The sequence below is a fragment of the Equus quagga genome, chromosome 9 (assembly GCF_021613505.1).
Source record: "Equus quagga isolate Etosha38 chromosome 9, UCLA_HA_Equagga_1.0, whole genome shotgun sequence".
In the NCBI taxonomy this organism is placed as follows: domain Eukaryota; kingdom Metazoa; phylum Chordata; class Mammalia; order Perissodactyla; family Equidae; genus Equus; species Equus quagga.
The window spans coordinates 22,357,097-23,453,919 of record NC_060275.1 but is presented as its reverse complement, the minus strand read 5'-3'; the positions used below and the strand labels follow the sequence as shown (position 1 = coordinate 23,453,919).

The window sequence follows — 1,096,823 nt, the reverse complement described above, 5'->3', positions numbered from 1 at the left end:
TGGATCTCTATCATACTGCTTACTATTCTCTTTACTAAATCAGAAGTCATGATTTCCAATAGCCTATTATAAACAGTGGGAATTCCATCTCACAAATATTAATGAGCATCTTGTATGTGCAAGACAAGGGGATTTAGAGATAAATACAACACAGACCTTGTTTTGAGCACTTTATAGTCAGGTTAATACCGATGCATACAAATAAGAGATTCCAGTAGAGGGATCAAAGCAGAGAGGGAGGTGAGTTTGGTATCTGAGGACTTGGTCTTCCCAAAGAGCACAGACAGGCTTTCTGGGGAAGATGATCCCTGAACTGAATCCTAAAGAAAGGAGACTTAGCCACTTGAAGGGAAGAGTAGGAAACCTCTAAACAGAGGAAACTATGTGAATAAAGACATGAGGGGTGAAGAGGTCACTGGAAGGTACTCATCAGAGATTTGGTATTACTAGTGGGTAAGTAAGAGTCAGCTAGGATTAGTTAGGAACCTCTCATTGGAAGACATCAAATGCCAACTTAAGGAACTTGAATTTTACAGGGAAGGAAGATGCAATTTCTGGCCTTTCTAGAAAGCAGCTACTTTTATCCTTAACCTCTATACTCTTAACCCATCATAGGTAAGAATAAATTCTTGAATATTCCCAAGGAGGAGGCAATTTCTAAAACTTGCAAAGTCAGATATGTAAAAATCAAACTCTCCTTTGTGTCACCATCTGTGCTGAAATGCATCCACATTTCATAAAACTTCATTATATCAAATTCTATCATCAGGCAGTTGTCCTTGTTTTCTCTGAACATGAATTCCTGAGAGTCTAGAAAGGCCCATGGATTCCAGCTAGTGTTTGAAGCATGCATCTCAAACTGAGAGTCAATGCAACGTATTTCAATAAAAAATAAATCCAGACACACACAGATTGAGACATATTACTTGAAAATGTAAATAAATATAAAGGTATGTTTTTCTGTTTTCTGACAGGAAGGAATATTTGATTCATATGTTTAATATGCTTTGCTTCTTTTGCAGGGGTATAAACTCAGCGAATGAAATTCATCATGTAGGGGAATTTCAGAAACAAGTTTCTTAGAAATAGGAATTACAGATCAGAGGGTGAAAGGCAAAGAAACTTAATAGGATTTATCCAGCAGGTAAATTTAGCTGTGCTGATAACTCTGTGTATGTTTAGGGATTTGGAGGAGTGTCGGAGCTGGGACTAACCAGTAGAGATCTTGATCTTATTTCAGCATAGCATCTCATTTGCTGGGTGGCATAGCAAACCACTCACTCCATTTGTAATCGACATTACATTTTATTAAGCATGTTCAGGTTTGGCTGCGGTGCTGAATTGGTCTGGGCCAGGCAGCTCCATTTGATGAAGTCTGGTGTTAACAAGGCTAAAATTCTTTGCTTGGCACCTACAAGAGCCAGCTTTTGCTGATGCTGTATTCTCATTTTCAGGGCATCCTGATTTTAAACATTCCTCTCTATTGTTCCCCCCAAAAAAACGTTGCTCTAGAATTCCTAATATATTATATGCCATAGAGTTCTGATTACAGTCATCCCTTGGCATCCTCAGGGGATTGGTTCTAGGACACACCCCAATGCTCCCCACGCCCGCGGATACCAAAATCTGCAGATGCTCAAGTCCCTTATGTAAAACGGCACAGTATTCACATATTTCCATATGCTTATCTCCATAGAAAAATACACTGAACAATCATTGAAATTAACATGGACCTTTCTACTCTAGGGATAAGCAACCTTGTCCTTAGATAGTGAATATTTTAGGTTTGCATGTCCTGCAGTCTTGGTGACAAGTACTCAACTCTGCTTTTGTAACATGAAAGCATCCAGACAATACGTAAAGGAATGGGCATGGCTCTGTTTTAATAAAATCTTATTTATGGGCCCTCAAATTTGTATTTGATATAATTTTTTACATGTTACAAAATCTTCTTTTGATTTTGTTCCAACCATTTAAAAATGCAAAAACCATTCTTAGCTCATGGGCTGCGCTAAAGCAGGCGGTGGACAAGATTTTGGCTGTAATTTGCTGACCTGAATTTACACTGTCAAATAGTTGGCTTTCTTTCTCATGTTCTTTTGGTCTGGTTTTAGAATTGTCTCCTTTGACAGCAATTTAGGAATGTTTGTTGCTAAAGTGATTAGAATAAATGTCAGTAAAATGTAAGTATGTTTAATCTGCAGAGTTATATTTTGTTTTTAATCCTCACTTTTAGTTATGCCACTAGAAAACCTCCAATGACTCTCTCCCGACAATCACATCTAGTATCAACCCCTGGAAACTTCTGCTGGTTTCAGCTTACAGTATGCTTCTCCCAGGCATGTGCTTTTCCCCTTGTAGCTGGAACAGAATTCCCTCCCTGCCATCTTTCCCTTGAATAATTCTTAGGAGACTTCAAGGCTCCATTCAGTTTTCACACCTCTTTGAAATCTTCACAGTCATTCCCTAGCATACTGACAGGTACAACATATAGTTTAATACCTAATTACTTATATATTGCCACATATACTTTTCAGTTCACTAAGGTAAGATTGATCCTTCATTAATATGTTGGCTAATTCTTCAGTCTCCCTTTGATAAAAGTCTGTGTGTCTTAGCATACACTGGTGTGTAATGTATCCCGATTGGCTGAAATAGAGGTTGTCCTATTCCAAAACTTCCAACTAAATCTTCTTGTTAGATCCTTGTGTGGGGTGTCTTTTATTAGGCTTTTTGAAGAACTGTGGAAAATAACGTGGTATAGTGGAAAGACAATAAATGTTTCAGTTATTCAAACCTATATTAGAATTCTAGCTCTAACAGTTACTGTGTGACTTTAGCAATGTTAAACAAAATCTTTAAATCTGAATTTTCTTGTCTGTAAAATAATGATAGTGATTTGTACCTTGCAAATCCATAGAATAAGTAAAGCTAAATTATATGACATATTATATAGTATATAATAGGCACTCATAAATGATAGCCATTATTAGTTTACTTCAATATGTTGTGTGATAGTGTGGAAATATGAAGAATATAAGTGATCATATATGTGATTTGGAGAAAAAATTTAGAATTAAGTGAATCATGTATTAGAGTAGAGGAAGAAACAGAAATAGGCAGCTTTGGGATTTTTTTTTTTTTATATCACTATATGCTTTTTCCCTGTGAAATTTCATTCTTACTTGGGCTTTCAGCCATATTTTCGTGTGCTGATGACTCTCAAATTTACGAGATTACTCAGAATTTCATTCCAGATTGATATATCCAAATAGTTATTCAATTTCCCGTCAGACATCTCAAAATCAACCTAGTAAAATTTGCACTCGTCTTCCTTCCAAACCCCTTCCTTCTCTGGTGTCTTTAGTTCGGTCAGATGATGCCACCATGCATTCAACTGTACAGTCCAGAAGCCTGGGGATCTTTCTTGCCTCCTCCATCTTGCTCATATCTCCTCACCCAAAATACCCAATTATGCCACAAAACTTCCTCTACAGGAAATCCTCAGGAAAACCCTCATTCCTGAAAAATCCAAAATACCCAATTAATTTGAATTTCCAGTCATTTTACCTCTTCAATATCTTTCTCATCTTCATTTGTTGTCATCACCTATATCTACTGATGTCAATTTATTGTCCCTACAAAGTCCACATTGGTTTGGATTTTATTTTTTAATTTTTAAAAAAAATCTGGCCATGTCACTCTATTTAAAATGCTTCACTAAAGTTTAATGGCTTTTAGGACAGAGTCTAAATTCCTCAGTTTGGCCTAAAAGGCCCTATGTGATTGAGCCCCTGCTGCTTCCCTCACCAGCCTCCTCTTATCTCATGATCTTCCTTGATCTCTTGGTCCTAGGCACACTGGTTTTATTTTATTTCTTGAATGGACAACATTTCTCTCAGCTCTAAAGCCTTGTCCAATTGTGTTACTTTGGTATTGAGTGCCAGCACTTTCTTAAATGTGTTTGATCTTGAAAAACTTCCTTTCCCTTAGAAAATATACCTCCTAAGTGTATGTCATCACCTTAAACACTTTGCTTATTCAATCTCTTGTATAGCACTGGGCTGGAGTGGATAATAAGCCAATGACTGACCACTTCTGTTGTTGAGAAACTAAAAATCATTCTGCAGGTAGCATAGTATATTGTTTTGGGGTATTTCCCACTGAGTACCTCCATGTTTGTCATTCATTCTGTTTCTATTGCTGTATATACAAAGAGTATAAAACAAGTGGGTCCTTGTCTGTCAAGCATGTTGAGTGATAAGAAGCTGGTCTTCTTTCCTCTCTACTTCTAGTCTTACACACAGGATGGACTCTGTGTCAGCCATCACATCTCTAGGAAGCCTCCTCTGGGAAATATCAGTAATAAGAATGTTTTATTTGCATGCTTTTTTGTTGTTTTGTTTTCACATAATACATCTCATGGGATGATTCCAACAAAATCAGGATGTATATAAGGCAAGTGGTTTTATTAGTAGTATTATTTCATTTAGAAACATGTGACGACACCATAAGGTATCCTCATAGAGTTGGCATCTAGTAGACACCAAACTGGGAACCAAGTAGCCTGAGAGCTGGTCTAACACTTTTCCTCTCTTATCACGTGAACTCCTCTTTCTTTCCTCTCTGTTGCCCAACAAACCATGAGTTTCCATAATTAAATCAGTGAATGATGTGGTCACATCCAGGTGGAGGAGAGACTGAGTATCAGCTGAGAGCAAACAAAAAATACACATTGGCTCCTACACTGATGACTTTATATCCAACCCTGGGAAGCCTACTTCATCATCACATTGCTTCCAGAGCACATGAAATCATCATCCTAATTAGGACAGAAATGTTGGGAAGTGTGTTGGTGTTTGTGCCAGGAGGTTAAGCTCAGAGCAGATGGATTCCAGACTGTTCCAGAATAGATTATCAGTACCAACACTTTCCAAATTGGTTTCCCTTGCTTCTCTGCCAGCCTTTTGCAATCAGACTGTAAAGTTTTAACAACCCTTGCTCCTGCCACTGACTGCCAAAGTTTCTGTTTATGAAATAAATTGCCTATATGTTTAAGAAATATTACTTAATCTTATTATTAAAAATAAAATGATTACTCTCAATTGGTCAGGAGGATAATCTGTGCTAGAATATGAGTTACAAACATTATAGATCTCTTTTGAAGGTGACCTAATAAATGTGTGGTCTTCAGTCAGAATTCTGGGTACACTTTCCATAACTGATAGGTGTCATTCTTCAAAGATCTCTAAAGAAGGAGATTGCTTAAGGTCCAGCAGCTTCCTGCTTTTCTGAGAGTAAAGAAAGGGACACCCAGTAACCAAATCTTTTCAGTTGCACCTAAAACTAGTGAGAAGTTACTTCTGACAACTTTGGCAGTTACGCCAGCAATTTATCTAAGATAACGCATTTTGACATCTACCTTGAGGATAATACCTCAGCCCTGCATTCCTTACAGAACCTGAAGTTGTGTCTCACTTTTTCTTTTTCTTTAAATATGTCAGGAAAAAAAAACATGAAAGAGGAAAATTGGCAAACATTTTCCCTGTCAATAATGAAAACAAGACCATAAAGACAGCTCCATGGTGAATAAAAGTCTTGAATATAAAGCATGCTATATCTGAAAAGTCTCAAATTTCAACAGCATGATGACATAAGTGTCTCTATAATGTATCCTCAGCTGATGGTATCAAGGGAACATAAGACATTTGACAAAATAGCAACATAAAAATGAACATTGGAGTATGTCATCTATAGTGGCAACTAAGAGAATACTATTTATGGGTGAAAACCTCTCCCTCCCTTCTTTTGCTCCATCTCTAACTCAGCATTGAATTAAAATGAAAGAAAGGAAAGTAATTTTCTCCCCTTTCAGCAGAAAAATGCCATGGAAATGTCAGAGTTCTTTCCATGTGATCACATCTCTCTTAAAAGTCGATAGCTGCAAATCACTGAAACACTAACTACATTGGAAAATATTAATTACTAGTGAAAGTATCATTTTCAAGAAATGTGAGCTGGCTCTGAAGCTTTGAAAAGTTGATCCTGAATGGAGTGTAACCTGGAGCCACTGAAATTCTATGCAGGATCCTTAGGTTTTGATGGATTTATGTCAGTGATTGACAGATTTATGTAACTCTCTCTTTCTGTCCTGCCCTCAGCTGACATCCTTTGAGGCCTCCATTCATTCCCAAGCTTCCCTGCCATTTAAGCATACTCGTCATTCTCTTTTCAAGGTTCAAAGTGATGGGAATGCCTCCTTTGGAAAATGACATTCACAGATAAGACATGGAAAGAATGGGCCAACTTGAGAAGCTGTTAAGTCTGTTCCCTGGCTATAGGCAGAACTGACTTCATGGCATGCAAATCAATATCTATTCACACTTGAAAGATCCCTGTGTCAGGTCTGGATCTTTTTGTATAACCCAGAATCATATTATGTTAATTTTGTTATCAGAAGGTCTCTTTTCATTGATGATCCCCAAATGCAACATATGCCAATTCATTTTCTGTGTGTAATAAGACGGTGAATGGGGCATTTTTAATTATCAAGGAAGTTTGAGGACCATCAGAGATGAGTTCCCTTAGATGATTATTAAGGAAACCCCTGCTAAGAGCCCATAAACATTCCTGAAAGGTAGCAAAAGTGATCAGGGCAGGGGATGGGAATGCGATGGGAAGAAGCTTAGAACTGGATGTAAGATTCCGTTTGTTTAAGTAAAAAAAAATACATATATATATGTATATATACCATGATATATTTTTCAAAACTAAGAAGCTGACACTGGTGCATTGCTAATAACTAAATTCCAGAGTTTATTTGGATTTCGGGTTTTTCCTCTTTCTGTTTAGAATTCAAACTACAGTACCACTTGCATTTAGTTCTCACATCTTCCAGTCTCCACTGGTCTACGGCAGTTTCTCATTCTTTCCTTGTGTTTGTCAGGTGTAAGTTCTCAGTTTTATTTAGACTAGACTTTTGCATTTTAGTACCTGAAAGTGAATCATAGTTCCTTACCTAAATAAGATTGTTCTTATAATTGAAAATGACCAGAAAGCCAGGGATGGCACATATGTCATGAAGGGGAAATTGAAGAAGACGTGACAGAGAATGTTAGAAGGCAGTGTTTGCAGAAAAATAAAGCCTTTTCTTGCATGTACACCCATTGGGCTCGGCCCACTTGGTAAACCAATTACATCCATGTTAGGAAGGGAAAAGAAATGATGGCCATCCCAAGTACCAAAAGACAAGCCTTTAGTATCTATTACAGCCAGATACTATGGGACATTCAGAAACAGGCCAGCCCTCAAAGAATTTATAATCTAGTAGAGGATATAAAACGCATATCCATCTAAACCAAAATACAAACAGGTAAATGCTAAGGCAGTTTGGAAAAAAGTGTTATTTGCCCTTGAAAGGGAGGAAAGAATATAGGAAGTTAAAGAGGATGAAAAAGTACTCTAGATGGAAGTTTCCTGGAGGCGAGGGGAAGGGTGGTATTTGATTCTAAGCATGGGAACAATAAAGCCTTGGGCTCATTCATAGAGGTGGGAAGGGTGCTGCAGAATAAGAACCATAAAGGTTATTTGCAAGAGAGACCAGGAAAGTAAATTGATTAGAGGTTGATTAAGGGCTCTAAATACCTGGCTGGGCTAATGACTTTTTCAATAGCCAGTAGGTTGGCCTCAACAGAATTAGAGTAGGTCAGTATCATGGTCAGAGTTATGCCTTAGGATGGTGAGTCTGGCAGGGGGGTGTAGTGTGACTTGGAGAGACAGATAAGAGGCTAGAGAGGAGACATTAAGAGGGACCCCAAAAATGGAGAATAGTGAAGTTGAAGGTGATCATTCTTAATAATTCATTTTCTCATTAATTGAGGACATAACATTATTTGTAGAAAGTGGGAATGGAGGCTACTGAGTATATGTTTAGAATAAAGGATATGAGGAATGAGACAGGGGCTTAGTCAATCAGAAGTTAAACATAAAGACCACTGAACCACATTGAGAATCCATTTGAGGTAAAGATGTAACATTTTAAGAGACCCAATCAGAGTAGTTTTTGTGACACTTGTGACACTCCGGTGACACTTGGCTCACTCTCCCCTCTGTACATTTGAGAGCACTTTTCGTACCCTCTTCTTCCCCTAATCCAGTTTGGGAGGGGAAGGGAGTGGGTTGCTTGTTTGTTTTTTATTGTCTTATCTTTGCTTTCTAATCATGCTCTGATTTTTTAAATGACTAGTGAGAAATATGAGTTGTTTTTTTCCTAAAAAGGACAAAAAAATAACAAGCATAAGTAGTGCTACAATTTGTCAGTGAAGCATGAAAGGAAGCTTATTTTGCTTACTGTTTGAGGCAGTTTACAATCCTAGGTTTTAATGGACTTGATTTTGAAAAGCTGACTGCCAGATCAAGCAACTTTTCATTCATCTGATCACTTTCTATATAGCCTAAGGCCTGGCTCAAAGGTATGACAAAATACCTAATATGAGAAATTTAATTTTATGACAGCAAATCCATGCAGGTTATTGGACAAGGAATTATAGGGAAATAATTCCAATAATTATATTAAATATAAAACTGTGCAAATATTTTACATTACAGATCCCTTAGCCATTAAAGTAGTAGGCTTGCTGTTATTATAAGTTTGTAAGCAAATATCATCACTGATTCTTATTAGAAGGGAAATTCCCCATCACTGCTACCATTCCTGAGAATAGAAAAATTATTCATAGAATCATGAAAACCGTGATGAAAGAAACTTTACAAATCACCGAGTCCAGCCTCTTGGCAAATCACTTTTTTTGAACCATAGTCACAGCCTTCATTATTACATATGAAGTGATGCAATAAACAACTTGTTTTGTATAACCCCTTCCGTGGTTGAAGGCTATATAGTAACATCCTCATTATATTTAATCAAAAAATTCCCCCCACTAACTTCAACCCATGGGTCCCAAGCTTTCTTTTGGATATGTACAAATAAATTTAATAATCACTCCTAAATCTCCTCATTAAATATTATAAAAGAACTTTTATTCACTTACTACATCATCTTTGCAAACTAAACAACAACATTTCCTTCAACCATTTCTCAAACAATACAGCTTTATTATTCTCAGTATCCTTGTCATCTTCCTTGGAACAATCTTTAATTTCTCAGGTTCCGTATAAGAGTTCAATGCTCAGAAATGACATATTTCTCCAGCTGTGTTCTCATATCTTTTATTCTCTAGGTTGTGTTATATTAATCCCAGCTGTTGTTGTAGCTTCTTTTCAGAGGCCCCTTCACACTTTTAATTCAGACAGAACTTTTGGTCAACAAATTCCCTAGATAGCCTTCAATTCAATTGCTGTCAAGATAAGATTCTCTTGTTTATATTTATCCGATTGATTTTTTTGACTCTAAAACTAAGCCTTTACATTTATCTCTGCTACATTTCATCTTTTTGTCCATTGTTTTAATCTATCAAGAGATACTCTTGACAAGTTTGTTTTGCTGAAATATATTGTACAATTTGTTTGGAATGGATACTCAAACAAAACATCTCATACTAGATATGCTAGAGATTATCCCAGTTTTTTTTTTTTTTTGCCATCTATTAATTTGACCATTTTCTTTATAAACATATTGAACTTGAACGCAACCAAGAACAGAACTCAGTACCACTCTACTCCTTCTGGATCTTTTTTTTTTTTTTTGCAATGGCAGCATTTGGAGCTCACATTGTTTGAAATGTTGCCCCTTGAGTATGAGTGATCCTATTTATCAATATCCTTTAGATGCAGTTGTTCAACTTATTATAAAAACAACTAACTGTACTTTCATTTCACCAATATTAGACTATAAAATAAGACATTATCAGAGACTTTTCAAAAATAAAAATCATGTTCAGATTTCCCTGATCTACTCTCTTCTATAAATTCTTATCCTTACTATGAATAGGGAATCTATGTCATGAAAGCCAGAAATGACACATGGATCAATTTTCTCGGTGTAAAATCTATACCTGCTGTCACATGCTTTTTTCTGATAACTTTCGTTTTTGGAAAGACAAATACCTATCAGCAAGAACCAGTATAGCCCCCCGTCACAAGTTAATGCCTAGGTCTCGATTATTAAAATTCTTACCTACTATGCTAGAAGGAAAGATGCCAGAAGCTAGAATGCTTGGATTAAGTGGTTACTTCTCATTGGAATTGTAGAAGTAACTGAAAGGGCCAAGAAGCACCCCCTCCCCTTAATATATGTGAAGAAAGCGAGATCTCCATTGGTTTTCAGGTTTGCCAGTCAGTTAAACGGCTAAGGCAGGTAGAGAACTATCTCCCACTTCCTGGTCTGGTGTTCTTTTGGAAAAACCCTGGATTTGGATATTGAATTTTGTCTGGTTCTTGTCTAATTTTGGACAAATCCTTTACCTCTCAAGCACTAACTCTCCTTATCTGAGAAGTGAGGAGTTTGGATAGTTATGAACAAAGCTTCCAAATCTGGCTTTCTATTTCATTCTGGGAGGGAAAAGAGGGAAGCTACAGTAACTGCAGAGTTCGACTTCTTGCAATTCTTGGTATTGCTGCAGAGGGTAGCTTATAATTAGGGGCTCTGAGACTCTGGTTCAGTAACTACCAAATGATGATGATGTCTTGACTATATTTAAATTAACCTATCTTCCAGGGGTTCAGTAATAAAACTGCTGCTTAGTGAAATCTCTCCATAGGCCTATTTGAAGGTTACATATAGTAAGTACATAAGCAGCACAATTCTTTGGTGAGGAGAATTTCTTCTCAAAACTTTTGTTCCTGAGGTGATTTGGCTTTCATTTTCATTTTAGATTCTTTTTTTATCAGAACATTTTGAATTACTCTTTAGCTATAATAAAGTTGAGTTACATTAGGGTCATAGTAAATTTTTTTCTAGCCCCTCTTTGCAATGTTTTCCCTCTGTCCTAAGTAGATAATTTGGGAAAAAAATAAATAGCTATATTATGTGACCTAAGTATGTACAAAATGAATGAACCATCATTTTCTGTACTATCTTCAGGCACTACATGGGAAATGTTTTAGTTAAGAGCTATAAACAAGAATGGAATTTACATTGGCCTCTGCATTTATACTGAAGACCAATTACTTATTTTAAGTTTCAAAGCATAATTTTCTAGCAAGGGTGACTTTCCCAGAACTATTGCTTCTCTTTCCTGGCTCTTTGCACGCAAGTGTTGGTCAGATGAAGACTGGGTGAAGGGGTAGTGAAACAACCACTCTGCATGGCCAACCTTCAGGATTGTTGTCTCTGTGGATGAAATTTATGGAGCATAGCTTGTGGCTACTGAAGCTAGTTTCTCACTTACACTGTCGACATTAACTACTGCTGCCTTTTTTGTTTAACTTTGGTTAATATGTTTAGACACTGCTGGGATTCCAAATGCTGAAAATCCAGCAAACTGAATTAATCGATTTTCCTCTAACAGGATTGTTCTGTTGAAACGGATATTGCCACACCATACTGTGAGATGCTTAATACACACTGCTGAAATAACTGCACTGGTGATGAACTTGAGTTTGAAAGGGCATTAGACCTCTGTTTCTGAAGGCTGCCAAAGGAGGAAGGCGGTGGCAGAGTTTGGGTCTCAGGAGGGCTCATTAGATGAAAATTAAGTGAGGAAGTCCTGCCTCTCTCCCCTCCCTTCTTCCCCTTGCTCTGCGCCTCAATCCTTTCTGCCCAAAGTTTACAACCTCACCCGGATGCACTTTCTGTGCTTCAGGGTTTGGCCACAGGCAGAGCAATTGAGTGATTGCAAAGAGGAGTGCATGTTGGCCTGAAGAATATCGTACTGACCATCTGATCAGCTTGGAGGGAGAAAGGACACTTGCCATTGCACACCAACTTCTGTTTATTTGGTCCCTCGCTACTCCTTGGCAATTTATTTCCATCTGGACATAATTCAAAGTGGGAACTTGGATGTTTACGGAGCTCTTTGCTTTCGACCAGGGTCGTCTTGGAGTTGATAATTATGATACTCAGGGTTTTCTCACACCTTTCTTTTGAGAAAGTACTCATGCTTCGTGTTCTGTATCTAGAATTTCTTGTATTACCATAAAGGTGAAAAACAGCTCATCTAGAACGATACTCAATTCCAAGTATTAGAAGTTACCTTCCAAATTCTGTTATTCTTGGTTAATAATAAAAATCTGTTTGCCACCCCGAGCACACTCACAGAAGAAAGAGATTAAAAGTAGATTAGGCAGCAAAAAAGAAAGAGGTCAGAAACTAGGCACAAATGGGATGTAAAATTTGTCTGTAAATACAAATACTCTATAATCAAGGATTCAGAAATACACTTTTCATTTTACTTTCTACCACCTTTTTGAATTATTCCTCATTTTCTCCTACTAAAAACAAAACGATCTCGACAGGAATGCACAAGATCCTGATAACAGTTGTTCTATTTCAACATAAATACTCAGCAGCTGAGAGGAATAGATTTTTCTAGAATAGTGAGTGATTCTAAAACTTGAATGTGTATCAAGAGCATCTGAAGGGCCTGTTTAAACACAGATTTCTGTGCTCCACCCCCAAATTTTTCAGTAAGTCTGAGTGGGTCCTGAGAATTTGCATTTCCAACAAGATGCTAGGGATTCGCATGCTACTGATGCAGAGTCCACTGTGAGAAGACTATTCTTTGTTAATAGACCTATCCATACAGCTGGCACTGGGCCAGTGGTCCATTCGGAGGACTCGAAGCGGTCCCTTTCTTTCCATCACTGTCCCTTATTATACACACTTCCTCCACAACCACACTTTGATTAGGTGACAAAAAGTGATCAGACCAGGAATATTTGTTCATGATTACTCTCCCTTCTATGTATCCAGTATCCTTAATGACAGATCTATGTTTTAAATTAACAAAGGACATGTACAGAAAATAAATTCAGCAACAAAACATAGGGACTCCAATTCATCTAACGTGCCCCAAATACTTGTTTCCACTTCTCTCATCTTCTATCCCAGGGCTCTGCGAACTACAACCTGAAGGCTGGCCATTTGCTTTTGTAAATAAAATTTTATTGGCAAACAGCCACTCTTTTGCATTTATTTAGTGCCTGTGGCTGCTATGGCAGAGTTGAGTAGTTACAACTGAAAGAGAAAATGAAAACTTTGTTGCGTGATACTGGAGTTGTGGGTGAGGAAAAAAATACTAAAAACAGTAGAATATTTTCACCACCTGTTTCCTTAGGTTCCTAGAGATAACTCCGACTAGGAGGGAATAATCAGCAGAACTTATCTTTCCCTTTAAAATCACATCATTCTTTCATCATAACAAAAAGAGCATTAGGAAGTGAACAATGAAAGCAGATGCATTCTCTTTCAAAGATGCGCAGCTGGGAGAGGCTGGAGCTTGGCATTTGCATTATCAGGAGATCTTCCTTCCTAATTGTTTTGTTTCTGAGGGGTAGAAGAGAGAGGCACAGGATTATAATTGTCCCTTTATTGCTTTCTTTATTTTGTTCTTCCAACAAGCAGCAGACAACCGTGTTCTCTTATGTGGTTTAATCTCATTACACAGTTTCTCTGTGACTGAAGCCTTAAGCTAACAGTTCATAACGGGATTACATAGATTGGTTTATTTTCCACAATTTTCTGAACAAGGTTATTCAAGGATACTTCCTTGGGTAGTATTCTTTCCTCTTATGGGCTATTTTCTTTCTCTACATTCAGGTCTTCCCATTTCAATTTTTGCCTCACATTCTTTTCCTTTGCCTCTAACCTGCAGTTTAAGAGATTTTCTATAAGAAAAGACAGTGCTGGCTCTCTGTCTCTCTTAGGCGAGATTGCTTTAAAGCTTATCATAATGTCAGCAAGGATTTGAGCATTAATCAGCAATGCACATGTGTGTATTGAATACACTTGGAAAGAGGTTTATGACAAGAAAGCCAAACAAGGTTTCTTTTGAATCTGTTGCTTTTCTCAGAAATAGTAGGTTATACAAGAGCAAATAATAATTTCTTATGTAATGAAAGGAACTTAACATAGACAGTAAATCACACAGATGAGATTCCGTCAATAAAGCATGTTTTTCCAAATGCACTCCATTAACCAAGTTCATCCTCATAAATTGAAACAAAAGTTAATCACAGGCTTGCATCCTGTAATTAAAATTCCATATATAAATTAATTCAAATAAAAATATCCAAATATAAATTAATTTTTCTCTTCTGCTTTTGCACTCCCCCTGAGAGTGTAACACAGCATCTCTTCTTGTTACACAGTTTAGTTTAGAGCAGAAAGACTCACCTTTCAGTCTTGGTTCTGAAAAATGGCTAGTGCCTCAGCAGCTTATAAAGGAGGTTGTGGAAGTTTAGTTCTGAGAAAAAATATCCTAGTATTGGTTGGGAGTTCATTTTTCTCACTGAAACTGAAGTGGGGTTTGTTATTGTGTATTCGCTGAGGCTCCTCTTCTTTTGCTGGAACAATCTTATGAGTAGATTCAAGAATCAGAAGCCAGTGGTTTCAGTGGTATTACAATCACATCTATTGCTTTGGTGACCAAAGTACATGTTTACACTTGCCTGAGAATCATAGAATATTAAAGCTGGAAGCAACATTAATATTATTAATGGTATTATAGGACAGGACCTTGGGAAACTGACTTCAATTAATCAATAAACCTATATCTGTTGAACTTCTATATAATTATGACTGTGCTGAGAGGCAAAGGAGTATAGGTGGCCTTCACCTTCTTATAAAGGGGACAGGACACTCAAAGGCTTAAGACATAACTAGGCAGACAGAGAGATGCATGTGAAGCGACAATTGGTTTATGGGGAGACTAAGTATTATGTGAGCTCAGAGAAGGGAGAACTATGAGCTATGGCATCTTTTTGAATGACGTAAAACTTGAGAAATCTTCTCAATTATTTAGATTCTGGGAAAGAAGCAGATATATTAATTCATTTATTCATCCATTCAAGAACCATGGAGTACCCTCTATGTGTCTTCCCATATCCTCTGCCTTTCCTTCTGTTACAATAGAATATATTCCCTGCTACTAATTAAGGCCAATCTTCAGCTTAGAAGCTATAATCCTAAACTCTCTTGCCTTCTCCATTGACATCACTCTTGTAATTCCCACTCCCTCTTTCCTGTTTCATTAATTTCTCTCTGTCTACTCCATCAACATACCAGAATGCTTCCATGTCCTCCATTTTAAAAGAAACAAACAAAGCCAACAAACTCATGATTCTACATCCCACCACAGACATTGCCCCAATACGAGCTCCTCTTTACATCAAAGCATCTTGAAGGAGCTGTGTCCCCACAATCTCCATTTTTTCATTTCCCATTCACTCTCAGCCTCTCCCATCAGAGTTTCACCTCCACTACTCCATCAAAGTGGCCCTTCTCAGGGTCATCAATGACCTTTACATGCTCAATCACAATGTCAGTTCTCATTGCCCATCTTGCATCACATCCCAGAATCCTTTAACACAGGTGATCACATTCTTCTTGGAAAACTTTCTTTACTGCCTCGCTCCCGTCTCTCTCATTTCCTGAACCTTTCCTGTTGTATCTTCTTTACTAGTTTCTTTCCCTATGCCTAACTCCTAAATAGTTGATATAAACAGAGCTTGCTCTGAACCCTCTTCTCTCAGTATATGTATTCGCTCTATGTGATCTTGATTGGTTTCATGGTATTAAATGTATTCAGAAGCTGATGACAACCAAGACGTTTCCCTCTAGCCCTGCCCTTTTCCTGGCAGTCCTGAAGTTACCCAACTGTCTACTTGACATCTCCACATGGATGCTTAATAAACATCCAAATCTTTGTCTGGAACACAGTTCTTGATTTCTGATCACAATCTGTTCACCCTCCAGGTGTCACACAGTTGGAAAGCCAAAAACTTTACTTCCCTCTTGATTTCTGTCTTCCCACATTCAATTTATAAGCAAATTTTCCCAGCTCTACCTCCAAAATATATATCCAATCTGTCCACTTTCTCCATTTTCATGCTACTTCCCTGGTCTAAGCTATTAACTTTTCTCTTGGAATACGACAATAGCCACGTCAATTCTTCTTCTTTTTGTTCACTCTGTCTACTCCCAATCTTTTCCCTGTTCAACAACCAGAGTGATCTTTATAAAACCTAAATCAGATTATGCCCCTCTTAAAAACATTTGGTCCCTCTCCACTGTGTCTGAAAGCTAAAGTCCTCACTGAAGTCTACAAGGTCTTACAGGATCTGGCGCCCACCTTGCACCTCCAAACAAATACTAGCCATTTATTTCTCAGTCCATCCATGTCACATTGGCCTCTTTCCCGCTCCTCAGACATGCCAAGTTGTTTTACATTTCAAGGTCTTTGTCTTGTTGGGACAGATTTTTATATGCTTTCTTACCTTTAGGTTCCCATTTTATATCTTACCTCCTCAGAGAAGTCTTCCCTGACTTTGTACATTATCTTAAGTAGAGCCCCAATTATTTTTTTATTACACCATAATTTGTGTCCTTCATAACATTTTCACAGTGTGCAATTAATTTGTGATTTTATTTGACTATTTGGCCATCTTCTTCCTCCATAATCAACGTCCACAAGGGTAAGGACGTGGTCTGTTTTGGTCACTGCTGTATTTGGAGCATCTAGAATAGTTTCTGGAATGAGGTGGGTGGTCAGTTAATACCAGGGATGATTAAGATGCCTGTACAGTGCCAGTGATGTCGGGAGTTCTAGGGAGATGGGGAGACATCCACACTGCCTTCAAGTTGCTGACGATCAGTCAAAGGATTTACTTATTCTCCTTGGACTTCAGATTTCTTAAATGCAAAATGAGCAGAGTGGGATAGTAATGTGTTGTATATAAAAACAGGAAGCAATCTAAATTATTTTGCTGCATAAAGTCAGCGCTGTTCACTTGCGCTTCTCAAATTTAGCCCTGCAGAGAACAACCTCTTTATTTCTGTAAAGAAAAAACACAGTTCAGGGACAGGCCCAGAGGCGCAGCAGTTAAATTTGTGTGCTCTGCATTGGCTTCCCAGGGTTTGTGGACTTGGATCCCAGGTGAGGACCTACACACAGCTTACCAAGCCATGCTGTGGCGGCATCCAGCATATAAAATAGAGGAAGATGGGCACAGATGTTAGCTCAGGGCCAATCTTCCTCAGAAAAAAGAGGAGGATTGGCAGTGGATATTAGTTCAGGGCTAATCTTCCTCAAAAAAAAAAAAAAAAAAAAAAGACCATTCCACTGACTAATTGTTGAGAGTGAAAGGGGGTGGTCTTCTTAGGCTTTTGTACTTTTCTGGCCTTTGAGCTGGAGTTCGGAAGTGTACCTGATCATTAAGTGGATTGACACCATCCACTTGCTCTCTCTCCTTTCTCTCTGACCAGTGACACTCAAGTGTCTTGGGTCAGTCCCCCCTGCTTCTCTCTGCATTCCAGCAGACTCCCTGGTGCCCTATACATTCATAGTTCCTCTGACCTTCTCTTTTTCTTTCAGGAAACTTTGGCATTCTGTGTAATTCGATGCCTCTGCCATGTAAGATATTTGATGTGCTTACGTAACTTTCTGAGAAAGAGTATTTACCTTTAACCTTTCCAATTCTCATTCTCTATCTCCACGTTTGAGATTGTATCAACTATGGAAAATGTTTACATCTTTCCTTTTGCTGTGAATTCTTCCTAAATTAGAGCATTTCAATTAGGGTGACCCGGGAGACTGTTTTTTTTTGGTTCTAAAGAAAAAATCTTCAGAAATCTTTGCTCTGTGCTTATAAAAAATTTAGCATACTTGGAAACTTTCTTTTATTCCGAAATTCCACACACAATTGTGATCATTATTAGGAAAATATTATGCAAACCAGTGCAAGGGGACACCATCTACTTCCTCTTGCACTATAAGCACAGTGTTCTTTTAAATATGTCACTGCTTTACTGGCCATAGTCTGACATATAGTATTTGTTTTTCAATAAACTAGGCAGCCATGCCTGTTATAAACTGGTTTTCATCTGTGGGGAGCCACTTCACGTAGTCATTTAGTACCAGCAATTTTGTTAATACCATGGGCTTGTAGGCCAGTTATAGCTGGTGAATGTGCCTTTCTCCCAAGTGATAAACACTCCCTCCCTCTACCCCCCAATTTACCAAAATGAAGCTTTAGCGTTCTGGGAGAACAGAGGTGTACAGAGGAAGAAAGGGTCCTAGCAGTTTTAAAGGTAGCAAAATGAAGAGAGAGATAATCCTGTTATTAATGGAATCCAGTCTTTCTTTGGTAGAGCTACCCTGGGCTGTGGCCTCTTTGCCTCAGATTCAGTCGCTCCATCGTGCTGTGGCCCTAAGGCTGCAGGTTTTGTTGACGTTAACCTAGGGTGGGCATCTGAGAGAACTGGATGCCATGTGCCTATTGTGTGTCAACGCCAACATATGGGCAATATTTAACCACCCAAATCCTGGGTAAGGATTTCTTCCACTCTCTGAAGCCATTCTTTTTTAATTGTGTCTCCAAACAAATATATTTAAATTGGTGAAGCAGTGATGATATTACTACGAGAAAGGAGATCTAAAAGAAAAGTTTCCAATAATTCTGTTGTTTCAAGAACTGGAAGACGTCCTTCAAGTTCTTGCAAGTATCTTGCAGGAGAGCAGTGCATAATCCACCAGTGAGTCTATCAGTGTGTTATGCTCCATGTTTTCTTCTAACTTCGTCCTTGGCATGATGCCCTTCCTATTTGTTGTAGAGTTCTTCTTTAAAAATGGAAAAAACACCCACTCACCCACCCTTGAATCTTTTGTCTTTGCCAAACAGATTTATGAAATTGCTGTTATCAAAAAGATTTGTTTTTTTTATCTGAGTAAACTGTCATTAAATCCATATGGAAATGTGGACATTACTAAATCTTTGTCAGTCTATGCCCAGATACTGGAATGCGAGACTCACCAATGATGTGAGAGGAGATCACATATGAAATAGTTCCAATTTAACAATTAAGAGAGGATATGTGAATGAAGTCTATACAGGAATAAAAACAATATGCTTATCCAAATACAATCTTAGAAGCCTCATCAGTTAAGACTGAATGGAGACATCTATTGTGTGTTTGGACAGTCCAGGGGTTAATTCGTCAAGAGGCTTATATACTGTGATAGGGAAAGGCTGTGAGTTCTGGGGATCAGATTCCTTAGGGCTTGCATAATATAGGTGTGAGGGATTAGGAGGCAAAGTGTCAGTCTTTTCACTTTATTCCGGACTATGGTCATGCAGTCTTAGGCAAATGACTTTGTGTTACTGAGCCTTAACGTCCCCATTTGTAAATGAGAATAGCAATAGTGCCAATATGAAGTTTAATTAAGATAGTGCTGATAAAATTATAAAGCACAGTGCCTGGCATGTAATAAGACACGATGGATGCCGTAATGTCAGAAAATGAATGAAATTGAGTACAATGCTGCTTAGCTGAAACCAACTAAAGCTGACATTTATGAGCTTCTGAGCAGACAGTTTGGTATAAATCCCTGAGGACAGTTACTATTTTCCCCACTTTGTTAATTTTTAGAGTATCTTGAGAGAGAAGCAGCAAGCAGCTAAGACTTGGACCAGAAGATGGTGGCACTGCAACGAGTGATGCTTAAGTATTATCCTCTGATTCCAGTGAACTGACTACCACGTACACGGCAAGCCACCTACACATGACTTTAAAAGGCTGTTTAGTTAGTGTTCCAAGTGACCTCTGAGCAATGCCTTCTTACCAGTATTCTAGAAACACGTACCTGGAGGAAGTGCCTGAAGTCTAGAAGTTTTGCCGGTTTGGGTGCTGTGTCCTTAGTATGCTATTTCTAGCTGTTCATTTTTGATTGATCCTCCCTAGTGTTGCACCCTGGGAAAGAGGCCCCTCACACCAAGCTCCCCCGTCTCCTGACACCTCTCAGGTATCTTAGGCCATTAGCTTTTTTGAAGGCCTATTTTCTACACAAGCTTTGCCCTGAAGGGAGGGGTGAGAGAGAGAACACATTATATTTGTTCTAATAAAATGCTTTAAAAATAAATTCATTGGGGGCACTGTTTTCTAACTGTCATTTATTGTTGCTAATGTGTGGTTGTTATTTAATTGTATGTTTATATTAAACATTCCTCATGCCAAAGTGATAGCCACAGGCTTGACTAATAAAGAGAGAGAGAAAGAAAGAACAACATAAAAGCATTAGGAGGAGAATGCATGAATAAATGGAAATCAAACTGGTTATTTGAACAAGAGGTCTCCAAAATGGATAGTTTCCAGAAAAAGGCATCACCTTGCACAGCCCATGGTTCTTTTTTGGCCCTCAACCAATAGATACTCTAATAGGGTATTGTTCTTTTCTTCCCCTGCTTTACTAACTGAAGCAATCCTAAGTGAGAAAAATTAAAATGCTAGCCTTATTTTGAGGCCAGCCCTTTTCCTCATGTCAAGATTGGGTGTCTGGCTAGTTTCCTCAGAGCAGGAAGACTTCCCAGGGGCTTGGTATGTGGGGCTTGTCTGTGCTATGGCTTCCAGTCTCAGGCTGTGTTTTACTAACTTTGTCACCATTTGTCTGAAAGAGAGGTATATTGGGTGAATTGTTTTTCAACTCAATGCAAATTAGTTTATGCTTTGAAATTTGCTGATCTTCTCACCTCAATTGGGAAAATGTCTGACTATATTGATTGGCCAAATGAAGAACTCAATGAGGTCAAGTGCATTTTAGGTGCTTCTTAAATTGTCCTCAATAATCTCCTTTTTAGAAAGCTGAGTCTTGTGGCAATTGTGTTAAGATAGAGGAAACATCCTCAGTCAGGTTCTCTCTACCTCTAGGGTCACTGGCTACAATCTAAAGCCTTTGCATATATAATTTCCCCTAGAAGAATCTCCCATGCCAACTCCACCAGGTAACTCCCATTCATCTTTCCAGTGTCAATATCAGCGCCATTCCTCCTGAAACGTCTTTCCCAAATTCCCAGTGTATGCTGCTGGTATTTACTACACCTGTCGGAGTGTTTACTGCACTTCTCTTTAGGAAAACTTACAGTAGTCCCCCCTTATCCGCCGTTTCAGTCACCCAAAGTCTGGAAACAGATGATCCTCCTTCTGACATATCATCAGAAGGTCAATAGTAGCCTAACGTTGTCACAATGCCTACACCATTCACATCACTTCATCTCATCATGTATGCATTTTATCATCTTACATCATCACAAGTAGAAGATTAAATATAGTACAATAAGATATTTTGAGGGAGAGAAAGAGAGACCACATTCACCTAACATTTTTTAAAGTACATTGGTATAATTGTTATATTTTATTGTTAGTCCTAATTCCTAATTCATTTCTACTTCCCCGACTACAGTGTAAACTCCAAGAAAATAGGGACTGGATTAATTTTTGCTCATGCTCTGTCCTCAGTAGTTAGCACAATGCTTGCCACATGGTAAGCAATTAACAGGTGTGTAGAATGAATGAAACTAAAGTTCTACAAGTGTGAAGCCTACTGGGTTTTGTACTGAAGATTGACTTACACAGGGACGAAATGAGGAGCCAGAGTGAAGCTGGACCCAATGGAATGAATGTCAACACAGTGGCTGCCAGCGAAATATCTCTTTTGCTGTTTAGGGAGCACCTCTTCACTGCTTCAAAGCTGAAATTCCTTTTCCACTCAGGGAGCTTTCAATAATCTTAAAGTAAACTAAAATTGAACCTATTAGTCATTTTATTATGGCTTCTCCCTCCTTCTGTTATCCTTCTTAATAAATACATCCTGCCTTCTCAGAGTGTAAATTTTCACATTCTGATTGTGAGCATGCCTGTGGTTTCACGCTCCTGTTTGTTCTTCTCTTCTGCTAATGATCCTTATAACTGTTTTGTGCTTATTTTTATAGATTGCCCAATCTTCTTTACTAGGTTGTTTATATTTCTAAAATCATCTGCTTGATTGCACTTCTCCTTGCATTCCTGCTAAACTTAATGGTCTCTGCTGCCCTTTCATTTCTTAATTTTAACTGAGATGAATTTCAATTTCACTTTCAGGAACCATTTCTGAACTGTGGAGTTTTCTTTATTTCTGACCAGGATCTTCCTCGGGGACAATTTTAATTTTTCTAGTAATTAGAAATCAGTCATCTGCCAGTATACTGCCATTTCTGCCAGTAAAAATAAATGAAAGAGCATTATGGATGGTAGGACTTAAAATTCCATTTGTTCCAAATTTTGTGTATCTGTCTAAACACACATTTGAGAGCTCACTGCATTTGGGGCTCATCAGTAGCATCCATTCAATCTCTTTATCCTAAATCTAGAAACATCTCTCTACCAGTCCTTGAAGGAGTAAGCAACACCAGTGAGCAGGATGGTTGAATGTGGCAGTAGGAGGTGGGCTGGCACTTAAGATGCCCAAGTTCTTTTCTTTTCCTTCTGCAGAAAAGCCAGTGCTGTCTGTGGCAGGACCAGGGCTGGGAATAAGGAATTGTCATCTTGACCCTGCTGCTAATCAGCTGTGTGCCCTTAGTCAAGTCAGTTTCCCTTTATGCACCTTAATTTGTCCATCTGTAAAATGATGGGGCTATATTAACTTAATTCAAAGCTCCCACATGTGCTAAAGATCTAAGAAAATTGATGACTTGTGATCTTTTAGCAAAGGAATGAATCTTGATTCATTTGCAACAATATTCCATGGTTTCACTGTCAAATTCTAGTTTCTGAAAAAGATAAAACCTGTCTTAGAAAGCTCCACCCCAGAGTTCAGCTTTCTTCCCACATGACCCCAGCGAATGGAACAGCCCCTGACTGTCCTCTCACCACACCGTAACTCACAGCAATAGGATTCCACATATGTTAGAAGGTACAATCACAGAACAATACGGCACTAGGTGATATCAAACCAGGAAGAGGATGAAGAGAAGAGAGAGCTTTGACGCTAGCACAGCTCCTCACTTCCAAAAGGAACTAACTGTGAAAATAGAGACTGAGCCACAGAGAGAGCGTAGAACAACCCCACCCACGTCAGCTGGTTGGAGCTGAGACCCTTCGCCAGGCACGGCATGCATGAAGATGAAATTGCGGTATAAGGGGGATTTCTTTGTTTGGCGAAGTCACTCTCCTAGCATTAAACATCTCATTAAGTGTCTTCCTTAATTTTAGTGATGTCCAGAAGCTTTCAGAGATAATCTGAGCAGTCAGTGAACTGATGTGTCTGCCAGGGCGTGAATAGCATAGATTGTTCAGTGTTTGCCCTGGGTCTATCAGCAGCAATAAATTTTAATCGGTTAGGCACTTTTCAAGCAAGCCACTGTTTGCCAAACACTATTTTTGGCAGGCATCTGTAACAAAGCCTAATGCATTATGCATATTATTTCCACAGTATTTCATTGTATTAGCACATGTAGTATTTGTATGGTATTTTTGTAAATTCATTACCAAAGTATTATCATATTAATGACTGGTTTAAAAAGTATTAGAAAAAATATTAATATTCATAGAGTATACATCATATGGTGGGGAAATGGGAATCATCTATTATCATTTGAATTTCAGAAAAATATTAGCATGTGTATGGGAAAAATAACTTAGACAAGTACACAGCAAACATGAAAAAAAATAAAACTTTGAATTACTTTGATGGTTCCTTGAAGACTAAATGTTCAATTTCAGAATTGTAATGACAATCATTATTACAGATTAAAATTATAGTGAGGGATTAGTTTTATTCAACAGCATAATTTAGCAGTGGAGAACTGGAAAATTTATTTCACTTCTCTATGTCTTATTTCTTTGATACCCTGATCTACTAAATGATGCTTTCTCTCTTCTCCTCCTCTCCTGTTTCCATCTTTCCCTGAAGTACAGAAGGCATTAGGCCTTTGGACATTGTTTAACTCTTTCCTTGCTATATGCTTAGAATGGGAAAAAGATACACCAAGGTAAAATTATCTTTCTTGACTAGAAGCTACTCCAGTAATTCAACTCTCTGAGGAAGTGTAGGATTCAGCTCTATTAAATGGCTCTTGTCATCCCTCTGACTATTCTTATAACATGGCGCCATGGAAATTAGTAATAAATTATTTTCTCTACCTTACTGGAGATTGTATTTTTTCCAGTGGTTTCTAACACCTTGATTTGTCTTGTTCCTCTAAATTTGACAAATAATGTCTGGAGCATTCTTCCCTTTAGAAACTATTTTCCAACACAATAGTTTCTCACTGTCAGAAAATGTTAGGGCTATTCTTCTTTTCACAGGTCTAGATTCAGATAACACCTCTCTTCAGGAAGCTCAAAAATCTCTGCAAGTATTGCTATCCATTGTTTCACAACAGCCCTTTGATGTAGGGCAATTTGTTCTCTCTGCTATTAAAAACAGGAAAAAATTATCTTCCAACATAGCACTATGCGGGGCAACAAGCAACTTAAAGAAGGCTCCATTTACCCTCTGGAAACATAAACCCAAAGGTGTCATATTTGAATAGACAGAAAGATAAACCGCACCCACTCTACAACATAGTATAAAATTACTACGTGGTTTAAATTGGAAGAAAAATTAATTCTTTTTAATAAGACTTAATAGATTTATAAAGGTAATTACACTTTTTTAAAAATACAATTGAATTATCCACATTTCTGTAGACTGTAAGAGTTGAATCTTCATTCCATTCCATTCACAGCTGTTTAGCCAGTACAAATTTTTCTTCAAAATTTCTACATAGATCCTCCTTCCTGACTCATGTTCCATTCTGCCTACAAAAAAGTCAATGAGACCTTGACATCGCTGCTTCCATGTTTCATGTGCTAATTCTTAACTAGAATTAAGCTCCCTCTGGGCAAAGATCAGTGCTTTCTTATGCTGCTTTCCCCAGAGCTCAAAGTAATACACTAGGTATATATGGCACTTACCAAACACTTCTTGCTCATTTTGTTCTCAATTTTTGTGCTTGAAATGAAAAAATCCTGAATTTTAATAAAATTCTTAAGAGCTTTCGTCAAACTATTTTCCTTTGAGGAAAAAAGAAGTTAGATTATTCAGTCAGAAACTGAAGATGGTAAATCCCTCAAATTAGTTGTTTTATAAACATCTGAAGGAAACTTCAAGGTAAAGAGAAAAGAAGAATGTTTTATAGATAGATGAACAGCTTCTTAAAAAGGGGAAAGAAATCAATGTCTCCAGACCATTTGACACAGTCTCGCTGCCATGTAGTAATTTGAGAAGGGATGCCTAAGATAAAAAAGTTCATACAGGAAGATATTCTACCTGCCAAATTTTCAAGTTGTTGACCTCATTATCACAAGCACCCTGAGATGCTTAACAGCTGATCATCTAAAGGAAATTTTTGTAGTTTTGAGTTAGAAAAGACCACATTTACATTTTCCCTATATTTTTATTCTCAGAGACTGAGAGAAGGAGGGTACAAGAAATTATGGATTATTAGAGTTTGGGGTAATTCATCATCCTTAGCAATGCTCATTAAAACAAGCCTATATGGTATTTGTTCTAAAATTTTCCTTTTCTTCCTGAAACTATAATTTTTTAAATCCTAGTCACCAGCTAATTGTGCTTCCAGGCCTTCAGTCTTCCTGTGGAGGAATGTACACTCTTTAGTAGCTGATTCATGGTTTGGAGATATAAGAAAACAGGAGTAGAAGAAGCAGGCCATGGCTGTGGCCCCTATACCAAGCTTTTCTCTCCTTGCAAAGTTTAAACTAAATCAAAGCATTTGGTAATTGTTGACCTACCCTCTATCCCACCAAGAAGAAGGTAGAGACCACGAGTGCCAGGAATAAGGGGATAGAAGGGGACTGCATCCTCCCTGTCAGGATGCATCCATTGTCCCTTTCACCTCTAGGAATGACCAAAGTCTCTATCTTGTTTTTCCTAACAAAGATAGTTTACATATCTTCCAACTTTTAGCTCTTTCTCTGATAAAAAGAGAAAATAATGCAGAAGAGATTTATAGTGAAGAAAATATTTTACCTGTTTTTTTCCTAAAAATATATGCTTTTTCGACCATACCAAAGGAAAGAGGAGAAGACAAGCGTCTGTGTGAAGAAATAAATCATGACATAGTGTAATGTGTGTTTTCCAGGAAGTCATTTCCTCAAGGATATATTAGGATCATAATTGGTGTTCATTTGGGCTGTGTGCTAAGGGGAAATGTCTGTTACTCACCTAAGCGTGAGTATTCCTGGACCCCTTGTGCTGCGTCACTATCAATTCCCTGGGCTTATATGTACAGCTAGAGGCAATGAACTGGTTAAGTGGCCATGTCCTTTGAAAATTAGGATAAATATGAGTAGAATTTGGTTGGGAGAGTTGCTTGACAGACTGATCTGAAAACCATACTCATTAGCGTTGACCCAATATATGGCAGATTTACATAGGCAGTGGCATCTCCTTTGAATACCATTTTATCCTTATTTAGAAAAAAACGAAAAAACAAAAAGATGTGTTTGTCCTGCTGTTGTTGTTTGTTCAGTTGCTTTTGTAAGAAGACAATTTGCCAACTGAGTTTGCACTTGCACTGGGTTTTCTTGAGACATTGTATTTGAATTTTGCTTTCTGGTGTGTACAAATGAGACCTGGGTGGATCAGATTTTGACTTAGATTCAAGTGGGCACTGGTGTGATGAAAAAGAGAGGGCTTTAAATCTGAGTAGTTCATTGCAGCCAAGAAGACTGGAAAATGCAAATGGGCAAGACTTCTGTGAAAGAAATCACAGTAACTCTCAGACTAGAAAGAATGTGAATGTTCTGGGCTCATTAAATTGTATTCTTCCATTCATAGAAACTACCCAACTGTTTGTTCTGCTTTCATGACAAATTTTTGCTTCCATGATATTTGTATTACACCCAGAAGAGTACAGTAAAATTTCTTAATTATCTCTCAAAAATGGCCTGAGATAATTGGATATCATCACTAGATTTGAAAATTTAAAAAGCTGTGCATGAAATGGGAGAATCTTGGAGTAAAATGTTGTCCTCAAGGGATAAGATTTTTACCTCACTCCATTTTAAAGAAGGTGAAAGGAAAATCCCAGGTGCATCATGGGCATCACAAGAAATAAAAACAGAAGCATCCTGACATGTTTTGATTCTTATCTTCTACCCTAAGTATACCTCTACCAGGGGCTGTCCTAGATCCACAGCAGACAGAGCAGACTGTTCAGTGAGGTCCTGACAGAGAGTGAGCTCTAACAAGGAAAATTTACCTAAATTTATCATTTTGGACTCAACTGAAATAGCAGTACTATTTTAAAATATATGAGACCTGACTATAATGGACCTTCCCTTTTTATCTTAATTAGTCAAGAGCTGCTTCTTCCACATGAATGTTATTTCTCAAAGTATTTCCCTTTGAAAGCTAGATGCTTACACTTTCAGAATTGTTTTCGGATTTATGTAAGCTACATAAAAGAAAGGTAAAGCATTATTTGAGAGCCATGTTTTTGCTTTAGTTTACAAGAAATTGTGGAAAGGAGCAAGGGGTTTGGATTCAGACGGTGCTGAGTTTGATCTGTCACACACTAGCTTGTCTAACCTTGGGCAAGTGACTAACCTCTCTGAGCCTCAGTTTCCTAATTGGGCACATAGTAACCCAGCAGGCACTGTTTTATCCCCATAGTACAATCATAAATGAGCATTGTAATCTGTAATGAAATTTTCAGTTTAATTTCTGTGTTTTATATATGCTAACTTTTTAAAAATGTCATTCCACATGTAGTCAAAAATAGCAACTCCCAATATTGACCTTCTCAAGATGACAGACAGTAGAGAGTTTGTCATCCATCATAAGGCCAGACACTGTTTTCTCCTTTATCTCTCTGCCTGTTGGGGATGTCAGGCCTTGGTCCTCATTATTCCAGGCTTATATCCTTCAACTGTCCCTTTTCAGCCTTTTGCATCTAGGCTAACACTTTGTGTGTGTGTTCGGTATTCTTTCTGCCTGCCTAGTTTGTAGCCTAATTACTTTTGTTCACAACTACAGTGCTGAGGAAGTGTGTCGTCCTTCATTCTCCTGTGTGCAATTTCTCTGCCAGGAGCCTGGGTGCATCTTGTGGCTGTGTTGTTAGTCCTGTTTTGCCATCTAGTGATAACTAAGGCTCATTGGCGTGGCTGATCGAACATTTTGTGGCAAGTCCAGGTTTCACAGGCAGATCTGAAGCAGGAAAGCACGTTGCACTGAAACCCTTTAGGTAAATCTGGAACCCAATGCCAGCTGAGCCCCTCCCACTCCGGTCCTATCCTTAATACCTGCCTTGGCCCCTGTGGAAACACCATTGCTCTAGTTCAGTTCACTCTGGTTCTAAACTTTCATTGGGGACAAATGAAACACTAAGAATATAAACATGAATTAAACGCTGTCCTGTCTTCAAGGAGTTCTCAGTTTAGGAGGGGAGATGCTTCTTGATAAGACTTTGTGGTAGTTTTCAAAGTAGTTTCAGTGGACACTGGTCAAACCCTTGCTGTGTTCAAGGGATTTGCTATGGACTGACCGGGAAGATGGAGAATGTGGTGTGTGTTAGGAAAGGGGAAACAGGGCAAAAATAGACTTGTAAACAACTAATAAATACAGGAAAAAATGGAGTAAGAATTAACTAGAGATATGATAAAGAGAGAATTAATTCTGTTGTAAAAAATTTCTGGAAATGTTTATGGAAGAAAAGGCATTAGGGCTGAATTTTGAATTATGACTAGGAATGAGATGTGCAGAGAGAAGAGAAAAGACTTTCCAGCTTAAGTGACATGCGTGAGTAAAAGTTTAAAGGGAAGAACTTCTGTGGTGTTACTTATAGATAGATGGATTAGTGGTGTGCTGGGACCGGCTCCTATCACCTCACAAGACTCAAATCCCTTCTGATGTGGCGTGCAGAGACATCACATTTGTAGCTTGAAAACAGATTCAGTGGAGTATTTACACCACAGATATTGGGAAACACTGCGAATCAGGGTTTTTTCCCTCCAGAGAACCAGTTGTTAAATATTTAACACCATCGCCTTGGCTAGAGTGACATTTTCCTCAAAGAAGCTCTCAGATAAGACTGGTATTTCTGCCATTTATCACAGGAGAACACTCTGGCTCAGTTAAGTTAAATGACTTGCCCAGTGTCACACAGGTGAGTGTAGAGGCACACCTAGAACCCACGTAAATAACATTCTTCTATAGGAATTTAGTGCCAATGGGCTTTGCGATTCTCAGTATGGACCACTATGTACAGACGACGGAGAGGGAGGACATTGGGTTCTAAAATTGTTAATGGCTGTGCCTAAATCTGGTTGTCCCAGTGTCCTTCACATCCCTACACTTGAGACAGGATTGTGTGCCCAACTTCTTCTGTCTATTTCTGGCTTTCACTAGAGTTGAAGGAGAAGGGATAAGAAAGGTGAGGGAGTAAACTGGGAAATTAACAACCTTAAGGACAAAAATGAGGAAATTTTAAGAGAAAAAAATCTGTGAAGATTAACTCCAAAACTCTACAATAAACGAAACACCTTGAGATTAGGAGACCTTCGACATCCAGTTTTTCCAAACTCTAACTTTCAGCATCTGAAAAGGAGTGGGCCTGTAGGTACTTGCACTTGAAGCATGAGCTTTCTAATTCTGGATCATTCCTGAGTGTCTCATATGCTAGAAATGGCCTTTTAATTAAAAAAAAAAATCTTACAGAAGACAAACTAATGGATTTGGTGTCTATTTGTTTGATCTGGAGAAACAACCACGCTTCCTTTGGGCCAGCATCTTTCTGTATAGATAAGGGATGCTGGCACTTTGGCCCACAAAGGGCTGTCATAGAAATTCTGGCAGAGAGGGAGGAATTCGTGGAGACCTTGCTTCCTGTTTGGTTTATTTTTTCTTTTCTTATCATTCTGTTCCTTTTCTTTTTGTTGTTGTTTTGTTTTGTTTTACACGATATGAAGAACAAGACATTAGTGACAAAGCAGAGCCACTGGAGAGGGAGGGATGGACCAACAGACTTCTTCAGTGCTTGAAGTTGCCAAAATAGAAATTTTTCAACTGATAGATGTAAATGATCAGGGGAACTCCATTCTGTCTCCTTGAAAATTTATAACTTTTTTCTCTGTTTTGACTGTTTCTAGTAATGTCGAAATTTGGATCACAGCTTAGGAAACAATGGGGCAGTGTGTAGGGTGGGGGAATGAATTCTTAACAGCACCCCCAAAGGAAGACATGATCACGAGGTTGGGTTTTAAGTCCACAGTGGGTAGTTTTTACCTGGAAGTGACACAACTCTCCCAGGCACTTAGGAAAGTGCACTGGCTTCTTCGGAGCTTCATCTTCCATGCAGCTTCTGGAAAACAGTAGCTGGTCTGGGGTGGACAGTTGAATGCACATGAATATCTGGTCATACATCACAAGAGGAGAATATTGATTAATAAGGCCCCACTGACCCCATAAGTCTTTAGCCCTATAAATTTGTCTGTGGGAATTCAATAAAGCTGATGGAGTAACCTATCACTGAAAGATTCCTGATGATAAGGGAGAAGAGAGAAAAGACAATTAAATGTAACAGTCATAAGTGGCTAAGAACTAAAACTCTGGAGTACAGCAGACCATGCTTTGATGCCGTTTCTGTCATTCTCTGTGCAATCTTAAGTAAAAGAGCCCACTGAGCTTTATGCACGTGTGCAATATTGAGGTATTAATTGATGTGAGGACTAAGCAAAAAAAGAAGTTACCATATGTAAAGAATCCAACACAGTTCTTGGTTCCTAGAGAATAGTTAGTAAATGTCAGTAGTTAAGGTTCTAGAATTACTCTTATGGTAATAAGAAACAGGATCATCACCACCATGAGCTCCCCTGCCTCTCCCAGTTTTCTGTCTAGACTTCTCTCTCTCTCTTTCTCTTGCCTTCTGTTCCCTTGGCCCTTTGTTCTGTTGCCTTGTCCCAGCCACCATGTGGCTTACAGTTTAATTAAAGACAAGCAATAAACACATACTCATATATGACAATGCCAGACTGAAAGTATCATTGAGCAGTAAAATATCATGGCTTTGTTTTGTATGAATAAAATAAGAGAGATCTCCAGTGCATTCAAGAAATAAGAAATCTGTTTTTTTATTTTTAATTTAAAAATACAAGAAGTATAAAGAATAATACAACAATCACTTATATTCCTACCACCCTGAATTAACAAGCATGTTGCTTTCAGTATTCTTTTTTTTTGATGAGGAAGATTGGCCCTGAGCTAACATCTGTTGCCACTCTTCCTCTTTTTGCTTGAGGAAGACTGTAACTGAGCTAACGTCTCTGCCAATCTTCCTCTATTTTGCATGCGGGACACCACCATAGGATGGCTTGATGAGCGGTGTGTAGGTCCACATCCAGGATCGGAAACTGTGAACCCGAGTTGCTGAAGCAGAGCATGTGAACTTAACCACTAAGCCACTGGACTGGCCCCTCAGTATTTTTTTTTTTAATGAAAATAAAGAGGTAGAGAAAAAGCTAATATCCTTGTGGAGGATCACTACCTCTCATCTTATCCCTCCTCTTGACCCCAGATAAACACTATCATTGCTTATCATAAATTTTATATATGTAACATAAGTTATGTGTTTGGAGTCTATTTACTCCTTTTATCTATCGTGTAATATTGCATCATATCATGTAATACATTTTGTCATCCACTCCCTAAATGATGAAGCAAAGACATTCACTTATTCGTTTCAATAGCATTCAACAAGTGCTGATGGAGTGTGCATCCTATTCCAGACCTTAGATGGTGCAAAATGCAAAGAGGAGGCCAACTCAGTAATTGACCTTAAGGATCAAGGATGACAAGATACAGGTAAATGCTACCACTATTATACAAGGTGGAAAGATCGAAAAGACGTGGAAGAATTAGCTTGACTTCAGAGATTTGGAAGAAAACTCTGACACAATAGGCAAGCACTGTTTTAAGAAATGTGGTATCATAGGTGCTCTTGATGGCACAGAGGGTACACTTGTATGGAAAGATCACAGATATCCACAACTCTGCCTGAAAAAGTGGTTAAGAAGTCAGACTCTGAGTATAAAGAAGTTCTAGGAATAATTTACCCATATTTTTGTTTATATTTTCGTTTTCATATGTGACCTGAGTGATGTGATAAAGAACTTGTGTTGAACCAAGTCTAAAAGAGCTCACTCAGTGAGTATAAAATAAAATTCTATGTGATAAAAAAGAATCATGCCATGGGTTAATTATCTTCCCAAGTGGTATGTAAAATATCAGAGCACCTTAAATCAATGTTTTAAATTTAATTAAATAGAGCAATAATTACTACACTATCTGATAAATACTGTAATTAAAGTATGCACAAAGGACTGCGGTAGAGTAGAGCTCCTGGGAGTTCAAGCAGGTTTGCCAGAAGAGAGAACATAAGATCTAGGGAGTTGAAGCATGGGTATGAGTTTTCAGGGAAAAGAGAATATTCTAAATAGTGGTAGAAATTTTGCCTTTCTGACTGTTTATTTGTTTAACTTCTTTCCCTGTTTCTGCTGGTCCTTTACCTCGATGCTATTGGGACGTGGGTGCAGATGATAACCTTATTCCTCTCAGCCTAAGACGGAAGATATTCAACCAGGTAGCTTTGCCCGTCTTTTATTGCCCAGGAGAATTCAGGGAGCAGCAACTTTTCAATTTCTTGCATCTTAATCCATCTTTTAAGGTTTAGAGTTCCAAGCCTTTGCACTCTTTCTCTTTAGGTGATAAAATCTAACCTGCATTCTTAAAGGGATGCATTTATGCCACCAGTTTCCCTAGCTGAATTCTACAGGACTCCTCCTGCTGCATGAATTATTCTTTCATTTTATCAGAGGCTAAAGGAACACCCTTATCTGTAAACCTTGAAATTAGTACCAGGTTGCACCATTAAAGGATCAAATTCTCCACATAGTGTCAATAGAACAGTCCATATTAAATCTTGCCACTGAAACCCATGATAGGTGTGGTGACCTGGAGTGTAGACAGTGTGGTTAGGGAGAAAATATCTAATCTCAAGAGAAATACTAAAGCACTACAGGGTGGGGAGGGGGAGTGACTAATCTAACTACTTCATTTGGTGATGATTGGAGCCAATATGAAACCATCACCATGGAATAGGAAAATGGCAGTGCGGGATCAGGCAGGAAACGCTCACCTCCACCCCATCTTACTGTGCTAGGGCTGCCGTAACAAAAGGCCACAGACTGGATGGCTCACACAAGAGAAATTTATTTTCTCACAGTTCTGGAGGCTGGAAGTCCAAGATTAAGATGCCAGCGGTTTTGGTTTCTTTTGAGGCCTCTCTCCTTGATCTTGCAGATGGCCACCTTCTCGCTGTGTCCTCACATGCTCTTTCTTCTGTGCACACAAAACCCTGGTGTCTCTCTGTGTCCAAATTTCACCTTTTTATGGACACAGGGCAGATTGAATTAGGGCCCACCTAGCAGCCCATTTTGACTTAGTACCTGTTTAAAGATGTTATCTCCAAATATAGTCATATTCTGAAGTACTAGGACATATAAATGTTCAACATATAAATTTAGGGGAACACAATTCAGCCCATAACACACCTCCTCTTCTCTTCAGGGTTAAATTGTAAACCTGAAGTGTGAGAGACCCCAAGCTTTATACTCCAGGCATGAAAGTTTCTGCAATAACTTGAAAATGCTTCATGTTGCTTCAAGACTAAGGACCCTCTTCCAGCAAAGGAGTCTGTTCCACCCTCTTCACTCAATTGCTTTTATTGTTTATCTGCGGCTGCTGTAAATATGAACCACATGGCCCTCAATCCTCCCTGCATTCCTACAAAAGTAAATGGGTCCCTGCTGAGTGTGGAGCTGGAGTGCTCCTAAAGGTGAATGTGCCGTACTGGGTTGTGGAATCTGCACCTTCTCACGTTAACCCATTAATCACTTTCACCTCTCAACAACCCCCTTGCCTTTATTTATATTTTTTTTAATGGGAAAGAGGAAGAACCTGGACCCAGAACAGTAAATTAAAGTTCATTCAAGCACAGTTGCTGTTGATGAAATATACAGTTCTGCTTCATTGAAATGAGGCACAAGGGGCTTGTTAAGCCTACTTGTCATGGGTGAACACTGAGTCAGGAAGTCTTAAGAGGAAGTGAAACCTATCTTATTTAATGCTTTGACAAATTAATAATTGGGCTGTAGCATTTCTTACCCTCATTGTAGACGGCAGGATATAAGTGGAATCTTTGATACAAAAAAGATTGTCTCTTTTCTTGTGACCTTGGACAAATGGACAAATTGTTTCTGCAACTTAATTCAGTGTCTTCTCTGAGCCATGGAAGGAATGATATTGTTTCGCTTTGCCTGTTATTAAAACCTTCAAAATAGAAAAATGTCCATTTTTATGTAAGGCAATGTAAAAAATAGCCTATAAAATCTACATTTATATACAAATTAAGTAATGATTTTTCTAAAAACATAGGCACTGTATTTAAAAAGAAAAGCCAGAAAATTTTTCTCCAATGAGAACATAATAAAATTATCTAAATTCTATTTTGAAGGAAAATTAAATAGTTTATTAAAAACAAAGAAACAAATAAAACACAAATTTCTTCAAGAGGTTTCAGTGATGTACTTCTAGTTGGTTCCTTAAATGCCAATATAAATAGCTATTTTCCTGAAATTCTTTGGATAAATAGACTTTTTAAAAGACTAAACAGACTTATTCCCCTGCCTCTCCCCTTCATTAAATATATGTATATGTAAAATATGATACATTGACACATGATATATATTTCTACATACTATATATACCATATATAGTATTTCAGTATCTATTATGTACTATAATACGTGTTATGTATTATGTAGTGCTTATTATGCATTGTGTATTGTATATTACGCATGCACATAGTAAAATATAGTGTTTGAAGTTAGTACAACTAATTACTAGATAAAGTGAGATAAAGATAAAGTGAACTATTAAGTCAATATCAAGCTACCCGATTCTTTACTTTAGACGTTTGAAACGGGGTACATTTCTCATATGCAGGTTGGAAGAACTGATTGCAAAAATGCCACGTGGTTGGCCTAGGTTCTGATCTTGAGTTGTGTCTTGGCCTGGTAACTTCGGGAGAATGATTTTCTTTGTATCCAAAGTTTCTCACTTGCAAAGTAGGATCAATATGTCCTATCTCCGTACATGTTTAGAGGGATGTCATTCGGGCTTTCTTTGTAGAGCAGTACATTAGATACCCAGGAGAGAGGAGGTGGAGCGAGACCACGCCGTGGTGAGCAGCTTCATATATTCTATTATTCTAACAATGCAATTTCATCTCCCAAGGGTATCCAACATGTGGCCTCCACTTAGGACAGATAGTTCCGTGCATTTCATTTCCTTTCTTTCAGATGTATCTGTGACTTTACTTACCTTGTTTTTTTTTGTTGTTATTGTTCATAAATTCCTCTTTCTTCCCTCTCATTTACTTAAATTATTTTCAAACTTAAGCTTTTACTCAAGAACCACCTCCTCCATGAGACTTCTTCAGACTATCCTAAAACAAAGTCATCTCTCAATTTAAACATCCTACAGCACTGTTGTCCCTACCATACAGTTGGGCATTTACATGTTTACTAATGTATTACAGATATGACATAGCCACAGCTACTGGATGGGTACAAATGATGTCATGGCAAAATTCCATTTATCTTATCTTATTTCATTTTATATATCTGAGGTTTATGTTTCTGGGGGCATGCAGCTCCCACCTGTATACCTAAAGAATCCTAAGACATTGGTGTCTGCAATTCCTCAAAAAGGACCTCATAGACCTTTAGAAACAAGGTCCCTCATGTTCTCGTGGTACCACTTCCTCTTGGGCATCCTAAGGCCATTGGAGGGAAGCATCTCATCACTACCTGCCACGGTGTGCACTATGACCTCTCTTCACCTTGTGAGACTAAAATTCAGAGAAGATACTGTCGCTGCTTCATGGTCATCCCCTAGTCACTCAAAGACCTGACTATTGAAAGTCCCTCTCCCATACATTGCAGCATATATTGTCCCCATTGACAGCACTGCCTCTGTCTTGAGTCTTCTGCTATCCTTTGTCAGGCAAATAAAACAACTTCCATGTACATGGAAAGAGAAGTGGAGGGAGTTTTCAGTGCTACACTCTAACTTGAGCCAACAAGGAGACTTATCACAATCCTCGGCTCGAGGCACATGCTCAGTAGAATCTTTTTGATAAGAACATAGTACCAATAAGGCCAGGGCCTTCACTTTGACACACATATAGTCCGTTTTGTTCTTCATCTTTTCTTTTATTCCTGTTCTTAGTTATAAGCACCATCATTTACGCAAGGGTTTCCTAAGAAGATTGTGTTAGAGAGTGTCATTTGAAGTAAAGATCCACCCTTACTGCCAGAAAAAAACAAATCCGAACGTATATCCCCATGCATGGTGGGGCTGAAATGCCCTCTTCACTTCTCTCAGACAGCACGCTGTCATGTTGTGACTCTCTTCTGGGGAGATATTTAGAAACTCTTTATTCTACGCCCATCATATTTATAGAAGGTGAAATGTGGTCACATCAAAGTTTGTTTTTTTTCCTTATGTACTGATGGAGAAACTGCAATGTAGGAGAATAAAGTGGGCGACCCAGTATTGTGCAGCAAGATCAAGTCCATGCTGAGACAAAAACCGAGCTGTTCTCGGAGACCAGTGCTTGATTCACTGCGCCACACTCTCTCTGATGTTCCCCACCGTGTGTGCGAAGTGAGTGCCAAGTGCAGTTTCCCAGTCTGCACGAATGCTCCAATTGGCTGCATCTCTTCTCCTCTTGGCTTCTTTTTGTCCAAGGATTGCCTGTGGAAATGATGCTGCAGGGCTTCGCCACATGGCAGTGGCTATATTTCAGTGTTAGCTGGAAGCACTTCCTGGGATTCTAAACTAGAAAGAATTTTCTGAAGGCCCCCTAGCTGAGGGCCAAGGTTTCCTCAGTGCTGGTGATCACTGTATTATATTAATAGTGGAGATTTTATTTTAACCGGCAGGGCGCCAGCATTGCTCATGGATGCCTGCAATGTGCCTGAAGTGATATTCAGTTCTCTTTCACTGCAGTCTGCCTGGCTTGCTTCAAACAGATCGGATTCACTTAGGGCCAAGTTTCAGTATGTTAAAGACAGCTGGATAGCTGTAAATGCCACTGATAAACCAAGAGGTACATGTCCTAATCCCATCTTGGCTAGAGAGACTGCATTGTAATTCTGTGTTTATACATCTATTTCTGCATGGGATAGTGACTAACTCATGGATGGGAACTGTGTCTTTTTCTTCTTTTTCCTTAGTGCTAAACATTTTTCCAGGCTCATAAATACTGTGTCTGAGAAACTGGATTATGCTAGCTATAATCTCTTGCATGTCATTTAACTTCTCTAGGTCTCAACTGTTACAGTATAAAATGATGAAAGAACTGATTTATCCTTCCATAATTCTGCACTTTTGTTCTCTTTAACTGAGATGGGTCTAGTTTTGGTTCTCAGCCAATAAAGAGACAAACATATTCCTCTCTCTTAGTTGTCTTAGAAGGAAGAGCACCCACTCACTGTGTATTTCCTATGTTCAGAATATGATTAGCTTGATTTTGAGTTATCTGTTGCAAAGAAAAATAAAGCTGACTATTTTTTAGTGTCACAAAACAAAATTATGGGTGAGATGGGCACACCAATTATTGTTTTACCAGTCAGCTGTGCCTCCCCTCTCATAGGTAGAAAAGGTGATAAGGTTCATCCTCAGAGTTTTCATTCAAGTTGTAATTAATTCTCAAAAGGGCATCAGTTCATAAAAAGTCATTGGCTTATTTTTTTTGAATAGATGATCAAATAACCACACTCTTGTACAAATGCCTTCCATCTTTGCGTAAAACCTTTTATCTAAATAACCCTGAGCACATTATAGACCCTATTCACCATGTCTGATTCAGAAGCATAAGTGATCACACCTGGAGACTAAATACTTTCACTTTGTCTCAGTGACCCAGGACTTGGAAGTGATTCTCTCCTCACTTCCAGTTCTACACGGTCATGGTTACAAAATGCTGATTCTTAATTAATCTGAGAAGCGTGATGAGGTTAAAGGGTTGCCTCTCCTCATTTCAGTTCTATATACCTTCAAGTCAGTGGAATCTATACAATGAGAAGTAACTGTGGCAGAGTTTTGTTTTATTTTGTTTGTGTTTTTCTGTATAGTAATTGGGAATGGAAAGGGTAAAAAACAGTTGCCAGGATCATCCACTCTGGACAAGACTAATTATTGCCTCAAAGTATATTTCTGTTGTATTTGAACATCCAAGTGAAGTTTATAGACTTGAAAATGACGATCCTAGAAATTGTTTTTACCAGACACCTTTGATCGTGGTGGAGGTTAAATCAGCATTAATTATTCAATGTAATTCATTAATCGCCCTTCCAAAATAGGTGGATGTCTGCTTGCTAATTGAAAAATTACCTTGATAATTATCTAAAAACTAAAAGAAAGCTCTCTGAAATGATGATGCTTTAGCCCATGGCAATCATCTGCTCTTGATGAATGTCCTGACATTTTACCATTTGCCAGAATCCACCTTCTCTCTACCTTCGATCTACATTTTTCTACCATTAGGATAGAAAGGTAAAGCAGGAACAAGTGAAATTAATAGTGTTTAGACCGCAGCCAGATACTAGATTTGTCAATGACATAACTACAAATTAGTGAATTAGTGTTCAAGGTTTAGAAATAAACCTCTCACTTGCGGAGTGAATGATAACCTAAAATACCATAATGTTATCCTCCAGGACCTACATAAGGAAAAGAAATGGGACCAAGCAACCTAAAAACATTATTGCCTGGAGGAAGCTGCTGATTACTTCCCTCGATCAGGCCTACAAAACATTCCCTCCAGGGACTCTATGCTGAATCTCTTAGCCCAGTGGTGACAAAGCTCACTTGCATTCTCTAATGCACCACTTTTTATTTACGTTTATGCAATGCTTCACTGACTTAAGCTATTTAAATTTTTAATCTAAAAAGTCATCCTGGTAAGAACTCATATAGTCAGGAACCAAACGAACCAGGCCAAAACAACTACAACTGTTGAACATGTGCAGACGCCTTGAGCTTTGGAATGCATTAAGTAATTTAGCTTACCAATTATGTTTCACTTATGCTTTTATTAAAGGTCCACAGATGCTTTTGAATTACTGAACCCAATACATTTCTTGTTTTAGAATAAATTTTTGAAAGTTAAATTATAGTTAAAAAATAAAAGTAGCATGGGAAAGGATACTCTAAGCTTTGCAACAATACACCTTTATCCCAACCAGCATAAGTATTCATAATAGATGCATACTGAGGAATATCAATGTACAGGTTATGAAAATCACAAGGAAAATTTACTGTGTATTTTCTTTTTTTTTTTTTTTGAGGAAGATTAGCCCTGAGCTAACCGCTGCCAATCCTCCTCTTTTTGCTGAGGAAGCCTGACCCTTAGCTCACATCCATGCCTATCTTCCTCTATATGTGGGATGCCTGCCACAGCATGGCGTGTCAAGCAGTGCCATGTCCGCACCCAGGATCCGAACCGGTGAACCCCAGGCTGCCGAAGCGGAATGTGCACACTTAACTGCTGTGCCACCAGGCCGGCCCCTTCTTGTGTATTTTGTAGTCTGTCATTTCCATTTTATAGATTAAACCACTGAAATGCACAAATCAAGTGACTTTCCTGAGTGTAACTATTTTAGGTTGTATTAGAACGTGAAAGTGATCCAGAAGTTCTCACCTTCTAAGTCTTGGTTAGCAGTCAATGGCAGAAAAAACTAGGATGTGGTTCTCTAGAGTGCCCCTTCAGTGTTCTTTTTACTGTATCACACCACACTACACTTTTATTTGACTGGAAAACATATTAATAGGTTTGCGTTTAAAAGTAGAAGTGAAGAAAGGTCTTCCAATTATTTTGCCCCATCTCTTCCCACTATTGCTGAGTTAATCTATATTGGCCTGATAACAAAAGGGAATTTCAGAAACATGTTGCTTTCATGTACATGCTTCTCCCCGACTCCCTCTTTTCCTTTTTCTACAACTAAATGTTGTGGAAGAGAGAATCTATGAAAAGACTGAGTAATAAGCAACTCAAGTCCAAATTACCAGGACAGGAAGATAAGCAGAAACACCACCTACAGTCGTGTGTGGCAAGACAACGTTTTGGTCAACGACAGACCACATATACGACAGTGGTCCTGTGAGATCAATACCATATGGCCTTGTTGTATAGTAGGCTATACCATCTAGGTTTGTGAAACTACACTCTATGATGTTCGCACAATGACAAAACTGCCTAACAATGCATTTCTCAGAATGTATCCCCATTGTTAAGTGATGCATGACTGTAATTGCCTGCTCCTGGGAAGCAACTAGACCGGTATTGACTATCAAATCACCCATGTGCCTGTGTTGTTCACAGTGCCTTGGAGTCAAACTAAAAGAGACTGAAATGAAACTGAGGATCATCCCTGAGGTCAAGGTGGCAGATGTGTGACTGTAATCACGCTTTAAAGGAAAAAAAGATCAGTATTGTCTGTAGATCTTTCTTAACCATCAAATTTCAGATTTGTGTTTGTGTAGCTTGGCGTTCACTGAAGCTGAGGGAATAAGGTTCTCTTTCTTGACTGTCAGGCAAACATTATTTTCACCACTTTGTTTGCACATGTGAGCATCACGTTGCCTTGGGCTCCCCTTCCCCAGCAATATGAACAAGACTCTAGCTGGAGCCTGATACCCTTCCTCCCCAGCCCATCCCCACCATGCCAGCACTTCTGGACCCAAGAATGCATCCCAGCCATGTTGTCAGGATTACCCTCCAGTGATACTCCCTGTATGACAAGGGCTTCTGCGAAACAGCATAAACTGACACATAAGTTTAGCTCTGCTCCCTCAGTGCTAACATGACAGAATGGAATACATGTAGGATAACCCCAAGAGCAGCAAAAAGGAGAATGATGAGGACAGCAGATAGGAGAGGACGTCAAAGTTTTGGAAGCTGAAAAGTGGCTGGATGAAGGGGAACTGAATTAGAAGTCTACTAGAGAGCAAATAACTACAACTTCATGCTAAACATGCCAGAGTAGGTCTCAGAAGCCCAGGAAGACTCAGGAACTGGGACAGCTGGTGACTTTGATGATGGAAGTGCAGAAGAAGACAGAAAACAAGTAGAATGAAGGGAATGGGAACATTAGACATTAGACCTACAGACCCTCCTTGATCCTACAGAGCTGAGTAATTAGATTTCTCCAACTCCAGCAAAAGAGAGAATGCCCATTTTCTAAGGAGACTAAACCATAAGGATCAGGGTTTAGGACCCCCAGAAATAGAAGAGAGTGGTGATGAGAAATTGTATGAAAATAAGGAGTTCAGTGAAAGATCTGCAAACTGAGAGATGCCACAACCCTCTCCGTGCTTTAGGGTCTTCTGATGCTGGAAGGCAGAGTGTTTCCCCAATCCCTCCACAAAGGATTGGAATTCCTGTCTGAAACTTGTCTACCCAAAGGAAAAGACGCATAGGTGCCGACCTCAGGGAGTTATCAACCAAACAGCTAGAGGAAAGCCTGCAATTGACAAGCTCCACTGTGCACTCGGGATTTTAAGAGCATATTTTTAAAAAAATTTTTTCACTTTTAAGTAGATATGGATGTCTAAAGATCACCAAATACTTGTAAAATCTTCCAAAATAAAGTAGAGAAAGCAAAACCAGCAAATAGAAAAGAATCCAAAAGAAACAGAAACCATACAGGAAACAGAATAAATCTTTAAACAAGCAGAAAAACTTTTTAAAAAATTTATAAATTTATCAAATAAGTGAGAAAACATTCAAAGAACAAGAAAAAGTGCTCAGAAATTAAACCCTGGTATTCCTGATAGAAGGAATGGAAAATACAACAGAAGGATTGGAGGATAATGGTGAGGAAATTCCTCACAAATCGATAAGAAGACAAAAAAGGTGAAAAGTAGGAGCAAAAAACTATATATTAGAAGAACAGTGTAAAACAGTGATTCTCTAACTTTATTTGCATCAGAATCATCTGGTAGTCTTGTTAAAACACAGATCGCTGGGTTCCACCCTTAGAGTTTCTGATTCAGAAGGTCTGGGGTACAACCTGAGAATGTGCATGTCCAACAGGTGCCCAGCTGATGCAGATGCTGCTGGTCTGTGGACTACATTTGAGAACCACTGTTCTGGGAGATCTGATGTCTGAATAGCAGCAGTTCCTGACACAGAATTCCAGAATGCAGAGAGGGAGGAAATGATGACAGAAATAATTCAAGAAGAACATGAATTTCCCATTTGAAAGGGCACATTGAGTGCCCAGCACAATAAATGGAAAAGATTCATCCCAAGGGACATATGTTGACATTTCAGAACTTTAGGGATAAATACTTCAGGGATAAACACACCTAGAAAGAAAAAAAAAAAAAATGTTCGCATACAAAGAATAAGTAAGGAATCAGTGTGAACTTCTCAATAGCAACAGTGATAAAACAAAGACGATGAAGAGGTGTGTTCAGTGTGTTAGGAGAAATGATTTCCACAGTAAAATTCTATGTGGAGTCAAATTTCACATAAGTGTAAGTTCTTTTCTAACATTAAGATCTCGAATATTTTACCTTCTATGCACTCATTCTCAGGAAGCTAGATGAGAATGTGCTTCTACCAAAAAGGGAAAGAATCAATAAAGAGGAATCCCCAGGATCCAGAGAGGATCCTCTGCAGGAATGAGGCAAAGGGAATTCTCAGGAGGATGCTAAACAGGGAGATTCCAGATGACAGCTGAGTGGCAGGCTGCTGAGATTGGAGTGGGACAGTAGTGGCACCTCAGTTTAGAGGACCCTAATGTATTCCCCTTCATTGGAAAAAAAAGGTTGCAGTTCAGTAGGAGAGTTTGGGGTATTAATTGTTGATAATTACTTAGAAAATTATGCAAATAAAAAATTACATTAACCCTAGCTAAAATAAAAATATGTACTAGACAGGATATTTGCATACTATGTGATTCTACAATGAACATAGTCATATTAACGTATTAATGAATAATATATTTTTTTAATTGTGCTGCATGTATATTGGGAAAAAGTAAGAGAAAAAGTATGTTTTGGACGTGGTGAGCCAGTATTCAAAACAACTACAACTACATTCTCAATTTCCATGGTGGAAAGTCATTAAACAGTATTTAAAATGGAAAAATAAAGAAATAAGAATATTATTTAGAAATAAGAGAAGAATCAATAAGAGTTGAGTGTGGTCATTCCTGAAAGATATAATTTTTATCTGAATAGGGCTGTGCAGGAGATGGTTGTTTTATCATTAGGGGCTGGAAGTTTAATTTGACATTTACTGTGAACATGTAATGCTGTGCTGTTAATAAAAATTCTTAAAGGAAAGAAATAAAGGAAACTTAATCTTGGGCACGGACAACCCAGAGAAGACTGAATTATTTTGGGAGGAAGGAGTGAGAGGATGAGAAATCTGGACTCCTTCTAGAAGTGCCATGAGCTTCAGAAGACTAAGTCTGGAGTGCCAGTCTAGATAGCTATAGACTTGAGCCTTCCATGTAAGAGATGGAGTCTATTTGCTACAGTTCTTTTGAATTCAAGCAAATCTGGGGAGAAGATATATTTTAAAATCATGTATCTGCTTCATAAATCAGTTTAGTAGTCCAGATGTTTCAAAGCAAAAATCCTAGCAACACCAGCTCCATGCTATTATTGTGGCTATATGATGTGGCCATTAGTTTAATTGAACTAGGGTCATGGATGATTCCATACAGGTACAGCCCCCATTAGGGTGCTATGCAAATGCCCTCCCTCCATCACTGAAGGCAGAACAGGCTCTCAGATGCTGCCCCTCCATCGTCTCCTCATTAAATTCCTGACCTTTAGAAGTAAGGCAGGTCAATAGATGGTTTTATTGGCCCTGTAGGGACATGACTGTAGAACATGAGACTTCTCTTTATGGACCTCTTGGTAATTGACTGTGCTTGTAAAGTTATGAGATAAGCCATCTAGTGGTTGGAACTTCCTGTCCCATTTCCAACTTCCAGCAAGCTAAAGACAGAGCCATTAACATTTAGATTGCTACGTGGTTTTGGCATGCGAAGGCCTCGTGTTTCTAACATCATCAAAAGCTGAGGGCTGATGGGCTAAAATGTTTGATTTTGTTCCACAATTTATTTACTGTAACAGGCACAGTTCTGAGTATGGCTCACTACGATAGGAAGAGCTGTGCCATGCCTTGGAAAAGCTATTTGTTGATGAAACACTAATTGTAAAATAGTTACCTCAGAGAACCCAAATGTAATTACATTAAGTTTAATTACATATCATTAATTATATAAAATATTTAAGTTGTTATGTTGAATTGTGCTGCACTAGTTGCTGTACATTTTGCTGGTGTGTGCAGCAGATGTGCTTGAAGAGTTTGGATGTCATCCAGAAGTTAGTGAATTGTAACTGTTTAAATAATCGGAGCTGATTTATGCCATCTATGGAAGAACAATAGCTACCTATTTTCAGTGATGCAGCAATATCTAGCGTAGGGCTCAAGGAGCTTACGCCTCGGTGATATTTTGGTCATTATAGCTTACTACAAGCTTTAAGTTTAATCAACCAAATATCAGGAAGTCAAAAGCCTAATTTCCCATGTAAATTAACAGCAGCTGAACAAGCATTTCTTGTTTACATTGGGAGAGACCCATTCATTTCCCTGCTATGAAACTGACACTTTATTTAGTGAGGATGCCTGAATTATCAAAGGAATCTAAGGTTAAATAGTATGCCTTGTTCCTCAGACGCTCACTTACTCAAATCAATTCACCATTCATTTGAAAATGTTTATATACTTCACTTATATCCAATTCTCTAACTTGATTGAAAGCATGGAAGTTCCCATATAAGGAGAATGGGGAACAGCCATAGGGGCTAACAATAGATTTTGCTTTTCCAGTATGTGACTAGTAGTTATCAGACCTGATACTAACTGCGATGGTTGATCTTCAGTTTTGGTAAACAAACAGCAGTACTAGAATTTGCTCTCTTAAGGGGTTTGCTTTCATATTTACATCCATTTGGAGTACAGCCAAGCAGAGAAGCAGTCATTTAAATTGAAATGCTGCAGAAAGGAAAAATATTTATGGCTTGTATTTCTCCCAAATATTTAATGCAATTCAAAATTTAATTTTCTTTTTTGTCAATGCAGATACTATTATAGTTAATGGTACCTTTGTTCAACTCGACGCATTTGATTTCAACAAAATTTCACAAAGTCTAGAAAAAGAAAATAACTTGTTAGTACTTGGCCAGCCGTAAATCAGGACATGTCACATTCACCATATTTGGAGAGGATCTATTCTACAGAAGTTCATTTTAAAGATGATCTATGCTTCTAATTTGAAGAGCTAACATGTAAAAGAAAGTAATTTTTGGAAAAAAACCAGTATTTTGATGGAAAATCGTTAAAATTGTATTTCAGATAGTTGTGTATATTATGTATAGGTATGGGTTTGATTGTGTGATGGATCGCCTAATAAGAAAATAATTTAATTCTAGATAAATGATGTTGACAATGCCAGAAGGTGTAATCTATGTATCAAAATTTGGGTGATAAAGAGAGAGATTACAGTCACAAAGTAGAGTATAGAATAGAGCAGATATCTATCCACACAAAAGATAGACCTGAATGAAGAGAGGAACCTTGAGAAAGCTTGTGTTCAGGAAGATCTGAAGAGCTCAGATTTAGTCAGCTCCAGCCTACCAGCCTTGCCAGGGCTGAAGGTGACTTGGTGGTAGTAGGAGTTGGTTCTCCTCAACTCCCACCCCTTAGTGGAGTTCCTGCCCAGTATGCCTGCTACAATGGCATCCATGCAGCCTCAGCATAAATACACCAGGTGATTCATGAAACCATCGTTATTCTTGATAGATGTTGTCTTACCTGTTTCGAACTGAAACTTGCCATCTGACCACAGTGCCAGTTCAGTTTTATTTCCTAAAGCTCTGTTGTAAGTTAGGTCTCCTGTAAGCCTATTCCTGGCTCAGCCCTGGCAGGAGACTTTAGGGCCTCTTTGTCTGCAAGAGCAACAGGGGTGTCAGAGCTCATCTTAGAATTGCCCTTCTTTCCTATGACAGTTTCAGGAAATAAGAACAATTTATCCCTGACAGCTTTAGAAACACTATCTACTAATTTATGCACTACTTCTCCTTGGATAATTGGGATCCAGACATGTTCTGCATAACAGCCTCTGGCTTTGGGAGGGCCAGGCTTACCAACTGCTACCCCTGGAATAGGAAGAGCCAGAGGGTGAGCAGACTGTGTCTTTTCAAAAAAAAAAAAAGTCAAAAAGAAATTAGGGGTGGTAAGGAGGTTGGAAGACAAAGGAGGGAGCGTTTGATAGGTCATCTGTCAGTAGGTCCTGATAGAGGCTGGTAGGAGAACAATGGAGAACCACTTCAAAGTGAACAATGCCACACTGAGTACGTGCCAGTTTAATCGAACAAAAAGAAGACATGTCAGCTATTAAACACGTTCATTAAGGGGTGTCTTTTTAACCCCTCAGTTTTTCCCACTATTTATCATTCCTGAACCAGTGGAAAAAATGAATGAGTCTATCAAAGCAGGAGGGAGGTGTAAGGTGCCAACGTTCTGGAAAATTGAGCAGGAGTATTTGCATTAATTAAATATTTATTATTGGAATAGAGGTTTTGTAGAGAATGGAAAACAAGTACAATTCTTGATGGTTTCAGATAATCTCACCTGTTTGAAAACTGCAGCCTGTAGGTCCCCACTCTCATTTTCATTTTCCATTATTTCAAAATAAAGCAGGATCAATGCTTAGTTTGAAGTTTGGGAGAATTAAAAAATGAGAAGATTTCAGATTTTAAGCTATGAGTCATGGACATGATTCAAAGAAAAAAAAGGGGGCATTTTCACTTCTACATTTTGCGATAACTGGAAAAGAAAAAAGAGGCAAAAGAAAACTTAATTAAATGCTGTTCATTCACAAATGATCTCTCATCTCGAAAGTGTCCGCTGTGCTAGTCTATGCTCTGAATTTAGAGATGAAAGAATAAATATCAAAATGTAATCGGAGCATCAGACTCTAAAAATTTCTGTGAATTTACAACAGTGAGCTACTTAGCCTCAAATTCTATCTTTGGCGATGGAGCAGAATATGCCTTTTCCTTTGTGAATTCTCGAAAGATGGAAGATTTAGTTAAAACTGATATTTCCAATCTCTGATCAATTTTCTGGAATTTCCGACTTAGAAGCTTATGTTTCTGTAAGTGAGGAACAGTTCATCTTTCTGCCATCGGTTGGTTGGGTTTGAATAAGATGCAGAGCTACGACAAATTATTTTTTGCTCAACTCTTCTCTCTTCAACTAGATGTAAGTGCCTTGTGATCATGATCCATATCTCATCTCTCATTTGCTATCCTCCAAACTGAGGAATGCATGGTACATATATTGGTTTGTTTGTTTATTCATTCATTCATTTATTTGGAAATATTTATTGAGTTCCTACTGTAACAGGCATGGTTCTTGATGCTGGTCATTCAGAAAACAAAACAGATAAAACTCCCACCTCCATGGGCTTATTATTCTAGTAGGGGTGACAGATAATACATAGCAAATAAACCCAGAAAATAATGTAGGTGTTGAAAGTGCTTTGAAGAAAAACTAAGTCTAATAAGGTAGTAGAGAGTAATCAGTATGCTCTTTATGTGTGGTGGTTGGGGAAGGTCTCTCTGAGGAAATAAAAACTTAGGAGACAATTAAACAGGATGAAGGAACTACTGATGCATATGTCGAGGGGAGGGGTGTTTCTGCAGAAGTAAGAGCAAGCCCTGAGGCTCTGAGGGAACTGGCTGTGGTGTGTCCTTCAAACATTAAGGAACCAGTGTTCTGGAGTGAAGTGATGAAACTGAGGGAGGTAGTAGGGGCTTACGTCCTGGAAAAGACCTTAGATTTGTTGGTTGACAAGATGACACAACCCTTTTTATCCAGTAGCATCTTTTAAATCTTAGAACCTGGTTTAGGGCTGATTTGAAGTGAAGTATGTCTCCAAGTAAAAGATCTCAGCCCTTCACTCTTACTAATATCAATGTAACCCATTCAGAGCCCAAACTATTCTAGTGCCATAGTATATAGCAAGTATGAAGATGGAGTTCCAGAAACAGGTGACCAATGTCCCCTCTGGAAATGAAGACTGACTTAAGTGACCGAGTCCTAAGAGAAATCAGATGTATCTCAAGGAAATACTTTTGCCTCTATTATGTTCAAATTATTTAAGTATAGAGTTTAAGGAAAATCATTGGAGGAAAATCGTTAATTATCCATTGTTAGCTCTCTTTCCTATGGATATTTGTGATATTTGAATATTACACCAAATTTATGTATATATAATTCTAAAAGCTAGCAGGCTGTAGACTATCGAGCTCTCTGTTAACAGTACACTAAAGTGCAACTATGATATTTTGACTCTCTATGTTAAAATACCGTCATTATTACTGAGAAATATTTTGTGTTTTCATCCAAAGCTTCCCCAGCAGGGTTTCTGACATCATATATATACAGATTTTTTTTCCCTCCTGTTGTCAATGGAAACAGTGATTACATATCACAACAGAGCTTATATTTATCATTAGCTTAGTGACCCCTGCTGGGAGGCTTAAGATAATCATCCTTAAATTCAAAGTTGTAGTTTCAGCAAAATAGATGCTTAGATCTCAAACATGAGTTCTTCATAATCCAAGACAATTGACCTTACAGATCAATCACCATTCCTATCATTGAAAGCTGATCAGTCATTAGGAAGGAATAGCCCTTGTCACACAACTGAGACAGTGATCAATTCTAGAAGTGACACTTGGGATCAGCACATTCTTCCTGGTTGTCTGTCTGTTGCCTCACGTTGTTAGTTCTGTTTTAGTTATTTGCCAAGTGGCACTTCTTGATCTCTTTCCAATATGCCTTAAGAAAAAGAAATCAAAAGGCACAGATGATGTCGATTTCCATCAGAATCTTTTTTTCCATCACAATAGCATTATTCAGTATCATATGCCAACCTTCTTACCATCACATTTGCAGAACTAAACTCTTGAAAAGAGGGTAAACACCCCACAGAGCAGAAGCCTTATAGTATTATTTTCATGAATATTTAAAGAGCCAGATGCACTTTTGTTAAAGTATAAGCTTTTATTCACATAGATCCGTGCAAACTTTTCGATTCTCCCCATCTCCATCCCAGACCATGTTGTCATAACAAATCAGTTTAGCTAAACCAATATGAATACTGCCCACCATCCTATGTTAGTCCCTGTGTAAAACAGGAAAATAGTAATACTTCAGTTATGTTTATGCTTCAGGATAACAAAGGATTAATACAAAATATTGATAATAGAAGGTCTTCGACTTGTTAAAACTGACCTAAGCATGTTTAATAATAACATTTAAAATGAATATTTATTTAAAATAGTTCTATTAAAAGTGATATGTATGTGTATATGCTTTAATTTATAAGCTACTCACTATAAGATGTCAATAGGCAAAGTCTCAATTAACTGGAAACCAACTCTGAATCTTTCTACTAACTCTACAGTAAGTGGTTTTTCTCTGTGTACTCCAATTTTTATGGGAAATAGATACAGGAGGAGATATGGAACAAGACGATATAAGCACAAAATCATTTGATGTCTCTCCCTTTTTTCCTTATTTCCTTCTTCCCTTTCTTTCTCCCTTCCTTTCTTCCTTCTTTCCTTCCTTTATTCCTTCTTTCCCTTTTTACTTTTTTGCCCTAGCTCTGAAGAAGATCTTAGATTCCATAACAATTCCACTTAATTTAGTGTATCCTGTGTCTACATACATTATAAAATCTTGCTACTTGGAGTGAGCAATGTGCAGAGATCCTTGTGTCCTCTGAGTGGATAATGTCTTTTATTTTTGAAATTCTTCTCTGTGTTGGAAGGGGGTAGTGATGTTTGTTGTATAATAAATGTCCCTCCCATTTTTAAACTAAACTCCATACTTTATTTGGATTCTACCAGTTTTTCATTAATATCTTCTCTCTGTTCAAAAATTGAATCTAGAATGTCACACTGCATTTAGTTGTCATGTCTCCCTAGTCTTCTCTGGTCAGTAATAGTTTCTCAGTCTTTTCTTGTTCTTCATGTCCTTGACAGTTTTGAGGAGTACTAATCAGGGATTTTGTAGAATGCCCTGTAATTTGAAATTGCCTGATGTTTATTTAATGTTTGGACCAATGTTATGTTTTATGAGGAAGAATACCACAGAGATGAAGTGTCTTTCCTGTAACTTCACAACGGGAGATGTATGAATCCATATGACTTGTCACTGGTGCTGTTACCCTTCAGCACTTGGATGAGGTAGTATTTGCCAAGTTTCTTCACTGTTAAGTTCCTAGTTTTCTCTTTCCATACTCTGTTCTTTGGAATTAAGTCACTAAGTCTAGCTCATTCTCAAAGGATGGAGGAGGTAGGGCCCATTTTGAAACATGGGATATACAACCTGATGAGATAGAAAGGAATGGATGGATAAAAGCTATGGCTAGGTTTGGATCGCACTGCTAATCTGTCACTGAAGACTCAAGACATGGAAGCAGACACATTGTCCGCTTGAAAACAGGTAGATCAAAATGGGGCAAACCCTTCTACCTTAGGGTTGTTAATATTATTTGCAGCAGGTGGTGCCTCTACTAGGTGCTGGGAAGTAGTGTGTTCCAGGTTCCGCAGCTGAGGACTGAGCTCAGGTGCAATGGCTAGGCTGTCTGGGCATCTCTTCTGTGGTCTTTCGCGCTCAAGGAGGCTAAAATGGGCTCTTTCACTTTGCTACGACTGCTCTCCTCAGCGTGCAAGCCTTGCTGTGTCACACTTGCTGATGTAACATTGGCCAAAGCAAGTCGCATGACCAAGTCCAGCATCATTATAGGAGGCACCATACAAGAGACTGAATACCCAGAGGTGTGATTCACTAGGAAGGCTTCACTTCATAAACTACACATTTACACAGCAAATAACCAGCTAAGTTGAGAGTAGAACCCAAATCAATCCTCTCTTTGTACCATCTCCACTGTACCATGTTGAAACTGAGAAAAGTATTTGGTTCTTCTACTATTTACTAAAGAGGAAATCCAACTCATACTTTAGATTTTCAGCAACAAACATTGACACAGAATGAACTCCCTATTTAACCTTTTAGATAATTAGCAAATTCAGTGAACCATATTCTTTCCTGGACATTTTACTATTTTAAGGTATTGCAGAAATAAAAGCGGACTGCAATAGGAATCAATCAGCCTGAGTACCATATCCAGCATTGACTATGTAGGTGGGTAACCTTCAGCAAATGATTTACCCTTTCTTAGCCTTAGTTTAATTATCTGTAAAATGAAGATGTTCAATGGCCTTTAAAGATTATTCAAGTCTAGAAAGTCTTGTGATATATTCTTTATTTTTAATTCATATCTTTTCCTTCATCAACTCTTATTGTTTAGCAGAACAAACTAGATACATAAGTCGAGTTAGAGCCAAGAACAGAATGGTTAGCAGAGGTAGTCTAGATTAGTGTCAACAGCAGGAGGCATTCATAGAGCAGAAATGGATTCAAATCCTGACTCTATCACCTTCAAACTTTGAGGTCCCAGGGTTAACCACTCTGAATTTGTAAATGGTAATAGTAATAGTTCCCTCACAGTTTTGAGAGGATTAAATTGTCAGATAAAGTACACAGTATGGCACACATCATATGGTAAGTGCTCAATAAATAGGGTCCACCACTATTTTTAGGATAACTACTTGATAATAATAGTAAATCAGCACGTACTTTCTCCCAAAACATGTTAAATTATACGCTCTACTAATCAATATGTACATGTAAATGATTTATACCTAAAGTGTCTGACTTTTACCTGAGAAAGTTTTACAGATCAGACCTAGCTCCTAGGAGATAGATTTGTGGGGATTTTTCAGTCCATTTTATAGACGACTAAACTGAGGCTGAGTCTTTTCTATGATAAATCTTGGTTGTCTGGTGGGCATCCAGAGACAGAATCAAGTCAGACCCTATCGCAACCATAGGCCTATCCCAAGACCACTGTTAGATCCAGTGGCAGGTTGGATCTTTCTTTTCTTTCTCTTGGGTTTGTTTTCTTTTAGGAGCTAGTAGAGTTTAATTCACACAGCTCAGGACGTCGAGCCTGAACTATTTTACTCACTGGATGATCTTTTCCTAAAGGTTGATATCCTTCTGCCTTGAATTAAAGTCATTTTTGGCTTATAAATTTTATCTTCTTCACTAGATTGTACACGCCTTGAGGATAGAGGAAGCATTTGTGATGTCTTTGTTTTTCCCGAAGCACTTAATACAGAAATGTGAATATAATACTTCCTCTAATAGTTTTTTAATGTAGCCCAAGGATCTCTGAGAAACAGTGAAATTTAAAGCAAGTAAATTCAGCCAATGTTCTGTGATAGGCATGACATAATGAACTTAATTTATGGGATGGGCTTTAATTCTTGTCTACTAACACTAAGGTTTTAAATTTCTGTCCTTGAGTGAATTCTTTAATCACAAATATTGCCCATCCTTTCATCCAGGTAGCGTATATCACATCACTAGAGCTAATTCATTCAAGCTAAGACTATCTTTGCCCCATAATTATGGGAAAGTAAGTGTTCATGCATTAAATAGTAAGAAGAAAAGACTTTAATGCCTGTTCTGAGGCAAGAGTCTTCACAGGCCACAATAATAAAAATTACTGTAGCAGACGCTGCATTACATTATTCTGCCATCCCTGGTTCTGCCACGGCTCCTATTATTATTATTATTATTATTATTATTATTATTATTTTGGTTTAACTTATAAAAACATCCATCCTTCCTAATTCTGACAAAATGAACTCATATCTCACTGGTAAAGCAGGCGAAAATGCCTTTATTTGTCAATAAAACCGTTGGTAATGTATTGTAAGACTTGAGGGCAGGACGAAATGTCTATGACAGTTTGTGTCTCTCTCTCTCTCTCACACATTTGCTTTCTGACAAAATGGAAAAGAAAAAAAATGCCTTCCTGAGGAAACTGCCTCCCTCTGTTGTTTTGATTTTCCACATGAAAGGATTCTATTTAAGCACAGAAGGGTCTAAGAAGGCTGGCTTCTCGTTGAGCAAGTATATTAATACTTTTCCTCCTACAACTTGTATCCTGATCAACTGCAATTATTTCAGTAGCCAGAATGCCCCAGGATTCTGAAAACAAATGAATCAAGTGCTTTTTAAAGTCAAGGTTAAGGCTAAATACAGAACAAACAAAAGGAAGGTATTTATTGAATGCATTACTTTCCCATGTAAGTGCGTATAAACTACACACAAGTATGAAGAGTAACAATAGTGGAAACACCGTGTCACACCTTGAATGGACCAAGTGCTCCTGATTATACCGATCAGCATTTGCCCTTTAGATTGACGTCAGAAACTCTACCCTCCCTCCCCAAGCCCCCAACTTGCCCTGAGCTGCTGGAATCTGTGTGACAGGCAGGCAAGATTAACATTAAGAAACACACAAAAGGCAGAAAACAAATAGCACTGCTGCCATCTTATTGGATGGTGCCCTCCTGGGATGAATTATAATCATTTCTCCAGCTTAGAAATCAGCCTCGTGGTCTTCAGAGTAGTACTGAAGCTCCCAAGTCCAGTGGGTTTTGTCCCTGCTATTGTTTATAAGAGTTCATTCATTTTGCCATTAATTTTAATAGAGATATAAGGTTTGCTTTTTTGTCATTGGTTTTAAATTTTGGAGAAAGTAAAGCAGAACAATGAAAAAGAACAAACTCTGGCTCCTAAGATTTATTTGCAGGTCAGCAGTGTTAAATATCTTTCCACTCAATGTGTAAGAAGCTTAAAAAAACAAATTATTGTCCTTTTAAAAAAAATGTGCTCAAGCATTAATGTGAAAGGATGTTAGGAGAGAATCATTATCATCTCTGTGTGTTTACAAAGAACACACATGAATATATACACACATAGTCAGAAAAGGGGTTCTTTAAGAATTCCATGCCACGAAAGATTTAATTAACCTTTTCACTAGGAAACCAATTCTGCTCACTGCCTTCATTATCCCTTCTTTCTGTTTCCACCCCATGGCTCTCACACTTTATTCCTTTGCTCTTCTTTTATTCCCCCTATCCTTTTGGCCCATTCTTTCATCAATGAATCTATTGTTAAGTCTGCCAGCTGGTGTTGGAATCACTTATTTCTCTCCATTTCCGACGGCAACAATCTTACTTCCAGACTTTAGTTTCTGCCATTACCTGCTTTACTGCATCCTCTATTCCTTCTCAATTTTTAATTGAAAAAGCTGTATTGACCCAAGTGTATAAGGTCAGTTGAAAAGTTTGACAGTCTACAGGAATCAAGCTTTGAAATATTATTTTTCCCACAGGGCATAGCAATTTGTCTTAAAGTAATTTTATTTATGGAAATAAAACCAATGGAAACCGCTACAAGAAACATTTATTGAATGGTGATATGAAAGAATTTATAATTATAATCATCTGAATTTTATTATTATATTTTTGTTTTGAGTTTTAGATGTTAGAATAGGTTCAGGAACCTTAGGAAGTATGCCTTTCTGCAAGGACTGAGGAAGATATTTAAATCACATGCAAATTGGCATTACGTTTTTGACAGTGTGCTCATTCTCAAGCTAAGTTTTAGAAGTTATCTTTTTTATTGATGATTTACAGCTGTTTTCCCACTGCATTTCCTCCTATCCATTGTTTAAAGAAAGTGAGCGCGTGTATTTATATAGCCCCCATGCTTGTAATGCCTAGACATGTTGGTTGCTAAGTAACAGGATACTATGAGGGAAGCAGCGTCCATAGTATGTATCTGATCTAGCAGAAATGCAGATACCTCCCCAGGAGAGAAATTCTCTGCATTTCCTTGCATTTTTGCTGAACCAAACAGAATTATTATTGCATGACAAAGTACCACTTAGCCTTGTGGAACTTCCTGGCAGTTTCAGTTTAATCATTGCTGTAAAGAATCCATAAGTCTTGCTTGGTAATTTCTACAAGATTGTATGTTGGGTTTACTTCCCTGAATCAAAACTTTGTTGTCCAGGATCCTGTTCCCTTTGGCTCCTTCTAGGTCATTAAAGTTCATCTCGCCAGTGACTTGAACTGAGATGTTAGTTTCCGATGTCTTGCATTCTAATAGACTTTTTTAAAAAAAGTTTATATCTTGTATAAACAATACTGTAGCTGGAATATGAAGTCAAATAATCAGGAAAATTGTTCAGAATTCCACCAGTGTAAAAAATGGGGAAAAAACCCTACTCTTCAAAAACCTTAATTAAAACAAATGGATTATGTACAAGTATTAGGCATCATGAAAGGGTCAGAGGGGTGTAGATTCATTCTTGAAACATTTCATGAATGCCCACTATGTGCTTGGCTACTGAGCACTGATGTTACAGAAAATGAGACAGCACCCTGGCCTCACAATGCATGTGGGGAGAGATATACACAGATAATTTCATAGTGGGAAACCTCGAAGTAGAGTATGAGTAGAGTGTTTTGGGAAGCCAGAGGAGGAAGCAACCAAGTAGGCCTGGGGGGATCAAGATGCTTAAAGATTCTTTGTCTTGAAGGATGAGGGGTTTCCCAGGGAGAGAAGGTGAGGGACCTTCCCTGGGCTTCCCAGTTGACTCTCACTCATCTATCAACACAAATCACTGTTACGTAGGGAAGCCGTCCCTGATTTCTCTTTCCAGATGGGATTCCTTCATCATATCTTCTCTCAGCTCCTCACTCCTTTCCTTCAGAGGTTTTACCTCAGTTTCTAATTATATATTGAGCAATAGTAGCATTATTTAATACTTTAACAGAGATTACTACCTTTCTCTGTCGTTAGACTCTTAGCTCCATCAAGGAAGGGGCATAACAGTTGTAGTCACATTATCCCCAGGAAACAACACAGTGCCTTGCACATAGTGAGACCTTAATGTCAAATGAATGAGTGAGTGGACTTGCAAATCATGTCTTTAGGTAGCTGCCTTCCCTGCTTTCATGGTATGGGTGGCTAAGCTCATACTCTATGTATTTGATATTCCTAAAAGGAAAAAAAAATGTGCCTTAGTACACCACCCTTCCTAAATCTACCACCTACATTCTATCATAAGTCTAAATCTACCATATCTATTCTATAGCTTTAGCCTTTTGCCTAGTATTTCTATCTATCTATCTCTCTCTCTATCTCTCTATCTCTCTATCTATCTAACATGAGAGACACTACTTTAGATGAATTCTGTGGATAGTTAAAATATAGAAAAAAATTACTGGTTAGTTCTTACATTGACCCAACAACAGTGCTACACTGCCTGAAATCCCCCTAGTCTATTAATAAATTACTATAGGGGCTGGGGGTGGGGATTGACATTTACTAAGTACTTACTTTATGTCAGACTTTATATTGTCCCCTCAATTTATACTATCATATTTAATTTCTACCACAACAATATGATTTAGATGTTCTGTTATCCCCATTTGACAAAGAAGCATACTGAGGTCTAGACAAGTTAAATGGCATTTCCTAAACTCACAGTAAGCAAGTGGCAGGAATCAATGTCAACTCCAGGTCACTTTGACCCTAAAGCTGCTTTCTTTCCACTATCTCCAGTCCTCTTCCCATCAGCCTTTACTATCTGAATCCTGAGAATTGATTTATATATGTCAACAATTTTCAGAATACAGATTCGCTAGTTCATTTCCATGCCATCAGGGAGTTAATGTGTCGATTGCAAACACAAACATATTTTGAGAATACCCGTCTATTTGATTGATACTAGTGAAATTTCTTATTCTCAATAGGGATAACATTTTGGCAAAATGTTTCAGAAGTGGAAAAATTCTTATTTGTTTATTTATTGGTTGTGGGAGAAACTTCTTTGTTGCCTCTTTGAAACAGGGGGACTTTCTGATCGGTCCCTTTTGTTAGCATATATTAAATATTAAGGAGTCACTGCTAATTCTGACTCCATTTGGGACTGTCACAGAGGGCTCCACAGTGAAAACACCATTGGGTTGAACTGAAATTATCTTCTTTTCAATCTGCTTGTTAAGCAATGTGAGTAGCAGACAATGTGAGGAGACTTTGTGTTCCACTCAACAGAAAGTAGAGTTAAATGCCCCTTTTTTTGTAGCTTCTAACAGGAAAATTTAACTTTCACAGCTTCTAAATAAGGTCCTTCTCCTTCTGAAAAAGTGCTATAATTATGGTCCTTTAAATATTTCAAACCTAATTTTGTCTCACTTAAGTCTAGGGGGTTAATAAATGTTTTAATATGGTTTATGCTGGAAGCTTTGAGACTCTGGTAACTTAATTTGCACTAAAAGCACTTAACTTTGTGAAAGCCACACCAAACTTGCCATTACTAACTGCGCAAATAGAGTAATTTGCTAATGGGATTCCATTTGTGGCGGTTTATGGACTGCCTAACTTTACCCAATTTGCTCACCAAAGCACTTCCAAATATGAGCCAGTCAATGTGAAACCCTGAGTAGATTTTAATTCAATAGAAGGACACATTACGCACTTAGATATAAATAAATAGGAACATCATATCAAAGTGATGTTCACTGTATAGACCAGCTACTGCTGCCACAAGAGTGAGCAGAGCAGCAACAACAACAAAAACCCTGCTGTGATGAAACATATAATCTAGTGGGAGAAACAAGGATCAATAAAGGATTTGGAGGCAAATGCATTCCAGGCTTAAGAATAAGACAATGGGATAGGAGGAATCCTGCTATATTCAAGGAACATGAAGAAGGGCAGTGGGCCGGGAGAACCAAGAGCAAGAGGGAATGCTGTAAGAGCTGAGGCTGGAAAGGTAAGTAGGAGCTACATCATGCAGGGCAGTGCAGGGAATTGCTTTGTTCTGAATATTTGTGTCCCCCCAAAATTCATATGTTGAAACTCTAATGCTCAATATAATGATATTAAGAGGTGAAGTCTTTGGGAGGTGCTTACATCATGGGTGTTGAGCCCTCATTAATGGGATTAGTGCTTTTATAGAGAGACCCCTCAGAGCTCCATAGGCCCTTTCCACCATGTGAGAAGACAGTGAGAAGTCAGCAGTCTACAACCTAGAAGACAGTCCTCACCAGAACTCGACTGTGTTGGCACTCTGATCTCAGATTTCCAGCCTCCTGGACTGTAGGAAACAAATTTCTGTTGTTTATAAGCCACCCAATCTGTTGTATTTTGTTATAGCAACCTGAATGGACTAAGACAGAATTTATGCATTTATTTTTTCAATAAACACAAAGCATCTGCTATGAGGTGCTATTCTGGGGATTTGCAAGGAAACAAAACTGATGAATTCCTGAGAAGACAGATAATTAACAATTAAACTTGTAAATATAGACTATGTCAGGTGGTAAGTGCTAGGAAGACATCTATAACAGGTGAGGGGGATAGAGAGTGACTGGATAGAAGAGGTAGTAGTTTATAGAGAACAGTTGGGAGGATAAGGTGGCCTTTGAGTAGAGATCTAAGGAAAGTAGGCCATATTAAGGGTTTTGATCTTTCTTCCTAAGAGCAAGTGCTAAATCATTGAAGGGTTTTAAGTATAGAGGTGGCATGCTCAGACACCGTTCTGAAAGGAGCAACCTCACTGTAGGGCACAAAAAAGATGAGACTCGGAAAGAGTAGACGCAGGTGACCAGTGAGGGAATTATTGCAGTTTCCTAGAAGGAGATGATAGTGGTGCAGACTATGTAGGTTTAGGGGATGTGGCTGAATGTGGATAAATTTCATCATTGGAGCTGGCTCTTAATTCCATGTAGTTCTAAGTGACAAGGCTATTTTTGAAACGAGTGCTGAACTAGGAGTAAGAAGAAGTGATTTTAAATTTTCATCTGTTTCACCTTGAGCTACGTTTCTGTTTTATACCTTCTCTGTAAAAGGAGGTAATGCTGCCTGGATTTTCTCCTCTTAAGTTTTGTAAAGAACAGATATGTAAGAAAGACTTAAAATATGTAAAGTGCCACATCATATAAGGAGTAAGCAGTTGTTGTTGTTCTACAGTGGATAGATCGAACACTATAAATACTGTTTTTCCAGACTAGAGAATATACAGCTTTTTATTCTTCTGAGTTTCCAGAGTGAACACAGAGGTGACATAAAGAAACCCACCATATAAATTATTTGCATTGCAATTTAGATAGTAGATGCAAAAACTTAATATTAATTGACATAGTAATTGAACTTAACTGACAACATATCTACACTGCAACGATTTCTAAACCATGGCCTATGTCCAAATCTGTGTTTAGATATCGAGCTGAGTCTTCATATGCATTCCCAGATCTCAGGTTGCTGAGCCTGTCCATGACCGTCCAAAAGCTCCCTTTTGAGAGTCTCAAAAACACCTCTGTGACAAGAAGGGGAGGAAGGTGCATCTCCAGCTGTCAAAGCCACTCTACTTTAAGATCCCAGTAGCATCCTTTTGCAGAATCCATGGTTCAGAACATCTCCTTACTCTGAGTCAGGAACGAGCAAGAGTCTTTGTCTTACGTATATTTATGGTTGGAAAATTCACACAGCCCCTGGGGGATGAAACAACCAATGGAGTTCTTGTATACAGATTATGTAAATGTATTTGAATAAAATTAGACCGCTATCCTATCTTAGATGTTAGGAATCTCTAATTTCCAACTTGATATGAAACATTTATAGTTCTCGTCTATACCATGTTGTTTTGCTTCTAACCGGGGTTGTGTTGTGTTGTGTTCTGTTGTGTTGATTTTTAAAGACTCTCAAAAAACCAAAGAAACACTTCATTTATTTGCTTTGTCAAAAGATGTTCTTCTAATTCACTCGGCCCATTTTTGAAAATAAACATTTTGGACAGATTGGTTTATTAGCTTTGCGATGAGGTTATATTCCATGGATATCTGACCTTTGTTAATCATTGTGTGGCCAAATGAAATAAAGCGCAGGCATTGAAGCAGTGAATAAGATTTGGGGTTAGTGAGTTTGATGGAATCACAACCAGTAATTTTTAAAATGTGACTGAATTCTTCCCACAATTAAAATCTTTCATTATGCTACTTCAAAGCTAATTTCTTTCTTGTTTTTCTGAATAGTTGCTTCCATTAATCTCATTCTAGGTAATGATGGTAATGATACAATTATATGTAATCATTGCCTGAATTCAATATGCAGCACATCAGTCCCTTTGTGTGGTGATTGTACGGCTCTCTACAGTCTTTTTGGATTTGGAAAGTTTCCATCATGTCAAGCCAAGATCAGATTCAGAAGTCTGACATTTTGCATAACATCAGTCAAGATGGGTATTCCAACTGTCCCTTGTAGTGATGGGGCAAACTCCTCTATCTGACTGGTGCCAATTGAAGCTAAGGGTGAAGGCAGGAGGCAAGCTAAGCAGGGCTTGCTGTTTACATAGTTACCAAAGCACTTAAAATATTCAGGAAAAAAAATTAAGAACAAGAACTTTGAAGAAGTTCTTCAAGTGTGCAGGTGGCTAATCTGGTTAAACTACTAATGACACAAATCATAATCTAAGTGAATTTATTATGTTTTGTGCAGAGTGAATATTTATTTCAAAAATTTTTAATCTATTTTCCTAACATTTACAGCTGATGTTACTACCAGTTATCAATCAGCGTTAACCTGTTCCTTGGAGTACTGACAGATAGATGTGTGCTTCTGATTCTTTTTTTTTAATGCTATGTAGATGCAATTTTGCTTATGTTCTGAAGACGTTTTGTTCCAACACTTACTTATTCAATTTAGATCAATTAAGACAATACTGTTTGTATGTTCTGACACAATGGAATGGAGCAGGTCCATATCGTCTAAGAAGGAAATAAAGAAATATACAGGCAGCTGTAAAATACTACAGGAAAGAGGAGAAACAGATTATCCCATGGTTAAATTTTTTACCTTGCCTTTCTTTTTCTTCTCTCTCGCTCTCAGGATAAATATCAGGACTTTCTTGACCTCCAGTGAATATTTGCAATTCATAATTTTACCCTGATTTATGAATTTAATTTACCGATAATTCTTTAAGGGACAGTGTCGATACAAGTGTGGTATGGGTTACAGTGGGTGAGATGACAGTCACTTTAACCCCCAATCTGAAATGAGCCTTCTTCATCCCCTTTAGTCACTCTAAATAGATCTTTTCTCTAGTTCTGAAACAAAACTTTTGCTCTGTTGATATCAGCTAGCTAATTAATATCTATTTGTTTTAAAGGTATATCAGATTTCCAAAATCGAAAACACTTGATTTTCCCTCTCAAATATAATGATCCTGACTCTGACTCACACCTGTAAACAGACACCACTCTCTGCTAGTGGTTCAAATAAACAAACAATTAGAACTCCCCTGCTTCCTTTCTTTTTCTCAATCTCCCCATCCCAGCCATTGGCAAGACCTAGAAGCTCAACATCCACCACAAACTACACCTGTTCCCACCTCTAATCTCTGTCACCACATTCTCCACACCATAGACATCTCTCCCCTGGACCACTAAAGTATCCCGTAATTGGCATCTTTGACTCCATCTGTCCCTTATAATCTATTCACACTAATCTTTAAAACATAGTTTATATTGTGCCTTTACCTGCTGTAAGCTTGGAAAAAACCCAAACACCTTCAGCTGTCTTTTAAAGTTCAAGATAATCTACCCCATCTTACTCCTCTAGCCCATCCTGTTCGACTCTCCCCATTATTTACTATTGTCCAGCCACAGCATCCTTTTTTGGAAATCCTTTTCTGAACATCTCAAAGTTGTTTTTGCCTAGGGCCTTTCACTGTCTGTTCCCTCTGTGGGCTTTATCCTAGATCCTCAGAGAGAAGCCTGATCCCAAGTCACCTTCTATCATACCACCTTATGTTAATTTTCTGCCTTCTTTGATATTTTTCATATTGTTTGATTGATTTATGTATTTTTCATATTGTTTGATTGATTTATGTATTGTCTTTCTTTTTCCACTAGAATGTAAGGCCCTTGAAAACAGGGACCTGATCTCTCATGTTTATTGCTTATGACCAGTCTATAGTGATATGCCTGGCACACAGAATGAACCCAATAATTGCAGAATAAACGGATGGACAAATGAAGCACTAGGCTCTTAGGGGAAAAGTTAATGCTGCATGTATTGGATGATGTAAGTTGGAGAAATAGTAGACCAAAATGAAACTTCCTCTCCAAGGGAATCATTAGCCTAGTCTGAAAGAGAAGACAGGAAACTACTGGAATAATAGTGTTTGCCTTATCTACTTGCCCACTGCCTCCCTCTCTTCTTTTCTCTATCCTTCATTTCTTAAATATTTGTTGTTTAGGCACTATTTTCAAATCATGATTAAGTAAGGTGGAATAAATTCCAGGGTAAATTGGAGAAGGTCCCTGCACTCACTCTTGCAAAGCCCTCCTCCTTCCATGGAAAGATAAGACATGTGCATCCATAGCTGCTAAAACCACAGAATAACTCATTATAATAGAAAGCTGCTGATATGGGAGTGGACACAATCCAAACCTTCTCCTTAAGGGCTGACTGAGAGTGCCCGTATCAGCAACAACACTGGAGAAAATCCTGCCTTAATCTGAAGGGAGATAAGTCAGTCCCCTGTGACCCACACCCAGGATGTCTTTGCTCTCAGTACTGTCAATATCCTGCAATTTAGCTACTCCTCACATCTTAGGAATTTTATTCCTGAGACTTCCTCTGGCCTCTTACACTTCCTTCGGAACGGGATGACATTCGGTGCTAATCTCTTTATTTCCTTTATTCCTAATGGTCAGGCTGCACTCATTCCTGTTAGATTTTTCATCCAACTGCCTACATCTATCTCATTGTGGTGAAACATAACAGAATTTTCACGTAACTTCCAGAATCTCTTCTACACTGGCTTCTGTTCCAATAGTATTCTACACTGCTACTTATACTGCTTACAACACATCAAGTCTGAGCTTTAAAAAGATTTTTCTATTTTAGGGTACTGCTCAGTTCTTTTTTTATGAAGGAAATAAAATCGTAGCTGACTGTGTTTGGATATTCCAGGTGAGATATTGTGAGATGATAGAAAAAACATATATATAAAATACATGTTAAAAATATATATATATAATGAGATAATATAAAAAATGTAAATATTTATGTATATATATTTATAGGTCTCTGCCTCTGGTTTGTGGCATAGACCTCCTAAATCCCTTGGAATTTCCTGGGAGACAGGAGCATCTTTCGTTTTAATGAGGTCACTCTTGGTGGGCTCCAATGAGGGTTGATCCCAGAAAGACCAAGCCATGATTAGAAGCTTGGAATTTTCAGCCCCACCCTCATTCTCCAGAGAGGGGAGAGGGGCTGGAAATGGAGTTAATGATCAATCATGCCCACATGATGAAGCCTCCATAAAAATTTCAAAATTATAGGGTTCAGAGAGCTTCCAGAGCTGGTAAACACATGGAGATGCTGGGAGAGTGGCACACTCAGAGAGAGCATGGAACTCTGTGCCCCTTTCCATGTTCCTTGCTCTATGCACCTCTTCCATCTAGATGTCCCTGAGTTATATCATTTTATTATAAACTGGTAATCTAGTAAGTAAATTGTTTCCCTGAGTTCTATGAGCCACTCTAGCAAATTAATTGAGCCTGAGGAGGGGGTCATGGGGACCTCTGGTTTATAGCCCATCAGTCAGAGCACAGGTGACCTGGACTTGTGATTAGACTCTCTGAAGTGGGAGAAGGGGCAGTATTGTGGGACTGAGCCCTTAACCTGTAGGATCTGATGCTCTGTCCAGGTAGATAGCGTCAAAATTGAGTTAAACTCTAGGACACCCAGCTGGTATCATAGAGAATTGATGGTGTGGAAAAAACCTCCCCACTCTGGTGACCAGAAATGTCAGAAGTGAAGTGTTCTGTGTGAGAAGTAAAGATACATAGGAGGAGAGAGTTTTCCCAAACAGATGTTCAGGATGGAGGTAGTGTTATCTCTACTTTGTCAGCTCATATTTCCAAAAACCAGTGTCAAAACCCAGAAACACCTAATTAAGATCCCAGAGGAGAATCCATAAGATCTAGAGCCCCACTAGATCAGCAAATTATTGCCACAGAGCAACTTTTCCTATTTCCTGTAAACTGTGCAAGAGTTTCTAGAGTAGAACGAAGAAGCTCAGCGTGATCTTCTTCGCACATCATTCTAAGAATGTCATGAGTCTGTCTGAGGTGGATTTAGGAAGACTGAAGATAAATCAACCACCATTCAAGGCTGAGGTCCTAGCACTAATCGTCCTCACTGAGAACTTTCCTTGATCATATTTTTGCCAATCTTCCAGTTCTTCTGTATAATTTCCCACTGAGAACATGAGAATTTGGGATAATCTGTGGAATCTGACTCGATGACATTCTTTGTATATCCAGAACATGGGACATCATGCCCCTCTGTGTAATTTTCTTCCAAAATTCTTTTCAGTGGTGGTTTTACTCATCAGCTTGACCATCATATTTTTTCACTCTTCTTAGCCATAGACTGTAATTAATCTAGATTGGGACCCTTGTCTCTTTACCCTCAACCCAGCAACTTTTGCTCTTTAAATGAATCTACTGCTCAAACCTGTTCTAAAAATTGATTCTAAAAATGACTTCAATTTAGTCAGTTTTGCTCAAGCAATATGGAAATAGCTTGAATTTCTCTTTCAGGATATTAGCTAAATATTATTAAAGTATGTGGATATGTTTTTGAATAAATTTAGGTAACATATGTACATACAAATTAGGAATGTATCTTAAGACTATTCTCAATACTATGGACCATTAAAACAAATAAAAAACAAAACGAAACAACATAGTTCTAAAATTCAAAGCCAAATATTGTTCATTAAGTGTTTCATGGGAATTGTCAGTGACACCTAGAATCTAAATGGCTTTAAAAATCAAATGTCTACCGGCATTATGAATGGGATGCAGAGGTCCAGTGTTGAAAAATGCAGCTTTTCAAGCGAACACCGGCAATGCAGAATAACAATGGATCATTGCACTCAAAGAAAAATGGCAAACAAAAAATCCAGAAAACAATGCTTTTATTTTCTTGACTCTTCGACTATTCCTTTTTCTCAGTTTTTCTTCTTTGTAAGTGTGTTTGACTCAAGGTTGTGTCATGATCTGCTGAAATCTGAAGAAGCCATGGGTCTAAATTGCCCACCATTTCCTTGAATGCACTGTCAGATGTGGCCATCCATGGGACCTTTGTTTAATAAACAAGTTTTTGAAAATGTTCAGTGATTTGTTTATTTATCTTGGTATATTGGATGATTAACAATAAATATTTCCCTTAGGTCCAATATAGTTCCAATATTTCTTAAAGAAATATTTACTGAAAAGAGTAGAAGTGGTATAAGTACAGCTGTTGCCTGCTCGGCCCTGGGCCAGGTGACTTAGGAACATCATTGCAATCTTCCCAATGGCTCTGGAAAGCAAATAGTAATATCCTCATTGTATAGATGAGAAAATGGAAGCTTAGAGTGATTGCAATTTGCTAGAGGGTAATGTTAGAATTTGACTTACCTAGGTCTGTGTGACTCTAAAGCCAAAATCCTTTCCAAGACCAACCTTAGGCTGTTTCAGTCATTCTATCTAAAGAATGCTGCAAATAATAGTAGCTCTTTTGTATAGTTATTAAAAAATAAGGAATATTTAACATTCCCATTGCTAAGCTTCTACACTAAGCAAGAGTAACTTATTAATCTCTCCAATAAATCCTAAGTACAGAAAAGATTAAGGCTCTGTGCATTTATTTTGATTAAAATAATTTATGTAAATTTTAATTCAAATTAGGCTCAGCCTTAGGCACCTAGAATATTAATTCAGAAACTAGTCTTATCAGTCCAGATTCAAATGCACAGCCAAGGACACTGAAACAAACACTTTATCTTTATTAGCCATCAATTGGCGAGCATTTATCGAGTACCTTCTAAGCATTGGGGAGGAACCTGACCCTCAAAGAAATTGCCATCTGTTGAGGCAAGGTGACTAAATCACTTGAAGCAATTTGAAAAATAAGCAAGGTAGTTCATAAATAAGTGTTAATTTGCTATAAAAATTCAAGGAAACAGAAGGTTACTGAAAACACCGGGATTCACTGAAAATTTCATGGAAGACATTCTATTTGTGGTAGCCTTCAAAAAATGTGGAGATGCTTTGGATAAATAGAGAAACAGGAAGGAAGTCATACAGAATAGCGAGTACAAAGATTTGGATTGTGAAGTAGGGAAGGCGGGTGGATAAATTGATGTATCAGATTCCAGAGAATGCTTGTAGTGTGTGTTGTTTGTCTGTTCTGCTGTAAACCGAGTAAGGCTAGGGACCTGGGCCTCTTCCTCACCTCATGTCTCAAGCACAGTAGCTGGCATGTCATAGGGACTTAAAAAATACAGTGCATCTCTTCACTATGAGAGGAAGGCAGAGAGTCTGAATTTGGTGTAGTAGGAAAATATAAACTATAAAATATAGAAACAATAGTTTGGGAGCTGTCTTGGTGGTATAGTGGTTAAGTTTGCATGCTCTGCTTCAGTGGCCTGGGGTTCATGGGTTTGGATCTCAGGCACAGACCAATACACTATTTATCAAGCCATGCTGTGGTGGTGTCCCACATACGAAACAGAGGAAAGTTCGCATAAGTGTTAGCTCAGGGGGGCATCTTCCTCACCAAAAACAAAAACCAAAAAAAAAACACCTATCTGATTTCAGTTGGTACATACTTACTCATTTTATTCGTATCACATTGATAAAAATATTCTGTTAATTTGGGGTAAAAGTTCATTCAGTCACTTATGTATACACGATAGTGGAGTTGAGGATACAGTGACTGGATAGTTTATTTTGCTTCAGACTTTATTGTATGCCATTGTTTCTGAATCAGGTTAATTATTGGTTTTCATTCACACTCCTGAGCACACTTCTACAAAAGTGAAGTCAAGTCTATGTTGACTGGAAGAAGATAAAAAGCCCTGAGTGGAAAGTAAATTAAAGATAAATGTGACATATCTATTCAGTCAGTCAGCCATTGTGGTAGCCAGTCTCTAAGATGGCCCCCAATGATCCCTGCCTGCTGGTGTTCACACCCTTGTGTAATTCTTTTCTGTTGAGTATGAGCTAGATTTTATAGCTGACTCCTAATGAATAGAATAAAGCAGAAATGATAGTATGTGACTTGGAGATTAGGTCATAAAAATCATTACGGTCTCTCTTTTTTAATCTCTGGATTGACTCTGTGGGACTCCAACTACCATGTTGTGAGCTGTCCTACGGAGAGGCTCATATGGCTGTCAGGGAACTGAGGCTTCCTGCCAATAAGCATGTGAGTGAGCCTGGAAAAAGATCTTCTAGCCCAGTCAAGCCTTTGGATGACTGGAGGCCCAACTGACACCTTCACTGTAGCCTCCTGAGCCAGAAATACTGGGCTAAGTCATGATCAGGTTCCTGACGCTCATAGACTATGTGAGACAATAAATGTTTGCCACTTCAAGTGGGTCAATATATCTGAGAACACTAAGTGAAAGGCATTGAAGGCTGTGGGGATATAAAGATAAAACTTGGTTCCTGCCCTTAAGCACTTAACAGTTGAGCGCAGAAAAAAACACTTATGTAGAAACACCTACCATATGAAGCAGCAGGAAGAGGATTGAGAGAGCAGTAAAGTCTTCATGGCAGAGGTGACATTTGAGTTGGGTTTTGAAGAATGAGCGTACTTTACACATATGAAAACGTTGAAGATATCTTGCATAAACTGTTGTATTTTGCAATGAGATTGACAAAATTGCAGAAATGGCGCAGTTGCAAAATCAAATTAATAATAATAATTATAAGAACAATACCAAAGTACATTTCTCTTTATTTTAACAGTATTTCCACGTGTAATAATTCATTTGATACCCACAAGAACCAAGTGCGATGGGAAGAGTTGTCATTATTGTACCCATTTTATCAGTAGGGAAGCTAAGGCTCTAAGAGACTCAGTGTTATGTCCCAGGTAACACAGGTAGTAAGTGGCAGGGATAAAGCTTGGGTATTTTGAAAACAAATACAACATATAAATCAATGTATACAATGAAATAACTTCAATTAATAAAGAACAGTGCTAGAAAGAACCAGAGGGAAGTGATACCATTTCTATAGAAGTTTTGAAAAAAAGAGATGTCTTGTGTGAATGGTGCATTAGTCAGAAATGCTGGCCGTCATCTCCCAAGAGGCTTCTCAGGGAGGTGAGTTTGCTAGTGTCAGAAATTAGAGGTTCAGTTTTGTAAGCTCTCAAACCTAACTTACCTAGCACACAAGCAGGTTTATCTCTCAAGGGAATATTTGTATTAGCAAAGGGCACAGACAGATTTATTAATGTGTAATGAGAAAGTCATTACCAGGCACCTTAGAATATTCTGTTGGCATAGCTAGCACTGTTATTCCCTGTAGGCAGCCGTTCAAGGGAAGCCCCATTATAAGAAAAAGGTTGATGATGCCCGTAGACTCAGGATAAAGAGAGCTGAGTAGACGAACTTAAGAGGTGTTCCTTGGCTTGGAGTGGGGGTGGCAAGATTGAGACACTCTTTCCTATTTTTAGAGATCACCTTGCCAGGAAATCCTGGTCATGATTCACTCACCTCCCCAGAGAAATTTACTTCTATAACTCTCTGTACCAGTTTCCTAGGGCTGGTCTAACACAGTACCAATAATGAGTGGTTTAAAAAAGAGAGATGTATTGTCTTACAATTCTGGAAGTTAGAAATATGAAATAAAGGTGTCAGCAAGGCCATGCTCCCACTGAAGGCTCTAGGGAAGAATCCTTTCTTGCTTCTTTTCGATTCTGGTGCCTCCCAGTAATCTTTGGCATTCCTTGGTTTGTGGCTGCATCATTCCAATCTCTGACTGCATGGTCACAGAACCTTCTTCCTTCTGTGTGTTTCTTCTCTTCTTTGTATAAGGACACCAGGCATTGGATTCAGGGCCCTCTCTAATCCAGTATGACCCCATCATAATTCGATTATATCCTCGAAGACCTCATTTCCAAATAAGTTTACATTCACAGGTACCAGAGATTAGAGGATTTAAACAAATCCTTAATCCATGACACCTTTTTTCCTCTTGCTTCCACTATTGGCCCACCTCACTCCCACCCTATCCAGGATAGACTCTTTCTGCACTCAAGTGTTATTTTGGCCTGAGAGACTTTCTACCTTGTTAAGGTGTTTTTCCTTATAACTCACCTCAACTTTTATGTCTGTTACTTTAGAGAGAAGAAGAGTAGGATGGATTGGAACATTCTGCCCTAAGTAACTTGGTTTTTATTTATTTTTTATTCCAAATGCCAAATCTTTCCTGTGTTCTTAAACCCACAGATTAAAAATCCCTGAAATTGCTGCTGTATCAAGACTCCGCTGTTAGTGATGGGAGCTTGTGGGGATGGGTAACAGTATGGGAAGCAATGCCAGTGCCAAGGGGGAGCTTGAGAGGAGGACTTCAGCCCTTCCTTCAAGCCATCCAAACAAAAAACAATAACAATATTCTTTCACAGGGTAATGCCATTTTAGTTTTCAATCATATGTCAAATGTGAGCAAGAGCATCTTTACCACATATTTTATTTTTTCTGTACAATAGAAGTTGCTGCAAATAAAACTTCAAGGGAAGCTCCCTAGCTTCGCATTCTAACCAGAATGGTGCCTCCTAAACCCCTGCCTTAGGGAAGATCTAGAACGCCTTCTGTTGCTAAATAGCTGCATTCTGAGCTGATTTCCAGCTCACAATTTAGAGGCCATTTTCACTTACCCATTTCTAAATTCACAGTGGGAGAGTGCCTGTAGTTATACCAGAAGCATTTTCAGGTGAAGAAATCAGATTTTAGCAAGTGTAAAATAATAAAATTATAAAATCAGAGGCCAAAAATGATAAGTATGTTTTTAGAAAAAACAATTGTTAGGTAGAAATGCACAAAATGCACCCTTTTTGAAAGAGCCTGTCTGGCCTAGAAGCCAGAAGACTTCGGCACTCCTGTTGGTTGTGACCTTACGTAAGCGGCTTGTCCTCTCTCTTGCCAATCTTCCTTTCTGTACAAAGTCTCTATATTCCTTTGCTAGGGCTGGTGTAACAAAGTACCACAGACTAGGGACTCAGATAACAGACTTATTTTATCACAATTGTGGAGACCGTAAGTCCTAGATCAAGGTGTCGGTAAGGTTAGTTTCTTCTGAGGCCTATCCTTGGATTATAAATATCAGTCTTCTTCTTGTGTCTTCAGATGGTCTTTCTTGTGTGTGTGTCTGTGTCCTGATTCCCTCTTCTTGTAAGGACACCAGTCGTATTGGACTAGAGTTCACCCTAATGATCTCATTTTAACTTAAGTACCTCTTTAAAAACCCTATCTCCAAATACAGTCACGTTAAGGTACTGGGGGCTAGGACTTCAACATATGATTTTGGGGGGGGGAACTATTCAGATTTTAACAGCAGGGTATCAATCAGGATGGATGGTGTGTGGTGAGGGTCAGATTTCTTACTATTACAGAGAGAAGTTGCAGAGAAGCAAGGAGGTAAGGCCTGAAAGAGCCCTGTGGTATTCTATTAGCATCAGAGATGTCAGTATGAACTTTTGAATAGTTTCACATAGATAAAGATAGATTCAGAAATAATTATATACATGTGTGTGTACGTGAGTCATTGTACATAAATTTATGTCCTAGCTCTGCCCATTGGGAATGACTAAAAGCAATGACATACCAGCATCAGCAAGCACATCCAGCACCTTGATCTTTGCTTTCTAAATACCGTTGTCTAATAAAAGGAACCAGAGCTCCTTGGAGAAATACCTGATTTTCAGGCTGATGCAGGGAAAGTGCAAGATCTGCTAGAACCTGAAGCATCTGGTAGTGCCAGAAAGCAAGGAAGTGCTCACAAAATAAACTGATGTCAAAGGCACACTGGAGACAACATGAAAGAGCTCCCAACTGCCAGAGCTAGAACAATTTCAAAATAAGTAGTGCGGTATTGGATTACAACCTCAATTAGATAAGCAACCCAAAGTATAAAATAAAGTATGTGTAAGTTCATACTGATATAAATAAACAATTAAATAAATTAAAAAATGGCAGAGAAGGCACACATCTTTCTGATAGAAGGATTCCAAATAGTATAAGTGTGGGCTGGACTTAGTCACCTTCACCCAAACAATAGAGTATGGAAAAGGGAAAGTTAGTAACCTCACAGGGAAAAACCTGGCAGCCATTGGATTAAGTGAGTGATCAAGGCTAACATCACCAGTAATAGGTCCTGTTAACAGCATGTATCCCTGAGATGATGTGGTGAACAGGGAAATTAACCTCTGTGGTATTCTTCCCCAAACCCACATCCCCAGTCTAATTATGAGAAGAATGTCGGACAAGCCCAAATGGAGGGACATGATACAAAATACCTGAACAGTAAGTACTTCTCAAACCTGTCGAGGACATGAAAAAGAAAGCCTGAGAAACTATCACAGACCAGTGGAGACTAAGGAGGCATGACGACTAAATGCAATGCGGGATCCTGGATTGGGTCCTGAAGTAGAAAAAAGACATTCGTGTAAAAACTGTTGAAATCCAAACTAAATCTGGAATTTACTAGTGGGGAAAAAAAAGGCGAAAGGAAAGAATTGGATCAGATGTCTCAGCCCCTTCTCACTATAGGATTACTTATGTTCTAGAAGCGAGGTTAACTGGGGACGTGTCTTAGAGGAGGTGTTGAAATTAAGAGCTTAGTGCTATTTTTTCTATTTCTAAAATGACTCTTTCTACATATTTTCTTTCCATTCTTAAAAAGAAAGGGAGTTGCAGAAGGCTTTGCTGCAGAGAGAGGACTCTCGATACCAGGTGGCCACACAGAACGAGAATGGTGGGAGGCAGAGCTGAGTAAAGGATGGTGCCCAGCAGTGGCTCTCAGGGGAACCACATTCTAGTCCTGACTGCCTATAGGCATGAGACCTTGGACAAGTCACACATCTATGCCTCAATTTCTTTGCCTGTAAACTTAAGAATTAGATTAGTAAATATCTAAATTTCCAAATGTAACGTTATATAATTCTACTAGCTCTCTGTATGTACAAGTGACAGAAGTCTGAGGAATAATGTAATTTCTGGGGCAGGTGAATGATGCTCTTTCTCACGCCACAGTGACACCTGCTGGGGGAATCAAAGGTTCTCCCCTTGGGTTGGGTACCTTGGAAAATCAGATCTTGTGTGAGAGAAAACCGTGTAGACTGGTTTGGACATCTGCTGTAAACTTGGATAAAGCAGGTTGAGAGGAATGACTTTTGCTGATCTCTTTCTTGCCTCCCCTTCTTCTTCCAGGCATTACCCATCATAGTTCTGACACTGCCCAAAATTAACTATGACATCCTAAGCAAATTACTTAACCTCTATGAGCCTCTATTTCTTCAGTTATAAAGTGGGGATTAGAAATAACTACTTTGCATTGCTTTATGAGAAGGCATTGAGCAAATTCCATTCCAAGCTTGCAATTTGTATGTAATTCTTTATTTAGATGGATAATGTTTGGACTTTTCTGGCCTCCTGATACTCATCAAGTGTTAAACGACAGTAGTCTGTTCATGTCAGATGGTAGGGAGGGCCAAGGAGCAGAATCTTGGCTGCTCATGTCTTTGAAAAAAATATGAATTATATCAAGAAGGTAGATTTAATTTTTCCTAATATTAACTTAAAAGATTTGGGGAGGTAGTTTTAAAGTAGTAGTTTGCTGCATATGATTTATGGCATTTTCATAAATCAGCAATGTGAAAGTCACTGGCAGTTTTTCTCCTGGGGGACCTGAGTGGCAGGGGAGAAACACAGTTGTGGGGACAGCCAGCATTCGATGGGAGCATGTTCAACCTGTGTGGATTTGTGTTAAATGGGTTTTCAAAACAGGTTCTTCTCCAGTAGAGGCTTTAGGTTGAGACGTGTTCCTATTTTCTTGCAAGGTAGATTTTCAATGATAAGCTGCTCAATTCTTTGCTCTGTGCATCTACCCTCCTCACTGTGGCCATGGACAGGGAGGGAGCAGCTGTAAGGTGCCCCTGGGCCTGGGCTTCTGGCAGAACAACTGATCCCAGGAAAGCTCTGGCCCTGTTTACATATTTTGCAAAGGGATTGAAAATGGGATTATTTTCCCCAAACTCAGGAGTCAGAAAGCATTCCCTAGAAACACTTAACTGAATACGCATCTCCATATAATATTAGGTTTTGCATACTGTATTTTAATAGTTTGAAGTTCTTTTATTTACTTTTTCTTGTGATACTTGCCAGATCATTTGATCCTCACCAGGCATTATTATTGTGCTCTTACACGGGAGGAAATTGAGGCACAGACAGTTTAGTTTGCCCAACTTAGCGACAGAGACAAGAACCCTCCAGGGTCCTTCAGTCCCTAGGTAGATAACTCATCCTGTACCTCTGGAGTGACCGCATCATTTTCAGAAAGGAAATGGGAAACCATTATTACTGGCATAGTCATATAACTATGGTGGCTCATATAGTAACCTTCCTGGCTGTGTGTGTGTGTGTGTGTGTATGTGTGTGTATCTTTGTATCTGTGGCCTTTTACTCAGAAATTTTCATACCTAAGTTCATAAGTTGGCATTTAAATGTTCTTGATGGTAAGGATCTTAAAATATATATATATATATTTCTAAGAAGAAATATTCTGAGTTTACCAAATATTTATACTAAGGTCAAAGTACCATGGACTAGAGTAATCAAGAACCTCCATTCTATCTACAGAATAAAACCTAAACTCCTTGGACTTCCAATACTCTTCTTGAGCTGGTACAAACCGTCTTTCTAATGTTACCTTACTTATCATATCCCCTATGCCTAAGAAGTAACTCTCAAACCTGACTGTGCAGCAGATTCGTGGCCCAACCCCACAGTTATAGAATTAGAAACCTACAGAATTTAAATTTTTAACCAGCTCCCTAACTATTTCTGATGCAGTACACCCATGAGTCGACACTGCTGACCCTGCCAGTCCATGTGATCTGCTTTACTCTAATATGGCCTTTGTTTTCAGGCCCTCATAACCTGATACTCTCATTGTGCCTGATCTTATTCCTAAAATACTACTTTTATTTCAAGACTCAGGTCAAATGCTCCATCATTCATGAAGCTTTTGCTATTTCTTTCCACTGTGATTAATTCTTCCTACTTCAGCCTCTTCAAATACATTTGTGTGCTTCTATTTCACTCTAGTTGCTCATCTGTGTATCCTTCCGTCAAGAGAGAAGATATGTCCCAAAAGCCATACCAGGCATGTGGTTCTCAGTGAGTGCTGAAGCTAACTGTATGCGTAGCTTCAGAATAGAGACTGAAGGTATTTTATTCTGGAGATGGAACAAGACTAATCAGATCTTTCTGTTTCACCTTTGGTATCAGAGTTTGGGGTTAGCTATTATGGATCCCATTTAGCTCTGTTACTTTGCTCCAGATGTCCTGTTAAGCTTGAGCCACCACCTGACAGCCTAGTTTTTGGTTAAAGAGGAGAAGTGAAGGAAGAGGAATAGATCACATTTATTAAGGAATTCTCCAGGCAATTGCCTTGTTTAGATGAACGGTGGAACAGAAAGCTTTCAAAATCCTGCATAATCCCACTTCTTCGTCCTTTATTAGATATATGTATATAATTTTAAGGATGCTTCACACTTTGAAAACTATACTCATTAAATTCTAACAATTATTTTAAATTATATGTGTAAATATACATTAGTGTGTGCATTTATCAAGAAATAGAATTTTTTGTTTTTTGTTTGTTTGAAGTTTTCATCCAAAAGTACCTTCACACTGCCACCAATATCTGCATTCAACATCCAGAATAATGGTTTTGAGTACAGGGTTTAAAAGTATTTAGATAGAAGTGCATTGTTAAATAGAGAAATTGCAAATGCCATACTACTAACCATAAAATTTAATATGAAATATAATCATTGATCCAAGAGATTCCATTGAAGAACAGCTGTTTAAGCCTTCTGGAAGACATTTTTGGAAGTATGACTGAGAATCTATTCTGGATGTAACAGGCACCTTCTTATATTTTCTTATAGTTTTCTTCAGTATCTCTAAAGGGTATCATCTGCTCTCGGTTTTGTCTTTAATTTGAATTTACACTCTTACAATAAGTTCATCCACCTTACTCAGCACTGTGAAATTGAATCTAATTTTGGAATAAAGGTACATATCAAATTCTAGGCACCACTCATGAAGTTTAAGAAGGCCTCAGTTGAATTGGGTGTCTTGTCTTCTGCCACTTCTACTGTCAAGAAATGATTCCTTTAATCCAATTAAATCCTTCAGGAAGTAATTTAGAAACTAAGGGCAAGGGTCAGTTGAGAAGTAGGAGGCATCCTTGAGCAGCACCGAGCCCTGAATGACTCTAACTGCACCCCTAGTGTTCACATGTATTCTTCCCCAAACACAAAACAAGACAGTGTTTTTCTTAAGATAGAATTTTAGCAAAACTCTCTTTAAATCCCAAGGCCAAATAGATATTTGACAAACTCCTACTCTAGGGAATGAATACATTTGCTTACTCTCTAAAGCCAACCAAATGACGCAAAGTCCTTCAGCCTAGTTACTACAGTCAGCTTTTGAACAATCTGAAATGCTCTCTGTATTCAAAAGATCCAGCATTTTTACTTCTTTGGAATTGTTTTCTATGATTCTCTTTCATCCCTTAACTTTGGAAAGAATATTAATTTATTTCTACCTCTTTAAAGAATTTATCTGCATCAGTGCTGACCTATTGCAAGAAATAATACCTAATTGCTTTCAGGGAGGAGGAATTCGTCAGATTTTTCCCTCTTCTTTTTTTCTGATTCAATGAGAGTCCCAACTCTCTCTCTCTGAGCACCTTGATTATCAAATGATGGTCTACAGAACTGATCCTTTTTTCCAACCCCATTAGCAACTCTTGGCTCCATGTTGTTCTACTGTGCTCCTCAGGGTTCTTGAAAATATAGAGTATCAACTATGTGAAAAATGAGGGTCTTATAAAGGAAGCCATCTGGAGAATAGGAACTATCGTGGCTTGACCATCTTTAGGATGGGACCAAATCATGTGGAGTTAGTTATATGTGCTTGAATAAATGAATTAACAAATAACTGAGTGAATGTATGTGTTCTTCCCCATGGATTAACTTTAAAGGGAGAATAAATTCACAGAATTACAATACAGTATGAGTGAAATCTTCCATGCATATCTAGAATGAGGAGATGTCCTCTTCAGAACTCACTAAGGAGGGCCAGGTGTGAGATTTATAGGCTAAGTTTACAGCTGTGTGCCTCAGAGCTCTTAGAGCACAAGCCAACTGGAGCAATCCCTTGAGACTCTGCCCCTCAACCATTGTGCAGCCATCAGGCTAGAGGTGGCTTCATGCTGGGGTATCATGTTTAGAAATCCCTTGTGGCCATGGATTTTGCCACGGCACTTGAGGGGGCGGTTGGTTCAGTAATTTTCCCTGAGACAGCTGAGGAGACCATATCTAGATCCTACTGTCTCCCCATCCAAAGTTTGACTGTGATTGCAACAGCGATGACAAGTCAGATGCTATCACTATAATTATCCAAGCGACTTTAGGAGGAAGAGCCGTAAAATAATTGTTACTCATCTTCAGATGTTTTTGATCATTCATGAATCTGCTAATCAGAATGTCAGTGGTTTAGGGAAAATGACAAATGAAATGTAACCTTTTTGTTGGTGAATTCCCCAAACCTGTGATCAGACTCAATGACAGAGATAGTTGCATTTGGCAGTGTCCAAGAGATAAGAAAGAGAGGCATCTTGAGGTTTGAGATGGTAGAAAAGTTTGTATGTTTTAAACCTTTGCTACTTGGTATCATGATTCAATTAGGATACTATTTTTTTTTTCCTCTGATTTGCAAGTCAGCAGACATGAACTCTAGTCCCATATACCCAATTCTGTCCTTTCTTTTTCACAACAGGTTTATTGAGATATAATTCCTATGCCATACAATTCACCCATTTGATACATACAATTCAATGGTTTTTAGTATATTCATAGAGTTGTGTTAATTCTGTCCATTGAAGTGTCTATATCACTCCAGATAAATCTGTGAGTCTGAGTTTCTTCATGTGTAAATTGAGTGGAGCAATATATTTTTCAGTCTTCCTTTGAGTGACAAGTCTACAATTTGAAGACTTATAGTAATCTATTTATGTAAAAAGAACATATGTGATCAAATATAGTGAATGTTTTATAAGTTACCATTTTGGAAAATGTCCTCCATCTTTCTCTCTGACTTTCTTTCTCTCTCTCTCTCTCTCTCTCTCTCTCACACACACACACACACACACACACACACACAGAATATTCTTCCCCTCGTGATCTCCAACTCAAATTCCCCTGTGGTTCCACACCCGGTTTGTCTCACTTTCTTTACTTTCTACCTGAAGTTTTCCCTCACAGGCCCATTTTATGAATGTCTGCTGTATTTTTTCTATCATGTACAAAAATTATCTCATAGATATGGGCTGTCTAATATAGTTTTATAGGTATATATTTTTCTTTGAACAAGACTATAAACTGGATTCTATCCCACTCATCACTTGCCAGTCACACTCAATGAAATTTGTTGAATCTCTTTTATACAATTACCTAGAAACATATTTGGTATCTTAAAACTTACATGAGTTCTTCCTGTGCCAATGGCCAGAGTCAGCTTACAAAGGCTCAAATGTTTTGAAAATGGAAGCATTTTAGGAATTTCCAGGGCAGAGAGTAATTGTGATCACAGCTGTGTACCTTAAAGTACAGGCAATATTACCCCAAGTAGCACATGATATTGATTGACTAGCGTTACAAGTGCACAATTGCATATTGCGCCAATGCAAGTTAATAATTAAACCTGTACAAAGCTCTGTGTAACAAACATATTGTCATGGTAAATTTCATTGGCCATGGTGAGTTTTATCTATGATTGCCTCTGATCAATGACTAATATTGTTTGGGAGATTCTCTAGTTAAGCGACACATGGTGACTTCTGATAAGGACTTATCTAATGTAATAGCTTGTGAAAATCCATTTTTCAATACAATCAGGCACATCTATGTTGTAATAAAAAATCTTTCCAAGTGTTTTCACCTTGACTAGGCTAATATAGTTCAAAATTTCCTTTTCATTTTCTTGTGTAACAGGGTCTAGTGCTTCTTATTGATGTCCCAGTGACAGTAGCCTTGATACTTGAAATGTTACCTATCCTGAAAGAGTGTAGCAATAACAACTTAGAAAATGGTTCTGTTTTCATTAACCGCGTTAAAAGTCTGTAGTCTGGAACTTCTTTCTCTGCAAGCTCTGTAGGACAACTCTCAGCATATGGAAATACACACATAAATTGTGGGAATTTCCTTGCTCCTTACCCAAGAGACAATATAATACAAATGTAGATGCTGTAGTGAGCCATCGTAATATCATGTGTGATAAGCACATATTCCTCCTTCAAACCAGGTTATATGTTTTCTCTTAAGAGAAAGATGAAACTGATCCTCATAAAATGTTTCTGAAACTAATGCCTTTTACACTCTCAATTTCCATATGTTGAAACAGTGCCCCTTCTGAACGTTTGCTGTTCACGTTCCTAGTCCTCATATACCGTGAGGCTCAGAATTATGATATAATCCTTATTATTTTGGGATCTTTATTGTCTCTTCCTGATCTCTACCTTTCCAGCTCAATCCATCATCCTTTCTTTGATGTTCCTGCTGTGCTGTTATACATACCCTAACCTATACTTAGTTGTTCGCTAACCTCTTCATCTCTCTTCCAAATCGACTAAGCATTTACAGTACAGCCCATGTTCATCTTTATCATCCCGACTCTCACTTTCATCATGACCATCGAAAAACTAGCCTCAAGATCAAGTAACTTGATCTTTGCAAGTCCAATGACTATTTTCTTTATACCCTTGAGTATGGTTCCTTTACATTCCAGTTTTTCTGGGTCAGTCCTGTTTATGCTTGTTGTCATGAGATGATCATTAATAATACCCTCTTTAATTCCCAAACGTCATTTTCTTCTGTCATATTTCTGAATATTGACCTTCTTATCATTTCTAAGTATTAGCATCCCTCTATTTTTTCCAAAATTTTGGTGTATTTCCTTTCCAATCAGAGTAGACCTGGTATGGCCCACTTTAGCCCCTTCTTGCTTCCATCCTAAAATCCTTGCTCCTTTGGCCTTGTGGGTACATTTACACTGCAAATTGTCATCTTTCAGTCAAACCAACTGTCTGCTTTCTAGGGTCTGTATCCTGCCTTCCAGAGATATTCAGCTATTGATCTGGATTTTGCTATTACAAATTCATGGTCTCCATTTTTCTTGGGATTCCATGATACTAGACCATGTATTTACATGATATTGGTCATTTTCCGCTCCCATTTCCATAACAGCTATTATAAAATTTCAAAGGGGCTGTCTCCCTATTTTGTAGTGAAAACTGATGTTCTTGGTAAACTATTTCATCCAACTATCTCCATACATAAGCACTTCTATACTTCATCACCCAATTTCACTACCTTTTCTCCAGGATTGTAAGAAGAGCTTTTCTTTCTCTAATTCAAGGCAAATTGCTCTCACTATGCCCTTCTCCAGTTTTCTGCAGTGTTCCATCAATTATTCAATTTTTTCTTAATCTTTTCAATTTTTAATATCTCATTCTCTACAGGCTCCTTCCCCACAGACTTTGTATGTGTCACTCCCACTTAAAACCAAAACAAAAGCTCCTCTTGGCTCCGGCCTCTTCTTTATTTACTGGCTCTCTTTCTTCCTTCTTAGACAGAAAAGTCCACCCTTCTTCATCCCTTATAACTGAGTGCCTCTATCACCCCACTGATTCTATTCTAGAAAATATCATTAATGATCTTCCAATTGTCAAATATGATGCTTTCTTCACAGACCTCATCTTACAGGCTAATTAATGACATTTTGCAATATTGGCCGTCCATTTTAATTTCCAATATGAAAATGGCATTTTTTTTCTGCCTCTTCATTCTCCTTGAAACTCTACACAAAGTTATCAAGGCAAAACCAGGTTTGAGCATCGAGGAGAATAAGTAAATGATACAGGGTTGCAGGGTGGCTGACAACAACGTATCTGGAAGTGTGGCTTAGATTTTATAGGTTTCAACATCTTGTTTTCACACTGCTTCCTCTAATGTCTTTTTGTGTCAGGTCAATATGTTACCTTAAAATTATTACAAAGCCTTCTTTTTGGAAAATGTGCTCAGATGACATGACTTGTCTTAAAACTAAAATGAAATAAAATCAAATGGAAAAAACCTAAATAGATAAAAGAATGAGCCAACATGTTTCTCTGACTGTTTCTCATGTTTAGATTGTGGACAGAGATGGAAACTTACTACACAGAATCCAGGAATCTGTGATTGCATTCAGGGCAGCTGATAGTCTCTCCCATTTTCTACTTCTCAGTGTAAACTTGGGATCAAGGAGGTATACGGGAAATAGTTGATCTATATTTTTATACTGGGTCTAAGACTAAGTAGTGGGATGCCATTCATTGTTTCTTGTCATTTAAGAGTCCCCTTATAATGCTAACATTCTATGGTTCTATAAAAGTAGGTCATTATAAGAGCATTATAGGTACAGTGTGATACCATTTTGAGTCTCTGTCAATGCACACAGAAAATTGTCAACACTTGTACATGATGAAACTCAAATGTAATAATTATTTGTCATCTAACATTGAAGGAAAATATTTAATTTTTATATAATGCAGTTTATTATCTCTGTGCCCTTGTAACATGGATGGCCCATTTAATTTTTAAAAATGGTGACAGCTGGTAATTTTTTTATTTACAAATTGGGGTCCTGACTTAATAAATAAATATTTGAGGCTTTCAAAAGCAGTCAACAGCAATTTGTCTGCACACAGTAATTTTTTAAAGAAAATTATATAGAATCTGTTTCCAATCATATTTAACTTTCATGAGAGATGTTCTCTTTGTATTTTGAAAGTTCAAGTTTTATTAAATGAAGATAGTGATTGAAGGCTTCTACTCAAGAGCCTGAGCTGGTTGGAAGCACTGTGGTGATAAATCCCACATTGAGAGTGAAATAAATGATATGCCCTCTTGACATACAAATCACACATCAGCTATCAGCCATCAATTCAGGATTACAATGGTATTAAATAGACTGGCCTTCATCTTTCATTTGTCACACACTTAAGTTCTTTCTCATTCTGTGGATTCAGAATGCCCCTATGTACATGGCTTCCTGGTTTCACTGCTGCCTTTTCAACTTTGTATCTACTGATGTAGGAGACTTCTAGGATTTGTTTTCAATCTTTCTCCCTTAGCCTCCCTCATGTCTTTTCTTTGAGCTGGAGGATAGCTTGCAGCCTGGCCATTTATGTTCTGGCTCTGATTTATGACTAATCATGCCTCTAGTACCCTTTATGCATCTTAATATGAAGCTTTGGGGTATTTGGTTCCCAGTTGGTGAAATTATCCTGGGCATGGTGTCCACAGCTGTGTCACTGGCATCATCTCTTACAATTCCCTTAAGGAATTATAATATGCGAAGTGTGACTATAAAGTAACAAGGCTGGTTTTCATACACCAACATAAATACTTGTCTCATTACTTTCTAAGCACATTTTATATCAGCCCCTCTCTTAGGGATGGGAGCGGACAATTATTAATTGCTCAGATGAAGGTGGCTATCCTAATATAAATTTTGATCCCTGAAAATTTCTGGTTTTTCAGACCAGTTAATTAAAGGTGACAGCAACCTCAAAATGAATTTCTGGGAAAATGAAGGAAGGAGGCTGGATGGCTAAAAGATTGTTAGGAATTCTGATGCTTTTTAAATATAGTATTTGAGATTTTGTATTTGACAGGAAGCTAACATGGGTAGAAAGAAATGTTGCTGCTTGTGTGAAATTGCTTACTAGTAAACTTCTTTCCATCACCAGGCACAACAGTCCATTTGATGCACATGCTGGTAGTCTTCACACAGAAACAATGGGTTCCTGACAACTGTTTCTCTCTTAAGTAGGTAATTGGTCTAAAAGAGAAAATTGGAGCCTGGAAGAAGCACAGGTTTTCTCTGAAATGTGTCCCATAGAAAGCAAACTTACTGGGGACCTAAAAACGCAGATGTTGGTCTGACATTTATCATACTGAGTTGTGTATTGGTGCACAGACCACTTAGCTGAGTGTCCTGCTTAGACCATGTCCTCACACAAAAAAGATGCTCAAAAACTTTTGTTGAATGATAAATGAATTAATAATTGATTTATTAAGTATGTATCAAAAGGTTTGACATTTAGGTTTTGAAGTTTAATCTTCCTTTCCTTACTAGACTAAAATGACTTTACGTTCAAATGAATCATGGTAGCAAAAAGCCTAGGGAAACTGGGTAACATATGGATAGGAAGGATGCCCTATCATCCTTAAATTTTAGGATGCTGAAACATTCCAGAGACGTCTTGATTAGGCCATGAAGGAAATCCATTCTGATCCCAGCACCTGATAAGCCTGTGTCACTCAAAAATATGTAGAGATTATAAAGTGAGGTTGACATCTAAACAAGAACAATAAAAACCCACATTGGGAATAATTCCTTCTATCTTAGAAAAGTTACTGGAATTTTGAACTCTAGGCAACAAAGGTCTCGGTCAGATAATCCAGTGCATGCAAAGGCTTCTGGATCAGTCGCAGCTGTCCTTAGAAAACAGCCCTGGACTCATGATTGTCATGTAGTTTTCCTCACAAGAAGAGTTCTACAGACCAAGGTTTGAGAATTATAGTTATAAAAACCTAGAGCATGATGATAATATTTTAGGATTTTGTGAAATATTTTGCAAGTGTAATTAGGTTTCTGTCATTTCTTGGTGGCTATTTGTGAACATTGTTTTCTCGGACATTTTGTGTTTCTGAGAGGCTATTTCTGAATCCTGTTCATTTCTCTTCTATCATCAAGTTCCAGTCTAATCTTGACCTTGAAGCAGGACATTTATTACCAAGAACAATTCAGGATCCTACCAGTTCAGTTCAAGCAGTGCCCAAAAATGCTTTGCACTTTTGTATGTACAGCTTTATTTATTTGTTTATTCATCCCTTCTCCATCCACCAGCAAACAAGCATCACACCAGTACTACCATACACACTGGGGAGGCAGAGATGGAAAATGGTAGGCATTGTCCTTAGGGAGCTCAGATTCTAATACATTACTCACAGTAAACAAATACAAAAATATGGTGGGAAAAGTGTTATGAGAAGAGTGAGAATCTTGAGCACACATCTTTCCCAACTTGGAGTGAGGACAGGTGATCAGAGAAGGTCTCCGGGAGAGAGAATGTCTGAGCTGACTAGGAGAGTTAAGTAGGAGAGAAATGATGTGGTGGAGGGAGGGGAAACTGAGGCAGTGAAGCGCTCTTTAAGCCACATGAACAGCATGTGGAAAGGCATGAAAGGGTGAGAAAGCCATGGCTTCAGTAAACTGGATATGGGAGGGGAAGGAATTTCTTTCACTGTGACCCAGGAGAGGAATAACGAAAAGAAAGGAGAGAAAGAAATGATGTTATAATACTTACTACTTTCTCCCCATTTCTACTCTGACATGTAATTTTTAAACCTATTATCTAGATAATTTATTATTCTTACTGCTTATTCCCCTAATTGCCATTGCTTGGATAGAGAGACAACAGCCCCGCATTTTGCTGCTAGTTTTGACAATTTCTTGGTGAATGATACTAAGTAAAGTTTGTAATATCTGGGCCTCTTTTACATCTTCTTATCTCACTAAGTTTCTTCTGAATCGGCAAAAATCTCTCTCATACCTTTTTCATATAAAATTTCTGTAGCTTCAAGATATTTGAAAAACTTTAACCCAGAACCCTGGTGGACAGGGTCATATCCAATAGCAGAGGCCAAAGTCTACAGACATCAACACTCGTTTGCATAGACAACCTGCAGGACAGTTGGGGAAAATGTCAACAAGAAGACGCCATAACCGTCTCCTCCGAAATGTTTGAGTCTTGGAAATGAGCAGTCCCACCCACGGTCACGGTCACCATGTCTGAGTAGGTAGGTAGCTCAGCCTTAGAAGGTCAAGAATTTGTTCCTTGGCTCACCTGAGACCCAATCAGCAATTTTTTAAAGATAAAAAGACTGAGAGGAAACAATAGTATAAGTGAGACGGCAAATTTGATTTAGTATTTTTAGTCAGAAGCTATGTTGTGACAAAATTGTGGCAAAGCTAGAGAGTAATTGAGCTCTCATTTAAGCTGGAGGAAAAGGATCCTGGGTTAAAAGGGTCAGCTCAAGAAACCGTGGCCTGGGAGACTTTCTGGCAGAATCAAAATCTGCATAGCTTAGTATAAAGAATGATCCACTTGTCCACTGTTACTTTAGTCTTAGGAATTCAAGCGCTGAACAAACACACATTACTGAGATTCATTTTGGATCCAGACTGTTTCTGGCAATCTGCTCTGCTCTTTCTCTGCCCACCCCTACTGTCCCACAGCAACTCCTGCAAGGTGTTTTTTTGTTGTTAAACATGAAGGGGGCACCTGGATTGCAAGATATTTATAATTACTCCACTTTACAGGTGATAAAATTCATGTCCAGGCAGTTTAAATGACTAGTCCAAGGTCGCATATCCTGGGACTACTGAAGTGTTAGTAACTTACATAATCATTATTTGAAATCTATTCCATTCCAAGGTCATGCTCTAATGTATCATGCTATTCATTGTCCAGAAAGACTGATTGTCTAATTCCCAAATCATCATCTGGTTAAAACTTTTAAAAATTATATTAGAAATTAGAATGGATTAGGAAAACAGAGCAATGCCAAGGAGGGGGCATATGTAAGACACAAGAGCATGCCGCAGGGTCCAGCTCTGAGTCTGGAGAGCACAGAAAGACCAAGAGACCCATCCCGGGCAGCAGGGAGATCTTCTGGGACAGGAATGAAACCGACTTGCATGGGCTTTCACTGTGTGCCAGGCACAGTCGCCTCCATCATCTCCTTCCGTTTAATTCCAGTGGTGAGGATGGTGTACCATCTTTGAATCTTTCAACACTAGATGTTTTTACAAAATGTATGCCATGGTAACTTTATTTTGAAAGTTCATCTCAATTAGTCAAATATGTTCCCAAAATTAATACAACCATTAAGTAACTGGAAGAATCCTTATGTAGCAAAGTTGTTATAAAGTGAATTAAAGAATGGATTCCAAATCCATTAGGAAAATGGGAAGATTATGTGAATTTGACTATTCACAGGAAGGAAACTGTATGAATGAATAATGCATAGAAAGAAGCCTTTACAATTCAGTGAATAAACAAATTAATAAGATTTTTAATAGGAGTGAGATACATTCTTTACCATTGAAATAACAGACTTAAAGAGGAATAATACATTTGTGCTCTTGAGAATGTGGTGGAAGAGGCATTCTCAGACACTGTGGGTAAACTCGGCACTGGCCAAGATTCTGGAAATCAATTTGGTGATTTTATCAAAGGCCTTAAAAATGTTTGTTATTCTCCCCCTTGATCCAGTATTTCTCATTGGAATCTATTTTAAGGAAATAATTAGAGATGTGGGCAAAAATATATATAAAAAGATGCATATTGCAGCTGCATTTTTAACAATAGTGAAAGATTGGAAATAGCCTACATTGCCATCCATGTGGAAGTGGCTGATTAAAGTATGTTATAATCATAGCATGGAATATTATGCAGCCATTGAACTATCTTCAAGAATTTTATTGTATATGAGAATATACTAGAGATGTAGTGTTAAGGAGACAAAATGTAAGATAAAAAACAAAGTGTACACTGTGAACTTGTGTGTGTATGCACTCATGAGTGTCAGAGAGAGATACATGCACTAAAACATGCAGGGAACACACCAAAATATTAATTCTAGTCTCCCTGGTGGGTGAGATTGTGATTTTAATTTTCTTCTTCATACTTTAGTGTATTTTCCAAATTTTCTACAATAAGCAAGTGCAGTCAAGTGTTGCTTGATGACAGGATATGCTCTGAGAAATGTGTCCTTAGGCAATTTAGTCATTATGCGGACATCAGAGCGTGTTCTCACACAAGCTAGATAGTATAACCTACTACACACCTAAGCTCTATGGTACTAATCTTATGGGACCACCGTCATATATGCGGTCCATTGTTGATCGAAATGTGTTATGCAGCACGTGACTGTATTTCTTTTAGCATATGGAAAAAGAGAGGCTACTTTGATTTAACTAACCTTTAGATGTAATTGCATTATATTCCCTGATGCACCTTCCCTGTTCCACCTCTGACATCCACATCTAGGGTAGAAGGAGAGGAGGGAGGATTTTGTTGGGAATAAAGGCTTACAGAAGAGAGAGGCTGGTCTCTAGGAGAGTTTATGTGATTGACTAGGAAATAATCTTTGGTATCTAACAGAATAACTTTATTCTGCCAGTGAGTACACGAAAGCCAAAGACTTGATTGTATACCAGATAGAAAACCATCCTGCCTAAAATAAGTCCTTCCCATCCCTGGGCAAATCATTCTGTACTGTGACCTTATATTAATTTATATAACATAGCAATCACTGTTATATTATGACTATTTATTTGTTGTTGGCTGTTTCCTTCTTTAGACTATTAAGAAACATAAGGACAAATGCCTTGTCTGTCTTTCTCACTGCTGTATGCTCAATATTGAGAAAATGACACATAGAAGGCCTTCGAGAAACCTTTGTTGAATGATAGATGAAATATTTAATTCATTACAAACCTGCCATAGGATTTAACCTCTTGTCTTTGAACTTTAACTTTGACTCACCAAGGTTGTTGGTATACTCTCAGACTTTGAGTTGACTGCAGATTTAGATGTTGGGGAAGGAAATGATGGCTCTAAGAATCACAGTACCGCTGATTTTGCTGCTTTTATGTAGGAGATGTTGGAGGTGCCACTGTCCCACCACATTCTGACCCAGAAGACAGACATGGGAAAAGATGCCATCTTTGAGGTCCCTTGTGGCAATGGCATAGCATGTGTTCCAATCACTACTAGTTGTCAATATCAAGTTGAGGAAATCGCTGACTTTTCTATATGTCTGACAAGCATAAGCATATTCTACAAATTAGATTTTACTGCACCAGCCAGTCTCTCACAGATCTAAGAGATTTATTAAAGCATCAAAATCAAATAAACTACTTTCCCACCTCCTTAATTTTAAAAATGACCCTGTTAGGTAACACGATTAAGCAGACTGTTATATATGTGTAATATAATATTTTTATCTTATTGCTATTCTACTTACTATCCTTAGCAACCATTTGTAAAATACTCGCTATGATGTTGGCACTGTATTAAATAATTTACATATGTTGCCTTCTCAGCCTTTATCATAACTCCATGAAGTGTTTATCATCTCATTTTACACATGAGAAAAGTGAGTCTATTACAACATACGTGATTCATCTCAAAGAAAATATTCTTCTATCCATATTCCATGTAAGAATCCTGAAATACTAAGTATTCTAAGCATTCCCCAAATACTTAGAGCTGGAACTAGGACCAACAGTCCATAGAAAGTAAGTCATACCGAGAAACTTGATTTTCTGAAACATTCATGCTGGCACTCTTAATTTTCATAATCCGGCATTACGTTGTTACCAGTGCTGCCTTTCATCCACATGTGATTTGATATCCTAATTGGTGTGCTTTAAACCTATAGGCGAACTGCTCTGCAAAGGCAGAGAGGAGATCTGTGAAGACAGTTTTGTTTAGAGGGCTCACAGGGCGAGGAGTTGCTGCGTTTATGAGAGCTCCACAACAGTGTCCCTACCTTTCCTGTCATCCATTGAAATGTATTTCTCACTGCTGTTCTTGAGTTGGCCTCTCATTCTTTACACGTGTCCTCTAAGGGAAACAGAGCTCGCTCCATTCTCTTTTTGACTTCTGAATTAATTTTCCTGATTGGTAGAGAGAGGCCATTTGGGACATGAAACCACTTTAGTGCCTAGCTGGGAAATTTCTGACGGCTCTGTCAATGGAGAGTGCCGAGGGACTTGCGGAAGTTGATGCCCAATTCAGCTTCTCTACGTCAGATCTTCCCTTTTGTGTACCTTGTCTTGAATTTATTGTATTCAGATACCATTACAAACTAGGCAATGGAAAAAGGACAATGTTTAACTTCTGCTTACATGGGCTCACAATGCTGGCTGTACAAAACAAGACGCGAAGACTCAGACCAGAATCAAGGAGTTCAACAAAACCGTGAAAATGAGTGACCTGTTCAAAACTGAACTTCCATTTCTACAAGAAAGACAGAACAGAGGGGAGAGAACAAAAAAAAACTTCAAGCAAAAATGACAAAGCTTCAAGACACCACTCTGGGCACCTGGGCACCCCTTGGGATCTTGGGTACTTAATAGCCTGTAAACATTTTGAAGTACAGTCTGCAGCATGAGGAAGACATGAAATACTCCCCAGAGCAGCCCCCAATGCACTTGATGGATCTTTTAGTTTCAGCTTCCTGCAGGAAAGTGTTTAATTGCATCTATGATTGAGATGATCATTTTTATTACATTCAGCCCACCTCTAAGAGGTGGCCCCTCCTTGGGCAAGTTTTGAATTTCAGGTCATTTGTCATCTCCTAGCCATTACCAATGGTATTGTTACCGTCATCATCATTATCATCAGAATGGAAGTGTTAAGACTGTAATTGCATGTGGCATTGTGCTAAGTGCAATATAAGCAGGCACTTGGTTCTTGCTGGCCAGATGTTCATAATCAAAACACACTCTATGTCAGGGCAGGCCAAACTTATAAGTTTATGGAGAAAGGAAGATGAGAACACTGAGTAAGAGAGCAGGTATTATGAGGATTTAACTACCTGGACTCTGTTTTAAGACTACAAACTATCATCTGGGGATGTTTAGTCTATTTAAGTACTACTTCTAAACTACGGCTATGTTCCTGGCACAGTGTAAGTACTTTATATGTGTCATATTTAATCCTGGCAACAGACTTACGTAATAAATGCCATGATTATTCCCAACTCATTTACCAGACAGAAATACTGAGGACACAATACTGTTTGTCTGACCTCAGGGTCCACAGCAACATAGCATTTAAACCCTTTAGGATCTGCTGCAATGTTACATAAGAAACATACCTTTGTGACAGATGTTGATTGCATTGCATTATTATTTGAAAACTTTAGTGAGCATGATATTTATAACTATATAAAATCCAGCTGAATAGACAAAGAAAGAGAGCAAGCAAGAATGAATGCAGTTAATTTAGTGTAGCAAGTTTTTTAAATTAGCTCTATAACATTTTTTAAAATATTACAATGTTATAAAGAAAGTTCAGAAATGGAAGAGCGTTGTGTACAGAACTGGATGGGATGTGCTATATTGAAAAAAGGAATGATACTATCTGGAGGGTGGGTGAGCAAGTTGAGTGTTCCCGGTAATTTGGATAAACATCTCATACATTGGAATTCTCATTATTTATAGGTACACTCATCTTTAATTCTAAGACTGCATGACTATTTATTAGTTCTGGTTATTGCATTAAAAGAATTCAATGGTTACATTTCAATATAAGGATTCTTTCCAAGTTGATGCTATGTGTATTGATAATTTTATTCTCTCCTCACCACCTCCCCACCACCACCACCACTTTCTCCTCTCTCGCTCTCACACTTGCTTTTTTGTGGGGGAGTGGTGAGGAATCACACCATTTAACCCCTTCTCCCTTCAGCTTCAATTTCCATTTTTTAAGAATAAGGATTATTTTTAGCATCAGATTCTCTGATTCTTCACTTTGTTAGGGAATTTAAACATGTGAATGGGTGTGAGAAATCATTACCATTATAGGAAATTCTCACTATTGTGGAATAATCTTGTATGGAGGCTCACTTTGGAGGGCCATTGAGGGTCCCCACGGTCCTCTACCCTTGATTAAAACAGCCCTTCTAAATTTGAATTGCCTTAGGACAAAATGTTAGCTATGTTTAGGTTTCTTGCCCAATCACACAGAGTCTAAATGTATAACCCACTACCCCCACCACACTAGCCCCTGATGTTCTGTAGTGATCCTTCTTGAGAGAGCTGCTTTTTCTGGATTTGAAGGCTGTAAATGCAGTAGATGAAGCTCTGGCTTAGGAATCAGGTGATCTAGGTTCTCCTTCTATCCCTGGCACTAAGCAGGTGCATGACCTGAAGCATGTAAGTTACTTTTCAGTGCCTTGGTTTCCTCATCTGCAGAAAGAAGGGGTGGCATAGACATCTCCAAGTCCTGTCTCGCAGCACTGTGACTCTATGATCCCTGCTCAGGACTAGGGAGCAGATGCAGGGCTGGGGTCTTCAGCTGCTCTCAGTTCACTGTTCACTAATTCACCCCCTCTGCAGGGGCCCTTGCTAGGTCCTGGCTTGCTTGCCCCATGCCCACAGGCTGTGTCTGCCTGCTGCAAAGCACAGAGATCCCATGGGGCCCCTCTTTTCCTTCCTTATTTGCATATGAAACAAGCAATCTGTCATGTTGGCAATCAACTGCACCTATGAACCCCAGGCTTCCTTGGACATCACCATTCTGAGGCTGTTCTCTTGCTCACCTGGCATGCTGTGATGGACAGTGAGGGGAAGGAGAGCACTTCTGACCTCACTGGTGGGCATCAAGGAAGCTCTTGAAGACATAATGGGATACGACGGTGGCAGCTGCTTATTGAAACCTCTGTAGTCTCACATGTGGCTTTATGATTGAGGGTCAGAGTCTTGTGCTTGGCAAACTCTTTTGTGTGATGGATGGTTAAGAAAAATAACTATGATGTCCAATTAAGAACACCACACAATTACCATGTCCATAGTGATGACATGGCTGTCAGGAAGAGGCTTCACCAGCAAGAGGAGTGAAGATAGCATTTTGTTTTGGGCTGTCATGGGAAAACTATCACCATCTTCTGTATGATTCCATAACCCTTATAAAGACCATGTCCTAACTCCCCATTGCCCTCCTTATATGTGCACGTGATGTTACTTATCCTTTGTTTTCTGAGCATTCTACTATTTCAGTCACAGATGACCATTTTTCTATCTTGAAACTTTCAAAAAAAGTTGCTAACCTTGAAGCTTTCTGATCGTTTTTTAAAGAAGTCTCTAAGGTTTCTAAAACAGGACAGAGAATGGACTCATAGATGGGAATCTAAATGTGATAACACAAGTGGCCAAGAACCAGAGTATTATCCTCTTTCCCCCTGCAGTGTGATCTGCCTTTTCATCTGTATCAAACAAACTGTAAGAAGGAGCTGACTTCATGGATGAATCCTCTCTCTGGTGAGAACTGACCGCAAGAGGGCCCCAGGGAACAGAAGTCAATGGAGCTTCTGTAGACTGTCCAAGAGTTGTCTAGATTTGCAAACAGGATGAGCAAGCCTAGTCCACAAACTTTGGTGCAGAAGGCCCATAAAACTAAATAAAAATGTTTTATATTCAGTCATTAAACTGTATGTCATAAAACCTTTGAAACAGCACACATTATAAATCAGGAGCTCAGGTTTATAGGGTACCTTTCATTTAATAGATGCTATTATGACATTTGAGGCGTGGGTGGCTCCTTACCTCTTTCTGATTTAAATTAAGAGAATTTCCACACCTTGTTTATTCCAGAAAGGAAAGGTCCATCTACTTTTGGGCTTCTACAACCTCCAGCCCAGCGACCAGCCATGATGCTTCTCATGGTGGCTACAGATCCTAACATTCGAATGCTCAGAAACCACAAAGCAGTGAAACTTCGCCCACAGAGAGCAGGTGGTCCCCAGGGGAGTAATCTGAGAGACTCAAAACTACATTTGTGTGTAATGGGCACCAACATACTACATGTCTCCAGGGGCCTTTAACCCATAAAACTGCCTATTTTAGAGTTTCACTGGTGCTGTTCTTCAATGGATAAAATACCTAAAAAGACACTTATTTACTGTCTTTTCAGAAACATGACTTGATTTAAATGGGTGCTAAATGGAATAAGCCATACACGAAAGTACATTCTGTATGACTCCATTTATATCAAATTCAAAAACAGGCAGAACTTTTAAGGCCATTGAATTGCACTCTTAAAAATGGTTAAAATGGTAGTGTTTATGTTTATTTTACCACAAAACCATAAAAAATAGAAAACAAAATCAGCAGCACGACTTAATCTAATGAGTTACAAGTCGCGAGAGCGGCTGCTGTTGGAGTACCAGTGACTGGAAGGATGCAGGAGGGGAGCTCGGGGATGCTGGTAAGTTTCTGATTCTCATCTGAGTGCAGGGTACACAGGTGGCTCACTTTGTGAGGATTCATTGAGCTGTATGCTAGGACTGGTGTCCTTTTCTAGATCTGTGTATTGCTTCAATAAAACATTTATGAAAAGAAAAATGCTCCATAAGTCTTAGTTGATTTGATTTAATTTGACTGGGGCGTTGGTCACAAGTATGAAAATTAACTCTATTCTTTGGTTGCCCCAGGGATCTGGGCAGAGATAATTGAATAAAATTATGTCACGGAATAATATTTCTATTATTTCTTTCTTGCAAAAATTGAATTAGGTTTAAGGAAGACAGGGCAAGATTTTGTCAGCATTTAAACCACAATGCTGCTACTCTCTGAAGCTGGTTTACTTCTTTGAAGCTATAAAGGTGCCTTGCAGCTGCAGCAATCAACCCAGTGTTAGTCTAACGGGCAGCTGTGGGTTACATGGCACATATATTGTTTCTCCTAAAAGTTCTGCCTCTGTGTAATGTTGTGGGATAGTGAGTTTCCTGTTATCGAGCAGTGGCCAGGGAACCATCTGGAAGGAATGATCTGCAGAGTGCCTGTATTGTGGGGAGGTTGAAAAAAATAACCTATGATGATCCTTTTAATTTCAAGATTCTACTTCTATCATTCCTCTATGCGTTTGTAAATGAGTTCTTAAAGGGACTTACTAAATATGCATCCTTATCTCTGTGTTAGCTTCTTGTTCAGTAGTTTTGTGAAAGGAAGTCACAGAGGTTACAGAATAATACCATTGCTCTTAGAACACTGGTGTAGTTTTCTAATGCTGCCGTAACAAATTACCACAAATCGGGTGGCTTAAAACAGCATAGATTTATTCTTTCACACTTGTAGAGGCCAGAAGTCCAAAGTCAACATGTCACCAGGCCCACTGTCCCTCTGAAACCTATAGAGGAGAATCATCCTTGCCTCTTCCTGCTGCCAGCGGCTCCTGGCAATCCTTCGCATTCCTTGGCTTATAGCTGCATTGCTCCAATCTCTACCATCGTCTTCACATGGCCTTCTTCCTCATATATCTGTGTCTCTCCGTGTCCTCTCTTCTTTTCATAAGGACACCAGTCATTGGATTTAGGGCCCAACTGACACCCACAATGATTTCACCTTGAGATCCTTAATTACAATCGCAAAGAACTCATTTCCAAATAAGGTCGCAGTCTGAGGTTCCAAGAGGGTATACATTTTGGTGAGGACACTATTCAACCCACTACAGACACCTGTAAAGGGAAAAGAAACAATCAACCTTAAGAAACAGCTAGGGCCTGCAATAGATGCAAAGTCAGTGGTTAAGAGAACGAAGTTTTGTGACAGTTCTCAAGAAGTGTAGGGGCTCAGAGAGGAAGATTATACACTCATCCATTTGTGCAGCAAATTGTTATTGAGCCCCTGAGAGGTAGCAGGCACTCTACCAGGCACTGAGTGTTGAATGGTGAATGTGAAGAAACAGAAGAATCCTCGTGGCATTTATGGTCCAGTGGGGGAGATCAATATTAACCTACAAAATACAAAAATCTAGTACTGCAAATTGTTGAGGAAACAATCGACCATACCGTGAGAGAGAATCATGTTGAGGGGAGGTCTGGCCTTTCCTTTGATGGGTCTGTCAGGAAAGTTTTTTCAGAGGAAATGATATTTAAACTGAAACTAAAAGATAAGTAGGAAATAGCCGGGTGCAAATTTGGGAAGATCATTTCAGGTAAATAGAGTAGTGAGTTCAAAGGGCAGAAAGGAGGCCACTGTGGCTGTGACATGACGATCAAAGCATAGGTTGAAGTGCAGGGTGCCAGACACCCAATCATGCATGAATGGTGGTTCACATTCAGGAGTTAGGGGTCCCTGCAACAGGACTCCCCAAAAAGGTTTAAGCAGAGGAATGGCAAGCTCTGAATTTCACGTTAAGTTGATCTCACTCGTTGATGTGTGGAGAAGAAATAAGGACAGAAAAGCAACACTGCAGGCTGAACACAATAAGGTGACAGACGGTGAGATCAGAGACCTTGTTATCCAGGAGACATTCCACATACATTCCTACTGCCACAGGTGATCAGGAGGAATCCTAGTGGATTACTTCCCAGGCTGAAACACAAGCTTGACTCTTAGAGATTTGTCCATCTCCATCATCCATACAGAATTAACCTTTAATAAAGAGGAAATGAAAATAATTTTTGAGTGGATCTTACCTAAAATTAACAAAGGGGATTTTTACCACACATTTCTGCTCATTTGCCACTAAATTCTTGAAATTATCTTCCAGTTTGGGAGATAGGTCCAGAATTTGATTTATGCAGATGGCCATGCCCTGTGACAACTTTAGTGCTACATATCAGAAAGCTTGTGGCACACTCCTCTTAAATCTCAATTGAGGTAGCCTTTGCCAACAACCTTTGTTTTCCATCTGTGGAGGGCCTGGATTTCAGGTGAAAAGAAGATAAGATTAAGATGAGATGAGAGGTAAGGAAAGATGTCTCCTAACCATGAAATTCATATGACCATTTAACTTTTTATTAGAAATCATGTAGGTACAACTCTATTTAGGTTACTAAACATGCATGGGTCTTTCCCACAGGATTCTCTAACACGCAACTTCTTGCTGCTCCCTGTGTAACTGGCTGGGAGAAGGCTAGCATCTGACTAGAGCAGATGAGTTCATTTTCCTGGCAGACAACCACCTTATAGAGGAACCACATGGTCCTCACAGCAGAAGTCCTCTCATCTGAAGGATAACTAACGTTATGTACTCATATTTCATTCCAGCCTGAGCTCCTCCAGCCCCCACAAAAAGACATATAATCCTTACAGATTATGTGAAAAGAATCTGGGCACCAGAGGTGGGCTCGGGCAGAGATGGCCTTGGCAGAAGGCCCCAGCACCACTGCCCCATCTGCATAGTATTATCCACACGAGTAGGCTGCCTCCATCGAAATCAACAGGACCGTATGGCAATGTTCGAATCTGAAATTATTTCAAATGGATTCCTGTGTAGTTACAACTCTGTACTTGCAATCTTTGTGATTTCAATTTGGAAAGTCGTTCAAGTGAATAATTTAATGTTGGGCTGCTCCTTCTGTTTTCCCATCAAGCTCACAAAATTCTAAACATACTGTTATTATGAGCAAACTTTGCACTTAACAGGACAGTAGGGGGTTACAGTTCTGTTTGCTCCAAGTATAAAAGATCAGGTCGGATTTGACTTTATCAGGTTGGCCCTGAGTTTATGAAGACAAGTTCCAGTTGTGTGAAGCCAACTTTTAATTCTCAGATGATGTCTTACCTACCTAGAGAGAGAAAAGCTAGGCTATTTGGGAATAGACAACTGACCATTGTCCTAAGGCAAGGTGAGGACAACTTGGCTAAGAAAAAATATCACCATTATTAAAGTCACAATGATCCTCCTCATTCACACCTTTTAACTTCTGATTCTTCTTCACTTGTATGTTGGTCTCCTAGCCATGGAATTACTTCAAATCACTTTTTAGAATTAGGCAAAGTACATTTTGCGTTCATTGTTAGCAAATTTGTGCATGTACCTGACTTAAAGAGCTCTAGAGTTCTGCAAGGCTTGTTATAAAAACATCATTTCCTTGCCACCCAACCTCAGCTCTCCCTCTTCCCTGAAGTAACCACATGGAATGCCTCTGGCTGATTCTTACAGAATTTTCCATATCTCTAAATAACATGCTTATGTTGATCCTTTTTGACGTTCCCATTTTAAGCATTTCCTACTGATTTCTTACTGTGAGAAGTAGAGTTGACTTTCTTTCATACCTCTTTATCCATTCACCTCTACCATGTATGTGCCCTGTCCTCATCCTCAGGCTCCCAAGAAAGTTATATCTTAATTTTATTGGGATCAATATTCAGTGTTTACAATATTGAATCAAAGTATACTACGGTTACTTTTGCTTTCCAGTACAATCCCCCCACTGAATTAATAATTGTCTTTTGTATAGTTTTGTTTCCTTTTCTTAGTTTTATGTATTTCTCTCTTCATTACAAGCCTAAATCTCCTCCCAGTTGTTCAGACGTATCTGCCAACAGCTTCTTCCTGAGGCAGTCTCACTCAGCGACTCTTGACCTGCTGCAGTCAGAAATGGTTGACTGCTACACAATGAGCATTGCTGTGACGCAGGGCCCTTTTCACCACTGTTCTGAGAATTCCCTCCTCTTCCCCTCTGAATTGCGGCACCAATTTCCAGACGCTCATGTCTTCTTTATTCTCTGCCTTTTGGTGGATTCTATCTTCCAGTAGCTTCCTAAGAAAGGATTCATGGGGATGGGGTGGATAGAATAGAAACTTAGCATGTCAGAAAATGTTTTTATTCTACCCTCTTACTTTATTAGTACAATCATGCATTGCTTAACAATGGGGACACATTCTGAGAATTGTGTCATCAGGTGATTTCATCATTATGTGAACATCATAGAGTGTACTGAAGGGGAACAAAATTTACCACCCCAAAATGTGTCCTTTTAGTGTAAGGGTTATTTTTGGCTAATTATTTTTTAAAAATTAAAAATTCAGAAAGTTTTTCTTATTACCTCCCCCTTAACTTCTTAAAAGAATTCAGATAAAAAAACCTGTCTCAAGAAGCCAGCTATCACCTTAGCATAACATGAACTAGGTAATGCTATGAAAATGAAAAGGTAACAGGGAGGAGCCTAGAAAAGCCTGTTTGTTGGGCTTCTCTGTGTGTTCTTCTGTTTCTGTGTGACTAAACAAACAGTTGTTTTCCAAATGTTTGCTCCTTTTCACCTACCTGTGAATTCTTTTCCTTCCTTTTGAAGTCCCTGACTCTCCCCACCTCTAACAGCTCCTTTTATCTTCAGTGGAAGATGCTATTTAAGGTGTGGGCTTAGGCCATTGTGGTGAGTTATTCAGTATTCTTCGGTTTCTCTCATGTATACATGTTATTAAACTTCTGTTTGTTTTTCTCCTGTTAATCTGTCTCATGTCAATTTAATTCTTAGACCAGCCAGAAGAACCTGGAAGGAAAATTTCTTCCTCCTTTATAATACTTACACAAACCTGGATGGGATAGCCTACTGCACACCTAGGCTATATGGTACTAATCTTATGAGATCACCATTGTATATGTGGTCCATCATTGATCAAAATGTTGTTATGCAGGGGCTGGCCCCATGGCCAAGTGGTTAAGTTCGCATGCTCCGCTGCAGGCGGCCCAGTGTTTCATTGGTTCAAATCCTGGGCGTGGACATGGCACTGTTCATCAAACCACGCTGAGGCAGCGTCCCACATGCCACAACTAGAAGGACCCACAACGAAGAATATACAACTATGTACTGGGGGGCTTTGGGGAGAAAAAGGAAAAAAATAAAATCTTAAAAAAAAAAAAAAACAATGTTGTTATGCAGTGCACAATAGTAGTTTGGTTGGTTATAGAATTCCTATTAAGGAAATATTTTCTTACAGAATTTGAGGGTATAGCTCTATTGTCTTTTAATTTCCAGGATTGATTTTGAAAAATCTGATGCATTGCGAGACCTGATCCTATTAGGTTCTCTCTCTCTCTTTATCTATCTTTTTGTAAAATTATAGGACGTTCTCTTTGTCTGAAGTGATTTGAACTCTCATGATATTCCTTGCTATGAATATTTGTCATGGAGTGGATGTGGGTCTATTTAATCAAGATTTGTGTGCCCTTCAATTCTGGGAGATTTTCTTGAATTATTCCATTGATAACGTCTTCTCTTCTATTATCTCTGTAAACTGTTTCCAGGACTCCTTTTATTCAGAGATTGGAGTTTTGAAACTGATCCCCTAATTTTGTTTCCCTATCGCATTTTACATTTTTGTCTCTTTGCTCTAATTTCTAGACTATATTTTTAAATTCAAATGAAATCTTTCTATTGTCAATAAATAATTTAAAAAATCCAAGATGCAGCCATGATGAATGAGACACAGATTTCAACACAAATACAATTCAGAAGATCTACCAATGATTGTGCCATTGTGAGTAGCACAAAATCTGTCTGTTGTTACCATGAGCGGGATAAGTATTGTAGGTCAGAGAGTAGGTGAACACTGAGGCATTGTAGAACCTCAACAATAGCCTGGGATGTAAAGGAAGAAAGCTTAGAAAGGGGCAGGCATGACTTTAGCAGTCCTTCAGACCAAATTACCATCCCCAAAGGGAGATGAAGACCGTACTTACAACACTCTGTTGGAGTTCTGGAGGGTAAGTCTTGGCCATGGAAGGTCCTTACAGCTGGCATATTTGAAGTCAGACAAGGCCTCATGGCTTGGAGTGGTCTGTCTGACTGGGGAGCCATGCTCGTAAGGCCTTGTTTGGATTTTAGGGGCCCAGCCAAGTAAGCTAATGTTAAGGAAGGGCTTTATGTGCCAGAGTAAGGAATTTTAGCATAAATCAAGAAAGCAATACTAGGAACCTGAATCATGCCAATGAGACAAATCCTAGAAGTGAGGGCATGAATGGTCCTAAGCCTCACCCACATGAACCTTTATTTGTTGATTTATGGCAACGTGGCTAATTCCAGACCCACCAGATTGTGAGTCAGAGCTGTTTAACCTGCCTGGTCACCATTGTCTCTGTACCAGGCAGGCTTGATTCTACGAGCTGAAAATCTTCAAACCCACGGCTGGGTGAGCTGGGAAGAGGCAGAGAGGGACAATTCTGAGTATTTCAGATCTCCAGTGACTACCCATTACTTTCTCCACCCAATAGCAACTTCATTTTCTCTTTAACTGACCCTGTTATCTTGTTTTTTTGTAGGTTTTCCTGTCATACCCTGTTTTTAATCTGATCTCACTGGCCAGGTTTAGTTCACCCACACTTCATTTTTTTTTTTTCTTACTTCACAAACTGCCTAAGTTTTCTATGGTAGCCCAAAACTCTACTGCTCTCCTCACCTTGAAATTGGAACTTAAATTGATCCGGAAATCTCCCCAAGACTTGCCAAGAGAATGACATGATCAGTACGTCCTGTTTACCCCTATCCTTTAACAATCATTTGTCTAGTTGTTAAACATTGTCTCCCTTTTTCCACAGTAGCCCAAAGTCTTCTTGAAGTGAAGCCTACCTTGTCTTTTTGATGCCACTCAAACACCTCCTGCATGCAGAATCAGAATCGGTGCACCAGCACAGTGAGCACCCCCGCTTCCATCTTGACCTTTCTACAAAGTTTCCCTCCTTGGGTGGGAGTCTCAACCTTCCTTCAGTCTTATCTGCTATGGAAGACTGATTTCAGGAAGGAACCTGAGTGAAAACCTAAATAAAGCTGTTCCCCCTTCCAGAAATGTTTGCAGTTGAAACCTCATTTTGATGGTCACATGAAAGGCTTTGTCCCCAAAGAAAGGAATAGCCAAGTGCAAACTAAAAGAAGGATTTTGATTTCCAGGGGTCCTTCCCAATCTCTTTCAAAGGATTCCCTGTAGGCATCTGCCGACCAGGCCACATCAACAGCAGCGCCGTGTGTAGCCTGTGACTGATTAATCAAGAAATACCTGCCAATCAGCAGCCACACTTCTTCTGAGGCTGAGGCACCTTTTGCAGGAGGAAATAAACGCTAGGCTCAGACTCAAGGTTCCTGACCAAGGAGGGCTCAGAAAGGCAGCCTCTGCCAGGGTCTGAGCAAAGCTGAGAGCCTAGGTGATGCACACCTCACTTGTCACTGTGCGTGGCACTGCCTCTTGAAGTCTCTGCTCTATTTTTGGAAGCAGACATGATCAAGCATTAACTCCATTTCCAACCTCTCTCCCCTCTCTGGAGAATGAGGGATGGGGCTGAAAATTCCTAGCTTCTAATCATGACTTGGTCTTTCTGGTGACAAGCCCCAGTCCAGGACCCCACTAAGAGTCATCTCATTAGAACAAAAGATAGTACTACCACCCAGGAAATTGCAAGCATTTTAGGAGCCCTGTGTCAGGAACCAGGGAACAGGATCAAAGACCAAATACAAGAACAAAAGATGCTCCTAGCATTCTTATCACTTAAAAAATTACAAGGGTTGTAGGAGCTCTGCACCAGGAACCAGGGGCAGAGACTAATATATGTATATTTTTTCCATTATCTCAAAATGGGGGAGGATGGTTTTATCTCTCTAGGAGTGAGGACTTACGTGTTAAATGAAGTGGATAGTTTTGACTAAGGTGGCATATTTGATGTATATTACAGAGACAGACACAAGAGACTGGGTAAGGCAACAGAGATAGGATATGTAAATTGGAAATGAAATGCATACCAGTTTCTCAGCTTTAATCCTTCCTTTCCTCAGTAGAGATAAGTCCACACATGGTTCACTATTGTTTGGCTCAAATGTACACAGTTGAGTCAAGCACTAGAAGGTCTTCATGTACCACCCCACTTCTATACGCTCTTGTAGTAACACTTTTATCCTTTCTGAAATCTTTTGACATGCGTTATCTCATTTAATCAGGCGGAACAGGTGAGTTTCTAATATTATTCCCATTTCAAAGATAAGTAAATGGAATGGCAGAGAAATAAAGTAACTTGCTCAAGGTCACACTGAGAGTGAGTCATCAAATTTTGACCCATGTTGATCATGATAAATGATCAACTATTGAACACTTACTAGAGACAGTGCAATATGTTAAACACTTTATTAAAAAAGTTCCCAACAGCTCTAGCAGATCGGTAGCAACACTTATTCTTTTTTTTTTTTTCTTTTGGTAAAGAAGATTGTCCCTGGGCTAGCATCCATTGCCAGTCTTTCTCTGTCTTTGCTTGAGGAAAATTAGTCCTGAGCTAACATCTTTGCCAGTCTTCCTCTGTTTTGTATGTGAGGTGCCTCCACAGTGTGGCTGATGAGTGCAGTAGGTCCATGCCCAGGATCAGAACCCATGAACCCAGGCCACCTAAGCAGTGTGTGTGGACTGCTCGGCCACAGGGCCGGCCCCTAACATTTATTCTTACATAAGAGAAAAGAGAGGATAAGTAACTTGCTAGGGTCACACAGCTGGTAAGTGGCAGAGACTGGGTTTAAACCTAAATGCTTGCCTCTAGAGTCTGTGATCTTAACCACTAGCCAGTACTTTGTCTCTGTAATCCAGCAATTTTCCTTCTCCTGATGTCTAGTGATTCTTGCATAGTATGATCAATTTTCTATTGAATCCCATCTCTCTCTTTCACAGTACCTTCATTTTAGTTGATTTCTCTATTTGTAGCATCATCTCACATCTTCTCTGCTAATCCATCTACGTCACTTCTTTCATATCTCATCTCCCATGTGCCTCACTTGCCTGGTCTCCCAGTACACTGGATTCTTCAGCATTATTTGTGTAAATCTCTCCTCTTTTTCTAGTTATTTTGGAAGTATTTTAAAGCATAAACAATTTTTTAAATTTTATATTATATTTTAATTTTTTGCACTGGAACTCAGATCTCCCAACTCTAAATGTAATCTTTTTATCAAAAGCACAGTCGCCAGAGTCAGGAAGACTCAAGTTCAAGTGCTGCCTCTGTCACTTACTGGCTGGATGGCAAAAGCCAAGTTATGTGGCTTCTCTGAACCACAGTTTACTCCTCTATAAAATAGAGATAATGGTAGCAGCTAAACTATAGATCAAATGTGAGGAATATTTTAAATAATGTATAATAGATATTTAACATAGAGTAGCAGATTAAAAACTCAACAATAGAAGCTGCTATTTATGTTATTACTATTATTAACCATAATTATGAAAGGAAAACTGCCAGCTGTCGGAAACACCCCACACTTGAAGTTTCTCTTGCTGAGGAAATCCCTGGTTATTTCCTAAGAGTCTAATAAGTAGGAATTATCTCCCACTCAAGATGAAAAACATATTCATCTATTTTGATAGAAGCCACTCTTAGATATGATGTTATCTAGCAATAATAGATTTCACCATCAAGAGAAAATTGTAAGAAATGGAAATCCACGATGATTAGCGATGGAAATTAAAAATTTGTTTTCCCTACCTGTGTACAAGTAATATCTCCCAGAGTTTTACTGTCAGTGGATGGTCAAAATAGTGCTATTTTTCTGAAAATAACTGTGGCTGACCAATATTTTTTAATATGGTCAACAGGAACATCTCTTATTTGTCTGAAACTGCTCTGGGCTAATAAATGATTGGGATAAGACTTAGCAACGTGACAACCAGTTCTGACGTGAGGCTGACAGTGTAATGAATAACAGAGTTTCAGGATCCTGCAACTTTGATTGCTTTTCCTCCTCCTATTTGCTTTGTTCATCTCAGAGAAGAAAATGATCCACATTCGTAATATCACCTAATCCGGCTGTTGGACATTAAACATTTATTTTAAACATTAAAACAGCTGAGCTTGCAATTTTATGACCCGCAGATACTTTTATTTATTTATTTTTAAATTTTAATTTCTTTATGTTGAAATTGCCAAATCCATCGAATTGAAAGAAAATGGGATCTGGAAGCTGTGACTTTTCATGAAGTATAACCAAATACAGCTGGTCAGGAGAGCGTGAAAGGGGAATTTTGCTGGTGGTGCTGGTTGGAATGGCAGGGCTGAAATGTACACATTTCTTATTGAATGCTTTATGGCTTGGTTATGTTTGGATTATGGTTTTTAAAATATCTTTGGGTTTTGAAAACCCATAACAATGTATTCATAACCCACGGCCCATCAGTTTTACTGTGGCTTTCATTTTAGTGAGAAAGAGTGGTTTTGCATTTGCAATGAATTAGCTGTTGATTTTCCCAACTCTCTCATTTCATTAGAGTGATGCAATTTATTCACCTAATGGTAAACATTTTTTTCCAATTCCTAGGCAGTACTTGGCTCAAACTAGAGGGGTTTCATGGTTAGAGAGTTGGTGTGTAGCCCTCAACCAATAAGGCTTTTGTATTGATGAGGACATGGTTCCTGGGATTTGTAAAGGCCTTTCTTGTGTAATTATGACCATGTGCCCTGCCTCTTTCTTTGTCTTTCTTAATCAATAAAATAGAGAACTATTATGAAGAGACCATAAGCTACTGAAAAAACATTCAGCAGTTGTTGCTGATATAAATTATTTGGTACTTGTGGCCTTAGAAATGAAGTTCTTTAATTACCAGAGGCTACTAAAGTTCAGTGACACTTGGAAGATATTTCACCATTGTGTCGATTAAAGATTTCTCTGTATAGTGTTACTGCTTATGTGCTCCATTTCTTAGGACAAGATAGTTTGCCTTCCTTTTCCCAAGATTGTTATACAAGAAAATATAAGGATCATTGTATTTTAATGCATCTTCTAGACTGTTGAGAGGCAATGAAAAGAGACAAGAGCACTCTATATGAAAGATGATTTCGTCAACATTTTGTTGAGATAAATGCATGGTGAATGGGAGCACACTGTGGTATATTGGCAGGCAGGTCATCCGAGTCTCTGGATATAGAGAATTATAACGCTGTGTTTCTGTCATGTCATTTCGTTTGTACTCACATGAGCAATTGCATGAATGCGCAAGCTAACGTATCAGTTATGAGAGGGCCCAAATGAGGACCTACGGATGGATGAGTCTCAATAGCCAATAGCTGACAGGGCTGAGAGTCCTGAAGGATGATTTCATTGACTTGTTGCGTCTTTCATGCAAACAAGGATTCGACAGCTGTCAAAAGGGCAGATTGGTCTCTAGAACCTCCAGGGATCTATGTAAATAGTGTGTATTTGGAGATGTGATTACAAATATTAATGGGCTCTGAGAACCACAAATCAGAAAGCATGTGCTTCTGAGACCTCACTACCCATAGGGTCAAATTCAGGAAAATTGGATTTTCAACAATTGCATTTATTTAGTTTTTTTTTTAACCTAAGTATAGTTTCTATTTTGAATAAAACTATTATAATGGGAAAAAGAAAGCTTTAGCCAAACAGGCAATTGATTTATAGGACTTGATTTAGGACTGTTTTGTTGTTTTTATTTATTTGCTCACTTTGTGATCATGCCGAAGTCTTTAAGGAAGCCCTAACTAATTATCACTGCCTTGCTATTTCTGTCTCTTTGAACACACAGAAAGAGGAACTGCCCCCACCTTTCCTGAGTTACATATTCAGATTTTAACATACGAAATTTTTCCTTGTATGGTCAAAATTTTGGACTATGCTAAAGTCAGTAAGAAATATTTACTACTCTCAGAGAGAGAAGGATTGAATGAAGAACGGTGACCCACACTGGATGGGATCTTTGGGAAGCATGTGGACATTCCTGGTTAAAAAGCTAATCCATGGAATCACTTTTCCTAATAGTAGAGCCACAGAATGTTAGACCTGGCAGGGACCAGGAAATCATTTTGTCCAAGCTCTTCACTTTTCAGAGGAGGCAAGTGATATATAGAGGAAAGAAGAGGATTAATTGCCCAAGGCCATGCAGGCAGGATGGGAACATCAGGAAGAGAATTTAAGTTTCTTGGCTTTCAATGTTTTATAAACGCCTTGAAGGATTGACTTAAAGGCTGAGTGGAATCCACTTATTTCAAAGAATACTTAACAAAACTTTTGCGAGACCAAGTAATCTTTGGCAGTTTGCTTTAATGAACTTTTTTTTTTTTTATGAACATTACACATGATTCTTATACAGAAGGGTATAGGGCAGTGGTTCTCAGCTGGAGATGACTTTGCCCCTCCCCACTGGGGGGCATTGGTAATGCCTGAAGACATTTTTGATTGTCATAACTGGCAGGGGAAGGAAAAGAATACTGGCATCTAGTGAGTAGAGACCAGGGATGCTGCTAAACTTCCTCAATGCCCAGGGCAGCCCGACAACAAACAATTGTCCAGTTCTCCAGCCCCAAATGTCAATGGTGCCAGTGATGAGAAATCATGCTCCAGAGGCATGCCCTTTGAGGAATGCCACAGCATCCTTTGTTCTTCTCTTTTCCTTTTTACTCATCAATCTACCATAGCTCCAAGAAGAAATCCAACAAAAACTGGGCTGCTATGGACCCAAATACGTACATGGCACTATGATTGATATTTGCAAACAACTCTTGAGAAGTATGTGAACTATTGGAGATTTTTGTAAGTACTGGGTTCCAAACGCAGTACACTTGTATATCAATTTTTACATAATTAACAAGTGACACAGCTCAGCAGCAATCAATCAGAGCTGATGCTGGCTATACGCACGCAGTATGGCCCTGCCAGCTACACTTGTGGAATTTGGACCTTCTTAAGCAGATGAACACACATATGTGGGTAGAGTCCAGAAAGACCAAGTGAAAGCTAGAAGGGTTAAGAGACGGCTGTTTGGGAGGATTTGGGAGTCACTTTCTCTTGTTCAGATGAACTCTCACAGTTTTTTGAGGCAAATCAGATAATGCCACCACTCTTCACATCTCAGGAATTAGGCATTTTCAGACCTCATTAGCTTTTTAGAGCAGTCTGCTTAATCTTTATCCCCTGTTGCAAACAAACCACGAGACTGGCACTACTACCCAACAAAAGAATAAAATTTGTCCATCTATCATTAAGATAATTGCTATTGATTAGTCTCCTTGTAATTTTGTGCTTTTTGTTTTCAGATGTTGGTTATAAATCACACCCACAACAGGCACCAAGCCTGTGTTTGTGTCTATTATGTGGTCCTGATAAGGCTGGGCAGCGCTTTTCACCTTCCTGATGCAAGTTATTGTGATTGATTGGAGCATTTGCTTGTCCTATCCTAGACACTGTGTAATTAATGTTTCATTATGTTAATACATGCAAATGTGAGAGTGTGTGTTTGATTGGGAGGTGAGAGAACAAAAAGGATTAAAGAGTTCACTCCAAAGTACAAATTAATTTATCGCATTGCTATCTGGCCTCTGAAGGGAGCAGGCTTCAAAATGAAAGAAAAAAATGCACAAAAAGAAAGAGCTGTTGCATGTCTGTGTCTTTCAGAGGTGGTATACAGTTAACAATTACAAAAAGGATATTCAGTCATACGCCAGAAGACTTGTCCATGCTTATTTCAGCAGTGTCCCTCTATAGTAAAAGAGTTTAGGATGAAGAAGCCACAGATTATTTCCTCTTTACATACACAAGTATTTATACATATACAGAGTACATTAGAACCGTACTGAAACATGAAGGCAATATAGTGATCTTTATATGCAATCAATGGTTGACTTCATGACATTATTTGATGTGTAGGAAGAAGGGAATTTTACCCTTAAACCAAGCATCCACAGATCTATCACAATGAGTTGCTTATTATTGCAAGTTTCTTCCTGATCTTCACAGCGATAATTTTGATTATTTACTAGTATATCATTATATTTGTGTTCTGTGATATACTAAGTTGTTTTAGCGAATCATATCTTAATGGGTGTAAGTTATTGAATCTTCCCCTCCACCAGGTGATGAATAGATTTTAAAAGTGGGCAGCCTAAGAAAAAAGGGTTTAGAATGTAATACAGATCAGCCAGGGAGGGAAAGCTGGCTGGCATTTCGAGAAGAGAACTCTAATGCCAGTAGGAAAGCACTGGATGCCCAGTGGGTGGTGAGTCGGGAAGGACTATGAAAGAGAAGATTAAAGACTGCCAAAATATACACAATTCTTTCCTATCCAGGATTTATTTATTGGAAGTATTACAGGGGCATCATTATAAGATATTCTCAACTATTAGTGTGTGACATAATTTTGTTTAGTTTTGCTTTCATTTCCGATGGTTACTTTGGAGTAGGGGGCCAGGTGGGAATCTGTGGCCACATCCATTTCTTTTCATGTTGTTTATGGCTACTTTCCTGCTACAGTGGTAGAGTGTTGAGTAGTTGCTCCACGAAGCCAAAAATATTTACTATCAGGCCCTTTACAGAAAAATAATTGCAGACTCCTGAGATAGAGAAATAAATCTGACAGTCAGAAATGGAGTTTGGAGTCAAAGATACTTCAAATTCAAGCTCATCCACTGGGCAAAACATAAACAGACTTCGGTCTCACTTTTCTCCCTAAAATCAAGATCATAATAATTTCATCAGGTAGTTGAAAATTAAATCATGTAGTGGGTTTAAGTATTGGTCCCCTTGTTCTTCCCTCCTAAAAATGAAAAGTTTCAAAAATATGATTAGTGTTTATATTATCTAGCAGTTATTTGTACACTGTCCTGGTGTGGTCAATTGAATATTCATTAATACCACGTAAATTTTAGAAAAGTGTCATATATGAATTAATGCAACCAAAAGTACCAAGTCAATCTTCTGTAAATTTCCCCTGCTTTTAGCTATGGCCATGCTAAACTGTTAGTTGCTTTTATCAGCATTGACTGGAAAGCTTTTCTGAATGTATTTATCTGTGTCAAAGCGTTGAACCCACCACTAGTAAGCAAAAGGGCATTGAGTTGTGAGTCATTGAATATGAGGAAGCAGGGTTTTCCCCTGTGATCCCGATTCCCATGCCTCATTCTGCCATTATTCTTCATGGTCAAAGCCAGTGGAGTTAATAGTGTCTAAGTGGCTGCAGTCCTTTCTACCATGATTCATGTGTCATTTTTCACAGTCACTTTGCAGACTGACAGGAGGTGTAATACTTTTTGGTTCACAGTCCCCTTCACTCAGACACATCACATTCTTTAAACACTTGGTTTCAATTTATTTACAGCTACATGCAAGTATGATGAGCCTGCAGCCATCCATTTCTGGTTACTACCAGGAAGTATTTGAATAAATATTAGCCATTTATCCACACCCAAAAAAGGTTTCCATTAATGAGTAACCAATATTTAGGTGAGAATGAGGCAATAATTCTCTTTAAATACAAATTTAACTAAAAATCCAGAAGCATGACAGTATATTATAGGTCAGAAATAGAAACATTTCAATGTAATTAATTCTGAATGCTTCTAGTGCCTGACAAGATTTCTCACTATTAGATAAAAATAAACTAGTTTCAAAAAAGAGTGCAAGTATGAACATCTGTATCATCTTTACAACAGTGATAGGTCGGAGGCCACACATCCCAGGTTGCCTAAAACAATTCTAGTTTATACATGTTGTCCTGGCATAATTATAAATTGAGTCTCCTTTTAGTCTCAAAAATAGCTGATTTGTATAAAAAGTTATGTGATTATCCTAGCAATCACTCTAGGGATTTAGCTTGAAATTAGCTATGAGCAAAATGTACAGTGTCATAATTAGTTTGTCCTTGTATTATATACAATTTTTGTTAAATTTTACTTTATTTTACATTAATGGTAGAAATGATTGGCGTCCTGATGTTCAACAGCAATTTCATCTAAAAGCTACTTTTAAAACCTTTCCCAACTGTGTCACTGACCTTATATCTTAGAGACACCCAGGTAAGCATCTATGAATGCCTTTAATCTGCAGAGTCTGGTTATGAGCGTCTTAGGGTCCTGCTTGCTCATAAATGAGAGACTACAGTTGAGGCCCGTAGCTAGTGAACCAAAGTTTGGACCTAGTGTAAACTAATTACTAAGGAAGCTCCAAATGTTCACTCTTTCCTTTATCCCACTTCAGTGCGTTGAGCTGGTTAAAGACAGCAAGATAGTCTCTTTCCCTGAGACTAACACCACTCAACACTTTTATCATCTATTATATGTTCATCACTGGTAAACGCAAACAGGGAAAGCGATTTAAACAAAATTTTAGACAAAATTCTTGACTTTTAAAAGTAGTACATCAGGTGCTAATATATGTGGTAGACCAATACAAATTATCTGGGCTAACCCAAAATTTGGGAGGTTTGATACTTATAAATTCTTATGATTAAATGCCTTGGTTCATCATAGATTCGGTTATGTAGGATGAATCCAGACTTCTTTTTTTTTGTGATTCAGGGACAGCCCCAAGGAGGAAGTAAAGTGGACAAAGTTCTTTTGGTTTGTCTTGCTCTTCCGGCATCTGGGGACCTCCTTTTTCACATCCCCCATCCATGGTCTGTAGGCAGGCAAGCTGGTGCTCTGTATCTTGCTGGAAGTACAGAGTAACTGCATTCATGTGGGCCCTTCCTAGGCAATCCCAGACCCTCTCTTGCCAGTGCTCACTCTGTTAACCCTGGGCTCATCTTTCCACGGGCTGACTGGCGACAAAATCTGTAGTCTGATAAGCCATTTTATACCAAGTTATTTTGAATATCATAGAATCATTGACTTTGTCCCTCTTCCTAGATTACATATTTACATGACCAAGAGGTTTCAGTGTCCGAACCCTGCTTGATGGATTTTCTGGAACCACAGTAACTAAGGGGGAATCTGTATTAAACATTTCAATTTTTATTGTATATTTTTGTCTATTCCACCTCTGAGCTGGTTTAGTCCCACTTGGCTATGTATGCTACTTTTTATATAGTGTGAGAAAAACAAAGGGCATATCTAAGAAGCAGAAAGGTGATATAGAATGAGACCTAGACTAGAATTAAGATCAATCTTGATTTTCTGGCTAGATCCTCTACTGAACTATGTGACCTTGGTCAAGACAGTAAATTCTCTAAGCCTTTTTCCCTATCTGCAAAAGAAAGTTAACAATCTCTTCTTGACAAACAGGATCAAATGAGGCTACCATGTAAACTCTAAGTAAGTTACAGAAATATAAGAAAAAATAAATAGAGAAAGAGATAACACAATGTTTGTAAGCTACAATGGAATCTTAATGTAATTCTGACCCAGGATTTAAGGTGGTGAATAATGTCCCCACCCACGGACCAGCCCATGTGGGAAAGAATGGCTCTGACTGTCTGGAAGTGACTTTGATCCCTATCAGTTATTTTCGTGTCTGTATTATTCATTCCCCTGGCTATACAATAACAAAGGCATATTTTCATGCTGCTTTTTAACTGGAGATAAAAAGAATTAGACAGGAGAGAGAAGATTTCATTTATTTGATTACGTTAAAAGATAGAAGCAAGTTTGGCTAAGAGGATTTAAAATTTATACTAATGATGGTTTGTAAAATTACAGTCCTGGTACATAGCTTACAAATCAAAATGTTCTATAACAAAAAGTAATCCCCTTTTTATGTTTTGGTGACATCTATTAAGTCCCTGGATTTTCTGATCTTGAGGTAATGTAAAGTTCAAAAAGCCAAAGCCATTAGGAGAGAACCCCATAAGTGGGGCAGAATTAGAAAGAAAGCAAATGTATTTGCCAAGGATCATGGGTTATGGGGGAAAAGCTGTGTCCACTTGATAAATTGTAGGGGAGCCCCGCTTTGAGATGGAGACCTGTGTACTCCACTCGGTGAACTCAGGACATTTTCTGCTCTTGGTTTTGCTTTTCATCTGAGAATTGTGTATAAATTTAATCTAAATGTTTTATGATAACACTTGGACCTCTCAATGGTATTACAGTGTCTATCATTCAAGGGAATCTGCTGTTTATTATTTAGATAAATTTTTGGCTTTTACTGTTCCTAAATGATGGCACAGAAGATCATTTCTTTGCTTTGACTCTTAGCAATTTTTTTTTTAAATTAGAGACAGTGTGAAAAGAACTTGTTAAAGGTCAAATAAGATAAATACATGAAAAACACTGGAAAGAAGCTTACACAGGAAGGGTGAAAAGTAGTTAAACAATCTCAGGAATCCGTAAGTCACCAACAGTGATACAATTCCTGAGCCCTTCAGGTCCGCGAGTTACCCAGAAGTCTTTTATTTATTTATTTTTGAGCCCCTCTATTGAGGTATGATTGATATACAAAAAGCTGTATGTATTTGACATACACAGCTTGATGAGTTTTGAGATAAATATACGCCTGTGAAACCATCGCCACCATCAAGGCCATAAGCATGTCCATCGCCTTCAAGTGTTTCCTCTCTCTCTATTTTTAACATTTTTTAATGTTTTCGTCAAAAACACTTGACATGAGATCTATCCTCTTAGCAAACTTTTAAGTATACAATGTATATTAAATATTCTTTAATATTAAATATTATTAACCTTTGGCATTAGACTGTACAGTAGATCTCTAGAATTTACTCATCATGTGTAAATGAAATTTTGCAGGCTTTTTAAAGCCACTGAAAAACTCTACCGGGTGCTACAGCGGTGTGGGCTAGACTGTGCTGGCTTAGTCGCACCAAGAAAACAAAAGGAACAGCTTTTCCCTTCACTGTGAATATTTATTCATGTGAGATGAAAAAAGCTAACAAGACTGTTTTCCCTTTCTCCGGGGCTTTTTAGTAAATGATGATATGATAATAGCCTGTGTTTTATATATTGTCAGCAATTAGAAGAATACATTTTCCACAGAATTCCCTGACTGCTCTGCCTGCTAAGCCTCGGGAATAGGTACAGCAGACAGCAGAGACTTTAAACAGGACAAAGAGGGTCCAGAGGCAGCAAGGAGAGGGACAAGAAAGGAGAGGATGGAATAAATGGTTTATGGCCCTGAACTAGAGGACTGTTGGGAGGAAGAAGGTACCTGGGGAGCTACATAAGCATTCAATAGAGGTTTAATAATACTTGTGAATGAATGAATGAATAACTATATTGAAAAAGTTCCCCTATGTGCCCAGCCTATAGACCAAATATTCTTGGTAAAGCTCTTGTAAATGGTAAATCCATTATCAAGAGGTATGCAGTATTAAGGGAAGTGAGTTTAGCCCAAGGTGGCAGCTCCAAGCTTTAATCCCCCTCTCTGGGAATCAGCAGTATCATCTTCTTAAAACAGGAGTCAAAGACTACAGCCCTGAGAGAGGGCCAGATTTGGCCCCTTGCCTGTTTTTTAAATAATGATTTATACATATTTAAATGGTTACCTTTTAAATCATCATATAAGTATCTATACAATATCCTCAATGTTGCCTCTTGGCCTACAAATCTGAAAAATATTTACTCTCTGGCCCTTAACAGAAAAAATGGCCAGCTTTCCTCAGAGTATGCCAGGATATGTCATAAATATGGATATGGATAATTTTTGGTTTTAATGACAGTAATATTGATTTATTTCCATCATTCACAGCCAAGCTAGGAAAATTAAATCTAATTTCTTTTTCACTCATGTTATGATTTTCTTTCACCAATTTAGCTAATTTTCCTAAATTCTTCACTTTTTTGTCTTTGTAAGTTTATTTATTCAATAAATATGTATTAAATACTTCTGTGATAGACAAAGACTATAAGGGTTACATAAGATAGCGAGACAAACACGATTTAGTTGTGCTCTGTTGGAGTTTGCAATATAATAAGGAAGAAATTCTCATAAATACATGTGAGAGAAAGAATAGAGCCACAAGAGAGGCAGAATAAAGAGCTATCACTTCTAAGAGCTGAGGCTGTCACTGCTGCTCAGTAAGACTTTCTATCTCTGCACAGGCCTGTGTCTATCTTTTCCATTTTGTAAAATGAGAACCTGATGAGAATTAATGTTTATTATTTAATTGGCTTAAGATTTATAACAAATTCTAAGATATTATTGGAAGTCACACCATGTTGGAAATCAAGTGAACCGACTGTCACTTGGAATGTAATGAATATAGCTCCTAGAGGAGTCTGTGCTTATGCTTTGTTTGGTGTCTGTAGCAGGACTTGACCAGCAAAGGATTTATGAAAGATTCAGTCTAGAGAATATTCACGATTCCATCCAATAGTGGCTTTCTAGGCACTGAGGTATCAGCTTGATTTTATACATTTGAATAACGCATTTTTAAAAATATAGATCTAGTGGGGTCAGTCATTCCTTGGCCCACTCCCGTTCAACTCTGAACTACCAAGCAAGCAAGAGTGCCTTCAACACCAGCTCCATACTGCTAGTATGGTGGGTCTGAGGATGCTAGGGAAGGCTCTAATTAGAATATTTCTGAGAATTACAAGTAACTTATCCATGCAATAAGTGCTTTTTAGGGGAGAAACACCTATGTGTTTCTTTATCTTTTAGTTTCCTTTAGGTGAGGGAAACATAAATAGTTCCTTCATCCTTAAAGTTCACAGAGATCATGCATATGTTGCATGTTTCATGTTCAGGAGTCCCTTTATGGTTCTGACCCTCTATAGGGACTTCACCCTTGTTCTCCAAGTCATCTCCCATTGAAGCTAAATCACCATTTAATAAAACCAGTTGTTTGAGAGGATCCTTTAATACATGCTACCCTTCTGAGTGGCTTAAAGCTCACTGGTTCTCACATCCAAGTTGATGCTTCTCCTATCCTTGTGAATTTGCCTTTTTGATGTCATTCATAGACTAAACAGGAAAATATCACCTTTCTGCTGAGACAAGATACAGTAAATATCATGACAAAATGAATGACAGCATTTTAATGAAAACCACTGTTTGACCTCTGTTTTGAGAAAATTAGACTCGTTATAACACAAATGTTTTATCAATATGGGTCCCCACATCACAATTTATACCATAACGTCAGCCATGACGTTTGCTGAATTTTTAAGGCTTTCCCTGGACCTGTCAGAGCTTTATGGAATTAATCCTTCATATTTGTAACAGCAGTTTCCACAAGATGAACACCTCATTTCTCATTAATCATAATAAAGCAGCCAGTGCTTTGTTGGCAGAGTGACACCTGCAGTCTTTCATCTTCAAGAGGAAATATTAGACTCTCTCTCTATTTTATGGATAATGAGGTGTGTTTTTGGTCACTCGGCACCTTCAGTAACTGCATCTCTTTGCGGTCTTGTATAAGTCTGTGATAAACTGATTGCAGGGTGATTATAGCAAATCTCTTCATGTAACAAATTCACTCCTAAATTTGAGGCTAATTTCTTTGTAAGTAGCAAAGTTAATAGGTGTGAACCCATAGACTTTTATAATATAAGAGCTGAAGACAGCTAGAAGTTATCTAATCCAATTCCTTGTTTTATTGATGAGTACAGTGATTCCCAGTGGTGTAGCCCAACTCGGAGGGCTAGTGAGTGACAGAATTAGACAAAGAACTCAGGTCTCCTCACTCCTTGAGCTGAGAGCTTTCTTTTGCAGCAGGGAGTAAGCCTTTTTTGCATATAAATTATATAAATTGCTCTATTGATCTGTTGGAGTCCTCTGGAACTCTTCATTTTTGAACAACCACATCTAATTCCTCACAACCCCATTGGCTCCACCTTTAAAGTGGATCCCAAATCTGACCATTTCTCACCACTTCTGCTGTTACACTTTAGTCTAAGCTGCGTCATTTCCCACCTGGACAATGGAAGTCGCCTCCCAACTGGTTTCTCTGCTTCTTCCAATGACTACTATTCTCAACACAGCAACCAGGATGATCCTTTTAAAAAAGAGTTTCTCAGCCTCAGCACCACTGATGGTTTGGACTGGATAATTCTCTCTTGTGAAGGGCTGTCCTATGTGTAGCAGCATCTCTAGCTTCTTCCCACTAAATGCCAGTAGCACCTTTCCCAGTTGTGACAACCAAAAATGTCTCCAGACATTGCCAAATATTTCCTGGGGAGCAAAATATTTTCCTGTCAAGAACTGCTGCTTTAAATACAGATTGGACCTTTTCACTCTCCTGATCAAAACTCCACTAAGTTTCCATCTTGTCAGAGTTAAAGCCAAGTTCTTTTGCTTGCTTACAAGGTCCTGCACACCTCCCTGTGACCTCTCCATCTTTGCTCCTTGAACTCTCCTTCTCCTTCAATCTGACCCAGCCACGTGGGCCTCTCTGCTATTTCTGAGAAAGACTAGTCACACTCCTACCTCAGGGCCTTAGCACTTGCTTTTTGCTCTCCCTGAAGAGTTCTTCCCCTAGATATCTGCTCTATGCCTCTTATGGGCTGAATGTTTGAGTCCACTCAAAATTCATACGTTGAAACCCTAACCCTGGATGTGTATTTAGAGGTGGAACCTTTGAGAGGTGATTGAGTTCAGATGGGGTCATGATGGTGGGGCCCCTGTGATGGGATTAGAGTCCTTACATGAAGAGGAAGTGAAACCAGAGTGAATAATTTCTTGCATGGAACTGAATGCAAACTTTAACAGTGGCTATCACGAGTTGAGCAGGATTATGGGAAATTATTATACTATTTGGTTTTATGTCCATATTTTCTTATTTGCATACAATAAATAAAAGTAACTTGATTAGTAATAAGCTTCTAAAAGTTGATTGGTCCCTGCACAATTAACAGCATCTCCAGTGCTTGTCTGCTCTTCACTGCCATCCAGATGGAGGTATTCCTATGCACTGGGTACTCATTAACTGGTACTTTTATAACTTTTCTCAGTGTTCCAGGTGACAGTTGTAAATTCATAAAAACCATCCATCCCCCTCCTTTGAGAAAAACTGATAAAAAACACAAGAGAGGAGAAAGCCAGCTTACATTTTACCAAAATGAGAGGAGGGTAAATGTTCAAACCCAGGACAGATTAAGCCTTACATCAAAGTTTCTCTTTTAAGTGTTAATTTTGCATGAGGCCCAGGGAATGATAACCTAGATGTCAGACTGTGTTACCTGTTGAGCTGAAAAAAAATCCCATTACAATTTGCTCAGTATCACACAGCAAAATCAAGCTGTGTTTCAGAGATTTAGCTCTTGAAGCAGCAAAGCGATGAGGAAGCTACTCCCCCACTCTACCTTAGCCCTTATCATTTTTCTTTACCATCGGATTTAGCCAGAGGACACTCACACAGTTGCCTGGGGCGCACACTTCTTGCCCTGTACAAACCTCAGATCTCAGCAAAGCATCCTGTGCTTTGTGGAAGATGGCACGTGCTCAGAATGTCTGATGTGGAGCCTCAGTGTGGGCTCACTAAGAGATTTCTGCTGGGGCAGTTGCTTCTTGAACTCCACATCTTGTATTTATATTTCGGAATTTCGCTCCCTGTCTTTTAAAGGGGAGAGAAAAAGAAGAATCACTGTGTCAAGAACAAATCGGGTTCAGCGACCTTTCTCCGTGGCTGTTTGGTGATGTTGGACTAGGTCAGCAAATGTCCCGACACCAAAATCGCTTTTCCTGATTCAATCATGGTAGCTTTCCAAGAGTTCACTCTTCTCTATAGATATGTGAGAACTGAGTGGAGTAGTATGAATTCAAGTACGATTGGCTTTCTTTTGCCATGGTCTCAAGGAAGTAATTTCATGGCAGATAAGGTGCCAAATAAAATACAGGATGCCTAGTTAAATTTGAATTTTGGGTGAACAACAAATAACGTTTTAGTATAAGTAGGTTCTGTGCAATATTTATTTAATATAAATATTTAGGACATATTTATACTAAAGCTTTATTTGTCATTGATCTGAAATTCAAATATAACTGATGTTTTAATTTTTATTTGCTAAATCTGGTAACTCTCATAGGGGAGGAACTTGAACTGTCCTTCGAATTTTTTCATTTAAATTTTCATCCATAGCTTCCTTATATTTTAACGATACAATAAATTCCCATAGTAAAATGCACCCATGTTTCTTCCTAGTAAGTCTTCCTGTGCATTATGTAAATTCAGGGATAAATTCCACAAAACCTAATTCGTCTCTGATTTCCATTTGGTAGTAATAAAAACTTGTCTTGGGGTTGAATGGCTTCAAAATCCGCTAGTCTCCAGCAACAGCTGGGATGCACACAATCTTTTTAAGATCTGGCCACATCTTCTGACAATTATTTTTACTATGTTTCTTATCAGAATAGGAAAAAAGCACAGATATTATATTAAACAGAAACCCAGTGATCACTGGTTCTGGTGTTTTGGTGAAATGCACTTTCTCACTCTGGGCTGGCTGAAGTTCATTTCCTTCATTAATATGACGAACATGTAGTACACCCCCTGGCTATAGCAGAGTGAGTGCTGTTATGGATTCCCCCATCTAAAGGCTAAACTTGACTGACCAGCAGTTTAGCAAGGCAAGTGTCTAGAGTTCCAATATTCAAAGTGCTATAATTATACCGTGGAGCTAAAATATAATGAAAGAAATGCAATCTGATAAAGAATACTGTATTTACCCAAAGTTCTTTGGTGAGAGGATTGTAGCTATTGTAGCTGAGCAAAAGTAATCTTTTGGCAGCTCTTGTATAAGGAACCATGAGTATTCCAAGGAGCATTCTACATGTCCAATCGACTGTGCAATTTTAATTTTGCTGAATGGAGTGTGGCCATTTGGGATCCAAAGAGAGTCCTGGTTACAAGAGAGGAAAGATGAGGAATGACCAACAATAGCCCTCTTTCTTGGTCCTTTTCTCACATTTTTTCAGCCTTCCAAAGAGAAATGTACAACAAGTATTAATAAAATATGTGTTGAAACGTGTTTGAGTATTTGCCTTCCTGGATCATCCTCATAATTTCATCTCCCTACTTCAAAGAATAATTGAACCAAATAGCACAAATTCCTCAAATATGGACAATTATAGCAAGACAGTCCAAAGAACTCAAGGACCCCCATGCTGTAGTCCAGGCCCACCAGATGTTTTCGAGAAGGCATTCTCAAGCTTTAGTGAATGTCAGAATTCCATGGAAGGCTTCTTAAAGCACAGATTGTGGGCCTCTGCCTCCAGAGCTATCATTTGGGTAGGTCTGGGTTGGGACCTGAGATTGTACATTTCTAACAAGTTCCCATGTGGTGTTGCTGCTGCTACTCTGGGGACTGTAGTTGGAGAGCCACTGTTTCAGAATTTATATCATGGTCTCCTAAACCCAGCAAAGTTCACATATAGTTAGGGGTTCTGTTAATTCATGGTTTTCAGTTTTGCTTTTTAAATCCCCCACTCCATCACATAGCCTCACAAATATTATAAGTTCTTGCCAGGGCTGAAAGCCAGACTTAGAATAGCACATGTAATTGATGTTTGATGAATTGAAAATGGATAATATTCTATCACCCATAGAATAATTTTAATTTCTTTCAATGAAGATGTCTTTATTTATCATAACACAAGCAAAACAGATGCAGTAGACTATATTTCTAAGAAAAGATAATGATAGCAGAGTTTTCTGGGTTGATTACAAGAATTCAAGTATCATCATAATCTCCGAGCAAACCAAAGTGAAAGATTTTGTAATTTGCAAGAGATAAAATTATACACAGCAAGTTCTGTGGGGATTTGTATGACATTTTCTAATCTTAAAATCTTTTTAGGAGCTTCTTTTTACTTCCATGCTACTTTTCATAAATTTCATTTTTAGCTTGTATTGCTTTAACCAGAAGCATTCACATTTTGGACTTGTAAAGGAATTTCTGACTCCATGGGGAATTATTTTTCAGGCTTAACAATGTTTGATATTGTAGATAAAATGTCATACCTTAAAAAACCCATTCCAAGTTAGTCTGCCTCTGTGTCTGAATGGTCTTTTAAATTAACAAGAATATGATAAGGCGAGCAAGCACAAAGGGACTTAAGCTTGCAGAAACATTTTTCCTATTTGATCATTTTGGTGAGAGTCTAAAATACATTAAGGTTTGTTTCTATCTCTAAATATTCAACTAATATAAACAGAATATCTCTAGCAGTATTACCCCTAATGCTTATTTATGTCTGATAAAACTAAAGCAAATGGATGTTAACAATTCTTCTTTTGAGTCACTTTGAGGGCTTCAAGAGTGGGTCCTCATTTATATTTTCATTAAGGAAACATTGAAGGTTTGGCTATGTTGGTATCTGCTTATAAACTACCATCTTTCAGAAGAAGAAAAAGAAAAAAAGGAATGGTGTTGAATGACGATATGACACGGATTGCTTTTCCTCAGAACGACACAGATAAGAAAATATACAATTAGTTAAATTCATATATGGCTCTATGCCTAAGTCCTAGCCAAAGATTAGAAATCTTCCCAAGCCAGCATTTGAAGGGAGAGGGGACAGGAGACCCACTCATTCTCATCAACTCTGGTATCAGATTCAGTTGTACAAGTTTCTTCACGGATGGAATTTGGGTTGTCTTAAGTATATTTCTCCAAAATATAATTGCTTTACATAATTTTACATCAGGCCTAATGGATTGATTCTTTTATGAAGCAAGGCTTGGAAATGTGACTGTTGGAGTGTTCAACAGAATGACCACCAGCATCTTAAAAATGAAGCCAAACAGAAACAAATCAGAAACTTCTCCAGTTGGCTTCCTTCCAGGTCAAATTCACACCATCGTCATTCTAAAGTAAAATTGTCCATCCTCTGTAAAATTGTAAAGTAGGTAGTTTTATTTTGACTCTTTAGAAGCATTCTTCTATCCCTTTCTGATGATTTCTTGGGAGATCCATAGCCTCATCAAACTCTGACTGCCCAAACTCCAGCCGCAACTTTTTGAGCTGCAAGCTCCAAAAGTTATTTCTACTTCTTTGTCTTCTTCAATTTCATCATCTCTCTATCTTCCTCTCCTCATACATTAAATCAGTGTAGTTGATTTCAGATTGATTCTTGGATGAAACAATTTGATAAAATTATTTCATTTTAAGAAAAGATGCTGGTAGGCAAAATCCCTCCAAGGAACCCTAGTATTGTACGAGAAGAGGGAGGAAGGTAACCCAAATCGAAGTCAGTGTAATATATTAGTGGGACTTTTCCTAAGCCTGTGTGAAATCCTTCCTAAGGGAGTGAAGGCAGCTGATGCCTAACATGGGCTGAAGCTTTCAAAAGGAGACCGTGGGAGACGTATCTATTATTTTTCAATACATTCTGCTTGCTTGGGTCCATTACTAAAACTAAGTAAGCAATACAAGTTACTTAAAGTACTGAGGTACCTTTATTCCAGAGCCATATATTCAAAATGTAATTGTTGTAAGAAGTACAAAAGCTCAAATTGCCAGTGAACTGCAAGGGTAATTGTATTGAAGAAAAGTTAATCTTTATTTAACTTTCCTAAATCATGTACTCACAGCACTGAAAACTGTCATAACCTCCTTGTTTCAGATTAAGTGGATTATTTATTTGTGATAATGGGCACATATGCTCATTAGCATGCTGTCGTAAACAGCTGCGTTCAATGTATTATGTGTTCTGTGACATAAATAAGGTGTTCAACATGAGGTTGTTGTTTAAAATATAGGCCCCAGGAAGAACAAAAAAGCAATAAGTGCTTTTTAATATAGTTGCCTGGTCTTGAACTCTAAATTTATTTCTACCTTATTAATGCTATGGAAATTGCAGGTATTACTCTAGTGAAATATCTTGACATTCAAGGACATTAGAACTTCTTTCTGCTTTCTCCTCCTTGGTGTGTCTCAAGCTAGGTGTTCACTAGCTTGTATTGCTTTTCTTATAAAGGGGGATATCTTGTGGACGTGGGGGAGGCATTTAAAGTAAAATAGTCTGCATCTCTGTAAGCTTAGAACAGGGTTCGTTTGATGGATGTTTTCAACCCATCTTAGTTCTGAAAGTTTCCAAACTGGATGTAGAGTTTAGAGATTGCCTATTTCAATGACCTCATTTTACAGATGAAGGAACCGAGGTTCTGAGGACTTAAAAGACTTTTTGAGTCACAGATCTTTAGGTAATAAAACTAGGACCAAGGGCTAAATATCCAGACTCCCAATTTGACATACTTTCCGCTAGCTGAACAGGCAGGAATTATATTGGCTACACTATGGATCTGTGGGGAGGAGTAGCTTATTAGACAATGAGGGGGCCGGGCTGTGTCCTTTGAGATTTTGACCAATATTATTTATGGTAGACTTAAATGGGCACTGTTATTTTACAATTTATATTCATTTTAGCAAAGTTCCAGCTGCTTTCTTTTGGTGAATGGCCTAGTCGGATGAAATGAGTGTATGTCAGTGAATGATGCAGTTCACCGGGCAAGGTTGAACACAAAGGGTAAAGTAACAGACCTCAAGTAGAAGGTGTGGAAAAATTGTATGTGTGGGAGCGTGGCAGATAACACCATGGAGAGACAATGAGAAGCTATTCAGCTTTATCTTCACTGGACAGCGCAGCATACGAAGCTAGGAATAATTCCATCCATTGGAGCTAGTATGGGTCCATCCTTTATGAGAGTTTTGATTATAAACAATTTAAATGCCTCCTTTTTAAATGAAAGAAAACTGGAAAGTTTTTGCAAAGTATAGCAAAAATTGTTCCCGTTAGAAAAATTAAGGAAGCTAATGAAGTTGGGGTTTGTTATCCTGAGAAAAATGAAGGATGAAACATAATTTAGGTCACATTTTTAAAGAAGTTAAATGCTGCTTCAAAGGAATAAAGGACTCTTGCAAAGAAATATCCATCTCCTCTGCATTTTCACACAAGGCGATTCAGGAGAAAATGGGATTAAATGGAAGCAAGAAAATTCAGTTAAACTCTGAGAATGATTAAATACTGAAAACAAGATACCAAGGGACATTGTAGAATCTTTAGCCTCAGAGATCATTAAAAATGAAATTAAAAGTAATTTAACTTGAATGATTTAGGTATACACCTGTCTGAGCAAAGAGTGAGCCCAATGACCTCCTGAGACCTTGTCAAAGTCTGAATCAACAACCAAGCGTTCTTCCAAATGCTATTCTGCCAGCTCCGAAAAGAATATGCTTTAACTAATTATACTTGTCCCACCCCCTCAGGATTCTTAAGTGACTTTCTCTTCTTCCTGTTGATTTCTCATGTTTGTTTATGTGGAAAAAAAAATCCAACTATAATATTTACTTAGATTTCCTGGCTCATGAGCAACATTTGGATGGAAATTAAGACCCAGCAGGGATTTGTGATTTTCTGTAGTAGTTTATTGACTTGCTTCTGCAAGTGGGATTTCTTACCTATTTTACCACCTGAGCTTTGTTTTAAATAATTTTTTCCACTCTGTTCAGAGTTGGGTTATTTTTGTTAATGAAACACCACATCTGAGCAGACTTTTCAAAATTTAATGGATGCTATAATCAGAATGCAGAGATAGAAATAGTCCCCTAAATCTTAGCTTCCCCACTGATAACCACTGCTACTTTAAGATATCTAGTTGGGCCCAGCCTGGTGGCACAGCAGTTAAGTGTGCATGTTCTGCTTTTCGGCAGCCTGGGGTTCACCAGTTCGGATCCTGGGTGCGGACATGGCACCACTTGGCAAGTCCTGCTGTGGTAAGCATCCCACATATAAAGTAGAGGAAGATGGGCATGGATGTTAGCTCAGGGCCAGTCTTCCTCAGCAAAAAGAGGAGGATTGGTGGCAGATGTTAGCTCAGGGCTAATCTTCCTCAAAAAAAAAAAAAATCTAGTTTTATTTGGAAAATATTAGTATTTTTTCTGTCTAAAGTTTCAAGTACTGACTGATATGTGATGATGGCCATGCCTAGAATTGTATGAATTCTTAATTTTTCATATTAATGCTTTTTGGGCCAGTTTTATTAATTGTGGTTACCTCTATTGATCACTTTTTCACTTCTTTAACTCAATATTCTTGATTTTAAGTTTCATTTTTTCCTGGACATTTCTCAAAGCCTCTAACTTTTTTGAAAAAGTTTTGTAAAGAAAAAGCAGAGGATTTAAGCTAGAGATCTATTTGAATAAGCAAACCTATTTCCCGGTTCTGTCTTGTTCCAGGTTTCCAGATTAAGGCTTTCACATCACTGCACTTCCTATCTGAACCTTCTGATGCCATCACAATGCGGGGAGGAAATGTCCTCCTGAACTGCTCTGCAGAGTCTGACCGAGGCGTCCCAGTTATCAAGTGGAAGAAAGATGGCATCCACCTAGCCTTGGGAATGGACGAAAGGAAGCAGCAACTTCCAAATGGGTCTCTCTCGATACAAAACATACTTCACTCCAGGCACCACAAACCAGATGAGGGACTTTACCAATGTGAGGCATCTTTAGGAGATTCTGGGTCAATTATTAGTCGGACAGCAAGAGTAGCAGTAGCAGGTAAGCAGATTCTTCCTTCGCTTCCTCCTCTTTCGCCATCTCTTCTTATTCCTTTTTTGAGATAAGAAAATAATCTTCGCAGAGACAATGTACGTTTTTAAGATAAAGGAAAAATGTAAAAAAAGATATATGCTTATTCCTTTATGGTCTTGACTGACTTTTATCCTAAAATTAGCTTGGCACACAAGAAGGATCTCAACAATTAATAGAGCATTATGAGAGTTTTTGAAATAAAGCCTGGCTTAAGTTGATCCACTGCTTATGTCTAAGGGAGGACTTTTCACTAGTATAAAAATAATTTCCTAATTCATTCATTTTATAGCATCAGTAATGCTGAAACTTTGAAGAGTTAATTTTTTTTTTTACCTTCAGAGCCATGAATTTTATTTTACTTTTAATGACTTAACCTGCAACATATACATCTCCAAATGAGAAATTAAAATTGCTATTCTGGGGTCAGCTGGTAGCATAGTGGTTAAGTTCATGCACTCTACTTCAGTGGTCCAGGTTTCTCAGGTTTGGATCCCAGGCGTGGACCTAGTGCTGCTTATCAGGCCGTGCTGTGGCAGCACCTTACATGAAATAGAGGAAGATTGTCACAGATGTTAGCTCAGGGCCCATATTCCTCACACACAAAAAAAGAAATTAAAAATTCTATTAGTGCTTACAAATATCTGAATGCTTAGTAATATTTTGACTCAATAACTGAGTAATAAGATGAACAGTTTTTCTTTTCATTGGATATTTTAAATTGGTACAGACCAAAAAAAATAATATTGAATCTTCTAGATGGATTTTGTCCATTGATTTTGATATTTCTGCCCCACTTGTTTTGGTTAAAGGACAGCTTGTAATTATTTATTTTCACCCCTACAGTATTAGACCTGTAGGGAAAAGAATAAAATTTTTACTCATTTCTATAATGATTTGGCTAAAAGTTGATTTTTTTTTTTAAATTTTTAAGTGAGACACAAAGCAAGGCAAAGGGATCCAATCTGAAATAAATGTAGGCCTTTAAATGGATAAACAGTTTTGAAGGACTGCTTTAAAACTTCATGTTTAATTCTCAGCAAAAAAATGGAACCATTATTTCCCAGGTCCCATTTAAATTATATCCTGAAAAACTGATCAGAATGAGGACTCATTTTCAGCAATGACATATTCTAGGACAATAAGGCAGGGCCACCACTCCCCACACACTCTTCTAGTGAAGGTGTAACAAAGCTGAAATCTGAAAGAGGTGATTTTCTCAGGTGATGATATAAAAAATTAGATTTCACAGATATGCAATGAGCCCATAAATCCGGCTTTATGCCACTCTTTTGTGGCTTCTTTTCCCCGCCAAGAACCCTCTTTCATATTCAGTTAAACCAGGTTGGTCCTGAGCAATGGATCCTGGCAGGCAGGATCACTTAATGACACGGTGGCCAACCACTCTGGTTTAACCTGGACTGACCTGGTTTTAGCACTTCAAAGTACCATGTCCTGAGAACCCCTCAGTCCCAGGTGAAACTAGGATGGTTGGTCAATCTATTTAGTGGTACCCCCACCTGCTTTGGCAATGACAGACTGAAACTTGGATGCAGAAAGTCTCCTTTACTCAGGAGACACGTGAGATGGCATCCTGATCACGAAAACCAAGGCTATCAACCACCTGGGACCTTTGAGTGATGAGTGTCTGAAATTTGATTGATGAGCAGAAAGTGTAGAGATGACTGAGAGGCTATGTTAATTATGATTGATTAAAAAGAACAAGTGGAACAAGTGCTGAGGATTAAGGTAAAAGCTGCTTTCCCAGAATGCTCCAAATGAAGTGGAAAGGGTGCAATTTGATTTTCCCTCTTTTGAGAATTTTGAGACTTTCAGATCCGACCCATCAGTCACCCACAAGACTAAGGTAGCTCTGCCGAATTGAATGCTGGCATTTCAATGCCCTGTTCCAAAGGCAGATGCACATACGCTGTTAATGAAAATGGCCTGATGTTGTGGTTTCAGTTTCCTGCAAACCAGATTCACTTTTACATGTTCTGTTTCAATGGCAAAATGAAGAACGATTCCTTCCCTGTGAGATATTAAAATAAAGTGGCTTCGACTTTCGTATTCTATATAAGGACAGGCTGGCAGATTCAGTCACTGAGTTACAATCTAATATTAGATTGTATCATTTCAAGGCAATAAGCCTGTTCACAGCATTTTAAACACTTACCCTGCTGTTTGGCAACACAGCATACATCAATGTTATATCTGCTGAGGTTAAGATTGCCAAACCGCCGGAATGCACAAGGGGCATATATCTTCCTCGTAATAAAGACCATGGGCCTGATTTAATCCCATTTTTAAAGCATTAGCAGTCAATAAACCAGTCACTACTAAAAGGTAACAGTCAGCTTTGCTTGGGTGAAAAAAACATCTGTTCTGTACCCTCAGGTGCTATGTAGAGCCCATTTAATATAATACTCCTCTTCCATTTTGGCTTTCTCAAAGCGTCTTTTGATAAAAAGAAATATGACAAATGAAACCCGCCTTTAATCAATCAGCACATTTTATGCAATGATTTTGCTATGCGCTGTTCATCCTATTTTCTAGGAACTTTTCGAGTGCTCTTTAAACTCGGAGTACACACTTAGCTGAAGAGGGAGGGAGGATAGGAAAGATATACAAAGGGCTATGATCCCGTAGAACATCTTGTGAAAACTCTGGATGTAACGAGCTACCGACTCTTGGTATTTCTGGTAATTGTGAGGTTTGTCAATAAGGAGCACCCGGGCTATGAAGTTTTCATTTGAAAACAATCTGGCTGGTACTGGCTGAAACTTGAGAATTTCTTCTGTATTCAATTAGCTCTAATCTAAAACAGTGCAGTATTTCGCGGCTGTGGATACCTCTGTTTAACCCTCAAGACTGAGAACAGCTTGAAGAGAGAAACAGTAAGATTTTATCTATAAAGTTTCTCCTATCACCCTCCCCTCTCTGTACCTAGCAAAGCGTCTGGCATGTTGGGTAGTTTTTCAGTAGACGTTGGTTTTACTGACAAAGATGTAGGGCTTTATGCCATAAGCGGAGAGTTTTCAGTCAATATCATCAGCTTCCTCCTCCTCTCCCTCTTCCTCCACTTCTCTTCTTTTTTGTTGGACTTCATGATATTAAACTTACTTATATGTGTGCCTATATAAATATACTCTTGATGGACTGAGTTAGCATAATTTGATTTCTATTTCAATAGTCTAGAAATTAGTTAATAACAGTATTGAGGACTTTGGAATCAGAAGATGGACTGAATTGGAATATCCATATGCTACTATAAAAAAAAGGCACCTGTCAGTTCCTCATTCCTCCATAACTCATAACTTCAAGATGAGCTTGCATCTGGCCAAGCACATCTTCCCTACTCCAGATGTTGCCAGCTATCTGAGCCTCTGGATTCTTTTCTCTGAAACTGACATCATAACAACTTACCTCCAAAGGCTGTGGTGGCTTTTAAGTAACTTTTAAAATGTAAAGCCCTAGTGCAGGGTAGATTCTTATTCAATGGAAGTAGTAGTATAAATAGACCTAATAATGGTTATTATGTTATTACAATTATTATTAAGAAATAACAACTTTCAATATTCTCTCGTGATGGTGCAAAGCATTTTTTAGGGGGGGAGTGGGTGTGACACAGGCAACAAATCCTGAGCCATAAATATTGTCACCTTAGATCAGATACGTGCCTTTGCAATCTAGTAACACAAACTGGCAGGCCTGAATTGAATTTTTAAAAAGTTGAATCTATGCAATTTGTTGGTAAATAGTGCCAAAATCCATTTGATTACAAGACTCATTTTTCACCAGTTGATCTACTATTATGTCAATGGAGCCAATATGATTTGTACTGTCCGGAACAGGAGTTCTAGATCAAGCAACTGCTGCTATCATTTCGGAAAAAACTGCTGGGCATTCTTCTCAACCGAATCTCCTTAACATCTTTTTAACTGAAAAAGATCATGGAAGCTGGATTCACAGGAATTAGTTGGTCTAGACTGGGAGTTTAACATAAGACTCTTTCCTTTAGGAAAAAAAAAAAATCAATGCCAATGTGTAACAAATCCAGATCATTACAGAACTCCTCTGAATAATAGTGGAAGTACCATCTTATTCATTTTCCCTGATACCACCACCACCACACCTTCACTATCCAGCACACCCACCCACCACACACTACTTGCCCACCCACTTTCCCTGCAGAGGAGCAAGTTTGGAAGCTGAGTGCTACCTCTCCTTGCATTCACACTCTTGGGGACGGAGTGGGATCAGCACATCCCTGCTCAGGTGCGCTGCAGGGTATATCATAGTGCATTCGTATGCAGCTAGATTCTTCTTTTGTTACTTTTTAAGCATTTACATCTTGAATATTAAAACCATCAACTTGGTTTTTGTAACATTTTGTTCTTTGCTCAGTTTATATTGATATGCATTTTTCTCATAGTGCTCAAAAAAGCTCTGTGATATAGATACCCAAATTGACAGAGAACAAGCTAAAAGAAGGTAATGATTTTCAACAGGCAGAGACTGGAACTCAGGTCGTCTGACTTTGGTGCACACTTATTCACTTCTCCATCTAAGGACTAGATTTAAGGACACTGTGAATAGTTTCCCACCCAATCAGTCATTTATTTTTAATTAATGAAACTCTCCAAAATATAAACTAGTGGAAAATAATAATAATAATAATTAAAGTTGATTTTATTTGTCAATTTAATCCCTTGAAAGTATCAACTTCTTGTGGAAAAACACTATGATTTGGATGGTTTCTTCTAAGATGAGAAGATTTTGCTGTCATAGCTATTATTTTGCTATTATACATTAAATAATGACACATGATAAATCTCTCCTGAAATACAGAGAACACATAATTCTAAAAATAAGCTTACAAGTAGTCTTTCTAGGGGCAAGATTTTGGTTGTCTTTTAATCTTTGTAAGTGGTTTTACAAGTTTCCATCTTTTTGTCCTGTCTCTTGAAACTCAAGAAAATAAAAGGGCAACTAAATTGCATTTACTTGAGTTGTTATTTCATTCAGGAGCATATTTTTTTCTTCCCTATTACAATAGATGTTTCAAGATGCAAATTGTCGCACTCTGCTTTTAAATAACACAGGCATTATAATTAAAATTCCCCTGTGTTTAAAAAAAATAATTAGTTACTTGAGGAGTTGTTTCAATGAATTCCCTTCCAGAATGCTTCCCATTTAAATGAGTTATGAAATAATTAGCGAAAGCATATTATGGTGAGAGAAGCTGGAATCGCCTCAGCAGAATGCAGCATTTTGTGAAATGATAACCTGACCTTTATGTTTTTACTTAAAAGGAAACAGAAAGAGGAGCTTGTCTTAGGAGAAGGGAGAATAAACTGTTTTGCCTCAGGTCTCTCAAATGTTATATAAAGGAAACAGCAAGAAAAATGTTGCTATTCCTTTTCTCTACGGGAACAAAATATAAGAATCTTGCCTAGAAGGTCAAGTTCATCCAGTGAAGCAGTTTGGAAAATGTATCCCAGGGCCTTTGAATACTTTCAAAATTCTATTTGGGGAGGGTTCAGCTACAGAGCAGAGCTTTCATTTTAAACCAATGGGGATATTGTTTATTTTCAAATGGTAAGCGGGAAAGTAAATTTTTCTAACTCCATAATTTTTAATGGTCTTAATTATCTCCATTTAGCTAAATGTTCCCATTGTTTTGTGGTTAAAACATGAGAGAGAAAGAAAATATAGGGAAGATATGTGGTGTTATAAGTAATTGTTATATGTGTGCTAATCTTATAATTTTATTGCCAAATAAAACTGGGATAATCACCAATATTGCCCCAATGCCTACTTACCCGCACACTCCCACACCCTCAACTTAAATAATTGCATTTTAAAGAGTAGATTTTTAGTTGCCTCCTTCCTAAGTCAATTAACTCTGCAATAAAATTAAAATAGAATATCTTCCTGAAAAATATGCAGAGTGGAAAGACATCTTCTACATTATGAAAATTACAAAAGAGAACTTGACAGGGCTTTTTATAGTAGAAACATCAACAAAATAACTTTAAAAAAATTTTCCAACCTTTCATTTCCTTTTCTTTGTTATGAATTCTAATTCATGTGACAATGGAAGTAGCTAATTATTCATTCTAAAAATCAGTATCTTAAGAGGACTGTTCTTTTATTCAACCCTTAAGCTAGCTACAGTGTCACTTTTGCTGGTACTGGAATAAAAATGAAAATAACTCAGTGATAGTAACCCAAAACTCTTGAATTCTAGAAGATGCATTTGGAATACAAAAGCTTGATTTTTTAAATAAATGTCAGGCTAACAAAGACGTAAATCAGAGTAAGTGGATAGATCAGGTGGCATAACTGTAAATCTCTGATGAAATTATGACTAACAATATATTTGATAAAACCTTTTTACTTTTATGAACCAATTGCTGGTACTGATATTTTTTCTATTATTTTTTTATGTCCACGGTATGATTTATTATTTAAATTTAATATTATATAAAGACCTCTGAATTAAACTATTTATATTAGATACAAAGTTTTTCTACAAAATAAGGAACATTCAAACTTAGGGGATGTTCTAGAAACTAAGTTAGTTAGAAGAAATCGTGGAAAATCTCAGTGTCTATAGTCCCTAAATCATCTAAACCTTTTCCTGTCAGGATTAGTATATATAGGTGAAAGTACTGAATACCCTTAGAGGCACCTGCTCCAACTGGATCATATAGAGATATGGGGCTGTGATATTGTGATTTATAGTAAGAAATATATATTTGGTCTTCATCTCATTTCTGGCTCTGAGCTCCTAAAATCCATAGAATTTCCTAAGCCTTGAGAGAGAAAAGGGGGTCTTTTGTTATGTTAATGAGGTGACATCTGGATCTCACCTAAGGATGGGGCCCCAGTTGCTAGGAGAAGCAACCCTGTGATAGAGGTTTAGAACTTTCATTTCCACTCTCTGACTTCTGGGGATGGGAGAGGGGCTGGAGGTTGAATCCATTGCCAATGGTCAATGATTTCATCAATCACATGTATGCAATGAAGCCTGCACAAAAATCCAAAAAGGACAGAGTTTTGAGAGCTTCCAGGTTGGTGAATACCTGGAGTTGCTGGGAGAGTGGTGCCCTCAGAGAGGGCATGGAAGCTCCGAGCCCTTTCCCCATATCTTGCCCTATGCATCTCTTCCATCTGGCTGTTCCTGAGTTACATCCTTTTATAATAAACTAGTGATCTAGTAAGTAAAATGTTTCTTTGAGTTCTGTGAGCCATTCTAGTGAAATAATTGAACCTGAGGAGGGGGTCATGAGAACCTCTGATTTATATTCAGTCAGTCAGAAGTATAGGTTACAACCTCGACTTGCAATTGGTGTCTGAAGTCCAAGGTGAGGATTGATGGAACCTCCAATCTGTAGCCAGTTGGTCAGAAGCATGGATAACAATCTGGGCTTGCAACTGGTGTCTGAAGTGGGGAATGGGGATGCAATCGTGTTGGACTGAACCCTTAACCTGTGGAATCTGATGCTATCTCCAGGTAGGGTGTCAGAATTGAGTTGAATTGTAAGGACACCTAGTTGGGGTCCAGATAATTGTTGGTGGCATGGGAAGCTCCCTCATGCACACACTGGAATTGGGTCAAGGTACCCAAAATAAGAGATTTAATTTCCAGAGGGAGGTGAAGCCCCGGGGTAGTATGCCTAATTCAGAATCTAATGGACTTGGGTTAGAGTAATTGTATGTAAATAGTTTGATAAGTATCAGTACAGGTAGGGGATGTGTGTATAAGAGAATCTGTATTCTACTGTCTGCATATTTCCCATTAAATATTGAAACAATTGGATTTACACTATCTATATTCTAACCTAGGTCACCCAGAAATATTTAGACAGAAATACAGAGCATGCACACACACACACACGCTCACATTTCTTCTCATTTAGATGACTCTTCCTATCTAAGCCTCTGTCTTAAATCTATTGATGAACAGCATAGTCATAAAACCTACTGTTTGATTTATAAATCCTCTACTTTTGTTGTTCTATTATGCACATTGTTAAAAATTGTATTTTACCAAAAGAAAAAAAAATTCAGTTTCATTGTAACCATGAAGCTTTCTTACCCTTAAAAGGGGCTGCTCATGAAGTTTCATTTGCTGAGGTTTTACCTGAAGCATGTCACCAACTAGAAGTCTATTTAAGAAAGCGTGTTAAAGATTAATAAAGCCTATATAATTTCAACATTAAGTTTCAGTGCTGGTTGATTTTATTGGATTGGATTTTTGTGGCCCCTCTTGCAAGGAAAATTCATCTCCAAAGGCTGGAACATGACATAAAAAATAATTAGTATTTCTTTCATACAAGCACTGCTTGCGGGGGCATCCTTTGGCTCCCACAGGGCACTGGACACTTCCTGAGCTAACATTGTGTCTATTTCTCTAAGGGTGTTTCCAATTAAGTCTCAGAGCATAGGAGGGGCCTAGGTTTGGAGGATGTAGTTGCAGATAAAATAAATGTCACTTTTAACTCTCCCCACCCCCAAACAAATACACCTTGCATATATCTGGGATTTTTTTTGTTTGTTTTTTATTAAGAAATAGTTCACATACCATAAAATTCACCTTTTGAAAGTATATAATTTACTCATTATGAGTATATTCATGAAGTTGTACAACCGTCACCACTTTCTAACTCTGGAACGTTTCGTCACTCCCATTCTCCCTCCCCTCCTGTTCTGGCAACAACTAACCTGCCTTCTGCCTTTATTGTTTGTTTTTAACATAAACTAGATTATCTGATTACCCTGTCAATATGCTACAGCTTATTTTTTTCCCTTAATGCTATAGCTTGGACTTTTTAAAATATCTGTTCATGCAGATCAGTCTCATATTTTTAATTCCTGCATAGTATTTTACGGGTTATCATTCATATGTTGACAGATACTTGGTTTGTTTCTATTGTTTCACTTTTGTTCATATTACCTTAATGTATATTCTTGCATTTAGTGGATACTCTTTTGGCACATCTTTGACAAGTTTCTCTAAAATACATAGCTAGCAACGTAATTGCTGAGTCAAAGGGTATCCTCATTTTAATAGATATTTGTAGATCAAGAACATTTTGTTAGCCTGGACCTAAACGTCAGAGGTCAGCATTTGTTTTACTGCCATTGGCCAAGCAAATAGAGCTGACTTCTCCTTGACTTGTAAACATCATTAAAGTCTATTACTTAGTCCGATAAGACTAATGATGACTTGACACTTAACGAACAGCCACAGGTGTTTGTCTCACTTTAAAAGAACAGAGACTCTTATATACAGCAACCTAGAGGAAAACATCTCATCTGTGTCCTAGGATCCTCCTGTATTGCTATATGTCTCTACTGCTTTCCCTGAAAGGAGGCTTCTAGTAGGTACCACTTCATGGGATGACTTGGGATTGAGGTTACCCTTAGGTTCAAACCAGAATTTCCCAGGCTCTATATGTACTGTCAAAATGGCATTTGCTCATATTGGCACACTATAAAAGAATGGGAACTCTTTCTGGTGGCCTAAAGATCCTTTAGGGTCTGGTCCCTGCCTGCGCCTCTTGCCCCATATATAACCCCATCCACATGTATCCCTTCAGTTTTTATAGCAGTGTCCTAAATGTGAATATTTTGGTACTCATGGCTTTGCATACTTTATTCTGTATATTTTACTTTCTTATCCATTCATGCCATCTCTTGAATTTTTTCTTCTTTTACAAGACTCAGTTCATGCAGCCAATCATTAAGAATCTTTACCTGGCTCCTTAGGCTAGGAGAGCATCCATCCTCTTTGTGCTCACAGTAACCTGTGCTTCCTCCTGTTATAGCATGGAATATACTACACTATATCACACACACACACAGACACAACACAACTCCTCCTCTGGTCAATAACTTCATGAAGATACAGATCATGTTATATCTTCTTAGCTCCCATAGGCAGACAAACTCTGGTTAGTTGTATGGCATAGTATGGTGGTTAAGACCATGGACTTCAGAGCCAGACAGACAGGACTTTGGATCCTATCTCCAGCCGTTTACTAGTTCTGTAAACTCAGGCTAAGTATGGAAATGTTCTGGGCCTATTTTCCCATCTATGAAATGAGCCTATTTTATATGGTTACTGTGAAGATAATCAAGTAATGCTTAGCAGAGGGCCTGGGACTTACAAAGGGCTCAGTAAATGAGGTTTTATGGACAACAGAGAATTGGGGTACTATTGAAGATTCCCTAAATACTCTAAAGAAAATGGGAAGAGAAAAGCCCCAGGAAGAAGCCCAATTTGCACCCAGCCCCATGGCTGAGTGGTTGTAGTTCCATGTGCTCTGCTTCGCCAGCCAGAGTTTGTGGGTTCAGATCCTGGGTACAGACCTACTCCACTCACCAGCAGTGCTGTGGTGGTGTCGCACATACGAAAAGATAGAGGAGGATTGACACAGATGTTAGCTCAGGGCTAACCAGCAAAAAGAAAAAAGAAGCCCTCTTTTTCTTATGTGGAAACGTGTCTTCATGTCCTGCATGCTTTATAACTATTTGGCCTGTTTTCCATCCAGAGTCTTGTCTTTCTCCTTTCAGATGGCCGGTGTAAACATGTGAGTTTATACGTGCTCTTAGCATCAATAGTGTGGGATCAATACCCCTTCCTGAAGTAATCAGGGTAATAAAATAATGACTGTGCTGAAAGTACTTGGATAATATTCGGCATTTTGATTTTGTTCTTTGAGGATATTGAAACACTACATCTCTTAATTCTCACTTAGCAAAAGTCTGAAGCAAAGTTTGTCGTGACTTTGAAGAACAGACCAGCAAACCCTGGAACTCTTCCTTCTCCCTCTGGGAAGGCATGCGAACTGCAAATGGCCAGTTACCCCAGTTAGCCTTTAACATATCATGAAAGTAAATGGTCATTAAAGATATAGAAATATTACTGGGCTTAAGAGATTCATGTTAATGATGTGACTTGGATTAATAGCTATGTTTTCATAAAAATCCTGATTATTTATCACTGACTTAGAAAATTATTTCCCATTTTATGCTTGTTGTCTACTTGTGTTAAGAAATGCGTGCCGTCATCCTGTTTTACCAGAGGGCGTAAGTTTGTCTTCTCCAACTCTAAGCTATCTTTTCTAAGCCTTTTCTCCCCCCTGAATTTGTATAATTACCTACAGCAGAAAAGTTTCTCTTTGAAAAAGGCGTTTTGAAAGGCTCTTAGAAAATATTTTAATAATCAGCATTATTTATGTTGCCTGTGTAGCTATGTAAATAAATTTCACCCGTTTCTCCACCAGACTCTTACAACTTAGCGTGACTTCAGAGAATGTGAATCAGATTACAAGATAATACTACCTCAGTAAGCATTCCAGTGCTTTGGAAAAGAAATGTTGAGTACAAATCTGAGAATGTGCGTGTTCAGCCCAGTAAAAATAAAAAGGATGTTTATAAATGAAATGGCACTACAAATGGCACCACACTTTGGAGGAGGAAAGCAATTTAGTGAAGTGAAAGATGTTAAATGTTTTAATTTTCTTCTATGCCAGTAAAATCTTGTAAAACAAGGTGACATATTAAATTTTCTATACTGCGGTGGCTCCAAGAGCCTGTCAACATTTTCATTATAAACTCTATTTTCTGAGCTTTATAACTGAGCTTTAAGAATTCACTCTGGCCTGACATTTGGAGTGCAAGGTCTTACCTGGGGAACATGTGTTTCACATGCTTTAAAAATTATGAGTTTATCCATTTCTCACTTTATAATGAGTAACCTTTTCAGACTTTTTCACTTGGCTGCTGTGCCTCAGAAATTGGAGGCAGAAGGCTTACGTGTGGTAGGTCACCAAGGGGAAAAAAACCTACAAATGTGCTCAACACAGGTCAGGGCTGCCGATTTTCATTACGAAGACCCACGATCATACTAATCATTCAGCCCATCATGTAGAAAACAGAAAGAGCTCTACAACACTGCCCTCAACATTTTAGACTAAACTGTGTGCTACCCAAGGAGAAGACTACGGCAAATCTCTGCAGAGAAGACTCTGATTGATTGGAGAATTCTTAATCCCCAGTCTGTTTATTTCAACATTTGTGTTATTTCGTGGATGGCGTAAGACCTTTTCCTAAAGCCTTACCACATTCATTCTAATCTTATTGTTTTGCTGTTAAGTCTTCTTTGTGGTTGAGTGTTTTTTTTTCTTTTCTATTATATTTAGCACTCAGTAGGTTTTCAGTCAACTTTTAATAATACAGACACCCTTTTTACACTTTGGAATGTCTGCAGATAAATCCTCTAAAGAATTAGTTTCTGGAAAGCAATTAGAAAAGAGTGAGGGAAGAAAGAACAAGGAAGCAACAGAAGAGGAAAATACATGTCATCCTTTGGTATCAGGCTTTGAAATACCTAGATGACTGACTACTTAGTATGGCTTCCCTAAAAGAACAAACGTGGGCTATCTAGAAAAAAGTGCAGTGCCCTTGGGACCAGCCTGGTGGTGTAGTGGTTAAGTTCATGCTCTGCTTCGGAGGCCAAGGATTCACAGGTTCAGATCCCCAACACGGATCTAGCACTGCTTGTCAAGCCATGCTGTGGTGGCATCCCACATAAAATAGAAGAAGATTGGCACAGGCGTTAGCTCAAGACCAATCTTCCTCACACAAACACACACAAAAAAGTGGGGTGCCTTCAATTAAAGGTGTGGTACCAAGTCTTCAGTTCTTGGTTGTTTCAGGGGAATTCTAGGAAATCACCTCTTCCTGGTATGTATTCAGCATTATTTCACACCCACCTAATTGCATTATAATTTTATACGGCTGTCAAATTCATGTTAAAATATGAGAGGCACCCAGTATATAATCCCAACACTTGTTTCCATTGTGTGAGGACCAACTTTGAGCCAGTTTCCTAAAAATATTTATATTCCTCACAACCACCCTGCATGCAATGTCCCTCATGAGGGGACAGAGGGACAAACAGTTTAGGTAATTTGCTCTACAGCCAAAGAATATCCAAGGCAGGTTCAGAACCCAAATCTTTCAGACCCCGACACCATGTTTTTTTCTCTAAGCCATCAGGCCTTTCTTTATGGGAACAAAAACATTTGTTTCTGTTTGCACTTTTCTATCAGAACCATGCTATGCCACCCTATAAGTGGCTTACATTTTTCAATGAAAAATGTTAGGATATGAAGGCTAGACCTCCAAATTTAAAAGAAAAAAAAAAGGGCAAAACAACGTGAAGTATTTTAAGTTTAAACCAGGAATCTGATTTCCTTTTCCATTTCTCTCTTGCCTCATCATCCTCTCTGTCTTCTCTCTTCCTATTAGTCCAGTTGCAGTGAATAGAACTGTATCCATTGAGTCATCCAAGACGGGAATCTGAGCAATGTTATTTCTTTCTCTCTCTCACCCGCAACATTCTAGTCAAATAACAAGCCATGTCTAGTCTCTAAGAAACATGTTTTCTCTTAAATAGAGTTATTTTCAAGAGCACTTTTAAGTTTACAGCAAAATTGAGCAGAAGCTACAGAGAGTTCCTGTATACCCCCTTTCCCCACACACACATAGCCTCCCCCACTGTTAACATCTCACATCAGAGCAGTACATTTGTTGCAATTGATGAGTCTACACTAACACATCATTATTACCCAAAATCCATAGTTTACCTTAAAGTTCACTTTTGGTGTTGCATGTTCTGTGGGTTTTGATGAATGCATAGTGAAATGTATAGCCCCTGGCAACCACTAATCTTTTTTTCTTTCTTTTTTTGAGGAAGGTTAGCCCTGAGCTAACATCTGCTGCCAATCCTCTTTTTGCTGAGGAAGACTGGCCCTGAGCTAACATCCGTGCCCATCTTCCTCTGCTTTATATGTAGGATGCCTGCCATGGCATGGTTTGCCAAATGGTGCCACGTCCGCACCCAGGATCTGAATCTGGCGAACCCCAGGCCACTGAAGCGGAATGTGCGAGCTTAACTGCTGTGCCACCCGGCCGGCCCCACTACTAATCTATTTTATTGTCTCCTTACTTTTGCTTTTTCCAGAATGTTATATAGTTGGAATCATACAATATGTATTCTTTTCAGATTGGCTTCTTTCACTTAATAATAAGCATCTAAGCTTCCTTCAGGTCTTTTCATGGCTTAATAGCTCATTTCTTGTTAACACTGAAAGATATTCCATTGTCTGGATGTACCAATGTTCATTTATCCGTTCACCTACTGAAGGGCATCTTGATTGCTCCCCAGAATTTGGCAATCATGAATGAAGCTGCTATAAACATCCGCATGCAGGTTTTTGTGTGAACATAAGTTTTCAGTTCATTTGGCTAAATACCAAAGAATGTGATTGCTAGACTGTAGAGTAAAGGGATGTTTAGTTTTGTAAGAAACTGCCAAACTGTCTTCCCAAGTGATTGTGCTATTATGCATTCCCACCAGTAAAGAATGTGAGTCTCTGTTGCTTTACATCCTCTCAAGCATTTGGTGTTATCAGTGTTCTGGATTTTGGTTGTTCTAATAGGAGTGTAGTGATATCTCATTTTGATTTGCATATCCCTAATGACATATGATGCGGAGCATCTTTTCATGTGCTTATTTTCCATCTGTATGTCTTCTTTGGTGAGGTGTCTGTTCAATTCTTCTGCCTATTTTTCAATCGAATTGTTCATTTTCTTATTATTGAATTCTAAGAGTACTTTGTATATTTGGGATCACATTCCTTTATCAGATATGTCTTTTGCAAATGTTTTCTCTCAGTCCATGGTCTATCTTATTCTCTTGACAGTGCCTTTCACAGAGCAGAAATTTTTGACTTTAACGTAGTCCTACTTATCAATTATTACTTTCATGGATTATGCCTTTGGGATTGTATCTAAAAAGTCATCAAAGATCATTTAGATTCTCTCCTATGCTACCTTCTAGGAGTTTTATAATTTTGTATTTGACATTTAGGTCTATGACCTATTCTGAGTTAATTTTTCGAAGGCTGTAAGGTGTGTGTAGACTTTTTTTTTCATGTAGATGTCCAGCTGTTCCAACGCCATTTGTTGAAAAGACTGTATTTTCTCCATAATTTTGCCTTTCCTCCTTTGTCAAAGATCAGTTGATTATATCTACAACTCTTTTTTCTTGTTGCATTTATTTCTTTCCAGGTCTACTGGCACCATCCAAACAGAAGCTGCCATCATCTCTTGACTGCTTTTACCACAAAATCTATTAATTATCTTGCAATCTATTCACACACAGAGACCATTGTTGTCTTTTAAAAATATTTGAACATGTTCAATGGTTTCTCATTGTTTTTAGGATCAAATCTAAACTCTTTAACCACCCGAAAGCCCTGCCTAAACTGGCTTCTTCCTTCCATCCCTTTTACTCCTTTCCCTTTCCTTCCTGCATAGCCAGCTTCACTTCATCAGTTTCTTCATGATGCTCTGGCCACAATAATCTTTTTCACTTCCTTGAGCATGCCATGCCTCCTCCTACATCAAGACTTGGAAAATAGAGTAACCTCATCGAGACCCTTATCCCAGTTCCCCTCAGTTAAGCTCACTCCTGTTGATTCTTCAGAGCTCTGTTTAAATGTCACTTTTTTTGAGATAGCTTTGGGTTGGGGAGTCTCAGTGGTAGCTGCTATCACAGCACCCTGCCTTAAATGCCCTTCATAACAATTATAATTTTATGATGATTTCTTTAGCACTTCCCTCCGCCACTAAAAGGGAAGCTTCTTGAGTGCAGGGGGAACCATGTCTGTGGTCTTCCCTGATGTATTCACAGTGGGCTCAGTATTAGTATGTCCTAGTGTCCTACTGGGGCTGAGGGCAGTAGCTGAGCTGGAATCACGAGTAAGCAGTGGGAATAGAACTACAGGGCAGGGGAGCTCGGGGTCAAGCCCCTGATTGCTGGGGCCCTGGACTTATCTGTTTACCTGAGAGTCAAGTAATCCAATCATGAGTCAAACAACTTTAGTTACCAGTGTACAGCAGCAACCTAGAGAGAGGGGATTTGGACAGTCACAGGACCTTGCATTTGGAGAAGATAAAAGTCTGCCTGTAGTAGTCAAGTCTTTTTATAATGATCTTAAACCCAGAGCATTAAAGGATTCAAAGTTCACCTTCCTTCCAGATTCTTCAAGGCCCAGAGGCCCATCCTTCAAGGTCCAGAGAACATTTTGTTTCCTGCAGACAGTACCTGACGTGCCCAGGAGGATAGGACAGTCACTGCTCTCAGCCTCTCCTCCCATCGGGTTTCTATGGAGGAAAACTGTGGCTTCTATCTTTCCTATTTTTAAGGAATAACCTGCTTTCCCTTTCAGAAAGCAGTTTTCTCATGCTTCCCAGTTTACTTGCAAGCCTTAGTGGGCCTGATTTATTGTGTCATCTGGGGAGACCTGAGACCTTGGGTGGCCCAGTGTCAGAGCTGGTGCAGGAGCTCGGATCTTGCATGCCAACTGTGAAGCAGGCATGAGGTGGGGACCGTATGTTTTTTAAAATGCAGTAAAGAAAAATTCTCCTTCACATAAAACAAATTCAATATGTAAAATAAATGAATACATTGATAATTATTTTTTAGTGCTATTCAATTTAGAAAATTAATTATTTATTCAGATTAAATAGGAATATGACCAAGCCCCTTGTTAGCTGACATTGCTGATTTCTCTAGCCATTTCTCCCTTAGATAGCCAAAGGCTCCTTTCAGATGTTGCGTGTAGTCTCATTTTTCTACCCTATGCTCCGGGAGCGGACAGAGAAGCTGGAAACTTCCTCCACATAGAAACACAAGTGAGTCAGTGTCCAGAACCCAAAGACACTTTGGAGCATTACGCTCTCACTAATATGGGAATGTAGACAGAGACGCTGCAGCAGACAAGTCCCTAAGGAAGTATTCTCTGTGCTCTTTTACCTATTTGAGGGAGGTGGGAATTTCTTCAATGTCAAAAGCCTCCTATAATGTTGAACTCTTCTGTCTCCCCTTCTACCTCTTCTCACCCCTCCCATATTTTAATTAGCTCCTAAGAGCAGTGTTTCTCAGACTTGGTGTGAATTAGAATCTTCTGGAGGAACTTGGTAAAAATACCGAGTCCAGACCTTGTCCTACTTCAGTGAGACTGTTTTCTTTATTAGCTCTCTGGATGATTCTGATATATACTGAAGTATAATATGTATATGGTTTCGAGTTTATGCAAAATAGCATCAGGCTTTGTTACTCTATGATACCCCCCTTTTATTTTATAATATAATTACTGACTCTGTGAGACCTTGCTTTTACTTACTATAGTTGAATCCTTCTGGATTATTAGAAGCTATTATCTATCAGATCCTCTTTATTAAAAGAATTATAATGACACTTAGGTAAAAGGTAATTTTATCAATTCACACTGAACATTTCTTGCTTTAGGAACTTCACGTTAATAGTTATTCTTTCAAGAATATTCCATTGTACCATGATTAAAAATAGTCAGTAAACCATGGATATCAGGAGAATAATAGCAAGAGGTTTATAAGTGTGCATTGTGGGGCACCAGCAATTTATTTTTGAGAGAGCCTGATTAAATGCATCTCTGTGGACTGCCATAGTTTATGGCAGAAATGATGTGATGATTTGTGTTAGAGATTTAATAAGTTTGGAGTTGAAAATTTATTCTGCTTTCACTTCCTTCCCTTTGGCTGATAGTTAATGTCTAAAGTACTTCATCAGAGAAACTACCATGAGAGGTCCTAATAAGAATAGTATAATGTGAAGGGTACAAGTATGTCTCTAGGGTCGATGCCACAGCTGGCTGTATTTTCTTTTTAAAGAGATAACAGCCCAGATTAGATAAAATCCTTCAAGGGGGTTTCAGTCCAGTAGAGCATATGATCCATCACAGTGTTCTTGTTTTTTTGTCTTTTTGAGTATTTGTTTTTTCTCAAAGACTCAATGGAAGCTGAAACTCCCCAAGGAATGGTTTAGCATCTTATCTCTAATTTCTTGCCTCTAAAGCCTAAGTCATCGTAATACAGTACACATCTATCTCTGTCTTGCTTCTCCTGGAGATTTCCTCCTTCAAAACACATCCAAGGGTATGCAAATATTTTCATTGCCAAGAAAATGAACTTTGCGAATCAGTCAGTTGCCTGATATTCAGAGTGCTATGGACATAACTGGAAGGGGCATTGACTGGCTATCGATATGATGTTATGATATCTCAAGTCTTTTATGCTTTTGCTGGGGATAGCATCCTCATCACATCCTTCAGGGACTTCTGGAAAGCATAATAGCAACTGGGAAGAACTGTGCAAAAGGAAATTATAATTTCAGTGGAAGAACCTGGCTTTAAGATCATTAGGTCCCAGAAAACTATAACTTCTATTTTAAAGTTTATGCTTTCAGTTAGTTACACATCTGAAACTAGGATCCCGGCCTTTCAACTTCTAATATTAAAGAGTTTTCTCCTTACCTGATGAAGATATTACATCAATTTTGTGATCTGAGCATCAGTTAAGTTGGTAGCCAAAGGGAAGGGGGTCATCCTTGTATTTTATACCTTCAACCACAAGTTCCATTTCAAGATGATTTATATACCAAACATGCGTATTTGTATCCCCACCACTCTTCAGGTACTGATAGGAAGTTTACAAGACTGGTTCAAAGCACAACCCAAAACTAATAAAGAAGAAAAGGTGGGGGTCTATGTAGACAACAGGTTGCAACAATTTGTAGAAAACAGAAATCAGATGCAGGAGGAGAGAGCTGGAACAAGACTAAGGAGGCTGCAGGCACCCGAATTTCTCTGATGATTATCTCAGTGGTTAAATGTACTGATTTGTAATTATCAAATTGATGTAGGATCTGGAAAACTGTTCTGGAATAAGAACCTCACATGTTTGTAGTACTCAGGCACATTAGGTGAGCTGTGAGCAGTGATTCTCAGAGTTTGGTCCTTGATCAGCTGCATAAACATCACCTGGGAAATCGTTAGAAATACAAGCTATGGATCCAACCTCAGACCTACTGACAGAGGCTCTGGGGGTGAGGCCTATTGAGCTGTGTTTTAACAAGCCCTCCAGATGATTCTGATGTCCACTCAAATGTCAACCCACTGGTCTAGCTATGCCTGGATGGATTCCAACTGAGGATGGTATTCATCTGCCTGCAGAATCTTGAAGATGCTTGAATACCAAGGAAAACCCCAGGTAGGAGGGAGGGGAAAAAAGGGGTGGGGGGAGATATTAATGAAACATCCAACTGATTGTCTCTATAGCTATTTTCTTCCCTATCCATTTATACAGAATATCTAACAAATAGTCACTACTTCTTAAGTCAAAAATGAAGGATCTTCTCTAAAAACCTGAGTGGACTCTTTGGGGAGATCTACATCAGCAAAGAATTCATTTTCTGGCATTGAGAGGTTCCCAGCACGATAGGGAGCTCCTCATTCACTCACACTAAAGCAATTTGCCTCTGACTCTCTCCCTCACCTACAGAGAGACCCAGGTAAATATTTCTATTGGTTTACACTTCAATATAAATTTACAACAAAGGATCACTGGGCATTTTAAAAATTCTTGCAACTTGACAAAGAAAGGCAAAGGTAAACATCAGAAAAATAAAATAACTCCAAGATAATATAAGTGAACAAGGAGAATTTTTAAATAACTATTAAGGAATCATAAGAGAGGAAGACATTTCCTCTACCCGCTCTGGGCTTTTCTGGCTGGACAATGAATTAAATTCACATGAGGCAGAATAACAGGAGAAAATTAAACAAAGCTTTCTAACATGTATACATGGGAGAGGCTCAGGCAAACTGAGCAACTCAGCCAAATGGCCGAGGCTGCCTGTTTAAGTATCTTCAGCTACAGACAAGGAGGATTTTTGGGGTAGTGGTTTGGGTCTTCAAAGTGGGGGAAGGCAACCCACATGGAAATGAAAAAGCAAATGTTTGGTAAATAGAACTTTGATAAGAGTGGGCTCAGCAAGGATCCTCCCAGTCTACCGGAACCCAAAGTTATCTGTGGTGATGGCCTGTCTTGGGGACAGGGCTTTACTTTAAATGTCTTTTAGGCAGTTAGGGGGAAAAGGTTGCATGTTCTTGGGGAGTCTGAGTCTTTATTGTCTTCAGCTCGAAATAGTCCACATACCACAGTGGCGCATCTTGGAGCAGCCTGCCCTCAACCCCATCAGAATACTCTTAGAGAAACTTGAGAGAACAATGTATTTATAAACCAATAACAGTAACTCCAAAAAAGAAACAAAAAAAGCTCTTAAAATTTTTAAAAATGTTTAATAGAAATTTTAAAAAATCAATAGTAGATAGAAAAGAGGGAATCTCTAAGATTTGTTCTGTTTAAAAAAGAGCTAAAAAGGAAGAAATGATAAGATCAAGAGTGCTAGTAACTGGATAATAGGAATACCAGAAGAGAGAACAGATAAAATGGAGGGGGACGACACTTAAAAATATCTAAAATTATTTCCCTGATATGTCTTCTAATTGAAAAGGCCTGTCAAGTGCTGAGCTAGATGAAAGAAAAAGGCTTACGCTGAATCTGTGTCACGATTTAAGAAAGTGAAGGATAAATAACAGTTTCCAGAGAGAAAGACACACACATATACACAAAACAACCCGAACAGGTCACCACATGCCTCAGCAAACTGGATGCAAAAAGACAATAAAGCAATGTTTCTTATTTCTTTGAGAATTTTTTTTCCAACCTAGAATTCTTTAAGCATCCAGACTATTGATCACGTGTAAGGATAAAATACATTTTTGAGTACCTAAGGGCTCAGAAATTGTATATCTCATACCTTTCCTAGGAAGTTACTTGTTGCAACCAAGGAGCCAAGGAAAGTTATTGAACTAGCAACAGGGCTGGGACTAGGGTAAGGGCTAAGATGTGTCATACAAGTTCAGGCTCAGATTCGTTTTTTTTTTTAATGTTAATTCATTATTTTTTATCTGTTTTCTACATAGGATTCAACAGATTCTACAGATTCAATAGATAGATACAAAGAAAGAAAGAATCCAAGAACCTAGCTCAATTCTTTTTCATTCTAATAACTTAGCTTGACATTCTTTCGGACTTTAAAATTTTAAAATTAATAAAATTCGTGGTCATCTTGTAAAATAAATTATTAATTCAGATTGTTTGTTAGACAACATCTTTCCAAATATATGGTCTATAGAGAAAAAAATGAAGAAAGAAGTAACAGGTGATAGGAAGTTTGGGACCCACCAAACTATGCTATCTGATCTTGATGAAGGCAAGTAATTATAGAGAATTGAACTTTATAGTTAATATTTATTGAATACGTGTTTCGCGTATGTATCATAACAACCACCATGAGGGTGCGCCTCTCTTCAAGGAGTTCACATTGTAGCGGGGGGATGGAAAGAGTGTCTTTAACATTGTATTTATGCAGAGGCCCCCAATTTCATAGCCCACCATTCATTTGTCCTCCAGGCTCCATTACTACTCATTTTCTCAAAATGGCATGGGAATTTTATTTCATTGGCCTGTTATGAAGTTTAATATACAGAGGTCTTTGAGAAGAGGTCTTTGTTTCTACTTGAAATGCAGTTTTCTTTTTTAGTCTTTAAGGCATTAAATTTTATGGATATTCATTTTTTTTACAAAGCCCTCATCAATTTGAGAGTGATGTTATGCCCATCTATTTGTATGTGAAAGGAGTAAAGAAAGCTTACATTACTTTGTTCTTAAAATACTACCAGCCCATCTTTAAAGAGCTGCTTAGTTGAAGAGAATGACTTTTTTCATTAATAATTGAATATACAACGAGATACTTCAGCAATAAGAAACAATGTGTGAGTTTTTGAAAGAAAATAATTTCTGAATGATGAAAAGGACCATTTTCCCATAAAGACAGTCAAGGTAAAATGCAATTGAGTGGAAGTAGGAAAGTAAAATACCTCTTCAGTTAATGCATTTCCAGAACTGAGCACAAAGGTGCTTCCTAAACAAAAGGACCTTTACAAATGAGGGTGCACTTGAGAAAGAATCTTTTCAAAGGACTCCTATTTCGTTCAACAGCCTCCTTCAAATGCCACACATTTTAAAGGCTTGGAAAGTAAGGATAGGACACTCTCTCTAGAACACCAGGGCAGTGGAGGGCATTTAGCTTTATTGTCAAAGCTTTGCTAACACAGGTTGCTTTATAGCATCTGCTTTGAACTAACCTTTCATGATTCTGAGAGAGGAATTTACAGTATTTAGAAGTCAGAAGAGGAAATCTGAGCTTCTATTTCTCGTTTGCCCCTTTCCTTCGGTCTCCTCTATTTCTGATATCAGCTTACCCCAAAACTGCTTCTGACACTGGCCACTCTAGTGCCTCAAGTCTATTCCTAAGCCCTTTGCTTTGATCCTAACTTCTGGAACTACACCCTCCCCCTTTTTAGCCCAAGCACTTCTATTTAGTTCCAAATATACTCAGCCCTGGATTCTTGGCCTTCCTTCATGTGTGTTCTCCCTGCTGCTTCCTGGCTTGTTGACTTCCTGAGCTGACCTCTCATGAATGTGACTCTCCGGATATGGACCACTAGCTCTCCCCTGCCATAGCTTTGTTCAAGCCTCCTTTGCTCCTCTCTAAGTTATTGTATAAGAGAGACAATCATTTGCAAAGTCTTGTTTTTAGCCCCAATAAGCTCTTAAGAGAGAGTAAATTTCAAAACAGTTTAGGGAAATTTATTCCCCATTATGTTCCTCCTATAAACATTTTAATTTTAAGACCTGACACTCTACCTAGAAGAATTAGGTGACAGACTTGCCTAGGAAGGTAAATCATCACTATTTTATTATATTACGTAGCACTGATGAAAGGCTTAAATGTCTTTGGACAGATGGTGCCCCGTGAGATTCAAGGAAGCTGAAAACAAGAGACCATACTGATTCCCACTGTTCAGATGTTTCTAAAAACATGTTGCATGTCATAATGAAAAACAGACCCACACCACACAGATACTTTCAGAGAGTAAGCATATCTTTAGACTCTATTTTACATTTAAGTGAAGAATGAACATTTATGCAGGAAATTCAATTTATATAGGCTGTCAATTTGAATAAGTTGGACATCCTTACTTGTTCCTCCACAACTTCTCTAGAAAGTGGTTTTAACATCTCTTTAAACTCTTAGAGTAGCGTAAGCATATGTTTATCCAGAACCCAAAATAATTTATTTTCACTGTGCTTCTACTAAGAAAAATCAAAGTACATAAAAATGTTATTACTTCTCACAGGGCAATGCAGTTTTAGTCTCGGTATCTGCAGGCATACATGATAAAAATTATTGCTATTAATGTGACTTGAGGCCTGACAAGACCCTATAATTCTTTCTGAATCATTATGAAAATTAAGTTATGTGCATTGTAGTGTTGTGCATTTTATTGTATTGTCTGTAAAAGGCACTGTAGTGTTCAAAAGATGTTCTTGATACAAATCTTACTCTCAGGCATTTGGTAAACAGTCAACCAGAGTCTTCATGCTCGACTCCTCAACATACAGGACTTCATTAAAATTCCTTCAAGGTTCTATTTCACTTGGCCTTACAGGGCAATACCCAGTCTTTGAAAGTGACTTGGTAGCAGGCTATGGCCAAGACGTGGCAAACATTTATATCCTGGCTGGAGGAAATAGCAGACTAGGCTTTGGCTGGTTCAGAGAGATCGCAGAGAAACTTTCTAAGTACAGTTAATGTGCTGTCTTTTGCAGAAACTCCAAATACCTTCTGAGTTGGGCAGAATCTATTCTAATCAGCCAAGGATTTTTTGTGTGTCCTCGAGGCTTTTCATGGTGGGGGAAAAACATGGAGGGGGTGAGCAAGTAGAGGAAAAAAATAAAGGAAAGGAGGAGGCAGTGAGCAGGATAGGCTATTTTTAGAGTCAAAGACCACTGATAGGGAGCTTTGTTTTTTAAAAAGTTTGCAGTAAACCAGGAACTGCTATTACAAACTCATATGAAATCTCCTTCTGTTGTGAAGCTTAATAAATACAGACATATTTTGAAAGCTCTTGAAATTGGAAACCAGCTGCTCCATGGCTACTTGGTACTTTAATTAATTTGTAAACATTCAGCAGAACACAGGTCCTCGTTCTTCTTATGATCTATGTAGTAGGTTATGCTGCACTGCATTAAACTGCAACAGATTGTAGTGGTTTGATATTTTGAAATCCTTGGAGCGGTAAACTCCTTACTTTCTAAAAAGAAAATCAGAAACTTGATGAAAGGTAGAATGGTACTTTTTGGCTTGCGGTATGGTGCATTTTGCTCTTGGACATACATGTAATAAGGGAGCACTAAGATGAGAGGGCAAAGAAAAGGGAGGTTACATGACTTACTCAATATCACACAGCTAACTTATTGGGCAAAATCAGAATGTGAACCCAAGTCAGTCTCATTTCAAGGTGCATCCTTATAACCATAATAGGCTCTATGCAGAGATTTCAGTAACTTTACCTAAATACCTAAAGTTAACCCCACTTTTAAAATACTCCTATTGGAGGCCGACCCAGTGGCCTAGCTGTTAAGTTCACATGCTCTGCTGTTGTGGCCCAGGGTTTGCCAGTTAAGATCTTGGGCATGGACCTATGCACTGCTCATCAAGCCATGCTGTTGCAGGCACCCCACATATAAAATAGAGGAAGATGGGCACAGATGTTAGCTCAGGGTCAATCTTCCTCAGCAAAAAGAGGAGGATTGGCGAAATACTCCTATGGAACCCAACTGACACTTGCTGATCAACATTTAAGAAGGCATTTCAAATGCTCTGATGCCCAAGTGCTAGGAAAGCTATTACAAGGAGTACAGCATCATAGTCAATTCCTAACAATGGGAAGGAAAAAAAAATGCTCCAAGTTATTGATGTAACTTAATTCCTAGTATTTTTTTATTTCTATCAATAATTGTAATATAATAATATATAATTATTATTAGAGTCAAAGACCACTGATATGAAGTTATAATATTATAATAATATAATAATGCCTATCATAATTGACTCTATTATAGATAACCAGTGGCTAGGTTAGCTGATTATAAGATTAGAATTATAGTAAGATATGGAAATTCTGAATTCTAATTGTTCGTCAGATACATAACTTTCTTTTTCTGCTTGACTGGGAGCTCTTTGAGGGCAAGGATAGTGTTTTTCATTTTGAATCATTAACGGCTATCAAAATTCGAAGACAGTAATTGTCAATGAACATTTTGTTGAATTAGCTTAAAGAATATTTCTGGATTCTACTTTTATTATGATATATGCTAATAGTATTCATTTTCCTGTAGTGTTCAGTGAATTAATAATATTAGTGTTGCAGAGTTCCTGATGAGAAAATATATCCATAGGTTCTACTCAATATATACCTTCAGCAAAATTTGTTATGAAAGTCTAAGTGTTCCCTACCTAATTCTGTGATTCAAATGCCCACAGAATCAAGTGCAAAATGGCATGTGATGTTTTAAATGGGTCCTTAAACAAAAATGCGTTCCAACATCTTGATTTTTTGTACAGTCTTTCAGGACAATGATGAAGAAAAGATAGTGTTCTATTTTTTTGATGAGAAATACTAGGAAGTGCTCTACAAAATGACATCCCCAGTGGTGTATGAGCAGTGTCTTATTTTTAGACTATATCCTTTATTCCCTGACTCAAGTTGTCATTCTTAGGCTATATAGGTGGATATGAAAATGATAATATGTTTGGTATATAGACTGCTGTCCTTCTTAGTTGAAATGGTGCTGATGGTGTGGTTAGATGTATATGTAAATGTTTGAAAAGATCTTTGTGTGATAGCATTTTCAACTCCAAACAGATGTTGCAGACTTTCACAGATGAATGACTACTCATAAATAGCAAAACACACATATCACATTGTATTCCAAAGTACATTTTGTTCCTGAGAGACTTCAAGCAGAATAGATTTGAGTAAAAGCACGGGAGTGTTCTTTTCCTAATGTATCAGTTAGCTTTTGCCGCATAGCAAACCATCTCAGTGCTCAGTGGCATCAAACAATAACTATTTATTTAATTCATGAGTTACTGGATCAGCTAGTGGTTCTTCTGGTCTGGGCCAGCTAGGCTGGTGTCACTTGTGCTCTTCAATCAGCCGGTGTATTGGCGTGGGTGGCTTGTTTGTGATGGCCTTGGCTGGCAAGATGGGGACTTTTCTCCAGATGGTCTCATCCTCAAACAGGCAAACTTAAGGTTGTTCATATGGAGGTCCCATGGAGATCTCAGGGTTCCAAGAGGGAGAATCTATGAGTACAAGGTCTGTCTCTTAAGTGCTAGGCTGGAACTCACAATGCTTCTGCCACATTCTATTGGTCAAAACCCATCACAAAACCAGCCAAGATTCAAGGAATAGAAAAATACACTCCTCTTTGGTGAGGAGGAAGAGACTGTGACCATTTTTACAATGTACCACAGCTAATATTGCAATTCTCACATCATCCTCCTTAAGAAGTAGTGTCTTTTAATAATAATCATAACCACAATACTAATAACAGCTAACACATATGTGTGCCAGACACTGTGTTAAATGCTTTATTTATATGGATTAACTCAATTAATGTTCTCAATAACAATACAAGGTAAATACTATGTTTCTCCCCACTTTATAGATAAGGAAACTTCATCACAGAGGGCTTAACTATTTTACAAGATGTAAAAGTTCTCCAATATAAGATTTCCCTGGTAAAATAAGTTTGAGAAATGCAAGATTAAACAATGAGGAAGAGTCTGTCTATCTATTTGTCTGTCTATCCATCTATCATCCAACTACCTGTCCACCCATCCCATGGGACTTCTCAAAGTTTTGTAATAATGTGCAGTGTGAATCTTACAGAAGGGATAGTTTTAAGCCTCATTTTCCAAACTTGGAACCTAGGAACTCTTCTCCTTATGGAGTATCTCTTATCATCTTACAAAACAGTGGCATTCTGTGGAATTGGTTTGGAAAATGATATATACTCCAGCTCCAAACTGGAAACCCAATCACTCTGATTTTACAACTGTAGCTCTGTCACTGAGAATATAAAGACATTTGCAAAATATTTTATTTTTTCCCTTCACTTTGCTTATTTGTACAAAAAACATGGATCCTATAGACATGTAAAAAGCCAGTTATATCTCTGATCCACCTCAAGGTTTTTGGTCCAAGTTTATTTGTATTCCAATGTTCGATTCCTTCCTCCTCCTCGTCCTCCTCCTTCTTTCAAACCAACCCTCTCTTCGTTTTGTGTCGATGTCCCCCTGAGCAGTAACACACTGTTAACTGTGCTGACAGTTGGCAAATGGAACTATAGCATGGCAAAACGATAGTGAGTGAAAATTATACCTGTGTCAAATTGCTTCTGAATCATTTACTTCCAGACAGTCAAATTAGAAAGATCTCCCTTCTCCAGCCCCCAGCCATATGGATGAGGCAGTAGCTTGGGGAAGTTATCTCTAGCTCTTTAGTGTTCCTTCTATTTAACATTGCTATTGACAGAGAAACAGCCTTGAGGAGGGGGCTGGCTTCTGGAATCAAGATTAGGCTCTATGTGGGAATTTAAACCTCCAGGTAAAGGAGGTAAGATCTTAGCATGCAAAGCTTCATTTAAACAAAAATGTGCATGTGTGTATTTATATATACAATTTGCTTTGGAGACTCAATGCACTTATGCAACCCACATACTCATTGGCCTCTCGAGGAGTTTGTGAAAGAATAAGTAATGACCTAATATTAACTGAGTAAATGTCAGCATTTTGTTTAATCCCCAAAACAACCCAATGAAATAGATATTTTTATACTAATTTTTATAGAGGAAGACTAGGAGACTGAGAAAGGTAAAATAAATGTCATAGTCACACACGGAGTAAGAGGGAGATGAGATTTGGACCTGAATCTGTTTAACCCAAAGACTTAGAACTTAGGGAGTGGGTAGGATAATAAAGAGACACACAGTGTGTTCATCATGCACAGTGCTAACTACATAAGTAAATATGTCTGTGATGGAGTGGCTAGGGTCCCAGCTGACATGAACTGAGCTGTCGACCTAGGTGTCCCTCCTTATTTTCGAATACGTTTGCGTGCACTGCTTTTCTGGGCAAGGAAGCTTTTGTTGGGAGGGATGGCATATGGGTGAACAGAGGAGGTTTGTTGCTCAGAGGAATGGAGAGGGTCCTTGAACTTGAATCCATTGAGATCCAACTATCCAGAAATTAAACAAAAACTTTTTAAAAGACTGGGCACATGACCAGAAGGAACTCTTAGAAAACTCTGAAAGCTAGGAAATCTGTTGTGAGACAACCTCAGCTGAGCCTAACCCTCAGAGAAAAAGCTTAAAACTCTTAATTCAGAGGAAAATGCTAATCTCTCTTTAGTTCAGCCTCGAGGTGAGATTGAGTTGGAAATTCAGAAGATTGTGAATAAAATTTGAACTCAGCAGCAGCCCTGGCTGGGTGCAGTCAGGGCAGCCAGAGGCATATGGGTAGCCCAGGCAGGCTCTGGAGACTCCCAGAAATAACTGAGAAGTTGCCTGAGGACATGTTGTAAGGCACTTGGACCCCTATATAAGGCATGGGGGCTACTCATATACTCATATATACCAGTTGCACTGTGGAATTGTGCCCATGGGCAGGTTAGGTCATATTGTTGTTAAACACTGATACACACACACATACATGTCTGTATCACTTTCCTGTTTTGTGTCACCACTAAACCCAACACTGTGATGATTATTATTTTTAGCTTTCCATCTATCCTATTTGAGCTCAGAGACATTCATCCCCTCTGTCTCACTGTTTCTGTTTGGTACATTATTGGCATTCAGCACATGTTCAGCAAATTAATGTATGAATGAGTAGAATAGAACTATTTGTATTTATATATATTTATGCACATCAATTGGCAAGAGCTGTATATGTCTAAGCAGTTGCCTATAAAAGTAGAATTTTAAAGCCTGTTAATATTTTTCTTTATCTCCATAGACTCGGATAATCCCTTAATAGCCTAAGGACATACAATTCTGTCTCTCAAGATGATGGAGTCATATCAGAAATTAATCTAAGGCCACTACCTCTCCACCCCATGTAAATCAGCAGCTTTTCTTACAGACTTGGGAGGAAATATTCTTTTTCAGTTTTTGGTTATTCCAAGGGAGGAGGATAAACACAAGAAGCTGATGCGCTAGCTGATGAACCTAATGAAGGAGTGTTGGGTTTATTTCCCCAAGAGCCAGAGTTTATTAATTCAGACTGATGTCCCCCAGCAGCATAATTACACACATCCTCCTAAATTATTTCTTGTTTCCAAAATGTTCATCTTTCACACACAGATCCAGAGCTTTATACTGTGTACCAATATCTCTGTTCTGGTTTTTTAAGTGTTGGAGAAATGAGGAAAGACACTTTAGTTTCTTTAGATTTACTCAGCATTTCTATAAACAACAAACAGTTATGAAGTCCTAGTTCACTGATGAGGAGAACACCTGAGTGTGGCCAGGTTCAAGGGTGATAACAAGTGTTATTATAACATCTCTCTGGGAGGTCATTGTGGTTCTTCAAGAAGTACAGACAAGAGAAACTAAAATGATCAACTGGGGACAGACGGAATGATTAGGACTCAGATCTACAAAGCAGCACACATTAGGAGACAGGAAGATAGCAACTGAACCTTTATCAAAACCATGAATAATGATAACACAAATCACTTATATATGAATATGCTTTAAAGCTAATCAAAGTAGCAATGACACCCACTTCTCTTCCTGCATTATAGAAGAGACTAAGCTTCACTTCCTCACACGGTGAGATATTGGAGAGAACTCCTCCCAATCAAATCAAAGTAGTTAATTGGATTGCTGAAAGCCCAAGTTGCACTGGGCCACATGTTTACCAGGTAATAGGGCCACAAGCAAAGGCCGCGCAGATGCTTCTTACTCTCTGTTTATAGAACAGGTCTATAAATCCCCACATAAATAACTGAGTATCCTAAACCAAGTTCTTCCTGAGCTTAGGGGAGAGGAAGCAGAGGTTCAAGGTTTAGGTTTGGGATGGGACTGAGCGCAGCTACTGAGGTCTCCAGCAACTCTTTGCCATTCCTATTTGGCATTTTTATAAAGGATTTGAAAGGACCCTGGTGAAGACAGTGCTACCATATTGCACAACTCCAGGTGGCACAATTCATATTTCAGACTATGTGAATGACATGTAGGCATACCCTGCATGGTCATACATAGCTGCTTTGGTTGAAGAGGAGGAGTGAGCAATTGTCACCCCCAATACTTCCAAAATATAACAACTTAACAACAATAATGATAATTAAATTTATTCATATCTCACTGTGAGTCAGCGCCTATTAAGTACTTTATAGTCTTTGTCTCATTTAGTGCATACGACTTTAGAAATTAGTACTTATTATTTCTGTTTAACGTACGAAGAAACTGAGACTCATGGAGGTTCATAACTTGAAGGAGATCACATCATTTGTAAGTGACAGATGGACCATGATTTAAGTCCAGGCCATCCACGCCCCAAATCTGTGCTCTTCTTCATGGAAAAAAACTCAGTCACTTAGAAAATACCTTCATATAAATTAACTCATCTAATCCTTACAACAACTTAACTGGATCAGAAGGATCAGAGATTTATAAGCAAGAAAGATGAGACTCAGAGAAGTTTGGTTAACTCCCCCAAGGTCACATAGCTATAAGTTCTTTAGCCAGAACCAGAAAATGTTTTTTAAAAACTTAAAGTCTGGTGTTTTTTTCAGTTGCCCATATTTCTTTTTTATGACAATAGATGGAATGCACAAACTTTATTTTTTTTATCACCATGGGTTTTCCAAATCTAGCCTATGCTACTAAATGAATGTGTAATTTTAAGCAAATTCCTTAACTTCTCTGAGCCTCTTCTTCTTCGTTTCTAAAATAAGTATAATAATGTGTAGCTGCCTCACAGAGTTATTGCAAGATTTATATTGAAACGTAAGCACACATGTCTAGCCAAATGCCCAACATATTTTAGGTACTCAATGTATAATCTCTTGCTTTCCTCCTATCTCTTTCAACTCAGATGAGGTAGTTTCAGCACAAATAAAGCAAAATGCAACTTATATAACCAAGTAAGATGTATTATCTTAACAACTGTCACCAAAATTAATCTTAGGGAGGGAACTTTATTTGTCAAAATATCTTAATAAGCATTTGTGAAAGGTGTGACTCCAAGGGCATAGAGATCAGCAAAAACACTCAGCTATAATAAGAGAAGGTTAGATTTTTCTGGATAAGAAATTATAGGAATTTATGTTTTGTGCTCAGAAAGGGAGGAGAGAAGAGAAGGCAGGGAGGAGAGAGAAGAATTGTAGAGCTAGGGTGAGGTAAGGACACATGAGCTGAGAAGCCAGGGAACGGTCTCTCGTGGAAGGCTACAGGACATGTTTAAAATGAGAAGCCCATTGTCCAGTTTAAAATTGTTTACATTCATGTGGTTTAAACTCTACCAAAAAATTAAACTTCAGGAAAATCTTCATACTCATGAATACGTTTTATGTCCCATCTGGATTACCATGAGGAAGAACAGAAATGCAAGGTTGGAAATAGATGAGACGCAAAGAATATAAGCCACCTTGGCATTCTCAGAAATCTGGGAACATTGAGAATCCAAGACGATTTTGGGGTGATCTGGAAAGACAGGCAGTCTCAGGGGGCATGTGGTTTACACAGTTTGTTGACAGTCCACTTAAAGTCAGTGGAACAAGAGATGGTTCCAATTTCTGCATGATTTAGATACATTTGGAGAGGACAAACTGAAGATATTAAGATGCAGCTTATTAAGGAGTTTTAGGTATATTTAAAACATATCTTTAAGCTGTTGACATTGACATAAAGGGAGGTAATGAAGAATTTATTTCTGAATCTCCTTTAGTTATTTGTTTTTTAATAGACTTTATTTTTTAAGGCAGCTTTAGCTTCACCACAAAATTGAGGAGGGAGTTCCCATATACCCCCAATCTACCCTCCCACACACACACAGCTTCCCCTGCTATCAACATCCTCCCCCAGAGTGATACCTTTATTTCAATAGATGAATCTACGTTGACACATCATTATCACCCAAAGTCAAGTTTACATTAGGGTTCACTCTTGGTAAATCTCCTTCATTTTTCATCTACAAATTTCTATCACATCACTGGGTCCACTGAGCCACCTTCCCTTTTAGCACGATAAGATGCCCTGTCTCTGCTATGTCTGGCTAGGTTGTTGACAACCAAGTGTCAAATACAGCCGTTTCCCAGACAGGTGACCTGACTCACTTGTGATATTAATACATTCATTCGTAGTACACATTTTTTTCAAAGAGAAAGCCGTTATATAGATACAAACATACATATACTTGATTGTTTTAAAATAATGGCAGCAATATCCAAAGCACAGCTATTAGTTTAGTATTGGATGAGAGAAAGAGGATGCTGGAGGCTTTCGAGGATGGAGAAACATTATTACAACTTTGTCCTCGGGATCTGGCTTTTCATTAAATATCAGCCTGAAATACATCAATTCCATCATATTCTTCTTTTTTGCCCCTGGACTGGTTTTTACAAGATCCATAATAATCTTATAACCCTTGGTATTTTTACTGACTCTATTGCAAAACAGGTGTTTATCCTCTTTGCAAAATGCTGTTTTAACATAGGTGCAGATTTAGGAGTTTAATGTGATTTTGTGTTTTCCTATTGTGAGTGAGGAATATCCAATTACACACCTCTTTTCTCAATCTTCCCCGGGAATGTATGGGAAATATTTCATTCACTGGTGGTTCCTTCAGTCCAGGCCACTGAGACCCATCCCAATCCCCTTTCACGTGTTAATTCTGACTGATGCCACATTAAATGGTTCGGGGCCTTGGCTCTGCTGTTGCTATGACCACTAATGCTTTGTGTTGCTAAAATCCACATTTAACTTCAGTTCTGCTGCAGTCATCTACCAGTTATTCCCTAGGAAGCTTCCCTTTATGTATGGGGATTTCGGAAGCTTAGATGCCTGGTGAGAACTGGTAGAAACACACACACACACACACACCCCCCCACGCGCACGCACGCACGCGCGCACACACACATTAGGAAGGTCAGTTTTTAGGCACTGTCCACCTGAATGTATTGCTGTGCCTAAAAGATCTTTTTTTCTGGAATTTTAATTGGATTATTAGTTTGATGTTGATTTTATCTCTTCATGGTCAACTTTGGCCAAATGGTGTGGTTTGACATTTACCTAAACCACTGGGAAGCACTTCATAGTTAACATTGTAGCTCTGACTGACAGACTCAATCAAGAAGACTTAGCATTTTTTGCACACCCAAAAATGTCTGCAAAGCTTAGATTGAACTATAACATTGGTCAAGAATAACAAAATACAAAATAGAAAACAATTTAATAAATATATCATTATTAAACACAAAATGAAAATTTTGTAAATTATATCACATTAAAAAATAATGACACTTTATATTATTAATTAAACGAGAAAAAAGAAAACCAACATGGTCAGAGAAAGGCCTAAACTAAAGGTCTCTATTTTGGAAGAGACAAGAAAGAACACTGTTTTAAAATCCATAAATCCAAAGGAATATTACCAAAGGAGTGTCTACTGCCACCTGCTGGTGGCAGGCAAAGAGGTCACCCTATTGCATGGATATCTTGCTGTAATTGTGCTGTGAAAATTCTTATAATAATTCTGCTGGTTAAATGAGGGTGTGCTTAAATTTGCCCCCTGTTGTTTTTACTTAACTCCCCTTTATTTTCATTGCTAGTTCCCTGTATTCTTCTTTGTTTCCTCTCATTTTCTAAAATTTTTTTAGCTGGTCTGACCCATGAGATTTTCGAGCTTCTCAATTGACTCACTGACTACTTAGAGCGCTTCTTTTAAGCTTTGGCATGATGATCTTGACTAAAAATGTTCCACTTCTTTCAACTCTAGGTTAGTGTGTACAAAAGCTTATGCCTGGGTAATCCTGGTTTCTAGTAAATGCCACATATTAAGCAATCAGTAATTGTATTTCTGTTGGTATTATTGACCAATTACCTCATATCCCTCTGGTGTGGGGACAGCAGGATCTAGAAGGAGCTGCCAAAAGGGAGAGCTGGGAATTTGAGGGCACCCTTGGAACATTCAAAGTTTGGCATTTTGATAAAAATAATAATTATTAGTAAACATGATTATGATTGTGGTTACCACTTTCTTAATCTTGCCAAGGAGGACCCTAAAATGCAGTTATACAAAACAAATCAGAGCTACCACAGATTATCATCATTTCATAAGAAAAAGGACTTTTTAACGATTGAAAAAGTAAAAGGAATATATTCTCAAAAAAGAAAATTCACTTCAACTAAAATAAAACAATTTGAATAGATTTAGTTTACCAAAAGTCACCAAATTTTCTTAAGACACCAGGAGCTGGTGAAAACGTCCCCAGGGACCCACTTCTAAAGGCAATAGGAGAAATAACAGGTGCAGAGGTTGTAAATCGAAAGGTCTAAAGTAGGAAGGGGATCAAAACCAGCCTGCCGATCCCCTGCTATGAAACTGCTATGTGAATGGATGCCGAGGCGGATGGATGGTACCGAGAGAGGCAACTGATTCAGCATCTGAAGTGGAAGGTACCTAGGTGACTATAAAGACAAAACAGCAGGAGACTCTAATCCCAACTGGCAGCACAGTGATTAGTACAGACGAGGCAACATAAAAATAGTTTATAAATTAAAAAATGTGAAAAATCATAGAATTCAGAGTGTGGTCTTCATTTGGGGAAAAAAAAAAAAAGGCATATGTTGCTTAAAAAAGATGTTGACCTCCACCCTCCCCACAACAGATAAGCGTATACCATACAGATGTACTTGCAAACTGGCAAATTGTCACATCTGCAGTTTTTGGCAGGTTTTATGAATAAAAATGATGACCTATGAATAATGTGACATAAGATTATTCCCACATTTTATCAATATTATTTAAATAATAGCTTTTTTTCTTTCCCCATCAGTTTTGATAGTGTGGGGTATGTGATAAAAATACCAGATCAGGTTTCATGAGTCATATTCATTAGCGCTTTGGGTTAACTACAGGGTGAGCTAATTAATTTTAAAGAAAGCTGTCATGAAGTGATTCAAAAGAAAATGCCTGTGCTCGACAGCATTGCTTTGGTTACAAGGAAAAATTTGGGAAAATAACTTTTTCTATAGAAATTAATGTTGGAAAATGAAACCACTTTATTATGGGGAGTTGCTGATAAATGACTAAAATCTCTAAGAAAAACTAATGTTTTCATTTAGGTTGCAGATAAATTGATTTTCATACATTAAATTCTGTAGCTAGTGGCATTCTGGTATTTTTTTTTACATTAGAAAAGAAGTAAACAATTTTAGCACTTCCAGCACAATCACAATCTTATTAAATATATAAGAAAAAAATCAATATGGTAAATTACAACAAGAGAACGTTTCTTTATAGTTTTTCATTATTTTTATCTAAGATCTGAATAGACAAATTTTCTTTTGAAAAGATATTTGCTTCAATCCTAGCTCGCTCTCTTATATAATTTACATCAATCACGCTTTCAATTATCTTTATCTTATCAACAAAAGACATTTGGTACATCTGAGGAAAGAAAAAACTGAATGCCAACCAAAATTCTAAATTAATCCATTCTGAGGGTTCTTTTTGAAATCTTAATTTATGTTTTGTATTTTGAGAAATAAGCAAACTCAAAACTCTTTTGAACAGCAACTTTTAAGAATTTATTGTTAGTAAATTGGATTAGAACTCGGAATCAGCAAGATCTGTGTGGTGTGAGAAGAAAAATAATCTGATTACCATAAGTAGAAGGCTTGTTGAGTTAGAAGATCACTCAGTATTTTAGAGATTGAATGAAAATAATTGCATTCAGTTTAGAGCATTTTTTCTTTTCTGTATGTAGGATTACAAAATGGAATGTTTATAACTCACCTCAGTTACCGTTTCCAATATTATTTTTATCATATATTTATGTGTATGTATTTCATTTAAATTTTTCATAAGATTTCTCTTCTCTTGGAAAATTATTTTCCCTTCTCAATGATCAATGTGTATACAACACATAAAAAGATATATACACTTATTTCTATAAATTGAGGTTGACAAGTTAATTGTTTTTTTAGGCAAGAGAGAAGACAAGTACCTTTAGTGCAACTAATAATTTGCTTTATTAATGTTTATCTTCAAGGAGAGCATAAGGGTTACACCAGAAAGGCGGAAATTCACATATTGTGCTCACCTAAGGTCTTAAATCCCAGGGAAGAGAGAAAGTGGTAGCAAAGTATCACCCAAGTGCAATTCTTTCATCTTAAAAAATAATGATTTAGGTGGATGGTCAAAACCTGGGTCAAACCCAAGATCATGTTTATTTTCAAAGCTTAAGGGCATGCATTTCCAGAAAACTCAGAGACTTAATGGTGCCTGAGAGTTTCCACTTAATTAAAGTGAATGCAGGTAAGCAGGGTCTGGGTCTGAGTTGTCTTGCACTGCATATCTGCTACTCTGGTGCTCGAAGGCAAAGCTCCATTAAAATTCAACAGATCTTAAGAACTGCTGAACACTGTTGGGCTGAGAGTTCCATACCGTATCAGGTCAGGAACTTCAACCTCTGAGTAAAGACAGACCAGAATTCTGTGGGTCTTAGCAATGATCGTCACAAATCAGCAGGCAGAAAGGCTAGCTCCCGAAGTTACACAGCATGGAGGGTCTTCCCTGAGCTGCTCCCCTGGATCTTTGCAGAGAAAAGAAACATCTAACTTATGAAACCCCAACAAAGACAATACATGGGCTTAAGATGTATGTGCTGAAAGAAAATAATGTAAGCTACCTTGGTTCTCTGTGATAAAGTTTAACTCAATGACCTCTAAACATCTTTCCCTATAAAATGTCACGTGATTCCAGGATAGTCTTGCTTCTTAACCTTAAAGTTTTCTAGTGCAATTAGACACTGATGTCGAATCTTTGTGGCCGTTGTCCTTCAGCAGAGATTGAGTTGTACAGGGGAGAAAAAAGTTTTCATTGACCCTCTTAGAGTCTCTGGCTGGGTCTGAAAATTAAATTGACAAAAACAGATTAAAAGGAGAAAAACATACAAATTTTATTAAATTTTTCCATGTAAATGGGAGCCTTCACAAGAGAGAGAAAACCCACAGAAGTGACCAGAGCAGGAAGCATTTATACCTGTTAGACAAAAACAGTAAATTTGTGAAGAATTGACAAGACAAAGGGGTTTGGGCTAGAGGCAGTAAATGGAGAAGACGTAGCTGGGAAGATAAGGCTTAGTCCAACAAGGTTTGTTTGTACAGGTTTCTTGGTCCCAAATTCCCCATCTCTGGTGATAAGAATGTGATAAGAAATTATTGTCTGCAAATCTTTTACCTGATAATTGTGGTAGAGAGAAAAAGGCTTTTTTAAAGGGGTAGAAATATAAAAGCATTTAGTGCCTATAAGCACCTCCTTTATGTAAATGAAAAGTGGTGTTATAAGTTAATGAGTTACTAAAGATGAATGATCAATAGTAATGATAGAGTTGCATTTAATTGCAGGGAATAATACTATATATATCATTTGCATTTCAAACTTGAGGAAACTGAGCTTGGAGATTTTTGACAAAATTGAACTTCACAAGTTGAATTTCTATAGATGATGTTAATAATGTACAGAGAGGATTTTCCCATAATCTGTCATATAAAAGCAATGGTTTTCTGTGACCAGCGAATTCCGGGTGCTATTGAACAGGTACTGGCAAACCAAAGAGGCCTCTTGCAGATCCCATTTGAGAACTGGATCCAAAACGATTTATTGTAGAGCAAGGAGACAGATTTAATATGGATACTGAGTCAAAGATAGGAGTAGATATCTGGCATAGATTGTATATAGAATCTTACTAATTCTATGAGAATGTTTGTTGTGTATTTATGAAATAAATTAACACTGTTTTCTTTTAAAGACATGTAAATCATGGAACAATTATTGAAAAATTCTAATAAGAAGCAGGTCAACAACTGCTATGAAAACCTCATTGAAATATAATGTATTAGAGTAAATGAAGGCCAAGAGGATGACAGTTAGTGGGGAAGGCAGGCAATGTATGATGTATAATGGCCAGGCTCTGTGCAAGGTCAGTCCCATCTGGTCACCAAATCTCAGGAACCAGGGATCAGAGCAGATTTGATAGCATCACAGGCCATGGATTAAGGGATATACTTTATAGGGGTCAGTAAGAGGAAAAGAAGGCACAGCATGATGGTTAAGTTTATGTGTCAGCTTTACTAAGCCATGGGGTGCCTAGCTATTTAGCCAAATATTATTCTGGGTTCATCTGTGAGGATGTTTCTGGATGAGATTAACATTTGAATCAGTATACTGAGTAAAGCCGATTGCTCGCCCCAACATGGGTAGGCCTAATCCAATCAATTGAAGACCTGAATAGAGCAAAAGAGTTGAGTAGGAGGAAACTCTGTCTGCTTGCAGGGACATTGGTCTTTTCTGGCCTTCCAACTCAGACCGAAATATTGGCTCCTATTGGGTCTCCAGCCTGCCAGCTTTTGGAGTGCAACTACGCCTCAGCTTCCCTGGGTCTCCAGCTTGCTGACTGCAGATCTTGGTACTTCTCAGTCTCCATTATTACATGAGCCCATTCCCTATAATGGGAATTGTTCCCATGAGAACAATTCCCTATTCATATATATATATATATATATATTTTTTTTTTTTCTGTTTCTCTGTATAACCCTAATATATATGGGTTACCCATTCTTTCATTTTCCTGGAGGTATGCCACAGTAAGAGCATCAAGGATTTGAATTTCAGTGCAGGAATCCTGCCTGCCACATCTCTCCCAGCCCCATGAGGATGAGGCAAGTAAGAGGGCAACCTTATCAGTGAAGGGACAAACAAACTGCTTGGTGCCAGCCACTTTGGATTGGCATCAGACCTGATATCTGGGATGCTAGAAGCCTAGCTCTCGGGGACCTTGTGCCCCATGGGAAATTGCCATCCCCTCTGCTATGGAGAGGAAGCCACAGACAGCTGTGTTTAGATGGAGCCTTTCTCCTGAGAGAAGGTGACCTCTGGTCCCAGCCACCTTATGTCATCCAGAGTAAGTATCAGGGTCTCTTTGGTGCTGTCTTGATCCTTGCATCACACAACTTGCATGACTGGACTAGACTTGATGATCTTCAATGAATGACACCATGAAAAATGCAGCCTTACTAGGAAGGTGCTACATACAAGAAAATGTCAGGATAGAAAGTAAGGATTAGTAAATAATAGTAGGTTAAAAACACATTCTTGAGTATTTGCTCCAGACTTCTAAGATCATTCTAAATTTTATAGTTTATAGAAAATTTGTGTTGAAAAGTAGTTGGAAATATAAATTTATTAGAATTCAAAGGCTTTGGAATACCACGGAGCCTTTCTTAGACTTAATATGATGGACAGTGGGAAGTACAGACTTTTCAGCAAGTAATAAAATGAAAATAGGGTTATATTAGAAAGAGTAATTGACTCTGCATGATCCCTTGGAGTGAGCAGAACACAGGCAAGAAGATTAGTTGGGATGCTGTTAGAGTGATCCATCAAGTGATTAGGGCCCTGGAATGAGGTGGTGACAGGGTTAATAAAAATGAAGGGATATTGCCGAGAGTTGCTTCAAAGGATGGGTCAAGAAAATGTGGTGACTCATTGAAAATGGATGATAAAGGAGAGGAGTCAAAGATAACTTCAAAATTGCAAGACTAGGCAACTAGAAAAAATATGGTTTCAGTTATGGACATCACATAGGGGTTATCTGTTGTGGGCTAAAGAAGATGAGTGACCTGGTGGTGAGAGAGTGACATCCAAATAAAACTAAATACACTCATGCATTGCTTAACAACGGGGATGCGTTCTGAGAAATGCTTCGTTAGGCAATTTCATCATCGTACAAACACCGTAGAGTCTACTTCCACAAACCTAGATGGTATAGCCTACTACATGCCTAGGATCTATGGTATTAATCTTATGGGACGATCGGGTATATACAATCTGTCATTGACTGAAACGTTGTTATGCAGTGCATGACTGTACAGGCTTAATGATCATACTTAAACATGGGACTGGTTACTATTTGTCTAAGACTGCGTGGAAAGCTACATAATTGCTATAGACTGAACTCTCTACCCCCAAAATACATGTATTAAAGCTCTAACCTCCATTATGATTATATTTCTGGATAGGGCCTATAAGGAGGTGACAATGGTTAAATGAGGTCATAAGGATCCATCCCTAATCTAAAAGGGCTAGTGTCCTTATAAGAAGAGGAAGAGACACCAGAGCTCTCCCTTCTCCTCTATGTGAGAACACAGTGAAAAGGCAGCCATCTGTAAACCAGGAAGAGAGCTCCCACCAGACATTGGATCACCTGGCACTTGACCGTGGACTTTCAAGCTTCCAGAACTATGAGAAAATAAGTTTTTATTAAGCCACTCAGTCTATGGTATTTTGTTATGGAAGCCTGAGTTGACTAATACAGTTATTTTCATGCTTAGAAAATAAAATAATTGTTTTCTTCTGCCTAATTAATTATTAAGGCACAAAACAAGGAGGCAAACATCAGAAAAGTAAAAGTATAATAAAGATTTATTATTAGATAATTATATTATATCTCTGAGAATATATGAAGACACATAATGCAAAAATATCTTGGAAAAGACATTGACAACTTCAGCTCGATTTGCCTTAGAAATTTTTAGCTTCAGAATCGTAGAGTTATAGAGCTAACCCCAAACCACCAGTGTTGATACATTTACAAGACAGAACTGCTTTATTAGAGTACTAAAAGCAAAAAGAGAGAACCAACTAATTATGGAATAATAATAATAATAGCAACTAATAGTTATTGAGTATTTGCATTTTGCCAGGTGTTTTCTGAGCCCCTCATGTATACTCATATAAATGATCTCATAGAACCCTATTAGGTAGACATTATTAATCTCATTTTAAAGATGAGGAAACTGAGGCAGAGTGAGAATCAATAACTTGTTCACAATCACACAGCTGTAAAGGAAATGAGAAGCAGTGAATGAGAAGACTCAATGGCAACTCATAAATCCCCAAAATAGTCATTCCTGTGGGGGAAAAATATTACTAAATTTTTATGAGCTTTGGTTGAAAAGTTGTACTGAACCAAATGATCTTGGAGAAGAAAAAGGCTTAAAGCCCAGCCCAGCCTCACTCTCTACTCAATGAAAACAATTTCTCTGGCAGGTCCTCCAGGTGCAGAAAGGAGGCAGTAAACCCCCTTATTCACAGTTTCGCTATCCACTCTTTCAGTTACCCGAGGTCAACCACAGTACGAAAATACAAATTAAATGGAAAATTCCAGAAATAAACAATTCATAAGTTTTAGATTGCTAACTATTCTAAATAGTGTGATGAAATATTATGCCATCCTGCTCTGTCCTGCCCAGGATGTGAAGCATCCCTTTGTCCAGAATATCCACGCCGTATGGGCTACCCTGTTACTCACTTAGTAGCTGTCTCAGTTATCAGATCATTGTCTCAGTAGGAGGTTCATTATGGGGTTAGGTGCTATCCACAGTTTCAGGCATCCACTGGGGACCCTGGAATGTATCCTCCTCGATTAAGGAGGGTCTACTATATTCACAGCAAGAGAGTGACTCCCTGCTTCCCAAAGAAGCCCTGTCCAAGTTGGCAGTGTCCAATGTTTTGGAATTCCTCAGTACACTGAGCTCAGATCTCTGTCTGTAGCCTATGTCCTTTTGTTTTCCTGTTTCAAAGCTAACATTTCTCAAACTCCTGCTGTGTTTCCTTCTGGATAACTGAGTATTTTATAGCATTTTCCTCTTCAATCACGCCACTGGGTGTTACCATTTCCATTTTACAGATGGAGAAGGTGAGGCTGAGAAAGTTTAAACAACACAACGAAGGCAGTTTATAACTCAAAGTGTTTGGGTTAACCACATGCAATATGGTGGCCAATGCAGGACCCATTTCATCTTAACTGTCCTTCCCTGAATTCTCTAGTTTAGCGACACTAAAGTTGTTACCTAAAGTTGGAAATAATATTCCAGATGTTGCATTACATTGGATCCTTATCTCCTTGGCTCCAAATACTGTATTTTTATAATCATCACTTTAAAGATGACCTTAATTGTTAAAAAATAAACTTTTTATATTAGAAAAGCAATATGTGCTTATTATGTAGTGCTGTTAGAATGCAAAAAGCAGTAATAATATGAATTATCTAGTATTCCTGATCAATCTTTTTTGTATTAATATATCTCTTGATTTATTTTGCATGAATATTTCTTTATTTTTAAATAGCTGTATTTACACTACATTGATTTTGTGAGTTCTGCATTTCTTCATTATTATTGATAACATCAGCCTTTTATAGACACTCATAAACTCTTTGTGAGCATCATTTCAATGACTGTATGACATTTCACTTTTAGCCATCTTCACTTTCAATCCTAGTATTCATCTTTATAAAACAATCCTAAGTTAATTATAAATGATTTTGTGATTAGAATCTTGCTAAATATTTTATTTTTTTCCTCTATATTTTAAATTACTTTTTAAGGAGAAATTTCAGAAGTGAGATTTCTGGCTTAAAAAGTTTTCTCTTTCTCTCTCCACATAAACACACACACACAAATATATATGTGTATATATACGCACATTGATCTTTTAATGTGGTAAGTCTCTTATCAAAAGGATTTTTAATAATTTATTCCCCTAGATGAAATTTATGGAAATGACTTTTTGAAACCACATTCTTTCAAACATCTAGCGTTGCCATATAGGCTCTAGTTTTTTTTAAATCAATATTTTTATACTGTTCAACTTGGTTCTTGATTTTATGATCAGCTAAAACTGCTAATATTTTTAAGAGTTTGATATATTCCTTTCTATACTTATGTGTTATTTTTTAGAAAAATCTGCTGCAATGTATTACTTCATCTTCCTGAAACATGCTATGTAATTTCATTACCCTATGCCTTGTTTGTGTTATTCCAAGTGCCTGAAAACTCTGATAGCCCTAAAAAAAAATCTTATTATTAAAGCCTTTTTCAAACAGCCCTAGCTCTCTGAAGCCTTCTTTCACATAGCGAGGTAGAACTTGTCAGTCTTTGCTTTTTGTCCTCATTGTTTCAACCATTGCAGACTTTTTCACCTTGTGTTAAAGCTACTTATGTTCATGTCTAGACTAGAGGCTCCTTAAGGACTGAACCACAAGTTTCGGTTGTGAGCACCCAAGTCCATTCGAAACCAAAGTATTATGGCACATAGTAGACGCTTTATACAAATGTGTTGAATAAATGAATAAAATTTTCATTTCCTTGAAGCCCAGCTCTTCAGAAACTAGTTCTGTCCAGTGGAGGGTATCATGGAAATATTGACAGCCATTCAGCAGATCTGATAGAATAATCAAACCTCCTCGAATTACCATCATAAATCTCACCTGGAATGTTTCAGTGTCTTTATCCCAAAATAGGATTGAGTGGAAAATAGGGCACCTGGGGAGAGGAAGAAGAGCATCGGGTTAAAGCCACTTTGTGACATGCTTTGCATACTAAATGGGTTGCTTTGCTATTGATGGTTTTTAAATGCCATGCCCAAGTATGAAATGCTGCTGCATGTCATTGTTTCCAAGAGGCAATGAGGATACTTTCCTGACTCAGTCCAATTTTATACAGCTGGAGGAAACAGGGTACTTAGAGTACTTTAGTGATGCTGATATGAGAAAAAGAAAAAGAAGAGAAGGAAGAAGGAATGTGTCAAATAGACAGCATTTTGACAGTAAGAACCATGCATAAAAAGAGTAAATTGTAAATGCCATTCATAATTTTATGGTGTTTATAGAGTTTATGGATGTGAATGGCTGCTCTGAGATACTAAAATATATAAAACTGAATGAGATAAGGAAACTAAAATAGGTTGGAAAAGAAAGATCATTAGACCAATGATCTACGCAGCATTTTGGTTAGCTAGCATCTGAGATTCTGTTATTTTACCAGCTTACGATAAAACTCTATATTTTCCCGCTCTTAGTGTACTAACCACATACCATGCTGTCAGAACATTCAGAGCACAGAAAATGAACAACACAGCTGATTTTAAAGGGTAATGGACGCCAAAGCAAACTGATGTAATAAAAGATCGTCACCTCTGTAGCAGAGGCTGTTTTGAGAACAAATACAAAAGGATAAGTAGAGATTTGAATCATTCTATCAATTATGTCTAGGATTTACATCATTTAATTGGTCACATTATTCTAAGATGTATCATGCAGAGAATTAGAGGCTTGTGACTTACACCTACCATGTTAGGAAAGTAAGCATTTAAGTGTACATTACAATATGGTAGGGATTACAAAAGAAATAGGAGATTTAATTCTTACCCCGGAGAGTTTACAATCTTTATAAAGAAATATCTTTTAGGTAGATAGCCCCTCAATTAATGTAGTACAATCAAGCACTGTATTTTATAATTCAAAATTTATAGAAGAAGCCTCATTATGAATTTTAGTATCAAAATCAAAGAAAGGAAATAAAAAATTGAGAATAGAGCTAACAAGTGTACTCCTCACAAATCAGTTTGCCTCTTTTGATCCCAAAATATGCATCCCACTGATAAAACCCAGTAGTGTCATTTCCCCATTTTTCAGGAAAAAAAATAAATTAATGGATGTCATTTTCTCAATTTTAAAATTTGCATCTAAAGTTTTTCTTAAAGTTTTGGTATCTGTGACTTCCTATCTAAATTAGAATCAAATGTAAGATATTACATGAGTTACCCCAAAATTATATGTCAGATTTTGTTTATTATATTTGTTTCTCATGATGTCTGCAAAGAACATAATGACGCATAGGATCTTGTACTTAAACAAGCTTAAAAGGGACCACATTAGTGTGCAGTTAACCTAAGATGACCATGTGCCTTTTTATTTTGAGGAAGATAAAAGACCTGTTTCTTATTCTTTTGTAATCCAGCTGCCAATTATTAATAAGGTACCTTGTCTCATCCAGTATGTTTCTGAGTAAATCTGATTTTCCTTTTTTAGAAGAAGATTAACTTGTGAGCTTTCGTATTACCTTGCCAATGTGGGAGGGATCATGATTATTGGGTAAAGCTTTTCCTGCTGTGCATGTAGAAATATTTGCTTCCTTTTACGCCACTTGAGATTCCATTGTGAAAGGATACTTAGATACAGCGATTTCTCTCATGCATCTGATATTTGGAAGGGTTAACAAGCAGACTAAAAGGCTAAATACTTATGATTGTAGCTCCCAAGCTCCAAGGATATTTAAGCTAGAATTACCTTAATGAGTGATGACAATAATGATCCTTTTCCACAGAAATAAAAAACAGATTTAAATGTCTTTGCCTAATATACAGGCATGCATGAATACAGACACCTACATACACTTTCCTGACATTGCATTTTTAGAAAATTTAAACACAGAATCTTTTGCTTTAAGTAGGAAGACTCTAAGTAAGAAGTATAAAATGTTTTCAATATTTTGTAAGCAAGCCACACATTCATTTTTTTTTTCACAAAAATTCTAAAGCCCATGAGTTATTCCAAAGTTATACTGACTTCTACAGTACAATTTAGCCCATTCAGATGGGCTACAAAGTCTAATAAGAGAAGTAAAGCAATGACATGATATGCCCAACCTTGGGCTGACCGGAGATTCAGGTCTCCCAACGCAGCATTAAGTTCAGTTGGGATCAGTAGCCACACTGGGAGAGTCAGCACATGTGGAAGGAGAAAATCCACTGTGAGCACCTTAGCTAAAGCACAGACCAGTGAATAACTGCTGCTGTTTAGGTCTAGAACCAGAGATGCTAGCAATTGGAAGTTATGGGTTCAGACTAGATAACTAGAAAACTTAAGAGCCTGGAAACTCCATGGCAAAATCTCATTGTTGGTAAAAAAAAAAAAAAAAAACCCTACTCTCTGCCTTCTCTGTGCTGGCATCTGAAAAGCTGAACTTGTAGAAAAATCACAAAACTTGGGACTTGTATCTCAAGGCAACACCGAGAGGAGCAATTGAACTTTGTTTCCCTGGTGAATTTGCTCTCTCATTCTGTGACACTATTTCGTAGTTTCTTCTCTCTTCTCTAAGCTCTAACACTATTCATTCTTTCCTCATTCTATCTGCTGTATTCACTTCTTAGTTGTCAAGAAAAAGAAAGCAATCATAAAAGAATGCTCTCATTCTCTCAACATCAAACCTATCAACTTATCTGCACCCATGCCAGTGTGTTCTATTTCCCTCTTGTTCCTGAGTGACCCCTCCTGGCTTCTAACAACCCATCCGTACATGCTCTACCTCGCTTCCCTTCTTACCAACTAAGGTGCATTCCTCTCTGTCTGCCTCCTGCCTCATTGCTGTCAGTATATGTTAGATCATTCTTATCAGCATAAAAACATGTGATAGCTTCCATTAAAAACAAAATCTCTTGGCAGCATATCCCCCTCCAGATATTGTCCCATATCTGTACTTCTCTTTATAGAAAATATTTTTGAGTTTCCCTTAGTATTGTCTTCATTCTCTCATTGTCTCCCTTCTTCATCACTTCTTTTGACATTAATCCCCTTCCATGAGGCTTTTCTTCCATCCCTCCTTTGAGATCAATTTCTTGAAAGTCATCAATGACCTACATCTTGCCAAATCCAAAGGTCAGTTTCTGTCCTCATTTTTTTCAACTTCTCATAACCTTTGACTCAGTTGATTGTTCTTTCTTTATTGGAATGCTTCTAAATATTTATTTATTTATGAATCTGTTGGCTTGTTTATTTCCTTTTAACATCACTAGAATATACAAGCAAGCATTGTATTATAGAACTCTTGTTCTTCTTGTTGTATCTCTGGTATTGGGGATGGTTGTATCCCCAATGTCTAGAACAGCACTTGGCGTATAGTAGGTGATCAGAAGTCATTTACTGAATTATTTCAGCAGTCACATATTTGAATAACAGGCACGTGAAGTCGTAAACACAGAGTTTGTAAATTAGACTAAGATTTTTGGGAGTCAGAGACTTCTTACTGCTACTCTTTCCAGCACCAGAAGAGTCTCTTAGTTTAAATTGATTGTCGAGCTTTGGAGTCTCTTTGTTTCCATTTGAATTGAATCTATCCAATATATTCACTGAACTACACAGCTTATCATAAACTCTCTCCAGTTGACTCAGGATAAATGAGCAAATTCACAGAAGCCATTAATCTGGGTTAGCATTTGATGAAAACACAAGACTAAATCTCAGCTGCTTTGGTAAAACTATGGCCCCAAAATGGTAAGTCCAATATTCTCAGGCAGCACCTCTGGGATGCAGCAGCCCCTCTCCATGCTGAGATAAGTGCCAACAAGGAGTAGAATGTGCAGAATATCTAATTACTGTGCCCATGCCCTGCCATCCCCAGCTCACTCCCAAGGCCTCTATCCAGCTATTGACCTAAATAATCCACCTAGGTCTAGGCCACAGCCGGGAAGTCCGTTTATAGCTTAGAGTAAACTGATAGCTGAGCTGGAGTCATTTTTCTTATTTTTAATTCTTTTCTCCTCCAGAACATAAGTAAGCCAGCATACCAGAAATACATGAAAATCGTAAGTCCTCCTAAATTCCAACCCTGCTTCTTTCCCCTGAACAAAAAGGAAACAAAGCATTGAGAGACTGAATATTTTCAATATGTATTCAAATGAATGCTGCATTCGGAGCTGTCAGAGGCTCTCTGAGGTCAGGACTGTGGCGTATTTGAGATCCTCAAATTTTAGTGAAGTTATTTGGCAGTCCAGCCACATGGCACTCTTTTTTCTGCAGATAAAAATGCTGGCCTTTAGGATGAAGGCTGTGAAATGGGTGGTGGAGATCTGGGGTAGGATTTCTTATGTTGTTTTGTTTGAAGAATCATCCACAAGGATTTTGACTAAGATACACGTTTATAGATGTTTGACTGAGTATAGGATTTGTTCTATCATTAGTGAACCATCTAGGCCATGGCAAGAAGATTATTGGGATGTTTAAGCAGTGGGATTTTTTCAAAGAAAACGAGTCAAAACAGGAAAAACTGAACTCAAATAATTAGAACTTGTAATCATTTATTTTTTCAGTTCTTCTCTCTTTTTGTTTTTAATTACTTTGAACCAACATTTGTTAAAAACCTATAGACTCTGCTAAATTCTAGGTGAACATATAAGAGAATACAATAGTCTTTACTCTTAGAGTGTTTGTTTCACGTATTGAAAGACATATTAAGAATAAATACATTGTTAAGCCATGTATTTATAGTGTGACCTTGCTCAGATAGAGTTTGTCCGATTTCCTCCACTTTCTGGGCAGTTATCATTGAAAAGCAAACACTTTCTAAGATTGCAGAATCCTTTGAAAGTCAAATATTCTGTCTTGAGGCTACCTACTGTTTACTTATGAAGGTGGGCTATGCAGTGTACTCACACATTTCACGAGGACTTTTTTAAACAAGAGTTAAATAAAAAGAAGCTTTTATTAATTATATTAACCAGAAAATTCTAGGATCAGAATCATGGTTTTGATTATACTTCCTGACTGCAAGATTTTCTTATGTAGTATCTGTGTTCACTGAGAATGGCCCCAACAGCTAGGATAACACTCTGTAGGTACTTTCAGGGGGTCCTGCACAGGGGTGAATAAAGGGGCACCTGAGTGAAAGGGGTAACTTACAATTTTTATACCCAGGGAATAGAATGTATGACAGAGCAACAGGAATGTAGTACTATTAAGGTATAATGCCTGTAGGTTGTTTGTTCAATGTGTACTACCCAGAAAGTGAATGAGAAATTTGGAGCAAAATGGAATAAGGAGCCATTCCTGCTAAAACTGAAAATGGAGGTAAGAAAAAGCAGTGAGATTATTCACCAACAGTGGCTACTTGGTAGCTTTCCATCTAAAAAGATCCCTCTGGTTGACTTGATTTATTCTTAAGGAGATTTTGACACTCTGAAAAGTGGGTCACTTCTTCATCTTGATGAGAAATACCATAGTTTTCAATAAAAGGGAAAGTGACAAAGTCGTTTCTCAACTTTGTTCCAGTAGACTGTCTAAAAGAACCAGAAAGTTATTTTGTTTCTTTTACTTCCCTCATGTCTTGTGAGCAATGACAGATTTATTTTGAAATTGTGAAGGAAGAAAAACAGAGCTTAAAAAACATGAAGTGGTCTGTTTCTGCCCATTCATGGGCTATATCTTGCAAGGGCTGTCTAAACTGTGGACTCCAGCTGTACATCATGAGATGCTGGCAGGATCCATTGGTGTGAAGTTGTGGGAAATGTTCTTTTGCTTGCTTTAAAGCTATATTCGTGGCTAGTCTCCTGTGTGTGGTTGTACTTCAAAATCATTAGTCTTGAAGAAAAAAAATTAAAGAATTTTTCTAATGCTTGAGCATTGAAAGATGAAAGAAGAGAAAATAAAAGCTGAGTCTTTTAGAGCTGCTGAAATTTTAAACATGACAAAACCCTTCATCTCAGCAATGAGCAATGGAAGACAAAATATTAGAGGACTTGTCTATGGCACCCAGCTAGTCAGTGACTGAGTCGTTCCCTGGTCTCTTGACTTTAAGACCAGTCATATCTCCCTTCTGTTATACTGAAGGTCTGGCCACTGAAAACCAAAGACAAGCAAGATGGAGTATTAAGAACAGGAAATCTAACTTGAAGCTATGTTTCCCCGTTTACCTCTTACAAAGATGGTTCTTTAAAGTTAAGATTTTTGAATAATCAATTTCTTGTGATAAATTTCTATTAGAAGATTCTCAGGATTAATTACTGTCTGGAAAGGGAGCCTGGTACAATAATGAGAATAGATACAGACTATCCTACGATCAGATATTTACTTTAACTTTCCAGCTGGGAGATATTTGTCAACTTATTCCATCTCTTCGCTTCTTCCTTTTAAAAATAGACATGACTCCACCTAACAAATAAGGTTCTCATAAAAATTCAATTAGAATATGTATGTAATAGGTCAGTGCCTACTAAAGGAAAGCTGCTGTATTATTGTTCTTATTAATACTAAAATTAAGCAACTAATGTTCCTCCTAAATTTAATATTTTATATGAGCCTGCAACCGATGTGTGGAAATTGAGAGGAACAGCTTCAGGCTTGTTTCCCTTTTTTTGTTTTATATATATTTTTATATTTATGTTTTGTTTTATATTTTTTATATTTATATTAATTTTATAAAGTTATAATGTATAATTTATACATTATAATGCATAGTTATAATTTACTATATATAATCTACAATGGAAACAACCTATTCCTTTTTTTTAAGTTGTTGATAATAAGTGAAAACAGTATAATATTCCAAAGAGCTGTCTTTGCTCCTGAAATTTCTGATGAAGTTTCAGCACCTAAATTCCAGGCCCGTGGGAAATAAGATCACAATTGTTTTGGTTTGCTTTTAAAAGTCAGCTTTTGTTTAAAGAGAATTGTGAACAAGCCCCAAACTGTCTTACTGTCCCATGTGCCTATGAGTAAAAATCAATGTTACTTTTATGAATTTCCATGCATATCCTAGGTAAAAGTTGTACCACACTCACATCCTGCGAGTTTGACGTAAGGATGGTTAAAAATGCAAGCCCAGCAGCCAGAATCCTGAAAGTTGTGGTGAGTTATAGTTTGGAAGGTTTTTCCCTAACCCCCCCACCTAAAAAAAGGGTAATATTGTCATAGAAAATCCAAAAGCTGAAAAAAAGTTTCAAATCACTCTTTCACAAGTTGTCCTCAAATTTTACTTTTTGATTTTAAAGAGCACTTGAATAATAAAATGTGTTGGTCTAGCCCTTGTTTTTCCCTTGTGACTACACACAAAACATTTACTAAAGATACTATTTTAAGCTACCATTTCAAAGATTTTGCCACTAGTTTGTAGATGATTTGTATTCAGTAGCACAACACAATAGCAAACAATATTTTTCCCATTCATCCTGGCATGGAGCATCTATTTGTCTGCCAAAAGGACTGAAATGCCATTTATCATGTAAGAATGGTGTCAGGAAGGTGTTACAACAGCAGTAAGGGCAAAGAGATCAGATTAGGCGTCCACGTGTCTACATGAGGAAAACAGGTCCTACTTTTCTCCGAAAGAGAAAATTTAGCTTTTCTCTGTTGCTAGGTGACTCTCGTACCTGGAACAGCCTCCTACTTCCCGTCCAATAACACACTTCATTCTTCATATATTCAGCATCCTCAAATCCAAACTCATGCCAGCATCTCTTCCAAGTGATTTCAGTTGTGCGACTGGTTTTTCTCATCTTCGATATCCGTGTTTGCATGTATCCTTCTTCATATTTCCAATATACAGACTAAGAAAAGCCAGAAAAGTAGAAAACAAATTTAGCATGTTCGTTGTAAAAAATGCTCAACCTTACATCTCTGAGAAATGTGAAAAAGGATACTAAGAGTTTTCTGTGTACAAATCAGAGTTGTGTCTTCATAAAACATACCAGAATTTTAAGTTAAGAAGTGCCAGTCTTGGCAAGTGCTGCTCATTGTGGGAAGGCATATAATTTTATTTTAGGGACTGGCCACAGCTTGAAACATTTTTTAATCTTATCTTTGGTGAGTGGGGAGGGAACCTTCAGAATTTGTGGTGTTTTTAAAATTCTTTTGATAAGGGTAAGTCTTCTTCTTTTGAAAGAATCTTCTTCAAAAATAGTCTATTGCGTATGTGCAGTGATCATGTTGGGCAATGTGGTTTTCAATTTAAAAAAAAATTGGTAATTCTTCCATATAAAGAATTTAAGCTTCTTTTGTGGTTAATCACTTATTTGAATGGCAACATAACTGAGCTCTCATCTTTTCTAGATGATGGTTTTTGAAAAAGCCAGAATTAGTTTGGATATAGGAAATGCATCATAGATTTAAAAAAATCTCTCTCTCTCTCTTTTTCTCTATCCAGATATAGATATATCTTTATCAGCCAGGGCCTGGAGGGAGGAGCTACTCAACCTCAGACTGAGAAGACCTCTTGAGTTTATGTAGTGACTACAAAAGCATTACTTGCCTGGGTAGCCCATAGTTTCTTGAATAGATTTGCCTGCAACAAAGATAGCGATACTAAATGCAAATATGCTTCTCTACCCATCAGTACTAATTCTACTACTTGAGGTCATGGAAAGTATATCTATTTCCTAATTTATACAGTAGCTCTTCAACTAATTGTAAGCAAGATCAGGCACTCCCATTTTAGTCATTTCTTGTCTAGAAAATATCCCTAGTTCTTTCAGTCTTTCTTTATGTGGCTTGGTTTAAAATCTGCACATTCTCTTTGCTCCCCTCTGAATTTACCCCTGAAGTTTTTGTTGTTTGTTTGTTTGATTTCTTTTGAGGAAGATTAGCCCTGAGCTAAGATCCACCACCAATCCTCCTCTTTTTGCTGAGGAAGACTGGCCCTGAGATAACATCTGTTCTCATCTTCCTCTATTTTCTATGTGAGATGCCTGCCACAGCATGGCTTGATAAGTAGTAGATAGGTCTTGTGCCCAGGATCTGAACCAGCGAACCCCAGGCCACCAATGCTGAACTTGTGTACTTAACCACTGCACCAGCGGACTGGCCCCACTGCTGAGGTTTTTCAGGAAGTGTAGTGAATGTTTAGACTCAACACAAGTTCCTGTAGGCTTGGCTCCCTGGGCCTGTGACCTGTGTAATCTTGCAGGACTCTCACGCGCTTAGAAAGACCCCTTGCTAAGTTTAATGCTCTGCCGTCGCTGACTTGAAATTTGTAATAGTTTTGGAGCAGCGCCCTCATGTTTCCATTTTGCACCAGGTCACACGAATTATATAGTCAGTCCTGTGTTCCAGCTATGGTATGATCAAGTTGTAGAAAAAATTCATTTCCCATGCTTTCTGTAACTAATGTAACCTGAACATTTGTCATCTATATTTTAGCAGCCACCTCACTCCCCAGTTCATGTTCGGTTTACAACCCAATGCAACTCAGGTCTCATTCTACTACATACCCATGTCTTCTTCATGCTGGATTTTTGAAATTGTTGGAAACAAATACAAGATGCTGTGTTGATTCCTGTTGATCATAATCTTTAAAGATTTGGTCTATGTTTCCAAACTATTGAGATCTTATTAGATTCTGATTGTGTCATCCAACATTTTTGTTGTCCCTTTTCATTGCATGCCACCAAAAGAACTAATAATCCAGTTGTACAAAAAGATGACAAATATCATAGTGGGAAGCATTTAAAGAAACATGAGGAATAACAGTTTCCACAAATGTGGTCCAATTGCTAGAGTTGGTTTAAAGGTATTTAAGATCTCCAGTTTCAGTATGAAGGGCGTGATCTTTCTTCTTCTCGCCTGAAGATACTTTGATAGTCCTCACTGTCATGGAGAATTGGGATGTAACACTACTACAGATGTAATGAGCACTTTTGCGGAAGGAAGACCTGTTCCTGAAACTATATTGCATTTAAAACTCATCTCAGAGGAGTCGTAATTATGCAACATAAATATTGAAACTCTAGTATTTTCTGTCTACCTTGGCAATGAAGTCCATTTGGCTTGGAGCCTCCCAGTGGCCTGTTCCTTCAGTTAGTGCTCTAGTATTGTGTGAGAGAAGTTATCCTCAAGTGACGAAGGTACATGAGATATATAAATCCATAATTACTTATAATAAGTAATTTCTGAATTAAACATTTATTTGCTTTTATACAAAGTTCACTATGAAAAGTTTTAAGAAAGGTAAAATTGTCCAAGCTTGACGATATTCATTTTTATCTCAGCCATCTTTATGGTTAGGTGATAAAGCATAGATTAGTTTTCTCATCTAAGGAATAAAATGATTAGATTGAATTAAATACTAGTCTGATTAGCTGTGGTCTGATTAAGCAGATTTTTAAAAATATTTGGATAATTTAGCTATTTCCTAATACAATCTGAGTAATCATTTACTCAGAAAATACAGGAGTGAGCTCCTTGCAAGTCAAGAAACATAACTTTACACTTGGGCCAACGTTTTTTTCCCCACATAAAGCTGTGTGCATTAGTCTGTTACTCAGTGTGTTTTCTGAATTTTCTCATTTTGCAGGAACAGATTCAAGAGTGAACTTACAGTAAGATCACTGCTCTGGTAGGAACACCCTGGTTCTAGTTGCAGTGCAGGAATAAGCTGATGAGAGACTTTAGATCTATTATTTACCCATCATCTCTAAAGTGAAGGAGGTATCATGCCTGTCACTGAGTCTCTCTAATCTCCATCGCTGTAGACATCTGTAAATTTGTGATATGCCTCTGGAGGGACGCAACAGTATAAATGATTTATATTATTTTTTTGCTTGGTAAGTCGAAAGGCTAAGCTCAGTAGTAAAAAGACAATTCTCCTATTAGTTCCATAGTTTGAGGGACCATGCTACTCAGATCTCAAGAGGTACTTGGTAGCAGTTAAAATGACACTTTCAAAAGCTCATGTGAATCATTCTCACGTGTGTGTGTATCTGTATATCTACACATTTGATCATTCATTCATCAAAAAGTATTGTGTGTGTACTTTTGCCAGATACTATTCTAGATGCTGGGGATACAGTAGGGAACACTACAGAAAAAACCCTGCCTTTATGAGCTTACACACTGGGGAAGTGAAGGACAAGCCAGGTAACAAACAAGATAATAAGGTAAAATATACTGTGTGTTAAATAAGATAATATAGTAAAGATACTATATTAAAGCTATAGAGAGAAAGCAGCAAATGAGTGTAGTGGATCTAGAGAAGGGAATATCACTTTAAATATTGTATCCAGGGGAGTGATTACCGAGAATATTACATCTGAATAAGATCTGCAGGAAGAAAGGTGCAATCCATAAAGATATCTGAGAAAGGATGCTCCAGGCAGAGCCAACAGCAAGTACAAAGGCCTGGAGGTGAAAGCTTGCTTGCTGTGTTTGACAACTAGCAAATGGACCAGTGTGGAGGGAGGTGAGTGAACCAGGAAGAGAGGAAGATGAAGTCAAGACATAATGGGAAGCCAAATCTTGTAAGATTTTGTTGGCCAGTTTAAAGACTTCAGCTTTTATTCTGAGTGAGCAACATTAGGTGACTTGCTATTTCATAGAATTCCTGTGGCCACTGCGTTGAGAATAGTCTAGGAGCCAGGGCAGAAGCAGCAGACCTGTTAGGAGGTGATTAGATGATATTCCACAGTCAGATAGTGCCCTTTCTTGTGGACTAGTTCCTGTTACAGTAACATCCTACATTTTCTGTATCCTGGTCTTCTACTTTTGAATTTATTTGCTCAGTTATGGCTATATTATAATTGTTGACTGGTATAAAATACTATAGTTGTTTCTCTAACTTGAAGTTATATAATTTTGGCTATTTAAGTACCTGAGACCTGAGATGCCTACTTCCTCTACCTTCAGAGACCCAGACAATCCAATTCAATTAGACAGAGGTTTATTGGACACCTCCTCTACATCAGACACTGTTCCAGTTACTTGGGATACATCAGTGAGCAAAAGAGACTAACATCTCTGTCTTCATGGAGTTACATTTTAGAAAGGAGAGGACAGAGAAAAATAATGTAAAAATAATGGACACAGTAAATAATCAGGTTTATTAGAGTATTACGAGTGAAAGAGAGAAAAAGAAAATATAGACTAAACTAATAAAATAGGGTAAGTCTTGGTGTTAATCAGACATTCTGGTTAGGACTTATTAAGAAACTGACATTTAAGCAAAACTTCAAAGAGGTCAGAAGGTTAGCCATGGGGATTTCTGGAAGGAGAATGTTCCAGGCAGAGGAAAGAAGCAACAGGGAGGGCAAAAGCTCCAAGGCAGACACATAACTATCGTATTCAAAGCATAGCAAGGAGATCAGTGTGTCTAGAGCAGAGTGAGCAGTGGAGAATTAGTGGTATAAACTATGAGTGGAAGTGAGAGCCGGATCATGTAGCTGCTTGAAAACTCTTGTAAGGACTTTGGATTTTGCTTTGTATGAAATGGAAAGCCAAGTGAGGAAGAAACGTGATCTGACTTAAGCATATCATTCTGGCTGCTGCGTTGTACTAGGACAGAGGGGAGCAGTCTTGAAAGCAGGGATGCCAGCAGTTAAGAAGCTATGACAACAATACAGATGAGAGAGGATGAACGCTCAGATGAGGGTAGTGACAGGAGAGGTGGTGAGAAGTGATCATGCTCTGGTTATATTTTGTAGATAGATTCAACAGGATTTGCTAACAGATTGGATATAGACTCTGAGACAACTAGAGGAGACTATGATGACAATAACATTTAGGGGCCTGAGAGACTAGAAGGATGGAATTGCTATCACTCGAGATGTGGGAGATTCTAGCAGAAGAGGATTTAGGGAATGTCAGTCATCTTGCTTTGGACAAGATAAGTTTGGACAACTAAATGGACATGTTATGTAGGCTGTTAATATAAAATTCTGGAGCAGGAAGGAGGGTCTGGACTGAAGATGTAAAGGAGAGTGATCAGCTTATGATGGTATTGAAGATGTGGGATAGCATGGCGTTTCCACAGGAGTGTCTGAAGATATAACAAAGAGGACCAATGACTGAGCCCTGCAGACTTTCATTAAATAATTTGGAAAACCTAAAAGAACCCTAAATAGTTCATAATTGAACTTGATAACATCTCCTGGCATATGAGCAAAGATCTGTTATTGAAATAGTTTAATCTCATTCAGATTCAAACTACTCTTGTAGCATGATCCTTTTTGGAGGTACTCAAAGCATAGACTTTAAAAAAAAAAACAAACAAGTTAAGCGTCACTTTATATGACAGCTTCAGTCTCTTGACAGTGATCACTTGAAAGCTGTGCTACAGAAGATTTGAAGGCTGGATATGGGTTTCGTTGGGGAAAGAGCAGAGTAGGCCTTCCAAGGGAGAAAATGGGCAAAGTGTATCATGCATGCCATGGGTTTGCTTATCTTAGTCTGTGCAAATCTCAGAAATGAAAAGTCTATTTGGGGGCTCTTACTTTTGGGGCCAAACTCTCCTTTAAGAATTTCATAGGATTGCAAAGACTACTTACCAAAAAATCTGCATTGACCTGTGTACCCCCAAATTTCTGTATACAATTTTAGTCAGACTTTTGGGAGTCATTTTTTTTTTTTGAGAAATTTTTTTTTAAAGATTTTATTTTTTTCCTTTTTCTCCCCAAAGCCCCCTGGTACATAGTTGTATATTCTTCGTTGTGGGTCCTTCTAGTTGTGGCATGTGGGAAGCTGCCTCAGCGTGGTTTGATGAGCAGTGCCATGTCCATGCCCAGGATTCGAACCAACGAAACACTGGGCCGCCTGCAGCGGAGCACGCGAACTTAACCACTCGGCCATGGGGCCAGCCCCCTGGAGTCATTTTTGGACTTTTAAGAACCTCTTTTCTACTAACTCAGAAGCAATCTTATTAGATTAGCAAATTTTCTTTCAAAATTCTGTCAGCTTATATATTAACTTTAAATTTGGTACACTTTGTCTACTATTTACCACAGGTAGCAAATAGAAATGAGAAACAGTTATTCCACTATCATCATTGTTATAACCACTCATGGAGAAACTTGCCAAGAATAATTAAAAGTTATTTGCAACTTCATTGCCCTTTTATTGGCCATTGATTTTGCAAACAGAAACTAGCTCAGGCCAAGTAGTTCCTGTTTCATATAGTTTCCTGGGTTTGGTGTGCTTATAAAATCTTTTCATTACCAATGTAGTAATCAGGGCTAACAGAATTGGTCCCTGAAAGACAGATGGCAATTCCAAACACTACTAAACAGGGCTATATTTCTTTCCTAGAATTCTAAACTTAAACATTAATGATACGAAACTACTCTTAGTTTAGCCATATGTATAGCCTTCTGCCATACCCAAGAGAGAATAAATAGCCTTTTGTTTAATAAGGATATGATTTTTCCATCAAAAACTAGGAGAGATTTGAGCAGATAGAACATTCTGGAATCTAACTAGTGCCAGAAAGTGTGCTTCAGTTTTTATTACACTAAAATGAAACTCTGCTCAGCTTTCACGTCCACCTAGTCCACATTGCCTTCATACAGCAAGTCCGCCTCTCTGGGTACTGGGGAAACATTGTCAGAACAAATTCTTCCTGATTATTACCCTGATGTGCCGTGGTCCTCAAACCCAGAAATCCATTGGAGGGCTAATGAGGTTCTTTTAGAGAGTTGGGGGGTGATATGTAGCCAGTTGTTTTGAAAATTCCAAGCCAAAACATTTCTGCCATACTTTATAGAGGGGTTCTAAACTCAAATTCCTACTGGGGTGAGGTAGTTGTGAGATGTGTGATCAATGGTGAGCACATACCTGTCTAATGACATTGAAGGAAAACAAGCATGTCAGTCTGCCAAACTCCAGCATGGAACTCTCAAGGCCCATGTACTTGAGTGGATACAAAACAGCTTCTAGAGAAAACGTGCATCTCACCTGTAGATTACTACTGTGTGGAGGAGGGCTGGGCTTCCACACAGGTGGGAACACAAGTGGCTTTGCAATTTTCTTGATTAGAACTTAGCCCACAGCCCTCTTCATCTTATGGATGCTTCAATGAGCATCACAGAATATAAACTCTCGAGCCCTTCTCAGGAAGTAAAGTTTTAAAATAGTTTGAAGTCCAGTTCACCTGATCGTCCAGTAAAAAATATGACATTTCAGGAAGATGGTGGCAGTGGTTCTCAAAGTGTGGTCACGGACCAGAAGCATCAGCATTATATGGGAACTTGCTTAGAAGTTCCCACTGTGAACTTACTGAATCAGAAACTCTAGGGAGGTGACCTAGCAATCTCCGTTTTCACAAGCCTTCTAGGTGGGACTAATGTTCACTGAAGTTTGACAACCAATGGTCTCAGGCAATGTTTCTTGAATTTTAATGTGCATACGAATTGCCTGGAGAGCTTGTCTTGAGTGTGGCCGAACATCTTTATTTATAACACTTACAACAAGCACCCAACCTGATGTGTCCCTTCTGCACCAAAACATTTGTGAAAAATAGGTTTGGTATAATATTTATATGACTTTATTTTCTTTTACAAAATAATTTAATACTTTGAATCAAACCTCATGAAAACTATTATTTAACAAATTAGGAAATAAATATATTTCTAAGTGTGCTATTTTTTGTCTCTTACACTGTAACTATGGTCTTTCCTATAGTTAGGTAAGATACTAAGTCATCATTGTCCAGTGCATTCAATAGACTTTACAGAGGCAAAAGAGTAAAGGGTTTTTATTGGAAGAAACTGACATGACATACAATTGACATACATATATATACACACCCACACACACAGTATGTATATGTGTATGTATGTATACATACACAAATACATATATATCACATGCACACATATAATTGGATATTCTTTCATGTTACTACCCAGTGTGAAAACATTTCTTCCTTTGTAAATTCTATGAAGCTGAATAATTTGCATTGTTTTTCTTAAATTTCTTAGTTTAATTTTTTTCATGGGCAAACAGCCTTTTAAGCATACCTTATTTGCCAATTGATTCACTGACATAGACGACTGAGTTTAGCTTATTTAACATTCTGTGGATGTTTTATAATTAATAAAGTTGGAGTGGTGGGTTATTTAATACAATATCACATATGGTCAAGAAAGAACTTGCTGTTTTCATAAATCCTGAAAGAAATACAATTTATATCACAGTCCTTTTGGTTTCCAAAACAGAAGAATAACTCAGTTTTAAAGCACCACTGAGAATGCCATGCTATTTCAAAGTGATTTACCTTCTAGTTTTCCCCTGTCTTCTAAACTTGTTTTCTTTTAATTTCAAAATGTGGATTTTAAGTAGAGAAAATGTTGCTGATAGACATTTGTTTCACTCGGGGGTTATAATAAACTGCTGCTGATTTCACTGCATTGGAAATGTATAAGGTGATATCTTGTAACTGAATATTTTTGGAGGGCAGATTTTGTTTTGCTTTTGGTTATGATATAATAAGATCCTATTCCAAGTCTATAATTTTGACCCTGAAACTGAAATTATGGTTTTGTCAGTCTGTTCAGGCTGCTGTAACAAAGTACCATATACTGGGAGACTTATAAACAACAGAAATTTATTTCTTACAGTTCTGGAGGCTGAGAAGTCTAAGATCAAGGCACTGGCAGATTCAGCGTCTGGCAAGGGTCCACTTCCTGGTTCATAGACAGCCATCTTTTTGCCATGTCCTCATATGGCAGAAGGGACAAGAAAGCTCTCTGGGATCTCTTTTATAAGGGCACTAATCCCATCATATAACACTCCACCATCATGACCTAATCACGTCCTAAAGGGCCCATCTCCTTAATACCATCACATTAGGGGTTAGGATTTCAACATATGAATTTTGGGGGGCTGCCAACATTCAATCCATGATTGCCTTCAAAGAAAAGAGAATCTTTACTTTAGCAAATTGAAATATTTTCAGAGTAAATTTATTCAAAATTTAACCATCAGTGTGTGTGTGTGTGTGTGTGTATGTGTGTGTATACATACACTCCTTAAAATTAAATACCTTTAAAACTGATTTTTTAAATGGATCGTCTTTAAAAGTCACATCTAGTGACTCAAGTTAAACATCCTTATGATATGATGATTCTTATTATTAAAAATGGCTTTTTATCTCTGTGTAACATTTAAGCTTTTCAAAGAGGATTCAGATAGATACCATGGGAAAGAATAAAATAAAATTTGCGTTTCTTTCTTTTTGAAATTGTTCATCAACAACTTTTGGATGAACACTATTTGTTCTTATTTTTAAATTATGTGAATTTTCATTCATTAGAAATTTTAGTGGATACCGTATTTTGATATTGAGAATTTTCTCCTGATCCACCAGGAATATTTTTGCTTTGACATTTTTATTGAAGAAATAATTTTAAAATACTATTTTACTTTCTCACCTTAGAAAGTGAGATTTACTGAATGTATTTGAATCCCTTTCTGGTGAGTGATGGATTTATGCAGTTGTTCAAGATAATGCTTTCATGTATTAGTAAGAAAAATGTTCTGTAATTGTACACACCATCAGTGATTGTGTTGGCTGTGTCTTTCCCATAGAGGATTCCAGAAAAAAGGAGAACTCCTAACTTTTATGGTAAGAGATGAATTATTATTATTCTACCAACCCTCAAATACAATAATTTAACAAGCGTTTATTCAATTCTACGATAAACCAGATGTTATTCAGAGCACAGGAATGAAACATAAAACACACTCTAACCCAACGGATCTTAACATTTTGAGAGTTGATCATATGGCAACATTATATAATAATTCAAAGCAATGCATTTTATAAATGACAAACAAGCCAGGAAAACAGTAAATTATGTAACAGTTCAGAAAAATGGAAAGAGGCACTAAAATCAGAATGTGGGACTTGAGTTAGAATGTGAAGAGAACCTTAGAAGATAGGTCAAATTTGGGGAAATGGAAGGAATGTGTTGAAGATTCTGGGAAAGGAAATAGCTTGAGTAAAGATGAAAGGAAGTTTATTTATTTAATAGTAAGTGACAGGATTACCTTGGCTGGATCAAGGGACATGTGGAAGAATCACAGGGCAAAAATGTATGTTGGCCATATAGAGTTGGGTTGCATTTTGGAGTTGAAAGCCAGAAGAACTTGGAAATCCAAGTTCTTATATTCCACTTCCTATAAAAACCTTTTGCTTAGTCAGATAAAATATACAAATGCATCCACCTATCCAATAATATATGAATATAAAATGATTTTGTTTTTAGTTATGCAAAAGTTTTCTATTAAATAAGGTGATGAAGTGTGTGCCCAAGAATCTACACCTGCTCAAGCATATGTGTTTACATGTGAGTGTTACAGTTGTCATTTACTTGTCACAGTAAAAGTTTGCAGCTACCCAACCAATTTGTTGTGAGGTGAGCTTTGTCTCACTTTGCTCCTGAGACATCCTCATCTTCTGTACTAATCAACAGTGACATGTTAAGTCATCATGAATGACAATTACAGACCTCTCATTAGAGGATATGATTGCACAGCTAGGTGGATTGATGGGCTAATTGGTGTTTCCTCAGAAACTGAGCTCCTCCCCACCAGCCCCCTTCTGACAATATTATCAAATATGTATTGAAGGCAATTCAGGTAAAGTGTCTTCACTTGGCAAAACAGATATGATTGCTTAGAAATTTATGCTAAGAGCAAAATCTAACATACCTCTCTGAATTGTGATAATACTCATCATTATTCTGAGTGCATTGTATTTTTTTGGCGTGCTTTTCACCTTCAGTTTGTGCGACACTATCTGTGATGCTGAGGGTCAGCTTTTACATTTTGTCTTCACCTGGGAAATATAATAAGTGGACAAAGTATTTTGCTGAGGACTGCCTGGTTAATGAAAAGCAGAAAGTCAGATTCAAACCTTGTACTTCCAATTGCAGGTAGCTTTAACCAAAATACAGTTTACCTCTTTTCACCACCAATCAGTTGACGCTAGCCCTGGAAAAGGGGTCCTCAATCTTGAACAAGCATCAGAATGACCTGTAGTGCATGTAAAAATGCAGAGCGCTGGGTCCTAGCCTCAGGATTTCTCATTCAGTAAGTCTGGGGTGGGCCCTGATTTATTTACAGCTGCTGGTCTGGAGACCAAGAACAATTGCTGTAGAAGGAAGACCATAAAAGAAATCCTGCCTGAAGGAGTGACTTGATGGTTATACTCTGTTGCCCAGATATTCAGTTCCTGGATCCCAAACCTACATGATTCTCACACCTTTCTGGATGCAGTTTGTCCTTGTACCTGAATGCGTATTTCATTTCCTACTTTGCTTTGGCTTCCTAGCCAAGGCCTCATGGTCTGTCTCCATGAGGCAGACAGGGAGAACTATGCTGATTAATCATGATCAGATTGATTCTTGAGATCTTTCTAATCCAAAATGACCAAGCATGGCCTCAAAGAAAATAACTAAAAAACTGGCCTACAGCCAGTAGAGCAAATGAAGGCTGAGAAGTAAAATATCATCTTTGTTCAAACCATGTACATTATTCATCTATGTATTCAACAGTATTTATTCTACTCCTACTATATGGCAAACACCTTTCCGGTGCTGAGGATGCAGCAGTGAGGTGAAAACAAAGTCTGCTTTCATAGAACTCATATTCGTATGAGGAGAGACATGATAAACAAGGAAAGAGATTAATAAACCAGATAACTTCAGATAGTTTAGGTGCTATGAAGGAACTAAAGCGGGATAACATGATGCAGTGACTGGGGAACTATTTTAGGTAGAAAAATCTGTGCAGGTCTTTTTGAGAAGATGGCGTTTGGGCTGAGACTGAATGATAGCAAGCAGTCATCCGTCTATATCTCTGTGTGGTAAAAGTAATGGTGAGATTTGGAGTGATGGTAGAGGAAGAGCTTTTAGGAAGAGGAAACAGAAAGTTGCAAATGGGTTGAGCCTGAAAATCCTGAGGCCTTGGGGCTGGCCCCGTGGCCGAGAGGTTAAGTTCGCGTGCTGCGCTGCAGGCGGCCCAGTGTTTCGTTGGTTCGAATCCTGGGCATGGACATGGCACTGCTCATCAAACCATGCTGAGGTAGCGTCCCACGTGCCACAACTAGAAGGACCCACGACGAAGAATATACAACTATGTACCAGGGGGCTTTGGGGAGAAAAAGGAAAAAATAAAATCTTAAAAAAAAAAAAAAACTAATTAAAAAAAAAAATCCTGAGGCCTTGTTGGCCATGGAAGGGAGTTTGATTTTCTTTAAGCACACTGGAGAATCATGGAGAGGTGACAAGATCTGCTTTATAGTTAAAAAAAAAAAAAAAATCACTTTGAAGAATGGAGAATTTGTAGGATAGCAAGACTAGATCTGTTAAGAGGTGATTTTGTCAGGCCTTTGTTTCAGACATTGACCTTGAACTTGCAGCAGTGGCTTCTTTAACTAAAATGTTGCTAAGTAATTTCCACCGGTAAATCCTAGATTGCCCGTACCAGGAATTTGGCTCTTACCCTAGATAAAACATTGTAAAAGATATTTTGACTGAGGAAGCAATTGCCATCTGGTGAGAAATGACAGTGGACTGCGGTGTTAGCAGTGGATATAGTGAGAAGTGGTCAGATTCAGTGCCTCTTCTGGAGGTGGATCTGAAAAGTCTTGCTGAAAAATGGATTTAGGGGGTGTAGTAGATGCTATTTGTGCCCTGTTCAGATAGCCTTTGCTAGCTGGAGAGTCATCGTCTAGGTTTTTGGGGTGTGGGCTACCAAGAGCTATACTTGTCTCTCTGTCAATCACTCAGTTCTGTCTGAGATCACATTTTTGCTTTTCCTCACCCTCCATTCATCTTCTCTCATCCCCTTTCTCCCTACAGCAATGGTTTTCAAAGTATGGTCTTGGGGAAAGTAGCAGCAACTTTACCTGGGAACATGTTAGAACCATAACTTCTCAGATTCCACCCCAGACCTACTTAATCAGAAATTCTGGAGATGGAGTTCAGAATTCTGTTTTAACAGTCCCTGCAGGTGATTCTGATGCATGCTCAAGTTGAGAACCAGTGCAATAAAGCAGTCCCCCAATAAATCACTTGAACAAGAATCTTCTTTCATGTTCCACTACTAGGAAATGCAAGCAAAGATAGGGAATGGAGGAAAATCAAGAATTGAAGGTGATTCCTAGGTTTTTGGCTTAACATCTAGCTGACTTATGGTTTGATTAGCTAAGATGGGATAGACTTGTGCAGGAGCAAGATTAAAATTGAGGTGCTTATTAGATATCCAAGTGGGACTGTCAAGTAGGTTGTCAATATACAAATCCACAATTCATGTATAAAGTCAGGACTGGAGTCATATATTTCAGCGCCTTCATTAGATGGATAATAAGACCTAGGAAGAGATCCTAGAAAAATAAGAGAAGAGGGTAGCAAGAACCTCTAATTTTTGCATGTATTAGAAACTACACAAAATAGGTCTATGTGACTTCTTTCTCTAAGATTGCATAAAATAATCTTATTTGTTCCAAAACAACATTTATAAAACAGAACCAATAATAGCTAGCTGTGTTAAGAATACAATTATTTGTACTGTGTCTATTTAAAGGGTTTAACAGTTTTGCTAATTACTGATTGAAGAATTCAAGGTTGATTTTGCTTTAAGGATGTATAAAGAATTTTTTAATCTGCTAAGTAGAGAGGGATTCTTATGGAAGATAACATTTTTACATACATACATTTGGATGCCAGAAAATCAGGACTGGGTAAGATATCAAGAAGACAGTTCTGATCCATGTGTCCAAATGTGAAATATGCAGCAGAAAAATACAAAGATTGAAGCTGGAGCATATCCCAGAATTGACAGTATTTGCACAAACATACATGAAGATGGATTTATTTTAATGATCATAAAGAGAGTGCTTTGTTGTAAAGGAATTTTTGTAATTTTTATGCAAATTATTAAAAGTTAAATTTGTGTGCCCAATAATTCTGTGAATGCCTTAAACACCTCTGCTTCCTTACTAACATGATTTCTAATTTTTCCTTTAGTCATGAGTTTAGTAAAAGAAAGCAAATCTCACATGGTTTTTTAAAAAAACATACATCATATTCAGGATTTTTCATTACTCAATGCTGATTAAAACACCACCCACATTGCACAAATGCTAGCCTCAATTATGTCAGTTGCTTATGATGCAAAATTTAACCCAGTATCCAGAAGCAGATTGCTGGAACAAATCCTAAGTATTTTTCTAATATTTATGGACTAGCATAGGTAGGGCAGAAGAGCAAACATTTAGGGACCATTCAGAGCTGACTCTTCTTCCAAGAGTGATTTTTCTATAGACAACTAAGTCTTTTTTGGAATAACATTAGTGTGATATAACATGTTGCTTACAAGCACGGGTTCTGAAGTCAGATGTAATGACTTAGGTCCGCCACCTATCGACTGTATGACCCTGAGCAAGGGAATGGATCTCTTTCTGCTCTCAATTTTCTTGTCTATAAAGTGACAATTCTGTAAGGGTATTGTGAGGATTAAATTGTATCACGGTTGTAAAGCACTTAGAAAATTGCTTGGAATATAGGAAGTCCTCAGTAACACCCTTAGCTTCACATCAACTGCCCCCAATCTCTGAGTTACAGGAATGCCCAGTTAGGCAAATGCATCATTAGATAAATGGATGTCTATCTGTCTGCTAAGGACAAAATTCTGTTTGACTTGGTGTGCTGTTAAGTGATGTGGAATAATACAGTACTTTTTCTTTTTAAGTAAGGGGAATCTTGTCATATTTGTTCTGTTTCTAATAAGCACCCAAGCTGTGTACACCTATTTTTACTCTTTCATATTTAGAATCATCTGATTTCTGCTTCTATTAAAATGGCAGAAAGAAGTGAGTCAAGAAGCTACCTTCTTCCTAATCAGATGAAGGGTAGAACTGGACATCATCATTTACCCAAGATTCATTATTTGATTCTGCTTTACAATATTTCATGTCAAGGCATAAAACGGCAAAGCAGCTTTACAGACAGGAAATATGATATACTGGGATGAACTGTGAATTTTTAATTAGAAAATGTATATTCTGGGTTTTGTCTACTATACGTTCATCCATCCATTTATTCAGCAAATACTTCCTGAATACCCTAATGTATACTAGTCACTCTTCTAGGTGATCCAATAGGAAACAAAACAAAAATCAGCTGCTGCAGCTAGTGTCCTAGTGCCACTATAGCGAAATTAACAAATTAACAAATATGTTATGTAGTGATTTAATGCTAAGAAAAATGCAAGTTGAATAAGGGTTCAAGACTGATGAGGAGTTTTTGGGTTTTTTCAACAATAAATTGTTATTTGACCTTATGCAAGCTGTTCAATATTTCTGGGTTTTGGTTTTCCCATTTAGTCTGTGTGTTTAGGGGAACACACGGGCATGAGATCGAGGACTCCCAGGGACTTTCCAGTTAGTTGGGACTAACCCAGGGCACCATGCAGTCACTCTATATAGGAGCCATCCTCCATTTAAGAGAAGTCATCTCTACCTTGCTCTAGTTAATACAAGGTCCCCTTGTATTAAATTTGCCTCCTAACTCTAACATTATTTTATGGTACATTCCAAAGCAATTTGCAATCATTTCCTCACATTAACTCACCATTTTATTCATTGACTCCTTCATTTATATAATATATATTGAGGTTACACCATATGTCAAGAACCATGCTGGAAGACTTCGATCAGTATTTATATCCCTATGTCACAAAAAAGAAGTACAGCAAATAAATATGAACGAGTTCAAAGAGAAAGAGCTGATCCATGTAGAGTTAAAGCTAAAATTCCTTCTTCTCTGAAGACATACTATGTTGCTTCTTTTGTTAATGTTCTGTCCTCGTGAACTCAGAGAAAGACAGGGCTTCTTGATGTTTGACTCACAGCGATGTCTATGAGAGAAGTTCTGATTTTGGCCATCGAAAGTCTCTGAACAAAAGGTTCTGAATTAATGGCCCAGGATTTATGCTTTATAGGTAGCATATTCCATGACGTAACTACAGAAAATATTCTTTGGTCAAAGAAAGAGAAGAATTTGCCATTAGAGACAGGGAGTTTTCTGCCTAACACAATGAAAGGATCTGTCCAAGAGGTATTCATCTGTGCTAACATCCGACTTCCTTCATGACAAGACGTCAGTGAAAAATGAACTCACTAAGATGCATCCCAGTTCCCTTAGGGCAAGAAAGACAGAGAGGACACAGAATAAGCTTAAAAGCAAGTCCTAAGAGAGGTCTGAGAGCAATTTCCAACAATATTTCCCATGTGTTACCAGGAAAAGACAGTATCTCTTAAAGAAGACTGAGCTGCCCAATTGGCTTACATTTCTTCATTAAACCCTCCCTGTGACCTGTAGATACTCTGAAAGGGAGCTTTGTATTGACGCTGTTTTTAAACGTGAAAGACAGTAAAAGATAAGGTAATTACTATTGATGATGTCAATAATTCTCCTCAACCAATAAAAAAAAAAAATCATAATGCAATGCAGCAATGGCCCTACTGAAATGCTATAGTGTTTCCAAGAGCAACCCATCCCCAATCCCCAGGAAGAAGACCCTGCAAAACTCTGGAGTAAACAATTAGAGCTTGTAAGCCTGGCTCCAGCATCACGTAATGCCCAACTTCTGAAGACACAGGGAGGTCTCACTTAAAATAAGTTCCATGTGAAATGCTGGTCCTCCATCATAGGGCCTAATATAGAGCCACCACAATAAATCCTTAAATAGAAGCAATGGCAAATGGCATAAGTAATGGCATTGATTCCAGTCGTCCTTTCCAGGGATTTGATTGATTTCCAGCAGGTAATAGATTCCTTCACATGGCTCACTTCTCTCACAGGAAGCATGCATTGAAGTAAAGCAGCACTAGATTTCTTTATGGACTATGGTTCTATGGGAAGGAAAGAGTTTAATGAAGAGGCTCTGAGCTTCAAATGATTAAGTTTTAACTGCTCCCCACCCCTAACACACATACAGTGGTGAATGCTTCTTCTAGTCTCACATGGAGAGGTTGGGAGCTTTCAGAAGTGGTGTACCTGGTCTGACCCTAATCTTCTAGTGTGGAAACCTGGAAGTAGGAAAATGCTGATGGCTCAGCTTCAACTAGAATAAGCAGTGGTGGAGGGGGACCTCCAATGAGAGTTCAATAATCATTTAGATTGAAAGTGTATGTGATGGATATTCAGAAAAGATCTATGCAAAACGAGGGTGACTCAGACTGGGGGTGGGCACATAAATCTGTCAGAGGGTAAAAACGTGGAGAATATTTTCATGGATTCTGATCTGCCATGTAGACCAAAGTCAGCCTGTCTGACCTCTTTAGCAAAGGAGCATTATGTTGTAGGGTCTTCACATTGTAGGTAAAACGTATCCATTTTTTACATGGAATGCTTTCTACCGAGATGGACTTTCACTCTGGAACATATTTTTGTCATTATTTTTCTTTCCATCTATCTGTATATGGAATCTCTCCTACAACATGCATCTGGAAGTATGTTTTACGTTCTTGATTTGTACTTGGTTTGAATGTTTTGCTACCTAGCCATTCTATTCCTCCTTTGATCTCTGGGTTTTAGACTTATCTTTGAACTTAGATACCCAGAAGAATGGTCAAAATGTTGGACATTCTGTAAGGTACAAACATTGACCAATCAGAATCAATGCCAACCAGTTTGGTGGAGCAGAATCTGGAAACTTTCTGCTCAAATGGCCTTGGTCTGTTGATTTCTGGATATTGAGATGTTCCATGGAGGGACTAGGGTATGTGAGCATCACAACACTTGAGAGCTCAAACTAGCAGCCATTTCATTATCGGAACAGAAATATTTCAATATTTTAGCAACCAATGTAGCCATAGTGATTCATGAAACACAGCTTTTCCAGTGGAAATTATAAAGCCACCCAAACAACTAGCCAAATGACAATTCTATGAATATATAAAGACCTTGTCATCAGTTCATCATTGTGACCAATCCCTATCCCTCAAATATACACACTTCCAATTGGGAAAATTCTCCAAGGAAAACTAAAAATACAGGGTTAAATGTAAGTTACAAGGAATAGGAACAATTTCTCAATGATGAACCTAATCCTAATCTATCTATTACTTTAATCTTTGAGAAGAGAGTAATAACAAGAGAGAAGGAGAGGGAGAGGAGGAATAAAAGTGCACCAATGTGAAGGCTGTTTCACCTTGACTTGTACTTTTTATTAGAGTAAAAAAAGTTGACCAGCAAAAGAGAGAAGAGTGTGTCTTGCCCTGTCTTCCCGCAATCCAGAATGGGCAGGAGTATAAATCATAAAAGAATGATGATGTTGAGCTAGAAAGAACGTTATCCCATGTATAATTTGGGGAAAAGGCACATGATAGTGAGATGGAATGTATAGGTTTGGGATCATTAAGCAATCACTCAGTCACAGAATATTTCTTGAAGTTTTGCCTTGCTAGATGCTCAGGGAGTATAGAAGTTGTATAAGGAAGCTAGCTGTCCTCAACTGGCTTACAAGTTATTTGAGTGAAACAAACCAAATACATATGAAATCATTTAGATCGATTCAATAACAGCTATAATGAAATTATAAATTTGTGGCATAAACTATAAATTATCCAGTAGTTTAGATAAGAAGAAGATCAGTGAGGATAAGTCTCCTTTAGGGAAAGCTTTACTCAAAAGATCAGACTCAAATTGTGCTCTGAACATGGCTAGGGTTGGAATGAGCATAGGGGAGAGCACCAAACTTCTTATCCTGAAGATATGAAACTGATTTCTTTTGGACATCTAGAAAGTGTGAGGAATTGACATTGAACTTGCCATGGTCATATTCAGCTAATATCCACAAACTTACTGCTCACAGGCTTCTATTAAGAGGCAGAGTTTGAAATAAGCCTGCTTGGGCTTCAGATCCTGTTTGCTAGTTATAGCCTTGGATAAATGCCTCCGTTTCATCATAAGAATGACAGCGCTTTACTTAATAGGTTAATGTTTATAAAGTATATACAAGAATTTGGTTTGTAGAAAAAGTTTGCAATATGCTGTTATTAAAAATTATTATCTCCCAAGTTAGATCTTTGGATCAAGGTTTATTACCCCGGCTACAAAAGGGCTCCTTCTGCTTTGCTTTGCTTGTGTGAGGTGATCGGTAGCAGCAGAAATACCCCAGTTGAATGACACAAGCATTAATTAGCTTTGTGACACTAAGCAGGTCATTTGCCACTTTTTCTCATCTATATAACATGAGTAGGATACAGTAGTCACCAAGATTCCTCTAGTTTTATTATTTTGAATCTAGCTGTATGAATTGACACTAATTAGCGCCTGCTAATTATCCTGTTCCATAAATTGCTTGAAAATGGTAAAGCAGAAGAAGACAGCTTTGATACTGTAGTTGGAAGGAGAAACAGGGAAAGGTTTATTGATTTGATTTTCTAATGTTTTGATTTTTTACATTTCATTTCCAAATCAATTTATACTGTAGGCACATACTTTTGGGAGGAGGGGCATATACATTGGTGGTTTAAAAGAATGCATTTTGGAATCATAGAAATACTTTCAGTATTTTTCATGACAAAATTTAAAAATTTTCAATTTAATTTAATTTATAAACACTTTCTATAAGGGCTTCAGAATTTTGTTTAATAGTTGGGATGGTTTTCTCCATTCCAAGATTATACAAGAATTCTTGGTTTATTCTAGTAGCTGTTTTGTGTATTTATTTACAATTGCATTTATTCTTTTATCCATTGGAATTTGTCCTGTTTCATTGCTTGTGGTCAAGCTCTGACATTATTAATATTTTTCCAGATTGCTACCCAGTTGTCTCAACAAAATTTATATGGTTGTCCCTCTTTTCCTAGTGGTTTGAAATTACACATATTTCCTCAAATATATTAAGGGGTTTTTGGACTTTCGATTCTGTTCCATTTTCTTTTTGACTATTCGCACTCAAACACTTTGTGTGGCAACTTACAGTGTAAGCTCAGGCGTATCCCACAACTTCTTTATGATTAAATTTTATTTTTTAAAAGGCAGCTTTGACAGTATGTACCTCAGAGATGTTGCAAACATGGAATCAAATAATGCTTTAAAGAATTGAGCATGATATATGGCTCAAAAATATTTGCCATTGTTACTGAATCACAACATTATCGCGTCTTCTTCCTGCTGCTGAATTTCATTGATATTTTGCAATCAGTTCCAATGTACTCTGTACGTGTGTGTGTGTGTTTCCAGGAGGCTTTTAGACATTGGTAGCGTAAACTCACATAATTTTTGAGAAAGCTTTCTCTGTCCCTCCTAATTCTGAGGATTAGTACTGCCCAGCAGGAAGCTTTGTTCTAGACAGTGTGCTCCCTACTGGGCTGCTCTTGCCATCTGCCCTAGGTCATACCTGCCCCAGTTAATTATGTGTTGCTGTTCCCTCTTGAAAATAAGCCACAGCATCTCTTCTGTTTAAAACAAAGACCGATTCCCTGCTGGGTCCGTTTTCACAAACCCTGCCAACACTGGATAGAATTGGCCACTTTTCTCCCTCTTTCTCTAACTCTACAGGGAAAACTTCACTCAAAATCAAGAGTGGGAATAGTTCTCATAGCTGAGCAGCTGAAATTAAATCCAGCAACTGCGAACCTGGTGTAGGGCACGAAAAGAGTGTTGAAAAGATCAAGGCACAAAAATTCACAGGCAAGGTAGCATCTTTTGTACCTGCTTCCAAAACAGAATCTCAAGAATTTGTTTTTTAATAAAGCGTCATCAGCAAGAGAATATACCCCCAAGCAGCAAAGCTCATAAAAGCTCAAGTAGCTTTTATAACTTGATTATTTATTAGAATGTTTTTCCATTTTTTTAGAGCAGAAAATCTAGCATAGAATTTTATAGTAGAAGAGCTAAAGGGATATAGATTTCTTACATGCTTGCCAGTGAACTCAACTTTTGATTTCAGTGTTCACATTTAGGAGATTTAGCAGAGAGAGCACATGGACTTTTCAACTTCATTTATTTGATTTGGGAGGTAAAAAAGATGAATGTCCAAACCCAGGAATAAAGTTTTGTAAAATATTACAACACCCCAAATCGTGAGAGAATACTATTGCTCTTGGGTAAAATCGAATTGGAAGCAAATAGAACTAGAGATCACAGTACTTAGATAGGTGTTGGGGTTGGTTTGTTTTTGAATCTTCAACTAAATTTGGGGTGGCCAGAAAGAATTCTCTTTTCCACCCCTGAAGTATAGAAAATCAGCTGCTAAGTCAGAGATTTACTTCTGCACTTCTGCTTATACCCTGTGAAAGTATTGCTACCATCACGTGCCCAAGGACAGAGCTTTAAGGAATATAGTCCATGGAAGTCTGAGTAATCAGACAGTCAAACTTGGAATCATTCCCAGTTCTTCAGAAGTAAAGTTAATTAATCTGGGAGCCCATCATTTGTGTATAAGAAATTCAAGAAAAGTGTAATTAGTTCTGCAATTAGCTTTAACTTTTCAGAAAGATTTCTCAAAAGTAGGCATTAAAATCTTACCCCCTCCTCCTTCAAACCATATTTTTAACTGGTTTATTACAGCTGGTATTAAACGTGCTGTCTCATTGGTTGATCTTGCTGTAGAGGGAAAAATCCATTATTGGCTGTGTCTGTACAGTAAAGTTCTGCTTTATCTCCGTCCTCAGTTGTGACTTATTAGTTGCTCTTAACGAGCATGTGGCTAGGAACAATGTAGTGAACATTGTTTAGCATCTTGAATAGAAAAGGCTTGATCATGCTTCCCTGAAAGCTGCTTTTCATCGATTCTTTAGAAAACATTTTCTCTACCTGTTGCCCTCCAATTGAGCTTTACCTTCACCCATATGAATTTTGTTATGATGATTTTGACAAAAGAACTTGAATAAAAGTTGTTCAGGAAAGGGGAATTAAATACGTTACATCTAAATTTTGAGTCCTATTGTTTTTTCCAAGTTAGAAAATGTAGAGTAATTTCTAGAGTCAGGTTTTATTTCACGCTATTGAACATTCTAATCCAGACGGCTATTTAACCAGTTTGGGTCAGATAAAGTAATGACTGCCACAAATATCTTTAATTTGCCTTTTTATCTTTTATATATTAACAAAATCATGGTGTTTTATAGCCTCAATATTACCTCTCTCTTTTCTCTAACTTCTGATGCTTCTAGTAACAAATGAACAAGGCATTAAACAGGATTTGTATTCTTCTTCTTTCAGACTGCTAAGAAGGGAAAGTCCACAAGTAGATGATTACAACTAATGATACAGTTCCAATCTGCCAGTAGCTTAAAGTCTATACTATCTTTTTATTCAAAGTGAGGTGACGCCTCCAAAAGAAATGTCTATCACAGCAAGTTAAGGATGGCATTCAAAATTTATTACAATATATCTAGCTCTTTTAAGATTATGTTGCTCTATTTTTCCTATTTTATGTATCTTTTCAGTAGATTATCCTTGATGTTTATACAATTTCAGTCAAATTTATTAAATGATGTATATATTTTCTTAAAGTGTTGAAGACTCAGTCCAGAAATTATCATGTTTGCTGTAAAGTAGGAGAATTTCCAAGGCAATAGAGTCCCCAAGCAGCCCACTGCCTTCTGTCTGGCAATGATTTTAGGCCCGCCATGAACATCCCAATTAGCCACAGTCTCCGTCACTCCTTTTTCTTTTACACAGAGTTTGTAATCCCTGGACTACTGAAAGATATTTGGTTAAAAATCTAGTCATAAAGTTGTTATTACTGTTTCACTTTGGGTTAATCTACTCACCATTTCCTATAAAACAAAATCCCCTAGGCCTTCTTTGTCTATTCCTCTGTTCCAAATAAATAGCAAATTGAGTTAAAAGGGAACCTGAAAATGTGCAACGTCAAGTCTAATGCTGAAGGTCAATTGAATCTAAATGGACTTATTAGAATCATAGCAGAAGTTCAACATTTATCTATTCATCATCTACTTATTGAGCACCTACTCTGTCCTAGGCCTTATTCTAACTGCTGGGTATTGAAAGAAATATAAATAATAAGCAATGGACAATGGTAAGGGGTGTGCTGTGTAAACAAGTTACTTTACTGCAATTATAATCCTACCAATAGGTTTTAACCAGACACCAGATGATCATCTTATAAGTTGAGACAGATCATATGTTACTAACTTAGTGTGAGTAGAATGACTGGGACATTGAATACAGCTTTTTGTATACAAAACAGGAATACTACAGAAATGCATGTCCTTCTTTGACTGTTATAGTAAAAATACATGATGGATTTTATTTTTTCATATTTCAATAGCAGTCATGGTACCGTTGTAATATACTTTAAATTAAAATTGATATTCTATCTCAAGAAAAAAAGAGGCTGAATTAAAAAAACAATTAATATCAAAACTCTCCACTCTATCTTACCAGGCTTACAGGCATAACAAGAGAAGAAGTCAAAATCAATGTATTTTTATATCTAGAATTGCTACTATTGTTTAGACAATCATTTTGCTTCAAGGTGCTCTCTAGCAATAATTTTTACCTTTTCATATTAATTTTTTTAAAAAAAGTGAGATGTTTGTTTATTATCTTTTATCTGTCTGTTTTTTATAAATTGTATTTGACCAACAAGTCAAGAATAACAAGATTTTGAAAGCCTAAAACAAAAACAAAACAAAACAAATCTCTGGGCACCGGTATACTTTATGTAGGATAAGTTTATAATGTCTATGAAAACAGGCAAATCAATACAAAGTGAACATGTTTTCTTTATTTCTAAGGATGTTGATAATATATCAAACTCAATTGGTCCACTAACATTAACTAGACCTATGAGGTACATATAAATTTACTTTGGGAAAATAATTCAAGGCATAGAGCTTTTATTTTTTATATAGTTTCAGCACTTAGATCATCATTTCTTTAACATTTTCTAAGCTTATTTTCTTGCAAGCCACATAAATAACAAGCATCTGTATATTAAGATAATAGTTATTATGGATAATAGTTGCTTTTATTGAAAAGTCAACATTTATTAAACGCTTACTGTGGAAATTGTATATTTATTCTCTCATTTGGGTCACAGAGCCACCCCATGAGGCAGGTACTATTATCGTCTCTAGCTAATAGGTAAGCGATTATAAAAATGAGTCAAGGTCACACTGATGGTTTTGCTATAGTTAAAATTTCTCCCTCTTGAAATACTTCTTTTGCTTCTTCCTCAAAGTTCCTGGTTTTGCAGTCCTCATGTTATTGTATCCTTTAATTTGATTTTATCTCAGCTTTTCAATTCCTCTCCTAAGATCAATGGCAGGGCTGGGACAGTGAGACAGAGTGACAAGGACTGTGGGCTTAGGCAAAAGTCAAGACAAAAGTCACTGAGGAAGAGACTCCAGAGGTGAGCCGGACCAGGGCAACTTGCTGGTATATCTAGTAGTATGGGAATCTCATGTTGCTTTCACAGACCAGGCAGCAGACGATCAAGTTCAGAAGTTCAGTGCCCAGGAGAGAGCTGGACACAGAATAGATTCTTTCCAAGCAGTTTCAAATGAATAAGTGAATGACTGAACAAAAGAAAGTCATCTAAGATGATCAGATCTCAAAATAGTTGGAAATCAGGCTCAAGGAGGCAGCATTAGTTTCTATTTATTACATGTTAAGTATTGTACTGAGAAACTTTTCATACTACAATTCGTTAAATTCCACAACCATTTTATGAAACAGTACACCTTCCAGGTGTATAACTAGCAGAGAAACCAGATGTCCAGATTTCGGCATGAAAGCCACATAGATGGACTTAATCCATGGTAGAAGTGAGGTTGGGAAGTTGCAAGAGATGCTGTCACTATTCCTCAGAGCTTTGTTTATCTCCAGGAACTTGACTGATAACACAGGAAACAATAGCAAATTGCATGATTTCCAGAGCCTGGAAGCAGGATTCAAATATTCCAACATATCAGACTTTCGCTGCTCCAGGGGGAGGGACCAAGGCCACAGGTCTTATGAGCAGACAGAGTAGGGATGGGCAACATGCAAAAATGATCATAGGTGAGTACTGCAGCTGATGAGCAAGTTGGAGACACACAGACACTGTCTGTGCGACTAACGAGGGGCCAGGAGTCCCCGCCTTTAGGGTTTTTTGTAAGTGAGGAGAGGCAAGAGTTGTAGTAAAAACTCAGAGCACTGGCAGTAAAGAATTTGGATCTTGGTTCCAATACACAAATCATTAGTTGTCCAGTTTTTGGCAAATAGCTTTCCCTGTCCTCAGTTTACTGGTTTCCGCATCTATAAAGCAGGAATGCTGAATATTAGGCTACATGTCAGAGAGAATTTTAATAGGTTTCATAAGTAGAGGTGAGGCTGTTTATGTGCTCGATGCCTCTAATTTCACACCCCAGCCCAGCAAGAAGCACACTTAACCCTCCAAGTATACATGTTGATTTGACTTTTTTGGATCCTATTTTGTATCATGAGGGCAAATTGTAACCACTTATTTATTCAACGCTCATAAATCTGTATCCAGTGAGCTGAGACAGTTTCTGAAATACTTTTCTAAATATTGGAATGATGGATATGATGGTTGGGTGAGTGTGACTGTGGGACGGGGAAGATGGACGTAGAGGAATTAACATTTCCCAGCCTTATTAGAAATTTAAAATGAAGACTAAACCTACCTTAATCCACTGGTAAGATTTCATGAAATCCTCTCTCTCCATGTTTTACTCTTAGAAAAAAATAATTATTTTGAAAATAGGTAAGATTAGAGTCAACTACTATCACTTATTTGTTAACTAGACATCCTATATCTACAACAGTTGATTTTCCTGCTAAGCTCACATGCACCCTAGACATGCTTCGGGCAGCTATTAATTCTTTTCTGTCTTTAACTGAGTATCAATTCGGGAACACAGAATCTCATTCAAAGCACTTGGTTTTATTGAAGCTGTTTATTAGTTATCCATCACACAAAGCCAACAGCAGGGTTTGTGGCTATGTGTATTTCTAGAAAAGAAATCTTTGGTTTCTTTGTATCCAAAGGTGTTTCCACTGACCTGTTAACGATGGATACGCCTTTTGAGAGGCCTTCCAAAGACTGGCTGGGTTTCTGTTTGTCAGAGCAGAGATAATTGGCCCCCACAGGAATGAAAGCCATGACCTGGGTTTCTTAAGTGAAACTGTTAGAAATGGCTTCCAGGGTTAGACCTACAGTGGAGGCAGCCTCCCAATTCATCTGGACAGTGGAATGAAGAGGTAGTCAGCGCAAGAGTATGATCCAGCCCCTGGAAATCAGGCAAACAGTGGAGGGTCATGCTCTGGGTATCTCTGGGTTCCCTTAACACTCTGCATTGAGCTCTTCACTGTGAAGTAACGCAACCGTTCCCATTGGCTCTCAACTCTCTTTATTCTCAGCTTCTAGTGCTCTCCAGCCTCCTTTCTCTTCCTAGGCCATTTCCAGGTTCTATTTATCTTTTCTCCTTATCCCAACTTTTCATCTTTACTCAGAGCATCCCTGACAAAGTATGGCAACTCCAATAATTTGATCTGCATGAGGAGCAAAACTTAGAGAGACAAAAAGAGAAAATATTTTTTTGTAATTACTTCTTTTCTCCCTTAGAATTTCTACATTCATAGCTGTAATAGAATAATGTCCCATATTTATGTATAGCTTTGTAAACTTTTGAAATGATGTTTTAATGAAATACTCAATGACTTATTTTGTCAGTGCAGTTTCATTCCAGATTTACTAGGAATTTGCTACCATGGACAAAGGCAAAGACACAAGAAACTCTCTGAGACTCAGTTTTCTTATTTGTAAAATGGGAATAGTCACTGTACCTCACAGAGTTGTTACTGTGATTAGAAAAAGTGTGTGTAAACCCTCAGTAATGTGTTATTATTAAAGGGATATATATATATATATATATATATATATACATATGTAATCTGGCCAAATGATCATGAGGATAGTGACTGAAAGTGACATTAGCATACAAATTCGTATGGAGGCTTGTTTTAATGATGAGTAAAGATGATTACAATCATTCTACTCAGGACAACAAATACCTCTAAAAGATTTGAGCCAATGTACAAAATTAGTTGCATGCCTTAGTGAATTTGAAAATTATGTATATACATATATGGTACATATGTAGTGTATGTATATGTGTATATATGTATGTGTGTGCACATATATAAAATTTGATGTCTTCTGTTTATGAAGACATCTTTTCGAGGTTTCGATGGAACTTAAGATAATAGAATTATTCCTTGATAGCCACTAATTTAAAAACAAAAACAAGAAAGTGGCAGTGTCTATGAGTATGGATTTAGTAAAAGTTTTAAATAAAGTTTTCTTTTGTTAATGATAAGAGTATCTTTGTATTCTTGGAAAATATTTCTGAATGTATAGTTGGCCATTCATATCCATGGGTTCCACATCCACAGAATCAACCAACGTGATCAAAAGGACTCCAAGGCCTCTGTCTGTACTGAACATGTACAGACTTTTTTCCCTTGTCATTATTCCTGAACAGTACAATATAACAACTATTTACATAGCGTTTACATCATATTAGGTATTATAAGTAAACTAGAGATGATTTAGAGTATATGGGAGGATGTGGATAGGTTTTACGCAAATACTACACCATTTTATATAAAGGACTTGAGCATCCACTGATTTTGGTATCCTCAGGGGTCCTTGAACCAATCCTGCAGGAATACCAAGGGACAATTGTAATTTAAAAGTCGTGTTAATAGTTTTGAGGCAATGATCAATATGTATATCGATTCAAGGACTTCTTCCCATAACTCAAAAGTATGCACAACACTTTGCCCTAGAGTTTCTTGGCACAGATTAGAAATAACTGCTGTACAAAAAATAACATATAAATAAAATGAAATTCTGGTCTTAACTATCAATTCTTCCTCTTCAGGCTATTAGTACATGTCTTAGCTTTAAGTTAGTGGGTTACATTCTACATGTTTAAGCTCATCCACATCCTCTTCTTTTCATTTTCCTGCTCCATAAGTATTTTGCTATTTAACCGATCAATCACCATTACATGGGTTGCATTTTCATTTCGAAGAAAAAAACGGTAAAAAATCATATCATGGATATTCCTTCTTAAACAGATTGGACACTGGGAAAAACAAACACTAAGTAAATGCCTAATGGGGTGAATCTGAGAGGAAAGTGCTTCTAGCAAATTCAGACTGTGGACATGTTTGAGTAACATTTTGTTATCTTTGCTCTGAAGACATATGCTAATGGATGGGCTTGAGTAGCATTAATGAGCTCACTCCATTAAATTAGTTCTTTTTTCTTGTTAAATATCCAAAAGAGAAAGATGGTCCACTTAACCAGGAACAAAAGTTTTCATTTTAGTGCAAAAGAATCATGATGCATATTTCCTTTCTAATTTAATTTCTAACCATTAAGACTCAATTCTATAATGACCCACTGAAGCACTTGAAGAGATTAGAGAAGTATAAACTGAATGTCATTTGAATTTGGCTGGCTAGGCACCACGATGTTATATAGCATAATTCGAATTTAACATCATATTTTTATGAGGCCACCAAGATGAGGCCCAGTGACTTCCATGAACAATTACTAAGAAGGCCATCAAACGGAATATGAGAATTGATCTCTTCTCCGGTCATCGTTATTATTAAGGGTCACATAGGCCAGGCCTTCCAGTCTCTGTAATTTGAACTTTTGTTAAAATAGCCAATTTTTCACTCTCAGGATCACAGGGAAAGGTTGCTTTCAGTCTGTGGGCTGAGGGAAAAAGATTACAGCTCTAATGAGCCAAATCTGTGTAAATGAGAAAATAATAATCTCCTCATAATAAGAACTTCCTTTTTAGACTAAACGTTGGCCATGAGTTTTTCAAAAGAAGAAAAATCACTTCACTATTTCGTTAAAAGAGTATATGAAAATTAATGCCAAAGAGATTACTTGAAAGGAGGAATGAAATGACTTTGGCTTGTTTTCACAAATATGTGCATTGTTGGAATCTCATTCTGATTTTCTAGTCAAAACAATGATTGTTCTTTTCTATGTAGTTTAGATAGCAAGGACCAGTATGTTGTCTAGTCAAGTAGCACTTGAAGTTTACTGCATAAAACAATTGCTCTCAGTCTTTGTGAAGATTGTCCTATAGGAAGCAGATCTAGAACACCCATTTCGCAGATGGAGAAATGGACCATGGCTTGCTCTAGGTTTAAATGAGTTCTTGAGTTAGAATTAGAATTCAAGAATGTCAGCGCCCATATCCAATATGAAGATCATTGGAAGCAGCAGGAGCAGTTGCAGTGGTGATGGTGGCATAAATCGGAAGGAGGAAACATTTTAATAACCCTGGCAGGACTCAGGTAATGAGCAGATTTCACTTGGAACTCAAAACCCAGAGAAGCATGTGCATAGCTGTTTGTGGTTGGTTGCTCAGACTTACCCATAATGTGGTGACATGTTACTTAGTAAAGGCACAACATTCTGCCAGTGTTCCTGGGCTCCTTTTTCTGGCTTCTCCTGGCCCTTTGAGATCTGCTGAGTTCCCTATCCCTCTAAAACTTGATATTTCTGAGACTTGAGACCAAGAGAATTTAGAAGTTTAGTTGGAAGTTTTATAGCCATTTGGAAAACCCTGCTGGAGAGGGCAGTCCCAGAGAGGAGAGTGAACTGATAGCGTAGAGAGTGAAGGTAGAGGAAGTGAGCTCTACTATGCGGCTTCTGTGGAAGGTTATGTCACAGCCAAGGAGGGCTCCAGCCAAAAGAAGGGTCATTGAGGGGAGGCCACTGGAATGGGGCAGCAATGTTTACTCGCTTGTAGGGAGGTTTGGGAAAGCCAATGTTCAAAAGTCAGGGATTTTCCATAATTAAAGTATCTCCCTTTCCATTCTCAAAAGAACATCACTCTGCATTATCTTGATTCATCACCATGACAAACTAGTAAGATAGTCTGAGCAAATACAGTGTTATTGTCCACATTTTGGAGATGTTAAAAATGTCCCATAGTTGTGATGTGGTTGCCCCCAAGATCAAAAAACTGGTTGATGTGAGAGCTTAACTTCCTGTTCCTTTTGTCTGACCCTTGATTGAGGACTAACTGGGGATTGGTCCAATGCTTAGTTACTTCGCCGAAGGAACAGGAGGCCCATCCCTGTTCTTGTTGTTTTATGTGGTCTGTGATAGATATGATTGATAAGGTTAAACATGTACAGGAAATGTAATAAAGTAAAATCTACAAGGCAAAGGCTTTGGTCGCTTTGACAGCTGTTTCTGAGGTAGATACAACAGTATTGATGCACTGATCCGGTGATCACATATCCTTATAATAGGGATTACTGCTCCCGGAGAAAGGGCTTTGATCAGTTGTAAGAACTCAGGGATTATATGACACTTTAAAAAAGTCTTCACCACTCTTTGTTAGTTGTTTGGTCTCCTCTGATCACTTCAAGTCAGAAATACAAATTATAAAAAAGAAATGAAGTATTATGCTTTCATAGAAAAACGAATGAAAGAAGGCCTTTGGAAATTTTCCAAGTTATCACAGATAGACTGTGTTAATCCTACTGATAGCCCACTCATAAAATATTATACTTACTGTGAAGTTCAAATCTTACAATTTGAAATCAGTAGCACACTGATTTTTAAATTCCTACAAAAATCTCTCCATCTTCCCACAAGTCCCACTCAACGACACCACCAAACAAACTCACAATTTTAGTATAAACAGAAGCAATAAGATAATTCTCTTAGTATTCCTGAATCAGGTTTCCCTCTAAGAGTTCCTTCTTCAACATTTGCTAAATTTGCCCTGCTCTCCGACTCACAGTAAACAGAGTGCAGAAGCATGAGACAAAAGCATCTCATTCATCCCACATAAATCTATTGAACCCCAGCTATATGCTTGTTGGTTAACTCAGTCTTGAAAATAGAGCCAAGATGTGGAAAATATAGAAACATCAATTGGCAGACATGTAGATCAGCTTACTGTGGAGGAGTATAGAATGGAATATTTTTGGTTGTTTTCCCACTCTCCCCTTCAATCTTGCTTAAAGCTTTACCTCTTAAAACCCTCTGGCCCACGGGGCTGGCCCCGTGGCCGAGTGGTTAAGTTCGCGCGCTCCGCTGCAGGCAGCCCAGTGTTTCGTTGGTTCGAATCCTGGGCACGGACATGGCACTGCTCATCAGACCACGCTGAGGCAGTGTCCCACATGCCACAACTAGAAGGACCCACAACGAAGAATATACAACTATGTACCGGGGGGCTTTGGGGAGAAAAAGGAAAAAAATTAAATCTTTAAAAAAAAAAAAAAAAAAAACCTCTGGCCCTGCCAAAAGTACAGCCTTGACTGGGTTAATAAACCTCATGGGCACAAGAAGCTATCATTTGTCAAATGTTTTATCAAAATTAAGATATATCATGTCTATAGAAGCCCTTTGATTCTCCAACGGGGAAATAGACCAGTCAACACGATGAATAGGGCTAATTTGGCCTGGCTTGTTCTTTCTAAACTACATTGCTATCTCATGGGTGTATGACAATCAAAGTTAATAACATGGTAGGTGGCATAAGTAGATTAGTACTTGCCAGATGGATGGTATTGATGTAAGCGATATGAGTTTGGGGGAGAGAGGAAAGGGAAAGTTTCCATGAGTAGAATATGAATATCTGCTAATGACTGATTGGCCCTCAGTTCAAAATCCTATGAAAGCCAGTTGGTGAGATGAAGCATTTTTCCACATAGGGTGTGTCAGAAAGGAAGTTTTCTGTAAGGATTTGATCTAAAATCACTCTTGAATTTCTCCTCTCTCCTACCCAGGCTTCATTCTACTTTCTCTTTGTTCCCATGATCAAAACCAGCAAGTACAACAGTTGTATTTTCTTTCTTTGTTAAACAAAAACTCATATTTGATCCTTTGGGAGATGAAGATGAGGTCCTTATAGATATCTCTGGGATTTATACACATACCATGAACTTAGTTAAACTGGCTAAAATTTTCCTGATGGATGACGGTGCAAATACACTCCTGATAAGACACAAAACACTGGTAAGAGTTAGCAATATTCAAAGAATGAGTTAAATTATATCTTCTTATCTTATAAACCAATTTATATTAATGACAGACAAATAAGAACTGTCTTTATGGTTAAAAAAAAAACATGAAATCTCACTTCACTTACTTAAAATGATTTTCAGAATAGCTGAATTTTAGTACTGCAAAATAATTAAGCTGTCACAAGGACTTTTCCATAATCAAAATTGATCAGTGTCGATATTGGTATATTATATAGGTATTTAAATACAAAAATAAAAGTTTTGAGCTTATAACCAATTTTTGGTCGTCATTCTTTTTCTTTTTTTTTGGCAAGGAAGATTGGCCCTGAGCTACCACCTGTGCCACTCTTCCTCTATTTTGTGTGTGGGATGCTGCCACAGCATGGCTTGATGAGCAGAGTGTAGGTCCACACCTGGGATCCAAACCCACAAACCCTGGGCTGCCGAAGTAGAGCATGTGAACTTAACCACTATGCCACCAGGCAGGCCTGGATAGTCATTCTTTATTGCCAATTGTCTATGCTTAGAAAATGGTGAATTTCCTTTGACCAAAATTTTCAGGTTTAGTTTTTCACAGGTTTAATTTTCTGATCCTATCTATATCTTCTCTCCTCTATGCCACACATATGCCATTTAATTCTTAACAACAACAAAAATACTTTGTTTTTGCTTGGATTGTGAACCTTTTATCTTCCTGATAAGAACTACTTGCTATTATTCTTTGCCAGAATTAATAAAAGTTCCCTCCAAAGCATTTAAAAATTCTCTGCAAATTCATTACTTCAGCCTGGCCATCAAAAAAGCACTGAATATAACATGTTTTAGTTTTCACTAAAGAAAACTTGGTCACATTACAATCTGTCTGTTTGCCTCTGATAGACAGAGATGTGAAATGTGAAAATTGAACATCACATTCTCTGTGCACTCACAAAACACTAAGAAATACATTCAGAAAATATAATAATAGGGAATCAAAGAGAGCTGTGGGCTCAAGTATCATCTCAGCGATTGGTAAAAACTAAACTCGCAGTCAGGGATGCTATAGTATAAAATATCCGTGCTGTTGTTGGTACTGAAGGCGACCACCGATTCATGTGGAACTGGTAGTCAGGCAGTCATGACGGTGCTGTGGTGCTCAGCCCTTGTGAACCCTGGGAGGCTTCTGTATTTTTCAGGCTGCAGTTCTCTTACCGTTGTTATCAGTTTTTCAAGGAGAAGCAAGCTAAGCCTTGTCAGAGCTGACTGCAGTGTCTTCTGAAGCCTTTCCTCTCCAAATTGAAGCTAAAAGCAAGGAAATTAGGCTGCCACACAGAGGTCAGGTAGTTCCCAGCCCTCCAGGGCACTCCCTCTAAGAGGATCTCTCATTTCCATCAGTGTTCTCTATTTGGAACACCTGTCCAGGGATGAAGAACTCATAGCCCATAATGACTTATTTGAAATATTCTTGATGATGTGGGTGAGAGGGAGCACAAAGTAGAATGAAAAGAAAGTGTTTTCATCCCTCCTTACATCCCTCTTACTGTGTGTCCTGATGAACCTAGCAATCTGTTGTTTATTGATCTGATAGTCTGGGTACCTTTTCTTAGATCGAGTTTGGCGCTGGACTACATTCCTTTACTCGGTGTTAAATGTCATTTAGAGTTGCGTTACTAATGGACCAGGACATAACTTTAATAACTTGTTTTAGCAAATTTGGCCTATACAACAGAATTCTTTACTTGATGACTACATCATTCAACTATTATATTATTAAGAAAGCCTTAGGTTTATATTAGATGTTGGAGTTTATAAAGAACATTTAGACCTCAAGCAGTAGAACTAAGCTTTATGGTGGCAATTTTCATACTATAGGCCTTTAATCGCTAGGGTTCCTTCTGTGTTTTAATGTCTAACAGAAAAAATGGTCTGGATCAGTGCTTCTCAAATTTTAATGTGCTTATGAATCCCCTGGGATCTTTGTAAATGCGGATTCTGATTCAGTAGTCTGGGGTGAAGTCTGAGAATGAGTTCCCAGTAGTCATCAAAACAGGAATCTAGGGAGACTGAATACGTAGTTCTCAGGAGCTGCCTTAGAAATTCAGGCCTTCCGTGGGTCCCCTTTCAAACTGCCTCTGGCTTTTGCTTTGGGGCTGCCCCCTAAAATAATCCAGTTTATTGTCTCTTGACTCAGAATCCCCATCTCCCTAGAGTAGCATTGCCAGATTTAGCAAACAAACAAACAAACAAACAAAAACCCATAAAATAAAAACAAAGAGATGCCCAGTTAAATTTTAATTTCAGATAAATAATGAATAATGTTTTAGTATAATTACATCTAAAATATTACAAGGGACATACTTATGCTAAAAACTCGCTCATTGTTTATTTAAACTTCAAATGTAAGTTGATGTTGTGTATTTATCTGGCAAACTTACCCTTGAAACTAGTGCCCTGATGTAGATTGGTCTAGACAGACCTCAGCACTATTGACTTTTGGGCCAGATAATTCTGTGTTGTGGGGGCTGTCCTGTGCATTGTAGGAGGTTTAGCAGCATCGTTGGCTTCCACCTACTAAATATCTGTAGCACGTGCTTGTCACAACTGCGAGTGAGGTGGAAGATGTCTGCTGATATTACCAATATCCTCTAGGGGAGCAACGTCACCCCCAGTTGAGATTCACTGGTCTAGAGGAAGAGATTGTTTATGTGTGTGTGTATATGTGTGCGTGTTTGTACATGAGTGTGTTTATTTCTGGATAGTTAGGGTGCCAAAATATGAAACTTCAGGAAAGTTTTGGTTGTCTGTCTTTTTTCAGTCAAGTGTGATATATAATGGCAATTTCTAAGGCAAGGTCAATGAAAGTTATGAGATTACTGAAAAATTTAGAGACAAATATTATTTCATATTTATCTACCTGTGAATCTGTTTTCTCATGCCCTAACACCCCAAGACATGCACTCATTTAGCATTTAAAAACTATATTCATCATAATGTTAATTATTCTGTTCCCTTGTATTTTACCCCATTTCTACAGCTATGGAATAAATATTTGTCCTAAGTGCCTGTGGGATTAAATTCACACTCTCTTCCCCAGCATGAGTGATCTTCTCCTACCACCCTCCTCCCTCCTCAATCCCTCTCCCATTTGGTTTTCCACCATATTCTCTAATATTCCTCTCTCACCCACCACATCATGCAAGGCAAATCAAACTTACACTACCCACTGATTATGGTGTCGTGCAGCATTTTCTGATCATGTGCTTTCCTAATGCTGCCCCTCTTCCACCCTGCCTCATAGCCATCCTTTAAAGCAATCTGTAAAATCCAACTCTTCAGGAAACCCTGTTTTTATTTTCTGTGCCTGAAAGAATCACTCTTTTCTTCTTATCTTTCTTTCTTATCTGTGTCTCTCTTATATAGCACAACACATTTTGTCCCTTGGATTAGAAACGTGTATTGCCTTTATCTCTGTTACTCATGAGGAAAGACCTTCAGAGTAGATCTGGGGACTGATTCAATGGTGCATCTTCCATAGGGCCACCGATGTGCAATCCCCTAACAGACCCCACCTTAAGGCCTTTGCTTGGTAGGTTTGTCCCCATAGCCTCATGGCCCACTCCCTCACTCTTTGAGAGCTCTTCTCAGTAAGGCCTTTCCTGACCTCCCTATTGAAAATTGTCACAGTTCCCATCCTCCACATGCTTAACTCCCTTTCTTGATTTATTTTTTTCCATGATAGTCATCACCCTCTCTCATACTTTTTTTTTACTTATTTACTTGTTTATTATCTGATTCCCCTTACAAGTATATAATTTTTTCTAAGGCAGGGTGTTTTTATCTCTTTCATTTATTATACTTTCCTTAGTGCCTGGAGCAATTTCTGGCACAAAGTAGGTATTCAGTAAACGTGTTGAATAAGTAAATGCATGTGCTGTAACATCTGAGAGCACTTCAAAGGGAGTTGGTCTTAAAAATATTTGATATTTGGGAATATAAGTAGAATAATTAGTAGAAACAAAGCTATTTTAGCTGTAGAACTTCTAACACATACCCAGACACAAACTCATCACTTTATTATGCAATCTTGTATTTATTTCACGTTGAAGGCTAAGGAAGAAAAGCTGAAAAATTGTATTGCCAGCAATTTGGAGGGGAGGGTACTGAAAAGGGGCCCCTTGTGTAAACTTCTCTAATACCAGGTTCTGGAGTTTCCACAATTCCTGATATAACAAATACTATGTTACTTGCTACTTGCTAAATAGCTGTAGAAATCAAATTGGACCTAAAAGAAGGTGGAAGAAAACCGTTTCATAAACTTTTGCTTCTTTTTCCTTTTACCTCTTTTATTGTCTTCACAAAAGTTGTATTTGAAGTGAGCAAATGCCCTCTGGGGCTGTGTATACATGGGATGTTAAGGTATTAAGTGATCATTTTTGTGCAGTTGATCGCTTAGGTCAAATATGCCATTTCGGTAGATCATTCTCCCAACCACATTGACCAACTGTAAGTGAAATTGACTAGTTAATTTAGAACTCCTGAGTCAACATTACCATAGACAAGGAGTCAAACTTTTTTCTAAAGCACAAATAGTAAATATTTCTGAATTTGCAGACTATATAGATTCTGCCACAGCTACTCAACTCTACCATTGTAACTCGAAAGCAGCCATAGACAATAGGTAAAATAATGGCATGGCTATGTTCCAATGAAACTTTGCTTTATGGATACTGAAGTTTGAATTTCTTCTCATTTTCACATGTCATGAAATATTCTTTTTTAAAATTTCATTCAATCATTCTTACTTGCGGGCCCTACAAAAAGAGATGGTGGACCAGATTTGGCCTACAGACTATAGTTTGCTAAACTCTGCTACAGACTTTTTGCTTCAGGATCATGTTGGTGTCCTCTAAGGCTATTCTAGTGCAATCTGAGCATGATTAAATTGGAATTGAGTAGCCATGATAAATGTGTGAGATCATGGCCATGTTAAATGAAAGAAAGTCAAGATTTTGCGTCAGACAGCAGCTCACGGCAGATATTGCAAACCTGACTTTGACTTTAATCTCCAATTAAGACTTTGTAGATTCCTTGTGCTTTTATCTAAATCTTATTCTCACTCTGAAACTAATGCAAGCCCATCTATGCTTGTACTATATTTTCTCCTGGCGATACCGGCTCAACATAAAGTTAGTGTAAGAGAAGCCATCTTATAGAAGAAAGCCATGTTGGAACTATGAATCGCCTGGACTCACCAGTCCCTTTGAATCTTCGCTTTAGTTTTCCTAGATAAGTAAGGGTCTGTCTCTAGGGGATTTGCAGGTTCTGTAGATTTTATGGCCCTTCCCAGCTGCAAAAGGGTAATAACTTTGTTCTTTCAAGTTCTCTAGGAATGTGATGGCCTCTGGACAGAGGTTCTATGCTGATTCCATGACAACTGAAAGATCTGATGTGGCAACTCCCAGTCTGCAACACCAGGAGGTTCAACATTTCCTAACGGCCTCCCCTCTAACCCTTGGCCTATATAACTGCTTCAAGATTCTGTGGCCGCCTTAAGATGGTTCTTTTGGACATTAGTCAGTCATCTTCCCCCTTGCTAGCAAGCTGTAATAAAAAGTCCTTCCTTTTCTACCACCCTGCCTCTTGACTATTGGCATGTCTTTCAGTAGGCAGATGACCCCCATCTTGGGCAGTAATATGAGCATTTTAGAAAAATTCATCAATGATTTTTTTAAGCTAGTATTAGTATGTATTTTTATAAATGGAGAGTCAAGCATGTTATTTTCTACCCTTTGTGATCCTTAATACTTTATATTATGTTTTCTCCACATGGTCATTTTAACTGCAAAGTGATAGTTCCAGCAAAAGACAAAGAAAAGATATTCAGAGTTTAACACTATGTAATTAAGATTTAAAGACACTAATCATATAAACTTCTATTTTAGATCTTGTCCACAATGATGTTATTTTTAGATCTTCTCTAAAATGATTATTTCCCCTCTCATTCATTAACAAATCTTTAAATAAATTGCTTACAACTTACATAACCTTTAATGCTTTTATAATACATTGGATAGCAGAGAATATCTTTCCCAAGATATTTTGGGCAACTGTTTATCTCAGCTTCCTGATTTTTTTCCCAAGAACGTCAAAAGGTGAATTTACACAGCCTCAATGTACAACACATCCAACTATTACTGATCATTATTAATGTGGTCATGATTGTTCAATCCAGTTTGTCTCAGAATTAGACAGTCTGCAGCCTCTGTACCAGACTGAACCATCTACTCTTAGATGTGTTGGTTTTTCCAAGCAGGAGACCTTTCTGATGCTTCTGTCTGGAGAAGCTAGAGTACTTTCTTCTTGGTGGGGGGAGACTGGGTTTAGTCTCTGAAAAGAAATCTGTTAAGATGCTGATAATGTATTTTCAATCAGTAAAATTAGCTTTTCTCTTAATTAATGAAACAAGCCTCTTCTACCCATTTTATATTACGAAGGATTAAGATCTCTTGTTCCTTGTGTTAATTGGAGATTTAAAATATGTTTCCATCTAAGTGCATTAGCACTGAGATCCCCCACCTTCCCAACTTGTGCTTCCTGTTTTAAAAGCCAATTAAGTGTTTTCATTGCTGATTGGCTAGAAGCCTATACAACTTCCTGGCTGCAGGCCATTAACACCCTGGCTAGAAGTGCTGACAGGAAGATGAAGAGATTTACACCCTCTGATTTCTGTATTAACAACAAGGACAAAACAGTATGTGGTCTTGTCAGAGGATAATGCAATTTAAAGATATGATTTCTTTTTCCACAGGTGCATTTGTCTCTGAAAATTAGCGGTTCAGCTTGGGGTGAATAATAAGGCATCTTCTCTGATGAGTTTGAATCACATTTAAAAAATCTGTATTATAGACAGGTTCATGATTTATAAAACTATTATTTCTCTAAATGATAGAATGGGAATCAGCTTATTTTTTAGATCTAAGTTCTGATAACTTGAAAAATTTAGTAGAAAGGAACAAGTATGGAAAGTGTGATATTTTGTAAAGGGAAAGTGCGTACATATATAATAATGGAGAAAAAACTTCTGTTAATCATTTCAGTTGGTTTTCTTTTCTCTTTTTTTCTTTTGGCGAGGAAGATTTGCCCTGAGCTAACATCTGTGCCAATCTCCCTCTATTTTTTGCATGTGGGACACCACCTCAGCATGGCTTGATGAGTGGTGTGTAGGTCCATTCTGGAATCCGAACCCATGAATCCTGACCACCGAAGCGGAGCACGGGAATTCAACCACTATGCCATCAGGCCAGCGCCATTTCAGTTATTTAAGATAAAATTACTTTTTAACAACTAAGAACAACACACACTATGATAATATGTTTGGTTTACTGAGTTAATTCTCCCCTTATTTCAATAATTAACTGTACATCTTTGCAGGGATATATGTGAAGTAAATGTGTGTGTATGCATACATAAACTTACATTAAATATAGAAGGACGTATGTATACATTTGACTATAGCTGTATATATAAATATACACCACACATACCTCTCTATGTATCTGGATCTATTTCTATATACACATGTGTGTATACATATACAAGCACATCTATGAATATTTTTTAATCATGCACATACATAAACATACATACATACGTCAAAAACAAGAGATAGACGTGTTCAGATTTAGAGAACCTTTGATATATAAACATTAGAAAAAGGAATTGGAGATGGGTTAAAAAATATTAATTTTGTGCTTTCAACACATGTTTTTCCATCAAATTAAATGATTGGATTTGGTTGAGCTCTAAGGCCTCTTCCAGCTGTAAATGATGAATCTAAGATTTGTTTATCTTCACACTCCCTTTCATGAAACCATTTAGGAATTCTGGAAATGATGGTAGATGATTATTGGAGCATAGAAAGATAGTAGAAGAAATACAGACGAAATATCAGGCTTTCAATAATCAATCAATCATTAGCCGTTGACCACATACTACTGCAAAAGCACTGTGCCGAGAGGAAGATAATACAAAAGAATTGAAGTCTTGTTCTTGTCTTCAAGACACTTATACAATAATTTTGGAGAAATATGTAGACATAGACATCAAAGCGATCAGTGGGAAGCAAAGATTGATAAGTGGGGTAGAAAACGCATAACCAAGTCTTACATTTCAGAATCAGGTGAGGTCACTTAAAAAAAATGTAGGCTGTACTGTAAATCTTGTTTGTCCAATTAATTTGCTTACAAAACCATTTCTCGGTAGCTGTTTCAAAGATAATCCAATTCTTTAGGGTCTAAATTATTACAAATTGTAAGTTCTAAATTACAATAATGAGACTTTCCCATAAATTGAGGTCACCATTAAAATATTCCACAATGGAAGGACAAGTCATCAAAACTTTAAGATGAAATAAATCAGCTGAAGCTAATTATTTTAGAGTTTTCTCAACAGATGGTTCTTTGCCTCCATGGACAAAACAAAAATAATCATTCCTCAATGTGATCAGACTTAAAACAAGGGTACTATTTTGATGTCTGTCTTCACTATAAGACACTGCACTGTGGATGTTCACAGAAATATAGAGCAATATATCTATCCTTGAGCAATCTAAAATTTAAATGGATAGAAAAAGGATGTATGAAAATATGATAACAATACCAATAGTAACAAATGAGTGCCAATGAGCATAAATTTGATGAGATACAGAGAAGAAAAGAGAAAAAAGATTTGTTTTGGATCTAAAAGGTTGAGCTGGGTTCAGATATTTTACTTGTGCTTTCAGCAAATATTTATTGAGTGTCTACTAAGTACTAGGCACTGAGGATACAACAGTAAACAAATATGACCAAGGCTCAGCCCTCATGAGGTGTGAAAATGCAAAGTAAGCAGACAGGTGGATGGATAGCAGAGGGTGGCAAAGCTGAAGATGTAGATGGGAAAGTACAAAGCCATGTTCAGGAGCTCATTCAGAAGATCAGTTGGAATAGGGCATATGGCTATTAAAGGAAAATCACAAGAGATAAGGATAGAGAGTGACTGACCTCATAATCACTCCCCCCAAAACATATTCACATAGTAATATCTGATAAGAAATTCTGGAAATAATGCTGTATTCTGAGATCCCAAATTTCGCTAAAATCAGATTAACCCTTACTAAGTTTAGTGGTAAGCCATCGCCTTAGAGATGCACCTCACATATCACTCATAGGGGGCTTCAGATGGATGGATTGCATTGGCATCTTAATAGATTGGTCTGGTTTGGACTCACTTCAATCACATATTTCCCAACAGGACAAGCAGAGATTACAAATAAGATGTCAGTATGTATCTCAAACACCATTCTGATGGAGGAGTATCTATAAATCACTCTAATCTCAAATTCCCAAATGTTGAGACCAAAAAAGAATATATTGCAAAGAAAGCAAAAATTGAATGTGAATTCAAAGAACTTGGAAAAATTTAGGATAAGTCTAGCTGTTTTAAACTTATGTTTGATCGTCTTTTTGTCGAAAAGCTATATGACTTTAACAATAGTTACATAGCCTTTGAGAACAAGAGTTTTATCTACCGAACCAAAGTAAATTAGAGTAAGTGACTCCAAGTTAATGAGAAGGCTCAATAAATTATAAAATAGTTTACTTGTGATTATAAGCAAAGGAAATAAGAGTTGTTCAAATTAACTTGAGTTGAGTTGGTCAGTTTTTGCAACATTGGGCAAATTTTATCAGCTCCTTTCTTACCATAAATCTCCAAGCTTGTTTTTAGGTTCCTCTCTTATGAGTCTTCACGATAAATGTTGTCTGATGAGTCCTGCATTTTCTCCTAGATGGCAGCTGGACAGTCATGGGGAATGTTTTATTTGCCTTTACATTGCCAATGATTAACAGTGTCTAGTGTGTCTGTTACATTAGTTTTGTCAAATGTTGGTAGATGAATATAAGGTCTAGCCACATATTAGGTTGTTTAAACTTAGAATCACAGGGTTATATAATTTTATAAATGGAAAGAACTTTGCAGATACTTTCTCTAATCCTTTCGTTTTTGAGATTCAAAGATTGAGATTCAATAATTTACTTGATCTTTTACTCCTGTTCAATTTCAATCTCTTACACAAATGTCTCTTTTCTTGCTTCCTTCTGTACCACCACATACCCTCTCAACATAAGTAAAGCATCTTGGTATCAAAGTCACTAAGGAAGAAACAACAGAGCCAAGCACTGGATGGAACAATGCTTGACTCACACAGAGAGGAGACAGGGGCAAGTTTATCTCCAATAGTGGACATCAATGCCCCATCTCTAGTGGATCCCTCAGCAGCCAATGCAGAGCAACTGGCCTACTGGCAACTCTCTCACACTGCAGTAGAAGGGCCCTAACCTCTTCCCTGTGGAGTCTGAAATTCTGAAAGCTGGGGGTGTGCCTAAGGGCCATTGACACACGGATTTACACTTAAGCAGAACAAAGGAACATTTCTTGAGCCTAAAACAGGGAAAGATATTCTTAGGCGAGGTGATAAGCCCTGCACAGGCTGTGTGGGCTCTTTATTCCCTGGTGAGGAAGGATTCCAGGTCCCAGGTCCATTCTTAGGCAGCTGAGTGAAGTTGAAAGACTGTATGCCAAAGACTGTCTTTCCCTGCACAAGCCTTATTTCCTTTCATTTAGACTACTGTTAAGTTTCTATCTGAGATTCCTCCTTTCACTTTTGCCTTCACTCACCCTCCAACTATTCTCTCCACAGCTGTCAGAGTGATCTTCAAAAATGTAAATCCGATCATGTAATTCTCTTGCTCAAAATCCCTGAATAACTTATTAATGTAGTTGAAATGAAATCCAGTGAAATCCAATGAAATCCAATCACTAAGATGGCGTAGGGCATCTGAATTATCTACCCCTCCCTACATCTCCAGTCTAATCTTTTGCCATGCTCCTCTTTGCCCACTGCTCTTCAAAGTTCATGCTCTATCTATTGAACCATGCTTCTTTACAAGAAAGACTTCTCAGTACTTTTTAATACATCTTTTTACATTCATAAATCATAAGATCAGGAACGATCATAAACAAGCTTGGAAGTAATATAATGCTGATTCTATAAAAAGTATGTAAGTACTCTGATACTTGAGGCTTAAAGCTATTCAGAAGGAATATTTTACTTCCTACCCCACACACGTGTGCCCCACTTCTAGCCCCTTATAAGCAGGAGAAAGTGTCTCTCTGACTGCCCAGTCATGCCCTTTTCCCGCCTTTCTCCTCAGTCTAAGTATCAGATGATGTCATTGGGCCCAGGAGAATGGCTGCACAACTGAAAGATTGTGAAAGACGATTCACTCTTCTCCAATTTACTGACATTCTTCTACAGCCAAATGAGTGTTGGGGAGAAATTATGCAAAGAGATAAATCAGAATAACCGATTAGTTCAGACTCTTGTGGTGAACCTTGATTCAAGTGAATTTGAGACAAATCCCAAACTATAAACTTTGGCATCATTTTTTCATTTTGAATGGATCTTATGTCAGGCATATTTAGTTACTCTGGGTCAAACTGCAAAATTTGGTAATTCTTTAAAAACTTTTGATTTTCTCAGGGTCTCAATAGAGAAGGTGGAAAATCGCAGAAATTCAGCCATTAAGCAGAAATATTTTGGCTTTCCATTTTCATTGTGCAAGTGCACAGCATGCAAATGTGTTTTATTAGCTCCAGTTTTCTCCCAGTAGGTACTTCCAAATCCAAGTTAAAATTATATAGGTTTACCAGAAGTCTTTAATATAAATTTTTATTCTGCTGGGGTTTCTTGGTTCTTATGTTACAGGTAGATTTTGTAGGCAGAAAAAAGATACTAAAATTATGAGACGAAAAAGTCTAATCCTTTTGATATATTTGATGTGAATCTTAGTTATTATTAAATTAACTTTATCAGTTACCTACTGAAATAAAGGCTTTAAGCTGATACTACTTGCTCCGCTGCCTCCTTATATTGAAAGCTTTTTCCATTTAGGTTTCTCCTTTCTTTGGCCTCCATCTACAAGTTCTGAATACAGTACTTAGCCACGTATTTTTGACAGGAAAAAAAAAATCATTTCTATTGTGGAAGAGGGTGGTGCTACGGAGCAAATTGAGAATAAAAAATGTTGTCAAGCAACTTCAGGAGGGCCCTTTACAGCTACGTAAAGGCTGTATATCACTGTACCTTATATAGTGCCGTGTATGTACTCAATCAATGTTACTGGGAATAATGAAAATAAACACTTGGGTTAATAGATTGACAGGCAGAAGATAATTTAATCCTTTGGATAATATGCTTAATTAGAAGTTTGAAACAATCATAAGCCAATTGATTCTCGTTTCAATTACCTTTGAAACTAATAGGATAATCTCTTAATAAGTTTCTGTGCTTATAGTCTTCCCTATTATTGAGGCTTTGACAAATTTTACTCAGGAAATATGTTGGACGTGAATCTCACACTCCTCCCATGGGCTTCCAATGTCCAGAAGAGTAAATCATTTCCCGAATTTTCACTGTATGTTAACATAAATATAAAATAGTATAACTTGTTATATAACACAACCTAACATATTAACATTACATAATATAATACAAATATATATTACTAGTTGTTTGTTCATCAATGCGGAGATTAGTTAATATTTATTGAGTGCTACTGTGTACCTGGGGAGTAATACTGAGACATAGGAGTCACCGATTCTGCCCTCATGGAGCTTATAATACTTCTGTAGCCAAAATACACATGACCTATGATAAAAGTAAAGAACACTACCAGGCTCTCTTATGTGGTAGAGAAAAGCAGTTGTAGAGATCCTTTAGTGCTTCCCTATCATTTACTAAATTATTTATCATCTCAAAAAATGTTGTGGCCTTATAGTCACTGTTTTTGCACACATTGTTCACATGTTCAGAATGTCCTTCTGGATCTTGGGCCCATGATGAAATCCTATTTGTTATTCAAGACCCAGCTTGTAAGCCACCATTTTTGGAGCTCTTTCCTGATTATTCCCTTCCCAATAGGCATCACTAAAGATTATTCCATCTCTGCTTCTCCAGTATAATGTGCTTACCACACAGCATTGTCTTATATATTTGCTTTTTCTACTGGACTGTGAGCTCTTTGAGGAAAGAAACTAGTGTTGTTCATCATGATATTCCTCAGGCAATTAGGATGGTGCCTGCCACATATTAGTGCCCAGTAAACGTTGACTGACTGTATTAGTCTGAGTTCTCCAGAGAAATAGAACCAATAATATATATATAAGATATAATAATAATATATAATATAATATATATAAAATATATAGAATACAATATATCTAAAATATATAGAATATGTAAAATATATATATATATAAAGATATTTATTGTAAGGAATTGGTTCACCTGATTGTGAAGGCTGACCTGCAGTCAGCCAAATGGGGACCCAGGAGAGCAGATAGCATGGTTCCAGTCTGAGTCTGAAAGTCTGAGAACTGAGAGAGCAGATAGTATGGATTCTAGTCCAAGTCTCAGTCCGAAGGCGTGAGAAGACTGGTGTCCCATGTTGAAGACAATCTGCCAGAGAGGGTGAATCCTCTCTCACTCGCCTTTCTGTTCTATTCAGTCCTTCAATGGATTGGATAAGGCCTACTCACACTGGGGAGGGTAATCTGCTTTACTCAGTCTACCAATTCAGATATTAATCTCATCCAGAAACACCCTCATAGATACACCCAGAATAACGTTTAGCCAAATATCTAGGTACCCTGTGGTCACACAAAAATTAACCATCACACTGACTGACTGACTAAATAATTAATGAATAGAGAATTTGGAAGTTCCCATGTGTTGATGTGATCAATGATGGTAGGAGTTCATGGCAGGGTTATTAGGAAAATTTAGATAAAGTAAGGAAGAGGTGGTAACAATGATACAATGCAAAACAAAATATCACACAACTTGAAGAGCTTACTTTTTACTTATTTGGATGATTTGCCTGCCTTGAATTAATAACAATTTACAAGTAGGCCCAACAAATATCAACCCAATTTGTAATCAATTTTCATGAACGTCATGACCATTCATTAGCCATGCATAAGGAGATGTAAGCTTGATGGAAAGCCTGAGCCTAAATTCTGTAAAATTATTTATTACTATTGATTATAAGCCAATCTCAGGTTTTGTAATTAGAATTTTATCTGCAGAGTAGAGAATGAAAACAAAGTCATTGTCAAAGCCTGTGGAGGTAAACCTCTCTACGTGAAATCAGTATGCTCATGAGTAGTTGTTTGCAATTTGGACTGAGTAGAATACACTGAGTAGAGTGTTATAATCATCAGCAAAGTTTCAGTTTGTGTATTTAAGATATGCTTGTTTTAGCAAAAAATGAGAAAAATCATTTTCCCTCACTTTTAAAACTTTATTAATGTAATTTTATATGATTGTATAATGTTAAATATAGTGGATATGCCATAATTTGCTTATGCAATCACCAACTGTACAATTAGCCTGTTTTCTATTTTTCACTGTTTTAAATAGTGCTGTACTGAATAATTTTATATATTTCACTTTTTTCTTCATATATTTATGGGTAGATTTCTAGAAGTGGAGTTATTGGGTTAAATTGTTATGATCACATCGCCAAATCACTTTTCAAAGATAGCATATCAATTCATACTTTCAGAATCATTGTTAATTATTATTTTAAAATCTTTGCAACATGAATAGGCTGGAGTGACACATCATTTTGTTTATATTTTCAGTTTTTGATTACTAACGGGCATTTTTCTGCATTAATGTTTGTCCTTTAAAGAATTCTCACAGAAAATCTTTTGGTAAAGTAAAACAAGCACACAAACAAGTCCTAATCGATCTGCATAATAAATGAATTTCCATTTGGCTTAATACATCTACACCGATAAAGACCAGTTTCTATCGTCAGATATGACAGAAAAGCCAAGAGGAAAGGTAGCTGCGCTCCACAGGGGCTCTATCTAGCTCCTTCAGTAAGAAGGGTTCTATTCCAACTTTCATGTAGGATAATAACATTGATGTTCAGTAGAATTTGATTAGATTTTATGAAGGATCTATATCTAGGAAGACAATACCGTGTGAGTTTGAAGAAGAGGTAGTAAAACTCTCTTCATCATTGAATCTTGTGCTGGGAAATAGATATTATATACTAGCACCGATGGATGAAAAAGAAGGCTATTAAAATGCTACATAGAAAAGTGATTCCAAAATTTGCCTCTTTTGACCCTGAAGATGACAAAAGACATGGATAGGCCAAGCTGAATCATGCTTATCTGATTGCTGATAATGAAATCAAGACAAGCAAGGGTGTTAGTTTGTGGTAGTTCATATCTGAGAACTGCCTCCAGGGGAAAGTTAGGCAGGGTCTGAAATCCAACTTTGGTTCTGCTGGCTGATCCTGTGAAGTACATCTTCAAACTTCAGGCCTTCAAAGATGATGCCCTTCCCCAATTCTTATAAAGGCACCATGTAGGCTACCAGAGGCCCTAAGGATGTTTTTAAGAAGCATGATTTGGAGAAACCTGAATTAGTACATGGATTTGAAAGCCAAGAATCTAGCAACCCTATTGAGTGAGATTACCATAGACTCATATTCAAACTGACTCTTGATCACCCACAGATTACAGGAGTCCCAAAATGACCACCTTGTTCCAAATCTTATGTATAATCAGTCTTCAAGGATCTGGGAGAGTCTCAGCCCTTCAGAGCATTTATATTGGACAAACTCCAAAGGTGATTCTGAGAAACACTTATTTGATGACATTTCTGCTTGATTATTTTTCACCTAGGGGATGAGTTCATTGTATGTTGCTGAATTTGCAGAGCTGGACAAACTGACTCTGTAATTCACCTGCACAGTTTTCCTTTCCCTTTCACACTTTTTGTCTTACATCCTTCTGAGGTTCAACTAATTGGCCAAGTGGATTTTTTTTTATAAGATTACAGACTGGGTAAGTGTGGTTGGCACCTACCAGAGACACTTAATAGACTTGTTTTGCAATGCCACGTTTGAGTGACTGCTCTTTAGCCAACCACCTAGAAGCGTGTAATTCTGCCAATGTAAATAAAGAAGCAAAAAAAAAAAAATCTAGAAAGAAAATAAAGAAGGGAAATGATAATGCACAGAGAGAGACACAGACAGAAATATCTTATAACAAATTCCAAAAATTCTTTATTGGTCTTCTGGCTGCTGCAAAGGACCAAAGCTGGAGAACTTCTTTTTGGATGACCTCTATTCTCTTGTCCTTGGTTAATCTGAGAATTAAAAACGGACAAAGGAGGTCTGGCTTTGAAGAGAGTTTTCCTTGAAGCTTTAATTTGGAGCAAACCAAGATCTTACAGCAGCCCTCCGCCGGCAGTTGTAGAATATTACCACATTGCCGAATATTTAAAAACAAAGCATGATTCCAAGCCCTAGGTCTGCCCCCCAGTTGAGAAGTCTCTTTTTATTAAATGAACTTCCATGGGAGGAGATGGGGATCTTGATTCTCTGCCAAAGAGGCTAGAGGGCAAATCAGAAGAATGTGCCATTTTCAGATTAGAATTTAAAAGAAGGACTAGGCCCATTTGGAGGGTGTGTGGGTGGAGGAGAGGCCTCCCTGGAGGTGGAGAGTCTGGGCATAAACCTGCACTGTGAAATGCTCTATTTCCACTTGTGCTTAAAAACCAAAGTAGTTTAAAATTAAATGAATGAGAGGCCATGTCTAAGATATTCAGACTTTCCAGATCAGATGGAAAGATTTCTCCTTGTCTGTGCCATACGTGTAGGCATGGGTGGAAGGGTATGGAGAGACTATTGTTCCCATTATTTTAATTTTTAGAGCCTAACGCTTTTGATGTCCCTGCAGATTTAGCAGCTTTCATTCATTGCCATGGTGATTTTGTACCTCATTTTTTTTAACATCACAAAGGAAAGCCCAAATGAAAAATGTTTGTGGCTTTTGCTATTAACACATCTACTGCCCTGGTGACAGCCAAAAATTTGGTTGTACCTACTAGCTTCTGAGGAAATATGTACTGGCCGGAACCTGATGGTCTGCTGCAGCCATTGCCCAGCCTGTCTCACTCAGCTGGGTGGGGCCTGGCCCTAAGACTGCTCATCACTTTGTTCCTGGGGACAGTGATTTGAAGGGAGGATGGGGGAATCTCATTTAAAATGTATATCACTGGGCCGCCATTTAAGTTTACGGGGCTTAGATAAAACTTTCATGGGTGCACTACACATAGTCTCTTTCTCCCCTACAGGATCTCTTTTCAAATGAAAGTCTTCGTGGGTTGACTTCATGTATGTTTATTAGCCTCAGTTCTTTTTCACGTTCCCTGAAAAAAATTCCTGCTTTCTCCCTCTCTCTCTCTCTCTCTCTTTTTTTTTTTTTTCATGCCTTCTTACATTCCTCAACGTTTAGGGCCTGGGCTATTTGCCTAAACTAATTATCTTCTGAATAATACACACTTTTTCACTCAACAAATATTTGATGGACAATTATATGCCATGCACTGTGCTAAGTGCTCAGAATACAGAATAAAATGACCCAGCCCTGCTCTTGTGAAATTTACAGATTAGCCGGGAAGATGGCTATTAATTCCACAGTTAATTAATTACAATTGAAGTAACTGCTGTGAAGGAGACATCTAGGGGCCATTGGTTCTATCTAGGCTTGGAGGCGGCCTCTCCGAGGAAGTGAGAATTCTGATACTGTGTGGGCACAATGAAATCCCAGGTATTCAAGTGCTGTGTCACTGAACAGCTGGAAAGAGTAAAACTCCTTGCATGGATAGCTAGTAAATGTTCTGGAAAAGAATTGTGGTTATGGCTGTTTAACAGGCCTTGAGCAAAGTAACATATATAAATAGACGCTTAATGAATCCTTTTAGTGTTAAAATGAGTATTAGAGAATAACCGAAGGATCCTTTACAGAAATCAAAATAAACAGGGTGAGACCCATTTCTCCCCGGTTCTCTCATAATGGCTGTATATCTCTTACTAACAGTGCTAAATGCTTACTATACAACTGTAATTACGATAGTTGACGTCAATAGAATTTCCCATGCTGAAGCCCAGGCACTTTTACTGAGTATTAGTTACTTATAAAATTGAATTAAAACTGTCTGTGTTTATCATTTCTAGGACAGGGGATAAAATGGAGCTCCCACATGTGCCTGACTTTTCCATATGTTAAACAACATATTCTTTGCTTTTCATGGTTCCTGAACTGATTCCTCGCTAACAGGTGCTGGTCTCTGTTCAGGCACGGAGGTGCAGATAAGGTGTAAACAAGTAAGTTAGCTAGGATGGGACACTTCTGACAAGTCCAGGTGTTTCTAGATTTAAAACTGTCACAGCATCCTGGGCCAGGCTAGGTGTGAAGGTTGGAACCTTGACTACACATCATCCTTGGAAACAGCCTTTCCCCAAAGCTGACAAAAGGATCCCATGAAAGCACCAAAAATAAGTTTGTGTTCTATTTTTAATAATACGGTACTTTAGGCTGAAGTTTGTACAAATTCAAACTAGGACAGAGTGTGCTTACTAAACAACAGAGTGTACTCAGTTCTATGCTGATACCTGGGGACTGAGGAGTGGGGAGGCACTGATCTATAAAGGAAACTCCTCTTGAGACATTTTCACTTAGATTGGGGAAATAAAGTGTCTTAAGTAGTGTAATAATTCAGTACTAATTTTTTTAAACAATCATATATGATGTAAACATTTGAATGAGTTTTGCTTCCACTCCAGTTCCATCTGTAAAGCGGAGGCAATAATACTTACTTAAATTGCTGTTGGGAGGATTAAATGTGTTCATGTATAAAGGAGCTTAGAATAGTGCAAATGATAAAACTGAGATCTTGATCAAAGTCATCCAGCTAGTCAAAAGGTGAAGCTGAGAAGTGACCCCAGGTAATCTCGTACCCGGCTGTGGTGTTATTCACCATTCCAAACTGCCACAAAACATGTTAGAAAGTGATAGAGCCAACACTCAAATGCAGTTATCAAAATTTAGATCTTTGCAATGCTCTATTTAAACATTTAGAGTCACATAGAACCTTAGAAAGTATTTATGTATTGTTTTCTTTCAGCAGATATTTGATAAATTGTGTGCACATAAAATACCGAAAAAACACGTATGTAAACACATAAACATTTTTATTTATTATTTTATTTTATTTATTTTTATTTATTTTATTTTTATTTATTTTATTTATACAATCAACCATGTCCTATAAGTTACGAGTTGTAAAAATTCAAAAGGTTGAGAGATGATTTCCAATAAGCAAGACTAGGGAAAAGGGGATTTTTTTGACACAGTCCCTTAAGAATGACTATAGTTTTGATAGGTAAATGTTAGGGGAGAAGATATTCCTCTTTAGAGGAAGTATCATGAGAAACACAGGCAAGAAGAAAACATGTTTAGGGCATAGACCAGTTCAATAGATCCGGGAATTCTTTGGCAGGAGTGATGGGAGATGAGCCTGAAAAGTGCATTGTGATAGATTCTTGGGTACCAGCATTTGGGGCATAAGACAGTAATAGAAATTTTTTCGAACATCAGAGTTTCCTGAGTGAAACAGATACTGATGATTTAGGAACACTGATCTTTTGACTGTGTTTGGAATGGATTTGGGTGAGAAAAGAGTAGAGATAGGAAGACCTTTCGTGCTATGATTACGAAGAATTAGATGTGATCTAATGAGTCAGAACCAGGCTTTTTCCATGAACTCTTGTTGAGCAAGTGACTACTTTTCATGAGAAGCTAGTTAAAATTACACCTGTCTCTCTCTATGAATGAAGCATAGGAATCATTTGTACCTCGTTAGAGCATTAAATGACTCTTCTGAAAATACTGTATTTCGTTTGTATGAGTTACAGTGAGTTTAATTGTTCATTACTAGATGCTCATACTCATGCCTTGAAAATATAATACTAATGTGATAGCCTATAACTTCTTCTTTTAATATTTTTGCTAGTTTGTTACAAAGATGCGAGCGCTAAAATTCAGCACAAGGGGAGCATTAATTCAAGCCATATAGAGCTTTGTAAACTTATAATTGTTTTTTGATGTGTATGGTTTCCTTTGTAGAGACAAAAAGAAAAAGCTACAAATCATGTTTATAATTTCTCACCACGTCAAATAATCAACTATTTGAAGTTGTCGAACATTACATTGTTAAATTTTAAATAGGAGACAGTTTTAACTCTTGTTTATTAAGATCCGAAATCAACATAGAGTGCATACTGAATAAGCATATAGAATAGTAGCCAATTCCATGAAGTCTAATTATACTAATATAGAATCTCATGCCTCATGCATGGTTCTTGGAGCTAGATGAAGTTTACCTGAAGAAACAAATTGTTGAGTATCAATGTGATTTACTCTTTCATTTTAGATTTTAGTCTATGCTATGGAACTTTTCAAGTGGATTCTTTGAACCACAAACGTTCAGATGTAAAATAGATATTTAGAATTTTATCCAATAGGACTATATATCAGAATATATAAAAGTATCCAGATATTTTATCAACTTATCAAAAATATTTTATTCTTATCTATGTTACATAAAATATATAACTTGTATGTGTTAGTAAATTATTACCAACTATATTTCCTTAACAACAAAACAAAATATAAGGAAAAAAGACCAAGAAGAAAAATGTTAAATAAAAAAAGCCGAAATTTCTTTGAAAATCTGTTGACCTACATAACCTTCGGAACATCTGGCCACTGCTCATTGTAGTTTGCCTTGTGTAGTATGTACAAACTATTCTCTGTTTAAGTAGATGCCTTAAATCCACACCAAAGCCAATCAGTAGTAGGTTAATGTACCTTCTTTTGAATAGACTCAAGACTATACACTACAAACAGCCTAGAAAGCGGACTTTGAACAATGAGTGAGGGCATAAGTTAACTGATTCCTTTGGGTCTTTGTGGAAGAGGTAGATTCAACACAGTTATAGATTAGTTCTGGTAACTAAATGAGACGAATAGAATCAGGCATGTGGCTAGTGCCCTCTGCAGATACATCTGTAGTGTTGAGACAAACGGATAGCTCCAAGGATCCAGATTCTAGAACCTTAACTTGGGAATCAGATGAGTAATATTAGTACCTATGTGTAGGATAAATGTCAATTGATACGTTAATATTTGCATCAACGTTAATGTTTCTGCATGGTCTGGAATTCATTATCCATACTAAAAAACAACCTTAATATTGCATCTCCAGGTCTGCAGGTCTATTTGTGTGAGTGTAGCTATAATGAGTGTTGTATCATCTTTGGCAGATTGTACCCATTCTATATGTGATGTTGATGTAATCTTCTATTTCATAGGTTCAATTATCTTGTGGTTCAAAGACTCTAATCCCTGAAAGAGACATGAAATGCCACCTTCACCCAGGGAAGGAGACTTCTCTACAGCATTTCTGATAGTCTCCCATATTAAATTATGATGTTTTAACCTAGGCCATTTTGCATTTTCCCTTTTGACCCCAGTGAAATTTTTATCAGATTGTAGGGAAAGTTAGTTTTGTGAGAATTAATAGACCCAAAATAAAACTAACAGTAGTTAAAACTGAACACAATAGAATTTATTATTGCCTAAATATTGACAGAAAATTTATTGATAAAATTTAAATACAGACCTAGGAAATTTTGAGTTAGTTAAAATAAATCTATCAAATAAAAATCATAGTATCATAAAATATGATCAGAACAACTTGGTGGAAACCCCAAACTGATGAATAAGTCAAATTTCATGGTGAAATACACATACAGTTAAACCAATTCCCATATGATTAAAAAGAAAATAGAAATACTGGAATATAACTAGGATGAATAGAACATGAATCAAGGACTTAAAATTATTTAACTGAATTAACTCTAGAAAATAAAATTGATCTCTCAGTTAAGGCGTAATTCATACAAATAGGTTTATAGTCATAAGAAAAAGGTTTTCATGGTCAAAACATTATGGTCATAAATATGCATCTGTTCATAAAAAGGGATTCAAGAGGGGAGGGTTAAAATATCTTCTCCCTTTCTCATGTCCAAAATCATGATGAAAATGGAGGAAGCTTCTCTCTCACCATGTTTGTGTTTAGTGATGGCCAGTTTACTTATTTATTTTTATCCTTTCTTTTTTCCCTGCATACACTTGATCATCTATATGAATGCATCATTTTCACATGTTATTACATATGAACATCATAGTGATCATGTATGTTGAGTTAGCTCTTAGCCCATTTTATAGCTATTTTGTGCCAGCCTCAGCATATTGATAAACAATTTTGAAGCTGGAGCAGCCTTTGTGGTTCTTATTATGATTGTAAGACATTCTTAGCAATAACCATCAGGAAATTTTGAAAAAAGTAAAATGAAAAAAGGTTTACTACTTATAGGTCCTGGAAATTACATGGCCCACCTAGGCCCACACAGTGAGGTTACAGGTAGAGAGAGAGAGAGAGACAGAAGCTGTGAGCTTGGGGTTCTGCTTTTATTGGGGTCGAGGGTAGGGGCCTAAGGTTTCCAGGGCTCATTCTTTATTGGTGAATTTAAAACATAAGAGCAGGAATTTAAGGCATGAGAAGAGAAAAAACAAGGGGCCCAACTCGTCAAAGGATCTCTAATCCAAAGGAGCTCTCTAATATAAACAAGGGAGCCTGGGGGGAGGAGTGCTGGCTCTTTATCTAGCCTGTGGCTGGCGATGTGTTTATTTGAGATAGCCATCTTTGAAGAGGATGCTTCTTTGAAGAAGATGCCTCAGTAATCAAAGCTGAAGTTAGGCACTTGCATTACACAAAAAGCAAAACCAACTCAAAGTTTGCACAACAATAGCCCATAGAAATGAAACAAGTTACCAGAGAACTCAGACAGCCAGGTGGCCAGCCAGGCTAGAAATGTAAGCTAGTCTAATTCCAACTTTAGCATTTCTTCCCTACGCCACAACCACAACTGGCAAATATTGATGAACATTTACCTGAAGTAGTCAACCCATAAAATGTTGTTCTCTGTTACTACAATTGGTGGTTAATGTCACCTGTCTGTCTTGAAACTGCCCTAGGTTATGTCATATGGCCAGTCCTCCTTGAATCTCCATCACTTCACAGTCCTTTGTCCAAAGTTGAGTAGTGGACCAAAGAGCACTGGACCAGCATTCAGAATAACCAGGTCTCTTCTGCAAGAGTGCCGCATAACAGTGTGAACTTGCTCATGGAATGTCATTTCTCTGAGCCTCGATTTACTTGTGGAAGCTTAGGATGATCTTGTCTGCTCTGTTTATTTTGCAAGGCTGTTTTATTAACCAATAATAATGAAACAGCCAGCTTTTAGAGATTAATGGCAACATCTTTATCATTTTCTAGCCACAGAAACTGCTGTACTGCCAGACATGTAAAGAGCAAATCAGATGAAATTTGAGAAAATATGTTGAAAATACAATTTTCTATAAAGAGTACAGGTGTGATTTTTTTGTTTTGTTTTGGTGAGGAAGATTGGCCCTGAACTAACATCTGTGCCAATCTTCCTGTATTTTGTATGTGGGACGCTGCCTCAGCATGGGTCGATAAGCGGTGTATAGGTCCATGCCTGGATCTGAACCGGTGAACCCCAGGCTGCTGAAGTGGAGCACAGGAACTTAACCACTATGCCATCAGACAGGCCCCATGGGTGTGATTCTTTTTATTTGTAATTATCGTGCCTCATCAGAAAGATTTACCCCTCCTTCTTTGTTTTTTCTGCAGGGCCACTGAGGTTCCTTTCCCAGACAGAATCTGTCACTGCCTTCATGGGAGACACTGTGCTACTCAAGTGTGAAGTCTTTGGGGAGCCTATGCCGACAATACATTGGCAGAAAAACCAACAAGACCTGACTCCAAACCCGGGTGACTCCCGAGTGGTGGTCTTGCCCTCTGGAGCCTTGCAGATCAGCAGACTTCAGCCAGGGGACATTGGAATCTATCGATGCTTAGCCCGGAATCCAGCCAGCTCAAGAACAGGAAATGAAGCAGAAGTCAGAATTTTATCAGGTATTGCAGTCCTCTTTATTCTCTTCAGAATTACTCTCTGGAGTAGTTTGAACAACAATTTTTCCTTTATCAATATTTTGTGATTGTTTTAAAGTTCTGTATTTTTTACTGGGTTTTGCTTTATTTATTTTTTCTCCCTCTCTAACTTCAATGAGAGTATGCCAAAGCTGTTTTTATTTTTCCATGTCTTGTAGTTGAAGTTTCTGGAGAAACAGATATTTTTCTTAAATTTGGCTTCATTCATTCATTCATTCATTCATTCATTAATATATAAGAGTGCTTGTTTTGCAAAGACCATTGTTAAGCATTTTTTATTATTATTTCATTTTCCTCTGATGACACTCTAAGAGGTAGTTATTATTATTCTCATTTTCAAAGTATGAAGGTGAGGCTTAGCGAGGTTAAGAACCTTCCCCAAGTTAATACTGATCATTCATTTACTCATCCATTCACATACTCATTTCTGACAAGCATTGTGCTAATACTAGGTATATAGCAGTGATTAAGACTGACACAGAGCCTGGCCTTTTAGAGTTCTGGGTGAACGTGGACATAAAGTCATTACCATAAAGTGGGATTGATATTACGATAAGGATAGTTGTTTCTCTCCATCTCTTATCTCCATTCCTCTTCCCTGGCAAATCTTTAAGACCGGGCTCATTTTCCTCTCCTAAATCATTGGAAGTTGTCTTGGATATTCTCTAGATCTCTTCTCTACTATCTTGTATCTATGTAATATCTACTTTCTCATTTAGTCTCACTCATCGGGTTTACTTGGACTCACTTGTGAGAATCACAAAGAAGGCACACTCTTGAGTAATTGTGAAGGACTCCCTATCAAAGAATTGCTGTTGTGTCTTGTCTCTCATTCTGTGAGCAGTTATCACAAGTCCTTCAGCAAGATAGAGGGTAACATTCCTAAGCTATTTCAAAAGCAAACTGGCAATTTTATTGAACGTTTCCAGATACTTTGAGAGGACATCTCTAAAACCACTTCTAACTCTTTTATGTATTCCCTCTTCCATAAGTCACAAGGACACTGACTAAAATGTGTCAATAACCATCAGCAACACTGTTGCTTTCCATCCACTAGGCAATGAAGGATGCAAATATAGCATTTATTCCCAACACATACATTCATTTCTTTAGGCATCCATTAGATACATGAAAATTTTAAATATTTATATTCACAGATCCTTAATAATGCATCAAAGTCAATCAGATGGGAAGCCTAGGTAAGGCACAGAGAAAACTGACAAGAATATGTTTGACTATCTTCATATGACTGAAAAGTCTGTTTTCCAATGGCATTAAGGGATAAGGTTGGACTAATTAAATATTAAAACTGAAATGGAGAGTTTTGAAAGACACAGAGACATAATCATCAAATCACCCTTTATGTTTATTTGTTCACCTTGTAAAACACATTTGCATTGTAATCCATGGAGATTTATTTAAAGCCAAATTTCATATTGCTAATTTGGTTAAAATTAAGACTATTTCGGTGTACTTTGGAGATGTGAGAGTATTTCTTACCTGAATAAAAAGTGAAATTTTTTGAAATCATTACATATAATGAAAAATTTTCTCCAAGTTCTATGAATTGAAATATAAAATTCAAAAAGGAATTATGAGCTGTAGTAATAAACACACATACACAGACATGATCTTGTCATACTCGATGAGGTTTGTCTCGTATGCCATTGACCACATAAAGGACCTGCTGAATGAGCATATGTTTGTCTCATTCATGTTCAAGTTTGCAAGTTGGTTAAGAGGTCAAATACACAGGTCCACAACAAGTACAAAATTGAGCAAGAGAATGAAAGAATGAATGGTCAATCCCAGCTTCTCTAGTTTCCATGTATGCTTCTTTCATTTTAAAAATCATGCTGAGTGATATCAGCATCATGGTGAAGTGAGCTCTTCCCTTGGACTCTCCCTTCTAAAATAAACTAGAGGAACATTCAAACACCAACAGAGGACACACACACAACACAGGAGATATCTGGGAGACCCACACAGCCAATACCTCTGAAGGTGGTGGTGAGGTTGGATCCTCCAGAAGAAGGTGAAGCTGCTTGGCAGGAGCTCCATGGAGAGAGAAGACTCATGGGTAGAGGAAGGGCACAGTTGGGGACAGGTGGTCTGTTTCTGCCTGACATGCCAGCCCTGCACTCCAGCCCATTGTTCCCTGGGAAAGTGGTGCAGTGAGAGAGGGGCAAGTTAGATGAGAGGCTCAGCTGGGGAGGGGAGCTCTGTCCCCACCCCCGGGCACCAGCCCCCTACTCCAGCCTCATGTTCACCAGGAAAGTGGCACAGTGAGAGGGGCTGGTAAGAGGAGTGGCTCAGCTGGGAAGAGGTGCTCTGGTCCAGTCTGATGCTCCAGCCCTGTACTCCAGCCACACGATTGTGGGGAGCACCACACGGAGAGAGCAGCAGTGGCAGGCAGAGCCCCATGAGTGCCCAGAGTACCACGCAGAGTGAGATGCATCGGTTGGAGGAGGCATGCATGTATACGAAAGTGCTCCTTACCTCGCCTGACACTCCAGTCCTGCTGTCACTCAGAGTTCCACACAGAGTGGTAAGCAGAGGCTGAGGGAAGCATAGGGGAAGTAGAGCACCCCTCCCCCTACCCAGTGCTCCAGATCTGCCATCAGCCAGAGCATTGCACAATGAGAAAAGCAGCCAGTGGCTGGAGCTGGGGATCCCCAGATCATGCTGGACCCAGAATACACAGCACCTGATCCTCACCCAGTGGAGACATGTGGCAGCAGTGACCAGATAATAATGCCATCCAGATGCAAAAATCCACACCATCAAGCAATATGAGAAAGTATATTAAATCTCAAGACCAGAAGGAAGATGACAAGTACCCAGAAGCCAACCCTGAAGACACAGAAATCCATAACCTAAATGACAAAGAATTCAAAATAGCTGTCATAAAAAAACTCAGCAAATTACAAGAAAACACAGAAAGACAAATTAACAAATTTGGGTGTTTCTTCACAAAAGAGATTGAAACTTTAAAGAAGAACCAATCAGAATTGTTGGAGATGAAAAACACAATGAATGAGATTAAAAAAAATCTGGACTCCCTAAACAACAAAACTGACAATATGGAAGACCAAATTAGCAATTTAGATGACAATACTATAGAAATGGTTCAGAGGGAGGAGAAGAGAGAACTAAGACTAAAAAGAAATGAAAAGGCTCTCAGAGAGATATCTGACTCAATTAAGAAATGCAACATAAGGATTATAGGTATTCCAGAGGGGGGAGAAAAGAAGAATGGAGCAGAAAGCTTGTTCTAAGAAATAATAGTGGAGAATTTTCCAAACCTGGAAAAGGAGATGGAAATCCACACAAAAGAGGCTACCAGAACTCTCAAGTATGTTAATGTAAAAAGATCTACTCCAAGGCATATAGTAGTAAAGCTAGCAAAAGTCAATGACAAAGAAAAAATATTAAGGACAGCAAGGCAGAAGAAAATAAATTACAAAGGAACCCCTATCAGACTTTCAGTGGATTTCTCAGCAGAAACTTTACAGGCTAGGAGAGACTGTAATGATATATTCAAAATCTTGAAAGACAAAAACTTTCAGCCAAGAATTCTCTATCCAGCGAAAATCTCCTTCAGATATGACAGAGAAATAAAATCTTTCTGAGATAAACAAAAGCTAAGGGAGTTAATCACAATAAGACTCCCACTACAAGAAATCCTCAAGAAGGCTCTCATACCTGAAAGGAAAAATAATAATAAAACAGGAAAAGAGCTACAAAGCCCTGAGCATGGAGATGAGTAGGTATGCAACAATCAGAAATCAGCAGCTCTCTATCAGATCAGGTTGGTAAACACTTAATTCTTACATAAAGGATAAAGAAAAGGAAAACACCAAAATAAAACTTATATCATCACCTTACCCACAAACTCACAACACAAAATGAGATAAGATTTGACAAAAATAAATTAGAAGGGGAAGAGGAAAGGGATGGCGTCAGTATAGTCTAAGGAAATAAGAGGCAATCAGAAAATGGACTTTCTCATCTTCAAGATTTTTTATACAAACCTAATGGTAACCACTAAACAAATAATTAGAACAGAGACATATGCAATAAACAAGGAGAAAAAGAAGAAAACCAACCTGTAGAAAACTACCTAATCAAATCAGTAACCCGATATACATGGGACAAGAAACAAAGGATGTGCAGAAGAACCAGAATATGTGCAATAAGATGGCAGTATTAAACCCTCATACATCAATAATCACTCTAAATGTAAATGGACTGAATTCTCCAATCAAAAGACACAGAGTGGCAGGATGGATTAAAGAACAAGACCCAACAATGTGCTGCCTCCAGGAAACACATCTCAGCTCCAATGACAAACAGAGGCTCAGAGTGAAGGGATGGAAGACAATACTCCAAGCTAATGGCAAACAAAAGAAAGCAGGTGTCACCATACTTATATCAGACAAAGTAGACTACAAGATAAAACAGGTAAAGAGAGACACAGAGGGGCAGTATTTAATGTTAAAAGGGACTCTCCAGCAAGAAGATATAACACTTATAAATATATATGCACCCAACACAGGAGCACCAAAGTACATAAAGCAACTATTAACATGACTAAAAGGAGATATTACCAACAACACAATAATAGTAGGGGACCTGAACACCCCACTTACTTCCATGGATAGATCATCCAGACAAAAAGTCAGCAAGGAGATAGTGGAATTAAATGAAAAACTAGACCACACGAACTTAATAGATATATAGAGAGCATGTCATCCAAAAACAGCAGAGTATACATTCTTCTCAGCTGTGCATGGAGCATTCTCAAGGATAGACCATATATTGGGAAACAAGGCAAACCTCAATAAATTTAAATAGATTGAAATCATATCTACTATCTTTTCTGACTATAATGCTATGAAACTAGAAATCAACTACAAGAAAAAAGCAGGGAAAGGAACAAAAATGTGGAGACTAAACAACATGCTACTGAACAACCAATGGGTTGTTGAATAAAAGGAGAAATCAAAACATACTTGGAGACAAATGAGAATGAAAACACACCATACCAACTGATATGGCTTGCAGCAAAAGTGGTCCTAAGAGGGCAATTTATAGCAATACAGGCCCATGTTAACAAACAAGAAAAAGCTCAAATAATCTTAAACTACACCTAACAGAATCAGAAAAAGAAGAACAAACAAAGCCCAGACTCAGTAGGAGGGAAATAATAAAAATTATAGCAGAAATAAATGAAACAAAAAAAGACTGTAAAAAGGATTAATGAAACAAGGAGCTGGTTCCTTGAGAAGAAAAACAAAATTGATAAACCCTTAGCCAGACTCACTAAGAAAAAAAGAGAGAAAGTTCAAATAAATAAAATTAGAAATGAAAGAGGAGAAATTACAATAGATACCACTGACATACGAAAGATTATAAGGTAATATTATGAAAAGCTATATGCCAAGAAAACTGAGCAATCTAGAAGAGATGGATAAATTCTTAGACTCTTACAACCTCCCAAGACTGAATGAAGAAAAAATAGAGACTCTGAATAGACCAATCACCAGTAAGGAGATTGAAACAGTCATCAAAAACCTCCCCCAAAATAAAAGTCCAGGACCAATAGCTTCTCAGGAGAAGTCTACCAAAGATTCAAAGAAGATTTATTACCCATTCTTCTCAAACTATTCCAAAAAATTAAGGAAGATGGAACACTTCCTAACACATTTTATGAGGCCCACATCACCCTGATACCAAAGCCAGAGGAGGACAACACAAAGAAGGAAAATTACAGGCCAATGTCACTGATGAACATAGATGCAAAAATCCTGAATGAAATATTGGCAAACCTAATACAGCAATACATTAAAAAGATCATACACCATGATCAAGTGGGATTCATATCAGGGACACAAGGATAGTTCAACATCTGCAAATCCATCAATGTGCTTCACCACATTAAAAAAATGAGGAATAAAAACCACATGATAATCTCCATAGATGCAGAGAAAACATTTGACAAGATCCAACATCCATTCACGATAAAAACTCTCAATAAAACGGATATAGAAGGAAGGTATCTCAACATGATAAAGGCCATATATGACAAACCTGCAACCAACATCGTACTCAATGGGGAAAAACTGAGAGCCATCCCTCTGAGAACAGGAGCAAGACAAGGGTGCCCACTCTCACCACTCTTATTCAACATAGTACTAGAGGTTTTGCCCAGAGCAATTAGGCAAGAAAAAGAAATAAAAGGGATCCAAATAGACACTGAAGAAGTGAAACTCTCGCTGTTTGCAGATGACATGATTTTATATATAGAAAACCCTAGGGGCCGGCCCCATGGTGCAGCGGTTAAGTATGCACATTCCACTTTGGTGCCCTGGGATTCACCAGTTTGGATCGCAGGGCAGGACATGGCACTGCTTGGCAAGGCATGCTGTGGTAGGCATCCCACATATAAAGTAGAGGAAGATGGGTACAGATGTTAGCCCAGGGCCAGTCTTCCTCAGCAAAAGAAGAGGAGGATTGGCAGCAGATATTAGCTCAGGAATAATCTTCCTCAAAAAAAAAAAAATAGAAAAAAAAGAAAACCCTAAAGAATCCATCTGAAAACTATTAGAAATAATCAACAACTACAGCAAAGTTGCAGGGTACAAAGTTAACTTACGAAACTCAGTGGCAGTTCTATACTTGAACAATGAACTAACAGAACAAGAACTCAAGAATATAATTCCATTTACAATAGCAACAAATGGAATAAAATGTCTAGGAATAAATTTAACCAAAGAGGTTAAAGAAAGAAAACATATACAAAGAAACATATACAAAGAAAACTGTAATACATTACTGAAAGAAATCAATAATGACATAAAGAAATGGAATAAATGGAATAAAGAAATGGAAGATATTCCATGCAAATGGATTGGAAGAATAAACACAGTTAATGTCCATACTACCTAAAGCAATCTATAGATTCAATGAAATTCCAATCAGAATCCCAATGACAGTCTTCACAGAAATAGAACAAAGAGTCTTAAAATTCATCTGGAGCAACAAAAGACCCCAAAAAGCTAGACCGAAAACAAGAGCAAAGCTAGAGGAATTGCAATCCCTGACTTCAAAATATATTACAGGGGCTGGCCCAGTGGCGCAGCAGTTAATTGCACACGCTCTGCTTCTCTGTGGCCCGGGATTCACCGGTTCAGATCCTGGGTGTGGACATGGCACCACTCCGCAAACCATGCTGTGGTAGGCATCCCACGTATAAAGCAGAGGAAGATGGGCATGGATGTTAGCTCACAGCCAGTCTTACTCAGCAAAAAGAGGAGGATTGGCAGTAGTTAGCTCAGGGCTAATCTTCCTCAAAACAAAAAAACAAAATATATTACAAAGCTATAGTAATCAAAACAGCATGGTACTGGTACAAGAACAGGCACACAGATCAATGGAACTGAATTGAAAGCCCAGAAATAAAACCACACATCTATGGACAGCTAATCTTCAACAAAAGAGCCAAGAACATACACTGGAGTAAGGAAAGCCTCTTTAATAAATGGTGCTGGGAAAACTGAACAGCCACATGTAAAAGACTGAAAGTAGACCATTATCGTTCCCCATGCACAAAAATAGACTCAAAATGGACCAAAGACTTGAAGGTAAGATCCGAACCATAAAACTTCTGGAAGAGAATATAGGCACTATGCTTTTTGATATCAGACTTAAAAGGATGTTTTCAAATACTCTGTCTACTCTGACAAGGGAAACAAAAGAAAAAAATAAACAAGTGGGACTTCTTCATACTAAAGAGCTTCTGGAAGGCAAAGGAAACCAAGATCAAAATGAAAAAACAACCCACCAAGTGGGAGAAAATATTTGCAAATTTTATATATAGAGCTCATATATATAAAGAGCTCACACAAATGAACTACAAGAAAACAAACAACTCAATCAAAAAGTGGGCAGAAGATACGAGCAACATTTTTCCAAAGAAGACATACAAATGGCCAATAGGCACATGAAAAGATGCTCAACATCACTAATCATCAGGGAAATGCAAATCAAAGCTATATTAGATACCATCTTATACCCATTAGAATGGCTATAATCACCAAGACAGAAAACAACAACTGTTGGACAGGTGGTCGAGAAAAGGAAACCCTTACCCACTGCTGGTGGGAATACAAACTGGTGCAGGCACTGTGGAAAACAGTATAGAGATTTCTCAAAAAATTAAAAATAGAACTACCATATATGATCCAGCTATCCCACTACTTGGTATTTACCCAAAGAACTGGAAATCAACTATTCGAAGAGACTTATTCACCTATTTGTTCACTGCAGTACTATTCACAATAGCCAAGATGTACAAGCAACCCAAGTGCCCACTCATGGATGATTGGATAAAGAAGATGTGGTATATGTATACAATGGAATACTACTCAGCCATAAAAAAGACAAAATCGTCTCGTTTGAAACCACATGGATGAACTTTGAGGGAATTATGTTAAGTGAAATAAGCCAGACAAAGACAAACACCATATGATTTCACTTTTATGTGGAATATAAACAAACTTGTGGACAAAGACAATAAGTTAGTGGTTACTGGGGGAAGGGGAGAGGAGGGTGGGCACAAGGGGTGAAGGGGCATACTTATATGCTGTATGACAAGCGATAATGTACAACTGAAATATCACTGTGCTATAAGCTATTATGACCACAATAAAAAAAATCATGCTAATCTATTCTGAATCAATTTCTACTCTCTATAAGTACGAATTTGAGGGAGTAATACATTACATACATATATTGGTCATTCTCTATTCTAACACTTATTTAATCTGGTAAAATAGAGTCAATTTAAATAGAGACCCATCATTTTATTAACATGATCTAGAAGTACTAACGTGGTACCCGAATGGTTACCACTCTTTAAAAAAATCTATTCTTCCTTGGTCGTTTAAGTACTGTAGTGAGTGATGAAGTTATCTGCTTTTTGCTTTAGTTTGAAACATAAATGCTAATTTGAAGTTTTGCAACTTCGTCTAATACTTATTTTTAGCACAATGCAGACAGAGAGTATTTGAAGTTGTCTGTATATCCATAGGCAGAGTTATCTAGTTCTAAATAATATATAATTTAATGTACTTTTTCAAGTTTATATGAAATGCATTTCAAATTGCCACTTTTATATATCAGGTGTCTAATATCACCAAGTAACTAAGATCTATTAAATTCAGATTCTCGCAATGAAATAGTTGTTTTGAAATGCTGTCTTTCAGGAAGCGGTTTCAGTTTATTCACTAAAGAAATAAATACTTTATTCAACTTTTGAGTGAATCATATATATCTGCCATCATGCTGGTTGCTAGGAATACAAATTGGTTGACCATGCCTTAAAGCAGCTAGTGTCTAGTAGGGGAAATAGATAAAACAAGTGGGCTTGCTGTCAAAGACAAAACACAGACTATTACCTTGCGTAAGAGAGAAATACCAGTGTGCCCATCATAAAGAACAAGTAGTGGCTAGGCAAAGAGAAGTGTACACCTGGGAAAAAGGGCGGCAGAAGCAAAGCATTGAGAAGAGAGAGAGAAAATCTTTTCAGGGCAACTGCACATATTCTGTTTAACTGGATCATAAGGCACAGAAAGTGTTGGAGGGGGACAAACTGGAAGAAAGGAAGATAAACTGAAGAAGGGAAGATAAGGTAGAATATGCCACATTAATCTTGAAGAGAATTGACCAAAAGCTGCTAGTAAAGTGGTTTCAGAAGGAATTCAGAAATGAAGATGGATGGGGAGATGTTAAGAACAGGTCTTGGAAACATGTCAGATGCAGCTTATGAGGGAGTCTATGGAGTCCGGGCTCAGATAGAAGCCACGTAGTGGCACTTTTCACTGAGATTGGAAGTGGGGTAGTGGTGTTATTGTGTTCAACATAAATTACAATTTTTTTTAAAGATTGGCCCTGAGCTAACATCTGTTGCCAAACCTTCTTTTTTCCTTCTTCTCCCAGAAGCCCCCAGGACATAGTCGTATATTCTAGTTGTAGGTCTTTCTAGTCCTGCTATGTGGGGTGCTGCCTCAGCATGGCTTGAAGAGTGGTGCTAGGTCCCCTGCCAGGATCCAAGCTAGTGAAATTCTGGGCCACTGAAGTGGAGTGTGCCAACTTGGCCACAGGGATGGCCCCAAAATTACAAGTTTTTAAAAGAGATTTTTCCATAACATTTTATATATTCCAGATTAAATGAATAATTATTTATTTCACTGAAAGAGGAAAACAGGTAACTGATTTAATTTGTTAATTAATCTGTTAAGACAGAAATCGAATTCTTGCTTGTGAGGAATCATATATTTTTAACAGAGTAAGTTAGTATTAAATTGCTGTGAAGGATTTTTTTGAAATATTGTTAACAAAACTCTTAAGTAAGACTTGAGATGGTTTAAGATGCCTTATTGTATGTGATGGAGAATATATGAGGGATTGAAGCAGTCATTGTGATTGTCAAGTCCACTTTATTCATTTCTCATCACATCTGAGTCCAAGCAGTAGATTGAATTGCTGAGCTATAAATCTGCTTTGGGCACTAGGCTGACTAAAATAACTGGCCCGTACACTGGAACTCTTACTTCAGTTTTCTTAATGGCCTAATTGCATTGATCAATTGGTAATTCAATCTATTGCTCATTCGTTTAAATACAGTTAGATGACTTGGGCCTTGAAGTGACCTGAAATGTGTAATTTGAGGCATTGGCTTTTAATGGTATAAACTAGACTAAGACATATATCAAATGATTTTTCTCTACAATATTTACTTCTATTGAAATAAATTTTAACAGAAATCATTCTAAAATTTACATTATTTATAGGAAAAATTACGTTTTTTAGTTTTAAAGCAAAGTTTCAGAATTTTGTTCATTACTGAGAATTATTACTACGTCGATGGGTGCATTAAACTTTTTAGTTTGACTAAATATTTCTTATAGTTCAAAATTAATTACCTTTTGACACCATTTAATTTTTATAATTTCTACAGAATTATCTGTGGGGATAACAAAGAAGACACATGCTTTATTTTTAAATTTACTGTCGAGCTGGACAGTTAATTCATGTAGCCATGTGATAACACAAGGCAGGGAATGGTAAATTCAGGTAAACACATCTAGCTCGAAATCAACACAGAGAAGTAAAACTTCGGAAGTCTCCATATAGGTGATTGCTTTTCTAGATCATCAGGAGAGAATCATTCATAGAATGATAGCAGCAGATGATAAATCTGGACGAAGAAGTTGAACCTACCTTATGGAGAGCCTTGAATCCCATATGTAGAAATTTAGACTTTATTCTATTCACTTTATTGATAGTTGGGAATCCTTGAAGACTTTTGAGCAATGGATACCATGACATAAATATGCACACAGAAAAACAGAAACAAGGAAGTGAAGAGCAAATCAGATTAATGTATTACCTGATTCTTTTGTATCTACTTAATGGTTTTCACTACATGGAAGGATTTTCCCATGGTTTGTTTTCTTTGTTTGGGCTAGTTTTGAAAAAATTCATTTCTTATGACACAATATAAACAGCACATTTTTAGCCTTTCCTAGATCTAAGTTGGATAAAATGGTTTTTTGATCTTCTCTCTTATATGTGCTTAGAAAAGAATGAAGGATAACATCATACTATATTTAAACATTGTGAAGTCCACATTTCCTGTATATTATGTCAGATTTAATCCAAATTGCATGAGAAGGTCAGCATGAAGACTATCACAATCCATTTCTGTGGACTCAGTTTATATTGAGTTAATATTGATTAATTAATATTTAAAATTTCCAATTTGAACTTAGTATAAATTGTTAAAAATGTAAAATCTGACACCAGACTAAGGACAGATCTTGGTTTCACCACTGACTAGGTGTGCAGTTTAAGGCAAACTACTTAATCTAAGTCTTTATTTATCTCACAAAATGCAAGGGTATAGCATATATTTCACAAGGTGGTTATGAGGCTTTAAAGTTCAATGCCTGGAATCGCTAAGTCCTCAGTAGCTGTTATAATTAACTTAGACATTTTAGAGATTCCAGTCTTAAAGAATTTGATTCTCATGTCAAGATTATTTCTCCGATAATAGGTTACCCAATTTTGGTTCTGCATGGCTAAGTATTCATTTATCTACTGGTATTTAATTACTCATGTTTTATAATATTTATCCATAGTACTATCTAATTGCTTCATTTCCTTTTCACATCTAGTAGAAGCCAGGGTCTCCTGCAACTATTTCCTCTGTAGTAACTCATTGTTACATGATTTTCACCTTACCTTTCCATCAACATCATTTCTTTTGATATATTACAAGATTTTGCAAGAGGCATGGCTTAGAAATAGGAATTAGAAGATAAATAAGACTTCTAGTATTTGATTTTTATTACCTATACCAATTCATCTAATCCTCTAAAATCCTCTGCTTCCTTATGTGTTAAGATAAGAGGGTGGACTAGATCAGATTTTCCAAATCTTCTCACTACCAAGGATCTCACTTATTGTTTCATTCCACATTCATCCCCAACTCAGCCTTTATTGTGTTTTTAAGTGTTTAAGAGTTCAAGAGTTTTAGAGTTCAGTGTTGAAGAATTCAAGTTTGCTAGACAAACTCTAATTATTAAAAACCATAAGGCCATGCTGAAACCCAACAATTAAAGGTCAAAAACCAATCTCATAAAATATGAGATTATCCTACTTTTAGATTAATAAAAGAAAACACAATAGTTTTTTTGGGGGGGGGGTGGGAGTGAGGAAGATTGGCTCTGAGATATCATCTGTTGCCAATCTTCCTCTTTCTGTCTGCGGAAGATTGTCACTGAGCCAAGATCCATGCCAATCTTCCTCTATTTTTTGCATGTGGGATGCTGCCACACCATGGCCGAAAGAGCAATGTGTAGGTCAGCGCCTGGGATCTGAACCCACAGACCCTGGGCCACCAAAGCAGAGCACGTGAACCCAACCACTATGCAACCGGGCCAGCCCCAGAAAAGACAATAGTTTTAAGTTGGTTTATATTGCCACACACACACACACAAACACCCCAAAAGAAAATAGGATATCTTTTATTGTACACAACTGGCCATGCAGGAAACAGATCAAGTTCCATATCATTATGTGCCCCTGCTCCCCCAGATGAAAATTTTAACATGCCCCCTTGGGAACAAGCACTGGGGAGAGCACAGAAACCAATAGACAATCACGTTACGTGGAAATTAGTTTTTGTAGGTCAGGTCTTTTAACTATGTGAGATAACCTGTGTTTCACATGGAATTGATGAAATTCCATTCAGATGCAACAAAGTCTAATATGCTATTAAGCATAAGCTAACTTACTATGGATAAATAGACACTATCTATTTGTTTTTTGAATTTGTTAAAAAATAAGTTTTCAGGGGCCAGCCCTGTGGTCGAGTGGTTAATTTTGTGTGCTCTGCTTTGGCGGCCCAGGGTTTCACCAGTTCAGATCCTGGGCATGGACATGGCACCACTCATCAAGCCATGCTGAGGTGGCGTCCCACATGCCACAACTAGAAGGACCCACAACTAAAAATACATAACTATGTACCAGGGAGCTTTGGGGAGAAAAAAGAAAAATAAAATCTTAAAAGAATAATAAATAAATAAGTTTTCATTCCCAGTGCTGTTTTGGGGGACATCAACCAGTTGAAAGTTTCAGCCAGTTTCAACAAGTTGAAAGTACTTGGAATCCTGGAGGAACTATTACATTTTTCTTGCCATGTCTATTGTTCTAACGTCACTAGTGATCTCGCCCTCATCAAATCCACTAGTTTTTCTATTTTCATCTTGGAGCTTGAGTGATGTTAGGTATCGATTATACTATCTCCTCTTAACAACCATTTCCTGAAATGCTGCTATTTCACATAAGATCAAAAGCAAAAACAATGTACTTGGGATTGTCCCCACAAGGAAGAATGAAGATTTCTTGAAGAGAAGAAAGCCTGTCTTTTCCCAAAAGTCTATTGGTGCCGACACATGGTCAGATTTTCATTTACTAGGAATATAATGCTCAGCAGCTCTGCGTGGGTGAGTGAAGGTGAGGCAGGCTGGCCTGACTCACACAAACAAGACACTTGCCCTGAGGGTGTGTGAAAGCCTAACCTATAACCTGGGTGTGCAAAAGTCACAAAAACTAATGAAAGAACTGGTGGAGCTTCCTTTCCTGGTCCAGTTTGACAGCAATTTATCCCTGCAGCATAAAATAGATATATTTTTTCATGAGTTATGGACACAACTTTATTGATTCAACATTGGCCAAATAGGAAGTAATCCAAATACTTTTGTTTCTTTATCAAAAAAGAGAGTTAGAATAAAAAATTTGTTACATTTCTGGAAAGTTTTAAATGCTGTTTTATGCCTTTATATAAATTATGAAGATTTCTGGTCTCCCTAAACTAACTTTGACACATCATAATGGCAACATTTGTTTTCTTGGATTCTACTGTCAGCTGTAAAATTAAAAAAAAAAGTCATTCTATAAATGAAAAATCACTTCCTTCAGATCTGCCACAAAATGAAACTGATAGACTCAAAATTTGCCTGTGAGACAGAAGGGATACAGCCATATGCCAATGATAAGAATAGACGCTCCCCTTTCTTCCTCCAAACTCTAACTACAAATAGCAATATGTGTGTGTACATGGAGAGAGAAAGAGGAAATATGAACAGATGTAGGAATATTTACAGAGAGGGAATGTCATTTTTAGTACTGAAGTGGTGTAAATGAGGAAGGAAAGTAATAGAATCATAGAATGATGAAAAATAGCTCCTGAGAAAAGGCTCCCTTCTCGCTCTCTGTTCAAAGCTCCTTGGCTTATGGCCAGATGGAGTTTTTTCATATTTTATTAAATAAATTTTGATTTCTGTGATCAGTCTGGATTAGGCTGATTTTTAATAAAAGACATTCTAAACATAGAGTTAGAAGGAATTTCATGGAATATTTCACTCAGAGCACATATTATAGTTACCTACTTGTGTTTGAAGACACATGGTACCTCCTGAACTAGATGGGGAGTGACTAAGGAGCCAGCAAGTGAACAGTAGGTTAGCTTGAAATTGAGGATGAAGACAGAGGAAACTAGCTCTGTGAAGTGAGATTAATTTGTAACTCTTTGCCTGGGAAGAAATAAAAGAGAATATCCCATGGTAGCCTGCATTGCACTTTCATTTCCAATTGGAAAGGCATTTGATATTCTGTTGAGGCAGGAAATTAATAAAGAAAACCTGAGTAGACAATGAGAAAAAAAGGTTTTGCATTCAGAAAGCATAAAAATTAAAAGCGAGTACTGGCTATTTTGGAGAAGACAGTTATTAACTTGTGAAAACTAGCATTTCTTTTCCTGCTGACACAGATGCCAACAGTCCATAATTAAATTTCTCTATGCATCAGTTATTGTTTAGAGTCAGCTATGGAAGTTTAGTGTTGACGTTCCTAAATCATAGATTAGAAAAATGGCCCCATGAAAAGAAAGTCATGGTTGTCAGAGGGTGAGCATGCATTTCAGTTTGCTGGGGACGGTCCTGGTCACACCTAGTGTCCTAGAATAATTATGAAGAGAGTTACCTTTTACTCTAAAACATATCTCAAGTTGGATAATTTATACAGTCAACCAGGTCATCTATCATGAAGGAAGACAAAATGCTGTGGCCCAGAGACATTTGGGAAAACCCATGAATGCAGAGTCAAAGCTAGTTTCCAGCTGACCTCACAGACTCAATTAATTTGGCCAGTGTAATGTCTAATCCAAGCTCTTTTTTTTTTATGACTTTAAACAGAAAATATTCTTTCCACTTTCACTAGTATACCTTGCCCATGCCTGTTTAGGGCATGGGCCCCAAAGATGCTTGAGTTCTTGCTTCTGAATCTGTGAAATGTAGGTAAATGTGTCAGATTATATGATCCAAGATGCTTCTTAACTTTTAATAATCTATTGCTGAAAGACAATGATTGGAAATATTTGAGTTTTGCACTGCCTTCCTAAATGCAAAATAATAAGAATGAGGAAGAACAGACAAAGGAGAAAGAAGTATATTTAATTTATCAATGTCTATTTAAAAGGTGCAAAACTATTCCCATGTTGAAAGGAAATGAGCTGCTTGAATGTCTCAGAAGAATTGCTAACTTGTTGAGACTATGTCTGCATCAGTTCTTAAAGCATGGTCCGTGGAACCCCTGGTATTTCTTGAAATGATTTCAGGGGATCTGTGAGGTCAAACCTATTTTAATGATAATGCTGATACGAAGGTTTTTTTTGTATTTTTTCACTGTGTTGACTTAAGAATATCTTTGATGGAGCAGTAAAAATTATTAGTTATTAAATATCCATCTTTAAATACATATCTTGTTAATATTCTGCATGTCAAAATGGGAAATATACACGAAAGATATGAAAATATAATAATTTTTGAGGTGTAAAACTTCTGTGATCATTCAAGTTTCAAACTGAATTAGCTAACTTTTTTTTTAATGGAACACCATTTCTACTTGAAGGGACAATCAACAGAAAAACTATAGTTATTCAGACTTAGCTACTAGTTAGACGTTTTCTCAAAAATCAGTGAAGTGAACCAGTCAGTTCAAGGAAAAGAGTATTTGCTGCCAAAGATGAAATTCAAGCTTTTAAGTTAAAATTAGAAATTTGGAAAACTTGTATGTGCCACTGGGAGCTTGACAGCTTTGCAATATTGAAAGACTTTTCTGATAGGATTGGTGGTGATGGTAACAAATGAGATTTTCCGATACTATATAACGAAATGTGTCAACATTTGGAAGACCTGTCTAATTCAGTGCAATATTCCAAACGACCATTGATTGACATGACAAAATCATGCATCACTAAAAGATGTATTCAAAATGCAAGATAGATCAGTGGATTTTTATATAACAGCACAAAATGTTTATTGATATGGTGTCAGATTCCACATAATAACTAACTTTCAAGAAAATACTTGGGGCCGGCCCCACAGTTGAGTGGTTAAGTTCACGTGCTCCCCTTCAGCGGCCCAAGGTTTTGCTGGTTCGGATCCTGGGAGTGGACATGGCACCATTCGTCAGGCCACGCTGAGGCAGTGTCCCACATGCCACAACTAGAAGGACCTACAACTAAAAATACACAACTATGTACCAGGGTGGGGCTTTGGGGAGAAAAACGAAAAATAAAATCTTAAAAAATATATATATGTACACAACTATGTACTGGGGGAACTTGGGGAGAAAAAGCAGAAACAAAAAAAAAGATTGGCAACAGTTTTTAGCTCAGGTGCCAACCTTCAAACAAAAAACAAACTACTTATCGAGTTTTGGTGTAGAGTTAAAGGATAAAATCTAAAATTATCTGAAAATCTTAAAATACGTCTCTTTTCCAACATCGTATTTTTTGAGGTCAGATTATTTTCATGTAACTCAACCAAATCGACATATCAGAACAAAGTGAATGCAGAAAGTAACACAGCAATTTAGTTGTTTTCTATTAAACCAGTCATTAAAAAATTTACAAAAATATGGGCTGGTCTGGTGGCACAGTGGTTAAGTTCCCACGTTCTACTTCGGTGGCCAGGGGTGTGCCGGTTTGGATCCCGGGTGTGGACCTATGCACTGCTTATCAAGCTATGCTGTGGCAGGCGTCCCACACAGAAAACAGAGGAAGATGGGCATGGATGTTAGCTCAGGGCCAATCTTCCTAAGCAAAAAAAGGAGGACTGGTGGCAGATGTTAGCTCTGGGCTAATTTTCTTCAAAAAAAATTTACAAAAATATAAAGTACTACCACTCTTCCCACTAATATTTTTGTTTAGAAAATACAGTATTTTAAAAATATATAATTTTTGGTGAGGTGTGAATAAACATTTAATAACTAAATATTTTAAAAATCTCTCAGTTTTGATTTTTAATGTGGTCAATATTTATAGCTATAACCTACATAAACAAAAGCTCTTTGGGGTCCTCAATAATTTTTAAGAGTACAAGTGGTTCCAGAGAGCAAACAGTTACATCAGTATTCATTTTCCTAATGATTATAGATCATTTTTCTCCAACTCAGATAACAGAGTAAGCTGAAGTAGGCCAAATTTTCCATTAGAAAAGCTAAAAAGAAAGAAAGAAGGAAAGAGAAGCATAAGCAAAGTCAGCATGTTGCCATAAGGTATTTCTACAATTTAACATAATCTGCATATGTCAGAGGTCAGGATCATTGTGCTGACTGTTTTCCCTTCATTTATGTCCTACCCTCTTGCTCTCTGAGGAGGATTAACTGTGCCATCACCAGGATGACAATGCGATCAGGTCAGAGAATCAGGCTAACATTTCCCCCCAATAGGAATAAGCTAACCTGAGGTTCAGGCTGAGCAAATCATGCCTCTTGTAATAGATTTAGAAAAGAAAAATAGTCCCATAATTTTGTACATTCACTTCCAAAGCATTATATTAAAGAGATCTGCTTTGTCATTTTTAATATAAAAATTTGACGTTAGGGGAAAAAATTCACTTTTTGCTTGTTTGATTTTTAAAGCTATTGCCAAATTTGCTTTCTGGAGTCCACCCTTGCATTTTCCTCCCATTTTTATTTTAAAATGTATTACACATACATAAAAGTATATGAAACATATCTACAATTTAAATAATAAAAATAAAATGACCATTTACGTACCTATCACCCAATTTATGAAATAGAACATTACAAACTAGTATTTTGATGCCACTTTCTGTATTTAAATCAGGTTCATTAATTCACTGGAAAAATTTGTCGTGTTCTATTAGTTGAATAATTCCATTGGGTCTGAATAGTCAGTGCCCATATAGTGAAACAAAAAAGATTTTTATGAATAATTACTAATTCCATGTTAGTTCCATTATAATCAATTTATTCAACAAAAGTCATGACCCAGAATTTCACTTCCTCCAGGCCTCTTTCATTTATGCTGTTATGGAGCCTTCATCTGCTCTTAAATATTTTCCTTGTGTTTTCATCATTAACTTTGAGAATTTCTTTGTTCCTTGTATAATTTGCATCCATTCTGCAACACTAGACTTTAAAATAACTCTTTACTCTAAAAATAAAATATGTTCTTATAAAAACCTTTAGAATATATAGAAAAATCCAAAGATGAAAATAAAAACCACCCATAAATTTATCACACAAAGATAACCTTGGCAATTGCATCTTCATCCATCTGATTCTGAAACATAGATATACTTTCTTGACACTCCTCTAAAAAAGATTCACATATTTTTTTCCTGAGGAAGATTCACCCTGGGCTAACATCTGTTGCCAATCTTCCTCTTCTTCTGTGTGAGCCATCGCCACAGAGTGTCCACTGACAGATGAGTGGTTTAGGTCAGTGCCCAGGGGCCAAACCTGGACCACGGAAGTGGAACACGCCAAACTTAACCACTAGGCAACTGGGGTTGGCTCACCCAAATTCAGATTTTAAAAGAGAAAAATAAGGCAGATATCAATTAAATAATATTTCTGTAAACAGCCAAAATCACCCAAACAGTACAAAAACAAAAGCAAAAGTCAAACTGGAAAAAAAAAGTTTACTTGGTATTTTAAATTGCTGGAGTGGGCTTGTTTTGTTTTCATTTTCAACTGTATGTTTCAGTGATCTATCGCTACATAACAAATCACTCCAAAATTTATGACTTAAAGGACAAATTTATCCTCTATTGTAATTCTGTGGTTTAGCTCAGCATTTCCTCTCTTGATTTCATTTTGACTCACTCAGGCGCATATGCCCGAAGTGGGAGGTTCAAGATGGCCTCACTCACCTATCTGTTTGTTGTTGCTGGTTTTTGGCTGGGGGACTCAGTTATCTTCCTGTGTCTTCTCAACTTCCAGTGGACGAAATGAACAGCATAGTCTCAGAAAGAGCCATGGCAGAAACTGTAAGGCCTCTGAAGGCCTTGGCTCATACAGTATACTCATACAGCGTAACTTCCACCACAGTCTATTGGTCAAAGGCAGATACAAGGCCAGGCCAGATTCAAATCATAGGGACTAGACCTTCAATTCTTCATTGGAAGAGTTCAAACAATTTGTGATCATATTTAATCTATTACAAAGTTGTATAGCATAAGAACTATTTACTATTAAAGAAAATTTCTATTAGCTTTTTGGGGAACTTCCATAATAATAGAATTTATTAGATTAGATAATTACAGAGCGATATCTTGGGAGAAGTGAAATCAAATTTCTCTGCCAAAAGCTGATATTTTCATACATGTGATCAGAGTCACAAAGTCCAATGCCTATGAAGCCACAAAGATAATAAACATAACTGAAATAGGCCAGATTGAGATTGAAGTAATCTAGAATACATATGCTCTGTCTAAAGAAGCAATAGGAAATGGTGTTCTTGTGGCAATATGAGCCCAATGATGCCTGCACTACTGTTATTTTAAGATGAAGACTAATCACAGCAAGTTATTTTGTGTATCTCAATAAACCGATTCTAAAGTTTATATGGAAAGACAAGAGAACCAGAATACTGAGCACAATACCAAAGAAGAGCATCAGAGGATGAACATTCCCTGACATCAAGACTCGCTATAAAGCTAAAGTAGTCAAGATATTGTTATATTGGCAAAATAATGGGGAATAGAACAATGGAACAAAGTAGAGCTCTCAGAAATAGACCCACACAAATACAGTCAACCAATCTTTGACAAAGGAGCAAAACCAAGTCGATGGACAAAGGATAGTCTTTTCAACACATGGTGCTGAAACAACAGGACATTCATATGTAAAAAAGAATAAAAACAAAACTAGACACAGACCTTACAGCTTTCACAAAAATTCACTCAAAATGGAGCATTGACCTAAATATAAAATAAAGAACTATAGAAACTTCTAGAAGATAACATGGGAGAAAATCTAGGTGATTTTAGATTTGACAATGAATTTTTAGATACCACACTTATAAAAAAATCCATGATAGGAAAAATTGATAAATTGGACTTTGTGGAATTAATAACTTGTTCTCTGCAAAAGACAATGTTAAGAAAATGATAAAATAAGCCACAGATTGAGAAAATATTTGCAAAACACACATCTGATAAAGGACTTGTATGAAAAACATAAAATGAATACGTGAAGCTCAACAATAAACAAACAAAATTAAAAATAGGCAAAAGTTCTGAAGAGATACCTCACTGAAGAAAATATACAAATAGAAACTAAGTATATGAAATGTGCTCAACATCATATGTCATTTGGGAACTGCAAGTTAAGACAATTGTAAGATACCACTAGACATCTATTAAAATGGCTAAAATCCAAAAATGATCATACAAAATGCTTACAAAGATGAGAAACAACAGGAACTCTCCATCATTGCTGGTGGGAGTAAAAAATTGCAGAGCCACTTTAGAAGACAGTTTAGGAGTTTCTTACAAAAATAAACATAGTATTATCATACAATCTAGCAATCGTGATCCAAGAATCGTGACCCTAGAATCGTGATCCGTATTTACCCAATTGACCCATTTACCCAAATGTCCAGACAAAAATCTGCACATGGATGGTTATAGCAGATTTGTTTATAATCACCAAAAACTGGAAGCAATCAGTCAAGCACCTATTCTTCAACAGGTGGCTGGATAAACAAATTGTGGTACATCCATACAGTGGAATAATATCCAGTACTACAAATAAATGAGCTATCAAACCATAAAAAGATGTGGATGAACCCTAAATGCATATAATTAAGAGAAAGAAATCAATCTGAAAAGTCTACATATTATATAATTCCAACTACATGATATTCTGGAAAAGGCACAACTATAGAAATAGTAAAAAGACCAATGATTGCCTGGAGTTTGAGATAGGGGTAGAGGGGAGAGATGGAAAAGTGAAGCTCAGAGGATTTTTAGGGTGGTGAAACTATTTTATATGATACCATAATGTTGGATATTTGACATTATGCATTTATCAAACAAATAGAACTGTACAAAGCAAAGAATGAACCTTAATGTGCACTATGCACTTTAGTTAATAACTGTATCAATATCAGTTCATTAATTGTAACAAATATATCACACTAATGTAAGATATTAATAATAGGGGAAACTGAATGTCAGGGGATGGGGAGTTAGTATATGGGAACTCTCTGTACTATTTGCTCAAGTTTTTGGTAAATTAAAATAAAAATATTTAAAAGATTTTTAAAAGTAATAATTTTTTGTTGAATGATTTTGTTTTCTGATAAAAGGAAGTATAACAGTTTGAGTTAAAATGTTGGCTCTTCCATGGATAAATAAGTAGTATTGCATATAGGTCCCAGGCAAATTTTCTTTCAGCTAGAAGATCAAATTATGTAGATCTTACTTGATGTTTTCAATGGATAGTATTATAGTATAGTATACTAGAGTTTCTAGAATAGTATAGTGTTATACAGTGTATGTAGCGGAAACATTTCTGCTGAGGAACAGGTGGTGAAAATGAAGCATTCAGATGGATAGTCCTCCATTATAAAGAAGGCTATTTATAAATGCACATTTTTGGGAACCTTTCCATTTCAGGGAATTTATTTTTAAGCAATATCATCCTTCAAACCATTTTCATTTGATTTAAAAAATCACGTTCAAGAAAGGAAAGTTAAACACACCTCAAGTAATTTTTAAAAGTTTTAAGACAGTTTTTCTGCAATATTGGTTTAATAAGGATTAACAGGTTTGAAAATTCTTTCAATATTTTCATTGTGAAGAGTATTTATTTTTATTGCTGTAACCACTAGAAACAGATGTGAGAAGACTGAGAAAAAAGTGTGAATTTCTCTTCTTCCGCACAGAGTACTTTAGATGACAATTACTATCCCAAATATTAACTAGAGCATTGCTGTTCTTTTATTGGCCTGTGATAAATCTGAGTGGAGCTGGATCCGGCCAAGGAAGATTAACAACAGTGTTAAAATGTGTCCCAGATCTCCTCCCACCTCACTTCCTCTCTGATCACCCATGGCTACACCATGACCCAGTTAGATCTAACCTCTTTATAAGTCTCCATCCACCCCAATCCTAGTTTTTAAGATTTCATTACCTCTTTTCTTTGCTTCAAGAATTTGCTTTGAGTTTGCAAAATGACAGATTACAGGCTATTTCCATTTAATGCATTATGTTGAAAATAACCTAAATTAAACCTTCATAGAGAGATGTGGACTTTAATGGGAACCTGGAAATACAGCATCTTATCTTAAATAAAAGAACTTTGAGAGATAGAAATTTGTTCAACAGGTTGGATCAGAGATATCAGCATGCCTGGGAGGATTTCTCCCAGGCCCACCTAGCCATAAAACTGCTGTTGGTGTGCCCCAGGCTTTAGGAGTGGGATTTATATGGTAGGTGGAAGGGAATCTCTTAACACACACAGAGCTTTCTCTTGACAGTGTTGAACACTGTGCTTAGGATTTTGTGATTTTTTTTTGCTTATTCCATCTGATATAATCTCAGCAACTTTGGATCAAATTAGTCCTAAGGTTAATGGAATGAGTCTGTAGGTTGAAAGACACTGTTTCAGTTACTTGCTGGTAAAAATGAATAATCTTATATATCTAGAACTGGAAAATGCATTAGGTGAAGTAGAAGGATAAAAGAGCTCTTCATTTACCCGGAGTCTCAGTTCTAGGGGCAAACATACTCTTTGGAAAATTTTAAAAATTGAAAATATAAGGAAGGCTTAGAAACAGCCAAACTTATTACTATAAAAAACTTTGTGTAACTTTCATTTTGAAGATGGCAGATATTTTCTCAGTACCTTCTATAGTCTACTCCTCAGTACTTGTATTATTTTAACACAATTCTAACATGCTTATCTTATTTCCCAAGCCACAGAAGCAATAAACAAAGCAGAAGGAAGTGGAATAGATATTAGAGGCAGGCAAACTGAACATATCAAAAAGTTTCAGGTGATAACATTTAGAAAAGTTACTGATAATATTGTTTTATTCGCTAATGATAAGTTAACAAGGCCTATAGCCCACTTGGGTGACTTGTAGCCTCCAATGTTTTTCATAAAAAATGTGATCTTATGTTTTCTTTGTACAGATCCAGGACTGCACAGGCAGCTGTATTTTCTGCAAAGACCATCCAATGTAATAGCCATTGAAGGGAAAGATGCTGTCCTGGAGTGCTGTGTTTCTGGCTATCCTCCCCCAAGTTTTACCTGGTTACGAGGAGAGGAAGTCATCCAACTCAGGTAATATAAATTTAGGACGTTTGTGAAGTATACACTACTGTTTATTATTCTCTAATTTGATATTCACATCTAAAAATACCAGAGTTTTTGATAATAATTGAATGTTTTTCCACATTCCTTGGCATTATACAGTATATGAAAGACAATTACCCACTGGGATAAAGGGGTGAGGAACAGAGTGAAAATCTGTGAGATCAGCTCTGAAAGGAAAGTTAGAAGGCCGGGGTTGCCGCTGAGATGGCTCTGCCCAAAGAGTCTTCAGCAAAGATACTTTGGAGGATCTCATTCTATGGAAGTAGTATAGAGAGTGGAATATTTCTTAAGAAACTAAAATTTCCTGATTTCAAAGATATAGCACGCCATTATAGGGTCTGTGCAATTTTTTTTTAAAGCCAATTATATCTCTCATTGTCCCAGCAATAAAATATTTAAGATAAGACAGGAGGAGAGCTTGACTGGCTCTGAATTACTGAAGATTAATATTAAGATATAGTTAGAAAGTAAATAGAAAGTAAACCCTTATTTATTGATTGATTGATCTATTTATTTATTTTATAGCAGTAACATTGGTTTATAGCACTGTATAAGTCTCAGGTGTACATCATTATATTTCAATTCCTGCGTAGGTTGCATCACGTTCATCAACCAAAGACAAATTACAATCCGTCAGCACACACATGTGCTTAATCACCCCTTTCACCCTCCTCCCTCCCCCCTTCCCCTCTGGTAACCACCAGTCCAATCCGTCTCTATGTGATTGTTTTTTGTTGTTTTATCTTCTACTTATGAATGAGATCATACAGTATTTGACATTCTCCCTCTGACTTATTTCACTTAGCATAATACCCTCAAGGTCCATCCATGTTGTCATAAGAGGCCAGATTTCATCTTTTCTTATGGCTTAGTAGTATTCCATTGTGTATATATACCACACCTTCCTTATCCATTCATCCTTCGATGGGCACCTAGGTTTCTTCCAAGTCTTGGCTATTGTGAATAATGCTGCAGTGAACATAGAGGTGCATATACCTTTATGCATTTGTGTTTTCATGTTCTTTGGATAAATACTCAGCATTGGAATAGATGGATCATATGGTAATTCTATTAATTTTTTGAGGAAACTCCATACTGTTTTCCATAGTGGCTGCACCAGTTTGCACTCCCACCATCAGTGTATGAGAGTTCCCTTCTCTCCACACCCTCTCCAACACTTATTGTTCCCTGTCTTGCTAATTATAGCCATTCTGACGGGAGTGAGGTGATATCTCATTGCAGTTTTGATTTGCATTTCCCTGATAGTTAATGATGTTGAACATTCTTTCATGTGCCTGTTGGCCATCTGTATATCTTCTTTGGAAAAATGTCTGTTCAGATGTTTTTCCCATTTTTTAATTGGGTTGTTAATGTTTGTTGTTGTTGAGATGTATGAGTTCCTTATGTATTTTGGATATTAACTCCTCATCAGATATATGGTTTGCAAATATCTTCTCTCAGTTATTAGACTGTATTTTCATTTTGTTGATGGTTTCCTTTGCTGTACAGAAGCTTTTTAGTTTGATGTAGTCCCATTTGTTTAGTTTTCTATTGTTTCTTTTGCCCAGTCAGACATGGTACTTGAAAATATGCTGCTAAGACCAATGTCAAAGAGCATACTGCCTGTTTTCTTCTAGAAGTTTCATGGTTTTAGGTCTTATATTCATATATTAAATCCCTTTTGAGTTAATTTTTGTGTATGGTGTAAGGTAATGGTCTACTTTCATTCTTTTGCTATGATAGCTAATGGCTATCCAGTTTTCCCAACATTATTTTTTTTTAATTTTTATTTATTTATTTTTTAAAGATTTTATTTTTCCTTTTTCTCCCCAAAGCCCCCTGGTACATAGTTGTATATATTTTTTTAGTTGTGGGTCCTTCTAGTTGCGGCATGTGGGATGTTGCCTCAGTGTGGCCTGATGAGCAGTGCCATGTCTGCTCCCAGGATCTGAACCAGCGAAACCCTGGGCTGCCGCAGCGGAGCGTGCAAGCTTAACCACTTGGCCATGGGGCCGGGTCCCCCAACACCGTCGATTGAAGAGACTTTCCTTTCTCCATTGTATGTTCTTGGCTCCTTTGTTGAAAATCAGCTGTCCATAGATGTGTGGGTTTATTTCTGGGCTCTCAGTTCTGTTCTATTGATTTGTGTGTCTGTTTTTGTGCCAGTACCATACTATTTTGGTTACTATAGCTTTGCAGTATATTTTGAAATCAGGGAGTGTGGTACCTCCAGCTTTCTTCTTTTTTCTCAGGATTTCTTTGGCTATTTGGGGTCTTTTGGTGTCCCATATAAATTTTAGAATTCTTTGTTCTATTTCTGTGAAAAATGTCATTGGAACTTTAATAGGGATTGCATTCAGTCTGCAGATTGCTTTAGGAAGTGTGGGCATTTTAGCTATGTTAATTCTTCCGATGCAAGACCATGGAATATCTTTCCATTTCTTTGTGTCTTCTTAAATTTCTTTCAACAATGTTTTATAGTTTTCAGCATACAGATCAGAAGGTAAACTCTTAATAGAATGAAACGCTTAGTCTTTTTCATTAAATGGATTTCACTTAAGAAATTAATTTCATCGATTTTGAGGTCTGCTGTGCTTTTTAACATTTATTTTCTATGATGAGATAGGTTCATAGACAATAAATAAATCTCTAAATTTTGTCTACCTTAAATATTTATTTATATAACAATAATACATGCTATGATACTACAATACTTCTGAGAATATTAAAGCATGCCAGAAATCTGGTTGCAGTTTCACCATGTCAAGATATGTTCTCTGAATATAGCCAGGCATTCTTGGTCCAGTATAAAATGTAGCTTTGTCCAAAGATTACTAAATTATGCGTCAGGATAGAGGACATTGATGTCCACTGTGGGGAATCATTTCTCTGGACCTTGCAGTCCTCAAATCCAAAATGAGAGAATTGGACCAGATTATCTCAAAGTTTCTTTTCAGTAGTAACGTTAGTTCCAAGTTTAATCTACTTCATTTCTTTTATCACTGCACACAACCTTCCAATGGGAGTGGTTTACTGTGAATGAATTTTTTGATCAATAAATGTGACGTTATCAAGCCCCTATGAAATAGAGTTTCTTTCCAATTTTATAAATAGAGCTTTTCTGGAGTTCATTTAAACCTCTGAGTACCTTTTCTGATATACATATATTTAATCTATTCTCTAATTTCATATGCTTTATGTCTTACAGGTCCAAAAAGTATTCTTTATTGGGTGGAAGCAACTTGCTTATCTCCAATGTGACAGATGATGACAGTGGAACTTACACCTGTGTGGTCACATATAAAAATGAGAATATTAGTGCCTCCGCAGAGCTCACAGTCTTGGGTAAGTTAATGGCTCAAGATGAGTTTACTCTGTACCCTTCAAAATATATTACTGTCACACTTTTAAATTCTTATCACTGAATTGCTTCCTATGTTTATTAGTGTGAAATTGTGAAGTCCCAATACTCCACACATATCCTTGCTCTACTTTGATTAATTGCATAGAGGTTAAATGCAGTGTTTGAGTACTTGCTCGCTGATTACAATCTAAATACATCAGTTTTTAATTATTCCACTGATACAACAAAACCTATCAAAAATTATTACTTAACAAATGTGTTAACAAATGAGAGGTTCCAAAATATCCAGGGAAAATAAATGAAGAAATGAATGAGAAAAATTGTGTAAAAAATATGCACTTGAGTGGAAAACTCAGACGTCGTTTGAGATGACAGGGTCTCTGACATTAAATTCAGATGTGTTGATAAGATTGTTTTGTTAATATGGAAACGCTATAGATGTTATGTTGAAAGCGAACCGTCAAAATCAAAAACATGTAAAGAAAACTTTCAGGGCAAGAATCTAAAGAAATGTAAGGGGCATAGTTGGGTCCTTCTTATTCAGATAGGCAGAGTCCCTGCGTATTGCAAATTAATAACAATTAAAAATTCAGGTACTGAAACAAATTTCATCATCTACTCCTGAGTTCTTTTAGCCAGTTTCATTTGAATCATGTAGTTTGGAGAAAATAACATTTGAATTTCAATTTCTTTCTCCTTTGGCAACAACAAAAAATTATTTACTGGTCTCTGGACTTTTTCCTCTGGAATAAATCTTTTTACTTTTTAAGGAGTTCAGGAAAAATCCTAGGCTCTGTAAACGTTATACAGTAGAATGAAAAGGTATGGTATGCTGATCATATCTGCTAACCTATATCGTAACATTGTTATGCTATCCATTTTACTTTTTGGCTTTAAAGTTTATTCAGAAAATGCTTTTGCCTACAGACAGGGTAATAACAGATATGATGGGTGAGGCAATGGAGTTTTTTGTTCTTTGATAAAACCATAAATATTAAACTAAGAATGAACTTTAATTCTTTGGTTTTAGAGGTAGCATTATTCCAACTAACATATCAGCTGTCTTTAGAATGGCAACCATTTAATTTCCTCTTACTTTATATGGAAGTTTTTCGGCAAAACAAAGAACTTTCACACTTGTAACATCAAAGTACAGTAACACAGAATGGCTACCGTAGAATTTATCTTGTAATGTGTCATAAGGCAAATGCCGTTATGGACTTAGCTAGAGTTTATGGTGATCATAGGTAAACCTTGTCAACTTAAAAAGCAAATCTGCCTATTTTATCTCAAAATGAGTTTATTTGGGAATAGCCAAAAGAATTGCAATTTGGGATGTCCATGCTATGGCAAACCATAGGCAAATCCAGCAAACAAGGGGAGCTGCTTTTACAGAGAAAAAGGAGGAATAGGGAGGGGCTGTTCTAAACAAAAATCCATTGGGGGAAAGTAACAGTTCACGTCGCAATGCCTTATGGCTGAGCTGTGGTATTTCTCATCGGCTGGGCTGTTGCCTGGTGGTAAGAGAAATCTTCGTTGAGTAGTAAAGTACTTCCTCTTGTCCTAGATGCGAGCCTCTGTCTCTTCTGGTTTGGTGTAATTGACATGTGTGACAGGGTATGAGAGCTCCCCATACAGGCCTTCCTGACTCCAATCAATTTAGTTGTAGCTTCTTTTATTAAATTCCACAAATGAGGTTAGATTTTATATCAAATTAATGCACAATAGTTAGACTTTGATGCTTCATTAATATCTAAACCAAATGTATATAAATTCTGATTTCTGAGGATAAACTAATTAGCCAAGAAATACATCTATGGATGTACATTATGCACACATATTGACATTCATGTCGTCTTCTTCTATGTGTTCTTGTGCACATGTGTATGTTCTCTAATTCTTTATTGTTAAGTAGTATCTTGTATCCATTTTTTATTAAAAAACAAACAAACACTGAGCTGATTATTCTTATATATTTGTCATTTATTTGCTTATATCTTAAGGAAAAGTATCTCAGAAATGTTTAGGGGCCGGCCCTGTGGCCGAGTGGTTAGTTTGTGTGCTCCGGTTTGGCTGCCCAGGGTTTCACTGGTTTGGATCCCAGGTGCAGACGTGGCACTGCTCGTCAGGCTGTGCTGAGGTGGCATTCCATATAGCACAACCAGAAGGACCTATAAATAGAATATACAACTATGTACTGCGGGGCTTTGGGGAGAAGAAAAATAAGGGGAAAAGAAGAAGATTGGCAAGAGTTGTTAGCTCAGGTCTCAATCTTTAAAAAAAAAAAAAAAGAATGTTTATACTCTCACCAGCAGTGCAAGAATTTGCTCCTCACCAAAAGAGTACCTTCTTCTCAACCCCTCAGTATATGTCTAATAATTTTGTAAAATGGAGTCTCGTTCTAGTTTGCATCCCTATTAAATTCAGATTTCTTTTTATAGTTTTACTGGACATTTGCATTTTATATTTTATGAGTTGGCTATCAATCTTTTTTGGCCTGTATACATTTTTTGAAAAAAAATCTTAATTTTGCTGATTTGCAGGAACTTTTTTTGTTTTGTTTTTTTTGGGGAAGATTAGCCCTGAGGTAACTACTGCCAGTCCTCCTCTTTTTGCTGAGGAAACCTGACCCTGAGCTAACATCCGTGCCCATCTTCCTCTACTTTATACGTGGGACGCCTACCACAGCATAGTGTGCCAAGCAGAGCCATGTCCACACCTGGGATCTGAACTGGCGAACCCCGGGCTGCTGAGAAGCAGAGCATGTGAACTTACCCGCTGCGTCACCGGGCCGTCCCCCTGCAGGAACTTTTTATATAGGAAGAATAGTAACTGTGCTGTGTATGCTCTGTGTGTTTATTTTGCTGTTGCTGCTGCTGTTTTTGTTTTATATTTTGTATAGGGTACCTAGTCTTTTTCTTTATGCTTGCGGGCCTTGTTGCCATTAGATTTAACATTTTTCCTCTAAATGGACCACCCCACTCTATTTTAAAAAATCTGGATGTAGATTACATGTTGGGAATGTGGTGAATTAGAATCATTATTAATTTTTAAAACTAGTTACAGCTGTATTTACACCTTGGGTCTTATTTTTTTTAGGGAATCTTCTTGGTAACAGGGTATACATTTTAAATGTTTCCCAAAGACCTATTGTGATTTATAACCATTGTAGAAGGCATGATTTAATTTAGGAGGTTGTTGTAATACTGTTTTAATTATTCTACCCAGGCTTTAAAATGAACGCTGCTATAATAAAATCTTTGATATAGTGTTTGACTATTCTGTTATAAAGTTCAGTTCATCCTGCTCGACTGAACTTGTATGGGAAATAGAATTTCTTACTTTTTTTTTTTTTTAAAGATTTTATTTTTTTCCTTTTTCTCCCCAAAGCCCCCCGGTACATAGTTGTATATTCTTTGTTGTGGGTCCTTCTGGTTGTGGCATGTGGGACGCTGCCTCAGCGTGGTTTGATGAGCAGTGCCATGTCCGCGCCCAGGATTCGAACCAACGAAACACTGGGCTGCCTGCAGCGGAGCGCGCGAACTTAACCACTCGGCCACGGGGCCAGCCCCTCTTACTTTTTTTTTAAAGTGGAAGATGGGGAGAAGAAAACTATATTACCAGTATTATTCAAATTTTGTTTTCATCATTTTTAAGAATTTAAGCATAATTTAAATTCTTCATAAGATAAAATCCCACAAGAAATCCAAGCTTGTGCTTATAAACTTGAATCATGCATTTTATTAGACTCTTGTTTTGCCTTTCAACTCGTGGCTCTTTCTTGCACTTAGACTGGCTTTAAATGTGAACCTGCGTGAACTAACAGTCTTTCCAAGTAGGATATCATTTTACATACAAGAAGATGAAGAGATATGCTGTGGTCTTCCTCAAGAGTTTCAGAGTTAATATACATTAAATGTAACTTAAAGCATTTACATTATAAACTGAAAATGAAAGTGCCATAATAATTAAACCTCTTCTAGAAATCTATATTAGATAAGACTAAGGACAACCTTGTCTAAAATAAATATAACAAATAACTTTATGCATCTATTGATAATAACCATCTACGTTAACATTTCTAACCTATTAGAATAACCATCGATATAGTCTTGGTGGACGTATTTCTAGTACATGAGCAGCACTAGGTTCTGGGAAGGCTACGAACAGGTTTGAAGTCTGACTTTAATGTGCTTGCAGTATAGTTACAAATTCACACAATCAAATACCCTAAAGCCTGCTGACTAAGATTTTGTCCATTTGCACATAAACATGGAATCTGTGAAGACATGACAAGTTGATAGTCTCCCTTCTCATAAAAGACAGAGCCTAAAGCAGTGCTGGCCGGAGAAGTCCCGAAGGGGAGGATGCAGAGGGAGACTCTCTGAATACTGTTGCCAGCTTATATTTTCTTTATCACTACTGTCGTGATTATTTTTTTCAACTCCAGTTTTTCAAAAAGAACTAAAGAATGGTATTCTGTCCATTCTTGTTTTCAAAATGTTCAGCTTACTAGCTGGAGAATTATAATCACCACTTGTGAACAGATATCCATTCTTTCCTCCATCTACCCATCTCCACCATCATATACACACCTCTATACACAGCGAGGCAACCCTTGATAAACGTGCAGGAGATTTGCCACTGCCTCAGGTCTAGATTGAATCATTGTCTGAATCAATGCAGAAATGCATGCTTAAAAAAGGTATTTGATCATTAACCAATGCAGTGTTCGACCTTGGACAAACGCTGTACACTATCCATACATACACAGAAGGAGATGGGTGAAAGTTCACCGTTCAATAAAAGCCTTTAGGTCTAACATAAGTGAGAATATGAAAATACTTTGATTTCCTCAACTGTTTACCTTATCAACATTCTAGAGAAACGTTGGCTAGAATTGGCATAAATTGGCTTTATAGGACACAGATAAATCTGCTAGTTCAGTCCTTTGCACATAACTGAAAACTTGAAACCAAATCTGAGTTCGCCGTATCCTCCACCCAATGAGTGGCTCATGTCACTTCATGTGGTGTTTTAATTTATGCTTCTGCCAAGTAAACTCCTCTGAAAAGAAGTCTTTTCAGGCAAATATTACCCCTTCTCGAGACTGCTCCTTAAGTGACAGGGATCCATGGGTCACCCTCCAGGAATGTGTTCAGAAGGGCTCTCTCTACTGACCTGAACATGTCTGCCTAACACAGATATGTTCTTTAAGCCTCATGGTAGTGGATTCAGAATATGAAACTATATTTTAATATATATCCAAATATAATATACATCATGTGTATGTATATACATAAAACACTTATTCTTTAATTCTAAGAAAATGTCTCTTCAAAATCCATTCTTTCAAATGCATATGGTTATCTCAACCATTAAATAATGTTCTGATTCTGCAAATAGTTAGAAAATATACCAAGCTATTCAGAAAGTTTTAGAAAAATCATTTTAAAAGTGAGTTAAGAAGCTAGCAGACTAAGATACATGGATAAGTTAAAAACCTCTCTTAAAAACTATCATTTTGTAATGTAGTGGGATGGAAAAGTCCATATTAGCTCACTTTCTTCTGAAAATCCTTTTTAATAATAAAAAAGAGGGCTGGCTATATAGTGAGCTAAACAATTACAGTTTCTAGTCTGAGACACACAACTGAACCACAGCATTAGCACCAAAGCAGCAGTGACAGTTGAGTGCCTCTTGTGTACTCTGCCAAGTACTCTTGGGCAGAGGAAGACACGGATGACATAGATCCAGACCTCAAAGACTAGTTAGCAAACAGACAAGAAGTAGGCAGTTACTAAGACAGCCAAGGAACAGTTGGGAAAGAGGGAGCTGAGGCCCCTAAATCAAGAGTTCAACAAAGAGGAGAGAATAGGAGTTGGGGGGTTGGGTAGTGGGTTGGAGGGAGAACATTCTGGGCAGAGGGAAGAAAGTGGGCAAAAGTTTGGAGATAAGCCAGAGATGGGGAAGGGGAAGTGATGCAATGTAATTGAAGATTGTGGGCACAAAGGAACTCTGATGGTAGACCAGAAAAGTGGTATAGATGCTGAATATTTTGCTAATGTAATTAGATTTTTGTCTTAAGGGTAATAGAAAGACAAGGAAAGATTTTTGAGTTGTGGCTTACTAGCTGTTTCATCTTGGCCGGTTATCTAACTCTCTAATCTTTAATTCCTCCATTTGTAAAGAATGATAATTACTTCCTCACAGGATTTGGTGACTGGTAGGTGGTGAGATTTGGGAGAGAAGGATTCCAGAATAGCAAGGCACAGCTTTGGGTGCTCTGGGAAATAAAGAAATATAGGATGCTAATCTAGTACTCATGAGAAGACTACAGCCTAGTTGCAAAGATTAAGCAAAACCAAAATGAAAAAAAAAAATGCCAGGAATATTAAAACATCTCTTGCATTCTCTCTATATCCAATTTTCCTCGACTATAAAATATACATAGCAACATTCCTATGTAGCAACTTAAAAACAGATGCCATGTCTTGTTCATCTTGGCCAAGCAAACCCTTGGTTTGTTCTCTGGTTCATCTGAGTTTTAAACATAAGAAATACAATTGTGTGGGCATCATGCACAAGTTGTGTAACTTTCTATCAAAATATTTTATAAGCTCTCTATTGCAATTCATGTTTTTTTCATAGACCACTGTATAGACTGAATTGCTTCCCCCACAAATTCATATGTTGAAGAATTAATACCCAGTTGACTGTTTTTGGTGATAGGAACTTTAAGGAGGTAATTAAGGTTAAATGAGGTCATAAGGGTGGGGCTCTGATCCAATAGGAATGGTCCTTATAAGAAGAGGAAGTTGGATCAGAGCGCTCTCTCTCAGCTCAAGCCCACACAACACAGGACACCTGAGGACCCAGAGAGAAGGGGCCAACTGCAATCCAAGGAGAGATGTCTCGCCACAAACCAACCCTGCTGGCATCTTGATCTTAGACTCCTAGCCTCCAGAACTGTGAAAAAAATAAATTTATGTTGTCTAAGCCACCCAGCCTGTGGTATTTTCTTATGGGAGCCTGAGCAGACTCATATAACCAGAGAAAGAGTAGTTGTTCTATGCATTATACTGTTAAAAAGATTCTTGGTCAGTTTTATAGAGACATGGGTAACAATAGAGATGTATATTACCATCATTTCTTACATATTGTTAGTACTGACCACTTTAAATTTCCAGGTGTGTGAAAAAAATGTCCCCTCTACAATAGCAATGAATCAAAACAATTTATCCATTTATATACTAGGTTATATATAGTTCTAAGATCCTTACAAATTTAATGTTCCTTTGTCTTTTTTTTTCCTTCAATATCATCATCATCATCATTTAGCAGTTTCTAAGTATAAGGTACTATTTACATTTTAGATCCTATAACTTTAAATTATCTCTACCAATTTTAATAGTAAATATTAAGTATGAAGAAATTGTTTATTCTTTTCTAAATCAATTCTGAGATAGATTCAATTTACTACAACAAGCATGTAAATGTTCACACCCCATCAACTCTCAGAGGTGTCTAGTAATGAAAGGCAGCATGATAATTAAAAGTTGATATGGCTTTGGGTCCTTTTATTTTTTTGCATATGCTTTAGTTTTGTAATTTTTTACAGAAATATGTGATGATAGTTGCTACTTTCTGAGCATGTATAATTGGCCAAGTAGGAAATTGACCCATCCATCTGTGTGAAGAGTAAGTGGCATATCCACCTCCCATTAAGGTGTTCAATCACCTCCTTTATAACCTTGCTGGTAGATCACCCATGTTGGGTTTTAAGCTTAGCTTTTTAGCCATAAATGGAAAATAGTTATCATAAAATATATTAATTAAGATAATATTTATCCTTCTATTACAATATGTAACTCTTTGAATGGAGTTCCCTTGGATTTACAACATCCCTGCTTCTGCTTAAGTAGCAGTCCTTAAATTTCATACCTTTCTGTAATTGGCCTTTATTAGCAGTGACCTCCCTCACCCATAGGCATTTAATGATCATAGTCATAAAAGCAATGCCTTAGGTAAGTTTATATTGATTACCCTTTACAAGACAATTGCCAACTGGATCATATTGAAATTAGCCGAGTTTTTTCTTGTAGGGATATGATCCCAAATGCAAGATACAAGTGCATAATATTAGACAGAATTAAAATTTAAAAAATTCAACATCATCTATTAGCTGCTTCTTCCCATCACTGTGTTGATTTCTTATTACAGTTACTTTCCCTAAATGAAATCACAGCTATTATAAGAGTATGCAGAAGTTCTATCCAAAACGTTGTCTAGAAGATTCTGTTGAACACATATATGTATTAGGAGAAGAGAAATGGTAAGTTGAGGCTCTTAGTAATAATATGATTTGTTATTACAATCATAAGTATACCTGGCTGTGGAAATACTAGTTGGATTAGTGGTAGAATTTATTTATTCATTGCACAAATATTTGTTTGAAGGCCTACCATGTGGACCTCTACTCTCCTTCCCTCTTCCATTGGAGAAAACAATTTCAACAGTGTTTTGCATTTATCCTTGAGATGGTTATAAATCTAATTTTTTTCTTTCTCAGACAGATAAGGAAGGAAGTAGAGGCCCCGGAGGGAAAGGCAGAGGCTATGTACTAATTCAGAGCATTAAAAAGGCAATCTAAGGCTGAGATTTTAATTAGCCCCAACAATCTCAGCAAGGTGAATTGACCATCTGTGGTTTAGAAGGAGAACTGCTGACAGTGGTGGAAGGCTACCCAAAAGGGCTTTCGTGCCAAAGTTGTCCTGAAGTACCAGAACTACACATTATCCCAGAAGGAGTTTGACTGTGTGATAAGACTAAAACTAAATTAGACAGGAGTTTTAATCAAAGTTAACAAGAGTTAGCATCAGTTATGCTTGCTAATCGTCAAAGACTAGGGAGCAAAGCATGACATTTCCTTATGTACTTTCTAAGGATTTTTTTTATCTGATCTATTCTTTAATATATCTAGTTATAATCATTTCAATAGTTTTACATAGTAAGATGTGGGCTCATCTTTAGTATAATCTGGTATATTTGAGCAGGGAACCACCAAAGTATACCTGATAGTCATACACCTGAAATTCATACTATAAGACCAAGTTAGTGGCAGTGTACCTAAGGGCAAAAAGCCCCAACTTGAAAACATAAGTTTAAAATGTGGAGCTTCTATCTATACATTGGTTGATTTATTTATTCACTCATTCAGCAAATGTGTGTTGAAAATGCAATAATTTTCTTGCCAATTTTTTTTCTTGGAAAAACAGCTTTACTGAGATATGATTCACATAATTTACATACTATACAATTTGCATTTAAAGTGTATAATTTAATGGTTTTCAGTATAATCACAGATGTGTACAACCATATCTGACCACAGTCAATTTTAGAACATGTTCATCACTTCAGAAAGAAACCCTGCACCCTTTAGCTACCACTCCCCTCCCCTTCTGTTCTCCCTCCTCCTGCCTACCCCCAGCCCTAAGACCAATCTGCTTCCTGTCTTTGTAGATTTTCCTATGCTGGCCATTTCATATGAATGGAATCATAGAATATGTTGTGTTTTGTGACTGATTTCTTTAACTTAGCTAATGTTCTCAAGGTTCATCCTTGTTGTAGTATATATCAGTACTTCATTACTTCTTATGGCTGAATAATATTCCATGGTGTAGATATACCACGTTTCATTTATCCATTCATTAGTTGATGGGCATTTGGATCGTCTCTGGCTAAGCCTATTATGAATAATTCTGGATAAGTATTTGTGTAACATATGTTTTCAATTCTCTTGGGTATATGCCTAGGAGTGGAATTGCTGAGTCGTAAGGTAACTCTATTTTTAACCATTTGAGGAACTACCAGACTGTTTTCCAAAGCGACTACAGCATTTTACGTTCCCACCAGCAATGTATGAGTATTTCTGTTTTTCTACGTCCTTACCAACACTTGTTATTAGGTAACTTTTTTGTTCTAGCCAGCCTACTGGGTGTGAGATGGTATCTCATTGTGGGGTCAATTTGCATTTCTCTGATGACTAATAATGTCAAGTCTCTTTTCAATTTACATATTGGCTATTTGTATAGCATTTCTTGAAGAAATGTATATCCAGATGCTTTGCTCATTTTTTAATTGGGTTATTTGTCTTTTTTATTATTGAATTGTAATGGCTTTTTATGGGCTTATGTGTGTGGGCTGAGGTATACCACTTTCACAGGAACAGCTTAAATGGAACACTGCACAGAGGAACTGCTAAGGGGAACATGAGGTCATTGGCTACCTGGATGAAAATGTTCAAGGTCACAAAGGTTGATCTTTTGTGCTTTGCTGTTCTCTTAAACTGACACTGTGTCATATATGCATACTGTTTGCTCGTTGATCATTAGATCCGGCACTATGTGCGCCCATGCAACAACCATCTCCCTTCCCTGTGCTTCCATAATTTCTGGTTAATTCCATTATTAACACTTAAAACATTGGTTAGGCAATTTTCATAGAAATTCATATGGCGAGTTGTAATCACATATAAGCCAAGTTGGTTTCTCAAAGGGAGGGGTGGTATCTTAGTCATTTTCATGTCTCCAGTATCTTGCAGACCAGTTGACATGAATTAAGCATTTAAGAATGTGTAAGAAATGCATAGTTTTCTCTGTCCGAATTAAATTTGTTTTCTCATCATGAATGTTGCATTTCGGTATAAGAAAAACAATCGTCTCATTCATTTAATCCTTGTGACAAAAAAATCATTGTACACAAGCCTCAGGCTCTGAGTCTTCTTTCTCCTTTTATTCACATTTCTGTTGCTCAGAAAATCTGTTCCTATGCATGAAGTTTTAACTGCACTATGATTAAGACATGACAAAACGTTCTAAATTGCAATTGAAGTACTTTAGTAGTTACTCCTTGTGAAACACATTTTGAGTACAAGTTCAGTATGAACAAAATGGGCAAAATTAAAGGTATAGGAACTAGACAATTGAGTGAGACATCAAGTAAAGATGAAAGCTGAACATTATCATTTACCAACATTCTACAAACTATATTTTTATTATCAGATACTCCTAATAAAAATGGAAAAACACAAAACAAGACAAAACAAAACAAAAAACCCTCTGTGGTTACCTCAACTTGGGAAATATTGTTTCAAACAAAGTTAAATTAAACAGGTACATACTACAGGATTTCTCAGAATTCCAACAGGCTACTGTTTGGGAAATGCTGTGTGCAGTTAGCAAATGCTATAGAGTTCATTTTTTGGGTTTTTTTTTTTTTTTTTTGGAGATTGAAGAAGTGCTACAGATGAAGAATCTCCTATCATCAGCAGTAAAGCTGCACTAATTTGGCTTATATGTAATTGCAACTTACTGTATACATTTCTATGGAAACTGCCTACCCAATTAAAAGGGGATTTTTAGCATGGTTAATGGGTGTAGCCACTTTTCTTTATTCTTGCAGTTCAGACCCATTATACATTCTGTGAGAAGCAACATGATGCCATTTTAATCACAGCCCAGTGCTTCCCTCCTGCTAAGAAAAATAAATGTGATATGTGTGAGTTTACATCCACCACTTCTTTAGAGGACCAGCAAAGAAAATAATTAGCCCAAGTGATGACATTACATAATTCAATTTTCCCTTGATATGTTCTTACTGACATTCAAAAAGTAGTTAGTGAATCCAACTGCCGAATGCTCAGTAATAACATTTTATCACCAATTTCCAGTGCTTGAAAACAAAAGAAATTTCAAATGAGCTGGGGGATTGTGTGGTTGGTGTGTGTGTGATTCTTAAAGGATGGTTAGCCAGAGAGAAGTGGGGATTGTGCAAGTCATATTGTGTCTCTCCTTTAGAATGATAATTTAGCTTGCGAAGTACCTTGGGAATGAAGACTATACAGGATCATTAAGTAGATACGTGCGGGAAGGTGGAGTGAGAGGAGAGACATTTTACTTGCTTGATTTTTAAAACAATAAAATAATAATAAATGAAATTCTGGCCTCAGCAGAAGGCAAGAATGAAAAAGTTTTTCTCCTCATTCCTTCTTCACTCCCTTCTGTGTAAAAAGAGGGGTAAGTTAGTTCTCATTTTTCACTTCCACTGCAAACTGCTTGGTCTTCTTTTTTTTCGCTGAATACTCTATGCTTATCAGTATCTCCCCTAAAATCTGGAGCATTTATGTGACTATGACTCTCATCTTTCATTCTACCCACACCTCCTGCTTTCACCATCTTGCTCCTCTCTCCACTCCTCCAACCTACTCCAGTTTACACTTGAGGGTGACTGGGCAAAAGGCCATTAACACATCCCTCAATCTCTAAGCGTTACCTGTGCAATGGGCCAGGGACACCTAGCCTGAAGAGCTATTACGAAGATTAGACCAAGTGAAGTACTAGGTGTTCAGTGCAGCTCGAGGACAGTGCCTGGAGTAGAGCAGATTCTCCATAGGTGACATTGTTATCATTATTGTTATTAACAACAGGTATCTGCTTTCAGATACCTTCTCTTTCCAGATGCTTTCCCTTTCGTTACTCAGACTCAAACTAGCAAATCTCATTCAGATCTTGTTTCATAGGTTAGACAGCTCTTGCCATCTTGACATTTCAGGGAAACTCAAGGAGGAGAAAGCAACTGTGATAAAAAAGCACACTAGGGTGACTCTGAGAGTAGTAGAACTTAAGCAAGGCAGTACAATTTATCACAACATATAGCATCACTGAACCAAAGTTGTGCAAGTGGGCATTAGAACAATATAGTGGGAGAAGGTGAATAAGCTTTGCTGGTTTGGGTGGGCTGTATAGTCTGCTGATTTGGGCATGAACCATGGCCTGGTGAAGATGAGGTATTAACTATTATCTATTATTATTTAAAAAAATAATTTGCACTAAAACTATTACAGGCTTTCTTGAGGGACCTTAAGAAGTGTGCTACCATTATTCACACTTTACTAAAGACTAGGAGAAATGTCAACCTTGTAAATTATTAAGAAAATGACCCAGAAAATAAGTATTCACAGTTAAGTTAGCTTCGGATAAGAAGGAATATTTATAATCCATGTACGTAATACATGTGAAAACTGTCAAAATAAATAAATAGAGTTTGGGTTAATGAATATGGCTTCAGTGTTGCAACATATTAAACCTAGTCATCAGCTTCGATCCCTCTTTTCCCTGTTCCCTACATTGAATCCATAACAGTTCAACCTCCAGAATGTTTCTTCTTTTTTCAAAGATTGGCACCTGAGCTAACATCTGTTGCCAATCTTCTTTTTTTTTCTTCTTCTCTCCAAAGCCCCCCCAAGTACATAGTTGTATATTCTAGTTGTAGGTCCCTCTGGTTGTGTTACATAGGATGCCTCCTTAGCATTACTTGATGAGTGGTGGCATGTTTGCGCCCGGGATCTGAACTAGTGAAACCCTGGGCCGCCTAAGCGGAGCGCAGGAACTTAACCGCTTGACCACAGGGCCTGCCCCCAGAATGTATTTGTAATCTATCCACTTCTCTCCATCCTGACTTCCCTCACCCTGAACCCAACTACTCTTAACTGTTACTTAGACCAGATCTACAACTTCCTAGCTGGTCTCTTTTCCAGTCCTGCCTTACCGTAGCCCATTTTCTGAATGATGTTGTTAACAGGTTAATCAGAACACAGAATCCCACTTCTAGAAATTAAATCTGAAGATCCTTCCATTTTGCTTAGACTAAACTGAAAACGCCTACCACATCCTACAAACCATGCTGGGACTTAGCTTGTGCTTACCTTTCTAACGTCATCATGTTCTACCTCCTATTCATTAGGCTCCACCAATGCTGGCCTCCTGCCTTGTCTTTGACCAAACCAAACAATTTCCAGTCTCAAATCATTTCTTTGGGCAGTTCCCATATCTGGAATTCTCTTCCCTCCATTCAGATCCTATCACAAACACTACCTTCCTATGGGGTTTGTCTTGTCCATTCTGACTAAATCAGCCTCTCCCGGTTACTCTGTCCCACCATCCTTTTATTTTTCCTTTGTAGTACTTACCACAATCTGTTATAATCTACGTACTCATTCACTGTTTCTGGCCCCCTCAGTGAAATGTTAACTCCACCAGAGTAGAGTCCTTATGTGTTTTGTTCACTATGATGTCTCCAGAAACAAACAAACAAATGAACCTGTTGAATTAATGACATGTTGCCATCATTATCTGCATTGATATTCTCATAGACTACATTTATCGGGCACTCATATGTGCCAGACATTGTGCACAGTGCCTTGCCTTCTCATTTAATGCCTTAAAAATCTATTGGGGGGTCCTATTTTTATCTCCATTTTAAAGTGGAGGAAATTGAGGCTCATCATCATTACTATTGTCGTCGTCATTGTCATCATCATCATTATCATTTCAGGAAGCAAAATTAGAATTGGTATTGTCTACCTTTCTCATACAGTGGTGAGAGGAAGGAATAGGGCTCTGAGATGTAGAAAAGCCCATCAAGACAATCTGAATGAGCTGCTCAGACAGGTGGATCATCATGGGTTGTTTCTGGCAAGCATAAAACAGATGAAAGTCATGGAAGCTGTGTAATTCTCAAAGTTTGGTCTGCAGGCCAGCAGCATTGGCATCGCTTGTGAGCCTGTTAGAAATGCAAATGCACTGGCCTTTCCCTGGTCTACTGGATGAGAATCTCTAGGGTTGGAGCCAGGAAACTGAGTCGTAATAAGCCTTTCAGGTTATTCTTAACCCCTGCTTTAGGAAAAGGAAGGCCAATCTGGCAGTTAGCAAAGAAAGAGGATACTAAGAAGAGTAAGCCAAAACATTCATATTCAAAAACCAAAACGAACAAATAAAAGTAGGGTTAGCAGGCCGTGTACAAAGACATGGACCTGTTGTTAAAATTGGAGTATAATTTTAAATATTAAAGCTGGTCATAACAGTCTAGTTAGAGAACAGGGTGGAAAGTGAGAATAGAGTTAGACAGCATGCAGGTAGACTTGGTCTTTTCACTGGTAGTACTTGCTCAAGTTCTAGATATTCCCCTCTGGTATACAGAATTAGTATCAGAGCACGAGGTTGGACCAAACCAAAAGCAGAATTAAAAAATCCTGCACTGTGGCGCCAGTTGTAGCAACTGGAAGAATGGGGGCCTGGGGAGGAAGGTGGGCCATTACGACTGCACTGACACAGATCTGTAAGTTTGCAGATGACTCTGAAGCTGTTGCAACTGGTGAGATGGATGGGTCCTGCAAGAACATTTTGTCATGCTGTGTGAATAGGCAAAATAATACTGGATAAATTTCAGCTGTGGAAAGTATATGGCAATGTATCTGGGGAAATATAATCCAAAGTATGCTGATAAAATGAATTACTCTCTCTGTTATTACTTGTGTCTAAAAAAAAGATACCTGAATTTATGTCAACTGTCTCTCGAAGACAGTCCATTACAGTAGCAGTTCAACCAAATGCCAGAGATAAACATGATAAAATTGAAAAAACAATATTATATAATTTTGTTATATCTTTGAACAGAACTAATAATGTTCTCATACTTGGAGTAGAGGTCATAGTTCTATTCAGTACATTCCATTAAGGCCATAAAGCAGTTAGAAAAGACTAACCAAAATGATCAAAAGAACGAAATAGCAAGACCAGGAGAAGTTTTTAGTTCAGAAAAATGATGGGTGAAAAGGGACACAATCAAATTCATGTCCATGAAGGATATTAGTAAGTGAAGTGTGGACACGTTCAACAAATTCAAGAATACTACACCTAGGAGAACCCTCTTGAAGCTTGAAGGTAATTTTAGGACAAAAAAAAAGTATAGAATTTCTTTATATACCTGGTGGTAAATTTATTGATGTTTTTTCCCATAAGACAGTTCACAAACTAGAAAGATAATAAGGAACACAAATAACTATTTATGTATGGAAGATAAGATTCAAAATGATTTATAAAAGGGAAGCTCTAGATTATTCTGTATATGTTTAAAAAAAAACATTATTCAGGGAAGTATCCACAATTATGCATCCTAATGAAAGACAAATACAGAAATTGATGACTTATGTAGTATTATAGTTTTTAAATATTATTAACATATATGTATACATATATCATATATATGTGCACACACATATATGCATATACATGTAAAAATTTATATTTGCTTTCATTTAAAATAAAATTTTATTGTCTTTATGAGAGAAGCATGTACACATTAATTATAGACTAGTTATAGACTAGTTATGGTTACAATTATAGACTAGTTAATTATAGTCTATATTTGAAAATACAGACTAGTAGACAAAAAAATCACACACAGCTTCATATTATCCAAAGATAACAACTTTTAATGTTTTACTGTACTATTTTCTCTATATGTTTATAATTTTCTTTTTATCTGATTTTTAAAAGTATTTCTTGCCTCTAGGATTTTGCCACTAAGATGGCAAAATTGATTTAAGAAGGCATTTCTTTAATCTTAATATGAAAATACTAATATTTGGTGAAATTCAGTTTACTAGTATATAAAATTCTTGCTGTATATTCAAAGTGAATTTAGACTGTGGACATTCTGTTTTCTTTCTAAATCTTGTTTTAGTATTCAAGTTATTGCACTCATCAAATTAAGTAATTATCTAATTCTACATTATTTCTATAAACACCCCATTTTATTTCTGATGTCTTTTAATAGTATCCTGTTTGTAAAGACTGTTTTTTAATATCATGCAGGTGCCTCCTGTGTTGTTCATATATACCCAGTTTGAAATACTTTACCTTTTCCAAGGAGGGTTTCACTTATCCATATTTATTTTCACACACAATTTAAACTATTGTCATGAGATATTTGAAACAGAGTCTGAATTTTAATATTTATGCTCTTCACTAGCTATATTAGAAAGCCATATGAAGATTTAAATTAGATTACGGATGAAAACACTTGGTATAATGCCTGGCACAGAGTAAGCATTGACATTATTATTATTGTTGGGATTATTTCCTCTGTCTTATTTGATACCTCTGGCTTTTATTTTAATGTCATTTTGGTATTTTCTTTGTTTAAATCTTCTACTGTGTAGTTTTTTTGGTTTTAATTTTTGTAGTGGCTCAGAAGATAGACACACTATTACAAAATTTACAGGTAATTAACCAAATGATAAAAATAGTTACATAATTCTATACTTCCAAAATATGAAAGCCTGATGGAGAATTTAGAATGCCATTATTTCTGCTGCTTCTTCCTCCTTTAGAGCTCATTGATATTAGTATTTTGGTGCTACACAAATTTCATTTATCTAAAATTGTTTCAGATATTTGCCTTTGATTTTTCATTCTATCTGCTAAAATAATTCTGCATACTTAATTATGTCCATGTAAGCATTTTAGTTGTTAGCTGGCAGAAGTAGAAGGTGACATGTGGAGACAATTACTGATGTTTAGTGAAATATATGGAAAGCATGGCTGAGAGTTCATGAACAAACAGTAAAAATGTTTTACAATCTCTATGTTTATACCATTATGCTCTTTTAATTGATGTGTGAAAACATTTTCTACATCGCTTACATAGGACCCATATATATATAAATTTAAGTACTTTAAGAAAGGAATGAATGTTTCTTATTTATTTTTATTTAAGTTTTTTCTGAAAAACTGAGAGGGACTTTATGATGTTATTGGTAATTTTTTAAAGGACTAGGAAGTGATGGTTTATGAGAATATCAAAGTTTGGCAACAAACCTGGGGTTTAAATACTAGTAAGAAAAGCATCATTCTGGTGAATAGCATTTCCCCATCTCACTTTATACAAGGAATGAGAAAATTTATGGAAGCAAGGATGCTTCCTTGGTAATGTGGATGATTGAAGAACCATATTTGCCTCATCAAGAATGAGAGTAATATTTTGGAAGACTGAGAAGGGACCTAAGGGTGTTAGAAAAGTCTGCAGAATTGTCCATAAGTCATAGGAAGTGACACCTCAATGTCCTGAATTGTGAAAGTCCAAAAGTTAAAGGCAGAATCCCTAAGGACCAGGAGCTTCAACATGGATTCTGCATCCACAACTGGGTGTGTGGTTGCTGCAAATAAAGTTTGAAGCCTAGAGACACTATCTTCGTCTGGAGGAGACCTAGTTTTTCCGTAAGAGTTTACCAAGCAAGAACACATGGAAAGCATTGATAAGTGATAGTGGAGAAGGAGTCAGGGAATCCAATAAAAAAAAGAAAAATTCTATGGCAACGGTGCTTAAAGTGTGGTTTCTGGACCAGCAGCAGCAACATCACCTGGAATATGTTAAAAATACAAAATCTTGCTCTCTACCCCGAACCTACTGAAAAAAGATACTATAGAGGAAAGGGACGAACAATCTGTGTTCCCCTAGGCCATTCTGATACAAAAGAACCACTGAACTGTGGAACAAATTAAGGGATATTTCATATATGGATCAACAACTCCATCTCACACAGTAGTCACAGAAGGCATCTTGTATGACAGCATAATTTGATATTCATGGTGATAAACTTAAAGAATCCAAGGTTTTGCTTTAGTTGTCTGTTTGTTTTAGTCTAGTCTGTTTAAGAATGCAGATAAATTATGTAATATATCTTAGATAGCTTCTCAGCAACTTTCTTGGGAGCATTTGTCATGGTAACCTCTAGCTATCAAAAACATTTATGTTCCTAGAATACCAAATTTCTCTTCAATGCTAGATAAATATCATATTACCATATTTGTGGTGTATTATTTATAAATGAAAATCACTCACATAGTCCTGCTAAATTTGGGAGTTATCCTCCCAACCCCCCAGAAACCTTCCACTGGTTGCTGTTATTGTTTTCTTTCAAAATATGAACTCTGATTTGGACCAGAAAAATTACCTTCCTTATTTAAAGACTTATCTGAATAATGCCTCAGATACATGACGTTTTTTAATTTTAAAATAATTTATTTATAGAAAACTGTCATGAGCTCATGAGTTATAATTTACACTTGGAGTAAAGCAAAATATAAAAACTGTCACATTGATGAAATAATGTGTGTGTGATTGACATGTGCCTATAAAAACTTTATAACAATAAAAATAACCAATTATTAGAATTACATCATTTTCTGTTATTAAATGCAAAAGCATTTTCATGCAACTTCCAGGTATTCTTGCATCTAGTATACTATTTCTTTCTCTTTTTTGTTTTCTAATTTTGAGATTATAACGGTTTATAAGATTGTGCGATTTTGGGTGTACATTATTATCTATCAATTTCTAAATAGACTTCATCATGCTCAAGACCAGTAGTCTAATTTTTGTCCATTGCCGTACATATGTGCCCCTCTACCCCTGTCGCCCATCTCTCAACTCCCTTCCCCTCTGGTAACCACTAATCCATTTTCTTTATCCATGTATTTGTTATCTTCCACATATAGTGAAATCATGCAGCATTTGTCTTTCTCTGTCTGGCTTATTTCACTTAACGTCATACCCTCAAGGTCCATCTATGTTGTTGCAAATGGGACGATTTTGTCTTTTTTTATATCTGAGTAGTATTACATTCTATGTATAGATACCATATCTTCTTTATCCATTCATCTATAGATAAGCACTTGGGCTGCTTCCATGTCTTGGCTATTGTGAATAATGCTGCAATGAACATAGGGGTGCATAAATCTCTTTGGATCATTGATTTCAAGTTCTCTGGATAAATAACCAGTAGTGGGGTAGCTGTATTTTATGGTATTTCTATTTTTATTTTTTTTGAGAATTCCCATACTGTTTTCCATAGTGGCTGCACCAGTTTTCATTCCCACCAGCAGTGTATGAGCATTCCTTTTTCTCCACATCCTCTCCAACATTTGTTGTTTTTTTTCTTCGTAATTATCGCCATTCTGATCAATGTAAGGTGATATCTCCCTGAAGTTTAGATTTGCATTTTCCTAATAATTAGTGATGTTGACCATTGTTTCATGTGTCTGCTGGCCACCAAATAAATGATTTTTATACAAAGGTAAATCTGTCATATTTTAAAAAATGCATTTTCTTCTAATACCCAGAATTAATAGTGAAAATATGTGAATAAAATCCAGTTTCCTAAAAAATCATATGAATTTTTTTATTCCTAGACTGAAATATGCATAGTTATTAAAGGAAATATGCTATCTGACGTATTTGAAAGAGACCATGTCTAAAATTACAGATAATTAGAAGTACACTGCTATGACATTGATATTTCATTACGTATACTATTACTTTACTGTTGTGTTTCTTAAAATACAGAAATTGGTAAGAGAAACATGCTCTTTAGTGCCTTTGAGCAAATTACAAAAAAGAAAATAAATGAAGAAAAATGGAGTCCATTCCTCCCAGTTGATGTCACCACTGCCAGGCAGTACTGGCTTGGAGAGCTGGATTTCAGCTCCACTTGCCCCTGGGCAGGCATCATTGTGCAGTGTATAAGCCTTCCTCCTAGCTCTCCACCTATGCATCAACCTCAAACTGGAAATCTGAGGTCCAAATGTGACCCGCAGGCTTTCTTCTTCTTCTTTTTTTTTTTTTTGCCTGCACAGTAAGTGGAAACAACTTCAATTAATTGCCACTATTTTTGAATTACAGGATTTTACAGAACAATCTAGATTTCTCTCGAAATTCAGAATATGTGGTAACATTGAGCATCCATTTCTGCCTAACAGCAATTAGCTAAGGCTCTGCTTTCTCTGTAAATTAACATGTGCTGTGCAATGTCACAGTTACCATCCAAGCTTCTTTCTTTACCTGGCCTCTGTGAACATCTCGATTTACTATTTGTGATGATTCAATGTAGTAATCAGCTCTTCTCCATTAAATCTTTTCTCTCTAGGAGATTTGATAACTTCTTTAACTCTGTACCTACTGTACAAAATACAGATTTACATTTCAACATCTTTAACAACTAATTTCACTTGTTTGTTTATAGTCTTTCTCCAATTAGACAGTAAACTTCTGAAGAGTAAAGAACAGCATTTTGTTCCATCTCTGTAATCTCCATGCCCAACACATTCTGTTGTGTAGTTGTATAATGACTATTTGTTAAAAAATGAAATGGACTATTATTTTTTTAAAAAACATGAGAAATAGAGAAACGTATTTCCTACCTCCCCTCTGTACTATCCAGTGTTGCCTCAGTAATACTGTGTGACTAACTACCTGAAAACTCAGTGGTTTAAAACAACAATAATCGTTTCTTTAAGATCATGGGTCTGTAGGTTGGTGGCAACTCATCTAGCCTACAAAGTTCAGATTGGAGGTTGGGTTCAGATCTGCTCCACATCTTCTGGGGCCTAGGCATTAAGGGTCACAGCTACCTGAGGCATTGTCTTCTCACGGTGATGGAAACCCCTTCATGAAAACACATTTCAAGTTCTACTTACATCCTGTCTACTATCATTAACCAAAGCAAGTCACACGGCCAAGTCCAAGATCAATGGGTACAAAGTACCTTCCATTCACTTTAAAAAACATAGCAGGCTGGGGCTGGCCCCATGGCAGAGCGGTTAAGTTGGCGCGCTCCGCTTCGGCGGCCCAGGGTTTCACTGGTTCGAATCCTGGGCGCGGAGATGGCACCGCTCATGAGGCCATGCTGAGGAGGCATCCCACATGCCACAACTAGAAAGACCCACAACTGAAAATACACAACTATGTACCGGGGGGCTTTGGGGAGAAAAAGGAAAAATAAAATCTTAAAAAAAAAGAAAATAGCAGGCATGTTGACATGGGCATGTGAAGAATTGCAACCAATAATCCAATCCAGGGCCAAAATTAGGATCAGACAAGTGAGACACTTGCCTTGGGTGCAAAATTTAAGGGAATGTCAAAAAACTCAGTAATGAAGATAAATAATGTTTTAATACTATATTTTAAGGAATCAAAATTAATGCATAACTCCATGATGAACAAATATTAGATACAGACAGTATCTGACCACGTGTTTGCATGACTCATCTCACTTGCCTCAACTTAGTGCTGGCTCTATGGGTCTTATTCCCACTATTAGTCCCATCGAAAACATTCGCCTTAGCTGTAGTAATCTGACTATTTTTGCTTGTATCTTAACTCTCCACATTGGCATGAATATTTGTATTGAAACATATTAGGAATTCAGGTTTCCAGGAGTTTTGCTAATATATAATCTAAGATATCCCCAGAAAATGAGGGTTTAAGGCAAGTAGCTTTTAACATGAAGCGTCTTTAATTTGCAAAAATGAAATATGTAAAATATTCACTGGAAACTTTTTATCTCAGTTTAGTGGAAAAACATGCATTGCTTTTAAACAATGCAGAATGTCTCCATGTTTATAATAATCAATTCTTTATATTCTTCATATCCTGATTTTGGTTGTCCTAGCAAAAGCATGTTGGTATCAGACCACAGAGTAATAGAAATAACTGAAAATTCTCTATAGTTGGAGGTGAGGGGGTGGTGGGAGCGCTAGTACAGCAATAATTTCCTGGTCCACTTAGGGATTTCTCTATGAAGTGTTTCAGAGTGTAACTGATCTCATTAAGTGGAGGTTTAACCACAGGTATCCGACTGTCTCTCACAAGGGAGGCAAGTGAAAAACAATCATTATATCGGAGTCTTCAAAGTTTTTATTAATTTTCAAACTGGAGGTTGGAACCTGGGCTCAGGCCTGCTTATAGGAGGATATTTGTGGAATACATCTGGTGGAAAGGGCCATCCCATCCCCATGCCATGTTGCCAGACATGAGAGTCATGGGTCCCATGAAGTCCATGACCAGTTGGGACAACTTTCCGGCTGAAGTCACATGTTCAAGAATCTGTAAAGTGTTCCTACTGAATTTCAAACTTGGAGTATTCTGTGGTGACGTTTGGAAGGAGATAGCTGGGACATAATTAAGAGGGACCAATAAAGGTAAGACCTGTAAGAGAAGAGTCAATGACTCCAATCTCTTGCAGAGAGAAAGGCATCTAACTTTTTAATTTGAATTATTATTAAGGAGCAAACACAGAAGTATATCTCCATAGGTATTCTAGCTCAAAAAAGTTAAATAATATTAGTAGCATGAAAGTCTTTAAAAGAGGGAGAGTAAAATTCTAAAATAATATTATGATTAATATCCTTGTTGATTCAGGATATATAAAATATTATTTATGTGCTGTTATTTTGTGTGCTATCATAACTGTTTTATTTTAGTGTACAATAACTTTATAAGGACTCCCTACAAATCATTCTTGATTCCTATCTTTCACCAAAACCATTATATTTAATGAAATCTTAGGTTAGTTTCTCATCCACTAATTCTTCTATCAATCATTTTATGTGTGTGTGTCTTTAACTTATTCTGAACAATTGGGACATGGAATGAATTGGCAGAACTTCTTCAATTATGAATGATATTAAATAATAATGGCTATCATTTATTGAGTACCCCTTTACACCAGACGTCATGCTATATATTTCACATGAGTTTTTGCTTCTCTTCACTATAATTCACTAAAGGATGCATCATTATCCCTAGTTTACAAATTAGAAGCTGAGATTGAGGAAAGGTTAAATGGCTTGCCTATAGAGCTAACAGCTGTCCAAGTCAGAATTCAAATCCATGTTCTTTCCTCTCCCCAACGTGAACTCCTTAGGCAAGACCTACCTGCTTCTGCTTTCTGACTTGTGAATCTGTTCCAGCTGCTGAGCATCTTCCCCTTTTATTAGCATACTAACAAACACTGCATTCATTGAGGGCTCACTTACACTAGACCTAGTACTTAACAGTAATAGCTGTTGTCTCCTCTAATCCTCACATGATGCCGTATATTATCCTTGTCCCCATATTACAGGTATGAAAACTAAGGTTCTAAGAGCTTGGGTAAAACGCCTTGGTCACACATCTAGGAAATGGCTGAATCAGGATTCAAATCCAGATTGGTCTACCTCCAGATGTCATGCTCTTAACCATTATGCAAAAGTGTCTCAAGTCATGCCATGCTTCCACTGTGATGCAGTGGAAAAAAATCATTGAATAAATAGTCACAGACATCAGGTTTTTATCCCAGATGCGGCAGTTCCAAGTCCTGTTTCTTCATCTGTAAAACTATGATTAATAGTCCCTGCCCTGCTACGTCATGTCTTTGTTGTGAGACTTCAACCAGAAACCAGGAGGGAAAGCTTTAACTGCAATTGTTGCTAAAATAATGTTAGCATCTTGGGAGGCTGAGACTGTCGTAATGATTTGTGTTATATCTCACACACGTCTGGAAGAGTTCTTGACTCTGAAGCCTTTCAGGACCCAGACAAAGAGTAAATAAACATAAACTGTGTTGGTAACAGAGAAGTCAGGGGCATTTCTTGGAAGTACAAAAAGGCTCCTCTTTCCCTCTCTTCTTTGGGGCAGAATCAGCCCAAAATGTAATTAAGAGAGTTCTGAAGAAGAACACTCAGGTAGAATACTCAGGCATTCATTTCTCATTAATATATTTCCTATTATTTGTTTCAGTTCTGTTTGTCCATTTCCCTCCCAAATGTGTTGCTTCTTAGAGTGAATAGGAATCAAGTAATACCAATAGCTGATGGTTTAAGGAAATAATCCATAGGACTCAACTCTGAAGTTCAGATGACTGAAGTGTATGTGGTAATGAGATGACTGCTCTCCTCTCACCTTCGGAGGGTTTTTCAGCACAGTCCTGGTTTATTGAACCTCTCTGCAGGGCAGTCAGCGGCAGCACACGTGTGAAAGAAGCTTGAGTCTAAGATTCTAACACCTTGGTAGTAATAGATTTTGCCTTCCTTATTCCCAAACGTTTCATTTAATGATTTGGGAACTTTGAGGAAAAAATATGCTTGTATTTCTAGTTTTCCTTTTTCCAGCTCCCTCTCCTCCTGTCTCTTTAATCTCAGTTTGGGTTTATTTTCTTCATAGAAACAAGAACTAGAAGGCCAAAGCTCCATCTGTAACAATCAGGGACATTTCATTTATTTGACAAATATTTCTTGGGGGCCACTTAAACTGACAATCTTCTCGGTACAGGGGGCACGATCTGCTGGTTTCTGCCCTTGAAAATCTTACATTTTCCATTTCCCCCTATATTGTTTGGGGGCTAATATTGTTATCTTCACATTAATTCACATGATATTTTTATATTTCTCTCCATCAATATTTTTGTATTTCTCATCCCACCCATCCTATTTTATCAAGTTATCCCCTGAATACAGGCTTTAAGGGCAATTTCACAGGAACTTGAATTTCCTACTCTCATTTTGTTTTTGTTTTATTGTGGTCAGAGCACTTAACATGAGCTCTACCCTCTTTAAATCCACAGTTTGTTATTGTTGACTTTGGTACAATGTTATATAGCAGATCTCTAAATTTACTCATCTTACTTAACTGGAACTTTATGCTTACTGATTAACTCCCGATTTTCACCTCCCCCAAGCTCCTGCCAACCACCATTCCACTCTTTCATTCTCTGAATTTATTTTAGATACTTCAAATAAATGGAATCATGCAATATTTGTCTTTCTGTGCCTGGCTTATTTCACTTAGCATGATGTCCTCAAGGTTTATCCATGTTGTTGCATACTCTCTTTTAACTGAAAACAAGTTCTCTTGTTTCTAGAGTTACTCTCTTTGGCTATGGCTGCACGAGCTCGCACATGGTTAGTTTGCTGTCCTGACCCATGTCATACACCTGAGCTGACTGATCTTCCCTTTTAATAAATCAACTTTTTGAAAACCGTCACCACATTATAATACCTGAGTATCCGCTTTCTGACAACCAACTATAATTTAATTGCAGAAGGCTCCAAACAAGCTCCTTTCAAGTAAGAGATATAGAACATATATAACACACACCCAATGATGTTGAAAGCAAATCATATGGTCGTATTACTTAACTCACAAAGAGGGAAGGGTTACCGTAATTACTTAAAAAAACATCTGTTTCACTTTCTGGATATTGGCATATCAAGATGGAATCCATTTCCTCAGCTATGGCTACCTTGAAATGGATAACTAGGTTTTTCCTTAAAATTCCAGATTTTTATTAAAAAGTGTTATCTTGCTTGTTGCTCATTCCTGCATTGCCAATGAACTAGAAGACACTATATAGTATTGCTGCCGTTCAGCATGTGTGGGCTTGGAGAGGTTAGATAGTCAGCCCTCAATCACAGTGGACAAGTCTGGCAGTAAGATGAGAACCTTTATTTTCGGAGTTTTATCCCAGGACTTTGTATCATACTAAGCTGCCTTCATAGGAAATATTTATTTTGAAAGTCATTTGAAATTAAATTCATATTTGCAAAGCAGTATGTAGGCTCCTAAGAGAAAAGCATCAAGTTGAAGATAACACTAAAAATTTTGAACATATTAGTTAAAATATTTTATTATTCTCCAAATATGTAGTTGCATCTCCAATAGTATTATGTTCAATATTATATCATTGTTGATTAAATTGCAATTTGTGTTATTATTACTAATAATGAAGCAGGTAGGCACATACGCTCATTCCCAGGATAAAGAGAAGATATTCAAGTGCAGAAATTTCCAGTGAATTTTTCAAGTGTGCTCAACTAGTGCACATGATATAGAATAGAATTTTCCATGAGGTTATGCATATTTTCCTGGACTGTAAATGTAGACGAGTATTATTTGGAGCAAGTTTATTTGATATTGACTTGAGGTAGATCAAATCTAAATATTATGATCAAGCTATTCTACCCATTTTTCCCTGAACTTGGCATAACTTATTCATATAATGTAGTCTTCTTATATTCCTGATAGGATATATCCTTTCCTTTTCTCTATATCCTAAATTGTCTATATCCTTACTTTCTTTATTTTCTACTTTATTTTATTTCTTTATTTTTCTGGATATTTTCTATTAATTTTTATTAGAAAAGAAGTGTACAATCACTAAAAAAAAATCTTCAAACAGTTCAGGGATATCTAAAATGAAATTAAGTTCATTCCATGTAGTAATGTCCTATTCCCATTTGCTAGGGACAGACACGCTTAAGTGTTTCTCACATCTTTAACAATCTTCCTTAGAAACTACATGATCGGGAGAAAGCCCGTGTTATACCTGGAGGGAGATACCCCTAGTTCAAAGCGTGATTTTTCCTACCACGACCTTAAGACAGTCATCAGACAACACAGGAAACTCATTTTTCATTTGTAAAATTGGTTAATAATTTTTCCCCTACTTACATGCCAGGACTGTTGTGATGGTCACATAAAATAGGATATACAAAAGTGATGGGGAAGTTAAAGGCCCTACATTTAATTTACTGCGTTCATTGTATAAAAACCATCCTACCCTTTTACTCTGCATGGCTTTAGCCTTTTTTGAGCTTAGTTTCATTGTCATAGTTTTGATTTATTCATTTATGTATTAACCATCCCTTTTAATTAACCAGAAGTAATTTCTCACTTATTTAAAACCCCACAGTATTGCATTTGTACCTCTCTCAGATTTCTTACACCATTCTCCTTTATGTTATTTTTATCTGTTTAGGGGTACCAAATTGATCTCTGGCTTTACATGCCCCAGCAGCACCCAATATTCCTTTTCAAGGAAGACATGTTCATCACATATTTGTTAAGTTTTCAATGAATTAATAAATAAACAGATGGACGAGTTATGGGAGTATTTCAAAGTCCTTATGGGCATTCATTCTTAGCACTTAGATAACAGGCCTTAATGACAGGAGCTAAAGTGTCTACATATGCTCGGATCCTTTCCCATCAGTTGCCACCACTGTGGTTAGAGCAGTGCCCCAGGGGCCATCAGTGCCCAGTGTCAACTGCCTGCTTCCTCTGGGCTTGCTTCCTCTTTGACCTGGCCCACATTCTCACACATGATATATTGACTGATTCCTGCTGAGTTCAACCTGTATCTACCAGTTCCATTTGCCAGTAGAGTCCTTTGGACCTTCCAGAGCAGAGTCCTGTCTATACCCACTGAGCCATTCAAATACAGCACTAAAGACGGAACATATAGCTTATCCATTTGTATCACTGACTTTCAGAGCTGCCTGAACAAACGGTTCCGGCTGGATTTATTTCAAACCATTGACTAAAGCAGACAGAAAGCTTCCTGCCAGGCAGTTATATTTACCACACAAATTTGTCAGCTTAACCAAACATTTCAGTGTGTTAGAAGCAGAATTTGAGCTGATTGATCTAAAGGGCTCAAACACTAGGAAAGAGATGAAGGTGCATCGGACTACATAACAGTGTCTGCGTGACTCCAAAATGATCACTAAATAAATGTTGTTTTTCAGAAAAACTGCACTGTTGCCTCACCTTCCCCTTACCCCCATACTGTGTTTGCAAAAGCAATAAGGAGCTTTAGTGAGTGTTGGCATGTTTAAGCTAAAACACAATGGTGGTGTTAGAAGCAATCCTGAGATGCTCTGATCTGCTTAAATTACACAGCAAAAATCTTATTATAAACCCTGAGCAAAATCACAGGAGACAATGATCCTTGAATTCTTATTTCAGCTTTAACTTCACCTCCATCTTGTATGCATCTGTGCTCAACTGTTCTTTCTGTAAAATGGGAATTACTCATTTTCATCATATTGCTGTCACATTATTTTTATAATTTAACATTAAGCTTGGAACAAAAATCTTCACATCTCAAATGCCATAGGAACCTCCTACACTCTGTTGTTTAGACCTAGGAAATGTAGCAAAAACTGATCATTCAAGAAGGTATAGCAATATTTGATATGCTGGAAAAATACCATATCACTAGTTATTCTTTTCAGTATCTTTTAGAGATAAGAGAATCATCCCAGTTGTAATTGTCATAACTGTCAACAGCTTTATATAATTTGTCTTTTCACCATTTCCTACACATGTAATTTTATATAGTATGACTTCTTTTATTCTGTCAATAGTCTTTTGGGGAAAAATTAAATAAATAAAACAGAATTTTCAAACGTTTAAAACTGCATTCAGGCAATAAGAGCATTTCCTTTGCAGGTGAGTTTGGGGAACACTCTGAGAGAAAGGTGGGGACATATTTGAGGAAGATCTGATGTTTCCCCATGGATTTTCAGTCTACAAGGTAGAATAATAGCATGATTCTTTACAAGGGACTATTGTTAATTGTATACATCTGATCACTCCAGAAGCCATTTTTTAAAGCTACATTAATTAAATTAATTTAATAACAATATAAATGGAGCAAATGGAGTTTTTATTTTCTCAGTCTCCTAATAATTCTATTGTAGTCTATTTATTATGTACAGAGAAAAGCTGTATAAATATTTTAATTTTGATTTCTCTAAGTCATAACCGAAGGACAGCTTAAGGTAAGCTTGTATATTTTAACTATTTTTTAAATTAAAAAACTTTGTTTTAGGGCAGTTTTAGGTTCATGGAAAAGTTGAGCAGGAAGTACAGAGGGCTCCCATAAACCCCTGTCACCACACATGCACCAGCTTCTCTCTATGGACATGTCCCACCAGAATGGTATATTTGCTACAACTGAGAAACCTACACTAACACATCATTATCTTCCAATGTCCATAGTTTACAGTGAAGTTCATTCTTGGTGTTATACATTCTATGGTTTTGACAAATGTATATCTTGAATTAACCATTGTAGTATCATACAGAACAGTTTCATTGCCCTAAAATTTCTCAGTGCTCTGCATATTCACCCTTCCTCCCTAACCCCCTGGCAACCACTAATCTTTTTATTGTCTTTATAGTTCTGCCTCTTCCAGAATGTCACATAATTGAAATCATACAGTATGTAACCTCTTCATGTTGCATTCTTTCACTTAGTAATATGTATGTATGTATGTAAGTAAGTATGTACTTATTTTTTATAGCGGTAACAATGGTTTCTAACATTATGTAAATTTCAGGTGTACTTCAATATATTTTGATTTCTGTGTAGATTACATTATGTTCACTACCCAAAGACTAATTAAAATCCATCAGCACACACATGTGCCTAATCACCCAGTTCGCCCTCCTCCTCCCCCCGCTTCCCCTCTGGTAACCAGCAATTCAATCTCTGTATCTATGTGCTTATTTGTTGTTTTGATCTTCTATTCATGAGTGAGATCATATGGTATTTGACTTTCTCCTGCTGACTTATTTCGTTTAGCATAATACCCTCAAGATACATCTATGTTGTCCCAAATGGCAAGATTTCATCCTTTTAATGGCTCAGTAGTATTCCATTTGGTATATATATCCCATCTTCTTTATCCATTCATCCCTTGATGGGCATCTAGGTTGCTTCCAAGTCTTAGCTATTGTGAACAATGCTGCAATGAACATAGGGGTGCATATATCTTTACATTCGTGTTTTCATGTTCTTTGGGTAAATATCCAGCAGTAGAATAGCTGGATCATTTGGTAGTTCTATTCTTAACTTTTTGAAGAATCTCCATACTATTTTCCATAGTGGCTCCAGCAGTTTGTACTCTTGCTAGCAGTGTATGAGAGTTCCCGTCTCTCTACATCCTCTCCAACAATTGTTATTTCCTGTCTTGTTAATTATAGCCCTTCTGACAGACATGAGGTGATTTTTCATTGTAGTTTTAATTTGCATTTCCCTAATAACAGTGATGTTAAACATCTTTTCACGTGCTTGTTAGCCATCTGTATATCTTCTTTATAGAAATGTCTGTACAGATCTTTGGCCCATTTTTTAAATTGATTGTTAGGTTTTTTTGTTGTTAAGATGTGTGACTTATTTATATATTTTGGATATTAACCCCTTATCAGATATATTGTTTGCAAATTTTTCTCCCAATTGTTAGGTTGTCTTTTCATTTTGTTCATGGTTTCTTTTGCTGTAGAGAACCTCTTTAGTTTGATGTAGTCCCATTTGTTTTGGCAGATTCACTTCTTCCTTTCCAATTTGGATACCTTTTATTTCTTTTTCTTGCCTGATTGCTCTGGCTGGGACTTCCAGTACTGTGTTAAATAAGACTGGTGAAAGTGAGCATTCTTGTCTGGTTCCTGTTCTTAGAGAGATTGCTTTTAGTTTCTCTCATTGAGAATGATATTAGCTGTGGATTTATCATATATGGACTTTATCATGTTGAGGTATTTTCTTTCTATACCTTTTATTGAGAATTTTTATCATAAATGGATGCTGTATCTTGTCAAATGCTTTCTCTGCATCTATTGAGATGGTCATGTAATTTTTATTCTTCATTTTGTTAATGTGGTGTTTCACATTGATTGATTTGTGGATGTTGATCCATCTCTGCATCCCTGGAATCGATCCCACTTGATCATGGTGTATGATATTTTTAATGTATTGTTATATTCAACTTGCTAGTATTTTGTTGATGATTTTTACATCAATGTTCATCATTGATATTGGCCTGTAAAATTCTTTTTCAGTGTGGTCCTTGTCTAGTTTTGGTATCAGGGTAATGTTGACTTCATAGAATGAATTAAGAAGCATCTCCTCCTCTTCAATTTTTTGGAAGAATTTGAGAAGAATAGGTATTAATTCCTCTTTGAATGTTTGGTAAAATTCACCAGGGAAGCCCACTGGTCCTGGACTTTTGAATTTGGGGAGGTTTTTGATTACTGTTTCAATCTTCTTACTGGTGATTTGTCTATTCAAATTCTCTATTTCTTCTTGATTCACTTTTGGAAGGTTGTATGAGTCTAAGAATTTATCCATGTCTTCTAGATTATCCAATTTGTTGGCATATAGCTTTTCATAGTATTCTCTTATAATCTTTTGTATTTCTGATGTGTCTGTTGTAGTTTCTCCTCTTTGTTTTCTGATTTTATTTATTTGAGCCTTCTCTCTTTTTTTCTTGGTGAGTCTAGCTAAAGGTTTGTCAATTTTCTTTATCTGTTCACAAAACCAGCTCTTCATTTAATTGATATTTCCTGTTGTTTTTTTAGTCTCTAATTCATTTATTTCTGTTTTGATTTTTATTATTACTTTCCTTTGACTGAGTTATGGCTTTGTTTGCTCTTCTTTTTTCCAGTTCCTTTAGCTGCACTATTAGAGTGTTTATTTCAGATTTTTCTTGTTTGTTGAGGTAGGCCTTTATTGCTTTAAAGTTCCCTCTTAGAACCACTTTTGCTATATCCCATAAATTTTGATATGTTGTATTTTCATTTTCATTTGTCCCCAGGTATTTTTTGATTTTTCCGTTGATTTCTTCATTGACCCAATCGTTGTTCAGTAGCATTTTGTTTAATCTCCACATGTCTATGGCTTTTCCAGTTTTCCTCCCGTAATTGATTTCTAGTTTTATAACGTTGTGGTAAAAAAAGATGCTTGGTATTATTTCAATCTTCTTAAATATACTGAGATTTGTTTTGTGGCCTAATATGTGATCTATCCCAGAGAATGTTCCATGTGCATTTGAAAATAATGTGTATTCACAGTTTTTGGATGGAATGTTCTGTATATATCTACTAAGTCCATGTGGTCTACTGTGTCACTTAAAGCCAATGTTTTGTTATTGATCTTCTGTTTGGATGACAGATCCCTTGGTGTAAATGGAGTGTTAAAGTCCCCTACTATTATTATGTCACTGTCTATTTCTTCTTTTATGTCTATTAATAATTGCTTTATATATTTAGGTGCTCCTATGTTGGGTGCATAGATCTTTAAAAGTGTTATATTCTCCTGTTTGATGTAGTGCCCTTCTTTCTCTTTTCTTACAGATTTTGTCTTAAAATCTATTTTGCCTAATATAAGTACTGCTACCCCAACTTTCTTTTCATTGCCATTTGCATGGAGTGTCTTTCACCATGCATTCACTTCAGTTTGTGAGTGTCTTTAGGTTTGAAATGTGTCTCTTCTATGCAACATGTATATGAGTCCTTTTTTTATCCAATCGGCCACCCTGTGCCTTTTGATTGGAGCATTTAGACCATTGAAATTGAACATAGCTATTGATAAGAATGTGCTAATTGCCATTTTGTTACATTTTTTCCAAATGTTTTAGTATTTCTTCTCTGTTCCTTTCTTCTCTTGCTCTCTTTCCTTGTGGTTTGATGGTTTTCTTTAGTATTATGTTTGGGTTCCTGTCTCTTAATTTTTTTGTATTTATTATAGGTTTCTGGTTTGTGATTACCACGAGGTTCATATATAATAACCTACGTATATAGCAATCTATATTAAGTTGATAGTCTCTTTAGTTTGACATCCTTTTAAAAGCTCTACTCTGTTAACCCCTCCTCCCACATTTTATGTTTTTCATATCATATCTAACCTCTTTTTTTGTGTGTGTATCTGTTACCTTCTTATCACGGAAACAGGCAATTTTAGTACTTTCATCTTTTGACCTTCATATTAGTTTCATAGGTGGTTGATCTTCTACCTTTACTGTATGTTTGCCTTTACCAGTGATTTTTTGTTTGTTTTGGTTTTGGTTTTTTTGATAATTTTCTTATTCCTATTTTTGGTGTTTCCTTTTCCACTTAAATAGGTCCCTTTAACATTTCTTGTAAGGCTGGTTTTTTGGTGACAAACTCCTTTAGTTTTTGCATGTCTGGGAAACTCTTTATCCCTCTTTCCATTCTGAATGATAACTTTGCCCGGTAAAGTATTGTTGGCTGTAGGGTTTTTTCTTCCAACACTTCAAATGTGTCATGACACTCCTTTCTAGCCTGTAAGGTTTCTGCTGAGAAGTCAGAGGATAGCTTTATGGGGTTTCCTTTGTATGTAATTTGTTGCCTTTCTCTTACAGCATTTAAGAATTTCTCTCCATCTTTACTTCTCGACATTTTAATTATAATGTGCCTTGTTGTGGACCTCTTTGGATTTATCTTGTTTGGTGCTTTCTCTGCTTCCTGTACCTGGATATCTGTTTGCTTTCTTAGGTTAGGAAAGTTTTCAGCTGTTATTTCTTTGAATAGATTTTCTTCTTCTTTGTCTCTCTCTTCTCCTAGGAATTAACTCTGTGTTAATTCTTACGAAGGGTGTAAAATCTACATCTAGATTCATTTTTGTTTTTTATATGTGGATGCCCAGTTCGTCCAGCACCATTTGTTGAAAAGACTATCTTTGCTCCATCATATTGCCTTTACTCCTTTGTCAAAGATCAGTTGACTATATTTTTGTGGGTCTCTTTCTGACTTTAACTTCTATTCCACTGATCTCTCTATTCTTTCACCAATACCATACTATCTTCATTACTATAGCATTATAGTAAATATTGAAGTCCACTAGTGTCAGTCCTCTGATTGTTCTTTTTCAATATTGAGCTTCCTAATCTGGGCCTTTTGTCTCTGTGTATAAACTTTAGAATCAGTTTATCAACATCCATGAAACAGTATGCTGAGATTTGGATTAGAATTTTGTTGAATCCATACATAAAGTTGAGAAGGGCTTATATCTTGATAATATTGAGCCTTCCTACCCATGATCATGGAATATTTTTCCATTTATTTAGTTCTTCCTTGATATCTTTCATCAGATTTTAACCACTGTTTCATGCATAAAATCTTCATGTGCAAAGTTATGATTTAGCTAAGAGGTAATATTTTCCTCTATAAAACTTAAATTTGATTATAAAATGGGCAGAGTTAGAATAAAAATGAAAGAAGCAGGTACGAGTAGACTGTGATATCCATACTTTTCCCTTTGAATTCAGTTTATCTATAGCAAAGCAGAAAACAGCTATATTCCTTTGAATCTCCTGCAACTTCAGTGCCCAAGGGTTGCTGGAAATACCTAATCATTTCTGGTTGCAGATAAGTTTCTCAGCAGAAGAGTAAACTATTTTTTGAGACTTCATTTGCAATGTATTGAAATAAGAAGAGAAAAAAGTGAACAGCTAAGTGGTGAAGAGGATATGTTGTTCAAATTAGAAACATAAGGGGTAACTTCTGCAATAAAATTCAACAAGTGTGTTTTTTATGATCTTATGAGCATCCTAGTAAGAACCTAATATCAGGTATTTGGTTGTTGGTAGCCATTAGATCATATATTCAGTCATTAAATGTGTATTGACAAACTATCACATATCACCAATATAGTAGATTACAATTTAGCTGAGAAGAGAGACATTTATGAATAATAATTTTATGAAAAAACTGGAAGTGGAGCAGTTGATATTTCAAAAAGAAGTGATAATTTGAGCTGGCCCTTAAAATATGAGTGGGTTTTTTAATTAACCAAATGAAGGAGCTAAAGAGATGCTAGTGAAGAGTTTAGTATTTTCAACAAATATTTATGGAGGAGCTGCTAAATACCATCCATATAATTAACAGATTCATATTACCCTACATTTTACAGAAGAATTATCTAGTGACGTCAGGCCTCATAATTGAATATGGCAAATGTGATTATAAGAGAAGAGCATGGAAGTGTGTGTGCACAAAGAAAGACTATCTCATTCTACTGTGGGCTTTCAGAAAGTTCCCACTGAGAAACTGGTTTCCAGGCCGAGATCTGTGGGAACAAGAAAAGCAAAGGCCAGGAGGTGTGGAGAGCACCACACGCTCCAGGAGCTAAAGTCTCAACTGACTGGGAAAAAATGATAGACAATGAGTTTGAACAGGCAAGTGGGAACACATCACTCAGAGCCTTGCAAACTACATTAAAAACAACAGGGTGCTATGAGATAGTCATAGTCAGGAGGTATATGCTCAGATGAGCGTTTAATGTGAGTATACTTACTTTATTATGAACCATAGATTGGGAGAGGAGGCAAGATTAGGAGCAGGGCTACAAATAAGGCTGTGGAATTGATTCAAGATGTCACGATTTCCTGAATTAGAATAGTGGTGTGGGAAATTAAGTGCAGTAGAAAAGCAGGCAGGAAAAAATGTGATTACTCGAGGCATGGGATCTGGAGTCAGAGAGCTTGGGTTAGTTATTTGTCAAATCAACCTGTCCTTTTTTCATATTGCCTTGTCTTCTTTTAAAAACTACAGTTTCTGTTTCTTCTATCTTTTCATTATTTTGCATGTATTTACTTTATAGTGTCTTGGATTTTCTACAATCTGAAGTTTTTATCTCCACTTTGTTGGGCTTGCTGACACTCCTTATGTCTGACATAGAGTGTGGTGTTACTTAATAGTGAGATTATCTTCAATGGTGAATATTTTTTCTGTGGTGATGCCATGTGTCCTGAGTTTTGAAAGTTCCATATACAGTGGACTTGTGTTTTCTTTTCTAGAGCCTAGGAATTCAATTAGTCTTGCCTTATTTTATATTAATTTCTTGGTTTCTGATTTTTTCACTTTACATATGTGATTTTTTTTTAAAGTTAGGCTTTTTTTTTTTTTGGCTGGGAAAAAACCACCTTGAGCTAACATCTACTGCCAATAGTCCTCTCTTTTTCTCTTTTCCCCCAAAGCCCCAATAGGTAGTTGTATATTCCAGTTGTAAGTCCTTCTATTTCTTCTATGTGAGCTGCACCACAGCATGGCTACTGACAGACAAGTGCTGTGATTCCACGCCTGGGAACTGAACCTAGGCTGCCAAAGCAAAGTGTACTGAACTTTAACTGCTGAGCCATTAGGATTGGCTCTACATACGTGATTTTTTATACCTCTGCCCAGATAAAATCTTAGGATAAGTTGTCTCCTCCTCCTACCCTACTTGGTCACCATGCTATCAACTTACACTATTATTCTAATTTGTTTTCTTTCTTTCTGGTACCTAAGAATTTCCCTTCTAAGCATATATATATGTATATTTTTAAAAATGAATACGTATATGTACATACATCTGTTTCTTAATATATATATATATTCTTAAAAATGCAGTTTATCTAGTGTTATGTGTGCTCAACAGTAGAAGCAGTGAGACTTGACATGTCCTATCTGCATCAGCAGAATTTACCATATTGTCAAGAGACTATCTACTGGGTTGGAATCCTGGCTTCAGTTTTTCTTATTTGTTATGTGATCTTCTGTGTTGGAATGTAGAAATGTATTCAATACATGTAAGCTGTTTTTGCTAATATTATTGATCTGGGAATAGTGTAACTTGAAAATATGTACTTGGGAAGGCATTGTGAGAGAGAAACCTAAAGAAGGGACATGATCCTATAGGTAAAAAAGAATCAATAGCTTTTAGTAATTAAATTCATATTTTCAACAGATAAGTTTGAAGAATGGTTAAAATACAGGTTGATATTAGGATGCAGGAGGAGGGAAGAGCAGTTAAGAAATATTTCAAAAGTCTAGAAATCTGTAATTGATACCCTAAAATGTAGACATGGAAATACATCAGAGACAGAATTAACAGGACATGGCCACCATAAGCATTTAGGATAAGGAGGATGAAGCTTTAAAGATGACTTACTTGAGTGACAGAAGAGGGGGTAATGTACTCAGAGAACATGGAAAGAGGAGAGATGTGTGGGCCTGAGTGGACAGTAACAAGATGATTTGTAGACAAACTCAAGTTGAAGAGCTTACAGTATTTATTTCAGAGGCTCAAAAGGAGGTTGAAGCTAAAAATTAGGGTTTAGAGGTCACCAGTTTAGTTTAATTCACAGCAATAAATAACGCTTTCCAGGGAAAGACTATATTCATAAGAGGGTTACAAAAAGAATAGTGAAAATTAAGTTAAAACAGTTTTAAAGGAGTTTGGTTGGCTGGATTTGATCTGATAAAACATGGAGGAGTAAGTAGGTAGAAGCTGGTTTGCTTTTCTGAGCACCCAAAGTTAAGCCTTCCCAGAAAAATGTCTCCTCTTAGCCCAAATTCACAGGAGATAGAAAGTAACTTAAACCAATGAATTCACTAGCTGTGTGCTCTTGGCTGAGTTATTGAACCCTCCAAACTTGTGTTTTTAACATTTAGAAGTGGAAATAAAACTCTCTGTAATTTTTTACAAGCACTCAGTACAATTTTAAAAAATATTTTCACACTGCCTAGTGCATGGAAAGCACAAAATAAGTACTCTTTATTAATAATAGTACTAATAACATCAAAAACAATAAAAAAAAAAAACTAAGGGCTAAATTTAACTAAGAAGGTGAAGGAGCTCTACTCTGAAAACTACATGACCTTGATGAAAGAAATCGAAAAGACACAAATAAATGGAAAGGTATCCTGTGTTCATGGATTGGAAGAATTAATATTGTTAAAATGTCAATATGATCAAAAGCCATCTATAGGTTCAATGCAATCTCTATCAAGATTCCAATGACATTTTTTACAGAAATATAAAAAACATTCCTAAAATTTATACGGAACCACAAAAGACCCCAAATAGCCTAAGAAATCCTGAGACAGAAGAACAAAGCAGGAGGCATTACACTACCTGATATTAAGCCATGCTATAAAGCTATGGTAATTAAAATAGTATGGTGCTAGAATAAAAACAGATAAATAGACAAGTGGAACAAGATAGAGAACCCTGAAATCAACCCAAAGGCAACTAATTTTTAACCAGGAAGCCAAGAATACTCAATGGAGGAAACAGAACCTCATCAATAAATGGTGTTGGCAAAATTGGATATTCACATGTAAAAGAATGAAACTTGACTGTGCCTCACACCACTCACAAAAATTAACTTGAAATGGATTAAAGACTTAAATGGAAGACCTGAAACTATGAAACTCCTAGAAGAAAACATAGAAAAAAGGCTCCTCAACATGGGATTTGATAATGGTTTTTTGGAAATCACAATTAATGCACAAGCAACAAAATCAAAAATAATCAAGTGGGACTACATCAAACTAAACAGCTTCTGCACAGTAAAAGAAACCATCAACAGAGTGAAAAGACAACCTACAAAACGGGAAAAAATATTTGTGAACCATGTATCTGATAAGGGGTTGATATGTAAAATATATAAAGGACTCATACAACTCAATAGAGAAAAGCCAAATAACCCAATTAAAAAAATGGGCAAAGGACTTGAATAGATATTTTTCCACAGAAGTTGTAGAAATGACCAACAGGTACCTGAAAAGATGCTTAACATCACTAGTCATTAGGGAAATGCAAATTATCGCCTCATGCCTGTTAGAATGGCTATCATCAAAAAGACAAGAGATAACAACGCTGGTATGGATGTGGAGAAAAGGGAACCCTATTCACTGTTGATGAGATTGTAAATTAGTATAGTCTCTATGGAAAACAGTATTGAGATTGCTCAAATAATTTAGAATAAAACTACAGTGTTATCCAGCAATTCCACTTATGGGAATATATCCAAAGGAATGAAAACACTAACTTGAAAAGATATCTGCAGCCCCATGTTCATAGCAGCATTATTTACAATAGCCAAGACATGGAAACAACCTAAGTGTCTATCAATGGGTGAATGAATAAAGAAGTTGTGGTATGTACATATATGGAATATATGGAATATACGGTTTCATATACATATACAGTGGACTATCATTCAGCCATAAAAAATGAGGAAATCCGGGGCCAGCCAGGTGGTGCAGCAGTTAAGTGCACGTGTTCTGCTTCCACAGCCTGGGGTTCGCCAGTTTAGATCCCGGGTGCAGACATGGCACTGCTTGGCATGCCATGCTGTGGTAGGCATCCCACATATAAAGTAGAGGAAGATGGGCATGGATGTTAGCTCAGGGCCAGTCTTCCTCAGCAAAAAGAGGAGGATTGGCAGCAGTTAGCTCAGGGCTAATCTTCCTCAAAAAAGAAAAAAGAGAAAATCCTACCATTTGTGACAATGTGGATGGACCTTGAAAGCATTATGCTGAGTGAAATAAGTCAGATAGAGAAAGACTAATACTGTGTGATTTCATTTATATGTAGAATCTAAAAACAAAACAAAACAAAAACCCCACCAAACTCACGGAAAAAGAGATAAGATTTGTGGTTACCAGAGGCAACAGGTGGGGGGGAGGGAGAACTGGAGGAAGATGGTCACAAGGTATAACCTTTTGGTTATAAGATAAATAAATACTAGGGATGTAATGTACAATATCATGACTAGAGCTAACACTGCTGTATGAAATATAGGAAACTTGTTAAGAGAGTAGATTCTGAGAGTTCTCATCACAGGGAGAATATTTTTCTCTTTTCTTTTTATTTTATCTATATGAGATGATGGATGTTAACTGAACCTATTGTGGTAATCATTTCACAATATATATAAATTAAACCATCAGGCTGTGTGCCTTAAACTTAAACAGTGGTATATGTCAATTATTTTCAATAAAACTTAAAAAAAAATAGTAGTACTAATCATAAAATGACTGCCAAGCAGAACTAGAAATATCTGTTGGCTTCTCTAGGCATCTGGTTTACAAAAGAAATTAACGTAGTATTATAAGATTTACAGGGGACCAGGACACTTACAGAAGTCTGTTGGTGAACAGTGAGTGATAGGAAAGAAGGGTACTTGTGCACTGATTCTCAATCCTGGCTGCAGCTATAAACTTTCTGTGAAATTTTGATTTTTATGTGTACAGATTACTGAGCCCTACCCAGTCACTACTGATTTGATGCCCAGCACTGAAGAAATTACCTAAGAACAACAGCAAAATGAGAAGGTGTTGTCCCTGCTATGAAGGACTTTAATCAGGCATAGGATATATTTGTAAAGTTTAACATTGGGCAGAGGATATTAGTCATTCAAGAGAGTGCTCCCAAGAGAATTTGATGATTCAAGTCCCAGGAGATGTTTCAAACAACACATGCCCGCTTGTTTGCCCAACCCTCTTCCACCTCTTTCTTTCCCATCTGCACCCTCAACATGATCCTCAAATAAAGGACTTACTAGGCTCTTATAAATAATATAGGTGCTCAAATCCCTGGCCCCAGACCCATCAACCTTTGCATGTTTCCAGTTTTTGCCTATGCCAGATCCCTTATAGTGTTACAGAATGACAGATTAAGGAGGGAAAACTTTTATCAACTGAATATCTCTGAAGCCTTTTCCTGTAATTAAAAATTTTTAACACTTATAATAAATCACATAAGTCATCACACTTTGTATTCCCAGCAGAAATAGGTTTAGAAGTCTACAGCTTCCAACTTACAGGTCTGTCACTTCCTGCAACTTCTACACTTTTGATGGTGCTTTAGGCCTGCTGTCTCTTCTTTCCTAATTGGCATACTTTCTTTTTTCCTTTTATTTGACTCATTTAAGAGGCTCATCTGTTTTTCTTCAATCATCTTTAAAAACTCACTATGGTTCATCACAGTTCATTATTCACTGACTCCAAAATCAAGATGACATATTCAATTTAAGTACTATCATGTTTCAACCACTCTTGGAAAATATTGGCAGGGGATCCAAGTGTACCCAACTTTATAATATTATCTCATACTCTTACCTGACTTTATTGACAAACTGAATCTTATAATTTGTCTTTCTTTACATCCTCTGTTTTATCCCTCCAACACAATTACTCTCACAGGACAAGTGATATTCGATTTCTGTGAACTCTAAGGGACTATTCAAAATCAAGAATTTGTTGATTGACTGATGTTTGAAGTAAGTGAATGATAGACTTAAAAGTATTTTTGTCATCTAGAGATATTATTTTATAATAATCCTATTTTTGTGGTAAGACTAAAGTAGGTCAAAAATTGAATTTTGATGGCTCTTTAGAGAGGACAGCAAAATTTCATGGATTCCTACAACCAGGACCAATACTACCCACAAACACATGCTTATATTAATTGAGGGCACTTTAAAGATCTGCTAAAATAAAGTCCCTGATGTCGCACCACCACACAATCTGAAATTTTATGATGTTGTGTGCAAAGAAGTTATTTCTTAAGAAAGCACCAGTGTGAAAGATGTTTCCTAGGAGAATGATGTTAAATTGACACATATATTAACAACTAAGCACAGATTTCTTTAATCATAAAAGGAGAAAGCAGAATTGCAGAGCAAAGTCCTGCACATCAAGTACAATTTGATGAATGAAAGAGGGATGGAACTGCACAGAAATGCACAGCAGTCTGAAGAAGGCAGTCCTGGGCCACACCAGGAATGTGTCCCAGGAAATAATGGAGCAGGATGAGGGCAATAGGGCACCTCTCCAGTAGGAGGATGTAGTGAAGGCCAGGTTGAAGGGGAAGTGTGGAAATGCAAAGGGAAAAAGACATTCAACTCTCAATTATTTGGATCGAGGTAAGCACTTCCATTTTAAACCATGGTATTTCTGCTTTGGAGCCATTGCTTATATTATCTATTGTATATTGTTCAATATTGACAGCTATTTCTGATTGTCTTTAGTTTTTTTCTGATACCCCAAGCGTTATCAAGTATGTTATAATCTTGATCTACGCAACCTACTAATCTTAGGTACTAAATAAATATTCCAAAAACATTTATTTAGTGCTTACCTGGCACAAGGCTTGGGAGATAAAAAGTGCATAAAAATGACCCCTAACCTTAAAAAACTAATAGTCTAATCATTAGACTCTAGTGGACAGAGACAATATTGTAAATAATTATATATGTTATGATAAGTCCAGTTAGAGAGAGAGGTATATTCAGGGGCTGCAGAGCACAGGGGGAATAAATACTCATTTTCTTCGATAGTAAATTCCATGTGGCCCTTTTTAGGAGCCCAACATAAGAGACTTGGAAAGAGGGCAAAGATTGCCTTTTACTCCATTATGAGTGTCCTTTGATTCAGGAAGGATGCCCCAAGAAAGGGGGAAACTCAGAAATAGTTTACCAACAGCGTAGTTAATGGAAAAGATGTTTAATGATGTTGAATCTGAAAATTAATTTCTGCTTTGCTCTCTGACTTTTGTTAATAGAAAAAATAGAAGAGTATAAAATCCAACAGAAAAGATACGGCATTTTTACGAATACATGAGAGTGCCCGCAAATAGTGATAGAAAAATCCTTTGTATTCTTTTGCCTATCTGTGTAACTGATTTTTTTAATCTTGAATTTTTTTCTTAGAATCCTAGTTTAAGGCTGTTCTGGGGTTTATTGCCTTACAAGCCAATAAAACACATAGCTGACTTAGTAGCGTTTGGGGGACTGTGGGTACTATTTTCTAACCAAAAATTTCCCTGCAACTTTCTACCATGGATATGAGATCATCAAAGATTTATTAAATAATTATGTATTTATTACTTAGGTTAATGGAGATTTTTAGGTCTTTCTAGAAGACCCTACTTAAAATATTTTTATAATTTCTACTTGCTTCATAGTGCTGCTGTAAACAAATTACCACAAATTTAATGGATTAAAACAACATAATTATATTCTTTTACAGTTCTGAAGGCAAGAAGTCACAAATCAGTTTCGATGGGCTAAAATTAAAGTGTCAACAGGGCTGGCCTCCTTCCTGGAGGCTCTAGGAGAGAATCTGTTCCTTGCCTTTTCCCGCGTCTAGAGGCTGCCTACATTCCTTGGCTAAAGATCCCTTCCTTCATCTTCAAAGCCAAGAGTCTGGTACTTTCTCTCCTCTCTGACTTTGCTTACATCCCCACATCTTCTCTTTCTCTGCCTCGGATCCTCCTGCCTCTTTCTTATGAGGATCCTTGTGATCACATTGGTTCCACCTCGATAATCCAGGATACTCTCCCCATCTCAAGATGCTTATTTAATCACATCTACAGAGTTCCTTTCACTGTACGGTAACTTATTCGCAGGTTCAAGAGATTAAGATGTGACTATCCTTGGAGGCCATTATTCAGCCTATCACAGAAGATAATATTTTAAACCAGATAAACTGCTGTGATGCATCAATATTATCTCAGAGAAGAGTTTTTAAAGGAAAAAGTTCTTGGGAAAACAGACCCAATATTGGAGGTCTGGGCTAGCTTGAGAAAAAGAGGATAAAAAGAAAATCCTTCAATGTTTAGAAAAAGAGAGAGAAAAGAAAAGCACCACAAAATGGTAAAAGGAAGATCTCCCTCAAAATAAAAAATCCACACTGCACAATTTTATCAAGGGCAAAGTTTGAAGCAACGACAAGGCCAAAGCTTCATCCCCTTTTCTTTAGCTGATGCTATCACCATACGCCTTAAGTATTTAATGTTTATGGCCATGTAACTGTGAATTCCAAAGTCAGATTTAAAAATATGACCAGAGAAAGGAAATTATTCTTTTCTTTCCTTTCTGCATTGCTTATTATTCAAAACAATATCTAGTTGTTTCAGTGAATACCTTTAGAATTTAGATTTAATCTTTTAAAGTTATTTTGAAAAGAACATTGGAAATAAACTAACCTGGACATTTACAGAGAAGGTACAGTGTGCTAGAAAGAATTTACATTTCTGGTATGAGATCGTATTTCTACTTAGTGGTAGACCCAAACCTCGCTTCCCAAACCCAGGTTTCCTGTCTGCTAATTCTTTTCTCTTTCCACCAAATCTATTTGCTCAGTGATTTGCATATATGTGTAGATCTAAATGCAATGTACCAACTACCCATAAGCCTCTTCCTTTCATAAACCAGTTAATCTGTGAGCCAGGAGCATTTTCTTAGTACATTCAATAAAATGCACTGATGGACTCAGATCTGTGGGGAGTCATAAAGGAAGATCATGCTTGTCATCCAGAAGTGCTTCTCTCCATTACTAAGGAACTTCAAAATACCTGAGATATACTGCCAGGACTTCTTCCCAAAAAATCCATAGAACACTGCCCATAGTAAACAAGGAGGCATATCTAACTTTCTTCCCTTGCTATTATGAAGCTAAAATTTGCCCTGAAGCAAAAAGTTGTTTGAGCAGGGAGTTATTCCATGGTCATGAATAAAGAGATGTTGCTTATACACTCTGACAACTTGAATGATTGATTCACTTTCCAAAAATGAGTGGCAGAAAGGAGAGCATTTATTTATTTATGCTTTAAAACACCCAATAGAGCAAAAATAGTTATTCTACTGTTTTTGAATTGCTCAGGCATTCAATACACTTTTGAGAACTGGCCAGTATCCTGAACAATCTCAATTTATTCTCTGTTTACTCCACTTCAAAGCCATTCTTTGTCCATCTCTGCGATGTAAGGTGTCCCAGGAGGCTGAGCCCTCCGCATTGAATCAAACAGGTGAACTTGACACCTGGCTTCTAGTGAATTTTCCCAATGTGAGGCACCAGCAGGAGAAGATACATAGGGGGATGGAAGGAAAAGGCTGTTGGGCTTTTACATTTCATTTCCTATTGGTCTGTACCCTCCAAAATTACACCTCTTTCAAGGGGTTGCTCCTTCATGGCTCCTGCCATTAAAGAAAAGATTATTCCTTCTAACACTTGTTAAAGATGTTAAGGAAGACTTTATTCAAGGGGGCTACTACAATATAGTTTTGTAGTAGAGAAGAGAGATTGGGCTCAAATCTGAATACAGCAAGGAAAAGAGAGGATTTTATAGCCAAGAAGAAGGGTCAGGGGGTCAGTGGATGGAAAATTACTAAGAGGAATTATCAGGGGCATGGGGGAATTCTGGCTAATCTGACCTAACAGGATACTTGCTGAAGGCAGGCCAGGATGATCAGACATCTCCTGGGGGATGGGGGAGGATGAGGAACCTAATGAGATACCGAGGGTGAGCAAGCGTAGGAGATTCTGGCTAAACTGACTTAGCAGGATACTTGGTGGAATTTGACAATACTGAGACTAACCTGGAAGCCCAAAAGTCAGGGCCTAGTTGAGAAGTGAGTTCAGAGGAGCCTGACTAAAGTTTGGTCAAAGAGAGACTATTTGTTACTGCTCTCAGTGGTCTCAGGAGGGGAACTGCTTTTCCTCCCTTTGCTCCTTCAAGCCTACTAGGTTTATGACTCCTCTCTATTGCTAATCCCTAGGTATGTCCCTTAGTCCAGACTGCACATCTGTAACTAGTCTCTTTATTAAGCCTTTGTGTTTGAACCACCTAAATTGAATTTTGTTTTCTGATAAGCCTAAATCATTGATGAGCATTTTTCCCTCAATGTAAGAGGAAACTCAATAGCCATTTAACCTCTTTATAGGCTCCTTGTGTTCTGTTATCTGCCTCTCTGCTCCTCCCTCTGACTGGCCCAGCCTGCAGTGATGGTGGCCAGGGAGAGGATCGCAGAAGCAGGCTGCCCAAATCCCACTGAAATTAGTTGAGCCACTGACTTTTCCTGGTCCAGTACTCCACATTTCTATGATTTTAAGCTCCAGGGAGTAGACTAATCCAACAATGTGGAAATCGCATACTTTATTGCTTTGGCTATTTAGAGCAGAGTCATCAAGATAGAGTCCAGGTTGTCAGTCCCAGCCTTATATCAACCCTTTTAACATAAATCCTATTGCTTCCTTTCACTGCTCCCTTCTTTGTCTATAGAGCAAACCCAACCCAAACTTCTCTGCAGACCTTCCCCAAAGTAGGCTTAACTGAACATAGTTGGCCCTGCTTTGGATGCTATTTATTTGATTTGCAAGTGGTTTTCTTCATGACAATATATTTATCCAAATGCTGAGAGTTCTTTGCCAAGGCAACCAAGTGTGGAATATGCACAGTAAAGTTTTGAACAGGACCTTGAACTCAATTTGGTCAGTTTATTTTAATACTCTGGGAAATAATTCTTGCAGTAAGAGAAATTCAGACCATTCCAAGGTTTTGCCTTTTAAAAAAATTTCCTCTTGGGGACAGTCATGTGGCACAGCGGTTAAGTTGGCATGTTCTGCTTCAGCGGCCCAGGGTTTGCCGGTTCAGATCCCCAGTGGAGACCTAGCACTCTGTGGCAAACCATGCTGTGGCAGGCATCCTACATATAAAGTAAAGGAAGATGGCCACGGATGTTAGCTCAGGGCCAGTCTTCCTCAGTAAAACAAAGAGGAGGATTGGCAGGAGATGTTAGCTTAGGGCTAATCTTCCTCAAAAACAAAAAAAAAAATTCCTCTCTGTTTTGTTTCTGTTTCTATGAAGTCTGACTCTCTCCTCAAGTTCTGGTGGATCTGTACTTTCTCCTACATTTACCACTTTAATTTTCTGTGGCTTTTCCCTTTTCTAATATACTGGATATTCCTCTAAACAATCTTTTCCATTCAATATGTTCACCTCCTGATAGCTTCAAAAAGTGGGTTTGGTGTACTTATGGTGATGTATGCCTTCAGTAACAACAGAAAATGAAATGCAAGAGGCTGGATCTTTCAGCAATATAACTGAGGCACTATCCTGCAGCATCTTTCATGGAAGTCAAACTAGACAATGTTAATTATGCATGATGTCTGATGTAATATATGTCCATATGTTTTTATAACTTTTTAATGCATCTGTACCTGGGGTTTGAAAAGATCTTAAATTTTATTTTGTCCAATAGGCATTATATTTTTTAAATTCCCCTATTTGTAGTTGGCATGGCCTACATAAATAGAATAAGGGAATCTTAGGAGGGTGTACATTATTCTTCCATCATTTATTAACCATCCACCCGAGAATTGGGCTTTGGGATTATAAAGTTGAATAAAGCAGGGCCCTGTCCTCTAGCTGCCTTCTGAGGAGTTAGGGATGTTTAAAATAATTACAATACAAAGTTTGAAATATCACTGTAGAAGTTGTTAGAGGAATGGCATCGAAGAGTTAATAACTCTAATGATGGTGGCCAGGCACATTTCTTACAAATGGTCTGGGTACTCAAGGATGAATTGCAGTGCATCAGGCAGGGGCAAAGGGGAAGGATTCCATAGGTGAGGGGATCCAAGCTTAAGGAGACATACAGACAGCAAAGAGACTTGTCAAAGGGCTTGGCTGTGGGTGAGTGGAGATGGAGCTGTTGTGTCCCTGACTCAGCATCCCACCCTTTCTTCTTCCATCCATTCTATCCCATCCTTCTTTTACTTCCTAAAGATGCCGTGGGTTCCACTCTAGGTATTCTTCTTTCACTCTTCCCATCACAGCAAAGACCTCAAAAGAATATTTTGGATTTAGGATTCAATTCCTTACCCCTTATCCATCCACTTGTCAGCCCGCAGCAACTAGATTTAAACAATCCAATAAAATTATTTTGTAAATATGGCTAATGAAGGCTGCTTTTGCCAGAAGCAATGGAATCTTTACAGTTCTCATATAACTTGACTAAAATTGCCTGATAAAATACAGGATACCTTGTACTTTAATTAATGAATTTAAACTTAATTAGTAAAATTTAAATTGCTGATAAAAATGCATACTTTTTTTAGAATAAGCATGCTCATTGGAGTATTTGAGATATACCAAAATTATTTGCTGTTTATCTGAAATTCCAATTTAACTGGAAGTTTTGTATTTTTAGTTACTAAATATGGCAACCCTAAACTTTCCCTCTTAGTAGATGAACCACTCGGTCCTCTCTCCCCTTGGCTTGTAAGATGCCTTTTTTACTAGTTCCCCTTATCTCTCTCTGACCCTTGTCCGATCTATCTGCTCCTCTTCCTCTAGCACTCTGAACCCAATTGTTATTATTCCCCAGAGTTCTGTTCTTTGTTCTTTCCTTTATTCCAACATGCCTCTCCTAGGGAATCTAATCCTCTTTCTTAAGTTTAACTACTATGCACCTATGACTCCTAAATCTCTACCTCCATCCATGATCTATGCTTTGACCTCCAGACCTATATGTCCAATGCCTGCTGGACATCTTCTTGTGGATGTCCTACAGACATCTAAAACCCCACAAACCCAAAATAAGCATATCCTCTTTGTCCCAAAATTGCTTCTTTCTTGCATTCTCCATGTCAACAAAGGGCATCACCATCAACCCAGTTACTGAAGTAGAAGCCCAGGTATCATCTTGGACTCATCTTCCTCCCTCACTTCCATTCCCCATTGGCTCAATCAGCCAATGATGACTCTCTACAGTTCTCCTTAACATGGCTTAATCTGCCCCCTCTTTTATAAATTTTCTGGAACCTTCCCAGTTTACTCCTTTATCATCTCAACCAGAATATCAGATTAACCTCCAATGTAGTTCCCTCTTTCATGTATGTACACACACACGCACACACACACACCCCTATCAGATGTCTCCGACATCTCCAAAACTTCAAATTTGAATTTATTTCTTTATTGCTTAATGTTCTGCAATAACTTATTATATTCTTCAGAATGGGTTTGAAACTTTAAACTTGGATCATATCCTCCAGAATCTGACCTCTATGATCATTAGTCTTATCTCCGAGGGATAAAAGAACATATATGATCTGGCTTCTCCGGTGCCTCGTGCCTTGTGTGTAGCAGGCACTCAGTAAGTGTTTATTGTATTAATGAGAGAATGATAGAAATAATTTCCACAGTGAAATCTGTTTGTAATATTGTCAGGGAAGAGAACTTTCAAGGAGCACTAATGGGATAGTGCTTATATTTGAGAGGCTTGATATGACACACGGTATTTCAGAAATTATACGATAAAGAGCCATGATTTTGTGGGATTTACAGATGAGTGTCTATACATAAAAATATTTAAATACATATAAACATTAAATGCCCCTAAGAAGTGTATAATCATATGGATATTTAAATATATCAAACCTGCTTTACTTTTTGGCATAGTTAGGAAATATTGACATTCTGGTTGTTTGGATCTCCTGAATCATTAATCACCATTTTTCTAACTTTAGAAAATGTAATTTAAAAAGTTAAATGTTATTTAAAATATTTAATATTTAAAATAGATTAAGATACAATCCACACTACAATTATATGGGGCATAATTAAACCTTTGTCACATTAAAAGATAGTTCAGTGGTCTGTGCATTTTACTTATCTGTGATAACCATTTTTATTTATGAGAAAACAAAGAAACTTGTTTTTAGACAATAGGCTCATTCAATGTCTCAAAACTCAAAACATAACACAATATATAAAATGATCTCTAAAGTATATAGGTCAGTTTTACTCTCCGATGATTTTCACTAATAGAGATTTTCCCCAGTGGTAAGCTGAAGACATATTATTTACAATATGGTGGAAATAAATGCCTCTTGTAAAGTTTCAGGACAGCTCAAAGCATTGATATCTACTAAACAAGTGTGGCAAATTTAATTTAACCTTCCAGATAATGTGTATGAATGAAAAGAAATTATAAACGGAGTAAGGAGGGTTACTTGACATTAATAAAATAATTCCTTTGGCGTGCTGTAGCCTAAGCATTGGTAGGGATAACACAATTCTATTGGAAGTCTCTGTAGAATTATTTCTATCTAGTTAGTAACAAGCGGAGCTTGGGGTATTATTAGGCGAAATTACAGCAGCAGTGCACCGCTGTGCAGAGAAAGATCAGGGCATTTCCTCTCAGCAGCATCTTTAAAAGTCTGGCTCCTAAAACTAATGTTGTGAAGCTTCAGTTCTTTTGAATCGAGACTCCAGGGAACAAGAAAGGGTCATAATTATTAGCTAGGAATTGATGCTAAATTTGTTTATTCACTGATTTTCCACCACTTTCTATAGTATGTAAATGAGATTTTTACTTAGCAAAAGCGTCCCCACTCTGAGACAGATGGCAGCTGTTCAAGCCCAGGGGAGAAAGAAAATGCAGCTTTTTTCTTGGCCTTTTCTTCTCCTGCAGCACAGCTTCCAAAGCCTCACTGAGTTTTCCCAGAATTCCCTGAGCAGGAGCTTTCACATTCTGATTGATTAGTCATCATAGAAGAGCTCACCACTTTGTAGCTCCCTTGCTATCAGTTGAACATTATGAACTGCGCCCAGGAAATTAACTTACTTAGTACCATGGGCCTGTGGCCTGTTTAGCAATGGATGTATAATTCCCTGTGACTCTTGTTAGTAGAATTGGCATCAGAGTGATAGGATTAGAGTGTCTTCAGAAAGGAGTCTGAGAGTCTTTTCAAAGTTTGTAATACTACCAAAAGATGTAGCAAGACGGAGACACATATACACACACACACACACACACATACACACACACACAGGGTCTGCTAGACCTCCAGGCAGGGGAGCTCATAGACTGGAGGAGGGAATGAGAGCGGCTAGAGAGGGAGACTCACTCTGGTGGGAGATGAGAGAGAGGTGGTTTCCAATTCTTGGTTCCCCTACCGCTATCTCCTGTATCCTGTTGCATTCTGCAACATCCCCTTAGAAACGGCTCACACCCTAGTGAAAAATCTCCTTAGGCAGAGTGAAGTCAAGCTATCCCAGGAGCTGACACCAGGCAGTGATGATCAGTCACAGGCAGAACATTTGTCCCCCTCTCTTCTCTTATGCCTGGAGTCTCTTTTCCAGACATGCAGTCCCCATATCCAACCATCTTTAGCATCCCACTCAGGCATGACTTCCTCAAGTACATTGTGCTCCAAAAAATGCCTACGTCTTCCCCAGAATGTCAGAACTTCGTTGTCCTCTGGACCCGATAGAAGGTGAGCTCAGAAACTAATTCACATTAAGGTGCTGATGGCTAAATTGAAGTTAATATGTCACCTCCCTGAGAATGATGTGGGTTTAAAGCTGGACTGTGAGGCGAGCAAATATATGAACATAAAGGAAAAAATGTTCGCTGATCAAATATAATCAGCCTGGTAGATATCTGGAAGAGAAACTTCAGAGCAAGGGAGGTATTTCCATTTTCCTTCAAATTTTAAGCCATAGGCTGGTATTAGTAACAATAAAATATTATATATATATTAGTTTCTGAGCTTACTTTCTCTTCAGGTATATATATATATATGTATATATGTATATATATATATATACACACATGTATATAATATTTATAAGTTGAGTTGTTAAATTGTGCCTTCACAAATAAGTTGCCTTGAGGTGGATTTGTGTAACATGGCACTAATTAAAACACCAGTCAGCAAATATATGCAGGCTAAAATTCTTAATAGTCTTAAATTGCTGCTCCATTTTAGGATAAAACAGACCTACAGGGAGTTAAGCTCCACGGCCCCCAAGTCAAGGAGTGGATGTTTCATCAGCTTTCTTAAACATTTTTCTATACTAAGGGATGTATACTTATGTGTACATGAAAATTTCCCCCATATTTCCTCTAAAAGCCGTCCTGCGATAGTTATCATTCCACATATTCATCAAGGTGCATCTGTCTATATAATAACATCTATATGCATACTTTAACATATATGCGTATGTGAATGCTGGGCCAAAAAATGTGAAACTCCAACACTAAGCAAGTAAAGTCTGCCTTGTGCATGCTTTCCTCTCTCTTCAGTGCCCTGTCAGAACAAATATGCTTTTCATTTGAGGGCACCTAGTGGAGCAGCTGCCCTCCCTTCTCAATGGTACTTGATGATGCTGTTGAAGAGGAGACATATTATTTATTTGGTGCTCAGGGTTAAGCTTGCTTGGTATCCATTGCTGCTTTACATTACACTCAGACACATCACTGAATATAGTTTTGAATGGTTCTCTGCTATATATCATTTTTATGTGTGTGTACTGGGCTGTGCAGTATGCAACTAATGCATTTCAATGGAAAGAGGTAGAATAATCTAGCCACAGAAAAACAGGTTTGGTGCCAATGCAGAACAGGGTAGATTTAACATTCATGTTCTGCTTGGCCTCTGAGCCAAAGTTTTCCTGCTAACACAGTGCTGAAACCTAGTAGATGCTCAATAAATGTTTGTTGAGGGGGTAAATAAGTGATGAATACATGCATTGTGTGTCTCAGTGGGGTCTTTTTATGACCTAGATCTTCAATATAATGCAGTCTACGGAAGATGAGGTTATGGCAACAGATATGTTTATTAAAAATTGTTAATTGTTAATAATTTTAATTAAAAGAGTCACAAAATCTTCAAATTAATAAAAATTGTAAATTTTTTAAACTTAACTTACATTCGTGTGAATTCTTAAGCCACTATTGAAGATTATGTTTGCACTAAATAATACTATCTACATTTTGTATAGTTTTCAAATTTTGGCATGCAGAAATACTAGTTGTCTATCTTGCTTATCCAGTCACATGTGGTCTGGGAAAGCAGGTTTTAGCTCTTCCTCTCCCATCTTTCTGCTCTCTAAATAAAATGTTATCTCTCTGCACCTTTCATGTCCAGAGTTCCAACTCTCTGCGTACTCATCCCTGACTAGGCTAACGTGGAATTTCTTTTCTTCCCACACACTTTGTGTTCCATGAGTTCACAGAGAGACAGATCTTAGCATCTGAAGAGACCTTAAGGATCTGTGGAATGGCTTTCTGACTGTGATCAGAAAGGTACCATTTTCACTGGTTTGCAGAAGAAATCCCTAGGCCTAGAGGATAAATGTGTGGGATTCAAAGGTTGGTATGAGAGAAGGCTAGAACTTTAGGACTCTTCTGTTTTTTTGGGGTTTTTTTTTTTTTTTTTTAACAGCATTTGTTTCTTTGAACCCTCTTTATCTTTCTTTTCTGTAAGTGACAAAACCAAATGTTTTAAAAATTCATTCAGTGGCTCAAAGACTCATCAAATGTGTTCTCTTGGTTTAAGTGTTGGTCCATTCATTTGCTGTTGTGTGTTTTAAATAACAGATGGCCCTTTAAAATAGGTACAGGCAACAGATAAACATTAAGTTGAGTGTTTATACCTTTTGTGCCAATGAAAAGTATTTTTTAAATGAAAAATATCCTACATTCTGAAAAGTACATTGTATATGTATACAACACTGTTTTTTAAATTTTTATTTCAATGACAAAGCAAAAATTTGGGATACTAAGATTTATTCAATTAAGGGCAAGCCTGATATAAATTTTACTGCAGCTTGAGATTGTGGTCTGCATATCCTTAGCAGAATCTGGCAGGATACAGACGTAGAAATAAAGAAAGCATCTTCTAATGTTGCTCATGAGGTAGCATGACGTCCTGAAAATCGAGCCGTTCAGGTCTTTTATCTGTTGCTAATACTAACTAGATGGGAGATTGGGGGTGAAATAGGTCGTCATTAAGGTCTATTCCAGCTGCAACAAGCTATTAATGAAATGTTGATTGTCAAACAAAATGTGCATTTTGTTGGTTGAAGGAGCCACATTTGCATGAGGCTGCCCTGCGCTGCCATGCATGTTAATAAGTACCACAGGACCTGCAGCAAATCAAAACACGAGTGCTGCTAAAATGAATTTATAAGAGAAAGAATGATTATTTTCCTTGTAAAGCCACAGGGTGGACTGTAGAATCTAAAGCAGGGAGCCTTGGAGAATATATGAGAATAAACACTGACGGTGTTATCTGAGGCTGCGTTGTAAGAACAATCCAAATGATCCAATATGTTTCCCTGTCATTTTCCCCTTGCAACGGAGACAGCTAATTTTTACTGTTCAGTTTTCATTTTAAAACAAAAGCGATGACTGCAATGGAAAACTCAAAGCCGTTGGGAGAAAATTACAGCGTGGCATCGCGTCTTTAATTTTAACCTTTAAAAAGTATCTTTGACTTGTAGTAATTTCATGTTAAATTATATTTTGTTGTGAGTTACATCACATACAAAACATTCCTGACATTTGCCATGGATATGTGAAAAGTTCAGTGAGTTTTATTTCCAGGAAATTTCACTTAAAATATTTCTACCCCATTTCACAGTCTACCCCCAGAACAATCTTAATTAGAAAGAGAAAAAGAGCCTTGGTACTTGACTTTTTTTTTTTTTTTTTTGCGGTAAAATTGGTTTATGACATTATATGAATTTCAGGTGTACATCATTATGTTTCTATTTCTGTGTAGATTATGTCATGTTCACCACCCAAAGACTAATTTTGAATTCTCTGCTTTCTTCATGCCATCTCGTTGCTGATCCTAAAGGAAACAAAGTCCACCTGTGTATTATTCTGCTAGGACTGCCACAACAGAATACACAGCCTGAGTGCCTTAAACAGACATTTATTTTCTCACAGTTCTGGAGACTGGAGTCCAAGATCAAGGTGCTGGCAGGCCTTGTCATGTGTGTCTGTGGGGGAACCTTTTGTGTTCTGGTGTCTCTTCCTGTAAGGACACTGGTCCTATTAGATTGGGGCCCCCCACCCTTACGACCTTGCATAACCTTAATTACCTCCTTAAAGACGCTGTCTCTCAATACAGTCCTCTTGAGAGTTCAGACTTCAATAAATTAATTTTGGGAGACATAATTCAGCCTATAATAATCTTTAAAATTATTTTCAAATATAATTTCCACTCCCCTGCAAATCTCTTGAGTGAAGATATTTTCACACTTTCTTTTTACTTTTCCTGAGGCAATTCTACTCTTGTATCCGAGTTTTAAATGTAAGTCTATTACCGCACAAAATTGGGGTTTTCTGCCTGTTGCACATAAACAAGCCAGTTAATTATGGCATCAGCCTTTGGGGGAGAAATCAGCTTGATTCTGTGAGATCGATTTGCAGGGAGACAGCGGACGTGTGCCCTCAGATCTGTCTCTCCGATTCAGGATTTGCGGCAAAATTTAAGAGATTAGGGAGAACAGGCTGGCGCGTGGAAATGCTAGTGGGACAGGTTTTAATTGGTGAGCTTCGAGCATTTACAGTAAGATTTTAAACATTTATGACCCAGGGTTTTAAACATTTATGAAAGGGTTCTAAACATTTATGATGGGGGTCTAAACATTTTTGATGAGGTGGGGTAGGAATTTTAATGCCGGAGTTTCCTCAACGAGGGACCCCTCCCTTCTGACGAATCTGACTTTCAAGTTCCGGTTGTGTCTGGGTCCTTGGGTTCCCTGGGAAGGAGGATCTTTGATCTTGAGGTCTTTGCAGGTCATGATTTCTTCTTTTGCGTGTGCCCTAGCTACGTGACTTTGCAGATTTTCTGAAAGACAATTCTTATCACTCTGTTGATAAGAGATGAGGTCAGTTGAATTGGTCCTGGAGGGCCCGTGGTTACAAGTCCACCTATTAAAGGAGAGAAATAACAGTCACCGTCTGCTTCCGCTGTCTTAAAAATGCAAACACACACAGCTTCCTTCTCAATTGTATGTAAAGGGGCCACAATTCTTCAAATGAAAGCTATAGGAAGAGATACAGTGTTTCATATTATTCTTGGATGTTCTTTTAAGGTTAGTAAATTTTCACTCATTCATGCATTCTGATAATTTTTAATAAATACTATGTGTCAATCACTGTTCTAAGTATTGGTGTGACAGTGGAAAGCAAAGTCTCTCCCTTTGAGAAGCTCAAAACGTCCTAGTCTGAATGGTCAGATTTGGGTTCACGCTGTCTCATGCTGAATAAACTCCTTTTCCACACTGGCCCTTCGCTTATTGTTCTATGTCATCTTTTTCTCTTAGCACTCATTGCTAACCTCAGTCGTTTTTGCTGGGGGAAAAATACTGAGAGGAAAATGAAATCAAGTGTCTTATAATGTATCCATCTGTAAAATGATGGTTGAGACTAAATCAGAGGTTCTCCACCCTGGCTGTCCATTAGAATCACCTGGGAACTTTAAAAATATACCCTCACCCCAGAGATTCTGATTTGCTTGGTCTGAATGGGTCCTGACCATTGATACGTTTAAAAAGATTGCTGCGTGATTCTAATATGCAGCCAAGAATTGAGAGCCCCTAAACTAGCTGATCGCCAAGACTCCTTGCTGATCTAAACTGTTATGTCTCCATGGATTCATAGATTTTCTCCCCAAATCTGAATCTATACTCAAGAATAAATTGGGAAAATTTTTATGTTTCTCAGCATGTGTGTATTGAAGGGATTATTAATGATGCTACTAAGAACAAATCTCGGCTCTCAAGGAGATTAATTTAATTAAATTTGTATAAGAATCAAGTAGTTCAAATGTAGCGTATGTATGGGGAGTACAGAGAAAGTAACATAAAATTAAACTGGACAGGTAGGGAGGACCTTGTCTAGCACACTAAGTGCTTCAGAGTTTACCTTGAAGGTGATGGTTTTCATTGAGAAAATATCAAGCAGTGAAGAGACCTAAAGAGGTCTACGGTTCAGAAAGAGCAGATGGGAAGGAGAGTGGAGAATGGATGGAAAGGGAGCAGAAGCAAAGGCAGTTAGAAAATTGGGAGGCCACTGCAGCAATCAGGGAAGAAATGCTGAGGGCCTAAACTGCAGCAGTCAGGGGGAGACAGAGAGAATGGATTTGTATCAAGAGAAATTTTGAAAGAATCAGTAAAATGTATGGCAAATAAAGCACTCTCTGCTTTCAATTTTTCTTTTTTTTCTTTGCCTCTTTTTTTGGTGAAGAAGACTGGCCCCGAGCTAACATCTGTTGCCAATCTTCATCTTTATGCTTGAGGAAGGTTGTCACTGAGCTACCAATCTTCCTCTGTTTTATGTGGGATGCCACCACAGTGTGGCTTGACAAGCGGTGCTGGATCAGTGCCCAGGATCCAAACCTGCAAACCCCCAGCTACTGAAGCGAAGCGTGCAAACCTAACCACTATGCCACTGGGCTGGCCTCTCTGCTTTCAATTTTGGCAAGTGGGTAGTTTATTGAAAAAAGGAAGGAGATAGGAGGGGTAGATTTGGGTAAAGGTTTTAAAACATGCTGAGTTTGTAGGACCTTCAAGGAGAGTTATTCAGTATAGTCCAATCCTTCAGGAAAGAGGTTTGAGCTACAGTAAAAAATTGTTATATGATAACTGAATTGGAAACAAGAAAGACGAATGACATTGTTTCCAGAGAATGTGTAGTTCAGGAGGCAGGCATGGACAGATCCTTAGTTTAAGGGAAGTAGAGAAAAATAAGATATAGGGATCAAAAACAGAAAGGTAAGCAAAATCTTGAACAAAGTGGTATCCTGGAGGTTGAACGAGAAGAGAATTTCAATGAGGAGGAGGTGGCCAGCAGTGTCAACCCTGCATAGAGGCTGAGTAATAATTGCTACATGTTTTGAGTGCCAATTTTCTAGTTGCTTTATATGTGTTGGCTCACTTTATTCTCATCCTAACTCTGGCAGGTAGATATTATTATCACTTCATTTTATAGACAAGGAAGCCCAAGTGTAGCTAGTATATTGCAAAGACCATGTAGTTAATAAATGGCGCCAAGATGGTGTGTCTGGGAAAGTCTGACCACAGAAGCCATGCTCTTAATGACCCTGCTAAACTGCCAAAAGGATGAAGAGTGAGGCCTGTCAAGTGTCTATTAGAAACTAAGCAGTGACCTGGGTGAGAGCAGAGTTCAGTAAATTGTGTGGATCCCAAACTGTGGGGGACGAAAGAGAGAATTAGTGGTAAGTAAATATGCTCTTTTAAATGCCTTGTGAGTGAAGGAAGGCATATGACAAGGTAGTATTTTGAGCATGACTTAGTATAAAAGTATGATTATATTTAAAGATGGAAGGGGTGGAATATCCTTATACTCTGTTAAGAAATAGCCAAGAGAAACAAAAAGATGGAGATCCAGGAATGTCATTCCAGTAGTTTCCCATGAAGGTGAAGGGGGAGGAGAACCAGAATGTAGGGGGAAAAATCAGTATCGACGTCTTCCAGTGAGAGAAGAGAGGAGAGGATGTGGGAAATAACAGCATATAAGGGTAAGAAAGTTGTGAAGGAGTATTTACCCAAAGAACACTTTCATTGTCCTCCCATGAAAAAAGGGGTACAGGGTCTGCTCAGAGGATGTTCTAGCCTTTTGACTGTATACATTTCTGTGCTCCAAATTTCTCAGCAAGCATCCATATTGCTAACTCACCCACTCAGTATAGAGCCACCTTTCTCAGTCAGCGCATCCCTCAATTTTTATTTATTAAATTCAATTAATATTTCCCCTTCTCAGCAAGGAGGAAGGCCAGCCCCAACCAAATAATTCCTCTTGATCAAAGAATAGCAAAGGACAGGCTCTTGCATTGCTCTTGTCCAGAGGGTGACCCAGGAGGAGTCTGAGATTGATTTGCAGTTCGCTGCTACCTCTCAGTGAACTGAATTAGAAGAGAACCATCGGGAAATGCATCCAGTCAGATTGGCAGTGATTGGCCTGCCTGTGGAAAGGATGTGAACTGAATTAATAACACTTCCAACTTAAGCAGAAAGCACGCTGGAGGAAAGATGTCTTCAACTGAAATCCCAAATGCAGACTCTCTCCCCTTCTCACTTAACAGGTGGAGTGGCTGCAAAGGGCAACTTCAACAACTTTCCACAGGCAGCCCAGTCACTGCCAATCTAACTTGAAAAGGAAAGGGGATGTCAGTTCTCCAGGAAGCACACATCCCCTGAGACACAGGCACGGCTTTCATGTTCAATCACTGTATTTAATTCAATTATCTCCCCCCGCCACCCCCACCTGTCTGCCTTACAAGGTAGGTTGGGGGAGAGTGATGCTTGATGCTTCTGCAAGTCCCAAAAGATGTACATGCTTTATTAGGGAGTTCAATAAAGGATGAGCTCTTACTCACCCAGCTGCTTTCTTTGGGAAGTCGTCATGGGGCTTCAGCTGCCTGCAGCGGGAGGATGACCGGCTCTACGCCATGAATTGATTTTTTTCAGATTGGAATCAGCTGGTTGTCTTTGTCAAAAGGAGTGCTTATTTCAATAACACTTAAAAATTTCATGTTTTTTGGACATGAAAACCACCACAAAATCCTATTTAGCTCTAGAATTTTCAGAGTCCAGTTATCCACATAGAGTTACATTTAGGTCTAATGATCTTCCTTCCTTCCTTTCTTTGTCTTGTCTTTCTTCCTGTTTGCCCATTCCAAGGGACCATTAAGATTAGCATCTCTTCAAGAAGTCGAGAAAGAGAAGAAAAAGAATTGCAGTACACTTTGTCTTAAATTTGTGAGGTTAAAATTGCAAAAATCACTATAGAGTAAAATAAGAAGTCTTTTAAAATTTAGAAACTCTTGTTTTCTCAGATTAATGAATGCAAACCCGTGACAATAAACAAGTCAATCGGTGTTTAAACTTCTCTTAACTAAAATAATCAAAACTGGTTGGTTGGTGAAGAAAATTACATTATTTATCTCACAGAGCAGGTAACTTATGAAGTGAGAAAGAAAGAATGAATAGGCCATATCAAAGACCATCAATTGAAGAAAGCTAGGCTAAGCCAATTTTTGCATCAATAAATCACAAACTTTCTGTTTCCGAGTGCTAATGTATTGCCGTTATTTGTCATTAAATAGACCAATAATGCCTATAAAAATATATCGTAAGACAAAATTTTCTAAATTTGAGTCTATACAAAACCTTTTAAAGAAAAGAAATTCTCAGGCCCTCAACAACACTTGCTCTTTCAATTTTGAGAAATATTTTCTAAGGAGTCCAAGCCTGAGTCCATGATAATATCTTTAACTGCAAAATATCATAGCAAAACATAATAATAACAGCAAATATAAAATAACAAATATAAAATTTATCTTTATAATGGTAAAAATCATTTTAGATTCCAATTGCAATGAAAACTAAACAACAAAGCAACCGTAGAACCTAAAACCTGTAGACCTACAAGTTAATTTGAGTACAAGTCAATTTGAGTAATACTATTGAAGACCTGTTTAACCAAAACTTGAAATTTTTCAACAATTCTTTTCTTTTTCATATATGTGTTAAATTGCCAACTTTCTCTGAGGCTTATATTAAATTCATCCTGAATCCTGCTCCCAAGTTTTCCCTGTCCTTGTAAGGTCTGAGCAATAATGAAATGATGGAAAACAAAAATGAATATCTTCTGAAACTCTTTCCCCAAGGGGTTGGCAGGCCTGGTGGAAAAAAATTTCTTCTTTGAAAGCTGATCTCGTTAGGGGCTTATTTAGTCACAGATATTTCTCCATAAGTGTTATCAACAGCATATATTTATTGAATATCAATAAATGTGAGTGGGAGTGGCACAATTAGTGTTCTAGACAATCAATGAATAATATTTCTTGAACATCTTTATGAATGATTCCCCAGAAGTAAGTTTACTCAAAAAGACATTTTTTAAATGTAAATTTGTATTTTTCCTTAAGTATTACTGTTTTGATGGGAAGATTAGGCTTATGCACGTTAAATGATAACGATCAATACAAGTAAATGACTATCGAAGTAAGCAGATATCATGGAGGTACAGGAAACATCAAAGAGTTTGAGGCGGGAAATCTTATTTGGAGGACAGAGATTAGAACACTGTGGCTGAAGTTAGACGCTTGTATGAAGAGCTTTCCAGGATAGCTTCAGAAGGCCTGATGGCTAAGCACTTTGGACTTATGCACCGGAGGTATCTGAGGAGGCACCGAAAAGGAGAAAGCAGTGCTTCTGGGTGATTAATTTGGCAGTGGTGGAAGAAGATGTTTAAAAGCAAAGCAACTGGAAAATTCAATTCAGGCTAGTGGCTTATGTTTATTTCCTACAGTGAAATACTTAGAGGAGGGTATAGACATAGAGTTATCATCCATTTGTAGCCATTTCTTCAATAACAAGTAATGAGAGCAGCACACTCATGAGACGACGGATCCAGGATGCTTGTGAAATTAAGCGCTCCTTACTGAAGGCTTACTTCTCTGCACAGGGCTGCGCCGTTGACGCTGTAAAGCTAAACACTGCGTATCTTCTCTGCCTTTATTCTTTGCCCTTCTTACCTGCTCACTATAACACTTGTTTAGGGCAGTATTTCTCAGCACTGGCACTATTAACATTTGGGCCTAGATAATTCTTTGTTCTGAGAGGCTGTCCTATCCCTGGCCCCTACCCACTAGATGCCAGTAGCAACCTCGTTGATTGTCCCAAATTACAACAACTGAAAATGTCTCCAGACATTACCAGATGTCCCCTAGGGGCAAAATCACCACCTGTTGAGAACCACTGGCTGAGAGAAACACAGATTATAAGGTTAAATGTTAAGCATTAGTGGCAGGAGAAGAGAAATTCTTTCCCTTCTCCAACATTACTAGTCTATGGTCTTTATAAGGACTGGAGACATCAGAGAATAATAAATGTCAGCCATGCAGTTTGATATGATTTCTCCATTGACAGCTTCCAACTTTTACCCTCTTCTTCTCCGATCCAATGAGAATGTGGAGCTGTCTATGTAACTAGTGGATTGTCTCTACGTCCTGGTTTGCCTGGGATAGTCCTGGTTTACACCTGCTTTCTCCATTCATGACTGACTAGTACCCCTTTTCACTCTCTAAAGTCTCCTAGATTGGATATTAAATTATGTGGTCATTCGAATATGGAAATTACTAGAACTGTGAGAGAACAACCAGGGAATACTAGGGATGGGGCAGGCAAATTGACTCTCTGGCTTCACAGCTAATATTTCTTGGAGAAGACACTGGAGTTAAGACTTGAAAGAGCATTAAGAGTTAACCAGGAAAAGGGGCAAAGAGGTTTATAAGTCAGACGTCAGAATGTTTTATAGGATGAGACACTGGAATGGATAAATTGAAGAGTTAGACCAACAGGCTAATATGAAAATCCAAAAGTTGTTTTTGCAAGCTTGACTTCAATTTTGTATCTACCTATCAAATTGTTATCGTATCTGGCAAAATGCTCAGTGGCATTGTGAGGCTATAAATTCTAAATGTGACCAATATGTATTTTTTACAAGAGAAAAAGGATTGATTGTTAGGAATTGTCCAAAAGGAAAGAAGGCTGAGTCCCCTGGCTATGGGTTTGCATATGTGGTGATATTAAAATGCACCCATCACCTTCTCTTCCTTTTATCTGAATGTTTGTAGCCGAGATGTAACTACAGAAGATCCAGCATACCATTACACATAGAGATTTCAAAGACTTGGGAAGAAATCTTATTTCAGCATCTGTAGTTGGTTTTATTAAAAGCAGTTTAAATTCCCCTGCCTAGAGCAGTTTGGAATTATAGAGATGGGCTGAGGAAATTTACATTTTAATTGAGGCACAAGACAAAATAGGGCATGGTGCTGCATTCACACATTACAAGGAAGGATAAATAAGATATGTATCAGTTGGGAGAAAAGAAATGACTGGTCGTTTTTCACTGCCTCCTGCACTTAAATTTTTCATAAATTAGTTAGGCTTGCTATGCAAAGACAATTTTTCCAGGCAAAACGTTTACTGTTTCAGAGTCTTTGCATTGAAATATCTTCACATTGTGGAGTAAATATGCAAATACTCAAACATACATAGGTATGTGTGTGCAAGTGTGTAAAATGGGGTCTATAAATATAATATTCTAATATCTGTAAGTCTAAATAACATCTCAATAAACTACACAGGAAATAATTTTAAAGCGTGAGATATAACTGAGAATTATTGACAAGTGCAATTTATCTGTTAAACACTATAATTTGAGCTGCTGTTAATGTTTTCTAGAAATAGAATTTTTCTCTGTGGACAAATTTTTGTCCTGTGATCAGTGTGGATGTCTCTCTGAAGTTTGAGGAGTACCCATGTTTTCAAACTTGAAGATACACTTGTGTTGGACAATCACCTTGAGACAATCAATACCCAGTTGATTTTTTTTCCATATTCATTATATGTTAGACTCACTCATAGACAATTAAGTTAAGCATGCAGTTCTCATAAAGGAAAAACAATATAAACTCAAAAGGTATATTATAATAATGGCTTTTTTAAAGTAAGGTATTGTCAGTGATTTTCAGAAAAATGCTGTCGTTAAGCATGTTTATACATTTGCTTAAACTTTCATCAACTTTACGGTATCTTCTATCAACCATATGTGTATTTTTAAGTTCTTCTATGTTCTTTTAAAGTATAATTATAATTATAGTTTCATTCTGGATTATAGGTTAATTATAAAATTGAACACCAGTAAACAACACATTACTATATTATGGTTATGAGCCAGGTACTGTAGCTGGACCCCTGGAAAGGAAATGTAATCCTTTGTACCCAAAGATGCGGCTCTCAAGCATAGGGGTCAAATAAATTCTCATGTTTAGCCACCAAAACTTGTCTTAACTTGCCTTACATTTTGCCCTTTCCTGCCCTTTTCCTTTTCCTGGAATTATTAAATGACATTTTATGGTCTTAGAACAATAATAGCACTAAGATTAGTCATTTCTTACTCATGTACTTTTATTAAAGTGAAAAGGCATTTTTCTTCAGGGCATCATTTTTTCTATTGGAGCTATCTGGATCACTCTTCTGATTTGTATGGATAATATTTTCGTTCTACCCCATAACTGTCATTTTCTTTCCCCTTCTCACTCCTAGTCCATTATTGTCTGAGTATGTGTGTTGTATTTTGATCTCTGTCTGCCTTTTTTGTGCTTGGGTTTTCTTTTTGAGTTTTTTTTGTTTGTTTTTTGCCTTTCTTTTGGACATCCATAAGCAATGTTTCAGAAGGTATTTGGAAACTAAAAGTTTTGAATTCTTGTATATATCAGATGCCATTATTTTGCTGTCATAATTAATAGTATGGCTGAAAGTAGATTGTGAAGTTCAAAATTATTTTCCCTCAGAATTTTGAAGACATTGCTTTATTGTTTTATAATATTCAGCATTACTGATGAGAAATATCATGCCAATTTAATTCTCATTCCCTTGTAGATAGGGAGGTTTCCTTTTGGAAGTTTTATAATCTCTGAATCTTTGGAGACTTGACATTTCATTGAGTTATGAGTAGGTGTGGGTCTTGCTGGGCACTTAAGCATATAACAACCAGTATATTTTGAAGAGTGTTGTCATTTTTTTGAGTTCTGGAATATTTTTCCCTATTTTTTCTTTGATTTTTTTTTTTTTTTTCCCAGCCCTTCCATTTTCTATGGCTCCTCTTCTTAAAACTCTTATGAGATGAATGTTGCCATCCTGGCTTAATTCTCTGTGTCTTTTAATCTTTTTCTTATAGTTTCCATTCATTCACCTTTTCATTCAGTGCAAAAATGAGATTTCTTAACTTTTTATACAGATTTTTAAGCCTCAAGAGCTCTTTATTCTTGGATTTCTCCTTATCATAACACTTTGTTCTAGCTTATAGATGGAACATTTTTCCAAAGCATTGATGAGAAGTTAGTAAGTTTCTTTGCTGTTCCTTGAATTATCTCAGTGCCTCAGTGTTGTGTGTGATCTTGGCTCATTTTGGTTCCTTTGCATTGTGTTGTTAATTTCTCAATGTTTTTGGTAATCATTAATAATTCATTCATATTTATGAAAGAATATGAATTCATGTTGAGTAATGTGAGTCACTGTCATTATGTAAATTTCTGGTCCCAAAGGTCTGTCCACTCCATTTCGGGCTGACCAAATGATCAGTGACCTGGCTGGTTTCACTATAGAGTAATAGGGCGGGTAGCAGGAAAATATGTTAGAAAGCTCACAAACCGAGAATGGCTTAAGCCTCAGCCCTACCTATGAAAGTCATTCATTAAATTTCTTCGGAGAGTATTTTTATAATTTTGGAAATTAGAGAAACTCTTGCTGCTAATGGTCCTTCAGCAAGTACCAGATGGTGGTAGGCGGTGAAGGGCACAGGTATTCCTTGCACACACTTACTTCATTTTCCTGCCCCACCTTCTATATAAACTCTGAATCGCCACGCCTTTGTTATAAAAATAGCTCCCCCTTCCTTACAGGCTTTGTCTTGTAGATGTGTTAAGTCTTAGTTTCACCTGCTTTGTTTATAACATCAAGATAATTCCACTCATTTTCTCTCATCCAGATATCTATCCAAAAAAGCTGCTCCATTGAACCTAACCATGCCCTCAACCCAATTTTTTTCAGAGCTCCTATGGGTTTATTATGTTTTAATTTATCTCCTCTAATTTCAGCAGGATTTTTGGAAGGAGGAAAAAGCACATCTTAATTCCTATGTTTTGCACCAAAAGCAATATTTTCAAGGTAAAAAACAAAACCCAAAGGCTATTCATTCCCCTTTCTATCTACACTAACTCTCTATTTAAGGAGCTGAAAAACAATCAAGGTTTCCACCAGGACAATGAGCGCTATGGTTTTCAGTTCTGCTGCATCTGTCCATGCATGATGGCAACTAGGTAGAACAGATAAGGCAAAAAGGCAAAACGATATCAAGTTTCCAAGAAATTCTTTGGCTTGAAGACATAGTACAATCAAGTTGTTTTAAAACTCAGACCATCACCTTGTGACTTTATCATTTGTTGAATACACAATTGCTGGCAAACTCTACCTCAAACATCCCCCAAGGTGAAACTTAGAGAACCATTTGTTTCTTGGTATTTGGTTAGTCTTCTTCCATTTCCATGTGGGTTTTCTCATGATAACCATTAATATAAAGCAGAGTGGGGTATATACCTGTGGAAATGGGCAGTGGGGACAAATGGTTCAGTTTCAACGGTCCTCCATTACAACTGATTGACTCCATCCATGTATGTAGATTATTGCATTCCTGGGATCACAAGCATCTAAACCCTGGGCAATCCTCATCACCTTTTCCATTTTTCCCACTGTATCTCCTGGTTTATCTCATTCTGTTTCTACTAACATAACAGGAAAAATATTTCCAAACTCTCTGAATAAATGTATTTCATATAACTATTACTTAAGTTAATGCATTTCTTTCTGCCAAAATAATAGTTTTCCCTTCTTATCAATATTGTCCAGCAAGAAAGCTCAAGCTATTTAACCAGCAAAGCTGCCAACATTTACAACCTTTTAAGTCAGTGGAGGAATTTAGGTAATTTGTTTTTTAGTGTTTACTGGTTACTTAATGAATATCGTGCTCTGGATTTTATTTATTTATACTCTACCTCATTCCAAAAATAATTTGAAGTGTCTTCAATATTACAGAATATAAAATGTAAAGAATAACAATCTGAGCACTGTATAATGAAAGCAATTTTTAACCAAAATTAGCTTACCAAATGGGGGAACTCTGGAGGTTTATATAATGTTATGCATTTTTTAAGTTAAAAAAAATCAATCTTTCCTCTTACTTTACACAATTACTAAAAAAGATAACAGAAAGTTCACATACTGTAGAGTATCTAGTTTATACTGAAACATTCAGATGACTGACGTTTTTTATTCAATTGATGAAAGAATTGCTCCTCTGTAGACATAACTAAAATCCTATCAAAGAGAGATGTTCTGTGAGGAAAATTCACACATATTTTAAACATGAAAACTTCTCAGTTATGTACCTTAATCTGTTTTTATTCAGTCCTTGATAATTGTACAGTCAGTTGTAAAATGTACAATAATTTAGAGTCCTTTGTTTTTAAAAAACATGATGATATAAACATCGAAAATGATAAAGCATTCTGTACTTAAATGTTTATGCTTCTATTAGCTTAAAAAATTGTTACTCCTATTTATGTATTGTGCATATAAAAGTTTGATCTTTCTATTAAGAACAAGAAGGATGTGAATTAAATATGAAGAAATCCCCAATAACATTTATATATGTTCTTAAGTTAGCCTTTTTTGAAAAAGATAGTACTCATGCGGGTCATGCTCTATCCTCACAGCAATGCACTATTACTGTTAGATTTGAAGGGACTTGTAAATGACAAACAGTTTTTTTTCACGTGATTATTTTTAAAAATTCAAGCAAGCATCACTGTTTCATCTACTAGGATGATAGAACTTTGGCTACCTAGAAGATGGATTTTTAAGGAATCATTTAACAGAACATCTCTTCTGTTTGGAAGCTCTTAAAATAATGTAGTCCTAAATCTTTAGAAATATTTTCCTTCAATTAGAGTGAGTGGAGAGATATAAAAAAGAGGTTAATTCACACAATTTTCCTCTCTCAAAATAGTTATGCTTTTGATTGAAATATGTTGTTTTAATGCTCAGAATTTTTACCATAATTGTATTTATTAAAAAACATATCCAACAAGATTGTTCCTCTGATGCGATTTTGGAAAAGTTAGTCACTGGACATAATAAAGACATTGTATCTTGCCTCCTTCTTTATTTTTGAAAATAGAACAAACATAGATAAGCCCTGAACTTTGGGAACATATACACACAGTCACACATAAACACGATATCTTTTCTCTTATCCCTGGCAGTTAGGTTTCTTTTTAATAAAAGGAATGATAAACCTTACCATGATGTGGGTTGAATTCTCCATAAATTACAAAATTAGATGATGGGCCTACTTCTATAGCTGCTGGTATGACTGGAATAGCAGAAAACAATTTCAGAGTATCAAAGCCATATAGGGACCAGAGATGAGGGCTGTGGTCACAACCCCAGTGCCCATGTGACTACTCATCCTACAGATGGAGACAGGTCTGCAGTCATTTGTCTATGATCACACAGCACCTGAGATATACAAGGATGGTCCCTAGACTTTGGCCAATACTTAACACTGGAATTTTAACTCATCATTGAATCCACAACACAAGTCTTCTGGGTAACAAGGAAAGAAACCATAATCCCTCATTTTACAGTTAGAAAATTAAAGCTGAGAAGTTAGTTTATTTGTCCAAGTTCTCACAGCAAGTTAGCAGTAAAAACTAGAGTCAAACCCAGAGATCCTAATTCCTAGCGCAGTAATCTTTTCTTGATACTACCTCATCCCCTTGTGTGCTAAATAAAAGGAAAGAAAAATAAAAGGACAAAGTAGGATTTAGAATCCAAAAAGCTCCTCTTGTGTCCACAATTGCAAAAATAATCAAAGATATTGTGTTAATAGTAAAAACATAGTGTTTTTATTCTCTCACCTATGTGTAATGTCCAATCTCTATCTTATCCACCTATGCTCATACAGATATTTTGGAGGCCACAATTGTAAGAATGGCTTATTTATGCTAAATTCCATATAAGAAAGAGTTCCTATAGAAATTCACATGGAACAAATATGAAGCAGGTCACAATATGCCTGATAATGCCACAATATGCCATAGTAGAACAACCATTTCAAGTCCATAGGAGAATAATAATAAACATGACTATCATTATGTATTTCAGTATGTCACATGCTCTTCTAAGCATGAGTCACATATTAATTCATTTAATTCTTAAACAGTTCTTTCATAGGTATTATTATTTTCCCTAGTTTATTGATAAGGACAATGATGCCCAGACAAGTTGATAAGTTGCCCAAGAAACTACAGCTAGTAAGTGGAGGAGGCAGAATTCAATGATTTACCTTTGTAAGGATGAAATTTATGTGTCAAAGATTATATATGTCTTCATATATATAGATGTCAAAGATCTGTATAAGTCTCAATTGTAGACTCATTTCATCCATAAAGTTTTCTCAGTTTCTTAGATCCACAGTGTTGCTTGTATTTCAGTTGTGGAGCCTGTCACAGATAGCAGCAGAGTTTAAACATACAGTCACACACCCTGGCTGCCCTTGTCTCCTATGTTCTTTGTTTCTTGTTTTAACTAAATCCTGTCTATTCAGGAGAATGACAACTTCTTAAAAGTATGGATCTGATTTAATTTTTCTCTTGTACATCATAAAAAAGTACATCTACAAAAAGTAGATGTTACCATACGCATATTGATTGATTAAAGGGCATTTTAGGAGAGTAAATAAAGGGTAAGTAATAAAAGCTTCAGTTGAGTAAGGTTGTATTTGTTCTGTCTTTCTAAGTGTTTCTTCTGCCTATCCAAACCCCTAGTATGACCCCAGATTTTAAGTTGGAATTCTGCTCTTTCCTCTATAAAGTGATGCCTCCTGTTTCTTTCCCTACGTGATTTCACCCAACCTTTCTTTTTGAAAACTTCCAAAATGTCACATCTACCTCTATCCTCGCATTCATACTCTAGATCAGTATTAAGCAGGTTGCTTAATACTTAAACATCATATGAAAAGCGAATTCATCATTTAATCTTTAAAGTAAAACATTTGTGCTCCTAAACTACCTATACTATTCAGTAGTATCACAATTTTTGAGATCCTGAAGTAGTGTTCATTTGGATTAATTTAACAGACCCTTACCAAACACTGTGTGCTAGAAACTGTGGCAAGTGCTCAATTCAAAGTGGAAAATATGTCACCATTTCTTCCATAGGTAGCAGCTAAATAAGTTGATTATTGCAGCCTAAGATGGGATATTTTACCATAGAAATCTGCATGGGATGCTATGAAAATCACTGTTTGCATTTGTACAGCTCTCACAATTTACTAACCAATTTCATATGCAAGTTTAATCCTTTGAGGTGTTATTGTTTACTGCCTGTAAGTTCTGAGAAGCCAAGTAACTTGCCTAAGTAAACCCCTGTCTTGGTTTTTTCAAGTTGCTGTAATAAAAATACCACAGACTGGGTGGCTTATAAATAACAGAAATTTCTTTCCCACAATTTGAAGCTGGGAAGTTCAAGATCAAGGCACCATCAGATTTGATGTCTGAGGAGGGCCAACTTGCTGTGTTCTCGCTTCATGAAAAGGATAAGGGAGCTCTCTGGGGCCTTTTTTATAAGGACATTAATCCCTTTCATGAGGGTTCCATCCTCATGACCTAATCACCTACCAGAGTCTCTACCTCCTAACAATGTCCCATTGGGGATTATGTTTCAACATACAAATTTTGGGAAGACATGAACATTGAGTCCTTAGCATCTCCCCAGTGAGCAATGGAAGCGTAACACTTGCTACCTCTCAGTGGTTCTCTGTTTTCTGTGTGCATCCTTTGCTCCCCCACTACATGGAAGAAGGAACACACTTTTCATATGCCTGTGAATACCACCAACAGTACTGAGTACAGGGCTGCATACACAGGAGGCCCCCTTCCCAAATACTTATTTTACAAACAGGATTAAATGCAATGCATTGAAGCTGAAGGCAGATTGCCATTCACTTTAAATGAGAATTTCCAACTAGCCCATCTAGAAACAGAATGTATTGCATCATCCCTAGAAGTGCTCAAGCGTATTCTGGATGAACCATTTTTGGGTAGGTAGAGAGGATTTATGCATATGGTAGGATGTTTGAATTAGTGATCTGTAAGATTCCATCTGGCTCTGCATTTCTGTGGTTACTTTCTTTTTTTTTTATTAATGTTATGATAGATTACAACCTTGTGAGATTTCAGTTGTACATTACTGTTAGTCATGTTGTGGGTACACCACTTCCCCCTTTGTGCCCTCCCCCCACCCCCCCTTTTCCCTGGTAACCACCGATCAGATCTCCTTGTCAATATGTTAACTTCCACCTATGAGTGGAGTCATATAGAGTTCGTCTTTCTCTGTCTGGCTTATTTCACTTAACATAATACCCTCGAGGTCCATCCACGTTGCTGCGAATGGGCCAATTTTGTCTTTTTTTACGGCTGAGTAGTATTCCATTGTGTATATATACCATATCTTCTTTATCCAATCATCAGTTTCTGGGCATGTAGGTTGGTTCCACGTCTTGGCTATTGTAAATAATGCTGCGATGAACATAGGGGTGCAAGGGACTCTTGGGATTTCTGATTTCAGGTTCTTAGGATAGATACCCAGTAATGGGATGGCTGGGTCATAGGGTGTTTCTGTTTTTAACTTTTTGAGAAATCTCCATACTGTTTTCCATAGTGGCTGTACCAGTTTGCATTCCTACCAACAGTGTATGAGGGTTCCTTTTTCTCCACAAGCTCTCCAACATTTGTCGCTCTTAGTTTTGGATGTTTTTGCCAATCTAACGGGTGTAAGGTGATATCTTAGTGTAGTTTTGATTTGCATTTCCCTGATGATTAGCGATGATGAACATCTTTTCATGTGTCTATTGGCCATATTTATATCTTCTTTTGAGAAATGTCTGTTCATGTCCTCTGCCCATTTTTTGATCGGGTTGTTTGTTTTTTTGTTGTTAAGCTATGTGAGTTCTTTGTATATTATGGAGATTAACCCTTTGTCGGATAAGTGGCTTGTAAATATTTTTTCCCAATTAGTGAGCTGTTTTTTTGTTCAATCCTGTTTTCCCTTGCCTTGAAGAAGCTCTTTAGTCTGATGAAGTCCCATTTGTTTATTCTTTCTATTGTTTCCCTCAACTGAGGAGTTATAGTGTCTGAAAAGATTCTTTTGAAACTGATGTCAAAGAGTGTACTGCCTATATTCTCTTCTAGAAGACTTATTGTTTCAGGCCTAATCTTTAGGTCTTTGATCCATTTTGAGTTTATTTTGGTGTGTGGTGAAAAAGAATGGTCAATTTTCAATCTTTTGCATGTGGCTGTCCAGTTTTCCCAGCACCATTTGTTGAAGAATCTTTCTTTTCTCCATTGTATGCCCTCTGCTCCTTTGTCGAAGATTAGCTGTGCATAGATGTGTGGTTTTATCTCTGGGCTTTCAATTCTGTTCCATTGATCTGTGGACCTGTTTTTGTACCAGTACCATGCTGTTTTGATCACTGTAGCTTTGTAGTATGTTTTGAAATCGGGGATTGTGATTCCTCCAGCTTTGTTTTTCTTGCTCAGGATTGCTTTAGCAATTCGCGGTCTTTTGTTGCCCCATATGAATTTTAGGATTGTTTGTTCAATTTCTGTGAAGAATGTTCTTGGGATTCTGATTGGGATAGCATTGAATCTGTAGATTGCTTTAGGTAGTATGGACATTTTAACTATGTTTATTCTTCCAATCCATGTGCATGGAATGTCTTTCCATCTCTTTATGTCGTCGTCAATTTCTTTCAAGAAAGTCTTGTAGTTTTCATTGTATAGATCCTTCACTTCCTTGGTTAAGTTTATCCCAAGGTATTTTATTCTTTTCGTTGCGATTGTGAATGGGATTGAGTTCTTGAGTTCTTTTTCTGTTAGTTCATTGTTAGTGTATAGAAATGCTACTGATTTATGTATGTTGATTTTATGCCCTGCTACTTTGCTGTAGTTGTTGATTAGTTCTAATAGTTTTTCTATGGATTCTTTGGGGTTTTCTATATATAAGATCATGTCGTCTGCAAACAGCGAGAGTTTTACTTCTTCATTACCTATTTGGATTCCTTTTATTTCTTTTGCCTGCCGAATTGGTGTGGCCAACACCTCCAGTACTATGTTGAATAGGAGTGGTGAAAGTGGGCACCCTTGTCTTGTTCCTGTCCTCAGAGGGATGGCTTTCAGTTTTTGTCCATTGAGTATGATGTTGGCTGTGGGTTTGTCATATATGGCCTTTATTATGTTGAGGTACTTTCCTTCTATACCCATTTTATTGAGGGTTTTTATCATAAATGGGTGTTGGATCTTGTCGAATGCTTTCTCTGCATCTATTGAGATGATCATGTGGTTTTTGTTTTTCATTTTGTTGATGTAGTGTATCACGTTGATTGACTTGTGGATGTTGAACCATCCCTGTGTCCCTGGTATAAATCCCACTTGATCATGGTGTGTAATCTTTTCGATGTATTGCTGTATTTGGTTTGCCAGAATTTTGTTGAGGATTTTTGCATCTATGTTGATCAGTGATATCGGCCTGTAGTTCTCCTTCTTTGTGTTGTCCTTGTCAGGTTTGGGGATCAGAGTGATGTTGGCTTCATAGAATGTGTTAGGGAGTACTCCATCTTCCTCAATTTTCTGGAATAGTTTGAGAAGAATAGGTATTAAGTCTTCTTTGAATGTTTGGTAGAATTCTTCAGAGAAGCCGTCTGGTCCTGGACTCTTATTTTTGGGGAGGTTTTTGATTACCGTTTCTATTTCCTTACTTGTGATGGCCTATTCAGATTCTCCATTCTTCCTGATTTAGTTTGGGGATATTGTAGGAGTCTAGGAAGTTGTCCATTTCTTCTAGCTTGTTCAATTTGTTGGCATATAGTTTTTCATAGTATTCTCTTATGATCCCTTGTATTTCATTGGTATCTGTTGTGATTTCTCCTCTCTCATTCCTAATTTTATTTAATTGAGATTTCTCTCTTCTTTTCTTGGTGAGTCTGGCTAAAGGTTTGTTGATTTTGTTAATTTTTTCAAAGAACCAACTCTTTGTTTCATTGATCCTTTCTACTGTCTTTTTTGTTTCAATATTGTTTATTTCTGCTCTTATTTTTATTATTTGCCTCCTTCTACTGACTCTGGGCTTTGTTTGTTCTTCTTTTTCTAGTTCTGTTAGGTGTCATTTGAGGTTGCTTATGTGAGCTTTTTCTTGTTTAGTGAGGTGAGCCTGTATTGCGATGAATTTCCCTCTTAGGACTGCTTTTGCTGCATTCCAAATGATTTGGTATGTCGTGTTCTCATTTTCATTTGTCTCCAGATAATATTTGATTTCTTCTTTAATTTCTTCAATAATCCATTGTTTGTTCAGAAGTGTGTTGTTTAGTTTCCACATTTTTGCACCTTTCTCTGCTTTTTTCTTGTAGTTGATTTCTAGTTTCATAGCATTATGATCATAAAAGATGCTTGATATTATTTCAACTCTCTTGTATTTATTGATGCTTGCTTTGTTTCCCAAAATATGGTCAATCCTTGAGAATGTTCCATGTGCACTTGAGAAGAATGTGTAACCTGCTGTTTTTGGATGAAGTGTTCTATATATATCTATTAAGTCCATCTGGTCTAATTTTTCATTTAATTCTATTATTTCCTTGTTGATTTTCTGTCTGGATGTTCTGTCCATTGGTGTTAATGGTGTGTTGAGGTCCCCTACTATTATTATATTGTTGTTGATGTCTTCTTTTAGTTCTGTTAAGAGTTGCTTTACAAATTTTGGTGCTCCTGTGTTGGGTGCGTATATATTTATAAGTGTTATGTCTTCTTGGTGGAGAGTCCCTTTTATCATTATATACTGTCCCTCTTTGTCTTTCTTTATCTGTTTTGCTTTGAAGTCTACCTTGTCTGATATTAGTATAGCGACACCTGCTTTCTTTCTTCATTATTAGCTTGGAATATTGTTCTCCATACCTTCACTCTGAGTCTGTGTTTTCTCTGGACTGTGTGGGGCTGAGGTGTGTTTCCTGGAGGCAGCATATTGTTGGGTCTTGTTCTTTGATCCATCCTGCCACTCTGTGTCTTTTGATTGGGGAGTTCAATCCATTTACATTTAGAGTGATTATTGAGATGTGGGGGCCTACCACTGCCATTTTATGTCTTGTTTTCTGGTTTTCTTCAGTTTCCTTTGTTTCTCGTCCCATGGTTTAATCTGTTCTGATGAAGAGCTGCTACTCTCTGTTGTTGTCCTTCTACTTATCTCCTCTGCTCTTGGTTTTGTAGCTCCTTTCCTTTTTTTGATTTTTCAGGAATGAGGGTTTTCCTGAGGATTTCCTGAAGAGGAGGTTTTGTGGCAATGAACTCCGTTAATTTTTGTTTATCTGGGAAAGTTTTTATTTCTCCATCATATTTGAAGGATATTTTCACTGGGTAGAGAATTCTCGGCTGTAGGTTTTTGTCCTTCAGATTTTTGAGTATATCATTCCACTCTCTTCTAGCCTGTAAAGTTTCTGCTGAGAAATCTGCTGATAGCCTGATGGGGATTCCTTTGTAGGTTAGTTTCTTCTGCCTGGCTGTCCTTAGTATTTTCTCCTTGTCATTGACTTTTGCTAGCTTCACTACTATATGCCGTGGGGTTGGTCTTCTTGCACTGATAAAGTTTGGAGATCTATTGGCTTCTGTCACCTGAAGCTCCATCTCTCTCACCAGATTTGGGAAGTTCTCAGCCATTATTTCTTTGAATAGGCTTTCTGCCCCTTTCTCCTTCTCTTCTCCCTCTGGTATACCTATAATCCTTACATTGCATCTCCTAATTGTGTCTGATAATTCTCGGAGAGTTTCTTCATTTCTTTTTAGTCCTACTTCTCTCTCCTCCTCTGCCTGCAGCATTTCTATATTCCCATCTTCCAAATTGCTAATTCTTTCCTCCATATTATTGGCACTACTGTTCAGTGCATCTAGATTTTTCTTAATCTCCTTTATTGTGTTCTTCATTTCCAGTATTTCTGTTTGGTTCTTCTTTATAGTATCAAACTCTTTTGTGACATAGCTCCTGACCTCGTTGAGTTGTCTATCTGAATTCTCTCTTCACTTGTTGAGTAATTTAATGATGGCTGTTTTGAAGTCATCGTCATTTAGGTTATATATTTCATTTTCTTTGGGATTGTTTTCTGTGTATTTGTTATTTTCCTTCTGTTCTGGAGATTTAATGTATTTTTTCATATTGCTTGATGTTGTAGATTTGTGCCTTCGCATAGAGATAGAGTTTAGTTGCTCCTTCCACTTGTTTCTGCTGGTGTGGTGGGGGAGCAGCTGTTTATACTGCACCAACCAGGAACCCTATCCGCAGTTGCTAACTGGGCCTGGGCCCCTCCTCGTAGTCACAGTGATCCTTTGGATTCCCTCTTCTGTCATGGGGGCCATCACGGGGGGGCTTCAGACTGCTGGTGCCTACTGTTGCAGCCCACCTAGACGTGCTCCCTCCTTGGGGTCTTCAACGGTGTTATGGGCTCTTCCAGAGGCCAGGGGTAGGATCACTTATATTTGCCGCTCCGTCACTATCGGCACCCTCAAAATCTCACTTGTCCTCTATGGGTCGCAGCAGAGCTATTGGCATCTTCTACAGTCTGTGGTTAGCTCACCTAGCTATGCTACTTTTGTCCCAGTGTCTTCCAGCCTTGTGGCCACCGGATGAGTGCTCTCTACTAGTGCTGTGCAGAGGCTTTCGCTGAGGCTGCTGTGAGCCTGTAGGGTTTCCCCGTAGGCTACGGAGCCGGGTCGCTGGAACTCCACCCAGCCCCAGTCCTGTTCCACAGGAACTCGGGGAGCCCTTTGCCCTGTCTGGGGGATAGCTGGAGATCCTGATTTCAGTGGTAGCTGGTCGACTGCTGCCCTGCCTGATATTCTCCTCTCTGGGACCCTCCCAATGTTGTGGATGCTGGGCGAAGCCTCTCCGCTAATGGCAGACGGAGAGTTTTTTCTGCTGCCCCGGCGGAACTCTGGAGCTTCCCCCCCAGGCCATGGAGCCGGCCTCTGGAGCTCCACCCAGCCCCAGTCCTCTCCAAGATCTCCGGCAATCCCTTGCCCTGCCCGGCGGGCAATGGCAGCTGGGGGTCCCCGTGCCCTCTGGGATTCTCTCCGGGACTTTCCCGGTGTTGTGAATGCTGGGCGTGGCCCCTCTGCTAATGGCAAACAGAGAGTTTTGTCTGCTGCCCGGGCGGAACTCTGGAGCTTCCCCGCCAGGCTGCGGAGCTGGCCTCTGGAGCTCCACCCAGCCCCAGTCCTCACCAAGATCTCCAGCAATCCCTTGCCCCGCTGTGCAGGCAGTGGCAGCCGGGGGGCCACCGCGCCCTCTGTGATTCTCTCTGGGACCCTCCGGGCGCTGTGGACACCAGGTGGGATCTCCCTGCCAATGGCAGGGCAAGACTCTCCCTGCGGGCTCAGGTGTGTAACTCTGGAGTTGCCTTCTGCGTTTAGGAGTAATTGCGGGGGGTTTAGGTAGGGCTCTGGTCACCTGTTTCCACCATCGCTCCTCTAGCGTGTGCTCGCTCCTGCCCTAGGTGTGTGTTGATCTTCTGGGGGCGTCCGTTGGAAGAAAGCTGCTTGCAGGTACTAGGCTGTTCGGTTGGGGTCGGAGAGTTTTCACCTATCTCCACCTCCTCCTGGAGGGAAGTCTGTCCGCCTTCCGATGTATAGTCGCGTGGGTCTCTCAGACATCCTGAGATGCTATCTGGATATCCTTTGTTAAGTGATGAGTGTCCAAATAATTGTAGACTCGAAGGGGGAGAGACAAAGAGGACTACTCACGGTGCCATCTTGGATCTTCTCTGTGGTTACTTTCTTTATCTAGTGTCTCTGCCTCTGTGGACTGACATTGATTTTATCTTTTTTTAAAAGATGTCCAATACCACTCCCCTAAGCCACTAATCCTCAAGAGACAAAGTTGCTATGTAAGACAATTGAGCAAACTCATGATCAATCAGTACAACTCAGGGTGCTTGACTCTCTTGAATCCTCCCCCTGATGACTTGATTTAGGATATGTCATGTGGAATGAGTTCATTACCATCCTCAGCATGGTGCAATATCTTCTTAGACGATTGAAGCTGGGAATCTTTTTCCTTTTTTCCTAAATGATTATTCCAGTTTCCATAAAGGTAAGTTAAATAGAGCTAAAATTAGAAAATATCTCTGACAGAAAAGGACAATTATTTTATAGCATCTATTGAGACCCATAAAACTTTGAAGAAATGCTGTGAGGCTTGATGAGATAATCAAAGACAGGAAGGATATGAAAAGTTCTTTGCTGGTTTCATTTTGCACAGGGATTTTTAACTGGATTCTGACTCCAATGTACAAGAACATTTGGTAAACATACAAGCATATGCTTAGCAGTGGAAGGAAGTATAAGAGGAGCACTCTATAATTCTAGAAGTTTCTGACTCCTGTATAAAATAGAATGAGAGTTTTCCCTTTATAACAACACTGACCACCTCTAATGTTAATATAATGTCTCTTACCATCAAATTGAAATGGGAGATACCTTCTATCATTGCCTGGTGTAGTAATGAGTCTTGATACAAGTGACCTAATTGCGAAGGAATTTGGGATGGAAAAAGCTGGGATCTGGCATGTTTCCATTTCAAATTTAGACAGAGATGAAAGGATGGATTAGGTGAGTTCTTAGGGTCCCTAGGAAATCATACCGATTGAGAGCATACAGTGCTACTATTCTGGGTGCACATTTCTCTTGTTTCAATAACAAAATTAAAATCTCTACCTTGCAGGAAAAAATAACTGGTAGCTCCCATTTTTATAAGTGCTGAGAATTTCCTATGATTTTTCCATACTACCTATCAGAGGGACATTCCTTCCACTCTGTGTCATGTTTGAATTAGAATAAATGGGGAGTTTTCCTTGAATCAGGCCAGGTTTTTAAAGACTTTAACTCCTTTTTCTTTGAATGCTCAGGCATTGCAGCATAAAAAATGTATCATCACACAGATGGACACATTGACAGTTGCCCACACTGACAAAATATCCAGCTTGGTTATGTTAACAAAAAAGAAAATCTCGACCTAGGTAAGGGCAGCCAGTATGTATCAGGAATAGTCATACTGCTTAAATCTCTTACCAAATACTAAACTTAACATTGCCCATCAGATTTGCTATAAAATGCAGCCATCTAGATACTTTGAGCTTCTTTGCTCTCTCTTACCACTTGGCTTTATTGACAGAATATTCTTTTTTAAGACCATCTTTGAGAGAAGTGAATAAAATAGTAGATTCTTGGCAAATCTTGTCCCCAAAATTTCTACTGATTTAGTAATGTGAGGGAAGTAGGAGGGGAAAGAGGCAATTTTTATTTTAATTACTTTCTTGAGAATAGAATGTCATTTTTTGAATTTTTAAAACAAGGAAGGAAAAAAATCTATACATTAAGAAAACTGAAGTATCCTGAGCATACTATGATTGTATTTGATGCTTAGCTTTCCAGTGGGACATAAACTGATGATGCAAAAACTTGACTGTGTCACTATATTATGTAAGCGTGAACTTAGTTACAACTAACACAAAATTTATCATAGATATAGCTTTTACTTTACAGACTTGAAATTATATTTAGTTGGAAAGATGATTCTAATTAAACATCTTAATTAAAAACCGTAGTGACTACCCTATAATTTAAGAACCAAAATACTTCTGGTAGCCTGGGTACCAAATTTATTTTAAGAAAGGTTTCGGTGGACCAAATTTCTCACTGTGAATAAATCTAACAATTCTGATTGCTCCACGTTATTTTAATTTTTTTTTCTTACATTCTTAGGCAATTAAGTTCCCTCTTTGAGAGTGGGAGTGTGATTGAAAGATGTTTTGAGACTTTTTGGTCCCACAACTTGTCCTTTATTCAAAAACAGTCATAACAACAGCAAATAATAATAAATATTTCCATAGCTTATACTTATTTCCCTACCAAATATGGTTCCCAATTGTATTTTAAAGGGAACAATAACATTCTGAGACATTAAACTCCTCTAAGCAGAGTGGCTTTTAAGTAGCAACTAAATTAATATGAATTTAATTAGCTATCTATGGATATATTATTTAAGAAATAAACACTTCTATTGTCAGCTTGGTTGTTCAGCATCTAACGTGGACCCAGAACTACTTTGAGTGAATGTATAGTAGAGAATTCCTTGGTCTTTTTTGGTACATGATCAGGCTTTTTCATAACCAAAAGTCAAGACAGGAGGTTTAGAGTAAGCAGCAAGAGATGACTTTTATTCCAACTCAACCTACTAACAGCTTAATCTTGAGAAGTAATTTAACTTTGATACATTCCCATTTTCTCTTCCTGAAAAGTAGTATCTACTTTGCATATTGAAAGTTCTATCTACTTTGCATGATTGCTGAGAAGAAATATGTTTTGCAAAGCCCCTAACACAGTGCTTGTGTCATTCAATTAGTATTTCCCCTACTATTCCCCCCACCCACCCCCATTCCATTTCCTTACTACCTAGGGAAGGTCAAAAGAAGACTTGGGCGAGCAGAGCCCAGGTTCCTTGTCCAAGAGGTCTGAATCCCTTCTCTATGGAGACTGATCAGCTTCTGGAGAATCTACATCCATTACTTTAGCCATGCTATACATGCTGCCGTATTCTTTCCACTGAGAACTGCAAAAGCACACTCAGCCCAGAATGACTCCATCCCAATTCCTGCACTCAGAAACTTAAACAAACATGAGTGCAATTTCTAACAGATCAAGCCTGAGATTTTAGGATGGGAACTCCAGCCTTCTTAAGTTCCTACCTGACAAAGCTCATAGCTACCAAAAGAATTTACTGTTTATTCTAGTCAACACAAGGAGACAGAGCCCCTGTCTCCCAGTCTCTGTGGAAGGGCAAAAGCTTAATATTGACAAGTGCCAGCTAACAAACCCAAATGGGCTAGCCACATGGACCAAACCCCCCTTTTTGCCTTTCAGTGCCTTTCCCCTAGCATATCTCAGCCTTTGAAAAGTCTATCCTCCATTTTGGTGAAGCTGAGTTTAGTTCGCACTGGACTTTCTTCCTCTTGCAATAATTATTACTGAGTAAAGTATGTCCATACCACTTTAACTAGTGTCTGTCTTTGATTATCTTTGACACTACCCAAAAATGTTTACACGTTTGTCCCCATGTCAAATGCAAGCTGGTTCGGGCAGAAGGATGGTCAGGGAGGTCGTATTGTTAAGCGAGCACGTTTCACTACTGCATTGCCATGCACAACAGCATAAAATCACAGAGTGCATAGATCATACAACACCACTGAAACCTTGGTATTTTAAATCTGAACTTTAAGAAATTCCATTCTATATAATAATTAAATTGTTTTCCCAAATTATATTCTAGTTATACTGTTGTTTAAAAGAATGACTCTAACAACACTTACCATAAATTGCATGTCTGAGGAAAAGTTACATAAGTCTTTTGGAGTTTTCCGATTTGGTTTAGAGGAGCTGTGGTTTTGAAATAGGATGACAATCTTCTAGGTGACTGCTTTTTTGGATGCATTGGCAAAATTAAATACTTTTAAGAAATTTTATGCAAGCAGTATTCTTAACTGATAATTAATTTCAAATGTCAGAAATGTTTAAACCTAAATCTTGCATTATTTTTCTTGATACTGTCACGTTATTTTTTATTGCAGTCACTAATGATTGCTAAGAGAACCATATAGAAATGAGTAAATATTATCAGGATCAAATATTTAGGAATTAAAAAAAAATCTTGCCAATAGTTTCATGTTTTGAAAAGGCAAATCCCACTCCACCACCACCTGCCACTCTCTCCACTGGATTCATTTATTTTCTCTACTCAAAAACTATCACCTTTTTTCTTGTTTTGACTTTGAAGTTAAAAACGTATACTCACACACACACAAAATTTCTCTCTCTCTTTGTCTCTTTCTCTGGCCACCTTCCTGAAATCTAATTTAGCTCATAGTGTTACAAGCTGTGAATGTTTTGGTGGACAACTGTTTTTGATGAAGACACACAGCATCAACTATTAACTAGGCTCTCAATTTGCCCACTTATACCAGTCCCTTAGGCTCTTTAGAAGATGAGCTAAATCACATCTTTACACTTTTGTATCCCCAAGGCCTAAGATAGTACCTGGCTAAAAAATGAACAAGCACGGCAAAAAGGCAAACCAAAACAAAAGCATAAGGAAACATTTGTTGTGCTGAACTAAACAAATACACAATGTATTCATTGAGTAAATGAAGGAGGGACAGACCGCATCTATGGACCTTAAAAAGGTAGTCCAGGAATCTTAGTCCTGATGACTCATCTTGATACTCACCTGGGAGCCATCTCTGCTGGCTTTCAGCAGGGCTGCAGCCCTTTCTCATCCTAATTAGAATTTTGTCCTTCAATGCTGATGTAGACAGCTTTTCTTGCTTCCAAATATGTATATATAACAGAGTCGGGGGGAAGAGTTTATCCAAAGAAGACTTAGTCAACTTTTGAAAAAAATCTTAGAAAGCTAAATTATGATTTTTATTATCTAGATGAACTGTAATAGGCACATAAAATCCTACAACTTAGTTCAGAAACTCGCATTTTCCAATCATGATAGGAATGGCTTGACTTATTAGCTGTGTAGCAGAGAATTTATAGAATTCTTTTAATTAAACGTAAACTTAAATTGAGCCATTTTTCTGCATGAACGTCAATTTGAATTTCAGATGTACATTTTGAAGTATAGCATTCAGATAAGGAAAGAAACAGTCTCACAGTTTTTCTACAGATCAAAACAAGTTGTGTATGTAGTATGCTTTGAAAACTAATTTTGTGAAGGTCATGAGGAAGATGGAGTTTATACTCAGCATCTCACAACCAGATGCTATGCCCAAACTGGTATGTAAATATTTTGTTCTTAATAGGTTCATTGGTGCACGTATGTTTTTATAATGTTCTTTCTGGAACTCTTTCTCCCCTTCATCAGCTGGCTAATTTCAGCAACAAAACCCAGCTTAGGCACCACACCATCAGGGTAACTGCAACTCAGCCACCACCTAATCTCTCAGTTCAGCCCTTCTCTGCTGGGAATTATATAATTATTACATTTATCAATGCATGGGCCTGTCTATTCCGCCAGATCTGCACTGTTAAACATAGTAGCCATTAGCCACACGTAGCAATTTAAATTAAAATTAAATAAAATCGAAAATTCAGTTTTTCAGTTGTCTTATCGCATATCACATGCTCAGTGGCCACATGTGACTAATTGCTACCATATTGGACACTGCAGATATAAAATATTTTCATCATCGTAGAAAGTTTTATTGGCCGGAACTGCACTAGACTGAGATCCTTAGAAGAGACTTTCACTCCGTGATCTCTACATCCACATTATTTGAGGTAGTGCTCGGTGCATGGAAGATTGCAATAACAACTACTGCACACAACTGAACTGAGAAATAATGGGTGTGCTTATGTGGAATGTAGAATCAGACTGAGTTTGTGTTGCTCTAGACATGAGGATAGAATTTCCAATGCACAGAGGTAGCGTGGAGGCAAATTTGAGTTTAGAGTGAAAAGCATTTTTCTTTCAGTAGAACTATTGGAGAATGAAATAGGCATCCTCCTTAGATATTTAGCTCAGATTCAAAATCTTTCCACTAAAGCCGGTAATCACCCTTCAGGACTCCAGTACAACATATCCTTGCTTTGGGATGGGAATTGCAATCAGAAGAGAATAATTGAGTTTGTCATTCTCATGAGGAATATTTGAGAAAGTTTTGTGAAGCTCTTCAGAAATTTTGACTATCTGTCACATTTCAGTCCCTGACTGTCAGCAATGATTCCTGATCTGCTTTAGAGCATCTCAAATGTATACATTGCCTTTTTCTAGGATAGCTTTTGTTAAACTAACATAGCTCTAAAGTTTTCTATTAGGTTTTACTTTTTTAAGGGAGACTTTTTTGAGCTGGAGCACTGAATTAGGGACTAAATGTCAGGAAACAAACACTAACCTTAGCAAAGGATAATTGAAAAAAGAGTACCATATCAGATTTCAGCATCATTGACTAAAAGGGAGTGAAGGACAAATCATGCCAATTTTTCAGACATTTGTCTGTCAAATAATTGAATTCAACTGTATTTTGGGGCTTTGTATGTAGTGGGCATTCAATAGCTGTTAAGTGTGAAGAGATTGAATATAATTGGTCTGATTTTTCAAGCAAATTCTGATCTGTTCAGTAAAAGCCCTATAGATGAATTGAACCATTTCAAAAAGCTGTTTCCTTTTTTCAAGCAACAACAGTATTTTTGTGTTCAAAACCCCCGTGATTCTAACTATAAAACAATAGCACAGGCTCAAAAACATTTAAAGGTGGCTGAGGAACAGTGGATGTTTTTGTAGATTATAAATATTTACGTCACTGAAGACATCAGGCAAAATGCACTTTCTCATGCATGAGGTTAAACGACCTTTGGGGTAGAATATTTCACTTCATTTGTTGAGGAATTTGCATACTTTCTCATGTTTAAAAGGGCTGCTGTGCCAATGAAGCACACCCAGAATAGGCTGAGAGCAAAGCCTGAAAAAGGGCTTCAGCGAGGAAGAAAGTGAATTTTGGCTTTAAAAAGAAGCCCAGCTTTAAATCTGACAAAATTTTAGACTCTTCTACTGGATGACATTCATCCGGTAGACTCATTCAGATTCATCTACACTGGATGATTTGGGAGATTTTTTCTTCTATCAGTAAATCAGTTTCATTTTCTGTTAAACGGGAATACAAATAGCCTTCCTTTCAAAACAATGAGAGAAATAATAACATTGTCCAAACAATTCTTTTTGAGAGAAAGACCTTAAATACAAGATCAATCATTATCAACCGTAAATTATTAAATTATTAATTTAACATCTGTTAAGAGTTGAATCATGTCACCCAAAAAGATATGTTGAAGTCCTCATACTAACCCCTAATACCTCAGAATGTGACCTTGTTTGGAAGTAGGGTCCTTGCAGATGTCATTAGTTAAGATGTTCATCCTACAGTAGGATGCGATCTTAATCTAATATAATGGATGTCCTTATATGAAGGTACACAGACATGTAGGAACAATGCCATGTGATGACAAAGGCAGAGGTTGGAGTGATGAAGCTATAAGCCAAGGAATGCCAAGGATCAATGGCCACCACCAGAAGCTAGGGAGAGACAGGGAAGGATTCTGCACAGTCTCCAGGAGCATTTCTCTGCTGACACCTTGATTTCAGACTTCTGGCTTCCAGAACTATTAGAAATAAATTTCTACTGTTTTTAAACCACCTGGTTTATGGTATTTTGTGACAGCAGCCCGGGGAAACTAATACAGCACCCAAATGGGTTAACCAGTCAGTTTCATATTTCTAAGACAGATATTTAAAAATATCACTTGAGTGGAAATAAATTTTTGAGATCTTGTAGCAGTGTCCTTTGATGAGACTTCCCTAGTCCCCCTTTCTCCTCTAATGGCTATGTCAGCCATTTGCTCATCACTTACGTGTTCACTAAAACATGGCTGCGGGAACATGCAGGGGCCAGACAACAACTGCCTACAAATATAAGCAAAAGTTGGCAAGTATTTGCATATGTACCATTTTCTGAGGCTTAAGTTCTAAAGTTTTTATCAAAATCTCCAAGGAGAGTCTAAGAACTAGGAACAGTCCTTTCTTTTAATACTGAGTATCCAGAATACACACCTTGTTGGAGGTAAGCTGCCTGAATTTATTTTAACATCTAGAATCCACCAGAACAATAGCTCAGGGACAAGAACTCAGTGTGTTGCAGCCAGCTGATAATAGCTGATTGATAAATTTTCAGAATTTTTGCAAGGCAGTAGCTAAACACAGCCATTATTAAAATTGAATTATATAAGCTTATGCTTAGATGCATTATTTTAAAATCAAGATAATAAATACAAAACTCACCACTTGCTAATGTTGTTTACTACATTTTGCTATTACTACATTCTTGAGGTTATCTACATCTATTCCATCTGTTTGATAGACGTACTATATAAGGGTGTGTTACTATACATCTCTTCCCAACTCCATGTTCCATCAAGTTGGTAGCTTGAAATCTATCACTATGGGAAACTGGATCACCAGGGAAATTGGCAGATGCTACTAATGAGGGCTTTCACCTCCCCAACCCCAATCAAGATAATTAATATTTACCAGCCTACCACTGGTTCAGATTTGCCTGATTGTCCTGTCTTATACTGCTAGGGTTTTCATGACTTTGGATATTATGTAAGAAAGTTGGACTAGAGAACAAGGAGGACCTTTGAAGAAGATTAAACGGGGCCTGTATTTTTACAGGAAAGTTCACAGAGGGTTTGACAACAGTGCTTTCAGTCTGGATCTGACCTTTATGATTATAAAGGAGTTGTCAGTCCTCCAATTACAAATTTTTCAGGGAACAAGATGCCACCGTCTTTCTTATGACTTATCCTGACCAATTGTTCTCCTAAGATGGATAAGAGTAAAAAAGTTCATAACCTTCTCAAGACTTTTTCCCTTCTGGATCCTAGATATTACATGATTGAGTAGCAATTTATGAGAGCAATGAATCAGACTTCGCATTTGAAATATAACCCTGCTCTCTCGGATGACCTTTCTGAAAAGTTTCAATACTATCTCTAACCTGCAAGAGACTGTTTCCTGTTTGACTATGTTACACTGATAAATTTCTCTAGGTTATTGGAAATAACTCATATGTTTGGGTTTTTGTTTTGGTTTGGTTTTTATTGTCTTTTTCTTTTCTTCTTAGATAAAAGCAGTGAGGTGGGATATACTATAACTCACACAATGAATTTTATCTGGATGAGATCTAGGAAAAATCCTCTTTTAATCTTAATTTTTTTTTAATTTATTTTTCCTGAGATTGTCTACATGAGTGTGACCACGTGATGAGAAACTCATTCTGGTCACCTAATGCAGCTGTTTCAGAATTTTCTCCTGTAATTTCATTAACTCATATCATCCAACAACTGTGTATCACACTCTGAGAAAATTTCTTGAGTCAAAAAAAATATATTGCTGGCTTTTAGCCCATGAGAGACAAAATTTGAAATCCTATATTTTCTTTATTTTCATGGTGTTATAACCCAAATGGAAAATAAGATGAATAGATTTTTCTGAAATATAATTATTTTATTGTTAATGTTCACTGTTTAGAGTTAGCAGAACTAACCAATAACACAGCTAATTTTGCTCTTCTAGTCGTGCGTAGATGTTCTTTAGTTTCCCAGCTCACACACATTTTGACACTATTCCTGTGCTTAAGCTTCCTGCATCACACAATACAACAAAGTGTTTTCAGGGCAACATGAATGAGAGCTATCACATGATAAACTAGCCTAAGTGATATCGCCTTCTCTGGGGGGAAAATAAGTCATCATCACGAAATGTTACATTTTAAAATAAACTACTTTTACTGTACATTCAGTTGACAATGCAAGAATTATGGGTTTTCTCCTTAGATAATCCAATTTTCCTCTTTTTGTGGTTAAGATGGCAGTGCTGTATTGCTTTTGCTTGTCATAGGCAAAGTGACCAGGAATATTAGGGACGAGCAAGTAATTCACAATAGACCAATGATTACTTTTGGCTTTTGGTGAGATTCAAAATCAACTCATTTCTGATTAAACACCATAAGTCTACTCATCATTCCTTTCATTAGATCCTTTTTCTGTTTTGTTTTTCTCAGAACTTCGATAATAAGCACATGACAGATGTTTAATAAGCATTTGTTTTCGAAGCAGCATTAGCCTTGAAAAGACAAGTGGGAGAGGTTGGGAGGGCAGAAAGATAGATTTGCACCTGATATATTCGTAGGCAAGACTGCATGGCTCTCCAGTGAGGAACTGTATCAGCACATGGTCTTTATAAACACTAAGAATGGAACTGGTCAAGTTTCCTTTGTATGCTGCCAACATACAGGGCTACCTGTCAAGGCTTCTCAACAGAGAAGGAAAACTCTGCCCTTAGGATATATATGTGTGTGTGTGTTTTGTAGGAGCCATGGGTACATAGCTTTAGGGAAAACAGAACTCGTATATGCTAAAAGCAAACTGTATAGCCGGATTGTGACTAGACTATAAGGAATGCTGTTAAAGTGCAGTTGGTGACCTGCTTCCCACTACACTGCCTCTTCTGTTTCCTCAGTAACTTGGCTTCTCAATGATCAGAGCTTAGATAACTAATTAAAATGCTGGAGGAAATCATTATTCTTTAATTAAATAATGGATTATTGAAGGCAAACCATTCAATACGTGATTGAAAATGCTGTTAAACTAAGAGATCCCTTCCTCTTGGATCTATAATACACGTTCAACCTAATAATCTGACCTGGAGTCAATGGTAGAGCTTGTGTGGACATGAGGAGAGAGGTTTGGGTGGAACTACCTAGACAGTAAAAAATGTCAAATGCTACCTCTCTCACATCACGTAGATGCACTCTTTACAGTCTCTCAGTGGTGTTCGTAGGTTCTAGATGTTGTTAATCATGAAAGATATAAAGTGCTTGGAGATGGCACATACTCTTCTTGTTTTCTCAAAAAGAGAAAGAAGATAGTGGCCATCCCTAAGGCTGTCTGTCTCTGTGCCTATTGTAGACATTGGGCTTCAGGCTCCAATCTATGATCATGGTCCAAGGTGAGGAAGAGGTAAGTTTTTCTTTCATGAATGGCTTTGAAAAGCTACAAGAGAAGAATCATAAAAATCATCTGTAAGAACACACAAACACACCTATAGACATCTCTTTGATATTTACCTCCTTCTAGGCATTCATAAGTTATTAGTGGTCGTATTAAACCTGTTCACTATCTGGCTTCACTCTAATGTTTGTATTACTCAAAGTTCTATAAAGTATGTTTATCTCAGCTTTAATTATTATATATACATGTTACATATGTATATTTTATACATATGATATATGTGTGTATATACACGTACATATTTTGTTTAAATGTATATATAGAAACTATCCTTCTCTCTTTTCTTTCTTCCTTCCTTCCTTTCTCCCTCTCTCACTCCCTCACACCCTCCCTTCCTCTCTAACTTTTTTTCACAAATCAAAGTAATATGTAAAATATCATTGATATATGTCCAAACATCAGAAGAATAGAATGCTGATTATTACAATGAAATGTAATTCTAATGGGATTTGTAAAGCAAACCTTTGGGGACATAGCACAATATAGTGATTAGGAGTTCGGTGACAGACAGTCCTGAGTCAATATTTGGCTCAGCTATTTACTATTCCTTGAAAATTTCACTTAACCTTGTTGAGCCTCAGTTTCTCATAAATAAAATGAGACTAATCATTCATTGTGTTGCATAAAAATGAAATGATTTGACATAAAGCATTTAAAAATGTGTTTGACTCATTTTAAGTGCAACTTTAAAGGGTCTGTCTTGTGGTTTAGGAGGTTATAAAGCCTCTGAAAAAATATATATGATGTGTATGCCTAAAAGTATATTTTATATGACGCTTTTATCAGATTTTCAAAGGATCTTGGCCCTCTGTAGTTTTACACATCAGTTAGCACTAGAAAGTAATCCATTTTCAGATAGGTAACATATGTCTGCTATTTTTTCTTAATAAATCAACTGGTGTATGTTTGTGTGTGTGTGTGTGTTCCCCAAAGCCAGTTAGGGTAGCATTTTTGAAGTAGCTAGGAATTATTTCTTCAGTTTGTCACAATCTGTTTAAAGGACTTCTTTGAGTGGCAGAATAGTTTTTTACATATATATTTCTTTTGTGATTATGAAAGATTTCAAAAATACAACAGAGCTTAGAAAATTTTATAGCAGACACCAATGTACTTTCCAGCCAAGAACACCTCCTCCTAATTTAGAAATCTGTAATGTGATGTGGTCTGTGTTGCGTATATACCTTTATAGTCTGGCTTCTCGAAGTTGTTCCTCAAGGTCTGTTTAATGTTTTTCTTCCATTAAGTGTATTTCCCTGTACTATTGCCAACAGATGTCTATGTGTGAATGATATGATTGCTTCTCCTTATAGAAAATTAGAGGAAAAGACATTAAAAATGTTTCTATCTCACAGTATGTCCACTAACAAATAATTGAAACAATTACCTATTTAATTGAAGAATATGATCCTGTTGACACTAGAGCATTTTTAGTAATGATTCATCCTCCTTTTTCAAATGTTGCTTTAATTATGTAATAAGTAAGTGAATAGGTTGTCTCCAAGTTTTCCTACGTGGATACCACTTTCGTTAAGCTTATAATTATGAATGACAAAGGCTATGATTGGAACTTGTCTCATTATAAAGAATCTTTACTTGCTGTGTATTATAATTGCTTTTTGGCTGTCCACCCCAATTACCATTTGGGTGTGATGGATATTAATATGCACGTAATATGTCATACATTTGGTCTGCCCTCATTAACAAAGCCTGGTGTACCTTCAAAGTTGAAACTTATAAATGGATCAGTGGAATTCCCATGACATCTTCCTCTATAGTGGCAGTTTATTAAGGAAGACTCCAGCATACTGGGTGAGACAATGATAAAAGGAGGAAAGGGAAGTCAGATAAGCTTATCTCTGTGGTTGTAGTTGGGCATTTTCTTAGCGCCTATATATATATATGTATATATACATATGTTCACATACATATACATACATATACATATACATATATACATATATATACATATATATACACATATGCCTTCAGTCATTATGTAAAAATAATAGTCATAGCACTTTTTTTATCCCCATTTTGTTTGTATTCTTATGTGGACATCCAAATACTTTTACTGATACAAAGAGCAACGAAAATCCTAACCAACTGCATGTCTCGTGTAGACAGAAATAGAGTTGTCTTCTCAAGTTTCTGAAATGAGAGTTGCAAATGATGTGAACAAGACTTAAAGTATCCAGTCAAGTGTCTTCTATATAGATTTGTTAATTTGAGTAGAGAGTAGTTATTCTTAGGCATACCAATGCTCATCTCAAATTTATCCCTATCCTCTGAGTCAATGCTAAGTATAAGGCAAGTGTGTACATTTTAACAAATGAAAATGCAATCTAGGAAAATGAAAAATAATGGCAAAAATGGAAGGATTAGCAAAAGTAAAAAGACGTTAGGGGACACAATTTTTTATTATTTTAATTTTTTCCAGCTTTATGGAGATATATTTTACAGATAACATAGGTAAATTTAAAGTGTACAGTGTAATATTTAGATATATCTTTATATTGCAAAATGATTGCCACAATAAGGTTAGTTAACACATCCATTACCTCACATACTTACAGTCTTTATTTTTTGCATGTGTGGTGAGAATTTTTATTTTTAAATTGAGGTAAGATTGGTTTATAACACTATATAAATTAGAGGTGTACATCATTACGTTTCAATTTCTGTGTAGACTACATCATGTTCACCATACAAAGACTATCCATCACTGTATACATGTGCCCTTTTACTCTTTTTACCACCCCCTCCTCTACCTTTCCCCTCTGGTAACCACCAATCTAATCTCTATATCTATGTGTTGGTTTGTTGTGGATGTTTTCTTTTATCTTCCACATATGAGTGAAATCATGCAGTATTTGACTTTCTCTATTTGACTTATTTCACTTTGCATAATACCCTCAAAGTCCATCCATGTTGTCACAAGTGGCAAGTTCTCATCTTTTTATGGCTGAGTAGTATTCCATCATATATGTATACCACATCTTCTTTATCCATTCATCCACTGATGTGCACTTAGGTTGTTTCCAAGTTTTGGCTATTATGGATAATACTGCAATGAACATAAGGGTGCACGTATCTTTTCAAATTAGTGTCTTTGTGTTATTTTGATAACTACCCAGAAATGGAATAGCTGGATCGTATGGTAGTTCTGTTCTTATGTTTTTGAAGAATCTCCATACAGTTGTCCATAGTGTCTATACCAGTTTACATTCCTGCCAGCAGTGTATGAGTGTTCCCTTTCCTTCATCTCCTCTCCAACACTAGTTATTTTTTAGTTCTTTGATAATAGCCACTCTGATGGGCAAGAGGTAATATCTCATTGTCATTTTGATAGTTAGTGATGTTGAACATCTTTTCATGTGCCTTTTGGCCATCTGTATATTTCTTTGGAAAAATGTTCAGATCTTTTGCCCATTTTTTAATTGGGTTGTTAGTTTTTTGTTGTTCAGATGTATGAGTTATTTATATATTTTGGATATTAACCCTTTATCAGATATATGGTTTGCAAATATCTTCTGCCAATTGTTAGGTCATCTTTTTAGTTTGTTGGTGGTTTCCTTTGCTGTGAAGAAGCCTTTTAGTTTGATGTAGTCCCATTTGCTTATTTTTTCTTTTGTTTCCCTTGCCTGGGGAAACATGATATTCAAAAAGATACTGCTAAGACCAATGTCAAAAAGCATGCTGCCTATGTTTTCTTCTAGAAGTTTTATAGTTTTAGGTCTTTCATTCAAGTCTTTATTCCATTTTGAGTTAATTTTTGTGTATGGTGTACGATAATGGTCTACTTTCACTTTTTTTTTGCATGTGGCTGTCTAGTTTTCCCAACACCATTTATTGAAGAGACTTTCCTTTCTCCATTGTGGGTTCTTGGATCCTTTGTCAAAAATTATTTGCCCATAGATGTGTGGGTTTATTTCTGTGCTCTCAATTCTGTTCCATTGATCCATGTGTCTGTTTTTGTGCCCGTACCATGCTGTTTTGATTACTATAGCTTTGTAGTATATTTTGAAATCAGGGAGTGTGATACCTCCGGCTTTGTTCTCTTTTCTCAGGATTGTTTTGGCTATGTAAGGTTTTCTGTTGTTCCATATACATTTCAGCATTCTTTGTTCTATTTCTGTGAAAGATATTATTGGGACTTTGATAGAGATTTCGTTGAATCTGTGGAGTACTTTAGGAAGTATAGACATTTTAACTATGTTAATTCTTCCAATGCGTGGACTATCTTGCCATTTCTTTGTATGTTTGATTTCTTTCAACAATGTTTTACAGTTTTCATTGTACAGGTCTTTCACTTCTTTGGTTAAAATTATTCCTAGCTATTTTATTCTTTTTGTTGTGATCGTAAATGCATTGTATTTTTGAGTTCTCTTTCTGCTATTTTGTTGTTAGTGTATGTGTGTGTGGTGAGAAATTTTAAGATTTACTCTCTTGGCAACTTTAAATATACAGGACAGTATTGTTAACTAGAGTCACCATGCAGTTCATTACATCTCCAGAACTTATACATCTTAACACTAGAAGTCTTTACCCTTTACCCATTTTCACCAATTTTTTCTGCCCACCTACACCCACTTCTAACCCCTGGAAACCACCAATCTAGTTTGTTTCTATGAGTTCAGTGTTTTATGAATTCATGCATAAGTGAGATCATACAGTATATGTCTTGCTCTGTATGGCTTGTTTCACTTAGCATAATGCCCTCAAAGTTCATCCATGTTGTCACAAATGACAGAATTTCCTTCTTTTTTATAGCTAAATAATTTTCATCGTATGTATATACACCACATTTTCTTTATTCATTCACTCATCTACAGACATTTAAGTTACTTCTATGTCTTAGCTATTGTAAACAATGCTACAGTGAACATGAGAGTGCACATATCTCTTTGAGACAGTGATTTTGTTTCCTTCAGATATAAACCCAGAAGTGAAATTGCTGCATCATATGGTAGTCTATTTTTAATTTCTTGAAGAACTTCTATATTGTTTTCCATAGTGTCTGTTTCAATTTACACTGCCACCAACAGTGTACAAGGGTTCCCTTTTCTTCACAGCCTCACCAAGACTTATTTCTTGTCTTTTTAATAATAACCATTCTTACAGGTGTGAGGTGATACCACACTGTGTTTTTGATTTGCATACCCCGATGATTAGTGATGTTGAACTTTTTATGTACCTGTTGGTCATTTGAATATCTTATTTGGAAAAATGTCTATTCAGGTCCTTTGCCCATTTTTTAAGTGGATTATTTATTTTTTTGCTACTGAATTTGGCTCTGCAATCACCTTTCATCACAAGCTATGTTCCCTGGCAGTGTCATGCCACCAGGTAGACTCTGATTGAGCAGGGTTATAGGCTGGGCTCCACAATTGCTCCTGGTTGATGAGGTCTGAGTCTGGGCTCCCCAGCAGGATGTGCCTCCGGCTACATTCTATGTTCAGATGGGGCCACAGGCAAGGATTCATGATAGGAGAGGGCCTCAGGCTATCTTTGATCAGGTGGGGCTGTGGGCTATGTTCTGTGTTTGGAAGGAGTCATTGACTAGGCTCCATGCTTGGGCAAGGGCTTGGCTGTGTTCAGCAGTTGGGCAGGGCCAATTGCTCTGCTGCAGGACAGGGCTATAGGCTGGGATCCAAGGCTGCCCAGGGTCTCTATTCAGGCTCCCTTTTTATGTGGGTCCAGAGTCTATAATTAACGGTTGGACAGGACTGCTAGTTTGGCTCCTTGCCCAAGAAGGGTTGTAGGATGGGCTCCATGGCTGACAGGGTTCTCTGGCTAAGCTTCCTGGTTGATTGGGACTGGAGGCTATACTAAGCAGTCGGGCAGAGCCGTGAATTAGCTCCCCTGCCCAGGTGAGGCTGTAGAACAAGCTACACAGTGGATATGGCTCATTGGCTGGGGGCTCAAATCAGGTGGAACAGCCAACTGAGCTCCTTGGCCAGATGGGGCCACCAACTCAGCTCTGCAGATGGGCATATCCACTGTCTGGTATCTCAGCTGGGAAGCTCCTGCAAGCAGGAATGCAGTCTGCCATGATCTGAGTGCTGGTTGCTGTAAGTCTCAGCTTCCTTCTCATCAGGTATCCACCTTATACCCAGTGGTCGAGCCCTGTAGATTCCTCCAGAGATTCCTTTGAAACAAGACTTAACTAGCCTTCCCAGGAAGCATCAGACAAGACTGGGGGAACTGGATATCTACCTTAGGCTCTCCTTTGGGCCATCTCTGTGTGGCACTGTGCCCGCTTAGGGGAAGGGCAGTGTGGTCAGAGTGTAGCTACTCCTCTTACCCTTCTAATGCTGTCCTTTTATCTCTCTGTGGTCCAGGGGTGTACTTCAGCCTCATCACTGCGTTCTGGGATTTTCCCAATGGTGTCTTATCTATGGATAGTTGTTAGTTGGTCTTGTGAAGGGAACTGAAGTCAGGAATGACCTATGTCACCACCATGATGAAATCCTGGAGATACATTTTATATCATAAAAATATTTCACAGGAAAGCATAAACTTAGAGGTAAATATACATATCTACCTCTCACAGAGTTTCTAAATTCAAGAATCCAAAATGAATGCAAAACTGTATGCTGATATTGATAATGGTGTGATAAAATGGAACTATGCCATGATACATTGTTAGTTTTGACTTTTAGAGAGGTTGGTCATTCATGTAAGTCAGGCAGGAAGCAAAGACAGATGTCAAACCATCAAGTAAGCAGAGCTGTTGAAATTTGTTTCATTATCACCAAGAGCTGCTCTGACCTTGTCAGTTCTGGTGAGCAGAGCACTTAAGTCTCCAGCCGTGTCAATAAATATCTGGCAGCTGATCCACTTCCAACAGGGCATGACAAGGTCACGACGTTTTGTAACCTCCTCTTCCTACAAATGATAATGACCATGGATTCCAAAGAGATTGCTTTACAGCATATGATGTACCATTAGAAATGGTGTATTCAACTGAAAATTACTAATCATTATAGGCTGATTTGAAGCAGATGATGGACCAGGACTCCAGGAATGTCAAAGACACTTAAAAGCAACAATAAAACACACACACACGCACACACACACAAACACACAATCCCTAGCTGAAGTGAAGCAACTGATTAAGTTGTTTATATGTACTCCAAGCTTCATACATAGAAAAAAATTAATTGCACCTGGCGTGATGGAACTTAAATATCTAGTCCTTGTTGTAAAAGCACTGAGGTTGAATTATAATGACTATGATAATTTACGGAGATGTGGTTATACCTAGAGAAACCCAACTTGACAATCATAAATTTCATAATAAATTTACCGTAAGTTTGGATGTGGGTGTCAGCCAATTAAATGAGCAATCAAACTCCATTTAGAACTAGTTATCTTTGAACTGCCAACTCCATGGAGAGCCCCATTACTTGGCAAAAACAGAAAACTTATAGAAGAAATCCATCAAAGTATATTTTCTGGAACTAAATAAGAGTTGAGGTAGCAACTGTTTGTAAGGAAGAGAAACCTAATTTGGAATCAAGATCGACTAAGTTTTAAGTAAAATATACTTAAAATCAGAGGCAAGTTAGAGGTTTGAGAATAGGAACTAAACCTCCCATTATTTTTCCTTCATTTATTTGTTTGTTTACTTAATTATTTATTTAGAGTTGTGATAATTATTCGTTCCCAATATGGCAAAATATAAGTCCAGAAATTGCAAACTCAAATGCCTACAGGACCAAGAAACTAACATGAATATTAACATAAAGTGCCCAGTGCTTTATAATAGTGAATGTTGGGGACCATGGACAAATAGGGAGCTCATGACTTATAGAAGACATCATTCTCATTCAGTTTCCTGATTTACAGACGTTCTTTTGGACAATTCAAATGCTGCTGATTTTGACCAGTAGGCCTCCAGATCTGGGAACTCACACTGAGACCATCAAATAATTGCTTGAACCAAATTCACCTAAAGATATATTATGTAAAGATGAGAGAGATTTAACTATTCCAAGAATGAAAATATGAAATGGCACCAGAATTTGTGTATAGTATTACCAAAAAATGCATCTGAATCGCATTTGTAGAAATTCTTTTAGGGTTCTCACCTAAGAAATCAGGCTATAATAAATAACTTTTTAGCGACATGCTTTGAATTCTTTGGGTAAAGTTGCTCTGCTAACTCATTTCATTCAATTGACTTAGATCACATTTTCATGTTTATTGATAGCTAGCACTTTACTTTGCTTAGTTTCACTGACTCGTGGACCATTTTTACCATTGATCATTAGTATCTATTTTGTTTAATTACACTTCTGGTGATATCTCAGTAATTTCAACTTAATTTGCTTTCAAGAAACTGTTTGGAAACTGAAACATTTAACCACTTCCATTGCTCCAGGATATGCTTCTGTCTGCTCGTATTTATCTATTTTGAGAAGAGACTATGTTCTTTGAAGAGGATAATTAGAAATCATTCTTGTTCAACCTAATGAGTACTTGCAATACAAAACTTTAATTTAGTTTTGAGTGAATTCTCGGATTTAAAATATATCCATATTAATTAAATTGGTAACACTCGTTGCAAAGGTATAAAACATTTTAAGCTATGTGGAGTTTTTCTAAATTAGCCATTTTACTATCATTGTCCACATTCCTGGAATACGATATTATTACTCAATAAATATTTATAAATAAATGGATGGGTGGATGATTATACTTACAGCTACTATTAGCAAAAATTGTAAAATATAAATTTAAAAGAAATTTCTCCATAAACTCTCTATTAGGACTGAAGAAACAGTACTAGTTTTTGATGTAGGCAGAAAGTAAAAGCAATACCAAATAACACTGGTGATTCTTAAGTGAACAGTTTACAAATGAGTCTCTACTTGCATCAACAGTGCCAGAAGTAATAATTATAATAGCAGGTGAATATTAGAACTCACATGCCATATTCCTAACACTCAAATTCAGAATTATATTGAAGAAGGCATTTTAAGGATCTGGAAAAGTTGGATCAGAACATGTAGGTTAGGATAATGTGAGTGGAATACCATGATCCTCACTGTAATCCCCTTACCACTCTGGGTTCCTATCACTTCACGTTATTTGTGGGTGCTGGAGGAATTCTCTCATTTTGAACTGACCATACTTTTGAGCCCATATACCAGAGCATAATGTCTTTCTTGTTTATTTAGAACTCAGCTTGAAAAAAAGATACAAGAAGCTAAAAGATATTCTATAAATATATTTATATTTTTTATTATTCTTTGATTCTTTAAACCTATTGTTTCAAATAAAATATAGTTATGATGTAATAAAAAATCAGGAATGTTTCTCAAAGGCCAGAATCCTCAGTCAGTATATTAAATTGCCCCTGGCATTACCACTGGAGGCTTGGGATTGGCTAAATATATGATGGCTTACGTAAGATACCAAAACATTCTATCCATTATGTTGATCCTGTGGTTAGGGAAATGATGCTGGTGGTTCATGATTTATGGTGAAGGCAAAGAAGATGGAAAGTAAGAAATCTTAAAAAACTTTGAATTTATATTTGGCAATTAAATGACTTCTTTTTAGATTGTGTGTTAGAGATTCATACCTGTGAACATATCTCCATCATATAGGTCTTTGATAGTGGAGTAAGTCTGTTCTTCACATGTACTAGTAGCAAGATAAAATCAAACTTTCGCGCATTTAGTTAGGTTTTGGCATTTAGTTTTCTTAGACTTAGTTAGGTTAGTCAGGTTTTGATAAAAGTCCACAGATAATTTGGAAATTTTAAAAAGCAATCACATTTTCTTATGCTCTGAACTGGACACCCAGCATTAAAAGTTTTGACTCCCCAATATGCTTCACCTACAGGCTAACTCAATTGAAAACGTCTGCCCTGTTTGCTCTCAGAGTCAATGGCATTGTCACTGGTCTCTCACGTCTTGAACTTTATTATTGAATCCCCAGAGTGACTTCACTAGGTAGAGGCAATGAAGCAGCAGGAGTAACTCTGGGAAATAAATGTGGCAGATGTTTTTAAAATCAAATCCATCAAATATTACTACTTTAAATTCATTCAAAATTGATTAGACCCACTCCTGTGATCTTGCCTCATACTGGTTTTGTTTAGTTTACTTAATGTTGTAATTAATCTTTGCAAAATCTGATTTATCCCCAAGCTTCTTTCGTGCCATGATCTGTTTGTGTAACTCTTCTGAAACAAAATACCCTGTCTAATTTGATCTGTTGTCATGATTGAAAATAGTAAGTTGATATTGCTTTGTTTCTACAGTGATATAATTAAGATGCCCATGCTCTTCTAATTAATCTAATCTAAAATTGCTTTGGCTATTAGATATCCTAATAGAATATAATGCATTGTTTTTCTTTCTTATCTCTGTCATTAGTCAAGAGAATTAATTTCGACAAGTTTGAAACACACCCAATGTTTATCTGCATATTCAGATTTCAATCTAAGCCAGACTTCCTTGTCAAATATGATCCTTCACTTATTAAACAGTATTTCTCTCAAGAACCATTTCAACAATGTTTAAAGTGTAACATATAATAAGAAATAATGCTATATTATTTGCAATTTAATACATATATTATTTATTTATATTTAACGTATTATATAATATGTATCTATATACCTATAATATGAGTACCCCAACTAATATATTTAATGTTAGGTATAAAGTGATACAATAAATATAATAATATATTTAATATAAAATATATAATTTATTATATAATAATATATTTAATATAAAATATATAATTTATTATATAATAATATATTTGGTATATAAATATATATTCCCTAAATAATTATTTACAATATTTATAATGTATTATCTATTATATTGTAGATAAGCAAATAAGGACTCTTTACATTGATCACTATGATGGTAACAACAGAAAAATGTAAATGAATAAACATCTAAAGAAGAGAAATTCAATAAATGGCCAGTTCATTTTAAATACCTTGATGGTCATCTAGCTCATGGTTAGTTTTTAGAAATGAATAAGGAATGTTAATATTTTGTCAAAATTATTTTAGAATATAAGACTGTAAATAGGAAAAAGGAACTGTATATTAATTCTTCATTATAATTGTTTATATAATGCATAAAATTTGCAATTAAAATTAGCAACGGGATAGTTGTAAATTTTTCTGGAAAAAATCTCAGATTCAATAGTTAAGGTAGACACACACCTAGAAGTTTTAAACTTAAAATTAACCTTTCTATTAATAAAAATTAGGGATAGAGAAGATTTCAGAAAACCATGAATAATTTTCTCTGAATTTTTCTCATCATTGTACAAACCAGAATTCCTGTCTTCTGGCATATGGCAAACATTATTTTTGTGCAATACAGAGATTACAATTAAAAGTGGAGTTGTTTTTGAATGGGCAATTCACATTTGATTTGTTAACGCAATGATTTAGCAATGAAACTAAAAAGGGAAAGTCCATTAAGCAACATTAGAATGAAGCTCTACCATCTTCAAAGAAAACTGGCCTGTCGCTCAGAGTATGTTCATATCTAATATTAAATAGTTGCAGTTACATTGCAAATGTAAATTTAATTAAATGACTCATAGTAATATTAAGTTCACACTACATATTAAATATGCTGATGAAACTACTCATTTAAAAATATCCCTAAACTCATTTACTAATGCTCTGACTGAAAGCATTTGAGTATGTGAATAATAGTTTACTTAATATGTCAGTTGTTGATAGTAAAACATTTGAATAGATTGTTTTGTTTGCAAATAGTCAAAAGAAGCCAGTATTATGATATTCAGAGATGCTTGCATCTCATGAAAACCCTTTTTAAACATTCTCTTTAGAAACAATTGTTTTAAATTATCATATATTTTACCATATATTTCAATGCTTAAAATATTCTTCTTCTAAAAACATAATCTATTATCCATATGTTTTCAGCCTTGTTTATATTTCCCTCCTCTTATATCTAAATTTAATATTTTAATTTTATTTCCCAAGGTTATATATACTTTTTTAAAGATTTTCACCTGAGCTAACAACTGTTGCCAATCTTCTTCTTTTTTTTTCTGCTTTTTCTCCCCAAATCCCCCCAGTACATAGTTGTGTATTTCAGTTGTGGGTCCTTCTAGTTGTGGCATGTAGGATGCCGCCTCAGCATGGCCTGACAAGCAGTGCCATGTCCACACCCAGGACCCGAACCAACAAAACCCTGGGCAGCTGAAGCAGAGTGCAGAACTTAACCACTCGGCCGTGGGGCTGGCCCCAAGGATATATTTTTTTTGATTTTGCAAGGAGAGTTGTATCTTCAGTTCAAAAGTAAGCCTTGCATAACTAGAGACTGTTAAAAATCAGTCCCTTTAGAAAAATTCATGAAAATTGATATTTAATGAATATTGATAATGAAGTACATGAATGGAAAAATTTATAATATTGGGATACTATTGCTATGTAAAAGCATTTTTGATGAAGAAATGCATTTCCTAATTGTACATGTTTAGAGCAAAATTCAGATTAATTTGGAATAAGGGTATTCTATAGCTAAATAGGAGTGGATTAAACCCTCTGTTCCTACTCATTAAGCTCATTGGCCCTAACTTAAGTTTTTTCTACCTAGATATTCTAACTCTTTCAAATATTTCTATACTGAATTATATAACACAGATTTTACCCAGTCCTTGGCTATGTCATATATTCGTATTATAATGAATATTAATGTACGTATTTATATATAATAACTTTAAAAAGATGTTAAAAAATAATGTAGATTCTATTGATTCTGTGATTAAGGAGAAAAAATGGAAAACTGCTAACATCACTAGTCATGGAAATGAAAATTAAACTACAATGAAATACCCTTACATACCCACTAGAATGCTTAAATTTAAAAGGCCAACAATACAAAGTGTTGATGAGGATGTGGAACAACTTGATACACTCATACATTGTTGGTGGAAATGTAAACATGAAACTGTCACTTTGAAAAACTGTCTAATGATTTCTAACAAACATAAGCCTTCCTTATAGCCCAGCAATTCCACTTCTAGGTATGTGTCCAAGAGTTATGAGTGGATATGTGCACAAAATGATTCATTGAAGAATATTCTTAGAAGCTTTATTCACAATGGCACAAAACTGAAAATAACCCTTGTGTGTATCTCAGATACAGTATTTTGAGGAAAAGAAAGCAAAGAAGCATATACTATGTAAATCTATGTTTACGTCACGAAGTTGAAGAAAAGACAAACCTATTGATTGTGATAGAAGTCAGAATAGAAGTTACCTCTGGGGAGAAGATTTTAACTAAAAAGGAGCACAGTGAAAATTTAGGGGGCATGTTAATGTTTTATATCTTGATTTTGGGAGTGTATATATACACACATATGTATATGTATATATATATATACACACATAAATATTAATCAGGCTATACAATTAAGATTTGTACATTTTACCAAATGTAACTTACACCGTAAGAAATAAAAGAAACATGGTACTATCAATTATTGTCACATAGAAAAACATTAGGATATTTTCATGAGTATTGATTACACTAAAGCAAAATACATAAAGGCCTTAAAATCTGAGTTTAATTCCTCTTCAGCCTGACCACCTTGCTGTCTACAAAACTCATTTTCATAGCTTTCTTACGAATTGTTTTTCTCACACAGCACACTTTCTATCAAAGCTCATAAACTCTGCTAATACCACAGGGAAAAAAAGAAACAGTTTACAAATCAGGAGTTATTGTATATGATGTCTACCTCTATAACTGGGATAATGTATTTGAAAAATGGTAAAAGGCTTAATGTCTACAAAACAGCAACAATCATAGAGGGATGCTTGTATAACTCAAGACTGCACCAGGTACTATCATATGGACTATTTCACTGTTCCTCTTAACAACATTAATCAAATGAATGTAATTATTTAACCAAAGAGAGCCCTTGAGCTGTACCTCAAACCTATACAGCCTGACTTCAGAGAACCTGTCAAGAACATATTATTTTTGTACTGGATATTCTGGGTATAAGGATCATATGACCAAAACAGCTGGTATGTTGTGAGTCAATCTACATTTGGCCATTGCAATGGATGAGATGAAATCACTTGCTTATTAACAGGCCAAGCTTTGAAATTTCTTGAGCATATATTTCAAGTTTAAGCAGTTCTTGGGAAAGTTTGGATAATTGTTTATGCTCTTCAGTCGTAAGTACTTTAAGTAGATTGTGTCTTTACTTTTAAGTGAAGTAGATTAGCACTATGGAATATAAGCAGAAGATGAAAGAAGGCACACACAAAAAGGCTGATGTGTTCTCAGATTCTGGAAAAAGTATCATTGGAGTTGAGTTTAAAATGACCAAAGGAGATCTTTAAAAAGAATGTCTGAGGTGCTGCCTAAGCATCTGAAGCTGGAAAGGGAAAATACTTGGGTGATCAAAGAGCAGGTGGCCCAGAGACTGCTCTATGGTAAAATCTGCATGATGCAGTGCTGTGGAGGAATTGAGTTCCCATTTAATTAAATTCCCTGGGGAATAAAAACATTTCCCCCAAAATATTATATAAAATGTCTTACTCCCACCAAAATAATTAAATTTAGAATATAACCAATACTCTACAAAAAGAAGGAAAATATAAATGCAAAATTATTATCCTTCCAATTCCCTTAGATGTTTAATGAAAGAGAGAAGGAATCTCAACAATTACACTCAGATTCTAGAAGTCAGAAGATTTCCCCTCTTTGTAATTTTCCTGATTTCCATGATAATGAGTGCCAATTAGAAGTTTAACAAAGTTAATTCATAACTGATTTTTAATTCATTTATAAAATTATATATAGCAAACATACGGTAGGAGCTGGAATCTTTCTGATCTGACCAGGTGGCCAAAACCTCAGAGCACAGTTTCAGGATGAATATAAGCTTCATTCATTTAACTGATAAACAACATTCAACTGGTCTGAATGTGATTAATCTTAGGATCTTTTAAGTGCAAATACAATTTCAGATTTTTTCCAGCCCAAGTTTATTGACATTTTTCTGATGTAGATTAATCTCAACTTGATTCTGTTTAGTTTCTGGTGGTGTTAGATGTCCCTTATGTCACAGTCATATTTAGAGTGTGTGCATGTGTGTGAAGGAGAAAAGCTTGAAATGTTGTGTAAACTACCCTAGATAACTATTTTTTTCCTGAAACTTAGAAGAAGTTATATACTTATATAAGCATTATGTTTACAATGTTTTTAAGAAAATCTTAGTTTTTTTCTAACTATGTGGCAATAATGGAGATCCACAGAGACTTACTCTATCATATGAGAGACAAAATCAAAAATTACTTGTAAAGTTAATACACGTTTCGAAAAACAAATTGATTTTTAAAACTGCACTTTAAACAAACCTCTGCATAGTCACAGATGAAGAAAGCTCCATTACATTCTATAGATGAAGGTGTTACAGCCATTAGCATATTACTCAAAAACTTGTACATTACTAAGGCAAGTCTCACCAAAACACACGAAAATGTATGGGGATTTCCAAAGCTTGTTAAATTAATTGAGTATGAGGATCCACAGAGTCAAATTTATCACTGTTTAATTTCAGTTCATAGATGAATAATGGAAGTAAATTAATTGGACCAAAAAATTGTCACTCTTGAGAATATCTATCTCTTCAAAAAAAGGAAATTTATTCACATTTCTCATATATCTTATCCTTCTTGAGCTCCATTGAAGTAGAAAATATGTGGAGGTGAGTGAGAGTTTGGGGGACAAATCACTCTTCTTGTGTCGTTGCAAATAAGTTCTTAATTCAGAACCTACTCAAATTTCTATTTAGTATTTAAAACTATTGAACCAGAGAGCGAAACACTTCTCACTAAAAACATTGATAAAGATGTTGTACTCCTAAAGAGAAAAATAGGACATGCCTTTGGAAAATTACATCTGATGTTAGAGTTAGAAGGATTCATTTGAAAATCTTTGTCCTTGTTTTGGCTATAAAATTAAAAGTTACATAATTAAAAATTATGTTCAAATTTTAAATAAGAACAAAAACTGCAAAAATCCATTTATGTGAATGTCCATTGCGCTGTCTACTAGAAATAATGGAAGTGAAATACGTTACCTAACTTTTTTGAAAATCATGCCCTGCCAAAATGGGACAAAATATAAAGCAAAAACAATTCTTCTGTTTGCTTAATTACATAGTAGAAGTCAGAGTACTTAGCTTATTGAGACCAGAGAAATACAAGGGGAAATGCTGTAAAATCAAAAAGTTTTGCAAATGTGTCAAATTATAGAAGAAATAAGCAAAGAAAAACTATGTTTGTTTTCAAAAGATTTATCAGGTCTCCCTTTAATATTTGGAGCTTATCAGCAACTAGAAAATTAAGTTAAGCTTTGACGGTTAACTGGTTTTTACTGGAGTATGTTTGCCGCCTGATAAGAATTTTCTCTGTGAAAGGCTAAAAAGTAGTTAGTCATCTTCAGGCAGAGGTATATTTTATGTCAATGTGCAGTGGGGTACTTTGAAAAATGACTTGTAGAAGTTCTTTAAATTTTACAAAAGGCAATGTAGCATTCAGCAGTGATAGTACGTTCTATAGTTTAAGCTGGGTGAAGAGTTTATAGATTTTCAGTTTACTATTAGGCTACATAGCATGGAAATATATCTTTACCTAAATATGATTTTATGCATCAACAACTTACTATAAAATTAAAATTAATAATATGCCTCTAGTCATTCTAAAGGAATGCATAATTTAAGCAGGAAGCCTAACTCTTTATTTCAATCTTTATTAAAGTAAGTTATTTTGGGGGTTTATCTCCAGTTGTCTTACTGTTATTTTAAATAAAGATAGTTTAGAAACAGATAAATCTAACATTAGAAGTTTGTGAATTTCTCGCATATCCATACTAAATCCTAAATCTATAGTTACTAGGTACAGTTAACAATCTTAAACTGGTATTTACATCCATAATATTTAAAGCATATTTAGAGCAATGGTCCATAAACTTACAGGGGACTGATAAAAACTTGGGCTCATCACTCCTCTCCCAACCCAGGAAAATGTACACATGCTCATGCATAAAAATTTTTTAAATAAAATTTGATATAATAGTTACAGATATCCTAAATCCATCCATTGCTGGTAGGTGTAACACTGTTGACTCTTACTGTACAAAGATGTCAATTGTAGTACTTCCTTTTCCAGATGCTTAATGCAAGTTCCCCAAAGTTATTTTTAATGTCAACTCACAGCACCTCTTTAGTTTCATGCTGCCTGATTTGCCCATGTCAATTGCTGCATGGCAATGTTTTAATCTATTTCCATTACCTATGCTTAATCCCTGTGTTTAGAGGATTTGAGTTGCAACAAGCGTTTATCCACGCAAAGGCACAATCTGTATTCCAGTGATGTATACATATTTCTGTCTTGATCTTTAATGTTAAATGTGACTTTCAGGTTAATAAATTTGCTTAAGAATATCCAAGGCTTGAAAGTTGTCACTCTGTTATTTTACCTAACCACAATAATACCAACTCTTGACTAAACAACACAAACATAGAAATAAATATTGACATTACAGTCTTGTGTACACCACAGCATCAAGATTTCAGCTACAGTGGCTTTTCCCAAATTCTGGATACAAGACTTGCCCTAGTTGTTCCGAGCCTGATTTTAAGTGATAAATATTCTTCACTCACCTCTTTGCCTTCCCTCTTTCATTCTTTCCAGGGTGTTTACATATATATTCCAGTCTCTTGACAAGGAACACTCTTGCCTTACTAGATATATTTTTGTTTGGCTTGCTTCAATTTATCCTTGATTCCTCAATTTAAATATCTCTTCCTCAGGGACTCTTTCCCTGAACATGTCCTTTCTTTATCACAGCATGTAATTCATTTTGTTTCCTGAAATACAAAATAACAGAGTAATATGATACCTAGAATATTGTATGTGCTCAAAGAATGTTTATTGTTGAACATCAAATGTATGTATAAATGAATGAATGAGTGAATAAATGAATGAATGAATGCTATAACCTAGCATATACTCAAAATAAAACGTGTCCTTCACTTTTGATCTTAGAGATGGTCAAGACAAACACTGAAATAGTTGGATTTGGACATTTTTACATATAGTATAAGTACAAATAATATTGTTTTATAGCTAAATCATGATAGTCTATTTTTCATATAATGTTTTTTCAATTTATTTTCTTCACTTCATCTCCCTTCCTTCTTAGGAGCATTTCAAGATTAGAGTTCCGAACCATGGAGAGTTCCAAGTTGATTTGAATCAACAAAGAATCTGATGCCTGAATTTTCCTGTGAGAAAACTACTAACCTATATTAATCAGCGTATTAAGCACTGTTCTTGGCACTAACTAGATCCTATACTATCCAGCACAATTATTTCAAAACAAAATCTCATTTTTCAAATAAGATAGCTGAGAGCTTTCAATAATCCAATAGCTAACTCCAAAATTCAGCATCTCTTTCCACAACTTGTTGCCTCTTTGACATCTATTCGAACCTAGAGTTTTTATAAGTGCTATCAAGGCAAATTTCTCTTTTTGTCTGTATGGTTCATTGGTATTTAAAACTCAATACTTCTTAATTTTGCAGAAGGCATTGGAATTAACCTTGTGGTTTGAGAATAAGTTCAAGGTAGGAAATTTTATATCTTAAAATTATCTTAAAAATCATGGAAACTCTGCCATGAGCTACATTCCCTAGGTTGAAATCTCTAGATTACTTTCAGTTATATGTATGTTTATTTCTAATCTAGGTCATGTCTTTGTTCTCGGGATCTGCACACTCTTGATGGTCACTCTCAGCAGCTTCATCCTGGGCTCTGCCGCCTCCCTTATCCTTAAGTCTTCCTCTTTCCTACTCAGAAGACATCAAATCTATGATTGAAAATCCTAGGATATATTATAGTGTCTTAGGCAGTGATATATTACAGGTTCTCTGATTTCTTATACCAGGAGTTTGAAAACTACAGCCTGTGGGTCAAATTTAGCTTACCACTCATTTTTTAAAATAAAGTTTTATTGGATTACTGCCATGCCCACTTGTTTACATATTATCCGTGGCTGCTTTTGTGCTACAACAGCAAAGCAGAGACACTATGGCCTAAAATATCTGGCCCTTTCCAGAAAAGAGCCTTTACTGACTCCTAGTTTTGACATAGGGAATTATTGTGTGATTTTCAATAATACGTTAGAGAAAGTGAGGTTTCCTGCATACCAGGGGTCACAAACTGCACAGATTATGGCCACATTCACGTAAACCAAAAATGAATCATCCTTACAAGAAACAAGGAATGAAAGAGAATGTAGGAACTTGGTGGGTGTATACTTTGCTTAAGACTGCTACCTAGTCCCAGGTCAATTTGCATTTCTAGATTGTGGACTACGTATTGCAAGCCTAATTTTTCAAGAGAAGCCAGAAATTTATAATCTTATGTGAAAACTTCAAATTAAAAGGAAAAAATTGACTAAATATTTGAGGACACTTTGTGTTAGAAACAAAACAAAACTTGAATTTGGCCACAGATCATCAATTGTAATCCCAGCTTTAAAAAATTTGATTTGTTTTCTAGAAATCTAAGATTGAACCATATTGTGACACTGAGGAGATATTAACAAATTATAAATATTTTTGGATCACTCTTAATTTAGAATATTTATAATATAATTTCCAACACAAATTAACATACTGGTAAAAATAATAGAGGTGTTATTGATCAAGTCTATGAGGATTTTCTTCAAAATTGAACTTGCATCAAAAGTTATTTGGAACCAGCAATAATCAAAGAGAAAAAGGTCACATGCTATTCCTAATCAATGTTGTATCTCCACACTCCTTATTAGTTCTTAACTCTCAATGTAAATGTTAATGCAATCTCATTAGCCTTGGGTAAACACCTGCCAATATCTACTGAGGCAAAGAGAAAACTGTAACAAATACTTTAATTGTGTTTTCTTTTATCTTTGTTTTAGAAAACTTTTCAGGACAACAAATTTTCCATTTAGAAGCATATGAGATCTGTGGGGTATGGGGATAAACGGAGGTTCTATCACCCTTAGCCAGGAATTGAGTAGAATTTAATAAAGGGGCTGCTTTAAAAGGAGGGGACAAAGTTTAGGGAACAAGAGAGAGTACAGAGCCCCTGGACTTTAGTTCATTACCACCTCTAGGCCAGGAGAGGTAAAAGGAGTACCAGGTTATGGAACCTGGAGTGAGAGTTATGTGACCACCTGACAAGAGATTTTGATAGAGAGGCATAACCAACCAGCTGTGCCTTACAATGCCAGGGAACAGGGAGAAAAACATCCTGACTTGACTTTCTTTCTTCTGCCTCCTGCTGGTTCCTCACATTGCTGAACCCACTGGAAGCCTGAAAGAAAGGCAGCCTGCTGAGACAGTCCATAAAGGTCAGCCTCCTTGGGGCACAGAACAGAGTGTGAAGAAAGTTAAGATTGGCTCTGAAGGGGCAATGAGGGAACACTCAGCCGAGTGGACTTCCTCTCTGGTTGCATGAAGTGTTCTCTCTAAACTTTGAAAATTGTAAAGTCTTCTAAAGCCGAAAACACAGTAATGTAGGACGTGAATTGGAAGGTTTTTCTATAAAGAAATTGAAGTGAATGAGCTGTGAGTGAATACTCATGCAGAGAGCATCAAATGTGTCTGTTAATGACTATTATTATATCTTGTTCTATTATGTGCCTGGCGAGCTGAGAAGTCAAGTGAGGGTGACAGACACAGTGGAAATGGTGAAATACCATACTCCTTCTAGCGTCCTCTGAGAGGAAGCATTGAGCAGACAATTGTTATTCTGAATAATCTTGCATGTATATGCTTTGAAGGAAGGATTTCCATGGCAAAAAGGATAAAAAGTTATGTGGTTATATATTGGACCATTCTCCAGTACTGGACTCACTGGCTTATTTTGAAGTTCAATTGATTGCTTTAATCAGACCATGCTCTTGCAGGTGTTACTATAATTGAGGAAAATAAAGCACTTCACCATTAATTCTAGTTGTAGGCTGGCCTGATAAGGAAAATAAACTTGTATGACTTGACTGATGTTGAACGATTCTAGAAAATCTTAATTAGTGTTTTAAGCAAAGCAAGAAGTTGGATATTGGCTACATTTGGTTTTACCTGGACATTATTCAAAAGCCCTGGTTTCACCCACATATAATTTCATGGAATATTACTCTTTGGGCTAAAATTTCAAAAACTGGTTCTGGTAATTAAGTTGCAATTAAAATATTGGGACAACTGTATTTTTCACATGTTTCCAGGCTACAGTAATAGGAGTAATATTCTAGTTTTTTCATATGTACATTAAAACATTTCAGCATATAAATTTATCTCAAGGCTTTTCTTGTTCAAAATCTTTTTTTATTTATTGTAGTGCATACATTTGAGAATATCTTTTTAGGAAAATAAACACAATTAAATATGAAATATTTAGCATGAATATAAATCTATAATAGGTTCTAAAAAGGATAAAATCTAAAATTGGATTTTCTTATTAACAAATGGGTTAAGAACATAAGTCCTAGGGGCCAGCCCCCTGGCTGAGTGGTTAAGTTTGCGCACTCCACTACGGAGGCCCAGGGTTTCTCCAGTTCAGATCCTGGGCGCCGACATGGCCCCGCTCATCAGGCCATGATGAAGCAGCGTCCCACGTGCCACAACTCGAAGGACCCACAACTAAAATGTACAACTATGTATTGGGAGGATTTGGGGAGAAAAAGCCTAAAGGGAAAAACAAGAAGATTGGCAACAGTTGCTAGCTCAGGTGCCAATCTTTAAAAAAAAAAAAATAAGTCCTAGAATCACCATATCTGGGCTTGATTCCAGATCTGTCACTTCTGAGTTCTGTGAAATTGGGCAAGTTGCTACACCTGTCTGTCACTTCCCTTATGAGTAAAATGTGGATAACAAAACTACCCCTTTCCTGAGATTGTTGTAAGAACCAAGAATTAATAGTTACAAAGTAATTAGAACAGTGGCTGGAATGTAGTGAGCACTCAATAAATTTATTAATTGTTCACTAAGAAGGGATATATATGGTAGAATAATGGCTAAGATACTGGTATATATCTGGGACAATAGCAGAAAATTGTGAAAACCTTTGTGAAAACTAGGAGCTACAAACTTATTTGAAAAGTGTTATTGTGATAGGGGTGAAAATATGAGAATGTGTCACTAGTATGTAGATTATTTTTTGGTTTATTTTTACACTATTAGTAGAACCACTCTCAACTCTATTATGTAGACATTCATAAAAATCATTAGTAAACTGTTTTTATTGATAAGTCTTTCTTTCCTGGTGAACTTAATTTGTGAAATTCAGATCTGATGACTGTGGAGAATCCTGAGGATGAAAAAAAATGTTTAATCCTTTATTTTTAACAGTCAGACAAGGAAATAAATTACTTATCCCAATATTTTACTTTAACTGGAGGCAATTTATATTAACAGATTAAAAATGAAATAAGTTAAATATTAAAGAGTAAATAATTTAAAATGTGTATTAAGAGTGTAATTTCCTTTCTCAGATTTAAGGAAAAGATTTCAGGGAAAACAGTAGCTACCTTTCAAACAGCTTGTTGCAAGAACAATATTTATTCTACCTAATAAGCATTACAAGTTTTATAAGAAAAATTAATACAAGATAAAGAAGTATCTTTTAAATATTCAGATGTATTGTTCACCTTGGTATTCCAAGAAAAATTACAAACAGTTCAGCTGTTACATAATGGTGAGAGCAAATAATGAAAAGAACAGATTCTTTGAGGTTTATTCCATGAAATACCATACCAATAACTGCAACACACTAGTTTTCAGAGTCCTGCTTTTCATTAAAAAAAATTTAAGCACATTGTTAAGTCAATGAAACAGAGGAAAACCAAATTTATAGCATATCTCATAGTAGCAAATCATTACTGCAATTGCAAGAAAATAATATTTATTCTGCTGTGAAAGCATTATCAAGTTAAAATAATTTTTGTTTATTACTTATATAATATTTTCTTCAAAATTTTCCCTTAGCTTCTCATAAAGGATTCAACAGTTCAAAACATGAAGTTTTATGTTATTGGCTGTTTCACCTTGTGAGAGCTGACTGTGCACAGCTCTTCCCAAGTTCATGTTCAATGACATCACTCTGAAAGTTCAAAATAAGCAATGAGGGGAGTATTGATACAACACAAATTGGCTAATATTATAAATCTTGGTTTTTTTTGGAGAGCGAATTGTTACACATTTATCAACACACCACCACTACATATTCCTCATACTTGAGGAGTCTAGTTAAACTCCACTGTGTTTTCATCCTTTTCTTCTGGTTTTATAATAAGTAACACTATAATAGTTCGCTACTAAACAGTACAGAAGTCTTTACTAGTCTATAACAAAGCTCTTGGCATAACTACAAAAATCCTTTGGGAAACGATGATTTCAAGATTTCTCTAAGACCATAGGACCCTATAAATAGGTTGATCTTTAATACTAGATCATTTCTAAAGAAAAGTTCCTTCAAAAGTGTCTGCTAATGCACTCCAGGTTTTGGCAGTATGTCATCAAAGTTAAAAATCTGAACCTCGGAGTTAGTCAAGTCTGTTTGAAATGTGATTTACCATTTACCAAGTGAGTGACTTTCAGCAACTTATTTGTTCTTTCTTATGTCTTGATCTTTAAAATGGATGTACAATAATAATCTAGAGGTTATGAGGCATTAAGGCAATAATGTCTCTGGAGTGTAGCACTGTACCTGGCACTTCAAAAGCCTCCCTTACGTGTGGATTGATTTGACTATGTAATCTGCAATCCAGGGTTGTACAAGGCTATCCTGATTTATTATCCTGACTGCAGATATCCCAAATTCCACTTGGTCATCTAGTTAGTAGAATTATTTTACATCATCCAACCTTTAAATTAAGCTTAAAATGTGTATGTGTATGTTATGGATCAGTTATAGTTCAGATGAAGACTGTTGGTGAGGTATTTGATTATTGGATGTGTAGAATAAAAAACTCGGTAACTCAATGGGGAAGAAAGTGGAGAATTGGGCAAAAACATGTTTAGAATGGAGAGAACAAACTCTCGGAAAAAATTCTAAGAGAAAATCGATCATTTTTGCCTTGAGCTCATCCTGTTTAAAAAAAAGAACTAAGTTAAATTTTTTCTTAAAGTAGTTTACTCTAAAGAATTTTATAAAAGATACATACAAGATAAGAATCCTCATAGTTCGTAGGAAGAAAACTCTTGGGAATCAGGAGAAATGAATCTGTTATACTTTTTGGTTACAACCTAGTGCAGGCCACTTCACCAATTGGGACCTTTGTTTGCCTTCTCTATAATTTCTAAAGTACATTTCCATTCTAAAATTCCAAAGAATCACCCTATGAGGATAATCTGTGAGGTAACCATTAATATATTACATTTGTGTAGTTCTTAAGTGCTTCAAATACTTTTCACATACATTAGCTAAGAGAAACTGCCCATGAGCCAAAGAGCTCATCACAGTAATGAAGAGGGAGGAAGATGAACAGCAGTGTCATCCACTGAATCACAGGGTGTGGGAAAAAGATCCTTGACTCAGCAGAGGAGACCCAATAGTCCCTGGCAGCTAAACCAAGGACTATTCCATGATAACTGCTTTCTAGGGGCTTCTACTTCTTGCTCAGCTTTTGAGTAATACCACCACTCAAATTATCAATTCAATTCAAGATTCCTAAACCTTGTGAAATACCCAAATGTTCAATGTGAAATTTTTATCAACAGTGGGTAAAGGGGTTGCAGTTATTGTTTCTGAATAGATATAAACTTGACATGTCTTTCATACTTAATAACACTAACAATCTGCTGCAGCTTACCATGTAAACAGTAAACCACTCTATACTCCTATAACTCCTTTCTTTTATCCAACATCTTCATAGAAGTAGAAAAAAATATCATTATGGATTTTTTCCCTCTCTAAATGTATTTTTATTTATATAAGTAATATATGAACATGTTCAACGTGTATTAAAAATTAAAACTTTACAGACAAAGTTGATTATTTAAAATGGCTTGATGTCTCAAAAAAGCTGAAGAGCTTCAATCTATGACCTATGAGTTTGGCCTTAGTCTGGTTAAAACTTTTGGAAAGATATAATCAAACAAATGATGTGTGAATATTTACTGAGTGGTCACCTGGAGCAGATAAGAGTTCATGAAAAACAAGTTATTTAAACTAGTTTTATGTCATTTTTTAATGACAATTACTAAGCTAGAATACCTAGAAGATTCTTCGAAATTCTCTCAAAATTTTCATGCTATCCTTGAAGAAAAATTAGGGCAGTGGGTTGATGGGGAGAATATTAAATGTTACATGAGTATAACTTAAAAGGAAAGAGTTATGAATTGACATCAGTCAAAATGATTGTTTGCTTCAGGGCCTTGACTTGGCCCTTCTCTGTTCGACACATTTGTTAAAAGCTGATGTGATGTCACCTGGGTTGCAGCTAACTAGTATACATAAGGTTGAACTTATGAACCTATGTGGTATGGAAGAATAGTTTCCAATATTAGAGAAATGCCAAGCCTCATTAGGGCATGACTATTCCAGAAAAAAGATCCTAATATTTGACTCTGATGCCAAATTTTAGGATGTTTTATCTCTCAATATATTTAGAATTTTTTGCCTAGGATAGTGGATAGAAATTAAAACCATAGTAGTTGAAGGACAATTAAAATAACTGAGAATGTTTAAACTGGAGAATTGGAGACTCAATAGGCAAAAACAATCTTATACATAAAGAACTTCCATATTGGAAAGTATTAAATTATAAAATATATTTTTCTTGGTGGAATAAATTAAGACTGAGTACAGGATAGAGATAACTTATTTTTGTTTAATATAAGAAACAATCTTATATCATTCATAGAGTTTCAAAACTAGAACAAGCTTTATTTTTAGGGAATGATTTTCTCATCACCTAAGATATTCCAGCTCAGCTTGGGGGATGATTTTTCAGGGTGATTAGTCATAAGTTTCATGTCGTGTTAATTGAATAATAATATCCAGGGACTTTGAAACTCTGAAGTTTCCGTTTCCCCCAACCTATGGAGGATATATATTAAATTACTATAAAAGGTCGATGAAGGTATTGGTATTCAATTGTCTTTATTTTGATGTAACCTCTTAAACATAATCGAGGAAATTGGAGGAAAGAAAAGAAGAGAGAAAAAAATAGCCCTGTAACGTCAATACAACATTTTATTTCTTTCTTTTATAATACAAAAGGGCATATTTTTACATGATTTTATTGAGATCATAATGGTTTATGACATTGTGGAATTTCAAGTGTACATTATTATTTACCAATTTCTGTATAGACTGCATCATGCTCACCACGAGTAGTCTAATTTTTATCTGTCACTGTACATATTTGTCCTTTACTCCTTTGACTCACTTCCCACCCCCTTCCCCTCTGGTAACCACTAATCTGTTCTGTTTATCCATGAGTGAAATAATGCAGTATTTGTCTTTATCTGTCTGGCTTATTTCATTTAATGTCATACCCTCAGGGTCCATCCATGTTGTTGCAATGGGATGGTTTTGTCTTTTTTATGGCTGAGTAGTATTCCACTGCATATATATAGCACATCTTCTTTATTTATTCATCTGTAGAAGGGCACTAGGGTTGCTTGTATGTCTTGCTTATTGTGAATAATGCTATAATGAACATAGAGATGCATAAATCTCTTTGGATTGTTGATTTCAAGTTCTTTGGATAAATATGCAATAGTGGGAGAGCTGGGTCATATGGTATTTCTATTTGTAAATTTTTGAAAAATCTCCACACTGTTTTCCATAGTGGCTGCACCAGTTTGTATTCCCACAGGCAGTGTATTAGGGTTCCCATTTCTCCACATATTCTCCCCATTTGTTATTTTTTTTCTTGGTAATTGTAACCTTTCTGACAGGTGTAAGGTGATATCTCTTTGTAGTTGTGCTTTGCATTTCCCTAATAATTAGTGATGTTGAATGGCTTTTCATATGCGTTTTGGCCATCTGTATATCTTCTTTGGAAAAATGTCTGTTCGTATCCTCTGCCCAATTTTTGATTGAGTTGTTTGTTTTTTGTATTGAGTTGTATGACTTCTTTACATATTTTGGAAAGTAACTCCTTGTTGGGTATACAGTTTGCAAATATTTTCTTCCAGTTGGTAGGTTGTTCTCCATTTTGTGTTCACCCAGGCCTAGTCTATTGTCTCTCCAAATATTTAGATGTATCACTATTTCCTCATTGTGTCTTTTCTCTCCCAAACGAATTTTTTTTTGTTTCTTAGAGCCTTCCTCTTATAATCCTATTTTGTGTCTCTTCTCTTTCCAAGGCACTATGTGAGAATGATTTATTTTCCTTGAAATAAGAGATAATTCCACATTATAGAATTCATCTATTGAGATCCTCTAAATATGGCAACAATATGGGCGAGTCTTTATAAATGGTTATAGTGCTATGTAGAATCAGATAATCATGGAAAGATAGAGAGTTGATCAGTTTAGCATTGCCTCTCTCTTATTGGTTATTTTTCTTCTTAAATTGAAAATTGTTTCTTGTGATCAATTGGTTATTTTATATGCCAAGAGTAGCATCTAATTCTATAATATTTAACCTATATGCCTTCATAAAATTATCATTTGTTGAATTCTGGACTATATAGTTGGTGCTATTCTTATATCCCCTGTCATTTTTTTTCCACCCAAAGATATACTTGTTACTCTGCAGGGTTTCCATAACAGGATTTCTTCTCATTCTGGAAAACAGCAAGAAAAGTGAGGCAGTATGGCCAAACATTTAGGAGTATTAGTTCTAGAATTGCGTTCACTGGATCTGAATCCTGTTTCTTCCACTCATTACCAATATGACCTTTGGCAAGTTATGCAAACTCGGCTTCCTTGTTTGTAAAGTGGCACAATCAGCAGCATCTCTTTCATAGTTTGTTCATTTAAGTGAGAAAATGCATCAAAAGTATTTTTCAGAGTGTTTATTACTCAGCACATAGTAGCAACTTCACAATTATTAGTGAATGTTTTTGTGGTTCTGTCATTTTTAGTTCACAGTCAATGCTTATTCACCCAGCACTTAAATAGATTTGTTAAGCTTTCTGATTGCTTGTGACGTGTCTTGACTTCTTTTAAACCAGTTATCAAAAGATAGATAAGTTTTGATGACTTAATTGTAAAAAAATAAATTGATTCAGCAGTTTTGAAGCCAGTGTTTCCCTAGGTACTTAGGGAGAAAAATACCATGACTTTCGATCCTATAAAACATTCATTGGGAGAATGATCCTGCACTAAGTTATTCACAACTAGTTAGCAAACGCTCAAAATGAATTGACACTTCTTGTGTGTTTTCTGTTACTACACTGTCTATCACTGCTAGGCCTCTGATATCCCACCTTCCCCTCAGATCATAGTGATGACTGCAAAGAAAATACAGAGAAGGCTGATGAGTCTGTTGTTCTAAAAAAGAGAAAATGGCAATGCACTAAACCCTGAAGACTTTTTAATTAGCCCTAAGGTAAGCAAATTATGTAGCTTGGATGAGTAAATATTGTCAAATAGAAAGTGGATCTATAATTACAACACACTTAATACTCTGACTGATAAAACACCTCATTTCTCAAGTACTTGTAAGTTATAATTTAATTTTAACCTCTTGACAACCCTGCCTTGTAGGAAGAGAGACTATCCACATTTTACGCTGATGCAAATGGATTGTGAGTGATAATGAGAACAACTGAACATCCCCCAATGCATAGTGATAGACCCAGGCTTTAAATCCAAGTTTCTTGGAGAATTGGAGAAAAGAAGTGGTAGAGAAAAGAACTGATTATTAGTGGGGAGATGGACTCATTTTATCCAGTTATTAAATATTGATGGAGTTATAATAACCTACTATAGTATGTTCTGAGTTGGAAAGGAAGTTTTTGATTTCTGGCTTTGCATGTAACTGATTGCTTTATCACATTGCAGTTAAATTTTCCTCTATTTAATATAAAATAAATATTTTAGCAATTTGTGAGTTAGGATTGCAATAGTCTAATATAAAATCACTTCCAGAGACTCCAAAATATTATGATGATTTGGAGTTGCCATCTATTTTCTGCTGCACTTATAACAAGGAAATATGGGTGAAGCTTAGGTGTTGTTTTTTGGCAAGCAACAGAAAGCTGAGGTGATCTTTGAATTCAGTGTTTTCCAATAGAAGATGTGTTATAAGAGGTAGAAGAGATAATTTGTACCAATTATCTATTTGATTAATTGTAATTTACTATGCACCTGTTGTTACAACAGGCTAAGTTAAACATAAACTTTATCGTTATTATTATTTAGCTTAATGAACCAACATTTGGAATCCTTGTAATTAAGACATTTTAATTACTGTTTACCTTTCCAGGAAGATGTCACAGTACATCCTAGTAATATAATAGGAAGCATAAATTCTTTCTTCAATAGCCAAATCTATATACCCGACTGATCCTAATTCAAGATGTTGCAGATGATTTTCTATAAAATCTTATGACATTTTCTGTGGCTTTCCATTTCATCAAATGATATTTGAACTATTATAAGTATTTTATTACCATATCACTCATCACAATTATTTAATAATGCATATTTTTGGCTTTCAATACAGGTATAGATCACTTTGCACAATAAATTTGAACCTAGAAAGTCGTGTAGAGATTCTCTTTAAAATATTGGATAATTTAGATTCATTAGACTACCATGCTATTTAATATATTTATGCTATAAATATTTCTGCAAAATAAATACACATTTTATCATCATTTTGGACATAAGTTTTCATATGTAATTCTTGCTTTAAGTAAAGTGTAGCCATATATTCTCAATTATAGCTCAAAGTATTGCATTGGAGCCCAATGTTTGCACTGAGCTATCAGAATTTTCAAAATGGATCTCTTCCTTTTCTTCTCCTCCATACTTTCTTATTCAAGAAGGCACTTTCCATTTTTCCCCATGAACCCAGAAATAGTGTTGCTATAAAACTGCCAATTTTCCAAATCATAAGAAAATAATAATAGTGCCCATCTCATAGATACTGTTATACCTGGCACATAAATTCCATAAACTATCAATTTTAATCATCGCACATGTACTATGTGCAAAGCTCAGTCACAGGTTGACAAAAATATGGCTTTCTTTTCTTAAATCTGATCTTAATTATTCTTCTGAGATGAGCTTTATTTTACAGAAGATGGAAATTTAATCTCTTTTAATCCAGGGGGAAAATAAAGGAAGGTTTATATACTGCCAAAACCAGGTGTAGGGAGCTGGAATAGCCATCTGGGTGTTGGCATCACTGTATTCCAACATTCATGGACACCCCATCATTTCTAGATGGTTCTCTAGCTGTGATCTGTAAAGGCAGCTGTTGCATTATCCTCCTTTAATGTCCTAATGGCCTCTTGAGGTCCAGTGACTATCCAAGTTTGACCAGTGTGCTCAGGACAGGTGGACAAGGATCTAAGATAATCTCACTTGCCCTCCAACTCTCTGTTCTTCCCAAGCCAATAGAGAATCATTATCCAGTAGTCTGGGCATGAGGAGACATGGACTCATCACATTTGGTTTTGTTTTCTCTTCCTCTGCCCAAAGTCCCTTGAATTACTATACTGTTGAAACTCCAAAGCCTTTTCTTAGCTTTTAACTGAAACATCCCTTTCTTGAGGTAATAAATGTTTCACTTTCTAGCTAGCCAAACTCAAAAAGGATCAAGGAGTAACAGGGAAAAATATCCGCTAATATTCCAGAGTGTTAGTCTTCCGCACTTCCGTTATAACTCCCTGGACTTGTATGAACATTGTGCATTGACCATTGGTAACTTCTATTGGGATGTTTTAGTCTGGTGGAGGTATTTTAGAATTTTACCTGGCATGTTCCCTGAGAAAAAATTTCAAGAATATAGTTTATATAGAATGCTCTCTTGCTTTTACTACTTAAACAGGCACACAGCAAACTCAAAAACTCAAAATTTCACTATAGATTCCAGAGCAACATTTAAAATTCAAGTATGATGGCATCTGAAACAATTAAATCAAACCTTGTGTGGTGCTACTAAAGATATTCAACTATGCTTTGAAGTAGGGGTTTGGATGATTGGGTCTGAGGAACATGAAATGAAGGCAAGTGATAATTTCCTTAGAAAGTAAGAGGGCTGTGGTAGAAAGGAGCAAAGTCTAGAGAAAGGAGGACCAGTGCTGAACAGGCCACCCAATAGATGCGCATCTATGTGGAAATGGCTGCATACCACGAGGGCCTTAGGGAAAGTGGAGCTTCACATCCTCTAGGAGAAAAACTGCAGGAAAATCAGTGTTTTTAAAAATTTTTAGGTATGTAGATTTTTGAAGACATCTGAGATAGTCACTCATAGCACTGATAATTTTCATTTTCTCTTTCTCTTCTGTCAACTTTTATTCCTTCCCCTCTCCTCCTTTCTTTTTTTCTCCCTCAATTCTAGTTTCCAATTTTTTTACAACTCTACTTCTCCCTTTCCTACTGATGTTAGCATTCGCCTGCATATAGCTTTGACTCATGGCAAAAGCAGATATTACTTTTGTATTCTAATCTCCTATGGGAAACTGGTCAAGAGGACAACAAGCATTATAAGTGAGGGATCATTGGCTTCACCTGAGAGAGTAAGATGGTCTTAGAGTTGAGGCGAAGGCAGTTTAACATTATCGAAGGAAACCATGGAGGCCAGATCAGTGATATACTTAGGAATACTGATAAAGACATATTAAGGAACATTTAAAGCTAATCTAATAATAACAGTCATTAAGGCAAACGGGCATTTTAATCAAAGCCTAGGTAGCCAGTCTGACATAAACTGTGTGTCCTACTGAATAGCATCTCAGAAAATGCATTGCTCATGTTGCCTACACAGGTGAGTTCAGCCCCGACAGATAATGCTATGAATGGTAATTGGAAGTGCTGTTACCCAAATCAGAGTTTGCTGTAGGTGCCACGAAGAGCAGCTCTTTTTTGCTTTCTCAACTTTAGAATTTGCACAATTTTTATTAAAATTAATCTTGCATTAAAAATATATTTAATAACCACATTTTTCTCTTAGTCAATTAATGATGCCCCTGTTCCCAAACTAAATGGGGCACATGTCCTTGGCTCTTTTCCCCCCTTAATTACTGAAAGTGGAAAAAAATTATACAAATAGCTTTCCCACTGCATAAAATTATCCTATGCATACATAATACTCAAGGACCTTTTGCCAGAAACAATATAGTTATACAATTATTGATCCTGTTAGGTAGTTGTTAAAACTAAAAATTCTTAAATGATTATTCCAATTTAGGCTTACTTAAACCTTCCAAGCTTCTTAGCCTAACAATTCTTTCATTAATCATTGGTAAAGTTGATTTTTAACCGTTTCTCATTGCAGTTTAATGTGAAAACTCTGAACAAAGACAATAGTCTCAATATTAAGCAGAAAATAATGGAGTTTTTATGACATCCAAATATACCTAATGGCCAGCCACACCGGTGCTACTACTGTTGTGATTGCAATGTGTGGCAAAGACGAGGAGTGTTACTACACTACAAGTAAATCCAAAAATGAGTCTTATCATATCACCTTATATTCAGCCATGCAGTGTAAAATTTTTGGAATTGGAAAAATTTACTTATCCTGGAAAGATTTTCAAAATTTTTTCTCTTCCATTTGAGTTACAACTCAAATGAGTAACGTGAGGGGGAAATGCATATGAACCATATTCTTGTCTTTTTCAATTAATTCATAAAGAAATAAACTAAAATTCCCCCAAATATGCATTTTTAGATAGTTGTAAATAATTAGAAAATATTAGTACTTGGTTAAGAAGAGAAATGCACATATGTGGGGGATGAAAATTTTCCTATGTGTGGTAAGCATAGTTTAAAATACTCCTCCACTGATGCTATGTTATAATAGTCACCTCTTCATAAGACACTGAAACTTGCTTTAATTTAATACAATGAACAAAATCAATGTTTACTGTTTATCTATCATATGTAAATAATTCAGCTGAGATTTTTTCTAGGTACATTTATGGTAGAAATAATAATTGGGCAGAATCCATCACACCTCCTCCTTGAACCCAAAGCAACTTGGAAATGCCTGATCGGTAGCCTTTACCATACTCTATGGAAATTATCTACCTCTCTATCAGTTACTGTCACTGGATTGTGAATAACTTCAGGGCAAGTACTGTCTGTGTCTTCTTCATCTTTGTGTAGCTACACAAACTCAGAGGTACAACAAACATCATGTTCCTTTATTTTTCTCATGTCAACTTCAAAACCATCTCCTATTAGATTAAGGGGCTATTCAACCTATGGCATTGCTGGGCCTCCTCTCCTCCTTCAGGGTTACTCAATGGTCCCAAGGGTCTTGATAAGGCAGAAATTCATCTCATCCGTCCTGATCACTACTGGTCATTGTCCCAGCTTGCTTAGACTCTTAAAGGTGGGTAACTCCCTTGATTTTGTGCTGAAATTGAGTACTGGGATGTTTTCTGAAGTGGGGAACCCTGGGCTCTAGAATCCAGATTACTTAGATATTTTATGCAGTCATTCACTTCTCAGATTCCACCATCTTCCCAGAGCAGAAGAGGGACACTTTCTGCTATTGGTGAATATTGAATCCTTCTCTAGATTGGCCCACACCACCATCTAAAAATTTCCTTTTCTTCTTCGATCCTCTTGAAATGTCTATTATAATCTGCTTGAATTTAAATTTTAAAACAAAACAAAAAAGGAGGGGGTCTTCAGGAAACTTAGGCTTTTGGCTAATAAATATGCCTCTGCTGCTCTGCCTCCAATGAAGCAGGGACTGCAACGTTCTGGCTACCTCTCTAGAAGAGGAGAGATGAAACTCCAAGAGAAATGACCACACATTGACATCTCAATATATTTCCTAACCATATAACATAACTGGTATGAAGAAGATTCTTCTACATGGTAGACACTCAATAAAGACTGTTGCCTGTCTGAATAAAGGAATGGGACTCTTTTTGATGTAAAGTACAAGGGCTCTTCTGTTTCCATTTCCATCTTAATATTCTATCTGGCAGTCAGAATTAACATTACACACATAGGAAGCACTCTTCTTTGAGCTGGAAATATTATTCTTTATAATAATATCAAAACTTAGCTATTCTTGGACCTACTGTTATGGGTCCCTATCCTATCTTGGTAATAGCTAGAGGCTATATTACAAAATTGTCATCTAATTTTATATATCAATTTTATTTCCAGATAAAATTTAGTGGATACCACCTTCTAATTCAAAGGAAAGATGTTTCTGATGGGAATTTTAGGCACTATACTGGAGGAAGAGATATTTTATAGCAGGGCACTGTTATTGTTTCATTCCATCACTTCATTAAAGCATACCAATAGCAGTTCTGTTGAAGCACATTCCTAGGAAACACAACGAAATGAAATACATGTATCAGCACACTAGAAATCAGCTGACCTGGATTTATATGTAACCCTTTTAAGCAGTGGTCTCACGTCCACAATTGGGGCTACATGACCTGTGTATTGGATCAGGCTTCTCTCTTGAAGTCCTTTTCTGACATGTGGTCCTTTAGAACCTTAATAAAATTCTTTCCTAGACTAGATAACTGTGACCTTATTTTTGTGTTATATTATATATTAGGGTTTTCCAAATTTTTATGACTAAAAGTAAGTTTTGCTCATTTTGACATATTATTATTTGGGGAGTTGGAAGTTGCTGAAAGTACAGATCTCTGGAGTGTGAGAGATGAGCTTCCAATTCTCTCATGTTGTAAGAGTGATAACTGGTTTGAATCATTTAGAAATGACTTTGCTATATATCAGTTGGCTCCAATAATTTGGTTTATTCAAACTTTGGATAAATAGCAAAGATTGAGTTAAGAAAGGAAAGAAATGAAGGTTAACAGAATAAGTAAATTAAAAAAATTATCAGAGGGGCCGGCTCTGTGGCTGAGTGGTTAAGTTCATGCGCTCCGCTGCGGCGGCCCAGGGTTCAGATCCTGGGCGCGGACATGGCACCTCTTGTCAGGCCAGGTTGAGGCGGCATCCCACATCCCACAACTAGAAGGACATGCAACTGGGATATGCAATTGTATATGGGGGGGTTGGGGAGATAAAGCAGAAAAAAAAAAAAAGATTGGCAACAGTTGTTAGCCCAGGTGCCAATCTTTGGGGGAAAAAAAAAAAAAAGGAAGATTGGCAACAGTTGTTAGCCCAGGTGCCAATCTTTAATTAAAAAAAAATTATCAGAGAAAAATAAGACAAAATGCATGTAATGTTAGAATTTGACAAATTCATATCTTCTAGATATCAAACTAAAATTATTTTTTTAAAAAATTAACTTTCTCAATAGGTTAAAGTATTCTGAAGACATTTTCCTGGAAAGGACTCCTAAAAGGTCTTGTAACATACTCTTCAGAGTATGTTTTTACTTAAATTAAAAACTGTAAATGAGTTTGTATATAGGGGTGTGTGTGTGTGTGTGTATGCATGTTTAACTAATTTTAATTTATTGTTATTTTTCCAAAAAGGACAATTTGATGTTCTTTATGGAACTGTTCTGGGCATATAAGAATGTGATATTCTAGTAAATATGCAAGATAACTGGCAGACAGTGTTATTTTGTGAAATATGTATATCCTGTTCTGTAGGTCAGTCATTGACTTTCCTGTTATTTGAATACCATAAGGAATGTTATCACAGAGAAATGATGCAAAACACACTTTCATCTTTTTTTGAATCAATTTTTTTTCATGCTACAATGACTTAGAATCCCCACCCCCCGACCCTGAGAAAAAGCTAGTAGAACCAGAGGGAGAGAGAATTGCTTCTGATTTTCTCTGTATAAATTTGTTTTCAGGAGGGATAGAAAGGGAAAAAAAAACATATTAGAAGCCCTTTTACTTGAGGGAAAGATAGTTTCCAGGCAAATAGTTAGACCAACTGTATATTTTTCCCATTTGATTTCCATGTTGTCAGTTCTTTGGATGTGATCCAGGCACTTATTGATCTAACCTTTCTCTCATGATATGCGGGGTTATTTGTGTCTGAGAAACATATTTTGCATGCATGGCATGACTCCATTTTGAACAAAAGTTGAATTATAGGTGCATTGTCTTTGATGTAAAAATGTTTCTAAGAGTTAGGGATCTATGGTCCTATACATTGTATCTGTGGGGTTACGACCTACCATCCTATTTTACATTGGTGATAGTAGGGAAATCTCAAGCTCCCACATTTAATACTTTTGCATACATATGGAAAAGTGGGTCAGGACAAAATGCTCCTGGTAACCCCTTGGGGATAAAGATCATGGGCTACTATGGGAGCTTCAGGGTACAGGGTGCACAGAACATACAGGGATTCTTTCCAGAGAAGAATTTTGAGCATTGAAGCTGACTGCTGAGGAAAGAAGTTAACAATAAAAAGGAAAACTTGCAGTTCAAGTCAGACTTGAGGTGGAAATGGTGACTCCTCCAGAAAACTCCCTCTGGCTGTAAGTCTGACTTTTCTTGGTAATCCACATAAAATCTTAAAAAATATAATGACATACCCAGTTCTTCACCTAAGGCCTTTTGATGAGTTGAGAATTCTCTGCTGTAGTATGCTTTATGTGCCAGTTAAAAAGAGAGTCTCCTTGAAGTTAGTACTCTTTCTGTGGCAAGCGACTGAAGACTCCCACACTGACTTAACCCAAAAGGGAATATAATGCCTTATAGAAATAAAAAGTTTATGCGTGGGGAAGGCTTCAGGTGCAGTACAATGAAGGAGCTCAACTGGCAAAATCCAACACCAGTTGCGCCTAGTTTTTACCCACTCTACACCTGAATTCCTGAAGACAAACATGAGTGGAGAAAAACACAGGACCTTGGTGACTGATCTCTCTTAAGAATGATAACTGCTAGCTTCCAGGGGGTCTTAATGGTGCTTGCAGATCTGACAGTGTTCCCCTACTCCACTTGACCTCCCACACACCTGTCCAACTATTTCAGTGTTTCCTTTCTCCCCGTTCATCCACTACCTCTTCCCCACTTCAATCTCAGCTGATGATGTTGCTTTCCATTTCCCTGAGAAAATAGAAGCCATCAGAAGAGAACATCCATGTATTCAATGTTTATCAGACCAGTGCCTCACACACTCTTGCTTCCTTTTAGATGACCTAACACTAGCCCCTCCATCTGTACACTAGTTTCCATCCCTTCTTGCGTTCCTGAGGGCATTGCTTCAGAATTTGTCTAATCTCTCCTCCATCACTCTCTTTTTTCCCATCTCTGCTAGATCATTCCCAACCAACATACAAACATGTAATTTTCTCCTGTCTTAAAAAAACCACAACTTCTTGAACACACATTCCCTTCAGGCATCACCTCATTCCTTCATCTTTTTTTGTTATTGTTATTTTGTTTTTCACTGCAAAACTTTTCTAAAGTGTTGTCCTGTAGAGTCTGTCTCCACTTCCTCTTCTACCAGTCTAACAAAACTTTTCTTCTCAAGGTCTCCAGTGACTTTTATGGTTATTTCTCAAGCCTTAACTTACTCAACTTATTAGCAATGTTTGACCTGGATGACACACCCTTCTTCTTAAAATCCAATCTACATTTCTCTTTGGGACATCTCACTGGCCATTCCTCTTCAGTCTCATTTACAGTTTCAGATCATCTCTGATGCCAAATGTTGAATTTTCCCAGTCTCAGTTCTCGTTTCTCTTCTCTTCTTTTGCTACCTGGATGATATTCACCGATCTCTTGATTTTAAATATTATCTATGTATTGATAGCTTTCAAATTGTTTATTTCTGTCCCAGAACTCTTCCCTAAGCTTCAGACTCCTACATACTTTACTTAGATGTCAAATAGACATCTTTGAATTAACACAATAACCAACTTTTTCATCTCTCTCAGCCTATCTATCTTATCATATCTCTCCAGAAATCTTCCGCATCTTGATATCTAGCAAATGCATCATTCCAGTTGCACAGGCCAAAAAAAGAGTCACTTGCATCATCCTTTTTTTTTTTGTTTTCCCCACTGACAGCTCACCTCCAGGCTATCTACAAATCCTGTTGACTATAACCTCAAAATATAGTCAGAATCTAGAACTCCCGCTGCCACTGCACCACCCTGGCCTGTTGCAGTAGCCTCCTAGCTGACCTCTATTTTCACCCTTGTTCTTCTACATTCTATGCTTAACTCAGAAACCAGTCATCCTGATGAATCTAAGACATGCTAGGTTACTTCTCTGCTCAAACCTCTTTAATGCTTGTCTCACTCTATCATAGTGGAAGCCAGAACTCTTAAAATAGTCAACAAAGCCTCAGAGATCTGGCCTCTGTGAGCTCCTTGCCTGCTCTTCTCCCTCTTGCTTGTGCTGCTCCAGCCACGCAGACCACCTTTGTTGTTCCTTGAACATTGCAAGCACATTCCTGCCTTAAGCTTTGCTGTTCCCTCTGCCTCAAGTGTTCTTACCCCTGAATACTCCCTTCTCACTAAACTAAGTAGTCCTTCCTACTCTCCCACAACACTCTTCAAACTCCCTTTCTTCCCTTACATACTTTGTTAACACATCATCATTCTTTCTTTCTTTTTAAAGATTGACACCTGAGCTAACATCTGTTACTAATCTTCTTTTTTTTTCCTTCTTTTTTTCCTCCCCAAAGTCCCCCAGCACGTAGTTGTATATTCTGTTTGTAGGTCCTTCTGGTTGTGCTACGTGGGACACCGCCTTAACATGGCTTGATGAGCAGTGCCATGTCTGTGCCCAGGATCTGAACTGGTGAAACCCTGGGCCACTGAAGCCGGGAGCGCAACTTAACCACTCAGCCATGGGGCTAGCCCCCATTCGTATTGTTTTCTATCTTACTAAAGTAAAACGTCAGCTCCATATGGACAGGAATTTTGTTTACTTTGTTTTCTACTGTATCTCCAGTGCCTAGAAGAGCATTGAACGCAAAGCATGAAGGTCAAGATTTTAGACCTGGTTTAAAGATTCTTGATTTCACTATTTGCATTATTATCCTGTCAAAATTGATATAATTAGACTCTCCAATGCTATGTGGAAAGTGGAATAAAGTTTATTTTATAATTGAAAATTCAATATAATTGTAATTGGGGGGATATCAAAAGCTCAAGATTTGTCTCTCAAATACGCTTGTACTCTTGCTCAAAGAGCAATATTCTAGTAATGTAGGGAAAAACAGGAAAAAATGAACAACAGTGGGGCTGCCTCCATTCTTTGGTATGTTTGTATAATGGGGTACTAGGCAGCCTTTACAGACTACACTATCATTTTTAGTGGCTTCATATTCATCCATAACTGATTTAAGTAATCTAGTCATTGTAGTGTATATTTTATCCAGTTCGTCTCCTTTGTAAGCAATAGTAACAGACATCCCTAGGCACACTTCTTTTCTCATATGCCTAATCATTTCTATGGTATTCATTCCTAGACTTTTTCCCAAAATTGCATTCAAGCTTTTAAAAAACATATCATTAGCTTGAACTTTCTCCTATGAATTTTTTTGGGAGGTGGGATTTAACCATTCTTTACTTAGACCACCTAGTATTGCACTCTTACGAATAATACTTCAGTGAACACCGTGTCATAAATCATTGTCTCCAACTCTGCTCATTTCCACAGGCTGCATTCCTAAATGCTGGATTACTTGGTAAAAGAGAATATACATGTCTCTAGTCCTAAATAAGACTCTTTATAAATCTTACAAAATTGTCTTATAAGAAAAGAGTTTCAATTTATCTTTCCTTCAGAACTAGGTAATGGTGTCTGTTTCATTTCAACCTAACAAATGCTTGGTTTTATCTTTACAAAAAAATGAGTTTTTAAGAAGATATTAAGGTTTCAAAAATCTTTACCTAAATTGATTAGACTATATACCTACACAGTTTCTGGTATACTCAGTTCTGCTATAATGCTTGCTTTGAAAATGTGAACCTGTTCCAAGGTAATCGATATTATTAGGGAACAATTTGAGCATAGTACAAATTTTTCATTTTCTTATATGTGATTTCATCTGCAAGAAACAATAAGTGACTAGAGAAAAATGCTCCCAGCTGAGCCAAGCCATGCAGGAATACAGAAATCAAACATCTGCTAGCTACCTTAGTTTAACACGTGTGTTATGAGACACACCTATCCATATCTGATTTTCCAACTTTCTATCTGATTTCAGGTACCAATTCTTCTACCACCTCACTATGGCATGATTTTTTAGGAACACGTATGTCTCATTATGACAAAACTGATATATATGAATTCAGCATACATTAGAGGTTACGTCTACACTGGTGTTATTTGTGTTTGCTTATTAATAGCCTAGATAAGTAGCGTTCTATTTTAGAAACTTTCTGAATCACTGGAGAAGGCACTGATGGACCTGTTATTCAGTATGAGTCCCTAGCCCACTATATGCTCCTTAATTGTACATGGAGAAGGCAAACTTGAGACAACAGAAATTGAAATGGAAAATGAGGTGTTTAGATCATTTGGTGTAAGCATTATTGAAACTGAATATCTCTGTTTGAAAAATGTGCTTTAGAGTCTGGAAGATGAGTTCTTTCAAGCATTGCTTCCCATGTTGGGTACAATGAATCCCTCAGCTCCTTAGAAAGATAAAGAGTAGTCCAATGTTGATATGCATTTTCAAGGTAGCAGGGACAGGAGTATTTTACAAGCAGGCAGTCAAGCAGAATCTATATCAATCTTTCAAAACTCAGAAAAAACAGAGTTATGTTCATCAGTTTCAAGCAAGAGAGCCAACATTCTTTTTAGTTAGAGTAAATGATTTTGGGGACATCAGAAAAGATATTTTACTCAAAGAAGCATTGCCAACTCAATCAATGATGCCTAAATAGTTCCATGCTACAGTTAGAGATTAAACTTCAACTGCAGCCATCCCTCTGTTTGATTTCTTTGCACTCTGATTTAGATTCAGGTGCAAATAGCATCAAGTCCACCCAGGAAAATTTTGAGGATAAAGGAACTAACAATGAGCCGTTGAAGAGGAAAGCTGAGAAGAAATCAATTGGAAGTAAACATGATTATAGGAAGAAACGATATACATTGCCTACTTAACTGGCAGACCATGATCTGCTCTTTTAATATGGCACTATATCTGTGTGTGTGGTGCCAGAGATGAGGAGATGGTTTTCTTGTTTATAGTCGTGATAGGTATTGGCACAGCCTTGCTCTGTTAGTACTTTGCATCCCTTAAGAGATAGTCTCTTAAGAGCCTTTATCATAAGCTTTCAGTAGAAGATTATACAAAGATGATACTTAAAAGGCTGAACTTCTGAAATTTACCAACTCTGAAGGAATGAACCATGCTAGTATAGAAAATACAGTGAATAGGTATCAACAAATATAACCTCAGATAAGGTACGAAAACTACCTGGTGCTGTTTGAAAGCATGACTTTTGAAGTGAAGCAGATCTGGACCCTATCCTGATCCTCCTCTGACGACTTCACAGTATGGCTGAAATCACTTAGCCATCATGAGCCTTACTTGCCTCATCTGTACAATTAGAACCCATGAAAATATTTGAAAAGTGAAATGAGATAAAGTTATGTGAAAATATTCTATGCTGTTCCGCACTTGGAAAGGGGGAGAAATGGAGGCCGACAAAGAATAAAAAGCAACAAAGGAAAAAGCGTTATATCAGAGTTCCACCGTTGGCAACATACTACTCTCCAGAGATGGCCAGGTCATGCCATCTCAAAGCAAAAACCAACAAATAAATTTGAGATTATTATCAACATTTAGCGTCATTATGTTTTGATTCATGTGTGTATTCATTTACCTGTCAACGAATATTTGAGTGACTATTTCTAAGGCACCAGGCTCAGTTCCACAGATGAAACAAAATTGCAGACCAGTCCCTGTTCTTCATGTTCTCATTTGTAAAGTTAAGAAATTGCACAGGTAATCAGTTGGTTCTCTTTCATTTTTCATATTTTGGGATTCTGATTATTTTTTTGTTAGCGGTGGAGTCAATTCTGACTCCTAACGACCTTGTGTGCATCAGAGTGGAACCCTGCCCCATCTTTTTGCAGCATCCTCTCACTTTCCAGTGCTGTATCAGACAATGCTCCGCAGTTATTCATAGGATTTTCATGGTCAATTTTTTCAGAAGTGGGTGGCCAGGTCCTTCTTCCTAGTCTGTCTTAGTCTGAAAACTCCATTGAAACCTGTCCACCATGGGTGACCCGGCTTTTGTTTGAAACAGCAGTGGCATAGCTTTCAGCATCACAGCAATATGAAGCCACCACAGTATGACAATGGACAGACAGATGGTGTGTCTCCCTGACCAGGAAGTGAACCCCGGCCACAGTGGTGAGAGCACCAAATCTTAATCACTAGACCACCAGGGCTGACTTCTGATTATTATTGATATTAATAATATGTATATTAATTCCTATTATATTAGCTTGGGCCACTGTAACAAAATACCATAGATTTGGTACCTTAAACAATAGACATTTATTTCTCACAGCTTCAGAGGCTGAGAAGTCCAAGATCAAGGACCAGCAGATTTGGTTCTTGGTAAGGGACTCTTCCTGGCTTAAAGATGGCCACCATCGTTCCATGGGCTCATATGACCTCTTCTTTGTGCATGTGTGCAGAGAGAGTGGGAGGTCTCTCTCTCTGTTCCTCTTCTTATAAGGGGCACTATCCCATCATGAGTGTCCCACTCTCATAACCTCATTTAATTAGCTCTCAAATGCATCACCTCCAAATACCATCACATTGGGGTTGGGCTTCATTCCACATATGAATTTGAGGGGACACAAACATTCAGACCTAAAACCTATATACTTTCATTAGGGCAGAAGTTTTATAGGATTTTCTTATCCTTAAAATTACTGCCATTAGATAGTTATTAGGATGCTCACTTTACAGATAGAAGTTGAGGTTCAGAGAGGTGAATTAATTGACCCAAAGTTCCATAGCTGCTAAGCAGCAGGGGCAGAATTCCGACCTAGGGTTTTCTGTGTGATTACTCAGTCTGGCCTCTTTCAACCATGTTATACTGCGCCTTTTAATACCATTAATGTTAGATTCGCAAGGCATCATTCAGATGAGATGTTGACAGATGTTAGTCAATTGGTGAAGGCAGGACTGTTCTTTGGATCAGTAGAAGCACATTTTTTAAACATTCAAACAAGTAAAGGAAGAACACTTTGTATTAGAAAAGATGACATTTCTGGGGATACAATTGTTTGTCACCCAATCTGCTGTCACTTCAGGGAAAAAATATCTTGGAGAAATGTTGAGGTCACTAAAAGACAGAGCTTTTTAACTGATCCATTCCATCTTGCATGCATCCAAATAGTCTCAGAAGCTTCTGGATAGATTTATTACAGAATGTCTGTGTCTCTAGCTTCCAACAATGTCGGACTTTTTTCCTTCGGAGCCCATTGATCAAACTCTGCGTTTACACTTTTACTGATATACCATATGTTAATATCCAAGTCTCTGAACAATGACGAGACTATACAATTTTCAGGAGTTAACTTAGGATTTTTGTCCCCGCGCAAGTATTTCCTAGTCATTAATTTTCCACACAAATAGGAATATTGATACAAATTCTACCATTTTTCATGGTCTCAAAAACGGGAATTACAGAGCTCCATCTTTGAATTTCCTGTGTTGCTCAACTTTGATTCTCCATTAGGAAGACTGACCAGAAGAAAGTTCATACTGTGCTTTTTAGCCAATTATATTCTTAGAAGGATTGGAGAAGATAATTATATTTGTGATTTCTGTTTGTTGAAGGTGGGCTAGGGTCCGAAACTATTTATGCCAAGGTCCACATTGTGGTAGAGATTAAAAAGAGGCTTCTCAACTCAACTTGTGCCTGAGTCAGGATGCAGGCCCCACCCCTGCCCTGTCCCCTTAGGTCTCACCTCCACATCTCCCTATCTCAGCCATGAGTTATCAGTCATTCTGTCTTATTTTGTGACACCTAGAGAATTTCACACCGTAATCACTAGGGACATTAAAATATCAAATCCTGTGAATCCTTTTTGTTTCTCCTCTATGTCCCAATGCACCTACTGCTCCTCTATTATAGCAACGACACATCATGTGGATTGTAAAAATATCCTCCTCCTCTTCCCCATTGGACTGTCCCTTCCTTTCGGGCATATGTCTCATCCTTGCATCCTCAGTGATTAACACAATGCCTAACATGTAGGTGCTTAGTGAGCATATGCTAAATTAAGTTAAATCTATTGCCATAGTAATGGCAATAGCAATAGAGACAGCAAAAAAATAGCAGCTGTTACAGAGACGGAATGGCAAAGCTTCACAATGGTTAAATGCAGGGTGTGAAAGAAAAAGTCAAGTGTGAAAAATATAGATAACAAGCCGGACGACAGAGATAAAACATAGCAGTAGGTTTAATGAGATAATAATAATAGCAACAGTTTATTGAACAATTACTAGACACTGTGCTAAGTGTTTTATATGTATTATCTTACTGAATCTTGATACAATAAGCTACTTTATCAATGAGAAGCTTAATCAAAGTGCTAAGTAACTGGTAAGGCCAGAATTTGAATTAAGCCCTGGTTCTCTGTCTTCCATGAAACAAGAGTTTCTCAAAGTGTGATCCAGGATTCCCCAAATCAAAAATCACATAGAGGTGGTGGTTTAAAATGCATATTCCTAGGTCCCACCACAACCCTGCCACTGTGGAGCCAAGGATTCTGTATGTTTAAAAGCACACCAAGCAACTCTTACGCCCGTTAAAGATTTATAAATATTGTATTTCATTCAATTTCCTAAACCTTTATGAAGCTGCTATCATGTTGTAGAATTTGGTCCGAGCTCTGCAGATGTAGAAATAAACAGCCTAATTCCTTCCCTCCAGGAACTGGTAGACTAACGGGAGGAAAACGAAAAAAGGAAGAAATGGATCGTGAAAACACATTGTAATAAATGCTGGAGTGGCTATGGTAGCAGCAGCTGGTAGTGCTGGCCAGTGGTAGATGTGAAGTGACAAACAGAAACACAGAGCTGGAAACAGCTGCCAGTTAGTTGTAAATGTGGAATTTATGAAGTGTTTGGATTAAATATGGTGGTTATCCATTTAGCAATGAGAATTGGATCGTTCAAGAGGTGAGAATGCCAGGGAAGAGATTAAAAAACAAGAAGACCAAGAACAAATCTTTGGAGATGACTTCTCATCTGACATTTTCTTCTTCAAAACAGAGTTTCTTGAATAATCAAACCAATTATTAGCAGAATCAATGAAACTGCTCTTTTGAATGGCCTAGAAACTTCAGATCACTTTATGAGTTTTTTTGTCAAAGGAGAATTTTGAAAGTGATTTCCTAGCTTCTTAATTTTCCAGCTGACTTCTCTTAAGAATATGTTATACCACTGAATAGCAAAGTTGCATTTTAGATGGTTTATTTCCAAAATGTATGCCTAATAGTTTCATTATTCTAATTTAACTCTAAATTAGACACTTTTGTATGACCAAATTCTAGTAAACAGTTATGAGAGTAAATAATAATCTATTTCTGCTATTCCCCCACGCCACTCCCATCTACTCACTATTCCATGATGTCATTTAACCCCTCCATCACAGTGCTGCTACCATGTCTGTGATTGCCCAACTGGAGGTAGGACAAATTGAACTATCTACAGGTCCTGAAAATTCCCTAAACAGAATAGATAATGGCACTGACATCTTCAAACATGTTTCATAAAGATCTCCATATTACTGTTCTTACCTATTCGTATCAGGATATATTGAAGTATTAATAAGGAGAAATTGCATTTGAGAACAAGAACAACAATACAGACATAACAATAAGTAAGATTGCCGAGAGGCATCTTAACATGACAGAGGAGAATTTTGGAGTTGACACAATTTTGCTTTCTGTGTTTGCTGGTTGTATCAGGCAAAAGCAAGATAGTCTCTATCTTAGTTTCAAAAAAAGGAGAAAGGACATTTCCCCTGTCCAGGTATCATGAAGTGATTGTGTATGTGATTAAAATACTTTGATAGCTTCCTTGATATGTATTTTTAAATGTAGTTTGGTAAAAAGGAAAGACCATTGGTTAGAATTCAGGAAGCTTAAGTTCTGACATTGCTTTTGATATTTACGAGCTCTCTGATCCCATAGAAATGTCATATATCCTTAATTTCACCTGTGAAATATAAGGGATGGACTGGTTCTCTAAGAGCCTTTGTAACTTTCATTGATCAATCAACCAAATCAGCACTTATTCAGTACTCATTATGTTTTAGGATGTAAACTAATTAGGCATACTCCTATCCTTAGCAATTAGGATCTTCTGTCCACAGCCTACATCTACTCTGCCTGAAGTTCAGGTTTATCAGAAGCAAAAACAAACAAACAAAAAACAGCTCCTTTTATTACATAACTTGTAACTGGGTGAATTTATTTTTCTTTTGTAATGCAGAAATTTGGTATCAGCTTTTAACAAATATGCATAGAAAAGCAAAAGGAATGTTCAGATTTTGGGTCAGGGTTTTGTTATAGACATGTCAATGGATATAAAAGCATTTGAGGGCACATATATGGCTATAGAATATCGATGTTTGTAGCTGTACATATGAATGCATGGTTAGTCGCAAAGTAAAGGCTTGTGTTGATTTATATGACTGCTTATGTTTGGCATGTGAACAGGAATTAAATGTATATGCAAGAACAAACATGAGGTAAATATGTATAAGTATGAAAATATACCAAGGGCTTTTTAGAAGCTTCTGAGAAGCACATTTGTTTTTTAATCAGAATCAGCAGATGAATTATAAGCTTTTTAACCAGTTTGCTTTAATTGATGAGTCACATGGTAAGTAAAATATGCAAACACTTCTCGGAATGAGAAAGGAAGGAAAAATTCTGTAAAATTTGAAGAACTACATGAAATAGTTCCTCGAGCTTTTTTTTCCAACCATTTCCCAATGAGCTTTTGTGTGGAAGAAGATTTCACTACGAAATGCATGAGCAAAAATACTTAGCCTCACATTTTGGCTCTTGTGTTTGGTGACTATGGCGGGGGTGGAGGGATAAAGAAGTGTTTCCCTGAGGTTTGAAGAGTGTTAGTCACAGGAGAGGATGTTAAGGGTTACAAATTGTTCTGTGCCAGCACTGACTGTCAGATTCCAAGTGATAAAGGTAGCCATATATTCCCTAACACACACACACGCATGCACACACATGCTCATACATGCACACACATGCACACACATATACATACATTTGTTTAGGATATCCAGGGTCTTCTAAAATGTAAGACTCAGGTCAGGGGTTTAAGATTGGAATTCTTAGCAGACAACAAAATTTCTTATATCTTTTTTGATATAAACTGTTGTTAAATATGTAGTAGATTTTGCTATGTTTTTAATCTAATGCATATCTTTATCATTTGCCCTTAATACATTTTAAAATTTGATGCCAGCTCTTCCCAACTAAAATGAACTTTATGATCTGAATTTTTAAGTACAACTTACCACTATGAATTACAAGCAATTTTTGTGAACATTCTTTCTTGGTTTTTAAATATCAAGCAAAATGCTCAGAAAGACCGCTTTCATTGACTATGCAAGAAGCCATTCAAGTTTATAAACGGATAGTTTATGTGGTGAGATTTTATAAATCTTAAAACACAAATACACACACACACTTTTTCCATGGTTTCTGAAATCCACACTTGTAAAGCAGTAAAATTACCGTGGACTTTGGTCTTATCTATAGGGAGATAGATAAGATTTCTTGAAGCCATAATGCGGAAGTGAAAAAGGCAAATAAAGTCTCAAAATTGGAATAACACAATACTGGAAATAATCTTTCAGCAAGTGATCTTAAAAGTAAGTCATTTGTAAGCGTTACTGTAAAAGGAATACTGTCATTTTGCAACAAGGCGTTGAACTAATTACCCTTGACCTACCTTTGTGTCACATTCTGTGATTTTTATGGGATGCTTATGTTGGTATTTATTGTTTTAAGCAATGCATTAATGCTAGCCAAATATTATTTTAGTGGCAGAATAAAAAGCAAACTGACAATTTTATTTTCCCTGTTCTTTCTTTTCTAAATCAACTCTATGTAAACTGTTCATGCTGAACAACATTGGACTAACTGTACTCACAAGTTAGACTAACAGAATTTTAAATCTGGAAAAACGTTTGGGGTAATTTACTATCTTTGTTTTAGCGGCAGAAAATGTTCTCATATAGTTTTAAGTTAATAAGGAAGCTCAGTATATACAATTGATAGACGTGGTACTCTTTTGCTTGAAGGTATTAAAGTGTTGGAGAGTAACATCACCATCCCTGCCCCAGTAACACTGAAGAGTTTCCAAAGAATTTGAAAACATGGATTCCAATTCAATCCTCTAAATTTTCGAAGTAAGAAACTGAAGTCAAGAAGTGTTCAGTTAGTTGCTGGGTGTCCCTAATCTACCCTCCAATAGAGCCAGAACTGGGAGTCAGAACTCCTGACTCTCCTCATTCAGTAGTTTTCCCAGGTCATGCTGCGTATAGTCTCCCTTCGCTATATTTGAGGAAGAAAACCTCGTGCTGCTGTTTCCTCCACCATCATTTCCCTTAAGGATTTATGTGCTCATGTCACCAGAAGCAAGAGTTTCTCTGAAGTTCTCCCAAGCCCCAGTGGAGACATGTGATGAAAAAGAAAAGGAAGGTAGAAGTGTTTACCTGCTACTTATATCATAAGCACTATTTATATAAGCTAAGAGAGTTTCCAGTGGGTTCTTCTGCTGGTTAAAGCTATAGTGGTGAGCCCTCCCAGAAGGTAGATTTTTAGTTAATATCTTCTTAATCATTGGAAATTTTAAAAATACACAGAAGGAAAGGAGATATATCCATGCTTCCACAGCCACTGTAACATCTTAAGAGAATTTGCTTCCAGAGTCTTAAAAAAAGCAATGTTTTAGAAAAATCACTCAATTTTGTGAAAATACCCCATGTGAATTAAAAATCTTCCCAAATTTCAGTATTCTATACATCCTTGTATGTACATAAATAGTTGGATATTTAGGTAGATATACGTTTATAACAATGTGATTGGGCCATAGGTACTGTTTTTAGTCTTTTTAGGTTCATGTGTTATTTGAGGGCATAAGTGATTACATTCCTGCTATGAAGGATGAGAAGATTAGCAAGAATGAAAGATTAGCAGTCTCATTCATCCTCTCATTTCCTCCCTTCTGATTTGGGTAGTTATAACATTAATTTTATCCTGTTTTGGTTTATAACAATTCAATTCTCTTCAGTAACCATTATTTCGCTGTGTTTACTTTTATTTCTGTATAGCATTCTATTCATTACTCATCACCAGTCTTTTATCACAATGCCTAACTTTTTATTTTGAGGTACCCTTAATTGCCCGGATTTTGTTGTCGGGCTTACTTTAGAAAGTGCCGTTTTCTGAGCACTTTCATAATTGAGAATGTGGCTGTGTATAAATGATCATGTATGATATTCCTGGGTAATATTGTTGCATTGTTTTCTAACATTGGATATGTCTGTACAGGAATCCAATCCCTGTCACCCTTTGTGGATGTGTTTTGATTTTGATTTTTCTGTCTGGATATTCAAATAATTCTTTATCCCCCGGATTCAATAGCTCAAATAAGATATTTCTCACTATTGAGATTTATGTATTCAATTTCCTAGGAACATGGTATAGTCTTTCAATCTGAAAATTCAGATTTGTTTTTCAGGGAAAACTTCCTATTATGTTATCTTTGACTATATCCTCTGTTCCATTTGAGGGCTTGCTGCATCAGGAATGTCTGTTATCTTCATATTGGATCATCTTTGCTCGTCCTCTTTCTTTCTTTACAAGCTTTGCTCTAATTGCTTTAGTCCCTTTGCCTTTTTCATCTACTTTGACTGTGATTATCTCAAGTCTCCTATATGTTGGCAATTTGATCTTTAGTGGTGTCTATTGTGTGACTTGTGTTTTCTAATTTATGTATTGGCTCTCTAATGAGGTTGTTTTGGTCCTTGATTTGTTTCCTTAGGTCTACTACCTCCCTTTTTGTTTCATTCTGCTGTTTTATCAGCTAGTCTTTGACCTCTATTTTTGTTGAATTCATTTTCATATTAAGTGAATTCATTATGCAGAGCAAGTTGAGGAATTTCCTTCTGGTCCTACCCTTATATTTTCTCCTGAGTTGAGTGCTTTGTTTTCCTCTCTCCTCTCCCTTCACTCTCTCTCTCTTACATATACATTATTGTTGGCTGTAGTATATTTTTGTATTTCCCATATATGTCTTTTATCTTGCTCATGTGTGGGTGGCTCTGTCCAGACATTCTATTTGTTCTAATATAGTAGAGGTTACTTCTAGATTTATCTACCACCCTGCCTGAGACCCCTTGGGCTCCAGTTTGGGGGCTGGATAGTTCAGGTTTTATGTATTCTTCAATAACCAGCAGGAATGGTTGAGGAGTGAGTTCAGTTGAAGCAGCATTCAACCTCTATGAGAACACCCTGCTTTGTTGTCTGGTGCTGTCTCCTCTTCCCTTCCAGAGCAGAGGAGATTGTCCTCAGCTTTCCAATCAATTCTTCAGTTCATTGGTAGCCCAAGAGCCTTTTCCTTAGTCAGTCCCATCTCCTGTGTGCTTCCTCAACAGCCACTACAGCTTCTCCTCAATCAAGAAGGAAAAAGCTAGTCATAGATTTTGTACTGATTCAAGTTTGAAGGTATTAGTGAGAATTCGTGGGCTCGCCCCCCCCCCCCCCCGAGCTCCAGGGCAGATTTTGGGTTTTAAGGACAGTTAAAGAACTAAATCCTAATCTACCTTTCTGCTCTACTCTAGAAATGTCTGTTTTGATTTTTTTTTTTTTGGCAATTGACTGTGTTTCCTTTTTTGTTTGTTTAGTTGGTTACTGTGGTTTATTTTTACATATGTTTGTGCATACTGGGACTTACTTTTTATTTCATTAAGAATTAGAGGAGGGAAATTAGTTTTGTGTTAGAATCCACCATCTTCTCAGTTAAATGTTTGTGTTGAAAGGTTCCTTCATAGAATACCTACTAAAAAGAAACTCAAAAAACAAATTTTCTACTGTACTTTACTGTCAGTCTTCCATGTGCATTTAAAAAATACACAGAAACAGCTCTCGTGCATGACAGATGCATTTTTTCTAGACTTTTAGAATATCCACATCTTTTACTCTCAAATACCAAGAGGGCATTCTAGAAAATATTTGACTCAGGAAAAATAATAACTCTCAAATTTCTGTCAATGTGCAATGTTAGAAACTGGATAACTTTTATATAATTGTTATTTCTGTCATCATGCACTGCACATGAGTTAATATTTATATCTTGTTTTCCTTAACATGTTTTCATTTCCTTCCCAGCTCAAACTGAAAATTGGACAAAGAAAGATGTTCATAAATTGTATACGTACAGATGTATACTTTTGTGTATCCATATGTGTACATGAAATTTTAAATATAGGTATTCTATATGATTATGTAGTTTACATAAAAGCATACAAGAACATAAATACATGTGGAAATATATAGAAATGCATAAATTAAAAATACATGTGTATTTATAGCTAAATATACATTTACACACACACACGCACATATGTATATATACACACACACAAAAATTTAGTTGTTGGAGAGTTGCTAGTATCTACAGAAGGCCATTGATAGCACAGAAATCAAGTTTCCAGCCCCTTCAATAACAAAGGCCTGGCAATAACATCAGTAAGCATATAGAATTAGGACCTTGAGATAATCCTCCTATCATTTTTATCACTGGTTTGAGCCTTACATCATTCTCCCAATTTGATTGTAGGGTCCACAATTAAAGAGAAAATGGAAGGTTCAGTCTGGATTTAGAGAGAAGTAACCCAAACTACGGAAAGGCTAGAACTGAGGAAGGGTAATGGAATTATTTGTCTGGATAAAGAAAATTGTGAGGAGAGATCTAAAATCGTTTCCGAGTACATATAAAAGACTCTAAAGTAAAGGTTGAAGATCAAATACTTTTCATCCCCACAGCACATAGACCAGAATTTTTAGATAAGAGGAAGAATTTTTCAGCATATCATACTCACAATAAGAAATACTAGTGGGGTATAGAAAATAAAATCAAAAAGTCTACGTTTTCATTTCTCTAAGATGATTAAAATATTACCTTTGCCAACTATGGCAGAATAGCTTATAGTTTGATGCTTCTAAAATTCTATTGCTGTAATTGGTGCTAATTTTGCAAGAAAAGTATGCCCTTATGTCTTGAATGTTGTTTCGCACCTAGCTTTTCCATAGCTATTACTTAATTGTAGCCAGAAAATGCCTGAATACCAAGAGATTGGCCAGATAAAGAGAAAAACCATACCCATGCCTGTTTATCTAATAAATACTTATTAGCGCCTATCCCCTAATTGGCCTCGAGGATGCAAAGATAGATAAGACAGCCATTGTCCTTAAGAAGTTAAGAGCTTAGTAGATTCACATCCAGATTGATGTCACAATGAGATGAACTGCTGTTGAGTCACGTGCTTGTCTGTCATCTAGTTTTCAGTAATGAATATTTACTTCTACTTGAGAAAAAAACATGTAATTAAATATCCCAAGTCTTATAAATATGTCACGAAAAAAGGTAGTACATGTTCTGGCAGTTGTTAAGAGCACCTAAACACGTCTCTCTCGCTCTGGACATGATCACTATCAGACTAGATGGAACACCTGTTTGAATAGAAAGTGCAAAGAATAAAATCAACGGCATAAAAACCATTTATCCAGAACAATGGGTACCCCAGTCAATAGTAGTAGAATAAAACTCAAATGTGCTTTCATTTCCAATGTAGAATACATTCTAGGTGTTTCATGATAGAATTAAATTTAACCCAACCTAAATTTTTTAGGAAAGTATAGACAGGTATGTGTGAGAGACAACTTGAACAGAGAATGAAATGCAAATCTCAACAACCAGTACTCCGGGGGAGGACAGATGTGTAGGTAGGAAAGAGCAATCTAGAGAGAAATATTCAGCAGATTTCAAGTTACTTGTCACTAAGAAAAGGCCTGGAGAGAAGTGTTGGGTTGGGTAGAGATATATCACACAGCACCTTGTCTAAAAAAAGGAAGAGGGATGTGTGTTTAAGAACAAGTTAGCTGAAAGAAAGAAAGTTACTTTGGCAACAAATTGGTGCGGAAAAATTGAACCTATGGCGTGAGAGAGCTATTTCTAATCTATAAATTGAGCAGCCCATTAGAAACATTATTCCATAAAACTAGGATTTTGTTGAGATATATTTAACATGGAAGCCTGAATTTATAAAGATTATTTTCCCCCATATGTCATATCTAAACTTCATTCAAATCCAAATAGGTTCCTTTATAGTAATCTGAATATGATTACAAATGAAACTATGATTCCTTACAGTGAAATTATATGTCGATACAATTGTATACTGCACTTGAAAGAACCCATTTATTTTGGGTATAGACGTAGTCTGATTTGGCAGCAAGGATATTTTAGACTTTTGGTGTGGTCAATCTCTTCAAAGATTTGCATTCAAGAGAAGAATAATGGGCTATGTCTACTGTTTTGACAACTAACTCCAAAGGGCCTGGAGAGGTAGAGAGAGGAGTATTGCTCCAAGGAAACTAGCTGGCTTTTCACTGTCCTCAGGGTAGAAATGTAGCCACTCAAGGATCTTGGTTATTTTTATTTTCCTCCTAACAAAATCTCACCAATCTCTCTTTTTCCTCAATTCTTGTTTATCATTCACCAGAATGATTTGAGCTGCCTAGTGTTCATTTAAATCACCTACATGGCTTTAAAAATACATTCTTTGCAATTTCAAGGAGTTGTGGCAAATCTTTAGGATGTATAGAATCTTCTCAAAGTCAAGGTAATAAGGAAGTACTAATTGTGTGTATTAGAGCAGTATTTTAAAACTGACCCACATTTATTATGTACCCTAAAATTGGAAATGTATAGCTAAGTAACTTATCCAAAACTAAAAAAAGACTGGAAGCCAAGTCTGAAGAAGATAAGAGAGTAATAGGGGATGTCACTATAAATACTTGTGAGGCATCTATTATATGAAGTAAAACCCATAACACTATTTAGCTTGTTGGTGATGACTTTATTTGGGGCTGAAATGACAGAATAAATTTTACTCTAGAAAATTTAAATGATTAGTCATAGCATAAAAACTTCTTAAAAGAAAAACAAATACACTTAGAGAAAACTTTTACCCCAACTTAAGTTTTACTGGTACAACTCTAAAGATTGCAGTATAGAGGAATCTCTCATCTATTAGTCATTTCTAAGTACAATAAGCACTTTCAAAAACAAAGTTATATTTTTTCCATATTTCTCTTGCTTATTAATCATTGTTCCTTCTTCCTTTAGTCCCCAAATAAAAATAATTCTCTCTATGTATACTGTAAATACTTGAAAATATCCTGAGAAATCAAGATCCAATGGAAATGTGGGTAATTTATTTCTGTTCATGAATTTTATTCTATCTAAAGAAGGAAAGTATAACAAAATCAATATCTTGCCTGAAATTGTTGTTGCATTGTACGTGTATGTTAAGCAGTTATCTGAAATGGACTAATACTACATAAATGGAACAATTTGATAAACTGGAAAATTCATGATACTTCATTTTGGTTAATTGTTAAGAAATTACTACCCACCAAATAGTTTATAGCAGTGAAATTACTCCTTCCACGAGAGTGGAAGGGAGAGGGAACTATGTAACATTCAAAGGAAAATAAAAGAAAAAGCATATGCTTCAGGTCCCATCTTTAAGAATCATAGTCTTGTTAGTAAATAATGATATATGTGAAAGATATCTTACAATAGTAAGTGGTATAAAAATTGGGCACAGAAAGAGGCAGGCCTGGTAGCTTAGTGGTTAAGTTTGCATGCTCTGCTTTGGCAGCCTGGAGTTCGCAGCTCTGGATCCCAGGCACAGACCTATGACCACTCATCAAGCCATGCTGTGACGGTGTCCCACATACAAAATAGAGGAAGATTGCCACAGGTGTTAGCTCAGTGACAATCTTCCTCAACCACAAAGAGGACGGTTGGCAACAGATGTTAGCTCAGGGCTGATCTTCCTCACAAAATAATAATAATAATAATTATAACTGGGCACAGAAAGAGAGAACTGCAAGAAGCAGGAAATCATAGTCAGCTTCATGAAAGACAAAATTTCACGAAAAAAAGGGTATTTGAGTTTCCTCCTAGAGAATAAATAGAAATTGTATCATCTGAGGAGTGTAATTCCAGGCAGGCATCCATGATCAGAAAAATGCTGAAGAAACATATCCACAGCCATTGATAAGTCATATTCATTCTTTAGTCTCAGTTTCAATTTGTGATGAGAATATAAGACTCCAGAGCTGTGAAAGGTATAATGTGACTATACCTAAATCCTAAGTTCAAGGAAGTGATCCTAAAATGGGATTCATAGATCCTAAGGTGTTCATCACAGCAAAAGACCAAGAGATCAAATAAGATGCTAAAAATTGGATAAACTTCATTTGTCCACTCCCTCCCAGAATAGTGTAATCATCAGGAATGTATTAAACAACGTATACGATTCATGTTAGCATGATACAGCCTCTTCCCCTAAGGAGTTACAAACTAATGCTAAAGTAACCATGTCAGGTGCCATAAAATCGATAAGAATACATACCACAGAGTTTCTGAAAGGAGAGAAAATCTCACAAGAAAAGAATCAAGATGCTCTTTTTTGGAGAGGTGGATTCATGAAGGACAGGGAGGCTATCTATGCTCTAAGACGAAATGGAAAGCAGTTCAGGATGAGAAAATAGAATGAAACAAGACTTGGGATTCAAAAGGGGCTAGGCACAATTGTTCAGTTGAGCCATAAGATGTATGTACAAGGTGTACGGATGATAAGTTCAGGAAATAGGTAGCAGTTTGGTTATGCATTATTTAAAAGCAAGATTGAAAAGCTTTCACCTAATTTCTAATCCAACCCAGGCCTTTATATGTAGAACTTTTCAAGACCCTCTCCCAAGTCCTGTAAGTATTTTCATTCCTTTTGCTCAAACAGAGGAGAGCTTTGTAAGAATATTTCTGAAATGTATCCCATATAACAAATACTCAGTCTTTACTCCAATGAGCCATGCTACATCATTTTTTGCTATTCTTTTTCATCATTCATTGACATTTTATTTTCCAGGACAATAAAATAATATTATTTTGTAGATACATAGTTTCCATGATTTTGTCCAAACTCCTCCTCCTCATCTTATACCAGTGCTGCCATAGCAAAGGGAGAAAATGTGCATTTTATTGCTTGAGTTCTTATTAGCATCAACAGTGAATCTTTGTTGATCACGTGCTGAGGAAGATATGCTGTAGGAGACCTTGAGATATGAAGAGAAACCATTAGCGCTTGGCCTTACTACGTAGACTACTGGTGACTGGCAACACTGCCCAAGTTAGGCAGTATATTTTCAGAAAACATGGGATTTAGACTCGTTTCTGATGCATGATATTGCTGTTTGATGCTTCACCTAGCCCATTTATGTAAGAGAGGCTATTTTTTCTTCCTTGTTTACTGCCTGGTGTATTGTGAAATTTGGAGAACCTGATACATAAATGAAAATACTAAGCCAGCCAGGGAAGACAGAGTATCTAGTGTAATGCTGAGAGCTTAAGGCATATGAGAAAATGACAGAATATGGATCAGGTAGCACGTGTACATTTGGAAGCATAAAAAAATTGTTGAGGCATCCTTGCTGCTTAGTTTTACAATTATAATTACATGTTTAAATCAAATTATTATTCCCTTAACTAAGCAGAAGTCACTATATGTTATTAATAAAACAGAAGGTTTTGAGGATTCGCTGTGTGATCAGCTTTGATTTATTTGGTTCCACTAAGATAATAAACAGGAAGATGATTTTTACCCCTCAAGTTGAGGAAACAAAATGAAGCTACATGAAACTATTGGAAAATTTACATTCAATTGTTTGTTTTTAAGAAATTTTACTACGTGAAGCACACTATTTCAGACATTGAGAATACAAAATAATGAGTCAAATTGGAGAATCAGGAAATAATAATAAAAAGCAATAAGAGGCTATGCACACACCCATTGGTACAGACACACTTTCATATACATTTACATATTTATATATGTGTGTTTCTATATACTTATATGCGATAATTATGTTTGCTATGGATGATACACTGATATGTTTTTCTATTTATTGCTTTTCTTTAGCATACAATTGTGTACTGTCGTTTACAAACAGTTACTGTCACTCATTATCCTTGATTCTTCTCTCTGGGTCATAGATGGGACACTAAGCAAAGCACTTGCAGTAAGTGGAAGGGCTGGAAGTTAAACTCAGGCAACCTGGCTCCATCTTTTGAACTCTTGAAATTTCTCTTTTCTTTGCTCTGCTTCAGTATAGATTTGGTACTCTCTTCTCTTCCTTTTCTCTTCTATACTTCTAATCCTTTTTATTCCTATTCTACTCTTTTCCCTCTCTCTCTCAATCTGTCTCTCCTTCTCTCTCTCTCTCTCTATGTGCGTGTGTATGTGTGTATATATATATGTTTATGTATATATTTGCATACATATATATTTAAAATTTGGTCTCAACACCATAAATTAATTTTCAAAATTCACTAATGAATGTCACCTCAATTTTGAAAACTCTGATGTAGGCATAAATGATTCCAAGAATTCTGATGAAAGTGAACACTAAGGATGGGCTGACTCAGGCAGTTTTTAGGAAAGAAGGACTGAAAGGGAGAGGAGGAATAGAAAACAGGGTGGTGTTGTTTTTAGTAACACTAACTGTTTATCTCCATTATCTTTGAGGTTCTGGAAACATTATTGAGTTATCTTTCCACTGGAATTTTCAAGTGGCAAACAATGCAGTTATTACAAAGTAGTTCAGAATGTAGGCAAGGGAGTCAGCCTGTGTGGCCTACAAATTGTGTGATTTGGAGAAAGTTACTTAAACACCTCATACCTCAGTCTATTCAGTTGTAAAATGGGAATAATAGAGCCAGTCTCAGAGAGTTATGGTGAATATAAAAAATATAAAGTGCCTAGACTAATAAAATGTGCATGGTCAGCTGTCAATAAATATTGGCTATTGGCTAGTAAATAAACATTTGATCAACACCCATGATAAAATTGAGAACAGAATCCAAAAGGGACAACTAATATATTTGCTCAGAGACATTCAAGAAATATTTCTGATGTTTGGTTCATTGTCAGTGAATTTGGCAAGAAAATAAAAATAGTCTCATACTAATATTATCAACAATTATAAATAAATAATTTTATCCCTATGTACAATGGTGACACATTCTCTTTAGAAAAGCTCTCAGGCACATTTATTTTCATGTCTTTAGTCTGTGAATATTAATGCCTCCTAGTCGAGTCATCTGAATAAATTTGCCCCTGTGAAAGATTAAAGAATTTAAAAGTTATTTAGTATTGGAGTCCAAATATTTAGTTAAAAGTCAGGAAAATAAGACAGGAAGGGAGGGAGAGCGAGACTGATTGTTTGATTAATTTCCAGGATCGTTCTGTAGAAAAACTAGTACTTGAATCCTGGACACTTTCCTCTGGCTCTCCCATTTTTCCAGAAAGCAGCGACCTTCAAAGATTTCAAGTTCACTCTGACATCAGGGGAAAGTTCTGCTGATGGTGGTTGGAAAGAGCAAAATATGGTGGTTACTCCAAGGAGCAAAAATTAGCACTCCTTACTCATTGAGCATAACAACGACAAAAAAATGCAATCTAACTCTAAGAATGACTATTAAAAATGCATATCCAGGGGCTGGCCCCGTGGCTGAGTGGTTAAGTTTGCGCGCTCCGCTGCAGGCGGCCCAGTGTTTCGTTAGTTTGAATCCTGGGCGCGGACATGGCACTGCTCATCAAACCACGCTGAGGCAGTGTCCCACATGCCACAACTAGAAGGACCCACAACGAAGAATACACAACTATGTACCAGAGGGCTTTGGGGAGAAAAAGGAAAAAATAAAATCTTTAAAAAAAAATGCATATCCATCGTCTATGTGAAAATGAGATCTAGGCTGCTACTCCACCTTGAATTTAACCTGGGTCTCAGGCAATATGAGTATTCAAATCTGACGTACCTATGAGATTCCCAGTGGGAGAGGATGAACATTACTTTTTAAAATTTTCTTCTCCTAGGCAGGGTTTTGAGGGACCAGGTCTGAGAGACTCATTAGCAAAGGTGTGTTATAGTTGTAATTTTCATTCAATTGCAAATTTCCATCATAGAGTAGCTAGTATTATGGTAATTAAGACATTAAATTAAATTAGTATATCAAGTACCATGCTGAGAAAATAATAATGCAGTATAGCAATACTCTACAATAGATAATTGCTAGGACAATAGCAATGTGTCCACAGTAAAGATGATAGTCATTTTTAGTGTCCTATCGCCACAGCCAGTTTCAACAGGAAATGAGTGCATCACATTAACTACATCCCAATGAAACTCTGGAATTGCAGGGACACTAAGCTTTCTTGTCTTATATTCTGGGTCGTCCCAGTCCTTTCAGCTTCCCTTTATTTACTTTATCAGCATAGGTTTCACAGCTTTATGCACTTTCCAGTATCCTTTATGTAGGTCAATTAGATACAAATACTTGGGTATTCAGAATGTTTATTATATGTAATATTTTTCCAAAAGTGTTTTTTCTTTCCTTGCCTTGTGGCAAAACACCATTAACTGCAACCGTTTAACTGCATTTTGGGGGGAAAAAAGATGTGTTCTACAGTAGTTCCTGCATAATAAACTAAGGGTTTAGGGGAGTTGTTTGAATTACAAATATTTTCTATCCCAGACCAGTGTTTCTAACTCAGTGAAGACCTTACCATGCAAGTTCACATCCCCACCCACTCACTTTTTTTTTTTTGTCTTTGCAGTTCCGCCATGGTTTTTAATTCACCCTTCCAACCTCTATGCCTATGAAAGCATGGATATTGAGTTTGAATGTGCAGTCTCTGGCAAGCCTGTGCCCACTGTGAATTGGATGAAGAATGGAGATGTGGTCATTCCTAGTGATTATTTTCAGATAGTGGTAATTATCTTTTTTCATACTAGCATTATAATCCCATTCATCGTTGACTATGTTTTCAGTTGCTTTCCTTTCCTGGGAAGAAGATTCCTTTTGGGAATTTTTGCAACGTATTAAGAAAATTATTCTAATAAGGCCAAGCATTTTCTAGACTTAGAAGTTTTGAGCTGAAAAAGAGTGATCAAATAGTCCAGCTCCCTTTTTTACTGACAAGTTTTAGGCAAACAATCAAAGAAAGAAAAATCAGAAGGCCTAAGACCATCTTTCTAAGTATCCCCATTGCTGGTTCTTGTAAGAACAATTCAGAACCTATTTCTAGACCCTATGAAGCCAGGAATCTCTTAATTCTTTGACTTTACTCATTACAATAAGTTTCAACAAGAAGTGCTACTTATGATTATGATAGTCTGACTTTGATAATACAGGCAGCTTTCCTTCCAGATAAGACCAGCTGATCATACATGAGCAGTATGAAAGGGCAGTGGTGGCAGTGACAGTGAGAATGGGGGTGGCAGTGGCAGAGAAGCCATGAAAACCCAGAGTTCACATTGCTTTGTAATTTTGAACATTAGAGAGGATTGAAGCTGGGAACAACAGTTCTTACACTCTAAGTTTTAGTGCACTCCCTGTCCGTGTCTTTGTTGGGAATACTGGGAATAACAGCATTATAGTCACTGAGTTGTTATGCTGGTACACAGTGCATGCTCAATACCTATCATTAGGGGCTGGCCCGGTGGCGCAGCAGTTAAGTGTGCACGTCCCGCTTTGGTGGCCCGGGGTTCACCAGTTCAGATCCTGGGTGCGGACATGGCACCTCTCCGCCAGCCACGCTGTGGTAGGCGTGACATATATAAAGTAGAGGAAGATGGGCACAGATGTTAGCTCAGGGACATTCTTCCTCAGCAAAAAGAGGAGAATTGGCAGAAGATGTTAGCTCAGGGCTAATAGTCCTCAAAAAAAAAAAAAAATACCTATCATTATTATTGTTGTTTTGCTGTTACCAGCAGAATGCTGTGCTCATTTGAAAATGGTCTGTGAAAACTCTCCTTTAGGTGTGGGTTAGCATCAGAGGTTTTGAATTCACATATATGAACATATGGGAAATATGAAAAGGACTTTCTAAATAGCAAAGACATTGCAGCTAAAGAAGGAGGTTTTAGGTCCTATTCTCTTATGTTTGAGATGCAGACATGACCCTGTCAAAGAAGAGTCACTAAGCCAAATCTCCTGGCAGAATGGGACTGGAGCACAGGCGTCCTTGGAGGCCAGGCACCAGCTCTCTCCATGGCCTTCCACTGGCTCTTGATGGTGGATTCCTCTTCCGTGATCAGTGGACTTTCCGAAACTTTCATAATCTCTTTGTGCATTTTATCATACTGTAAGAGTTCTTAAGGAATAAATCCACAAGGCATATCTCTATCACTTTTATCACCACTTACCATTTTTCACTTTTAGTTGCATTCGTTAATTGGTTGTGACTAGAATAAGAAAGGGAAAAAAATTAACTTTTGAATGCCACACTAATCCATTAGTTCCTTTAAGTGTAATGCTATTTCCACTACCACTGAATTAAAAATGACCTGCCATGGGACAACTTGAAATGCATTGTATATGCCTAAAATATATGCTACTTGCATAGAAAGGAAACTGTTGAGTGCCCTTAAGGACAGATGATAAAATGCAACGTTTATTTTTTCTGTAGTTTGAATAATCTTTCTCCCAGCATGACTCATTACAGCCAACCTATTTAAATGTTTCTTTTCTTAAGGTGAAAAGAAAATGTGCAGTATGAGCCCTATTCACATTAAATTGTGCTTAAAAATATTTGCCCAATAGCTCCAGAAATCTGAGAGCCATTTTCTGTCGCACATGTAACATTTAGCACAAATAGTAACTTATATGAGAATTGTTAATTAGAAGTTAGGCAGCTTTATCTAAGAATTTTACATCAGCTGAGAATTAACTACAAGACACTAAAAACAATTAAGAATTCCCCACGAGGTAATATTTATCTCTTAATGACTTCAGGGGAAGTGATTAACACGTCTCACTTACTGAACTAATTCTTAACACTAATATTGAAGATAAACTGAGTTAGTATAATTAAATGCTATCTCCAGATCATTTTATCATCCATCCTTGAAAAAGATGGTGGCTCAATTTATATAAAACAGGAGTTAAAGTTGCTGTATTGAATGCATGGATTACTGAAGGTGAAACGTTTGGCCATATAACAAGAATGACACGGCTATAAAATATCCACATGCCTCCCCTCCAAATCCCCAGAAGGGTACATGTCAAAGCAATTACAGTTTTAAAAGGATTGCCAGACATTTTTTTCTTAGTAAACACTTCCAGAAAATATCCAACCTAGATTTTTTTGTCCTTTAGAAACTGCGAAGATCAGTGTTCTTGTTTCATTTTGCTTTTTTTCCCTGGCAGCTGCTAAACTTGAGTTTCCATCATTAACAAGTAGAAGAATGAGGTTTCTTTTGATGCTAACCTCTGTTTCTTCCATACCTAGTAAAAGAGTTTCTGTTTACTGCTCCTTTAAATATTGAGGATGATGTGTAGTTTTGTAGTATATTTTTCATTGCAGAACTAGGTTAAATTAAATTCAGAATATTGGGAATCTATGACATTTCCCAGGACACAGGGTATATCTGTAAAGCTGAGAACACTCATGGCCTCTCTTCTTGTTTCTTCTGTGAACTTTCATAAATTTTGTTTATGTTCATTTTATCACTTTGGAGTTTTTTGCTTTTTAAAATATTTCACTTGCTTTTTCTTCTCTCCAGGGAGGAAGCAATTTACGAATCCTTGGAGTGGTGAAGTCGGATGAAGGCTTTTATCAATGTGTGGCTGAAAATGAGGCTGGAAATGCCCAGACCAGTGCACAGCTCATTGTCCCTAAACCTGGTAAGATGAGGGGAACTTTGCTCTGGTACCTGTGGTCACAATTATGTGCAGTCTATTTGTAAAATCCATATTGTTTCTCTATCTCTCAAAGTTAATTTGTAACTGTTTAATTATTAAGTGTATTGATGGCATATTTTTCTAGCTAATTATATATATATATATCTCCATCCAGTGAGATAAAGTCATCATAAACAACAAGGACCTCTGGTTGTCAAGACAGCAACCACTAAATTACTACCTTCTCCCTTCTTTTGTGGCCTGCCTTTCTTCCCAGTGTTTCATATATATATATATATATATATATATAAATATAATGCATATGGAACTTAGTATGTACTTATATGCATATCTGTATTATATATCTGGAACTTATATATGTATATGTTATATATAAATATATATACAAACACACTCAGTTATATATATTCTTGAGTCAATGGAAGTTGGCAGAGAAATAGCAGAAATGGCCATTTGAAAGTAAAAACTATTTTTCTCTGATTTTAAACATTTTGATAAATTGTCCTTTTTCTATAATTGATAAAATTTTAATTTTATTTTGTTCTGTAGTCTTGCAGAGGTTTAATATGATGGTTATTCAAAACTAGCATAAATCTATATTAGACATGCCATGTACCATCCTCAAAACAAGACAATTCCTACCAAGAAAAAAACAAACAAAAAGAAAAAACAAACTGGTCAGCTGCTCTGAAATGTTGTATCACTAAAGAAGGTAAAAAATATTCATTCTTTCTTTTAAATCAGAGACTGAAAAATTGCTTATATGGATCCAAATACTTTAAAATATTAACATCTCCTATGAAAAGTTTTCATGCATCTATTGATCACGTTAATTTCAACTCTTTTAGACAAATTTCCTTCCTCTGGACTTTATTCAGTCTTATCTTAAACTTACCATGCAGTAAGTTTAATAGAAACTAAATCAAATATAGGAGACATAGTCTTTCTTTGGCTTCTATCATTTAAAATGTGCCTATTAAGGCCTTATATTTTGTGCATGCCTAACCAATTATCTGAAGACTCTCAGATTCTCCTAATAAGGCTCACAATGATGACTTTCCCTTTTTTCCTTGATTGAAACAAAAAAGCAACCATAGAACAATAGTCCCGGAGGAGTGAAGGAGCCATCTAGGAATTAAAAGGGACAATTAACTCTTGTTCAAGATCGCCCATTTCTCTGATGGACTACTTCTTTTCCCTCCATTTAATGTGCTTTAAGTGTTAATGTAACTTCATTTGTGTGACTAAGTACATTCCTTTCTGCTGAAATAGTGATGGATAAGTAGGAGAAAAGGAAGCCTAAAATCAGAGTCTCTAATGCGAACCAGGCTTTAAAAACTGCCCTGTCTCATTAGTAAGGACAATATGGCCACGTCTACACTCACATTAGCTGCTATACGAGTCACAGAATGAGAGAATTCTAATTAATCTTGATTTTCAGCTAAGGCCGTAAAGCTGAAGAAAGTGCCAGATAAGTGATCTCCTATTTCTAAAGAGAGGTGTGAGATACATTCTCTCAGGACTTGTTGGCATTGACCAGACAGGCCCAGTGATCTTCCCCTGCCTATAGGGATGGGCGATACTTTGAAGTACTGGAATTCATAGGATTATAGATCATTATGGTATTTTTCCTTCCCATATAAGCCAAGTTATAGAGGCACCAAGAAAACCCATTGAACAGATTGTGCATGCGTGTGTGTGTTTTACTGAGGAGTACTTGCAAAAATGCAAAATGGACAACTTAGTAAGGCTGAAAGCTGTCTGGAGCTGCCTACAATCTTGGGAGAAGAAAGGGGAAGGCAGCTGTGGGAAGAAGCTCTATTTCCACCTTTGAGAGGAACAAGGGTGGGAGCTGCAGTTGAAGAAAGCAGGGCTGAAGTCGTCTTGAAAGGACCCTGCCCAAGAGGTCCTGCCTGCTGAGGTGACCTCATCCAAAAGACACTAAAGGGACACTGCCTGGGGTGGAGGTGGGCTGTGGAGCTGGTGCAGAAGGCTAGCCAAACTGTGCCTTGCCTGCTTCAGGAAAGGGGCCAGTGAGGGGATGCCTAAGATTGAGGGGTCTCTGAAGAACCCACAGAGCTGCTCCACAAAGAAGAGGCATGTGCATGCCCTCTATGACTGTGGGCCTTTGAGAGCACAAGCCGAGCAAAACAGCCCTTGTCTCTATACTCCAAAACCATCCTCTCCTCTCTGACCCTGGAGAAGCCCTAAGAGAGGGGCAAAAAATAGATCCAAGAGACTGAAAAAACAGGTGACAGAGAGTCCCACTGCCCTTCCCCATCTTTGGTCTCAGACCTACTCTGGGAGGTGGGAAGAAACTTTAAATTGAACATTAGATTAATGTTTTGATTTAGATCTCACTGGTTTGTGTGTGTGTTGCTGCTGTTTTTAATAACTGAAGATAAGGCTTTTTAAATACTTTAAGGTGACCCCAGGGCCAGAGGATTGGCCCAGGCTGTTATCAGGGGTAGGAGATGGATCTGAAAGTGGATGACAGGAGAAAATAAAACTGTTCCCTTTTAATACCCCAGTAGTTCAACTTGTTTAATAAACCAGTTACAGGCATTCAACATCACTTATACCAGGAAGCTCTGACCTCAACAGGTAGCCCTTTATCAGTGATGTCTTGCATCCTTCTCAGGCCCTGATTCATTTAGGCCTACGTGACCTTAAAAGACAAGGCTCCCCTAGGCAGAAACATCATTTACCTCCTCGCTAGGCAAGCCTTGGAGAAACACACTAATTCATTCTTCTCCCAGCTAGATGGTAAAGGGCTGTCAGTGGTCTTGGTCAGTGTTTATTGTATTTGGCATCAGATTAGATGAAAGTAAAAGAAAATGAAAACAAAAATCCGAAAGTGTGACAGGACACCGTTGTGACTGTCTTCTGTTTTCCCCTTATAAATGATGGATTGCTTTTTCTTGGCTATTTAATCAGGTCTTCAAATAATACCTCTCCAATTCCTCAGAGATGCAGCATAGGCCGTGTGCACAGATGGTGAGAGGCCAGCTATAAATATAAATTCAGCATTGAGGCTGACCATGGTGGGAAGATCATAGCCCTCTCTGTTTAAGTTTCAATAATAAATGGTCACCACATATTTTGAGGCACACTGTGGGCCTGCATTGCCCAGCTGTTCAGCTTTGGCCTGTCCACAGGCTTGGCAACCATAATAATCTGCTTCTCACTGAAGCATGCACAATGACCTATTCAAGCCAGTGTCCATTGTTGGTGGATATTTACAGACGCCTAATGAAGTTTCAACATAGTCTTTTATATATAGTTAGCTATTCCCTCTTTAGTAATTAGTGGCTTAGGAAATAAAGTAAACATAATCTACTAAATTAAATTGAGTTAATGACTTGTTTTTCTCTCCAGAAAATGAGTTTGGGAAAAATATTCAAAATGTGTGCACTCTAACATGTGAAATAATACATGGTTTCTTCTAGATAAAGATCAAGAAGAATGAAGGCATTAAAAAAAAGTCATTATACTATAGGAAGGGCTATCAAAATTGGTATATCTGGGGCTGGCCCGGTGGTGTAGTGGTTAAGTTCATGTGCTCTGCTTTGGCGGCCTGGAGTTTGCAGGTTCGTTTCCTGGGCATGGACCTACGCACCACTTATCAAGCTGTGTGGCAGGCATCCCACATATAAAAAAGTGGAGGAAGATGGGCACAGATGTTAGCTCAGGGCCAATCTCAGCAAAAAGAGGAGGATAGACAGTGGATGTTAGCTCAGGGCTCATCTTCCTCACCAAAAAGAAAAAAAAACAAAAACAAACAAACAAACAAAAGTTATATCTAACGCTGTAACACCGTGCACACAGTTCCAGACTAATGCCTGTCTCTCTACATATACATAACACATATGCATACACACAGACATGCACACACAGACAATGGCCTCCTGCACACTTAAGAAGACTATATACACATAAAAAATACTTAGCCATATATTGTAAGTGGTGGTGAATGTGAGTTAAAATAGAAGCTGATTTGTATCACTTGTATTGTCTATTAATCTCTTCTAAGAGCTGAAGACTCTCAGATTCTCCTAATAAGGCTTCTTCTAATCTTCTAATCTGAAGACTCTCAGATTCTCCTAATGAGGCTCACAATGATGACTTTCCCTTTTTTCCTTGATTGAAACAAAAAAGCAACCATAGAACAATAGTCCCGGAGGAGTGAAGGAACCATCTAGGAATTAAAAGGGACAATTAACTCTTGTTCAAGATCGCCCAAGAAAAGTTGTATTGTTGTTATTGTTTGTTTGTTAATTCATTCATTCATTTATTTGATTATCTTTAGGGGGACATTGGGTAAGAAGTCCCCTTTCCAGATGAAGGAGATTAACTATAGCTCCAAGTCCACCATTCAGTGGATAGCCCAGACAAGAAGTATCAAAAATCGATGTGTTAGGTGTCTCATGAATAAGAAGTTTCAGCAGTCAGATTTGCAAACAGGTAAGCAATGAATTAGGATCCGATTGGCATAGTGGATGGTGATGAATTAATTACCCTTGAGTCACCATCCGGTCAACTGGGGTGTGAGTAGGCAGTAATTAAATTTAGATGACTGTTTGGTAGCTGGGTGGAAATTTTGTAATTTTCTAGTGCTGGAGGAGGTGGAAAAGGGAGCAAAGCAGGAACTAAAGCTAAGATAGGTATAAGATATCAGTTATCTCTGAGATAGTTAACCTGGTTCTAGCTGCTTGGTAGATTCAGTTTCCTGGTAGTGGTCTGCAGTGGCAGTAATTGGAAACGCCTAACTTGTTGGGCAGGGGAATTGAGGGTCAGGGAACAGGCAATGCAGCTATGATCAGGGCATATGTAGTCTGGAATATTTTTTAATTTAATGGCAAAAATGGGCAAAGATAGAATAAAGTTGTATGGGAAGAAATAATGTATTCTTCATATTCTACCATGCACAGAAAGGCTATATGATTGCAAATGAATAAATGCTATCATAAACATTTCCTAAATGCTGATTTACTTAGACAAGATACCGTATCGTGCCTTCCACATAAGAATATAGGGTATGTGTCTCGTGCTAATATTGAATATTTTCTAATGCTGGTTTTATTTTTTTTCCAACATTGGTAACAAAATCGAGTTCCTTGCCGTAGGAAGGGAAATATATTGACTAGGCATTATAGAAAAATGTGAGCTGTTATCAATTTCCTGTCCTCCCCTGGAAAAGCTTACCGATTACAAATGATGGCAAATTTTAAACATTTTATTAAGGCAGGATATCATATAGCCTAAAATTAACAAAAGTATATGTCTGGTAATGAACATCAAAGCATAAAATCAAAAGTCTTTGAATCTGTTTTTGTAACCTACTCCCTATCAATATGAGAACATCTTGAAATCCAAATGGACAAGAGGAATATTCGGATGCACTCTCATAAGATTATATATTAACTACAACTAATTATAGTGTTTCTCGCTAAATGTTGACTCCTGCACAGTACCTTCAGGGAGATTCTGTGAAGCAATGAAAAACTGTACCATTAGTCTTAGCACTTTAAGATCTGTTAGAATTTAATTTGTTAGTGTACTAGCACATAAGTAACTACGTAAAACAATGTAACAAAAGCTGAGCCAATGTCCTTCTTCATCTACTCTTAGTCACTGGTGGTCAATTAAGTTGATTTTTTGTCTCAATATGAGAAGGGTTACTATGATTTAAATGCTCAATGGTATTTAATGTGGGATCAAATTGTTCCTGGAGTTCTGTAAATAATTTAGAAGAGCCAATTCCATATACTAGACTGGTATCTTGATGGGCTCACAGTGGAAAATGAGTTATTAGGCAGTTTCCTCACAGAAATGGAGATGCTCATTAAAGCTACAAACATTTTCTTTAGAGTTCCATCATTGAGACTCAATGAATAAAACTGCAACTTAGTATTTTTGAAACAAATTTCCAATGCAGTGTTATTATAGCTTATGAGTTTTCCAAGAACAATGTCCCTTATACACCTTAGTAATTAACTGTAGCTACTGGGATACAGAACCATTTTTTTCAAGGTGGTTATTAACTTCAGGATATATAGCTATGAATTTACTCAATACACTGAAAAATTATTTTTGCTTGCCAAGGTAAAGATAAAAATAAGAGGAAGATAGTCTATGCTCTTTCATTTTCCACCTCAAAGTCTCCTTTCCCTTATAGAACTGTTGACACTCAAACTAACTCTTTCCCTGAGGGGTTCAATGATGGCCCAATTTTGGCATACGTCGGTTATTTGATCTTTTACCACATGATGCTCACCTAACGTATGAGATGTGAATGCATCTCATCTCTGCATCCTGCTGTAGTTTACCTATACAGATTTAAAAATATATTGGAATATAGAATATATTTATGAACAGAATCTTAGACAATATTGCCTAACCTTTCCAAGTCTCCATTTCCTCAGCTGTAAAATACAGTAGATAATTTTCTCAGAGATTTAGTTCAATAAATGTATGTCAAAGGGATTTGTGGGCTGTAAACTGCTACACAAATGTTAGTTATTACAAAGTCTTCTGCTGGTTTGTTCAGTCTCAGGAAAAACATCAGGGTTTATTGGGATGGATACAATCATAGCTTTCTTCTAGCATGTGTTTCTACCCTCCAAGAAAAGAATTAATGAACAAATATTTGAACAACAGTGCTCATTCGAAGTTTAGGGTCTCAGCCCAATGGACAAGGTTAAGGGAAAAGGTCTGTTTCAAAAAGACTGCTGGTGGAAAGGTTTGCAGGAAGGTTTGCAGTATCTGTTTAATGACTTGCTCATTCCAGTTTTATGTAGGCAGAGGTTTCTCAGCAAATAAAGGCTTGTCATTCACCTTGTCCTTTATTCAGCATGTGCTTCAAGTGGGAAACTGGCTCAGTGCTAATCAAGAGGATATGCCTGTATGGCAGACTTTGAAATTAGAAATGAATTCTACAGTAATATGAAGTGTCCTGAGACTAGTGATAACTATAAATCCATACGATATGAAAGACTTGATAGATTCATAAATATTGATCACCTCAGACGTCAGTGATAAACATACCCAAGAGTGTTATTCTATATCTCTTCTTTTTAACTCTATAGTGGGGAAGTGGAAAAGAAGAATCTTGATTTTTACATTGAACCCAAATGATCTTGTACTTGTCATATTTTACTTTTTACCTATAAATCATCCTTTGATGACAGATGTGTGTGTACACACTCACCACACATACCTATATGTATATATGTTAGAGAATTTTAAGTTATCATTGTAATCATTAGTAAGAGGTACATATAATTTAGTAGCTAATATTATATCGGTATAATTTTTAACTGCCAAAGTGACATCAACATTGATAGAAGTAAATGAAATGCCACTCGTATACACAATTTGAAGGAATGAATTACAATGCAGGCACAACAAAGGCCTCAGGTGATCCCACAGAAAGCTTTGAAACTGAGACAGCTTCTCTTTCTCCTCTACTCTCAGAGATGGGTGTGACCTTGAGTGTGGTGGTTCTCTTTAGCTGAAGGCAATTGCTGGAGATGGATTCAATAGGGAGCCATCAGCCTCCACCACTCCCTCCAGCTGGAGGAATGAGTGCTAGAGTCCTGAAAGGCAGATCTGGATAGTGCACCACTCTATCCACTACAATCCTTTCCTTGTGCCACTCAAAAGGATTTGATTCATCTAATGAATTCTAGAAATAACCATTCCAGGATACTGGTTGGTCTTAGTGCCTGGGAGATGAACTACAACCCCAACCAGGGCAACTGCAACTGGTCTCAAGGCTGCAACTAGTACTCACTGTTTCCCTCTTCTTACCCATCATGCATTCCTCTCACCTTCGTCTGGCATTTCTGCTGGTCTATGTGGATTATTATCTGGTGAGATGACTCAAACTTCTATCCCTTCACAAATCATTGAAACTGTCCTAGTCTACTTAGCATCAAAATTAGAGAAATAGCAAGAGACACACCAGCTGATCACCTGGGTGCCACCATAGTCTTGCCTGTTCCCCACTTCTTCTTGATGATCTGGGTTATTACTTTTGCCTTTTGTACTGGTGCTTTGGTCCAAGAAGCCTGAAATGACCAAACAGCAATGATAGCTCAAAATTCAATGATGGAAGCATTTGTTCTCTGAGAACTAGGGAATTGTAAGTCCACAAAGCCTAGAATTGCAGGGATGAGCAACACAAAGTCCCTAACTGGATCACTGGGAGCAATGGTAAGCAGGACCAAACTTACCTCAATCTATTCTACTCATTTACTCTACTTGTTGGGAACATGGCACCATATCCTGGACATTGATTTAGCATATATACTGTACCCTAGAAAAAGGTACTCCGTCTTCTTAGGATATTATCTCCAGCCTGTTTCCTCATTTGTTCCTCAGAAAGGCTGTACTTTTGCTATATCAATTAAGCTGTTTCTCAGTCTTTGGTATGTGATAGGATCAGTAGATGTCATGGTCATGTATTCATTCCCACACCTCTTTTGCTGTAAAGTGAGTTATTTCGTCTTTTTCAGTGCCATGCAAGATCCCATGTTGGCGGCTCAAATGCTTTGTGAGCTCTCAGAGAGTGCTACAGGCTGTGAAGCCCTAAGAACAGGAAAGGAAGATTATGTGTATATTCTAGTTGAGATGAATTCCTGCCCCTTCCAGAGTAGAAGGAGTCCAATATAAACAACATGTCACCAATAGTCTAGTTGCTGTCCTCAAGGAATGGTGTTTTATTGGGTAACGTTTGTCTCTGTTACTTGTAGGTTGGGTATATGGCAGTGGCAGTAGTTGCTGGTGAGTAGCAGCAACTTTGTTGAGTTTGAGCCCAGGCTGTTGGGCAATGGATCCATCCCCTGCCCCCCACTATAGTCTCTTCTTTCATGCAACTTTTGTGTCACCGCTGGAGCTTGGTTGATGCCACCTGACAGAATTGTTCCATCTACTTGCTTGTTTAGTGCCTCTTTCATGGAGGTGAATACAATCTGGTGTTTAGATGTGATTTGAAGATCTTTACACTTGATATTCACTCTCATAGGCCCCTTCCACATCCCTCTTTTCCAAACCTCCTTGTCCCTGATCTTCCAGTCATTCTCCCTGAAGACCCCTGGTCAATCAGTCAAGCCATTTGGCTTTGCTCTCAGTCTATATATTCTTATGTTGAGCCATTTCTCTTTTCATGTACGGTAGATGACCTGGAATGCCCAACACTCTGCCTACTGGGAAAAGTTCTGTTACTGTTCTGTTTCAGGATTATCCCTAAGTGAGGCTGTAGTAAACAGCCAACTATTTTGAGTACACCTGGACACCCACATATGAAGTTAACAAAGCTTGGTCTTTTTCCTTCTCAGTCATTCGGTCATAAGTGTGAGGTGAGTGGGAAAGTACTTGTACAACAGTGATTGAAAACCTGCGGGTCCGGGCCACCTGATGTTAGGCACTCTGGTCATGCTTGTGCCTGATGCCAAATAAAGCACTTTCATCTTACTGTGAGTTGATGATGGTGCGACCTGACCTTTTTGACTTGGTGCATCTCAGAGAACTCAGTTCATGATGAGCAATTCTAGCCACACGGCCAGTTGATTATCTTATAGTTGGGCAGTCTTATTCCAACAAGGTCCAATATTCTGCTACAATCTATTTTATAAGTGGTATATAATTCTTAGCTGCAGATGGCGTGACTTTGCTAAATAACCCTGAGTGTTTATATCATGATTCCTCTATTGAGGCCTGACATAATTTCCACATAGATTTTTTTCTACCCCCATACCTGTAATACTACGGAGTCTAACTACTGGGTTGTACAGTACAAGTGGTAGAGCCATGTGCATCACAGCCTGGACCTGCTACAATACCTGTTTCTACTCTGGACATCCTATTCAAAGGTGACAGTCTTTCATATTACCCAGTTAAATAGGTCAGAGAAGAATGTGCTGCCTACAAAACCCAACTGCCTAAAAGGCATTGTGATTCTTTCCTAGTCTTTGGAGGTATGAGATACAATAATTTGTCCTTATTTATAGGACATGTCTTGCGATGCCCTAAACCACAGTACCCTTAAAATCTTTACTGATGTTATGTGCCATTGTATCTTCATAAGGTTTGTCTCCCACTACTGGAGCACGTGCTTTACCAAAGCCTTCCATATATTTGCCATTTCTTGCTTCACTTTCTGATCAACATGATGTCATTAAGATAATGGAAAAATGGAATATACTATAAAATATCTAGATGGTCCAGGTCCTTTTGCACTATATTATGACAGAACATGGGAGCCTTAACATAGCACTGAACCACGACTGAAAATGAATAATTATTTTTCATTCCCAGTGAATGAGAAGATGATTTGATTATCCTTTCTTATCAGGACAGAAAAGAACACATCATTATGGCTCATCAAGCCATGCTAGAGTGGTGACCCACATTCGAAATAGAGGAAGATTGGCAACAGATGTTAGCTCAGGGCCAATCTTCCTCACCAAAAAAAAAAAGAAGAAGAAGAAGAAAAGAAAAGAAAAAAACAGATTTGCCAACAGAGCTATAATCAACCCTACTTAGAGTAAGATTTATATAAATACATAAAAAAGGAAAACACGAAAGAATAACATTTTTAAGAATCTCCTTGTGTCAGATACTATGTGCTAAACAGATTATATGCATCATTCCATTCACTTCTACAATAATCCAGTCCAGAATATATTGCTAGTCCCATTTCACAGATTAGAAGATTGTGCTTCAAAGAGGTCAGACCCCATGCTAGTATCAGATATCTATAAAGAGGTGGAGCTGGGTTTGAAAAACACTATTTAATATTTATTTGTGGGCACCGTGCTGAGTCAGGGCTTTACAATCACATATTAACTGAGCCCTGTGGAGGAGATACAATTATTTCTTCTTACTTTGTGGATGAGGAAAAGTCTGCACAGGGAAGTTAACTAATTTATCAAGGTCACACAGCTAGCAAGCAGTCTGTCTTCACACCCACTCTCTCAGCTGCTCTGCCTTAATGTGACTGTCCACCCACACTCTGTCTACCACATGCAGCCCAGTCAGGTAAACTGGTGATGTTTCAGATTTATTTAAGTCTAGTCAGACTAGTTTGGGAATTATTGATAAAGGAGAAGAGCTTGAAACTAATTAAGATTTCTAAGATTCTGCCACCCAAATGATTTCTGCCCAAATTCCCATTGTGCTAGAGGTCATTGCTAAGTGTGGGCCAGTTGTGGAATGTGTCTTAAGAGACTTAAAGGTGAATATCATGTAATTCCTGCTACCAAGGAATCCATAGTTTAACCCAAAATAAATTTGACACAACTAATCTTAATTATCAAATACAATTAAGGCAGAGTGACTTGCAATGGTATATTAATTATTCAACACTTATTAGATACCCAGAAAATGTACAAAGACTGACAAATTAAATGCAAATTAGAGATAGTAGATGCCATTCAAAGAAAGTTTAATTCCTTATATTAATATTTCTTAAATTCTAACACTGCCAGTGTTTGGCGTATTTCTGTTGTTCTAATTATATCTCAGGAGGATGGTAGCACCACTTTTCACACAGAATGGCAAGGCTTCTATTGCTTTGAAAAGTTCTTTCACTTGTTGTTTTGTTTTGTTCCCAGCTTTAAATGAGAAGCTCCAGGTTACAAAATAGGTTACAAACAAGGTGGGGTGGGAGGAGTTTTCTTTCATATAATGGATCTACTCATAGGTCTTTAACCTAGAATGCAGTTACATTAAAAAATAATTAGTTAATAAGCCTAAATTGTGCTATGCATGTCCATCTTTGTTATTTTGTGTTGACAAATATCCACCAAGAATCTATAGATGACCTTAACTTTCCCTGATAATATTGACAAAACATATTTCTTCATTTAGATGATATCTGAATTTGATATATTGTAGAACATACCTTAACTTTCCCTGATAATATTGACAAAACATATTTCTTCATTTAGATGATATCTGAATTTGATATATTGTAGAACATAAGAAAATTCACTTGACATTAAAAATAACCCATCTTAAAATAAAACATGCATCTTTATAAAGCAAGAAAAGTCAAATAGAAAAGCCAGTTTTCCATATTTCCTGATATTTTTCAGTTCTAGTTCCCATTTAAATACAGATCTACCTGAAAATCAGATAAAATATTCTTTACCTCTGAAAGATAACAACAGAGTGTATGTATATGAAAATGTACAAAAGCAGAGTAAACTATTTTGAATAGAGAAGAATGACTCTTTCTCTAAAGGATTTTCTCCTAACAGTATGACACTTATTTGAAGAAGAAATAAATAAAAATACTATGTAGTTTATTTTATATCCTTCTCTTGCGTTATCTTCTTGATTTCATAAATAGATAGAGACATGAAATAATAGAATTGTTGGCCCAGACTAAGCCTTTGGATCTCATGAATTCCACATCCAGTTTCTGACACACAGACCACCTGCTTTCTTTTCATACATGAGCCTTACTTCTCCTTATTTAATATGAGACTTTGAGCCCAATTCTGATCAGATATTTTAGGTCTTTAACACACTTGCCTAGAAAGGATAACATAACCCTTTGGGAAATTCAGCTGGGTGAAGTGGTAAATGCCTTTTGCTTTTTTATCAGGAACAACAACAACAATAAAACCTCATACTAGATATGTCAGTTTTTGAACATAAAACATTATCCTAGAAGAAGTTAATCCTATTTTCTGAATGCAGATGCTAAGTTGTTGCTCAAGCTTCTAGTAATAGGGAAGGTTGGAGCAGAATAAATCATCACTGTGGGTCCCAGCAGTATGTAAATACAAGATGCAAGGGTAGCAAAATGGAAGGCTTAAGCAACTCTTTCTATAAGAATCAGAGGACATCGTTACTGAAGATGTGACATCTGAGCTGAGATGGTCTTTGAAGTAGAAATATGATTTTGCCAAGCTGTCCAGAAGGGTGAAGAAATGGCTAGTCATAGCTAGTTGAGAGAAATAGCATGGAAGCAGAAGTACGTGTTCAGAAAAGTATGTGTGGTTCAGTAAGATGAGAAAAATATGCAGGGGCTGGATCACAGAGTACCTTTTAGAATATGCAAAGAAAATTGGAATTTCTGTCTAGGTTACCTGGGATATTGGTGGCTAGGATATGAAAGATAGGCATGCTGCTAGTGGTGTTTTTAAAAGATAACTCTGGAAGCAGCATGGATGATTTCTGGGTTGACAGTGGCAGGAGGAGGGACTGGAAATATCAAAACTAATTGGGAAGGTGCGTTGTCAATAGGCTAGGCAAGAGAGGATAGGGATGTCTACTACAGCAGTACAAGAAAAGTGAGCAGATATATTAGAAGGTCTTTAAAACAGGGAGATTACTATTAACATGTATAAATGGATTAGGTACCTGAGGTGATTCCCAGATTCTTGATTTAACTGAATAGATGGTAAAGCCATTACTTACTGTTATAAAGCAAAATTCAGCTGAGTAAATTTGAAGATCTAATTGGCTTTATTAAATGATTCATGAATCAGCATCCCATCTAGCAGACAGAAGGGAGCTCTGAGGAACTGTACAAGGTGGAAGGTTTGTACAGGAAGAAGGGGGCTGAATGAGGAGATTATAAAAACAAAGAGCCGATGGTTTCAGGCAAAATCTCCTTCCCTTGGGGGTCAAGAACGGCAGGGGTCTTATCTGGAAATTACCTCATGAGTATTAATCAGGAAATTCCTGATGGATTGGTTTAAAATTCTACTCCTGGGAGAGGCTGAAACTGCAATTAAGTCTTGGTTTGCTGAGGTGAGGCTTGGCACAAGTGACTCCATTTTGGGCCTGCTGTTTCTTTTTAACATTACAAAAGGTGGAAAACCAGGAAGAGTGATTTAAGTTCACTTTGACAGAAAGAGTCTGGATTGTGAGCTCCTTGAGAGTTCCTGCCTTTGCATTTGAAGCACCTGGTAAAGGGCCCAACAAAGGCAGGCTCTTAGATACTCATCAGAAGGCCTGAAAGGCAAGTACTTTGTTTTACTGGTTAATTGATAAAGCCAAGTATAAATGATGATACAGTCAAAGATGAAGCCATGGAAGTAAATATTTAAAACATCTCAAAGCATATAATTGAAAAATTTATAATTGAAATAGGCAAAATTAATAGTCTGACTGAAAAGCAATATTCTGCTGTGTATTTGATAGATTGGAGGAAAAGGAAAGATGAATGCAGAATATTTTGTAATATCCCCAGGGGGAAATAGTTATGGTCTGAACTGAGAGGCAACTCTGCTCATAGAGAGGAAGATAAATTCAAAGACTATGGAAGAGGAAATGGTTAGTTGTTTGCATTTGAATTGAAAAGGAGCTTTTGATGCTGACTGGGAATCCTGTAAGTTATTGGCGCTGCTGATGGTAATGAAAAGCTTTAGGGAGAGTATGAGAGGGCCTTATTATGCATCCTTGATAGGATATAAGTGAATCATTCTCCTCCTGACGAGACGTTCCTCCTTGCTGGACATATTTTACCCAGCTTTGAGGACAGGACTTATTGTACTGCCATCTTGGAATAATAGTTAAAGGTTTATGCATTAACATAAGATAACCACTGAGTACTGTCACTGCCAGGACCAGAACATATTGATTTGATTAGCCTTTACCTATCAGAAGGGTAAAAATGATCAGTTCTTTTTCTTCTCTCTCCTCTTTGTCTTTCCTTCTGTCTGTGGCAGACATGGATTAAAACTGAGAAATGAATTAGAAGTGGAAGGAATAACTTTGGCTCTTCGCCACCTGGAAATAAAATCCATTTAATTTACCCTTACTATCCTTGTTATAGTGTTAAATTATCGACTAAATAGTTTAATATCGATTTATGTAATGAGTTCACAAATTGATTTTGCAGAGTATGCTTGCTTTAGGAAATAAACATCTGCTTACCATGGCTTGAATGGCATACCTGTATGTGGACTCATTTTGATATGATGAATGGATTTTCTTAAAAAATGATAAGAATTCTAATTTATGATCATCCCAATATTTTAAAAACCTGGAGTCAAAAACAAAACAAAACAGTGATTTAGAAGCTCCAGCTATCTCCTAGGGGAAGCAGGCGCTGTAGGGTAGCAATGTTAATATCTTATCTCTGAGTGACAGGATTAAAAAAAAAAATACCTCCACCCTATGTCTGTGAAACCTCTACTTGTCTTTCCCTTTTTCAAGGAAGTCATATCCACCTTATTTAAACATTAATTATTTAGCCTGAACCTTATGCAGCTAAATTGTAAAACAAAATTCCTTGCAAGTTTGAAGATGAATCCAGAGAGAGGCTACTCTTAGCCAGACCCCCAGTTCCCTATCTTGGGTGACCGAATTTGAATTTGAAGTAATTATAATTGGTAATGGGACGGCAATGACCGTGTCAGCCAATCATTCCAGGAATGGCTACTAAGATTTGTAATTATAATGTCCCTTATTCCAATTTAAATTCAACAGTGTCTTCACATTACTATTCTTTCTCTTGAAACAGGGACATTTGGGTGTGAGAGTTGGGGATGGGTAAGAGACAGGGTTTTACCTTCTTGAAATCTACACTTTTTCACAGTATATCCCATTTCTCTAAGGCACCATAGACAAGGGATGCCAGCTATCAAGAATGGTAATTTACAATCTAAGAGCGCTTAATCTAAAATCTGTCCTTGTCAAAAGAGAACATGTTGGTCCCCATGCAGCAGTAATGGGAATTTTATTTCAGCATAAGATTCAATGGGGACTTTCAACTCTATTCTTTAAACTACCCCGTCCTTATCAATGTATGCAATGTATAGGTCTTGTGGGTCTTTAACCTCATTCTACTTTTAAAACAGAAAGCACTAAATGTAGTAAATAGTCTAATCCACATCTGAAAATGTATAAACTAACCTCGTAAACTGAGTGCAAACATAACAACAATTGTTATATAATTATGACTGATTCGAGCTTTATTATTACTCATTTCTCCTGCTGATTAAAACAACTCTCCAAAGAGAACTTTTTCCCTGACAGACTTGTCTCTCTTTCACTGTAACCATTTTATATTCTAAAATTACTTTCCTTAACTTCCACTTTTATTTACAATAGAACTTTGCCTACCATAGATGTTAAAAAGGAATTGTAGTTGAAAAGTACATCTTAGAGTAAAAATTGGATCAGGTAGCCAAGAATTAAAGTAAATATATAGTCTTTATAACTATTTTTTATTCACCAAGAAATCACTAAACAGCATGTTAAATAAAGGCAATATCAATGGCACTTTAAATTTGTAATAATGATGTTTTGCTTTAACTCTATTTATCAGCCCTGGTTTGTTAGAAAACTTTAAGGATATCTTGCCCTCATAGTTTCCATGTGATGTGTATAAAATGTTTTCCTTCAGGAAAAACACCTCCTAACTTTATTGTCCCTGGTTTTCTCACCTGGGATTAATTAACTAGTATCTGCTTTCTGTGTCCTGCCTCACTGGGCCTCCATATTCCCATTTCTGGTTTATCCTATTTGTACCTGCCTTTGTGGATCTCTAAATTCTCTTCTCACTGGATTCTCCATCTACCTACCACTGTAAGACTGGTCCATTCATTCCTTCATAACAGATTCTACTAGAGAGCAATTCTAAGATCTTTTCACCTTCACTTTTCTTACAATAATCTTCCTAAGGCATCACTGACCAAAAAAAGAAAATAAAAAGCAAAACCTCATCATCATCTCATCGTTATATCACAACATTTATTTTTCTCTGCTGTGTTTAACACAATGTTCTGTCCCCAAACCTCACTTCCTTTATGTTTTCCAATTATGCCAAATAGGAGTGACAATTAGTATGCTGGAGGTGGCATATTGATGACTGTGGATGAAATATACATGTAAAATTCCATATATTATTACTGCAAGAGATGTCAGATGTCCAAGTTGACTTGGAAAAGGCTTGATTTCTGATTTGTGAAACCCTTGATGCCTGAAGCACAGCACAGCAGTGGTTTGGATGGTGAGCGACATGAATGAGCACTGGCAATATTAAGTGTACATTGCAGGGGGCAGCCCCTTGGCTGAGTGGTTAAAATTCCACATGCTCCACTTTGCGGGCTGGGGTTCGCTGATTGGGGTCCTGGGGAGGGACCTGCTCCACTCATCAGCCGTGCCATGGAGGCATCCCACATACAGAAAATAGAGGAGGATTGGCATAGATGTTAGTTCAGGGCTAATCTCCCTCAAGCAAAGAATGAGGAGGATTGGCCATGGATGTTAGCTCAGGGTGACTCTTCCTCACCAAAATGAATGAATAAATAAATAAATAAATAAATAAAAATAAATAAATAAAACTGTATATTGGGTCAGTTTCTCCTAAATTTTGTAATGCTGTCAAGAATACTAGAACCTAAGGAATTTTTAAGACCCTTTTTTGTTGACTATTTGTTAGATTCATCACAGGAGCACTTTGCATTCAGAAAATATTACTAACCCAAGTGTCTCATCCATAACTAGCAAGATTCCTTGCACACTAGTTTCTAGAATGACTACATTTTAACCTTCTTTGCTAAAGGTCCAAGAGTTTATGATAATATGCTGCTATTTAGAGAGAATCTTGTGGAAAATCTAGCTCTTTGTTCACAAATGCATAGAGACTTGATCAAAATTTTGGAGTAATCATGTCAACAGTCAAATTCCCCTACTATGTTTCCAGATATTAGAGGCTTTGGGGGAAAAATGAATAGCTATAGTGATGGCAGCCGAAATCATTGTTTACAGTGTTTTTCAGTAGCAGAGGCCCCTGAATAGCACAGGGTGAAGATGCATGTGGTGGGTTTTTACTGTGTCAGTTTAGTCAAGCTAGAACAATAGTTTTCAGGATTTCTTTCCTTGCATGGGTCTGGGTTAGTGCAGGCCAAAAGAGAAATTTTGTATGAGATTTGGCAAGTAGACATAAAGGAGTAGCCATACTTTTATGTTTGGGGGTTGCTGCACGACACAAGTCGCCATTCATCTGCTGATTCACCTGTTAGCACAAGGCAGCAGCCTGGCCAACAGCAGCTCCAGTGCCTGCCGTAGTTTCTATTTCAGCTTCTCCAACTCCAGGGCTAGGGGCATGTTTAGGTCTGTGATGGAGATGGCTAGAGTTGGACATGAATTCCAGTCTGTCCTCATGGGTTCCATCTAAACTTTGCAGATTTCATTTTGTCCTTACTTTCTCCAGTTCACACACGTCTTCCCTTCCCCACTTCCTGCCCTAATAACTTCAGGCTCGATGACCAGATTCGGAAACAACAGCTGTACATACACTGTATAACAAGTTCTCAAAACTGTGTAACATTAGATCCTGTGATAAATTCTGTTCCCCTCACCCAAGGCTCTAATGCTCTGATCAAATTCTGATTGATACAGTGGAGAAATGGTCGAGACAATAAAAGTGGCCAAGAAGTTTGAGAAATGGGTGAAGGACTATTGAAGAGAGAGATCCTTAGATGATTTTCTCTAAGTTCTTAAGACATACCCTAACAATATTTACATTTTTTAAATCAAAAACTCTTTAAAACTTCTCCTCACCTACTCTAAGCTCTAAAATGTGAATCTGAATATACAGGGTCCTGGAAGGAAATGAATAGCATACTTAATTCAAGGAGGGTTTAATAAGAAATGATTGCTAAATGTGTAGGAAGAATGTATGAAAAACACAAAAGATAGTTGAGTACTGAGGGGCTATTAGCAGTGGAGCTGTCATCATCCTTGGGCTCAAAGGGAAAACTTGGTGAAGCATTTACTAGAATTGGAAGAACAGAGAACCTTACAAAGAGGGGTACCCTGAAAAGAGTTGTGACTTGCATTGGAAGAAAGCAGCTAGCCTGAGACAAACCTCCATGGAGACGGGTAGGAACAAATACCTCAGATTCATGCTTATTCTTCATTCAGATTTGTATCAGGGCTCAACAGCGGATGTACTCAGAGAAAGCTGAAGGTCGAGGAAGCTTTTTGATATAACCTGAGATATCTGAGAGGTCAGGCACTCAGAGATGGGATGGGGAAGGGTGCAGAATACATCTGCACAAAAATAAAACACAACCAGCACAAGATCTTAACCAATTTTTCACAAGCTTGTTCTTTTTATTCAAGATTTGAGAAAGGAAGAGTAGGCAGGAAGTCACAGATGCACAGGGTAAATATTTACTATTGACACAGAATAGTGGCCCTCCCAGAGATTTCCACATCCCAATCCTTATATCCTTTGTATACATTATGTAACCTTGCAAAGGGGAATTAAAGTTATAGATGGAATTAAGGTTGGTAATAGGTTGATCTTAACCTACAGAGATTATCCTGGATTATCCAGGTGAGCCCAATGTAGTCACAAGAGTCCTTAAAAGTGGAATAGGGAGGCAAAAGAAGAGGTCAGATGAGTGTGATGTGAGGACCCAACTTGTAATTCCTAGCTTTGAAGATGAAGGAATGTCCCACAAGGCAAAGACCGTGGGCAAACAGCCTCTACAAACTGGAAAAGAACAGGAAGTAGATTTATCATTAGGGACTCCAGAGAAGAACACAGCCCTGCCAGCAGCTCGATTTCAGCACAGTGAGAGCCATGCCAGCTTTCTAACCTCCAGAGCTATAAAATAACAAATCTCAGTTGGTTTAAGCCACTAATTTTGTGGTAATTTGCTACAACAACAGCAGAACACAAATGCATTTGGATTCAAGTTTCTGCCACCAACTTTGCCTCGACATTCTCATCATCTTGGATGATTCTTAAAGCAGTTGCACAACATTGAGCAGTGATTTTTATATTAATGTCTAGGACTATCACTAACAAGGAACTCTGCCTTGATATTGCACAATAAGAGTTATGGAATTATGAAATGGGGGATCCCATTGTGATTCTTACTCTAAATAGGAAGATAGTTCCTGCCAAGCAGTTTAGAACCTCTCTATCATCCAGGTATTCAGAGAGAATCCACTGTCCAGAAGAGAAGAACCTAGTCCCCACTGAGAAGATACCAAAGTCAGGAAGCCACAGAGTATTACCCTCAGCTTAGGAAGACAAGACCTCTTGTATTCAGTAGCTTTCCCTGGGATTAATAAGTGAAGGTAAAGGATTATAATAAAGATATGAGGCAAGAATTTATGACCAACTAGGTTACATAGAAGAAAAAAGAAATGTGTGCCAGAAAACCAATCCAAATTATACCTAGGCAGAGATTTTTTTTTTTTTAGCCTAAATAAGTAAGGATCTTTACAAATTCCTTAGTAAAGAGTCATATCAGAACCCCAATCCTGGTCATCATTATTTCTATGTATAAGAAACTGGAGTAAGCAATGACAAATTCTTATTATGATTTGTAGGTTAAATAAGCTCCTGAAATCATCCAGTCATCTTCTTAAATTTCTACCTTAAAAAACCCTGCAGAATATTGTTATAATCAGTTTCCTGGATTGTTTAAACACTACCTAATCAGCATAGTCACATCAAGAGTAGAGAAACAATTAAAAATTCCTCCTAGAACAGTTGATGTTACCAGGCTGATTTTTACTTGATTGTGCATACATTGCTCTTAAATAAAATAAAAATAGAAAGCTAGCTTTTTAGATGAGAAGGTGGAAGAATCACCATAGCTCCCTCCAAAACCACATTGTTCTGATGCTGGTTCTTAAGCTTAGACAGTACAAAATTATTCTTTTCCAGATGTTTATCAAAATGACCCTCTTTTAAAAAATAATCTTGGACCAACACCATGGCCTATTGGTTAAGTTTGGCATGCTCCGCTTTAGCAGCCCAGGTTCGGACCTACACCACTCATCGGTGGACACACTGTGGCAGTGACCCACATACAAAATGGCGGATGATTGGCACAGATGTTAGTTCAGGGTGAATCTTCCTCAGCAAAAAAATCTCTCTTGCAGACTCGATAATGGTGAAACAACAAACAGCATCATTCGTTCAAGCAAGATAAAGTGATCTCTTTATTTTTATACAAAATCCATATCTCTGCCACCATAGCTTCCAATGGCATGTTTTCTTAAATCATTGCTACCTAGTATTTATTAACAATGATGCCATTGTCACTTCTTGTAATGACTTCCTATTATTTTGCATTATATTTAAATAGGTTTTCTTACTAACAAAGTTAATGATCATACAGCTCTCATTTTGAATATTAGAAAGGACGAGCCAGCAATGAACGTTACTCAACACTTGGCAAGTTTGTGATGCTTGATCATATGAATATGCTCTCAGAAGGAAATCTGTCCAGTTGTGTATTATTTATAATAAATATGGCCAGACCTTCCTCATAGTAAGGTGACCAGCTACTCAGTTTTATAAAGCAATGCACTGCTTGTACTCATATATTTTTAAATAATTCTTTCCCCTCTCGTGCATGCCTCTGCTTTTCTCTATCTTCTCTGGAAAGGGGAAGAAGAAAATGTGTGAGATGTGATAGGATAGGAAAACATCAAATAAATCATTTTTAGTACATTCCCTGTCACCAATAAGCTGAGGCCCTTTTCTAGCCAGGGCTGCACATGGCTTTCCTGTGCCAGAGGCACTGTTGCCTTTCTAGGTTTCTTGCTCCATAAAAAAATATTAAGCATTGTATTTTATAATTGCATTCGTGTAGAGACTAACATAATCCAGGCTGGATTATATTCATTTTCTCTTGATGATTAAAAAATAATTAAAACATCTTCCTGGGCCCCTAAAATTCCCATGGGCCCTTGCCATTGTACTTACTCTGCCCAGTGGTTGAGTTAGCCCCGTTACAACCACACCAAGGTTACACTTTTAGCAAATTTGGCCTAATTTTCTAAGTGCTTGAAGTCTTTTGATGTATAAGACAGTTAATCAATTGTTTCATTATCCCAATCTTCATATTATTTAATAAATTATTTTAATTTTAAAATCATTTTTGTGTCATAGGTATATTCTGTAAGCTTGTGCCAATTAATTTTTTAATCAATAGGATCCTTCTTTTCCATTAACTTGTGTTATTACCACAGAGGAATTGAATCTTTATTTCATATCTTGTGATATTGCCACACAGGAGTTGAACCTTCATTTCATATCAATTTCCAGTTCAAATAGCATCTCACATTTAAGCTTTGAGAATCTTTGACTTCTAATTTCTTACCACTCTGCTTCCACTGTTTGCATGATATTTTGTCCTAGAGCTCATGTTTTGACACATATACCCACATTTATGAAAGGTGTTAAAAGTTTAGGGAAATCTTTTTCTAACAGAAGTGATTATACCCAACTTACCTGTGATGTCACTTGGAATACTACTGTCTGGTTTTTTTTCTTAAAGCAAGGACTATAAGAAAATATTCTTAATAGCAAACATCTTTTTAGAGACAAACAGTTATTTACGTTATTTGAGTAGCAAATAAAACTCTAAATACCAGTTCATGAGGCTAGTGCATGCTGTTACTTTCTGATAGTTAAAACTATCCATCCAGTGTGCTAGAGGTTGACTCAATACTATATGCTATGCAGAAAACTATACCAGAACTGGTATTTGAGGAACGCTTAAAGGAATGTATAGTGTTTCCTGATGCTGAGACTATCCTAACTAGTTCCACCAAGTTACTAAGCTCGACAATTTTTCACAGTTTGTCTAGAATGTCTGACAGTTTAGGAAAATTTTAGGGTCAACTGTGGTGGCATTCTCCACAGTTAATTTACAGCCTGGCTTTTTAAACCACATGTGTCTTGGGGTTGTCCTGGTCACAGCACTTATGGTAATTGCATCCTGATTGAATGTCAGGATTTGGTGCAGAATTCCATCATCAGTTCCACATCCTGAAGCAGCCATTCATTCCTTAAAGGAGTCAGTCTCAGCAGGAGTTGAGCCCCAACTATTTACAGCATGTGACTATGCTGAGAAACCCTATCTTAGTGGGTACATGTTAAGTTGGAAAATCTAAGTCAAATACTTCTAATAAATATGATGTTCAATGTACTTAGAACTCATGCAACCATTAGAGATCCTAGCAACTTCAGCTAGGTTTTCATCTTTCTAAAATACTAGGAGAATGATAATATCCAAGAGAAGAAAGTAAAAAAAAATTATTTTCTTTATCCCTCCTACAAATTGAACACATTTGTACAAAAAAAAATCTACAAAAAATTCCCTTTCTCTTTCAATCAATTGATAGATTGATAGACAGATAGATGTCTTTAAAATCTCGTGAATTCTAAATACCATTGACTTGGAAAACAATATGGGACTAAAATATTTGCTGATTTCTCATTTTTGACTATGAGATCATTAAGAATTCTGTGAACAATCTTTATTATGAGAATTTTGAAAATTTGAGAAGTTTTAGTACAATGGTAGATTGCTATAGAATAACATTTTTATTATTCACAAATCCATTATACTGATGATCAAAGTGGCTTCTTAGAATTCAAAATTTAGAGAAGGTATTAGTATTAATCTTAACAACTAGAATATATTTTAAAAGGTTTTTGAGTGACATCAGCATCATGGCAGAGTGATTTGTTCCATTTGTCTCTCCCCTGTAAGTTACAACTAAATGGACATTCATTAACCAGCAGAGGATTCCCTGCACAACACAACAGAACATCTGAGAGATCCATGCAGCCATGTCTCTGAAGGTAGGTGGACTGGATCCCTGAGAGGCAGTGGAACTAGGTGAGCACACTCCTCACCCTCCCTGGCAGCAGTAAGCCAGGTTCCAGATCCTTACACAGCAGCTGGCATGACTGTAAGAGGAGGTGGGGTTAGCCCGATCTGTGTGAACACTTTTGGAGCTGTAGCCTGGCCTGTGGGAGTGCCTACCATGCTGTGGTGGTCCCGCAAGTCATAACACTCTACACCAAGTGGCAGCGACTCAGCCCCTGTGAAGGCACCCACCTGCCAAGTGTAGTGCAGGCAAGAAGGCAGCCTGTCCCTTCAGAAGGCCCCTGCCCATGGAGTCCAGGAGCCTACAGGACCCACCAACTAGTGGCTCAGTCCCTGTGTAGGTGCCCCTCCCACCTAGTAAGGCAGCTCAGCTGGTCCCCTGCCAAGTGTAGTGGTCCCACCCAAGTGAGAGCCATCTGTCCACCTTAGCACAGAGGCCACAGCTACAGTGCCTGACCTACCTGCAGAGTGCAGAGGCTATGCCCACATGAGCATAACCTGCAGAATGCCTGCAGCCAGCCTGTGCAAATGCAGAGCAACCCTACTTGCACAATTTTCAGTACACAGAGCGGGATCAGAAAACACAGCTCCTGCTCCCTTGCACAGTGGCAGGTGGAATCTGTGATCTGATACTACCACAGAAGTTCTAGCAAAGGATCAATTCATCAAACACCATGAAGACCTACAATAACACTTCAGAACAGAAGGAAAATAACAATTCCCCAGAAACCAATCCTGAAGTCACAGAAATTTATAACCTAAATGACAGAGAATTCAAAATAGTTGTCACAAAAAAACTCGGTGAATTACAAGAAAACTCAAAAAGACAGTTCAATGAGCTCAGGAACAAAATTAACGAGCAGAAGGAATACTTCACCAAAAAGATTGAAACTCTAAAAGAAAAGCCAAGCAGAAATTCTGGATATGAAGAACACAATTAATGAGATAAAAAGTAATCTGGAAACCATAAAAAAATAGAGCTGATATAATAGAGGACAGAATTAGTAAATTAGAGGACAGAAATATAGAAATGCTTATGGTAGAGGAAGAGAAAGAACTAAGATTTTTTTTAACAAAGAAATTCTTTGAGAAACATCCAACTCAATTAGGAAAAACAATATAAAGTTTACAGGTATTCCAGAGGGAGGAGAGAAGGAGAAAGGAGCAGAGAGCTTAGTCAAAGAAATAATAGCTGAGAACTTCCTAAACCTGGAGAGAATTGGACTTTACGAGTATATGAAGCCAATAGAACTCCTATTTGCATCAATGCAAAAAGACATCTTCTCCAAGGCATATAATAGTAAAACTGGCAAAAGCAATGACAAAGAAGAAATATTAAGGAGAGTAAGCTAGAAAATAACCTATGAATGAACCCATATCAGGCTTCTAGCAGATTTCTCAGCAGAAACCTTACAGGCTAGAAGAAAATGGAATGATATATTCAAAACAATGAAAGACAAAAACTTTCAGCCAAGAATACTCTATCCAGTGAAACTTTCCTTCAGGTATGATGGAGAAAAAAAAGCTTTCCCAGATAAACAAAAGCCGAGGGTGTCCATCACTACTAGACTTCCCTTACAAGAAATGATGAAGGAAGCCTTCCTACCTGTAACAAAAAGGCAAAGGTTTACAAAGCTTTGAACAAGAAGATAGATAGACAAAATCAGAAAATTGCAGCCCTCTATCAGAACAGGTTAACAAACAATTATATCATAAAAGATAAAGGGAAGGAAAACAAAAAAAAATTATAAACACTTCAAATTAGTCACAAACTCACAACAGAAAAAAGGATAATTTGTGACAACAATAACTCAGAAGGGGAAGAGGAAAGAGATGGAACCTGCTTAGACTAATGGAGATAAGAGGCTATCAGAAAATGAGTTATTTAATCTAAGAGATATTTTATATAAACATCTTGGTAACCACTATATAAAAAATCAGAGCAGAGCCACAAATCATAGATAAAGAGAAAACTCAGAAAACCACCAAACTGAAATGGCAGTCAGAAATACAAGGGAAAAGAGACAAATGGAAATATAGAACAACTGGAAAACGAGATAAAATGGCAGTATTAAGCCCTCATATAATAATAATCACTCTAAATTTCAAAGGATTGAATTCTCCAATCAAAATACACAGAGTGGCTGGATGGATTAAAAATCAAGACCAACCAATATGCTGCCTTCAGGAAACACATCTCAGGTCTAAAGGCAAACATAGGCTCGGAATGAAGGAATGGAAGATGATAATCCAAGCAAATGACAAACAAAAGAAAGCAGGTACTGCCATACTTACATCAGACAAAGCACACTTCAAGATAAAAATGACAATGAGAGACACAGAGGGGCAGTATATAATGATAAAAAGGGATATTCCAGCAAAAGGAAATAACACATATGAATATATATGCACCTAACACAGGAGCACCAAAGTATACAAACCAACCACTAACAGACTTATAGGGAGAAATCGAAAGCAAAACAATAATAGTATGGGACCCCAACACCCCACTTACATCAATGGATAGATCATCCAAAAAGAAAGTCAACAAGGAAACAGTGGCCGTAAACAAAAAACTAGACCTGATTGACTTAATAGATATATATAGAGAGAACATTCCATGCAAAAACAACAGACCACACGTTCTTCTCAAGTGCACATGGAATATTCTCAAAGGTAGATAATATGTTGTGAAACAATAAATTTGATAAGATGGAAATGATATCAGCATCTCTTCCAACCACAATGCTATGAAACCAGAAATCAATTACAAGAAAAAAGCTGGGAAAGGTACAAATATGTGGAGATTAAACACCATGCTACTCAACAACCATTGGATCAATGAAGAAATCAAAAGAGAAACCAAACAATACCTGTAGAAAAATCAAAATGAAAACACAACATACCAACTCTTATGGGATATAGCAAAAGCAATGCTAACAGGGAAATTTATAACAATACAGATCCACCTTAGTAAACAAGAAAATCTCAAGTAAATAATCTTGAACTACACCTAACAGCACTAGAAAAAGAACAAACAAAGCCCAAAGACAGCAGAAGGGAAATACAAATTAGAGCAGAAATAAATGAAATAGAGACTTAAAACAATAGAAAAGATCAATGAAACTGAGAGATTGTTCTTTGAGAAGATAAAAAAAATTGACAAACCTTTAGCCAGACTCACTTAACAAAAGAAGAGAGAAGCCTCAAATTAATAAAATTAAAAATGAAAGAGGAGAAATTACAATGGATACCATAGAAATACAGAAGACTATAGGGAGAATACTATGAAAAACTATATGCCAACAAATTAGGCTACCTGGAAGAAATGGACAAATCCTTAGACTCATATAACTTCCCAAAACTGAATCAAGAAGAAATAGAGAATCTAAATAGACAAATCACAAGTAAAGAGGAAGAAACAGCAATCAAAAACCTCCCAAAAAATAAAAGTCCAAGACCAGATGGCTTCTCTGGAGAATGCTATCAAACATTCAAAGGAGAATTAATACCTATACTTCTCAAACTATTCCCGAAAACTGGAGAAGATGGGACACTTACGAACTCATTCTATGAGACCAAAATTGTCCTGATAAGCAAAACCAGACAAGGACAACACAAAGAAGGAAAACTACAGGCCAATTTCACTGATGAACATACATGCAAAAATCCTCAACAAAATGCTAGCAAATTGAAGACAGCAATACATTAAAAGGATTATACACCGCGATCAAGTGGGATTTATACCAGGAACAAAGGGATGGTTTGACATCCACAAGTCAATCAAGGTGATACACCACATTAAAAAATGAAGAATACAAATCACATAATCATCTCAATAGATACATAGAAAGCATTTGACAAGGTCCAACATCCATTTATGATAAAAAAAAAAAAAAGCCCTCAGTAAAATAGACATAGAAGAAAAGTACCTCAACATAATAAATGCCATATATGACAAACCCACAGCCAACATTATATATAACAGTCAAAAACTGAAAGCCATCCCCTCTGAGAGCAGGAACAAGACATGGGTGTCCACTCTTACCACTTCTTATTCAACATAGTACTGGAGGTTTTGGCAAGAGCAATTAGGCGAGAAAAAGAAATACAACATATCTGAATTGGGAAGGAAGAAGTAAAGCTCTCACTGTTTGCAGACAAATTGAGTCTGTATTTAGTAAACCCTAAAGAATCCACCAGAACGCTATTAGAAATAATCAGCAACTACAGCAAAGTTGCAGGGTACAAAATCAGCTTATGAAAAATCAGTTGCATTTCTATACGCTAATAATGTTCTAGCAGAAAGAGAAGTCAAGAATACAATCCCCTTTGCAATCACAAGAAAAAGAGTAAAATATCTAGGAATAAATTTAACCAAGGAGTTGAAAGACATATACACTGTAAGACATTGAACAAAATCAAAAAAGACATAAAGAAATGGAAAGATATTCCATGCTAATGGATTGGAAGAACCAACATAGTTAAAATGTCCATGTTACCTAAAGTAATCAACAGATTCAATGCAATCCAAATCAGAATCCCAATGACATTCTTCACAGAAATAGAACAAAGCATCCCAAAATTTATATGGAGCAACAAAAGACCCTGAGTACCTAAAACAATCCTGAGCAAAAAGAACAAAACTGGAGGCATCATAATCCCTGATTTCAAAATATACTGCAAATCTATAGTAATCAAGACAGCATGGTACTGGCACAAAAACAGATACACAGATCAATGGAACAGAATTGAAAGCCCAGAAACAAAGCCACTCTTCGACAAAGGAGCCAAGAGCATACAATGGAGAAAGGAAAAATTAATGGTGTTGGGAAAACTGCACAGCCACATGCAAAAGAATGAAAGTAGACCATGATCTTAAACCATACACAAAAATTAACTCAAAATGGATTAAAGACTTGAATGTAAGATCTGAACCATAAAACTCCTAGAAAAAAATATAGACAATATATTCTTTGTCATTGGTCTTAGCAACATCTTTTTGAAATCCATGTCTACTCAGGCCAGGGGAACAAAAGAAAAGTTAACAAATGGGACTACATGAGACTAAAAAGCTTCTGCAAGGCAAAGGAAACCATGAATAAAATGAAAAGACAACCCACCAACTGGGAGAAAATATTTGCAAGTCATATATCTGACAAGGGGTTAATTTCCGAAATATATAAAAAACAGATACAGCTCAACAACAAAAAACCAAACAATCCAATCAAAACATGTGCAGAGGATATGAACAGATATTTTTTCAATGAATATGTACAGTTAGGCAACAGGCATATGAAAAGATGTTCAACGTCACTAATTATCAGGGAAATGCAAATCGAAACTACAATGAGATATCACCTTACACCTTTTAGAATGGCTGTAACTACCAAAACAAAAAATATCAAATGTTGGAGAGGATGTGGAGAAAAGAGAACCCTCGTACATTGCTGGCGGGAGGGCAAACTGGTGCAGCCACTATGGAAAACAGTGTGGAGATTTCTCAAAAAATTAAAAATAGAAATACCATATGATCCAGTTATCCCACTACTGAGTATTTATCCAAAGAACTTGAAATCAACAGTTCAAAGAGACTTATGCACCCCTATGTTCACTGCAGCATTATTCACAATAGCCAAGATGTGGAAGCAACCCAAGTGCCCATCAACTGATGAATGGATAAAGAAGATGTGGTATGTAGATACAATGGAACACTACTCAGCCATAAAAAAGACAAAATCATACTATTTGCAACAACATGGATGAACCTGGAGAGTATTATGTTAAGTGAAATAAGCCAGACAGAGAAAGACAAATACCATGTGATTTCACTCATATGTAGCAGATAAACAAACACATGGACAAAGAGAAGAGATTAGTGGTTACCAGAGGGGTAGGAAGTGAAAGGGGTAAAGGAGGACATATGTATGGTGACAGATAGAAACTAGACTGTAGGTGGTGAGCATGATGTAGTCTATGCAGAAATTGATATTTAATAATATACACCTGAAATTACACAATGTTATAACCCCCAAAATAAGTTAAAAAATGAGAAGATTTAAATAAATAGATAAATACATAAAAAATAAAAATAAAAATAAAAAGGTTTTTAAAACTTATTTATCGTTAGAATACCTGGTCGTTTGTTAAAAGTTTAATACACCCAGGGAGCCAAATTTTAAAAAAGCAATCCAACTGACTCTTAAAATCAAACAAATTTCGGAACCAATGTTTTATGCGAGTGAACCATGTAAGTGTTGTCCCCTCTCCTCTTCATTTCTCCTTTGCTTCTCACTCCCTCCCTCAGAGATGCAAATGTATAATAAATTATTAGGGGAATTAGTGATTAGCCCATGATTAGAAAATGGACATTATAAAACAAGAATGACATCAAACACTTGTTATATCATTAAAAAATGTTTTCTTATAACTCATAAATCTGATATAATATCAATGTTTTCAGTTTATCTCAACAACCCATTTTAGGAATAGAAATCTCCTACATAGACATTTTGACAGGGTAAGGAAGAAACTGAATCTATCACTGCTCTATGAATGTGTTGGAATTCATGAAACTGAAGATCTAACGTGTATGAAACCATTTTAGATGTGGCATTAACTTTTATTTGGGTGGATTATATTTCACAAATTTATTTTACTTATAATTATCAGTCTGCTTGTCTATCCCTCCTTGAGGTAAGGGGGTCTTGTTTTCCTTCCATATATCCATACCAGCATGCATCACAGAATCTAATCTATCACAGACCCTGGAACACTTGCTGAGGAAGTGAACTACTGTTCAGTTGCATATGCACACACACACACACACACACACACAAAATATAAGTGTTTTTAGTGCTAGCAACTGAATCACATTAATCGATTCAAAGACACATTCTATCTCCAGTACAAACATTACAATGAAATATGTGTTACCATAACATTTCTATATTATATTATATATTACTATATTATATTACTATTATTACTCTAAATGCTGATATTAAAATAAAGTATGCTTACATGAGGGCTTCAGTATTGATAATGAAACATTTTGAAGAACTTATTGCTATTGTATCACACATATTATCACTCTAAATAAGATCATGTTACATGATATCTGTCATGTTATGAGATATCTGAATAGATATAACATTTGCTAAAAAAAATCAAAAGATTGTCAGCCCTGGCAAATAATCCTCGGAGGGCCGACTGCAGGTCTTCTCAGCTCAATACATTTGAGGCCACGACAAATTTTGAACTCCGACCTCAGAGAAGGAAGCTTTGGGAATGTTAACAGGATAGATCAGCCAAATCCCATTTGTCTCATCTTATTAGGAGACCCTCAGGATTTGAGTTCTGACCTTCTATAATTATTGACAACTATTTAATTTATCTTTTCATCCATAGCCAAGCCTAGTACAGCTGCCATGGCACATGTAAATTCTTCACTGTTGCCAGCATGGGCTGATTGGCATTCATGCTTGAGTGTCTTTTTTATTTTCTCCTTGGCTGCTGGGAGTAGCCTGAGCAGTGCAGAAACTGAAGAGCTTCATCTATTAGGCATGACAGATTTGTATTCAGCGGTAGATGCCTGACCTTGCTCAACTCCCTCAGCCATTCCCATCATCCTCTTGCCAGATGAAAGAGTCTGCTTAACTCCTGCTTCCCGGCTGTTTCCTTGGCAACAATAACTGAGTCAGTCAGAGAGAATAACTAATAGGAGAATACCTTGGTAGTGGGATTAAGTGCTAAAATAAAAAAAAAAAAAATAGGAAAAAAATCCACAGAATTATCAATGAGGAAAGCTTAAAATTGGGATTTTAAAATAATACCCATTAATGACATTATGCTTTCTTATTAACCCATTTTACTTTGTGGTAAGACTTACAGATTTTCCTCAAGATACTCTAGCCTGAGAACAAAGTATTTAAGCTTTTAGTATCCATTTGAGTTGTATGATGAAAACAGATTAGTTTTGAATAAAACTTGTATTGTTTTAGAAGTTAGATGACTAGGTGGAACAAGATCTGTACAGGCAGTTTCTTGACTGGGAGGAAGAACTTTGTAATGAAATATGTACAATCTATTTTTTTTTTCTTCCTGTGAAGGTGATTTGCCTTTTTAAGGTATTAGCCCTGGAAGATCATAAACATTCAAGTTTCATTTTCCTTTAGGATTCTGTCACTTTTAGCCCAATTCTTACTATCTAAAAGATTCATCAGCATTCTTGCTTTATTTTATTTTTTGACAACACCTCACAACGTTGTCAAAAGTCTCAGAATCCTTGTGGAATTCTTAAATTCGCAGTGAAATTCATAGCATCAGCTGAAAACTAAACTCATAAATTGTTCAATAAAACTTTGATGCAATTTTATAAAATAATTTCAGATGACTTTATATCTTAATAAGAATTCACGCAGCTAAGAGATCCAGTACAGAGAGATTCCCACAGCTGGGCTGTAAGATAGTTGGATAAAATGTTTCTATTCTGGACATCCCCAGTGATTTCATCATTCTTTATTAGTTTTGTCTTGGGCACAGAAAAGTTTTAAATGATTTCTAAAATCTGCTTTTTCTATTATTTTAATCTTATTTTTCTACTCATTTTTAATATTTACTGAGACTACTTAACATTTGAGTGTAGTCAACTGGATCTAATAAATACTAGAGGATAGTAATAATGTAATAACATTAATTTAGATGATCTCCTACTTTAGAACTCTGTATTAAATGAAAGCTTAGCATTACTTATGTTAAGATTATGCATTGCTATTACTACAAATTCTGAGAGTGCAGTTAACTTCTATTATAAGAATCATAATTACAGTTGACAACAGAATTTAACAAAGCTTATTTATCTGTTTTCCAATTAAAATAAAATATCAGACACTTTCATTCATGCTTAATGCTTCTGGTTAGAATGGATATTCTGCTTTGCAATCTTTCATAAAGGTAAAATGTAAATATATTCCAATCGTTCATCCCTGGTGCTCTATTCAGGAGATCTAATTAACCACAAAATAAAGTCTGAAAGAGATGAGCATTCCTTGGTGCCACATCACAATGTAGAGATAGCTGCTCAGCCACCTTCAGCAAGACATGGGATTGGACGGTCTGTTTATCTCCCCAAGGGTATCCTCTGTCCATCACAGAGGAAGCAGCTGCCTTTGCTGACAGAATTGATAGGGGAAAGGCTTTCATATAGTGTTTTTGCATTGTTCTACAAAAATGGAACAAAATTCTATTGGCTTCCTACTGCTGCTATACATTGCCACAAATTAAGTGGCTTGAACCAACACAAATGTATTGTCTTACAGTTCTGGTGATTAGAAGTCCAAAATCAGTCTAACTGGACTAAAGTCAAGGTGTTGGCAGGGATGGTTCCTTCTGGAACCTCTGAGGGATAATTAGTTGTATTGCCTGTTGCAGCTTGGAGAGGCTGCCTGCATTCCTTGGCTCATAGTCCCTTCCTTTCATCACTTCAAACTCTTGCTTCTGCTGTCTCTTCTCCTTCTACTGACTCATGCTCCAGCCTCCTCTTCTGAGGACACTTGTGATTGCCTTGGGTTTACCTGGCTAATCCAAGCTAATCTCCCCATCTCAAGACCCTTAACTTATTCACATCTGTAAAGTCTCATTTACCATGTAGGTTAGCATGTTTATATTTCCCAGGTATTAGGATGTGGATATATTTCCTTGGAGGAGGAAGAGCCTTATTCAGCCTACCGCAAACACCAACAACTTAGTCTTCTAAAATGCATGCAGAGTAGGCACTCAACAAATATTTCTCAAATGAATAAATGAGAATGAATACACTGAGATGTACAAAAAACAATATTATGAAAATGCACAAGTGATTGTATCAAAAGGAGAAGGGCAGCTTTCAAGGGAGTCATGCAGGAGAAACTGAACAATTGCATGGTCAGATCTCCAGTTGAGTAGACAGTAGGGGCTGGAAGGTAGAATTTCAATTTGAAACAGTTTGGTTAGTTGTGCTGGCATCTAGTTTATTATTATTATTATTATTAGATCTTTAATATTTATATTGTTTTCATGGGAAACCAAAATTAAAGGGTAGAGAAGATATTGGCTATAAAATATGACAATTAAAGACATCAAAAGAAATATAATGAAGGGTTTACTTATGCTTTTTATTGGAGTTTATAGCCTTATGGTGGATTCTAGATCCTCTTTAACTTTATTCCAGGAGATCCAGTAGGGAGACAGGGGCAGGATAGGAGCAAATGAAGGATTAAGCAGAAAGCTCAAGCAATTGTTTAAAAATCAGCTACAGTTTATGATATGATAATTATTATTATGATCCTTGTCTATGATAGCATTACCAGAATTACTATGCTAAAAATATCATAACTACTCTATAATGAAATAAAATGTATTAATATTTAGTGTGGTGCATTTTATACAAAATACATTCTCAAAAAGTTTACAAAGCTAAATAATGTACTTAGAAATATGTATCAAAAGAAAGAAAAGAGGGAAAGTAAAAAATGATGAAGCACAAAGTAAAGATGGCTTTATGGTATTTGAAATGAGCCTTTAGGGCATGATACTAAAAGGGTTGAAGGAAGGAAAACCTATAGCACTGGAAGGGGTGAGGGATCTCTCTGGGAGTCTTATAAAGACACTAAGCCTATTTGTGAGGGTGCTACCCTCATGACCAAATCACTTACCTGAGGCCCCATCTCCTAATACCATCATATTGGGTGATAGGTTTTCAAACTGTGAATTTAGGGGGTACACAAACTTTCAGACCATGGCGTTTTGATATTCTAATTGTCCCATATTTGGCCTGTAGGAGTCCTTCTAAATATCCACTGTGTCCTTTTTACATGTTCTAATTACATTGTAATCTGGATCATTTCTAAAATACTTTACCACAAATCCCCAAATAATGTCACGGAAAGCACATGAAGTCACATAGAATTGCGTTTCAATTCTGACACTGCTAGTTCCTAGGTGTGCAGTCTTAGCAAGTAAAACCTGGGTCTTGGTTTTCTAATCTGTAAAATGGGAATGAAGATTAATGAGAAAGCTTATGTAAAGCAACTAGCCCAGTGCTTAAAATAGTAATGATAACAATAGCTAATATTTATTGAGCACTACATATGTGTCCTTAAATTCTCCAAGACAGATAGGAATTAAGTAACCTGTCCTTGACCGTACAACTAGTAACTTTCTGAAAAAGCTTTTGAATCCAGGAAAAGTCGCTTTAGAGGCATAGCCAGAAGATAATACATGTAAATTCTGTTATATTAAATGTTATTTTTATTGTAATGAGAGCAGAAATAAGAGTTATCTTTATCTATGAAATAGCAGAGGGTCCAACTAATTCAGTTAGAAGACATAGGCTTAAGAGTTGCATTAGTCTGTGAGCCTTCATCTCCCACCCCCAACCCCCATGCCCTTAAGCATAAGATTAGAAGAGAGTGAGGGAAGTATCTGTGATTTAGCAGACTATCAGGAGACATGCAAATTAATTTACATTTTCTAAAATCTCAGTTCTAATTAAAAAAGAATGTTTGGCAATCTCATAGTTTCAAATGCCATACGGGTCACAGGAAAGCAGAAGAAAGGAGAGAGAAAATGTTTTAGCTATTGCAGTAGAGTTATAGAAGAGAGAGAGAGAGAGAAAGACCGGAGTGAGGGAAGGAAGGAAGGAGAAAAAGAAGGGAAGGAGGGAGGGAGGGAGAGAGAGAAAATAACAAGTTGCCCTCGCAGAGGACAACAGCGGTTGTCTCAGGGGTCAGATGCCTAGAGGTACATGTGCCATCTCTTGACAAGCCTTGAGCACTCAGATCATTTGTATAGGAAATAGTCTAATTCTAATACTTACCTTCCAAGAAGAGATTGTGTTGCAAACAATGGCGGGAGGAATGGGGTGTGCTTATTTTAAGATCAGGAGATGGCTACCATCCTTTTATCTCTGGCATTAAAGAAACATTGTCCACAGAGAGAAAGCTCTGAGGATTCACTTTTGACATAGTGGATGTCACTACTATCCAGACCCTGGTGGTGGAAGAAAGGTTCTCATTTAACCTTCACCTTAGTCTTATTCTACACAATTAACATTTGCTTCCATGGCTGCCTTCTTGAGTTCTCTGACAACAGTACAGTTTTACTTTACGGGTAAGATATAGTAGAAACAAATTAAACTGGAAACAATTACACTCTTGAAATAGTCTCAAAGAGGTGTCTCCTTCCAGTTAGTGTCAAAATATCAGAGCCCAAGGTTGATGATTCACTAGGAATGGTTGGTGTATCTGTCCTCTCCCTGAAGGTGTCTTAGTGGGTATGCACACTGTACGTGCACTTGGCAGTGTGTTCGTTTATGACGCCAAGGGAAGTTGTCATGTCACAAAATCAAAGAGATGAGTAGGGGCTGACTAAAAGAGCTACAGTCATGTGCCACATAACAATGTTTTGGTTAATGATGGACCACATATAAGATGGTAGTCCCATAACATCAGTACTATACAGCCTAGGTGCATAGTAGGCTATGCCATCTAGGTTAGCGTAAGTACACTCTGTGATGTTCCCATATTGATGAAATTGCCTAACGACATATTTCTCAGAATGTGTCCCTGTTGTTAAAGGATGCATGACTGTAGTTATATTAACCCCTGGGGACTGAGCCATGAAATACTGCACAGGACAAAATGAAGGTAATGATCAGAGCTAAATCCACAGACCTTCTGGGGACCCTTTAACAGTGGTGCTAACCCAAATCTGTATTAAGCCCGAAAAAATGGGGAGGCTGAACATTACATAAATAATTTTCTAGACTGCTAGTCACACACCAGCATACTGCGAACAATAAGTACACAAAGGTATTTGTTCAAAATATTTGAGTTCCTATGTGGCTACTTAGCCAAAAAAACGAAGACAACTCACTTTTTCCTGACATGTTTGTTGTCCTTTGTTCCGTAGCCATCCTCCCAGGATGGAAATAAAATGCGGAGTCTTAGCTTTAAGACAGTTTCTTTTTACTGGAGGTGCCATCAAGATCTTGGTGATTCCCTAGGACAAGTAGCAGTGCTGCCTGACACTACCACTGGGCTGTTTACTTTAGTGTGTTGACATTGATTTCTCTCCTCTTGGCTCGCAGAAGTCCCAAGTGCCCCACTGACCCATTACCTGAGCCTGTAATTACTCCAGCAGCAGGGAATGAAAAGGGCATATCACTTCTGCTTTCAGGGAATGACAGACTCAGGGATATAAGCAGGCCCTGCATTAAGGCCAATCTCTCAGGAGAGCTTAAAGACTCCCAAGCCTTGATTCGAGCATTTTTGCATCAATAGAGGCCATGCTCATTATCACTAAAGGCTGCAGAAAGTTGTGGAGTTGGCACATGACTCTGAAATTGCCTCATCGTAAGGGCAGATCCTAATGCCCATATTGGAAAACCAGACACAAAAAATTCAATTAGTATAACTAGTTAGCTTCTCTTTTTCAGAGTACCACTATTTAGTGAGTTCTTTCCTACTTCATTAAAAAAAATGATAAAATGTTCATATCTTCTAAAGTGAGCTGGTTGTTCGCAAGCCATTTTTAGGGACACATTGATTTTTTTAAAAAGTATTTTTAAATGATAGGGGTGATCATTCCAAGAATTTTTATTCCTTAGAGTGTCTGAGATCCAGAACATTTTGTAATTTTGTGAAATCCATTTCCATATTCTCCAAGGCTCTCTATATATTATATTAAACGACTTCTAATTTTTAAAAGTGTGTGTGTTTCCAGCCTAGTATTCAAGCTGTATTCTTATGAGTGTGTGAGCTTTGCTTCCTCCAACAGACAGTCTGCTTAGCTGATTTTTAAAGTTAATTATGGTGCAGTGAAATCTAAAGGTCAGACCATGTCTATTTTCCTGGCTTGTTCACTGCTGTGGGTGTATGGGCACCAGATAAATCCCTTCACTGCTGACCCATCTAATAACTTTCCTGTACACTTTAACCTATTTCTTCTTCCAGGTTTTTAGACTCTTCAGTCAGTTTTAGGATCTTTAGAATAGATTGTTACAGTGCACACCACTCAAAGATTCCATGAAGATCCCTTTAGGAATTTCAAATCGTAAAGTATAAGGCAACCTTTCTGCAATATGCTCCCAAGTTATCTGCATATTTCACAAGTTGCCTGGATAACTTTCTCTTATCTTTACTACTCAAAAAGAAAATTAAATTTCAGGGAGAATTTTGAAAAACATGTAATGCTTAGAGTTAGTTCCTTAGGCATGGTTAGCTCACAGTTTTGCAAATTATCTTTTTATTTGCTTATTCATTCATTGACTCCATTCACTCATTTATTCATTCATTCAGTGATTTCTTATTGACCAATAATCTGGGCATATCACTATGCTAAATTCCAGAAATGTAAGAACACAGGCGACGTAGAACCTAAAGTAACTATGTGAACATAACCTGAATTAGAAATACAGAGCCAACTTCCACCAGTGAGAGAGAGAACCAAGCTAGATGCCGTCTGCCATCCATGACAGCAGAAGTTGGACGGTGTTCAGGAAAGAAGAGAGGACCTTGCTGGAATGGGAACTGGGAGGTGATCTGAAGCAGTGTATTTTGTGTTTGTTTGTTTAGGGTGTATATCTCTTCTTTGAAATAAGCCAAAATAGTCACACATAATTAAAGTAATATGCTACGACTCCCTATAAAAATTTGAAGCCAATAGTTGTGGTAGAATTGTATTCTCATAACTGATCATAGCTCAGCTGTCCCGAAAATCACTTCTGGTGTGCTTTCATAGCTACATTAGAGGGGTTGTATTTCCTATTGTTGCTGGAACTTTATTAAGAAGACAGTAGGTTCTGACTCCATGCTTATTAAGTAATTCATTTCCTCTGCCACAATTTGAATACAAATATTCTCAAATAAGGGAACGTTAAGCATGTGAGTATGTTGATTTCTCTGCTTCAGTATCACTGGACCCATAAATGTGGGCTTAGAGGAATGATCTAGAAACAGGGCTGGAACTAGGGTGAGGCAAGTGAGGCTTTTGCCTAGGGTGCAAAATTTAGGAGAGTACCAAAGCACTCTGTAATCAAGACAATATTTTAATGCAATACTTTTTTAAAATCAAAATTAATGCAAAAAAATGCCTGACAAACAAAATATGAAAATTTTCGATAAAGACAGGATTTGCATTACCGAATTTTCCTCTTGCTTCAGGCTCCAATGTGGCTCAGTGTAGTACTGATCCAGGATGGTTGTAGACCTAGAATAGAGGCGTGTGTGCCATAACAGCCACAGAACTTTAACTCTGGGTTACATTATTTCTTGGATTTTCTTTTTTTGAGACCTGCCTACTTGATATTCTGGCGATCCTAAAAATGTGATTGTATATCATTGGAAGATTTCTACTAATAGGTATAGATTTTGAGATGTTGGAAGTAGAAGAACTCTTGGAAGTCAAATGGCAGTCCAGAAATATGAACTGATTATCAAGTGAGTAAGTGTAGAGTTTGGTCTAGAATCTTCCCTTCTGACCCCCATCCCAGTGCTTTCACTGAGTCATCCTCCAACTTGGGGCCTGAGTGGTTCAAGAGGAGAAGTAGGTTATTGTTTAGAGCTCCTATCTGTGAAACCTCCTAGAGCCCTTCTATGGAAATTCAGTTTAACCTTCTAACATAAAAGGAATACACCACATGGGAGTAGACAAAGAGCAGATAAATTAATTCCCGTGTATGATTATGTAAATGCATTCTGGTTTTCATGTGTGCACTTAACGGGTTAGCAATCATAATTTTAAATACTGTACTAAGAAATGGCATCATTTGGAGATTTGTAAATTAAATATGTTCATGTATTAACTGGCATTCTTAGAATTCCAGATCTTGGACAAATAGGGTGAGAAGAAGCTGTAACTAAAATGTTTTACATATGACAGAAATATGTTCCCTCTGATGCCATTTTTCGCCACCGAAGGAGTTCCTTAGCAAACAGTCTGAATTTCCCAGTAAAGAAAGCCAGGCACCTTCTTGGGGTGCTTGTATATTTCGGGAGTAGCAAGCTACTTTTGTTGGCAACTGAAAATGTACAAATTCTCATTCTGGTCCAAGGGCTGTTAGATTTCTGCCCATTTGTTTTCTGAGCTTATCTGTCTCTAAAAGATCCTATTCCCAGAGTATCCAGCTCAGAATCCACACCTTTTGTTTCTTTCTCATGGCCTCTGCTTTATCTCATGGGCCCTCGATCAGGAAAGGACGTATGTGCTTATTTATTTGTATATTGTTAAATAATCAAATTTCAGACGACACAAGTAGGAGCCAACTTAAAGGAGATAAATACTCATATTTGTGATAAGTGCATTGTTTTTGAAAAGACTGTGATTTATTCATACTCTTAACTTCATCAAAACCCTGACGAGCTGTGCACCTTAGACAGTAAGTTACCTGATTTTCACTCACCCATTCCGATCCCCTCCCCACTGCACATCCCATTTTTATGAGGCGGTTTCCAGGGCCTTGGAAATAGAATGCGTTTTTTGCAGGTAATAGGTTATTTTCTTATCAGTCTCTGACAATTTGTAGTCTCACACCCTTGCTTTCTGCCATCATGCCTGCCTGAAAGAATCATTCTAGTGTGACGAACTTTTGAATGTCCTCTTTAGTATATTTGTGAGGCCTGCCCAAGGCATTTTGTCAGCTAGCCTTCTTTCACACCTACCTGTGACCTGAGATGAGAGAGTAATCTGAGAAGCAGAGGCTGTTTGAAACCCTAGCCTGGCTTTCCTAGATTTCTGTCATTTTTTATTTTATTTGACTGTGGCAGTTTCACGGGTATATCAGAGCCCTCTGATATCTCTTAGGGGAAACTAGTAAAATCCCTGACACATGAGATGGTTTTCTGTTTCATTCTATTGAACTTTTTGGCGATTGGGCTTGATGGGTTAAAACTCAAAGGAGGTGTCTTATTTCCCATTGCTGCCTAAACCAGATTCTCAGCTAAGGACATTAGTGCATTTTGCCATCTGCAAAATGAGAGTGGAATGTGCTGTTCCTAGCTTTCTGCCGTATGCCTAGTTCTTGCTTGCTCGCAAGACACATTTGCTTGCCTGAGACTGGCAGGGTGTATGGGGCATTCCATCGTAAGCTGGAACTCTGGGCACATTATTCTTTCCAGGGCTGGGATATACTTTTACTTGCCTCGAGAAGCTGTTCAGTGAGGGCTGACTTGGATGTGGGTCGGATATGGCTTGGCCACCTGGTAGTGAAGATGTAACGAGAGGAGATAATTCACACTAGGACTTCTGGTAAGCCTCAAGAATTGAAGATCTAACAAAAGACTTCAGGCCCTGCTCTGAAAGAGGAAGAAAAATCTCAGACTTTGAATAAAGATCAAAGATTGTGCCAAGAACAAAAAGAAACACTGAGACATATTGGAGACGAACCACAGAGAGCATTTTACCCACTACATGTCTTATATGATACACATAGAAGAATCTTCGATCTCACTTCTACCATTTTATGTGTTCTTAAATTGGCCCCATTCTTCTACCCTTTCTAAAAAGAACTTTTGTTCAATGCTGAACTCTAGTTGGGCAAAGTTTAAATGACTATCCTGGAGAGAGCAGAGATGGGTTTGATGCTTATAACCTTTGCTTCACACTTTAATCCCAAATGGAAATATGGAAAAAAAAGAGGACATAATTCCTAATCTCAAAGGGTTTGTACTAAAGTTTATCATTCCTCTTCAATCTGAATTTACTTAGAAGATATTGCCGGGTGACTAGTGCGATAAAGAAATTACACTGTTTATAGGTGACCAGTGACCATGTGCTCTTTCCCAAAGGTAGCATAGGCACATATTAAGAGACATTTCCTGCTTCATGATGCCATAACATTTTAGATGGTGCCCAGCTCATGTAGGTAGACTTGGAAGAAAATAATCTAGGTGAGAGTGAGGGTTATGATTTTCCTATGATCTGTTTATGCTCAATATATGATTAATCTATTGTTTTATTTCAGGTTTTGTTTCTAGGTTTTATCCTTTTTTCTTTGTTTTTGGTTTCTTATTTATATCAATCTTACTATTCTCTGTCACTTATTATCTGTTTGTTGTCTTTTTCCCTTACTATCCTCAAGTGGATAATCGCTAGAGGAGTAATGCATCAGAGCAAAAGAAATTTACTTTAAGCATAAAACTCAAAGCATTTTTTAGAGATTTAGAAACTTTAAATTTAAAGCAGTGGCTTTTTGCTTATTTATTTTCTTTTATAGCTTTTCTATTATGGAATAAAGACTTGTACAAAATAATGTACACACCCATGTGCACATACCCAAGCAGCTCAATTAATTCTCACTTGATTCCCTCCGATGAAGAAATAGAAATTTCCAGCTGCCCAAAGAGCACGATCATGACCTTCCCAATGGCTTACCTCTGTTTCCCACCAAAGGAAGACAATATCCTGAGTTGTATTGAAATCAGTTCCTTACTTTTCATTAGAATTTTACTTCCTAAGCAAGTACCTCCAAACACTATTGTTTAGTTGTTCTTGTTTTTGAGCTACATGTAAATGGGATCACCCAATGTGTATTCTTTTGTGTCTAGCTTTTTCTCTGGGCGTTATGTTTATGAGAATCATCCATGTTTTTGCATAGCTGTAGTTTGCTCATTTTATTGCTGTTTAGTGTTCTGTGTTATCAGTATACCATATTTCACTTCACCATTCTACCAATGTTGGTGTAGGGGAGGAAGACATTTCCTCTCCCCAAATGGGGGTTCGTCTGGCCGGAGAACGAATTAAATTCACATGAGACAGAATAGCAAGAGAAAATGAAACAAAGCTTTGTGAGGAACCATGGCCCGGGGCCTTTCTTCCCTGAAGGAAGAAAGGGCACGGAAGAAGTGGGGTGCACAGAGTGGTTATATGCCCCCAAACAGGGTGTTTCACATGTGATTGAAATGTCCCTCCCACAACAGTCACAAGATTGCCCCGTCAGCACAGGGCTTGATGGACACAGCAGGCAGTGGTCGGCTATCTCAGTGGTGGGTATAGCAGGTGGCAAGTCGATTGTCTGGAGCTGGGCGGTCACAGGTGAGCGCAGCAATCAGTTCCTAGCCTAAGGAAAGATGCTTAATCCTTAAAGAAATGCCAACGTTGGGAGGGGGAGGGAAATTAGTTACAGGAGGTTACCAGACTAGCACAATAAAATGCAGATTTAAGTCCTTGCCTTGGGTATTGATTAAGAGTTTCTAGAGAGAAGGTCATCTCCTTTCTTCTTCCTGGTACAGAGAGGGAGGCACCTTTTACAGATAGAGATTTACCTTGCAAATGTAAACGTGTCCTAAAGAAGGGCAAGTTCCATTCCTCAGAGCCTCCTTCCCTGTCCCAGTTTATCAAAAGCAATCAGCCTCAAATAATCCTCATGCTAAAGAGACATATCTTGGGGTGGCCGATTTCAGGTCCCCACAATGGATACTTGGATTGTTTCTAATTTATGGCTGTTATGCTGGTCTGAACATTCTTAGACATGTCGCTTTTGGTTCACCAATGTACTCTTCTGTTGGGTGGATATCTAGATGTGGAATTGCACATTTCAACTTCAGTAAATAATGTCAACTTGTTTGTCAAAGTGGTTTTATCAATTTATACTCCCATCCAGCGTTTATGAGAGTTGCCATTACTCTACCTTCTCACAAGCACTTTCAGTCATTTTAATTTTAGCCAATCTCATGGGTAGGTACTGGTTTTACTTCATTGTAGTTTCAATAATCTGCACTTCCTTGATAACTAATCAGGGTGGCCACGCTTTTATATATTTATTGACCATTTGGGTATCCTCTTTTGTGAAATGCCTATTCAGATCCTTTGTCCATGTTTACATTGATCGATTGCCTTTGTATATTGAATCTGTTGATAAGTTTGAGGAGACATGCTATCATTACAGTATTGAGTATTTTGATACTTTGCAAAGTTCAGTATTCCAATATTCCAATACTTAATCCAATACCTGCAATACTGATTCTTTGCAATATTGAGTACTTGTGTTCTAAAACTTGAATATTTACTAGATCCTCTTTACATTTTCTAAATATTTTATAGTTTTCTGTGTAGAAGTCTTGCCCATCTTGCATGAGATTTAATCTGGAGTTTCCAGCCTTCCTCGCTCTCTCCCTCCCTCTCAATCTCCTTTTCTCTCTCCTTCCCCTTCTCTCTTTCCTCCCTTTCCCCCTCCATCCTTCTCTCCCTTCTTTCCTTCCTCCCTTCTTCTCTTCCTTCCTTCCTTCATTCCTCCTTCCTTCCTTCCTCCTTCCTTCCTTTCTTCTTTGCCTTATTTCACCAGCTAGACCTTCTAGCACAGCACTGGTTCTCAACTCAGGGCAATTTTGCCTCCCAAGAGAGATTTGACAGTGTGTAGACATTTTTGATTGTCACAACTGGAAGAATGCTACCCGCACCTAGTGGATAGAGGCCAGGTATGCTGCCAAATATCCTCAATACACAGGACAACCCTCCACAACAAAGGATGTCTGGCCTCAAATGCCAGTAATGCGAACATCAAGTAACTCTACAGTATAGGGTTGTATAGGAATGACAATAGTGGATAGCTTTGCCTTGTTTCAACAGCCAAGTAGAAGCTTTTAACATTTAACCAATCAATATAATGTATCTTGCAGGCTTTTAGTAAATAACTTTTATTAAATAAAAGACATTTTCTTCTATTCCCTCTTTGCTGAGAGCTCTTATTGTGTGCCAGACATCATAGCTGCAAAAATATTTAAGGAAGCAAATTGAGACCTAGAAAGATGTTATCTTTCTCCAAAGAGAATTCACATTGCTTCTGCCACAAGATTCCCTTAAGCAGATATTGAGATAACTAAAAACTGAGCTTCAATCCATATGTCTACATACTTTAGACTTACTCTTACTCACTAGGTACAGCATGCGTATCTATGTCTACATCATCAATATCTATATATATTTCCCTAGAATCCCAGATTAGGAAGGTTTACCAGGGCTCCCCCAACAACCCACTCACTGGTCTCAGACACAAATCTTGGTAGCCTTCGTCCATCAAGTCTGTCCAAAGCAGTATCATCCTTAGGACCTCATAATCTCGCCTTATTAAAACTAGCAAGTTTCATGGAGTAAAATGGGTCTTAAACTCTGGGATCACTTTCCCTTGCCCCTTTTCTCCCCATTTCCCAGTAATTCTTCACTCTATTTTTAGCTCTCCAGTGCCTTCAAGCAGACTTGTTTTTAAGTTTTGTTCTTTTTTTGTAGAGATTCCTAATGGGAAGATTGTTCTGAATTATCTAGTCCACCATTACAGGAAGCAGAATTCTTGTTTTGTGTGTATATGCATTTGTTAACTTATTTCTAGATAACCCATTAAGAAAATCAGCATTAAAAATTCTAAAAACACTACTTCTAGGGAATAGTGCATATTCAGCCATGAACTATTGAAAATGTTGAGATATGCTCATACTTCCCATGCCAAAAACACTGTTCTTATTTGAATGAAAACTTTGAATTATTTTTCCTTTAATTGCTATAATCGCAATTCATATACTTAAACAGAAGAGATGTCTACCTACGCTGACCATCCCTGAATTAGGAAAAGAATAATTAAATAATTAAAAAGTAATTCTGGAATAAAGTGAGGTGACTTATAGCTCCCCGATTTTTCAGCTGAATTAGCACAACTTCTTTAATTGCCGTGTCAATATCATCAATAGTTAGATGTGTAGACAGATACACAAAGCCCACAGTTGGCATTTTCTCTCTGCTCTGTATTAGGCAGAAACATTAAAAGACTGTTCTTTATCTTAGGAGTAGATTGGAAGTTAAGTCAAATCAGGTAATTTAGCAGTCAGTAATTTTTAAACCTTTAGGGACTTCCATACCTGACCAAGGAGAAAACAGAATTTTTGCCATTTTGGTACAGATTTAAGAGAAGGAAGTAGAAATCAGAAGCAGCCACCAATTTTGGGTTTGACTTCTCTATTCTCTTAGTTACATACAGCAACCCAGAAAAACATCCACTGTACTATCTCTGCTTTTTTCATAAACAAGGATTTTACAAGCTGGGCTTATTAGTCGGCCTTTTGACAGTACAAAAGTTTGCTTAAGTTGCTTTAAAAGAGGAAGAAAAAACCAATTCTGTCATAATCTTTAGATCCTCAGTTTTAATTCTAAGCATTTATACTGACAGGATGAATATATGTCCATTTTCCAAATTTTCCCTGCAAACCTATAACCCTGTTGGAACTAATTGAATAACTGCATATGTAGTAGAACTTCTAAAGGTAATGAACCTGAAAAGAAGTGAGAAAAATGAAAATTCAGCCAAGCACCAGTCATTTTGGATATTTTAGTTGTTTTGCAATTTGTAGTTTCAATTTTTAAAAATTCTCTTGAATGCTTTGTCTCACTGATCCATCAGGAAATGAGAGCTGTGTTGGGGGGGGCGGTGCAAAAGGAAGAACACAACCATTTCATCGTGGCCTGAATATTGGTCTGGTTGGATACTGGATGTTCTTTTTGCTATTGCTTTCGACCTGCCCTGAGTGTATGCATTTAGAAACCACTAGAGAAAAAAAAATTACCTAAAATAAGTAAAACCTTGTCTTATACCTGGGTAGTGTAATATCAAAAATGTATTTGAAATATTTTTGGAACATTAAGATACTGTTAACTTTGGAGAAAGGAAAACAATGTTGGCTTTGTGCTAATAGCTCATTTTTTTATCAACTCCTTGACATGATGTTGAGCATTTAGTGGATGCTCACTCTGCTAAGTACTTTTTACTTACTTTTTCCACCATTCAATCCTCACAACACTACTGTGAGAGGTGTTCTGTTGTACAGTTGAAGAGAATGAAGGTTAAAGTGGTGAAATAACTTGCCAGGCACCCAGAGAGTAAATGACAGCATCTGAATTTGGACCCAGGTCTGACTGTATTGTGAGCAACAGGGCTGCTCTGTCATGAAGTGGGGGCTATACAGTGATTGAATCTTGGGTATCTGAACAATGTAATGGATAGATAGAGCAGTATATAAACTATGAGATTTCAGCTATCCTCAGATAAGGATAAGGAGCTTGAGACACATTTATTAGACTCCAGAGGGGCATCCTTGAAAGTGTGGGGAGAAAATCTATTCCACTTTCCATTATAAATCCCGTGTTGACAGGATTCTGCTGGTAGAACTGGGTGTTAACCACATTCACTGGGTGAATCACTGGGTAATGAAAGCAGAATAAAGCAACAGAATATGGTGACTTACTCTGTTTGCACTACCTTGAAATTATTTTAGCTTTCAGCATCCAATTGTGTAACTGCTATGCATATTACTTGTCATTATTACTTACAGGACTTGTCACTTAATTTCAAAATTGAAATTAGTATAGTAACTTACGTTTCAAAAATTCCGTAAAAAATGATCCTCTTTCACTTGGATTCTTGCTCATGATTGATTCATAAAACCAATAATATGCAGGGCCAGTATTTTGAGAGTTTTTCTTTTAAATGAGTTTCTAGGGCTTCAATGATTCCAAAAATCCCATTAAAGTGTATTTTAAAAATTAAACTGAACCCACCAAATAACACACCCCTGAATACTTATTTGAAAAGAATGTAAAACAGAAGGTTAAAGAAGTTGATGTATATTTCATTGTTTTTAAAATATTTATATGGGATGAAAATTCAGCAAGTTGAATCTTTTATTCAGAGGCTGCTCAGTAAATAAACTACAGAATATGTAAGATTCATTTTTACATAGTTAGATATAATTTATTAATTCCATTTCAATACCAGTGAAAGGTTTAGAGTAGTTTAATGATTAACATGATAATTTGTAAAACATATATTTTTCCTCATTCACTTCCCTTTTGAAAATCTCCTGGTCTTACCTCTACATGATTTTCATTAGCCCTGATCTGTTTTTCCCAGAAAAACAGACCCCATTATTCTTTTTTCCCTCTGTTTATTTGTTTTACCAACAGATTTTTTGAGATATAATTCGCATACCATAGATCCTATTATATTTTAGTTACGTAGAAGTAAAAGTTGACCTTATGTCAGATGGGCACAGGTCATAATAAGAAAAGTTTGGAAAGTAGGTTATTTTTAGAATTATCAAAGCAGAAAAGCCTTTATTTTTATCAAAATCTGCATCTCATTTAGAAATAGTAGATGCATTTCCTGTGTTAACATCAAATTACAAGTTAGTCCCATGTGTTAAGCTAACAATCTAATTAAACAGCTTTCTTTTCTTTGTTTCTTAACTTTTGAAGACTGTTCTTTTTTAGACCAGTGTTAGGTTCACAGCAAAATTGAGAGGAAGTTTCAGAGATTTCTCATATCCCCCTTGCCCCTACATGTTCATAGCCTCCCTTATTAGCAACATCCCCCCGCCTCCCCAGAGTTATACGTTTGTTAGAATTGATGAACCTACACTGACCATCGTAATCACTCAAAGTCCATAGTTCACGTTAGGTTTCACTGTCAGTGTAATACATTCGATGGGTTTAGATAAATGTATAATGACATATAGTCATCATTATAGTTTCATACAAAGTCTTTTCACTGCCCTAAAAATCCTCTGTGCTCTGCTTATTCATTGCCTCCTCCAACCAACTCACCCTCCCCCAACCCCTGGCAACCACTAATCTTTTTACTGCCTCCCTAGTTTTACCTTTTCTAGAATGTCTTGTAGTCGGAATCATATAATATATGACCTTTTCAGATTGGCTTCTTTCATTTAGTAATATGCATATAAGGTTTCTCCATTTTTTTTTTCATGGCTTGATAGACATTTATTTTTAGTGCCGAATAATATTCCGATGTCTGATGTACCACAGCTTATTTATCCGTTTAGCTATGGAAGGACATCTTGGTTGCTTCCAAGTTTTGGCAATTAGGAATAAGGCTTCTATAAATATTGTGTGCAGGTTGTTGTGTGGACATAAATTTTCAACTCCTTTAGGTAAATACCAAAGAGTGAGATTGCTGGATTGTACTGTAAGTGTATGTTTAGTTTTGTAAGAAACTGCCAGACTGTCCTCTAAAGTGACTGGAGCATTTGCATTCCTATCAGCAACGAATGAGAGTTCCTGTTGTTCCACATCCTCACCAACATTTGGCATTGTTAGTATTTTGTATTTTAGCCACTCTACTTGATATGTAGTGGTATCTCATCTTTGTTTTAATTTGTATTTCCCTAATATCACATGATATAGAGCATCTTTTCATATGATTATTTGCCATCTGTATATCTTTTTTGGTGAGGTGTCTGTTAAGGTATTTGGCCCATTTTATAATCAGGTTGTTTATTTTTTTATTGTTGAATTTTGAGTCCTTTATCATATGTATCTTTTGCAAATATTTTCATCTAGTCAGTGCATTTTCTTCTTATTCTCTTGACATTGTCTTTCACAAAGCAGAAGTTTTTGATTTTAATGAAGTCTAGCTTGTCAATTATTTCTTTCGTAGATTGTGCCTTTGGTGTTGTATCTAAAAAGTTATCGCTATATCCAACATCACCTAAGTTTTCTCCTACATTATCTTCTAGGAGTCCTATAGTTTTTCATTTTACATTAAGGCCTATGATCCATTTTGACTTAATTTTTGTGCATGGTGTAAGCTCTGTGTCTAAATTTATTGTTTTACATGTGGATGTCCAGTTATTCTAACACTATTTGTTGAAAAAACTATCTTTGCTCCATTGTATTGCCTTTGCCCCTTTGTTGAAGATCAGTTGACTATATTTATGTGGGTCTATTTCTGGGCTCTCTATTTTGTTCCAGTGATCTATTTGTCTATTGTTTCACCAGTACCACACTGTCTTAATTACTGTTGTTTTATAGTAAGTCTTGAAGTCAAGTAGCATCAGTCTTCCAACTTTGTTTTCCTTCAATATTTTGCTAGCTATTCTGAGTCTTTTGCCTTTCTGTTATTTTTTTTCTTTATTTTTTTTTATTGAGTTATTGATAGGTTACAATCTTGTGAAATTTCAATTGTACATTAATGTTTGTCAGTCATGTTGTAGGTGCACCACTTCACCCTTTGTGCCCACCCCCCACCCCACCTTCCCCCTGGTATCCACTAAACTGTTCTTGGTCCATAGTTTTAAATTCCTCATATGAGTGGAGTCATACACAGATTATCTTTCTCTTGCTGGCTTATTTCACTTAACATAATTCTCTCAAGGTCCATCCATGTTATTGCAAATGGAATGATTTTGTTCTGTTTTGCAGCTGAGTAGTATTCCATTGTATATATGTACCACATCTTCTTTATCCATTCGTCTGTTGATGGGCACTTAGGTTGCTTCCACGTCTTGGCTATTGTAAACAGTGCTGCAATAAACATTGGGGTGCACAGGACTTTTGGGATTGCTGACTTCAGGCTCTTTGGATAAATACCCAGTAGTGGGATGGCTGGATCGTATGGTAGTTCTATTTTTAGTTTTTTGAGGAATCTCCATATGTTTTCCATAGTGGCTGCACCAGTTTGCATTCCCACCAGCAGTGTATGAGGGTTCCTTTTTCTCAGCAACCTCTCCAACATTTGTTGCTATTAGTTTTAGATATTTTTGTCATTCTAACGGGTGTAAGGTGAAATCTTAGTGTAGTTTTGATTTGCATTTCCCTGATGATCAGCGATGATGAGCATCTTTTCATGTGCCTATTGGCCATCAGTATATCTTCTTTGGAGAAATGTCTGTTCATGTCTCCAGCCCATTTTTTGATTGGGTTGTTTGATGTTTTGTGATTGAGTTGTGAGAGTTCTTTATATATTAAGGATATTAAGCCTTTGTCAGATATATGACTTGCAAATATTTTTTCCCAGTTAGTGGGCCTTTCTGTTATTTTTAATTGATAAAGTTTTGAGCCATGATGCTTCATGTCTGTCACTTTATTATGCAGTCTTAACTAAATCTTGCCAATTATGCTTTGATTGTATTTTTACTATATTAGAGTCACATTCTTTCTACTGCTCTACGTATCTGAATTTTCTGAAGCTTTCATTTTCTTTAAGTTTCAAATAGAAATTTACAGTTTGTTTTCATCTTCTTTTGTAAATTAAAATTGCGGACCTGAAGATAGATTAAAAATTGCTGGTTATGAGAAGAAAGACAAGTAGATAGCCCGCTAGAGAGTGGTTCCTATGGCCCTTTCATAACTTCTGCACAGTGTGCTTATGTTTATGTAAATGATGTCCTACCAAATAATCATTTGTAGTACCAGTTGGTAGCATTTGTATTAAATCTTGGCAATGCTTCATTTCTGAATTTTACCCATTTTTTAATGAAAATCCTCCTTTTTTTCTTAATGCTTTTAAAAGATGATGTCAAGAGGGCAAGTTAATTTTAAATGGTTGGGTTTTGTTTTTGTATAAGATATTTAACATTCAAAAGAAAAGTAACAGCCTGCCAGTTGCATAATGCATTCTCTGGAGAATCAGAACTTGCATATGCAAACAGAAATCACATAAAAAAGTAATTCTGTGTATGAAACAAGCTCAAAATGTGTTTTTCTTCCAGCTTTGCTTCAGCATATTTTAAACTCTGGTGTGCTGTTGAGAAATGGGTTTTGATGTTGTTATTTTTTAAAACTGGAAACTACAGTTTTTACAAAGTCAAACATGTTGTGTAGTGCACACACTGAGCCAATGGACCTGCCAAAGGAGCAGCAGAATATACTCTCTTTGCAAGCTGGAGGGGTGGGTTATTTACATGCAGATCAGCCACACTAGACTCCATTGCTCCCAATAGAATAGCTCAGGACTTCAAATCATTTTGAAAAGACCAGGCCAGGGCTATAGATTTCTATGGGCCCTCGTTCCTTGATTACATTTATGGTTGGATTCACAAATTTATAAAAATAAGCCAGTTCACTTATTTAGGGCCAAATGGAATACAGATGAAGAAATTTTTATACATTTGATGAGAGGTATGTGTCCAAATGCAATTATTATTTTGAACTTGGAAAGCAAGGCCTACTGCCGTCAATGCCAAAGCATGAACCATTGCATTCTCTGCCTGGCAAGCTAAGCTCCTTTTGAAATGAACTCTTAAAGTTCTCCCGTACTTCAAGCAGGCATTAGAATTTTCAAGTTTTTCTTCTTTGAGAAACATACTTAATATTTATTATCTGACCAGTGATTTGGAGAAAAAAGACTTTTCAATAGGGAGAGAAGAAACACATTCATGGAGTATTGGTGGTATCATTGAATGAGTAATTTGTTGTAGGGCCGGGTAGAACAAACTAATTTACTGGTTGTAAACAAACAGTGATTTTCTGAGGTATGTGAAATGAACTGAAATCTTTCCATCTTAAGAAAAAAAAGGATTAACAAGAAATATACACAAAATACAATTAAATGACAACATTTCCACAATATCTAATATACTTCCTCCTAGTTCTGGATATCTATGAAGTCTTCTAAGAATTATTTTTGCATGTTTTACCTAGTATATTAAAGTTGGTGTGTCTGTGTGTATTTAGTTAGGGCATGAGGTGGGAATGAAAAGTGTCAGTGGCCTAATGAAGTTTAATGACTAGAAGTCATTTTTCTAAACTCTGTTTTGAAACTGGGCCATTGAATCTCTTAGATTTGACTCGCTTCTCTGATTATTATAATTTGGCCAGTAGTTGTGAAAAATATAAGCACTGAGGTGGTTGTATTTTCATCGTAACGTAACACTTGACTTACGAAAGAGTTTACATAACTCTTTTACACATAAAAATGATAGGCATATTCTTTAATGATAAAACCCATATTAGCATTCCCATTCATTTAATGTATGCATTTAGTTCTTTAGCATTAAAAGTAACATCAACTTGAAATTGAAACAGAAATGGTTGTGTATTTGCTGAAACATCATTATAGTGTAGGTATCTTAATGGGAGAATTAACATTTTTCTTTGAGGAAAATTTTTTCCGTACTACTTATTCTGTGGTAACAGTTTTTATCATTGTTTTTGTACCAGTAGTCTCAAGACTATATGCTGTGGGTCTGTAGGAGATGTAGAAAGGACAGATCAGGAGCAAAGTCTTATACCGGAAGGAAAAACAATTCAGAGGTGATAAGCTAATAGGTCAATCAAATCCTCATCATGGGCTGAAGGAGCATATCACATAATATTATGTTCTACTAACCTGTTACTTAGTAAAAATTCCAAATAGAGCCAGATTCGCAACAAATAGGATGATTTGAGCTTAGTTAAATTAAATGGTTTTGTTTGTCCCTGTTTTGCAAAGTTACTTCCATCTTAAGTAGGATAGGTTCATTTTTTTACATGTTACACTCAGTTTCCAGCTGTGCATTATTGAATTCTTCACATAATCATGAAAGTATTCTGGAGTTTCAGATCCAGAATTATTAAAAATGATCTGCAGCAAAAGAGGTTACTTTACATCCTGCTCAATGTCATACACTTTTGCTATTTTGTTCTTTGCAAAAATTAATCTTTCTAAGGCTCTATTTCAATTGCTATTCAAGATTTCCCACCTTTTCTTAATTTATAACATATATTACTAACCTTTTAAAAACAGCCCACATTTATCTCACCCACTTCCCTAATTCCTGTGTCTAGACTTAAAGGGCAGATCCCCATATTAAGTTAGTTTTGAAAAAGTAAAATAAATTTCTTTTCTCTTGTGACCAGAATAGTTTAGTTTTTCAACCAGCACATCAAGTGAACTTTTAAATAACCAAATTCACATTGAACATTTGCGAGATGGAAAGTTATAATCAATGAAAATCCAGTAAAATGCATATATAAATCCTTCAAATGTCAAAAGAAAATATCTGATCTAAGCTTTGGAATACAAAACATTTTAAACATTTTCAATCTAGAGTACCCAACTTTCGTTAAAATTTGCTTCTATGAGATAATTTAATCCATTTCTAAATGGGGAGTTATTTTGGCTGGATTGCGTTTGTCAGAAGTTGCATTTGCAGTTTTGTCCCAAAAGTTTACTTACTTGCACTCTATGAAATTGCCAGTATTCATGGTTTTTGACCAACAAAACCAGTAATTCCATTTGTTTCAAACTAAAACTGCCCATCCAAGGTTCTTTTAAGACTAAAATCAGAGGATGATGGAACAGAAAGAAGGTTCAACATTAAGACTTATTTTTGCTACTCATTCTCCAGCTTTTCTTGTGTTCCCCACTTACTTATAGCCAATCTCCTTGTTCCTGGCTGTTTGGGGCTCTTTGGGTCTCTAATTTGTATGTTTCAAAGTCCACGCTTTCTTATCTACTACTTATATGCATACAGCTATCAGAGAATAAGAGAATCTTTGGGCTTGAAGGACCCTGAAGATTGAAATGTGGGTGTTCAACTTCAACCAGTTTTCAGTTAAAGTGGTTCCTACCACAGCGGTCATTAAACTTTTTCTGTAAAGGACAAATAGAAGATATCTTAGGCTTTGTAGGCCATATGATCTCTGTTGCAACTACTTAACTCTGCCCTTGCTGGGCAAAAGAAGCCATGGAAATCATGTAAATGAATGGATGTGCTTGTGTTCCAATAAAACATTATTTATGGACAGTGAAATCTAAATGTCATATAATTGTCACATGCCATGAAATATTATTCTTCTTTTGATTTTTCCCCCAACCAGTTAAATGGGTAAAAATCCTTCCTGTGTCATGGGCTGCACAGACAGGCAGCCAGATGGATTTGGTCCACAGGCTATCTTTTACCAACCGCTTCTTTACAGCATCTCTGACAGGAGTGATCCAACATCACCACAAACACCTCACTTGATTGGGAGATGACACAAGTCAGCACATTCCAAATGCTCAATTTGCATTTATTGTAAATGTAACATGACCATATTATGAAGCCTCTTTTGAATCAAGCAAAAGAAAAAGGAGGCCTCCAATAACATTATCACAGTCACATAATTGTCATTAATTGGACAATATTTTCTTCCAAATCATTTCCTACAAATATTTTTATATTCTTGAAATTATAATGTGTATATTTTGAATACTAGTTTTGTCATATCACACTCCATCATAAGCATTTTACAGAAAATGCATAATTTTATAACTATAATTTTAGATGTCTTTACTAGAGAAACCTCATTTGACTGACTATTCCATGCCATATTTGGCTTTTATCAAATTTTGGATGCTTAGGTTGCTTTCCACTAAGATGATTACCTTTGTGCATACTGTTAAATTTTCAAGGTGTATATATAAATTCCTTTGGGAAGATTTCCAGAAGTAGGATTACTGAGCCTGAGAGTATGATCGTTATAATTATTAAACTTGCTAAAGAGTTATGGTGTTCGTAATAATGGAGACGGTATATTAAGTCTTTTATATGTGCAAGCGATGTGCTAAGCACTTTAAATATATTATCTCATTGAATCTTCACAACTCTATGAAATAAATGTCACTGTCCCTGCTTACAGAAAAGTAGAACCATAGCTGGTACTGACAGAGTCCAAACTGAGACTTAGGTCTGCCTGACACGAAAGCCTATATTGAGGCATTTTATTGCCTCTTATCAACTTACAAATTACAATGCCAATGTCACCACATGATAGAATGTTAGTTTAATTTTTTTCTCTCTTTCTCTATCAAGTGAAATGCTACTTATCCTTCAAGACTTATTTTAATGTTAAATCTTTCTCCAAACCCAGTGAGGCAGAATCTGTCTGTCACTCCTCTTGCTCTTCTAAGGGCTTATCACAGGGCATTATTCTAGTATCTTGAGGAAGGGACTGTGGCATATGTGTACTGTACCCCGTGAGTTATCACAAAGCTTTGCACAAAGTCAGGGATCAATAAATGTCCATTGAATATAACTATAATGACTCATGATTTGCTTTTGGGAGCTTCTTCTCATTGGCACAAATTCTTTGTCTCTGCTACAAAGGGAAATCTAGTAAATCAAATGCTTTGGTCTTGCCCTCACTTTATTATCTTTGTCCTCTTTTCAGATGCTTATTCAACCTCTCACCTCTATACTCTATACTGCCCTGACAATCTTATTTCTGAGTGCTTAGCTGTCCTTGGGATGTGTCCTGGCCAGCTCGTCCACCAGCAGGCTGACCAAAGCCTCCATCTTCAGTATCAAGCTATGCCTACTCAGGAAGACTAGAATGAGATCAGAACTACCCCTGTAGAAATTAGAAAGTTCAGCAGAACACAAACAGCACAGTTTAACTTCCAAGTTATTTCTTATTTAAATACCCTGAAATACTAGCAGTTATCATTTGAGTCAGAATTGATCTGGAAGGGTATATGATAAACATATTTCAATGTTTGAGTTCTGATTCTATCAATTTACCCTATGAAGAGTTTTGTATATCTATTATTATTGTTCTTGATATGCTTCACTGTCATTGTCTTAGTATCATCATCGTTCTTATCACCATGTCAGGCCATCATAAAATTTGCAGTAACCTCCTAGAAAGTTGAACAGGAGGGTTGCATCACCATAGTGGGTGTTGCTTAGATAGTATTTTTATCTCTTTGCCTACTGTGTATAGTTTTCTTAATGAACTCTCTCTAGCCTCTATATCCTGTAACTCTTGGAGAAGATGAGATTGAGTGAAGGAAAGTCCACATACATTCAGATAATATAGTAATTGAACAATCTAATATTAAATGAGAACTGTTAGTGATTCAATGTTGTTCTAGAAGAATTGGATTAAAAATTGCATCCCAAGCAACTCCACTCCCATGAAATTATTGATAAATTGAGTTTTATCAGAAATGTAAATGGGATACAATCATGCCATAGATCTGGCTATATTTCAACAATATGTTCTTCAAATTCTAGAAATTGCTAAGCGTAAAATTTAACAGACTAATTTTATGTAAATAATTACAGTAATTTCTACAAATTCTGAAACAAGAACATATCATACCTGAAATCTCTGCATGTTTTGTTTCATGGTCTTATAAGTATATGTGGACAGAGTCTTTGTATAAAATGCTATCCATTTACCTCAACTAGCCTAGTATAAAAACAAGTGTTTACAGAATTAAAATGCACTTTAAATTTAGAATATAATCAGAAAAAGAGAATGTTATTTTTAATTGGTATATATTTTCCTTATAAAGAAATGCATCTGGTCATTTGTATTTGGATAAGACTATGTTCAGTTGAAGAAAATGCTATAGCTTCATTCTTTAACACAGGTAAGAATCAACTCTTACTTAGTAACCAGAAGCTATGTGTACATTAATGAGAAGGTTACATAATGCAGTTTAACTCTATGTTCTGCTTACTTTTATGCTCAACAAAACTGTTTGAATTTACGAAGAAGTCAGGGGGAAAATTGCTCTGCTAATAAGCACAGTAATGATTATGAATAATGAATATTGGAATGCTATTATAGAATAAAGCCACAAGCCACTATGTATCTTGCTGCTAAATTATTTAAAATGCTGCCTGATAATTATAGACTTGTTTTAAGCCTACATCTGTACATATTAAAGCTGGAATCACAGTTTCTAATCAGTACCATTTTTTCCTTCTTGGTTGGGTGGGAGGAGAATGTTCTTGATAGGAAATATGTTTTACAGTTAGAATGTTAAAAGAGAAACTCTATTTAAATTAATAGATGTTTGTTTGGGGCAAACATTACTCCAGGGCAAGGATTACTCAAATTTTAGAAATACGTTTAAGTAAGACTATTATGATTAGTGGAATTGTTACTCACCACATTCTATGGAAAGTATTAAGGGGGGAAATACATTTTATCATTAAGGAAACAAAATATGAATTGCATATTTAACACTTCATTAGGTATGTAGATTGCTGTGAAATCTGGTGCGAAAGTTAAGGATAGTGAGATGTTATAAGCCATCTTTCCACACACATTCATTTCATATATCATAAAGTTAGAAAAATTAGAAAAGAACCAAAGAAAAGCCAGTTAGTTAGATGTGAAAAATGAGAGATTGGACACAAAAGCACCTTATTAGTGATATATCTTTTCAAAGATAAATTATGGGCCATTTTAAGTCCTTCAAATACAAAATATTATTTAACAAATGGCATGTAAAATAATGTGAGCTGCTTTTAAAAGTGAAAATGACATTAAATATTATAGCACATGCCAAATGAAATGATGGGTCACCCCTTGCTCCTTGCATTTTTGACCCAAGTGCAATTTCTTCTTGTTCCTTCTCTTCATATTCATGAGCATTCACACCACCTCTATTGCAGGGGCATTATGTCAACTTACTACTATATGCATGCATTTGGTGATTTTGATTTGAATTCATGCCTCCAGGGTCTCTATTCCTTAGGAGTATTTACCTGCTAAAACAGTACTTATATATCTATTTTTAATATTTTTGAAAATCAAAACTGTTGTTTTACATTTATATGTTTTTACTCTTTTTTCAAATATAATACAATATAACTAATATTAACTAAGCATCTATTATGTGCTCAACACTGTGGTTAATAGTTTCACATATATTATCTATTATAATCTTTTTTTTTTTTCAGTGACTAAAATTATATAATATTATAATCTTAATAATAAATTTTTGATTCATACAAATTTACTGATGGAAAAAACTACGAATGAGAGAATCTAAGTAATTTGCCTTAGGTACCAACTGCATGCCTAATGCTGGTTGTCCTGTACATCTCATTCAGTGCCTAATTCTATTAATGAAAAGCTGTTACATTTTAAAAAAAATTATTTATTGGATGCTTTGAGGATCCAGTTGATGCTGAATGCTTCGAAGCTCTATGCAAAAACTATGTTGAGAAAGAGAACGTAATTCAAAGATTCCTTTTAAATTTCTCACAGCAACTTTACATTTTGGAAGTAAAAGTGAACTTATTCAATAGCTCCTTCTCCAATTGTTTATATTCAATTGCTACATGATTTTTGGTCAGTTGAGTGAATGATTTCAGATTTTTCAATGTTCAAGCTGACTTACATGTAAATTAAATCCAAGAGATGACTTTGAAACTGAAGACTGATAGCTTGAAATCTCTTTAATTGGTCACAGTTATGACACTCAGCACCGATTTTAATGGAAGAGATGTAAGAATAGAATTGAAAGTAGCGTTAGCCATTATACTACTAAAGAACTTTCTTTTTTTCTTCCAGCTTTCTGGTGTCTGATAGCAATGTAAACAAAGACATTGTAATCTTTAGAAAAAAATGAAACAGAATTTGTGTAGGTGTAAAGATAGTAACCCTATAGTTACCATTTCTCTCACAATTGCATTTCTTCTTGTCTGTGAAAAGCTGTTGTTTTAATGGGGAACACAGTTTCATTAAGATATAGATTTGTTCTGCTGGTTCTCCCTTATTACTGTAAAATTCAATAGTCCAGAAAAACTTTATCTTGGAAAACATAAAGTAAACATGATTGACCATATTAGCTTTGCTCTGCCATTAGGCCATTAGACTGAACCCTTTAGCTGTCAGAATCAATTCAGGATTTAATTAAATTGCCCTATGGTCAGACCTTAAAGCGGGAACGTCACAGGACTTCTCAGGTGTTAGCATGAGGAGTTTTTTGAAGTTGATGGAAGGAAAGGAAAATTTTTTTTTAAATCTGTTATTTTAAAAGCCTTGTTTTGAACATTTCCCATGTTTTGCAAACATCAGCTCTTTCTGACCTTATCCTTCCTGTCATTATCCCAACAGTTTTATGTCCCTTTTGTGTGCATATCTTTGTCAAATGCCCCTTCTTCTATCTTTGGTATTCAGCCATTTTCTTGTGAATTTAACAATAATAAAAAATACTTCTTACATAGGTAACATATACTGAGGCCTATGCTAGATACTGGACCTCTGCTGATGAGCAAAACGAACATTGCATCTGGCTTGTAGCCTAGTGTGGGGACAGATGTTAATCAACAAACACCTCACGTATATTAGAACGAGCTGTTATAATTACTACGAAAATGTATGTATACTGTATAAATATATTAGAGGATGTTGGAAGACTATATAATAATGTATAGTATAATAATATATAAAGAAATTGGAGATTGTTGGAAGAATATATGTAACAGATCGGATACAGACTTTCCTGGGGAATTACCTTTTGAGCTGAGATTGAAAGAGGCACAGAAGGTGATTGGGTGAAGTAGGGGGCAGTGGTGGGTGAGGCAGGCACTGGTGATCCAGGACTGGGGAAAAATTTAGACAAAGACTAGGAACGTAAGAAGCAGGACCTTCAAGAACTGGAGGATGGTGAGGACTGTGAGGGATGCTGCAGCTGCGAGGGGGGCTGGGTGGTGGGCACGGGGGTGTGAAGGGAGATGAGAGATGAGTAGCAGGAGTTCCCAGAAGCCCTGCAAGTCACTTGAAGACTTCGGAATACATTCTGTTTAAATCTGTGTTCACTAGAAAATTCTACGTGCAACTAGCCCTGTTAGTTCTTTTGATACCTTCTTAGTTGAGATAATTTAAAGAAACATAGTTACAACTAGAAAAAAAAAATAGAACTGCCTTTTCTTGTGAAGACATTCTCCTTTTAGAATTTCTGACAATTAAGTCATAACTATTTCTTATTAGTTTTCTTTATTTCACTCTTTCTGTTACTTTTTTCCATCTTTCCTGCTTTTTAGAATCATTTTCTTGTCTAGTCATGGTCGTCATCCCTTGCACCTGTGATTACTCCAATATGATATTGCCCTTTTCTCCAAGTTTGCTTCTTATGTCCATCTCATTCTCCTGTCTTTTCTCCTTGTCTGGAATTAAGTCCCAAGTAGCCATTTTGCTCATTGCTGTCTTTGCTTTCTGGATGATGAAATCGTCAGTGAGGCGCATCAAGAACATATCAGATGATCAGCTCTCAGCTGAATTACGCTTCCAGCAGATGCACAGGTAATTGAAGCTTCGCAAAGCTGGAGGGCCTTCCCTGGATGCCATTTTGTAATATTTTACAGAAAAGGTTGGCCCACAGTTTTCATCCATGCTGCTGGTTTTTATTCCATTTCTGTGCCAGCACTTTTGTTTCTCTCTCCTCTATTCTCAAGCAATTGCTTTCTATAGTGTTTTCTCCTTGCTGAAATTGGTAGATTGTCCTTTAAATGCTGCATATTCTTATGTACATTCAGGGCTTGACTATGCTGTGAGGTTTAATGAAACTTTAAATGCCTAGTATTTGGAAAGATAGGAGAAAACTAATAATACGCAGTACAAGGACTAGGGGCCATTAACCCTGTGAGGACAGCAAAGCATCTCCATTAAAGGAAGGCTCAATGGGGTGAGAATTAGAACCATTTGTCCAGGATCTAGGGTAGGAGTGATGGGTAACTAATAAGTGTAGTACATGATTAGGAATGGTGATGATATGATAAAGATGAAAACGATGTGCTACCATAGATGCCAAATTATTTCCATTTTTTAAAACTTTTTGGGTTCAATTTTACTAGTTGATACATGTTCAATCTCTAGAATGCTGTAATTAATTGTTCCAAATTCATGGAACAAATAAAAACAAGCTTAACAAGTCAAACCATAATTTGTAGATATTTAATACTCTCTGAAAAGCATTTCTCAGTTAAGCATGAAAAAAATACATAATACATACATAGTCAAATGCCAATAAGTTTCAAATTCTATCAGGTTCATAGTCAGCAATGTCAGTCTTTTGGGGTTCTTTAAAGTCTTTTGTTAATTCTACAGATTTGTTTTCTGTGGCAAGGGGAAGGAACAGAAACCTCCCGTGCTTTTTGAGTTCTGTGCATTCTCATGATGGTGCTTGGAGTTACTTGCTGTGCTAGTTCTTTAAAATTATCAGTCGCTCGTTCAGGGAATCCACCTCTCTCTAAAAGCGTCTGAAGAGAGCAGGAGAGGAGGCCAGCATTCATTCATTCATTCTGGACCTCTTGCTGCTCTCTTGAGTAATATGATCTTCTCATCATAATTATTTCCATTTTAAAATAATCCTTCCAATGATATAAAGCATCCTGAAGGTTTTAACTAATTTTGATCAATTACATATATATATTATCATTTTTTTTTAACTTGGAAGTTTAAACTAATGCTAACCATTCTATTTTAAGTAGTAACCTAAAATTACCCAAGGAAATAATCTTTTATGAGATATCTGGTACATAATATTTTGCTGAGCTGCCAAAAATGTATGAATTTTTCTGGAATAATAGTTTCTGTGATGTTAGGAGCTTTATGTTGTGATCCCTTTTGCAAAATGACACCTTTCTTTTTTGCGGAGCATGTCTTCTGTCATTACTGTCGTGGCAGGTAACTCAGTTCATGATGACTGTCCGTCACACTGCTATTTAAGGCCTATGGACAGTAACAAAGCCTCATCACGGCTCCTATTCTGCCAATACAACTTGTGTTTTCTTTGCTTGGAAATTTCTTGCATTGGGCTTTCTCAACACATCTTCCCATCCCCTGAAATTGCATGTCCTCATTCTTATTCTCCTAGAAATTTTCTCTTAATTGGCACTCACTCTTACAGGTCCTTCCAACATTTGCTGGATTTGACATTTGGTCTAAAGTAGTCACCAAACAACCCACCACCAGGGATTTTCCATGACAAATTACTACATCAAGCAAATGGTTCCGTAGCATAAGCTCTCATGGTACTGTAGTTCACCTCCAATTCTCTCATTCTTGGGGCACCCAGAAGCACATCTCTTACCAGGCAAACCCAGCATAGCTTGGACCACAACCACAAAGTACACACACAGATGTGATGATCCTTTTGTACTATTATTGTGTAACAACACATGTGTTCCCAGAGGAGAGTACCTCACATACAAGAGGAAATGGATGCATTTGCTGGCAGGGAGCTTGTGTTGTAGGAGGAAGAGACACACTGAACAAGCAACAGCAAGTTATTGTGTGTGTCCAAGAAGAAATGCATGATAATATGTGAAGCTACAAGAAAGGGACCTCACCTGGCAATGCACTTGCAAGAGTAGGAGATGATTTAAAGAGACCCAAAGGAGAAATACTAGTCAACCAGGTAAAGGGGCTTGGAGAGAAGGGGAAGGTGCAGGGGTGGGTTAGAGGTAAAGACAATAGTATGGGTGAGTCCCTAAAGACCACAGGGTGTTCAAAAAGCATTCTATACAAGCTGGGGATTTTCAATTCACAATTCTTGAATTTGTTTGCCTTTTAACATCAAGGCATCTTTTTGCAGACCATTTTCTTATTTTTCACCCTTGGGATATTGTCTGTGCCTAGAATTTTTGAGAAAGCAAGAAAATATTTCAACAGTATTCCCACTCTCCTAAGCTAATCTATCGTCTAACAAGAGTAAGGCAGCCTTGTTGATAATGCAACTTTTATAAGCTTGGAAGTGCTTTCCTTTTAGTTTATCAGGAAATTAGATTATTCATTGTGACAGTTGTTGGAGGCTCTGTGTTTAGCTGTTGCTAGGAGCAGTTAGTATACTCTTTTCAGGCTTTAAAACACAGGGAACAGCTGGGGGAAGACAGATATTTTGGAACAGCACACATATTCTGGGCTGCTTATTGATTTTCCTATTGATCTTATTTGCCCAACTGTTTGTTCTAGATAAATACAAAATATGTGGAGAATAAAAAGGAGCACAGACTAATATCTATCATTGAGAACTGTTCATTTTGAAGTTCATGTTCTTTGTTGTCATTATTTTCTTGTAAGGTTGGCATCATCCAGATGCTCAGGTCAAATGAGACCATAAGAAAGAAATTGCTGTGGCATTTGAGTTGACAGGCAAACTTCTGACCTGCAGAAATCACTGGGAAGAAAAACAAAAATTGAAATTCACAAACAAGAGCTTAAAATGAGGATCATGCTGTTTGCTTCAGAACTATTTTATTTTGTACCCAATATTTTATGCCAAATATGCCTGGCTTTAAAGAATTGAGGATACAAAAGATAAAAGGTGAATGCTTGGAGGTGTCCCAGGAATCCACGTCTGGCAGGTAGGGGCCCATCTCTTTCAGATGTAACACATACGTGTTAGATGGAAATCAGTCTTAGCAATGATTTTTTGGAAGAATTTAGTCTGATAAGAGCTGCTCCCCAAAAGACTAGACTGGCGTCTATTTGTTAATGATCATCAGGATCAGCCAGATAAAGCTCGTTCCTATTATCCCTCATACTTTCCTGGAAATGACCAAACTCACAAGCCTACAGTTTGCCTTGGTGCTCTCCGTTAAACTGGGTTCTAAATCTTACTGGTGGTCTCTCAGTCTACAGGGACCCTGGAAATCCACATTCAATGGTTTTGAACCTAGCAAATACTGCCTAGAGGAGAACCATTCTGATCCCTAATATCACCAGTCCTATTTAAGGATTTTTGTTTTTAGTTTTTAGCATTTGGGTCTCTTGATGCTTGGCAGAAATAAAATGTATGACTTTGAACTAATGAGAACTTTGCCACCAAAAACATTGATTAACTTCAAAGTCTACATGAATGTTTTTCTTCCAATTAGTTACTTTGGAAAATTAGTGTGAATGTTTTTGGAACTCTGCCTTTCAAGGAGCTCCATAGTTAGTTCACAAGTGCACAGTCAAAACACTGCCATTGCTTTATAGTCCTACCTTATTTTTCACCATAAATTCCAAAATTAAGCCATTCAACTGGGACACCAAACTATTCAACACATATGGCACCGAATTATTATTATTTTTTTAAATCAATATTCTCAAGCACCAAAATCTCTCATAAAAATATTTATATACAACAGACTTTAAACACAATTTCCAAAGAAAAGTTTCAAAACTTATTTTAATAACTTCAGCTTCTTTGGAATATTTGCATGAGCTACCAAGGTGGCTCCTTGAAAAAGACAATATTCATTTGAATGTTATGCTATGATACTTTTGTTAAACACATTAATAATATAAACCTAAGTTCCTATCAGTCATATGTCCTAATGGTAATGAACTCAATTTATTTCTCATTTACCCAGGCCAGGAAGACAGCTTATATATTTTAACATCTGCTTTATACCATGCACTTTGCTGATTTTATGTAATTTTATGTAAATACATTTATTTGCTCCTAAGTTATTTTTTTTTTAAAGATTGGCATCTGTCGCCAATCTTCTTTTTTTATTTTTGTTCTTTCTTTCATCTTCTCCCCAAAGGCCCTGAGTATACAGTTGGATATTCTAGTTGTGAGTGCCTCTGGCTGTGCTATCCAGGATGCCACCTCAGCATGGCCTGATGAGGGGTGCCATTTCCGCATCCAGGATCTGAACCGGTGAAACCCTGGGCCGCCGAAGCAGAATGCACAAACTTAACCACTCGGCCATGGGGCTGGCCCCGTTCTAAGTCTTGTACTGATAGTTATTTTGCTAAAAATTATATGGCCAATCTTGAAGACAGGTGTAACAGAGAAAATAAATGCACAAGCTCAGCTCAACTTGCCTTAAAAACACATCTTTCCTGCCAATATTTGCTGGTAACATTGACACATTTCACATCTCTCTTTCCATCCTTGCATCTGCCCTATCCTAATGACAATAGTGACATTTGAAAATAATTGTTACCAACTTTGAGCATTTGCAAATCATTTCTTGTGAAGCTCTATTAGTACTTAGTGCTCTCAATACACCAGAATGTTCATTTTCCCTTTTAAAGTTTGTTTTATTTTTCTCTTAGTTGAGCTAACTTTTAAAATTAGTTTCATTGTTATTAAAGAAATTCTTAAAAACGTATCTTTGAAAGTCTATTAAACTCAGAAGGAAGGGAAGAGACAGAGAGGGAGGAGGGGAGCATAGAAAAACCATGCTTCTTTCAACTTAGACAACTTGCCTCCTTGAGACAATCATTTTCAAACATTTAGCTGTTTCTTCTAATAATTGGCCCTATATTCCTAAGTAATATTCATGCATAGCTATCTCTTTTAGCTATTACATATTGATTTCTATTATGGCTGATTCATATATAATTCTCCTACACTTCACACTTTTCCATTATTTTGCCTTTTCTTTTGATTGAGGCATAATTAATATGTAATAAAATACTCAGATCTTAAGTGTTTAGTTCATTGAATTTTGACAATTTTATAGACCTGCATAACCACCACCAAAAACAAGATATAGAAGATTTTTAGCCTTCCAAGAAGTTCTCTCATAGTCTTATTTAGCAGATTTTCTACAATCCTCACCTTTATACAAACGTGCACTGTTATCTGATTTCTAACATCATAGAATAGTTTGCCTGTATTTGGATTTCATATAAATGGAATCAAACAGTATTGCCTCTTTTGATCTGGCTCCTTTCCCTTAACCTAAAGTTTTTGAGATTCATCTGTGTTGCTATGTGTACCAATAGTTCATTCTTATTTATTTCTAAGTAGTATCCCATTGTATAGGTAAGTCACAATTTATTTATCTATTGCCTTGTTGATGGATATATGGACTGTTTCCAATTTCTGATTACTATCAATAAAACTGCTATAAACATTCACAAATAGATCTTTGTAAGTACTTATGTTTTATTTCTCTTGGTAAATACTTATGAATAGAGTTGCTAGGTCATATGGAAGATGCATACTTAACTTTTTAAGAAACTCCAAAACAGTTCTCTAAAGTGGTCAAAATCAAATACTGTTTTGCAATCCCTACATCAATGTATGAAAGTTCTATCCATATTCTTCAATATTTCGTGTTTGATTTTAGCTGTTAGTCCTGATTTCTTTCCACACTTCTGTTTCTTATGTTACCTATGTTTCCTCCATGTTTATTTTTACTTTTGTCTGTCTCTTTCATGTTGGAGACATTCTTCAGATTCCAGGAATCCCATGCCACCAATTCATATTTAAGAGCAAAGCACCAAATGTTTTGTCAAAAACATTGTGTTTGTAGGCAAGATTATCAAATGATAATCTTCACTTTAGGGCAATCGGGTGGCGATCTGTCTTTTGGAAGCTGTGTCCTAAATAGTAGCTCCTTTTAGTCTTTACTCTGTGGTGGTTCAGATTTCCCAGAGAGAAACCATCTTATCTTCTGCTTTGGGTTTATAAATCTGGTTTCCAATTTCTGGAGCCAGCTGGGTGAAAGTGATGGGTCTTCTCCTGTCCACTATTTGGATTTCATTTCATCTTTCTGTTTATCATCTCACACCTCACTCTTCCTCTTCTCTGTATTTGGTGTCCTGAAATCTAAAAGTTTTCTGGTTTAGTTTCTCCACAAGCTATAGCTGTTTTCTTCTGTCTGTGTAAGGGAGAACCAGTAACTTGGCTATACTAAGTGGGGGTGGGAATAGAGAGAGCTGGGTGTGCTTAACACAAAACTCCAAACAGTTCTCCTGTGTTCAGCCCCTACCTTTCCCTGGTCTTCTGTAGTACTGGGCTATCCTAGGATCTGTGGGGGAATACCATTTGCTTTCTATCTTCATCTCAAATGCACTCAGGTTTACTGTTCCTCTGCTCTGCTAAGTCCTGTACCATCTTCTGCCCATCTTGTCTTCATCTTTGGTTATAGATGTTTCCTACTTTCCTGAAAGATAGAGTTTGTGTTTTTTCCTTATTTGTTTTTTGTGTGTGTGTGAGGAAGACTGTCACGGAGCCAACATATGTGCCAATCCTCCTCTATTTTGTCTGTGAGACATCATCACAGCACAGCTTGATGAGTGGCGTGTAGGTCTGCACCTAGGATCCCAACCTGCCAGCCCCGGGCCACCAAAGCAAAGTACGCAAACTAAGCCTCTACACCACCGGGCCAGCCCCTGTTCCTTGATTTCTATGTTTTGAGGGCTTAATGTGTTTTTAATTTTTAGTTGTATGTGGTTTCACCCAAGACGTTCAAATTACACCATACCCGAGGCTTGAAGGAGATTGAGTTAGAGGAACACTGTGGTATTTGCTAATGAAGAGAAAATTTAGTGTTTATGAAGAGCTGAACCTAACAGGGTCACTCAGTTTATTTTCAAGAATGTTTATAAGACTGCTTTAGAAAATAACACAAAGGAACTTCAGAACCTCAGAATAAGGGTGGTGCCCAATCTCTCTTCATCACCATAAGGGTTTTGAGGGTAAAAGTTCAAACAAAAGATATGTTCACCTTTTAAAATGTAAATGAACTGCAACATCAGCATAATTTTCTTTTCCTATCTTTGAAAAAATAAAAGTAAGTACATTCATGGTTTTTCTTTATCCTCTCAGGAAGGGCTTTGAAAACCCATAATTATAGTTTATTAAGGAAAAATAACTAATAAATACTGTTGGAGAAGAATATTCAAAAGTTTAAGGATTGCTAGACGAAATATCTTATTTTTAGCTGTTTCTTGGAAGGATGCTGAAGTTGTTCCTCACTGACAAAGATAAAGACAAGTTAGAAATTAAGCATATTGGAAACAACAGGGGGATTAAAAGCTGGCAAATTATTGACGTTACAGGAGGCAGCAACAGCAGGATATGCTGAAATGACACTTTGATGATCTGGCTGTGTGGTTGTTGATGTGTATGATCAGAGCAAAAATTTCCCCATGCATCAATCAACATATACAATCAAGATCCTGTGACATACTAGTCACTGTGTAGGCTATCAAGAAATATGAGCACACCCGTGATTTCAAGAGATTAGTTTGGTGTAGAGGCATATTCAAATAAAGAGATGTCATAAAGGAATAGACACTGAGTGCTGAGTAAGTGATACAGACAGTAGTACCACCCTTGCTCAGAAGAGACAGAGAAGGTCATTGGTAGATGGAAAATGGGGTCTGCATAGGAGATGCAGAATTTGCCATTGGTCTTAAAAATAAATCAGCATAAATCAAAATGGGTGATCTAAATTTTGTAGCCTATAAAACAACTTAGAAAACTTGATATCATTGTCTCTGAGTTCTTTTTTCTTCTTTTCCTTTTTTTTTTTCTTTTTAGTAGCTACCTTATATTTTGGCTGAGATAGAGAGTCATGCAGTTTATCATTGTCTAGTAGATCATTTTTTTAGATGCTTTTACAGTGAAAGTATATCTTATTGCTCTATTTATGTACTTATATGATCATCTTTGGCAGCATGATCACAAACTGCCAAATTTGAAGACCTTGGCAGATGGAGACAATGTTATATTCAATTTTTGTATTCTTTTTGAATAAATAAATGTCTGGAAGAATACAAAGTGGAGGGAAGTCTAACCAGTGATGTGATGTTAAGGAAAACCTCCATGATTTGTAGCATTAGCCAGTTTCTATGGTGTGAATATTCTCACCATGGCCAATTTCAAGCCCCAACTTGAGGCTACTAAATTGTGACTTGGGAATAGTTGAATGCAACTAGCTGTCCTGAGTTGGTGCAAGCTCGCTTGCTCCAGCACACTGCTGAAGCTAGCAGACTTTCATATTCCATCCAGCGAGATGTAGGTAGGGATGATGTTCAACATTTTAGTCCTTCTCTTTCCTCTTAGTCTTCCTATCATTCTTCCTTTTCAGATAGGTTGCTCTAGAGACAACATTATAAAAGTCAAAGCTGCTTTATCCCAATATGTATCTTGCTCATTTAGGCTGTCGAAGGCAATTTAGTTTGTTATTGATAGCAGCAGTGTCTCATTGCTTGAGCAGACATGTGGCAGGATTTGAAGAGCAGAAGAGAGAGATGTCATGACCTGAAGCACAGTACAGGTGTGGTGCAGCTGTTTATTATGAACTCACTTCTAATATAAGCTTGTCACTCCATGGTTCCTCTTCTGAAAATAGGGGCATTAATTCCAGAGTCCTGAACTGATTTATGAGGAAGAACCCATAATTACATAACTCTGAAGGCTACACCATAGTCAAATTCTTTATGTGATACGTCATTTCCTTTAATGGATCTGGAGCAAAACTGTAGAGATGTTCACAAGCCATGAGTGCCTGGCCCATACCGGGTCATCCCAGTACTAGCATTGACCAAATCAGGTATTCACCCAGAACAATGTGAAGCAGAATAATCAAACAGTGAGTGAGAATCTACTTAGAGCTTATTTTGCCAAAGGCTAAAAAAGGTACAGTACTCACCAATTGTGAAAGAAGTACTGGCTTCCTTCCTCTAAATTTCCATGTTATTTGTGTGCATTTAATAGTCCTCTTAGTTACACTAAGCATTTATCACTTTCCTGTTCTCTCCATTGGCTTCTGCTGTGATGTCAGCCACCAGATTCGACAGAGCCTGTGTCAAAGTGCAGCTGACTCCACCAGTCTTGTTGATGCCCGGAAAGCTCCTAGGAAGACCCGGAAGGGACCTCAAAGCCATTCCAGATTTAAAGCCGCCCACACAAGTGTGATTGAATTTAATGCAAATGCTGTAAATTCACAGTATACCTGAGATTTTAGTGGAAAATCCAAGCACATTTTAGTTGTTTTCCTTCTCTTTTGCTGAGAGCCCTTTCTACAAGATTCAGCAATGAGTCCTCAGGGTTAGGCTGAGTCCTGTGGATAACAGACTCTTCACCCCATCTGTTTGAGACGCTTTCCTGGAATTGTACACATGTGGCTTACTCCTTCCCTGGGGACATTATTCCTTCTCTGAGATTCTCTTTTTGAGAAGCCACCACTCACTAAGGTCATCCCCCCCTTTCATAGGCCACACAGATTTTATACAGATTTAGCAGAGAAGAGAGAGAAAGCAATTCCTGGTGCTTTAACTGAAGCTCCACTCCACTGTCTTCTTCCTCACTGAAAACAGTGAACAGAAGCGCACGTTGGTTTGAGAGCCACTGCCCCAAAAGACTTGTCTCTGAGTCTCCAAAAATGCTCAGACAGGAAACTACTCATTTAAGAGAGGTCTGGATAAAGCCAAGAGTCAGAGCCAGGGATGAAGCCACAATGCCAGTTATGAAGACCCAGAGGAGGTCATACAAGGATGAATAAAATTCACTGTTCAGATGCTGGAATCAGGAATGAATGTGATTTGGGATGAAAAGAATGGTTGAGAGGAAAGGCCATGAATATTGTGAGAGAGCAAAAGCCCACTTTTATAGAATACCAACTAGGTTAATGGGGTCAGGCAGGGTGGGATATGTGAGCTGTATAAAATTCTTTATTATCAGCCAGTCACTCATAACTGTGCAAAGGGACAAGTTGACACTGCCTCTCTCTTTAAGAGTGTCTGCATTTTAAAGATGTGTCTGCAGTGAATGACATTTTGCTGTACTGCAGGTTTGCTAGAACATCAGCATATGTGTTGACAAGGCAAAGGTGTATTAAATATCTTTATGGATAGTCAATCCTAATAAAGCAGGACATACACTTAATTATAGTCATTTAATGGTGGCTTTTCTACTTTAATTATAGTTTTATATAATCTAAGCTTGATTTAGCTGAATAATAATGAAGTAGCATTTATATGCTGAGTAGAAATAAGATTTTGGACCCTGTGTGCTTATGAATTACACTCTCAATCTGAATGTATAAACATATATAAATAATATACACGCGTTTCAAGAATGCCACGTTACTAGAGCGTCACACTGTTCTTAAATATGAGCAAGATTTATTTTCAGGTCATTAGAGATACAGAGAACCTCAGAGCTACCTTGAATGACATGTTTTTAATGCATAAATCTGCATATCCTTCAGCCTGTTGGTAGGTCAAAACCTAAGGGCCCAATGAATGGCTTATCTCTTAGTTCAGAATTTGACTCTAGGGTCGGAAGACTGTGGTTAAAAGGAATTATTTTTTTGACATTTGTCAGAGAGTTATTTCCTTCTAGTGATTTACTTTGTGCATTTACTTGTACCTAGAGATTTCAAAGAAAAGACATATTGAACCCGGTTTCTGACTCTCTGGTTAGAGGTGGGACTTACAGAAGTGACAGTGACATTCTCCATCAGCAAATGCAGGGGACGTTTGCAAACATCAGAGGCAAAACTGGAAATTCTATTTCCCCATTCCCTGGCAGACGATTCTCACTCCTTCATGCCAGTATTGTCACTGTTGTCACTCTTCCGAGTCCCTCTGGGGCATTAGTACCAGGTTGTTAGTGGTTCTGTGGTTAGGCATCATTTCTGACAAGGGAAACAACACTAGGAACCCATTATTGCCAGAAACTCTCATTCATTTGTTGTTGCTTATTGAGGACACGTTTCTGTAATGGATTCTCCAAGTCTCTGCTCACCAGGCATGTTCCCTGAACCTCTGCTTCTGAGTATATCGGGATGATTCAAGCAAAAACTATGCCATTCTCTGAGTTTCTAGAGCTGAATTTCAGTGGTAGTGGGGAATTTGGGGAACAGGCTGGGTAAGAAAAGACCCTCCTCCCAAAGATGATGTAACTTGGCAACCTTAAGCTCATGAGATGGAGGTGGGGGTAAGAGGAAATAAGAATTTGGGGAGACAGGATGCATCATACAAATGCATTTTCATTGGGATTTGTGGACTAAGGATTGTTGGGCAAGAATGTCAGCTAAAAATCATGTTTATTCTATGAAGAAAAGACAATGAAATGTGACATTTTGATTTTTACATCTCTCATCTCAAGTCTGGATAAAATTCTCTAGCATGGTAGGTATCATTTTTTGGGAGTTTCACCGGTAATTTTTAATCCATTCTTCCTCTTCTGATGTGGTTACAATTCAGACTACTGCCAACTAGGACTGAGGGCCGCTTTTAGCTGGCCAAAGTTTTCTGTCTTTCTTTGCTCCCCAAAATGTTCCCAAGTCTTTTGCATTTATTTATGTCTTTTAGTTTGCATGAATGGGAGAAGAAAATAGTGTTCAGCAATTCAAAGATGGCTGAATGGAATAACAGACTTTCATTTCCTAAGGGAACATTTGTGGGTGATTGAATTGCTCTCAATCTACAAGTAATGTTTTTACATCATTTTTCTACTTGACTAATTGATTATGACAGGTGTCACCCAAGCTCAGCAGCTCAGGCTGGGCTGATGCTAAGACAGAGGCAGAGCAAGCAACCTCTGTTGATGAAATAGAAAGGCTATGCATGGTCATTTTTCTTATTGATTTTTCTAGTATACGATGTCAGTTAATTACTGAGAGTCATTCATTGCATAAATGTAAGCAGTTGTCATGACTGTATTTTCAATTGATTTTTTTCCCCTACATACATGATCAGTGATTTGTTCATTTTGAGCCAAACAGAAACTGAAATATCTATGGTTGTAAAATATATATATAAGCACTAGATATGATGTCTATCATATGCCCATAAAGAGTAAACTTTCTATAATGTATTCATAGGCGCGTTTGTGTGAGCAGAGAAGAAACAGCACGCCTCATCGCCATGATATAAGTTGTAGTCATACCAAAAGAGGGATTTCTAGGATATTGAGTTTTTTTTTTTTTTTTAAAGATTTTATTTTTTCCTTTTTCTCCCCAAAGCCCCCCGGTACATAGTTGTGTATTCTTCGTTGTGGGTTCCTCTAGTTGTGGCATGTGGGACGCTGCCTCAGCGTGGTCTGACGAGCAGTGCCATGTCCGTGCCCAGGATTCGAACCGACGAAACACTGGGCCGCCTGCAGCGGAGCGCGCGAACTTAACCACTCGGCCACGGGGCCAGCCCCTAGGATATTGAGTTTTAATGGTACTGCTTTTTCAGTTTCACAACATGGTGAACAAAATTAGAGGATTCACATTATACCGAGTGAAAGAAGCCAGACACAAAAGAATATGTGCACCTGGGTCCACTTGATGAAATTCTAGAAAACGCAAACTGAATCTGTAGATAGAAAGCCAGTTACAGGTTGCCAGGAACTGGAGGTGGCAGGAGGGATAACTACAGAAATTATATCTCAATAAAGTTGTTTTAAAAAACACGAGATGATCTATACCTCATAATTTAAACACAATTTGGACAATTACCACAGATTTACTGTGTCTCTAATAATATTAAATCATTTGTGCCTATGAATGAAAATTCATATTCCTCAAAATATACTCTTAGGAGGAATAGAATTGATAATATCCATGATATGTGTTGAATGTTCAGGGTCCAAAGGGCAATTCTGAAGACAATTGAGATTTTCTCCAGTGGGCTAATTCTTATTTTCCTAGGAAGAGGAGAACAATCACTGACCTTTTGGAAGTTTCTCATATTGACCTATGTGATAGGTTGCTATATTCGTTTTTTACTGCTGTATAACAAATTACCACAAACTTAGCTACCTAACATAAGATTTATTATCTCTCAGTGTCCATGGGTTACTTTGTTGAGTTCTCTGCTTCAGCATCTCACCGGGGTGCAATCCAGATGTTGATCAGGGTAAGGTCTTGTCAGAGGCATGACTGGGGAATGACCCACTTCCAAGCTCCTAGGTTGTTAGCAAAATTTATCTGCCTGTGGCTGTAGGATGGAGGTCCTCATTTTCTTACTGGCCATTACCCGATGGCCAACCTCAGATCATAGAGGCTGCTCACAGTTCCCTGTCGTGTGGCCCATTCCACACGCAGTTAACAACATGGCACCTCATTTATTCAAGGCTTGCTGGAGGAACTCTCCTTTCAGTCTGCTAAGACAGAGCTTTATAAGATGTTACCTAACGATGAGAATGAAGGGAGTTCTTGTCTCATCAATTTTGCCTTATTCTATTGACCAGAAGGTCAACCGCACTCAGAGGAAGTACGGTCACCTTAGGTCACTTGGGTCACCTTAGGATCTATCTACCACAGTTGTTTTGTAGAGGACCCTGAAATAAGTAATTCTCTGATAATATACTTCAATAAATATATATATCTTCAAGTAAATTTATAAACATATATTTCAAAACAATTTAAGCAGAGTGTGATTTGATTTTAAATAACAGAATTATTAATACGGTTTAAAGTTGGCTTAATTTATATTGGTTTGGTTTTTATACAAAATCTCAGGAGCATGCCTATTGTGCAGAATCAGGCATGTCTGTACAGGTTGCATCAGGCCCTGAAGGAGTTAACGTGCCTCTCTAAAGTTGTCGATTTCCTTCCTCCTCATCATTAAAATAAAACCTATAATTTGCAAAATGAATCTACGTTCTTGAATGCTGGCTGAATAAAAAACCTGAGTATTTTAAAAATTAGCTATTCAATTATCCTATGGTTGCCTACTGTTTGTAAAATCAAAAACATAATATAAAATAACATAGATCATAATATTAGTTACAGATGTCAGCTTCCTCCTTTTCTTCTGAAGAAAAAGTGTTAATGAATTACTCTCGACTGATTTCTGACATAATTGCCAGGATTGTACAATATATCATTCTACATTTATGCCAGCAAATTAGCATCTGCGATTCATACAGTGGTAGCTTTCTTAATTTTATCATGTACTAAATACATGTTGTTTAGGTCTTCAAAATAACAGGTGGCTCTATACCTTGCAGACTGAAGAGAATTTACAATTCTGTCATTGAATTAGTGAATATTTCAAAGATGACACTAACGATATGCCTGTGGGTTTACAGCAAAATAAGGTTGCAACTCTGACAAACCACTAAATACTGCAAATGCATCAATAACTTCAACCTGAGAAATATGACTTTTAATAACTTTAGCTCTTTTTTTCTATCTAATATATTTTTTTCGTGGCAAGTACACAACACTCAGCACTTAATATTCATTTTCGAACACCAGGAAGGCAGCTACAGCTGGTGTCAGTAGAAGTTGTTTTCCATATTCTCTGTGCTTCCACATACTGTGTATGGTAGTATTGCAGTCAAGAGCTAGGGTTTGCAGACCTTCTCTGCCACTTTATCAGTGACCTTGGGTGCGTTTCTAAACAACCCCAAGTCTCTCATTATGTAAAATTACAGTAGAAGCCACTTAATGTGCATAGACTGATCGGCACAATACCAGATACATGGGAATCATTCAAAAACAGTGATGATACAATTCTTCATCAAAATAAACCATTGCTGTCCAATGTTTGTGTCTTTTTCTATCTTAAACCTTCCCCCTGGGGTAACTCATGGGGCAAAAAGCACCAGAGTGTGCTATTCTAACTATGCAACTTTCTCCTGGGATCAGGAAGTCGTTTGGACTCACTTGACCCAAGTGAAAGAGGCAGTGGGAGCTTATGTTATTATATTTCTCTTTAAAATGAAGAAACAGGAGCAAAAGAAGATTAAAGTCTTTGTCCCATGTAGCGCATTGGTGAAATGGGAATTAGTAAGTGCTATCTTATGGTCTAATTCCTAGTTATTGTTTTGTTTTCTCTTGAACATCTCCCTTCTTTAACAGACAATTATAGTGTATTTCCTATGAGTCAGGCGTTCTTGTACGAGTCATAAATTTTCACTCAAGACATTCTGAGGGGTTAGGTAGAGCTACGATCATCTACATTGTATAGGTGAGGAACCTGAGGCACAGAGAGGTGAAGCAACTTGTGTGAGGATACACCTAGCATGTGGCAGAAATAATTTGGCTCTGGAATATATACTTCACCACAGTCCTGCACTATCTTTCACTCTCAGATGAGACTTGCCTTTTTTCTTGAGGTCAAAAAACACATCAAATAATGCCTAATCTCTCCATTCTGTGACCAGTAGAGTTTCTGCTTTTTAACATATTGAATCAGTCGCCAAGGAGGATACACATAAAGGATATGAGTTCCAAGATGGCAGGGGGTTATCTTGTTTACTGCATTCCCATCACCTAGAACAGGGCCTGATAAGTGGAAGATGTTCAGCAAAAATATTCTGAATGAATAAAAAATCAGATGAATAGGGGCCGCCCAGCGGTGCATCGGTTAAGTTCACATGTTCCACTTTGGCAGACCAGGGTTCACCAGTTCTGATCCCGGGTTCAGACCTATGCACCGCTTGGCACGCCATGCTGTGGCAGCTGTACCACATAGGAAGTAGAGGAGGATAGTTACGGATGTTAGCACAGGGCCAGTCTTCTTCAGCAAAAGAGAGGAGGATTGGTGGCAGATGTTTGCTTAGGGCTAATCTTCCTCAAAAAAAAAAAGAAAAAAAATCAGATGAATAGATGAATGAATGGACGGATGTATGAATCAGATATGTACCTTGTTTTAAGGAAGCTTTTAGTCTAAGAAGACAAACCATAATTCAGATGAATAAAAGGTTTTTTGTCTTTTTATTCCTTCCAGATTGTTCAAAGAAGCTTTCTATATATAAAACCATTCTAATCTGGGTGAAACAGATTTGCTCAGTTTTAAAATATAATTAGAAAAACATATGCTGAAATCCAAATTAAGTAAGTTTTCATCTGCATGGCTCAGTAGCAACCCAGATTAATTTGGTGCAGGTGAAAATGAATTCTTTCACAGAAATTATCTTGCCATATTTTTGCATGACATTTCCGTATGGGTGGCATTTTTATCAAAGGAAACTGAGAAGCAGAATTAAGAATGGGGAGGGGTAATGTTGAAGGTGCCTTCATCTTAAATATTTCCCCAATATACTAGAATGTAAAGAGATAAATAAAAAACTGAAGTGAATAGAAAGGATTTGGTACGTGAGTTTTCATTACATTATTATAAAAAATAATGGCATTTTTATATTTTAAAAACTGTGAGCCATTCAATTTGCTGAAAAAAAGAGACAGAGGTAGATATATTCAATAAGGGAAACTAATATAATCAAGAAAGGGGAATGGATTTTCATATAAGACAAATACATGCTAAGAGAAAAGGAGGAAGAAAACGTCAGTGTGTGGTGATGGAGCGGTGTGGGGTTATTGTTTTAAGATTGGAAAGACAAGACCTGAGATGGGAATTTCATTGAAATGTATAAAACCAAAAAGGATATGAAATGTGGCCAATGATTTATTCAACAAATCCCAGTATCCTACACCCCAAGGATCTACTCCAAATTTAGAAGTGGTTGTTTTAACACGAGTTGTAAATATATTTCATAGCAGTTAATAAATTCAGAGTGAAAATGGCACAGGAAGCTCTCTAATAAGTGATTAAGATAAGTTATGAGATTTGTAATACACATCTCTAAATTTTGCAATTGATATCATAAGGGCCAGTCAAATGCTTATACCACATGGTCCCTGATGAAACCTCCACGAGAGGAAAATCTGCCAGACTCATTGAATATTGAGTTTACTTCAGCTTCCATTCAATGAGGTTATTTTAGAGACAAAATTATCATGAAAGTGCCTCGTGACGTATTTCCTGTTTTTTAACGGGCCAAAAATAGTGAAATGATTCAAATACAAGGAATGGGAAAGTAATAGAATGAGAGTATGAGTAGATAGATATTCTCAAAAAAAACCAAAGATGAACAAATGAAAACTGGGCCATGTTTCTGAGCTGAGATGCATGAAGCAGAGGGTAGATGAGAGTAAGTGTGAAGTGAAATTCAAAATTATTTATTGTAACTGCTAATAGTCAGAGATGAGAAACAGTCTTGGAGGAGAAAGAAATTGAAATTGCTAAGCAAAATGGGTTTTACAGGTTTGCTGGAATCATAAATTGCCATATTTAGAGGGCATATTAAATTATCTGGTAGTTCATCCTAGATTTTAGTGATCTGTGATCTTCTTACCCTGGAATAGCATCATCTGTGATATATATGTTTTTGGAGCTTATACTAAATACATGGATTTTACGGATTCTTTTGGTTATTCAATCCTTTCATCTGAGTCATTGGTCTGTAAATGTTCCCTTCAGTAAATTTTACTGTTTTCTAGACCTCCCTCAGCAAATTGGTCTACCCATTCCTTCCCCTCTCACTCCTCTTCGTAGTTATGCATTTACAACAAGCGAAACTTCCCACCCTTAATTCTGTATTTTATTGCCCTGGTTATTATTACTTTTCTTTTTCTAACCATCCTTGATAGCATTTCCAGTCTTTCTCAGGGAAACACACAGAACACCAGGCCACCAAAGATATGATCATATGCTGTAAAACCTACTGTGCTGTACATGTCGAACTCCTTACCTTAGCCTCTCTTCCTGTGACAGGCAAACCTGGTAATTAGCTAGGTCCGTGCTCTCTGGGAATTCATCGTGCCAACTTGAGCAAAACTCTTTCCATCCTATCACCTTTAATTTTACTAGCTATTAGCTGCTACATAGGTTGAAAAATAGAATGAAACAAGAATCTAGTTGGAATCCAATGCATTACTCCCCAGGATGAAATACCAAGTGGACACACAGCTAGACTGGCGCCAGGTGCTACAAAAGCATCAGCATGAATCATGGGTGGGATGACACTTCCCAGATGGATGGCTGCAGTCTGAATGCTTGGTCTCTTGGGTCTGTGTTTGGAAGTCAGGGTGGTGCACATTCCTGTCACCCTCCAGAATTAATCTTTTCTCACTGGCTGATAGATGTTACCTATGACCACACAAGAATCCTAAAACTTAACACTGTTCTTGTTCCTTTTTTTTCCCCTAATTCTTCACTCAGAATAAAAAGGTGCAATCCTAACAGATAAACACCCCTTTATCATGTGTCTTCACGGAGTCTACTCTTAGCTCTTTAAAAAACACAAGTGCTAAGAGCATTAGGGTTGCATGTCAACTATAACAAAAGCCACAGCTCTTCCTCTCTTTTCTAAGTTATTTTTATATATTGTGGAATAATTCAGACTTACAGAGAAGTTGCAAAGAAGTTACAGAGCTCCTGTATACTCTTCACCAAGTTTTCCTCACTGTTAAACATCTCCGATTACCATGTTGTGTTTGTCAAAACTAAGAAACCAACATTGGTACATTACTATGAACTAAACACTGGACTTTATTTGGATTTCACTAGTTTTTTTTTACTAATATCGCTTTTCTGTCTCAGGACACAATCTAGTTTACCACTTCTCATTTAGTTATGGCTCGCCAGTCTCCTTTTTCTTTCATGGTTTCTATCTTTTCTTGTTTTTCCTGACCTTGACCGTCCTGAAGCAAGTTACTAAGTCTAACCCACTTTCAAGCCTCTCTACCTCCTTTTCTAATGGCTGCAATCAGCTCTATGACTAAGATCTAGTATGATTATACCACATTCTCTGTTAATTCTCGAATAGATGCCTAGATAGTTGTAGAAGGAAATATACTCATGTGCTGTGGCCTGTGGAGGAGTACCTCCTCCTTTGAGAACACAGGATGATCGCTCAGAGAAAGTTCAACAAGAAAACCCCTATAGTCCCCAGATTTCCCATCCCTTATCTGTACCCAACAGAATTAGACCCCAGAGGAGACAATTTACATGTTTGGGTTATGACACAGCTGGGCAGCAGAGAGGGCAGAAGACATCTCCTCCAATACATCTTGGTTTTTTTGTTTGTTTGTTTTATCGTCTGGTTATCCCTAGTGAATGTATTTAAATATCATATTGTGATCACAGTCCAAACATAACCATAGTAGGGAGGGACCCGGAGGCCAGAGTGAGTTACCTTTCGTAACCATATCTTCAAGCTTCTTACAGAATAGCTACAGAATCCCAAATTACATCTTAGTAATTTAAAAATATTTGCAGAAGTGTGGCATTGAGCTCTGAACTCTGCACAGGTAATTTTTTTCTTCTGTCAAAATGTTTTCTTGTGAATATAGCATATCATTTACTCTTTGCTTTATAAACCAAAGGTGTGAGAAGGATTGTTTCCTTCTTATTTGAAGCCTAACAAATGTTTGCATTCTTGAAGATGAAAGCCACAGGACTTTTGTATTTTTATGTTGACATCCATTGCAAGGAAACAATTTTTTTTGGTGGAATAAATAATTACTCTGAGGAAGAGATAACAATAGGAATTTTCAAATATATTGAAATGAAAGTTGCACATACTGATATTACTTTCCCATCTTTTTTAACTCTGCCTTTCTTACTTCCTACCTTCTTTTCCGGGTTAGTTTAATTGATTTGTGACAACTGTTTGCATATTAAGAAAGTTAATCTTTTGTAATATTACTAAAACTGTTGTCACAGTTTGTCATTCATGTTTCAATCTCATTTATTATGCTTTTTCATACAGAAGTTTTAGTTTCAATACAGTCATATTTATCAACATTTTTCTTCATTGGTTCTGTTTTTGTCATGTTTTAGAACTGCCTCCCCACTTCAATAGCATCATATATTCATCTGTTTTTCTTGAGCAATTTTCATATTTTCTTATATTTAATTTTAGGCACTATATTCTGGCCCATTGTTGTTTCTGATGCTTTTTCAATAGTTCCCAGAAATTTTAAGTTCCTCATCTAGGACGCAGAGAGTAAGTGATACAGCCTGCCTGAACCCAGCAAGCCCTTGCGCACTCACTGATGTCAGAGATGCCTATCATTTGATGGCATCATTTATAGATAGATAGTAGAAATTTATAGATATTTCTAGCGTGAATATCCATCCTAACGTTATTGAGCCTTCTTAAGCAAGGACAATCTATATTTTTGCTTAATATAAAAAAATGCTCATGTTTATGAAGATAGTAAAATAATCAAGACAGGGCTAATGCCATTTGTTTTCCTCTATATTTTGACTCTGTCTTTAACTGAACTCAAAGTACTTAATGAGCATCATCTGCTGTATTTTGTGTCTTCATGGTCATGTTGAAGAATAGGGATGTTCATACAATGTTTTGACAATAGAAAAGATTCAGGGATAGTAGGCATGATAATAAGGTTATGTGATCAGTAGTGAACCTGGCACAGAATTCTATTGTTTTAAACTCCTGATTCCAACTTTTTTTCTGTATCATGTTATCTTTAAAGCCAGCTAGCACCCCTGAACTGGATAGTGAGGCTGTCATTAGGTTCCAATTCCATCTCAATTGTGGATGGATTGACTTCAAAGAAAAAACGGGAAAAAAAGAGAGAAAGAAATAAGTAGAAAAAAGAAGAGATAAAAGAGAAAGAGATGGAATATCTTGTTGCTTCCTAACATGATAGAACCTTAATAGTAATGACCTTAGAGATTAACCTACAGAAGACGTTTGCCCAGCTGCTAACTGAAAGAGAATATAGTTTGTCTCCTAATTGCATCCTTTTCACTTTTCTCCAGAAAAAAATGTTATCCATCACAGTTCTTGCTTGATGATGATGAACCTGTGAATACAGGCCAAGCATTTATTTTGCTTTAGCTATGATAACAACCAGGAATCAACTTAAAATAGATACATTTATTATGGTAGATGAACCCCTGTATCCTATATTTCAGAATTTCACATGCCCTATGTTATATTTTGAATTATTTGATAAATTTACCAACCATAATTCAAATCGATGTGAGTCTTTAGGTAAATCAACACATTTAATGATTTTTTTTTAAAAATCAAACAGGGGTGACCCAGTGGCATAGTGCTTAAGTTCGCACACTTCTCTTCGGCTGTCCAGCGTTCACGGGTTCAGATCCCCAGCGTGGACCTACACACTGCTCATCAAACCATGCTGTGGTGGCATCCCACATATAAAACAGAGGAATATTGGCACAGATGTTAGCTCAGGGCTACTCTTCCTCACGAAAAAAGAAAAAATCAAACAAGACTTTTAAAAAGATCCATCCTTTCTGTAGGAATTAATATTGTTCTATTTAGAGAAACCAAGAGAATACAAACATTTGATGCATAGCCATAATTTATGATTAGATAATGTGGTTTTATTACTAATCAACCATCTCTGGTAGTTGTTCTTTTTGTTTGCCTACTTAATGTATTTGAAGTATGAGTGCTAGGTTCAGGACAATAAGCCTCTTTTATGGTTTATACCTTTACTATCATTTTCCTCCCTGCAGTACATTAAAAAAGAAAAAGGATGAGCTTACATGAATGATTACTCAGCTGTGGTTGCAAGTGCTCCATGCTCACCATCTTACTTCCCAGAATGGGACTAGAATAGAATTGGTCAGTCTCTGTCTCTCTGTCTCTGCCTCTCTCTCTCTCTTGCTCTCACGTGTATATAGGCCTAGAAGGACAAGCTCAGAGAGAAATAGAGATCTGAGTAAACGCTTTTCATACACATTGTATGGCCCCTGGTGCTTTGCAGTGACTTCATAGCAGTGATACAAGGCTCTACTTGTATAAATTTAATTGGAATAAGTAATAATTTATCTTAGTTTTATGTCTTCTTTTATCCTTTTTATTTTTATTTCCCTTTAATTTATTTTAGTGGTTATAGAATTCAAGGATGAGTAAGTAGGAGTTAGAACCAAATATACCACACACAAATGCTTAATAACCCTCTGTGCCCTGTCAGTGCACTCCCAGCCTCTGGTGCCTCCTCACATCCCCATTCTCCTGTCCCTCGAGAACATAGAGTTTGGTGAGCCTGTCATTCTGAAACCCTCATTCTCAGAGCCATTTCAGAACGTTGAATTTAGCCCATCCTGGCAATGAGCATCCCCACAGCTACACTTATACCATACCCTTAATTTTAAAATTTACTTTAAATCCACAGGCAGAGTTAGAAGTTTGCCATTAGTAGGACTGACTGAGCTATCAAATGTGATTGGAGCTCCTTTCTTTTTGTCTCTTAGTGTGCTGAAACAGTAAAAGGAGTTCTTAAAAATACCCATAGTATTAAAGAGAGTAACTAAAGCCTTTAGTTCTTCTTACTTAATTTGTACTGTCTTCAACTTACCTTTACTTGAGTTTCTTACTGGAAAAATTCAGTTACTTCCACAAAAAGAATTAAGACTCTCTAGCATTGACTCAATTCTTTTTTTGTTTTTAACAACGCAGCTTGTCAGCTATTTTACTTTAGCAGTGTCTTATTACCGAAGGAAATTGTATGGAAAAGCACTGCTTCTTAAAGCCTGCCATGCTGATTTGTCTCAGCAGTGCATGTGTTCTTTAGATGTTCTTCATGGCTGGAGATGAGGACTGTGTGGCAACCCGGGACAAAGCACCATATGGCTAGGATGAAGTGAAGGATGATAAAGGCACATGAGTGATGGAAGGAGAGATGTCACAGTCCGTCAAGTCTTTATCCCTAGAGGAAACTCTGGTGACAGGGGAATGATTAAAATGGCACATTTGAGGCTCCTGGGCATGGAGAAGGGATAAACAATGACTAGGAATTCAATGACATAAACTCAAGGGAAAGGATGGAAACAAAGGGAGCTGGGGGTTGAGTAGAAGCAAGCTCTCCTGCAGTTGGTGAAAGATGCCAGGAAGACACATTGATGGGAGAGAAGATTAAAGTTGGCCTCATAAAGCCTTGGAATAGTGACAAATAGAAAGAGTACAATTATTAGCAAGAAAATACAGAAAAAGAAAAGAGACCTGAAATGAAGCAAATTGTTGTAGGAGCAGATATGTGGGATGATAAAAAAGGGAAAGCAAAGGATGAATTTTTCTCTGTAACATGATAAAGGAAATAGAGATATTGAGGTGACCAAGTCCTGTCCTTGCCATAGAGGAAGCACTTTGTCCCCAACTTACTTAATCTATCAGTTTTAGCCCAAATTCTTCCCAAAGCTTTTCCAGTAGTGTTCCTAGATTTCCTACCAGACATCATGAAACTGGGCCAGCAGAAACAGACTTTCTGCTCCCTGGATCTAAAGACAAGTAAGTAATAGCAAACATTGACTAAATATGAATCATACTCAAGGTACTGTGAGCAGCCTTCAAAATCCATTCCTCATCATCACTTAACCCTGTATGTCAAATATTTTACATCAGTTTTTAAACGTGGAAAGTAGGCTCCGAGAAGCTAAAAAACTTTCCAAGTCACATGTCACAGAGCATCAGAGCAGGGATCCCATATCCCTTCTATTTAATTACAATTTTCTAGTCAAATACATTTGATTACATAAATGAGGGATTAGCCACCTCCTCGAGCTGCCTGTGATCCTTGCTCCATCTTGGACAAACTCTTTAAAAGGCACTTTCCTAAACAAACAAAGTAAAAATAATTAAATCATTAAAATCATGTAATGTGTGATTTTACATACATACAATGTACAGATTAGGGTACCAAAACCTTCATTCACATGTGTTGGTTGACCAGTTTACCAGACATTATTTTTCTCATTTTACCTGAAAAGACCTGAAACTCTGAGAGGTATAGTTATCTCTGCTGATACGATAGCACTCCCCAGAATTTGTTCTTCATCGCCTCTCTTTGTGTGGCATAGGTAGTCCTGCTTGGCATACAGCCTTGGCCTGGCAATTCTCTTTGATGTGTGGTCCTGGGATCAGAATCAGACTTCCTATAACAGATCCCTAAGTCCTCCTCTGATGCACAAGTAGCCCAAACCAACTTGCCAGGCTTCCTTTCTGCTTCCTAATGAAAGCATCATTTCTCTTAGGAAGGATTCCTATGTGAACACACCTTCTACATTGTTTGGCACATCGTTGGATTTCAGGAATATTTTCCCCTCTCCATTTGGTCCAAAACGAAATATTCTCACCCCAAACCTCCATTCCCTTGGAACCTTCCTCGGAGTTCAGTTTTTCAATCTATTTTGTAATTTATTAGCAGAGTAATAATTACTAACATGAGCAGCTTCAGTAATAGCTCAGTCACCTCCTAGTACCTACTTTCAAATACCCGTTTTGGATGGTTCTGAAAGTGAAATTTCTAATCAAAGTCTAAACATTATAATTAAACAATTTTGCAAAGGCTTCATTTAGCTAATGCGGAAAGAACGTCTTGGCTGGCTAGGATATGACTAAATGCACTGTGCTGGATTTGGGGATTAAAGTGGTGAACAGTTCAGACTTGGTCCCTACTCTTACAGAGCATATAATTGGGTGTAGGATACAAATCTGACTAGACTTTACAGTGCAATGTAGGAAGTCTCCTGAGGGGACACTTATCCTGGTCCTGTGAGAGCCCAGAATAGAGGTGCCTAGAGGATGGGGATGAGTGAGGTGCCACCTCAGCTGAAATCTGAAGGAGAAGCCCAGGTCAGAGCAGTAAAGCAGGTGGAGGGAGGTGTTCCAGCTCAGGTTGCAGCACATGAATGAATGTAGCAGAGGTGAAAGCATGAGGTCTTCATGGAATCGAGTAAGTTCAGTGTGGAGAGCTGAGAGGTAGCAAGGAACCAGGTCTGCAACAAAAGCCCTTGACAACTCCTCAAGCCTAGCTCTCCATCCCCAGAGACCTTCCACTGGATTCTGTCTCAGGCTTACCCTTGCCCAAGACAACTGAGAAAGTAGAGCTGGGATGGGAGAAGCAACGTTGGCAGCAGGAGGAGATAGGTCTTTAAGGGTGAAGCCAGGGCAAGGAGAATTACGGAGCTGGCTCTCCTCCCTCGAACTGGGAAATGGATTCAAACAGGCCTTCATACAGTGCCTAACACATAGTAATCCATTACTCCATGAATATTGGATGCATTAATTATTGAATACATAAATTGATTTTACCAAATAAAATTCATACATGTATGATTCAATTCCATGGCATTATTATCATGATAGTTTGTAAAATGATTAAACAGGTTTCTGGGAACAGAATAGAAGTGGTTTAGTGAGAAAATGTGTTCTGATTTCTAAACAACCACTCTACCAAAAATTTAGGATGGAATTCATTTGTAAGTAAGAGACTGTCTCAAACTTTGTAATTGTCTTACATGTATACACGTTATGTCTTCAAGTTAATTTCCTATTCTCTCAGGGCAAAATCTGTATTTTAAAAATTAATAATTCTTTACTTCAAGCATAACTGTAGGAACTTGATACATATTCAATATATCTTGGTTATTCGTTGTTAGATACTAACCCAATAAATTCTTTTATGTAACGACAGATTTAATGAGATATTGTAGAATTCATTAACTTCAATCTCATGTTAATTTAAAGTGAAAAATGGCTTCAACTCACTATTTTTTAAAAATCTACATTTCTTAATTTTACATGCACTAGCTCAAAGGCTATAATTCTTTGAACTTTGAAAATAACATGAAACTTTAGAAAAAAATATTATTCTTTGTAATTTTCAAAGATACGCAGCCAAGTTGCTTTTTGGTAAGCTTTGTGAAATTACTTTGTGAACTATAAAACCTTTAAACCAAAATTTAAATTTTATCTCCTTCTCCATTTAGATAATCAAAAGCTAGAGTTTAGTGTCAGGGGAATAACAACAAGAAAAAAATTCAAAAGAAAAAATAGATGTTTGCCTTTAGGACAATTAAATGTTCCTGTCATTTCACTAACATTATCTATTTATATTTTATTTTTATTAAATCTGCAAGCTAATAGGAGGTGTAACAAATAAAGCATCTGGTTGATCTGGTGTCTATGTTTATAGTATTTTAGTTAACAACTGGGGAAGTGACAGAAAAATAAGCCTATATTGCAAATTAAATATTTTTGTTCTTATGAATATATCATCATCTTTTATATTCTTCATAGGGAATGGAGGTTAGGGACTGTTAATAAGCTCAGAAAAAAATTAATGTCTGTAAACTCTATATAGTAAAAACCTGACAGAAAAAAATGTCTCTGGTGTCTAAAGGGAATGTGGCTTTATAGAAAAATTAACCCAATAGCGTAATTGTTACCAAGGCTATTGCAATGACATCATAAAAATGTTATTGTTATTATTATTTGTTTTTGGTTTCAAAACTATTCTTTGGATTTACGTTATCTTCAGAAACCATCTCCTTTTCCTGAATTATGCTATGATAAATTTTTTAAAAAGAGATTCTTAAAAAAAAGACTATGTTATAGTGTGGCAAATTCGCCTCTTCTCCATGACAACAGATAAAGAAGCTGTAACCATAGCAACAGTAATGGGCCAGGGAGATTAGGGCCAGACTGGAGATTAGGCCTCCAAGAGCAAAGGAAAGAAGTCCTGATTGGTTCCTTATTGAGACCTTATGTGAAGACAAGTTACTGTTGATAGAAAGCGTGGAGGATTAGTAAGAACAAAATTAATTCCCCTGTATAAAGTAAGAAGGCATTCCTTTGTTAAAAACATGTCCCTTCCTTTTCATATAACAACAGTTTAAGTTGTGGTAAAGAGTCCACGATTAATTCTGTTCTGAGCTTTATCTATGCCATCCAAGTCTAGACTAGTCTGTGAGAAGACATTTCCAGAAGCTTGGAGAGAAAAGCATTCATGTGCAGACTGCCATTGCTCTCCTTCTTGGCAGCCCCTGAATGGGTGGAGAAACCAGCTCATTTTTGACATGATATTATCTATAAGTGAGGTACTCTTGGGGAAAAAGAATTTGAAAATTTCTCTCCTGTTCTTTGCAAAGTTATTTTTCTAACTTCTTGAAAATTCTCAGAAAGATTTTTCCAAGTCATCATTGATCATGTTTTGTTTTAAAAAAATTTTTTATAAAAATATCTAGTAAGGATCCTACTTTCTTTAAAACTGTAAGATATATTGATAGCACCTTTTGAGAAAATGCGCTAGCTATGATTTCACATTGATGCCTTGATAAAGGGGGTATTTATTTTTTAAACAATAAAGTTATAGACATGAGAACGTTTGGTCAAAGGCTATGAATATTTTTCATTTTAAAGGATTTTGCCAAACTGACTTTTAAAAAGATTGTCCTGTTGTAAATTTCATCTGACAGCGTAAGCAAGTGCCACACCATGGCCCACACTACAGACTAACATTCTTTAAAGTCTTGCAACTCTAACAGATTTTTTTTAAATAGACATTATTCTGACAGACTTTTTTTAGATTTCATTTGAATGCACATTTCTTTTATTTGTCAGGTTGAACCCTATTTTATAACAAAATTCTTCACAATTGTACTGATTTGTAGACATTCTTTTTACATTATAGATATTAAGTATTGTCTCTTAGATATTTTTGCAATTACTTTGGGTCAGTCTTTCCAGAGGAAACATAGCCTAAACTAAGTCAAGAGGAAAGTAGGAGTTAAGTGAATGGGATGAGCTTCTGAAATAGAGGGAGCCGCCTGTGTGGAGGCCCTAGGGAATTGCAAGTGGTTCAGCATGGAGACAGCATGTTCAGGGTAAGCGTCAAAAAGCCAAGGAGGGGCCGGCCTGGTGGCATAGCCATTAAGTTCGTATGTTCGGCGTCTCGGGGGCCCGGGGTTCGCTGGTTGGGATCCTGGGTGCAGACATGGCACCACTTGGCAAAAGCCATGCTGTGGTAGGCGTCCCATGTATAAAGTAGAGGAAGATAGGCACAGATGTTAGCTGAGGGCCAGGCTTCCTTAGCAAAAAGAGGAGGATTGGCAGTAGTCAGCTCAGGACTAATCTTCCTCAAACACACAAACAAAAAAAGCCAAGGAGTCTCCGTGTGAGCTCCATGCAGGCAATGGTCTCATCTGTTATTCACCATGCTCTCCCCTGCACCTAGAAGAAGGGCCGGCTCAGGGTATGTGCTCTGTGAATAGTGGCTGGACAAGGAAAACTAATGAATGCCACTTACCATGGGCACCTACAAGCCTCTGCCCAAAGATTATTTTTCTGCAAGAGGAACACGCTAGGCTGTTATGCAGGAAGGTTAATGCCCTTGGAATCACCTTCAATCAATGGCAAAGGGTAGTAGATAAATACCCCAACTCACTTCCCTCAGGGATGGATGAATCAGAGCTTGTGCTGCACTGACTCCCAGAGTCCCTAGTGGAGTTGCCCTTCCGTTTCCCACAGTGGTAACTGCCAGATAACTCCCTGCTGCCTCCCTCCCCAGCTCCCCACAGGTACTTCCTTGCATCACCTTCCAAATAAAGTATTGGCACTTAAATCCTTTTCTTAAGGCCTCTTTGTGGAGGAAGACAAACCAAGAAAAGTGATAAACAGGAGCCAGGCCAGCAGGCAGGTTGAGAAGTTTGGAGTTTCCCTGAGGCAAAGGGTAGACACTGAGGATAAATAAACAGTAAAGTGATATGACCAGATGTGACTTTTCATAAGCTTATTCTCAATGCTATACAGAGAACACGTTGGAAGGAGGTGAGTGGAAAGAAAGCAGGGGAGCTGGAAGACAATTGTAGCAGTTCTGATGAGAGAGAATGATGGTGTGGATCTGTGTGTGGCGTGGACATAGAGTAGATTTACCAGATGTCCAGAAGGGGGATTTCTAGAAGGAGGCACTGAGGGAAGATTCAGGAAATCGGGATGCACTTTGGGTTTCTGAGCTGTAGAGTTGAGAGGACAGTACAGTTGGGTAGACACAACTGAGTTAAACAGCCCAGGAGGGGAAGTAGGCCGAGTGGGCACTGAGCGGGGAGGGAGAGGATAAATCCACATAGGTGTGCCAGCTTGAGCTCTAGATGGTTTGTGGGAGTAAAGGTTTTTGTCAAGAGGCTTAATATCACCCATATTTTTGACAGAGATGCTACGTATCCAGGCATCCATCTTTCCCCCTCCCTTCACTACTCCAAAAGATTGACTCACCTGCTGCCAGTCTTCCATTTATTTAAAGTCCTGTGCTGATCAAGAAAACAAGGGGAAATTTTATCTATAAAAAAGGCAGCTAAGACTCTATGGAGCCAGAAATAACTTTGAAAGCTTTCTGCAGTTCTCTGAAACCTCTTTCTCTGTATAACTGGCATGTATCGTAAATTGATAGTGTTTCCGGAACCATTGGGAAATGAAACAGCAGCACCTCCCCCAAAGTGGATTTTGCAGCTAACAGGAGTTTAGTTCACAGACGGAATACTGACTCAGTCAGCCCCTGAGAAAGTGAATGCAAGAGCGGAGACTAACTTTGATAAGAACTAGAGAAAATGGCCTACAAAAGCTAGTTTGAAGATTAAACATAGGCAAATGGGTACTTGTGATTTGGGGCTGGAAATCACCTATCAAGATGGAACACATGTTCCCTAGACTTGGGGACTTGAACAAATAAGAAAATGAAGATATCCAGCAAAGATGAATTATGAATTTACACACGCACACATTCAATAAAAAACTTCTATTACAGATTATAAATGCCCCAAATATTTAAAAAACCAGATTTCCAATTGTGACTCAGTTATTCCTATGAATAACAGTGGCTAAATTTTTTATAAATATAATGATACTGGGGCCAGCCAGTGGTACAGAGGTTAAGTGCACACGTTCTGCTTCAGTGGCCCAGGGTTTGCCAGTTCGGATCTCGGGTGCCGACATGGCACCGCTTGGCACACCACGCTGTGGTAGGTGTCCTACATATAAAGTAGAGGAAGATGGGCATGGATGTTAGCCCAGGGCCAGTCTTCCTCAGCAAAAAGAGGAGGATTGGCAGCAGTTAGCTCAGGGCTAGCATCTTCCTCAAAAAAAAAAAAATATATATATATATATATATATATAATGATACTTTATAAGCATGCTACAATTATCTATCTTTATGTCTTGTGGAGTTTTCTGTCATTTCTTTTACTAGCAGGTAGTCCATGAGAATTATTTCTACTTTTTGTTAGCTCTCATCAACTTAAATATCCTGCTTTTAAATGTTCTGTGGTCTAAAGACTTAAATAAGCTACTTCAAATAATATCTAAAAGGGTGTAAACAGGCTCTGAGTGGAATAAGGTTTTTAATAATACGTGATTACCTGAGGCATTTATCAATACATGTAAGTCCACGGCTATGTTTCCCTGTTCCGGGCCTAAACAGAACATTTTTTTCTTAGTGTCATGGATCCCCTGAATAATAGAAACTGGACAAATGTGCAGTAGAATCAAATATGTTATTAATTAGCCACCGTTTTATACACCACAAGAAATTCTATTATACCTTTGATTCCATTTACTGTATCTTTGCTTTCCTTTGGTTTTCTTCATTTCTTTAGAACTTAGGTGAATGTACCATTCTACGTTTACTAATGGGTCCCTCTGCCTTCCTGTGCATTTCCCACCCGTGGCACCCACTCCTCTGACGGCCTCCTCTCCTTCCTCCTTAGCTATCCCAAGCTCCAGTGTCCTCCCTTCTGCTCCCAGAGATGTGGTCCCTGTCTTGGTTTCCAGTCGATTCGTCCGTCTCAGCTGGCGCCCACCTGCAGAAGCAAAAGGGAACATTCAAACCTTCACAGTCTTTTTCTCCAGAGAAGGTGACAACAGGTGGGTGCTACCAATAAAAGTCAGCTTCATCCACTGTCTCTTTAAATGTTTGCTGTGGGGTAATGATGAAAGGAGACCTTCAGCAGGGAGTTTGGAGACCCTGTGAAATCTTTCCTCTGTGTTCTGCACTTTTGACTAAATGGAGATATATCTCCAATGCCTGTGTGGGTTTTTAAAGCAGGATTGTTTAGAGAATCAAATTAAATCATTTGTAGAAAACTTCCTTGAAAAAAGACAAGCATGTGGATACATGATATCAGTTTTTTTATTTCATTTGTAGAAAACTTCCTTGAAAAAAGACAAGCATGTGGATACATGATATCAGTTTTTTTATTTCCTTGATTTTCAAGGTGATGCACAGAACCGAATTAGTCTATTTACTGATAGGACAGGCTATGAAAGAACCACTGTGGCTGGCTAGGTTACAGTCACAACTCTGTCGTTGACATCATGTGATCTCAAGGAAACTATATAACTTCTCTGAGCCTCATTTTATTATTTAATAAAGAGGAAATGATAATACTTACCTTGCAAGATTTTTGTTAGGGTGAAATTAGGCTTCATATATAAAGGTCATGGCAAAGCGTCCAATATTGGGTAAAAGTTGTTGTTACTATTATTGATTAGGCAAAAATGAGCTCTATGTGTGTGGTACAGAGTCAATCTACTGTTGTTGTTTTCCCACATTTTCCCCTTAAAATGTTTCACTGATTTTAAGACGTTGAAGTTTCCTTCTAAGACTAAGGCAGATATTGGATAAGTTCCAATTTCTTTTATAAGAATAAACTGTTTAATACTTCTGCTTATTTCTTTAAATTTATTAAACTTACATATTTTGTATTCCATATTTGATCTTTCTGATGTCTGCAATCATTGTAAGTCTGATTCAGTGATGTGTTCCTGCTCACTCTTCCTCATAGTGGCTTGTTTCCTCGTATGTTCAGGTAATTCTTGTTAACACTAGTCTTTAGAAATTTATCTGAGGCCAAGTTTTAAAGTCCATTCTCACGGGAAGATTTGCTTTCCCAAAATGAGACCAGGTTAAACAAAATTTTTAAGGTTTATTTTGTTCATACAGGTCTCATACTGATATTTTATTGGTTATCAGAAAGTCCATTCCATTTGGTAACATTTGTTTTCCTGCCACTTTTAACACATCAACTCAAATGAGTAAATGTCGACTTGTGGTAAGGAATCCTCAGAGAGATTGTTCTTGTTGTTTCCACTAAGCTAAGACTTAGTGGCATGTATATTCATTCACCAGTTCTCTTATGAGGCTGATTTCAATTTCTAGTTCACTCATCGAGGGTTGTCCTTTCAGGATCTTTTCTGTATGCAATGTTCTCTAATCAGACCTTATACTTCACCTGCATGCTTTGCTTCCATTTCTCTTCTATTGGTTTCTAAAAGTCCTAGCTTCAGACCTCTTTTGATGGGTAAATACCCTCAGGCAAACATCACCTCCGCAGGTCTGCTTTCTTACTAGGCTATTTCTCTTACTTTGCTGCCAGCACACTCATGAATACAGAAATTTTAGAAAATAAAAGAGATTTTGAGTAATTTACTCTGAATTTTAGGTGTGCTATAATAAAAGGGTTTTTCATATAGTATCTAGTTTGCCATATTGTTTGAAATGGAATTTTGTAGTATTTATCAAATGCCCATAAGATTGGTATCATTATTATACATCATTATCGACATTTGAACAGGTGTATTTAAATATGAGCACGTTTAATGTTTAGAAAATTTTATTTAAGATTAAAGTATCAAACCACTCTGTAACCATCTCACTTAGAAGGGATCAGAAAGCTAGGATACTCTCTTAACGGACCTTTCCATGCTATTCCTTAGGCATTTTGTAAGTTTCTCTTCTCCTCATTAACTTTTTGGGATTTCTATATTGCCAATTAAAGATCTTCAAGGAGATCCGCTTGTGAAAGTTCAGTTTGCTTCAGAGAAACACTATGTTGCCAAATCCCAAGATTCTGTAGAGAAGAATGTCTATTTACAAATGTACCCACAAACCTGCCTGAGCCTCTCACATAGGCAGCGAGTGTCATCACATTCTTCAGTTGATGAGAATTTTGATAGGACAACTAGGATTTTTATAAAGTGCCTGTCTATTGACTTGGCTGAGTTCAGAGTTCCATGTCTTTCCTTCCATATTAAACCTCCTCTTATATATCGCCAGTCTGAAGTGTACAACTGTTGGGAGGCAGAGATTTCTGCGATGTGGCAGCTTCTTCTTTCATCCTTGAACGAAGACTGCGTTTACTTTCTGTAAAGTTTACCAGCCAAAGGAAATGTGACCTGTTTTATGCATCACATATATGGAATTATTTTGGGGTGGTAGTGGTGGCATAGGGGGAAGTAGAGAGGGAAAAGGAGAAAGAAAGGGAGAGAGAGAGACAGAGAGAAATGACAAGTGCTCTGGTGGGACCCAGTTGTTCACAGAGCTGAGCTCACCCTAATCCCGGCTGGTCATCATTCATTCTTCTGAAGAAGAGTAGACTAGATGGCTTTCTAAGTATTCCAGTCCCTACTGAAGCACTAATAGACAGCATGTGGGGAAAAGCCGGGAATTAAGTACCAGGCTTCTAGTCTCTCAAATTCATGAGTGCTATAAACACAGTGATCTTTAGGGACTCCTCAGGATTCAAAGGGACAATATAGCTTGGGGTGGCCAGAGGGGTATTTAGTTCAAAATTCTGCAGTGTGGTAACTGGACGGAATAGTACAACTTCTCTCATGCTGCTTCTCAATGCTTTTCTTTCTAGTGGGCAGCAACAAAGTATATCCTTCTTAAGTTTCTATTTTCTTTTACAATTTGACCTGACTTTAAAATAAAAGGAAAGAAATACATGTATACATATAGCCTATGTTCCCTAAGATTATTACCGTGAAGAAGTAGGCATTTGTTTTGGTCTTATCTCTGCAACTATTTGACTCTGTGACCTTATGATGAGTCTAGTAAGTTCTTTGGATCTCAGTTGTGAAAACTGGAGGTAATAATTCTTGCCTAGTTGCCTTCATATATCCACATGGATTTCCTGGAGGGACCTTAAATTCAGCCTGTCCCAAATCATATTTGCTGTTTCCTCCTGAAATATATTTTTCCTTTCTTTTCTTGGTTTATATTTGTATCTTCCATCCTGTTGACCAAGCAAAAAAACCCGAGTCATATTTTACTCCACTCTGCCTCTCAGGACTGCCATTAGTTATCAAGTCCCGTCAGGTCTTCCTGGGCCACAGCTCAGCCAAGGCACCTTTATTCTATTGCCTCCATCATCACTTACCTGATCTCTGACAATAGGTTCTCAACTTCAAATTCATCCTCCTCAGTGTCTCTAGTTATCTTTCTGAAATACAGTTTGGATCACTCACTGCACTGCTGAAAAATGTGAATGCTCTTGAGTTTAAATATGGTAAAATTCCAGTATAAAGATATGCACATAATAACTTCCAAACTCCTTTGACTAGAAGTCTATTACCAATCTATCTGTAGGTAGAGTGTGGTTGCTATAACTTATAATAGTTAAAAATATGCCACTTAAATCCAAATGGCTGCATTGGAAAATGGTATAACAATTTATCGTATGTATGACTTTTGTGTGTTTAATTTGTAAAAAGCAAGAATAAATCTGCTATAATGGATAAATGGAAGATAAATTCTATCTCTCAGACTTACTGTGAGAACTCATTGAAAAAATTCAAGTAAAGCATCCAGGACAGTCACTGCACACAGGCAGAACGAAGGGGCTCAGAATAGTGCAAGCTCAGAGACAATATGGAAAAGAGGCTGAAAATATAGCTCAAAGGATAGGAAGGAAAATAAACCATTTATTTTCGTAACTCCTCAATGTTTCCTACTTAAAATACCATTTTATCCTTTCCTCATGTATTGACATCTTTCTTATCTTTCAAGCCCAAGATCAATCCTCCATTCACCCTTGGCTATTCACTCCCATGGTCACACCACGGTCCTTGTCAACATCAATCACTGTGACCTCTCCATGATCTCAATTTCAAACATCATACTTGGATCTCACTCTTTAGACTCTCATTTTCCTATCTTCCATTTAGGGCTCTGATTCTAATAAATCTTTGATTCCACAGGGACCTACAATTCATTAATTCTACATTGTTTTCATTGTCCCTCATCCTTGATGTTTTCCTTCACTTTTTAAACAGCTGTAAATCCGGTGGCTAATTATTATAAACACTGACATACACCAATGTTTTGCTTGCAGTCTCTCATTTCATATTAATTTCTTGGCAAAACCCAACTCAATTAAATGCAGTTTTCTACCCACTCTTTGCTTGCACTCTTGTACATGAATATAACTGGAAGAAAATATATAACTGTGCTGACTACTCTTTAAATTCATAACTACTCATCTTAAGTTGCCCCTTAAAGCTGTTTGAAGTTAAATCTTCTATGTCAATAATTGGCCTCTCTCACACATGCTGCTAATGATATTTCATGCCTTTTCCTTTCTCCTCAAATCTCTGATACCTTCTGTCTTTCCCTCACTCTTAGCTGACTTTGCTTCTAATTTCCTGGAAAATAGTACAATCAGAAGGGAAGTTCTACAAACTTCCATATCTAATTTATCTACCCAAATGTGTCCTTAAGCATGTAATATCTTTCTTCAAATTTCTATAAAAGAACTGCCTATGCTCTTTACCAAGGCTAAACGTTCCCTTCTGCACTAGATCTCATCCTTTCTAGCAAACAGAAGAACCAAACTTAAGCCATTCTTTCTCTCTCCTCCTCATCAATTTTTTCCCACTCCAATGAATTGTGTCCATCAGCATACAAGCATGCAGTTGTATTTTCCATCTCAACAAATTCCCCTCCATCTGTTTCTCTCTCATCTGCCATTTCATTCTCTGTTCCCTTTTATAGTAACATTCCTTGAGTTATCTAACTTCACTTCAATACCTTATCTCATAGTCCAGTTGTGATTCTGTCCTCAGTATTTCACTGCAACTGCTCTTACCAAGGTTCACCAGTGACCTCCATGTCGCTAAACCCCGTAGTCAATTCCTGGTCCTCACATTGCTTAGATAGTCAGCAAATTTTGCCACATTGATCACTTTCTCTTTCATGAAACTCATTCTTCTCTTGGGTTCTATTACACTCACTCTCCTGGCTCTGCTCCAGTTCCTCTGGTCACTCATTTTTAGGCTCTTTTACTTTTTACTCCGAATCTCTCTGACCCACGAATATTGGATTGCCCTATGACTCAACCTTTGGTGATCTCTTTTCATCCAGTTTGTGACTTTATATTTTGTCTATATGCTGATGTCTTTCAAATTTGTATCTCTGGTCCTGACATTTTACCTACAATTTACCAAATTCCTACTTGATATCTCAGCTTTGATTTCTCACAAGCATCTAAAACTTAAAACCAAATGCCTGTTTTCTTTCAACCCTGACCCTCTTCCAAATACTTCATTATTCCAGAGATTCCTCCATCTCAGTAAAATCTTCATCTTTTTCGTCAATCAGGCCAAAATCCTTGGAGTAATCCTTAATCCCTCTGTTTTTCTTACACCCTATACCAAATCTATCATCAAGTCTTGGCAGTATTGTCAAAATATACCCTGAATCCATGAAACAATATGAGACCTGATATTTGCTACAAAATAATACTAAACGACTGGCTATGATTTCTTATTTGGAGCTGAGTAATGGGAATAAAGTGGTTCATCATCTTGTTCTGTCTAATTTTGTATTTCTTAAAATTTTCCATAATAAAAAATTAATGTCAAGTAAATGAAAATAAAACATATACGGAATCCTACCACTTCTTGCCCCCTTTACTACCATCAACTCTCATTTGCAATAGCAATAACCTCTCAAGCCTATCCTCACCATAGCAGTTGGATTAACCTTTTAAAACATAAGTTAGATCATGTTCTTCCTCTGCTTCAGAACCCTCCAGTGACTTCCCATCTGGTTCAGAGAAGAAACAGAAATCCTTCCTGATCTGGCCCCTTGTCACCTTCCCAGCTTCATCGCTTACCATTCTTACTGTTTTCCTATTTTACATAAATCGTTTTATTTAATCCTTACAACAAAATGTTATGCCCATGAAGCTTAAAGAGGAAGTTGACACCTCTGTTATACAGCTGGTAAGTGGTAGAACCAGGATTTAATGCAGGCCTGACTCCAAAGCAGGTGCTCTCAATTGCTACACTAGCTTGTTCCTAACATAACTAGTGGATTAACCTGGAAGGGAACCATGCTTTCTTGATATTTTCAGAATTATGACATGGATTTCTTTTATAGGTTTTTTCCAATAATTTTCTGACTTACTAGCTTAAGTTGATTTGCATCAGTTATTTACCATATATAAAACAGTAGCAAACATTTTTTGTGTGTACAGAACATTATACCTCCTATTCAATCATCTAAAATTACGTATGGGGTGTGACTCAGTGTAGCTAAAAGGTTAAGGTGATGTGGCTATGGATTTGAACCACGTGGGTATCAAACCTGGCTCAGAACTTTACTAGCTATGTGGCCTTGAGCCAATTCCATGTGAGATAATAGTATCTGACATGTAAGGTTGTGACGAGTATTAAATGAAGTTAAGAAAAAGTGCCTAAAACGCTTGCTCTCTGGTGCACCAAAAGCACTCATTTTTCTTAGCTAATGTCATTTGCAAATCATTGTGCAGGTTGGAAATGAAAATCGAAGAAATACAGGTATTTCCCTATTCATATTTAGAAAGGACTTTATCGCTTTCACAAACATTAGCCCATTTGATCCTCAGATAAGGCAGGTATTATAATCTCTATCTTACAGATAAGCATGCCTCGCTCTATTCAGAGTCTAAAAAACACTACCTAAGAAGCTACACAACTAGTAAATATTAGATGTAGGATTTAAATGCAAGGTTTCTAGTCCAGCAATCTCTTCCCTCTACCATACAAAGTAAAAGATATTTCCTAGAAGAGGTACATATAAAGTACTATGGGAGTTCAGATGAGAGAATTAAAACACTTCCATGAACATCATTCAATTTAATCCTCACAATAACCCTGTGAGGTAGACAGATAAGGGACTGGTATCTTCATTTCGCAAATGAGGCCGGGAAGTCTCCAAGATAGCCCCTGACTTCTTCAAGGTCATACGTCTATTTTGTGGCAGAACAAAGGCTCGACTAGGTCTTCCAACTTGCAGTGCTGTATGCTTTACATTGCTTTATGCTGCCTCAGAACACCTCTGCTTACTGCTCAGGATTTGAGACCAGCTTCTCATGATTGACATGAAGGATTCATTTTAGAATTCCCCATGCATTATATTTGCAACATGGTGTTTACATATTCTCTCCCTGGCTCTTCAGAGTAGAGGACTGTGCAGCTAATGAAGCTTATTATCCATGAAGGGAGTGTGTTGTGATGGAAAGAGAGCAAGACTCAGAATCCAAAGCACCACCTTCTGGCCCTGGCTTGGAGCTTGCAAGAGTTAGCCCTTCTCCCACTCTGTAACATGTAAAATCCTATCCTTTCTACCTTAAAATGTTCTTAGAGCATTGAATGAGAGGATAGTGATCTGATTCTTTCAATGCATATCGAAAAATAAAACACGCCTTCTATAGTAGCCATATGTAAATGCATGACGTTATTTTTAAAATTTTTTAAATTTATTTTTTATTGCAGTAACATTGCATTATAACATTATATAGCTTTCAGATGTACATTGTAACATATTTTGAATTCTGTGTAGATTACATCATGTTCTCTATCCAAAAACTAATTATAATCCATCGCCTCACGTGAGCCTAATCACCCCTTTTTCACTCTCCCCTCCCCCCTTCCCCTGTGATAACCACCAATCCAATCTCTGTTGCTATGTGTTTGGTTGTCGTTGTTTTTATCTTCTACTTATGAGTGAGATCATACGGTATTTGACTTTCTCACTCTGACTTATTTCACTTAGTATAATACCCTCAAGATCCTTCCATGTTGTCACAAATGGCCTGATTTCATCATTTCTTATGGCTGAGTAGTATCCCATTATGTATATATACCACATCTTTTTTATCCGTTCGTCCCTTGATGGGCACCTAGGTTGCTTCCAAGTCTTGGCCATTGTGAATAATGCTGCAATGAACATAGGCATGCATGTATCTTTATGCGTTTGTGTTTTCAAGTTCTTTGGATAAATACCTAGCAGAGGAGTAGCTGGATCATATGGTAGAGCTATTCTTAATTTTCTGAGGATACTTCATACTGCTTTCCATAGTGGCTGCACCAGTTTACACTCCCACCAGCAGTGTACGAGGGTTCCCTTCTCTCCACATTCTCTCCAACACTTGTTGTTTCCTGTCTTGTTAATTATAGTCATTCTGACCAGAGTGAGGTGATATCTCATTGTAGTTTTGATTTGCATTTCCCTAATAGCTAATGATGTTGAGCATCTTTTCATATGCTTGTTGGCCATCCGTATACCTTCTTTGGAGAAATCTCTGTTCAGATCTTTTGCCCATTTTTAATTGAGTTGTTGGTTTTTTTGTTGTTGAGGTGTATGTGTTCTTTGTAAATTTAGGATATTAACCCCTTATCTGATATATAGTTTGCAAATATCTTTCCCAATTTTTAGGTTGTCTTTTCGTTCTGTTGATGGTTTCCTTTTCTGTGCAGAGGCTTTTTAGTTTAGTGTAGTCCCATTTGTTCATTTTTTCTTTTGTTTCCCTTGCCAGATCAGACATGGTAGTTGAAAATATGCTGCTAAGACCGATGTCAAAGAGTGTACTGCCTATGTTTTCTTCTAGAAGTTTCATGGTTTGGGGTCTTACATTCAAGTCTTTAATCAATTTTGAGTTGATTTTTATGCATGGTGTAAGGTAATGGTCTATTTTCATTCTTTTGTATGTGTCCATCCAGTTTTCCAAACACCGTTTATTGAAGAGACTCTCCTTTCTCCATCGTATGCTCTTGGCTCCCTTGTCGAATATTAGCTGTCCATAAATGTGTGGGTTTATTTCTGGGCTCTTGATTCTGTTCCATTGATCTGTGTGTTTGTTTCTGTGTCAGTCTCATGCTGTTTTGATTACTAAGGCTTTGTAGTATATTTTGAAATCAGGGAGTGTGATGTCTCCAGCTTTGTTCTTTTTCCTCAGGATTCCTTAGGCTATCCGGGGTCATTTGTTGTTCCATATAAATTTTAGGATTGTTTGTTCTATTTCTGTGAAAAATGTTGTTGGAACTTTGATAGGGATTGCATTGAATCTATAGATTGCTTTAGGAAATATGGACGTTTTAACTATATTAATTCTTCCAATCCAAGAGTACAGAATATCTTTCCATTTCTATGTGGCTTTTTCAATTTCCTTCAAATTTTCGGTGTACAGATATTTCACCTCTTTGGTTAACTTTTTTAGGTATTTTATTCTTTTTGTTACAATTGTAAATGGGATTGTATTCTTAATTTCTCTTTCTGCTACTTCAGTGTTAGTGTATAGAAATGCAACAGATTTTTGTATGTTGATTTTGTATCCCGTGACTGGACTGTATTCATTTATTATTTCTAAAAGGTTTTAGTAGATTCTTTAGGGTTTTCTATGTATAAAATCATATCATCTGTAAAGAGTGAGAGTTTCACTTCTTCTTTTCCAATAGTGATCCCTTTTATTTCTTTTTCTTGCCTGATTGGTCTGGCTAGGACTTCCAGTATTATGTTAAATAAGAGTGGTGACAGTGGGCATCTTTGTCTGGTTCCTGTTCTTAGAGGGATAGCTTTCAGTTTTTCTCCATTGAGAATGATACTTGATGTGGGTTTGTCATATATGGCCTTTATTATGTTGAGGTATTTTCCTTCTATATCCATTTTATTTAGAGTTTTTCTCATAAATGGATGCTGTATCTCGTCAAATGCTTTCTCTGCATCTATTGAAATGATCATGTGATTTTTATTTTTCATTTTGTTAATGTGGTGTATCACATTGATGCATTTGCGGATTTGAATCATCCCTGCATCCCTGGAATGAAACCCACTTGATCACGATGTATGACCTTTTTAATGTATTTTTGTGTTTGATTTGCTAGTATTTTCTTGAGGATTTTTGCATCGGGGTTCCTCAGTGATATTGGCCTGTAATTTTCTTTTTTTGTGTTGTCCTTGTCTGGTTTTGGTCTCAGGATAATGTTGGCTTCGTAGAAGGAGTTAGGAAGCCTCCCCTCCTCTTCAATTTTTTGGAAGAGTTTGAGAAGGATAGGTATTGATTCTTCTTTGAATGTTTGGGAGAATTCACCAGAGAATCCATCTGGTCCTGGACTTTTATTTTTCGGGAGGTTTTTGATTACTGTTTTGATCTCCTTACTGGTGATTGGTCTATTCAAATTCTCTATTTCTTCTTGGTCCAGTTTTGGAAGGTTGTATGTTTCTAAGAATTTATCCATTTCTTCTAGTTTATCCAATTTGTTGGTGTATAACTTTTCATAGTATTCTCTTATTATCTTTTGTATTTTTGAGATGTCCGTTGTAATTTCTCCTTTTTGATTTCTGATTTTATTTATTTGAGCCTTCTCTCTTTTTTTCTTGGTGAGTCTAGCTAAGGGTTTGTCAATTTTATTAATTGTTTCAAAGAACCAAGCCTTGGTTTTATTAATTTTTTCTATTTTTTTTTCGGTCTCTATTTCATTTATTTCTGCTCTTTTTTTCTTTTCCTTCCTTCTGCTGATTTTTGGCTTTGTTTGTTCTTTTTCCAGTACCTTTAGATACGCTTTTAGATTGTTTATTTGGAATTTTTCTTCTTTGTTGAAGTAGGCCTGAGTTGCTATAAACTTCCCTCTTAGAACCACTTTTGCTGTATCTCATAGATTTTGGCATGCCGTACTTTCATTTTCATTTGTCTCCAGGAATTTTTTGATTTCTCCTTTGATTTCTTCATTGACCCAATCATTGTTCAGTAGCATTTTGTTTAATCTCCACATTTTTTGCCTTTTCTGGTTTTCTTCCTGTAGTTGATTTCTAGCTTCATACCTTTGTGGTCAGAAAAGATGCATGGTATTATTTCAATCTTCTTAAATTTATTGAGACTTGTTTTGTGACCTAATATGTGATCAGTACTGGAGAATTTTCCATGTGCATTTAAAAAGAATGTGTATTCTGTGGTTTTTGGATGAAATGTTCTATATATATCCACTAAGTCCATTTGGTCAAATGTGTCATTTAAGGCCAGTGTTTTCTGATTGATCTTCTGTTTGGAAGATCTATCCATTGGTGTAAGTGGAGTGTTAAAGACTGCTACTAGTATTGTGTTACTGTCTATTTCTCCTTTGATGTCTGTTAATAATTGCTTTATATATTTAGGTGCTCCTATGTTGGGTGCATAGATATTTACAAGTGTTATATCCTCTTGTTGGATTGTTCTCTTTATCATTATGTAGTGCCCTTATCTCTTGTTACAGTTTTTGTTTTAAAGTCTATTTTGTCTGATATAAGTATTGCTATCCCTGCTTTCTTTTCTTTTCCATTTGCATGGAATATCTTTTTCCATCCTTTCACTTTCAGTTTGTACATGTCCTTAGGTCTGAAGTGTGCCTCTTATATGCAGCATATACATGGGTCTTATTTTTTTAACCAATTGGCCACCCTATGCCTTTTGATTGGAGCATTTGGTCCATTGACATTTAAAGTAGCTATGGATAAATATGTATTTATTGCCATTTTGTTACTTTTTTGGGGGTGTTTTAGTAGTTCTTCTCTGTCCCTTTCTTTTCCTCTTGCTGTCTTCCCTTTCGGCTTGATGTCTTTCATTACTAATGTGTTTGATTTCTTTTGTCTTACTTATTTGTTTACTTATTATAGGTTTCTGATTTCTGATTACCGTGAGGTTCCTATATAATATTCTCTGTATATAACAATCAATACTGAGTTGATAAACTCTTTAGCTTGACCTCTTTCTAAAAGCTCTATTTTTTCTCTCCCCTCCTCCCACATTTTGTTTTTGAAATCATGTCTAGTTTCTTCTTTTGTATGTGTCTATCCATTACCCTCTTATTGAAATAGGTGAATTTAGTACTTTTGTCTTTTAATCTTCATATTATCTTCACAGGTAGTTGATCTGCTAACTTTACTATATTTTTTACCTTTACCAGTGATTTTATTGCCTGGTTTTTGGGGGGATTTTTTGAATAATATTTTTATCCCTATTTGTGTCATCACTTTCTCACTTAAATAAGTCCCTTCAGTATTTCGTGTGGAACTTGTTTCTTGGTGATAAACTCCCTTAATTTTTGCTTGTCTAGGAAGCTCTTTATCTCTTGTTCCAGTCTGACTGACAGCCTTGATGGATAGAGTATTCTTGGCTGTAGGTTTTTTCCTTTTAGTACTTTAAATACGTCATGCCATTGTCTTCACATATGTAGTGTTTCGGCCTAGAAGTCAGCTGATAACCTTATGGGCTTTCCTTTGTATGTCACTTGTAGCCTTTCTCTTGCAGCTTTTAGGATTCTCTCTTTATCTTTAATTTTGGACATTTTAATTATAATCTGTCTTGGTGTGGTCCTCTTTGGGCTTATCTTGTTTGGAGCACTCTGTGCTTCCTGTACTTGGATGGCTGTTTCCTTCCTTAGGTTACGAAAATTTTCAGCTATTATTTCTTCAAATAAATGTTCTGTCCCTTTTCTCTCTTCTCCTTCTGGGACACCTATAATACAAATGTTAGTGTGTTTGATATTGTCCCAGAATTCCCTTAGACTTGTCTCATTCTTTTTAATTCTTTTTTCTTTTTTCTGTTCAGCTTTGGTGATTTCCTCTAGTCTTTCATCTAGCTCACTGATCCATTCTTCTGTATCCTCTACTCTGCTATTGAGTCCCTCTAGTGAATTTTTCATCTTCAGTATTGTATTCTTCATTTCCAATTGGTTCTTTTTTATATTTTCCAGTTCTTTGTTGATGGGCTCACTGTGTTTATCCAGTATTCTCCCAATATCTGTAAGCATTCTTATGAGTTTTTGTTTGAACTCTTTGTCAGATAGCTAGCTTATTTCTGTTTCGTTTAGTCCTTTTTCTGGGGTTTTGTCCTGTTCCCTTGTTTGGAATGTATTCCTTTGTCTCTTCATTATGCTTCTTTCTCTGTGCTTATATCTGTGTATTAGGTGAATCGGCTTTGTCTCCTGATCCTGGAGAAGTGGTCTTATTTAAGAAATGCCTTATGAGGCCCGGCAGTGTGCTTTCCTCTCGTCACCAGTCCAAATGATTCAGGAGTGTCCCCTTTGTGGGCTACTTGTGTCTTTCTGCTGTGGCAGGGTTGCTCTTAATGCAGGTACCCAGGGAGTCTAGTCTTTCCTTCCCTGGCCACCTGTTTGTAAATCCAGTTTGGGCAGCCCAAGCACTGTTGGGTAGAATGTCTAACAGCACACTCCTGTTGCAGTTTATCTGTTAATTGGGTAGGTACCCACTGTAGCTGGTTGCTAAGCTCAGGGGCTTACAGTTCCTATAGGCCTTAGGCCCACAAGGCTGTTGTCAGTTCTCTTAGGAGTGCAGCTGAGTGGGGCTGGCCCTTGGCACAGGAGCACTCAATTATTTCACATTTTGGAAGGTGGAGCTGATCCTTTTTATGGCTATTTGTCAAGCACAGGTCTTCTGCCACTGATAAGCCTCATGCCCAACAAGACCACACACACCGTCAACACAGTCCTGGTCCATGCATGCTTCCCAACCCCCTGGAGGGTACCCTGATGCCCTACTGCCAAACCTCCATCTCTCCACCAATTCCCCCCACAGTTCACCTGGTCCTCACACAGTCCCTGCCCCACAGAGGCAGACACACTCGCCTGCCTGTAGAGCATCAAGATACCCAGTCAATGCAGGCCAACAAATAAGCTGAGGGCTTGCTATTGGGCTCAGCCAGTCCCTAGGGCAGCTGCCTGCCCTGGCTGAACTGGATTAAATCTGGGCACTAGTAGCTGTGGCAGACCCCTGGGCTAACATGCCAGGGAAAGAATTTTGATGATGTCTGCTGGGGTTTGTGTCAGCACGCCTGGACTAGGTCACGACAGTGGCCACCACCAATGTCTCAATCTCTGGAGAGGTCTCTCCTTTCATCAAGATGCACCCAGAGCCCACCAGGTGAGTCTCTTTTCACCAGAGGACTGTCAGCCTTCTCTCTGGTGATTTTAGGTTGCTGAGACGGTTGAGTTTGTGCATGGGCCCTTTAAAACCCAGGTCTTTTTGGCTTTCACCCAATAGTTTCTCTGGGGGTATTCCCCACTACAGTAATAGCCAGCGAAGCCAGATAGCAAGACATTCGTCTCTGCTGTGCTGAGTCTAAAGGATGCTTATAGCAGTATCGGCTCCCACTCTGGACCTCACTCCTCCAGGGAGGGCTGTGTACCTTAGGGTGGCTGGCTGAGAAATTCTGCTGCTCCTGAAAGTGGCATTTTTTCTCTCCAGAAGGAATTTCTGCCTCTTCCACCTTAGTCAGGACCGTCCCTTGGTGGGGGGTTCTTTTTTATCCAGTTTTCAGTTTTATATCCAGGGTAATTTTTCCAAAAATAGTTGTAACCTGATTGTGTTCATGGGAGGAGATGTGTTCTGAGTCTGCTTACGCCACCAACTTGGGTAGATTCCCCCAATCCTGAATGATGCATTATTCACTTGTGAACTGGCTATATGTCTGGCACTGTGTTCTAAATAATAAGGAAGCTAACAGTTTGATTGGAAGCAGTTTAGTAGTATTGAGGAGATCATTCAACTGATGGATACATAACTACACACTGAGATGAGATCTCTAAATGAAAGGAGTATGCTTGTGTGAGAGAAGTTAAAAAAAAAATGTGTGCATGATGTCTATGCCATAATCAGATTTGCATCTTGATGGGGTGACTGGGGCTGGAGAGTGGAAGTTAGACCAGAGGTCAGCTGAGTGGATGTCAGGATGCCGTTTAGCAGGCTGTTGCAGAAGTTTCAGGAAAGAGCTGCTGATGAGTCAGACTAAGGGTGTATCAGTGGAGATGGAGCAGCGCAGACAGATTCTAGAGACATTTAGGAAGCCAAATTGACAGGACCAGGGGATGCATTGGACATTACTGGTGAGAGAAAGGAGATTTTCAAGGATAGTTCCTAGGTCTCTGGTTTATTTAAATGGAGAGATGGTGGGGCAATTCGCTGAGATTAGGATGCTGGAAAAGATCCAGATTCGGGAATGAAGATCATAAATTCAGTTTTAGACGTGTTGGTCTGACATACCTTTACAGCATTCAAGTGGGGATGTCAAGCAGGGCCTTGAAAATAGGAACCTGGAGCTCAGAGGAGAAATTTGGGCAGAGACATACATCAGGAATTTGTCAGCATATAGATAATAACTGTAGCTCCAGGAGGATAAGACTGGCATCCAGAAAAAAATACAGAATGAGAAGAAGACCCAGAACTGAGTCATATTTATTATGGGAGCATTGGCTGAAACTAAAGAAAATAAATAATTTGAACCCAAAAACATTTTCTCCATGAAAAGATAGCTTTTTGTTTGTTGCTGCAGTAGCTATTTGTTATGTAACTAGTCTCTTGGATGTGTACTAGATGCTGAAACAGAGATTATATTAAAGAAAAATTTTAAAAAGCCTGGTCCTCAGACCAGGCTTTTTAACAATTCAAGAAAATCCAGAATTTTTAACTTTGTCTGGTGGTGAGTCACCTCTGAACTTACTTTCCCTTCAAGATAGCACGAGTTCCAAAGTCTCAGCTTCTGAGGTCATAAAGAATGAGGCATTTGGGTGGTTCTTGCTGCTGTCACTTTGAACCCTATTCTAGATAACACCATATTTCAGTTTTGAAATCTTCTCTTTGTTGCACCCTTTTCCTCTCACTAAAGAAACAAAAATGAAAGTGGAGTGGATAAAAAGGAGATGTTAAAGATCTTTCGATTAAAAATAACATAGTTCCCTCCTTACAAAGGAACATTACTATCACTCTTCCCCCTTGAAGCAATTAACTAGGTATTTGATACATCAAGACAGCATTAGCTGCTCAGCTCACAGCTGTAACTAAATGTTAACACCCTGGTACACTTAAGCAAGACAATATGTGTTTACTTAATATGAATACTAGAGATATGTCATTACAAATGATTTGCTAAGAAACAGTATCATGCTTAATCTTTAAATTCTGTTTACTTCTGAAATGTAAATATAGAAGTGCTGAATTCAGCTAAACATACACACACAACATACACACACACAAACACACACAGAGAGATAAGTGATTTCTATTCTCAATAAGGAATATTAGATTAGAAAGCCTTTTTAGAGTAGATCGCACTCTCTAAGTTTTCAAATAATGAAAATGAGACCCAGGAAGGTGAAGTGGTATGCCAAAGGCCATCCAGTTAAGTTGGGATGGAGCATGGAATAGAACTCAGCTCTCATAGCATTTCTGAGATCATACTATGTGGAGATATTATGCAATTATTCTATTAAGATTTTCATATTTATTTATGCATTTAAAAAAATTGAGAGCACTGGCAACATAGCCATTCTTTATACTCAGTGGGTATATATGTTGAGTGTCAAAAAAATATGAATGGAATATGACTTCTCTTCTAAAAAAATAATTCACAAATGAGTCGAAGAGACAGACACATCTATTAATATACTGCGATATGTGCTATGGTTATAAACCAAGAGCAAGAAAAGCACAAAAGATAATATTTAATGCTGCAGGACTCAAAGGACATGATGGTAGGAAAGCTCCAGCCAGGAGATTTCATGTGAATTGCATTTGAAGAATGAATAAGCTTTTGTCAAACCGGGAAGGAACTATGAGTCAGGAGAAGGTAACTCTAGGATAATCGAAATGGAACAAAATAAAACTAATGAAAGTTGGAATGACAAAAGACAGAGAAGTCGAGACGCATATGGCATTGCAGGGCAGGGTGACTCATTGCAGATAAGCATGAAAAGATTTTGGCCACATCTTGAAGGTCTTTGGATCTTGTCCCAAGGAGTTGAGATTGTCTTAATCATAGAATGGCAGCTAGCACAATATTTTGCACATGGAGTTGATAGATTATGTATGTTAGAAGAATATCTCTATTAATAGAAGATAGAAAGAACTGGGGGGGACCAATGACAATGAGCTAGGTAAAGCTATTATCATCATGTAATACTTTGTAAGTGGGCACCAGAGCAGAGGTCACTTCCAGGCACAGGAGATTATAGCCTAACCAGATAGGTCTCAACGCAAATTGTGCAAGGGTGCATTCTATGCCACCACGTTTGAATTCCTGTCTCAAAATGTATCAGTGCCTAAGAAGACTTAGAAAAAAGGTCAGATTTCAGCAAAGCAGAAGCATTATTATTATTGGGTCAAAATGTGTGTTTTTACAACATAGCAGTTATTTTGCAAGAAACCTCAACTGGGTAACCCCAAGCACTGAAAACTAGAATTTACAAGAAAGAAATGCTTCTTGTTAATGGGACGAGCTCTTCTTGGTCTACATATAAAAGGTGAAGAGGGCTAGTTGCCTACAGCTTTTTTGGCCAGCAGGAGGAGACAGACTTGATATATTTATACTCTGTGTGGATTTTCAGTGAATGAATTTACAGTGAATGGATTCTTGAAAGCTCAGGTGACTTACTCCCTTTACTTCAGGCAGCTTATCTTGAACTTGCCTGAACCCCACACTACCAACTCAGAGTGAGGAAGAAGTAGAATAATGAAGCTTTGTCTGACAATATATCTGCCACCACAGACCATGATTCTGAGCTCTGCAGATTTGAAGGGTAATTACGTCTTCAGAGTCAGAGGATAGAACTTCACTGAGATGCAGCCAGCCTGGGTCCCTGATGCTTTCCCAGGAGCAGTTGGTACAGTGACAGGCAGAACACCCCAACACCATAATTGGGCAAAGTCATAATATCTACTGGTCTCTGTTCTTCAGGACCTGGTGTGTGTGTCTGCCCATTTACATAGGAGCATGGTCTAGACTGGGCAGAGAGGAAATCCTGTTTGCTACCTGTTTAAAAATAGAGATTATGGAGAGTTTAACTACTTTAGGTGGCTGACATTGCCCTATTGTAGTACCAGAGAAACACAGAGTAATAAGCTGCTTGTCCAAACTCAGATTTTACTTACCTGTTGAGAAACGATTTGTGATGTTTGGTTTTCAGCTGCTAAAGCACGAAAAGGGTGATCAAAAGCCTCCTGTGAATCTTTGGGGTTTGTAACAGCCAATCTGTGAGAGGCGGCGAGGCAGGAAATGTCATTTTCCGAAAATGCATTTGTATGTCTGTAGCAGTTTGATGTGACCCCAGTAAGACCTGAGGAAGCATGAGAACAGCCTGGCAATGAAGCCCAGACACCAGGGTGGACAGCAGATATCACAGGGCTGGCCAGCTGTGCTGTGAACTCAGGCGGCACCTATTCCTTCTCAGTTTCTGTCAGCAAAGGCTTTACCCTTTAAAAATATTGTTCAGTACTGCTAGTTATGACCACTCTTTTTGATTTAACTTATCTCTCCATTCAAAATTAATCTGACAGAAAATATTAAAAAAACTATTTTGGCAGGCCAGTAGCTCAATGAAACCTATCTATATACTTTTTCTTTATAATTATACCGCTTATTAATTTCTCTCCTCAGATTCCTAGTTCTAAGTACTTTGTGGGAAAGTCCTCTTCTTGGACTCAAGAGCACTTATTTCTCGTGAGGTTGTGGTGGTAATTTTTTTATAATAATGAAAATAACAGCAGCAACTTCCATGTATGGAGAATTCTTTATTGAGTACCGGGCACCATGCCTACTGCTTTCTATAGTTTACATACGACATCTCATTTAATTATCTAGAAACTCTCTGAGGTAAACATTTTTATGGCACCAATTAGCATTTGAGGAATCTGGGACTCAGACAAGTTAGTGAGAAAGTCAAAACAACAACCCCGGGCTTAAGAATCCTGAATTCACTCCACAGTCCACATAGCATTTTGATGAGACCATACTTCGATGTGATAAGCAGATTTCTGAAAAGTGGCACATAAAATTGGCATATTTAGATTAAACTATTGTTTAAAACCATTAAGAGCCTACAGCGAAGAATTAGTGGTCAATCCAGGGCAGTACAATCTAGCATGGAGCTAGAGCAGGGCTGTGGAGTTGTCTTGAAGCTGTATTTTCTGATAAAGCCCACTGTATTTGCTTAAATTAAAAGGGTCTTTTCTAAAGATACTTTGTTCATTCTTTACGTAATATTGAGGACGTATCAAATGTTCATATCAACAAATATAATTTTTTCATGACATTAATTTGCAGGCTTTTTGCAGGCTGATGGAGATAATGGGAACTTGTAATAAAGACCAGTATCCCCTCTTATATGCAACTGCTATTTTCATTGTATGATCTTGAACATTCTTACCTGGGCATGCCCACGTTTTCTTGCCTTTTATTTCCTTTGAAGAATGCCTGTTCAAACAGCTATGCCAGCATGCCCTGGGACACAACTACGTCATCAAAATTATTTAGCAGTTGTAAGACTAAAGTCAATTATGAAAGCTGTCTTTCTTCATAGGTATTCAAGAAGTTTGGTAAGAAACTCTGACCTTTGGTGACAACTATGTGGCTAGACAGTCCAGAAAAGATAGGAAATGACTTACGGCAGATCACAGACAAACTCATCCTTGCAGCGGTTTCTGTGTCCGTTCTTCCCCTTTAGGACCTCAGGTCTTCTACCCAAAGTTCCCGTGATCCCAATAGGCCCCTCATTTTCCTACTATTTGTTGAATGATTTATCAATACTGGATTGAAAGAATGCACCTCCAGATTTCATTCTTAGCTGTGATATCCACTGTGAGTCCTTTGAAAAAGAGCCATGCTGTTTCTCTAAATCTCACCTTTGCATCTGTAAAATAATGATAATAAAACCAGCCTATCTATATCAAAGGCCTATAAGAGGCAATGCATGTAAAAGTTCTCCTGCTAAAAGAAAATAAATAAGGTGCAAAAATCCCTGTATCAGCAAGGCATACAATCTGATGAAGGTTTTGTTTTTTAAAAGCAATTTATTGGCCTAAATAGTCTTAGTTTCATAGAATAGAGCAGTGTGATGCATGATACATAAGAACGTTAGTTGATATTTCTTACCCTTACCTATTTTAGGTTACAGTTGAATCCCACCCATACCCATTCCCCTGCTATGCCACAATTCAGCCTTCCAGCAACTTAACACTATACTCCTAAAGGAATATCTAAACTTTGGGGTATATCCAGATTCATACAGGGCGAATCTTCCCCAACTGAAACTCTGTACTCATTCAATGCTAGCTTCTCTTTCCCCACTCCCCTCAGCCCCTGGCGACCAGCCAGGGTGCATATTTTACTTACTAGCAGTACTCGATAAAATAATGTTAACTACTACAACAAATAAGCTCTAAATGTATAATGGCTCAAAACTATTTGACTCTATGAAGTATAAAAAGGATTCTCTTATTGAGACAGTTCTACTCCAGCTCCTCTGCAGAATTCCTACAAATTTTGACTCCTCCGTCATCAATATACGGCTTCCAAAGTCACCATGCTTGCCTGCCTCAAGCCCACTGGCAGAGGAAGAGAACATGGAGTAACCCACATGTGTGGTTTGTCTAGGCCAGGCCTGGAATCAGCACACGTCTCGTACACTCACACTCATTTGTTAGACTCAATCAGATGGATTCATCCAGACCTTAGGGAGGCTGAAAATAGACTCTAGGACATGAATGAGAAGAAATGGGTTTGAGGATGACTCAGCCATTCTCTGCCATATCAGTCATTTTAGGAGTGTGTGTTTATGCCTAAGAATCACTATTCATACTCTTAGAATTTTTGTTTTAATTTTTCTCCTTGGAAGCCTAATTTGCCCTGGCAGAAAAATGTTTCATTTAAAGTATCTCCCAAAACAAAACCAAATGGCAAAATTAAAACCTACATAAAGTTCCACTGAGAGGCAGGAGATGTTATCTAGAAATAGAAATCTTCAGAAGCAGTTGAGTGGAAGAGAAGGAGTTCCTTCTTCACCTATTCAGTTATACGAGGCCAATGAGCATAGAAATGTCTAGAATCATGTGTGTCCTTAAAGAATACTTCAGTAGTTCTCATTTCTTATATGTCAGCATCCATACCCGCAAGGTTTGTCTTCTCTTAATATGTACTGTAAATCCCACCATGATCAGCCAACTAATTTATTTGTTTGGAACCACTGAGGAAGTTTTTAATTGGGAAGTGAATTGGACACATGGAGATGTGGCTTGAAGAACAAGACAAGTAGACACGTGCTGCAGTTTCTTCTCACGTAGAAGGAAACCTACTTCCTTTCACTAATTGCACTTAACGTAACCACAGGAGCTCAAGCTCTATACACATCATCACTTAGCATCTGCCTTTCTCTTTCATACAATGAAAGAAAATGCATAAATGCATTTGTTGGTAATACTGACAAAGACTGATTTGTGGAATCATTGAAACCTTGATTTCTGCCATTAGCTGGATGTTTTTGAAATGCGTCTTCCAGTCTATATTCCAAATGTTTCTTCTTATTTCAAAAGTTCTTCATCATGAGTTTTTAATTCTAAATTGTAAAGTGTCAAGAGAAAAGATTTTAGTTTGCAAGTTTCATGGGAATAGCATACATACGAACTCCCCAGAAATGCTGAAACATTTGTTTGTAACTTTTTCCAGTCAGTTTATTTCTGGTAAGCCTCAGAGGTCTTGAATTACGTGCAGAGTCAACATTCAATAAGTAAGCAACCTTTGGTCCACCTCACTACTCTTGCACATTAATAAAGGCTTTGGCTAAAAGGTTTCATGTTGGAATAACCTTTCCCTACAATGTTTGTTTCTCAGGGAACGAGCACTGAATACATCACAGCCTGGGTCCCTTCAGCTTACTGTGGGAAACCTGAAGCCAGAAGCCATGTACACCTTCCGAGTTGTGGCCTATAATGAGTGGGGACCAGGCGAGAGTTCTCAACCCATCAAAGTGGCCACTCAGCCTGAGTGTGAGTATGAAAAGGGAAGGGAAGCATTTAGAAAGTATTTATTTTTGCTTGCAATATCCTTGAGTTATTTTATAGAACTCTTTTGAGGAGACAGGATGGAAGGAAGATTTATGAATCAAATTTCCAACTCAAGGATTTTCAAAGGTAAGATAATTTTTCAACAAAGTGGGCTCCCCACTTAGGCCATGTCTTCATAGCGGCAAATTAACAACTGTAACGGCTTAATCCATCTATCTGGTCTACATATTCACTCCCTAAGTAAGTGACTGACACTCTACCTGCTAGTACTTCATAATCAACATTGAATCTCAGCCTCCTCCACTGATTTTTCACATTTTCCAAGTTTGCTATCAAGAGTGCAACATCAAAGGTAAAAGAATAATGGCGCAGGACTTCTAAACACAAGGACTTTTTAAAGAACCTAAACATGCGCTGAATGTGCTCACAAAGCTTCCAAAAGCGAATCTAGACTCAAGAAATGTAGAGGGAAAATCTCTATTGGGATCTTACCATCCTCCAACTTAAATCATTCTATCAAGCTACATGATCACAAAGTAAAGCAGCTGAATGTTCTTGTACTAAGTTATAATTCAGTGATTTCTATCTTTATAAAAGAACAGCTCTCAAACTGTATATTTGAAAAATATTTCTGTATCTTCTAAATTTTGAGATTTCTACTAAGCTTCTAATGATATTTGAAAAGATTGATTACTCTTGAGCAGTCTGTCACCTTTATTTTGTTTAAAATATAAGAAATTACAATCTAAAAGCTAACGGAGTGAATGACTACTTGTAACAAATTGCATTACTCAGACACCTAGTTGCATCTACTTTTTAAAATTATTATTAATGATGTTATTTTGTTCGTATTCTTCTTTGTTTTGTTTAAAACCACGTTTAACTTTAAAATCATCTCACATGCTTTTGGAAGAAGGTGAAGTAGAACTAGAAATATTTTAATTGGTAAATGTGAGAAAATAATCTTTGCACCAGGTGACTTTTGTGTATTTTAGATCAGCATGTTGAAGAAGAGAGAACAGGAGCACACTGCAATGTAGTGTGGGTGCTGGTATCATGCTCTACTTTTGGCACAATCTTCATTCTTTCTTCCACTTAACCAAGGCTATGAAGACAAGATGATAACAAATTGGAATAAAATATTTATTGGGGGTCGGGGAGAGAACTAAGCTGTATTTGCCTCATAGAAATAAACCCTCGGATATGCTATGCTTTTGTGCCTTAAAAGCATAGTAATGGGGGCCAGCCAAGCTGTGTGGTAGTTGAGTTTGTGCACTAAGCTTCGGTGGCCCAGGGTTGGTGGGTTTGGATCACAGGCGTGAACCTGGCACCACTTGTCAGGCCACACTGTGGTGGCATCCCACATAAGATGGAGAAAGATTGGCACAGATGTTAGCTCAGCGGCAATCTTCACATACACACACACAAAGCATAGTAGTGCATAGGTTTCAGGTAATTATTAGGGAATGCAGGCTCCCAGGCAGGACCAGCTAAACAATTTGCAGGGTCCGCCAGCTACTGTAAGGCATTGAGCCATACTGCATGAGGCCTTGTGCCACTTCACTGGTTGTGTGCCCATGAAGCTGGTCCTACTTCTAGGTTTGTGTTCTTAAGAATGTTTTGTTGGGGTTTGGATTTAAATCATGAGATAATGCCAGTTTCCTCTTCACCATGTCTGTGCTAACATACCATCTGAGTCATCAATTTCTTCATTGACTTACTCTTCATAGATCATATATATAGAATCAATAACTTTTATGAATATTTGGTGTTTTTAATCAATAAAGTTGAATAATTAGGTCAAAATATATATTTTAAAAATGGCATATGTCATGTATAAAGACTGACAGTTTAGAAAACTATCAAAAATTCTTTAAAGAAAATTTGTATTCAATTTTCTAATATTAAAATTAAAATTTTAAAAGTATGTTCCTTTTCAAAATATTCAGTTTCTGTGGATTATCTGAATTCTTCACTTCCTAATACTAATACTATATCTAGAATTGTCTTAGTCTACTTTTCAGGGCTGACTGGCCATGATTACATTACACTTCCGATAAAAATGCTAGGTAGTCAGCCTTGCTTTCTAAGACTGAGCAACATTACTTTTTCTTCTACCGGTACCATTGTTTCTAAGTATCCAGCTTAAAAAATCAATTTCCAGAATTTTTTCTTTTTAATTCACTTTTATTATGCCAACCTTTCCAAGCCCAGTGACAAGAAATAGTTTTCCATTTTGACACTAATAATAGTCTCGTTTCATAAAAAAGAGTCATGATACATTTTCTGCCATTTATAATTAATTAAAAAAATCTACCAGTAATTATTTATATCATACGTATGGCCTTAATTTTGTAAAACAAAAGCAACGGCATAATTCAATTTGTCAGTATGCTTAATGAACGTTTCCAATGTTCCTAATACTATTTAAGTTTGTCTGAGGCAAGGTGAAAAGCATATGTGTGTAATGAAGTAACAACACTTATGGATCTCCGAAACTTCATAGGGAAGCGAATATTCTAAATATGTAGCACTAACAAAGCAACTAAACTAAGGGAACTTGTAAGAAGTTGTTAAATGAATATTAACGATCTGAATCACAGGTTTGCTTGTGGACCCATTATCTGTGATAGCAAGACATTTTATCTCGTTAATTTTTTATGGCTAGATCATGTTGTGCCTGCCTCCTCAAATAAGTGTTGTATTACAAACACGGCTGCCTCAGTCCTTTGTGCTTCATCCATTCCTTCTCAATCAGAAAGGAGACTGAGAATTTGGGCAGAGGACCTAACTGGGCACTGGTCTCTGTCAGCATTTACTTTGCTTAAAAATTAGCATGAGTGATTATAAGGTAAAAATAAAACTAAATGCCCGATTGAATAAAATATGTTGCTTGTTGGAATTATTGCCTCATATAAATTATCTTTTTTCCAAAAAATGAAAACAGAGAATCTTTCCGCTTTAGAAACATAAAGGAGCCTTAATTTTTTTCCATTAAAGGTAGGGTTAACAGCCTTAGAATGCTAACCATATTTTGCCCTTTGATAATGGCACAATTTTATTAAATCACTTCTTCTTACTACTGTATGGAGTAAGAATTTTTTCTTTTGCAGGCAATTGTTTATTTGCACGGTGACCTGATTCTGTTTCATTGAGAATTACCTTTGGATAATTCACCTCTTACTGAATAGATAGGGAGGAACAAATCAGCCTAAATAAACAGTATGTTCAGAATATTCTTTATGTGTGCAAAACAGCCAACTCCTTCAATTTATTTAGATTAAGAGTATTGGGTAGCTCACTTGCTGTCTTTATTACAGACATTAAGATAGATAAATTATGTTATCATGACTAGTAGGTACTACATATCTATTTTATCTTCTGTTGTTAACACAAAATGCCATTTTGGCAATTTAAAAATATTTCTAGGATAAGGAACACTTCATCTTCCCCAAGCCTGCTCAATAATACAACAATTACTGAGCAAGATGGAACATCGTAGAGAATCTGTGCTTCACTTCCTCCCCTTGCCTCCCCTCCCTTGCCTTTCTCTCCCACCCACCACTTCTCTCTCTCTCTCCTTCTTAGAAGTTGATGTTTTGTCTTCTTAGATGAAGTGCAAAAGCTGATTTTATTATTTGGCTGGAATATCAGAATTTAGAGGCAAAGGGGATGGGGACGTTTCCATCATTATTTTTCTCCCTGACAAAATGATCTTATCTTTGAAAATGGGTCTTGTCTGGGTGCACATTTGGTTGCTCTTTTTATCACTGTTTTTCCAAATATGATGTAGTGATTGTACATTAAAATTACATAGCTTTTATACAAATTGAATTTCAAGTTTTCCATATTATTTGAAAATATCAACTCTATTATGAAAACCATATTCTCAAGGAATGAACACTAATGGAAAATATGTCTGAAATGTAAATCAGCCAGCAACTGTTCCTAAAAGTGCACACATTCTGTGGTAATCATTTGAAGAGATCAACAGCCCAAGATCCAATTCATGAAATAATCATCCAGAATAGAAAGACTTGATTTATAGGAAGGTTTGTGTCCCCTGATTATATGTTCCTTTCGCTAAACCCTTGCTCCTTCCCCTTGCCTTTATGGTGTATAATTTCTTCACTGTATTATCAGCGAGATTTAAGTCCCTGCCTGCTTAAGACTTGTCTAATCTTTTCATACCACATGTGGAGAATTTTTGAATTATTATTTGTGGTCCTTTAAGATGCTGTTAAGGCAGTTTAATCATAAAGTATGTTAAAATGGACCTCATACCAGCTTGACGCTTGAGTTAGAATGGGAAGCCTATTTGCTAGACCACAACCCAATTATCCACAAAACCCTTTTATATTTGAGTTGTAAGTAATATCCTTAGTCCATTATATTCTTTATACTGAAGAGATGAGTGAAAGCAACCCCCCAAATAGAGTGACTTTAGACTACATTATCTAGAGGAACAGACATGTTTGCTTTTTTCCTTCTTTCCTGGATTTTTCTCCATACATTACTACTTGTATCCTAGAGCAAGTTTCTTAATACTTGAGTCCTCAGTTTCCTCAGCTATCAATTGGAGATAGGATTTCCTCTTCTTCTTCCCAGGTTGTGAAGGTGAAATGTGATAACATATGGGAAGCTCCTGGGTCTCCCCTGGCATCTAGTAGGCATTCAGCAGAGGGAAGTTCTCTGCCCTAACGGGATCAAATGAAAACAGATACAACAGCCCCACACCTACCAACAAAGTGGGACACCCAGGAGAGTTTTCACTGTGGTGATGTCTAATATAACACCTTATTGACAGTTTGGAACTGGCTTTATTACTATACAATCAGCCATTTATATATTTTATTACTTTCCCCCTAATTATCCTCTCCCTGTAATTTATGAGACAATTCTAGACTAGTTTGTCCTCTAATTTTGCCTAATGTACATCCTTGCATTCCTAACTAAATTTTGAAGTCTTATGATCAGAAAATACTCTATTATCCCATAAAATGTGTCACAGCATTGCCATTTTATGAATGGCTGGTTGGTTAAAATTTGCTGGTAGAATCTGATCTGTACTTAATGTGTGGCAGAGATATTGAATATCAGTTATATTTATTTCATTATGATTCTCTAAATTAAGGAAATCAAGTAAATCACAGTGCTGTCCAGCTCATTTCTTTTATCACTTGAGCTGGTTTCTAATTATTAGTTGTACTGCACAGTGATTTGAGTGAATATTTGGGATGACTATGGTTGCAAAGTTGACCATGAGCCAGTCAACAACAGTCCATTTGTGTGGTCGTGTACATGGTTATAGATTAATAGTAGGAAGAAATAATGATAAGCAATGGCATTCTTTCTCTTTTGGTAGCATAAAAATGCTGATTTAATTTTAAAAGTCTCTCATGGCAAGACACATTTTCAGGTATTATAAATATAAGATGGGAGACATTAAAGTCTTATGGTTTGGCATCCTCAGCAACAGAAGGCTTAAGAAATCCATTTGGATTTAATGGTCAATTAGGTGGGGTATTATGTCTTTTAGAACGATGTGTATTAGTGGAAGAATTAGAAACAGGCTTGAGAAGATGTTTAATCTTCTTTAATTAATCTTGTTTAATCACTGCTAGAAGAGTTCAAAGCAAATGCAAGTCACTCTGTACTTTTTTCATTCATTCATTCATTCATTCATTCAAAATGATTATTTGTGCTAAGTTCTAGTCCTGCACTGTCCAGTATAGTAACCACTTACCACATGTGTCTATTTAAGTTTAAATATATTGAAATAAAATAAAATTTAAACTTCAGTTTCTCAACAATGCTAATCACATTTAAACTGTTAGATAGCACTTAAAATTTAAGTAAAATTGAAAACTAAAAGTCAATTCCTAAGTCTTGTTAGCCACATTTTAAGACTTCGTATATGACTATTGGCTACTATATTGGACAGCACAGAAAACATCTCTATTATTGCAGAAAGTCCTAGGGGACCGCACTGATCTGGACACTATACTAGTAAATGAGGATATGAAAGCAAGTCAGATATTGTCCTGACTCTCAAGGAGCTAGTAGTATAGAGGAAACTACTTTAAGCAGAACTCATTAAAAACATATTTAACATATTTGTCCCCTTTGAATGTTGAAAAGTTTATTATTCATTGAATTAATATAGAAGATTTATTTTTAAAAGACAGAGAATCTAGATCTTACCATATTCTCTGGCTAAAGTTTCTTAAATATTTTCTCAGGTTAAAAAAAATGTAAGTATCTTTCAAAGCACAATTAAAGATGAAAGACAAATATTACTTGTTGCTTGGGTTTAACAGTGGTACAGTGTAAGTTCAATTTCCCTACAAAGCTTCAGCTGGCTCACTGTTTTCCTCTCCTTTATTGTGAGCACAAAGCATGATTCAGGCTTCTTCCAATGGTATAACCAAACTGTTAGAGAAGCCATCTCTTGGTGAGAAACTATATGGAAAAAACTACTAATTTCTCACTGATCTTAGGGAGGATGAAGAAAGAGGACATGAAAGTGTCAAAATAATGAGAAGTTTTGGGGAAATATAAGTATCTAGCCCGGGATAAAGAGATTCCCTAAGTAGGTTTGTTTTGGATTTAATTGCCTCGTTTGGTTAGGAGCCCTACACAAAATGAAAGCAGTTGTTGCTAAACTGAATTAGAACAAAAGAGAGCTGAGCATCTTCAGGGATATTGACATCATGCTGGGACAGCCAAATAAAACTCTACTCCATAGACATACCAGCTGAGCTGAGGTTTTTTATGGAACACATTCAGTTATATCTGATTTTGTAGAGAGCTGGTGAACATGAGTAGTGAAGAATAAAGACAGAAAGAGAATGTGGCATTTCAATCACATATGTATTTACACACTCTCTCATCTTGAGAGCCCTTTTTCACCTGTGCTGTCCACAAGCATTTATTGAGTACCTACTATGTACCAAGCCTTCTATAAGATGCTGAGGATAGAAAGTAGAATGAAATGGGCTAGATAAAATCAGAGAAATTAGGGATGAAATTTACGATGAAAATACATCTGTAAGATGAATTTTTCTAAACCATACTGTGGGATCAAATTTCCTTTTTTTTAGCCTAAAGTTAGAGTTGCAGGGTATTAGTGTGTAAGTAATATATAATTTAATGCACATATATGTTGTATTTTGGTATGGAATATGACAGTGTATTTTAGAAAATATCACATCAAGAAATTTATAGTTGACTAACTTGAGGTGGTACCTAACCAAAATTAAGTAAAACTTAACTTTAAATCACTTCACTATTTTATGAATTCGTTTAACTGCAGGTTATATTCTGCCTGCTGTAATGTATGGTAAATCTTACATCCTGCACAAAAGGATAATAATAGGACTTTAACTCTTGTTCTCTAACTCCAGTATTCTTGCATTATTATATTGTTTTAATAAATATATTATTTCTACTTTGTAGGAAGATATGTAGGGGAAAAAGAAACCCATAACTGTTCCCTATTCTATGAAAATTCTTTTCTGTCTCAGCCCAATCTTCCCACTTTGGGAAGCCACAAATTACATCCAGTATAGGATTTGAGTTGAGCTATAATTTCTCATCACAGGATACTTGACAGATACCGAGGATTGCCATAGATTGACATTAAGAGATGTTAAGGTAATGATGCACAATTACTGGTTTAGGTCATAGCTGTCAAAATCAGAGCCAATATGTTGCCATCAATGTTTGGGAGGAAATGATCATGGGATTTTTATCAACTAAAAGTTGAACATTGGAACTCTGAGTCCATAGTCAAAGCAAGTAACTTGTTTATTGCTACCTCATTTAAATCTGTAATTGGTGTTTCAGGTCTTCCGAATGGAAAGAGAATGAAAGGTGGTGAAGAACAATGACTGAGAAGTCAGACTAGATTTGAATTCTGGCTTTTTCACTTACTAGCTGACTGAAGTTAGCTAGCTTTGCCAAACCACAGTTTCATTATATGTAAAATGGAGGTATCGTGCAGGAATTTTGTAAAGCTTAAAAGAAAATCTGTAAAATGGGAGACAGCAGTACATTACCAAATGATTATTCTGAGGATTAAATGAGGTAGTCAGTGTAAAATAGCCTGTTCTCTGGCACTTTGTCAGCCCTCATTAAATGCTGGCTTCCTCCATTGCTGGATTCTAATCATTCCTCATGTAATCAAGTTCCTTAACACTGCATGTAATTTGTTCATTTCTATCTCTGTGCCTTTCGCATGTGTTTGAAATGCTCTCCTGCTTCTCTTGGCTATTTCGTAAGTCTCTTCTATTTCTACTTTAAGATTTTTATTTAAGATTTCTAAAAGCAGAAAGTTTACTCTGGTTAATTCACCACACGATTCAATCTTCTAGTCTCCACAAGCTCATTTTTCACTCTCCGAATTTGTTTGAACTTTATCATGTCTTTCATTCATTCAAGAAATATCCCTTATGTGCCCTCGATGGGCTACCCTATATTTCTAAGCACTAGGAATTCAGCAGTAATACAAGCAAAATGCTTATTCTCATGAGGCTTATATTCTAATAATAGAGAGGTACAATAAACAAATATAAGCAAAGCATGCAGAAGAGTAAAGCAGCTTAAGGGGAGAGGAGAATAGAGATGATTCTAGAAAGGAAAATCAGGAAAAGACTTTCTGAAGAAGCGGCATTTAAGGGGATACCTGAAAGAATTTGGAGGGCTGCCAGCAAAGATCTTGGGTGGAGACAGTACAGGCAGAGCCGATATCAAGTGCCAGGACTCTGGAGAGGAAGAGCAAGAAGACCACTACGCTGCGGTAGAGCAAGGAAGAGGGAGAATGAAAGAGATGACATCAACAGGGAGCAGGGACCAGCCATGAAAAGCCTTGGAAGCCACCATAAGGAAGATTCCAAATGTGGAAGCATCTGCACAGAAGAGTCTGACATGATTTTCACTTTTAAACTGGAAGTGAGGAAAACAGAGAGGAGGCTAATGTGGTAGTTAGGTCCAGAGATGTTGGTAGCATAAGTTTGGGTGGAAATTATGGAGATGTTGAGAACTCGTAGAATTCAGGATACCTTTGGAAGATAGGGACAAGACTTGCTGGTTGTGAGATGGGAGAAAAGACATGAGTTAAATTTCCCCTTAGGTTTTAGATCTCAGAAACTAGGTGAATGGTGGGATCATTTGTTGGGCTCAGGAAACTGGGAAGCAGCCAGCTTCGAGGATGTGTTTGGGGTGGGGTGTGGGGGACAAATGAAGAATTCTTTGTTGATGTTTTAGGTTTGACTGTTAAATGGATTCAGGTTTTATTTATTTAATTAGACTGTGAGCTCAAAGGAGGTGCCCAATATTTTGAATATACAAATAAAAGAAAATGTCGCATAATGCCAGGCCAGTGACCAAGACAATGCAGTCTCTAGCTTCTCATAGAGACAAGCCTGAACAGTTAGAAAAACATAGAAGAATTCTCTGGGTTGTTAACCGTGAAACATCTGTGCCCTATATGTCCCTAATGAATGCACTACAGGGATGTGCTCAGTGCCATGCACAGAAGACACTCGAAGGTTTGTCAATCATAGAGAAGCCTCTTTCTTAGAAAGCCTCCTGGCAGGCCAGTGAAGTATAATTTGATGTGCCTGATACCAGAAAGGAGAATTGACTAAAATGAGGTCTCAGATACATAACCCAGTCTTCTGCCAAGGTTTTCCGAGGAACCAATCCAAAAGGGGCAAGTTAGCGCCAAAATAAATGTTAGCCCAGAACCAGCTTGTTTTGTGATATGTACTTTGCCTGTGTTCATTAAACAGGAGATTGAATTCTAATGGGATGTCTATTCAGGGATGATCCAGAGGTTGAATTGACTTACTGCTCTGAGACTTCATCAGAATTTTACCAGCAGAGGCCTGGTTTAGGCCCAAGCAAAGGCCACAGAATTCAGGGGGAGTTTGCCTTTTGGCTTTCAACATCCCTTTTCTTTACTTTTTTCTCTATCCTGGGTAGTCTTATATCCCCCATTAACTCAGGGTACCAAGAATCCAAAACATTTACCCCATGATCTGAAACATAATGTTAAATCTGTTAACCACCTTTGATATAGTTGATTCCAATCATTGACTTTTACAAAGAATAAACTTGGGAATCAGAGACTCTAAGGCCAGTCACAGCATGGGTCATTATAATGGTGGGACCGCCTGTGTCTGCATTACTAATCCAGGGTTATGTTAAACAAGTCTGCTTGCAAATATTGTGGTTTTTCTTCCTGAACATGGATATAACACTAAACCAAAAAGCAAAACACCTGGGTTCTAGACTGAGATATTCTCTATATTTTGCTCTGTATTTTTTAGGAAGTCACTTACCGTTTCTGAATCTCACTTTCCTCTTATAAAACAGAAATCACACTGCCTGTGTTAGTTTCCTAGGGCTGCTGTGACAAAGGGCCACAAATTAGGTGGTTTAAAACAACAGAAATTTATTCTCTGACGGTTCTGGAAACCAGAAGTCTGAAATCAAGGTGCTAGCAGAGCCATGCTCCCTCTGAAGACTCTTTAGAAAATTCCTTCCTTGCCGCTTCCTAGCTTCTGGTGGTTTCTGGCAGTTCTTGGAATTTCTTGGCTTATAACTGCATCACCCAATCTCTACGTCCATCGTCGCATGGACTTCTCCCCTCTGTGTCCATGCATCTGTGTGTCTTCTCTTTTTATAAGCACACCAGTATATTAAGTTTAGAGCCCGTTATAATCCAGTGTGGCTTCATCTTAATTTAACTATTTCTGCAAAGGTCTTTCTGGGTACATATGAATTTTGGGGGACATTATTCAACTGCCCTACAAATCACACAGATTGTTAGCAATATTCTAAGTAACATAGGTGAGGACTGAGCAAACTATGAAATATATATACATATATTTAATTAATTAAGAAGCTGCTTTTTTCATTTTAAAAATAATTTTTCACTGTCTCTCAAGCAGAGAAGTATTAAGAAACATCCTTAATGTCCTTAAAATCATATTTGATATGCTGCTATCTTCTTCCTCTCTCTAGAATTCTAACTCAGCCTTGTAGGCTCTAGAGCATGGTACTTTCTGAATATTAAGGACTGCAAACTGCTTAGGTGGCCCTAAGGGAACTACCCAGTGAAAGGAATCAGTTGAATAACAGAGTTTGCAGAATGAATGGCAGAAGCTGCCATTGAGAACTGTTACTGACACTGACCACTGGTCTCTCAGATTTCCACTGTTTGGCCATCAGCTGATAAAAACCCCATGAGTATTTCCTCCCAGACATAGATGGCAAGATCCTTACTCTGATTTTAACAGCTACGATCGGAAGCAGTAATTGTGTGTCATCACTTAAAATCTTTCAACTTCAGCCCGTAGCAATCTCCTGTACCTGTGTGAGCAAGAATTCTGGCCCAACCCAACTCCTACATTAGATGTGATAAAATTAAACATGACAAAACTAATAGGGTCAAAACTAAGATTTGAAACTGGCATAACATTCTTACCACAATGCTACTGTGTGTGTGTGTGTGTGTGTACAAACCAAGATTAGCCGTGATAGTTTCAGAGAAATGGAAAAGTGATTAATTGAAAGTTAACTGCACTTTAACAATTCTTTAATGACTTAAAGTTCTTGGTAGTTCAGAAAACATAGCCATGACAGTATAATGTTTAAAAATCCCAACATTATTGAGCATAAGCCAGTCTGAGTGAGTTACGCTAAGGAGCTTGTGCTGAGGAGCATGCTAAGCAGATAATTTCTATTCCCTGCAATAAATCACTTGCTTGATCTTAACCCTCAGTCTGCCGTCTTGATTCAAAGTTTTCTTATACTACCTTTCTGTGAAATAAAAAATAATTATTATTACTTCCACTCTTCAGGGGGGCTAATTGGCTTATAGTTCAGTCCACGCCATTCACAAAAATATCTAGGACTTCCAGAAATGACTCGATGCTACTTCTGGAGTTATGTTTCATCATTTAACATAATATTTAACCAGTAATAACAATGTGATAATATATTTAACATATCACTGATTTATTTTAGATTATGCCAATGGCTTGATTAATTTTATCACTTTGAATATGATTTGTCCTACATTCTCTTTATAATTCAATGTTCTCATAGCAATCTTGCTACTTTCTTTGGAAATATTGAATTTTCCCCCATTCCAATCAAGTAGTTCTTGAGTTATCCTAGTAGCATTACCTATATCTGCAATTTTTGATATGGTAGCCATTAGCCACAAGTGGCTATTGAGCACTTGAAATATGGCTTGCCCAAATGAGATGTGCTATAAGTATAAAATCCACACTGAGTATTAAAGACTTAGTATAAAAAAGTATAAAATATCACATTAACAAATTTTACATTGATTATGTTTTGAAGCGGCAATGTTTTAGATATATGGGGTTAAATTTAAATTATTAAGAATAATTTCACTTATTTAACTTTTACTTTTTAAATCTGGCTGCTGGAAAATTCGAATTACAGATGAGCATTCATGGCTCAGGTTATATTTATATTGAACAATCATGACTTAGCTGTATACTCTTTTGTCTTATACCCAACCAAGGGGAAGTCAAGATTACCAGTCTGATATTAAATTGAGTTTTGAAGTTATTCAAGCACAGTGGTTAAATCTAACCCTTTTCAAAGAAATATTTCTGCAAGACTTATCTAAATAATGTTCATATTTAGCCATTATTTTCATTATTTTACTCTGTATTTACTGAACATCATAATCAATAGCCTTTGAATACCTGAGTTAGATATTCTTTTCCTTTTGGTCTGACACTTTATGGCATCACTGAAAATAAAACCAAAGGATGAGGGATTGGGGAAAGAAAAGGAATCTTTTGATCCAGGGCAGCGCACTGGTATCCCAGTGTTCAGTTTTACTTAAAGTCGTTGTCCAACTTTTGTGAGATGATTTGCTGCTGAAGTCTATTTGTCTTCCTGCTGCTATCTCTGAACAAGTCCAGATCTTCCATGTGGTTAATAAACTTCTTATCTTTTGAATACTGAAAATAAAATAAACTTAATCCTCAGGGTGCTTCAGTCAGCAGACTGGGAGCCTTTTAGATCCTTCTTAGAGATAGAGGACGACTAGGTTTTCTCTCCTGTGTGATTATCAATCTTCCCTTTGCATGCATGTATGTGTAAGGGCATTAAAGGTGTTCCTCAGTGATAAATGTTAGCAGAATCGCCAAGTGAATATTAATTTCAGTATTGTCAAGGTCAGATGTGTACCCAGGTTCAATGTTATTGGAATTTTTATTGTTGCCACTGTTAGGAAAGATATTTTATCTTGGGCTCTTTTTTCAAATATCAGGAGAGTAAGGGAGCAAAATTCCTCAACATGCATATATGTCACTCAGAAAAAGTGCCTTAGCAAAGTCTGATCTGTTAATTCAGGTAATTATTTTAAGTGCCTTAAAAAATATTAGAGTGTGTTGAGAGGAGCTAAGTTAGGTAGGAACAAAACAAACAGATGATCACAAATCTGGAGACTAGCTGATGTTCCTGAATAGCAGATGACTATATACAGAAAAAGAAAGAAGAAAATTGCAGCAAGAATAAATAAAGAAGAAAAAAGTCTGTTATGAGGTCATTCAGAGAAGTAGGGTGTGAAAGTATCTAGCTGTAAACCCAAGAAATTAAAAGAGAAATAAAAGTGAAGAAAAAGATTAGGCTATACAGTCCATATGGGGATAAATAACCAGATGGATATTTCTGTGTATAGTGAAGTAACTCAAACCCAATGTGGGTGCTAAAGCTGTAATATTCACCCATCCACACACCCACACACCTGCCCAGTCTAGTTTTAGGCCAGTGTTCCCCATCTCAGTGAACAACACCAGACAGAACCAGCTATGCAACTCAGAAATACAGGAGTCGTTCCTGATACTTCCATCCTCCTCACTGCCCTACTTCCAATCCATCAAATGCTGTTGAATTTACCTTGCATATAGCTTTTGAATCTCTCTCCTTCTATTTGTCTCCACTGCCATCATTCTAATTCAAACCATTAACCTCTCTCTTCTGTACTATAAAATATTCTCTCAAAATCCACATTTGCCCCCTTAAGTTCACTCTTTACGTAGCGGACAAAGTACAAAATGCTTAACTTCATCAACTCCTTTCCTATTCTTAAAGATCAAAACTCTCCCAAAGTCTTTAAGGCCCAGAGTAGTCCTGCCTCTGACAATCTCTCCCACCTTCTCCGGACCCCTCTCCTAGTTCCTTGTGTACCACCTTAGACTGTAAATTCTAAAGAAGCTTTCATTGTTTCTCCTGTCAATTCTCATAATGCTTGACACACTGTACAGATTGGTTACCATCTATCGGGCATTTCCTTTGTGCCAGATGCCATTCATAAATTATTTATTGTTAATCTCCACAACTAGCCCATTGGGTAGGTACTGATATTCACCCCATTTTTAAGATAAGAAAATTTAAACTCAAGGACAATAAGTAACTTGACCCTGGCCACACAGCCTGAGCCAGGGGACTAAATTTGAAGCCAGGTCTCTAATTCTGGAGGCCACACTCTTCACTGTTAGTCTTTCTCACCAAAGCTTTATTAAATGGGATCCACTGGCATCTACTGCATCGATCGGAGTAGCCCAGATCTCTGACTTCTGTGAAAGTTACATGATAAGAGAATAGAGTTCTACGTTTCTTCCTTAACTTATGGTCCCTCCCACAAGGGTCAGTTTACCCAAGGCAGTTCCTTATCTTTTAAAGCATGGAAACAGACAAATAATAAATTTCTTCCTAGAGACAGTATCTTTTAAGGTAAAATATTTTTGTTATATAGAAAAACCTACTCCCTGGACTGTCTGAAAAAGATTGCTACTTCCTTCTCTTCTAAGACACGGCAGCAAGGCTTTTCAATAAAAGCAATCTGTACATGTCATTTATTGCTCTACTAAAACTACAAACATCAAATATTGATTCTTCCCATACTGAACGTAATACAAACCAACTTTGAGAAAGGTCCCTGGGATTTAGTTACATTATCACCATAGGAAACACTCCCGGTGGCACATAAGTGGAAGATACCTCCTTCTCTGATGCATATCTATTGATAGAGAATTGGCATTTTTGTGTGCAGAAATACAATCCTAAAGTATATAGGAGTCAGAAATAAGTGTGAAGCAAGCAAGTGGCCTACGCATGCCCTTCCTAGGGATTTACACTTGGAATTCTTCTACAAGAATTAAACATAAATTTGCAGTCTGTATAATAACCACAAAAGTAACTCTATGTGGAGTATTTATGAGGCATTCAAAAGACTTAACTTATATCTGTGATTATGACACATTAGGCAAATCTCCATTCTTTCATCAGGCACTCTCTTCGCCATGTTTGGTTTATAAACATTATCCTGGTCAGGACTCATGCTACACCCTATGCATCTATGAAATGCTGTTTTTCATTTCCCTTTCACCTTGATTGTCTTTTCATGTTCTTCTAACAGTCTTGAGAATTAAGAAGAGCAAGTACTTCTTCTTCCAATTGTCTGATGAGGGAACCAAAATTTGTAAAAGTTTAAGGGACTTGATTTCAGGTAACAATAATCTTAACTACCATGTTATTTTGAACACTTGCTTTAGTATATAGCATCATATAATTCTTGTAATAGCCCTGTTATGTAGAAATTATGAACCCATAAGAAAATTATGTGCAGAGTGTTTAAGTAATTTGTTCCAGGCATACAGTATTATTAAATAGAAGAGAGAGGTTTTTGATCCAGGATTCAAGATTTAGGTGTTCATTCACATTGGGGTATTTTCTTTTTCAGCAGTTATCTCAGAGATGGTTTCACCTTTCTGTTATTTCTATTTGGAATTTCTCTAAAGTCCTTGACAATTTCTTGGGAAATTCATGAGGTCTTTTTTTTTTTTTTCCATTTCTAAACACTTGTTCCCAAACTGAAGTTTTAGAGACAAATATCTTGAAAAAAGTGGATGAATTTTTAAACTTTCTTCAAGTATCTTGAGACACACTACATTTTCCTAAAATTGGTAGAATATCATTTGATTTGTTGATAATTCTAACAAAATAGAAAAGCAATTTAATAATTGATAATTCTATGCTTGTGGGCTGTTTTCTGATTAATCATGCCATCATGAATTTAGTTCACTTTGGAAGTAATGAGACTAACTTTGACTAATTTTACTTAAAGACCTCATCATCTAAAGCCTTCCCCAAAATATATAGTGTTTTTTCTCTCCATTCACTAACATGTAAGTTCTATTCCGGAAAGGCTAATATTAAGGCCATTTTACCCATTAAACTCATTCACACCCATGTATCCTGACTCACCAGAGTCCTCCTTCACATCTGAACTCCCCTGTCCTTTCTTTTTCCATCAGTACAATTTTTAATTTTCTTCAAGAAATACTCTTGACGAACTTCTCGTAACTGTCCCGATTACTATGTACTTCATCAATAGATCTACTTCTAGAATTCTTACATACTTTATTGTCTGTCCAGAGAGATTTTAGCCTTGATTATATATATTCAGCCTATTGTTCCTCTCTAGGTGTTTGTATGTATGGGTGTGTGTTTGTGTTTTCTCTGCCCTAATGAGTTCCTTGAAAATTTTTACCATAATAATTCACAATACTGGAGATAGCAGTGTATGCTAAACACATAAAAAATACGACTAGATTTCTAAATCAGCTGATAGTGCTGTCTAAAATTTTCAATCACAATGGAAAGTAGACGAACCCAACCTAATCTGGGAACATATTTTAAAGGAAAAAAAAGCCGGTATGATTAGGTTTATATGACATCATGCCTTCAGTGACACGAAACTTAAGCACGTTTGACTGAAACTTCAAGTTTTTAACTTCAATATATGGTATCTTTTAGACAATTTTTATAGATCATAAAAACAGTTGCCTTTGACATTACTTCGAAATCTCCAGTTTAAGTGGTTTGAGACCTCAATATGCAGTCAGGAATCTACATCTCCACCGCACTTTACATTTGCAAGCCTGTGCTTTCTGAAGTGAAATTCAAAATAGTCTACGTGCTTCACCAGGGCTATTACTTCTGGGTTGTGTTAGTGAAAACCTGAGTTGCCCACTGAAAAGACTTTATCATGAGGTCAGTTCCTATAAACACTTTTTTTGTAAAACTACTTCCAGTTCTAGGATGAATCAATCACAAGAAGGCTACTTTCAAGACTACTTTAATCAGAGAGAATCATTAAAGTTTCTTCTACAACACTGTCAAAAATATCCATCATTTAATATATTAGCATTTATGTGTGTGTGTATATAAGTAATATGTAAGTCATATAAATCACATGTATTATATATATATGTGTGTGTGTTTATACAGGTATATCTGTATATATCTATACACACTCACACACACTCACACATACAATGACACAATTGAGTATACTGTGAGTTAGCAGAAAGCACCAATTAAAACCAAAAGTAAAATGATCAGGTAATAACTGTTTCCTCCCACCAAACCTTGTCAGACTCCTGCGGTTTTGCAATGGAAATCTACCCCATAGTTTGTGCTTCTTCCCTGCCAAATTACTGTCATATCTCCTAACTATGTATAGTTCAGTCAAGAAGGGTTTTCATTATGTTAATAATTACATTGCCTGCAGGCTTTTTGATGTTGCATTCCCCATACAGAATAGAAACAGATTTCATAGAAATATCATTAAAGCTGTTAACTACAGGAGGAAAAAAAATCAAAGAGGCAATCAAAGCATGCACTTTATTATCAATAAATGCAAATAGTTTCAGAAACGGCTTGCATTTGAAACACGTTCAGTGAGATCATCGGCCCTGGAAGCTGCTGCTTAAATAGAGCTTTGTGGTCTAAATCCATTTGGATCACAACAGATAATTGCTTAGATCCCTTACTACCCATTTTTAAAAATAGCCTCAAGAATCGTTTTAAATTAGCAAATGAATAAGGAGGTAGAATCATCCTCAGAATTCTGGCCTGAATTAAGGACATGTGAATTATAGGTCATTTTTTGAATGACAACACGTGATACTTTTTTCAAACGCACTGTTACTTTAATTCTAAAAAGAAAAGGATTTGGTGGCTGTTAAATGGATGATTTAGGAACACTGCATTACATAGTCATTTTGAAAAGACTTTAAATATTCAAATGTTCAACTACATATTCTCTGACACTAACATTTGTCTTCATTTTGGACTTCCAGCTGAGAAACATCAGTGTAATGGGGGAAAAGCATCAGCCTCATGCAGTATCATGAAGATAGTGGCATGGCTTGATCCTTCTAAAGCTTTTTCTATGAAAACCTTATATTCACATTCTTATTTGGAAAGGATTATTTAAACTCTCAAGATATTTTTAGAACCATATATTTGATAAATCATAATTTAGGCTTTAGTCTGATTGATATTTACAGTACTGGAGATAGCAGTTAGAATTACTTACAGTACATAAAAGTCAGGAAGGTAGATGAGTGGATAGATATTGGAATAGAAACAGCAAGGAAGGGAAAGAAAAAGAAAACAGGGTGTTCATTCATGCATGCTATGTGACTTCTTGATCATCAGAAACCGTTAACATCTCATAAAACCTAAAATATTTGGTGAATTAGAGCAGATGAATTCAAATGCCTCTGATTTACCTATGATATGGAAAATGAAATGAAAGTCTGTTTCACAAACATGCTTCAGCTTTTGAAACAGTAGCATTTTATTGAAAGTTGAAGATGTCTCTTTAAAGAGAAATCACAAAGTAAATTGTATTACCTTATTACATCATAAAGAAGTTAACATTTACTACCAATGATTCAATGATAAAGAATCACTGACTTTCAGAACCAAAAGAATCCAGAGATATTATCTAATCCATTGGGAGCAAGCATTTGGGAAATCATAGACACTAATGATGGAAACTATGGATCCTATACCTAAAAAAATGTACATATTACATTCTTGAAAATATGCATACAATTTTAGGGGATCCATGGACCCCTTGATGTCAATGACTGGCCTCTATCATAAATAGAGTAGGGAAAAGAAACCATACATTCTGACTCTCATCTTAATCAATTGTAGCTCATTAAACTGTAATATTCCCTCTCTCTCTCTGTCCATCTCTCTCTCTCTTTCTCATACACACACACACTCATATATACAACACAAACACACACACATCCTGTCTTCAATATGATTATATGTGATAAATTATGCTGTATTAAAGATTCAGCTAACTTTTATATGCTATTTTTTGATTAATGTGCAATAATATCTCATTAAAAAATGCTCTGTTATACTATAAATTTATATATATAGTGAGAAATTCTTGCTTCCAGTGCAAATAGTGACATATAATACATCTCATTTACTCCAACATAAGTATTTAATTCGTTCTTAGGTAAAGATGTTCTAATGAATTTCTACCATAATGCCATATTGAAATTTAAAAAGGTAGTTGGTTAGGCTGACATTGATTGATGGATTACTTGCATAGATTATGCATCTATTCTGAAATTTTTCCATTCTTTGAAGAAACAGGTAACTTGAATAGAGATGGAGAGAAATTAGATGCAGTTTGCCACAAAATTATTGTCCAACTGAGGAGATCAGTAGGGATTATTAAAGACATCTTGGAAATGATGAGCAGTTAAGCCTGTTAAGGTTCTCAACTGACATACTGAAATGTAATGGAGTGGAAGACTGAAGCTATTAACTGCATTGATTTCACATCTAATTCCTATTGTGGAAAATTTTTGAGTCTCTCTTTTTCTCTTTCTCTCTCTCTTCCTAATAAGCATATAGCAAATCACACATCTAAAAGTATGTAAATATATAAGTATGTATTATATGTAAGTATATATTATACTTAAATATACTTTACAAATATGGATCTGAATAAATACACAAGTATATATATGTATATATACATACACATATCTCCAGAATCAACATAAAACACAATATATTATCCACAGACTTCTGGTAACATTATAGTTCAAAAGAAAATATTAGAGAATTCAGGAATTTGAGTTTATAGCACTGTTGTGATGAAGACTAAGCATTTAATAGCTTAAATGAAACACGTAGTCTTGACAGAAGCGGGAGTGTTGTGAAAAAGAATATCCCATGTGCAGGTAATATTTTGGTCCAGATGATATATCTGTATCTATGTCTATATATATATATATCTAGTCTATATATGTCTAATATCTCTATCTATGTGCATCTATATTTAAAAAGTTAGCTGGTTAAGATGACATTAATTAATGAGTTACTTGCATATATTAGATTAGAATAGATAAAGATATGAGTATTTATGATAAGATGCAATTTCTTTGATACTTTCATGTTTATATTTACTTGGAACAACATAGTATTATGGTATTTTTATTTTAATATGTGAGGATAGTAAAGAAAATCTACCAATACAATCAGATCATAAAATAAATTATATTTTAAAACAAAAAGTTAAAGTAGGAAATACTTTAGTACTAAAAAGCAATCCTTTTTCAGAAAAAGACAATTGGAAACTTTATACCAACAAAGAAAATGTTATCATTTGGCTGGAAATTGGTAAAAACACGTACTCTTGTTTGTGATTACTTAAACCAAGTGGTTTGAATTCTTCTTTTTACTTCTGGTATCTGTTATCTCTACTTAAATTCTTCTGGAAACCCAAACACACATTTTTTCCTGATGGTGTCTAATGACCATTAAGAAACGACAATAATTCAGCTGGTGAACACATGATCAGGGCTAGTACTACCCGTATTAACTGAATTCAGATTGTGGTACTTACCCCCTGATGTTCTCCCATCAGTAACTAAGCTACATATACATTTAGCTGACACGGTGGGCAAAGTACATACAGGCTCATATGCATACAACAAACACATATATACCAACTTTAGTTCTCATCAGGTGTGTTAGGAAAACACTATTTTCTGATCACTTGTGGTAACAATGCAGAATCAACAAAATCAAACAAGTTTGACTACATAGTGTATTTTAGGCTTGTGGTTTACCATAACATTTATAATTGTATATACAGTCATTCATTTAATACACATTTATTGAATACTTTCTGTATACCTAGCATTGGACATATGCCTGTGGAGAAGACAGCTATTCCTATTATTTGTGAGACTAAGTGGAGAGTTTTGATCATTCTAACAAACAACCAGGACACTAAGCAGCCACAGCTGGGCTTATCAGGGAAGAGTATGAACTAATGTTTGTTCTTGTGGAGATGCTGCCTTGAGCTGGAGACATCCCTGTAGTCTTTTCTCCCTACAAGGCCTGATGGCAGTCACCGTGTGGTTGAGATATCTGATTCCCATGCACCCAGAGTCACAGTGAGGCAGGCTGTGCACCCCCCAGCCCTGACATGCTAGATGGCCCTCTCAGCTTGTCCTTCCAGATTATCAAGTGGCTCGCTCGGGGTTCACGGCTCATTTCTAGCTTCTCTTCCCAGCCACACTAGGAGCCTTAGGAAACTCTGAGAGTGACTTGGGCACGACTCCTTCTCATTACTTCGACCTTGTCGGCAAAGTTGACCCCAACTATGCATGTGATGGTTTAGGGGAGGTGAAATTCGTTTTCTTCTTCTTTGCTCCTTAAACATTGAAAAATTGAAGACAATTTGAATTGTTTCGTGTCACCCTCTTGTGCCCCAGTGGAACACATAAGCGAAAACTCCCCAAACACTTCTTCCCCTTCTTTTCTCCTAGACACCACCTGGAGTTGATACATCTCACGGCAGGAGTAATGGCTTTGAAGTGTGGACATTTTTAATTCTGAATCTTTGTTCTCAGAATGAGCCATGTTCAGTCAGCAATGCCATTTCAGTTTAACCAAGGCAGAGCAAGAAGGAACACATTCAGTTAATACTTTACACAGAGTTTTCCTTGTGGAAGAAAGGATACATATAAGAGGAATGGAGAAGGCAAGAATGAATCTTGTAGAGATGGATTGAAATGGGAGGTATCTCTGTAAAGTCACGAAAAACATGCATATGTATCAGTATATCTGAATATATGTACACTCATAAACATTTGTGTATGTATTTTTGTACATATATTCATATGTTTCTTGTTCGCTGAAACAGTCTAGAAACAAGGATGCCCAAGTAGCTATGAACACAGCTAACACCCAGATCTTTGTCTCAAATACCATTTCCCACTAAAAGGAACCAGAAATCTTTAGAGAAATGTTTGATTCCAGAGCTGGGGCAGGATCAAGATGAGCCTGGACTATATTATGCCAGAAAAAAAGGAAGTGCTTCAGTAAATGATGGGGCATGTCACAAGAACAGAGGGACGAGCTTAAAGAGAACCCCAGTGGCCAAATCTGGGACAATTTGAACTCCAAAATAATTAAAGACAATAATGAATTATAGATCATAAGAAAGTAGGAATCCATGTGCCCACATGATAATAGATACTTAAAGAGAGAAATATGGGCACTTGCCTATAACAGAATGCTGAGTGCCAAGTGGTTAAGGCAGAAGTGCTTGAATAGACAAAAATCAGCATTTTGTAACCATTCTGGTAAAATTGGTTGCATCAAGAACCATTAATAGACGCTAACTCCAAGAGAATTTGATAAAGAGCATGATATTTACATGGTCCTAACCTAGTATCTCCCCACAGATTGCTTATTATTTGTAAGCGGTGAACAGGGGCCTGGGGTCGGGGGATGCAGGGAGACCAGTTAACTCTACAGTGGAGAAATATGACAGCACTTGGACAAGATATTCTTTATTAACATTAACGAGTGTACAGAGATCTTGTGCCTCTGGATGTGATGCCCTGAGAAGGACAGACGTCACTTATGTTTCATTTCAGCCTGGAATGTATAACCTAAATCCAACATGAAGAAACAAAGACAAACCCCAAATGAGGAAAATTCTATTAAAAAAAAAAAAGGCCTATATTCTTCAAAAATGTAAATGGCCTAAAAGATCATGAAAGGTTTTGGAACGGTTTCAGTTTAAAAGAGACTAAAGAGATCTGGCAATGAAATACAAACTTGAACCTGGACTGCATCCTGAATTGGAGAGGAAAATGCTACCTAAATGACATTATTGGTTCAGTTGACACAATTGGAATACAGATGAAGATTAGATAAAAGTATTGTTTTAATATGAAATGCACTGAAGTTAACAGCTATATTGTTCACATTCACATTCTTAGAAAATATGCACTAAAGTGTTTAGGGGTAAAAAGCCATGATCTATGCAACTTAATCTGATTAGAGAGAGACAGATTGCGAGAGAGAGAATGATAAAGTATGTAGAGTGAAGTGTTAACAATGAGTAAATCTTGATAAAAGGAACATGGGTATTCTATGTACTAGTCTTGTTTTTAAATTTTTCTATAGGTTTAAAATGATTTCCAAATAAGTTTTTACAAAATTGTTAAAAATCAGTCGAGGGGCTGGCCCCGTGGCCGAGTGGTTAAGTTCGGGCGCTCCGCTGCAGGCAGCCCAGTGTTTCGTTAGTTCGAATCCTGGGCGCGGACATGGCACTGCTCATCAGACCACGCTGAGGCAGCGTCCCACATGCCACAACTAGAAGAACCCACAATGAAGAATACACAGCTATGTACCGGGGGGCTTTGGGGAGAAAAAGGAAAAAATAAAATCTTTAAAAAAAAAAAATCAGTCGATAAGGTGAAATGAAGGGAATTGTCAATAACATGGATGCTCAAAATTTGGAGACTGGTGGGAAAGTATGTGAAGGTCACATAAATACCTGCTTCTGACATGAATCTTTTTTCCAAATGAATGTGTGAGTAGTAATGCTTTAAAGAGTCTGGGTTCCATGGAACAAATTCTGAAAATAATCCAGAGACACAGGTTCCACGCTGACCTAAGAAGTGTATCATCAGACATTGTATCAGCCAGGTTTTCATACGCTATTTTGCTGTGGAAGTTCAAAGTCAGAGTTGCATTGGAGGCCTAAATTGTGTATCTGTCCAAAGCTCAGTAGAATCCAAGGCTGGGAAAATACATAGCACGTTTAACTTAAGGTTGTTTTTACAACTGCAATGGTGAGACCATTTATTTATTTTAGATTACTGTAACTAACACAGCTATTGCATTTACCACTTCTAAACTGTATATTTATATTCAGACTTATAAGCACAAACAAAAAGTATGCACAAATTCAAAATCTGTAGAATTTTCTTAACTCATTTCATACCCTAACCTGACCTGATCTGACCTTATGTTAGGCTGTGTTTTGTCTTTAATAATCCCGTTTGGTGTGAATGTCATGTGTTTTGCTCTAAATACATGATTTGATAACAGGCTGTTACCACAGACCCAACTAGAGGTGTTCCAGAAAACACTGCATATGCAACACGTTACCTTTCTAAAATCTGAAAATTTCTGGATCTCAAAACGCATCTGGACACAAGTGTTTTGGTTAAGTGATTGTGGACTTGTGTTATCTAATTTCTTTAACGAGAAAACTGCTTATCCTTGATTAAGTGAAGCAACAGTTATGAGGGAAAATGGAGTACTAGAAAGTGAAATAGAAAATTAAATCCTGAAATGAATTTAAAGGACCCAGAATTGGGAAAGATTTTAAAATGCTGACAAATATAGACAACGTGGTAAATTGTCCATAGCTGTGCTGCCTATTCAAATTGTAAGTAGAACCATGACATTTAAGTTCTAATAGGATTTTCTCTTTTCCTTTTGCAGTTATTAGCAATACACAGGCAAAGACGTATTAGCATAGTGGAAAATTTTCCACATTAGGAATTTAGATCAGATCAAGAAACTCCCTCCTTTTCTGCCATTATCCTAGTCACATATTCCTTGACCAGTTTCCTCAACTGTAAAAATAAAATAAGTAATTTGGATTAATATAAGCCCTCTTCTGAATTTTACAATGAAATGATTCTAAAATTTTATTACGTTATATTTATATTTTATGTGTTTATATTCTTATTCTATCTGGTTCTAAAAATAGTACATGCTGTGATAACTTCCTTGAACTGTAAAAGATGTAATTTTGGTTTTTTCGGCAAAGTCAACCCTCTTATACTAATCAATTTCTCTTATATACAGTGCAAGTTCCAGGGCCAGTAGAAAACCTGCAAGCTGTATCTACCTCACCTACCTCAATTCTTATTACCTGGGAACCCCCTGCCTATGCAAATGGTCCAGTCCAAGGTTACAGATTGTTCTGCACTGAGGTGTCCACGGGAAAGGAACAGGTAGGTAGAGGAATGGTCCCCACTGCTGACACTTATTGTAGGAAGAGATTTGCAAGCTCTTGATACAGTCCAGTGTCCAGCACATTTATTGGGTAGCTGATCAGTTTTGAAGTTTTTGTTATTGGAAACTTTAAACAATTTAATTGAATTCTGGTGGTAAGAGAGACAAATGGGCCATAAGATGAAGTCGATATAAAGGATGCAAATTTTTTGTTTGAGTAGGTAGTGGCCTGGGCCAGTGTAACCACATTTGTATTAATCCATCTGGTCCTAGAAAGCATTTGCATTTTCAGCCCTTATCCTCAGGGATTATTGAGATCATATTCAATGACCTCAGCCAACATGCTCTTGTCATATATTTGATGTTATTTCTGTCCTCTCTCCACCATCGGGCTGTCACCGATCACTTTTCATTGTTTTCTTTATACCCCACTTCAGAAGGCTACCTTCGTCTCTCTTACATTTTGCTTCTAATCTGTGGTTAGCACAGACACCTAAAAATAGGTAAGTTAGGTTTTCAGGTAAAGTAAGAGTAACTAAGGCTTTAGGGAGGCACATGAAACTCAGCAGTTCTATTTTGTGACATATTTATGACTATGGAAATGTTTACTTTCAGATTCTCAAATTCATGTGGAAAAAGATATATCGACAAGTGTGTAGTTAAATAGGAATGATCCAGAGGTGACCTTGAGATAGTGGAGTTCTTAGGATGTGTGGTGAAGTTTGCAAGCATAGTCTTGTCTTTAGGCTTCCACCTAAATTGCATGATGGAGATTTTTCATTTAAAAAAATGTTTTGTAATAGTCCTATTCAGAAATAGTTCAAGTCCCAAGTTATATTATAAGATAAGAATTACTAAGAGCTCCTCCTGTGTAATCATTCATTCCAATTTTTTGTTTATCTGCTGTCTCTATGCTATTTAGTTCTTATTTTCACCTTTCTATTCTATCCACTTTTTTTTTTACACATTTTAGCTCTTCAGTAATGCATTTCACCAATCCATTTAAATCAATTCAAAACCAATGTTAGCCAAGATAGACGTGAGTGTGAGCATCATCGTGGAGAGCTAAATAATGGGTCTTCTAGAGCAAAGTGACTCTGATTTCTCAGTGACCTTCACCTCCAGTACCTCATTTCTGCAGCTGTGAAGTGCTGAAAACAGTTCCAAACTCCCTCACAGCATTTTGAGAGAGAAAAATTGTGGCAAAGTATCTGTCAGTTTCAAGAGCTGTGGGTATATTTCAGCAAGGGAAGGCAGAAATCTATTGCTGCTTGGTGAATTATTCCATTTAGGGTACAGGAGAAGCTCTCTGTTCCCATGGATTTACAAGCTGCCTTCGCCTGTCAGCATTTGGTGTGGGCGGAATACTGCACACCATTCAATGTATTGGGTGGTGTTAAGCAAATTGGAACTTAATGACTGTAAAAATAGCATGGTGCTATTTTAACTAGGAGTCTATAGAGTGGTTTGGGCTTATTGGGGGCGTGTATGTCACAAGTTAGGTTTTACAATAACTCATTATAAAGCTAGAGTGTAGTTTTGTGAGTAAGAGTCTAAAATCCAAATCATTCATTGCTCAGAATGGTTGCCATTTCTGCTTTAATGTGCCTCCTGAATAACAGTTTTGGTGTTTTACGTCTCCAGAATATAGAAGTTGATGGACTGTCTTATAAGCTGGAAGGCCTGAAAAAATTCACGGAATATACTCTTCGATTCCTAGCTTATAATCGTTATGGGCCAGGAGTGTCTACTGATGATATAACAGTGGTTACGCTTTCTGATGGTAAGTTATACACAATGAAACTTGACTCACGTATTTGTTATGATAATGAAATAATAGTGTATGGATGTCATAGACTCCATTTTCAATATTTCCTAACTAAAAGTTTATGGAATATATTAGCATAAATTAGAAATTTGGCTAATTCCCTCAAACTATCTATCTAATCAAATTCAAACTTTCAAAAGGTATACTCTCTGAATCAGGATGTCCTAATAGGTAATCTTCAAAGTGTGACTACTGTCTAAAAGCTCAAAATAACTCTTTGTGTTTTTCTTTATTTCTATAAAGACACACACATTTGTGCAGGTGTGTAGACTAATTATATTGGTGTGTTTCTTTTATTTCTCATTCTAAAAATAAGTAGATGATAAAAAGTGTAAATGATAGACAATCTTCCTACACACATCTCTTAATTTTAAAATACATCATAAAGATTTAGGCTAAATAATCCAGCATTGAAAGTGTTAAAATTGAAAATGTATGCTTTTAGTTGTACTTTGCCTAGCAAATGAAAGATCAGATGTATTTTCTTAAATGCCATAAAAGAGAGGAAGAAATCTTAATGAAGAGGATGGATTTGACAAAGCAGTGGCAGACAAAACTGGATATCTAAGAAATGGATAATAATGAAACGTTGGGAAATTTAATGTATGTTGTGGGGCCAGTGAATATTCAGGCAGGTGCAAAAATGCAGAGATGTGACCTCCATGAATATTAAAAAGGCAATAAGCTAGTTCTTTCCAGCAACAGTTTCCATGTTGGTGTGTGTAATTTTATAAATTATTGATCTTTTAAATTAAAAAAAAGATAACTTTAACTTGTGATTACTTGACAGATCCATCATTCTTTAATCTAGGAAAGTATCTGAGTGGGTATTTCACACAGTATCAGTGGAATGAGGAAGGGCATGTATGTTATTAAGGACAGTATAAGGAAGACACAGGAGTAATACTCAATTGCAATTTCAACTTAAAAAAAATATTTTATATGTAACACCACTTCAGCATCATTTTTAATCTAATTCTTATGCCCATCCATCTGATTCTGTTATTAAAGACAGAACAGAATATTTATTGGCAGAATAAATTACTTCACAACTTGCAATTATAAAAATAAAAGGAAAACAAATGAAAATGAATATTTTACATAATTTATGTAGATTTCATTCACACTCTGAACTGTAATACTGTGGCCTTATTCTCCACTTTGGTTTTAAATGTTATAAGTGAGAAAAACAGATTATTACTCATTAGTCCAAGAATTATCATCTCGAAGTGTTGCAACATTTAGGACTTGGAAAATTCATGTCACTTAATAAAAGAATTTCATAACCGTAATCCCACAAGCATCACAGTGCAATTGACACTAACTTCCCTCTATCAGATTTATCTGTTAGGAGGAAGAAGGAACTTCATGGTCCCTTGGGAGCGGGCTCCCTGACCTCGTCTGCATGCATCTTTACAATCAACTCATCTCTTTTAATTTCCAAGGAAAAATCCTGTATCTTGGCTCCCATTCCCTTATTATCCAGTCCACTTCTCTCTACGTCCCGCTGATTCTTTTCCTCTCTACTGAAGCTGTCCGTGCTGAGGTCACGCATCATATATAGATGTATTTAATCACATTTAATAGGCACCTGCTTCTAGTCCTCAGTCATGAAGCCCTCTTCTTGACTTTATGGATGCTGTAAAAGGGAAATGTGAAAATTAAATGGACTAACCCACGTAAGCACCTAAAACTTGACCATGGCATATTTTAAGTGTTTAATAAATGTTATCTGTGCCAAGGCACATGTCTCTTTTTCTCATTGTGCTACATGCTCCTTAATATGAGAGGTGATGTTGTTTTCATGTTTGTATTCATCTTACCTCAGTAAATATTTATTGAATTAATCAGACAGTTCAGCCAAACTTGTACAATTTTTCACATGTATAGTCTTATCTTTAGGACTTCTCATTTGCGTGGCTAATTTAATATATAACTGTGTCTAAATGCATCTTTGTTGTAGACAGAATCATATTTCTTATCCGGTCGGAGATATCCTTATCATAAAAATTTATATTAGGACCACAGAAAAATTGAATAAAAATAGAAATGAAATTAAAATAAATTTTTTTCTGAATTAATTATCCCAATGACATCCCCATTACACTAAGATGCTTATAAAGATTTTTATCCTAATGAGCTGCCATCTCTAATTAAGCTCCGCTTTAATTGTTTTTCTTGGAAGAAACATTGTTTCCTGTTCAAATTCCTTCACCTAGTGTGTCATTGGTTTACAACGATCCGTTTCTTCACTGAGATTGCAGAGCATCAGATCTGGGCAGACTAAAATTTAGTATGGGATGTAACTACTTTTGCCAGTTTGTTCTCAAATACTGTCTCTTGAAGTAGTTGAGATGGATAAGTCATTAACAGATTTTATGAATGAATGAACATTTATGAGTGCCCATGCCAGCTTGCCCTGTGTCCAAAAGCAGATGGACTCAATTTCATAGGCAAACTCAACTATAGGAATGTGCTTCTTACTATCACTAATGTGTATTGAATACTTATTAGTGTGAGGCCCTGCTCTAGTCACTTTGCATTATTAACCTTTTGCCCTCACGATACACTAATTTTCCCTACTTTACAGATGGTGAAACTAATACAAAAAAAGGTCACAAAAGCTAGTAAGCAGCAGAGCCAGTTCACACGAGTCTATAAGTAAAGATGCATGACTTACTGTGAAAACATATTGAGTTTCTCTTCTTCGATAATAAATTTTTCATATTAATTCCTTAAAGTAAAAAGCTCTTGATTATATATGAATTATTTCAATCCATAAATTATGCATACAGGACAGCACATACTTGCTAAGGGAAGGAATTCAAGTACCTGTCTGAATGGAGATTAATTTACAAATGTGAGAACTTTACCTACTCCACAGAATGACTCCTCATCATGGGTTTCAAACCAGCATGTTCCACCATACTGAGGGGAATTTCCAGACCAAACACCTCTGATTGGCTTTAATGAACCTATTGTAAATGATGAATTGCTTGGCATTTTGAAGAGAGAAGCAATGAACTATGTCCATCCCCTCTGCTTCCTGAAGCAATGAAATATCTTGGGAAGACCAATAAAAAGAGGCTCAGATAAATGTGGATTCCACTCACTTCCACCAAGCATCTGATCCTATCTATTGTATCTATTTATCTCTAAATAATATGGAAATTGATAGTGAGAAGGAGAGAGTGGCGCTCAATAACTAAAATTACTGTAGAAAAAATTCTCTACTTTCTTTCCTGACTATGTAAGGCAAGAATAGCCATTGTGCTATCAATAAAATGTAAGAGAAATTTATATTGTAAATATAATAGACAAAATATGACAATACCATTGTTGTAAGGATCTTTGAGATTTTATTATATTGGCTTACAATTCCTAACACAGAAAATAATCTTGATACTTCTCAAATTGTGGTAGTTACCAAAAGGAGAGCACATGTTTTTCTTTTCTCTTATATATTCTTGGCTTGCTGGAATTGAAGAGTTAAATGCCATTTATAAACTTAAATCAAAATAACATTTGAGAGTTACATATCAGCTAGCACAGAACCTAGAACAAAACATGATAAATCTGTTACCTTCTTCCTCCAAAATTTAATCACCTATCATAAATTCAGCTCGTGTTACTGAAATTATATTTTTATATTATTTGATTGGTCAAAAAATGGGTGTAATGTGATTAGTAAACTATAATATGACATGTAAATATTACACCACCGTGTGAAATATAAACTAAGAATATTTTTCTATGTTTAAGGAGTGATTTATTATGCCTTAATATTAAGACATAATTTCCAAACTTTGCTTTTAAGGCATTATATTTTTCAGAAGTTTATGAAATTATATGATTGAAAGCACAGCTTTTTTTGAATTTGTACAAAGTTTAATTTTCAATGCTTTACAGAATAATTTGAATATGGATTATATTGAATTCTTCCTCATTGTGAGGATATGTTTGTTTAGTACTCTGATCACACACATCACTCTTATTTCAAGCCTGTCTCTAATCTTTCCTCTTTTAAATAAGAGATCATCTTATTAAAGCCTGTGCGTTCTTCCCTTTCCTGAAGACTGGACTGGGCTGGCCAAAGGTCTGTGAAGGTAGTTCAGGGAAGTCTATTTCATTAATGTAGCATTTGTAGAGATGAGAAGATATGAACATTGCCAGATGCAGAAGAGCCCTTTTGATTATTTTAGCTCAAAAAAATGAATATCTTAATGTTTTAATAATAGTAACGTGCAAATGGAATAAAAGATATAAAAGAATGAAAATTTTACAGATGAGTTTTGGGGGAAACTGATCTGTGTTAATAAAACATACTTTAAAAACTCAACAAAAAAGGATATCTAGATGTCACAAAACACGTGAAAAGACGCTTGACATTACTAGTCCTCAGGGTAAACAGATAAAAATACTATATACCTACCAAATTAATAAAATTAAAAAGATTGAAAAAAACAAATGTTGGTAAGGATATAGGACAATTGGATCTTGCTACGTTGTTAGTGGGAGTGTAATTTGGTACAATCAATTTGGCAAACTTTGTATCTATTAAAGCTTAACATATGTGGAAACCTCACAAGAGTTTCTGCTCCTACCAGTATTGCCTCTCCTATGTATATAATGAAGAAAACGAGTGCAATTATCCACTGAAAGACATGCACAATAATTTTCATGGCATATTTATTCTCATAGCCCCAAACTGGAAATAATCCCAATACCATTCATCAAAAGAATGGATAAATATAAAAAGAACAGTCATATAATACTAGGAAGCAACAAAAAACAAACAAGAACTCAAAGAACCACTGCACTTGAAACAACATGAATGAATCTCAAGAAATAATAATGAGCAAAAGAAGCCAGTTTGGAAAAAAAAATATGATTTCCTTTTTTGTAAGCTTAAAAACAAGCTAAACTAGCCTATGGTATTAGAAGTCAGAATAGTGGTTATTCTAGAAGGGTATTGACTGGGAGGCAAGTGAGCTTTCCAGGGTGCTGAAATATCCTACACTGTAGTTTAGGTGGTGTTTAAATGGGAAAACACCCACACACATACAGCTTTGTCCAGTCATACACACAAGATTTGTGTACTTTCCTGTATATAGGTTATACCTTAATTTAAAAAACCAAAATTTCAAAAAGAAACCTTGTTGTGACTGAAACCCAGAATATGAAAGAGCTTTTATAATTAATTAATTAATTAATTCTACAAATATTTGTTGAATGTGACCCACATGCCTGTCACTCCTGTCAATACTAGGGATGCAACTTCAAAAGGGACAAAAATCCTGGTCCCTGTGGGGTTATATTCTGTATTTGATAAGAAGACCGTAATATGAACTAAAAGAAATTAAATAATAATGTCTATTTTCTAAATTATGAAATAGTTTTGAAAGAACATTTATTGATCTAGTTAATGAAAAACAATTCCACTGGTGAGTATTTTATGACAAGCTACATTGTCTACAAACTATATTAAGCACTAAGACAAGAAGTTCAAAATCACAATAAAATAAGTGATTACAATTCCCATCATGTTCAGAAAGGTCCAGGAGCTAACATTTAAGCAAGCATCCTTTTGCTCATTTAATCATTGAGTCAGTAAATATTAATTGAATATCAGTTTGGAGAATAAAAAAGATTAATCAGACATATAGCATGCCCTCATCGTTATTACTTTTCAGAAGGTAAAATCAGAATAAAGCATAGGTAAATTCAAGGTGAAATTTAAGTACCCTAGAAAAGCATAAATATTGTCCAAGTTCATGTTAAAGAAGGGAGAACATGACAAAAAAATGACCCTTAAATTTCTGAAGATGCTGAGAGCATTTCTTATCTACTAAATTCATCGATTTGGCTTGAACAGGATAGAGACTACTCGTTTTATAGGTTAATATGTATTAAGCATTTATTGAATACTTCTATTTCTATTGTGGGGCAGAAAGTTTTATTTTGTTTATGATTCATCCAAGATATCTAGAATAGTGACTGACACATAACAGCCATTCAGTGAATAGTTGTCTTTGAATTACTCAAATGATAGAATATTAACTTTTTGATATAGTAAATATTCATTACAAGTATTACACAGAAAGGTGTTTATGGTCTTCCTTCTTCCATGAAAGAATGAGACAATCAAAATTCAGGCAAGAGAAACAAAATACCTGGAAAATTCACAAAGAAAGATAAACTGCTCCTTTGTTCCTAGAATTGATTCACCAAATGCTATTTGGTAACCTGCTTGCATCTATGACACATAGGTTTAATTACATACAGCTAAATAAAGGGATCTATTTCCTCTTTTCAGTTTTTAAGAGATAATAAAGATTGCATTGAACGGATTAAGCAACATGAGTGACCATTAGAATGACATATTTCATCTTAAAACCATGCAGATTTTGAAATGCATGATAACTTAAGCCTTTAAAACCACTCTAGGAAATCTCCTGTGCCTTTTTATTGGTTTCTCTGCGAAGGTTATCACAGGAAAGCTGTAATTAAATAGCAGTATCTGGTATCACGGCAGGTGCTCTCTTGCCTAACAGTTTTGGGGGCTCCCTAAATGGATAACTGGCCCACCAAGTGAGAAAAAATTTTTAAAATGCAGTTATTTTTCCCCTCTCCAGGGAAATTTTCAAGTGCCACCTGGATCAACCTACTTAATTATCATTATGAACTGTGAAAAAGACAGGCTTTCTCTTTGCAAAGAGGGTTGTAGTTTCTCTTTCATGGCTTTGGCAGTAATCATCTCACCTTCTTTTATTCTTTTTAGTGCCAAGTGCCCCTCCTCAGAACGTCTCCCTGGAAGTAGTTAATTCAAGGGTAAGTGGTGGAAATTTTCACTATTTCATTACCTATACATGTATAACTTTCACTTACCCATCCACCTCATTGGGCGAATGGTAACTTTCATGTGAAGAAATGTTCCAGAGCAGGGCAGTGAGTGTCATTGATCCCACGTCTCTTTCTACCACACTTGAATTAATTAAAGGAATAGTACATTTGATTTTATAAATGTTATAATATTTAAATGTTATAATAATTAAAGGCTATTCCATCAGGAAACAAAGATGTCTATTTACGTATACTTACCAGTATAACACATATGTGCTAGATGGAACAGCTGAATGTGGGAATGAGTAAAACAACTGAAGGAGGTGGGATAAAGAAAGACGTTGTTTCTTGGCTGATTAACTAGAACAGACTATTTCATCATCATCCCTATTTTTCCCTTACAAATATAGATGTTGCAGGCCATTCTTCAGGCCCAATAAGGTTATGTTTATGAAGCAATATTACCCAGTGATTAGCGTTTTTCTGGCCGGTAAAGTTGATATAACTTTCACAAGGATATAAATTAAGCTAGGTATAGCAGAAGATAAGAAGCCTAATGCCAGAAATGGTTTTCTAGAAACATCACCTTATTTCAAGTATGTCTCACGGTTGAAAATAAGCCAAAGCCATACAGTAGAATGCAGCAAACCAGGATTGGTGTGGCCTGACTCTTTCATCACCTTGTTGCGGGCACTCAGGGAAATCATTTCACTATCCCTTGGGCCTCATTGAGGGAATTGGCCTAACTCCTCTCTAAGTTCTGGGAGACAGCAGGGAAATTATATGAGTCTTAGAGAAAATCCTACTCTGGTTTTTAATCTTAGCTTTCCCTTTTAATAACAATATGATCTTAGAAAAGTTTCCAACCTCATCGAACCTCAGTTTCTCTATCCATCCGATGTGAGTGTGAATGCCTTCCTTACTGATTTATCAGGAGGTACCAGCAATATAACATATACAACGGATCTAACTTAGTCTTGGTAGCTATTACTTCAATGTACAATTCCTTGCCATATTTTGCAAAAAGTTCTGATGAAGCTCTATTTTGTGACTTTGATCAGATTTGCTTCTGTCAAATGAATTATTTTTTGGAGCTGGTGAAATGTCTCGAAATTGTTAGCCTCATACTTTTAGGCATTATATTGAATAAGAACAGTGAAATAAATTTAAAATAAGAAGGGAGAAAAGTAAGTGAACTCAGGGAGACAAAAATGAGTTAAGGGAAAATAACCAGAAATAAATATCACGCTAAAAAAAGACATTATTATTTGCAACAACGTTAAATGTTTTACAGATGTGTCACTCAAATTAAGAGATTGCCAAATGAAAGTCAAGTAGATTATTACAATTATTGTAGGTTGTTAATAAACGAAACTTGGAAAACATCTTATAGTTTCTCTTGTTTTAATGGCTCATTTTTGTTAGTTTTTCACCCACCTCACATCTTTTCTCCACGACAGAACATAGAAGTTGATATAAACTATTTTGTGCATGTGTTTGCTCAATTCCTCTGAAAGTCTACTCTGGCAAAGGATAAATGTTTTCTTCTGAAATGTGAATAAGGCATTATTGAATGACCCTGGATGCTGACTATATTTAAATATGGATTTATAACCTTCCTGAAGAGAGAATTCTTGGATTGCAAAATTGGCTCTTTCAAGTGATTTTTATATATATAATTTTATATATATATATATACATACAAAAATATATATGTGTGTATACATACACAAATATCACAGTCCATACTCTTCTATAATATGTAATGCTTGCAGCAACCAAATATAAACACTCCTGCTTTTATGCTCTTGTGGTCATCTCTGGAACATTGCACTGCTAGAAAATTTAACATGTTCATTGACTTTTCAGAAAGGATAGAGCAGGCCCAGATGCTGGAAAGCCTGTTACTCTCCTCTCCTTCCCTCCATCTTATTTCTTAGCTTTTAATAAATTATAAATTAAAAATTGTTTTTCTTGGATTGTTACCAAGAAGAAAGAAACGGGATGATCAAAACACTGTTTTTTCATTCCCAATATTTTGATGAAGAGAAAGATGAAAACAATATGCTATTGTGATATTCTTCTTCTGTTTGAAACAAAAGAATTCTCAAATATATTAATATTTACCCCTGATTATTACCATTTTAAGGAACAACATTTATTTAAAAAGAAATATTGTAGTTGAGTAAGTATTGTATTCTTTTTAGACTAACAGAATTATGACTTGAATTTATTATACTTGAGATTTTATTTGATATAGAAGGAACAGTCATATTTTGAAATTTTATTCTATCATATTTGCTACTACAGAACATAATTATTTTATTGACAGTCAATGAGGGAATTTGGTGGTGCTAATATTTTTGTACACAGATGGCTAGGATTTCTGTACCTAGAGCCGAAAGGTCACTGTAAGGTATAAAATGACCATTTATAGATACTTGTTAAGGTTATGGCCGCCTATAAGCCAATAGGACTCAGAAATCACGTTCCAGGGTATGCAAACGGAGAGGTCCTTTACATTTAGATAAAAGAACCAAAAGAAATTCTGTTACTATACTGTTCTCAGAAACCCAGTACAGTAGATTACCTTTATAAAGCTATAATCACAGAACAGGCATGATTTCCTTTCTCCAAGCTAACTGTGAATGTAAATTTTGTTTTGAAAGAATTGCTTTACCTATAGATACTAGATTTGGGGTAATAATGGGTCATGATTAGATGGTTATTTCTGGTACTAAAACTTCTTTACAAGACATAACATCTTCACAAGGAAAGAGAAAACAGTAGTTTAGAGTATGAACTTTAAAATGTGACTGTTTTATTAGGAAAACTTTTTATAAGGGCAATTTTCTTAAGGTGTTAGTTTGAAATTCAATTATTTGGAGAAATAAATGTTACAATTTAATTAGTTGGCTAGTGTGTAGAGCACAAGTTTATAGAATGCAAAGGGCTTATGTTGGTACTTGATTATTTTCCTATGTTCTAATATTAAAGTTCTGAGAATAGGAACATTTAGACACTACTAGGATTCAAGATGCTTGGGCTCTTTCACTAGCTCTTCGAGATCTTGGAAAGTCACTGTGCCTCAGTTTCATTTATTCTTTCAACATTTACTGTGCACTTACTATATATCTACTACCTATATGTATCTACTGTATAAATACATACATATATTATATACACACACACATACACACTGTATTTAGACCTATTATACTACTATATATACTTATATGACCCAGTCTTTGCTTTCGCGGAGCTGACAGTTTAGTAGGAAAACACATGAGAAAAAACTTACTTTTCATCTAACCACATTTAATCTCCTGTAACTCTTCGAAATTGATGTTATGTCATCATGGATAAAATGAGAAGGTTGGATAAATAATCTCTAAAAAATCTTGTGGCTGCAAACATCTATGACTATATTTCTACTTGTTAGGCCTTTTCTCAATCATTTTATCTTTACAGAATTAGAGGAAACGGCACAAGTACATTGACTAAAGTATACCGGACTTAACTCGCAAGTTCATATTTATCAACCAAGCACTATAGGCTGATTACAAGGAATAAAATATTAAACCCAAATAAGAAAAAGCAAAATCCAGTATATCATCAGGACTGGGTCATTGTGCAGCTTTAGATTTTTTAAATGCAGAATAGTGAATTCTTCTCATTACAACACTGCACATCTCTATTGTTGAAATTGTTACCTTTGAATTCGAGATGCATCTATGTGGATGTCATTTTGTTGCATTCCTAAAAGCTGGTACCCAGTGATTCACTCACTCACAGTTCCATAGTGTGTAAAGTGCCTTTGCTGCAACAGTAGAAAAAGTGACTGGTATCTTCCTGCATCTTAAAGTGCCTCGCTCCCCCATGGTTGAGCATAAATTGGCGTGCTTCAATAACTCAAAAATTAGTTTAGCAATCATAAAATTCCCTTTGCCCAGAAACTACCCAAAGGGAGAATTAAAAACAGCAACTTCCGACTCCAAAAAACAAACTGATCATTTAGGCCTCAGATGTTTTAAAGTCTTTCTTTCTTTCTTTCTTTGAAACAATGCAGAGGGAATCTCAATGTTATATCAATGGGTAACCTCAGAGAAGCATGCTTCTGAAGATGTGATGTGACAGCATGGATTTTGAATGAGATCTTTGTCTCTTGTCATTGGACTAGTGATAATTCTCTTGTCAACCTAAGTCCATAACCAAATGGATGGCTGAGTATTTGCGCTTGACTCCCAACTGGGATGCTCACTTGTTAGGTACTTTGAGCAAAAGTGAAAATGAGAAGAAGGGGCAAAATTGGAGGAATGAAAACCAAAGAGCCAATGTGAGTTACGATATTAATTTGCAGGTCCTCTATTTTTTTTTTCTTTCCAAAACTGGGTTTGTCTTCTCTTGGCTGTGCAGAGAGCACTTGAATTCACACTGCTCCCTGCTGCATTACAGCCACCCTAAAAACACACTGTTCACACAGATGTTCTGGAGCCACTTCTTCAGTCTCACCATGCTTCCCGTGAACATAGATCTCTTTCTTGCATACTGTACATAGGCATAGGCCTCAGATAGTCATGCAAAGAACACACAAGCAAAAGTTTTATGGAATCGTCCTAAATTCTTCCTAAAACACACTTTGGCCACTGAATTTTTTTGGAGCCAGAGCTCTGAGTCTTCCTCTCACAAATATAGCTAGTTTCTGAAATGGATTTAATGTAGAGAAACAGGACAGTTACGAGACCATAGATGATGACTGATTGAGTGTAAAGATCATTTAGAAACTAGCGTTTCCAGTAATATTTACACTGACAAACTTCACAGTGGTATTTGTACTCAGTCATAATACACAGAAAATTTCTGCTTGAATACAGTGTCTGGTCCAGTTATCCATCAATCCAATTCAAGTAGATGTAGATCTCTTGTATTTATTTTAGTTGTTGACCCCTTCATTGATTCATTCTGCGTCTGCTCCTTGAGCACAGATAATGTGCAGGGAACCATGACTGAAGCAGTTTGGGGAAGGGTGTGAAGGTAGGAACATAATTATAAGGAAGGCAGTGTTTCCTGATAGTTCTTACAGTCTAGTCTTTCTGTTTTTGTCTGGAATTTGTAGAATAGACTACACTGACATGAGTATTTATAGTATATTAAAGTCAGACAACATGTAATAATTTGTGAGACTCCCTCAAGGATAAAACTGTATTTGGTCTGTAATTTGGATAAAACTCATCTTCAGAGAATTGCTATTCTGTTTACTTTTTTTAAATAGATATTTTTTTTTGTTGTGGTAAAATATACATAACACAAAATTTACCATTTTAATCATTTTTAAATTTACAGGTCAGTGTCATAAGTCTGTTCACATTGTTGTGCACTCATCACCACCATCCATCTCCAGAACTCTTTTCTTCTTCTCAAACTGAAACTCTGTACACATCAAATAATAGGATCACCCTTCTCCCCTTCCTCCAGACCCTGGCAACTGCCATTCTACTTTCTGTGTCCTGACTTGTTTTATAACAGAGTGAGGAAACCAATTCATGGAAAAAAGTTGTTGTGCCTTTTCACTTTATCTTATTAGAGAAATGAAACACTTTTAAAGTTTTAGATCTTTATCAGGGAAATGAAAGATTTAATGGATTATAGTGGTCAAGAATACAGGTAGATGTTTAACTGGCTGAGAAGAAATGCCTCACTTCCCATTATGGATAGTGCTTTCAGAATACTTCTGTTCCAAGGTCCCACATTAATGAATCCTTTTTTAAAAATCTAGTGAAAAAGCCAACTGTTGTATTAATAAAGAACTAGAACTGTGTGCATGAGATTGTTCTGGAGTAACTCTGAAAACATCATTTTGGTCCCCAGCATCAGTTTCACATTCACATCACAATTTAGATCAGAGCTCCTAACCATTAGCTAACTTGATCCTTTGATTATTTTTTTAAGTTCAAATAAGTCAACAGTTTCCATCTTTTTTCAGTGAAAACCCAATGAATATGTAAAGATAAACTATGAACGGGTAGGTTATTAGGAGAGTGAAAAAAAAATGGATGACGAGTTTTTAAATAATATAAATCCATCATGCCAATTTAAATGCATTCTGTAAACAGGTTAAATAAGAGAACACTCTGGACATTCAAATCATATCTTTCTATCACTCGATCACTCATTTTCTTAGAGCTGTTCTTTCCAAAGTTTATCCCAGGAAATATTTGCCTCTGATACTTTTCAAGCAATGAGGTTGCATGGTTTAAAAAATTGTGAGAGATATAAGTCCCCTCTTGGCAATACTAAAGGCTATGGAAAGTATTTGCTTAACTCTGCTTTGCCTAAATTATTTCTTTCTACAAAGCTCTTTCATACTAAATACTATCTTTAAAACTTTTTCGAAATGACTTGTCTTAATGCCATCATGTACATTCCAAACAAGAGAAATGTACTCCACAAATTGAGCAACCTCATTTCCTCAAAAAGAATATTCCTACCTGAATTAATTTAAAATAAAAATACAAATTAAGTGAAAAAAAGAAGAAAAATTAAATTTATTAAAAGCTAGAGGTGAATCTAGGAACAGTCTTTATGACATTCCTTTCTGTGTAACTATAGAATAGAGAGTGGAGAACTGCCTATGGCATCTATTATCAGATTTGAATAAGTTAGAGACACGATTAAATCTCCATGTCCATATAACTTTTGATAATGTAAACAGGATGAGAAAATCATTTTCAAGAATGTTTTCATCTTCATATTTCAAATTCTTAAGTACATTATTTTTTGCTGTTGTGTGTTTTGAGGTTACTGTATTTTGCTCTTTCCAACTTTGTTATAGTCACTGCCATTTAGTATACCTGCACAAAGAGTTTTAACAAAGAGACTAGAATATGTGATAGAATACCATCCTCTTTGAGTTCTAGTCCCAGTTTAATATCACCTTGTAATTTCTACTTCATCACACATACTTCTAATGGCTCCATTTCTGGTTGGCTCAGAAGGCAAAGCTCACTCTAGCCTTTCCATGAAATTTAATGAGATTTTCCTCAATTCATACATTTTTGAAAAGTGGGAGTTTTAATAATGGGCTTAAATTAAATGAACCTAGGTCTAGTGATAAGACTTCTGATTTTAATTTAGTTCATGGAAGTTGCCCTTAGAGTTGGAATGGCTGATTAGTTGGAGGGCATGAATTGGATCAGTCCTTCCAGTAGTAAAAGCAGTTGCTGACTATGTGATTTGATTTTAGAGATGTTGAAACATTCGCTTATGAGCAAAAAATGAAATTCACTAATGTAGTTTAAAATATTGTCTACATTAGAAAACAACTGTTAAAATACAAATAGTTCATCTGAATGATTTAAGACATTAGCATGAGCTGTTGTGATTAACATTCTTCACATATTTAAGGAGCACCTAATGATAATTATAATTTTAATAACGACAGTAAGTAACTTTTTAAGCAGGTATTTTGTGCCTTGCAATGTGTTAAGCAATTAAAGCAGTACCTCATTAATTCTTACAACAACCCTATAAGATGGTCATTATGCATTAAACTAATTACTGGAATACCAACTTTGAGCTGCCCTTATTGCTGGAAAAGCTACAATAAAGGAATTCAAGCATCCCTCTTTCCTAGAGAGCTTACTTAACATTCAAGTACAGGGAAAGAGACTGATAAGAAAACACAGAAAGGAACAATTAACACAAGAGAATAAGTTCTGTGAAGAGAATTAAGCACAGTGATGTGATAGAGAAGGACCTAATTTAAATCAGATTGTCAGAGAAAGCCCTTTTAAGGAGGTGGCACTTGGTGAGACAAGAATATGAAAAAGGGCCAACGTTGTGCACACTCAAGGTAAATCATTCTAAGCAAAGCTAGCTTTGACAACTAGTGTCAAAGTCTTGAGAAGGGAACTGGCTGTGCATGATGGCAAACCGGAAATAAGAGCAATATGAAGGGATCATGATCACTAGGTCAGGGTTAGATCATGTGGGGCTTTATAGGACATGATAGAAATTGGTATTTCATTCTATGGATGATGAAAAGGATTTTAAAAGGGGAGTGAGGGTGCCTGCCCCATGGCCGAGTGGTTAAGTTCTCACGCTCTGCTTCGGCAGCCCAGGGTTTCACTGGTTCAGATCCTGGGCGTGGACCTAACACTGCTCATCTGCTCATCAAGCTGTGTTGAGGTGGTGTCCCACACAGCAGAACTAGAAGGACCTACAGCTGGAATATACAACTATGTACTAGGGGACTTTGGGGAGAAGAGAAAAAAAAAAAAAGATTGGCAACAGGTGTTAGCTCAGGGCCGATCTTAAAACAATAATAATAATAAAAAGGGGAGTGATCTCATTCAAGTTTTTAAAAGATCAAATTGGCTGCTGTGAGGAAAATTAGTGGGGATGGGGCAGAGTGGAAGCAGGGAGACCAGTCAGGAAACAATTGAGTGATCTGTAGAAGATTGTTTTAGTTGGAACCTGGGAGTCATCAGAGCAGATGGAGAGAAAAGTGGAAAAAAATCATGGTATGTGTTGGATCTAGAGCCAGTAGGATTGGCCAGTGGATTGGATATAAAAGATAGGAAAAAATAAAAAAATCAAGGATGGAGACTAGATTTTTGGCTACAAAAGAATGAGTGGATCTTGGAGCTGTTTAATGAGATGAGGATGAGTGGAGGAAAGATTGGGTTAGAGAGAACAATCACTTCTTTTCTGGACATTTTGAATTTTAGAAAACTACTAGATGTACAATCAAGGATGTCAACCATGTAGACAATTTTCTATATGAGACTAGTGGTCTCATGACAGGTCATGTCAGGAGATACAAATTTGAGTCACTGTCATATCGATGACACCTAGGGAAAGAATATAATTAGAAAAATAAGGCTGAATCTTGGGACACTTCACATTCAGAAAAGATGCCAGAGTGATGGGAGAAAATGAAGAGGGGTGGTGTCACAGAAGCCAAAAGGTAAGAGTCTTTCCAAAAGATGGGTGCTGCTTCCTACGCCACATGTGATGAAAGATACAGTAGAATAACCACAGCAAGGTGACCACTGTGAGAAGGGGCATGAAAATGGAGAGAGAGAGAGAGTTGAGGGACTGTGCAGAGTAACTGTGGATGTTTTTGAGTTTACTCTGAAGTGGAGCAAAGAATGGATAGTAACTTTAGGAGGTGGTAGGCTTGAGGGAGGTTTTATTGTTTGCTTATTTTATTTGTTTATTTTTATTGTTGTTTCCTTTTTGAACATGGGACGTGCTGCAACTTCTGGAGATATGCAGTATAGAGGAGAAAATTAATGATGCAGAAGAGAGAGTGAAAAATTGCAAGAGTACAATCCTTTGAGTAGGCAAGAAGGCAGAGGATCCAGCATACGAGTGGAGAGGAACACATACTTGAATCTTGGCAAGACAAGCTAAGGCAGAGAGAGTGGGTGTGGCTGCAGACATGTCAGTCGATTTTGAGCTGGGAAGATGAGAAGTATGATAAATGGTCATCACCAGAGTGTGAATCTTGAAGGAGTGAGTATTGAGAGTTTGAAGACAGGGGAAAAGATGAGAGATGTCATAAATTTAAAGTGAAACTAGTCAACATGATTGTTTGCTTTTCTCTGCATGGTTGTTGCTTGGTTATTGGCCTAGGGTAGGTAGGCAGATAGTTGGGTTTTATTCTGTTTGGAGTTTGCCAGTGGAGAAGGGGTGGAGTGAGTTAGGATATTTTGCAAGGGAGTGTTTAAAAAGAAGACCCATGGTGGGCACAGCAGTTAAATTCACATGTTCTGCTTCGGCAGCCTGGGATTCGCCAGTTTGGATCCCGGGTGCAGACCTACTCACCACTTATCAAGCCATGCCATGGCAGGCATCCCACATATAAAATAGAGGAAGATGGGCACAGATGTTAGCTCAGGGCCAATCTTCCGTAGCAAAAAGAGGAGGATTAGTGGCAGATGTTAGCTTGGGGCTAATCTTCCTCAGGAAAAAAAAAAAAGACCCATGGAATCTAAATTGTCTAAGGAAAAAAAGGAGAGCATGGTTAGGGTGGGGGAGTTGGTGATGGATAATGAAAAAATGGTAAGGTCAGTGGATTTTATAATTATTCCCATTTTACAAAAGAGAACACTAAGCCTTAAAGGGACTAGGTAATGTGCCCCAGTGCCACACAATGAGGAAGTGGCAGCACTGGGATTCAAATCCAAGCTAGGGTTATTAGTCATTTGGCCACACTGCCTCCTATATGTAGTGCCTTATGAGGGCAGAGAAACAAATCAGAATTCAAAATAAGCTTGCCTTCAAGTGGTTTAAGTTCTCGATGGGATTAGTTCCCAGACAGAAAGTAAGATCCAGATTGGCAGCTAAGAGATGGGCTCATCCATCCAGTAGACATGAAACTACGTGTGGAAAGCACAGGAAGAGATGGGTCTAAAAAGTACTGAGAAAGGAGAGCTAAGAAGATTCTGAAAGACACTTCTCCCTGACTTCCCAGTTTTTCCTGGAGTGAAAATACATGTAAGATTCTGTCCCTCACCGCGATGTATTTCTCCTTGATGAGCCTCGAAAAACAGCTCAGAGGAGCTGCAGTTTGTTAAGTGAGCAAAGCTGATACCTCAACAAACTTTCTTAAACAATCTTAAATACATCTGATGTGTCCAAATCTATTTCTGGGTTTTCCTCAATTCCAACTTCTAGAATATATTTGTCATTGAAAATTTGAAGGGGAAAAAGTTGAGATCACAGAGAAGAGCTTTATCTCAGCTCTCAAGATTTGTTGGCGATAAAATAAAACCTCTAATTGTTTTAGCAGCAGTGATCTGGAACCATTAGGAAATGTATATTAGATTCAGAGAAAATGCAAATCAGAACACTGGGCATACATATTATTAGCGAAGGTTGTTAGTTTAAATAATAAACTAAACCAAATGAACATAAATTAGATAAGAAGTATAGAGCAAATGTTGCCAGATAATAGTGCAACTATCTAAATAAGTGCATTATTTAAAGATATAGCTGCTTTAGCAACCAAACTAAGTCTAATATATCTTCCCCCGAAGTCATTTTAGTTTAATCTCATTAAAAAGCCCAATAACATTATGCAATCTGAGTATTTACTCTTCAATAACATTCAACCTTGATATCTACTTATTTCATTTATAATGTTGCTCTTTCATACAGAAAAGGATAGCCCCCATTAGTTTTCCAAAGCTGTCCAAAACATCACTCAGCCCACTGGGAAACTCTCTATGTGAAACTGACAGAATCTAAGAGCATCGTCTTCATGTTTTCTGAACACTTTGTAGAAAGTACTCTATATATTGAATACAAATGGATTTTTCAAACATACTCAAAAGTATGTAATAGTAGGTTAAAAAGTATTGAAGAACAATTAATATTTTCAGAAAATTAACAAGATCATATTACATATCTAATCTTAAGCGGACTGGGAGAAATCATTTGCTTTTTCTACAGTAACTTTGTTCCATGATAAATGATAAAAAATTCAATTTTCCTTTTTTTTGTAGTAACTCAAGTTCCTCCTACCTAAACATTTCTCATCTTTCAGAGAAATCTATTTGACAGACCATTTTGTGTTTTAGCTGAGAGGCAGTAGCTATTAACTAGATACTTGTCTATTTTATTTTTACACAGATAAAGTTGATGAGACACACAAAAGGGATTTATATGTGAAGAAATGCTTCATACTGACTTTAAATAAAATTCATCTTTTTAACATCTGAAGCTGACTGTAGATTTTTATCTTTTATGCATAGATGAATCTAAATGTTGCAAAGAATATATATGTCTATGTCCATGGCTGTAGTATCAACATGTATTTCTCCAGAGATGTATATATATTTTATTCTTTCCAAGTTGAATTTCCTTTTTATACACTTCAAAGAAAGAAAAAACACAGTTGTGTTTCATTTAGATGGTAATGTACATAATTCTCTTGAAATAAAATATAATGACACAAAGAAAACATTGTCAGTTTAAAAAAAAATCCAAATACTCTCTTAATTTGGAAGTTTTATTAGAGAAAAGGCAATGAAGAATTTAAAGATTATTTCTGTTATAGCCTTGAGTTAATTCTTTCATGGGTTTATTCATTTGTGCATTTATTTACTCATTTGTTGTTGAATAATAAATATTCATGAGTATATACCATGTGACAGACACTAGCTAAACACTTCGTTCAGCTCCGCCAATTTAGTAAGAGGGCAACCTGGTTGTTTGTCAGTCAGGAAACCTCAACACCTCCATGAGCTGCAGCAACGCATGAGAAACTGACAAGTGACAGCATCTGAGATGGAATAGTTTCCACTCTTATACAAGAAATTAACTTTTCTACCTATGATAAAAGGAACAGACACTTGTCCCTTTGCCATTGTTTAGAGGTCGTTGAGGCACTTTTTTATCATACCTAGCTTTGATATAGTCAAAGACCTTCTGGGTTTATGAGATACCAGGTCTAGGAAGCCGAATCTGCTACAGATGGGACTGAATCTGCCCATTGTCCTAGTGTCCTGGCACTGAAGCTGAGTGTGGCTGAATCAGCTGGTGGAGGCTGCCAACTCCAGCTTGGAGAAAGGAGAAGCTGAAGGCCCAGAGTCGAAATTCTTAAACTTTAAGGAGCATGAAGAATCCTGTAAAGCCAGTACTTGTATAAAATGCAGAAACAGTACCCCCCACCCTCCAACACACACACACACACTTCTGATTCAGTAAGACTCCTGTCCAGGAAACTTGTGTTCTCAGATAGCAGGCGAAATCGTGTAGATGAGGATGATCGACAAATTCCACTATAATAAGGTATAATTAGATAAATCATGTTAAAACTGCTTTAGTACTATAAAATTCATTTTTACAAAGAAAATTTTATGTGGCATCTTGTCATAATATGCAAAGGCAAAGATATGCAACAGGAAAGATGCTGTCATTGATCTCTTTGGGACAGGACAGCGGTGTGCTGGAGCCAGCTTGTACTGGCTCGTAAGAGCGATTGTTAAACTTTAAGGAATTTTGTGAGCCCAGCGTTAAACACAGTCATTATTAAAATTAAATTATATAAACTTAAAATTAAATAAATTATATTTTTAAAAGGTAATACAATATTCCCCCCTTATCCATGAAGGATTCGTTCCAAGACCCCCATTGGATGCCTGAAACCATGGACAATACCAAACCGTATATATACTATGTTTTTTCCTACACATTCATACCTATGATAAAATTTAATCTATAAATTAGGCGCAGTGAGAGATTAACAACGATAATAAAAAAATGGAACAATCATAACAATATACTGCAATAAAAGTTAATGTAGATCTTAGCAACCTCAGCATATGATTTATTTTTTCCCTTATTAAATCGAGAACTTTCAACTTTTCACTTTAAGGAAGTACTTTATGGCTCCTCTTTGGCATATCTGAATTGTTAGCATCACTCCTTTTGCCCTTTGGGGCCATTTTTAAATAAAATACGGGTTACTTGAACACAAGCACTGCGATCCTGCGACAGTTGATCTGATAACCCACAAGGCTACTAAGTCACTAATGGGTAGGTAGCCTATAGAGCGTAGACATGCTGGACAAAGAGATGATTCATGCCCCAGATGGGATGGAGCAGCAGGACAGCTTGAGATTTCATCATGCTACACAGAACAGCATGCAATTTAAAACTTATGAGTTGTTTCTTTCCAGAAATTTCCATTTAACCCTTTTGGACTCCAGTTGATCACAGGTAACACACCTCAGAAAGCAAGACTGCTGATAAAGGGGGACTACTGTATTTTAAACCCATAACTTCCTCATTATTTTACTATTCTCTATGCCTTGAGCTTATCTGCATCTTATCTGTATGATGGAAATACTGTACAATGGTGTGCTATTGTACATCTCTTCCCAACTCCGCTTTCAATGACGTCACATTGGTACCTTGATATTGCCCTTATTGGGCGTATTTACACCATAGAACTCAGCAAATGCTACAGATCAAGGCTCTTGCTCCCAGAGAGCACATTTATTAGCATACCACTAGACATAGGGGACTACTGGGAGTGCCAGTTTCTTAGCCTCTCCCTCAGTTTTCTCAATGGACTCCGAGGCATCTCAGGAGAACAAAACACAGTTAAACAAAGGAAAAAGTCGACCTAATTATATTGTGGCTATGAACACGAATAAGTGAAAAATGGGAAGAAAGAATCAAGAGGGAGATTAAGTTCTTTACTGCAAACACACGCATTTTACACACCTGGTCCTGAGACTAGGAACCTTAACATTTTATTCACAGTCCTACGGAAAACAGAATGAGGATAGATCCAAATAATTTCCCTGCTACCTGGTTACCTTTTTTTCTCAGTCTCTTTTACATGATAATGATTAGTAAGGTGCAGAGGATATATGTATATATAATCTGAAAATTTCACCTCCATTGTTTAATCCAGAAAGTGGTCCATCCATCTTCAGTGATTATGATGAATGATAAACACCTCTGTATCTTCTTTTAAATGCAAGTGACCACCTTGTGTAATAAAACCACATTTAGTATTTACTTTAGCAAATTTACTTACAGACTTGTTGCTACTTACAGTCTATAACTTATGCTTTTGTCTTTAACACTAACATATATTTTGATATGCCCCCAAAGTGGAAGAATTACACAGTATCTTTCATAATATCTTCAAAACGAATATAAATAATTTCATGAGTAATGGATTATTTCAGCCTTTTAAAAATGAAGTCTTCAGAATTATTTTATGTTTTTTAGAAAAGTCACTTGTTTTTTAAGGGACTCCAGTATCTAATTTTACATTATAGTATGTGGTCTTGTGTCTATCATTTGACCATTTTCTCATTAATTCATTTTTATTGATTCATTTATTCAGCAAACAGTTATTATGTGCCTATTATTTAACAATTAGATACTGACATCCCTTAGAAGACTTTATCATTAAATAATCTGAAATTTAGATCATTGAGTTAAACTATCTGAATTAAAGTATGATAAGTTTAATAGACCAGTGTGTACTTTTTTTCTTCTTATTTTCAATTATATATAAAGGGAGTGAATGCTTGCCTTAAAATTCTTCACTTAAAGATCACAAAATATTTTAAAAATCTGTAAACAGAGATCCACTTTAGAACACCACATGAAAAGTTTGTTTGCATCATTTGTATGATTACTCTCTATAATCAATAGTAAATACCTTGATTTTTATAAGTAACAGCACATATGATATTATGTAGCTTGAAGTCTACTTTTCTTTGCAGTGTATGTAGATATGTAGACTAGCCCATTATATTCTTGAATAAAAGGAGTGTGTTTTTTCCTGAGAGTATTTTCTAGATTCCTAGTTTTGATTTTAGAATTGATTTTTCCCTCCATACTGAGTAGGACGTGGATGTCAAGAACTTTACTAAAGGATACAACTTGACAGAGTCAGATGTTACCAATAAAAAAATATATTTATTCTTTGACATGTGGGTCTTGTGAGGAAATGACATGATGGGAATTGATGCTCTTTAGCCAAAGGGAGAAATATCTATTATGCTGTCACATCAGATTTAGTTCAAACTAAGTAAACACTTTTGTTATGATACTATTCTTGGGAAATATGCTTCTGCATATGCTGTTGGCTTTTTCAGTGAGAAGTCATAAATGACTATAAAGTACATAAAATAGTACCTGTCATAATAAGCACACGACAGAGGAAGTTTATACTTATTAGAGCTATCAATATCTATACCTGTGCAATGGACTATAAAGAAAGTATTTCAACAATGCAGCACATCCTATCTTCACCTAATGCCAAAAATCAGCAATCCTTTGCCTGACTTAGCAGAGAATTGTAACTAATGATGCAACTAGTTTGAGAAGGCTGTTTTCTTTAATAAACTTGACACATTCCAATTATGAATTTTGTATTGGTGGACTGATTTTCATAACCCAACAAATAACATTTATGTGAGTATTGACTGGATTCAAACTTTTAAATGTATGAGTCTTACACATATTCTATTTAATCCTCATGATGTTAGATGGATCTTCCAGTATTAACAATTTTTATTTATTCCATTTTCACTAATCTATAGTCTCCTCTGTCACATACACGACAAAAATCAGAATCACCAAGAATTTATCTTGAACCTGTGATTTTAATTTTGTTGATTCACAAAATCAAGTGCTGAAAGGCTCTTAAAAGCCTTGTTCTCCAGCCATCCATCTGATATTTGAGTCCCCTATGTAACACCATTTTCTAGCTCATAACTGAAGCTTTCTGCTGACAGGGATTTTTTTCTCTCTCTAAACAATCATTTTTGTCTTGTGTAGGTCTAGCTTTCAGAAATTTACATTCAAAATGAATTACTGTATCTCCCTATGACTTCTTCTCATTTGTCAATTATTTCCCCGGGGACTATAAAGAACAAATCTAGTGAGTCTGGTGACTTTCTTTTATGGCACAACTGTGAATATTTGAAGGTGTCTGTCAATCCTCCCTTCCCTCCACTGATTCTTCTCCAAGCTAAATATCCTCGTGTTCTGCAAATATTTCTCATTTGCTTGTCAGCTCTCAACTTGATGTGTCACCCTCCTCTGCATAGTTTACAGATATCATGTGATTATTAAACATACTTTTAGGGTACTTTCCTCATCTTAAATATTACATTATCATTCTTATAATCTACAATACCATTGGTGTTGTGGGTGGTCACATTATCTTGTGGACTCATTGTAGAGCTGATTCTCCACTAAAACCTTAAGTATTTCATCCATGATGCTAAGAAACTGCATCACCTTCACTCTATTCATGCCAGCCTTCTTCTGATTCACATGCAAGACCTCTTTACCTTTATTACATTTTGTTTCAAATTAAATCCGCTTCAAAAACCTCTCGAAGTCCCTTGGAATCTTCATGAACTAATTCAACATCAATAAGCAAATATTGGTTGTATACCTGCTATGTGTCAGGCAATGTGCAAAATGATTATTTTGTCATCCGATTATTAGACATACCACCCAACTTCTATTGGCTTCCTCATTTCTAGCAATCTTCTATCCCACTTTAATCCATCCATCACCCTTGGACCACCCTTAACATTGTTTTCTTCCCCTTGAAGGGACTTTCATTGAAAACCTTTAACTCCAAAACCATCCTAAATGATGGCTCCTTTTTCCTTTCAGATCGCTACTGTCTTCACTCTCAATGAACTGATTAACCTCATAAACACTTTCAGCTTGATCCCTTCATTTTTTTTTCTCCATTTATCATCTTTCCCTTTATTTCACTCTCATTTCAATTTGGACCTTGTGGTTGATCATATGGCTAACCATATTCAGCACCCTCAAGATTATTTTCATTTTATTTTATTTAGCTTTAATTTACTATTATCATTTACCTCTTATTACTCCTGTGAACTTCCTTGTCAGTTCCTAAAATCAAGCTAATGAGTGCTATGGGAGAAAATCCTATGATGGTTGAAGTGCCTAGATCTGAAGGACACTAAACAAGCTACTAATCCTTTCCTATACATTTTCTAGTTCTTTCCCTATAGTCATCATATCAGCTATTAATCTAATACTCCTTTAGTTTTCCCTATTTTTCTCTGTGTTATGCACAAAAATATTTCAGATATTTATTCTGCTTTACACCAAAATCCACATTTTCCCCATATCCAAAAAGTCAATCAGAATGCAGGGGTTGGGGTCCATTGACCTAGCCCTTTTTCATTCAAACTAAAACTATATCAAGAAACAGTTTTTCTATACATTTTTCATAAAGTATTTGAAGCTGATTTATTTAGGTAATTATTACAGGTTCCCCTTTCATCTCATTTCCTGTAGTTTCAGGGTCAATGTGTTTATCATATTCTGCTTCAAAGCCATAACAAAAGGAGTTGATAAAAAGGAAAATGGTTCTCCTGCTTGACTTCCTGGTTTTCCTACTGAACAGTATCTGATTTTACTTGAAACTCTCCTGAACTATGCTTGGCACCAAAAATGTGGTCCAGTGCTTATGACATCATGATTGGTTTAAATACTCTTTTATATGGAATAGTCCAAGAGTCAACAGAAAAGCAAGATACAGAAATAAAGTAAATATTTTTTCCATCTTTCTAGCCTCAAAATGTATTGGCCAGTCAGCTTTTTGTCCCCTCATGACCTGAAAAGTCACAAAAAGCTTAGCCAGATATACTACAAAAATCATAGGTGTACCCTACAGAAAACTATTGTTCTCTTAAACAGCAACTCAATGACACATTTGGAAGAGCTTTAGAGTGAAAAATAATCCAAGTCCCTCATTTTAAAAACTGTATAAAATACAGACACATCTAAATCCCTCAACAATTTAGTAACAGGCCTGGACCCCAAACTGCAGTTGTCTCCTTAACCTAGTACTTACTCTGTTCTATACTGAAAGAAAGCACAGATGCACACTCAAATTCTCGTGAGCTGATAGTGCCTTTTTTTTTTTTTTGAGGACGATTAGCCCTTAGCTAACATCTGCCAATCCTCCTCTTTTTGCTGAGGAAGATTGGCCCTGAGCTAACATCTACACCTATCTTCTTCTATTTTATATGTAGGACGCCTGCCACAGCATGGTTTGATATGCACTGCATAGGTCCGTGCCAGGGATCCTAACTGGCGAACCCTGGGTCACCGAAATGGATCGTGCAAACCCAACTGCTACACCACCAGGCGGGCCCCTGATAATGACTTTTAATACCTAAATTTCTTGAAAAGATAATGATTTGTTTCATAATGATTGGTTTAAAACTGAAGCTTTTGATAATCATGTGGTTTGTCCCTCTTTTCCTCCCTTCTTCCTTATAAATATATTCGTTTTATTACTTATACAAGAGAAATATGTGTCACAAAGAGAGAATCACATAATTTTTGTTTGAGAACCCTCATAAGTATGAGGAAGGATGCCTTCTAGATAGCCAATTTCCATTCTTTTCATTCTAATGTTAATGATGTTATTTAAAGTTATTGGATGCACAGCACCAAATGACATTATTTCAAGTGACTTCATGACACAGAGGGTGCTTTGTGTAAGGAATACCAAGTAGAGATTCTCAGGTGTTTTTCCCTTTAAAATGCAAAGGAAGAAATGCAATTACTATTTATTATTTAGTTACCTAATGCCTGCCCATCATGTCTTTTTGAATTTGGCCCAGTAACTGATAATTAAAAGAATCATTATCCCTGCTGGATGTGGGCACAGATTCACATTATTTCCATGAAAGCCTGTCTGCTGTCTCACTTTAATGAAAATTTAAACCTCTTCAAATGGCATGTGCTACCTAGAATGATTTTTCTTTTGTGTGAACGGAGTTACAAGGGGAAAGTACTCCTAGAAAAATGTCCCTGTTCTTTTCCATAGATTCTTGTCTTCCAGGCATCTATTACCTTTTTTTGAAAAGATTGATGAGAAAAGTATGAAAGTACCTATACCACACTGTAAGACCACAAGTTAGGAGAGCAGAAACAAAATAACTAGAATTCCCCCCCCAATCTGCCCCCCACACCCCCCACACACACACTTTAACCCTAGATTTGTTTGGCTTTTTTTTAATTGTGGTAAAATATATATATAACATAAAATTTACCATTTTAACCATTTTGAAATGTACAACTATTGGCAATAAGCACATTCATGTTATGCAATCACCACCACTCTCTCTCTCCAGAACTTTTTCATCCTCCCAAACAAAAACTCTATATGTATTAAACAGTCATTCCCAATTCCCTTCACCCTTCAGGCCCTAGTAACCACTATGCTATCTTCTGTCACTGTGATTTTGCCTATTGTAGATGCCACATATAAATATAATCATACAATATTTGTCCTTTTGTGTCTGGCATATTTCATTTAGCATAATGTATTTGAGATTCATCTATATTATTGTGTATTACAGAAATTTGTTCTTTTCTATTGCTAAGTATAATTTCATTGTATAGATATATTGAATGTGTTTATCTATTCTCTTATTAATAGATATTGAATTGTTTCCAATTTGGGACTATTGTAAAGAAAACTGCTATGACATTCTTAAACAAGTCTTTCATTGACGTAAACTGTCTCTTGGATAGATATCTAGAAGTGGAACTACTGGGTCAGAATTTAGATATATGTCTTACTTGAGTAGCAACAGTTTTCCAAAATAGCTTTGCCGATTTGCTTTCCCACCAGCAGTGTTTGGAAGTTCCAGTTGTCCAATCCCAACCAACACATGTATTGTTAGACTTGTTAATTTTAGCAAATCTAATGCATAGTATAGTCGTATCTTGTTGTGGCTTTAATTTGTATTTCTCTGATGACCAAGGATGTTGAATATCTTTTCATATGTTTATTATATGGCCATTTGAACATTTTATTTTTCCCAGTTTTTTAAGTTGGGTTGTTAATCTTTTAATTTATTGATTTGTCAGAATTCTTTAACATTCTGGAAACAAGTCCTTATTAGATTTTTGTGTTGTGAATATTTTCTACAAATCTGAGGCTTGCCTTTTCAATTTCTTAATGTTGTTTTTTGATGAGCACATGTTTAATTTTGGTGAAGTCCTGGTTATCATTTTTTTCTTTTAGTTTTAGTACATTTTGTGATCTGTGTAAGCAAGATTTGTATTCCCAAGACATGAGGATAATCTTCTGTGTTTTACTAGTTTTTACGTTTAGTTCTATGATCTATCTTAAATTAATTTTTGTGTACAGATTGAAGAAGAGACCAAGTTCCTTTATTTTACTATAAATATCCAGTTTTACCAGCACCACTTGTTAAAGGACTCCCCTTTCCTCACTGAATTATTTAGCGCCTTTGTTGGAAAACTATTAACATGTATATTTGTGTCTATTTCTGGACCCTATTTTGTTCCACTGATCTGCTTGTTTATCTTTATGCTAATATCATGTTGTCTTCATTATGGTGCATATAGTTAGTGTTGAAATCAGGTTGTCTAAGTTTTCCAAAGTTGTTCTTCTTCTTTAAGATAGAGAATTACTATTTATATTCCTTTTTAAACTTTATTCTGTACAAAGAACATATAATCTTAGTAGGAAAATGTTATAGATTCTCAGTAGAGTCTAGATCACTAGATTATCCATCATAATTAAACAAGGTAAGGGCCATAAAAGAACTTTCTGCCAAACACATGTATATGTGGGTGACTGAGATAAAGCAAAAGGAGGGCTAATGCTTTTTGGAGTGGCTTTTATGACCAAGCAGTGGGAAAAAGTTCTTTCCAGATCTTGTCATATTTAAATTTAATTCTCACAATAGTCTCTATAAGGTAGTCTTTATTATCTCCGTTAGTATTTGAATAAAGAGAGGGTCAGACAAGTCATTTGTTCAAAAAGTTCAACTGGATTTCCTTTCATTCCTTATGATCTTGGCCAATCAGTAGTCATCTGAGTGATCATGTGGGATGCCTGCATTATAGTGGACAACTGGATTTTTGGCTAGAAACAGGTCTGCCTGTACTTCCTAGCCTGTTGTCACTGATTACATATGTAATCCAAAGAGTAGCTTTAATAATTCTGTAATGACTCAGTGGATCTTCCAGAAAATTTATATCCAAAAGTGCCTTATTTAAAAGTGATTGCTTGTGAGAGAAGTCAAATTCTGATTCCTATTGTTTTTCAAAATCATTATCTAATATAAAAAGTCAAATAGAAATAGCATTTTTTTCTGCCAAAAGAATGTGTGGCAAACTGAGCTGATGGCATTAAACATTGTACTTTCAAAATTATGTATTAGCCACACAATCAATTTAAATAAACAACTAGATGCTCATTGTCTTGGCACCACCAAGGAAGAAGACCTTAGTATACAATGGAATTTAACCTCTGAATCTATTACTGAGAAGACCTAAGAAAATAAGGTGTGTCAAACCTTTAAATCATTTACTTTCAAAAAGAGCCTCATAGAGCTCTGCGCTTGACCTTCACGTGGGAAACTTTATAGCGGTCAGTGGTTAAAAGTCATTGTGTTTCTTATATTCTTTAAATTTATCTAGTATGCCTTGATGATTATTTTATTCATGACAGCTATTTCTACTTATGATATAGAGAAATGTGCTGTATCTGTGGAATTTTATTTAATTCTTACTCTTCTAATGGATCTTCTAATTTAGAAACGGGGGATATATAGTGCTTGATTCTAGGTGTTCTAGGTGAATCTAGGTGAATCACAACTCCTAGAATTATACAATGTTAATACCTTTTGAGGATAAATATTAAATTTATGTACTATGGTTGTTTTATATAAGATTATAACTATTTTGGAAATGCCTTTATAAGTACAATAACTAATGAAACAGTAATCTTATAATTATGCAACTTAATCCTTACAAAAGCTCTGACATAGACAGAATTGAAATATTACTGTTTCCATTGAAGATGAGGAAATAGAGAATCAGAGATATTGATGACTTGTCCAAGCACACACGCATTGCAGGGGGCCCCTCTATTCCTTATGATCCTTATAATAGTAGTAGACACTAAAAATGATTTATGAGAAGCGTCACTGCAATAAGGAACTCACTGCCCAGAGGAGGAGTGAGACAAGTGCCAAACATGTAAAACTGAATTTGGGAAATGCTATGGTGAAGGTGTGCTGAGAGGAGAGGAGAGCCTGAGCCGCAGGATAGGGGATGTTTACCTACAGAATGTGACCTCTCAGAAGTTAGACAGCTAATAGTTATTGAAAGGACCTTCAGTGTCTGTTACGATCTCATTTAACCTTCACAAAAATCCAGCAAAGCCCATTACCGTTCTCCATTGTGTAGTTCCAGGAACTAGAGAAAAGAAAAGCCCAAAGTAGAGAAAAGATGAAATGACCCTTCAAAGTTTCTCCCAGGTGTGTCATTTTGTGGTTCTTCAAACTCCAAATAACCATGAATCACTGCAGTTTTCTTCCTGTCTCCAGATATTAATGTTCGCTGCTATTAACTCTTTCGTGGTGGCTCATGGTGAAAGAGGCCGTGGACTAGAGATGGCTCTCGTTCTGATAAATGATTGAATTCACAAGCAGAACCAGCAGTGAGGGGGAAATAACACTTCTAGCGAGGCCCAGGGTGGATTCCTACATCGTTGTTTCCTGCTTTGAGCAGAGGAATTCAAATGTTTTGAAGACTAATATTTTACCCCACGAATCAGAGAGTTATATGGAAAGAGCTCTGATTTTTCTTGGTTTCACTTCAAGGAGGGGTGGAAATGAGAATATGATTTACAGAATTTCCGATGGCCTACTAGAAGAATTCTTTTATTTTGATTACCCAAGGGCAGATATAATACTATAATTTATGGTTTTTATCTTAACATGTGAAAGTGCTACATAAGCAAAGTGGTAACATAATACACATTTTAATCAGTACTAAGACAGAGCATTAAGGCTATGCTTGTAATTTTACTTTTGTTAGAGAAGAATAGTAAGGAAATAAGTAAAAATATTTAGACATTCAAAATTTTATTTCTAGAATCAGAAAACCACTGTTTTCTCACCAATGTATAATATACGATCAGAAACCATCTTACCTTTACTGTTTTCCAGAAGAATAAATAACAGAGTTTTAATTTATTTTTATATTAGACAATTTTTTTCCTGAGGATTTTTTGAAAAGGGAAGAGAAATCAGATAAAATTACAGACAAATGCTAGTGTTTTAAAAGTAAATCACAAAGCAACAGGAACAAGAGCACAGAAAGCTTCCATTTTTTATTTTTCCTTATATCAAATATTTTCCCATTTTCTGAGATTGGTATCAGCCCACCCTGTGTCTTATCAAAAATCTGCTATAACTGCTGTGGAATCAACAATCATCTCTGTGATTGCCATAGTTGTCGTCAATTTTATATATGAAAAGCAGAGAAATAAAAGCTACCAATCCTGGTTCTATTACTGAAAGGATCGGACGTAGCGCTATTCAGTTGTATCCAGGTAGGATTATTTGTAGAAAATGTGTTAGACAATAATCTTCAAGGCGTAAAAGGCTTTGGTGTCAAACAGACCCAATTTTAAGTCCCTCTTTTCAGCCGTGTGACTTTTTTATAGTTAATTATCCGTCTAAACGATTGGTTTCCTTATCTGTAAATTCAGGCTAATACTAGGTCCTCACTCTCATAAGATTGTTGTTAGAATTAAAATAATGCCTCTAAATGCACAGTGTCTAGCAAAGACTGTAATTATCATCTTCATTATTAATACTTCTTCCAATTTTCTCTGAGGCTGTGTCTACACTCACAGACTGATTTATCAAAGTCATTTTTAAAAACCTTACATTTAGTCAACTCATTTATAAGATATTTGTAACAATGACAGTTATTTTCTCTTTTATAGCATCTTGTTCTATTATGTGCATATGGCTTAAACACATGAGAAAAATATGTTTAGGGTCTTAGCCTGTGCTCTTAATGCAGAAAAACCATTGAAAAGTTTGGAGGAGTCAAGAAGACCTTGGAAATGTTACCTCTTGGGCAGCAGAGATTTTTGAACTTCCGAAAGGACTTAGTCCCTAAGTATTGTTTGGCCCAGAGGCTGTGAAGTGGCGGTGTTCCAGTAGGACCAGTCAGGGCAATCCAGGGAATAGAGATGGCGAGGTGTGTGAAGTCTAGAGCTGGGCTCAAAAAGGCTGCCTGGTACCTTAAATGTCTGAGTGTCAAGGACTTGGCTGAACTGGAGAGAGCTGAGCTGCTGCATGTCATAGTAGCCAATCAAGGAAAGAGGCCAAAATGGAAGTAACAGTCAAGGCTTTAAGCACATAACTGCAATAATATAAGCAAGAGGCAAACTGAGAAAGCGCCAACTTTCCGTTGTTCCATTTTCCCCCCATGGAACGGCACTCGTGGAGGGTCAGGTGGATCAGCACAGACATTAGGGTTTCTCACTGCCAAGGGAGCCCTGAACAGCATATCTCGCAGTTCCATGGACTCTGGGCCTGGGGGGTGGCGGGTGAACAGGGCTAGGAGAGGAAAAGTGCTGAGTACCTGAATCAAATGGAAAAGGGTCTTCATGGTTTCCCCTCTTTTCTTCAGAAGGAGGTCTGGGTAGAGGTACCTAAGGCGTCTGCTCAAAGCCTCCAGGAAAAGAAGCCTCTGGGCTAGGAATGAAGATTTATGTAACAGCATTAATATTGCCAGCTAGGGGGGCCTGAGGCCTTGACTACAACTTCCCTCAGAGACTACGGTACATTGATTGTGCACCGAGTCAGGGCTGGGGAGGGGGGCAGTTTCCCCCCAGAGCCTGCCAGGTAAAGCTTTTGTAATCACATATGGTCACACATAAACTTTTAGCCAGAAGCTGGACGCCTCAAGGGGAATCAGTCTGGTAGTATTAGGAATAGGACCTTTTTACGTCTTGCCAAGACTTTTTGTTTTCTGTCTTCTCTTTACTTGCAGTAAAATTCTTTTCTTTTCTTTCTTTCTTTCTTTCTTTTTTTGCTGAGGAAGATTCACCATGATCTAACAAGTGGTGTAAGTCTATGCCCGGGAACCCAGCCTGGGCGACCGAAGCAGAGTGCACCGAACTTAACCACTAGGCCATGGGGCTGGCCCCAACTTGCAATAAAATTCTTAAAACAGAAAAGGGATTATAGAATAGCTGGATCATATGGTAGTTCCATTTTTAATTTTTTGAATAATCTCCCTACTATTTTCCATAGTGTCTGCACCGGTTTACATCCCTGCCAGCAGTGTACAAGATTTCTCTTTTCTCCACATCCTCTCCAACAATTCTGTTTCTGGTCTTTTTAATAATAGCCATTCTGACAGGCATGAGGTGATATCCCATTGTAGTTTGGGGCTGGATAAAATATCAAGATCAAAGTTATATATTAAATTAAAATTTTAATTTCCACTCTTCAATGTAACTGGCTTTCTGTTCTTAAATTTTCTTTTCCGCTTAAATGTCTCATTAAAACTCATTTTTTAAAAAAAGAAAGAAAAGAGATTGTGGGTTTGTGCTGAAGAAGAAATGGAAGAGGACTCTAGGAAGACTGAGGCCCAGTCCATAGCCAGTAACAAGGAGGCAACTACTCTAGCTGCAAATTTCAAAGCAAGAGAGGAATGTTAAATATTTGATTTAGAAAGTAAACGAGAGTGAATCAGCTAACTTGGAGCCTTCAAGAAGACCTTCAGGCCTAACAATATATGTTTACAATGGGCAAAACAAGAAGCTATTCTTCTGTTGTTCTAAATTGCTTTCAGTATGAAATGAATTGGCTTATATAAAGCATCTTGTACATTATCTGAAACAAAGCATTTGCTCAATCAATATCTGTTTCACTTTCCCAGGAAAGTGGAAGAGGGGTGGATGTAAAAATGACATAATCAACAATTATGTATTAGATACCTAGTACAGCAAACTTTTTTCATGATAAAAACAAACAAATAATACAAAACAAGGCCCTTGCCTGTAGCGAGTCTTTAGTCTTATTGGGGAGATAGAAAATGAAATTTAACTCCATCATGGTAGTATTTAGGAACCAAATGAATTCAAGAAAGCAGTGTGATACCACTGTCAATGACAACTTATGTTTGGGATCAAGAGTTTAAATTACTCTACAAAATATGCTGACTAGACTCTCATGCAGACCATTGGTCAGTTGTTTGGAAAAATGGACCCGTATGACATTCTCCAGTCTCTCAATAAATCACATACTGTTTTTAGTCACTGAATAAAATCTTCCTTATTCCCTAGAAATGTCCAGACCTATGCTTTAATCTAGAAGAGAATGATGAGGTGTCTGTGTGTGTCCCGGACAACCTGACATCTGGTCAGTGAACTTGCAAGTTTCAAGCACTCTCTTTTGTCCCTTATTTTAAGATATGACAGTCCTGTAAATGGTAAGCGAGAGGACCCCAAAGCTATAAAAGCTGTATGACCGTGATTTAAGCAGGAACATTTTCAATATGTTGAACTGATGTGACTCTAAGCTGTGGGTACTTTTGGATTCAAAAGAGAAGCAGAATGATGTGGAAGGCAGTCCCACTTTGGTAAACGTGGCACAGAGGCTGGCACTGAAGGAAATATCACTTGAGCTGTCAAAAAGTCGGGTCCACATTAGGAGTGTGAAGACGACTTTTGACTGTATTGTAGATTTTCTGGAAAGAAATATTTCTCTCTTAAAGAAGAATCGTGTAGCCCAGCTTGGGGAAGACACTTCAACAGTGACCACAGGGAAATAAATCAATCCAAAACCTGAGAGTTCAAGAAGGCCCTGGAACTTGGCCGCTATCTTTAGCAATCGCGTTTTAAGGATCTCCTTGTTCCAGATGCTGAAAATAATTTCAAATGCCTACCAAGGAGACACGTATTATTCTCTGAGCAACCAGAGTATAACAAATGAGATGAGGCAGGGACCAGCTGTCACTTTGTTTTTGAACTATTCACAGTAGTTTCCCTATCAATGTAATCAAAGGATGCAAACTTGGCAGACTCATTGAATGATGCTTCATGGTGCTTTCAGCAAAGAGTTAGAATGATTTACTGCAGATCGTGTGGTGTAAGAAGCTGCAAGGAAATTTGAGACTCTCGGAAGTTTGGAAACTATTGGAATGCAGGATTCAGGCTCTACCTTTAAATGAGATTTTCATAGAGCAGTAGCCACATAACGTTTTTATAGACAACATGGTCACTCAGCTGAAGTGAAGGAGTGAGAACAACTATTTGACTCTACAGATTTGGCTGATTTTTCTGACGAAATCTAGTCGTAAAAATCTCTCTCTTTTTTCCTAATTAAATCTGCAGTGGATTCAACACTCAAGCAAGCTTATTAGGAAAAAGAAGCAAGATATGAGTTGTTCTCAGAGGTTAATTGTTAAGAGCAATGCCCTACCATTCTCAGCATGGTATCACATGGAGGAAGATAGTCTCTCTGATGATTATGAAAAATATGAGTTGGCTTCTGCACGTTATACACAGTTTTGTATCAATTAACAGTCAGTTATTTTGCTGTTGCAGATGTAACTGCTTTTTGCAAAGCACTTTCTCCTGCCACACCAAGCATTATTCTTTCCACCGTGGGAAACTGAAGGTTCTCCTTGGGAAGTTTGTTACTTTATTACTTCAATTTCATTTTGTGGACTTGAAAAGTATTTTCCTTTAAAATATGAACCACTTAGAGAAAAGTTGATATTCCAATTCTACTATTTGCTATTACATGGGCTGAGACTGAAAATTGGTGAAGAGCCTATGATCAATTAATCCATGTGACCCTCAGGGTAATTTTACATGACTTGAACCAATGTTCTAGCGTAGATATGTTTTTGTTATATATTGTTGTGTAGGAAGCCACCTCAAAATTTAGTGGCTTAAAACAATAACTCTTTGATGATCTCTTGTGATTCTGTGGGTCTACTGGGTTCAGCTCTGTAGTTCTGCTCCATGTGATGTGAGCAGACGTTGCATCTGGGGACTTGAGTTGACAGTAATATCCAAGGTAGCTTACTTGCAATCTTGGCTATTGGTATTGGCTTTACTGGGAACTCAACCGGAATTGTTGACTGCCGTGCCTCTGTTCTCCTCATCATGAAGCTTGAGCTTCTCATATCATGGCAGCTGGATTTCAAGATGCGTGTGTACCAAGTGGGGTGGGACTACACAAGAGTATGGTTCATTGGGGTCCGTTTCTAGAGACTAGCAAGCACAAATTTGAGTTGTGTTATGAGCACAACTCATAAATCCCAGAATCACAGTATGTGCTATCATCCACATGATACCAAAATCGAGACAGCCCACACCATATTAAGTAATTCACCCTGCCTTTGGAGACTGAAAGCAAGATGTCCTATTATTTTAAATGATTTGTTGAACATTTTAATGTTCTCATTCTAAAATGTGAATTAACTGATGTTAATGTTTAACAGATATGGTAGTTTACTTTCTTAGATATTTAATAGTTTTCTTGCTTGTGCCTGGACCTCAATATCCTGAGAAAAGGTCATTAGAGTTGTGTCTTGGAATGTCATAAACATCATTTTACTATAGCCCATGCTACAAAAAATCTTAGAATTCATATAATTCTCCTTTCATATTTTTGCTTAAAAACATCTGAGATTTGTGAGGTTATAACTTGTTTGAATTCCCCTTGCTGACTTCACTCAAAGCTGCTTCTTGTCATCCGTTTTATGTATTGTGGTTCAGGTATGATTTTATTTGGAATTCAAGTTCAATAAAATAAAGTTTGAGAAAAAGGTAGCCTGGCTAGTGGTTAGGAGCACAGGGTCTGAAGCCAGACTACCTAGGGTTGTAGTTCAAATTCTCTGTGCCTCAGTTTCCTCATTTGTTATGTGAGGGAAAATAGGACCTGCCTTATAGAGTTTTTTGGGGGATTACATGAATTTAGACCAGAAAATACTTGGAACTGTTCCTGGCACATGAATAGCATTGTATAAAAGGAAAATGCAGAGAAACATCAGACGTGTCAACCTTCTGTTCAAATTCAGGCCCTAGGCGTAGGCCTGCTTACCCTGATGGTATTCTGGTTTTAGGCATGAGGGCAGTCTCCTTAAGCAAGACTATCTTAGAAATTATAAACTGCCCCCATGAATAATAAAATATTTCATGTAAGCCTTGGATATCAGTAAGGATGTCTTAGACTGTAAATAACTGAAAACCCTACTCTATAGCCTCAAACAATAGGGGATATCTTATCTGCTGTCCCGGTGCACACCGCTAAGTCATAGTCATGCCTTGACTTCCAATTGTCAGGAAAGTCACTTTACATCCACTTCATCCCAACACCCTTGCTACTTTAAGTTTGTAAGCCTCTCACAGCAACTCCTGGAGTTGTGGGAGCATTTCAGATGTCCTCACAAGTCTGTCTGGTGTGGGCCCTGTCAGACTTCCTCAGGTCCTTACCTACCATCATTTCTGATACATGAACTTAGCATAATGATGCTGTTGAGTAGTTCTCTGTGAGGCTTGCTGTCACCTTGTCTTCACCCACAGACAAAAGCATAAGTACCCTCATCTCTCAGATTTCCCCTGAACCTCTAGGGTTTCTGTTATTTTCCACCACTGTTCCCAGACTCAGCCCAGGGTCCAGGCTCCAGGCTCCAGGACCCTTTTCTGAGGGTCATCTAAATCTAACATCTTTCTCCTCCAGCCCAGGCAATCTTTATTGTCAAGCAAGCGTTGTGTGGCTATTTACTTACTTTCTTTCCAATCTAATATTTACAGCCCTAACTATGAACTGATTTCCTTTAGGACTTTGTCTTTTGTATATCAAAATACTCTCTTTCTGTGTGTGTATATGGGGAGGGGGGTCAAAATGTGCTTACTTGGATATGGGCAAGGGTCAGGCACAAGGAAATACAATGATAAATATCTCAGCTAATATTTCCTAATTTTATCTGGACTGACTAATGCAGTCACTTATAGCGGAGAAGAAGATAAATAGGTGAATTTAAAGTAAGAAAAGAGTTAAATAGATGAGGACAACAATATAAAGATACCTCAAAGCCATTTATGATTAACTCAAAGAGTTGTGCAGATAAGAGGTACAAGAATTCAGAATTTACTTCAGGGCTGAGTTGGTCAAGGAAGGCTTTATGGCCAAAGTGGGATTTTTATCTGGGTCATGACTGATGAATAGGAGTTTAATGGGAATGGAAGGTCTCTCATGGTACATTTCTGATGGGGGAACAACAAGAGTAATCACATAAAGCTTGCATATCATAAAGTGTGTTTTGACGGTAACAAATGGAAAAGTTACCTGGAGTTGCAGATTCATGGAGATCAGTCAAAGCTGGGATTCTAAAGATACTTAGAAAAGAAGACAAAATTCAATATAGCCTATAAAAGATGGATGACCTTTCTAAGCTGATCGACTCAGGGAACTTGCATGTTTTAAGTAAAGGAAATATCAGGAACATAGTCACAGAAATGATAGGGTCCAGGAAGGCTCTATCCACTTTTACCGAAGTAAAGACTACATGATAGAGTATTATGGATCAAGAAGCTCTAAAGATAGATTGGGCCTGGATCAGGAAATGTCTGATTCCTTGAAAATTGGACATGGTACCAGTTATTTTTAGGAGCAAGACCTGGAAGTGGCTGTCTCTTCTATCCATATTCAATAGGCTAAAATCTAGTCAACTGGCCCACAATCTGACTACAAGGGAGATGGGGGAATATGATCCTGCTGGGTGCCCAGGAAGAAGAAACAGTGTGGTAAGTACTATTGTTTGGACTTCTCATGTACTGTTATATGTAAAATAATTCTCTGTAAGAAGAGAACAAGGAGAACATTTCAAAGAATAGTTGTATTTTGGGGGGCACATGTGTATATCTCCAGGAAAATTATATGTGCCTATAAATAGTAAAGATTATTTTATAAGCTGACGCTAATTTCATCTACATACATACCTTGGTCTCACAAATATGCAAGAGCATAGGAGACTGTCTACACAATATAGACTTCGATAATTGAAGTAGTAACTTGGACACTCGCTCTTTTTTGTCTTTTGTTTGGTTTTGTTTTAAGCGGAGGGTCTATAAAAGACATGAAGATCAATGTTGATTTGATGTAGCTATTGAGTGAAATCATTTTATAAGCTGTTATTTGTTTTAAATCTTGTTGTTTGGAGCTGGTTGCCCGCTTATCTAATGAAGACAGGCCCTTCAGACTGCTCTTGCTTGGGAATTAGCCATGTTTGGTTTGGTTACACTTGACAGGACCTCCTTTTAAGTCTATTGAACTTCAAAACGTTCTCCTTTTATTCTTAACACAATCACAGAATTCTTTTCCTACCTTTTAGCCCTAAATCTGAGTGCTTTAATATCCATGTAGACATTCTACTCAATACTCTAGTTTCATAATTTATCAACTTTTCAAATCCAGTGGCCTTTCAGCCACCTACTTTAACCCATCAACCATTCCACTGGCAATCTCTTTGTATCCTTTGGCTTAGCAGAGTGCCAGGAACATAGAAGATGCTCAATAAACTTTTACTGGATGAATAAGTGAATTATTGTTAGGTGTTCCATAAATACAGAACAAATACGTAGGGATTGTTGTTTGTTGACCAGTATCCATCCCACTCTGTCGTTCCAACAGCACCTTGATTTTATTTGCATATCCATCCCTCTCTAACACCTTCCATGTAGTTTAGGAGATGCTGACCCCAATGGAAGTTTCAAAGGTGAGTCCAGATTAGTTTATGACAATTTTGGTAATCCTACATCCTTGTCAATGATTACCTCTAGCATGGTCCTGTGATCAAATTCTGGCCAATGGGACTTGAGGAAAGGGTTACTAGGGGGTCTTAAACAATGTTTTCCTTGTTCTTAGAAGGGAGCACTTTTACTCTCTCCCACTGGAAGTGATTGAGAACACATGTTGTCCTAGATGCTAGTTGGTGGCATGAATTTATGACCACGAAGGAGGCCAGATTGAGGACAAAGTCTCTCCTTGGAACACAACCAAGCCTGGAAAATAGCCAATAAATAAAGCCAGATTGGGTTCCCCACATCCTGCCTTTGTACTACCAGTTCTGTGAGCCAATTAAACTTTTTGTTGTTGATGCCAGTTTAACTAAGGTTGCTGGTACTCAATATCAAAGCACCATCCTGATACAAAAGTCCTAGCCAATGGGAAAAGTTAGACACTGACTTTAAAAGAAGAAAATAAAGTATCTCCTTTCACCACTACACAAGGATCAAGAATATCCCTTTTTGTCTGTGTATAACCACAAAATAAAAAATACAGAAAAACATCTTAATAATTCAATAAAAATTGACAACTAAATATGTATTTTAGGCAAGGGTATTTTTTGACAGGTCGGAACAAGTGATATCTTTGCCTAAAAGTTTCCATTTTACCCTGTGTGGATGGAAACTCAGGATGACTGCTGGTGCTTCTGTTTGGCACCTTCGGGGCTTAGTTTGCATTCCTTCATCATAAAAAATTTTAGCACAGAGATTTTACTGGTTTGCTGCTGAGTTTCACTCGTTTTAGGACCACTGGATCAGGCCTGGTGTGAACGTGTGCTGTGGATTGCCATAGTTTATAATGAGCTTTAGGAATCTACACAATTTGCAGAGTTGGTTCATTACATTTTCCTTTTTGTTATATCATTTGATAAAAAATACGTGTTTATCTTTTATTTGAACAGACAATTCTTATTAGATTATAATTAGTTTTTAACACAGAAAAGTAAACTGTCAATGTGTATGTTGTATCCTAAAGTAACCTGGATGGGATGGGTACCATTCCAAGGAAAGTCTCCAACTAAATGTTGATAGAAAGTTCCAAGAAGTCACTTGTTTTTGATATTTTCACAGTTAACATTTTATGAGACGTCAAGGCTATGACTACAGGTTTGAGGTACTCGGAGTCTATATATTTCATGAAGTAAATAAGGATAAAAATGTATGTGCCAATTAATGGAAATAGAGATTATTGTCCTGGAAATGTAAGATAATTACTTTCTTATTGTCCCAAATTTGACTCTCAGCTTCTTGCTGTCAAGGCAAAAAGTAAACAGTGAATTACAGACTTTTCCTTACATCTGCTATAATATGAAACACGACATTTGAAAGAAATGTTTTTCGTAATTACCAAATTTTAAAAGGAACTTATTATATGGGTAGATTCTTTCTGGGTAGATTTTACCAAAAATACAGCCATGTGGTTATATGGTCAGCATTTATATCAATCTTCAGTAAAAGTTAATGGCATCGTGACTAATTGTAAATCTCTGATGACATTGATAAGGGAGCTAAAATAATACATTCCGGGCATCAGATTTTTATAGGCATTAAATCAAATTAGATATTCTATCATAGAATACTCAAAGTTTAATTGGTTTTTGATAGGAGTTAGAGACAGATAATTTGAAAATAAGCCCCTCACAGTATCTGAAGTACAGATACTCTTTGGTGTTGAAAAGTCATTAATAGATCTTAAAATTCAGACTCATGATAGAATTCTATCTTTAAGAGAGAATTATTCCTTGTATAGAAAAATTGGAATGGAGTGGAACTTCCCTCAGGAAGTAGTTTTCAATATATTGATGATCAGATTAAGTGGCTTCTATTATTATATTTCTTTAATCGTTAGAAATTCACCATATAAAATATTTGAAGTCTACATTCCACAAAGGAAGCTATAATGTTTTTCTGTAAAAACTTCCATTTTGGATTAAAAACAAATTAATTTAAAAAAAAAAAAAGAGTAAATAAGGAGTGCAGAATGCTGCAAGGTAAATGACTCCATTGTAAAGAGTCAGTGGCCGGAGTTGCAGCTCCACTGTTATCTAGTATGCTTTGGGCAAGTAGCTTGGCAGTCAACTGTTTCTAACTGATCCAAGTCTCCCTACAATACTGCAGATCCCTCTGCGTTGTTTCCCTCTGACCTCGCCTGGCATCTGCACAGCTGCAAGACCTACAGATTAGGTGGCATTGTCCTCATTCTCCTCTCCTTCCTCCCTCAGGCTTCTGGAAGACCTGTCCTTTCTAGTGACCACCCCCCTCCCTGTGTTTCATGACCTCCAGATTCCTCAAGGTCTTACTCTGATTCTCCTTTCCCACTTATATCTTCAACCTCTCCCTCAATGCCTTCTTTATTTACATTTGAATATAATCAACTTTCTACCATATTAACAAAAAGGTATTTTAACCTCTTGGTCTCTGTCCTTTCCTTTATACTAATGCTTTAAAAACTATTATCCACACTCAGTGTCTCTAATTCCTTTACCTCCCCTGACTCCTCAAACCCTGCCATCTGTCTTTGGCTATGTTATTTTCCTGAACATATTTTCATCAAGGTTGCTCAAGACCTCTGTGCTGTCTTTTCCTAACTGTTGAGCTTTGTCTGGCATGGTTTATCATTCCTTTTTCCTGGAATATATCTCTTCTTTCAACTTCTTGTCCTTCTGTCCATCCTCTTTCATCTCCTTTGTGGTCTCCTTTTCCTTCGTCTAGCCCTTAAATGGGGACTTCTTGATCTCGTAGATAGTTGTCTCCAGTCCCATCCCCCCTCATCTTGCTTTCTGAATGATGCCGCTAAGGCACCTCTATGATTATAGCAGTTTCCTGCTCTAAAATTCTCCATAAATTTTCCTTATTGTCTACAGACAGTCTGATCTTAGCCTGGCAAAGTAGGATTCACCATAATCAGCCTTTATTCCAGCACACAAAATTTCTATCTTTTATTTTTAGTGTGCCCTCTTTCGTATTTCACATTGAACTCCCCTCACTTTTGTGTTTCTGCACCTTTTAGCTAGGACTAATTGGTTTAAATGGAAATGAATATTGTGCTATGTCCTATAGGTATAACACGAATATGATTCCTGAATTCCTGAATGTGCTAAATAATCAAGGACTTATCCAAATCATACCTATAACTCAAATCCCAGCTCAAGGGGAATCTTCCTACAGTTTACCTAATCTTAATCTTAATCTTCTCATCTAGAATGAATATAGATTCTCTGTGAAATCATATACATTATTTTCTTTTAAAAAAAATGTTAAAAGCTAAATAAAATACTATCCACTTTGTGTGTGTGTGTGTGTGTGTGTGTGCGTGTGTGTACAGACATTTCAGCAAATGGATATAGGAATGGCCAATAACAATAAGAAAGGATGCTTACCATCATTAGTCATTAGGCTAGCGAGTTCATTGATGAAGCACTGCATCCCACTGTCATCCATGATTTGTCATCTCCAGTACACTGAAGTGGGTAAATAAATGCATGGTCCCCAGCTGTTACTTCCGTATCTTCCCTCCACCCCTGGACGTTCAACAACACTGTCTGTCTCCAGGGTGTCACCATCACCCTCTTCCTGCTGAGGTTTCTTCATCTCAGCCCACTGGACTGGGTGTAGAAGAATTCCAGGAAGATGTTCTCTGGCATGGCCCGTATCCTCTACAAGAAACTTAAAAATTTCGCCTGTCAAAGAGGGAATGCAGCCCTCTGTTCTGATACCACAGATAAAACAAAGGTAATGGTAAATCCTCTTTGAAAAATCTTCCATTTTGTTAAAGAAATGTGAGTACACAAAGAGCGCAGACTCCTATAGGGAAACGAGCTCCATGCTAAAAGTTGGTGGTATGGTTGCAGAATGTATATATGAATATATGTAGTTACCTTTGCAGAATTCTACTATCCTATTGGTGAATATATTTTCCCACAAAAACAATAAAATAGGAGCCAGGAAAAAGTTGTCAGCTTTGATCCAAATGATTTTACCTAATAAAAACATCAAATATGTTGCTTCAGACCCTTCGCTATATTTGACCTATACTTTTTTCAAGAAATCGCTTCAGATGTTGTATCACTTGTATATATATGTATTTTTGCATGTGTTTATTTATACCCTACATAGGATTGGAGAGATGGTCTACAATAAAGAGACAAAATAAAATTGAAATAGAAATAAAAAGTATTAGAACATGAGAAAAATAGAGCTAAGACAAGAGAAAGAATGACTTAGTCACTCTAGGGGTTTCAGGTGGCTGGTGTGCTAGTGTGTTTGCAGAGAGAATAATAATTGTTGTAAACTCAGGTTTCACAAAAATATCTGAAATGTGAAATTTATTTCCAAAACAATGCATATTTTTCCGACCCCAAGGAGGCAATTTAAAGGTGTCTAGGTCAATAAATCAGTGCAGTCTTAAAGGATTAAAAAATTCTGTAAGAAAGACTGAAATATTCTTAGATCCAGCAAGAGTAACAATGACGTATGATCCATCGTCAGATATCTTTCTAGGTATTTCTTTGGGCCCAAAACTAGGAGCAGGGCTGTGCAAGATTGAAGGAGTGGAAGACATGGTCATTGAGTTCAGGAGGCTGACTTATCCATCCATCTGGGGTGGGGGGAGGCACACAGAAGGCTCAATTATTGATTAAGACAGAACAGACCAAACCCTAAATTGGGTTAAATAAGCAATTCTGGAGAGAAATCTTATATTTTAAAACCTCAATTTATGGTGATGGTTTGCATTTATGTAGTATTTTTCACTACAACCAATGCTCTCATTTTGCTCTCATAAAGTGAGGTGAGGAAACTAAGGGATAGAGTCACATAACTAATAATAATAACACGATTTGCACTTAAATTTCCCTACTCCTAATCAATTGTCTAGTCTACCTCATTTTATTTGTGTTTAATTTTTATTTATTAGTTAATTGAAAATATCATTGTATACCAGAAAATAATGTATAGATAGGTCAATAGATATGAAAAAAAATGAGCTTAATTTGAACGAGATAGAAATGACCAGAACCCCGTCAGTTGGATCGGGAGTGTTTTGATAATCTAACACCACAGATGTTTCTTACCTTTGTCTTTTGAGACTGTTAAAATTCCCATCCAATCCTGCTTCCTATATTAATGGCCTATATTTATTGAAAGCTTATTTTATTTCAAGCATGATCATAAGCACTTTATATGTATTATTTCGCTTCATTCTCAAAAAACACTATGAGGTAGCAAGTGTTATTATCTCTATTTTGCAGATGAGGAAACAGAGCAAGATTAAGGAACTTGTCCAAGGCTACTCGATATTAGATATTAGAATCAGGGTTTAAATTAGAGGTGATTCTGAATGTCATCTTCAGTTGGGAATGTCTAACTCCAGACTCAGTGCCATGTTGCCTCAAATAAAGTATAGACCAGTTTGGTGTCATCATAAAAATTCTCTGTGTTAATGTTACCCTCCCTAAGGAGGTGACAAGTGCTCTGAAGAAATTAGCTAATTAACCATCATGTCAATTATATTGTATTATTGTTCTTTTAAGGGGACAGGATCGCGAGCTTTCTCAAAGCCAGCTTAGTGGGAGTGTCAGAAAGAAAACGTGGATCCAATTTCTCAGGCTAAGAAATCTCTCACATAGATCTGAGGAGTTAGATTGAAGCTAATTATAAATCCATGACATTTTTATTTACAGCTGTATAAGAAATCATCCCCCCACCCAATGCTATTCTACGTGACTAATGAGTTAATTTGAGAACCAACCGATGCTTTGCCTGAGACAGGGCGATGAAGGATATGTAGGAATCAGTGTTAGATGGCAGGTGTCTAAACAATGTCTGATTAGACGAAATGTGTTTTCCTTCAAATATATTAGCATAAAGTGTCATATAGCCTCAGAAGTCAAAAACATCCGGGCAGTTTTAAAAGCTAATGTGTGAAGGGATTTTTTTCCAGGGTTCCTTCATTATAAGAATGAACGATTACTTAACTTGGAGAGAGCAACCAGATTTACTTCTTTTATCAAGCAAATATCCTCACCCTGAGCATAAAGAAACAATCATCTGAGAGATGAGCAGAAGGGTTTACTCAAAGCTGCTGTAGCATTTTGCTCTGAAATAATTGAATTTCCTTCTGGAGGTCAAGAACCCAGTCAGCAAACTTGAGAGAAGACAGTGGGCCAAGATTCACATCACTAAAGTGGTAACAAATGCGTGGATGACTGTTACACATTGATTTTTGTGCCCCGCCTTCAATTCATATATTGAAACCCTATCCCCTCAACGTGATGATACTGGGAGGTAGAGACTTAGGAAGGGAGGTAATTAGGATAAGATGAGGATGGAGCCCCCATGAATGGGATTAGTGTCCTTATAAAAGTCATGGGAGAGCTTGCTTCCTTCTCTGCCCCGCCATGTGAGGAAACAATGAGAAGTTGTCAGTCTGCAACTCAGAAGAGGCCTCTCACCAGAAGCCGACAATACTGGCACCATCATCTCACTCTTCCACCCTCCAGAACTGTGAGAAATAAGTGTTCACTTTTTAAGCCACCCAGTCTATAGTACTTTGTTCCAGCAGCCTGTAGGGGAGGAAGAACTATTCCTCCATCCTCTGGTTCCTTTTCACTGGTCTAAGATTTAAATTGACACGAGGCAGAAGAACAGGAGAAAATCAAACATTTAATAACATGTACACATGGGAGAAACCCAGGAAATCTGAGTAACTCACCAAAATGGCTGAAGCTACCGCCTTAAACTATCATCAGCTAAAGACAAAGGAGGATGTTGGTGGTAGTGCTTTAGGACCTCAAAGGGGAGGAAGGCAATTTACATGGAGATGGAAAAACAAATGTTTGATAAACAAATGTTGACCATGCCTTGCAAAGACAATGAGAGATGGAGAGGCCTTTTCTTAAAAAGCCCTTGTTAGCTTCCTCCCTGTCTATTACACTTAGTTTACATTGTACTATAGTTCTCTTACAGTATTAGCTACTTCCTAGAGCAGGCCTTCCATCTTAAATCCTTTAAGGCAGTTAGGGGGAAGGTCAAAGTTTCTTTCAGAGTCCTTTTTCTTTAAAAATAATCAAGCCAAGAGACACATGTTGGGGTGGCTGTTTCTGATCCCCTACAAGCCCAAATTAAGATGATGAAGTCTGCCTCCAGGAGGACGTCATCCCCAAGTCGTACTGGATTTCCTCAGCTAGGATTCCTAAGAAAGAACGATTCAAGAGCTACCAGCATTGGATCACCATTAAAATGTAAATTCAGTAACTACTCCAGTCCAAGTGAATCAGTCTTTCAAAATGGAAAGAGGAGATCTGTATTACTGGCTATCCTTGGGCTCATCCCCTCTCCCCAAAAGGTGCTTAATCAGAGATGCGACACTCTTTAAAAAGACACATGCCCAGCCCACCACACACGCTTCTATTCCAATGCAGGAAATTATCTTATACTCATTTTTTTCTCTTCATTGCAAGAACCAAAAATCAAATAAAAAAAACAAAAAAACTGTATGTACAGGCTGACAGACCAAACTCTCTTTTCTACAAATTCTGATATTCAAGAGTCCATTCATGATGGGATATGACACCTGACATAATTTCTCTTTTAACATTATATGTAGATACAATGAGTTTAATATAATTCATTGGCCCTGGATCTTCCTGGACAGGCATTTAAAGCTAAAATCCTGTCAAATTCTAAATACCTTATAATACTTTCAGAAGAGATGATGAGTGCCAAATTTCATGTACATATTTAAATGTGTACTGAGCATGGTTCCCCAGGGAGATAATGAGGCTCAAGGAGTTATATAATTTAAAAGATATCCTCCTTCTCTTTATATAATGACAAACACTGATAAATTTTAAAAGATAAATAAAAACTCTTTACATCATAGACATTCTTCCTTAGTCTTTGTTCAGAGAATTACTCATTGTTCTGAATTTTATTTATTTATTAGAAAGCATTTGCCTTTTTTTTGATGGGAAGAGTTCACCCTGAGCTAAAATCTGTTGCCAATCTTTCCTTCTTTCTTTCTTTTTTTTCCCCTCCCCAAAGCCCGAGTACATAGTTGTATATTCTAGTTCTAAGTCCTTCCAGTTCTATATAAGCCACTGCCGCAGCATGGCAACTGACAAATGAGTGGTGCGGGTCAGTGCCCGAGACTGAACCCAGCCCGCTGAAGCAGTAAGAGCACTGAATTTTAACCACTAGACCATCAGGGCTGGCTCAGTTCTGAATTTAAAGGAGGGTTCAAAATGGCAAATGAACACATGTCTTCAGGAGATTACTAAATTCATTTCTCTCAAATATTAAACTCCATTTCTGCCTAAAAAGAATTTCACAATATTTCCATAAAATGAGAGGAGTTGTTCATTTGTAACAAAAGATTACATATATGCAATGGTAATTTCTTAAAAAGCTTTTAATAACACAATATGCATGAGTGCAAATTTCTTGGTCTTTCATTGATAAATGTTGGGCATGAAAATTTCCATTGAGAACTGGATAGGTGTGTGAAGGGATCAGCTATGGCTATTCTAACTAAATTAATATGAATATCTATCTGAATATTAAAGAAAATTAATCTCTGTTGTTCTGAGTGAGTTCAGTATGATACAGAATGCACAATTTTAAAATGTATTTTTATACCTTAATAGTTTAACTTTTTGTATATTATTTTTGGAAAATTGAAAGTTTAAGTCATGTTTAATAAAAAAAAAAAGCTTTCAGAACAGAAGTAGATATCAGGAGCAAAAGGATTGTGACCACTATTAATACTGCTTTTAAAATAACTATGAAGCAGTCCGTGTATGCTCCAAATGTCTTTAGACTTAAAGGAAAAAGAAGTTTTATATTAGATAGGTGCAATATAGTTTTGATTTGGTTTAATAATCTTTAAAATACAAGCCAATTAAGTATTTACTGGATTTGATATCCTGTTAGTAGTTTTAAATGTTGCTTTTCACATTTTTTATAATTTTAATGATATTTATAGTATTTGAATAATCTTATAATAAACTCTGGCCCCACTAATATTTTATTCTTCTCGATTTGCAATTGTTCTTTTTAGAAACTTTTAAACTATTTTTATTTTTCGAGAGAGAAAAATACTCAAAGTTGACAATGATTTAAACTTTCTATAAGGCACATTCTCTGATTTTAAGTGGGATATAGTGATGCACAAATTATATTCTCAAAGAAAGGCTAAATGTATTTGGGAAACCCTATTTCCTATATTATACTCTTAAAATTCACTAATCCGATTAGCATAGGAAGAATTCTGAGGAGTCTTCTTGTAGTAAAACCTCTTTAACTTTGTCCTAATATTTCCCAAATTTCTTTCACCATGAAACTCTTTTACACGGAATGTTGGGAAGTAGCACTAAAAAAAAACATGCTTCAGTGGTGCCTACTAGACAATCCCCATCGAATGCCCTTGCTTAAAGTTTAACTGTAATTAATGGTCGTCTTCCATTATCTCATAGATGGAGTAGGTGGAACTGCTGATTCTCTTCTAAATGTGGAAAAGCTGGTATGAGTCTCAGGTTCAGCAGAAGGGAGACCTGCTCTCGGCACTCAGCTCGTTGTAAAGTAGATGTCAGATGGCTCTGCCTTTAGCTCAGTAATCCTCATCATTTTTCACTGAACATAATAAGGATGAAATAAAATCAGCACGGACAGAGCAATATGACATAATGTCAAGTAATGTGGTAGGAACATCTTTCATATCCTGAGAAAGATGTGATGGCTACTTTCAAAGAAGGTTATTGAGGACTATTGTGTAATATTTAGAGGAAAAAGAATCTTACAATTTCTGTTTCAGGATTTCTTATTTAAATAGGATTATACATTCAGCAAGAGTTTGTTGAGTGTTTTCTATTCATATAATGCCCACTATGTGCTCAGGAGTGAACTGTGAAAGCAAGCCTACACTTCTGCTGGTAGGAAAGTGGATTCGTCTTAAGCAAAGCACGCTTCATGTCAGAAGCAACTGGATGTCATTAGGGATGCAGTCTACGGAAAACAGTGTGTTTTTCTGTTCTTCCCAAAGACTGTATAATGAGAACCTAGGTCCTTGGTCTCATTAGCACTAAGTTTCTGAGCTATAATCTGGCTCAATATTACTGATAGAAGTGACAGCCTATGAGGAATTAGGAGGGGAAAGGTGCATTTTGCATGTCATAAATAATTTCTGGATGATGAATTTCAGTCCTAAGAGTGTACTATGTATTGAAGAAATAATCTAGGTACAGAGGGAACCTAGAAAATGCTTGACTCACCATTATCAGATTCTAAATAGATGTGATGATTGACAACAAAAGAAGTTTCTTCTGCTAAAGAGAATGTTTCAAGAATTTGGAGACCATTTTTATTTTCCTTCTTCCTAACTGGCCATATCCTCTTATTTTTTTGGAATCCTGGCCTAATTAAGTTTAATCTTCCTACTTCCTGGACCTTCCAATGTTAATGGGAACAGAGAAAGCAAAGATGCTAACATGTTATATAGTTCCAGAAATAATCGTTTTGTTTTGTTTTGTTTTGCTGAGGAAGATTTACCCTGAGCTAACATCTGCTACCAATCCTCATCATTTTGTATGTGAGCTGCCACCGTAGTATGACCATTGACAGATGAATGGTGTAGGTCTGTGGCCCAGAACTGAACCTGGGCTGCTAAAGTGGAGCACACTAAACTTAACCACTAGGCCACTGGGGCTGGCCCTAGAAATAAATTTATCATTAAAAATGTCAAGGTTATACATGTCGATGACTCTCAGTAGACATCCTCAGCTCTGACATATGACTTGGGCCTTTCAGAAGCTTACAGGTCTCCTCGCCATCATGTCAAACCCAGAACCCATGATCTTCCCCCAAATTGGCTCCTATTCCCAAGAATCCATTTTCTGGTGGTAATATTTCTGTTCTTCTAGGTTCCTCTGTGAAGCATATTGGACTCATCTTTAAAAACTTTCCGTGGTTTGCCCCACCTTTTCAATCCTCTTTTTTTCCCACCATTCACTCACTTGAGCTGGGCACCTACCTGCAATGCAAGTTTCTGCCTCTGAGTCTTGCTTATGCTTATTCCTGCTCTGGGCATCTCCCCACTTCTCACCCATGAGATCTTAACCAAGCATCAGGTCAGTGACCTCAGATCCACATCAATCTAGAAGTTCTACTTGTTTTATGATTATCGCCATATATCTTAGTACCTGATTTCACGTTATCTTGTTTCTTTTCTGTGTGCCTCTACAACTTTCTTTATAATCTTGCTGTCCTATCTTGGAGGCATTTTTATTGCATTCTTCATATATTGCATGGGCCACATAATAGATGTTCTGTGAATATTTAGAACGACAGAGCTTGGAACAGCTAGAAGAGATTATCTCACCTAGTGCGTCCTTTTTCAGTTTTTCTTTGTTTGTTTTGGTTTTAGTTTGTTCACTACCAAGGGTACAATGAGACTTGGAGGCTAAGAGACTTATTCAAGAACATGCAGAGCTGAGATCCAACCCAATATTCCTGATTCCTCTCCTGTGCTCACTCTTCTTCTTTCTTTAAATAACTCTATGGAGATATAATTCACATAACATAAAATTTGCCCTTTTAAAGTGAACAATTCAATCTTTTTCAGTATCCTTGCAGAGTTGTATAACCATCATGACAATCTGATTTTAGAAGATTTTATCATGTATCCATTAGCAGTCAGACACCATCTTCTGTGCCCCGCAGCTCCAGGCAAGCACTAATCTACTTTCTGTCTCTGTGGATTTGCCTATTCTGGACATTTCATATAAATGGAATCCTACAATAGATTGTCTATGGGGATTGGCTTCTTTCACTTACTAAAATGTTTTCAAGTGTCATCCATTTGTAGCACGTGTCAACACTGTATTCCTTTTGCTACTATGGATATTTGTTTTTGAGTGAATGTATGTTTGATTTCTCCTGGGTAGATACCTAAGAGTGGAATTACTAGGTCAAATGGTAACTCTATATTTAACCTTTTGAGGGGCTGCCAGAGTGTTTTCCAAAGCTGCTGCACCATTTATATCCCACTAGTAGTGCATGAGCGTTCCCATTTCTCCACATCCTTTCCAACACTGGTAAGGATATTATCTGTCTTTTTGATTATGCCCATCCCATTGGGTGTGAAGTGGCATCTATCTCACCATGACTTTGATTTGCATTCCCTGATGGCTAATGATGCTGAGCATCTTCTGTGTCTTTTCCTTTGAAACTAGCTTTTCCCTTACTTGACCGATTGCGTATTTTCATTTTACTACCCTGAAATGAGTATATCCCCCAGGAGAGCCACATGTGTATCTTGGACCCCTTTGGAAAGGAATATTATAAAACAGCTTCCTTTATTTACCATTATTGCTTATATTCCTCAACTAGAGAACCTTGGTTAGAATAAAACCCTTGACCAGAATAAAAATCCAACCTCCTGTCCAAAACTCACCACCCAAAATGCAAAGCACCTAAACCCAGCTATAGTTATCACCAGACATGACTTCATAGTTTCCTCATACACTAGGTTAGGACTGGATAAAACTCCTGGCCATTTTTTCTTGTTCTACATCTGACACTTGCCAAAAATTTGTCACTTACTTTATTCAGAGCTGTGAGTGCTGATATCTTGTATTTTCAAATGCTTATTTCCAAGCATATCTGAAATATTGTTAATGAAGAATGAGTGATACGTTCTATTTCGATTTGTCAAGTTGAGTGGACATAAGTCAAACGGATTTTCAGCTCTGTGACTAGCAGATTTCTGAAGTGTGATACTTAATAAAATCCAAACCTGGCACAGATTGGTTACATCTGAATAAGATTCATTTGTATTATAACCACAGTTATAATTATATGGCAGGCATAAATAAGTAAGCATTTTACAACACTGAAAGATTCCCCTCTGAGAGCACCGAATTGCAAACTTATTACTTTGGGGGTTGCTGAGAGCTTCCATTGTATTTATAATATTTGATTTCACTTGAACACAGACAGCAAAAATGAGTTTGTAGAAGGTCTCTGAGGTAAATTTAGTCAGAAGCAAGATTAATATTAAATGTTTTCTCTGGCTGCTTTTGAAAAGATTTTTTTTCTCAGTGGGGGTCATTTCTTCTGTACCCTGAAGCATCATGATTTTTACAGATTTGTCAAAAAATGATTTTAGCAATTCAAATTAGAATTAATATGATTTACACGCACACACGTACATATATATATATATATATGTAAATTGAACTTGTGGTAAATATGTTGAGTTTTAAAGTAACCTCACATAGATTTTTGGAGGGAGGAAAACGTGTACTTCCAAACTAATACAAGTTAGAATCGAAAGAATTATCACTTTATTAGGCACATTGGATTAAAATTAAGAAATATCTTTTTCTTTCACCCAGGAAAATGTTAAGCTATAAAACGCCTTCTTACATATTCAATAAGCTCTTTTCGAGAATGTGTCTAATCAGAATTTCTCAGCCTTCAGTTTCCTCCTTTGCAATGCCATTCTCATTCTTCCTTTCTTCCTTCCCTTTGTTATTCGGCCTTAAAAAAAAATGACAAGATTCATATCTCTGTCCATCTGCTGAACTCTCATAAGTTTAAAATGGCCATGTTTTTATAGGTGAATTGTAAGACTGTCACATTGATTTCAGGAGGCCTCATTTCTATTCGGTTTTCTCTGTCTTTAAGATGACAACTTGAACAGGATGAGCGGCCACAGATGCTGCCGCTGCGTGTCAGCCAAAGAACAGAGGACCGGGCTTGGCCTGTGGAGAGGAGCTGTGCAGAATGAGGATAGATGAGTAGAGCGGGACTTAGGACTACAAAGACCACCTTTGGGATGGAGGGCAATTGCTCTTTATAGACTCTAGTCTCCAGGTCATTACACTAGAAATGTGTTTTTAGAGGAAAGAATATTGTCCATTAGTGAACAGATGGTTTCAGCAGGAAAGGCACCTCCGGGGCAAGCTTTACTCAGGTGTAGAGTTCACAACAAAAATATCTGATCTCCTGTTATTCCGATAGAGGGATGTGTGTGTGTATATGTGTACATGTGGGTACATGTACATTTGTGAATATGCATGAGAGATTGACATTTTAATTTGCTGTCAGTTTGATGAAATTAGTGTTTTCCATTTATTTGTTACAAGTGGTAAAATGTGATGTTAACCAAAAATGTAAGTTTTTATCTTCTCTATTGTACTTTAACACACATATATTAATTTTTCTTGTATTTACCAAATCAAAAGAGATTTCATTCTGATGTCCTAAGTTTAGTGGCAATGTTCTATTTTACACCAAAACCTAGTCATTGTCTTGGGGAACAAATTTACATCCAAGGTGATGGTTTCAACTATGCCATCTGCTCGCCACCGTATAAACCCAGAAAAAGCAGAGGGTAAAATTATTCTCCTGTAAGCAAGAAATGGGAGAAGAGACAAACATAGAATTTTAACAAAAGTAATAGTGATAATACTAATGGCAATAACATTAATGATTAATGCCTTTTGAATACCTGCGTTGTGCCAAGCACAATGCTAGGTGATTTGCACATATTAAATTCTTGGTTATCATAGTAGCTCCACATGGTCAGTACTATTATTGATCCCATTTTATAGATGAGGAAGCTGTAGCAAAGAAATGTTTAGAAACATTCCCAAAATGCACAGCTGGCTGCAAACCCAGAAATCACACATGGATAATCTGAATCTAGAGCACATCTCTAATATGAGATGAGTATTCTAGAGATGACTGTCCTTGGGTTTGGCCTGGAGAACGGATGGCATTAGGATAGATTGATACTTGGGACAGTCTATCCTAATGCCAGAAGAGTAACATTCTTTTTCTACCGACTTAATTGACGTATAAATGACATATAATAAGAACAACATTCTTTAAAGCAGGGGGTAAGGAACGAGTGTGATGTATTCATAAGATAATAGAGAATCCAGGCTGATTAATCAGGCTCTTCATGCTGGGCCGGGACAAGTAGCATTGCAAATAGTGACAATGAAAGAATGAGACAACCTCATTCTAGCCAGGTAGAAGAGCAAAAGAGATGGGGACAAAATTCCCCAAGTTTGTATTTGTCCTCCCATTTCCTAAGACAGATGCAAAACATCTATAGATCACCCACTTGCCTCAAAAGAGTACTGTCCACAAGCTCTTGGTTCGAAGGATGCTTTTGTTCAATCACAGTAGGGGATTTGAGAAATCTTTTTAAGCTTTTGCAAGTTGCTTTGAAGATGTTGGGCCAAATATTTTAACTATAATAAAGACTGCCCAGTTGGAGACTTTCGTGATTCTTTGCTTTTTTATTTGAAGATTTTTATATGAGAAGAGCAGGATATTCAAAATCACCTTAAAAGCTTAATTATATGTAATTAGTTATATGGTCTCAATCCTGGAATTTAGAGACCTTATAATTAAAATGACTGTTTTGAAGGCTTGTTTAAAGAGATGTGTCAACCTGCTTCGCAGGATTCATATGTGGAGAGACTTTGCCCTAAAATTATTAGAACACAGAATTCTGAAATAAAAGACTCACTACTTCCTACAATTTCACCTTGTACCTCACAATGCAGAAAATGTAATTAGCTCCAAAATATCACATGGCACATTTGTTCCAATTGTTAAACTCTAAGAATTATATTTTATTATCCCAATCCCAGAGATTTGAAATCCACAGATTTACCCCCCAAAATTCTTCCTCTTATTATGAGCATGTTTCTAAAGTTTTACTCTTATAATTTCTACTGATTATTAAGAGAAAACTCTTCAGGGTTTCCTTTTCAATATAAGCGCATAATATCTTTGCAGTGCTTACTGGGTGTCAAGCACTATTATAAGTATATTAAATTTGCTTAATTTGTTTAATTGTAACAGCACCCTGCGAAGTACCCATTTTACTGATGAGGGAACTGAGGTGCAAAAATTTTAATAGCTAGCACAATGGAGCATAACCCTTATATCTATCGGAGCTCAGTGTTGAGTCCAGGCAGTTTGGTCCCAGAGATTTTGTTGCTCACCACTCTGCTATGCTCTAAGGTTAAGTTTAAAGCTGTATGTCAGCCATGTATAATACTGGAGTATTTTGCTTGGTACTTATGAGTACTTGTTTGTCTACAAACTAGACAATCACTACTGAATGCAGATTTCCTAAGCAGTCTGCCCTCATCAAGGCGGATGAGCTATCTGAAGGTAATTTTTAATTACATCACGACCTACAGAGTGGAGGAGGCTGTATATGATAGTTATCTATTACTGCATAACAAATTATCCCCAAATTTAATGGCTTAAAGCAACAAACATGTATTATCTCCCAGTTTCAGTGAGTCAGGAATCCAGGCACAGCCTAGCTGAGTGCCTCTGGCTCAGGGTTTCTCACAAGACTGTCATCAAAGACTGGAGCTGTGGTCTCATCTCCAAGCTTGACTGGGGAGGATCTGCTTCGAAGTTCACACGTGTGGCAGTTGACATCATCCAGGTATCACTGGCTATTGGTGAGAGACATCAGCTTCTTGCCGCATGGACCTCTCCATATGGCAGTTTACAACATGGCAGCTGCCTCCTCTCAGAGCAAGCCAACAGAAAGGGCAACTCAAGACAGACGCCACAGTCTTTCTGTGCCCATCACTTTTTCTGTATTCCGTTAATTGGAAGCAAGTCAGTAGGTGCAGCCCAGACTCCAGGGGAAGAGATTATACAGGACACAAATACCAAGAGGTGGGAATCATTGACTCCAGTTTTGAGCCCATTTGAGCCGACCGGGCCTGCCAAACAAGGCATCTCCCCTTGTGAGCCTAAGTTAAGATGGAATTGTTACAGAGTAATAAAAGACCAGTGAATCTGTTGTCTCCTTGCCTGTTTTTATAGTTAATGGATGTAGCAACTTGTTTTCTATTTAAAGCTCCTTGCTAGGACAAGATCATTTGTGTACTCTCCATTAGCTTCACACCAATTTTGCCCAGTTTTCTGTGTTGCGATAAGATGTTTTAATTATATCTTCCCTGCTTCAAAGTCACTGGTCCTTCAATACAGGGCTAGGAGACCTAGTATTTTGGCAGAATTGACTGATTAACTTGTTTAAACAAGTAGTTAATTCAAGCAAGCAACTGACTTGACTGATCTGAGGCCATTTAGTACATGCCTGCTTAGCTAAGTTTATCAGATGGAGTGTTCATTTGGCTTTAGGCCAAAAACGTCTGAGAAGTAGAGTGGGTTTTCCCTAGCCTATTCTTCAGATCCAAAATGTGGGGAAATATAAGGTCAATTAACAAAATATTTCAGGAATACTGCAGATTATAAACTGTATTTTTCTGTGTAAGATTATGTTTGATGAACAATTATTCCCATCAGAAGTTTGAAACACATCCTTTCTCAAAGAACTATCAATTGTCATTAGTTGCCAAAAATATATATTTTTCTCCTACTTATTATCACAAAATGATCCTGATTTATAGGATGAATTGGTAATGGATCTACTTATGTCACATTTGTTCTTATCTCAGATCATTTTCATTTCAACACGGAATTCATTTATTCATGCATTCATTCAGTCAGTCATTTTTTTCATTTGGCAACTGTTTATGGAGTTTCTACTCTGGGCCAAACACAGTTCTAAGCCCTGCAATGTAACTGTAGCCTTTATACATTTTTCAAAATATCTTTGTACGTATAAGAGCATTTAGTACCTCACACTGTGTTGAGGTAGCGATATTCACTTCTTAATATTTTCATTAGAAAACAAGCTTCAAATAAATATTTTATCTTTTGATTGTTTCAGAAAACCTGTTCTCTTAAGGGCTATTTAAATACTGCCCAAAATTGATATATGATTCTCTGAGAATAATACTTCATATGGAGATAAATAAAAGACTCAACACAGATGCAGAAATAGAAATTCACCTAGTGAGAAAAGAACACAATTATTGATTGGATCTGAACCTTGATTACGAGTCAGTAGCAAATAGTAAAAGAGGGATAATGATCCATTACTCAATGAAATAATTTAGCTTGATTATTCTTGCATTTTCAAGAGGAGTAAGATCAGCCACATGCAGGCAAGTGGTACAGAGTTGTAAATTAAATGTAGTGATGTTGCGATGATATTTAAGATATAATAATCTCATTTAGTCCTATAGAGCCAAAACTATGAACTCTTATGAATAATAATCACCTTATGATATTTTTTATAGTAAAAAATTATAAAGAAGCCTCTGAATTCTCTCTAGGTCGGTCCCTTTTGTACTCTTACCATTGGTGATTAATACAGTACCCTGTAATGTGGATGACATGCCTCACCTGATTCACCATTGTGCATATATATATATATATATATAAATAATGGCCAAATGGCTATATTGAATGATTTCAGTAAAATGTAACTTGATGGGTAGGGTTAGCAAATTATGACCTGGTTAGGATTTAAAGAGCAAATGCCATTAAAATCCTTTTTTAAAAACACCCTGAAATTATTCGATTAATAGTCCTTTATGTCAAAAAATAATTTGGTACTCAATGCTACTTTAAAAATTAAATATTAAGTTTCTAAGTGTTGCCTGAGAGCTGACTATTTGCAAATAAATTCTACGTTTGTTTGACCGGGTTTCCATGCCATTGAAAATATTGTTCCTCTACACATCACATCTTTTTTCCTCATAGCCTATCTTCTTAGGTCATATCTATTTCTGTTACATTATTTTTTTCACCCCAGTTACTTCGACATGAATCTTCTTTTCAACTCAACAGCACTTGAGGGGCTCACTCGTCTTGTCCAAGTGAGTTATCTCAATTGAGGCCACACATCACACATGTGGCCCTGGCACAGCTGTGAGGCGCCAGCACATATGCTCCACAGTCATATAGAAGCAACTCCTCCCCACTGATAATATTGTGTGAGAAAGAGAAATCAATAGGGCCCCAGGCAAGCCTGAGGAATAGAGTTAATTAAGGGATGTGGAAAAGAGAAGCATCATTGACAAGCTGCAAGATAAGTTTAAAAGGAATTTTTCTAAATGTATTTAAAATGAAAAAGGAGGTGGAAGATGAGGCAAAACAGGATGAAACTATGCTCTAACTTCTCAAAGACATTATCATATATTTATTTAATTTTGAAATAAATTACAGATATCTAAATTTATATTAGTAAATTAAAAATGTTCTTATAATTAAGTGAGGACAGTGGGTGAGAGGGCCATTATTGAGTCTACAGGAGAATCGTGGCATGTTATTCCAATCGTGGATTGTGTGTAGTGGCTAAAGGAGTCCTGAGTGTTCCTACGTCATCCAGAATCCCATAATCCAGTCACAATTCTACCTCTTAAAGTTCGCTTTTCATCCTTTTTGGAACAAAATTGCTATGGCAGACAGTGTTGTTTTTGTAAAGATTTTTAATAGAATAGATTGCAATATGCTATCATTATATGTGATTTCTAGGTATGAAGTAAGTGTACAAGACACTAAGGATATCATGCAACTTGCATCTCTGTTCTCTACCACGTGTCTCATGATTCCCCTGCGACTGGGGATTGTATGTGGCACCAGCAGAAACTGTAGCGTTCAAAAGGTGCTGCTGATGCTGACATCCCTGGGCTCTCTAATTGAAGGAGACTAAAGCACTGAGCTGTGTCTGTAGCTGTAGAGGAAAGATACAAACCATTTAAGGCAGTCTTCAACACTGAGTGTGAACTTTTAAAGAAACTATGTATCAGTGGGTTGTCAGTGGAGACTACATACATTATTTGTTTGGTGTTGCAGACCAGACACATTAAAGAACTTGTGGGGGAAACCCAAAGTGTACTGAAGTATTTGCCCTCCTATGTATCACTTTGTCTATAATGGTGGAAAGAGGCACATGGGAAGAATCTTGAAGCTTTCTTGTGGAGCAATTAAGGATCCTCTCTTTTCTGATACTATCAGTTTAGTTTGGACTCTTGTTGCCATCAGTGACAACGTTACTTTCTACCTTTTGCCTCATTTTCTCCTTTTGTTCCTTATCTGGTTTCTGTATTTTCTTTAGGGTCTGACATGTCAGTGATCAAACATGCCTTTTTTAGTCCTATGGATTTTTGCACTTGCTTCATCTTGGGAGATCCTTGGGTTCCTTCAGGTTGGGACACCCTTTCTCCAAATCTTCAGATTCTACTTCCGTTTTTTCATGCAGGTCTCAAGTAACGTGAATATCACTTCCTCAGAAAGACCTTACCCAATCTCCCAGCTAAAACAGCATCCACCCTCCCCCACTGTTACTCTCAATCGCATTAGCCTAATCTATCTTCTTCACACAACACATCAGAAGTTGAAACAGTCCTTCATATCAGTCTATGCATTTGTCTCCCTATACCAGAATGTAAGTTCCTTGAGGCAAGGACTCTATCCTGGCAACCTTTGTAGTCCACAGAGGTCAGAATTGGGCCAGTTGAATAAATTAATGCATATGTGTCTCCATAGACTGTGGTTTTAACTACAATGGCATTTGCTTCAATATTATTGTCTACATAGCCCAAAGTTCTGTAGGAACGCAGGAGGAGGGGCAGTTACCTCTAAGTAGGAATTTGGCAGAAGAGGAAGATAAGAGAAGCTTCAAGGAGGATGTGACATTTGAACTGATACTAAAGAAGGAAAAGGAGTGGTGGAGAAGTAGAAGAAATTCTTCCCAGGTATGGGGGAATTGCTAACTAAAACCAAGTAAATATGTGTAGCATATGAGTAAGGGCATCTGGTGAATGAAGAAGGAAAAGGCATGATTGGTTAGTCATTTGGGTAAAGTTTACAAAGAGACTTGGATGTCAAGCTAAGAAGAAGTGTTTTTCTATGTGCAAAGATGTCACTGCAAGTTGTATAGGAGAAGACTAGATAGATCTACTCCTAAAATTAGTTTAGATTTTCAGAAGCATATTATTCTCAGTGAAATAAGAAGAGATTAGTTTTAAAAGCCCAGATGAACTCCTATCCATATTACAGATGGCTATGCTTCCTGATTTTATTCAGAAACCAGAAGCCTAAAATGGATTGCCATTTGCTTTTAAAACAAACTACCTAAGCCTTTGTTGGTCAAAGTTTGGTCTCTTGTCCAGCAGCATCAGCATCAGCATCAGCATCACCTAGGATCTTGCTAGAAATGCAGTCTCAGGCATCAGAGTCATCCAACGAATCCAAATCTGCATTTAACAAGATTCCCTTGGTGATTCTTCTGCACAGTGCAGTGTGCAGAGCATTGAACCCCAGACAATTGCATCTTGGGTAGGGTATATTCCAAAAGCCAGAAAAGAACTGTTTCTTCTGCAAGGCTGCAACTCTCAAATCTCATCCTCTAGCTATAAAACCCAACTGCACTAATGATTTCAAATTGCCAATCAAGTCAAATAAAGATAATTAGTATTTGATGCCTCTAGTGCATACTCAGGATAGGGAGAAATGCACGGAAAGTAAGAAAAGATCTCAGCTGTGCAGAACAGTGGAATTAGTTGAGACTGCGATTGCCTTCCCATTATAGAAGGTAAAATATGCATTCCAAAAACTATTAGAGAACAGTATAAGCTCGCATTTAGTCAAGTGCTGGATTCTGAGCTTAAGGCTATCACTGCTACGTGAGTCGTGAGAAGGTGAAGATGTTTGTTCAGTGGAGCTGGAGAAGACTTGACTTTTTTTTTTTTTCCTCTCAGTCATCATTGCGATTACCAGAAAATTATACTGACCTTCGAAAAACTTAATCAACTGTATACTCTCCCTCAGTCTTAAATTCTATATTCTGACTAAACATGTCACAGAGAAAGAGTGCTCTTTAATTGGTTTTAAACTGATAGTCCTTTCATTCAACCCTTTTTCGCTGGCTTCCTTTAGTTTATTGTATTACAGTGTAGCACAGAAAGATTTGAGCACAAAGCTTTTGCCAAAGATTATGCCATTGTATTCAAGTAAAAACCATGGCTATTTTGAGAAATTGGTCATGATGATACAGCGAGCAGCAACCTACTAAAAAAATTAAGCAGAGCTAGCAAAGGTCTCTTCTGTTTAATTTCCTGTTGGTTTTGCTTTTCAGGTAGGTCTGGTGTTTCCAGAGTTAGTGTAATATTAGATACAAAAGAATAACCTTTGGTAATGTATATAAACAAATTTTGTTGACTTAAATATTTTTTTTAAATCAAGCTATAATAGTTTTTTCTACCCTTATATCAGCAATGCAAATGAAGATACTTTTTATGGGTTAAAGCAGGTTTTCTTAAGAATCAGTTATTTTTAAGCCATTGGTAAAGCATAACTTTCAAAAAATTAAAAATATGACTCCCATATGAATATAAAATGAACATATCAAACATTTTATTAATCTCATTAATTAATGATGGAACTAGGAAGGTGGAAAGGTGGGTATTTATGGGCACTTTAATAAAGGAATGTTAGAATAAAATTGCTAAGACAGTTATGAAATTGGTTAATGTCCATTGGGTAATAAACTACAAACTTTGACATTTTCTTCCCTACTGGATAGAAATTATTTGCATTTTTACTGGACAGGAAATCTACCAGTTAATCTATAAGTTCACTAAGCTAGGGTCCTTAGTCAATAATAAACCATAAGTTTAACAAAGTCCATTACCCTAGGTAATGAAACGATCCTTGTATAGGCCTATTAAATCCCCATGAAAAGAATGTCACCTGCCTTTTATTTTATTTCCAGATTTTAAATATTTTTTAACATCACTATTTGTTTTTAGATAGATCACAAATTCATTCTAGTTCACCTTCCACTGTCCTTGTTTTACTTTGATTGGAGTCAATAACCTTGGAAAATAAGAGCAATACCAAGTTACCCTAAATGTCATTCTTTACTCAGCGATCTTTCCATGTTAGGATATTCCTAATGCCATGTGCCCCAAAAAATAATGGACCAGCTGGAGTTTATTGATGTGGCTCAAGTGAGAGATGATTAGAGCTGAACCAGGGTAACGATCTTGCAGATGGAAAGGAAGGAATGGGTCTAAGACACATGTCGAAAATAAAATCAATACAGTCTCAGGCCTCCTTGAGTACAAAGAAGTCTGGGAGAGGAAAGAGCCAAAATTGATGACGGGATTGCACTAGGAATAAATATGATCTTTGACATTTGGGGTTTATGGTATTAATAAGACATTGAGGTGAAGATGTTGATAAGGCAGTAGGAAATTTGATTTGGGGACTTAGGGCAGTATTGGAACCAGGATTATTAGCTTTGCTAGGCGCCCATTGATGGTGAAGCCATGGAAACTGATTCAAAAACAGTGACCTACAAAGGATGTAGAATGATAGGAATAAAGAACCTAAGACCAAACCCAACTTAATCAGTGCTAGCTGCTAGAAAAAGAAAAGAGCAAGACAACAGGGCAGTCAGATAATAGGAGAACTAGAATGCTGCAATCTAAATGTATACAACCTACTTTGAAAGTGAAAACAAGGATACTTAGAACACACATACGGAGCTGAATTTTAATTTCTCAAATATTATTATTTCAAGTTTCTTTCTAAATTACTGCAAACAGTAATTTTTTCATATATTTTATCATTTCTTGTAGGTTCATGAAATTGTTAGAGTGGAAATGAGGTACACAGATGTGCTTTTCCTTTAAAACAAGAATCAATTGAGACTTATCTGTCCGAGAGATTTAGGAAATAAAGGTAAAAACAAAATTCAAGGGTACAGGCGGCCATAGAGTTAGCCACCAGTCAATCTTCTAGGGATTTGCACTGCCTCTGTATTTGATGCACTTAGAGGGGATTTGGCTAAGCTGTGCATGCTATTCAAATTGGCGATTGGCAGCTCTGGAAACTTGACGTATCATTATTTTAGCAGGTATGTTTCATTACAGACAATAGCCCAAGCCACTGAAAAACTTACTGTTTATATTAAGTGTCAGCAGTGAACATAGCCAGGAATAGAATTGTAAGCCTATTTAACTGTTGGATCCCTGGAAACACGTTGGCTTACATCTTCTGCAGAGTGGGACTCCCAGCCGGTCGCCTCACTCAGCTGTCTCGTAGTGTTCCACTCACTTTGTCTTTGGGTTGAATGAGGATGATCCTGCGTTGCTTGTTATTCTGTTCACTCACCGCATTTTACTTGCCAAATGTGAACACGACCTGAGTATTCATCCAGCACTGTCAATTTTACTACTGCTTCAACATTCCAATAACTCACTTGACAGCAGATATAATTTTGACAAAATTAGAAAATCTTGTGGAATGGCTTTGTCTCATTCAATTTCTGACAGAGATTTTAAAGAATCATTGCCTTGCCCCCAACTCTCCTCCCCTTTGCAATCTTGATGATACAGTTGAGCAGCACACCAGTGAGCTAGTCTCCTGGTGAAATCTTCCCTCTCTCAGTGGACTGTGCCCAAGTGATCCTGAGATCATCTGGAGAAATAAAGCCCTCACTCTGGAGAAAAACCCAGCTCCACAGGGGCTCAGCGCACAGAGCAGATCAGCAGCCATGCTGGCATGTTTACAGCCAGTGGGACTCCAGGTTGACCACACATTTGTAAAGCCACCAGCTATCATGATAGTCCATCTGATGGCAATTTTCTGCTGCTGCAAAGTTCCTACACAAGCATCCAGAGAGAAAAAGAATGGCATATTCCAAGATCTTAGCTGTAATATTTTTGCTTTGTTTGAGAAGTAATAGTGACTGTGTGGGTTTTTTTCACAGTTAAATAGTCTGTACTTACATAAATAATTGGGAGCGCAACAGGTATTTTGTTTTTCTTTTCCTTTACAAAGAATAATATGGCTTTCTTTTGTGTGGATTGATTTTAATAAATAACAAAAGTCCAAAAATATTCACAGGCATATGACTGGACAAATAGTATATATATATTATGGCACTTAACATCTGAACAAAAACACAAACATGCAGATATTTGGCATTATGTATATAAAACATCTGAATAATTAATCTCATGGATCTTTCATTCACACACTTGGGAATTATATGGGCCCAGGATGTGGGAAAGTATGCTGATATCTTTTCAAGAAAAGACTACATTATTTCAATTAAAAAATTAATAAATAAAATAAAAATTTTTTAAAAAAGAAAAGACTAGAATTTTCCTTTACATAGAGAAAAAAAAATTCTTTCCTATTGGAACTAATATTCATTTTTGTGGAGCCATAATGAGGTTTTTACATGATTCTTAGATGTGTGAAATGTGAATTTAACCCACCCGCCATACCAATTATATGTATTCCGTGAAATAGTCTTCATGACAAAAGGCTATATTAACTCCTTTAGTTGACACAGGATTAATGTTTACTGTTTCTGAGTTAATGTGGTAGAGCTAAAGCGAATTGTCTTTCTTACACTTTCTCCACTTCTTGTGCTCTCTCTCTTCTGTTGTTAGTTTTCGAAAGTCCTTCTAGATTAAAAAAAAAATTCCCCCATGATGTGACTCTACCATTTCTCCTTAACTGAATTAATTGCAATCTCTTTCTGTTAAGAACTCACTTTTTGCCTTGGTATTGGGAATAGCGCACTCATAAATGCTTTGCATCCACTGCCTCTTTGGTCCTCACAATATTGGTGTTGTTATTCCCATTGTGTAGTTGGGGAAAGTGAAGGACAGAGAGGGTGAGTGACTTGCACTCCAAAACTCACAGCTGTTGAGTGTTAAAACTGAGATTCCAATCTAGGTTGTTTTAGAAACCTGTGGATTAATCTTTTTATGACACTGCCTCTTACTTGTTGAAGGAATATAAAGCAGAGAGAATTGATCACAGGAGATACAATCTTGTCATATGCAAACTGCTATTTTTATTTTCTACAGACATTCAGATTCAATATTTATTTTATTCTCCAATATTTAATTTATTTTATAATGCCTAGAATCTCATTAGTGCTTACATGTCAGAGATTTTTGTGGGTTTTGTTGTCATCTATTTTTTTGGAACAGTATATCGAGAAAACAAAATGTTCCTGAAGTTGCTGAAGAAGGTCATTCCACATTATAATACCAAATTTTGTTTCTAGTCTCAAATCTTTGAATGTCCATCTGATTTAAATTCCTTTGTGATGATCTTGGGTAGGATGAAGGAGCAAGCTCTGGACTTACCAGGAAGTCTGCTCTTTCCTATGAACTTCCCCTGCTTTATTTATGCTGCTGCTGAGCTCCTAGCACAGGTGCCTTACCCTCTGACAGGTGTCCTCTGGTATGAAATATTTTTTTCTCTCTCAAAATCGGTATTAGTTAGCATGTTGAAAAAATTGAGCAAAACTGATCATTTTGTTTCATAATGTAGGCATTATGAAAAATTTCTGAATCATCGCAGCTGAAACATCTAACGTGTCCTTGAAGCTTCTATTTCTTTTATCGGAACCTGAAAAGGGGGCCAGCCTGGTGGCATAGTGGTTAAGTTCAGCGCGTTCAGATCTTGGAGGTGGACCTACACCACTCGTCAAGCCATGCTGTGGTAGTGACACACATATAAAATAGAAGAAGATTGGCACACATGTTAGCTCAGGATGAATCTTCCTCAATCAAAAAGAGGAAGTTTGGCAACAGGTCTTAGCTTGGGCCCAATCTTCCCTACCAAAAAAAAACCCCTGAGAAGGTTGGACTAGATGAATAAAAATCAATCTATTCATCTGAACCATATGAAATTGCTATTTTTGTTGGTCAAAAAATTGATTTTTGGCCATTTTCTATGGCTTAACTTAAGAGATCAACTATTTCATAATATGATGTTAAATATTCATAAATATTTATATACAGAAAAGTAGCAATGTACAATCACCTCTTTTTACAGAACCTCTGCTCAGAAGAACCTGAGATACCAGCCAAATGTTATGTTTTCTTGGAATGAGTAGGGTTGTTTAGAAGATGCTTAAAATCTTGAACTCCTGCAATTTCATAAGAGAACAACTTTTTAAATATTTATACCATGATGCAGTATGTGGCCATTATTGTATAATTAAAAACAATATTTACCAATTCTTGAATATAGCTGCGATGCATATGTTGTTTTCCATGTACTTTCAATTTTTTGATGTATTTTCAGGATCTTAGTAGTTTTGCAAGCACTAGTAAACTGAGGTTAGGCTTAAGGTATTATTTACTGGTTTCACTCTAAATTTAACGTCTTATTGTTCTTCCTGATTTTTAATAGAAATTCAGATTATAAGATCAATACAAACAAAAAATATTTTGTAGCCGTATGAGTTTTAGTCTTTCCATCTATAAACATTTCTTGATTTCCAAGTAGTACAAGAGATAAAAACCTTGATCAAAGAAAGGTTTTTGCCTCAAGGACCTTGCAGCTGGTTTTAACGTATTGTTCCATATAAACTTGTCTCATTTGAACTTCTGGACTTGTGACTTTTGTTGGCAAACTGGCTTCATATTCCTTTCTGACATGTATGGGAGCCACTGGGACTGGTTCAGAGAGCCAATTGTTACATAGTCAGCAATTTTGCAAGGTGGTTGTTCAACCATTGCTAGCTTGAAATTGGCCACTGTGGAAGTATTAACCCACAGAAATTGGCAAATGCAATCTGGGTGATTTTTTGTCGGATAGCCGATTTACCAGTATACCACCATAATTCACGAGGCTGACTGCGTAGAATGCTTAAAAAGCTTTACTTCTGATTATTACATATAGACAGTTTATTGAAAGCCCAAAATAGTACTCTGAAACATTGTACACCACTAATTGGGGTAGAATAAAGGGAAGTGGGAGAAATGTAATTTGGATAAAACACTTTCAAAATGAAAACAAACACACTCAGTTTAGAGAGTTGATTCCCTTTCTCCTTATCACCCTTGCAGGAGCACTGATAATTTTGCAGGGGGAAGAAGTGGCTTTATTCACCACCAACAGCATGCCTCACCTTGATAAATGTTGTCATATGTAATTCTCACAAGGATCTCATGAGGTTATTATTTTCTAGTTGTTTTTCCTTAGGTGTATTTTTTTTAAAATTCCCCCTATGTTTTGTAAAATATAGTTAAAAGCACAGGTGTGTCATTTGGCTAGTAAATGGCAGTAAATAGGATTCAAACCCAGGCCCATTGACTTCAAATCTGTTCTCTCTTTACATCCCTGTTGCCTAGACAAGAGCACCTGACAAGCAGGAACAATGATTTGAGTGTCATCTCCTCTCTTATCCATGAACACATCTTCCCCTAGAAGACTGAAGAAGCAAGAAGAGTTTTTTTAGAAATTTCTGAAGCGGAGATTTAGAAAATTAGCGACTTGTATAATCCACACCCAAGGAACCAAGAGTAAATTTGCCTCTATGTCCTCATTTACAAAATATCTGCAGTGAAGGAAATTGATTAGGAAATGTTATTTAATATCTTTGGACTTTATTATACTAAAGTTTTATATATGTGGAACATTAGAATTTAATCATTTCTGCATATTAACATTTTTTCACACCCTTCTTCCTATCCTCCACTTTCAAGCCAATTTTTGAAATATTCATGTTCTTTGAGGCGAGAAATAACAAAGTGAAAAGGGACTATTTTCATCTCTAAGTTAAGATACAAGATACACAGATGACAGTACTTAGCCTCATGTTACTGAGTATGTGCAGGGAGCAAAAAAAGACTTCTAATTAAATAAATGTCACCGGGTACAAAATTTAAAGGCCTGCACTGAATGACCCTAGTCATTAATCTCAGAAAAAGAAAATCAATGTGTGTAGAATGTTGTCTGGTGACTTCTGGTCATTTACCTTTCCCGGTAATATTCAGTGGCTGTATCACATGAACTTTATATACCTTACTAATGAACAAAAGGATAAAAGGAGACATAAAATAAGGAATTGGTAATTCAGCATTGACCTATTATTGCAAAGTGAATGTTTTTACAACTGACCTGCAGGTGACTCATAAGAGGATAAATATTTTTGTTCAAGCATTTTAATATTTCATATGAATCACAAAGCTTAGAGCAAAAAGTAAAGAGTTCAGCCAAAATTCAAGAATGTGATAAACCTTGAGTTTAAAGAGCAGAAATGTTTAACTGTAGGTTGGCTGTAGTGTGATAAACTTGCGCAGACAGGAAAACATTTATTGTTTGCCTGGCTACTGACAAGTGCATTCTGATTTACTCCAGGGAGGAAAGAAGAACTCACTTTCTTTCTCTCTTTTAAACTTTAGACTCAATGTCTTTATGAAGGAAGTGTTTACTGATTTGACCCATGCTATTTTAAAGATGTTTTCATAATATTTCAATCCAATTTTGAAAGGAAAGGCATTAGATAATAAGCACCGATAAAAAATTAAAAGTAGAATATCAAAAGATAACCCTTTGGTTATGCTTCTTCCGCCGTTCTCCTAGATTACTTTCTTCATGCCACAACAAAGAATTTGAGAAGGAAAATTAAACCATGGGCCAGTATTACAATTATATAAAATCAATGTCTGTAGGAATATATATATATATGTATATATATATTTATAATTTGTGATTTTACCCAGAAATATATACATGCACCATGATTGTTACTTACTTGGCATTACTTAAATTAATATTTCGTTAACTCTAGCATGAGTTTACCAATGCTAAGTTGGGTCCACCTTGCTTCATAAGTATCTAGCTTGATAAGGTTTCAACCACATGACCTGCCCATCCTACTCACCCTCTTCCTCGATACTATGACTATGGGCTCCATGCTTTCCTTCTTCCTCTGAACACTCTCCCTCCCAACATATGCCCCTTCTTACTCTAGGGAGCTGAGGACATCACCTGGTAGAAATTATGGAGAACCATAATTCAAATAGGTTTTTCTTCACTACAATTTAATTAACTTGAGTTTAGGTAATCATTCTTTCTCACAAGCACACTGTGAATTTTTAGACTTCTTCTTTTTCTTCAAACTTTTGTCGGACTCCTCAAGAGCTATTGCCCCTTCTATCTGGCATTCTTTTATTTCTCTCTTCCTTGAACGTGTGAGCCAAAATCAGGCCCACACAACGTCTTCTAAGTGTAATGGTAATGCAGTCATTATGCTGGAATCAAGAAAAGGAAAGTAATATGGTTTGAAGTGAAATTTGATTAAATGATGAACCAGTTCCATTAAAATTCTTATTCATTAATTCATTCAACAACTATTTATTGAATATATTCTAAGTTTTAGACATCATTTTTGATGCTAGGGATCCTGTGGTAAGAAATAGCAGGAAAGTTTAAAAGCTTAAGTTGTGGGGAGCTAAAAAGACTTTAGTAAAATATACAACTGAATGGAAACTTAGAACTGTGATGAGCACTATTGGAGAAAGCACATAGACATGAAAACATTATATATATCCTCCCTTATATATATCCTCCTTTCATTTTCCTGGGCTTAAGCAAATCAGTGAGCATATAAAATATTTGTCTGAGACTTTTTGTAAACTTCACATCTAGTTTAACCATTCATTTTGATGCAATAATTCACCAACCTCCACTCTACACAGCACTCGCCCCCCCCCCCCCCCCACCACGCCCAAAAAAGCACTCTTTGTAGGCTGGAACCATGTTTTGGTGCCTAGTTCTGTTATACAAGAATCATTTTAAAAAGGAGTTGGATTGGAGCCTCCATGAACTTTCCCATCACCTTTATGAGATCTCTTAACTTAGCTCTTTGCAGGTACTTCAGCCCCTAATCGTACCTTATTTTCTAAACGTCCTCAAAGGAAGCACCTGAAACAATCAAGTGAGACCCAGTTGCTCTGCATGCTGCCTCCAACTGGAGGCCATATTGGTCCCAATCTGTGCCAATAACATCTGCAAACATTTGTGAGTGCCATGTGTACAGGGCACTGTACCATTGATGGGGGACAAAAAGAGATTGGATTCAGGTCCCTCCGGAATGTTCCTCCCACTTACAGTAAGACCCACAAATGTAAGTGTGTTTCTCCACTTTACAAATATATTCAGCATTTCTTTAATAAAAATCTCAGTGCAGAGGCTTTGGTAGATCTATATAATAACAGTCAAAATGAATTGAGAATTTGAAGTCAATGATGGATACGCTGGGGTTCATTATGCTAGTCTATCTTTTTGTAGTGCAGTGAGATATATATTTTTGCAATATCTTTATTGAAAGATAATTCACACACCATACAATTCATCCATTTAAAGTTACATAACCATCAACACAATTAATCTTATAACATTTTATCACTCCGAAAGAAATCCTGTACCCTTTAGCAGGTACTCCTGTACACCGTACCCCTCATTTTCTTCCACCCTATCCCCGAATCAGTGATAGACAAACTCTAACCTACTTTCTGTCTCGAAGATTTGCCTATTCTGTACATTTCGTATAAATGGAATTATAGACCACGTGGGTTTTTTTGTGAGTGGCTTCTTTCAATTAGAATAATGTTTTCAAAATTCATCCATGATGTAGCATGTATCGCTACTTCATTTCTTTTTATGATCAAATTATATTCCATTGTATGGGTATATCACATTTTGTCTATCCGTTCATCAGATGGCAGGCATTTAAGTTGTTTCCACTTTTTTTCACCATTATGAGTAATCCTGCTGTGAACATTTGTGTACAAGTTTTTGTGTGGATGTATGTCTGCAATTCTCTTGGGTATATAGCTAGAAAAAATTGCTAGGTGATATTTAATTCTATGTTCATCCTTTTGTGGAACTGCCAGACTATTTTTCAAAGCAGCTGCACCGGTTTACATTCCGACCAGCAGTGTATAAACCGCTGCATACGCTACATTCCCGCATCCTCACTAATATTGTTATTATCTGTCTTTTTTTTATCATAGCTATCCTAGAGATTGTGAAGTGGTTTACTATATTATTCTATTTGGTATATGTTTGAAAATTTTTATGATGGAGAGTTTCTAAAAAGAAATAAATAAACTTTCTGAATATGTTTAAAACAGTCATTTGCACAAATATTTCATTTATACGAAAAAAGATTAATAAAAAGTTACTGTAGCTTGTGCCTCAATAATTTTTTTGAGGTCCTAAATCCTCAAAAAGATATGTTGTAGTAGTACAAAACTGTGTAGAACTTTTTTTAAGTTTGAAAGAGTTAATGATTCTAATACAAACACCTCATTTGTGACAAGCCCTCTCGCAGAATACCAAAATGGAAACACACAGTAGTTTGCACACCAGAATGTTTTGCTACTGTGGCCTGGTTTTAAGATGTTTTAATTAAAAATTGTCTTTCTCTCTTTAAAAATTGTGTGTGAAACAATTGTCTAGGTTCTCGTTGTGCCTAAAAAGAAATCCAAATCTCATTTAAAGATGACTGTTGACCAGTCTGACATATTCGTGACAAAGGATCAACAGACCTTTCCATTTCTAAAAAAAATGACTATTTAATAAAGGAGATTGGAAATGGGGCTTTATTGTTATCTACTTTTACCTAGGACCTTCTTTCTCATGCCTGTTGTTCGATGGGCAATGGCTTATTCTGAACTACTTCCACATCTTCTAGCAAAATGACAGATTAGTTACATTAAAATGATCAGTGGGTAGCTTCTCTTCATGTTGTATAATTTAAGGAAAATCCATTAAAATTGCTTAAAATAAAAATCTTTAAAAAATACTTTGTTGAATTGGTTTTAATCTTAATTTTAATAGACTAATTATTCTGAAATTGTTTTATTTTTTCCTTTATAATCCAATAGTGCTCATGCAGATATTTAAAGTAATCAACAATAATGCTATCAGTAATTAAAATTACAGCCAACTACAAGCGCTACTAATTGTTAATCAATTAGACACATAATGATTGCATATCTAATTGAAATACTGATTGAAGTATTGATAGTTACCCATAATATTTGTTTCAAAAGTAAACTATTTCTTACCGTTCTTAAATTGGAGGGAGTTATTAAGAATATGTTCCCAACTACTCTCTGAGTAGCTTGTCCGAACTTTAGTGGGAAAAGGACCTGCTCTTCTTGCATGTATAAATAAAACTGGTACAGTTGATCAGAATTGACCTGACTGGCTGTTGAATGAATCTGTGAATTTTAATTGGTTCATTTGCATATTAACAGGCAACATTCTGCAGATGGTTCTGTGGGCCCTGAGTATCTGGATTTGGCAAACTCAGGGACCATTATATAGGAGTGTTAACAGTCATTAAACACTGATAGAATCCCTGTTTTACCAGGAGGCTGCAGTGGTATCACTGTCAACCTGCTGATCAGCCTTTTCAGGAATTAATGAGTTCACATATTTATAGCAATTTGGTGGTTAGAATATCGGCATGACAAAAAAAAGAGTTGACATTTTTTTTTTTGAAAAATGATTGTTGAAGTCCACAAGACAGGCTAAAGCTTAGAAAGGAATATTTTGTCTATACCATCATCACTCAAAATTATTTCGAACTTTCTAATCATTGAATCAGAGGAACAGGAGGCAGCTTAGCAAGAATAAACAAATGCTGGGTAATATTTGCATTTCATGATTCATCAAATAATGGGCATTCTAATTTAAAGGCACAAACTTTGAATATAAAGCCAGAATTTATTTTCCCAAAAGAGACCATAGTATGGTGTGTCTATTTAGCTTAATAGACTTAGTAAGGCCAACATACCAACAGCATCATAGAATCTCTCCCTGGAAAGGATCATACTCTTCAAGGAGAGTGTTCTAGGTGAATATGCCTCTGTGACAGCACCATCCTGGAACATAACAGGCATTCAGAATGTTTAATGAACAAATTAATAAAGCAATGCCTGTCAATAATAGCAAAATTTGCTCTGGGCATTAATCCGAAGAGAACAGATCATTAAGCATTTAAAAATATTTTTAATTTTAATTTTTAAAATCAACAATACAATTATGAGACCACTGAGCTGTCTTGATTCTTCACATGTCAGTGATGTTTCAGAGGTAACAAGCATAGAAAGCTCTTCTCTCAGCCACCACTTACTTAGGCTAAGTAAGAATGTTCAAGTAAAAGCTGGGATAAGTGGAGGAGACTTGGATAAAAACACAGCTTTGAAAATTTTACTCGAAGTCCTCTTTTTTAGAAAATGAGAATGGGTTTAGGATGTGTGTTTGAGAAGAGAGACCCTGAAAATCTGAGCAAATATGATTTTTATCCAAAGTAGTGAAGTGAAAAACATAAGGATTGTTATTTTATTATTCTGTTGAGTTGTATGGTGTGTCATTTATGAAAATATTGCATATGACATTGTTTTTAATCCAGCAACTCTATTGACACCTGGACACTTATGGTTTGGATGTAATGTGTAGATAGTAAATTATATTAGTGGTCTGTATTCTAGCATTATCTGGAAATTGAAATTGAGAACAATTCCACTTACTTCATCCTTGGAAGAAATATTTCTCAAACCTTTGTTTCCAACAAGAGAGCATCACAAAACACTTGTGATTCTGGAAGCAGCCAGCTGATAATATGAGTTATGTGAATCTGACCTATAATCTCACCTGACATTTGGAACTCAAATATTTTCCCTCATTTCTCCAACACAATTAAAATATTTAGTCTCACTTCATTTTATGAGACATAAATAGCTATGTAAGTACTCTGTAATTACTGTACATTGTAACAAATGACCTCATAAATACATTGTAATGTCCCATGTAATTACATGGTAAGTCGTGTCTTTGAGATGGTTGCTCTGAAATTGAAAGCCTGCTCATTTCAGAGATTAATTACTTAGGGCCTAATTTGACAGTTTGCTTGAAGATATGCCTCTGTTAAGTAGCTGCTTCGGCCTTTTTTTTTTAATGTTTCATAGTAAGATTTTGTTTCCTTATTTAGTGTAGACTCAGCTATATGTATTTGTCCTTGAATATTGGACATGTCTAAATTTTGATACATAAAAGCAAAATAGGCATTGTTCTGTACAAGACTGATTTGCAATCATAATTCTTCCATCAAACATTAGGTAGAAATTGTTTTTGTGACAATAATTTTAAAAGTTCTGGTTTTATTACTCTAAAAGGATTTTTGAGTATAAGTTGTCATCAAAATTATGGGTTTTATTCTCTTATTGGGCATTGTGCAATCTTTAAACTAATGTTTCATTTTTTTAGAGACCAAGTTGGTATATCATGATCATCTTAGCATGAGTGCATCATTGCAATATCCTGAATTCTTACTGGTTATTCTTGATAAATTCATTTCATCCCATATGTGAAAGAATTTTCACATAGCACAAATCAACATTTAAACTCTTATCTCTTTGGGTCAGGATGCTTAAATGTCTGGTGAAATCAGTTATTCTGAAGTTATGCCATTCTCCTTACTGCTCAAATAGCATCTTGGCTTCTATGTTCTGAAACAAAAAAGAGATGGGAAATGAGTGGACACTATATTTTCTGCTCTAAATTGTACATTGGTCTATTTTCTTGTGCCTTTCAAGGGTATAATTTTACATAAAACTCCCCTGATATATTTGTGTTCTGGCTTTCATAACTCTAGTCCCTGCATTGAGGCTATTCTATTGCTTTTAGTAGTTTTATCTAGTAAAAATGAATAGTCTGAGAAAGGAGCTAGTGATCTGAAAGAGTTAATGAGCCTCCCTAAACATCCAGCTTACTTCCAGGGAATGAGTTAGGCACTGGAGAATAAAGTCTATTGATACTGACAAATTCTGAAATGTATTACTCTTAAGATCGCTTTATCATGAACTCTAGGGAACAACCAAATTGCTTTATTGTAATGGAATTTCGTCAAAATGTGAATACCTCCTAGAAATTACATTCCCGGTTTCCAGGACCTCGAAGAAAACAGGCCTGGCTACTAGGCTATGCATAGCAAATTATCACATGAGAAAAAAAATGCCATTTTAAGTCCAGGAGTTTACAAAAAAGAGGATGCTAGGTACACACCAGTTATATCTTTTTCTTTTTCTTTTCCCTTTAAGGTGGACTACATACTCTGCGTTTGAGGGTGATTTTCTTGGTTAGTTTAGGAGTATTTGATTAATTTTATTTAGTTGACCAAGAAAGCTTAGCAGGAAAGGAAAGATTGATTTTTTAAAATGTTTCTTCCAGTAATAGAGACCATACATAGTTGCATATCTGAGAATCAGCTCCAACAGGGTTTTGGTAATCAATAGAGAAAGCACTGTTTCTATGAGCCACTCATCAGAATATGGTAAAATCTGCCATAAAGAAACCAGCTCTTCACACATTGCACTAAATGGTTTTTGAGTAGCAAAGAAAGTTGTTTCCAGGGAACCGTCATCTAGTTATTTCAATCAGATGAAGTCTTTATGAAGGCAATTCAGACTCAATGAGAATCACTCATTCATTTATTTTTTATGTCTTCAATATCCAATCATGTGAGGCCATAGTGACTTGATGACTTAATTCTTTGAAAAATTACTTCAATTTTCAATGCCTTTTTGTGTAATTCAAAACAAATGTGGATACTACTACTACTAACTATAACAATTATAAAATTTTAAAAATCAAAATAAAACTTTGTATTTTGCAGTGGTTTCAGGTTTCTAAGCCCTTTCTCCTTGATCACTTCCCAATAACTAGGTGGGAGATGGGGATGATCGCGTGATGCACCACTGATGCGGTTAGGATAAATGATTCCTAATGTCACTTGGCAAATTAATGAAAAACAGAGTGGAACAGTATGCTTCCTGTCATCCGTCTTCTTATTCTTATTGAATATCCTTTATTTGTAGAACACTGTTCTCACTCTCTAAACGACAATTCAGAGCTGCATGCTAGACAGAACATCTAATAAGATTTTCTAAGCACTAGCCATAAAAATTAAGGAGATTCCAGTATATTGCATTCACCTATGCCTAGGATTTGAGCTTGATTTAAAATTTGGAGTTAATTCTTAAATAGACAACTAATGTTTATTACATAGAATGCGCATGTAGGTCTGGGGCCAGAGTTGAATTAGCCACACCACTAGAGAAGAGTCCACAGTCCACACTCAGCTATTGTCCACTCTTCTCCTAATAGAACTCCGAGCCTCATCTTTGAGTAACTCAAGAAATATTTATAAAATGTTACTTTCAAAGTGTGCAAAATACTAGCCTACCAGATGGCCAAATTGTCAATATACACCAGGTACCCTGTGTCTCTGTGGACAGTGATGGATTGGGGAATCTCACAGTGAGGGTTTGGAAATATGTTTGACCTTAATTTACTGGTTCAAAGTCCCTGTGCTGCTAAAATGAAGTAGGTTAGGTCAGTTATCAGCTTCCCCTTTTTTCCTTGGATTTGTGATGGTTGAGCATTCAGCATGTGATTAAAAGAGCTGAGAAAAGTGGTGGCATCCAATTTTATAACATCAATTTAAATTCAACTCAGTTTATGTTAGCTAAGAAATATAGAAAAAGGAACATATAAGAAATGGAGCATATTCCAGATGACATTTCTCATGGTGTGTGAATTTTTGTTTAATCTGATGCATGCACATTGTATACACCTGAAAAAGACAGATCTGTGGGATGAATGGGTATGGAGTTCAGAGCCAGTGTCAGGAGGAGGGTCATGCCCCTATACAAGAGTAAGTCAGATGATTAGGGATGGTCCTTTGGGAAGACTGGCCATGGTATCCAGAGAAAGAGAGTGGAAGATAGTTGTGTCGGGAAAGTGATGTCAGAAAGGGCTGATGAGGTGCTTCAGGTGGTGAATCAGAAGGCCAGTAGGTTTGGGCAATTCAGAGTGTGAAGGCAGATAACATGTCTAGGTTCAGAGAGGCAATTAAATATTGTCAGGGAAGTTGGGCAGCCTCTGATAGATTCAGAAAGGAGACACTGGCTGCTGGAAGACTCATACGTGAATGTCTTGGATGAACCAGGCAGATTAACAAAGCAAAAGAACATTCACAGAGAAGCATGACAGCATCCCTACTAGAGAAACCAGTTACTAAAACTGGGACCCAAATCAAAGGGGATTTGCAGTATTTGATTTGAAGTTGAGCAACCTGAGAAATTGTCCCAGTGTGGCCTAGCATATTACATAAACAGGGATGGGAATTTTCCAGAGTAGGTCAAGTAGGGCTTAATTCTTAGATGGATGCTCCACTGGCACGAACTGTGAGGAGAAGGAGGCCAGCAGGGCAGAGAGAAAGAGAGGACTATTTTACACCTAAACAGATCTATTGATGAAGAAATGTGTGCGTTATTTTAAAGTCATTAAATAAAGTCACAACGGATTAGCTTTCATTTTTTTAATAAAACAAAGCAATGTTTCCTCCCTGAATTTAAGACGTGTGTAAAATTGTATTTAAAATCAAGTATTACTCAATTTGTATATAACCATGCATTTATTATTACACAAATATTTAACTCAAACTTTCTGTGGTACTAGCAGACTTCAACTCTGGAAATGTGTCACATAAAGTACTTGCTCACGTGGCTTTAGGTCATTTTGGATAACAGTTGCCTATGTGAACTCAAGAATGCCAATTTCAGTATGCTACTCAAGTTTTTAACTTCACTTATCACAGGAGACTGCATATTTATGATAATGAAGTAACAACATGTCAAATCTGCCAGAACAGTACCTAACTTTACGAAAAATATATAGAGACCTGTACTATATCCTATTGATATTTTATCAAACCCATACTTGGTTAGTACCATAAAGTGTATAGGTTTATAAAAAGGCAAAACAGTTTTTGGAAATTGTTCACACAATTATACACATCATAAGAGTTTAAAATACCGTTTTATTAATTTCTATCCCAGTTTAAAATTCAGTTATATCTTTTTAGCATCAATAGAAATATTTACTAAGTATTTAGATAAATATCAAAGGTTCAATATTAAATGCTGTTATTATATAATTTTGATATGACTAAGATATTATTTATTCCAAATGATAAAATTAGAAAAATGCCCTTCCTAAGATTAATTAGAATATTATCAATATAGGTAGCCTTTGTTTGTACATTCTCTGTGAATTGTCACTTATTGATGCTACTGGGAGGTCCAGGGAACTTTTTTTTGAAAGTGGATTATTTATCAGACAACCTTATCTCAGTAAATGCACTATCATCTACTGAGTTGTTTATGTCAGAAACCTGAGTCATACTTGAGGAGTGTTCCTCCTTTAGATTTGACATTTGATAAATCACCCAGTCCTGTCAAGTCTACCTCCAAAAATATATACCGCCTGCATCTCTTCACTTTTCTGCATTCTTCTAGTCTCCGCACTATCCCAAGGTCTGTTCTTCACTACCCGTGCCTGAAGGTTCTATTGGCTACAAGAAATGTGAATAGTACTCACACAGGAAATTGCTCACTAAATATTCATAGAAGAAAAGGAGTTTAAAAAGTGTTACTAGGTAACTTATCTCTCTCAGTGCTCCTTTGGATGTGAGGAAGACAAGTCGTTGAGTCAATACACAAATAAGTACGTCTACATTCTGAGCGTTGTTACTGTACATGGTCTTGCTTGCTTCCTTCCTACCCTTCTTTACTTTTGCCTGTCTTTATTCTCCCCTTCTCCATCTCTTAATCTCTTCATTTCTGGCCCTCACTCTCTTTTTCTCTTTCCTTGTTTTTTCCCTTGAAGTATTTATAATTTATTGCATCATTATTATGCACCAGCACTCTGATGGAACTTCCAAGCATGTTCCCATTGTCTCCTTTAATCCACACCACATCCTTTGAGGTAGGTACTGTTATTAGCACCTCTTGCAGGTGAGAACACTTGGGCTCAAAGAGCTTAAGTGGCTCATTCTCTGATAAGGAAGATGACTAATATGAGCGTGAGCAGAGTGACACTGGAGGCATTGGGATCAGTTAGTTAGCCATGGCAATATTCTGGGCAATGGTTAATTAAGATCTTAATTAGGGCAGTGGAAGAGGGAAAGTAAATAAGGGGATGGATGGGGGATACAATAAAAAGAGGTTCTTTAGAAGTGCTGACAGACTTTCTTTAATAAAAATCCATAGGGCCTCATGGGTACTGAAAACACATTTCATTCTTCAAGCAATTTCACATGAGATTCCATAAGTCACCAGAATTATAGAACAGAAATAAGGGGCAGAGTTCAAAACTGATTTTCAATTAAATTTCAAGATTCTTAGATTCCTGCTATGTTTCAGCCAAGGCATTCGTATTTGCTTCAAGGACCTTCTTTCAAATGGTGCCCTCCAATTCCCTTCTACGGAAATGCTATCCAGGTAAAACCACTTAAAAAAAAAAGAAAGAAAGGCTCTTTACGACAGTAACTGAATATGTTTGGAGAAGGGCTTGTCTCCCCCTGAGGTCTGCTCTAGAAAAAGTAAAGCAAAACAGCAGTGTGCAATGGGATAGATGATATTGAAAATAGACGTTTATGAAATGTGGCTTCTGAAAAAAATTTTAGGTGATGGACTTATCAATTATTTTTTTCCTGTTTTCTTACTTACTAGTCATATGCATCTAGAATAAAGGAAAGATAAAGGAATGAATTAATAGAGCCCATCAAAAAGATAATACCGCATCACTGAATCGCACAAGGTTGTCTCAGATACTTAGGAATAATGGCCAACGAGGTCCTTTCCTTTAAATCAATACACCAACTGCTCTCCACCATGCTTATTGTAAACTAATTCCTTTTCATGGTAACCAAAGAGGGAATGGAGGGATTTGGAGAAGCTAAATTTTGCAGTTCTTTATTTCCAAATCTGAAAAAAAAGCAAAATTAATCTTTGATTCAAGATAGAACATTGCAAAAGTGAAAAGAATTAATTTCTCCTTCTCAAGTAATAAAAGGACCAAAAGTCAAGTCACAGCTACTAGAATTGATTTTTCAAAAGTCAAAGGTCATGTGCTAAGTACTTTTAATAAAAATCATTACCAGTCTTGCCCACAAAGACTAGGTCATGTTACAAGAATGTTCCAATAACAGTGACAGCTTTAGGTCACTTGGTGAGGGAATGAGCAATGAAGTCTGAGCTACTGAGCACCGGCGAAACAGGTCTCATACAGAAAATAAGATACGCTATACCATTAAATAGGAAAAAGTCGCTGAACACTTTCAATTAACTTCCAAAAACAATATAATTGGGGATATCCAGCCATATAATCAGCAGAGGAATTTATACAGGAAGAATTTGATGCTCAGAGTTTTTTCAATCTGCTGATTGAATTGATTCAATTGCTTGAAATCAAAGATAAAGCACAAAAGATGCTAATAAACTTACTTTCTACTCATATATCAGGATGAATAAAAATGATAAAATTACTTCCAAGATGAATAATAACCATGAAGGGGATTCACCTCCTGGTGTGTAGAATGTATAACTGATTCTATTAATTAATTGCTGCTAGGCATTGATAATAAGGTATCGGCTATTTGAGAATAGTTTATGCAATCATGAGAAATCCTTAAATATGATAAATAAAAATTATTATCTGTCAAAAACTAAGTATTGCTCATGTAATCAGTAGTATAATTAAGTTCTCCAGGCTTATCAAGTGATTTACAATCATTTGGTAGACACACTAAGCACAATTATTCTTCCTTTTTCAATTTGTGCATTGGAATTTAGGTCATTTACAAAACTTATGAGAGGTCACTCAGCAGAGCCATAGCAAAGTGTTAACTGAAAATCAGAAGGTTCCACCTCTTGGTCTAAAGTTTAATATCTTCATTTATATCTTCATTTTCTATTTGAATTTAATTTTGACTTTAAAAAACAAGCTTGTAGTCCTTAGAAAATGACCCTTCTTGATTTACCAAGGGCTACTTATGGGAAGGCCTGTTGGATATGTTAAAAACTAATTATTTAAATTCAGTTTTGTTTCTTCCAAGAATAATCTGTAGGAGAATTTAGGTGAGTAGAATTCCCAAGTAGAGACTCTCTGATTACTTATTTTAGCATGAAATGATGAAAAGAACATTAGACTTAACTGTTGGATAATCCTGAGTGATGGTACAAGGTGACTTCTGCACATTCATTTAACTCTGTGCCTCAATTTCCTCCTTTGTAAAATTGTAAAATATGATAATATCTGCTATGCTGACCTTGAATCATTGAAACATAAAAATAAGATGAGTAGTAGAATATAAGTATAAGGCACGACTATTCATCAAATCTGGGTTGTTTTTCTTTACTAGTTTCTAAAATATTTGAGAGCAAAGAACACATCCACACCTGTGCATGTATGTGTGTGTGTGGAAGGGGAGAAGGAGTGAGTGAGTCTGTGTGTATTTAAAGGTTATGAGTTATTTGGGAGCCAGTGCAATATATTATTATTTTATTCATTAATTTGTCTCCCAAATAACTTAGCCAAATGCCTCAAATTAGCACATTGATTTACCATGTCTCCTTAGGATGACCTAAAAGACTTGAATTTTTTTCTCAAATCTACCTTTGCTTTAAATTGTCCTATATGTCCCATTTGCTCTAGCCACTAAGGGACTACTTGATCTTCACTTGAAGATGCTCTCCATTGTTGTGACACGTTGAGCTTGCTCCTGATAGTCCCTCTGCCTTGAATACCGTTCTTATCCCCTCTGTGACATCCTACCCACACTTTAAAGATGAGCTTCTTGCAAAGTCTTTCTTGACCCCATGAGACAGAATTGATCTCTCCCTCTATTATATTTTCTGGGATTATTTTTCATTGCCAGTTTATGTGTCTATTTCCTTAGCCAGAATGGATACACCATGACGTATTAGAGTGTTTCTATAGTCCCAAAGACAGAGCTTAAAGCACAACATAGAGGCAGGTAATATATTTTGAACAAATAACAAATGAATTAGACTCTCAGCCTCTTGAACTCCCATGGGAAGCAATATTAAATAGTAAATAATGCCAGCTTCCGACTTACATTATCTCAGTTCAGATTCTGCTTCTATCACTTACTGGCTGTGCAGCTTTAAGTTACTCGAGTACTCTGTGTCCCGGTTCACATCATTGTACAAAGGGAATAACGGCAGATAACTTACAGGCTCATTGTGAGAATAAAAAACGTAACTCGTGTAGATATGTGCAGTGTTTAGATCATCACTAGATTTGTAGTAAGTGTAAAAAAACCGTTAACAGGTATTGATAAGAGTGGTACTCACTTTCTCACATTTAAAGGGTAGTGAGGACAAAGTAAATGGTCTCAGTAGAGCCATACTCTTTCTGACAATTTAAATAATCAGATTCATTCTATTTAATTAAGTTCCTCTAAAATTATTAAAACATATTTATTATACAATTATAATTATATATATAATTATGGTTGATCCTATTATTTGCAGAATCTATATTTGCAAATTCACCTTGTTGTTAGCGCCGTCCAGTCAAGTCTGAGTCCTAGCGATCCTGTGCATAGAAGAGGGGAACCCTGCCCAGTCTTTTTGCATCATCCTTTCAATTTCCAGCGCTATATTAGACAATCCTCCACTGCTATTCATAAGGCTTTCATGGCCAATTTTTTTAGTGACCAGGTCCTTCTTTCTAGTGTGTCTTAGTCTGGAAGCTCTGCTGAAACCTGCCCACCATGGGTAACCCAGCTGGTATTTGAAATACTGGTGGAACAGCTTTCAGCATCACAGCAATGCACAGCTGCCATATGACAATTGACAGACAGGTAATGAGGTTTCCTAATCAGGAAACCAACCCAGGTGGAGAATGCCAAATCAACCACTAGACCATCGGGCTGGCTGCAAATTCACCTACCCACTAAAATTCATTTGTAACCCACAATCAATACCCACAGTACCTTTACAGTCATTCACAGACACATGCACATGCGGCACGGTGAAAAATTTGAGTCTCCGGAAGCATACATTCCCAGCTGAGGTTGAGAAAGAAGATACCCTATTCAACAAACTGCTCTGTTCAAAAGAAGACTTCTCAAAGTGTCCTTTTTGTAGTCAAATAAGTGCCACGTATTTTGCTTTTTTTTTTTTTCGCTTTTTGTTAGTGATTTCACTGTTTAAAATGCCCCCAAAGTGAAGTGCTGAAGTGCTGTCTGGTGTTCCTAAATGTAAGAAGGCTGCAATGTGGCTTATGGAGAAAATACATGAATCACATAAGCTTCATTCATACATGAGTTCTTGTGCCGTTAGCCACCAGATCAATGTGAAGGAGTTAACAATAATATTAAATAAAGTGTCTTTAAACAGAAACACACATAAAATAAGGTAATGTATCCGTGAGTTGACAAAGATATAAGCAAAGACTCATAGAAACCTAAACCTGTATTTTCTTTAGGAGCGATATTTCAATATTCACGAATTCGGGTTTCGCTGCAACTTTATAGAACATAACTACTGCAAATGATGAGAATCAACTGTAGTTGGCACATGTTTTGAAATTGTTAAAACCATTAGCAGGTAACTATGATTTCGGACGAGTTTTTAAGTCCTTTTAGAACGGAACTTGATTATTTGTAGAGCACTAGTTAATTTGTAGTAGATCAGGAAGAAGGATTTCAGGCTTCTGTCTCCCTGGAGAATACTGCTCTGCCGCTGCTACACTGCCACGCAATTGAAATGAGGTCAGAATGGTCCTAGGACTGTGGGCATAAGGGGCTCACAAATCCATTCCTTGAGTTTATGTCTGTTCTCTTTCTAACAATCAGTCGTTTATTTCTACCACCTCAAAAGGACAATTTTGTGTTTATTTTAAAAAGTAATTTAAATTTTCATCAAAGTATTACATGCACATTATTTTTTAAAAAGTTAAATAGGTCTGAAGTGTGTCTCTTGTATGCAGTATATACATGGATCTTGTTTTTTTATCCAGTTGGCCACCCTATGGCATTTGATTGGAGCATTACTCCATTGACATTTAAAGTAGCTATTGATAAATATGTATTTATTGCCATTTTGCCACTTTTTCTTTTTTTGGGGTGTTTTAGTAGTTCTTCTCAGTTCCTTTCTTTTTCTCTTGCTCTTTTCCCTTGTGGTTTGATGGCTGTCTTCAGTAATATGTTTGATTTCTTTTGTCTTACTTTTTTTCCTGCTTGTTATAGGTTTCTGATTTGTGGTTAACATGAGGATCCTATTTAATATACTATACATATAACAGTCTACATTGAGTAGATAGACTCTTTTTTAGCTCGACCTCTTTCTAAAAGCTCTACTTTTTCACTCCCCTCCTCCCACATTATATGTTTTTCACATCACATATAGTCTTTTGTTTAGTGTGTGTCTATCCATTACCCTCTTATCATTGAAATAGGTGATTTTAGTACATTTGTCTTTCAACCTTCATATTATCTTCACAGGTAGTTGATCTGCTGCCTTTACTATACTTTTACCTTACAAGTGATTTTATTGCCTGTTTTTTATTGTTGTTATTTTGGCTTTTTTTTGATAATTTTTTTTATCTCTATTTGTGGTCATTGCTTTCCCACCTAAATAAGTCCCTTCAGCATTTCTTGCAGAACTGGTTTATTGATGATAAACTCCTTTAATTTTTGCTTGTCTGGGAAGCTCTTTATCTCTCCTTCCATTCTGAATGACAACCTTGATGGATAGAGTATTCTTGCTTGTAGGTTTTTTTCCTTTTAGCACTTTAAATATGTAGTGTTCGGGTGGTGAACATGATGTAATGTATACCAAAAAAAAAAAAAAAGGAAGGTGAGGGCTGGGGGAAATAGGAAAAAGTTGGTAAAAGGGTTCAAACATTCAGCTATAAGATGAATAAAATCTCAGGATCTAATGTAAAACATGGCGACCATAGTTGATAACTCTGTATTGCATAATTGAAATTTTCTAAGACAGTAGAACTGAAATGTTCTGACACAAACAAAGATACATATATGAGGTGATAGTTGTGTTAACTAACGACATGGTGGAAATCCTTTCACAATGTACACATGTATCAAATCACCGTGATGGACATCTTAAATATCTTATCATTTTATTAGTCAATTATACCTCAATAAAGCCGAAAAAATATGTGATAGAATTAATAGTATGCAGATATGGCAATAATCATGACTTTGTATTAACTATTGATTGTTACATAATAAAATAATGCAAAACATAAAAAAAAAAAGTTAAATAGTATCAGTAGGCTTATAACAAAAACCAATAGACCCTTCCCTGACCTCCCCAAATCCTATTCCCATTCCCTTCAGACTCCCATGTCCATTGCTTTTAGCTGTCATTTCTTTTACGGCATTTACCTTTATGTTTCTCAATAATGTGCTTGTGTAGCTGTCCCTTCATTCCCCAGTTTTAATTCACCAGTTGTAGAGATCATCTGTCGATTTATTTTTATGTCAGGATTTAGCATGCTTACTCACCTCCATCTCCATTTCCTTTCCCCAATCGTCTTCCTCTTTTCCTCCTCCTACTCTTCCTTCTCCTCTTCCTCATTGTCCTTCTATTTCTTCTTCTTCTTTCATTGAGGTGTAATTAATTAAAGAGAAAAATACAGATCTTAAAGTGTTTATTTCCATGAGTGTATTGGTCAGCTAGGCTGCCATAACAAATATCACTGACCAGGTGGCTTAAATAACAGGTATTTGTTTTCTCACAGTTCTGAAGGCTAGAAGTCCAAGATCAAGGTATAAGCAGAGTTGTTTCTTCTGAGTCCTCTCTCTTAACTTATAGATGGCTGTCTTCTTCTAGGGTCTTCACGCGGTCTGCCTCTGTATTTTCTGTGTCTTAATCTTTTCTTTTCTTATAAGGACACCAGTCATATTGGATTAGGCCCACATTAATGACATCGTTTAACTTTAATGACCTCTTTAAAGGCCCTATCTCCAAAAACAGTCACATTCTGAGGTCCTGGGAATTAAAACTTCAGCATAGGAATTTGGAGCAAGGGCACAATTCAGCTCATAATAATGTATTTAGGCAATTGTATCCATCCATATAAGAAACATGAAATAAAGATGCAGAATACTTCTGTTACCCCAAAAAGTCGTCTTCTACCCATGGCCATTCAATTTTCCGGTGCAACTGCCATAGACAACTGCTGTTCTGATTCATATTACTGTAGATTAGTTTTGCTTGTTGTTGAACTTCATATCAATGGAATTATACAATATACACTCTTTAGAATCTGGGGTCTCACCACGCCTAATCTTATATCATGCTACAATTTTCTTCACTGAGAAATTCCATATTTTTTTTCCAGTTTGGGTTCTCTGTTTCTCGGATTTCAAATCTTTTTCTTTCTCAGTTTGCATCCTTACTTTCCTCAAACACACCCCCCATTAGCTTCATGATAAAGGGAACACAGGTGGATATCTTAGAAATCATGTGTATCTGAAATATCCTTGTACTTGTACTTACACAGGCATATATTCTTTTACTTATATTTTCCTTATACTTGACAATTTATTGTCTGGCTTTAGAATTCTAGGTTAAAATCCTTTAGGATCAGAATTTTAAGTATTGTTCCATTGTTTCTAACTTCAAATGTTGTTGAGAAATCTCACTTCTTACTATTCTTACTCCTGATCATTTTTTGTGTGACCTGCTTCCCCCCCCCCCCCCCCCCCCCCCCCCCCCCCCCGCCCTTCTGGAAGCTTTTGGATCCTCTCTTCTTCTTGGGGCTCTAGTAGTTCAAAGTAACATGCTTTGATGTGGTTCTTTTTAATGTGTTATGGTAGACATTCCATAATCCCTTTCAGACTGGAGTCTCACGTTTTTCCCTTCTGTAAGGTTTTTACCGGCGGGGGGAGGGTTTTTGGGGTTTTTTTTTGCTAGTTTTCTGCATTCTCTTTTTCCTGCTTTTTCATTCTTTCATCTTGTTAGTTGAATGTTGGAAATTAAGAACTAAACCTCTAATATCTTATCTTTTCTCTCCAATTTCACATGAGTATCTTTTTTCCCACTGAATTTTAAATGATTTCTTTTAATTTATATTCCAACTTACCTATTGCATATTTCATTTTTGCCACCAAATTATAATTGTCATAAGCTTTTCAAAAAAATCTTTCAGGGAGCCAGCCCTGTGGCCAGGTGTTTAAAGTTCTGGGTGCTTTGCTTTGGTGTCCCAGGTTTGTGGGTTCAGATCCCAGGTGCAGACCTGGCCCACTCATCAGCCATGCTGTGGCGGTGTCCCATGTAAAAAATAGAGGGAGACTGGTGCAGATGTTATCTCAGAGCTAATCTTCCTCAAGCAAAGAAAAGAGAAAGATTGACAAGAGATGTTAGCTCAGGTTGAATCTTCCTCACAAAAAAATAATAAAAAAAATCTTTCATATGTATGGTGACAGATGGAAACTGGAATTTTGGTGTAAACACAATGAAGTCTATACAGAAGCCAGATATAATGATGTATACCTGAAATTTACACAATGTTGTAAACCAATGCCCAGTGCCCTTATTAAAAAAAAGCTTTCATTATTCCTATATTTTTATCCTGTTCATGTATGCAATATCTTCTCTTAGATTATCAGGGCATAAATGACAGTTGTTTTGGGGTTTTTTTTGGTAAGGAAGATTGGCCCTGAGCTAACGTCTGTTGCCAGTCTTCCCCTTTTTTTTTTTCTCCCCAAAGCCCCAGTACATAGTTGTATATACTAGTTGTAAGTCATTCTAGTTCTTCCATGTGGGATGCCACCACAGCATGGCTTGTGAACAGTGTGTAGGTCCATGCCCAGGATCTGAACTAGTGAACCCTGAGCCACTGAAGCGGAGCATGAACTTAACCTCTCAGCTGGGGGGCTGGCCCCAAATGACAGCTTTTTGTATCCCTTTTCTCCTCTAAGCATTAATGTTATTTCCTTCAAGTGCTATTATGTTTTTATGTATTTTTTCCTCTGTCTTTTATGCTAAAGGCTTTTCTAATCTCTAGTAGTCTTAAATTGTCAGTTTACATTAAGTGAAATACTGAAAAACTGATTGCCAATTGCAAAGTCTAGTGCATAAGTGGGGTTATTAAGTGGGAGCCTCATTGTTGGGGGGATTGATTAGGGACCTGGCTGTTGTTTTCTCTAGGGCCAAACTTATAATTTCTCTAGAGACCAATTATCTGATATTCTTCCTGGAAAGTATGTCCTGGGTTGCCATTGCTCTAGGTACAAGAGGAAGGAAGACTTGGCAGTATTATATCTCTGTCATCCCTACACTTTTCTGTGCCAGATTTCTCTGAGTCCATGGATTCTGTTTTAATATCCCTAGAGAGTAAAGCTCTCAGCTACTCCAAGGTCAGAGAAAGTTAGTAGATTGGCTTTACTGGATGTAGGAAGGACTTGCAATTATCTCTTACTTCAGCATCATGCTTCAGTCCTGCCTTCCAAGGTGCTTAGGAAGCAACAATTTCCAGTCCTCCTTGAATTTCATCATGCAAATCACCTTGTTTTCATTAATATCTCTTAAGGGGGTATTTAGGTTTCATTTTTCTCCTTTGGTTCAGTCACCACAATTCCCTCAGTTTACACTTCCTAAATATTTGTTAACATCTCTCATCCACTGGAGTCCTATTCTCTATTTCCTTATGGGTTTATACCCTTTAGAATATTTTACTGTCATTTTTGTTGCATTTTCAAAGGAGAGGAGAGAATGCATGTAATCAATCAAATTAATTGTGTGTTTTTGTCAAAATCTGGCAAATAGGAATACTGTCAGATTGTAAGAATGGATTTAATTTGGCTATAATGGGCAATCCCTAACACTTCTTGCCTCTCTGCTTTATTCATACTTAGATTTGGCTTGAGTCATTTCTTTGACCCGGTCCTGTTGTCCTTCCTCTCTCCAATGTTTTAATTTACATCTATTATTTTACAGAGTATCAAAGTAAGCTGGCTGCCTCCTCCATCAGGAACACAAAATGGATTTATTACTGGCTATAAAATTCGACATAGAAAGACAACCCGCAGGGGTGAGATGGAAACCCTGGAGCCGAATAACCTCTGGTACCTGTTCACAGGTCAGTGTTCACATGGTGCAGTCTTGCAAGGTTTTGATGAATTAAATGCTTTAAGAATAAAATATACTTTCACTTCAAGGGAGCTTTCTTTTTTTTTTTACCCGGCAGGTGACATTTATTGGTCTGAACAAGAATAACCTTTATATTTTTAACCTGATGGTCTCTATAATGCTTTCACTGCATATTTGGCTTCTGTAACATCATCTTAATAAATGTTTCGTAGATTTCTTTTTAATCCATATTAGTTTGTAAGCACTGCTGATTCAGCAGTATTTCCTATTGTCAGATAACTTAAAAGTAGCCTAATCAAATAGTTCCAAGTTTACGTCACTTTGGTTTCCCCTTCCCTAACCTCCAGGGGTGAGGATGGGGTTGGAAAATGGGGAGAAGGGGAGTGTGAGAATAAACGAGAGATTATTTTACTTTCCCTAAACAAAAGTAAATTCACTTTTGTAGCCATATTGGATGAACTCCAATGGTAGGTCAAGCTTCCCTGTGGAAACTGGATCCAGTTTCAATGCAGTATTTAGAGAATATGGTTTTTATTTTATAAAATGAATAGTCATGTATTTCCTTTGACTATTGGAACCCTTAAGATATGCCACTCCAGGTTCCTAGAAAACAGAGACTAAGGCAGGCTTTCAAGGTAATGCCTTTGGGAGTACAAGCCCAGGAAACCAAGAGTGAGAGAACTAAGGAAGTGAGGCAAGGAAGATGAGAAACCAATCATGGTGGCATACTATTAATCTGGCCACAAGTTTAGAACAAACACAAAGCTTGCTTGGCCTCATGGGATATCTCTGGAGAGGCCACATGAACTATTACGTCTCACAGTCGATGGCTGGGTAAGAAGCGTGAGCAGTTTCTCTCTTGTCTATCATTGGTCAAAGTCCACCCACAGGTTGTTAAGTGTTCCGTACTTCCAAACAACCCCCTGGGAAGCCAGAGCTTCTGTTGAGTGTGCGAATATGGAGTTCTCTCCTTGTCAAGTGGCACCTTACATGGCGGCGGCTTGCTCCAGGGTAACAGCAGTACTCAGGGCTTTTTAGCCCTAAGAGCGTGAACTATTGCCAGAGACTTAGGAAGCAAACCATATAGCAGTGGCTCATGGCAAGGTTTGGTGGATGAAGTTGAGCAAATCTGGAGTGGTGGATAAACTGGGTCCAGGACAATATACAAACTGAAACTGATAATTTACTACTAATGGATAAAGTAAGTTATCATTGCAAATGAGAAAAAAAAGAAAGTAAGCCCTTATCAAATTCCTTTCTCTATAGAAAGTACTCAGTAAATTCATTTGAAATCATAGCATGCACACACACTTTAAGCTACAGGTTTCCCCCGCTATCTGAAAGTAGAGCATTCCTGTGAGAACTTTGGTAAGCTGAGATGGTGTAAAGTGAAGAAGCAATACCATTAGTTTATATGGGAAAAATTTTCAAATATTCCCAGACCCCCAAAATAGCTTACCAAATCATACCAAATAACACATATAACATAAAGTGACAGTAACATATAGTAAAAGCAGGAATGATATGATAAAGACACAGGCTGTAGAAAGTAGAAATAGTGTATGCACTGTGTAGTTTTACTTACCAGAATTGGGAAGACAGTGAGCACACTGGAAGGTGAGAGGTGGTGGTGGTGATGGTGTGTTAACCTGAGTCATCGGAGGTTGGGATGGTGGAAGGTACAGGAGTAGGGTGTAGGAGAGAGAGGAAAAAGGCCATCTAATAGCATCTCATCATCATCTGAATCCATCAGGACAGGCAGGTCACGAATGTCTAGACCTTCTGGGTCTGCCTGCCTCCATGTCAAAGGTTGAGGTTTGTCATCTGCTGTGGCTCATGTGGCTGATGTGGCAGTCTTGAATATGACAGTATACTTGACTGCTTGGCCTGCATAAGGACTCGCTGCATAATAAATGCTGAACGGTATTATTACTTTTCACCTTTTTTCATAAAAGAGAAAATCCTCTTTGGATTTCTTTCAGTTAGCAAAAACAGGGGGTGCTAATGTAGATCTTTCATAAAAGTGAAGGAGTAGAAAGAGAAATTTTGGATACTGGGGGAAACCCATACTTATTCAGCCCACACTCAGACTTGATCAAAACCTGTTTTCCCTCATGTTTTTTGCCTTTTATGCTGATAAAATTTTAGCATAATGGTGAGCGTGCTTCTAAGATAGATCACCAAAAATCACATAACTTGTTTTATGTCTGGACAAAATCTCCTAGGTGGGTATTGTTGAATCTAAGCAGAAGTCATGGCACTCTACCATACTGTTTAAAAAGCTTAAGTAAAGCCAAGATCTTATGTCCTTTCCCCTGATGAAATGATGAGAAGAAAGTAAAAATAATTGAAGATGAAATGAGGTGTATGTGCTTAAAGGGACACTTAGCAAAACACGTAGTTTCCTTTGAAAGAATTCACCAAAAGTGAAACATCTTGCTGAAAATTTTTCAAAAATTTGATATTAGATTAGAAGAAGAGACGCTAAGGATAATTTAATCCAAGCCTTTTTTTCCCCAGTTTATTGAGATACATATGACATACATCACTGTATTAGTTTCAGGTGTACAATACAATGGTTTGACTTACATTTAGTGTGAAGTGATTGCCGCAATAAGTTTAGTTAGCATCCATCATCTCATATAGATACAATAAAAAGAAAAAGAGAGAAAAGAAAAAAAATTTTCCATGTGATGACAACTCTTAGGATCTAGTCTCTTAACAACTTTCACATATATCATACAAAATATGGGACACTTCACGAATTTGCCAGTCATCCTTGTGCAGGGACCATGATCATCTTCTCTGTATCATTCTAAGTTCAGCATATGTGCTGATGATGCGAGCACAAAGACTTATTTTTTAATAGATAGAAGCATTTGAAGCTCTAAAACTTTATTTTCATTGCTTTTCCTTCTCAAATGAAGATTAAGAATATAAAATAAACTTATTTTTATAAAATAATTAATTAACGGATGAGCATTCTAATAGAAAAACTAACAATTGGATACTCAATTTACAGAACTATAAATGGCCAATAGCATAATGAAACGTTCACTCTCAACAGTAGAGAAATGCAAATTAAAACAAAAATGGGTTAGCATTTTCCTCTGATCAAATTAATAAAGATAAAAATGAATGATGATATTCTGTTTTGGAAAGCCTGTGAGAGAGAGACAAGCTCTCGCATACCACTTGGGGCACAGAAAATTTCTAGACCCTTCCTGGAAAGAAGTGTAGAGATATATGTTATCTACAGATGTTTATATACGTGTATATGTGTGTGTGTTTGTCTGTGTATGTATCTTCATATATGTATGATGATTTTCTACCCCTGGGAGTTTATTCCAATTCTACAGCCATATTTTTTCAAAGTTTTTGACTATAAGCATGTTCATTGCACTGTTACTTTAATAGCAAGTATTAAGAAAAAAGACGCTAAGAATCCAAATATAGAAATTTCAGACAAAATCATATCATAGAATACTGCACATCTATTGAAAATGATGTAATATAAAAATATTAAATCACATGTTAAATATTTAAAACACTGTTAAGTGAATAACTCAGTTTTATACCAGTATTAGTGCATGCATTCATATTCATAAACCAACAAAATTTGAATAGGGAAATATTTATGGTAATATATACACCAAAATATTAATAGTGATTTTTGCTTATGTTAGTAACAATGATAAAATACTTATTTTTAATTGTATATGTAAACTGAAAACAAAAAGACTCTAATGTCATATTATGACTTTTGCTTACCAAAATTAAAGATTTCTTACCACTAAAGCTAACTCTATGCCCACTGAACAGCTAAGAAAAGAGTGATCTGGAAAATAAATGAAGAATAGTAGCCACATGACCAAAAGAACTTGGTAGTGTGAATTGTTTAATACTTACGAGTTTTTTTGGCAAGTGGAATTTAACACATTTAGCTCAGTATCATCAAACCAAGATTCTGACTCCCTGAATATATACAGACTTTTAGGATTTTCTCTCTGCAGAAGGTAAAATCATTTTTAAAAAATAGCCCGAAGTCTGAAATAAAGTTGTCTACAGGATTGGCTCCTTCTGGAGGCTTTGAGAGAATCCATCTGTGTCTCTCTCCTAAACTCTGATGGCTGCAAGCAATCCTTGATGTTCCTTGGCTTGTAGATGTATCTCTCCTATCTGTGTCTCACCTTCCTCTCTGTCTCTCTGTGTCCTCTCCTCTTCTCATAAGGACACTAGTCATTGGATATGGACCCCACCCTAAATCCAGGATGACTTCATTTCAAGATTCTGAACTAGTTATATCTGTAAAGACTCTATTTCCAAATAAGGTCACATTCTGAAGTTCTACTTATACACGAATTTTAGGGACACACCATTCAGCTCACTACAGACTCCTTTTATTTTTCCTCTCAAGGACAATCATTTTTAATTGTATTCTCTAATAAACTTTATTTATTCAAAAATAAATAATTCAGTCCTATATTGTTATTCATCTAAAATATGCATGGCAATTAGAGCTTCTAATCAGCGTGGGATAACCCATCACCACTCTAGTTTAATATCATCAGAGCAAAAGAAAAGAAATAGGATGAATTAATTAGCTTGTTACTGGAAAAGTTCACAAATGCCCATTCCCATCTTTATAGATTTGTGGGAATCTGGACTCCAAATTTGAAGCCTTCATTCATACTGTTGCTTCTTCATTTCAATACTTATAAAATGAATTTGGGAAAGCAAACATAATCTGAGCAGTTATATTTGTAGCTGTGTTTGATAGTTTTTGAAAAAAGTCACAGACTTCATTTTTAATTTGAAATGAAGAAATAAAAACAGCCAGGGAATAACCTTATACCCTTAAAACATTAAAAACAAGTTTTGCAGAGCTTCTGGCTTCCTCTCCCCTGCTCTGTGACCTGGTTTTAGTAACTCCTGTTGTGTGTCTAGATATTGTGGGAACGTCTCCAATGCTACAAAGCATCAAGGACCCAGGAAGTACTACACACTGGTAGATTAGCTGTGGTTTTGACTTGTCCCCAGTATATATTTAGTAACTTATGCACTTTCTAGTATGCAGAAATAATTGATTTTGCTTATGGATCTGCAGCACTTTAAAATGTATAGGATATGGCCCCATATTTTCAGTACTTGTATGATATGTGGATATATTGATTTGGCTGTTAGGAAATGGGAAATGACAGAATGCTTCATTTGGATGATATAAATATTCAGATGTAGAGACTCAAACCTCTTTCCTTTATAATCCTCTGTCAGACAGGTGTTTTTTGTTGTGTGTGTTTTTTACTAGGATAATGAGACATCTGCAATAACAAAGTAATTCAGAGTTACAATAAGGATTTTAAATGACTCCTATCAGTTTCATTGTGGGGACCCATGTCAACTAAGTTTTCCAGTGCTATTATTAATGTCTGAGTGCTCTTCAGAGGAGGTTGTTTGCAATTGAATTTAAGAGTTTTCTTGTGTTTCATGGCCAATGTAGAATAGACATAATGATAAACATACATTGGTATTTTACGGACTGAAAAATTCAGACAATAGCATAGAATTTTATAACAAAGTTAACATTAGAGGAACAAAAGGAAATTACATTGCTGAATAATGCACCATCTCTTATCATAAGTTCCAAGAAATTAGAAATAGAGGAATTATAGAGCTTGAAGGCACTTAGTAGTGGGGGTAGAAACAGGCAGAACACAATATGCTTTTAACAATAAAATATTTTTCCTGCTAAGAAAAGCATTGCTACCTACATCATAGTTCCTTTAGAATAAAATTATACTTAGAAACAGTAAGGAAACACACATGCACACTCACAAACGCACATTGAGATTGAACTATAGGTTCCTGACCAATGGAATAGGAAGCCCACCATTCATACCATCCAGAGCCCTTGTTTTACAAAAGAGGTAACAGATCTGATGAGCGGCACTGCTAAGATCTGCCATTACTTAAGGGCATGATCCTGACTAGACTGCAAGCATTTCAACTCCTAGTTATATGCTCCTTGTACTACGCAATGTTGTCATCTTCAGCTCACTTTATTGTGAATGACTCTGGCTATTATGTGAATCTATAAAAGATCATTGATAGTAAAAATAATTTAAAAACTTACAGCAATAATAACACCGATATCAACTTTAATAATAACCACTTGCTGAAAGCAGTATGAAGTTTCATCAAAAAATTAAAAATAGAACTGCCACATGATCTAGCTGTCCCACTCCTGGGTACGTATCCAAAAGAATTGAAATCAGGTTCTGGAAAAGATATCTACATTTCCATGTTCATTGAAGCATTATTGACAACAGGCAAGACAGAGACACAACTCAAATATCCATTGACAGACAAATGGCTAAAGAAAATGTGGTATATACATACAATGGAATATTATTCAGCCTTAAAAAAGAAGCAAATCCTGCCATTTGTGACAACTTAGATGGACGTGGAAGAGATTATGCTAAGTGAAATAAGTCAGTCACAGATGGGCAAATACTGCATGATTCCACTTATAGGAGGTGGCTAAAATAGTCAAACACACAGAGGCAGAGAGTAGAACAGTAATTCCCAGGGGAGATGGGGAAAGGGAAACGAGGATGTGTCTAATGGATATAAAGCGGCAGTTATACAAAACGAGTAAGTTCTAGAGATGTGCTGTACAACATAGTACCTATAGTTAACAATACGGTACTATGCACTTAAAAATCATTAAGAAGGTAGGCCTCATGCTAAGTGTTTTTGCCGTAAAAAAAAGCAAGAAGACACGAAATTTTGGGGAAGTGATGGATATGTTTATTACCTTGATTGTGGGGATGGTATCATGGATGTATGCATATATTCAAACTCATCAAAATCTATGTGCAATTTTTGGCATGTTAAGTAGACCTCAATAAAGCTTTAAAAATCTCCATGATAAAAAATAGCTTTACGTACTTTTTCAAATTTAATCTTTGTAACATTTTTAATGTACATATCCGCATTTTATTGATGAGAAAACTTAGGCAAAGAAAGAGAGCCAGCAAATTTTTCAAAGTCACATATCTAATAAGTGGTGGAGTAAAACTTCAAATCTAATTCTGCCCAAATTGAAAACCTATATCCTTAACTCAAACTGTCAGTAACGTGTTGCTGACCATGAGTAATGAATGTTTGGTTGTGTGAGTATATAAAGGGACAGTGGAATAATGCAGGGACAGAAAGAGGTGTCTATTGGATAATTAAAATTGAAGATTATGTTTGCAAATTTGGAGCTGCATAGCTCTAGAAGTGATTAAATTAAAAGTTTCCTACCAATTTATTTTTAAAGTGCTATTTAATATTTCCACTAGCCCAACTCAGGAAAGACATTTCCGATAACAACTTTTAGAAATACACACACAAAAAAGCTTTTGATTACAGACAAGCTTCTCTCTACCACCTCCAATGAATGAATGAATGAATGAATGAATACTGTGTTGAAAGATCTTTAGGTAACAGCTATCCATGTTGGGGCTCAAAATATTGCTTGTTCCTGGTGATTATTGGTATAACTCTTGAAGATACTTCCTCTTTCTAACAGGGAAACATTTTTTCCAAGTAGGAAAACAACTTAACTGTACTTTAGCCTGAATTTGAAGTTTTATTAATCTCTTAAGTTGATCCACTGTCGAAGCAATAGAATCATTAACTCAGGGCCGGCTCCGTGGCCGAGTGGTTAAGTTCGTGCGCTCAGCTGCTGTGGCCCAGGGTTCAGATCCTGGACATGGATATGGCACTGCTTGTCAGGCCACGTTGAGATGCCGTCCCACATCCCACAACTAGAAAGACCTGCAACTAAGATATACAACTGTGTACGGGGGGGTTTGGGGAGATAAGGCAGAGAAAAAAAAAAAAAGATTGGCAATAGTTGTTAGCCCAGGTGCCAATCCTTAAAAAAAAAAAAAGGAAGATTGGCAACAGTTGTTAGCCCAGGTGCTAACAATCTAAAAGAAAGAATCATTAACTCTTTCCTGCCTGCCTGACCATTACTCAGCTCTGGATGTAATCATTATAGATGAAAATTCCTTGCATATTTACACAATGCTTTACATTTGCTGCTGATGTCCCTCTTAGGTCCCAGCTTAGGCCAAGTGGGTCTCTGAAGAGTGGTGTGTGAGACCCCAGCAGAAGATTGGACAGAGCCCAGAGTCTTCACCCAAGAGCAGTCCTGGTTGTGATGAAGGCACTACACGGAACCTTTGCTTACTCTCTCTGAGCCTTATTATCCTTATCTCTGCAGTGGGAGTAATGATGTATTCTGGGTCAAAATCATGGCGTATTTGCAAATCAAGTCAGAAAATAATCTGCAAATGTTAGTTAGCTGTACATTTATTAATTGCTTAATTTTATAAACTATTGTAAAAGCAGCTTGTCATTTGATTCTCAAAAGACTATTATAAGACAGGAAAGCAGATATTATTTCCTAGTTACTTTATAGGGGAAATTAAGATTAAAAGAGCTTTCAAGAGATCTAAAACTTGCCCAGCCAAGTACCCATCACGGCAAAGCAGCAGGAACATTTGCAACCCAGAATTCTGAAGGTGATGTCCTGAAAGCCTCTCGGAGAAGGGAAATGTCTGCTTCTGCCCATCATTACATCCTACACTTATCTAGATGTAGAAGAAACTCACAGATTTCATTCTGTTGATAATGGTTTGGTACAGAAGGCAGTGAATTTAGAATCAGAAGACTTGGGTAAAGATATTTTGAAAGAGGAATTTGATCTTTTTTAATCCCACTGTGTAAAACTGGAGTTTATCTGCAGGTATTGCTATGGTAAAACAGATTCAGTGCAATCTGAGGAAGAAATTTCTAACAAACAAATGCCTGGGGTAGGTTCCCTCCTTTGGTGATTTTCTCATACCAAAGCTATTCCTGATTTATTTAAGGACCACTTTGTTAGAGGTACATCTAAATAGCATTAAATAAGCCATTTAACTAGACATTAAGACCTCTTTTAATATTGGAATTTTATGTATATATTTTAATATGTCTTATTATTTAATCTAGAATTTCCAGGTGTTTTTAGAGAGAGAGATTTTCGCAGCTATGTTCTAGAAGAAAATGCATAATAAATTTTTAACCTAAAATATAATATTTCAAAGAAATTTGGCAGGATTATCAGAGTGACCTAGGCACTAGTCTATACAGCGTGTTAAACCTTCACTATAGGTGTCATAGAGAGGATGAGATGGACAGTCTCCTACTGCACGTGCTTGCAAGGGACATTCTCATCAGTACTTGGGCCGGCCAGGTGAGATCCCGCTGGGGAAACACTTAATGGATGGTCTCTAAACTGCCGTCTCATGTTCACTTCAAGTCGTTAGTAGGCTTTTGTTTAATCAAAACTGAATTAATGATTCTGACAGATCCTGAACGCAAAATATATAAATCAAAGTTTGGCAAAATTATAAGGAGAAATTTGCATATCTACTTTATAGTGAGATGTTTTAACTAACTTCTACTAAAAATTGATGGATTCTGCACATGAACGCCTCTTGATTTAAAGTCAAATGAATGGAACAGAATACACAGGGCATTCAAAAAGATTTATATATCAAAATATTGGATGTGGTAAGATGGTATGTCAGTTAGGTTTCAAGCAGAGAAACAGAACCATAGGAGATATATTGTAAGGAATTGGCTTAAGTGATTGTGATGGCTGGCTAGGCAATTCCAGAATCTACCAGTCAGGCCATGAGGAAAGGCAGACTGGAACTCTCAAGCTGAAGCTACTCTCTAAAAGTAAAATTTCTCCTTCAGGGAAGTCTCAGCTTTACTCTTAAGGCCTTTCACCTGATTGAACATGGCCCACCCAAATTATCTAGGGTAATATCCTTTTACGTAAAATAAAATTATTATGGACTTTAGTCACATCTACACGATACCCTTACAACAACACCTAGCCAAGCTGACACATAAAACTGACCATCACAGATGGTATTTCGAATCAGTTGTTGGAGATGATATTGACATCATTGCCTACCCATTTCAAGGAAAAATGAAGCTAAATTTCTACTTAATACAAAAGAGTATATTCTTGATTGTCTAAAACTATTTCAGAGAAGACCACTCTGAAAGTCATGAGCTGCAATGCTTAGGTAAGCATTTCTTCCCAAGGTTCTCTCCCTATTAGTTTTTTAATTTCCCAGAAGAGCTCTATAATCCCTCTCCCTGAGTAATCAACAGCAGTGCCTATGAAAGGGTACAAATGTTAACAAATATCAGATTAATGCTGTGTTAACTAAGGGACAAATCAAGTGGGCACAAGCCTACTTGAGGCATGACAAATGCCTTGTGTTCAAAAGTCTCTGTTCGTTGCCTTGCTGATGATGTTGAACATTGCAGTTTACCCTGTTTCCTTTGTGTTAGGCACTGCTTTAGCGGATCTTTCAACAGGCATTGTGTGTGTGTGTGCCTTCCGTGTGTCAGGCACTGGAGTGGGCTCTATGGATATGCAATTAAAACATCAATAATAACAAAAACAACAACAGCACCAACATCATTCTCAGTCCATTTCTTTATGGAGCTTCCAGTCTGTTTTATAAAATTAAAAGCTTAGCGGCCGGCTCCGTGGCTGAGTGGTTAAGTTCGTGCGCGCTCCGCTGCGGCGGCCCAGGGTTCGGATCCTGGACGCTGACATGGCACTGCTTGTCAGGCCACGTTAAGGTGACGTCCCACGTCCCACAACTAGAAGGACCTGCAACTAAGATATACAACTATTTACAGGAGGGGTTTGGGGAGATAAAGCAGAAAAAAAAAAAAGAAGATTAAAATTAAAAGCTTAAGAGAACAATGCTTGTGTTATAGATAACTTTGTGTGGGTGAGTTTACCAAATTGTCTTCTCTAATAGCACCACTTATTGAAGGCCACTGCCCCTTGACATTAACAAGTGCATTCTAACCATCACTTAAAACAATGTCTCCTATTAATAGTAAGTTAGGATTCCCCTTAAGTACCAAAATTTACTCATCTTCCTATGCAAAAATCTATAAATACGGAACTTTTTACGTGATATAAGCATCATTTCTCTAATAGTTTGTTTTCTTTATGAATTTTCCTTAGCACCAAATGTGTGTGCTGTTTCAGATCCATGGAAAAAACAATGAGAGATTATATGTTTATCTTTATCAAGGTTGTTCAACGCTTTGAGGTTTAAGAGCTTGTCAATTTAAGCCAAGTTCTCAACATCTCAAATAAGTCATATGGTCTTTTGACAAGTATCATTTGTTTTACAATAATTTGTCATGTTTATGAGCTACTTTGAGATTTAGCTAAAAGGAAAATTCTTTACATAAAAAATTTGCCCATATCACACTAATGATCAACTGACACTCTCTTGTCTACCTGTCCTCTTTGTGCTCTCTAAAATACACCCTGATGACATCACTGTGTCCAATATGATATGCCCAAATTATCACAGGGGTGGACTTTCTTCATGCTCTACTATGGAAGCTGATGTAAAATAAAGCATGCTTCGTGACGGTTTTGAGAAACAAAAGCCCTTGTATTTTGTGCTGAAGTGCAGTGGCTTTGGATTCTTCTTTCTTGGCCCAAAAAAACATAATCACTGGCCTTGAGCGAATGATGGAGACATAAGTTTTTAGCATGACTGTTCCTGATTTATAGGCAAGCCTCTTCTGGACTGTGAGGAAAAATGATCCTTGCTATTTTTGGTTATTTCTTCATCGTTCATATTTTATATTCTGCGTCTGCCCTGAGGCTTTTTTCAGGGATACATTTTTATAAACTGGAAAAAATAAATGAGAATACGTGAAAAATAATTTGATTTCTCACTGTAATATTCCTGCCCTTTTGGCCAAAACAACAATAATTACCACAACAATCACAAACAATGTAAAGCATGTCTACTATTGTTAAAATTTTACTAAAAGTTTTGAAACCCAACTAGATATACTTGTTATTCAATAACTTTTTTTCCCTGTGGAAAATTCTTTCATAGGACTGGAGAAAGGAAGTCAATACAGTTTCCAAGTGTCAGCCATGACAGTCAATGGCACTGGACCACCTTCCAACTGGTACACAGCGGAGACCCCAGAGAATGATCTAGATGGTAAGACTTTTCCCCAATCACTATCACTCTGATTTCTATCTTCGTAGTTACTTCAGCTTTAAAAGGCCCCTTAAAAAAGGTTGATGGGGACCGGCCCCATGGCCGAATAGTTAAGTTTGCATGCTCTGCTTCATTGGCAGCCCAGGGTTTTACTGGTTCAGCTCCTGAGTGCAGACATGGCACCACTCATCAAGCCATGCTGAGGCAGTGTCCCACATAGCACAGCCAGAGGTGCTCACAACTAGAATACACAACTGTGTACTGGGGGCTTTGGGGAGAGGAAGAAGAAAAAAAAGAAAAAGAGAAGAAGATTGGCAACAGTTGTTAGCTCAGGTGCCAATCTTTTTAAAAAGAAAAGTTGACAAACTCCAACATTGGGGATATTTATTCCTCCTGTATCTTTAGATACAAAACAAAGCAAAACAAAAAACCATTAATGAATATAGAGTCTTCAACAATGCCATATGAATATAAATTAATTATGCATTCATTATGATCCTCATAATGTTACTTTTTTTCAAGATAATTTGAATTGATTTTTTTCTATTCAATGTATTTTGAATAATTGACCTTTTTGTACATTTTCTTCACAGGAACTGCTACAATTTCTGATAATAGTCATGAAATATAATTACATAGCTTCTCTTGCCCTTTTATGATTCTTTTAAAAAACAGCAATACGTATTTTAGACTTGCTTATAATATGGTCATTAATAATTGACACTTCATTTCTTTTAAAGAAAAAACAATCTGTCTTATGTGCTTAAGTCATAGTTATGTGAGACATTTGTGGATGAGATTTTGAGATTCACATGAAAGCTACATATCAATAGATTAAATATAAGCAAAATCTTCAAAATTAGCAGATGAGAAACAGTTCTTGAAATAAAAACATCATGACTAAATAAGAAAATAAAATTCAAGAGAAATTGGTAATGGAAGCAACAGAAAAAAAGTCTAAATAGTAAAACAGAAATAACCTTATAGAATTAGAGTTACAGATGAAAGAGGTAAAACTTCAGAGATACATGAAAAAAAGTAAGTTATAATCAGTAAACTTAAAGCTAGGTGATCAAAATTGGGATCAAGAGAAAATGTCAAGAAGAGCATGTGCATTGAAAATGTGTTGGCACAGGATGACTGCCTTAATAACAGACAATGAAACTCCCTTATTCCTTAACTGATAGACCTGAGAGTATTCAAGTTACTGCAAGGTAAAAATTCTATATCCTTTCCTTTCCTTCTCCTTTTTCTCTCTTCCTCCTTCCTTCGTCATTTTTTTCTTTCCTAGTTCTTCTCCCATCACTCTTTCTCAAGCCTGTCTTCCCTACCTCTTCCTTGAACTCCTCCTTCTCATTTTCCTCCTCCTTGATATTTCCCTTCTTCCCTTTCTAAATAACTCATCATCATTCATGATCCTAAGATAGTCACAGATTCAGATTTACAAAATAGTTACAGTGGCAGTAAAACAATCAACAAGTGCTATTTCCACAATAATGATAATTACTGCCATGTGACAGCACATTAATTCAAAGAATATTGACAGGAAACTTACTAACAGCCTCAGATACTGTGCTTAGCTCTGAGGATATAATAATAAATAGGAAAGACTTAATCCTTTCCTTGTGGAGCTTACAGCATAGCAAAAGAAGACAGACATTCTAGATGAAGTCATAGGAAACTGCCATTTTGATAGTTCAAACCTGATTGAATATTGGCAATATCCTATAGTTCAACATGGGATAGATGGATAGACAGATAGATGGACAAACAGACATGTAGAAGACTTGCATTTAAACGGAGACTTGAAGGATGAATAGGAATTAGCTATGCAAAAGCATACATTAGAAATTGAGGGAGGAGCAGTGGAGGACAAGCTAAATGCAGGTTTTAAGTCAAGACAGACCATGGCACTAGGAGGGACCTGAAAAGAAGACCATCAAGAGTGAAACACAGAGACAGCATTGAGGAGATTTATAAGATGGACAGGTTCTAAATCTGCCAGACCAAATTAAAGATCTTCAACTTTGTCCTAAGAATGTCATTAAAGCAATAACTTGCTTTATACTAAGCAAATCATTAAGGGATTTTTAAAAATAGTGACTATTATATTTGCATTTTGAAGAGATTACTCTGGCTGAAGCATAAAAAATATGTTAGAAATAGGCACACATGGACCAAACCAGGTAGGACAAACCTGAGGTAATATTAGATTTTATGGAAAAGTATCTTGAGGCTTAGAAAATGTTATTTAACTTGTCTTAGGTTATATAAACTGAGAAGTTGCGGAGCTACACAAAGTCACACTTTACACTGCTTTTCTCCCTCACTAATAGGTTAAGGAACATTAATTCAAGTGTTTATTTATTCAGCATGTATTTCTTCTTGAAGATCTTTATATGCAGGGCATTATTTTAGGTCCTAGGGGTAAAGCAATAAAATCACTCCTCTCAAGGAATATAAATTTTATTGAGCTAGAGATAGTGATAAATGCTCTGAAGAAAAATAAAGCATGGTAGAAAGAATAGCAAATGGTTAGGGAGTAGGGGGTTTTATATAGGGGGTTGAGGAGATCTCTCTGGTTACGTAAAATATGAGCACAGACCTTCAGGAAGTGAAGGAGGCAGCCATGTGAATAGGTCAGACAAGAGCCCTTCGGACAGAAGGAGCAGCAAGAGCAGACATCCTGAGACTGGCGTCCAGTTGGTGGCTGAAGTATGGCCAAGAAGCCAGGACAGCTGCACCTAAAGTCATGAGGATGTAATCTGTCTTATATAAAGAATAAAAGGGTGGTTAAGATAAGCTATACAAACAAATGCTTTATTTTTCCATTTTACTTCAGAAATAACTTTTAAAGTTTATATACTTGTACTTTATCCTCTCATCTACCTTATGGGTATATATTATTACCTTTATTTTAAAGAATAGTAACAAGCTAAGAAAATTTAACTAACTTCATCAGTCACTCAGCTAGTAACTGCGGAGCTGAAACTCAAGATCAGGTTTCATGAGTCAATGTCCAGTGGAGGTTATCCGAGAGAAGTCCTCTAGAACTGACCCAGTGACAATAAAAGACGGTGATTCAAGGCAAAAGATTCTAAGAAATGAGGTCATATCATTTACCCAGACCTAAGGGACTATATCTCTTACTGGAAGGAGTGAAAATAAATGGAGCAGAGGTGCTGAAGGTTCCATAAAATATCCAGGATGAATGGGGCTCTCCACTTGACTTATGGGCCTTTTCTCCTCACTGAATGACTCACAATCTAAGTGGAACCAAAATTTAAAATCACAGCTGCTTGGGTGGTACAAAACTTCCATTTAACTGCATGCTTTTCATATCCATGAGATGTAAATATAATCCAATTCATACATCCATTTTAATCAGGAATCTCTATGCCATGCTCTTGCACAGAGTCTTAAAAAAATGCTGCTTAATTGCGTTTGTTTGAACTTTCCCATGCTCTTGGCTTAATAATGTCCCTCTTCTGCATGCAGCATTACTCCTTACTTTTTCTTTATTGGGTGCAGTTAGTATGAAATGTAATTAGGAACCTGTAGTGTGCCAAGTCATGGGGAGTGCAAATATGAAAGAGAGAGGAACAGTTCTCTTAAGGGATAATGTACAGTACAGATAATGACTGTACTGATTGGAAAGACTAGATGAAAAGAAATAGTACTTGAACTAGAAACTTCAGAGAAAGGGGGTTAACTAGAATTGTAGGGAAGGGTGTGTGGAACAGTATAGTAGACATTCTTCAAAAAGAATGCCTTTAGGAAAATTATTTCTGCACCGTTAGTTCAAAATGTGTCCTCACTTAGTCAAATGTTACTCCTCTACCAGTAGATTATCTTAACACATTTCAAATATTGCGTCTATTCTCACTCTTCCATTTCTTCATTTGGATTATAATGTCTTAGGCAGTTTGTGTCCTTGAATATAATGTACACATTAGCAATCTGAAAAAAAGAATGTAATAGAAGAAAGCCGCTGGAGTTGATACTCTTGTACATAATGCTGTTATGGATTATGATTTGAGGTTGTTCAACTTTAAAACATAATGGAAATTAATAGCCATTTCAAGGCATTTAACCATATGAGTGTGGGACAGATATGTTTCACTTGCTTTCTAAAGCAGTGTTTTACTGGCTCTAAGAAATTAATAAGACCAAATATATTTGGTCCTAAGGACTTTTGAATCTGTTGGCCTATGATCTCTTTGCACTGAGATATACCCTGAAATAGATTTCAATTCCCCTTCCTTCCTCCTGTTTTTTTTTTCCTTTTGACTGCATCATTCAAATATTAATAAGTGTAACCCCTTGGGGCCTGGCCCCTTTATGTAGTGGTTAACTTCAGCACATTCTGCTTTGGCAGCCCAGGTTCATGGGTTCAGATCCCAGACATGGACCTACACCACTCATCAGCCATGCTGTGGCACAACCCACATACAAAACAGAGGAAGATTGGCACAGATGTTAGCTCAGGGCAAATCTCCCTCAAGCAAAAAAGAAAAAAGAAAGTTACCCTTGATAGGAATTAATATTTGAATGAATGGACAAGCTCAGAAGTGGTCATGAGTAGGATCCAAAGAATACTCACGGTGATGATTATCTTTATTTCCAAATATACATATATTTAAACTAAGGAGATCTTCTTTAAATGTTCATCTCATTTTGACTTATTCACGTAAAGTTTTAAATCATATAATAAGTTATAAATGACTGCTGCCAAAGCTTTCATGGCTAATGTTGGAAAGCTTTGAGTCCTAAATATCCTAAAGTCAGAAGTTTCCATATAGAATTGCTTTGATTTCCCTTGATTATGGATAAGGAGGAAGCAATCATGTTGAAAACCATGTGAAATGAGAGGCATTCTTTGCTGGAGCCAAAGAAATCTGCTTTGGCTGTGTTAGCTCACCCTAGGTGCACTGCATTGCGTAACTTTTTCCCTTTGCTTTCAAATCTCCTGGTAAACTGCAAGGGAGTCATCTACTCATTATGGTGGTAACTGTGAGCTTTGCAAGTCGGCTAAACAGAAGCAGTGGTTCTGTGCCATAGCTGAAGGCAATGAAAGCAATCCCCTCTCCTTCTGTGACTTCTGTAGTTCCTCTTGGCTTCTCTGTTTGGCTTAAGCAATGTGAAGATCAACAGTGACTTGGAGAAATAGTCCAATTCCCTATTTTGATTAGGATGTTTTGTTAAAGTAATTATAGAGCCAAATCCCATTGTTTGTTCAGGGTTTCTGGAAAGCATGTTTGCTGTTACTAACAGCTGGGAAGTTTTTAAATATTTATTTTGTGCCTCAAAATTTCAGCTTAAAAGAAAAAAACAAGATCATTATAATTCCCCAAAGTTCTTATGTAAATGTCTCGCACAAGGATATGAGAGAATTTCTGATGAAGTTCAGCAAGGTGTCCTCCAGGAAACGGAGCTTGGTGATCTGTTTGTACTGCCTTTTTTTTTTTTTTTTAAATTTTGAAGTGAACAGGTAGAAATTGCTACATAAAATCAATAATGATGAAAGTTAAAATGAAATCTCTACCCCCAAAATGGAAGAGTTTGGCTAGCAAAAATGAGCAATGCAGAGACTCCTGAAAATGCAACAATAACATTGCAAAAACTGGGAACCTGGGAGTAGGTTCTAATTTCCTGCCCCCAGGACACAGATAATTAGCCCTATTAGCCTGATCGGGTAATGGCAAAATGGGATTACTCCAAATTCATTTAATTTGAGAAGTGAACCACGACATAACTCCTGTGTTGTGTAACCTGCATAATATATGATATCTGCTGAGAACATGACTTTGAGAAGGAACACATTAAAGCTTATTTTCAGAATAATGAAAGATGATGAGACCACCCAGAAAGAAGGAAGAGTGCCTATTAAAATTGTCATATTGGTTCAAGAACTAGAATCTGAAAAGTGGAAAACCTCTGGGCAGAAGAATTAGAAATGAGAAAAATAAGTTTTTGACTAATTGGGAGAAATTGAAGACCAGAAAGAGGAAAAGAAGGAAAGAATGAAGGAAGGAAGGAGGGTAAAATGTATATATGAGTTATGATAGGCTAAACAACGGCCCCCCCAAAATGTCCATGCCCTAATCCCCGGAAGCTTTGAATACGCCACTTCACGTGGCAAAAGAGACTTTGCAGATGTGAGTAAGTTAAGGATTGTGAGATAAGGGATTATCCTGGATTATCCACGTGGGCCCAATACTTTGACAAGTTAGAAGAAGGAGGAAGGGAGATCAGACTGGCAGGAGATGTGACAACAGAAGCAGAGGTTAGAGTGATATGGCGCCATGAACCAAGGAAGGTGGGCAATCTCTAGAAGTTGGAAAAGACAAGAAAACACATAGTTGCTGGAGCCTCAGGAAAGAAGCTGGCCCTGCTAACACCTGGGTTTTAGCTCTCTGAGGCTGATATTTGCTTTCTGACCTTCAGAAATGTAACATCATAAACTCGTGTTGTTTTAAGTCACTATAACTTTCCATAATAAATGAGAGGCTCAAAAATCTGGAATTCCATAGAGTCTGAACATTTAATGAAAGTTTGAGTAAGAATCAGAGATAAACAGTATGTTCTACGATGATAGACTTACTTAGTAGTTATCTAAATAACTAACCTAAAGCCCCAAATTTTCTATCATTTGATGGAAGATAAACATCACGTCCAATTGCATATTTAGCTAAGATGCATTTTTTAAAAAATATTTTGAAACATGTATTTTAAACGATTGGAGAAATAAAAATAAATAAAACTTTACATAGCAAAGTACATAAAATAAAATAATTAGGAAGGAAAAATGAAAAATGCTTGTAGATGAAACAAATTCTCATAATGAGCAAAACTGAATTTAATTTCTCTTTTTAAAAGAGACTTTCAGATTGTATTATAAACAAAATTAAGCTGTATACTTCTTGTTTTTTCAAGGAAGATTAGTCCTGAGCTAACATCTGTTGCCAATCCTCCTGTTTTTGCTGAGGAAGACTGGCCCTGAGCTAACATCCATGCCCATCTTCCTCTACTTTATATGTGGGATGCCTACCACAGCATGGCGTGCCAAGTGATGTGTAGGTCCGCACCCGGGATCTGAACCAGCAATCCCTGGGCTGCTGCAGTGGAACGGATGAACTTAACTGCTGTGCCACCAGGCTGGCCCCTAAACTATATACATTTAAGACAAAGAAAAAGATATTAAACAAATAAAAATGGGGCAACAAATTATTAGGCTAACAAATTGACTGGATTCCAGAGGGATGATGATATTACACACAAACATGCATACATATACAAATGAAATGGATGAATAATTTTATATTGATGACCACAAATAAAGACATAAGTTATGAAACTTCAAATCCCAAACATACAACACTTAACAATCAAAGTATATAAACAAGATGTTTTCAAAACAATTCAAAAAGTCAAGCCAGATTTGAGAAAGAGTCTCTTTCAATGCTTAGAACAAAATAAAAATGGCTATCATCAGAAAGACAACAGTGGTCAATAACAAATGTTGGCGAGGATGTTGAGAAAAGGGAAGCCTTGTGCAATGTCGGTGGGACTGTAAATTGGTGCAGCCACTATGGAAAATAGAACTACCATATGATCCAGCAATTCCACTTTTGGGTATTTCCCCAAAGAAAACAAAAACACTAATCCAAAAAGATATATGCACGCCTATGTTCATTGTAGCATTATTTACAATAGTCAAAATATGGAAGCAACCTAAGTATCTATCAAGAGACAAATGGATAAAGAAGATGTGGAATATATACATATGTGTATATAATATATATAATATACAATATACACTAATTTGTATATTCATATACACACACATATTATATATATACAAATTAGTATATATATATTTGGTATATATATATATATATATATATATATATACATGCACACACACACAATAGAATATTACTCAGCCTTAAAAAGAATGAAATCTTGCCATTTGCAACAACATGGATGGACCTAGAGGGTAGTATGCTAAGTGAAATAAGTAAGACAGAGAAAGACAAACACTGTATGATTTCACTTAAATGTGGAATCTAAAAAACAAAACAGATGAATAAACAAAACAAACCAGAGACTAGACTCATGGAAACAGTGAAAAAACTGATCATTACCAGAGGCAATGGTGGGGGGCCTGGGCAAAGTAGGTGAAGGGTATTATGAGGTACAAATTTCCAGTTATAAAATAAATAATTAATGAAATGTAATATACAGCATAGGGAATATAGTCAATAATCTGGTAATCACTTTATAAGATGACAGACGGTTACTAGACTTATCATTGCGATCGTTTCGTAATGTATACAAATGTTGAATCACTATGTTGTACAACTAAAAGTAACATAATATTGTATGTCAACTATACTTCAGTAAAGAAATTGAATAGGAGAAAATTACAGTCATTGAAATTAAAAGTCACTGGATGTATTAAAAAATACATTAAATGTAGCTGAAGACAAAATTAATACATGCTGGTGGGGGAAAAATGAGAGAATTTAAAAGACACAAAACATGGAATGAGATAATTAACATATATCAATTATAATTCCAAAAGAAAGTAGAATGGAGGAGAAATAATTTTTGAAGAGAGAAGTGAGATTTTTCAGAATTGGTGAAATGCATGGATTATCAGATTCAAGAATAATGCTTTACCTTTGATATATTGTACAATACCAAAGATAAAGCTAAAAAGAAGAGCTTAAAATGCCCCAGAGAACAGGTTACTTGTTGAAGAAGTAAAATTAAATTGATAGAGACTTTCCAATAGTAACAATTAAACCAGAAAACAATAAAATATTTTCAGAGTGCTGATAAAAAATTACTATCACCCTAGAACTGTGTATCCAACTAAATAATTAGTCAAGAAAAGGAGAGACATGAACACCTTCCACATAAAGAAAAACAGAGTTTACTAACACCATCATTTTGTACAGGATGTACTTTCTTAAAAAAGATAGAGAGAAAGAAAATTACCAGAAGGACTATTAGAGAAAATGATAAACAAAATAAGGTAGCATATGAACAAATGGGTATATCTGAACAAATTGTGATTATATAAAATAAAAATTATAATATTTTGGAAATTTTAAAAGGTTGACAATTATGAGGTGATAAAGAAGGAGGAGATCATGGAAATTAAACAGTTTTGAGATGTTTTTTGTGCTGTTCTTGTGAAAAGTAAGTATATAATTAAGTTTAGACTGCAAGTTATATATGTCAAAATTGAAAATATGACAAACAGAAGGATATGGACTGTATAATTTCTTATCTAGTAGAGGAGAAAGCCTGTCTAAGCAAAAGCATAAAAGAAGAAAAATAATAATTTGTTGTGGACAAAAAGAAAATTAAAAGTGCATAATAAAATACTACAAATAAATCCTGATATAGCAATAACAATAAATATAAATGGGTTAAACTCACCAGTTAAAGGATAGCTTGTTAAATAAGGTTTTAAAAACATCAAGATGTGTGATACTTACAAGGGGCTGAGACTTTAACACTTCTCTCTCAGAATTGGAAAAAAAAAGTTAGGAATATAGAAGATTCACCTGACATAGTTGAAATATGCATGCAATTAGAGAATCATATTTTTTTCCTAAGCATTCAAAGAATACTTAGTACTTGGCTCTAAAGAATTGGACATTAAAGTCCGTGGATCATAGTAAACACATTCATCGATCACAATATAATTAAGATAAGATGATACCCTGAATGTTTGGAAATGTAAAAGCATACTTCCAAATAACTCATTGGTCCAAAAGAAATTACATTACATCTAGAATAACTTGTAGCACCTGATATCTAAGCAATCTGGCTTATTTGTATACCTGTTAGATTAAAAATATTAGGCAAAGTTTTATAAAATGGATTTTTAAATTTTTAAAAATATAGAAATTATTTTCTTTTGGCTATTATTTTGATAAAATACTTGGTGAAAGCCAACAACATACTGTTAGAACACATTCAAGTAAATGATGCTGATTTGAGGATACAGAGTAGGGTTTACACCAGTGAGCTAATAAATGTGGCCCTCTGGTGATATAAAGATGTTAGAACAGGATTGTAGGCACAGAAGAATGTAGGTGGCATGTCATGAAAAAGGATTTCTTTTGCATGGGTTTTTGATAAGAGCCATCCATGACATTCTGTGTTGCTAATTGACAAATAGGCTTCTGGAATGAGATGAATTGGTGGTAGAGCAGCCAATCCATCATAAAATTGAAGACTCCAGTTCCCTATTCTCGTGCAAGTAGAATTTGTCTTATGTATAAGGAATGTTGCAGGCAAAGCCAAAACTGACTTTTGAAAGCAATTTGAAATCTACTTTAGTTCTTGGGCAAGTGGTTGTTCAAAATCTCAGAGCTCCACTGTACAAAGGATGATGCAAATTATCTAGACTTGGATGTTAAAAGAAGTTCAAGTCCTTTCCTTGGTCATAGGAAAATTTTTAATTGCTCATGAAATGCTGGATCCTTTTTTGACTTGCTTGACTTTTCTAAGTATAATGTAGTGGATGAAGTTTTGGGCTCTAAAGTCTTAATCACTAGCTTTGAATCCTGCTTCACCCACTGTATAATCTTGACCAAGTAACTTAACTTCCATAAGACTTGAGTTTCCTCATCTATAAATAGAGTATAACAACAGTATCCATATCAATGGATCTTTGTGAAAATTAACTATGAAAATAGCTAAAGTGCTCAACAGTGTGTCTGATATGTAACACTCAACAAATGCTTATTGTTGTTGCTGGTTTTGATAAATTAGATATCAGACTTTAACAGTAATATGAAATGCTAATATCATTGGTCTTATGAAGCTGCTTCTTGTTCATGATGGTAAAACCTTGTTGTTTGCATTAAGGGAATAGATGTATTCCCTTCTAATACAAAAGCAGGGCATACAACATTCAGTACATCTTAAAAGACTGCCATCTAATTAATGTATAATTTAAAGGAGTGCTGTCATGTATCATGTAACTATATCAATAGATGAAAGAGGACATTTTGTAAAATTAAATAGTCATTACCAATTTTTTAAAACTCATTTAATATGGGAATATAAGGAAGCTTTCAAAATGTTATTGTTTTTGTAAGAAACTAAAAGCAAACGTTATGCTAAATGGTAAAATACTAAACACGTGTCTTTAAGAACTAAACAAACCGAGGAAGCTTCCTACTATTTCTGTTATTCCACAGAGTATAGAGGTTTTGATAAGGAAAATAAAAAGCCTAATATTTTATTAAATAAGGAAAAAAATGTTATTTTCACAAATGGTGGATTGCATATTTGGAAATTTCAAGAAACTACACTTAAAACCCATTAGAGATATGAAGAAAATTAAGTAAGGTTGTAGGTTTATATATATGTATATATATATAGACATACACACAAAAAAACAGCTTTTTCTTTTACTAGCAATAATTAATTTAAACTGAAAAGAAAAGAAATGCCTTCATACAGCAACTTAAAATGTAATATCTGGGACTAAATTTAACAAGCTGTAAACAAATGTATATGAAGAAAATAACATTTTATTAAAAGATATAAAATAAGACATGAATAAATAGAAAGATATATATGTTTCTTGATGCAAAACCTTACCACTATACAAATGTTAGTTCTTCCCAAGTTAATGCTTGATTTAACATAATTCCAATCAGAATGAACTTCATATGGGAGAATAAATGTAAAAATTCTGAGAAATTTTGAAAAAGTAGAACGAACTAACATTTACTATAAAGCCTGATTTAAAATCAATGTAGTACTGTTTGGCATAAAAATAGATAAGTAGGTCAGTGTAACAGAACGTAGAGGACAGAAATATTTCTTGTTACATTTGAGAAATAAATAAAAAATAAATTTGGATTTCAGCTGCAGATTATTCAACAAATGGTGTTGAGACCATTACCAGTACTTTTGGTAGAATTTAAAGTTTTTTTTTTTTTCTCTTACATCAAACTAGTTGATAGTGGTTGATTCTCGTGATGGAACTGAAGGCAAAAGAGGGCAAAGTTATCATTTCTTATGTAATTCAAAAATAGAAAGATCACGGGTGGTTTTAAAGACTTTGTTGTTTTTTCTTTTGGTATTTTCAAGTATAACAAAGATGAAGGGCTCAAACACACATCCTTGAACACAATTGGCAGTTGTAAGCTGATTTCCCAAGGTATCATTCTTATTATAGCTGCTTGTATTCTCCCTCCCATGTTCTTCACATTGGGACTAATACCAGTATCCACAAAGCCAGCAGCCTCCCTGCCATCCTCGAACTCCTCCATTTTCATTCCTGCTAATATTCATTCAATCACCAGGACCTGTAATTCCTACTTCCCTAACAGATTAGGACTCCATCCTCTCCTCTCTACTCCCACCACCATACTTTACTTCAGGCTCTCATCATTTGTTGCTTGAAAATAGCCTCCCGCCTGGTCTCCTGACACCAGTTTGCTCCCTGTCCTCTAACTCCATGGTGTTGCCACAGTGATTTTTCAAAACCAGATCTGATGATGTTATTTTCCTATTCAAATTCTTAGGATTTGTGATTGTGTTGTGATCCTGTCCTCAGCCTCAAGTCTGACATTCCATCACCTCTCTGCATATCTACACATCCTTCCAGATACACTTCATCATATCTCATGCATTTGCACTTAGTGTTACTTCTGCCAGAGTGTCTTTTCACATGACTTCACACCTAATTCTCCTTTGAAACTCGCTGGATGTTTTATTAAGAAAGCTTTCTCTTTTCTGGGTTGCATTCAGATGGCTTTCCTCTAAACCCTCTATCTTTGGGCATACTATCTTAACATGCATCCCTCTCTTCTCAGTAGACCAGAAGCAAAGATCATGCTTTATTTGACTTGAATTTCTCCATGCTTTACACAGTGCCTGTTACATGGCAGATGTTCAATTAATACTCAATAGATAGATGAATATATAAGTATTCATAGCCAGGGATTAGCTATGTTAAACTCATACAATTTAGTGTGATTCTTCACTAATGTCCATTCTTGCAGTCAAAAAAATTACAGGTAAATGAGAGCTAGAAACATCCTTTGCTCTCTTTGGCATATTTTCCCTTAAATGTGGGAATGTATCACCATTTCATCATGTGGGATATTAAAATGAAAACCCAAGTTTTCTAGAGAGCAGCTTGGCATAAGATTTTAGAGATATTCTGCTTTATTTAGAGCATGCAAATAGATCTTGAGTTTTGAGTGAGTATGATTTTAATCCAGTTAGAGTTGAATGAGCTTGAAGAATTAATGGAAGTACATCATTTGGCAAGAACTATGACCCTCCTCTCCAAACCCTATTCAGAATAGGATTTATCATTTGAATGGCAAAAATCTGGAGATTATTCAGTATGAGGTAGCTGATAAAATGCATCATGACTCATGTTACAAGTGTATCATATACAAGACTCATGAGGTTTTATGATCTTTGAATTTGGTGTCCCTAAACTCTAAATTGAGAGAACAAATCTTCCAGATATTGAAAGACACATCAAGAATATCACCTCTAATTGTGAAGCTTAGGTTTTCCCACTCAAGAAGTCAAGAGTTTGTAAATAAAATTGAACTTCATTGTGATTTTCTTCTTGTGTTCTATTTGACAGGCCAGTCTCCTCCCTAGACAGGTATTTCAACTTTCTGGTGGTACATATCAAATCAGGGTTCAAGAGATGGAGCCCATGCTTGTCCAACATTGGACCAAAAAAGGACTAGTTTCATCCCATCAATAACCTGGAGTTGGGATTCTGCAGTTTCTCTAAGCAAGAGAGAACTAGGGAAGGAAAGAATCTTGATGGTTGTGTTAAGATTAAACTTGGAGCATGGCATTGAGTGTCCTTTCCTTGAGAAATATCTTACTTTTTTCCCTTCTTTTTCCTATTAACATCAACGTGAACAACAATCAGCATGTAAATGTGCAGAGGATATAGGAGCTGGAACCCAGTCAATTATCTCATCAGGAAGACATCAAACTATTTACTGGGCCTATGTAGACAACTTCATTGCAATAGTCTACCTTTATTTGTCACTAGGAGTAAGACTGTCGATATCAGGAATTAAAGGACATAGACAAATACTACTCACCAAACAAATCTACCAGTTTAATTGACTTAGATTCAGGAGACACATTTTTCAGACTTAGAGTTTACTGTTGTGATATTGAAGGGATGAATCAGTCAAAATTCCCTTTTTAGAGCACTGACTGCCTTCTCCCCTACTCCCCTTTTACTTCTCCATCCTTTTCCTTTCCTTTTTTTTTTTTTTTCCTGAGTTTGGTCTACCTTTTTTTCTCTTTAAATTTTTTCTGACTTTATCAAGATACAACTGACATACAGTAGTATGTAAGTTTAAGGTGTACAATGTCTACAACGTGATGATTACCACAATAAGGTTAGTTAGCACATCCATCATCTCACATAATTATCTTTTTGTATGTGTGGGTAAGAACATTTAACATCTGCTCTCTTAGCAGCTTTCAAATATGTAATACTATTAAGTATTGTTAAGCACAGTCACTATGCTGTACATTAGATCCCCAGAACTTATTCATCCTGTAACTGGAAGCTTGTACTCTTTGACCAACATCTCCCATTTCCCCTACCACTCAGCCCCTGGAAACCACGATTCTACTCTCTGTTTTTATCTACATCCATTCATTTTCAGGAACAGTGATAGAGTAAAATTAATACTAGACAAACAAAAGTAGCTAAAAATAAAGTAAAATAGTGGAATACTAAGATATTTGACCTAAAACAATTAAGATTGAGGGAAAATCTATGTTAAAAGTAAACAAAAATATGAAATACAGTTAAAATTATAAATCTTAACTTTGAAAAGAAAAAATTGAGATAAATAACATATATTTTGTACAATAGCTAAGAGCACACACTATGTGTGAAATGTTAAATGATAAAACACTTATTAAAGTGCCAAGTAGGATATTTATGCGTAATAGGTCTCTAAAATTTTAGTCATTATTATTATTAGGAACAGGAACAAAAACCTAGATGCTTTTGAAAAAGTTCAATGCTGAAAATGAATAAGCGAGATTAGTCAGAAGAGCTTATATTCGTAGAGGGATGAAATTTTAAAATTCGTTATTTGAATTAACACTGAGGGATTGGAAGAGGGAAGGGCTGTAAGGGGGGCGCAGCACGAGGACGTTTTGAGGGAGTCGTGGATATACGACTCTATGGGTTTGTCAAAACCCATAGAACCATATACCACTGAGTGAATTTGCTGTATGTAAATTTTAAAAATAAATTAAAAAGTTAAAACTGAGAAGGTGATAGGAGTAGAACTGTAAAAGAAAATACAAGGTAGAATTCAACGGTGAATACAAGGGATTGTCCACTGTAATACATAAACAAGTAAATAGCATTCAAAGTTTATAGACGTGAGTGGCTTAAGGAAGATGATGTCCATTGGTAAGAACAGTTTCTGACAATAGAAATGAGCACATTAGTATGTATCAGACTTGTCTGGAAAGAGTGAGAGTGGGTATATCAATTGCCTTTTGTTATTCTCTGTAAAGAAATGTAGGCTGTTAAGGACTGGAACAAAACACTACCGGAATGATCCATAAAATGCAGCCCACTAAATAGAGAACAGGTACGTATTGGTCAAAAGGACCAATTGCCTGACACCACTTGGCGGTGCCATCCACAGCAGACCGTACACAGCAGCCATCATTTTCATTAGCAGGAGCTGGCAGAGACAAATCTTGCTGGCCACTAGAAGAAAATAACTTTAATAAATTGTATTTTCATCTTCTTTTATTTCTATGTTACTCCATTTTTTCCTTAAAATTCTTATGGAGAGAGCTATGAAAAATCGTGGTAATTTTGTACTTAAGAAAAGTTATACATAATGATGATTGTATTGAACCTTATAGGAAATATAGACTTTGTGCCCATATTTTTGAGCATGTTGTGCCAGGAACTGTTTTAGGTACTGGAATTATGGAGAATTTATGGAAGGAGATGAGACAAAGAATAATAAAATAATCACATTAAATAGGTAGCACAATAAGTGGTAATAAATTCAATAGGGAAAAAGAAAAGAAGAGATTATTAAGAGATTATGAGATTAGAGATTAAGGAAAGATTTCAATTTTTAAATATGGTACCTAGGGAAGGCTACAACTGGAAATTAAATAACAAAAACCTGAGTACCAGATAAGGCATATCTGAGGGAGAGCTTCCCAAGCAGAAGGTACAACAAATACAAATGTCCTGAGGCCAGAGCATGCCAGGCATGTTTGAGGGACAGTAGTGTCCCATGTGGAGTAGATGGCTGGGGTGAGGTGAGCAAAGGGGAAAGTGGTTGGAGATGAGGACAGAGAGCAAAGGGGGAAAGAAGCAGATCATACAAGACCTTCTAGGCCATTGTAAAGAACCTGGCCTTAAAAAGAGGTATGAGAAGACTTTGGGGGGGTTGAGAAGAGCAATGACATAACCTTATTTTGTATTTTATTTCTCTATACACATACTCACACTGCATCTATATTCATACACATCGATTTTAAATACCCTCTATATGCTGGTGGCTTCCACTTCTATTTATCCAGCCATGGCCTTTCCCCAAACCCCAGACTTACATAGCCAACCTACTTCCGTGATATCTCTACAGATGTAACTAATAGGCGTCTCAAGTTTAATATCACCCAAGAACTCACTTGTTTTTCCTCATCTCTGTACTTCATTCATCAGTTACCCAAGCCAAAGATCTACAAGTTATCATTGTCTCCTCTTTCCCACACTGCTTGTATCCAATCTCTAGCTCTCTTGACTACACCTACCAGAAGTCCCAAATATGTCCACTTCCTCTCCACAATAGCCACTCAGACAAATACAAAAGCATTATTAGGGTCTTCTAAATTTTTAAATTTTTTTTAAATATACATAACAGAAAATTTGCCATCTTAGCCATTTTTAAGTGTACACAGTTCAATGGCATTAAGTACATTTACACTGCTGTGCAACCATCACCACCACCCTTCTCCAGAACTCTTTTCATCTTGCAAAACTGAAACTCTGTACCCGTTAAACAAGAATCCCCTAATTCCCCCGCCCCCAAGCCCTGGCAACCACCATTCTGCTTTCTGTCTCCGTGAATTTGACTACCCTTGGTACCTCATGTGAATAAAATCATACAATTATTGTCCTTTTGTGACTGGCGTATTTCACTTAGCATAACATCCTCAAGGCTCACCCATGTTGTAGCATGTGTCAGAATTTCCTTCCCTTTTAAAGCCGAAAAATATTCCATTGTTTGTATTTACTAAAGTTTGTTTATCCATTCATCTGTTGATGGATAGAACTTGGGTTGCTTCTACATTTTGGCTGTTGTAAATAATGCTGCTGTGAACACAGGTGTATAAATATCTGTTGGAGTCCCTGCTTTCAAGTCTTTTGGGAATATACCCAGAAGTGGAAGTGCTGAGTCATGTGAGAATTTGATATTTATTTTTTTCTTTTGCTGAGGAAGATTAGCCCTGAGCTGGCATCTGTTACCAGCCTTCCTCTTTATTTGTTTGAGGAAGACTAGCCCTGAGCCAACATCCATGCCAAACTTCTTCCATTTTATATGTGGGTCATTGCCACAGCCTGGCTGATGAGTGATGAGGTCTGCGCCAGGGATCCAAACCTGTGAACCCAGGCCGCCAAAGCAGAGCATGCCACACTTAACCACTAGACCACTGGGCCAGTCTCTCAATTGTTAATTTTTTGATGAACCGCCATAATGTTTTCCATAGCAGCTGCACAATTTTACATTCCCATTGGCTGACCCCTTTTTATCCTCATTTTCCTTCTTACCCTCTATGTTCCAGGCACAATGACCTGCTTTGATTTGTTTTGTTTTTTTTTTAAATATCAACCTCACTCTTTCTATAGGACCTTTGTAGTAGTTGTTACTTCTTGCCTGTAAAGCTCTGCATCCTGATGTTTACTTGACTGGCTTTTTTTGATCTTTCACCTTAGATCCTACCAGGGATATCTTTCTTGATGAGTCAGTTACTATCCCATTAGCATAGCACTTACCAAGATCTCATGAATTTCTTGTTTGTTTATTTTCTTGGTCTTCCCTCCCCCAAACTATATCCCCAGTACCTAGTACTATCACTGGCACATAGGAGATGCACAGAAATTGTTGAAATGTCACAGGGATTATTCTGATGAATTTCCTAGTGTGCTATATGTGAACATTATTCATTAGTAGAAATCTGTAATCATCACTCAAAGAATAATAAACATTCTTTAGAAACAAACTAAACCAAGACAGAATCCATAATTCCATAGTATAATCAAGAAAGGCAATTGGCCCAGGTATCTTGGTAATTCAGACTCCAGTAGAAATTGTGGGCCTCATTAATTTGGATATTTCAGGCAAAATATGTTCTTTGGTTTCAAATTATTTCAACAATTACCTTAATAATTCTGTCTGCTTTATATATGTAATCGTTGTCCTAGAGGTACTTGTATAATCTTTTGTGTACCTCTGAGCAGTGAATTTCAGTCTCAGTCTCCAAACAAAGAGTACTCAAGTCACATAGCTTCCAAAGCAAGTTTTCTAAATTGATGTTTTGTAGTTCATTCCAATAGTGACCACTTTCATAATCCATAAGCTCATCTGTATTAGAGAAAACTCACTCATGTAGCAGTAAAGGAAAATTGTAATTTCTGTATGTATATTAAAAAGTGAGTGGGTGGATACAAATGGGCTCTTCTGGATTATGGACAATCCCCTAGAACAATTATGTTTATGATGAAGCCATATATTATGACTGGCTTAGGTCTAATACTGCCTTGATAGACACTCTTCATTCCAGTCCTATGATCTTACTTGAGTGGTAAAAACCCATTAAATATTTAGATGAGGTGGCAACATATACAATACATAACAATATTAACACCCTTAGTTTTTATAGTGTTAAGATTGTTTTGCGGTTTGGGTCTAAGATTGAAACTACCCTTATGAAGTGAAAAGTAAAAGCGAGTCTTACATGCTAACAGCTCCTCCTTTTCAAGAGCCAGTTCGTGCCCTCATTTCTGGGTACCCTCAAAGTCCAATAATTCTAAGTTACTGTCTGTCTAAGTGAGTGGGTACTAACTTAACTCACTTTCAGTGGTGCTACTCTATGGTTTGCAGAAAGATGGAGAAAGTTATTGTTCTGAAAACGTTTTAAATAGTTTTTTCCCTTTATTCTAAAAGATGTTGAAATTGTTACTAAAATCACTAGGCTTTCATTTTGTTTTTAAAGAGTCACAAATGCGGAAAATCTGAATAGTATTTGGTTTATTTTCTAAATATAAGAGTAGGCAGTTATCTTGTTGTTTCAATAGTTATAGCAAAAGCTTCAAATGTGTTAAACAGAACTCACTGTAAAGCCCATTCCATTTCAAGGACACTGGAGAGCTTCCGTGGCAATAGGGTTGAAAAGTATTAATCCATCCTTTTCATCTCTTGTATTGCTTTTAGTTAGGGTTTATGGTGGGAAATCTTTCACAAACATTGTGTTTCTGCTGTTAAGGTTTATATCCGTATTTTGAGATAAATTTTATGAAGACTTTGCATATTATAACACAGGCTCTTCAGGGCAGACAAATAATAGTTTGTCTCTTTTTGGTCACAAATGGGCATTTTCAGAAAAAAAAGCATCCTTAGAAAATGCTGTTGATGTAGCATCTTTAGAATGTAGCATCTTTTGAAAAGTTGTTAGTATAGTACCTACTTTAAAAAAAGACATGCTTCCATTTAACACTGAAGCTAAAAGTGTGCTGTTGACGATGGATAAAATTGGCAGTGGCAATTGCATCACCTTTTCTATTACATCAAAGAGAAAAAATATATTGTGATATTACCTTTAATCCTCAAATTCTCTTGCCTAATTTGATGTACATTACCTTTAGAGATTTTCAGTTAGGAAAGAAAAAATAAACACAAGTAGCTTGAATAAAGTTCAAATCACTAATATTTTTGAGTACTTATTAATTACCAGAAACTGTGCTAAGCTTTTAATAGACTATTAAAGTTTAGATGGGCACATTCTTTCTTAAATTTCTTCCCAGAATACTTACCTGATTTTCAAAAAGAATAGGCCACATGTACCTGTATTAAACCTATCAAAATATTTAACAGACTTTATTGTAACTGCATTTTTACTTGTCTGTTTTTCCTGTTAAACTATAAACTCCAAGAGCACAGGTTTCATGTCTGCCATATTCCCTCTCTTCTCCAGCCTGAGCATCATGGGTACCTAGCCCGTACCCTAAACATAGCAGATACTCTATAAACATTTATTAATTGAATGATGATAAATTTCAAGAAAACACATTATTTCTTTAAGGATGGGATCATAGGAAAGAATGTTGATATAAAAATCAGAATGTCAAATTATATATTTCAACACACAAAAAAGAAAATTTATGTCAGGAGTCAATCAGTATTTGAAATGCCAATTTAATTAGAAGGTAAACGCAGAGAAGATGAATAAGTTCACAAGGACTCACAGCTGGTAAAGGACAAATCTGCACACTCCAATGTCTGTGTGGCTTTAATCCAGGCCACTGTCTCCTTTCTTTAATAATAAATGCACTTTTCACAGATGCAATAAACCATGGGTCAGGTACCATTCTAATCATGCTGAGTAAATGATGGCCCTAAACTGTTTCTCCTGACAATTTCTTAAGAAAGGACTGCTACACTTATTTTCGTTTTTAGTTAAATCAGAGTAAATAATCCTTAGGCAAGACGGTTTTTGACATTTCATTTCCCTTTCTATTATTTTTACATCTACCTTGATTTTACCCCTTATTAATGATACCTAAGAAGAAACAAATGGAAAGAAAATAAGCCCAAAGAAAAAGCTATTAGAATAAAGATGCATGATGTTGCACTGCTTATGGGAGGAATTCAGCTCCCTGTTGTGCTTAAGAAATTCTGTGAGAGTCAAATCAAACATGGAAAATGAAGCACACGCTGAAACAAGGCGGAACTTGAGCAATAAGTAATGCACCATTTGAGGATCTATGGAATATGATATTAAGTCTTGTTTAAAGGGGAAGTTTTACCATGCCGCATGTTCTATTGTCAGACACGCTCATGATGCCTCTTTTGGAATTCTAGAGTCTCAAGTCCCTGACCAGCCGAGCTCTCTCCACGTGAGGCCTCAGACCAACTGCATCATCATGAGTTGGACTCCTCCCTTGAACCCAAACATTGTGGTGCGAGGCTACATTATTGGTTACGGCGTTGGGAGCCCTTATGCCGAGACAGTGCGCGTGGATAGTAAACAGCGATATTATTCCATTGAGAGGTTAGGTGAGTGGCTGTGGTTTTTATTTTATTAAGGGAAATAAATGATTTGTTTTAAAATATTTTATTTCTTGGAAAATTGTTCTTTGAGATTTGATTGCAATTTGTAGCATATATTAATTAATTCTTAAAACAACTTTCTTTTTCTATCCGTCTCTTATCAATCTCCACACACCCACACACACATACACACACACACACAGAGATATTTTTCCTCTCTAGATTTTGAATTGGGGAATTTTATCTAGAGAGACTCACAGTGGTGGGTGCCCTGCTCTGTACCTTGCTTTGGATCATTTTTCTTTTTCTGCTGGTCAATAGAAACTTCTAATCTTAATAATTTTTATAAAGAGAGTCAACCACATTTTTCGCCTTTTTTCTCACTAGGAAGATATTCTGTCAATTTTTCTTTAACCTGGAATTATCTAGTCACATTACCATCTTTTCCCTTAGCATTTATAGGTAAAACTTTGTGGCTGTGTTATTTTGACTGTAAAACAACAAGATGAAAAAAGGAATTTTCAATCAAGCCAGTAACCCAGAGTCATCAAACTCCTCTCTACATACACTCCTGACCTCTTCCCAGTCTGAATTGTCCTCTTGTACTCATCCTCACTTTACTGAATATGATACTTGAATTGTGACATTTCTGAATTCATGGAAAGTTTGTTTATCCAGAGAGGGCTAACGTGCGTAAAAGTGTTCCTATTCATTTCATATCTGATTTTTTATAGCACAATCAGAGATTATATCTTTAACAGAGGGAAATAAAAGAAATGTATATCATTTATAGGATGCCAAGAAGTTAAACAATTCTCATAGAGCAAAAAGCAAGCTGACTCTACCTGTTGCTTTAACACCGTGTTACTTGCAATGAAGTACTCTGACCCCGTCAATGGAAATAGGTGCTACTTACTTGCAACGTCCATCACAAACAGAACATTTGTGATGAGAAGCCTGATTTGAATTTGAATAGCTTTTCCTGCATTAGCAAGGAGAGATTTTCTCAGTGCAGGAGGAAAATCCACACTGACCCATTCTCTCTATAATTGCTTCAAATGCTAATAAGAGAAGAACCTCCTGAAAATCTCCACAATTTTGGTTAGCTTGGCATTTAGAAATAGCATTCTCTCAGTCAATCCCTTAGATTAAATGTTAAAGCAATCACAAAACTTAGATTTTATGGCCATCAAAACTATGTCAGGGGACTCTCATTTATCTATTATTCAGTGTACATCATCTCAGAGAGTTCATCTTGATGCCATGTGCCCACAGAGAGAGATTCCCATGGCAGTGCACAGATTTTCGGGCAATGAGAATGTGGTACAAACTCAGAATGAAGTCACGAAGGAAGACTGCATTGTTTCACCATATCCTTTTGATAATGATACTCTTTATTACAAAGGAACTCTAGAAGTCTCCAAGTCCAGTAAAGTTGACGTCTTCAGGAGGTTAAAACTGGCAAATCTCTCCAAATACTTAACAAAAAAAATAAGAAATTTCCCTTTGCAAGATATGTTTTAGAGAGCTAGGAATACTGTTAAGGTAAAATGGGATACGAACCTGTCTCTATGATAGATAATCGTGAGTTTACACTGAAACTTTTATGGGAGAGAAATTACATGCATACACATACACATACATATGTATATGTATCTATGTATTTAATTTCTACCAGCTGATACTCTTTTATAACATAGTCCCCTGTCTTAACAAAAAATATGAAATTAAATAGTGTTTTGTCATTATTGTTCAAGTGTCTTCATGGCTATGTAGATAAACTGGTTTCGCTGTTTAGCCAAAGTGTATATTAGACAACTTTGTGTTTCTAAAGCTTTAAAATTATATTTTAAATATACTTTCAAAAAGATTCCATGAAAACTGACATGCCTACTCTAGCGTTCAATAGAATAAATAAAACAAATGCCTGTTTCTTTGCAAAGTTGGAATGTGGAGTTGAATGAAACATATATCCTTTTAAAAATTAGAACTTAAGATACGTTTAACATACACTTTGGTTACATAGTGGAATTATATGTTTTGAGGACTATATGATGGTTATACAATTAAAAATCATTTAAGGAAAATTACAATCCATTAAAACATAGGGTTAGCATAAATTCAAGTATCATGGCTGTATTTTAGACTATAAAAAAGCTATTTGCTTTATAATTGACCAATAAACCTCCTCTTCTCTTTGATGAGAGACTGGAACTTCCAAATAGCATTTTGTTTATCAGGCATAATAATTCACTACTGTAGGCAAGGAAGACTTTTTCTCTACCTAATGTGGATTCGTCTGGCCGGAGAAGGAATTAAATTCATATGAGACAGAATAGCAAGGGAAAATTAAACAAAGCTTTATGAGAACCATGGCCCGGGACCGTTCTTCCCAAAGGAAGAAAGGGCACCGAAGAAGTGGGTGCACAGAGTGGTTATATACCCCCAAACAGGGTGTTTCACATGTGATTGAAATGTCCCTCCCACAATAGTCACAAGATTGCCCTGTTGGCACAGCGCTTGATGGACACAGCAGGTAGGGGTCTGCTACCTCAGAGGGCGTAGCAGGAGGCAAGTCTATTGTCTCAAGCTGGGTGGTCACAGGTGAGTGCAGCAATCAGTTCCTATCCTAAGGAAAGATGCTTAATCCTTAAAGAAATGCCAACGTTGGGAGGGGGAGGGAAGTCAGTTACAGGAGGTTACCAGACAAGCACAATAAAATGCAGATTTAAGTCTTTGCCTTTGGCATTGATTAAGAGTTTTTAGAGAAAAGGTCATCTCCTTTCTTCTTCCTGGTACAGAGAGGGAGGTACCTTTACAGATAGAGATTTCCTTTACAATGTAAATGTCTCCTAACAAAGGGCAAGCAAGTTCCACTCCTCAGAGCCTCCCTCCCTGTCCCAGTTTATCAAAAGCAATCAGCCTCAAATAATCCTCATGCCAAAGAGACATATCTTGGGTGGCCAATTCCAGTCCCCACACTATTTAGACACCAGGCACTGTGACCTGCTTCAGGAGGAGAAATACTGGACCATTTTAAACAGTATCTAATACTGCCTCGTTTAAAACAAAACAAAACAAACCCTACCTAGTGTAGGCACAGAGCTTCATTAACCAATGTTTGTACCATTGGATATTTATAATTAATCTTCTGACATTTTACTCAAAAGCCCTAAATGCCACGTTTGATGTATACACATGGTATAGATCCACAAGATCTGAATTCTAGCAATGTTTAGCAAAATTAATTTAAAACCAAGTCTTTCTTTTAAAAACTCACTATTTATCTATCTACCAATCTATTGGTCAATCTTTCAATCAATTAATTTATCTACCTTTACATCTTTATGGAGGTATTTTCAAATATAATAAGTTGTACATATTTAAAGTGTACAATTTGTTGAGTTTTTAAAAGAGTTTTATTGAGGTATAATTGACATGCAATAAACTGTATTTTTCAAATTAATTTTTTTCAGCAATATTTTATAGTATTTAATGTAGAGGTCTTAAATGTTTTTGTTAGCTTTAGTTCTAAAATATATACATTTTTTGACTTATTTTAAATGGAATTGGTCTTTAAATTTATTTTCTAGCTGTTTGCTGCTTGTGTAGAAGAAAACAACTGTTTTTTGAACATTAACTTTGTATCCTAAGACCTATTAAATTCACCTATTTGTTCTACTAGTAGTTTTGAGATGCTCCGAGATTTTCCATTTAACAAGCATATCCTACGTAAATAGGAACAGTTTTACACTTAATTTCTGATCTCCTGCCTTCTTTTATTTCTCTTGCCTCCTTGGAGTGGTTAAGATCTCCAATAAAATTTTGCATAGGAGTGGTAGAAGCAGGCATCTTTGCCTTATTCCTGATCTTAGGGAAGGCATGAAATAGGATGTTAGCTGTAGGTTCTTTGTAGATGTCTGTTATAAGATTGAGAAAGTTTTCTACTCTTTCTAGCTTTCTTGAAATTTTTATCACGAATAATCATTAAATTTTTGTGAAATAATTTTCTATCTCTTGAAATGATCATATGGTTTTCCTCCTTTTCTTTTTAATATGATGAATTACATTGATTGATTTTTGAAGGGGAACTAATCTTGAATTTCTCATACAAATCTTCTGTGGTCATGATGTATTACCCTTTTCTTATATTGTCGGATTTGACTTGTTAATATGTATTAATGGTTTTTCTTTTCATGCCTATATCCATGAGGTATATTTGTCTACAATTTTCTTTTCATTTAGTGACTTTATTCAGTTTTTTTCTTTATTAAACTTATACTAGCCTCATAAAATTAATTGGACAGCTTGTTCTTCTTCTGCTACTGAAAAAGTTTGTGTAATATTGATATTATTTATTCCTGGAATATTTGATAGAATTCACTGACAAAATCATCTGGATCTGAGATTTCCTTTTTTTTTTTGAGGAAGATTAGCCCTGAGCTAACTGCTCTCAATCTTCCTCTTTTTTCTGAGGAAGACTGGCCCTGAGCTAACATCCGTGCCCATCTTCATCTGCTATATATGTGGGATGCCTACCACAACATGGCTTAGCAAGCGGTGCCATGTCCACACCCGGGATTGGAACCGGCGAACCCTGGGCCATCTAAGCAGAACGTGCGCACTTAACGGCTGCACCACCAGGCTGGCCCTGAGATTTCCTTTTGAGGAAGTCTTTTATAATGAATTTAACTTCTTTAACACATTTAGGTCGTTTTATATTTTGTATCTTTTTCTTGTATTGATTTGGCAAGTTAAATTTTTCATAAAATTTGTCTGCTTCATGTCACATTTGTTGGCATAGAGTTATTCATTCATAATATTCTCTTATTCTCTATGGTAATAATTACTTTTTCCTTTCTGATATTGATGATTTATGTTCTTTCTTCTTTTGTGATCTTCCTGGGTATGGGTTTACCAATTTTGTTGATTTTGTCAAAGAAATAGTCTTAGACATTACTAATCGTCTCTATTATCTGTCTCTATTTTATTTCTTTCATATCTGCTCTTATCTTGACTATTTCTTTTCTGGTACTTATTTTAGTCATACTTCACTATTCTGTTTCTAATTTCAAAGGTGAAACCTTCTAATTTAGGAATTTAAAGCTATTGGTGTTCCTCTAATCACCACTTTCCTTTTGTCCCTCAAATTTTGATATGATGTATGCTCATTATCATTTAGTTTAATATATTTTCTAATTTTCCTGATTTCTTTTTGCCCTATGAGTTGTGTGTTAATTTCCAAATTTTGAGTTTTCCTAGATATCTTATTATTGTTGATTTTTAATTTCATTTTATCGTGATTAAAAGATATGTTCTGATTTCAGTATTTTTAAATTTATTGACATTTATTTTATAGACCAGCATACTGTTAATTTTGTTGAATGTACTATGTGAACTTGAAAATAGTGTATATTCTGCAATGATTAGATACAGAGTTCTGTAAATGTCAATCACATCAAGGTCCTTGATAGTATTTTTCAGATCAACTATGTCTTTACTAAATTTTTTGATCGATCGTCTGTGAATTGCTAAGATTGAGTGTCAGAATCACCTTTTATAAACACAAAATCCTCATTGTCCCTCTGTAATTCTGTCAGCGTTTTTGCTTCATTCATTTTGAGAGTCGGTTATTAAGCCAATGCGCATTTATAATTGTTATGTCTTCTTGGTAAATCACTTCATTTAGCACTTTAAATGTCTCTCTCTCTGGTAGTACTCTTAGTTTTTGAGATGATTTTATCTGTTAGTAATATAGCCATTCTAACCTTCTTATACTTACAGTTTACGTTTTATCTTTTTCCATCCCTTACTTTCAACCTATGTCGTTACAGTTAACGTTTTCCTGGTCTCTTTTGGGGAGTATATAGTTGGGTCTTGCTATTTTATGCACTTTGAAAATTTTTGCCTTTTAATTGGAGTTTTTAGACCATTAAAATTTAATGTAAGTATATAAACAGTTGAATTTAAGTCTATCATTTTATTTCTGTTTTCTGTTCATCCCATCTCTGTTTTATTTGCCTCTTTTCCCTTACCTGACTTCTCCAAGTTCTTACTTATGTTGATGAAAATAACCCACAACCAATCTATAAGTGAAAATTGGGGTGAGTTTATTTTGAGCCAAATGTGAGGACCATACAGCCCGGGGCCTTCCTTGCCCAAGGAAGGAAGGGCACCACAGAAGTGGGAAGTACAGAGTGGTTATACACCCTCAAAGAGCACATTTCACATGAGATTGAAATGTCCCTTTTACAATAGTTATAGGACTACTTTGTTGGCACAGTGATTGATGGACACAGCAGGTAGTAGGTCTGTCGTCTCAGCGGACACAGCAGGGTAGCAGGTCTGTTGTCTCCAGCTGAGTGGTCACAGGTGAGTGCAGCAATCTGTTCCTAGCCCAGGGAATGTGGGAGAAGTTGCACTTTTATCCTAAGGGCGTTTGTTCTTGTCTTTGGGACATAGAAAATGCTTAAAGTAGATACACAATGCATGTTCAACAGCCACATCAGCCCCTTTTGGAAAAACAAAGTCAGGCTGAATTAGGTTCATACCAAATGGCTTCCTCAGATTCTCCAATATATCCTATTGCTTGCCATTTATTTGTCACTTAATCCCTCAGTCTGTCTACTTTTGTGTAACCCTCAGATAAGTAGTTTGGGTTCTTTGGTTTTTTCTTTTCATTTTTTTTGTATTTTGTTTAGAGTTTACAGTTGTTATCCATGGATGTGTAAGCTAAAGGGAGCTCACTCCATCGTGGCAGAACTGCAAACTCACAGTCAGTCCCTTGTGAAATATTTGTGGACAGCTGCTATGTTGAACATTCTTGCTAAAGATAAGATCAGTTCCTAGGCAGTGCATTTGCCATCTGAATTATATTTGGCACTACTACACTTACTTGTGTTAACAAAATAAATTAGGGGAACCACAAATGACTGTAGAATACATAGTTTAATTGAAAAAATAACATTTGGAGTAGATTTCTAACTAAAGTTTGGTCTTCTAACTAAAGTTTGTACTTCTTACTAAAGTTTGGTGATTTAAAAAACTAAATTTGGGTTGTATATCTGACTAGACATTTTTTTAAAATATGGTATTCAAGTCCTTATACAGTGGAAATGATGAAAAAAATCATGTGCCCTAATAACTCATGAGGGTCGGAGAACAAAAGTGATTGTTTATAAATGTCCAGATACAGCTGTTGATTTTCCAATTGAGATTAAATAAACATGGAAAATATTTCTACAAGGGTTTATGTCTGTCCAAGTCTAATCAGCCCATTTAAAACTATCACATATGTTAAGGAGAATTAGTTAAAATCGTTCACCCCCACTAAGGTGGCTTAGCAGACATATACAGGGAACTAATGTTCTTAGAATATGGCATTACCCTATGAAAGGTAGAATGTACAGTTAAAACTTTTGGGGTTTTAATGATCATGTATCAATTCTTTTGAAGGGTTTTAACCCCAGCACAAAAAGATATTTTTAGTTCTTTTCATGAATACTCAATTATTATTTACTTTTATTCTTATCATCCTTTCACTGATGTTTATTAGACAATATAGCTTTAATAGACTCATTTAAAAAATGTAAACAAAGCAAGCTAATAAGTAAATAAAGATCATATTGAATGGGATTCTGATTCTGGGTTCAGATCATTTTCTCTCTGCTATAATGTTTAATCTTGGGAAACTGATTTGAACTCTGGCCTTAGAGTATTTTAGTGAAAATGAGGACTAAGAGTGTCCTTTATTCCCTATTTTATGGTGTCAGACAGTCACCAGATATTGAAAGACGTTAATAGAAGTGGAGAAGTTGGTCTTTGTAAGAGAAATACATATCAAAGTTTGTATTGTGATCATTGCAAAAATATTAAAGTCTTGCCTTAATTAAAAATATTCAGCTTTTTAAGGTAAGTTTATATCCTATTTCTAAATATCATTGAAACTCCTTTTTTATAAAAAAAAGATTGAGAAAATAGGTGTTCCATTTGTGATTAAATTTGTTTAGAATTCAATGGTATCAAACGAGGGTGTGAGTTTTGTCTCTGACAAGGGATTATTGGTCATATGTGGCACAGTAGCCTTTCCATTCACACACTGTGGGATGCTCTAAGTCTCAGTTTTCTCATCTGTACAGCAGGATAGCATGCTACCTCACAAGCTGTTTGTAAGATTCAATTGAGATAATAAAAGTAATGCTATTTGCAATGTTTTTTAAAGTTAAACATATTATGCACATGTCAATAAGGCATTACTCTTATCACAATGTTTACATCAGTAGTTTAGTGGGTATAAGTAGTGTAGTTCCATAGGCTTTGAATTGTGTATTTATACAAACCTTGAAGTATATAAGTGTTCTAGTTTATCTTCTTTATCTAAAAGTAGACTATATCAAATACAATTCTAAAAATAGTTGAAAATTGCGTGTTTTTAAACTCTGATAACTCACCAAATGCGTGACATTATATAAAATATATTCATTTACTGAAATCAGTATGAATCAGAAGTCTAAACAACACAGTGGCATTCAACTCAGTGTGAAAGACAAAAATGTAAACTCCTTGTTTCAGCTTCAAACTCCTTGTTGTTCTATTCATAATAGAACGCTGATTAGAAAATTCTGAGTGGGAGAGTTAGATTTATTCAACATGAGCCCTGGTTGCTCAGAAAGGAGTAAGAGCAGAAGAGAAAAAGTCATTCCATGAGATCATTACTCAGAATATATCAGGAAGAATGGATTTTGTCTTTTATGATTTTTTTGAGGTTAGTGTCTTCTAAACCTATAGGCATTTTCTAGCAGTCTTTAAGGGCAGCCTAAGGGTGATTCATTAATAATGCATACCATTCTGTTTGTAACGCTTTTCTCACTTCCTACTCCCTGCTGTGCACAGCAGATGCATTGTCTTACACCTGGTCAATTTTCTAAGGCTATTTGGAAGAATCTATTACAAAAGATGAATACTATTATTGAAATAGAGGAGAAAAGATCTTCTCATTGGAGTAAAAATTATATATATAAATCACTAAATCTTCCCTCTTTGTTCTCCTTTTTTTAAATAATCCTTCCACATTTCATCTTGTATTTTATAATCTTTGATTTGTAAAGTCAAATCACAAAATATAGGATTATGTGAGTCATTCATTCTACCAACATTAAACTCAAGTATTCAATCAAAAATTTTCCTCCACCTTCTGTATTTTTCTAGAACGTGGGTCAATACGATCTGGATCTCTCCTTAATTTTCCATGTCATTTAGTGTTTACAGACAGCTAATCAGTGCATTTCTTCCAAGTACTTTACAAATACCAATCTATTCATTCATCCTTCCCATTATGTTAATGTCAGGTGTCCTCCGAGTTTTACAAATGAAGGAAGACAGCAGGAGAACTAAAGTTAACAAGAGAAGTCAAAGCTAATTTTTGTAACGAAAAAAGTTAAATGTTACATTAACACACTCAGATAAATATTGTCATAAACTGTAAAAGCCTGGCTCTTTAGTATGGAGAGAGGAGGCTGGGGCCAAATCCCAGCCTGATCAGGGTTTATACTAGAACACATTACTGCAGGAAGTTCTGCTTCCTATAGGGAAAAACAAGGTATTTTGACAAAATCAAATCCCTTCAATGCAACAATAGAAGAATATAATCTAGTGAGATAGGATGTGGACCTAAAATGTCTGATCAATCACAAGTCATAGCTTCAAGTATAAGATCCAGAGTTTGATCATGGACGTTTGACAATTGTTACCTTGTGAGCTAGGTTCCAGGCTGACTTAGAGGGAAAAGACAGAAAAACAGATGTCTGGGCATCTTGCTTTATTAAGCATTAACACTTGTGGATTAGTATTTTTCTTTTTAGTTCTATCAGTTTCTGCCCTCATGTAATTTGAAGCTCTGTTATCAGATGCATAATTATTTGGGATTGTTATGAATTAACAATGAGCTAACTACTTTATCATTTATAAACTATCCCTCTTAATCAGTGGTAATATTGTTTGCTCTGAAATGTACTTTGTGTAGGACATTAATATAACAACTCCACCCTATTTTTGGTTTGTGTTTTAGCGTGATATATATTTTTCCATTATTTTACTTTCAAACTATTTGTGTCTTTATATTTATGGTGGGATTCTTGTAGGCAGCATATAATTGGGTCTTGCTTTTTTATCTAATCTGACTTTCTCTGACTTTTAATTGAGGAGTTTAGACCATTTATATTTAATGTGAATATTAACATTGTTGGATTCATATCTACCATCCTGCTATTTGTATTTTATTTATTACATCTATTGTTCCAACTGCTCTTTGTGCTTTCTTTTTTCCTCTTTCTGCTCTTTTGGGGGATTGATTAAACATTGTTAATCATTTACCTTACATCCTTCGTGGGCTCATTAGCTATTAGTGTTTTGCTTCCTTAGTGGTTTAGAATTTATAGTATGTATCTTTAACTTATCACTATTGACCTCACAGATATACTATACAAGCTCACAATACATTGTTATTATTTTTTCTTTAAACAAATATCCTTTAAGTGTTAAAAAATAAGAAAAAGATGTATTTTATATCTTTATTACAAAGTTATTATTTTTAGTGCTTGTCATGCCTTTGTCTTAATTCAGATTTTCAACTAGTATTATTTTTCTTTCTTCCTGAAGGACTTCATTAATATTTCTAGCAATGGAGTTATGCTAGTGATTAATTCTTTTATCTTTGTACATCTGAAAAAAGATTTTTTCATTTTGTTGTTGTTTTTAAATACATTTGCACTGGAGATGGAATTCTAGGTCAACAATTTTTTTTTCTTTCAGTATTTTTAATGATATTACTTCATTATCTCCTATATTGCCTTATTTCCAACAAGCCTACTACAATTATTATTATCTTTGTACCTCTATATACAATGTCTTTTTTCTCTGGCTTCTCTGCAGATTTTTTTTCTTTGCCACTAATTTTACACAATTTTATTATGATGTCTCTGTGACGTTTTCTTTATGTTTCTTCTGCTTAGGGTTGGTTGAGATTTTTGGATCAGTGGATTTATAGGTTTCATCAAATTTGAAACATTTTTGGCCATTATTTCTTCAAGTAATTTTTCTCTATCCCACTGTCACTCCTCTCAAATGGGGACTCCAATTACACATACATTGTAGTGCTTTAGGTTGTACCACAGCTTGTTGATTTTTCATTATTTTTTCCAGTCTTTTTTCTCCGCATGTTTCATTTTGGCTAGTTTTCATTACTATGTCTTTAAAGCAACTGATTTTTTTTTTTCCTGCAGTGACTAATCTGATATTAATCCCATCCAGTGTGTTTTTCATATTACATATGGTAGTTTTTATCTCTACAAATTTGGTGTGGGTCTTTCCTCTATATTTCACATTCTAGTTAACGGGCTCAGTCTTCTCTCTACTTTCCTGAACATATGGAATATGTTATAATAACTCTTTTAATGCTCTTGTATACATTCTTTTATCTGTGTCATTTATGGATCTGTTTCTTCTTATTAATTTTTATCCTCATTATGGATTGTGTGTTCCTGCTTTTTTGTACGTTTTATAATTTTTGTGTGCTTCTTAGATATTGTATTTTTTTATCTTGTGGGTTGCTGTAGGTTTTTGTGTTTTTTTAAAATATTCTTGAGTTTTGTTCTAGGGTGTGATTAAGTTACTTGGAAAAACTTTGACCCTTTTAAGGTTCCCTTTTAACCTATTACGTGGTACCAGAGCACCAGTACCATCTAATATCACAGGGCTAATTTGCCATGCTACTGAGGCAATACCTTCTGAGTATGCTGCCAAAATTCCCGTGAATTACATGATTTTCCATCTGACTTGTACAAATCCACTTATTCTTCGCCCTGGATTTTTCTTTTCTTCACCAAAGATTTTTTCGTTGCTTCTATTGGACAGTTCTTTCCCCAGTCTTGGGAAATTTTCTCATACACATACACTGATAAGTTCTCAGATGAAGACTCAACAGAGACCCTCTCTAGACCTCCAGAACTCTCCTTCTGTGCATTTCTCTCTTCTCTGGTACTCTTCCCTACAAACTCCAGTTGCTTTGGTTATCTCAGGCTTCTAACTCTGTGTCTTCAATTCAGAAACACCACTGGGCTCCTTCTGGGTTATCCCTTTCTCTTCTGCAGCCTGAAAACTTTCTCAGGGCAATAAGTTGGGGAAATCAATGGGATCATCTTGTTTTTCTTCTCTCAGTGATCATTGACTGATCTGCCTGATGCCCAATATCTGAAAACTGTTGTTTCATAGATTTTGTCTGTTCAGGTTTATTAAAAAGTTGATTGAGGCAGGAGGGTAAATTCAGTTCTTATTAATATATTTTGATCAGAAGTTGAAGTCCTTTAATAAACAATTAAACAATCATTTTATTATTTCAGGATGACAAAACTTTCAGATTTTCAAGATGCCAAACTTTCAAAGATGCCAAACTGCATTAAATCTATTTCCTGATTTCTGTCACAAATCTCATCAAGAATGAATCCTAACTGTCATATCGTATTTTCGGAGAATAAATTTAACTTGAGTGCTTTTAGAAATAGGTCTCTTAGCCTGTGGAGAAGTGAACTTTTATAACTCCCAGAGTGCATTCTGAGTTCAGTGAATACAATGTAAATTATAGTATTAACCTCAGCATCACCCCCCCATCAAAAAAAATCCCTTCATGCATGAAATATAGAAGTTTTGAGTTTATGACATGCAAACATTTTAAATCAGAAAAATCAATGCGCTTTAGCAGCCTCTAGAATAGTTGACATATATGAATAAAAAATGAATAAACCCCATGTAGAGAATATTTTATTATTTTGAAATGAAGTATATTATAGGTGTTGGTTAACAAAATTCTGTTTTGTATTTGTTTGAGCAGAGTGTAAGAAGAATTATGGAAAGTGATTTTTGACCTGAAGTTTGAAAAGCCTGCTCACAAACCCCATTGAGATAAGTCATTTAATGATAAAGAAAATTGAAAGGGAAGGTAGTTTTATCCCTTTCTTTATTCCCAGCTATCTTATTGAGAGCATTTATGTACAGTGAAGCAATAGTGAACAAAAACTCCAGCTGTGTTTTAGGCTGGCGGATCAGAACAGATCATTGAAAATTCCTGTATTCTATGCTATACAAGCCATTCCAGAAGAAAGTCAACTTACCCGGTTGTTATTATTATTTTGTAATTTTGTTATTTACACAGGAAATCCCTGCTTATTCTCAAGTTAATATCAGTAATTTTATAATACAGTTTTTTTTCTGACAGTTTAATAAGTGGGCTCTAAGTTGGAGTTTCCATAGAAACATGTGAATGTCTATCGTTTATCTCAGATTTAGTTGTATATACCTCTTATCTTTGCTGGGTGTCATTTCTCCCTGTATTCACTCAGTATCTATATTCTAAATGCTATGAATGGAATATGACCTCTAATGAATCCAAATAACAATATATCTTCTTATCTTGTTTTCTTAGCCCTTCATAATCTCAGAAATTCACCTTAGTAGGTGTCAATGCTTTTATTTTACATATGTAGATGAATTCAATAAAACATAATGTATGTTATCTGAGTCATAATTTAATTTTTGAATTTTCTTGACTATTTAGTTGACGTTAATCAAAACACTAAATGGATGAATTTTCAATAGTGCAGGCAGTTGCTTAATTAGAAAACAAAAAGAAAACATCTCTTGCGGTAGACAGTGTGTTAAAAGACTAAATGGTTTATCATTTCCTACCAAAGTTATTACATATAGTTATTTTTTGAGTGACTGTGAAGCATAAGACACCGTGTTGAGGATAGTGACAGGTACTAAGAAATGTAAGGCGTATTCTTTGATGTATCCTAGGCTTCCAAAGTCTTATATGATAAGTGTAGCAATATTGCTTGAAAAGAATAAATGAGATCAAAAGTTTCTACATGAGCAGTAATTGCATTGGTAGGTTGGAAGATTACTTAGATATGAGGTTGTTAGAAGAGTTTTGGTAGAAATACTGGCTTGAGAATTTTGATTTAAAACATGGGTAGGATTCATTCTTGTGGGAAAAGAAGTGATATGGTATGGACAAAACTACAAAGTCAAGGGAAAGCAAGGGAGGTGGAAGGCCCAACGACCCAGTAAATTTAACTATGAATGTGAGTTCATATAAGGTTGTGGCAGGAGTAATGAATAGAGATGACCTGAGTGCGAGTATGGAACAGAATAAAATCAAAATGCGTAACGTTCTTGGATTCAGCTATTGTCAAATAAATTCTGTGAGTTCATGCTGTGTATTTAAGAGTCATTGTGTTGAGATACTAACTGAATCCCAAATGCCAAAAAAACTTGTGTGCAAATCATTTAGCTAGTCAATCAGTCTTACGGACCACCTAACCTTTCTTCTCATTGTCATAAATCCATTATTATGAGAAAGTAATGTTCTGTATTCAAAAAAATCCTGGGAAAACTGGAATTCAGGATTAAAAGGGAAGCTGAAACTACACTGTAGTGACCTTTGAACCCCAGACTTTGCCTTTCTAATATGCAATTTAGTAATGAGAGACAGTCACTCTTTCACTGCCTATGTAAAATAATTATTGGTAAATGTCATTTCCCTCCTCAACATGTCTATTCTAAAAACTGAGCTGTGAAAAAGAAAACAGATGAATCCATTTTATTCAATTAATCCCAGCTAGCACTGGCAGTTGTGCTCTGTACCTTGGTCATTCCCCTTAAATGCTTTGTTCGATATCTAAAATTACTCAAGGTGAAGTTCCTGATATCCTTATAGGCATTTGGAGTCTAACTTCTCATACCCTTAATTACTTCAGAGTCCTGACTCAATACACATTTGAGTGACTCCTGACTTATCCCTGCCATTTAAACTTTGTAGCCTATCTTCCTCCCTGTATCCATGGCTAGTGATGATATGAATTTTGCTCTCCTTCTTAAGACTGTGCCTGGGCATTTAATGTTTTGAGGGTGGTGGTAATGGGAAAGCAGAATGTGAGACAGATAGTTACAATTTATATAGTAAAGAATTTTTAAAAGTCCATTTTAAAAAAGTGGCAAATCATTCCATTAAATAGGACATCTAAAAATATTTGTTTTTCAGGTGTTCTGCATGTGTGAGTGTGGATACATGTGGGCATGTGGGTTTTTTTTTGTTTTTGTGTGTGTGTGTGTGTGAGGAAGATCGGCCCTGAGCTAACATCTGTTGCCAGTCTTCCTCTTTTTGCTTGAGGAGATTGTCACTGAGCTAACATCTGTGCCAGTCTTCCTCTATTTTATGTGGGATGCTGCCACAGCATGGTTCAATGAGCAGTGCTAGGTCTGCGCCTGGGATCCAAACCCAGGAACCCCGGGCTGCTAAAGCACAGCATGCAAACTTAACCACTGTGCCCCTGGGCTGGCCTGTGGGCGTATGTTTTTTGTTTTGTTTGTTTTTGTTTGTTTTTGTTTGTTTTTGAGGAAGATTAGCCCTGAGCTAACATCTGCCAGTCCTCCTCTTTTTGCTGAGGAAGGCTGGCCCTGAGCTGACATCGTGCCCATCTTCCTCTACTTTATATCTGGGACACCCACCACAGCATGGCCTGTCAAGCAGTGCTGTGTCCACACCCGGGATCTGAAGTGGTGAACCCCAGGCCACCAAAGCGGAACATGCACACTTAACCACTGCGCCACCAGGCCGACCCTGGGCATGTGTTTTAATGATCAGTATTCCACTGTACAAAGGTGGAGAATAAGACATTTACTAGTCATGAGACTAGTACAGATAAGTTAGCAAATTAAGGACAGCAATCAAATAGAATCTATTATTTCTAGCAATGTCTATCCTGAAACATTAATTAGTTAAACAAGTAATCAGGTAAAATATCCAATATGTAAATCACTTACATATTTTATTTAATTAACAAAATCATTTTGGAGGTGCCATTGGTTACGCACAGCCCAAATGTTAGAAAAACATTTTAATCTCACTTGGAAATGTTGTATTTTACCTCAGGTTCTACTTGCTCAATTGGAATGGCTGTTTCCTAAACTAGGCATTTTACTGTCTCATTAGAATTTAACAAAATGGCCATATAGGTCAGAAATAACAGATTGTGTTATAAATCATTAAAAGATAACCTAGCAAGTTGGGTTGTATTTCTAATGCTCCATTGTATGTTAATTTATGTAAATAAGAAGTAAAAGCAGAACGACAATAAGGCAGGCTTTCATCCCCTTAAACATCATTGTGTAAGCCACTTCTTTCGTTAGAGATTAAATATTTGTGCTGGTAGTCTAGAGTATTTCTGAGAAGTCATAGTGTTATAAGCCAATGGATCATTTTCTTCTACAAGCATTTAAGTGAATGTCAGCATAGCCCTCTTAACAATTAGCAGAGAAGTGACATTTTAGCAATTATTGACTTCTTAGACATGCCTTTTTATAAGGTGTAGTGGTTTGAATAGGGACCCCCAAAAGATATGTCCATCTCCTAACCCCCAGAATGTGACTGTGACTTTATTTGGAACAAAGGTCTTTGTAGATGTAATTAAATTAAGGATCTCTACATAAGATTTTTCTGGATTGCTAGCTGGGCCCTAAATCCAATGACACGTCCTTATAAGAGGAGAGACAGAGACGGAAGAGGGGTTCGTGCAAAGACAGAGGCAGAGGCTGGAGTGATGTAGCCGTGAAGAATGCTGACAGCTGCCAGAAGCTGGCAAACGCAAGGATGGATTCTCCCTTTAGCCTCTGGGGGCGAGTGGCCCACTGACGCCTTTGTTTCAGACTTACAGCCTTAAGAACTAGAGAAAATAGATTCCTAAACGTAAGCTACCAAGTTTGTATAAATTGCTACAGCAGCCCTGGGAAAGCAATAAAAAAAAGTAAGTCTCAATCTTAATTGCTTTTTCTCAATCTCTTTCTAAATTTTTTTTAATTTTCTGAACCGGGTACCATTTATAAAGCAGCATGACCAGTTTTACAAAATAAAACAATGAAAAGCTAAGAAAGAACTCATCATGCAATGCAAGGTTTTGGCAAAAGAAAGCATTAGAATGACAGAGAATGACCATATGGAATATCCTGCTAGTGAAATTGGAAGAATAAGATGGTTCTAACTTTGTAGTCAAAGGGAATATTACTGCAGTTATTCCAAGGAATCGTGTTCTTCTGGATAGTCAACCACAGCTCTTACGTTAATGTCCAGAAGCAAATTAGAAGCTGCATACCAATCTCGCATTTGTCTGGTCTACTTTTTCTGTAATATGGCAAGGGCTTTGTTTTTCAGCAAAAGACAGAAAAGAAACTTGGATAGAATACAATGAATACTGCAAGAGGCTTTTTTTTCCCTGGCTAAGAGCATAGCATGTTTACAGCAAAGAAATCAATTTTTTTATTAAAAAAAGCAGAGCCAGGAATTACACCCACAATAATAAAAGTAAGTGATTTATCTTTATAGTAATTTAATTCACAAGGCTTATACACCAATTAGTCATTTCTGAGTAGAAATCAGAGAACACTATGAAGTTACTGGACAAAACTGTGCTTATGGACAGGTTGAAGGATTGGGGCAGAAAAGTGATGATTTTTTTTATATTTGACCCTATTTCTATCAGTGTCATTTACTAGTATGTTATCTCATGATCATGAATAATAATTCTGTTCTCAATTGTTATTATTTTTTTTCAAGTATCCTGTATTACCGCCATACCATCTTTTCTTCTTTGAACTTGTGGTAAAACTTTAGAGGCTGTTATTTTGAACACAATGTGGGATGTGTGTTTGATGACGTAGAGAAACGAAAAGCGTGGACACATACATTGTCAAATGGAATGTATTTAAAGACTTATTGATGATGAGTAGTAAGAATTTCTGTTTCCTGGCAATGACATGGTGAATGTGTCCATTTTCTCTCCTGATCCGTTACTTATCTAAGTGGCAGGGGAAGCATTTTGAAGTTCCAAAATGCCAGTACGCACCCTGCAGGTGTTTTTCTGTTGTTGGTCAAGTTACTTAGACTTTGTGTGCTGGTTTCCTCAGTCCGTCAAATGAGCGTAACAAGCACTCCTGGCCTTCAGGAGAACGAGTGTGGGGGGAGAAAGCAGATGCTGTCAGTGTGGTGGAGGATGAACTACTTTTGAAGCAAGAATCAGGCATCTTAGGAAACAAAATCTAGTTTAAGATCGTTTTCTCTTTCCTGAGTAGGCTATTATTATAAACACTGGAAAATGTTTTTATGTGAAGACTATACTTTTATTTTCTGTGAACTATGTTTTACTTGATTTATACCTTTATTTTCTGTGAACTATATTTTATTATTAGACCTTGCGGAGAAACCCCTCACTGATACTAACAGTGTTCAATAAAATAAGCAGATATTGTTGCTTATGCTGCTAAATAATACACACCTAGGAAACTCACTTCTTAAGTGCATTACAAATAATTGCAGGCTTGCGCAGCCCATAATAATGGCACTAAATAGCATTTATTGAGCACTTACTATGTACCAAGCTGTATGTATTTTAAATGCACTGTCTCACTTGATCTTCACAGTCATTCCAAGGAGGGTGCTCTGATCGATGCCACGTTCCAGATGGGTTGGCACCCATGAGATGAAGTTAAACTGAGGCTAAGAAGGTTTACATGACTTGGACCAAATCTCTAAACAAATAAGTGACAGAACCAGGACTCAAACTGCCTGACTCAAAAGCATTTCTCAACCACTGTGCTGTATTACATCAGGTTGAGTGTCTTCCACGAGCTATCTGGTGAAAGTCAAGCACAGCTGTGAAAAATATCTAACAAGTGGAGCCACTCCCTCTAAAGCTGGAGACTAATTTTCTGAAGTCTAAGTCATTTCTCCACAGGCACTTATTGGCCGGAGAATCCCTCAGGGGTGTTTTTTTTTGTTTTTCCTTAAAACTATAGAAGTTTGAAAGTCTACCTTTTTTTGACTTACCCTTCTTTGTCTCTGTGTGTGCATGTCTTTCTGTCTCTCTCTCACACACGCATATACATATACACACTTACACACACGCACATTAGGTCTCTTTATGTTTCTTTGTCCACTGTCTCTCATGGTTTTCTTTCTCTTCAACTTATGTCCCCCACCTCAGCCATCCAGAGTTGCCCATAATACAGAGAGAATGTATATGATGTGTATTTGATTTAAAATATATATTGAATTGAATAATGGTAACTCTTCCAATAATTTATAGGTGGAACAATTTGTTTTCTCTAAAAACAAGTTGCTTCATATCTAAGTGTAGGTCTCCATTGCTTTGCCTGGCTTCCCTGAGAGTCGGTGAGCAGACTAGGTTTGATTAATATTATTAATAGGATACATATCAGAGGTTCAGAAATCATAATAAATAAATTGTTCAAGATCAACATTATAATAACAGCAAAATAGAATTACTTGGATAAGTCTATTTAGCTAACTAGATAGTGTTATTGGAGCATTCGCTGGTTTGGAATTTAGTGCTGTAAATTAGCAATTTAATCAATATATATCAAGTGCCAAGAGAGAAACAATATTGCCAATTGTGGCTGAATAGAAAGAATACCAGACTTGGAATCAAAGACATAACTTAGAATCTGGCCCTTCATTTTTCCTTTTTTTTGAGGAATATTGGCCCTGAGCTATCAACTGCCACCAATCCTCCTCTTTTTTGCTGAGGAAGACTGGCCCTGAGCTAACATCCATGCCCATCTTCCTCTACTTTATATGTGGGATGCCTGCCACAGCATGGCTTGAAAATGGCCCTTCTTTTTATTGTCTGGGAGATCATTGACAAATAAAAGAGTGTGTCTAAGCCTCAATTTCCACATCTCCAAGTTAGTGATAAAAATACAGATTTCTTGAGGTTATTAGGGAGGTTAAAGAGGTAAAGTATATAAAACCACTTAAGTATTTTTATACAGATTTTTCCTTCTTTTTTCATAGTTAAAGAGAAATCGTCCTTGTTTCCTCATGGAAACATAGCCACAAGATTGTCTGGAAAATGTAATCTGTATTTTGCCAAGACATTAGCCCAAGAAATGTTCATGGATTTTCTTATTGATGAAGAAGTGGAGAATGGACAGTGGGAGAACACTGTATTAGTCAGAGTTTTCCAGAGAAACAGAACATATATATCTGCATATGTGCATATATATCTGTAAGCTGAAGCCCAGGAAAACCGATGGTATAATTCAGCCCAAGTCCAAAGAATCAATGGAGCTGATGCTGTAAATCCCAGTCTAGGGGTAAGAGAAGATGAGAGAAAATGTCCCAGCTTAAGCAGTGAGGTGGAAAAAAAAAAAGGAGGTGAATTCATTTTTCTTCCACCTTTTGTTTGATACAGGCCCTCAGTAGATTGCATGATGCCCACTCACATCTGCTTTCCTCAGTCCACTGACTCAAATGCTCGTCTCCTCCAGAAGCACCCTTATAGACACACCTGAAAATAATGTTTCATCTGGGTACCCTGCGGCCAGTCAAGTGGACAAATAAAATTAAGCATCACAAACTCTAAGGGTTTCTCCCACTATATCTACCATATTACGAAATGCAAAGGGACTTGGAGAATTCAAAGATCCCAATCTTCATGAAATATTTACCCATAAGTAAAGTAAAAATAAATGGAGGTGGTGATTTGGAGAAAATATTTTTATACTTGTTTCAATGGTCTCCTACTTGCTTTTCTTCATATATATGTAAATAATGTCATAACATCTATATTTTTCCGGGTATCTCATTTACCAACTTGGTTTCCCACACACATTATTTCATAATTTTAAATTTATAAATGTTAGACACAGTCTTTGAACTTTTATAGCTCTCCCCATATGGACACACACACACACACTCACGTCCTCACCATGATATTTCTCACGTTGATGGAAATTTTGTCATACGTTAAATATTCAGCAAACTCTCTCTAAATTCTACCTTCAAGGATAGAGAAAAATCAGCAAACTTTTCATTTCCTCTGTAAGCATTAATACTTAAACCCATGGATAGGAGCCCAGTTAGTCCATTACCAGATTTAATGGTTTTTGAAGGAATCAGTTCAGAAATCATTATAGCTGGTGGGTAAAGGATGAGACCAGGAATACGTAAGCGTTCTAGTATTGAGCATTTGTTAAAACATCCATTAATCAGGTGTTAACCTTACTATTTATAATCATAAGCAAAAATACAGCACACTGGAAATGAGCCTCCTTGCTACGATTATTCATTTGAGAATCAGTCAACCACAGACTTCTCTGACATCAAAAAGGCTGAGAGAACAGTGGGTGATTGCTCAGGAAATTTATGAGACCAGCATGAGTATCTTTCACATTTCACAAAAGAAATACAACAAATCCTTTGCTGACAAAGCTCTAGTCATTACAGATTTTATATTCCAGTTTACAGAGGAGGAGCTGCTCTCAAGCAGATGGCTTGTTTTATCACAGAACTTTCTTGCAGGAGAATCTCTTAGGAGAAAAACTTTAAAGAGATCTGGATTGAATCCTGACTCTATAGAGCTATAAGCTCTTTGACCTTGGCAAAGATGTTTAATCTTTTTTGCATATCATTTCATTGACCTTTAAATTCCCTCATTTAGCCAGTCATTTTTTCATTCAACAAAAAGTTTTTAAATGTTTTCTATATGCCAGAAACTATGATAGGCACTGGGGGTATAAAAAATAAAGAAAAATGGTCTCTGCCTTCAGAGCAAAAAGGATACTCAATTCTCATGGATGGCACGTGAGTTAAAGGAGAGACCATGTATAAACAATTATCACTGTTCTGAAACATCCTGGTAATTATATCATTCTCTTTTGGAAAGAATTTTCCATGGATTGTCTCTTCCAATTTCCTCCAAAGGCGGTGGACTTTAGTAATAGACCCACCTACGTGATTTTAGCAACACACATGGCCACCCAGCTAAAGGCGAGTTTCATGCATGGCCTTCTTCACAGTTGTGGATGGCCGTGTGACTAAGTTCTGGCCAACGCAGATAAGTAAACGCGACAATGCCAGCCTCAGGCCTTGACCCCTCACTGAATGTATGAGCACATGTGAACAGTGAGGCCCCTTTCTCCTTCTTGCTAGCTGGGAAATGACAAGGAATTGACTCAGAGATGGAATCACAGAGGATGGCAAAGCCACATGACCAGCACTGGACTGCTCACTTTTAAATTCTCACTTCTATTTTATTTGAACTGCTATATTTTAGCATTTCTTTATTATAGAAACTTGGTCTGTACCCTAACTAATACAATATATTTGTGACAAATACATTCATATTGTAGTCCTTGTCTTGAATCTTGGAAAGGATATCACTTGTTAACGCTCATCACTGAAAAATATTTTTTGATTTATTTTTGAAACTACTACTATATTATTTAAATATCTCTCTCTAATTATACTTCCCTACTTTATTATTTTTACTTGCAGTAACTAACCTGCAGGAAAAATTGCTTATATTCACAAAGGAAAAAAAAATCTTAGTCCTTGTTGATAGCCCTCCTATTTCAAGTAATGCCCAATAAAATAAAATTCTTAAACAACAAAATAACTAGAATACTCTCTTTGGGATTTCAACCTTTTATTATGTTTTCACAATATTTTTACATTTCTTTATTCTTCAGAGAACCCAGGTAGTTATAAAATTTGACAAAGTCTAGAAATGGTATTTAGATGAGTTCTATATATATTTCTGAATTTATTTTCCAGGCTTGATCTTTCCCTTTTCTGTGACACATAAAGAGTTTCTAAATATAATGGGCTGAACTAAATATGACTTATGAAACTGAGAATGTTCCTTTCCTTAGTGTAGTATGTATAGGGGCACACATAGACCAATGTGATGATTAGCCAACAGAACGAAATTTATAGAAAGAGGTAAGTGATGGCCCTTCTGAGTTCTTTCCCTACGATGTTAAACAGTTATTCCAGTGATACTGCTGTTCATATTGTCTTTTGGAAATTTTCGTTGAGAAAGACTTTTAGAAAGTACAGCACACCCTTCTGAATTCCTTCACTGATAGAAAATTTTATTGACGGATTTGATTTAATACAGCAACCAACAGTGATTCAAGGCCAAATCTTATAAATAAGATGAACGACAACTTATAAATCAATATTTCACATCAACAACGTGTTAAAATGGCGAGATTATCTTTCTACTGGCAGCTTGTTTTAAGTTTTGTTTCTCCCTTAAGTGATATATTCAAAATGAGGAACAAATACCAGAGACATTGCGTGCCTTATAAGTTATTCCAGGGCCAGGTCATCTGGTCAGAAGTGTAGTCTCGGTCCCCAATTTTCGAAGGGAGTGGGGCTGACGAGCATCAGAGGAAAGAGAATGACTGATCGGAAGCACAATTTTATTTCCTCCTGTAATCTACAGAGTCAGATGAATGACCATTCTCAATGTTATTGCAGGGCACAGGAGTGGTGAAGTACAGATTTAACTTTTGTCACAGCTACAGCAGGGTGATAGCTCCTGCAGGCTTTTAAGAGACAGAATAGGCATCAAAGAGAAAGTTAGGATCCCCTCCAAACAAGAAAGTGAACAAAACTTTAATTAAATCTATAATGAATAGTCATAAGAGGTGGCATTCAATATAGGTCATAATAATAAAACAAATACCATTTATTGAATTCTGACCTCGTATCTAGTTGCTTTAAAATATAATATCAACAATGTAAATCTTAAATAGAGGTAATACAATTCACATTCACAGATGTAAAAAAGATAAACAAAGATGGAGCTTAGAGAAGATAAGAAAATTGCTTTAGAATATATATACTTCAAGTAGTCAAATTCATTTCTAGCTTCGGAGGGTCTAATCCCAGTGATGTGGCCTTTCCACTCTTGCTGACTTCTCACTGAATTTTCACCTCCTTAGGACAAAATCCCTGTGGAAGGAAAAACTCTGCCCTTCTGAGCCTGGAAGCTAAGAGCTCAGCAATTCTCACCGGAAGCCAGGGGCCCTGTGAATTCAGGAAGGTCATACTGAGGCAGGGTTCTAGGTTTCTTTTGAGTTTATATCTCTAAATGTTCTCTGACTACTTACTTTCTTCCCACTTCTCACTAAACCAGAGGCTGAAGAGAGCCCAGCCTAACCACTGTTTGTCTCCCCACAACTGGGTAGGTTGCTATGTATCATCTCCCTTTGCTGACAGTCTTTCGGCAGAATTTTCCAAACGTGCAGCTGTATGGCCATTTCAGTCAATTTAAAGCAAACATGGACAAAATTGTCTATTAAAATCCAGATGTATGCCAGTAATTTATAATTCAGTATATTTTACTGAAATCAATGAGTTTATTTGCTTCTTATTTCACTGGCTCCCTGATCTTAACAGCATTCTTTACTTTTCCCATACATCTACTGACTATTAGTATTAATGTTGACATTTGGTTGAATATAGGCTCAGGTAATTTTAAGCCCATTTGGTTTTTTCAAATTTTTCTCTCCCTCTCCTACCCATTCACCCCAAGATAATCTTAATAAGTAACTAAAATGCCAGTTGATTTTCTTGAGACCTTAGATCAGAAGATATATTTGTTGATGATCAAATGGCCTAACACTATACTTCTTGTGCTATTTTGGTAGTTATTAGATTTACCAGATCTTTATTCTTACCTAATTATTTTCACTTCATTTCTTCATGTTTTATTAAAGACTGAAGGTAAAAATGAGTTTGATTTTGCAGCCACCTTAGAATTATTATTAATTTAATGTTCCTTTCCATTATTAACAAAGCTATTTTCCATCAAGACATATTGTCCTGAGTCAAGTATATATTCAAATGAATCCAAATTTTAGATCACAGAATTGAAAACCATGAGTACTTGAGAGTTTGATCTGTTGAGGCAATCTTATTGCCATGAGGATAGAAATTAATTAAGATGTGCTTAAGAAATCAAATCAGATACAACACAAATGCTTTACTTTTATTGTCTAGTGTGATATATGTAGGCAGGTTGCAGAATAGGTTATTAAATTAAACTTCAGCCCAGGTTATAAAATCATAGTATGTAGTGCAATGAATTATTTCACATTTGAAGAGAAAAATAGCAGCAGGAATCCTCACATTGAATCCGCTCCATCTGCCCTTGGCATTGTCCTGAAGGCCTTAGTAACTATGGCAACACCATGGGAGAGAAAGGTAAACAGAGCTTCCAATCCAAATAGGTGTGCTGTCCAACGTGGAAGGCACTGTCCAAATGTGGCTATCTAAATTTAAATTAATTAAAATTAAATAAAATGAAAAAAAATCAGTTCTTTAGTCATGCTACTCACATTTTCAGTAATCTGCTCAACAGCCAAATGTGGCTAATGACCACCATATTGGATAGATAGATATGGAACATTTACATCATCACAGAAAGTGCTGCAGGACAACACTCTTGTGTAATGCTTAGTGGGCCACCTTAAATGGGGCTTAGTCTAAAGACAATGAAAAAAGCAGAAGCAACAGAGCAAGAGTACATAGAGAAATTACAACTACAATTCTAAGCAAATACACACATATACACATGCAGGCTGCATGCCACTTGAGTGTTTGAGTATCGTCTATTTGGCATACTGGGTAATTAAAGGTTGCATTCAGATATTAAATGGCATTGCCCAGATGAAGGCAGGAGCCTGACTGAACACAGAAGCTGACAGATTGAGGGGGCTACTTTGACACACACACGTGCACACAAAGACACACACACACATAAAGTCTCAGACACTTGTTGAGGGAAAAGGCAAAATTGAAGTATAAAATAACGGTCATCATGACATATGCTAGTATGCCATAATTTTAGGAGAAAAATGGTATTTATATGATGTTGATATATATTACTAAAAAGTGAAAAATTCAATTTGGGCTCTGCTGAAAGTGAGGCATAGTGAATCCCCAAATTATTTCTGTCTTGTGTCTTTATTTCTACTTTTCCAATTCGAGGAGAGTGCAGACCCTTTGGGGCCTCTTGCCTGTGCTGCCTTACTCAGTCCTTATCCTGCAGTGACCATGGACTGGCAAGGGGGACAGACCTGGCTTTGAATCCAAGCACTGGTACTTGGTGAGCTCTATGACCATCACTAAGCCTTTATTTTCTAATCTCTGGAGTGGGAACCATCACTGTACCCATCTCTTAGGGTTCCCGTGAAGATAAGTGAGATAAAGCATGTCCAGGTTGGTGTCTGGTGCAGCCAGTTCTCTACACAAGGACACCAGTCATTATCCTGACATGTGCTCTCTTTCCTCAGCATCTCTGTATTCATTTGCTTATCATTCTTTCTATTTATGTCTTCTGTTTTCTAGTCCCTTCTACTTCCTTCTTTGCTTCCCCTCTCTCAGAAACCCAAAAGAATGAGTGGAGTGTAAGGAAAAGAATGGGCCCAGGATGTAAAGAAAAAGGAGAAAGGAAGTAGGAAGACAGGAAGGGATGGAGGGCATTCATAAAAGGGAGAGATATGTTTCCTCTTTGAGTTCCTAACCAAAACATTTTATTTTACTTTTTTTTATGCTAGGGAGTCAGTTTGACTGACTTTTTAAACCAAAGGAATGATTTGTTTGCTTGAATTAACTAAGTGAACAGTATTTCTTTTTCTTGTTAATTGAGTCCTTAGATGGTCATATAATATTTCCACCTTGTCTTTTATTTAACCCAGCTTTTCTTTGAGAAATATGAACAAAAAGAGGAAAACCTGGATGTTTGGTTATATTGTCTCTGGTAATTTCTTGATGTCAAGCTTTGCTGAGAAATCATTTCATTAAGTGCTACATTTGTAAGCTGCTTGCAGTGCTTTGTCATCAAAGCATTTACTGGTCATTTCTCCAACTCTGAGGGCTCTCTGCCAAAGCACCCCTCATCAACTGAAGCAGGTGAGGAAAGTTTATCCTGCCCTAATGGGTGACCAATGCTGCTCTGCAGAATGGTCCAGAAAAACCTCAGATTTTCTAGTCCTGGCTTTACGGAGGAGCAAACCTGAGCACGTGTAAGGTACTCAGTTCCTCCTGCGTCTTCCCCGGCTGAGATGATTACAACCTCAGTGTCTCCAGTTCTAACACAGAAATGATCGTCCCTGCCCTACCTACTTTGTAAGATTTTGAGATAAATGATGAAAAATCACACCAACAGACTCAAAATCTAGGTGTCATTCTTGATTTTCCCCTCTCCCCATTGTCCCTCTGAATACATCTACAAATTATGTTACTCATACCCATCTTCGGCTCTTCGTTTGTGCTATACCCCAGTCCAGGTCTTTGAGATCTTTGCCTGGATGACTACAATAGCCTCTGGTGTACCCACTTTCAACATCTTTTCCATATTTCATGGACTACATGGTTCTGAGAAATTAATTTCCTTAAAAGCACAATTTGAAACTTGTTCAAAATGTTCTTCAACTCACTATCTCTTATTCAATAAAAGGCAACTAATACAGAGGATAAGAGACTGAACTTTGGAATTAGAAATTCTCCCACTTACCTATCAAAGGGGGATAATCATTCATCCACTCAACAAATATTTATTAAGTATTTACTATACACCAGACACTGGACTAAGGTAAAGACTAAATACAATAAGGGATGTGAGGTAGTTAACAAAGGGCCTAATTAGACATTCAACAAATGCTACTACTAAGAGGAGGAGGAGGAAGAGGGGGAGAAACTGTCATTGTCTTCAAGTTTTGATCCTAACATACATGATGCTACAACCACTATTAGCTGTTCACTTGCGTTTGTTTAATCCACTCTTTCTCCTCAACCTTTCTTCATCAAAAGATTCAGCAAAACTGCCATCTTCTCCACAAAGCTTCTCTGATTCCAGAACACCCTGCTCTATTCTTTTTAAAACTTCCAAGACGGCTTCTTCATTAAAAGATTCATCAAGGGAAATAAGGCTTTAAAAAAAAAAAAACAAAACGTTTCCATACCCTAGAAACATATAGCCACGTCTTACACACAGAAGATGTCCAACTGTAATCGATGAGCGAGTGAACAAATGAACGGATGAAGAATAATTGAATGTGATTATTCAGTGAGAGGAGGAAACGTTGCACAATCTCTTTGGATTCATTTTTCACGAGCCTATAGGTATTAGAATGTGCAATTTGGGAGCAAGAAACCTGAGTTCTATGTTCAGATTGATTAGAGACTTGTTATTTGACCTTCACTGAGTAATTTGGCCTTTCTGAGTCTCATACATTCGTCAATTCAACAAATATTTGTTAGGCACAGTCTATCTGCCAAGCACTGGAACATTTCTTATAAAGTTTATTTTTACCTAATTTCCCCCTCAGTGATAGACCTTGGTAGATTAAAGAAAATTTTCTTCGATTCTCTTTCTTTGGACTCAAATACTTCCTCACACAGACTAGCTGAGTATCTGGTGCCTGCGAGACTGGTTAATGAGCAAGTCATGTTGCAGTCTGACTAGTCTCTGGACAGTGTTCCTAGAAAAGGAAAAAAAAACCACACAAACCCCACATAAGGGTGCTAGTTAGGTTAGCTATTAATTAATTTCCAGTGAAGTATATGTAATGAAGTAGAATTGAACATTGAATGTATTACATAAATTGCATCTTTCTCGGATATGAATTGCTCATCCTTTTATAAGATCAATGCAATCAGCTGTATTTGCTATCCAACCATTACACTTAATTAAACGGTTCAGGTCCAGTGGAGTCAGAGGTGTCCAGTCATATTTACCATCTGACAGTCACCCGGTGGCCTGTGCTCTGTGCTTGTGATAGCCCTGGTTCACTGCACTGAGCAGGCATCTGCACGAGGAAAACAGCTACCACTCTAATTTTCTCTAATTGACTTGTTGGCAGTGCTAACAGAGAGGGGAAAAGATGCAGGGACGTGGAGACTGGGCCCCAACAAGCACTTGGCATGAATGGGGCCACTGGCTGAAGTATGTAATCTGTAATGAATAAAGGACTATGGACTGTCAATCTGGAACATGCCAGTGGCATTTAATTCACACAAAATATTAATTAAAAATAATGATGTTCTTCTCACTGGCTCTTGTTACCAAGTACAGCATCTTAGTCTAGCCCCTGAAGAGCTGTCTGGAGATCTCTTGATTCATTCCCTCAGCTTCAGAGAGTCATATTCATCTCACTGCCTTCAGACAAGACTCAAAAAGGCTCTTGGAATAATGGGTCTCTCACCTACCCAGTGTCTGGGGCAGGAGAACCAAATATTCTCCCGATTACCCATTCCTTGTCTTTACAGCCCTGTAATCAATGTGTGAATTTATTCCCTTTTTTCCCAGCCACAAAGAAGGCACCAGCCAGGACCCATATATTTTGGATGCTCAAAGAGTTATTAAGTATTTCTTCAGCCTCCCTTATCCCAATCTGATGTATTGTAAGAGGAAGGTTGGCCAAACAATGATGAAAATATGATCAATCATTTGAAATCTGTGGAATTACTCAGAATGTCCACAATTAAAAGTGTCCATGGACATCCACTGAAATCCAAGTTATTTCAGTATGATTCAATCTCAGTGAATTCAAATGAGAAAATACCACTGTACTTTATTTTTCAGAGGCAATTGATAGATTTTCAAGACTATGTATCTGTGACATTTCAGCAAATCCAAAAAAATCAATTTACTGTCATAATTGTCATTAAGTGTATTCCTGAACAATAAGGTTTGACCATAATTAATGATTAATTCATTTGGAATTCATTATGATAATATTAAAACTGTTTAACTCATTTGATGCCTCTAGACAATTCTAGACAATTCTTTTGTGATTTACTGGTTTTAAAGTTTAAGAGCTCTGAGCATGTGCGGGAAAATAGCTCCACATTGCCCTCTAGCGGTATAGTAGTAAATGACACCCTTCTTTTGTATGGGGAGAAAACCGTCATGGCTCCCCACTCTCGCTGCATCTTTCTCACTCGATACACGCTCAAATGAGTTGTCTCCATCACAATATATAAGGGGATCAAAGCAATATAGTCAAATTACTAACTGACGACAGGAAAATACTGGACCAATAGGTCTCCAAGACCCCTAGCTCTGTACAATATTCCTATACCAGTTTCAACTCCATTGCAAATCAGTTTTACCTTTCCCTAGGCTAAGCCTTTACCAGTTTTTATTTAAATTTAAGCTTGGTCTCCCCTGAGGTGAGTTAGAATTTGTGGAGTTTAGCGATTAGTGCAGTTCATTAACCAAACAGCTAGTAAGTTATAAAACTCCAGAGTCTGCTGACATACCTCATACCACGGCTAGACGTCAAGTGGAAGAAGCTGCCATTGCTCAGAAGACTAGAGACTTGATGGGTAGGGATATTAGCAAGAGTCAGTATTGAAATGACAATTACCTCACACTTACCGTGGGGGAGAGATTAAGAAATGATGACTAGTGCTCAGGAGCTAGAGAGCAACTGTAATTCAGGTTGAGACAAAAATTCACACCAGTAAAATGAGAACAAACCAGATAAGGTACATCTTTTCTTTTGTGTTTTTTAAATGAGAAATAGTATGCACTCCAAAAAGACTGAATGCCAGAGTACAGTGATGCTGTGAAGGCTCTTAGAGAGTGCGTTGTCTGGTTACATATCCAGTGGGCAGCTGGGAGGTAGGACAGAGTGGTGAAGGGATGAATTCAGCATCACATGGACCAGGCTGACCACCTGTAAGCTGCACCTGTTAACCCTGAGCAGGTGTTCAAGCGTTCTTGATGAACTAGACCGTTCTTCGCTCTGAATTCCAATCTAAATTGGAGAGGTCAACATGAAACAATCATACTCAGTCACTTTGCATCAATGAGCACCTGCTTTGTTATGTTATATTCACCCTCCTTACCACATAATACAGTTTCTAATGAGCGGCTGTTGACATTATGGGTGACATCTTGAGTAGGGAAGTCCAGACTTCATTATCTACTTTTCCCACGCTAGGTGTATATTTGCATGTAGTTGTGTTTGAAGGAATCTGATGTTATAGACTAGTGGCCCTAGGCCTAGTTTCAGTTCAGAAATATGTTTTGTTTGGCCAGCACAGGTTTATCTTGTTTATTTAAATTATTCGCCAACATTTGAAAATTTGATGATTTCACATAAAAATGTGGATTTCCAGAAAATCTCACAACACCAGCCCTGCCTTCCATATGCCAGTAATATCTTAGAGCTGAGTGGTGGCTCCCTCTCCTCCTTAGATGAATTACTGTCTAGGATCCTGCCTGCCCTACTGCCTCTGATATACTGTGGCCAAATTTCTCTCTCTCTCTTATTCTTCATCCCTCTCTCAGACTTAAAAGCAGAAACAAAACAATCAAAACCTTCACTCCTAAGCATGTGAATTTTGAATTCTTAATCTCTCACTTCCTTGACAAACAAACACATAGAAAAGTGCAAATATATAGGATATGACTGTTAGGTGAAACCAAATGCAATTTGACCCACAAAAAGGTAATTTTATATGGTTTGAACCTAATGTCAATGTTTATATTGTAGTTGTGTAGATAAATCACTTTTTTGAAATCAGACTTAGTCTCCACTCCAATAACTATAAAGGATATTTTTCCTAGTAGAAAAGTATTTTGCTGACCAATGTAACTGTGTTTGCAACATTTCCCTTCTTTTTTTCTGACCTGTTTTCTCCTCCTATCATCCTTCTACCTCTAAGCTCTACCCATGACTTCAAACCCTAGCTGCAAGTCTGTATCTGCCAAGAAGTCTTTGATGACCCAATCCCTCATTTATTTTTCAGTCCTCTAAGTTTCTATAACATTCATAAGGTGTCTTGCACACTTTACTGCTTAATTTTATGTAGTCTTTCCTTGTTTTCTCTGCCCAGAATTATGATTGTAAGCTGACAGCAACGGTCTATCTTTTACAAATATTCTTGGATCTCCAAGAGTGTTTAACACTTGTTGATTGATTACTTTCTAATTAGTCAACTAGTTTGGCAACATAAATTAAAAAATAAATACCTCCTCTTGTGGAAGAAGCAATTCACTGAATAGAAACCCTGTGACTACATTACATATAATTTTATTTTCTTCTTCTTCTTATACTGTGGTGCTTGTGTCATTGTGGTTTGGAATGTCAATATCTTTAATGCTAATATTTAGTCACATAAAAATTTCATGGAGGAAAATCCATTTGATCAATTTGCAAAGAATACTGTCAGAGATAAATTCACCCATTTTTAAAGATTTCTTATTGTAAAGTAAAACTCAGATACAGAAAAACACATGCAACAAATGTCCGGAGTAATGACTTATGATAAGTCAGAATTGAACCTGTTCCTTTGCTCTTTTTCCCGCAGACTGGCACTGGATCTAGAGGCTTGATCAGACTGAGTGTGTTCGATCCCTTTGGCAAGACTCTAGAGGGTAGTGTGTTTTCATTAGGAGGCATATAATGTCTAGATGTCTTTATCTGAGCAATCCTGAATGGTTCATGCCCAGAGCCATTTGTTCACTGGGGCTGCAAAATAGCAAAATTTGAACTCTATCATTGGATTTTTATTTGTTAGTCAGAATAATACTGTAAGGAGAGACTTTCTCATATGTTGTTTGATTACAGAGTGATAGGGTTTATTTAAGAAAAACATGGTAAATATTAGATTCTTTACCCAATTTTCAAGATAATCATTTGGTTCTGTCAACCTTAGAAGTGACGAGCTCTTATTCTTCTTTACAATATCCTTATGAATTCATGCAATTATATATATTTGTTGGGTTTCGGTTCATTGCAACGCTTATCTTTATGGAAGCTCAGAATGTGCTCATCTTTGGTCTGTGGGCAACTCTTCAAAGTGATTCCTGAATCTATTTGACCTGATCTTATTGGTCTTTGGTTGTTTCCTTTCTATCTAGTGTGTCAAGATGTTTCAGGCTCGATTAATATGTTTCCTACCTCAGACCAGACATCAACCAATTCTCAAGAAGCCCTTGTTTCCTGCAGTGCAAAATGTTTTTTCAAAATCCCAGTCTGGGTGCTGAGGGTGCTTGTTGTTAAAGAGTCAATGTTTCTAGACTTCTGTGGTGGACAGAGCTAGAACAGAGATAAAATACTTTTTGAGCTTAAACTGATTTTTCCAGTTGAATCTTGGGAACACAAGGCTTGACTTAACCTCTTCTGATTTACATCTGTATAACCTTCCATCCATGCCAAGAATCTGATTCTCAAGGACACGAGGAGGATAGAATTAGAATTTCTCAGGATTACTTATCTCCTTTATCCCATATTATATTAGTCTCAGAACAATAATAATAATAGTATCACCATCAATAATAATTATTGAAACATTTATTTTTGCATATACTGTCCCTATTCTCCCTAATTTTGCCTTCTGATTGTAGGATATCTACAATACCAGAACATGTACCTGTTACAGAATAAAGTCTCTCCCTTTTTAACCCTCCCTTTATCTTAGTTCATCAAATTTATTGTTCACCAGTTAGCTGTTAGGTCGGTATCTCCTCTGGTCATTTCGGATGTCTAAACCTCATTTTCTAGTAGTTCTTGGGACCAGGGGAACAATATTTCCTGATTGCTTGCAAGTTCATAACAGTTTGGGTGTACCCTTTATATTTAAAGTTAACTTTTGCTGGCTATAAAATCTTTGAATCATATTTTCTTACCTTGAATATCTCAAATAAATTACTCCAATTTCTTCTGACATAAAATGTTGCTGTTGGCAAAGTCTGTTAGTAATCTAATTTTGCCCCTTATAAATCATATATTCTTTCTGTCCAGATGCCTAAAAGATTTTTTAAGTTAGAAAAAATTTCTTGAATTCCCTTTTTCAGTATTTGTTCTGTTCCCTTTCTTTCATTTTCTTCCTTAAGGACGATCGTTATTCCTATGTTAGATCTTCCTTCTCTAATATTTGTCACTTTCTCCTGAATTCTTTTGTATTCTCTCTGATTTCTCTTTGTTTTGGTATTTTCTTTCCTCCTTGTTGTGGTTATTTATTCATTTCGAGACCCTTTATTTATAATTTTTTTTTCACTTACGTATAGTTCTTTCTTGGGTTATGTCACCTAATTTTTGAGTTTTTTCTAATTTATGTTACTCTTGCCTATCTGGCATTTCATTTTCTTAATGTTGTTTAGCTCATTTAGAAATAGTACAATGCAGGTTGATCTTTTTCTTGTGTATATTTGATCCTTTTTGTGTGTGTATTTGTCTATAGGAAGGATATTTTCTTCATTTTATTTAGTAAGGAATTTAACCTCCACAGATTTTTGTTGCTTCCTTTCATGTGATTAATTTCCCTACATTCCTAGAAGTTCAAATAGCTTTTCTTTTCTTTTCTTTTTATGCTTTTCTTCTTCTTCTTCTTTTTTTTTTTTTTTGGTGAGGAAGATTGGCCCTGAGCTAACATCTGTTGCCAATCTTCCTCTTTTTTTTTCTCCTCAAAGCTGCAGTACATAGTTGTATATCCTACTTGTAGCTCCTTCTAGTTCTGCTATGTGGGACGCTGCCACAGCATGGCTTGACAAGTGGTGCTAGGTCCACACCCAGGGTCCGAACTAGCAAACCCTTGGCCACCAAAGCAGAGTGAGTGAACTTAACCACTATGCCACTGGGCCAGCCCCTCAAATAGATTTTCTAAATACGTAGAAAATCTGCCATTTTTGTTAGACCGGGGCTTAAGGCTCAGCAAACTGCAGCCTGGGGGTCAAACCTGATCCAGGGCCTGTTTTTGTTTCCATGCCACTGAGCTAAGAATGGTTTTTATATTTTTAAAGAGCTGTAAAGAAACAAACAGGTGAATATGTGACAGAGTTGAAGTGGTGTGCAAAACTAAAATATTTACCATCTGGATCCTTTACAGAAAAGTTGGTCAACCCCTGACACACACACTAAAACTATGGCAGCCTGCTGTCTAAGTTTTCATGACTATTTTTCTGTCCTGCTTTTATCTGGACTTTCTCTTCCCTCATTTCTATTGTTTCTGTCCTGCTCATTTATTTATTTATTTATTTATTTTTCTGGTGAGGAAGATTGGCCCTGAGTGAACATCTGTACCAACCTTCCTCTACTTTTTCTATATGGGACACCATCACAGCATGGCTTGATGAGCAGTGTGTAGGTCTGTGCCCAGGATCCAAACCTGCAAACCCTAGGCTGCTGAAGCAGAGTGTGTGAACCTAACCACTATGCCACCGTCTCGGCCCCAAGTCCTGCTCAAATTTTAAATTTATTCCCAGTGGTTTGTCTCTACTGTGAACCCTGTCTTGGAAATGAGGCTTTGCCATTTAGAATATTTATATTTACTGGCATCAAACAGCTCTACTGCACTTTCTAGCATTACCTGGTCATTATTTTAGAATTGTCCTGTTTTCACGTTTGGTGCTTCTCTCCAATTTCTCTTACAGATGCTGATAACATGCAGATCTTAAGGTTGTTGTTAGTGTGTCCACATTCACTTGTGTTTTAGGGTTTGAAGACATACCTTATCACCTAGTTTTGTTGTAAATGTCCAGATGCTATTGGTTTTCTGTCTTGTCATTTCAGTCTCTTTTTAGGTGGAGATTCAGGAAGATCAAAAAACTATATTGCTACCATTGCCACCTTCTTCCCAGAATCGAGCTCACTCATTTTTAACAACAATTTACTTAATTGATTATATTAACTTTGATTTCAGGAAAATGTTTACCGTATTTCAGTGCACTAAATAAATCAACTTATTGTATTCTTTCTGTTTTCCTCCAGAGTCAAGTTCCCATTATGTAATCTCCCTAAAAGCTTTTAACAATGCAGGAGAAGGAGTTCCTCTATACGAAAGTGCCACCACCAGATCTATAACAGGTAAGCTAAAATAGTTAATCCTCTTGTGACAAGGTAGTCAGTGTTTGAATTATGGTAAAAAAAAAAAAAAACAACTAAACAACTAAGTAACTAACTGAAGCAAAATAAAACAAAATACAAAGAAAAGAAAGCCCCAAAATGAGTGCAGTCATATTCTGAGCTTTACGTGTGTGTGTGTAGACACACACAATTTATTATTTTTTCGGTTTTTGAGCTTAAGAGAGAGGAATTTAGCCTATAAATTAATCTGTGGACTTAGACAATATAGATCTTTCATTCTCTTTCTTTTCCCAGTAGTTTGATATTTTGGTGCCCCCATAGCTCTCTTCATTCTCCTGAGCAGCTTGTTTCAAATCAATGCAATTTAGGCAGGAGAGTGTCTGCACAAAGGCTGCCAAGTGCCCAGACTGACACTTGCTTCCTGCAGAGGGTCCTTCAAGCTAATGTGACAAAGATGAACTGACTTCTTGGGGCTGGCTTGGACGGGGCTGAGTCACACAGGTGGCTTCTTCCTGAACTGGGCCTGCAGGTCAGCCCGACACTGCCCAGGGCCTCTGGACATTAAAAGGAACGTCTGCTTCAAGGGCTTATCACTTGTAGGAAGTCCTATGTGAGTTGGACTGTGAAGGAAGCACAGGAGAGAAAAAGGGCTCAAGGAATTGAGAAAAGGATGGGTAAGGAAGTGAGATCCAAGCCATTTGTGGAGGCTGTTTGTGAGCAAGGCTGGGCTTACTCAAAAATGGAATAAGTAACATCTCTGTAGGCTCACTGGAAACTCACATGTTCAGAGTCCTACTGAAAAATCACATGACCACCTCCAGCTGTCTTGGGTCTGAAATCTGAGAGTAAAACCCAAGAGTTCCATCTTTTTATTGAATACTTTGATCCTGCCCCTTTTCAAAACTCACGACCCTCAGACCTCATTTAACTTATCAGCTATTTTCATCATAACAAAGATAAAGGACTTGAGAGTAAGATTTGACAGCAAGCACCAGAGAACATGGAAAATTCCTGGATGGCTGAGTATGAAGTCCTGACAAGTAGGAATAAATGAACATAAAATAAATAGTGGGACCCTGTGACTTCTGCTACCACCTAAATTTATGTGAACTTTGTACAGTTTGTTTTCCAAACCCAGAAGCTCCTTTCATAGACGATCTTGAGAATACACAGTTGTAAAGTGAATTCATAGTTGGATGTGATGGTTTCCAGAGCATGTCATCAGTTTACTGATTTCAACCAGGTTTCCTTGTAAGGCAAAGTTGTTCTTCCAGAATCTCCTTGAATCTTTGGCTGCTGGTTTCAAGATCTATGATCTACCTAAAATGGTATGCAAAATTTTAGTTACATGCCAATATGTTCATTTATCTATGGAGATACTATATATCTTTCATTCTATTATCAAAGGGACTCATGACTCCTCAAAAAGGGAAAATAAGAAGTATTACCCTAGAGAATATTTACTGTCAAGTATGTTATCTCTAAATATGGAGAGAGAAGGCAAATAGAGATTCGGGAAGGAAACTACGAGGTAACATGATTCAGGCTGTTTGGGATTTTCAGTTCCCCTTTTTCTCTTGTTCTGCCAGCAGCAAGTTTCTCTGAGAAACAGCAGACCACTTTGGTTGTACACGTGTGTCCCATAATTTTTAATAGCAAGCCATCTCTTTCCTGCACGTGGTACAAGCAGTTGAGCAACTGCTCCTTGATGTGACTTTGAGCTGGTGATCAGGCCACTCAAAATTATATTATGGCTAGTCTTTCAAAACTCTTATTTTCTTACCAAAACCAAAGCCCTCAAAGAAAGGTCACTTAGACAACAAAAAAAAAAAAAAGAAAAAAAGAGAGGGACCAACCCAGTGGTGCAGCAGTTAAGTTCACATGTTCTGCATCGATGGCCTGGGTTTTGCCGGTTGGGATCCCAGGTGTGGACCTACACACTGCTTGTCAAGCCATGCTGTGGCAGGCATCCCACATAAAATAGAGGAAGACGGGCATGGATGTTAGCTCAGGGCCAATCTTCCTCAGCAAAAAGAGGAGGATTTGAAGCAGATGTTAGTTCAGGGGCTAATCTTCCTCAAAAAATAAAAGGAAATCAATTTTTGAGGAGAAGTAGTAGTTGGAGAGATGGTCGAGTTCAGATAAACTGAAAAGTTGCTCAGGAAGAACCATTTGAGGCGTTATTAACTTCTTTTCCCTTAACGTTTGTTGACATCTTCAGTTCTCAGCATATGGCATTCCCAGAGGGGTTTCTAAAACACCAGTGATCCATAAGACAATTTTTTTTCCTGATATGACTCTAATCCTAATGGATCTGAGAAATTAAATGACAGCAAAAGTTGAAAATTGTGTGAGAAATTTCCCTATTGAAGAAAAGCCAGGAAGGGGTTGGAGAGGAATGAATGAAACGAGCCCTTCTCAAAGGATAAGCATATACTTTTCCTGGATGCGGCAGACTTATTTTATTGTGTTTCCACACATCATGGAGAACAAAGGACAAATAAACAGAATCAAAGGTTAAGGTTCTGGGAGAAACTCTATCAATAAATGTGTCATAGAGCCACACAGAAGACATTCGCTGTCTCTGAGCTTCTACAAAGCATTCCCATGGGCAGTCTTGGAAGAGGCCAGCGTAAAGTAAATAAAAAGTCAGAGGCAATAAATGCGTCAGGCTAGAGTAAGTATCGGGCACTGGTGCTTTTTACACGCATATGCTCAAAGATGTTGGTGCGCCCTGGAGCCTCATCTCTTCCTGAGCGTATCAGTATTAAAGCTGAGGAAAGTTTCACCAGGTCAAATGGGCAAGTTGAGACTTTCGTCTTTTGCTGGAAAGCCTTTTATTTCTTATTGTTGCAAGAACAAGACATTTTGAGCCTGGAGAAGGGAAGAAGGCTGGGCAATAATGAGGTGTGTGGTATGAATTTGTTTATTCTCAACTATTTTATCAACGCCTAAATGAAGTACAATCTAAAGGTAAAATTGTATTTTTTTCAAAAAAAGCTCATTTTGAACTTTAGTGTATGGACTGGAAATTCATGGGCTCTCATCAAAACATCAGTTAGGAATTGAATAGGTTTCTCTTTTTAGCAAAAGATTCGAGGCTGTATTTTGTCTTTTTCACTTGTTATTTATTTATTTACTTTACTCCTTTGAATACAATCACTGAAAATCAACAGCATATAAGGCACCCAAGAGTATGAAAAAAAAGACTGAAAAAAAGTTATTTACCAACAAAAGAATGGTTTTAACTCAACTACTCAAACAGTTTCTGTCCTGAGAGAAAAGATAATTAGCAATGTATGTAGCATGTATGTATTTAGAGCAATGCTTGCTACCCACTGGAATATGCTACTTTGTTGGAAATGCTCTATATCTCCACTATCCAATATGATAGACACCAGGCTCATGTGGTCATTGAGCTCTTGAAATTGGCTAGTGCAACAGAAGCAGTGAAGATTTAATTGTATTTGATTTTAATTAATGTATATTTACATCGTTCTTGTAACTAGTGCCTTTCGTGTTAGACAATGCAGCTCTAGAGGAAGTGACAAGTCGAATGACAAGCCATGCCTGAAAAGAAAATTCCCTAAAATAGGCAGCAATAACTTGGCCAAGGGTAGAAATTTTTGAATTTCGTAACTTCATAGAACAATACCAGTAAATAGTGTTACTTGAAATTTGAAGGGCACCTTCTAGAGCTGAGACTCCAAGAAACTCAACAACATGTCTTGAAAAGTATACTATTCCAAAATTCAGAAATAGTAGGTTTGAGTATTACCGTTTCTTGATGTACAATCACCAGTTTTCAAAACCTTAGACATGGTAACTGTGAAAGACCATACAGTGAATATAACTTTACCAGCAAAACTAGATTAAGCAGAGAAACAACAAATAGGGTAACTCATTAATGTACGTTGGTCAAAAAGGGGTTTGTAATTCAGAGTAGTTGTCCTGTTTATATAACAGTCTTCTTGGAAAGTCAGCCAAGGACAGAAACAGGTAATGTGAGGCAGCAACCGCTTTAGTTTGGCAAAAACACCTCCCACTGATGCACCAACCTAATGACTGATTGGGATCCTCCTGGAGGCTGCAGGGTCTTCAGCTCCCCCTTCATCATTTCATAGATCCATTTGGGTTTAAAGGAGCCCTTAATAAAAAGACACATCAAAAGAAAGACGGGAAGCCTGGGCTCTGTCATTAAATTTTAAACACACATTTTTCTTTCTCTCTCTTGTTTTCTCCTTTCCTCTCGTTCTATTTTTGTTTTTGGGTTTTATATTTTGCTCCAAAGACCACAGCCCAGTAAACTACTAAATAATTCATTGGAAAACAGAGTGATGCGTAGGGAATAGACATTTGAAATGCAGTGGACAAAGTGCAATAATCATCAAAACCAGTCAGCAGCCACTGCGCTCGGAACTAGACTGTTAAAAATATAAACTCTGTGTGTGCCCTGCTTCAGATCCTCCACATTTTAGTAGGTCTCAGCTCCCCGAAGGTCATCACAGGCCCAGCCTGAGAGCTCATCTTGTATTTTGTTGGTGAGAATACACGTTACATAGTTTAAAGGTAAAATTTTAAACGTCTTAAATATAAAATAAAAGGCTCAAAATTGGACTTTTCCTGTGGCCACGAAATAAGCTCCTCTGATTTGGATATCTCCAGCATAAAAATGAGTACAAGAGCTTTCTAGAGAATTTTATAAAAGTACACACATCATTATGCAGATTCTGATTATGTTAGGGATCAAAGCATGCGTGTACCTCAGCACAAATCTCATCGGCCTGTGGGTGGTTCTTTCTGTCTCTCCATCCAGGAGGATGAAGTCTTCCCATGGACCTTGAAATTTTAGAACTAAAAACTGAGTTAATTACTCTGTGAGACTATAGGTAAAATGTACGCTTCTACATTTTCTCTAAGGATTTCAACCTAAGGAAACCTGCCACACCAAGTGCTGCCTGAAACCCAGTTAACTGATGTACCCTTGAATCCTGTGGACTTGATCAGCCTGGCTTTGTGTAATCACAGCTGTAGACAGATTGCTGTAGTCCTCAGGGTCCTTTGGTCTTTATCATTTGTTTTTTTTCTTGCTTAAACATTATTTATGCAGATATAAGCTAAGCAGTGTTGAAAGCGTTAGAGAAACCAAATCAAGTTAGAGAAGGAAGAGAACAGCAAACAAATAAACAAAAAAAACCACTTGTTAGATAGGCATTTATTTCTTTTGCAGGAGGAAATAAACCAGATGCTCCTTTTTATCTTGTTATTTCAAGTTACCTGTGTAGTTATAAAACTAATAAGTTTTATACTAGATCTTTTAAGAAGCAATGTGCAACATTCTAGGAAGAAATGGACTTTTTAAATATATAACTAGAAGTGACAGCCAATTTGATAAAACCACCCTAAGGAAATGAGTAAATTATAGAAAATAGTCAGCTATTTTTGTAATGTAGCAATACTGTTTTTGATGAGTTTTCCGATTGAATTAATTGTATTTTTTTCTGTTCTTCTCATGTTCTCTTTCATCATTATTGCCATGCATTTAACTCATTGTGATGTGTTACCACTGATATTTGTTTTTTTAACTCTTTTCTTTACGTATTTGTTTGTTTCATTTGGCGGGTTTGTAAACCCAGATCCCACTGACCCAGTTGATTATTATCCTTTGCTTGATGATTTCCCCACCTCGGTCCCAGATGTCTCCACCCCCATGCTCCCACCAGTAGGTGTACAGGCTGTGGCTCTTACCCATGATGCCGTGAGGGTCAGCTGGGCAGACAACTCTGTCCCTAAGAACCAAAAAACGTCCGAAGTACGACTTTACACAGTCCGGTGGAGGACCAGCTTTTCTGCGAACGCAAAATACAAGGTGAAGTTCTAATTGATAGCATGAAATTGAAAATGAACAGTCATTTGTTTAATACATTGTTTTAAATGCTTCCTGGACTGCCATGAGTCATTTTGCTGCAGTGACACTATATGGAAAAACAAAGCATTTTAATAACTCAATATCTAAAATTAGCACAGAATAATTATGTTTTAGGAAACAATTCTAAGGCAAGGTAGAAAGTCATCAAGAGCTGCAAAATGTTATTTGAATTCCACCAGATGTTGGGTTTGTATAAATAATTTGCTTCTGTGCAAGGAAATGCCATTTTCCTTTGAAAATAGCAGGACTCCACAGTAATTTCCTGGGTAGATTTTTGTGTCTTTCTTTTCATTTGGAACCTAGATTGACACCAAAGGCAACCCTATTAATGTTACAGAGACCCATCTTACAGTGAATATGACCGGGAATATATAACTTGAAGCTTTTTTATAACATCCTGAGAAAGTGCTCTAAGCCCTTAGCATCTACATCCTCATTTAGCCTTGAAACACCCTCATGAGACAAAGAAAACCCATAATGCACACTCCCCTTTAACTAACATAAATCAGACCAGCCCCCTTATTCCTGGCCTATCACTGACTCACCTCACAACCCCCTTAAAGCTGCTTAGAGATACGTATTTGAGACATTGTCATTACTACTTTCAAATCTCTATCAGCCAGCCTCAGCAACTCCAATGATAGTTGCGGACTGGGACAATTTTGGTACTTCCATCCTGCCACAATGTTAGTGTGTGCAAACAATACACAAATCAGGACAAAAATGAGAAGATCAACATGTGATTGTCAAGCCCCTACTACTAGAACTGTTTTAGTTCACAGAGGGTGTTAAACATGGTTTAGTTGTTGTTACTTTACATATTACTTACAATTTTGGAATGAGTAATATACTCAGCTCCGTAAATATACTTCAAAGAATTCCTAAGTTATTCAAATGAGATAATATATGAAAACACATTTAAAATATAAAGCTTCACAAGATGATGGTTTGGCATGAGGAAGCTAGCTTTGAAAATAGGAGCATAAATGTTACCCAACAACCAAGGAACTAATAGTTCAACCCCGGCCCCCTAGCGTCTTCATATTCTCCTTACATCCCATCTCTTTACCACTCTCTAGAGTAGCTCTCAAGGAGAATTTGGATCTCCTGATACTTTATCCAATTTTCTTTCCACTAAACTGTCATCTTGCTTAATCCAGCCTCAAGCCAGTGGTGATTTAGGGGATGAAAATATCCTTTGGGAATTTCTGATGCCAAAGACCCTGGAGATAAGGCAAAATCCCACCAATAATTTTCTAAGTCTGACTCTTTCTTTCTGTAGCCATGCTGGATCTGCTTTTAGTCTCTTTCAGCTTTTAAGTGGCATAAAATTCACATTTCATCATAAATCAGTTTTTGGTTGAAAGCATTTAAAAAATAGTTTTCTTTGGTATTGCCGCCCTGCTATGTCAGGCATTTGGAAAAACTCTCCAGGCAAGTCAAATAGTATCATTGATATAAGGTATGTTGTAAGTACCCTATCCATCTCTTACAGTACTAAATTTAAGGTTTAGTGGAAATATAAATAAAGATAACATTATCAGATAAGACAACCGATGAAACGTATGAAAGCACTTTTAAAAAGTCTCTCTTTATATACAGATTGCCCAATTCTAAATTTACTTTAAAAAGACTACTTTAAAAGTTTTATGCTTATACTTGCTCTACTCGGTAAATACATCATTTCACAAAATAGCCATGGTTACTTTGCCAGTATGTGAAATGTTCTGAAGGACAATGATTGTTTTCTGCAGAATGTTTTGAGTTCCAAAATTTCTTGAGGCACGTTATTTCAACTGAAGAGTTAATATAGCAGAGAGAGAATTATTGAGTCTCATGAAGAATGTCTGTAAAGTGAGACCCAACCTAAAAACTATCCTCTGTAAGGAATGGCTGATTTCTCTCATTGAGAATTGAAGTTTGGGAATGGAAAAAAGATTTTAACTGTTCCTCTCTCCATCATCTTCCCAGACCTATGGCTTTCAGTTACCAACATTCTATTCCCCTTCTTACACATACACACATACATACTCGACATCCACACCCCGAGAAATGGAAATGTTAGAGGAAAGAGTTCGGTGCTTTGGGTAGCAAGGAAAAGTGTAGAATGTATCAGGTCCACCAGAAAGACATACAATAAACTTAAATCCTACAAATAATGGGAATAGAATGCTTTGGTTTTGCATTTTGAACTTTTTAAACCACTGTCAGTCATATCTCACTTCGCATTACAGCTATATAAAGTAGGCAGGGCATACACATGACAGAGGAGGAAGAATATATACATGGAATCAAATGATCCAGCTGAAGAGTTGGCTTTGCTATGTCCTGTCATGTCACTTAAATTGGTCAGTCTCACTTTTTCAATCTATATGATTGGGATATTCACACCTACTGTAAAAAGAATAGGTAGATTCTTGATAGTTAAGTAAGTATGTAGATGTCTTTATGAAGATACAGGTGATTTGTACAACTTTGACAGAAATTTCCCGTTAAACTTGAGCTGGAACTCACATGACCTGATGGCATTATCCAGGGCTCTCCACCCAGGAATCCGGAGTACTCTGGTCCTTCTTTTAGTCCCAAATAAAACTATAATGCAGATATTCGTATTTTGATTGTCCAAACTCTTTATTGACTTTGCTCATCAAATGGAGAAATTTTCTGTAATTTCTTTTCAACTAAAGTGATTAACCACATGATGTTTTATATGAATTTCGATTCAAAGTACATGCATTGGCTATTTACTAGTGCTTATTAGATATAGCATGGATATTACAGAAGATACAAAATTGTGCAAGACTCATTCTCAGTCCTCAAGATGCTTATAATTCAATAGGGAATTTAACACATGCCTAAAATTGTATATCACATTAGACAATGCATAAAATCTTGTAGCTAACGTTTATTTAATACTTAGTCTGGGCCAGAGGCTGTGTTTTATTTGACTTATTTCTCATTATAAATAATTATGAAATCAGTGCTATGGTTATCTCCATTTTATAAATGAAGAAACTGAGGCTCAGAGAGGTAGTACCTGGGTATTCTATGCTCACAAAAATAAGTGGCTATGTTTTTCTGAAGTACTTCTGGGATTAAGGATTTATGAAGAATAGTAACCTTCCAGGAAGTTCCTAAGAAAGCTCAGTGATTCATGGTATTTATAGAATGTAAGCATGTCATTTTAGAACATAAACGAGAACACAATATTGCTTAGTGGCCTCCCAAATGCCAGTGGTGTCTATGCTCAAAGAGACTAGCTTTATCAGTGCAATCCTTCCCTCCTCGCTGGAATATTTCTCGTTGTCCCATTTCTCCCCTTATTTCCATTTCTAAGACTCGGGTGTTCATGATAGCGAAGGAGGGCAAGATTGGAAGTTATATATCAGCATGTCAGATCCTAGCTGCCCATTTTGTGTTTTATTTGATAGGATTCCATCTTCCTGAGTCTATCAAGTATTTTTACATTTATTTAGGGCACACATTTTTACACCTATTTTTAAGAAGAGCTTCTGATAGATGTTTACAAGGTCATCACTTTAATAAGATAGATGGGCACATCATCAGAATGTTATTAGTACAGTTAAATATTTATTTGGTTTTGTAATGAGATGTAGGATTTTCATAGCTATAATCTAAGATGGATTCGTGGTGGAATAAAAAAGATATACCACATTAGAATACTGAGGAAGGAGATGGGTATCACATAGGTGGGGGAAAAGAGCTTTACCTGATTTTTTAGACATAGATATATAACAAATGTCATAAATATAAAAGTAAAAATAAATACCTAACTTTGTAAGAGGATCAAGATCTAAATATCAAGCATAAATTGATATTTATAAGAGGCATAAAAAGTCTTAAATTTGCCTAATCATATAGAAAATATGCATTAACTTGGGACATTAAACCTGTTTTTTCTTTATTGCTATTTTGATCTTTTGAGTAAACAATAAAAACAGATAATTTACTTTCTACTAAAATATTTTTAACTTGTGAAAGATAAAATGGATTCGGAAGACAGATAATACTAACCCTAATACAATGCTTTAATATTGATCCAATTTGTTGTTCTCTTCCTGGTCAGTCACCCAGTGACCGTACTTAAATGTATGTTTAATATGAAGCGCATACAAAAGAAAAGACACACGACACAGCATTGCTTTTGTCCATTTTCTTTATAATAGCCAAATAGATTCTGGAATCACTAAAAGTTTGTACTGTAAAGCCTTTTTTTAAAAAAATCATAAGCAGTAGAACTCTAAAAATTAATTTTACTGCTGGTGGAAAATAATCATGACAATATAAAATATTTAACGTAAAACCTCTGAAAAAAATGTTTTGATCACTATAAATACGTTGAAGTGAAAGTCAGTACAGATAACCTTAAAAATGGAATTGACAGAAGGAAGTGGAATTGGTCCTGTCACTGGTTATTGCCTCACTTGGGAAAATTTATCAGCTAGCTGCCCCTTTGAACAACATAACACTGATTTTATTGATCATATTTTAGATGTACAATCAGCCAGTGAAAATGGTTGACAGAAAGGGAGTAGAGCCAGCGCTGAGTCTCAGCTCTTCTGCTGTTTGGAAATAGACTCCTTTCTTGCTAGCTTATTTGAAAGTCTTTTTACACGTCTTGATTTACCAAGTTGATAGAGCTCATTTTTTTTCTTTGCTTATTTCCCACTTGTATAGTCAGAAGACACAACATCTCTGAGTTACACAGCAACAGGCCTCAAACCAAACACCATGTATGAGTTCTCGGTCATGGTAACCAAAAACAGGAGGTCAAGCACGTGGAGTATGACTGCGCATGCCACCACATATGAAGCAGGTATGTGAAGAAAGTCTAGCTTCGGAATGTCTGCTTCTGATCCTTGGTAATGGTGTGTCTCAGGTTCTGTGGAAGTTAGAACGTATGTGCACTATGATGTCTAAGTTACACCCTATCCTATATAAAATATTTTATACTTTATAGTTCGTAGCACTTTTATGTGTAATTTTATCCTCCCCACTCTAGGAAAGAAGAAGATGAGTCCCTAGTGGATTAAGTAATCTGGTTTTAATCTGGGTGTTAACTCAGAGGATCTGACTATAAACCTTCTTTTCAATACACTTAAGTAAAGGCAGAAATCCATGCACTGAACTCTGTGCAAAGCATTTGTGTCTTTGATCAACAGTCATGGTAGGTATTTGGAAAGAAATTAGATAGAAAATAAAACATTGCATTACAACTGTAGTCTCATAGATGCTTACTCTAAATAACCTCAACTGGGTATCGGAAGAAGTTTCTGGGTGGTCATGTTCACTTTTTGGAAATAAGACAACATGATGGAAAACCTTCATGGCATTTGAAATAGTTCAGATCTAAGGTAAATGCAATCCACTGTAAATTTTATTAGTCACGTTTACTGTGGATCACAAATGTTGAGTTTATAACCTTAACAGACATACAGTGTATATGGCATCTTTAGTTCACAGAAATCCAACATGTGAAGAATACAGGATTTAACATGCTTTGTAATTGGTTTCAGGGTATATCATGTTTAGGGGGTAAACTATACTACACATTTCAAAATTAAAAAAATTATGCCAATGAAAATCTTCTTTGGGTAATCTGAATTTCTCTTTCCATTTGAATTTTTTCCATGGTGATGCAGTTCTAATTTTTATTTCAGGCTACTACCTTAACTCAGAGAGTTCACTGTAAATATTTTTACATTTTTATGGATACTTCTTCCTATAAGAACTTTTCTAGTTTATCTGACTTAATTTCAATATCCTCTTCTTCTATTTTATATGTTTATGTATATTAACTCTTTCTCTTAGCATACTTCCCTGGATGTCAGTGTTCACAGCTTCTTAAGAAGAATAAGACAAGCTGAATGAGTTATGTGCTGTGGGGAGAATAAAGGCCCTGCTCTTCTTTTTTACTTAAAAGGAGATGAAAGGCATTAAATGTAAACCTGTAAGACATTTGGTTTTCTCTGAGTGAAAGAGAAGGAGCAGTAATTTCTGCTTAAAGCAAGCAAATTCGTTCATTTTTTCCTTGCATAAACATAAGATACATGCTAAGATGTGATTTGATGAATGTACCCTACTAATGTCTTGTCAACTGCCTAGCCTTGTAGAGACCCCAATGGTGAGACCCTTTGCTGACAAAAAGATATTAACTTTTAGAAATGTGGTTAGTAGGAAGAGTGATTGTCAAAACAGATAATGATCTGGACAAAGGTGTAAATAGCATGTGGATGAGATCCTTGGGTGATGATGAGAAGCAAGAAGTAATTCACAAGTGTCCGCGATTTTGTAACTGTGAGAAGGAAATGAAGTGAATGAAATAACTCTAGGGTTTGCTTCTGGTTCTACAATAATATAAAGACTCTATGTGGCTATGTTGTTATGCACTTGTGCTGAAGTTGCTCATGATAAAGATAAGGGCAACTGGCAAATTCTGGAAACAAAATGTTTTATTCTGTCAAAGTAATGAATTCTTAATTTTACTCTAATTAACTTAAGTAAAATAAAAATAACAGAAAGGACACCTGAAATAATGAGATCTCAGAAAGGGACAGGAACCAGTAGTACTCCCAGGCTTTAGAGATAAGGAACTAATGGACCATCCCTTTAAGGCACTGCCATCGCAATGATTTGACTCCATGTGTTTTCTTTCTTTCTATCAATATTTAATTTCCCAGAAGAGAGAATCAGACAGCTAAAGAGGCAAATGGGATGAAAGTCATGAAATTTCTAATTGATGTTGCTACCATGCTCACAGGACACAGAGAACAGCTTGTTCACAAAGAAATAAGTTGAATGCTTCTCTAAATGAGGGAGGAAGGAATGGGATGCTAGACAGTCCTAATAACTAATGCCTGATATGATATCCATGGCTGGGAATCCTATAAATCTTGAATGCTAACTTCCATTCATACACTTAACAAGAAATTCAAGCAGGGGAAAAATTGTTTGAGAACCAGATAAACCAGAGGGCAGTGCTTGCCCAGTCAACTGAGATATTAATTATGAGTTTCCAATAATGTTCATTTTTAATTGTCAGATCCTGAGATAGAGACTTGGTATAAAAGGTAAAGAAAATACAGTCTATATCTTTGTGATAATTGTAATGTAATATGGAAGAAAAACGTGTTAGAAAAACAAACCCTGAAATAACATGAAAAATACAATCAGAGAATTTTGAGTAAGTTGGAATCAGAGCAACTAGATCCAAGTATAAATCCTGTCTGGAGACATAAGGGGAGGTTTCACAAAAGAAATAATGATTGAGCTATGACCTGGGCAGATCATCAGTGCAAGTACTCATTCCTGATGGTCTAAAGAAAGGCAGCAGCTTGTACAAAAATGCACAAGCAATATCAGGAAGATGTCTTCAAGAGGCACTAATGAATAGTTCAGAGTGACTGGAACACAGTATTCATGGGATGAGGGGAAATGAGGCTGTGAAAGTAAAATATAAATCCTGCAGGCCTGGTATTTATTATTTCTTGCTATTTATTTAAGTTTAATTCAAAGAGGATGGGTAGTCAGTGAAGAATTTCTAAAAGATGACGCCAGGCAATCCCGTGAGATTGGAGAGGAGCAGACCAGAGACGTTCTGTTCTGCTAGACTTAGAGGTTTCACTGAAGTTGTTAGGGTCACATTGTTTTCCAGATTCTAGGCAGTAGTGTGCAGTTCATATGATAATCCTAAACACTTGAACTATCGATTCCAATACCAGAATCTCTATTCACCAACACTCACACGCCTTGAGGAAAAAGAAAAACTTGCATAACACCTAAACTAGATTGGTTGTAGATTGGTTTTTAAAAAAGTGTAATCAACTCTCCAATGTATTATTTTCCTAGCTAAAGTTGAAGAGTCATTTTATCTTTTTTTGAATACAGTAAGAGATTCAGTGAAGCAATCTAATCATCATCATTTGACTGTTTTCTAAATAAGCATCAATTTGAATTTTAACACAGTTAAGAAAAAACAAACTATTCTAACTAGTTAAAAAGACAGATTATTTAATTACTTCCATAATCAGAAAATTTCTTATTATGCTTGGCATAATACTCTAAGTTAATTTGTGTCTATATGTTACCTTCCTATCTGTGCTTAGAAAATATCTTGACTGAATTCTTTATGAGAATAACCCTTCTTTAAGACAGCATTGCCTCTTTGGTATTTTGTGTAACTAATCATCTTTTCTTACAAGAATGTCCTTGCTCTGGTTTCATATACACGCAGTCTCTTCATTCAGGAATCAACTACAGAGACCTATGTTTTCTCTTCCTCTTCCTCCCCATCCTCCTCTTCTTCTCTTCTTCCTTCTTCCTTCTCCTCCTCCTTCTTTTTTTCCTTTTTAACTTAAATATATTAAGTACCTCGTCAGGATATTGCAGTTAAGTGCAACTTTAGTTAACATGGAATCCTAGTAGTTTTGAGAATCAAGTTGTTGGAAATGAAATGATATGATATATGGAAATGTTTGGTGTCTCCTCTATTTGGAATTCTATTCAGGAAGAGTATCTGGAAATAGAGTGTTGATAATGTTCAGATTCTGCACTATACGGCCAAGAGAAGAGCCAAAGAGAATGTAAGAGTGAAGAGGAGTTCAGAATTAGGACCAAATTGTACCCATCTTATATTACACAAGCATTCCTATGCAGAGATCAAGAAATTCCTCCAGAATCCAACTGTAGAACTTAGATATGTCCTGAAATTGCCTATGTCAATTTAAGGATAACTAAAAGAGCCTATGGATAATAGACTTGGAGCATTATGGGCTACCTAGAAGGAAAACTAACTGCATTTCAAAGCATAGAGAGTGAGAAAGCAGATCCAAAGAAGCCTGAAAGATACTGTACTGGCTTGGCCAGTTTGTGTCACCTTTAAAATTTCCCTGAGCACAATGTAGAGGAGGAAAAATAATCTTCTCTTTACCCTCCTAGGCTCTTGGCTGAGATCCCACTGTAATAAAAGACAGATTAACAGGAGGAAAGAGAAACAAAAGTTTAATAACATGTGTACCTCCTGTATACATAGGAGATACCCAGGAAAACCGAGCAGTTCTTTGAAATAGCCCAAGCCTCCTCCTTAAATATTATCTGCAGCTAAAGAGAAAAGAAGATGTTGGGGGATTGGGAGCCAGTTATGGCAAGTTTTCAGGCAAATCACAGTAAACAAGGATATTGTTATTCTGCAGATTTAAGCCTCTGCCTTCTCCTCTGAGGAGAGTTTCCAGATATTCTGTCATCCTCCTCATCCTAGTACAGACAGGGAGACATTCTTAGAAATGATTTCCCTTGTAAATGTAAATTTCTCTTACAAAAGGGTAACTTCTTGGTTTTCAGAGCTTCTCCTATCTCTGCTGTTTCTTAAAAATCATCAGGCTGAAATAATCCTTATGCCAAAGAGGCATATTTTGGGTTGACAAATTCCGCTCCCTTCAACAACGTGTGGGAAAAGTACCTCTAACTAAGAAAGGTAGAGTTTTGTGCCATCTTACTTCGTACCAGGTCGACACTAAGACCCTCATAGATTCTTTACTTTCTCTATTTTCAAATATTGCTTTGCCTTCTTGTTAGGAGATACCTAATATGTTACCTAAGCAAGATTTTTTTTTAAGTGTCTTCATTTTATTCTGTCAATAGCTCTATGTGGGACACCGCCTCAGCATGGCTTGATGAGCGATGCCATGTCTGTGCCCAGGATCCGAACCAGCGAAACCCTGGGCTGCTGAAGCAGAGTACACGAACTTAACCACTTGGCCCTAGGGCTGGCCCCTGAGCAAGATGTTTTGACCTGTGTTTAAGTGCATTATTTCTTTTCCTTGGCTTTTAAGGAAATAATAGAATTAGGTGACATTTTCATTTATAAATCCTACAGTTGTAACAGATTCTGTCTCTTGGAGACATTTAGCTTTTACTCCACAAAAATGGGGTTCTCCTACCTGATGTGCATAATAAAGCCAATTAATTATGGCATCAGCTTTTTGGAAAAGAAAATAGCTTTATTACTAGATCAATCTGCAAGGAAACGGGGAGATGTATTGTCAGATCTGTAACCCTGATTCAGGATTTGGGGCAAAATTTAAGAGGTTAGGGAGAACAAGCTGGCACGTGGAAACACTAGCAGGACAGTGGGCTTTAAGCACTTACAGTAAGGTTCTAAACATTTGTGATAATGTTCTAAATATTCATGGTAAGGTTTTAAACATTTATGGTAAGGTTGGGAAGGAGTTTTAACACCAGATCTTCCTGGATGGTGGACCTTTCACTTCTGATGAGTCCAACTTTCAAGTTCTGGTCAAGTCCCCGTCCTTTGGTTTCATGGGTTGAAGAACCTGGTTCCATGGTCATTTCAGATCAAGATTTCTTCTTCTGCACACGCTGTGACTATGCGACTGCAAGTTTTCTGAAAAACAATTCTTAATCACTCTGTTGATAAGAGATGGGGTCTGTTCCAACTGGCTCTAGTGGGCTTGTGGTTATATAGCCAACAGTCTCATTAAGTATTTGTACATTTCTTTCTTCTTATATGGTTCTTACATTTTTAGTGTAGCACTCACTCAAAAATACTAGTTATACTTTTCTCCTCTGTATTTACACATATTCTAGTCTCCTCTCTATATGCGCACTTTTGGAAGTCATTTAACTTCCATGGAAAAACATTAATTTCTGTATTTTGTTTGCTTATTTAATTCAAATACTTGAAATTGTAAATAAACATGCTATACTATGTGATAAATTCTGAGTGTCAACATCATGGTTAGAAATCCCATAAAAGTCTGTTTCCTTTCACATCCAATGACAAGGCCCTGTCTCTGTTTCATCTCACAGCCCCAACCTCTGCTCCTAAGGATTTGACAGTCATTACTCGAGAAGGGAAGCCTCGCGCTGTCATTGTGAGCTGGCAGCCTCCCTTGGAAGCCAATGGGAAAATTACTGGTAAGCACCTCAGCTTTATTTCCAGCATTATTCTGCTGGCCTGTGAACTTGTGTGCACTGCTCATGCCTTTTGTATATTAGTTTTCTGTTCCAGCATCACAGTTGACTTCCCGACCCTTTCTGATTGTCTCTTCTTGCCCCCTACTGACTGTGGAATTCTTCTAATGGGCATACAAATATGCACATACACACTTCATTTGAGTTGCTCCTTGAAAGATGTATGTTTCAATTACTATAGACCTTTTGTTGTTCCTTCTGTGGAGCATTAAGACAACATTCTAATGCAATGCCTCTGAGCATAAATGACTATAAAGAAGCCAATTTTTTGGCAGTTGTAAAATAAAAAAGACAACCAATGACCATGTATTTTTGTATGGCACAAACGAAGGTTTGTCTGGGGTTTTTTAGCTTCTCACTTAGCTTTTAGCTTTTTATTTAAATCATAAGATTCAGAAAACATTTAATATTAACTGACAGAAATTGAACTTAATGATATTTCACAGTGACAGATTTTATTTTGCCAAATATTGCTGATAACATCAGTGCCTAATTAAAGCATCCATTAGAAGCCTGTAATGTTAATTTAGTATGAAAAATATAATGGAGTTCTATCAGGGATTTTGCATTTAAATGATCACTTTAGGCTTTTAATAGATGTCTCTATAGCATGTAATTATTATGAAAAATATTGTATAGCTAAAAATGTGCACATTATAGTCTAATTAACTTGAACCATTGGGTTAGGCACATGCAAGAGTCACTCCTTTTTCTTCTTTTTTGCATACAAGAGGTGGCTGGCACTATTATAAATTAACAGACTAATTCAGTCATTCTGTGATACAGAGATAAGCATGAAAATTACAGTTCAGATGACACACATTCTTTATGTGAGTTACTTTCTGAATTTTCCAAAGTGAAAAGATAATGTGGAAATTCCAAATGTGATTCAAATTTAAGTTGAAGACTTGTTTTCTCTAGGAAATTGCTCTTACTGCAATAGCAAACAGAATTTTCATTTGAGCTGACAAATATGGAAAAAGAAGAGGGACATAAATTCTCCCCAAAATCTTATACGCTCAGTTGTCACTGTGCCAGCCTTTTTAAAACTGAGGCTGGCTCATTCTAATTTTCTTTTCCCCCCTCAGTGTTATGATCTATTTTCATGGGTTCTATTTCAATATTTTTGTAGATTTTGATTTGGTTACATGATGTCTATTTTATTATGTTATAACAGTTATTTATAAGCATATGGTAAATCAACAGATAATGAGTTTAAGGAAAAAAGACAGAATAGAAGTTGTCAAAATAAAAACAGGTTCTGATGGAAAAAATATATTTTTTGGTAAAGGATAAAATAATCTATATACTATCCAGTTCTCCGCTCTTATTTACATAAATCTCATCAAATAGTCAATGTAAACAATAGAATGTGTTTTCAACTCTGAAAGGAAGCTTAATTTTGTTTTTCAAGGGAAAAAGTGGAAGCCTGCTCCAAATTAAGAAATGCAAATTAATCTAAGCAATAAAATTCTATGTTCTGAAATCACAGTGTGTGTGTAAGAATCCTTGTCCACATATTTTATTTAGAGTTGTATGTTGAGTAGTTCTCACTACTAAAACTCGATTCTCTCACAATAATATAGTAAAAGTGTAGGATGCAACACTTTTTACCTTTAAGAACCTAGTTTATTTATTAAAGCCAAGTTGTGATTATTCAGTTCAGATATTTTGACTTAATTCAATAGGAAGTAAATAATAAGAATCTGTAGGAGAGGAAGAACTATTCCTTTACCCTCTAAGTTCTTCTGGCTGACCTAAGAATTACATTGACAAGAGACAGAACAACAGGAGAAAGTCAAACAAATTTAATAACGTGTATACATGGGAGAAACCAGGAAAACAGTAACTCGCCAAAATGGCAGAAGCCACTGCTTTAAATATTGTCTTCAGCTAAGGACAAAGGAGGATGTTGGGGGTAGTGTCTTGAGACTTGAAAGGGGAGGAAGGCAATTTACATGGAGATGGAAAAACAAATGTTTGGTAAACAAATGTTGACCATGCCTTGCAAAGACAATGATAGATGGAGAGGACTTTGATTAAAAGGCCCTTGTTAGGTTCCTCCCTGTCTAGCACACCTAATTTATGTTACACTATAGTTATGTTATTAGCTCCTTCTTGGAACAGACCTTCTATCTTAAATCCTTTTGGGCAGTTAGGGGGAAGGTCAAAGTTTCTTTCAGTCTTTTGTCCTTAAAAATAATCAAGCCAAAGAGACACGTTTTGGGGTGGCCAATTCTGATCCCCCACAAATCTTTAAGACAACTTCTTTTCTATACATATTTTGATTCATTCAATCAAAACACTTCCAGAAAATGGGATGATAAAATATTCAAAATACCAGACCAGTAGGCAAAGGGCTCAGATTTGCTGCACTTTATTTCTCATGCAAAGTGCAAAGGAAAATGTGGCAAGGCACCTGTGTGCCTACGTGGAGGGATGTGCTCCCATCCTACCTTTGTATTTCTAGGTTTTGCTAAGTCCTGGCATGTATGCAGGGTGGGTAAGAACCCAAGCTCCTGAGGGTGATGCCTGGGCAAATTATTTAACCTCTTAGAGTCTCACTTCCTCATCTATAAAATAAGGATAGCAATACAACCTCTTTTGTAGAATTGCTATAATAAAGTACTAAGAAAATTCCCTGATGCCCAGTGAGCACTGCAACAAATTATTATTATTGCAATTTGAAATCCATTCTAGGAGCAGCTTTACTAATGTGCTTTGCATGGAACCCAGATCATCAATTTGCAAAGACATATACTTCAAAAAGATTAAACAAAAAAGAGTACAAAGGAGGAGATTCAGACAATTCCAGTGTCTAAATTCTTTGATCATAAACTGGCAGTTTAGGAATTTGGACTGACATTTTCAGAAGAAAATTATTCAGAATGAATTAAGCATTTATTACATGTTTGGCATTCTGCTAAGCACTTTAGTATTTAAGTGGCCACATATTCCTATTATTCCACTTTGAAATGAAGAGACGAGGGCCTTCTGAGGTAAATAACTTTCCCAAAGTCTAATAACCAACAAGCAGCAGAGCTAGGATTTAAAACTCAAGTTCATGCTCTTAACCATTACACTACGTTTTGCTCCAGCTTATTAGTATTCTACTGACCCAAATCAGTAATTCTCAACTGATTTACAATTTAATTTATCTGAGGAGGGATTGAGCATGGTACTTTTTAAAAGTTCCCCAGGTAATTTTAATGTACAGTCAGAAATGTGAAACTTTGATCTACACAAATGCAGCATGCAACAATATTTAAGATCAGGACCCAGCCAGCCCCAGAGGCCTAGTGGCTAAGTTCACCACACTCCACTTTGGGAGCCCGGGTTCGGTTCCAGGCACAGGCCTACACCACTCATCTGTCAGTGGCCATGCTGTGGTGGTGGCAAAAATGGTCAGGACCAACATAGACAAAGGGAGGAATGAGGTATTTAAAGATTGGTTCCTTCTCAATATGATTTAACAGTAAAGGTTATACTCTCTTTTTCTGTGTCATTTGATACTCTAGTCCAATTCTGCTTTCTTGAAATTCTCTTCTCTCTTGACTTTTGTAAAGTCATCTAACCACTTTTATTCCCACTTCCAGACTATAGCATCTCAGTCTTTTTAGCAGACATTTCATCCACCTGTTCCTTAAGTATTGCTTCCCCAAATGCAGATCTTTTTATTCCCTGTTACCTTCTCTGAAAAAGTTTCTATACTATAGCTGGGCTTCAGTGAATGCAAGCTAATGTCTCTGAAATCTCTATCTCCATCCAAGGATTCTAAATACACACATTCCTACCTCATATTGTACATTTCCACTTACCTGTCTTATTGGTACCTCATTCTATTTCCCCAATCCCTGTCTCTCCTCTTCTCCTTCTTTGTTTTTTTTTTCTATCACCTACCATAACTGGCCAAATAACGCTCTGTTATATTCCGTAATAGGTTATAAGACCACCCAGGATTGTGGACCCAGCTGGGCACCACATTGCGATCACGTGTCCAAATCATCTTGCTCTCATCATTTCAAAACCCTCCACAGTTCACCCAGTTGCAAAAGTTGGAAACTTAGTCGTCTTGAGTTTTTCTTATTTATCTTCTTTCCATGTAATCATGAGAGAACATCTAAATGCTTATAGTACAAGGCTGAAAGCTTCATGAGAACAGTTTTCAGATTTTTTTTTTTAAGATTGGCACCTGAGCTAACAATGGTTGCCAATCTTTTTTTTTTTGCTTTTTCTCCCCAAATCCACTCCAGTTGTATATTTTAGTTGTGGGTCCTTCTAGTTGTGGCATGTGTGACACTGCCTCAACATGGCCTGATGAGCAGTGCCATGTCCACGCCCGGGATCCAAACCGGCAAAACCCTGGGCTGCCGAAGCAGAGTGCATGAAATTAACCACTTAGCCATGGGGCCGGCCCCCAGTTTTCAGATTTTGTTCAATGCTTTCTCCCCAGTAACAAGATTCTTGATACTTAGTAGGTAGTTAATATTTATTGAGTAGAATAATCATTGAATTTCTATTAAATATGTTGTTTGATTTGAAACCAAAGCTCCAGTTCTTCCAAATAAGACACTTCCTTAAGCTTTATTAACATTAATAAATAAATAGCTGTAGCATTTATAAGTAATTACTATGTAGAATGTAATAGAAATACTCACATATATGAAAATGCATTATCTCACAGTAACTTGTTTTCAGATGAGAAAATTGAGACAGATGAAGTAAGTTATTCAAGGTTGCAAAGCTAGTAAATGATAGAGCTATGACTTGAGGTCAGGCCTTCCTGAATCCATAGCCTATAATTTTTCACCACAAAGAAAGAGGAAATGGATCCTTCTTTCATTATATATCTAGCTATATACATGATTATCAGAATCAAGTCTTTAAAGATGAACAGCCCACAGTGGGCTTCTTGCTGGGAGGAGTCATGTCGCATATCTTGGTCTTCTTGGTACTTAGCAGTCTACATGATCCATGGAAGGGAATCAATATTGAGTAAGAAGAAGTATGGAAAAAAAGAGTGGTAGAATTGAACACTTTCTGACACTTTGCCTCTGGAATTACAACTACCTATTTGCATAAGCAGGGTCAAAATGACAGATGTATGGTATTACAGTTTATATGTATTTAGACAAATGTGATTCCATTGTGGGAGTGCCCAGGCGAGTTGACTATCCCAGGTCTTGCAGCTTGTGATAGAATATAATACTTCATTGTTTGGCTAGTAGTGGTGGGTAAGAGACAAAAATGAAGTAGAAAAAAAGAAAGAGTAAAAGATGGAGAATGACGGAGACTTGGACACAGAGAAGTGAATATATTGGTACAGAAAGATAGTGAGAAACCAGTGAATTTGTTCCAAGCTTTGTGGTTATATGGAAATCTATAATGGAAGATTTCAATAATGGAGTTACTATCCTCCAAACACACCAAACTCATACATCCAAATGAAGTTGTCCACTTTCTCTAAGGCCAATTTTTAGAGTTTTGAATGATATAGTCTGTTTTTCTTCTCCATCTCAGCTCTCAAATGTACAGAAAACCACAGGCTTCCTCATAAATATCAGGAAAGTGCTCAAATACAATTTGGAATTATCAGCACCTGATGCTTGAAACTTCGACCTTATTTACTTGATGCCAGAACAGTCATTTTCAAATGCTTGACTGAATACTTTTTATATACGAAAAAGCACAGTGAAGGCAAATATTATATTCTCATTTGTTAAATGAAGAAAATCAGGAATATGTGTAGCTGACCTGGGATGCGAACACAATTCTCCAAACTTTCAGGTTCATCATGGACTTGCAACAACCCATGAAAACTTTGACAATCTCATTAAATGTCATGAGTGTAAAACTGATGTGGTTACAGGCTGGGGTATGTCATTCAATAAGTGAGTTTCAATACCTATTATGCGAAGACTATTTTATTAGTTTTTTTGAAGAATAAAAATTAATATAAGATAAGGCTCCTGAACTAAAGGAATGTTTTTATTCTTTTAAGAGATAAGATATGCACATCATAAAAGCTAAAAAAAATATTACCAGTACGAGAGTCTTCTATTTAATCAATGTGGTTCTTTGGGGACCAAGATGGAGAGCACTCTGGCTGAAAGAATATTAGGAAATTTTATTGATGTTGATCATGGGGGCTGAGTTATAAATGAATAAACATCCATGAGTCAAAACAACTCCCTTATACAATGATATTTCACAATCCTTTTTGGACTGTATGCCTCCAATTTTAATATTAGCCAGAGGGAAAAGTCAAACAATCTTTCCAAGTTTTGTGAGATTCTTTATCTTGATAAGCTTTTTATCTTCTCCTGAGTTCTCCGCATCTTAAGACATTGATATCTGCAGCATCACCTTCTCAACAAATGCCAAAAAATACACAGATTCCACATATCAGCTAAAGCAGCGATTCCTGACCTTACCTGAACACAGAAATCATCTGGGGTGTAGATCACTAGGGTTACCATTAATCTATTGTATTAGCTATTGCTGTGTAACAATATTATCACAAATCTATCAGCTTGAAACAGCACACATTTGTTCTTTCACTGTTTCTGTTGGTCAGGAATCCAAGCACAGCTTAGCTGGGTACTCTGCTTCAGGGTCTCTTATAAGGTGACAGTCAAGGTGTTAGCTTAAGTTGATGTCTCATGTGAGGCTTGACTGGGGAAATATTTGCTTCCAAGCTTATGTGGTTGTTGGCAGGATTCAGTTCCTTACTGGCTGTTGATCAGAGCCTACCCTCAGTTCCTTGCCACGTGGTCCTCTCCATCTGACAGTTTGTTTTACCAATGCCAACAAAGGAGAAAGTCTATAGAGTTGGCTAGCAAGAAAAAAGTTATAATCTTGTTTAACATAATTATGGAAGTGATAGTCCATCACATTTGCTGCATTCTGTTGGGAAAAAGCAAGACTTAGGTCCTGTGTACACTCAGACAAAAAGGTTTACACAAAGGTGTGACTACCAGGAGGTAGGGATAATTGGGGCCAGCAAAGACTCTGTTTGCCACACTTATTGAATCAAAATGCCCTTTCTTGGAGTCTCTGTTTTGTAATTTGTACTCAGCCCCCAGGTTGTTCTTATGATTAGGCAGATCTGGGGAAAACACCAAACTTGGGAAAAGGTGAGAACCAAAGCAAAATAGATGCAAGTTTTCAGCATTGATCTGAATTTAAGGGAAATAGACTTCTGAATTTGGAGTTTGCAACTTTGCTTAATCCCACAGAATCTCAAGGAAGAAATTTCAGTTCATTGTCTAGAATGCATCCCCCAAACCCAGGCCTAATTCTGTAAATCACTATGGGATTAAGTGACAAACGATACAGAATCATATAAATGCTCTTACACTTTATTGATGTGTATTACAAAGTTTACAGAAAGGAGGCTTGCTATGGAAGAAGGTTTCATATGTTAGATGTAGCTTAAACTAGACCCTGATGGATGGGTAGGATTTGGCTAGAGAAAGTGAGGAAAGGAGGCATGGTGTGAGGAATAAGCAGGAGGTAGGAATAAGCATAGTATGGAGACCAGTCTTCCTGGAGTAAGGGTTTGTGCTGAGATGTAGGTAGTGTGCATAGTTATTTGGGGAGGGAAGTGAATCTGAGTCAGAGAATCCTGTGACATAATCATTGACAGATGTATGTGTAAAGTTCCCCAGTCCAGATGGGGCAAACGAGACTCAAAAGAAAGGAATAAGTGAATCAAAGAAATACACTTGTTTTTAAAATGTAATTTACAAAGAATGTATTCAGTGCATAAGAATAGACCTAGGGACTTTTGTGGCCTATCTGGTGCAGATATCACTGCAGACTTTTGATAGAAGTGGAGCCTGGCACCATATTCACGTAGCAAAGACACCTGTGATGAGCTCTTTTGCAGTTTCATCAGATAGTGTAATATAAAATTATGAATTAATGCTTTTAAATAAAAGCTAGCTTCCATATTGACTTAGTGTTCAAATGCGAATATTATACAGGGCTACCTGGATTTGTTTGGGTGCATATTAGACTATTGCCGCTGAGTACACAACCAGAATTCAAGCATCATATTTCCTTATGCAGAGGGTAAATGATACTATCAAGTGATAGATTATTAATATTTGAGATAACTAAATAATCTATGATTATCCAGAAATACTTTTTCTTTCTTTTTGCCTAGGTGGGATGCACTAGGCAAATCCTGCACTAACGGAAACAGTGTTGGATTTTTAGTATGGCAGTAGAGGATATTATTCTAGCCCTCTCTAGCCCTTTCACCACCTAGCTTGGGTCATCCTCAGCTTCATAATCTGTGAAGGAAAGCAACAGTGCCCCTGCCGACCTCACAGAGTCATTACAATAATCAAATATCATTTATTTTTATAACACTTTATGTGTAACATTTTAAATTTGTCAATGTATTCTTGTTATTTAAGCACAAACCAAAATAAACATTTATTTTCATTATTGGACTACAGTGAAAATTATACAGACCTGTTATCTATGTTTCACATTTTTCATCATGCTTCTATATTAGAACAAACCAGTAATCAGGATTTATAAGCAGCAGAAACCTCACATTTTTTAATATGGCAGATATTTTTATTTCTAATGACTTATTCCATTTTCAGGTTCTGTGTATTGAAGCAATTATTTGTCTAATTCTTGCAATATGAAAACAATCATTGCTTGCCTAACTGAATACTGTAGTTTATAGATTGTGGACATGTAAGTAATCATTGCAAATTATATTTCGGAAACATGAATGTTTGGATGCAGAAGTATAGCATGCAGTCAGTACACTAAACAAAGTTGCATTCATCTATTTACACAGCTTACATCTTGTTTTATACCTTGGACAAGAACATACCAATTGATGACTGGATTATGGAAACAATCAGTGGTGATCGGCTTACTCATCAAATCATGGATCTCAACCTTGACACTATGTATTACTTTCGAATTCAAGCACGAAATGCCAAAGGAGTGGGGCCCCTATCTGATCCCATCCTCTTCAGGACTCTTAAAGGTTTGAATCATTTCCTATTATTGACTTTCTTTTCCTGTTGGGTTATTATAAAATAGTTTGAGAGTCTGTGTTAAAAATTGCCCTACGTCATCTCTGTTGGAAACATGACTACAGTGGACATTCAAAATAAATTAAAATGTAAATTAAAACCACAATGAGATATCACCTCATGCCTGTTAGAATGGTTATCATCAAAAAGACAAGTGATAACAAACGCTGGCATGGATGTAGAGAAAAGGGAACCCTTCTGCACTGTTGGTGGGATTGTAAGTTGGTGCAGCCATTATGGAAAACAGTGTGGAGGTTCCTCAAAAAATTAAAAATAAAACTACGATATGACCCAGCAGTTCCACTTATAGGGATACATCCAAAAGAAATGAAAACACTAACTCAATAAGAGATCTGTGCTCCCTTGTTGATAGAAGCATTTTTTTACAATAGCCAAGACATGGAAACAACCTAAGTGTCCATCAATGGATGAATGGGTAAAGAAGTTGTGTTATATATATACAATGGAATATTATTCAGCCATAAAAATCAAAGACATCCTACCATTTTTGACAATTTGGATGGATCTTGAAGGCATTATGCTAAATGAAATCAATCAGACAGAGAAAGACAAATACTGTATGATCTCTCTTATATGTAAAACCAAACCAAAAACAAAAAGCACCAAACTCACAGAAAAAGAGATCAGACTTGTGTTTGCCAGAGCTGGGGTGTTGACAGAGGGGGAATTGGAGGAAGGTGGTCAAAAGGTACAAACTTCCATGTGTAAGATAAATAATTACTAGGGATGTAATGTACAACCTGATGACTATAGTTAACACTGCTATATGGTATGTAGGAAAGATGTTAAGAGAGTAGATCCTAAGAGTTCTTATCACAGGTAGAATTTTTTTCTTTTCTTTTTGTTGTATCTATATGAGATGATGAATGTTATCTAAACCTATTGTGGTAGTCATTTCACAATATATGTCAATCGAACTATCATACTGTACACCTTACGCTTATACAGTAAGGTATGTTAATTATTTCTCAATACACTGGAAAAAATTATTTCATTAATTAAAATGTACCTTTTTATGCTGAAAGCCAGCATGTCAAAGAAAGATCCATTGTGTTATCACATTTTCTGCCATCAGCACAAGTCATATATATTTAACTTGACTTTTTCATCATAATCCTTTTGGAATTTTGTATTGATTTCATGTATATTGGTTCTATTCAAAATATAATGAAATCCTTTAACCATTTTATGTAAGGGAATAAAAATTAAAAAGCATTGAATTATGTGAATGACATAATATTGCCAACTTTAAATATTTTCTTTCCAGAACTATTGTTCTTATATATTAAAGGAAATTTTGATATGACAGGACAGAAAATCTCGAACAAAATGAATGTTTATTTTAAGGACCCAGAGTAGCAGCAATGAAAAAAAATCTTGCACTATGATTACTAGATGAAAACTCAACATGCTTGCAAGAATAAAAATCGCTACTCAATTTAAGGATCGTTATATGTTCATACAGAAAAATGCTAAGCCCCAAGAATAGTGACTACATAAAAATAATCTTCACATAAGCCCTTTCTATTTTAGAACACAGTATTATTTTTCTGGAGGACAAATGGTTTCAAGAGCTTCTGTTATTTAACAGTTGAGAATAATTTGAATGTTCCATAGCTGATATTTAAAGTTGTATATTTGAGGCATGATGTGTATTGTTCTAAAGGACACTTGGCTCTTAAATCTGAGCCTATGCCTATATATCTGGCTGAAAACTTAGTAATACATGATGGCAAACAACTGGAAAATTAGAAGCAAGTACCTGATTGACATTTTCACCCAGAAGCGTCTCAGAATGACTATATAGTCTATTTTTCAATTCTCTTAGGAAAAGTACCCTAATAAATAGTGAACTTTTGAATTCTGATTGAGTGAACTATTCGAAAGCTGGATTTGGTAACAGCTAATCTGAAAGTTTGCCAAGAACACACAAATGAGCATTCAGCCTAAGCAGGCTTGACAGTTCTTAACGACACAGTGGAAGCTAAGAGGGAGGCACAAGGAAAGGTGCTAATCTTCATCTACCCAGGTTTTCAGATTTCATGTTGAAATCAGTCTCACTCCAAATGAGCAATCGAAAGGAAACTGGTTATTCATTTTGTGGGAACATGAAATGTAACCAGATAATGTTTCACAATACTTCATCTTTATCTATAGACAAGAGCCAAATTAATTTCATGCTCACAATTCGTGCCAACTAGAGATCTCAGGCAGAGTTTAAGATGACTTAAGGCATCCAAATGTATTAAGCAGCAGAGTGATGAGTTATCATAGGATTTACAGGCCACACTGGTAATCAGCCTGCATATTATTTAATGAACTCCATTACTCATTTGGTACTGTTTACCCCAAGTGCCCTAAACTCATCTATGAAATAATGTTCTGAACTAAGAACAAATTCAGGAATTTGTTATATGTCATAATAGTCCACAAGAGTTATTTCTAATATCCTCATTTGAGTGTTTAACATTGTCTACTCTAAGTATGTCATGCTAGATTAACAGTCTATTAGATTTTTTAAACAAATCTTGCTCATGTGGTAAACTAAGTTTCAGATGTCTGGAGCACATTTAAAATTATTCAGAAACATTGATATTGCCCATCTTTATCAATAATTAATATTGTACATGCATGCATCTTACATGTTACTTACAATGACAAATGTTCTAAGGTAAATAAATTACTCATCATAAGAGATTTGAAGCCACAATGAACCAAATTTACCCTAAAAGACATAAAATTACGCTATTGGTCTCTGATTTAAGATTTTCAGTTTCCAAAGCTACTTGAAAACATAAGGCCTCTGTTCTTCAGATGTAACTTTGTTTGACAGAGAGAAAGGCTGACATGTTGTCCTGAAGCTGAGGAAACTCTCAGCAGTCTACTGGGTAATAGGCAAGTGTTTCATTGCAAATCATGCCCCAGGCAGGTGTCCTCCAGCTTTATCCTTTCACATTCAGTCTTTGCAAAGATAGAAGCATTTTCTACTGGAGACTAGAGTTTTGTCTTTTTGGTTTTAGCCACCAGACAGAGAGATACAGGAAACTCAATCAGTAGCACCGGTTAATTAAAAGAATATTTATAATTAAAAGGGGATTAAATTACTGTACCCTTATGTACATCCATATATGTGGCGTATGTGATTCTTTCTTTGGAATGTTAATTAAAAGAGTGCTGAACGTGATTTTCTGACCAGATAAGATTCTGCAAATACCTACCTCCCTTCCCCAAATCCTCTGTGTTATGGTACCTACACACTGAGGAACCCTTGGAAGATATATAAAAGACATGCTAATCTCTGCTTATCACGTAGGTTGTTCCCTCCAGTAAAGTAAGCTTCTCCATGTTGGCCTATCACATAAGGCAGGAAGGATGCTCCCGATGGAGTGAACCAAAGAAAATTTCTGTAGAAGGATGAAGTTATCTCCTATACACTGAGAAGCAGAATCTTAAGCAGTAAAAGAGCTGTAGAGTATGGTGTATTCTCTGGGAATCCTTAATGGTCATTCTGAAATGTGCATCTCTCCCATCCAAGGATATAGAACTGAAAGCTCTGTACCAGAATACAAAAAAGTTTTAGTCTTCAAATTATTTTGTGGCAAAATACATGATTTTTCTGACAAATGACAGGAGCAATTATCAAGTCAAGGCACAAATTACAATACTTTTAAGCCATTTTTTGTCTTTAATGAAAAATAATTGTTAGAGTATATTTGGTCCCTGTTGGGAAATACACTTTATTGGGTAACCTTTCTTGAGCCCTTCAAAATTTCTTAAGTTGTAGCCAGTCCAGATTTACTAACAGTAAAATAAATCCAGAAAAGAACAAGGGTGAGATTGTCCACTATAAGATACATTTATTTGTCACTTGCTTGAAAAGTTTCTTAGGGGGCAGATAATGCATGTATATAATTAAAGACAAAGGGAGAGATGAAGAATGGAAAGGAGATGAGATTGGTTTTCTTCTCTTTTTTTTGATATCATTTCAAACAGTTTTCCATAAATGTAAGATACCGATTGAGATAGTTTCTCAAGTGTGTCCTGTTCTAGCTTCCAAACTTTTAACCCTTCCTGGATTGTGTGGTCACATATGATCCTGACATATTCTTCCTTATTCTTACTGGAGACCTGGTAGTGTCCTTCCTAAAAAGCTACATTAGAATCCTATCTTTGTCTATAAACTACAGAGAATGCAGTTGCCTATTAAAAGCACCTTTCATCAACAACCCCCTAATATTATAATAAAATGTATTTTGAGACGTCATTATTCTTCAATGGGAAATGAGAGAGAAAATCAAGATAAAAATTAAATTGCAATGATTAGATTAGAAAAGATTGGATTAGATGGCCTGGTGAATTGAAAAATATTTGTTAAATCTTGAGGAGATACAAAGACATTTATAAAATTTATTTAAAGATTATAAAAATCTTAATATAATAAGCACTCTTGTGTACACCATTTTCCAAAAAGTGATTCAAAATTAAAAGTCTACTACTTATTAAGATGTCTTTCTTAGTATATCCTTTCCACAGAATATGTCTACATATTATTTTAAAATGAAGAAATTGTAAATTATTTCTGGTTTAGAAATTTGTCCTTCTATGTTGTGACATTGATGCATCTTGTTCATCTGAAGGAGGCTTTGTTAACTACATCATTGTTTAAGTATTTCAAATCTATGCAGTCTTTTGGACAATGATTCATGTGCCTTCATTGAGAAAAGGAAGGACCACCACCTGTAAGGCAACTGCTTTAAGTTATTTTTCAAACAGTGTTGATGGATGTGCTAATGAGACTACTTCGCATAATGAGAGAAGTGACTAGGTTATAGGTTGCTTTCCATGGGAATGCTATTACATTTTTCTCTGTGTGAGCCTAACTGAGACATAAACAAGAAGAAACTAGCAAGTGTAGTAGCCTACACGTCAAATTTGACTACACTTGAGTTAAATATGCCCAAAGGTCTCAAAGCTCAAAGAAATTCAAATATATGTGAAATAATTCTAATTGATGAAGACTTACAAAGATCGACACTGGTCAAAATGTCATATCACAATTTCTAGAAAAGCAGAGGTACTAGAGATTTACCTCCTCTCTAGTTATATGTGGTTAAGAGAAAAGAAGCCTCCCCCAAATTAGAGATGCTTTAACATTTAAATATTATTTTCAAGAACACTATTCATCACTCATCTGAAATCATGAACAGCTCAAGACTTTTCTTCACAATGTCTAAAAATTTATGAAACCATTTATACTAAACCATATTTATGATATTTTATTATTTTACCCTATCCATGTGAGAATTGGTTAAGTTTTTTTGTTGAAAAGAAATGAATACAAGAACATAGCTTCCTTAACTTATTTAAAATATATGGGTGATAATTACTTGGTAATCACATGCATTTTTTACTGTTAATTGTGTTTTTAATTAGACTTGCATGATGATCATTCTGAGTTTATGTTTAGAGGAATGTGACAAATAGCATTTTTTAGAACACATTTGTACAGCAAAACCATTATTTTCCACTTTTTTCCTCTATTTAATAGAAATAATCATGTTAACCCTGATTGCTTATCAATTTTGTTTCAATAGGGCATTGGCCTTGATATGAGAACTTGCTAACAAAACTGCTGATTTGAAATGTCTGCTTTCTTGATGGGAACTGTGAAAGTCTAATAATGTTGTTTCTTTTTTCCCCACAGTGGAACACCCTGACAAAATGGCTAATGACCAAGGTATGGTGGCTCAATCTGTCATTTTTTCCCTCCTTGAGTCAATCCTCTTAGAAATGTCAGTCATTATTTTGTATTCCTCCTTTCACCTGGGCCATACACCTGATGAAGCAGACACTGGCATGATAATTAATCTTATTAATGAAGTTCTGCTTGGCTGAGGCTGTGGCTCTGATAGGGAAGATGTAAATTTTCTTGAGAGGAAATTGTTTTGTCTCTATTCTGAAGGACCAATTAAAATGTCAAGCTTCTTTGTATGAAATAAATTTTTAGTCTCTGTCTGCACTTCTGAATAATTCACATTAAGTATAATTAAGCTCAGCATAATTTTCAAGCTGCTCTTGCAACCTTTCATGAGCTATGGATTAAAGTTCTGTAGCTCTAGAGAGAAAAACCATAAATTATGTGTGCTTTCTCTCTACAATGAGCTTCTTTTAATAAATAAAAACAAAGTTAGGTCAACTTTTTTAAGGCATTACTATTATTAATTTTGAAGTCAGAAAGTTTTATTCCATGAATCAGATGCTGATTTAATTTGGAGTATTTTCTCCTCTTTCCACTCATTTGCTAAAAGCTCATTTGGGTAGAGAAACAGGGATGGTTTTACACAAAGGAAATGGGAGATAAATAAGAGTTATCCATCAATTCATGGGTAGATATGAATTTGTGTTACCATGATTTGTAGCCTCATAAATTAGTATTCCATTATTTTACACTAAGAATAATTAGCGGAATGCTAGAGAAGGAAAAGAATAGTTTGCGAGTTTTATTTTTTGAGGATATTATATTCTTTAAAGAAGGGGGAGTTTGGAAATACTCATAACTGGTTATAGTCAATGTTGTCAGTGTTTCTTGTTTCAAATTGTACTGCTTGTGTAATTTGTCTCTTGCTTTTGACATCCAGCGTCAGCAGAACCTCCTTGCAAGCATCACATCTCATAAGGCCCCATGTTGGAGATTGGGGAAAATATTCTTTTCAACAAGAACACTTTTAAACTTTCGAAAAATATTAAACATCCAGGCCCACAAAGCGCAGAAAGTTGCCTGCATGACTAGTATTTTATTTCATTACCCTGTGTTCAGGTTTGTCTCTGGCCCTTTATACCATGCCTCTGCTTAAGAGAACATTGCTAGGGCTTCAAGCACAGAGCAATAGAAATGATGCAGTGCACGGAAATGTCCCCCCAGGGCTAACATTTCCATTAATCGCCTAGCTGTTCCGGCTGGCTTCCACTTAAAATATTTTCATAAGATCAATATCTACTAAACAGTAATATTTGTAAAACTATTAATGATGAGTAATTGTCAGTGAGCATGTATTTACTTAGGTAAATTAAACATTAGTGCTGGCCAAATCCACGCTGGAATAGTTAATCAGCTCGACTGGTCTTATTATTTCAGTTACCAAATAATTAAAACAACCCCTCATTGCCCTCTTAACTTAAATGAATTTGGAGCTTCCACAGGCAGATAACTCCTAATTTTTGAAATTATATTTGGAAAAATATATAGAGAGACAGAGAGAAAACACACAAAACATGTATTAAAAGTAACTGAGACAGATAAAATGTTACAGTATTAGCCACTTGGCTGATGACATGCCCACACTTTTCAATAAATGGATTTCCAGTTGTCTCTGGATTCCTTGTAATTGCTTTTTGCTGTAATTTTTTTCAGTTAACTGTTTTGTTCAATATTATTTTAACCTACCAAAAGATTCATTTTGTAAATTGGTGCTTTTATGAAAGAAAAAAGAATAAATTGTTCTATAGTCTCTCTGATCACACACTCTCCATAGATTTTACTTAGATTTTCACATCAACAGTGAAATAAGATCAATGATAAGGAACAAAAGGAATTCCTAAGAATTATTGCCAGTGGCTGAGTCTATTAAATATTTGGGCATTTGTTCTTTTTCTTCATCTAATATTACTTAGAAAGATTCTGTCACATATTATACTACTTGGTGCCTTATTCAATCACGGCAGGTATACAGTTGATCAAATTGATAGTTTCTAAATTTTACATCAAACTCAAATCACTTGTAAAATTGAAAGGGACTGATGACATATAATTTAGTGGTTATAAATAAAATCTTTAAATTCTTACCAGGAAAGCATATAAAATTTACTGGCCACTAAAAAGCTCTTTATAAACAAAATCAATCTTCTGAGTTGATGACCAAGTGTATGAAAAATAACCCAGATTAAAGATCCCTCTAAAATTGATGAAAATAATAGGAAAAAGCTGTTTTGAATGTTCCCACTCAGCATATAGCAAATCAGTTGAATATGCTTTATTGTGCCCAGTTAGACCAATTTGTCCCCTTCCCACAGTGAGGAGATCCCACTGTTACGGGAGCTGAATTTCTGGTGAGGAAAAAATTCCCTCTGAGAGAAAATTTGGCACCTTGGGTCAGAGTTAATCTTGCAAAGATGAATCCTAAATAGAAAAACAGGAGGTTGGGTTTGACTTATATGAGAGAAAACGGGAAACGTTTTGATTGTTTTGAAGAAGTGTCTTCCTAGACTCTTGTCACAATTATTTTTTCTTGAAATCTAATACCAGCCCTGAAAAACATAAATGTGACAACAAAAAGTCAGTTATATTGGGATCAATTATGATTTGGGGAAAATATTTTCTTCTGGATAATAGTACCAGTAGTATGAAAATGATAGAAAATTTGCATAGAACTCTTTTTACCTTTATGTAATTGTGAACTGATTACATCTAGCATTTTCTTAACCCTTTAATTTCAACCTACTCTATAATTCCCCTTTTTTGCAGCCCCTTATCTCTTATTCCACATCCTAATTGTTTCTCTACACTTTTCCAGGTACAAGTGGCCAATAAGTTTGAAAGTAATTATGAAATTTTAGAAATTAACCAGAGTTTAGTTTTTTGGAGGGTCTGGTAGGATAGGGAAATTGTATGGGCTTTGTGAAATGGGTGCAAAAGGTGCAGAAATGCTCTGCTTTAGATTTTTTTCTTTTTTTCTTTTCTATATTTTGGTAAAAACTCTGTCAATTTGTGTGTGTCTGTGTGAGTGGGTGTATAATGGTAATGAACCCATATGAAGCTCTTAGCACCAGTCAGTGTTCTAAGAGCTTACCCTGTATTAATTCATTTAATCCTCATAACAATACTGTGAGAGAAGGACTCTTATTTTCTCCAATTTAGTGATAAAGATGTTGAAGCTCAGAGAGTTTAAGTGACTTGCCTAAAGACACACAGCTAGTAAGTAGCAAGGCCATGATTCAAATCCAGGCAACAATGTTCCCCAAGCCCTTGTTTTTAACCACTAAGAGTATTCATCACATATGTTACACATATCCGTACACAACTACACACACACTTGCACATTTCTCTAAAGTCAGTCTATCTAACGTTTGTGGATGGTTATTTCCCAATATTAGCTTTCCTTTTCCCCGCTCTGTGAATATTCTAAAGAACAAGACAAACGGCTTTCACTCTGGGGTTATCTTATTAGTGGGAAGTCACAGCACTGAATACCATATTTCTGATCCTGACAGTTGTTTATCTCAAGAAACACCGGGATGGTGCTAATTCCACTGTCTTGGTCAGCTTGGGCTGCCAATACAAAATACCAATGACTGCATGGATTAAACTACAGAATTTTATTTTCTCACAGTTCTGGAAGTCAGAAGTCATAGATGAAGGTCCCCCAGATTTGGTTTCTGGTGAGAACACTCTTCCTGGCTCACAGACAGCTGCCTTCTTGCGGTTTCTTCACGTGGCTGGGAGCAAACTCGCTCACTCAAGTGTTTTCTTATAAGGGCACTAATTCTATAAGACCAGGGCTCTAACCTTATGACTTCATGTAAGCTTAATTACGTCCATAAAGACCCCTATCTCCAGATACAGTCCCTTTGGGTATTAGGGATTCGACATATGAATTTTGAGGAGGACACAGTTCAGGTCATAACATCCACATTTGCAAACAATAAATTTGCAAAAAAAAAAAAAAAATGTAGGGGCCGGCCCGGTGGTGCAGTGGTTAAGTTCGCATATTCCACTTCATCAACCTGGGGTTTGCCAGTTTGGATCCTGGGTGCGGACCTGCACACTGCTTGTCAGCCATGCTGTGGCAGACATCCCACATATAAAATAGAGGAAGATGGGCACAGATGTTAGCTCAGGGCCAGTCTTCCTCAGCAAAAGAGGAGGATTGGCGGCAGATGTTAACCCAGGGCTAATCTTCCTGAAAAAAACCCACAAAAAAACCAAAAATAACAAAAACAAAAGCTGTTCTTTCATTCTTTCACTCTTTCACTGATTATCTTCCTAGTTTTTCAGATGAGGAAGCAGAAGATAATGTTTTGCTTAAGGTCACACAAATATAGTTGTGGGGCAGAGCTGGAACCCAAAAATGTTTCTCTCTGACTCCCAGAGAGCATAGTCTTTCCACTGTAGACTCTTGCTATACTTAGGAAAAATTTGGCTTTTTGCTTTTCTACCATTAGCTTAAATCTTTTAGAGCTTCTCACAGAAGCATTTATGAAAGCCACTTGTTTGGGGGTTGGAATGGAAGATAGTCATAATTGTACAATAAGACCACTTCTCAAAGGTGATTATGAGATCAAACTTTTAATCTTAAAGGATTGTTTTTGCATCCATATATTCTGTTTAACCCCTGAATATTGTTATCCACTTTGAAGTGCCTATGTGTGAAAATTAGTAATTCTTAGCATAAGCACAAATGTTGACAATTTCATGTGTGTTTCCATGCTTGCCTGTTGTGGCATTAGAGTAGGTGCTATGGGCATGACACAGTACCTTAAGGGGGCAGGAATCTTCGTGAAATGATCTGCATCATTGCTGAAATAAATCAGGAAGAAGACGGTTGCCTCAAGCATCCTCAAGTGTCTCTAATGCTCTGTGACCTGCAGAGGAGTGATCTAAAATACGAGGCCTGGGAAAGAGGCATCAATTCATAGACCCGTTTATAGAACCAGATGAAGGCAGCCTGCTGAGAACTGCACTCCCACTGGGGAGGGAGGATTACTCTCCTCTGACTCGTGGTGATGGCTGATAATGCTCTGGCTTTCCCATCAGCAGGCATTCAGTGTGTGCTCAAAGAGCAGTGGAATAGAATCAGATGCCTCAAATGCTGGTACCATCCTGCCACTGTGACCTCCTGTGCAACCTTGGGCATGTGACTGAACTTCTCTCAGCATCCCCACCAGTAAAATGATGACTTTAGACCAAATTATCTTTTGGTTTCTCTCAAGATTTAAGATTATCAAACTTTAGGATTGATACTAGAATAAAAAACTCAAGCATAGCATCTTGTGTAGCCCTTCACATTTTTAGCATTCCCACTGGGCATCAATTATTCTTCTGTGCACTGTACGTGTTCTATCATGTTTAATTCTCATAGCACCCTTACAGATGTAGAAAATGAGACTCAGAGAGGTTAAAACTTGCCCCATTGCTCACAGTATGTAAGTGATGAGGCCGCGATACATACCAGGCTAACTAATTTCAGAATCTCTGCTCTTAACCACTGTATCATTTCTGGGAATGCAGTCAGTTAATTGGCTCCTACTTTGTTATCAAGAAAGGGAAACCTAAATGGCCTCACTGTAAGTTCACCTACTTTAAAGGTCTTTGTCTTTCCTCAATAGGGTATTCAGGCAGAGTACTCAACACTACACCTGCCGTTTTACACCTCAGCGGGTTTAATCTCATGAATAAACAGAATGTTAATTGTTTCCAATTTCAGGGAAATAGGGTTTTCAAGGCAGTCTAGTCAAGCTTGGAATTTAGTTAATGTAATCCAGATACTTCAGGGTGTGGATTACAGGAGCCAGGCTGCTGTTTGAAAAATTGAAACCTTTAGCACCTTTTGATGGGAGCTGTTTAATTGAAAATTAAAACCTCTTTTTACCCTATCATTGTGTATAGTTTCAACTCACTTTATTATTCAACGGCTTGCTGCAGCCCCTTGAAAAATCTATTCTCACCTGTGGTTTTCTCAGCTACAAGATTTTGCGATTCTAGAAATTATGACTATGGCGCAAATGTAGAGGCATAAAATGAATAATGTGATTTTAACAGATTGTTGAGGTGCTTATCATGTTCCCAGCAAGCAGGCAAGTAGCTGCCTAGGTCCACCTCTCAGGAGTTCTTATGTTTTAGTATGTAACTTTGCAAGAAAAAACATACTTGGTACTCATAAGAATCCATGTGATTTATGGTATAATTTTAACTTGTTCAGACCTGAAAGGTAGATATTTTTGTTAACAAGTCCTCAAAAAGGTTTCTTTAATAAGTTCTTCTTGTAAGACTCACTGTGTTCCTGAATGTCCTTCTTAGCTGTAGACATTGGCCAAATACCAGGTTCCTAGCTTTATTTTCTGCCCACTTCTATCAATCCTAAACTCTGTCTCCTCAATTTTCTTTCCAAAACACAGACAGTTCACTGTTACTCACAGAATGAAGTCAGTTCTTTGACATCAAACATGTGACTATCTGACCCCAACTTCCCTTTTCTAGCCTCACAACTAGTGTATTCCCCCACATATGCCACAGTCCATTAACAAGAATCCGCAAATCACTCTGGAAAAAGTGCATTTTTGCAACTTTGGGCTCCAGTTGGTATTGTCCCCTCAGCCTTGGCCCTACTTTCTCCCTAACTCTCCCAAGTCAAATCCTTGTTTTTTAAGACTCCCTTCCCAATTCTGCTTTTTTCCAAGAAGCTTCTCTTATCTTTCCAGTCTTTTATTCTTCTGTATCTCTGTAACACCCAACTGATTCTTTGCTATGTTGTGCATTTCTTATCATTTCCTGTTTATATTCCTAATCTCTTGGCCAGGTTGTAAACTCCTTGATGGCAGAAAACCGGTCTGCTTCACGTTGTCATTCCTACCTTCCCATACCTGCAGCCTCTAATTCAAAACCTATTATATTGTAGTTGCCCAATAAGTCTTTGTTGAGTTGAATTATGACACAAATCTTTGGAGAAACAGTCACAGAGTAATCTGGAAAGAAAGACTTTACCATCTAATCAAAAGTTTAGTTTGTATAACCCAAAAGTAATAGTGCTCATGGATGTGGATATTGTATATATTACTGATCTTGGAGGAGATGAAAAAGATATGAAAATATTTCTCCACTAGGTAAAAAGTATCCTCAATATTCATCTATTAAATTAAAGCTAAACAGAAAAACAATAAGTTCTCTGTGATACAAGAAATAGTGGTCATGTTTGTAGATGATTTGGACTCCTTGGCCCTTTTCTTGACCTCTACCCTCCCTGTTGTTTCTTATTAGCAGAAAATTTATACACTTGCATTTCACTAGCTGCTTGTAATTCTGAATACAGAAAGGAGGAAAATCAAAACTATTGGGTGTTGATGAATTTTTGAAGTTTCAAACGTGCAATATAGAAAGGATTGAACTCACTTTTGTAAACTTACTGATAAGTATGTACCTAGCACTGTACTGGGTGCGACGAAGCATAAGAAAGAAGTACAGTTCCATGGGACCATTTTCAAGAAGCATGCAATATAGTTAGGAGGAGTATATAAACTCTTCATTTCATTTCAACATGAAAAATGCTAAATCTGGTGGTATCATCTCATATCTATATCATAAGGGTTCAGATGGAAAATCACTGTGGGTAGTAGTAGAAAAGACTTCTTGAAACCCAAGACTGGACTTTAAATATATGAGCAGAACTTGAATCCACACAAATGGTTATGGAGGGAAAGATTACTTGGACCTTATTTAGAGAAATCCTAGAATGGGAAAATCAAAATGCCACGAAGCTGTTCAAAAAGTGAGGATCACAGGATGTGTTCAGGTGACATTCAGGTACCACTCTGCAGAGTAGTGCACTATGACAGAGAGATAAATTGGCAACAGGGGTTTTGCTATTTCTCTCTGCTCTAGCACAGAAGTTCTCAGGCTTTCCTAGTTTTTAAAACATCAGGTACCTACTGTCTACACTGGCCACTGAGGACCAGCATGCTCCCCTAGATCCACAGCCCTGCAAACCCCATTCACTCTTGGCTGTTGATGCTGATCATTTCTTGTTTGGGTTGTGAGAGTGTGGGGTAGGGAGGAATGGATGATGTGGAATAAGAATAGGAATAGGACCTCAGTATCTGTCATCTTCAAAGAGTTTTCCTAGCTTTATTTGTCCACTTTTGCCATGCCTTTTCTGAAGTGTCACCTTCACTTGTCCCAGCACTCTGCATGATTACAAATTGAACTATTTCCTTTCTCCTCCAAAGTCTATTTTGTTCTGTGTGTCCCACTGAGAATGATGCTACCACCTCAAGTCACATCCAGACACCTAAACCTTCACACTCACACACCAGGATCAACTCTAAGAAGTGCTCTAATTTCTGTACAACTCTCTCCCCATTCCTTCTTTTACTTATTAATTCACCCACTAATGATAAAATCGTCATCATCAGAGTCAGGCAGATTCAGCCACCTAAAATGAGTATATTAGTTAGTCTTTCTGAGCCACAGTTTACTCATCTATAAATTGGAGCTAATAATGTCTGCCTCATAGATTCATAATTAATATTATTCTGACTCTATTTATTACACCATTCTCTTCTGATTACTTTATTCTTCAGCCAGAACAATCATCCTAAAATACATATGTAATTGAGTCACTTTTCTGCTTAAAATACCTTCAGTGGATCTCTGTCCCCTACCAGGTAAATTCTAGACTTTTTTGTAGAACATATAGGGAGTTTTATTTTTTAATCTCTGCCTGTCTTTCTAAGCTTGCCCACCTCACTCTTTCTCTTTTCTACCTGATAAATTTCCACTCATCTTTTAATGCTCGATTCAAATGTCATCCCTGAAAAGGCTTCCATCATTTTTTTAGGCAGAAATAATCAATCATCCTGTTTTTCCATTGTGCCACCTACTTATAATTTTTTTAAATTTTTGAATATTACAGTGTGGTTATTATTATTCATTTAACATTTTCCTTCTCATTAATTTATGAACCTTTGCAATAGACATTGTATATCCCTAATGCTGACAACAGTGGGTCCACTCAATACATTTGTTGACTAGATGGATGGAGCATAATTGGATGCATTAATAAAGAAATTCTGTGCTCCAACAGTGTTATTATTTACACATACTAGCAGTGCAGCCAGCAGGATGCTCACATTCTACTGCTTTTGTACTGTAGTTGCAACTTTCTGACATATAGGCACTTGGAGAAGAAAAAGCCTCATGTTCGTCTGTGACTTCTCCCTGTGCGGCTTGGCAACTTCACTCAGACACAAAGATATCTTACCTGCCTTTGGGATAAGTTTGTGGGCCATCCAGGTGGGGGAATCTTTCATGGATTATTCAGTGGCCTTTGAGAACAGTTGCTCCTTTAAAATCCACAAAACACTCTGCTTCATCCTCCATGTTATAGTCTGGTGAAGACATAGCTCTTGGCAAGAGCTAGTCATCCAGGAAAGTGCCCAAGGTTGCTTCTAAAAGTAATTTCTTAGACCCGCATGCTGGCCATTATTGCAGATATACTACAGGGAAGAATGCATACAAGGAGAGTACAGTGGGAGGAAAGAATTCAGAGACCACTCTTAATCACTATATCATTAACCTTATTAAATCATGTTTATTTTTTATTCTGTTAATGATTTAATTGTTAACAGAAGTGTCATTCTAAACTTATATGAATAATAATTATAGTAACAAATAAACCTATTGGGCTTTTGATATGTGGAAGTTTATGACATATGTGATCAGGAGCAGTTGACAAGTTTTCATCAGCAACCAGATAAAGGAACACAGACTAATTATAGTCAGAGTCATATAGATAAGAATGTGGGGCTCTCCTTACCTGAAATCTTTAAAGAGGCTAACTTCTTTCTGTGAGCAGAAGATCTTGTTGATCTGTCCAAGTCCTCTAGACCCCTGATATTTGCCTTTTGAATTTTTGTCCATTCTCCTTTGCAAGATGCTGAGAATGAGCAGGGGAAGAATTCATAGGAGTAAGCAATGTGCTTCTGATATATGTATATATATATATAAATGGATTCCATATATAAATATATATTATGGATTATATATATGGACGTTTTTTCTTCTCCTCATTGGCTGACATCTATCATCATGTTCAGGAATCCAGATACCAACTGGTCTGGCACAGTGCTGCTTTTACTCTGGTACTTGCAAAAGAAGAAGTATGCAATGTTTGTAAAATTTTTTCCTACCTTAGGACATTTCTCAGGCAACTTCTCTTTACCTATTGGTTGCCAAACTCTGCAAAAGACTACTCATATGCCTCAGAAAGTGAGGACCCAAAATCAAACTGAGATGTTAATCAAGAACCAGGAATTAGGGGTTCATTTGTCTAAATTGTTCATGTCTATGATGACTATAATTTCCATTTTGTCCAGGAGTGTCCTGATTAATACCTGGGTCCTGGCAAAATTGATAATAGCTCCCTCTTTCACTTTTAAAGTGTCCTGATTTTCATAATAACTATATGTTCACTCAATTCATGACATTTGTGTGTGAACTTATAATCTTAGATTTTAAATTGATTTCTAAGGATTCTTAAAAAATGAATTTACTTCTCATCATAGCCTACTCTGTTTGTATTTTATGCAGAAATTGAAACTCAAAAAAAACTGCCTCTCACGGTCGAGGAGAAGGTGGGCAATGGCATATTTGGTTCTCTTGCACTGTATCTGACTCAGAGTAGGTCACCAAGTGCATTCCCCTCCCCACAAATTATTGCTCTTAGACTTGTCACAGGTGGCAAACGTAAGGATATGTTTTGAAGAAAGGAAGGCAAGAAGGATCTGTTAAGCACTAAGCCTCAATATATGTCCAGCATGTTAGCCATGCTTACATATGAAGTAGTAAGATTCTACTTTCTTTCAATCAATGAATTTTCTTCGGTGTTTACTAGAAAACAATGTATTGAACCTTAGCAAAGGGTGAGGAGAGCTCATTAGTTCTCTGTATTAATATATGTTTGAAATATCCTAGGCATGCTTTATGATTTTGCTTCCTGGTTTTTAGATATCCTGATGCCTTTGTTCAAAGTCAGCAGTATCATCAACTGATGACAAATTGATCTCTTAGACACATTTTTCAGTTCCTGAACAATTATTTGCTTTAAATATATCTCAATGTGATCTGTATATTGGACAGTAAAACTGTGTTCAGGTGGCATTAATAGATATCCTTTATCCAGTGGTTATACAAGACACAAAATTAATGCAATTTCCATCATCAACACCAGAATTATTTTCGGAGAACCAATTCGAAGATCAAGAAGATACCTCAGTGCTCTGCATTCTTGGAAGGATGTATACCGAATGTTTGTTAGCTGACCAGTCAGTTTGTTTGGTTTAGATTGTGGGCCATGGTTTTTCTCTTGGGATTGATTGTGCGGGTGCTATTCTAGAGGACCCTCTGTTATCCCCATTCGGGGAAGATAGGTTAAAGAACAGATTAGAATTACCACATCCAGTTTTCTCCATGTCCTTTGCAAATTAATTTTCCATTCACTCCTCCCTGAACTTACAAACATTCACTCAGAAAACCAGACTCTAGAACTGAAATCCCAATTGAATTAATCTTTGGTAGGTGCTGGAAAATTTTTTATCATGGGAAAATTTTTTATCATGCCCATATGTGCTAAAAGCAGGGGTTTAATGTAAACATTAATGTTGTTTCATTTTACAAACACACACAAACACCACAATAAAAGTATCGAAGCAGTATTTTAAGTAGTATGTAAGAACAAGAAAATAACTTGTATAATAGTAGTAACTTAAAATTCATTCACATTAGAAAGCATTCTAATTCACGTTAGTCACTCAACGAACATTGAGAACACAGTACACATGTCACTTTGGTAAGCACCAAGAGCTATAGCAAGGAGCACACTTCCTAAAGGAAGTGGCAGGGAAATCATGGAGACTAACTTTTGTCCAAGGGAGCATAGGTCTCTTGCCAAAAGAGAATGAAAAGAAGGCTCCTTATGAGATCTAACCTTGAAATGAAATATAGAAGGAAATTCTTTAAATGGCTTTATAATTTACAATATTTTATTATAAAATAAATATATTATTTTTGGTGAGGAAGATTGGCCCTGAGCTAACATCTGTTGCCAATCTTCCTCTTTTTGCTTGAGGAAGATTGTTGCTGAGCTAATGTCTGTGGCAATCTTCCTCTAATTTACATGGGATGCCACCACAGCATGGCTTGATGAGCAGTGCACAGGTCCATGTCCAGGATCCAAACAACCTGCAAACTCTGGGTGGTCGAAATAGAGTGCACAAACTTAACCACTAAGCCACAGGGCTGGCCCCTACAATGTTTTAAAAATGCAAACCAAGGGAAAGAGCATGAAATTTCTGATTTGAATCTACCTAATAGGGACCTAAATAAAATAAATGTTAAAATTTATAAACTATGTTGAATAACTCTAAAACAGCCACTAACTTTCTCCTTTTTGAGTTAACCATGGGCTCATTACTTTTGATTTATTTTTCGTTTTGAAACCACCATTTCCTGATTCAAAACATACGGAGAAGTAGAAAATATTTGCTTTAATTACCAAAACTTTCTGAAAGAACTGAGTTTTTAACGGACTTATCTGAATAAAATATTTATCTAGATAAAAGTGATACATAAATTCATCACTCTTAACATCTTAATTATTTTCCTCATCCTCATTTCTATTATTAAGAAGATATGGGTGCAGAGTAATACAAGAATTTGTCTCTATATTCTGCAGAATATAATATGTTACTAATATAATACATTTTGATCACTGTCTTCATGTAAATCATGATATGACTAATTCTATAATAAAGAAAAGAAAACTACCCATTTCCAATTTTTTGAAGCACAGTGAGCTTTATTTGAATAAAAAAACCTCATATACTTTTAGATTTATTTTGTTATTTCCACAAATGTTATATTTAAATTTGATGTATTCATTTACTTACTTGGAATTTTTAATTTTGAAAAATGTTAGAGATTTAGTGCAGTATGCTAAAAAGAAATTCAGGGGTTTATGATAATATAATTTTGGAACACATAACATAAAACTGAAAATAATACATTATTTTTTATTTGCATGTAGCTCTTTTGATAATACTAGATAAATGAAAAAATATTTTTAATTAAACCTAATAGTGATTTTATAGTAACAGATGAACTTATTGTTAAACCTTTAAAGTTGGAGTAAATTAAAAACCTTCCACAGTTAGCTAACATTAACCATGAATAGGCCTATGCAGGATCTGGATACAATGAACCAACTCTGTCATGGCCAGTTCCATATCTAGTATATGTTTTCATAATACCACTTCCCTGAGGATCTAAGACCGTGCCTTGCATTTAGTAGGCACTTAATAAATTTTGAATTAATTATTAGCAGTTTTATGCTCCATTACTAAAATTAAGACCTCTGGGATCGGATAGTAGTTTATATCTAATTAGACTCGAAGATATAAACTATCTAATTAGTCCTCTATTTCCCTAAATCAGTGCTTATGAAGTTAACCAAGATGACTAAACACATCCAATATTTGATGCACAGCAAAAAGACCTTAAAAATGCTGTGACACGCCAAGGATAACACTTAGTGTCCTAAGTCTCTAGCATCTCCTCCTTTGACAACTTTGTTGTTCTTCCCTTCAAGCAGTGGGAGAATCATTTTAATTTTAATTTTTTATTTATACGTAAAGAAAGACTTCCTGGAATTTAAAAGACATATTTTAGAGAATAAAAACATAACAGCTCACAAAATTAAAACTTGGTTTTCATGTCTTTAGATGAAGAGGTCCTAGACTCATCAATATCCCAGAAATGAGCTTTATGTTTCCTTACTGAAGTGGTGCAAGAACTCTAAATTACCATAAATCCAATCTTGCTTGTTGATGATATCAAGTTTTTTTAAAGTACTTTCTGTTGGGTTTGTTAAGAGTTACTTCATTTTCTTTTGTGGTATCAATCTAGTTATAACCAACAACAAGTTAACCAATATCAATACAGTAGATTGTGTGGGATGAATGCTTTCCTTTAAAGCTGCCCTCTCTTATTTAGAAAGCATTTCCAAAGTTCCTTTATTTCACGGAGAGCTCTAACTGTATGACGTCTGATTTTCTTCTGCCTATTGAAATTCACAATGTAATTAATAGCCTCACTAAATCTCAGGGGTGCTATACTCATAGAGCTTTATGACTAAGTAATATATGGATGTGCCTGTGGGCTTGTTTTTGCATCTTCCTACAAACTAATTGGGAGAGTGAGAAACTTTATTGAAAAGATGTTTGTCAGGATGCTAGAGGAAAAGGAAAATCCTCCACAGGCTATTTACTAATTTCCAGCCAATACAGGATGACTCCCAATAGGAATCATTTATTGCTTTACTAGCCTAAGTGATGGGGCTGTTGGCATCTCTTTTGGCTGACTGCTTTGCAATTTCAGATGTGAGAAAAGACAGCTTAATATTCATACAGAACTTCTGTCTCACTTCATTACTTCCAACATTGATCTTACGATGTCCCATGGGCAAAGTTTATCCTCTGCTCCTTGAAACCCCAAATGTGTCAGAGTCACGCAAGCAAGGAATTTTGAGAAAGGGTTAGGCTTGTCCACATTTTAGTCAGCTTACCTAAATTTTCACAATTGCTGCTTTTTTCAGTTGTTCCTCTTACCATTCACTCCCCACCCCCCACACACATCCCATGAACACATAAGAGCCTCCATCCTAATTCTCACTTCTTTATATGCCCACAGTCATTGGCCAGAAGATTTTAAATGTACCAATTCATGCTGAAAACAGAATATGGTGTGATTGGATTAATTTATTGCATTGCTTGTCGGAAGCTGGACATTCTAACTTTGGCTCTGAATAGCAAAAGAATTTTAAAAATCATGAATTGATGGTCTGTTAACAAGCTTTAAGTTGTTCCTTCACAACTATTTTGTGAATAAAATGATGGGATCTTAGGAAAGCTTTAGTAAGAAGCAAGCTTGGTATGCAAAAGAGTGTCACAAGAGCAGCACTTAAGTCTTAAAGAAGAAGAAAACTAGAATCTATACATGTAAGAAAACAACATATGCTATTGTAGCTGACTGGCCCGGTTGGCTTCCTCTGCGTTATCCACTGATTATAACTGCTTTCAGAAATAACCCTCTGATGTGAACAAAATGGAGAATTAGCTGTATTCTTGTATGTGTTTGCATATAGATTCAACTCCCAAATGTTTTTCTATGAATGATTTACCTAATAGATATTCCAGAATGCAAAATCTAATCAAAGAATTACAGTTCTACAAATGTAGCAATAGAAAAAGGATTACCTGTGGTGAAGCACCATTAATTAAATTTGGATGATAGTATAATTATTTCTGGTTCAATTCTCTTCAATACTACTTTTACAACTGTCCAACACTTAATGGCCGGCAGTATTTCCACTGCTGTGACACTCAGGAAGACCTCTTCCTTTCCTGGTGTGTTTGTAAGAAGTATTCAGACCCTGTAGGCTGAGACATAGCACCTACTCTTTACTCCATTTTTAATATCTCATTCCTGGGCACCTTTTGGCACATAACACAAAGACCACTCAAAGCCCAGTTATAAGACGACATGTGCTGTCCCCTTGTAGTATAATAATGATAATTTGCCGCAAAGTCATATCACATGGGCAATTGTGTAGGCGGGACCTCTTGCAGCCTAAAGGAGGGGAATCTGCCTCTCTGGGAGCCATGAACAGCCCCCCCGTCTCTTTTGAGATGTTTAGGAAAACATTTAGACTAATACCACTGCTGAACCTTTTGGTGACACTTTAACAAATATACTGGAAGAAAAAGAAGAAGAGGGGGCCCAGATTTTTGTAGCGAAAAAAATAGAGAGAAATAGAATTTAGCTTGTTTAGAAGAGTTTATTTTCATGACAGATTTTTCTCACACACGTAAGAGATAACATTTTCTCACAAGGTATAATGATATTAACATTCTCAGGCTTTATTTTAGGTAGCCAAAATAATCTTATTCAAGTGTGTACTTTAAAATATTTATTTTTGTCTTTTTTGCTTTGTTTGCGCTTTCATGTCGTATATCCACTAACATTCTGTTATGCTTTCCCAATAAACAGGTCGTCATGGAGATGGCGGTTATTGGCCAGTTGATACTAATTTGATTGATAGAAGCACTCTCAATGGTAAGTATATAAATTATATTCTACTGGGTTAGTTATATTAATTAAATGATTAATTCCAGAGTGTTTCAGGCAAATTTTCTATTGACTGCAAGTGCCAAGAACTCTCGACTTCGGGTTTTAGTGGGGATAACAGAAACGTGAAGTTATTAACAAACCTGTGGCATATTCCACCAGGAGACGATGCTGATGAGAGTTGACAAGTGCACAAAACAGAATCAGTTAGAAAAGCTCAAGGACAGAGAATTTCGTAAATGATACAGAGCTGTAAAATACGTAGATTTTAAAGTTATATGCATTTAAAATATTTCAAAAAATTTAATTTTAGTAGAGAGAGATGATATCTAAGGTAGATTGAACTGAAACCTACTCAGTTTCGTAAATTGAAATTACTGGGAGTTTTTACCAGGAGAGTATGTTTACTCTTCAAAATCCTCTAGCACCTTATTGCTAATTTTCCTTCACGTTGTCAAGATTAAACTTTTGTTTCTGCTCATTCTAATGGAACATTCACGTACATCTGTTGGCTTTGGGGATGACCAGATGGAAGTAATAGCTAGAACTGCATGGAACAAGCAGGTTGTTGTTGGAGCTGTCTTCTAGAATCTTGTCCTCAGTTTTGCTGAAACAAACTTTGGGAGAATGGATTAATATCAGCCAAACTCCTAAGAGACTCATGTATATATGATAAGTTCCTTTTATAGGTTTTTTAAAAAGTATTGTGGTTGCTGTTTTTTGGTTTGTTCTGGTTTACTAAAAACATATTTCGTATATTCAAAATGCAAACATGAACACTTGTGTACCCATCACCAAGGTTAAGATATAAAATATATAACATACACTTGAACTATCTTGTATGTCTCTTCTTTATCACAGGCTACTACACCATTCCCTCCATTCCTCACTAATGTAACTACTCTCCCAAATATGGTATTTACTGTATAAGTATATGTATCCCTAAATGTTATAATATTATTATACATATTTATAACTTTATAGAAATGGCATCATACTCTATGTATCCTACTGCAACATGCATTCTTCTTTAACTTTGTGTCCATGTGTTTACAAATAGTTCTCCTTCATTTATCTTTGCTGCTGTATAGTATTTTATTTTATGAAAATAATGTGATGTATTTAGCCACTTTAGCAAATTTTCTTGAAAAATTTGATTACTGAATAAATATCCATTTGGATGGCCTTCTGTTAAAAATCTATATGGGACACCAAAATTGCAATCTAAAAGTTGCTTGCTAGGTGAGAAATTAGAATAAGTGGGTGAGTTAAGTGATTACTTCCCATCATAGGCTATGATAATCTAATGCATCTATTTTCTCCAAGAGGATATGTGCATTCGTGGGGTAGACCAGATGCTCTGGTTAAAGGCTCAGTGTTCCCTCTCCTCTGGCCAGTAGTGGATTCAGGAATATTTTTTTTTTACCTATTGACCCTTATTTTCTAGTTGCCAGGCATACCCTTCTCTGCAATTAATGCATTTTATTTAACCAGAGAAGTTCAATTTCTTACATTTAGGCTTCCTAAATATATTCTAGTCAAGGTTCTCTAAGATTATATCCAAGATGCTCTCTCCAGATTGCTAAAATCTTCATCACTTCCTGTTGCTTCATTCACAGACCCTTTTCCCTCATTAAGTAACATGATTATCTCTTGTAGATATGTGAGTTTTAGAGATCCGTTATAGCTAGTGCTTGGCTCAGATAGTTTCTGGACTCTGAGATACACAAGAGACACTTTGGGGACCTCACAGCAGGAAGATGAGAGGAGGAATGTGTTGGGACTGAAAAGAAACCAAAAGTGTTTAAACCATTTTATCAAACCTCCATAAAATGGGTTTAGATAATGATAGTTCCCTTCTCCAAATTTTGCAAGTTTTATTAATGCATTCTCTTCCTGCAAATTTTATATTACGTCTCGGCAATATGCCAAACACACTTCAAGCAGTCAGTTAAGAAATGCTACTAAGCCCTAGCTGCGTGCAGGCCACTTGCTGAGAGCTATGGACACAGATTGAAAAATAGATCACTGGGGGAGCAATAAACGAACAGGGAGAATTACCCTGGTGGACAAGGCAGAGAGATACATGCCAGAAAGTTTAAAGAGAATGAGAAAAATCCCAGGGATGTGAGGGAGGGTAAAGAAGGTAGCTGTTGAAATTGTGTGGGGGAACATAATTGTATGGTTTTATACCCCAAAATGGAGAGCTTGTAGGTTTGGAGTCCCTGCTGGAAATTAATATTGTCCCCTTTATAATCATCTGCAGAGCTGATCTTGAGATGCTATCTCTACAGAGAGTTTCAAATTGGAATTCACCCCCAGTTAAGGGCACTACTATTTGTACTGGCATAGGATAGTACTTTTTGAGGAGACAGAGTGCTAGGAAATTAAAGAGGGAATTGGTATGGATAATTGAGAAAAAACAGTTAGCCCCTTGAAGTTCCCACCTACTACTGAGCAGTGGTTGTGTGTATGAAAGATGGAGCAAATGTAGGCCACAGACACAGAACGATGTACTCGCTTAAACTGCACGTCCTAAAGAACTCTAATCTTGGATAGAATTGCCAGATTTAGCAACTAAAAATACAACAGTGTCCAGTAAAATTTGTATCATTTCTAACTGCCTATGAATATGAAATAAAGAAAAATATTGCAAGGGATTTCCATCTCAATGTACTTCTGCATAGGCAACAAGAAATAATTCAAACAACTGCATCTCCTGTATTTTTAAATACTAAATCTGGCAATCCTAATTCTGGATCATGTTTAAAGGTTTGTTATTGACTATTTGAACTTGACCTTCAAAATAAAATAAATTCTCTGATTGAAAAGAAACCACAGCCCAAATTTCACATTAACAGAGAAATCAACAGGACTTTTTCTTTTCATGGGAGTCAGACTTCAGATGAAGAGAATGATAGTAATTGAGAGAAATACATGTCATTGTATTATTTTTTTTTACCATTTAATTTAAGATTCCAAGGGAGAAATGTAATTGTAATTAAATTTGGTCTGATATACATTATCTCACAGGAGAAAGTCATGAAGATAAAATAGATGAATGGCATCCAGTGGCTTTGAACTAGTTTAGATAGATTATTGACATTACCCCTCCTCAATTTTCTGTGTTACTTAATTTTCTGGGTTTTAGGTATTTCATGTTAAGTGAATGAGATGAACAAAACACCTGAAACATTTCTAGAATCCCTAGTGGGATAACAAATTATTACAGGCTACTCGACTAATTAAGGTGAATTGATAACCTCAGAGACATGGATGGTGGAGGGAAAAATGAATCTGTTTCCTATTTTATTTTGCTAGCAAATAAATGACGGTAAATGTGTAATTTGACTTTAGCTTCGGCTATTAAAAGGAATCCAGCAAAGGCATCTGAGAATCCTAGCTTTGTAATTAAAATTCTGCTTATGTCTTATGCCTTAAGAAAGGGGTATATTTCCCAATAAGATGCACAAATGAAATCCTGACTAATAAAACTCCAACCCCATCCCACTTCTACAAAGTAGGCTGCATCAACAAGAACATTTTAAAATCTGGGTTTTTGGGGGTATTTTTTCGGTGAGGAAATTTGTCCCTGAACTAACATCTGTGTCAATCCTCCTTTATTTTTTTTTGCATGTGGGATGCCGCCACAGCATGGCTTGAAGAGCAGTATGTAGGTCCATGCCCAGGATCCAATCCCACAAACCCCAGGCTGCCAGAGCAGAGCATGCAAACTTAACCACTATACCACTGGGCTGGCCCCCTTAAAATCTGAGTTTTGGAACCTCACACACAATGAAAACTTCATACATCTCCTCTTAAAGTGACGGAATTATAGAGGTGTCCTATCTCTCCCTACACTTGCTGGATTCATCCTTCAAAGCATTGTAATAAAGTAATGGCTTATTGTCAGGATATTCAAGCCAGTTGCAAATAAACTTAGACTGCACTAATCCTTTACTGCCTGTTATAGCATGTCACTCTTTTAAAAAGGCAGCCTTGGAATTCAAATAAAGAAAAACAAAGCTGTAGTTCATGTTTACACTTGTAGTTGGAGGCCCTTAATTAAACTGAGGAAACTGAAGAGGCTTCCTAAATTATTTTCTGATGGCAGGTAGAATCAAAGGTAATATGTGGTGATGTGGTAGTATTTTACTTTTATGATGCATTTGATTTTGGATTATGGTCCACGTTCTTAAGCAGGAAAGTACTCCACTTCTGAAAATGTGATTTTGTAGCTTATATTTGTATGGATGACAGCAACAGTAAAAGTTGCTTCAATTCAATCCTGCCTTTTCTCATTTGGAAAGTTAATTCATCAATTTATTTTTGTTAGTATATAATTTGCTCTCCTATAATTTGGTATATAGTATATATTTGGTATATAATTTGTTGTCCTGTAATTTGCAAAATTAGTAATTTTGGTTAAGAGATCTACAAACCCTACAAAGATGTTGTTTTATTTACCTTGACCTTTGAAAATTAAATTAAGCTTGACAAGTGTTGATATTCTGGTGAAACCCTATAAAAAATCAATATTATTAATTAATCCTTTGAATGTTGAGAATCATATTAGATGATCTGTAAAACATGGCTTGCACTCTGTATTTAGGAGAAAAGACCATGATTTGCCCTCTAGTTTTGAAAACTTTGTTTTCTTGTTTTCAGAACTCAATAACATTCTAACCAATCTAAATAAAGTGTATGTAAAAGCTCTTTGCATGAAATGATCATTCTGAGGTTGGTAAACTACTATGAGATACTCAACAGATACCTTAATGCCAAAGGAAAGGTCCAGAAATAAAACTTGAAAATTGTTTCCCCTGGAAAAATAATTGGAGGGGTCCAGAGTCCCAAGTTCTAGTTTACAAGAGTCTCTGCCCACCTACTGTCCAACCATGATCTATCCCGAATGATTTCAAGAAGCCCAGACTAATCCTAAACCCCAGGTTCTAGAAGTGACTTTGCCAGGAATTAGTACTGTGTGAATCAAGTCAGATAAACTCTTTGGATCTCAAATGTTCATCTGAACATAGAAAGTGTTATGCTGGAGATTTGCAAGTCTTTGAATTACACCACGCAGCTTTCTACCTGGAACCTGAAAGGTGAGAAATGTCATCTTGCCCCTTCTAGAGTCAGGCTGTCTCCCAGAACTCTTAACTACACTCATCTACATTTGTGAGGTCTAAAATTTTTCCTAATTTGGAACACTCTATTTTTTTTTTTTTTTTTTTTGAGGAAGGTTAGCCCTGAGCTAACATCTGCTGCCAATTGTCCTGTTTTTGCTGAGGAAGACTGGCCTTGAGCTAACATCCGTGCCCATCTTCCTCTACTTTATATGTGGGGAGCCTACCATAGCATGGCTTGCCAATCAGTGCCATGTCCGTAGCTGGGATCCCAACCAGAGAACCCTGGACCACTGAAGCGGAACGTGCACACTTAACTGCTGCACCACCGGCTGGCCCCTGGAGCACTCTTTTGATGTATTTAGATATATGGTTGGATCGTCATTATTTGTAGATTCTGTATTTGCGAATTCACCCACTCGATAAAATTTATCTGTAACCCCCCAAATCAATACTTGTGGTGTTTTTATGATCATTTATGGACAAGTGCAGAGCAGCCAAAGATTTGCAGAGCCCAGTGCTCACAAACTCTGCTGAGATGGAACAAGGTGATGCTCTGCCTTATTGTCTGAGCTCTCATGCTGTAAACAAGTGTTGTTTCTGCAATACATTTAGTGCTATTTTTCGCATGTTTTGTGGCTTTTATTGGTGGTTTCACTGTTTAAAGAGGCCCCTAAAAATATTTTTGAAGTGCTCTCCAGTGTTCCAAAGCACAAAAGACTGTGACATGCCTTATGGAGACAATATGTGTGTTAATTAAGCTTCACTCAGGCATGAGTTACAGTGCTGTTGGCTGCAAGTTTAATGGTAATGAATCAACGTTATATTTAAATAAGGTGTCTTTAAACAGAAACTCACGTAAAGCAAGGTTATGCATTGATTGGTTGATGAAAATGTTGTGACCAGAGGCTCACAGGAAGCTAACGCTCTATTTCCTCTAGAAACAATCCTCAGTGTTCCCTAATTCAGAGTTTGCAATGACTTTCTAGAGCACAACTACTGCAAATAACAAGGATCAACTGCGTCTACGGGCTCCATTGCGCTTGACTTTCTTAACTGCCCTTTTGATGTCAGATATTCTGATTATTCAGCCTCTGAATTGAGACTGGGAAATTAATGAAAGACTTTGACCATCAAGTTTTAAACTGATGGGAACTTTTATGAGGAAGTCATAAAGGCCTGGAGTCAAAGATTTATAATGGGAGTTCTCATGAACCCTAACTCTGAGGCAAATGACATCAATATAATCTCACTAATGCTCAGCAAAACCTAGAGTCATTATTTTCTGACTGAAAGCACGATGTCTTCCTGGGTAGAAAGAAAGATATAAGAGTAGAAATTTGAAAAATTCTAGTTTACAAGGTTTTTAAAAATATTCAGAAGGTGTACTGCTATGTATGACTCAAACTAAGTTTGTCAAAAATGGTGAGCTATTAAATTTAACTCATACTAATAAAAATCCGTGAGGTCCTGAACTGTCTTTATTGTAAGCTCTCACATAAAAGGTTAATTTATTCTAATCAATTAATTTATTAAGCACAGAAAGGGCATATCAAGATACTACTGTGAAATGACTTTTTAAATTATAAGTAAAACTATGATACAAAAAGTTCTGACCTTTCATTACTTGCCTCATTTCTTTGTAGTAAATGTAAAAATTACTTCAAAGAAACCTTATTTCTTTCATTTATATCAGAACTTTTTAACAGAAAGTGTAATTTAAAGACTTTTGATGAGTTCCTCCTCTGTGATTCAAGTTATATCAGAAGCACTTATTATTTTTCCAATAATAGTGAATCAGCAATAATTTATTTAAATTTAGGTGACTATCTTCACAAAAGCAATGATTCTTCACTAACTGTCAAAAAATAGTGTTTTGATATAGAGACAAGTATTGGGTTATTATGCTCATTTGTGAGAATTTAGTTTAGCTTTCACGTTGAGTGAAAATTTCTAAAAATGTTGTCCTTTGGAAGTCCACAGCAGAAGTGCCCCAAATGGCATGGTAGATTATTAATTTAGGCAACAATTTAATCAATGTTTCAGCAGTATAATGATATTTAAGCACTTTCTCTGTGTCACGCACTGAGATGGTTGCTTCGTATGTATTTTCTCTAGTTCTGACAGTAACTGTATACAAATATTCTTATTTCCATTTTACAAATAAAGGCATTGAGGTGAAAAAGACCTAAATGTTTTGCTCAAGGGGTATAGAAAGCTAATATAGATCGTTAAAGAAACACTCGAACTTATGTCTAGGAAAACATCCAAACTCATTGCTATCTGCTACTTTCTAAATTGTTATGAATAAAACTGTAAGCTAATATTCACTTTTAAAAAATTTTTACCTTGCAATGACAAACATAAAACATAAAAACAGAGTATTTCTAATTGATTGATCACTGAGGGTTTAAAGAAAGCGATTTAAAGGGTCATTAGCCATTCTTGTTTACATAATCAAATTATCAAAAATGTCTTCTTATTTTGTTATTTTTGCCTAAATATTGTCTACCATGAGGTATTGTTGGAACACAGGAAAACATTCATATCAGGACTTTATGACACTTTCAAACCCAGTGGCTGCTTTTAAGTGGGATTCATAGACCCTTGACAGGTTGAAAATTAAATGTGCTTTATGAATAGTTTCTTGAAAGGAATGGAAGTAAATTGTGAGTGATTGGTGTCAAATAGTTTGTCTTTCACAGCATCAAATACGTAGGATTTTCTCATAAGCCCCAGCCTTCTCTGGTTCTTGTCATATTGGAATTCTTAGAGTACAAAGCAGCCTTCTTCCTCCCCTCCCTGCATCCTGCTCAACAGGACAGCTTAATTCTTTGTTTTTTTATTGAAATATAATTCAGATACCATAAATTTACCCTTTTAAAATTCACAATTCAGTGAGTTTTAGTATATTCACAAGGTTGTGCCACCCCCATCGCTATCTAATTCCAGAACATTTCATCACCCTAAAGAGAAACCCTGTACCCATTAGCACTCTTACCCATTCACTTCTCCCCTGTCCACTGGCAAACACTAATTTACTTTCTGTCTCTGTAGATTTGCTTATTCTTGATATTTCATATAAGTGGAATCCTACAATATGCCACCTTTTGTGTCTGGCTTCTTTCACTTAATGCAATGTTTTCAAGGTACATGCATGTTGTAGGGTGGATCAGTACTTCATTCCTTTTTATGGCTGGAAAGTATTTCATTGTATGGATCTACCACATTTGTTTATCCATTCGTCAGTTGATGGCTTTTGGATCTTTTCCCACTTTTGGCTATTCTAAAAGATGCTTCTACGAATATTCCTGTATAAATTTTTATGTGGACATAGGTTTCATTTTTCTTGGGTAGATAATTTAGATATTTCCTCTCATTTTTCATTACTTTTTTCCCAGCTTCAGGAATGCCCAGAACAATAGGAACTCTTAGCAGAACTTGATGAACAATGGGCTGCCACATCTCCCTAAACCTGACCTCCATTTGCCTGTCTTTTCCCAGAGCCACCCATTGGCCAGATGCACCCCCCACATGGCAGCGTCACTCCTCAGAAGAACAGCAACCTGCTTGTGATCATTGTGGTCACCGTTGGTGTCATCACAGTGCTGGTGGTGGTGATCGTGGCTGTGATTTGCACCCGGCGCTCTTCAGCCCAGCAGAGAAAGTAGGTAACAGCTGGTTCCCAAGAGGAGAGAAGACACTGCTTGACGCGACTACCATCTTTTTGAGTTATATTTTTGACAACTCTCTTCCTGTGCTCTTTTATAATTCTCCACATTTTCCTTATCTCCTGACCTGGGCAAAATCTTGCTGTTGGTCCATTCCAGGCCCATGACTTAAGGGAGTGAGGGTTAGACTTGCAGACTAAATAGTAGAATCCACTTGGAGACTCACTTTGCATTTCTGTTTGATTTTACTTCTCGAAGTCAGATTCTTCCTTTCAAGTGAGGACAGGTGTTTCTTAAGTAGCATTTAGAGAATGAATTTTACCATGTCCCTACTTATGGGCCTCTCCGCAATTATGTATAAAAGGTTGGAGATGTGTCTTCCTCAAAAAGTACTTATTTATCCCTTTTGGCAAGGAGGCTTGTAGGCATTTAATCAATCCTTGTTGTATGAATGACTAAATACAGAATACCAAACTTGATGTAGTTATAATACTATGGAGTGCTTAGTTTGGAAGCAGTAGTTAGGCTGGAAGAGAGATTCCAGAAATTTAAAATGGCTCTGATTTCCTGGCTGTGGTTGATTTTTCAGAAATTAAGAATTTTGAGGGGTTTAAAACTATTTTCATCTTATGCAGCTCTAGGTTATAGCACACGTAGAGAGTGATACATCAAAGTACAAGGTTTAGAATGGAAAGGTGGTTTTAATTCTGCTCATCCACTTCCAGCAACACCCCATAACTGGCATATTAAACTTGGGTCAGCTAGCTGTGGGAATCAACAATATCTCCTGGTTATTCTTTGCCTCTTTGCCTCTCTAGCACTTTTCAAATTCAGCCTAATATATCTTTTTCAGCTGTACTCTCTCACTGGATTGACTATAATGGGTTCTTCTCTTGATTTTCTTTTTTGGCCTCAGGCATGGTGCTGGTTCTGTAAGCCTGGGGCATGGGTCCATAGGTGGCTGGTTTGACAACTATATACCACACACATTGCTAGAGAAAGATTCTCTAGCAAATAATTTTCCATCTTCCCTTATTAATACATCAGCCTTTCTCTCTCTTTTTAACAATCCTCTGACCCTATTTGTTGATCTCTAGTGTACCTTCCAGCATTTTGAAGTGATGTGCTTGGAAACAGGATACAGGAAGATGGACGTGCTGGAGAAAGTGACATAGGGATGTAGATGCAGTCTTTGTATTTAATTTATTTATGTGCAAGGCAAATTTTATATCTTCATGATATAAAATTCATGCATTCATGAGATTGGAATATCTTGAAACTGGTCATAACTGGTGTGCTGCTCCATTGTGCCCGAACCAGGAACCAGACAGAATGAGCTTAACAGAGCCGGTTTCATGTGTAAGCATCCTGGGAAGTCACAGTCACTCACAGATCTTCCAGAGTGCTGGGCACTTAGTAAGGCTCTGGGGAAAAAATAACTGTGATTGACTAAGGCGTTGGACAACTCCTGGTCCAGCATTCCCAGGAAACGGACCATATAAGCACAGAATGGTGGAACATCAGGAGAGCAGGTCTCTGAAGCAGAACTAAGAAAGATTCACATAAACATAAGTGAGGAGGACACCAACCCAAACGTGGCCTATTTCACCATAGTTTTAAAGACATGGATTAATTCACTAAACTAGATCTAATTAACTAAACCATCTGTAGTGGGGTATTTTGCTTTTTCCATTTTCATCGTGGTGAGAAGAATGTTGGAGGGTTATATAGACCTGATGAACTAGATTCATCACATTTTGTTTCTCCACAAAGAAAATGCTAGTCTTTCCAGTGAGCGAAAGTGGGATTTGATGCTATTTTGAGAAACTCTCAAATTGTCTTAAATCCCACCCTAAGCGCTTTGGTAAGAGCTTGAAGGTTTTATTTAGGACGAGTAGAGACTGAGCCCTGAGTATGACTTGTTTTTAAAACTAAGGAATGAATGAAAGAATAAATCCGTCCACGAATGACTAAAAATGCAAAGAAAGAGACTTTATAGCTCTCATGCTGCTGCCACTTTAGTTTTCCTCACCCAGCTCCCAAAGCGTCTTAATATTTATTTGGCATATTTTCACAATTTTGCTTCCTATATCCTATATCTTTCTTCAGTAACAGACCTATTGGCATTCATCTTGGTCTTTTTGTTTGTATATCTTAACAGATAAAAAGAAAATGTTCTCCTTCAATTTATTTCTGAGTTTTAATTTAGCTTGACTTGATTTCGTTGAGGACCCCTCCCCCCATACCGCCACTGTTGAACCTTTTAGAACAAATTAAGTAATGCAGATGAAAGCGAAATCAATTTCAATCTGAAACAGAAATAATGTCCTCTACAGGGCTCTCTGAAAAACAGGAGTTTAATTAATAAGACGAAGTAGAAAACACATTCATAAGCTTCTTCAATATCCTTTATCTGGGAGTGCTGGAGAATGTAAATTTTCTTTGCATTTTATTGAGGGACTTGAATGGCGTTCAAATGAATTTGAAACGTATTTTTGTGTATTACACCATATATTTAATAATGAGGTAGGTTTTTGGATTCATTCACATTCTAGTTGGTAAGATTTGATTTTTATGACATAAAATAACTAACAGAAGTTAGAACTTAAGTTCTGGCTCTCATTCTACCCTCCTTTACTTAAACTGCTTGTGTCACCTACAGCAAGACCTAATCCTTGAATGTCAGTTTCCTCAAATGAGAAATAGGATTAAACACTTTCTATTAGCCGCTTTTCCTTTAAAAAACTGGAATTCCCCATGGAATACTACTAAATTATAGAATCACATGGAAGCATTTAGCTTCAAATTAATATGAAATAAAAATAATTTTGCATTTCTTTTTAGTTAGTTATTAGTTTTAATTTTTTTGCTACTTTAAAAAGACTCCTGTTATAGAGATTATAATCAAATATATATAGAAAAATTATGTTTTATGAAAGTTTAAATTGATGGGAGGTTTTATTCTGTGATTTTTGATAAAGAAATAACACTTTCCTGGCCAAAATATAGAACATGTATTATGATAAGTTAGAATGCATCTACAGATACTAAAGACAAAATATTTGACCTTGAGAATATCCTAGAAGTCTAGGTTATCCTGGAAACCCATGGTTATCACATTTCTAAGGCAGTTACCTGGATAGGTGATCAACAACCTGTCTGAATACGTTACATTTAAATATGTAAATAAAATTCAAGTTTATTTGATAGAGTCACTGGTTGACTAGGCCTCCTATTTGATTTGGATATACACAGCAAGTCTTAAGTATTAATACAACTCAGATCTTGACGAAAATAATTTTGAGTATTGAGTATCAAATGAAATCTACTATACTTTAACTACTATAGATCACTTTCACTCATTTTCAATTTTTTAACATTTTTAATCATTTTTCAGTACTCACCACACATGGATTTTAACTGGCAGCCACTTAGGACTTCAATGCATTTTAATTCCTACTCAGAAAATACAGGTTTATTTGCTTATCTAGAACACGTTTTCCCTGGGTTTTCCAGTATAAGTTTTGTTTTGTTTTGTTTTTCATAGTAGTGAGTAGAATAAAAATAATCAATATGAAGAATTAGGAGGTAGGAAACCTTTGGGAAAGATTTAGATGGAGGAAGTGGGGGAGGTATATATTCCCAATATAGTTTTTCCTGGTTAACTGGTAATCACTCTTCACACTCAATTCAGGCTTCCTTTCTTCCTGAAACCTTCCCTAACCTAAATGAGTTTAGTTAAGAAAAGTGGTCCATGGGCCGCCCCATGGCAAAGTGATTAAGTCCTTGTGCTCCGACTCAGTGGCCCAGAGTTTCACCAGTTCAGATCCCGGGCGCAGACCCGGCACTGCTCATCAGGCCATGCTGAGGCGGCATCCCACACAGCATGACCAGAGGCACTCACAACTAGAATATACAACCATGTACTGGGGGGCTTTGGGGAGAAGAAGGAAAAAAAGAATAATCAGAAAAGAACTTGGAGGGGCCATCCCCGCAGCTGAGTGGTTGGGTTTGCATGCTCCACTTCACTGGCCCAGGGTTTTGCCTGTTTGGATCCTGGGCGCAGACATGGCACCACTCGTCAGGCTATCCTGAGGCAGCGTTGCACATGCCACAACTAGAAAGACCCACAACTAAAATATACAACTATGTCCTGGGGGTATTTGGGGAGAACAAGCAGGACAAAAAAAAGAAGATTGACAACAGTTGTTAGCTCAGGTGCCAATCTTTAAAAAAAAAAAAAGAGAGAGAGAGAAGAACTTGGAAATGCTCCCAAGTCAATAAGGAAAAATTTTCATTTTTCAATTCAAGTAATTACTGTCTGCTTAGTATGTGATCTGCATCATGTAAAGTAACAAATCTGATCACGGTTAACTTGTGAGCTAAAAATTTTTCGGCAATTCCCCACTGACTTACTGATGTTATTAAAAATGTTTCTGTTGGAGCCAAGGCCCCCTATGATTTGGTCCTCTCTACTGTTTCGTCTTAACTACGTGCCATGTCCCAGTGTCTGCTCCTTACTCCAATGATGCAGAAATTTCTAGAAGCCATGCCATTTTTCATTCATGTACTGAGCTCCCAATGTCTCACCTATCTTTGCATTTCTAATACTTAGCACATTACTTGACACATAGTCAACATTGCATATGTGTTCACTGAATAAACAAATGAATAAACATTGTAAAACAGTGGATGATGTTGGAGAAGTGAAGGAAACAGAATTTGCTCGAGTATCACTGAAGGAAACCAGTTGACACACAGGGAGCATCTGGCCAGCTCAGTAAAACAGATGGTGTTCCATTCAGGGTCAATGGTACAGAGATGAGGGAAATGATTTGGATATTCTGAGATTACACTGACCTAAGGGGTCAGGAAGTCCTCCTGATGGAGAGAGGCTTGAAGGGACTCTTAAAGAATAAGTAGTTTGTAAGCAAATAGGATGCTGAAGGCGTTCTGGGCAGAAGTAAGATTAGATAGATAGATAGATAGATGACAGATAAATGACAGATAGATAAAAGACAAAACATCAGTTCTTGATTACACCATGAAAGCTTTGCCAGTAGGAGAAAGAGACAGCAGAGAGCCTTGGAAGATTCCTTGCTTTGCCTTATTCGAGAATACAGGGGTGAGAAGAGACATTCCTAGCCTACGACTATTTTTGGAATCTGACAGATTACGGGTAACTGTGAGGAAAGGAGCATGTGGGAGAGGGATAAACATGTGACGTATTCTATACCTAATAGAAAAATCAGTTGTAAAACAAAAACAAGCAAAACCAAATAATTCAATAAGACAGTTCCTCTTAAACTTTAGGTGCATCAGATTCCTCTGGAAGGTTAAGACACAGATTGCTGCCCCCCGCCACCAAGTTTCTGATTCATAATATCTGGGGTGGGTGCTGAGAATTCGCATTTCTGACAGGCTCCCAGGTGATGCTGATACTTTTGTCTGAGGACTACAGTTCAGGACCCATTGGCCTAGGTTCGTCTGCTGACAAATTTTGAAGATTCCAATGGAGAGACAGAGGAACTGGGGGCTGCAATGAGTAGCAGTCATTATGTCAGGGAACCAACAGATGGACAGAAGTCGAGGGTGACAACCGTTCCTATAGGTTTTAAGACAAATTCAGGTGATTTAGTTATGAGCAGATGTCAGTTTTATTACAAACCTTCTGCTCTGGGCTACCACCGGCAGAGGAGGCCTCTCCAAGGCAAAGATTTCTCTCTTGATAAGAGACATTATAGGAAACAAAAGTGGTTAGATGGTCTTTCATAGAATATACACAAAAAGCAAATAAAGTCTGTTTAGAGATCTTTAGATTCTTGGCTGTCAGCTGGCTGGATGAGTAGCTTCTCAGAAGAGGTCTTGATTTGATCAAAATCCATCAGAAAAATGCTTTTGCATTTTATCAGGAATGATAATTTCTTCCCAGACGGAGGTTAGAAATCATAGCACACAAGAAAGTTCTGCCTCAATCAGATTTGAAACGTTTTTTTTAATGCAGTACACCTGGGGATGCTTGGAACTGAGGTCACAGGGACTGGTAAATGAATAAATGAATGAATAAGGCATGGATGTAAGCAAGGAGAAACCAGAATTCATAGTTTATATCTAGTTCCAAAAATTATTTGTCAAATTTCCTTACCACAGGCTATTTAAATATTGAGTTATCATGAAAAGTCTGACTGTCTTGTCCTGGATTTGGGAACCGGTACTTCTCTGTATGCCGTCATGTACACACTGCGGTTAAAGTTATTTAGCATTTTGATTTGTTAGAAAGAAAGATAACAGGGTGAAATCTCCAAGTTTAAAAATGGCATTAAATTCTTCTCAGTCACCAGGAGTAGATCACATACAGAGCTATGAGTGAGTTGCACACTAGTTTCTAGTGAGGTGTAAGGAAACAAATTCAGGGAATGGATGGTTAGCAGAGAGTTGTCTTAGACACAAGAAAAGGATCTAGAGGTTATTATAGACCGTTGTCTAGAGTCACTGTGGAGCTGCTGCCAGGAAATCAGCAAAATGCAGGTAGTTGTTGGGAAAATATTAGAGCAGAAAACACTGCATTATTTCTCTACTAAACTACTAGATAGATTGTAAGTCTGGGGTTCTTTGTCTCCTATGCTCCCCAGCATGCATCAAGAAAGAAAAAAAGAATGTTAAGGCAAATTCAACAAATCATACCACTAAAAACTTATTAATTGCCTAATATGTGCAAAGATTCTTAGTCAACAATTGGGAAAACAAGGTCACTCTCAGTGGCCTTGCACAGGTTGCAAAGTGTTTTCACTGAAAGTGGAAGTTTGCTTGAACCGTTTAGTGACCATGAAAACAACTATTCTCATAAACCATTCCTTGCAAGGGAGGAAAATGAGAAGAAGGTACTTCTTTGGGCTTCTGTCAAAGGTTAGATTTAACTGTCTGAATTCTGCCTTGTGAAGAGCCATTATTATTTTAAAAGAAGAAGCTACAAGTGGAGACTTAAAAATTATAAAACTATAGAGCAGAAGTTGAAAACTGTTTCTGAAAAGGGCCAAATAGTAAATATTTTAGACTTTGCAGGCCATGTGGTCTGTGTTGCAACCATTTAACACTGTGGTACTGAAACGAAGGAGCTGGGCAGGATTCCAATAAAACTTTATTTACAAAAATAAGCAGTGGGTGAATTTGGCCTTCAGGCCATAGTATTCTGAACCCTGCTGTAGAGAATGGCTAACAGGAACATCATGCTACTTTACTTAGCATGCAGGGAACATATGAATCTCGCTAGCACCAAGAAGAGACTACGACCGAAAAATAAATTTATGATTGCTAAATTCTTGTTGAGGAAAATAGGCATTTGAAGCACTCTTCCAAAGTGTATTCTTCTCTTTTCAAAGAATGAGTGTTATTGTGTTTGAATCCAGATACTTAGAGACTCAAGGCAAAAGGGTTTTATTCTCCTAAGAATGTCCTCGTGTGGCCTTTTGTCTTCAAATAGCAAGCTTCCCAATTGCACATTAAATTATACAGCTGAGGTATAGACATTTTTCTAAGCCCCAATCTTTACTGTTGGCACAAGTTCTGGCTTTTTAATTTCTATTTGCCCTTTCGAAGCAACTCCTTCATTTATCTCCTAAACAGATGTTACAGTCAGGTACCGTATGCCTAGCTTCACAGATTGGCATATGGTTCCATCTAACCCATTGTCACCTTGTGTGAGAATTTGCAGCCGGGAAAGCTGGAGTAAGATGCTTTCTGGCAGGCAGCCGTGGCCCTGGGGATTCAGCCCCACATCTCCTATAATGTGGTGAATCTCCTGGGGAGAGGGGTAAGCAGCCAAGACAAGTCTGCCAATTCCTGGATTTCACAGGTTTCCTCCTGGGAGCGCTTTTGTTTCCTTCCCTGCTTCTAACTTGAATTGACTGAGAAAAAAGAGGAAGGGCCGTGGAAAAGAGGCACTTACATTTGCCTTCTAATTTTGTTCCATAGGAAACGGGCCACTCACAGTGTTGGCAAAAGGAAGGGCAGCCAGAAGGACCTCCGGCCCCCTGATCTTTGGATTCATCATGAAGAAATGGAAATGAAAAACATTGAGAAGCCAGCAGGCACTGACCCACCTGGAAGGGACTCCCCCATCCAGAGTTGCCAAGACCTCACACCAGTCAGTCACAGCCAGTCAGAAACCCAACTGGGGAGCAAAAGCACCTCTCATTCAGGTAACTCTTCTTTCTGGCATCAGGAAAAACATCCCTTTCTGAACCCCATAACAGAGTTCTCCACTCCCTCTTTCGTGGAGGTATCCATTCCACTAATTTGCAGGTGATTTTCCAATGGTTAAATAATCTGTTATAAATTTGGTCAGTTAACTAGGTTTACTTTCTATTCCATCATCCTTTCGCCTGCCTTTTATAATTGTAATGCTTCTTGAAACTAAGAGGTGGTGATCCAGCTGAGAAAGATTAAAATGTGAAGCCTAGATGAATTGACTGCTTTTTGTTAAATCTTGAACAAGGGTTCTGTCAAGGCAACAAAATTTGAAGCCATTTGTACATTTTTGAGCTCACTATGTCTGTGGATAATTGAAAGCTGATTTTAAATTTGATGTCAACTCCTTGCTTTGAAAAATCACGTCAGGGACACTTGAAGTATGAAAACATTGATTATTCTGTTACTTCGCCTTGATTACCATGGAAATCAGCTGTCATCCCCATGCAATCACATTATGTGATCACTAGTCTACTTTGATGGAATCTATCTGAAGACTCTGTTGGTATACAAAGTATTCTAAAGAAAAGTAGCCTACCATTTAATGAATTGATGCAGAACAGCCCACGTCCGACAATCACTAAGAAATCTAGAAAGTGGTTGTAAGATATTTTACTTTCTGTGGGTCCCTACATTTTCAAAATGCTTATGAGAAGTTAATCAACCAAGTACTCTCATCAAAAAAAAATCTCTTGGTCTACTCATGATGTGTTTGCAGAATGAGTAGTTGTTGTTTTTTAAACTGAGTTAAAATATATTAGTTGTTTGAATATGCACCAGGTTAACCAGACTTTCTCAGCTTAGAATTGTTTAAACAAAAACTTCAATTACTGATTTCCAGTCATGAGGTACTGAGTATTCCTTTTCTAGACCTTAAATAATATCTCAAGCAGAGTCCCTAACTTTTCTGTCACTTTCAGTTATTAAACTATAGTCCAGTTCTATTAAAACTACAATCTGAAATTTAAATTAAAGATTATTTTTCCTTTATGGCCAGCTAGGCTTTTGGCTCTTAGGACTGGGGTCACAATTTGCTCTTTAAATCCTTCAGCACCTTGGAGTGAAATGGAGCAGTGGGGGTGGGACAGAAGGAGGGGCGCAGTCTGTTTCAGAAATACCTTTACCTACTCCTCCTGCTTATCCGCTCTTCCTGGTTACGTGGGACGTCAGGGAGGGGAGGTAAAGAGGAGAAGAGAGGACAAAGGCGAAGAGGGAGGGAGGGAAGAAAGGATGATTTGAAGTTCTTCTGCGTTTCTGGGCACATGATGTCTCCTCATGTGGCATCCAAATTCTGGGTCCCTTATGAAACACAAGTGTGAATCCTTTATGAGATCCTATGAGATTCCTCCACTGGCCAATTCTGTGATACAGAATATCAAGTCACAGCGTAAAGCTCTCACACCAGGAACAGTTCTGCATGTCAGCCTCAAAGGCCCTCTGGTGGGACAGCTGTACTTATGTGAATTCCAGCCAGCAAAAAGACTCAAGCCTGACCAACTTTTCAAGTGCCCACTTGACCCAAAGGAAGCTGCTACATCTTTGCCAGGCCAAATGAGGAGAAAGAAAGCCTATAATCCACACTGGCCCTTTCTCAGCCTTGCTCTCTTCAATTACCCCTTCCTCAGTTTAATAGACACAAGGTAGACCAGCAAGTCTTCTGCCTGAACTATTCAGAACTTCAATTTTGTTTCTCTCAACATATATTTTTGTCTACTTTTCAAATATGCATATATGATTATTACTTATTTTTTAATGACTCTTTAGTATGACGTTTTATAGAATCATAATACATTTACGTAAATATTCCTAATCTTATTTTTGAAGAATGCAGTTTATTTCCTTTGTTTTTAAAATGAGATTTAATGTCTGGGCCTTAAGTACTGGTTGCATAAATTGTGCTAAATTCGTACAATTGAATGTTATGGAGCTGTTAAAAATTGTATTACTGACAGAGAAAGATAATCTTGTTATTTCCTTAAGAAGTTTACAAAATAGTATGTATGATATAATGCCACTTTTGAAAAATGAATATATACCTTATCACTTTCACATATGCATACATGTACAAAAATGATAAACAACAAAATATAAATAATGGTTCTTTTTGGGTAATGAGGTTACGGTAAATTTTATTGATCTTTGTACAATGAGAGTCTATTGATTGGTTAACAAGAAAGTAGGTATTATTATTTAAAACATCAATAAAATGAAAAAAGCACTGTAGTGCCTGGCTAGAAATGACGTGAATTGTTGTGTCATTGAAGAAGATGTGTCTCTCAGGAGTATCGTTTTTCTTTTAGGTCAAGACACTGAAGAAGCAGGGAGCTCCATGTCCACTCTGGAGAGGTCACTGGCTGCACGCCGAGCTACCCGTGCCAAGCTCATGATTCCTATGGACGCGCAATCCAACAGTCCTAGTGAGTAAAGATTGGTACTACAATAAAGAAACAAAGTGCTTTCTGTTTTCATCTTTTCTATATCAAACTATCAAATGATATTTAAAGTTTTCTCTGAACTTTCTGGGCAAATGTACATAATAAAGAATGACTAAATCCATATCATATATAATTAGAACTCAGTGCTTTTACACTGTTATTGTTGTGTTTGTTGCATACAATCAAATGGTCTGTCTGTTGGCAAACAGATGGCTGCATATTTAAAGAATTGTAAAAAATATGAATTGATGGAGAAAGAGCCAAAATTGCTGTCGGTATTATCGATCTTATTCTAATGCTCATTGCTTCTTTTACTTTTTTAATAGGTCCAATTTTCAGATGTAAGTGATCTAGCACACTTGAATCAAGTGTTAACAGATATCCACTTACTACACCCTTCTTGTTGAAATTTTCTGTCATACTCCCGCATTCACTGAAGACATTAACATCTGGGGATCACTTCCTTTCCAATTACCTCTGTGATCAATCCTGGTAATTTAATATCTATGCAGATAATCCATCCAATGCCCTAAAGTGTTAGTTCCTTTATGTTATCTGCACTGATATTGGCTTTTTCCCACCTCAGTTTGTCAATTCCATGTCATACACTAAACCAGTAATTGTAACCCCTACAAATTGTTAGTTTCTATCATACCATTTTCTATCACCTCGTTACTTTCCTGCTCACTTATTTTATTGCTCTCCTGCCAGCGATTCTTCAATTCCATTAAGACCTCCAGTCCATTAACTCTGCCGCCTTTCCACTGTGCCTCATCTGCCTCGTGTTCTCATTTCCCTCTGAACTCAGCTTAGAATCCATAGTCACTTATTATCTTCAGTCCCTTGCAAACACCCTCATCATCTTTTGTCCTCCTTCCGCATCATACTCACCTGGAAAAAATTCAGCCATGGTTATATTAGCTCTTCTACCAACTCTTACCATGTATCCTAACAGCTGACTTTATCTGGAGAAAGCACCTTCTTGCTGGGCATTTACAACCACTAATTCAAGGTGAGTGGGCATCTATTAGGAAATGCCAATGTGTTTCTCTAGTCAATCATTGTCTCACTTTATAAGATGAATGTCTTATACCTAGTCTTACTTTTCAGATTCCCAATACATCTCTCCTTTCCCTACTCTCAGCTAATAATCTTTCTTCTTTTATGACTAAGAAAGGAAGCATTCAGAAATGGTATCCTTATCCTTCCATCAAATCTAGTTAATGTGTTTGTGCTCCTACCTAAAACCAGCTCTTTCCCTGTTGTCATCCCTCTTCACTTACTTAAAGACTCTTCTGTAATTATCCCTGCCCTTTGATGTGTCATCCGTTGTCTCTCCTTACTGATAATTGCAATAAGCATACAGGCATTCTGTCACAACCTCTATTTTAAAGCACTCTCACTTGATACCACTTCCCCTCCAACTAAAGCCTCATTCTTCCCCTTTCCTGAAAAACTTTAAAAACTGTCTATACTCAGTTTTTCCTCTTTTTAATCTTCCTTATTAGTTTTAATGAGATTTTCACCGTCCCTGTCTACTAAAATCATGGTTGCTAAGGTTATCAATAATCTCCAGATTGTCAAATCAAATGGTCAATTCTCAGGTGCTCAGCAAAATTTGACATTGCTTCTCACCTTTTTTCCTGAAACACTTTCTTCACTTGGCTTGTAGTATACTAAATGCTCCTGGTTTTCTTCCTATCCCACTGGCTGCTCCTTCTCAGTATCTTTTACTTATTCCTCTTCTTAATCCCGATCTCTAACAGTCAGAGAGTGACCCGGGGCTCAATTCTCAGGTTTTTCTCTTCCATCTACACTAGCTTCTTAGATGATGTCATCTAGTACCAATGGCCTTAATGCCATGTAAATACTGATGAATCCCAAATTGTATCTCCAGCTTAATCTGTTTCCAGAATCCATATCAACTTCTATATCAACTGTTGACTCGGCTTCTCCAAATGGAAATCTAGTAGTTGATTCAGCTATGTTCAAAATGGAAATCTTGCTTTTCCGTAATTCCCTTTCCTTCCCCCCAAATGTGATCTTCCTACTGTTTTCCCCCATTTCAATAAATGGTACCACTGGTGCTGGCTCCGTGGCCGAGTGGTTAAGTTCGCCTACTCTGCTTCAGCAGCCCGGGGTTTCGCTGATTCAGATCCTGGGTACAGACATGGCATCACTCATCAGGCCATGCTGAGGTGGCATCCCACATAGCACAACCAGAGGTACTCATAACTAGAATATACAACTACATACCAGGGGCTTTGGGGAGAAGAAGAAGAAAATAAATAAATAAATGGTACCATTGTTCATTCATTGACTCCTATTAAAAGCTCTAGTTTCATGCTTCTTTATTCTGACATCCTCACACCCCAAATTCAATCTTTCACCAAAGCCTGTAGTTCTTGTTTACAACACCTATCCCAAATCTGACCAATTCTTCCCATCTCCTCTGCTCTGCCTTTATCTACACCACCTCCATCTCTTACGGATTATAGACTATAGCTATAAGCCCGTAACTGGTCTCTTTTCTTTAACTCTTATCCCAACAGTAAGTTATCTACACAGCAGCCTTTCAGTATATGAATTTGGTCATGTTACTTCTGTTGACTTCCCATTACATGTAGAATAAAATACTGTGATTTTACCATGTCCTACAAGGCACCACATGATCCAACCCCCAGCCGTAACCCTCACTTCACCTCTTGCTACTACTCTCTATAATCGGTTTTAGCCTCACGGCCCTCTTCTCTGTTCTTTGGAGAATAATGCATGTTCCAACTCAGGGGCTCTTCACTTGCTGTTCTCTTTGCCTGGAATCTCTTTTCTTTAGATACTTACGTGGCTTTTCCCTCAGGTCTGTGTTGGACTGTCACCACCACAAACAGGTCTTCCCTGGCATTTGCCTAACATAGCCTCTTCAGTCGCTCTACCTTCTTCATTCTGCTTCATTTCTTTTTTTAAATTAATGTATATGACCACGCTGCTTGCATTTTTGTGTTTCTTTATTATTTGTTTCCCATATTTTAATATAATCTCTATGAGGACAGAGATTTTGCTTGTTTTGATCACTTTGTACCCTCAATACCCAAAACAAAGCCTGGCATGTGGCAAGAATCAATCGACACAATTTAGTCAAATGAATGAATTAATGATTGTTTCTTTCCACTTACAATATGCCATGTTTTCTCTATGTTCCAATACATCTTTCAGTTTTGCTATAGTAAATGCAAAAACTCGTATCGAATTTATAACAAATGCCAACTGTTTAACCCATGGGGTAGATACTATTATTATTCCTGTTTTACTGATAAGAGAACTGAGGCCTGGAGAGTTTAAGTACCTAGCTTGCAGTTGCACAGCAAGTAGGTGGCAGAGCCAGAATTTGGACTCAGAAAATCTAGCTTCAGAGTTCTACACTCTTAATCATTATGCTCCCAGCTGCAATACTCTGTGAAGCTATTGTCCTTTTCCTGTCATTCTTTTCACTGCATAGAGAGACATTGTACACTTAGCTGCCTCTTTTTTTCCTCTCCTGCTACTTTCCTCTTGTAACTAAGTTCTATCTGTGCCAGTCTTGTTTAGCTTTCTTCTTAAAAATCATTGTGCTTCAGAATCTTTCTGTCCCCTATATAACTTCCTCATCCAATAAGTTCCCCTATCCCATTGATTTTTTTCCCACAATATCTGTGAATCCCTGGCCACCTTCTCATTCCCAAGAGTCATGTTTTTATTCTCTTCTTTATGACCTCACACCTGAACTGTCAAAGGATCTTCAAAATTAGTCTTCCTCTCTCTAGCATCTTTCAGACTCATGCATCCTGCTTGCCAGGTTTCTTCTTAAAATAACTTAAACAAGGCATTCCACTCCATAAATTTCTCCAATGGCTCTCCATTGTCTGCCAAGAAAAAACAACTACAAACCCCTCAGCATATGGTATCTTAGTCTACACTTCTAGTTTCCTATTGCCATGTCCTTGTTTGTATACTGTAGACTTTTGCCAAGTCAGACTACTTGTCAGTCCAGAAATATACATTGCCCCTTATTTTTTCCCTCTGAACACTTCTTACCTTTTGGAATGACTCAATGTCTACCTCTATCTAACAGTGTTGTATGCTTCTTTCAAATACTAGAGCAGATATTGATGCTGTCATAAATTCTTTCTTTTCTGAATATTCTATCCAGAAATGGTGGAATCTTTTCTCATGTTTGAATAGCATTTTCTTATACCACTTTCATGACATTAATTACACATAGTACTGCCTCAAATCCTTAGTTATTCAAGTCCAAATCTTCCTTTCTCTAACAGGTCGTGAATTACTTTCGGATAGGGAGGCAATGTATCTCATTCATCTTCACATTCGTACATTGTATGCTTGATACCTGACACAAAATCGGTGCTTGCTAAACATCTGTCAAATGACTGAACAAATAAGTAAAAGTATTATAAAAATGGCTTGTGTTTATAACACATCAGTGTTTTAGGGTTCTTTTTTAATCACTTATGTATAGAATATTTTCTAATAAAATTTTCTGATATATTAAGGGCAGTTAAAGTTGTTTTCATTAAACAGGAAAGGAAATAATGAGCTTAGAAAGAAAGAGAAATGAAACGAAATCTAACAAGTATTGAGAACTTCTGAATATTATTCACTTGCTAAATACATTGCTAATTATTATTTCATTGAATCCTCATAATATTATGATGTGGTGAGATTATCTTGATTTTACAGATGGGAAACAGAGACTCAGCTTACAAACTTATTCCAGGACACACCTGGGCTACCTCTGAACCTCTCTTGTATACTGGTTTTCCAAGAATAAAGATGCCTTGCATGCCTTATACTATTTATATCTTTTTTTGTTGTTTTTAAAGATTTTTTGACAGTAGTATCTCCAATTTACAAACATGAAAACTAAGGTTCTGAGAATCCGAACCCCAAACCCCTGCTTGGTCTATCCACTATATATATCTTTTGAAATAACTTTATCTCATTACATTTTTTTGTTATTTCCAAGCTCTCTATTGGTAAAACTCTATCTAACAAAAAGAAATTACTTCAACATATAGTCAAAGTTTATTTTAAAATAAATTCTTGACTATTCTGATAAATAAAGTAGGCTCTTTGCAACTGACATGATTGATAGGCCTTAAATAACTATGCTGAAAAAATTATAGATCTATATCTTGGCAGAATTAAGATTTCGTTCAGAATAGTAGATACATCTACTGACAGCCTCATTTGCAATTATTTAGATTATCAAGTCTTGGATCAAGTCTTGTATAAACCAAATTATAGCATTGTTCAGATTTCTAGTCACATGTATGAAGATGTTTGCTGTTCCACTTAAGAATCATTATTTTTGTGAGATTATTTTTCACCTCTTCCTTGACGTTCCTTACCATGCTCTATAAAATGTTAATTAGCAGATAAAATATAGACTATCTGAAGTGATTTTTAGTTCTTAAAATCCATGGGAAAAGGTATTTGATTTCATTGGAGTGCAAAATATGTTTGTCTAAGATTGTAATTCCTGGTGGAAAACATTGTGTGGCATATGCTACACCTAACCCTCGAACACACTTCGCAGCTCAGTAAGCTGATGCTCATGAGAAACTTCCCAGCTGAGAGCATAGACAGCATAGGAACGCAGATATTTTGATTCCCCATCCAGGGCTCTTTCCTGTAAAATGGTGGCAAAGAATGACTATTTTTACAATTGCCAAAGGATTATTTTAAATGTTTTTTCTTATTATAAATGAAATTAATTAGAAGAAATCAGAAGTATCAAGTACATCTTTCCTGAATTTTTCAAGGGTGTATAAGGTTGTAGCCTGGGTTTCCAGGAATCAGGCTCTGAGACAGAGATTGGAACACCGGAAATTTATTAGCAAATGCTTTCTGGAATAACACCTGTGAGGATAAAGGGCCCTGTATCAGGGCAAGGGAAAAGTTAAACTGGTGATGCAGTTTAGTGGAGGCCTCAGCTGACCCTACAGGTTGCTCTGGTGCTGGGATTGTCCTTCAGAGTTGTCCCAAATGAGGCAGGGACAGCGGGTAGGGGTGGCCGTTAGGCTTCTGTACCTGTCTTCAGTAGTCTCTGATGCAGGTTGCCCCCAGAAAGTGGAGTATAACCTTGGATGAGCAACTTTAGGCTGAGAGAAATTGCTGGAGAGATGTAGATGTTCTTACATTTCTAGCATTTTATTACTCGATGAAACATAACTATTTCATTGGCCTTGAAAAGATCCCCTTTCCATTTTCAACCTGTGTTTTCTTCTTGTGTAAAATGCTGGAGAAGAGGTGGGGAATTGGATCTAGGAAGGATATGGATGGAAGCAGATGACCTATAAGATCACATCAGTTATAAAATTTAGATAATTTAACGTATGAGAGTTTCTTGGGCAGAATCTTTTTGAATTTCTTTATTTTTTCAGTGTTTTCTTTCCCTGTAAATATTTGAGGACAAAGTTAATGTAAGGTCAGCCATTAAAGGAAAAAAGAAGTCTCAGAAAGGTAGCCTGAAGAGTCTAGTAAAACAACTTAGGTAGGGGGCTGGCCCAGCGGCATAGTGGTTAAGTTCATGCGCTCAGCTTTGGCGCCCCGGGATTCGTAGGTTCGGATCCCAGGCACAGACCTACACACCACTCATCAACTAATGCTGTGGCAGTTCCACATACAAAATAGAGGAAGATTGGCACAGATGTTAGCTCACGGACAATATTCCTCACCAAAAGAAAAAGAAAAAAGACTGAGGCAAAGGAAGGCATACAGTTTTGCTCTTGTGATAGTTTGAGGGCTGCTTATGGCTACTGGTTTTGGGGCTTTCTAGAACCTTCACTGGCAGCCAACTCTTTTTCTCCCTGCTTTAGTCACTTGACTACAGAACTCAAACAATGAGTTGGGAAGCTACTGAGAAATGAAATAAGGCTACATGAGAAAAAGCAGTTTTTAAAAACTGGAGTTCTATTGGCTCAAGGTACTATACTACCAGAAGTCTCTCTTGCACACAGATGGATACTGAGAGGGACTGGCCTGTGAGAGGATAATCCCAATCTCTCAAACATTTGACTCCAAGTCAGAATCCATCTTTGACTCTTGCATAAATGGTGTGAGAAGCCAGTATCCTAAGATGGGTCCCAGCTTAACAGCCTTCTAGAACTGAGTGTTCATTCCATCACCCTGCAGCCCTTGTGTATGCTCACACCTGACGAAGAATGTTGTCTTAGGAGTAATGAGTGCAAACAACTCTTCTCGTACCATAAACATCAATGCATACGAATTTTCAGCTATTCAGAACTGTGAGAGTACTGGCAAGGAGCAGAAATTTCAAGCTCTCTTAAATTTGCCATAGAAATAATATCATTACCCCATGTGTGATTCTAAATAATAATTTGATTACAAAATTATTAAAATCAGGTTTTATTCTTTGAGTTTTGAATGACATGCTTCATTCCTCCTCTTACTGTGAATTTCTGTGGGAGGTAGTATTTTTTATGCACATCTATAGCTCCCACAGTGCCCTTTGAAAGGCTTGATATAAGAGTGGGCTTAAAAACAGTTGTTAATGAATGAGAGTTGAAAATAAGGAGGTTGTTTATTGATGGCTCTATAAGCAAATGACTTTTTAAATGCAATTAATGATTAGTAATTCTACTGGATTATCAAAATCAGTACGATTGTGCAGACACAGTCAAGATATGGCTTTTAGGCTCAAAAAGGTGCCTGTGTGCAGTGTAGAATCATGTTTTTAGGAAAGATTTTACAAGGCAAAAAATGGCTTGCTTATCAGAGACACGGGAATATTCGAGAAGGGATCTGACAGAGTTGGTGAAAGTAAAGAATTTGGGATGATGGAATGCAAAAGGAACACAAACATAGCTTTTAGAAAGGTTTTCTAGAGCAAGATGAAAAGTAAAGATCCTTTACTTTTTAAGATTTATGTCGCCTAATTATTCTTTAATTTCTAACGTCTGAGAGATTTCTACAACAAAATGCACTGTCTTTGATTTTAGGACCTTTCTCATCTGAGTCAAGGTCTTTGGGGAGTACTGGGGTAATTTGTAAAAGATTAAGATAGATGTGCTCACAGCATCTTGGGAAAGTCACTAATCTGCAGAAAAGGAAGGACTGTCATGCCTCGAGCTCATCTCAAAAGAATCCTTTGGACTTAGATCAGAATCTACCTTTCCTGCAGTCTCATCATCTGATACTTATGGTGCCAAAATGTATACCCAGATGTTTACAGCTATTTCAGATTTCTGGACTTCACAGCCATAGCTCATTTGAGGAGATCTCGATTGAGAAGGGCCAGGGAGCGAAGACTGTAGGAGGCTGTGAGGGGTCTTACAGTTTCCTGCTCACAGTGTACTCCATTTGATCTTAGTACATTTGCATAGCCACCCTTGGCAGGCACTGGTCCAGTCACCTCCACATCATATCTCATCTTGTGAAATGTGTATAAAGCACAGGAAACATAGGCCAGTTAGACTTAGATAAACTAAAGGCTTTCCCTTAGCTCATAAATGACAGAACCAGAATTTGAACCCAGACTTTTTTTTTTTTTTTTGCTGAGGGAGAGTCACCCTGAGCTAACCTCTGTGCCAATCTTCCTCTGTTTTGTACGTGGATCACCACCACAGCATGGCTACTGATGAGTGGTGTAGGTCTGCATCCGGGAACTGAACCCAGGTCACCAAAGTGGAGCACACTGAACTAACCATTAGGCTGCAGCACCAGCCCAGGATGCAGATTTTTTTTTTTAAAGATTTTAGTTTTTCCTTTTTCTCCCCAAAGCCCCCCAGTACATAGTTGTATAGTCTTCGTTGTGGGTCCTTCTAGTTGTGGCACGTGGGACGCTGCCTCAACGTGGTTTGATGAGCAGTGCCATGTCTGTGCCCAGGATTCGAACCAACGAAATGCTGGGCCGCCTGCAGCAGAGCACGCGAACTTAACCACTCGGCCACGGGGCCAGCCCCCAGATTTTTTTTTTTATTATCATCATTCCAGTTCTTTTCATTCTCCACAGGAAGAACTTTTCCCTCTCATCTCAAAAATCTTACAGTGTCCTAATTCCCTAAGGTTCAAATTTGAGTTAAAAACAACAATTTAATTGCCTCTATCTTAATCTATTGCACTCCTTTTTTGAATGTAAGACAGGATGTTTTTGGTTTTTTAATGGAACTAATTATATTTTAATGACAATAATTTTAAATATCTTGGCGAAAAATTTGGCTTATCTTTTAAGTGGTCATAATTTTTCTTTTTTTTTTTTTGAGGAAGATTAGCCCTGACCTAACATCTGCTGCCAATCCCCTTCTTTTTTCTAAGGAAGAGTGGCCCTGAGCTAACATCTGTGCCCATCTTCTGCTATTTTATATATGGTGTGCTTGAAACAACATGGCTTGATGAGCAGTGCATAGGTCTGCACCCAGGATCCAAACTGGCGAACCCCAGGCTGCCAAAGTGGAGTGCACGAACTTAACCTCTACGCCACCAGGCTGGCTCCTAAGTGGTCATATTTTCAATTTTTATTTATTTTTAACAGCTTCATTGAGATATAATTGATACATACAAAATTGGACATATTTAATGTATACAATTTGATAAGTTTGGACATGTGCATACACCCATGAAAGGATCACCACAATCAAGGTATAGACATATAAGAAGGGTGTTTTAAACAATATTTCCTGTCAAATGGTATTCAGCTCAGTCTCGTAGGGGGATCTGTGAGCCCTGCAGATTAATAACAACAACCAGCATTTTTGAAGGGCTGACTCCTGACCCTCCACTATGCTGCACTTCTCTGTGGATGGTCTCTTCAATCCTCAGAACCGCACCATAAAGTTGGTACTATCATTATCTCCACGTTATGATGAGAAAACTAAGACATAGGGCGCTTAAATAACCTGCTCAAATTAATGTATAGTTGTCTATTACCCCCAAAATGTAGCAGCGTAAAACAGTCATTTATTTTCTCAATAGCTTCTGAGGCTCAGGAATAGAGGCATAACTTGAGTAGGTAGTTCTGACTGACTCAGGGTCTCAAACTGTCTCATGAGGTTTCTCACAGCCTCTTGGACTGCAGCCCTAAGTTTCCTACAAGGACCTCACCACTGGATGCCAGCATGTCCTCAGACATGACTCCTGGCTTCCATCAGAGTGAGTGATCCAAGAGAGAGAGCGCGCCATCTTTTTTTTAACTAAGTTTAGAAGTGACATACCATCACTTCTGCTGTGTTCTGTTGGTCACCAGGTCAACCCTGGCAAAATGTGTCAGGGAACTCCACAAGGATGTGACTGTCATGTGGTGGACATCAATGGGAGGCATCTTAGATACTAGGTACACTTAGATACACTTATTCACTACCAGGTGGCAGAACTCCATAATGAACCCAGGCAGTTTGACCTCAGTGCCTGAGCTCTTTGCCACTATGCTGAGAATAACTACAGAACACATATTTATGAGTGTTCATCCTTTTCCTAAAGGGGACTTTGGTAGAGTTCCTGGATAGTGATGGATGCCATTCAGTAATAATTGCTTGCCAAAGGATACCTGAAAATGTGAAAGAGATAAGAATATTTATCAAGGGCAATAGACAAATAATCCAGATTTTATGCAGGTCATTGTGGAGAAGAAATGGCAAGGAAAGGCAGTGTGAGAAATCATTTCACTTAAACTCTTTTCCAAATATTATCTTTATTCTTAAATTTTTCCACCTCTCCTTCTCAACAAATCTCTCAGTTCTTTCAAGTATCGTGTTGAGAAATATCTACGGAGGGCTTTATTTCTTAAAATTGTATCTTTAAAAAAAAACTCTCTGCTTTAGGTTTCCTATAGCTCACATTTAGTGCTAACATTTTTAAGAATGTTATAAAAGTTTTCAAATATCAACATGCCCTGTTCAGGGAGCTAAGTAATTTGGTAAGGGAATTTCTACTTGAAAAATCTTTGTGCATCAGTGCGGGATATAAATTCAATTGTCAGCAATCTGTGTTAGAACAGATTTCTTGTCATATTTTTCCACAGAGCAGAGATTTATTGAAAATGCTTGATGATATCGCTCTCTGAGCTGCTTTCCATAAACAGAGCAGTGGAGTGAAAGCTTTGAATTGTAGTGTCCGTATGTGTGTGTGTGTGTGTGTGTGTGTGTGTTTGTGACTCCCAAAACTGACATCTAAGGAGAAAATACCAAAAGGCACTTCAGTGCATGGTGTTGTATCCAACTTACTCAGAATGATTATTTTTGCAACAACTACCTTGAAAGTTGTTGTAGACTTTTAGAAATGAATCATGGATCAAAACACCTCAAAACCAAAGCGTGGAATACTGACTCTTCTATTTCATGTCAGGGACTAGAAGAATGGGAATTTTCAAAATACAGAAACATATAACAGATTTATTATTTTTTAAAGACCTTCTATTATTTGCAAAGCTTTTGTACTTAGATTAGTAGTCAAAAAGCAAAACGCTTAGAAAGTAAAATTTCTTTCTTCGGTAACAAAAGCCTTGGAACTGGAATATAAATTTAGTCTCTTGGGTTCTCTCAGTTCTGTAATTTATAAATTTTGTGGCTTGCCAAAATATTTTATGTTTCTCCATTCAAATTTATTCAGCTTCGACCACGAGATATTTATGAAATTCTTTTTCTAAATGTATTATAAAATATTGGCTAAGTTCAAATAATAATAGTGATGAGGAAATATGCACAATTTGTGGAGTGGGTGCCTTCTATATCTAAGGGAGACTGTCATTGTCACATTTATTTATGAGTAAAATTTGTCAACACAGGGAAGGATTTTCAATCTGGTGATCAACATAAATGACAGTACAATGATCCTGTTTGATCCATAAGATGGGTTAAATCATTAAATTGACTGCCGCAGAGACTGGGATTTTGAGTTTTCTGAATACAGACTATGTTATCATATGACTTTTATTTACAAATATATTCAGGTCTATTATTATTATTATTACTATGGTAACTATACACTCCAGGAGGCTAAATAATACATTAAACCACTTAAAAAGTCTCCAGTGGGTTAAAATGACAGATTTCTAAATATTGCTTCTAGAAACACCTTCCTATTAACTCACTTGAAAAAATGTGCAGTACCTCTTGTGCTGTACTGTGAGACACAAAGACTACACAATGACCACCTCTCTCTTTAGGGGATTTGTTATCGTTTTGGCTGGTGTCTGGCTTGAATCTCTGATTCTCTTTAAAAATTTCCTTGTCATTTTTTTCTTTTCTTTTTTCTGCGTCTGTTCATGTGTTTGTATATCCACAGTTTACTTTTTATAAAATACCTTTATTGAGGCGTTGTGCTGTATACCACTTACTCAGAAATTTTCATTCAATTCTTCCCAAAAATAATTTGGAAAACCTGTATCACCTCACACCTTTGTAATTTGACATTTAAAGTAGTTTGTTATAAAAATCTGTGAAAGATGTAATTTTTCTGGTATACCGCTCTTCTAAATAACTCCAAAAGCATGAAAATACCATAGCAACTTGATATCCACCGTAATTCACTTACAAAATAGGTGAAGAAGCTCTTCTTTAACAGAGAAAAAGTTACATCACTCATGTTTCTACTTGAACTAGTATCTATATTTCACTTTCCCCACAGAATAATATACAAATGTCATCTATTTATGTGAGTGTCTTTTATTGATCAGCTCTTATTCCTTTGCAGCATTATCTTTTTATAAACTGAAATTGTATGTTTGTATTATAAGCTTATGTAAACGTAAGTCTTTAGCTGCTATTTTTTTTCTTCTGAGTTGAGTTAACATTACAATTAGTATTTAACCTACTTAAAAGAATTAGTCCTCATTGTGAAACCAATCAATCAAAACCTTTTTTTCTGAAAAAGCCTGACTTCGTTTTTCAATTCAAATAAGCATGTTCTAAATACACTGAAAAATAAATTCTGGAATGCAATTTTAAAAACTAGTTTACTAGAAGTAGCCCTTTTTATTTAAAGTGTTATATATTTAATATAATTACTCTGCATTTTAAGTTAAAAAATATTTTTTAAATCTACATATTGTTTCTAACTGATTTACAATATAATTTGTATGTGTGATTATGAAGTTGCTTATGTCAGAGGAATGTGACAGAAAAAGAAAGGTTTTCTCTTGACAAATGTGCATGCCTGTGCTTCTCAAACTCCAGTAATTAGTATTATAGTATAACGAAAAATAATGTATATAACAGAAATAGCTCCCTTAGTTTCATAGACAGGAATATACTGCTGAAATTGATCATCCCAGTGGCTGGTTTAAATTTTATTTTTTGTTAATATGAAGTAGGGAATACTAAACAGCTTGTAAGATGATATAAGATGAAGATTGACTACAATTAGAGTAAATATTTTGTAATATGATATAATTGAATAGATATTGAATAATGGAATTGACAGTGTTCACTAAACCTAGAAAATATGGTGTGAGATATTTATCTGTGTGTTTAAGCCAGCATAACTAAAAAATGTTTGACATTCTCAGAAAATATCCAGTTACATTTAAATTTATGTGTCACTAAGTTGCACTGTTTTGGCTGTTTAAAGGTATTTTCTTTCTATTTATATATAAATCCTTATCATGATTATTGAGAATATACCTTACTTTTCTCTCTCCATACTACATCTCAAAAGCATTACATTCTTTCACAAAATTAACAGAAAATTCCCATTTCCTCAGCCCACTCTACACAATATATTTGATTTCTGAACAACCTAACATTCTTAATGTCGTTCTTACTTAAGGAGAAAGAATATGACAAAAACAAAACAAAACCCAGGAAGCCTTAAGGTGGCTTCAGGGTGGATTGTTTCTTTCTTTGAAACCATAGAAAGTTTAAACCTCAGGGTAAGGCTCTGTATTAAGGTGCTTGAGGAGTGAGCTTCTTTTCTAAAGTGAGAAAGGGACTTTCTCGAAAGAGAAGTAAGTAAAGGAACTTAACAAGACACTATGAAGAGCGTGCATGGAGTTGAAGATGTGAAAATTGATCATTTCCTTTTTGCTTGTTAGGTAGATACATAAAGATTTAAAAAATAATCATAATATCTTTGTTTTGCAGCTGTTGTGAGTGCCATCCCTGTGCCAACCCTAGAAAGTGCCCAGTACCCAGGAATCCTTCCATCTCCCACGTGTGGATACCCCCACCCGCAGTTCACCCTCCGGCCTGTGCCATTCCCAACACTGTCAGTGGACCGAGGTTTCGGAGCAGGAAAAAGTCAGTGTAATGATTTTCCTTTCTTTTTACTAAGAAGAAATGAATAATACCAAGGATGTCTTGTCAAATGTGTAGCATTCTAACATTCTTATCCTTTGGAAAGATCGCTTTACCTGTGACCTGGGTACTAGAATTTTCTTTTCCAATATCAGTCCTTTGGATCCTACGTATATACTCTGGGAGTGAGTCTCTTAGAGTCTTTCCACAGTACATTGAACTCACAATGTGGGAGTCCTGGAGAAACAGAGTTAACTGGTTCAGTAACAATGATGTGATGGGTGCTTGAAATTAAGATGTTTTGCTAACCAGGAAGTTAGTAATGAAATGACTATCCTCCAATATATTTTAAGTATCTGTGGGTTATATTTAAAGATGTCTCATTGATTCCTGTTGAATCAATACTTGGATGAATGCTTTAGCTTTCTTTAGTTAAATAAGTTAGGCAATACCTTTTTTATCTTTAAGAAATGATTGTTGAAAAAAAAAGATTTCGAGTAATATTTCATTTGTTTTATTTATTTTTCCAGCTTAAATGAGATGTAATTGACATGTGACATTGTGTAAATTCAAGGTGTAAAATGCATTGATTTGATACACTTATATATTGTAAAATGATTACCATCATAGAGTTAGCTAATACCCCCATCATGTCACATAATTACCATTTCTTTTTTGTGGTCATAACATTTAAGATCAACTGTCTTAGCAGCTTTCAAGTATATAGGACAGTATTATTAACTATAATCACTATGCTGTATATTAGAGCCCCAGAACTTATTCATCTTATAAGTGGAAGTTTGTACTCTTTGACCTACATCTCCCCATTTCACCATCCGCTAACCCCTGGTAATCACCATTTTAGTCACTATTTCTATGTGTTTGGCCTTTTTAGATTCCACATATAAATAATATCATATGGTATTTTTCTTTCCCAAACTTATTTCACTTAGCGTAATGCCCTCCATGTACATTCATGCTGTTGCAAAAAGCAAGATGTCCTTCTTTCTCATGGCTGAATAATATTCCATTGTGTATATCTCCTACGTCTTTATCCATTCATCCATTGATGGACACTTAGGTTGTTTCCATATCTTGGTACTGTGAATAATGATGTAATGAATATAGGTCTGCAGATGCCTTTTCAAAATCCTGCTTTCATTTCCTTGGATATATACTCAGATCAGATAGTAGTTCTATTTTTAATTTTTTGAGGACCTCCGTACTATTTTCCATAGCAGCTGCACCAATTTACTTTACCACCAACAGTTCAAAAGCATTCCCCTTTCTTCACATCTTTGCCAACGCTTCTCTTGTCTTTTTGATAATAGCCATTCTAACAGATGTGAGGTGATATTCATTGTGTTTTTTTTTAATTTTTATTTTTTTCGGATGTACATCATATTTCAAATTCTGGATACATTACATCATGTTCACCACCCAGACACTAATTATAGTGCATCCCCTCTCATGTGACCCTAATCACCCCTTTTGCCCTCCCCCCTCCCCCCTTCGCCAATGGTAACCACCAGTCCAATCTCCAATGCTATGTGTTTATTTTTTTTTGTCGTTTTTATCTTCTACTTATGAGTGAGATCATATGGTATTTGACTTTCTCCCTCTGACTTATTTCACTAAGCATAATACCCTCAAGGTCCATCCATGTTGTCACAAATGGCTGGATTTCGTCATTTCTTATGGCTGAGTAGTAGTCCATCGTGTATAAATATCACATCTTCTTTATCCATTCCTCCCTTGATGGCCACCTAGGTTGCTTCCAAGTCTTGGCTATTGTGTATAATGCTGCAATGAACATAGGGGTGCAAGTAGCTTTATGCCTTTGTGTTTTCAAGTTATTTGGATAAATACCCAGCAGTGGAATAGCTGGATCATATGGTAGATCTATCCTTAATTTTCTGAGGATACTCCAAACTGATTTCCATAGTGGCTGCACCAGTTTGCACTGCCACCAGCAGTGAACAAGGGTTCCCTTCTCTCCACACCCTCTCCAACATTTGTTGCTTCCTGTCTTGTTAATTATAGCCATTCTGACTGGAGTGAGGTGATACCTCATTGTAGTTTTGATTTGCATTTCCCTGATAGCTAATGATGTTGAGCATCTTTTCATATGCCTGTTGGCCATCTGTATTTCTTCTTTGGAGAAATCTCTGTTCAGATCTTTTGCCCATTTTCTAATTGGATTGTTGGTTTTTTTGTTGTTGAGCTGTATGAGTTCTTTGTATATTTTGGATATTAACCTTTATCTGAAATGTGGTTTGCAAATATCTTCTCCCAATGGTTAGGTTATCTTTTCGTTTTGTTGATGGTTTCCTTTTCTGCACAGCAAAGGAAACCATCATTGTGGTTTTGATTTGCATTTCCCTGATGATTAGTGGTACTGATCACCATTTCACATACCTGTTGGCCATTTGTATATCTTCTTTGGAAAAATGTCCATTCAGTTCTTTTGCTCATTTTTTTAATCCAGTTGTTTTTTTGCTATTGAGTTGTGTGAGTTGGTTATGTATTTTGGATATTAACCCCATATCAGATATGTGGTTTGCAAATATTTTCTCCTACTCTGTAGTTTTCATTTTTATTTTGTTGAGGATTTTCTTTGCTGTGCAAAAACTTTTTAATTTGATATTGTCTCACTTGTTTACTTTTACTTTTGTTGCCTTTAATTTTGATGTCAAATCCAAAAACATCATTGCCAAGATGATGTCAAGGAACTTACCGCCTGTATTTTCTTCTAGGAGTTTTACGGTTTCAAGTCTTATGCTCAAGTGTTTAATCTATTCTGAGTTGATATTTGTGTATGATGTAAGATGATCTATTTTATTGCTGTTACCGTTTTATCTATTACAAAACAACCTATCTCACATGAGTCCAGATTCCTTCTTTCACATATGACAATTCAGCTTTCCCAACACCATTTACTAAAGAGAGTATTCTCCCCTCCATTGTATATTCTTGCTTCTTTTGCCTTAAATCAATTGAACATATATGCATGGGTTTATTTCTGGGCTCTCTGTTCTGTTCCACTGATCTATGTGTCTTTTTTTGTTCCTGTACCTTGCTGTTTTGACTACTATAGTTTTGTAATATAGTTTGAAATCAGGAGGTGTGATGCCTGCAGCTTTGTTCTTCTTTCTTAAGATTGCCTTGATTGTTTAGGGTCTTTTGTGGTTTCATACAAACTTTGGGATTGTTTGGTGTTTTTCTGTGAAAAATGTCATTGGAAATTTTAGGGGGATTGGACTGAATTTATAGATGGCTTTGAGTAGTATGGACATTTTAACAATATTCATTCTTCTAAACCATGAGCATGTAATATATTTCATTTTATTTGTGTCTCCTTCAATTTCTTTCATCAATTATTGTTTTCAGTGTACAGATCTGTCAGCTCCTTGGTTAAATTTATTCCTAACTATTTTATTCTTTTTGATGCCATTGTAAATGAGATCATTTTCTTAATTTCTCTTTCTGATCATTCGTTGTTAGTGTTTAGAAACACAACTGATTTTTGTATCTTGATTTTATATCCTGAGAATAGTACTTCATTTGTTTTAAGGAAGGTAGAAATGGAGAGAGACTCTCAAGCTATTATATGTACTCTGGTGATTTTTCCTATGCCATTTGACTATTATTTTTCTTTAAGCACAGCATTTTAAAATCGATTTTATGGCATTCTTCTCTTAGTTAAGGACAGGTGACTCAGCAGCTATGTGAGATAGGTTGTTTTGTAATAGATAAAATGGTAACAGCAGTAAAATATATTTGCAGGATAGCTATATTTTTTCCAACCCAACAGGGACAGCTCTAGGAAATCATAAATCGTCTAGATGTAGCAAGGTTAGAATTAAAAGGCATCAAAAATCTGCCAAGAGAGAATTAGATTTATTTTCCCTTTTCTCACTGCACACCATGTCTACAGAATAGAGTTGTGTGCAAAAACGCAAGGAAAAACAGTCCCCCAAACCATATTGAAGGAAATTAAATGAGAAAGATATGAGAAATCCCTCAACCCCAAATTTCCAAATCCCAAGACAATTAAGAAAGTGGTTCTAGTCAAAGAATTCAGAACCTAAAGTCCTTTCAAAATGATCTCTCCCCAGCAGAAAAGAGAGGTTTATAATTTTAGTTTGGTTTTCTCCTTATTGGATCATTCTTTACTCCTTTCTTTTGATTTCATCTATATTCTCTAACTTTAAAAGAAAGTGTAAGAAGAATGTGTACAATGACCTGCATCTGTTCACTACGGCAAGCCTGAGACAAGCCAAAGTTCACTACTTTTTTAAAATTAGTAATTAGCTATTTTATTTTCTTCATGCTGTGTTCCTGTCGTTTCTTTTCCTTTTTTAAAGGCATAGTCTCCTTCTGAAAATCCAGCATCCTATATACTCCTTCCTTTTTCTCTTGATTTGGTCCAGCAGGCAGAACTGTCTCACTGAATCGTGGGGAAAATGATTCCAAAAGTTAAATTTCAGTGAAAAAGAAAACAATAAATAAGCTGGCATAAAATTTGTTTTTATCTGTGGTTAGGAACCACAGATTTGTTTATATCTGTAGTTAAAGCCTCGTGTACCACTCTGGTGCAGGATGTTGTAACTGAGGCTGGCTGTGCCTATGTGGAGGCCAGGGAAATGAGAAATCTCTGTACATTCCCCTCAATTTTGCTGTGATGGTTAACCGAAAATTGCTCTAAAAAGTAAGGTCTATTAGAAATAAATAAGCACATAAAGAAAGAAAAGGATACAGAAAAATCTAGTCTCTTAGTAAATTTTTTATTTTATTTATTTAAAAGTAAGGATCATTAAATAAAGGTCATAATATAACTATTATATCATATATAATATAAATATAAAAGATGTAATATAACCATTACATAAAGTTTTGTGAATAAAGGATTCTTAACAGTGTGATTAGCTTAATAATTTTTGAACATCATGTAAAACCAAAAGGCACGGACATTCTACTCCTGGCCAAGATTTCATAGATTTTTAAAATATACATTCAGTTACTCATAAAGTATTTTTCAGCAATGCTATGTGCAATGCAAAAGGAATAGGAACTAATATGCGTTACTAAGTGATTGCTTCAAAAAGGAAAATAAATAAGTACCCTCTTTTCTAGGAAACTAAATATTCTCTAAATCATTGTCAGAACCAGTTAACTTCCAGCCATTCAGTATCGGTTTCTAAATGCCTTGGAGAACTCTAAATATCCCTGTTCTCTCTCAAGCAGAAAACATTTCATGACTCTGGCTGGAAATGTCTTATTAGTCACCTTGAGAAACAGCAAAAGGCACATAGGAAAAGAAAAATTTGACTGCGCCAAATGTGGAGACTCTCCTTCCTCCAAAGTTACCTGAAAGACCTTTAAGTTTTCAAGAACTGAGTGACTAAAATCCTGCCCCCCCCCAAGATCTGTTGCTTTCTGAAGTCACAAATAAAGCTGAATTTCTCTCCTACCGCAACGAAAGGAAAGCTATAGGATACTGTCCATTGGCGTTACACACGTTCAGTGATCCATAGATAAAGATTTATATAGTTGTGATGGACAAATATTTCCTCTTACTGCTAATAAACGGCAGTTCTGCTTTTAGTCTAAAGAGGCAAATGAGCTGAACCTGGGGAACAACCAGCAGCGCTGTATTTTGGAAACCTCAACCAATAGATAGTCTTGAGGCTTCATTTCTACAAATCACTAGAAAATTGGTGCCCCTATTTCTTCATGTTTGAAACAGGTAGGTACCAAAGAAAATTCGATGATTTCCACTATTCCTTTTAGTTCTGTCTTTGTTAGTAGGAAGACTGGTTGACTTTGTCCATGTTATTTTTCTGCTCCAGCTCTCCCCCAAATTGGAAGTCAACTAACAAATGAGACTTGACCTAGATAAAACCAGGAGCACAATGGAGTTCATGGATTTTCTCTAGGGTCTTTTCAAATATCCAAGCTGTAAGGAACTGAGGTTACACAAGAATATTGCATGGCACTGTTCTTCTGAGATTAATGAGTGAATTGAATTCTGAGAACTGTTCGTGCGTTGAAGTCTTTGCTTAGAGTCATTGGTGTGCTATATTTCTTTCAAATATTGCGATTTTAGATAGAAGAAAAATCCTCATTTCCATTTTTGTAATATTTTTGCTGGTTATTCAGTAGCAATTATTTATGTGTTGACATTAATTATTATAAAGTGCCTTGAGATTTGACTCTGCTGTGTAATTGTATGCTATTTGTACAATGAATTCCCGCTATTTCATCATTGGAAAACGAGTGTCTTGCCAGCACATATTTGATTCTCACTTTACTCTGAATTGCAGGGAGGCCGCACATCGTGGGTGGAAGGAGGTTTTCTTTGCTTTCAGAGCTCTTAGCACAGCTAAATGTCATGTCACTGAGCCAGTTTGTTTCACTTAGGTGTCCTGAAGCTGGTGCCTGAACTGGCCAAACGGACTCATCTGAAATGAGAGCTTTTCTCCAGGGGAGCAGTTGCTACTGTGTTTGTTTAAGAGTTTTCACTGCCTTAAATGTCAGCCAGTTCTGAAAAGCCTTACTTTTCCTCCACGAAAAATATAAGAATTATGAATTGTCTGTGGAAAACCTGTACCTTGTCCACTGTATTAGGTATTAGGCAAAATTGTCATTTTGAACAAAATAAAAATAGGTCTTTATGGATTAGTGATGCATTCAGTCTCGAGAATAGCCCTCGCATTCCCACCTAGCACATTAGATTAGGCACTTCCCTTTTCATTATATGGTATCTTAAGGATTGATTTCCCTAAAGAGCTGGTTCATCTGTGTCAAGCTACCATTACTTCCCTCAAAGTCAAGATCCAGACCGTGGTGTTCCCAGTGGGAATCACGACGACCAGCTGGAAACCCGGGGATGGAGGACTGGGCATGAAGAGAATTTTTGATGGTAGAGATGCTGATTAGCAATGCCATTAAAGAGAATAGGAATGAGAGTGGCCCCCAAAAGTGAGTGACGTTATCAGAATTCATGTGAAGCCTGAGGTTTTTAAAAAACTAAATTTCAGAAGACTAAAAATGTGCGCGTAAATTTTATTAAATCTATGATCACAATAATATTTCAACATGGATCTTTTTCATTTCAAAAATGTAGAAGAAATAGAAAAGGAAAATATGAAGGAAGGAATAAAGAAAATAAAGACATCACAAAACATATTCTTTCTTTAATGGCTAAAGCAGTTTTGAAACTGTGATATGAATTTATTGCAATCCATTTCAACAGAGACAATTACTTAAGGCAGATTTCTGAGGAAAACTGTGAAATTTCTTCCCCTCGAGAGGTATTTTTAATATGATAATATGGACTCTTTAATAAAAACCATCCCATTGGCAATGAAGAGGGACCTAGATATAAGTTCCTACAGCTTCTTCTCCCTCTTCCAGAGCTGAGATAGAGAGTATTTTTATTTGGACCATTGGCTTTTGGTCATTTTTCCCTTTAGACCAAATATGAGGCCAGAGTAAAGTCTGCATAATTTTCCTCATCTCTACAACTCCTCTCTCAACCATCTAATTACACAGTCTTAATTAAACATAAGCACACAAATGCTCCTCTCCCCTTTACATTCTTACAAGCAGTTTAGCTCCTTATAAACATCTACCTGAAGCCCCCATGCCGTTTGCCCTTATCTGAGAACAATATCATCAAGGATTTGCCTTAACGATTTCCTTGCAGCCCACATTATAACCTTGAGATTTTGTAGGCATGAGCCCCTCGCCTCCATCTTCCTGGCCTAGAGATAAGGCACTTCTGGTCAGTTTGTTGTCTTGATTAATTTTCCTTGTTTGAAGAAATCTTTTAAGTCTTTGCGTGTTTTTTAGCTCTCGTTGCTATGTGGCTATATTCTGTCCTCGGCCAACCCGACATCTCCCCTCCTCCGTCTTTGAATGTGGCAAGCTTGAATGCTGCTCAGTGACCCAGAGGACCTCTAACCCTTTCTGAATATAGAAAAATAAGTTTTAATATCAAATACCCTCTGAAGGCACATTTCACTTTTGCATATCTTTAATATTGTGTCTTGATCTTTGGTATCTTTCATCTCTACTCCCTTCAGCATTATCAGATTTTCTTTCTATCTCCTCTGCCCTTTGCTGACCTCACTGAGCCTCCCAGAGAGTGGTCTCAAAGTTAGCTCACAAACTAATTATCTTGAAATATTTCCTGGTTAAAAATTCTCTTTCGAAAGTGAGATTTTATCATCTATAACTGCATTTTTTTCCAACTTACCCAATAGAAGTCTCTTAAGAAATGAATCATGAGCATAGTCTTATTTCATCACCACTTATACCTATGATGCAGTGCTTTTCATTTGCAGTTAACTTGGACCTGTTGACTTTGAATGTGAATGAATAAAGTCAAGTCACAGTGTCCTTTGCACTGAGGACTGAGAATCTGCCTCACCAATAATTTAGTCTGACTCAACTGTGTTCTCTGGAGAAAAGATGTGTTTCCATATACAAAACTGTCTAATACCCAAAGGCTGTCACAAATGGCTATGCAAAACCTCTTCAACTATAGTAATCTGACTGAAAATTACAAGGTTTGCTACCAAAGAGGAAAAATTGCAATTCTGCATTCAAGCATCTTGTTCCAGCAGAATCATCTCACATATAACTTTTTAGTTAGATGTGCTTCTGTTTTGTTAGGGAAGATAATGATAGGGGTTATTATTTGTATCATTTTATTAGCAATGCCTTGAGCATCCAGTAACTCTGATTTGTTTGACAGTTGACATGGCATGTTTAAATCACAGAAAAATTGGCATATTGGCTGGTAGATAATAATGCAGCTGTAGCCGGGTTTGGTACATTGAATTTCACTGACATCGCTACTTATGAAAGGAAAAATAACTCTTTTTTCTCACTTCATCACTTATGATTACAGGGCCCAGACAGTTTAGGCAATATAGTCAGTGCTGTATATATTTTACTGCAGTCTCTGAAAGATATATCCCTGTCCTGGTGGATCTATTTCTTCTGTTTAAAGGAGCAGTGCTATCGTATCCCATAAACATAAGAGGATAGAGGAATAAAGATGTTCATAACTTGAAGAAGGGATTGGCCAGATCTTGGCATATTTCTCTTAACTTGTCCAGAGGCCCCTCAAGTGACTCAGGGAAAACAAGTTTTGTCCTGGAATAATCAATGGCTTTTCTTGTCTCCATTGCAGCGGTGAGTGAAGGACCAACCACCCAACAGCCGTCCATGTTGCCCCCAACTCAGCCTGAGCATCCCAGCAGTGAGGAGGCACCAAGCAGAACCATCCCCACGGCCTGTGTTCGACCAACCCATCCACTCCGCAGCTTTGCCAACCCTTTGCTACCTCCGCCAATGAGTGCAATAGAGCCGAAAGTCCCTTATACACCGCTTTTGTCTCAGTCAGGTAAAGTGTGCACTTGTCCACATTTAAAATTGTTGTTAGGATTGGTGACTCTACTTAAGTGCATGAGGATTCCTGAGAGGCCTGGATGCAATATATCTTTTCAACACTGATTATGTGCTCAGTATGCTCAAATCTGTTATGGATACTTGTAGTACAACTCTCAAGTATCTGCCTTACAAGCAACTGGCTGGTTGTAGGGGCCTTTCATTCCTTTGGAAAGTTGTTTGTTAATCCTGAATACCAGTCCAGTCCTATTAATATATACTGTAGGTATGCCCACTGGAGAATGCTGGAAAATTTCCTGGTTCTTCAGTCTGCCACATAGATCCCAGGATTTAACACTAGACTCCAAGACTAGAGTTAAAGGTTCAAAAGCCTGCAAAACCACTTTTTAGAGAAATGCATTTAATCTTATACTTCTGCTTTGAGGCTTTCAATAGTCATCTTCCAGTGATTCTTATTTCAGAATTCCAGGGCCAAAAAAGAGTGGCAAAACCATTGTGGAGTCCAGCTAACTAATTTTAGAAATAAAAATTCCAAAACTTATATAGATAGGAAGTAACATCTCTTTGATGCCTTTCTAAGAAAATCAGATGGGAGAGATGAGAACGAAAGTCTCCAGTTCACAATGCAGTGTTCATGTTATGACCTCAGCTGGTATCCAGTGGGGCTGAACTAGAGCTCCTTTTTGGTTCTGTTGAGGATTAAAGGGAAGAAGGGGAGGCAGCGAGGGAGAAAGAAAGAAGAAGAATAAGGAGGAGGAGGAGGAACATGAGGATGAGGACGAGGAAGAGGAGGAAGAGATAAATGAGATGAAAGATAGATCAATAGATAAGTAGATACATAGAGATAGAGAACTGTGTAGTGCTTAAAATTATGTGGAATATTAGAATAATTCTTAACAACCTCAGTATATCAGGCATAAGACAGTAAAGTTCAGTGGTTCCAAGTAACCAGAGGTGGCCCCTTCAATAGACAGAGGCAGCTGAAATGGCCAATCTGCCATCGTGTAAATACATTTGAGTAAGTTTCTGTTGCTCAGATCCATACCCACAGCAATTTTAGTCACTGATTAGTAGATAAGCCTCATGATGACTAAAAAATTGGAAAAATAAGATTGCAATTATGAATATTACCTTCATAATAATATTAGGAATATATCTTGTTCCTAACACCATATTAATTGATTTGTGTGCTTCACCTCTTGATATGCTTGCCATTCATGTGGTGTGTAATATGCATGCTCAGATGCCACGCCCGGGTAGCTGGCCTGAAGCACAGGAGGGATGGCAATTCCATCACTTGGGATGCACACTGCACTTCAGGCCTGTCCAGGAAGGGATCCTCCCTGACACATAGGCTCAGCGCAGGTCATGACTTTATTTCACAGGAGATAGCCCTTCTAACCTAAAAGAAGCCCACCCTAGGATTTAAGCAGGTCTGTATGGCACAAGCCCCTCTCCTACCCCTCACATATAAACACTCCACACACATTATGAGAACGGGCTGCTACTTTATATTGCCCTGAAACTGTGAGGTCCTTGCTAATTGAGACAGGGACAGTTTGAAGCGAGAGAATTCATTTAACCAATTCCTGTGTCAAGAGCGTGCTGCTGGTGATTGTTGGCTGCACTGTTGCCCACTGCGATACCGACCAAGGGAAAAAACCTTAGAGGAGACTAGTATTCTGGATAGATGGCAGGTTAATTGCAACTGCTAACAATAAGTAAGTCTTACCCAGCATGCTATATGATGGCGTGCTTCTGAAGACTTGTAGCATCACATTTGATCCTCAAAACAGCTTTGTGAGGGAGTCACTTTCTTAACCCCGTTTCATGGATAAGGAAACTGTGACACAGAGAGTTTAAGGAGCACATTGAAGTCTACACAGCTAGCGAGTGATGCATCTTTTCCTACTCTTTTCGGTTGCAGAAAGTGTGAGTTTGAAATTTTATGAACTCGTTAGTACCTCTTAGTTTATGCCTAACTTATTTACTGACTAAAACAACAATAAATTTTTTTTAAAAACCTATTAAATTAAATCATTCCAAAGCTGATAATAAGAAAACAATGGGAAACGTGAAAGAATTCTGAGTTGAGGAATAGCATTTCCTCACAAGCCTTCTTCACTCACGTTTTAATGAGGAAAGGTAAGAGATTGAACTATTCTATACTGAAGAACACCAATTTTATAACATCAAAAAAAAAAAAACCCTAAAGTGCCATGGTACTTTGTACTGTTAACTATCCTGTCTGCTTGGAAGTAAAGATTATTTTTTGGAGTAACTATGTCATACACAGTAAAAAAGTTGAAAATGATTTTCTGAAGATATTTTCAATGAAGATTTTATTGTGGTAGTAATGTTCGGTTTGGAACACAAGGTTTAGAAATAAACCCATTCTCTGGCGATCCATGATAACAAAATGACCCCAAAGAACCCTAATTTTAGAAAGAACGTCAGGCAATAGACAGAATAAAGGACTGGTAAAGTCATTTGCTAGTTACTGTTTTCTTCTAGTTACAATAATACAAAAGCTGCCTCAAATTCTGACACAATGTAGCATAAATGAGTGTATTATGTCTTTAAAAGATGGGAAATAGAATCCGTTCTTCTGTCTCTGCACCTATTCTCTCAAAAAAATAAGTATATCCGAAGAACCATTCTCTGATCTAATGTCATGTGGGCAAGATCTCATTTTCTTTTATTCCATTGTACATTTATGAGGCTTCTTTTGTTTTACTATTGGTCTTATTTTTATTCGAACAATTTCTTACAAGCCATCTCTTCTTTCATATTTTCCATATCTCTGGCTTAAGTTTTGGGGTGGATTTTATATTTTTCATAGTTCCCCCTTAAATGCCACCCTCCCCCACTCACCTCGAGGCACTCCTCGCCATTGCTTTGGCATTATTAAATGCCTTTCCCTTTCATGTTTCTCCTTCATTGTCTCCCTGTGACTCCTGTTCATTTCATAATGTCTTACCTCATGATTTTCAAATAAGTGCTCCCTGCATTGCTCCTGACACGTGGTAAATAGTCTGCTTTTAAGAAAGGGCTGATGTTTACTTATTCTAATAGAAAAAGAAAATTAGCAGACTGACAAATGTATTAGCTGTGACAGTAACAACATGCTTCTTAGCCTAAAAGATGAAATACTTAGAGCTTTCAACAGATTTTAATTCTAAGAAAATCATTACTTTAGTCTCACTGATTGATGAAGTAAAGTCATTCTCTTGTTGGCTTAAAAAAAAATACCTCAAATCATTTCATTCTGGATTTCGCAATAAAGGACTACCTAATTTCCTAATGAATTTATCTTTACTTACTGCAAGTAATTACTTTAGAATATGGTAATGTAAGGCATTGCTATAATTTGTAAAGATCGTGCCAAATGAGAAGCTCCTGCTTTGAAACTTTTGAAAGAGCGATCAATGAAGAAGCTCTTTGCCAATTCAAATTCCTGTGTGTGGTTCTTCACAGGCAGCATAGCCAAGCTGTGCCTCAGTTTACCTTTCAATAAGACACACAGAGCCGTGTTTGCAGCAGTTTTATATGAAGTATAGGGCGACACGTATTATGGAATATGATCTCCATGGAGTCGTAGAGAATTTTGCAGTATTTCTATAGTAAATAGTAATTAGAAAGTCATCCTGTTGTCATAACGACGGAAATTCTGCCTACCTGAAAACACAGATTTCATTCATTCATTGTTTTTCCTTCCACCTACTGAGTTAAAAATTTAGTTTGTGAGACTCGAGGGTATTTTATGATGTTTCTTACAGTTTCATCGTCACCTCGTGATAAAGCAGGTGTTTCTTAATGCTTCCTCTATAGCTGTGAGTACCTGTGAGGTCTTTATGCATTTTAAGGAGGCTGCAATCAGTGCGATTTGCAAATCACAGAGGTGGACATATAAGTGATTTGACTTAGTGCCCTTTCAGGTTAAATAGAAAATGTTTGATGGAGTGTTGGGCTTATGGCATTATAGATCTGACATAAATTCTACAAAGGGCCAAGATAGGGTGGTTTTTTTTCTTCACTAGTGAAAATTCCTTTTAGCCATGAAATGATCAGCTGCACTTTAAATGAACCTGGGTTAGGAGACCATTTGTCTTCTGGAGCTATAATTCTAAAGGGAAGGAAAATGTGCCCTCTTAAATAGTCAGTTTCCTATCGTAGCACTGTTTGACAATGTTAGCCCCCTGGAGTTCTTGCATCTTTGTAAAGTTGCGTAAGTGCTATATTGTCCTCCATTTATCTGTTGCATTTCTCTAGATTTTTATTTATAAAAGCAAAAACCTAGAACATTCTGATCTTTTCAATCTTCTAGGGATCAATACGTCAGTGGACATGACAAGACCAAAACTCTCTTCATTGTACTGCGAAATTGAGTTTGATTTTCCCTCTGCAAATTGTGGCATGTGCTTCAATTTGTCTGAGAATTGAGGACAAGGCGTGGGTGGAGGTGGCTGACAGTGGACAGAAAAGGCATTTGATTTATATTTTATGGCTGGTTGGGAAATCATGTGTTCCTGCTATAACCTGGTCTTTTTAGCAGGCCTCATTTCAGTAAATACGCTATCACACAAAACTGCCAATAAATTACCGTAATACATTAATACAATTGCTTTCTCTGAGCCATTTGTAGGCCGGTAAGGGGGTGTTCATCACGGATAGCACGAGTATTCCATTCTGCTGAGATCAGTCACAGGCAGAGGTCATGGCAGATCAGATTTCCTTTAGCAGGTAAAACAAGAGGGTCACTTTTCAGGCCAGTCAGATCAAATTAATCACTGGCACAGCTAAGGAGGAGAGATGTGTTGATTTGATGTTATTGTAGCCAATACCACCAATCAATGCTAGAGTGTAAAATTACACTACATCCTAGTAAATTTTATCTCATGTGTATGCTCATCTATGTTTTTATCTTGATAGCTCCTTGAAATTTTCCTGTCCTTATTCCTAATAGATGTATATTTTTTGAATAGGTGAAATTTGATTTGATTTGGTCTAGTTATCCTAAATTATCCTTTGGTAAATTGTAATTAAGACAAATTTACCTTATATGTCACCAATATTTGTGACACTGGAAAATACTTTGTGTTTTTATAAATTACTATTTCCTCTAGCACGGTGTTCTAGTATATACATACAGGAAAGGTCTCTGCTAATTGCCTCAAAGAGAGGGAACCGATTTCTAGAGGAGATTTTATGAGTAAGCTGTGTGACTGCTGCCTCATTTATAGATGACAAAGGTGAGGTCTAAAAAGGTCAAGCAGTTTGCCCAAGGTCAACAATTGAGCTAATGGCCAAGTTTAAAGAATTCAGAGAAGTATAACACTGAAGAGAAACAAAGGATTTTATTTAGTATTTTTGTGACACAAATAGTTATTCTTGGATTGACTTTTTTTCCCCCTACAAGAGGGCTTCTAGGGTGATCCTAATTACTAAGTATCTCTCAGAAAGAATTTGTTTTGTAGCAGGTAGGTTGAGTCGTTTAGCCTAGTATTTGAATAAATATTTTATTCCTTTATGTTGGCTAGACAGAGGAAGGAAGTTACAGCAAGAGTAGTGACTAACCAGGAACTCTGGAATAGCTCCTATCTGTCTTAACCTCACCTAGCCAGTCTGTCATACCCCTCAACAGGAAGGCAAGGAGCCAGGGAACTGACATCTGTTGCTTTCAACAGCACGCACCACAGATGACCAGGGCTTTGGAGTCTAATAATAAAAATAAAGATAGCAGAAGGAAGTGTAAAATGAAGATAAAAGTTAAGGAATGTGAGAAGATTACTCAGATTGTGCATTAGAGAATGTGAGGGTCAATGGGAGTAAAAAATGAATGGCTGGTATTTTTTAGAATTGCAAAAGGTTATTGGGAGGAGGGAGTGAATGATCACAGCTGCATCAAAATTTGAGTCAAAAAGTTTGATCAAAAGGACACAGTGAAAAAAATAAGATAAAATATTGCACCAGGAATCGTTAGGTGGCATTTAAAGTTGAGGTTAATTATCAACTTAATGCAGTTAAATTCTAGGGTTAAAGAATTGAGCTGCCATCTAGATAATCATAATAGAAAATGAAAAAAAATCTATTTTCAGAACTTTGTTACCTAGTAGACTACCTAATTTGAAACATATAATTTACCCTTGGATTATACTGAGGAGTGGATGACCTCACAAGTGGCAAAGAATGATGGGGGAAAGGATAAGGAATAGGTTGTTTTCAAAGCAGCAAATATTCTTTCGAATTTCCTAAGAACCCTGATCAGTCACATGGTTAACTACTGCTGTTTAGATTTTGTTATTTATGAGATATCTTGAGGATCAAAGTGTGTCTTTTTTTAAATCAGCTTGAGTAAAATTAATAAGGCTAATGCTTTACATTTTGTCACCATTTATAGTTTATTTCCAAGTGAATTTATGCCTCCTGAAAAGTAAATATAATCACCCTTATTGATGCAGAGGTAGATTTTCAGAGAGGTTGAATAACTTGCAAACTGTTCCAGGATCGTGTATCGTTATTCTTGGGACCTTTATACAAACCATCACACATAACAGGCATTCAATAAATATTTGTTGAGTTGGTCAGAATAGAATAATAAAGGTAAGAGCCTGATGCTGAATCCAGGCCTTCAATTTCAAGTCTAATGATTATAGAAGAAGCAAAACATCTTGAGAGTTGACAAAAGGATTAGGTATTGATGATAAATGAAGACAAGATGAAATGATTTCCAAATTCACAACCATTTGATCATAAAATGCTAAGTGTTCTGACCCATAAATAACATCTTATGCTAAAGCTGAATTAAATTACATAGAGTGGGGAAAAAAATACAAAACCACCACTCCTGGAAATTCTATTCAATAATTTAACTTCATCAAAATAAATAAGCATGCAGTGACATCCATGGCACATTGGCGAAGAACATCCACTCTGTTCATAAGAAGAGGGAGTGCGGCTCAGCGCAGAGTCCTGAGGACCGGTTTCTCCATCATGCCAATTATGGAATTGATTTTGCTCCCCTGAATCCTCCTTATGCTCATCTGTGAAATTAGTCTCTCCTCTTTAAAGAGGAATGAAACGTGAAATTCTAGCAATCTGAATTGCTGCAGAAATAAGGATGAATATTCTCTCTGCATTTTTCCTTTGTTTTGTGAAAAAATATGAGTAAGGGAAAGATTTTTCATTTGAATAAAGATTCTGAGCTACATAGTGAGCATTTAAGCAGTCTAAGCATTTGACAGAGTTCTTTATAATTCATCAATTAGTGTCAGATTCCAGTGCTTTCTTTGGGAGCAGGGGGAAATTTTGAAACAAAATAAAAAGGGTTCACATAAACCTCTGTGTTAATAGACTATTGAAAATGTGTTGTGAAAAACCTAACACACTGAAAACAAACAAAAAAATCTCTGTGATATAAATGAAGTGAGAGTCTAGCCATCAGAAAACTGTTTCTAAAGATATGACCTGCAGTATCTAAAAGAACGTGTAAAAACCATTTAAAGCTCCGATATCTTCTGAATGTTTCTAACTTTTATCTTACTGGCAGGGACTTAAGGAAGAATTCAATTGCCGTGTTAAACATCATGTGTGTTTCACAGCAGTGACTTTCATCTTAGGCTTGAAGGAGGACTGATGTTCTTATTGCCAGAATCTCTCTATTTACTGGAATGTCAAGGCTTTCAGAGAGAATGCCTTTATCTTTTGTGGTAAAAGGAATTCTAACAAGCTGCTTTTTTTTTTTTTTTTTTTTTTTTGGTGAAAAACAATGACGAATAAGCTCAACTGATTTCAAAACAAGAGAAATGTTATAACATAATTACACCTAGAGGTTTATAGGAATAATGGTACTTGCAATGACTGTCTTTTCAAATCTACTCCAAATTGCCCATCTTAAATATTCTTCTTTCACATTTCCCATTCTCTTACCCAGTTTGTATCTTTCTACTTGGTTGTCACTTGAGTCATGATTTTTAATAAAACTGCGTATTGCAAACTACAAGAATATGTTAACCTAGTATACCTTTAAAGTCCAAGATGGCTAATTTAACCTTTGGTTTCAGTTGGCATTGCATTTAAAGTTATATTGTTGGGGCTGGCCCAGTGGCACAGCATTTAAGTTCCCGTGTTCTGCTTCGGAAGCCTGAGGTTTGCCGGTTCAGATCCCGGGTGCGGACCAATGTACCACTTGTCAAGACATGCTGTGGCAGGCATCCCACATATAAAGTAGAGGGAGATGGGAACAGATGTTAAAAAATAAAACTGTCATTGTTTGTTTTCTTCTGGGCTATTCTCTGAAGCGGTGATTCAGGTAGTTAATAGAAACAGGCCACTCTGTGCACACGTTTGACCTAATGCCTACCATGGTACAGGACTGAATGCAGGACACTGGCACCGTGTGATGGGAAGAGTTCCACTGGTCTTCCTTGTCTTTTTGGCAGAAGCAAAGTATAGCTGAAAGAGTAGTTACTGGAGGAAAATAATTAAACTCCACTAGGACACAGATCCTCTGCTCTTTGGTTGAGGTAGCCTTGAATAACCTCTTCATGCTTCCATTTTCTACAACTATAAATATGGAAAATAAAAGCTAGTCTGGAAAGGATTTTCTTTAGGGAGCCAAAGCAAATAACGATGAATTATGCTACTCAAAAATGTTATCACTGAATTCAGGAGCTTCTGGTTTGATATAATCTGGAGACCACATTGCCTTATAAATTGGGCCCAGTGAGTTTCCAATGCTTTATATTAAGAAGCAGCGGAATCAAGTGGAAGGCACTTAAAAGTACATTTTATGGTTCAATGGCTGGCGAAACGAGGTCTAATTCCTTAATGTTGTATTTCACCACAAGTATGAGCAACAGAGAAGGGGCAGTCGAAGAAACGGGCCCTGGTGTGGAAGACAGGATGGTGAACAGAGAAGACCAGAACAGCTGCTCAGAGCTGTCTGAATACTATTTTCTGACTCTAGAGAGAAGCATAGCCTCTTCCAATTGAACAAGTCCTGCTCTCAAATCTTAAATCCTTCCGGCAGCCAGGAAGCTATCTCCCACCATCCCCTTTAAAGGACTAAACTGCATTAAATAGAATTCTTCCTCCAATTTCTTAATCTATGTCTCCACCAATTGTTATGAATGGCCATTCTTCAAGTTCAGTAAGGATTTATGTCCAATAGGTATACAGATTTGGTGGTAACATGCCTGACTTCCTCTGGCTCATAAACACTGCATCTCCTGAATTGCTTTTCACGATGAACCAATTTAAAGTGACTAAAGCCTATGGAATTTTCTAGATCCCAGCTCTAATTTCCAACTTAGCTATTCCTTGTGCTAATCTCCCTCAAAGAGAATAGCAGGGCAAAGGAGAGTAAGGAATAAGGAGCAGGAAGTGAGCTGTTGAAAGGGGGCAAAAGAGGTTATTTCTCATTGAACACATTGAAAACATTACTGAAACCTTTGTCTTTTCACTTACAAATAAGATATTGTTTTATTAAGAATATTACAGTATGAATCACTTCCAAGTGTGATTTGAGATATAAATTTTTAATTCTAAACACTCCATGAGTGTGACTATGTGAAACAGGGTTTCTCAAATTCTGTATGCCTAAGAATCACCCGCAGATCTTACTAAAAAGCAGGTTCTGATTCACTGGAGCCGTATGAAAGCCTGAGATTCTGCATTTCTAAGAAGATTCCAGGTGATGCAGAAGGTGCTCCTCTGTAGATCACACTAAGTAGTAAGTTTCTAGAACAGATCATGTGTTTTTCACCTGGAATTCATGGAAGCATGTGTGGGTTAGGGAACTCATTTGAAATTAAATTCACATCTGTGTGTGTGTGTGTGTGTTTTCTAGTGAGTGGGTTCCTAGCTTTCGTTAGAGTCTCAATTTGTTCGTTATCTGTAACAAGCTAAGGACCACTTAACCTGCCATTTTGTCATCACCCTGCATTTAGGCTCAGCTGTGGAATGTAAACACCAAAGTCTGCTTTTGTTTTGCTTCATGATTTTTTGTTTTTTAAGACCAATTCCAAAAATCTTTGGCAGAGATAACCTTTCAGTATCTAAGGCCAAGAGCTGAAGACTTTTGCCCTACTCAAACGAAATTCTAAACAATGAAGTTATTCATTTTCTTGTGGAAACGTCTCGGGCCTTTGTGTACATTTTTCAATGGCTGATGAAGGAATTGGTGAAATTACTGTTTATAAATGTTTTAAAAGAGGTCCCACTTCTGAAACTCTCTCTTATTTTTGTTGTCCAAATGAAGACTGATCGATAGGATCCCCAGCTCTCTGATAAATTTTCTCCAGAAGAAGATCTGCTGTGGGAAACTGAGATGTGTTGTCATTTGAGAAGGGTCATCGTAAACTGTCCTTGGCACCCTGTGTCCCGGTGTGCAATGGATAGCACTTACAGCAGAGACTGAATTATTACACACACATTTCCCCAAACAATGACTTCAATGAAAATTTCAGATTCAGCCAGTGTCACAACAGGATGAATAGCACATAAAAATCTGTAAAACATATTTTTCAAAACTTTTCTGGTGGTAGCTAGGGTAAGTGAACCCATAAAAGCAGTAATAAAAATCACAGAGAATGGGAGGTAATTAAAAGAAATGTTCATTTAAGTAGTGAAGAAGCTAAGTTGTATCATATAGTATCCTGAAAGATATCATCATAAATCATTTTTTGGGTGTAAAATAATTCTAAGCCATAAATATGTGTTTGAGGAGGCTTGGTTATGGTAACAGGGGTGGGAAAGGGGAGAGTTTTTAAGGAAAAAGAACCTGTTTCTCCAAAAATGTTTGAGCAGTTAACTTCCATGCCTCCAAGTCTCTGCCTCCTGTCTCTTCCTTTCTTTCACGTTAAAAGTCGTTGTTGTTTTCTGGATCAGAACTTGCGAATTCAGATGGAAACAGATACTCTATAAGCATCTACCAGTACATGAGTATTTGAATTTGAGAAATTCCAGATGAGAGAGAGGAACAGTCATAGAATATTGGAAAGATTCCCTGAGAAGAGTCTTTAAAAATGCATGTTCCTAGGTCTCTTGATGTTTTTAACGTTTGAAAATTTCAGCACAGAATCCTCATACTTACCTCTCTCCTTGAGTTCCTGGGTTAGACAGATGGCACAGGATCCAGTCCCAAAAGCTGACTGGGAGCCCCCTCTGCCAGTTGGAAGCCATCTCCACCACTGGGTCACCATGTGCCTCTCTTCCTCCAGCTCCGCTGCACTTTATTGTCTCCCAGGTGCCATACAACCAGTACTTTCTCCAATTCTTTCCTGTGTTAAAGCTCAGGTTTTATCTCTTTATTTACTCTGTATATAGTATACTTCTGATTAAATAGTTCACATTTATGTGATTTATCTTCCAAAACTAACATTTAATATCATAATAGACACCAATTTTCAATACTCTTTAATATAACAATAAAGCCTAATATGTGCTGGACCCTGAAAGATCCTCAAAAATATGAACCGAGGCCGGCTGGTGGCGCAGAGGTAAAGTGCACACATTCTGCTTCGGCTGCCCAGGATTAGCCGGTTTGGATCCCGGGTGCAGACCTGGCACCACTTGGCAAAAGCCATGCTGTGGTAGGCGTCCCACATATAAAGTAGAGGAGGATGGCATGGATGTTAGCTCAGGGCCAGTCTTACTCAGCAAAAAAGAGGAGGATTGACAGGAGTTAGCTCAGAGCTAATCTCCTTGACAAAAAGAAAAAAAACGAATGAACCGATTCTAACCATGGCAATGATGTTTGCAGACTTTATTAATCGTGATTACCATTAGCAGCGTTTAACCATTACTTTACTATATCGTTTAATCTTGACAAAAATACCAAGAGAAAAGTATTATTTCTCCCCATTTACTCATGAGGACTCTTGGAATCAGAAAGACTAAAATAATTCATTCAATGTCACGTTACATTTAAATGGCAGGACTTGTAGGATTTGAACCTAGGACTTTCTGAAACCAAAGCCTGCTTTTCTGAATGACTATATTATAATGCATATACATAAGATGCCAATGATTGTGTGAATAGCAATGTCACAAATAATAAACACTTCATCTATATTTTGGCATCTCCCTTAATATGTAAATATATACATATTGTGATCAATTTTCCAGAGATATTCTAGTGTTCTTCTATGAAATTTATATCCGTAACACAATACTCCAGCTCATGCATTCACAAGAGGAAAAGAAAAAAATAGACTTTGTTTATTTCTGTGTTCTCTATGTATTATTTACATTTCCATTGGTTTTTTATTTTGTCACACTTTTTTGGTATCCTTTCCAAATATGCATTGATTACATTTTTTTTCGTGCTTGAATTATCCCAACACATCCAACTGGAGAAAATTTTGTTTCTCATTGGAAGACTAAAATAAATATCTATATCATTGTCAAAAACCCAAAGATAATGTGGGCTATTTCTAAGCTGAGTACAAGATATCCTATAGCCTATTTTTCAAAACTAGCTTCCAATCATTTCATGGATATGAAATATTCAGAAACTTCATGCTGCAGAATATGTTGAATATTGAAGAGTTTTTGAAACATTGCATGGAAACATATTTTCCTCATAAATAATTTCCCATATGTGGGCTTGAAGAGAACTTCTTTTTGGCCCAGGATAACAAGGATTAGTCAGAATTTTGCACTGACATTTAATTCTACTGCAAATAAAGAAGAATAAAATCTCAATTAACTAGTATCTTTGGAAAGAAAGAATAGACTGTTCTCAGGAAATTGCATTTATGAATAGCTCAGAGTGAAATAGAAATAATTTTATAATGCATAAATGTTTATCAGTTGCCAATTCTATGTTACCTATAAGCTAAGGACTGAGGGGAATGCCGTTTTGCACATGCCTTTTCCTTAAATTCCATACCATCTCTGTAAAAGAGACCACGTCAATTGATATGGGATAAACCCAGAGTATAGAAGAACTGAATAACATCTCCAAAGTGACAGTTGCTAAAGGGCAGGAACAGGATATAAGGCTAGTTCTGCATGACTATAGTGTTTATTCTCTTTCCTCAATTGCTGGAGAATCACAAAAGTATACAGAAGAAGGACTAGAGTAAGTAAAGTCCCAGAGATGACAAAGTACAAGATGTTTTCAGAGTCTGCAGGTAAAGCAGTCTTGCGAGAGAGGATGATTCCTAGAGCAGTTATGAGATAATAAGCTGGAAAAGGACAGGGTATGGTGAGTTCAAACAGAGCAGTAATTTGGAAGGATCAGATGGTAAACCACGACTGTTAGAAAGTGTGTGCTGTAGATTAATGGCAATGAGAATAAGTGGAAGGGACAGTTGCAAGAGTTATCTTCTAAAAGGAGAAATAGTGCCTGAGTGAATAATTGGATATGAAGAATGAAGCAGAAGGTGAGGTCCCAGGTGACTCTTGTTTTAATCCTGTGTCTTTGGGAACGTGGTTGTAAACAAACAGAAAGAGGGAAGTGAGCTGAGAGGTTACTCCTTGAAAAGAGTGGGAGAGGAAGAGGCGAGAGTGAAGTATGTTGAGCATGAAGGAGCAGTGGGACATCCAGATGGAAATATGTAGCGGATATGGTAAAGTGTTGAGTTCAAGAGAGAAGTCACAACCGAGGAGTTGACTTGGGAATCATTTTCAGAGAGATAAGAGTTTTAGCATAGAGAAGATAGAATTAGATGACAACTCCAAAGGAAAGAATTTGAAAGAAAAAAATAAAATTCAAAACTGAAATTTAAGGTAAATCTACATTTTATGAGGGAGTAAAGAAGAGGTACCAAAGATAGGAGAACAATGATAGTATAATTTTTCAGAAGCCAAGAAGGGGGACTATTTCAAGGAAAAGTTAGTTGAAATACAATAGTTCCTTGATTCAAAGTTGCCGTAGAGTTTTTTTTTCTTCTCATGTTTTATTATAAAAGTATCAAATGTTCAGGAAAAGTGTACAGTGATCTCCCATATACTCACCACCTAGATTTTATAATTAAATTTTTTTCGCATTTTCTTTGCTACATATTTATTTATCTATCCATCCACCTTAATTTTTGACACATTTCAAAGGAAAATGCAAACATCAGTCCACATTATCCCTAAAGCAACTGTAAAAAGACGCCATTGCCTCTGGAATGTGCTATTGATTTAGTTGCATAATTTTAAGAGAAAGAATAAAATCTGTAATAATTGTACAAAATTAATTGTGAGAAGCATCCTGATTTCAGGGGTATTGCTGTGTTTCTTAGAACTGAGGAGACACAGCACTAACAAAGCCCATGGAGAGATTTATAGGGCAGATAGCCACTAGGTGAAAAATTATGAGAGTATTTATGACCTTTTATCTGACATTTCTATAGATTGGTGAGGGCAAAAGCCAGGCAGCCGAGAGAACCGTGGTGAATAAATAAATGGGTAAAGTGAAAGTGTAGACCACTCCTTAACATAGGATAGCAACACACAGGAAAGAAATTGATCAGTGGAGAAATGGCAATGCTGACTAAAGTTGTTTCCCTCAATGACCCAAATGTTTTTTGGGGTGGAGGTGGTGATGGTGTTCGATTCTTACAGTTGAAAATATTTTTGAAATATATAACCATACCTCATCAATTAAGTCAGTTTCTATGAGCTTTTAAAGTGTTCCTGTGCCTTGAAAATACTGTTCGTATTGTGCTTTGGTCAGTCTGAGAGAGAAACATGTAACAGTGGGAAGAGATTGGGTTAAATTGGTAGTGTACTAACCCCAGAATGTAATCTGGAAGTTATATTTCTGGGCACAGTCATGATATACATTTGTGTGTGTGTGCGTGTGCGTATGTGTGTGCCTGCATGTGTGTGTGTGCAATTTGATGACTTCTATTAAAAAATAAAACCAGATAAAAAATCAATTATTTCAGGATATTAAGAAATCTGATTCTGAGTAATCAAGCTTTTACTATAAAACAGAATCGTCTGTGGCCATCAAATTGTCTTTATCAAGGGAAATATTTCCAATATTTACAAAACAAATTGATTTTTGAAAAGTGAAAATTAGTATATTTATACAGCATATGAAATATTCACCAGAAATGTAATCCACTTCATACTAATGTAGATGAATTTGGGTTATGATGACATCCTACACAGTGCATCATTATAAAAGTTGTGCGAGACCAATGTCTAGATTTCTGCATTGTTTCTGCATTTTTGTGATGTTTTCATGAAATGACATGGAAACTTTATGCAGTGTCATTTGTTCCTTTGTGAATTGAGAGTGTAGTTCTCTGAAGTTTGAACTCTAAGATATCATCAAAAACGAGGAATTAATGGAGGGGTTTTTAAGCATATTTTTCATGAAGAACAGAATTGATAATTTTCCTCCTAGGAGCACAAAACATCTGAATTGCAGTAATTATAAATAAAGAGCTCAAACCTGTTGCTTCTTGTTGCAAATAGGGTAGAAAAATTTAGAGTGAAAATTAAAGAATCAATTTGGGCAGAGGATATAAATGTCTCTTTTATAACAAACTGTCTGAAAAAGATCTGGAGTATCCATGAAATTAACTGAGGAGGGTCTTGACTTTGACATTATATGCAAAGGAACACAGAAAGTCAAAGCAGACTTCTTAAAGTGAGTAATGGAAATAATGTGGGATCAACTTTTTTACCTTGAATTATGGAACCTCCAATAAACAACACATATGTTTAGTTTTGAGTGAGTAGTTTTTGTTTTATTTTGTTGATATGTGGTCTAGGAACCTCAGAGAGGCATCAAGAGAAAGGGTGAGATATAGAACTGTTATGGTGAATTCATTTCTCATGATTGTTGATGATTTTCCCGAAACTTCTCTCATTCTATGAGGTTTCTAAATCAAAAAGAAGCAGGAACAAGCAGAATTCTGAAGCTAAGTCTCTGTAGCCTCATCTGCTTGTTGTCACTTTTGTCTGCCTCAGTCTAGTTTACAGGAACAAATTCCACCAGGTATTATGTCAGCTCTACTCTGTATGAATTAGGCACTGGTGTAGGTCCTAAGGACAAAAGACACATTAGACAATGTTTTTGTCCTTGAGGGCTTCTTATCCATCCTTTACTTAATCATTTTTTCCCAACATAAACTTTGTAGAATAGCTATTTATCAATTCTAGCTCCTTGTGTAAGGCTCTCCCTTACCCGATATAAAATGCATAATAAACACCTCTCGTATACAGGATTTTTATGGATTCAGAGCCATCTGGGACAATGTTTAATTCATGTTTTCAACACAGTTGGTCACTTTCTCTCCTCCAGTACTCTGGAAACTTTGATATTATCTTCAATTACTGTTAGGCAGCTTCTGATGTGCCCCGTGAATTCAGGACTTAGATTTCAGTTTGCAATGGTATGAAGATAAAACGAACCACAAATAGGTAGAAGTAAGAAAAAGCATGCCTTTATAATTGGAGCTGCTAGATCTTGGTATTACCTCCGAGGAGGAGTTATTGGATTATATTTAGTTGTTCAAGCCAGGAAGGTGGATGCCTTGTTGCCTAGAGAAAAAAGAGGATGGAAAAAATATCAGCGTCATATTTAAGAATATCCCAGGAAGCAAAGGCCTCTCCCTTCTCCTGGTGCAATGGTGACAGAAGACTTGGTAGAGAAGCATCTCTCACACGGCCCTTTCTATCATTGATCTTTAAAACTGTAAACAAACCCAAGAAGAGAAAGATGATAAGCTAGTAACAGTTTGTCACTAAATTATTGGATCATTTTCTATCATGAAGGAGGATGTCGGGCTGTGTGAGGTTCTTGGTATGTCATATTAGGTGTGTGCAGAAAGAAGGGTGGGGGGACAGTATAGGGGAGAAGTGTAGAGGAGAAGTATATCAAAAGGAAGAAGGGGTACAAAAAGAGGAAAGATATTTGAAGACAATTTTCGCCCTTTGCATTATTCAAGCAAACACAAACTGTAAAACCACACACTATATTTATTATTCTTTTCCAAGACATCAGAAATTTTCACTTTTATGATGCTATCACATTTATATTTGCATTAGTTCACCACTTAAATGGGAACAAGTGTAACTGGGATCAAGGTAGACAAAGAGAGCAGGAATATGTTGATTTAGTCTTTCTTCTACCTCTTTTCCGTCTTCAGTACCACTATCCCACAAGGTTACTGTCGTCTTCTCTCCTTTTCTCTTGTTCTCACTTGCTCTTTCCCTTTCCAGCACTATGAATGTCCACTTCACTCTGCTTTCCATCAAAGCCTACTTTGTAGAATTTTATTTTTATTTGGTTTTGTCTAAGAAAGAACATATACTTTAACAATATATAGTAGTCAAACTCCACTTACCAGTTTAATGCCCTTTAAGCAAGTCCCTTTTCTTTCTTGAACTTTGACTTTCCCAGCTCCAGGATGTGGGCAATAAGATGTTTCAAAAGTCCTCTTTCAAAGAACATAGAAAAAAATGTAGGCAAAGGTGTTTTACTGTAGTTTATGTGCCTGTGGGAGAGGGAGAAGGTGCCTAAGTTTTAGCCTTTCTCTCTCTGGGTTCCAGTTCATGGAAACAATGGGGGGAAAAATGCTGATACCCAACGGGAATTAAGGATCCCAGAGAATCACAGCCCTCTGGAATCACTGGATAGGAATAGCTGGGCGGCCTCTTCCTCCCTCCCTGACTACAGGACTACTGGGCTCACCAGCTGTGAGCTACAACAGGAGCAGAGACCTGCTTGCCCTGCTGGAGTCAGGCCTCACCTTCTTTGCTTAACAAATGCAACTTTCAGAAAGTTCAAAGCAGGAGAGTTTTGAACCCTCTATGTCAGAGCACAGGTAGGTTTAAGAACTTGAGTAGTGACCATTTAGCACATTGGTCCTATACTCCAACCTTTCACAGAGAGGTGGCTCAATGAAAGCCACCTTATTTGTCATGCAGAGCAGTTGCCTCATCTGTCTTAACGGGGAGGTGTAGAAAGGGCTAGAGAGATGGGCAGAAGCACTGCATGAACACATCCTCAGTGTTTCCCTTATCTTTGAGGAGAAACAGAAAGGTTAAGAGAAGAACACAAAGCTCCTGTCCCCAGAAGTGGCTTTTAAATATGTTTGTCACCGTTAAAATATAATGCACTTTGTAGACTAAATGCTTTAAGATTGATGCCAAAACTTACCTATTTGAAATTCTATCACTTATGAGGAATGCCTGAGGCTTATTGCATCTAGGTAAATCCAGCTACTCTCATTTTTTCAGTATTTGTGAAGATGAAAAGATAGAGAATATTACACAAAATTTTCCATGTACATACTTCTTATTTCTTGCAGAACCTCAAAAACTCCTTGCATGTGAGAAGTGTCTATGACTACATGGTGCTTTCATATTTCTCCAATCAACCTGAGCATAGAGTAATTACTTAATAATAAATACATGTTAGAATAATACTATAGTTCATGTGGAAACTAGACCAGAGAGGCTATTTCATTTGTCAGGCATCACAGAATGGGTCAGAGACAAAGTGGAAATGAGAAGCCAGGCCTCTTCAAAGCTACCCATTTTAACTTTATTCTTAAGGGTGAGGGAGTGGAAAATGAGATAGGAAATTGGAAAAAGTAGACAAGGATGTGAAAATTAATGTTGAAATCAAAATCATGCCAGAAGTTGGCCTCTGATTTGACCCAGATGAGTCTGTTCGCTCCGTTCCTGCTGCAGCTTAATCTAACATTTCTCACCAAGAATCATTTTACTTGGGAGAACCCTCTGCAGGAAGATGCTAGCTGGAGTCTGCACCTGGCAGTCATATATTATGTATCTAATGAGCAAATGAAATGTTTAATAACTGTGCTGTGAAAATAAAGCTTAAAACAGTAAATTCCTGCTGAGGCTCCTCATCCACACCTGATGCACACTGCTGGCCCATCTCAGAACTCCAGCATCATTTGTATTTTCCCCCCTTAGTGGGTCCTGCTGAGGAGAGTAACATTAAAACCACAGCAATGTTCACTTAATTAGTTGTATATCAATGTAAACCCTTTTATTTAGCAGATCAACAGCACATATTACACCTAAGGGTCGGCTGAAACATTTCTTTAACATGCACCCTGGGTAGAGGAAAATCTATAGTGGTTTCAGGTTGAACATTTGTAAATTTAAATTTTTTCAATTAATCATGGATCATTTAAACTCATATGAATTTAATACTGCTTATTTTTAGTTGAATTGTCTGTTGTTAGTTTGAAATAAAAAAGCAGGACAACCTTAATTGTTGTTATGGTTTTCCATTAATAATTTTGAGAGAAAATGATAGAACATTTTTTCCAGAAAGCACCTGTTTAAAATCCAATTACTGTAATTTATGAGTTAAGAATTCACTTGCTGGAAATTTCTTTGGATTCATTTTTACCAATGGATTCACTGAGGCTTCCTAAATCTTAAAGAGAACAAAGCAATCCAAATGTAAATTTAGGTATAGGCAGAATAGCTATACTCTCCTTTCTTGTATACTTTTATGGCCAGTAGCTTAAAGATTAAATTGTTTAACCTTTATAGATATAAAGAAATCAAGACCCCCAAAAATTAGACTATTGGGCCAGTCACAAAACTAAATACCACTGGGTGTCCTGAGTCCCAAGCTAGATTCTTCCTCAATATTTGGATATTTGGTTGAGCACTCATTCTGTGCTTGGAATTCATTGTGTAGATCATACTCATTTTACTGTTAAGGAAAAAACAAGTAAATAATACAGGAAATCAAAAACTTTTTGGCATGAAAATCAGCTTGGGCTTTAGGATTGGGAGCCCTCATCTCTCAAGGCCTGTCTGAAGAGAAGGGAGACTTTCCAGTTTCTCAGATGCTTCCTGCCATCCTCAGCTTTGCTCACCTCCCTCTTTGAAAGTGACATGGGTTTTCTTGATCACTTTCTGAAAGTCATTCTTCATATTTGGGAGTGATCACAGAGGATCTTGACTGCTAGGCTAAGATTATATTAAATTAATAGCTAGGAGCCATGGAAAAGATTCTTTTAATTTTTGTCTTTTCTTTTGCTTTGATATATTGCACTGATAAGCTCTTAGAAGTTTCATTGAAATTATTCATGTTTAGACCAATTATCAATGTAAGTGCAATTCTTCAAAACAAAGAAATAAATATGAAAACTTTTCTGTAAGCTACTCCCTAAATCTCCAAAAATAGGAAAGCTATAAAAAATTCTATCATTTCTTGACATTGAAGAACAAGAGTTTAATACTCTGGAGTAAATGTTTTTTCTAATTGCTACTGTTTCCATTTGTTCTGGTAGGGTAGGATCATGGCTCCCTTCTGGTGTGTCAAAACACCATGGGGCATAGCAAAGGCTACCTTGCCTTAAAGCAGCCTGTCACGGAGAAGGAGCACACAAAGAATGCAGGGGAGGGGTGCAGGGCTCAAAGAACAAAGCTGGCTTTTAAACTGGCTTCTGAGGGCAGTGTAGAAAAGGCTAGATAGCAATGGAGGAAGAGTGGCAAAGCCCCATCTGCAACTGAAATCTAGAAAGGTTCAATATGGATGAACGGATTTAGTATAAATGGTCTCCCAACAATAGCAATCCATCAGCAGGTGAGAGGCAGCAAGGTGGTTTCCAATCTTCAGATGGGGACTGTGCTCCCAGTCATCACTTAGGAATCCAAGTGCCAGGTGATTACACTGCTTTCTCACTCGAACATGGTCCATGCCATGAGACTGGTTATTTTATAGAAAGATGTTTGCTTAGTTTGAATGGTGTAGAAAATGGATTCAGAATTTAGCCTTTTGGAAAAGCCACTGTACAGTCCTCAGGCATGAGGTGAAGGATTAAAGGCATGTCTTATAGCCCTGTGGAAGAATAGGAAGACAAGAACCACACATGGTGAACTATGAGGACATAAATGAAGAAAAAAGCAGAGCTCGGCGAGCTTATGAGGACCCAGGCTTCACCGGTGTCCAAGCTTAAAACATCTGAGGTTCAGAGTAGAAAATGCTAAATCTACCCAAATACAAACATAGCGTAGGGATGGGGTTAATGCACACCCAAGAGCAAAAGTGTCAGATTTCCAACACAGGACATTTTCATGAGAATCTTTGTTTTAAAACAGCTTTTCTTGTCTACGAAAGGGCAATTCTGAGACCACAGTTGTCTTATTGGCTGTTGATAAATCTCTCCTGGGAAAGAAATTCTTTTCTTTAACTCACTATTCAGAAAAAGGAAAGAAAAATATTTAAGGCCATGTAGTACATCAGACAAACCCTGTTAATAATGAACTCTAAAAAACTGTTCAAATTCTTCTTCTGTACTGGAATTTTATTGAAATCAATTCTACCTTGATCTCCAGGGACCTCGGTGTTCTCTTCAAGAAAATAAAGGGAAGGTCACTAGATGAACTCCAAGAGCTCTTGAGGTTCCAGCATTCTAAATTTCTTGGAATTCATAAATATCACTTGAGAAGAGGAAGTCACGTGAGGTTTAAATGCTTTGTGTGGTCTTTTAGCCGAGACAATGTCTTCAATTCCTTTTGTAAAATGCACAGTCTTGTATATTGTTCAACACTCGGTAGGCTCTAAATGTACAACTGTTTCCTGGACACTACAGACAATCAATTATCTTAATGATCTTCTTTCTTTTTGGTTTTTAATTTTAATTTTTATAGCAGTAACATTGGACTATAACGTTATATAACTTTCAGATGTACATCACAATATAATTCAAATTCTGTGTAGATTACATCATGTTCACCACTCAAAGACTAATTATAATCCATCACCACACACATGTGCCTCATCACCCCTTTCACCCTTCTCCCTCCCCCCTTTCCCTCTGGTAACCATCAATCCAATCTCTGTTGCTATGTATTTGTTTGTTGTTGCTTTTATCTTCTCCTTATGAGTGAGACCATATGGTATTTGACTTTCTTCCTCTGACTTATTTCACTTAGCATAATATCCTCAAGTTCTACCCATGTTGTCACAAATGGCCAGATTTCATCATTTCTTATGGCTGAGTAGTATTCCATTGTGTATATATACCACATCTTCTTTATCCATTCCTCCCTGGATGGGCACCTAGGTTGCTTCCAAGCCTTGGCTATCGTGAATAATGCTGCAGTGAACATAGGGGTGCAAGTATCTTTATGCATTTGTGTTTTCAAGTTCTTTGGATAAATACCCAGCAGTAGGATAGCTGGATCATGTGGTAGACCTATTCTTAATTTTCTGAGGAAACTCCATACTGTTTTCCATAGGAGCTGCACCAGTTTACACTCCCATCAGCAGTGTACAAGGGTTCCTTCTCCCCATATGCTCTCCAACACTTGTTTCCTGTCTTGTTAATAATAGCCATCCAGACCAGAGTGAGGTGATATCTCATTGTAGTTTTGATTTGCATTTCCCTGGTGGTTAATGATGTTAAACATGTTTTCATGTACCTATTGGCCATTCATGTATCTTCTTTGGAGAAATCTCTGTTCAGATCTTTTGCCCATTTTTTAATTAGGTTGTTGGTTTGTTTGTTGTTGAAACATATGAGTTCTTTGTATATTTTGGATATTAACCTCTTATGCAATATATGGTTTTCAAATATCTTCTCCCAATTGTTAGGTTGTCTTTTCATTTTGTTGATGGTTTCCTTTGCTGTGCAGAAGCTTTTTAGTTTGATGTAGTCCCATTTTTTAATATTTTCTTTTGTTTCCCTTGCCCAGTCAGACATAGTACTTGAAAATATGCTTCTAAGACCGATGTCAAAGAATATGCTGCTTATGTTTTCTTCTAGAATTTTCAGGTCTTACATTCAAGTCTTTAATCCATTTTGAGTTGATTTTTTTCCATGGTGTGAGATAATGGTTTACTTTCATTCTTTTACGTGTGTCCTTCCAGTTTTCACAACACTATTTATTGAAGAGACTCTCCTTTCTCCATTGTATGCTCTTGTCTCCTTTGTCAAAAATTAGCTGTCATATATGTGTGGGTTTATTTTTGGGCTCTTGATTCTGTTCCATTGATTTGTGTGTCTATTTTTGTGCCAGTACCATGCTGTTTTGGTTACTATGGCTTTGTAGTATATTTTGAAATCAGGGAGTGTGAGGCCTCCAGCTTTGTTCTTTTTCCTCAGGATTCCTTTGGTTATTTGGGGTCTTTTGTTGTTCCATATAAATTTTAGGATTCTTTCTTCTATTTCTGTGAAAAATGTTGTTGGAACTTTGATATGGATTGCATTGAATCTATAGATTGCTTTAGGAAGTATGAACATGTTGACTATGTTAATTCTTCCAATCCAAGAGCATGGAATATCTTTGCATTTCTTTGTGTCTTCTTCAATTTCTTGATGAGATCCCCAAGGATCTTTCTAATTAGTTTGGGTTATAGTACTCTTTAGACATTCCTTCATCTTATTGTAATAATACAAGTGTTTCGGATGCAGTATAATACGCTGCAGATCTGCCCAGTTGTTTAGGATCCTGGGCAGAAAATACACCATCAAAATATATTTTTATAGTGAGAACTATAATTTTTTTACTTGCAAAACTGAAAGAAAAACTAGTCAAATAAATATGAAAGAATTATATAGAACAGTCTGGTAAATTCTAAAAGAATCTTTGTTCTTATATGCTTCCTAGTATAAAACAGGCACAGGCCTGTTTGAATTTCCTACATCACAAGCTATATCCATGCCATTTACTTTTTCTTGTGTCATTCTCTTTGTAGATATCTATGTTAAAGTAGATTGATTTGTAATATGTGTTAGACACACACTGCATGTGTTTGGTTAAGGGTTAAATTGTAAATTTTTCAGAAATATTTTAGTTTGTTGAAAAATTTAAAAACTTAAAAATAAATAAAATAACATTTCATCATCAAGGAAACCAAAGTAAAAATTGTAGCAAAAAATAAATAAAAATAAAAGGTACGTACAGGAAACGGTAATTGTTAAAATGCAGCTGCTCTGTTAAACATAGTGAAGGAAGAGATGGCTCACGGACTGGGCTACTCTCCGTGGCAATAAAGCTAAGCTCATATTTAAGCAGAACACTGTGAAGATTCTAGAAGAGAATATAAACATAATTCAGAAAATGCAACTCAAAGTAAGAGTTCAATAGATACATTCTCAAGGTTCACCAGTACTGTATGAAAATTCCTCTTTAAACTTTGTGCTTTCACTTAAGTAATCATCCACAATATTATTGTGAATTACAAGTGTTGGAGCATCTAGAGGGCCATTTCATAGCATCACTCTGCCAGGGTGTTTAGTGCCTGCCCTTGTATTGGGGTTTACAGCTCAGCTGACTCCAAGAACACTGCATAAACAGTTAGAGGGTGAAAAGAGAAGGATAGAGGTAGACTTAATAGACAAATGGTTTGTTCATATCCAATGAAGAGCAGCTGGTAGTACATTCTCTGGAAGAATGAAGGTTTGTCTATTTTTCAACCAGAGAAAATTGGCAGTGAAAACTAAGCATACACAACAAACCCCAAATGACTTGTAACATAGCAGTCAGTACCAAATTTATACGGCTTTTTTGCTTTAGCCCAACAGCCCTATTCATCACATTAAATTAGTGATGTTAATTCAAATTATACTATTTGTATAGGACTTTGCTATTTAATTTTAAACATTTAACTTTGGCTTTATAGCATAAACTACAGGTTTATAAAAGTTATGCCAAATTTTATGTTTGTATATATTTAAATAACATTGTAACAAAAGTAGGTTAAGTCAATGCTGGAGTTCATTAGAGTTTTGTTTTTCCCTTTAAATTAAAATTTAATTCAACTATGAGAAACTATAATATGGTAAATAATTTCTACCCTCAAGTTACTTATTGTCTTTGAACTAGATTTCATGTTCTTTTACATTGCTTCTTCAAAAAGTTCATTAAAATTGGATGGACTGGATCAACATATGAATGATAAAACCATAATTTACTGAGTGGAGTTAGATAGATCTTGGTGCAAATCCTCACCCCACCTACCCCTTTAAAAACGTGTGAACCTGGGTAAGTTACTTAATTTCTCTCCACTTTCACATCCTCATATGTTATCTAGAAATAAGACACTTAGCAGAATTCTTTTGACAACTAAATATTAATAATAGCTAGCTCTTTTTGAATAAGTTACACGTATCAGCCATTTTGAACACATAGTCATATGTAATCCTCACAAATTAGCATTCCCATTTTACAGATGAAGAAATAGCAAGGGAAGTTAAGTTAGTTGACCAAGCAATTACGCAACTAGTATGCAGTTGAGCTTTCCAGGATCTGAATGCAAATTGGGCTGAAAAATCCCAAATTCTTCCCCACTATGTTATTTCACTTAAAATGAACTAAAGTGCTCAGCACAGGTCTGGAGCTTAGTCAGCACTCCATAAACATCATTTCCTTTCTTAAGAAAATGATTCACATTTCTCTTGTCTCTAGATCTCTTCTCATCTGAGCTACCAAAAACTTAAGATCAGCTTCTAGTGATAAATCATTCCAACTGCAGACTTTTGATGCTTGAAGTTTAAGAAAAGAGTGAAAGGATATAAATATGAAGGAATTACATGCTAGGCCATGGTATGAGGAAAGGTGCTTTTTTTGGGATTTATCATTTAACTCTCCTAGCATATGGCAATTTCTGGCCTACTAGATTGTCTGAATTATTTCTTTCCCAATAAGCAAATGCTCCTTATTTCTCCTATTGTAGAACAACCTTTGAGTTTTATTAATTAGAATCATTTTTCCAAAGTCTGATCAAAACAACTTTTTTCCACAAAAAAGGAGATAGTACACTATTGGGATCATTAGAACTCAAATATTGTCACTGATGATAGAAGAGAACTGAAGCAAACTTCTTTCCACAGCTTCCTTCAACACCTTCTATGCTGAGGTCTTGGTTACGATGCTAAGAATGCCAAAAATCCTTAGGTATGTGAGCTATACTAGCTGATCCGATAAGCCTTTATGAAATTTTTATTTTAGGCTATAGGGACAAAGTTATATTATTGCTATAAGCTAAGCAGGATTTATAAGGCAAAATCACACCCAAAAAGAACAGGTAGCCATCGTTTATAGCAGACTGAAGTGTCATCTTAGTAGAAGCTCAGCACTTCTTCAGATGATTTTATTGAAAGAAACTATTTATTTTATTGAAAGAAACTATATTGATCAGGACAGAATAATATCTTTTTTTTTCAAAATAGAATTAGTAATGAGATTCTATCAGATTCACCATGAAGGATTTTTTTTTTACTGTAATACTAATACTCATCTGTAGACCAGAGCGACCATCTCTTTTAACTGCACAAATATTCCTTGGTGCTGTTACACAATTTAGAGCTTACTTAGGTGGATTAGCACAGGGCTTTCTGGCCCAAAGCTGAGACTGGCCCCAAATGAGCCCACTTGACACTTTATGGGTGCGAAGAACAGGCCAGAGCTCCCAGGCAACCTTTCACAGCCTGATTTGGAATCCTTTGAAATTACATATGACTGGTGGAGAGTCATCTGGAGAGGCCTAATCAGAATTTGTCTTCCATTCAGCAGAAATAAAATGAGCCCATTCAATTGTGTCAGAATTCATTTCTATACTAGAGAATGAACAATAACCTAAAATCAATGCCAACCCACTGGAGTTGGCTTACACGCTTGAGAAATTGTGCCTCAGAATGTTTTATACATTACTTTCATCACTCTGTGTTTTCTATTTCAGGGCCTGCTCTTCCCAAGACTCATGTTAAAACAGCCTCTCTTGGGTTGGCTGGAAAGGCAAGATCTCCTTTGCTTCCTGTATCTGTGCCAACAGCCCCTGAAGTGTCCGAGGAGGGCCACAAACCAACAGAGGATCCAGCCAATGTAAGAGCATCCTTGAAATTCATGCCCTGTCAGGTGAAGCAGTGGCTAATGCTGTACTTAAAGGCAGTCTTAGAAATACAAGCTGATGACTACAGAATATGTGACTATACATACATATATAATATATGATATATGTCTATATATGTGTGTGTATATACATGAATTTCCTTTCAATGGGATGAAATACCTTGGAAATAAGACTATAAAATTATTCTTTAAAATGAAAAAAACAATAAAGTGCTCTACTCTGAGGGGTTATATGAAGTTATCATACATGTCACTCTAAAATCTTAAAATAGCCTGGAAACATAGAATTGGGAAGATGAACACACCAAATAAAGAGAAATGAAGGAAGGAATTTAAGAAGAAAAAAAGAGAAGGAACTGACATATTTAGAAAATAGAGAGGTTCAATTATTTAATGAGAGAAAAAAGATTACTAAGGGAAGAAGTTAAAAAGTGATCAGATAAAAGAGACAAAAAGAATCTAAATTTTGACAGAGCAAGCATTTGAGAAATGCACTGTAAAAGAGATTTAAACAGATGTTGCCTAAAGGCAGAGGTTTAGAAAACTCTAGGTCTTTCTGAATATAATTCAATAGAAAACATTTAAAAGAAGGCCAAGAAATTAACATATCAGTTACCTTGAAAAATCAGAGTGGAAGGAGAAAAAAATAAAAAACAGATCAGAATCATCTCATTTGAATGAAAGATAATTTTGTCTTGACTTGATAGTTTTCAGTATGACAACCAATAAAATATTTTAACTACATGGAAACCAAGGAGTCTGGATATACATGTATGTGTGTGAATGTTTGGCAGAAGTATGTTATATAATTAACATAATTTTTGGATACTTAAAAAATATTCAAATTTATAAGAATCTAATGCACTGCTTTGTCAGAATGTAGCTGTTAACTGCAATATTTGTGTAATCTCATGGTTGTTGGCCATATCTTAAATCAGATCAAACCCCTAAATTTATACTATTGTCTCATCTCATAAAGAATCATGGTAGGCAGCCCATTTTTGCATTTAAAGTTGATTTTAAAGAGTGACAAAGATATAATATTAAGAGCAGTAAGAAATAAATATTAAGAGAAATACAGAAATGTGGCAAATAATCTAGATCGACCCTGTCCTATAGAACTATATAACGTGAACCATATGTGTAATTTTAAATTATCTAGGAGCCACATTAAAAAATGTAAAAATAAATAGGTGAGATTACTTTTAATACTACCTTTTATCTAACCCAATATTTTCAAAATATTATCATTTCAATAATTGATAAATATAAAAAATTTTCAATAGGATATTTTACATTCTTTTGTACTAAATGTTCAGAATTTTGTGTGTATGTTATATGTACAACATGTCACAATTCAGACTAGCCACATTTCAAAAATCCAATAGCTACCTGTGCCTAGTGGTTGCTGTATTGGACAATGAGATCTAGATACTTAAAGAAAAACAACCCAGTCAACTGAGACAACATTTTGGGAAAAGAGTTACCAACTAGTCACCTCATTTCAACCTCCCTCCTCATGTATATGCTAGTCTTTTGAGCCAAATTGGCTACTTTTCAGTCCCTGTTAAGCTCTGAAGATTACATAGTATATAACCAAGTCATTCATTGGCAAGCTGAGATTCCTATAAGAAGGTACAATTTCCAACACATTTAGTACCATGCATTTTGAGCTGTTTCTTTAGTGGCTGGAGTGAGTTTGTGCCTATCCTCCCATGTAATCTCCACCAGTGTTTTCTTGGGATCAAGGGTATTTATTTGGCAAGATTAGATATACATTCTGATCTTGGTACTGAGAAACGCTTCCTGGCCTACGCAGAGCTAGAAATCATGACTCAGGCCTCATTGATGCAATAACTTAATCAAGTGCCTGGGCTATGCAAGAATAATCAAGTAGGGCAGGTCTACATTAGCCAAGACAAAGGGTATGTTGAGAAAGGAAAAAAGAAACTGACATTTTTGAGCACTTGCTACTCACCAACACTGATTTGTTGAATCCTCCCAACTACCCAATGAGGCAAGCTTGCTATTCTTATTAACAAATAAGGAAACAGACTCAAAAAAAAAAGCTGTATTAAAAGAACTGGGATTCAAATCAATGGCACAGTCTCAGTGCTCTTCCTCTTGAAGAAGGAAGATTTCCTTCTTCACATTGACTGACCATCAAAATTACCTGTGAAGCTTTAAAAGAAGACAGAAAGATTCTAACCCTCCTTAGACCTACTGAATCAAAATGGCCTAGGCTAGTGAAGGGAATGTGTGATGACTAATAAGCCAGTATTACTAATGACACGATTCTAGTGCTCACAGTGAGTGAGTTAGAGAGAGTATGTTCACCAAGACTTCTGCAGTTCAACCTCTTCATTTTATCTATCGGTCAAATTGTGCCGTAAGGTTACCTTTACCACTAGGCTTAGAGGCAATTCTGGTTTGTGGTGAGAATTTTCTTTCTACACACAAACTAAAGTCATAATCCTCAGATCTGTTATTGGTCAAAGCAAAGCCCATCAAGCTTCCATTTTGATACAAAAATGTGCCTATGTTGCATCACAAAGACGAGAGACCTGGTGGTGTAAATTCTATTTTCTAGTGGGTGACCTATGAAAAGAAAAAGGAACTAACATATTGAATATGCACTGTGTGCTGGACACTGTGATAGGCACCAAACATGTCACAGGATGCTCAGAATAGCCTATGAAATAGATTTCCTCCTCATCATTTTGTAGCTGAGAACTATATGTGAGAGAAGTTCACTAACTTGTCCAAGACCACGCAGCTAGTGATTGGTAGAATTTGATTTGAAACGAGATTTGTTTGACTCTAAAGTCTTTTCCTCTTCACAAGGATGAAGGTAGCAAAATAGTATGCAGTCATTCATCACTACCTCTTTTACTACCAGCATCTTCATTCAGTGATTATATTCTGGGCACAGCCCCTGGCTATGAGCCACTGTGTCATGCTTGAGAATAGAGTGAACCAACTAGACACGGCCCCTGCCTTCATCAAAGGGATATATTGATATTCACCTGTACTAACTCTTTGCTCTCATTCTCTCTGTAGGTGTACGAACAGGATGATCTGAGTGAACAAATGGCAAGTTTGGAAGGGCTAATGAAACAACTTAATGCCATCACAGGCTCGGCCTTTTAACACCTATTGTTCAATTGATGAAATGAATTTTCTTGGAACTTTGCAGCATCCTAATTACCCATAAACAGCACACCTGTGTCCAAGAACTCTAACCAGTGTACAGGTCACCCTTAAGGACCACTCAGTTATGAAGATCCTGAAGCAGTTCGGAAGGAATAAGCATCCCTTCTTTCATAGGCATCAGGAATTTAAAAACAGTGACTATGGGGTCCCTAAATGAAAGCAAAGATACATCTTCACTGCAATGTCAAAGCTGAAGCTGCTAGAATAGTCCTGGGTCTTTGCCGCTGCAGTGACCACACTGTCATAACTAATGCTTATGTTTTCCTTCATTGCAGTCTCTCGTTTTTGTTATGTGTGGGACTAGTCTTACAAAATGCGAGTGCATTATTTAAGCCTGTACCATGCCATGGCAAGTCAGTGCAAGCTCACTATTTTGTTTTCAACTTTAAAGTACAAAGCACCCACGAGAATTCTCTCACTACATAGCACCAAAGGATTGGATGTTTTCCTGACAGCACAAAAAGTAAATAAGTAAACAAACAAAAGGCAGCAAATGCTTGTTTTGTAACTTAGTCATTCATCTTGCACAAGTGGTGGATATTAGCAAGTGGCTGTAAAATTCATCCGTTTTAGCAAGTATTTATAAATCCACCCTTGGTTAACATTTATGTCTGGAGAACAGAAACATAAAAATCTGCAACCAGTGGCATCCTGCCAGCAGCAGTCCATTTCCTAAAAGAGGATACAATATGCAATCTTTTCAGACACACTGTATTTATGTGCTTAAGCTTGTAACAGGACACTTTTCAATTTGGGTGGCTTTTGTGCCATACCACACTGTGATGACATTTCAAAGATTCACCAAGGCCATCTTCCTCAGGAGTCTGGCTGGAAGAGCTCCTCCCTCCCCCAAGCCCTCCCTGAGTTCTCCTTGGCAGCCAGCCTTGGGTGACCTGGCCAACTCCATACATCACATGGCCTCTTGATCAACATCCCTGTAACCCTCTGCATAAATGGCAGGCTCCCTGAGAACAGGCCCTGAGGAAGGGAAGGAAAATGGAAGGCAGTTTCAGACAGTACCTTCTCTTGAGTGATGTCACTTCCACCAACAGGGTCCTCACTGACTCAGAGCAGTACTGGTAAGTGGCAACCACCAAGCCCTATTGTCAAAAGAAATTTCTACACCATTGCTTGCCCAGAGTCAGAGAGGAAGGCACCTCTTGATGCTTCTGACACATCGTAAATCCAGTGGATATTTCTCAAAGCTGCATCTTCATTGTGAGCTAGAATTTTAAACTTCTATTGCTGTGTTTATCTACAGCTTGGAACTAGGTAAAATTAAGAACATTTTGTGTGCATCCTTTTAGTTTCTAAATGTTCAGCTACATTTGGAGTTAATCCCTGTTTATGCAGCTGAATCGCCAAAAGGGAGCTGGTTTGCATATTTATCAGTCAGGCAACTTGAAAATCCAATAAGAGAGGTTCAGCTGAATTATTCCTTTCAGCTCTGCCTTTGATTTCAAGCTTGAGTAGGTCATAATTTTAAAAGAGCATGGAAGGGATAGGATCTTTACAACCTAATAGCTCCTTTTATTAGGTGGGTAATTATATATGAATCCCTGAATGAAATATTTTGAGCAAAATGGCACTGTAACAGAAGTAATAATTCAGATTATTTTTTTACAGTTTTATGTCGGGAAGGAAATCTGATGTCAAAGAGAGGGCTTGTTCAAATGGTTCATTAGAAAGTCCGGTCCATTTGTGAAATTATTCCTTCAACAAGAGTGCTTGTTCAATTTACTAAGATTTTCCTGAAGTCCTTCTGAGGAGTCATGTGATGTTATTCTATGGGGAGATTGCCCTTGTAAAACATCTGGGCACTTAGGCAGACAACCCTCCACTGACCTGGAACAAGGCATTTCCTAACATAATACTGAATCTTACAAAAATAATCCATTACTTCAGGAAAGAAAATGTTTATTAGGCTAGCCTTACCTTCTTGAGGTCCTAGAATGACTTCTTCTTTCTAATACTCACAAACAAGGAATATTCTCTGAAGGCATTTGACATCCAAAGAAGTCATCCTGACTAGTCAGTTTGGAATGGGCTGCAAATCGCAGATTTCAGAGATTGAGTCACTTCTTCAATCTGTAGACTATAGCTGGACAATCAAGAGAACTAGCTTTTCTTTTTTTTGAGGAAGATTAGCCCTGAGCTAATAACATCTGCTAATCCTCCTCTTTTTGGTGAGGAAGGCTGGCCCTGAGCTAATGTCCATGCCCATCTTCCTCTACTTTATATGTGGGATGCCTACCACACCATGGCTTGCCAAGTGGTGCCATGTCCACACCCGGGAACCGAACCGGTGAACGCCAGGCTGCTGAAGCGGAACGTGTGCACTTAACTGCTGCACCACCGGGCCAGCCCCAAGAGAACTAGCATTTGCACAAAATTCTAGATGACTCTAGTCAAAGTCAATGACCTTAGGAAATAAAATTTTTAAAAATACATGAAAATATACATTATTTGTGTTCAGTGAGAGAGATATTTCTGCTACATGCTCTTGAAATTCTCTCAAGAGACTCTTGTACAATTTACGCAATGGTTTTAGTATGCAATGACTTTACCTCAACTCTACTCCCCATTCTCTTGGATAGTCACATATGTGCACAACTGCCTGCCCAGTTTTTCAGGCGACTTTTTAATTTCCCAGTCTCCTGATCTCTTGACAGGAAACAATCTGTGAATACTGCAAGATAGCCTCTAATTCTGTTCCTATTCTGAGTCTAGTTCCTGACATACAGGGCTCTTTAAGCTCATAAATCTCTCTGAACCCAGAGTGCCATGCTTGACAGCCAACCAGCAGCTCTGCCACCAGGACTCATTTCTCCCTGAAAGAGAAGAAAATAAAACTTGGCAGAGCATGCCCAGGCCTCTCCTGCACTGTGCTGAACTGTCAGGCAAGAGCCTCCTCTTGAAAAGTTCGGTGTTTCTCTTTGGTATTTCATACTGATAAGAAAGCTATTTTCTTTTCTCTAGAAATTTCTGCATTTTTTAAAGTCACCATAATGCAGATAGCTCAAAATGCACACAACATATTTGGAGGATGCTCTAGCCCAAAGTGAAATATTTCTTAGTGATTCACATCCAATAAGAAATCAGTCATGGCTACCTCTTTGTAGAAGAGCTATAAGCTTCTAAAATATTTAAATAATGGAACTTTACATTTGGGTATTATAAAATACACACTCAATTGAAAAATCTGAAAGAAAAAAAAAAAACACATCAAGCCAGGGATATAAGAGGTGAATTTATTAAGGCTTCCTGTCAGGGGTTAGATAGAATATTATTCTCTTCAAATAAGGGTTGTTCAAAATGACATGTATGTTCAGTCCTCTGCCTTTGGTAAGAGCTACAAAAGGAGAGGGGTCCAGCATGAGTTTGTCGTTCCAGACAATATTTGGAAACTGTGAAGTCTAGCACTCATTGGCTATTCCGAAAAGCATCTCTAGGTACAGGTCTTTATGGAAGCCTTCATAGTGTGTGATTGAAGATGGTTTCTCATTCTTATCCACCCTTTCAATACATCTGTCCGTGGACTTTGTTTAAAGCAACCTCATTTGGTCTTCTCCAAATTTAATAGAATGTCTCATATATTGTAGCTGGACTGTAATTCCTACCAAAAAAAAGGTCACCTCTGAAGAGATCACCTTACCATTTTAGATAAAATTGTGTCCCAGACTCAGCCTTCTTGTGATTTTAGAATGTCCATTTCTAGTCCATGAGAGAGAAAAAAATAGAATTCCCTAGTTTTAGGTGTGTTTAAAGAAAACAAAATCATCTGAATTTTAAAATAGATGTGGAGCAAGGTTGCTTTCCCTCCCTCAACCAGTTTACTTCATGCAACCACAGACCGCCTTGAGGCCAGAGGTTAGTATCCTAGCCTGTTGTTAACACAATGCAGAGCCCACAGCATTTTGGAGCAGCAGACGCATCCAGATGTTCAAATCTACAATCTCTCTTTCTTTAGTCACTTTCAAAGCAAACTTTTACTCATAATGTCATATTTCTCTAGTGACTTTCAGAAATCAATGTAATATTATATAGAAAAGCTTTTCACTTGATTCCAATGTTTTAAATTAAATTGGATACTTTGGAAAATCATAGATCTTTTTTATGATATTCCATTCCATTGAAAAACATGCACTCCCATACCTCCATGTACTTTGCTATCCAAATACCTGCTTCTAAAAGGTACTGATTCTGAAAAGAAATGCCCGAGTATTTCCTGGTCAGTGAGATTATAGAGGAGACCAAATGCCACGTCCGTATCAGCAAACGAATATTACTTCTGGGCTCTCCATTGCCACCAATGGATAACGTTCACTTGGCGGACTTCTAGTCGCACTCTCCGAAGGATTTCTTCTCCTGCTCTCAGTAAGAGAGTCTTTGTGCGTTGTCACCCTATAATTTTGTGTTGGTTGGAGAGCAACAGCAAAATTCTACAAGATGTCATAAACACAGACACATGGGCCGAAGGATCTCACTGTGTGCTGAAAGAGTATTTTCAGATGCAAGAAAGGAATGTTGGGGAGGAGGAGAAATGCTGTTTTTTATTATTGTAGGGTAAACCTGACAATTCGGAACTTTGTGAATTGTCAGCTTGTTTGGGGGATGGGTGGGTGGGTACGGGGTGTACTTTTTATAAGTAATATTTAATTTATTATTTAGAGTGGCTTCTTTTTGGATAATTTATGAGAAAAAGGGAGATCTGGTTGGGAATCTAGATACGGCTGTTAAAGCTGCAGTGTTCCATATCTCAGAGGGACCACTTTGGAAACGAATTGTCCGTTCCTGAGTATGAGGATACATTCAGGCAAAGCCTCCACTGAAGCTTCCTCATTACCGCCTTCTCCCTTTCCAGGGTCATTAAAACAAGGTGACACCAAACCTAAAATATTCTGACAGCATTTTGCAGATCAATGCTACTTATTCTCTCAAAGGGCTTTGCAATTCAAAAAAATTGTTAGTGTGCTAGTGGTAGGTTTATTTGGTAGAAATGGGTATACTACAGCTTTAACTAGCCTTAGTGGAGAAAGAAATTTTTTGTTGCTACAAAATGCCTTAAAAAAAAGGCATTTTGAGCCTACAAAGAGTTTCTTTAAATTGTCAGACTCTAGCATTGTTAACCAAATTAGACTAGTGATTGCAATATTTAAGTGTAAATCTTGTTCTATGAGAAAGGAAACTTGCTTACAGTTTAAAACAATGACTGTTTCTACACACGATCTTGTATACTACTACACGAGGAAAAAGGGGTTTTGTAATCACTGTAGAACAGTCTGATATTCATTTTTTATAGAAATGTTATTCCAATGGTGCATTTTTTGTTTAATAAATAAAGTTTTGATACAAAATTGTTTCTTTGTCTATATTTATATTTAATGGTTGACACTGAATGCCCCCGACCCTAATCCCTACCTGTGTATTCTTATCCTCAGGATATACATTGCCTTTTTTTTTTTTTTTTGCTGAGGAAGATTCACCCTGAGCTAACATCTGTGCCAGTCTTCTTCTGCTTTGTATGTGGGTTGCTGCCACAGCATGGCTGCTGCTGAATGGTCTAGGTCCACACCCAGGAACCAAACCCAAACTGCTGAAGCAGAGCTTGCTGAACTCAACCACTTAGCCAAGGAGCCAGCCCCCAATTTGCCTTTTTTGACATTTGTGGTAAAGGCTGTTGGTGCTCTGCTGCATCCCCTAGGATCCTTATACCATTTTTATGCACATGCCCAGTATGCTTTCAATCCCAACAGCCAATACTCACGTCTTTTTGTTGGAGGGCTACCTCAGGCTGCATGCACAGGAGAACTGGAAATGCCTATCAGACCTTACCAATAGCTGATAAGTACTCCAAACTTTTTGCCTCTGATTGAGACAACTCTGAGGTGTAACCTAACTTACCTCTGGACGTCCCCTGCAGGACTGAGTCAAAGTGATTCTCCATGGAGAGAGGCTACACCACAATATTTCACCCTAGATATTGTACCCTCATTTGGCTTACCTTTTATCTCTTTCCATCTTCCTCCATTCTTCTAATGGTTTCTCCGAGGAGCACTTCACAATATATCACTTTTACACAAATCTTCATGTGAAGATCTATTTTAGGGGCATTAACTCAAGACAAGATCCTTCTATCTTTGTTGCCATTTCAACACACCAACAACAATAATGTAATACTCTCTCTATCCTCTGGATATTTCACCCGTACAATATTGACAGCAGAACATGGGGACACATATGAGGAAAACAATATATTGCTATGAGTATTGAAATATTACATTGGCCATGTAATCTACTCTTTAAGAGAAAGTCATGAATTAATAAAAGTTTTATTAACTTTTTGGGGTAAGCAGAGAACTACTCAGTAAGTCATTTTTTGAAAGCAATGCATCACAGATGACAAGACAGATGGGCCTTTAAAGGTCATCTGGCTCTTCCATCTTCTTCAACTCAAATCATGCTATCTAGAGAAAAAACTTGTGTTTAAGATTGCCAAGGATCTAGAGAAACTGAAACCACTGTGCGTTGCTAGTGGGTATGTAACTAGTACAGCCACTCTGGAAACTAGTATTATGGTTCCTAAAAAAATTAAACATTGATTACCATATGATCCAGCAAATCCAATTCTGGGCATAACCCCAAAAGAATTGAAAGCGGGGACCTGAACAGATATCTGGACATTCATGTTCACAGCAGTGTTATTCACAACAACCAAAAGATAAAAGCAATACAAGCATTCATCGATAGATGAATGAGTAAACAAAATGTGGTATATACATGCAAGGGAATATTGTTCAACCTTAAAAAGTAGGGACATTCTGACACATGCTATAACGTGGATGAACTTTGGGGACATTAGGCTGAGTGAAGTAAGGTCATCACAAATGAACAAATAGCGTATGATTCCACATGTAAGAGGTACTTAGAGTAGTCAAATTCATAGAGACAGAAAGAAGAATGGTGATTGCCAGGGGCAGGGAAGATACGGGAATGCAGAGTCATTGCTTAATAGGTACAGAGTTTCAGTTTTGGGAGATGAAAAAAGTTCTGCAGATGAATGGTGGTGATGGTAGCACAAGAACGTGAATGAACTTCATGCTACTGATCTGTACTCTACACTTAAAAATGGTTAAAATGTTTAGTTTTGTTATATATATTTTACCACAGTTTTTAAAAATCTCCAAATAAGGGTATTCCAGAGCCATCTTCTATAAATGCTGATATTTATGCTGTGACTCCTGAAATAAAAGTATATTAACACCAAAATGTTAAAGGAGATTGATAGGCAAGAAATAGAAGCAACATATTTTCCACAGTCTATTTTATCTCACACATATTACACAATCATATTCAATTTATGTAATTGTATCTTCCAAAAAAATGTTGTGCTATCATAGAAGACCATCAGAGATGATTATCTCCAGGGAAAACTGGTTTTTTGAAGAAAAATAAAATGGATTACTGGTGTCTGACTTAGAGGGAAGGCCAAGGGATAAACTAACTACTCTCTCCACTGCAAATATTTCTATGGGAAGGATTTTGGAGTAGTCGAAGAATGAAATACTTTTTATCTTAAAATACCCTATGATGCTATAATGAAGACAGATACCAAATTCTGTTAATATGCATATAGGGCATTTAATAGGTCTAAAAGAAAGTGGGAAGTCAGAGGTCTACCCAGAGCTTGAATCCACAAAGGTCGACATGGTCTCTTTTATGAAAAGTTTCTTCAATTCATTGATTCCTCGTTTGTTCCAACAACTTGATATGTTTTAAAGGTATACCTACTATTCTTTTTTTTTTTTTTTTGAGGAAGATTAGCCCTGAGCTAACATCTCTGCTCATATTCCTCTAATTTACATGTGGGATGCCTGCCACAGCACGGCTGGACGAGCAGTGTGTAGATCTGTGCCTGGGATCTGAATTGGCAAACCCCAGGCCACCGCAGCAGAGCACGTGAAATTAACTGCTACACCACTGGACTGGCCCCCTATAATTCTTAAAAATTTTAATTCTTTTAAATTTTTAAATTTTTAAATTTTTAAATTTTTGAAATTAAAAATTTCAATTCTTAAAAATACTTCTTGTGGGGCTGGCCCTGTGGCCGAGTGGTTAAGTTCGCGCACTCCGCTGCAGGCGGCCCAGTGTTTCGTTGGTTCGAATCCTGGGCGCGGACATGGCACTGCTCATCAAACCACGCTGAGGCAGCGTCCCACATGCAACAACTAGAAGGACCCACAACGAAGAATATACAACTATGTACCAGGGGGCTTTGGGGAGAAAAAGGAAAAAAATAAAATCTTTAAAAAAAAAAATACTTCTTGATCTCCGTCCTATCTTTTCACTTCCTCATTTTTATTCATGGATTACTCTTTTCTCTAAACATCATTTGCATCCTCTCAGTTGTGTTCACATTACTGCTTCTATTTTTGTAAAGTTAATTCTGTCTTTTACTGCCTCCAGTAATGGTTTTAATTCTGCAATTGTGTTTTTAGTTTCTTTGTAATTTTTCCTTTTCTTACACATCTCCTTCTTCATTTCATCATGTTGTCTTTTTATCCCATCCTGTTCTCTCTTCATTACATTCTAATTCTGTTTCACAGAGTTGATACTTCTTTATAATTTGAAAAATCCCAATTTTCTATGAAACAACCTCCTCCGGTTTTATGAAGAAGTCATCCTACAAGCCTGGTATGCCTGATTACTTTAGCCTATTCTTGTCTTTATTTTAGATTTAAGTATCTTTAATCTAAGCATTTACTCTGAAATGAAGGAATATCTATTCAGATCAATGTGCGTCAACTCTCTGTGCATTTGAATTGTTTGAGGCCTCATTTACCACCCCTTGTGTTCTGCAGTTTTTCCTGAGACACAGCTAGATAGTCAGTTATCCTGCGAAGTTCCCACTGTCTTATTGGTTTTCATCTAGTGTATCTGCTGAATTGACAGAGTGGCTTCCCTTTCCTCTTCCTTGCTCTCTGATTGCCAACTGGAGCACATGAAAGAAAGCAAATCTCTAAAATAAACAGATGCCTGACCTCTTCTCTTCTCTACCTCTCCCTGTAGTGCTGTAAGATGAGAAATGTACCCAACCTCATTAGTTCCTCTCTTACCCTTTCTGCTAAGTTCTGTTCTGACAGTTTGTCGTCCACAAGAGAATGTAGTGGAGAGAGATTAGAGGGAGGAATAGAACACTGCCGTGTGCCTAATGCTTTTTCAAGCAGCCAGGGATACCTATGTGGATTTTTGGTTGGTGTTAACTTTACACTTATGGAGATCATTTTGCATATAAGTTCACTAGCAATATGGCGAGGATTGTGAGGCACTATTGTGCTTTCTTAAAGTTTTATCGGCCTTCTAGTTAGTGGAAAAAACTACAACTGTCTGGCTTCTGCAGAGAGATCCTGCTTTTCAGTAACAATGTCTTCTCCTCCTCCTCCTTCTTCTCGTATATTTTTTCTGAGTCCATAAATATAATAGTGGGAAATCGGGATGGACTATAAGGCTTTCCAGATGCCACTGTAATTGTTGAATCCTACCTATTTTTTTAAATCACCTAGATTTTACCCTACTTTCTATTTACCTAAGTCTAAGCTTAACCTATTTTCTATTTAGCAATTTCTTATTTCCATACTGCTATGTTCTTCTTCTTTTCATTTGTGACAAATCTCTCTCCTTCTCCTTAACTTTAGAAACTCATAATTTGATACAATAAATACTAAGGCAATTATTCCTGAGATAATCCAAATGTTCTCATTAGCAGTTCAAAAGATTTTTTGAAATAAATAACAGAAGCAATTTTTCCCAGATTCCTTTCAGGTTTTAATTAGCATTCTTCTTTATAAATTAATGACGGTCCTTTAATTTCCCTGTCTTTGCTAATCTCTATTCTGACTTTTTATGGAAGTTTGACAAAATACCCTTTAGTAGAATAATTTTTCACCTTCTTAATATTTCTTAAGGGTTCAGTTCTTATACTCTTCTTTGAATAAGTTGTAGATTACCCCAGCCACTTTTTTCTTTTTATTCAAGCAAAAATTGTTCTTTAGTGTGGAATTCTCTTGACAATGGTAGCATTTAAACTTTTTAGATGTGACTCCTTATTTGTCATAAATCATTCCTATTTCTTCCCTAAATAGAATATTTCAAAAAATTAACTATAACATTTACTTCATATGTAAATTGTAGGCTTAAATTTAACTTAGACAATGTATGTAAAGCCCCTAGTACTATTTCTAGTACTTGGCAGAAGCCTAATGAATACTCCTTCTGTTCTTTCTGTCTCTGCACTCCATCTTTCCCCTTGACATTTGTGAACCTTTTCATACATCTTAAAAAATATAGATGGAAATTTAGCAAATTTGTGGTTTGGTTGTGGCTCTAACTTTAGAGGTATAATTTGTAGCATGCATGTAGCTATCCAAAAACGTTTTTCAAAAGGATGATATTATTACAAAATATTTTTTCTTTTTCTTAGCATATACAACCAGTATTTGTTTAGTGCCTTTTATTCACATATAAGGTATAATGCTAAGGGTACTAATAAACCAAAGGATAAATCTGTATATCTTATACATTTATACATTAACAGAAAAGAAAAATGTGTGCACCCATCTACGTATATATATATATATATATATATATATATATATATGTGACTCCAGTTCAAATGAGACAGTTAAGTACCTTTAGACAGATAAAGACAAATTCCATCAAAATACTGAGCATTGAACTAAGGTTTATAGACACCTCATGGGGAAGGTGGTATGTGGGTAGAGCTTTAAATAATACATAAAATCTTTAGAGATGGAAAAGGACTATTTGGGTAAAAGATGTTATATAAGCAAAAAGATACAAGGTAAGGATTTACAGGACAAAATTGGAGCTAATAAATATTTCAAGTGGTTTTTTTATGGAGTATACAGTTTGTGGGAAAAAGGAAGTACATTTACAAAGTCAATAGAAGTTATGAATAGTGATCTAAGATATTTAATTCAATTCTGTTAGTAACAAAGAACCATTGAATATTGAAGATTTATTCTTTCATTCACAAATATCTGTTGAATATTAACTATGTACCAATGACTGAGCTGATATTTGAAAAACAATAGTGATCAATATGAATATGATCTCTGCCCTCATGGAGTTTATAATTTACTTGTAGAGACAAACAAAGAACAGATTGGTGCAACAATTATAGTTGTAATGAGTGCTATAAACTAAGGTTGTGGCATAGAAATATTATATCTTTAGAGATTATTAACAATTACTTATGTGGAATGGGGATACTTATTTTACATAGGAAAGACCTCTTCATGGGGGTAACATTTAAACAGAAAGCACAGGATACAAAGGGGTCATGTAAGTGAATATTGGGAACATAGAACATTCCAGAAGGAGGAAAAAGCTGAGCAAAGCCTCAGATTGGGAAATAACTTGGCTTATCCAAGTAGTGGACAGATGGTTACTGCCATTGCACTTCATGGAACAAGAGGGAAGAGTGGAATGAAGACATTAGGGTATTAGAGTTGGGCCAGATCATGCTGCTTCTTGCAACACATACTACTGAGTTTAGATTCCAAAGGAAATGGGAGCCATTTAGGGGCACAAAGAAGAAGAGAGTTAAGATATAATATGTGTGTACCAAGATTAAAAAGAATTGTACACACTATCTCAGATGTGCAAAATCATGTAGCCTCCTTATTGTCTGTTTCTGCTCTTATCTTGCTCGTGATTCCTAATCCTTGTTTGGTAGTGAGATAAATCTCAATCTTGTCAGTGAAAAGAGTCTGTTGGTTTTTTTTTTTTCATTTAAAGTAACCTCTTTCTGTTTAGCTGACAGAAACTTGTTTAGCTAACTTTGTTTTTTTTTTTTTAATAGATTTTATTTTTTCCTTTTTCTCCCCAAAGCCCCCCAGTACATAGCTGTATATTCTTCGTTGTGGGTCCTTCTAGTTGTGGCACGTGGGACGCTGCCTCAACATGGTTTGATGAGCAGTGTCATGTCCGTGCCCAGGATTCAAACCAACGAAACACTGGGCCGCCTGCAGCGGAGTGCACGGACTTAACCACTCGGCCACGGGGGCCAGCCCCGCTAAATTTGTTTTTTTGGATAAAGTCATGAAATTCAAAGTTCTAACTCCCTGCCACGTCTGCATTTCTCTTTGCAAAGCCCCTACCATTACCAGTTCTTTTCAAGATGGCTTCTGGGGAAGCATGTATGTTCTCAAGGTGTACTTGATCAAATATGGATCCTCACTGCTTCCAATGAATTTGCCCTTATTCCATCTCATCACTGGGAATTCTACTGGCCTTTGTGGCCAAGGTTTGCATCTGGAGACACTGAAGATCTTTTCTCTCAGCACAATAGGATTACATAATTTCCCTCGATGACTTAGCCCAATCTGAACTCTTTCTGGTACTATTAAATCTCTGAGTCTCAACCTTGTTTGCCACCTAGCCCTTAACTAGGCTATTCACTATGCAACCTCTATTTGAGAGTTCCCTCCCCCTGCCCATCATAATCCTATGGCAGACTCAACGACTCTTAACTAAGATATCTCCCATAAGCCCCACTGACAGCATGCTGGAATAACTGGACTCCTTACTTGTCCTATGTAGGTCTTACCACCAGTACTCTCTCCACCAAACACATCAAGCCACGATTTTCCTCTGTAGCCTTCTAAGATGTTCCTTTCCAAGAATTCTATAAGCCACAATGGACAAGGGTCCTCTGGTTTGGTGTTCCCTCCCTATCTGGTAGGATTTCTATTATCCCTTGCCTCATTGTCCCAGGGTTTTACCCTACAGAGGGGTGTCAGGATCCTCAGGTATGACCTCTTAATACTTCCATTTCTCTTTGCACACCCCTGCCCCTGATGTACCATGTCTTGTCCAATAGAAACTTTCTGCTCTCTTTCTCAGGTAAGGCAAAGATACTCCTTATGTCATAACGTGAAAACTGTCACTATGTGTGTATTATATTAGCATATCTTCATTACCCCTGAGGCACTGAAACCATTGAGTTAATGCTTATGAAGCCATAGGGCATCAAGATTTAAAGTGAATAGAAATTTTATTAATTTTAACTTAGAAAAATAGTATATCAGTTATGTGTGTGTGTTAAAAAATCAGTCTGGCTATTGTGTAGAGAATGAATTCTAAGTAGCCAAAATGGAAAAAAGCTGCCGGAAATGTATGATGATTGATTCAATGGTGATTAAGAAATGGAAATGAAGTAGGTGGATTTGATATGTGTTTTAGAAGTAGAATCAAACATATTTGCTGATGGATTAGATGGGGATGGGTTTCTGGCTTGAGCAGCCTTTAAGCTGGTAGTAACATGAAACAGTTTTGGGCATGGGTATGTATAGGAAGAAAAAAAGTGTAATTTTTAAAGAACCTCTGTGATATGCAAGCAGAGATATCAAAACGTAGTTGAATATTTGAATCTGGAACACATAAGAAAGATCTGGTCTAGAGACATAAATTTAGAAGTTGCCAGCATATAGATGGCATCTGAAGTCATAAGAATGTACATGATGGAGAGAGAGTGTTGGGCCTAAATTTGACCCTGAGAGAGTCCAGAATATAGATATTGGGTTGAGAAGGAGCAACCATATGAGCAGACTTAGAAAGGATGGCCAGTAATAGGAAAAAAATAAAGGAGTTTCCTGTTAGAGGAAAATAACAGGTGAGAGAAGACCTCTAGGCCGGACTTTACAGCAAATAACAATATTTCTTCTTCCTATGGATTCTCTTGTGCCAAATTGGGACTCTCCTTGGGCCCAAAGCTATGAAAGTGATTCCTTTCAGACTAAATTTTTGGCCTTTTCAATATGACCTTGCACGTGGAGGCCAAACTCACTGACTGGCTAACTGAATGAATGAATGAATGGATGGATGGATGGATTTATTGAATGAATGAATAAATTTAAATTTGTTGTTGCATGAACTGTGAAAAATAAAGTACCATATAAAGATAAGAACCAAATGTTTGATAAAAATAGTACAATTAATATATTCATCCAGGTTGGGTATAGCCCATTATTCAACTCTATCTGATGAACTTTCCATAGGTTCCATAGACTATGTGAAAGTGTGACTCAAGTGTCCTGAATTTCAACTGTTTTCCCAAGAGTTTGCCTTACTCTGATAATAAAGTCAATAATATAATAAACATTAATAAAATGAAATTCTCATTATGAGCAACATGCTGTGTTAAGAACCTTGCATACATTTTCTAATTTAATATACAAAACACTGATTGTGAAACACTATTATTGCTAGTTTATTGACAAGGAAAATGAAACGAGGGTAACTATATACCTTGCCGTAAGTCACCTAGTTAGTCCATGAAAAGCTGGAATTTGAACTCACTCCGTCAGCTCTAAAATACGTGTTTTATCGCCAAATTGAATAATATTCAACTGCCAGTCTGACAGAATTCCTTAAGACAGTGTTTCTCAAACTTTAGTGATTATAAAATCCACCTGGAACTCTTGTTAAAATACCAAATCCCAGGCCCCTTTTCTAGAGATACTGACTCAATGGGTCTGGGGTGGGATCTGAGAATCTGTAATTTTAACAAGTTCCGCAATTGATTTCTGTTCTCATACAATGTATAAAAACTCTGTCTGCTGCACTCTATAGAAAATCCAATTCAAATTCCTAACTTAAATATTTAAAAACAAACTCTATTGGCTCCTGTACCTGAACAACGTAGGGTGGACTAACTTCAGACACATCTTCATTCTCAGGTTGTAGCTGGGGGCTCCAATGAGAGAAAACTGCTTCCTGGATAATGCAAACGAGAGTTCCAGAATTGACTGTCCCTGGCCCTGGTTGGCCAGATGTGGATCATGGTCCATCCCCGAACCAATCACTGTAATCAAGTGATTAGAGTTTGCTATTTTCTTAATCTTGTACCCCTCTCCTTCTCTGAAGCCCAGGGGTGGTGTCAATTGTCTTGAAGCCCCTGGGATGAAAATAGGGGAGAGGATGGTAGTATAGATCATTATTAGAGGAAGGAGAAATGAATGTTGGGTGGCAAAAATAACAGCTGTGTACTAGACTTCTCTAAGTAAAATTAAAATTTCATAAGAATAAACTATGTCAGGTGCTTTAAGAAACTATCAAAATCATATGACTGGAAAGTTTTCCTTATCATGCAAAGATATTTTGATTGCTAAGGTACTGCTTTCCAAACCTATTCATTCAGATGGATTATTCCATAAAACTATCAGTATTATTCATATCATCTTTATGTCTCAGGTAGATACATTTTCTTGGACACATACTCTTATCTAAGGCAGGGGGAGGAGAAATGGACCAAAATGAGTCTTCTCATTTTACATAATTTGCTTTTACTTTAGGCCGATATCACTGATGAACATAGATGCAAAAATCCTCAACAAAATTTTGGCAAACCGAATACAGCAATACATCAAAAAGATTATACACCATGATCAAGTGGGATTTATACCAGGGACACAGGGATGGTTCAACATCCACAAGTCAATCAACGTGATACACTACATCAACAAAATGAAAAACAAAAACCACATGATCATCTCAATAGATGCAGACAAAGCATTCGACAAGATCCAACACCCATTTATGATAAAAACCCTCAATAAAATGGGTATAGAAGGAAAGTACCTCAACATAATAAAGGCCATATATGACAGACCCACAGCCAACATCATACTCAATGGACAAAAACTGAAAGCCATCCCTCTGAGGACAGGAACAAGACAAGGGTGCCCACTTTCACCACTCCTATTCAACATAGCACTGGAGGTGCTGGCCAGAGCAATTCGGCAGGAAAAAGAAATAAAAGGAATCCAAATAGGTAACGAAGAAGTAAAACTCTCACTGTTTGCAGACGACATGATCTTATATATAGAAAACCCCAAAGAATCCATAGAAAAACTATTAGAAATAATCAACAACTACAGCAAAGTAGCAGGGCATAAAATCAACATACATAAATCAGTAGCATTTCTATACACTAACAATGAACTAACAGAAAAAGAACTCAAGAACTCAATCCCATTCACAATCGCAACGAAAAGAATAAAATACCTTGGGATAAACTTAACCAAGGAAGTGAAGGATCTATACAGTGAAAACTACAAGACTTTCGTGAAAGAAATTGACGATGACATAAAGAGATGGAAAGACATTCCATGCACATGGATTGGAAGAATAAACATAGTTAAAATGTCCATACTACCTAAAGCAATCTACAGATTCAATGCTATCCCAATCAGAATCCCAAGAACATTCTTCACAGAAATTGAACAAACAATCCTAAAATTCATATGGGGGAACAAAAGACCGCGAATTGCTAAAGCAATCCTGAGCAAGAAAAACAAAGCCGGCGGAATCACAATCCCCGATTTCAAAACATACTACAAAGCTACAGTGATCAAAACAGCATGGTACTGGTACAAAAACAGGTCCACAGATCAATGGAACAGAATTGAAAGCCCAGAGATAAAACCACACATCTATGGACAGCTAATCTTCGACAAAGGAGCAGAGGGCCTTCAATGGAGAAAAGAAAGTCTCTTCAACAAATGGTGCTGGGAAAACTGGACAGCCACATGCAAAAGATTGAAAATTGACCATTCTTTTTCACCACACACCAAAATAAACTCAAAATGGATCAAAGACCTAAAGATTAGGCCTGAGACAATAAGTCTTTTGGAAGAGAATATAGGCAGTACACTCTTTGACATCAGTTTCAAAAGAATCTTTTTGGACACTATAACTCCTCAGTTGAGGGAAACAATAGAAAGAATAAACAAATGGGAGTTCATCAGACTAAAGAGCTTCTTCAAGGCAAGGGAAAACAGGATTGAAACAAAAAAACAGCTCACTAATTGGGAAAAAATATTTACAAGCCACTTATCCGACAAAGGGTTAATCTCCATAATATACAAAGAACTCACACTGCTTAACAACAAAAAAACAAACAACCCGATCAAAAAATGGGCAGAGGACATGAACAGACATTTCTCAAAAGAAGATATGAATATGGCCAATAGACACATGAAAAGATGTTCATCATCGCTAATCATCAGGGAAATGCAAATCAAAACTACACTAAGATATCACCTTACACCAGTTAGATTGGCAAAAACATCCAAAACCAAGAGCGACAAATGTTGGAGAGGTTGTAGAGAAAAAGGAACCCTCATACACTGTTGGTGGGAATGCAAACTGGTACAGCCACTATGGAAAACAGTATGGAGATTTCTCAAAAAGTTAAAAATAGAAATACCCTATGACCCAGCCATCCCATTACTGGGTATCTATCCTAAGAACCTGAAATCAGAAATCTCAAGAGTCCGTTGCACCCCTATGTTCATCGCCGCATTATTTACAATAGCCAAGACGTGGAACCAACCTACATGCCCAGAAACTGATGATTGGATAAAGAAGATGTGGTATATATACACAATGGAATACTACTCAGCCATAAACAAAGACAAAATTGGCCCATTCACAACAACGTGGATGGACCTGGAGGGTATTACGTTAAGCGAAATAAGCCAGTCAGAGAAAGACGAACTCTATATGACTCCACTCATAGGTGGAAGTTAGTATATTGATAAGGAGATCAGATCGGTGGTTACCAGGGAAAAGGGGGGGTGGGGGGAGGGCACAAAGGGGGAAGTGGTGTACCCACAACATGACTAACAAAAATGTACAACTGAAATCTCACAAGGTTGTAATCTATCATAACATTAATAAAAATAATAATAATAATAATATGGGCAAAGAAAAAAATTTTTAATAATTGTATCACTTTGTAAAATTAATTGGCTTCACAGTAAACTATAAATCAAGCTTTTTGGAAATTTACATCTTGGAGTTTTTGCTTCAGTTTCAAGAAGGTAAGTGTTTACTAAATTAAAGTGAAATAGCTTCACTGCCTATTTGCAACTCTCATTTAAAATTGGATATACTTTATCACTGAATATTTCCTAAAATAAAACTTTATAACTATCCGGATTCAGAGTTTTCTTGCTGACATTTCTTATAGGTAAATGGTTTCTTAATTACTCTTTTGATTCCAAAGGATATATTAGATTCCAAAATTATGTGTTTAGATAACCCAAAAAGAGCCAATTCGATTTCTGCAGCTTCTTTGCCTATAATTGCATTTCAAGATTTTAAGTGTATCAGAATATTTTTCTCAGAAGGTCTGAGTTATGAGGAAAGTCACAGTGAATATTATTGTTCTTTATTATTACTATTATACATAATGATATATATTCTTATTCTTTATTGATCTATTCTTCTTCTTGAAATGGGTATTTTCAATCTGTTCCTTGTCCCTCAACTCTATTTTGCACCTATGGAGGTACATCAAACACTGAGGGAATGTTAATTTTCACATGTTGAGGAAAACTAATTATTAATTAACATTTTTCTTCAAGTCATAATGAAATCAGATCTAGAAGAAAAACAAGTCTTTGGCAATCATCTCAAGTTTTCTCATATAGTAGAACATCTTATGTTAATCTTTTTTATAAATGTATTTTTATAGAGATATGGAACTATATGTAGATAAATGTTATTTAAAGAACAGTAGCTAAGACTGTGCTACAAATATGAATTACAAATATGTGTATCTATGGATATGCAGAATGCCCCAGTTACATAATTTTTCTCTTTCTCTGGCTTATATTTTAATGTTAATACTAGATAAAGGAGCAAATTAGACTATTTCAGGTAACTGCTTTGAACACAGATGGAACTCAGAGTTTAAGCCATTAAAAATAGAGCCCCTGAACATCAGTTTCTTTCTCTGTAAAAGTTGGAAAATGATACCTACTTGCCAGCTACTTTTGAACTTTGGATCTATGAAAGTTCTCATGGCACAGAATACTCATTCCACACTTTTTAAACGTCTTTCAGATTTACTCCATCTGCTATTGACAAATACTGAATCTTAGTGCAGAATTACACAAAATCATTTTATCACCCAAAATATGAAAGTAAAAAAATAGCAAAGTAATCTCTGATCCTCAAAACATGAGATTTAAAGAGTGATAAAATGGAACACATCGGAAGTGACCTTGAGCTCTCCTAGACCAACCTTCAAGAATGTCTAAAGAGATTAGACTTGAACTCTAAGGCTTCTAGCAGTCTAATGGGGTCTCTTCCAGTTTCTAGGGATCAAAACTGAATTTGAAAATAATGGTAAATTTCTTGGTTCACGTAATCAAATATCAATAACATTAGAAAGCACATAGACAAACCAGGGACACCGGTACAAAAAGCGCTCCCTCAGGTTAGCTGTTCCAAGAAGACTGGAATACGTCTGCAGCTAGCGGTGGGTTATACCCTTGTGGCCTTACACCAGCTCCAGTTAATGCAACCCATGGAAACGCTCTGTGACCTACATTAAGGAATGTGCCCTTACTTGGACCAAGCACTGTGGGCATGTGGATGGAGTAAAATGATTGGCCCAGTCTGGGCCAAGCGACCACATCTTGCCTAGGCAGAAGAAGGCCTTGTACTTGACAGCTGCGACTAATACAATATAGTTGCGGCAGGGTTGGATATGGGGAAAGGAGGAGTGGGGAGGAGTGTGGATAAAGAGAGAAGTGCCCTATAGCATACTCTTTCTAGAAGAAAGTTCTTTTTCTAGAGGAAAATATTCTGGAGTAGAAAAAGATCAACACTGTCTACTTCAGCATTCTATGTATTAAAGTGTAATTTACTTCATAAAAGCACTAAAATAGGGGCTGGCCCAGTGGTATAGTGGTTAAGTTTGCAACTCTGCTTCTGTGGCCTGGAGTTTGTGGGTTCCGACCCTGGGTGTGGATCTACACACCACTCATCAAGCCATGCTGTGGTGATGTCCCACAAACAAAATAGAGGAAAATTGGCACAGATGTTAGCTCAGCAACAATCTTCCTCAAGCAAAAAGAGGAAGATTGGCAACAAATGTTAGCTCAGGGCCAATCTTCCTCAACAAAAAACCAAAGTAAATTATGAAAATAAATGAGAAAAATTGTAAAAATATATATTTAAGTGTGTGGAACCACACACGTAATATAAAAGCTATCTGAAAAATGTTCCTATTTAGAACTTTTTTTCTGCATCTTCAAAGTGACTAAAGAGTCTTAAGCCTCCAGAGAAATTTGTCCAGAAGATATTTTTTTTTTCTAATAAATTCCCTGTTTTAGGCATTGGCATTCCCTAGAGTGCTAAGAACCTCCAAATCTCATACAAAATTAGCATCATCTACCATAAAAAATACAAAGATTTGTGGATGCTTTGTGCTCATGAATTCTTCTTCAATATTTGAATGGTAAATGTCAGTAAAGGAACAGCTTGATTTCAGACCTTTCCAATCATGGCAGGTAGGCTACTGCTAAGACTGATGTGTTCACCATTCCAATCCTAGGAGCAGTTTCACATGTTAGCATCCTTCTGGGAACTCATCCATGATTCTCTGTGTTCCGGGAATGCTTGTTCACCTGAGACAGACACTGTCCTGAGTGCATGGAGCTTCTGTTTACTGGGTTTGGGCCCAGAGTTACAGAGTCAAGGAGGGCTCTGCAGAGAGTATTTTATGTAAGCTGAGACCTATAAGGTTAGTTCCATGTTAAACAAAGCTTTCTCTCACACATGATAGAAAAGGAATGTCAGTATTTGCCAATTTAACAAAATTTCAGGGCTCTGTTTAGACTTAAAAGGAGAGCACGACAACACATATGGGACAACACAGTTTAAATACTCAATCCTTTAAATATGTTTTTCTAAAAGATGAGTACTTGAGAAATGTCTCTTCATTCGTTTAACAATCATTTGCTAAACTTCTAACATGAGCTCCATCTACATGACACTTATGAATAAAGCTTGCTTTATCTCATCAGGGTCTCCTATATCAGAACACTCTTTTGTTAAAGATGGAAATAAATATTATGAACGTTGCTGACAACTCGTTTATTCACTTAATGAGTGTTTCTTGAGTGCCTCCTCTGTGTGAGGCACCTTATGAGGCAGCAAGGATACGATCATAATCTTAGCAATAACAGCGATAGTAGCAATAGGCACACCAGAAGCACTGTATTTGAGTCCCAGGTGTTTCATTCACTAGCTTGGACAAGTTACTTAATCATCTCCCTTCTCCACAAAATGCAGCCAATAGCATCTGCTTACCTCATGGGTTTATTGCAAGAATCTCTTTAAAAAAATACAAAACAAGGGACCAGCCCCATGGCGGAGGGGTTAAAGTTCCACACACTCTTCTTTGGGGGACCAGGTTCACCGGTTTGGATCCCTGGCACAGACCTGCTCTACTCATTAGCCATGCTGTGGAAGCATCCCACATTTAAAATAGAGGAAGATTGGCACAAATGTTGGCTCAGGGCTAATCTTCCTCAAGCAAAAAAAAGAGGAAGATTAGCAATGGATGTTAGCTCAGAGTGAATCTTCCTCACCAAAAACAAACAAACAAACAAACACCCAACTTCTAAGTTATAAAATGCTATAAATATCATTGGTATGCCATTGTTATTATCAATATGCCATTTTATACTTCTGAAGCATTCAATTTTTCTTCTCATTCTTATGTATGTTGCCTGTTCATAGAGGATAAACCTTCTATCCTTTAGCTAAGCAAAAGCAAGTCATTAAAGCTACTTCCACCCTTCTCCTGACAGTAGCTGACTCCTTCTGAACTTCCAGCTTTATCAGCCCCTCTTAGCCCATCACACATGTAACTTGCATTGTGGGATTTGAACCACTGTGCTCCAGCCTCCCACCATCTAAGTGGACATGTCCAAATTACTCAGGCAGAATTTCTTTATGGGGTCATGTATACAGTGTGGAGAGGAAGAGGGCTCAGCCAGTGCCAGGAAGCAGAGCAAGAAACCACAGGGCTCTATTAAATTCCCATTAACTTTGTTGATACAGCCCTATTTGACCCTTCCTTGGTTGTGCCCCCTGATGCCCCCTCAGTCAAGGAAAAGGCTGCTGTGTCTCCCAATGACTCTGACCAATTTGCACTGTGGTTTGGATGTGATCAGGAGGTCTGCTGGGTACCACTCAGAGTGACCATTCACAAGCACTAATAAGGCACATTTGAACCCAAACAACTATTGTGTCTTTAGCAACCCTGTGGCTATTATTAAATATGATTTTACTATTTAAATAAATTCAAGTTATTCCTCTTAATTGGACAGCATTATTAGCAATTTAAGAATCCAAATAAGATTTTCCTGTGAAAGTTGACATTTATGCCTTAAGGAAAAAGATGCCTCCATTATGGAAGTTGGTATGTGCACATGACAGTGTCTACAACTCTGGGATGATATATTTTTGAAAACATGTATTGACTTTTCCAAAAGTACTAACAGATTTCAAGAAGATAAGATATATATTTTTTCTATTTATTTTTAATCTACTTCGAAGAGGTGTATTGCTGCGCTCAGTTGAACAGTGTTTCCATAATAGTGTCCCCCAAAATTCATGTCCACCCAGAACGTCAGAATATAATCTTATCTGGAAATAGGGTCTTTGCAGGTATAATCACATTAAAATGAGGTGGGCCCTAAATCAATGGCTGGCGTCATTTTAAGAAGAGAAAAATTTGGACACAGAGAGGAAAAGGCCAGGTGAAGTTGAAGGCAGACCGGAGTTAGGTTGCCACAAGCCAAAGGAACCCAAGAATTGCCCACAAACACAAGAAGCTAGGGAGTCAAGAAAGAATTCTTCCCTAAAGCCTTCAGAGAGGGCAGGGTCCTGTCAACACCTGGATTTTGGACTTCCAGCCCAAACAGAATAAATTTCTGTTGTTTTAAGCTACCCAGTTCACGGTATTTTGTTATGGCAGCCCTAGGAAAGTAATACAATTGCATAAAATAAAAGGGACCAGTTTTAAGTGTACAGTTCAATGAGTTTTGAGAAATATATACACCATGCAACCACCACAACAATCAGGATATAGAATATTTCTATGAATCTAAAGAGTTCCCCTTTGCCCCTTCCCAGTCTATGCCCTACCCTCCATGTACACAGTCTCAGAAAACTTGTGGCAGCCTTCTATTATTAGATCTAATCTAGAATACCATATAAATGCATCACATAGTATGTACATTTCTGTATCTGGCTTCTTTCATTCAGCACAATGATTTTGAGATTCATCCCTGTCGTAACAGTAGATTGTTCCTTTTTATTGAGGAATACTGGGTGGTATTCCATTGTATGGAAATATCACAATTTGTTTATCTATTCACCTGTTGATGGACATTTGAATTCTGTCTAGTCCTGACTATTGTGAATAAAGCTGCTACAAACATTTGAACACAAGTTTTTTTGTGGACATATGTTTTCATTTCCCTTAGGAAATGCCTAGGAACATAAGATCATTTGGGTCATGCGGTACTGTTTGACTTTATAAGAAACTGACTAATTGTTTTCCAAAATTGCTGTATTATTTTGTGTTCCCACCAGCAGTGTGTGAGAGTTCTGGTTGTTCCACATCTTTACCGTACTTGATACTGTCAGGCTCTTTAATTTTAGCCATTCTATTGGGTATGTAATGGTATTTCACTGTGGTTTTAATTTTCATTTCTTAGTGGTTGAATATCTGTTACATGCCATTTGTATATCTTGTTTTGTGAAGTTCCTCATCAATTTTTTCTCATCGATTTAATTGGGCATTCATTTTCTTTTTATTGAGTTGTGAGAGTTCTTTATAAATTCTAGGTACAAGTACTTTGTCAGGTGTAGATGTATTGGAATGATTTCTCCCAGATTATGGCTTGCCTTTTCATTTCTTAATTATATATCTCAAGAAGCAAAAGTTTTTAATTTTGACAAGTCTAATTTATCTATGCTTTTCTTTTATTTCTTATGCATTTTATGTCCTAAGAAATTTTTTTTACTCCAAGACCGCAACAATTTTTCCTTATGCTTTCTTCTGGAAGTTTTAAAGTTTTAGCTTCTTTGTTTAGTTCTATGAGCCACTTAAATTCAATTTTTATGTACAGTGAGACTTATGTTCAAGGTTCACTTTTTTCCCATTTGGATATTCAATTCTTACAGGAAAATTTATTAAAAAGATATACTTTCTTCATTGAATAACTGGGTACCAATGTTAAAATCTGTCAACCACATATGTGTGAGCCTATTTCTGAGCTTTCTAGTCTGTTTCAGTCATCAGGATATTTTTTTTTTAACGTAATTGGTCTTTACAATGGATGTAAAAAAATGACCCTATTTTATCGTATGCTGATCAATTCTACAAATATTTAAGGACCAATTTATGTTCAAGGCATTATACCAGACCCTGTGAGGGATCCAAAACTGATTGAAATGAGCTCACAATTCTCAAGAATGGTATACTTTTAGAACAAGGTGCAGGATCCACGTATTGAGGTGAGTATATCTGTGTGGGCTGGGGGCGGGGAAGATGAGTTTGTGATCCCCTGCAAATTTTATTACAATCTAGTATATATGAGCCTTTATGCCTTTTGTTAGATTCTTAAAGGAATGGGGGAACCGCCCCCCAAAGAACACCTGTTCCTGTAGGTATATCTAAGTGCAAAGGAAGAAGAAAATGTTGCTGTCATCTCTCTCAAGATGCATAATGGCAGTGTTAAGAATATTGGAATTATGAGTGGCAGAAAACCAGTTAATTGATGTGATTTCTTCCAAAAAGAATCCATTCACTGACTAAAATATTTTTTTGCTGTTTTATGGACTTTAAGAAAAATGGTTTGCAGTTATAGACAAGTAATCTGATTTCCTTTTTTTTAGACAATTCTATAGCTGAGAAGTTTCTAGTCAATGTGCATACTCATCTATCTTCTCTAGAGCACATGACAGGTATTTTCTCTGAGCTAATCTTCCCTTGACATATTTCTGAAACATAAAAGGAAATCAACCTGAACTCTTATGTCAAAAACGAATTCACAATATGGATACTTAATAGATATTGAGAGAAAATTAGCAGTAACAAGTTCAATGTTATTTACTGAGGAAATGAAGCTGAGAGACTCAATGACAACAGTAGTTAGCAAAAAGCATAGAACTACAGTGGAAGACAGTAATTTCTCTTCCATTATAGTGCAGTTCCAGGCAGGGTATTATCATAGATTAAATGTCCCACAGAACACATGAGTATAATGAACACCTAGATACTTCTGGAAATACATACATAAAATTACTAGTTAAGGAGGTGATAGAAAGTTTATTCTATTAAAGAAAAATAAGGTAGAATTATGTAGCTATTCTGACCTCTGTGTCTCCATGGCATTAAATATCCTCTGGTTAAAATGTCTCTTTCCATGTTCTTTTGACAAGGAGGCACTGTTCCAGCTCCCTGACAACTTGCGTTAAGCAGTCTTCTAAACCTTGTGTTTTCCTAACTGTTAAACTGGGCCACTATCCTGCTCTACTATCTTCCAATGACTTTCATCTTTCCACAAGTTAACATATAGAATCTATATAATGTTGGATAGTGTATCTGGGCATGAAGAGGATTCCAAACCATGCCTTTGTAATGGAGATATCCTTCGGGGACTATGGATATGTTCTCAGAGATTGTAAAGATAGTAAAATGTGTCTTCTGGTAACAAATATTGCCCAGTGTATAGGGATGTTTTCTTACTTTTCTTCTCCTTTCTAATAACGTTTCTTTTTCTACCTGTGCCCTTTCCACTATCATGTGATGAGATGTGTACCTAACTGAAGTGTCAAGACAGGATTTGGAAACAGATTGTGAAAATTTAGGTTGAAGTAAGAGGGTTCTTATGTACCAATTAAATTTTTAAAAAAATCTTAATGCAGACTTTTGAGATGGGCTTGAGCTGTCACGCTATGAAACTCCCAAATGACTCGAGTCTCCTGGTTTCATTAGGGTAACAGCAATACTCCAAAATAATAACCATTGATGGAATTATGATGTCTTTAAGTAGTCTGGTGGCTCCAGGGGCCATTACAATCATAAATCTTTGTGTCACTAAGTGAAATTAATCAAAATATCTGTTCAGTGGTCATTTCTGAATGCAGTCCAACACTATTTCTGCCTAGATATCTGAACAAGATTTTTTTGAAGGGAAAAAAAACGTACTGCATATGACATAAGCATATTCTATATATAGAAAAAATTTCACTGATTAGGACCACTTGAAGAAAACAATCATGATTAGAATGAAACTAAAGCAGTTATATAATATTTTCAGAGTGAAGGTTAATGACTTTTAAGTAAATATAGTAACTTGAAGAAGGTTAGCAAATTGTTGTCAAGCAGAATTCTTTGATGATTGGCCTTATGAATGGATAATAAGTAGAACACTTTCAAAGGAGCAGAGCAATTATTTGTATGTGGATGGTACTTCTAAAGTGCTTTAAATGAGCCAGTCCTACAAAATGGGCTAAACATTTGCCCTACAATCTTAATCGTACAGTTAATTTGCTTAGATATCATTTTATTTTAAATGCATATATAGTATAAAAGTGAATTTTGTATAACTTAAATAAAATCTTCATACCAATACCCAATAGTTCCTGATTTCAAAATATAGAGCTTGAATTAAAGAGGCTCATGGTAATTCTGACTTTTATTGATATTTCCCTATGAGTTGAATGAAGACAATTTCTAGAGGTAATTGTCTATCTGGAAAAGACCATTTAAGGTTTCATGCTTTGGGAATCCCCATTGCCTTGGAATATACATTTTTATATGTTGTCGTGCCAGGAGCTGTGTTACCGACGCCTATACAGCCATCTGACAGGGTCCGGGCTGAGAAGGGCCAAGGGGCGCAGGGATGCCCCTCGGTGAAGAATGGCCAGCCAACACCCCCGATATTTTCTGAATTATATGCATGCTTTCTATCACGGTTATGACTATACTGGTTTCTGCTTTTTATTCTTGAAGATATATAGTTTAGCTTAGCTTTTCAGCCCTTTACCTTACTAACAAAATGATATTTTCTCCGGGCAGTGTGCTCAAGGGACTGTTAGCCCTGCCTCCTAAAAGACAAAGGAATGCTTTCACCCCCTAAGGGGCGCAGGAATGTAAAGATGTTTAACTGCCCGCTGAGAACGCAAATAGCCCTGGGGATAAGATACCCTGGAGTTGCCTTTTGTTCCCATTAACCATCTACACTAATGGTGTAATTGATTGAGGGAGGCAGGGGTGGCTCCCCCAGGATGTAACAGATGGAATGCTGTCCTGTCCGGAGGCCTGGACCTTCTCTCTTTGATTTAACTTTACCATGAATTACAACAGATGTCAAGGTACCTATTTCTTTTAGCTTAGAGACAACAAACAATAGTTAATTGCGGAGAAGACGATCATTAACCTTATGCTCTATAGAATAGAATGCTAATAAATATTCTTGTGCTCGTTTTTTACTTCCTTATCTCTCTGAGAATATTTGTAGAGCTATTCTGTACTGATCCTGAAAAATATAAAAATGACACTTGTGCACAGTAATTTGATAACACCAACCCAAGTCTCACGTCTCCTCCCTCATTGCGCAGACTCCGTCCATCCCTTAAGAACCTGGACTCAGCCAGAGCGGGACTCCGGCATTGTCAAATAAATTAAGTTGGTGGATGGGATGGTAGAGAAGAATTTGGGTTTGGAAACAGGCAGACACCAATTGAAATACCAGCTCCACTGCCAGGAAGCTGTATGATCTTAAGCCAGGTATTTAACTTCCATAAGCCTTGGTTTCCTCATCTATAAAATGGATAGCACTATGCAGAAATGTTTGTAAAGGATGAGAAGAGATAGCTATAAAGCTCCTAGCATGATGCGTGGCAAATAACAGATATTCAGTAAATAATAGATAATACTCTTCTCAAATTGTTGGTTTTGTGATTTATATGGAATAAGAAGAGTGAGAAGAAAATAAAAACAAAAAAAGGAAATCTGATGTCCTTTCCAGACGTGCAGAGGCATCTAACATTTCTAACGTAATTCTAATATTTGCTGTAAACGAGGAAAGAAATTATGTGGAGTATACAAATTTGTCAAGCCATCCACATGAATAAAAATGAAAATTTTATGCTTTCAAGTCATTAAAAACATAACACATGAAATGGCTGAGAAACTGCAGAGCCAGCAGACCTGAACAAACTTTGATATGGCAGTCAGTCAGATTTCAGAAGATAGGAACAAGCACTAGCTTGTTGTCATCTTTATCTGCTGACCTGATTTACTTAAAAAAATTCACCATCGTTTGGCTACATGAATGTCTGAAATGAATAAAATTTATTAGCACCAGGGAGAAATGCCATCATTTGTATATAAAGTATAATATCCCCTCTTGACCAATAAAACACTAACCCATGATAAATTTATTATAAAACCACCATTTTAAATTCAGACTAAAGCCTCAGCACATGCTATTTATCACAAGTTAGTTTACTCTCCCATCATGTTCCTCTGTGTTTAAATGTGATTTAATAGAAAATGCTTTCATTTATCCCCTCTGACATACTCCAATAAAATTTCCAAGGTTTCTGAAACACAGTGAGAAAAGTGGTCATTCAGAACTCATCCTCAGGTCTATGCCTGGATCATCATTTAGAAATAATATCAGTGGAAAACATTTGTGCAGGATAATGGCACCTGCTGTTAGATCAATGCTCAGATAAAGAGAGAATTTTTTCAAATCAAAAAGGGAAAGAAGGGATGTTTATTTTCAAAGTGGAGATCATGTTTCTCTGAGAATGTTCTCTCTACCAGCCACACTTCATTTTGTTTAATAAATTACATTGACAGCTGAACAGAAAAGGTCTCTTTTGATCTTGATCTCTTGAAATGGCCATGTGTTTGACTCATGAAGGAGTTCATCAAATTTGGTACATCACTGAGGAACATAAGATTCACATCATGGGTTGGTTCACTATGTAGACATCTGTGATGGTCTTTTTGATACTTCAACCTGGCTAGGCTACAGTCCCCAGGCAGTCAATCAAGCACTGACCTACATGTTGCTGCAACGATATTCTGTAGATGTCATTACACTCTATAATCAGTTGACCTTAAGTAAGAGTGGGCCTGAGTCAATCAACTGAAAAGTCTTAAAAGCTGACCTGAGATTTCTCTGAAGCGGAAGAAGTTCTGCCTGTGGATAGCAGTTTTAGTCTGTGCCTGAGAATTCTAGCATGTTCTTCTTTATGGCCTAACCTACAGATTTCAAACTTGCTCAGCCAGCCCCACCATCACATAAGCCAATTCCTTTCAATCAGGCTCTTAACATACATCTCCTGCTTATTCTGTTTCTCTGATTGAACCCTGACCGATCTAAAATCCTTTTGGAAAATCCACATTTAAAAATCCAAATTAAGGTTGGTCCAGTTCACTGCACTACGTAAGGCCTGCAGTTTACAAAACCACACATTTAGCATATATTGAAAAAAATCTTAGAAATGATTGATTAGCTGCAATGTGTTGAATACTTAAGTCTATGAAACACAGTATTTCTGAAGCCAGCATACTAACATGTCCCTGTAAATATGGGAAAATATGACCTTATGAAGATGGATGAGAGTTTTTTTTTTTTCAAAATACCAAAGTTATATCAGTTAATGCTTCAGGAAGTGTCAGCCTGCTATATAAACCTTCTAACTATAGGGTTGTCATATTCCTCTGATTTGTCTTAAGTTCAATCTCTGATTCTATCATTTGATGCCCTTTGGTAACATGAGTAGATCAGTTGATAAGTGTAGGCTATAGTTTATAATTGTAAAGTAAGAAAAGAAATTCAGCTGACCTGTAGCCACTGACAAACTACTGTTTTTTAAGGCAAGATCAGTTCCAATATTTACAAATCATTTTAATTTTTGGGTTACTGACAGAAGATAACAGTAAGCTCTAAACAAATAAACAGTGTTTGGTATTTCTTTAATCAACACTAAATTACCATGGCTGATTTTCTTTCTGACTGTAACAAGACATCTCCCCAAGAATAAGAGTGTGTTGACTGCATCTATCCAACAAAACTCATCTGTTCCCTGTAGCTTCACTAGGTACGCAGCTCTCTGGATCAAGAAGCTCCCTCTAATACTGATGGTCTATGTCTATGCAAATTGGTGTATTTTCATTCATGTGTAGTTTTCACTCCTCCTCTAGAATTTGGCAAGTGGGCTTTTTCAGTCTTTCATTTCTTTACTTAAACCTTGAGAACTTGGTCTGTTTTGAGTGTTGCACCTGCAGCTCCTTGAAAGTTAGCAAATGTTGCAAATCTTAAAGGAGTCTGATGAAACTGGAATAGGCAATTCAGGCTTACAAAAATAAAAAGACGCCAAAGAAGTAGGGAGAATATGCCATTTGCCTTCCTACCTAATGAATATTTCTTGTATGTTGAAGGAAAACACCAGCTAGATTGTGAAACAAGGGGGAACAAGTAGAAAATTAGATTTCTGCTATTGTTTCTTCTTTCAAGGCTAATTATACATCAATTCAAAAAGAAAGCATATTTTAATTGGTCTTTAGAAACTATAAGGAAACTAAAGCATATTTACTTTTCATAAGTAATTTTAAATTTCCTACATTACACTTCATTGCAGAGACCAAGATTTAGCCAACTTTGTTGGAATTCATAGGAAATATATAGAAAGAGAGTTTCTTAAGCAAATATATACCCATGTCAGGGACTATTGAGTTACAAGCAAAAGAAACACACTTAAATCATCTTAAGCAAAAATGAGACTTCATTACAAGAATATTCAAATGCATCATGGATCCCAGGCAAATCACAAAACCCAGAACCAGAAGGAGTCAGAAGCCAGAATATTCAAATGCGTTGTGAATCCCAGGTATGCCATGAAACCCAGAACCAGAATGAGCCAGAGGCCGAGCCAATCCCTGTCTCCATTTGGTCTTTCTGAAGCAGATGGAATTATCTCTCTGCCTAGCTCTAAATGTATTCTTCATTCTTTCCTTCTTCAGCAGAGCAACTTTCCCTGTGTCTGTATTTACATCAACATCATTGCCTTCGTTTACATGATCTTTCAGTTTAAAATAGCAACAGACCCTAACCAGGGTCTCTGAATCCCAATTTTAAATTGCTTGGTAATTAAGTCATGTGATTGGTCCATCTTGAATCCAAATCCGCTTCTAGTTCAGTCCACTCTGCTTGTAGTTTTGGCTGGAGAGGGTAGCAGTCACGGATCAGGACTTTCCAAGAATTAACCACACAAAAGGATGTGGAAAGGGTAATTTTCAGAGAAGAAAATGTGAGCTGCGTGGGTAGCCCAAGAGATTCCTACCGTATCACACAATCCAATAAAAGTGTAAATGGAATCATAATCACTAAATTTGAGAAAGCATATGTCCTGATTTCCTAAGAAATTTTTAATTTACACCTGTTGCTCCAATGTAATGATAAATAGCACTCTCAAAATTACCCCAGTTTGAGTGATAAATGTAGGAGTAGCAGGTTCTTACTGAATTGAACAAATTCCTCTTTATTTCAAGGTGGCGCTGTTGATAGGGTGGTAAAGTAGACTGATATGTGACAAAACTCCTTCCCACGTGGCAACTATATTTAAATAAATAACTAAATACATAAAGTGATCTTAGAGCAGTGACTTGAAAGTCAGTAAAGTCACCATAAATGGCACTGAGAAAGATGTGAAAGTTACAGAAATAAGAGGTTTCAGGGAGAAAATGAACTCCAACTATCAGAATAGTTGGGAAAGAAATCTTATTGTGAGGAGTCTCTTAACATCAAGGTCCCTTGTCCTTTCTGAGCCCAAGGCTCCCTGCAGGGGCTTTTGGAAGAAATGGTCAAGCAACTGATAAATACAAGCTTGGGGCAGACTCCACTGAGAGGAGAAAAATGTTTCAAATGAACTTGCTTCACCTGATCCATTTGTTTCTATAATAGTTTCTACAACAAGATTTTTTCAATAAATTCATAGAGATAGACACTTCCTCCATTGAACCAGACTTTTGGGAGTGCTTTCTTGCATTTTCCCTAATTAAAGAATATACTTTGCTACCAATAGAATTGCTCACATTGAGAAAGTCAAACACCCTTTTAACCTAAAGAAGTATTTCCCTGGGAAGCCATTGAGTTATCATAATAACAATGAAATCATAGTGTCTAGCATTAAATGTTAAAGTGAGTAATTTGGGCTCAATTTGCTTTTAATACAAACAAATAAAAAACTTGCACAGGTTCACTGTGAATCCACATTTTGATTCCACCATATATGTCAAATAAGAGGAATTATTCTAGATCCTCCTGAGTTGGGTGGCAATTCTGTCAAAGGAGAAGCCAAATCCTAGTAAGGTTTATGCTTAAACCTACTTGGCAAATAGAGGTAAACTTTCAATAATTAAAGGTAATGAATGCATGCAATCACTCTGAGAAACAAGCTGCATTCTTAAGTAGGTTTAGACAAGAGCTCCTGTGGGGATGTTAGGACTGATATCCTAGCACAACTGGGTTTTGAGAAGTCAAAGGGAATTAGCACTGTTCCTTGTCCTTGTGGCCGAGGAAGAAATTTTCATCTACCCTTCTAGGTTCTTCTGGCTGGTCTAAGAATTAAATTGACATGAGACAGATTAACAGCAGAAAATCAAATTTAATTTTGTACCTACGGGAACCTCACATACATGAGAGAGTCAGAGACCTCGTGTATATTAGAGGTTCAGAGACAGAAAGGCAAAATGAAGTATTTATGCCATCTTGAGCCAAGAAATGGGATAGGGGCCTGGGGCTTCAGAGATGATGAGGGTAATTCACAGAATGATAAGAGGAGCAGACGTTTAATAATTAGATGTTTGCCCTGACATGCAGATAGGTCAGAAACATCTATTTCTGGTAACAACTCTTATTATAGGCAAGGTCCCCAATTTAAATTCTTTAAGGGACAGGTAAAAGTTTCTCTTGAGCCTGCAGGGTCTCGATTGCCTTTTACTCAAAATACCACACATGCCAAAGTGGGCCATCTTGGAGAGGCCTGTTCTGAACCCCTTCATCCTCAAAACTAGTTTCATGTAACCACTTCCTTTCTCTGTTTACTCTTACTCCAATTTTCTTATGTCTTCTTTAGCCTTCTTGAACGAAAACAAAGGGGCCACACATCATGTTCAGAGGCCATAGACTTGTAGAGACTTTTCTACAGTGTATGTATGTGAGAAAACTGCTGGAGTAGACATATACCACACCCGGGGAGAACGCTACGTGTCAGTTGGGACTTTGGCTTCAAGTGACAGCAACTCAAACTGTTACACAGAAGAAAAGTTAAGTTTGAAAAATGTATGTGAAATATATTGAAAGTATCTTTTGTAACAATAGGAAGGTTAGTTACCTCAAGATCAACTGAAACCAAGGGCTGAAACGCTGAAAACTTCTCATCTCTGCCCTCTCAACAGGTCAGTCTCATATTGTTCTATTGCAAACTGGTTTCTTTGATGTGCTAGAGAATACGGTGGCTGACAGTTCCCAAACATGACTTCGCTTGGTGCCCATCACCAGAAGGGACTGATTTAGATTCTCTCCAGCTTCCCAAGCTCAAACATTCCAGGGATCAGCTATGATTGGTCCTATTGTGTCAAGTGCTTATCTTTGCACTATCAACTGTAGCCTAATATGGAGGCTGTAAGAACACAGCCACCACCATTTTGTCCACCATGGTTGGGTTAGAAGCAGAGGATAAGACGCAGGAAGTATTTTCTCAAAAAAGTGGTAGGTGCACTGGGCGGATAAAATTATGCAAGGCTGTATAGCACAGAAAAATAAAAATTAGTCTTGGAATACAAGCCAATGTTGGAAAATAGAGGGAAAAAAGATCATTAATTCCTGAGTGAAATGTGATAGAGTCTGATGTATTCAGTCACTAGGGCTTTCATCCTTGTGGGCCACCACACACTGACCTGGAAAACTGGAGACAAGCTTCTCTGGAGTCAGTAGGATGGAATATTGCATTTACTCGGAGGTTTTCAAGATTTTCCAGGCCAGGGACAATGTCAGAAACAAACACTTTGGGTACCACCCAGCATGCACATTCCTCAATTGTTCCTATTAAAACCATTCTCATGGACAAATGAAAATGTGTATTTCTTTGAAAAAAGCATCAACAAAGGGAAATGTAATTCAAGTATAAAGTATTTTCCAGAATAAATATTGATAGTAGCCTATGTAGGTATCAACACTTAAGCATACAAATGGGAGGTACCATCCGTGATCACATGCTCAACTGGACGTTCCACAGTCATAACCAGTCATTTGCAAGTTCCAGAACAAATTAGCAAGTTTATGTCTAATGTCCCTCTCTTCTCTCCCTGCAATACTCCTCTCTCCCCTCCCTGCCTCCAAGAAATACACAAGCGTATCCATCCACAGGCACACAATACCTCCTCCAGGACAAACTGAATGTTTTGAATTGCAAATGGTGGAATTTTAGGCACTGTAGGTGGTGTGTTATCAGTCCCTTTCAAATACTGAAAGATGGTCCTGTTAATGAGGGACTCCTCACAGGTTAAAAGAAGGAATCACTCTTAAGAAGCCCAGAGGAATTCCAGGCTTCAAAGCTGCATTTTTCACTCTGTATATAGTCATTACGCCCCATGAACGAAAAGTTAAAATTATAAGACACCAGGAGATAATGGGGATTTCTAATTTATGGGATTCAAATGGCCTAGGCTGTTTCTACAATGTTACACTGCAGTTAATAAGGTGAAACAAAAGATCGCTTAATCCTTGAATTTTGAAAGCATGAGCCCAGGTTAGCTAAGCCTCGTTTTTAACCATAATTTAGGCTTTTTAGGAGCCCCTGCTGAGAAATAGATAATGTCTGTGTCTTACTAAATATCCCAGAGTCATAGCTCAGGGAGTAGGCATTTTGACATGAATATTCATTTTTGGATCCATAAGGAGATATTCCTGATTATGCTCATTATTCAATTTGCTCCTAGAGGGTAGGTCAGAAGACTTTCTCAGGCTAGGTTTTCTTGATGCAAAAATATTCATTGCACACACACACACACACACACACACACACACCATCAGACAGCAACGTCTGCATGACATCCAGTTATACGGTAACATCTGTCTGCTTCAGTTTTTTAGATTTCCTTTAGGACTCTTGGAATCATAAATATATGCTGTCAACATTAGGATTCTCCTTAGTTGTTCTTTTTAAGTCCCTTATATAGGAAAGCAGGTAGATATATCTGGTAAAAGTAACTATATATGTCTTCCTCCCTTTCATCAAAATCACAAGACTTCCTCTTTCAAAGTCTGTGGTGAAATTGTGGGTATCTGTCCACTAATTAATTTCTTTAATGGTTGCAGGTACAGTGGGAATCCACCAGAGGGCAAAATGGCAAAATTACTTGAATCTGGACAACAGAAGGATCTTCTCTCTTTTGCGGGCTTCCTTTTTCCATAAAACAAAACTTGGCCTGAGGCTGCCTGAGTGAGAGGGACCGTAAGACATTGGCTGTTCACGTAATTGTCAGACTTTGGCCTTAAACCATTCCAGGAATGTACGGTGCTCTCTCACAGTAACATAAACCAGGGTTTTGAACGATACCTTAATGTTAGTGTAGGGGAGAAAGACATTTCCTCTGCCCAAATGGGGGTTCGTCTGGCCGGAGAACGAATTAAATTCACATGAGACAGAATAGCAAGAGAAAATTAAACAAAGCTTTATGAGGAACCATGGCCCGGGGCCTTTCTTCCCGAAGGAAGAAAGGGCACCGAAGAAGTGGGGTGCACATAGTGGTCATATACCCCCAAACAGGGTGTTTCACATGTGATTGAAATGTCCCTCCCACAATAGTCACAAGATTGCCCTGTTGGCACAGTGCTTGATGGACACAGCAGGTAATGGTCTGCTATCTCGGTGGGCGTAGCAGGAGGCAAGTCTATGTCTGGAGCTGGGCGGTCACAGGTGAGCGCAGCAGCAATCGGTTCCTAGCCTAAGGAAAGATGCTTAATCCTTAAGGAATGCCAACGTTGGGAGCGGGAGGGAAGTCAGTTACAGGAGGTTACCAGACTAGCTCAATAAAATGCAGATTTTAAGTCCTTGCCTTTGGTATTGATTAAGAGTTTTTAGAGAGAAGGTCGTCTCCTTTCTTCTTCCTGGTACAGAGAGGGAGGCACCTTTTACAGATAGAGATTTACCTTACAAACGTAAACGTGTCCTAACAAAGGGCAAACTCCATTCCTCAGAGCCTCCTTCCCTGTCCCAGTTTATCAAAAGCAATCAGCCTCAAATAATCCTGATGCCAAAGAGACGTATCTTGGGGTGGCCAATTCCAGGTCCCCACATTAGTAAATCCAGAATGTCAGTAAATCAGTCATGTTAGTATTTGGAAGACTAGAAAAGGTGGGTTAGAGAGTGAAGAATAGAGTAAGGAAATCAAAGGCTTTGGAATAACGTTATTTAAAATCTCTAGGAAAGATGGTTTCTCAAAAATCCCATTTCCGTGTTAAATCATTCTCTCATCTAGGCATTTGTCTTCATAACTAATTTAAATCTCTCTGTTTGCAGTTTAAGCCTCTGTCCTTTCCCCCAGTTCTCTTGAGGCTTTGGAAAAGAAAGCTCTTTAAAAATCATTCCCCAGGATCCTGGTAGAATATCTCGCATATCATTTCATGTATCGGATGCACTAACTTACTCACATTTTATGTATATCATTTTATATATCTATTATGGGCCATAAAAAATGATTCCAGAGATCGATGTGAATTGTATGTAATTCAAATCATAATCTAAATAAATATCACTATTATTCAAGATTCCTATCACATATATTTTATTTCAGCTTTAAAAGTGCATTGTATTTGGTTTAAATGGAGTAATAAAAAAAAGAGAGGAATTATTCTGATATAACTCTATTGACCATAAATATAAAAGTAGATTTTAACATTTCCTTAATTCAGCAAGTGATTTCCAAGCTGGGTTGTTCAGACTAGTGGAGCAGAGCTTGAGTAGTTACCCAGAATAATCCTCTGTCAGACAAACGAACTCTCAAATTTTTCTGTTTTGGCATAGAATTATATCAGCTCAATTCCGTATGAAATAATGGTGATGATAATATTAATAACAGCTAACACTTATTAGACGCCAGACATGGTGCTAAGTCACTTATTATTTGCAATGATGTCACGTGTCAGGATGTCCTCAATTTATAGATGAAATAACTGAGGCTTGGATGTTCCTTGTTAAATTATTCCCATATGATTTTAATGTTCTTGCTCCTAACATTTAAGTCTTACTACTACAATATTTTTGGAACAATGACTCAGAAGCTCTTTGACAATTATATACAAATTTAAAGAGATTTTGCAGTTTTTCTTTGAGTAAATACAGAGTAGTCATAAACTTCAGTACATAAAATATTTGAGTAAAAATTTTAAACCAAAACAATTTGGAAAAGTTTAGAAAACACTACTATAGGTGGTGAAGACATCGGGCTCAAAGAGGAAATGTGGATAGGTAAAGACCTTCCCAAATGCCAGGAGTGCTTATTTGACATGTTAAAATTCATATGTCTTTTCATGTTACTTTTCCTGCTTTACAAGAGTAGAACAACTATAGACCTTCAAAATCTGAAAGACTCAAAATACTAAGAGTCCAATTTGTATGTTAGATATTATAGAAAAAAAATGGCTTATCTTTCCTTTCTCGTTCTCTTCAGCTTTTGCTTTTCTGTTTTAATTTTGAACATATTTTCTCAAACTCATCTTTTCCTTTTTTCAAATTTTCTGCTAGGACTTTTTAAGTTGCAAAATGTCTTCTCAGTTTCTGAAAGTTCATTTTTTACAGTCTGATTTTGTGAGCACAGCATACTCTTTTGTCTCCTAAGGTATTGAGCTTTGTTGAAATTTTCTTCTGTTCACTGCATTGTCTCTGTTCCTGGTTTCTTTTATCATATCAATTTCCTGGTCTAAGTCTATACTAGAAGCTTTGCTCTAACGTCTGATAATAATTGCTCTCTGTTAATGTTTTCAGCATTTTTAATTTTTAGATATTTTACTGAAGTATATCATCAGAGAGAAAGTGCACAAATCATAAGCATATAACAATACCTTATTATAATAGAATACCTATGTGCAACCATCATGAAAGTCAAGAAATACATCATTTTCAGCACTCCAGAAGCTCCTCTCAGATTGTTCCCTATCACTATATCTTTCCTTTCTTTCCAGAGGCAATCATTATTTAGTTTTTTACCACTATTGACTACTTTTGCTTTTTTACAAAAACTGTGTATAATGAAATCATGCAGTAAGTGTTATTTATTTTTTTTTAAGATTTTATTTTTTTTTTTCCTTTTTCTCCCCCAAGCTCCCCAGTACATAGTTGTATATTCTTCGTTGTGGGTCTTTCTAGTTGTGGTATGTGGGACACTGCCTCAGCGTGGTTTGATGAGCAGTGCCATGTCCGCGCCCAGGATTCGAACCAACGAAACACTGGGCCGCCTGCAGTGGAGCACACGAACTTAACCACTCAGCCACAGGGCCAGCCCCCAGTAAGTGTTATTTTATGTCAAACTTCTTTCACTCAAATTGTGGTATTCATCCAGACTATAATTCTTCATTTAGTTGCTCAGTAGTATTCAGTTATGCTGCTGATATGCACTTGGCTTCAGGTTTGGTGGTTTTATGAATAATGCAACTATGAACATTTTGGTACTCAACTTTTGGTGTGTATGTGCACACATTTCTGTGGCTATATATCCAAAGCAAAAGTAACTGATTATTGCATATGCAAATATTCCCTCTCAGTAAATAATGTCCAAGAGTTTTCCAAAGTTATACTTTTATAAGCTATTTGTAAGAGTTCTAAATTTCTACATCCTCAACAAATTTGTTGTTAAAGATTTTATATCATTATAGGTTTGATTTATATTTTCTTCATTATTAATGGTTTGAGAAACTTTTCAATGTATTTCCATATATTTATTAGCCATTTTGATATCCTCCTGTGAGATAGTCTTTGAAGTCTATGAACCTATTTACACTAGGTTAAAAGGAGTTAAAAACTATGCCCCGTTCTTCTATTCCCTGGAAAAGTTGGTATTAATTTTGATGTCAATGATAAAGCCACTTTATGCTATTTTTAAACTGCAGATTCAATTTCTTTACTAACTATAAGATTATAAAAACGTTGATTTCTTTCAGTTTCAGTTTTTACAAGTTGTGTGGGTTTGTTTTTTAGAAATTTCTCCATTTCTTCTATATAATATTTCATCATTTTATCAGTGTCCATAGGATTAATATTATATCATCTTTTTCTTTAGTGCTATTAATATTTTGTTTTTCTCTTTTTTTCCTCTTGCTAAGGATTTATGGATATTATTTGTTTGTTTTTTCCCCAAGAATTAATTTTCAGCTTGCTTTATTATAGGTTTGTTTTCTATATTACTAACATCTGCTCTTATTTATATTACTTTTTGTCTTTTCTGTCAGTCTTGTTGTTTTTCTAACTTATTGAGATGAAAAATTAGATAATTAATCTCTAACTTTTTTCTTTTTTTAACATTTGCATTTACATTATAAATTCCCTATATGTTTGACATTTGTTACATCCTACAAGTTTCACTATATAGTATTTTCCTTATAATTCAGTACCAAATATTTTCTAATTTCCGTTTCTATTTCATTTGTCCATGAATTATCTAGAAGTAAACTTCTTAAATTTCAAACATATGGTATTTCTATAGTTATCTTTCTGTTATCGATGTCCACCTTAATTCTACTATGTTCAAAAGATATACTCTGTATGTTTTTAGCTCTTTGAAACTTGTAGAGATAGTCTATATGGTCCAACATATGATCAATTTTGGTAAATACTTCTCGGGGACTTAAGGTGAATGTGTATTCTCTAGTTACTGTGTACAGTGTTCCATATATGTCAGTTTGGCCAAGTTTGTTAATGGTATTCAAATTTATATCCTTAGGAATTATTTTGTCCACGAGTTCTTTTATATGCTGAATAAGAGAGGTTAAAATTTCCTACTATTTCTTCTCTTAGTTCTTTGTTTAGTAGTGCTGTTATACTTTCTTAGCAGAATAAATCTTTTACCATTATGAAATATTTCTCTATACTTCAGATATTTTTTGCCTTCAATTTTGCTTTGTCTGAATTAATATAGCTGCCCCTTTATTTTGGATAGTGTTTATACGATATAACGTTTTTCATGTACTTAATTTCAATTTTTCTGTGTGCTCATATTTAAAGTGTGGCTCTTACAGTCAGAATATAGTTGAGTCTTTTTATTTTTTACTCTTGTCTAATGCTCAAAATTTGAGTTGGGATATTTATTCTATTCACACGCAAAGCAATATAGATAAAGATATTTTGGGGATTAAGACTTCCATCTTACTATTTGCTTCTCATTTTCTTAATAATTCTATGATATTTTCTCTCCTTTTTTTGCTCCCTTTTGGGTTTGGGGTCTGTTTTACTTCATTTTTTCCCACTTTATTAGTTTGTTAGTTATTTTTTTTTAATCTATTCTTTTAGGGTTTATTCTAGATTTTCCCAAATGCAATTTTGATGTATCAAATGTAATATAAATTCATACATTTACCACTTATTAAACAATGCAGAGATGGTAGGGGTTGCGTTTAACTCCAAGTAGCCTCATCCTGAATTATTTGCTTTGACTGGAGTGTATTTTAATTCTCAGCACATTTTAAACCCATAAAATATTATGATGATTTTATAGCATCAATATTCATTTACGGTTACTAACATTTGCTTTTTCTACTGATTACTTCTTTTTTGACAGGTTTACTGGTGAAAAATAATCTTACTTTTTGTTTTAACTAATAATGTCTCCTTTTATCTTTATTTTGGAGGAAAGATCAGTATTTTTCTGTGAAGAGCCAAATAGTATTTTGGAGGAGGGAGGAGTCATAATATCCCATCTATTTGACTCCCTCTCTGTAATGTGAAAACATTCAAACATTCACAAATAATAGATTAATGAATGAGCATGGCTGTATGTTCCAAAGAAACACTTTGTTTACAAAAAAAAAAACCAATAAGCTGGATTTTGCCTCTGAGTTATAGTTTGCTTCCCCCTTTGTTAGAACAATATAGTTACTTGCTATGGCATTTTAGATAAGGGTGATTTGTTTATTTATTTATTTTTTGAGCACTATGAAAATAATGTTCTATTGTCTTCAAACTTACAGCTATGTATATTCTGTTGTCAAATCCATTCTTTGGTTCTCAATTTCAGTTGTTTTTCAGTTCTAGAATTTTATTTTTTTATAACTTCCATTTTTCAGTCTAAAATCCTCAATCTGTATTTTATTTTCTGCAATGTGTTTATTTTCTTGAACTTTTTTTTTTTAAATTTTTGCTGAGGAAGATTAGCCCTGAGCTAACATTTGTGCCAATCTTCCTCCACTTTACATGTGGGTCACTGTTGTAGCAGGCTGATGAATGGTGTGTGTCCACACCAGGGATCAAAACCCATGAACCTGGTCTGCAAAAGCAGAGCACATCAAACTTAACCACTACACCACGGGGCTGGATGCCTTGAACATATTTTAAAACTAGTTTCTTATTATTCCATTGTCATATTTCCTGTAGGTCTGTTTCTATTGTCACTAGTTTCTCTTAGTCTTGCACCATTTACCCTTGTCTTTTCTGATAGTTCAGGAAACTTTATATATAAAAAATACAATAGGAATTTGAGGCTATGAATTACCCTCCTTGTGGAATTTATGTTTGCTTCAAGAAGGCTAAATTAGTGGGATTAGCAATAACAGATCAACTTAATCCAATCAGGGATGGATATGATTTGATGCTAGGCTTTAGTCTGAGGACTAGTGTATTGCTAGTTTACCCTTATTTCTAAGGCACAGCCCTTTAGGGTCCAAACCCAAAACCTCGCAAATTTACCAAACCCTTCTCTGTGGGCCTGTAACTCTATGTGTTGCTCCCCTAGCACTGTGAGGATGATGGAAGCTCCCCTGATCTTCTCAGCTGCTTCTTTCATAATCCATGAATGCTTTTAGAGCAGGGGTCAGCAAACTATGGCTCATGAATCAAATCTGGTTTTGTAAACAAAATTTTATTGAAACTGTAACTATGTCTGTTCATTTCCATATCGTCTGTGGCTGTTTTTATGCTGCTGCGGCAGAGTTGATTAGTTGAGGCAGTGACCACATGAACCACAAAGCCAAGAACATTTACCATCTGGCCCTTTACAGAAAAAGGCTGCCAAGCTTTGCTCTAGAGAAAACATGCCCAGAAGTCCTAACACCTCCTTAGATTGGACTTTGGATCCAATAATCTCTCATTATCTTCGTGGCTCTCTGATCCATTCAAATAGAGTTTTTAAAACATTTTGCCTAGCTTTTGTAGTTGTTCTCAGTGACAGACTCATTCCAAAATTAGTAGTCCGTCATTGCTAGAAACAGGAACTCTGTGAATCTATATTCAAGTTTGATGTATTAAATACCTGAATGGAAGCTCTGTGTATGTGCATGTGGAAGAGGGTGCTAGTTCTCAGGAAAATTATCTGTGTGGGTTCTCTTACTATTAAATCCACAAACTGTCAGTGTGCAGAGAGTTTTTCTTTTGGACACACTAGTTTTCCAGAGAGTCATCCTCTGTACTTTGTTCTGGGTGCTGAGGGAGGAAGTTGGGCGATAGTGAGGCATTCTAAAATCCCATATACCAATGTCTGACTATTGTTCTTGTATGCTTCATGTCTAGCTGAGACCAGAACCCCTAAGACGCACTCTTCATATAGAGCAAACTTCTATTTCTGTTCACTCTGGACGAGCTAGTTGTCTGGGTGACATGAGGCTATCCAAGAACTTAATGGCACCTTATCGAGACTTAGAACCTCCTATTTTTAACTCTATTCTATCCTCCCACTTTCAAGGGCTACTGTTATGTTGAATTCCTAAGCTCTTCCGAGGTTCCATAGGCAGTTAGATGTGAACTTTCTTCATTCTCTATGTCAGTCACCTTGCTACGTGTCCATTTGTGTTCCTAATATCAAAATTTTTATTGAAATATTTGATGTAGTGCTGTCTCTTTTTCCATTCTTTAGCTCCTTTTGGATTTATGCCTGTTTTTTAAAATTTTTATTTTAGTGAGTAAACAGACATAAAAACATATGTTCATTTAATCATGTTTAACTGGAAGTCCCTAAATCTTCTTGAGAGTCATATGCTTTCGAATATATCATTATAATTCCATTAGGCATAACTTGTAATCATTTCTATAATGGAAATAGTAATAAAGAAAACTCTACTGCTTCATAACCATAATAATTGATGCATATAAAACATTAGGTAAAGAAAATTTTACCTAAAATATATTAAGTTAAAAAGATATTATGGGGCTTATAATAAAATGACTCCCTTTGTATTTTGTTCCTTTAACCTGGTGTACTAGGTTTCTAATGCTGCATAATAAATTACCACAAACTTAGAAACATAAAAACAACATACATTTATTATCTCATAGTTTCTGTAGGTCAAGTGTCCGGGCATGGCTTAGCTGAGTCCTCTACTTAGGGACCTCACTGTACCACATTCCAAGTGTCTGCTGGGGCTGCAGTCTCATCAGAGGCTCAACTGGGGAAGGATCTATTTCCAAACTCCCTCAAGTTTTTGACAGAATTCATTTCCTTGAGGCTGCAAGACTGAGGGCTTCAATGTCTTGCTGGAGGTCTCTCAGCTTATAGAGGATTCCACAGTTCTTTACTACAAAGGCTTTTCCAATGTGGTCATTACTTCAATGACAGCTTGCTTCTTCAAAGTCAGTGAAGGGAGATTGATCTAGTGGGTCTTCTGGCAAGAAAGAGTCTTATATAATGTAACAATCATGAGAGTGACATCTCCTCATCTTTGACATGCCATTGTTTAAAAGCCAGTCACAGAGGAGAAGATTACACAAGAGCATGAATACCTGGAAGTGAAGAGCATGGGACCCAACTTAAAGTCTGTCCACCACAGCAAGGTTATAGTAATGACAATAATGATGGATTACAACTATATTGTTCTTAAAATGTCTTCACATGTGCATATTTGTTTCTATGAATATATGTATCAGAGGAGCCAACTCAAGCTTAAGCTGTGTTTAGTCTACGACTCAGGCAATTCTATGTATGCTCATAGAACTGGGGGCGTAGAATCCCCAGGGAGACATTTATATCAAGAAGGATGGAGCCTCCTGGTAAATAAGAGTCACAGAGTTTGGTTAAAAGACAGTTGGGCAACACTGATGATATAGCATGATTTTTAAAAATAGCATAGCAATGTCAATCAAACTATCCCATAGCTTCAGGACCTAATAAAAAGTTTAGCAAATTTCAGTAGAAGAATGAAGAAAAAAGTAAAAGCTGTTTTTTCTTATAATCTCCATGGGACATTTAGAATGTGAGGCATCAACAATAATAACATCGGTAGCAGTGATGAAAGTGTCTCTGGAGCAGCAGTAATAGGATGATGACAATATTAACGGCCACCCCTGTAGCACCCCCACATTAGGAATCAGCACCTTTGGACAGATATTTTTGTCCTCAGTCTTAGATGTCAGCAGCCCCCATATAGACATCAGCAGCAACAAGAATAACAGCCTGACATTGTTGGGCTCAAATTTCACCTGCTACTTTTTAGAATGGACATTTATCAAAGACCAAACAACCTAAAAGAGGAGAGGAAAATGACAGATGACACAGAGTAAACCTGGGGACCAATTTTTGGTACAAATTCAAATACTACGGAATATTTCCATAATACTCTCTGGGAGGAACTTAAGGCAAATTATATTCTCAAAGAATGGTAGATCAGTGGAGCAGGAAAATATGCATTTAATATCTTATATTTCCAGGTAATATTTCTCGAGAAGAATATGTTGTATAAGTTATCTCAATTACTGTTCAGCATCACACTATAAGATAGATATTTTCACTCCTATTCTCTTTCAATAGGTAAAAAATCTAAGTCTCAATCAAACAGGATAAGGAAATTGTTCGTTGAAACATAGATATTAAGTTGCTGACCTAATAAGTACTATAGATAAGTGACTCATCCAATGATAGCTCCTGGGACTAAATTTAGGATAATTGTCATATGCAGCCCAGGACTAGACATATTACATAGAGCTGTGAAAGAAGCATAGTGAGTGACTATCTCTATTCTCCCTTTTTCTTAACTTGTTTAACTTATGCTGATCTTCAATTGCTTGTCTAAAGTAACACACAGCTCCTCTCTTAAGGACCCCTCAAGTGTTATGTATCAGAGTTCATCTTTCCTTTCTTCAGAGAAAGCATCTTGACAACATTGTTTTCGAGTGCGTTAATAACTTGAGCCTCACAACAATCCTTTAAAATTGGAAGCATGGCATTCGAAACTACTTTTATATATAAAGCAAGTAAGATTCGGAAAATTTCAAGAACTTGTCCAATACGGCATGGTTTAGAGCAATGGTTCCCAAACTTCAGAGTGCATCAGGATCACCTGGAGTGATCTGGGGTGGGGACTCAAGATTTGCATTTCCAATATGATCCCAGCTGATGCTGGTGCTGCTGCTGCTGGCCCACACTAAACTCTATTCATTTGTTTATTTGTATTTCCTCGGGATTAAAAAAGTCTTTAGAAAGTGATATTCAGGAGTTCCTTGTTTCAATATAAAAATTCTATCTGAGAAAGTGGCAAAGGCATTTATGAATCTTATATTTTCCTATGTGTATAGATTAACTCACACGGTTATCTGCTTGTTATCTTGGAAAGCACAGTGAAAATTTTCCTTAGAAGATGTACAGGACAAGTGAATTTTAGTGAAAAGAAAGCACTTCAAGGGAAAACCCCAAGAAAGATGGGATATGTAAAAATAAACAGAGACCACCCAAATAAGAACAAATAGAGGTTATTTGTTCAGAGCTTGCTACAACAAGAGAGTCAGTCACCATCATTTGTATTTGGCAGAAACTTAAAGGCAGGCAAGGCAATGGGAAAGCTTTATGGTGGAAAAAAGAGAAGGCTTTAGATATGCTCTGATTGAGGTTGTTGACATGGCGGTGCTGGAGTCTCTGGCAGCAGGTTAACTAGAATTGGGGCATCTTATGTGATTGGTTTGGGGAGCATATTTAGGTTTCTCTGGTTCATTTTGAATTGGCAGCAAGGGCAAAAAATAGGGAAGCTGATAGTCATTGACCAAGGCTTGACAATTCTAGGCCAATTGCTGAAGAGGTTGTGACTGGATTCCTGTGATGGTTGCTGCAGAGGTTGTGGGTCAGAGTTCCAATTATTATATGTTGACTGGCCGTTGTCTATTTCAAACTCAGTTTCTCAGGAGCTTACAAGAATGTCAGACAGAGCAGGCAGCTCCTGGCTGTAGGACCAACTTATCAACTAGGCATAGAAGACCCACTGTAAAGGGCCCTTGATATTTCTAGGAGCATACAAAAATGTTTTAATTTCATTTAATATCAGAGAAAAATGGACTTTTTGGTTAAAAAATACTTAATGTTTACTCCAATAAATTTGTCTTTATGCCAACTCAGTGTTCTAAGGATGTAAATGTTAAATATGGTATAGTAAAGACCACATGGCCACAGGAGGAAGTGAGAGCAAGGCTTGGAAGAGTTGATTATACTCACAGGTCTCAGAGTGGGAGTCACTGTATGCCATGCAGGGTCTCAGGGGAAAGCAGCGGTGTTGGTCAGGAAACAGAAAGGAGCAAGAAGAAAGTCTAGGTCAGAGCCTTTATTGGGGTTTCCATGGGAAAGGCAAGGCAGGGCAGGGTGAGCAGTTTAGAACTGACTTGCTCGAATAATTCTGGCAAGCTTTGGAGTATAGGAGTGCTCTCTAGTTGCCTGATACCTGCCTTGGGATGATTTAGGACAAGGGAAATACTGGTTTGGCATGTGAGAGTTAGATAAGGAGGTAGTTGGGTGTACAGACTCAAGATGGCTTGGTCTGCATAGGGAAGACATGCTCTCTGGGCAAATTGTTATTTTCTTTAGGAATCAACTGGCTCTGGAAAGAGCAGTCTCTCCCTGGGTCTGTAAGGCTCCCAAATACCAGAGCATCAAGAATATGGAAAGTAAGAAAATATAGTTAATATAATATTGGCTCTGTGATGAGTGGATGCCAAGTAGACGAATACAGAATCCAAAACATAGTTAGAAAATGCATTCATGAAATACAAATTTTAATATTTTTTTGAAAGAAGAGGTCCATGAAAATCATAATGCAGCCCTTCCTGACTACACAATCCTGGCAGGACTTCTGGTGGTTGAAGAGTTTGAGTGAGGAGTGGGAGAAAAGCACCCAAGTAGGTAGGGTTGAATGAACTGACATCACAAGTTCTGAACACTGCCCTGCTGGGCCCATCAAACTATCTTCCTCATTTGTTATGTGATCTCCTCCTAGTACTTATTCTAGAAAATTGGCTTTAGCATGTAGACACTTACTGATTTTCTTCCCTCTACATAGTTCTCCTGGTTCTCAAAGTTCTTTCTTAAAGCCAACCCTGACATGTGTCTTGACATCACTGGCTTGGGCACTCAGGTATTCCACCGGCCTTATGATGCTAAGAATAAGAAGTGTTTGTGTTTGTTTGCTTGTTTGTTTTGCTTTTTTTTTTTTAACAGAACCTAAACCTTTCCAAACTTGCTTTTAAAATTTCATGAACTCCTCAAGAAATAATATTTATTATTCCTCAAGAAAATACTGAATTAAGTCAATTTTGATCGTGTGTATATTTTATTAACTATTATACTTTTTATTATACTTTTTACAGTTAGGATCATATAATACTGTAAACAAGCATAATAGGGTGAGAAATGTTTTGTTTTATTGTGTGTTCTTCCATTTAATTTGAATCTCATTGCTTTCATATTGTAGTTTATCTAGCTTTCTGTTTCATACATCCATCAAAAATCAGTTCTAATTATTAAAATACTCTATAAAAATCTTCAGTTCAGACTCTGTACTTTATTGTGGTCACAAGACTTTAGTCATTGGCTGAGGGCTTGAGAGTCAACATTTTCTTTCTCTTTCTCTTGCAGCAAAAAAATGTCAAGTTATACTTCTTTATTCTGCAAGGCTCAGAGAATATTTGTTTTTAGAAAAGTTGCCTGGAGTTTACCCTTTAGATATTCAAATGAACTCAACATCATTTTCAACCTTTCAACTCTTTACTCAGAAACTTTCAATAGCTCAACAGCAGGGTGTCACCAGTTTTTGGAGAAAGCACTTGAATATTTTAAATATTCTTAACGTTTTGAGATCACCAAGGCCAGTGTGTAGAAAGGATTATTGATTCTCCGAATGGAGTGTTGTAGTTTGTAGTCAATTCCAATGGGGGTAGAAATGAGAGCAGTAAAGAAAGGAAGATATTAGTAATGTCTTCTTGATGAATTATTAGAAATGAGTTCAAGAACTACCAGTAGCCAAAAATTGATTTTAAATAAAATAGACAATTGTTTTAATCAAAAACCTCTTCCAGGGCTGGCCCCATGGTCGAGTGGTTAAGTTCGTTCGTGTGCTCCACTGCGGTGGCCCAGGGTTTCGCTGGTTCAGATCCTGGGCACAGACATGGCCGCACGACTGGTCAGGCCATGCTGAGGCAGGTTCCACTTGCCACAACTACAAGGACCACAACTCAAGTGTACAACTGTGTACTGGAGGGATTTGGGGAGAAAAAGCAGAGAGGAAAAAAAGAAAAAGATTGACAGCAGTTGTTAGCTCAGGTGCCAATCCTAAAAAGAAAAAAAAAACCTCTTCCATGCAGTGTCTGAAATCACAAAAGAGAAAGAGAACAGTAAATGAGGAATAGATATTGTAGATACTATTAATTGGTTTTCTTTAATAAATGGTTTGGGGAAAACCATACTGCAACATGCAAAAGAATGAAACATGATCCCTATGTTACATCATACACAAACATCAACTCAGAATGGATTAAGGGTTTAAATTTAAGACCTGAAATTATAAAACTCTAGAAGAAAATATAGGCAGTAAGCTCCTTGACATCAGTCTTGGCAATGATTTTTTGGTTTTGACATCAAAAGCAAAGGCAACAAGAGCAAAAAGTTTTAAAAACTGGGACAATATCAAAGTAAACATCTTCTGTTCAGTAAAGGAAACCATCAACAAAGCAAAAAGGCAACCTATGGAATGGGGGCATGTATTTCAAACCACATATCCAATAAGGGGTTAATATTCAAAATATACAAAGAATTCATACAACTCAAAAAGTGTTCAATGTTACCAATTACCAGAAAAATGCAAATCAAAACAACAATGAGATATCATCTCACACCTATAGGATGGCTATTATCAAAAGACAAGAAATAACAGATGCTGGTGAGGATGCAGAGAAAATTCTCACAGTTGGTGGGAATGTAAACTGGTGCAGCCACTATGAAAATCAGTATGGAGTTTCCTCAATAAATTAAAAATAGAACTACCATATGATCTGGCTATCCCACTTTTAGGTATACATCCAGATGAAGTGTATCTCAAGAAATATCTGCACTCTCATTTTCTTTCTTTTTTCCCTAAAGCCCCCCAGTACATAGTTGTATATTCTTAGTTGTGGGTCCTTCTAGTTGTGGCATGTGAGACGCCACCTCAGCATGGCTTGATGAATGGTACCATGTCCGTGCCCAGGATTCGAACCAACGAAACACTGGCCGCCTGCAGCAGAGCTCACGAACTTAACCACTTGGCCACGCAGCCGGCTCCTGCACTCTCATTTTCACTGCAGCTTTATTCACAATAACATATAGAGATGAAGTATAGAAACAACCTATGTGATCATCAACTGATGAACGGATCGAGAAAATGTGATATATATATGGAATATTATATATGGATATATAATGGAATATTATTCAGCCTTAAAAGAAGGAAATCCTGTCATTTGCCACAACATGGATGAATCTGGAGGGCATCATGTTAAGCGAAATAAGCCTGACAGAAAAAGTCAAATACTACGTATTATCATTTATATGTGAAATCTGAAAAAAAAAAAAAAAAAGAAAGTAGAATTCATAGAAACAGAGAGTAGGAAAATGGTTGCCAGAGGCTGGGGAAGGGGAATTAGGGAGAGGTTGGTAAAGTGATAAAAACTTCCAGTTATAAGATGAATAAAGTGTGAGGACATAAGGTATAGCATGGTGAATATAGTTGATGACACTGTATTGCATAAGTGAAATTTTTTAAGAGAGTAGAACTTAAGTGTTTTCACAAAAAAGAAGAAAAGAAGATAAATATGTAAGGTGATGGATGTATTAACTAACTAAATGGGAGGAATCTTTTCACAATGTATAGGTATATCAAATCATCATATTGTACACTTTAAATATCTTACAATTTTGTCAATTATACCTTAATAAAGCTGAAAAAAAGCCCACACCTTTTCCCTATTTTTCAAGCCCCTATAAATCAGGATTTTTTTTTTTAACTGGCATCCAGATGTTATTTCTAATTAATGGTATGTAGCCAGGTCCCGAAAATCTCAATTTAATCCAATCAGTCTCACATCTGTATTGGGCTTCTGAATAACATTTTATCTAAGAAAGTTTCGCTGCTTAACAATTTATGAAAACACCACATAAAGTAATCCTGAAGGTTCTTCCAAGTTTCATTATTCATAACTCAGTGATTTGACAAAATCAACTAAGAAAATTAGTGAAAAGCCATTAAATACGTTTTGTCACTATGGACCTGAGGAAGAGTGATTTCCATCAGTGGTTGGGGACTGGGGTCATATTGTAATGGGTTGAAGAGTGCAATGATGCTGAGAAAGTGAAGACAAAGTGTTTAAGCTCTTCCTTCAAGAAGTTTAGAGGTGAAGAGAAAGAAAAAATGGTTCAGGATCAAAGACTATGTTATTTTGGGAATACAGAAAAATGAGTTACTAGGTAGAGGGGGTGGGGTGCAGTGAATGGGAGGAAAGCACGGTTCCAGAGAGAGGAAACAGTCAATGGAACAAGACCCAGCCCCAGTGAATTCCAGATATTCTGGACGTTGAAGATACAGCCTTGAAGATGACCAATATTTTAGAAACTGAAATACACAAAATTAAAGAGGAAATTTGTATCTAGAGAGACTGAGTAGGCGGAGGTATTGCATATTTTCTAACACTACAAAAATGCAGACATACAACTTTGCAGCATTTTCATAAAGTATTCAAGATAAAGAGATAATAGGAAAGTTTTGTTTAATCCACAACGATGATTTGATGCAGGAATATTTTCTATAAATAATAATGAGTCTGACAACATGTTTCTAATATCCTCTTTTAAGAACTTGTTGGATTTCCTTTCTACTAGAAACTTTCAACTTTAAAACAGCAAGTAGTATTTTTCTCCCTGAAACCTGTGCAGTGTTAGCAATGCGTTGAAGTTTGATTAAAAGGACAGTTAACGTAAACATAAATCCCTTAAAATATTTAGAGCACAGAAGTCTCAACCCATTTTGTATTTATAAGACAACGTTTTAAAATGATTATCTCTTGAGAAAGGAGGCTGTTAGGTTGAGCAATGCCTTCTGTTCCCAATAGAGTACTAGACAAGCTGAATATATAAATCTGCTTTATGTTACTGTACCAATGGTTGATGTTCAATGGACTTTTGGTATTAGGACTATAAATATCTGACAACGGAACAAACATCATGTGCAAGAAAATTGACTGGAACTGAGGAAGGTGCTCTGAATAGCCCTCCATGCAATTATCTGCTCAATCTCTGAGACTTCTCCTTTGGCTTTGTGACTTTTGAGAGTGTGATGAATTTTCTTATGCAGTGCTGATTTGGAAGGACTTCAGGAGCGAGGCCTGTGCCCTCATTGTCCGCACTGATAGTTGTCAAGCCTGTTGTTAAAGCTCATGTGTGACGTTCATCCAAAAATCTATTTAAAAATGTTAAACCAACAATGATGAGGCCAATATTTATAACCTCACTACTTCTCCAATAAAATTTTACCACTTCTTGTTGTTGGTTTGGAGGTTACCGATAAGATAATAACTGATCACAATCTACAAGCTCACTCTTCTCTTTCTTGCCCTTTTTTCTTTTCTCCATCCCTCTCTCTACGCTTGACCTCTCATTCCAGAGTACAAAAGGAAATATTCACCACCACCTGCCAGGGGTGATGCTTAAGAAAACAGAGGCTGGAATTAAAATCCTGAACATGGCTATGGGTAGTGAGGATTTCTCACTGTTTGTTTTTTTCATCCTTTTCAAGCCAGGAGCAATATTTTATAATCTACTTGAAAAGGCATGGAGAACATTAAGCAATCACTGAAGACACAAATGATCAAATGTTACACTGTGAAGCTCTGATGATAGCTGTTGAGGAGAGGACAGTAAAAGAGTGCAGTCAAGGTGAAGCTGTGCAGAGGAGATGGACCTTGTGCAGGAACTTGGAGAATGAGGAGGTAGATGGATGGCAGAGGGCAGAAGAGCAAATGTATTAAGGACTCCGTTTCTCCCCTTTAGACTACTGGCTGATTGAAAGTACCATCACTGCTGTGATAAGGTAATGGAGAATATCATCTTAAAGTGGCTTACTTTTAGGGAGGCAGCATTGTTTAAAGCAGGGGATCTAAACTGGTGACCATGTGCCGGGCTGCAAGAGGTCCGTGAAATATCTAAAATATAATGCAAAATTTTATAAAAATAACTTTTTTTTCCTGGGGAATGATGTGTCTGACAGAATGTTATTTAGGAAAGTTGGATCTGATTCCATTCTACACCAGCAACTCTCCTTTTTAAAGTTTAGGAAACCAGGCCCAAATGAGTGACACTATTTGCCTGTTGTCATAGCTAATGAGTAACTACTCCTAGATTACCCCTAAAGCCCTGTTGTCTAGTCAGTGCTCTAGTATCCTCATATCCACATCTTCCTTTGCTGGAACATCTGCTGATGGTCATTATATTAGTTTCTTAGGACTGCTATAGCAAGTACCGCACGCTGAGTCACTCACAACAATAGAAATTATTCTCCCACAATTCTGGGGACCAGAAGTCTGAAATCAAGATGTTAGCAGGTCCATGCTCCCTCTGAAACTCTGGGTAGAAGCCTTCCTTGTCTCTTCGTAGCTTCTGCTGGGGGCCATCAATCTTTGACATTACTTGGCTTGCAGCTGCATCACTCCAGTCTCTCCCTGTGTCACACATGGCATTCTCCCTGTGTGTCTGTGTTCACATGGCATTTTCTTCATTTTGAGGACAAGAGTCATATTGGATTAGGGCCCGCTCTGATAATCTTGTCTTAACTTGATTACATCTGCAAAAACCAAATAAGGTCACATTCACAGGTACTGAGATTTAGAACATCAGCTTATCATTTTGGGTAACACAATCCAACTCATAAGGGTAATCTAGATTCCTCTCCATTTTCCTCCCTAAAATAACTACTCACCTCTAACTTTTTTTTTCCTGAGGAAGACTGGTCCTGAGCTAACATTTGTGCCCATCTCCCTCTACTTTATATGTGGGATCCCTGCCACAGCATGGCTTGACAAACAGTATGTAGGTCTGCACCTGGGATCCCAACCATTGAATCCCGGGCTGCCAAAGCAAAATGAGTGAACTCAACTGCTGTGCCACTGGGCTGGCCCCTCCCCTCTACCTCTGCAAAGCTATTATTCCCAAAATAATTGAATTCATCCTACTGAAACTTCATCAATTGAGTTTTAGGTCAATCATTTTGCTAAGTCATCAGCAAATCATCCTGAATTCAAGGGAGTATGATGTGTTATCAGTCTACATTTTGAAGTTTAGTCAAACTTAGAAAGCTTCTCAATGAATGGGTTCTGGTGTATCGACTCTGAATTACTGACAAGTAGTCTCTTGGATCTCCGCACATCTGACATCTGACATAAATAAACAACAATATTTTTTCTGGCTTGCTTATGAGCGTATCTTGAGGAGAAAAGTCAAAGTCTTCCTGAAAGAAAGATGTATTACACCTATTGCTTTCTCCATCTACAAAGCTGGTCACTTCATCATAAAAGGAAATTAGATTGGTCTGCCATTATTTCTCTTTCCTAAGGCTGAGTTGACTATTATCCAATCCTCTTTGTTAGTTTGGGAATCCAAAGAGTGCAAACACAGACAAACACAATATTTTGCTTAAAATGTAAGGCTTCCCAAATTTTATGTGCTTTTTCCCTATGTGGTAGCTATTTTGACCCTCTTAGATAAATGGGTAATTTTGACCTCTTTGGCCTCGATAAGAAACTTCACAATTCTCATGGGAAATTAGAAAGTTCAGACCATTCTGATTCACAGAAAGAATCCATCACTCTAGCTTATTACTTCCTTAAATTCCCCGAAAACTCTCTTGAGACCATTTGTTGAACTGCGCAAGAGTAACTAATATAAAGAGAGGGCATTAAAACTTAGACGACAGAACAAGTAGTCTACACTGAATAGGTGAATTGCTTAATTGCTCTGAAACATCATTTATCTACTTTAACGTTATAATGTAAAAGCTGAGTATTGATATATTAACTATCTTTAATATTGGAAAAGAATTTCACTCAGGTTGAGTGAGATTATGCTATTTTCACTCACATGAGTTTTGACCTTACAATGATACTCTTAGTGAATTCAGGAAGAATAAAATTTTGTTCACTAAATTTCACTAACTACAAATTACCTGAAACCTTTGGATTATCTAGAAGGATATTAGTAGCTTGTCACTGTGTATGGCATTTGCCTAGGCACATGGCTGAGTGTGAAGGGGTCCTCCTAAATTTGCTTTGAAAGGTAGTTTGAACCATTTAATTCCACCTTGGAAACTTCTCTTCTGAGACCAGATTCCTTCTGAGAGCAAATTTCACTTTCTTGACCTTAGATTAAAGGCTGTCTGTTGACCTTCTCTCTTCTCATCTCCCTTTTCTACAACAGGTATGTGGCATTACTGTCTACATGTGTCTCCTTTCATGGCTTTATTCCCTATCATGTCTTCTCATTCATCCCACTTGTTGGCCTCTCAAGTAACTCCATTCAACACATTTCTGGCAAAGACTTCCTGAGGTATCATGAATGGTCAATAAGTTACTGGACATTCAGACTTGGCTGTGTGTTCCAATAATTGCTACTAACAGATGGTAGGAAACTGGGCAATCTGAAATTTTTAAACCCTGTTTCATTTTCAAATTCCACATGTACAGCATCTATATCTCCACCATTCAGTTCTTGGCTTTATTTGTTTTTTCAAGATTTGCAACTATCTGAAACAGCAGAAGACCGATTTCTCAGCAATCTGAACAAGCATGAGTTTGACTCTTGCAAATATTCAGAATTACCTCTGCATGTGCATCAAAATATGAACCAAAGCTTAGCAATAGAGTGAAACAACCGGATACTTTAGCAAAAACAGGTATACCTCTCAAGGATGATAAAATAATAAATCAGTATTAATCTGATAGGAAAATATTCTTTCAAAATGAGGAACATGGTGGACCCAATTTCAGTGAGAAAAAATCTCAGATTGATTATTGGACATTGAATGGGTAAAACAAACACTTGTTGCTTTGAATTTTTTATTGCTTTTATTTTTATTTTTGCTCTTAGAACAACGTCCAAATTCCTTAAAAAGGCCCTCTATATTTTCAGCCCTTCATACCTCACCCCACTGCAACCTTATATTTTATGTGCCAGCAAACTGAACTTCTTACATTTCACAAATACAATGTGCTCTCTCAATTCTAAGCCCTTCCATAGATTGTTTTGATTTACCTAGAATAGTTTTCCCCTCTGTCTTTACATTTCTATTTCCTTAAGATTTTACTTAATGTGTAATTTCTTCCAAGACGATTTCCCTAACTCACTAACTGTGTGAAGAACCACGTTCTCTACTCCCATAAGACATTCAACTGCCCATAACATGCACTTGACACCAAGTATTGTGATGACCTGGCTCCTCTCTCAATCCTTTCTTGTCCATGAACTCCATGAGAGCAGAGACCAACTTGTCACACTAATCAATACATGTACAAGTACACTGTCAGGTACATAAACAATGCTTAATTATTATTTGATGAGCAAAAACATGAACAATTAAGTAGGTAGAAAGAGATTTGTTTTCCAAAAGAGAAAAATGTCATAAAATACTTAGACTACTCAGTTGAAAAAATATTCACTTAAGTTAGCATTCATTGAGGCATGACCTCAAATTTGTATCTTCAGCGTTGATTTTTCTCTTGAAACCCAAAATTATACATCCAAATTCCTCTTAAACATCTTCAGTTGGATGTCTGCTTTCAAACTGAACATATCCAGAGATTTTTTTGACAGTCGTCCCACAAACCTGCTCTACCTGCAGTCTTTCCCATCTCTGCTTTGGCAATTACGTAGGCAAAAGAGCATCTGTCAATTTGTCAAGCCCAAAATCTTGTAATCATCTTTGATTCTTCTCTTTCAACTATGCCCAAATCCAGTGCATCAGCAGTTTCTTAAATCCACCTTAAAATACACCCAAATTTGGCAATTTCTCATTGTTTCCCAAGCTTTCTTCTCCTCTTTCCTGTATTATTCCAATGGGCTCCTAACTGGTCTCCTTGTTTTCATTCTTGTCTATTTTCATTCTGTTCTCACAGAACCAATGACTTTTTAAAACATAAGTCAAGCCACGTCTTCCCTGTGCTCAAAATCTTCCACTGGCTTCTCACTGAGAATACAGATGACGCTCTAGTCTTCTTAGCCTCTCTGATCTTTCTTCCCACTCTCTCTCCATAACCCAACTCCAGTGACAGTGGTGTCCTTGCTGCTCCATTAATGGGTCAGACCTGCTTCCACCTCAGGGCCTTTGCCATTTATATACCCTGCCCCAGGAAAGGTCTTCCCTCAGATATCACACTCCCTCACTTCCTTCAAGTCTTTGCTCAAATGTCACTTTCTCAGGAAGGCCTTTCTGGACCACCTTTTTAAAAACTCCAATTGCTTTTCTATCATTTCTGTTTTCCTTTTTTTTTTTTTTAACCTGGTACACTTCACCTTCTAATGCATTATATTATTTACTGTTTATTTAGTTTCTCATCTGTCTCCTCCCACTGGAATAGAAGTTGAATGCAACAGAGATTGTTGTCTTTTTTGTTAACTGCTGTGTTCCCAATGGCTAGAACAGCCTTAGTGTATAACAAGTATTCAGTAATATTTGTTAAAGAATGAATGTGTGGAACCCTAAGGCTCTAACATAAATAAGATCTGGCCCATGCCTACAAGAAGCTTATACTAAGGAAAACCTTGGGAAAGGTTCTTATCATTCCCAATGAGATAAGAATTTCTGCAGAGTAACATTCTAATCTTTCTATCAATTTAGTTTGTTTTAACTTTAAAATATAGATGTTCAATGTGGCCTCCAGGTAGCAGCTGACCTATGAAAGGCATAAGCTAGAATCCAATTGTCAAGATAATTCTGCCTAGTCAAGTTGAACAGATCTTTTATCCTTGAATTTAAATATCTCAGACCTATGGATATTTTTTTTCCATAATACAAATTGCTCCCAAGCTCTCCATATGATTCTCTTTCAAGAGGTAATTTTGTGATTTTGTGTACTTCATGGTTTTTTGCAGCCCTGAAATTCTAAGATCCCCTCACTCTGGGGCAGTTACGTATCTAGGCAAGAAGTTTAACTGTGGTTCAGTAATAACTGACTTTTATTTTTCCAGGCCATGGCTTCAGGGAAACTCTTTCCCCAGTGGCTCCTGAATGTGGAACAAGTATTGCCTGGCCACAGGTGTGCTTTGCCATAGCTGGTAGTGAAAGAAGCAGTAATTCTCAAAGCAGGATAAGTATAGAGTGAATTAGCTGGCTTCGTTCAGAGAACATAGCTCAAAAACCAGGCACCATCTGTAGTACTCACTCCCTACTTTTCAATGTTGGAACCCCATTAAAGAAACCACTAGAGCACTGGCATAAATATTTCAAATAGAAGTTTGCAGAAAAACACTGTTATTGGAAAACAATACACTTGGCAACTTACTATTTGATCAAACCCTAAGGAAGATAATTCAAGCCAAAGCATTTCTCATCTACATGATTTGCTGGGAGAGGATTTTCTTGCTTTATTTTGTTTAAGCCATATGGCTATCTAAAAATCCATACATTTAGTGTCTAGGAACTAACTAAATTTATAACCAAACAATCAATCTTTCTTGATTTCTTTCCAGGTGTTTTGAAATTGGTAAACACTGGCTTTAAATTGACTTGGTCGTGGCCAATTTACATTGGGGCTAGTTGTGGTCATTAGGGAATTCCACCTTAGATAAATCCTTTGTTGCCACAACCCACAATAAAAACACTATAAATTGAATGGAGATTTGTCATATTGCTATTTACACTCTAATGGGCTTAGTGGTTGTTAGAACTGTGGCGGAGCAACCAAGGGACAAGCCAAGCCAGGCTACCATCCTCTGCTGAAGTGCTGGCAGCAGTCCAGCTCTGGTGACACACAAATACAAAAAGTTGTTCTCTGCCCCCCTCACTCTTTCAAACACTGGGGCAATATACAGAGTGGCTTGATTACCAACTGTGAAAAAACAAGAAAATAAAAGAGAAGAAAAGTTGAGCTATAAAGTCAAAATAATCTCCACTCCAGATATTTATGCTAGTTCCATCTTGAAATTTAACTTTTCTTAAGGGCACTACATAAAATAGCTTTTTCCTAAATGGTATTCCACAAATGAAATTGAGAGGGACACAGGCAAACTTTTGTATTTGGGGAAAGAAAACGCAAGACATATTTCAGGGTGTATTCCCTCATTAGAGAAGGCACAATTCACCCTAAAGCTTCACATCTCTTGCATGCTTCCAGAATGGAGCCTAGAGAAGGACCCTGACATAGCTCCTGGTGCTCACCCATGCCCATCCCAACACTGAGTGTGTCTGCAGGTGCTGCGGGTGCCCCAGTGTGTGGGCATTCACACACTGAGGTTCTGCATGGTCATGGCAGAGACCCAAGGGCTGCAAAATCAAGACAACCTTTCTCTCCTTGAACTGGATTGGAATTCTTTAGCCCAGAGGTTTAATTTCTTTCTTTCCAGGATGGCTAGCACCTTAAGGCACTTCATTTCTTCTCCCCATTTTCTTTCATTCTCCTTTCCTTCTGCTTCCTTGTGTTCTTTTTTCTTTCCTTTCAACTCCCCATGGAAGCTATTTTGTTAAGACAGATTGGGGAAGTATATGTGAAAGCCTCCTTAGATTCAGAATTTCATTCAAGCAACAAGAAGTTATTAAGCACTTACAATAGGCCAGGTATTGTGAGAGTTAATAGAAATAGAAAGATGACAAAGACAAAGATTCTTCTTCCAGGAAGTGACCGAGTGGGTAATTACTCATGACTGTGGGTCATAAGCTGGTAAGGTCCATACTTTACACAGTGTGGCAGATGCTACGAGTTGCCTATCTCATATCCATATCCACTTCTACCTGGTAAATTGAGTCCAGCAGCCAAATGTGCAGTCCTAGAAAATTACTCTGCTTTCCTGGCATCTCTTACAGCCAGCAGTGGCCACATGACTCAGTTCTGATCAAAGAAATGTACCTGAAAGTCTGCTGGGTTTTTCTAGGGAAGCTGCTTTGTTTTCAATAAAAGAATATAGATGTGGCTGGAGCCCTTCTTTCCACCCTCTTTCTGAGTCAAGGTTTAATGTCTGAAACTGTAGCAGCTTATTTTGACCATGAGGTGAAAATCCAACTGTCTAACAATTGTGGCGTCAAGAATTAGAAATAGTCTAGGTCCTTAATGAAATTAGTGATCCTGTGAACCAACTTATCCCTACCTACATTCAAACATCTTCTGAAAATAGATTCAGATTTGTTTAAACTAATTGCAAATAGACTTTTCTGATAATTGCATCTAAAAACAAATTCATAGCAAGTTGATGTGGTTGCAAGTTAGATAGTGTAGAGTCCGATAATGTTTCTTGTAGTGGCGATCTGAAGGTCTTTCAGGAGCCAGTCACTGGATCTCTCAACTGGAAGAAGAAACCTTCTGAGAACTCTTGAAAGAAAGGAAAGTAAGAGGTGAAAACTTGCTGAGAAGATGAACAAATGTAGGCACTGTAAATAAAATCTGCAGCCCGAAAGTCTATCATTTGAGATATTCTCATTGGCTTGAAGGTATTGCTTCCATAAGCTCTGTTTTAAAAGAAAATAATTCTAGAAGAGATTAGTCATTAGGCGATGGCAACATGACATAGTGTCACTGTGCCTCTCGGAGCCTCAGTCAATTGATCTCAGTCAATGAGTTATTGATACTGGCTTTGCAGAGAAGTTGATAAAGCTAAAGATTATATATATAACATGCCCAGCAAATGGCTGGTACATGGTAGTCCCTCCAAACATGTTAGCTATATTAATTATTGTTATTAATTATTTTATTATTGTTATTGTCATTAACTTAGCAAGGATTGGATTATTAGGTTGTTGTCAAGATGACAGTGAGCCCAGAGAGGAGGAAACAGCAGGCAGGGACATTTTGCTGAATGAGAATAAAGCATTGAAGGGAGAAACTTTTCTGTTTCCTCCACAGCTGTGGACAGAGTTTTCCTCCTTATTCTTTGTGAACCGGAAAGTTGAGAAGTCATTGCTAAAGGAAACTGACCCACATATGCAGTGCCAGTTAGCAACATTGCCTTAGTAAATGATAAACATGGAGCTTAGTCTAGTGAGAGTTGCATGGTGTTTTTAAATGAGGGTACAAAGATGATTCTGAGTTTTGATTTGTTCGCTCATATTTTTTAGTCTGAATGATTTGGTATATGGTAACACCATTCACTGAGACAGCGAGTCCTGGGGCAGGAGCAGGTTTGAAGAAGGAAGGAGCTTTGGGTTAGGGGAAGCTGGCTTACTCTGAGGTACCTGCAGGAGACTCATGTGGGCCCATGAGGGAATCTGACAACAGGAAAAATAAGGACAGAAGATGGTTCCATACCAGACCCAAGCACTACCTCATCTTAAAGAGCCAAATGAGAAAAAAAGATTAGCAAAGGAATTAGAGAATAAGCATTAAGAAAAAGAGAAAGATGGGGCCAGCCCCGTGGCCAAGTGGTTAAGTTCGTGTGCTCCGCTGCAAGCAGCCCAGTGTTTCATCGGTTCAAATCCTGGGCGCAGACATGGCACTGCTCATAGAGCCATGCTGAGGCGGTGTCCCACATGCCACAACTAGAAAGACCCACAACTAAGAATATACAACTATGTACCAGGGGGCTTTGGGGAGAAAAAAGGAAAAAAATAATCTTTAAAAAAAAAAAGAAAAGCAGAAAGAAAATAAGTAGAATTTAGGATTATTAAGCAAAAGTAGTTAAGAATTTTAGAGAAAAGGACATGGTAGACATAAATGCATAACAATAAAGTGTATTTGAAAGATCTGCTTTCTTTAGTCATTGTGCTATATGTGAAATAGAAGATACTAAAATTTCTATAAAGATTTTCACTTAATCATGAAAGGAACTATATATACTAAAAAGCATGTTACTTTTTATCACATTCAACAGCTCATAGTTCAGTTCCATTAAAATGAACAAATATTCTACCAGATCACAGTATTAGATAAAATGAGTACTTTGTGATTTGCACTTGAATTTGTAAACTTGCCAGAATAAAAGAAGTACGTCCTAAAAGTAATGAGACTTGTTTTTATAAATACATCGTCCAAATAAACATTGCCTTTAATTTCAATACTAGATAGATTATGCATTTGCTCCATTAATATTGCCCTTACTTACAATGATTAAAGCATTTGGGAGATATTACTTCAGAGCAGCGAAAGCAGAGAGCATGAATTTTAGATTTATATATCCCTAAATTTGAAATCTTACATTACTTTTTGCTATATGACCTTGAGAATGTTACCTAAGCCTTGAAGCTTCATTATTTTCATCTGAATGATAGAAAAAATAATATGGAGTTGAATTTTATTACGTAATATAGTATGAATTAATTAGCTAATATGGTGTCTGGAAAATACCAGAACTTTAGCAAGTTCTTGTTGATACTGGTATTATCAGCCCCAAGGTGCTTGGTAACACCTCATTTCTTTGTAATTGTGTATCATAACTGTATGTCAACTCTACTTCTTGCCATCAAAAGAATAAGTAATTTTTTTGTTTGTTTGTTTGTTTTTGTTTTGAAGAAACCCATATATATTTGATTGTGCATCAAATCTCTGGGGAAATACACAGGAAACTGATGATGCTGGTTGCATCTATGAAGGGAACTGAGCGGGAGGGGATGAGGTAGGTGGGAGGCTTGCTTTTCACTCTGTTATACCCTTTCATATCTTTTGATTTGCACTATGCACATTTTGCTTTTTTTATTTTATTTATTTATTTATTTATTTTTATTAATGTTATGATAGATTACAACCTTGTGAGATTTCAGTTGTACATTTTTGTTAGTCATGTTGTGGGTACACCACTTCCCCCTTTGTGCCCTCCCCCCAAACCCCCCAGAATAAGTAATTTTTAATCATCCGTCTTATTCCATAGATTTGGTTCTGAATGACTTTGAGTGCTCTCTAAAAATCAAATCCATTTTCAAATAGGTGAAGAGCGAGCACAGTTGCTAAACTCTTACGAATGTCTCAAAGAATATGAAAGAAGTTTCAAAAAGATAGTTCAAAAATATTTTGGGTCGTGTCAGCATTGTTGCAGTAAATATAAACTCTCCCAAGTTACCTCTTTAAAAAGCCAAAAATAACTCAAACATAAAATAATATTTTTGAAAGTAAGATAAATCCTATTACCTTATAGCCATACCTAACAAACAAGCTTTTAAAGAAAGGAAAAAACCTTAGGCTGAAAGTTAACTATATATAGTCAGTGGAAATATTTGTCCCAGGTATCCTTCCACCACATGATTTGTTTGGTAGGCACAATTATTCATGTAACATTTCAATGTTCAAGGCGGTAGACATTTCAAAAAAGAAACGAATATGATGAACTTGTATTGTACTGAACCCATTTTCATGCCCAAATCTTTGTTAAAATGTATATCAATTAAAGATAAATAAGAATTAACACTTTTTTTTTTTTTTTGAGGAAGATTAGCCCTGAGCTAACATCCGCTGCCAATCCTCCTCTTTTTGCTGAGGAAAGCTGGCCCTGAGCTAACATCCATGCTCATCTTCCTCCACTTTATATGTGGGACGCCCACACCCGGCATCTGAACCAGTGAACGCTGGGCCCATGAAGCAGAACGTGTGCACTTAACCGCTGCACCACTGGGTCGGCCTCAAGAATGAACACATCTTATACATTACATAATATTCATATATGGAATATAGAAACTAATGAATTTGTACATTTAATTTCTTTCTATTTTCCAAATAGTTTTAATAAAATGTTCTACCTTACTGCACATCTGTGATTAAACTGTTTGAATTTCATCAAAATTATAGGCTATTTTTGTATTTGATTTCATTACATGGAGCCTGCCTCAGTCAACACTTTCACCTACTGACATTAGTTTTGTTCAAATTTGTATTTACTTTAACATTTCTTGGGGACTTGATTAACATTTTAAGCACTTTGGGCTAGGTGTTTTGTGTGGATTATATATTTCTCATTTTATTCTAACAAAAAACATTGTGAGGTGGACTTTACGATTAACCACAATGAGGGATGAGAAAGTTGAAGTTTAGAGATGAAGAATTTTGCCCCAAATAACAGGAGTACTATAAGACAGAGCTGGGAATCAAATTCCAAAACCTTTCTATACTCAAATACAAAATTCAACTGCTTGACCGTAAGGAAAAGCAAATAAGAATGGTTGCAGTGCTTTCCCCTTTTAAAGACTGCCGAGTTAGTGAGTCTTGAAGTAATTTGGAAATGCAGAACATAATATGGGAAAGCCTATCGTTTAATACTAAGCCAGCAATGAACTGGTCACACGGCATGGCACAGGGGTTTAGAGCATTGACTCTGTCAATTTCGAACATGCTTCCTATTTGTTAGCCATTTGACCTTGGGTAAATTATTCCACTTCCCTGCCCTCCAATTTCCTCATCTATAAAATGGGACGGATGCTAATACCTAATCGAGTTGCTGTGAGTATCAAATAAAGAAGTGTTGGTTAAAATCACTCAGAATAGTACCTGCCACATAATAAATACTACATATATATGTATTAATAATCGATTATCTTAAAAATCTATGGGGGTATAGTCAACTCAGCCAGTGCCCATTTAGTGTACTAAGCTGGCTGATTTTGTTTATGCCCCTAGGTAAGATTTATTTCTCAGGATGAATCACTCAAAGGAAGGACCTTTATGTTTATTCAAAGTAAATATTAATGAGATGATTTACCCACTGATTGTACTTGCTAACTTCAGTATTTTTTTTAAGTATCTTACACTGTCATTTTCCCAGAAGACAGAGAGATGTAAAGAATCTTTTAGTTTTAAGTAAGATAAAATATATTCAAAAATAAAGCTACTTAATCTAATATCGGGCACCTGAAGTGATTCCTCGATGAATGAATGTCACGCATCAGCTCTCATTGGACGTTTGAACATGCCATCGACCCCGTGCTTTGTTGGGTATACCTCTGATGGAAAAGTCAACAAAATGTCATAGTTAACTGACTTTGCTTTCCTCAGTCAGAGCTATATAAGTTAATTTAAAAAATGTACCATATGATTTTCAAAGATTCTACCAGAAAATTCAAAATAATAAAATAAGTAAAACAGACTACTATCTAGAAAATAAGAAAAAGAAACAGAAAGAAAATGTAAGAGAAATCTCAAAGACCATCAATGATGTATTAATTGTTTGGCTTGTGTTAAGAGACTAATCACGCACTCTGCAATACGGAGGCCGCTAACCATTTGAAGCTGTTTAAATCAAATTAAAAATTTCATCTCACCAGCCACATTTCAAGTGCTCAGTAGCCACAGGTAGCTAGTGGCTACAGTATTGGACAGAGCAGATACAAAATAATTCCCACCCTAGACCCTGAATCAGAATTTACATTTTAACAAAATTCCCGGGTGATCCGTAAGCTCAAAGTTTGAGAAGCACTGCCTAACCAATTATTTATCTTTGGCTTCACGGTTGTGTGGTACAAAACACTGAACTGATTTGTAGCATAGCGAAATACTGACGTTTGAGTCTTATGAGAAAAGGCAATATTCAGTTGCTTGATATGATCTGTTCTAACAGTAGGAAAACACACAATCTTGGTTTTCTAGAAGTGCTCTAATTTTCGTTTGGTTTCCTGCAAATTAATCAGCTCTTTCTTTTGTTCCCAAATCCACAACTAATTTTCCCAAGGACTAGTAAGAAAGGAACTAAACTAAATTTGAAGTCTTTTTTTCTCATCTTACTGTTGAGCTTTCTGATGTTCTGTTGTATATTATTTATAAGAAAAGAAATGGACTAACTCAGAAATAAGACTCCCAACAAAATGCACACAAATACATTAAGCAACTTGAGAGAGGCTGGGGACTAGGAAAAATTCTGTTCCACTAAGAAGTTTTTTAAGTGTAACATAGACACTGTGTATTTAAGGGAAATATTGCCAGGATTTCTCATCAAAATATTTTCAAATCTTATCCTTCCTATTATTCTATGAAAATTGAAAAAGTAGAATTTGTGAGATCCTTCAGCTGAGATGAAAAATTAATGCAATTTTGAAAACAGAAATGGATTTTAAAACGAGAATCTATAGAACTCAGGGGTTTGTGGGTTTTTTTTTTTTTTTTTGAGGAAGATTAGCCCTGAGCTAAGATCTGTGCCCATCTTCCTCTATTTTATATGTGGGATGCCTGCCACAGCGTGGCTTGATAAGCAGTAGCGTCAGTCCATGCCCAGGATCTGAACCGGCGAACCCTGGACCACCAAAACAGAGCCTGCGAACATAATTGCTGTACCACCAGATGCCTAGGACTCAGAGTTTTACAAAACACTCTCTCACAAGGCTGTGAATTCCTCCATGAGGTAGATATCCTTGAAGACAGTGACTATATCTTCCATTTCTGTAAGTCAATTTCCTAAATTAGTGTTTGAAACAGAGTAGGCATTCAACAAATATTTGTTGAATCAAATTCCATTGAATTCTCTTCAGATCAGGGATGGGAAAAAGGAAAGGACTTTCCGCTCTGTCATACCTGTTCACCTGAGAGAAACATATTACAGCTAATTAAACATTTCATTATGTTCCAGGATCTCATTTTAAAATGAACTTAGTTGCCTAGAGTAAAAATTTAAAATCATCTTTACTTCAGAAAAAGAAGTAAAAATAAATCCTGAACAAAATCTAACTCAAATGAGTTGAGATTTTCCACAATTTGCATTCATGAAATAAATTATGGAGTAGTTTTGTTGATCTTTTATCTGTCAGATACACAAAACTCTCTGAAAGATTGTGTCTCTTTGTTGTGGCTCCGTCTCTCGCCGACTTTAATGAAACAGAAAGCTTAGAAAATATTTAAGGTAATTTTTTTTCAAATTCATGGTGCTGTCTCTTTCATCATGCTTCTTTTTCTAAATAACAAAAATATTAAGGAATTCATTATTGATAAAAGCAATGATCAGATGTTTTGGCAGGAAAAATGAGCCTTCTAATACAAATTTGACTTTTATTACTTCTTATATTTGCTTAGCTGTTCTACAAGTAATAATAGGTGCGCATCAGCCGTAATTCAGTTTGCACGGGGCGGAAAATATGCCTACAGTGCCGGGTATGCAGAATTGCTAAGCATAAGGCCAAATGTCAGCATCAAGACAGGATCTTGATGAATCATCATTGCTCATTCTGTTATTGATGTTTTCTCCTGACATATTTCTCTTCATTGATTCCCTCCATGACCTTGGACCATTCACAATTGCTCTAATTCCGTGTCCTCATCTGAAAGGGGACGAATGATAAAAGGGACAAGGAAATGATGGGAAAAGATGACAACATGGACCAACCACATACAGAGAAGGGAAAGTGAACCCAGTCAATTTCTTTGGAGTGTTCCACGAATACAAAGCTTTACTGACTATTCAGGTTCTGTACAGGCTCTCATCCTATCTTCTTATTCTTCTTGAAAACTTAACTTGGAAGTTAAGCATAAGACGGAAAGTTGTCTAAAAAGAGCAACAACAAACATTAATAGAATCAACTCTCAGTTCTCTTACGGCAGACTATCCTTGGCAAATCTTGCCAGTAAAAACAATATTCCACTTCACTGCTTACTTTGTTAACAGCTCATATCTATTTACTCTTAACTGGGCATGCAGCTTGCATTCAAGCTCTGAAGTCATTTAGAAATGCGAAATTCATAGACTGTTGTGGATGGAAGGGCCTTTAAAAATCATCTAGGCCTGTCATCAATGTGAGTGACTCTCAGAAGCTTGAACAATCCCAGTGATGTGGAACTCACTACTCCCTGAGGTGACTCATTCTGTCTTTGGACCACGTCCCTGCTCTGGGAAGAGGGAAAATAATAGTTGCACGTTAGCTACATTTTTATGCCAGTCTGATGCACAAAGTCTCCTTTTCTAGCCGATAGTGGGTTGCGGGGAGGAACTGAGAGCAATTAAGTAGGGAAATGGACAGTTTCCTATTCAGATTGTTTTGACAAATACAAGCCCAAACCTTCAAAACAATCAGAGTAAAGAAAAGTTTCTTAATATCGTAAACAACCAAGTATCAATATTAATGAAACTTCTTTTCCAAAACCAAAGTAAAAGATTGTCATAGACACTATCTGAAGTTAGCCACAGTGTAGTCTCATATTTTCACTTTGTTACACGGCCTTAAGACACGACCTCTAAGACAAAGCATGAACATGTGTCAGGAAATTTATCTTCCCTTCTTTCCCTGGCCCCTATCAAAGTTCTCTCTAGTTCCTGATACATACACAAACCCTTATTCCATCTACATCCCCCCAAAACTACAATGCTAATTCTTCTTTCCTTTCCATTCTTTGTCCTCCTAATTCTCAAAAGACTATCTCACTGTTGCTATCTCTTCTTCTTTGCTACTCTTTCACTCTTTAGCTCACTGTCACTTGACTTTCATCCTCACTCTTGTGCTAGTGCTACTGATATATCACCAATCGGTTCCTAAATGGGAAATCCAAAGAACATTTTTCAGATCTTAAGCCTAACAGATTTCAATGGTGAGCCTTATTCTGTTGATTGCTAGCTTTGTCTTGAGTCCTATCACTTAGTGCCTGTTATCTCTCTACCCTCAACTTTTTGTTTTGTTCTGCCTCTCCAATAAGTATTGGTACTCTCCAAGGATCCACCTTTGGCAATTTTATCTGTTGTTTCACATGCTGTCCTTGAGAATTTCCATCTATTTTGAGTTTTCACTATTGCCTTCATAGCTCTACCCCTGACCTCTCCCACAAGCTTCAGGCTCATTTTCCCCCATGAAGGGAATGAAATATGAGATAATATCTAAAGGATAAATAAGGATTAGTGAGGCGACATGGATGAAAGGATATCTGGAGGGGAAAAGAAAATTACAAGAAGATAGAAAAATATATTTGAAAGATCGCAAGAAGTAGAAGAAGAGGTATATCCAAAGAATTAAATGAAGATAAATTTCACTGAAGCATAGATAGAGAAAAGGTTGAATTGAGAAATCAGGAGGATGAGAAAGAAGAACTAGGTTATATGAGGCTTTGTAACCCATGTAAATGAATTTGCACTTTATTCTAAGGGTAACTGAAAAAAGGAACAGAAAAAGGAATTATATGACCATATTTTCATTTTTATTAAGATCTCAATGTTAATACATAGATTGGATCAAAGGGAAAAGGGATGGATATGGAGCATTTACTAGAGTATTCAGGAATCCATTCAAGAATTGGACTAAGAGGTAGATAGTTGATAAGTATAAATTCAGACTTTATTAAGCAAAATGGATAAGACTTCATTGTTGATTGGATAAAGGACAGGAAGGAGTCAAGAAACATATCCAAGATTCTAAGAAGGATATCTTGCTGGATGCTGCCACCTTTCACTGACAGGGCAAGCTGGAAGGAGAGAGAGTTCGAGGCCAAAAATATGAGTTAAATATTTCAATATAAATATCAAACTATCTTCTAGACATCACCCTTTGATTATCCCATAGGCATCTCAAAATAAATAAGCCTAAGCTTCACAAAAGAGTGTGTGAGGAAGATTCATTAAAAGAAAAAGGAAATTTGATGTACTATTACTAGGGAGGGTGGAATGCAAACTGAACAAGCAAAAAAATAGCAATTGTCCTTATTTTGCTCTCAAAAGTCACCGTTCCCCCTCTAGTTCAGTCCTATATGTTCTGTGGGCCAAAGTCGTTTTTGACGTTTCCTAAATTTCTCATTAGTCTCTTTCTAAGAATGCAGCCTTTACCTTGCAGTGAGGCTGTTCTTTCTAAAGAATGACTTTGACACCTTACTCTCTTGCCCTCAAATCTTCACTAGTTTCCCATTGTCTGCGAAATGATATGCAAATTCCTCAGGTCCTTTGTGATCTGTCTTCTCCCTTACTTTTCCCGGTTGGCTTGGCCAAATTTCTTCATACAAAGCCCTTAAGTGGCCATGACAGCTTGCCAATCCACCCAACAAGCTTTGAGGCTTTCCTGCTTCCTTGCTTTGGATCATGCTGCATTCCATTTTATCCACCTGCAATGCTATCTTTCAAAGTCCAGTTCAGATATGAACATATACCCTTGAAGCCTCCCCACATCACACCTATCAGAAGTGATGGTGTTCTTCTCAGAATTCTCGTACAAACACATTATGGAATTCATCCAGGCTAGAACCAGCACATAGATAGACAAGGCCAAGAAGGAGCATTAGCTCAAGCAACTAATTATTTATAAGCGTTTGACTTATTTCAACAATCTCCTGTTTACTGGTGATGATGTTGAACAGCCCTGTGCTCCTGGAAGTCAGCAAAAGTTGAGAAATTCCACCACTCCCTTATTATAGGAGCTCATAGTAAAAGACCACCTGCTAGCATATTCCAAGATAAGTCCAATCTCCATCCTTTCTCAGTAACTCAAATGAGACCCAGCTCCACGCTTCCCCGTGACTCTCTCATTTGCCGTCATAAAGCTGTTTTCTCTCTCTTCTCGCTTCCCTGTGACTCTCTCATTGCCGTCATAAAGCTGTTTTCTCTCTCTTCTTTGAGCCATTGTTCACTATTGAATGCTCTCCCCATTGTAATAGCCTAAAAAAAAATCATCTCCTTACTTGTCCTGTGAATTTTGTCTTTCACACCGGCTTGTTTTTGAAAGACTGAATACACAAATGGACAAAGACCAGACCCCACATTAAAATAGAACTCTGACCCACAACCTGCAGCAACCTGCCCCAGGAACCAACCCATTATCTGCAGTAACCAGCCCAGAAAGCCAGCCGCCTACAAACCAGACCTGTAGGAAGTCAGACTGCCATGGCTAGCAACAATTCAGGAAGCCAAACAGTAATCCCTGTAACAATTGGCCCAAACTGGCCAGGATTTGATTAACTTCCCTGTCAGTTTTTTTGTCCCTGCTTCCAATTTAGGACCCACATGAGACAGCCAAATATGCATCCCTGACTAATCACACAGGATGCCCTGCTTCTAGTTGGCCAGCCTTCCCCACACCAACAGCCTCCAATCAGGGCATACCTGAAGCCTTTCCTTTTTCCACTATAAAGCTTTCCCACCCTTCTGCCTACCTTTGAATCTCTGCCTAAAAGCAAGTGACTGTCTCACTTTCTTGCTATAACAAGCTCAGAATAAACAGCCTTTGCTTGTTCTCATTTGGTTGGTCTTCGTTTATTTCCGTAGTTTGACAGAATTGTGCTAGTTAATTTCTAAATCACTTTGAGTGAATAATAATGTCACAAAGCATGAATGTATCAAAATTATTTCATGACAACCTTCCATAAATGGTGAAGCATTTGCTCCTGCTCTTTTGCATATATATTAATCAAGTACCTTTATTTTAATGCATTGTTTTTAAAGATATAAAATGAGTAGATTAGTAAATATGATGGGAGTTGGAACCAGTAGCTAATTTCTTTAATTCTCTTATTTCAAATATATACTGCCATCTAATTGTTTATTTTCAATAACTGTTTGGCAGGAGTTCTTTTCTTACTCAGTTATAACAGTACATTTTTCAGTGAGATTGACAGTATATTATGCCATCTTATTTTCAGCAGATTAATATGATTTAATTAAGAATAAATGTTGGTTTAAATCATTCCAACCCAACCTCCAAATATTTTGCAGTCAACTGTTTCCCATAAAGGTGTCTGTGGAACAACTGAATAAATTTATGGTAATCTCAAGAAAGTACCTTGGTTGAATGGTTTCAGACCTATTTTGCTTTTTACTCTAGCTAAATACTATTTCAAGCTTTACAAGATAAATTCTTGTCATCTGAGGAAGAACGTTCATTTTTATTGCTTCCTTCATTTTCTCCTACTGTGGCAGTTCTGCCTGTTCTCCTCAGATGGAAGAGTAAATGATAATGGCAATAATAATCCATGTCACGCTAGGGGAGCAGCATCTGTTAAAAGCCCTCTAGCTTTTCTGCAGCTCCAGCATGAGAGGAATATATACATTAGTTATCATGTGCTAATTTTCATCTTACGGGTAATACAGGAGATTGGTTACCTCTACTGAAACTTCAAAATCCAATGAGTTGATGAGGATTAAAAAGATTATATGATCAATTATGTTTAATTTTTTAATTTCAATTGGTTTTCTAGATCTAAAAATAATGACAAAACAAAAGGCTTTGCCATTTTCACTTCTAGTCAATTTCTTTCCCAACAGGTTGCTGTTTTGATTTAACCCCGAGTTGTTTTGAGTGTTAAGGTTGGAAAGGCAATAGAGAAAGAGACATTTTTTGACAATTGCTTGAAGTAAGCATGAAAATGAACATGGAAAATTTTCTATTGCCGTGTAAGCATATGTCATGGAAGAAATGTCAGCCAAACTCTCCTGCAGAGAAGAATCGATAATGTGCATCACTAGATGGATCTGAGAGTCCACACCTACCACCCAAAAGCTTAAGTGCAAGAGGCAGGAGCTCACGAGCCTCAGCCAGATAAAGAGCTCCTAGCAAAACCAGTTGCTCCATGACATTAAGGTCCTAATGATTATGATTATTTTTTATCATTTTAAAGAACAGACTCATTAACGAACAAAATAAACTAAATCTACTCAAATTTGGTCCTTAGGTCACATCTGAGTTCAGGTTTTGGATATTTGGATGTACATCACTGTTGTCATCAGAATCCTTTTCATTATTAAGCGTGTTGTGTCAAATCATGTACAAACATTGTAGACCTGGTACCAGTTCTCTCCGTCTCTATAATCTAAGAATGACATGGTTACATGAATACAAGGCACAGGATATATCACTTTTGATCTAGTATGTACTTTACTAAACAATTCAAGGGAATAAAGCTCTAAAATAACTAGAATGGTTCTTGTTTAATGGGTATAGAGTTTCAATTTTGCAAGATGAAAAGTGTTCTGGAGATTGGTGCTTGCACAGTAATGTGAATGTGCTTACTCCTGAACTGTACACTTAAAAACGCTTAAGGTGGTAAATTTCATAATCTGCATATTTTACCATACTTAAAAATAAAAAAATAAAATAATTAGAAGAGGGTATTTAATAATTACTAGCTTAATAAAGTCCCAGAATATGCCCCTCCCCCATGTGTACAAATAGTCATATGAGCCTATTGAATCCCATTCAATGTCTAGTCTTAACTTTCATTTGTCTTGAAAATCGTATCTAAACCTCTTTCCCAATATCTTACGAAATGAACTACATATTGAACTGACATTTCCAGATTGTCCAGCAATCAGGGGCAAAGTTACTTTTCATTTGGATCAGCTAAGAATTTCTCTTTCTTCAGGAATTTCTTACTGCTTTATGTGAAGTCACTGAGTTATTGATGAGAAAGAAAAAGAAATAGCAATGAAAAAGAAGAGCAAGGGAGAAGGAGAGATTTAATAAATTGCCGGAAATTGTCGCTTATGCTTACAACTTCTTCCTTTCCTTCCTGGTTTTAGGCTTACCCAAGACAGAAGCCTCACTAAAAAGTTTCCCACACTTTAAAGTGCCCTGGGAAACTGAGCTATGTGTCTTTAACCCAGAGAAGATAGGAGGAAGACAAATACATAGGAAAATTGGACTATTCGACTGACTTTCTTACTCTGATTTTTCTTCCAATTATGCTATTTCTATTTTATGGTGACATGTTTTATAAAGCCCATTTGCATCTATTATCTCAATTAATCTCATTAAGTCTTTACCACAATCCTGAGAGATAGATACTTTTGTGTTTATCCCATAGATAAGTAATTTATATTCAGAAGATTTCCTTGCCTGAATTCAAACAGCTAAGGAGCAGCAGAGAAGCTACCTCAGATCTTTTACTCCAAATCTGCTTTATTTTCCACCCTGCCTAGGGTAACACATGCTGATTTAGTCTTTGTTTAACATTTCCCAACAGGTGCAAAAGTGCCTGTTCCTTAGTTTTGATCATTTGTTTGCCATAAAGGAAAAATGTCTCTGCTGACAAGAGTGATTGCTATATCCAAACAGATAAAATAACAGGGGATTTGCCGGGTCCAGGTAACTGCCCACTTAACATACTACAAATAAAGGGCGATTTATTATAAGCACGCAGGGGAAATTTTCTAGAGCCTAAAGGCAAGCATTGTGGCTGGGTCTAGCTTTGACCTGGAACTGGAATCGGAAAGCTAGAAGGCATCTTCAAGTCCCCCTGCCACTGCCACTGGGCCACTGCCCCCTCCATTTTTCTCGTTCTCTCTACATCACTGTGCACGACCTGCCCGTAACTCCCAAAATGGCCGCTCAAAAATGCCACTTCAGTTTCAACATAACTTACAAGTCCAGTGTTCTCAAATAAGGGACCTATGCTTGTCATGTTAAAATTCTCAGTTTCCAGCAGACAGCAATCCAGAGAATTGGCTCAAGTCAAGAGTCTACAACTGATTTGGTGTGTATCCACTATAATGATCAGTGTAGATGCTTTACTTTTCGGCAAGAGAACCAAATGAGTATGCCTTCTGGGCGATGGCCTAGTTTAGCATCTATAAATCAATTTAGACCAAAGTATGTTTTGCTCTTAAACAAAAAAACCAATGTTTCGCTATTATAGATGATACTGTAATGAACAGCAGGAAAGTGCAATTTAAAGTGAAATTCTAATTAACAATCATCAAATTGGCAAAAATTGAAAAGTCTAAAAATATCAAGCAAACAGGGAGATGAGAAAATGGGAATCTTAAATGCTGGTCCATCCACATTAATGAGAAATTTGGCTGTATCTATAAAAGTAGGCACTGTGCTTCAACGTGATGCCAAAATACTCCTTCTAATTGTAGTCCGTTAACAAAGCTTTTGCTCATGTGCAGTACACATGAACTAGAAGAACACATGTAAAATCTATTGTAATGGTGCCTCTGGGAGGAAAAGAGAACTTTGGAACTTGTCAAGGAAACAATGGAGACATCAATGAACACATTTTGCATACTCCATATGTAAAATATTTGAAGATAAAATAATAAAATATTAACATTCATGAACTCCTTATGGAGAACTTAAGATTGTCAATATATTCCCTATGCATTTCTATATTTGTAAGTTTCATAATAAAAATAAATAGGAAAGTGAACAGAGCATGACCTTTTGCCCTTGTGGAAATAATAAAAGTTTTCTCACAAACCTGTTAATCATGTCCCGAGGATTATGCCCACCCCTCCAACCTTAGGCTTCCCTCTTATTCTCAACATGAGGAAGGAGAATCTGTACAGAATCCATTCTCTTTGCTTTATTTTTGGAAGTAGGAAGTAGCCAGATTCCTGACGCAGAAGTGGCTGGCAGGATTTGTAGCTGCCATGAAATAGAGTTCCCGACAGCAGAACAAAGCATTGCATCCTGGCCTTTGGCTGGGTAAGAAGCAGTAGAGACTGAAGTTTCCCTATAGGATAGATCTGTGCTGTGGTTTTAACACTATTTTTGGAAATTTAATTTCAAGTTAGTGCTCTACTTCTCTCAGAATTCTTTGAGCTACTCGTATCTTTTTTTACCCCTTTCTATTGTAAAATTAATACAGACTCAGAAAATGCATGTCAAATTATAACTTACTGAATCCTTATGAGGATAACTTTTGTCATCAGTACCCAGAGTAAAAAAATAGAACTTTTCCTATACTCTAGAAGCCAGTCACCACCACTCCTTCTTCCCTAAATGTAACCACTAATCTGACTTTTTGTTTTTTTGGTGAGGAAGATTGGCACTGAGCTAACATCGGTTGCCAATCCTCTTTTCTATTTTTTTTTTTTTGTCTGAGGAAGATTGTCCCTGAGCTAACATCTGTGCCAATATTCCTCTATTCTGTATGTGAGATGCTGCCACATTATGGCTTGATGAGCAGTGTGTAGGTCTGAGTCCAGGATCGGAACCCACTAACCCCCGCATGCACAAAGTTAACCTCTATCCCACCAGCCCAGCCCAAATTCTGACTTCTAAAATAATTACTTCCTTGCATTTCTTTATAGTTTTATTACTGGAGTGTGCATGTCTAAATAGCATAGTTTACCTGTTTTTTGTTTGTTTTTTATTTTTTTTTCCTTTTTCTCCCCAAAGCCCCCCCAGTACATAGTTGTATATTCTTCGTTGTGGGTCCTTCTAGTTGTGGCATGTGGGACGCCGCCTCAGCGTGGCCTGATGAGCAGTGCCATGTCCACGCCCAGGATTCGAACCAACGAAACACTGGGCCGCCTGCAGCAGAGCTCTCGAACCTAACCACTCAGCCACAGGGCCAGCCCCAGTTTACCTGTTTTTTAAAAATCTCTTTTAAATCTCCCCTCATCTCTCTCCCTACAATTTCTGTGCTACAGAACTGTCTTCTTTAGCCTCACAGCTTCCCACAGTATACGTTTTGTCAACGCTATCTCCGTGGAGCAGTTTCACGTGTTGCACTCTTGTCTATATTTCCTATAAATTGAAAGTTACATATAAAGAATTGGTCATATTCTGATCTGATGATTTTTAAAAGAATTACTTCATAGTTGGTTTTGCTTTCCTCCATCAGGAAGCACATAGAGTTGACTTTGGTTTTATGAGTTCAGCAGCAATTGATCTTCAAAGCCTGTTAGACATAGCAAAATAGTGATATTCTAATTCACTCATTGCTTCTGCATTTGTTAGGTAGATTGGATCTATGAAGAGATATTTATCTGCATCTATGTAGTTACCCAGCAAAATAATTCATAAAGGATAATGCTTAGATCTTTTCCTTCATTTACCAGGCTTCAAAATATTGAGTTGATTTCTTATCCCCTTCCAAAAGTGAATAATTAATTTCTTTATAAAGTGTCATTTTGAAGTCATATGTTTAAACATATTTGATGCTTTACAAACCATGATAGTTATTACACTTATTGATGTACAAATTTCTGCATCTTTAGACACTAGGAGCCTCTTTAACTTTGCTCTAAGTCCCTTAGCTTTGCCCTTCATGGGAGTGCTGGTAACTTCCAGAAGAGCCTGCAGGCAGTGTGATTTCCGCTCATGGATTAAGGTCCTAATGGTGCTATACTCTCTTGCTAGCCCACACTCTGCCTTCATTAACTCAAAAAACTTTTTATCTGAATTTCTTCTTACAACTTGAGTAAAGGTCCTGACTTCTTCCCATGGTCACAGGAGAAATGGTCTCACCTCCTGTTTGTCATTGGAGGTACCCATCTTTCCCAAGAATTTAGGCTAGTTGCTTGCATTGCAACCTCAGGTCTTTAATGGACTCTAGAAAAGTTATGATTTTGAACATTATCTAGTTCTTTTTGGTGGTCAGCTGAAGGCCATGCTCTTTCCAGTTTTCTGCATCTTCTCTGGAAACCAGAAGTGTCAATATTTTTAATAAACCTCTTTTCTGCTTAATCAGCCAGAATCAATTTTTCTTGGAACATACCTAAGAACCACAATAAACTGAATGAAAAGACTAAAGAGATTATGAAAATGAATAGCAGTTGAATTCAAAGTTCAGTTAAATCTGAAGAGATTGATATTAAAAGTAACTCATGAACTATCATTACTCTTCACACTAGCCAAGTTTTGTGACTTTTCACAATTATCTAATAAAATCTCACAAACTCTGACTTCTTGTATAGATTTACTACTTAAATAGGTCAAAACAATCTCTGAGTAAAACAATTTGTCAGGAATAACATCTTTGTTTCTTTCCCACTGTTTCTGTAGGAAACCACTATTGAAATACATGATTATGATAAACGACACAGCATAGCCAAATTCAACATTACTTATAACCTTTGTTTTAACCTGATTACCCTACTAACTGCAGTTTACTTGGTCACAAATTCAATTTTCTTACCAGAACAGAAACGAGATACAACAGCACAGTATCTGAATAAACAAATTACTTTGAGGTCTAAGAAAATTGATTACAGCTTTCCTTTGTTGAAAAACTAATTCCCTTCTTCAAGGTGCCACACATTTCTGATTACATATTTTCTCTCTTCAAAGAGGAACATTTATTTTAACATGTGCCAACACTGGACTTCTTGAGGGGCTGGGACCAAGAACTGGGAGTTCATCAGGAGCCCAGACCTCTCTCTCTCTGCTTTTTTCTGAGAATCTCCTTCCTCCTTTTTCTCTGAGACTAGTTTTCATTGCTTCACTCTGCACATGGTTAAAATATTACCACAAAAGAGCCCACAAGTTGGCATTTTCTACATCCAAGTAGATAACCCACACAGGAACTGGCATCAAGTTCAAAGTTTACATTTCTTGAGAAAGGATCTAATTGATTTGGCTTTGGGTGGCAGTTGACATCATGCCTACCATCTGTAGCCAAGGTGCCAAGGTCATGGCTGATGGTAGGTACCCTTTGGTGGGGGGAGGGCAATGTCCCAAGGTCCTTCCTGTATCTTGTGTTGCCTTTGACCATGTCTTTTTTTAAGTATCCATTCCTGCATGGGTGTGGCGCTCTAAGCCTATGGGAGAAATGATTTGCTGAAATTAACTTGGCTTAATATGTTTATTTGGTATTATCTTTCTTTTCCTTCTGTAGAAAAAAATTTTGCGTTTCAGTGGAAAACTGCATTACCTATAGCACACCCTTCTTAGTTATTAGATTCTAGCTGTATTCATTTCTTTGTTCATCGTTCATTTTTCAACTCTTTGCAAATTGTAGGTAGCTGATAGTAACTTTAACTGACTTCCTCCACCCTGTGGAAAATCCAGTTTTATCTCCATTTGCTCATGGGGTAGGGGTGGGGGACAGAGAAGACAAATATAGTGAATTTAATGAAAAGTAACTATATCAAGTAACATTAACTTAAAAATAAAAAAGAAAACTTTGAGAGAAGTTAGAATGACCAGAATCCCTAACACTTGAGGGGGAGGAGGGGAGAGGAGAAATAGTAAAGCTTGTAAGAAAACAGGAACAAAAACAAAATGAACCTTGCTAGTGTTTTCTCGCCACTGAAGTAGAACTGTGAAACTCAGATGGCAAGAATGATCTGTATTTCTTCTGTGAGGAAATGTGAAAGAAAGAAGATGGCATGATCTTCTTCTTTTTTTTTTTTTTTTGAGGAAGATTAGCCCTGAGCTAACATGTGCTGCCAATCCTCCTCTTTATGCTGAGGAAAATTGGCCCTGAGCTAACATCTGTGCCCATCTTCCTCTATTTTATATATGGGACTCCTGACACAGCATGGCTGGATAAGCGGTGTGTACATCCATGCCCAGGATCTGAACTAGCAAACCCCAGCCACCAAAGCGGAGTGTGAGAACTTACCCACTGCACCACTGGGCTGGCCCCTGGCATGGTGTTTTTTTGTCTTGGTATTTTCGTTAAGTTGAATACTGTTTTTATGTCTACTCTCAACTGCTGTATAGGCATTCCATTTTATTTTCTCTCTAGTAATATTTTAAGATTAAACTCAGAATCTTTCTCTCCTCTTAGAGAAATCTTCTGTTTAGTTTCTCCCAAGAGAGATGAGCAGGCAATGGATGACTGGAAAGGGACCCAAGATGTAAAGCTGGCAGACTCTTCACCTGTCAAGATAATTTAGCACTTTAATCTATTACAGAGATTACAGTTAACTTTACAATGTAAAAATGCCTTGCTTACTATAGTAAGTCAACAGAGGCTTAACACTTTTGAATATTTATAGCACCTTCACTTTATACAAAACATTCTCTTTGATTCTAACATTGTCACTACATTAAGAAAGCATCTCACCAACTTAACTGATTCTGGTAATAAAGAAGAGAAGAAGAAGAAGAAGAGGAGGAGGAGAAAGAGAAAAAGGAGTATTGGTCTATTTGAAATAATTTTAAAATTCTAAATTGTTTCAAAAATGACTTGTATTATCTTTGGAATAATTATTATCCCTATTTAGGTTTGATCAAAAGTAAACAAAACTAGAAGGTACAATTCCTCTAAATGTGGCATCAAAAGATAGTTTTCAGAAAATGTGAATGATGACTCTCATGCAGATACAAAAATAAATGTGTGTTAAAGATTTTATTTTATTCATTTGTTATAAAGGAACCAAGCAGATGTTATTACTGGTTCAAAGGAAAAAATCAAAAGAGCACAAATGTACATGGAGTAAAGGAATGTCAAGATGAATTGCAAATGGGGACAAAACTGGATTTTCCAGAAGGGAGGAAATCCATTAAAATCACTAACAAACGGACTTACATATCCATTAATTACCTATAACTGATGAATAGTTTGCAAAGTAGTTCAAAGACAATGAAAGGGGCTAGAATTAATAACCTGGAAGGGTATGCTATAGATGATGCATAGTTTTCTATTCAAACACATAAAAGAATTTCTACAGCGATTCCCTGTCACCATAGAATGTAGAGAATGTAGAGAAATAGTACAAAGAGGAGCCCAGGATACTCAATTATCACACAAGGAGGGTGTATTTTGCTAAATGTCACTCATTTTTTGGACATTTTCAAAGAACGCCAAAAAAAAAATGTAGTGATGTTTTAATGGTCTGCTCCTTCTTGTCTTCACTTTTATCACTACCTCCATGCCCCCCAGTTTCAGTTTTAGTTACTTCTTTCTCTATAGCATATGCAAAGGAAGACTAGGGGACAGATAGGCAATTTACTATAAAATCCAAAAGAGCAAATACATAAGTAATAAGAAAATAAAAATACATAAATTTATGAATATGTTTTGTACTAAAAACATTCTTCTTTGGGGAGGTGGGTTTTATCTAAAATAGTCTTTACTAACTATAAAAGAAAAATAGTAAAAATTAAATAAAGTAAAATGTTATTGGGAGTCAGTGATCCATCACAAATTTGCCATTTTGAACTATGAGGAAACCCAATATTACATAAGACTAGACTGATTTAGGCTGTATATTGGTTTATTTTGTCAGTTGGTTGAACGTTTGCTTTGTCCCACTATATGAAATCCAGGGACTCATACTATACTCAACATCTTTAAAGACAAAAGCTAAGGAAATGAAAATAAATGGAAGCCAGAGTGATTTAGAAAAAGACCAAAATATATTTTGAAATCTCATTTCATACAGAAAAGTATACATAGATTATGTTGACAAATGATTTTGCCTTTTAAAGTGGCTAATTTAGTATAGAATTGATTTGCACATTTTTGTGTCAATGGAGTGAGGGAGAAGATGAAGGAAAATGGGTTACAAATCTTGATTAAACAGATTATGTGGTTGTCCAGGTGGATTTTCAGGTTTTAAGTGGGGCTATGGAGACCTGTCAGTATTTTTCACGTGGCTCATAGATCCTTTTAATCTATTATTTAAAATATATGTAAAGATTTCTGGGCAAATTTAATATACTTTATTTTACTATTACCAAATGGAGATATAACTCTCATAGGAATTGTATGAGAAACCATTTAATACATTCCTCTGCCTGAAAATATCATTTTAAACTATCCCAGAAATAGGAGAGAGTCTCTGGAAATGTGATGATAAATACTTGCCACAAATGGCTATGTCCATGGCAGACATCACTAATTGAGCTCAGAAGCCTTTACTACTCAGCTGAGATGTGTTCTCAGAATATATTTTAGTGCAAGGCTCCAGGCAACTTCTACCAATCCATTGGAGTTGACGGGCAAGTTTAAGCCTATTTGCCACCACTGACTCAGATTATCAGTTATTGATTCCATACCACAGAGATCAGAAGCTTAAAAAAACCAGTAAATCAAACACCTGACTGGGAAAGAATATAAGTTCTCTTTTCCATGTTTTCACAAACAGCTTTTTATTGGCTTCATATCACCCTTGGTTTAGGGTCCATTTGGTTGTTCTCACAACTATTATTGATCCCACAGAGGCTCCTGTAGATCTTTGAGTATCCTAGGAAACTTGAAATAGCAAGAACTCAAGTAATGGTAGGTGGGTAAATATGACAACTACTCTGTCAACATCTATATTTATCTTCTCACAATGGGAGACCATCTCCTCTAAAACCACTCAATTTCAGATTTAGTGTTTTCCCTTCACATGTGTCTTTCTTTCAAACTGCAGTCAGATTCTGATGTGGGCAGACATTGTCACATTCAATCAGCCCCTTATTACCACTCTGCTGATAAATTCTCTCTTAAGCATAGTGCATCACAGCTTATCTCCTAAACTGTGAGAAACACGGATATCTGTCTTGATTCACTTGATACCCACATTTGTGTCTCTCTTTCTTGATATTATGGCATAGCAACTCAACCCATAATTCTGATTTTCATCCTCATTTTTCATTCCTAAACATCACTATTCTTACTTATTAGACATGATTATGAGCACTTCAGCTCATGATGTGTTTATTTCATTCTCATTTTCCATTCTTACATTCTCCTATAATTATAGTCAGGTATTAATCTGTGGATGGATCATAAGGAAGGCTAGTGACACCGGTATCATCCAAGCTGGATGCTGTCAGTGATTTAAGTGATGTACTTTTGTTGGGCAAGACTCTTGTCACTAGCCTCCTCTCTACAAAATAATTGTGTCATTTGGTGTTTCCCTAGAGATTTAGTCTCGAGTCCCCTTCTTACACTAGCAGTCCTTGGAAACTTGGCATTTTGCTTCTCTCCATTTTTCTTGTCTTCCTTTTCCTTCTTTCTTCAAGTATTTATAAGGATGTGGAATGTGCCAGAACTGTTCCACAGAGGAGATGATAAAGTATCAACTTCTAGGGCCTCTTAGTCCAGTGGAGAAAAGAGATATTCAAACAATAATTAGAATTGAAGCATTGTGATATGAGTTATTACAGCAAAAACTTAAAAGGCTCTGTAGGGGCCGAGAATAGGTGGTGCTTAAAACTTCTTCGATATATCAGGGAAATCTTGGTTTCTCCCTCTGCTCCATGATATTACATTTTGAAAACATCATTATAGGTTAGAGGGTATTTTGTGTATCTTTTTTCTTCGTTTACCTCCAGCCCTTCATTTCTTTGTCCCTGTATTAACCATGTCTTTTATTTTCTATACTCTGATGTTTTGACATCTTGGGCCTTGCTGACCCTGGAGGGATTGCCCCTTCCAGCAACAGCCAATTCTTAGAAATAGCAAACAACTCGGATAATGTACTTTTCAAATGCAAACCAACAAATTCAGAGCTCACACCCCAACCACTGTCTTTACTGGACTTTCACACTCTGAGCCACTATCCTTCCACCCTAATCATCCCAGGACTAGGAACCAGACAACCAAGGACAGCCTCTATGCCCCAGAGCCCACTGAAAGTATTCAAATTAGCCAATCCTAAACATGCCTACCCTCCTTGTCTGTCCTTCCACAGAAACCACAATAAAGGCTCTTGCCCACAGTTTCTCCCTTTCCGTCCACCTCCTAACTGACCCTGATGCTTCTCTGTGTGGACCCCCAAGACTTGGCATGCCCTTACCTCTTGGGAACTGTGAGCAATATACGATCTTTTCAGTGACAGTTGCTTCCTAGTCTGTTGGTCTTATTATACCTCAATTTTTCTGTTTATACACTACAGTTTAAAACACCTCCTCTGCCCCATTATCCCTTCCTCTCTTACTTCCTGTTCACTTTTCTAGTTAGATAGCCTATATCTAACAGATAACAGCCAATCTGTTATCAAAAAGTTGGCTCTTCCTTCATACAGAAACACACAATTCTTCACTACTTACCTTAGAAGAATACTCTATTCTTCACACTGTTTGTTAAAACAACATAGAAGAAATTATCTCTTTTGCCAAAAACAAATAAAAACCAATTTTATATACACTGATAGAGTTAAAGACTTATATACTTAATTTAATTTTAAAGGAGAAATTCTATTTGAGCAGCTACTGTTTTAAAACAAAAAACCATAAATGAATCAAAGATCTTAGTTTATGAAAATAAGCTAGAGAATACATGGGCACATGAGCGTGCACACGCACACACATACACACACAGACTAGGGGGAGTCATAGGTGGGTGTTAGGACAGAGAACGTGTTCAGTCTCTTTAAATGAAGCAGATACAAAGATGCGCTCCTGCCTTCTCCCACTGTAGAATTCTTGGTCTGGAAAGAAAAGATTGCAAACATTCATTTAGCTTCCATTCTAAGACATTAGCTAAACACATCAAATGTTTTATGCACAGATAGCTGCAAATTGAAATGAAAAAAAAAAAACAAAGTAAAAGAACTAAAACAAGAAGCAGGAAAAGAGACTGTCTGAATTATACACAAAGATGCCCTCTGGATATCCCAGTCTGCTGGTATTGAAAAACAAATACAGTCTAGCAATTGTGGAAAAAACCTATTACACTAAGAGAATGTCTCGCTACCCATGAGCATCAAAAGTTCAAGAGCCCTCAGGCACCTCTACCAGTTCCTTAAAAAGAGCAATGAAGCAAGAAAACTTGACTGGGGCAAAGGATTCCAAGGTGGCTCAGAAGCAACCAAAGTCAGATATTCCCCCCCAGTGCCACAGCTCATTAAGGTGTTTTGTATTCAAGTGAAGTCAACAGGAAAACATCACCACTCTTCTCATGTGAAATGAGGAGAATGTGAATGATCAACCGTCATTAAAACAAAGAGAAGCCAGAAATAGATCTTTATGTCCAAACAGCTATTTGCAACCTGAAAAATACGCTTGGTTGTGTCTTATCCTGCAAAGCACATTAGGCGCAGAGAATTCATTATTGTGAACTGTCAGTTCTCCACTTCATCACCAGTCAAGTTGAGCCCTAGCCCAGATCTACAAGAACAAATGAGTTTGATGGGATTCAACTGTTTAAAAAAGCAGCCTGGGAGGCAGGCCCAGTGGCACAGCAGTTAAGTTCACACGTTCCACTCTGAGGGACCAGAGGTCTCTGGTTCAGATCCCAGGTGCGGACCTATGCACCGCTTAGCAAGCCATGCTGTGGCAGGCGTCCCACATAAAGTAGAGGGAGATGGGCAAAGATGTTAGCTCAGGGCTAATGTTCCTTAAATTAATAAATAAATAAATGAGCAGCATGGAAGAAAGAAAGTGAGTGAACTTGCAGGCTTCACCCAAGTTTTAGCCTCCCTGTTTACTAGAAGTGTGTGGCTTCAGGCATGTCATTTAGTCTCTGTGCCTCAGTTACTTCACGTATAAAATGGGAATAAAAATTATTTCACTGCTTTCTTCACTGTATATAAAAATATGTTGTAAATTGGTAGGTTCTATAGAATTGACAATTTTCTTATACATAAAATTTATGAAAATAAAGTCAGATTATTTGGATTTACAGGAGAAATACATTATACCAAATATATTAAATTTCATATTTCTAGTGACAGGTAGTTATCACAAGGCTAGGTAAACAAACCCTGGATTATCAACTAATGATCAGGTTTTCACCCTAAGTTATCACAAAGTACACACTCACTTACCTACTGCAGCCCCTTTGAAAATACCTAGAGGATGTCTTTTCTTTTACTCTTCTCTTTTGGCACTCCCGGGATGTCGACACCTGATACCCTTCCACAGTCCACTTTGGGTGAAACCCTTCAGTGGAGACTCATTAAATTCAGCCAGCAGCTGTGAGGAGCCTGCTCTGGGTGTGCTCTCCGACCAGGTGTCCACTCAGGGTGGCTAAAACTGACCACACCAAACTGTAGGTCTTGACTTAGCGTGATCCTTTGGAACTGTAAGAGATTTTAACTTTCATTATTGATAAAATAATTTTGAGACTGACTTTTATCATTATTAAATTTCTCCATTTGATAAATGAATAAACAAATGCTTTCTCCAATTCAGTATACATTTCAGGATCACATATTTCAACTGGTTGTTGTGTCTCTTAAGTCATTCCCCCCGACTCTTCATTGTGGATTTCAGATATGCGGAAAAGTGGAAAAAATAGTACAATGATCCACCCACCACTTAGATTCAATCTTTGTTTACGTTTTGCCATATTTATCATGTATACATTATGTACCGCACATTTTTTCATAAATTATTTGAAAGTCAATTTTAGACACCATGACATTTTATCCCTAAATATTTCAGCATGCATCTCCTAAAAAATTTGCTACTAAGCTGCAATTCCATTATCCTCTAAGAAAACTAACATTTTTTCCTAATATCATTCAACATCTATTCTATATTCAAATTTCCTCAAACTCAAAATTCCTTTTATACCGTTTATATTTTCTTTGCTTGCCTAATTATGCATAGGATTATGCCTTTTATACTTTTTTTTTTAAAAAAACAAGCATCCAACCAAGACTTACATATTGCATTTGGTTGCTATGCTTTTTAGTTTCTTTTAGTTTAGAACAGCTAATCCCTCCCTACATGTTTTTAATAACACTGACTTCTTGAAGAGTTCCAGCCAGGTGTTCTTGTAGAAGGCTTAACCCCTGTATTTCCTGTAAACAGGAAGTAAGGTCAAGGGTTTATTTAGATTCTCATCATTTGGGCGAGATTGCTTGCAGAGTGGCACTGTGCTGTGCTTCATGCTGCATCATGACAGGTGCACATTCGGACCGGTTATTTCACCCGGCATGATTTTAGGTTGATCTCTTGGTTTAGGTGGTAACCTCCTGCTAGTCCTACGGTAAAGGCATGTTTCCTCCTTCGCGGTAAGTAACCTGGGAAGTACTATTTCTAGTGTGTAAATGGTCTACCTTGCAGTAACCCCTCCCTACTGCTTTAGGCATACTCCAGTAATCCTGCCTCAGCCAATTGTCTCATTGAGGTTTGCGTGATGTGGATTTCCACCTCTATCATTTCTTCTGCATTTATTAGCTGTCTTTTTTTCTGTTAAAAAAAAAAAGAGCTTTCTCTTATCAATTTGAAGTGAAATAGCTTTCCTTCCAAAAAGACAGAGTAAGTGATTGATTCCTTCCCCTTAATCAGCAATTTTCAGAGTAAAGATTTAGCAGAAGATTTACCTCCAAGGGTGGCAAATGAGTTTCACTGTTTTGATTATCACTACTGGGTTCATAGATTTCAATTTTCTCAATGCTTTACAAGCAATTAGAGTCATTATTCTTTTTGATGCTCAGATTATCTCAAATTTGGCGAGTGGAGATCCCTTCAAGCTCAGTCTTTCAGTGCTTTCTTGTTTCCTGAAATGAGAAGTCCTAGGGTGGTCTGCTCCAGACTGACAATCGCCTATTTCTCCAAGAAGCCCTGGTTCCTTCTTGTGCGGAACCAAGGGATGGTCATTTCTACTGGAGTGGCATTCCTTCCTGGTCCATTTCAGTGGGCAGACCTAAGGAACATATTTTAAAAACTACAAATTCATATTGAAATTTCTAATTTCTTTCATCTTCGTCCAAATATTTTGTTCCAAAAATCCTAATAACATTAACATTATCTCATTTACTTTTTTTTTTTTTTGAGGAAGAGTGGCCCTGAGGTAACATCCTCTGCCAATCCTCCTCTTTTTGCTGAGGAAGATTGGCCCTGAGCTAATATCTGTGCTCATCTTCCTCTATTTTATATGTGGGACACCTACCACAGCATGGCTTGACAAGCGGTGCCATGTCCACACCCGGGATCTGAACCTGCAAACCCCGGGCCACCAAAGCAGAGCAAGTGAACTTAAGCATTACACCACCAGGTCAGCCCCTCAAGTTTACTTTTTCCATCCTACAATATTTATAAAACATGTTCAAAATTACCAGACATATAAAACTAGTAGCAGTGAAACTGAGTGATATTTAAGATTTTTTTGCAGCTCAATTTTTTCCCCTTAGAATATATACCATTAAGAAAGTGCAATCAGAGTTTAAGGTTACTCAGAATGGTTCTTTTCTCTGTATGATTGTGTTATTAAATTTATATATCCTTTATTGTTTTAGTTTATTTTCAATTACCTGTTTTGCTTTTTCCTTTTTAAGTTCATTTAAGATTTGGAATATAGAAAACATTTCTTGTTTTCTCCCTCCTTATTTATCCATATACATTGTATTGAATCTTGCTTCTTTTCCCTTAAAAATATATTCTAGAGATCATTCAAAATTAGTTCATGGGAATCTTTTATTCTTTTTATGACTTCGAGAAATCTGTTTTGTGAATAGTCCAGAGTTTATTCAATCAGTGGTTAACACTGGATTTGTTTCCAGTCCTTTGTTACTAAAAAGAATGCATGTGATTTATGTTGGAACATATTTGTGATGGTCTATTTTCAGGGCAGGCAGCAAAAACTTTAAGCCAAGTCAAAAGACAATTGAAAACTTAAGGATAATAATTGCAGTGTATATGACAGACACAATCTTATCCTCTGATATATAAAATAAAGCTCCTAAAAGCTGAAGATTAAAAGGACCCCCCCAAAAACCAGATTGAAAGTGGTCAAAAATATGAATTAATAATTAGTGAGGAAAGAATGGCAAATGACCTTAAACATATTAAAAGATGTTCAACCTCACTTATGATAAAAGAAATGAAGATTCAAATGTATAAGTTTGACAATATACTCTGCGGAGCAGCTGTGACAAAAGACTCTCAATCCTTGATAGTAAGAGGGCAGAGGTATATAACACTATGGAGGGGCATTTGGGGAATATTTAAATAACTTTGGCTCAGTAACGACAAATTATATTAAGTAATATCTTAATATTTAACCTTCTTTTCATTTCTGAAATAAACCTCTCCTGGTCATAATTTTTTGGGGAGGGGCTGAGAAAGATTGGCCCTGAGCTAACGTCTGTTGCCAATCTTCCTCTTTTTGCTTGAGGAAGACTGGCCCTGAGCTAACGTCTGTGCCAGTCTTCCTCTGTTTTTTGTATATGGGATGCTGCATGGCTCGACAAGTAGTGTGTAGGTCCATGCCCGGGATCTGAACTCACAAACCCTGGGCCACTGAAGAGGCGCGCATGAACTTAACCACTGTGCCACCAGGCCAGCCTTGGTGATAATTATTTTTTAATATGCTACTGGAGTCTGTTTGCTTATATTTTATTTAGAATTTTGCATATTTGCTTTCAATTGTTTTATTTTCTTTTTTCATGCTATTTTTATCTGGCTTAGATAGTAATGTTATATTTGTTTCATAAAAAAATGAACATTTTCCTTCTTTTATATGCTCTGGAACAGTTTCAGCTGCATTGAGATTATCTGATACTTGAAAGTTTGGGAGAAATTCTGTGTGACATCATCTAGACCTGGTCTTTTTTTATTGTTGTTGAAGGATTCAGTACAAGGGTTGGCCTGGTGGCGCAGCGGATAAGTGCACATGTTCCACTTGGGTGGCCCGGGGTTCGCAACTTTGGATCCCGGGTGCGGACATGGCACCGCTTGGCAAGTCATGCTGTGGCAGGCGTCCCACATATAAAGTAGAGGAAGATGGGCACAGATGTTAGCTCAGGGCCAGTCTTCCTCAGCAAAAAGAGGAGGATCGGCAGCAGTTGGCTCAGGGCTAATCTTCCTCAAAAAAAATATTTGATATGTGAAACTTCTTCCTCTACATTTGACTTCTTCCACAAAACTCTATTCTAATATAATATTTATTAATATTTGAAAGTTTTATTGAGTACTTATATTACATTTCTTTGCAACAACAACTATATATATTTCTTTCCTCTGACCCTAAGGCTCTATAATGTTATAAAAATTTAATCTGTATTATTTTATTATAATTATTGTTAGAATACAATTATTCAAAATAAATAAATGCATTATAAATACTTTTAACCCAAAGATAGAATTAGAAATGTTTTTCTTAATGATATGGGTAGAAGTGAAGATTATGGTCTCTTGATTAAAGGAGATTTCCCAAACATCAATATTTCAAATTGTCCCTTTATTTGGTGGCTTTTTGGGTTTTTTTTTTTAAGCATCTTAGGGCAATGAACCATAGTGAGATTCTGGATAGGTGAGATGGAAGAGAAAAAGAATGTGGAAAAGAAAACTTGATTGGCATCTCAATTGTAGATGCCTTAGGCAAATCAACTTTAGGAAAGAGTACACGTAGAAATTGAAGGTCTGGACACTGATTCCCTTGATATTACATGCCGGGGTACCCCTAAGAGAGTTTTCATACACATCCAGGGATGAGAGTACCTGACCTTAAACTGCTGGCATAGGTACAACCTACGAAAGCATTCTGGGCATTTTTTTCTGGGAGTGGTTCATATTAGTTGAAGACAGTTGAAGCCTATGTTAAACACAAAATGATTCAGAAAGGAGAGAGATACTAAACAGGAGGATTTTGATTTTTGTGGAGGAAGTTTCCGCCAAAGAAAAGTTTAACAAACATCCCAGTTTTATCATGTTTGACTACTTTCCTACATGTTTATTATGTTTAATCATTTTGAGTTCTTCTTTTTTGTTGTTTTTGATGAGGAAGATTGGCCCCGAGCTAACATCTGTTGCCAATCTTCCTCTTTTTGCTTGAAGATGATTGTCCCTGAGCTAACATCAGTGCCCATCTTCCTCTACTTTATATGTGGGATGCTTGCCACAGCATGGCTTGATGAGCACTGTGTAGCCACACTCAGGATCAAAATCGGCAAACCCTGGGCCACCTAAGCAGAGCACACAAACTTAACCGCTATTCCACCAGGCCAGCCCAAATTCATTTTGAATTCTAAAACTTGAAACAAATGAGTGCTGTGCAGTCCTTGAGAAGAGATTGGATGCAATGAGCCCAAACATAAACGGGGAAACATAAAACAAGGGAAAATTCTCATCGGGAAATATTCTGGGAAACCTTGTTTAGAGAATCATTAATTAGATTTAATGTTTGCTATGTTAGCCTTATTTTTTTTTCAGCTAAAGAAATACCAGAGGGCTTCAAGTGAATCATCCTTTATCTTATGTTTTGTCACACTAGACTTTAATTAGCTTTCTGTCAATTATTTTAAAACCACTTGGCCCTCCAGCCTTGTATGTAAGTTGTGTTGATGTGGTTATCCAACACATTATTCCTAGTGTATTGATCCTATAACTCTTCAAAACAATAAATTCCTTTTCCAATACCAGTCCAATCAAGGTTCAAAATTATAGAGCATGATATCAGTTTCTGGGTATAGAAATTTATTACTATGATGAGCTTTTTGAAACCAGTGACTAATTTCTCTAAATGGCTGTTAAAGATTCAATAGAAAATATTAAAGAGGGAATATACAGAAGGCATCCAGTCTAACAGACGCCTGAATTAACAGTGAACCAAAGAATGCCTTTTACAAATATATCAACTGTCAGGACCAGCATCTCCCAAAAGCTCTGGGCTCGATTCTACAGCAAATATTCCTTCACGCAAGGAATGTGAGGTGCACACACGCCTGACTCTATTCTTGCCCTAAATTTGCCCCAGAAGACAGTCAGGGCTCTCTCTTTTTAGAAAAACAGGTCTCAGAAGTATATTTTCTGAAAGGGGTATGGAAAGTTGGGAGATATAATTGTTGTCAGGATCAGATTTAATATTAAGCAAAATATGAAGAGATGAAATGGTGCTACTCAAACAACGTTGCACAGGGAAAGAACCCAGGATTGGGAACAAATGGCCTAACTTAATAGCTGTGTCATTTCAGTCATGTCTGGTAGTTTGTGCATCTCAATATTTTATGTAAACCAGTGGTTCTCACTGGGGAGTGGTTTTGCCCCACAGGGGACAATTGTCAATGTCTGAAGATATTTTTGGTTGTCACAATTTGTGAGAGAGGTTGCTACTGGCATCGAGTGGGTGGAGACCAGCGATGCTGCTAACCATCCTACAACGCACAGGACAACCTCCATGACAAAGAACTTTCTAGCCCAAAATGTCAATAGTGCTGAGACTGAGGAACTTTGATATAAGGATTGGATAAGTTAAACCTGCTCTGCCTGTATTGAGGAGCTGTTGAGAAGAGAAAAGAGAAAAGGATGTGACTATTTTAGGAATCCATAATCTTATGTTATTGATGGTGTTGTTATTACCATATTATTTACCTTAGAATTCCTTCCCCCTGAGGAATAACCCTCCGCCCTGTTCAGGACATCTCAGCTTCTTCAAGGCAACTCTCGCTCGGGTCTTTCTCTTCAGAGCCTGTCCCTTCTTTCCAAGCTTTCATGCTTCCTCCAAATATCCTTTTCAATGTTCTAGTTTCTCTGGATAGTTTGAGATAATTAAGTTTTCTGAGAAATTGCTTTGAATTGATGGCTCAAATATAATTCTTGCTGATAGTTTAATATGTATCCCAATGGAATCAAAAAAATTTCAAACATGAAAGGAATTTAGAGCTCCTTTTTCACAGTGATTTTCTAAATGTGGGTGTTGAATCCTAGGGTTCTGGGGGAACAATGGAAACAATGAGTGGCAAAAGGAAAAGTAGAACTGGCTTCCTTCTAAGTCCTCTGCCTTCTTTTTAATTAAAATAACTCAACTTTTATTTATTTGATATATCATGGTCTTTTGCAAGCTTTAATTTGACAAAAGGGTTCCCCTACTAAGTAAAAAGACTGGAAAGCTACTAATCTCATCTGTACCCTTTTTATAAAGACAGAACCTGAGGCTTCAGGAGCCTTTGAGACAGGTAATGAGAGGTGGGAAATACAATAAATCACAGAACCAGGTTTTCTGACTCCCAGTCCAGTGACCTTTCCAATCTGCCATGTTGGCTCATAGATAATGATTGCATTTGAACAAGAGGCCTTAAACTTAATGCAAAAAAATAAGTCTTATGAGGATTTTTGGGTTTGTAACAGAAGAAGTGAAAGAAGCTTTTTCAAGCAGAGTCTTTTAGTATCTTCAAATAATATACAGCCTGGGTCCACTGACTTTGCCAATGGTCTGGATTAGGAGGTCGAATCATCTTAACAGGGAACAAACTCGCCACTTGTTCCTTCTTCTCTCTAGGTCATCCCCTTTTGTGACAGACAAATAAAGGGACATTGTTTGCCTGTATCACGTGTCCTCCAACCAGCCTGGTCATAAAAATCTCCTGGGGGAATTTGTTGTACAGCCACCAAGATCTATGCCTCATGAGCAGAGCAGAAAGTCCAGGGCTACAGCCCCAGAAATCTGTATCTTGGCTTGGCAATCTCTAGTAACACACACAAGCAGTTAGTTAAAAAGGAAAAGTTTTAAATTGGGAGAAGTAAATACCTGATTTGACCAGTCGTTTCCCGATATTATCATTGATCAATTAGTTGTTCTAGGATCCCACAGCCATATTATGCATTGCTTGAACTACAGAAAGGACAGATCTCACCCTGCAGAAATGTCTCTGAAGCTGCCAACGTGTCCTTCTCCACAGCTGGCTCTGTCCCAGTTGGAGCCTCACAGCTATTCAGACCAGTGCACGTGCCACTTCTCCTTTTGGCATTCCTCCTACAGAATTTAAGACCAATAACCACAAATCCTGAGCATCCATATGGCGCTTTATATCTGCACAATGTTTTACGTGCATTTTTATTGGTCATTTCTGAAAACAATTCTCTAAGGTATGTTTGTATCATCACCCTTAGAAGATGGATGAAGAAACAGAGCCACATGGAAGGTCTAGGTCCCACAGCAGGGACAAGACCAGTTCCTTGCTGTTTCTGTCTGATCTACTCTCCATTACTGTCTGGAGAGCGTCCATCTGCCTGTTCAGATCCACTCTCCTCTGCCCGGGGAGGCTGACCTGTATCAATGGATTCCCCTACCTCTGTCTTCCATTTGAGTTTGGCTAATGCAGAGCACTGCAGAGAAATCCAGGGAGGGGAGGAGATGGTGGTTGGAACATTGATTTTCCCAGCTCTCTCTCTGAGGAGTCACATAAGGAGAGCTGCAAGTCTGGACCAAAAGTCGCTGCTCCTTTCAAGGTCATGACTCTCCTTGGGATTATAGTAATGGCCCCCTTCCCTGGCTCCTTTAGGCCTAACAGTGATAGTGACTCCTCCTCCCCCATTATTAGCCCCTGGATGCTGCATTATTCCTTTTTCTTTTGTAATATGTTACAAAACATATTATAAATGTCTTTATAAATATTCATAAATAGTTTCTTGTTAAACAGTCTTCAGGGACCGGCCCAGTGGTATAGTGGTTAAGTTTGCATGCTCTGCTTTGGTGGCCTGGGGTTCACTGGTTCAGATCCTGGGTGCGTACCTACACACTGTTCACCAAGCCACGCTGTGGTGACATCCCACATAGAAGAGCTAGAAGGACTTACAACTAGGATGTACAACTATGCAATCGGGCTTTGAGGAGGAAAAAAAAAGAGGAAGATTGGCAACAGATGCTCAGGGCCAATCTTCTTTACCAAAAAAAGCACACCTTAAAAAAAAAATTCTTCAAACTACCCTGAGTATACCATCTATTTCTCTTCTTTGTTTTTTTTTTTTAACATCTGTTGCCACATAGCATCTATTTCTTGCTGGGATCCTACTGACTTGATAATCAAACATCCATCAAAGCTTGCCATAAATTTGCAAGTATAACTTGTTTTAAGCAAATCTTACATATGAAAATTCAAACATCAAATCATAAATATTAAAATGAAAAATGAATTATCCTTCTTAGAATCTCGTGAAGGCTATGACACTTTCACCCCAAGGCTCATATGCAAACACACACACACATTCACACGCTTGTACTTAGCAGTGGTCTCACGGAGCCCCTAAAGCCCATCTGGAGACGAACCCAGGTGATGAGCACAAACTTCAGAGATGGACTTGACCTCAACATCCTCCTTTTATACATGAAGAATCAAGGACACTTGTCTCAGGCAAAATGTCTGGTTACTAGGAGAAATGTACCTGGAAGTCAAAACTGCCTCTGGATTCCCAGTTCAACACTTTTTCCTTTACAGTGAACATAAATGTTAAATTGAGACTACGTATTAAAAAAAAAGATCAATGAGAGATTTACGTGAATAGCATTCTCGTTGGGTATATTTACATAAAAAAATTACTCTTAAAGGACCAAGCTACCCAATTCATAAAAGAAGGTATAACTGCAAGCGTTCACTTTCACAAGAAATAGATCAGGGCTTGGAAGTGGCAGTATAAAAATAAGGAGAGTTGACATTTTGTTTTCTGGGTTATTTTGGTGATCAGAAAAAACTCAACTCTGACTTTTATCTTTTTGATAAGTCTAAGATTGCCCAAAAGCAAAGAGACATTTATTTGCCCAGGGATGTGTGGGTAAAGCTGCCTTTTTCTGAGAGCAGAGACAGAGAGGAATAGCAGGAGTGCATTGCTGCCTCTGAAATCTAGTGGCAGCTTTATGACGATTTACAATAGAGAGGGCCTGGGTGGGAGACACCTGACCTCTCCCGTTACACTTACTGTCACCTGGCACCATCTGCAGCTCTGCACACCCCCGAGGATGAGTCCATGGAGTACACTGGCTTCGGGAACGTGGGAGGACTTTGACGACATGGCAGTTCTGAGTCCTCTCACCAAACAAGAAAGTCTGTGCAGCTGCTATTAAAAATTAGCTGCTTCTCTGAAGCCGATATAAATGTGGTGGAGTGGGTAGAAAATGTCTCTCCTACCCACACTCACAATCCAAAGACCTCAGAAATCCAATTATTGTTATTATATTTTTTTGCAAGTTTGATGCAAACTCATTTGGAGGCGAAATCTGACCTGAATTGACGTGAGTCTATTTATAAGCTATGTTTATCCCACTTAGCATAAATGAGCATAATTTTCACTGCAAAGATATTATTTTGATTACTGGGTATCGCTTCAGATCCTGCTAGTGATGTTATAATATATATGGCTTATATATTATAGTACCTTTTTTTGAAATAGGCTTTATTTTTTAGAGGAGTTTCAGGTTCACAGCAAAATTGAGGGGAACGTACAGAGATTTTCCATATACCCCCTACCCGCCACATGGATAGCCCCCCGCATTATCAATATCCCCCAGCAGAGTGGTACATTTGTTACAATCAACGAACCTACATTGACACATCATTATTGCCCAGAGTCCAAAGTTTACATTAGTGTCCACTGTTGGTGTTGTACATTCTATGGATTTGGACAAACGTATAATGACTTGTATCCACCATTATGGTACCATACAGAGCAGTTTCCCTATCCTAAAAATCCTCTGTACTCTGCTTATTCATTATGTTACCTCTTTTTAAAAAAGGAATTCTGGAGCCAGCCCTGATGGTGTAGTGGTTAAAGTTCAGCATGTTCCCCTTCCACGGCCCAGGTTCAGTTCCCAGGCAAGGAACTACAGCTCTCATGTGTCATGCTGTGGCAGCAGCTCACATAGAAGAACTAGAATGGCCTACAACTAGAAAGATACAATTTTGTACTGGGGCTTTGGGGAGGAACAAAAAAGAGGATGATTGGCAACAGATGTTAGCTCAGGGTGAATCTTCCCCAGCAACAAAAAAAAAAACACCAGGCTCTAAGCTTTCAGATAAGATATGGTGGAGCTGTATTTTCCATAGAATACAAAGCTAGAAGTCTATGGAAAGGGAAAAGAAAGGCTCATCTGGCTAGCCAAACTTAGGAAAGAAAAGTCAACAACATGAGCTGGTTTAGGGGCCTTGGAAAGCCCCTCATAGCTCAGCCATCTGTTCTTCATGTCTGGTAGGCACCTTGGGGAAATCTAGTGCCATGAAGGGATGTTTAGACTGGAAGTGTGGGGGTCTGTCCCTCTTTGTCTTTCCTAAGTCACTCGCACCCTACTGAGTGATTTCCAAAAGCAGAAACGAAAAGAAGACCAAGTGTTCTTCCACCGCCCCTCCTCCCTACGGCCTCTATTCTGTTACCTCCTCCTTCCTGCCCACCCCAGAGTCGAGAGTCTTGTTCTCAAGGAGCCTCGCCCATGCAGGCACCACCTCTTTCATTATTTCCAAACGACACTCTGAGTTCTGAAGTGTGGTTCTGATTAAGGAGATTCATACTAACGTAGAATGATGTCCATCCATTCTCAGGGGCCATATGCATGTCCAGGGAAGAGTTTGCTTATCAAACTAAATTTCTCAATAAGAAATAGTGTGGGAAAATTTTTAAGCAAGAAATTTTCAGACACTTAGTCATTTCAAGCCTCTTTCTACTCTTTGTTTACTTTTCTCCAACAAGTTTTGTTACCAGTAACAAACACAAAAATAGCTTTATGGACAAAGAGAACTCAATTCCCTCCTTAATGAAGTTTTACTAAAAAGCTGTGTGTGTAGAGATCCATAAAAGGAGCTATTTCATGGGGGAAGGTGGTTGATATTGATCTTATCGCTCAAATTAATAAATGCTGGGGAATATTTCATAAATGAGACTATATTTCTTACTAGTAAAATTTTCTTTCACATTACTTATGAATCATCAGTTGCTCTAACTTTTTATAAAAGACCCTTCAAAGTTAAAACACTTTAACAGATAGAATGAGAGCAAAGTGATAGATTCTTAAAGCTTAAGGCTTCAAGAAAGAGAATTTTTTGGAGGGGTTCTCAATGTGGGCACTCTTGGCATCTGAGGCTGGATAATTCTGTATTGTGGGAAGCTGTCTTGTGTATGGCAGGATGCTTAGCAGCATCCTTGGCCTCTACCCACTAGAGGTCAGTACCTCCACCACCTCCATTTGTGACAACTAAAATGTCTGCAGACATGGCCAACAGTCCCCTAAGGGCAAAACTGCCACAAACTGATAACCGTGGATACAGTCCAACTCTTCATTGCAGGTAAGATAGAAAGAGGAGGAGACATTACCACATTTACACCTGCAGTCAGGAGCAGTCAGGACTATATCACAGTATGTTATGGTTTTCAGTCAAGTATTCATTTGAGTCATTATTTCATTCATTATGCTCTTGAAAATAATTTTACTCCAATATATTCTCTCTAGCTTAAGCACATTTTATATCACAGGAATTGAGAATTAAAAAATGATCTTGATTTCCAAATTTCAAAGGAAGATAAATGTCATCTTGTATTTGCCACATAAGATAAGTGTATTAGTTAGCATTCAAAAGAACCCATAGGATATATATAAATATTTTAATTGGTTCATGTATGTGGAACCTGAGAAATTCCATTATCTGCTGTCTGCAAGCTAGAGACCCAGGAAAGCTGGTGGCATAGTATGAAGGCCTGAGAGCTGGAGAGTGGATGCTGTAGGTTCCAGTCCAAGTCTGAAGGCCTGAGAACAAGAAGCACCCAGAGCAGAAAACCAATGCCCCAGTTTAATTGGTCAGAGTGCATTCTTCCTCCACCCTTTTGTTCTATTCGGGTCCTGCAGGGATTAGATGATGTCAAGCATTGGGGAGGGTAATTTCCCTTACTCTGTCTACCAATTTAACAGCTAATCTTATCTGGAAACACCCTCACAGACACACCCAGAAATAATGGTTAGCAAATATCTGGGCACCCCATGTCTCAGTCAAGTCGACACATAAAATTAATCATCACAGTAAGTAACCATCAAATAAGCAAAGACAGGGAAAGAAAAGAGAGCAAATACATTCAGCTATTTGTAACTCATCTCACTTCCAGACCCTCAAGTCACCTAATAAGTCCTTACTGTTCTGTAAGAGCTTTGCTTTTCCCCTGAACATTTCAAATTTCCACATGCAAATGAAAGCATCAACTCCTAAAACATTTCCCTGAGAAGAGTAGCAATGGGTCATTGCCCTCTTAGACTCCCAGAACCAGAATCCCTTATCAAATAGATCAAAGAAGGTGGTATCAAGCCCAGAATACATCTGATGGAGGCTGTTTTGCAGGTTGATTTTTTTAAATCTTCGGGGACCCAGCATGTGTGCAGACTGTCTCCGTTCTTATCATCAGTCCTTTGCAGTGTTACCTGACGGGTGGTGGTGAAGTAGACTGTGCTGCTTCTCTGGGTCATGAACCGTAATCCTAAAGGGCTTTTGACATTTCACAAGGTCCAGTTTCTCCACTGGTAATACCAAGGCCTGGTTCAGGAAAATGCCAATCAGCTGTGCACTATTGCCTGTAACCAAAGGGACAAGCTTCACCATCATTGACAGAAATTGGAGTGAAAGACAATGAGGACTGAGTTGTAGCTGTTTGTTTGTTTTGTTTTGAAAATGGGAGCTAATTCAGAGAAATGGGAAGAGAACTGGATTGAGAGTTAGAAGGTCAGTTTTCAAAGGGCTGCTTGCCAGTGCGAGACCAGTGGTTTTCAATGAGAGGTTGTCGATGAAAATAATCCATAACCAATCTATAGATGAAAATTTGGGTGAGTTTATTCTGAGCTAAAATCTGAGGACCGTGGCCCAGGGACTTTCTTCCCGAAGGAAGAAAGGGCACCAAAGAAGTAAGGTATACAGAGTGGTTATATACCCCCAAACAGGATGCTTTACATATGATTGAAATGTCCCTTCCATAATAGTCACAAGATTGCCGTGTCGGCACAGCGCTTGATGGACACAGCAGGTAGTGGGTCTGCTATCTCGGCGGGCGTAGCAAGAGGCAAGTCTGTTGTCTCGAGCTGGGTAGTCACAGGTGAGCGCAGCAGTCAGTTCCTAGCCTAAGGAAAGATGCTTAATCCTTAAGGAAATGCCAACATTGGGAAGGGGAGGGAAGTTGCACCTTTATCTCAAGGGCCTTTGTTCTTGCCATAGGGAATATCTAAAGCAGATATACAATGCATGCTCAACGGCCACAGTCAAGCCCTTTTGGAAAAACAAGGTCAGGCCAAATTAGGTTTACACCACATGGCTTGCTCATATACTCCAATATATCCTACTGCTTGCCATTTCTATTTGTCAGGTGAATTTGCCCTCTAGGGGACATCTGACAATGTCCGGCGACATTTTTGGCTGTTAAAACTCGGGGAGACATAGAGGCCAGGGATGCTGCTAAACATTCTACAACACACCGGACAGCCCCCAAGATAAAGAACTATCCAGCCCGATGTAATAAGACGGAGGTTGAGAAACAGCTTGAGGCAAGTCGCTTCACACCACTCTATCCTCAGTTTTCTTACGTGGCAAACAGGAACCATGGGCCACATAGAAGGAAAAATGTTTTAAAGTATTTAGCTTTATATAAATATAGGATTATGTGACCTCAAGTTCATTTTAGTACTCCAGGTCTATTAAAAATGCCTGAGAACTGTTCATTTTCAGCTTCAAACTTTAATTTGAACTTTTAGAAATCCAAATTATTTTAAAAAGCAATTTAGGAAAGAGCCATCGAAAGCTTCCTGATGAGGGTAGTACCTGAGGTGAAAGTGAGTGGAGAGCAGAGGCTGAGGGACCAAGCTCTCAAGTAAACGTGTCTGGGGTTCACATTCCAGCCGCGGTGTGTAACAGCTTTCTGGTCATGAGCAAGTTACTGAGCATTTGTGAAACACGTTATTAGTAGTACCTACTTCATAGGGTTGTTTTGAGGACACGGTAAATTCATGCATATAATGAGCTTAGAACAGTCCTTGGTAGATAGTGGACATTTATTAAATATTGGCTATTACCATATTTTTAATGAAGCAGACTAGAGCTACAAGAGGTACTGTGGGACACAGAGGAGGATCTCCATGTCCCATAATACCTAATCCAGTGTGGGGCTGGTCAGGGAAGTTTTCCTGGAAGAAGTGGCACCTACGTTACATCTTAAAAACTGACAGACACTAGAGGAAGGGTATAAAACTGGAGGCAAGGAGGCCAGTTAGGAAGCAGTTACAAAGTCCAGGCTAGAGCCAAGGGCTGAAATCAGGACGGTGGCTGTAGCGATGGAGAAGCATAACCAGCAGGACTTTGAGATGACTGGCTGTGGGAGAAGAGAAGTCAGGAAGGAGGGGGCAGATGGTGGTAGCACTTGAATAAGTTACTTATCCTCGCTGAGCCTGAGTTTTCCTCATCTATAAAGTGGAGATAGTACCACCTACCTGACAGAATTACTGTAAGGATTAAATCAATTTTATTTAAAAACCCATAGCATAGTGGCACACAGTAGACAATAAATGGAAACTCTCACTATTATTATAATTATTCTTAACTATAATTACAACAGCTCTGGAAAGGGACCCTAGATGAGAGCTAGCTCAAGAGGCTCAGCATCAGGAAGAGACTTGCCCGGTGTTACACTATCCGCTTAGTGGCAGAGCCATGAATTGTAGCTGCTTTTATGTAGCCATGAATATGCAAACAGGGCAAAGGCTACTGGTGAAGTCCATCCAAGTGATCACGCCCTAGCGTTTTTTGAGTTCTCTGGCATGTAAAGAGGGGGTAAGCAGATTAGTGAGAATTGCAAAGCAGCACATTGATTGCAAACAGCTGCCAACCTAGTGGAAGCAATTAGGCCAAAAGCTTGGGAAAGCAAGTGTGCTCATTCAGCAGAGACCCAACATGAGCCAATGATCAAGGAGCCCATCTCCATCAGTATCCGAGCAGAAAAGTGAGGTAAGTCAGGCAGGTTTACAGAAGAAAAGTTCTTGCAGGAAAAGAATTCAGAACCAGCTCATTCAAGATATGAAAGAATAGCCTCGTGTTTTATTCTTTTTGAAATAATTCTGTTTGAAAGCTGCATATAAATGAAATTGAAACCAAACCAGAACAGTATATTGTCTACTTTTCCGTTTTTGAAGAAGAATCTTTCTTCTCTACTAAGTTTAACAACTCTTCTTTTTCATTGTAGTTTATATTTCTCCTAATACTCCTTTTTATCTCATGATATAGTGTGAATCCTATGGCACTGAAAGGAAATAGGTTTTCTAGAAGTGTCCACTCATTTACTCGATAAGTAGGTGGCAATCAAAAAGTGCCCAAGGACAAGTCCCTTTGAATTGTTGGGTTCTGATGGGGTTCTTGCTAAGTCATAAGTCAAAACCTGATACAAAGGAAAAAAAAAAAAGGGACTGACTTGTTTTCTGCGTCTCAGATTTTCTTCCTAAAGATGAACAAATGTGGCGTTTCTGCTGTTCTATGCCCTCCCCCCTAGCTCAATGAAGCCACATACCAAACAGATGACTGTAGTGTGGGCACCATCTGAAATGGGTTAGACATAATTTTCGACCAAATGAAAAGAGCTGAGAAAACATGTTTCATTCATTGTGTAAAATGTATAGTACCTTTCATTCTGTTGAAGTTTCATAAATTTTTTTTGAAAACTTTCAATATACCTATAAGAGCAATCTTATGCTCCATCAGCCGAATCAGGATGTATCCATTTTTTTATACACACCGAAGACACTTGAAGCACCAGACCCAAGACATATTAACTGGCCAGATGAGACTGGGAGGAGATGGGAGCAAGTTACAGATGGCCTAAGTGAATGTTGTCAACAGAGAATCAAGATTCCAGAGCTAGAATGACAGCTCAGATGTGCCCCTCGAGATGACTTCTTTGATGCTGGTTTTAGGAATTTCCATTTTCAAGTCTATTATGGCAACCACTCAAAAGTATTTCTTAAAGGGAATATCCATTGCGTCCTGTCAATCTAACATTTAGTGGGCCAGTGTTTGCTGACCGAGTTATTAGACTATAATCCTGCGATTTTGCTATCTGAATTGGTCAGAATTATGCTTTGTCTCCCCTCCCAGTTGATCTCTGTAAAGATAAATATCTTGACAAGGACACATTGGCAGAATCATTGCCACTAGAGTTAGGCCTGCTTAGCAGCCACATTGAAGTCTTGGTTACAATTCAAGGAGAGCCTTCCTCAATTGTCCCTGTCATTTAAAATGGGAGTTTTTTGTGGGGAGGAAGACAAGAATAAGGAATAAAGTTAAGAATGGGAAACAAACACATAATAACATTATTCCTTTAATCCCTATTAAGGAATTCAGAAAGTATTGTTTTTATAATCTATTACTAAGGGAGAATGTAGGCATGAGAATAACAAGTTCCATTCAAAACATCATTTTAATCACTGCTTGCCTTTCATTCACTTCTTATTTAAACATAATATTTCCTATAGACTCTTGATATTTTTATTTGAATAGATGACAATCAACCTTATGTCTAAAGAATTACCTTTCCATTGTGTTTTATAAACAATTACGATCTGGTTCTAAATGACACTTTTTGATCCCGCAGTAGCTAGACTCAAGAAAATGCTTTTCGTCTTCCTGAAAGGCCCATTATATTACGGGTTGTTGGAACACGTGACAGTGTGTCTCGATGTGGAATAAATGCTCACAGCCACATCATGTGTTGATTTGACATCACAATTCTGAATCATGGGATATAGAATTAAATAAATGATTACTTAGGTTTTTTGCTTTATTTGCAAGAAACAAGTCTCTAATGCCTACAGTCTAAAAATTCAATTTAGGAAATATCTTCAGTAAGATATTTTATAAATATAAAATTAAAAACAAGATATTTTGAACTATGAGTAAGACATTAAAACACTTTAAAGAGGTATATATAAACTAATATTCCTGGGGCTGGCCCGGTGGCTCAGCAGTTAAGTTCGCATGTTCGGCTTCAGCGGCCCAGGGTTCACTGGTTTGGATCCTGGGTGCGGACATGGCACCGCTTGGCAAGCCATGCTGTGGTAGGCGTCCCACGTATAAAGTAAAGGAAGATGGGCACGGATGTTAGCTCAGGGCCAGTCTTCCTCAGTAAAAAGAGGAGGATTGGCAGCAGATGTTAGCTCAGGGCTAATCTTCCTCAAAAATAAAATAAAATAAAACAATATTCTTCAAATCTGAGTATATAGGCACCCCTTTTAAGGGGAAAAGTATAATAGACTTCTAATGTTTGTATAAATTAGTTAAATATATACAAACACGAAACAAAGATTATGTTTTTTGTCTTTTTTAAAGATTGGCACTTGAGCTAACATCTATTGCCAATCTTCTTTCTTTTGTTTTTATCTTCGTCCTCTCCCCAAAGTCCCCCAGTACATAGTTGTATATCCTAGCTGTGAGTGCTTCTGGTTATGCTATGTGGGATGCCGCCTCAGCATAGCCTGATGAGCAGTGGTAGCTCCGTGCCCAGGATCCAAACCAGCAAAATCCCGAGGCTGCCAAGGCAGAGCACGCGAACTTAACCACTCGGCCACAAGGCCGGCCCCTAAGCTTATGTTTTTAATTCTTATGTAACTATAAATCTAAAACAAATTTTTAAATTAAAAATAGAGCTATAAAATCAATAAAAATCAAATTAATAATAATTTAATATGTGCAATGCTTTGCTGTATCTAATCACCATTTACAATGTGAATATTGTATCGAATGGAATGAAAATTGTACAGAATCATTCAGGTTTGACTTGTCTATTCCATGTTTCAATATTTGATGACTCATTTTTTAAAATGATATTTCCTATTCAGTGTATTGCAAAACCTTTTTCATATGGCATTCACTTAGTGAATCATTAAATATTATTAGATCGACTCCTTTAATTGTTTTCTTACTAGCAAGCAGTAATAAATTAATCTATTAAAAGATTTATCATGATCATAAACACAAATGAAAACACAGGCACTAAAATCATATGACTGTACTCTGTTTTAACATGGATTGCCATATGATTCCGTACATGTTTATATTAAGAGTCTTATTATTGTCCTAAAAATTCAAAATTCAAATATTCTCATGGAGAACTCTAGAATCTCTAAGAATAAGTTAAGGAAAGTGTGTGTATGCATGTGTGGGAATGCCTCACTTAAGGTTTTACCTAAGTATTATTATTTTCCTCTTCAGATTGTAGTCTTTTTCAGCGCTCTATTGCCCTATTGCAGATCCTATACAACCACTTTTCTTCTTTCTCTTTCTTTGTTGATCATTAGATCTCAGGTTGGATTATGAGTTTTCTGAGTGGTGATTGTCCCACAGATAGGGCAACATAAAGTTGTGTGTTCTTCTAGGGGATTGGGAGTGTAGAAATAAGCAGGGTAGCTGTCTACCTGTTCAACCACCTGGAGGAATTCTCATTAATTTCAGATCATTAACTATTGTCTCACTTTCTAGAGAAAAAGGATTTGGACTGTTCATCTTGCTTTTTCTAGACACTTGGGGTCCAATAAGATGATGTGTGTGTCCAATGTCAATCTTTCCCCAGGGATCCTCAGTTATATGTGTGAATCAAGCTCTTCCTAGGATCTAACCACCTTTTGTCTTAATGTGAGCTCCCTGGTAGAAGGATGCAGATACTCATCCAGCTTTCAGAAAAGAAAGCTGTGAACTAGTTATTCTCGTTAGGACCACCCTCAACAGTCCAAGGTCCCACTTGCACCCAATCACCCACAGGTCCCAGGAGATATTTGCCTCAGAAGAAGCAATAAATCGGAATTGGATGGGAATAGAGGTGAAAAGAATCCTTGGATCCATCTTTCCCTCAACTACTTTCTGAGATCTCATGAATTACTCATAGGATGAAATATATACTAGCCGCATTAAGCTCTAACAGTTAACCTGACTGTACACTACTGTCATAATATAATACACAATAAAAATCAAAATAATCACTCTTTTGGTTAAATCAAGTTTTAGTTGAAAGTCAACAGAATAAAATTGTTTATTCTCCTTCTGTCTACTTCCCTATTAATTTTTCATACTTTATAACTCAAAGAAAAATAACAAAAGTATTTACTCCAATGCTTTTTCTATATCTTACGCTAATTATTTCCCCAAGTAATGTCATTGGAACCTGAAAATCTATTTTTTCTTGGTTGATTGATTCTATAGTTTAATTTTATTTTTCCCCTCAACTGCTTTATAAAAATATTATTCTTGTTACATAGATCTCTTAATTTGAGATCTACTTTGGTTTGTTTCAAAGCCTTAACCACTAATAAATTATTAACATATGAATACATTAACATATTATTGAAAGTATTAATAAGAACAATTTATTTATTATTAATGAGAGTGATCCAAGTGCTTGGTTCGCTGTAGATTCTTTAACCTTTTAAAAAAGGGACTTGTAAAGTAAATAAATTATATAAACAGAAAATAACATTTCCCCTGATTCTTATAAAAAAAATTTAAACACACCATTTCTTCTCCAAATGATATATTCTGTGAACCTGGCATTGATTAACTAATAATTTTTAGCTGTGATGACCCATTTGAGCTAAAGTAGAAATAGAACATTTTTATCAGCAGAATATAATCAAAATATTGCCTTACAATAATAGGAATATAAGAAGATGAAGACAATACTTGAAGACAAAATAAACAATTCTGTTGACTATCAGAAAATCTGAAAATTAAGTGAATAATCAGAATAAACTTGAGACTGAAATTTAGCACGGAGTTCAATGAGGTATACAACTTATAAGAATTGCTTGTTTTTATATTACTCAGCAATTTATGTTGCTGTCCAGACTAAGACATCATCACTATTGAACATTTATAACGTGTTGAACGTTGTATAACATGGTAAAGCACTAAAGAAGTATAGGACTGTATATTAGGGTGTGCTAAAATGACAAACATATATCAATCTCCAAGTGTAAGGGTTCAAATACTATTAACACTGATTTTCTCTTCACATACAGTCTGGAGCATCTCAGGTTGGCAGGGAGCCACGCTCCATGCAGTCTTTCAGGAACCCAGGCTAACAGCGACTCCACCACATTTAACACTGGTTATCACCATTTCAGCACGTAGATAGGGGGAAGATCATGGTAGAGTACCATGGAAATTATTACAACTTAGGCCTGGAAGAGGCATATCGAACTTGTACTTCTGCTCCGTTAGCAAAACTGTTTCAAGGTCACACTTATTGCAAGGGCAGCTGAGACACTAGCCTAGTTTAGTAACTAGGAAGGAAGGGAGACTGGATTTCCATGGTTAGCCAGGAGACTCTGCTACAGACTCTAAGGCATGACCACAAGAAATTGACAATTCAGGGGAGACGGAATATAGCAACACAAAGCAACACATGTTGAGCACTAATTTAACAGTGGAGATGATAAACACCATAAGCATCCAGAGGAAGGGGAAATCATCAAAGTCAAAGCTTCATAAAGAAAATGTATGTAATCTGAGGGAGTTTAGATGGGTTTTCAACAAACAGTCAGGGGGCCATTCCACATTCATGGGAACTGATTATTTATAGCAATACTGGGGTGGCAGAGCAGTAAGGTAGAACTTTGGAGACAACTGGCCCTGAGTTCAAATGCCAATTCTTCCTGGCTGTGTCACATCAGGCAGGTCATTTAACCTCTCTTATTCTAGCAAGTTTGGGCAAAACTACATTATCTTCTTTAATATTCATATCAACCTATATTTAGCTGTCATTACAGGCTAGAAAAGGGAATTTTCTTTAACCGGAAGGAGAGGGATTAGAAAATCTGTTTTTAATAAGAATTCCAAGTATAAACTGGCAGTTTGGAAAACATTGAGAATGTATAATCCTGAATTATTATTTTGTTTTCAGAAAGAAAGCTTGGCAGAGCAATCAGAGGAGAAATTTTAAGGTCAGACAAACTGCATCTGAATCCCAATTCAATCACTTGCTGGCCGATTAGCTTCTGAGTCTATTATTATATAGTGATCATTCTTACCTTACAAAGTGGTCCACATTTTGGTTTCCTTATTTCTCCCTGGCCACTTCTTTTTATCCTTTTCCCTTCACTTTACCAAAAAATATTATAGCTTCTTAGGAGTCACCTGTGAATGTTTTTACTTCTCTCTTTTTATATGGCCCCGGATGAACTTATCCTACCGTGCATTGTGAAATGATAACTCTGTGCATTTTCTTCCCAAATATTTCTTCACCTCAGCCTTCTAACATCTGAAATTCAGATTCACAGGCAACCAACCTATTGGTATATGACAGAGCTGAAAAATCTCAGAGATATGTCAACCTTAACACTTGAGGTTTTGAAACAGAATTCTCAGTTTCCGCCTCGTCTACCCCATCACATGCATAAACACACACACGTTCCTCCCTCAGTCTTCTCCATATGAGCACATGGCATCATCCTCATCTCACTAATTACTTCAGCCAGAACCCTTCGAGTGTGGGCTCCTCCTCACTTTTACATACATAATCAATCCATCCCCAAACTATATCTTAAATCTGTCTTGTTCTTACGTCTTTACAGCCATCAGCTTTGACCTAGCCAGCACCAACACATCTTTTCTGATCCATGAAAATAGCCTCCTAACTGGTCTGCTTCCTTTACTCTCCTCTTCACATCCATTCTTCACAGCTGCCAAAGTGAACTTTGTACACATGAAAGGAATCATGTCACTCCCCTGCTTAAGCTCTTCAGTAGCTTCCCATTGTCCTGGCAAAACGATTCAAACTCCATGTCCTCCATATCCTTCAAGACCCTGAACGAATCTGACTTCTCCTTAAACTGTTCAATCTCACATTGTGTCATTATCTTGTATGTCATAGCTACCCGGGTTTCCTCTCCATTCTCTTAGAAACCAAGATCATTCCTGTCTGAGGGCTTTTGAGCTTTTGTAGTAATCCTCTTTTGCTTGGCTGGATCCTTCCTTTTCTTCAGATCCTAGTTGAGATATCACTTCCTTGGAAAATCTCCTCTAACCTCCAATCTAAAGTAGACAACCATACATGAGAGTACTCCTTTGCACCTGCAGCACTTGTCACAATTTGTAATTTTATATTCATATGTTAATTTACTTGTTTGTTTTCTCTCTGCCCATTTTGTCTATTATAATTTATTTTATCTATCTATCTATCTACCTGTAGTGCTCACAACCACATAGCATGTTATGGGAGCTCCAAATATTCACAGTTAATGTATGAATGAACCCCATGAATAGTAGATGTGGTTTTCTTGTCCCACCACACACAGTGCAGCAGAGTCATAAAATGGAAAGAATCCAAACCTGTATTCTACTTCTGGCTTCATCTCTTTCAAGCCAATACCACTATTTTAAAATACAGTGTGTTAATAGAAATTTTGAGGTATCATCAAGCCAACAGATCAGGAGATAACTGCCTTTCAAAAGATATCTTAGTACTCATTGTTCTCAAGAGGAGGGGCATAACATGCCACAGAGAACCATCCTGGAAAGCACTGGGTTGGTTAGGAGGCAGAGAGAGAGGGAGAGACTGTGGGCAAGAGCCTTTATTGTGGTTTCTTCAGGAAGGAATGGGCTAGGCTGGGTAAGTAGGCTTAGGATTGGCTAGTTTCAATAATTTCAGCAGGCTTTGGAGCACAGGGGCTGTCCCTAGTTGTCTAGGACCTGGCCCTGGAGTGATTAGGATAGATGGATAGTAGCTCAGAGTGTGAGAGCCTGACAGAGCTGGAGGTTGGTGTGTGGGTTCTGGATGAGTTGGTTTGTCTTTGAAAAGTGCACTCGCAGGTGAGTTGTTTACCATCTCTAGGAATTGGCTATCCCTGGGAGGGGCCCTCGGGGTCAGTAAGGCCCCAGATGGTAAAGCATCAGAAATACTGAAAATAAAAGACATGCTTAATACAAGCACTTTGCTGGGTAAGCCCCTTGACATCACTGAATCTCAGATTTCACATCTGAAAACGGAGATAATAATGTGCTTTTCTCACTTCAAAAAACTGACAGACAACAGATGTGAAGGTATTTTGAAAACACTAAATCTACTTATAAAGATATTTTATTTTTTTATAAAGAACGGCTTATCAAGAAAGTATGAGAGCTGAATTTTCTGTCCATACAATTAACGTATTTGTAGTCACATTTTCTCCACTCTCCCACATCCACCTTGTGAGATTAATGAGCTGTTTATGTGACACACTTAACTAAAGCAGGAAGAGAGAAGTCAGTCTGAAGCCCTGGAGAAGAGTGACACTAAACAGACCTGGCCTCATAGCATCATCCTTTAAACATCCGAGTTAAGCGGCCACTGTCATGACTAGGACATGAGAACGGGGGTCCAAATTATATATACGTAGTAGCTATTTGAAAGAATTTCTTTATTCACCATGAAAACTCATTGAAGGAGTGAAAATTCAGTGAAAGATCAAATAAAACAAGTAGAAATATTATTAGGGAAATTTTCTAATTATTTGAAATATTAGAATATTTATATTAAGAAGAATTCATAGAAACTTGATGAGGTTATGAATATTTACATAAAAATTAAGTGGAGAAAGAGACCTCTAAACCATCAGCCCCTTTCATTTCTTCACTTTCCTCTTAATGGAGCTCAGATTCCATGGTAATCACTAGTTTAAATGTTTGGTCTCAGGCAAATAGGTAAATTTCTATCAGACCGCTTTTTCTCTACAAAGTAGGAAGGGCTTTCATCTTCTAAGAGAATAGTGAAAGGAAAAGAAGGATTAGAACTTTGAAGGAAAGGGAAAAGTCAGAAATGGGCCTCGTGAAGTAGGGGAAAGAATGAGTACTTAAGTTGGTTTTATAGAGGATCTAATTGGTTGTGTTGTGTGTTACTAATATTCTTGTAGATTCCTAACTTCCTTCTCCCTCCAAGCCTGGGATGGACTCAACTCTCTACCCTGAGCTTTGATGAAATTACACAATACAAGATTAGAACTTCTAAAAAGACGACCTTAACCAAGGCTTCCGCTATACCTAAAAATGCTGTTATGTTTGTCTGGTCAACTGAGACTCTCTGTCTAAACTCTCCACATGCCTGCTGCAAATCTTCCTCTCGCCTCAAAATTCTGACTCTTCTCCTTCCACTACCCACTCAGTAGATAAATTTGTAAAGAAAATAGAAGTTCTCAGAGAGGAACATGTCCATTACCTTGATACCAAGCATACAAACCTACTTCACCTGCAGCCATTCTCTTTTCTCTTCTGTTTTGAACATGGAGAACTTGTACCTTATCTAACAACAATCTAGTTTCTTCTCAGGAATATACACTCTTACTCTTATAATTCAATTTCTCCTTCCCTTATAGTTTCTTCTCACTGTTATTAAATGCTCTTAATCTGTCTCATTAAAACAAACAAAATTTCCTGGGGAATTCTACCAAACTTTCAGAGAGGATTTAATACCTATCCTTTTCAAGCTATTCCAAAAACTTAGGGAGGATGGAACATTCTTAACACATTCTATGAGGTCAACATCACTCTGATACCAAAGCCTGACAAGGACAGCACGAAAAAGGAGAACTATAGGCCAATAGCGCTGATGAACATGGATGTAAAAATTCTCAACAAAATTTTGGCAACCTGAATTCAGCAATGCATCAAAAGGATCATACATCACAATCAAGTGGGATTCATACCACAGACACAGGGATGGTTCAATATCCGCAAATCAATCAACGTGATACACCACATCAACAAATTGAGGAACAAAAACATGTTCATCTCAATAGGTACAGAGAAAGCATTTGACAAGATTCAACAGCCATTTATGATAAAAACTCTTAATAAAATGGGGGTAGAAGGAAATTACCTCAACATAATAAAGCCCATATATGACAAACCCGCAGACAACATCCTACTCAATGGGCAAAAAGTGAGTATCAACCCCCTGAGAACAGGAACAAGACAAGGATGCCCACTATCACCACTCTTATTCACCATAGTGCTGGAGGTTTTGGCCAGAGCAATTAGGCAAGAGATAGGAATAAAAGGAATCTAAATAGAGAGTGAAGAAGTGAAACTCTTGCTGTTTGCAGACGACATGATCTTATATATAGAAAACCCCCAAAAATCCATTAGAAAACTAATAGAAATAATTAACAACTAGAGTAAAGTTGCAGGGTACAGAATCCACTTACAAAAATCAGTCACTTTTCTATACTCCAACAACAAACTTACAGAAAGAGAACTCAAAAATATAATTCCATTTGCAATTGCAACTAAAAAAATAAAGTACCTAGGAATAAACGTAACCAAGGAGGTGAAAGACTTATACAAAGAAAAACTATAAGACATTACTGAGAGAAATTGATAAGGACTTAAAGAGATGCAAAGAGATTCCTTGCTCATGGATTGGAAGAATAAACATAGTTAAAACGTCCATACTACCCAAAGCAATCTACAGATTCAATGCAATCCCTATCAGAATCCAATGACATTCTTCATTGAAATAGAGCAAAGAATACTAAAATTCATATGGGGCAATCAAAGACCCCGAATTGCTAAGGCAATCCTGAGAAAAAGAAACAAAGCTGAAGGTATCACAATCCCTGACTTCAAAATGAACTACAAAGCCATAGTGACCAAAACAGCATGGTACTGCTACAAAAACAGGCACACATATCAATGGAACAGAAGCAAAAGCCCAGAAATAAAACCACACATCTATGATCAGCTAATCTTCGACAAAGGTGCCAAGAACATACAATGGAGCAAAGATAATCTCCTCAATAAATGATGTTTGGAAAACTGGACAGCCACATGCAAAGGAATGAAGGTAGACCAGTATCTCACGCCATACATGAAAACAAACTCAAAATGGATCAAAGACTTGAAGATACGTCCTGAAACTATAAAATTCTTGCAAGATAATATTGGCAGTACAGTCTTTGACATCGAACTAAAAAGGATCTTTTCATATACCATGTCCTCTCAGACAAGAGAAACAAAAGAAAAAGACAAGTGGGAATTCCTCAGACTAAAGAGCTTTTGCAATGCAAAAGAAACTAGGATCAAAACAAAGAGACAACCCACCAACTGGGAGAAAACATTTGCAAATCATATATCTGACAAGGGGTGAATCTCCATAATATGTAAGGAACTCACACAAATGAACAATAAAAAAGCAATCAACCTGATCAAAAAGTGGACAGAGGAGATGAACAGACATTTTTCCAAAGAAGATATACAGATGGTCAATAAACACATGAAAAGATGTTCAACATTACTAATCATCAGGGAAATGGAAATCAAAACTACACTGAGATATCACCTTACACCTGTTAAAATGGCTATAATCACTAAGACTAAAAATAACAAATGTTGGAGAGGGTGTGGAGAGAAAGGAACCCTCACATACTGCTGGTGGGAATGCAAACTGGTGCAACCACTATGGAAAACAATATGGAGATTCCTCAAAAAACTAAAAATAGAACTACCATATGACCCAGCTATCCAGCACTGGGTATCTACCCAAACAATTTGAAATCAACAATCCAAAGTAACATATGCAACGCTATGTTCATTGCAGCACTGTTCACAATAGCCAAGACATGGAAGCAACCCAAGTGCCCATCAACTGATGACTAGATAAAGAAGATGTGGTATATATATACAATGGAATGGTACTCAGCCAGAAAAAAAGACAAATTCATCCCATTTGCAATAACATGGAAGGACCTAGAGGGAATTATGCTAAGCGAAATAAGCTAGACTGAGAAAGACAAACACCATATGATTTCACTCATATGTGCAATATAAACAAGTACTGGGAAAAAGAAAACAGTTCAGTGGTTACCAGGGGAAGGGGGGAAGCGGGCAGGGGGGATACAGTGAAGGGGAGCACTTATGTGATGACAGTCAAGAAATACTGTACAACTGAAATCTCACATTGATGTAAACTATTATGAACTCAATAAAAAATATATAAAGCAAAATCTTTCAAACTTTCAATCCCATTTAATAATACTCTCTCATTTTTCACAGACATATTTCTCAAAAAACTGATCTACATCCTATATTTAAATTTGTCATTTTCCATGCACCATACAATAATTTTCAGTCTGGCTTTCCACTTATTTATCTGCCTGGTACTGTACTTCCAAGGATCACCAATGATCTCCACGTCGTTAAACCTTGTGGATTTTTCCTAGTCTTCACCTGACCTCACTTATAATCAATACTCAAATTTCTTGAGTTCTCCCTTGTAAGTAAAATTATCTTTGGAGGGAATTCCTTGATAAATACTCTCTAGATTTTTTTCCTACCTCTCTGATAGTCTTTGCCAAATTTTCAAGTCTGTTCTCTTCTGCCTAAGCCAGTAAATACCAGAGTTCTCCAAGACTCAGCCTTGAGTTCTCATATCTTCTCACCCAACGTTTTGTCTCCCGGGAAATCTCACTTATAGCTGCAGCTTTAATTACTGCTCATTTCAGATGACTTGCAAATACCTATCTTCATCCTAAGCTTCTTTTTTTAGCTACAGGCCTGCATTTCCAAATGCCAATTTATGATTCCTCTTAAATGACTCATAGAAATGTCAAAGTAAACAAGGTCAAAGCCAAATCTGATCTTCTGCCTTGAACTTGACTCTCTTGTAGAGTTTCCCATTATAGTAAATGGCTCACCATTCATCCAGTTGTACAAACCGGAAGTGTAGGAGTCGTCATTGGTTCTCTTCACATCCTCCCTCATCAAGCCCTGTGAGTTTTATCTCCTGTGTATTTCTTTAATCTACCCATCCGTCTCCATCTTTTCATTATCACCCTGGTCTAAGCCACTAACACCTTTTACTTGACTACTCCAGTAGCATGCTCACTCACTTATTTGCATCTACTCTGGCCCCTCTCCTAGTCCCAGGGTAATATTACCACCCTCATTTCCTGATTATCCCTGATTAAAACTCTTGGGTGGCTTTCCATTGTATTCAGGATGAAGGCAGGATTACTTAATATGGCTTAAGAGACCTGCGTGAACTGCCCCCTAACTATTGCTACCTGTCCACTCTGGTCTTATCCACATGTCACTTGCCCCACATGTCACTGCACTCTCTCCGCTGGTCCCTGGCTTAGCTCCAGGCCAGGTGCTCACAATGTTCTCTGTCTCTCTGGGCTTTGCATATACTCATCCGTTTTCCAAGAATCCAGAGTGTTTTTCCTTCCTCACATTGCTTAAATAACTCCTGCTCATCCTTCAGATCTCAGCTCAAATATTACTTCTTTAGAGGAGCTTTCCATGACCTTTTTGACTGAGTAAAAACACTACCAATACCATTATAGAGTTTTATAGCACTATTTCTCCTCAATATCACATCTTTGGGAGACTTTATTTGATTAATGTCTCTTTTCCCCACTATAGTATAAGTTGCACATGGGTAGCAATCATGTCTGATTTCCTCTTTATTTTATTGCTATCGTTTAATATAGTGTTACAACATTTATTCTAGTTCCTGACATTCATGCATTCATTTAACACATAGTATCTATATTTATATTATAAATTCATATGCATAAATATTAAGTATATTATAAATGAATATATGTATATATGTATACATAAATATATCTATATTAATTTGCTATTTACTATAAATCCAGGCACGTCTGAGGCCTATAGCTAGTAAATATCAGACAAGATTCAAACTCAGGTTTCAAAGCCAGCGGTTTCCATTCTACGACACAGTCCTATAAACCAAGTATAATTTGTATCCCTTTACTGCAGTGGATTGTAACCTTGGCTTCGCATTACAATCTCCTGAGAAACTCTTAAAAATGTTGATACCTGGGTTCCAGAGATTCTATCTTGATTGGTATAGGGTTGGGCCTGAGTATTTATGGTTTTATAAAGCTGCCCAGGTGATTCTTATATGTAGCCAGGGTGGAGAACATTTGCTAGAACAACAAAACTAAATTAGGGCTACATGAGCAGGATTCACAAGCTAGTTGAGAATCCTATCTTTAGTCCAAGAAGTGTTGACATTGATCCTTAATGAAAGAATATCTAATCATAGAGTAAACAAGAAAGTGTTCTATCTTTAGGGGAATCTTAAAAAACTGAGAATTAGAAAAGAGGGGGAAAAAGTTAATTCTCATCATTTTACTGAAGAAGGATTAATGTCCTCAACAAAGATGTAATAATCATAACATCCTGTTTGGCTGATCTGATTGTTGATTGTGACCATAGGTGCATTTACTTTCTAAATGAAGTTAGAGTTTGTAGGAACTTTTGTAAATATGTCATTAATTAGGGCTGTAAATTGTTAGCACAGCATTCACTAAGCACCTAGGAAGAATTAACCCAATTGCAAAGGGGGTTAATTAAAAGATTAGGCATTGGAATGACCTGACTCAGGATTGCTGAGATAGAAGGAAAAGGCAGGTAATATCATGTCCATTTTGGATGTAGAAATGTTGAGCCCAAGGAAAGTTAATTATCTTCCCTAGAGGACTTCACAGAATAGCAATAGACTATAGATTTGACTTCTGCTCTTTGCTATTTTAAGAAATGCAAGGCAACGTTGACATATTGAGAAAATCTTTCATGATTTATTTCATTCCAGGTTTCCTAACTTTTTAACTGAACTGAAAACCTAATCTCTCTTAAATATGATTCTCCAACTCTCCCTTAGCTTCAGATTCATTTAGTCAGCCACCTGCCTAATTGATATTACCTGAACGTCCTGCGGGGAATTCTACCTCAATATAGTGTAAATGGAACTATCCCCCAAAACACATGCACACATGCACAAATGTTCTCACACACACACACACACACACACACAGTCTACAAAACCATCTTTACTTCTACTCTCTCAGTAAATTCCTCTCCATCTATCTAGTCACTCAAGCTAGAAATCTGTGAGTCAACTTTGGCTCCTTTTCCCAAACATGCAATCATTCCTCTAGGCTTCCTGATTTTCCCCCTTTGAAACCACAGCAGGCAAGTGCATGGAAAGCACCCCACCATCTACATCCCCTTGCTAAGCCTGTGCAGACAGGATTAAACAATCGCAATACCCTTTCCCGCTAATCCTGATTTTACCACCACATAATTCCTGACAGCACTCCTTGCAGACGCCACCAGTGATTTGAGTTGACACTCAAGAAGAAATCTATTTGCCTCCTCAGTCCTGGATATTTCTATTTCTTCCTCTCAATCATGACTTCCTTGCTTCTGGATCTCATTATCTCTTTTCTGAACTATTTAAATGACCCCTTGGCTGATCTCCTGCCTCCAGCCTTGACCCTGGACAATTTATCGTCAGTACTGCTGCCAGAAAGATCTCTCTAAAAATGCAAATAGGGCTGCGCCATTTCCCTCCTAAAACCCATCCCTTTTCCCATTTCTCCATTGTAGAAATTGAGTCTTTAATACAGTTTACAAAGTTCTCCATATCCTGAATATGCCAACCTCTCCACTCTCATTCTAACCACTTCCTGACCCTTATTTAATGCTTTAGTGAGAAGAAACTATTTGCAATGCCCTAAATTTTTCATGCTGCTTCCCTTTCCGTGCCTTTGCTCATGCTCTCTCCTTGTCAGAAACATCCTTTTTACCCCTCATGCCACCTAATTTATTCTCTCTTTACCTTTATGTCTCAGCTAGAGCAGTGATTTCTCATAAGGTCATTCTCTGATCTCTGCACCGCCCCCCCCCCCCCCCCCCCCCCCCCCCCCGGCACACACACTCACACTACTGTTGGGTTGGGAGCTTCTATCTGTGCTCCTGTTGTACCCATTCATGCCTCTATCATGGCACTGAAAATATCCTCCTGTGGTTATTTATTTTAATGACAATATCTCCTTGTATACCCTATAAGAATAAGGACTAGTGTGTGTGGACTCTTGAGTCTCCTAAGTCTCCAGGAGTCTATTTAAAAGGGACCCGACAAATGTTTGTTGAAGTGAACTGAATGGAAACCACAGTAAGTATTCTGATATCAAACTTCTTATGTAGAAGTTGCCAATCTATTTGTATCTGCTAAGCATTATTTTATAACCATAGAGGCAATTGTTATTTTTCTATTTCTTTCTAAGCAGAGTTACCATAGCAGAAGCTCAGGCTGTGATATTTGAATCTCTATCAGGAAATGGAGACAGGACCACATGGTGAACAGGTGTATTACTTTGCAAGGACTGCCATAACAAAGTACCACAGACTAGGGGTGAGTTAAACAGTAAAAATTTATTTTCTCACCATTCTGGGGGCTAGAAGTCCAAGATCAAGATGTCAGCAGATTTGGATCCTTCTGAAACCTCCATCCTTGCCTTGCAGATGGCCAGTTCTTGCTGTGTCCTCACAGGATCACCTCTTTCTAGTGTGTATCCTAATCTTTGTTTATGTGACACAAATCTCATTGGATCAGAGCCTACCCTATGACGTCATTTAACCATAAATACCTCTTTAAAGGTTCTATCTTTAAATACAGTCACATTAGAGAAACCGGGGAGTTAGAACTTCAACATATGACTTTTGGGAGCCACAATTCAGCCCATAACACAAGGAACTATCTGATTATCTTTAACAAGTACGCTCTAATTCCTAAAAGTAAAAATATGATGAGAATATATATGGTAAATGCCTCAAATTAATGTCATTACTATAATATCATCTATAAATCAAAGAGGCCAGATGCCTTGAGATGCCCACAAGTATATTTATGGGAAGAGCAATCTGACAGAGGGCTGGGTGCCAAGAAACTTTATAAACTTCTACTCAACTTCCTTGAATTTAAACTTCTGTCTGTGTTCATTATTATTTTTTCTTCTTGAGAAAATTCCATGATGGCTATTTACACAATGCTTAAACATCTAGCCAGTTATTTCTTGTCATTAGTTCCTATAACCAATGTTTTCACTAAATTAAATGCTTTCAAATTGCTGTAAGCAGTCAAGTCAGAGACATTTGCCAAGCTTATCTATAAGCTAATTGTTTGGATGTGAACATGGGATGACAGCATTAGCAAAAAACTTTAATAAACAAAATGCTCCTACAGGTTAGGCAGCTTGTGTTCATAAACTCAAACACACTTGAGAAACTAATGCTTAAATTTAGTTATAAAAATCTTAAAAGATTTGAAAAAATTAAGCCAGCCAATTAAATTCAGAATCATTTTTTAAAAAGCACTTTCAAAAGTTGGACCAGTATTTGTTGTTGCTGTTTCCTTGTTAGATAGACAATACATACTTGTTCATTTTCAAAAATCAGAAAAGTATAGCAAAGAAAAGAAGAGAAATTAAATTCACACTTCTCTTAACACCGTGAGATATTTCTGGATAATGACAGGGGAGCTAGAGTCTGAATTACATCCTCCCCAGAGAAGCAGGTTTGTGGGGTATGTGTGTTTAATACTAACAGTAAATAGCATTCAAAATATATTAACTTAAAAGCAATATAAATTTATTCCTAGATGTTTGCTAAAGTGAAATAAAAACCTACGTTCCCACAAAAACCTATGCATGAAAAGTTTATAGCAACTTTATTTTTAATCACCAAAACTGGAAACAACCCATCCCTCAACTGGCAAATGGATAAACAAAATGTGATACATCCATATAATAGAATACTATTTAGCAATAAAAAGAAACAAACTATCAATCCATACATCATAGATGAATCTCAAATACATATTGCTAAGTGAAAGAAGTCAGACTGAAAAGGTTGCATACTGTATGACTCCATTTCTATGACATTCTGGAAAAGGCAAAACTATAGGGAGGAAAACAGATTAGTGAGCGCTGCAACTTAAAGGCTGGGGGAGGATTCAGCCACAAGAGATAGCATGGGGGTATATTTTTGGGGAAAGGAGTGATAGAACAGTTCTGTGTTTTGAGTGGGTCATATACATGACTCTATGCATTTGTCAAACTCATAGAACTGCACATCAGAAACAGTGAACTTTACCATATGTAAATTACAAATAAATTTAAAACACGTTATACAGAAGAGTGTATATTATATGCTTCCTTTTGTGTTTTGTTTATATATATATATGTATGCGTTATCTGTAATATATATCATAAAATTCACACAATTAGGCTTGTACATGTCTATAAACCATTTCTGGCAGGCAGTATACAGGAAACTCTTCAGAGGGGTTGCCCCTGAGGAAGAAGATTAGAGTCTCAAGGTAGGAGGGAATCTGTATTTTCCTTATATATATTCTTATATTATTTGAATGGTTTACCGTATCAGTAGAGCACTTTTTAATTAAAGAAACACTAAACTAAAAGAATGTGTAAACACTTTGATATTGCAATTTTGGAGCCATTTTAGGTAAATTTTTCTTTCTGACCAAACTAAATATCCTCTTTCCTTGACTATGGGTACAATTGGGTTATGGAAAGGTCTGAAATTTACTTGGCGGTAGAAACTGTCTGAACACTGGGACTGCACACTTTCCCTGTTCCACAAGCGATTCCAACAATTACTCCCTGGTGAGCCGCACAAGCCAAAAATCAATGAAAGTAGAAGCAGCAGGTTGTTCTATGGTGGAAATGGCCTCAGTTTCATCAATAGCAGTCAGCACAACCTTTAGACTCAGACAAATATAGGAGCTTAGAGCACAGGATGCCCAATGTAGCTGCCAGGCAAAACTTTATATATATGAGGACGTCTATTAAATTTTCCATTTAAACTACCAGTGAAACATATTAGAGATGCTGAATTAACTTGTCATCAAGAAATCTTTAAGCAGCATGCTGTGCAATAGGACTTCGCTAAGTCTCCAATGACTGGACTGGGCGCAGTAATGGCCTTCTCTTTGAGCCTTAATCAGGATGCAAGAAAATGACTGCCTCACTGATGATGCATCTCAGACACCCAATAGGCTTTATTATGTTCTGAGAAAGAGGTGCTAGAACAGCACCTTAATAAAAAGTAACAGAAAGACTGGAATTTTTAAAAAATCTGCATGTCTGTATGTATGTATATACAAAAGAAAACACATTTCCAGCTTGCTCTATGGTCCTTTGATTGATTGTCTATGAAATATTTCACTGGGGAATTTCTATTTCATTCTTTCTACCTTTTCATAAAGGGAGACTGTGTTTATACACTAAGTAGGTAGGAAAACAACTGATTAATCCAGTGTGAAAAGGGTGCTATTTTTGTACAGGAACACATCTGCGTATCATTTCAGAAGCTCCCTTTAAGAATTTTGCTAGTTGAAACATGATGCTGGAAACTTGGCATTTCTTTTGCTATTTTTGTATGTTTAACCTTTAATTGAGAACTTTAATTCTCACACAGAAGACTGTATATTGGAATACAAATAAAAAGCTTCATATTATTGTAATTTTTGAGGATATAAATCTTTCATCAGATACATGTGCTGCAAATATTTCTCCCACTTCCTTGCTCGCCTTTCATTTTTTAAATGATGTCTTTCAAAGAGCAGAAGTATTGATTTCCATTAAAAACAATAAATCCATTTTTTATATTTAGTGTATTTTAAATTAAATCTAATAAATATTTGCCTACTTCAAGTTTATAAAGATGTTCTTCCATGTTTTCTTCTAGAACCATTATAGTTTAGATTTTATGTTGAAGGTTATCAAATTTGCGGGCACGGAGTCATTCATAGTACTCCTTTATTGTTTTAATGTAGGTGAAATCTGTAATGATATTCCTTCTTTCTTTTCTGATATTAATAATTTATGTCGTCTCTCTACTTTTATTAGTTAGTCTAGCTAGAGGCTTATCAATTTTATTGATTTTTTCAAAGAACCAGCTTTTGGTTTTATTGATGTTTATTGATTTCCTATTTTCAATTTTGTTGATTTCTGCTCCAATTCTTATTTCTTTCTTCTGCTTACTTGGATTTAATTTGCTCTTTTTTCCTAGTTCCTAGAAGCTTAGATTACTTATTTTAGCTCTTTCTTCTTTTTCATAATATGTAGTCAATGCTATAAATTTCCCTCTAAGCACTGCTTTAGTTGCGTGCCACAAATTTTGAGGTTATGTTTTCATTTTTATTTAGTTCAAAATAGTTTTTTTTAATCTCTTGAGATGTTTTCTCTGACTCATTTGTTATTTAAAAGTGTGCTTTTTTATCTCCAAGTATTTTTTTATTTTCCAGCTATCTTTCTGTGATTGACTTCTAGCATAATTCCATCGCTGTCTGAGAGCAGAAATTTATGATTTCTATTCTTTAAATTTGTTAAGGCATGTTTTATGGCCCAGAAGGTGGTTTATTTTCATGAATGCTCCATGATCTTTAGAAGAAGGTGTATTCTGTTTTTGTTGGATGAAGTAGTTTATAAATGTCCATTAAGTACAGTTAATTGATGGTGGTGTTGAGTTAAACTATGTTCTTACTGATTTTCTAACTGTTGTATCTGTCCATTTCTAAAAGAAGGCTGTTGATGTCTCCAGCAATAATAGTGGATTCATCTATTTCTCCTTGCAGTTCTATTAGTTTTTTACTCATATATTTTGATACTTTTAGGCACATATGTACTAAGAATTGTTATATCTTCTTGGAGAATTGACCACTTTATCATTATATAACGCCCCTCTTTACCCCTAATAACTTTCCTTTCTCTGAAGTCAGCCTGGTCTGAAATTCATATAGCTACACCTCTGCCTATAACTATATAGATACATGAATTCCTCTTTATATCAGGGAACCTACTCTTCTGTATGATTCTAATTCTTGGAAATTTGTTGAGATTTGCTTTATGACCCAGTTTGCGGTCAATTTTTATAAATATTCTGTAGGGGGAGTGTATTCTGCAGTTGTTGAGTGGAATATTCTATTAGATTAATTTTAGTAATATTGCTCTTCCAATAATTCATATTTTTTTTTTTAGTTTTCTTTTTTGTGTGTGTGAGGAAAATTGGCCCTGAGCTAAAATCTGTTGCCAATCTTCTTCTTTTTGCTTGAGGAAGATTGTCACTGAGCTACCATCTGTACCAATCTTCCTCTATTTTATGTGGGATGCTGCCACAGTATGGCTTGACATGCGGCGCTAGGTCTGCACCCAGGATTTGAACCTGCGAACAGCAGACTGACAAAGTGCAAAGTGCAAACTTAACCACTATGTCACCAGCTAGCCCCTCATATCTTTTATCTGTTGAGACTAGGATGTTTAAAATATCTGATTATAATTAATTTACTACTATTTTTGCTTTATACGTATATTTTTAAGGACATGTTATTAAGTACATACAAATATACAGTTGTATGCTTCTGATAACACATTCAACAAAAGAATGATATTTTCATCAGATTCATTTGTTAAGTTTGGTATATAGCTTTCTCCTTATTCTCCTGGATTTGATATGTGATCACTCGTTTCAAAATCATTTAATATCACGAAGAAAATACAGAGGGAAGAGTGTGAAGCCACATACTTATTATGATAATATGATATTTATGCTAACAAGTAACTCAATTACATGCTTCATCCCTTTATTATTTAGTTATTATTATATCATAAGCCACTGCAAAATGCAGTATCATAAAATAATAAACATTTGTTATTAATTACGTATTTCTAGATCTTCTGTGCAGTTATTCTGATTTTAGCCAGGCTCATTCAAGCATCTGCTGTCTGCTGGCTGGTCATTCATGAGCTAGTTAGTCTTGAAGATGAAGAGGTCGTCTCTCCATGTGGTCTCTTATTCCGCAGCAGGCTTATTCTTGTGTCAGTGGCAGAGATCCAAAGAGAAGTTTGAAATAGTGCCAGGCCTCTAAAAGCCTAGGCTTGGAATTAGCACACCATCATTTCCATTGAATTTATTGGCCAAAGCTAGTAATAAGGCCAAACTAAACAAGAGTTGGGGAAATACACCACCTTTTGATTGAAGGAACTGCAAAATCACATTGCAAAGGGCCAAAGAGAGGGAGGGATAAAGAACTTGGAAATTTTTGCAACCAGTTTATCACATTTTTTTGGCACCTGTGGTGTAACAGAAATGGAAAGGGTCAAAATGATTCCTTTTCAGTCATGTTACTTGATTTCTTCCACTTTATTCTCACTTGTATGATATAATTGTATCTGAATTATCTCTATAAAAGTATATTAATGAAGGAAATTATGGAGAAGAGAGTAGGTAAAGGAGGATGGAGAAGTAATCTCAAACCTACGTTTCTTACAAAATGAACACTAGGAATGATTTTCTATCTTTCCTAGTACGTAATATTTAATTTGGAATTCATCAGTCAGAATGACAGTAGCTAGTGCTACTTGAAGTTTAGCGGGGACTAGCTCCTGTGTTTCCTGGGACCATGCCAACAATTCAAATACGTATAAAGTCACAGAGTATGAAAGTATTTAGAACTTCTGTTTAAGGACATGAGTAAAGGAATTAGGCAGAATCCTGATTCTTCAAGTGCCCTAAAGGGACCCTTGCCTTTGCTGTGACATAATCCTCACAAAAACTCTACCTCTTAATCTTTAATTGCCTTTAAATGACTGATTATGGCTCAACCATCCAGGGATTTATCTAAACCCTTATTTAACCCATTTAAACTTTCAGGCTGTACAATTTGTTGGGAGTATCCAGTTTCATATGTGTTTTGAGAGTTCCCACCCCTTCAGATGTAATTATGTTCCCTCTAGTGCATTAGAAAGGTATTTGGTACTTGTGGTGTTCAAATCCATTTGTAGAAAAGACTGCAGTCACATAGATTTTGTTAGGTTCCAAAAAAAAAGATGGTGTGTATGTGTCTCCCTGTCTATCTGCTTTTGTATTTTGTAATATGAATAAAGATTAAAATAATTTCTTCCTTAAAATTCTTTATTAACTTTACTTGTTTACTCATATTCTAACAAAGTTGGTAAAACTTTCTTTTCTCTGGCCATAAAAAAGCAAAATTGCTCATCACTTGGGTTTTCCCCATGTTCCCTCAGCTCTGGTACATGAAAATAATGCAGCAAATTACCATTTTATAGTTAAATTTTTACTCTTCTTTTGGAGTCATTTTCCATTTTTTTCCTATTGGAAATGTGCAAGAAAAAACCTCATAACTTCCTCACTTCCTGTGAGAGTTACTGGTTGCCAAGGATAATAACCAGCAGAATACTGTATTGTATATTAACGTTTCCACTGTTTCCAGAATGAAACAATTTGATAGTCAAGAATTTGATAATAGAGTTTAAATGGTAAAAATTAAATAAAAATAAAAGCTTGGACAGCTAGCTGACTAAGATTGTTAGAGGGGAGATACAGATATAGCTATACAAAAAATTAGCATTTATGTTAATTTTTTGGATTTTTTTGATTTGTAAATAATTATCTTTAGGGATCACTCCTTTTTAAGGATTTTCCTTTTATTTCTGAGTTTTGTTTCCAATATTGGTTATAGTATCAAATAACTGGGCTTTAGGTCATAGTCATAGACTCACAGGCACAATTTACTCATAACTCTAAGACTTTGAAGAAAAGAACTATGATTCCATCTATCTCCCCTGTTATTCTCCTCTACTATAAATTATGTTATGATGAGAAAAACAGTGAGTTATGATCAATTTGAGCTGGATTATCTCCGAGAGCAGAATTTTGCCAAGTATTTTTGATGAAAGTGCATTGGAAAATACCTTCCCGAGAAATAAATCTTGTGGTCTTGCGAGTGGTAAACCTGGCAGGAATTGAATCTTCATGTGTGAGTCAGAAAGAGACCCTTCCCCATTCCCACCCCACATTAGAACTCTCCCAGACTCAGAAAACATGTGCATTACAAACCACTGAAAATTTGGCACAACTCTTCATGACATTTCCTATTCATTACGCCAGGTAAACATATCTGCAATGTCCTATACATCTCATGAGAGAAACCATGTCAATGAAGAAAAGAGGCTAGGACCTGCCTGGTGGCATAGTCCTTAAGTTCATGGGCTCTGCTTTGGCTGCTCAGGGTTTGCCAGTTCAGATCCTGGGTGCAGACCTCCGCACCCCTCATCAAGACATGCTATAGCAGCATCACACATAGAAGAACTAGAAGGACTTACAACTAAGATATGCAACTATGTACTAGGGCTTTGGGGAGAAGAAAAAGAGAGAAAGATGGGTAACAGATGTTAGCTCAGGGCCAATCTTCCTCACCAAAAAGCATATCCTAAAAAAAAAAAAAAACAGAAACGGTCTCTGGGTGTTGTATCTTCACCTACTTACACTATTACCATGTGATCTTCTTCTAAAAATATTTTTTTAAAAAGAAAAGAGGGTAATTTTAGACTAAATTCTTGCTTTGATATTTTACATTGCCCAGACTCACCTAATAAATTGCCAGCTCTCTGCTTTCCTCTAAAAACCTAAGTACCTTTGTTTATACAAGGAAGATTTGTTCTTGAAAGTCCAAATGTTCTTATGTATCAGCTTGATGTAAGTTCTACTAGCATACTGTGAAGATTAAGGCTGGTCTGTTTCCAATTCAAAATGGAAATGGGGAGAATACATTGAGTTGGAAATCTAGAGAAAAACTAACTAAGAAAATGATAAGCCCTTCATTGATTAGTAATTCCAAATTTAAGCTAGAATGATTGGAAAATATTCATGCTATACCTTAAAATTGTGCCTTTAAAGAATAGAAAAAAGGCCTACTCCTAAATTATTCAGAGCCATTGCTTATATTCATGAAGTTATAAGGATAGGTATTAAAATTTTGACTTCATTTTTTTGCATAGTCATAACCATAGGGTTAACCTTGATCAACAATTCCAAGAGTATTTTCAGAAAGTGTGTAGCCCTAGGCCCAAACTGATGACATTGATGATGGAGAATTCACACCCACGTCTACGTTGTAATGAAGTCACATACTTCCAATGTTCCCTTGAGTGCAATAGTTGATACTTGTGGCTTTCAGAACTTCTCATAGAAAAAGGCCCTCACTTTACAACCCAAATGCAAAATTTGTATAAACATCATTCCTAACATTTCTTCTTTCCTAAAATAAACAGAGATGAGGGGAATGTAGCCAAGCATGGCAGCATTTGGCATTACCTTTTGTGTAAATATAAAAGATGGCCCACTGACAGGAAGAAGCCTTGCCAAGCAACATTATTTGGAAGACGCTGCTGTGGATTTGGTAAGAGATTTGCTTATCTCAAGATTATATGATTAAAACAAGCAAACAAATGAGCTAACAAAAAATTCATTGAGAAGGAGTTAACCTGTAGTTGAATAAGCCCCATTCTACTTACCAACCAAATTAAGTATATATAACAGATATAATATACACATATACATCTCTAACAGGTATAGACACATACTTATGTATATGTGTTTGTGTGCATGTACATATATACAGAGAGAGAGACAGAGACAGAGAGACACAGAGAAAGATAAATATCTGAGACTACAAAAAGAAAAAATTAAACTGGTAGAATAGTCATTCAAATCCATCTCCAGATATAGTTAAAGGAAGTATTTTTGTCCTGGCTTTTCCAAAGATTTTCCTTTTTTTTTTTTTTTTTTGTTAAAATCATCCATGTCAGCTCCCCTATTCCTTAACATTCTGCATATAATTGTTCACTTTCATGCCTCAGAGTATGTGGATGAATTATGAAGATTTCAATCCTAAATCTTTTTGTCTGAAACTGTTTAAAAGTTCGTACTTTACTTACACTGTCCTTCTAATATCTTTCTAAAGGTCAAGTTACTGATTTCATAATTTGCCTCTCAAGTTAGAAATTCCTGTAATGAAGAAATGTAAAGATACTCACTGTCCTCAAAAACATGCCCTAATTCTAAAATACCTCTCATATACGTCTATTATTATATTAACCAGTTGGCACCTTTCAGCACCTAATGGTGCAATCGTCTCATAATATTTTATTACTCAAGTCCATACTGGCTAACTTAGCTATCCATTGGCAATCTCTCTCTCTCTCTCCTTCCTCTCTAGTTCTTTCCTTCTTTTATCCACTGAAATTATCTAAGAAGCAAAGAAACTTACTTAGAACAAGCAAATGATCCCTGTTTCCAAATGCCAAGCAAATGCCAGTGAAGAATCTGATGCATCAAACTGAACCCCATTTTAGACTACCATTGATGCCCTTGGAAACTGCTCTTACAAAGCTTGGAAGAGGTTTTGATTGAAGCTGGTGTGTGTGTTTATTTTGAGGAAAAATGGCTTCATTGTTTTTAATATTACATTCAGTTAAGAAAGTATTCTGCTTGTGCTTCCAAGAACTCAGCTTCTGAGCAAGGATTCATACTTAATTTATATTGACAAATTTATTCATTATTCTCAAATACTGGCCTCCATATCAGAGCATTTGGATTAGAAAGAGATCCCTGACCTTCGAAAAATGCTGTGCCTAAATAATTCTTCCCTTCATGATGTAAGCAGTTGTGAACCCAAATCACCAATCAGAATTTGCACTCCTTATAAATTGAATTCTTCTTTGCGGACCATGAAGGCCTTAATTGGAGGCATCTTAATCTATCACAGAGGTTCATTATAGTAACTGTGATCTCAAAAGAAAACTGGTTGGGGTCTTGATCATTTTCTTCCAAGGAGGACCCTTATCCTTTGTGCAAATTTATTGACTTCTTACTTATGCCCACTTCTGTCCCTCAAGGAAAATTGAAGGAAGCAGTCTTTTTGAAAACACAAAAAGGATGCTGTTACATACTATCCCTGAAGCAATGTGTACCTACTTACCTTAAAATTGTTTTTTTCCTTCAATTATTTTTTATTGAGTTCATAATAGTTTACATCAATGTGAGATTTCAGTTGTACATTATTTCTTGACTGTCACCATATAAATGCTCCCCTACACACCCTGTGCCCACCACCCACCTCCCTTCCCCTGGTAACCACTGAACTGTTTTCTTTGTCCAAGCACTTGTTTATATTGCACATATGAGTGAAATCATATGGTGTTTGTCTTTCTCAGACTGGCTTATTTCACTTAGCATAATTCTCTCTAGGTCCTCCCATGTTATTGCAAATGGGATGAATTTGTCTTTTTTCTGGCTGAATAGTATTCCATTGTGTATATGTACCACATTTTCTTTATCCAATCATTGGTCAATGGGCACTTAGTTTGCCTCCATGTCTTGGCTATTGTGAATAGTGCTGCAATGAACATAGGAGTGCATATATTACTTTGGATTGCTGATTTCAAATTGTTTGGGTAGATACCCAGTAGCTGGATAGCTGGGTCATATGGTAGTTCTATTTTTAGTTTTTTGAGGAATCCCCATACTGTTTTCCATAGTGGTTGCACCAGTTTGCATTCCCACCAGCAGTGTATGAGGGTTCCCTTCTCTCCACAACCTCTCCAGCATTTGTTATTTTTAGTCTTAGTGATTATAGACATTTTAACAGGCATAAGGTGGTATCTTAGTGTAGTTTTGATTTCCATTTCCCTGAGGATTAGTGATGTTGAACATCTCTTCATGTGTTTATTAGCCATCTGTATATCTTCTTTGGAAAAAAGTCTGTTCATTTCCTCTGCCCACTTTTTGATCAGGTTGATTGCTTTTTTATTGTTCATTTGTGTGAGTTCCTTATATATTATGGAGATTAACCCCTTGAAAAATATATGATTTGCAAATGTTTTCTCCGAGTTGGTGGGTTGTCTCTTTGCCTTAGTTTCTTTTGCCTTGCAGAAGCTCTTTAGTCTGATGAATTCCCATTTGTTTATTTTTTCTTTTGTTTCCCTTGTCTGAGAGGACATGGCATTTGAAAAGATCCTTTTCAGTTTGATGTCAAAGAGTGTACTACCAATATTATCTTGCAAGAGTTTTATAGTTTCAGGATGTATCTTTAAGTCTTTGATCCATTTTGAGTTTATTTTTGTGTATGGCATGAGATACTGATCTACCTTCATTCTTTTGCATGTGGCAGTTCAGTTTTCCCAACACCATTTATTGAGGAGACTATCTTTTCTCCATTGTATACTCTTGGCAGTTTTGTCAAAGATTAGGTGTCCATAGATGTGTGGTTTTATTTCTCGGCTTTCAGTTCTGTTCCATTGATCTGTGTGCCAGTTTTTATACCAGTACCATGCTGTTTTGGTCACTATGGCTGTGTAGTACATGAAGTCAGGGATTGTGATCCCTCCAGCTTTGTTTGTTTTTCTCAGGATTGCCTTAGCAATTCAGGGTCTTTGATTGCTCACACGAATTTTAGTATTCTTTGCTCTATTTCAATGAAGAATGTCATTGAGATTCTGATAGGGATTGTATTGAATCTGTATATTGCTTTGGATAGTATGGACATTTTAACAATGTTTATTCTTCCAATCTGTGAGCAAGAAATTTCTCCATCTCTTTAAATCATTATCAATTTCTCTCAGTAATGTCTTATAGTTTTCTTTCTATAAGATCTTCATCTCCTTGGTTAAATTTTTTCCTGGGTACTTTATTCTTTTATTTGTGATTGCAAGTGGAAGTGTATTCTTGCGTTCTCTTTCTGTAAGTTCATTGTTGGAGCATAGAAAAGCAACTGCATTTTGTAAGTTGTTTCTCTACCCTGCAACTTTACTGTAGTTGTCAATTATTTCTATTAGTTTTCCAGTGGACTTTGGGGGGTTTTCTATATATAAGATGATGTCATCTGCAAACAGTGAGAGTTCACTTCTTCACTCCCTATTTGGATTCCTTTTATTCCTTTCTCTTGCCTGATTATTCTGGCCAAAACCTCCAGTACTATGTTGAATAAGAGTGATGACAGTGGGCATCCTTGTCTTGTTCCTGTTCTCAAGGGGATGGCACTCAGTTTTTGCCCATTGAGTAGGATGTTGGCTGTGACTTTGTCATACATGGCCTTTGTTATGTTGAAGTAATTTCCTTCTATCCCCATTTTGTTAAGAGTTTTTATCATAAATGGCTGTTGGATCTTGTCAAATGCTGTCTTTGCATCTATTGGGATGATCATGTGGTTTTTATTCCTCAGTTTCCTTGATGTGGCGTATCACGTTGATTGATTTGCGGATGTTGAACCATTCCTATGGCCTTGGTATGATTCCCAGTTGATGATTTATGATCCTTTTGATATATTGCTGAATTTGGGTTGCCAAAATTTTGTTGAGAGTTTTTGCATCTATGTTTATCAGTAATATTGGCCTGTTGTTCTCCTTTTTTTGCTGTCCTTGTCAGGCTTTGGTATCAGAGTGATGTTGGATTTGTAGAATGTGTTAGGACGTTTTCCATCCTCCCTAATTTTTTGGACTAGCTTGAAAAGGACAGGTATTAAATCCTCTCTGACCATTTGGTAAAATTCCCAGGAAAGCCGTCTGGTCCTGGGATTTTATTTTTTGGGACGCTTTTGATTGCTGTTTCAATCTCTTTCCTTATGATTGGTCTATTCAGATTGTCTGTTTCTTCTTGACTCAGCTTTGGGAGGTTATAAGAGTCTAAGAATTTATCCATTTCCTCTAGGTTATCCATTTTGTTGGCATATAGTTTTTTGTAATATTCTCTTATAATCCATTGTATTTCTGTGGAGTCTGTTGTTATTTCTCCTCTTTCATTTCTGATTTTGTTTATTTGAGCTTCATCTCTTTTTTTCTTTGTAAGTCTGGCTAGGGGTTTGCCAATTTTTTTAATCTCCTCAAAGAACCAGCTCTTCGTTTCATTGATCCTTTCTACTGCCTTTTTTGTTTCAATAACATTTAATTCTGCTGTGATTTTTATTATTTCTCTCCTTCTGTTGACTTTAGGGTTTGTTTGTTATTCTTTTTATAATTCAGTTAGGTGTAATTTGAGATTGCTTATTTGGGATTTTTCTTATTTGTTAAGGTGATCCTGTATTGCAATGAATTTCCGTCTTAATACGTCTTTTGCTGCGTCTCATATTATTGGTGTTGCAATCCAATGTACACATCAGGATAGATGCGGAGAGGGCTGATGGCCACTCTGAGTTTACTATAACCAGTGTTTCAATATATACATAGCTTATATCTGTTAAACATACACAGGTGTTGTGGACAATGTAATTAGCAAATGCCAAGAATTCTTAGTGATTTCTCAAGAAGCCTTCGCTCAGCCTCTGTTTTGATATTGTCATGTTTTTGCTGTGCTCGTATATTTTATCTCAGAGCATGCAAGTCCTCCTAGGCAATGCCTCCTCCTGCTCCCGATATCGTGTCTCCATCTGTGCCCCTAGGTGACCGGTGCCTGGATTAGGTTGCCTCCCCCTGAAGGTCTTACCCATCATTGGCTAACCGGCCTTCTCACCTTCGGGTCACAGTTTGCTGGCAAGCGTTTTCCAGTGATTATTAACCCTTCCTGCATCATGGGCAGCTACACATATGAGTTGGTATGATATGTTATCATTTTCATTTGTCTCCAGATATTTCTTGATTTCTCCTTTAATTTCTTCAATGATCCATTGCTTGTTCAATAGCATATTTTTTAGTCTCCACATCTTTGTCCCTTTCTCATCTTTTTTCTTGTAATTAATTTCTAGCTTTATAATCAGAAAAGATGCTTGTTATTATTTCATTTTTTAAAAAATTTATAGAGGCTTGCCTTGTTTGCCAACATATTGTCTATGCTTGAGAATGTTCCATGTGCACTTGAGAAGAATGTGTATTCTGCTATTTTTGGAGGGAGTGTTCTATATATGTCTATTAAGTCCAACTGGTTTAGCTTTATGTTTAATTCCACTGTTTCCTTGTTAATTTTCTGTCTGAATGATCTATCCATTGATGTGAGTGGGTGTTGAGGTCTCCTACTATTGTTGTGTTATTTTCAGTATCTTCTTTTAGGTTAATTAATAGTTGCTTTATGAACTTTGGTGCTCCTGTGTTGGGTGCATAGATATTTATAAGTGTTATTTCTTCTTGATGGAGTGTCCCTTTGATCATTATATACTGCCTCTCTTTGTCTCTCTTTACCTGCCTTGTCTTGAAGTCTACTTTTTCTGATATAAGTATCGTGACACCTGCTTTCTTTAGTTTGCTATTAGCTTGGAGTATCATCTTCCACCCCTTCACTCTGAGCCTGGGTTTGTCATTGGAGCTGAGATGTATTTCCTGGAGGCAGCAAACTGTTGGATCTTGTTCTTCAATCCATCTTGCCACTCTGTGTCTTTTTATTGGAGAATTCAATCCATTTACATTGAGGGTTATTATTGATGTCTGAGGGCTTAATGCTGTCATTATATCACTTGCTTTCCGAGTTTTCTGCATTTCCTCTGTTTCCCATCATGTGTGTTTTGGTCTACCCATTGAATTATGTAGTTTTTTTATGATGTGTTTCTTTGTTTTTTCCCTTTTTGTTTTTTGTGTCTCTGTTCTGCTTTTTAGTTTAGTGGCTACCCTGAAGTTTGTATTCAGAATCTCATGTATAAGATAGTCCATTTTCTGATGGAGTCTTATTTCCTTAATCTAAACTGATTCAGTCCCTTTCCTCCTCCCCTCCTAAGTTCTTTTTCTGATATCTTATTCCAACTTGTGTTGTGAGTTTGTGATTAAAGTTACAAAAGTGTCTTTATTTTTGGTGTTTTCCTTCTCTTTAGCTTAATGCTATAGTTGAATATTTGCTATCCTATTCTCATTCTGTCTACCTATTTATCTATTTATTCTGTGTTTTGTGACCCCTTTCTCCCTTTTTTTCCTTTCCAGGTATGAGGGCATTCTTGAGTATTTCATGTGTGGGGGGGTCTCATGACTATGAAGTCACTTAGCTTTTGTTTGTATGGGAAATATTTAATTTCTGCCTCATACCTAAAGGATACTTTTGCTGGATAGAGTATTCTTGGCTGAAGATTCTTATATTTTAAAGTTTTTAATATGTCATTCCATTCTCTCCCAGCTTCTAAGGTTTCTGCAGAGAAATCTGCTGAAAGCCTGATAGGGATTCCTTTGTAGGTTAATTTTCTCTCCCTTGCTGCCCTGAGTATTCTTTCTTTGTGATTCATTTTTGTCAGTTTTACTATTATATGCCTTGCAGTAGGTCTTTTTACATTGACAAATCTAGGAGATATGGAAGCTTCCTCCACACATATTTCCCTCTCTTTTCCTCGATTTGGGAAGTTCTCTGCTGTTATTTTTTCTACATGCTTTCTGCTCCATTCTCCTTCTCTTCTCCTTCTTGAATACCTATAATTCTTATGTTGCATTTCCTCATTGAGTCAGATATTTCTCAGAGACTTTCTTCATTTCTTTTTAGTCTTAGTTCTCTCTCCTCTGTCTGGAGCATTTCAACATGTCTATCTTTGATTATGCTGATTCGCTCCTCTAGGATGTCCATATGAGCATTCAGGGAATCTGTATTTTGTTTTATTTCTTCCATTGTGTCTTTCATCTCTAATATTTCTGATTGATTCTTCTTTATAGTTTCAATCTCTTTTGTGAAGTAGCTCGTAAACTCATTGAATTGTTTCTCTATATTCTCTTTTACCTTGTTGAGTTTTTTGAGGATAGCTATTTTGAATTCATTGTCGTTTAGCTTACATATTTCTGTGTCCTCAGAACTGAGTTCTGGGTGCTTGTCATTTTCTCTCTGGTATGGAGATTTGATATAGTGTCTGATGTTGGAAGGTCAGCTCTTCCTTATTCTTATATTATTCAGTTGCAGTTACAGCCTATCACCACTGGGTGGGGGTTGAGAGCTGCGTATTCTGAGCCCTACGCCTTCAGCAGAGATTGCATTATGCTGGTTGGGGGAGGGGCGCTTTCTTCTGCATGCAGTCCCAGGTTTCTGGATCAACTCTTGCTATCTGGTCTCCTGGGATCTTGGCTTGATGAGGTCATCCTCCCCCTCCCCCCCATGAAAGCTTTCACCCCATTAAAGGGTTTCCCTCTAGGCTGCAAGGGCCCATGGAAGTCCTGGGTGATCCCATGGATGCATGACCCCTCCCCACTCCTTCCCTCATGGAGCCTCCTGTGGCAGCAATCCCAGTCTTTAGGGGAGGGAGCCAAGTTCTCTCTTACTCCATTCCAGCTCCTCCAAAGGGGGCTTCAGCCTCTCTGTCCTCCGTCATGTGGCTATGTGTCTCTCCGAGGTTTTTGTGTTGTTAGGATATTTTCTGTTGGAGTATACTTGCCCCTTTTTCTTGTATCTTGGAGGGGAGAGAGTCCCAGGCAAGTTCACTCTGCCATCATGCTGACATCACTCCCTTAAAAGTATTTTTAAGAGGAATAATGCAATTGATCCTTCCCTTAATAATACACATCCGCTCTACTGTGGTTTACTGTCTATAGCTCTAGATATAGAAGTGGATAGCATAATTTTAAATTCAGCCTTGTTAGTCAGCATTCAACGGGTACTATGGCAGTACTTCCCAAACATTTTCATGTTACGGTACACATGAAAACTAATTATGTCTGTATGACACACAAGGATAAACTGGAATGGATTTGTTTACATGGGCCTTGGTGAAAATAACCTTCATTCTAAACGTAATGTAACAATGTTAGAAAAATAGAATAAAAGTGATAGAAACAGTATTAACTATAGAATTTATATAAACTTTTTTTTTTTTGAGGAAGATTACCCCTGAGCTAACTACTGCCAGTCTTCCTCTTTTTGCTGAGGAAGCCTGGCCCTGAGCTAACATCCATGCCCATCTTCCTCTACTTTATATGTGGGACGCCTACCACAACATGGCATGCCAAGCAGTACCATGTCCACACCCTGGATCAGAACTGGCGAACCCTGGGCCACCAAGAAGCAGAACGTGTGAACTTAACTGCTGTGCCACCAGGCCAGCCCCTATACAAACTTCTAAATAAAGACTTTTTAATTTTTTCCTTTAATGAGAAATTTGAGCTTGGTTTCATGAAAATGGATTTTTATGTTTGATTTTATGATTGAGCTGGCTACAGGCTGTTGCTAATCATGATTTTTAATGATGATTTTTCTACAAATCCTTGAGGTTCTCATCAAAGAAACTGTTCAAATATAGATAATAAAAATTTTAAAACCATTTTTACAGCTGTTTACAAACTAGCAAATTGAAATTATACTTAAAAAATCTAAAAGTACTTCCTCCTCTCTCATTTACTAATGTAACATTGCAATTTCTTATAGTAATGCAAATGGATTTCAAACCCAAATATACTTTTGTAAATGAGATATTTCAGAATAATAGAGAACATCTAATTTGCAGAATTTGCATCCATTTTTAAAACAGTCATACTGCAGCTAGCTTGTATGCACTAACAAAACATATGACACAAACAGACAAATTCAGGAGCCCACTCCTGAAATAACAGCCTTAGGAGCTCTCTCACGGTCTCTCTGACCCTCACCCTTGTGCAATTCATTTTGAGCTGTGATCTATGTTCTGAGTATAAACTGCTCCAGCAGCAACCTTGGCTGCTTTAGCTGGATGCTAAAGTAGACTTCTACAAGATAGAGCATCTCCTTAGTCCTCAGCAGGCATGTTATAGCAAGGATTGCCAGATGTGGCTCCTTGAACTCCTGCCTGATGACCCTGCCTAGATGCCTCAAAGGCTAAAGAAGTAGTTCTCAAAGTGTAGTCCACAAACCAACAGCAGCAGCAGCATCACCTTAAAACTTGCTACAAATGCATATTTTCAAACACTACTTGACACTTTCAGAATTGGAAACTCGGCGTGTGGTCCAGTGTTGTGTGTATTAACAAGCTTTCCAGCCTTTCTGATTCAGCTCCAGTTTGGGAATCATTGGGAGAAAGGAATCAATATTTTAGGAAACATGTAAAGTCCATTCACAGCACAAAAGTTGGGAAACCCCATGTAGGTTTTCTTGTTGTTGCTATTGTTGTTGAAATTATATAGATTTCTCTAACATGTTCTACAAAAAATCTTCAAGATTGAGGGCCATATAAAAAAGTCTACGTGCTGTGTAAGTCATTATCTATATTGCTTCCTGTATAGCTACATTTTCAAACTTGGCTCAGCAGCCCAGAGTTTATAGCTACACATTCCATGCCCATTTTTATACAGGCGACATAAGCAGAGTAAGTCACTGCTCAGGTAATATTATCCAAGAAGAACCATGAAAACCTTTTTCCAACCAAAAAACTCTCCAATTCACCTTTCCCAGTGCTGCATATTCCAGAATTGCAGATTCTAATTTGAGATAGAGCATTTCACCTCGAGAATTATTCCTTTAACATGCAAATACCTTTGTAATGGGGAAAATATAACAATTATCCATTAACACCTTGGTTTATAAGATTAATTTTGGATACCTAGACATACTCTGAAAAGAGGGGATAAAGGACAAGAATGGTTGGCATTGATTGAAGTGGGGGAGAAGATTAAGAAGAAGGCAGAAAAGAATGATCACGGCAAAAGACAGTCTGAAAATGAGAGACTGCTCAGCAGAGCATCCTAATGAGCTAAGAGGCAGTGTAAAAGCCTTGTTCTTCAAATGTAAGTTGAAGTGAGGAGCAGTTACAAAAAAAGACTTGCACTTGTGAGTTTTGTTTAATAGAAGCTCTGGTTAGATCCTTCATTTCCTCCCATCATTTACTGTGGCAAATGTTAACTTGCCCGCACACATATAACCAACTAGAAATTTGTGCCTTTACTTAAAAGAGAGGAAGAAATCAATGAACCAGCTTATTCCATACAACTATTAGCTGTTACTATTAACTACTATCCATAGACTATTGGGAGCTGAAGCATTCTTACACACTGTGGAGTCTAGAGTTTAGAGCACTAATGCCTATTTGCTTGTCATCAAAGCCATAAACTTCTCTCTAGAATTCTCAAATGGAATGGGAGAAATTTGAGAGTCAACAGATGGAATGGAAACTAAAGTAGAAGGTGAGCTATTCTACTGGAGAACGTACTAGGATATTTTCCTGTTGCTTTATTTGTTTACCAGAAAGCGTTAGCAGGGTTTATTTGCATCTATGGTATTTTTGATGCCTAGGAATATTTCTTTTGGCCTCAGGTACCCTGAAAACAGAACTATATTTCAGTTATTTTTAAAAATAAAATATCTGTCAATAGTGCATTTCTAACCCTCCATTTCTATTCTCCACAAGACACATACATCTACCAACAATAATATTATCATCACCATCACCAAACCGTGGTGGCCAAAGTGGGGCTACTGTACTATTGGAGGAAAAAAGGTAGCAGAGTAGGTCTGAACAGACCAGTTTTAGGTCTAACTGGCTTGGACACAGCTTTCATTAAATAAAATATGTGAGAAAGTGTGAATAAGATCAAAGTGGAACCACAAAGAGACCCACTGAATGAAGCTTTATTCTCTGAAACTGATGAGGTTAATGGTGACTGGAGCCATACCTACCTTATTTAAATGCATGCCCTGGGTCATTCTCACCATGTTGCCCCTTTCCTTCAAGTCTGCAGATACACTGGGCAAATGATATCTGAGAAGGAACAAGAAAGGGGAGTCGGGAATGATAGAAAATGTTTCGCAGTTCTGCTTCCCCTGGGCTGGCTGAATTATCACATACTTTTTGTCTGCAGGCTCACACGATCTCAACACCACCAGCAAAAACAGTAATTACTTCTGAAAGCTCCCTCACAACTGCCAATATTCACTCTGCTTCTCTGGTCCAGATTGAGTCACGTGCACTCTGACCTGTAGGGTAGAATACACGAATAGGCTTGGATCCACATTAGCTGCTCCACTCTTGGGGTTGGGGATGGAATTCCCACCCTAAAAAATATTCTGTGAATGGAGGCAAGATGGTTCCATAAAAGAAAAATTGAAGACCATGCCCAGAAAAAACAGAAATGATTGCTGGGTATCATAAAGTAACAACTGTCAAGCACAGTATGAACAATTCTTAAATTTGAGCTGGAAGGCAATAATGTTAAAAATAGCCTGCAATGGAACAGAGAGAACTAGTCTAGCAATTGGGAAACTTGGTTGGCTTTCCATCTCATTCACTGTGTGGCCTTGCAAAGTCCTACTAAATAAATTGAACAGACTTTGTTCTGTAGGAGGATCTACGATTACCTGAAGTTGTCCTCAGTCTGTTTTGGTGTATGAAGGAGAAAGGCCCAGTAAACCCAACACTCATAGATAACCACTGTCACCAAATTTATATATCTATATGCTTTTATTCTAAGCTTATTGATTATATTTTACCAACTTTGGGCATAAAATAAGATACAACTCTTTAATGTTCAATTTTTGATGACTCTCAGTACTCTTCTCACAATAAGGAAAATTTCTTACTTTTTCCTTTTCACCCTGAGATTCCCCTCCTGGGCAAAATAGAATTCCTTGGGTTTATTCAGTTGAAGGATCAACATTTATTTACCTTTTCCTCATTGCTGGGAACAGAACTCAAGCCCTTGGGGCTTGAGAATGCCAAAATCATAAGGTGTTCAACTGATGAGTTAAAGTACGTTGTCAGTCCTGAAACCCTGGCTTGGATCTGTACTGATAGTTTTAGCAGTATTGGGAAAAGGGAGCAGTTCTAATTTTCTCTGCTTTCATGGCCAGGCTTTCAGGTTATGCCCAAAGTTCATGGTTGAGTGGGCAGAGGATATTTCTCCATCAGTTTCACATCACACTCAAGGCTAGCTCCTTCTCAGGACAACCTAAGCTGTTGTTTACTCACAAGCTCTCAGGGTTAGTTTCTCTTTGGATCTTGTGAGTTTCTTGCCATCATTTCCCATCTGCTGACCTCTGAGGGTTTACTCTGTTCAAAATACTCTAACATTCAATCTCCCCCCCCACAAAAAAAACAAAAACAAAAAACTGAGTCAAGGTTTTTGTCCTTGTCTTCCCACAAGGCTTCTTGGCTCTTATAAAAACTGATCTATTCTTTTCCCCAGTAACCTTTGAGTTCCACCCATCAAGGTGTAAAGAAAGATGGTCCTTTGTCCTGAGGAAAAAACAATCCTCTCATACCTTTTCCTCCAAAATAGTTGGCACATATTCTCCTTCAAAGACTGAAATGGTCTACTTGAGAGCTTTTTCACAGCATTTGCTCCAGTGTTGATATCATCAACACAGAAATAGACGGCCTGGCAACCTTTCAATGGAAACTGTAGTTAAATCCTAATTGAAATAGGCTTGACTTCCAAACACTCCATAACTAAGTAGCTAAATCTCTCTCTCTCTCTCTCTCTCTCTCTTTCTCTCACACACACACACACACACGATAAAATGAAAAAATGGGAGACAAAGCTGATTAAGGAAAGAAAAATATTTTGAGCACTGTTGAATGGCTGGCTGAGTTAAAATACTCAAGGCTAGATTTAATTTTCAATTTTCAGCTTTTTTAATAGGCAAAAGGCATAAATGTCAGAATATCTCTATTCAAAGGATTCTTTTGATACCCTTATTTTTTCTTACACCAAACATCATATAGCATTTTGTTTGGCAAATCTCTTCTGTTTTCAGCATTTGTCTTATGTGGTCTCAGCTCTCTGTTTGCTGTTTGAATATTTTTCTTAACATGTAGAATCCAAACTGGATCCTGCACCAATTTGTGAGGCAGACCTTGAGAAGTTCTTGCCTCCCATCGGCCAGTCTGCTTTTTCAAGAGGGTCTAGTTTCCAGGTCCCTCTTACGATGCATTGTAGGCCAGCCATGATTGTGGTGATGACTTCCAGTCATAACTCCATTACCTCCTTTGAAGAGAACTTGATGGTCAGGCTGTTCTTCAGCCAAAAGATTAAACACTGATCTAGCACAGATTTTGTGCACAAATTTCTCATCAGAACTTGACAAACATTTTACAACTATATTTGTTTCAACGCTGTAAAAGTCATCTTTTCCAGAAGCAGTCACACAGATCTCTGTCAGATCTGCTTGAGAACAAGAGTTTATCATCATTATTTTTATTGCTATCTTCTTCCCAGGAGAGAGAAATTCACTAAATGTACTATGAATATTAGGGAGCTTCAGATCATAAAGGGCAATTTAAACATTTACTGAAATATTTCATATCAACATTTTTCTTTATTGACTGAGAATCAATAATCAAGATATTTTCAGAGAGAACATTTTCTTTATTCTGACTTTTTTCTACCTGGAACATTTGTTCACCAGATATAGCATATCTACTCTGTCCTCCTCTTTAAGTTTCTTGCTCAGATGTTTCCTTTAAATAACATCCAACCTGACAACCTGACCACACCATAAAATTTGCAACCTGTTCTACAGTATTCCCAGTCAGCCTTTACCTTGCTGCATTTTCCCCCAAGCACTTATCATCTTTCAATACAACAAATAATACAATTATTTAATAGATTTTCTGTTTATTGTCTATCTCAACATTCTACAAGGAATGCTCTATAAGGGTGGGGAGTTTTGGCAGCTTTGTTCACTAGTGTGTCCCCAGTTAATAGTCCTGTGCTTGACATACAGAAGTCACTCAATAAGAATTTGTTGTGTCAATGAATGAATGCATGAACAAATAACAAATAAGTAAACTAAAAACAAAAAAGAATGGTCACAAGTTACTTTTTTTGAAACAGTTTTGTTTGATGGTAAATAATCTACCCAAACAATAACATGCGATTTAGCATGAAAAAGCAGTTAGAGTTGTCTAAGGGAGCTACCTTTTAGTTTTACAGCTTGTAGCTCACCATTGGAAAGTGAAATAGATCATTAATTGTACAATACATATTTGCCTTATTGATGGATTTTTGACATATAAAAATTGTGTATGCTTAAGGTGTACAACTTGATGTTTGCTATATGCATCTATTGTGAAAAGCTCACTACAATCAAGCTACATAACAGTTCCATCATCTCTACATGGCTATCATGGGATGTGTGTGTGTTGAGATAATTCAACTTAAGATCTATTCATTGGGAATCCATAATCAAGATATTCCCATAAAGTTTTCAAGTACACAATAGCATATTGTCAACTGTACTCATCATGCTATACATTAGATCTCTATAACTTGTTCAACTCACATAACTGCAACTTTGTAATATCAATGTATTTCCACCTCCTCTAGCTCCTGGCAACAAGTAGGGTATTATTTTTTTTTAAAGATTTTATTTTTTTCCTTTTTCTCCCCAAAGCCCCCAGGTACATAGTTGTATATTCTTCGTTGTGGGTCCTTCTAGTTGTGGCATGTGGGACGCTGCCTCAGCATGGCTTGATGAGCAGTGCCATGTCCGCGCCCAGGATTCGAACCAACGAAACACTGGGCCGCCTGCAGCAGACCGCGGGAACTTAACCACTCAGCCAAGGGGCCAGCCCCAAGTAGGGTATTTTTTAATTTGTAATGTTGGGTCTCTCCCTCTTTTTGTGTTCACATTTTAATTTAAAGTCAAATATTTAAACTTTTCAGTTTGCTGGGTCCAGGAATGATATTCTTGGACCCCATGACTATTGATTCACAAAAGGAGATACATCATCTTTTGGAATGTTTTTAAAGTAATAAGTATTGCCATTAATTAGAATATTTGCATCTTTGCAAACTTAGGCTCCATAGGTTCTAACAGTCGCAGATATTGATTCAGTGAAATAAACATACATGATTATTTAACACTACATCCTAATTTTTAAATTTTTAATTTTTCTAGATTTGGCAGGGTGATTGTAAATTATTTTGTTTATTGTTTTTATTCAATTTTCCACCTTAGATATTGGGCGTCGGTATCATGTAGGACAGACTGACCCCCTAAATAATCAGGTTTTCAGCAGTTTGAGTAACATAAGTCAAAGCCACAATCCTGCATGTGCTCCCCACGGCCACAATAACTCTAGTCAGAAGTAGCCATTTAATCTCAAATTATTGTTTTAATCAAACGTTACATATGGGTTACCCTATTGTAATTTTACATAGCTCTATTTTTTACAAAATGGGGAGAAATTTAGATGCTCAAATAGTTAACTTTTATACATGAAGAATAGCTTTTATATCACTGGATAAAAACTATCTTCATGTCTTGTCTGCCTTGCCAATCTTACAAATCTGATGATTTTACCTTGGTTTTACATGGTTCAATTTCTGGGTGGTCAACATATTTTAAATACATTATTACCCAAAGCTACTATAGCACTTTTAGCATGAAATTAACAAAATTAAGTCAGTATAGCATTTTTAAAAGACACTGTGCATGTTTTACATTTTTATATGTTTTCTCTGAGTGTTAGCCTAGATGTTGCACAAATTTTAGTGTATGACTTACGGAACAACATATAACATTTTAGTAAACACTACTGGAAACTCATATACGAATTTCTTTTAGAAACCCTTTATAATACTCGCTCCTTTAGAAGATCATAGGGCACAAATGGCCTTTACAGATTGAACTTGTTCCTTCTGTCTAAATCCAATTATTACTATGTGGTCAGTTGAAATCTCTTCAAGTTCATTTCTTTATCCTTTTTATATTACCGTCATACATTTTCACAAGCATTTAAATAGGAAAAAAAACTTTTTGAATTGAACTAAACTCTAAAAAGTCCTTGTTTTCATTAGTGGAAAATAAAAGTAAAAATAAAAATATAAGTGCTGGGGGTTCACATTTTATTATTTCACATGAATGTAACAAGGAAATCAATTGCTATATTCTCATCCAACTATTGTACCCTTTGGTAAGAAAAAGAAATTCTCTTCTCTCAGGAAAACATCAGAAAATACAAAGACAGGACAATTCAGGCAGCACCTGCATACTATTAAAAGAGAATAGAAATAAAAGGGAGAATAGACGTATTCAATTCTTTGAAATATTATTTACATCTTCCATTAAGTTTTCAGTTTGCAACAAAATATAGACTAGACCGTATGTGTGTGTGTGTGGTGTGTGATGAATACATACCAGTTGTAAAACCATTCTATCTTACCTACATCCACACAATACTGCAACCAATTTGGGAAATGGTAAATTTTAGAATTTTAATATAAAGCCTAGTTTAAGGAAATTTTAAAGTGGACAACAGTAACAGATTTAGTAAGTTTAGTTTTTATGTAAAAGTCTGATTAAAATATGTCATGTTTGTTACTTCTGATGCTGCACTCAGTGACAAAATGGTCTTTTATCTCAGTAGTGAGACAGAGACAATCTGAAAAATTTTCTCCAAAAAAGTTATATCACAATAGAAATGTTGTTTTATTCCAGAAGTTTTATTCTAGAAACATTAGTTAAAGAAATCTTCAAATCAAGAAGTCATAAATTTCTCAAATTTGTTATACATATATTTTTATCTCCGTTCAATGTAAAATTCTCTAAGTTTAACATTAGAAACTTTCAAAATAAATTCCATTGGATTTACCAAAGGAGGGATGTGGCAGTTGCGTCTCTGACTTTGGGCTCAAATACAGTTTAAAAATGATGCCCAGATTTTTGTTCTTCCTCAGATTTTAGCCTTGGGGATGGGCACAAAGGGCTTTAACATCAGCACCATCTGCATTCTAAGCATATTGTCGTAGTATGCATGTTATCCAGTTCAAGTTGTGCTATCAATTTCCAGAAAAGTCATTCAGAAACTAAATTTCATTTTGATATAAGATTATAATGAAAAACAAAATTATTGGTTTAAAACATAATTTAATTTCTTGACTGCATTTGAGTGGATCGGTTGGAATCTATTTAAAAGTAGGTAAAGGTAACCATACTTCAAATATTGCCTTAGTCACCAGTACACATTTATTCATTCCAGAACATTAATAGATTTTTAAAATTTTTTTAAAGAAGGTTTTATACTTTTGCTGGAAGAAGTTTTGTGTCTAAGCGTGTTTTTTAAAAAGTTTTCCACTTAAAAAGAATCACCTTTCCCAATACATATGATCTTTCTCAGATAAAAGCCAAAGAGAGAAAAAAGAAGAAAGACTACTAAGGATTTTTCCTGCCTTTGCTTGCCAGCAACTGCACACAAGAGCTCCACAAACCGTGGGAGAGGGAGGGAAGAAGCGAGGCTTAGATTTAATATTATTTCAGGCTTCCTGCATCTCCAGCAAGCTCCTGGCCTACTAGCCTCACAGTTCAATGCTGTGAAACCCACTGAGGTCCCGAAACCAGGCTCTATCCATCCTTCCTTGTTACCACATTACAAACAGCTTACTGCTTTGTCTAGATTAGATCTGATTTTTAGGACACTTCATATTAACAACGTGGCAGAAATTTCAAGATACTGAGGAACCCAGAGACCAGTTAAATTGCTATTCTACTGGCACAATGTTCTCTAGAAATACATTACATAACATTTAGATAATCTTTATATCGCTCTACCTTTCTGCAGAATTTTAAAAAGTTTGCTCCTTCTTGAAACACTTTTCATAGTTTTTAATCATACCCATTCTCTCAGTTCTTCTTCAAGCTCTGCTGGTTTTCCTCATCTTCTCGAACTATAAAATTTTGAACATCCCAGGCAGATCTTTTCTCATTATAGATTCATTTCTTAGGTAGTCTAATAAATCCATCACTGCAAATACCATCTGTATACACTGATATAAATTTGCATTTGCAGCCTAAATGCTTCCTTTGAACTTCAGACACCGTATCGTTAGACAGTACCAACACCTCCATTTGGATGTCCAACAGTTACCTGGGCCTAAATATGCTCAAATCTGAGCTCCTGATCTCAGCCGTCACCACACCTTCCCATAGCCTCTGTGACAGCTCCCAAGACTTCTTCTTAGGAAATGAGACTTCTTTCTTTTATCTGCTCAAGCCAAAAGGCATTACTTTCATCATTGACTCCTCTATCTCTCCCATGACCCAATCCATCAGCAAACCTTGTTGGCTCTACCTTCAAAGTACGCTGAAAAGGTAATCACTTCTCACACCATCTACCCACTACCTTAGTCCAAATCACCGTTATCTCGAAAGCCTCCCAGCTGATCTCCCTTCATCTGCCTTTGCCCTCTACCAATTCCATTCTCATTTTTCTTTCAAAACACAAGTCAGATGACAACACTCTTCTGATCAAAAGCCTTGGTGGTCCCCCATTTCACTCAGCATCAAAGCCCAAGACTTTACAAGATCCTATATGATTTTCCTCCTCTGTCTCTGATTTCACCTTCCGCAACTCTCTTGATTCACTCTACTCCATTCACACTGGTAAGGCAGACACCCTCTCATGCTAGAGCCATTTACTTCTTGCTTCCTCAGGAAATGAGGTCCCCACACATGTAACTGACTAACTCCTTCACTTCCTTCAGATCTTAACTTCAATATAATCCTTTCAGAGAAGTCCTCCTGGCCACTGTATATAATAATTACCTAGAACTCTCTCTCTCCCTTTACCTACTCTTTTTCTCCATAGCCCTAATCATTGCCACCACTAGACTATAAACTATAGAAACAGGGCCTTTATTCAAGGCTGTATTCTTGCATCTACATAATGCCCAGCCAGTGGTACACATTTTTTCATATGTCTGAGCCAGAGAAATGTTTACTGCAAAGCTAACGGAGCTTAACCTTCAGTCCTCTCACTTGACATGGGCTTCTGCAAGTACTGGGAATTGTTGGAGGATGTTCAGTATTCTAGGTGGTGAGAGGGAAACCAAGTTAGCATTAGGAAATATGTAAGCATGAATGGAAGATTACCTGAAGGAGTATCAGAAGAGACTTGAATCACTGACTTCAGTAAGTTGTCATGATTTCTTTTCTCATTCTAGATAAATAACCATTCTCATATCTAATTTTGTTTACATAATGTTGTATTCTCTTTTTTAAAGTGGATCCCCCAAATTACATAAGCACCACAAAACCAGCATCTGCCAAAGTAGATCACTCAGCTTTTCAGGAAGCAAACAGTAGAGGAGTTTGTTTGCAATCAAGTATTTTCTTCAAAGTAGGATATCCAGACCCTGCATGACCACTCTTGAATCAGAAATCATTTATCCTAGCAACATTTCCATGTCTAAGGTAGGTTTCATGGGTAGGTCTCTTTATATTCTTTAGTACCAACATTAAAGAGTAAATTAACATAAACCTTATACAAAGATTTCTTTAGGAAATTTGTAAGTATTGCATGTGTTTTTGGTTGCAATAATGTAAACTTACATATGCAGATCATGGTAGAACTCATTTTTAAAAAGGAGTTAGCAGTCACATTTTTTATTGTCATATTTTTCCCAAAAGATAAAGAAAACAAATACATAAAACATGAGTATTAAAGAAATCTTCAGATCCATAAAGGAAAATTTATCAAAATATATTTCTTTCCTGTAAATTATGGATTTGCTATAATTTCCTATGTTTTATTGATTGTATGTACCTTTCAAACAGTTCTAACTTTTCTTTTGTTTTGTAAGTCATAAATTCTGCTTTGTTTTTTCCTTTGCTTTCCTCAGATCTTCTTTGTGATTATTGTTTGCTATGTTAACGTGAATGGTTAGTTCATTTATTTTCATTCTTTTATTACAATGATGCATTTATTATTCTTTTATAATGAAATTATGTAAGGCTAGAAATTTAATTTCAAATAACACTTTGAGTTCCATAAGTTTTGACATGTGATTTTCTTGAGAATAGAATTTTTGTTTTGTTTTGATTTTGTCCTGAAGTTCAAGCAAATGGACTTCTGGGTTTTTTGGTAAGAGTTACATGGAAGTATCTTATTTTTTCCTGTTCATGAGCATTGTGTGCAGAAAGGCCAAAGAAGCAAAGACACTCCAAAAGGAATAAATACACCCAATGTAGAGATATGAATCTCTAATAAAGGGAACCAGGGATCCCTGGAGAAGTAGCTGATTCCAGGGAGGGGTATAATGAGACTGGGAGATAATATGCCTGAAAGTGAGGAAGTGAGAGAAAAATCATGGAAGTATGTCCCAAAGAGATAAGAGCCAGTTTAAAGAGATTCCTATTGACCAAATCTAGGACACTGTGAGCAACCAATTAAGATACAATAATTAATTAAAGATCTTTCAAAAAATAGGAATCCTTGAGATCATTATGATAATAGGTAGTTAAGAAAATGGATAGGAAAGAAAGGAGAGCCTTGCTTATAGAAGAATGCCAAGTGCTGACTGGTAAATGTGGAGGGAAAGCTGGGATTGCAAAAGCATTATTTTGTAACCATCATACTAAAGATTGGTTATGAGAAAACTCAACAATTCATGCTAAATTTAAGGGGAGATTCTGATGAGGATCAGGATACGCACATCATTCTAAAGTGTCTCCTCACAGATTGCTTTTTATCTACAACGGAAAAAAAAAAAGAGTAAATAATGAAAAAATTGTAGACCTTAACCAGATGATCTAAATTAACATAATTAATGAGGGTCAAGTGGACATAGTGTACATCTGGATGTGATACCCTGAGAAGGACACCATATTACTAATATATTATTTTGTTCTGGAATGTGGAATCTGACTCTAACCATGAAGAAACAGCAAGAAAGCCAATAAAAAATCATTATATGAAGAACAAAGGGGAGAGAGAAACTCTATCCTTCAAAAGTAGCAATGTCATAAAAAATAAAGACTGTGGAAATTTTCCAGATTGAAGGAGACTAAAGAGATGTCACAAGCAAAAGCAATGTTAGAGCTTAGTACTAGAGGAAAAAAACATGCTTTATGAAGGATAATATTAGATTATTTGACAAAATTGAAATATGGATGGTAGATTAGATAAAAGCATTATGTCAATTACTGAAGTTGCTAACCACACTGTGGCTATGTCAGAGAACGCTCTTATTCTTAGGAAATACTCACTGAGATATTTAATGGTTATTTGGAGATAAAGGGCCTTGACATAGGCAACTTACTCTCAAATGGTTCAGAAAAAAATAGTGTGTATGTACACATGCGCATACACACAGAGCAAATGTAAATGATAAATAATAAAGCAAATGGGAAAAATATAGTCATAGATGAATCTCCGTAAAAGAGTGTATGAATATTCTATGTCTTCTTATTCTTGCAGATTTTCCATAAGTTTAAGATTGTTTTCAAACAAAATGTTAAAATTCCAAAAAGTTTTTCGTGAAGTTAAGTTTCTCTTATATTTATTTTATATGGTACTTGCTAGTTTATTATTTGGTAGTCAGAAATTATGGCCTATAAAATATCTACTTCTTGAAATTTGTTGGCATTTTCATTGTGAATCAATTTTTATAAACATCAATGGGCTTTTGAAAAGCAGTTGTTCTTAGTCTATAGGAATATTTTTTCTTTGTTTATAAAAACTTTATGAAAGTTATGGTATGTTCCATGAAGAATATTCGCTCACAATCTTATATTTTTAATGTTAATTTAACTCTAATGATGTACCGTGCTTTGTCTTGCTTAATATTTTCTTGGCTTGACTACCTAGTGTACTATTAAGATCATAATCTCTGCTTTCTTTTGCTAATTACTGCCTTTGTTTCATTTTAGTTTGCAGTTAAATATAGTCAAGACATACTCTTAGTCTTTTTTGGTGAAATTTCACTAATTGTCTCTTGATGAATAAAGCTCATCTATTTGTAGATTTCTCACAAAGTTTCATGGGAGTATTTCCTCAGTTCTTACATGTTTAAAACTGTTTATCTATAGTCTTTTATTTAAGGACAATTTAATGGAATCTAAAATCCTTGGTTCACGCCTTCTTTCATGAGTATCCCGTTAGCATTGCTCCATTGTCTTCTGACACTGAACGTTGAGCTTATTCGGTTGGTTATGGTGTTTATCTACACTTACATAAAATTTGAGATTTATGAGTTTTTCTTTTCCTCTTAGCTTCCATGGAGATGAATTCTGTGGGTTTTATTTCCCTTGTTTTTTCATTTGTACTAGGAAGTAGGAAGAAGTAGCAATTGAGTTGCTATCAAGCTCCTACCAGACCCAGAGCTGTGGGAAATTTTCTAATCTCTCATCGTCAGTTTCCCTGTCTGTAAAACGAGGACTGCTACCTTAGAAGCTTACATGAGGAGTAAATAAGCCACCTATGTTAGAAACTTAGTGCACACAGAAAATACTCAATGAATGGTGGTTCTGTTTAGGAAGCATTAGTCACTGGTAACAGATTTTGGTTTTGAGGCCAAATATTTGTTCATCAAGATATGAGTCATAGCTCAGCATCTAGCCACATAAAATAATATTTTTTGGAAGAAAAGGATGAAAACACAATTTATTTACCGACATCAAGAATCATATTTGGTCTTCTGGAGACCTACACTGAAATGCCAAACCAAACTGTGTGACTGAGCCCTGGGGACCCACTCTATGCCTTTGCATGAGCTTAGCTTATATCTGAGAAGGGAATCATTAGAAACTGTGCTGTTTATGTACAGACTGCAATATTTAGCAAAATTCTAGGACTTTAAATATTGAGGATTTCTTGGTGATATTGCATGTTTTGTGATTGGGGTAGTGGAGAGGTTACTGAAACAAATAATATGAATAATAAAAATACCGGTTTCCTTTAGAAAATGAATGCTTATATTTTCTTAAGTCCTTAAAAAAACAAGGTAAGTCAATCTATTAGTTTGCTAAGTTAAAATATATTGAAATCCGTGATTCAGAGATTACTCTCATTGGCTTTGGCAGCTTAAATGCCACTGGGCATTTAATAAAAGTCATATAATAAAAGGTGGGTTGTACCACAATCCTAGATTAACTGTGATCAACTGATAAAACATTGCTAACATATTTTTAAGAATTAATAACTTATTCAAGGAGATGATTAAATGAGCAATTTTCCACATTTTTAGCATTTTGTTTTGAAATAAGTTTATTTTTCCCTCAAGGCATTATGAATTGTGTTCTTCCCTCAATTCCTGTCTCATCTTTTCCCTGAGTTCCCTATTGAGGTTGGTGTTTTATTGAGGAGAAGAGAAGAACAATAAAGCTACACACACACACTACAAGTATATATAAAATTTTGTAAAATAGTATTAGCTCTTTCATTGGACTTACACAGGATGGCTAGAAATCCTCATCCCAATGAAGCTGCCATTCCACAAATATTTTTGGAATTCCTTTCTTGGAAAGTCTTTCAGTATAATTTTAGGAATCCAGCATCCTAAAGCCTGTCCTTTCAACCCCACGGCGCCTGTATTCATTTTCTAGGGCTGCCAGAACAAAGTACCACAAACTGGGTGGCTTAAAATAAGCCAATGATAAATCTCACAGTTAGGACGGCTAGAAGTCTGAAACCAAGGCATCAACAAGGCCATGCTGTCTCTGATGTTTCAAGGGAAAAATTCTTCCTTATGTCTTCTAGCTTCTGTGTCTGCCTGCAATGCTTGGAGTTCTTTGACTTGTAGACGCATTACTCCAGCCACAGGACCGTCTTCTCCCTCAGAGTCCTCACACTGTCTTTCCTGTGTACATGTCTGTCTCTGTGTTCAAATTTCCTCTTTTTTATAAGGACACCAGTCATACTGGATTAGGACCCAACATAATGAACCCATTTTAACTTGATTACCTCTATAAAGATCCTATCTCCAAATAAAGTTATATTCAGAGCTACTGGGGCTTAGGATTTCATCTTTTTGGGGAGAAAAAATTCAACTCATAACAGCTGGCTTCTAATAAATGTGGATTTTCTTCTTTAAAATATTCAAAACTATATTTCAATGTGAAACATTGTCAGAAATATCATTTGAAAATATGATATCCATAAATATCTCCTTTTTAATAGTGGTTAAGGTACATAGATATAAATGATCTAGAATACGAGGTCCTTAGCTATTTTAAGAAGGGAGAAGAGGAGGAGTGTTAACACGACATCTGAGTTGTCCTGATTATTAGCTGGCTCTTTCACATTCATTTAAGATTCCAGGAGCTGAGATCTGCATAACTACCATGTTTAGACCTTCGGAATGCTCCCTTCTCTTAAATTAAGTCTTGAGCTGGGACAGTTTTCTCATTAACAACCTTGCAAACATAATTACCTCAGTGCCTAAAATAGTTTGTGCCAGAATTTGAGGGGGGGGAAAACTCATCAATGCCTTCCTCATTAAAGTAACCTGATCCAACATGATTAATCCAAGTTTGCTTAATATTCTCTACTGAGGTGGATGAGGCATTATGAGAAACTCCTCACTACCTGGTAGGTTTTACTTATACCCAACAGATGTTACTGCGATATCTTGGCACTAGCAAGCAAAAACTTGTCTTCATAAAAAAATCTTCATTAGGTGATCTGTTTGTGAGCCTTTTAGGTGAGAGTTTAGAATACACTATTCTAAAGGTTTTTGGATTATACTTAGTATGCTGATGGGAAACCAAAAAATGAAGAATTATAACAAAGTTGCAGGAGAAAAGATTGTCACATTTGGAAGTGTTTTTGTGTTTATATTATTCAAAACACACATGGACTTCAGAATACCATCTCATCCCTATTTTTCTTAAATAACAAGAAGTGATATGCAATCTTAAGAAGATGAAGTAGACTCTGAAAGTAGTCTATTCTCTACGCCTAGAACAGTTGCACAATAAAAGAATTTACATTTCAAAGGAGAACTGCAACATTTTGCAGAAATACACACGTTGACCAAATGTTAAGTTAGAATGATTCCCAATACAGTACAGCATTGATAGAAAAATCCAAAAACACGATATTTCTTCAGTGTTGGAAAGCACTAATTCACTGGGAAGTTAATGGGAATTCCATGAGAAAAGGACTACAGAGCCAACAAGGTTGGGAAGGGGACCTGGTCATCCCCACTGGGAGATTCACAAGACTTTTGGCACCTAAAGCTTCGAAAAACTCTACCGTGAAGAAATCAGTTTCTCCTGCTCCCTCCCTCCCTCTCTCTCTCTCTCTCACCCACTGATATCTCATATCCCAGAAAAAGAATACACCACAGTATTTCCTTTTTGTTTTTAAGCAACTTCTAAAACTCCTTTCAGTCCAAGAATAAGCTGAATGTGTGTAGCTCTGGCTATGCTCACTTCTGTTTCTGTCTCAATTTGAGCACCAGGTGACTTCCTGATTGTTATGCACTCTCTATATTAAGATGGGAAGGAATCTTATATTATAATTTATACTTTGACTAAAATTCAGTAAAGCCAGCACAAACTCTCCAAGAGATTTGCATTTTAAAGGCTTTGATCTCCCAATAACTTATCTACTGTCTCAGCAAGTTCGGGCAACATCAGCAGGAATATGGGATTTGATGTGTTTTAGGGAAGGAAGAAGGCCTGGGAGAGGAGGAGGATGGGAAGAGCACAATCGGTAGCTTCTCTTGCTCCTCTCTCCAGGCTCTGTCTGGAACATCCAGGTCCTGGCCTGGGCTCTTGACTCTGCTGCAACCATGCTTCTCTCCTGTACCCTCCCTAGTACAGACACTCACTGGTTCACCCAGCTAACTTCCACCTGCTCTTCAGGTCTTGGTGAAAACATCATTTCCTCTAGGGTGCCATCCTTAAACCCCCAAGTCTGAGCGAGATCCCCTCTCCTCCCCTCCTATTCATTCTCATAACACAAAAATAATTCCCCCTATTTTTACACTAATCACATTTAATTATTGCCTGCTTACTTCCCTCTCTCCCCCATGTGACCTGATTTTAAGAGTGGGACCTATATCTCATTCACTGTTAATCTGAGGTACCTATCATAGTGCTCAACAATTGAAATGTGTCCATAAAATACCCGTTGAATGTGACTGTCTGAAATTCCACTATAGCTCTAGCTGGCTCTAGAGTTAAATCTGGGAAATGGGTCCGAGTTGCCCACAGAGTGGCTCAGGTGGGCCCCTTTCTCTCCTCCATTCACTCTCCCTTCACCCTAACTTTTCTCTTCTCCTCTCTCTACTCCCCTGTCAAAAACAGTTATTATTTGTATCTCTTCTTCTGTGCTGTATCCATTTTCTCTTCTTCCTCCCGCCACTTCCAGAGTTATTGCCACAGCCAACAGGTCATTGTTTCCATCCCTCTGGCATCCTGAACTCCAGAGGAGGAGTGGGGAAGGAGTCAGTTGCTCAAGAATCTCTCAGGTGAGAAAGGGATTCATAAAATGAGAGGTAAAAGGGCAGAACCAGAGACATGCTTAGCAAGAGCTCCAGGTGGAGAAAATTAAGGTGAGGTTCTTCATCTTGTGACATACGTGTGTATTTTAGGGGTGGTAGGGGGCAAAGTTGATTATAAATGGTACATTGAGTCAGGGAGAACATCAATATTAGCAGAAATTGCACATGTTATAGCAATAATATAGTAAGACCAAAAAACCTTCAAAATTTGGCTTGTCCATGTAGAAGTAATATTATACCATTCGCGATACTACTATGCTAATTGCAATAACATGCATGCTTATTTACTATACATTAGTCCTCATTAAATATTAGAATAAATGTTAGTTTTACTTGATTTATTTCGTGCAACTATAATTTATATATATAAACATATAATTGTATATGAATACAAATTATACAATTACATAATGATTATGCAATAATATATTGTGTATATATACAACAATTATTATTTTCACAAATATTTTTTGGACATTTTCATGCACAAACAGTGACTAGTGTAGCTGAATTAGGAAAGTAGTGGTGTAGCTGGAGAGCGAGAATTAAATTTCATAGATACTTCAAAAAACAGAATCTTCAAAACTTATTGATACTATCTAAATTTCATAGATACTTCAAAAAACAGAATCTTCAAAACTTATAGATAGTATCAGATATAAGGTACAGAGAGTGAAGGAAAGGCAAGAATCACAGATGGCTCCAAAGTATCTATCCTACAAGGCTGGGTGTATGGGCTCAACTTTCCACATCGAGGTGAGATGGCAATAGCAGAAATGTCAGGCACAGTGATGGGGAGGAGAAATTTTATCTTGATAACAGGACACTTTTGGGTAGCTCCCTTATCTCATCTACACTCAAAGGTAAGCCTTTTCTGGATGTCCCCTGAGCATGTGAAAAACGGAGGAGCAAGGAAAATAAAAGATCAAATTCTCCTGACCCATCCAAGGTAAGCTATAGGGTATTCAGAATACTATGATGTGTATTCACTTTCTGACCTCCAATAAGGAAATTTTAATTACCTTGATAGTTGGTGGAAAAGTAGAATTGACAAAAAATGGATGGATACATATAAGTTTTTGAGGACTCCTAACTTTGAGATGGAGGGAAATAAAGCATATCGAAATAGGCAATTTAGCAGTCCTGACCTCATAGCATTGCTAGTTATTTTTTCAGCCAAACACAGAAGGTACTTACAAAAGAGAAGGGAATGATAATTTAGATAGTTTATGTGGATAAGGAGTTCAGATAAGTGGAGAGTATAGACAGCAAACTGAAATAGAAGAAAAAGAATAAAGCAGTGGATGATAGGTGAAAATTATATGTGTAATGGGTAACTTAGATTGATAATTGAGGATGGATGGAGTGTTGATGGAAAAACTGTACAGAAATTTTTAATTTGAATAGATTCACAGATAGATAAAAGGATGGGTAATATATTTATTAAATTAAATCTGCAACAAAATCATTTTTATTTCCTGTTTAACAGACAAAAAAGAAAATTGCTTTGATGGAGTCCAATTGCCAAGTGGCAGATTACAGCTTTTCTATATTGTTATGAAAAATGGGGTTTCCAGAAATTTCTACGTTTGTCTTCAAAGAGAGCTGCAGCTTCGTGATGAAGAGCCCCCTCTAACATTGGACACGTGTTCTGCTGGAGGCCGCTCTAAATCATGGAAGCAAATCCATCCAATGGGAGAAATCTGCCTTAACATCCCAGAAACATTTCCACCTGTAAATTCTGAGATCTTAAAATTAGAATCTGCCTCCAATTATGACTTGACAGTACATACAAGTTCCAGGAGAGCCCCAGCAAAGCATGCAATAACTGCAGTGGTGTAAACTGTGAGTATTAAAAAGCTTAAATTCTGGAAAAGGTATTAATAGCAAATTTTCTTAATTTCTAGTAAAACTTTTATGACAAGAACAGGTGATGTTGTTAAAAAAATTTCTTCAATAGATAAGTGAGAACAGGAGGCAAAACAGTAAATGAGAAAAAAGTTTATTTGAGTCTGAATCCTATATTTTAGCAAGCAATTGATCAGAAAGGGAATATTTTTTTAAAGGCATTAATTACTTTGCTTGATCTTTGGCTATGCTAGAGTATGTTGTTTTCTAACTTTCAAATCTCTGGAAATGAGAAGCAAAAAATATTTTTATTTAGTGGTTTTTATTATGTTTGTGGATTATGGCTATTTTAAGTAATTTTTTTAAGTTTTAGAAATAGTTAAAGATAATTATTTTTCTTTTCTTTCCTCCTCTGTTTTGCATTTTTCTTTTTCTTCTTTTGAAGACAGGAAATCCAAGCCATCAGACGAGACTTTCGGTTTTGTTAGTTTTCATTTTCTTCTCTATAAAATTCAGAAAGCTGAAGTTAATTCTTGCCAGTTGCCTCTCAAAATGAAAAAGTGAGTTTCCCAAACTAGGTCCTAGAAGAAGGATTCTCCATCATGGCTTTTGTACGTTAGAACAACCTGGGCATTTTCTTGAAAATATGGGTGCCAGGGGCTCTTTCTCAGAGACTCTGGTCTGATGATCTGGTGTGGAGCTTGAGTACTGGCATATTTTTAAGTAGCTAGGATTGATAATCACCACCCTACACCAGCGGTTTTCAAATTCAAGAAGGAAGTTAAAGGCAGGCATTGAGAGTTTTAAAAGAGCTGTCTTCCATCTTCTAGATGCACAGTGTCCAAATGTACTCTGTTAAAACTGACATGCCTGAGGGTGTGACTGGGGTTGAGGCATCATGTTAGGTTTTCATTCTTATTTCTTCTTTCATAATCACCCTTCAGAAAGGCTCTCCTCACACCCATCTAGAGTCCCCTAGCTTTGATGCATTACCCTGAGGAGTATGACCTCTGGTGCAGCAAAAGAGAACATTTGAAATACGGGTCATAGGAGAAGTTGGTATTTTGGGGGGCGTTTTTTGGAGAGGAAGATTAGCTCTGAGCTATCATCTGTGCCAATCTTCCTCTATTTTGTGTGTGGGACTGCCACAGCATGGTTTGATGAGCAGTGACTAAGTCTGCGCGTGGGATCCAAACCCACGAACCCCATGCCACAGAAGCAAAGCGTGTAAACTTAACCACCATGCCACTGGGCTGGCCCCAGGAAAAGCCTTCTTTAATTCAGAAGCATTTAATCATTCCCATCCAGATCATTAAGAGATATGTTTACTTATTAAATTTAGATAATCATTTATCAAAATTTGAAATATATTTAAACTGATTTGATCAATCATGTACTGATTATAATTAGAGAGAGAACTCAATCGAGAAAGAGAAAAAGTAACACTTAGCGGCTTATGGAGCAGTAATATTAACAGATAAGACATTTATATCTCTATGTATATTCATATTTGAGTTGCCGAGAAATATGTTAGGTTGACTATCAAAAGACCTCCAAACGTATTCCACATTAGGGTGAAGTTCTGTCAGTGTAGTGGGATGAACATACAATTCCAAGAGAAATGAGAGCAAAGCATATTTTATATCGTTAAAGAATAGTTTGTTCAGTTTTTTCTTTTTTAGTTTTAGTTTCATTGAGCTTTAACTTACATATAATAAAATGCCGTCATTTAAAGTACACAGTCTGAGACTTTGGTAACTGTGTACAGCCAGGTAGACTCCATTCTAAGATACAGAAGAGTCCCATCACACAGAGAGGTTTCCTCCTATCTTTTCATCAATCTCTTTCCCCACCGCCCAGGACTAGGCAACCACTGATCTGCTCTAGCTTGCTCTAGTTTTGCATTTTCTTGGATTTCATGTAAATGAGTCTTACATGGAATCTGCACCTTGTGTTTGGCTTTTTAACTTTTATGATGTTTTTAGATTCATCCATGTTGATTGTTCCTCTTTAATTCTGAGTAGTATACCATTATGTCTTTGTCCATTCCCGACTGAAGAATATTTGAATTGTTTCCAGTTCAGGATATATTGAATAATGCTACAATGAATATTCATGTTCAAGTCTTTGTGTCAATATATGTTTTCATTTCTCTTAGATACCCAGCAGTCAGATTGCTAGGGCATATAGCAAATGTATGTTTAACTTTATTAGACACTGCCATATTATTTTCCAAAATGGCTCTGCCATTTTGCAGTCCCACCACTAACGAATGAGAGTTCCAGTTGCTTCACACTCTCACCAATATTTGATATTGACAGCCTTTCTAACTTTAGCCATTCTAGTAGTCATGAAGTAGTATCTCATTTTAGTTTTAATTTGTTTCCTTGATGACTGGTGATGCTGACCATCTTTCTTGTGTTTATTGATGGTTTGTGTATTGTATTTTATGAAGAATCTGCTCAGATCTTTTTGCTCTTTTTATTTTGATTTGTTTTTTTATTATTTAATTGTTAGAGTCCTTTACGTATTCTGAATATAAGCCCATTATCAGACATGTGTTCCAAATATTTTTCCAAGTTATGGCTTGACTTTTTATGTTCTTAACCATGATATTTAAAGAGCAAAATTTTTAATTTTTGTGAAGTCCTTTTAACGAATTATTCTTTTATAGTTTATGCTTTTTACATCTTATTTAAGAAATCTTTTACCTAACCCAATGTCACAAAGATGTTCTTCTATGATTTCTCCTAGATGCAACAGTTTTAACTCTTAAGTAAAGCCTATGATCAATTTCCAGAGTCCTAAAATAGTTGTTTTTAACAATTAGCTGAGTTTTATCATTATTTCGAGGGGAGAGAATTTTCTGTGTTCTCCATTCTACTATTTTGGGAATCCTGCCCCCCGAATAGTTTAATTTTAAAAGGTTGAAATTTTATATTCACTTAAATTATATCTTTTGCAACTATTTAAACTTATGATAAAAAATTGTAGATGCCATTAGTGTATATAAATTTTTTTCAAAAATGTTTTAAGAGGCACATGAGCAAAAATATTTGAAGACCTAGTCTACACTATTATTTATCTCTGGTTCCTCTGAGAAATACGGCTGCTATGTGGCCGTGTAAAGCCTTTCTTCTTTCGTTTTTTCTTTCTTTTGCTGGGCCATTCTGATCTGCTGAAACTCTCCTAACAGGGAATTTATGCTAAACACAGGCACAGGAAATTATAACTTGGATAAATTGGAAACCTGCAATATGGAAACTTATTTGTGATATAACGTGAGATTTATATAAATCTGGGCTCATAATTGATTGTGAAAACTTCCATGAAACAATATGTAAGACCATAGGTAAGTAGGCTAGAATAACAAAATCTTATGGCTTAAGGTCATCCAGATCAATTCTGAGTTTGTGGCTGTATTCTTTTCATAAATAAATTAGAGGTCATCTGGATTCTATTATTTCCATATTCAGAGAATATTGCCCATTAGAACATTTTTTCCTTATATTAGACCAAAACATGTCTGCCTCTAAATTTCCATCCATGTTTTCTAGGATTAATCTCTATAGACACAAAAACAAGTCTAGTATCTCTTTTATTTATCATCCTTTTAATACTTTAAGATAGTTGTCATACCTCCTTTCCTCCAGGCTGAGACATCCCCTGGTCGTTGAACTGTTCCTTGTGTAAAATGATTTCAAGGAATATTGTCCTTAATTGATCTCTTCTGGAAGCCTCTGATTTGCATCTGATTCAATCTTCATGTTGGTTCCCCACACTCCAGCTCTATCAGGTACTGCTGTTCCCTTTTGATCTCAGTGCCCTGACTCCCCGACATGCATTGGCACATCTGAGTTATGTCATGAAACAGGCAAAGAATCTCCATGCAGATCTCTATTTCATAACCTATGATAATGGCTGCTGTTTCATATACACCTAGAATATCTATAAAATTTAACAGATATCAATGCAAAATCCTGCTCCAGATTTTAAAAATCTAACTGTATAAATACAAAATGGGGAAACTGGCCTTAACCAATGCATATGATTAAAAAGCCACAAGGATTTCAGTTTATTTACATGCAATATGATGGAGTTCAGAAATTAATTGCCTAGCAACAACTACATGCAAGACACTGTCATAGCTGTTTTCCTTTCAACAAACCATGCAGAAAGTTATTGCTTTTTCCACTTTACATATGAAAAGTCCTGGAAGCATTCTGGTTTCAGCTCTGACATGTAAAGAACTTGAAAGTTATCACTCCCATTCTGATAACAAGAAAATAGCAAACAAATTGAAAATCAATGACTTTTCTTGAACCCTTCAGAGAATTGAGGCCATAGGGCAAACAACCATCCTGAAATCTGGGCAGATAGATGAATATACAGAATCACAGCCCAGATCACCTTACCTGGAGCCATAAACTGACAGAAATACTTAAACAGTAGCTTTGAAGAATTCATGGAGACAGTGGGGACTGGCTTTACAGTAAGAAACTCACGGGGACCTCAGTTTTAGTGGGTTTCACCTAGAGAAACCCCACCAGGTTTTCGTATATTGGATGCTATATATTGAAGATGTTTTATGTGATAAGCAATTGGATAAATCAGAGCTAAAAAATCTCTATGAATTTATATCTGCTAACAATACAAATATTAGTTGTGCCAAAGACTTGTAGCATTGTTTCAAGAATACCTCAGCATCACCATGATTCCAAGATGCCCAGGAACTAGAAGCTATATTGGGGTCATAAGCTGAGCGTCCTGCTCTTTCAGGCCTGTTACCCTCTTTCCGAACCTTGAAAAACCATGCCAATCCTTTAGTGAGTCAAGAAAAATAAAGCATTTCTAAGGGCTCTAAATTTATTTTGACAAACTGCCAAAACTTTATGATTCTATCGTGTGTATATTTAAAGACCAAGATCCTTATGACTATGATCCTTTTAATTCCAGAGTTCTCAGAAAGTGTGAGAGCAAGCCCCTCGAGGTCGAATTCAGGAGACACTAGGGAAGAGAGGGTTGCTGAAGAATTCTGTGGTGCTGGAGAACGGCACAGGCTTGGTGGGTACCTCTGGACTCTAGGAAGAAGAAAACTGGTTATTTAGGGGATTTTAAGAGAATTTAAGAAAATTTAAGGAAAATTCATCTGATTAAGTAAGGTTGGTGTTGATTTTTCTTTCCCTTTTTTTCTTTGAGTTTTGCCTCTGTTTTTGCAGCTCATGTGTAATTTCTGTTAAGGATTAATTTGGGGGTAGTAGTCTCATCTTCCCCTTATTTGTCAGAGCTTTGAGGTTGATACTATGCTAAGGTTAGGCATTAATTTAACTATCCTTCCTATATTCCCTTATTTTTTAAATAGTCCCTTTTCAACCACCACTTTCTTAGAGTCGTCACTTTTCCCCCAGTAGATAGGAAGGTATATGTCATTCTGTCTATTTCAGCTATGGATGAAGGAGATGAGTAAGAACTGCAAAGCCAGGACATATAGCTAAGCCTAAGTAGATGTTGGAAGTTCTCAAAGAGAAAATAAGAAGGGGAGATGCTGATCTCCACAAAAAGTGGAGATCTCAGTGATAAGCTGATTTTTTCCATTTTTCCAGATGTTATGTCCCCTCATATCTATCATATGAAATGGGTTGTTATTTAGAAAACAGCCAAAATTAGAAAGTGGTTGAAAAATGGAGAAATGTGTGGGGATTTTTTTTCTTTCTTCTGTAAACCTTATTTATAACATTATCACATGACCACCCTATAAATAATAACAATATGGACTAAGGTTGACGGAATGACCAGACCCAGACTCCAGATAAATGAAATAGGGCAAATTAAACAGAATTACATATATAAAAGTATGGAAGGAGATCAGTGTAGTCAGGGTACATGGAAGAGACATATGGGCATGTTAGTTTCTGGGACTAACTAGCAGCTATGCACATCCCCAAATCTTCACTGCATACACATCTGTAAAGGTTACTGTCTGTGTGAATAAGGCTCCTGTCAGGTTTTCTGGTGCCTAACCACTTTCCATAAGTCCAGATCAAAAGTGCACACAGGCTGGTCTGGATTTGAGTCAAGGATCAGCCCACCTCAGTTGGCACGTCTCATAGATCTTGGAGTTACGCAATCAATCCATGAATGGATTACAAGGCAGGTAGTACGGTTCACTCAGCATAATCACAGTTCACATTTACCACCCTCAGTGTTATTCGCCTAATGCAGTTGACTGCAAGCAATCTCTCAGCACTGCACAGTAGAAGCAGAAGAAGGGCCAGTTGCCCATACATTTTGAAGAGTCTCACCACAAATCCTGCCACTAGGCTCCAAGACCTATTTTGAAGTTATTTTTTTACTAAATTGCAAATTTTCACACTTTCATTTTCATAATATCCCCAAAAGCAAGATGCAACTAATACCTTCTCCGAAGATTTTTTGCATCAAACCAGACTTTGTCTTCCTTCCTGGCACCTTAGAAGCCCACAGAAACCTGCTACTGAAAAGTAGATCCTGGTCCTCCTAAAATGCTGTTAATTATTGAAAAAAGAGCTAATAGTCCTGGAAACCTGAGAAAAGCTGACCACATCTTGTTTGAGGCTACACACAGTCATTAAACATTTCTCCTTTCTACCAGAAAAGCATGCCCAACAAAACCCTGGCAAAGAGTTTCTGTCCATCCTGTTCCCGCCCAGAGAGCTGTATCTACATCTATATCTACGTATCTATATTCATCTTACAGGGAGTCACACACACACACACTCACACATATACGTAAACATATATATATACACACAACATATATGTGTTACACTTATATGATATCTGTAACATGATATATTATACTTATATGTGTTACACTTTTCATCCTGATACCCAAGATTAATGAATGAGCACAGTAACAACAAAAAAAGCCAGCCCTGGTGGTCCAGTGGTTAAGATTTGGTGCTCTCACTGCTGCTGCCCGGGTTCATTCCCCAGTCAGAAAATAATATTGCTTGACTCTTGGTCATCCTACTATGGTGGCTGCTTGTTGCTATGATGCTGAAAGCTATGCCACCGGTATTTCAAATACCAGCGGGGTCACCCATGGTGGACAGGTTTCAGCCGAACTTCTAGACTAAGACAGACTAGGAAGAAGGAACTGGCCACCCACTTCCAAAAAAATTAGCCATGAAAACCCTATGAATATCAACGGAACATTGTCTGATAGAGCAACGGAAGGTGAGAGGATAGTGCAAAAAGACAGGGCAGGGTTCCGCTCTGCTGTACCCAGAGTTGCTGAGAGTCAGGATTGACTCGGTGGCACTAACAACAAATAGTAATAAAAGTTTTATCTTACAAAGCAACAATTTATAGATCAGCTTATCAATATTACACATGATAAAAATTTCCTAATGGATATTCCATAACTATTGAGAGCATCAGCAGTTTTGAGCAGTGCCTAAGCCTCCTTGTGGCATTTCTAGCAGCTTAACATTTTCTCATGCCCACAACAGGTTCATAGTAAAAATTTTGTAAATCCAAGTTCCAGGGCCACATCAGTTGACTCCCTCCCAGCCTTGTTACTGGCACAAGTTCACTTGCGTTTTGTCTGACAAGAGCAACAGAGATCTCTTTAGGTAATTACCTCAGTGGAGGAATAATTAGTAAACCTCATCAGGGCCCCTCCAAGGACAAACCAGCCACTGAAATTGACGTGGGGGTGGGAAGGGAGAGTGTGAGAAGGTTATAGAGACAGTAGGTTCAGAACTCTTTGAAAAGAATTGCAACAGTTAAGAGGTGCGTGTCCACATAGTGTGAGCTTCTGAGAGAACCTGAGTCTGCTCTGTGGTGGCCCTGGGCTTCTAATTACCTACAAAGAGACTCCCTTCTCTGGAATAGTCAGCCAGACAGGCAAAATGAAAGGCTAGGAGTAACTCAATCATTTCTGAAAGCTCGTTCTCCTCTTCTATTCATTTTAGTCCCTAACTGCAGCTGATTAATTATCTAGTTACATTAACTCATGCTAAGGTGCAAATGATTGCTGAATATCACTATTATAAACTCTCCAGAGACGGCTGTTTTTGGATTTGAAAGTAGCTTGTTATCCCAGATAAACTGCTAATCAGCAAAATGTGTGTAGAAGTTAATTGCGAGAAGAGAGACCTTCCTAGGGATTCTTTCTATTTACCAAACACACATACACTCCAGTCAAGATAATGCAGGTTTGTAACTGGGGACCTGGGTTTTATCTTTATTGTATTAAGAGAGTAAAATCTCAACCAAAATATTTATTTTATATTTTTCAGTTAGTTAATAGTTATTGACTCACCGAATACGAGACCTTATGCTAGGTGCTACGATAAAGGAGCAAACGAGATGGAGTCCTTGACTCAACTTAACATTGAAAAATAATTCTTGGGGCCAGCCCAGTGGCGCAGAAGTTAAGTGCACATGTTCCGCTTTGGTGGCCCGGGGTTTGCTGGTTCAGATCCCAGGTGCGGACATGGCACCGCTTGGCAAGGCATGCTGTGGTAGGCGTCCCACATATAAAGTAGAGGAAGAGGGGCACGGATCTTAGCTCAGGGCCAGCCTTCCTCAGCAAAAAAAAAGAGGAGGATTAGCAGCAGATGTTAGCTCAGGGCTAATCTTCCTCAAAAGAAAAAAAAAGAAAGAAAAATAATTCTTAAAATGAGCATCGTCTTTTTCAAGGGGAATCTTAATTCAATATTTTTAATTGTAAAAAATGTCGTACATACAGAAGACTTCAGAAACGGTATTGACTGTGGACTGAATGTTTGTGTTCCCACAAAATTCATATGGTGAAACCTTAACCCCCAATGTGACAGTCTTAGGAGGTAGATTAGAGTTAGATGAGGTCATGAGGGTGGAACCCCCATGATGGAGTTAGTGACCTTAAAAGAAGAGACCGGAGAGCTTGCTCTCCCTCTCTCCACCGCATGCGGATACAGCAAGAAGGCAGCAGTCTGCAAATTGGGAAGAGGATCCTCACCAGGAATCAAATCTGATCTCGGACTTTCCAGTCCCCAGAACAGTGAGAAATAAATGTTTGCTGTTAAGCCACCTAATCTACGGTGTGTCCTTATAGCAGCCCAAGCTGACCAAGACAGGTATATAAAGGAAGCCTTTTTACAAACTTTTAGAAAGGAAGATAAAGCAAATACCCATTTAACCACCATTTTCAGGATAAGAAATTGAAGATTACCAGTAACTTGAAAGGTCCTTGTGTACTCTCCTTAAACTAATCTCTCTGTTTCTGTGCCAGAAGTAATTGACCTCCTGACCGGTGTATTAATTATCAGGGCTTTGCTTATAGTTTTCTCACTTAGGTTTCCCAAAAAATACACTTTTTATTTTATAAGTTTTTCAATCTGTCTAAATAGAACCATACTGTATACTGTATGACTTACCTCTTTTATTCAAAATTGTATTTGTGAGATCCATCATGATGCCCACAGGAAGAGTTTCTTTCTCATAGATACATATTTTGTTGTGTAAATATATCACAATGTATGTATCTAGTCTACTGTTAATGAACATTCAGATTATTTCCTCTTGTTTGATTAATGAAAAAAATGGCTATAAACATTTTTTTGTATGTCTGCTTGTGCTCACAATCATGATGTCTTTAAGGAGTACTCCTGAGGATGGAGTGTCTGTATTGTTGCATTATATACATGTTCAACTTTCCCAGATAACACCAAACTTTGAGAGTGGTTGAACTCATACTCCCAGCATCCAGGCATGGATGTCTCCACTGCTCTATGTACCAGACGACATTTGGTATTGATGCTGTTTAATTTACCAATGTAGTGGTGTATATCTATTTCTCTAATTACTAATGAAATTGAGCATCATTTCATAAGTTTCTTGACCTTTGGATTTGTTCTTTTGTGAATTACCTATTTGAGTCTTCTGTCAACTCTTCTGTTGGATTTTTTGCCATTTCTTAGTGATTTATTGGAGTTCTGTATATAGATTCTGGATATTCCTATTCCTTAGTTGTATATCTTTTCCCAGTTTGTGAGGTTTCTTTTTTCCCTTTTGGTTGTTGTTTCTCCTCTATAGTACCTTCAGATAAACAGAAGTTTTGAAAATTATAACTTTAATGTAATCTAATTTAGTAATCCTTTTTTTAATGGTTAATTGGTTTTGTGGCTTTAAAAAAAAATTTCCCCATCCTGTAATTATAAAGATATTCTTGGATATTAACTTCTGAAAATGTTATAGCTTTGAATTTTACAGTTAGGTCTTGAGTTCACTTGGAATTGACATTTTTTAATGTTTTACATGGTAGATATTTATACAGATTTGCAATCACATTTTCTATTTTCTGTGTTGTTTATTCCTTCTCGAATCTCCGACATTCCATCTTACATCGCTTTTCTTCTGCCTCAAGTATCTCCTTTGGAGTTTCTTTTAGTAGAAGTCTGATGGAAAATTATCTTCAGTTCCTTTTGGCTGGCCAATGTGTTCATTATAGTACCATACTTTACAGACATTTTTTTGCGGTTTATACAATTTTAGATTGATAGGTGCTTTCTCTTAGCACATGATTTCACTCTTTTGCCTTGCCTCGTTGCTGAGAAAAAGTTAGATGTATTTCCATTTCCTCAAAGCCTGCTTTTGTTTACTCATTTATTTATTTATTTATATTTTGATAATATTGTTTTATAGCATTATGTAAAATTCAGGTGTACATCATTATGTTTTGATTCCTGTGTCCATTACATCACGTTCACCATTCAAAGACTAATTACAATCCATTACCACACGTGTATGCCAAATCATCGGTTTTACCCTCCTCCCTCCCATCTTCTCCTCTGGTAACCACCAATCCAACCTCCATTGCTATGTATTTGTTTGTTGTTGTTTTTATCTTCTACTTATGAGTGAGATTGTACAGCATTTGAGTATTTGACTTTCTCCCTCTGACTTATTTCACTTAGCACAAAATCCTCAAGGTCCATCCATGTTGTCACAAATGCTGCATTTCATCATTTCTTATGGCTGAGTAGCATTCCATTGTGTATATGTACCACATCTTCTTTATCCATTCGTCCCTTGATGGGCACCTAGGGTGATTCTAAGTCTTGGCTATTGTGAATAATGCTACAATGAACATAGGGGTGTGTGTATCTTTATGCATTTGTGTTTTCATGTTCTTTGGATAAATACCCAGAAGTGCAATAGCTGGATCATATGGTAGTTCTAGTCTTAACTTTTTGAGGACTCTCCATATGCCTGCTTTTAAAATCATTTCCTTATATTTGGTGTTTTGTCTTAACACTATTTTTTTGGTTGTCTTCCTTGGATATGGGGGGCTTTTTGAAATTAAGAGTTGGTGTCTTTCCTTAGTTCTTGAAAAATTTTCTGCCATTTATTCTCAAATCCTCAGCTCATTCTTTATCTTTTTTCTTCTGGAACTCCATTTATACATTTCTGAGACATCCACATGTTATCCTCCATACCCCTTAACTTCTTTTTTATATTTTCATAACTTTTTCCATAATATCTCTCTTTGCTAAATCATGCACGATTTTCTCTTAGTTTACAATTTCTTTTGTTTACTTTTTAAATTTCAGTTCTACTATAATGTTCCCTTCTTCCATTAGATTTTTATTTTTAATATTGTTGTTTTTATTTCTAATTGTTCTATTTGATTCTTTATTAAATATGTTTGACTATTCTTTATTATGTTCCATGCACATCATTTTAAGCTCGTCGTTTATTTCTTTAAGTGTAGTAAGCATGGGTATTTTATATTCTGTATCTGAAAATGTCAATATCTGAAGACTTCCGGGTTCTTTTTCTGCGGGTTCCTGCTCATAATATTTTGATTCTTTGTGTGCTCAGTTTTTATGATGGGAAACATTTGAGACTTAAGATGAAAATGAGTTCCTTTAAGATCTACCTTTGCCTCTGCCAATTGCCAGGAGAAGTTATCAGTCAGCAATCATTCTAATGCAAATTTCTGGATCTCAAAGGTAACATAAATTTAAAAATCAAAGCTGCATGAGGTCAACTTGGCATTTCCAAGTGTTTAGTAATGATATTTTTTCCTCATCTCAGTGTCATATTTTAGATAACTAATTTCTTTTGTGGCCCCACTTGACTGTGGCAGAAAAGACGATTTCTGGATCACCATTATGCACACTTTAGGATACCAGCTTTAAGAAGTAAGGATTTCATATCAGATCCTTCCCCTTAGGCAGGCCCTGGTTTGGTCTTTTTTCCCTAAACTTGGAAAGTCCTTCCAAATACAGCCCAAGTTCACAGGCCCAGCAAACCCCTTCCTGTGAAAGCCAGTTTCATTGTTTTCTTTACCTCTTTGGGTTCCTGCCTTTGATTAGTTTTTTTAACATGAGAAGTCCTTGCTTTCCTGCAACTTATTGGTTCATTTAATATTTATCCAGGTTTGTTCTTTCTCAGATGGAGGTCTATCTAGGTGCCTAATCTATAATATTATTGAAAATTAATTACCCTAAATAAATTTTAAATTCTGAATTCTACCATTCTATATTTTCATTTGGATTATTCTAGTTTATCATACTCAAATTAGGCAAGTGGAAAATTTAACTGTTTGACAAACAAAAGAGAAATTTTTTTTCTTAACTATTCAGTAGATCTTATATCTCTAACATTCCATTATTCCCAGTGAAATTTGGTTTTTAACTTTCTGAGTTTGTATCACTTAGTCTTTTTGGGTATTTTCTCAATATGTGTTTTATAAGTTACTTGAAATATCTCCTTTTTAGTACTCTTTCACCAATCAATTAGACTAAATCTTTTGAGACTATACTTATCTTCCTTTTAATGATTTCATGTGGTGAATACTCATGAAATGATGAGACCTGATCTCATTTTTAACAGCATAAAACTTACAAAGGTCTATTTTTATGTCTCTTGCAATCTTTTTTCTAATGTGTCCTAAAATCCATTTGGAATAGACATATCCTTAAAATCTTCTTAACTTCTTCATTCATTGATTCAGTGATTCACTCATTCATTTATTTATTCACTCAATTACTGTAGGCTGGGGAATTTAAAAGCAGAAGTCTGTGTTTGTGGAACCACTAAATTATGTGAGACAGGTATTCTTTTGGCTATTCAGATTGATTGATTCAGCTGTGTTCCAGTTAACATTTCTGCAAAAAAGGCAGAAATTTGAAATTTGGAAAACATTCCATTTAAATCCTGTAACTAAACCCAATGCCAGCAATAGCATCAGTAGTGATCAGCAAGTCAAGTGTTTGGTTAAGGTAACTTGGTCCAGAAGAAACACTCAAATTATGCCAAATTAAGAGAAGGGCCAACTCAAAGTCAAACTAGAAAGCAATGGAAATGGTTTACAAGTAGACGTTCTTACAAACACCTTTTCCATGTCATTTTTGATTAAAATGCCAGAATCATTCATAGAAAAAGGAAGTCCTTTGAGGTTACCCTCTCCTGCTCTCTTTTCAGGCACCAGAAGTGACATCCTTACCTAGCCAAAGGCACGTCCTTTCCATATCCAAATCAATGATCTTCTCTTCCTCAGGCATTCAGAACTCTTCTATGTCTTCCTTAAAGAATCGAAGTTCTGAGGAAGTACAATCTCTAACCTCTGCAGGTCCTTGCAAACCCATCAAATTCTAGGTATATATATCCTCCTGTAGGCAACAAGGCAAGAAGAAAGCAGAACAGCCAAATATTTAAATATCTGAGACCAAAATTTTGACCTCTTCTGGTTAATTTTCTTTCTTTATTTTACAGCCCAGTAACATAACAACAGAATGAGAAGAAAAGAGAATTACCTGGTCTTCAGATTCCTAAAAATAAACATAAACAAAAGTTGGTGTGCAGGGCTGTACCTGTCTGAACTGGTCTGTTGGTACGGAACTGGTTCACCTTGAAGGGTCAGGGCACTCACCCTGCATAAGGCAATGGCATTTAAAAAACAGATTTAAATTGCAATCTGAGGCTAAGTTTAGAGGCTGGGCAACAGAGAACTATTAGCTTTGTCAGACCAAACAAACTGAGCACCCAAGGGCTCAGTGAATGCGCTGAGGAAATCTCTTTGACTTGGCTCATCATAGCGCATGACAGGATTCAGAAGCATACTTGTCATTCCTATGAAGTTGGTGCCCTGCAAACTGGCCTAATTAAATACGTCATTTCTGCTTCCAAAATCATCACAGTTGAATAGATTTAGTCTTTGCCTGAAAACCACCTATTTTCTTCAGTTTGTTTTTTCCATGGTACCCAGAGATAAAATTCTTCCCCTAAAGCTCAAACCATTTCCAAGTCTCCTGCAACACTGCAGTCTTCTGCACTAGCATTTCTGACACAGGGTCCTTAAGTATAATTGTTAAAAACAAACATCTACTTCTCAGTTACAAAGCAGAAAACAAAAAATGCCGATGCTCCCCACGTACTCGAGTGTAAAAGTATGCCAGAAAAGTGTCAGAACAGTAATTTGATGAATCACTTGCTTATATTATGTAACTTATATTAATTAGCAATATGTTCTTAGCTATTTTCTCCTCTGAATTAAAGTAAAGCTAAGAATTATACTATATTAAGATATTTTACGTTTCTATCCCAGTGTTAAGAAGCTCAAAGGAAACTTTCTAAATACTGTTGTCATAAATACTTCATTTCTTAGATCAAAGCTCTACTTAGATCTTTTTTCTCTTCGCCATTCTTATTAACACCATTATCAGATAATTAAAGTATTCTTGAGTATAAGACATTAATCCTCATGTAAAAGAGATAAGTGAGCAATGGATGTATCTTGATAAATTTCAGAGGCTTACCTACTGGGGCTTTGAGCAGGTTACTGCAACTGTATCCATCTCTCTCAGTTTTTAGGATTCCCATAAAGGCTTGTGATGAGTGGAAGATGCATCAGAGCCTCCTTCTGAAATTATACTTGCAAAACATTGGGGAATCTTAATCTTAATGTAGTGATTATACAAATTAAAAATGTATTCCTTCTTATCTTCATTTCTTATTGCATCTCATTAGATAATACTCTTTATATAAAATATCTAACATTGTTATAATGGACTTTTAAGCCTCCCTTTAATTTTCAACTCTTTGTGTAAACTACATATATTTATTTCCTGGGATTGCCATTTAAAAAATACCATAAACTGCGTGGCTTGAAAGAACAAATATTTATTGTCTTGTAGTTCTGGGGACTAGAAGTCTTAAATCAAGGCTTTGGCAGGGTTAGTGCATTCTAGAGGCTCCGAGGGAGAATTAGTTCCATGCCTCTCTCCTAGCTTCCACTGGTGGCTGGCAATCGTTGGCATTCCTTGACTTGTAACGAATTTCTGCCTTAAATTGAGACTTGACACTATAAAATTCCTAGAAGAAAACATAGGGTAAAAATTCTTGACATTGGCCTTGGCAATAATATCTTGGATATAACACCAAAAGCACAGGCAATGAAAGCAAAAAAGAGATAAGAAGGATCAAACTAAAAAGCTTCTGCACAGCAAAGGAAACAATCAACAAAATGAAAAGGCTGCCTATGGAATCATAAAAAATATTTGTAAACCGTATATCTAGTAAAGTGTTAATATCCAAAATATGTAAGCAACTTGAATAACTTAATAGCAAAATAATAATAATAATAATAATACAATTTAAAAATGAGCAAAAGAACTGAATGGACATTTTCCAAAGATATGCAAATGGCCAACAGGTATATAAAAAGGTGCTCAGCATCACTAATCATCAGAGAAATGCAAATAAAAATCATAATGAGATATCACCTCATACCTGTTAGGATGGCTATTATCAAAAAATAATAATAAATATTGTTGAAGATGTCGAGAAAATGTGTGATGCTGTTGGTGGAAATGTAAGTTAGTGCAGTTACTATGGAAAACTATATGGAGCTTTCTCAAAAAATTAAAAATAGAGCTACCAAATGATTCAGCATTTCCACTTCTGTGTATATACCCCAAGGAATTGAAATCAGGATCTTGAAGAAATATCTGCATTCTCACATTTATTGTAGCATTATTTGCAATAACAAAGACATGGAGGCAACCTAAATGTCCGTGATGGATGAATAGGTAAAGAAAATGTATATACATGTAATGGAATACTATTCAGCCTTAAAAAAAGAAGGAAATGCTACCATTTGGAACAACATAGATAAACCTGGAGGAGATTATGCTAAGTGAAATAAGCCAGGCACAGAAAGACAAATACTACATGATACCACTTATATGAGAAATCTAAAAGAATCAAAATCATAGAAGAAGAACATAGAATAATGGTTTCCCAGGCTGAGGGGAGGGAGAAAAAGAGAGGTATTAAAAAAGGCACAAAATTTCAGCTATTCAAGATGAATAAATCTTAGAGATTGATTGTACAGCGTAGTGCCTACAGTTAACAATACTGTACTGTACACTTAACAATTTGCTAAGAGAGTAGATCTTATGTTAAGTGCTCTTTTCACAAATAATAATAATACTAATAATGGGAGCAGAAGGAAACTGGAGGTGATGGCTATGCTTATGGCTAAGATTGTGGTGATGGTTTCAAGGTATATATTTATCTCTAAATTGATCAAGTTTGTATACATTAAACATCTATAGCTTTTTGTATGTGAATTATACTTCAAGAAAGTGGTTGAACAAAGTAAAATTAAAATTTAGGAAAATGCAGTTTGAAGAAATTGCAGGAAAGTCTGCACTCTTGTCATTTTTGCAAATATAGGACTCTTACAAGAAATGGAAACAAAGCCCACCCTAGTCCGGTATGACCTTATCTTAGCTTGATCACATCCTCAAAGACTATTTCCAAAGATCACACGCTGAGGTTCTGAGTGGACACCAGTTTAAGAGGGACACCCTTCAACCCAGTTCTAGGTGAAACCAGTCTCACTTTCAGAAGGGAGGAAACAGAGGAAGAAAAAGGGCACTCAGCTGGAGAGGGGGACCCACAACTAAACACCAACCCCTTGCCACAGGCCAGCACTTTCTGATTACAGCATGTGCTCTGAAGTTGCCACACTCCGAAGGATTTTCAGCACTAGGCGTTGGCTGTTTTCAAATACAAATACACGCCCAAAAGACTCTCTTAAATTTTTTCAGCCCTCTCTTTTTTCCTCATTTTTGAACATTTTCCCTCTGTTCCATGAGTTTCTGATTCCACAGCTTTATCACTCAATCTCCCAAAATGACAGCAGAGAAAACCACTTTATACGTCCCCGCTATTGCATGTGATAAAACCTAGCGGAACTTCAGGGCAAATGGGGGTGCTTGCCATTTCATGATATTGATTTTGATATGCATATGTGTGTATTTGTGTATTTTTCTCTTTCAGCACTCATTAAACTTATTTTAATCTTCTTATAGATTCTGGCAGCAAAACTTCAAGGCTCATGCTAGCAAAAATATGACCAAATTTAAGATTGAGGGTGCATTGGGTTATATTTTAACATGCCTGTGAATTGTCCAACTCAGTTCCAAGAAGCATAAAACAGTCTTCATCAGGAAAAACAAGTTATTTTATTATACATTTGGTACAACTAGACATAGCCAAAGAGTTTTCAACATGAACTGAAATCAGAAAGCAATTTTATTTTAGTTTTCTATTGTTTCCCCATTCCAAGGCAGTTTTTTTTCTTATCTACGCTTCCTTTGTTCTTCTGCGGATATATTTTAACCCTGTAACTCACATCCACAAAAGATGTTTTGCAGCATCCCACCCACATAGATACCAGCAATGCACCATTTTATCCTCTTCCCTGTAGCAATTATTTTACAAATAACTTATTTAAAAGGGTTTGGTTTAAAGAAACCAATTCTCCCCATGGCTATTATATGACTCACAATTTAGAAGTTTCATTTTTTTGACTAAGCTATCAATATGGTGTAAAATAGGCAAATTGGTACTTTTTAAACAATTGGTGCTGATTTTGCTTTTTATGTTTCATTTCTAGACCATTCAATTTCTTTTCTTCCAGCATTGAAACAACACTAGCACTCACATTTATATAATTTTATATACAGCATAATCTGGTAATCAAGTATTATAAGAAGCTATTTTTCTGAAGCATGAAATTGATATATAAATACAGATCTGTGACCTGTAACATCCAATTTTAAATCTTTTATGAAGAAATAATGTCCTAGGGGCTGGCCCAGTGGCGCGGTGGTTAAGTTGACACATTCCACTTCGGTGGCCTGGGGTTAGCCAGTTCAGATCCCCGGTGCAGACCTAGCACCGCTTATCAAGCCATGCTGTAGCAGGCATCCCACACATAAAGTAGAGGAAGATGGGCACAAATTTTAGCTCAGGGCCAGTCTTCTTCAGCAAAAAAGAGGAGGACTGGCAGCAAATGTTAGCTCAGGGCTAATCTTCCTCAAAATAAATTAATTAATTAATTATTTTAAAAAAGAAATTATGTCCTAGCAGATAACTCAAAATTGAATTGTATGCATTCAAAAACATTAAACATGTGAAGTGAATTTGGGAAGATTCATTCATCCTGCATAGTAAGGGAAAATAATAGCTTAAGTGTATTTAAAAAAAATCTTTATTCCTAAAGTTGGACCTTTAGTCTTTTAAAAAATAATCCTTTGTGTTAGAGGAAATAGAAGAACATTAAAGAATAGGAATCAATGGGCATATGTTCTGAAATTATTAATAAAATACTATGTCCAGTCATATAACCTCGCTTGGGGTCTAAATCAACAGGGCTCAGATTAACTAAACAAGCAGTCCACACAGATATCTGCAGGGCCAACTTATGGTTCAATCATGAAGTTTGTATTCTCTTGCCCTTTAGATCTAGTGCAAGTACCGCGTATCCTCACACTGCTCCTCCTTGCTTTCATATACCCAGGATGCTAAGGATACTAGGCTTGAGCACATTCCTATTTCCTACCACCAAAATGAAAGTTTACCCACCCATCCCCATGGATACCTGTTTGCTTTAAAGAAGTCAACAGCACAATTTTTAATATGAAGTTTATAGATCAAAGTTATTTAACATTTTAATATCTGTCATATAACATGTATGTATTTGTAGAGGTCTCCAAAGCCTTAATTGACTCAAATTAATGTGTCTTGTAAAAACCTTCGATAACACAGTATGGCTAACAGTGAGACACTCCAAGACAGGGAAGCCCTTGAAGTCATAGGGAACTGCCCCTCCAGGGGATGCACGAAGGGGCCCTTGCACATTTCTCACACATATTTTATATCCGTATGGGCTCAGTCTGGCCAAGGGCAAACAATTCACCCATTTTTGAAATTTTCCTTCTTGTATCTGTAATTGAAAGTATGGAATCCATCCACTCACCGTACCCCACCACCCTCAGTGACTGTGGAGGAGCATAGATCTTGCCTGAGAACTGAAACAAGCTCTTTCGAGAGCGTTTTTCACTAAGTCCAGGTAATGATCGTTAGGTGGTCTATGGGTCAGGATTGGGCATAGTGTTTTTAAATGCCAGCAATCCATGAACTGTACAATTCATAAAGTAGGAGGGAAGACTTGCAAATGAAAGAAGTCAGTAGTGCTCTGCATAATAAGGTGAAACACTATCTCCAGTGAGAGTTATTCACAGGGCTGGTGTGGAGATTAACTGAGCTAATGTGAGCCGAATGCACTCATTCCAGAAGAGCTGCATAAGACAATAGCCACAAAAAAAATTCTTTTTAAATTGCTACTGAGTAATTGGAAAAATAAAGAAGTGTGTCTCCAACACATTCCAGAAGAGAGAATTCGAAGGGAACCAAACTAGGTCCACCCTGTGCAATTCTGCACGAGTTGGAAAACGAAAGCAGGCACTTGACCCCATTTTTTCAGCAGTTATTGATTGGCCAAGGTAATCACGCTTCTCACTGATGAATAACTCACACTTGGGAAGATATACTGGAGCTGGTTAGGTGGATTCTGGTTACTAGAATTAGATTTTACTGGCAATGGCAGAAAATTATCACAATATAAAAACATGAGTTTATTTTTCCTTGACATAAAATGAACTAAAAATAGATTGCCCGAGTGGATAAGGTAACCTCAGAGTATCTAGTGTGTTCAGTCTTTCTACTTTACTACTGTCAATGCCAGCCTTCTTCCTCAAGTCTCCACAATGGTCCAAGACGACTGCAAGAGTTCCAGCCATCACAACTGAGCACTAGGCAAGAAGTAGCTGGAGGGAAGAAAGCAAAAATCGCATGCCTGTTATCTGAGTAGGTCATCCTTAAAAATGTTCCCCAGGAGTCCCATCCAAGCACTTCCACATGCCTCCCCTAGGCCCCCCAGATGCAAGGAGGTATAGGAAATATAAACTTTCAGGTGGACATGTTACCACAACAAATGACCCCAGAGTGTGTCACTAAGGAAGAAAGAGAGGATGATCATTGCTTAATAACTAGTAATCTCGTGCACATTGAGAAGGGAAGGAGTTGCCCCAAGGGTTGGTAGAAACTGGCACTATGCGTGAAAGGAAGGAGGTACAATGCAGAGCAGGCAGCAGAGCCAATTTTGAAACAGTAGATGTTCACAAGGGACACTTGGGGAAAGGTATAACTTCTTGGCTGTTTTTTCCATGGACTGGAAGAAAAGTCCTCTATAGCTCTAGCTTTAAATATTTCCTCACTCCTACAACGGTAATTCCCTGTCATCACTCACACCCTTCATTAAGGCTGGAACACCGATGCAGTTTTGTGGGGTGGTATTTAAAGAATAAAGGAAAATCCATAGCTACCCCTGGCTAGCGGTGGGCTGAGAGGCACTGATGCTGCTTCACAAGCTCTGTGCTCCTCAAAAGGCCCATCCCCTCACACGAGGCACTAGTGCAGTGGACACAGCCTTAATTCAAGGGGCCTGGGGTGTTCTGGAGCTTCTATGGTGACCAGTGGTGATAACAGCAGGAGGCAAGAGGCTTTGAGGGGTGTGGAGTTGGGAACCTGGGACAACAGTACAGACCTTGTAACAAGGAAGAAGAACGGCCAAAGGAACAACAGGGGAGGGAGTCACAGAATAGGTCCCCCACTTCCTCTGTCACCTCTTTTTTCAGTGTGATAAGTTTGATGACCTTTATAGGAGCCAGAAAAACTGATTCTTGAGTTATAACCTCCATTCTTCACACTGGAATTATTTTAGTTTTCTACTATTTTATTGCCATTATAATAGCAGTGCAGGCAAATAGCTAAAAAACATTTACATGGTAGAGAATATACAAATTGAAGAGTAACAGCTTCTCCACACCCAGCAATTCTCAGTGCCACTCAGAGGGAAAACCGCCGTTTACGTTTTCTTATACACAGTGTCAGAATTTTTATGCATATATAAAAAATAAATATTTTAAATAAAAAGGATATATAGGGAAACATTTGCATATGTAGTTTCCACTTACAAAAATACCATCATATTGTGTATTATTCACTTCTGTGCCTTGGAATTCCTCGTAACATATTCTACGAGATCTTTTTTTATCAGCATGTATAGATTCACCTCGATCAGTCTAAACTCTATAGTATTTGTTATATGCATACTTTATTCAACGAGTGCTCTTTTGAGGGTATTTAGTTTTAGGTCTTTTTTTTTCCTATTACATCAATGCTGCAATAAACACCCATGGAGCTGTGCAACGTGTGTGAATGGTATTCATTTCCTAGCAATGGAAATCTATGGTCAAAAGATGTATGTATCCTTCTAAATTAATTTCAAAAGATGTTGCCAAAAGTTTCTCCAAAGACATTAGACCAATTTTCACTACCACAAGAGTGCATAAATGTGTCTGATATCCCACACTAGGTCATATGTGATAATTATAATTTTTTCCAATTTAATCGGTGCAAATTAATATCTCCTTGTTATGACTTGCATTTTTTTATTGCATTTTGAGGAAAGCTCATTTTTCATCAGCTGCCTGTTCAAATTTAGTAGAACAATATTGCAATACCCTTTTCCCCAACTGATATAAGAAGGCATAGAGAGGGGAAGGGGCTCAGTCTTGGGGGTACATGGATATTGTGACTAGGCAGCTCTCTCTTTCCTCACTGAAGCAGGAGGGCCCGAGGGGAGGCCTCGCTTGTTATTTTAATTGTTGTGTTGGAGCCAGAAGGGATGATTGAGATCTTCCGCCCTAGCTAGGTGTTTGCTGGACCCTGGCCCACAGCCTTCACTAAGAAAGGCAAAGACGCCACCTGGCTGGCCCTTCACCTCTATAGACAACAATCAGGAACTGAGCAAGGCAAGCCTATTCTAATGGAGCAAATAGTGAGAAATGAAATTTTATTTACCAAAAATGACTTAAAAATTATAAAACTGGACTGAAACATCGCTAAGATTCTCTATCTGGTGGTGAAGAAATTTTGACAAAGTTGGACATATTTATTTGCATAAAATAAATCTTTCTCATTCATTCTCATTTGAGACTCCTCCAACTTGTTGCCTATGCATGAGTATATTTGTATAACTATATATGTGTAAATATGAAACTCTGTGTGTGTACCTGTGTGTGAGTGTGTTTCCATGCATGTATCAGTGATGTCCTAAATGAACAAAGCAGCATTTTGTTCAATGCAACCCAATTTTTTGCTTCATTGGAAAATCACCTCGATTATCTTGCACAGTTCGGTATTTTCTCATTCTAAACAGCACCTACAGCCTTCCTAGCAACATTTAATTGCTACCTCGCTAGCCCAAGCTCCAATCTGATATCAAAAGCTCAAAAGTCCCTTTGAAGTAAAGCTGGAAGCCAGACAGTACACACTGGATGTACATGTGTTAAAATACTGACATTCTGTTATTCCAGTTGGAAAACAAATTAGCTGTTTGAATTTTCTGTCTCCCTCACCGACCCCACCCACACCAACCTTTCTACTATATACAGAACTTCCCATAATCCAGTAGAAAATGGATTACGCCTAGCCCAGCACAGGGCTCTGCGAAGCTATTGCCAGTGTCCATTCAGATTAATCGTATTGTTACATATTTTAAATATCACCCCTCTTTGAAGGATATTACAGCAGCATCTAGATTATTAGACAAAAATATTTGACTGAACAAGGATCATACTCAAGTTTCCAAAACAAAAAGTCATTTGCAAGCAAGGAATTTTACCAAAATTTTACATTTAAACAACTATCCATAATTAAAGAACTTGTTAGTTTTTACAAAGTGCTATCATTCTGAAGGTAAAGTGAAAGATCTCTAGCAAGTTTTCAGTGTTCATTAAAAATTGATTGCATTGTGCATTCATATATGGTAAATGAACCTTTAAGTTCCCATGGCAACTTGATCACATCAGTAGGAAAAGTGGTTTTTAAAATTTTTTTGAAGTCACACTGGTTTTTAACATTGTGTAAACTTCAGGTGTGCGTTAGTATATATCAGTTTCTGTATAGATTGCATTGTGTTCACCACCAATAGTCTAGCTTTTATCCATCACCATACTTATGTGCCTGTTCACCCCTTTCACCCTCCCCCAACTCTCTTCCCCTCTGTTAACCACCAATCTTTTCTCTATATCTATATGTTTGTTTGTTTATCTTCCACATATGAGTGAAATCATACAGTATGTGTCTTTCTCTGTCTGACTTATTTTGCTTAGCGTAAAACCTTCAAGGTCCATCCATGTTGTCGCGATTGACATGATTTTGTCTTTTTTATGGCTGAATAGTATTCCACTGTAGATATATATACCACACCTTCTTTATCCATTCATCCATTGATGGGCACTTGGGTTGCTTCCAGGTCTTGCCTATTAGGAATAATGCTGCAAAGAACACAGGGGTGCATATATCTTTCTGAATTAGTAGTTTCACGTTCTTTGGATAAATATCTAGCAGTGGGATAGCTGGGTCATACAGAATTTCTATTTTTAATTTTTTGAGAAATCTCCACACTGTTTTCCACAGTGGCTGCACCAGTTTGAATTCCTACCAGCAGTGTATGAGTGTCCCCTTTTCTTCACATTCTCTCCAACACTTGTTATTTCTTATCTTAGAAAAATTTTTTTAAACATTCGGGCATGTCTGGTCTTTCTCAATTCCATTTAGCTTATCATTTCAGTTATTCCCAACCTATATGTCCACCTTTGGGAATTCACATATTCTGGTAAATTCCCACATTGCTGTTGATAAAAGGATGAGAAACAACGTAATGCTAACCATGTTAAGTCCTGAGAAAAATCAGTCTTGCATTGCATTATCTAGAGAGGGATGCAATCTTTCTCTCCATAGCATAACATTTTGTTCTGTCTCTTCAGAAATTTCATATACTCTGCCTATTACCTTCCATTAGCTTTATTGGTCTACCTAAAGCACCTAGGTATTGACAGGGCAAATGTCCCAGTGCTTCAAATGAGTAGACAAAAGAGTTCCTCCCTGTGATGATTTTGTCACCCCATCCTTGGTTCCCAATCTCAGGATCTATTGGATTGGTTACATCAAAGTCAGCTGGGACCCTTATTAAACAGAGAGTCCCAGATCCTACTCCAAAATGACAGAATTGGAATATCTAAGAGTGGATGCATGAAAGCTGAATTTTTAAGAAGTACTCTAGTTGATAACTATGCATAGCTAGTTTGGAAAATTAATTACTTATTATTTAATAAATCATTCACAAAACTGGCTTGATGGTTTTTAATTAACTAATTGCTTGACTGAATTGATGAGTGTTACAATTCAAACAAAGAGGGAAAAACCAAAGTGTTGACAGGAAAGGCTAGCACATGACTACCATAATTCTTTATTGTTAGAGTGCAACACACTGATATTTTCTACTCTGCTCTATTTCATTTTTTTTAATACTTCCATTTTTTTTTTTTTTAAGATTTTATTTTTTCCTTTTTCTCCCCAAAGACCCCTGGTACATAGTTGTATATTCTTCGTTGTGGGTCCTTCTAGTTGTGGCACGTGGGACGCCGTGGCCTGATGAGCAGTGCCATGTCCACGCCCAGGATTCGAACCAACGAAACACTGGGCCACCTGCAGCAGAGCGTGTGAACTTAACCACTCGGCCACAGGGCCAGCCCCTCTATTTCATATTTTTTAAATGTGTTATTCATAAGCCACTTAATCAATTTCATTCCCTACTTAATAGATCCTGACCCACAATTTGAGAAACAATAATTTAAGGAAGTTTTTCAACCTACATGGCTTGACCCAGCCTACCTGAAGGATTCTGCTACAGCAGGATTCAGGTGATGCCCTGGCAGTGTGTGTTTTTAAGCCTCCTCAAGTGAATCACATGTGCCTGAAAGATACACCCCAAACCAGGCTGTAGGCAAACCACAGAAGGTTAATCTATTATAAAAAATATCAGTTAGTGTGACATCAGAACAAAACGAAATGATTCCATGACCAAGTAGAGATTTCCCTTTTACAGGGACCAGATTTCATGAGTCCACAGAGTGGGAAGTCTTTTCCATGCACAACTGGGGTATTCACACTACCCACTTTTATTTCTCTGAACATCTCAATTCTACGCTTCCCATATTCAATCTTTAAAGTGGATGTAATATAATTAATTAGGTTTCTGCTTATAACTAACTTATTTGCTCATATCCCATCCCTAAAATGATAACCAGTTTATCTTGACTGAAGCTTAGGGTTGTCCCAAATGCTAGATTCAGTCATCAGTAAATAATCTCTTTAATTACTCCCATGGGTGATTAATCACGTCCATCCATGAGAGCAGGGACTATGCCTGTTTTATCTATCAATTACTTCCCAGTACTTAGAACGGTGCTTGGCATACATTGCACATCAATAAATATTTTAATACGCTGTGCCTTGAAATTTCACTGGTTTAATCCCAAGAAGATAACCCAATTTCCCTCATCTCTAAGTTCTTAGGGGAGGCCATAACATGTTCTCGTGTATGGACAACATTAAGCATTTAATTTGATTGACTCTAAATAAATTGGCAGGTGAAAAAGATATTAAAGTCCATAAGAGTATCAGGTATATAACATATGCAAATTCCATCCCTTAGCTTGTTGATATATTGGTATAAATATACATGACAAGACTATATAATTTTTTAAACATTTTAGATGAAAACTTGGAATTGCATGCATGAAGATTTCATTTGCAGCACATATAATAGAAAATAAATAAATGAACCAAAACAAACAAGAAGCAGGAATAATGAGGAAGGGGTAAACTAAATATTCAACAGTAGAAAATTGGTTAAATAAATATGCTATGTTCTACTCAATGGAATATTTTGTATTTATTAGAATTTTTCAAGGATATGAAATAATATCAAATGAAAAGAATGACATAAAATTATAAACAGAGTATTTTTACAACTGTGATAAATAAAGCACCTGTTTAAGGGGAAAAGACTTAAATCCGAGATTAAACAAACCTAAATATTAATAGTGGTTGTGCTGGGATGGTGGGGTAGTGTATTTTTTTTTCTTTCTCTTTTTTCTAAAGTTATTTGCAAACTGTTAGTAGAAGATAGACATTAATTGCCATACCAGCCTCCATTTCCCATTCCTACAGGGTCTTCGATTTTCCAGCCACCTGGTTTCGGCTGAATTGACCTACCCCCAGCTCTAGGAATGGGCCTTGATTGGCATAAGCCTTTAATGACTTAAAGTCATTGGTTCAGGAGTAAACATATTCACTCAAAATTATATCCTGAGGGTTAGTTTTTATAACCTCATGCTTGGTACCAATTATCTTAGCCTGGTTTTTCTTGAAAGCATAACCAAAAGCAGCAATTAAAGTCGTGACGTTTTATTTGTAAGGTGCAAGCCCTTGGCAGGGGAGTAAAAAGGAAAGTAATCATGAGAAGATCAAAGCAAAGTGATGTGACCCATTACATTAGCTGCCACGTCACAGTGTCCAAGATGCACAGGAGGTGACTCAGTAGGACTGGGGGACTACTCCAAGATGAACCTCCTCTTTGCAATACTTCGGGCAACATCTCTATTGTCAAACGCCATGTCCCTCTGTAGCTCTTCGTAAAGCAGTAGCCAGTAGAGTAATGCATTAAGCAACATTGCCCTGCCTCTCTCCTTGACTTAGGTCCCCTTTCCTCTCCCTGTCCCCTACTGTTCTAGATTTGCACCTACCAAAAAAATTAATATTTACCTCAGTTTTTCCTCTCAAGAGGGCTAGGACTAAGACAGATCATTTTAAAGGTCTTGTTTAATTTACCTTCTTTCCTCGGTACTGCTGTGCTGATGTGGTGATGATAGGAGTGGAAGCTGAGTTAGAATCAGCATCAGGGTCCCTATAGTTTTGTTTCTTTCCTTGCATGACATCTTTTGAAATTTATCGCATGGATAGCAGAGTTTCCTAGCTCTTGTTTGCTGATGGTTCATTGTTTCCTTTTTTCTATTGTTAGTGAATTTGTACTTGTGTTCTAGGAAGAGTAATGACATCGCTCTGGCATTGTCCTGCCATTTTTACCCAGAAGGGCCACCTAAGTTTTTAAGAAGAAGATGAAACAATAATCTTAAGCTTACATCATATTTCATCCACCTAGCCAGAGTTATTGGTTCAGGATTAAAAATATTAAATCAATATTATATCTTGAAGGATTATTTTAGTTTGCATATAGGGGAAAGATACACTAGAACGGGAGTAATCAAAGATCCCACTTTTCTATCAGGCTTCTTCTTATCAATTACATGAGCTCACAATGTATTGAGGATATCAGTTTTTTGTTTCATGGGAAATACATATACCATTTGTTGATTTAATTTGCTTATTTTGTGACATCCAAAAATTTTCCAATCCTATGCATTAGATTTACTAAATCTTGTAGGAATTCTTTTATTGATTTTGACTTTCTCCTCATCTCAAGGTAAGTGCAGTAGGCAGAATTTAGACTCCTGTGACCTTCACCCGTTGGGGTCACATCTGTGATTATATTACGTTATGTTGCAAAAGGGATTTTGCAGATGTAATTTAGGTTACTACTCAGTTGACTTTAAAATAGGGAGATTATCCTGGATTACGCATTTGGGCTGAATATAATCACATGATGCCTTAAATGCACAGAGGTATTGCAGAGGGGGAAGTCAGAGAGATTTGATACATGATAAGGATGCAACTTGCTGTTGCCAGCTTAAAGATGGAGGTGGCCAAGTTGAAAAGTCTGAGAAAGAAGTGAATTCTGACAGCATCCTGAATGAGTGATGAGGAATATTCTTCCTCAGAGTCTCCAGTAACCAACACAGCTCTGCCAACACCTCGATTCTGGTTGGCTTCCTGAAACCATAATCAGGGAAACAAGTCGAGCCACACTGTGCCCAGATTTCCGATTCTTGGAAACTGTGAGGTAGTAAACAGGTGTTGTTTTAAGCCACAACTAAGTTTGTGGTAAATTGTTATAGTAGCAGTAGAAAACTCTTACAACCAGTCAAGATTTCATAAGCCTGGGAAAACAGTTATGCTTTAAATCAAAATACAAAAGCAGGAAAGAGACCATTTTTCTTAGCCTTTCTTGTGAAATGATAATTTTTCTTTCAATTTAAATAAAATTTGATGAAAAACTTATACAAAATAATACTTGCTTATTGGCAGATTCTAGAAGGAGGACATTCAGAGATCAATGAAGCATATTACTCTTAACTGCAGCATTTTTTCCTTCGTCACATAAAATCAAGCCAGTTTGGAGAGAGTAAGAATGTTATTGCAAATCTCTGTGATAATTTGCAGTTATTCAATGGACGTTGGGAAAGAATAAATTGCAAATTGACTCATGTTTCAGCCGTAAAAAATTGCTTTTGAAAACAACCTAAGATTAAATCACAATTGTTATTTAAAAAAAAAGAAAATTATATTCCTTTTCAATATGTTTAGTGATTAAGCAGTATTTTCTACTATCATAACATAGCTTTATAAGACACATTAGAAATAAATATGTAATTAATAGTTTATGTATTCCTCGAAGACACAACAACAATCCAGTTAAAAGCCAACACCAAAAACGGCCCACAACAGGTATTCTGAATCTTGCAGGGTATTACAAATTATAATTAAGCTCTCTAATTTGTTAAAGACTCTTTTTTCAGTTTTATTGAGATGTAATTAACAGACAGCTCTGTATAAGTTTGAGGTGTACAAAGCAATGCCTCGACACACATATATTGTGAAATGATTACCACAATAAGTTTAGTTAACATCTATCACCTCATAGAGTTATAAAATAATTTTTTTTCCTTGTGATGAGAACTTTTAGGATCTACTCTCTTAGCAACTTTCAAATATACCACACAGCAGTGTTAACTATAGTCATCACGTTGTAAAACATCCTTAGTTTCTAATTTATTAAAGACTTTTCTCTAGTTAATAGTCTTAATTCTTGGGCTGGGAGCCTTCAATTATTTTGTTCCACTTCAAGTTTTTTAGTTCACAAATGAAAAGCTGTCCTTTTCCACTCCATCAAGGTTTTTCCTGAAAAGGGAAAATTCTATTGCAAATTCTGATTTTCTCTCACAGTGCTTAATAAATTAAGAGAAAAAGTTAATGTTCTAATGATATCAAACTCTTTAAGAGGCATGATTGTAAACTATATACACTGCTGCATTCTACTATTCTCACATCTAATACAGAGGGTTATTTATTTTAAGCAGAATTATTTCTGATGAAAATGTAATGGGGATGGCCTCAGACTGACTAGCAGTTACCACCGCAATGAATGATCTCCCCTCCTTGTTAATTCATATGATCATTAAAAGGGTGAACCTCCTTTTGTTTCTCAAGAGCTTGCCTCTGAGAAGCTGAAAACTCTGCGAAGATGTAAATGTTACTGATTTTCAGCCTGAGGAGAAAATAGGTTCAGTTAACACCATTTTCACCAACAGAAAACCCAAATAGTTGAGGGTATATGGGGAAATAGGGGGACAGAGTTTCCAATATCAGGACATTCAAACAAACAGCCCAATTTCACCTTAGGTTGTCAAGCAATTGAGAGAAAATGGGCCCCAACCCTAAACTATCTTTTCTGGCTGGTTCCACAGACTAAATTCCCTTGATAATTGCCCATCCATTTCCCGAGTACCTCACCCTGAAATCATTTCCTGTTCTGGGATCTTAGAGCACTTACCACCTAAACCACTCATTCAGCAAGTGTTGTTTTCTGTTGCCAGTTGCATTTTGTGTAGAGATATCTTTTCGCTTGTACTTCATTGTAAATAGAAGCAAAAGGAGTAATGGGGAGGCAATTGATATTTTTCGAGTGGCTAATACGTTGCAGGCACTTTTAATATACAGGAAATGGATTTCCTGAGGGCTGTCTAATCCCAGAAAGTTAGAGGCAGGAACATGCTGCTCATAGATGCTGGGACAGTGACTCTGCTTTCTCCTTGTAGAATGATGAGGCCTGTGTGACTCTGAGTTTAATCCAAGTACCGGAAATCGAAATTTTTGTTAACATGTCCACCAAGGGAAGTGCAAAAATTGCTAATGCAATTTCCTCCTCTATGTTTATAAAATTACTAATAGCTAACATTTTTTGAGCACTTTTTGTGGGCAAGCAGTGTTCTAAAGTGCTTTACGTGATTGTTTTATTTAGTTCTCACAACAACCATATAAGTAGGCACTATTTTTTCCCCCCATTTTGCAATTGAGGAAATTGAGATGCAGCAAGGTTAGGTAACTTTGCTAAAGTTTCTGACTGGAAAGTGGTGGAGCGTTTAACCCTGATCAGCATGGCTCTAACCACCACCCTGGGTGCCAATGTATAGATGGCTATGGTGTAGAAAGAAATTGAGCTTCTCAGATCTGACAAGACTAACTCACATCACAGTGTTGCCAGCAGCTGTGGGCCATGCTCTCGCTCCTCCAAACCACTGGGATCCCCCACCCTCAGTCAGGAACTTGGGACCAGGAGAAGCTTTCTGACAATGACGTAAGCTCCTGCTTTGTACACTGCATGTCACAGAAGATTTTGTCACCCTTTTCTAATGAAATTGAAGCGTAATCTGTAGTGTGTATGCTTTTTTCTTGCCAACCCTTAGCTCACCAGATATGCTGCAAATATCTAATGTTACGTGGCTGTCAGCCTCTAAGATGGCCCAAATGATAGCTTCCACCTCGAATTCACACTTTTGTGTAATCCTCTTCCTTTGAGTGTGGGCTGGACTTTGTGAGTCGCTTCTAATGGATAGAATATAGCAGATGCAATGAGACGTCACTTCTGAGATTAGGGGATAAAAAGACTCTGCCTTCTGTCCTAGGTACTCTCTCTCAGTCTCTCTTGGATTTTGCTGCTCCAGGGGAAGCCAGCTGCCATCCCATGAGGCAGCGTGGAGGAGAATGCCGCCAACAGCCATGTGAGTGATGTTGGAAGCAGATTCTCCCAGTTGAGACGTGAGATGACAGCAACCCTGGCCGACACCTTGACTGAAGCCTCATGAAAGACCTTGAATGAGAACCACCTGGCTAAGCTGCTTCTGAAATCCTGACCCACAGAAACTACACAATAAGAAATGTTATTGCTTTCAGTTTTTAGGTTTTGGAATAACTTTGGTATACAGCAATAGATAACTGAAACATATCACAACATATTACACATCAGAGATGGGGCTAAGCAAATGAGATCATTTGCTTTTCACAAGAACCCCACAAAATAAGTACTGTTATTATCACCCTTTTATATATTAGGAAGCTGAAGTACAAGGAAATAAAATAGTCAAGTGTGGCCCATCTGGCTTATGAATGGAGTACCTGGGGATTTATCAAAGAATCTCTAAATACGGGGTCTAGCACGTAGTATATGGTGCTGAATCTGTGTTGATTGATTCAACATGATCATGTCCAAAAAACTGCAATAAGAGAACAAAAACACAAGTTCTATTATTTACGTTCAACCAAAGCAGACATGAGTTCCCCATGAAGACTTAATATACCTCTTTTAATGCAGAGTTCACGTGAGGCTTCTGGTTTTCTTCTCTCTATGATTAATGCCTCTAGGATCACGATTCCCCACACTCAAGAGGTAAGACAAACCTGGCAGAGATCCAATAGTCTCTGTCATTTACTATGCCTGTCTGTAGACATGGGGTCATGGTCTAAGAGTAGTGAGCTAAAGGCAGCCTTACTTCCTTGACTCCTTAACCTGTTAGTCCCTGCTTGTTCTTCCAAATTCTGCATCCTTTATCTTTCCACTGTTTGGGACACACAATTCCCCTTATAAGTCCAGTCCCTTAGTTCCCAATCATGACCTGAGCCGGGGTGCTTTGAGGAAGTTCTGACTCCATGAACTTGGGCTTTTCAACATAGTTAGTTGCCAAAGCCCAAGTAAACATGTGCTAGAGCCTTGTAATTGGCCTCCACCCAAATCCCAAGGCTTTCTCTCCATCTGGTTACTTTTAATAACGGCTGGAATCTAAAAAGACAAAAGAAAAATTCTATATCCTCTCTATTTACACATTATTTCTTAAGTTGTGGCCCCATTTTGGCCATGCCAGTCCACATCTAGAAATAAGAGACCTGTGTTCTGACCTTTTACCACATCTTATGGCCAGGGCACCAGCTTAGTGATAAATACTTTTTCACATTGACAGCCCACCTACTTACCTGCTAAGACTCCCAAACATAGCCTCCTCATTGCTGTGTTTTTCTTACAACTGTGCGATGCTTTACTTCATCTTGAATCTCCATCATCTTCTACTTGCTTAAACAATGCTAATATAAAACCCCTTGGACACTGTACTGTACCCAACACCAGAACATTCTTTCAATCCTGTCTGGAACAAGTAGGTAAGATGGATGATTATTGGTATTAATGTTATCATTAGTAAAAAGAATATGAAAATATTTTGTTTATTAAATGCCAGGAACTGTGCTAATTCTTCAGATCCATATCTTATTTATTCCTTCTGACAACAAGGTAGTCTGTATTGAATCTATTTCTGAAATGAACAAAGTCAGGCTCACAAAGCTTAGCAAGTTGCCCAGTAGCAAAGACAACGAGTGAAAGAGACAAATCTCTATGCCAGATTTCTACTTCTGGCTATTAGGGAGTACCTGGTATCATACATAATCTTCCTCTCAAAACAATTGTAAAAGCTGAGTGAAATTCAAAGCAGCTAAATGAAGACATTGGAGAGCAACTAAGACATCCAGACATTGAGATGAGTCTAAAATATGTTGTTATTTTAGAGAGAAGAATGTTGGTTTCAGGGCTAGGGGATGAGGAGATGGGAAGATGTTGGTCAAAGGGTATAAACTTTCAGTTATAAGATGAAGAAGTTCTAGGTTCTACAGTACAGCATGGTGACTGCAGATAATAATACTGTTTTGTATACTTGAGAGGTGCTAAGAGAATAAATCTTTACGTTCTCAGCACATGCATACACACAAAAGGTAAAAAAAAAAAAAAATGCTGTTATTTTTACCCCTCAGGACTTATGCCAATATCATGGCAGGGCACAGAAGCTGAGTTTCTGGTAGTGTCACTCAGCTGGGAAAGCAAAAACTGGAATCAGGATTATCAAGACAGCCAGGACTTGAGGGGCCAAACTCTGGAGAAAAGAGCTCTACAGGGAAGTAAGCTTGACGTCCTGTGCATAATTTTCCTTTGAGGCATCTGCCAACTCATGGCTGGGAAAGTATCTGGCATGACATACAGAAACCAAACAAAACATAGCTGCTAAGAGACTAAAGAACTAAGTAGCTATTTCCCATTCTCACAGAGCTGGGGAAACAAAATTGGAATATAGAACTTGACAAAAAGAAGGGACACTAAAAATAGCTCCAGCTTTCAGTTGAACCACTGAAGGGCCACCCTCAAGGAATAAGGGAAAACCTAAAGTAGACACATCTTGAGTGGATCAAGATGATCTACCTAAACTCTAACTACCTGCCAGAAAAAAACTAAATTCTTTCTGGATGAAATAGTATCATCCAGATTCCCTACAAATTTTTATACTCACTTCAGGAATTTGATCAAAATGTCAGCTAGCATGCCAGGAAACAACATCAAATGAGCAAACTATAAGAGAAAACAAAACACAGAAAAAAGAAGCTCACTATGATTCAGTTATATACGGGCTTTGAAATATCTATGGTTTATATGCTAAAGAAAATAGATGAAAGGATGGAGAATTGGAATGTATTCAAAAAATCAATGAAAATTCTACAACTAAAAAATAAAAATAACTGAAATTAAGAATTCAATAGATGGATTTAACAGCAGACTAGATAGGGAAAAATAAGATTAATTAGCTGGAAAATATGACAGATTGAAGCACAGAGATAAAAAGGATGAAATATAAAGAGTAGATGCAAGTGAAATACAAGAGATAGTGTAAAGGTTGAATATAAATGAAATTGGAGTTGCAAAAAGAGCAGATATAGAATTGAGAATGAGAACTATTTGAAGAGATACTGGTAATGATGAAGCTGTCCTTAAAAATACTGAGACCAGAAACAAGACAAAGATTTCAACTATCACCAAATCCTTTCAACATTATATTAGATGACCTAGCCATTGCAATAAGAAGACAACAACAACTAAAGAGAGAGTGGGAGGGAGGAAAAGAGTGAGGAAAGTAGAAAGAACAAACAAAATGTGAAGATTTAGAAGGAAAGAAATAAAGTTCTCATTATTTTCAGATGAAATGATTGTGCATGAGAAAATCCAAAAGATTTTACTGATCAACCACTAGAATTAATGTCTTTTCCAAGATCTCTGAATAAAAGATCAATACATGAAAATAAATTACATTTATATATATTAGCAACAAACATTTTATATGTGACTTTTAAAAATACTAGAATTTACAAGAGCAATTAAAAAACCCCTTACATATCTAGAAATATCTAGTGAAAGATGTACAAGACATCTATTGTAAAAACTATAATCATGACTAACATAACCTGAAAAAGACCCAAAGAAATGGAGGGCTATACCATATTCATGGATTGTAACAGTCAATATTGTAAAGATGTCAATTTTCTCCAAATTGGTTTATAGATAGATTGAAAATCCAAGTTAACATAGTAGCAAGCTCTTCGTGTATGTCAGTATGTACGGTAATTGACAAGTTGACTTTAAAAATAAATGAAAATACCAAGGGCCAAGAAGATTGAAAATAATTTTGAAGAGAACAAAATTATAATCACATTACCATACATTGATATTCATTATAAAGCTACAAACAATATTTAATGTATTTTGTTAAAAGTATAGATAAATAGACCAACAGAACAAAGCAGACCAGAAACAGATCTTATCAGACAATGTCACCTAATTTATGACAAAGATGCCACTATAAAAGAAAGAGGAAAATCACCTTTTCATTAAGTGATGCTGGATCAAATCAACATCCATATGGAGGAAAAAAAGGATTTTGATCTCTATGTCATCTCACACACACAACAGAATTCCAAAAGGACAAGGTAAAACAATAAAGTATCTAGAAGAAAACATAAGGAAATATTTTTATGACCTTTAGGTAAGAAAAAAATTATATAGGGAAGGCATATACTGGCACTAACCATTTGGAAAAAAATAGAAAATTAGATTCCTTTTAATTTAAGAACTTCTGTTCATTAAAAAATAACAGGTCAAGAGTAAAAATGCAGTAAAAAAGCAGATAGAGTGGAAAATGATACCTGGAAATTTATGCTGGAAAGCATAAATCTTAGAAATAACTCAAGTCTCCAATACATAGAAAGAAATCTAGCAGACTAGTAATATAAAATCAGTCAATCCCTTTAAAACTGTGTCAAAAACTTGAGTATGTACTTCACAAAAAAGAGTATTCAAATAGTCAATTGGAATATTAAAATAGTCTCAACATTATTAGTCACCAGGGGTATGCTAATTAAATCCCAGATGAGATACTATTATGCACAGACCAGAATAACTAAAAATGAAAAAGTGAAAGAAAAACTGATAATAGCAAATATCAAGTCAATTATGAACCAACTGGAACACTCATACACTTTTGGATGAAAACAGTAGGACCGTCTCTGCTAAAGTTGAAAATATTCAAACCCTACGACACAGTAATTCCTCTCCTAGGTATATACGCCTCAGCAATGAATACACATGGGCACCAAGAATGCCCTTAGCAGCATTATTTGTGATAATCAAAACTGGAAACAACTCAAATGTCCATCAACAGAAGATAATAAAAGAATTTCAGGGGAATCATACAATGGGATACGATGCAGCAGTGAAAAACTGAACTGCTCCATGCAACAAGATGGATGAATCTCAGTGACAGCAAAAGAAGCCAGACACAAAGGAATACATAAAATACTTTTCCATTTATACAATATTCAAAACCAGGCTAAACGATTCTATGGTAATAAAAGTTAGGATAGAAGTGGGGCTGGCCCAGTGGCGTAGTGGTTGAGTTCACCCACTCCACTTTGGCTGCCCGGGATTCGCAGGCACAGATGCTGGGTGTGGACCTACACACTGCTCATCGAGCCATGCTGTGGCAGTGTCCCACATACAAAATAGAGGAAGATTGGCAACAGATGTTAGCTCAGGGCCAATCTCCCTCACACACACAAAAAAGTTAGGATAGTGGTTACTTTTGAGGGATGTTGAGTTGGGGGCAGCAAAAGGGAGGCTTTTGGGGTGCTAGTAGTGTTTCATATTTTGATCTGGATAGTGGATTCATAGACATAGTCACTTTGTAAAAGTTCTTCAAGGAGTACCTTCAAAATTTGTGCCTTTTATTTTATGAATGTGATGTTCAATAATAATGTTTACCAAACAAAAACTTTAATCTCAGCTCCTGCTCTTTCACCCGCTGTAAAAAAACAAGAAACTTCCTATTAAACCACCTCTGTATGTGCTTAATATCTGCCTCATGTCTCCCGCCTTATCCAACATTTTTGGAGAATACCCTCGCCTTTCTATAATTAATTGTCTTCCAATCTTTCCATGTGCTCCCATGCCAGCCTCCTGATCCTGCCTCTCTTATATTCTTGTTATAAACACAACCTTGGGCCAAGCAGGAGAATTGTAGAGCAAGTGCTCATCTAGATGAAATGAGAAAGAACACGTTTTCGCCCAATCCTCCTGGCAGAATAATGGCCACAGTCTCCAAGGGGGAAGTTTACTTCAAAGTGCTCGCAAACCAACCCAAATATTACTTCAGCTGGAAGAACACACTCACAGAGCACTGAGCGCATCACGGGCAATTTACAAACACTTATCGGCTCAGCCAGTGCATTTGTTGACTTAACAAAATTCTCTTTTTTTTTTTTTTTTTTCCATCTTGTATCTCTAATCCTAGGGAACTTTCCGCTCCTCAGCTCCAGTTAGTTTAAGCTGCCGTATTAACTGGGGACTTCACACAGGGGAAAAAAGTGTAGCAATTATGCCTGTATTCCCGTTAAGAGAAACAGCCGTCACTGCATTTTACATTTAGTTGGCTTAGTTTACTTTAAATTTGCCTCTATATTTAAAATCACGCCTGCTTCTAATGCAGCTGGGAGAAAGGAAGATGATGGGAAGAAGTTAACGGGAACACAGTATTATTCAACTAAATGAGAACTCTGTGGAAAAGTACTGCTGATTAGGGATGGTAAAGTCATTCCGGGTGAACTCATCGATTCAACGCAGAGAACTGTGTGCCTGGGCACTAATTTACTCTGATAAAACGTTGCTAATAAAATGATGGATCCCAAATCTAATTCCCTCCGCCTGGCACATCATAGAGAGACCCTCAGTCAGTGAAATTACAGACCCCCTACCGTCTCATTATGTCCTTGGAACCCAAAGGCCCCGCTGAAGCAAAGCCTATAATGGAATTATCACAGCTTGCTGCCTCTGAATTTCCCATTTATGACTCCTTCTTCAGTGTCATGTCCACACACTAATTACCTACACTCTCTGTTTCGTTTAATAATACTCCCAAACAAAGAGGCCAAGGCTAAAAGAAGCAAGTGGAGATGAGGAGAAGAAAAGGGGTTAGAAGGATGCAGAGTGCTGTGTGCAGTAAATGAGGACTTAACCAAACTGGACTCCATGCCCAGAAAAACAGCAAAGGGGAAGCCAACTGCTCACAAAGGCACATAAATGCACTTCTAAAGTGAATAGTCATGAATTTAGACAAAATGGGCCTCTAGTTCTATTATCGTAAACTTCTGTAGGAACTGCAAATAGCACCCCACGGGAAATGGCCAACAGTTCTTTTTGTCCATGCACTCCACATTTTGTCCCTGCAGGCTTTGTCCCTGCAATAAGACTCTGATCCAAGCCCAGGATGGGACCCTCGCCTGCTGCTCCCGTATCTAGAGTCGGCCCTGCCCAGAGGGAGCTGAGTTTAAAGCGCTGTGAACACTGGTCTGCATCCTCCATAGCAAATCCCGCCAGCTGTCCATTCAGTCTAGATGGCTTCTACCTAGTGCTTATTTTAATTCCCCCGTGGACTGAAAACCAGTCTCGAGTGCAGCCTGCTAAATTGTCTTTCACCATATTCTTGCCAATTACTGTTCCCAGAGACAGGGTATCTTTGCTGTTTCTATTATATCTGAGCAGGCTTCATACCTACAACAGCTCTCTCATGGCCCTGGGCTCAGGCATAAATGCTTCATTTCTTATAAAGGGAGTTTCTCCACATTCCTCCTTCCACCACAAATTCAAAACTCTATTGTCCAATGGTTCCCAGCTTTCATGTCTTTCCTCTCATTTACAGACTCTTTCTTGCTGCCACGTCCCTTCTAACCAATGTTTAGTTGGTAGTCTTTTAGGTTTTCATCGTCACGTTCTTCCCAGGATACTGTCGCGTATGTAGTTACCTCTCTGCCCCATTAAAGCTTATGAGCGTGTCTTGCCCTACTCTGTCCAAATTCCTGAGGTAGTGTCACCCAGCCTGGGACCAGAGCCTCAGGTTCTCATTTGCTTGGGAGGACAGCTTGAATATGTGTCCCTTATAGCTCCTTGCAGTAGCCTCCTTATTACATGACTTAAATACACTGTATACAAGAAACACAACTGTTAAAATGTCTGATCCCTGCCAGGTATGGACTGAATGTTTTTGTCCTCCCCAAACTTCTGTGTTGAAGCCTTAACCCCAATAAGATAGAGATGGAGTTAGTGGCCTTACAAGAAGAGGAAGAGAGAAAGATCTCACTCTCTCTCTCTCCATGCACACACATGCACAGGGAGGAAAAGCCATGTGAGGACGCAGCTCTCAGGGCATCTGCAAATCAGGAAGAGAGCTTTCACTAGAATTTGACCCTGCCTGACCTTGACCTGAGTCCAAAACTGTGAAAAAACACATTTTTTTTGTTTAAGCCCCCCAGTCTGTGGTACTTTGTTATGGTAGCCCAAACTAGTACACTGCCCTACCCCTTTCCATATTTAATGGAGTTTCCTGCAGTGCTTGGTCTGCTTTCTTAGCCTTACTATCAGCTGAGGACATCTGATGGGCTTTTTCTTGCTCCCTTCGCCAGAGTATATTGTATGATTGGCGCTGACTTGTCTGTGAACTTCTAGGAGGGCTCTGAGGAACCGTATGGCATCATGACTGTGCTTTTTCATGGAATCTAGTGATGATGACGTGTGGTGTGACCTGATTCACTTAAATTGGGAAAAGTCGCCAGAAAGACAATAAAACCCTTGAAAGCTTCCTATATGCAAATAGATCATTTTGCCCTCCAACCCTGGTCTGTGATGAGGGACAGGCAGAATTATATGCCAATCAAAGCATACATCAAATATGGTCAATTTTCTTTATTCCGTGCTAAATTTTGAATGCTTGGGGAGAGACCTTCTATTCTACTTTTTATCATCTTCCCCCACTGTGACTGCACATTCCAATCTTAGTGAGTCAATACGTGTTCAGGTACGGAAAACTCACACTCTAAAGTCACACGTCCATGGTAAGGTGATAAAGCCCTCAAAATACCATATATATCTTTAACTCATTGTTTAGCAAATCTTTTCATAATTTAAGATCTTTAAGCAATGGGATTTTGTAACCCATGTTTTCTATACCTACCATACTAAAAAAAGTGATAACTACAGTCACAAATTCATTAGGCTTTTTAAAATTTGGGCATATCTAAGCAATATTTATCCATAGTGAAGATCTCCTTATATCTGCCCACTCTGAACAGTTTTATTTTCACATTCTAATCGCTACAATTTATAAGAATCAACTAAGCCCTCAGCATGGATTTGGTACCCCCTTATGTTATTTAATTGTTACAATTACCTCATGAATTGGATTTCATTTATCCTCATTGTATAGAAAAGAAAGCTGAGACTTGGGGAATTTGGGTTAACCAGTACACAATCAAGACCTATTAAGCAACGAAGATAGCTTGTGAACCTAGACCTCACTGACTTACAAATCTGTGATAATTCTTTTCTGCTGGTTTTCAAGCCTAAATGTGTACCAACAGATCCTCTTGGAAGTTCGTTTGTCACTCACATTCCCATGACCCACCCCCTCGATACTCTGATTCAGGATAGTTTGTTCCTTTGTTTGTTTCTTGTTTGTCTGTTCAATATCCAATTAATTCTAATTTAGGTTATCTGATAACCACATACTGATAAATGCAATGAATGCCTTTCTCTTCTCCTTCATCTCCCTATCCAATCAACTTAACCAATTTTTTTCTCATATATATTTTGCGGTTTCATTCCCACTAAAACTATTCAAGCTGCTCCCCAAGAACTTGACCTTTGACTATTGAAATCCTCTCCTAACCTTTAAGGTCAAGGGAGTCTGAGGTCCCTTTACCTCCAGGCTATCACTAATTCTATTGTTAGTAATTGCCAGATCAATTTGTTCACAGAGTAGGTCTGATCTTTCTCTTCTCCTAGCTATAAAAACTTTCAGAAGCCTAAAAGTTCAGTTCCATTCAAGGCTTTCCATGTTCAAATGCAAGCTTTCTGATATTATCCAAGTTGAGATATCTACCCCATTTATCTTTTTTTTCCTAATCTCATCCAGTGATTTCCTCACTCATGCTATTGTATCATTTTATAGTTGTCTCTTTAACATCGCCCTGCTTCTAGCCTCTTCCACAGGCAATTCATTTGCATACTGCTGCATATATGCCTTCTCCAAAGATTTTCTCTGCTTCAAAATCTGCAATATCTCTAACTGCCTTTAGAATAAAATCTAAACTTCTTAAACTAATAATTAAGATCCTCCACAATCAGCCTCCCATTTATATTCTCAACCTCATCCCCCACTAAAACTTTATAATCTCTGTGGTCATTGCCACCCAAACATGCCTTCAAATAGCCTACTTTTGTTCTCATGTTCTCTTTTCTTCTGTGGGACACCGATCCCTTTTTTAGTCTGCTTATTCAAAGCCCCTTCTCCTTGAACTATGACTTCTAGTATAAGTTCTTTCTCATTTATGAAATATTCCCAGACCACAGTGGCCTTCCTTCTGAACTCACAGTATTTACTGCCTTCCTTGAATGTTAAACATGCATTGCTTTACCATACCTCTTGTGGTGCTGTCTGTGTTGCTATTTAACTTTCTAGATTAAAAGGAAAAAAAGAAAGAAAATCCTTTGCTTCAATGATCTGGGAATTTTAGATAAATAAATCTTTTGGTTCAGATCATCTGAATAACAACTTCAAGTCAGTACTTACCACGACTGGCATAGATACATCATCTAGGCTTTAGGTGACAGTTCAATTTATCATATAGTACTTGTCAGGCAAGTATTGCCTACACAGATAGATTTGTATAATATAGTATAGACATAGGCACTCTCTAGTCATCTCTGGATAATCATCTCCTTATTTGTAGCTTCTAATTAGAATATTAGATGTTAATTTCTATACACAGGAGGTGCAGTAGGAGACAATCTTTCTATAATTAAAGAGATAATAATATGTACCTTTATCTCAGAATGTACAGCTTTGTTGAACTTGTCTCATGTCTCTTTAAACTTATCTTTATCTTCAATATCACTCTCTACTTATGTAATTGCTTCTTATAACCAAGGAACAAAGTCACGTCTAATAGAAATGTAAATTTCAAACAATATAACACTTATTTCTAATATAGGTTGCAGTTGAATGTTCCAAAAGTTGAAGTTATGCTCCCAGTAACAATTATAATTTCTCTCTAGCAAGGTCAGTCGCGGGACTAAGGTTTTCTGGATTCTCTAGAGAAGGATTAAGAAAGTATAAGTCCTATATGAGCTCCAATGACTCCTGTGATGTTAAGCTTAATTTAATAACCAAGACAGAGAATTCATAAAATCTAATTAATTATGGGAAAATAGACTTTTATCACTAACAATATGACTCATTTCTTGGGACAATTACGGCAGATAATCCATGGAGACATGCTCACCAAGTATACCAGCTCTTACAAAATGCTCTAAATCATAATTTATCCAGAGGCTTAAGTGAAGATTGTTTTCCCTCTTTGCCATGATCCCATTTGAGCTCTTTACAGAACATTTCAGCAAGTAAAGGGACTCTGATGTGTACAGCTAATAGAATGCTTTACATATTGTTTTCTCAGTAGAAATTTAACTATATATTGAAGCTATCTATTTGATTCCCCATCCTAAACCATCTAACTGTGGTCATTAAACCCCTTAAAGCCCATCACTATATTTATCCCACACCAATCTCTGGAACCAATCTTTCATTTAGTATAGAATTTTTTTTTAAGACTTTGGAAATTCTCTGTTTCAGAATTAGGAGAAAATTCTGATATGGATGAACTAAGCTGTCTGTTTGGCCATGTCCTTGTCCTGCTTTTCCGGACCCTTGGGAACTAGCCCTTGACCTCTAGCCCCTGGCACTTCCTGCCCCGGGACATTCCTAATACCTCCTTCTGACCACTTGGAACTGAATAAAGTGGCTGTTATTTACATTCCTACCATTCACTTTGCCACATTCACTATATTATTTAGCAATATCAGCTACTGTAACAAAAAGTATATATATATAATAATTGAATCATGACAGAATTTTATTTCTCACTTACGTAAATTCCAAAACAGGTGTTCCTAATCAGTGCATAATACTTCTGCAAACAGAGATTTGGAGACCAGGCTTCTAACATCTTGGGGATCCACCATTTTCAAAACTTGCTTTCCACATGTGCTCTCCTCATCTGCATCAATGCTACAGAAAGGAGAGAGGAGAGACAGCCCACGTGCTTCTAAAGCTTCTTGGCATGGAAGTGATATTCTTCACTTCTGGTCATATGCCTTTGATGAAATCTAGTCGTTTGGACCTACCTAGATGCAAGAAAACTGGAAGCACAGCCCCTCTCTGGGCAGCTGTTTCTTAGTAACAATTCTCTACTAAGAAAAGGAAGGCACAAGTTTTGGTAGACATTTGGTTGTTTCAGTTACATCTCACTTGTCCTTCTTTCTTCTTTGCAGACCCGTGAATTTGTTTTTCCACCAAAAAATAGCCTCCTGAATGTCAACTTATCTTTAGACGCTTCCTTTCCCCAGACTCTACTCAACAAAATTGGTTATCTTAGATGGCCCACCTTGGCTATCATTCCATGGTCTGGTCTATCGAACCATTTACCAGACTTCTTATTTGAATCTATTTTTGTTGAGATATGTCATAGTTTGAGGAATGAGCTTACTAAGCATCATGAGAAAAATCATGCCCAAGAAAATATTGAAAAAAAATGAAATGTGTGATGTGTGTATATTGGTGAATTTAATTTCATCAAAGGCAAAGAAATGTAGTAGGAAAAGAGAATCAGAGTGCAAACTTTCTACTTCTACACTTCTCATAGTAACCCATGTACGAAAGGAGTATTGAGATAAAGGACAACAGTGAAATAAAGGCAAGTACACAAATTGCTGAATTATCTAAACAGTGAAGATAAAGATGAAAGAGGACTGTAAGTAGGCACTTTGAAGGGTATCCAAATTAAATGAAATTAAGGTGATGTGAGTATAGCAGTAATGTAGAGTTTCACGATGTGTGTGATTACTAATTTTGTAGTCTATTGAAATCCCCAAGAAACATAATTACATTTGCTATATATTTGTATTCGATTAGAAATGTGTGTGTGTCTGTGTGTGAGAGAGAGAGATTTCTGCATGGAACATACATATACATATAGGATATACGAAAGGAAGGGAGCTCTCACTTAGGACTTAGATTTACCCTATGGGAGAAAATGATGAACAGTCAACACCAAAATCAAAATGGAATCATAAACGTTACTCATTATGCAGTCATGTGCCACATAACAACATTCCAGTCAATGACAAACTACATATACAACGAAGGTCCAATAAGATTAGTCCTATACAGCCTAGGTGTGGTTATACCATCTAGGTTTGTGCAAGTACACTCTGTGATGTTCACACAACAGCAAAATCACCTAATGACACATTTCTCAGAACGTATCCCCATAGTTAAATGACACATGTCTGTATATTACTCATCCAGCAGTTCTTTACAGAATACAAAGTAAGAAGAAGTGATCAGGCTGTGGCAGGTCCAATTCCCAGCAAACACCAGATTTCACACTTTAATTTCAAAGAATTGCAAAGGAGTTACTTGAAACAAGCATCGGAAACTGGAAACATAAATTCCATGGGCAAATGTGCCATAACTGTGTAGTAGATAGTACATGCAAAGTGACAGAAATAGGAAGTGGAAAGCAGTAAACTGTGGGCTGGCTTCAGCTTCCCAGGTTGCTGGAACGATGGGAGTGACTCCCTAAAGAGAATGCCAAGAGAACTCAGAAGGTAGAACGTGCTCCTGGGCCAGCCTTAGAAAAGGCCAGAGAGGAGTGAGGGAAAGTATGGGAAGTGGAGAAGAATCCAGACCTTCCCTTCCCCTAGAGGGCAAAAGTTACCATCATCATCCTTAACAACATTAAAGGATTTCCCCCAGCTGACTAGAGTCACTGTCCCCATTCTTCTTATCCATTGTTTATACCAAACAAGCATTCTTAATGCAATTTTATACAGAATTTAATTAGCATAAAATTATGCCAAACATTAAGTGAACAAGTACAAAGAAACCCTGAAAATACCTGTGTAATCCCAGTCTAAAAACCCATACCCTTCACCTGCCATCTTTGATGCTTTATTCCTTTCTTTAGCTGGAATGTAAGCATTTTAGGGGCACAGTTTTCTCTGTTCAGAGAATACTTTTCTGAGATTGCTGTTCGCATTAACTTTTACACTCAACAAAATCCATACGGAATACATCACCAAGCTACTGAAACAGAGGTCCCCTCACCTAGGATGAGCCCTCAAACACAACACATACACAGCCAGGAAATCTCAGAACTAAGAGAATAGCCCTTTTCTTCCCAGCTGCCTCTGACTACAACTCCTGGATGTTCCTGTATCATTTCACTTTCTGTCTCCAGTAAGTCATCACCACAAAAACCGCACAGGCTGCTTAATTCGTGCTACATACCCATGATCCATTGTTCCCTTCTCATTGATACCCTCTCTAACTTGAGTGAAAGAACATAATTCAATTCCCTCTTGCTTCTCTTTCCTCCTATAGCTTTATCTTTCTTCCTTAAAATAGTTTATAATTCCCATCAAGTTCTTCCATTGGCTTCCAGGAAAGTGACAGAACTATTCCTCAGATGCAAGCCCATGATCTGAAAACTGAGAAGCTAGTATCAAATGATTCTAATAGTACATTTAAAATCATCTAGAATGAGTGCTCTTTTGAGCAAATTCCAATTAAGCTAAAAAGCAGTTTATTTATATGCATATTGTTCATGCAGTATATTTACAAGTGATGAGCAAGATTAACCAAAGAGATAATGCTAAGGCAGTTCTTATTATTCAAGTGTTCACAAATAAATGGCATTCTTATTCATTAAAATTCAAATTCAGATAAATAACATCCCCCACTTATAACTGAACCTTACCTATGCAGGTCATAAAAGCAGCTGCCAGAATTCTGAAGTTATCCTCAATTTAAAGCTGCAAGGGAAAGTAATTAGATTGAAGAGAAGCTATGGCCTCAAAACAAGGATGGATAGTCACTTTAAATAACAAAATGTCAATATTTGCAGAAAATTGAGACTTCACAAATAATAAACAGTGCTATCCTCTCGGTGAATTGTAGGCCAGCTATTATAAATATTGAAATTCAACAATTTATCACTAGAAGTATCCTTTATTTTAGCTACTTTCATCTGGTGGTAAATAGAAATTATATTTGTTGGATAAACCTAGAAGAAAGAGAAACATCTCTGCCTTTTATTTTTCTTGATGAATTTGGTCCAGGATAAGAATATCAAATTATATGTTGACAGAGAAAATAACTTGGCATCCTGAAACACCAAAAGATGTTACAAACATAATTATCTCAGTATCAGTACCACATGGTAATATTGTCAGGCTGAGAGGGGGAAATAAATCCCTTAAGATGGGAAATGCAAACAGGTAATCTTGCCAATAGAAGGATGGATCTGTGTGCATCTTTGGAATGGCCAAATTATTTAACCTGTTTCTAATTTTTTTGCAATCTCATATTTATTCATCTATTGTCTTTTATCTGACCTTGCAGATGGATTCAATTTTCCTCCAGTAATCTTGGCAAAGCATCATGTCATTAGTACACACTGACTGATTTTTAAAAGTTACATAATTATAATATTTGTCAATTAAAAAGCGAGAAAAATAGCATGAGAAAATATGCAATTGTCTTACATTTATAACAAGAAAGAGTTACCAGTGGTGTGTAAATATTTTTTTCAAGCTTTATATATTTGCTTCTAACAGGGCACACTGCTGTTACTGGGAGGGCTGCGTCATCAACGCAGAATCAGAGTTGTAAAACAGTCCATCTGTTGCGGCAAGAGCTGTCACCGAGTCCACAGGGAAGCTCAGCGGCCACCATTACCTGAACATCTTCCCAACATACCCAAATTCAGCATTAACATCTTTTGAAGTCCTAGAATTACAAAGAGCGTTTTGTTATTGTTTCTACTCATCCTGTAGTTCTCCATGTGGTGATCCAAGGTTCTGAAAGACACAGAAATGTGTACAAACTAAGGCAAGTTGCTCCTGTCTCCTCAATTGTGACAGCAAGTCTTGGGAGAAAGTTGTTTACCACCTCTGTGGAGGCACACTGGGCCCCCAGTGCCAGGCGCAGGACAGCTGTGAGATGAACTGCTCCCTCCAGGGAGTGAGAAGATGCATTTCCTGTCCTAGGTACATGCCTAACTGCAGGAGAGCGATCCTGGCACCCACAGAGGGACAGCTGTGCTGCTAGCTCTCTGGCTGGAAAGAAAAGGGAAGAAAGTTACAGAGAAATCGTGTAAACAGCAGAACAGAGATTTTCATCCAAACATTGTTCGTGACGCTGAGATGGATCCAGTGGAACATACACAGCTAAAGTAAAACACTAAAGGAAACTAAGTAAAATACTAAAATTATTACATCTTTTGATTACAATAAACAGCGCTTCACTGCCTAAAACTTTGACTTGTCTTTATTTTATAGCTTTCTTCCCCAGTCAAGGAAAACTGGCCTCAAGTTGACAAGGTCCCTCCACCATTAGTGCGCACAGCATTGATGAAGGACCCAGATTGAGACAGCTTTCCTGCTAAGCCACCTCCCGGACCTCCAGGGCGGGGCTGTCCCTCCACTTCCCTTCCTTGCTTTCTGCGTTTCCCCAGGCACAGCACTAAGCACTCTCTGAGAAAGGACCAACCTCCTCTCATTGGAAGTCACAGCTGGATTACTGTGTAGGTTCTTAGACATTTTCCACATTCAAAATCAGTCAATTGTAGGTAGTATTTTGAGCTCTGGCTATCAGATATGATAGTACAAATAAGAAAAAAATGCACCTGGAATTCAAAATTTTCCAAACTGGACTAATTGGCTTCCCTACTCCAACCCAGAGAATAATGACTTTCACGTGGCTGCACAAGTCAGAAACTTGTATATCATCCGGTATTTCTCCCTCTTTCTTTACCTCTGAATCTAATCAATCACAAATTCTTGTAGGTGGCATCTCCTAATTATGTCTCATAACTCTCTATCCCAGCATTGTTGCTTTACTTCAGTCCTACATATTTTCTCCGCGAAGCATTTTAGTAGCATCTTTGCTAGACAACTATTTTATACTTTTTCTCTTTTTACAAACTGCTGACACTTCCTCCCCCATTTTTTACTGTTTTGATGATCTTCACTCTGTAGCATACATTTTTTCCTCTCTATTGGATTTTTCCATTCAGCATACAAACTATTCCAAAACCTTGTAGCTTAAACTATTTATTTGCTCATGATTCTGCTATTTGGGCTGGGCTCACCTGGGTGACTCTTGTGCATGCATTACCTGGAGTCGCTCATGCAGCTGCTGCTATCTAGAAGCTTAGCCCGAGCTGGAAATCCATGATGACTTTACTCACATGTCTGACTTCTCAGCTGAAAGTATGGAACAATTGGAGTCTAGCTGGGCATCTTTCTCTCTGTCTCCAACATGGTAGCCCACCTTTACAATGTAGTTCAGGGGTCCTAGAGGGAAGAAGGAGAAGTTGACAGCTTTGTAAGACATAGGTCTTAGTTCAGTCAACGGCACCCACATACACAGAGTTTTTAATTGTCTTTTTAGCATCTTGCTCTTAAATATGATCAGGTTATTAAGGAACACCAGGCGTTTGAGGAACTATTTAACTTGAAAGTCAGACACTAAAGCAAAACAACAGAACAAAATCAATCTGGAGGAGTCATAGATGATACAGAAAGGAAAAAAGCCATAAACATAATATCATCAGCATCCTCAGAGATAAAAGAACAGAGTTCCATTGTAAAAGATAAATATTCTGAGAAATATTGTTTTAAGAGATAAGAAACAAATAGGAGAGTTAGAAAGTAAAGTCAAGGAAATATCCTGGCAAGAAATCATAAGATAAAAGAAAAGAAATAAATAAGAAAATTAGAGGACTAGTTCAAGAGGCCCAACATCCAATTACCAAGGTCCTAGAAATAAATATTAAAGAAAAATATAGAGAAAGAAATCATCAGAGAAATACCAGGGGGAAAAAATCCAAAAGTGAAAGGCATGCATTTCCAGATTGAATGGACCTACACAGTCCTCGGTGCAATGGACGAAATTAGAAAACACAAAGGCACAGCATTGTGAAATGTCAGAATATTGGGGACAAAGGGAAGATCATACAAGGTTTGGGAGAGAGAAAAAAACAGGTAGCACCAAGGATCAAGTTTCAAAATATCATCAGACTTCTCCACATTCTCCTAAAAGTTATGAAAATTGAGACCTGCCTTCAACGTGGTGAGAAAAAATAACTTCCAATCTACAATGCTTTGTCCAGATAAACTCTTAATTATGGTGGAGGATAAAACAATGATGATATTGCCCTTGCAAGGTCTTTAAAAATGTATTTCACATGCATGAATTTTCAGGAAGATATCCTCTACCAAAATGAGGAAGTAAACCAAAAGGAAAAACATGCGATCCAGGAAACAAAGATTGTATCACCAAAGATAGGCTGATGGTAAAAGGAACTCTCAAGATGGCAGCTATTCAGCATGTCTAGAAATCAAGTAATTCAAACAGGAGCAGATCTGAAAGCCCTAGGAGAGATTTTTTTTCCAATAAAATGAAATTGAGAGAACATCTACAATGTTTTAGTATATAGACAGGAAAGTAAATTAGTGTCTTTATATAGAAAATTAGGTAAGAAAACAGTTATTTACTCTGGGAAACAGAGGACATTGCATGGGAAAGAAAAAGTTATCATAGTGCACTACCTGCTCAGTCAGGTATAATGTTTACCTATGTAATATTATCATATCATATACAATATATCGTTTTAATATATTATAAATATATTATATTGAATACATATTCCACTGAATGTCATTCTAAATATTTACTAAAATCATGATATAAATATACTGGGAGTACAGCAGCTGGAGACAAGAAATATACACATGTCATATAGGGAGTGAAAGCATAGAAGTTAAATTCTCATCTTCCATAGTAGAAAGTAAATAGGTAATGCTTAAAACTAATAAATCAAGAAGTAGCAATGTATGCATGTTAATCATAAACACAGAGGTAAATATCAAACAAATCAGCCAAAGGAATTGCTTTGGGAAGTAGAAAATGATAAGGGCAGAGAAGTTATTTTCAGATCAAGCCTTCGAGAACTGCATGACTATTTAAATGTATAACTTTGAATAAAACAGACAAGCAAACAAAAAATAGTTACCTTTGGAAATTCATGTTGTGCATGTATTCCACTTTTACTTTTTGCTAGTTGCAGACATTGCTGCCCGTGTGGCAAATGAGGCTTTAAACTATCTCAATTCCTTCTTTTGTGGCCATTAAATTCCTGCAGTTTCATTTAGTTTGCCAACTTCTCTCTCTATATTTATTCCTGAATAATCAGTGTTCAAATGGTGTATGAGGAGTCAAAGAATAAACGAATGTGAAGTGACAGATTGTATTTAAATAGGGAGGCTGGCTGAAAACGGCAACAAGTGCACCCATAAAACTATATACCTTGGCAACTGCTCCAGACATCAAGATCAAGCAAATGTACCACCCCGTGTTTGAGTCTCCCTCCCAGAAAAAATTGCATGCAATGAATGGTCAGAGAGTTATAACTATCCTGGGGGAAATTATGGACAAAAGTAAATAAATTCCAGATGGCATGGGCCAAGTTGTTTTATTAAACTGACTGGTAGCACGATGGTTCCTTCCATTTGTTGATATGAGGATCAGATTTCTCAAGTCCATGAAAATAATTTAATTTCTCAAACCTAGATGAAAGAGAGAAAATGGAAGAAGGTGGTCCAGGGCCCAGGAGAAATTTATTTGTCTTTTTCCAACTCATTGTCAACGCCGTCCCACTTTGAAGCAATGCGTTTTTGATTCTTGTGTTTGGGTGACATTTCTGCTCAGGGAATCACTCACATTTTGATCTTTCATTCCTTTGGGGACAGCCAGTGAAAAGTGCTTCTATAAGTTACAGTTCTGACCTTTTTAGGATTCTGTTCTTTGATTAAAAAGCATCAGAGGTCTTCTGTCTGACAGTGTTGATTGCCTGTAACAAAGCAATCAGAAATGCAACCGAAGAGTAATTTGTAAGGGGTTATAGATTCATTCACCACAAATATTTATTGTTACTGGTGTAATTCCACACTGAAATGAAACACACCAGAGATCTGTCTCCCTCTCTTGAGACCTATGACACTCAACTATGCTATAGGTGAAAACAATTTATAAAAATGGGATTTGACTCTTTGAGAGATTCGAAACCCTTGTATAAGATCCAAGTGAAACCTTGCTCTCTCCAGGGAAAGTGTGGTGCGGCATGATAGGAGTGTTGCTCTATAGATCACCTTTGTTCTCTTAACCTGTGTGGTCTGTGATGCCTGGGGAACCCTGAGATCTTTCCAAGTGTTCCATGAGGTCAAAACCATTTTCATAACAATATCAAATTATTTCTTTTCACTGTGTTGACATTTGCACGGATTGTGCAAAGGTAATAGTCACTAAAACTTCGGTACCTGAGCATGAATCGAGACACTGAACCAAACTTCTCTAGTTTCCTTTTTTTTTAAAATAACAGCTTTATTGAGATACAATCCACATATAATACAATTCACTCATTTAGAGTATACAATTTCTAGGGTGTTTTGCAACACCACCAACCAATTCTAAAGTCTCCAGACACCAACGTGGTGTCCAACAATTCAATTCAGTTCTGACACTATCTATCTAGAGATAGTATCAGATCCCACAGTTAAGGGCTGAACCCCACAGGACTGTGCCCCAACTTCAGATGCCAGTACAAGTCCAGGTTATCACCTATACTTCAGACTGACCAGCTGGAAATCAGAGGTCCCCACATCTCTTCCTCAGGTTTGATAATTTGCTAGAATTGTTCACAAAACTCAGGGAAACATTTGCTTATGTATCCTGGTCTATAACAAAGGATGTTATAAAGATACAGATGAACAGCCAGATGAACAGGTACACAGGGCAAGGACAGGAAAGGCCCTGAGTACAGGAGCTTCTGTTCCCTGTGCGGTTGGAGCATGCCACTCTCCCAATATGGGATACATTCACCAACCTGGAATCTCATCAAATCTCATTGTTCAAGAGTTTTTATCAAACTTTAATCTCTAGCCTTCCCTCGCTTCTTGGCAGTCAGTGGGTGGGGCTCAAAGTTCCAAGCTGCTAATCACTTGGTCTCACTGGCGACCAGCCAGAGGCTGTCCAGAGGCCCCACCCTAACTCACCTCATTAACATAAACTCATGTGTGATAAAAAGGGGCTCCTTGTGAACAACACTCCCATCACTCAGGAACTTCCAAAGGTTTTAGGAGCTTTGTGCCAGGAACTGGGGACAAAGACCAAATATATTTCTTATTCTACCGCAAATGCAATGATTTTTAGCACATTTGCGGATATATGCAACCATCACCACAGTCAATTTTAGAATATTTTCATCACCTCTAAAAGAAACCCCATAACCTTTAGGTATTGCCTCCATAAGTATCCTCATCCACCCCAGCCTTAAATAACCACTAATCTTTCTGTATCTATAGAATTGTATTTCTGGGCATTTCATATAAATGGAATCATATAATATGTGGTCTTTTGTGACTGATTTCTTTCACTTAGTGTAATGTTTTCAAGTTTCATCCATGTTTTAGCATGTATCAGTACTTCATTCCTTTTTATGGGCAGATAATATTCCACTGTATGGATATACCACATCGTGTTTATCCATTCATCCATCCGTGGACATTTGGCTTGTTGTCACCTTTTGGCTATTATGAATGTTACCATAAACATGTGAGTAGAAGTTTTTGTGTGGATATATGTTTTCATTTCTCTTAAGTATATACCTGGGAGTGAATTTGCTGACTCATATGGTAACTCACTGTTTAAACATTTGAAGAAATTCCAGACTATTTTCCAAAGTAGCTGTACCGTTTTATATTCCCACCATCTCCCCAGGTATTTGCATGGCTTGCTGCCTTATTGCCTTTGTATCTCTGCTCAAATATCCTTAAGGAGACTTTCCCTTACTGCCCTATCTAATTAGTACCATTATACTGCTTTCTATGTCTTCAAATTCCTTGTCACCACTTGACATATTACATAGTTAAATATTGGATTTTCTGTCTTCCATCTTAACCTGTCAACTTGATAGAGCAGGAATGTTTACTGAGTTGTTTTTTTTTAAAGATTTTATTGTTTTCCTTTTTCTCCCCAAAGCCCCCCAGTACATAATTGAATATTATTCGTTGTGAGTCCTTCTAGTTGTGGCATGTGGGATGCCACCTCAGTGTGGTTTGATGAGCAGTGCCATGTCCGCATCCAGGATTCAAACCAACGAAACACTGGGCCGCCTGCAGTGGAGTGCGCAAACTTAACCACTCGGCCATGGGGCCAGCCTCGTATACTGAGGTTTTTTTTTTTTCCACTGCTGCAATCTGAAATCCTTTAAGGCTATCTGGCATATAGTAAGTAATCAATAAATGTTTATTAAATCAAGTTAATGAAACAATTGGAAATGTAGATTGATGTTCTCTGCCTTCACCTTTTCAGTTAGTAGAATGTGGAAATAGGTTTTAGAATACTTTTTATGGAGGCAGGAGATGTGACTCGCTTCATATGGATTTTGCTAGAAATAATTGAGAAATAGAATAATTCCTTAAGGAAACTGAAGAACTAAACTATGGCAGGAAGTTTAGATATTTCGGTTTTAGGGTCATGATTTTCTGGTGTTTAATTTTAGGTTTTGGCTCTCAAAGGTCAATTGGAAAAGAAACTAAAGTATGGTAGTGAGTTTAATTCAAACAGAGATGTGATGAAGAACCTTCCCCAGTAAAGATTGCTGACCATTGAAAGGCAATTGGAGTAAATGCTGGAATGTACTTCTATTTTTTTTTTTTTTGAACTTCTAAGGTATGCTTTTTTCCTTTTTTTTTTTCTTGGTGAGGAAGATTGGCCCTGTGCTAACATCTGTTGCTGATCTTCCTCTTTTTTTTTCTCCCCAAAGCCCCAGTACATAGTTGTATATCCTAATTGTAAGTCCTTCTAGTTCCTCTACATGGGATGCCACCACATCATGGCTTGATGAGCAGTGTGTAGGCCCGCACCTAGGATCCGGACAAGTGAACCCCAGGCCGCTGAGGCAGAGCACATGAACTTAACCACCACACCAAGGGGCCGGCCCCTGGAATGTGCTTTAAAATAACATTATGAGGTAGTGAGAAGAGTTTTCAGAAGAGAATTTGTCTCAGCTCTACTGCTAACTGGCTGTGTAACTTTGAACAAAATATTTAACTTCAATAGCCTACAGCAAGTCTTTGCCTGTCAGATGAGAGTGTTAGTCTGGACAGTCTCCATGGTTTCTTAATGTCTTTTCTCTGAAAACATTGGAAAATAGCCTTAGCTAATGACGATAATATTGAATGTGATCCTCTGTGGTTACGAAAGTAGGTGATAGGGAATCAATGTCTTCTAATTTTAAATCAACATATAGCCAACCATTTCAATTGAGATAGACTTACTAAATTTATTGCAACTGGTAACAACAATAAGAGAGTGGGTGATGTGATATTTCATGGAATTTAGGTTTTCTCCTTAATTCTTCCCTGCTCATTGGCTGTGTAGATATAGACCATGTAAAACTGGTTCCACTTAATCAACTGGGTTTAGAACAATTCAGTCTGTTGTGCAGATAACATGCCCATCAATTAAATGTCAATTAATACAGTTGTCTCAAGATTAATTCTGTAATCACCTGAAGTTGACCAGAATAGAGAATCTGAATAAAGCCTGTATATAACAGGGCATGAATAATAGAAGCAAACAACCTCCAATTTGGAATTTCAAGATGTGTTTTCTAAAAATTTACGTCTTGAAATACAGAGAAAGAAATGCTTCTCTAAGGAATTCAGATGACAAAAAACCTCTCCCCACTCTGAGCAGCATTCCATTTTGCAAACTGGTATTGTACGCACACTGCCATCCCCACAGACCAAAAATGCAACTAATTTTAAGCAAGACTAACCCCTCCTCCTCCTCATAAATGATCACTCAGCCATTACCTTCCTTGTAAATATCTGTGCCAAGAAAATGTCTTTTCTGAAAGCACCTTTTTTTCCCCATTAATAACCATTTCTTGTGACACTCAAAAATCAGTGGGTCTTATTAGGTGTCTGATGTGTCATACTGACAAAGGGTGCACCACAAATGCATACCTTTCACTGTCTACCTGGAGCTTCAGGCACTCCAGTTTTGAGCACTTTTGTATTCTGTTTAAGTCAGTTCATTGTGCTGCTCATTGGCCCTTGGCAGTTTTTATCTCCCCATCACTCCAGCAAAGCCAGGTTTTTCTTTGTTTTGTTTTGCTTTTCACTCAGGGAATGCTGATTATAGTTACAACAACAAAGCAACTCACATATTTGTGTCACCGCCTACATTTCCATTTCTCACCATCAAAACAAATGAATATTCTAGTCCATTAAAAAATGGCACATTTTATAGATAATCACCCTCATAAAAGCTGGCACATAAGTATACCATTAACACTGAATGTGTAAGATTCTATTTCCTCAAACACCAAAACCAGAGACAGTCTCTGAGGATTTGCTAATAAGTTGCCTTTTAGAAGAAAATTGATTAGCACACTGGCTTATCTTCAGTGTTTTTAAAAGGATATTCCAGTAAAATATTCTTGAACTCATCAATCCAATACCTGGTACATGAATGCATTAAAACCTTGAAATTGAAGTTGCTAGGATCATACTACAAGCTCAGAAAAGAAGAATGAGAACACGAGTATTGTCGTTTCTTAACTTCTTGACCTTCTGGCAATGAATTTGGGATCTTAAGTCATACTTAAGAAGCTGACTGCTCAGGAAACTTTCAGAATGTTATATTTCAGTTAATAGCAAGGCAACAGCTAGTAGCATGATGAGTAAATGAGCCTTTCTATGACTTATGGAGAGTGATTTTGATATTGAAAACAAGGATAGAATCCTCAGTTTTGAAGCTAAAGATAGTAATTCATGTATTAACATTGTCACCATCAACATTATCAGTATCGCCATCATCATCATTGCCATTTTTCATTGCCTGCTGAGATAAGGTTAAGCACTATGCTAAGTTCTTTTAGATACATACTGTGGTTTGTCTGCAAGGATGATCACAACAATTTTTGCCATATCTATGTGTCTTTGCCACTCATCCCAGCAAGATGTAGTGTTTATTTTCCTCTCTCCTTGATTCTAGTCCGGATTGTATTGTTTTACCCAGCAGAATGTGGCATAAATGACTTTCTGTGATTCCTGAGCATTGGTCACATGAGGTCTTGCAGGTTTTGCAGTTTCCACTCTTCTATCTTTCTGTCCTGAGACCACTATGTAGGAAGCCAAGGGTAGTTTCTTGACACATAAGAGACCAGGTGGAAGGAGGGAGGGAGGGAGAGAAAGAGAGATCCAGGTAACAAACACCAGACATAAAAATGAGGCCATCTTGGACCATCAGCCCCAGTTGAGCCACCAGTTGATAGAGACAGCAGCCCTATGAGAGACCACAGGAAAGGCCACAAGACAAAACACTCACCTGATCCCAGCCCAAATTACCACATCTAGAGCTCATTCTCTCTGGTCTCAATTTGCTCAGATGAATGGTTCAAGAAGTAGGGGGTGGAGGGTGGGTTCAGATGATGTGGGTTCTCATACCACCGTTACAACTTCAGGTGTCCAAAGTCCGTTCTCATTTCCTGGGTCTTCCAAGGACTCTGGTCAGTTGAAAAAGTGGTTGTTCACATGGGGAAATTAAAAATTAGGCTGGGGGCCAGCCCCGTGGCCAAGTGGTTAAGTTCAAGAGCTCCGCTTCAGCAGCCCAGGGTTTTGCTGGTTCGGATCCTGAGCGCGGACATGGCACCATTCATGGGACCATGCTGAGGTGGTGTCCACATAGCACAGACAGAAGGACGTACAGTTAGAATATACAATTATGTACTGGGGGGCTTTGGGGAGAAGGAAAAAAAAGGAAGAAAGAAGATCAGCAACAGATGTTAGCTCAGATGCCAATCTTTAAAAAAATAAAATAAAATAAAAAGTAGGCTGAGTAGTTCTGAGGCCAACAAGTATGTGCTTCCTGTTAAATGATCACTGGACCTGCCGGCTGCAGTCTTCACTTGTCAGCAATGGGAATGACAACATAGCCTGTTGACATAGCTGATATAACAGTGTTCACTCAAGTAAAGGCAGGTTCACTCAAGTAGAGACTAGATGATGTCCAGGGTTGGACTAAGCTCTCCTACAACGGCACATAACAAGATCAGGTTTTGCTCCAAACATTTTCTGAAATCAACTTTAAATCTCAAAGCATTTGACTCTTCTGTTCTCAGTTTCTACTGTGACAGACTTTCCCTAAGGCAATGGGAGACTAATGTCTGTCTGTCTGGACAGAGAGAAGAAACCCAATGAGAGGAGAAGAGAGAGGAACACAGCTTTTAAAATCTTGTCCTACCACATGGTACACGGTTTAGTGCAATGTGGGAGATGCAGGCTCAAGAAGAAATTAGAGATCGTCACTACTGGTCAGAGGAGTCGGGAAAAGCTTCATGAAGGAGGCCGGGCATCAACCAGTCAATCATGAACTGTTTAAATTACCAAAAATAGAATCAGCATTATCAGGATTTTCATGAAGATCATATTATCAATATCTATTTGAGTGTGGACATTTCTTGAAATTATTCTAAGACATATACCAGGTTATATTTATTTCTAAACAAAGCAATATTTGTAATCCTAATACTTGACATTTTTATTCAACCCTATGTTTGAAAAAGTAGTTTGACGTATATTATTTCATTTGATATCATAATAGTATTAGCTATAAGTCATTATTATGAGGCAGTTTTATTATTCATGCATGCTGTCACCAGCCAGACATACTCTCTGATTCTTTTTCAACTAGTAGGTGGTTTTGTTTTGTTTGATTTTGCTTTCTGCTTCATGCCCATACATTCTAAGTACTTAATCTGAGTTGTACAAGGATAGCAATAGCTATTCACCCCCTGAGAGTCCTTAAATCCCTCATTTTTAGTCTCCTCACAATTGGAACGTAGCATTTTTCCCTTCTGGGTGTCAATGAACCTAAACAGACGGCTGTGCCATTTAAAAATATTTCTGAACTTTTCTCACCTTATTCATCACTGTCAACTCACTTGGACAATCTTACATACAACCCTGTGATTTCCCTTCACGTCCCCTGACACTTGTTTCTTAATGCAGTAGCTCCCTCTTATTCACAGGGGATACATTCCAAGACACCCAGTAGATGCCTGAAACTGGCTAGTATAGAACCCTATATATACTATATTTTTTCCTACACACATATATATACATAAGATAAAGTTTAATTTATAAACTAAATGCAGTGAGAAATAAACAACTCATAATACTGTAATAAAAGTTACCATAGGAGCCAGCCTAGTGGCACAGCAGTTAAGTGCACACGTTCCGCTTCTGGAGGTCTGGGGTTCGCTGGTTCAGATCCCAGGTGCGGACATCGCACCACTTGGCATGCCATGCTGTGATAGGCATCCCACATATAAAGTAGAGGAAGATGGGCACGGATGTTAGCTCAGGGCCAGCCTTCCTCAGCAAAAAGAGGAGGATTGGCAACAGTTAGCTCAGTGCTAATCCTCCTCCTCAAAAAAAAAGTTACCATAGATCTTAGCAATCTCAGCATACAATTGTTTTTCTTAAGTTGAGAACTTTCTCCTTTTCTCTTAAAGGAAGCACTTTACACTTTTTGGCATATCTGAACTGCCAGCATCACTGCTCTTGTGCTTTGGGACCATTACGAAGTAAAATAAGGGTTACTTGAACACAAGTACAGTTATATCGCTACAGTTGACCCGATGGCTACTAAGTGATTGAGCGGCAGGTAGTATATACGGTGTGGATATGCTGGACAAAGGGAGGATTCACATACCAGGCAGAACAGAAAGGATGGTGCAAGATTTCATCATGCTACCCGGAAGAGTCTGCAATTTAAAACTGATAAATTGTTTATTTCTGGAATTTTTCATTTAATATTTTTGAACCACAGTTGACTGTGTGTAACAGAAACTGTGGAAGGTGAAACTTCAGATAAGGGGGTACTACTGTATTTGGCTCATCTTCAGAGTATATAGCTTTATTGCTTGCCATTCCCCTTGCAGATTCTGCAACTGAATTCAACCTTTACTCCAAATCTAATATGTCTTTTTCTCCCATAGAACTTATTAAATTGGCAACCTTCACTCAAGGCTGCATAATTTTTTTTCCTCTTAATTAAGTGATGTTACATTCCATTTGGGTTGACAGAAAACTTAAAAGACTATCATTCTCACTTTAACGAGAGGAATGATATGGATAATCGACAACATCTTAATGTTTCTTGAGCCCAGCAAGTAACCAAAGTCACACCTGAAATCTAAGGAAAGATAAACATCTCCATGGAAAAATGGGACACAGCACTGACTCAGAGCATGGGAGGAAACCAGGACTTCCCTGTAAGTGAGTAAGAAGGATCTTTTAACTAATGGCTAAGGACTCAATGAGAACTATTGTGAGATTATAAAATTTCTGAAAGGTACAAACTCATTGGCAGGACCTTCACCGATGATCACCAGAAAGATCAGGGGCACGGCAAAAGACAAGAGAAGCCTTCATTATGGTGCAGCCCTGGGTTTGGGTAGTGGCTTTCTCTCTAGAAAATACCAAAGTCCCATCTGGATCCTTTTCCAGTATAGAACGACAGCCTTGAGTTGCTAGAGGGAGGGGAGTAAAGCCTTTTGTTGCCAGGACACAAGGAAAGACTCATCCATTGTAGCTGTGGGAAGAGAAAATGGGAAAACTTTCTACTCTGATGAGACGTAGAAGTCTTCTAACTCTGGGAAAATGACAGGATCACTGAAAAAGGCCCAGGCCAGATCCCAGGAACTCGGGGCCTGTCTAACACTGAGGCTAGACTAGGACGATGCAAACACGCCTGGATCCCCCTTACCAGGCTGTAAAGCAACACTGTATTTATGTGAACATAACTGTTTAAAAATCTATGGATAATTCAGACTAAGGCTGGGCTGATCCTTATATGATCATTTAAATAAGAATTTAGTAATCTGGGAAACTTTGAAAGTAGTGGGAAAAAAAACATGTAATTATAAGTTTCTTGACCATATTGCACATAGTGTGTGCTCATTAAATAATTTTATATTAATAGAATACATTTCAAAAAATGACTTTATAGAATTTTTTCGCATGCTTTGTACTCAAAAGTATATATGTGCTAAGAATAAATGGTTATTATTCATTAAGCTTACATCAAAGTACATTCTCAAATTTTCACTTGCAATTAACCAAGTCCTTAGCAAATACTTACACTTTTTAAATGTCCTGTATTTTGTGTCATTTTATATAGCTTAGAATAATAAAACTGTATGCATTATAAAGGTATCCTTAAATAAAAATTAACTACTAAAGGGGCTTTCTTGAGAATTATTTTAAATTTTTAGATTTTCACTTTATTCAATTATTCAAGAAAGATGTTTGCAGTGCTGCATGTCAACCATTGTGCTGGCAGGCAGAGTAAAAGCCCCAAAGAATAACATTAGGTACCATTTACTGAGCGCTAGACGTGTCCCAGGTGCTGCGTTAAGCCACGGCGTGTTTTATTTTGGTTAATCCTTAATCACTTCCCTATGGTTATTATTTTGCCCAATTTACAAAGAAGGAAACAGAAAGTCAGAGAGGATAAATTTTGCCTGTTCACACAGCCAGGGGATTAAGGGTCTAAATACAAGACTGTCTGTTCCCAAAGCCTAGGTCCGCAGTTGCTACCTCAGATATGGTCAGTTTCCTCACGGCCCTTGCATTACAGTGTAGTTGAGGAGACAAGGGATGTGTACATATGAGTTAGTTATAACATAAGACAATCAGTAAAGGTAAAGATCAGAATTAGGGGCTGGCCCCATGGCCGAGTGGTTAAGCTCGCGCACTCCGCTGCAGGTGGCCCAGTGTTTCATTGGTTCGAATCCTGGGTGCAGACATGGCACTGCTCATCAAACCACGCTGAGGTAGCGTCCCACATGCCACAACTAGAAGGACCCACAAGGAAGAATATACAACTATGTACCGGGGGGCTTTGGGGAGAAAAAGGAAAAAAAAATAAAAATCTTTAAAAAAAAAAAAAAGAGATCAGAATTAAATACCCAGAGGCCTGGAGAAATGTGCCTCATGGTTAAGACCACCTGAGTTCAGAAGGTGGTCCCGCATTTTCATGGCCTTGGGCAAGTTACTTAACCCTTTCAAGCCTCAATCTTCTCATATGTTAAGTGGAAAAATTAACAGAGGCTAGCTCATAAAGTATAACACAAGGTCCTGTAAAACGGTTGTAAGGATTAACAAAATCATATCAAGTGAAGCTCTTGGAACAGAGTAAACACTAAAGTATTAGCTATAATTTGACAATGAATTAATATCTTTCCACCCCACTAGATTGAGAGTTCCCTGAGGACAGAGAAAGGCTTGTCTAATTTGCTCAAATTTCTTTCACTCGCACTGGACCCAGTGTCCAGCAGAGAGTAAGACCTTGGTAAACACTATCTAAGTGAAAGATTCCAGATGGTAGAGAGGAAGGCCTTTGTGGGTTGTTAATTTCAGGGAACAGGTAGGACTTTACATAGAAGATGGCATGAGAGTCAGCCCGTGGATGATTCAGGGATTTTAAATAAATGGAGAGGAAAGAGAAATGCATCTCAGGTAAGTGGAATAGCATTTGGAAAGCTAATAAGGTGAGAAGAGAAAATTCATATTTGGGGGACAATGAGTACACCACCCTGACTGAAGCAGAGACTTCATGTAGGAAGACAATAAGAAAAGAGCTATAAAAGGAGACTGGAATTAGAATATAGGGCCTTGGATACCAGGCAAGACAAGCAATCCTCTTACTTTCCTCCTTTCAGCCTTTGCATCCCAGAAAGGGCTTATATTTGCCTCTTCTTCATTCCCTTGGGGATAAGGCTCCAATCATTATATTTTGACACATATAAGCTACCCAGTGCTACTAGAACTAAGAAATGTGAATAGTCTTATGACACAAGTTCAAGTGTCAAGGCTAAAAGGCTTTGCTAAGTTCTTGCCTGTGAGATCCCCATAGACCCACTACAGAGTACAGCATCAGAGCAATCATTTCTGCCTCCCTCTGAAAGATGCAGGGCTTACGCAGCTCTGCAGCAGTTCAAATAAATCTCTCCCATGACATTGAAAATGAATGAGAGGTTGGTGCCAAGATTATAATGGTCCCATTACATGGTATTACTGATGATAATACCCAACTCTGTCTCAAAATTGCACATGGAAGGGGCTGGCTATAAGCTTTCTGCATCTGGAAATCAGTTTGGGCACAGAAACTGGAATAATTTGAACAAATCCTCCCTGAGACAATTAGGAAACTCAGAACACAATCCATGTCAAGGCTATCAATTAAGAATGGGATTGGAAACTGTACCTCACATTTGGCTAGGTTTCACTTGAAAACCAAGGAGCATAGAACATGGAAAATTCCCAGGACCACGACTGCTTTTTTCAAAGCAGAATGTCCTCTACTCTCTGGCTGATGGATAGCAATAAGGACTCTTATTTTTGTTCAAAGATAATTCTCCAGTGAAATCACTTCTACTCTTTTACCCCTCCAAGTAGTAACCCTTTTTTCTCACCCCATTTTTGCATGCCTTTTACTATTACTCCAAGACTTTCAAGAGTATGGCATAATTCCACCACCTTATCATATGCCGTGTTTCTCCGAGCAATTAATTTCATTTTGAAACTGCAATGGTACAATATTCCCCATATTTACCACTCGCCACCATAGCTTAGTCCTCAGGAGTGAGTTCCAGAGTGAGGTTAGGGAGAGAAGTGAAACTACATATAGCCCAGAAGTCTAGACTCTTGGTTGTGTTTTCTTTTAACTATAAGACCTTACCTTTCATATCATGATTTACTGTGTTACTCTCTCTCCTCAAAATTCTTATTTTTCAAGAGAATCTAAGTAAGAGGAAAATGTATAAATCTCAAGAAATGAATCACTAAGGGTTGTACAGGAGACATTCTGGATACTTTTAAATGATTCTCTATAAGAGGTAGTCTTCTTATCAGTCCTCCCCTGGTCCTGCCTACTCAGAAAGAATTTCCGAAGATTTGAACTGTGCAGACTTTTCTACCCTACAGTTTCCCCAAAGAGGCTGAAAATAAGAATTGTTCATTCATTCAATAATCAGTTAGATTATCTAGTAATTCCAGTCATTCTGATTGCTAGAAACACAAAAGTAAAGACAGTCGTTGGATTCAAAGAGTTCTTGGTTTAGTCTAGAAGGCAGACATTTGAAGGATTATATTACTTTAGGATAAATGTCATAGATGAAGGAGGCCTTGGGTGCCGAGACGAAGTCAGAGAATCTATCAATCCCTACAGAGGTCAGGGACGTTTTCAAGGATGACATGACATCAAAATAGAGTGTTAGAGGATGAGTAGAAATGAACCATATGGAAAGAGGGGGGAAAGGTATTGCAAATAGATGGAATATAAGCAAAGTCATGGAGTACATGCTGTCACAATGTGCCTGGGGAACTGCAAATGGCTTGATATGGGGGACTGGCCCAGTGGTGCAGTGGTTAAGTTCACACATTCCGCTTCTTGGCAGCCCGGGTTCACTGGTTTGGATCCCGGGTGCAGACATAGCACCGCTTGGCAAAAGCCATGCTGTGGTAGGCGTCCCATGTATAAAGTAGAGGAAGATGGACACGGATGTTAGCTCAGGGCCAGTCTTCCTCAGCAAAAAGAGGAGGATTGGCAGTAGTTAGCTCAGGGTTAATCTCCCCCCCCACCCCCACAAAAAAAAGACTAGATATGGCTATAGTACACGTTGTGAAAGAGGAATAGAGATTGGTGAGGCCAGGAAAGTAAGCAGAGACATCGTGAATACTAATCTAAGGAGCTTGAATTTTATCCAGCTGTGAGCTACCTTCTATTTTCCAGATCCTAATTTAATTAATGGGTTATTTTTTATAAGGCAGTGAGAGAAAAATTCAGAATTCGAAGACACTAAAATCAAATATACAACTATTTACTGCCAATTCCATTTGGATAACTAATAAGCATCTGAAATTTAATATCACCAAACAGAACAACTTCTTCCCCAGTCGAGTCATCTTTCTCCAGAAAGCTCTTCCCATCTCAACAGATGGCACCACCATCCACCCAGTTGCTTAATTCCAAGACTTAAGGGTCACCCTTGAGTGCTCCCTTTCCCTTATTCTTCATTTCGAAATCATCAGCAAGTCTTGCCAGCACTGTCTTCACAATTGTTCAGGATCCAATCATTTCACATCAGCTCCATGTCTATAACTCAATCTGAGTCTCCTCATCTTCCATCTGGAATACAAGAACGGCCTCCTAACTGGTCTCATTGTCTCTCCTCTTTCCCCCTAATAGTCTTTCTCCCCAAAGCAGCCACGGCGATCTCTTCCTTTTCCCAGTTTTATTGAGATATAATTAACCCATAGCATTGTGTAAGTTTACTTTGGACTACGTGGTTTAATACATTTATGTATTTCAAAATGATTACCACCAAAGTGTTAGCTAATACTTCCATCACATCACATAACTACCATTTCTCTTTTGTGGTGAGAATATTTAATATTTAGTCTCTTAACAGCTTTCAAGTACATAACAGATTAACTATAATCAGAATGCTGTGCATTAGATCCCCAGAACTTATTTATCTTTTAACTACAATGAAATATCTGAAAAATAAATGAGGAAAACAATCTCATTCACAATAGCACCAAAAACAGTAAAACATTTATAAATAACCTTAACCAAGGAGATGAAAGAACTGTACACTGAAAACTACAAGATTTTGGTGAAAGAAATTGAAGAAGACACAAACAAATGGAAAGATACCCCAGGTTCATAGATCAAAAAAATTAATATTGATAAAATGTCTATACTTACCCAAAGCCATCTATAGATAGAATGCAATCCCTATCAAAATTCCAATGGCATTTTTCACAGAAATAGAAAAAAACAATCCTAAAATTTGTTATAGAACCACAAAAGACTCCAAATAAAAAAGTAATCCTGAGAAAGAAGAACAAAGCTGGAGGCATCACAGTTCCTGATTTCAAGCTATGCTACAAAACAGTATGGTACTGGCATAAAAACAGACACAAAGGCCAATGGAACAGAATCAAGAGCCTAAAAATATCTCCACTTATACAGTCAACTAGTATTTGACAAGGGAGACAAGAATGTACCATGGGGGAAAGAATACTTTGTTTGATAAATGGTGATGGGAAAACTGTACAGCCACATGCAAAAGAATGAAACTAGACCCCTGTCTTACACCTCACACAAAACTCAACTCAAAATGGATTAAAGACTTGAATGTAAGACCTGAAACCATGAAATTCCTAGGAGAAAACTTAGAGAATAAGGTCCTTGTCATCAGTCTTGGCAGTGATGGTTTGAGTTTGACACCAAAAGTAAAGACAACAAAAGCAAAAGTAAGTAAGTGGGACCATATCAAATCAAAAAGCTTCTATAAAACAAAGGAAATCATTAACAAAATGAAAAGGTAACCAATGGAATGGGAAAAAATACTTGCAAATCACATATCTGATAAGGAATTAATATCCAAAATATATGAAGAATTCATACAACTCAATAGCAAAAAAGCAATCTGATTAAAAAGTAGGCAGGGGAACTGAATAGACATTTTTCCAAAAAATGATGTGCAAATGACCAACAGATACACGAAAAGTGCTCAACGTCACTAATCATTAGCCAAATACAAATAAAAACCACGATGAGATATCACCTTACCCATGTTAAAATGACTATCATCAAAAACACAAGAGATAACAAGTGTAGGTGAAGATGTGGAGAAAAGGGAACATTTTTGCACCGTTGGTGGAAATGCAGATTGGTGCAGTCACTATGGGAATAGTACGGAGGTTCTTCAGAAAATTAAAAATAGAACTATCATACAGTCCAGCTATCCCATTTCTGTGTACATAGCCAAAGGAAATGAAAACAGGATATCAAAGAGATATCTGCACTCCCATGTTTTTTTCAGCATTATTCACAATAGCCAAGATGGGGAAACAACTTGAATGTCCATTAGTGGATGAATGGATAAAGAAGATATGGTATACATACACAATAGAATATTACTCAGCTGCGAGAAAGAAGGAAATCCTGCCATTTACCACAATATGGATGGATCTTGAGGACATTATGCTAAGAGAAATAAGTCAGACAGAGAAAGACAAATATTATATGATATCACTTATATGTGAACTCTAAAAAACCAAACTAGTAGAAACAGAATAGAATGGTGGTTACCAGGGGGTGGGGGTGGGGGAAATGGGGAAATGTTGGCCAAAGTGCAAAATGATCTCTTAAAATGTAAATCTGATCAATTCATTCTGATGCTTAAAACCTGCCAACGGTTTCTGCAAGACTGGGATTTTGCTAAAACTGAAGTTTGAACATGAAGTTTATCATCACAGGGATTTATTCTTACAGCTACTTGACTCCTAGTGGGCTCACTGTCAAGGAGAAAAAAAAAATTAATTCCTGGAAAATATTCAATACACAATCTGCATACTCTGTAGACATTTTAATACTAAACTGTCTGATGTTTCCTTCTGTTATAGGATATTACCCTCTGAAATTAGAAGGAAAGAGGTGAAGACAGAACTGGGTAATGTTGCCATAAATTAGTACATCTCTATCTCCTAAAAATTTCAACTTCTGAAACCATAATTTAAATGTGTTAGATGAGTAACTGAAGGAACACAGTTTTAATGTAGCAATTTGGGAGGATTGCTGACAAAAGGTGTGTGTGTGTGGTTATAGACTGGGAAAAATTATTCTCTCTCTCTCTGTCTCTCCACATTTTTCTCTCTCTTTCTGTCTCCCTCTTTTTCTATACACACACATTCACACACACATGCACACAAAAATATAAACTTGTATATGTTTCCAGATATGTCTGACTTGAAATAATCTTTTTAAAGATGGCTTTCAAAGGGATATTCATTGTGAAGCTAAAGTTATTTTTCTCTCCAATTTCAAAATTACTTGTCACTCTGTTGTTAGTCCTTCATTTAATTTCATCACTGGAGAAATTAATTTAATGGCTGCTTACAATTCTGCATGGCATTGTCTTTGTCTCCTATGGTGCTAGAAAACAGTTTGGCAACACACTCAGTGTATTGATCTTACTTACATTTTGGGTAGCAGATTCTACTATTGTTTGATACTGTGAATAGCAAAACAAGAAGGATTGCTTAACACAGCTTCATAGAACTTCCCTATTTATCCCTGAAGAGATACAGCCTCACAAATAGTCAACAAGCCCAAATACTTCAATGGGCATTAGAAAGCATGAAAATAAGCTGGGCCAGTAATGGCTTATAATGCACAGCACACATATTCTATCTTATTAAACCTTACAGAGATCATAGTTGAGCTTCATCACTCGTATAATTTTCCTGTCTCAGGGTTGGATATTTTATGTGCCAACTTCTCTGTGAGAAGGTCAAGTGCAAAACTGCTCACCTTGACAGCTGCCCTTATAAGCTCAGAATTGTACTTCCTATAATGGGTAAGAGAAAACTTACATAGTCTTTCTGTGTAAGTACTTTGAAAGACTTCCCAAATTCTTCTCCTAAAGTAACTCTCCCATCTACTGGTCACAAATAATAAAAGCTAAGAATTACAATGAGTTTTAACATCTAAAGAGAACTCCATCACACAGCCTGTTCACTTTTCCCAATAAATTCCTCTTAAATGATAAAGCTGAGATTTAAATTCAAATCTTTTTACTCTAAGTCCTGTGCTCCTTACACTGGAGTTTTTTTATATAAATGTGTGTAAATTAAGGACAATGTTTCTAACTTAGTGAAGGAAATGATATGAAAGCACAAGAAAGATATAAGCCTAAATGTCAGAGTATTGTACTCAAAATTGAAATATCCAGGGTATGAAAACTTGATTGGTAGGAAATTTTAAAAAGTCTGCCATTAGAAGCAGGAACGTTTTCCATATTCTAGAATGGAGATTCCTTTGAGACTTGCTGTTAGTTTGTTCTGAACCAGCCCCTTAGAAGTATGGGTTAGTTACCCAACCAAATGTCCTTGGAGGAAACACTGTAAGGCACCATTAATCTGAAAGCAGAGGTTTTAGGACCATTACTTGATATGTCAGTCAGCATAAATTGTTGTATTTAGAAACTATTTTTTCTGGTTTTGGAGGTTTTCCTTTTTTTTTTTTTTTTAAGAGGATAGGGTAGGCTAGGAAGGAAATCGTTTCTTTTAAAATGAGAATTGAAGAGTGACATTAGCAACATGGCAGAGTGAGCTGTTCCCTTTATCGTTCCCCCTTTGAACTACAACTCAATGGACATTCACTGATCAATGGAGGATACCAACCCAGCACAACAGGATGCCTGAGAGACCCATCCAGCTATGCATCTGAAGGTGGATGGACTGCCCCCCAGGAGACGGTGGAGATAGATGAGTTCTCCCCTGCTCCATGGCAGCCCTGGGTACATGCAAGAATGCTTTCCCAGATGACACAAGTGCCCATAGTACCAGTGCAGCCCTGAGGGTAGCATGAGGCTCAGTGCAACTGTGGGAGCAGGCAGTGGAAGCCCTGAGGCCCTGCATGATTGCTATTCCATCTGATGGGAGAGCCCACAGTGCTGCTGCAGTCCCAAGGAGTGGCCCAGGCTCAGACCCCATGAGGAAGCCCTGCCCTCCAAGCACAGTGGCCAGCATGACCGTAAGAAGAGACAGCAGCAGATCTACACATCCAGGTGAACACTTTCCTGGCTGGTGCAAGTGTCCAGAGTACCCCACAACTTCCAGCAGACAGGGTGGGATCAGAAACACAGTTCCTTCTTCCCCCTAGTAGTAGCAGATGGAATCTGTGACCTGATACTACCACAAATGCCGGAACAAAATATTAGTTCATCAAAAGCCATGAGAAACTACACCAACAATTCAGAGCAGAAGGAAAATGACAATGCTCCAGAAACAAACCCTGATTTCACAGACATTTACACTCTAAATGACAGAGAATTCAAAGTAACTGTTCTAAAGAAACTCAATAAATTACAAGAAAACTGAGAGAGACAGTTCAATGAGCTCAGGAATAAAATTAATGAGAAGAAGGAATACTTCATCAAAGAAATTGAAATTATAAAAAGAAAGAAATTCTAGATATGAAGAATACAATTAATGAAATAAAAAAAATCTAGAATCCTGAAAAAATAGAGCTGATGGAGGAAAGATTTAATGATTTAGAGGACAGAAATATAGAAATTCTTCAGGTGTAGGAGAGAGAACTAACACTTTTTTTTAAATAAAGGAATTCTTTGAGAAATATCTGACTCAATTAGGAAAAGCAACATAAGGATTATAGGTATTCTAGAGGGAGAAGAGAAGGAGAAGGGAACAGAGAGCTTGTTCAAAGAAATAATAGCTGAGAATTTCCCAAACCTGGGAAGGAGCCAGACTTACAAATATACCAAGCCAATAGAACTCCTAGTTACATCAATGCTTGAAGACCTTCTCCAAGGCATATAATGTTAAAACTTGCAAAAGTCAGTGACAAACAAAAAATATTAAAGGCAGTAAGGCAGAAGAAAATTATCTACAAAGGAACCTCTATCAGACTTTCAGCAGATTTCTCAGTAGAAACCTTACAAGCTAGGAGAGAGTGAAATGATATATTAAAAATACTGAAAGACAAAAACTGTCAGCCAAGAATACTCTATCCAGTAAAATTATCCTTCAGATAAGATGGAGAATTAAAAGCATTCCAAGATAAACAAAAACTGAAGGAGTTCACTGCCCTAGACCTCCCCTACAACAAATGGTTAAGGATCCCTCAAACCCAAAACAAAAAGGCAAAGGTCTACAAAGCTTTGAACAAGGAGATAAGTAGACAAAATCAGAAAACTGCCCCTCTCTTTCAGAACAGGGAAGCAAATACTTAATTATAACTTAAAAGATAAAGGGAAGGAAAACATCAAAAGTAACTATAAACACTTAACTTAGTCACAAATTCACAATATAAAACAGAATACCCTGTAACAACAATAACTCAGAAGAGGAAGAGGGTAGGGATAGAACCTGCTTAGGCTAATGGAGATAAGAAGCTATCAGAAAATGGACTATCTCATCTACGAGATCTTTCATACAAACGTCAAGGTGACCACTAAACAAAAAATCAGAGCAGAGCCACAATTCATAATAAAAGAGAAAACTTCCACAGAAAACCACCAAAATGAAACGGCAGTCAGAAATACAAAAGAATATAAACAATGGAAACAGAACAACCAGAAAATAAGAGATAAAATGGCAGTCTTAAGTTCTCATAAATCAGTAATCATCCTGAACGTAAATGGGTTGAATTCTCCAATCAAAATACACAGAGAATCTGGACGGATTTAAAGACAAGACCCAATAATATGCTGCCTCCAACAAACACATCTGAGTTCTAAAGACAAACATAGGCTCAGAGTGAAGGGATGGAAGATGATACTCCAAGCAAATGGCAAACAAAAGAAACCAGGCATTGCTATATTTATTTCAGACAAAGCAAACCTCAAGATAAAAAAGACAATGAGAGACAAAGAGGGGTAGTATATAATGATAAGAGGAACTTTCTACCAAGAGGACATAACACTTATGAACATATGCACCTAACACAGCAGCACCAAAGTACATAAAGCAACTATTAACAGACACAAGGAAGCAATTAACAACAACACAATAATAGCAGGGGACCTCAACACCCAACTTACATCAATGGATAGGTCATCCAGACAGAAAGTCAACAAGGAAATATTGGAATCAAACGAAAAACTAGACCAGATAGACTTAATAGATATATGTAGAATACTCCATCCAAAAACAGCAGAATACACATTCTTCTCAAGCACACATGGGACATTCTCAAAGATAGACCACATATTGGGAAAGAAGGCAAGTGTCAATAAATTTAAGAAGATTGAAATCATATCAAGCATCTTTTCTCACCACATTGCTATGAAACTAAAAATCAACTATAAGAAAAAATCTGGAAAAGTTGCAAATATGTGTAGACTAAAAAGCATGCTACTGAACAACCATTGGATCAATGAAGAAATCAAAGGAGAAATTAAAAAATACCTGGAGACAAGTGAAAATGAAAACACAACATACCAACTCTTACAGGATTCAGCAAAAGCAGTTATCAGAGGGAAATTCAAAGCAATACAGGCCCACCTCAACAAACAAACAAAATCTCAAATAAGTAATCTTAAACTACACCTAAGAGAACTATAAAAAGAAAAACAAACAAATCTCAAGGTCAACAGAAGGAGGAAAATAATAAAACTTACAGCAGAAATAAATGAAATAGAGACTAAAAAAATAGTAGAAAGGATCAATGAAACTGAGGTGGTTCTTTGAAAAGATAAATAAAATTGACAAACTCTTGGCCAGACTCACCAAGAAAAACAGAAAGAAGACTCAACTAAATAAAATTAGAAATGAAAGAGGAAGAATTACAATGGATACCACAGAAATACAAAGGACTATAAGAGGATACTATGAAAAACTATATGCCCACAAATTGGATAACCTAGAAGGAATGGACAAATTCTTAGACTTATACAACCTCCCAAAACTGAATCAAGAAGAAATAGAGAATCTGAATAGACCAATCACAAGTAAAGAGATTTAAACAGTAATCAAAAGCCTCCCAAAAATCAAAAGTCCAGGACTAGATGGCTTCTCTGGAGAATTCTACCAAACATTCAAAGAAGATATAATACCTATACTCCTCAAACTATTCCAAAAAATGGAAGAAGACAGAATGTTTCCTAACTCATTCTATGAGGCCAAGATTACCCTGATACCAAAACCAGACAAGGACATCACAAAGAAGGAAAATTACAGGCCAATATCTCTGATGAACATAGATGCAAAAATCCTCAACAAAATACTGGCAAACTGAATACAGCAACACATTAAAAGGACTGTACACCATGATCAAGTGGGATTTATACCAGGGATGCAGGTTCAACATCTGCAAATCAATCAATGTGATACACCACGTTAACAGAATGAAGAATAAAAATCAAATGATCATCTCAATAGATGCAGAGAAATCATTTGATAGGATCCAACATCCATTTATGATAAAAACTCTCAATAAAAAGGGTATAGAAGGAAAGTACCTCAACATAATACAGGCCATATATGACAAACCCACAGCCAACATCATACCTAACAGTGAAAAACTAAAGTCCATCCCTCTTAGAAAAGAACAAGACAAGTGTGCCCACTTTTTACCACTCCTATTCAACATAGTACTGAAGGTTTTGGCCAGACCAATTGGGCAAGAAAAAGAAATAAAAGGAATCCAAACTGGAAAGGAAGAATTGAGACTCTTACTGTTTGCAGATGTCATGATTCTCTATATAGGAAACCCTGAAGAATCCATCAAAAAACTATTAGAAATAATCAACAACTACAGCAAAGTTGCAGGGTACAAAATAAACTTACAAAAATCAGTTGCACTTCTATACTCTATAACAAACCAACAGAAAGAGAACTCAAGAATACAATCCCATTTACAATAGCTACAAAAAGAGTAAAATATCTAGGAATAAATTTAACCAAAGAAGTGAAAGACCTGTACACTGAAAACTATAAGACATTATTGAAAGAAATTGAAGAAGATATAAAGAAATGGAAAGATATCCCATGTTCATGGATTGGAAGAATAGGCATATTTAAAATGTCCATATTACCTAAAGCAAACTACAGATTCAATGAAATCCAAACCAGAATCCCAATGACATTTTTCACAGAAATAGAACAAAGAATCCTAAAATTTATATGGAGCAACAAAAGACCTGGAATAGCCAAAGCAATCTTAAGAAAAAAGAACAAAGCTGGAGGCATCACAATCCCTGATTTCAAAACATACTACAAAGCTGTAGTAACCAAAACAGCGTGGTACTGACACAAAAACAGACACTGAGATCAATGGAACAGAATTGAAAGCCCAGAAATAGAATTGCACATCTGTGGACGCCTAATTTCGACAAAGGAGCCAAGAACACACAATGGAGAAAGAAAAGTCTCTTCAATAAACGGTGTTGGGAAAACTGGACAGCCATATGCAAAAGAATGAAAGTAGACCATTATCTCATACCATATACAAAAATTAACTCAAAATGGATTAAAGACTTGAATGTAAGACCTGAAACCATAAAACTCCTAGAATAAAATATAGGCAGTAAACATTTTGACATCAGTTATAGCAGCATCTTTTTGAATAACATGTACTTAGGCAAGGGAAAAAAAGGAAGAATTAACAAATGGGACTACATCAGACTAAAAAGCTTCTGCAAGGTGAAGGAAACCATGAACAAAACAAAAAGACAACTCACTGACTGGGAGAAAATATTTTCAAATCATACATCCAACAAGAGATTAATATCCAAAATATATAAAGAACTTATACAGCTCAACAACAACAAAACAAACAACGAGATCAGAAAATGAGCAGAGGATATGAACAAACATTTTCCTAAAGAAGATATACAGATGGCCAACAGACACATGAAAAGATGTTCAGCCTCAGTAATTATTAGGGAAATGCAAATCAAAAGTGCAATGAGATATCACCTTATACAGGTCAGAAAGGTTATAATTACCAAGACAAGAAATAACAATTGTTAGAAAGGATGTGGAGAAAAGGGAACCCTCATACACTGCTGGTAGCAATGCTAACTGGTACAGCCACTATGAAAACAGTATAGAGATTTGACAAAAAATTAAAATTAGAAGTGCCATATGATCCAGCTATCCCACTACTGGGTATTTATCCAAAGAACTTGAAATCAACAATCCAAAAAGATTTATGCACCCCTATGTTCATTGCAGTTTTACTCACAATAGACAAGACGTGGAAGCAACCCAAAGCCCATCAGCTGATGAATAGATAAAGATGAGGTGGTATATGTATAAAATGGAATATTACTCAGCCATAAAAAAGACAAAATTGTCCCATTTGCAACAACACAGATGAACCTTGAGGGTATAGCATTAAGTGACATAAGCCAGAGAAAGATAAACACTGCATGATTTCACTAGTATGTGGAAGATAAACAAACACATGGACAAAAAGAACAGATTAGTGGTTACCAGAGGAGAAGAGGGCTGGGGGGTGGGCAAAAGTGATAAAGGGGCACGTGTGTATGGTGACAGATAAAAATTAGACTACTGATGGTGAGCATGGTGCAGTCTATACAGAAACCGGTAAATAATAACGTACACCTGAAATTTCACAATGTTATAAACCATTATGACCTCAATAAAATAATAATTAAAAAAATACAAAAACTGGAAACACGAATAAGTTCACATAAAGGTTGAATGCATAAAATAGCAGCTGTAATAAAATCTAATACATGGAGTTTTTAAAAAGTGAAAAGTTGATAGGAAAATTTTTTCTCATGTACGTTTAGATGACATTGTATTTGAACTGATGCTAGATCTTGTTACAATAGGAGTAGTATTTTTGTCATATCTTGAGAATGATTTACAAGAGATGGAGTAAAAAGCAGAGAAGCATCATTTACTGATGCTGCCAAATATACCACAGGTAATAACAATAATTAACATTTTAATGGCAATTTAAAGCTTACAAAGAAGTTTTTGGTTACCAAATATTAGTGGATAACATAAATTAGGCAACATAGCCACTTCCACTTTACAATGAGGGATCTGCTTTACAGGTTCTGAGAGAGGTTCAGTGAGGGATGGAGGCAGTTCTTCAATTCTGAGCTTCTGATTCTGGCTCCTTCCTTCTTGCCACTGAATGCAGTTCCTGCCTCTATATATTCAAGCAAACTGAAAGAGACAAATACTTTTTGGCCCTCAACTCTCATAGGTCCCCAATTTGTCCTGGCATTTCCACATCCTGCCAATTTTTTCAGTGATCCTTTGGGTGGGCTGTGTCATATCCTCAAACAAGATTCACTCAGTCATAGTCAAAACATGTTGAGGGGTGGGAGGAGGAGACATGGTGGTCCTATTTTTTTCAGGAATCTCCCATTCTTTCCCCAATCCATGATGGAGGCGCTCGTAGATGCAGCTCTGGGAAAGATCTGCTTCCTCTCTCTGTTTCCAAAGTTATTGGAGAAATGAGTAAAAATTAAAAAGAAATAAAGTCCTGGGTGTGAGTAAATCTAAGCAAAGTATATACATTTCAGCTCTTCATTTATACCTCTTTTAGTGAACATTTCACTAAATGTAATAGTATCTGTGAGAACCCATTACAAGCTTTGAAGTGCTTATAATTTCCACTGCTGTCACCACCACCACCACAGCCACCCCCTAAGATCTCCCACTATATACTACAAAGATCTGGGATACCTAATAAGTGTCATCTTTCCAGCTAGCTCTAACCAATCAGGAGTTGTTTCCTGGGGCTCTGTGTTGAGAAGGTCTCTGAGACTCTCCCCAGATGTTGAAGGAAAATACCATGAATCTCTTATGGAAGACATCATAAGTAGAAAATGATCACATATGTGTCAGATTCTGGCATCTCAGGCATGGATGGTGAGGCTGGTCCTTTAGTTCATGATACAAGCTAAAATTTCAGTAATGACTCAGAGACCTGTCACATTTCCCAAGATTACATCCCCTCCTGCCACCCTGTAACTCAGGATGGAACTACAGATAAAAGAATGGAATTTTGGAGAACTAGGATAGATAGATTGGAAAAATTTTTCCATGAGCTCTAGCTCGCAATCTAAAGCCTTCTGCCAACAACATTTTATTAAATTTTAAAAGTTGTGGTTTTCACATAATTCAAGTCTGAATGAAACGAAGGTGATCATTTTAGCTTTGGTAGCCCCTCAACGTCCTCAATCTTCTATTCCCCAAATTCAATTCAAATAAAGCTTGTTCCAAATGCTTATTTCAAAAAGAAACATCCCCAGGCTAAAGGAATCAAAATACAGTTGGAAACACTTATACTTCCTAGCCCTTTTTTCTCAGGATATAGATAGGCCTGCCCACAGCATGACCGGACAGAGAAAGACCCAACCAAATAATAGGTGCAATTCAGGGGCCAGTTCCAATTTTTCAAATTCACCACCCTTATTAACAACACAATTAATGGGGGTAAATAGCAGAGCAATACAGCAATACCAACTTCACCCCAGAGTTATGGTCTGCCTCCACAAGAAAGTGATTCAAGAGATTGATTCACTCTGAGGCGAAAAACTTGATGACTGTTTTTTCTCCCTCTTTCTCTGCTTTTACTACCCTTTACTGTTCAAAAGACTTTTTATAAGGTTTATGTATAGTTGTCATATTTTAAGTTGTACTCCTCTCTTTGGAAATTAAATTGCAAAGCAACCTTCTCCTCTGTCACTTCTGCAAATGATTAAAATTTGTTCTTACAGAATGGTCTTTTCTTAAATATATCGTCCTCCACAGTGACTTGTTGCAAGTAATTTCTCTAGTGAGAAAAGCCACACATCAGTTCTTTTCTCTGACTTTTGAAACGTCTTGCTAGTAGAGGTGGCTTGAAATGACCTTGGTGTCAAGTAGTACCTGCTGAGCAGTGAAAGTTACCTTTGCCCTTTGCTCGGGAAAAGGAAGATACATTGAGCCTGAGATGATTTCAGTGTAACAGTATACACTCCAGAGTCTTGGGCAAATGTGTTAACTGAAGCCCAAATAAGCCACTCAATTCAGCCCAAGTTCAAATATTCATTCATCTTATACTATCATGCTCAGGATTTTACTTTGAAAATATGAACCAAAGTTCAATTCCCATGCAAATTAAACGTAAATATTTATGATTACCAAAATTTCTCAACCAACCACATTTTGATGTATGAAGCCAAATAGGAATAGAAATCTTCACAAACATTGATGTGATTGGGCTACTTGTTTTCAATCCCCAGACTGAGAATGATTTTACCTGGTTCACCAGAGTTAATGATCAAATCAATCAAACTTTTTGTACAAATGTATAAAAGTTGCTAGTAAGATTCCTGAAGGAGTTTACAATAGAGGTATGGAGATAAAAGTAACACACATGAAACAATTAGGGAATAATGTGAGTGTATATAATCAAGCGTAATCAGAAGATCATTTTATAGGTGATGAGAAGAGCAAAAGGCAAAGTATCAAAGTCTTCACGGAGGTGGGAGAAAAACGACATACGGAAAGCTTATTAAGGTTTGAATAAGTAAAAGGACGAGGAAAAAGGAAGAAGAGAGATCATTTGCTGAGTTTGATAACCAAAGCTATAATCCTTTTTTATTGAATTTTATTGATTCTAAGACAATAGATTCTTAAAATTTCTAAGATCTTTTTTCACATTTTAATGTCTCAATAACTAGGATTCAAATTACAATCAATGGCATGTCATAGTCGAATGGGCATTGATTTTCTATCATGATGGTACCGTCATGGTCCTCAGTGGTCTGTCTTTCATTTGATGATATCTTAGATCCAAAGATATAGAGAATGCATCTTCATCGTGTAACTGAAATCAGAGAAGCGGTGAAGATTGGACTGACCCTTTGAATAACACTGTAAGGCTACATGATCCTGGCTTGTGATTTACTTCTCTTTTGACTCTACTACATTCAAACCTGATTTCGCCATCTATAACAAGAAGGAATGTGTCAGTTATCAGCTTATTGCCTTTCAGTTCCCAATCCAGCCTTCATTGCCTGCTTGTGATTCTGAAACATTCTCCCTTGCCAATTGCCATGGTGTTCCTCTTTGTCAGTAGAGGACATGGGAGGGACCCTGGAGGAGGAAGTGTTTCTCTTCCTGGTTCTGGCGTGCTTTAATTTTTCCTGCTCCTGCTGCACTGGGCTGGTAGTCAGGATGCCCAGTGAAACACACCCCTAGTGAGTTCGGTGGAACTCCTGCAGACAGCTACCAAGAAAGTTCCACAGCCCATCCAGCTGGCTTTCTGAAGAAGAGTTCCATGGGGTGCCCCAGCTAGCTTCATAGCATCTTTCTGGTGATGGCTTCCCAGTGAATTCAATACCATTTTCCTCCCCTAGGAGGCTTCCTGGTGAATATCATTGGCACCTCAGCAGGAAGTTCTCTTCTTTAGGATTAAAATGGATCCTATACACCAGTAAGTAAAACCTGATAGGCTTATCCATCAGCCTCCTCAGTTAAGGTCCACCAAAGAGAGCAAAGTTAAAAGTGTGTGTTTGGGTTGAGGTTGTGGGATAAGGAGGTAGAATGCGTTGACTAGAAAATCAAGAAGTTAATGAAGGGATATATGTATATGACTGTCAAGGTTTTTCTAATGATCTTAAACCACCTAGAAAGCCATTCTCTCTCAAATTCTGTTCTAGGAATTGTCAATGTGTTTCAATCCTGATCCTAGACAGAAATCATCCTAATGCATTCAGATGCAACATAAAAGAGCCTTCCACTGCTAGGAAGTTTTTTCAGCATAACAATAAACATCCAAATGTTTCCAAAAACCAGATATTTAACATTGGAGAAATAAAACACTTACCTGACAGTTGATTTAATGTTTCATTTTTTTCACTGAAATGTTTTAGTATCTCATACACACTTTCTAACTATTTTGGTGCAATATTTCCTTGTACAGCTTGGCATTTTGAAGGCTGTATTGTTTTAACATTGAGAAGTATAATAAATGTGAAAATAAGAAGTGAAATGATTTCCATTTCCAACTCAAAAATATAATGAGCAGATTCATGGCTTTAAAGAGAAAGAAAGAATCAGCGCGGGTGAATTACCATCCAGATCTCATTTTAAAAAATCACTTTCTGTTGTATTTAGACTTTAGTTTTCCCTTGTATTTGCAGATTAGAGTGTAAGATATTTAAACTTCAACCGAAGGGCCTTATAAGGCATTGCAAAGTACTAAATTACTTTCATAAAATAGTTCCTTCCTTATTTACTACTTTAAAAATAGTATGTAAATTGTCTAAGGCTTCCTAAAATTCTAAACCTCTCCCTGAACATGAAAATTCTTTAATCTTAAAAATAAAATTCTATTTTACTTACATTATCCTCCTTCAAATTGATAGTTGCCTTAGTCATGTATTACTTTATGTCTATGTGACAGCTTTTTTTCCTTCCATTTCCTGAATGTGCTTTTTGTAAATGGAACTTCTGTCAGGATATTATCTCTGGGCCTTCCACATCCTTATTCTCTTTTCTTTCCCTTTATTTCTTAAAGTCAAAGACACAAGAACTAAAAAAAATACCAACTACATATGAGTTTGAGCAAAAGCATTGTTTATATTGAACAAGAAAAAGACTTCATTCAGATACTCTAAGATAAACTCAGAATAGTTATTTTATCCATTCTCATAGTCCTTTTCAGCCCAGAGCCAAGGACAGGAGCAGAAGGCTCTTACTCCACTCACACACTCACACACACACTCCACTTTGTGCATATATTCACAGGATTATTCATACACGTAACTCGCTTCAGATCTGTACTGCCAACACTGTGGTGTAGGCATTCCACTACTCTGAAAAAGCATATGAGAGCATAGCATCCTCCTCCACTCCTTTCTCTAACAAGCACAATGTTAATTCTTTGAATGTGAGCTGTGCAAAGAATACACCCTCCCATCTGCTGCACTTGTTAATGAATGTGTTGCCATCACAGAACATAGCAATGGGAAGGATGCTTGGAGAGCACCTAATTCTCTGTTAAAGATAAGAAAATTAAAGGTAAATGAGGGTGAATGACTTTCCCAAGGTCTCCCCAGGAAGCCAGTGGTGGAGCAAGGAAGAGAATGTCTCCAATCCACTGCTCTTTGTAGCACAATACACTTTGGCTGACTGGCTTTTAGTCAAAATTAAAAACATGCTCTACCTTCCTTCTTTGAGTAATGTTAACATCATCCAAAGATTTCCTCCTCCTCTACTAAATTAATCATTAAAATATTTTGTCAAACTATTTAGATTTATTGTTATCACCAATAAAGAAATGATGAGGTGTACTAATACCTGTCAGTTGATGAGGAGGAAAGATGACATGAGATGAATGACTTCTGGCGGTAAAGAAATAAGAGCAAGGGCAGGTTTGCACTTACAGATGCAGAGTTTCTGGGAAGACCCAGGTTGTTGCCTTTGGAAAAGTCTATCTACTGAAGTAGAAATCCCACTATTAATGTCTCCTTTGAGATAGTTAGTTCATGCCACAATCCGAATACTTTCTTGTGGGCAGAGAGATTGACAGGAACCAGGAGGGTCATTAGGCAGCGCTGTGTGTTACAGTGCTGTGCCCTTGAGCAACTGGGAAAGGATGTATCCTATCTGCACACGAATATAGCTAAAATAAGGCAGCAGAAGGGGGTCATGTCCTAAGTACAGTTCAGTTACAGACGACTTTAGAGAGGTTCTCCCTTCCTCTCACCACACACACACACATGCACACACACACATGGAACTCCACTATCTCATTTAACATTCACAATAACAAATTTTTTCACTTGTATTAATGTTATAGAGACTGAATAATAAAACAAATTGAACACACCCAAGAAGCAAGTAGGAATGCTTCAGAATTCGCCGCTGATACCTAATTCACTACCAGGAACTTGACAATGACTTTAAAGCAGATTTGCTGGCATGCCCAAACTTCTGTTACAGACTCTCTTTATAGCTCATCCTTTTAGTCTAGCTCAGTGTGTGTCAAATTTTAGTACACATACGGATTACTTATTATAAATTTTAAATATTTTATAAATATAAAACTATGTATACCATACTGTATAGAAAAATTTAAGATTTTCAAGGGCAATTTTGACCACATGCAGTTTTTGCCTTATACCTTAGATTTGAAATCTCTGTTCCAGGTAAAATGCATCTCCATCATCTCAGCCAGTGGAGCCAGGGCTGGAAATGTGAAGCCATGATGTGGAAGCCTTAACATCCATGTCAAGTTGTCCACATTTTGTCCATAATATTGGGAGGATTGTGAAGATCCCTGAGCAAGAAAATGACATGGTAAATGTTTTTAAGAACTGGTAACTTTGAAAGAGATGTATTGGAAGGGTGCAATTGGAGGTAGACTGAAGAAGGGTTACCAATTTACAGGTCATTTCAGTGGTTTGGGCATGAGATAAAGAGGCCCTCAACTAGGATGGTGTAGAAATGTAAAGGAAGCAAGAAGTGTTACAAAGGAGGATCCTGATAGCTGACTGCATGTGAATGGAAATAGTGATAATGTAACACAGTTCTTAAAAGTAAAATCTTTTCTATCTTCCACATCAGGATTAAACTGCAATTCTCACCACCATCTAGCCATATGATCACAAACATTTACTTAAACTCCCTGTGATGATTAATTTTCTGTGTCTATTTGACTGGGCATGGCCTGCCCAAATATTTAGTCAAACACTATTCTGGAAGTGTCTGTGAGAGTGTTTCTAGATAAGATTAACGTTTGAATCTGAAGACTCAGCAAAGCAGATTGCTCTCCCTAATGTACATGGGCCTCACCCAATCAATTGAAGAGCTAAACAGAACAGAAAGGCTGAGTAAAAGTGAATTCTTCCTGCCTGACTGCCTTGAGCTGGGACATTGGTTTTTTCTGGCCTTTAGACTTGAAATGAAACATTGGCTCTTCTTGAGTCTTGAGCCTGCTGGCTCTCAGGTTGGAGCTACACATTGGCTCTCCTGGGTCTCCAGCTTGCTGACTGCAGATCTTGGGACTTCTCAGCCGGCTTAATCACATGAGCCTATTCCTTATAATAAATATATATGTAATATATTTATTCCATATATTACTGTAATTCATATATATTCCAGATAGACAGACAGACAGATAGATAGATAGACAGGTAGAGTAGATAGATGGATGTTTTATTGGTTCTATTTCTCTAGAGGATCCTGACTAATATACTCCCTAGGCTTCATTTTCCTTTTGTGTACAATGGGCTCAATAAATTTACTCATAGTTTTAGTATAAGGATTAAAATGAAATACTGTATGCTTGTGTGGCTTAAAAAAAATGACAATGTTAACAGTGAAAACAGAGATTTTGAAAAATTAAGCGTGTTTAAGTGATGTAGAGTTAGTTTAATGTATAGGTTTCTTACGTAATAAACAACTCCTAAGAGTATGTGGGGTTCAGGGGAGACAAGAGGGAGCCAGATGCGTGACAATCATTTCCATGAACCCACAAATGTGTCCTGAACTGTGCTTCACGTTAATAAGGGCTTAAAAATCATTGCAGGATAGGAAGAAACAGCTTGTGATTACACAGTTGCACTATAAAACCAATCACAGGTAGATCCTGAACCTGCTAGAAGGTGTACTCCAAGCCGAGGGTGACTTCAGTTCAGTAGAGTGGCTGAGATGCCTCACCCATCTCTGTGTGCCTTCTCATGGATGGACTTGATGTCAAGCACAAGGCAAATTCCAGTCATACGTTTGTGCTCATTAAAACCTCCTCCTCTCTACTGAACAGGTCCATCTTCAGAGACCTTCTCTCTGTGAAATTTCCTGATGGGGAGCATAGAAAACTCTAGCTGTTTCCCTTACTTGTGTTGAGGGTGACACTGTGAACCGCCTCTGATCCTCTCTTCCCTTGAGACTCCCCATTCTCCGTAGCCATCTCCTCTGTTTTCATATGACACTGGGGTCTTCTACTAATATCTCCCACATTCTAGACAAGGAATTCTTCATTATCTTAGATTTCCAAAATATATCTAGAGGGTCCTCTCATTCCCCTCTCCAAAGACTGGGCCAAATGATAGACTCAGGCTCCCTACACAGGGGATACACACCCTATTCAACCTATTGTTCTCACCAGAGTCCCTCCTCACGTCCCCATCTCAGGGGTTCTTTATCAAGTCAAGAGTGAGGAAAAGTACTAATTTTATCATTTTGATTTTTTCTCAAAGCTGGTACCACATGTATGTCACAAATTTTGTGAATCGATTCTTTTGAGGCTTTGATTTTGGTACACAAACCAAGCTTTTGGAAAGTATAAAGCTTTCTCAAAATACCCAACTTGTACAAATCAGATGCCTCAGCACCCAAAACTATTGCCTCTGCCTTAAAATATAAATTTGAACATCTCCTTGCTTCTTGTGCTTTGCATTTTCAATAATAACATTCTGCTCAAGATAGTGGCCTGCCATGCTACTTGATCAGAATATGGATAAAACACAGAATAGGAAAAGCACATAGTTTAATATCAAAATATCACTCTGCCACAAATAAAACATAATATTTATCTTCAGGGTCCTCCATACATCCTTTCCTTGTTTGTAGTACTTCCGCTTCCTCTTCTTTGCCAAGTGTCATAGACCCTCATGATCTTGCCTTCTACCAAAAGCTTCTTTAGAGCAAGATTCTGCTCTTCAGTTGGCCCTTAAGTGTAAGAGGCTGAAAAGGCTGGAGCACTAACACTTCCAGAGTGATTTGCATTTTAATAGTAATCAAATACTTGAACTAAAAATAAAACTCAAATCTGCAGTAGTGGAATTTCCAGCATTAGTTAGCCACTGAGTAGACACACTTTAAACCAAGGAGTCTTCACAGACTTCTAAAAATTACACCAATAGGCAACTCTTTCTCCACCAGACATTCCACCTACAGGGGAGAAATCGTACCTCTCCGGACAGTTCATTGCTTCAAGTCCTAATTTTAAGTGACATATAAGAAGAACGCAAATTGCATGTAGCACACTAAAACAGGAAGAAAAATATGATAAATAATTAATGCTACAGTGGATTGTCAATTAAAGTATTTGAAGTTAAAGTACAATTGTGAATCATATGACGTAAATGAAAGAGAGATGACTACATAGAAACTGCTGGGGTGTCAGTTTTTTCTGAAGGCTGCTTTAAGGCCACCATTAAAGTATGCAGGCATTTCATGGCTGGAAAGATTTCAAAAAGCTACAAAAGATTGGATTACTATATAATACCATGTTGATAAATTGGAGAGAATGTCTGAAATCAATACAGTGATGGTCAAATAAGGTTCAAAGAATGCAGAATACAGCACAGATACAAAATGAACAATCAAATGGAACATTTAAGCTAAGTCACAGCCACAGAAATAATGATTCATTCAGACTGCCATGAATGGAGATCAACCTTGAATGTTGCCTTCCTTCCACCCCTACAAGGCAGATGCCTTTGATAAGTAGTACAAATGGAAATATTACAGACTCCACATGCATAATAATTATTTTACGGTTGCATACGCTTTTTTCAAAATAATATCCAAAAGATAAATTAAAGGGACACTGAGAGTGGAAGGCTATTCAGGATAGAGAGAACAATTTTTTTTTTTAGTATTTGAACTGAAAACCTCTGCAAGAAGAAAGTTTAATACAGGTTGTGAGCTTCTGCCAGTAGGAACAGTGATTGGCATCTAGTATAACTGTGTTAAAAAGTGCATGTGGTCATTATAAAAAAAAGGAGGATTAAGATTTGATGAATCAGAATCTGGAGAGAGATTTGCTCAGGTAACAGGATTAGATTATAGATTTAAAATTTAAACTAATGAAATTTTAAGCCAATTAATAATTTAGCAACATAAGACTTCTTGCATGAATAGAGAAAAAAATAAATAAAATTGATATTGATATTCTAGCATAAGATAACTGTTTGGGGGATAGTTGGAGCATAATTAAAACTCATTTTGGGGCCAGTCCCACGGCCAAGTGTTTGAAGTTCAATGTGCTCCACTTCAGCAGCCCAGGGTATGCAGGTTCAGATCCCAGGTCTGGACCTACTCCACTCACCAGCCATGCTGTGGAGGCATCCCACATATAAAATAGAGGAAGATTGGCACAGATGTTAGCTCAGGGCTAGTCTTCCTCAAGCAAAATAAAAAGGAAGATTGGCAATGTTGGTTAGTTCAGGGTGACCCTTCCTCACACACACACACACAAAAATTCTTTTTGAGTGATGAGAGGAGTTGCTGCTGAATGGATATAAAGTCTCAAATATGCGAGAAGAATAAGTTCTAGAGATCTACTCTACAACAGTCTGCCTATAGTTAACAATCGTGCATTGTGCACTTAAAAATTTGTCATGAGGGTAAATTTCACATGAAGTGTTCTTATCACAATTTAAAAAATTAGAATCATAATGACAGTATGGGGAAATAAAACAGGTAATTTTAAAAAATCGATTGACTAATTAAATCCAGCAAAATTTTGCCTACTCTCAAACCACATTCATGAAAAGCAATAGAACATGAGAGATGCTTCCAAAAGTTGACAAATGGTGTTTCTGAATATTACTGAGTGCCCAACAGCATGATGATCAGACTACCAAAACAATATTAACAATATAGTGCTACCTTACTTTTGTGTGGTACCTCACCATTGTCAAATCTCTTTCATTTTGGCTTTCTCCAGGTGCTCCCAACCACTAACTCCTTGTTCTCCTGATCTCTGACCTTATGCTGTTAATATATGTCACTCTGTGACCATATTAACCAATGAACTTAATCAGCATTAACTGATGCCAGTATCACACAAGCTCTGCTGGCAGCTTCAAGAATGTTTCTCAAGTCAAGCTGTGCAATGACGTGGACAACTGCTAATTATATTCTAAAGGGTGCTGCAAAGTTCTCAGAACAAAATTAATCCATATGCTACCTTTGGGCCTGCCATTGCAAAGTAAGTGATGAAAAGGGGTAGTTAGTAAATGGATAAGTGAAAGGGCTTCAGGATAACAAAACAATAGAGTGTCACAGCTCTATGGAAGAGTGCTTCTCTAGGGACACTTTCTAAATAGAACTAGAAAATAGATAGGTTTAAAATAATTTGAGGCCTGTTATTTGTTTATTGCTGAACTGAGTGCCATGGGGCTATCAGAAAAGTCCCTGCCTCCGGGGAATACAATTCTAATTAGAAAGATAAGAATAACAAAAATTAAATGAGCAAAGTATGAAAGGTATATACAGGTATGTGATAAACTATGTGGTGTTCAAAATTCTTCCTGTAGAAGCTCAGAACAGCAGAGATCTGTGGGTACAACAGCACTTTAAGATGTGAGGGACCATCGTCTGTATGATAGAGATAAGCAAGAGGGCCTTCCTGATAAAAAGATCAGTGTAAATCAAGTAATGCATGCAGAGACGTGCAGAGCAGGTAAGGTCTCCTGTAGGAGAGAATGTCTGAATACAATAGAAACATCTTCAGAACGCAAAGATAGTATCAGATTATGGCAGGTCATGAAAACCTCACAGTTAGTTTAGGCCTGGTACAATGACAGTGTGACATAATTGTAGGTTATGAAATGAGGAAATAGCATGATAAAAACATTGATAAGAGAAGCTAAGCCTCATAGAGCGATTTTTCAAGGCTCTGACTTCTACTCTTAGTCTAGTCAGTTGTGCAAACTGGATGAAATTATAGTATTCGCAAGGCCTGAGCGTAGCTTTAGGCTCAGCCACGTATAAGTTTTTTGCATGAAGACGATATTGTAGGAGCTCATTAACAGAACATGTGCTTTGGGTTATTTCTTAGTAAGGAGATATATTGGCAGCACACTCGGGGAAGGGCAAGTCTTCTTATGGTAACACTCTTCTTCAGGGATGCCCGCTTCTGCACTGGTACCTTGGGCACAAATCAGTGATGCTCTTCCCAGTTCAAATCTCTGTCTATAGCGATACTGGCAATGGTTCTCTACCTTAGGAATCTATGGAGACAAAATGTCTCCAACAGGTTGGGAATGACTAAACCCACAGAATGAGAACTATAAGTTATGATGCGGTTAACTTAAGCGTATTTGCATAAAACAGACTGGAAGTAATGAATAGTAATTTGCAATTCTTTGCCAAAAAGGAGAGAAATGGTATGCCTAAGGGAAGGAGTGAATTCTATTCAGTCCATATTTCTCCTAATCTAAACACTGTTTTTAGGCTTCCCCCATACTCTTTTCATCCCACATGCTGTAGAAGTCTCTGCACAGGCACCAAGCTGTCTTTAGATAGACTCTTTACTAATTTTATTGGTAAAAAGACAGCTTTCCTTCAACATCTACTGCAAAAATGTCTGCCTCTAGTTTCTTTTTAGGGAAGGGCTTCTCTTTGACTTCTCAGGCTCCTGCAGATTCGGTTTTCTGTTTATAGTGCTGTGTCTGCTAATCAACCTGCCTCTCTGTTCTGCCTGAACTGTAGCAGTTAGGGTTTTCATGAGCCTCCATACTGATACCATCTTTGCTTCCTGAAGAAGGTTCCATTACATTCAGGTATTCTCTTCTACAGCTAGACACCACCTGCTCTACACATCACTGCATTCATTACTTGATTTACGCTGATCTTTTTTCCAACCTTCTCTCATTTTGGTTGAAAGGGTAACTTGCAGATTGAAGTCCAAACTTAAAAAGCAATCCTCCAGTAGACAAACATCACCAAAATTTTACTTTATACATAATATTATGTAAATGTTTTTCTAGTCATAAAGATCAGAATTTTATTGCTCCTTAACTGTGTCATATCCAATGTAACATAATAAAACTGTTTTGCCCTGTCTTTCAAAGGCACAGATTTGTAAAATGCCTGGAACACCTTGGAGTCAAATAAGCAGCTGAGCACAACTGTCCCCTTAGCAACAGACTGATTCACCCACCAAATTAGCATATGGGCCAACAAATGACCCATAATATCTTTTTCAGGCACCACAGACTACACAAATTCTAAAAGAGGATGTCAACTGGCCCACGCATTTCAACTGAAAAAGAACAAGTCTGTTTGCCTACACATGTTTATTACCAAAGAAGCATCCAAGAATCTCTTCATTGATTCATTTATTCATTGATGTTTATTGAACAACTATCATGTGCTAAGCACTGTGGCTAAAAATACCTCTAATAGACGTTATATCCTAAACTAAGGAAGGAACAGACCAAGAATTATTTCCCTGAAATCACATATACAAAGAGAAAGAAATAGTGATTTGAAAAGAGTAAACAATACATAGATTGGGTCAATTCAAAAAGGGAAAAAGATGAAAGAGAGACCATCCTGTTAGCTCTTAAAGCTACCACTGGTCTACCACTTTACTTCCTAGAGCCAATGTTCTCCCCAGTGACCAAGGACAAACTCTCACTAACCAAAACATTTATAAGCCATGTAGAGATAGTAGGATGTAAACATAGGAAATTGAGTTTGAAGAAAGAGTAATGCACTTACTTTGTGAACAATGGAAATCCTCGTATCAAATGTAAATCTCATGGGCTTCTTCATTTGAGACCTCAGCCACTTAAAATTTTTTATTTTAGGCATCACAAACAAGCTGTTCTGGAAGCTCTCAGTTGTTAATTGGTCCACTTTAAAATGAAGTTGTGCTCTGTTTCTTAGGGCTGGCTCACTATTTGAAATGCATTAGCACTCATTTTTAAATGTTTAATCATGTAAAATTTTATTTCAAACTCAATAATTTAGCCTGGAAAGTTCCTGGTTGATGAAAATGTCAAATGCAAAAAAGATAAGAATGTTTAATTAGTCAAGTACCTTAAGTTTTTGACAAATACTAAGTGGACTTGTTGAACACTTGCTGCAAGAACTCAAGAGTTTATTAAAATTAGCAACAGGGAAAATCAGCCTCACTGAATACATGATTCTCCACAGCCCAGGCCAACCCTTCCTCTTGTCTCATTCTGAGTCTCTTCTTTCTGAAGGGTCGCTCCTTATTCTGTTTTGCTTTTACTGGCAATATATTTTAAAAACAGCAACGACAATACAACAGAAGAAGAACAAGAGAACAAAAAACAAAAAAACAAGAGAACTGAATAAGAATGCTTGGGTGCTAGACGTAACTGAGAGTGTGACTCTAACACGTTTTCACTCTTCTGGTCTATGTTTCCTCATCAATAAAAGCAGAAGACTAAATTAAATGATCTCTTACATGCTTTCACTCATTCCACGAATTCAGTTTGTGAGATTATCTGCCGCCTTCTCTCCCTGCTTTCTTCCCTTCCTCTCTTCCTCCGTCCATCCTTCCCTCTTTCCATCCTTTCTTCCTTCCTATGGGAAATACTTTGGAAGATGAAAATTGCATCATTTTTTTTTCTTTTCATTTTTTATAAGAGCTTTATTGAGATATATTCACATATCGTAGAACTCATTCATTCATCAATTGATTTTTAACCAGAAGTATTTTTTAAGTTAACATTAAAAATATATTCCATGTATTCAACATGGTGCTTTTCAAGAAGCTTATAGTCCAGCAGTGAATGACACAAAACCGGAAGTTGTCTCAGTGCCCATAAAAAGACAGCAAAATGTGGCAGCTTTACTTAACCTAAAAGTATCCCAAATCTATTTTCCAACTCAGAACTCTCTCCTAGTATCCAAATTCATGTTTCTTCCTGGCTACTGGAAATTTCTACCTGAATATTCAGATATCTTAAATTTAATCTCTTAAAAATTTAACTCTTCAACCTCCCTTTAAAACTGCTTTCTTTTTCTGTGCCACTATCCTCTCAGTTCAGGGCACATCTATCCATCTAGTTCCCTGCGTCAGAGGACTAGTAGGCATGCTTGAGGGGTGCCTCTCCTTCAACCCCTACCCTGAATCAGTCAATAACTGATTCAACCACTGTCAAAATACCTCTCTGAACTCCATGTCCTTCCTAGACTTAATTAGTTGCATTTCTTATCTTGCTTCAAGATATTTGTTTATGTTATTCTTTTTTTACCCCTGTTAAATTGAAGTCCCATGAAATCAAGGGTTGTGTCTTCTTAAGTTTATGTCCTGAGCATACTTGGCACATAATAGATGCTCAATAAATTGAGTTCCACTCCTAAAAAGTAAGTAGTGATGAACTAATATTTACTAACTTTTTTGTGAATTGATACTTCCTAAACTAAATTTGAAATTTTTTAAAGCTTCAAGAATAGAGCTTAAAATTCTAGAATAATGAGACATTCACATTTACACTATCTATAATATATATTATTTTCTACATTTGAATAATCTGACCCTCATCAATTACTCATCCTTTAATTCAGTCTCTATAACACTTCTCCCCAAGCTATGATTGCATTATTTCTCATCTTTTTGAAACACAGCTAGCCGAGGAGCTAATGGACATCATCCCATATGAAAGAGTGGATCTATACCAGCCAGAATCCTACAAACGTGTGTTCTCTACTTGCCAGGAAAACAAGTTGTGTGTAAAGTTCTGCTCAGTCTTCCTCTTCCCACAGAATAGCACCTAAAGGAGGTGATAGAATGCAGAAACATGTGGCAGTACGCTTGGAATGTTTCTCTGCCTAATTGGCCTGAATTTATGAGTACATAATAACCCTCTCTATCCACTTTCAAATCCAGGCAGCATTATAAAATAAACCTGAGTAACATTCAGGCTGCTTTGTTTTATGGGGATCTTTACAGCAAGAGTGTGTTGTACACAAATGCATGGGGTATGCACAGATGTTTGCATTCATTTATGTTTCTCGGGGCAGCAGCAACAATATGAATGCGGTTTGGACAGCATCATTAAGAATTGCTCTTGGACTCACTTTACTACGTTAAAAGGAAATGTGTTTCTTCCCACTTCCACTTCATTTGAGAAGTCAAGAATTAACTTGGCCAATTGGTGACTGCCTCTCCCTTTTCAAGCTCTTTTCCTAAATTATTATTGTATTTGCTTGCACATTCTGGTCTCTAGGTTTCTTTGCTGTTTTGTATTTTAAATAGCTAATCAGCTCCAGAAACAGAACATTATTGCTGTTCAGGGCCTGCTATTTTTCCTTCTGTCTGGTTACTTGAATTAATGCTATAATATTTTGGATGCCATTACATTATGCTAGAACAATCTTTCCTCTGCTATGAGGACCAGAAATGAACAGTTTGTAAGGAATATTGTACCTTCCTGATTCAATAAGTGGGTAATTTGTTCCAGTGAGCAAACCTGCATGACTTTCCCATTATGAAAATAAATGAAATAAGAGACTCACCTGGGTTTTCAGAACTCTACTATGAGGTTTGTGTTGGATTTGAAGAGACATTAAGAAAGGCAAAGAGGTAAAAACTCTGGAAAATAATGCAGGAGCCCCTGTCGACATCGCAGCTAGTAAAGGGCTTGGTTATTCTTCTCTGTAATCTGCTAGAGTCCTCGCAATAGATTCTTTAACTCGCCAACACTCTGTAAAAGCCAGAAAGAATCAGAGCCCATCTGAAATGAGCATTCTTATCTAGGTCCTTTCCAGGCAGGAGAGGGTCCTGGAGGAACCTTCCTGAACAGGTAGCCCATACCTACCAAGATTTTTAAATCTGTAATACATCTAGGGACTGGATGTATCACAAAATAAGATTAATTTTTTACTTGCTCTTATAAAATCCTGTCTCAGTCACACATTGATCTAGCAACATATTTAGCTAAAACTGCATATCCAAATATTCTATTCAGTCATATAAACTGCTTTTTAAAATTGCTTTAAACCAAAGTTTCTCCACCTCGGCACTACTGACACATGGCCCTGGATCATTCTTTGTTGTGGGGACTGTCCTACGCATTGTAGGTTCTTTAGCAGCATCCCTGGCCTCTACTCACTAGATGCCAGTAGCACCCCCACCAAAGTCATGACAACCAAAACTGTTTCTGGACATTGCCAAATGTCCCCTGGAGAACTACAATGATCCCTGGTTGAGAACCCGTCTTTAAAGAAACCACCTCATTTTTAATGCAAAAGGACTTCTAGTACCACACAACTCCCAAGAAGCCAGTGTGATACAGTAGGGGCACAGGCGACATGAGTGCATGGGCTTGGAACCAGCCTGCTAGGGCCTACAGTTTCCTCATCTGTGAAAAGCAGATCATAACACCTGCTCTTGCAGGTAGCTGAAAGGTAATGCATGCCAAGTACTAGCAAAGTGTCTGAATCATATTAGCTATTTAAAAAGGAGTAGCTATTTTGGCACCAGCAAATAAAATCTATTAAACAGTTAAACCTCTCTTTCAGCTTCAAGATCATCTTTGCGTTGTGTTTTAACGTCCATTGCTATTGAGAAATGAAGATGGTATGGAAAGTTGGGCTGAAATTATGCTAATTCTAGGATATTTTCTGGATGTAATTTTCTACATAAGTTTATTGCATCCCTAAGACAAAGCTGGCAACTGCTCCCCATGGTGGAACAAGTTCAAGGGTAAGTATCAATGACAGAAATTTCAAGCAGACCATTAAGTATCTTCTCCAAGCAGGAGAGCGACCCCGGACATGGTCAGGCAAGTGCTAGCAACCAGTGGTCCAAGGAAGGGCAAAGGGTCACCACGACTGGACTTGGAAAGGACGGAAGGTTCTTTGCAATTTGGAGTGGGTGTGGGTGATTCTCAGGAGTTAAGAAGAAAGAGGGTTAGCTCTTAGGAGATCTGCTAAACACGAACATTTTGGCAACCTCTCAAATAGCAGTAACATTATATCCTGTCACTTCATAAGTTTGACATCAGAGTTCTTCCTTTTAGGTATTTAGCCTGCATTGTGAGAGAGTGCCTGTCGCAATCTGGTCTTTGTATCCAGGAGGAGTTTGGACTAAGGAAGCATCTGATGGTGTAGGGAGAGCAGGGCTGGGTGATTGATCTGGAAGCTACAATTGATGTAGAAGCTCACGATTCTTTCTTAGATCATACCCTTCTGTAATTAATACACTGAATAAGTTAGGCTTATCCTGTAATACCACTGAAGCTCCTTTATTCTTTTTCCTCATAACACTCTCAAACCCAATATGTAGGGCTTTTTCTTCCCCTACCTCTGCATGAAAACCTGGGCAAGTTCCATAACTTACATGCATACATTCTGATAGTTAAATGTTGTCCTTTACTTTGGTCACTAAAACAGTCAGAGTTGAATAACAGAATTTTCGGTGCAATGCCACATCAAAATTCCAACTTGATACCAGATTTATCTCAAGACTGCTCCCAGCAGGAAGCAATGAGAAGTATCTGAAAATTCCTTTGTAGCAGCCATAGGGAGACGGGGGTAAACCGAAAAGAGTATAGAAAATGTCTTTCTTAACTGGAATCATCTGGAGTTGTATCTATCTGACTATAGCTTAAAAACTGAGTCTCTCATGGACACCTTTGTGTGTTTTTGCAGAACCCTGGTTGCTGTGGTCTCTCACCTGCCATGCCTGCCACAGCGATACAATCCCCACTGGCCTTTCTTACAGCTCAGGCTCCTGGTTCTCTGTGGCTCTCCTCTTTACACACTCTTTCTCTGGTGTTCCACTCCCCTCCAAGGATCCCTCTTAGAAGAGTCCCTGCAAGATGACTCTAGACTTCTGGCAGTCCCGCTCCACGACCGCCACTAGTTCCTGGGAATCATTTGTAGCCCATGATTGGTGGGAATGCAGTATGATCCCAAACCTCAGATTCCGCACCATGGCCACAGCCCACTTTGCCCTTAGATTTCTTAGGCAAGAGTCAGACCATAGGCTACCATTCCTCCAGTGCAGAGGATACATGAAAGCTCTCCAAGTCGTTTCCTTGAAACCCCTCTACTGGTGTCCTTGAAGCTCCCCTAATTAGCCTCGAATTGAAGGAAAACACAAAGGACTAAAATTCTCCAATCTTCAGCCACTCTCTGCCTCTACAATGCTAGTTAATTTGTAGTCATAAGCAGATGAGGGGACAAGGGTCAAGTCCCACATAAGGGTCTTCTCGCGTCTCTTCTTGGAATGTGTGGAGCATTCAGGCCTGGAACTCAGCCAAAAAAGAGAGGAATTACTCCCCCATCCACATCTTGCCTAATACAACAGGGAGATCTAAGGTTGTTGGAGACTGGTTGGTGTACTTGAGGTTCTTAGTGCTGTCCTTGGAGGGGCTGAGGTGTTCAGGGAAGGTGACGGTGAGAGAGAGCTGACCTCTGTTCCAGGACTAGGATGCTTGAAGGAATGAGTCTCTTGTCACCCATACCTTAGTGTAGCTGCGAGCAGAAAAGTCCTGGTGAGACTTGTAAACTTATTTTTAAACCACTGAAGCACAGGCAGTGAGAATAGCACTATGTCACAGTTCCCAGGCTGGCCCCTGACAGGCAAGCTCTCAGCCATTTGAGGAGAAGCCACCTAAGCATTTCTTCTAGGTTTTCCACTTAAAGTTAAGAAGGTCAGGATCCCCTCCAACAGGGGGAACAAGATAGTATCTCAAAGATTCTCTCAAACTTCAGGAAAGCATTAATTTTTTGGAGACGTCCATAAAAGTTTGCCTCCAACAGAGAAATAACGCAATGAATACTTGGCAGACAGTTCAGTTGTTCAGAGCAAAGATTCCATGTAGCAGATTCCACTGACAGAAACCCCCTCCAGAGGGAGACTCTGAATCCAAATAAGCTAATAGGAGTTGGAGTCATGCCTCGAGAAACAAGAAGAAAACCTAGTAAAAGACAGTGAGATTTTTTTTTCTGGTGCCACCAGACCTCAGCTGGAGCAGAAACAAATTAACTGTCCCTATTGCTACAATAAAAATACATTGTCCTGTAAGGCAGAGCCATAGCCTTGCTAATAAGAGAAACGTTCTGTCCACAATATGGGATTCTCTGTGTAGCTTTGGAGAAAAATTAATGTTTCAAGTGACAAGGTTATTTGTCAGGTTCCCTAGAAAGATAAATAGCAGTTTCACCCAGACAACTGGTAGGAAGATGTGAAAAGAATTTGAGGGCCTATCTGTACTGTTCCTCCTAGACTCGATCCTGTTCTCTATCCAGAGCCTTTGGGAGTATTTAGAATGGACCTCAGGGCATACTGGATGAAAATCTAAGGCTGCACTTGACATGAAGATTCAGAGAGGAACTAGAAACTCCATCTGCATACAGTGGACTTTTCCAGAGAGAGAGAAGTGATGTTTGAGTGACTTGTAGAAGAGGGTGCATGTGAAAAACTGAAAGAGTTAATTAACCAGTGGAAAATGCACCCATGAAGGACCCTTTTAGGAAAGCCCCAGTCTTAAAGAAGCTTCACTTTTATCAAACTATAAAATGTTCAAGTAAGCTGAAATTTCAACCACCAAATGTGTCGAATTATAGATTGTTGCATGGAACAAGTTATAAATTATAGTATTTTTATAAATCCCTTCTGAGGGTGTCTAACCCTTAAATTCCAATCTGGTGAGCTGGTTCAGAGAAGGCTGAGTGCACAGGAGAAGGACTGTCTGTTCGATCCCAGTTTTTTCTGGACCCCTATGGAGAAAGAAAGTGTTCATCTTTGTTAAGGTAAAATGCGCAATTCCTGGTGGCTCCTAACTGCATCCAAGAAAGACTCATGACTTTGGGGGTGTGAACGGGCAGGGATGAGAGTGAGAAGGTGTAAGAACAAATACGATCACTCTGTAGACTAGCAAAGGCAGCCTCTACAGCCCAAGAAACATGTTGTCTCTGTTCAAACCAAAGCTATTATAATCCCAACATGACATTTCCAGTGATCCTTGTTTTTTCCGTAAATTAATATATTTCAGTTATGCCAGTGCTCTTAGAGTGTCTTGGGCCATCCCTTACCAAGATTCTGGAAGAGAGCAACATCTTCTTTTCCTCTTGGAAATTGTAGAAACTTAGGCCACATAATAACAGATACACACAGTCTCACTAATGATAGGAAAGAGAGTTCGTTAAAGAAAGAGGGCTGGGTGATTCATAGGCAATTCCGATGGCGCAATACATTCACTTGGGCTGCTGGTTAAAATTATTGGGGAATCCCAGAGAGTTCTCTTCTGTTTTGTTCCTCTGGAGTCTATAAAACTGATTTCCTATCCCCTTTTCCCAATTACAATTTTATCACTCTGTTCTTATTCAAATAACCACATGCTACAGGGCTGTAGCAGCATTTCTCAGATGAAGCACAATTTATCTTTGAGGGTGACACACTCTGAGCTTGTGGGCGATGATTGGTAGCACAGCACAGATGGACAGGAAATTGTGTGTCTTCCACAGCACACTGCTCACATATTTTACTACCGAATACAAAGCAGAGAGGGTATGTTTGGGGCAAAGAAATTTGGATCTCTTAGAAATCCAAACCCTTCTAGCTCCTCCCAAGATGACCGTTAGCTAATAAATCTCCATCTTCTAGCTTTGTTCCTCCAATAAGGAACAAAAGAGAGCTCCTTGTTTGATGGTCCTCAACTCACAATGTATTGGAAATCTATCAAAGAGAAAGACCCCCCACTACCATTTTTACCCTCTGAGGCAGAAAAAAATTCTCAAAGAGTAGCCTAGAGATGATCACAGTTGTTAGAAGTAGGATGTTATAGACCGATGTGACTTCAGTACAATAATTAACACACACACAAAAAGAAGTAGCTGTATAAGACATTCCTCCGACATTTCCATGAGTCCATATTTAGTAGAACAACTCTTCTTTAACAAGAACCAGCCTGTGGCAGAGATCTCTGGTGCTGTCTAAGGAATGGGTGCTTAATAAATGCAATTTGTTATAGTTGCTATTTGTTTCCTTATCAAAATCAGCCTAGGGCATGAAAATGGCAGATTTTTCTTTCAAATGTTCTTTATTGCAGAGTATTTTATTCATGTACTTCTTGTAGCATCCTGACTTGCCTTAAATAAATAATACAAACTGCCTGCCCATGTGTGGTGTGTATGTATGTGTGTGTATAAGCATTTTGCCCTAAAAATCACAAATGACATTTCATCTTCTTTTTTTTTTTGAAAACCATGTGACCTGCCCAGCAACCTGGGCCTTTTGAGAAGGCTGGACAGAGGGTCAAAGTCAGCACGTTTCACCTTAACCATTTTTAAGTATACAGTTCAGTGGTATCAAATACATCCACATTATTGTGCAACCTGTTACCACCATCCATACCTATAACTCTTTTCATCTTATAGAACTTAAATTTAATGTATGTTAAAGTTTGAGCAAAAAACCAGCGTTTACTTGGGCAGTATGTTCACTAAGACAGCTGATAACTTTTACTATAGCCAAATATTTAACAAACCCATATATATATTTAAGAAAATACTTTTACCAAGATATTATCAAAACCACTACTCAAAATTACTCAAAATGATTACTCCAAACATTACTAAAATGGAATGTGGAAGTGTAACTGAAGCCAAAGTGGGTGCCCTCCTGGTGAGTTAAATCAGACTGTCTACCAGAAGTCGTTGTCTCACAAAGCAAGGTGTACTTGCAGCAAATAGGAGACCATAAGGAATCGTTTCCAGAGTCATGGCGTCCTCGAACAAAGGGAAGCAGAAACATTTATTTTGGATAGGGAATGAATGCTTAAAAGGGAGAGATGGGTATTCTCTTGCACAGGCTCAGTTGGAAAACATGCTTCCACATACACTGCAGATTACAGTAAGGAGGCTTACACTCTTCCTGAAGAAATCTTAGCATTAAAAATAAGGCAACAGTCAAAGGTAGAGGCGTAGCTCTTGTGGCGAGGCTTGGTGTGGTTCAGGGTGATTGGTGATTGCATCTCCTTAACATAACAAAAGGAAAAAAAGGGGCCAGCCCCGTGGTGCAGCATTAAGTTCACACGTTCCACTTCGGTGGCCTGGGGTTTGCTGGTTCGGATCCTGCGTGCAGACATGGCACGGCTTGGCAAGCCATGCTGTGGCAGGCATCCCACATATAAAGTAGAGGAAGATGGGCATGGATGTTAGCTCAGGGCCAGTCTTCCTCAGCAAAAAGAGTAGCAGTGGCAGCAGATGTTAGCTCAGGGCTAATCATCCTAGGAAAAAAAAAAAAAATTGGGAAAAAGTTAAGTGCTTCAAAACCTACCCTTGAGTTCCTCAGGGCAACTAATTGGTGACAGAAATGCCAGTTCAGATTAATTTGATACATTGTTCTCTTGAATTTTTTGTGTGCTTACTTTGGATTTCTGATCCATCTGGTGTAAAGTCCCAATTAAGATACGTTATCCAATGTTTTGACTTCAGAAGACCCCCAGTAAGTGAATTTATATTTTATTCATTACAACAGCACTTTATCCATTTGAAATATATGGGCACAATCATGTGGGAGATGTTATTTCTTGAGACTATAGACTATGTAGTCTGTGCAATTGAGAACCTATGTGATACAGCACAATTTTAGCTCTAGAAAATATGCCCGTTGGAATTCTTAGTCAGGAAAAGCTTTAAGGAGAAGATAACACCATAGAGTAGGCATCAGTGAACTTGGATTGATAGAGAAAAAAGAACTCATTGCAGAAGGTGAGGAGGAGAGCTGAGTCTGATCCATCTAGTATAAGAGTTGCTTACAACAAAATTCAATTAACAATTGCAACTAGTAGAACTGAAGAAGCACTCAAGAATCATTCAACAGGACAATTGAAAGGGTTAAGAGACTGGCTACTTCACATTGTCATCAATGTCATTAACTATCACATGGCCATGCCTTACCTTCTGGGCCTTTCCCAAGCTGTTAAATGAGTAGATTAAATGGAAGAAAATATAAAATTTTACCTGGCAAGTCACAATATTTGTATTAACTGGATAAAGAGATAAGACTATTTTTCATTAGAGCAGACTCTCTTTTAACATAAATCTAAGTGGAAAAATGAGTAGTATTCACAGCTAATATCATACTCAATGGTGAAAGACTGAAAGCATTTCCTCTAAGATTAGGAACAAGACAGGGACGCCTGCTTTTGCTATTTCTATTCAACACAGTTCTGGAAGTTCTAGCCAGAGTAACTAGGCAAGAAAAAGAAATAGAAGATATCCATATTGGAAAGAAAAATTTTCTCTGGTTGCAGACAACATGATCTTATATGCAGAAAACTCTAAAGATTGAATTAAAAAAAAACTGTTAGCAATAAATGAATTTGGCCAAGTTGCAGGATACAAAATCAAAAAGGTAAAAATCAGTTGCATTTATACACACTAACCACGAACGATGTGAAAAAGAAATTAAGAAAACAATTCCATTTATAATAGCATTTAAAAAAATAAACTTAACCAAGGAAGTGAAAGACCTATACACTGAAAACTTTGAAACATTGCTGAAAGAAATTGAAGAAGACACAAATAACTGGAAAGCATCCTGTTTTCACAGATTGAAAGATATAATATTGTTAAGATGTCAATACTAACCAAAATGATCTACAAATTTAATGCAATCCCTATCAAAATCCCAATGGCATTTTTTGCAGAAATAGAAAAATTTCATCCAAAAACTAATATGGAATTTCAAGGGACCCCAAATAGCCAAAGCAATTTTTTAAAAACTAGAATGAAGTTGGATGATTCAGACTTCCTGATTTCAAAACTTATTACAGTAATCAAAACAGTATGGTGCACAGACATATAGACCAGTGGACTCAAATGCAGAGGCAAGAAGCACATGTTGGCATATATGGTAAAATTATTTTTGACAAGGATGCCAAAACCATTCAATGGGAAAAGGATAGTCTGTTCAATAAATGGTGCTGGGAAACTGGATATCCACATGCAAAAGAATGAAGTTGGACCCTCACTTTACACCATATAAAAAATTAACTCAAAATGGATCAAAGACCTGAACACAAGACTTAAACTATAAAACTCTTGAAGCACAGGGGGAAAACTTCATTATGATGGATGATTTCTTGGATATGATACCAAAAGCAAAGGCAACAAAGTAAAAATAGCTAAATTGAACTAAATCAAAATTAAAAACTTCTGTGCATCAAAGACACAATCAACAGAGTGAAAAGGCAACCTATGGGATGGAAAAAATATCTGCAAGTCATATATATGATAAAGGGTTAATATTCAGAATACAGAAAGAACTCTAACTCAACAACAAATAACCCCCAAAAAACCCAATTTTTAAAATGAGCAAAGGACTTGAATAGATATTTCTCCAAAGAAGATATGCAAATGGCTAACAAGCATATGAAAAGATGCTCAACGTCACTAATCATTAGGAAAATGCAAATCAAATCACGATTACTGCATCTTACCACATACCCATCAGGATGGCTACTACTTAACAAAAAAACAAAAGCAGAAAATAACAAGCATTGGCAAGGATGTAGAGTAAATGGAACCCTTCTACCCTGTTGGTGGGAATGTAAAATGGTACAGCTCCTATGGAAAACAATATGGCAGTTTCTCAAGAAATTAAGCATAGAATTCCCATATGATCCAGAAATTCTACTTCTGGATATATATTCAAAAGAATGGAAAGCAGGATCCTAAAGAGATATTTGTACACTCATGTTTAGAGCAACATTGTTCATAATAGCCAAGAGGTGGAAACAATCCAAGATGGATAGGTGAAAGGATAAACAAATGTGGTATATACATACAATGGAATATTATTCAGTCTTAAAAAAGGAAGGAAATTCTGACACATGTTAAAATGTAGATGAACTTTGAGGACATTATGCTAAGGAAAATAAACGAGTCACAAAAAGACAAATACTGTATGATATATGAGGTATCTAGAGTAGTCAAATTTATAGAAACAAAGTAGAATGTAGGTTGCTAGGGGATGGGAAGAGAGGGAAATGAGCAGTTGTTTTTTAATAGATATAGAATTTCAGTTTTGCAAGATGAAAAAATCCTGGAGGTTGTTTGTATAAGAATGTGAATTTACTTAGCGCTACTGAACTGTGCGCCTACGAATGGTTAAGATGACAGATTTTATGTTATGTGTATTTTACCACAATTAAAATGTTTTTTAGAAAGGTGCAGTAGCAGAGGTGCAGAGAACTGTAAGAGCCTAATCCAAGGGCTTCTTTGTGCCACATTGATTCTCAGTCTCTTCAAAGACTTGTCTAACTCTCCATTTGCTCAAAGAGAACATATCTGAAGAACCCCAGCTCAAAATAATCTTTCCCATTTCAGTATTCTACATGGCACCAAAGAATTTTGAATAATATCCATCCCTGATCCAATGCTCTGTGTGAAGTTTTTCCATTTCCCCTTTGGGGACTTTCACGCCCTAAGGGCACCCCCGCAGCAATCTGGAAAACCATGCAATTCCAAGGAGACAAGATTGAGGAAGGGTTTTTTACTAATCTCACCAAAAAGTTAAAAAACAACAACAAAACATTCCAATTAAATGAAGAACAACTTGGCAATTATTCAACTATTAACAAAATTTTAACTTCCCAATATTGTATTTTTCAAGGCACACTCCAAGCTCCTCCCCCATCTTCTCTATGAAACTGCCTATTTCCTTTTCCCCTACAAAATTGTATTGCTATTTTTAGTGTTGGTATTGTAAGTCCTACAAAATTGTATGTTCTTTTAGGTTACAAATATTGCCTTAAAAAATCATTGTATCTCCACCACACCCACAAGCATTTCACGAACTGTCTTACTTATAGATACTGTTTGATTTATGAAGTCGGTTCCTAGCCAGTTTTCCCTCGCCCATTTGCCATGAGAACTATTTCAACTCTCTCAGATCCCTCTTCAAATTTCACTTGCTTAATGAAGCCATTCCAAGAAGGCAGTGAATTGGACTTCGGGGACATAACAATGAAAATTGAAAGAAGCTGCCGACCACATCACTTTAGTATAAATCATTTATCCTCCACTGGGTACTTTTACCCTTGCAATTTCTCAGTCTTACCTTGATTGTCAGCTCATGAAGTAAGAATTATGTCTCTATATGCATTTCTTCATCTAGAGCTGGATAATTGATAGCAGTTACCATACATTTACTTTTACTCACTGTGAAGATTTCCCCATATTCCTCCTTCTCTGCACACCTTGTGTTTGTATATTCAATATTATCTTGTAATGCTGGATATGGACAATGTGAAGAATGGGGGAGGAGGGAACCAACTGAGTTTTAGCTTTAGTTTTATGAACTCTGTAATTATGAGCAAGTCATTTATTGATTTTAGGTCTCAATTTCTTTTTTTATTGAAAATAATAATAATAAACTTATCTCTAAGGTCACTTCTCCATTTTTTAGAGTACTTCCAAGCTGCCATTAAAGAGAGCCAAAAATATGTTGGTATAAAATAGTTTATATCTCCTTTACAGACCAGAGGTAGCCAATCCAAAGCTAATAGGACAGTCCTGCCATCCTCAACAGATGGCTTCTACTCTGAGTCTAAGTTGTCTTCTCCAGCTGCCATCATTATGTCTGTATCCCAGACAAACAGAAGGAGGAAAGGTCAAGAGCAGTACATATCCATTCCTTTTATGATCACGATCTGGAAGTAGTTCTTTGGCTCACATCCCATTGGCTAGAACTTGATCACATGGACATGAAAAGGGAGATGGGAAATGTAATCTTTTTCCAGGGTGCCCAGACAAAACTCAGATGCTCCTTCATTAAAGAAAGAAAGAAGAATGTCTAATTTAGTAAACCATATAATTTATTGTGCTAACTAGAATGTTAAGAACTCTAAAGGTTCAGAGATTTTATGCCACTTGCAAGATAGCAAGTTTACCGGGCACAGTCTCACGGGTACTGGCAAAAGACATGGGACTTCTGGGTGGGGACGAAGGTTTTTACTCATGGCACTGCAGGTAGCATGTGCATCACCATATTTGTATCAATTCACCTTCTCTCCCAAGTTCCACAGCGGCAATGCTGAGAAGCCTAGATGGATGCCTGCACACAGTGTTGTTTGCATTTCAGGAGAGGAACTTCAAATTTAGGGAACCCAAATCTTTTATAACGGCAGGAAAACACGCCTGCCTTTTTCTCTGGAGAGAGGCACGTTCTCTGTCTTCCAAGGCTGTTCACTATATAAACATCCTTAGAAAGATAGCCCAGAACAAAGGAGTTATTGCTTCACTCATAGGATGTACAGAAATGCCAGAGACCCATAGAGCATTGTCTCCCAACATAGGGCACTATTAAGAAAGACAGAGGATGCTATTACTAATCATGCTGGGACGACAAGCATGGACCAGGACTTTTCTAGGGAAATCAGGACATGTGTTCATCTTAACATTAGTGGATATTTAGCAATCTCTGCCACATATTCTAATTTTGTAATATGTACCATTTGAAGGAACAATATAAAGGCCACCAGTTCTTTAGGGACCAAGATGTATGTAAAGATAACAGTGCCCAGTGTAGATATTTTCCAGTTATCACAACTGGCTCCTTAAAATGACTGCCTCTAGCATTAGGATCTTACAGGGATTTCATGAGTCATGATGTGAATGTTGTGTAATTTAGTGTGAGGGCTCTAGACTAGGACCTCGGGCACCTGAGATCTAGGGTCGGGTTTTTTTATGAATTTGATTTCTGATCTTGGATAAGTCACTTGGCATCTTTTAACCTCAATTTATTTATTCTGTACAATGAATTGTTAACGCTTTTTCTGTCTATCTCAAGTTTCGTTTGAACTCAGCCTCCGACCATAGTCTAGTAATCTGAGATTAATACTGCTCCTTGGGTAACTCCCTGGCTGGAGCATCAGTAGTTCCACTAATGCTTTGAGTACTTCTTGCCTCTTTTAGAAGCGATTTCTTATTTGTGCCACTCAAAACAATGAAAAGTTCTTCTCTTTCTCTTAAGAGAAAGACAACGTTCTTTCTCTTAAACCTGTTAAGGTTTGGTCTAATTTTTAAATAAATTCAACAGGAGCAAAGTGATTTAGTCATGCTCTGTTTTCAATTAGGTTTACCTAGATCATAGCTTTCATCTCATACACCAATTCAAGTGCTATTCTGGAAAATTGTAGGCGAAGTTTGTGAGGCTGCATCCATATTGGCACGGGAGCAGAGATTGGGGCACTCACGCCAAAAAATCCCGGCCCTCATCTGATTTTCCTCTCCTTATTTGTTACTATTTGATCCATTCCTTTTCATCTAGCTGCTTCAAAAGACAATTAAAGAGTGAGAATCTCTTTAGCCACTTCTTCAATGAAGACCTACACATCGCATTACCTATTAGCTATATGATCTCCTTTTTATCCATGATCTTCAGTTAGTCCCACTAATTCTTTGGTAGCTTCATGCTTTTCATGTTTCTATTATTTTTAAATATTGGTTCTGAAGTCATTTTAAAAGGATTCACAAACTTTGGCAGTGGAAATGGACTGGGGAGGAGTCTGCCCTTATGCCTGATTTCCGGTCTGCAACCTTGCAATGCTTCCATCCTCCCATTTCATTTTCAAAAACTATTATTTTCTTACAATTGACTTTTTGCAAATTAGTCCTATAGGATTTCAATTCAAAGAACTTGTCTAGGTCTAGGCTTCTAATTGTGGTATTTTTAAACAGATTTTGGAATTCTTGTGCATTTTTTTTGTTTTAAATTCTCTCTTCACTATCTTCCTAATTAATGTCCTTATTTTATAACAATTTCCTATTTATACTTTAATCTTCATTTAATTTTCTTTGTTGTTATTTCAAGTCATAAATGCATATGGTTTAAGAAGTAAAAAGAACAGAAGGCCTTACAAGGAAAACCAAAAATGCTCTTCTCCATACCTCCCCGCAGACAGAGTCTTGATCCCAAGAAGCAAATACTTTTAACCGCTTATTTTTTGTTTTTCTGGGGCTCACCTCCAAATACTTAATTAGCACATTTATACCACTATTTGTTGGCTACTGGCCTCCTGCTATGATAGATGAGGATTTTGCTCACTCATACCACTCCTGGCCTCCTTGTCTCTTTCTCTCTACATATAGTTTATCACCGTAGTGTCTCCGCTGGAGATCTCTGCAAAAACAATAGCAAAATTAGTTAAAACTTCATTTCTTGGCCCATGAATGATAAACAATGCATCTTGCTTCCTCACGTTGTAAGATGACAGCTCACTAAAGTTTTCACCCTTCTCTCCTCTCCTCCCTCCTTCCATCTCCCATCTCTGTCAACCGTATGTATTCTTTGAATAATAGCAGGGTTAATACCTTTACGATTTGTTCTATAATCATAGGACAGTTTTCCGTGATTTGTCTAGATACTGATTGTAAAAGATGGAAATCAATAAGCGATATTTCATTTACTGTGGCCATGTCAATAAGGAGCTATGTAATAGGCTATGACTCCATTTCCTTTTTCAATGGCATATTCTCCACTTAAAGTAGAATGTACTTAGAATCAGTTTAATTGGATTCTCCTCTTTCTTTTCCTATAGTTTATCAATTTCCTTTAACATATTCTCAAACATTTCTAGATTCATAATCATATCTATCCTTTCGTTTTTCCTTTCTTTCCCTTCCAGAGGGCTTCCTTTTGGAGTCTTCCTTCTCTTTCCATAATATGAATTAGTTTCTTCCTTCCTTGCCTGACATACAGACTTTCCTTCACTACACTCTGGTTTGAATCCTCTGTTTCCTGCATCTTGTATCTTTTTTGTTTTGTTTAGTTTTGTTTTGTTTTTGTCTGCTCTCTTATTTTTCTGGAGCATATCCTCAAGGAACTTTCTAGGAAAGGGTACCTGAGCACCACCTGGTGGGTCTGAAATATTTTCATTCTACCATTACCTTTCTTTTGTTTTAAAGATTGGCCCTGAGCTAACATCTGTTGCCAATCTTCCCCTTTTTTCTTCTCCCCAAAGCCCTCCAGTACATAGTTGTATATTCTAGTTGTAGCTCCTTCTAGTTCTGCTATGTGAAACACCACCTCAGTGGCTTGATGAGAGGTGCCATGTCAGCACCCAGGAGCTGAACCAGTGAAAGCCTAGGCTGCTGAAGTGGAGTGTGTGAACTTAACCACTTGGCCACGGGGCCGGCCCTTACCATCACCTTTGATTTATTGACTATTATTAGACAGTGCTGTTAGTAAGAAATCTAATCTCCCTCCTTTGTAGGCAACTTTTGTTTGAAGCTCTCCATGACCCACTTTTTGGGATGTTCTCCTTGTCTTTTGCTGTTCTAAAATTTCAAAGTTCTGTCTCTTTTCATCTTCATTGTTCTTAGCGCTACCTGAGCCTTTTCAGTCTGAGCACTTGTATTCTTTTCCAGTTCTGAGAAATTTTCTTTGAATTTCTTCTGTTCCACAAATCTGTGTCCTAGTCTCTCTCTCTCTCCTCTAAATTTAAGATTCAGTTCTACCTCTCATTCTTTTCTATTTGCAACCTCTCCCCAGATAATTTCATCATCTCCTATGGCCTAAAATCCACCCATATCCTGATGATTGCTCCGGGAGGCAAAGATTCCCAGGCCCTTCCTGCTCTAAGAAAAAGCAGTCCAGGCAGGCTCAGGCAGGTGGGACAGCCCTTGAGGACAGACACGGCAGCTGGCTGCTGGAAGTGAAAGAGCACAAAATGCTCAAGGAGTCTGAGGGAACAGGGGAGCACTGGCACAGTCTGCTGTAGATGGCAACCCAGTGGCAAAGAGAACACAACTCTTATCTTTCTTGTAAGGGCCTCCATGTCTGAACACAATTGTCTTCACCTGCCTCTCCTACATCTGCTCTCTCTCTCCCTCCACTCTCCTCACTTCACGTCAGTCCTGAGAACCTCTCAGATCCTCTACAGCAAGAAGTTTTTACTTCATGACTTTTGACTTGCTATTCCCCATGCAAGAGTATAAGAATGACATTTTGAAGCATGGCATACTCAGAAACAATATAATGTAGAATCAATCTCCCATGGGAAAAATATTCAGGAAAGACCTCCAGCCAAAATAAAAATAAACCAGATCAACAACCAACCTCCAAGGAAAGGAGAGATTCAACAATCAGAAAATAGTGGTAAGTAAACTACTAAGCACTAAATTCTAAATGATTTGAACAAAACCTGAGATTTAAGAACAAGGTTAGGTTGGGTAAATAAAGCAGGGAGAAGTGAAATAAAATAAAGCTAAAAGTTTTATCTTATTTGGGGAGTGTTATGTAAAAACTGTAAAATTATCTCTAAGCAGTAAAACATGTTTTTTTTTTTCTTTGTTTCTTTGTTTTTGGTGAGGAGGGTTGCTGCTGAGCTAACATCTGTGCCAACCTTCCACTATTTTGTATGTGGGATATTGCCACAGCATGGCTTGATGAGTGAGTGTAGGTTTGCATCCAGAATCTGAACCCATGAACCCCAGGCTGCCAAAGTGGAGCACATGAACCCAACCACTATGCCACCGGGCCTGCCCCAAAATGTGTGGTGTTTTTTTAAATAAATGCTGAAGGATAGGAAAAGATATAAAATTCCCAAACAACTAGAGAGATAAAGGAATGAAGAAAACCAGATTATTCCACCTAGAGAATGGAAAAATGAAAAGAAGAATAAGAAAAAAAATTATAAAAGCTGCCAAATTAATTCTATATGAATTATAAATTTGAATGCAAAAAAATGTCTAAAAGAAAATACAGATAAACGTATTAGAAAACATTAGGCTCGGGAAAGACCACACATGTCACCAATATGAGAAACTGTAATAGAAATGATTAACAGGTTGAACGGCACTAAAAAACAAAAGAAAGCTTCTGTTACTTGAAAAACACAATGGACAAAGTCAATAGAAGAAGAATATAAATAGTAGACAAAAATGGTTTTAATTATATAAATACTTCCTACCCACCAACACGAAGGACATACAAAGAAAATATGGTGAAAAACAAAAGAAGTGAGCAGGTGATTCTCTGAATCATAAAAGCATTTAGCTCATTCCAAGATGAAAAGAAGTTTATGGGCCAGCCCCAGTGGCCTAGTGGTTGAGTTCAGCGTCCTGTGCTTCAGTGGCCCAGGTTCAGTTCCTGGGCACCGATCTACACCATTCGTCTATCAGTGGCCATGCTGTTATGGCAGCCCACATACAAAATAGAAGATTGGCAACAGGTGTTAGCTCAGGGTGAATCATCTTCAGCAAAAAAAAAGAAAAAAGAAAAGATGATTAGCTTCAATAATAATCAGATAAATATTAATTAAAACAAAGAGATGTCACTTTTTACATGTCGTATAAACAAAGATGTTAAAATATGGGGGCCGGCCCGGTGGCAGACCTGTTAAGTGCACACGTTCTGCTTCCACGGCCCAGGGTTCCATGGTTCAGATCCCGGATGCGGACATGTCACTGCTTGGCAAGCCATGCTACGGTAGGAGTCCCACATATAAAGTAGAGGAAGACGGGCATGGATGTTAGCTCAGGGCTAATCTTCCTCCAAAAAAATAAATATAAAATAAAATAATAGCATATATGTGAAAACATTGGGAAGCAGGTACTCACATAATATTGGCGAGCATGTAAATTGGTACAATTTTTTGGAAAGTAATTTAGAAATGTATATTGAGTCTAAAATTTACTGTACCCTTTGACCAGAAATTCTGCTTTAAGAAATTTACCCTACAGCAGTACGAATACAAGTTCACAAGATATTTACCCTAGAATGTTTGCACAGACTGACTTACAGTAAAGAACTGGAAATAATGTAAACAACTTAAAAACATTTCAGTAGGAGAGTGCCTTAAAATTATCATAGAGTCATAAAATGAAATAATCTGTAGCCACTAAAAAGAATGAGATAAATCGTATACACCAACATAGATAGATGTCCATATCATACCAGGTTACAAAGCAAATTTTTAATATATACTACACATTTGAACTTCAAAAACATTGTGCTAAGTTTAAAAGGAAGCTGTAAAAAACCCACACATTGTATGATTCCATTTATATGAAATGTTCAGAGAAAGCAAATCTACAGAGACAGACACAGATCAATGGTTGCCTGGGGCTGGGGTGGAAACAGAGATTGTCTGTAAATGTGCATGAGGAATCTCTGAGGTGTCGGAAAAATTCTGAAACTGGATTGTGGTGATGGTTGTACAGTTAACTCTGCCACTGTACTAAAAATCACTGAATTTACTTGTGAATTTTATGGTATGTAAATTATACCTCAGAAAAACTGTTTTTTGACAAAAGCAAAATACTGATCAGTATAATAATGGTGTGTGCATATGCAGATGTATTTCCATTTCCACAAAGAAAGCTTTGCCTTGGGACATTTCTATATTGTTTGAACATTTTTCAATAGCCAATATTACCTTTACATTCAGAAAAAATCATAAAGACAAATATAAATATTATCTTTGAAAGCGCCTTGATTAGATACGGTATGATCCCCCTACCCCAGCCTCCAAAAAAGCAAAACTTGATTTAGTATATTGTCTGCCGGACATGGGAGTTTGATATATTTCGCAAAAGTAGAGTAAATAAAGAAGACCAAACCATTTGTAATGACAACATGGCAGGACAAGATAGAATAAAGGTAATCACTAACACTTACTGAACACTGCTCTAAATGCTTTAAATGACTTCAACTATTTAATCCACAGAACCGCCCAGTCTTGCGTTCTAACCATTAGGCCCCTGGCAAAGACCACAAACTGGAGGACTCAGATCAGGGATTTAAGCCCAAGCAGTTAGAATCCAATGCCTGGACTCTAAAAATCACGCCAGACTGCCTATACCTAGGCAGTAGTGGTATCATACAAACAAATTCTTCTCTGATTACACATTTACTTCAAGAAAATATTTTCTACATTTTGATTTTGGTAGTAAGCTTGTAATGTTGTTGTTTTTTGGGTTTTTTTTTTACTATTACTACATTGCCAATTCAAGTCAATGGAATGTGTAAAGTAGGTACTCAAAGCTTTTGTTTATACAATTCTAAATAGCTGATACAGGTGGCCGCCTGGTGGTGTAGTGGTTAAGTTCGAGCCCTCCCCTTTGGTGGCCCCAGGTTCAGGGGCCTGGATCCCAGGCATAGACCTACACACCACTTCATTAAGTCATGCTGTGATGGCATCCCACATACAAAACAGAGGAAGACTGTCACAGATATTTGCTCAGGGACAATCTTCCTCAAGCAAAAAGAGGAAGATTGGTAATGCATATTAGCTCAGGGCCAATCTTCCTCACGAAAAGAAATACTAAAATAAAATAATAAGTAAATAAATAGCTGATATAGGAAATAGCACAGAGTGGGGCTTAGAAAGTATTTGTTGAATTACATTGAATCCTTTCAATAACATTTCTCTCCACAAATCCAAATTGGCTAATAGTTTTGAAAACAACCTTTAAAAACAACAAAAAAGCATAATGAATAGACCAAAGCTCCCTTCATTTCTTTCAAGATTTAAAACATTGGGAAGCCTGATTCAATAGGGATCGCCCATTGAAAAAACATGGCAGCCCATCACATTCAATTATTGCTACATCTTCACTGTCAAGCAATTAATAAGCCAAGCTCCCAGAGACAGTGGTCATACGTCAAATAGACGTGACATGCTCTCCTACCCCTCCCACGGAAACAGGTAATGCAGCATGTTAGCACTGAAAATAGGATATTAAAATCCATTTAGATTCTCATATCACTAGATGAGGAAAATAAATCTGGCCACTAATGCTTGGCTATGATTTCCTTAAAATGATGCTGATCCTGCTAAGTCTCATACTTCTGCAGTTAAAGCTTACAAATGTTCACACCATAAAGTGAGCCTTAGAGACTCAAAGATTCTATTGGTTTTAGAATTTGAAAATAATGGCCTCTTTTCTCACTGAGTGACCCATAAAGCCCAAATAAAGGCAAATCCCCTTATATACTAACGTGGAGGGCTCCCACCCTTGCTTTGGGTTATTGATATTATCCCTCCACCTTTTTTCGTCAAGTTGAAAAAAGACTAACAGTTCCCAGAAACAGCTGGGTTCCCAACTCAATCTAAAAATCCTCATTTAAATGTAGCCTCATTCATTAATTTTGAAATTAAGTTATATCAGCTCTTGCCATCTTGATGTTAAAGTCCTCAAATATACATGAAAAAGTGATTATCTTATTCTTCTGCAGTGTTTAAAAATTAATCATGGTGAAAGCCCAATTTTCAACTGGCCACATCATAGAATTAGAGTCAGCGAATTGTATAGATCTTAAGTTCAGGCATTGTTAGTAATTTCAGCCCCCTTTGAACTTATAATCAACATTCATATTCTGTCAATATCATTATATTAAAATTCTTGCATTATAAAGCTAATTTTACAGAGTAATTTCTCATTGCGAGTCATACTCTGTATTGGGTAATATCTTCATGTTAAGCGTTAAGACGAAGAGCCTCTTCTAGCTGAATTCTCATTGAGAAATTGAATTTTGTTTAAAATATGAATTTCAATCTCTGGAACACTGAGATGAGCTTCTGTATTGTGTGTTTTGAATTTAGCTTAATTTTTATATTGTGTTTCTGATTTTTTGATGAGAGTCATTGTTTTAGGTCATCTTCTGTTAGACAATTAAGGAATAATTAGCATATATCTAAAATACAAACTAAATTGTCTTTATACCTATTGACTTTCGGGGAGGTGTCAAGAAAACCAGCCTTGTTGTGCAAATGGAGTGAGTTCTTATGGAGTTTACAGTGGTCATTTTACACGTGATCTAATGGTTGCACTCCCATGGGATCAGGACTGTAAGACGAGCAGACTGTAAGTTTGATTTTCTCCTCCTGAAGTTAGGGAAGATGTCTTATTTTATTTCCTATCTAGCACAGTTTCTGATGCATATTGAGCACTTGATGAGAAAGAAGGAAGGAAGAAAGGATGGAAGTGAGACCGAGTTAGCATGAGAGACTCCATGTCTAAAATCCCCACCCCTAACCCCCATCTTATTCTCACAGTATGCTTTGGAGAAACCCTTAGAAGTGCATGTAGGCAAGCTAATCAGTAACTAGTCAGTAATCAGTAGAAAGAATGACTTGTTAGAAGATTTAAGTCCTCTGCCCAAACTGTTCCTTCTTTCCCTTATAAGAAGATAGCTAACGTTTCCTTAGATTCCTCAGGAATGTCTCATTCAGCAGATCTGAAACTTTTGTCTACAGAGAGGCATCCAATGGGCTGAGGTCATCCAACACCTGGCACCCCTGAGCTCCTTCTCCAACCCCGTTTGCCTTATATAAGTCATTTCTAAATCAGTTCCCCTTTAAGATGGTTTTTGGGGGATGATAGTTCACCATCTTTTGATCAGCTAGCTTATCACTTAAAGTTTTCTCCCTCTGCCGCCTTGCCTCTTGACAGACTGGCTTTCATCTCATGGCAAGCAGATGGAGCCCTTTCTTGGTATCAGAAGGAAAAGAGGAAGAGAGGAAGGAAGGGGAGGGAAGAGAAGGAAGGAAGGAGGGAAGAGATAATATGCAAAAGTGCTTTGAAAATTGTAAATGCCGTGCATATATCTGTGCTCAATATCATCATTGTTTTCACTAGCACCCAGGAAAGTGGCTGATCTTATTACACAATTAGTTGTATTTAGCATGTCCTCCTCATGCTCCTGTCTCTTGCTCTCTCAGTAGGACTGAATTAACTGACCCCTGTTAAGGCCTGACAATTCCTAAACCAAAACAAATCCATCTTCTTAAGCAAAAAGAACAATTGTTGCACACCTATGTCTAGTTGACAGGGGAATAAAGAGCTTTTCCATTCTAACAAAGAAAAAGTGGTCTCTGTTTTCTTTCAAATTTCACTCCTCACTTGGACTTGCAGATTCCCCCAAAGAAAGGAGGAACAGGCCAATAGGCCACTGAGATAAATGTCACAAAGAAAAAAACTACTCAAAATAAACTCCAGAACCTTCTTTGTCTTCATACAAATTCATATTGCTTTTTTGATCCTCTTATAATGCGCTTCCCTGAATTTAGAAAGTATCTTTAAAATTACATTTAAAAAACAAGACCATTCTGTGAAAACCTGTCAAGATGTGTTGTATTTTTTTTAGTTATGATTGTCCAGTTTTATTAAAAATAATAACAGAGCAATAACACTGCTGACATGTACAAAGAAGTTCAACACAAGAACTTGCAAGGAATGAACATATCCTGATAAAATGTGTGTGTGAAAGAGAGAGAGAGAAGAGAGAGTGCATGTGTGAAAGAGACAGAGAGCGAGAGAAATATCCCACACTGGCTAGATCATATCAGAAATACTACATTTAATTCTAGTTGCCATATTTTGAGAACAACAATGAAAACTGGAATATGTTCAAAGAAGAATGCAATAAATCTATGAGAGTTTGTACATGAAGACATTTGAGTGAAGTAGGTTTATTGAACCTGGATTCTAGAGAATTCTGTGGGAAAAGAAGGGTGTCTACTTTCTTTACATATCTGAAGATCTCTCCCATGAATATGAAGGAGGCACATTTTGCATGACACTTAAAACTAGGATAAAGGTACTCAACATAAAAACCTAAGTATCATGTGGGATATTCAGTTCTCAACCACTTGGAGGAGAAATTCAAGAGTGTGTTTTGGGAAATATAATGTTGAGATGTCTAGTTGAAATCCAAGTGGAGAGATCAAGTAGATATTTGAGGTTGTGAAAAGAAGGCAGAGCTTGAGGCATAATTTTGGACAATATTTGAAATCTTAGGTTTGGATGAATTCACCTAGGAAATGAACTTAGTTAAGAAAAGTAGTCCATGGGTGGCCCCTTGGCAGACTGGTTAAGTTCGTGTGCTTCGCTTCAGTGGCCCAGGTTTTC

At 37.0% G+C, this 1,096,823-nt stretch overlaps 1 protein-coding gene and 1 non-coding gene across 2 annotated transcripts; one reads left to right on the top strand and one right to left on the bottom strand.

Annotated features, from left to right (window-relative positions):
- The first annotated feature begins 121,874 nt into the window (after positions 1 to 121,874).
- Positions 121,875 to 829,117, top strand: DCC (DCC netrin 1 receptor). The gene is made up of 29 exons (XM_046672042.1): positions 121,875 to 121,926; positions 122,746 to 123,066; positions 230,454 to 230,738; positions 254,861 to 255,011; positions 258,253 to 258,389; positions 406,587 to 406,741; positions 409,537 to 409,657; positions 500,836 to 500,992; positions 522,820 to 522,974; positions 548,064 to 548,212; positions 549,858 to 549,996; positions 556,823 to 556,872; positions 638,671 to 638,812; positions 650,823 to 650,933; positions 672,104 to 672,298; positions 707,939 to 708,034; positions 713,671 to 713,903; positions 718,662 to 718,800; positions 724,812 to 724,919; positions 733,801 to 733,995; positions 739,770 to 739,802; positions 755,937 to 756,002; positions 764,645 to 764,807; positions 772,783 to 773,009; positions 775,359 to 775,475; positions 789,587 to 789,742; positions 798,945 to 799,157; positions 825,798 to 825,940; positions 829,028 to 829,117. Exons 1-29 carry the CDS (start codon positions 121,875 to 121,877, stop codon positions 829,115 to 829,117), a joined length of 4,299 nt encoding a protein of 1,432 aa, XP_046527998.1.
- Positions 641,566 to 641,672, bottom strand: LOC124245219 (U6 spliceosomal RNA). Its single transcript, XR_006890224.1, has one exon. It is a non-coding gene; the product is annotated as a U6 spliceosomal RNA (small nuclear RNA).
- Positions 829,118 to 1,096,823: the final 267,706 nt, after the last annotated feature.

Bases quoted from the DNA above. Each gene is read 5' to 3' on its own strand.
- DCC (XM_046672042.1), top strand. From the start codon at position 121,875: ATGAGCAACATTTGGATGGAAATTAAGACCCAGCAGGGATTTGTGATT. The intron at 672,299-707,938 runs GTGAGTGGCTGT...GTTTTCCTCCAG, and splicing joins TTATTCCATTGAGAGGTTAG to AGTCAAGTTCCCATTATGTA. The intron at 708,035-713,670 runs GTAAGCTAAAAT...TTGTAAACCCAG, and splicing joins CACCACCAGATCTATAACAG to ATCCCACTGACCCAGTTGAT.